The sequence below is a fragment of the Scyliorhinus torazame genome, chromosome 15 (assembly GCF_047496885.1).
Source record: "Scyliorhinus torazame isolate Kashiwa2021f chromosome 15, sScyTor2.1, whole genome shotgun sequence".
Lineage (NCBI taxonomy): Eukaryota > Metazoa > Chordata > Chondrichthyes > Carcharhiniformes > Scyliorhinidae > Scyliorhinus > Scyliorhinus torazame.
The window spans coordinates 53,216,207-54,270,081 of NC_092721.1; the positions used below are offsets into that span (position 1 = coordinate 53,216,207).

Consider the following 1,053,875-nt stretch of genomic DNA (forward strand, 5'->3'; position numbering starts at 1 on the left):
GTTCCCAGACTACGTTACTGTGACATTGGCTGTGAGGACACCATTCCCAGACTACGTTACTGTGACAGTGACTGTGAGGATACCGTTCCCAGACTACGTTACTGTGACATTGGCTGTGAGGACACCGTTCCCAGACTGCTTCACTATGACACTGACTGCACGGACACCGTTCCCAGACTACGTTACTGTGACATTGGCTGTGAGGACACCATTCCCAGACTACGTTACTGTGACACTGACTGCGCGGAGACCGTTCCCAGACTACGTTACTGTTCTGTGGCTGCGAGGGCACCGTTCCCAGACTACGTTACTGTGACACTGACTGCGCGAACACCGTTCCCAGGCTACGTTAATGTGACACTTGGTTGTGAGGACACCGTTCCCAGACTACGTTACTGTGACACTGGCTGTGAGGACACTGTTCCCAGACTACGTTGCTGCGACACTGGCTGCGCGAACACCGTTCCCAGACTACGTTAATGTGACACTTGGTTGTGAGGACACCGTCCCCAGACTACGTTACTGTGACACTGGCTGCGAGGACACCATTCCCAGACTGTGTTACTGTGACACTGACTGTGAGGACACCATTCCCAGACTACGTTACTGTGACACTGGCTGCGAGGACACCATTCCCAGACTGTGTTACTGTGACACTGACTGTGAGGACACCGTTCCCAGACTACGTTACTGTGACACTGGCTGCGAGGACACCATTCCCAGACTGTGTTACTGTGACACTGACTGTGAGGACACCATTCCCAGACTACGTTACTGTGACACTGGCTGCGAAAACATCATTCCCAGACTACGTTACTGTGACACTGACTGCGAGGACACCGTTCCCAGACTACGTTACTGTGACACTGACTGCGAGGACACCGTTCCCAGACTACGTTACTGTGACACTGGCTGCGAGGACACCATTCCCAGACTACGTTACTGTGACACTGACTGCGAGGACACCGTTCCCAGACTACGTTACTGTGACACTGGCTGCGAGGACACCATTCCCAGACTGTGTTACTGTGACACTGACTGTGAGGACACCATTCCCAGACTACGTTACTGTGACACTGGCTGCGAAAACATCATTCCCAGACTACGTTGCTGTGACACTGGCTGCGAAAACATCATTCCCAGACTACGTTACTGTGACACTGACTGCGAGGACACCGTTCCCAGACTACGTTACAGTGACACTGGCTGCGAAAACACCATTCCCAGACTGTGTTACTGTGACACTGACTGTGAGGACATCGTTCCCAGACTGCTTCACTATGGCACTGACTGCGTGGATACCGTTCCCAGACTGCTTCAGTATGACACTGATTGCGAGAACACCGTTCCCAGACTACGTTACTGTGACACTGACTGCGAGGACACCGTTCCCAGACTGTGTTACTGTGACACTGACTGTGAGGACACCGTTCCCAGACTGCTTCACTATGACACTGGCTGCGAGGACACCGTTCCCAGACTACGTTGCTGCGACACTGGCTGTGAGGACAGCATTCCCAGATTATGTTACTGTGGTCCCGTTCCCAGAGTACGCTACTGTGACACAGGCTGCGAGGAGACCGTTCCCAGATGTCTTAACTGCAGGGGGGCATGATAGCACAGTGGCTAGCACAGTTGCATCACAGCTCCAGGGTCCCAGGTTCGATTCCCGGCTTGGGTCACTGTCTGTGCGGAGGTTGCACTTTCTCCCCGTGTCTGCATGGGTTTCTTACGGGTGCTCCGGTTTCCTCCCACAGTCCAAAAATGTGCAGGTTAGGTTGATTTGCTATGCTAAATTGCCCTTAGTGTCCAAAAAGGTTGGGTTGGTTACTGGGTTAAGGGGAAAGGGGGGGGGGGTTGTGGGCTTAGGTAGAGTGCTCTTCCAAGGACCGGTGCAGACTGGATGGGCCAAATGGCCTCCAGCTGCACTGTAAATTCTATGATACTGGCTCAGAATACACCATTCCCAGACTTTACTGGTACACTGGCTGTGAGGGCACTCTTCCCAAACGGCTTCACTATGATGCCAACTGTGTGAAAAATATACTTAGGCCACTTTGCTGCTTGTGACAATAAGCGATTTTCATTTTTTCATTCATACTGACTGAGAGGGCTTCATTCCCTGACTACTTTCCTGTGCCACTGGTTGTGTGGACACCATTTCCAAACTACTTTGCTGCGACACTGGCTGCGAGGACACCGTTCACAGACTACTTTACGGCGACGTCTGGTGAGGTAAGATATGCAAACGAAAGGTTGAAAATGCTTGTTTTCTATTGGTCCACACACACTGTTCTCTGTTGGTGAAAGTATGCTGTCCTTTCATTGGTTTAAAGTGAAACGTTTAAACTCGGAAAAAATGCCCGGACCTAGTGGCATTACGACTCAGTTGGACCCGTCGAATTCGCTTTTGTTTGGAACTGGCTCAGATTCTGTCAGAACCATATCTTCCGGTACCCGACCCTTGTTCGCAATGGTTCCTTCTGGCTTTGTGGAAATAGGGCCTATAAGACCCTTTCCGTTGATTGGGCAGGGACCTGCACCATTGACAATATTATTCCTGAGGTCTTTGGGGTCCAACACCTTGCCATTCACTCCCTCCATACCAGCTGGGACGTCTGGGGCAATTATAAGCGATCGGTCCCGAACCAACAGGTTACCCATAATACCATGTTCCACCAGTTTGTCCGGGCCCTCATCCCGGGTCTGGGAATCTCAGAATTAGAAAAGGCTCTCATTAACATCTCTGCCACTACGGAACTCATTGAGAATAAAACCGTGGATGCCATCCAGGGATTGCAATCAGGGATTCAGTCCCTCTCTAAAGTCGTACTCCAGAATCAAATGTCTCTTGGTTTCCTATTAGCAGCGCAAGGGGGGGTCTTGCAGCCATTAACAAATCTTGTTGTTTCTATGTTAATGAGGACCAGAGAATTGAGGCGAATGTGAGCAATATTCAGGAGCAAGTCCACCTTCATCATTCTGTGGTTCAATAAAGGCCTTCTGATTGGTGAGGATGGCTCCCTGATATTAGAATCTGGTTTTGAGGATTTTTAACGACCCTCCTCAAGTACCTTATGGTAGGCCTTGCCCTTCTTAATGTCCTGTATGTGTAAGGTTGAAAATGCCTGTTTTCTATTGGTTAGAGTATGCAGTTCTTTCATTGGTTTAAAATGAAACTTTTAAACTCAGAAAATATGCCCAGACCTACTGGCATTACGACTTGGTCAGACCTGTCAAATTCGCTGGTTACCAGCCAAATTTACTGCAACACTGGCTGCGAGGACACCATTCCCAGACTGCTTCACTATGATACTGACTGTGAGGACACCATTCTCAGACTGCGTCACGATGACACTGACTGCGAGGACACCGTTCCCAGACTGCTTCACTATGATACTGACTGTGAGGACACCATTCTCAGACTGCTTCACTGTAACACTGACTGCGAGGACACCATTCCCAGACAACGTTACTGTGACACTGGCTGCGAGGACACCATCCCCAGACTACGTTACTGTGACACTGGCTGCGAGGAAACCGTTCGCAGACTGCTTCACTGTGACACTGACTGTGAGGACACCGTTCCCAGACTGCTGCACTATGACACTGGCTGCGAGGACACCGTTCCCAGACTACGTTGCTGTGACACTGGCTGTGAGGACAGCATTCCCAGATTATGTTACTGTGGTCCCGTTCCCAGAGTACGCTACTGTGACACAGGCTGCGAGGAGACCGTTCCCAGATGTCTTAACTGCAGGGGGGCATGATAGCACAGTGGCTAGCACAGTTGCATCACAGCTCCAGGGTCCCAGGTTCGATTCCCGGCTTGGGTCACTGTCTGTGCGGAGTTTGCACTTTCTCCCCGTGTCTGCGTGGGTTTCTTACGGGTGCTCCGGTTTCCTCCCACAGTCCAAAAATGTGCAGGTTAGGTTGATTTGCTATGCTAAATTGCCCTTCGTGTCCAAAAAGGTTGGGTTGGTTGCTGGGTTAGGGGGATAGGGGGGGGTGGGGCGAGGGGGTGGGGGTGTGGGCTTAGGTAGAGTGCTCTTCCAAGGGCCGGTGCAGACTGGATGGGCCAAATGGCCTCCAGCTGCACTGTAAATTCTATGATACTGGCTCAGAATACACCATTCCCAGACTTTACTGGTACACTGGCTGTGAGGGCACTCTTCCCAAACGGCTTCACTATGATGCCAACTGTGTGAAAAATATACTTAGGCCACTTTGCTGCTTGTGACAATAAGCGATTTTCATTTTTTCATTCATACTGACTGAGAGGGCTTCATTCCCTGACTACTTTCCTGTGCCACTGGTTGTGAGGACACCATTTCCAAACTACTTTGCTGCGACACTGGCTGCGAGGACACCGTTCACAGACTACTTTACGGCGACATCTGGTGAGGTAAGATATGCAAACGAAAGGTTGAAAATGCTTGTTTTCTATTGGTCCACACACACTGTTCTCTGTTGGTGAAAGTATGCTGTCCTTTCATTGGTTTAAAGTGAAACGTTTAAACTCGGAAAAAATGCCCGGACCTAGTGGCATTACGACTCAGTTGGACCTGTCAAATTCGCTTTTGTTTGGAACTGGCTCAGATTCTGTCAGAACCATATCTTCCGGTACCCGACCCTTGTTCGCAATGGTTCCTTCTGGCTTTGTGGAAATAGGGCCTATAAGACCCTTTCCGTTGATTGGGCAGGGACCTGCACCATTGACAATATTATTCCTGAGGTCTTTGGGGTCCAACACCTTGCCATTCACTCCCTCCATACCAGCTGGGACGTCTGGGGCAATTATAAGCGATCGGTCCCGAACCAACTGGTTACCCATAATACCATGTTCCACCAGTTTGTCCGGGCCCTCATCCCGGGTCTGGGAATCTCAGAATTAGAAAAGGCTCTCATTAACATCTCTGCCACTACGGAACTCATTGAGAATAAAACCGTGGATGCCATCCAGGGATTGCAATCAGGGATTCAGTCCCTCTCTAAAGTCGTACTCCAGAGTCGAATGTCTCTTGGTTTCCTATTGGCAGCGCAAGGGGGGGTCTTGCAGCCATTAACAAATCTTGTTGTTTTATGTTAATGAGGACCGGAGAATTGAGGCGAATGTGAGCAATATTCAGGAGCAAGTCCACCTTCATCAATCTGTGGTTCAATAAAGGCCTTCTGATTGGTGAAGATGGCTCCCTGATATTAGAATCTGGTTTTGAGGATTTTTAACGACCCTCCTCAAGTACCTCATGGTAGGCCTTGCCCTTCTTAATGTCCTGTATGTGTAAGGTTGAAAATGCCTGTTTTCTATTGGTTAGAGTATGCAGTTCTTTCATTGGTTTAAAATGAAACTTTTAAACTCAGAAAATATGCCCAGACCTACTGGCATTACGACTTGGTCAGACCTGTCAAATTCGCTGGTTACCAGCCAAATTTACTGCGACACTGGCTGCGAGGACACCATTCCCAGACTGCTTCACTATGATACTGACTGTGAAGACACCATTCTCAGACTGCGTCACGATGACACTGACTGCGAGGACACCGTTCCCAGACTGCTTCACTATGATACTGACTGTGAGGACACCATTCTCAGACTGCTTCACTGTAACACTGACTGCGAGGACACCATCTCCAGACTACGTTACTGTGACACTGGCTGCGAGGACACCATTCCCACACTGCTTCACTGTGACACTGACTGTGAGGACACCGTTCCCAGACTGCTTCACTATGACACTGGCTGCGAGGACACCGTTCCCAGACTACGTTGCTGCGACACTGGCTGTGAGAACACCGTTCCCAGGCTACGTCACTATGATACTGACTGCGAGGACACCGTTCCCAGACTACGTTACTGTGACACTGACTGTGAGGACACCGTTCCCAGACTGCTGCACTATGACACTGGCTGCGAGGACACCGTTCCCAGACTACGTTGCTGTGACACTGGCTGTGAGGACAGCATTCCCAGATTATGTTACTGTGGTCCCGTTCCCAGAGTACGCTACTGTGACACAGGCTGCGAGGAGACCGTTCCCAGATGTCTTAACTGCAGGGGGGCATGATAGCACAGTGGCTAGCACAGTTGCATCACAGCTCCAGGGTCCCAGGTTTGATTCCCGGCTTGGGTCACTGTCTGTGCGGAGTTTGCACTTTCTCCCCGTGTCTGCGTGGGTTTCTTACGGGTGCTCCGGTTTCCTCCCACAGTCCAAAAATGTGCAGGTTAGGTTGATTTGCTATGCTAAATTGCCCTTAGTGTCCAAAAAGGTTGGGTTGGTTACTGGGTTAAGGGGATAGGGGGGGGGGGGGGCGGGGGGGTGGGGGTGTGGGCTTAGGTAGAGTGCTCTTCCAAGGGCCGGTGCAGACTGGATGGGCCAAATGGCCTCCAGCTGCACTGTAAATTCTATGATACTGGCTCAGAATACACCATTCCCAGACTTTACTGGTACACTGGCTGTGAGGGCACTCTTCCCAAACGGCTTCACTATGATGCCAACTGTGTGAAAAATATACTTAGGCCACTTTGCTGCTTGTGACAATAAGCGATTTTCATTTTTTCATTCATACTGACTGAGAGGGCTTCATTCCCTGACTATTTTCCTGTGCCACTGGTTGTGAGGACACCATTTCCAAACTACTTTGCTGCGACACTGGCTGCGAGGACACCGTTCACAGACTACTTTACGGCGACATCTGGTGAGGTAAGATATGCAAACGAAAGGTTGAAAATGCTTGTTTTCTATTGGTCCACACACGCTGTTCTCTGTTGGTGAAAGTATGCTGTCCTTTCATTGGTTTAAAGTGAAACGTTTAAACTCGGAAAAAATGCCCGGACCTAGTGGCATTACGACTCAGTTGGACCTGTCAAATTCGCTTTTGTTTGGAACTGGCTCAGATTCTGTCAGAACCATATCTTCCGGTACCCGACCCTTGTTCGCAATGGTTCCTTCTGGCTTTGTGGAAATAGGGCCTATAAGACCCTTTCCGTTGATTGGGCAGGGACCTGCACCATTGACAATATTATTCCTGAGGTCTTTGGGGTCCAACACCTTGCCATTCACTCCCTCCATACCAGCTGGGACGTCTGGGGCAATTATAAGCGATCGGTCCCGAACCAACTGGTTACCCATAATACCATGTTCCACCAGTTTGTCCGGGCCCTCATCCCGGGTCTGGGAATCTCAGAATTAGAAAAGGCTCTCATTAACATCTCTGCCACTACGGAACTCATTGAGAATAAAACCGTGGATGCCATCCAGGGATTGCAATCAGGGATTCAGTCCCTCTCTAAAGTCGTACTCCAGAGTCGAATGTCTCTTGGTTTCCTATTGGCAGCGCAAGGGGGGGTCTTGCAGCCATTAACAAATCTTGTTGTTTTATGTTAATGAGGACCGGAGAATTGAGGCGAATGTGAGCAATATTCAGGAGCAAGTCCACCTTCATCAATCTGTGGTTCAATAAAGGCCTTCTGATTGGTGAAGATGGCTCCCTGATATTAGAATCTGGTTTTGAGGATTTTTAACGACCCTCCTCAAGTACCTCATGGTAGGCCTTGCCCTTCTTAATGTCCTGTATGTGTAAGGTTGAAAATGCCTGTTTTCTATTGGTTAGAGTATGCAGTTCTTTCATTGGTTTAAAATGAAACTTTTAAACTCAGAAAATATGCCCAGACCTACTGGCATTACGACTTGGTCAGACCTGTCAAATTCGCTGGTTACCAGCCAAATTTACTGCGACACTGGCTGCGAGGACACCATTCCCAGACTGCTTCACTATGATACTGACTGTGAAGACACCATTCTCAGACTGCGTCACGATGACACTGACTGCGAGGACACCGTTCCCAGACTGCTTCACTATGATACTGACTGTGAGGACACCATTCTCAGACTGCTTCACTGTAACACTGACTGCGAGGACACCATCTCCAGACTACGTTACTGTGACACTGGCTGCGAGGACACCATTCCCACACTGCTTCACTGTGACACTGACTGTGAGGACACCGTTCCCAGACTGCTTCACTATGACACTGGCTGCGAGGACACCGTTCCCAGACTACGTTGCTGCGACACTGGCTGTGAGAACACCGTTCCCAGGCTACGTCACTATGATACTGACTGCGAGGACACCGTTCCCAGACTACGTTACTGTGACACTGACTGTGAGGACACCGTTCCCAGACTGCTGCACTATGACACTGGCTGCGAGGACACCGTTCCCAGACTACGTTGCTGTGACACTGGCTGTGAGGACAGCATTCCCAGATTATGTTACTGTGGTCCCGTTCCCAGAGTACGCTACTGTGACACAGGCTGCGAGGAGACCGTTCCCAGATGTCTTAACTGCAGGGGGGCATGATAGCACAGTGGCTAGCACAGTTGCATCACAGCTCCAGGGTCCCAGGTTTGATTCCCGGCTTGGGTCACTGTCTGTGCGGAGTTTGCACTTTCTCCCCGTGTCTGCGTGGGTTTCTTACGGGTGCTCCGGTTTCCTCCCACAGTCCAAAAATGTGCAGGTTAGGTTGATTTGCTATGCTAAATTGCCCTTAGTGTCCAAAAAGGTTGGGTTGGTTACTGGGTTAAGGGGATAGGGGGGGGGGGGCGGGGGGGTGGGGGTGTGGGCTTAGGTAGAGTGCTCTTCCAAGGGCCGGTGCAGACTGGATGGGCCAAATGGCCTCCAGCTGCACTGTAAATTCTATGATACTGGCTCAGAATACACCATTCCCAGACTTTACTGGTACACTGGCTGTGAGGGCACTCTTCCCAAACGGCTTCACTATGATGCCAACTGTGTGAAAAATATACTTAGGCCACTTTGCTGCTTGTGACAATAAGCGATTTTCATTTTTTCATTCATACTGACTGAGAGGGCTTCATTCCCTGACTATTTTCCTGTGCCACTGGTTGTGAGGACACCATTTCCAAACTACTTTGCTGCGACACTGGCTGCGAGGACACCGTTCACAGACTACTTTACGGCGACATCTGGTGAGGTAAGATATGCAAACGAAAGGTTGAAAATGCTTGTTTTCTATTGGTCCACACACGCTGTTCTCTGTTGGTGAAAGTATGCTGTCCTTTCATTGGTTTAAAGTGAAACGTTTAAACTCGGAAAAAATGCCCGGACCTAGTGGCATTACGACTCAGTTGGACCTGTCAAATTCGCTTTTGTTTGGAACTGGCTCAGATTCTGTCAGAACCATATCTTCCGGTACCCGACCCTTGTTCGCAATGGTTCCTTCTGGCTTTGTGGAAATAGGGCCTATAAGACCCTTTCCGTTGATTGGGCAGGGACCTGCACCATTGACAATATTATTCCTGAGGTCTTTGGGGTCCAACACCTTGCCATTCACTCCCTCCATACCAGCTGGGACGTCTGGGGCAATTATAAGCGATCGGTCCCGAACCAACTGGTTACCCATAATACCATGTTCCACCAGTTTGTCCGGGCCCTCATCCCGGGTCAGGGAATCTCAGAATTAGAAAAGGCTCTCATTAACATCTCTGCCACTACGGAACTCATTGAGAATAAAACCGTGGATGCCATCCAGGGATTGCAATCAGGGATTCAGTCCCTCTCTAAAGTCGTACTCCAGAATCGAATGTCTCTTGGTTTCCGATTAGCAGCGCAAGGGGGGGTCTTGCAGCCATTAACAAATCTTGTTGTTTCTATGTTAATGAGGACCAGAGAATTGAGGCGAATGTGAGCAATATTCAGGAGCAAGTCCACCTTCATCATTCTGTGGTTCAATAAAGGCCTTCTGATTGGTGAGGATGGCTCCCTGATATTAGAATCTGGTTTTGAGGATTTTTAACGACCCTCCTCAAGTACCTTATGGTAGGCCTTGCCCTTCTTAATGTCCTGTATGTGTAAGGTTGAAAATGCCTGTTTTCTATTGGTTAGAGTATGCAGTTCTTTCATTGGTTTAAAATGAAACTTTTAAACTCAGAAAATATGCCCAGACCTACTGGCATTACGACTTGGTCAGACCTGTCAAATTCGCTGGTTACCAGCCAAATTTACTGCGACACTGGCTGCGAGGACACCATTCCCAGACTGCTTCACTATGATACTGACTGTGAGGACACCATTCTCAGACTGCGTCACGATGACACTGACTGCGAGGACACCGTTCCCAGACTGCTTCACTATGATACTGACTGTGAGGACACCATTCTCAGACTGCTTCACTGTAACACTGACTGCGAGGACACCATTCCCAGACAACGTTACTGTGACACTGGCTGCGAGGACACCATCCCCAGACTACGTTACTGTGACACTGGCTGCGAGGACACCGTTCCCACACTGCTTCACTGTGACACTGACTGTGAGGACACCGTTCCCAGACTGCGTCACTATGACACTGACTGCGAGAACACCGTTCACAGACTACGTTACTGTGACACTGGCTGCGAGGACACCATTCCCAGACTGCTGCACTATGATACCGACTGTGAGGACACCGTTCCCAGACTGCTTCACTATGACACTGACTGCGAGGATACCGTTCCCAGACTACGTTGCTGCGACACTGGCTGTGAGGACACCGTTCCCAGGCTACGTCACTATGATACTGACTGCGAGGACACCGTTCCCAGACTACGTTACTGTGACACTGACTGTGAGGACACCGTTCCCAGACTGCTTCACTATGACACTGACTGCGAGAACACCGTTCACAGACTACGTTACTGTGACACTGGCTGCGAGGACACCATTCCCAGACTGCTGCACTATGATACCGACTGTGAGGACACCGTTCCCAGACTGCGTCACTATGACACTGACTGCGAGAACACCGTTCACAGACTACGTTACTGTGACACTGGCTGCGAGGACACCATTCCCAGACTGCTGCACTATGATACCGACTGTGAGGACACCGTTCCCAGACTGCTTCACTATGACACTGACTGCGAGGACACCGTTCCCAGACTGCTTCACTATGACACTGACTGCGAGGACACCGCTCCCAGACTACGTTACTGTGACACTGGCTGCGAGGACACCGTTCCCAGACTGCTTCACTATGACACTGACTGCGAGGACACCGTTCCCAGACTACGTTGCTGCGACACTGGCTGTGAGGACACCGTTCCCAGGCTACGTCACTATGATACCGACTGTGAGGACACCGTTCCCAGACTGCTTCACTATGACACTGGCTGCGAGGACACCGTTCCCAGACTACGTTGCTGCGACACTGGCTGTGAGGACACCGTTCCCAGGCTACGTCACTATGATACTGACTGCGAGGACACCGTTCCCAGACTACGCTACTGTGACACTGACTGTGAGGACACCGTTCCCAGACTGCTGCACTATGACACTGGCTGCGAGGACACCGTTCCCAGACTACGTTGCTGCGACACTGGCTGTGAGGACAGCATTCCCAGATTATGTTACTGTGGTCCCGTTCCCAGAGTACGCTACTGTGACACAGGCTGCGAGGAGACCGTTCCCAGATGTCTTAACTGCAGGGGGGCATGATAGCACAGTGGCTAGCACAGTTGCATCACAGCTCCAGGGTCCCAGGTTCGATTCCCGGCTTGGGTCACTGTCTGTGCGGAGTTTGCACTTTCTCCCCGTGTCTGCGTGGGCTTCTTACGGGTGCTCCGGTTTCCTCCCACAGTCCAAAAATGTGCAGGTTAGGTTGATTTGCTATGCTAAATTGCCCTTAGTGTCCAAAAAGGTTGGGTTGGTTGCTGGGTTAGGGGGATAGGGGGGGGGGGGTGGGGCGGGGGGGTGGGGGTGTGGGCTTAGGTAGAGTGCTCTTCCAAGGGCCGGTGCAGACTGGATGGGCCAAATGGCCTCCAGCTGCACTGTAAATTCTATGATACTGGCTCAGAATACACCATTCCCAGACTTTACTGGTACACTGGCTGTGAGGGCACTCTTCCCAAACGGCTTCACTATGATGCCAACTGTGTGAAAAATATACTTAGGCCACTTTGCTGCTTGTGACAATAAGCGATTTTCATTTTTTCATTCATACTGACTGAGAGGGCTTCATTCCCTGACTACTTTCCTGTGCCACTGGTTGTGAGGACACCATTTCCAAACTACTTTGCTGCGACACTGGCTGCGAGGACACCGTTCACAGACTACTTTACGGCGACATCTGGTGAGGTAAGATATGCAAACGAAAGGTTGAAAATGCTTGTTTTCTATTGGTCCACACACACTGTTCTCTGTTGGTGAAAGTATGCTGTCCTTTCATTGGTTTAAAGTGAAACGTTTAAACTCGGAAAAAATGCCCGGACCTAGTGGCATTACGACTCAGTTGGACCTGTCAAATTCGCTTTTGTTTGGAACTGGCTCAGATTCTGTCAGAACCATATCTTCCGGTACCCGACCCTTGTTCGCAATGGTTCCTTCTGGCTTTGTGGAAATAGGGCCTATAAGACCCTTTCCGTTGATTGGGCAGGGACCTGCACCATTGACAATATTATTCCTGAGGTCTTTGGGGTCCAACACCTTGCCATTCACTCCCTCCATACCAGCTGGGACGTCTGGGGCAATTATAAGCGATCGGTCCCGAACCAACTGGTTACCCATAATACCATGTTCCACCAGTTTGTCCGGGCCCTCATCCCGCGTCTGGGAATCTCAGAATTAGAAAAGGCTCTCATTAACATCTCTGCCACTACGGAACTCATTGAGAATAAAACCGTGGATGCCATCCAGGGATTGCAATCAGGGATTCAGTCCCTCTCTAAAGTCGTACTCCAGAGTCGAATGTCTCTTGGTTTCCTATTAGCAGCGCAAGGGGGGGTCTTGCAGCCATTAACAAATCTTGTTGTTTTTATGTTAATGAGGACCGGAGAATTGAGGCGAATGTGAGCAATATTCAGGAGCAAGTCCACCTTCATCAATCTGTGGTTCAATAAAGGCCTTCTGATTGGTGAAGATGGCTCCCTGATATTAGAATCTGGTTTTGAGGATTTTTAACGACCCTCCTCAAGTACCTCATGGTAGGCCTTGCCCTTCTTAATGTCCTGTATGTGTAAGGTTGAAAATGCCTGTTTTCTATTGGTTAGAGTATGCAGTTCTTTCATTGGTTTAAAATGAAACTTTTAAACTCAGAAAATATGCCCAGACCTACTGGCATTACGACTTGGTCAGACCTGTCAAATTCGCTGGTTACCAGCCAAATTTACTGCGACACTGGCTGCGAGGACACCATTCCCAGACTGCTTCACTATGATACTGACTGTGAGGACACCATTCTCAGACTGCGTCACGATGACACTGACTGCGAGGACACCGTTCCCAGACTGCTTCACTATGATACTGACTGTGAGGACACCATTCTCAGACTGCTTCACTGTAACACTGACTGCGAGGACACCATCCCCAGACTATGTTACTGTGACACTGGCTGCGAGGACACCATTCCCACACTGCTTCACTGTGACACTGACTGTGAGGACACCGTTCCCAGACTGCTTCACTATGACACTGACTGCGAGGACACCGTTCCCAGACTACGTTGCTGCGACACTGGCTGTGAGGACACCGTTCCCAGGCTACGTCACTATGATATTGACTGCGAGGACACCGTTCCCAGACTACGTTACTGTGACACTGACTGTGAGGACACCGTTCCCAGACTGCTGCACTATGACACTGGCTGCGAGGACACCGTTCCCAGACTACGTTGCTGTGACACTGGCTGTGAGGACAGCATTCCCAGATTATGTTACTGTGGTCCCGTTCCCAGAGTACGCTACTGTGACACAGGCTGCGAGGAGACCGTTCCCAGATGTCTTAACTGCAGGGGGGCATGATAGCACAGTGGCTAGCACAGTTGCATCACAGCTCCAGGGTCCCAGGTTCGATTCCCGGCTTGGGTCACTGTCTGTGCGGAGTTTGCACTTTCTCCCCGTGTCTGCGTGGGTTTCTTACGGGTGCTCCGGTTTCCTCCCACAGTCCAAAAATGTGCAGGTTAGGTTGATTTGCTATGCTAAATTGCCCTTAGTGTCCAAAAAGGTTGGGTTGGTTACTGGGTTAAGGGGATAGGGGGGGGGGGGGGGTGGGTGGGGGGGTGGGGGTGTGGGCTTAGGTAGAGTGCTCTTCCAAGGGCCGGTGCAGACTGGATGGGCCAAATGGCCTCCAGCTGCACTGTAAATTCTATGATACTGGCTCAGAATACACCATTCCCAGACTTTACTGGTACACTGGCTGTGAGGGCACTCTTCCCAAACGGCTTCACTATGATGCCAACTGTGTGAAAAATATACTTAGGCCACTTTGCTGCTTGTGACAATAAGCGATTTTCATTTTTTCATTCATACTGACTGAGAGGGCTTCATTCCCTGACTATTTTCCTGTGCCACTGGTTGTGAGGACACCATTTCCAAACTACTTTGCTGCGACACTGGCTGCGAGGACACCGTTCACAGACTACTTTACGGCGACATCTGGTGAGGTAAGATATGCAAACGAAAGGTTGAAAATGCTTGTTTTCTATTGGTCCACACACACTGTTCTCTGTTGGTGAAAGTATGCTGTCCTTTCATTGGTTTAAAGTGAAACGTTTAAACTCGGAAAAAATGCCCGGACCTAGTGGCATTACGACTCAGTTGGACCTGTCAAATTCGCTTTTGTTTGGAACTGGCTCAGATTCTGTCAGAACCATATCTTCCGGTACCCGACCCTTGTTCGCAATGGTTCCTTCTGGCTTTGTGGAAATAGGGCCTATAAGACCCTTTCCGTTGATTGGGCAGGGACCTGCACCATTGACAATATTATTCCTGAGGTCTTTGGGGTCCAACACCTTGCCATTCACTCCCTCCATACCAGCTGGGACGTCTGGGGCAATTATAAGCGATCGGTCCCGAACCAACTGGTTACCCATAATACCATGTTCCACCAGTTTGTCCGGGCCCTCATCCCGGGTCAGGGAATCTCAGAATTAGAAAAGGCTCTCATTAACATCTCTGCCACTACGGAACTCATTGAGAATAAAACCGTGGATGCCATCCAGGGATTGCAATCAGGGATTCAGTCCCTCTCTAAAGTCGTACTCCAGAATCGAATGTCTCTTGGTTTCCGATTAGCAGCGCAAGGGGGGGTCTTGCAGCCATTAACAAATCTTGTTGTTTCTATGTTAATGAGGACCAGAGAATTGAGGCGAATGTGAGCAATATTCAGGAGCAAGTCCACCTTCATCATTCTGTGGTTCAATAAAGGCCTTCTGATTGGTGAGGATGGCTCCCTGATATTAGAATCTGGTTTTGAGGATTTTTAACGACCCTCCTCAAGTACCTTATGGTAGGCCTTGCCCTTCTTAATGTCCTGTATGTGTAAGGTTGAAAATGCCTGTTTTCTATTGGTTAGAGTATGCAGTTCTTTCATTGGTTTAAAATGAAACTTTTAAACTCAGAAAATATGCCCAGACCTACTGGCATTACGACTTGGTCAGACCTGTCAAATTCGCTGGTTACCAGCCAAATTTACTGCGACACTGGCTGCGAGGACACCATTCCCAGACTGCTTCACTATGATACTGACTGTGAGGACACCATTCTCAGACTGCGTCACGATGACACTGACTGCGAGGACACCATTCCCAGACAACGTTACTGTGACACTGGCTGCGAGGACACCATCCCCAGACTACGTTACTGTGACACTGGCTGCGAGGACACCGTTCCCACACTGCTTCACTGTGACACTGACTGTGAGGACACCGTTCCCAGACTGCGTCACTATGACACTGACTGCGAGAACACCGTTCACAGACTACGTTACTGTGACACTGGCTGCGAGGACACCATTCCCAGACTGCTGCACTATGATACCGACTGTGAGGACACCGTTCCCAGACTGCTTCACTGTGACACTGACTGTGAGGACACCGTTCCCAGACTGCGTCACTATGACTCTGACTGCGAGAACACCGTTCACAGACTACGTTGCTGCGACACTGGCTGCGAGGACACCATCCCCAGACTACGTTACTGTGACACTGGCTGCGAGGACACCGTTCCCAGACTGCGTCACTATGACACTGACTGCGAGAACACCGTTCACAGACTACGTTACTGTGACACTGGCTGCGAGGACACCATTCCCAGACTGCTGCACTATGATACCGACTGTGAGGACACCGTTCCCAGACTGCTTCACTATGACACTGACTGCGAGGACACCGTTCCCAGACTACGTTGCTGCGACACTGGCTGTGAGGACACCGTTCCCAGGCTACGTCACTATGATACTGACTGCGAGGACACCGTTCCCAGACTACGTTACTGTAACACTGACTGCGAGGACACCGTTCCCAGACTACGTTACTGTGACACTGACTGTGAGGACACCGTTCCCAGACTGCTGCACTATGACACTGGCTGCGAGGACACCGTTCCCAGACTACGTTGCTGCGACACTGGCTGTGAGGACAGCATTCCCAGATTATGTTACTGTGGTCCCGTTCCCAGAGTACGCTACTGTGACACAGGCTGCGAGGAGACCGTTCCCAGATGTCTTAACTGCAGGGGGGCATGATAGCACAGTGGCTAGCACAGTTGCATCACAGCTCCAGGGTCCCAGGTTCGATTCCCGGCTTGGGTCACTGTCTGTGCGGAGTTTGCACTTTCTCCCCGTGTCTGCGTGGGTTTCTTACGGGTGCTCCGGTTTCCTCCCACAGTCCAAAAATGTGCAGGTTAGGTTGATTTGCTATGCTAAATTGCCCTTAGTGTCCAAAAAGGTTGGGTTGGTTACTGGGTTAAGGGGATAGGGGGGGGGGGGGGGGGGGCGGGGGGGGGGGGGGTGTGGGCTTAGGTAGAGTGCTCTTCCAAGGGCCGGTGCAGACTGGATGGGCCAAATGGCCTCCAGCTGCACTGTAAATTCTATGATACTGGCTCAGAATACACCATTCCCAGACTTTACTGGTACACTGGCTGTGAGGGCACTCTTCCCAAACGGCTTCACTATGATGCCAACTGTGTGAAAAATATACTTAGGCCACTTTGCTGCTTGTGACAATAAGCGATTTTCATTTTTTCATTCATACTGACTGAGAGGGCTTCATTCCCTGACTACTTTCCTGTGCCACTGGTTGTGAGGACACCATTTCCAAACTACTTTGCTGCGACACTGGCTGCGAGGACACCGTTCACAGACTACTTGACGGCGACATCTGGTGAGGTAAGATATGCAAACGAAAGGTTGAAAATGCTTGTTTTCTATTGGTCCACACACACTGTTCTCTGTTGGTGAAAGTATGCTGTCCTTTCATTGGTTTAAAGTGAAACGTTTAAACTCGGAAAAAATGCCCGGACCTAGTGGCATTACGACTCAGTTGGACCCGTCGAATTCGCTTTTGTTTGGAACTGGCTCAGATTCTGTCAGAACCATATCTTCCGGTACCCGACCCTTGTTCGCAATGGTTCCTTCTGGCTTTGTGGAAATAGGGCCTATAAGACCCTTTCCGTTGATTGGGCAGGGACCTGCACCATTGACAATATTATTCCTGAGGTCTTTGGGGTCCAACACCTTGCCATTCACTCCCTCCATACCAGCTGGGACGTCTGGGGCAATTATAAGCGATCGGTCCCGAACCAACTGGTTACCCATAATACCATGTTCCACCAGTTTGTCCGGGCCCTCATCCCGGGTCTGGGAATCTCAGAATTAGAAAAGGCTCTCATTAACATCTCTGCCACTACGGAACTCATTGAGAATAAAACCGTGGATGCCATCCAGGGATTGCAATCAGGGATTCAGTCCCTCTCTAAAGTCGTACTCCAGAATCGAATGTCTCTTGGTTTCCTATTAGCAGCGCAAGGGGGGGTCTTGCAGCCATTAACAAATCTTGTTGTTTCTATGTTAATGAGGACCAGAGAATTGAGGCGAATGTGAGCAATATTCAGGAGCAAGTCCACCTTCATCATTCTGTGGTTCAATAAAGGCCTTCTGATTGGTGAGGATGGCTCCCTGATATTAGAATCTGGTTTTGAGGATTTTTAACGACCCTCCTCAAGTACCTTATGGTAGGCCTTGCCCTTCTTAATGTCCTGTATGTGTAAGGTTGAAAATGCCTGTTTTCTATTGGTTAGAGTATGCAGTTCTTTCATTGGTTTAAAATGAAACTTTTAAACTCAGAAAATATGCCCAGACCTATTGGCATTACGACTTGGTCAGACCTGTCAAATTCGCTGGTTACCAGCCAAATTTACTGCGACACTGGCTGCGAGGACACCATTCCCAGACTGCTTCACTATGATACTGACTGTGAGGACACCATTCTCAGACTGCGTCACGATGACACTGACTGCGAGGACACCGTTCCCAGACTGCTTCACTATGATACTGACTGTGAGGACACCATTCTCAGACTGCTTCACTGTAACACTGACTGCGAGGACACCATTCCCAGACAACGTTACTGTGACACTGGCTGCGAGGACACCATCCCCAGACTACGTTACTGTGACACTGGCTGCGAGGACACCGTTCCCACACTGCTTCACTGTGACACTGACTGTGAGGACACCGTTCCCAGACTGCGTCACTATGACACTGACTGCGAGAACACCGTTCACAGACTACGTTACTGTGACACTGGCTGCGAGGACACCATTCCCAGACTGCTTCACTATGATACCGACTGTGAGGACACCGTTCACAGACTATGTTACTGTGACACTGACTGCGTGGACACCGCTCCCAGACTACGTTACTGTGACACTCGCTGTGAGGACACCGTTCCCAGACTGCTTCACTATGACACTGACTGCGAGGACACCGCTCCCAGACTACGTTACTGTGACATTGGCTGCGAGGACACTGTTCCCAGACTACGTTACTGTGACACTGGCTGCGAGGGCACCGTTCACAGACTACGTTACTGTGACACTGACTGCGAGGACACCGTTCACAGACTACGTTACTGCAACACTGACTGCGAGGGCACCGTTCCCAGACTACGTTACTGTGACACTGGCTGCGAGGACACCGTTCCCAGACTACGTTACTGTGACACTGACTGCGAGGACACCGTTCCCAGACTACGTTACTGTGACACTGGCTGCGAGGACACCGTTCCCAGACTACGTTACTGTAACACTGACTGCGAGGACACCGTTCCCAGACTACGTTACTGTGACACTGACTGCGAGGACACCGTTCCCAGACTACGCTACTGTGACACTGACTGCGAGGACACCGTTCCCAGACTACGTTACTGTGACACTGGCTGCGAGGACACCGTTCCCAGACTACGTTACTGTAACACTGACTGCGAGGACACCGTTCCCAGACTACGTTACTGTGACACTGACTGCGAGGACACCGTTCACAGACTACGTTACTGTGACACTGACTGTGAGGACACCGTTCCCAGACTGCTTCACTATGACACTGGCTTCGATGACACCGTTACAAGACTACGTTACTGTGACACTGGCTGCGAGGATACCGTTCCCAGACTGTCTTACTGTGACACTGACTGCGAGGACACTGTTCCCAGACTGTGTTACTGCAACACTGACTGCGAGGTCACTGTTCCCAGACTACGTTACTGCGACACTGGCTGCGAGGACACTGTTCCCAGACTGTGTTACTGCGACACTGACTGTGAGGGCACCGTCCCCAGACAACGTTACTGTGACACTGGCTGCGAGGACACTGTTCCCAGACTACGTTACTGTGACACTGACTGCGAGGTCACCGTTCCCAGACTACGTTACTGTGACACTGGCTGCGAGGCCATCGTTCCCAGACTGTCTTACTGTGACACTGGCTTCGAGGACACCGTTTCCAGACTACGTTACTGTGACACTGGCTGCGAGGCCATCGTTCCCAGACTTTTCTGAGGTACTGGTTGTGAGGGCACCATTCCTACACTGCTTCACTGCGACGCTGACTGCAAGGACACTGTTCCCAGACTGCAGCGCTGACACCATTCCCAGACTGCTTTATTGCGATGCTGAATGCAAGGACACCGTTCCCAGACTGCTCCATTGCAAAGCTTACTGCGAGGACACCATTCCTAGGCCGCATCACTGCGACGCTGTCTGGCAGGACACCCTTCATTCCCAGATTGCCTCACTGCGACACTGTGTGACAGTGTTCCCAGACCACTTAACTGTGATGCTGACTGCAAGGACACCATTTCAAGACTACTTTACTGCGAAGCTGACTGTCAGGACTCTGTTCTGAGACCATGTCTTTGTGATGCTGACTGTGGACTGTGAGGACATCATTCCCAGACTGCCTGACTGAAAAGGTAACTGCGAGGACACCATTCCTAGACCCCTTCACTGCAACGCTGACTGCAAGGACACTGTTCACAGACTGCAGCAAGAACACCATTCCAGACTGCTTCACTGACTGTGTGGAAACTTCCCAGGCTGCTTCACTGTGATGCTGACTTCAAGGACAACATTCCCAGGCTGCTTCACTGCCCAATTGAATGCAAGGGCGCATTACCAGGCTGCTTCACTGCGATACTGACTGTGAGGAAACTTTTCCAAGACCATTTCACTACGATGCTGACTGTGAGGAAACTGTTCTGAGACTGCTTTACTTCAATAATTACTGTGAGGACACCGTTCCCAAACCGCTTCACTGTGACGCTGACTGTGAGGACACCATTCCCAACCACTTTACTGTGATGTTGATTGTGAGGACACTGTTCCCAGACGGCTTCATTGTGATGCTGACTATGAGGACACCATTCCCAAACTGCTTCACTGTGACGCTGACTGTGAGCACAGTGTTCCCCGACTGGTTCATTGTGATGCTGACTATGAGAATGCCGTTCCCAAACCGTTTCACTGTGTGGACACCATTCCCAACTGCTTTACTGCGGCGTTGATTGTGAGGACTCTGTTCCCTGACTGCTTCATTGCAACACTGACAGTGAGGACACCATTCCTAGACCGCTTCATTGTGATGCTGACTGTGAGGACACCGTTCCCAAACTATTTCACTGCGACAGTGACTGCGCAGACACTGCAAAAGTGACATGTTGACCAAGATATGGAGAAGTCTCATTCCTCTTGCTCAAATAGTGCAACAGGATCCTTTTTAAAACTTAAAAGGGTTTAAAGGGATCCCAGTTACCAGTGGTGTACCGCAGGGATCAGTTCTGGGTCCTCTGCTGTTTGTGATTTTCATTAATGACTTGGATGAGGGAGTTGAAGGGTGGGTCAGTAAATTTGCAGACGATGCGAAGATTGGTGGAGTTGTGGATAGTAAGGAGGGCTGTTGTCGGCTGCAAAGAGACATAGATAGGATGCAGAGCTGGGCTGAGAAGTGGCAGATGGAGTTTAACCCTGAAAAGTGTGAGGTTGTCCATTTTGGAAGGACAAATATGAATGCGGAATACAGGGTTAACGGTAGAGTTCTTGGCATTGTGGAGGAGCAGAGAGACCTTGGGGTCTATGTTCATACATCTTTGAAAGTTGCCACTCAAGTGGATAGAGCTGTGAAGAAGGCCTATGGTGTGCTCGCGTTCATTAACAGAGGGATTGAATTTAAGAGCCGTGAGGTGATGATGCAGCTGTACAAAACTTTGGTAAGGCCACATTTGGAGTACTGTGTACAGTTCTGGTCGCCTCATTTTAGGAAGGATGTGAAAGCTCTGGAAAAGGTGCAAAGAAAATTTACCAGGATGTTGCCTGGAATGGAGAGTAGGTCTTACGAGGAAAGGTTGAGGGTGCTAGGCCTTTTCTCATTAGAGCGGAGAAGGATGAGGGGCGACTTGATAGAGGTTTATAAGATGATCAGGGGAATAGATAGAGTAGACAGTCAGAGACTTTTTCCCCAGGTGGAACACACCATTACAAGGGGACATAAATTTAAGGTGAAAGGTGGAAGATATAGGAGGGATATCAGAGGTAGGTTCTTTACCCAGAGAGTAGTGGGGGCATGGAATGCACTGCCTGTGGAAGTAGTTGAGTCGGAAACATTAGGGACCTTCAAGCAGCTGTTGGATAGGTACATGGATTACGGGAAAATGATATAGTGTAGATTTATTTGTTCTTAAGGGCAGCACGGTAGCATTGTGGATAGCACAATTGCTTCACAGATCCATGGTCCCATGTTCGATTCCGGCTTGGGTCATTGTCTGTGCGGAGTCTGCACGTCCTCCCCGTGTCTGCGTGGGTTTCCTCCGGGTGCTCCGGTTTCCTCCCACAGTCCAAAGATGTGCGGGTTAGGTGAATTGGCTAATGATAAATTGCCCTTAATGTCCAAATTGCCCTTGGTGTTGGGTGGAGGTGTTGAGTTTGGGTAGGGTGCTCTTTCCAAGAGCTGGTGCAGACTCAAAGGGCCGAATGGCCTCCTTCTGCACTGTAAATTCAATGATAATCTATGATTAATCTAGGACAAAGGTTCGGCACAACATCGTGGGCCGAAGGGCCTGTTCTGTGCTGTATTTTCTATGTTCTATGTTAACAGCTCACCTGAAACATAGCAGTTCCAACAATGTAACGGTCCTGGTTTAGCAGACCAAGGCAGGCCAGCAGCACGGTTCAATTCCCGTACCAGCCTCCCTGAACAGGCATTTGAATGTGGTGACTAGGGGCTTTTCACAGTAACTTCATTTGAAGCCTACCGGTGACAATAAGCGATTTTCATTTCATTTCCTTCTGTACTGCACTGAAGCGGCAGCCCAGGTTAAATGTTTAAGGATCCAAATAGAGTTCTGGGTAATTTCTGATGTTGGTCCTTGTACATTATTATGTGATGACCTTTGTACAATAAGGAGTCTGTTTGTGCTCACTCACGTATAGGGGCCACCGTAACCGGCATCATACCCATGAAGTGCAATGCTGCTATGACTTTGTCGGCTCTGGGAGGCGTTAGTGGTCTTGTCGGCACCGGGAGTTGACTCAACACATCTACATTCGCGATCTGCATCCTTGGCCAATGTTCCAACGTGTATTCATATGCCGCCAATAAGAGGGCCCATTGCCTGATTCTGGCCGAGGCTATGGGCGGAATGGCTTTATCTTCTTTGCAGAGTCCCAAAGCAGCTTGTGGTTCATCAGCAAACGATGGCCATACACATACTGATGGAAGTTCTTTCGTGCAACAACCACAGCAAAACCTTCTTTCTCAATTTGCGCAAAATTGCACTCAGCCATTTTTCATTGCTGTAACAGCCTCTGTCTTCTCCCTAAAGCTAGACAATGATCTATTCTTCCGGCTTCCTTGTGTGTTTAAAAATGGAGATCTACTGCCCCCACTCTGCCTATCTGACATATTGGCCCATCTGACAGAACTGCTGCTTCCCTTACTGATAGCTATTGGGATGCTGTTTTGAAATTCTCAAAATTTCATTCAGGTTTCAGAGCCCACATTTATTCAACAAACTTTACAAACATTTCATTCAATCCTTTTAAAGTCTGATATTTCAACTGATATGCTTCAGGAACAAATTTGTAACTGTTAAGTACCACAGTTTTAAATGTTTCGTAAGCTGAGGATTGCTCTGCTGAAAAATTAGAATAAACATTCTTAGTTTCCCAAGCAAGATGTCTATTTGATTATTGGCCAACTTAACATTATAGCTTTTCAAACGAGATAAAATAGAACACAGAACAAAGAAATGTACAGCACAGGAACAGACCCTTCGGCCCTCCAAGCCTGTGCTGACCTTTTCCAAGACCATTTCACTACGATGCTGACTGTGAGGAAACTGTTCTGAGACTGCTTTACTTCAATAATTACTGTGAGGACACCGTTCCCAAACCGCTTCACTGTGACGCTGACTGTGAGGACACCATTCCCAACCACTTTACTGTGATGTTGATTGTGAGGACACTGTTCCCAGACGGCTTCATTGTGATGCTGACTATGAGGACACCATTCCCAAACTGCTTCACTGTGACGCTGACTGTGAGCACAGTGTTCCCCGACTGGTTCATTGTGATGCTGACTATGAGAATGCCGTTCCCAAACCGTTTCACTGTGTGGACACCATTCCCAACTGCTTTACTGCGGCGTTGATTGTGAGGACTCTGTTCCCTGACTGCTTCATTGCAACACTGACAGTGAGGACACCATTCCTAGACCGCTTCATTGTGATGCTGACTGTGAGGACACCGTTCCCAAACTATTTCACTGCGACAGTGACTGCGCAGACACTGCAAAAGTGACATGTTGACCAAGATATGGAGAAGTCTCATTCCTCTTGCTCAAATAGTGCAACAGGATCCTTTTTAAAACTTAAAAGGGTTTAAAGGGATCCCAGTTACCAGTGGTGTACCGCAGGGATCAGTTCTGGGTCCTCTGCTGTTTGTGATTTTCATTAATGACTTGGATGAGGGAGTTGAAGGGTGGGTCAGTAAATTTGCAGACGATGCGAAGATTGGTGGAGTTGTGGATAGTAAGGAGGGCTGTTGTCGGCTGCAAAGAGACATAGATAGGATGCAGAGCTGGGCTGAGAAGTGGCAGATGGAGTTTAACCCTGAAAAGTGTGAGGTTGTCCATTTTGGAAGGACAAATATGAATGCGGAATACAGGGTTAACGGTAGAGTTCTTGGCATTGTGGAGGAGCAGAGAGACCTTGGGGTCTATGTTCATACATCTTTGAAAGTTGCCACTCAAGTGGATAGAGCTGTGAAGAAGGCCTATGGTGTGCTCGCGTTCATTAACAGAGGGATTGAATTTAAGAGCCGTGAGGTGATGATGCAGCTGTACAAAACTTTGGTAAGGCCACATTTGGAGTACTGTGTACAGTTCTGGTCGCCTCATTTTAGGAAGGATGTGAAAGCTCTGGAAAAGGTGGACTTTTTGACTGTGCTGACCATGCTGCCCGACTAAACTACAATCTTCTACACTTCCTGGGTCCGTATACCTCTATTCCCATCCTATTCATGTATTTGTCAAGAGGCCCCTTAAATGTCACTATCGTCCCTGCTTCCATCACCTCCTCCGGCAACGAGTTCCAGGCACCCACTACCCTCTGTGTAAAAAACTTGCCTCGTACATCTCCTCTAACCCTTGCCCCTCTCACCTTAAACCTATGCCCCCGAGTAATTGACCCCTCTACACTGGGAAAAAGCCTCTGACTATCCACTTTGTCTATGCCCCTCATAATTTTGTAGATCTCTATCAGGTCGCCCCTCAACCTCCGTCGTTCCAGTGAGAACAAACCAAGTTTATTCATCCGCTCCTCATAGCTAATGCCCTCCATACCAGGCAACATCCTGGTAAATCTCTTCTGCACCCTCTCTAAAGCCTCCACATCCTTCTGGGAGTGTGGTGACCAGAATTGAACACTATACTTCAAGTGTGGCCTAACTAAGGTTCTATACAGCTGCAACATGACTTGCCAATTCTTATACTCAATGCCCCAGCCAATGAAGGCAAGCATGCCGTATGCCTTCTTGACTACGTTCTCCACCTGTGTTGCCACTTACAGTGACCTGTGGACCTGTACACCAAGATCTCTCTGACTGTCAATACTCTTGAGGGTTCTACCATTCACTGTATATTCCCCCCCTGAACAAAGAACAAAGAACAAAGAAATGTACAGCACAGGAACAGGCCCTTCGGCCCTCCAAGCCCGCGCCGACCATGCTGCCCGACTAAACTACAATCTTCTACGCTTCCTGGGTCCGTATCTTTCTATTCCCATCCTATTCATGTATTTGTCAAGATGCCCCTTAAATGTCACTATCGTCCCTGCTTCCACCACCTCCTCCGGTAGCGAGTTCCAGGCACCCACTACCCTCTGCGTAAAAAACTTGCCTCGTACATCTACTCTAAACCTTGCCCCTCTCACCTTAAACCTATGTCCCCTAGTAATTGACCCCTCTACCCTGGGGAAAAGCCTCTGACTATCCACTCTGTCTATGCCCCTCATAATTTTGTATACCTCTATCAGGTCTCCCCTCAACCTCCTTCGTTCCAGTGAGAACAAACCGAGTTTATTCAACCGCTCCTCATAGCTAATGCCCTCCATACCAGGCAACATTCTGGTAAGTCTCTTCTGCACCCTCTCTAAAGCCTCCACATCCTTCTGGTAGTGTGGCGACCAGAATTGAACACTATACTCCAAGTGTGGCCTAACTAAGGTTCTATATAGCTGCAACATGACTTGCCAATTCTTATACTCAATGCCCCGGCCAATGAAGGCAAGCATGCCGTATGCCTTCTTGACTACCTTCTCCACCTGTGTTGCCCCTTTCAATGACCTGTGGACCTGTACTCCTAGATCTCTTTGTCTTTCAATACTCTTGAGGGTTGTACCATTCACTGTATATTCCCGACCTGCGTTAGTCTTTCCAAAATGCATTACCTCACATTTGTCCGGATTAAACTCCATCTGCCATCTCTCCGCCCAAGTCTCCAGACAATCTAAATCCTGCTGTATCCTCCGACAGTCCTCATCGCTATCCGCAATTCCACCAACCTTTGTGTCGTCTGCAAACTTACTAATCAGACCAGTTACATTTTCCTCCAAATCATTTATATATACTACAAACAGCAAAGGTCCCAGCACTGATCCCTGTGGAACACCACTGGTCACAGCCCTCCAATGAGAAAAGCATCCTTCCATTGCTACTCTCTGCCTTCTATGGCCTAGCCAGTTCTATATCCACCTTGCCAGCTCACCCCTGATCCCGTGTGACTTCACCTTTTGTACTAGTCTACCATGAGGGACCTTGTCAAAGGCCTTACTGAAGTCCATATAGACAACATCCACTGCCCTGCCTGCATCAATCATCTTAGTGACCTCCTCAAAAAACTCTATCAAGTTAGTGAGACACGACCTCCCCTTCACAAAACCGTGCTGCTTCACACTAATACGTCCATTTGCTTCCAAATGGGAGTAGATCCTGTCTCGAAGAATTCTCTCCAGTAATTTCCCTACCACTGAAGTAAGGCTCACCGGCCTGTAGTTCCCGGGATTATCCTTGCTACCCTTCTTAAACAGAGGAACAACATTGGCTATTCTCCAGTCCTCCGGGACATCCCCTGAAGACAGCGAGGATCCAAAGATTTCTGTCAAGGCCTCAGCAATTTCCTCTCCAGCCTCCTTCAGTATTCTGGGGTAGATCCCATCAGGCCCTGGGGACTTATCTACCTTAATATTTTTTAAGACACCCAACACCTCGTCTTTTTGGATCACAATGTGACCCAGGCTATCTACACCCCCTTCTCCAGACTCAACATCTATCAATTCCTTCTCTTTGGTGAATACCGATGCAAAGTATTCATTTAGTACCTCGCCCATTTCCTCTGGCTCCACACATAGATTCCCTTGCCTATCCTTCAGTGGGCAACCCTTTCCCTGGCTACCCTCTTGCTTTTTATGTATGTGTAAAAAGCCTTGGGATTTTCCAAGACTTTCCAAAATGCATTACCTCGCATTTGTCCGGATTAAACTCCATCTACCAGGGCAGCACGGTGGCGCAGTGGGTTAGCCCTGCTGCCTCACGGCGCTGAGGTCCCAGGTTCGATCCCGGCTCTGGGTCACTGTCCGTGTGGAGTTTGCACATTCTCCCCGTGTTTGCGTGGGCTTCGCCCCCACAACCCAAAGATATCTGTTTAACAACCTCCTTACCTTGCAGGTCAGCTGGGAGCGGGAGGGAGAGAGAGCCAGGACATTGAAAACAGCGGGGGATATTTAAAAAGCGCGGGAGCTGCGAGTCAGAGCGGAGAGTTTAAAAGTTCGCGGCCTGGGAGAGGTAAGTACTGTTTAAAAACCTCCTTACCTTGCAGGTCAGCTGTTAGTTTCGGCAGTTCAGTTCCGGGAGCAGGCCTATTGGCTGACTGTAAATCAGGAAGGATACAAAAGGTGTGGCTGAAGTGCCTTTAGAAGCGGAGTGCTGGAAGCAAACAGAGTATATCTGAGTTTGGGTAAGGCTGAGTTCGGGTAAGAGGTGAGTGAGGGCTGTGTTTTTTGGAGTTTGGTGTTTGGGGTTGAGTTGCCCCAAAAAAAAAAACAATTGATTAAGTAAATTAATTAACTGGTTAAGGGAATTTGGTGCTCATCTCAAGGAGGTGCAGAGAAGCAGACCTGTGAGGGAGTCTCGGGAGCAATTACATCACAGCCAGCAGGTAAGTGATTGGCTTGTGACTGGTAAGCGATTTCTCTCTCTTTGACTTTCTCTTAGCTGTGTAGTGTAGTTCAAATTTAACCTCAGGTTTAAGTCATGGAAGGAGAGCTCAGACCCGTGTCATGCTCCTCTTGTGAGATGTGGCAATTCAGGGACCCTTCTGGTGTCCCTGACTCCTTCATCTGCAAGAAGTGTGTCCAACTGCAGCTCCTGTTAGACCGCTTGACGGCTCTGGAGCTGCGGATGGACTCACTTTGGAGCATCCGCGATGCTGAGGAAGTTGTGGATAGCACATTCAGTGAGTTGGTCACACCGCAGATTAAAGTTACTGAGGCAGATAGGGAATGGGTGACCAACAGACAGAGGAAGAGTAGGAAGGCAGTGCAGGGATCCCCTGCGGTCATCTCCCTCCAAAACAGATTTACCGTTTTGGAAACTGTTGGGGGAGATGGCTCACCAGGGGAAGGTGGCAGCAGCCAGGTTCATGGCACCGTGGCTGGCTCTGCTGCACAGAAGGGCGGGAAAAAGAGTGGCAGAGCTATAGTGATAAGGGGATTCAATTGTAAGGGGAATAGACAGGCGTTTCTGCGGACGCAAACGAGAATCCAGGTTGGTATGTTGCCTCCCTGGTGCAAGGGTCAAGGATGTCTCGGAGCGGCTGCAGGGCATTCTGGAGGGGGAGGCTGAACAGCCAGCTGTTGTGGTGCATATAGGCACTAACGATATAGGTAAAAAATGGGATGAGGTCCTACAAGCTGAATTTAGGGAGTTAGGAGTTAAACTAAAAAGTAGGACCTCAAAGGTAGTAATCTCAGGATTGCTACCAGTGCCACGTGATAGTCAGAGTAGGAATGACAGGATAGCGAGGATGAATACGTGGCTTGAGAGATGGTGCAAGAGGGAGGGTTTCAAATTCCTGGGACATTGGGACCGGTTCTGGGGGAGGTGGGACCTGTACAAATCGGACGGTCTGCATCTGGGTGGGACCGGAACCAATGTTCTCGGGGGTGTGTTTGCTAGTGCAGTTGGGGAGGGTTTAAACTAATGTGGCAGGGGGATGGGAACCGATGTAGGAAGTCAGTGGGGACGGAAACAGAAGGCAGGAAGGGAGAGTGTGTAAAGCATGACCAGAGAAAGCAGGGCAGAGAGCAAGGAAAGTCTACATTAAACTGCATTTATTTCAATGCAAGGGGCCTGACGGGCAAAGCGGATGAACTCAGGGCATGGATGGGCACATGGGACTGGGATATTATAGCTATGACTGAAACATGGCTAAGGGAGGGGCAGGACTGGCAGCTCAATGTTCCGGGGTACAGATGCTATAGAAAGGATAGAACAGGAGGTAAGAGAGGAGGGGGAGTGGCGTTTTTGATTAGGGAGAACATCACGGCAGTACTTAGAGGGGATATATCCGAGGGCCCACTGAGTCTATATGGGTGGAACTGAAAAATAAGAAGGGAGAGATCACCTTGATAGGACTGTACTACAGGCCCCCAAATAGTCAGCGGGAAATTGAGGAGCAAATATGTAAGGAGATTACAGATAGCTGCAAGAATAATAGGGTGGTAATAGTAGGGGGCTTTAACTTTCCCAACATTGACTGGGTCAGCCATAGCATTAGGGGCTTGGATGGAGGGAAATTTGTTGAGTGTATTCAGGAGGAATTTCTCATTCAGTATGTGGATGGACCGACTAGAGAGGGGGCAAAACTTGACCTCGTCTTGAGAAATAAGCAAGGGCAAGTGACAGAAGTGCTAGTGAGGGATCACTTTGGGACAAGTGACCATAACTCCAGTAGTTTTAAGATAGCTATGGAGAATGATAGGTCTGGCCCAAGAGTTAAAATTCTTAATTGGGGCAAGGCCAATTTTGATGGTATCAGACAGGAACTTTCAGAGGTAGATTGGGGGAGACTGTTGGCAGGCAAAGGGATGGCTGGTAAATGGGAGGCTTTTAAAAATGTGTTAACCAGGGTTCAGGGTAAGCACATTCCCTTTGGAGTGAAGGGCAAGGCTGGTAGAAGAAGGGAACCCTGGATGACTCGAGATATTGAGACTCTGGTCAAAAAAAAGAAGGAGGTATATGACGTACATAAACAACTGGGATCAAGTGGATCCCTTGAAGAGTATAGAGATTGTTGAAATAGAGTTAAGAGGGAAATCAGGAGGGCAAAAAGGGGACATGAAATTGCTTTGGCAAATAATGCAAAGGAGAATCCAAAGAGCTTCTACAGATACATAAAGGGAAAAAGAGTAACTAGGGACAGAGTAGGGCCTATTAAGGATCAACAAGGACATCTATGTGCAGAGCCACAAGAGTTGGGTGAGATCCTGAATGAATATTTCTCATCGGTATTCACGGTGGAGAAAGGCATGGATGTTAGGAAACTAAGGGAAATAAATAGTGATGTCTTGAGAAGTGTGCATATTACAGAGGAGGAGGTGCTGGAAGTCTTAAAGCGCATCAAGGTAGATAAATCCCTGGGACCTGATGAAATGTATCCCAGGATGTTGTGGGAGGCTAGGGAGGAAATTGCAGGTCCCCTAACAGAGATATTTGAATCATCGGCAGCCACAGGTGAGGTGCCTGAAGATTGGAAAGTGGCGAATGTTGTGCCCTTGTTTAAGAAGGGCAGCAGGGAAAAGCCTGGGAACGACAGACCGGTGAGCCTAACGTCTGTAGTAGGTAAGTTGCTAGAAGGTATTCTGAGAGACAGGATCTACAAGCATTTATAGAGGCAAGGACTGATTCGGGGCAGTCAGCATGGCTTTGTGCGTGGAAAATCATGTCTCACAAATTTGATTGAGTTTTTTGAGGGGGTGACCAAGAAGGTAGATGAGGGCAGTGCAGTAGATGTTGTCTACATGGACTTTAGCAAAGCCTTTGACAAGGTACCGCATGGTAGGTTGTTGCAGAAGGTTAAAACTCACTGGATCCAGGGTGAGGTTGCCAATTGGATTCAAAATTGGCTGGACGACAGAAGACAGAGGGTGGTTGTCGAGGGTTGTTTTTCAAACTGGAGGCCTGTGACCAGTGGTGTGCCTCAGGGATCGGTGCTGGGTCCACTGTTATTTGTGATTTATATTAATGATTTGGATGAGAATTTAGGAGGCATGGTTAGTAAGTTTGCAGATGACACCAAGATTGGTGGCACAGTGAATAGTGAAGAAGCTTATCTAGGATTGCAACGGGATCTTGATCAATTAGGCCAGTGGGCCGACGAATGGCAGATGGAGTTTAATTTAGATAAATGTGAGATGATGCATTTTGGCAGATCGAATCAGGCCAGGACCTACTCAGTTAATGGTATGGCGTTGGGGAGAGTTATAGAACAAAGAGATCTAGGAGTACAGGTTCATAGCTCCTTGAAGGTGGAGTCGCAGGTGGACAGGGTGGTGAAGAAGGCATTCGGCATGCTTGGTTTCATTGGTCAGAACATTGAATACAGGAGTTGGGACGTCTTGTTGAAGTTGTACAAGACATTGGTACGGCCACACTTGGAATACTGTGTGCAGTTCTGGTCACCCTATTATAGAAAGGATATTATTAAACTAGAAAGAGTGCAGAAAAGATTTACTAGGATGTTACCGGGACTTGATGGTTTGAGTTATAAGGAGAGGCTGGATAGACTGGGACTTTTTTCCCTGGAGCGTAGGAGGCTTAGGGGTGATCTTATAGAGGTCTATAAAATAATGAGGGGCATAGATAAGGTAGATAGTCAACATCTTTTCCCAAAGGTAGGGGAGTCTAAAACTAGAGGGCATAGGTTTAAGGTGAGAGGGGAGAGATTCAGAAGGGCCCAGAGGGGCAATTTCTTCACTCAGAGGGTAGTGAGTGTCTGGAATGTGCTGCCAGAGGTAGTAGTAGGGGCGGGTACAATTGTGTCTTTTAAAAAGCATTTAGATAGTTACATGGGTAAGATGGGTATGGAGGGTTATGGGCCAAGTGCGCTCAACTGGGACTAGCTTAATGGTAAAAACTGGGCGGCATGGACTGGTTGGGCCGAAGGGCCTGTTTCCATGCTGTAAACTTCTATGATTCTATGATTCTACCATCTCTCCGCCCAAGTCTCCAAACGATCTAAATCCTGCTGTATCCTCTGACAGTCCTCATCGCTATCCGCAATTCCACCAACCTTTGTGTCGCCTGCAAACTTACTAATCAGAGCAGTTACATTTTCCTCCAAATCATTTATATATACCACGAACAGCAAATGCCCCAGCACTGATCCCTGTGGAACACCACTAGTCACAGCCCTCCAATCAGAAAAGCATCCTTCCATTGCTACTCTCTGCCTTCTATGACCTAGCCAGTTCTGTATCCATCTTGCCAGCTCACCCCTGATCCCGTGTGACTTCACCTTTTGTACCAGTCTGCTTGTCAAAGGCCTTACTGAAGTCCATATCGACAACATCCACTGCCCTACCTGCATCAATCACCTTTGTGACCTCTTCGAAAAACTCTGTCAAGTTAGTGAGACACAACCTCCCCTTCACAAAACCATGCTGCCTCTTGCTAATCTGTCCATTTGCTTCCAAATGGGAGTAGATCCTGTCTCGAAGAATTCTCTCCAGTAATTTCCCTATCACTGACGTAAGGCTCACCGGCCTGTAGTTCCCTGGATTATCCTTGCTACCCTTCTTAAACAAAGGAACAACATTGGCTATACTCCAGTCCTCCGGGACATCACCTGAAGACAGTGAGGAGCCAAAGATTTCTGTCAAGGCCTCAGCAATTTCCTCTCCAGCCTCCTTCAGTATTCTGGGGTAGATCCCATCAGGCCCTAGGGACTTATCGACTTTAATATTTTCAAGGCACCCAACACCTCGTCGTTTTGGATCTCAATGTGACCCAGGCTATCTACACACCCTTCTCCAGACTCAACATCTACCAATTCCTTCTCTTTGGTGAATACTGATGCAAAGTATTCATTTAGTACCTCGCCCATTTCCTCTGGCTCCACACATAGATTCCCTTGCCTATCCTTCAGTGGGCCAACCCTTTCCCTGGCTACCCTCATGATTTTTATGTACGTGTAAAAAGCCTTGGGATTTTCCTTAACCCTTTTTGCTAATGACTTTTCGTGAGCCCTTTTAGCCCTCCTGACTCCTTGCTTAAGTTCCTTCCTACTCCCAGTATATTCCACACAGGCTTTGTCTGTTCCCAGCCTTCTAGCCCTGACAAATACCTCCTTTTTCTTTTTGACGAGGCCTACAATATCTCTTGTCATCCAAAGTTCCCGAAATTTGCCGTATTTATCCTTCTTCCGCACAGGAACATGCTGGTCCGAATTCCTTTCAACTGACATTTGAAAGCCTCCCACGTGTCAGATATTGATTTACCCTCAAACATCCGCCCCCAATCTGGGTTCTTCAGCTCCAGCCTAATATTGTTAGAATTAGCCTTCCCCCAATTTAGCACATTCACCCTAGGGCCACTCTTATCCTTGTCCACCAGCACTTTAAAACTTACTGAATTGTGGTCACTGTTCCCAAAATGCTCCCCTACTGAAACTTCTACCACCTGGCCGGGCTCATTCCCCAATACCAGGTCCAGTACAGTCCCTTCCCTAGTTGGACTATCTACATATTGTTTTAAGAAGCCCTCCTGGATGCTCCTTACAAACTCTGCCCCGTCCAAGCCCCTAGCACTAAGTGAGTCCCAGTCAATATTGGGAAGTTGAAGTCTCCCATCAACACAACCCTGTTGTTTTTACTCGTTTCCGAAATCTGTCTACCTTCTGCTCCCCTATCTCCCGCTGGCTGTTGAGAGGCCTGTAGTAAACCCCCAACATTGTGACTGCACCCTTCTTATTCCTGATCTCTACCCATATAGCCTTGCTGCCCTCTGAGGTGTCCTCCCGTAGTACAGCTGTGATATTTTCCCTAACCAGTAGGGCAACTCCGCCACCCCTTTTACATCCCCCTCTATCCCGCCTGAAACATCTAAATCCTGGAATGTTTAGCTGCCAAACCTGTCCTTCCCTCGACCAGGTCTCTGTAATGGCAACAACATCATAGTTCCAAGTATAATCCAAGCTCTAAGTTCATCTGCCTTACCTGTGCATTAAAACATATGCACTTCAGGCCACCAGACCCGCTGTTTTCAGCAACATCTCCCTGACTGCTCTTCCTCAGAGCCATAGTGGCTCTAATCCCTAGTTCTCCCTTAATGCTTTCACCTTCTGACCTATTGCTCCGGTACCCAACCCCCTGCCATACTAGTTTAAACTCTCCCGTGTGACACTCGCAAACCTCGCGGCCAGGATATTTATGCCTCTCCAGTTTAGATGCAACCCGTCCTTCTTATATAGGTCACACCTGTCTCGGAAGAGCTCCCAGTGGTCCAGATAACGGAAACCCTCCCTCCTACACCAGCTGTTTAGCCACGTGTTTAGCTGCTCTTTCTTCCTATTTCTAGCCTCACTGGCATCCCGAGATTACAACCCTAGAGATCCTGTCTTTTAACTTTCTGCCTAGCTCCCTGAACTCCTGCTGCAGGACCTCATGCCCCTTCCCACCTATGTCGTTAGTACCAATATGTACAACGACCTCTGCATGTTTGCCCTCCCCCTTCAGGACGCCCGCTATCCATTCTGGGATATCCTGGACACTGGCACCAGGGAGGCAACATACCATCCTGGAGTCTCTTTCACAGCAGCGCCTATCTGTGCCCCTGACTATAGAGTCCCCGATGACTATTGCTCTTCTGCGCTTTGACCCCCCCTGCTGAACATCAGAGCCAGCCATGGTGCCACTGCTCTGGCTGCTGCTGTTTTCTCCTGATAGGCTATCCCCCCGACAGTATCCAAAGGTGTACACCTGTTCAAGACAGGGACAACCACAGGGAATTCCTGCACTGACTGCCTGCCCCTTCTGGTGGTCACCCATTTCTGCACCTTGTGTGTGACCACATTTATAAAACTGCTATCTATGGCGTTTTCCGCCACCTGCATGCTGCTAAGTGCATCCAACTGCTGCTCCAACCGAACCATGCGGTCTGTGAGGAGCTCCAGTAGGGTGCACTTTCTGCAGATGAAGCCATCCGGGACGCTGGAAGCCTCCTGGACCTGCCACATCAAGGGCAGCACGGTAGCGTTGTGGATAGCACATTTGCTTCACAGCTCCAGGGTCCCAGCTTCGATTCCGACTTGGGTCTCTGTCTGTGCGGAGTCTGCACATCCTCCCCGTGTGTGCATGGGTTTCCTCCGGGTGCTTCGGTTTCCTCCCACAGTCCAAAGATGTGCAGGTTAGGTGGATTGGCCATGACAAATTGCCCTTAGTGTCCAAAATTGCCCTTAGTGTTGGACTGGGTTATGGGGATAGGGTGGAGGTGTTGACCTTGAGTAGGGTGCTCTTTCCAAGACCCGGTGCAGACTCGATGGGCTGAATGGCCTCCTTCTGCACTGTAAATTCTATGATAAAATCTCACAGTCAGAGCACTGCACCCCTCTAATTGACATTGCGTCAATTAGTAAATTAAATTTTAAAATTTTGAAATAAAAGTTACTGTTAACTTATCTGCCAACTCTGTCCTCAATGAATTTAGGCACTGGGTGAAGATTCTTCATTATATCAGGAGCTTGGAGTGGGATTCAATTAATCATCCAAACAACTATTGCTCTTTGCACCCTGTAACTTAAGCCTTTCTCTTAGCTATTTCATACCGTTTAATTTCTATTTCGCATTGAAGCTCCCTGTATCATTCCTTTTCTCTTTCTTCCTTTGCATAACTCCTCTCTCTGGAGTTCATGCTTTTGCTTTTTTCTATTTATCTCAAGTTGCATCATCCGCAACTGAATTCCAGCTAGCTCAAATGAATTGCTATCTGGGTTAACTTTTCCTCCTCCCAATTCCCAATGCTGAGCTATTACGTCAACTATGTCTGCTTTCCTAGCTCCTACTTTTGATTTGAACTTTATCTCTTCTGCTCATGCAATTAATCCAAATTTGCTTGAGTGTTGCAAATCATTCAGGGATAAATCTTCCCTCTATAGCAAAGTTAAAACAACTGACAAAAGGGGCAGCACAGTGGTACAGTGGTTAGCATTGCTACCTCACAGCGCTGAGGTCCCAGGTTCGATCCCGGCTCTGGGTCACTGTCCATGTGGAGTTTGCACATTCTCCCTGTGTTTCGTGGGTTTGTAGATGTGCTGTGTAGGTGGATTGAACACGCTAAATTGCCCCTTAATTGGAAAAAATGAAGAGGGTACTCTAAAAAAAATTTTTAAATAACTGACAAAGCCATTTTGCTTTTCAATAAGTATAGTGAAATACGTCATGGAAATCATTTCAGTCTTTACTCTGTCATAGTAAGCTGAGTGCTCTTCTGAAAGAAATTAGTATACCTTCAAAACTTTCCAACAAAAGCACTCTGCAGGAGTAAAGTTGAACATTGTTTAGGCCATTTCAGATTCATGGCAACCTTCTCAAATGACACAAAGTACATTCTACTCCCTCTTCATTCAGTTTAGGGATCAAGCAAATATTTCTCTCCAAATCAAAACTGAAAGGAGTTGCCAAAAGATCAGTCATTTTCAAACTCGCGGGTGTGTCATGGGCGGGTGTCAGGAGGGTCGTGGGACAATGCATCGCAGCGTTCCCGATCACGCGATGTAGTGCCCAACGGCAGCAGCCGCCTTTTAAAAATGCCGGATGCAACCAGCATTTCAGAATGCTGGCCGTTATTGCACATGTGTACCCCCTCAGCAGTGTGCAGGCCTGGAGCCCAGCGGAGCAGACCGCCTCCTCCTGATGTGCTGCCCCATGTGCACTAGTCACATCCGGCCATTAGAGTACTTACCCATTATCCCCATGTTCTGTCACCTGCTACTCAACCAATTTCCAAACCATGTCAACAATTTGCCCCCAACTCCATGGACTTCCACCTTAGTTAACAGACTCCTATGTGGGACTTCTGGAAGTCCATATAAATAACATCCATAGACATTCCCCTGTCCACTACCATAGTCACCTCTTCAAGAAATTCAATAAGGTTAGTCAGGCCTGACCGTCCCGTTATGAAATCATGCTGGCTTTCCCTGATCGACCAAAATGTTTTGAGGTGTTCAGTTACCCTAATCCTGATTATCGACTCTCGCAATTGCCCCACCACAGATGTTAGGGTAACCGGACTGTAACTCCCTGGTTTCCCGCTTTCACCCTTCTTAGAAAGTGAAGTGACATGAGCAATTTTCCAATCCAGAGGGACTACCCCACCTCTCTGGATTGCATGAGAGATGGAGATCTCTCATACAATCTAAGAACTGCCAAAACCCGCACAAACAATCTGCTGATATCACATCACATTTTACCAGCAGGAATGCATTCTCTGATGCATAACACTGTCTAGAGAAGACTTTGGGATTTCCTTTTATGTTAGCTGCCAGTCTCTTTTCATTTTCTCTCCTTGCTGCTCTTATTTGCTTTTTAGCCTCCTCTCTGAACCTACTATATTCAGCCTGGTTCTCAATTATATTCTCTATCTGTTATCTGTCATAAGCACTCTTTTTGCCATCCAGCGAGCTAGAAGATAGAATAGAATCCCTACAGTGCAGAAGGAGGCAATTTGGCCCATCAAGTCGTGCAGAACCCACCCCGAACGAGCACCGTACCTCGGCCCACTCCCCCATCCTATCCCCATCAACCCACCTAACTTGCATATCTTTGGACACTAAGGGGCAATTTTAGCCTGGCTAATCCATCTGATCTGCACAACTTTGGACTGTGGGAGGAAACCGGAGCACCCAGAGGAAACCCATGCAGCCATGAGGAGAACGTGCAAATTTCACAGTCACCCAAGACCCGAATTGAACCGGGTCCCTGGCACTGTGTGGCAGCAGTGCTAACTACTGTGTCACCGTGCCGCCTCTCTGGATTTCATTTTCAAGAGGTTAAATCCAAATTAGTTCTTCTTTGAAGGGAGCCTATTGTTCAGCTATTGTATTTTCGGTCAACCCTTGACTCCAATTTATTTTGCCTGTATCCGTTCTTACCACATTGAAGTTGGCTTTCCCAGGATAGAATCATAGAAAGGTTACAGCAGAGAAGGAGGCCATTCGGTCCATCTTGTCCATGCCAGCCCTTTTACACCCAGGTGCCCTTTCTAATCCCACCTTCCTGCACTAGAACCAGGTACTTTTAAAAAAATGTTTAGGGTCTCTGCCTCCACCACCAACTCGAGCAGTGAATTCCAGATTCCAACTACCCTCCACGTAAAAAATGTTCTTCCTCATGTCCCCTCTACACCTTCTGCCATTTATCTTGAATCGATGACCCCTGGTTCTAGAATTCTTCACCAAGAGAAACAATTTTATCCTGTCCATTCCATCTCTTCCCCTCATAATTTTGTGCACCTGCATTAAGTCACCCCTCAGCCTTCTCTGTCCCAATGAAAATAACCTCAACCTATCCAATCTCTCCTTTTGGCTTCACTTTTCTAGCCCTGGCAACATTATTGTAAATCTTCTCTGCACTCTCTCCAGAGCAATAACGTCCTTCCTGTAGTGTGGCGACCAGAACTGCACACAATATTCTAGTTGTCGCCTCACCAGTGTTTTATACAATTCTAACATTATATCCAATGTCCAATAACAGGGCCAGCACAGTGGTACAGTGGTTAGCACTGCTGCCTCACAGCTCCAGTGACCCGGGTTCAATTCCGGCCTCAGGTGATTGTCTGTGTGGAGTTTGGACTTCCTCCACGTGTCTGCGTGGGTTTCCTCTGGGTGATCCGGTTTCCTCCCACTGTCCAAAGAAGTGCAGGTTAGGTGGATTGGCCATGTTAAAATTGCCCCTGAGTGTCCAAATGGTTAGGTGGGGTTACTGGGACCCGGGGATGGGATGGAGGCATGGGCTTAAGTAGGTGCTCTTTCCAAGGGCCGGTGCATACTCGATGGCCAAATTGCCTCCTTCTGCACTGTAGATTCTATGATCCTTACATTTATATTCTATACATCTGACAATTAAGGGGAGCATTCCATATGCTTTCTTAACAACCTTGTCTACTTGAACTGCTGCCTTTAGGGATCTTGTACACCAAGATCTCTCACTTCATCTACCCCACTGAGTATACTCCCATTTATTGTGTACTCCCTATAACTGTTACACCTCACTAAATGCAAGACCTCACACTTCTCTGTGTTAAATTCCATCTGCTACTTCATCGCCCACTCCACCAATCCACCTATATTGTTTTGGAGAAACAATATACTGTCTACTGTCCATCACTCGGCCAGTCTTTGTGAAGTCTGCAAATTTCCTAATCATTCTCCCCGCGTTCACATCCAAATTTTAAGATGTAAAACAAACAATAAGGGTCTCAACACCAAGCCCAGTGGTACACCACTTGAAACTTACCAATTGCAAGGGCAGCCATCAACCTTTGTTTCCTGTTACTAAGCAAACTTTTTATCCACTTTGCCACATTGCCCTGTATCCCATGAGCTTTCACTTTCTTGACCGTACTGCCATATCAAATGCATTGTTAAAATCCATGTACACCACATCCACTGCACTACCTTCATCAACCCTGTTGTGTTATGTACTCTGGGATAACACAGGCTGCAATTCGATGCAGCTTTGACCAAAAGATACTCCAGACTTTGAAGTAAGTTCAATGTGATTTATTAAACCATTAGCACAGTTCTCTATGAGTTTGACTCTCCTGCTAATCTTGCTATAGTAACTCTGTCTAACTAACCAGTCTGCTCTAAGCGATGTGGTGGGTGTGATGCTTCTGATCTGCCCCTGTCCTACTCTCTGAGTGTCGCCTGTGGAAAGAGACAGAGCATGTGTCTTATATATGGGTTGTGTAATGCCCCCTTGTGGCAGTGTCACCTCTGGGTGTCTTGACTGCCCATTGATCGTGTCCTATTCTATGTGTTCATTAGCTGTATGTCTGCATGTCATGACATCTCTGGTGCTCTCTCTAGTGTTTACTTAGTCGTAGTGTATTTATATTAACCCCTTGTGTATTTACAGTGATGCATATCACCACATCCTCCTTTTTTCGTGTTACATATTTTCTGTACAGTGTTAAAGAAAAATTGAACAAAAACAGGTAAATAAGTGATGACATGTATAAGTTATGATGACTGTGATGACGATACAAGAGCAAAGAATAACAATGATGACATTGAGGATTATACAATACCAAATAATAGTTATGATGACGTTGAGGATTATACAATACCAAATAATAGTTATGAGTCCAAGTTCATGAATTTACACGGTCGAGTGGCTTTCTTGTGCTGTTATGGAAGTGTCGATGTTGATGTTGTCATTCCCTTGTGAACGCCATCAGCGTCCTGGTGTTTACGTAACCAAGAAGTCATCAGGATGTGTTCAAATGGTCAAATCACTTCATTGTCTGCAGTGGGCTCTATTTTTATTATGCTTGCGGTCGCAATTCTTGATGACATCTTCCTTGAAAGTTGGTTTGCTTGTCCGTAGTGTAGCAAACGTGAATTGGTAAGATGCGTTGACATGCCATGGTATGTCTGCACTCTCGCCATTGTTCTGAGCTGAGCAGTAACATCGTCCTTCATGGGCAGAGTTGTACCATGTCGAACCAGTTGTTGTTCTATTGTTGTTGTCATTGTTGTTATTGAAGTGCTTGTTGTTGTGTTTGTTGCCTCTAGTACGCTTCTTGTTGTTGTCTTTGTTGTTGTTTTTGTAGGTTTTGTTGTTGTGTTTGTTGCACTCAATGACAACACTGAGTGGAGAATTCGAGTCCTTCACAAAGTTACTTGTGTCAGTGTCCTTTGTGGCATTTGCCGTTTCATTGAGCGTGCCGTCTCTGATTCCTCGGCGTTCCCCGTCTGGAGTCATGTCCGGTTCACTTGAATCATCTTTGGCTTGTCGATGCTCCCCATCTGGAGCCCTTTCTGGTTCACCTGAATCACCTTTGGTTTCTTGATGCTCCCCGTCTGGAGTCAGTTCAGGTTCTTGTGGAGAGGCTCGAGTAGATGAGGTTTGAATTAACGTGGTGTCACTGGAGTCACTAGTAGCCTCACTTTGATTGTCGAGTGCCTCTGTACATACGAGCTGAGATCTGTCAGTCTCGCTGAGATGTCGCACATCTTGTATGGGAATTGTGAAGCCTTTGTCACTTGTCGCACATACAGTGGGTAGACCTTCAGTGTCTTCTTGTCGATTAGCTGAGCTGGGTAGACTGTCAGAGTCTCCTTCTGGTGGCTCAAATAATCTGGGTAGATCGTCATAGTCTTTTTGTTGTTCACGTGAGCGTGGTGGACTGTCATAGTCGTCTTGCTGTGCCCTTGAGCGTGGCAGACTTGCATCGTCTGTTGCTGGTTGCTCAGATAAGGTTGCTGGACCTTTATGGTCTTGTTCATGCAAGGACTGCGCTCTGGAGTCTTGCATTGCTTCCATCGTGGAGTCTGTCAATGAGCTCGCTGTGGAGGCTTGAATCACTCTCTGTGTGGGGTCTGTCATCGTTCCCTGTGTGGAGTCATGCAGTGGTCTCGCTGTGGAGTCGATCAGTGCGCTCTCAACGGAGTCATACAGTGGTCTCGCTGTGGAGTCTTTCTGTGTTCTCTGTGTGGAAATGTGCAGTGGTCTTGCTGTGGAGTCTGTCATCACTTTCTGTGTGGAGTCGGGGACTCTTTGTGGTGCATGGACCACTCTCTTGGCGTCAGGCCGCTCTCTGTGGGCTTGTACCGCTCTCTGTCTCTTGGCATCAGGCCACAGCAGAATCCTGTACTCATGGGTCGGGATGTCATCTATGCTGGGCTGAGGATCCTCAAATCCGAAGAACTCGTCCATGACCATGTTGGATGCTTCAACGTTGCAGTTCGGATTTGGTCCTGAAGTCGCCACATCCAATGATGAAATCATCGTCTGAGTCGTAGTCTTCAAGGACTATATCATCTCTTAGGGCGGTGCTAACTGATTGTTGCAGGATTCTGCGGAGGTTACTTTCAGCTACTGGTCGAAGTTCAGGCATTGTGCTGACATTCCAGGTGAAAGAATTGTGTTTTCTGGCTTTAACATTTTCTTCACTATTTTCGGACATTTCCCCTTTAAGTGGGCGTGGTCCGGGGCCTCTGACCTCATGATGCTTGTGACGTAGAGTGTCGGGATGGATTGCGCATGCGCAGATTGCTTTTCCTTCACTGTGCGCTCTTTTCACATCTGCGCATGCACGGCTTCTCGCGCATGTGCAAAACACTGTTTCGCCTGTTCATGTCTTCTCAGGAACTGCGCATGTATGGCTCCCTGCGCAAGATGGCTGCCAATCAAAATTGCCGTTTGCTTGTGTTTCAAGACCACCTTTGCCTCGTGGTGAGTATAGGTGTCGGTTTTACCGATTTCTGTTGTGTTCACCCCGCTGTAGTTTTCAAACTTGTCCAGGACTGTCTGGAAGTCTCTCTTGTCCTGCCCTTTGGAGTACTTGAAGGAGTTGAAGATTTCTGTTGCACTTTCACCAGCAATGGTGAGTAGAAGATCAATCTTCGCAGCATCGGCCACGCCATCTAGGTCGGATGCTACCATGTAAATCTCAAATCTCTGCTTGAATGCACGCCAGTTGGCACTGAGATTGCTGTGGTACCTGAGCTGCTGAGGAACCGGAATCTCAATCATCTTGCCTGGGTGCTGTTGCTGATAGTCACGGATCTTGCTGAGTTGAACTATATAGATTCAACAGGCACTACTGGTACCATGTTGTGTAATGTACTCTGGGATAACACAGGCTGCAACTCGATGCAGCTTTGACCAAAAGATACTCCAGACTTTGAAGTTAGTTCAATGTGATTTATTGAACCATTAGCACAGTTCTCTATGATTTTGATTCTCCTGCTAATTTTGCTATAGTAACTCAGTCTAACTAACCAGTCTGCTCTAAGCCACGTGGTGGGCGTGATGCTTCTGATCTGCCCCTGTCCTACTCTCTAAGTGTCACCTGTGGAAAGAGACAGAGCATGTGTGCCCTGTCCTTATATATGGGTTGTGTAATGCCCCCTTGTGGTAGTGTCACCTCTGGGTGTCTTGACTGCCCATGGGTCGTGTCCTATTCTATGTGTTCATTAGCTGTATGTCTGCATATCATGATGTCTCTGGTGCTCTCGCTAGTGTTTACTCAGTCGTAGTGTATTTACATTAACCCCTTGTGTATTTACAGTGAAGCATATCACCACAAACCCTTCTTGTCACTTCCTCAAATAATTCAAAAGTGCAGGAGTGTCTATCTCTACTATAGTTCAACAGATTTGAGGTTCTGTCGGCTTGTTTGGATGAGAGTGAGGGCTGCAGGGTTGATGAGCTGACTGACCATGGCACCGTGGCTCTGTTAATTAATGATAGTATTATCACATTATAACGGGGTGACCTGAGGTCAAGAAACCATAATGTAGAAACAGGTTGGGCTGAGATGAGAAATCATAAGGCAAGAAGTCACTTGTGGGATGGGTGCACAGGCCCCTAATTTTAACTACATGGCAGGACAGAGTATACAAGAAAAGATAATCATGGGGGAATTTTAATCTACATATAGATTGGAAAAAATTGTTGGGCAAAGATAGTGTAAATGAGTTCATAGAATGTTTTCAGGAGTATTTCTCAGAACAGCACATTCCGGAGCAAACCAGAGAGCAGGCTATACTAAACCTGGTATTGTAAAATCAGATAGGATTGTTAGCCTCATAGTGAAGGCACCCCTAGTTAGCAAGTATCATAATAAGATTAAATTTTACTTGTTTGAGGGAGAGAAAAGTGCACCCAATAATAGTATTTTAAATGTAAATAAAGGCAATTGTGAGGGCATGAAAGCTAAAGTGAAATTGCAAATGGAGTTAAGGGACAGATCACTAGAGGTTCAATGGTTGACGTTTAAATGAAGTGGTCCAATAGGGGTTGGAGGACGAACCCGAGGAGGAGCCAGAGGGTGAAGGACAGGAAGCGGCACAGTCCAACACACAAGATGGACCATAGAGGTGGGCAGCACGTGGCACAGTGGTCAGCACGCAGCCTATGAGGGCCCGGGTTAGAATCCCGGTCCTGGGTCACTGTCCGTGCGGAGTTTGCATATTCTCCCCGTGTCTGCGTGGGTTTTAACCCACAACCCAAAGATGTGTAGGTTAGGTGGATTGGCCACACTAAATTGACCCTTAATTGGAAAAAAAATAATTGGGTACTCTAAATGTTTTTTAAAAGGACCATAGAGGCCTTCATCATCTCCAGATTCTCCTAGGACTAGGCTGTGTCCATCAGCTCCACGCCCCCTCCCATATTTCCCGTTTCCCCCCCAATCCTACTATTACCCTCCCTTCAGCCCTTCCCCCCATTTCCCCCCCACCCCCCCCCCCCCCCCCGCCAATGCCCCCTCCTCCCATTCCCTCACTCCAATCCCCCACCCACCTCGCCCCTGGTTCCCCACCCTCCTCCCAATTTCCCTCCCCCCCCACAATCCCCCTGCCCTTCACCCCTTCTTCCTACTCCGCTCAAACCCCTCCCCTAATCCCATTCTTCCCCCCCTCCATTCCCCTCCCCCCATCACTCCATCCCATCCCCAACCATCCTGATCCCGCTTCCAAGGGTGTGTGTAACATTAATGCAGGGTAATGGCCCTGTGTTGGCACTGTCAGCTGGGTACCATAGAAGGCAGGTGAGTGATGATAACTCACCGTAAGGAAAGCTCTGGTGCTCCTCAGTATCTGCAAAAGCCTGACTCCTGGCTTTCTGCTGACAGCAGTCTCACACCTATCCTCTGAATGGATTCTGCTTTAGATCTTGGACCACTGTGCCTGGGTGGGTGGGGGGCAGTAGTGGAGAAACAGGGGGTGGGGGTGACGGTGCCAGGTAGGCCTGCTGTGAAGATTATCATGACAAAGGCTGTATATGTATGAGGTGTGACATGTTTTAATAGTGAACATTTCACTGTGACCGATTTCCATTCCCCCTAGTTACAGATAGTGACCTCACCAGTGCTCACTCAGTGTTCCTTCTTGGTTTTTCATGTGACACCTAAATATACCTTTTCCCAAAGGTAGGGGAGTCTAAAACTAGAGGGCATAGGTTTAAGGTGAGAGGGGAGAGATTCAGAAGGGCCCAGAGGGGCAATTTCTTCACTCAGAGGGTAGTGAGTGTCTGGAATGGGCTGCCAGAGGTAGTAGTAGAAGCGGGTACAATTGTGTCTTTCAAAAAGCATTTAGATAGTTACATGGGTAAGATGGGTATAGAGGGTTATGGGCCAAGTGCGGGCAACTGGGACTAGCTTAATGGTAAAAAACTGGGCGGCATGGACTGGTTGGGCCGAAGGGCCTGTTTCCATGCTGTAAACTTCTATGATTCTATGATTCTATGTCCCCAGAATGCACATCAGAGGTGGAGGCAGCCTGCTACCTTCCATGCCCTGTGGCCTTTGATACCCTTAGCGGACGTCCTCCAAGGGGGCCTGGAGCTGGGAGGGGCCCTGTCCAACTTGCCAGTGTCACTGGCATCGCCGTGCCACCCTGTTCTGCCTGCTTCCTTTAAGATGCGTCGGTGTCAGTGGGTGGGATTCGGAAGAACTGGAGGCTGCCATTGTCTCCTTGGTGGCAGGCCTCAGGTTAGCCTCCAGAGCTTCCTCCTCCCTGAGGGTGCCCATAGGGCCCTGGGGGACTCCACTGGACCGAGAGGCAGCTGGAGTGTGCTCTGAGTCATCTGGCGCTGCCAGTCCTGCAGGCTCCCCATTGTCTGCACCATAGTGTTGATGCTCTCAGCGATGCTCCTCAGTGACGGGCCATGCTCTGCAGTGCCTTGGCAATGTCCACCTCCATCCGGGACACGTCCCTCAGTGACTGGGACATGATGTTGTGGCCCTCAGCCATGGCCACCACCACTCAAGACGGATGATGTGCCCCAGATTTTTCACTGCGGTCACCACCCTAGCAGTCTTGGCCTCGGTGCCATGCATTGTTGGCACCATCTCCTGTGCCTGCAGCATTTGGGACTCATCCAACCAGCCTTTCAGTCACTGGAATATCACTGACAGACTCTCCTGAATCCCTCACTGTGTCCTATCATCTGCATCAGTTCTAGGAGAACCTTGTCCAGAGGCTCAGCATCTTTTTTGTTAATTCATTTTTCCGGGATGTGGGCTTCGCTGGCGGGGCGGGTGGTGAAACAATTCTGGATGATCCGGCCTCATCAGGTGGGAGATCCTGCGAGACAATGGACATGTGGTCAGTGAGGGGGAAGGATCATTTTGTCTGACATGAACTACTCACTTGAGACAAGTCATCTCGTTGAAGGAGCAGTGGATCCTCACCTCTCTGGCGCAGCCAACCTTGCTTTTGGTGACTGTTCTGCCCGCGGGAAACCGTGTGATTTCCTCATAGGGGGTGAGGACACAAATCTCTGGGACCCCGCTCCCCGTCTTGCCCTTTTTCTGTTTACTATGGGCTATCTTCTCCTGTGGGGTCAAAGAGAGGGTTGAGCCAGACCCATGACGGGTCAGTGGGGTCTCAAGCAATGGCTTGTGGGTGCACCACACCTAGACATGGAAGGGTTCTGCTGGTGGGTGTCAGGGGGTTCTGAGAATCAAGCTTGAAGGCCGGATGTGGGAAGGGTGTTAAGTGTCAGCTAGCGAATTGGTTGGGGGGGAGGGGGGGGTTGGTTATTGGAGGGGTGGCAGGTGCAACTGATGCCAGAAGAGAGGTGGTAACTTACCCACAGGGCTGCATATTTAGCCCCTACTACACTCCCTAAACACACGGCTATGTGGCAAAATTTGGTCCAAACTCCGTCTACAGGTTTGCTGATAACACAATCGTAGGGGGTTGGGTCTCGAACAGCGATGAATCAGAATACAGGAGGCAGATAGAGAACCTAGTGGAGTGATGTAACAACAACAATCTCTGTCAATGTCAGCAAAACTAAAGAGTTGGTCATTGACTTCAGGAAGCGAAGTATCATACACGCCCCTGTCTGCATCAATGGTGCTGATGGTCAACAGCTTAAAATTATTAGGTGTGCACATCACCAACAATATGTCCTGGTCCAGCCACGTCACACTATGACCAGGAAAGCACAACAGTGCCTATACTTCCTCAGGAAATGAAGGAAATTCGGCATGTCCACACTGTATTATTCCTTGTATCTGAATAAAGCTCGTAGTCTTACAGTTGAAGTAGATGCTTTATTTCTATGAGTTCATTCTCTCTCCAGCGCTTATACTATGTTACATCTGAGCTGCCTGTCTGTGTCCTGCTCACCAGCTGTCGTTCCTGTGAAGAGTACCTTGACTTCCTGTTTGTCTATGTATACATACATTTCTGGTGCTCCCTCTAGTGATTACTTAGTTGCAGTGTATTTACATTAACCCCTTGTGTATATACAGTGATGCATATCACTACATCCCCCCTTTTTCTTTTTACATATTTTCTGTACTTTGTTAAAGAAAATTGTACAAAACAGGTAGATAAATGATATGTACAAGTTGTGATGATAGTGATACAAAGCAAATTAATATTTATGAGTCCAATCTTAATTTTAAAAAATTTATGAGTCCAAACCTTATGAATTTGTTTGGTTGAGTTTTTTTTCTGTTGTTGACAAGGTGATATTGATATTGTAATTTCTTTGTGAACGTCGTCAGTGTTCTTGTTTTTAAGTTAGCAACAAATCAGCACAAGGTGTTTGAATGGTCGAAACACTGATGTTGACTGACGTGGACTTTTTTCTGTGCTTGTGGTATCGATTTAGTGTGTCATCTGCCTTGAAAGCTGGTGGGCTTGTTTGTTCCGGAGCAAATGTGAATTTGTGAGATTCGTTGTCATGCCATGGTGTATTTGTAGTGTTGTCAGTATTTTGGAGCGTGCTGTTGCATTGTCCTTCATGTGCAGAGTTGTAACATGTTGTACAGGTCGTTGTTTCATTGTTATTGTTTCTGTCATTTCTGAACTTGTTATTTCTGTTGTCGTACTTGTTGTTGTTTTTGTCATGCTTGTTGTTTCTGTTTTTGATGTTTTCGTTGTTGTTGTTGTCGTGTTTGTTGTTGCTGTTGTTGTCTTTGTTATGTTTCTTTGTTGTTCTTTTAGTTTTTGTTGTTGTTCTTGTTGTGCTTCTTGTTGTTTTTGTTGTTGCTGTTGTCGTTCTTGTTTCTGTCATGCTTCTTGTGGTTTTTGTTGTTCTTGTTGCGCTCAATGATTGTTCCGTGTGGATAATTTGAGTCATTCTCAAAGTTATTGGTGTCAGTGTCCTTTGTGGTATCTGATGTTTCATTGAGCGTTTCTTCTTGAGGATTGTGAGAATGATCTGATGTTGCATTGATCTTGCTGACATCAGTCATTTGTGGTGGATTTGATTCCTCTTCTTTGCTTCCTTGGTACTCCTCTTCTAGAGTCATTTCTGGTTCATTTGAATCATCTTTGGTTTCTTGGTGCTCCTCTTCTGGAGTCAAAATCTTCAAGATTTCATTTTCTTGTGGGTAGTTTAGAGCAGATGCAGTTTCAATTGATGCGGTCTCACTAGACTTATGAGTGGTTGTGCTTTGATTGTCAAGTTCTTTTGTACAGACGAGCTGAGATCTGTCAGTCTCGCTGTGATCTTGCACATCTTGTATGGGAATTGTGATTTCTTCGTCACTTGTCTCACATACAGTGGGCAGACGTACATTGTCTTCTTGTTGATTATGTGAGCTTGGTAGACTTTCATAGTCTGCTTCTGGTTGCTCAGATAAGGTCGATAGACCTTCATGGTCTTGATCATGCATGGACTTCGCTCTGGAGTCTTTAGTTCCTTCCATTTTGGAGTTTGTCAACGAGCTCTCTGTGTGGCTTACGTCGCTCTCCGTGTGGAGTCTTTCATGCTGGAAATCGTGCAGTGGAGTCATGCAGTGTTCTCTTTGTGGAGGCGATCTGTGCTCTCTCAATGGAGTCGTTCAGTACGCGCTGTGTGGCATTGTTTTCTTCTTGGGTATTTGACAGGTTGCTGACATCCAATGTATCGATGATATGCCATTGCATCATGGTATTGGATTCATCTATCATGAGTAGAGTCATGTTGAGCTTTTCAACCTTGTCGCTGATGCTATGATTAGCATATCTGAATAAATCAGCCATGCCTGAGGCGTATTTTTCGATAAACAAATCATCTTTTTTTGTTTCGGATTTGTTATTGTTCTCTTCATGTTCAATGAACAAATCATCTTTTTTGGTTTCGGACTTGGCTTTGTGCGGTGATTGTGTGGTGCAAACTGCTTGTTCCAGGGCGCTGCGAAAGTTATGTTCAATTGCTGGTAGACGTTCAGGCATTGCTGTGCCTTTTGAGGTTAAATTTGTTGGTTTTGTGCCTTTAAAAGTCTTGTTTGTGATTTTCGGGCATTTCCCCTTTAAGTGGGCGTGGTCTGAGTTGTCCGACATCATGACGCTCGTGACGTAAAGTGTAGGAATCCATTGCGCATGCGCAAATCGACTTTCCTTTACTGTGCGCTTTTTCGTAAACTGCGCATGCACAGAACTATCTGAATCGAAAACATCTTTTTTCAATTGCGCATGCGCAGTTGCGGTTTCCTACTCATGCACAGACCCAGATTTGCGTCTTTTGTTCCCCGGGCAGTTTAAAATGTGCTGAGACACCATTTTAATTTCTTCAGATCCGCGGAAAAGAACTTTTTCGCCGTTTTTTCTTGTTAAAAACTTTCTTGCGATCTGCATTTGTCAATCGCGATTTCCAGCATTAAACCTTTCTGTTCTGATGATTGTTTGAGTTTCGCAACACTCATTCCCTGTGTGATTTGGTCTCTGAGCATTGAATGTCTTAAAGCAGCATTGTTAGTGGTGTTACAGTGATCTTCAAATTTTTTAAGTATTACTTCTAATTTGGTGTTGTCTTCACCTTTCAAGTAATTAAAACAGTTATCGATTTCTCTTGCTTCATGTCCTGCTAGTAGAAGTGCTATTTTTATTTCTTCTGAGGCCGTGCTCAACTCATTAGCTACAATGTATAGTCCGAACGTTTGTTTAAAAATTTTCCATCTATGACTTAAATTATCGGTTGTTTTCAGCTGCGGTGGAGTTCCAACGAGTTTCATCGACTCAGCGAAGTCTCCCCACCTACGAGTTTTCTTCTGTTTTCGATCTTGTTTTGTCTGCATTTTGTGTAACCTTCTAATAAGCGCTCTGAAGTCCCCTGCTACCATGTATTACTCCTTGTGTCTGAATAAAGCTCGTACTCTTACAGTTGAAGTAGATGCTTTATTTCTATGAGTTTGTTCTCTCTCCAGCGCTTATACTATGTTACATCTGAGCTGCCTGTCTGTGTCCTGCTCACCAGCTGCCGTTTCTGTGAAGAGTGCCTTGGCTTCCTGTTTGTCTATCTATATGTACATCTCTGGTGCTCCCTCTAGTGGTTACTTAGTTGTAGTGTATTTACATTAACCCCTGTGTATATAGAGTGATGCATATCACTACACACACTGACTATTACCAACTTTTACGGATACCACCCTATCTGGCTGCATCGCAGCCTAGTATGACAACTGCTCAGCCCAAGAACAAAAGAGTCGTGAACATTGCCCAGTCCATCACACGAACCTGCCTCCCATCCATTGACTCCATCTATACTTCCCGCTGCTTGGGGAAAGCGGGCAGCATAATCAAAGACCCCTTCCACCCGGCTTACTCACTCTTCCAACTTCTTCCATCGGGCAGGAGAACACGCACTAACAGATTCAAAAACAGCTTCTCCCCTGCTGTTACCAGATTCCTAAATGAGCCTCTTATAGACTGAACTGATCTCTTCATACATCTTCTCTACTGAGTAGTACTACATTCCTGTATGCTTCACCAAATGCCTGTGTTTATGTATTTACATTGTGTATTTTATGTTTGCCCTATGTATTTTTTTCATGTATGGAATGATCTGAGGATCATTCGGGAGGCAGAGTCGGTTATAGATAGAAGCTACAGGGATGCAGTTACTCCTAAGAATTAAGGCAGCTGGGTAACGTTTAAAAGGAGGGGGAAGAAGCAGTCAGTGCAGGGATCCCCTGCGGTTGTTCCCCTCAATAACAGGTATACCGTTTTGGATACTGTTGCGGGGGGGGGGGGCTACCAGAGGTAAGCCACGGTGACCAGGTCTCTGGCACTGAGTCTGTTCCTGTGGCTCAGAAGGGAAGGGGGGAGAGCAGGAGAGCATTAGTTATTGGAGACTCTATAGTTAGAGGTACAGATAGGCGGTTCTGTGGCAACGATAGAGGCTCACGGTTGGTGTGTTGTCTCCCGGGTGCCAAGGTCCGTGACGTCTCTGATCGTGTTTTCAGGATCCTTAAGGGGGAGGGGGAGCAGCCATAAGTTGTGGTACACATCGGTACCAACGACATAGGTAGGAAAAGGGACGGGGATGATAAACAGGAATTCAGGGAGCTAGGGTGGAAGCTGAGAGCTAGGACAGACTGTGTTGTCATCTCTGGTTTGCTGCCAGTGCCACGTGCTAGCGAGGTGAGGAACAGGGAGAGAGTGCAGTTAAAGACGTGGCTACATGGATGGTGTAGGAGGGAGGGTTTCAGTTACTTGGATAATTGGAGCATATTCTGGGGAAGGTGGGACCTGTACAAACAGGACGGGTTAAACCTGAACCAGAGGGGCACCAATATCCTGGGAGGGAAATTTGCTACAGCTCTTCAGGAGGGGTTTAAACTAATTTGGCAGGGGGATGGGAAACTGATTTGTAGTCCAGGAGATAGCGTTGCTGGAGTTCAGGAAGTTAAATGTAGTGCAGTACTGAGGATTGTACCAAGGTCACAAGAGTGGACCTGCAGGCATGAAGGTGGTTTGAAGTGTGTCTACTTCAAAGCGAGAAGCATCAGGAATAAGGTTGGTGAGCTTGAAGCATGTAATGGTATCTGGACTACGATGTTGTGGCCATTACGGAGACGTGGATAGAACAGGCAGGAATGGTTGTTGGAGGTTGCAGGGTTTAGATGTTTCAGTAAGATTAGGGAAAGTGGTAATAGAGGTAGAGGAGTAGCATTGTTAATCAAGGATTAATGGCAGTTTGATGGGGATCTGTCTACTGAGGTAGTGTGGGCTGAAGTTAGGAATAGGAAAGGAGCGGTCACTTTGTTAGGAGTTTTCTATAGGCCCCCAAACAGTAACAGAGATGTGGAGGAAAAGATTGCAATGCAGATTTTGGATAGGCGCAGTAGTCACAGGGTGGTTGTCATGGGTGACTTTAACTTTCCAAATATTGATTGGAACCACTATAATTCGAATAGTTTGGATGGGGCTGTTTTTATCCAGTGTGTGCAGGAGGGTTTCCTTACACAATATGTGGATAGACCGACAAGAGGCGGGGCCACATTGGATTTGGTACTGGATAATGAACCGGGCCAAGTGTTAGATTTGGTTGTGGGAGAGCACTTTGGAGATAGTGACCACAATTCGGTGACTTTCACTATAGCAATGGAGAGGGATGGGAACATACGGCAGGGCAAGGTTTATAACTGGATACCCCGACCTCAGCAGGTTCGTACGCACACTCGCGACTGGTGCCTGAAGAGCAACCGCACCCAGTCAATAAAGCCCTCACCAAACCCAAACCTTCCCAGCTCCTCCCAAAGATAATTCCACTCCACCTGATCAAAAGCCTTCTCCGCATCCATTGCTACCACCACCTCCACCTTCCCTCCTTCCGAGGGCATCATAATAACATTCAAAAGACTTTGAACATTGGCCTTGAGTTGCCTGCCCTTTACAAATCCCATCTGGTCTTCCCCTATCATTCCTGGGACACAGTCCTCTATCCTTGTGGTCAGTATCTTAGCCAGCAGTTTGGCGTCCACATTGAGTAGAGAAATTGGCCTGTATGACCCGCATTTCTCCGAATCCTTCTCCCATTTCAAGATCAATGAAATCGAGGCCTGCGACATTGTTGGAGGGAGGACTCCCTTCTCTCTTGCTTCATTAAATGTCCTCAGCAGCAGTGGGCTCAATATCTCTGAAAACGTCTTATAGAATTCCACCGGGTAGCCGTCAGGCCCCGGGGCCTTGCCCGACTGCATGCTCTCCAGCATCTTGATTATTTCCTCAATCTCAATTGGGGTCTCAGCCCTTCCACCAGGTCCGCCTCCACCCTCGGGAACCTCAACTGATCCCGAAATTGCCTCATCCCCTCCACCCCAGCTCCACTCCATCCGACTCATCTAATTTACTATAGAAGTCCTTAAACACCTCGTTCAGCCCCGCTGGGTCCAGGACAGTATTACCGTCTCTACTCTTTACTTTACCTACCTCCCTGGCCGCCTCCCTTTTCCTGAGCTGGTGCACTAACATTCTGCTTGCCATTTCGCTGTACTCATAAATCGCCCCCCTTGCCTTCCTCAACTGTTCCACCACTTTCCCTGTGGTCAACAGTCCAACCCCGCCTGTAACCTCTGCCGCTCCCTCAATAGCCCTGCGTCTGGGGCCTCCGAGTATCTCCTGTCCACCTGGAGTATCTCCTCCACTACCCTATCCCTCTCAGCCTGTATCGAAATTAATTCCCCTCTGACCACTGCCTTCAGAGCTTTCCAAACCATCGCTGCAGAGAACTCCCCCGTGTCATTTGTTCTCAGGTAGTTCTGGATGGACTTATTAACCCGCCCACAGATCGCTTCGTCCGCTAGCAACCCCACATCCAGTCTCCACAGCGGGCATTGCCCTCTCTCCACATTAGCCCGTAGATCCACCCAATGCGGGGCATGATCCGACACTGCGATTGCGAGTACTCAGTATCCGCCACCTCCGGTATTAGCGCCCTGCTCATAACAAAAAATTTGATGCAAGAGTATACCTTGTGGACATATGAGAAAAAGGAAAACTCCTTCGCCCTTGGCCGTGCAAAGCTCCATGGGTCTACTCCCCGCATCTGTTCCATAAACCCCTTCAATTCCTTTGCCGCAGCCGACCTCCTCCCTGTTCTGGATTTTGACCGGTCCAATTCCGGATCAATGACTGTGTTAAAGTCTCCTTCCATGATCAGGTTGTGTGACTCTAAGCCTGGGATCTTACCTAAAACCCGCCTCATAAATTCCACATCGTCCCAATTCGGAGCATATATGTTAACTTGTTGGTCTTTGTGCACTACATTCATAAATGCTGGAAATGTTGAGGTCACGGCATTCAGTGTATGGCTGAAGAATAACAGTAGCACATAGGAGAAGAACTAAGGGTGAATGAGAGGAGGGATTTGGAGACACTGGGACAATTCCAATTCAATCAAGCAATCAATTAAATGATTGTTAAGTGCTTCAGTCAGATTTATAAAGAGTGGCAGATACTTGACAACATTCTCCAGAATTGTGTTCCAAAGACACGATTGGAGACGTGTGTGATTTGTTAGTTTGACTAATGTGGTAGTAGAGGTATTACGGTACCTGGTATGCTGGAGCACCATTAGTGGAAACTGTGTGCTTTCTATTGGTTAAGATGTATGGCAGCTCCGCCCTGCCAGGCGGGGTATAAGAGCCCGTGCCGCCCCAGCAGCCTTCATTCTGTACCTGAGCTGCTGGGAGAAACATCTAGCTTATTAAAGCCTTCAGTTGGACTAAAACCTCGATTTAGTGGTCATAGATCATGCATCAATTTAATAAGCTAGTTTTTAAAAAAGGATGGAGCTCCGAATCAAGCCGGAGTGTCTGCAACTCAGCCCCCACGCGGCGAACTCAGCGGCAATCTTCAAGCACTGGCTGGCGTGTTTTAAAGGGTATCTCGGGACGGCTGAAAACACACCCACGGGAGAACAGAAAATGCAAGTCCTGCACTCAAGGGTGAGCCCAGAGATTTACACCCTCATCGAGGAAGCGGAAGACTTTGATGCAGCAATAGAGTTGCTAAAAGGACATTATATTCGCCCGGTAAACCAGGTCTATGCCCAGCACCGGCTAGCAACGAGGCGACAAACCCCTGGGGAATCTCTGGAAGAATTCTACCATGCACTCCTGGTGTTGGGGAGAAACTGCAGCTGCCCGCAAGTTTCGACGAGCGAACACACTGAACTCTTGGTCCGGGACGCTTTCGTGGCAGATATGCTATCCTCACAAATCCGCCAGCGACTGCTAGCAAAAGACACTCTAGGTCTCAAGGAGGCACGGGCCCTTGCAGCCTCCCTGGATGTGGCCTCCAGAAACACCCGCGCTTACGTTCCTGACCGCGCGGCAGCCCCTTCGGCAGCGTGGAACCCCTCCGCAGCCGACCCCGAGACATCCCCCATCCCCCCACAAGCCTGTGCTGCAAGGCGGCCTGGCAATCCCGGGGGGCCCCGCTGCTACTTTTATGGGCAGGCCAAGCACCTCTGCCAGCGCTGCCTGGCCCGCGCATCCACCTGCAAGGGATGCGGTAAAAAGGTCCATTTCGTGGGGGTATGCCAGGCCCGTGCGGTTGCCGCAGTCTCTGGCGGCGAATGTGGACCGCCAACACAAACCTCTCCATGGTCCCCGTGCTGCCAGCGGTCGCCGCCATCTTCCTACTCCAGAGCCACATGCGGCACCCGCGGATGCCACGTTAGAGGGATGGGCGCCACCATTTTGTGAACCCCCAGCCAAGTGTGACCAATGGGAGCCGCCATCTTGGATGAACCCCCAGGACCCCAGCTCGGCTGACCACACACTGCCCGAAGAGAACACTCAGCTGCTGCGATTAGCTTGGATGACTCTGGATCAGTCCCGGCCTCGAACACTCTCAACTGCTACAACGACTGTATTTATCAACGGGCACAAGACGTCCTGCCTAATCGACTCTGGGAGCACGGAGAACGTCATACACCCCGACACGGTAGGGCGCTGTTCTCTCCTCGTCCACCCCGTTAATCAAAAAATCTCCCTGGCCTCCGGTTCCCATTCAGTGGAGATAAAGGGGTTTTGTGTAGCAAACCTCACAGTCCAAGGAAGGGAGTTCAAAAATTTCCATCTCTACGTGCTTCCCCACCTCTGCGCGGCCACACTCCTAGGTTTAGACTTCCAGTGTAACCTCCAAAGTCTAACCTTCAAATTCGGCGGACCTATATCCCCTTCACTGTCTGCGGCCTCGCGACCATTAAGGTCAATCCGCCTTCCTGTTTGCGAACCTCACCCGGATTGCAAACCCGTCACCAGCAGGAGTTGACGGTACATGACCACGACCGGATCTTTATTAGGTCAGAGGTCCAAAGGCTACTGAGGGAAGGAGTCATTGAAGCCAGCAACAGTCCCTGGAGAGCCCAAGTAGTGGTGGTAAAGACCGGGGAGAAGCATAGGATGGCCATCAACAGGTTTACGCAGCTGGACGCGTACCCTCTCCCCCGCATATCCAACCTGGTAAACAGGATCGCGCATTACAAGGTCTTCTCCACGGTGGATCTTAAGTCCGCCCACCACCAGCTCCCCATCCGCACTAGTTACCGCAAATACACTGCCTTCGAGGCAGATGGGCGGCTCTATCACTTCTTAAGGGTGCCCTTCGGTGTCACCAACAGGGTCTCGGTCTCGGTCCCGTATCTCAATAATGTCACCATCTGTGGCCACGACCAGCAGGACCACGACACCAACCTCCGAAAATTCCTCCAGACCACAAAGATCTTTAACCTTACATATAACAAGGATAAATGCGTGTTTAGCACCGACCGCCTAGCCATCCTCGGCTACATAGTGCAAAATGGAGTTGTAGGTCCCGACCCTGAACGCATGCCCCCCTTATGGAGTTCCCCCTCCCTCACTGCTCCAAGGCCCTGAAGCGCTGCCTAGGGTTTTTCAGTTACTACACCCAGTGGGTCCCCAACTATGTGGACAAGGCCCGTCCCCTGATCCAATCCACAGCTTTTCTCCTGTCGATAGAGCCTTCTCCAGGCCTTCAGCCGCATCAAAGCAGACATTGCAAAGGCCACGATGCATGCCATCGACGAGTCCCTCCCCTTCCAGGTCGAGAGCGACGCGTCTGACGTAGCTCTGGCGGCCACCCTCAATCAAGCGGACAGATCCGTGGCCTTCTTCTCACGTACCCTCCATGCTTCCGAAATCCGCCACTCCTCAGTTCTCAGGAGCCCTCACTCCTCAGGAGGCCCAGGCCAGATTAGAAGCTGTGTGACATTGGAGGCATTACCTGGCTGGCAGGAGATTCACTCTCCTCACTGACCAACGGTCAGTTGCTTTCATGTTCGATAATGCACAGCGGAGCAAGATAAAAAACGATAAGATCTTGCGGTGGAGGATTGAACTCTCCACCTACAACTACGAGATCTTGTATCGTCCCGGGAAGCTAAACGAGCCTCCTGACGCCCTGTCCCGCGGCACATGTGCCACCGCACAAGTGGACGACCTCCAAGCCCTCCACGAGGACCTCTGCCACCCGGGGGTCACTCGCTTTTTCCATTTTATCAAGACCCCTAACCTGTCCTACTCCATCGAGGAGATCAGGACAGCCACCACGGACTGCCAAATCTGCGGGGAGTGCAAACCGCACTTCTATCGGCCAGAGAAAGCGCATCTGATAAAGGCTTCCCGCCCCTTTGAACGCCTCAGCATGGACTTCAAAGGCCCCCTCCCCTCCACCGACCGCAACACGTGATTGACGAGTACTCCCGGTTACCATTCGCCATCCCCTGCCTCGACATGACTGCAACCACTGTCATCAAGGCCCTCCATAGCATCTTTGCACTGTTCGGGTTCCCCACTTACATACATAGTGATAGGGGGTCCTTCTTTATGAGCGTCGAACTGCGTCAATTCCTGCTCAGTAAGGGCATCGCCTCGAGCAGGACAACCAGTTACAACCCCAGGGGTAACGGACAGGTAGAGAGGGAGAACAAAACGGTCTGGAAGACTGTCCTACTGGCCCTATGGTCCAGGAATCTCCCAGTCTCCCGCTGGCAGGAAGTCCTCCCGGATGCCCTCCACTCCTTCCGGTCACTGCCTTGTACCACCACCAACCAGACACCTCACGATAATCTCCTTGTCTTCCCCAGGAAGTCCTCCTCCGGGACCTCGCTCCCGACCTGGCTGGCAGCAACCGGGCCCATCCTGCTCCGAAAACACGTGCGGGCGCACAAGTCGGACCTGTTGGTCGAGAGGGTCCACCTTCTCCACGCTAACCCCCAGTACGCCTACATGGCGTACCCCGACGGCCGACAAGATACGGTCTCCCTATGAGACCTGGCGCCCGCCGGAGCCCCACGCACACCCCAGCCACCAGTCCCACCCTCCACTCCACCAGGGCACCTTACAGGAGGATCGGTCCTTCCGCCGGCCCCGTCTAGGCCCCCCCACCCACCGATGCACCCCGCAGGCGCTCCCTTCCCAGGTCAACCATTTTCCCCAACAGCGCCGTCTAGGGGTGTCGAAGCTGCAAGGGAGAACAAAGCCACGCTCCCGGAGTCACAGACGCCCGAGCCTCCACCGGAGTCACCACCGAAGCTCTAACGATCACAGAGGACAACCAGGGCCCCTGATCGACTGATTGCTTCATTTTAAATTGTAAATTGTAAATTTAAATCATCAATTGTAAATAGTTACAAAACGCTGTACGGAGGTATTACGGTACCTCCATAACTAATTCTACCACGTTGCCATGTTTGTAGTATCAGGCCACCACCCCCGCCGGACTCTTTTTTAACAGGGGGTGAATGTGGTAGTAGAGGTATTGCGGTACCTGGTATGCTGGAGCACCATTGGTGGAAACTGTATGCTTTCTATTGGTTAAGATGTATGGTAGCTCTGCCCTGCTAGGGGGGGTATAAGAGCCTGTGCCGTCCCAGCAGCCTTCATTCTGTACCTGAGCTGCTGGGGGAAACATCTAGCTTATTAAAGCCTTCAGTTGGACTACAACCTCGCTTTAGTGGTCATTGATCGTGCATCAACTAAGTGTCGGTTTTAGCAAGAAATCCAGAGAGTAGCCCGCCGGCATTGATTGGGTGAAATCCCGCCGTATTTTCATGCACTTGTTAAAAACAATTTCTCTTGTGTTTGACTAGCACCCGTGGAGACTTGCCTCAGATTCCCAGCATCACTTAAGGTCATCAATCAAGGGACGCACAAATCAAACGCCTCCCATGCACTTCCAAGTCCAATCGCTGAGATGGCTGCCGGAAAAACAACCCCGAGGTTTTTGGAGGGAGCCCTCACCAAGGTGCTCATTGGGTTGGAACAGAGGCAGGATATACTCTACCCTCAAATGGGCAGAAGGCCTGCCAGCAAGATCAGCAACCTTCCATGGGAGGCAGTGGCAGCACTACTGAGTGCCAGCTCTCTGTACAAGCGCACGGCTATTCTGTCCAGGAAGAAAGTGAGCAACCGCCTTCACCCCACACCCTTCGTATTTCCACTCGGAGCTCACGCTCTGCCGACTCACGGGATCCCACCACTTTCCCTCCCACAACCCTCTTTATCCCCCCTGTGTCTCCTCTCCCCATCACATGCCTGTTCACACTCACCAAACATAGATGCCAGCATCCTTTCCATCTGAACCTGCACATGTCCTGCCTACACTCTCCCTATCTGTCTCATTGCAGGATAAGCTTGAGCACAACCGGCAGGAGGGAGAATAGCCGGCTGGAGTGATGCCCGAGTTAAAAATCCTCACAATATCCAAGGAGAGAGTCCGAGAGCTAGCCGGTGAGGAGCAGGACCACAGCTGTGCTGAGGGCAATGTGGGGACAAGAGACAAAAGTTAGAACCCTCAACAAATCCAGCCATAGTTCCAGCCCCACATGAGTTATGCCTCTCCTAACCATATGCCCCTGCCAAGCACAAATGCCATATTCCTTCCCTTGTCAGTCAATAAACCCATTCTCTTGGCCTCTGGAGACCACAGATGCCAGCAGCTCAGAGGAAGGATTTTCAGACGTCAGCATGGAAGAGGCATCACAGCTGTCACCAGCACCCTCCACCTGTGCAGATCCTCACACCTGTGGGCTATATTAATATACAGGCTTCTGGCTCACTCATTGGTGAGCTCCTCACTACTGATGATCCACAGCTGGCGGAGGCAGAGACATCCCAGGGATGTGACACTTGGAGGACTGTGGAGGCCAGGACCCGGTTAGATGACATGCCCCGGGGCTCAGTCGTCCAGCTGCTGGAGCCACAAAAGCAGAGTCGCGAACATCAGGAAGGGATGTCAGCATCCCTCCTCAGATTGCAAGGCCAACTGGAGGAATCCCTTTGCCTTCTCTCTGATGCCAACATTGCGAGGGTGGAGTCCGCAGTGGAGACCTTGGTGCATGACGTGCACTCCATGGTGGGGGATGTCCACTCTGTGGTTTAACTATGTGGTGCAGGTGTTGTTAGGCACGATGCAGCTGGGCATGGGTGTTGTTAGGCACAATAAGATAGTGAGCACTGATGTAACCACCATGTAATTTATTAAACATCACTTTATGCACCCTCCTAATGCCTCCCTGCTCTCATTTCATTGCTGCCTGCACTGCCATCCTCCATGTCTAGGCTGGAAGCCCACCGACGGCAGCTCCTCTATCTCCTTTCTGCGAGGATGTCAGCTGAATGCTTTACATTCACAAATACTGTCATGGCGGAGTGATGCTGCTTTAATCCTGGTAGCAAGGAGCTCCCCAACCCCAGGCCAACACCCAGTCCTTTTATCTGGGGAAGCTGATTTCAATACGAAGAAGCCAATCAATTGATGTCTTGTGAGAGACGCTCAACTTGAACCATTGGTCCAGACCCTCATCAACACCCCAAACCCCAGAGAAGGCAGCATCAGCAGAGATTGATCATTCAGCGTCTCATTGACCTGATATCATCCTGATGAGTGGCAGTTCGCAAGCAGCCTTCTGTGAGGCAGGAGTGTGGTAGTATGTATTGGGGGTCATGTGGGACTGGAAGCCCTAATGTCATTGGCTGACAGATCCCGGGTCCTGGTTAGCCGTTGACCTCATGCTCCGCCCTGAAGGCGAAGTATAAGAAGCCGGTGCCTTCCCCCGCAGGCCAGTTTACTATTGGGCTGCTGGGGAACCGACACGCTTAATAAAGCCTCATCGACTTCACTCTATTCGTCTCACGGAGTCTTTGTGCGCCACAATAAAGAACAAAGAAAAGTACAGCACAGGAACAGGCCCTTCGGCCCTCCAAGCCTGTGACGACCATGCTGCCCATCTAAACTAAAATCTTCTACACTCCCGGAGTCCGTATCCCTCTATTCCCATCCTATTCATGTATTTGTCAAGATGCCCCTTAAACGTCACTATCGTCCCTGCTTCCACCACCTCCTCCGGCAGTGAGTTCCAGGCACCCAATATCCTCTGTGTAAAAAACTTGTCTCGTACATGGGAAAAAGCCTCTGACTATCCACTCTGTCTATGCCCCTCATAATTATGTAGACCTCTATCAGGTCGCCCCTCAACCTCCGTCGTTCCAGTGAGAACAAACCGAGTTTATTCAACCTCTCCTCATAGCTAATGCCCTCCATACCAGGCAACATCCTGGTAAATCTCTTCTGCACCCTCTCTAAAGCCTCTACATCCTTCTGGTAGTGTGGCGACCAGAATTGAACACTATACTCCAAGTGTGGCCTAACTAAGGTTCTATACAGCTGCAACATGACTTGCCAATTTTTATACTCAATGCCCCGGCCAATGAAGGCAAGCATGTCCTATGTCTTCTTGACTACCTTCTCCACCTGTGTTGCCCCTTTCAGTGACCTGTGGACCTGTACACGAAGATCTCTCTGACTGTCAATACTATTGAGGGTTCTACCATTCACTGTATATTACCTCCCTGCATTAGACCTTCCAAAATGGATTATCTCACATTTGTCCGGATTAAACTCAATCTGCCTAAGTCTCCAAACGATTTAAATCCTGCTGTATCCTCTGACAGTCCTCATCGCTATCCGCAATTCCACCAACCTTTGTGCCGTCCGCAAACTTACTAATCAGACCAGTTACATTTTCCTCCAAATCATTTATATATACTACGAGCAGCAAATGTCCCAGCACTGATCCTGCGGAACACCACTAGTCACAGCCTCCAATCAGAAAAGCATCCTTCCATTGCTACTCTCTTCATTGCTTCTATGACCTAGCCAGTTCTGTATCCATCTTGCCAGCTCACCCCTGATCCCGTGTGATTTCACCTTTTGTACCAGTCTGCCATGAGGGACCTTGTCAAAGGCCTTACTGAAGTCCATATAGACAACATCCACTGCCCTACCTGCATCAATCATCTTTGTGACCTCCTCGACATGACACGACCTCCCCTTCACAAAACCATGCTGCCTCTCACTAATACTAAGTCAGACATTCGCAGGAGATATTTGAGGAACATTGCTGTCCTCACTGCAAGTTCTCATCATCCTTCTGAATCTTATAGTACTTGTGCATCGGTCCCCTTCCTGATGCGCCCTTCCCATGAAAGGGGCAATCTCTGAGCTGATGTTCCGCTGACACCACCCAATGATTCATAGAACCATAGAATTACAACAGTGCAGATGGAGGCCATTTGGCCCATCGAATCTGCACTGACCCTTTGAAAGAGCACCCTACCTAGGCCCACTTTGCCGCACCATCCCCATAACTCCACCTAACCTACACACCCTTGGACAATAAGAGGCAATTTTTTCATGGCCAATCCATCTAACTTGCACATCTTTGGACTGTGGGAGGAAACCGGAGCACCCGGAGGAAACCCACGCTGACACGGGGAGAATGTACAAACTGAACACGGGTCCCTGGTGCTGTGAGGCAGCAGTGCTAATCACTGTGTCACATGAAGAAGGCTCATTCCTCCCCATGGGGGGGCATCAGTTCTCACCCAAGTCCTGGGCACTCTTGAGGCGGGAAGCTCCCAAGGAATCCCTAGTCCTGCGCCCCATTCGGGCCTGCACCCCATTTGGGCCCTCGCCATGACCTAAGGCCATGACTGCATCCTCCCAGAGTTTCCCCTCAGCACCCTCCTTGGTGTATTCCTCCTCTGAGGAAATGTGCCAGTTGCCCATGTCCTCCTGTGCCAGCTGCTCGACCCATTGTAGTGCCAGGTTATGGAGTGCGCTGCACACCATTACAATGCACGAAATCCTCTGGGGGCTATAGTGGAGGGGACCCCTGACCAGTCCAGGCATCGGAACCACATCTTGAAGAGGCCAATCATCTGCTCCACCAACGTCCAGTAGCAGCATGAGCCTCATTGTAACAAATCTCAGCTTGAGTCTGTGGCCTTGGCACAGGTGTCATCAACCGTGTCCTGAGGGGGACCCTTGTCCCCAAGGAGCCAACCATGTAATCTCAGTGCTTCCTAAAAGACTGCCAGGATCAGAAAATGGCCAAGAATGCAACTGTCGTGCATGCTACCCAAGAACCAAGCACACACTTGCAGATACACTTGGCATTGTCACAAATGACCTGTACATCCGGGGCTTGGAATCCCTTGATGTTCATGAAAGGGGAACCATGACACCATGGGGTGCATAGAGTTAAATGTGTGCAGTCGCTGACTCCCTGCACTTGGGCGAATCAGCAATGTGCGCAAACCCCATGGCTCTCGCATCTTGGTTAGCCTGGACCCGATCAAAGTTTATGCAGTTATGCGCCTTTGCGAAGTGTGCATCGGTCACCTTCTCTGATGCACTTACATGCTATAGGTTGTGGACTGGGAGATCCACAGAGGTCACCAAGGCAGCCCTGGAAGGAGTCACTAGCATAGACGTTCAGAGTGGCTGTCGCTTTCAGGGCCACTGACAGTGAGTGCCCTCACAGCCCATGGAGCACCAACTCCTGCATAACATATTAAAGGTGGTTGACCATCCCCTGGGACATCCACAGTCTCCACATGCACTTATTCTCATTCATCCACTGTCGGTAGACTCCTACCAGGTATTGTCACCTCTGTGCTGCAGCCTCCAACATCTGAGCAGGCCCTCTCTTCTTCCTCAGAGTCCTGCTCCTGCATCCATGCAGCTGCACATTGATGCTGGTACCATCTCCAGCCCCACGACCAGTATGACAACTGGCAACTCCACTTGCCTCATGGGTCTCCCCCAAGGGCAGCATGGTAGCATAGTGGTTAGCATTGTGGCTTCACAGCGCCAGGGTCCCAAGTTTGATTCCCTGCTGGGTCACAGTCTGTGCGGAGTCTGCGCGTTCTCCCCGTGTCTGCATGGGTTCCCTCCGGGTGCTCCGGTTTCCTCCCACAGTCCAAAGACATGCAGGTTAGTTGGACTGGCCACATTAAATTGCCCTTAATGTTCAAAAAGGTTAGGAGGGGTTATTGGGTTCGGGGGATAGGGTGGAAGTGAGGGCTTAAGTGGGTTGGTGCAGACTTGATAGGCTGAATGTCTTCCTTCTGCATTGTATGTTCTATGTTCTGTATTCTAACTCACGTGACAGATGGGCGTCCACCTCAGAGATGCTTAGTGGCCATCAGAAATCCCCGAACGTGAGAAGTAAGGACCTATGCGTTAATTGTTGGGTCCTGTGCACAGAGCTCACTGGGGAGGGCAGGCGAGAGGGGGGAGGGGGTGGGGGGGCAGCCACGGTTGGAGGACCAGCGAGGAGCAGGGTTGCCTGCTGAGTTCTGTAATCATTGACCATTATTTTGGGTACCCAGGAAGGAATATTAATGGGCAAGTGGGCTCATCCCCCTGTGGCATTCACCTGAGGAAGGAGCAGTGCTCCGAAAGCTAGTGATTTGAAACAAATCTGTTGGACTTCAACCTGGTGTTGTAAGACTTCTTACAATTATTGTGGATAGGGAAAAAGTAAGAGGATTCGGGGCACGACCACAATAAAATACTGGTATAGGCTGTTTCCAGAGTCCAGAATCAGGGGCGTCATTCTCCGCCGGCGGGAGTCTCCGTTCTGCCGGCACCGGGGGGTTTCCCGACGGCGTGGGGCTGCCCCACAATGGGAAACCCCATTGACCGGCCGGTGTTACGGAGACTCCCGCCGGCCGGTCGACGCAGAAATGTGGCGGGGCAGGTAGGAGAATTTCGCCCCAGAAGTCAACTGGAATGCTCCTTCCAAAGGGAGGTGGGCTGCTTTTCAAAGGTTTTGTCTTTCAGTAGAGTGAATTGCATGACAGGAAAGGGCATGTAGAATGAATTAGTTTGGAGTCATGAGTTCTGAGGTTTCAGCAGCTGGTAGATTTGATGAGTGTCTGAGGTCTTTCTACTGACACTGGCTTTTTAAAAATAAATTTAGAGTAACCAATTCATTTTTTCCAATTAAGGGGCAATTTAGCGTGGCCAATCCACCTAGCTTGCACATATTTGGGTTGTGGGGGCGAAACCCACGCAAACATGGGGAGAATGTGCAAACCCCAAACGGACAGTGACCCAGAGCCAGGATCGACCCTGGGACCTCGGCGTCGTGAGGCAACAGGGCTAACCCACTTCACCACCGTGCTGCCCCTACTGCCACTGGCTTGATGGTAAACAGGGCAGGCTGTGGCCTGGAGTTCTCTTCACTTTTCTGGTCAAACAGGAACTGCCGGTATTCAGTTCCAACAGATGAGATTACAGTGCAGCTTGGGGTGATGGAGGTCATGTGACACCCGCTCGATGTTGGACTCAGGATGTATATTCCGACGACTGGAATCTAGCTGTTTAATTGGAGTCGGGACTCCTTTTGTTTTTGGAGACATTGGTGTCAGGATAACTAACTGAAGCTCTCTTTGTTAAACCTGTGGACTGATAATACTTTAGCCATTTGCACTATTCTGGGGGGATTATGGCCATGAGGGACCTTGGAGTTCAGGTGCACGGTTCCCGAAAGGTGGAGTCACAGGTAGATTAGGCAGTGAAGAAGGCTTTGAGTATAGAAGTTGGAAAGTTATGTTGTAGTTGTACAGGACATTGGGAGGCCACACCTGGAGTATTGTTTTCAGTATTGGTCGCCTTGCTATAGGAAAGATGTTATCAAACTGGAGAGAGTGAAGAAGAGATTTACAAGGATGTTGCCAAGATTCAAGGGACTGAGCTATAGGGCGAGATTGGACAGGCTAGGACTTTTTTCTTTGGAGCGTAGGAGACTAAGGGGTATAAGATCATGAGAGGTATGGTTAGGATGAATGCACTCAGTCGTTTTCCCAGGGTTGAGGAATTGAGAACTAGAGGCCATAGGTTTAAGTTAAGAGGGAAAAGAATGGGAACCTGAGGAGCAACCTTTTTATACAAAGGGTGCTACATATGTGGAATGAGCTGCCATAGGAAGTGGTTGAGGCAGGGACATTGGCAACATTTAAAAGGCATTTGGACAGATACTTGATAGGAGAGGTTTAGAGGGATATGGGCCAAATTCAGGCAAATGGGATTAGCTTAGTTGGGCTTTTTGTTTGGCATGGATCAGTTTGGGCCGAAAGGCTTGTCTCCATGCCGTAGAGTCTATCTTCTCGCCGCGTCGCGTTCCTGTTCTTGCGGCCATTGTGGATGGGATTAGTATTTGACAAATCTGCGTATTTGAGTGAATAGTTAGTTTCACTCTAATGTGAAGCTCGCCTGATCTACCTGAGGCATTGGGATCTAACCCCATCATCTTGGCGAACTTCATAAACGGGGACCATGTGGAACAGCACTTGCGAGGGCCGTTCAATAGCGTGGTCTTTCTCAGCACTATGAGCGCCTCCTGGAAACGCCCGGCTAAACACACTTGACACGGAACTCTATTGCAAATCGATTAGATTGCGCCCTATGCAAGTTTTCCCTTCTGCGGAGGTAGTTGGACCAGACTCTTCATGACATTTAAACCCAGCAAAGCATCAGATGACTGACTGAACCATTTGTTAGCTCAGCAATTCTTTATTTTTAACAGCATAGAAAAAAAAACTTTTGAAATATTCCAGTTGAGGAATATATATAATTTTTCCATCGCGTCGTGACCATGACACGCAGCTCTGTGGATTGCAGCCAGAGGGTGGGTGAGATACGTTAATGGTGTCATTACCTCTTAAGCGTCAGTGTGTCTCTCTCCCCTCATGGAGCAAACAATTACCCCCTGTAAATGTCACTCTACTGCCCAGCCAACCAGGAGTGGCTCCTACCCCCACTGAGGAACATTGCGTTCACCCCGTGCCGAGTCGGTCGCTGCACCACCCATCCACCCTCTCCATGCAAACGTCCAGTATCACCATGTCCTGGAGTGGGACTCAAACATGGAACTTTTGATTAAGAAGCACAGACACTACCCATTGTGGTACAATGCACCTGACAAGAGTTATACCGAAACCAACAAGTCAGTTTCTGACAGGCAATTAAATAATTTTTAAAAATTAAGTAAGCTAAACAATATCTTGTACACAAATAATGAAAGGTGAGAAACCTAAGTTTATACTGTTCTCTACATATCCTACTGATGAAAATTTGTGTTCAAGATTATTTTAAAACTATGGAAATAAACAGCTTTTCATAACATTGAAAATACACAACAAAATAATACATTCAAAGCATGTATTGCTCCTCACGAAACCAAAATGGACAATCAGAAATGGAAGCAAGGGAAAAGCTGACAAATACAGTGTGCACAAGCGACTTATTTTAAGGCATTTGTCTCCTTCTTATCCATCTTCTCCACAGCGTAGATAACCGTAGATCTATACCTTCAGACAAGTTACTCCAGTCTGTTCAAATGATTGAATTGCCATTTAGGTAGAGGAATGGTCACATCACCATGCAATACTTCCATCACTGAGAGAAAAATAAAACAAAAGATTAGATGCAATACATAATGCACCTAACTCAAGTAACTGTTGTCTTATTTTAGAACTTATATCTTATGTAGCATCATTATAACGTTTAAACAGATGTAAAATGTCATGGCAGGAATAAAATTCAGGTTAAGGTAGCTTGGAATCAAATGAAGAATAAGTTATCAGGCCTGAAGAAGACTGTCCATGCAATAATGTATTTATTTGAGGAGTATAGCCACAGGACAGCTATCACATTAAGTTTATTCTCAACTTTGTAGCTTCAACGAGGCTATACTACACATTCAAGGTAATATTCCAGCTCTTTCATACATTCAAGTCATGCTTGGAACACAAAGACTAAATACTGCAATATTGTTGGCTCATATTAGGCTGGACATTTGAGTAACAATGGCCTTTATAGTCAACAGGAGGTGGTGGAGGGAATATTGTAATGTCTCAGACAGGCGACCATCCGGAAGTGGTGTTTGTAGCAAAAAAGGTTACTTATACACTCCTCCTGCGCCTCAACGTGTCTCCTATTCCCTGGCCCTCACCTGGGCTGGGGTATTTATATCTCAGCAGTCCTTTGAACAGAGGGGTTAGCCCTGCCTCCTCATCTGGGTGGATCATATTCAGGTGAGAGCGCAGGGACTCTGATGTTCCAGATCCCTGGGCCTCCTGCAGGGTTATAACAAATATCTTTTAATTCTTTTCTCTGTTTCCCAGTTGGCTACCAAACATATTTTCAGGCTGGCCAGTAATTGGACTAGAAGGCCTGCACTGGTAATGCTGCAGTTGGAGAACAGAGAGGAGAAAGGCATTGATTGTGAATGGAAGGTCATGGGGGATCGTGGATGGAAGCCATCAGTTATCATGGATGAGCAGTCAAGGGAAGATCAAGGATTTTGGGGGCAACTCAGGATGTAGGGAGGAGGGAGGCCAATTGCAGGAAAGGAAGAAGAATCCAGTAAGGCTGGATGTCATTTTATTGAAACTAAACAGGATTGAGATTAGAATCAGGGCTGGAAGCTGGGCTTGGTGTCAGAGTCTCAAGAGAGACGTAGGCTCAAAGGTGGACCTCTGAGTTGAAGTCCCAGTTAAATAAAGGCTACCTGTCTCATCAGAAGAAATCCTACTGTCTATGAGTACTGAATGACTGTTTCTGCAGAAGACCCCACCAACTGTATACTGGGGCTTTGATCACTCACCGTGCTGGGAAGAAAGCCAGCGACAAATAACCTTATTTGTTACCCTATTCCTTATTATTTTACTCCTTTCCACTCCTCTGTGTTTGTCTGTCTTGTGTCTGTTTTGGGCAACCTGGTGGGTAAGGACAGCTTCCCCAACCCACCAGAAATAGACAGAGCACACCGGTCGCTTCATCCAAAGCCCAGAGCCGGGGAACAGCCGAGGGCGGTAATCACCAAAATGCACCGGTATCAAGACCGGGAACAAATCCTGTGCTGGGCGAGACAAACCAAAAACTGTAACTGGGAAGGTCATGCTGGACAAGAGCAGCATAAACTTTGTGATGCTGTACACAGCCAAGCTGTGGGTCACATTCCAAGGCAGGGAGCACTTTTCACGGCCCCTGCGGACGCGAACAAGTTTGTCCTGGAGAACGGACTCGAGAAACGTCAGCAGAGACAGTGATGAAGAATCCATCGAAGATACTCTTACTTTTTGAGTTGCCAACTGTGAACCAAAATGTTGAACACATTGCGTGGGATTGTACTGCCTCATTCTGGGGATGAGGGAGGAAAGAGAGATTGAGGGCAGCAGAGAGCATTAAACTAATGTGGTAGGGGGATTGGGACCAATGCAGAAAGTCAGAGGGTAGTAAAGAGGGGATAGAAATAAAAGCTAGTAAGGAGAAAAGTGGAAGGCAGAGAAATAGATTGCAGTGCCAAGTATGGCAGGGGGGTGGGAACCAGAGCAGTAGGTCAGCGGGAGAAATAACTGAGGGAGAGCTACAGACTAAGGCCAGTACGATTAAGAGGAAGAACAGGCAGGGAGTGGTTGGTCAACGTAGCGGGGCTGGTGGGCTGAAGTGTATTAGTTTCAATGTGAGGAGTATTTCAGGTAAGACAGATGAACTTAGAACTTGGATTTGAACATAGAACATACAGTGCAGAAGGAGGCCATTCGGCCCAGCGAGTCTGCACCAACCCTCTTAATCGTTCACTTCCACCCTATCCCCGTAACCCAATAACCCCTCCTAACCTTTTTGGACACTAAGGGCAATTTTTCATGGCCAATCCACCTAACCTGCACATCTTTGGACTGTGGGAGGAAACCGGAGCACTCGGAGGAAACCCACGCAAACACGGGGAGAACGTGTAGACTCCGCACAGACAGTGACCCTGCGGGGAATCAAACCTGGGACCCTGGCGCTGTGAAGCCACAGTGATAACCACTGTGCTACCGTGCTGCCCACCAATTTGTATGTGGAATTATGATGTTATTTTGTTCCGTCACCACGTCCGGCCTGTTGTTGCCAGCTTAATGCCCTTGCTGTTTCTGTCCCTGTGTTCCCCGTGTGGCGTTTTCACCCTCCCCCCACTCCCTGTTGCTATTACAGAAACTTGGTTGAAAGAGGGACAGGATTGGCAACTAAACATTCCAGGATTTAGATGCTTCAGGTAGGATAGAGGGGGAGTTGCATTCTTAGTTAAGGAGGATATCACAGCTGTGTTGAGGGAGGACACCTTGGAAGATTCAGGCAGCGAGGCAATATGGGTAGAGCTCAGGAATAGGAAGGATGCTGTCACAGTATTGGGGTTTACTACAAATCTAAGCCAGCGGGAGATTGAGGAGCAGATATGCAGACAGATCATGGAAAGATGCAGAGTGTTGTGGAGTGTTGTGGTTATTGTGGTGCATGATTTTAACTTTCCTTATATTGACTTTAAGGGCATCTAGACAAATAATATAAATAATAATCTCTACTGTCACAAGTAGACTTACATGAACACTGCAATTAAGTTACTATGAAAAACCCCCAGTCATAACATTCCGGCGCCTGTTCGGTACACAGAGGGAGAATTCAGAATGTCCAATTCACCTAACAGCACTTCTTTCAGGACTTGTGGGAGAAAACTGGAACACCCAGAGGAAACCCACGCAGACACGGGGAGAACGTGCAGACTCCACACAGACAGTGACCCAGCGGGGAATCAAACCTGGGACTCTGGTGCTGTGAAGACACAGTGCTAACCACTGTGCTACCGTGCTGCCCACAGGGTGGGAATGGAAGGATACGGACTCTCTAAGTGCATACGATTTTAGTTTAGGCAGGTACCATGGTCGGCGCAGGCTTGGAAGGCAGAAGGGCCCGTTTCTGTGTGGATGAGCAGAGGGATCTAGGTGTCCATGTACATAGATCCCTGAAAGTTGCCACCCAGGTTGATAGGGTTGTGAAGGCTTATGGAGTGTTGGCCTTTATTGGTAGAGGGATTGAGTTCCGGAGTCATGAGGTCATGTTGCAGCTGTACAAAACTCTGGTACGGCCGCATTTGGAGTATTGCGTACAGTTCTGGTCACCGCATTATAGGAAGGACGTGGAGACTTTGGAGCGGGTGCAGAGGAGATTTACCAGGATGTTGCCTGGTATGGAGGGAAAATCCTATGAGGAAAGGCTAATGGACTTGAGGTTGTTTTCGTTGGAGAGAAAGAGGTTAAGAGGAGACTTAATAGAGGCATACAAAATGATCAGGGGGTTAGATAGGGTGGACAGTGAGAGCCTTCTCCCGCGGATGGAAATGGCTGGCACGAGGGGACATAGTTTTAAACTGAGGGGTAATAGATATAGGACAGAGGTCAGAGGTAGGTTCTTTACGCAAAGAGTGGTGAGGCCGTGGAATGCCCTACCTGCAACAGTAGTGAACTCGCCAACATTGAGGGCATTTAAAAGTTTATTGGATAAGCATATGGATGATAATGGCATAGTGTAGGTTAGATGGCTTTTGTTTCGGTGCAACATCGTGGGCCGAAGGGCCTATACTGCGCTGTATCGTTCTATGTTCTATGTTCTGTACTGTTCTTTGTTCTCTGGTCTTTGGATGGCAGATAGGGAGCTCAGAGAAGGGAACTTCACCCAATTGGCGGCCATGTTGGGTAGTATCTGGACAATGGGAAACCCCGGACCGCTGGGGCACAGGCTCATGGCGAGAATGGTGACCGGCCATCTTGGACGGCCCCCTAACAAGGCAAACCCAAGAGTGCAGGGGCACGTCCACCAGGTAAGATGGTTGATCCCGCAGGAGCGGGGGGACAAAAACACCATGAGGATAGTCACCTGGAAAGTCAGGGGACTTAATGGCCCAGTGAAAAGATCCAGAGTCTTCGTCCACCTGAAAAGCTTGAAAGCCAACATAGTCTTCCTCCAAGAGATGCACCTGAGAGAGAAGGGCCGAGTGCAGGTAAGGAAGGGCTGGGCGGGACAAACCTGTCATTTCTGCTACGGGAAGAGGGCCAGGATGGTAGCCATACTGTTAAATAAGAGGACGGTGTTTAAGGCGACAAGGACGGTTACCGATCCAGGGGGACATGGTCAGCGGTGCCTGGACGCTCCCAATCGGGACGACACGGAGTTTAGAAAAAAGACCCTGGAGGAAATGACCGCGAATCATGCTGGGCCTTTATTCTTGGGATTTGGGGCATCGCTGGCTGGCCCAACATTTGTTGCCTTAATTGCCCTTGACCGGAGTGGCTTGCTAGGCCATTTTTAAAAACTATTTAAGTATCTTTATTGCCACAAGTAGGCTTACATTAACACTGCAATGAAGTTACTGTGAAAATCCCCTCGTTGCCACATTCCGGCGCCTGTTCGGGGACACAGGGAGAATTCAGAATGTCCAAAATATCTAACAGCAATTTAGGTAACTTTTCGAGACTTGTGTGAGGAAACCCACGCAGACACGGGGAGAGCGTGCAGACTCCGCAGGCAGTGACCCAGCCGGGAATCGAGCCTGGGACCCTGGTGCTGTGAAGCCACAGTGCTAACCACTATGCTACCGTGCTGCCACTTTCAATCAGAGGAGGCGGTAAAGAGTCAACCACACAACTGCCAGACCGGGTAAGGATGGCAGATTTGCTTCCCCGAAGGACATTTGTGAGCCAGGGTTCACGACATGGGTTTTTACGACAATTGACAATAGTTTCATGGTCATCATTAGACTTCTAATTCCAGATTTGGGTTTTTATTGAATTTAAATTTCACCATCTGCCATGGTAGGTTTCGAACTCGGGACCCCGGAGCGTTACCTTGGGTCTCTGGATTACTCGTCTAGTAACAATACCACTGTGCTACTGCCTCCCTGAACTGCATTCAGGATCCTTGGACAGACTGGTTGAATCCCAAAACAGGAAAGACCTCCAACATGGCGAAAGAACTCGGCACTTTCATGAAGCAGATGGGGGCAGTGGACCCATGGCGGTTCACCCACCCAGGGGAGAAGAAGTTCTCCTTCATCTCCCAAGTACACAAAGTATATTCACGGATCGACTTCTTTATAGTGGAGAAATTGATGCTTCCAGGGCTAGTAAGAGCCTAATATTCTGCGATTGTAATTTCCGCCACGCTCCAAAATACGTGTATGTGAATTTGGAGACTGGCCGTGCCCAACGTCCCGTCCCCATGGAGGTTGGACACGGCCCTCAGCGATTTTCATTTCATTTTCTGGTCCATAAGGCTTTCTACCAGAAAATATCACAGGCCATGGACGAATATATTACTAACAACCAGAATGGGGGGGTCTCACCCTCCACGTTCTGGGAGGCACTGGAGGCTATGATCAGGCGTGAAATAATCGCTTACAAAGCATGGAGAAGTAGGGAAGAGAGGGTGGCTCGGCAACAGCTAGTCGACTCCATACTGAAAGTAGACTGGTAATTCTCCAAGGCCCTGACGGTAGAGGGAGGAAAAAGCTATAAATGGGACTTTGACCTGCTCTCCATGAGGAAAGCAGTGTACCAACACAGCCAGGCATGGGGAACTCTGTACGAGCATGGAGAGAAGCCCAGCTGCTGCCGGCTCACCAGCTGAGGAAGCTGGCAGCCATGAAATAGCCCAGATTAGGGACAGCAGAGGCAAACTAGTAGGGGAGCTGGAAAAGGTCAACAAAACATTCAAGACCTTCTACCGGGCTTGTACACCTCTTAGCCTCCAAAAGGGACTTGAGGATGAAGCAGTTCCTCAGTGGACTGGACATGCCAGTCAAGCAGGGTAGGAGATGGACTTGGAAGCACTGCAGAAACTGGGAGGAGTCAAGGAGGGCTAACACTCAAATTGACGAGACAAGAGAAAAGTGGGAAGAGGACTTTGGGTTGAAATAGGGAGGGGACTCTGGATCTAAGCATTCACAGGGTCAACTCCACCTCCACATTCGCAAGCCTAAGCATAATGCAGCTAAAAGTAGTACACAGAGCACACTTAACTAGAACCGGAATGAGCAGGTTCTTCCCGGAGGTTGAGGACAAATGCGAACGGTGCCAAGGAGGCTCGACCAACCACGCCCATATGTTCTAGTCTTGCCCCGGACTTGTTGGGTTTTGGACAGCCTAGTTTGAGGCAATATCCAAGGTGGTGGGCATGAGGGTGGAGCCTTGCCCAAAAGTGGCAGTCTTAGGGTATCAGTAAGAAGTCTTACAACATCAGGTTAAAGTCCAACAGGTTTGTTTCGATGTCACTAGCTTTCGGAGCGCTGCTCCTTCCTCAGGTGAATCAGAACAGCCAGATCCCTTCACGGGGAAGAGGGCTGACGCCCTTGCCCTTGTGTCCCTAATCGGCCCCCGGAGAATCCTGTTCGGCTGGTGATCAGCGGCACCACCCAAGCTCCAGGCTGTCTGACCTATCGGAATTTCTCCAGATGGAGAAAACTAAATTCACCATCCAAGGGTCGGAGAGGGCTTCCACAAAACATGGGAGCCATTCACCCAGTTGTTCCAAGAACTGTTTGTAGCCAACAGCCAATAAGCCAAAGAAAAGGAGAGGGTAGTCATGGTATAACAAGGATAGAGGGGTGGGGGAAGAGTGGTTGGGGGGGGGGGGGGGGGGGTGGAATAAGGAACCATGGAACCCAACCATGCTCAGCAAATAACAAAATACACGGCATCCCGCAAACTCAACTGGAGCAGGACACAAGAGCAGACGAGAGAAGGAGGCACCCCAGGTGGTCAGAGGGGGAGGAGGGTCAGGAAGAAAGGGGGGAGAGGGAAAGCAGGGGACCCAGCCAGAACTAAACGTCGACTGGAAAATGAAAAACAAGAATCTGTAACCATTGTAAATAAAGCTTGACACAATTCACACCTCTTTAACCTGGGGTTACCCCATCTCTGGATCTGTAAAGATTTAATCACCTGCTAATGCTCGCATTCCAAGCATTGTCTGGCATCTTTGAATCTGTCTATATATATGTTTCTGGAACATACCTCTTCATTCACCTGAGGAAGGAGCAGCGCTCCGAAAGCTAGTGATATCGAAACAAACCTGTTGGACTTTAACCTGGTCTTGTAAGACTTGTGCTCACCCCAGTCCAACTCCGGCATCTCCACATCATTGTAAATAACGTAAGACAACTGATGTAAATAACAGAAGCTGACCAATATATGTATATTTTTATTTATTTTTCTTTGGTTTTCAAATGTATGTCTATGCTTATCTTTGTTCTGTATATTACTAAAAACCTCAATAAGAACATTTTGTTAAAAAGCAAGTCTTCAGCTGCACGGCCAGAGGCCTCGGCAGTTGGTGGGGGTTAAGGGTGGTCGATAGGCCACAAGGCCAGAGGCCTCGGCAGTTGGTGGGGGCTATGGGTGGTCGATAGGCCGCACGGCCAGAGGCCTCGGCAGTTGGTGGGGGTCATGGGTGGTCGATGGGCCGCAAGGCCAGAGGCCTCGGCAGTTGGTGGGGGTCATGGGTGGTCGATGGGCCGCAAGGCCAGAGGCCTCGGCAGTTGATGCGGGTTATGGGTGGTTGATGCCGCAAGGCCAGAGGCCTCGGCAGTTGGTGGGGGCTATGGGTGGTCGATAGGCCGCACGGCCAGAGGCCTCGGCAGTTGGTGGGGGTTAAGGGTGGTCGATAGGCCGCAAGGCCAGAGGCCTCGGCAGTTGGTGGGGGTCATGGGTGGTCGATGGGCCGCAAGGCCAGAGGCCTCGGCAGTTGGTGGGGGTCATGGGTGGTCGATGGGCCGCAAGGCCAGAGGCCTCGGCAGTTGATGCGGGTTATGGGTGGTTGATGCCGCAAGGCCAGAGGCCTCGGCAGTTGGTGGGGGTCATGGGTGGTCGATGGGCCGCACGGCCAGAGGCCTCGGCAGTTGGTGGGGGTTATGGGTGGTCGATGGACTGCACGGCCTGAGGCCTCGGCGGTTGGTGGGGGTTTTGGGTGGTCGATGGGCGAGACGGGCAGGGGCAAGAGTTTCCCCCGGAACTGGTTATCCCGACACTGCCTCCCCCCCCCCCCCCCTTGTCATGGCAGCCCACCCATGTGGAGGGTCCCCACCCCCAGCCGAGAGTTTCCCAAGCCCTGACAAGCACTGGGGTGGCAAGCCAAGCAGGGCTCTTTGCCTGTGAGCAAAGATGGCTACTCACCTTCTCGGGTCCCAACAGAAGTCCTTCCGCCAGGTTCACATTTTTAATAAAGGGGTACTAACCGGCGCCAACGTGAGCACTTGCTGAGGAGGCCGATGAATGACAGGCGGCTGTTGGATAAGGGGTGGTTTCTGTTAACAGTATGGAAATAGGGTTTAAGTGGTGATAATTGGATTCTCCTGGCCGGTTGCATCACAAACTGTTTGGCGTCTGGCGTGGTTCTCGTTTTCGGCACTTTCCCGCTATATACCGGCCTTGTTTCGCTTGATTGAGAGAGTAACGAGGCCGGAGAATCTGGCTCATTGTCTTAACTAGCTCAATCAGGGAGGGGGAAGCACAAATAGTAGTTTTATTGAATCCAATAAGACATTTTATAGGGGAGCCATTGCTACATAGATAAAATTCTGTATTACTTGCCCAAACAGATTGAATTGGCCTGTTTAATATAGCGCCAACCTTAGTTTGTGGCTTTTTCTGAAGATTTACTCAAGAAGTTGATACCACGTGCTGAATTTGTTTCACCAGTTTTAGCCACAGTGGAGCTGCTTCTTCCTTTTTCAGTCTTCGGCAATTGACATTGATCATCCTCCACTGAAGAGACCTTCCAGACATCATCTTTTTTCTCTTGGATGAACTATAAACAGATTTCAATTCAACACAGGTGACAGTTGAAAAATGCAAATAACCACTCTTTGAATTGGATTTTAATTGTCAGGCAGCTGTCTGGTAGATTGTAACGGCAAATTAAAATGAACTCTTTATCATGACTCTTTTTTCAGCCAGTTTTGTAAAGTAGTTGGTATAAGATGATTTGCACACTGTGCTTTCCTCTCGGATTTTAAAACAAAAAAAATAAAATTGATCTCTAATTTCAATTTGATAAAATTTACTGTAACATAAGTTATTCAAGATAATTCTACAGCTACCCATATTGGTATAAATATTATAAGAATTATTTACATTTTTACAGGAAAAATTGCAGTTGACAATTACAGCACAATGGAATAAAAAGGGAAGTCATGTGTGACCAACTTGATTTAATTTTTCAAACAGGTGACCAAGTGTGTAGATGAGGAAAATGCATTTGACGTAGTCTACTTGGACTTCAGCAAGACTTTTGATAAGGCCCCAAATGGGAGACTGATAGCGAAGGTAAGAGCCCTTGGGATTCAAGGAAACTTAGCAAATTGGATCCAAGATTGGCTGAGTGGCAGGAAGCAGAGGGCGATGGTCGAGGGGTGTTACTCTGACTGGAAGCCTGTGTCTGGTGGGTTACCACAGGGGCCCTTGCTGTTTCTGATTTATATAAATGATTTAGATATGAATGTAGGAGGGTTCATCAGTAAGTTGGCGGATAATACGAAAGTTGGTGGGGTGGTAAATAGTGAGGAGGATAGCCTTTGATTACAGGAGGGTATAGATGGGCTGATCAGTAGCAAATAGAATTCAATCCAGATAAGTTGAGGTGATGCACTTGGGCAGGAAAAACAAGGCAATGGAATACATGATAAACGTCAGGACCTTGGAAAGCATCGAGGATCAGAGGGACCTTGGTGTCCATGTACATTGGTCATTTAAGGTAATAAGAGTAGTTGGATACAGTGGTTAAGAAAATATGTGGTATCCTTGCCTTTATTATGTGAGACGTAGGACGGGACTCTCCGACCCCCCGCCGGGCAGGAGAATCGCCGGGGGGCGGCGTGAATCCCGCCCCGACGCCAGCTGCCAGATTCTCCGGCGCCGGTTTTTCGGTGGGGGCGGGAATCGCATCGCGCCGGTTAGGGGCCGTTGGCAGTGGCCCCCCCCCCCCCGGTGATTCTCCGCCCTCTGCGGGCTGGCCTGTGCCATGGGGGCACTCTTTCCCTCCGCGCCAGCAGCTGTAACGGCCCGCCATGGCCAGCGTGGAGAAGAACCCCCTTGCGCATGCGCTGGGATGACGCCAGTATACGCTGGCGCTCCCGCGCATACGCCAACTCGCACCGGCCGGCGGAGGCCCTTCGGCGCCGGTTGGCGCGGCGCCAACCCCGCCAGTGCCGGCCTAACCCCTGAAGGTGCGGATGATTCTGCACCTTCCGGGCGGCCTGACGCCGGAGTGTTTCACGCCACTCCTCGGCATCGGTATGGCCCGCCCCGTCGGCTAGTTGAGATTCCCGGCCATAAAGTTTAAAAGCAGGGAGATTATGCTGGATTTGTGTAAAACATTGATTAGGCCAGAGAGTATTATGTGCAGTTCTGGAATCCACATTATAGGAGGGATGTGATAGCACTGGAAAGGGAGCAGAGGAGATTTACGAGGATGTAGCCTGGGCTGGAGAGTTTTAATTATGAAGAGAGATTGGATAGACTGGGGTTGTTTTCCTTGGAGCAGAGGGGATTGAGGGGGACATGATTGCTATGCATAAAATTATGAGAGGCATAGATAGTCAGGAAGAAACCTTCCACCTGGTAGAGGGGTCAAATGACCATGGGGCATAGATTTAAGGTAAGGGATGGAGGAAAAATGTTTTTACCCATAAGGTGGTGGGAGTTTGGAACTCGTAACCTGAAAAGGTGGTTGGCGCAGAGATCCTCATTAAATTTAAGAAGTACTTAGATATGTACTAGCCAAATGCTGGAAAATGGGATTAGAACAGTTATGTGGCTGTTACTGCAGATGTGATGGGCCGAAGGCCCTTTTCTGTGCTGTATGACTCTATGCCTCTATAAAAGCTAATAAGGAAACAGGATCTGTAATTTTACATCTATGACAACACTAGCTGTACAGAGGGCAGCAAAGTGGTGTCATGATATCCACATTAACATATCATGGTGCAATCACACACACATACTGATGGACAGGTAGACGGACCAATCAACACACACAACATCGCAGCCAATCACCAGTGAGAGCACACGCACTATAAAGACAGGGAACACCACAGTTCCTGCTCATTCTACCAGGATATAACTCAGAGCATAGAGCTCACAGCATGCCACTCAGGCATGTGCTGAGTGCCTCACTAAGATAGTGCTAGTGCTGGGTCCACAGGCTAGCTGGTGAAGTACGAACCACAGCCAGAAGTTAATAGTTATTATTGTACAGAATAATAAAACAGAGTTGTGCTATCTACAACCGTGTTGGTTCATTTCTGTATCGGAACACCCAACACGACAGGTGGTACAGTGGTTAACACTGCTGCCTCACGGCGTTGAGCACCCGGTTTCGATCCCGACTCCAGGTCACTGTCCATGTGGAATTTACACATTCTCCCCATGTCTGCGTGGGTTTCACACCCACAACCCAAAAAGATGTGCTGTGTAGCTGGACTGGCCACGCTAAATTGCCCCTTAATTGGAAAGAAAAAGAGTTGGGTACTATTTTTAAAAAAATTTTTTGGAGTGATCGTACTTCCTCCAGAAATTACACTGAATTTTATTTTGGATTCTTTATCTTGGGCCTCAATATTAATGTGGAAGTAGGAAACGAGTGTGGGGGGAGATAAACACCTAATATTGTGGTAGAACCAAAATACTGCAGATGCTGGAAATCTGAAATAAACACAGAAAATTCTGGGAAAACTCAGCAGGTCTGGCAGCATCTGTAGAGAGAGAAAAAAACAGTTAATGTTTCGAATCTCTCTCCTTCAGGTATCGCACAGACACAAAACATTAACTCCCGTTTCACTCTCCACAGATGGTGCCAGACCTGTTGTAACAGTGGGAAGGACGAGGACCACAGGGTGCAATTTCCTGTTGCCGACTACAAGACCCATTTCAGACATGAAATAGTGGAGGGTATTTGGAGACAAGTCATAGAATTTACAGTGCAGAAGAAGGCCATTCGACCCATCGAGTCTGCACCGGCTCTTGGAAAGAGCACCCTACCCAAGGTCAACACCGTCACCCTATCCCCATAACCCAGTAACGCTACTCAACACTAAGGGCAATTTTGGACGCTAAGGGCAATTTACCATGGCCAATCCACTTAACCCACACATCTTTGGACTGTGGGAGGAAACCAGAGCACCCGGAGGAAACCCACGCAGACACGGGGAGGATGTGCAGACTCCGCACAGACAGTGACCCAAGCCGGAATCGAACCTGGGACCCTGGAGCTGTGAAGCAATTGTGCTATCCACAATGCTACCGTGCTACTCACGGTATGATGGAAGAATGAGCACAGCACATGGCATTCTCCGTTATAGTGGCAGAGTGTTGGCGCCGTCGTAAACGGCGGAGCGTTTAATGACGGCGTCAGCGGGCCTCTAGGAGCAGCGATCCTGCAGCGCATAAGGTCAGCTGCGAGAAGCGTGGGGGGAGCGGCCCCAGACCGGTGTTGAATACGCGGGCCACATTATTGTCGCGGCGCCGCATCGCATAAGTTGCGCGAGCGGCGCTCACTGCCGTGTTGGCTGATGATACGGGAGAGGTGAGCGCTTGTGACACTCTCAGGACAGACACGGATGGGGCTGCGGCTGAGGGGGGGGGCGGGTCCTCCATGTTGTGGGGCGGGGAGGGGGCTGGGCCTCTATGTTGGCAGGGCGGGTCCTCCATGTTGTACGGCGGGGAGGGGGCTGGGCCTCTATGTTGGCGGGGGGGGTCCTCCATGTTGTGCGGCGGGGAGGGGGCTGGGCCTCTATGTTGGCGGGGTGGGTCCTCCATGTTGTGGGGGGGGGGCTAAGCCTCGATTTTGGCGGGGTGGGTCCTCTATGTCGGAGGGGGGTTGGCTGGGCCTCTGTGTTGGCGGGGTGGGGCCGCTACGTTCAGGGGGGGGGCCCTCTATACTGGAAGGGCGTGTCCTCCATCTTCGGGGGGGAGGGCTCTATGTTGGGGGGGCGGGTCCTCCATGTTCGGGGAGGGAGGTGCCTCTATGCTAGAGCTGTTGGGGAGAGTTTAAACTAATGTGGCAGGGGGATGGGAACCGATGCAGGAAGTTGGAAGGTAGTAAAACAGGGACAGAAACAAAAGGCAGTAAGGGGGAAAGTGTAAGGCAGAGACGCCATAGTCAAAAATCAAAAAGGGCGACAGTACAAGGTACAGTGACTGAGGGGAGCTCAGTGAATAGGACCAGGAATACGAAAAGGAATAAAACGGGAAGTGAAAACATTAATGGTAAGCGACGCCGCAGGTTGTTACATGATGATACGGGTTCAATGACATGGAAAATTAGGAGAAAGGTTAAGAGGAAATATAACTTAGGAGAGGTTACTGATCGAGGTGTTAAGATTCAGAACAGAGTTTAAAAAGCCAACATAAGTGTACTTTACCTGAATGCTCGTAGTATTCGGAATAAGGTAAATGAGTTGATGGCGCAAATAGAACATAGAACATAGAACAATACAGTGCAGTACAGGCCCTTCGGCCCACAATGTTGCACTGACATGGGAAGTCAAAAAAACAAAAGCCATCTAACCTACACTATGCCATTATCATCCATATGCTTATCCAATAAACTTTTAAATGCCCTCAATGTTGGCGAGTTCACTACTGTTGCAGGTAGGGCATTCCACGGCCTCGCCACTCTTTGCGTAAAGAACCTACCTCTGACCTCTGTCCTATATCTATTACCCCTCAGTTTAAGGCTATGTCCCCTCGTGCTAGCCATCTCCATCCGCGTGAGAAGGCTCTCACTGTCCACCCTATCTAACCCCCTGATCATTTTGTATGCCTCTATTAAGTCTCCTCTTAACCTTCTTCTCTCTAACGAAAACAACCTCAAGTCCATCAGCCTTTCCTCATAAGATTTTCCCTCCATACCAGGCAACATCCTAGTAAATCTCCTCTGCACCCGTTCCAAAGCTTCCACGTCCTTCCTATAATGAGGTGACCAGAACTGTAGGCAATACTCCAAATACGGCCGTACCAGAGTTTTGTACAGCTGCAACATGACCTCCTGACTCCGGAACTCAATTCCTCTACCAATAAAGGCCAATACTCCATAGGCCTTCTTCACAACCCTATCAACCTGTGTGCCAACTTTCAGGGATCTATGTACATGGACACCGAGATCCCTCTGCTCATCCACACGTCCAAGAATTTCACCATTAGCCAAATATTCCGCATTCCTGTTATTCCTTCCAAAGTGAATCACCTCACACTTCTCTACATTAAACTCCATTTGCCACCTCTCAGCCCAGCTCTGCAGCTTATCTATGTCCCTCTGTAACCTGCAACATCCTTCCGCACTGTCGACAACACCACCGACTTTAGTGTCATCTGCAAATTTACTCACCCACCCATCTGCGGCCTCCTCTAGGTCATTTATAAAAATGACAAACAGCAACGGACCCAGAACAGATCCTTGTGGTACGCCACTTGTAACTGAACTCCATTTTGAACATTTCCCATCAACCACCACCCTCTGTCTTCTTTCAGCGAGCCAATTTCTGATCCACATCTCTAAATCACCCTCAATCCCCAGCCTCCATATTTTCTGCAATAGCCTACCGTGGGGAACCTTATCAAACGCTTTACTTAAATCCATATACACCACATCAACTGCTCTACCCTCGTCTACCTGTTCAGTCACCTTCTCAAAGAACTTGATAAGGTTTGTGAGGCATGACCTACCCTTCACAAAGCCATGCTGACTATCCCTAATCATATTATTCCTATCTAGATGATAATAAATCTTGTCTCTTATAATCCCCTCCAAGACTTTACCCACAACAGACGTGAGGCTCACCGGTCTATAGTTGCCGGGGTTGTCTCTACTCCCCTTTTTGAACAAAGGGACCACATTTGCTATCCTCCAGTCCTCTGGCACTATTCCTGTAGCCAATGATGACATAAAAATCAAAGCCAAAGGCCCAGCAATCTCTTCCCTGGCCTCTCAGAGAATCCTAGGATAAATCCCATCAGGCCCCGGGGACTTATCTATTTTCAGCCTGTCCAGAATTGCCAACACCTCTTCCCTACGTACCTCAATTCCATCTATTCTAATAGCCTGGATCTCACCATTCTCCTCCACAACATTATCTTTTTCCTGAGTGAATACTGACGAAAAATATTCATTCAGTATCTCGCCTATCTCTTCAGACTCCACACACAACTTCCCATCCCTGTCCTTGACTGGCCCTACTCTTACCCTAGTCATTCTTTTATTCCTGACATACTTCTAGAAAGCTTTTGGGTTTTCCTTGATCCTACCTGCCAAATACTTCTCATGTCCCCTCCTTGCTCGTCTTAGCTCTCTCTTTAGATCTTTCCTCGCTACCTTGTACCTATCAAGCGCCCCAACTGAAACTTCACACCTCATCTTCACATACGCCTCCTTCTTCCTCTTAACAAGAGATTCCACTTCTTTGGTAAACCATGGTTCCCTCGCTCGACGCCTTCCTCCCTGCCTGCCCGGTACGTACTTATCAAGAACACGCAGTAGCTGTTCCTTGAACAAGCTCCACATATCCAGTGTGCCCAACACTTGCAGCCTACTTCTCCAACCTACCCCTCCCAAGTCATGTCTAATGGCATCATAATTGCCCTTCCCCCAGCTATAACTCCTACCCTGCGGGGTATACTTATCCCTTTCCATCACTAACGTAAATGTCACCGAATTGTGGTCACTGTCCCCAAAGTGCTCTCCTACCTCCAAATCTAACACCTGGCCTGGTTCATTATCCTAAACCAAATCCAATGTGACCTCGCCTCTTGTTGGCCTGTCAACATATTGTGGCAGGAAACCCTCCTGCACACATTGTACAAAAAACGACCCATATAGTACTCGAACTATATCTTTTCCAGTCAATATTTGGAAAGTTAAAGTCTCCCATAATAACTACCCTGTTACTTTCGCTCTTATCCAGAATCATCTTCGCCATCCTTTCCTCTACATCCATATAACTATTTGGAGGCCTATAGAAAACTCCCAACAGGGTGACCTCTCCTTTCCTGTTTCTAACCTCAGCCCATACTACCTTGGAACAAGAGTCCCCATCTAGCATCCTCTCTGCCACCGTAATACTGCTCTTGACTAGCAGCGCCACACCTCCCCCTCTTTTTCCTCCTTCTCTGAGCTTAATAAAACACCTAAACCCCGGAACCTGCAACAACCATTCTTGTCCCTGCTCTGTCCATGTCTCCGAAATGGCCACAACATCGAAGTCCCAGGTACCAACCCATGCTGCCAGTTCCCCTACCTTATTTCGTATACTCCTGGCATTGAAGTAGACACACTTCAAACCACCTACCTGAACACTGGCCCCCTCCTGCGAAGTCAAATCTGTGCTCCTGACCTTTATACTCTCAATCTCCTGTACCCTAAAACTACAATCCAGGTTCCCATGCCCCTGCTGCATTAGTTTAAACCCCCCCAAAGAGCACTAACAAATCTCCCCCCCAGGGTATTTGTGCCCCTCAGGTTCAGATGTAGACCATCCTGTCTGTAGAGATCCCACCTTCCCCAGAAAGAGCCCCAGTTATCCAGAAATCTGAATCCCTCCCGCCTGCACCATCCCTGTAGCCACGTGTTTAATTGCTCTCTCTCCCTATTCCTCATCTCATTATCACGTGGCACGGGCAACAACCCAAAGATAACAACTCTGTTTGTTCTCGTTCTGAACTTCCATCCTAGCTCCCTGAAAGCCTGCCTGACATCCTTGTCCCCTTTCCTACCTATGTCGTTAGTGCCAATGTGGACCACGACTTGGGGCTGCTCCCCCTCCCCTTAAGGACCCGGAAAACACGATCTGAGACATCACGTACCCTTGCATCTGGGAGGCAACATACCAAACGTGAGTCTCTCTCGCTCCCACAAAATCTCCTATCTGTGCCCCTGACTATCGAGTCCCCAATTACTAATGCTCTGCTCCTCTCCCCCCTTCCCTTCTGAGCAACAGGGACAGACTCCGTGCCAGATGCCCGTACCCCATGGCTTACCCCTGGTAAGTCCCCCCCCCCACAAGTATCCAAAGCGGTATACTTGTTACTCAGGGGAACGACCGCAGGGGATCCCTGCACGGACTGCTTCTTCCCAGTCCCTCTTACAGTTACCCATCTATCTCCAATCATTGGTGTAACTAATTCCCTGAAGCTGCTATCTATGACCCCCTCTGCCTCCCGAATGATCCGAAGTTCATCCAACTCCAGCTCCAGTTCCCAAACTCGGTCTTGGAGGAGCTGGAGATGGCTGCACTTCCTGCAGGTAAAATCAGCAGGGACACTAACATCCCTCACCTCAAACATCCTGCAGGAGGAACATTGCCTGCCATCCCTCTAACATCCAACCAAGATCTGAATAATAAAAAAAAAATTTTTTTTTAAATAATGTAAATATGGCACTTCCCTCACACCAATGGGTCTTATTATTAGGTTAGAGGAGGAGGGCGGGTGGGAGACACTACACGTGTAGTGTCTCGGGTTTCCTCTCCACCAGAATTTATTGGTGGGGGGGGGGGGGGACCTTCCCAGATGTCCGCGGGTCGAACTTCCGGTTCCCGCCTTATATAAATTTTTTTTTAAAAAATAACACAGAAAAGAAGAACAGAAACGGGACCAGGTAAGTATTTTTAAAGCCAATACTCACCTCCCGACAGGCCCCTGCGCGCCGCTCCCGCCGAAATTCTAATCATCGTGAATGACTATGATTTAGTGGCCATTACTGAAACATGGTTAAAGGATGGTCACGACTGGGAGTTAAATATCCGAGGGTATCAAACTATTCGGAATGTCAGAGTGGTGTAAGCGAGGTGGTGTAGCTCTGTTATTTAAGGATGACATCCGGGCAACAGTAAGGGATGACATCGGTGCTATGGAGGATAAGGTTGAATCCATTTGGGTGGAAATCAGGAATAGTGAGGCGAAAAAGTCACTGATAGGAGTAGTCTATAGGCCACCAAATAGTAACATTATGGTGGGGCAGACAATAAACAAAGAAATAACTGATGCATGTAGAAATGGTACAGCAGTTATCATGGGGGATTTTAATCTACATTGAAAACAGCGCGAGAAGAGAGAGAGCCGGGACATTGAAAACAGCGCGTGAGGAGAGTGAGCCAGGACATTGAAAACAGCGCGAGTGGAGACTGAGCCGGGACATTGAAAACAGCGCGAGTGGAGAGTGAGCCGGGACATTGAAAACAGCGCGAGTGGAGAGAGAGCCGGGACATTGAAAACAGCGCGAGAGGAGAGAAAGCCGGGAGATTTAAAAAGCGCGGGAGGAGAGGTAGCCAGGAGATTTAAAAAGCGCGGGAGATTTAAAAAGCGCAGGAGGAAAGGGAGCCGGGTCATTGAAAACAGCGCGAGAGGAGAGAGAGTCGGGAGATTTAAAAAGCGCAGGAGCTGCGAGTCAGAGCGGAGATTTTAAAAGATCGACCTAGTTTCGGGAGCCGTTCGGAGGAGGAGGAGCAGTCTCGGTCAGGGAGAGAACCTGAGAACATCTCAGACACTCAGAAGGTAAGTAAGTGATTTTTACTCATTTTTACTTTTATACCTTTTTCAAATTGTGTGTGTCGGGGGGGAAACTGAAGTGACATCACAGAAAAGCTGTGACCTGAGTGGCTGGTTGGGAATCTACACTAAATTAAAAAAATTAAGCATTGGTAACTAATTAAACATAATTACTTAATTATAATTTAGAGGGGTATCTAAGCCAGAGATCGGAGAGTACTAGATTTAGCTTTCGCATTTATATTAGAAATCTAGTGCTAGGAAACAGATAGTTAACTTTTTTTTAAAAATTTAAAAATATAGAATTTTTAAAAAAAAACTTTTAATTTTAATTAATTGACGCAATGTCAGTTAGAGGGGTGCAGTACTCTGACTGTGAGATGTGGCAGGTCCGGGAGGCTTCCAGTGTCCCGGATGGCTTAATCTGCAGAAAGTGCACCCAACTGGAGCTCCTCACAGACCGCATGGTTCGGTTGGAGCAGCAATTGGATGCACTTAGGAGCATGCAGGTGGCGGAAAGCATTATATAAATGTGGTCACACCCAAGGTGCAGGCAGAGAAATGGGTGACCACCAGAAAGGGCAGGCAGTCAGTGCAGGAATCCCCTGTGGTTGTCCCCCTCTCGAACAGGCATACCCCTTTGGATACTGTCGGGGGGGATAGCCCATCAGGGGAAAACAGCAGCAGCCAGAGCAGTGGCACCACGGCTGGCTCTGATGTTCAGAAGGGAGGGTCAAAGCGCAGAAGAGCAAGAGTAATAGGGGACTCTATAGTCAGGGGCACAGATAGGCGCTTCTGTGGACGTGAAAGAGACTCCAGGTCATGTTGCCTCCCTGGTGCCAGGGTCCAGGATGTCTCCGAACGGGTAGAGGGCATCCTGAAGGGGGAGGGCAAACAGGCAGAGGTCGTTGTACATATTGGTACTAACGACATAGGCAGGAAGGGGCATGAGGTCCTGCAGCAGGAGTTCAGGGAGCTAGGCAGAAAGTTAAAAGACAGGACCTCTAGGATTGTAATCTCGGGATTACTCCCTGTGCCACGTGCCAGTGAGGCTAGAAATAGGAAGATAGAGCAGCTAAACACGTGGCTAAACAGCTGGTGTAGGAGGGAGGGTTTCCGTTATCTGGACCACTGGGAGCTCTTCCGGGGCAGGTGTGACCTATATAAGAAGGACGGGTTGCATCTAAACTGGAGAGGCATAAATATCCTGGCCGCGAGGTTTGCTAGTGTCACACGGAGGCTTTAAACTAGTATGGCAGGGGGCTGGGCACGGGAGCAATAGGTCAGAAGGTGAGATCATTGAGGGAGAACTAAGGAATAGGGACAGTGGGGCTCTGAGGCAGAGCAGACAGGGAGAAGTTGCTGAACACAGCGGGTCTGGTGGCCTGAAGTGCATATGTTTGAATGCAAGAAGTATTACGGGTAAGGCAGATGAACTTAAGAGCTTGGATTAGTACTTGGAACTATGATGTTGTTGCCACTACAGAGACCTGGTTGAGGGAAGGGCAGGATTGGCAGCTAAACGTTCCAGGATTTAGATGTTTCAGGCGGGATAGAGGGGGATGCAAAAGGGGTGGTGGAGTTGCGCTACTGGTTAGGGAGAATATCACAGTTATACTGCGGGAGGACACCTCAGAGGGCAGTGAGGCTATATGGGTAGAGATCAGGAATAAGAAGGGAGCAGTCACAATGTTGGGGGTTTACTACAGGCCTCCCAACAGCCAGCGGGAGATAGAGGAGCAGATAGGTAGACAGATTTTGGAAAAGAGTAAAAACAACAGGGTCATGGTGATGGGAGATTTCAACTTCCCCAATATTGACTGGAACTCACTTAGTGCCAGGGGCTTAGACGGGGCGGAGTTTGTAAGGAGCATCCATGAGGGCTTCTTAAAACAATATGTAGACAGTCCAACTAGGGAAGGGGCGATACTGGACCTGGTATTAGGGAATGAGCCCTGCCAGGTGGTAGATGTTTCAGTAGGGGAGGATTTCGGGAACAGTGACCACAATTCAGTCAGTTTTAAAGTGCTGGTGGACAAGGATAAGAGTGGTCCTAGGATGAATGTGCTAAATTGGGGGAAGACTAATTATAACAATATTAGGCGGGAACTGAAGAACATAGATTAGGGGCGGATGTTTGAGGGCAAATCAACATCTGACATGTGGGAGGCTTTCAAGTGTCAGTTGAAAGGAATTCAGGACCGGCATGATCCTGTGAGGAAGAAGGATAAATACGGCAATTTTCGGGAACCTTGGATAACGAGAGATATTGTAGGCCTCGTCAAAAAGGAAAAGGAGGGATTTGTCAGGGCTAAAAGGCTGGGAACAGATGAAGCCTGTGTGGAATATAAGGAAAGTAGGAAGGAACTTAAGCAAGGAGTCAGGAGGGCTAGAAGGGGTCACGAAAAGTCATTGGCAAATAGGGTTAAGGAAAATCCCAAGGCTTTTTACACGTACATAAAAAGCAAGAGGGTAGCCAGGGAAAGGGTTGGCCCACTGAAGGATAGGCAAGGGAATCTATGTGTGGAGCCAGAGGAAATGGGCGAGGTACTAAATGAATATTTTGCATCAGTATTCACCAAAGAGAAGAAATTGGTAGATGTTGAGTCTGGAGAAGGGTGTGTAGATAGCCTGGGTCACATTGAGATCCAAAAAGACGAGGTATTGGGTGTCTTAAAGAATATTAAGGTAGATAAGTCCCCAGGGCCTGATGGGATCTACCCCAGAATACTGAAGGAGGCTGGAGAGGAATTGCTGAGGCCTTGACAGAAATCTTTGGATCCTCACTGTCTTCGGTGATGTCCCGGAGAACTGGAGAATAGCCAATGTTGTTCCTCTGTTTAAGAAGGGTAGCAAGGATAATCCAGGAAACTACAGGCCGGTGAGCCTTACTTCAGTGGTAGGGAGAGAATTCTACGAGACAGGATCTACACCCATTTCGAAGCAAATGGACGTATTAGTGAGAGGCAGCATGGTTTTGTGAAGGGGCGGTCGTGTCTCACTAACTTGATAGAGTTTTTCGAGGAGGTCACTAAGATGATTGATGCAGGTAGGGCAGTGGATGTTGTCTATATGGAATTCAGTAAGGCCTTTGACAAGGTCCCTCATGGTAGACTAGTACAAAAGGTGAAGTCACACGGGATCAGGGGTGAGCTGGCAAGGTGGATTCAGAACTGGCTAGGTCATAGAAGGCAGAAAGTAGCAATGGAAGGATGCTTTTCTAATTGGAGGGCTGTGACCAGTGGTGTTCCACAGGGATCAGTGCTGGGACCTTTGCTGTTTGTCGTATATGTAAATGATTTGGAGGAAAATGTAACTGGTCTGATTAGTAAGTTTGCAGACGACACAAAGGTTGGTGGAATTGTGGATAGCGATGAGGACTGTCAGAGGATACAGCAGGATTTAGATTGTTTGGAGACTTGGGCGGAGAGATGGCAGATGGAGTTTAATCCGGACAAATGTGAGGTAATGCATTTTGGAAGGTCTAATGCAGGTAGGGAATATACAGTGACTGGTAGAACCTTCAAGAGTATTGAAAGTCAAAGAGGTCTAGGAGTACAGGTCCACAGGTCACTGAAAGGGGCAACACAGGTGGAGAAGGTAGTCAAGAAGGCATACGGCATGCTTGCCTTCATTGGCCGGGGCATTGAGTATAAGAATTGGCAAGTCATGTTGGAGCTGTTTAGAACCTTAGTTAGGCCACACTTGGAGTATAGTGTTCAATTCTGGTCTCCACACTTCCAGAAGGATGTGGAGGCTTTAGAGAGAGTGCAGAAGAGATTTACCAGTATGTTGCCTGGTATGGAGGGCATTTGCTATGAGGAGCGGTTGAATAAACTTGGTTTGTTCTCACTGGAACGAAGGAGGTTAAGGGGCGACCTGATAGAGGTCTACAAAATTATGAGGGGCATAGACAGAGTGGATAGTCAGAGGCTTTTCCCCGGGGTAGAGGGGTCAATTACTAGGGGGCATAGGTTTAAGGTGAGAGGGGCAAGGTTTAGAGTAGATGTACGAGGCAAGATTTTTCGCAGTGGGTAGTGGGTGCCTGGAAGTCACTACCGGAGGACGTCGTGGAAGCAGGGACAATAGTGACATTTAAGGGGCATCTTGACAAATACATGAATAGGTTGGGAATAGAGGGATACGGACCCAGGAAGTGTAGAAGATTAGTCGGGCATCATGGTCGGCACGGGCTTGGAGGGCCGAAGGGCCTGTTCCTGTGCTGTACATTTCTTTGTTCTTTGTTCTTTGTCGATTGGTTTAACCAGGTCGATCAAGGGAGCCTTGAGGAGGAGTTTATAGAATGTATCCGCGTTAGTTTCCTAGAACAGTATGTAATGGAACCTACGAGGGAACAAGCGGTCCTAGATTTGGTCCTGTGTGATGAGACAGGATTGATTCAGGATCTCACAGTTTGGGATCCTCTCGGAAGGAGCGATCACAATATGGTGGAATTTAAAATACAGATGGAGGGTGAGAAGGTAAAATCAAGCACTAGTGTTTTGTGCTTAAACAAAGGAGATTACAATGGGATGAGAGAAGAACTAGCGAACGTAGACTGGGAGCAAAGAGTTTATGGTGAAACAGTTGAGGACCAGTGGAGAACCTTCCAAGTGATTTTTCACAGTGCTCAGCAAAGGTTTATACCAACAAAAAGGAAGGACGGTAAAAAGAGGGAAAAACGACCGTGGATATCTAAGGAAATAAGGGAGAGTATCAAATTGAAGGAAAAAACATACAAAGTAGCAAAGATCAGTGGGAGGCGAGAGGACTGGGAAACCATTAGGGGGCAACAGAAAGCTACTAAAAAAGCTATAAAGAAGAGTAAGATAGATTATGAGAGTAAACCTGCTCAGAATATAAAAACAGATAGTAAAAGTTTCTACAAATATATAAAACAAAAAAGAATGGCTAAGGTAAATATTGGTCCTTTAGAGGATGAGAAGGGAGATTTAATAATGGGAGATGAGGAAATGGCTGAGGAACTGAACAGGTTTTTTGGGTCGGTCTTCACAGTGGAAGACACAAATAACATGCCAGTGACTGATGGAAATGAGGCTATGACAGGTGAGGACCTTGAGAGGATTGTTATCACCAAGGAGGTAGTGATGGGCAAGTTAATGGGGCTAAAGGTAGACAAGTCTCCTGGACCTGATGGAATGCATCCCAGAGTGCTAAAAGAGATGGCTAGGGAAATTGCAAATGCACTAGTGATAATTTACCAATATTCACTGGACTCTGGGGTGGTCCCGGTGGATTGAAAATTAGCAAACGTGACACCACTGTTTAAAAAAGGAGGTAGACAGAAAGTGGGTAATTATAGGCCAGTGAGCTTAACTTCGGTAGTAGGGAAGATGCTGGAATCTATCATCAAGGAAGAAATAGCGAGGCATCTGGATGGAAATTGTCCCATTGGGCAGATGCAGCATGGGTTCATAAAGGGCAGGCCGTGCCTAACGAATTTAGTGGAATTTTTTGAGGACATTAACAGTGCGGTAGATAACGGGGAGCCAATGGATGTGGTATATCTGGATTTCCAGAAAGCCTTTGACAAGGTGCCACACAAAAGGTTACTGCATAAGATACAGATGCATGGCATTAAGGGGAAAGTAGTAGCATGGATAGAGGATTGGTTAATTAATAGAAAGCAAAGAGTGGGGATTAATGGTCGTTTCTCTGGTTGGCAATCAGTAGCTCGTGGTGTCCCTCAGGGATCAGTGTTGGGCCCACAACTGTTCACAATTTACATAGATGATTTGGAGTTGGGGACCAAGGGCAATGTGTCCAAGTTTGCAGACGACACTAAGATAAGTGGTAAAGCAAAAAGTGCAGAGGATACTGGAAGTCTGCAGAGGGATTTGGATAGGCTAAGTGAATGGGCTAGGGTCTGGCAGATGGAATACAATGTTGACAAATGTGAGATTATCCATTTTGGTAGGAATAACAGCAAAAGGGATTATTATTTAAATGATAAAATATTAAAACATGCTGCTGTGCAGAGAGACCTGGGTGAGCTAGTGCATGAGTCGCAAAACGTTGGTTTACAGGTGCAACAAGTGATTAAGAAGGCAAATGGAATTTTGTCCTTCATTGCTAGAGGGATGGAGTTTAACACGAGGGAGGTTATGCTGCAATTGTATAAGGTGTTAGTGAGGCCACAGCTGGAGTAGTGTTCAGTTTTGGTCTCCTTACTTGAGAAAGGACGTACTGGCACTGGAGGGTGTGCATAGGAGATTAACTAGGGTAATCCCAGAGCTGAAGGGGTTGGATTACGAGGACTGTACTCGTTGGAATTTAGAAGGATTTATAAGGGGATCTTATAGAAACATATAAGATTATGAAGGGAATAGATTGGATAGATGCGGGCAGGTTGTTTCCACTGGCGGGTGAAAGCAGAACTAGGGGGCATAGCCTCAAAATAAGGGGAAGTAGATTTAGGACTGAGTTTAGGAGGAACTTCTTCTCCCAAAGGGTTGTGAATCTATGGAATTCCTTGCCCAGTGAAGCAGTAGAGGCTCCTTCATTAAATGTTTTTAAGATAAAGATAGATAGTTTTTTGAAGAATAAAGGGATTAAGGGTTGTGGTGTTCGGGCCGGAAAGTGGAGCTGAGTCCACAAAAGATCAGCCATGATCTCATTGAATGGTGGAGCAGGCCCGAGGGGCCAGATGACCTACACCTGCTCCTAGTTCTTATGTTCTTATGCTGGGGGGGGGGGGGACCTCTATGTTCGGGGGGGCGTTGGGTAGGGGGTTTCCATGTTCAGGAGGGGGGGTGGCGTGGGGATGACATGCCAGCCACCATGCCAGTGCAGGGCTTTGCCAGAGCCACTGCTACCAGTACGGCGGCCTGGCTGATGGGCACAGGCTCCGGGCGCTGTCTGCCTGCACGGCCCCGGGCCTTGCCCATGGGTGCAGCAGCCCCCAGGGGCAGACCTCCCAGTAGCCGGCATCCATCGGCGGGAAAGGGCAAGTCCGCACCCATGGCATCCCCCAGTGAGGGCATAACCATCCAACGATGGCACTATCAGAAGGGATGGGCAGTATTGGGCGGAGGACATAGAACATAGAACATAGAACGATACAGCGCAGTACAGGCCCTTCGGCCCACGATGTTGCACCGAAACAAAAGCCATCTAACCTACACTATGCCATTTTCATCCATATGTTTATCCAATAAACTTTTAAATGCCCTCAATGTTGGCGAGTTCACTACTGTTGCAGGTAGGGCATTCCACAGCCTCACCACTCTTTGCGTAAAGAACCTACCTCTGACCTCTGTCCTATATCTATTGCCCCTCAGTTTAAAGCTATGTCCCCTCGTGCTAGCCATTTCCATCCGCGGGAGAAGGCTCTCACTGTCCACCCTATCTAACCCCCTGATCATTTTGTATGCGTCTATTAAGTCTCCTCTTAACCTTCTTCTCTCCAACGAAAACAACCTCAAGTCCATCAGCCTTTCCTCATAAGATTTTCCCTCCATACCAGGCAACATCCTGGTAAATCTCCTCTGCACCCGCTCCAAAGCTTCCACGTCCTTCCTATAATGCGGTGACCAGAACTGTACGCAATACTCCAAATGCGGCCGTACCAGAGTTTTGTACAGCTGCAACATGACCTCCTGACTCCGGAACTCAATCCCTCTACCAATAAAGGCCAACACTCCATAGGCCTTCTTCACAACCCTATCAACCTGAGTGGCAACTTTCAGGGATCTATGTACATGGACACCTAGATCCCTCTGCTCATCCACACTTCCAAGAACTTTACCATTGGCCAAATATTCCGCATTCCTGTTATTCCTTCCAAAGTGAATCACCTCACACTTCTCAACATTAAACTCCATTTGCCACCTCTCAGCCCAGCTCTGCAGCTTATCTATGTCCCTCTGTAACCTGCTACATCCTTCCGCACTGTCGACAACGCCACCGACTTTAGTGTCGTCTGCAAATTTACTCACCCACCCTTCTGCGCCCTCCTCTAGGTCATTGATAAAATGGAGGGTGTGGACGGGGTCTGGGTGCATGCGTGGCTGTGGCGCAATCAGCAAACCGGGGCAGACATGTAGCCCATGGCACCTGGCTGTAGAAGGGATCATGCGCCATCCTTAAGCTTGTTGTATACACCCCCACCCCCTGCAGATCATAATGTTTGGGCAACAGCCAGCGATGTTGACCGCCGTGGCGGGAGCCGCTGCCCTGCATGTGGCCCTGTGGCAGCGTCGGCGCATGCGGCTCAGAGCGGCTGCGACAGCAGCGGCTGCAGCAGAAGGGCGGGCTGCAGCAGAGGGACAGGCTGCAGCAGAGGGACTGGCTGCAACACGCCAGGTGGGAACCACTCAGGCTGCAGGGCCGCCTGCCCGACCGGCGTAGGAGGAGGCCGAGGTGGACGACGAACAGAACGTTGGGGATGCACAGATGTGGATGAGGAGCAGGTGGTGGTGGTGCCAAGGCAGCCCCATGAGGCCACGTGTCTACCGGCGCCGCATGTCCTTTGACGACCTGCCGGACAGGGAATGCAGGAGGAGACTCAGGATGAGTCGGGAAACGGTCGCACATATCTGCCACCTGATGGCACACCTGGCACCGCGTGGCACTGGGGGAGGACACGCTCTCCCGGTGGCCGTCAGGATTACGGTGGCCCCGAACATCTGTGCGACAGGGTCGTTCCAGTCGCCGAGTGGGGACCTCTCTGGCATCTCCCAGCCAACGGTGCACAGGTGCATCCGTGCGGTGACTGACATACAACATCGCGGACCGCTACATACAATTCCCAGTGGACCTCGCCCACCAGAATGCCCGGGCAGCGGGATTCGCTGCCGTGGCTAGGATACCCAAGGTACAGGGGGCGATCAATGGTGTGCACGTCGCCATGCGACCTCCAGCGGAGAACAGGGATGTCTTCATGAACAGGAAGGAGTCCTACTCCATGAACATTCAGATGGTCTGTGACCACCGCATGAAGATCATGTATGTCTGCGCACAGTACCCGGGCAGTGTACATGATGCATTTATCCTAGCACAATCGTTCATCCCATGTTCTAGGGATGCCCCTCCCGCCAGCGGGGCTGGTTGCTGGGTGACAAGGGTTACCCGTTGCGGTCATGGCTGATGGCGCCTATACAGAGGCCACAGACTGACGCGGAGACCCGATAGAATGAGGCCCATGCAGCAACCAGGGGTGTGATCGAGAGGTGCTTCGGCCTGTTGAAGATGCGCTTCAGGACTTCCGGGTGCGGCTATGCAGAGCTAGGTCGCATATTCGGTAGCTCCCGCTTGGAACGGGCATTGGGCTCTTTTACAGGGCCCCCACGGCATTTGTTTGACATTTCCCAGTGTGGCAAGAAGACTGCAGCATTCCCCTGACAGAGTCCCCCAGGAATGTTATGTCTTTTGGCTGCCAGACCCGGCAGAAACAGTAAAGGATTTGGCTTTGGCTGCAGGTTTAGACAAGGGCCTCTTCCAGCATGCAGGCGGGGGAAGGGCAATCTTAAAGCTGCAATCTGACTTGACTCTATCAAAGGTGAATTCTAGCAGCAGAGGGAACAACTGTGAAAGGATCTACCAGGGCCATTGAAGAAACAGGGACGAGGCTTCCGGTGGCGGCCATGGAGGAGTAGGTCGCGCATTCGGCAGCTCCCGTCTGGAACTGACTCTCAGACCTTTTTCAGGAGTTTCCATAGACTTTTTAAACGGACCAGAAGTGTAATGGCCAAAGGAGCGGCACTGGAGCAACGGGAGAAGCGAGGGAAAGAAAACAAAATGGCGGCGGCCAGGGACAAAGGGGAGCTGCAGGAGTTCATCAAACGCTGCTTCGAGGAGCAGGAGATGCGCAAGGAGATGCTGGCGCCTATGCTTTCGGTAATTGAAGGACTCGGGATCACCCAGAAGGTCCACGAAGCTAAGATCCAGGAGGTACAGAAAAGAGTCAGTCAGAATGAGGACGAGCTCGTGGGCCTGGCGGTGAGAGTGGAGCAGAACGAAGCGCTACACAAGAGGTGGGCGGGAAGACTCGAAGACCTGAAGAATAGGTCGAGGAGAAAGAATCTGCGAATCCTGGGTCTCCCTGAGGGAGTGGAGGGGGTGATGCCGGGGCATACGCGAGCACGATGCTCGAGGCGATGATGGGCACGAAGGCCCCTTCGAGTCCGCTGGAGTTGGACGGGGCACATCGGGTGCTGGCGAAGAAGCCCCAGGCAAATGAGCCGCCAAGGGCGATGGTGGTGAGGTTCCACCGGTTCACGGACAGAGAGTGGGTCCTGAGATGGGCCAAGAAGGAGCGGAGCAGTAAGTGGGACAATGCAGAGATCCGAATATACCCGGACTGGAGCACGGAGGTTGCAAAGCGGAGAGCGGGTTTCAACCGGGCCAAAGCGGCGTTGTACCGGAAAGAAGTGAAATTCGGAATGCTGCAGCCAGCGCGACAGTGGGTCACATACAAGGGCCAACACTATTACTTTGAAACGCCTGAAGAGGCGTGGACCTTTGTACAAGCCGAAAAGTTGGACTCTAACTGAGGGTTTGTGAGGGTACGGGGGATGTTTGAGGTTTGATGTGTGATGGTTGTTGTATATAGGGGGTCAATCACGCGCAGGAAATGTTACATGGGCTGGGGGAGAGAGACAAGGCCGCGACAGGAGCTGCGCCAGAGGGGGCGGAGCGGGCTTTGGAAAGCGCAGGGTGTTTTCCCGCGAAGAAAGGTGGGAAGGGAATGAAGGAATGCATATGGATTGGGAGACTCCCAAGCGGGGAGGTCAATGGGACAGCGGGGGAAGCCGGGGTCAGCAGGCGTCAGCTGACTTACAGGAGTGACATGGGGGGAGCAAAAAAGCTAGACAGGGGTCTAGCGGGGGTGGAGGGGAGGGGGGGAGGGGGGAAAAAGGGTTGCTGCTGCACTGGCCGAAAGGGAATGGGACACAGAAGAGGTGGTCGGGACGGGGATCCCCCCTCTGGGGGACTGGAGGGTGAGGGAGGTGTGGACACGGGACTGGCCCAGAAAAGGAGATGACTAGTCGGCGGGGCGTGGGGGTGAGAGCCCCTCCAATCCGGCTGATAACGTGGAATGTGAGGGGCCTGAATGGGCCGGTGAAGAGGGCTCGAGTGTTCGCGCACATAAAGGGACTGAAGGCGGACGTGGCCATGCTCCAAGAGACACACCTGAAGGTGGCGGACCAGGTCAGGCTAAGAAAGGGATGGGTAGGACAGGTATTCCACTCGGGACTGGACGCAAAGAATAGAGGGGTGGCAATATTGGTGGGAAAGCGGGTGTCATTTGAGGCCAAGACTATTGTAGCGGACAATGGAGGGCGATATGTAATGGTGAGCGGTAGGCTGGAAGAGATGTGGGTGGTGTTGGTAAACGTATACGCCCCGAACTGGGATGATGCAGGATTCATGAAGCGCATGTTGGGGCGCATTCCGGACCTGGAGATAGGAGGCCTGATAATGGGAGGGGACTTCAATACAGTGTTGGATCCAGCACTAGACCGCTCCAAATCAAGGACTGGAAAGAGGCCTTTGGCGGCCAAGGTACTTAGGGGGTTTATGGATCAGATGGGGGGAGTGGACCCATGGCGGTTTGCAAGGCCGCAGGCCAGGGAATTTTCTTTCTTCTCCCATGTACACAAAGCCTACTCCTGGATAGATTTCTTTGTTCTGGGTAGGGCGCTCATCCCGAGGGTGGAGGGGACGGAGTATTCGGCTATAGCCGTTTCGGACCATGCCCCACACTGGGTGGAACTGGAGCTGGGAGAGGAGAGGGACCAACGCCCGTTGTGGCGGCTGGATGTGGGACTGCTGGCGGACGAGGTGGTGTGTGGGAAGGTGAGGTGGTGTATCGAAAGGTACTTGGAGGCCAACGACAACGGGGAGGTGCGGGTGGGGGTGGTATGGGAGGCGTTGAAGGCGGTGATCAGGGGAGAGCTAATTTCCATTCGGGCTCATAGGGAGAAGACAGAGGGTATGGAAAGGGAGAGGTTAGCGGGGGAGATTTTGAGAGTGGACAGGAGATACGCAGAGGCCCCGGAGGAAAGATTACTTGGAGAAAGACGACGGCTCCAGACGGAGTTTGACCTGTTGACCACAGGGAAGGCGGAGGCACAGTGGAGGAAAGCGCAGGGGGCGACCTACGAGTATGGGGGAAAGGCTAGTCGGATGCTGGCACACCAGCTCCGTAAGAGAATGGCAGCGAGGGAAATAGGGGGAGTCAAAGATGGAAGGGGAGCCACGATTCGGAGTGCGACGAAAATAAAAGAGGTATTCAAGGCCTTTTATGAAGAGCTGTACAGATCCCAGCCCCCAGCGGGGGAAGAGGGGATGAGACGATTCCTAGATCAGCTGAGATTCCCGAGGGTGGAGGAGCAAGAGGTGGCTGGTTTGGGGGCACCAATTGGGTTGGAGGAGCTGAGCAAGGGTTTGGGGAGCATGCAGGCGGGGAAGGCCCCGGGACCGGATGGATTCCCGGTGGAGTTCTACAGGAAGTATGCAGACCTGTTGGCCCCGCTACTGGTGAGGACCTTTAATGAGGCAAGAGAGGAGGGGACCCTGCCCCCGACAATGTCGGAAGCGACAATTTCTTTGATCCTAAAGCGGGACAAGGACCCACTGCAATGTGGGTCATACAGGCCGATCTCGCTCCTCAATGTAGATGCAAAGTTGCTGGCAAAAGTGCTGGCCACGAGGATCGAGGACTGTGTCCCGGGGGTAATCCACGAGGACCAGACGGGATTTGTAAAGGGCAGGCAACTAAACACCAATGTGCGGCGGCTCTTAAACGTGATAATGATGCCATCGGAGGAGGGAGAGGCGGAGATAGTGGCACTATGGACGCGGAGAAGGCCTTTGACCGAATAGAGTGGGAGTACCTCTGGGAGGTGCTGCGTAGGTTTGGGTTCGGGGTAGGGTTTATCAATTGGGTTAAGCTCCTTTACAGAGCCCCGATGGCAAGTGTAGTGACGAACCGGCGGAGGTCGGAGTACTTTCAACTGTACCGAGGGACGAGGCAGGGTGCCCCCTGTCCCCCCTGTTGTTCGCATTGGCGATCGAACCATTGGCCATGTCATTGAGGGAGTCTAATAAATGGAAGGGGGTGGTCCGAGGGGGAGAAGAGCATCGGGTGTCGTTATCTGCGGATGACCTGTTGCTGTACGTGGCGGATTCAATGGAGGGGATGGTGGAGGTCATGCAGACTCTAAGGGAGTTTGGGGAGTTTTTGGGCTATAAGCTCAATGTAGGGAAGAGTGAGCTCTTTATATTACAGGTGGGGGACCAAGAAAGAGGGATAGGGGACCTACCGCTGAGGAGGGCGGCGGGGAGCTTTCGGTATCTGGGGATCCAGATAGCCGGGAGTTGGGGGACCCTACATAAACTGAATCTAACGAGGTTAGTGGAGCAAATGGAGGAGGATTTCAAAAGATGGGACATGTTACCGCTCTCGCTGGCGGGTAGAGTGCAGTCGGTCAAAATGGTGGTCCTTCCGAGGTTTCTGTTTGTGTTTCAGTGCCTTCCCATCGTGATCATTAAGGCCTTTTTTAAGAGAGTAGGCAGGAGTATTATGGGGTTTGTGTGGGCGAATAAGACCCCGAGAGTAAGGAGAGGGTTCCTGGAATGCAGTAGGGACCGAGGAGTGTTGGCGCTGCCAAACCTGGGGAGCTACTACTGGGCAGCAAATGTGGCGATGATCCGCAAGTGGGTTATGGAGGGAGAGGGGGCGGCATGGAAGAAGATGGAGATGGCGTCCTGTAAAGGAACGAGCCTGGGGGCGTTGGTGACGGCACCGCTGCCGCTCTCGCCGACAAAGTATACCACGAGCCCGGTGGTGGCCGCAACGCTAAGGATCTGGGGCCAGTGGAGACGGCACCGGGGTGCAATGGGAGCATCGGTGTGGTCCCCGATCAGGGGTAACCACCGGTTTGTCCCGGGGAAGATGGACGGGGGGTTCCAGAGCTGGCATCGGGCGGGGATTGGAAGAATGGGGGACCTGTTCATCAACGGGACCTTTGCGAGCCTAGGGGCACTGGAGGAGAAGTTTGAGTTACGCCCGGGAAATGCCTTTAGATATATGCAGGTGAGGGCTTTTGTGAGGCGACAGGTGAGGGAATTCCCGTTGTTCCCGGCACAAGAAGTTCAAAATAGGGTGATCTCGGGTGTATGGGTCGGGGAGGGCAAGGTGTCGGAAATCCACCAGGAGTTGAAAGAAGAGGGGGAAGCGCTGGTAGAAGAGTTGAAGGGTAAATGGGAGGAGGAGCTGGGGGAGGAGATCGAGGAAGGTCTGTGGGCTGATGCCCTAGGTAGGGTTAATTCCTCCTCCTCGTGTGCCAGGCTCAGCCTGATACAATTTAAGGTGGTCCACAGAGCGCATTTGACCGGGGCGAGATTGAGTAGGTTCTTTGGGGTAGAGGACAGATGTGGAAGGTGCTCAGGGAGCCCGGCGAACCATGTCCATATGTTTTGGTCATGCCCGGCACTGGAGGGGTTCTGGAGAGGAGTGGCGGGAGCAATATCTCAGGTGGTGAAAGTCTGGGTCAAGCCAAGCTGGGCGCTAGCAATATTTGGAGTAGTGGACGAACCGGGAGTGCAGGAGGCGAAAGAGGCCGGCATTCTGGCCTTTGCGTCCCTAGTAGCCCGGCGAAGGATCTTGCTAATGTGGAAGGGGGCGAAGCCCCCCAGCCTGGAGGCCTGGATTAATGATATGGCTGGGTTCATAAAGTTGGAGAGGATTAAGTTCGCCTTGAGAGGGTCTGCGCAGGGGTTTTACAGGCGGTGGCAACTGTTCCTAGACTATCTCGCGGAGCGTTAGCGGAAGGTCGGTCAGCAGCAGCAGCAACCTTGGGAGGGGGGGGGGACATCCTGGGAGGGGGGGGGGGAGAGGGGGGACTGCCTGGGAGGGTGGATGAGCAAGAGATAACATGAAGGGTTGGGAAAACTGGCACGTACGGGTGAGGGCCAGTGTACAAAGCTGTGTAGATATATCATTTTGCCATGTATATATCTTGCTCTGCGCGATTTCTCGTTTTTTTTTTGTTACGGGGGGGGGGGGGGGGTTATTGTTTGTAAGGGAGAAAAATTGTGTTAAAAAACGTTAATAAATATATATTTTTTAAAAAGATGCGCTTCAGGTGCCTGGACCCCTCTGCAGTACAGGTGAACCCCCTCCAGTTCTCGCACGCTCCCTGTGGTTGTGGGCGGTCTTCTCCTGGGGGGGGGGGCAGATGCCGCGCAGATGTCGCCTATATGATGGCATTGGAGCACTGGGCACCCAGCCGCGGCAGCTCTCAGGGGTGTGAGGGTCAAGTGGGGGGTTTGGCAACACTCCTGGGGGAGGGTTACTGTCACATGTGTGGCTGGTAGGGGTTGGGTGGTGCCAGGGGCACATCTTGGTGTACTCACCTTAGCTGCCCTCGTCAGGTCGTGCATCGTCTTGCTGCACTGCTCGGCCGTCCGTGGGGTTTGCCCCACCGCGCTTACCGCAACACCCACCTCACGCCAATTCCTCCGGACTGTGCTGGCAGGGTGCCGGTGTCTACGGCACAGGATCGCCCTCTTATCTTCGACCGCGTCCAGCAGCGTCTCTAGGTCATGGTCACGGAACCTCGGGGCGGCACGGCGGGGTGGGAGGGTCCATCTCGCCGGTCTCGGGACTTTGCGGCGCTTGCGCACATTTTAGGCGTCGTGGCGCCACGTCATCGGGGCATCGCGTGAATGACGCCAGTATGGCACCACGCCCCCCGCACTTCTTGCCGCGCTCGTGCTGGCCCCTTATGCGGGCCAGGCCTCTGATGCCGTCGTAAAACGTGACGCCGTTTACGACGGCGCGGGCACTCTGCTGCGGGATGACAGAATCCCGCCCTATATGTCCCTGGGTTTGGACTTGTGCATTGTAAGCCGCAGCTGTGGCTTTTTGAGGGGTCAGTCACTAGGGGGCATAGGTTTCAGGTCCATGGGGCAAGGTTTAGAGGAGATGTGCAAGGCAGGTTTTTTTACACGGAGGGTGGTGAGTGCCTGGGATGCGCTGCCAGGGTAGATTATGGAAGCAGATACATCAACGGCATTCAAAAGGCATCTCGACAAATACGTGGATAGGATGGGTATAGAGAGATACGGCAGTAGGAAATGTTGAGAGGTTTCAAGGGTGGTATCATGACAGGTACAGGCTTGGAGGGCCGAAGGGCCTGTTCCTGTGCTGTATTGTTCTTTGTAAATATAAGGGTATTGTGTCGGAAGACTGGTCTTGGCGAGATTATTACAATATTGAATAAAAAATGCAGCTATGGTTCACTTCCAGAGGCGGCCATGCGTGGGGTAGGTCATGTTTTCGGCAGCTCCTGCCACTAACGGACTAATGGGCCCTTTCAAGGAGCTTTTCGACGCAAACCAGTGAGCAACTAGAAGGCTCCCCACAGCAGTTTACGGAGGGGACCAGGAGCAGGACGGCCAACCAAACGACCAGCGAGAAGCGGCAGGAACGGGTGCGGGATCAGAAAATAGCGGCCGGCTTGGATCAGGGAGTGTGGGCCCAGTGGTCCCGGGAACAGCAGGAGTTTCTTAGAAGCTGCTTTGCTGACCTGAAAAACGAGATGCTGGCCCCAATGAAGGCCTCTATGGAGAAAATGGTTGAGGCCCAGAAAGTGCTGGAGAAGGCGATCAAGGAGATAGAGAAAACGGTCTTGGATAACGAAGACGAGATACTGGGCCTGGCCGTCAGGGTGGAGGCACACGACGCCCTACACAAGAGGTGGCAGGAGAGGCTGGAAGACCTTGAAAACAGGTCCAGGAGGCAGAACCTGCATGCGCAGGTCTGCCTGAGGGGTGGACGCGAGCACATTCGTGACCACGTTACTGGGGACACTGATGGGGTCAGGAGCATTCTCTCGGCCTCTGGAACTGGATGGGGCGCACAGAGTCCTTGCAAGGAAGCCCAAAATGAATGAACCGCCGAGGGCCATGGGGGTACGGTTCCACCGCTTCTCAGATAAGGAACGAGTCCTGCAGGTAGGAGAACAGCGTAATCCGCATCTACCAGGACCTGGGAGCAGAACTGGCCAAGAGGCGCGCTGGATTCAACCGGGCTAATGCAGCTCTCCACAGCAAAGGGGTGAAGTTCAGACTGCTGCATCCGGCGAGGCTGTGGGTCACGTATCAAGATCGCCACCATTACTTTGATACACCGGATGAGGCATGGAATTTCATTCAGCAAGAAACGTTGGACTCGAACTAAAGGACAGCCACACTGGGACGTTACTCTGATGGGGATGGTAATTGCCGAGTAGCCGGAGGCAGCGACATTATGTTGTCTCCTCTTATTTTTGTTTGTTCCCTGTTTCTTCGGCCATGTTTTCGGCTTTTGTAGAACTCGGCCGCAGAGGGAGGAGGGGGGCCCTACACATAGGGCTGCTCTCCTGGCAGCTGGGGCCGTGTCTTTGATGGGGCTGGGTTTGCGCCCGGGGTTGGCTGTTTGTTTCGCTGGGGGGAGGGGGCGGAAAATGTTCTTTGGGGGCCGTTGAAGCTGATAAGTTGGGCTTTCCATAGGGGGGGAGGGGCCCGCAAAATGAGGCATCTGAGTAATCGGAGACAGAGGGGGGAGCGGCCGGGGTCAGCATGGGTCAGCTGACTCCCCCCGCTTACTCGAGCCCTTCCATTGGAGGCCCCTCCCCGACTCGCCCTCTGTTTCCCCAAGTTGGCACCTTTTCTGTCAGCCAAGCAGCATCCCATCCCCCCCCTCTCCCCCCAGCAACCCAGTGATCCCAAACCCCAAAGTCAAGCACCCGCTTGACACTGGCTCTCCCCACATTACGCTTCCGTGAGTCACCTGACCCATGCTGACCCCGGCCGCTCCCGCCTCTGTCCTTGGTGTGAGGTGGGCGTTGCGGTAAGCGCGGTGGGGCAAACCCCACGGACGGCCGAGCAGTGCAGCAAGACGATGCACGACCTGACGAGGGCAGCTAAGGTGAGTACACCAAGATGTGCCCCTGGCACCACCCAACCCCTACCAGCCACACATGTGACAGTAACCCTCCCCCAGGAGTGTTGCCAAACCCCCCACTTGACCCTCACACCCCTGAGAGCTGCCGCGGCTGGGTGCCCAGTGCTCCAATGCCATCATATAGGCGACATCTGCGCGGCATCTGCCCCCCCAGGAGAAGACCGCCCACAACCACAGGGAGCGTGCGAGAACTGGAGGAGGTTCACCTGTACTGCACCCCCTCACAGTACACGAGCAGAGGGCACTGGACCTCGTTGGCGGAAGCGGGGACCGGGAGGTTGCCCCTTGCCAGATCGGAGGCGCACCAGCAAGTGAGAGTCTCCTGACTGCCTACACCCCCTCCCACCCCCCAGCACTCCCCCTCACCCCATCCCCCCCAGCACATACCCTCACCCCAATCCCACCACCCCCCAGTACACACCCTCACCCCAATCCCCCCCTACCCACCCCCACTACACCCCCTCACCCCAGTCCGCGTATGTAACGATACATGCTGCTTTGTGTGTTGCAGGACCTGCCGCCGATCGTCCCGGACCGTCTGGCACTGCTCGGACCCCACAAGTGCCAGGTCCAGATGCCCCCAGGGACGGATGCCATGGCGGGGAGGACAGACGGCAACAAAGGCCTTCCTCCATCACTGTGACACAGGAATCGGACGCACAGAGGACTGAGACCCAAGACAGTGATGAACAGAGGACGGACACCCAGGACAGCGACAGCCCCGAAATGGGGACAATGGACACTGACGCGCATGACAGTCAGAACAGTGACGCACAGATGACGGACAGGCCGGACAGTGCCCCTCAGATGGGGGCGACAGAAAGAACAGCGGCCCCGGACTCGACGTAGGAGCCCCAGACTTTGGGTCCCTGGATTCTGGCAGGGATTTGCTAAGGAAATGTCCAAGATCTTAGGCACGCGGGTGGTGCCGAGTCCAGAGATAGCGATCTTTGGTGTGTCAGACAATCCGGGAGTTCAGGAAGCGAAAGAGGCCGACGTATTAGCCTTTGCCTCCCTGGTAGCCCGGAGACGGATCCTTTTAATGTGGAGGGACTCGAAGCCCCCGAGTGTAGAGACCTGGGTTAGTGACATGGCTGGGTTTCTCAGTCTCGAGAAAATAAAGTTTGCCTTGAGAGGGTCCATGGTGGGGTTCTCTCAGAGGTGGCAGCCGTTTCTCAACTTTCTAGGAGAGCAGTAAAGGTCAGCAGCAGCAGCATCCCCGGGGGGGTGGGGTGGGGAGGCGGTAATCGTTACGTTGTATTGTTCCTTTCTTTGTACATACGGTTAAAAAAAAATCTCTTTGTTCTGTTAATTGTTGCGTACGGTTATGCAAAAATTACGTTTTTTGACAAACATTTGATCAAAATATATATATTTTTTTAATGCAGCTATATTGTAAAAGTAAAAGTGGGAAAATATGTCATTTGAAACATGGAGGTCTGGCAAAACCTGACCTAAGTGTACATGAGAAAATGTAGGGAAAAATCCCACCAAGGGTTAACAGCAGCTGCAAAAGAAGGTTTTGAAATGCAGATAGCCTTTATCAAACAGGTGTTAAGAAAACAGCTTGTGACTGCTCAAGCTGTAAAACTGATGCCTATCTTTCAAGTCAAAGCAGATTGAACTTTTAATTATATGCAAAAAAGCAATACATCGCACCTTCTTTGAAGTTAATTATTTTAGTAAGCAGCTAAAAAAGAATTGCGAGGATCATTGTTTAGGTATGAAATCCTGCTGACACCAGGTGAATATGGGATGCTGGAGACAACGTGTCCACGAGAACACATGTTAACCCCAAATCGGAGTCAAAGTTCTGAGAAGTTAAGGGCACTATTTGATAATAAAGCAACTTTAGAAGTGACAGAAACCAGATGTAACACCCCTCGAGGATCAAAGCACTTTTGCACATCACAAGGGAAACAATGTCATCAGAATTCGATGAGCTGAAGTCATGCTCAACATGAATACATAGTCGTGTTAGAAATAATTCAGATTAAAGGTACCTTGTACAATCAAGCTTAAAATAAAGTTACCTTACAATAATGTCATGTAAACTTAATAACTGCTAGAAGGAGAATATAAACCCTAAAAAAGGGGACAACCAGCAGGGTCAGCTCTCATAGCTGCCCTCGGTCATGGGAAGGATAGAGCACAGAAACCGGAACATCGAATCCATCTGAGGAAGACCAAAAGCTAAAGAGAAAGATTGTCAAGGTAGATCTGAAGGTCTTTTCAACCAACCAGGAGAACCCAGAAGCAAGATCTTTTTACTTTTCTGTAAAGACAGTGATTGCATCTTTTAAAAGAAAAAATATAATAATAAAATAACTTGAAGTTTTAACCTGAAACAGTGGTTATTACAAAGTCTACTTTACTTACTTAGCAACGCGGGACCCAGGATCGATGCTACTAAGTGGTAAGTAGATGAAATCTCCGATGAAGATATGGGTTATACCGGGGGATAACTTGAAAATATAGATTAACCCGAATTGCACCCACCTAGGTCTGCATTGGAGTCCCTGTTCACCATTTAGAATGTCTTATTGACCCTTTTTGGTATAGGGGGAATTCTAAGAATGGTGGTGAGTTTTTTACTTCAATATTTATTATTTAGTAGCGATAAACCAGTAAAACATTTACAAATATCCATAGGTTCCCATGAACACTGAGTTTTTTTGTAGTGGCTATTGAAAGTTGGTGAGGTAAGATTGGGAGGAGGTCATCGAGTCATAGAATTCACAGCGCAGAAGGAGGCCATTCGGCCCATCGAGTCTGCACCGGCCCTTGGAAAGAGCACCCTACTTAAGCCCACGCCTCCACCTTATCCCCGTAAACCAGTAACCCCACTTCACCTTTTTTGGACACTAAGGGCAATTTATCATGGCCAATCCACCTAACCTGCACATCTTTGGACTGTGGGAGGAAACCGGAGCACCCGGAGGAAACCCACGCAGACACGGGAAGAATGTGCAGACTCCGCATAGACAGTGGCCCAAGTCAGGAATCGAACCTGGGACCCTGGAGCTGTGAAGGAACTGTGCTAACCACTGTGCTACAGTGTTGCCCAGGTCTGCGGGTTCTGTCTGAGTTGGAGACAGATGGAGAAACATGGGGCTGGATTCTCTGTTTCTGCATCTAAGCGGTGATACCAACGGAGGATCCATGATGTTCCACGACGGAACAATCGGTGCCACACCCGCACTGATTCCAGTACCGGTGAGGGGCTAGCACCGGCACCGTATGAAATACCTGCGGAACACGTGAAAAATGTTGGGAGAATCGGCAGGTCCGTGCTGGACATGCGCAGGGCTGACAAGCTGCAGCCGCGCGTACGATTACACCCCCCACACACGCACCGATCACGCCCAAAACGATGGCGCCAGTTGTGCTGTCCACTCCGACCCCACAGCCCACTTCCTGGCCACCTCCTACTATTCCCCCCAGCCCTGGCAGAAGCCCCCCGGCCAGCGGCACGTCTGCCAGCGAAGGATGCCGGTGCTGGACACTGTCCGTACTGTCAGGTGGATGTACCTTTAAGAAATGTACCTTTATCAAATAGCAGCAGTGATGTCAGCGTGTGGGTGGAGCTTGGCTGTCTGTCTGTCTTTTACTTTCGTTTTGAGCTGTAAAGCTGCCTTGTGGCTCAGCTTTTGGTTTTGTTTTCAGAGTTGGAGAGCCGTATTCAAAGCAAGCAGATGTGTAATGATCTCTCTCTCTTCAAGCTAAAGAATGCCTTCAGCTCACTTGATGATTTCAAAGTAATACCTGTTTCTGTAGAGAATTTAAACCTGCTGTCTTTATTTAAAAAGGGTTTAACTTATGGATGTTGCTGGGAAAGGTATTAAGGGTTACCTATAGAGGATTGTATCTGTGGGGTTACGTGTGTTGTCAGTCGATAAGATGTTTACTGTGTGTTTATAAAATGTTAACTGGGTTCATAGAATAAACATTGTTTTGTTTTAAAAATACTTAAGGGCTCTGTTGCATAACACCTGGAGAATGGATCCTTGTGCTCCCCGTAGCCAAAATCTATTAAAAGTCGTGGATCAGGTGAACTCCATGATATACTTTGGAGTTTTCAAAACCCTGGCCCATAACAGTACGCCCTCTCTCTCCGCAGGCGGCAGGCCAGACTCAGGACTGTTCAGACAACACTTGGCACGCACCGTCGGGAACTCGGCCCATTAGAGGCGGAGCATCGTGGATTGGCCCGATAATGATATGCAAACATGGTTGCGACTGCGTGCGGCGTGCATCTCGATGATGCCAGTTTGGAGGGGGCGCAGCATCATGATCCGGCATCAAACCAGCGCCTGCCGCGATTTTCATGTCGGGAGCCATTCTCCGCCTGATTGCTGTTACCGAGAACAGCTTCGGGCAACAGAGAATCCTGTCCATATCGAAAACATCCACTGAATTCCTTTCATCAACTTTACTTGGCTGAAACATTTGACATCATTTGTGTTCTGCAGCTTTTATTTGCGCTCATTTGGGATCAATTGTGCCCATGTGTAATCATTTAGCTATCACTTTACAGCAATTGCACTCAAAAGCTATCATTTAGCTTTGACAAAGAGTCATTCAGACTCAAACCTGGGGCGGGAGTCTCCCATCCCATGGCAGAGAGTCCACGCTGTCGTAAACGCCGTCGCGTTTTACGACGGCAGGAACGGGCCGCTGCCAGGAGTAATTCTGGCCCCTATAGGGGGCCAGCACGCCGCTGGAGCAGTTCGCGCCACTCCAGCTGCCTATCCTGGCGCGACTGTGCGCCGCGGGTTCCGCGCATGTGCGATGGCCTCCTTCAACACGCCGGACCCGACGCAACATGGCGTAGGAGTACATGGGGCTGCCGCGTTGGATAAGAGACCGGGGGACAGAGAGGCCGGCCCGCCGATCGGTGGGCCCCGATCGTGGGCCAGGTCACATTGGAGGCCCCCCCGGGTTCGGAGCCCCCTCCCCCCCACCCCCCACAGGCCACCACCCGACCCTTGCATGCAGAGTTCCCGCCGGCTGCGAGCAGGTGTTGACGGCGTCAGCGGGACTCAGCGTTTTAACTACTGCCGTTCGGCCCATCCCGGGCCAAGAATCGGCGGATTGGCCGCGTAGAGCGGCCCACGACCGGAGGCGTGCCAAACACGCCAGCGCCAATGGCGGAGAATCGCATGCCGCCGTCGAGGCAGCATGGCCCAGTCGCGGGGAACCTCCGGCCCCGCCCAGGGCTGGGAGAATCCCGCCCAAAAGCTCCTTTTCTCTCCACAGATGCTGTCAAACCTGCTGAGATTGTCCAGTATTTTCTATTTTTATTTCAGATTACAGCATCTGCAGTAATTTGCTTTTATCATTTAGCCATCTTTTGATATCAATTGCACTCAAAACCAACCATTTAGCTATCATTTAACATTACATGTACCGTAACTGACAGCAATGCAATTAATTGCCCCAAACCACAGTGCTTAAACATTTGAAACTAGAAACCTCACTTCTCCTTCGGACACCAAAAATGATCAGAGCTTCATAATAAAATTTAGCTAACTTCAGCAAAAGCAGACCCCGTTTTGATAAAGCACTTTTGCGTTTTTCTTTACAACTTATGTTGTTGTTCTTTGTTTGTTCTTTGTTCTTATAACATATGCTCAATACTGTGCCGACCCACCCGACCACCACCTCACACCTATGAGAAAACAGCGGTTTTCTCCTAGCAGCCACACCTCCCAAGAGCAATTTTCTTCCCCAACTCCTGCTCCCAAATTCTCACCATCTCACACCAATTTTCTTCCACCTGCCCGCCCCCCAACTTTCAAATGTAAAACTTTTCAACTGGGGTGAATCAACTCAGATGTAAAATGGGTTTTAGAAATTCAGGGAAATCATGGACCCTTCTAATTGCAGAGGTTCTCTTCCTTCCACCCCTACATCCCTCTCTCACTCTCTCCCCTCCGTTCCTCCACCCCCTTATTTCTCCCCTCCCTCCCTTCCAAAACCTCTTTCCCCTCTTTCCCATTGTTTTCTTTCCCCTGCTATCCTCCCTTTCTCTCTTCGCCGCCTTCTTTTACCCATCCTCCTGCCAACTAGAATCTCCATTTACAGGGCTGGCTTTTTCTGGCGCAGTCCTGTGCAAGTTTGAGGTCGGACTGGGAGCAGAGTGGACCATGGCAATGAGGTAAGCATTGGGCAAGTCGGGGGCTGAGGGGGTGGAAGGTGTTCGCGGGAAGCTCAGAAAAGGGGGTTCGTGGAGAGCGATCAGGAGGTCCCAAGGCCTGCAACGTCAATGAGGCCCTGATAATCGCTGAGGCCCAAAGGCCTGGAAGAAGGAAGAGAGAGTTGGCAAGGAAGGAGAGAGAGTTTGCAAGAAGCAGGGAAATTCTGCGGGGAGGGGGTATTGAGGCAGAGAAGGTGGAGGGAGGTTGAGAGGTTGGAGGACGGGGCATCGTTTGAAGGGAGGGGAAGTGTTTGGGGGAGGGGAGAGTTTGGAGGCAGGAGGCAAGGGGATAGACTGAAGGGAGCAGAGATTGGAGCAAGGGGGAGGTTTTGAAGGGAGTAGAAGAGTCTGGAGGGAGGCAAAGAGTTGGGTGAGAGTTTGGACACTAGATGGAGAGTTTTAGTGACTCAAGGGAGAGGGGCAAATATTTTTCTATGTTCTAAAGAGCTTAGAAATTGGAGGGAGAGAAGAGGAAGAGTTTAGAGTCTGAGGGAGTGGGTGAGTTTGGAGACTGGTGGGGGAGACGCAAGAGAGTTTAGACCCTGAGACTTGGGTTGGGAAGGGGAAGTGTTTAGATGCATAGAGGGGAAGAGTGGCGGAGTGGCGGATTTCGGAAGCATGGAGGGTAGAACATAGACCATAGAACATTAACAGCGCAGTACAGGCCCTTCGGCCTTCGATGTTGCGCCGACCTGTGAAACCACTCCAAAGCCCATCTACACTATTCCCTTATTGTCCATATGTCTATCCAATGACCATTTGAATGTCCTTAGTGTTGGCGAGTCCACTACTGTTGCAGGCAGGGCATTCCACACCCTTACTACTCTCTGAGTAAAGAACCTACCTCTGACATCTGTCTTATGTCTATCTCCCCTCAATTTAAAGCTATGTCCCCTCGTGCTAGACATCACCATCCGAGGAAAAAGGCTCTCACTGTCCACCCTATCCAATCCTCTGATCATCTTGTATGCCTCAATTAAGTCACCTCTTAACCTTCTTCTCTCTAACGAAAACAGCCTCAAGTCCCTCAGCCTTTCCTCATAAGATCTTTGCTCCATACCAGGCAACATTTTGGTAAATCTCCTCTGCACCCTGCTTCCAATGCTTCCACATCCTTCCGAAAATGCGGCGACCAGAATTGCACGCAATACTCCAAATGCGGCCGCACCAGAGTGTTGTATAGCTGCAACATGACCTCATGGCTCCTAAACTCAATCCCTCTACCAATAAAAGCTAACACACCGTACGCCTTCTTATCAACCCTCTCAACCTGGGTGGCACCTTTCAGGGATCTATGTACATGGACACCGAGATCTCTCTGCTCATCCACATTGCCAAGAATCTGACCATGAGCCCAGTACTCGGTCTTCCTGTTATTCCTTCCAAAATGAATCACCTCACACTTTTCTGCATTAAACTCCATTTGCCACCTCTCAGCCCAGCTCTGCAGCATATCTATATCCCTCTGTAACCTGCTACATCCTTCCACACTGTCGACAACACCACCGACTTTAGTGTCGTCTGCAAATGTACTCACCCACCCTTCTGCGCCTTCCTCTAGGTCATTGATAAAAATGACAAACAGCAACGGCCCCAGAACAGATCCTTGTGGTACGCCACTTGTAACTGAACTCCATTCTGAACATTTCCCATCAACCACCACCCTTTGTCTTCTTTCAACTAGCCAATTCCTGATCCACATCTCTAAATCACCCTCAATCCCCAGCCTCCGTATTTTCTGAAATAGCCTACCGTGGGGAACCTTATCAAACGCTTTACTGAAATCCATATACACCACATCAACTGCTCTACCCTCGTCTACCTGTTCAGTCACCTTCTCAAAGAACTTGATAAGGTTTGTGAGGCATGACCTACCCTTCACAAAGCCATGCTGACTATCGCTAATCATATTATTCCTATCTAGATGATAATAAATCTTGTCTCTTATAATCCCCTCCAAGACTTTACGCACAACAGACGTGAGGCTCACCGGTCTATAGTTGCCGGGGTTGTCTCTACTCCCCTTTTTGAACAAAGGGACCACATTTGCTATCCTCCAGTCCTCTGGCACTATTCCTGTAGCCAATGATGACATAAAAATCAAAGCCAAAGGCCCAGCAATCTCTTCCCTGGCCTCTCAGAGAATCCTAGGATAAATCCCATCAGGCCCCGGGGACTTATCTATTTTCAGCCTGTCCAGAATTGCCAACACCTCTTCCCTACGTACCTCAATGCCATCTATTCTAATAGCCTGGGTCTCAGCATTCTCCTCCACAACATTATCTTTTTCCTGAGTGAATACTGACGAAAAATATTCATTCAGTATCTCGCCTATCTCTTCAGACTCCACACACAACTTCCCATCCCTGTCCTTGACTGGCCCTACTCTTACCCTAGTCATTCTTTTATTCCTGACATACTTATAGAAAGCTTTTGGGTTTTCCTTGATCCTACCTGCCAAATACTTCTCATGTCCCCTCCTTGCTCGTCTTAGCTCTCTCTTTAGATCCTTCCTCGCTACCTTGTACCTATCAAGCGCCCCGACTGAAACTTCACACCTCATCTTCACATATGCCTCCTTCTTCCTCTTAACAAGAGATTCCACTTCTTTGGTAAACCATGGTTCCCTCGCTCGACGCCTTCCTCCCTGCCTGCCCGGTACGTACTTATCAAGAACACGCAGTAGCTGTTCCTTGAACAAGCTCCACATATCCAGTGTGCCCAACACTTGCAGCCTATTTCTCCAACCTACCCCTCCCAAGTCATGTCTAATGGCATCATAATTGCCCTTCCCCCAGCTATAACTCCTACCCTGCGGGGTATACTTATCCCTTTCCATCACTAACGTAAACGTCACCGAATTGTGGTCACTGTCCCCAAAGTGCTCTCCTACCTCCAAATCTAACACCTGGCCTGGTTCATTATCCTAAACCAAATCCAATGTGACCTCGCCTCTTGTTGGCCTGTCAACATATTGTGGCAGGAAACCCTCCTGCACACATTGTACAAAAAACGACCCATATAGTACTCGAACTATATCTTTTCCAGTCAATATTTGGAAAGTTAAAGTCTCCCATAATAACTACCCTGTTACTTTCGCTCTTATCCAGAATCATCTTCGCCATCCTTTCCTCTACATCCATATAACTATTTGGAGGCCTATAGAAAACTCCCAACAGGGTGACCTCTCCTTTCCTGTTTCTAACCTCAGCCCATACTACCTCGGAAGATGAGTCCCCATCTAGCATCCTCTCCGCCACCGTAATACTGCTCTTGACTAGCAGCGCCACACCTCCCCCTCTTTTGCCTCCTTCTCTGAGCTTACTAAAACACCTAAACCCCGGAACCTGCAACATCCATTCCTGTCCCTGCTCTATCCATGTCTCCGAAATGGCCACAACATCGAAGTCCCAGGTACCAACCCATGCTGCCAGTTCCCCTACCTTATTTCGTATACTCCTGGCATTGAAGTAGACACACTTCAAACCACCTACCTGAACACTGGCCCCCTCCTGCGACGTCAAATCTGTGCTCCTGAACTCTATACTCTCATTCTCCCTTACCCTAAAACTACAATCCAGGTTCCCATGCCCCTGCTGCATTAGTTTAAACCCCCCCAAAGAGCACTAACAAATCTCCCCCCCAGGATATTTGTGCCCCTCAGGTTCAGGTGTAGACCATCCTGTCTGTAGTGGTCCCACCTTCCCCAGAAAGAGCCCCAGTTATCCAGAAATCTGAATCCCTCCCGCCTGCACCAACCCTGTAGCCACGTGTTTAATTGCTCTCTCTCCCTATTCCTCATCTCACTATCACGTGGCACGGGCAACAACCCAGAGATAACAACTCTGTTTGTTCTAGTTCTGAGCTTCCATCCTAGCTCCCTAAAAGCCTGCCTGACATCCTTGTCCCCTTTCCTACCTATGTCGTTAGTGCCAATGTGGACCATGACTTGGGGCTGCTCCCCCTCCCCCTTAAGGACCCGGAAAACACGATCCGAGACATCACGTACCCTTGCACCTGGGAGGCAACATACCAAACATGAGTCTCTCACGCTCCCACAAAATCTCCTATCTGTGCCCCTGACTATCGAGTCCCCAATTACTAATGCTCTGCTCCTCTCCCCCCTTCCCTTCTGAGCAACAGGGACAGACTCCATGCCAGAGGCCCGTATTCCATGGCTTACCCCTGGTAAGTCCCCCCCCACCCCCCACAAGTATCCAAAGCGGTATACTTGTTTCTCAGGGGAATGACCGCAGGGGATCCCTGCACTGACTGCTTCTTCCCAGTCCCTCTTACAGTTACCCATCTATCTCCAATCTTTGGTGTAACTAATTCCCTAAAGCTGCTATCTATGACCCCCTCTGCCTCCCGTATGATCAGAGGTTCTTCCAACTCCAGCTCTAGTTCCCTAACTCAGTCTTGGAGGAGCTGGAGATGGCAGCACTTCCTGCAGGTAAAATCAGCAGGGACACTAACGGCATCCCTCACCTTGGGGAACATTATCAAATGCTTTACTGAAATCCATATACACCACATCAACTGCTTTACCCTCATCCACCTGTTTGGTCACCTTCTCAAAGAACTCTATAAGGTTTGTGAGGCACGACCTACCCTTCACAAAACCGTGTTGACTATCCCTAATCAAATTATTCCTTTCCAGTTGATATTCATCCTATCTCTTATAAACCTTTCCAAGATTTTTCCCACAACAGAAGTAAAGCTCACTGGTCTATAGTTACCGGGGTTATCTCTACTCCCCTTCTTGAACAAGGGGACAACATTTGCTATCCTCCAGTCTTCTGGCACTATTCCTGTAGACAAAGATGACTTAAAGATCAAGGCCAAAGGCTCAGCAATCTCCTCCCTAGCTTCCCAGAGAATCCTAGGATAAATCCCATCCGGCCCAGGTGACTTATCTATTTTCACACTTTCCAGAATTGCTAACACCTCCTCCTTATGAACCTCAAGCCCTTCTAGTCTAGTAGCCTGAATCTCAGTATTCTCCTCGACAGCATTGTCTTTTTCCTGTGTGAATACTGACGAAAAATATTCATTTAGCACCTCTCCTATCTCCTCGGACTCCAAGCACAACTTCCCACTACTGTCCTTGACTGGCCCTACTCTTACCCTAGTCATTCTTTTATTCCTGACATATCTATAGAAAGCTTTAGGATTATCCTTGATCCTATCTGCCAAAGACTTCTCATGTCCCCTCCTGGCTTTTCTTAGCTCTCTCTTTAGGTCCTTCCTACGTGAGAAGAAGGTCACGGGTCTGCCCGCTTGGTTGAGGGTGGCCGCCAGAGCTACGTCAGACGCATCGCTCCCGACCTGGAAGGGGAGGGACTCGTCGATGGCGTGCATCGTGGCCTTTGCAATGTCTGCTTTGATGCAACTGAAGGCCTGGCGGGCCTCTATCGACAGGGGAAAAACTGTGGATTGGATCAGTGGACGGGCCTTGTCCGCATAATTGGGGACCCACTGCGCATAGAAAGAGAAAAACCCTAGGCAGCGCTTCAGGGCCTTGGAGCAGTGAGGGAGGGGAAACTACATAAGGGGGCACATGCGTTCAGGGTCGGGGCCTACAATTCCATTTCGCACTACTTAGCCGAGGATGGCGAGGCGGTCGGCGCTAAACACGCATTTATCCTTGTTATATGTAAGGTTAAGGATCTTTGCGGTCTGGATGAATTTTCGGAGGTTGGTGTCGTGGTCCTGCTGGTCGTGGCCGCAGATGGTGACATTATCGAGATACGGGAATGTTGCCCGTAAACCGTACCGGTCAACCATTCGGTCCATCTCGCGCTGGAAGACCGAGACCCCATTGGTGACACCGAAGGGCACCCTTAAGAAGTGATAGAGCCGCCCATCTGCCTCGAAGGCAGTGTATTTGCGGTTACTAGTGCGGATGGGGAGCTGGTGGCAGGCGGACTTAAGATCCACCGTGGAGAAGACCTTGTAATGCGCGATCCTGTTTACCAGGTCGGATATGCGGGGGAGAGGGTACGCGTCCAGCTGCGTAAACCTGTTGATGGTCTGCCTGTAGTCGATGACCATCCTATTCTTCTCCCCGTTCTTTACCACCACTACTTGAGCTCTCCAGGGACTGTTGCTAGCTTCAATGACTCCTTCCCTCAGTAGCCTTTGGACCCCTGACCTAATAAAGATCCGATCCTGGTGGTGACGGGTTTGCAATCCGGGGTGAGGTTCGCAAACAGGGAAGGCGGATCGACCTTGAGGGTCGCGAGGCCGCAGGCAGTGAGGGGGGGGGGGCGGGTATAGGGCCGCCGAATTTTAAAGTTAGACTTTGGAGATTACACTGGAAGTCTAAACCTAGGAGTGTGGCTGCGCAGAGGTGGGGAAAGACGTATAGTCGGTAATTTTTAAACTCCCTTCCCTGGACTGTGAGGTTTGCTACACAAAACCCGTTTATCTCCACTGAGTGGGAACCGGAGGCCAGGGAGATTTTCTGATTAACAGGGTGAACGAGGAGAAAACAGCGCCTTACCATGTCGGGGTGTATGAAGCTCTCCATGCTCCCAGAGTCGATTAAGCAGGACGTCTCGTGCCCGTTGATTAGTACTGTTGTTGTAGCAGTTGAGTGTTCGAGGCCGAGACTGGTCCGAGGCTAATCGCAGCAGTTGAGTGTTCTCTTCGGGCGGTGTGAGGTCAGCCGAGCTGGGGTCCTGGGAGTCCATCCAATATGGCAGCTCCCATTGGCGCACATGGCTGGGGTGCACAAAATTGAGGCGCCCATCCATCGAACGTGGCGTCCGCGGGACAAGATGGCAGGGGGGGCCGCACTTGGCCCTGGAGGAGGAAGATGGCGGCGCCCGCTAACCGCACAGGGACCGTGGAGAAGTTTGTGGTGGCGGTCCGCATTCGCCGCCGGAGACCGCGGCGACTGCACGGGCCTGGCATAACCCCGCGAAGTGGCCCTTTTTACCGCACCCCTTGCAGGTGGATGCGCGGGCTGGGCAGCACTGCCGGGGGTGCTTGGCCTGCCCGCAAATGTAGCAGCGGGGCCCCCCGGGGTTGCCAGGCCGCCTTGCAGCACAAGCTTGTGGGGGGATGGGGGATGTCTCGGGGTCGGTTGCAGAGGGGTTCCACCCTGCCATGGGGGCTGCCGCGCGTTCGGGAATGTAAGCGCGGGCGTTTCTGGAGGCCACATCCAGAGAGCCTGCAAGGGCCCCTGCCTCCTTGAGGCCTGGGGTGTCTTTTTCCAGCAATCGCTGGCGGATTTGGGAGGACAGCATACCTGCCACGAAAGCGTCCCGGATCAAGAGTTCTGTGTGGTTGCTTGCCGAAACTTGCGGGCAGCTGCAGTTTCTCCTCAATACCAGGAGCGCACGGTAGAATTCTTCCAGCGATTCCCCAGGGATTTGTCGCCTCGTTGCTAGCTGATGTCCGGCGTAGACCTGGTTTACCGGGCGAATATAATGTCCTTTTGCTCCATTGCTGCATCAAAGTCGTCTGCATCCTCAATGAGGGCGTAAATTTACGGGCTCACCCTCGAGTGCAGGACTTGCAATTTCTGTTCTCCCGTGGGTGTGTTTTCGGCCGTTCCGACACACCCTTTAAAACACGCCAGCCAGTGCTTGAAGGTTGCCGCTGAGTTCGCCGCGTGGGGGCTGAGTTGCAGACACTCCGGCTTGATTCGGAGCTCCAACCTTTTAAATCTAACTTATTAAATTGATGCACGATCAATGACCACGAAAGCGAGGTTGTAGTCCAACTGAAGGCTTTAATAAGCTAGATGCTTTCCCCAGCAGCTCAGGTACAGAAAGAAGGCTGCTGGGGCGGCATGGGCTCTTATAACCCACCTTGCAGGGCGGAGCTCCCATACAGCTTGCCCAATAGGAAACGTACAATATCTACCAATGGTGTTCCAGCATTACCAGGTACCGTATTACCTCTACACAGACTACCACACTCTGTTACAATGTACTCATTAAGAATTCTAACCTTGCACTGCACCTCCATATATTTTGTCCCTAACTGGACCCACCATAGCTTCTACTACCCACTTAGAATCCGAGTAGAATATTTTTGTGCTCCTATTTATGTTAACTGCCGGACAATTTTCATTTTCTGTCAGTCTTATTTGTTAGAGTAAACTCCAGCTGGCTGAAAACTTCTTATGTTGTGCAGAGGCAAATGAGTTTTCTAGCTGCTTTCTCCTAATGTGTAAAAACAAGTTGTCATCTTATTGTAGGTTTTGATGAAATACCTTCAGTTCTCTAGATACCTTCTTCTTCTGTGGCTGTTGAGATTTCGCAGCTCTAGCATTTAAACGCCGACTAAGTTCCTCTTCTATGCTTTCAGTCAAGCCTTCTGTAACAGAAACATACAAAAACAACCATAAAAATATAAGACTTATAAAACGAATATTGGTCAAACTACAATATACATTAGTTCATGCAGTTATAATACAATTTGATATGCTTCAGCTCATTTAAAAATATGGGAAGATAGTTAACATAAACAATAAAATGAGTCACATTTTGTCTGGATTGTGTCAAGCTTTTGAGTGTTTTGCCAGTACATCCAATAAGGCAAGTGGAGGGTTTTCCATCACAGTCCTGACTTGTATTTTGTAGTCATTAGAGAAGTTTTGCTGATCAGGAAGAGAGCCAATTTCTGGACCTGCTGTGATATCCATGGCAGTTATGTGTTTTTTGGTCAAAGGTGACACCCAGGGTGTTGGTGGTGAGGAACATGCCAAAAGGGTACGAAAAAAAGGCATGAAAAAAGAGAATATCTTGGGATTTCCCCTACTTTTACCAGCCAGAGCTTTCTCATATCCCCTCTTTGCTCCCCTAATTGCTTTCATAAGCTCCATCCTGCACTTTCTGTACTCCACTAATGCCTCCAATGATTTGTTCCCCTTGTACTTGCTAAAAGCCATTCAATTCTTTCCCATTGTGTCCTGAATATCTCTGGTCATCCATGGTTCTCTGGGCTTGTTACTCCTTCCTATTGCCCTAGAGAGAACATGTTGGGTCTGTACCTTCCCCATTTCCTTTTTGAACACCCCCCACTGCTCTTCAGTAAATTTCCCAGTCTGCCTTGGCCAGATCATGCCTTAGTTTACGAAAGGTTCCTTCCACAGGCCCAGATCACCTTTGTTTAACTTTATACTGGGGATCCATTCTTACCTCCCACCTGCCTCCATGCTGAACACTAACCCTCTTTGACCTGTTCAATCATCAATCTTCCCATCAATCTTTGAATTCTTCTGTGGAGTTTGCATTGCATTGGATGGCAGGTATAAGCAAGTGAAGTTAAAGAAAACCCAAAGATGTTTTACCAATGTATTAATGGTAAAAGGTTAGTTAAGGGAAAAGTAGGACCCATCAGAGATGAAGAGGGGAACTTGTGTATAGATGCAGCGGCTGTGGGGAGGGCTTTAAATGAATATTTTGTTTCCATGTTTACAAAGGAAATGGATGTAGATGTTGTAGTTCAGGAGAAACATGGTGAGATATTGAATAGGATTATCATAAAGAGAGAGGAAGTACTCATAGGGTTGGAATCCTTGAAAGTTGATAAGTAATCAGGACCAGATGGATTGTTTCTAATGCTACTGAAGGAGGTCTGGGAGGAGATAACAGATGCTCTTAGAATGATTTTCTAATCCTCACTAGTGGAGATACTAGAGGATTGGAGAAATTCAAACGTGGTTCCATTGTTTAAAAAGGAATCAAAGGAAATGCCAATTATTGGACAGATAGATATTGGGCTGGATTCTTCCGCCCTGCCCGTCGCAAGAACACCACGGGCGAGAGGCGGACAAATAAGAAGTCCATTGACCTTGGGCGGGATTCTCCGGTCACCAAGCGGACCCGGCCGGAGAATCCCACCTATATAGTCTTATGTTGGTGGTGGGCGAATCAATCCTGAGATAGGATTAACTGTCACATTGAAAGGCATGGACTAGTCAGAGATAGCAAGGATTTGTTGAAGGAAGGTCTTGCCTCATGAATTTTATTGAATTCTTTGAGGAAGGGTTGATGAAGGTAATGCAATGGATGTTGTGTACATGGATTTCAACAAGGCATTTGGGGAGGTGATGGCATTGTGGTATTGTCACTGGACTAGTAATCCAGAGACCTGGTGTAATGCTCTGGGGATCCAGATTCAAATCCCGCCATGGCAACTGGTGGAATTTGAATTCAATAAAATATCTGGGATTAAAAAGTCTGATGATGACCACAAAACCATTGTAAAAACCCATTTGGTTCACTAGTGTCCTTTAGGGAAGTAAATCTGCCATCCTCAGCTGGTCAGGCCTACATGTGACTCCAGACCCTCAGCAATGTGGTGGACTCTTAACTGCCCCTCAAGGGCAATTAGGGATGGACAATAAATGTTGGCCCAGATTATGACGCCGATGTCCCATGAACAAATTTTTAAAAACGCTCCCACATGGCAGATTAGTCAAAAAGTGAAAGCCCATGGGACACAGAGCAATGTGGCAAACTGGATTAAAAAGTTGGTTTAGTAATAGGAAACAAAGGGTAGTGACTGCACTTGCAAAAGGTAAGTTGTTTCAAGTGGTGTTCCACAGGGCTCGGTGTCAGGACCCTTACTGCTTGTGTTATACATTAATGATTTTGATGTGAACATGGGGGGGGGGCATAATTGGGAAATTTGCAGACGATACAAAGATTGGCCGAGTGTAGACAGCTATAATCTCCAGAATGATATAGATTGGCTGGGAGGTAAAGTGGTAGATGGAATTTAACACAGAGAATTGCGAGGGCATGCAATTAAGGAGGTCAAACAGTTCTAGGGAGTAGACAAAATGGAAATATATTAAGAGGGATAGATGAAGTGAGAGATTTTGGAGTACAAGTATACAGATTCCTAAAGGCAGCACTTCAAGTAGACAATGCTCTCCTTCATTGGTATAGAATATAAAAGTAAGGACATGATGTTGGAATTGTATAAAACACTGGTGAGGCCACAACTGGAGTATTGTGTGCAATTCTGGTCACCATATTACACAAAGTACATAATTGCTCTGGAGAGAGTGCAGAGGAGGTTTACAAGAATATTGCTAGAAAAGTGTAGCTACGAGGAGAGATTGGATAGGTTGGGATTATTTTCCTTGGAACAAAGAAGGCTGTGGGGTGACTTAATTGAGGTGTACAAAATTATGAGGGGAAGAGATAGAGTAGACAAGATAATTGTTTCCCATGTTGGCGAATTCTAAAACCAGGGGAATAGAATCATAGAATTTCCAATGCAGAATCAGGTCATTCTGTCCATCGAGTCTGCACTGGCCCTTGAAAAGAGCACCCTACTTAAGCCCACACCTCCACCCAATCCCCGTAACCCCACCTAACCTTTTGGACACAAAGGGGAAATTTAGCACGTCCAATCTACCTAACCTGCACATCTTTAGACTGTGGGAGGAAACCAGAGCACCTGGAGGAAAACCACGCAGAAATGGGGAGAAAGTGCAAACTCTACACAGGCAGTCACCCGAGGTTGGAATTGAACCCAGGTCCCTGGAGCTGTGAGACAGGAGTGCTAATCACTGTGCCAACATAGATTCAAGATAAGTGACAAAATGTGTAGAGGTGACATGAGCAAGGACTTTTTAACGCAGAGGGTACTGGGAATATGCAATTCGCCATCTGAGTTGGTGGTGGAGACTGAGACACTCAACTCTGGGGCAGCACGGTGCCGCAGAGGTTCGATCCCGGCTCTGGGTCACTGTCCGTGTGGAGTTTGCACATTCTCCCCGTGTTTGCGTGGGTTTCGCCCCCACAACCCAAAGGTGTGCAGATAGGTGGATTGGCGACGCTAAATTGCTCCTTAATTGGAAAAAATGAATTGAGTACACTAAATTTTTTTTAAAAGTACCTGGATCTGCACCTTAAGTGCTGTAAGCTACAGGGCTATGGACCGGGTGCAGGAAGGTGGGATTAGAAAGGGCACCTGGGTGTCCTCGGGCTGGCATGGGCAAGATGGGCTGAATGGTCTCTTTCCGTGATATGACTTTTCCATGGTTCTAATATCGTAGGAAAGTGCTTAAGCTCTCATTTCTTGGAGATGGTTATTTATCTGACACTTGTGTGGCACAAATGCTAGTTGCTATTGAACAGCTTCAAGTTCAGATGTTTCCTCTTTATTATCTTCAACTGCCGAGCTAACTGGTTAACACTGCTGCCTCACAGCGCCAGGGACCTGGGTTCAATTCCAGCCTTGGGTGACTGTCTGTGTGGAGTTTGCACGTTCTCCCCATGTTTCCATGCGTTTCCTCCGGGTGCTCTGGTTTTCGCCACAGTCCAGAAATACGGTACTTAGGTGGATTTGCCGTGCTAAATTGCCCCCTATTGTCCAAAAATGTGCAGGTTATGTGGGGTTACGGGGTGGGCGAGTGGGCCGAGGTAAAGTGCTCTTTCAGAGGGTCGGTGCAGACTCAATGGGCCGAATGGCCTCCTTATACACTGTAGGGATTCTATGGATGCCTTTTCAGTCCTTCCTATTCTGCCACAATAACGTACCTGTAAGAATGGCAGAACCCCATTTACACTTGCTGCATTTCCACACAGTTCCAGTGGCAGGACAAGAGTTGATCAGGAGAACCTCCCAGTCATGGTTATTAATTCAAGCAGTACATTCCACAGCCTCATAACCTTCTGGGTGCCAAGATTTCTGTTCCTCTCGAATCTCTTACATTTCACATTGTATCTCTGTTCTTTCATTGTAGACGTTCAATTACTGGACATAAGTCTGTTTCTGTTTTCTGTGCACAATTTTCAAAATCTCTATCAAACTAGCCTAAAATCCCCTTTGTTCTAATAGTCACTGTTGCAATCGTAACTGAAAGTAACCTTTTAAGAATGAGGTTGTTGTCCATCTATTGGAATGATCCTTTACCTTATCAGAAGATTTTTGTATCTGGAAGAAGGTATTAATGAAGATATAACTGAATTCTGAAACCAACATATTTGGAAAGACGCACAGTACAGCCTGTTTCCATTTTTCTAGGAGAAATAGCTTTGGAACTGTTTTGACAACAAGGTCAGCTTAACTGAAGTGCAAAATAACCTTTTATTCGTGATTATGAAGTTTATGGCTAGTTTTTCTAATGTTCTGCAATAGTGTTCGGCAAGGACTTTTTCTGATAAAAACATTTTTGGCAGGCTTTGCTGTAAAATAGGTGTTAGATTCAAAGTTGTCAACAGTGTAAGGATCCTCCTGTAAATCTCTGTTTGTCCTTTGATTGTATTTTAGAATCATGGAATCCTTACAATGCAGGAGGCCATTCTGCCCATCAAGCCTACACTGACCCTTCGAATGACCACTCTACCCAGGCCCACTCCCCCTTATAGCCGTAACCGCATAACCTAACCTAGAACATAGAACGATACAGCGCAGTACAGGCACTTCGGCCCATGATGTTGCACCGAAACAAAAGCCATCTAACCTACACAATGCCATTATCATCCATATGCTTATCCAATAAACTTTTAAATGCCCTCAATGTTGGTGAGTTCACTACTGTTGCAGGTAGGGCATTCCACGGCCTCACCACTCTTTGCGTAAAGAACCTACCTCTGACCTCTGTCCTATATCTATTACCCCTCAGTTTAAAGCTATGTCCCCTCTTGCCAGCCATTTCCATCCGCGGGAGAAGGCTCTCACTGTCCACCCTATCTAACCCCCTGATCATTTTGTATGCCTCTATTAAGTCTCCTCTTAACCTTCTTCTCTCCAACGAAAACAACCTCAAGTCCATCAGCCTTTCCTCATAAGATTTTCCCTCCATACCAGGCAACATCCTGGTAAATCTCCTCTGCACCCACTCCAAAGCCTCCACGTCCTTCCTATAATGCGGTGACCAGAACTGTACGCAATACTCCAAATGCGGCCGTACCAGAGTTTTGTACAGCTGCAACATGACCTCCTGACTCCGGAACTCAATCCCTCTACCAATAAAGGCCAACACTCCATAGGCCTTCTTCACAACCCTATCAACCTGGGTGGCAACTTTCAGGGATCTATGTACATGGACACCTAGATCCCTCTGCTCATCCACACTTCCAAGAACTTTACCATTAGCCAAATATTCCGCATTCCTGTTATTCCTTCCAAAGTGAATCACCTCACACTTCTCTACATTAAACTCCATTTGCCACCTCTCAGCCCAGCTCTGCAGCTTATCTATGTCCCTCTGTAACCTGCTACATCCTTCCACACTGTCGACAACACCACCAACTTTAGTGTCGTCTGCAAATTTACTCACCCACCCTTCCGCGTCTTCCTCTAGGTCATTGATAAAAATGACAAACAGCAACGGCCCCAGAACAGATCCTTGTGGTACGCCACTTGTAACTGAACTCCATTCTGAACATTTCCCATCAACCACCACCCTCTGTCTTCTTTCAGCTAGCCAATTTCTGATCCACATCTCTAAATCACCCTCAATCCCCAGCCTCCGTATTTTCTGCAATAGCCTACCGTGGGGAATCTTATCAGACGCTTTACTGAAATCCATATACACCACATCAACTGCTCTACCCTCGTCTACCTGTTCAGTCACCTTCTCAAAGAACTCGATAAGGTTTGTGAGGCATGGCCTACCCTTCACAAAGCCATGCTGACTATCCCTGATCATATTATTCCTATCTAGATGATTATAAATCTTGTCTCTTATAATCCCCTCCAAGACTTTACCCACTACAGACGTGAGGCTCACCGGTCTATAGTTGCCGGGGTTGTCTCTGCTCCCCTTTTTGACCAAAGGGACCACATTTGCTATCCTCCAGTCCTCTGGCACTATTCCTGTAGCCAATGATGACATAAAAATCAAAGCCAAAGGTCCAGCAATCTCTTCCCTGGCCTCCCAGAGAATCCTAGGATAAATCCCATCAGGCCCCGGGGACTTATCTATTTTCAGCCTGTCCAGAATTGCCAACACCTCTTCCCTACGTACCTCAATGCCATCTATTCTAATAGCCTGGGTCTCAGCATTCTCCTCCACAGCATTATCTTTTTCCTGAGTGAATACTGACAAAAAATATTCATTTAGTATCTCGCCTATCTCTTCAGACTCCACACACAACTTCCCATCCCTGTCCTTGACTGGTCCTACTCTTACCCTAGTCATTCGCTTATTCCTGGCATACCTATAGAAAGCTTTTGGGTTTTCCTTGATCCTACCTGCCAAATACTTCTCATGTCCCCTCCTTGCTCGTCTTAGCTCTCTCTTTAGATCCTTCCTCGCTACCTTGTAACTATCCATCGCCCCAACTGAAACTTCACACCTCATCTTCACATAGGCCTCCTTCTTCCTCTTAACAAGAGATTCCACTTCTTTGGTAAACCACGGTTCCCTCGCTCTACGCCTTCCTCCCTGCCTGCCCGGTACGTACTTATCAAGAACACGCAGTAGCTGATCCTTGAACAAGCTCCACTTATCCAGTGTGCCCAACACTTGCAGCCTAACCTGCAGGATGTGTTGGCATTGCTGATGACTCATCTTGATGGACTTGGCTATTGGCCAACGAGCGGTTTACTTTTCTGGGCTCTTAGCTGATGACCTGTGCTGATTGGTGCTGACCGTTTTGGAGTGTTGAGGCAGGCTTCACCTGGTTTTTAGTTTTGGTTTGATCAAGAAGCTAGAGGACCACAACCCTGTTTTCTCTCTCTCTTACCTGATGGACTCTGTCTAAAGATTCAAAGGAAAGACCTTTCTCTACAGTTAGATTGAACTGCAGGAAGTTCAGTCCAGAGGCAGCTGCAGGCAGGGCCCGTAGTTTAAAGAACCCTCTTTAAAATCTCATGATGGGAACTCTGTTTTTCCTCATATAGCTAGGGGACATTCTGGTGGAGTTTGAAACAAATTACACAGGCCTGAGGCGAATCTTCTGAGTGAAGGCCTAGGTTAAAAAAGTGAAAGTGCCTCCCCAGAGGGAATTCCACAGTCTGGAGATTCGGAATAAATGTTCCATCCAGAAAATCTTATGAGCCATCCAACCGGTGGTTCTCAATCACTCCACATCCTGGAAGGACAGGCAGCTGAAAAAACAACTTCAACATCCAAAGCAAGGATACTCATCTTCCATCTCACATTAATCCTTTTATTTTGCCCCACTCCCCTCCATCTTTATGTCTTGTGTGTGTTTAGGTAGAAGGTGGGACAGTAAACGGGGGGGCTGTAGTAGATTAGCTGGCCATTATTCTAGTATAGTTATTATGTGCCTTACCTCTATTGTTGTTATGAATAAACAGTTGCTGTATTTCACCTACAAATCTGGTGCTTATAAATTATTGGAGCAGTCAAGGGCCAAAGATTGCGGAAACCCTCTACGAATTATTGGTCAATTCACTTGTGTTGGGACTCCGGGAGGGCCTATGGGGCTGGAATTAACCATGCACTAGCCCAGGTTGTCGTAACAACAGTCCTGAAACTGTCCTTGATAAACCTACACAGAAAGATGGACGGTCCTCATTGGCTATCTTGTATTTGTGGGATCACATCATGGCAAAACCGTTAACTTATTGTTTCTGCCTATGGTAGAAAGGTTGGGAGTCAGCAGGCGGCTGTTTGCTTTAGAAACATTGAAACCGATTGACATGGCTAAAGCAGGTTCAAGACCTTGTAATGTAAGGTATGGAAGTTGAACACAGTGGTAGAACAATTTTTGGAGCAAAAATGTACCCACTCAAGTGAGTGAGATGGATATGGAGTTTGATCACTTCAGAACTTTGTTAATCAGGTTGTATCTCACTGTCTAATATTCTGATTGTACCCTTTTGCATCTTAACATCTTTTTACTTTTTGCATTGTAGTTTTAAGTACCAAAGACTGAATCTAATATAAATGATTTAAACTTTCGAAATGGTACAAAAGAGCTTCAAGGCCCATCAAAATTAAATTTATTTAGATAGTCTCAAGTTTTTTAAATGAGAGTTCAGGGCAGAAATCTGTAAACAAACATTAACTGGGCATTAAATGGCGAAGCTCTATTTGAAGCATTGGTTGTTGAATTACAGGGCAGAAAGTTTACATTAACCCACTGGAAGGTTGTAAATTCTTTGGATGGCCTTCCCACTGGACTCTTGCCCATCTGGATCTCTCTGCAGTTTACAGTTGGACAGCTGAAATCTACCGTCCTTTCCCCCCCATCTGGCCCTTGCCCCAATTGAGGCCTTTAAGCTGCCAATTAATGACCACTTGAGGGAATTTTTCCCTCATCTCAATTTTCTGTCGTCAATAGCCTCCTTTCAAAATCTTCCCAAAAGGCCTGCAGGTGCTCCCTCTCCTTGGCCTCTCCACCAACTCTCCCAACCCCTCTGCCCAACCCCAAGCTCTCACCTCCCCTTTCAATCCTCAGACCCTCACACTTATCTGATCTTGGATTCCTGGGATATGGACTCTGGGGGCTGCTTGCAGTCCCAGTTCTGTCCATTGGAGCTTCTGGCATTGTTGAGACTCGAGACCTGCCAGCCAATCAGATTGGCCAGCCGCTCTCTGAAGTAGTTCCTCCCAAGTGAGGGGCGAAATCTCAACCGCAGTCAATTAATCCTTGATGGAGCGTTACGTTGCTGCAGGGCAGGCATTATTGGCAAGAGGCAATGGGGATAATCTTCACAAATTGGGGTTACTTCCAACACTTCTGCAACTGAATAATTTTGGAGCTGAATTTCTTTTTGATGCTCCTACCTGACACAGGTTGAAAACTGCAAAGGACAAAATATCTCATCAAGTTTGTGTGTCAGTTAGTCTACACTCGTCAAAATATTTTGTGATTAAAAAGCATTAAATTTTATATAGTAAAAATGACAGGCATACTCTCAACAGACTTTGGTCCAGCACTGTTGTTTTCAGTTGATTTCTGTTCCTCAATGACGCAGACTTCCTCCAGTTCACAAGTTTCAGACATTTCATTTTTGCTGCTCTCAGTTGAAGTAGAAGTGTCTAAACTTAGATTGCCTATAGATACACCTGAACCAGACGATGTGCTGCTATATGGAAAAGAAAGTAACATATTTTAACACATAATAAATAAGTTATCATGTGTTTTCTGAATATGACTTTCTTAAAACCACTTGTTGAACACAAAATTGGCTGCTGTGGCATTGCTTGTTACTAGCAGTGCTGCTGAGGTTTTGTGTCAATTACAGAGTACAAGCTGCACTGGCGGCTGCTTCCTGAAGAGCCTCCACAGCTTTAGTATAACAGAAGTACATGTGCAGGTGCTCCCCTTGTGTACATTGAAGGATTGCGAATCACTACAATCCTGAAAAACAATGACCGAACAGGCTGATGCAATGCCAGTATTGCAAACGTAGGGTGGCAGATGAGTGGCTAAGGTGGAAGGTAAGTATGTGAGGAAGTAAGGTGGGTCAAGAGATAGTTGAGCCGTGTGGTTAGGAGGGTTCTTGTGGAGGGTGATTGGGAGGATAGCTGGAGGGTCAGTAGTCAGGTGGTCGAGATGTAATAAGGTCTGAGGGATAGTTGGTTGGTCGGTTGGGAATGTGGGAAGGAGGGTGTGGGGGTCAGGGGGTGCTGGTAAGGGTGTCAATAGTATAGTTACCCAGGAGTTAGAACTGATTTTGATCCTTACAAGTGCAGAAAGGTAAAATGGGTGCCACTCTAGGACAATTTAAAGAGCCACTCATCAGATTGCAAGTTATTTTTCACATACATATGATGGTCAAGTTGTTGGAAGCACTAAGGATTGTTATTAGAGGTGTTTACAGTCAATAAGGAGAGAGGAGATCTGGGCCCTGTAATGGGGGCAGTTGTCCCATTACCGCCTGGACAACCAAATAACAGCATATGTACCGAGATTCGCACCCAGGGTGACAGTTATCAGTGCCTGCAAGACACAAATATATGAATATAGCAACAAGTATTAGGAATAGGCTATTCAGCCAATCGAGCCTACTTCACCATTTAATAAGATCATGGCTGATCTGATACCTAAAATTTATCTACTTCTGGCTTTAAAATATTCAAAGGCTCTCCTTCCACCACCTTTTCTTAGAAGTGTGTTGTGTGGCACTCAATTGAATGCCCATTTAAAGTCCATGTGCATCACATCAACAGCATTACCCTCATCGACCCTTCCTGTTACTTCCTCAAAACATTCCAGCAAGTTAATCACGATTTCCCCTTTAGAAGTCGATGCTGGCTCTTCCAATCAATCCACATACTTCCATGTGACTATGAAGAATAATTGTTTCATGAAGCTTGCCCACCACTGATCTTAAACTGACTGGTCTATTAATGCTGGGCTATCCTTGCAACATTTTTTTAAAAAAATGTTATTGGAGGTATTTTCAAATACATACAGAAATAAAACGAGCAGCTAATAGCAGCAATAGTAAATAATAACAACCACTCCCTCCACCCATTTTACACCCAGCCGCCCCCTAAAACCCAAACAAAACACAACAAACATCCCCCCACATGGACATTAGTGTTCCTTAAAGAGGTTAATGAACAGCCTCCACCTTGTGGAGAACCCCTCCTCCACCCCTCTTAAGGCAAACTTTATTTTTCCAAAGTGGAGCAACTCTGCCAAGTCGCTCACCATATCCCCACTTTTGATGGCTCCGCGTCCTGCCAGCACAGCAAGATCTGCCTCCGGGCTATCAGGGAGGCAAAGGCTACCACATCAGCTTCTTTCTGCACCTGCACTCCCGGATCCTCCAAAACTCCAAACATCGCCGCCATCCATGCCTTCAGCATTACGTTGGCAAAATCTTTCCAGAACCCCTCCAACTTTGGACATGCCCAAAACATATGGACATGATTCGCCGGTCCCTCTGCACACCTATCTTCCACCCCTGAGAAAAAAACAGCTCATCCAAGACCCCGTCATATGAACCCTATGCACCACCTTAAACTGTATGAGACTCAGTCTTGCACATGATGAGGTTGTGTTTATCCTCCCCAGAGCCTCACCCCACACCCCAGTTTGCAATGCCCCTCATACCTTCTCCTCCCACTTGCGCCGCACCTCCTCCACCAGTGCATGGATTCATCAGCTCTCCATATAAATCTGACACCTTGCCACTGCCCATCTTATCTTCGGACAGCAACTTGCCCTGTAGCGCTGGAGGTGGCAGCTGCAGGAACAAACCCAACTTCTTCCGCACAAAGTCCCTCACCAGTCGGCAGCTGAACCTATTCCTCTTTGGCAGCAGGTACATCTCCTCAAGCTTCCAATTCTGAAAACTTGCCCCCCACAGATAGGTCCCAAAAATACTCTATCCCCAACCGCCCCCATCCCCGAAACCTCGCATCCAACCCTGCCAAGGCAAACCTTTGGTTGCCAAATAATGGCGCCCACAGACCTTCCATATTTCCAAGTCTGTATGTAATATTTCCAAATTTGTTGGTGGCCCAAAACTAGGAGGGAATGGGAGTGGTGAGGAAGATTTAAAGAGGCTTCATGGCAATTAAGACAAGTTGAGTGAGCAGGTAAATACATAGCATGTACAGTATAACATGAAGTTATCCACTTGTTATGGGTCAGAGTTTAGAGAACCCCAAAGTGTAGCATGGAGGACAACTGACCCACAACTTTTAATGGATTGTGGTGTAGGGAGCACACGGCGCACTCTACAGGTGTGATACAGCATAAATGAACAAGTGTTTTTTAAAACAAAACGATGTTCATTCTATCAACTCAAGTTAACCATTTTAAAACAACCATTGAATATCTTAACACCCATTAATTCAAAGATAACCCCCAAAGACTAAGTAATCGTTTCAGCTGTCCTTTTAACATCCAAAAGACTTAACCAATCTTCAAACAGGAGCACATTAGGTTACATTCCATATATATATATAGTGAGAAAGGGCTCAACCGTGCTGCTGCTTTTGGTTACTTCACCCCTTTGTTTTCTTCATGCAGCTCACTGGAAACACACAGACACACCCAAGCCTGCGATGGAAGGCTTATCGTATGAGGATAGGTTAGGTTGACTAGGCCTGCATTCACTAGAGTTTAGAAGAATGAGAGGGGATCTTATTGAAACATATAAAATTCTGACAGGGTTGGACAAACTGGATGCCCAGATGTTGTTTCCTGTGGCTGGGGGTCTAGAGTTAGAGATCACAGTCTCAGGATATGGGGTAGGCCATTTAGGACTGAGATGAGGAGAAATATCATCACTCAGCAGGTGGTGAACCTGTGGAATTCTAAACCATAGAAAGCTGTGGAGGCCAAATCACTGAATATATTTAAGAAGGAAATAGATACTTCCGGTGTTGAGCGTACTGGACAGGAGCTCCCGCTGGTCAGCGGCATTTCGGCGTTTTCTGGGGGTTTCCCCGTGGTTTCGCCGGTCGCGATTTGTTCGGCCGTTGGGGCCTGAGGGACGGGTGCCGGGTCGGGCAGGTTTGGCACCAGTGGGGACCCCCGGGACCGGAGGAGCAGGGGCATCGAGCCCGAAGCAAGCGGCGGGGGAGGAGCATGGCCTGAGGCGAGGCCTGAATCCAGCACAGATGTAGAGGGGGAGCAGCGCACACCGGGTGGCCCCCCGCTGAAAATGAATGTTTGGGATGTTTGAAGTCCGGTCCCAGGAGAAGAGATGTTTTGAACTTTGATTTTTGAAAATATTTTTTTTAATTTTAAATAAAAAAAATTTTTTTAAATTAATTTTATGATAATTTTTTTAAATTAATTTTTTTATTTCATTTATATATTTTATTATTTATCTCGAGATTGAAGAAAGAAGGACAGAAATACTAAGTGGTTAAGGGATGCCAAAAACAGCTGTGAAGAAGGGAGGAAACACGGGTTCGCCGCCAAAGGAGAGGACCAGTAAAAGCGCTGAGAAGATGGCGGATGCCGGACTGCGTGGTGGGGCTGCACTACGTACAGTGGAAAGGATGACTGAGGCGGTGGCTGTGGAGCTGGAGAAGCAGTTTGCGAGGCACATGGAGGCATTGAGGAAGGAGATGGCGGTCGCACTGAGATCATTAGTGGAAGAGGCAATTGCCCCGGTGAGGGTGGATGTGGCAAAGACATCGGCCGAGGTGAGAGAACTGGGTGAAAAGATGAAGGAAGTGGAGAAGGCCATGTCGCAGCACAGCGACCAGCTCACCTCGATGGGAGACGAAGTACAGAGGGTGGTGGAGGTCAACAGAGGACTCCGAGCAAAGCTTGAGGACTTGGAGAACAGCTCGAGGCGGCAAAATCTGAGAATTGTGGGCTTGCCTGAAGGGGCAGAGGGCTCAAGTCCAACTGAGTACTTTGCTAAGAGGCTGGCGGAGTTGATGGGGGAGGGTGAAAACCCGTCCCGGTATGAACTGGACCGAGCTCATCGGTCGTTAAGGCCGAAACCCAAAGTAAATGAGCCGCCGAGAGCAGTAATTATATGCTTCCATAAATACCACATGAAGGAGAAGGTGTTAAACTGGGCGAAGCAGAAGCGGGAGGTGCAGTGGGATGGTGCTAGGATTCGGAGTGACCAGGACTTGACGGTAGAGTTGGCAAAGAGACTGGTGGCGTTCAGCCGAGTGAAGGCAGCACTGTACAACAAGGGACTGTGATTTGGTATGGTATACCCGGCAAAGTTGAGGTTGACGTACAACGACATTTATTTTGAAACGGTGGAGGAGGCTGAGGCGTTCATGAAGGCAGAAGGCTTGGGACAGTGAGGAGTGGAGCTGGAAGAGAGATTGTGGACTGTGATTGGGGTGCTGGAAAATGTATAAATGTCATAACTTTCTTTTCACTGACCTGTATTGTAACTTACTTGATTTCACATTGTTATAAAGTTTAAGGATTTGTTTGGTTTGATTGGCATTTTTGCTCTTTTTTTTTGTTGCAATGGTTATATGTTATTTCACTGAATTGCATGGGTTAGATTGTTTTTCTTTTTCTTCTGGGACTGGGTGGGAGGGGACAGTACACCTTTTTGAGGGAGAGGGGGACTACCCGCGGTAGCTAACTAAAGTCGGTTAGTGAACAGAGGTGAAGTGAGAGGAGGGCAGCGGACATTGGAGCCTGGGTAGCAGGTTTCGATGGGCCTACGAAGCGAGCAAGTGGGGGGTGGGGGGAGGATCGATACTGGGTGAGATTTCTTTCAAGGGGAAGTGTAGAGGGATTCTGGTAGGGGGTTCGATGTTAAAAATGGAAAGGTGGTATGATGATGGTGGATAAGAAGGGGGGTGGGGCGGGTGAGAGACCCCCAGTTAGGATAGTCACGTGGAACGTGAGGGGGCTGGGAGGCCCAGTCAAGAGGTGAAGGGTGCTGGTGCATCTTAAAAGTTTGAAGGCCAATGTAGCAATGCTGCAGGAGACTCATCTGAGGGTGGAGGATCAAGTGAGACTTAAAAAGGTCTGGGTTAGTCAGGTGTTTCATTCTGGATTTGACGGAAGAGCTCGAGGGGTAACGGTAATGGTCAGCAATCGGGTACGGTTCCAGGTGGAGAAGGTGGTTGCAGATCAGGGGGGTGGGTATGTGATTGTGACAGGGGCGCTGGAAGGGAGGCTAGTGGAGGTAAGTGTACACGGTCCCAATTGGGACGATATGGGATTCGTGAAGAAGGTGTGTGGGGCCATCTCCGACTTGGACACACACAAACTGATCGTTGGGGGGGACTGGAACTTGGTGCAGGAGCCAAAATTGGACAGGTCACGTACGCGTTCGCTGGTCCCATCAGGGGTGGGGGGGCGAAGGCGCTGGCTGGGCTAATGGTGGAAATGGGAGGGGTGGACCCTTGGAAGTTTCTGCACCTGAGGAAGCAGGAATACTCATTTTTCTCAGTGGTCCACAAGGCGTACTCGCGGATTGACTTTTCCATGGTGGGGAAGGCACTTCTGCCGGGGTTAAAGGATCGGAGTACTCAGCAATTGCAATATCACATCGTGCTCCTCATTGGATGGATATGGGGCGGTATTCTCCCCCCCTACGCTGGGTGGGAGAATCGCCGGGGCGCCGCGCGACTCGCGCCACGCTGCCCCGACACCCGCACGCGATTCTCCCACCCCCCCCGAAACCAGCGCGGTGAAAATCAATGACGGTACCGTTCACCCCTGGTCGCTGCCGGCGGGAACGCTGGGGGGGGGTGGCCTGTGGGGGGGGGGGGGGGGGGGGGGGGGGTGATCCTTCACCGGGGGGGCCTCCGATGGGGTCTGGCCCACGATCGGGGCCCACCGATCAGCAGGCCGGCCTCTCCCCACCCCCCGGGCCTACCTCCTTCCACGGCCGGCCCCAGAACCCCAGCGCCATGTTGGTGAAGGTCCGACGTGCGTAAGAAGTTCCCCGTGCATGCACAGTATGGCGCGGCCCAACTGCGCATGCGCAGGAATGAGCTGCCCCAACTGCGCATGCGTGGGTTGGCACGGCGCCCATTTGGCACCACGTAAGGAGGCTGGAGTGGCATGAACCGCTCCAGCACTGTGCTGGCCCCCTGTGGGGGCCAGAATAGGTCGTGCCCGGGCCCTGTTCACGCCGTAGTGAAACGCAACGGCATTCACGACGGCGCGGGCACTTAATCCTGGGAGCGGAGAATCACGCCCATGGTACTGGAGAAGGGGATGGTACAGAGACCAGGGTGGAAGTTAGATGTGGGACTGTTGGGGGACCGAGGGTTCTGTGACAAAATTGGAAAAGTAATCGTGGAATATGTAGATTTTAACTGCACGGGTGAGGTGCCAAAGGCAGTTGTCTGGGAGACTTTAAAGGCGGTGGTGAGGGGTGAGGTGATCTCGTTCAAGGCTAGGCTAGACAAAGAGGAGAGGTTGGAACGTCAGAGGGTAATAGATGAGATGCTGGAAGTAGACAGGAGGTATGCAGAAGTTAGGGACCCAGCGCAGTTGGAAAAGAGGAAGGAATTCCAGGCGAGCTTTGACCGATTATCTACCAGGAAGGCGGTACGCCAATTGAGGCGAGCAAGGGGGGCAGTTTACGAGCATGGAGAGAAGGCGGGTCAGCTTCATAGGGGGGTTGCGGCAAGGGAAATTGTCCAGGTGAGGGACAGGGCAAGGAAGTTGGTGGTAGCTCCAGATCAGATTAACAAGGTCTTTAATGAATTCTATGAGAGGTTGTACAGGTCAGAGCCACCTGGGGTAGGTCGGGAGTTGCAGGAATTTCTAGATGAGCTGGAGTACCCGAGGTGAGGGGAGGGGGACAGGGCTACATTAGAGGGAGCGATAGTGGAGCAGGAGATAAAAGATGCGATTGGGAGGATGCAGTCAGGGAAGGTGGCAGGGCCGGATGGGTTTCCGGTGGAATATTTTTAAAAATTCAAAAATAAGCTGGTACCGCTGATGGTAGGGATGTTTGAGGAGGCAATAGGGAAGGGAGTGTTACCACAAACTTTGGGGCAGGCATCGATTTCCCTGTTACTTAAGAAAGATAAGGATCCGACGGAGTGTGGGTCGTATAGGCCCATATCACTTTTAAACGTGGACGGAAAGATATTGGCGAAGGTACTGGCAGGTAGACTAGAGAAGTGCCTCCCGAAGGTGATAGGTGAAGATCAGATGGGTTTGTGAGAGGGAGGCAGCTCTTTTCAAACATTAGGAGGATATTGAACGTGGTTATGCTCCCGGCGGAGGGGAAGGAAACAGAGGTGGTTGTAGCATTGGACGCCGAGAAAGCGTGTGACCGGGTAGAATGGGGGTACTTGATGGCAGTTCTAGAGCGATTTGGAATTGGACCCAGATTTGTGGACTGGGTAAAGCTATTCTATAAGGAGCCGAGGGCCAGTGTCCGCACAAATAATATCAGCACAGAATACTATCCTCTCCACCATAGGACGAGGCGGGGATGTCCTATGTCACCCCTGTTATTTGCACTCGCGATTGAGCCATTGGCCATCGCATTAAGAAGTTGTGAGGGTATGGAAAGGGATAGAGCGGGGTGGGGGGGGGCAATAGAGCATAGGGTGTCCTTATATGCCGATGACTTGTTATTATACCTAAACTGGAGGGGCACCAATATCCTGGGTAGGAGGTTTACTAGAGCTCTTCGGGAGGGTTTAAACTAGTTTGGCAGGGGATGGGAACCAGAGCTATGGATCAGAGGATTGGGTAGCTGTTGAACAGTCAGAAATAGTATGCAGCAAGGCTGTGAGGAAGGATAGGCAGTTGATAGGGCAAAGTTGCACTCAGTGGAATGGGTTAAAATGTGTCTGTTTCAATGCAAGGAGTGTCAGGAATAAGGGAGATGAACTTAGAGCATGGATCAGTACTTGAAACTACGATGTTGTGGCCATTACAGAGACATGGATTTCACAGGGGCAGGAATGGTTGTTAGATGTTCCGGGGTTTAGATGTTTTAAGAAGAATAGGGGGAGAGGTAAAAGAGGAGGGGGAGTGGCACTGTTAATTGGGGAGTGCACCACAGCTGCAGAAAAGGAGGTAGTTGAGGAGGGTTTGTCTATTGAGTCAGTATGGGTGGAAGTCAGAAACAAGAAAGGAGCAGTCACTTTATTGAGGAACAGATTGGGCGTCAGATCTTGGAAAAGTGCAGAAGTAACAGAGTCGTTGTCATGGGTGACTTCAACTTCCCTAATATTGACTGGAACCTCCTTAGTGCAAATGGTTTGGATGGAGCAGATTTTGTCAGGTGTGTACAGGAAAGATTCCTGACTCAATATGTAGATAGGCCGACTAGGGGGGAGGCCATATTGGACTTGGCGCTCGGCAACGAACCAGGCCAGGTGTCAGATGTCTCGGTGGGAGAGCATTTCGGTGACAGTGACCACAACTCCTTGACCTTTACCATCGTCATGGAGAGGGATAGGAACACACAGTGTGGGAAGGTATTTAATTGGGGGAGGGGAAATTATACTGCTATTAGGCAGGAGCTGAGGAGCATAAAGTGGGAACAATTATTCTTGGGGTAATGCACAGTAGTAATGTGGGGATTGTTTAAGGAGCACATGCTGCGAGTGCCGAATTGTTTTGTCCCACTGAGATGAGGAAGGAATGGTAAGGTGAAGGAGCCTTGGATGACAAGAGAAGTGGAGCTTCTAGTCAAGAGGAAGAAGGAAGCTTACGTAAGGTTGAGGAAACAAGGATCTGACTCGGCTCTAGAGGGTTACAAGGTAGCCAGGAAGGAACTCAAAAATGGACTGAGGAGAGCTCGAAGAGGGCATGAAAAAGCCCTGACGGGAAGGATTAAGGAAAACCCCAAGGCGTTCTATACTTATGTGAGAAATACGAGGATGATCAGAGTGAGAGTAGGGCCGATCACGGATAGTGGAGGGAACTTGTGCCAAGAGTCTGAAGAGATGGGGGAGGTCCTAAACTTTGCTTCAGTATTCACTAGAGAGAGGGACCTTGTTGCCCATGAGAACAGTGTGAACCAGGTTAATAGACTCGAACAGGTCGATATTAAGAAGGAGGATGTGCTGGAGATTTTGAAAAGCATTAGGATAGATAAGTCCCCTGGGCCTGACGGGATATACCCAAGGTTCTTACGGGAAGCGAAGGAGGAGATTGCTGCGCCGTTGGCGATGATCTTTGCGTCCTCACTCTCCACTGGAGTAGTACTGGATGATTGGAGGGAGTCGAATGTTGTTCCCCTATTCAAGAAAGGGAATAGGGAAATCCCTGGGAATTACAGACCCATCAGTCTTACGTCTGTGGTGAGCAAAATATTGGAAAGGATTCTGAGAGATAGGATTTATGATTATTTGGAAAAACATAGTTTGATTAAAGATAGTCAGCATGGGTTTGTGAGGGGCTGGCTATGCCTCACAAGCCTCATTGGATTCTTTGAGGATGTGACGAGACACATTGATAAAGGTCGGGCAGTAGATGTGGTGTATATGGATTTCAGTGAGGCATTTGATAAGGTTCCCCATGGTAGGATCGTTCAGAAAGTTAGGGGGCATGGGATACAGGGAAATTTGGCTGTCTGGATACAGAATTGGCTGGCCTAAAGAAGACAGCGAGTGGTAGTAGATGGAAAGTATTCCGCCTGGAGGTCGGTGACCAGTGGTGTCCCGCAAGGATATGTTCTGGGACCTCTGCTCTTTGTGGTTTTCATAAATGACTTGGATGAGGAAGTGGAAGGGTGGGTTAGTAAGTTTGCCGATGACACAAAGGTTGGTGGAGTTGTAGATAGTGTTGAGGGTTGTTGCAGGTTACAACAGGACATTGACAGGATGCAGAGCTGGGCTGAGAAGTGGCAGATGGAGTTCAACCTTGATAAATGTGAAGTGATTCATTTTGGAAGGTCGAATTTGAATGCTGAATACAGGGTTAAAGGCAGGATTCTTGGAAATGTGGAGGAACAGAGGGATCTTGGGGTCCACATACATAGATCCCTCAAAGTTGCCACCCAGGTTGATAGGGTTGTGAAGAAGGCGTATGGTGTGTTGGCTTTCATTAACAGGGGGATTGAGTTTAAGAGCCGTGAGGTTTTGCTGCAGCTTTATAAAACTCTAGTTACACCACACTTGGAATATTGTGTCCAGTTCTGGTCGCCTCATATAGGAAGGATGTGGATGCTTTGGAGAGGGTAGAGAGGAGATTTACCAGGATGCTGCCTGGACTGGAGGGCATGTCTTATGAAGAAAGGTTGAGGGAGCTAGGGCTTTTCTCACTGGAGCGAAGAAGGCAAAGAGGTGACTTGATAGAGGAGTACAAGGTGATGAGAGGCATGGATAGAGTGGATAGCCAGAGACTTTTCCCCAGGATGGAAATGGATGTCACGAGGGGGACATAATTTTAAGGTGATTGGAGGAAGGTATAGGGGAGATGTCAGAGGTAGGTTCTTTACACTGGGAGTGGTGGGTATGTGGAATGCACTGCCAGCAGAGGTGGTGGAGTCAGAGTCATTAGGGACATTTAAGCGGCTCTTAGACAGGCACATGGACAGCAGTAAATTGAAGGGGTTGATCTTCGATTAGGATAAATGGTCGGCACAACATTGTGGGCTGAAGGGCCTGTACTGTACTGTTCTATGTTCTATGTGTCGAAACCAAGTGTGTCAATAGGAGGAATATTGGAGCTGCTTCGGGTGTTTGGGTCTTTCTCAGGGTACAAATTAAATCTAGACAAGACCATAAGACCATAAGACATAGGAGTGGAAGTAAGGCCATTCGGCCCATCGAGTTCACTCCACCATTCAATCATGGCTGATTTTTCAACTCCATTTACCCGCTCTCTCTCCATAGCCCTTAATTCCTTGAGAAATCAAGAATTTATCAACTTCTGTCTTAAAGACACTCAACGTCCCGGCCTCCACCGCCCTCTGTGGCAATGAATTCCACAGACCCACCACTCTCTGGCTGAAGAAATGTCTCCTCATCTCTGTTCTAAAGTGACTCCCTTTTATTCTAAGGCTGTGCCCCCGGGTCCCAGTCTACCCTGTTAATGGAAACAACTTCCCTACCCTATCTAAGCCATTCATTATCTTATAAGTTTCTATTAGATCTCCCCTCAGCCTCCTAAACTCCAATGAATATAATCCCAGGATCCTCAGACGTTCATCGTATGTTAGGCCTACCATTCCTGGGAGCATCCGTGTGAATCTCCGCTGGACCCGCTCCAGTGCCAGTATGTCCTTCCTGAGGTGTGGGGCCCAAAATTGCTCACAGTATTCTAAATGGGGCCTAACTAATGCTTTATAAAGCTTCAGAAGTACATCCCTGCTTTTATATTCCAAGTCTCTTGAGATGAATGACAACATTGCATTTGCTTTCTTAATTACGGACTCAACCTGAAAGTTTACCTTTAGAGAATCCTGGACTAGGACTCCCAAGTCCCTTTGCACTTCAGCATTATGAATTTTGTCACCGTTTAGAAAATAGTCCATGCCTCTATTCTTTTTTCCAAAGTGCAAGACCTCGCACTTGCCCACGTTGAATTTCATCAGCCATTTCTTGGACCACTCTCCTAAACTGTCTAAATCTTTCTGCAGCCTCCCCACCTCCTCCATACTACCTGCCCCTCCACCTATCTTCGTATCATCGGCAAACTTAGCCAGAATGCCCTCAGTCCTGTCACCTAGATCGTTAATATATAAAGAGAACAGCTGTGGCCCCAACACTGAACCCTGCGGGACACCACTCGTCACTGGTTGCCATTCCGAAAAAGAACCTTTTATCCCAACTCTCTGCCTTCTGCCTGACAGCCAATCGTCAATCCATGTTAGTACCTTGCCTCGAATACCATGGGCCCTTATTTTACTCAGCAGTCTCCCGTGAGGTACCTTATATCAAAGGCCTTTTGGAAGTCAAGATAGATAACATCCATAGGCTCTCCTTGGTCTAACCTATTTGTTATCTCTTCAAAGAACTCAAACAGGTTTGTCAGGCACGACCTCCCCTTACTAAATCCATGCTGACTTGTCCTAATCCGACCCTGCACTTCCAAGAATTCACAAGAGTGAATATTTTGTGGTGTCTCGGCCAGGGGTGGGGGCAGGGATGGGGGGGTTGCCATTCCGTAAGGCAGGGACTCACTTTAGATACCTGGAGGTGCAGGTTACTCGAGATTGTGGGGGGGCTCCGTAGGTACAACATTTCTAGTTTGGTGGGGAGAGTGAAAGCCGATCTGGCACGGTGGGATGGTCTCCCTCTGTCACTGGCGGGTCGGGTACAGGCGGTTAAAATGAATATGCTGCCGCGATTCCTACTTATTTTACAATGCCTGCCGATGTTCCTGCCAAAGGCATTTTTTAGAGAGATTGAAGGGATGATTACCTCGTTCATATGGGGAGGGATGGTGGTCAGAATTAAAAAGGTGCTACTACAGAGAGAAAGGCAGGCAGGGGGTTTGGGTCCTCCTAACCTGATGTATTATTACTGGGTGGTGAATGTGGAGAAGGTACGGAGCTGGGTCAGAGGGGTTGACTCCCAATGGGTCAGAATGGAGGAGAGTTTGGGTAGAGGGTCGGGATTGAAGGCGCAAGCGACAGCGCCACTCCCGACGGACGGAAAGATACTCAGGGAGTCCGGTAGTAATAGCTTTGTTGAGAATTTGGAGGCAGTTTTGACAGCACTTCGGGTTGGGGGCAAGGTCAAGGGAAATGCCGATTCGGGGAAACCATAGATTTGAGCTAGGGAAATTTTCGGAGATGGGAGGAGAACGGGATTAGGACACTAAAAGATTTGTTTCTCAGGGGTCATTTTGTGGGATTTGTCATGTGAGAGTACCTTTAAGACATGGATGTTTAAGCAATGTACCTTTAACAAAACAGTGATGTCAGAGAGTGGGTGGAGCTGAGGTCAGGTCAGCCATTTTGCAGTTTTGTTTTGCAGTTTGGAGGAAAAGAGCTTGGGGAGTGTCTGTGTTTGCAGTGAGCTGGATCTCTGCCATAAAAGACCATCTCTGGATCATTTGGGTGATTTAAACTCATAACAGCAAAACCTTTAACCTGATGTGATTTTGTTTAAAGGTGTTAAGTCTCTTGGAAGTTTGAAGGAACATTTTAAGGAATTATTTACTGTTGCAATATTTTTTGAGTTATCTTTGAAGTAAGGGGTGTTAAGAGATCCAATGTTTATTTAAGATGTTAAGTTGAGTTCATGGAATAAACAGTGTTTTGTGTTTAAAAACCCACGTGTCCATAATTGTAATCCCACACCGAGGGAAAAAGCCGTGTGCTAGGAAAAGCAACAAATCCATTAAAGGGAGAGGTTGGTTCAACTCCATGATACATTTTGGGGTTCTGAAAACGCCTTGCCCATAACAGATTGAAGGAGCTGGGAGTGAAGTATGGGCTGGAGCAGGGGGAAATATTTAGATACATGCAGGTTCGAGATTTTGCCAGAAAGGAGATACAGAGCTTCCCAGTAGAGCCGGCTTACACATTGCTGGAAGAGGTGCTGACGACAGGGGGACTGGAGAAGGGGGTAGTATCGGCGGTTTACGGGGCTATTTTGGAGAAGGAGAAGGCGCCGCTGGAAGGAATCAAGGCAAAGTGGGAGAAAGAGTTGGGAGAGGGTATGGAGGAGGGGTTCTGGTGGGAGGTGCTCCGGAGGGTGAATGCCCCGCAAACCACGTTCATATGTTTTGGTCCTGTCCAAAGCTGGAGGATTACTGGAAGGAGGTGTTTAGGGTAATCTCTAAAGTGGTGCACGTGAAAGTGGACGAGGGCCCTCGGGAGGCCATATTTGGGATGTCAGACCAGCCGGGGTTGGAAACGGGCGAGGAGGCAGATGTTGTAGCCTTCGCCTTGTTGATCGCCCAAAGGCGGATCCTGTTAGGGTGGAGAACAACCTTTCCACCCTGTGCCCTGGGGTGGCGGGGGGACCTGCTGGAATTATTGATGCTTGAAAAGGTCAAATTTGAACTGAGGGGAAGGATGGAGGGGTTCTACCCCTCTAAATGGACATTATTAATTTCTTTTTTTATAAATGTTTTTTATTGGTATATTGACCGTTATGCACACAGAATAAAATATATATATATATATACATAGAAGAGAAGGGAACGCTCACAAAACTTTTTTTTAAAACTTTGAACAAAATAACTGGTAGGGTATTATGCGCTAGCTCAACAAAAGCAACTCTGTACAATTGGCAATATTATTTTTAACACATATGTAGGCATCTGTTTGTGGGGGCGGGAAAATGGGGAGGTACATATACATTTGGGTGCCAGATACACAATTACAGAGGGGAATACGCGAATGGATCTGGTGTTGGTGTTGTCACTTGCTTCTCCCGGACGGTTTTCGCTGCCGTTGTCATCTCGCGTTCACTTCCGCTTCAGTCGTTCTTTCGCCCGTATTTTCCTTGTTCTCTGCTCCTGTAAATGCCATTAGTGGCCTTTACTGAAACATGGTTAAAGGATGGTCACGACTGGGTATCAAATTATTCGGAAGGACAGAGTGGATGGTAAGGGAGGTGGTGTAGCTCTGTCATTTAAGGATGACATCCGGGCAATAGTAAGGGATGACATCGGTGCTATGGAGGATAAGGTTGAATCCATTTGGGTGGAAATCAGGAATAGTAAGGCGAAAAAGTCACTGATAGGAGTAGTCTATAGGCCACCAAATAGTAACATTATGGTGGGGCAGGCAATATACAAAGAAATAACTGATGCATGTAGAAATGGTACAGCAGTTATCATGTGGGATTTTAATCTACATGTCGATTGGTTTAATCAGGTCGGTCAAGGCATCCTTGAGGAGGAGTTTATAGAATGTATCCGCGATAGTTTCCTAGAACAGTATGTAATGGAACCTACGAGGGAACAAGCGGTCCTAGATTTGGTCCTGTGTAATGAGACAGGATTGATTCATAATCTCATAGTTAGGGATCCTCTCGGAAGGAGTGATCACAATATGGTAGAATTTAAAATACAGATGGAGGGTGAGAAGGTAAAATCAAACACTAGTATTTTGTACTTAAACAAAGGAGATTACAATGGGATGAGAGAAGAATGAGCTCAGGTAGATTGGGAGCAAAGACTTTATGGTGAAACAGTTGAGGAACAGTGGAGAACCTTCCAAGCGATTTTTCACAGTGCTCAGCAAAGGTTGATACCAACAAAAAGGAAGGACGGTAGAAAGAGGGAAAATCGACCATGGATATCTAAGGAAATAAGGGAGAGTATCAAATTGAAGGAAAAAGCATACAAAGTGGCAAAGATTAGTGGGAGACTAGAGGACTGGGAAATCTTTAGGGGGCAACAGAAAGCTACTAAAAAAGCTATAAAGAAGAGTAAAATAGATTATGAGAGTAAGCTTGCTCAGAATATAAAAACAGATAGTAAAAGTTTCTACAAATATATAAAACAAAAAAGAGTGGCTAAGGTAAATATTGGTCCTTTAGAGGATGAGAAGGGAGATTTAATAATATGAGATGAGGAAATGACTGAGGAACTGAACAGGTTTTTTGGGTCGGTCTTCACAGTGGAAGACACAAATAACATGCCAGTGACTGATAGAAATTAGACTATGACAGGTGAGGACCTTGAGAGGATTGTTATCACTAAGGAGGTAGTGATGGGCAAACTAATGGGGCTAAAGGTAGACAAGTCTCCTGGCCCTGATGGAATGCATCCCAGAGTGCTAAAAGAGATGGCTAGGGAAATTGCAAATGCCCTAGTGCTAATTTACCAAAATTCACTAGACTCTGGGGTGGTCCCGGCGGATTGGAAATTAGCAATCGTGACACCACTGTTTAAAAAAGGAGATGGGCAGAAAGCGGGTAATTATAGGCCAGTGAGCTTAACTTCGGTAGTAGGGAAGATGCTGGAATCTATCGTCAAGGAAGAAATAGCGAGGCATCTGGATGGAAATTGTCCCATTGGGCAGACGCAGCATGGGTTCATAAAGGGCAGGTCGTGCCAAACTAATTTAGTGGAATATTTTGAGGACATTACCAGTGCGGTAGATAAAGGGGAGTAAATGGATGTGGCATATCTGGATTTCCAGAAAGCCTTTGACAAGGTACCACACAAAAGGTTGCTGCATAAGATGGATAGAGGATTGGTTAATTAATAGAAAGCAAAGAGTGGGGATTAATGGGTGTTTCTCTGGTTGGCAATCAGTAGCAAGTGGTGTACCTCAGGGATCAGTGTTGGGCCCACAATTGTTCACAATTTACAGAGACGATTTGGAGTTGGGGAGCAAGGGCAATGTGTCCAAGACGACACTAATATGAGTGGTAACGCAAAAAGTGCAGAGGATACTGGAAGTCTGATTTGGATAGGCTAAGTGAATGGAGGCTAAGTGAATGGGCTAGGGTCTGGCAGATGGGATACAATGTTGACAAATGTGAGGTTATCTATTTTGGTAGGAATAACAGCAAAAGGGATTATTATTTAAATGATAAAATATTAAAACATGCTGCTATGCAGAGAGACCTGGGTGTGCTAGTGCATGAGTCGCAAAAAGTTGGTTTACAGGTGCAACAGGTGATTAAGAAGTCGAATGGAATTTCGTCCTTCATTGCTAGAGGGATGAAGTGTAAGACTAGGGAGGTTATGCTGCAATTGTATAAGGTGTTTGTGAGACCACACCTGGAGTATTGTGTTCAGTTTTGGTCTCCTTACTTGAGAAAGGACATACTGGCACTGGAGGGTGTGCAGAGGAGATTCACTAGGTCAATCCCAGAGCTGAAGGGGTTGGATTACGAGGAGAGGTTGAGTAGACTGGGACTGTACTCGTTGGAATTTAGAAGGATGAGGGGGGACCTTATATAAACATATAAAATTATGAAGGGAATAGATAGGATAGATGCGGGCAGGTTGTTTCCACCGGCAGGTGAAAGCAGAACTAGGGGGCATAGCCTCAAAATAAGGGGAAGTAGATTTAGGACTGAGTTTAGGAGGAACTTCTTCACCCAAAGGGTTGTGAATCTATGAAATTCCTTGCCCAGTGAAGCAGTAGAGGCTCCTTCAGTAAATGTTTTTAAGATATAGATAGACATTTGTTTGAAGAGTAAAGGGATTAAGGGTTATGGTGTTCGGGCCGGAAAGTGGAGCTGAGTCCACAAAAGATCAGCCATGATCTCATTGAATGGCGGAGCAGGCTCGAGGGGCCAGGTGGCCTACTCCTGCTCCTCGTTCTTATGTTCTTATGCCAAGTTTGTTGTTGTTTCCCATGCCCTCCTTCCGACTGTCATTCCCTTGCCTCCCCCCCCCCCCACCTCTCTGATTCCCCTCTATTGCTCCCTGTCTCTTCCCTCTTCCCCCCACCCCCCTCTCCCATTCTCCTGTGGTTCGCCTTTCTTTTCTCTTAGGTTTAGATGTTGTTGTTCCCCCCACCCCCGCCACCTGGTCTATCCCTCCCTCTCCCGCCTCGGCTACTTCCCCCTGATTCTTGGCTACCTGGCTATTCTTCTGCTTGTTCGTTGGCCACAAACAGGTCCCAGAACAATTGGGTGAATGGCTCCCACATTCTGTGGAAGCCGTCGTCTGACCCTCGGATGGCGAATTTGATTTTCTCCATTTGGAGAGATTCTGAGAGGTCGGACAGCCAGTCTGCAGCTTTGGGTGGTGCTGCTGAGCGCCAGCCAAACAGGATTCTACGGCGGGCGATCAGGGAGGCAAAGGCAAGGGTGTCCACCCTCCTCCCAGGAATAGATCTGACTGGTCTGATACCCCGAAGACCGCCACTTTCGGGCATGGCTCCACCCTCATCCCCACCACTTTGGACATTGCCTCGAAGGCTGTCCAGTACTCCACAAGTCTGGGGCAAGACCAGAACATGTGGGTGTGGTTGGCCGGGCCTCCTTGGCCCCGTTCACATCTATCCTCCACCTCCGGGAAGAACCTACTCGTGCGAATCCTTGTTAAGTGGGCTCTATGTACCACTTTTGTTGCATCAGGCTGAGCCTTGCGCATGTGGAGGTGGAGTTGACCCTATGCAGTGCTTCGCTCCAGAGTCCCCACCCTATTTCAATCCCCAGGTCTTCCTCCCATTTCTTTCTTGTTGCGTCCAGTACGGTGTCGGCCCTTTCTACCAGTTGGTCATAGATGTTGCTGCAGTTCCCTTTATCTATGATGCTTGCGTCCAGTAACTATTCCAGTAATGTCTGTTGTGGCGGCTGTGGGTACGTCCTTGTCTCCTTTCGTAGGAAAGTTTTTGAGTTGCAGGTGCCTTAGCTCGTTCCCCCTGGCTATCTGGAATTTCTCTGTCAGTTTGTCCAGTGTTGCGATCCTGCCTGTCATAGGTATATAGGTCCCTGACTGTCAGTGTCCCTCCGTCCTGTCCCCACTTTTTAAAGGTGGCGTCAGTCAGCGCTGGTGTGAACCAATGTTTGTTGCAGATGGAAGCTTTGTCTGACATTTTGGTCAGGCGAAATTGTTGCCGTAGTTGGTTTCAGGCTGGAGGGTGGCTATCACCACCGGGCTGCTGGAGTGTTTTTTGGGTGGGGATGGGAGTGCCGCCATGGCGAGGGCCCGGAGGGAGGCCTCTTCCGCGCGCACCCACTCGGCTTCTGGCTCCTTGATCCATCCCCTTATTCGCTCGGCTGTCGCCGCCCAGTGGTAGAATTGTAGGTTTGGGAGGGCTAGCCCCATCGGGATTTTGTTTTTTGTTGGACCTTCTTTGGGATCCAAGCATTCTCCCCCTCCCCCCCCATACGAACGCCCCATGATTAGTTTGTCTAGAGCTTTGAAAAAGGCCTTGGGGATGTAGATCAGGATAGATCGAAGTAGGAATAGATACCTGGGCAGCATGTTCATTTTGATTGTCTGGACTCTCTCCGCGAGGGGGAGTGGGAGTGTGTTCCATCTTTGCAGGTCCTTTTTTACTTCCTCTGTCAGACTGATGAGGTTCCATTTGTGGATCTCTTTTCAGTCATGGGCTATTTGGATCCCCAGGTAGCGGAAATTGTGTCGGGCTTGTTTAAATGGCAGTTCCATTAGTGCTGCCCCCACTCCTTGTGGGTCTATCGGGAAGATCTCGCTTTTGCTCATGTTGAGTTTGTAGCCCAAGAAGGCGCCAACCTCTTTCAGGAGCCCGATGATTCCTTCCATGCTGCTTTGTGAGTCTGAAATGTAGAGGAGCAGGTCATCTGCATAGAGTGAGACTCTGTACTCTCTGCCGCCCCTTCGGATCCCCCTCCAGCTTTTTGCTGCTCTGAGAGCAATTGTGAATGGCTCGATCGCCAGAGCGAACAGCAGTAGGGACAGTGGGCATCCTTGTCTGGTGCCCCTGTGCTGCTGGAAGTATCGGGAGTTGGTGTTGTTGGTCCGTATGCTCGCCATGGGAGCGTTGTACTGGAGTTTTACCCAGGAGGTGAATCTTGTTCCAAGCCCGAACTGTTCCAGTACCTGGATGAGGTATTTCCATTCGACCATGTCGAAGGTCTTTTCTGCGTCTAGGGAGACGATCACCTCTGGTGTTCTCTCCCTAGATGGGGTCATTATCACGTTCAGCAGGCACCTGATGTTCGAGGTTAGCTGCCTACCTTTGACAAAGCCCGTCTGGTCCTCTGCGACCACCTCTGGTACACAGTCTTCTAGCCTTTTGGATAGGATTTTGGCCAGTATTTTGGCATCTGCATTCAGCAGTGAGACGGGTCTGTATGACCCACATTCCGTTGGGTCTTTATCTTTCTTCGGTATCAGCGAGATTGAGGCCTGTGTTAGTGTGGGTAGCAGTGTGCCCCTCGCTAGCGAGTCTGTGAACATCTCCCACAGGTGCGGGGCCAGTGTAGTCGCAAATATTTTGTAGAAGTCCGCCGGGAACCCGTCTGGTCCCGGCACCTTCCCCGCCTGCATGGAGCTAATGTTGTCCATGATCGCTCCCAGTGCTAGTGGCGCGTCCAGGCCCCGTTTTCTGCCCTTCCCCACAACTGGTATGTCCAGTCCATCAAGGAACCGTTTCATCCCGGACTCCCCCATTGGGGGCTCTGAGGTGTACAGCCCTTGGTAGAAGGCCTTGAAGGTTTTGTTAATCTTTTCTGGTTCTGTTTCTAATGTGCATCTAGTATACCTGATTTGTGCAATTTCTCTGGTGGCTGCCTGCTTTCTCAGCTGGTGAGCCAACAGGCCGCTGGCTTTGTCTCCGTGTTCGTATAGTGTCCCATGTGCCTGGCGGACTTGGTGCACTGCTTTCCTGGTGAATAGCAGATCAAAGTTCCTTTGTAGCTCTTTCCTCTCTGCCAGGAGCTCTACGGTCGGGGCCTTGGAGTATTTACAGTATGGAGTCGACCAGCTGCTGCATACCCGCCCTTTCCTCCCTATCTCTTCGCGCTTTGAATGCGATAATTTTCCCTCTTACTACGGCCTTTAGCGCTTCCCAGAACGTGGAGGGTGAGACCTCCCCGTTTTGGTTGTTCTTATTGTACGCCTGCGATATCTTTTTGTTGAAGGCCTTGTCTGCTAGTAGGGCACTGTCCAACCGCCATGTGGGGCGTTGGGCCCTGCCCATCTCCAGCCTCACGTCCATGTAGTGTGGAACGTGGTCTGATATCACAATTGCGGAGTCTATCCCCGGAAGCACCGTTTTCCCCATCACAAAGAAGTCAATTTTGGTGTATACGTTGTGTACTGGGGAGAAGGACAACTCCTTCTCCCCTGGGTGGGTGAACCTCCAGGGGTCCACCACTCCCATCTGTTCCATAAAGTGACCGAGTTCCCTTGCCATGCATGAGGTTTTCCCCGGTTTGGAGCTAGATCTGTCAGTCGTTGGATCCTGTACACAGTTGAAGTCCCCCCCATGATTAGTCGGTGCGTCGCTATGTCGGGGATTTCTGCCATGGTCTTTTTGATGAAGCTCGTGATGAAGTTGGGCGCGTACATGTTAACTAGTACCTCCGGTGCCCCATCCAGGGCCCCGCTGACCATGACGTGCTGTCCCCCTGGGTCCGTAACCGTCTTCGTCACCCAAAACATCGTCTTCTTGCTGATCAGTATTGCCACCCCCTGGCCCTCGTCCCATAGCAGGAAAGGAAGGTCTGCCCCACCCAGCCCTTTCTTACCCACAGTCGGTCCTGTTCTCTCAGGTGTGTCTTTCAGGTATGCCGGCTTTCATATTTCTTAGGTGGGTGAGGACTCTGGATCTTTTCATTCGGCCGTTGAGTCCCCTTACATTCCAGGTGACTATCCTGGTGGGGGGTTTCTGTCCCCCCTTCCTGTGGGATTAACCATTCTTACCTGGTAGACGCGCCCCTGCCCTCCGGGGTTTCCCTTTGTTAGGGGGCCATCCAGGATGGCCGCTGTCACTGCGCTCTCCATGTGGTTATGGAGAGCCTTATATATAGCCCTATTGCTATTCTCTTTCTCGCCTTGTTTGTCCCTCCTTCCCTGTCCCCCCCCTTTTTCTCCCCTCTCCCGTATCCCTCTCTTTTGTCCCTCTTTCCCCTGTTCCTATCCCCATTTGCTCTCCCACCTCTGTTGAGTGGTCCCCCCGGTTTCCCCCCCCCCCCCCCCCCAAAGCCTCTTTTGGGGGCGCGCTGCGGCCCTGCTTTGTTGCATGCTTCCAGCGCTAGCTTTCCTGCTAGTGCAGTAGCCCCCCTCTCGGGGGCAACTGTCTCGCTTCTCCCTCGCCCGACCTCTACGGTTTTCTGCCCGCTCTTCCCCATCCTACCCTGCACCCCTCTCGCTTGCTCTCCCTTCTCCGCTACTCTCGTTCCCTCGTGCCTGGTCTCCCACCTGAAGCGGTCCCTCGGATAGTAGTTTGCTTTTTGTTCAGGGTGCGCTTGTCGTTGGGGGGGGGGGGGGGGGGGGTGCCTGCCATTGCCCCTTGCCAGGGGAGCCTTATTTCCACCCTTCCTGTTGGTTTTCCAGCCCGTGTTTCGCGACAAACTTGTTTGCTTCGGCGGGGGCTGTGAAGAAGTGCTCTCTTTCTTGGTATGTGACCCAGAGTTTTGCTGGGCCCAGCATACCAAAACGCACGTTGCTCTTGTGAAGAGCTGCTTTCGCCCTATTGAATTTGGCCTGTCTCCTGGCTAGGTCTGCCCCACTGTCCTCGTAAACTCTAATGAAGTGTCCTTCCCATTTGCAGGTTCTATTTTGCCTGGCCCAGCGCAGGATTGTTTTCCTGTCTTGATACCGGTGCAGTTTAGCTATAACTGTCCTCGGGTGATCCCCTGTCTTGGGCTTCGGGCACAGTGACCGGTGTGCTCTGTCCATATCTGGTGGGTTGGGAAAGGTTTTCCACTGCACTAAGTTACCCAGCGTCTTGGCCATGTATGCCGTGGGGTTTCTACCCTCGATCCCCTCTGGATGACCCACTATCCTGACATTTTGCCTTCTTGAGCAGTTTTCCTGATCGTCCACTCTGCTCTTCAGGCTACCATACATTGTGACCAGTCTCGCCACCTCCTTCTCCAGGGCCGTGATCTGGTCGCTCTTGTCAGTCACGGCTTTTTCCAGCTCCTTAATGGTCGCCTCTTGGGCTCTCAGTTTCTCCTCTTGGGCTTCCAGTCTCTCCTCTGCTCTGCCCAGGGCGAGCTGCACCTCCGCCAGGGCCTTGGCCATTGCTGCCTGCACCGCGGCCTCCATGTCTGCTCGAGCCTCTGCCTTGTTTTCCTGCTGATGTTCCCTCAGCGCCTCGGCAAAGGCTGCCTTCCAGTTCCAGTTTCCCCCTGGCCCAAGGGGAAAAAGCTTCTGTCTGTCCAGTTCGTTTTGTTGCAGCGGGCCTTCCATTCTGCCGCTTCGTGCGCCGGTTAGCTCGTCTGAACGGGCTCGCTCATTGCCCCTTCTGCTTCTGGTGCCCTTTCTCCCTCTGCTTTGGCTACCTTCTGGCACTTTTTTTTCGCCTTTCCCTTTTCTTTTCTCCCCCTTTTCTTTCCTCCCTCCCTTCTCTCCTTTAACACTTCTTTTCCCCCCTCTTAAACCCCGCTTTCAAAAAATGTTAAAATTTTTAAGAGAAAGAAAAAGAAAAAAAAATTCTTTCTCTTTAAAAGTTTTCTCTTCAAAAAGTTTTTTTTTCGGGGGAAGTTCTTTTTTTTTCTCTCACTCACCCACACACCGGGTCAGGAGAGTGGGGCGAGAGGCTTCTAGCTGTGCCGGGAGTCCTCTTTTGTTCCGCCGCCTGCCTCATAGTCGCCGTCGGGAGGGTGGGGGTGGGGGTCGGTCATGCCGCTGCTCGGTCCCCGCTGCTGGCTTGGTCCTCGTTCGGTCCCCGCGTTCTCCTGCCATGCGGGGGGGGGGGGGGGAGCCGGGGGCGAACCCTGCCGCTGGCTTGGTCCCCACCGCTGGCTCGGTCCCCGCGTTCTCCTGTCATGCGGGGGGGGGGCAGTCCGGCCGGTTTGCGCGGTTTTTTTTCTCCCTCGGGAACGGGACGCAACTGTCGGAGCTCTGTTGCCCACGACCGCTCTCCTCCCCAGCCCGAAGTCCCGTGTCATGGGCATTATTCATTATGCACTTTTGAGAATTGGATCACATCGAACATTAGGGGGGTTGGGGGCTGGGAGGGTTGGGGGAGGGGGAACTGTATGCATTAATGTTGACTATGGGTGATTTTTGATTCCTCTTTGTCATTTGTTTATGTTAACATGCGGTCTAATGTTTGGAGGTTTGGTGGGAGGATAGGATCGTTGTCATTGATATGGGGATTGACGTTACATTCGTTACTGATTGTTTATTGTTGGGTGTAAAGTTGGGAGAAAATGTGAAGAAGGAGGAGAATAAAATAATATTTTTTTTTTAAAGAAGGAAATTGATAAATTTCTCGACACTAAAGGCATCAGGGGTCGGGGAGAGCATGGCAATAGGGCGTTGAGATAGAGGATCAACCAAAATCATATTGAATGGCAAAGCGGGCTTGAGGGGCCAAATAGCCGACTCCCGCTAATATTTTCTATGTTTCTGTGCAACAGATTAGAAAAGGAATGGGTGACACATGAGGAGTTGGAGAAGATTAATGAACCAGCATTGTGATGACACAAGTAAAATGAGAGAAACTGAGAGAAGAGCTGTAATCAAGGTAGAAGTTATTTTTATTCATTAATGAGATGTGGGCATTGCTGGCTAGACCAGCAATTGTTGCCCATCCCTCATTGCCCTTGGTGGTGGTGACGTACGTGCCTTCTTCAACTGCTGCAGTCCCAGTGGTGTAAGTTCTGTCAACTGAACAATACCAGCCCATTTGAACCTATATCTAGTGTCAAGGTGTGGTGGGAACTGAAATCCTTCATCCTGCAGACTGGACTGTTCTCTAGAACTGGGATAATTTAGAGAAAATGTAAACCTTCATGGGGCAGCATTGAGGAGAACACTGATGCAAATCAAAATGTTTTGTGCATTGACAGGTTTGCCAGGCAGCTGGATGTCACTTTCAAGGAGCATTGTGGATATCAATGTGGCATAGGGCAACACACAGAGCAGTGATGGAGATAGGTGAAGTACTCCCAAAGAAAGCCCTCCATGGATAGGGAATTCTGTGATGAGTCCTGCTCCTCCTCTCTCTTCTGAGAGTTTTTCCCTTTTGCACACTTCTTAATTTCACGGTCTTGATGTAGACCAAGAAGTACTGCAACCACAATCTCCATGCCTTGGTCATCAGATTCTGTGACATCCAAAAATATAGCACAGTTTTCTATAAAATCAGCCTAAGCAGAAGTGAGTCAAAGGCACCACGCCTATAACACCAAGTTGGTGCCTGGCTGTTTAGGTAGTGCTGGTGATGGGGCTCTCTGGCTGCTGCGCCTAATCAGCACAGGTGTTATTTGGAAGTGTAAAAAGGTCCAGAAATAAATGCCAAATTCTAGCTAATTTGACACCTTGACAGCACCATTCCAGCCACTTTCGGCATATGCACATAGAACCTACAGTGCAGAAGGAGGCCATTCGGCCCATCGAGTCTGCACTGACCAAACAGGTGGATGAGGGTAAAGCAGTTGATGTGGTGTATATGGATTTCAGTAAAGCGTTTGATAAGGTTCCCCACGGTAGGCTACTGCAGAAAATACGGAAGCATGGGATTCAGGGAGATTTAGCAGTTTGGATCAGAAATTGGCTAGCTGGAAGAAGACAAAGGGTGGTGGTTGATGGGAAATGTTCAGACTGGAGTCCAGTTACTAGTGGTGTACCACAAGGATCTGTTTTGGGGCCACTGCTGTTTGTCATTTTTATAAATGACCTGGAGGAGGGTGAGTGAATTTGCAGATGACACTAAAGTCGGTGAAGTTGTGGACAGTGCAGAAGGATGCTACAAGTTACAGAGGGACATAGATAAGCTGCAGTGCTGGGCTGAGAGGTGGCAAATGGAGTTTAATGCAGAAAAGTGTGAGGTGATTCATTTTGGAAGGAATAACAGGAAGACAGAGTATTGGGCTAATGGTAAGATTCTTGGCAGTGTGGATGAGCAGAGAGATCTCGGTGTCCATGTACATAGATTCCTGAAAATTGCCACTCAGGTTGCGAGGGTTGTTAAGAAGGCGTACGGTGTGTTAGCTTTTATTGGTAGAGGGTTTCGGAGCCATGAGGTCATGTTGCAGCTGTACAAAACTCTGGTGCGGCCGCATTTGGAGTATTGCGTGCAATTCTGGTCGCCGCATTATAGGAAGGATGTGGAAGCATTGGAAAGGGTGCAGAGGAGATTTACCAGAATGTTGCCTGGTATGGAGGGAAGATCTTATGAGGAAAGGCTGAGGGACTTGAGGCTGTTTTCGTTAGAGGGAAGAAGGTTAAGAGGTGACTTAATTGAGGCATACAAGATGATCAGAGGATTGGATAGGGTGGAAAGTGAGAGCCTTTTTCCTCGGATGGTGATGTCTAGCACGAGGGGACATAGCTTTAAATTGAGGGGTGATAGATTTATATTATACAGATGTCAGAGGTAGGTTCTTTACTCAGAGAGTAGTAAGGGTGTGGAATGCCCTGCCTGCAACAGTAGTGGACTCGCCAACACTAAGGGTATTCAAATGGTCATTGGATAGACATATGGACGATAAGGGAATAGTGTAGATGGGCTTTAGAGTGGTTTCACAGGTCAGCGCAACATCGAGGGCCGAAGGGCCTGTACTGCGCTGTAATGTTCTATGTTCTAACCCCGTAACCCAATAACCCCTCCTAACCCCGTAACCCAATAACCCCTCCTAACTTTTTTTGGACACTAAGGGCAATTTAGCATGGCCAATCCACCTAACCTGCACGTCTTTGGACTGTGGGAGGAAACCGGAGCACCCGGAGGAAACCCACGCACACACGGGGAGGATGTGCAGACTCCGCACAGACAGTGACCCAAATCGGAATCGAACCTGGGACCCTGGAGCTGTGAAGCAATTGTGCTATCCACAGTGCTACCGTGCAGGTTAGGTGGATTGGCCATGATAAATTGCCCTTAGTGTCCAAAATTGCCCTTAGTGTTGGGTGGGGTTACTGGGTTATGGGGATAGAGTGGAGGTGTTGACCTTGGGTAGGGTGCTCTTTCCAAGAGCCGGTGTGGACTCGATGGGCCGAATGGCCTCCTTCTGCACTGTAAATTCTATAATAATCTATGAATCTCCTCTGCACTCCCTCCAGTGCCAATATGTCCTTTCTCAGGTAAGGAGACCAAAACTGAACACAATACTCCAGATGCGGCCTCACCAACACCCTATACAATTACAGCATAACCTCCCTAGTCTTGAACTCCATCCCTCTAGCAATGAAAGACAAAAATCGATTAGCCTTCTTAATCACCTGTTGCACCTGCACACCAACTTTTTGCGACTCGTGCACCAGCACACTCAGGTCCCTCTGCATAGCAGCCTGTTTTAACATCTTACCGTTTAAATAATAATCCATTCTGCTGTTATTCCTCCCAAAATGGTTAGCCTCACACTTGGCAACATTGAATTCCATCTGCCAGACCCTAGCCCATTCACCTAACCTACCTAAATCCTTCTGCAGGCTTCCGGTATCCTCTGCACTTTTTGCTTTACCACTCATGTTAGTGTCGTCTTCAAACTTTGACACATTGCACTTGGTCCCCAACTCCAAATCATCTATGTAAATTGTGAACAACTGCGGGCCCAGCACTGATCCTTGAGGGACCCCACTAGTTACAGGTTGCCAACCAGAGAAACACCCATTTATCCCCACTCTCTGCTTTCTGTTAGTTAACCAATCCTCTACCCATGCTACCACATTACCCTCAATGCCATGCATCTTTAGTTTATGCAGCAACCTTTTGTGTGGCACCTTGTCAAAAGCTTTCTGGAAATCCAGATATACCACATCCATTGGCTCCCCGTTATCTACTGCAGTGGTAACGTCCTCAAAAAATTCTACCAAATTAGTCAGACACGACCTACCTTTTGTGAACCCATGCTGCGTCTGCCCAATGGGACAATTTCCTTCCAGGTGCCCCGCTATTTCCTCCTTAATGATAGATTCCTGCATTTTCCCTACGACCGAAGTTAAGCTTACAGGCCTATAATTACCCGCTTTCTGCCGACCTCCTTTTTTAAACAGTGGTGTCACGTTTGCTACTTTCCAATCCTCTGGGACCACCCCAGAGTCTAGTGAATTTTGATAAATTATCACTAGTGCGCTTACAATTTCCCTAGCCATCTCTTTTAACACTCTGGGATGCATCCCATCAGGGCCAGGAGACTTGTCTACCCTTAGCCCCATTAGCTTGCCCAATACTGCCTCCTTAGTGATTACAATCATCTCAAGGTCCTCACCTATCATATCTTTATTTCCATCAGTCACTGGCATGTTATTTGTGTCTTCCACTGTGAAGACTGACCCAAAAAACCTGTTCAGCTCCTCAGCCATTTCCCCGTCTCCTATTATCAAATCTCCCTTCTCATCTTCCAAAAGGACCAATACTTACCTCAGCCACTCTTTTTTGTCTTATATATTTGTAGAAGCTTTTACTATCTGCTTTTATGTTCTGAGCCAGTTTACTTTCATAGTCTACCTTACTCTTTATGGCTTTTTTAGTAACTTTCTGTTGTCCCCTAAAGACTTCCCAGTCCTCTAGTCTCCCACTAATTTTTGCCACTTTGTATGTTTTTTCCTTCAATTTGATACTCTCCCTCACCTCCTTAGATATCCACGGTCGATTTTTCCCCTTTTTACCGTCTTACTTTTTTGTCGGTATGAACCTTTTCTGAACACTGTGAAAGACCGCTTGGAAGGTTCTCCACTGTTCCTCAACTGCTTCACCATGAAGTCTTTGCTCCCAATCTACCTTAGCTAGTTCTTCTCTCATCCCATTGTAATCGCCTTTGCTTAAGCACAAAACACTAGTGTTTAATTTTACCTTGTCATCCTCCAACTGTATTTTAAATTCCACCATATTGTGGTCGCTCCTTCCAAGAGGATCCCGAGCTATGAGATCATTAATCAATCCTGTCTCATTACACAGGACCAAATCTAGGACCGCTTGTTCCCTCGTAGGTTCCATTACATACTGTTCTAGGAAACTATCATGAATACATTCTGTAAACTCCTCAAGGCTGCCTTGACCGACCTGATTAAACCAATCGACATGTAGATTAAAATCCCACATGATAACTGCTGTACCATTTCTACATGCATCCGTTATTTCTTTGTATATTGCCTGCCCCACCATAATGTTACCTTGTAGGTTCCATTACATACTGTTCCAGGAAATTATCCCGGGCACATTCTATAAACTCCTCCTCAAGGCTGCCTTTACCAACCTGGTTAAACCAATCGATATGCAGATTAAAATCTCCCATGATAATCGCTGTACCATTTCTACATGCATCCGTTATTTCTTTGCTTATTGCCTGCTCTACCATCCTGTTACTATTTGGTGGCCTATAGACTACTCCTATCAGTGACCTTTTTGCCTTACTATTCCTGATTTCCCCCAAATTGATTCAACCTTGTCCTCCATAGCACCAAGATCATCCCTTACTATTGCCCGGATGCCATCCTTAAACAACAAAGCTACACCACCGCCCTTACCGTCCATTCTATCCTTTCGTATAGTCTGATACCCTTGGATATTTAACTCCCAGTCGTGACCATCTTTTAACAATGTTTCAGTAATGGCCACTAAATCATAGTCATTCACGATGATTTGCGCCATCAACTCATTTACCTTATTTCGTATACTACGAGCATTCAAGTAAAGTAAAGTACACTTATGCTGTTTTTTATGTCTTTGTTATGAATCCTAACACCTTGATCAGTAACTTTTCGCAATTTATTTTTCCTCTTACCCTTTCTCCTAATTTTCCTTGTCTTTGAACCCATATCTCTACATAATAACCTGTCACGTAACCTGCTGCCTTGATCTCCATTAACCATTATATTGTCCATAGCTTTACACTTCCCTTCCCCCCAACTTGCTAGTTTAAAGTCCTTGTGACCAACCTATTTATCCTATTCGCTAGAACACTGGTCCCAGAATGGTTCAGGTGAAGACCGTCCCAACGGTACAGGTCCCTCCTGCCCCAGTACTGATGCCAATGCCCCATGAAATGGAATCCCTCTTTCCCGCACCACTCCTTTAGCCACGTGTTAACTTCCCTAATTTTCTCAACCCTATGCCAATTGGCACGTGGCTCGGGTAGTAATCCAGAGATTATAACCCTGGTGGACCTGTTCTTTAATTTAGTCCCTAGCGTTTGATAATCCCCAAACAGGTCCTCTTTCCTAGTCTTACCTATGTTGTTAGTCCCAACGTGGACCACAACAACTGGATCCTCCCCCTCCCTCTCCAAAATCCTTTCAAGCCGAGATGTCCCTCACCCTGGCACCGGGCAGGCAACATACCATGCGGGACTCTCGATCTGGCTTACATCAATCCCCCTAATTATAGAATCCCCTACAACTACGACTTGTCTTTTTGCTCCCCCCTCTTGAATGGTTGAATGACCACGGTGCAGTGGTCAGTCAACGCATCCTCCCTACAGCCCTCTTCCTCATCCACACAGGGAGCAAGTACCTCATACCTGTTGGACAAGGTCAAGGGCTGAGGCTCCTCAACTCCTAAACTCAGGATCCCCCTACCTGCCTCCCTTGCAGTCACACCACTCTGTCCCTGACCACTGCCTGAATTAACAGTACTTATTCTACCGGGTGTGACTGCCTCCTGAAACAAAGCATCCAGGTAATTTTCCCCCTCCCTGATGTGCCGCAGTGTGTGCAGCTCGGTCTCCAGCTCATCAATTCTGAGTCGAAGTTCCTCGAGCAGCCAACACTTGCTGCAGGTGTGATCACTGACGGTCTCAATGGGATCCACCAGTTCCATCATCATACAGCAACAGCACATCACCTGTCCAGCCATATTTAACTAGTTAATTAATTTAAATAATTGTTTTTTAAAAATTCATAGAACCTCAAGGATAAACCCGAACACCAACAAAAACACAGCCCTCTCTCGCCACTCACCTGAACTCAGTCACTCACCTAAACTCAGATGCACTCTGTTCCAATCAGCACTCAGTCACTCATCTAAACTCAGATGCACTCTGTTCCAATCAGCACTCAGTCACTCACCTAAACTCAGATGCACTCTGTTCCAATCAGCACTCCGTGACTAAAGGCACTCCTGCCACACCTTTTGTGCACTCACCTCTCCCAGCACTGTCCTGGCTCTCTCTCCTCCCGCGCTTTTTAAATCTCCCGGCTCTCTCCTCCCGCGCTGTTTTCGCTGTCCCGGCTCTCTCTCCTCTCGCGCTGTTTTCGCTTTCCCGGCTCTCTCTCCTCCCGCGCTTTTTAAATCTCCCGGCTCTCTCCTCCCGCGCTGTTTTCGCTGTCCCGGCTCTCTCTCCTCCCGCGCTTTTTAAATCTCCCGGCTCTCTCTTCCCGCGCTGTTTTTGCTGTCCCGGCTCTCTCTCCTCTCGCGCTGTTTATGCCTGGTCCACGTTTGTGCGGACCAGTGAGCGTAACTGCTCACTTAAATATGTAAATCTGGATCCCGCCCAGCGTCATCACGCAAGATCGCGTTAGAATACTTGGAATATAGTGTTCAATTTTGATCACCACACTACCGTAAGGATGTGGAGACTTTGGAGAGGATACAGAAGAGGTTTACCAGGATGTTGCCTGGTATGAAGGGCATTACCTATGAGGAGAGGTTGGATAAACTCAGTTTGTTGTCACTGGAACGAAGGAGGTTGAGGGGTGAGCTGATAGAAGTTTACAAAATTATTAGGGGCATGGACAGAGTGGATAATCAGAAGCTTTTTCCCAAGGTGGAAGAGTCAATTACTAGGGACACAGATTTATGGTGCGAGGGGCAAAGTTTTGAGGAGGTGTGGGAGGGAAGAGGTTTTACACAGAGGGTAGTGGGTGTCTGGAACGCACTGCTGGAGGAGGTGGTGGAAGCAGTGGTGAAAGTGACCTTTAAGGGGCGTCTTGACAAATACATGAAAAGCATGGGAATAGATGGATAGGGACCCCAGAAGGTTAGACTGGCAGCATAGTAGGCGCATGCTTGGAAGGCCGAAGGAGGGCCTGTTCCTGTGCTGTATTTTCCTTTGTTCTTTCTTCTTTGTTTTCTCGCGAGGTGTCCCGTGCGTCGCAAACCTCACAAGAGGCCTCTCGCAAGGTACCCATATCACCATGTGGTTAATTGCATATGCAACTCAACAACCTATTTACCATGCTTTGAGTATTTAAGTAGAGTAGCACAGTGCTTAGCACTGTTGCTTCACAGCTCCCGAATCCCGGCTTTTGTCACTGTCTGTATGAAGTCTTCACATTCTCCCCGTGTCTGCGTGGGTTTCCTCCGGGTGCTCCGGTTTCATCCCACATTCCAAAGATGTGCAGGTTAGGTGGATTGGCCATGCTAAATTGCCCTTAGTGTCCAAAAAGGCTAGGTGGGGTTGCTGGGTTATGGGAATGGGGTGGAGGTGTGGGCTGAGGTAGGGTGCTCTTTCCAAGAACCGGTGCAGACTCGATGGGGTGAATGGCCTCCTCCTCCACTGTAAATTCTATGCTTCTAGATAACCTGCTACCGTGGGGTGGCATGTGGCACAGTGGCACTACTGTCTCACAGCGCCTGAGACCCAGGTTCAATTACGGGTGACTGTGGAGTTTGTACGTTATCCCCCTGTGGGTTTCCTCCGGGTGCTCTGATTTACTCCCACAGTCCAAAGATGTGCGGGTTAGGTGGATTGGCCATTCTACATTGTCCCTTAATGACCAGGGATGTGCGGGTTAGGGTATGGGATTACGGGGTTACGTGGACACTCGTAAATGGACAGAATGCTCATTCAAAGGGTCGGTACAGATGCGAGGGGCCGAATGGCCTTCTTCTGCTCTGTAGCGATTTTATGATTCTTGTATGTGATGTCACATGTAATGTAATCTGAGGATACTGGTATATGTTGACCACGTCAAAGGATAATCAGAATACATTGTGCAGATGCGCTGAAGAATGGGTCTCAAAGAACAAAACAGCACAGGAACAGGCCCTTTGGCCCTCCAAGCCTGTACTGGTCATGATATCAACCTTTGCTAAAACCCTCAGCACTTCCTTGTGTCATATCCCTCGATACCCATCCTATCCATGTGTTTGTCAAGATGCCTTTTGAGCGCCATTAATGTATCTAGTTCCGCAACCTTCCCTGGCAACGCGTACCAGGCACTCACCACCCTCTGTGTAAAAAATCTGCCTCACACATCTCCTCTAAACTTTGCCCCATGGACCTTAAACCAATGCTCCCTGGTGACTGACCCTTCCACCCTGGGAAAGAGTGCCTGCCCATCCACTCTATCCATGTCCCTCATAATCTTGTAGACCTCCATCAGGACACCCCCTCAACCTCCGTCTTTCTAATGAAAACAGTCCAAGTCTATTCAGCCTCCCCACATAGCTAACACCCTCCAGACTAGGCAACATCCTGGTAAACCTCCTCTGCACCCTCTCCAAAGCCTCCACATCCTTCTGGTAGTGTGGTGACCAGAATTGTGTGCAATATTAACACTAACTGCCACTCCACCAACCTTGGTGTAATCCGCGAACTTACTAATCAGACCAGCTACATTTTCCTCCAAATTGTTCATGTATACTACAAACAACAGAGGCCCCAGCACAGATCCTTGCAGTACACCATTAGTCAATACCTTCCATTCAGAAAAATTCCCTTCTACCCTTTGCCTTCTGTGACCGAGCCAGTTCTGTATCCATCTTAACACCTCACCTCTGATCCCATGTGACTTCACCTTTTGTACTAGTCTGCCATAAGGCACCTTGTCAAAGGCTTTACTGAAGTCCATGTAAACAACATCCACTGCCCTCCCCTCATCAATCATCTTTGTCACCTCCTCAAAAAACTCATCAAGTTAGTGAGGCACGACCTCCCCTTCACAAAACCATGTTGTCTATTGCTAATGAGTGCATTTGTTTCCAAGTCCTGTCCCTGAGAATTCTCTCCAATAATTTACCAACTACCAACGTGAGCCTCGCCGGTCTATAGTTTCCAAGGTTATCCCTGCTACCTTTCTTAAACAGCAGTACAACATCAGCAATTCTCCAGTCCTCTGGGATCTCACCTGTAGCCAATGAGGATACAAATATGCCAGTCAAGGCCCCAGCAATTTCCTCCCTTGCTTCCCTCAGTATTTTGGGGTAAATCTCAGCCGGCCCAGGAGACCTAACCACCTTAATGTCTTTTAAAACACCTAATACCTCCTCCTTTTCAATGTCAACATATCCACACACCCTACCCAAGAATCATCTTTGTCCTTTTCTTTGGTGAACACTGATGCAAAGTACTCATTTAGTACCGCGCCCATTTCCTCTGGTTCAACACAGATTCCCACCACTGTCCTTAAGTGGTCCAATCCTTTCCATGGCCACCCTCTTGCTTTTTACATATGAATAAAAAGCTTTGGGATTCACCTTAATCCTACTTGCCAAGGACTTTTCATGACCCCTTCTAGCCCTCCTAATTTTCCGCTTAAGTACCTTCCTACTTAATTATTGTAAGTCGTGTGACAACCGTGGGACAGTGGCATTTCCAGTACCTTTTCGGCCAAAATTTCCAATCCATATAATGGGCAGTATTTTACAGCCCCTTTATGGTGGGAGCAGAGCTATAAAATTCTATCCATGTTCCTTGCTAATTTCCTCCCCTTGCAATGGAAGAAATTTCCTAATTCTTTGTGAGTTGATTGAAAAGTACATTATAATACTGTAATAACATATGATACAAAAAGATTTTGAAGAATACCTCAATGTTGTTGATGATAGCTTTGGAGAGGAGACTTTCTTTTTACAGATCTTGGAACAGGAAGGCTGTGAAATTTTACTCAGGTTGTTTTCTGATTTTTCGATTGTATTTCTTATGAATTTATCTGTCAATATAGTAACATAAGAATTCACTGGTATAAAAGAAGCAATGTTACTCAGTTCCCTGGAGGAACCCAATCAACACTGATTCACAACTGATTGACTGATACAACTGATATGGTACATTTTGCAAATTATATGTGTGGATCCTGACTCACCTGTAACTCCAAGACAGACAGGACATTTTTATTTGGATCACTGGTGAACTGGGATTGTCCCAAATAGATCAAGAGACTTGTACCTTTCAGATTGTGATTTTTATTATTGTATTGATAAATTACAATCTGGCGGCATGGTGACACAGTGGTTAGCATAGCTGCCTCACAGCACCAGGGACCCAGGTTGTAGGCTGACGGGTATTCGCAAAGACACCAGCAAAGTGAAGACACAAACCAAGACAGATGGTTAAAAAAGCTTACTCTCTATCAGCATAACCAACACAAACAGTGGGGGTTCTGCATTGAAGACCAGGATATGCAGACAAGGAGTGAGCACTGGAGCTGATTGGAGAACGGTGGTTACTATGCCTTAGACAGTGAATGAACACAGACCCCTGTGTATCGTACTCCTGAGAAGAAATATGACCCCTCAGTGAATCACAACTCTTTGACTCGGAGATAATTTTATAAAAACAATATTTGTTCTGTTTTTGTGTTACCTATAATGAGTAAATGTTATCTATGGTAATGCGCATGTGAACATATGAAATCTGTTGCTTTAATTCTATGTACTTAAATACTGATATGGAATTGGAATTAATTACTTTCTGTGAAAGGATAACGACTCTTATCTATTCTTAAGTAAGGTGACCTGGAAGGTCGGGGGATAGTGTTGAATCTAGAGAGAGTCAATGAAGTTGCAACAGATAATAGGATTTTCCAATCTTTAGGAGCTATCTGGTGATGTGGAATGGAAGTCAAAACCTTAGAAGAGGAATAAAATAGAGAATTTGTGCAGATCAGGCTATTCATGAACTAAAAAAGAATGGTCAAGAACAATGAGATAACAATGAGAACAATGAGTGCATAATGCACTGCCGAACATCAGGAACGACTACTGGGCGGCAAATACAGCCGTGATTAGGAAGTGGATAGTGGGGGAGAGGTCGGTGTGGGAGCAGGTAGAGGCAGCCTCATGTAAGGGCACAAGTTTGGGGGCATTGGTAATGTCGCCTCTGCCATTCTCGCCGGCCCGGTACTCCACAAACCCAGTGGTAGTGGCAGCCCTGAGAGTTTGGGGGCAGTGGCGGAAGCATATGGGAGTGGAGGGAGTGTCGGTGTGGGCTCCAATTTGTGGTAATCACCGGTTTGTACCGGGGAGGAAGGATGGGGGTTTAGGAGGTGGCAGAGAGCAGGCATTGAGAGGCTGAGGGATCTGTTTATTGATGGGAGCTTTCCTTGTTTGGAGGATCTGGAAGTTGAGTTTGAATTGCTGGGAGGGAATGGGTTTCGGTATCTGCAGGTGAGGGATTTTGCGCGAAGGCAGGTTTCGATCTTTCCGCTTCTACCGCCGCAGGGGATGAAGGACAAAGTAGTCTCCCGAATGGGGATGGGGGAGGGGAAGGTATCGGAAATCTATAAAGAACTTATGGAGTGGGATGAAACCCAGATAGGTGAGCTAAAGCGAAAATGGGAACATGAATTGGGAAAGGAGTTAGAGGTGGGTCTGTGGGAGGATGCCCTGAGCAGAGTCAACGCGTCCTCATCATGTGCCAGGCTCAGCCTGATCCATTCCAAAGGTGGTTCACTGGACACACATGATGGTGGCCCAGTTGTGTAGGTTCTTTGGGGTGGAGGACAGGTGTGTCAGGTGTGCAGGAGGGCCCGCAAATCATGTCCACATGTTTTGGGCATGTCTGAAGCTTAGGGGATGCCGGCAGGGATTTGCGGATGTCATGTCCACGGTGCTAAAAACGAGGGGGGCGCCGAGTCCAGAGGTGGTGATTTTTGGAGTGTCAGAAGACCCCGGAGTCCAGTGGGCAAGAGGGCTGACGTTTTGGCCTTTCCCTCCTTGGTAGCCTGGAGACGGATCTTACTAGCCTGGAGGGAGTAAGGGGGGAGTTAGGATATTTTTGTCCAGCTTAGGTGGGAATAGTGGGAAATGGAGGGGTATGTTACGCACTGAACTATGTTTACATTTGTATGTGTATCTTTTGTTGTTATAAAACCATAAATGCCTTAATAAAATATTTGGTAAAAAAAACCAAGTTCAATACTCTGCTCCCGCATTCTCCCCATATACCTTGATCCCTTTAGCCGCAAGAGCTATACCTAATTCCTTCTTGAAATTATACATCGTTTTGGCCTCAACTACTTTCTGTGGTAGCGAATTCCACAGATTCACAACTCTCTGGGTGAAGATATTTCTCCTCCCCTCAGTCTTCAAAGGTTTACCACTTATCCTCAAACTATGACCCCTAGTTCTGGACTCCCCCACCATCGGGAACATTCTTTCTGAATCTACCCTGTCTAACTCTGTTAGAATTTTATTAGTTTCTATGAGATCCCCTCACTCTTCTAAACTCCAATGAATATAATCCTAACCGATTTAGTTTCTCCTCGTATGACAGTTCCGCCATTCCAGGAATCAGCCTGGTGAACCTTCACTAATGCACTCCCTCCACAGCAAGAGCATACTTCCTCAGATAAAGACACCAAAACTGCACACAATACTCCAGATGTGGCCTCACCAACACTCTATACAATTGCAGTAAAACATCTCTATTCCTATACTCAAATCCTCTGGCTATGAAGGTCAACATACCATTTGCCTTCTTTACTGTCTGCTGTACCTGAGCGCTTAGTTTTAATGACTGATGCATGAGGACACCAAGGTCTCGCTGAGTATCCATCCCTTTCAATTTACGCCCATTCAAATAATAATTTGCCTTCCTATTTTTGTTACTGGACTGGATAACCTCACATTTATCCACATTATGCTGCATCTGCCAGGCATGTGCCCACTCACTCATACTGTCCAAATCCCAGTGAAGCACCTCTGCATCCTCCTCACAGCTTACCCTCCCACCCAACTTTGAATCATCTGCAAATTTGGAGATAATGCATTTAGTTCCCTCGTCCAAATCATTAATATAGAATGATAACGGCTGGGGTCCTAGCACAGATCCCTGCGGTACCGCACTAGTCACTGCCAGCCAATCAGAACAAGATCCATTTATTCCAACATTTTGCTTCCTTGTCTACTAACCAGCTTTCTTTCCATCTCAACTTTAACTTTACATATTAATCTGCTATGTGAGACACACTGACACATACTTTCTGGTGAAACTGACTTCACAATGATTGGAGAGATTGAGCAAAACAAAATACAATGAAATTGGTTAAGTTGATTGAAGATTTGGGTAACTAATATCAGGGAATGTTTTATAATAATAATAATTTTTATTGTCACAAGTAGGCTTACATTAACACTGCAATTAAGTTATCGTGAAAAGCCACTAGTCGTCACATTCCGGAACCTGTTCGGGTACACAGAGGGAGAATACAGAATGTCCGAATTACCTAACAGCGCCTCTTTCGGGACTTGTGGGAGGAAACCGGAGCACCCGGAGGAAACCCACGCAGACACGGGGCGAACGTGCACACTCCGCACAGACAGTGACCCAAGCCAGGAATCAAACCTGGGACCCTGGAGCTGTGAAGCAATAGTGCTAACCACTGTGCTACCATGCATGATAGGTTCAAGGGAATAGCAGGAGAATTTGAGGATTTAATTTGGGGTTTGGAACAGTTTAGAGAATGAATGTTAAAATGAGACTGTGAAATTGTGACATGGCTTGGACTTGAATGCTAACTTGGAAAGTAGGCAGGTATAATTATGATCCAATTCAATACTGCTTAATGATCAAAGGAGAGAATGTGGACTGATGGGTATTCGCAAAGAGAACAGCAAAGTTAAGACACTAGCAAAATCTAATGGTTAAAAAGGCTAATTCTATTTCAGCATAAGCAACACAAACACCGGGAGTCTGCAGTGAAGAACAGAATTGTGACATTACACAAATGTACAGCATGTGAAGAGTTAATGTTATGTTAAAGCTAGCTACTAGATGGAGCTAAGGGATAGTACTATAAAAAGCACTGACACTTAGGCTTCTGGGAGTGAGTGGAGTAGAGGTAGAGGAGACTGGAGTAAAGTACATTGTAGAGCTAGAGAATATAAAATATAGTTATAGTTAGAATATAGAGATAGTGTTTGCGAGTGCAGTTTAATAATCTATTTGTTTACCATAGGAATAATTGTCGAACTCTACAACAATTAATGTAAATAAAGTTAGTTTAGTTCATGAAAAGAGCTTCAAGTGTCTTTGTGAACACTATGCTTTCCATCCGGAAGTCAACCTCACAAGGATCACCGTATGGTACCAGGACATGTGTTCTGAAAGAGTAAGCAGTAAGAAAAGAATAAAGAAAATTCACCGCACCACTACACATCTCAGAATCTGCAAGAAAGCACTGAGAGCAACATGGAAGCTGTGAAGAAACCAGATCACTTCAAAATGTCCAGTAAACTTAGCTCGAATTGGAGAAACCTCAAGCAATAATTTGAGGTTTTTCTATCTACCTCTGCACTTGAATCAGCTCCAGATATAAAAAATAGCCCTCCTCCTAAATTTGGCAGGTCCGCAGATGTTTGAACTGTTTAATTCTTCTGATTTCATGGACATTGAAGACAAAAAGTATTATGAACGGGTATTGGAAAAATTTGATACTCATTGCAAAAAACAGGTCAATGAGATATATTTTTTTTTTAAAAAGGTTGCAGCTCAAAAGAGAATCATTTGACTCATTTGTTACTGATTTAAGACTCCGAGCGCAATCCTGCAATTTTTCCTCAGTTACAGATTCAGTACTGCAAGACCAGATTGTGTTTGGAATTCTTGATCAGCAGATGAGAGAATTTTTATTAAGACGACCAAATTTAACGTTAGAGGAAGCCATACATCTGTAAAACAAATGAGCAAGCCACTAACGCGTATGCCGAATTCAGAACCAGAGAAAAAGGCGCAAACTCAGGCAACGTGGTCGGAGCCATTGAATCTGTGGCGCAGCTAGGAAAACATTGCGCTGTAGAAGGTGGCCATTTTGCGCAGGCGGGTTTGAGAAGACAACGTGATTTGAATATTGAACGTTCTGCACATGTGCAGGACCAGTTCGCACATGTGCACTTTGACAAACAACAAACCGGAAATCGACCGATTTGCGCATGTGCATGAGAGATTTGCGCATGATGTCACAAGCATCATGATGTGTCGATGCTGTGGCCACTTCCACTTAAAGCTACAATGCCCAGCATTTGTAACAAATGTAATCATTTTGCAGCATAATGTCGATTTAACGCAGTGATACAGCAGAACAACTTTAAAAAGGCATTTCAGACAAATATAAAGGTTAATAGTGCACAAAAGAAGGTGGATCAAGAAAAAAAATTAAATTCATAAATTGATTCCGCTACGCTTCCTGCAAAGGACACATTTATAATTGAAGCAATAATGAAAGTTAATGTTGATAATTGCTGATAAACAAATTATGCAACTCTGCGATTTGAATAAGGATTGGACTGAAAGATTAAATGTCAATGGTTCAGATGTGCAGTTTAAATTTGACATAGGTGCACACGCTAATCTGATAACGGAAACAGATTTTAAAAAGATAGACAGCCCTCCACAACTTCAAAAATCAGCTTGTAAACTAACTGATTACAATGGTAGTGCAATAACTACAAAAGGATCATGCTGCCTAATACTCTGACATTAGGATTCCACGACTTTGAGATTGTGAATGCCACAAAATAAGACCATAAGACCATAAGACATAGGAGTGGAAGTAAGGCCATTCGGCCCATCGAGTCCACTCCACCATTCAATCATGGCTGATTTCAATTCCATTTACCCGCTCTAAAATCTTCACTTATTGGAGTGGACGCATGTATCCAGTTAAACTTAATTCAGAGAATTCACACTGCCAAATCTTTAAGTGAACAATGAGATTGAAACCATTTTGAGCAATTTCAAGCATATGTGTATTGGGATGGGAACATAACCATTCATCTTATAGAACATAGAACATAGAACAATACAGCGCAGTACAGGCCCTTCGGCCCACGATGTTGCACCGAAACAAAAGCCATCTAACCTACACTATGCCATTATCATCCATATGTTTATCCAATAAACTTATAGAACATAGATTAACATAGATAGAATTAACTTGATCTGCAGCATCAAGTTAAAAGAGAATGCTAAACATGTTATTCATGCGCCCAGCTGAGTGCCAGCGCCACTGAGAGATCGTCTCAAGGATGAACTAGATAGGATGTAGCAGACTGGCATCATCTCAATCGTTACTGAGCCGACGGACTGGGTAAGCTCAATTGTCCATTTAAAAAACCAGGACAGGGACTTGAGAATCTGTACAGACCCCAAAGATTTAAATGACAACAAAAAGATGGAACATTGTCCCATTAACAAGAGGGAAGGAATTACTTCGGAAATGGCACATGCCAAGTTTTTTACCAAGCAAGAGGGTAGCCAGGGAAAGGGTTGGCCCACTGAAGGATAGGCAAGGGAATCTATGTGTGGAGCCAGAGGAAATGGGCGAGGTACTAAATGAACTTTGCATCAGTATTCACCAATGAGAAGGAATTGGTGGATGTTGAGTCTGGAGAAGGGTGTGTAGATAGCCTGGGTCACATTGAGATCCAAAAAGACAAGGTGTTGGGCATCTTGAAAAAAGTACGGTAGATAAGTCCCCAGGGGCTGATGGGATCTACCTCAGAATACTGAAGGAGGCTAGAGAGGAAATTGCTGAGGTCTTGACAGAAATCTTTGGATCCTCACTCTCTTCAGGTGATGTCCTGGAGGACTGGAAAATAGCCAATGTTGTTCCTTTGTTTAAGCAGGGTAGCAAGGATAATCCAGGGAACTACAGGCCGGTGAACCTTACGTCAGTGGTAGGGAAATTACTGGAGAGAATTCTTCGAGACAGGATCTAATCCCATTTGGAAGCAAATGGACGTATTAGTGAGAGGCAGCATGGTTTTGTGAAGGGGAGGTCGTGTCTCACTAACTTGACGGAATTTTTCGAGGAGGTCACAAAGATGATTGATGCAGGTAGGGCAGTGGATGTTGTCTATATGGACTTCAGTAAGGCCTTTGACAAGGTCCCTCATGGTAGACTAGTACAAAAGGTGAAGTCACACGGGATCAGGGGTGAGCTGGTAAGGTGGATACAGAACTGGCTAGGTCATAGAAGGCAGAGAGTAGCAATGGAAGGATGGACGATAGTGACATTTAAGGGGCAGCTTGACAAATACATGAATAGGATGGGAATAGAGGGATACAGACCCAGGAAGTGTAGAAGATTGTAGTTTAGTCGGGCAGCATGGTCGGCAGGGGCTTGGAGGGCCGAAGGGCCTGTTCTTGTGCTGTACTTTTCTTTGTTCTTTGCTTGATGCATCTAAGGGATTTTGGCAACTACATCTTGATGGCAAGAGTAAAAGATTATGTACTTTCAACACTCCTTTTGGCCTATATTGCTTTAATCGACTGCCTTCGGTATTATTTCAGCTTCGGAAATATTTCACCGTGCGATAGAAACCATTATAGAAGGAATTCCAGGTATACGTGTGTATGTTGACGATGTAATAAGATGATCCAACACACAGGAAGAGCACCGTGAGAGGCTATTAAAAGTCCTCAACAGGATATATTCCTATGGACTCAAGCTGAATAAGGAGAAATGCCAATTTGGCATCCAGAATCTCAACTCTCTGGGTATGTCGTATCGAAAGACAGGGTACAGCCTGATCAATCCAAAATTCAAGCTGTTGGTCAGATGCAAATACCAAAGGACAAGAAAGCAATACTAAGAATTCAAGGCATTGTCAACTTAATGGGAAAATTCATTCCAAATCTAACAAGCAGATTGCATTAAGAAACTTCATCAAGAAAAATGTAGAATTTATATGGACTACACAGCATGAAGCAGAATGGAAAGATCAGGGGTGCGATTCTCCGCTCCGACGGCAGAGTGTCGGCGCCAGCGCCAAAATGGGAGTGTTTCACTCTGCGGTCTTCTGCGCCGTACAAGGGGGCCAGCAGGGGCGTGGCGGGAAGAGCGGGGGCGCAGCCTCGGAGACGCAGCGCCACGCAATCGACATGGCGCCGCGTCGCACATAAGGCAATGCGAGTGCACAGGCCGCCGATGGAGCAACATGGCGCCACGCCGAGCAGCGCCCCGGTTCACAGACCACGACCTGGAGACGTTCCTGGACGCCCTCGAGGAGAGCGCCTGAGGAGGAGGGCGCCTGTACCCTGGACCCGGCCAGAGGGTCCCTCCCAACGTGGCCCGGCATCTGTGGAGGGAGGTGAGTGTGGCCATCAGTGCCATCATGTTGACACCCAGGACTGGCGAGCATTGCCGCAAAAAGCTCAACGACCTACTGAGGGCAGCCAGGGTGAGTACCCAGCAATGTGCCCATGGCACCTATCCCCCTACCCCCCACATGTGTAACACCCACCACTTCCCCAGGGGGACGGTACAACCACAGCCGTGACCCGCATGGCTGCAGCCACTCATGCAAGCCACGTTGGCCGTGTGCCCTGTGCACCCATGCCAACATAGATTCAACTGCGTGCATCAGACCGCCTAACAATGGTGTCATTCCACCCGCCCCCCACCATGATAAACCACTGTATTGTATTGTATTGTATTGTTACATGCCTTTGCTTGTCCCTGCTAGCTCCGTCTGTGGCTCCTCCCCTCATTCTCATGTAGAAAGGTGGCTGGTCTCCGCCTCTGATCCAGTTCGTGATCAGAGGCCAGGAGGCTTTCTGTTTAGAGTATTAAAGCTTCAGTTACGTTCACCACTCGTCGTGTGTTCATTGATGGCATATCAATTTAATACACAAAACATCTAAAATTCATCATTCAAGCCTGACCGCCTGGAGCTGGACCCACAGGCAGCCGACACAACTGCAACTTTCGAGCACTGGCTAAGCTGCTTCGAAGCGTACCTCGGATCCTTAACCGAAGACTTCACCGACCTCCAAAAGAAGCAGATCCTCCACTGGGACCGCAAATCTTTCTTCTCATCAGGGACGCCCCCTCGTATACGGAGGCGATAATGCTGCTGAAGGGACACTATGTTAAGTCTGTGAACGAGGTGTATGCTAGGCACCTTCTTGCCACGAGACGATAACGCCCTGGGGAATCACTAGCAGAATTCCTGTGTGCCTTGCGGGTACTCTGCCGGAACTGTGACTGCCAGGCGGTATCGGCTAGCCAACACGCGGAGCTGTTGGTCAGGGATGCTTATGTCGCAGGTATGAAATCAACCTCCAGCAGAGCGGAGCTGCTGATTGGCTGTTGCGGGGAAAATTCGCATCAGTGCATTGCGGTCACTGTATCCAGAACGTGTACCTGAGCAAAACATCCTTCATGTTCACGTGAAGGCAAACATCCAGCAGAGGGCAGAAGAGTGGAGGTGCTGATTGGCTGTTGCAGTGAAAATTTGCATCAGTGCATTGCGGTCACTGTATCTAGAAGGTGGTTTGTGGAGGAGCTGTTGTCAAGTGACAGTTAAACCCCAAACACTTCTTCAGTGTTTCCCTCCCTACCTCCTCCTATAACCCAAAAAAAAACAATCACTGTAAGGATCCCAGCCGAGTAAAGATCAAGAGGGAGACTCATGGGCAGGTGATGTCACAGCCTGCAGGTAAGTGATTGGCTGGTGACTGGTAAGTAGTTTATCTTTTCCCTGAGGTGTTCTCGTACGGGGTGCAGTGGTTGCTGAGTGAGTGCTTGCTGCGAAGGGGAGTATGTTTATTTTAAACTTACTGTTGGGATTTTCCAGCTGAATCCGGTCGGAGTGAGGACAGAGTGACTGCTGGGTAAGTGTTAAAGATTTTAATTGTTTGCGCGGGCCCATAACAGCTGATTGCTGTTCTCGTGCGGGGCGCAGTGGTTGCTGGTTAAGTGTTTTATTTTTACCTGTATTTAAGTTGGGCTGTTCCTAAACCCTGGACACTACACTTGTAGTGTCCCTCACCCTTCCACCTCCTCTAACCTAAGGAGTAGAGTGAATAACAGGTATGCTCTTTCTTTCTTTTTCTTGTGTTATCTAGAGGGGATGGCAGAGAAGGCAGTGCAATGTTCCTCCTGCAGAATGTTTGAGGTGAGGGACGCCGTCAGTGTCCCTGCTGATTTCACCTGTGGGAAGTGCACCCATCTCCAGCTCCTCAGAAACCACGTTAGGGAACTGGAGCTGGAGCTGGATGAACTTTGGATTATTCGGGAGGCAGAGGTGGTCATAGATCGTAGCTTCAGGGATGTAGTTACTCCGAAGAATCAAGATAGATGGGTAACGGTATGAGGGGCAGTCAGTGCAGGGATCCTCTGTGGTCGTTCCCCTCAGTAACAAGTATAACGCTTTGGATACTATTGAGGGGGACAACCTACCAGGGGTAAGCCACGTTGAACGGATCTCCAGCACTGAGTCCGTCCCTGTGGCTCAGAAAGGAAGAAGGGAGAGCAGAAGAGCAATAGTTATTGGGGACTCGATAGTTAGAGGGACAGATAGACGGTTCTGTGGCAACAAAAGAGACTCACGGATGGTATATTGCCTCCCGGGTGTCAGGGTCCATGATGTCTCTGACCGTGTTTTCAGAATCCTTAAGGGGGAGGGGGAACAGTCACAAGTCGTGGGACACATCGGTACCTACGACATAGGTAAGAGAAGGGACGGGGATTTAAAACAGGAATTTAGGGAGCTAGGGTAGAAGCTGAGAGCTAGGACAAACCATGTTGTCATCTCTGGTTTGTTGCCGGTGCCACATGCTAGTGAGGTGAGGAACAGGGAGAGAGTGCAGATAAACACGTGGCTGCAGGGATGGTGTAGGAGGGAGGGTTTCAGTTACGTGGATAATTGGAGCATATTCTGGGGAAGGTGGGACCTTCAGGGGGATGGAAAAATGAGCTGTAGTCCAGATGCCAGTGTTGAGAGTAGTGAGGTACTGAGGAGGGTATCAAAGTCGCAGGAGTGTACCGGCAGACAGAAAGATGGGTTGAAGTGTGTCTACTTCAATGCAAGGAGCATCCGGAATAAGGTAGATGAACTTGGAGCGTGGATTGGTACTTGGGACTACGATTTGTGGCCATTATGGAGACATGGTTAGAACAGGGACAGGAATGGTTATCAGAAGTTCCGGGGTATAGATGTTTCAGTAAGAGTAGGGAAGGTGGTAAAAGAGGTGGAGGAGTAGCATTGTTAATTAAGGATAGTTTAACGGCTGCAGAAAGGCAGTTCGAAGGGGATCTGCCTACTGAGGTAATATGGGCCGAAGTTAGGAAAGGAGCGGTCACGTTGTTAGGAGTTTTCTATAGGCCCCCAATTAGTAATGGAGATGTGGAGGAAGAAATTGCAAAACAGATTATGGATAAGTGTGCAGATCTCAGGGTAGTTGTCATGGGTGACTTTAACTTTCCAAATATTGATTGGAACCTCTCTAGCTCGAACAGTTCGGATGGGGCAGTTTTTGTACAGTATGTGCAGGAGGGTTTCCTGACACAGTATGTGGATAGGCCGACAAGAGAGGGGGCCACATTGGATTTGGTACTGGGTAATGAACCGGGCCAAGTGTTAGATTTGTTTGTGGGAGAGTACTTTGGAGATAGTGACCACAATTCGGTGTCTTTCACTATTGCAATGGAGAGGGATAGGGCCATACGGCAGGGCAAGGTTTATAATTGGGGGAGGGGTAATTATGATGCGATTAGGCAATAATTTCGGAGCATAAGATGGGAACAGAAACTGTAAGGGAAAGGCACAAATGAAAAGTGGAGCTTGTTCAAGGAACAAATACTGCGTGTCCTTGATAGGTATGTCCCTGTCAGGCAGGGAGGAAATGGCCGTGTGAGGGAACCATGGTTCACAAAAGAGGTTGAATGTCTTGTCAAGAGGAAAAAGGAAGCATATGTAAGGATGAGAAAACAAGGTTCAGTTGGGTTCCTTGAGGGTTACAAGGCAGAAAGGAATGAGCTAAAAAAAGGGTTTAGGAGAGCTAGGAGGGGGCATGAGAAGTCCTTGGCGGGTTGGATCAAGGAATACCCCAAGGCATTTTACTCTTATGTGAGAAATAAAAGAATGACCAGGGTGAGGTTAGGGCTGGTCAAGGACAGTAGTGGGTACCTGTGCATGGAGTCAGAAGAAATAGGAGAGGCATTGAATGAATACTTTTCTTCAGTGTTCACCAAGGAGAGGGGCCATGTTTTTGAGGATGAGAGTGTGATACAGGAAGGATGTATTCGCAATTTTGACAAACCTTGGGATCGACAAGTCCCCTGGGCCAGATGGGATCTATCCAAGGATTCTTTGGGAGGCAAGGGATGAGATTGCAGAGCCTTTGGCTTTGATCTTTGGGTCCTCACTGTCCACGGGGATAGTGCCAGAGGACTGGAGAGTGGCAAATGTTGTTCCTCTGTTCAAGAAAGGGAATAGGAATGACCCTGGTAATTATAAGCCGGTTAGTCTTACTTTGGTGGTCGGTAAGTTAATGGAAAAGGTCCTGAAGGATAGGATTTATGACCATTCGGAAAGATGCAGCTTAATCCGGGATAGTCAACACGATTCGTGAAGGGTAAGTTTTGCCTCACAAATTTGATTGAATTCTTTGAGGAGGTAACTAAGTGTGTAGATGAAGGTAGAGCAGTTGATGTCATATACATGGATTTTAGTAAGGTGTTTGATAAGGTTCCCCATGGTCGGTTTATGAAGAAAGTAAGGAGGTGTAGGATAGAGGGAAATTTAGCCAATTGGATAAGTAACTGGCTATCACATAGAAGACAGAGGGTGGTGATGGACGGAAAATTTTCAGACTGGAGACCAGTTACCAGCGGTGTACCACAGGGATCAGTGCTGGGTCCTCTGCTATTTGTGATTTTTATCAATGACTTGGAGGAGGGGGCTGAAGGGTGGGTCAGTAAATTTGCTGATGACACCAAGATTGGTGGAGTAGTGGATTAGGTGGAGGGCTGTTGTAGGCTGCAAAGAGACATTGATAGGATGCAGAGCTGAGCCAAAAAATGGCAGATGGAGTTTAACCCTGATAAATGCGAGGTGATTCATTTTGGTAGAAAAAATGTGAATGCGGATTACAGGGTCAACGGCAGGGTTCTGAGGAATGTGGAGGTTCATTTCCACAGATCTCTGAAGGTTACCACTCAAGTGGATAGAGCCGTGAAGAAGGCCTATAATGTGTTAGTGTTTAAGAGCCGCGGGGATATGCTGCAACTGTACATGACCCTGGTGAGACTACATTTGGAGTATTGTGTGCAGTTCTGTTCACCTCATTATAGGAAGGATGTGGAAGCATTGGATAGGGTGCAAAAGAGATTTACCAGGATGCTGCCTGGTTTGCAGGATAGGTCTTATGAGGAAAGGTTGCGGGAGCTAGGGCTTTTCTCTTTGGAGCGGAGGAGGATGAGAGGCGACTTAATAGAGGTTTACAAGATGATGGGGGGGATAGATAGAGTGGACGTTCAGAGACTATTTCCTCGGGTGGATGTAGCTGATACAAGAGGGCATAACTATAAGCTTCAGGGTGGGAGATACAGGAGGGATGTCCGAGGTAGGTTCTTTACTCAGAGAGTGGTTAGGGTGTGGAATGGACTGCTTGCTGTGATAGTGGAGACGGACACTTTAGGAACTTTCAAGTGGTTTTTGGATAGGCACATGGAGCACACCAGGATGACAGGGAGTGGGATAGCTTGATCTTGGTTTCGGACAATGCTTGGCACAACATCGAGGGCCCAAAGGCCTGTTTAGAACATAGAACATAGAACGATACAGCACAGCACAGGCCCTTCGGCCCACGATGTTACACCGACAAGGGAAGTCAAAAAACAAAAGCCATCTAACCTACACTATGCCATTATCATCCATATGCTTATCCAATAAACTTTTAAATGCCCTCAATGTTGGCGAGTTCACTACTGTTGCAGGTAGGGCATTCCACGATTTCACCACTCTTTGTGTAAAGAACCTACCTCTGACCTCTGTCCTATATCTATTACCCCTCAGTTTAAGGCTATGTCCCCTCGTGCTAGCCATTTCCATCCGCGGGAGAAGGCTCTCACTGACCACACTATCTAACCACCTGATCATTTTGTATGCCTCTATTAAGTCTCCTCTTAACCTTCTTCTCTCTAACGAAAACAACCTCAAGTCCATCAGCCTTTCCTCATAAGATTTCCCCTCCATACCAGGCAACATTCTGGTAAATCTCCTCTGCATCCGCTCCAAAGCTTCCACGTCCTTCCTATAATGCGGTGACCAGAACTGTACGCAATACTCCAAATGCGGCCGTACCAGAGTTTTGTACAGCTGCAACATGACCTCATGACTCCGGAACTCAATCCCTCTAGCAATAAAGGCCAACACTCCATAGGCCTTCTTCACAACCCTATCAACCTGGGTGGCAACTTTCAGGGATCTATGTACATGGACACCTAGATCCCTCTGCTCATCCACACTTCCAAGAACTTTACCATTAGCCAAATATTCCGCATTCCTGTTATTCCTTCCAAAGTGAATCACCTCACACTTCTCTACATTGAACTCCATTTTCCACCTCTCAGCCCAGCTCTGCAGCTTATCTATGTCCCTTTGTAACCTGCTACATCCTTCCGCACTGTCGACAACACCACCGACTTTAGTGTCGTCTGCAAATTTACTCACCCACCCTTCTGCGCCCTCCTCTAGGTCATTGATAAAAATGACAAACAGCAACGGCCCCAGAACAGATCCTTGTGGTACACCACTAGTAACTGGACTCCAGTCTGAACATTTCCCATCAACCACCACCCTTTGTCTTCTTCCAGCTAGCCAATTTCTGATCCAAACTGCTAAATCACCCTGAATCCCATGCCTCCATATTTTCTGCAGTAACCTACCATGGGGAACCTTATCAAACGCTTTACTGAAATCCATATACACCACATCAACTGCTTTACCCTCATCCACCTGTTTGGTCACCTTCTCAAAGAACTCTATAAGGTTTGTGGGGCACGACCTACCCTTCACAAAACCGTGTTGACTATCTCTAGTCAAATTATTCCTTTCCAGATGATTATACATCCTATCTCTTATAAACCTTTCCAAGATTTTTCCCACAACAGAAGTAAGGCTCACTGGTCTATAGTTACCGGGGTTATCTCTACTCCCTTTCTTGAACAAGGGGACAACATTTGCTATCCTCCAGTCTTCTGGCACTATTCCTGTTGACAAAGATGACTTGAAGATCAAGGCCAAAGGCTCAGCAATCTCCTCCCTAGCTTCCCAGAGAATCCTGGGATAAATCCAATCCGGCCCAGGTGACTTATCTATTTTCACACTTTCCAGAATTGCTAACACCTCCTCCTTATGAACCTCAAGCCCTTCTAGTCTAGTTGCCTGAATCTCAGTATTCTCCTCGACAACATTGTCTTTTTCCTGTGTGAATACTGATGAAAAATATTCATTTAGCACCTCTCCTATCTCCTCGGACTCCAAGCACAACTTCCCACGACTGTCCTTGACTGGCCCTACTCTTACCCTAGTCATTCTTTTATTCTTGACATATCTATAGAAAGCTTTAGGGTTATCCTTGATCCTACCTGCCAAAGACTTCTCATGTCCCCTCCTGGCTCTTCTTAGCTCTCTCTTTAGGTCCTTCCTAGCTAACTTGTAACTCTCGAGCGCCCTAACTGAACCTTCATGTCTCATCTTTACATAAGTCTCCTTCTTCCTCTTGACAAGTGTTTCGACTGCTTTTGTAAACCACAGTTCCCTCACTCGACCACTTCCTCCCTGCCTGACAGGTACATACTTATCAAGGACACGCAGTAGCTGTTCCTTGAACAAGCTCCACATTTCCATTGTGCCCATCCCCTGCAGTTTTCTTCTCCATCCGATGTATCCTAAGTCTTGCCTCATCGCATCATAATTGCCTTTCCCCAGATATAACTCCTGCCCTGCGGTATATACCTATCCCTTTCCATCACCAAAGTAAATGTAATCGAATTGTGGTCACTATCACCAAAGTGCTCACCTACATCCAAATCTAACACCTGTCCTGGTTCATTACCCAGTACCAAATCCAATATGGCCTCGCCTCTCGTTGGCTTATCTACATACTGTGTCAGGAAACCCTCCTGCACACATTGGACAAAAACGGACCCATCTAATGTAATTGAACTATCGCGTTTACAGTCAATATTTGGAAAGTTAAAGTCCCCCATAACAACTACCCTGTTGCTTTCGCTCCTATCCAGAATCATCTTTGCAATCCTCTCCTCTACATCTCTGGAACTTTTCGGAGGCCTATTGAAATCCCCTAACAGGGTAACCTCTCCTTTCCTGTTTCTAACCTCAGCCCATACTACCTCAGTAGACGAGTCCTCATCAAACGTCCTTTCTGCCACCGTAATACTGTCTTTGACTAACTATGCCACCCCTTCCCCTCTTTTACCACCTTCGCTGAGCTGTGGCAGATAGCCTACTCCTGCTCCTAGTTCTTATGTTCATATGAGAAGAGCGGCCATAACCAGCGAGAGCGTGCCCGAACCAGAGGGGATGAACCTGACTTGTGGCCCCTCACCGTGCACGAGCAGAGGGCACTGGACATAGCTGGTTTACCCAAGGACCGGGAGATTGTCCATGCCAAGATCGGGGGCGCGCCACCAAGTGAGATCCCCCCCCCCCTGCCTGGCCCCTTTCCCCTCAGCACTCTCCCCTCAGCCCTCTTCCCTCAGCACTCTCCCCTCAGCACTCTCCCCTCAGCCCTCTTCCCTCAGCCCTCTTCCCTCAGCACACTACCCCCAGCACTCTCCCCTCAGCACTCTCCCCTCAGCAGTCTCCCCTCAGCCCTCTTCCCTCAGCACACTACCCCCAGCGGTTCCCCCTCAGCCCTCTCCCCTCAGCCCTCTTCCCTCAGCACACTTACCCCAGCACTCTCCCCTCAGCACTCTCCCCGCAGCCCTCTTCCCGCAGCCCTCGTCCCTCAGCACACTACCCCCAGCCGTTTCCCCTCAGCCCTTTCCCCTCAGCACTCTCCCCTCACCACGTACCGCGACCCACACCCGCCTCCACCTGCCTAACCATGGTGATGTATTGTGTGTCTCAGTGCCACGCGGTGACTGACCCGGAGCACCTGGCAGACACACCCCGCAGCCAGTGCCTGGACGGCCAGACGACGCAGAGCAACCGGGCGCATCAGGCTTACACCGTCCCCAGCCAGCGCCTGGGCGGCCAGCCCGCAGGGACTCTAGCAACGATGGGGAGGGCAGCTCCAACACCAGCCCTCCGGCCCAGTCCAGTGTTTTTAAAAAATATATATATTTATTAAAGATTTTTAACACAATTTTTCTCCCTTACAAACAATAACCCCCCCCCCCCGTAACAAAGAAAAACAAGAAATCGCGCAGAGCAAGATATATACATGGCAAAATGATATATTTACACAGCTTTGTACACTGGCCCTCACCCATACGTGCCAGTTTCCCCAACCCTTCATGTTATCTCTTGCTCATCCACCCTCCCAGGCAGTCCGTCCCCCCCCCCCCCTGCCCTCTCAGGACATCCCCCCCCATCCCAAGGTTGCTGCTGCTGCTGACCGACCTTCCTCTAACGCTCCACGAGATAGTCTAGGAACGGTTGCCACTGCCTGTAAAACCCCTGCGCAGACCCTCTCAAGGCGAACTTAATCCTCTCCAACTTTATGAACCCAGCCATATCATTTATCCAGGCCTCCAGGCTGGGGGGCTTCACCTCCTTCCACATTAGCAAGATCCTTCGCCGGGCTACTAGGGACGCAAAGGCCAGAATGCCGGCCTCTTTCGCCTCCTGCACTCCCGGTTCGTCCACTACTCCAAATATTGCTAGCCCCCAGCTTGGCTTGACCCGGACTTTCACCACCTGAGATATTGCTCCCGCCACTCTTCTCCAGATCCCCTCCAGTGCCGGGCATGACCAAAACATATGGACATGGGTCTCCGGGCTCCCTGAGCTCCTTCCACATCTGTCCTCTACCCTAAAGAACCTACTCAACCTCGCCCCTGTCAAGTGCGCTCTGTGGACCACCTTAAATTGTATCAGGCTGAGCCTGGCACACGAGGAGGAGGAATTAACCCTACCTAGGGCATCAGGCCACAGACCTTCCTCGATCTCCTCCCCCAGCTCCTCCTCCCATTTACCCTTCAACTCTTCTACCAGCGCTTCCCCCTCTACTTTCAACTCCTGGTGTATTTCCGACACCTTGCCCTCCTCGACCCAAACACCCGAGATCACCCTATCTTGAACTTCTTGTGCCTTGAGCAACGGGAATTCCCTCACCTGTCGCCTCACAAAAGCCCTCACCTGCATATTTCTAAAGGCATTTCCCGGAGGTAACTCGAACTTCTCCTCCAGTGCCCCTAGGCTCGCGAACGTCCCGTCGATGAACAGGTCCCCCATTCTTCCAATCCCCGCCCGATGCCAGCTCTGGAACCCCCCGTCCATCTTCCCCGGGACAAACCGGTGGTTACCCCTGATCGGGCACCACACCGATGCTCCCATTGCACCCCGGTGCCGTCTCCACTGGCCCCAGATCCTTAGCGTTGCGGCCACCACCGGGCTCGTGGTATACTTTGTCGGCGAGAGCGGCAGCGGTGCCGTCACCAACGCCCCCAGGCTCGTTCCTTTACAGGACGCCATCTCCATCCTCTTCCATGCCGTCCCCTCTCCCTCCATAACCCACTTGCGGATCATCGCCACATTTGCTGCCCAGTAGTACAAAGAACAAAGAAATGTACAGCACAGGAACAGGCCCTTCGGCCCTCCAAGCCCGTGCCGACCATGCTGCCCGACTAAACTACAATCTTCTACACTTCCTGGGTCCGTATCCCTCTATTCCCATCCTAGTCATGTATTTGTCAAGATGCCCCTTAAACATCACTATCGTCCCTGCTTCCACCACCTCCTCCGGTAGCGTGTTCCAGGCACCCACTACCCTCTGCGTAAAAAACTTGCCTCGTACATCTACTCTAAACCTTGCCCCTCTCACCTTAAACCTATGCCCCCTAGTAATTGACCCCTCTACCCTGGGGACAAGCCTCTGACTATCCACTCTGTCTATGCCCCTCATAATTTTGTAGACCTCTATCAGGTCTCCCCTCAACCTCCTTCGTTCCAGTGAGAACAAACCGAGTTTATTCAACTGCTCCTCATAGCTAATGCCCTGCATACCAGGCAACATTCTGGTAAATCTCTTCTGCACCCTCTCTAAAGCCTCCACATCCTTCTGGTAGTGTGGCGACCAGAATTGAACACTATACTCCAAATGTGGCCTAACTAAGGTTCGAGACAGCTGCAATATGACTTGCCAATTCTTATACTCAATGCCCCGGCCAATGAAGGCAAGCATGCCGTATGCCTTCTTGACTACCTTCTCCACCTGTGTTGCCCCTTTCAATGACCTGTGGACCTGTACTCTTGACTTTCAATACTCTTGAGGGTTCTACCATTCACTGTATATTCCCTACCTGCATTAGACCTTCCAAAATGCATTACCTCACATTTGTCCGGATTAAACTCCATCTGCCATCTCTCTGCCCAAGTCTCCAAACAATCTAAATCCTGCTGTATCCTCTGACAGTCCTCATCGCTATCCCCAATTCCACCAACCTTTGTGTCGTCTGCAAACTTACTAATCAGACCAGTTACATTTTCCTCCAAATCATTTATATATACTACAAAGAGCAAAGGTCCCAGCACTGATCCCTGTGGAACACCACTGGTCACAGCCCTCCAATTAGAAAAGCATCCTTCCATTGCTACTCTCTGCCTTCTATGACCTAGCCAGTTCTGTATCCACCTTGCCTGCTCACCCCTGGACCCGTGTGACTTCACCTTTTGTACTAGTCTACCATGAGGGACCTTGTCAAAGGCCTTACTGAAGTCCATATAGACAACATCCACTGCCCTACCTGCATCAATCATCTTAGTGACCTCCTCGAAAAATTCTATCGAGTTAGTGAGACACGACCTCCCCTTCACAAAACCATGCTGCCTCTCACTAATACGTCCATTTGCTTCCAAATGGGAGTAGATCCTGTCTCGAAGAATTCTCTCCAGTAATTTCCCTACCACTGAAGTAAGGCTCACCGGCCTGTAGTTCCCTGGATTATCCTTGCTACCCTTCTTAAACAGAGGAACAACATTGGCTATTCACTAGTCCTCCGGGACATCTCCTGAAGACAGTGAGGATCCAAAGATTTCTGTCAAGGCCTCAGCAATTTCCTCTCCAGCCTCCTTCAGTATTCTGGGGTAGATCCCATCAGGCCTTGGGGACTTATCTACCTTAATATTTTTTAAGACACCCAAGACCTCGTCTTTTTGGATCTCAATGTGACCCAGGCTATCTACACACCCTTCTCCAGACTCAACATCTACCAATTTCTTCTCTTTGGTGAATACTGATGCAAAGTATACATTTAGTACCTCGCCCATTTCCTCTGGCTCCACACATAGATTCCCTTGCCTATCCTTCAGTGGGCCAACCCTTTCCGTGGCTACCCTCTTGCTTTTTATGTATGTGTAAAAAGCCTTGGGATTTTCCTTAACCCTATTTGCCAATGACTTTTCGTGACCCCTTCTAGCCCTCCTGACTCCTTGCTTAAGTTCCTTCCTACTTTCCTTGTATTCCACGCAGGCTTCGTCTGTTCCCAGCCTTTTAGCCCTGACAAATGCCTCCTTTTTCTTTTTGACGAGGCCTACAATATCTCTCGTTATCCAAGGTTCCCGAAAATTGCCGTATTTATCCTTCTTCCTCACAGGAACATGCCGGTCCTGAATTCCTTTCAACTGACACTTGAAAGCCTCCCACATGTCAGATGTTGATTTGCCCTCAAACATCCACCCCCAATCTATGTTCTTCAGTTCCCGCCTAATATTGTTATAATTAGCCTTCCCCCAATTTAGCACATTCATCCTAGGACCACTCTTATCCTTGTCCACCAGTATTTTAAAACTTACTGAATTGTGGTCACTGTTACCAAAATGCTCCCCTACTGAAACATCTACCACCTGGCCGGGCTCATTCCCCAATACCAGGTCCAGTACCGCCCCTTCCCTAGTTGGACTGTCTACATATTGTTTTAAGAAGCCCTCCTGGATGCTCCTTACAAACTCCGCCCCGTCTAAGCCCCTGGCACTAAGTGAGTCCCAGTCGATATTGGGGAAGTTGAAGTCTCCCATCACCACAACCCTGTTGTTTTTACTCTTTTCCAAAATCTGTCTACCTATCTGTTCCTCTATCTCCCGCTGGCTGTTGGGAGGCCTGTAGTAAACCCCCAACATTGTGACTGCACCCTTCTTATTCCTGATCTCTACCTATATAGCCTCACTGCCCTCTGAGGTGTCCTCCCGCAGTACAGCTGTGATATTCTCCCGAACCAGTAGCGCAACTCCGCCTCCCCTTTTACATCCCCCTCTATCCCGCCTGAAACATCTAAATCCTGGAACGTTTAGCTGCCAATCCTGCCCTTCCCTCAACCAGGTCTCTGTAATGGCAACAACATCATAGTTCCAAGTACTAATCCAAGCTCTAAGTTCATCTGCCTTACCCGTAATACTTCTTGCATTAAAACATATGCACTTCAGGCCACCAGACCCGCTGTGTTCAGCAACTTCTCCCTGTCTGCTCTGCCTCAGAGCCCCACTGTCCCTATTCCCTCGTTCTCCCTCAATGCTCTCACCTTCTGACCTATTGCTCCCGTGCCCACCCCCCTGCCATACTAGTTTAAACCCTCCCGTGTGACACTAGCAAACCTCGCGGCCAGGATATTTATGCCTCTCCGGTTTAGATGCAACCCGTCCTTCTTATATGGGTCACACCTGCCCCGGAAGAGCTCCCAGTGGTCCAGATAACGGAAACCCTCCCTCCTACACCAGCTGTTTAGCCACGTGTTTAGCTGCTCTATCATCCTATTTCTAGCCTCACTGGCACGTGGCACAGAGAGTAATCCCGAGATTACAACCCTAGAGATCCTGTCTTTTAACTTTCTGCCTAGCTCCCTGAACTCCTGCTGCAGGACCTCATGCCCCTTCCTGCCTATGTCGTTAGTACCAATATGTACAACGACCTCTGCCAGTTTGCCCTCCCCCTTCAGGATGCCCTCTACCCGTTCGGAAACATCCTGGACCCTGGCACCAGGGAGGCAACATACCATCCTGGAGTCTCTTTCACATCCACAGAAGCGCCTATCTGTGCCCCTGACTATAGAGTCCCCTATTACTATTGCTCTTCTGCGCTTTGACCCTCCCTTCTGAACATCAGAGCCAGCCGTGGTGCCACTGCTCTGGCTGCTGCTGTTTTCCCCTGATGGGCTATCCCCCCCTACAGTATCCAAAGGGGTATACCTGTTCGAGAGGGGGACAACCACAGGGGATTCCTGCACTGACTGCCTGCCCTTTCTGGTGGTCACCCATTTCTCTGCCTGCACATTGGGTGTGACCACATTTACATAACGCTTTCCGCCACCTGCATGCTCCTAAGTGCATCCAATTGCTGCTCCAACCGAACCATGCGGTCTGTGAGGAGCTCCAGTTGGGTGCACTTTCTGCAGATGAAGCCATCCGGGACGCTGGAAGCCTCCCGGACCTGCCACATCTCACAGTCAGAGCACTGCACCCCTCTAACTGACATTGCGTCAATTAATTAAAATTAAAAAAAAAAATTTTTTTAATTTTATATATATTTTTTTTAATTTCAAAGTTACTGTTAACTATCTGTTTCCTAGCACTAGATTTCTAATAGAAATGCGAAAGCTAAATATAGTACTCTCCGAACTCTGGGTTAGATACCCCTCTAAATTATAATTAAGTACAGTACGAAGTCTTACAACACCAGGTTAAAGTCCAACAGGTTTGTTTCGATGTCACTAGCTTTCGGAGCGCTGCTCCTTCCTCAGGTGAATGAAGAGGTATGTTCCAGAAACACATATATAGACAAATTCAAAGATGCCAAACAATGCTTGGAATGTGAGCATTAGCAGGTGATTAAATCTTTACAGATCCAGAGATGGGGTAACCCCAGGTTAAAGAGGTGTGAATTGCATCAAGCCAGGACAGTTGGTAGGATTTTGCAGGCCAGATGGTGGGGGATGAATGTAATGTGACATGAATCCCAGGTCCCGGTTGAGGCCGCACTCATGTGTGCGGAACGTGGCTATAAGTTTCTGCTCGGCGATTCTGCGTTGTCGCGCGTCCTGAAAGCCGCCTTGGAGAACGCTTACCCGGAGATCAGAGGCTGAATGCCCTTGACTGCTGAAGTGTTCTCCGACTGGAAGGGAACATTCTTGCCTGGTGATTGTTGCGCGATGTCCGTTCATTCGTTGTCGCAGCGTCTGCATGGTCTCGCCAATGTACCACGCTTCGGGACATCCTTTCCTGCAGCGTATGAGGTAGACAACGTTGGCCGAGTCGCACGAGTACGTACCACGTACCTGGTGGGTGGTGTTCTCACGTATAATAGTGGTATCCATGTCGATGATCTGGCACGTCTTGCAGAGATTGCCATGGCAGGGTTGTGTGGTGTCGTGGTCACTGTTCTGAAGACTGGGTAGTTTGCTGCAAACAATGGTTCGTTTGAGGTTGCGCGGTTGTTTGAAGGCAAGTAGTGGGGGTGTGGGGATGATCTTGGCAAGATGTTCATCGTCATCAATGACGTGTTGAAGGCTGTGAAGAAGATGACGTAGTTTCTCCGCTCCGGGGAAGTACTGGACGACGAAGGGTATTCTGTCGGTTGTGTCCCATGTTTGTCTTCTGAGGAGGTCGGTGCGGTTTTTCGCTGTGGCGCGTTGGAACTGTCGATCGATGAGTCGAGTGCCATATCCCGTTCGTACGAGGGCATCTTTCAACATCTGTAGATGTCTGTTACGCTCCTCCTCGTCTGAGCAGATCCTGTGTATACGGAGCGCTTGTCCATAGGGGATGGCTTCTTTAATGTGTTTAGGGTGGAAGCTGGAGAAGTGGAGCATCATGAGGTTATCCGTGGGTTTGCGGTAAAGCGAAGTGCTGAGGTTACCGTCCTTGATGGAGACGAGTGTGTCCAAGAATGCAACTGATTTTGGAGAGTAGTCCATGGTGAGTCTGATGGTTGGATGGAACTTATTAATGTCATCGTGTAGTCGTTTCAGTGATTCTTCGCCGTGGGTCCAAAGGAAAAAAATGTCATCGATGTATCTGGTGTATAACATCGGTTGAAGGTCCTGTGCGGTGAATAGGTCCTGTTCAAACTTGTGCATGAAGATGTTGGCGTATTGGGGTGCGAATTTGGTCCCCATGGCTGTTCCGTGCGTCTGGATGAAGATCTTGTTGTCGAAGGTGAAGACGTTGTGATCCAGAATGAAGAGGATGAGTTGCAGAATTGCGTCTGGAGATTGGCAGTTGTCGGTGTTGAGTACTGAGGCTGTTGCAGCAATGCCGTTGTCATGGGGGATGCTGGTGTAGAGTGCCGAGACGTCCATTGTGACGAGGAATGTTCCTGGTTCAACTGGTCCATGGGTGCTGAGTTTCTGTAGGAAGTCCATCGTGTCGCGACAGAAGCTGGGCGTACCTTGTACGATGGGTTTCAAGATGCCCTCGATGTAGCCAGAGAGGTTCTCACACAAGGTCCCATTGCCTGAAACGATAGGGCAGCCTGGTGTGTTGGTCTTATGTATTTTTGGGAGGCAGTAGAGATCTCCAATGCGGGGAGTACGTGGGATGAGAGCATGTAGGGTGCTCTGAAGATCTGGATCCAAGGTCTTGATCAGTCTGTTAAGTTGGCGGATGTGTTCCTTGGTAGGATCTGCGGGTAACTGTCTGTAGTGTTCTTGGTTGTTCAGTTGTCGGTATACTTCTTTGCAGTAGTCCGTTCTGTTCAGTACGACAGTGGCCCCTCCTTTGTCTGCTGGTCGTCCGCCAGCTCTACAGCAGACGACGCAACCTGGAAACCAAGATAGAGGCCATATTCTCAACTTGCGCTCAGGACGCAGCAGACCAGCTGCGGAACACCGCCAAACAGATGAGACAACAATACTACGCCACCTATATGCACACCAAGAACAGGAAGCTTGAGAAACTCGGCATCACCACCGGCAGCTACCAAGCCACCCCCGGTGCCACAGTAGAAAACAATACAGGGAAATCTATTGTCAACTTGTCAGACTACAACCTTCAACCAGACAAAATCTAAGTCCTCAGCAGAGGGCTCAATTTCTGCACCACCACCAAAATGGACCCCATCAGTCTTGCGGCAGACACGGAGGAATTCATCAGGCGAATGAGGCTCCGGGAATTCTTCCACAGACCCCAAGAGGCCAACAGCGAACCCAAGCAGACTATCAATGAACCGAAACAGCAGACCGAGAGATCTGCGGTGCGGCAACCGAAGAGGAAAGAGTCGAATTGGACCCCTCCGGAAGGCCGCTGCCTTAGACTCGACATGTATGCTCAAGCCATCAGGAGTCGCGTCAATGCCAGATTCATCAGTCGCATTCACAAGACAGCCCCGAACGTCACCCAAGCACAACGCAATGCCATCCACGCTCTCAAGACCAACCGCAGCATCGTCATCAAACCAGCAGACAAAGGAGGGGCCACTGTCGTACTGAACAGAACGGACTACTGCAAAGAAGTATACCGACAACTGAACAACCAAGAACACTACAGACAGTTACCCGCAGATCCGACCAAGGAACACATCTGCCAACTTAACAGACTGATCAAGACCTTGGATTCAGATCTTCAGAGCACCCTACGTGCTCTCATCCCACGTACTCCCCGCATTGGAGATCTCTACTGCCTCCCAAAAATACATAAGGCCAACACACCAGGCCGCCCTATCGTTTCAGGCAATGGGACCTTGTGTGAGAACCTCTCTGGCTACATCGAAGGCATCTTGAAACCCATCGTACAAGGTACGCCCAGCTTCTGTCGCGACACGACGGACTTCCTACAGAAACTCAGCACCCATGGACCAGTTGAACCAGGAACATTCCTCGTCACAATGGACGTCTCGGCACTCTACACCAGCATCCCTCATGACAACGGCATTGCTGCAACAGCCTCAGTACTCAACACTGACAACTGCCAAACTCCAGACGCAATTCTGCAACTCATCCGCTTCATTCTGGTTCACAACGTCTTCACCTTCAACAACAAGTTCTTCATCCAGACGCACGGAACAGACATGGGGACCAAATTCGCACCCCAATACGCCAAAATCTTCATGCACAAGTTTGAACAGGACCTACTCACCGCACAGGACCTTCAACCAACGTTATACACCAGATACATCGATGACATTTTTTTCCTTTGGACCCATGGCGAAGAATCACTGAAACGACTACACGATGACATTAATAAGTTCCATCCAGCCATCAGACTCACCATGGACTACTCTCCAAAATCAGTTGCATTCTTGGACACACTCGTCTCCATCAAGGACGGTCACCTCAGCACTTCGCTTTACCGCAAACCCATGGATAGCCCCATGATGCTCCACTTCTCCAGCTTCCACCCTAAACACATTAAAGAAGCCATCCCCTATGGACAAGCGCTCCGTATACACAGGATCTGCTCAGACGAGGAGGAGCGTAACAGACATCTACAGACGTTGAAAGATGCCCTTGTACGAACGGGATATGGCACTCGACTCATCGATCGACAGTTCCAACGCGCCACAGCGAAAAACCGCACTGACCTCCTCAGAAGACAAACATGGGACACAACCGACAGAATACCCTTCGTCGTCCAGTACTTCCCCGGAGCGGAGAAACTACGTCATCTTCTTCACAGCCTTCAACACGTCATTGATGACGATGAACATCTTGCCAAGGTCATCCCCACACCCCCACTACTTGCCTTCAAACAACCGCGCAACCTCAAACGAACCACTGTTTGCAGCAAACTACCCAGTCTTCAGAACAGTGACCACGACACCACACAACCCTGCCATGGCAATCTCTGCAAGACGTGCCAGATCATCGACATGGATACCACTATTACACGTGAGAACACCACCCACCAGGTACGTGGTACGTACTCGTGCGACTCGGCCAACGTTGTCTACCTCATACGCTGCAGGAAAGGATGTCCCGAAGCGTGGTACATTGGCGAGACCATGCAGACACTGCGACAACGAATGAACGGACATCGCGCAACAATCACCAGGCAAGAATGTTCCCTTCCAGTCGGAGAACACTTCAGCAGTCAAGGGCATTCAGCCTCTGATCTCCGGGTAAGCGTTCTCCAAGGCGGCCTTCAGGACGCGCAACAACGCAGAATCGCCGAGCAGAAACTTATAGCCACGTTCCGCACACATGAGTGCGGCCTCAACCGGGACCTGGGATTCATGTCACATTACATTCATCCCCCACCATCTGGCCTGCAAAATCCTACCAACTGTCCTGGCTTGATGCAATTCACACCTCTTTAACCTGGGGTTACCCCATCTCTGGATCTGTAAAGATTTAATCACCTGCTAATGCTCGCATTCCAAGCATTGTTTGGCATCTTTGAATTTGTCTATATATGTGTTTCTGGAACATACCTCTTCATTCACCTGAGGAAGGAGCAGCGCTCCGAAAGCTAGTGACATCGAAACAAACCTGTTGGACTTTAACCTGGTGTTGTAAGACTTCGTACTGTGCTCACCCCAGTCCAACGCCGGTATCTCCACATTATAATTAAGTAATTATGTTTAATTAGTTACCGATGCTTAATTTTTTTAATTTAGTGTAGATTCCCAACCAGCCACTCAGGCCACAGCTTTTCTGTGATGTCACTTCAGTTTCCCCCCGACAGACACAATTTGAAAAAGGTATCAAAGTAAAAATGAGTAAAAATCACTTACTTACCTTCTTACCTTCTGAGTGTCTTAGATGTTCTCAGGTTCTCTCCGTGACAGAGACTGCTCCTCCACCTCCGAACCTTGACCTGCACAATGCTAATAATATAATATAATAATAATATAATATGGCACTTACCTCACACCAATGGGTCTTATTATTAGGTTAGAGGAGGAGGGCGGGTGGGAGACACTACACGTGTAGTGTCTCGGGTTTCCTCTCCACCAGAATTTATTGGTTGGGGGTGGGGAGGGGGGCGCTTCCCAGAAGTCCGTGGGTCGAAAAAAATAAAACAGAAAAGATAAGTGTTTTTTTAAAATGATAAACTTACCTCCAAGAAATCACTTGCGCACCGTTCCCGCTGAAATCGACGGGCATTGCTCCTGTGAAGGTAAGTGTTTTTTTAAAAGGATAAACTTACCTCCCAGAAATCACTTGCGCACCGCTCCCGCTTAAATCGACTGGCCTGCTCCTGTGAAGGTAAATGTTTTTTTAAAAGGATAAACTTACCTCCCAGAAATCACTTGCGCACCGTTCCCGCTGAAATCGACTGGCCTGCTCCTGTGAAGGTAAGTGTTTTTTAAAAAGGATAAACATACCTCCCAGAAATCACTTGCGCACCACTCCCGCTGAAATCGACTGGCCTGCTCCTGTGAAGGTAAGTTTTTTTTTAAAAGGATAAACTTACCTCCCAGAAATCACTTGCGCACCGCTCCGACTGAAATTGACTGGCCTGCTCCTGTGAAGGTAAGTGTTTTTTTAAAAGGATAAACTTACCTCCCAGAAATCGCTTGCGCACCGTTCCCGCTGAAATCGACTGGCCTGCTCCTGTGAAGGTAAGTGTTTTTTTAAAAGGATAAACTTACCTCCCAGAAATCGCTTGCGCACCGTTCCCGCTGAAATCGACTGGCCTGCTCCTGTGAAGGTAAGTGTTTTTTTAAAAGGATAAACTTACCTCCCAGAAATCGCTTGCGCACCGTTCCCGCTGAAATCGACTGGCCTGCTCCTGTGAAGGTAAGTGGGTTTTTTTTTCCAGGATGGTAGTAGCTCCCCAGGTTTGGCAGTGCCAAACCTCCTCAGTCCCTACTGCGTTCCAGGAACCCTCTCCTTACTCTCGGGGTCATATTCGCCCACACAAACCCCATAATACTCCTGCCTACTCTCTTAAAAAAGGCCTTAGTGTTCACGATGGGAAGGCACTGAAACACAAACAGAAACCTCGGAAGGACCACCATTTTGACCGACTGCACTCTACCCGCCAGCGAGAGCGGTAACATGTCCCATCTTTTGAAATCCTCCTCCATTTGCTCCACCAACCTCGTCAGATTCAGTTTATGTAGGGTCCCCCAACTCCTGGCTATCTGGATCCCCAGATACCGAAAGCTCCCCTCCACCCTCCTCAGCGGTAGGTCCCCTATCCCTCTTTCTTGGTCCCCCACCTGTAATAAAAAGAGCTCACTCTTCCCTACATTGAGCTGAACGCCCGAAAACTCCCCAAACTCCCTTAGAGTCTGCATGACCTCCACCATCCCATCCATTAGATCCGCCACGTACAGCAACAGGTCATCCGCATATAGCGACACCCGATGCTCTTCTCCCCCTCGGACCACCCCCTTCCATTTATTAGACTCCCTCAATGACATGGCCAATGGTTCGATCGCCAATGCGAACAACATGGGGGACAGGGGGCACCCCTGCCTCGTCCCTCGGTACAGTCGAAAGTACTCCGACCTCCGCCGGTTCGTCACTCCACTTGCCATTGGGGCTCTGTAAAGGAGCTTAACCCAATTGATAAACCCTACACCGAACCCAAACCTGCACAGCACCTCCCAGAGGTACTCCCACTCTACTCGGTCAAAGGCCTTCTCCGCGTCCATAGCTGCCACTATCTCCGCCTTTCCCTCCTCCAATGGCATCATTATCACGTTTAAGAGCCGCCGCACATTGGTGTTTAGTTGCCTGCCCTTTACAAATCCCGTCTGGTCCTCGTGGATTACCCCCGGGACACAGTCCTCGATCCTCGTGGCCAGCACTTTTGCTAGCAACTTTGCATCCACATTGAGGAGCGAGATCGGCCTGTACGATCCACATTGCAGTGGGTCCTTGTCCCGCTTTAGGATCAAAGAAATTGTCGCTTCCGACATTGTCGGGGGCAGGGTCCCCTCCTCTCTTGCCTCATTAAAGGTCCTCACCAGTAGCGGGGCCAACAGGTCTGCATACCTCCTGTAGAACTCCACCGGGAATCCGTCCGGTCCCGGGGCCATCCCCGCCTGCATGCTCCCAAAACCCTTGCTCAGCTCCTCTAACCCAATTGGTGCCCCCAAACCAGCCACCTCTTGCTTCTCCACCCTTGGGAATCTCAGCTGATCTAGGAATCGTCTCATCCCCTCTTCCCCCGCTGGGGGCTGGGATCTGTACAGCTCTTCATAAAAGGCCTTGAATACCTCGTTTATTTTCGTCGCACTCCGAACCGTGGCTCCCCTTCCATCTTTGACTCCCCCTATTTCCCTCGCTGCCATCCTCTTACGGAGCTGGTGTGCCAGCATCCGACTAGCTTTTTCCCCATACTCATAGGTCGCCCCCTGCGCTGTCCTCCACTGTGCCTCCGCCATCCCTGTGGTCAACAGGTCAAACTCCGTCTGGAGCCGTCGTCTTTCCCAAAGTAATCTTTCCTCCGGGGCCTCTGCGTATCTCCTGTCCACTCTCAAAATCTCCCCCACTAACCTCTCCCTTTCCATACCCTCTGTCTTCTCCCTATGAGCCCTAATGGAAATTAGCTCTCCCCTGATCACCGCCTCCAATGCCTCCCATACCACCCCCACCCGCACCTCCCCGTTGTCGTTGGCCTCCAAGTACCTTTCGATACACCACCTCACCTTCCCACACACCACCTCGTCCGCCAGCAGTCCCACATCCAGCCGCCACAACGGGCGTTGGTCCCTCTCCTCTCCCAGCTCCAGTTCCACCCAGTGTGGGGCATGGTCCGAAATGGCTATAGCCGAATACTCCGTCCCCCCACCCTCGGGATGAACGCCCTACCCAGAACAAAGAAATCTATCCGGGAGTAGGCTTTGTGTACATGGGAGAAGAAAGAAAATTCCCTGGCCTGCGGCCTTGCAAACCGCCATGGGTCCACTCCCCACATCTGATCCATAAACCCCCTAAGTATCTTGGCCGCCGCCGGCCTCTTTCCAGTCCTTGATTTGGAGCGGTCTAGTGCTGGATCCAACACTGTATTGAAGTCCCCTCCCATTATCAGGCCTCCTATCTCCAGGTCCGTAATGCGCCCCAACATGCGCTTCATGAATCCTACATCATCCCAGTTCGGGGCGTATACGTTTACCAACACCACCCACATCCCTTGCAGCCTACCGCTCACCATTACATATCGCCCTCCATTGTCCGCTACAGCAGTCTTGGCCTCAAATGACACCCGCTTTCCCACCAATATTGCCACCCCTCTATTCTTCGCGTCCAGTCCCGAGTGGAATACCTGTCCTACCCATCCCTTTCTTAGCCTGACCTGGTCCGCCACCTTCAGGTGTGTCTCTTGGAGCATGGCCACGTGACGCCTTCAGTCCCTTTAAGTGCGCGAACACTCAAGCCCTCTTCACCGGCCCATTCAGGCCCCTCACATTCCACGTTATCAGCCGGATTGGAGGGGCTGTCACCCCCACCACGCCCCACCGACTAGCCATCTCCTTTTCTGGGCCAGTCCCGTGTCTATGCCTCCCTCATCCTCCAGTCCCCCAGAGGGGGGATCCCCGTCCCGACCACCTCTTCTGTGTCCCATTCCCTTTCGGCCAGTGCAGCGGCAACCCTTTTTCCTCCCGTTCCCCCCCTCCCCTCTCACCCGCTAGACCCCTGTCTAGCTTTTTGTCCCCCCATGTCACTCCCGTAAGTCAGCTGACGCCTGCTGACCCCGGCTTCCCCCGCTGTCCCATTGACCTCCCCGCGTGGGAGTCTCCCCATCCATATGCATTCCTTCGTTCCCCTTCCCACCTTTCTTCCCGCACGCGGGAAAACACCCCCCGCTTTCCAAAGCCCGCTCCGCCCCCTCTGGCGCAGCTCCTGTCGCGGCCTTGTCTCTCTCCCCCAGCCCATGTAACATTTCCTGCGCGTGATTGACCCCCTACATACAACAACCATCACACATCAAACCTCAAACATCCCCCCTACCCTCACAAACCCTCAGTTAGAGTCCAACTTTTCAGCTTGTACAAAGGTCCACGCCTCTTCAGGCGTTTCAAAGTAATAGAACATAGAACATAGAACGATACAGCGCAGTACAGGCCCTTCGGCCCACGATGTTGCACCAAAACAAAAGCCATCTAACCTACACTATGCCATTATCATCCATATGCTTATCCAATAAACTTTTAAATGCCCTCAATGTTGGCGAGTTCACTACTGTTGCAGGTAGTGCATTCCACGGCCTCACCACTCTTTGCGTAAAGAACCTACCTCTGACCTCTGTCCTATATCTATTACCCCTCAGTTTAAAGCTATGTCCCCTCGTGCTAGCCATTTCCATCCGCGGGAGAAGGCTCTCACTGTCCACCCTATCTAACCCCCTGATCATTTTGTATGCCTCTATTACGTCTCCTCTTAACCTTCTTCTCTCTAACGAAAACAACCTCAAGTCCATCAGCCTTGCCTCATAAGATTTTCCCTCCATACCAGGCAACATCCTGGTAAATCTCCTCTGCACCCACTCCAAAGCTTCCACGTCCTTCCTATAATGCGGTGACCAGAACTGTACGCAATACTCCAAATGCGGCCGTACCAGAGTTTTGTACAGCTGCAACATGACCTCATGACTCCGGAACTCAATCCCTCTACCAACAAAGGCCAACACTCCATAGGCCTTCTTCACAACCCTATCAACCTGGGTGGCAACTTTCAGGGATCTATGTATATTCGGATCTCTGCATTTTCCCACTTACTGCTCCGCTCCTTCTTGGCCCATCTCAGGACCCACTCTCTGTCCGTGAACCGGTGGAACCTCACCACCATCGCCCTTGGCGGCTCATTTGCCTGGGGCATCTTCGCCAGCACCCGATGTGCCCCGTCCAATTCCAGCGGCCTCGAAGGGGCCTTCATGCCCATCATCGCCTCGAGCATCGTGCTCGCGTATGCCCCGGCATCAGCCCCCTCCACTCCCTCAGGGAGACCCAGGATTCACAGATTCTTTCTCCTCAAACTGTTCTCCAGGTCTTCGAGTCTTCCCGCCCACCTCTTGTGTAGCGCCTCGTTCTGCTCCACTCTCACCGCCAGGCCCACGAGCTCGTCCTCGTTCTGACTGGCTCTTTTCTGTACCTCCTGGATCTTAGCTTCGTGGACCTTCTGGGTGATCCCAAGTCCTTCAATTGCCGAAAGCATAGGCGCCAACATCTCCTTGCGCTGCTCCTCGAAGCAGCGCTTGATGAACTCCTGCAGCTCCCCTTTGCCCCTGGCCGCCGCCATTTTGTTTTCTTTCCCTCGCTTCTCCCGTTGCTCCAGTGCCGCTCCTTTGGCCGTTACACTTCTGGTCCGTTTAAAAAGTCTATGGAAACTCCTGAAAAAGGTCTGAGAGTCAGTTCCAGACGGGAGCTGCTGAATGCGCGACCTACTCCTCCATGGCCGCCACCGGAAGCCTCGTCCCTGCTTCTTCAATGGCCTTGGTAGATCTTTTCACAGTTGTTCCCTCTGCTGCTAGAATTCACCTCTGATAGAGTCAAGTCAGATTGCAGCTTTAAGCTTGCCCTTCCCCCGCCTGCATGCGGGAAGAGGCTTTTGTCTAAACCTGCAGCCAAAGCCAAATCTTTTACTGTTTCTGCCGGGTCTGGTAGCCAAAAGACATAACATTCCTGGGGGACACTGTCAGGGGAATGCTGCAGTCTTCTTGCCACACCGGGAAATGTCAAACAAATGCCGTGGTGGCCCTGTAAAAGAGCCCAAAGGTCCGTTCCAAGCGGGAGCTCCCGAATATGCGACCAAGCTCTGCATAGCCGCACCCGGAAGTCCAGCCCAGTCCAGTGTTGACACGACGACCCAGGACACCAGCACACAGGGCACAGACAGGCACGGCACGACGACACAGGACACTAGCACACAGGGGACAGACAGGCATGGCACGATGACACAGGACAGTAGCACACAGGGCACAGACAGGCACGGCACGATGACACAGGACACCAGCACACAGAGGACAGACAGGCACGACACGACGACACAGGACACTAGCACATAGGGCACAGACAGGCACGACACGACGACACAGGACACGAGCACACAGGGCACAGACAGGCACGGCACGATGATACAGGACACTAGCACACAGGGGACAGACAGGCACGGCACGATGATACAGGACACTAGCACATAGGGGACAGACAGGCACGACACGACGACACAAGACACGAGCACACAGGGCACAGACAGGCACGGCACGATGATACAGGACACTAACACACAGGGCACAGACAGGCACGACACAACGTCACAGGACACTAGCACACATGGCACAGACAGACATGAAAGAACACAACACGACACCACCACGGAGGGGACGAACATACGGGACATGGCACCCCAGGGTACCCCCGACCACAGGTCCGATGAAGACACTGAGTTTGCGTCACAGCTGTCCCTGCACCCTCCGCCACCGCAGATACTCTCACCTCGGTTGCCCATTTTAGTGGTGAGGCTTCTGGGACACTAACTGGTGCGCACCACACAGCTGCTCTGGTACAGCAGGTGGAGGTAGGAGCAGCCGAGGGGCCGGACGGTCGGAGGGCAGCCCAACCCCGGCAAACACCTGCCGCTCAGACGGGTCCTGGCTTCCTGGAGTTCCCCCGCCCACCCATAGACCCGATGTGTCAGGGACCCAGGGGCATGAGAATGTGACGGCCGGTTTCCAGCACCTGCAGACACAAGTACAGGAGTGCATCCGCGTCCAGGAGCAGGAAATGGTGCCGGTCATGAGTGCCACACAGGCCAACGCCGCACGGGTGGCGTCCGCGGTGGAGACAATGGTGGCGACGGTGTCAGGTATGGGACTGAGTTTGCAGGGCCTGGGGCTATCTGTGCACGCTGTCTCCGCGGCCCAGGACAGGGCTGCCGTCTCACAGGCAGCCATGAGCCAGGGCCAGCTGAACATCGCAGAGACGCTCAACAGCCTGGTGCGGTCTCAGCAGGCCATGGCCCAGTCCCAGCAGGCCATCTCTGAGAGCATCAGCGCCATTGCCCGGGTGATGGACGGCGATGTACAGAGCCAGACAGGGATGCCGAACACCCTGAGCTCCATGGCTGCGAACGTCCAGACCCTGGTCGATACCAGCGCGGGCCTCCAGGACTGGCAGCGCCAGGTGATGGTGGTGACCCAGGTGCTGGATCCGCTCGCACCCCCAACCCATGGAGAGCCCCGGGGGGCCATTGGACACCCCGAGGGAGGAGGAGGTGCTGGGGCCCATTCCGGCTCCCCCTGCAGGGGGGGGGTGCCAGAACGCCGCGCCACCTCGTACTGCCCCCCGACCGTCCCTGGTGCATCTAGTGGGCAGCGGGCAGAACAGGATGGCACCATGCCATCCCAATTGCCCGAGGTGCAGCCTGGCTCATCCAGGCCGGCTGCCCCAGGAAACGGCCGCCAAAGGGGACCCTAGTCACAGGGCAGGAATCACAGGAGTCAACCTCCAGTTCTGCTGTACCGTCTGGCGGAACACCAAGACGTAGACATAGGGCCCGTAAGGCCAGAAATGTAGACACTGATGAGTAAGTTGGCCCGGGTGCAGGGCACACACTAGTTAGATGGGCTAGGGCAGTGATGTGTTGGGTATGGCGGGTCTGCGAGGACTGCGTTTACTGCAGCAGAGAGTGAGACAGGCTTCCAACACTTGATGAAATGCAACTCGATTTTATTGAACTCTTAACTATCATACATACTTTTACATGAATAGGATGGGAATTGAGGGATACGGACCCAGGAAGTGTAGAAGATTGTAGTTTAGTCGGGCAGCATGGTCAGCACGGGCTTGGAGGGCCGAAGGGCCTGTTCCTGTGCTGTACATTTCTTTGTTCTTTGTTTGTTCTAACTGTGGGTTGACACTATGCTGACTTGACTGGAGACCTGAGGCTAACCTGACCAGACTATCTTACTAACACATCGTGGACGTTCTAGTTGTTGCTTACAGGCTCTGACTGTCTCAGAGGCTGCATCCCAAGAGAGCGGGAAAACTAGTGCGCTCTGGCTTTATAATGGTCGTGTCCTGTCTGGTGATTGGCTGCTGTGTTCTGTGTGTTCACTGGTCATCCTGTGTGTCAATCACTGCCTGTCTGTGCACCGACATATACCTGTGTGTATATTATGACATCTCCCCCCCCTTTTTTTTTTACTTGTTAAAAAATGTGTGTAAGTCAATAAATAGTGAGTGTGTGTGTGTGTGCACAGGAACCAGACTATATACAAAGTATGTTGACATATTCACATGGGAAGGTGTCTAGTGCAGATAGAGGGTAGATAACAAATTAGGAAGAAACAATATGTACAGATGTGTAAACGGATCACAAGGTAATGCAACATTCAGTCTATAAATTCAGTCTCTGTGGCGGGCGACGAGTTCTGGTTGACCGCCTCAAGGGTGGGTCAGGGGCCACCTGCACTTGAACGGGCGGAACTGCCTCCGATGTAGAGGTTGGTAAAAGAACTGGCAGATCGGTGGCCTTGTGGAAGGGTGCATCCTGAGGAACCAGCATGCGAGGCGGGACATCACGTTCAGGTGGCGGGCGTGGAAGTAGCCGCAGTGCCCGCCTATTACACCGAAGAAAGGAGCCATCATGCATGCGAACGAGGAACGATCTCGGGGCCACTTGCTTAACCACCAAAGTCACGGCAGACCAGCTACCATCAGGTAGCTGAACACGAACTCGATCAGCAAGAGCCAGAGAGGGAGATCCGTGGCGTGTGCATCGTACGCCGACTTGCATTGATCCCGAGACTGTTGCATCCTCTGCAGGACAGGAAGATTGTCAAGGTCCGGGATGTGGATAGCCGGCACCGTCGTCCGTAGTGTGCAGTTCATTAGCAACTGTTCTGGGGACAGGCCAGCGGACAAAGGAGTCGCCCGGTAGGCTAACAGTGGCAGGTTAAAATCCGAAATGAGTCAGCAGCTTTGCACAACATTCGACTGGGGTGTGGGGGCTTGAAGTGACGTGCGTAAAATTGTACCGCCGGGCAAAATCCGTCCACTCCTGGCTGAAGAAACAAGGGAGTTGCTTCACCTTCTTCGCTGGAAGCATCGTATGCTTGGTGATGATGTCCACCCGGAATGGGGATGTGAGGCCCTCGGTGTCGGAATCTGGAACCATGTCAGAGTCGGAGTCTGCAACGGGTTGCTGTACTGACCGGACGTTCCTCCGCTGTGACTGGGATCACTGTGTATTGGGCAGTTGAGCAGATCTGCACAGGGCTGTGTAGTGGCCAAGCTTGCCACACTGGAGACAGCGTCGAGATTTCGTGGCACATTGCCACTTTAAATGGGCGGAGCCACAGTTGTTGCATGTCATGGCGCCGACGTCAGGACGCTCTGTGCACCACCGCGCATGCACGGTGTGGTCGAACGATGTTCACACATGCGCAGTTCGATCCTCGGCCTCGCCATCCCCTTGGTCGTGGCGCGCATGCGCAGGAGCCCGGGAAAGGTGCGCAAAATGGCCGCCCTCATCCAGACTCAGGCCCTGGAGCTGTTTTACGGCCTGCACCCGCTCCGCATCGTGGGGGCCTTGCCGTGCCATCTTTGCCGCCTTGATATAGGAGTACCGGTTGTTAGCGTGCTCGTGGAGGATGCAGGTTTCGATGGCGATGGTACGGGTGAGCTGCTTAATTTTAAGGAGCTGCTGGCGAAGGGGATCGGAGTGGACCCCGAAAACGATCTGGTCGCGGACCATGGAGTCGGAAGTGGAGCCGTAGTTGCAGGACTGCGCGAGGATATGGAGGTGGGTTAAGAAGGACTGAAAAGGTTCATCCTTACCCTGAAGCCTCTGCTGGAACACATAGCGTTCAAAGCTCTCGTTGACTTTGATGTCACAGTGGATGTCGAACTTCAGCAGGACTGTTTTAAACTTTGTCTTGTCCTCGCCTTCAGCAAAGGTGAGGGAGTTGAAGATGTGGATAGCATGGACCCAGGCTGTAGAGGGGAAGAGAGCGATCTTCCTGGCATCCGATGCGGTTTCGAGGTCGGTGGCGTCACGATACAGTTGGAACTTTTGCTTGAAAACCTTCCAGTTAGCACCGAGGTTGCCGGTGATGCGGAGCTGCGGGGGAGGGCGGACGCTGTCCATGTTACCGGATGGCTGATCGCTGGTCAAAGGCAGACTATCTCAAGGTGGGTCCGTCAAACTCAAGCATAACTCACTGGTACCATGATGTGTTGGGTATGCCGGGTCTACGAGGACTGTGTTTGCTGCAGCAGTGAGAGAGACAGGCTTCCAACACTTGAAGAAATGCAACTCGATTTTATTGAACTCTTAACTATCATATATACTTTAACTGTGGGTTGATACTATGCTGACTTGACTGGAGACCTGAGGCTAACCTGACCAGACTATCTTACTACCACATGGTGTATGTTCTAGTTGCTGCTCATGGGCTCTGACTGTCTCAGAGGCTGGATCCCCAGAGAGCGGGAAAACTAGTGCGCTCTGGCTTTATAATGGTCGTGTCCTGTCTGGTGATTGGCTGCTGTGTTCTGTGTGTTCACTGGTCATCCTTTGTGTCAATCACTGCCTGTCTGTGCACCATCATATACCTGTGTGTATATTATGACAGGCACATGTACAGGACGCCTGTCGGTGGTGGGGGAGGTGCCGAACTCTGCTGTCTGTGCCCATGCCCATCACTGCTGACCACCACCGTGATCGCCGAAATGTGCAGCTACCAGCAATACCCGTGCCTGCTGGCCCAGCCGGCGGCGCTGGGCAGGCTCCTGTTGCCGTCCATCCGCCATGTCCCGTGAATCTGCTTCCCCTTTGCCATCCCCCTCATCTAGAGTAGAGATCCCCTCTTCCTGACCGTCCTCCTCTTCCTCCTCCAACGCATCTCCCCTCTGCTGGGCTATGTTGTGCAGGACGCAGCAGACCACGACGATGCGGCCGATCCTCTCCGACGGGTACTGTAGGGCCCCCCCAGAGCGGTCCAGGCAACTGAAGCACATCTTCAGCAGCCCAAAGCACCTCTCGGCCACACTGCTGGTCGCTGCATGAGCATCATTGTAGCGGCGCTCTGCGTCGGTCTGTGGCCTCCGGAGAGGCGTCATCAGCCACGACCGCAACGGATAACCCCTGTCGCCCAGCAACCAGCCATGCAGGCGGGGGGGGGTCGGGGGTGTCCCTCAAACATGGCGGGGACGAATGATTGGGAGAGTATAAAGGATTCATGCACACTGGTGCTGAGTGCAGGATCGTCATCCTGTAAGAACAAAGAACAAAGAAAAGTACAGCACAGGAACAGGCATTTCGGCCCTCCAAGCCCGTGCCAACCATACTGCCCATCTAAACTAAAATCTTCTATACTTCCTGGGTCCGTGTCCCTCGATTCCCATCTTATTCATGTATTTGTCAAGCCCCTTAAATGTCACTATCGTCCCTGCTTCCACCACCTCCTCCGGCAGCGAGTTCCAGGCACCCACTACCCTCTGTGTAAAAAACTTGCCTCGTACATCTCCTCTAAACCTTGCCCCTCGCACCTTAAACGTACTCCCCCTAGTATGACCCCTCTTACCCTGGGAAAAGCCTCTGACTATCCACTCTGTCTATGCCCCTCATAATTTTGTAGATCTCTATCAGGTCGCCCCTCAACCTACGTCATTCCAGTGAGAACAAACCGAGTTTATTCAACTGCTTCTCATAGCTAATGCCCTCCATACCAGGCAACATTCTGGTAAATCTGTTCTGCACCCTCTCTGAAGCCTCCACATCCTACTGGTAGTTTGGCGACCAGAATTGAACACTATACTCCAAGTGTGGCCTAACTAAGGTTCTATACAGCTGCAACATGACTTGCCAATTCTTATACTCAATGCCTCGGCCAATGAAGGCAAGCATGCCGTATGCCTTCTTGACTACCTTCTCCACCTGTGTTGCCCCTTTCAGTGACCTGTGGACCTGTACACCTAGATCTCTTTGACTTTCAATACTCTTGAGGGTTCTACCATTCACTGTATATTCCCTACCTGCATTAGACCTTCCAAAATGCATTACCTCACATTTGTCCGGATTAAACTCCATCTGCCATCTCTCCACCCAAGTCTCCAAACAATCTAAATCCTGCTGAATCCTCTGACAGTCCTCATCGCTTTCCGCAATTCCACCAACCTTTGTGTCGTCTGCAAACTTACTAATCAGACCAGTTACATTTTCCTCCAAATCATTTATATATACTACGAACAGCAAAGGTCCCAGCACTGATCCCTGCGGAACACCACTAGTCACAGCCCTCCAATTAGAAAAGCACCCTTCCATTGCTACTCTCTGCCTTCTATGGGTCACAGACCACCTGCACGTTCATTAAATATGTACCCTTTCTGTTCAGGCACAGGACCCTTTCCTCCGACGTGGGCCGCATGGCGACGTGCACTCCATCGATCACGCCCTGCACCATGAGTATCCGGGCAACAGCGGCGAAACCCGCTGCGCGGGCATCCTGGTGGGCGCGGTCCACATGTCTGCGATGTCGTACAACGCTTCGGTGACCGCCCGGATGCATCTGTGCACCGATGGCTGGGAGATGCCGGACAGATCCCCACTCGGTGACTGGAACGTCCCCGTCGCGGAGAAGTTGAGGGCGACCGTCACTTTGACGGCCACCAGGAGGACATGTCCACCCCCGGTCCCACGTGGTGCCAGGTGTGTGCCATCAGGTGGCAGATGTTGGCGTCGATCTCCCGGCTCAGCCAGAGTCTCCTCCTGCACGCACTGTCCGGGAGGCCCTCGAAGGACATGCGGGGCTGGTACACACGTTGTCGCATCGGATGCCTCCGTGGCCGTGGCACACCCTCCTCCTGCTCCTCCTCCTCCTGCTGTGGCTTCCCCACGTCGTGGTGCTCCTCCTGCGCCTCTCGGGCGTGTGGCCCTGCGACCTGGGCGGTTTGCACGTGCCGCACTTTAGCCCGCTGCTCTACAACAGGCTCCGTCACCTCCCTGTCATGCCCCTGCTCCAGCGGGGCCCGCTCCACGCCGTCACCCATCTCATCCTGCAGCATCAGCCAGCACGACTGGCTGACGCTGCTTTATACCATGTTAGAACGGCGCCGGCTATCCCAGTGACATCCGGTCACGCCCACGGGACCTCAGCCCCTCCGGCCCGGAGAATCCCTGCTGCAGCGGAGAATCGCCGCTGCGACCATTTTCGGCGATTCTCCGAGCGGCCGGGCGCCATGCGCAGGTGCCAATTTTGCCACGCATCGGAGAATTGCATCCCGGCGTCGCAGCAGCATCGCGTGATTCGCGCGGCACCGCGGCGATTCTCCGACCCGGCGGGAGGTCGGAGAATTCCGCTGCAGAAGTCATCTTTGATGACCACACCGGTTCTATCATTGACTCAATAAGAGAAACCAAAATTCGATTGATGCCAGCCAAAATGGCATTGGAGCGGTATTATTGCAAAGAGCAGATGACAATTCATGGAAACCAGTTGCATTTGCATTTCACTCTATGACCCAGACGGAGCGGAGATATGCTCAAATCGAAAAAGAATGTTTAGGCCTGGTAATGGGCATCAGTAAATTTCACTATTACCTTTATGGACTACCACATTTTATTGCAGAGACTGACCATCGTCCGCTGGTAAGCATCATTAAGAATGACATGTCGCCGCGCCTCCAGCATATGCTGATGAAGCTGCGTCGGTATGATTTTGAATTAGTTTACACACCAGGCAAAGAGTTAATCCTTGTGGATGCACTACCCAGAGCCACGGTGTACACTGAGGAAACAGCAGTTGACGTCGGCAAAAAGCTTACTGTGTATGGTTCACAGTGTACTTCATTAGACAACAGAGTATTCAATCTAAAGTATTGAAAATATCGGCTAAAAGAAACCTCAATACACTTTACACTTTTTTTTTATGTGTATGTTGCTGATAGAGTGGGTTACCACACTATCCTTTCACTTTGGGAGTTTGAATTGAGATGCAGCCCAGTCTGATTCACCAAATTTCCCAGTCGAATTGGCTGCAAAACAATTTTGGACAGGTTAAATCTTGTTACTAGCAGTTGGAGAGACATGATTCCGCAGCACAGGATTTCTTTGAATTTGCTTCTAATAATCTTTTATTAATCTTACACCCAAGTCAATCAGAAGGCTTGAGTCATTCAGAAGGCTTTAGTCATCAATAGAAACAAAACCAGATTGATATTGAGGGAGAAGGGGGAGAAATTGTTTGGGGCAGGAGTTTAGATACACCGTTGGCTTTACTCCAAGTCCAGTTCGTGTTAAACTTGATCTTCAAATGTTGTTCTGATGTCTGATTCAAAGGAGATAAATATTTCTTAATGCTAGTGTTCCTTACTTTAATACGGTAAAAATTCAACCCTCACCTCCCCTTTAAAAAATTAAAGTGTGGCTTGAACTGAGTGAGAAGATAAGAATTTGGTGAGTGAGCGAGTTCAGGGAAGGTGTGGGGGCTGGTGGAAGAAGGTGCTCGCTTTCTCTACCTTTTTCTCCCTCCAGTAGTTGGTTCTGAGGAGTCTAAAACCAGAGGGCATAGGTTTAAGGTGAGAGGAGAGAGATACAAAAGAGACCAGAGGGGAAATTTCTTCACACAGAAGGTGGTGAGCATCTGGAACAGGCTGCGAGAGGCAGTGGTAAAGGCGGGTACAATCTTGTCTTTTAAAAAGCAGTTTAACAGTTACATGGGCAGGTAGATGTAGAGGGATATGGACCAAATGCGGCCACATGGGACTAGCTTCGTGATAGAAACTGGCTGGCATGGACAAGCTGGGCTGAAGGTCTGTAAACATCTATGACTCTATGACGTTGTGCTTAGTGTTGAAGCACAAGCAAACTTTATTGCTGATATGCTACCTGTCATAATATACACCAGTATATTATGGTGCAGATACACACACACACACTGACATGCAGTGGCACCAATCAGCATACACAACACCGCAGCCAATCACGGTGTGCGCGTCTCTGTTGACGACATCATCATTTGGTCCAGCACCCCGCAGGAGCATATCAGTCGCCTCCAGCGCGTTTTCAAATGAATACGGGACCAAGGCCTTCGCCTCAACAGAGCCAAATGTTCCTTCGGCCAGACGGAACTCAAGTTCCTAGGGGACCACATCTCCCAGTTGGTTATGCGGCCGAATGCGGACAAGGTGGCAGCCATCACGGCCATGCAGAAGCCTGCGGATAAGAAGGCGGTCCTCCGATTTTTGGGCATGGTCAACTTCCTGGGGAAGTTCATCCCCAACCACGCCTCCCATACCACAGCTCTCCGGAACCTGGTCAGGAAGACGACAGACTTCCAATGGCTTCCCGCCCACGAGCGCGAATGGGAGGAGCTTAAGACCAAGCTTACCACGGCCCCGGTATTGGCATTTTTTGATCCCACGAAGGAAACAAAAATTTCAACGGATGCCAGCCAGTCCGGCTTTGGGGCGGTGCTCCTGCAATGTGATGAGGCCTCATCATGGGCTCCAGTTGCATATGCGTCACGTAACATGACCCCCACGGATCAGCGCTACGCACAGATCGAAAAGGAGTGCCTGGGCCTGTTGACTGGGGTCGACAAATTTCATGATTACGTGTACGGCCTCCCCCAATTCACTGTCGAGACCAGCCGTCGCCCGCTGGTCAACATTATACAAAAAGAACTGAATGATATGACCCCTCGCCTCCAGCGCATTCTGCTTAAACTCCGGCGGTACGATTTCCAGCTCCTATACACCCCGGGCAAGGACCTGATCATAGCCGACGCTCTGTCCAGGGCAGTCAACACCCCGTGTGACCCAGAGGGGTTCGTCTGCCAGGTTGACGCCCATGTGGCCTTCACGGCCTCCAATCTGCCGGCCACAGATGAACGCCTTATCCACATTCGCCGCGAGACTGCGGCTGACCCCCTACTACAGCGTGTCATGCGCTACATGATGGACGGGTGGCTCAAGGGCCAATGCCCGCAGTTCTACAATATCAGAGACGATCTGGCAGTGTTCGATGGTGTCCTCCTGAAGCTAGACCGCATCGTGATCCCGCACAGCATGCGCCAGCTCGTTTTGGAACAGCTACACGAGGGCCATCTTGGTGTGCAGAAGGGCCGACGGGGGGGCCCGAGAGGCTGTGTACTGGCCCGGCATCAATGAGGACATTGCCAACACAGTGCTCAACTGCCCCACCTGTCAGCGGTTCCAGCCAGCCCAACCACGTGAGACCCTACAGCCCCATGAGTTGGTCACGTCCCCTTGGTCTAAGGTAGGCGTTGACCTGTTCCATACGCTCGGCAGGGACTATGTTCTGATTGTAGACTATTTTTTTAACTACCCGGAGGTCGTACGCCTGCACGACATCACATCATCGGTGGTCATCCGTGCCTGCAAGGAGACCTTTGCTCGTCACGGCATCCCACTCACTTGATGTCGGACAATGGCCCCTGCTTCACGAGCCAGGAATGGTCCAACTTTGCCAGCAGGTACAACTTTGTGCATGTGACATCCAGTCCCCTGCACCCCCAATCCAATGGCTAAGCAGAAAAGGGCTTCCACATCGTCAAACAGTTCCTCTGCAAGGCTGCTGATGCAGGATCCGACTTCTACCTCGCCTTGCTGGCCTATCATTCGGCCCCATTCTCCACGGGCCTGTCGCCAACCCAGCTGCTCATGGGTCGCACCCTCAGGACCACGGTGCCGTCCATTCACGTCCCAGACCTCGACAGCGGATGCAACAGTCTCGTGCACAACACAAGGCGGCGCATGACGCTCGGGCGACTGATCTCCCTGCTCTGGCGCCGGATGGCAACGTCCGCATCCATTTTCTGGCGGGTGGCTGGTCTGGAACTGCTGTGGTTCTTCGGCAGGTGTCTCCCTGCTCGTTCCTGGTTCATCTGCCAGATGGTTCCATTCATCGCTGCAACCGGGGTGCCCTTCGTCTCGTTCCGCGCTCGCTACGTGATCCTCCACCGGTGCCACGCCCTCCTGTTGTCCCCAACCTGGACTATGTGAAGATTCCGAATACTCTGCATCCTCCTCACTCTGCCATGGCCCAGCCCGTTCCTCATCCGGTGGCTCCTGACCCACCCTTGAGGCGGTCAACCAGAATTCGTCGCCCACCTCAAAGACTTGACTTATGAGTTTTACAATGTTGGACTCTTTGATCTGTTCTGTTATCCTGTTTCATCGTTCCAGTAGTTTGTATATAATGTTCATTTCATTGTTGGTGTGACACCCTATTTCTCTGCACCAGGCACCTTCCCGTGTAAATAGATTAGCCTCATGTACATAGTCATGTAAATAACATGCACACACATAGTCAGGTACATTCACTACATGATATTTATTGTCACGCAGGCACATGTTCTTTATATAAAAGGGGGATGTCATAACATACACCAGTATATTATGATGCAGGCACACACACACACACTGATGGACATGCAGTGGGACCAATCAGCATACACAACACCGCAGCCAATCACCAGTGAGAGCACACGTACTGGAAAGACAGGGGACAGGAGAGTTCCCGCTAATTCTAGTAGCAGCCAGCTCGGAGCACAGAGCTCACAGCCTGCAACACAGACATTCACCATGTGCTGAGTGCATCACCTGGTTAGGACTAGGCAAGGGTCAACAGTTAAAGCTGGTATTGCATTTACCCACAGTTCAAGTATGTTAATATAGTTGACCTTATAATAAAATAGAGTTGCACCACTTCAAGTGTTGGTGACCTGTTTGTGATCCAGAACACCCAACACATCACTACCTGTAACAGATGCCAAATTACAGTTGATCAAGGATGAAACTGACTAAGACGCTACACTTCAGCAAGTGATTCCATACCGACGTGAATGACGGCCTAAACGCAAATGTATCAGCTAGCGCAACGTAAAGGACAACCTCTCTGTCACCAATGGATTTCTGCTAAAAGGGGATCGAACAGAACATTTAGACCAAATACATGAAGGACATCAGGGAATCAAAAAGTGTAGACGCAGGGCCTGACAATCGGTATACTGGCTGGGGATAAATACATATGTGGACACTTACTTTCAGAAATATCATGTATGTCAAATGCATCAACCGGCACAATGTAAACAAACCTTGGTGGAAAGTGAACTTATCACGCAACCATGGGCAAAAGTCACATTGGATTTATTTTACTTCAAAGGACATGATTACTTAATCATCATTGACTATTATTCCAATTTTCCAGAAGTCATTACGCTATCTGACTCGACTGCACACTCAGTCGTGAGGGCAACTAAATCAGTGTTCGCTAGACATGGCATACCGATAACTGTTGTCACGGATAATGGACCATGCTTTAGTAGTGTGGAATGGTTACAATTTGCAGATGCATACAACTTCACACATGCAAATTCCAGTCCACTGTATCCACAAGTGGGCAGCACGGTTGTACAGTGGTTAGCACAGCTCCAGGGTCCCAGATTCGATTCCCAGTTTGGGTCACTGTCTATTCGGAGTCTGCACATTCTCCCCATGCCTGCGTGGGTTTCCTCCGGGTGCTCCGGTTTCCTCCCACAGTCCAAAGATGTGCGGGTTAGGTGGATTGGTCATGCTAAATTGCCCTTAGTGTCCAAAGGGGTTGGGTGGGGTTGCTGGGTTGCGGGGATGGATTGGGGGTGTGGACTTGGGTGGGTGCTCTTTCCAGGGGCCGGTGTGGACTTGATGGGCCGAGTGGCCTCCTTCTGCACTGTAAATTCTATAATTCTATGAAGCAAATGGTAAAGCTGAAAAAGAGGTTGAAATTGTGAAGCAGTTATTTAAGAAAGCATGTGATGCTAAGAAGGACTTTGCACTAGCACTGTTGACTTACAGGGCTACACCTTTATCATCAGGCTTCCATCCCGCACAATTGCTAATGGGAAGAAAACTACGTACAACATTACCAGCGTTAATAGTTCTGAATGTAGATGACCAGGTCGTGCAGACAAAACTGCAACAACTGAAGGATTTACAAATATTATACAACATAAAAATTCCTGTTGAGTTCGGGAACTAGGTTTGGTTACATGTTTAAAAATAATTCCAGAGCAACATATTTTGGCCAGGATAAGGCCATATGGGCCATATGTTCACCCAAGCTGTGTATTCAATGATTTCAAATTTTATAGCAAGTAATATGTTACTGGAAAAATATTTACCAACAGCAAGGTGTAAAAGAGTGACATAATTCAAAATCAATTAAAGACTCAGGAGAAAATAATTTGAGTACCCAAAATATTATTTTTAAAATCCTTTAGTTTGATTCAAAATAATAAAGTATGATTGTTCTTTTTTGTAGTTAATATAACTATTTCAGCGGTATTTGTACGTGTGCAGTAATCACCACAAATATGTTTGCAGGAAGGCAGAATAATATCTGGTATATTCGGTCCATGGAGTCTATGCCAGCCCTCCGTGAAGCAATTTCCTCTCTATCCTTGTAGTTCTGAGGTTCATTTAGTTCAAGTGTCTATCCAAGTTTAGAGAGCGAGAAAAAGAAACATATTCACCAACCTAAACTGTTTCCCTCTGATGTCTTACTTTGAGTTTTTCTGAATTTACTTTGATTTTCACTCAATTCATTACATCTACCATCTCCACTTCTACTGATAGCTTTTCAGGATCTTCTTCCTTAGTAAACAACAATCCAAATATTTACTAGGTGATCAAGCCTTGCCTTGAGCCTCTAAGCACATATCACACTCTATGTACCCAAATATGAGCACTCCACCTCTTATTACGTGTAGTATAAGGATCCGGCACATAGAAGGTTAATGAGGGACTGAGCACAGTATCATCCATACAGTGACGTAAAAGAAGCATGACCCACATCTAGGGGTCAGTGTGGTAACTGACAATACCATATGTATAGCTCAGAAATAGGAAGAGTGTAGGCACAATGTTGGGGATTTACTATAGGCCTCCCAACAGCCTGCGGGAGATAGAAGAACAAATATGTAGGCAGATTTTGACAAGGTGTAAAAGTAATAGGGTTGTTGTGGTGGATGATTTTAACTTCCCCTATATTGACTGAGACTTACTTAGTGCTAGCGGTGTGGATGGGGCAGAATTTGTAAGGAGCATCCATGAGGGCTTCTTGAAACAGTGGGCTACATTCTCCGACCCCCCGCCGGGTCGGAGAATGCGGGGGGCTGGCGTGAATCCCGCACCCGCCGGTTGCTGAAGTCTCCGGCACCGGATATTCGGCGGGGGCGGGAATCGCGCCGCGCCGGTTGGCGGGCCCCCCCGCTCGATTCTCCGGCCCGAATGGGCCGAAGTCCCGCTGATAAATTGCCTGTCCCGCCGGCGTAAATTAAATCACCTACCTTACCGGCGGGACAAGGCGGCGTGGGCGGGCTCCGGGGTCCAGGGCGATCTGGCCCTGGGGGGTGCCCCCCGATCCGCGGGCGGGCCTGTGCCGTGGGGGCACTCTTTCCCTTCCGCCTCCGCCACGGTCTCCACCATGGCGGAGGCGGAAGAGACTCCCTCCACTGCGCATGCGTGGGAAACTGTCAGCGGCCGCTGACGCTCCCGCGCATGCGCCGCCCGGGGATGTAATTTCCGCGCCAGCTGGCGGGGCAACAAAGGCCGTTTCCGCCAGCTGGCGGGGCGGAAATTCCTCCTGCGTCGGCCTAGCCCCTCAATGTTGGGGCTCGGCCCCCAAAGATGCGGAGCATTCCGCACCTTTGGGGCGGCGCGATGCCCGTCTGATTGGCGCCGTTTTGGGCACCAGTCGGCGGACATCACGCCGTTTCGGGAGAATTTCGCCCAGTATGTAGATAGTCCAACTAGGACTGGTATTGGGAATGAGGCCGGTCAGATGGTTGAAATTTCAGTAGAGGAGCGGGAACAGTGACCACAATTCAGTAAACTTTAAGGTACTGATGGATAAAGATAACTATTGTCCTCAGGTGAAGGTGCTAAATTGGGGGATCGCTAATTACAACAATATTAGGCAGGAACTGAAGAATGTAGATTGGAGGCAGATGTTTGAGGGCAAATCAACATTTGGCATGTGGGAAGCTTTCAAGTGTGAGTTGAAAGGAACTCAGGACCGGCACATTCCTGTAAGGATGAAGGATAAGTATGGCAAGTTTCGGGAACCTTGGATAGCAAGTGATATTGTGAGCCTAGTCAAAAAGGAAAAGGAATCATTTGTCAAGGCTAGGAGGCTGGGAACACAGGAAGCAAGAGTGGAATACAAGGAAAGTAGAAAGAAACTTAAGCAAGGAGTCAGGAGGGCTAAAAGCGGTCACGAAAAGTCATTGGCTAGCAGGATTAAGGAAAATCCCAAGGCTTTTTATACATATATGAGGTACCCTCAATAACGAAGCTTAGAGATTAAACTGTAAAGAAAGCTTTATTCGACTAAGAACTATGTTAGAGCTGAGACAAGTGCTGACTGCTACACAGCCCATGAGGCAGCCCTTTATATATGGCTCACAGATGGGCGGAGCCAGAGGCGGAGTCCCCAGGGTTCCAAGCCCGGTCTTAAAGGGGACATCACCTTACATGATGATAAGGCAGTAATCGTTCATCACAATATATATATATATTATAAAGAGCAAGAGGGTAGCAAGGGAGAGGACAGGGGAGTGAATCTATACGTGGAGCCAGAGGAAATGGGCAAGGTATTAAATGAGTACTTTGCATATGTATTCACCAAACAGAAGGACTTGGTGGATGTTGAGGCTGGGGAAGGGTGCATAGATAGTTTAGGTCATATTGAGATAAAAAAGGAGGAGGTATTGGGGTTCTTGAAAAAAATTAAGGTAGACAAGTCCTCAGGGCCTGATGGGATTTTCCCCAGAATACTGAGAGAGGCAAGGGGGAAAATTGATGGGGCCTTCAGAGAAATCTTTGTATCCTCACTGGCTACTGGGGAGGTCCCAGAGGATTTGAGAATAGCCAATGTTCATCCTTTGTTTAAGAAGGGTAGCAAGGATAATCCAGGTAATTACAGGCTGGTGAATCTTACGTCAGTGGTAGAGAAATTATTAGAGAGGATTCTTCGAGACAGGATTTACTTCCATTTGGAACTAAGTGGACATATTAGTGAGAGACAACATGGATTTGTGAAGGGGAGGTCGTGTTTCACTAACTTGATCGAGTTTTTTGAGGAAGAGACAAAGATGATTAATGAGGGTAGGGCAGTGGACGTTGTCTACAGGGATTTCAGTGAGGCCTCTGACAAGGTCCCTCGTGGCACACTGGTACAGAAGGTGAAGTCGCACGGGTCAAAGGTGAGCTGGCAAGATGGATACAAAACTGGCTGGGCCATAGAAGGCAGAGTGTAGCAGTGGAAGGGTGTGTTTCTGAATGGAGGGCTGTGACGAGTGACATTCCTCAGGGACCTGTGTTGGGATCTTTACTATTTGTAATATATAAATGATTTGGAGGAAAATGAACTGGTTTGATTCGTAAGTTTGTGGATGACACAAAGGTTGGTGGAATTGCAGTTAGCGATGTGGACCATCAGAAGATACAGCAGGATATAGATCGGTTGGAGACTTGGGCGGAGAGGTGGCAGATGGAGTTTAAACCGGACAAATGTGAGGTAATGCATTTGGAAGGTCTAATGCAGATGGGAAATATACAATAAATGACAGAACCCTTAAGAGTATTGATAGGCAGAAGGATCTGGGTGCACAAGTACACAGGGCACTGAAAGTGGCAAAGCAGGTGGAGAAGGTAGTCAAGAGGGCATACGGCATGCTTGCCTTCATTGGCCGGGGCACTGAGTTTAAAAATTGGCAAGTCATGTTACAGCTTTATAGAACCTTAGTTAGGCCACACTTGGAGTATAGTGTTCAATTCTGATCGCCACACTACCAGAAGGATGTGAAGGGCTGGAGAGGGTACAGAAAAGATTTACCAGGATGTTGCCTGGTGTGGAGGGCAATTGCTATGAGGAGAGGTTGGCGAAACCTTGTTTGTTCTCACTGGAACAACGGAGGTTGAGGGGCGACCTGATAGAAGTCTGCAACATTATGAGGGGCATGGACAGAGTGGATAGTCAGAAGCTTTTTCCCAGGGTGAAAGAATCAATTACTAGAGGACATAGGTTTATGGTGCGAGGGGCAAGGTTTAAAGGAGATGTACGAGGCAAGTTTTTTACACAGAGGGTGATGGGAGCCTGAACCCGCTTTCGGGGAAGTAGTAGAAGCAGATACGATAGTGACTTTTAAGGGGCGTCTTGACAAATATATGAATAAGATGGGAAAAGAGGGATATGGTCCCGGGAATGGTAGGGGGATTTAGTTCAGACAGATAGCATGGTCTGTGCAGGCTTGGAGGGCCGAAGGGCCTGTTCCTGTGCTGTAATTTCCTTTGTTCTGTGTTCTAAAGGCTTGGAAACTAAATTCCTCATTGCAGAAGAAGACTCCATTGAATCCAATGGAAGTACAGCTTCAATGCCCAGAGTTTGCAGAGTGAGCAGACTTATAGGGGTAGCTACAAATTTAAATACCCTGGACAACAAAAGTCCTGATAAATGTTAAATACTGTTGTGGCCAGAAAATGCCTTTTAAATTGCAGTTCAACAAACCAATTCATGAATCGGAGCTTGAACATATGGTGGCCAAGCTTATTCTGAACAAAGAAAAAATAATCAGGAATAAAAATGTAATTGTGATTGAGTAGGCAACTTTGAAAACCCAGCAAAAACTGGCATTGAACACTTCCAAGACCTGAAAACATTGCACCATAGCGGGAAGGCTCTGATCAGTCAATACCATTATTGCAGCAGCCCAAAGCTGGAAAACCCTTTGTGAAGTATACAGAAGTGCTATTTTGGATTTTCACAAACCTTTAAATGTTGAACCTGCAATTTAAAAAAATTAGCCATGGATCAGAAATCCACTCTCAGATCAATTTTAAGTTATCCAATGTCCAGATCAATTACAAAATTTGGGACTTTCGTGAAAGAGATTCCTGAGTTATATGATTGTTTCAGGTCTGGCTAATAAAACAAAAGCTGAGCAAGTTAACACACTGTCATCTTCGGTAGAATCATAGAATTTTGACTTCCGGTGGCGGCTATGAGGAAGTAAGTTGCACATTTGGTGGCTCTCGCGCCGGTCAGACTTTTAGACCTTTACTCCTGGCTTTTTTGAACTTTTGAGCGCTGGAGGGAAAAACAACAGCACTGTAGATCTGGTTCCATACAGAGTTGTATGGACTTAAGGAGTAGAAGGGAGTGAAAACAGGCGAAGAAGGGGCTGAACAAAGGTGGTGTGGAAGCTCAAGTGGGAGGAAAGATGGCCGACGAACGGACCACGGAATGGACAGTCCAGACAGCACTGGACAACATGCTGAAGGTCATGAAGGAGAGCTTTGCAGCACTGAAGCGGGATAATTTGGAACCGCTTCAGAAAGTGGTGGGGCGACTGGACCAAAGGCTGGACGCCCAGGATAAGAAGGTCCAGACTTTGGAGAAGACAGTGGAGGAGCAGGCGGATTTCCAAACGGTAGCAGACGTGGAAATTAGAAAGTTGAAGGAGCAACAATCAAGGCTGATGGACAGGCTGGAGGACCTGGAAAATAGGTCTCGCTGCCTGAATCTGAGAATCATTGGGCTCCCGGAGGGGGCCGAGGGAGTGCATGCCATGGCATATGTGGCAGACATGCTGCAGAAGCTGGTGGGGGATGATTTCTTCCCGCGTCCGTTGGAGCTGGACAGGGCACACAGAGTGCAGGCGAGGCAGCCGCAGGGGGGGGGGGGGGCGCGGGCGATGGTGGTCAGGTTTCATAGGTTCGTGGAAAAGGAGCGGGCCTACAGTGGGTCAAGAACACGAAGAGCTGCTTATGGAACAACAGTGTCCTGCGCATCTATCAGGATCTGAGCCAGAGGTGGCCGGGCGGCCTACAGACAAATTAAAGAGATCCTGTTTAAAAAGGTTAAGTTCGGGCTACTTTTTCCGGCGCGGCTTTGGGTCACATACCGGGAACAGCAACATTATTTTGACGGCCCGGAGGAAGCGATGGCCTTCGCTAAGGAGCATGGACTGAGGACCCATGGACTCAAGTTAGAGTGTTTCAAGGGATGTTTGCATTTGTTTGTGGATTGTTCGGCGCGTTCTTTTACTCAAAATTTGGGGTGTTCTTGTGTTTGTTTTTGCCTGTTTGAAAGTTTAAAATTTTAAGCCAATGTCATAGTTAAAGGTTAAGTTATTGGTTGCTGGGGGGCTGTATGGGTTCTTTATGCTATTTTTCTGGTAATGTTGGGAGGGGGGTGGGTGGTAGCGCCCACCTCATTACACAGTTTGAATTGCACTACTGTGGAGGCGAGCTTTGTTCTTTGTTAGTTTTCCCTTGGTTTCGGTCCCAGAGCGATTGCTCGAACAGGGCTGTTCTGGGGAAGTGGTGTTGATGGGTGGTGGGGGGAGGGGAGCGGGGGGACAATAGGTGAGAGAAATGGTGGCGCCGGAGTTGAGAGTCACCAGGCTAGCTGCTTTGAGCTAGTCAACGGGAGCGAGGTGGGGGGTGTATACAGCCAGTATATGGCAAGGGTTAGATTACAGGGGGTTGTTGCTGGGGGGGGGGGGGGGGGGGGGGAGATGATCTGCTGACGAGGGAGGGAACTGAACCAGGTAACAGGGAAGAGGTCGGGGGTGGGAGCTGCCAAGAGGCGGACCAGGGGGGTGCGGCACATGGGCAGGGGGTGGGCCCAAGAAGGGGGATGGATGATCGGTGCGGGGGGCGGGGGGGAGGGGGCAGGGTGCTGTCCAACCAGGCTGATCACCTGGAATGTTCGAGGGATAAACGGGCCGGTCAAGAGGGCACATGTGTTTGTGCACTTACAGGGTCTGAAGGCGGATGTAATGTTGCTGCAGGAGACAGATTTGAGAGCGGCAGACCAGATTAGATTACGGAAGGGCTGGGTCAGCCAGGTCTTCCATTCGGGGCTTGACGCTAAGACCAGAGGGGTCGCGATCATGATTAACAAAAGGGTTCAATTTGAGGCGGACAGCACAGTTGCGGATGGGGTGGTAGATTTCACATGGTCCGGGGTAAGCTCGAGAGGGTGAGGGTGGTCCTGGTGAAGGTTTACGCTCCAAATTGGGATGAGGTAGATTTCATCAAAAGGCTGCTGGGGAAAATCCCCGACTTGGATTTGCACAAGCTGATTATAGGTGGGGACTTTAATACAGTCCTTAATCCCGACCTGGATCGGTCGTGCTCCAGAACGGGCAGGGTCCCGGCAATGGCAAGGGAACTGAGGGGGTTCATGGAACAAATGGGGGGGGGGGGTGGTAGACCCCTGGAGAATCAGTCGGCCGACGGGGAAGGAGTTCTCGTTCTATTCACATGTTGACAAGGCTTATTCTCATATTGACTTCTTTATTATGAGTAGGGACTTTTTGGAGGGGGTGAGGGATACAGAATACTCGGCGATCACTATTTCGGACCATGCTCCACATTGGGTCGACCTGCAGGTCTGCAAAAAAAGTTACCAGCGCCCACAATGGAGGTTAGAGGTGGGATTGTTGGCAGATGAGGGTGTGTGGGAGAGAGTGGGGAAATGCATGCAGAACTTCCTGCAGGTCAACGAGACAAGGGAAGTCTCAGCAGCGGTGCTCTGGGAGGCGCTGAAGGCGGTGGTGAGAGGGGATCTGATCTCAATCCGAGCCCATAGGGACAGAACGGACAGGGCGGAGATGGACAGACTGATTCAGGAGATGATACGGACGGACAGGGAATATGCGGAGTGCCCGAGGGCAGAGCTACTTAGGGAACGACGGAGACTGCAGGCGGAGCTGGGGGCGCTATCCACCGGGAAGGCCGGAGAGCAGCTCAGAAAGGCAAGGGGCGCGGTGTATGATTATGGGGAGAAAGCCAGCAGAATGCTTGCACAGCAACTTAGAAAGAGGGAGGTGGCCAGGGAAATAAGGCCGGAAGTGGACGAGGCAGGGCACCGGGTTGGAGACCCGGCAGGATTGAACAGAGTATTCAGGGACTTTTACAGCAAGCTATATATCTCGGAACCCCCCATGGGGCCGGAGGGGATGGGGCCCTTCTTAGATGGCTGACCTTCCCAAAGGTGGGCAGGGGGATGGTAGAGGGATTGGGGCCCTGATTAGGGCTGAAGAAGTAATGGGGGGGGGGCCTGAAGGCCATGCAGTCGGGTAAAGCCCCGGGGCCGGACGGGTATCCAGTGGAGTTCTACAAAACGTTCTCGGGGATAGTGGGGCCGGTGCTGGTCAGGGTGTTTAACGAGGCGAGGGACAATAAACAATGATAACAAAGAAAATTACAGCACAGGAACAGGCCCTTCGGCCCTCCCAGCTTGCGCCGATCCAGATCCTTTATCTAAACCTGTCACCTATTTTCCAAGGATCTACTTCCCTCTGTTCCCCGCCCATTCATATAATTGTCTAGATGTATCTTAAATGATGCTATTGTTCCCGCCACTACCACCTCCGCTGGCAAAGCGTTCCAGGCACCCACCACCCTCTGCGTAAAAAACTTTCCGCGCACATCTCCCTTAAATCTCCCCCTCTCACCTTGAAATCGTGACCCCTTGTAATTGACACCCCCACTTTTGGAAAAGTGCTATCCACTCTGTCCATACCTCACATAATTTTGTAGACCTCAATCAGGTCCCCCCTCACCTCTGTCTTTCCAACAAAAACAATCCTAATCTACTCAACCTTTCTTCATAGCTAGCACCCTCCATACCAGGCAACATCCTGGTGAACCTCCTCTGCACCCTCTCTAAAGCATCCATATCCTTCTGGTAATGTGGTGACCAGAACTGCACGCAGTATTCCAAATGTGGCCTAACCAAAGTCCTATACAACTGTAACATGACCTGCCGACTTTTGTACTCAATACCCCGTCTGATGAAGGCAAGCATGCTGTATGCCTTCTTGACCACTCTATCGACCTGCGTTGCCACATTCAGGGTACAATGGACCTGAACTCCCAGATGTCTCTGTACATCAATTTTCCCCAGGACTCTTCCATTGACCGTATAGTCCGCTCTTGAATTAGATCTTCCAAAATGCATCACCTCGCATTTGCCTGGATTGAACTCCATCTGCCATTTCTCTGCCCAACTCTCCAATCTATTTATATTTTGCTGTATTCTCTGACAGTCCTCCTCGCTATCTGCAACTCCACCAATCTTAGTATCATCTGCAAACTTGCTAATCAGGCCACCTATACCGTCGCCCAGATCATTTATGTATATCACAAACAACAGTGGTCCGAGCACAGATACCTGTGGAACACCACTAGTCACCTTGCTCCATTTTGAGACACTCCCTTACTCCATTACTCTCTGTCTCCTGTTGCCCAGCCAGTTCTTTATCCATCTAGCTAGTACACCCTGAACCCCATACGACTTCACTTTTTCCATCAACCGTCCATGGGAAACTTTATCAAACGCCTTACTGAAGTCCATGTATATGACATCTACAGCCCTTCCCTCATCAATTAACGTTGCCACTTCCTCAAAGAATTCTATTTGGTTTGTAAGACATGACCTTCCCTGCACAAAACCATGCTGCCTATCACTGATAAGTCTATTTTCTTCCAAATGTGAATAGATCCTATCCCTCAGTATCTTCTCCAACAGTTTGCCTATCACTGACATCAAGCTCACAGGTCTATAATTCCCTGTATTATCCCTGCTACCCTTCTTAAACAAAGGGACAGCATTAACAATTCTCCAGTCCTCCGGGACCTCACCCGTGCTCAAGGATGCTGCAAAGATATCTGTTAAGGCCCCAGCTATTTCTTCCCTCGCTTCCCTCAAAACCAGGGATAGATCCCATCCGGACCTGGGGACGTGTCCACTGAAATGCTTTTTAGAATACCCAAAACTTCCCTCTTCCTTATGCCGACTTGACCTAGAGTATTTAAACATCCATCCTTAGCCTCAACATCCATCATGTCCCTCTCCTTGGTGAATACCGATGCAAAGTACTCATTAAGAATCTCACCTATTTCCTCTGACTCCACACATAAATTCCCTTTTTTGTCTTTGAGTGGGCCAATCCTTTCTCTCGTTACCCTCTTGCTCCTTATATATACGAATAAAAGGCTTTGGGATTTTCCTTAACCCTGTAGCCAAAGATATTTCCTGACCCCTTTTAGCCCTCTTTATTGCGCGTTTGAGATTTGTCCTACTTTCCCGATATTCCTCCAAAGCTTCATCAGATTTAAGTCGCCTAGATCTTATGTATGCTTCCTTTTTCATCTTAGCTAGTCTCACAATTCCACCCGTCATCCATGGTTCCCTAATCTTACCATTTCTATCCCTCATTTTCACAGGGACATGCCTGTCCTGCACCTTTCCTTAAAAAATTCCCACATTTCAAATGTGGATTTACCCTTAAAGAGCTGCTCCCAATCCACATTCCCTAGCTCCTGCCGAATTTTGTTATATTTGGCCTTTCCCCAATTTAGCACTCTTTCTTTAGCACCACTCTCGTCTTTGTCCATGAGTATTCTAAAACTTACAGAATTGTGATCACTATTCCCAAAGTAATCACCGACTGAAACTTCAACCACCTGGCCAGGATCATTCCCCAATACCAGGTCCAGTATGACCCCTTTCCGAGTTGGACTATTTACATACTGCTCTAAAAAACTCTCCTGGATGCTGTTTTCAAATTCTGCTCCATCTACGCCTCCAACACGGCATGAGTCCCATTCAATGCTGGAGAAGTTAAAATCTCCCATCATGACCACCCTATTGCTCCTACATTTTTCTATAATCTGTCTACATATTTGTACCTCTACTTCACGCTTGCTTTTGGGAGGCCTGTAGTAAAGTCGGAACGATGTTACTGCACCCTTCCTATTTCTTAGCTCTACCCATATTGCCTCAGTGCTCGAATTCTCCATCGTGCCCTCCTTAATCATAGCTGTGATATCATCTCTGACCAGTAATGCAATTCCTCCACCCCTTTTACTACCCTCTCTATCCCTCCTGAAGCATCTATACCCTGGGATATTTAGTTGCCAGTCTGGCCCTTCCCTCAACCAAGTCTCCGTAATACCAATAACATCATATTCCCAGGTACTAATCCAAGCCCTAAATTCATCTGCCTTACCTGCTACACTTCTCGCATTGAAACAAATGCACCTCAGACCACCTGTCCCTTTGCGTTCATCATCTCTTCCCTGTCTACTCTTCCCCTTAGTCACATTGAGTTTATTATCTAGCACCTTACTGGCTTTAGTTGCTGCCTCTTTACTGACCTCTAACTTCCTAATCTGTTTCCCATCCCCCTGCCACATTAGTTTAAAACCTCCCCAACAGTGTTAGCAAATGCACCCCCGAGGACATTGGTTCCAGTCCTGCCCAGGTGTAGACCATCCGATTTGTAATGGTCCCACCGCCTCCAGAACCGGTTCCAATGTCCCAAAAATCTGAATCCCTCCCTCCTGCACCATCTTTCAAGCCATGTATTCATTCTGACTATTCTTAAATTTCTACTCTGACTGTCTCGTGGCACTGGTAGCAATCCTGAGATTACTACCTTTGAGGTCCTACTTTTTAACTTATCTCCTAACTCCCTAAATTCTGATTGTAGGACCTCATCCCGTTTTTTACCTATATCGTTGGTTCCTATATGCACCACAACAACTGGCTGTTCACCCTCCCCCTTCAGTATGTTCTGCAGCTGATCTGAGACATCCCTGACCCGTGCACCCGGGAGGCAACATACCATTCGGGAGTCTCGTTTTCGACCACAGAAACGCCTGTCTGCTCCCCTTACGATTGAATCCCCTATGACTATAGCCCTGCCAGTCTTTTTCCCATCCTTCTGTGCCGCAGAGCCAGCTACGGTGCCATGAGCCTGGCTACTACTGCCTTCCCCTGGTGAGTCATCTCCCCCAACAGTATCCAAAACGGTATACCTGTTTTGGAGGGAGATGACCGCAGTGGACACCTGCACTGCCTTCCTGCTCTTTCTCTGCCTTTTACCCATTCCCTGTCTCCCTCACCAACCCTAATCTGCGGTGTGACCAACTCACTGAACGTACTATCCATGACCTCCTCAGCATCGCGGATGCTCCAAAGTGAGTCCATCCGCAGCTCCAGAGCCGTCATGTGGTCTAATAGGAGCTGCAGCTGGACACACTTCCCGCACATGAAGGAGTGAGGGGCATCGGCCGCATCCCTGAACTCCCACATTGAGCATGAGGAGCATAACACGGGTCTGGGATCTCCTGCCATTTTTACACTTTACCTTAACTGATTACAAATATAATATCAAATAATGAATAAGTGAAAGGAATAAGGACTTTACTTACCAATCACAATACTTATCAACCCAGGAAGAGTTAAATTTCTCCCAGCTACTTACCTTCCCGACAGACCCCTGGCCACTGCTCCCACCGAAAATCTGAAGGCCGCTTCTCCTGCAAGGTAAGTTTTTAAAGGGTAAACTTACCTTCCTGACAGACCCCTGGCCACTGCTCCCGCCGAAAATCTGAAGCTATAACTTGCAGATAAAAGAAAAAGAAAAGAGAGAGCTTACCTGATATTCACTCACCCCCTTAGGTTAGAGGAGGTGGAAGGGTAGGAGACACTACAAGTGTAGTGTCTAGGGTTTTGCAACCGCCCAACTTAAATAGAGGTAAAAATCCTGAATCCCAAGCTGCGCTCGCTGCGCTCCGGCTCCCTCTCTCTCTCTCCTGCTCCCGGAAATGAAGGCCGCTGGAACCTGGGGGCAAGTTTAAACACGTACCTGAATCCCAAGCTGCACTCGCTGCGCTCTGGCTCCCTCTATATCTCCTGCTCCCGGAAATGAAGGCCGCTGGAACCTGGGGGCAAGTTTAAACACCTACCTGAATCCCAAGCTGCACTCGCTGCGCTCCGGTTCCCTCTCTCTCTCCCGCTCTGAAAAATGAAGGCCGCGGGAACCTGGGGGCAAGTTTAAACATGTACCTGAATCCCAAGCTGCACTCGCTGCGCTCCGCTCCCTCTCTCTCTCCCGCTCAGAAAAATGATGGCCGCTGGAACCTGGGGGCAAGTTTAAACACCTACCTGATTCCCAAGCTGCACTCGCTGCGCTCCGGCTCCCTCTCTCGCTCCCACTCCCGGAAATGAAGGCCGCTGGAACCTGGGGTCAAGTTTAAACACATACCTGAATCCCAAGCTGCACTCGCTGCGCTCCGGCTCCCTCTCTCTCTCCCGCTCCGAAAAATGAAGGTTGCTGGAACCTGGGGACAAGTTTAAACACATACCTGAATCCCAAGCTGCACTCGCTGCGCTCCGGCTCCCCCTCTCGATCCCGCTCTGAAAAATGAAGGCCGCTGGAACCTGAGGGCAAGTTTAAACACCTACCTGAATCCCAATCTGCACTCGCTGCGCTCCGGCTCCCTCTCTCTCTCCAGCTCCCGGAAATGGGGTGTTACCCCCGACGATGACGCAAGCCACCATCTCGCTGATATTGAAATGGGATAAAGATCCGGACGCCTGTGGGTCCAATAGGCCAATCTCCTTGATTAATGTTAATCGCTAAACTACCGGCCAAGATCCTGGCGTCCAGAATTGAAGTCTGTGTACCGGACGTGATTGTGGAGGACCAAACGGGGTTTGTAAAGGGCAGGCACCTGGTAGCCAACCTAAGAAAGCTACTCAATGTGATTATGATGCCCCTGGAGGGCAGAGAGTTGGAGGTAATGGTGACAATGGATGCCGAAAAGGCTTTTGACTGTGTGGAGTGGGACTATTTATGGGAGATGCTGGGACGGTTTGGGTTTGGGGAAGGCTTTGTAGACTGCGTTGGACTGCTATATCAGGCACCGGACTGGACGACATCTGAGTATTTTCTACTATACCGTTGGACAAGACAGGGATGCCCCCTCTCTCCATTGCTGTTTGCATTGGCCATAGAACCGCTGGCAATTGCTCTGAGACCGGCAAGGGGATGGAAAGGAATGGTCAGCGGGGGGGGCGGGTAAGAACACAATGTCTCGCTCTACGTGGATGACCTGCTTTTGTACGTTTTGGATCCAGTGGCAGGGATGGACAGGATTATGGAAATCCTAGGGGAAATTGGCCGGTTTTCGGGGTACAAATTGAACATGGCAAAGAGCGAGATGTTTGTGGTGCAGGCGAGGAGTCAGGAGAATAGGCTGAGGGAGCTACCGTTTAGGCTGGTTGGGGAAAGTTTTTGGTATTTAGGGATACAAGTGGCGCGGGACTGGAGCAAACAAAGAACAAAGAAATGTACAGCACAGGAACAGGCCCTTCGGCCCTCCAAGCCCGTGCCGACCATGCTTGCCGACTAAACTATAATCTTCTACACTTCCTGGGTCCGTATCCCTCTATTCCCATCCTATTCATGTATTTGTCAAGATGCCCCTTAAATGTCACTATCGTCCCTGCTTCCACCACCTCCTCCGGTAGCGAGTTCCAGGCACCCACTACCCTCTGTGTAAAAAACTTGCCTCGTACATCTACTCTAAACCTTGCCCCTCTCACCTTAAACCTATGCCCCCTAGTAATTGACCCCTCTACCCTGGGGAAAAGCCTCTGACTATCCACTCTGTCTATGCCCCTCATAATTTTGTAGACCTCTATCAGGTCGCCCCTCAACCTCCATCGTTCCAGTGAGAACTAACCGAGTTTATTCAAGCGCTCCTCATAGCTAATGCCCTCCATACCAGGCAACATTCTGGTAACTCTCTTCTGCACCCTCTCTAAAGCCTCCACATCCTTCTGGTAGTGTGGTGACCAGAATTGAACACTACACTCCAAGTGTGGCCTAACTAAGGTTCTACACAGCTGCAACATGACTTGCCAATTCTTATACTCAATGCCCTGGCCAATGAAGGCAAGCATGCCGTATGCCTTCTTGACTACCTTCTCCACCTGTGTTGCCCCTTTCAGTGACCTGTGGACCTGTACACCTAGATCTCTCTGACTTTCAATACTCTTGAGGGTTCTACCATTCACTGTATATTCCCTACCTGCATTAGACCTTCCAAAATGCATTACCTCACATTTGTCCGGATTAAATTCCATCTGCCATCTCTCCGCCCAAGTCTCCAAACAATCTAAATCCTGCTGTATCCTCTGACAGTCCTCATCGCTATCCGCAATTCCACTAACCTTTGTGTCGTCTGCAAACTTACTAATCAGACCAGTTACATTTTCCTCCAAATCATTTATATATACTTCAAACAGCAAAGGTCCCAGCACTGATCCCTGCGGAACACCACTGGTCACAGCCCTCCAATTAGAAAAGCATCCTTCCATTGCTACTCTCTGCCTTCTATGACCTAGCCTGTTCTGTATCCACCTTGCCAGCTCACCCCTGATCCCGTGTGACTTCACCTTTCGTACCAGTCTACTATGAGGGACCTTGTCAAAGGCCTGACTGAAGTCCATATGGACAACATCCACTGCCCTACCTGCATCAATCATCTTTGTGACCTCTTCGAAAAACTCTATCAAGTTAGTGAGACATGACCACCCCTTCACAAAACCATGCTGCCTCTCACTAATGCGTCCATTTGCTTCCAAATGGGAGTAGATCCTGTCTCGAAGAATTCTCTCCAGTAATTTCCCTACCACTAACGTAAGGTTCACCGGCCTGTAGTTCCCTGGATTATCCTTGCTACCCTTCTTAAACAAAGGAACAACATTGGCTATTCTCCAGTCCTCCGGGACATCACCTGAAGAGAGTGAGGATCCAAAGATTTCTGTCAAGGCCTCAGCAATTTCCTCTCTAGCCTCCTTCAGTATTCTGGGGTAGATCCCATCAGGCCCTGGGGACTTATCTACCTTAATATTTTTTAAGACGCCCAACACCTCGTCTTTTTGGATCGCAATGTGACCCAGGCTATCTACACACCCTTCTCCAGACTCAACATCTACCAATTCCTTCTCTTTGTTGAATACTGATGCAAAGTATTCATTTAGTATCTTGCCCATTTCCTCAGGCTCCACACATAGATTCCCTTGCCTATCCTTCAGTGGGCCAACCCTTTCCCTGGCTACCCTCTTGCTTTTTATGTACGTGTAAAAAGCCTTGGGATTTTCCTTAACCCTATTTGCCAATGACTTCCTACTTTCCTTATATTCCACACAGGCTTCGTCTGTTCCCAGCCTTTTAGCCCTGACAAATGCCTCCTTTTTCTTTTTGACGAGGCCTACAATATCTCTCGTTATCCAAGGTTCCCGAAAATTGCCGTATTTATCCTTCTTCCTCACAGGAACATGCCAGTCCTGAATTCCTTTCAACTGACACTTGAGAACCTCCCACATCAGATGTTGATTTGCCCCCAAACATCTGCCCCCAATCTAGGTTCTTCAGTTCCCGCCTAATATTATTATAATTAGCCTTCCCCCAATTTAGCACATTCACCCTAGGACCACTCTTATCCTTGTCTACCAGCACTTTTCAACTTACTGAATTGTGGTCACTGTTCCCGAAATGCTCCCCTACTGAAACTTCTACCACCTGGCCGAGCTCATTCCCCGATACCAGGTTCAGTACCACCCCTTCCCTAGTTGGACAGTCTACAGATTGTTTTAAGAAGCCCTCCTGGATGCTCCTTACAAACTCTGCCGCGTCTAAGCCCCTGGCACTAAGTGAGTCCCAGTCAATATTGGGGAAGTTGATGTCTCCCATCATCACAACCCTGTTGTTTTTATTCTTTTCCAAAATCTGTCTACCTATCTGCTCCTCTATCTCCCGCTGGCTGTTGGGAGGCCTGTAGTAAACCCCCAACATTGTGACTGCACCCTTCTTATTCCTGATCTCTACCCATATAGCCTCACTGCCCTCTGAGGTGTCCTCCCATAGTACAGCTGAGATATCCTCCCTAACCAGTAGCGCAACTCCGCCACCCCTTTTACATCCCCCTCTATCCCGCCTGAAACATCTAAATCCTGGAACGTTTAGCTGCCAATCCTGCCCTTCCCTCAACCAGGTCTCTGTAATGGCAACAACATCATAGTTCCAAGTACTAATCCAAGCTCTAAGTTCATCTGCCTTACCCGTAATACTTCTTGCATTGAAATATATGCACTTCAGGCCACCGCTGTGTTCAGCAACTTCTCCCTGTCTGCTCTGCCTCAGAGCCACACTGTCCCTATTCCCTAGTTCTCCCTCAATGCTCTCACCTTCTGACCTATTTCTCCAGTGCCCACCTGCCTGCCATACTGGTTTAAACCCTCCCGTGTGACACTAGCGAACCTCGCGGCCAGGATATTTATGCCTCTCCAGTTTAGATGCAACCCGTCCTTCTTATATAGTTTACACCTGCCCCGGAAGAGCTCCCAGTGGTCCAGATAACGGAAACCTTCCCTCCTACACCAGCTGTTTAGCCACATGTTTAGCTGCTCTATCTTCCTATTTCTAGCCTCACTGGCATGTGGCACAGGGAGTAATCCCGAGATTACAACCCTAGAGGTCCTGTCTTTTAACTTTCTGCCTAGCTCCCTGAACTCCTGCTGCCTATGTCGTTAGTACCAATATGTACAACGACCTCTGCCTGTTTGACCTCCCCCTTCAGGATGCCCTCTACCCGTTCGGAGACATCCTGGACCCTGGCACCAGGGAGGCAACATACCATCCTGGAGTCTCTTTCACGTCCACAGAAGCGCCTATCTGTGCCCCTGGCTATAGAGTCCCCTATTACTATTGCTCTTCTGCGCTTTGACCCTCCCTTCTGAACATCAGAGCCAGCCGTGGTGCCACCGCTCTGGCTGCTGCTGTTTTCCCCTGATCGGCTATCCCCCCTGACAGTATCCAAAGGGGTATACCTGTTCGAGAAGGGGACAACCACAGGGGATTCCTGCACTGACTGCCTGCCCTTTCTGGTGGTCACCCATTTCTCTGCCTGCACCAGGATGCATAAGTTGAACTTGTCTAGGCTGGGGGAGCAAGTGAGGAGCGGGTTTCGGAGCTGGGATGCGCTCCCGCTGTCACTAGCGGGGAGAGTACAGATGGTGAAGATGACGATACTCCCAAGATTCCTGTTTATTTTTCAGTGTCTCCCTATCTTCATTCCGCGGTCCTTCTATAAAAGGATCAATAAAATCATCCTGGGATTTGTTTGGGCGGGGAAGTCCCCGCGGGTAAAGAGGGGGATGCTGGAGCGGAACCGTAGCGAGGGTGGACTGGCGTTGCCGAACCTGAGCAAATACTACTGGGCGGCTAACATAGCCATGATAAGGAAATGGATGGTGGGTACGGGGTCGGTTTGGGAGCGGGTGAAGGCTGCTTTGTGCAGGGGCACCAGCTTGACAGCCCTGGTCACAGCTCCTCTGCCGCTCCCGCCGCCCAGGTACTCCACCAGCCCTATAGTGGTGGCGGCTCTGCGGATTTGGGGCCAATGAAGGAAGCATGCGAGGGAAGTGGGAGCGTCGGTCTGGACCCCAATATGTGACAACCACCGATTTGTCCCGGGGAAGATGGACAGCGGGTTTCGAGCGTGGTGGACGGCGGGGGTGGGAAGGATGGGCGATTTGTTCCTGGAAGGGAGCTTCGCGAGCATGAGGGCGCTGGAGGAGACGTTTAGGCTGGCAAGGGGAAATGACTTTCGGTACTTGCATGTGCAGGATTTCGTACGTAGACAGGTCCCGTCCTTTCCACGCCTTCCACCAAGGGGGATCCAGGACAGGGTAGTTTCCAGGGGAGAGGTAGGAGAGGGGAGAGTCTCGGATATATATAAGGAGCTTATGGGAGCGGAGGACACAGGGGCCGTGGAACTGAAACTCAAGTGGGAGGAGGAGTTTGGTGGGGAGCTGGAGGGAGGCGTATGGGCAGACGCTCTGAGGAGGGTAAATGCAACCGCAACATGTGCCAGGCTCGGCCTGATTCAGTTCAAGGTAGTTCACTGCGCCCACATGACGGTGGCCCGGTTGAGTAAATTCTTTGGGCTGGAGGACAAGTGTGCTAGATGTGCGGGAGGACCAGCGAACCATGTCCATATGCTCTGGGTGTGCCCAAAACTCAGGGGGTACTGGCAGGGATTTGCGGACGTCATGTCCCGGGTACTGAAAGCAAGGGTGGCGATGAGTCGAGAGGTGGCGATTTTTGGGGTGTCGGAGGACTCGGGAGTCCAGGAGGGGATAGAGGCCAACATTGTGGCCTTTGCTTCCCTGGTAGCCCGGCAACGATTACTGTTGGCCTGGAGGGACTCAAAGCCCCCAAAGACCAAAGTATAGCTGTCGGACATGGCAAGTTTTCTCGGCTTGGAAAAAATCAAGTTCGCCTTACGAGGATCACTATCGGGGTTCGCCCGGAGGTGGCAACCATCCATCGACTTCTTCGCGGGGAACTAATCGTCAGCTGGGGGGGGGGGGGGTAAATAGTGTAGAGTAGGGGGGAAGAATAGGCGGGTCTATTTATGAGAGAGGAACTGTTGTTTACATTATGTTTTTGTAATTGATATTTGCACACTAATGTATATTGTTACTGTTTAAAATGCCAAAAATACCTCAATTAAATTGTTTGTTTAAAAAAAAGAATCATAGAATTTACAGTGCAGAAGGAGGCCATTCAGCCCATCGAGTATGCATCGCCTCTTGGAAAGAGCACCCTACTTAAGACCACACCTCCACTCCATCTCAGTAACCCAACATAACCTTTTTTGGACACCAACGGCAATTTATCATGGCTAATCCACCAAACCTGCACATCTGTGCGAGGAAGCGCAGACACGGGGAGAACGTGCAGACTCTGCACAGACAGTGACCCAAGCCGGGAATCGAACCTGGGACCCTGGAGCTGTGAAACAACTGTGCTAACCACTGTGCTACTGACAATATAATAGCTAGACATGGAATCAATGAATCATTTACAATATTTCAAAAGTTTTAAAATCATTCAACTTTTATTTCAACCTCTGAAGTAACAAAATCCTTGAGATGACTAAATTTAATGAATGTGCCATCAGCCAGGAGAACCTGTTGACTCCTTCAAGAACAAAGAACAAACAAAAGTACAGCACAGCAACAGGGTCTTTGGCCCTCCAAGCCTGTGCCGACCATGCTGCCCGTCTAAACTAAAATCTTCTGCACTTCCGGGGTCCGTATCCCTCTATTCCCATCCTATGGGAAGTAGATCCTTAGAAAATAGGTGACAGGTTTAGATAAAGGACCTGGATCGGTGCAGGTTGGGAGGGCCGAAGGGCCTGTTCCTGTGCTGTAATTTTCTTTGTTTTTTGTTCTTATTCATGCATTTGTCAAGATGCCCCTTAAACATCACTATCGTCCCTGCTTCCACCACCTCCTCTGGCAGCGAGTTCCAGGCACCCACTACCCTCTGTGTAAAAAACTTGCCCTGTACATCTCCTCTAAACCTTGCCCCTCGCACCTTAAACCTATGCCCCCTAGTAATTGACCCCCCTACCCTGGGAAAAAGTCTATGAGTATCCACTCTGTCTATGCCCCTCATAATTTTGCAGACCTCTATCAGGTCGCCCCTCAACCTCCGTTGTTCCAGTGAGAACTAACCGAGTTTATTCAACCTCTCCTCATAGCTAATGCCCTCCATACCAGGCAACATCCTGATAAATCTCTTCTGCACCCTCACTAAAGCCTCCACAGCCTTGTGGTAGTGTGGCGACCAGAATCGAACACTATACTCCAAATGTGGCCTGACTAAGGTTTTATATAGCTGCAACATGACTTGCCAATTTTTATACTCAATGCCCCGGCCAATGAAGGCAAGCATGCCGTATGTCTTCTTTTCTACCTTCTCCACCTGTGTTGCCCCTTACAGTGACCTGTGGTCTCCCGGACTGTAAATACTCTTGAGAGTTCTACCATTCACTGTACAAATGCTTTAGAATGTCTGAAGGTTGTGATTATGGTGATCTGAAATCTGAGTTAATCAGGGATAGAATAGTTGTAGGAATGGTGGATGACGTACTCGGGCACATGTCTCAAGTGAAGGAAGATTTAACGCTTGTGAAGATTGTCAGGCAACCTGAAATCTGTTTGCAGCACAGTTCTATATTAAGAGGGGGGAAGTAAACCATGGTACAAAAGAAACTCTACTGTCCAGTTAGTGAAACAGCACAGAAACTGACAGTAATGTGGTTGACTCTTAAATGACCTTTGAAATGATCAAGCAAGCCACCCAGTTGAAGAAAACAAAACGAATGAAACTGGCAGACCACCCAGCATCGATCAAGGCACCAGAAACGACACCGGAAGCGACGATGGCAAACCTTGCACTGTTGATCCTCCTTACTATCATCTGGGGGCTTGTGCCATTATTGGGAGAGTTGTCCCATGAAGTAGTCAAGCAACAACCTGATAGCCATACTCACAGAATCATACCTTACAGATAACATCCGAGACACCACCATCACCATTCCTGGGTATGTCCTGTCACACTTTGGACAGACCCAGCAGAGCAGGTGGCACAGTGCTGTACAGTCAGAGGGGGTTAGAGGAAGGAGGAGTTGCCTGGGGAGCCCGCAACACTGGCTGTGGACCCCATAAAGTTTCATTGCCCTAGGTGAAACATGGACAAGGAAACCTCCTGCTGATTACCACGTTACGTCCACCCTCAGCTGATGAATCAGTACTCCTAAATGTTGAACATCGTTTGGAGGAAGCATTGAGGGTGGCAAGTGCATAGTGTACTCTGAGTAGCAGACTTCAATGTCCATGACAAAGAGAGGCTTGGTAGTACGACCACAGACTACGCCAGCGAGGATATAGCTGCTAGACTGGGTCTGCGGCAGGTGGTGAGGGAACCAACATGAGGGAAATATATACCTGACCACATTCTCACAAACCTGCCGCATATGCATCTGTCCATGAAAGTATCGGTAAGGGTGACACTATACGGTCCTTGCGGAGACAAAACCCCGTTTTCACATTGAGGATATCCTCCAACTACTTGTGTGGAAATACCATTGTGCAAAATTAGACAGACTTCAAACAGATCTAGCAACTCAAGATTAGGCATATATGAGGTGCTATGGGTCACCAGTAGCAGCAGGATTGTACTCAACCACAATCTGTAACCTCATAGCCCAACATGTACCCCACTCTACCATTACCACCAAGCCAAGATCAATCCTGGTTAAATGAAGAGTGCAGGAGGGTACACCAGGCGCAACACCAGTTTTACTTGGTGAAGCTACAGCACAGGATTATTTGCATGCCAAAGCTGTAGGTATTAGGAAGGGCTAAGCAACCCCACAGCCACTGAATCAAATCTAAGCTCTATCGTCCTGCCACATCCAGAAATGAATGGTAGTGAATAATTAGACTACTCACACAAGGAGGAGGCTCTACCAATATCCCCATTCACATCATTGGAGGAGCCCAGCACATCAGCGCAAAGCTAAGGCTGAAGCATTCGCAACAATCTTCAGCCAGAAGTGCCAAGTGGATGATCCACCTTGGCCTCCTCTGGAGGTCCCCAACATCACAGATGTCAATCTTCATTCAACTTGATTCATTCCATACAATGTCAGGAAACTGCTGAATGCACTGGATACTGCAAAGGCTATTGGTGCTGACAATATTTTGGCAACAGTACTTAAGGCAGGTTCTGCAGAGCTTGCCGCGCCAATAGCCAAGCTGTTCCAGTACAATGGCATTGACCCGGCAATGTGGAAGGTTGTCTATGTATATCATGGACATTAGAAGCAGGACAAATCCAACCTGGCCAATTACCGCCCCATCAGTCTACTCCTGATCATCAGTAAAGTGATCATCATGAAAGGGTCATCAACAGTGCAATCAAGCAGTGCTTGCTTAACAATAACCTGCTTACTGACACTCAGTGCAGGATTCTCTCAGCCTGGGGCCGGGCCGAGAATCCCCGCGACCGGCGCGAATCGCGCCATGCCGTCCCGACGCCGGCACGTGATTCTCCGCAGAGCCGGTCGGGCTCCCCCCCCCCCCCCCCCCGCCGATTCTCGGCCCGGGATTGGCCGAGCGGCCGTCGTAAAAAACCCGAGCCCTGCCGGCGACGTTCACACCTGCTCTCAGCTGGCGGGACCTCGGCGTAGAAGGGTGGAGGGGAGGGGGGGGGTTCTGATGGGGTAAGGTAAATGAACTTTGGTAAATGAGCTTGGATTAGAACTTGGAACTATGATGTTGTTGCCATTACAGAGACCTGGTTGAGGGAAGGACAGGATTGGCAGCTAACCGTTCCGGGATTTAGATGTTTCAGGAGGGATAGAGGGGGATGTAAAAGGGATGGTGGAGTTGAGCTACTGGTTAGGGAGACTATCACAGCTGTACTATGGGAGGACACCTCAGAGGGCAGCGAGGCTATATGGGTAGAGATCAGGAATAAGAAGGGTGCAGTCACAATGTTGGGGGTTTACTACAGGCCTCCCAACAGCCAGCGGGAGATAGAGCAGCAGATAGGTAGACAGATTTTGGAAAAGAGTAAAAACAACAGGGTTGTTGTGATGGGAGACTTCAACTTCCCCAACATTGACTGGGACTCACTTAGTGCCAGGGGCTTAGACGGGGCAGAGTTTGTAAGGAGTACCCGGGGGGCTTCTTAAAACGATATGTAAACAGTCCAACTAGGGAAGGGGCTGTACTGGACTTGGTATTGGGGAACGAGCCCGGCCAGGTGGTAGAAGTTTCAGTAGGGGAGCATTTCAGGAACAGTGACCACAATTCAGTCCTAGGGTGAATGTGCTAAATTGGGGGAAGGCTAATTATAACAATGTTAGGCGGGAACTGAAGAACCTAGATTGGGGGCGGATGTTTGAGGGTAAATCAACATCTGACATGTGGGAGGCTTTCAAGTGTCAGTTGAAAGGAATTCTGGACCGGCATGTTCCTGTGCGGAAGAAGGATAAATACTGCAAATTTCGGGATACTCGTCAAAAAGAAAAAGGAGGCATATGTCAGGGCTGGAAGGCTGGAAACAGACAAAGCCTGTGTGGAATATAAGGAAAGGAGGAAGGAACTTAAGCAAGGAGTCAGGAGGGCTAGAAGGGGTCACGAAAAGTCATTGGCAAATAGGGTTAAGGAAAATCCCAAGGCTTTTTATACGTACATAAAAAGCAAGAGGGTAGCCAGGGAAAGGGTTGGCCCACTGAAGGATAGGCAAGGGAATCTATGTGTGGAAACAGAGGAAATGGGCGAGGTACTAAATGAACTTTGCATCAGTATTCACCAAAGAGAAGGAATTGGTGGATGTTGAGTCTGGAGAAGGGTGTGTAGATAGCCTGGGTCACATTGAGATCCAAAAAGACGAGGTGCTGGGTGTCTTAAGGTAGATAAATCCCCAGGGCCTGATGCGATCTACCCCAGAATACTGAAGGAGGCTAGAGAGGAAAATGCTGAGGCCTTGACAGAAATCTTTGGATCCTCACTCTCTTCAGGTGATGTCCCGGAGGACTGGAGAATAGCCAATGTTGTTCCTTTGTTTAAGAAGGGTAGCAAGGATAATCCAGGGAACTACAGGCCAGTGAACCTTACGTCAGTGGTGGGGAAATTACTGGAGAGAATTCTTCGAGACAGGATCTACTCCCATTTGGAAGCAAATGGACACATTAGTGAGAGGCAACATGGTTTTGTGAAGGGGTGGTCATGTCTCACTAACTTGATAGAGTTTTTCGAAGAGGTCACAAATATGATTGATGCAGGTAGGGCAGTGGATGGTGTCCATATGGACTTCAGTCAGGCCTTTGACAAGGTAGACTGGTACAAAAGGTGAAGTCACACGGGATCAGGGGTGAGCTGGCAAGGTGGATACAGAACAGGCTAGGTCATAGAAGGCAGAGAGTAGCAATGGAAGGGTGCTTTTCTAATCGGAGGGCTGTGACTAGTGGTGTTCCGCAGGGCTCAGTGCTGGGACCTTTGCTGTTCGCAGTATATAAATGATTTGGAGGAAAATGTAACTGGTCTGATTAGTAAGTTTGCAGACGACACAAAAGTTGGTAGAATTGCGGATAGCGATGAGAACTGTCAGAAGATACAGCAGGATTTAGATCGTTTGGAGACTTGGGCGGAGAAATGGCAGATGGAGTTTAATCCGGACAAATGTGAGGTAATGTATTTTGGAAGGTCTAATGCAGGTAGGGTGGAACCCTCAAGAGTACTGAAAGTCAGAGAGATCTAGGTGTACAGGTCCACAGGTCACTGAAAGGGGCAACACAGGTGGAGAAGGTAGTCAAGAAGGCATACGGCATGCTTGCCTTCATTGGCCGGGGCATTCAGTATAAGAATTGGCAAGTCATGTTGCAGCTGTATAGAACCTTAGTTAAGCCACACTTGGAGTATAGTGTTCGATTCTGGCCGCCACACTACCAGAAGGATGTGGAGGCTTTAGAGAAGGTGCAGAAGAGATTTACCAGAATGTTGCCTGGTATGGAGGGCATTAGCTATGAGGAGCGGTTGAATAAACTTGGTTTGTTCTCACTGGAACGACGGAGGTTGAGGGGCGGCCTGATAGAGGTCTACAAAATTATGAGGGGCATAGACATAGTGGATAGTCAGAGGCTTTTCCCCAGGGTAGAGGGGTCAATTACTAGGGGGCATAGGTTTAAGGTGCGAGGGGCAAGGTTTAGAGGAAATGTACGAGGCAAGTTTTTTACACAGAGGGTCGTGGAAGCAGGGACGATAGTGACATTTAAGGGGCATCTTGACAAATACATGAATAGGATGGGAATAGAGGGATACGGACCCAGGATGTGTAGATGATTGTAGTTTAGTCGGGCAGCATGGTCGGCACGGGCTTGGTGGGCCAAAGGGCCTGTTCCTGTGCTGTACTTTTCTTTGTTCTTTGACCCCGAGGGGGGAGGGGGGCCGGGTGCCCTCCGATGTGGTCTGGCCCACGATCAAGGCCCACCGATGGGCGGGCCGGCCTCTCTGGCTGGGGGCCTCCTTTCTTCAGCGCTGGCCCCTGTAGGCCTGCGCCATGTTGCGTCAGGGCTGGCACGGAGAAGTGAGCCACTGCGCATGCACGCGTTGGTGCCGGTGCCAGTGCGCATGCATGGACCCCGCGCCGCCCAGTCCACGCCAGGATCGGCAGCTGGAGCGGCGTGGATCACTCCAGTGCCGTGCAGGCCCCCTGTAGGGGCCCGAATTGCTGATCCTGAGGCCGTGTTGACGCCGTCGAGAAACGCGACGGCGTCAACACTTAGCCTCAGGATCACAGAATCCCGCCCTCAGTTTCAATTCTGTCAGGACCACCAGGGTGCTGAATTCATTACAGCCTTGGACAAAAGAATGTCAGAGATGAGATGAGAGTGATTGCTATTGATATCAAGCCTGTATTTGAATAAGTGTAGCATCAAGGAGCTCTCACAAAACTGGAGTCAATGGGAATCGGGGGAACGCCCTCTGCTGTTTGAAGTCGTATCTCATACAAAGCAAGATGGTTATGATTGTTGGAGGTCAGTCATCTCAGCTCCAGGACATCACTGCAGGAGTTCGTCAGAAGTCGGGATGCTTCCCTATGGCCATTCAGGCGACCGTCCTCGGCACAAGCATCTTCAGCTGCTTCAGCAATAACCTTCCTTCCATCATAAGATCAGAAGTGGGGATGTTCGCTGAGGATTGCACAATGTTCAGCAATGTTCACAAAAGGTTGTTGCATAAGATAAAGATGCATGGCATTAAGGGGAAAGTAGTAGCATGGATAGAGGATTGGTTAATTAATAGAAAGCAAAGAGTGGGGATTAATGGGTGTTTCTCTGGTTGGCAATCAGTAGCTAGTGGTGTCCCTCAGGGATCAGTGTTGGGCCCACAACTGTTCACAATTTACATAGATGATTTGGAGTTGGGGACCAAGGGCAATGTGTCCAAGTTTGCAGACGACACTAAGATAAGTGGTAAAGCAAAAAGTGCAGAGGATACTGGAAGTCTGCAGAGGGATTTGGATAGGCTAAGTGAATGGGCTAGGGTCTGGCAGATGGAATACAATGTTGACAAATGTGAGGTTATCCATTTTGGTAGGAATAACAGCAAAAGGGATTATTATTTAAATGATAAAATATTAAAACATGCTGCTGTGCAGAGAGACCTGGGTGTGCATGAGTCGCAAAAAGTTGGTTTTCAGGTGCAACAGGTGATTAAGAAGGCAAATGGAATTTTGTCCTTCATTGCTAGAGGGATGGAGTTTAAGACTAGGGAGGTTATGCTGCAATTGTATAAGGTGTTAGTGAGGCCACACCTGGAGTATTGTGTTCAGTTTTGGTCTCCTTACTTGAGAAAGGACGTACTGGCACTGGAGGGTGTGCAGAGGAGATTCACTAGGTTAATCCCAGAGCTGAAGGGGTTGGATTACGAGGAGAGGTTGAGTAGACTGGGACTGTACTCGTTGGAATTTAGAAGGATGAGGGGGGATCTTATAGAAACATATAAGATTACGAAGGGAATAGATAGGATAGATGCGGGCAGGTTGTTTCCATTGGCGGGTGAAAGCAGAACTAGGGGCATAGCCTCAAAATAAGGGGAAGTAGATTTAGGATTGAGTTTAGGAGGAACGTCTTCACCCAAAGGGTTGTGAATCTATGGAATTCCTTGCCCAGTGAAGCAGTAGAGGCGCCTTCATTAAATGTTTTTAAGATAAAGATAGATAGTTTTTTGAAGAATAAAGGGATTAAGGGTTATGGTGTTCGGGCCGGAAAGTGGAGCTGAGTCCACAAAAGATCAGCCATGATCTAATTGAATGGTGGAACAGGCTCGAGGGGCCAGATGGCCTACTCCTGCTCCTAGTTCTAATGTTCTTATAATGTGCTACTCCTCAGGTACTGAAGCAGTCCCTGTAGCATTGTGGATAGCACAATTGCTTCACAGCTCCAGGGTCCCAGGTTCGATTCCGGCTTGGGTCACTGTCTGTGCGGAGTTTGCACATCCTCCCCGTGTGTGCGTGGGTTTCCTCCGGGTGCTCCGGTTTCCTCCCACAGTCCAAAGATGTGCAGGTTAGGTGAATTGGGCATGATAAATTGCCCTTGGTGTCCAAAATTGCCCTTAGTGTTGGGTGGGGTTACTGGGTTATGGGGATAGGGTGGAGGTGTGACCTTTGTTAGGGTGCTCTTTCCAAGAGCCGGTGCAGACTCGATGGGCCGAATGGCCTCCTTCTGCACTGTAATTTCTATGATGTCCAAATGTGGCAAAACCTCAAAAATATCCTGGCTTGGACTGACAAGTGGCAAGTAGGAATCAAGTAGGAATCTAACCATCACACCTTGACATTCAATGGCATTGCCATCACTGAATCACCCACTGGCAACATCCTGGGGGTTACAATTGACTAGAAACTCAGCAGGATTGGATACATAAATACTGTGGCTACCAGAGCAGGTCAAAGCTTAGGAATCTTGCAGCAAGTAACTCACCTCCTGGCTCCCCAAAGCCTGTCCACAATCTACAAGGTGCAAGTCAGGAGTGTGATAGAATACTCTCCCCTACCTGGATGAGTGCAGTTCCAACAACACTCAAGAGGCTTGACACCATCCAGGACAAAGCAGCCCGCTTGACTGGCATTGCTTCTAAAATATTCACTCCTCTCACAACCGACACAGAGTAGCAGCCGTTTGTACCATCTATAAGATGCACTGCAGGAACTTATCAAGGCTCCTTAGGCAGCACCTGCACCTTCCAAACCTACGACCACTTCCATCAAAAAGGACAAGTGCAACAGATATGTAGGAAAACCACCACCTGCAAGTTCCCCTCCAAGCGACTCACCATCCTGACTTCAACAATATCATCATTCCTGTACTATCGCTGTATAAATCCTGGAAGTCCCTCCCTAACAACAGCACTATGGGTGTACTATACCACATGAACTTCACTGGTTCAACAAGGTCACCACCACCTTCTCAAGGTCAGTAAAGGATGGGCAATGAATGCTGGTCAAGCAAGCGGAGTCCTTTGAATGAATTCAAAATATTTGCTTAATATTTAAATGTGGGCGGAAGGCTTTTGGGTTGCTTTTTACATTGACTGCCATTGTATTCTCAATATTTATTCTTTCATAGAATCATAGTATAGAATCCCCACAGTGCCGAAGGAGGCCATTCGGGCCATCGTGCCTGCACCGCCCCTCTGAAAGAGCACTCCTGCCCTATCTTCGTAACCCATCTAAACCTTTGGAGACCAAGGGGCAATTTAACATGGCCAATCCACCTAACCTACACATCTTTGGAATGTGGGAGGAAACCAGAGCACCCGGAGGAAGCCCACACGGACACGGGAGAACGTGGAAACTCCACGCAGTCACCCAAGGTCAGAATTGAACCAGGGTCCCTGGCGTTGGGAGACAGCAGTGCTAACCACTGTGCTAACGTGCCGCCCAGTCATGTTTTTTTTTATTTGTCAGTCTGCATATCTTTGTCAGTCACATTTTCCTCTTGACTTCCCCATTCAACCTTGATTTGATTTGACTTGACTTGACTCTCCCATCTGACATGCATCACACTTTCTATTTTCTCAGAATCTATCTGAATAAACGAACAAGTAAAAATTACAAGAGAATTATGTAGCTTTGAAAGTAGTTCAATCAAATTAGTAATTAAACATTCATATTTACTGTAGCATAACTTTAATTTTGTTTGCATTGTAACAAAACCAACATTTTTTTCACATTCATTGTTGGAAAAAAGTTAAGGTATAGTGATCCAAGGATATAAGTCTTACTTTTTAAATGACAAAGACCGTCTTCTCTTCCTTTAATTTTATCCTCAACCTTGCGTGACAAGCTTTCACGAAAGAGAAAAAAGTCTGGAAATGCTTTAGTTTTTTCTTCTCTGTCAGAATCAACGGTATCCAGAATTCTTGTAAGCTGTCCTCCAGAGATGCCTTGAACTCCCTAGGAATTAAATGTTCCATAACATTAATGAAAAAACCCAGAACTGTGAATACTTTCTGACTAAAATTATTCACTATCCTACACATAAATGAAATATATTACAAACAGTAATATTGTGGATAATATACCGTTGTGGTGAAACTATTCTTACTGCACAGGTGAGTTAAAATTTACTGAGCTGAAATAGAAGCTAAAATCTTTGCTCTGTATTGAAATGAATAGGCATGAATGTTAAACTTTAATCTGTCTGCTGTCTGGAAGTGTTGGTACATTGGGATTGCTAAAAATAATGTAGATTGAACGTCCAATCAAATGTATCAGGAAGAATGCTGTTCAATGGCATTTGATAAGGTTCCCTATGGTAGGCTCATTCAGAAAATTAGGGGGCATGGGATACAAGGAAATTTGGCTGTCTGGATACAGAATTGGCTGGCCGAAAGAAGACAGCGAGTGGTAGTGGATGGAAAGTATTCCGCCTGGAGGTCGGTGACCAGGACAAATATGGCAAATTTCGGAAACCGTGGATAACGAGAGATATTGTAGGCTTCGTCAAAAAGAAAAAGGAGGCATTTGTCAGGGCTAGAAGGCTGGGAACAGACAAAGCCTGTGTGGCATATAAGGAAAGTAGAAAGGAACTTCAGCAAGGAGTCAGGAGGGCTAAAATGGGTCATGAAAAGGGTTAAGAAAAATCCCAAGGCTTTTTACACATATATAAAAAGCAAGAGGGTAGCCAGGGAAAGAGTTGGCCCACTGAAGGACAGGGGAGGGAATCTATATGTGGAGCCAGAGGAAATGGGTGAGGTACTAAAAAAATACTTTGCATCAGTATTCACCAAAGAGAAGGAATTGGTTGATGTTGAGTCTGGAGAAGGGAGTGTAGATAGCCTGGGTCACATTGAGATCCAAAAAGATGAGGTATTGGGCGTCTTGAGAAATATTAAGGTGGATAAGTCCCCAGGGCCTGATGGGATCTACCCCAGAATACTGAAGGAGGCAAGAGTGGAAATTGCTGAGGCCTTGACAGAAACCTTTGGATCCTCCCTGTCTTCAGGTGATATCCCATAGGACTGGAGAATAGCCAATGTTGTTCCTTTGTTTAAGAAGGGTAGCAAGGATAATCCAGGGAACTACAGGCCGGTGAGCCTTACGTGGTAGGGAAATTACTGGAGAGAATTCTTCGAGACAGGATCTACTCCAATTTGGAAGCAAGTGGACGTATTAGCGAGAGGCAGCACGGTTTTGTGAAGGGTAGGTCGTGTCTCACTAGCTTGATAAAGTTTATCGAGGAGGTCACAAAGATGATTGGTGAAGGTAGGGCAGTGGATGTTGTCAATATGGACTTCAGTAAGGCCTTTGACAAGGTCTCTCATGGCAGACTGGTACAAAAGGTGAAGTCACACGGGTTCAGAGGTGAGCTGGCAAGATGGCTACAGAACTGGACAAGTCATAGAAGGCAGAGGGTAGCAATGGAAGAGTGCTTTTCTGATTGGAGGGCTGTGACTAGTGGTGTCCCGCAGCAATGAGTGCTGGGACCACTGCTGTTTGTAGTTATAGATAAAGGATTTGGAATAAAATGTAACTGATCTGATTAGTAAGTTTGCAGACGACACAAAGGTTGGTGGAATTGCGGATAGCGATGAGGACTGTCAGAGGATACAGCAGGATTTAGATTGTTTCGAGACTTGGGCGGAGAGATGGCAGATGGAGTTTAATCCAGACAATTGTGAGGTAATGCATTTTGGAAGGTCTAATACAGGTTGGGAATATACAGTGAATGGTAGAACCCTCAAGAGTATTGACAGTCAGAGAGATCTAGGTGTACAGGTCCACAGGTCACTGAAAGTTGCAACACAGGTGGAGAAGGTAGTCAAGAAGGCATACAGCATACTTGCCTTCATTGCCCGAGGCATTGAGTATAAAAATTGGCAAGTCATATTGCAGCTGTAGAGAACCTTAGTTTGGCCACACTTGGAGTATCGTCTTCAATTCTGGTCGCCACACTACCAGAAGGATGTGGAGGCTTCAGAGAGGGTGCAGAATAGATTTAGGTCATAGAACATAGAACAGTACAGCACAGAACAGGCCCTTCGGCCCTCGATGTTGTACCGAGCATTGTCCGAAACCAAGATCAAGCAATCCCACTCCCTGTCATTCTGGCGTGCTACATTTGCCTATCCAATAACCGCTTGAAAGTTCCTGAAGTGTCCGACTCCACTATCACAGCAGGCAGTCCATTCCACACCCTAACCACTCTCTGAGTAAAGAACCTACCTCGGACACCCGGAGGGTGTCTTATAGTTATGCCCCCTTGTAACAGCTACATCCACCCGAGGAAATAGTCTCTGAACGTCCACTCTATCTATCCCCCTCATTATCTTATAAACTTCTATTAAGTCGCCTCTCATCCTCTTCTGCTCCAAAGAGAAAAACCCTAGCTCCCTCAACCTTTCCTCATAAGACCTATCCTGCAAACCAGGCAGCATCCTTGTAAATCTCCTTTGCACCCTTTCCAATGCTTCCACATCCTTCCTATAATGAAGTGACCAGAACTGCACACAATACTCCAAATGTAGTCTCACCAGGGTCATGTATAGTTGCAGCATAACCCCGCGGCTCTTAAACTCAAGCCCCCTGTTAATAAACGCGAACACACTATAAGCCTTCTTCACGGCTCTATCCACTTGTGTGGCAACCTTCAGAGATCTCTGTTCCTCCACATTCCTCAGAACCCTGCTGTTGCCCCTGTAATCCGCATTCAAATTTTTTTCTACCAAAATGAATCACCTCTCTGAAGCCTCCACATCCTTCTGGTAGTGTGGCGACCAGAATTGAAGACGATACTCCAAGTGTGGCCAAACTAAGGTTCTCTACAGCTGCAATATGACTTGCCAATTTTTATACTCAATGCCTCGGGCAATGAAGGTTAATCTCCATCTGCCATTTTTCGGCCCAGCTCTGCATCCTATCCACCTCATCCACTACTCCACCAATCTTGGTGTCATCAGCAAATTTACTGACCCACCCTTCAGCCCCCTCCCCCAAGTGATTAATAAAAATCACAAATAGCAGAGGACCCAGCACTGATCCCTGTGGTACACCGCTGGTAACTGGTCTCCAGTCTGAAAATGTTCCATCCACCACCACCCTCTGTCTTCTATGTGATAGCCAGTTACTCATCCAATTGGCCAAATTTCCCTCTATCCCACACCTCCTTACTTTCTTCATGAGCCGACCATGGGGAACCTTATCAAATGCCTTACTAAAATCCATGTATACGACATCAACTGCTCTACCTTCATCTACACACTTAGTTATCTCCTCAAAGAATTCAATCAAATTTGTGAGGCAAGACCTACCCTTCACGAATCCGTGTTGACTATCCCGGATTACGCTGCATCTTTCCAAATGGTCATAAATCCTATCCTTCAGGACCTTTTCCATTATCTTCCCGACCACCGAAGTAAGACTAACTGGCCTATAATTACCAGGGTCATTCCTATTCCCTTTCTTGAACAGAGGAACATTCGCCACTTTCCAGTCCTCTGGCACTGTCCCCGTGGACTGCGAGCACCCAAAGATCAAAGCCATTGGCTCTGCAATCTCATCCCTTGCCTCCCAAAAAAATCCTTGGGTATATTCCATCTGGCCCAGGGGACTTGTCGACCCTCAGGTTTTTCAAAATTGCTAATACATCCTTCCTCAGAATATCTACTTCCTCCAGCCTACCTGCCTGAATCACACTCTCATCCTCAAAAACATGGCCCCTCTCCTTTGTGAACACTGAAGAAAAGTATTCATTCAACGCCTCTCCTATTACTTCTGACTCCATGCACAAGTTCCCACTACTGTCCTTGACCGGCCCTACCCTACCCTTTGTCATTCTTTTATTTCTCACATAAGAGTAAAAAGCCTTGGGGTTTCCTTGATCCGACCCGCCAAGGACTTCTCATGCCCCCTCCTAGCTCTCCTAAGCCCTTTTTCAGCTCATTTCTTGCTACCTTGTAACCCTCAAGCGACCCTACTGAACCTTGTTTTCTCATCCTTACATACTCTTCCTTTTTCCTCTTGACAAGACATTCAACCTTTTTTGTGAACCATGGTTCCCTCAGGTGGCCATTTCCTCCCTGCCTGACAGGGACATGCCTATCAAGGACACGCAGTATTTGTTCCTTGAACAAGCTCCACTTTTCATTTGTGCCTTTCCCTGACAGTTTCTGTTGCCATCTTATGATCCCTAATTCTTGCCTAATCGCATCATAATTACCCCTCCCCCAATTATAAACCGTGCCCTGCCGTATGGCCCTATCCCTCTCCATTGCAATAGTGAAAGACACCGAATTGTGGTCACTATCTCCAAAGTGCTCTCCCACAAACAAATCTAACATTTGGCCCGGTTCATTACCCAGTACCAAATCCAATCCAACCCCTCTTGATGGCCTATCCACATATTGTGTCAGGAAACCTTCCTGCACACACTGTACAAAAACTGTCCCATGCGAACTGTTTTACCAGGATGTTGCCTGGTATGGAGGGCATTAGCTATGAATAAACTCGGTTTGTTCTCACTGGAACGACGGAGGTTGAGGGGCATCCTGATAGAGGTCTATAAAATTATGAGGGGCATAGACAGAATGGATAGTCAGAGTCTTTTTTCCAGGAAAGAGGGGTCAATTACTAGGGGGCATAGGTTTTAGATGCGAGGGGCAAGGTTTAGAGATGTACGAGGCAAGTTTTTTTACACAGAGGGAAGTGGGTGTCTGGAACTCGCTGCCAGAAGAGGTGGTGGAAGCAGGGATGATAGTGACGTTTAAGGGGCGACTTGAAAAATACATGAATAGGATGGGAATAGAGTTTAGACAGGCAGCATGGTCGGCGCAGGCTTGGAGGGCCGAAGGGGCCTGTTGCTGTGCTGTGCTTTTCTTTATTCTTTGTTCTCATAAAGATTATCATAGACGCAGAAGGCAGACACTTCTCTTCCCTTACAAGGCATACATGCACTCATTGCTGGCCTTTTATCAAAATATATAAAAAGAAAAAGATTCATGCAGGCAAATGTCATTTCAGTCCAAAACTGGAGATTTTGTAATGGAGAACCATGAAATGGCAGAGCAATTAAACATCTCCTATTGTTCTGACTTCACGGAGGAAGACACAAATAACTTCCCAAAAGTGCTAAGGAAGCAAGGGTGAGAAGGAGGAATTTAAGAAAATTTGTATTACCAGAACAATAATGTTGGAAAAATTAATGGAACTGAAAGACGATAAATCCCCAGGGCCTGATAATCTACATCCCACAATACTAAAGGAGGGGACCATGGAAATATTGGATATGTTTGTTGTCATTTTCAAAATCCTGTAAATTCTGGAACAATCCTGGCAGTTTGGTGGGTAGCAAAAGTAACCCCGTTATTTTGAAAAGGGAGGGAGAAAACAGGAAATTACAGACCGGTTAGCCTAACATCAGTAGCATGGCAAATGTTGGAGACTATGTTATAGTATGTGATTGTAGCGCACAATGACTTACGAGAGAGACGAGAAGTGATGAAGTCGATTGAGGCTTTATTAAGCGAGACTTGTCCCCAGCAGTTCAGCAACAGAATGAAGCGGCGGGGAGAAGCTCGGGTTCTTATACTCCGCCTTCAGGGCGGAGCCAGGAGTCAACAGCCAACCAGGACCCGGGATCTGTCAGCCAATAGCATCACGGCTTCACAGTCCCACATGACCCCTAATACATACCACCACAGTGATAACAGGACTTTAGACAAAGTCAACATGGATTTCTGAAAGGGAAATCATGTTTGACAAACCTACTGGAATTCTTTGAGAAAATAGATACGGGTGAACCAATTGATGTGGTGTATTTGGACTTTCAGAGAGCCTTTGAAAAAAGTATCACATAAGAGGTTAGCAAAATCAAAGCGCATGAGACTGGGGGTAATATATTGACATGAATTGAGAATTGGTTAACAGACAGGAAATGGGGAGTAGGAATAAATGAGTATTTTTCGAAGTGGCAGGCATTGACTAGCTGGGTCCTGCAAGGAACAGTGCTTGGGTCTCAGATATTCACAACATACATTAATGATTTAGATTGGAGAACCAAAAGTAATATTTCCAAGTTTGCTGATGGCATGAAGCTTGGTAGGAAGGTGAATGGTGAGGAGGATGTTAAGAAGCTTCAAGGTAACTTAGATAAGCTGAGTGAGTGGGCAAATACATGGCAGATGCAGTATAAGGTGGGGGCCAGTGTTCAGGTAGGTGGTTTGAAGTGTGTCTACTTCAATGCCAAGAGTATACGAAATAAGGTAGGGAACTGGCAGCATGGGTTGGTACCTGGGACTTCGATGTTGTGGCCATTTCGGAGACATGGATAGAGCAGGGACAGGAATGGATGTTGCAGGTTCTGGGGTTTAGGTGTTTTAGTAAGCTCAGAGAAGGAGGCAAAAGAGGGGGAGGTGTGGCGCTGCTAGTCAAGAGCAGTATTACGGTGCGGAGAGGATGCTAGATGGGGACTCATCTTCCGAGGTAGTCTGGGCTGAGGTTAGAAACAGGAAAGGAGAGGTCACCCTGTTGGGAGTTTTCTATAGGCCTCCAAATAGTTCTAGGGATGTAGAGGAAAGGATGGCGAGGATGATCCTGGATAAGAGCGAAAGTAATAGGGTAGTTATTATGGGAGACTTTAACTTTCCAAATATTGACTGGAAAAGATATAGTTCGAGTACATTAGATGGGTCGTTCTTTGTACAGTGTGTGCAGGAGGGTTTCCTGACACAGTTTGTTGACAGGCCAACAAGAGGCGAGGCCACATTGGATTTGGTTTTGGGTAATGAACCAGGCCAGGTGTTGGATTTGGAGGTAGGTGAGCACTTTGGGGACAGTGACCACAATTCGGTGACGTTTACGTTAAGGATGGAAAGGGATAAGTATACACCGCAGGGCAAGAGTTATAGCTGGGGGAAGGGAAATTATGATGCCATTAGACGTGACTTGGGGGGGATAAGGTGGAGAAGTAGGCTGCAAGTGTTGGACACACTGGATAAGTGGAGCTTGTTCAAGGATCAGCTACTGCGTGTTCTTGATAAGTATGTACCGGTCAGGCAGGGAGGAAGGTGCCGAGCGAGGGAACCGTGGTTTACCAAAGAAGTGGAATCTCTTGTTAAGAGGAAGAAGGAGGCCTATGTGAAGATGAGGTGTGAAGTTTCAGTTGGGGCGATGGATAGTTACAAGGTAGCGAGGAAGGATCTAAAGAGAGAGCTAAGACGAGCAAGGAGGGGACATGAGAAGTATTTGGCAGGAAGGATCAAGGAAAACCCAAAAGCTTTCTATAGGTATGTCAGGAATAAGCGAATGACTAGGGACAGAGTAGGACCAGTCAAGGACAGGGATGGGAAGTTGCGTGTAGAGTCTGAAGAGATAGGCGAGATACTAAATGAATATTTTTCGTCAGTATTCACTCAGGAAAAAGATAATGTTGTGGAGGAGAATGCTGAGCTCCAGGTAAATAGATTAGATGGCATTGAGGTACGTAGGGAAGAGGTGTTGGCAATTCTGGACAGGCTGAAAATAGATAAGTCCCCGGGACCTGATGGGATTTATCCTAGGATTCTCTGGGAGGCCAGGGAAGAGATTGCTGGACCATTGGCTTTGATTTTTATGTCATCATTGGATACAGGAATAGTGCCAGAGGACTGGAGGATAGCAAATGTGGTCCCTTTGTTCAAAAAGGGGAGCAGAGACAACCCCGGCAACTATAGACCGGTGAGCCTCACGTCTGTAGTGGGTAAAGTCTTGGAGGGGATTATAAGAGACAAGATTTATAATCATCTAGATAGGAATAATATGATCAGGGATAGTCAGCATGGCCTTGTGAAGGGTAGGTCATGCCTCACAAACCTTATCGAGTTCTTTGAGAAGGTGACTGAACAGGTAGACGAGGGTAGAGCAGTTGATGTGGTGTATATGGATTTCAGCAAAGCGTTTGATAAGGTTCCCCACGGTAGGCTATTGCAGAAAATACGGAGGCTGGGGATTGAGGGTGATTTAGAGATGTGGATCAGAAATTGGCTAGCTGAAAGAAGACAGAGGGTGGTGGTTGATGGGAAATGTTCAGAATGGAGTTCTGTCACAAGTGGAGTACCACAAGGATCTGTTCTGGGGCCGTTGCTGTTTGTCATTTTTATCAATGACCTAGAGGAAGGCGCAGAAGGGTGGGTGAGTAAATTTGCAGACGATACTAAAGTCGGTGGTGTTGTCGATAGTGTGGAAGGAAGTAGCAGGTTACAGAGGGATATAGATAAGCTGCAGTGCTGGGCTGAGAGGTGGCAAATGGAGTTTAATGTAGAGAAGTGTGAGGTGATTCACTTTGGAAGGAATAACAGGAATGCGGAATATTTCGCTAATGGTAAAGTTCTTGAAAGTGTGGATGAGCAGAGGGATCTAGGTGTCCATGTACATAGATCCCTGAAAGTTGCCACCCAGGTTGATAGGGTGGTGAAGAAGGCCTATGGAGTGTTGGCCTTTATTGGTAGAGGGATTGAGTTCCGGAGTCAGGAGGTCATGCTGCAGCTGTACAGAACTCTGGTACGGCCGCATTTGGAGTATTGCGTACAGTTCTGGTCACCGCATTATAGGAAGGACGTGGAGGCTTTGGAACGGGTGCAGAGGAGATTTACCAGGATGTTGCCTGGTATGGAGGGAAAATCTTATGAGGAAAGGCTGATGGACTTGAGGTTGTTTTCGTAAGAGAGAAGAAGGTTAAGAGGAGACTTAATAGAGGCATACAAAATGATCAGAGGGTTAGATAGGGTGGACAGTGAGAGCCTTCTCCCTCGGATGGAAATGGCTAGCACGAGGGGACATAGCCTTAAACTGAGGGGTAATAGATATAGGACAGAGGTCAGGGGTAGGTTCTTTACGCAAAGAGTAGTGAGGCCGTGGAATGCCCTACCTGCTACAGTAGTCAACTCGCCAACATTGAGGGCATTTAAAAGTTTATTGGATAAACATATGGATGATAATGGTATAGTGTAGGTTAGATGGCTTTTGTTTCGGTGCAACATCGTGGGCCGAAGGGCCTGTACTGCGCTGTATTGTTCTATGTTCTATGTTCTATGTTCTAAGGTGGATAAATGTGATGTTACCCACTTCGAACAAAGAAACAGAATGACAGAGTATTATTTAAATGGTGCTAGATTGAGAAATGTTGATACACAAAGGGACCTGGGGTGTTCCAGTACACCAGTCACTGAAAACAAGCACGGTATGGGCGGCACAGTAGCACTGCAGCTTCATAGCGCCAGGGACCCGGGTTCGATTTCTGGTTTGGGCCTCTGTCTGTGCAGAGTCTGCACAGTTCTCCCCGTGTCTGTATGGGTTTCCTCCCGCAAGTCCCGAAAGATGTGCTGTTAGGTGAATTGGACATTCTGAATTCTCCACCCGAACAGGCGCCGGAGGCTGGCGACTAGGGGATTTTCACAGTAACTTCATTGCAGTGTTAATGTAAGCCACCTTGTGACACTAATAAAGATTATTATTTAGGGGCGGCACAGTGGTTAGCACTGCTGCCTCACAGCTCCAGGGTTCAATTCTGGCCTCAGGTGACTGTGTGAAATTTGCACTTTCTTCCTGTGTCTGCGTGGGTTTCCTCTGGGTGCTTATGTTTCCTCCCATGGTCCAAAGATGTGCCGGTTAGGTGGATTGGCCATGCTAAATTGCCCCGTATTCGTGTCCAAAAGATTAGGTGGGGTTACTGGGTGATGGGGTAAAGATGTGAAATTAAGTAGGGTGCCCTTTGCAAAGGCCTGTGCAGACTCGATGGGCCGAATGGCCTCCTTCTGCACTGTAAATTCTCAGAAAGCATGCAGGTACAGCAAGCAGTTAAGGAAGGCAAATAGTATGTTGGCCCCCATTGCAAAAGGATTTGAATATAGAAGCAAAGATGTCTTACTGCAGTTGTACAAGACCTTGGTGAGACACACCTGGAGTATTGTGTGCAGTTTTGGTATCCTTATCTAGGAAAGGATACACTTGCCTTAGAGGCAGTGCAGTGAAGGTTCACCAGGCTGATTCCTGGGATGGCACGATTGTCATCTGAGGAAAAACTGGGCCTGTATTCACTGAAATTTAGAAGAATGTGAGGAGATCGTCAAGAATTCTGACAGGGCTAGACAGACTGGATGCAGGGATGTTGTTTCCTCTGGCTGGGGTTGGTCTAGAATAAGGGGTCACAGGAGCAGGATATGGGGAAGCCATTTAGGACTGAGATGAGGAGAAATTTATTCATTTAGAGAATGATGAAACTGGAATTCTCCACTACAGACGACTGTTAAAAGTATAATCACTGAAAAATTTAAGAAGGAAATAAATAGATTTCTAGACTCTAAAAAAGTGTCTTGGGGTATGGGGAGAGTGCTGGAGTATAGTGTTGAGATAGAGGATCAGCCATTGATCATGCTGAATGACTGTGAGACTCAAAAGGCTGAATGGCCTACAATGGCTCCTATTTTCTATGTTTCTATAAGAAGAGTAAGGCATCTGGATGCCTTGACGCCTTCTTACGTTACATAAGAACATAAGAACTAGGAACAGGAGTAGGCCATCTGGCCCCTCGAGCCTGCTCCGCCATTTAATGAGATCATGGCTGATCTTTGTGGACTCAGCTCCACTCTCCGGCCCGTACACCATATCCCCGAATCCCTTTATTCTTTAGAAAGGTATCTATCTTTTTCTTAAAAACGTTTAAAGAAGGAGCTTCAACTGCTTCACTCGGCAAGGAATTCCAGAGATTCACAACCCTTTGGGTGAAGAAGTTCCTCCTACACTCCGTCATAAATCTACTTCCCCTTATTTTGAGGCTATGCCCCCTAGTTCTGCTTTCCCTGACCAGTGGAAACGTTGTCAGCATTGAATTGACCTCAAGGCAACGGCACATATATATGCATCTATGTTCACATCCATTGACTCGTACTGCATCAGGTTCTCCATGAAAATCACTATGGAGCACTCATGGCCTGGATGGTTATCTCCACTTCTCATCTGCACTTGAGTGTGCATAGCCGCTGGAAGTCTGCCAGATTTTCCTTACCTCTCATTGCAGTTGCTATATTGCCAATGACTCCAGAGCCACATCTTCAGGTTGGAGCTCAAAATAGGCTGATCTCCAACAGTCTGCCAACTGTCAGTGACCTCAGCTGTCACAGCCTCTGTCAAATGCTGGGGCATGTTATCTGTTAACCAGTTTGTGGACCTGCATCTAATCACGAATGAATACACTGATGTGACAATATCTGTGTTGGTGGAGGGCACAGGTGGATGGTAAGATCATGCACCCTCTTATGATCCCTTCTCCTCAGAGGTAGCCAATCTCTCAAGCTCTGCACACTACGGCCTGACTCTCTCTTGCACGAGAAAACAGAAATATTGAAGCGTAGGGCCTACGCATTTCCTCTGCCCAATTATGTCTGATGTGGAGTCCCATGAACCCTTGGTTCCCTACTCTCAATTACTGACTTTCTTGGGTGGGAACTCCTGCTTCGCCACCAGCAAAGCTGCTACCATCCTGGTGCCCTACCATTTTGAAGGCCTCCTCCTCATGTGGGTGAGAATATGCAGGTACTGCAACTCTCCACCTGTCTTGGCCCTTTCCTTACGGTTACATGGTGTATTCTCCAGCAAACAAAAGGAAGAAAGTTAGTTCGCCCATGAAGAAAGGTACAGGTTTATGCTCAGCTGACCATGATGGGGGGGGGAACAAAAATGCCGCCTGCACAGGGCCATTCTCGACGGAACTTGTACCAGCCTGCCATAGATCACAGAATTTACAGTGCAGAAGGAGACCATTCGGCCCATTGAGTCTGCCCGGCTCTTGGAAAGAGCACCCCACTTAAGCCCACGCCTCCACCCTATCCCCGTAACCCCACCCAACCTTTTTGGACACTAATGGCAATTTATCATGGCCAATCCACCTAACCTGCACATCTTTGGACTGTGGTAGGAAACCGGAGCACCCGGAGGAAACTCACGGAGACACGGGGAGGACGTGAAGACTCCGCACAGACAGTGACCCAAGCCGGGAATCGAACCTGGGACCTTGGAGCTGTGAAGCAACTGTACTAACCATTGTGTTACCGGGTTGCCATGAGGGACCTTCTCAAATGCTTCACTAAAGCCCATGTAGATAACAGCCACAGCCCTTCCCTCGTCAATCGTTTTTGTCACCTCCACAAAAAATTCAGTCAAATTAGTGAGACATGATCTCCCTCGTACAAAACCATGCTGCCTGTTGCTAATAAGAACATTCACTTCCAAATGTGCATATGGGAGAAAGAGAATTAGTTTTCCCTCAGGTAATTGCACCACCATGGGTGTAACCTCCATCTGCTCCCCAAAGGCGATTAAGCGCTCGTGTCATACCTGATATGGTTCCTGGCCTAGAGTTGGATCTGTCCATTGTCTGGTTTTGCACCCCCACCCTCATGATGAGTTGGTGGGTGTCTAGGTCAGTGATTTCAGCCAATGTTTTCTTGACGAACTCTGCGTCATTCCAGTTTGGGTGTACATATTTACCAGAACTACTGGGGCCCCTTTCAGACTATAACTAATCGTCCCCCCTGGGTCCTGTCCTTTTAACTAGTAAGGTCACCCCTCTTGCCCTCGTGTCGTAGCACGTCCAAAACGTTTGTCCCACCCAGCTCTTCCTTTCTTGCAGTTGGTCCCTTTCTCTTAGATGCATCTCTTGAATGGAGGCTATGCCCACCCTGAGGCTTTTGAGATGGGTGAGGACTCTGGATCTTTTCACCGGTCTGTTGAGGCCTTGTTCGCCCGGGCCTGCCCTCACTCTCAAGCCATTCAAGATGGCCACTGTCTACTTCCTCTTTTACATCGTCTCCACGTGCGACCTGTTGCAATCAACATTCTACCCTCCCCCCTCTTCCCCAACAACCCCCTCCCACCCCCTGCTCCCTCCCCGTTCCTCCCTTCCAGTGTGCATCCCCTTTATTGACCTCCCTCCACCTTTGAGTTTATCCCTCTCTCTGCCAGCAGCCCCCCTCCCGGGTTCCCTCCCCTCTTACTCTTTGTTTCCCTTAAACATCTGCTTTCCCGCCTCCTGCCAGACGCCCATCCCTCCTGGGAGGTGCGTGCGGCCTCCCCTTTTTCTGTGCCTCCACACACCAGTCTATCCGCTAATGTAGTGTCTCTCACCAACGATCGGATTCCCCCTTCTTAATCCCATCTAATTCTCCCTTTCTTCCCCTCCGCCCCCTGCCACAGCTCCTGATGTGGTTGCTGCTGCCCCTTTTGAATCCTTAAAGCCTGCATTTAAGCCATTGCCTTTTACTCTTGTTTCCCCAGTTCATTTTTCTGAACGAACCTGTTGGCCTCCTCCGGGGAGTTGAAGTAGTACTCCTTGCCCTTGTAGGTGACTCATAGTTTGGCGGGTTAGAGCTTGCCAAACCACACCTGCTCTCAAAATTCTGTCTGGCGTTTAGCCAGGTCTACTCCAATGTCCTGATACAAGCAGATGGTATGTCCTTCCCACTTGAATGCCTTTGCGTTTTTCATCCACCTCAGTCTTGGTACTCGTGGAGCTTTACAATCAACGTCCACGGTGGTTCACCTGCCTTGGGCAGCTTCTGGAGCAACCTGTGTGTGCGGTCTATATCCGGGGGCCATCGCGGCCTCGACTGCCACCCCCACGGTCGCCATGAGTTCTGGATTCATTGCCTCCCTCTGTTTCTGGAGCTCAGAGGTGATGAAACCCATAATTTTCCCCACCAGCGCCTGGGTCTGTGCTAGATGTTCTGTGAGGTCGGCCGTCACCGGTTCGGTGCCCCATGCGGGCTTCCCTCCTCCAAGGTTGGGATTTGCCTCTCCTCACGTTTGCTGCTTTTGCGGCTGGGTTGTTGGTTTCTTGACACTCTGGCTGGCTGGCACTGTGGTTGATGGGGGTTGGTTTGGGGGATTTTCTGTCCTTTTGGTGCCCATTTGTTGGGGTTACAGGGCCTTAACCAACATTCTTAGACCAGGGCCACGTTTTGTGCAACCACTCAGCTCATGGTCGCCACCAGAAGTCCCAGGCAGAGTTTTTTTTTAAATATTTTTTAAAATTGCATTTGCAATTTCCCTCGCCATCTCTTTTAGTACCCTGGGATACATTCCATCAGGGCCAGGAGACTTGTCTACCTTTGACCCCATTAGCTTTCCCTCACTACCTCCTTAGTGATAACAATCGTCTCAAGGTCTTCACCTGTCATAGCCTCATTTCCATCAGTCACTGGCATGTTATTTCTGTCTTCCACTGTGAAGACCGACCCAAAAAACCTGTTCAGTTCCTCATCTCCCATTATTAAATCTCCCTGCTCATCCTCTAAAGGATTAATATTTACCTCAGCCACTCTTTTTTTTTAATGTATTTGTAGAAACTTTTACTATCTGTTTTATATTCTGAGCAAGTTTTCTCTCATAATCTATCTTACTCTTCTTTATAGCTTTTTTAGTAGCTTTCTGTTGCCCCTCAAGATTTCCCAATCCTCTAGTCTCCACTAATCTTTGCCACTTTGTAGGGCTTTTCCTTTTCAATTTGATACTCTCCCTTATTTACTTAGATATCCATTGTCGATTTTCCCTTTTTCTACCGTCCTTGTTTGTTAGTATAAACTTTTGCTGAGCACTGTGAAAAATCACTTGGAAGGATCTCCACTGTTCCTCAACTGTTTCACCATAAAGTCTTTGCTCCTGGTCTACCTTAGCCAGCTCTTCTCTCTTCCCATTGTAATCTCCTTTGTTTAAGAACAAAACACTAGTATTTGATTTTACCTTCTCACCCTCCAACTGTATTTTAAATTCCACCATATTGTGATCGCTCCTTCCAAGAGGATCCCTAACTATCATTGATCAATCCTGTCTCATTACACAGGACCAGATCTCAGATCGCTTGTTCCCTTGTAGGTTCCATTACATACTGTTCTAAGAAACTATCGCGGATACATTCTATAAACTCCTCCTCAAGGCTGCCTTGACCGACCTGGTTAAACCAATCGACATGTAGATTAAAATCCCCCATAACTGCTGTACCATTTCTACATGCATCAGTTATTTCTTTGTTTATTGCCCGTCCCACTGTATTGTTACTATTTGGTGGCCTCTAGACTACTCCTATCAGTGACTTTTTCGTCTTACTGTTCCTGATTTCCACCCAAATGGATTCAACCATATCCTCCATAGCGACGATATCATCCCTCACTACTGCCCGGATGTCATCCTTAAATAACAGAGCTACACCACCTCCCTTACCATCCGCTCTGTCCTTCCGAATAGTTTGATACCCTTGGATCTTTAACTCCCAGTCGTGACCACCCCTTAACCATGTTTTAGTAATGGTCACTAAATCATAGGTATTCACGATGATTTGCACCATCAACTCATTTACCTTATTCCAAATACTATGAGCATTCAGGTAAAATACCCTTATGTTGGCTTTTATACCTCCGTTTTGAATCTTAACACCTCTATCAGTAACCTCTCCTAAGTTATTTTTCCTTTTAACTTTTCTCCTAATTTTCCTTATCGTTGAACCCATATCTTCACGTAATAACCTGCTGCTTCGCTTTCCATATATGTTTTTACTTTCCAGGTGGTGAAATTCCGAGAGGTCAGAAAGCCAGTCTGCAGCTGCGGGTGGTGCTGCTGATCGCCAGCCGAGCAGGATTCTTAGGCGTGCGATTAGGCAAGCAAAAGCCCATGTGTAGTTCTGATTGCTCCGAAGATTGCCACTTTTGGGCATGGCTTCACCCTCACCCCCACAACCCTGGACATTGCCTCGGAGAAGGCTGTCCAGAACCCAGCAAGATTGGGGCAAGCCCAGAATATGTGGGTGTGGTTGGCTGGGCCCCTCTGGCACCGTTCCTATTAATCCTCCACCTCCAGAAGGAACCTGCTCATTCGGGTTCTGGTCAGGTGCGCTCTGTGCACCACTTTGAGCAGCATTAGGCTGAGCCTTGCGCAGGAGGAGATGGAGTTAGCCTTGCTCAGTGCTTCGCTCCAGAGTCCCCACCCTACCTCTGTCCCCAGTTTGTCCTCCCATTTTTGTCTGGTCTCGTCCTGTGGTGTTCGAGGTCTGTCCGGTAACTGTCCGTATAATTTTCCACATTGCTCCCCTCCTTGCTGCTTGTGCCTATCAGGTCCTCTATTCGTGTGGTTTCTGGGGCCCCGGGGTACTCTACTGTCGATTTGCAGAGGAAGTGTTTTATTTGGAGGTATCTCATTTCCTGCCCTTTTGCTAGTTTCCACATCCTCGTCAGTTTGTCCAGTGTCGCCAGTCTGCGCCCTACGTAGAAGTCCCCAACCGTCAGTGTGCCCCGTCCCGCCTCCATCTTTTGAAGGTGGAGCATGGCTGGGGGGAGTCTGTGATTGCCACAGATGGGGCAATGGGAGAAATTTTAGTCAGCCTGAAGTGTTCTCTCAGCTGGGCCCACATTCTCAGTGTGGCTGCTACCACTGGGCTCATTGTGTATCTTGTTGAGGGGCATGGGAGTGGTGCTGTAGCCAGGGCCCAGACGATCATTCTTTTACAGGAGGCCTCCTCCATTTGTACCCAATCTGTGCCGGGTTCTTGTATCCATCCCTTCACTCTTTCTGCCGTTGCTGCCCAGTGGCAGTATTGTAGGTTCGGTGATGCCAAGCCCCCTTTGATTTTCCTTCTTTGCAGTGTTGGTTTGGGAATTCTCAAATTCTTACCCCCCCTCCCACACAAACGCCACGATTAGACTGTCAACATTTTGGAAGAAGGCCTTGGGGCTGAAGATCGATATGGATCTAAACAGGAAGAGGAACCTCGGCAGTACATTCATCTTGATCGTCTGCACTCTCTCCGCCAGGGAGAGTGGGAGTGAGCCCCACCGTTGAAGGTCTCTTCTTACTTCCTCCATCAGGCTGGTCAGGTTCCGCTTGTGGATCTGTGTCCAGACTCTGGCTATCTGGATCCCCAGGTAACGGAATCTGTTCTGGGCCGTTTTAAATGGGAGCCCCTCCAACTCTGTCCCTCCCCCATTTAGGTTCACTAGGAATGCCTCACTTTTGCCCAGGTTACGTTTGTAACCCGAAAAGGCTCCAAACTCCTTCAGGATCTGCAGTATTGTCTTCAGTCCCTCCTGTGGCTTCGAGACATAGAGGAGCAGGTCACCTGCATAGAGTGAAACTCTGTGCTCTCTGTCTCCTCTCCGAATTCCCTTCCAACTTTTCGCGTCCCGCAGGGCTATCGCCAGGGGTTCGATCGCCAGCGCGAACAAGAGTGGGGACATGGGGCAGACCTGTCTTGTTCCTCTCTGTAGCTAGATGGTGCTGTTAGTTAGGACGCTCGCTTTGGGAGCGTTGTACAGAAGCCTCACCCAGGGCACTTCCAGTGGTGGCCATGGAGGATAGGTCGCACATTTGATAGCTCCCTCCTGTGACTGACTTTTGGACCTTTTTCTCCCGTTTGTTTCTGGATTTTATTGGATAAATCGGTGAAGAGTGAGACAGTGAAGAGTAATCCCCCTCCAGTGTATGGAGAATTGGACCAGAAGTGGCCATGTGAGAAGACAAAGTCCTACAAGGAAGACGCAAGCAGAGCTGGCAATGCGGGAAAGCATGGCGGAGAAGCAGGGCCGCGGGGAGACGGCACAGTGGTCGACGGAGCAGCTGGTGAAGTTTTTTGAAGATTGCTTTGCCAAGTTTAAGAAGGACATGCTGGACCCGATCAAGGCTTCGATTGATCAGGTGGTGCAGAATCAAGAAACCCACGAACGTGCGATCCAGGAGGTGGAAAAAAAGATGTCCGAGTATGAGGAATACATAGAACATAGAACATAGAACATTACAGCGCAGTACAGGCCCTTCGGCCCTCGATGTTGCGCCGACCTGTGAAAGCACTCTAAAGCCCATCTACACTATTCCCTTATCGTCCATATGTCTATCCAATGACCATTTGAATGCCCTTAATGTTGGCGAGTCCACTACTGTTGCAGGCAGGGTATTCCACGCCCTTACTACTCTCTGAGTAAAGAACCTACCTCTGACATCTGTCTTATATCTATCTCCCCTCAATTTAAAGGTATGTCCCCCCGTGCTAGACATCACCACCCGAGGAAAAAGGCTCTCACTGTCCACTCTATCCAATCCTCTGATCATCTTGAATGCCTCAATTAAGTCACCTCTTAACCTTCTTCTCTCTAACGAAAACAGCCTCAAGTCCCTCAGTCTTTCCTCATAAGATCTTCCCTCCATACCAGACAACAATACATAACCATGCTGGAGACCAAGGTGGAGATGATGAATGACCGCCAGAAAAGAATGCAGGAGAAGCTGGAGGATCTGGAGAACAGGTCCAGGAGGCAGAATCTGAGAATCGTTGGCCTCCCTGAAGGAGGGATCGGATGCGAGTGTCTATGTGACGAACATGCTGGAGAAGTTGATGGGGGCTGAGGCGTTCCCTCGGCCCTTGGAAGTGGATAGGGCACACACAGCGCTTGCGAAGAAGCCCCGAGCGAACGAGCCACCGAGGGCCATGGTGGTACATTTGCACCGATTCCTGGACAAGGAACACGTTCTGCGGTGGGCCAAGTATGAACGGAGCAGCAAGTGGGAGAATTGTGAGCTGCGCATTTATCAAGATCTAGGCGCGGATTTGGCCAAGAGCTGGGTTTAATCGGGTAAAAACGGCCCTCTTTAAGAAAGGGGTGAAGTTCGGAATGTTGTACCCAGCCCGTCTGTGGGTCACATATGAGGAACGGGATTTTTACTTCGAAACACCAGGCAATGTATGGACTTTCACCAAGGAACAAAAACTGGAGGTGAACTAAAGACACTGAATCCTTGGAGAGTACTGTTGTGGCGATTTATTGAAAATCACTTTTGTGCTGGTTTGAATAAGTAGTGTTATATGCAATAAAGAGCTGTTTCGATGGCTAAAGTTAACATTGTGTTGCTGGGAGCTGGTTGGAGGGGGGGTGGTTTCTGTGGTTGTTTTTTCTGTGGTTATTTTTCCTCTGTTTTTTCTGATGTTTGTTTACTGGGGAATGTGATGCTTTGAATATGTTTGTCCAAGTGGGGGGGCAGGGGAGAGGATAATGGGGAGTCAGACTGTTTGGTGCCATGGGTGGCAGCTTCGTCAGCTGACTCACGGATGCACAGTGGGGGGCGAACAGGTGTTAAGCTGGAGCTTGAGATGGGGGGTTGAGTTTCTAGTGCTGTTACCAGGGGGGGAGGAAGCGGGCGGGGTGGGGGGAGCTGCTTTGCTGACAGGGGAGGAACTGTTACTAGGGGACAAATGGGAGGTCGGGGACGGCGAATGCCTGAGGGGGGCTGGAGGAGGCCTGGGTCGCGAGCTGGAGGCTGGCCTAAAAAGGGTGATGTATAGTCGGCGGCGGGAGGGGGGGGGGGCGGAGGTCATTGGAAGCCCCCTTACCAGGCTGATTACATGGAACGTTAGAGGGTTGAATGAGCCAGTCAAGACGGCTCACGTGTTTGCACATTTGAGGGAGCTGAAGGCGGACGTGGCAATGTTACAAGAGACACACCTAAAGGCTATAGACCAGACTGGATTTAGAAAGGGGTGGGTTGGCCAAGTATTCTACTCAGGGCTGGACTCAAAGATCAGTGGGGTAGTCACATAACTTGATCATGGAGCGAGTTTTTAATACAATCAATGATCCGGAATTGGACCGGTCAAAATCCAGGACCGGGAGGATGCCAGCAGCGGCAAAGGAATTGAAGGGGTTTATGGAACAGATGGGGGGAGTAGACCCATGGAGGTTTGCACGGCCAAGGGCGAAGGAGTTTTCTTTTTTCACCCATGTCCACAAGGTATACTCGCGCATCAACTTTTTTGTTCGGAGCAGGGCTCTAATACCGGGGGTGGTGGATACTGCGTACTCGGCAATCGCAGTGTCGGATTATGCCCCACATTGGGTGGATCTCCAGGTTAGTTTGGAGAGAGGATAACGCCTGCGATGGAGGCTGGATGTGGGGTTGTTAGCGGACGAAGCGATCTGCAGGCAGGTGAACAAGTCCATCCAGAACTACCTGGAAACAAATGATACAGGGAAGGTCTCTGCAACAACGGTTTGGGAAGCTTTGAAGTGGTCAGAGGGGAATTAATCTCGATACGAGCCCACAGAGCAAAGGCGGAACGGGCTGAGAGGGATAGGTTAGTTGAGGAGATACTCCAGGTGGACAGGAGATACGAGGAGGCCCCGGACGCGGGGCCAATTAGGGAGCGGAGGAGGTTACAGGTGGAGTTTGGGCTGTTGACCAATGGAAAAGCGGTGGAACAGTTGAGGAAGGCAAGGGGGGCGATTTATGAGTATGGGGAAAAGGCCAGCAGAATGTTAGCGCACCAGTTCAGAAAAAGGGAGGCGGCCAGGGAGATAGGGAGAGTAGAGGTGGGATTACAGTCCTGGACCCAGTGGGGGTGAATGAGGTGTTTCAGGTTTTTTACAGCAAATTATGTGAGTCGGAACCCCCAGCGGGGGTGGAGGCGATGAGGCTGTTTTTGGGTCAGTTGAGGTTCCCGAGGGTGGATGAGGATCTGGTGGAATTGAAATTGAGGAAATAATTGAGGGGCTGGAGGGCATGCAGTCGGACAAGGCCCCGGGGCCGGACGGCTACCCGGTGGAATTCTACAAGAAGTTTTCAGAGATATTGAGCCCACTGCTGGTGAGGACATTTAATGAAGCAAGAGAGAAGGGAGTCCTCCCCCCAACAATGTCGTAGGCCTCACTTTCATTGATCCTGAAACGGGAGAAGGATCCGGAGCAGTGCAGGTCATACAGGCCAATTCTACTGAATGTGGACACCAAACTGCTGGCTATCAAACTGGCCACAGAATAGAGGATTGTGTCCCGGAGGTGATAGGGGAAGACCAGATGGGATTTGTAAAGTGCAGGCATCTCAAGGCCAATGTTCGAAGGCTTTTAAATGTTATTGTGATGCCCTCAGAAGGAAGGGAGATGGAGGCGGTAGTAGCGATGAATGCGGAGAAGGCTTTTGGTCGGGTGGTGTTTGATTACCTGTGGGAGGCGCTGGGAAGGTTTGGGTTTGGTGAGGGCTTCATTGGCTGGGTGCGGTTGCTCTACCAGGCAGCAGTAGCGATTGTGCGCATGAACTGGCTGAGGTCGGGGTATTTTAAAGTACACCGAGGGATGATTTCTCCGTTACTGTTTGCTCTGGCCATAGAGCCATTGGCCATGGCGTTAAGAGTCTCTAGGAATTGGAATGGGCTGGTTCGGGGGGGTGCACCTGGGTCTTGCTTTACGTAGATGATTGTATATTTCAGACCCGTTGGAGAGGATGGGGGAAGTTATGCGAATCCTCGGGGAATTTGGTAACTTTTCGGGGTATAAATTGAACATGGGGAAAAGCGAGATGTTCGTGATCCAGGCAAGAGGGCAGGAAAAGAGACTGGGAGAGCTGCCGCTTAGAATGGTAGGAAGGAGCTTTCAGTGTCTGGGAATTCAGGTGGCCCGGGAATGGGAGGCACTGCACAAGTTAAACCTATCCCAGCTCGTAGAACAAATGAAAGAGGACTTTAAGAGATGGGACATGCTCCCACTATCTCTGGCGGGGAGGGTACAGACTGTGAAAATGACGGTCCTCCCCAGATTTCTGTTTGTCTTTCAGTGCCTCTCCATTTTCATCCCAAGGGCCTTTTTTAAGCGGGTGAATAAGGTTATTGCAGACTTTGTGTGGGTGAGTAAAACCCCACGAGTGAAGAAAGTGTTGCTGGAGCGCAGGCGGGGGCAGTGTGGTTGGCGCTGCCGAACCTTTGCAATTACTACTGGCCCGCTAATATAGCCATGATTAGAAAGTGGGGGAGGGGTCGGTGTGGGAGCAGATGGAGGCGGCGTCATGTAAAGACACAAGTTTGGGAGTACTGATATCGGCACCTCTTCCGTTCCCGTCGGCCCGATACTCCACAAGTCCGGTGATGGTGGCGGTGGAGGAGATATAAGGGAGTGGAGGGAGCATCGGTTTGCACGTCAATTTATAATAATCATCGGTTTGTACCGGATAGGCGGTGGGTTCCGGAGATGGCAGTGGGCAGGAATTAGGAGGATGGGGGATCTATTTGTAGACGGGAGCTGTGGGTCTGTGGGCAGATGCCCTGAGCAGGGTTAATACATCCTCATCATGTGTCAGGCTTAGCCTGATACAATTCAAGGTAGTCCACCGTGGCACACATGACGGTGGCCCGGACAAGCAAGTTTTTTGGGGTAGAGGACAGGTGTGTGAGGTGCCCAAAGCTGAAAGGGTTTTGGCAGGGTTTTGCTAAGGCAATGTCCATGATACTCAAAACACGGGAGGTGCCGAGTCCGGAGGTGGCGATCTTTGGAGTGTCGGAAGAGCCGGGAGTGCAGGGGGCGAAAGAGGCCGACCTCTTGGCCTTTGCCTCCCTGGTAGCCCGGAGACGGATCTTATTAATGTGGCTGGACTCGAAGCCCCCAAGTGTAGAAACTTGGGTTCGTGACATGGCTGGGTTTCTCAGTCTCGAGAAAATAAACTTCGCCGAAAGAGGGTCAATGGCCGGGTCAATCCCCGGTCGCAGCCATTCGTCGACTTTCTCGGGGAAAATTAAAATGTCAGCAGAAGCAGAATTCCAAAGCGGGAGGGGCAGATTGTTGTTTTATGGTTGGGGTGTGTGAAGATTGTGATGGGGTGGAAATGTTTATTGTACCCTGTTATTGTTATCATAAAAACTTGCAAATATCCTAATAAAAATATATTTTTTTAAAAAAGAAGCCTCGCTCAGTTCGTGAACCCCGTTCCTAGCCCAAACCGTTCCAGTACCTCAAAGGTCTTTTCTGGTCTCGGGAGATGATCACCTTTGGTGTTCTCTCCTCGGGGGGAGGAGGGGGTACCAGTGAGATTGTGGCCTGCGCTAACATGGGGGGCAGAGTGCCTCTTGCCAGTGAGTCCGCGAACATGTCCCTTAGGTGTGGGGCCAGGACTGGTGCAAATGTTTTGTAGAAGTCCACCGGGAACCCGTCGGGTCCCGGTGCCTTCCCCACTCTGCATGATTTCTCCTGTGCTCTATTGGTACTTCCAGCTCCCCCAATCTGCCTTACCCCACAACTGGTAGTTCCAGTCCATCTAGGAACTGTTTCATCCCGCGCCCCCGTTGGGACGCTCGGAGGTGTACAGTCCCCAGAAGACGATCTCAAATGCCAGATTGACCTCCTCCGGTTCTGTTACCAGTCTGACTCTGCTACACTTTACCTGCGCTATTTACCTCATGGCTGACTGCTTTCTCAGCTGGTGAGCCAATAGGCGGCCAGCCTTGTCTCCGTGTTCGTAGAAGGTCCCCTGTGTCTTGCGGAGTTGGTACACTGCTTTCCTGGTGGATAGCAGGTTAAAGTCTATTTGCAGCTTCTTCCTCTCCGCCAGCAGTGGGGCCTCAGAGTATTTTCTGTCGGCTTCCAGAATGGAGTCCACTAGTCGTTGCCTGGCCACCCTCTCTTCCCTATCTCTGTATGCCTTGTGTCTGGGAATTCAGGTGGCCCGGGAATGGGAGGCACTGCACAAGTTAAACCTATCATGCCATGATCTCTCCTCTATCACGGTCTTCAGTGTCTCCCAAAACGTGGAGGGTGAGACCTTCCTGTTTTGGTTGTTATTAACGTAATCGCCTATGGCCTGCAATGTTTTTTGGCAGAAGACCTTGTCGACCAGGAAGTCTGTGTCCAGCCTCCATGTGGGGCGCTGGGCATGGCCTGTCTCCAACCTCACATCCATATAGTGTGGAGCGTGGTCGGAGATGACGATCGAGGAGTATTCCGCTCCCTTGATCCCTGGAAGCCAATTTCCCCACTGCAAAGAAGTCGATATGGGTGTACACCTTGTGCACTGTGAAAAGTATGAGAATTCCTTCTCTCCCGAGTGCAAGAACCTCCATGGGTCCACCGCCCCCATCTGCTCCATAAAAGCCCTGAGTTCCCGAGCCATGCCAGTCTTTTTCCCTGTTCTGGGGTTTGATCGGTTGGTCAGTGGGTCCTGCATGCAGTTAAAAGTCGCCCCCATAATCAGTCGGTGTGTGTCAATGTCGGGGATTACCGCCATGGTCTTCTTTATGAATTCTGTGTCGTCCCAGTTGGGAGCGTACACATTTACCAGTACCACCGGTGCCCCGTCCAGGACACTGCTGACCATGACATACCGTCCTCCTGGGTCCATAACTGTCTTAGTTTCTGTAAACCTCATCCTCTTGTTGATTAATATTGCTACTCCCCTTACCCTCGCCCTGTAACCTGAGTGGTATGTCTGTCCCGCCCCGCCCTTCCTTACCAGCAGTCGGTCCTTCTCCCTCAGGTGTGTCTCTTGTAAGTATATTATGTCAGCTTTTAGGCTTCTTAGACGGGCGAAGATTCTGGATTTTTTCACTGGGCCGTTTAGTCCCCTTACCTTCCAGGTAAGACAGGTAACAACCAGGTAACAACCTTGGTGGGGGTTTCTGACCCCCCCCCCCCCCTCCCGGTCCTGTGGGATCACCCCATACTTACCTGTTGGATGAACCCCTGCACTCTGGGGTTTCCCTTTGTTAGGAGGCCGTCCAAAATAGCCACGGTTGCCACTCTCACCATGAGGTCGGGCCCCAGCGCTCCGGGGTTTCCCTTTGTCCAGGTGGCACCCAACATGGCCACCAATTATGTGTACACCACGTGGGTGCGTCCCTGCACTCCGGGGTCTCCCTTCACCCTGATGCCCTTCCGAGTGGCTGTTTGCGGTATCATCTTGGTTCCTCGCCCTGCTCCATGCCTGCCGAGGCCCGTGTCCGTTCTGCTTCTCTACCTCAACCTTCCCTTTGCTTCTTTTTTGTTCCGCGCTCCCCCGACCACTCTCCCCTGCCCCCCCCCCCAGCCCCTGTTACCCCCAATGTGTTCTTCCCTCCCTTCTGTTCCGTTCCCGTTCCTTCTTTGTGCCAGGCACTCCATCTCCCCTGAGAGGTATGCCCCAGCCCTCCTTTCTGCCCTCCCGCGTTGGCCCTCCTCGCTAGTATGATGGCTCTCCTCCCAGTGCTTGTCTGGCTCTGGCCCTGCTTTACCCTCCTCCTTCCACCCGTTATCTCGCCCTCCTGTCTGCTGATCTCACCCTCGCTCCCCTTGCTCTGCTCCCCCTCAGCACATTGAGAGAAGAGACGAGCCCAAAAACGAGGCAGCACAGCCCGCGTAAAGCAGAAAACATATAGAATCATAGAATCATAGAAGTTTACAGCATGGAAACAGGCCCTTCGGCCCAACCAGTCCATGCCGCCCAGTTTTTACCATTAAGCTAGTCCCAGTTGCCCGCACTTGGCCCATAACCCTCTATACCCATCTTACCCATGTAACTATCTAAATGCTTTTTAAAAGACACAATTGTACCCGCCTCTACTACTACCTCTGGCAGCACATTCCAGACACTCACTACCCTCTGAGTGAAGAAATTGCCCCTCTGGGCCCTTCTGAATCTCTCCCCTCTCACCTTAAACCTATGCCCTCTAGTTTTAGACTCCCCTACCTTTGGGAAAAGATGTTGACTATCTACCTTATCTATGCCCCTCATTATTTTATAGACCTCTATGAGATCACCCCTAAGCCTCCTACGCTCCAGGGAAAAAAGTCCCAGTCTATCCAGCCTCTCCTTATAACTCAAACCATCAAGTCCCGGTAACATCCTAGTAAATTTTTTCTGCACTCTTTCTAGTTTAATAATATCCTTTCTATAATAGGGTGACCAGAACTGCACACAGTATTCCAAGTGTGGCCGTACCAATGTCTTGTACAACTTCAACAAGACGTCCCAACTCCTGTATTCAATGTTCTGACCAATGAAACCAAGCATGCCGAATGCCTTCTTCACCACCCTGTCCACCTGCGACTCCACCTTCAAGGAGCTATGAACCTGTACTCCTAGATCTCTTTGTTCTATAACTCTCCCCAACGCCATACCATTAACTGAGTAGGTCCTGGCCTGATTCGATCTGCCAAAATGCATCACCTCACATTTATCTAAATTAAACTCCATCTGCCATTCGTCGGTCCACTGGCCTAATTGATCAAGATCCCGTTGCAATCCTGGATAACCTTCTTCACTATCCACTGTGCCACCAATCTTGGTGTCATCTGCAAACTTACTAACCATGCCTCCTAAATTCTCATCCAAATCATTAATATAAATCACAAATAACAGTGGACCCAGCACCGATCCCTGAGGCACACCACTGGTCACAGGCCTCCAGTTTGAAAAACAACCCTCTACAACCACCCTCTGTCTTCTGTCGTCCAGCCAATTTTGAATCCAATTGGCAACCTCACCCTGGATCCCGTGAGCTTTAACCTTCTGCAACAACCTACCATGCGGTACCTTGTCAAAGGCTTTGCTAAAGTCCATGTAGACAACGTCTACTGCACTGCCCTCATCTACCTTCTTGGTCACCCCCTCAAAAAACTCAATCAAATTTGCATAGAGTTTGTGATATTATTGTCTCTGTTTGTGCTCTGTCCTCCGCTCTTTGTTCCAATTCCTTTTTCTGCCCCTGCAGCTTTCATTATTGTTGCGATTGTTCCTCTCCCAGTTTGTTCGATTCAACAAACTTGTCAGCCTCTGGTCGGGTGTTAAAATACAGTTCCTTTCCCCTGAATGTTACCCAGAGTCTGGCCAGGAATAACATCCCAAATCGCACCCCACTTCTGCAGAGTGCTGATTTTGCTCTGTTGAACTCGGCCCTCTTTTTTGCCAGGTCCGCCCCAGTGTCTTGGTACACCCTTATCTTCTTCCGTTCCCATGTGCACGATTGCGTCTGACGGGCTCACCTTAGGATTTTTCCCGGTCCTGGAACCGGTGCAGCTTCACAATAATCGCTCTGGGCTGCACCCCGGCTTTGGGCCTGGGTCGAAGCAAGCTGTGCGCCCTGTCCATTTCTGAGGGGCTTGGAAAGCCCTCTCTTCCCACTAGCTTGCCCAGCATTTGTGCGATGTAGCCCATTGAGTCTCTGCCCTCTTCACCCAAAGGGTTGTGAATCTATGGAATTCCTTGCCCAGTGAAGCAGTTGAGGCTCCTTCATTAAATGTTTTTAATATAAAACATTTACTGAGAGTTGGTTGAGGGAAGGGCAAGATTGGCAACTAAATATCCCAGGGATGCTTCAGGAGGGATAGAGAGGGAGGTAAAAGGGGTGGAGGAGTTGCATTACTGGTCAGAGATGATACCACAGCTGTGATTAAGGAGGGCACTATGGAGGATTTGAGCACTGAGGCAATATGGGTGGAGCTAATAAATAGGAAGGGTGCAGTAACATTGTTGGGACTTTACTACAGGCCTCCCAAAAGCGAGTGTGAAGTAGAGGTACAAATATGTAGATAGATTAGAGAAAAATATAGGAGCAATAGGGTGGTCGTGATGAGAGATTTTAACTTCCCCAACATTGAATGGGACTCATGTAGTGTTGGAGGCGTAGATGGAGCAGAATTTGAAAAGAGCATCCAGGAGAGTTTTTTAGAGCAGTATGTAAATAGTCCAACTCGGGAAGGAGCCATACTGGACCTGGTATTGGGGAATGATCCCGGCCAGGTGGTTGAAGTTTCAGTTGGTGATTACTTTGGGAACAGCGATCACAATTCCTTAAGTTTTAGAATACTCATGGACAAAGACGAGAGTGGTCCTAAAGGAAGAGTGCTAAATTGGGGAAAGGTCAAGTATAACAAAATTTGGCAGGAGCTAGGGAATGTGGATTGGGAGCAGCTGTTTAAGGATAAATCCACATTTGAAATGTGGGAGTCAACTAAGGAAAAGGTTGATTCGAGTGCAGGACAGACATGTCCCTGTGAAACTGAGGGATAGAAATGGCAAGATTAGGGAACCATGGATGACGGGTGGAATTGTGAGACTAGCTAAGATGAAAAAGGAAGCATACATAAGATCTAGGCGACTTAAAACTGATGAAGCTTTGGCGGAATATCGGGAAAGTAAGCCAAATCTCAAACGCGCAATAAAGAGGGCTAAAAGGGGTCATGAAATATCTTTGGCTAACAGGGTTAAGGAAAATCCCAAAGCCTTTTATTCATATATAAGGAGCAAGAGGGTAACTAGAGAAAGGATTGGCCCACTCAAAGACAAAAGAGGGAATTTATGCGTGGAGTCAGAGGAAATGGGTGAGGTTCTTAATGAGTACTTTGCATCGGTATTCACCAAGGAGAGGGACATGACGGATGTTGAGGTTAGGGATGGATGTTTAAATACTCTCGGTCAAGTCGGCATAAGGAAGGTGAAGTTTTGGGTATTCTAAAAGGCATTAAGGTGGACAAGTCCCCAGGTCCAGATGGGATCTATCCCAGGTTACTGAGGGAAGCGAGGGACGAAATAGCTGGGGCCTAAACAGATATGTTTGCCGCATCCTTGAGCACGGACGAGGTCCCGGAGGACTGGAGAATTGTTAATGTTGTCCCTTTGTTTAAGAAGGGTAGCAGGGATAATCCAGGGAATTATAAACCTGTGAGCTTGACTTCAGTGGTAGGTAAACTGTTGGAGAAGATACTGAGGGATAGGATCTATTCACATTTGGAAGAAAATAGACTTATCAGTGATAGGCAGCATGGTTTTGTGCAGGGAAGGTCATGTCTTACAAACCTAATAGAATTCGATGAGGAAGTGACAAAGTTAATTGATGAGGGAAGGGCGGTAGATGTCATATACATGGACTTCAGCAAGGCGTTTGATAAAGTTTCCCATGGCAGGTTGATGGAAAAAGTGAAGTTGCATGGGGTTTAGGGTGTACTAGCTAGATGGATAAAGAACTGGCTGGGCAACAGGAGACCGAGAGTAGTGGTGGAAGAGAGTGTCTCAAAATGGAGAAAGGTGACTAGTGGTGTTCCACAGGGATCCGTGCTCGGACAACTGTTGTTTGTGATATACATAACTGATCTGGACGAAGGAATAGGTGGTCTGATTAGTAAGTTTGCAGATGATACTAAGATTGGTGGAGTTGCAGATAGTGAGGGGGACTGTCAGAGAATACAGCAAAATATAAATAGATTGGAGAGTTGGGCAGAGAAATGGCAGATAGAGTTCAATCCAGGCAAATGCGAGGTGATGCATTTTGGAAGATCCAATTCAAGAGCGGACTATACTGTCAATGGAAGAGTCCTGGGGGAAATTGATGTACAGAGAGGTCTGGGAGTTCAATTCCATTGTACAGTTGTATGGTTAGGCCACATTTGGAATACTGTGTGCAGTTCTGGTCGCCACATTACCAGAAGGATGTGGATGCTTTAGAGAGGGTGCAGAGGAGGTTAAAGAACATAGAACATAGAACAGTACAGCACAGAACAAGCCCTTGGTGTTGTGCCGAGCATTGTCCGAAACCAAGATCAAGCAATCCCACTCCCTGTCATTCTGGTGTGCTTCCTGTGCCTATCCAATAACCGCTTGAAGTTTCTAAAGTGTCCGACTCCACTATCACAGCAAGCAGTCCATTCCCTAACCACTCTCTGAGTAAAGAACCTATTCGGACATCCCTCCTATATTTCCCACCCTGAATCTTATAGTTATGCCCCCTTGTAACAGCTACATCCACCCGAGGAAATAGCCTCTGAACATCCACTCTATCTATCCCCCTCATCATCTTATTAACCTCTATTAAGTCGCCTCGCATCCTCCTCCGTTCCAAAGAGAAAAGCCCTAACCCCCTCAACCTTTCCTCATAAGACCTATCCTGCAAACCAGGCAGCATCCTGGTAAATCTCCTTTGCACCCTATCCAATGCTTCCACATCCTTCCTATAGTCAGGTGAACAGAACTGCACACAATACTCCAAATGTGGTCTCACCAGGGTCATGTATAGTTGCAGCATAACCCCACGGCTCTTAAACTCAAGACCCCTGTTAATAAACGCTAACACACTAAAACCCTTCTTCACGGCTCTATCCACTTGAGTGGCAACCTTCAGAGATCTGTGGACATGAACCCCTAGATCTCTCTGTTTCTCCACATTCCTCAGAGCCCTGCCGTTGACCCTGTAATCCGCATTCAAATTTTTTCTACCAAAATGAATCACCTCGCACTCCATCTGCCATTTTTTGGCCCAGCTCTGCATCCTAGCAATGTCTCTTTGCAGCCTACAACTGCCCTCCACCTCATCCACTACTCCACCAATCTTGGTGTCATCAGCAAATTTACTGACCCACCCTTCAGCCCCCTCCTCCAAGTCATTGATAAAAATCACAAATAGCAGAGGACCCAGCACTAATCCCTGTGGTACACCGCTGGTAACTGGTCTCCAGTCTGAACATTTTCCATCCACCACCACCCTCTGTCTTCTATGTGATAGCCAGTTACATATCCAATTGGCCACATTTCCCTCTATCCCACACCTCCTTACTTTCTACATAAGCCGACCATGGGGAACCAGATTCACCAGGATATTGCCTGGTATGGAGGGTGCTAGCTATGAAGAAAGGTTGAGTAGATTAGGATTGTTTTCGTTGGAAACACGGAGGTTGAGGAGGAACCTGATTGAGGTCTACAAAATTATGAGAGGTATGGACAGGGTGGATAGCAACAAGCTTTTTCCAAGAGTGGGGGTGTCAGTTACAAGGTGAGAGGGGAAAGTTTGAGGGAGATGTGCGTGGAAAGTTTTTTACGCAGAGGGTGGTGGGTGCCTGGAACGCTTTGCCAGTGGAGGTGGTAGAGGCGGGCACGATAGCACCATTTAAGATGCATCTAGACAGATATATGAACGGGTGGGGAACAGAGGGAAGTAGATCCTTGGAAAATAGGTGACAGGTTTAGATAAAGGATCTGGATCGGCGCAGGCTGGAGGGGCCGAAGGGCCTGTTCCTGTGCTGTAATTTTCTCTGTTCTTTGTTCTTTAAAGATAGATAGTTTTTTGAAGAATAAAGGGATTAAAGGTTCTGGTGTTCAGGCCGGAAAGTGGAGCTGAGTCCACAAAAGATCAGCCATGATCTCATTGAATGGCGGAGCAGGCTCGAGGGGCCAGATGGCCTACTCCTGCTCCTAGTTCTTATGTTCTTTTATCCCCTCTGGCAGGCCCACTATTCTGACGTTCTGTCATCTGGACCTGTTTTCCTGGTCCACCACTTTCCCTCTTTGGCTCCCCTGGGTCGTCATCAACCTTCTCACCTCGGTTTCCAGGGCTACAATCCTGTCGCTCTGGTCCAAGGCTGCCTTCTCCGATTCCAGGATTGTTTTCTCCTGCTCCTCCACCTTCCTTCCCAGGCCTTCTATGGTTCGCTGCATTTTGTTTGTCGCCTCCGACATCACCTCCTTCATCATCATGTGGAGCTCCGTCCTGATTGCCTCCTTCATGGCGTTTAGCTCCCTTTTCAGCACGCTTCTCCGTTCTTTCCCCAATGCGGTGGGGGGTGTTGCCACGTCCTGTTTCTGCTCTGCTGTTCGGTTCGCCAGCTATTCCCCTTCCTGGATGCCTGAACCTCCGTCCCGTCTCGTGGGGACGCCTGTCTGCGCGCACACAGCACCTGCCCCTTCTCTTCGCTGCTGCTCCTAATGTCTCGCCGTCCCCTCGGTTTATTATTTCCAGGCATGTTCCTTTTATACCTCTTTCGCCTTTGGCTGTGTTTTGGTGGGCTTTTTAAGCCACAATTCTCGATAAATTGCCTCTTTTGGGTTCGTTGGAGAGGAGAGCCATCTGATGTGCGTTCGCTCAGCACTATGCCGCCACCGGAAGTCCATAACTGGTAGAATTGACCAGGGAGAACCGGTGGATGTGGTTTATTTAGACTTCAGAAGGCTTTCGACAATGTCTCACAAAGCAGATTACTATGTAAAGTTAAAGTGCACGAATTGTGGATAGTGTCTTGAGATGGATTGAAAGCTGGTTAGCAGACAGGAAGCAAAAGGCTAAAATAAATAGGGATTTTTCCGATTGGAAGCAGTGACTAGTGCAGTACCACAGGGATCTGTGGACACCAACTGTTCACATTATATATTAATGATTTAGACGAGGGAACTAAATATATTATCTCCAAATTTGCAGATGATACAAAGTTGGGTAGGAGGGCAAGCTCTGAGGAGGATACAGAGATGGTTCAGTGGGATTTGAACAGTATGAGTGAGTGGGCATATGCAGCATGGCAGATGCAGTATAATGTGGATAAATATGAGGTTATCCGGTTCAGTAACAAAAATAGGAAGGCAAATTATTATTTGAACGGGCATAAATTGAGAGGGGTGGATACTCAGCGAGACCTTGGAGATCCTGCATCAGTTATTAAAAGTAAGCGCCCAGATACAGCAGGCAGTAAAGAAGGCAAGTGGTATGCTGGCCTTCATAGCCAGAGGATTTGAGTATAGGAATAGAGATGTTTTACTGCAATTGTAGAGGGCGTTGGTGAGGCCACACCTGTAGTATTTTGTGCAGTTTTAGTGTCCTTATCTGAAGAAGGATGTTCTTGCTATGGAGGGAGTGCAGCGAAGGTTTACCAGGCTGATTCATGGGATGGTGAGACTGTTATATGAAGAGAAACTAAGTCGGTTCTAGAAAGATAAGGTGGTAATCGACCGAGGGGGGAGATATGTCATAGTTACAGGGACATTGAAAGGTAAATTGGTGGTTCTAGTAACATTTATGCTCCAAATTGGTATGAAGTGGAGTTTACGGAAAAGGTGCTGGCTGCAATACCTGATAGATACAACTGCTAATTTTAGGAGAAGGTATGAATTGAGTTCTGAATCCCAAATTGGGTCGATTCAAGACAAAGCCGTTCGAAAACAACAAATATATTAACATCATTTGTAGAGGAGATGGGGAAAACAGATCCATGGTGATTTATACACCCTGGTGGCAAGGAATTCTCCTTTTCTCTATAGTATTGTGTATTGAGGCATACACATTTTTGCATTGGGGAGAGACCTGTTACCAGGGATGAAGAATGCTGAATACTCTGCGACCGTCATATCAGATCACACTCCACACTTTGTGGATGTGGTATTGGAGATGGAGCCACCTTAACGGCCGGCATGGACTTAAGGTGTGCGGTTATGAGCTGATTTAGGATTTTGTGTAAAAATCGCCCGGGTGATTGATGAATAAGTGGGATTCAATAAAAATGGAGAAGTATCACCTTCAATACTGTGGGAGGCTTTGAAAGTGGTAGTGCGAAGGGAGGCAATTTAGTTTAAGGCACAGAGCGACAAGGAAACGAGAGAGGAGCGTCAGCGTTTGATGGGTGAAATTCTAGAGATGGATGGTAGGTACCCAAGAGACCTGATCCCAGAGAGTTTGGCTATCAGAAAGAAATTGCAAATGCAATTTAGCTTACTTTCTACTGATAAAGCAACACAGCAATTACAACGTTCTACAGGGGTTTATATATATATATATATACATATATATGGGGAGAAGGCTAGCCGCCTTTTGGCAGGTCAATTGAGGCAATGGGTAAAACACATGAACTGGAACTATGATGTAATTGTAATTACGGAGGCATGGTTAAAAGGTGGACAGGACTGGCAGATTAACATTCCGGGATATCGTTGTTTTAGACAGGACAAAAGGATAAACAAAAGAGGTGGGCGAGTTGCATTGCTGATTAGGGAGCAGATCACAGCTGTGTTAGGGAAGGACACATTGGAGGGATCTTGTTATGAGGCATTATGGGTGGAGCTCAGGAATGAAAAGGGTGAAATCACAATGTTGGGAGTGTACTATAGGTGTCCCAACAGCCCGCAGGAGTCAGAGGAGCAGTTGAGTAGTCAGATACTGAAAAGGTGTGAAAAAAACAGGGTAGTTCTGATGGGAGATTTCAACCCCCCAGATTGACTAGGAATCCCCTACAGATGGAGAGCAATTGTTAGATGTGCCCAGGAGGACTTTTTGATACAATGGCCAGGATTCTCTGTTCTGGGGACTAAGTCTCCATGCCAGCCAGAAAACGGGCGCGAATCACTAGAACGTCCGGGGTGATTCTCCGTTTTCAAGAGGGCTAGCAGGGCCCCGGCGTGTGTCCCGCAGCTCTGGCTGCCGGCGGGGCCCTGCAGTTACGCCTGCGCGTCTGCGCAGGCGCGCGACGGCCGACTGCGGGTCAGCACATGTGTGCGGTGGCCGTCTCTGCGGCAGCCCCCGCGCAACATGTCGGAGTCCTACAGGGGCCAGCGCAGAGGAACATAGGCTCCGCCTGGAATGAGCGTGCTCCCAATCACGGGCCTGGCCACCGTGGAGGCCCCCCCGGAGTCGGATCCCGCCGCCCCCCCCCACCAGGATGGCCCCCGCAGCCAGAACGCCGAGGTCCCGTCGGGTAGGAACACATGTGAACCAGGCCGGCGGGCACTCGGCCCGTCGAGCGCAGAGAATCGGCGTGGGGGCCGCTTCCAAATGCCCCCGACTGGCGCCGCATCGACGGCGCACAAGCAACTGATGGATCCACGGAGAATTGCGGAAGCGCCGTCTCGCCAGATTTCCGGCGTGAACGGCTGTTCTCCGCCCCCGCGCCGGGTGCAATTCCGGCGCGGAGGGTCAGAGAATCCCGCCCAGAATGTTGACAATCCAACCAGGAGGGAGCCATACTAGACTTGGTATTGGGGAATGAGCCGGGCCAGGTGATTGATGTTTCAGTGGGGGAGCATTTTGGGCATAGCGACTATGATTCCATAAGATTTTGAGTAGTCATGAATAATGACAAGAGTGGCCTGTGGATGAGGTGCTTAATTGGGTGAGGGCCAATTACATTCAAATTAGACAGAAATGGGCAGCATAGTAGCACTATGGCTTCACAGCGCCAGGGTCCCAGGTTCGATTCCGGCTTGGGTCACATTCTGTGCGGAGTCTGCACGTTCACCCCGTGTCTGCGTGGGTTTCCTCTGAGTGCTCCGTTTTCCTCCCACAAGTCCCGAAAGACGTGCTGTTAGGTAATTTGGACCTGAACAGGCGCCAGAATGTGGCGACTAGGGGCGTTTCACAGTAACTTCATTGCAGTGTTAATGCAAGCCTACTTGTGGCAATAAAGATTATTATTATAAAGAACTGGGGTATTTGGATTGGGAGCGGCTATTTGAGGGCAAATCCACATGTGACCTATGGGAGGCTTTCAAAGGTCAGTTGATTGAAGTGCAGGACAGGCATGTCCCCGCAAAAATGAAGGATAGAAACGGCAGGATTCAGGAACCATGGATGACAAACAAATTGTAAGCTTAGTCAAAATGAAAAGGATGCCTAGACCGACAAAGTTTGAGTACAGTGAAAGTAGGAAGGAATTTTAATGTGGAATTAGGAGAGCTAAAAGGGGCAATAAAATGTCTTGAGCAAACATGGTCAAGGACAATTCCAACGATTTTTATGCATATATTAGGAGCAAGAGGGTAGCAAGCGAAAGAGTAGGCCCACTCAAGGACAATGGAGGGAAGTTATTCATGGAACCAGAGGAAGGGGGTGAAATCCTTAATGAGTACTTTGTATCGGTATTCACCAAGGAGAAGGGCATGCTGGATGTTGAGGTCAGGGATAGGTGTGTGAACTCTCTTGAGAACATCAATATATCAAAGGAGGAAGTGTTGAGTGTCCTAAATTGCATTAAGGTAGACAAGTCCCCAAGGCTGGATGGGATCTATCCCAGGTTACTGCGGGAGGCAAGAGGAGAGATAGCTGAAGCCTTAACATTTATCTTCACATCCTCTTTGACCACAGGCGAGATTCCTGAGGATTGGAGAATAGCCAATGTTATTCCCTTGTTTAAGAAAGGAAGCAGGGACAATCCAGCAAATTATCGGCCGGTGAGCCTGACATCAATAGTGGGGAAGCTTTTGAAAAAGATACTGAGGGACAGGATATATGCACATTTGGAGGAAAATGGACTATTTAGTGACAGGCAGCATGGTTTTGTACGGGGAAGGTCATGTCTCATGCAACTTGATTGAGTTTTTGAAGAGGTAACAAAGAAAATTGATAAGGGAAGGGATGAAGTTTATATGGACTTTAGTAAGACGTTTGATAAGGTCTCACATGACAGACTGGTACAAAAACTAAAATCACATGGGATTTAGGATGGGCTGGCTAGATGGGTACAGGATTGGCTTGGTTATAGAAGACAGAGAGTAGCGGTGGAAGGGTGTTTTTCAGAATGGTGTTTTTCAGCTAGTGGTGTTCTGCAAGGATCAGTGCTGGGACCACTATTGTTTGTGGTATATATAAATGATTTGGAGGAAATGGTCTGATTCGTAAGTTTGCGGATGACGCGAAGATTGGAGGAGTTTCTGATAATGCCGAGGATTGTCAGAGGATGCAACAGGATATAGATAGATTGGAGATTTGGGCACAGAAATAGCAGATGGAATTTCATCCGGACAAATCCGGCTGTTTAAGAAGCACTTGCTGCGAGTGCTGGATAGCTTTGTCCCACTGAGACGAGGAAGGAATGGTAAGGTGAAGGAGCCTTGGATGACAAGAGAAGTGGAGCTTCTAGTCAAGAGGAAGAAGGAAGCTTACGTAAGGTTGAGGAAGCAAGGATCTGGAACGGCTCCAGAGGGTTACAAGGTAGCCAGGAAGGAACTCAAAAATGGACTTAGGAGAGCTAGAAGGGGGCATGAAAAAGCCCTGGCGGGAAGGATTAGGGAAAACCCCAAGGCGTTCTACACTTATGTGAGAAATAAGTGGATGATCAGAGTGAGAGTAGGGCCAATCCAGGAGGGCCAAGTGGAGGGGACTTGTGCCTAGAGTCTGAGGAGAAGGGGGAGGTCCTAAAAGAATATTTTGCTTCAGTATTCACGAGAGGGAGGAACCTTGTTGCTCATGAGACTAGCATGAACCAGGTTAATAGACTCGGAAAATTGATATTAAGAAGGAGGATGTGCTGGAAATATTGAAAAGCATCAGGATAGAAAAGTCCCCTGGGCCTGACAGGATATACCCATGGTTACTACGGGAAGCGAGGGAGGACATTGCTGCGCCGTTGGTAATGATCTTTGCGTCCCCACTCTCCAGTGGAGTAGTACCGGATGATTGGAGGGAGACGAATGTTGTTCCCCTGTTCAAGAAAGGGATTAGGGAAATCCCTGGGTATTATAGGCCAGTCAATCTTATGTTTGTGGTGAGCAAAATATTGGAAAGAATTCTGAGAGATAGGATATATGATTATTTATAAAAACATAGTTTGATTAAAGATAGTCAGCATGGCTTTGTGAGGAGCAGGTCATGCCTCACAAGCCTCATTGAATTCCTTGAGAATGTGACAAGACAAATTGATGAAGGTCGGGCAGTGGATGTGGTGTATATGGATTTCAGTAAGGCATTTGATAAGATTCCCCATGGTAGGCTCATTCGGAAAGTTAGGGGGCATGGGATACAGGGAAATTTGGCTGTCTGGATACAGAATTGGCTGGCCGAAAGAAGACAGTGAGTGGTGGTGGATGGAAAGTATTCCGCTTGGAGGTCGGTGACCAGTGGTGTCCCACAGGGATTTGTTCAGGGGCCTCTGCTCTTTGTGGTTTTTATAAATGACTTGGATGAGGAAGTGGAAGCGTGGGTTAGTAAGTTTGCCGATGACACGAAGGTCGGTGGAGTTGTAGATAGTGTTGAGAGCTGTTGCAGGTTACAACAGGACATTGACAGGATGCAGAGCTGGGCTGAGAAGTGGCAGATGGAGTTCAACTTAGATAAATGTGAAGTGATTCATTTTGGAATGTCAAATTTGAATGCTGAATACAGGGTTAAAGGCAGGATTCTTGGAAGTGTGTGTCATGATATTCAAACATACATCATAACACATACATAATGATAGACAGACCAACGGACCAATTAGCACACATAACACGACAGCCAATCACAGACAAGAGCAGACACAGTATAAGACAAGAAACACGACACTTCCTGGGCATTCCATCTGGAGACAGCACAGGGCCAGGACATCATAGCAAGACACTCACACAGTCACAACGTGCTGAGTACCAAGTCTGATGTATAAATAGTTAGATGGAATAAAACTACGTTGTACCAATCGCAACCGTGTTGGTTCGTCTGTACCTCAGAGCACCCAACACCTCAGTGTGGAGGAACAGAAGGATCTTGGGGTCCACGTACATAGATCCCTCAAAGTTGCCACCCAGGTTGATAGGGTTGTCAAGAAGGCATATGGTATGTTGGCTTTCATTAACGGGGGATTGAGATTAAGAGTTGCGAGGTTTTGCTGCAGCTCTATAAAACCCTGGTTAGACCACACTTGGAATATTGTGCCCAGTTCTGGTCGCCTCATTATAGGAAGGATGCTTTGGAGAGGGTGCAGAGGAGATTTATCGGGATGCTGCCTGGAATGGCAGTCATGTCTTATGAAGAAAGGTTGAGGGAGCTAGGGCTTTTCTCACTGGACCGAAGAAGGTGACCTGATGGAGGTGTACAAGGTGATGAGAGGCATGGATAGAGTGGATCGCCAGAGACTTTTTCCCAGGGCGTAAATGGCTGTCACAATGGGACATAATTTTAAGGTGATTGGAGGAAGGTATAAGGGAGATGTCAGAGGTAGGTTCTTTGCACAGAGTGGTGGGTGTGTGGAATGCACTGCCAACAGAGGTGGTGGAGTCAGAGTCATTAGGGACATTTAAGTGACTCTTGGACAGGCACATGGACTGAAGTAAATTGAAAGTGTGTAGGTTCGGTTGATCTTAGATTAGGATAAATGGTCGGCACAACATCGTATGTTCTAATGGGTACACTTTACTGGATCAAGCAGTGAAGTGGAAAATTTCCATGAGAAATTAGATGACAGCACGAATGACCTTCAGATCACAATTGTTGACATGATGAAATAGTCTGCTGAATCCATGGGCATGCCACCAGTTTAGCACCAAAGCCTCAAGTGGCTGTGGACGACCACATGAAACGATAATCGGGATACAGAGCGGGATATTTTGGCTGTTCACTCTGGCGTGATCTTACGGTCCTGCTGGCAGCGCACCCCCACCACGGGTTTCCTGGTAGCGAGGGGTGCATTCAACGGGAAACCCCGCTGACAACTGGTCCTGCTGCTGGCCACTGGTGAGCCGCCCTTCGCCACTGTAGACCATGCCGCGGTGGTGGGGGGGGAATCCTGCCCTATATTAGAGATGCTGGAAAAATATTCCAAAGCTGTCAGAATCAAAGTATAATGCTAAAGCGAGAAACAATTATCAATAAGTTTATCCTGCCTCACAGTGAACCTTGTTTTTATGCCTGACCTAGTTTGTAGCACCCAAAACTGTACAATGCTTCAACTGCAGTGCAATTAAAGTTGAGTAACAAGTTTAACATTACCGCCTTGTTTCTTTATTCTGTGGTACAGGATGCCATTAAAGTTGAGGGAGCACAAAAGAATTAGGTGGTAGTAGAGGACAGAAGAGTGAGGGGGATTGGCATTGTTCTCTGTAGCAAGGAGCAAGAGTCCAGATAGCTGTGTTGCTTGTTCGGTACCATCTGCTCAGGGCTGAAGAGGAACTATCAGTGGTCCTGGTCCAGGAAGGCACCAACGATATAGGCAGGGTAAGGAAGGAGGCACCCCATAGACAGTGTGAGCAGCCAGACAACAAATTAAGGTCAAATTTTCTGGCCTTTCCCGCTAGCGAGGCCTTCTGGCGAACCCCAACCATAGGTTCCCCAGCAGCAGAGGGTGCGAGCCTCAGAAAAAGCTGTTGACATTTGGCGGGGTCACAGATTGGTGGGCCACCTCCACTGCCGCAAAACACACATGGGTGAGGGGGTGGGGCGGATTAGATGCAGAACCTCAAAGGTAATCATTACTCAATTATTACCTGAGCCACAAGAATTTGGCATTGTACAAATAAGATTAAAGAAATGAAGGTGTGGCTCACTTGTGTGAGAGGTGGATTCTGATTTGCGGGGCACTGGCACCAGTGCTGAGAAAAATGGGATCCGTACCGTTGGAATGGACTATACCTGGGGCGGGATTCTCCCCTACCCAGCGGGGCGGGGGGTTCCAGTGTAATGGAGAGGCGGGAACCACTCCGGCGTCGGGCCGCCCCAAAGTTGCCGAAGTCTCCGCACCTTTAGGGGCCAAGCCCTCACCTTGAGGGGCTAGGCCCGCGCCGGAGTGGTTTGCGCTACGCAGGCTGGCGGGAAAGGCCTTTGGCGCCACGCCAGCCGGGGCCGAAAGGTCTTCGCTGGGCGACGCATGCGCGGGAGCGTCAGCGGCTGCTGACGTCATCCCCGCGCATGCGCAGTGGAGGGGGTCTCTTCCGCCTCCGCCATAGTGAAGACCATGGCGAAGGCGGAAGAAAAACAGTGCCCCCACGGCACAGGCCCGCCCGCGGATCGGTGGGCCCCTATCGCAGGCCAGGCCACCGTGGGGGCACCCCCCGGGGCCAGATCGCCCCACGCCCTCCCCCCCAGGACCCCGGAGCTTGCCCGCTCCGCCTTGTCCCGCCGTTCAAAGGGTGGTTTAATCCACGCTGGCGGGACAGGCATTCCAGCAGCGGGACTTCGGCCCATCGTAGGCCGGAGAATCAGCGGGGTAAGCCCGCCGACCGGCGCGATTCCCGCTCCCACCCCGGCGCGATTCCCGCCCCCGCCGCGGCGCGATTCCCGCCCCCGCCAAATCTCTGGTGGCGGAGACTTCGGGACACGGCGGGGGCGAGATTCACGCCAGCCCCCTGCGATTCTCTGACCTGGCGTGGGGTCGGAGAATCCCGTCCCTGAACTGTGCTGGGGCCAATGATCTACTGAGCCACAGAACTAGGGAAGTAGAAAGAGTTTTAAATTAAATAGTGGTGCCCTTATCTAAGTAAAGATATACTGGCATTGGAGGCAGTTCACAGAAGGTTCACTGGGTTAATCCTTCCTGTGTAAGGCCAGGAACATACATCTTCATTCACCTGAGGAAGGAGCAGTGCTCCGTAAGCCAGTGATTTGAAACAAACCTGTTGGACTTTAACCTGGTGTTGTAAGACTTCTTACTGGGTTAATCCCAGGTATGGAGGAAGTTTCTTATGAGGAGAGGTTGAGTAAAATGGCAGAGCAGAGTCATTAGGGACATTTAAACAATTCTTGGACAGGCACATGGATAGCAATAAGTTGAAGGGGCATAGGTTAGGTTGATCTTAGATTAGGATAAATGGTCGGCACAACATCATGGGCCGAATGGTCTGTATTGTGCTGTACGAGTAGGTGCATTTTGGAGGATCAAATCTTAGTATGAATTATACTGTAAATGGCAAAACCCTTAGGAACATGAACATGGAGGGATCTGGGCGTGCAGGTCCACAGTTCCCTAAAAGTGGCAACACAGGTGGCCAAAGTGATTAATAAGGCATATGGCATGCTTGCATTCATCATTGCCAGGGCATTGAGTACAAGTGTTGGGAAATCACGTTACAGCTATATAAAATCTTCAACAAGGCCAAACTCAAGAGTGTACTGCCAAAATTCCACCAGCACATCTCCTGTCCCACCAGGGGCGACAACACTCTTGACCACTGCTGCTCAATAATCAAGGGCGCCTAACGTTCCATCCCCCGACCGCACTTTGGGAAATCAGACCATAAGACGGTGCTCCTTCTCCCGGCATACAAGCAGAAACTCAAGCGGGAGAATCCAGCTAAGAAGGTTGTGCAGTGCTGGTCTGAGGAGACAGAAGAGCTCTTACGTGACTGCTTAGAGACAGTGGACTGGTCCATATTTAAGAACTCAGCGACCAACTTAAATGAGTATGCCACCACCGTCACAGACTTCATCAGCAAATGTATGGACGACTGCGTGCCAAAGAAAGCAGTACGTGCGTTCCCAACCGGAAACCATGGCTCAATCGTGAGAATGACTCCCTACTGAAGGACAGAACTGAGGCGTTCAAGGCAGACGACCCTGATCTATACAAGAAATCCAGGTACGAACTGCGCAAAGCCATCAGAGATGCCAAGAGAGAATATCAAACCAAGCTAGAGTCACAGACAGACTCTCGGCAGTTGTGGCAAGGACTAAACAACATAACGGGCTACAAAGCGAAGCCGAACAGTATCTCTGGCAGCAGCGCACCCCTCTCCGATGAACTCAATGCATTCTCTGCTCGGTTCGAGTAGGTAACCAACAATCCGCTGTCGAGTGCCCCAGCAGCCCATAATTCACCCATACCCACCATCACAGCTTCCGAAGTCAGATTGGCCTTCCTGAAAGTGAACCCTCGGAAGGCGAAGGGCCCGGACGGGATCCCTGGTCGTGCACTCAGAGCCTGCATGGACCAGCTGGCAGAGGTATTCGCGGACATCTTTAACCTGTCCCTACTCCACTCCGAGGTCCCCACCTGCTTCAAGAAGACTACCATCATACCGGTACCAAAGAAGAACCAGGCAACGTGCCTCAATGACTACCGACCAGTGGCCCTGACTTCGGTCGTAATGAAGTGCTTCGAGAGGTTGATCATGAAGCGCATCACCTCCATACTCCCAGAACGCCTTGATCCACTGCAATTCGCATACCACTGCAACCGGTCCACATCAGACACCATTTCCCTGGCCCTACACTCATTCGTAGAGCATCTCGAAAACAAGGACTCCTACATTAGACTCCTATTTATTGACTACAGCTCCGCCTTCAACACCATAATCCCAGCCAAGCTCATATCAAAGTTCCAAAACCTAGGACTTGGCTCCCCACTCTGCAACTGGATCCTCGATTTTCTGACCAACAGACCACAATCAGTAAGAATGAACAACAACACCTCAACCACAATAGTCCTCAACACCGGCGCCCCGCAAGGCTGCGTACTTAGCCCCCTACTCTACTCCCTGTACACACATGACTGCGTGGCAAAACTTTGTTCCAACTCCATCTACAAGTTTGCTGACGATACGACCATAGTGGGCCGGATCTCGAATAACGACGAGTCCGAATACAGGAGGGAGATAGAGAACCTAGTGTAGCGACAACAATCTCTCCCTCAATGCCAGCAAAACTAAAGAGCTGGTAATTGACTTCAGGAAGGAAAGTACTGTACACACCGCTGTCAGCATCAACGGGGCCGAGGTGGAGATGGTTAGCAGTTTCAAATTCCTAGGGGTGCACATCTCCAAAAATCTGACCTGGTCCAGCCACGTCGATGCTACCACCAAGAAAGCACAACAGCGCCTCTACTTCCTCAGGAAACTAAGGAAATTCGGCATGTCCACATTAACCCTTAATTTTAACTTTAACATTAACTTTTACAGATGCACCATAGAAAGCATCCTATCAGGCTGCATCACAGCCTGGTATGGCAACTGCTCGGCCCAGGACCACAAGAAACTTCAGAGAGTCGTGAACACCGTCCAGTCCATCACACAACCTGCCTCCCATCCATTGTCTCCATCTACACCTCCCGCTGCCTGTGGAAAGCGAGCAGCATAATCAAAGGTCCCTCCCACCCGGCTTACTCACTCTTCCAACTTCTTCCATCGGGCAAAAGATACAGAAGTCTGAGAACACGCACGAACAGACTCAAAAATAGCTTCTTCCCCACTGTCACCAGACTCCTAAGTGAAATGTGGAACTTGTTCAAGGAACAGGTGCTACGTGTCCTTGATATGTATGTCCCTGTCAGGCAGGGAAGAGATGGTCGAGTGAGGGAACCATGGTTGACAAGAGAGGTTGAATGTCTTGTTAAGAGGAAAAAGGAGACTTATATAAGGCTGAGGAAACAAGGTTCAGACAGGGCATTGGAGGGATACAAGACAGCCAGGAGGGAACTGAAGAAAGGGATTAGGAGAGCTAAGAGAGGGCATGAACAATCTTTGGCAGGTAGGATCAAGGAAAACCCCAAGGCCTTTTACACATATGTGAGAAATATGAGAATGACGAGAGCAAGGGTAGGTCCGATCAAGGACAGTAGCGGGAGATTGTGTATTGAGTCTGAAGAGATAGGAGAGGTCTTGAACGAGTACTTTTCTTCTGTATTTACAAATGAATACGTATCCTTGGGATGTGGGGCGCAGCACTCACAAGGGCCGCCTCCTGGAGTCTTTGTCGATGCTGCTGCCAAGGCCTCCTCCAGGGTCTGGCCTCCTGGTCTGCCACAAGAGCAGCTTCCGCGGGGTCCATGATATCATCCATTCCGTGTAATATCTCTTGAAGAGGAATTGGGAAGGGTTTGAGTCAGACAACCAGCGGTGTCTTCCTCCCCGGGATCCTCCATTCTCCCATTACCCCATCCCCCAACATCGCCTGCCATCCAACCCGCCTTGCTCACACACCCCAAGCTGCAGCGGGAGGCTCTGCTCACTGGGCCCCACACCCTGTAACCCAGACACTCACATGTAATGTTACCTGGAACGGGCACTGGTCCCCTCCCTGGTGCACACATCCACCCTATGGTCGCTGATGTGTTCCCGGTGCTGAGGCCCAGCCCCTGGGTGTTTGGATGTTGGCTGCTGTGTCCGTAGTGTTCAGGCACAGCATCCAGGCATCATGGTCTGATTGGGATGCTAGGCAATAATTCCCACATGCTACATGGCACACCTACCCATGGGGAGGTGTGAAGTGCTCACTTAATTACTATTGTCATTTCCCAATTGGAAATAGCCTTCAGCCGCGTGGCCAGAGACTTCAGTGGGAGTTCTGTGTAGTCAGTGGGGCTGGCAGGCTGGGGTTGCCCCTGGAACGGGAACACAAGATACAGAGGTTGGTATGGTCATCCCGACCAAACCCCAGGGGCTCCCCCTCCCAGCACTGGGGCAACAAGCCCAGTGCTCCCGGGTTCATTGCCTGGGAGAAAATATGGCTTCTCACCTCCTTGGATCCCCGCCAGATTCACGTTTTTAAAAAAGGTGTACTAATCGGCGCCCACGTGACCACTTGCTTGGGAGGCGGTTAGATCACGGGAGGCTGTTAGTTGTGTAGAGATTGGCCTTAAGTGGTGACTATTGGTTTCTTACCACGCTCTGGTGGGTTTCTGATTCCGCCAACAGGAGCGGGCTGGTTAGATTCTCATTTTTGGCCTCTCCCGCATTCTATTTGCCTTGTCGCGCTCTTGCTTAAGCTCAATGCGGCCATTAATTCGCGCCCTGGATATATACACTTGTAAAAGGAGACCTTTTCAAAGAGCCAGCACAAACAATGGGGGTGAATGGCCTCCATCTGGGCTTAACAATTTTGTTATTTTGTTGTTTTTACAGACTGTATTTTACTGAGAATAATAAGCCAACAATTAAAATCCAATATGCATGTGGCCGATCTTTTTCACAAGTACCAAATCACAAATTTGGTGGGGAGAGGATAGAAGGATACATGTTCATGCTGAAATTTTAACATGCTCTACTAATAACTTTGCAAAACTTTTCAGTTCAGGTAGCATGGTTTTATTTAGTATATGCATATAAATGCTTACCGGTTTTATCCCTAGGGTTTCTAATTTTTCTGCCAAACTTTGCTCCACTATTTTGTGCAATTCCTTCACTATAGTTGGATTTTTGTTTAAGACTTTTCTAAGGTCTTCATTGCATGTTGATACTTTTGGTAGATGTTTCATATCTGAAAAATAAATTATAATTGTTCCTCCAATTGTTCACAATTTGCCAGATAAACACATTGGAGGGCAATTTTAATCGGGCGAAGTTCATGGGTTTAGATGTGGTCAAGCCAGCAAGAATACGAGCATGTCACGAAGCTGGCTCCAAGCCGGTGACTTCTGCATTTAACGAGTGAGCTAGGTTATTTGTGCGCTAGCCCTTTGGGACAGGTGGCTTTCCCAGTAACATATGTGAATTGCTCAATTGTAGCAATAATTAAACTGACTTTCAAATTCAATGGAGCATCCATGGGTTCCCAAAGTTTCCTAAAAATGGTCAGTAAAAGCACATTGGCCATGGAGAGGATTTATTTAAACACGTGGAAATACTGCAATAAATATTCAGAACTCACAGTTACATTCTTACCTACTAGTGGGAAAAGATCTGTTCACATAACTTTTGTTGAGAGTATATTTTTTACATTTTGGATACTTTTTGATTCACATCAGGATTGGTTGAGTTAAACTGGGCTTCAGATGAGGAGCAATATGCTGCTGCTCTCTGATGATGATTCAGAGGATTCCAGTAGCACCAAAAGCCGGCTCTTCAGACACCTGCAGCTGGACAGCAGAGAGGAAAGCAGCAGAGGGATGCAGGTCTCAGGAGGCACTTCACTGACATACATGTACAGGCTGAGGTTAAATTTCCTTGACTTGGTCGAACAGCAGAGGATCAGGTGGCGGCATACGAATTACGAGCAGGAACAGACCATTCAGCCCCTCGAGCCTGCTCTGTCATTCAGTAAGATCATGGCTGATCGGATTGTAACCTCAACCCCACATTCCTGCCGACCGATAACCTTCCACCCGCCTTGTTAATCAAAAATCTATCTAGCTCTGCCTTAAAAATCTTCAAAGATTCTGTTTCTCAAAGACACTGCCTTTTGAGAAAGAGTTCCAGTGACTCACAATCCTCTGAGAGAGTATTTGTGAAAGAACCCCAAGAATTCCACTTCATCAATGCTTACTTGTCTGCAACCATAATTACCCTTGACACTGAGTGGCTTGTTAGGACAATTACGAGTCAACCACATTGCTGTGGGTCTGAAGTCACATAAATCCTGCCTGGGTAAGGATGGCAGGCTTCTTTCCTTAAAGGACTTGAGGCAGCATGCTGGTACAGACTTCGGGGGATGGGAAGCCAACACAAAGAAATGGAATCACTTTGAGTGGCGTTCCCATTTCCTGGTCCTCTTTTAATATCATTAATTTCATGACCCAGCCACATTTCACTGCTACTACTCTGCTGGGGATCACTTTGCTGCAAATTAGTGAGACACGGTAAGGCTAAGGCATCTTATTTAAGGTAGAAGACATGTTGGAATTCAGACAGCTTCTTTCTACTACTGCAATTGTGAATATCTGAACTGATGTACCAGCCTCCCCGACCAGGCGCCGGAATGTGGCGACTAGGGGCTTTTCACAGTAACTTCATTTGAAGCCTACTTGTGACAAGAAGCGATTTTCATTTCATTCTCATTTCATTTCATTTCATTTTCATTTCATTTTTTAATGTATGTGAAAATGCATCCTCAGAAAGAATCAGTTCCTCCGAGGAATTGTCATCTGGGATCGCCACCAACTATTGCTACCTGCAGGAAACCAATATCAATGGTAATAGATACGAATGAGTACCAGCAAAGAAGGAATGTTGCAAATTATCTTCATGAGGATTATTAGTCACTCTTGACATCAGGTCAACTTTTTAATCAATTTATGGGATGTGGGCGTCGCTGGTTAGGCCAGCATTTATTGCCCATCCCTAGTTGCCCTTCAGAAGATGTTGGTGAGTTGCCGTCTTGAACCGCTCCAGTCCTCGAGGTGTAGGTACATCCACTGTGCTTTAGGGAGGGAGCTCCAAGATGTAGCCCCAGCGAATTGAAGGAACAGCGATATGTCAGAGTTTTAGCGGGAGCGGAGTGCAGAGGCTGCTGGTGGGTGAGTACTGAAGTTTAAAATTAACTTACTTGCAGGGGCAGCTCTTGGAGTTTCAGCAGGAGCGGAGCGCAGAGACAGCTGGTGGGTGAGTATTGCAGTTTAAACTAACTTACCTTACAGGAGCATCTCTTGGAGTTTCAGCGGGAGCGGAGTGCGGGGGCTTCTGGGTGAGTATTTAAGTAAACACTTACCTGGTCCCGTTTCTGTCCCTCTTTGCTGTTGTGTTTTTTTTTATTTTATTTTTTAAGGCGGGAACAGGAAGTTCGACCCGCGGACTTCTGGGAAGTGGAGTGCAGGGGTTGCCGGTAGGTGAGTATTTAGGTTTAAAAGAACTTACCTTGCAGGGGAAATCAGTTGGAGTTTCAGCGGGAGCGGAGTGCAGAGGCTGCTGCTGGGTGAGTATTTAAGTAAACACTTACCTGGTCACGTTTCTGTCCCTCTTTGCTGTTGTGTTTTTTTTTATTTTATTTTTTAAGGCGGGAACAGGAAGTTCGACCCGCAGACTTCTGGGAAGTCCCTCACCAATAAATTCTGGTGGAGAGGAAACCTGAGACACTGCACGTGTAGTGTCTCCCACCCGCCCTCCTCCTCTAACCTAATAATAAAACCCATTGGTGTGAGATAAGTACCATATTGTATTTTTTTTTTTAATTTAGTTGTTAGCCAGATCTTGGTAGAAAGTTAGAGGGATGGCAGGGAAGGGAGTGCAATGTTCCTCCTGCAGGATGTTTGAGGTGAGGGATGCCGTTAGTGTCCCTGCTGATTTTACCTGCAGGAATCTCCAGCTCCTCCAAGACCGAGTTAGGGAACTGGAGTTGGAGTTGGAAGAACTTTGGATCATTCGGGAGGCAGAGGGGATAGATAGAGGGGATATCATAGATAGCAGCTTTAGGGAATTAGTTACACCAAAGATTGGAGATAGATGGGTAACTGTAAGAGGGACTGGGAAGAAGCAGTCAGTGCAGGGATCCCCTGCGGTCGTTCCCCTGAGAAACAAGTACACCGCTTTGGATACTTGTGGGGGGGGGGGACTTACCAGGGGTAAGCCATGGGGTACGGGCCTCTGCACGGAGTCTGTCCCTGTTGCTCAGAAGGGAAGGGGGGAGAGGAGCAGAGCATTAGTAATTGGGGACTCAATAGTCAGGGGCACAGATAGGAGATTTTGTGGGTGCGTGAGAGACTCACGTTTGGTATGTTGCCTCCCAGGTGCAAGGGTACGTGATGTCTCGGATCGTCTTTTCCGGGTCCTTGAGGGGGAGGGGGAGCAGCCCCAAGTCGTGGTCCACATTGGCACTAACGACATAGGTAGGAAAGGGGACAAGGATGTCAGGCAGGCTTTCAGGGAGCTAGGATGGAAGCTCAGAACTAGACCAAACAGAGTTGTTATCTCTGGGTTGTTGCCCGTGCCACGTGATAGTGAGATGAGGAATAGGGAGAGAGAGCAATTAAACATGTGGCTACAGGGATGGTGCAGGAGGGAGGGATTCAGATTTCTGGATAACTGGGGCTCTTTCTGGGGAATGTGGGACCTCTACAGACAGGATGGTCTACATCTGAACCTGAGGGGCACAAATATCCTGGGGGGGAGATTTGTTAGTGCTCTTTGGGGGGGTTTAAACTAATGCAGCGGGGCATGGGAACATGGATTGTAGTTTTAGGGTACGGGAGAATGAGAGTATAGAGGTCAGGAGCACAGATTTGACGTTGCAGGAGGGGGCCAGTGTTCAGGTAGGTGGTTTGAAGTGTGTCTACTTCAATGCCAGGAGTATACTAAATAAGGTAGGGGAACTGGCAGCATGGGTTGGTACCTGGGACTTCGATGTTGTGGCCATTTCGGAGACATGGATAGAGCAGGGCCAGGAATGGATGTTGCAGGTTCCGGGGTTTAAGTGTTTTAGTAAGCTCAGAGAAGGAGGCAAAAGAGGGGGAGGTGTGGCGCTGCTAGTCAAGAGCAGTATTACGGTGGCGGAGAGGATGCTAGATGGGGACTCATCTTCCGAGGTAGTATGGGCTGAGGTTAGAAACAGGAAAGGAGAGGTCACCCTGTTGGGAGTTTTCTATAGGCCTCCAAATAGTTCTAGGGATGTAGAGGAAAGGATGGCGAGGATGATCCTGGATAAGAGCGAAAGTAACAGGGTAGGTTTTATGGGAGACTTTAACTTTGCAAATATTGACTGGAAAAGGTATAGTTCATTAGATGGGTCGTTTTTTGTACAGTGTGTGCAGGAGGGTTTCCTGACACATTATGTTGACAGGACAACAAGAGGCGAGGCCACGTTGGATTTGGTTTTGGGTAATGAACCAGGCCAGGTGTTGGATTTGGAGGTAGGAGAGCACTTTGGGGACAGTGACCACAATTCGGTGACGTTTACGTTAATGATGGAAAGGGATAAGTATACACCGCAGGGCAAGAGTTATAGCTGGGGGCAGGGTAATTATGATGCCATTAGACGTGACTTGGGGGGGATAGGTTGGAGAAGTAGGCTGCAAGTGTTGGGCACACTGGATAAGTGGAGCTTGTTCAAGGATCAGCTACTGCGTGTTCTTGATAAGTATGTACCGGTCAGGCAGGGAGGAAGGCGTAGAGCGAGGGAACCGTGGTTTACCAAAGAAGTGGAATCTCTTGTTAAGAGGAAGAAGGCGGCCTATGTGAAGATGAGGTGTGAAGTTTCAGTTGGGGCGATTGATAGTTACAAGGTAGCGAGGAAGGATCTAAAGAGAGACCTAAGACGAGCAAGGAGGGGACATGAGAAGTATTTGGCAGGTAGGATCAAGCTTTCTATAGGTATGTCAGGAATAAGCGAATGACTAGGGTAAGAGTAGGACCAGTCAAGGACAGGAATGGGAAGTTGTGTGTGGAGTCTGAAGAGATAGGCGGGATTTTCGTCAGTATTCACTCAGGAAAAAGATAATGTTGTGGAGGAGAATGCTGAGACCCAGGCTATTAGAATAGATGGCATTGAGGTACGTAGGGAAGAGGTGTTGGCAATTCTGGACAGGCTGAAAATAGATAAGTCCCCGGGGCCTGATGGGATTTATCCTAGGATTCTCTGGGAGGACAGGGAAGAGATTGCTGGACCTTTGGCTTTGATTTTTATGTCATCATTGGCTACAGGAATAGTGCCAGAGGACTGGAGGATAGCAAATGTGGTCCCTTCGTTCAAAAAGGAGAGCAGAGACAACCCCGGCAACTATAGACCGGTGAGCCTCACGTCTGTAGTGGGGAAAGTCTTGGAGGGGATTATAAGAGACAAGATTTATAATCATCTAGATAGGAATAATATGATCAGGGATAGTCAGCATGGCTTTGTGAAGGGTAGGTCAGGCCTCACAAACCTTATCGAGTTCTTTGAGAAGGTGACTGAACAGGTAAACGAGGGTAGAGCAGTTGATGTGGTGTATATGGATTTCAGTAAAGCGTTTGATAAGGTTCCCCACGGTAGGCTATTGCAGAAAATACGGAGGCTGGGATTGAGGGTGATTTAGAGATGTGGATCAGAAATTGGCTAGCTGAAAGAAGACAGAGGGTGGTGGTTGATGGGAAATGTTCAGAATGGAGTTCAGTTACAAGTGGCGTACCACAAGGATCTGTTCTGGGGCCGTTGCTGTTTGTCATTTTTATCAATGACCTAGAGGAAGGCGCAGAAGGGTGTGTGAGTAAATTTGCAGACGACACTAAAGTCGGTGGTGTTGTCGACAGTGTGGAAGGATGTAGCAGGTTACAGAGGGACATAGATAAGCTGCAGAGCTGGGCTGAGAGGTGGCAAATGGAGTTTAATGTAGAGAAGTGTGAGGTGATTCACTTTGGAAGGAATAACAGGAATGCGGAATATTTGGCTAATGGTAAAGTTCTTGGAAGTGTGGATGAGCAGGGGGATCTAGGTGTCCATGTACATAGATCCCTGAAAGTTGCCACCCAGGTTGATAGAGTTGTGAAGAAGGCCTATGGAGTGTTGGCCTTTATTGGTAGAGGGATTGAGTTCCAGAGTCAGGAGGTCATGTTGCAGCTGTACAAAACTCTGGTACGGCCGCATTTGGAGTATTGCGTACAGTTCTGGTCACCGCATTATAGGAAGGACGTGGAGGCTTTGGAGCGGGTGCAGAGGAGATTTACCAGGATGTTGCCTGGTATGGAGGGAAAATCTTATGAGGAAAGGCTGATGGACTTGAGGTTGTTTTCGTTGGAGAGAAGAAGGTTAAGAGGAGACTTAATAGAGGCATACAAAATGATCAGGGGGTTAGATAGGGTGGACAGTGAGAGCCTTCTCCCGCGGATGGAAGTGGCTGGCACGAGGGGACATAGCTTTAAACTGAGGGGTAATAGATATAGGACAGAGGTCAGAGGTAGGTTCTTTACGCAAAGAGTGGTGAGGCCGTGGAATGCCCTACCTGCAACAGTAGTGAACTCGCCAACATTGAGGGCATTTAAAAGTTTATTGGATAAGCATATGGATGATAATGGCATAGTGTAGGTTAGATGGCTTTTGTTTCGGTGCAACATCGTAGGCCGAAGGGCCTGTACTGCGCTGTATCGTTCTATGTTGTATGTTCTATTTCCAAGTCTGGGTGGCGAGTGACTTGGAGGGGAACCTCCAGGTGGTGGGGTTCCCAGGTATCTGCTGCCCTTGTCCTTCTAGATGGTAGTGTTCGTGGATTTGGAAGGTGCTGTCTGAGGAACCTTGGTGAGTTACTGCAGTGCATCTTGTAGATCGTACACACGTCTGCCACTGTTCAGTGGTGGAGGGTTTGAATATTTGTGGAAGGAGGAGCAATCAAGCGGCTTGCTTTGTTCTGGATGGTGTTAAGCATCTTGAGTGTTGTTGGAGCTGCTTCCAGGCAATGGAGACTATTCCATTAAACTACTGACTTGTGACCTTGAGGTGGACAGGCTTTGGGGGCCCTGGTAGCCACAGAATTATGATGGAAGGGAGTCATGATGTGGAGATGCCGGCATTGGACTGTGGTGAGCACAGTAAGAAATCTTACGATACCAGGTTAAAGTCCACCAGGTTTGTTTCAAATCACTAGCTTTCGGAGCACTGCTCCTTCCTCAGGTGAATGAAGAGGTGGGTTCCAGAAACATATACATAGACAGAGTCAAAGATGCAATACGATACTTTGAATGCAAGTCTTTGCAGGTAATTAGGTCTGCAGGTCCAGACGGAGCAACTGGAGAGAGGGATAATTGCAGGTTAAAGAGGTGTGAATTGTCTCAAGTCAAGACAGTTGGTAGGATTTCACAAGCCCAGGCCAGATTGTGGGGGGTGAATGTAATGCAACATGAATCCAAGGTCTGAGTGCTTCATACGTTTTGGTCTATTTTCAAATCCCTTATCCACCTATCAAAATTACTCTGTTTGATCCTTTCAAACTCCATGTATGTTTGACCAAATTCTTTCCTTAATTTCTAAACCTTTGTCTGTAGGCTTTAGGCACTAGTTCATATGCACCTAAGATAGATTTTTTCACCTCCTCATATGTCCCAGATACCTCCTCTGGTAGTGATGCAAACACTTCACTAGTCCTACCTACCGGCTTTGTTTGAATCAATAACACCCACATGTCCTGTGGCCATTTCATTGGTATGGCCACCTTCTCAAATGAAATGAAAAAGGCCTTCTCGTCTAACCTTGGCAATGCTTGGACATATTTAAATAGATCCCCACCAAGCCTTCGACTTCGACGCTCTCTCTTTCTCACTATCCTCATCACTATCCTCAAACTGTAAACCTTTAAATCCGCCAATTGTAACTGACTGTCATGTTTCATGGCCATTTTCCGAAGTTCAAACTCTCTCTTTCTTTCTTTTTCCTCTCTCGCTCTTTCTTTTTCCTCTCTCTCTCTCTCTTTCTCTCTTTCTTTTTCCTCTCTATCTCTTTCATATTCAAGCTGCTTTAATTCTTTCTCCTGTTCCATTTGTTTAATTTGTAACTGAATTTTTGCCATTTCCAATGAGTCAAACTGTATCTCAGGCAATTTTAAATGCTTAGCCACCGCCATAATTACCTCATCTTTTCACATTTTGTCAGGTAATGTTAACTGCAATGTTTTTGCCAAATCTAACAATCTGCTTTTAGTCTCTGTCCATAAGGTACTGCGTGTGACCGTCTGTGCAGTTATCCATTTGAAATCACCCAAATGAACACTCTGTAGCTTGTAGAGAGATCCATGCACATCTTCTGGCTTTCACTGCAGATCTTGTCTCTGAAAACTAAACTAAAAACTCACTCTGTAACAGCCTGCTCAAAAACGAAAGTAAAGCAGACAGACAGCCCAGCTCCACCCAAACTCTGACATCACTGCAGTTCTCTAATAAACACCCATTTGTTAAAGGTACACCCACTACAGCTATTCAATAAACCCCCATTTCTTAAAAGGTACTCTCACATGACAGACTTTAACCCGGTGTTGTGAGACTTATTACTGTGCCCACTTCTGTGAGGAAGAGAATTTCACAGACTAACAACCCTCAGGGGAAAAAAAATTATCTTCATCAAATAATGGAAGACCTCTCATTTTTAAACTGTGTCCCCTAGTTTTTGACACTCCCACCCTTGTCAAGTTACCTTGATTCAATATATGTTTCAATGAGATCACCTCATTTTCCTTAACTCCAATGGATAGAGGCCCAACCTGCTCAACCTTTTCTCAAAACAATCAATCCCTTCATCCCAGGAATCAGCTGAGTGAACCCTCTCTGAACTGCATCTAATGCAATTATATCCTTTGCTAAGTACGGTGACCAAAGTTGTGCATAGTGCTCCAGATGCAGTCTACCTGCCCAAGGGCAGCACGGTAGCACAGTGGATAGCACTGTTGCTTCACAGCGCCAGGGACCCGGGTTCGCTTCCGGACTTGGGTCACTGTCCGGAGTCTGGACGTTCCCCGTGTCTGCATAGCTTTGCTCCGGGTCCTCGGCTTCCCTCCCACAAGTCACCAAAGACATGCTTGTTAGATGAATTAGACATTCTGAATTTTCCCTCAGTGTACCCGAACGGGCACCGGAGTGTGGCGACTAGGGGCTTTTCGCACTAACTTCATTGCAGTGTTAATGTAAGCCTACGTGTGACACTAATAAGGACTATTATTATTATTATCTAAGGCCATGTACAACTTGAGCAATGCTTCCCTACTTTTATACTCAATTTCCCTTGAAATAATTGCCAATTATTTCACTTGCATTCCTAATCATGTGCTGTACCTATATACTATTTTTTTCTGAGTCATGTACCAGGACACCAAGATCCCTTTGTATTGTCGAGTTCTGCAGTCTTTCTCCATTCTAATGATATACTGCTTTTCGATTCTTCCTGCCAAACTGGACAAATTCATATTTTCCCTCATTATACTCCATCTGTTAAAGTTTTGCCCACTTACCTATCTGAATCCCTTTGTAGGCTCTGTATATTCTCTTGAAAACTTACTTTCTTTACTACCTTGGTGTCTCAACGAATCTAGCAACCATACATTTGGTCCCTTCATCCAAGTCACTATTATAGGGTGTGATCAAACGGCCACGGAGGGCCGAAAAGCAGCGTGCCGAGGCGCAATGTGGCCGATACAAGCTGGGAGACCACGCACACGTGATCTATCCAGCTTGGGATGCCTTGCAAGGTTTAATCGTTTTGGCATATCTGCATATTAGAGCGAGACAGCTAGTCTCACTGTAACATGCACCTTGTCGAGGACCTGAGGCACTGGGATCTATCCCCTTTTCCTCGGACGAGCATCGTTCAGTACAGGCCTCCACAAATGGGGACCAGATGATAAGCATTCGTGGGGGTCTCCCAGGGGATTGGAGGTGCCCAGGCGCATGCCCTTTGGGCAGGATGGTACCCTGGCACTTCTGGTGCCACCTGCACACTCTGGCAGTGCCACTTGGGTGCCAGCCTGGCACTGCCAAGGTGCCCAGGTGGCACTGCCAGGGTACCAGGTTGCCACTTCCAAGGTGGCATTTTTCCCACGGCAGTGATCAGGCCAGGGGTGCCCTGAGCGAGTGTTGGGGGGTGGTGCAGGGGAGCCCCCGAGACCCCCCTCATAGTGAGTTGGGGCTGGGAGGATGGTGGGGAGTCGGGCATTCAAGAGATCAGGATGCCATTTTTAAATGGGGTCCTGATTTCTCACTACACTGAGGAGTTATGACGAGCGGAGCTCCTCAGTGCAGAAAATGGGACTTTGTGCGGCCTCGACTGCACATTCTAATTAGAATCGATCCAGGGACACATTTGATAGCGTTGTGTTTCTCAGCGCTTCATTTTTAAGGAAGGATGTATTTGCATTGGAGGCAGTGCAGGAAATGTTCATTAGATTGGTTTCTGGGATGAGAGTTGTCTCTGATAACAGTCCGAGTAAATTTGGTCGATTTTCTCTGGAGATTACAAGAATGAGAGGTTATATCATTGAAACCTGGGTGTCCTTGTACACCAGTAAACTGAAAGCAAGCATGCAGGTACAGAAAGTGTACCTGAGCAAGACATCCTAGGTGTTCAAGTGAAGGCAAGCATTCAGCAGAGGTCATGAAGAGCGGAGCTGCTAATTGGCTGTTGCGGGGAAAATTTACATCAGTGCATTGCAGTAACTGCATCCAGAAAGTGTACCTGGGCAAGACACCCTAGGTGTTCAAGTATAGGCAAGCATCCAGCTGAGGGCAGTACAGCGGAGCTCCTGATTGGCTGTTGCGGGGAAAATTTGCATTAGTGCATTGCGGTCACCGTATCTTGAAGGTGGTTTGTGGAGGAGCTGTTGTCAAGTGACAGTTAAACCCGAAACACTTCATCGGTGTTTCCCTCTCTACCTTTTCAAATTGTGGGGGGGGGGGGGGGGGGAACTGAAGTGACATCACAGAAAAGCTGTGACCTGAGTCACGATTTTTAACTTTTAATTTTAATTTACGAATTAATTGACGCAATGTCAGTTAGAGGGGTGCAGTGCTCTGACTGTGAGACGTGGCAGGTCCGGGAGGCTTCCAGCGTCCCGGGTGGCTTCATCTGCAGAAAGTGCACCCAACTGGAGCTTCTCACAGACCGCATGGTTTGGATGGAGCAGCAATTGGATGCACTTAGGAACATGCAGATGGCGGAAAGCGTCATAGATTGCAGTTATATAAATGTGGTCACACCCAAGGTGCAGGCAGAGAAATGGGTGACCACCAGAAAGGGCAGGCAGTCAGTGCAGGAATCCCCTGTGGTTGTCCCCCTCTCGAACAGGTATACCCCTTTGGATACTGTCGGGGGGGATAGCCCATCAGGGGAAAACAGCAGCAGCCAGAGCAGTGGCACCACGGCTGGCTCTGATGTTCAGAAGGGAGGGTCAAAGCGCAGAAGAGCAATAGTAATAGGGGACTCTATAGTCAGGGGCACAGATAGGCGCTTCTGTAGACGTGAAAGAGACTCCAGGGTGGTATGTTGCCTCCCTGGTGCCAGGGTCCAGGATGTCTCCGAATGGGTAGAGGGCATCCTGAAGGGGAGGGCAAACCGGCAGAGGTCGTTGTACATATTGGTACTAACGACATAGGCAGGAAGGGGCATGAGGTCCTGCAGCAGGAGTTCAGGGAGCTAGGCAGAAAGTTAAAAGACAGGACCTCTAGGATTGTAATCTCGGGATTACTCCCTGTGCCGCGTGCCAGTGAGGCTAGAAATAGGAAGATAGAGCAGCTAAACACGTGGCTAAACAGCTGGTGTAGGAGGGAGGGCTTCCATTATCTGGACTACTGGGAGCTCTTCCGGGGCAGGTGTGACCTATATAAGGACAGGTTGCATCTAAACTGGAGAGGCATAAATATCCTGGTCGCGAGGTTTGCTAGTATCACACGGGAGGGTTTAAACTAGTATGGCAGGGGGGTGGGCACGGGAGCAATAGGTCAGAAGGTGAGAGAACTGAGGGAGAACTAGGGAATAGGGACAGTGTGGCTCTGAGGCAGAGCAGTCAGGAGGAAGTTGCTGAACACAGCGGACCTGGTGGCCTGAAGTGCATATGTTTTAATGCAAGAAGTATTGCGGGTAAGGCAGATGAATTTAGAGCTTGGATTAGTACTTGGGACTATGATGTTGTTGCCATTACAGAGACCTGGTTGAGGGAAGGGCAGGATTGGCAGCTAAACGTTCCAGGATTTAGATGTTTCAGGCGGGATGGAGGGGGATGTAAAAAGGGTGGCGGAGTTGCGCTACTGGTTAGGTAGGATATCACAGCTGTACTACAGGAGGACACCTCAGAGGGCAGTGAGGCTATATGGGTAGAGATCAGGAATAAGAAGGGTCACAATGTTGGGGGTTTACTACAGGCCTCCCAACAGCCAGCGGGAGATAGAGGATCAGATAGGTAGACAGATTTTGGAAAAGAGTAAAAACAACAGGGTTGTGGGGATGGGAGACTTCAACTTCCCCAATATTGACTGGGACTCACTTAGTGCCAGGGGCTTAGACGGGGCAGAGTTTGTAAGGAGCATCCAGGAGGGCTTCTTAAAACAATATGTAGACAGTCCAACTAGGGAAAGGGCGGTACTGGACCTGGTATTGGGGAATGAGCCCGGTCAGGTGGCAGAAGTTTCAGTAGGGAAGCATTTCGGGAACAGTGACCACAATTCAGTAAGTTTTAAAGTGCTGGTGGACAAGGATAAGAGTGGTCCTAGGATGAATGTGCTAAATTGGGGGAAGGCTAATTATAACAATATTAGGCGGGAACTGAAGAACATAGATTGGGGGCGGATGTTTGATGGCAAATCAACATCTGACATGTGGGAGGCTTTCAAGTGTCAGTTGAAAGGAATTCAGGACCGGCATGTTCCTGTGAGGAAGAAGGATAAATACGGCAATTTTCGGGAACCTTGGATAACGAGAGATACTGTAGGCCTCGTCAAAAAGAAAAAGGAGGCATTTGTCAGGGCTAAAAGGGTGGGAACAGACGAAGCCTGTGTGGAATATAAGGAAAGTAGGAAGGAACTTAAGCAAGAAGTCAGGAGGGCTAGAAGGGGTCACGAAACGTCATTGGCAAATAGGGTTAAGGAAAATCCCAAGGCTTTTTACACGTACATAAAAAGCAAGAGGGTAGCCAGGGAAAGGGTTGGCCCACTGAAGGATAGGCAAGGGAATCTATGTGTGGAGCCAGAGGAAATGGGCGAGGTAATAAATAAATACTTTGCATCAGTATTCACTAAAGAGAAGGAATTGGTCGATGTTGAGTCTGGAGAAGGGTGTGTAGATAGCCTGGGTCACATTGAGATCCAAAAAGACGAGGAGTTGGGCGTCTTAAGAAATATTAAGGTACATAAGTCGCCAGGGCCTGATGGGATCTACACCAGAATACTGTAGGAGGCTGGAGAGGAAATTGCTGAGGCCTTGACAGAAATCTTTGGATCCTCACTGTCTTCAGGGACTGGAGAATAGCCAATGTTGTTCCTCTGTTTAAGAAGGGTAGCAAGGATAATCCAGGGACCTACAGGCCGGTGAGCCTTAGTTTAGTGGTAGGGAAATTACTGGAGAGAATTCTTCAAGACAGGATCTACTCCCATTTGGAAGCAAATGGACGTATTAGTGAGAGGCAGCATGGTTTTGTGAAGGGGAGGTCGTGTCTCACTAACTTAATAGAGTTTTTCGAGGAGGTCATTAAGATAATTGATGCAGGTGGGGCAGTGGATGTTGTCTATATACGGTGTATAATAAATGTGCTTTTATTTGAATCTTACTAATTGGTGTATTGAGTTATTGATCATTACTTGAACTTGAACCTTGTGGCGGTATCATAAAGATACCTGGCGACTTGAGAGCAAAGGTTATAAAACAGAGCCAATTGAACCAACCAAAAGTTAGCAACAATGTTGTCTGTTTGGACTTCAGTAAGGTCTTTGACAAGGTCCCTCATGGTAGACTAGTACAAAAGGTGAAGTCACACGGGATCAGGGGTGAGCTGGCAAGGTGGATACAGAACTGGCTAGGTCATAGAAGGCAGAGAGTAGCAATGGAAGGATGCTTTTCTAATTGGAGGGCTGTGACCAGTGGTGTTCCACAGGGATCAGTGCTGGGACCTTTGCTGTTTGTAGTATATATATATAAATGATTTGGAGGAAAATGTAACTGCTCTGATTAGTAAGTTTGCAGACGACACAAAGGTTGGTGGAATTGCGGATAGCGATGAGGACTGTCAGAGGATACAGCAGGATTTAGATTGTTTGGAGTCTTGGGCGGAGAGATGGCAGATGGTGTTTAATCCGGACAAATGTGAGGTAATGCATTTTGGAAGGTCTAATGCAGGTAGGGAATATACAGTGAATGGTAGAACCCTCAAGAGTATTGAAAGTCAAAGAGATCTAGGAGTACAGGTCCACAGGTCACTGAAAGGGGCAACACAGGTGGAGAAGGTAGTCAAGAAGGCATACGGCACGCTTGCCTTCATTGGCCGGGGCATTGAGTATAAGAATTGGCAAGTCATGTTGCAGCTGTACAGAACATTAGTTAGGCCACACTTGGAGTATAGTGTTCAATTCTGGTCGCCACGCTACCAGAAGGGTGTGGAGGCTTTAGAGAGGGTGCAGAAGAGATTTACCAAAATGTTGCCTGGTATGGAGGGCATTAGCTATGAGGAACGGTTGAATAAACTCGGTTTGTTCTCACTGGAACGAAGGAGGTTGAGGGGCGACCTGATAGAGGTCTACAAAATTATAAGGGGCATAGACAGAGTGGATAGTCAGAGGCTTTTCCCCGGGGTAGAGGGGTCAATTACTAGGGGGCATAGGTTTAAGGTGAGAGGGGCAAGGTTTAGAGTAGATGTACGAGGCAAGTTTTTTTACACAGAGGGTAGTGGGTGCCTGGAACTCGCTATCGGAGGAGGTGGTGGAAGCAGGGACGATAGTGATATTTAAGGGGCATCTTGACAAATACATGAATAGGATGGGAATAGAGGGATATGGACCCAGGAAGTGTAGAAGATTGTAGTTTAGTTGGGAAGCATGGTCGGCACGGGCTTGGAGTGCCTGTTCCTGTGCTGTACATTTCTTTGTTCTTGGGCTTCTTTTTCGACTGAGGAGTGTCGAATTTCGGAGGTGGTGAGGGTGCGTGAAAAAAACGCTACCGGTCTGCCTGCTTGGTTGAGGGTGGCGGCGAGAGCGACCTCTGAGGCGTCGCTTTCCACCTGGAAGGGGACGGACTCGTCCACCGCGCGCATCGTAGCTTTGGCGATGTCCGCCTTGATGCAGTTGAAGGACTGGCGGGCCTCGGTTTTCAGTGGAAAGAGGGTGGCCTTAAATAGTGGGCGGGCTTTGTCCGCATACTGGGGACCCACTGGGCGTAATAGGAGAAAAATCCAAGGCACCTCTTCAGGGCCTTGGGACAGTGAGGGAGAGGGAGTTGTAGAAGGGGGCGCATACGGTCATGGTTGGGCCCTAGGACCCCGTTTTCCATGACGTAGGGGCCCCCCGAACTTAAGAGTTAGGCTCCTGAGGTTGCACTGGAAGTCGAGTCCCAAAAGGAGAGCGCAGAGGTCTGGGAGCACATATAGTTGAAAATTAGCGTACTCAGCGCCCTGTATCACTAGGGTTGCAGTAGTGCACCCTTGGATTTGCACCGAGTGCGACCCAGAGGCGAGGGATACGTTTTTTTGCGTCGAGAATATTGGGAGCGAGCAGCGTCTTACCATGTCTGGGTGAATGAAGCTCTCTGTGCTCCCGGAGTCGAAAAGGCAAGGTGTCTCGTACCCGTTAACCCGGACGGCCATCATGGAGCTCCGGAGGTGCTTAGGTCGCGACTGGTCCAGGGTGACCGCGCTGAGGTGTGGGTAGCCGGCGGCGTGATCGGAGGTGCTGGGGTGGCCCGCGATGACTGTCCGTGTAGGTCGTACGCGTCGAGCGGCGTAGCAGATGGCTGCCCCGTTGGTCGAGCGTGACGGGCAGTGAGGAAGATGGCATCCAAGATGGCAGCTCCCATGGATCGCACGTGGCCGGCCACGAGGGGGAGGGTGGCCAAGATGGCGGCCTCCATGAGTCGCACATGTTATGCGGAGGCGGAGGCGGCAGACACGTTCCCACCTTGCAGGGTCTGCGGGCCTGTGAGTCTGTGGATCGGGTCTGTGAGTTCGAGTTCTTAGACCTGGCCAGGCAGACCTTAGCGAAGTGTCCTTTTCGCCCGCAGTTGCTGCAGTTCACGTTGCGGGCCGGGCAGTGCAGTCGGGGATGTTGGGACTGGCCGCAAAAGTAACAGGATAGCCCCCCATGATGGGCGGGCGGCCGCGCGGCACAGGCCTGGGGTAGTCTCGGGTCGGGGGACCACGAGGGGGTCGCGTGATCGGCCGGGAACGCAGTAAGGCTCTGAAAAGCGGCCACCAGAGAGGTAGCCAGTTTTACCGTGTCATCCAGGTCCTGGGCCCCTTTTTCGAGCAGGCGCTGTTTCACATAGTTCGATTGGACCCCCGCCACGTAAACGTCTCGGATGGCGAGCTCCATGTGCTAAGTGGCCGTAACAGCCTGGTAGTTACAGTTGCGCGCGAGGGCTTTGAGGTCGCGTAGGTAATCACCTAGCGACTCCCCGGGGCGCTGGCTGCGAGTGGTGAAGACGTGTCGCACGTATACCTCGTTCACAGGCCGCACATAGAGGCGTTCGAGTAGTGCGAGGGCCTCTGGATAGGAAGCGGCTTTGTCGAGCTGGACAGAAATGCGATGGCTCACTCATGCGTGGAGGAGGCTCAGCTTCTGTTCGTCAGTGATGGATGGCGTAGACGAGATAGGCCTTGAAGCATCGAAGCCAATGTGAAAAAATTGCGAAGTGATTCATTTTGGTAGAAGAAATGTGAATGCGGATTGGGTTCGGAGGAATGTGGAGAAACAGAGAGATCTTGGGGTTCGCACTTGTCAGGGTTAAACTCCATCTGCCATTTTTCAGCCTAGCTCTGCATCCTATCAATGTCTCTTTGCAGCCCACAACAGCCCTCCACCTCATCCACTACTCTACCAATCTTGGTGTCATCAGCAAATTTACTGACCCACCCTTCAGCCCCCTCCTCCAAGTCATTGATAAAAATCACAAATAGCAGAGGACCCAGCACTGATCCCTGTGGTACATCGCTGGTAACTGGTCTCCAGTCTGAAAATTTTCCATCCACCACCACCCTCTGTCTTCTATGTGATAGCCAGTTACTTATCCAATTGATCAAATTTCCATCTATCCCACACCTCCTTACTTACTTGGGGTTCATGTCCACAGATCGCTGAAGGTTGCCACTCAAGTGGATAGAGCCGTGAAGAAGGCTTATAGTGTGTTAGCGTTTATTAACAGGGGGCTTGAGTTTAAGAGTTTAAGGGTTATGCTGCAACTATACATGACCCTGGTGAGACCACATTTGGAGTATTGTGTGCAGTTCTGGTCACCTCATTATAGGAAGGATGTGGAAGCATTGGAAAGGGTGCAAAGGAGATTTACCAGGATGCTGCCTGGTTTGCAGGCTAGGTCTTATGAGGAAAGGTTGAGGGAGCTAGGGCTTTTCTCTTTGGAGCGGAGGAGGATGAGAGGCGACTTAATAGAGGTTTCATACATACAATTTACAGTGCAGAAGGAGGCCATTCGGCCCATCGAGTCTGCACCGGCTCTTGGAAAGAGCACCCTACCCAAGCTCACACCTCCACCCTATCCCCATAACCCAGTAACCCCACCCAACACTAAGGGCAATTTTGGACACTAAGGGCAATTTAGCATGGCCAATCTACCTAACCTGCACATCTTTGGACTGTGGGAGGAAACCGGAGCACCCGGAGGAAACCCACGCACACACAGGGAGGACTTGCAGACTCCACACAGACAGTGACCCAAGCCGGAATCGAACCTGGGACCCTGGAGCTGTGAAGCAATTGTGCTATCCACTATGCTACCGTGCTGCCCTTTATATGGTTTATACGATAATGAGGGGGATAGATTGAGTGGACGTTCAGAGACTATTTCCTCAGGTGGATGTAGCTGTTACAAGATGGCATAACTATAAGATTCAAGGTGGGAGATATAGGAGGGATGTCCGAGGTAGGTTCTTTACTCAAAGAGTGGTTAGGGTGTTGAATGGACTGCCTGCTGTGATAGTGGAGTCGGACACTTTAGAAACTTTCAAGCGGTAATTGGATAGGCACATGGAGCACACCAGAATGACAGGGAGTGGGATAGGTTGATCTTGGTTTCAGACAATGGTCGACACAATATCGAGGGCCGAAGGGCCTGTTCTGTGCTGTACTGTTCTATGTTCTATTGTTACTTCAGGCTAGTGAACCCGAGAACAGTTTGAGGATAAGGGGCCAATTATTTAGGACTATGATGAGGAGACATTTCTTCACTCGAAGGGTTGAGAATATTTGGAATTCTCTACCCCAGAGAACTGTAGATGTGCCATAATTTAAAGTTGAGGGAGACAGATTTTTGGTCTCCCAAAAAACCAAAGAATATGGTAGTGGGTGGGAAAGTTGATTTGAAGCCCAGGTTCAAACATGATTGTATTGAATGTCAGAGCTTTACGGGATGTATGATGTTCAAAAATTGTAGAATCATAGAATTCCTACAGTGCAGGAGGCCATTTGGCCCATTAGGTCTGCACCAACCCTCTGAAAGAGCACTCCATTCAAATCCACTTCCCAATAACCCCTTAACCTAATCTTCGCATCCCTGGACCCTATGTGGCATTTTTATCATGGCCAATCCACCAAACCTGCACATCTTTGGACTGTGGGAGGAAACTGGAGCACCCGGAGAACCCCAGGCAGTCACAGGAAGAATGTGCAAACTCCACAGACAGTTACCCAAGCCCGAATTGAACCCAGGTCCCTGGGTGCTGTGAGACAGCAATGCTAACCACAATGCCACCGTGCCGCCCACATGCTCCTTTTCTTTTGCTATGTTCATTTATATAATGAGCTTGAATAGTTTCATAGAATGGTAATTAATCTAGATGGAGGTGTCTATGTTTTTGCAACTTCAGACGGTGACAAATTACTGTCAAATTATTATCCTTATTTATAATGAGGATGGTACCAATGCATTCACATACAACCACTGGACTAAGGTAAGATGTTAGATGCAAACCGGAATTGTGCATTCTCATTTTTTAAATGGAGTTTTACCTTCATTTTCCTCATTAAGCTCCTTTATAGGTTCCAGTTTACATTTTGCCACTGGTTGCTCTAATATCCAGCCAAACACAGGATAGACAGAGGAAGGTGGTGAGCACAGACAAGAAAGAAAGCAAAGGCAATAAAAAAACAATTATTTTATGTGCTGCATCAACAGACTCAATGTTCGAGTAATATGAAAGGTGAGCAGCAAAATCTACTGTAGTTGAAATTAACTTCCACACATAATAATGTCAGGTCCTGTCACTCAGTTGCAGAAATTACATCTTCTTGAGAGCTCATTTGCAGTTTGCCTGAAGTGAGTCCTGGCACTGGGTTCAGTATTCACTTCTTTCCCCTTGTGGGAGAGTCTAGCAGCAGAGTGCATAATAATCGCAGAGTAAGGGGTCACCCATTTAAGACAGGTGAGGAGTAATTCCATCTGAGGTAGCAAATCTATGGAATTCTTTACAGCAGAGAGCTGGAAAGGCAGAGTCGTTAAGTATGTTCAAAGCTGAGATAGACAAATTTTTAATCAAGAGTTATGGAGATAAGGCAGAAAGTGGAGTTAAGAACAAAGAACAAAGAAAAGTACAGCACAGGAAGAGGCCCGTCGGCCCTCCAAGCCTGTGCCGACCATGCTGCCCGTCGAAACTAAAATCATCTGCACTTCTGGGGTCCGTATCCCTCTATTCCCATCCTATTCATGTCTTTGTCAAGTTGCCCCTTAAACGTCATTATCGTCCCTGCTTCCACCACCTCCTCCGGTAGCGAGTTCCAGGCACCCACTACCCTCTGTATAAAAAACTTGCCCTGTACATCTCCTCTAAACATTGCCCCTCGCACCTTAAATCTATGTCCCTTAGTAATTGACCCCTCTACCCTGGGAAAAAGTCTCTTACTATCCACTCTGTCTATGCTCCTCATAATTTTGTAGACCTCTATCAGGTCACCCCTGAACCTCTGTCGTTCCAGTGAGAACAAACCGAGTTTATTCAACCTCTCCTCATAGCTAATGCCCTCCATACCAGGCAACATTCTGGTAAATCTCTTCTGCACCCTCTCTAAAGCCTCCACATCCTTCTGGTAGTGTGGCGACCAGAATTGAACACTATACTCCAAGTGTGGCCTAACTAAGGTTCTATACAGCTGCAACATGACTTGCCAATTCTTATACTCAATGCCCCGGCCAATGAAGGCAAGCATGCCCTATGCCTTCTTGACTACCTTCTCCACCTGTGTTGCCCCTTTCAGTGACCTTTGGATCTGTACATCTAGATCTCTCTGACTGTCAATACTCTTGAGGGTTCTACCATTCACTGTATATTCCCTACCTGCATGAGGCCTTCCAAAATGCATTACCTCACATTTGTCCAGATTAAACTCCATCTGCCATCTCTCCGCCCAAGTCTCCAAACAATCTAAATCCTGCTGTATCCTCTGACAGACCTCGTCGCTATCTGCAATTCCACCAACCTTTGTGTCGTCTGCAAACTTACTAATCAGAACAGTTACATTTTCCTCCAAATCATTTATATATGCTACAAACAGCAAAGGTCCCAGCACTGATCCCTGCGGAACACCATTAGTCACAGCCCTCCAATCAGAAAAGCACCCTTCCATTGCTACTCTCTGCCTTCTATGACCTCACCAATTCTGTATCCATCTTGCATGCTCACCCCTGATCCCATGTGACCTCACCTTTTGTACCAGTCTGCCATGAGGGACCTTGTCAAAGGCCTTACTGAAGTCCAAACAGACAACATTGTTGCTAACTTTTGGTTGGTTCAATTGGCTCTGTTTTATAACCTTTGCTCTCGAGTCGCCAGGTATCTTTATGATACCGCCACAAGGTTCAAGTTCAAGTAATGATCAATAACTCAATACACCAATTAGTAAGATTCAAATAAAAGCACATTTATTATACACCTTAAATCGCTACTCATGCATAAGTTCTACTTCTAAGCTACTTCTACAACTAACAGGCCTATACTTAGCTTTGGACTGGCCCACCAGGTCAGGGGAACAAATGGCCTTTCGTTCAGGTTCTGAGTCTGCGGGATTCAAAGTTGGTACAAACTGGTAGCTAGGAGCGCCTATCACGTAGCGAGCGTTGACTTCAGACTTACGGGCTCTTGGCAGCAACTGAACCAGTCACTGTCAAGCGTTGGTTCGCGTTGTTGAGTGACCCGGTCAAGAAGGACGATTTGAACTTGGAGGGCTTCCCGCCTTTCGGGGCGGACCGTGTACCTGGTTCCAAGTGATTGGACTTCGTTCCAATCGCTTGGTTCGATTTCTCCAATACTGGAGCGGTTCCCTGATCGATGGGCGGTCTTAAGGTGTCCGTTAACCTCTTTTGCGTTGGCTCCTGCTGGCGCCGAGGAGTCTGGCTTGGCCTTGTTTATCCCAAATGTTTCAATTGTTCCCGGGGATCGCTCATTAGTATGTAGACGGCAGCTACAATATTATGCAGATGGCTGCTTGTATCGATGCTGTCTGGGTTTTTGCAGAGTCTAATGCTCAGTAAACTTGCACCTGCTAGTTTCTGCCTATGTTGGCTGAATTTCCCTTCAGCCTTTGCTGTTCTCCATTTTACGTCGGGTGTTGGCCAACCCAGGTGGCAACACACCCTCCTTGTGATCCTAAAGCGAAGCGTGAAGGATCACATAACTGCGTTGTTCTTCATTCCCTGGCCCGATGAGCCCTCTTCTGTGGCCTCTACACTGACCATAACTATGCAAGAAAATTTTTAACTGACAATTCTGAGGGGCGCTATGTCAAACAGGGACATGCATTACAAAATAAGAAAATCGGAACCTCTAACTATCCTTAATAAACTACACTCACTCAATCATTCCATCACACTAACTTCCTAAACAATACAAACAAAATCATAGCAGCATTATACACATTTTTCTGGCTTGGCAGTCAAGCTCAGGATTGTACAATCGCTCATGAAACATGTCTTTATTCACAACAAAAAACCCCGCAAACGAATGCTCTTTATTATAGATCGTGGGGTTCGGGGGGTCTGGTCATATCCGAAAATAGGGGATCTTATCCTATATACCGGGGTGTGAGCGCGGTAGGCTCTCCTTCTCCATTTTCTCAGGCGAATAGTCTGCACGATGCAGCAGAGTATCACCAATATTAATAGGGATCCTATCAAGTAGGACAGGGAGTACCAGGTTACAAACCTGTCACACCAAGATGGTGTGGTGTCGCTTGTGACTGGGCTCTGGGTACTATGGGGAAGTGAATCATTAACGGCTGGGGGGGGTTTGAGGTCAGGGGGTTCGCGTTCGCGCGCTACCAAATGTCCATTATGGTGATGACCCACGCAGAGGATGTCCTCATGGTTCTTCTTTCACTTCTCTTCTCTGGTCCTGGAGCTTCTGGAGTTCTGTGGGATCAAGCATAGTGTCTGTTACTATCTTGGTTTAATATCTCGTATGAGAGCCTGTCTGTCCTTTAGTGCCAATTACTCCCTTTATAATTGGTCACTATGTGTGACTCCCTCATTTTTTTTTCAATAACCGAATTTCAGGACAAGACACACTTACAAATACTGAGCCAGTGCGAGCCGTCTCGCAGACTGTGCGGTTTACCATCCAAATGTTTGAGGATGTAAATAGCAGAGGGCTGGCAACCTAAGGGTTACCTGAAAACAAAACAAAACTTTTTGAACAAAACTTGCCGAAATGAGGTGCGTATGGAGTAAGATTTGGGTGGAGTCCCCGGGCAGGACGGCGACCAATGCCGTGTGTGCTCTACCCGAGTGTAGCTGACCAGTGGGGCTTCCCAGGCAGAGCGGGTCCCAATGCCATTTCTCCACTGCCTGAGCAACCGACAAGAACGGGCAAGAAATGTAGTCATCGTGGGGGGGTTGCCGTATTGGTTCTTCCTTTGAACCAGAAGGGCAGTGACGAATGGGGGTCTGTTTCAGTCGACAGACGAGTTCCTATGAACTGGCGTCTGGGGCATTAACAAGTCTCTGCGGAAAAACTAGTTCCTCTGAACTAGCGTCTGGCCAAACTAGTTTCTCTGACTGCCAGTGGGCGTCAGAAGGGTGGTGGCGTGGGGCCGTGGAAAAAGTTTCTGGTCTAACCTACAACATTTAACAACAAGAGTACAAATAACATTAAACATGCTGCAGGTTCCATCAGAAAGGACACCGTTTCTCCCAAGCGGTTCCTTTTACAACATCATCTGGACACCTCAGTTATCGGTTGCGAACAGGGTCGCAAAGGGGTTCTCGTTTTGGGAGTCAGACTCAAAGTCGTCATCATCGCCCGGATGCCAAACTCTCGAGTGTATCAGGGCTGATAGGGCTGCATGGTGTGATCTGGGATCGCTCTCGGTGACAAAAGGTGGTGTCTAGTTCTGTGGGGATGGAATCGGGGTCGTCATTGTAGGTCGGTGGTCGGTGGTGGGGTTTGTGTAGGAAAGTGATCATGAAGGGGTCACTCGAATCGTGGTCAGATTCGCTGGGTGTGGGTCCTGTTGTCCGAGTCACAGTTGCTGTCGCTGCTGCTGCTGTCTGTGGGTGTACCGGGGCGGAGTGTATATTTCAGGGGTGGAGTCGAGGTTGAGTCCGTGGCTGGGCTGGACGTGTTGGGGGAGGGTAGGGTTACATTGGCTGTGGGCGGGGCATGGTCTGCTGCATCGAGCATGACGTGATGTGGGTAGACTGTGTTCCATATACCTTCATCTGGTTGATATGGAACCACGCAGTCTTTCCAGTGGGGTACTTACTTTATTTTGTAGACGGAAGGGCTTACTTTGTCCGCAATGGAGTACAGACCCGAATACTTTGGTGACAGGAATGTGCTGGGGTTGTATACGGAGAGCATGACTTGCTGTCCGACACTGAACTCAGTCGCATGCACTGTCATATCGAAACAGGCCTTGCTCTGTATCTTTCTTGTGCCCAATTTCACTGCGGCTGCTAGCTGAGCCGTTTTAACATTTGCCACTAATTGTTCTACTGCTTTCTCGTATGTGAGGGCCGTCACTTCGGGGCTGGTCAAATCTAATCCTAATAAAAATTCTGTGCCTTTCATGGGGCATCCAGTCATGAGAGTGTGTGGGGTGTAACCTGTGGAAGTTGAAACCGTATTTCGCAGAAACATCAGCGCAAAAGGGAGGACTGAATCCCAAGTGGTGTTGTTTTGCTGGACCATTTTTCTGAGGGTGGATTTTAGGGTCCGATTCATATGCTCCACGATACCACTTGACTGGGGGTGGTATGCAATGTGGAATTTTTTGGTAATGCCAAATATCGTGAGGCTTCATGACACGTCCCGTAAAATGGGAAACTTGGTCGGATTCAATGCTGCGGGGGAGTCCCCATCTCGTAAAGATATAGTGGGTTAAAATCTTGGCTGTGGTCTTTGCCGTGTTCGCTCTGGATTGGAATGCTTCCACCCATTTTGTAAACGTGTCTATCACCACGAGTACATATTTATAACCATTCCTGCAAAGGGGCAATGGTCCAATATAATCAATCTGGAGGTTAGTCCAGGGGCCATTAACGGGTCGGCTGTGACTGAGCTGAGCCTTTTTGGCGTATCTGTCCGGGTTGTTCTGGGAACAGATAAGGCTGGTCTCAATGTAGTGATTTACATCGTCTTTTAAACTCGGCCACCAACAGAGCTGCCTGAGGTGGGCTGTAGTGGGATCAATTCCCTGATGTCCATGACTGTCATGGAACAAACAAGTGAGCTGATTCCAGTCCTGTTCAGGAACCACATAAAGGGTGTATTTTAACGCCACACCGTCATGTGTGGTCAGTGTATTCTTAAACCTATCATAGGGGGCTGGATAGTTTCCTTTCAAAATCTCCCCGAGATTGTTGTCCTGCTTCTGGGCCTGCACTAAATCTTCGATATTAGTCTGTGAGACCTGAACTGCATTCACTGGTGCGCTTTCGGGGGGTGTCCAAAAATATCCATGCCTGGAACCTGCTTTAGCCAGTGCATCGGCTTTTACATTTCCAGGGGGGGAGAAACGATGGTGACTACGAACTTTAACTATTCCAAAAGTCCTGTTCTGTGCTCACTCTAAAATGTGGCGGAGCAATGGGGCTGAGGGGAGGAGTTTTCCATCTGCGGAAACAAATCTTCTTGCTTTCCACAGGGGCAGGAATTCCGTGAGGCTGTTGCAGACATGGAGGCTGTCCGAATATATGTCTGCTGGGCTGGGGAAGGAATATGGGTGTTCCACTATGTATGTGATGGCCGCAAGCTCTGCCGCCTGCACGCTTAAGTGTCCTGGAAGTTTTATTGCTATTTCTTCTAGGGCGCATCCCTGCGTGTCCTCGACATAAATGCCTCATCCTGTTATGCGCTTCCCTTCTACTATTGTGAAAGATCCATCCTTATGGGTTCGCACGTGTCTGTGTGCTCGGGCTCTGGGTTGAACTACCTATCTTTCTGGGGCCTGTGTTGTGGTGTGGAGAGATAATTTCATATTCATGGGGGGTTCCGGGGTACTGTCGGTTATCGGCTAAAAAGGTGTTGGTCTTTGTCCTTTTAACAGTGATGTCTCGTCCCTGCAAAAGAAGGGTCCATCTGGCTGCTCTAATCTGACTGACTGTACCATCCTTGAGTCGTCCATCCAGTAAAAGTTGGGTTGGGGGGGGGTGTTCCGTGAGGATTGTGATGGGGTTCAGTCCGGTTATGTACGAAAAATACTGTACTGCCCAAAAAACTGTGAGCAGGTGCCTTGCACAGGCTGAAAATCCCTGTTCCACAGCATCTAAAACTCTGGAGGCATAAGGCACGGGCCTTAACTGTTCGTGCCGTTCCTGAAGTAGCACGGCCGAAAGGGTGCGGTCTGTGGTCGCTACCTCTATAGCGTAGGGGGAAAGCGGGTCTGGAACTTGTAGTGCGGGGGCTGCTATGAGTGCTCTTTTCAACGAGTGCACAGAATCCGTATGCTGCGGAAGCCAAGGGGCTCCTTTCTTTAGGAGGTCTGAGAGGGGAAACCAGCAATAGCCAACCAGTCCTAAAAACGACCAGAGGGCTGAAATGTTCTAGGGAAGGGGCAATTTAGCAATCGAGTCAATCCTTTTGTGCTCGATCTCGCGTTTACCGTGCGTGATAATTGTACCCAAATATATAACTTTGTGTTCCAAAATCTGGGCCTTTTTGGGGTTAACTTTACATCCAATTGCTTGTAAGAGTTCCAGGAGTTCGGACAGAAGCTCGATGTGCTCTTCCTCGGTGTCTGTCTGCAGTATTAGGTCGTCTACATACTGGACCAGACATTCGGGGCGAGAAAATTTGGCAAAACCATTTGCCAGCTGTCGGTGGAAAATGGAGGGGGAGTTGTAGAATCCTTGTGGGAGGCATGGCCACAGGTACTGTTGGTTTTTAAAAGTGAAGGCAAATTTGTACTGGCACGCCTTTGCCAATGGAATGGACCCGAATCCATTACTGATATCCAAAACCGTAAAGTAGCGGGAATTGAGTCCCTGCTTGAGCATGGTCTCGGGACTTGTTGCTACTGTGGGGGCTGCTGCGGGGGTGATTTTGTTGAGTTCCCGGTCAGCCACCATGATCCATCGGGCTTTCTCACTGGCCAAATCGGGGCATTATTAGTGGAGGCTACTGATCTAAGTACGCCCTGCTCTAATAAGCTGACGATAACTTTTGCGATTTCTCCCTCTGCCTCTTGGGGAAATCCATACTGCTTTTGGGGTCTAGGGTCAGGTCCTGTGATTTGTACTGAACCAGTCATCCGGCCATAGCCGTGTTTGTGGGTCGCGAATGCTGTCCTGTTCTTTTGTAACCTGCTTGTCCATGCTAATTGTAGTCGGGTTAAACCAAAATTCGCCAACTGCGCTAATTTTGTTGGCGTATTCACCTATTGTGAGCGTTGCGGGGGCTCTTGCAGATTTTGCCATTTTCCAGACACATTGATTGACTGGATCAAAGGATAGATTGTGGGAATTCATAAAATCTATGCCCAAAATGTGTTCTGCTGTGTGGGGCAGGTCGACTAAAAGTATGGGGTGCTTGGTGGTGATGTTGCCGATTTGAATGGGTACAGGGGCTGTGATGTGTCCCTGCTGTGAGTGGCCTGTAAAGCCGCTGAGGGTGATAGTGGCTGTAGTGGGCCACATGTCCTTTTGAAACATGGTGGAGGAATTTATTGTGGTGCAGGACCCTCCTGTGTCCCAGAGAAACTCGATGGGCTGTCCCCGTATCTTTGTTGCGACTACCGGTCGGCCAGACCTATCCCAAAGGGTGTCGCAGACCCAACTGGGGGAGCCCGAACACCGTCAGTCCTTTCCGTTCAGGTCCGTCTGATCTGAACGGGTGCTCACACTATGTAAGGGCTCTGTCTTATTCTTATTCAGGCTGCCTGCCTTTTGGGCTCTCTGTGGCTTTCGTGGGGCATTGCATTCCCTTGCAAAGTGTCCCAACTGTCCACAGTTGTAACATTCCTGTGACATTTGTGGGGGGCTGTTCTTGCCTTCATTTACCCATGCGGGGTTCTGGTGTGCCTTAACTGCTTGCATGTCTGCTTCTGCCTGCTGTCCTTCGGGATTTTTAACTGCGGGTTTGTTTTGTACCGACTGCTCCCAGGCGCGGGACAATCTTTTTACGGCCCATTTCTCATTATGAGCCTCCTCTGAGGGATCATAATTCGCACAAGCTTTTTGTCCTGTTTCTGTGGAATGGGAGATAAGGGTGCGGGTCCATTTGGCCATGTTGTCTGGGGACAAATGGGCACGGTCTAAGTCTCCAAAAACTGCTGCAAAATGGATCCACAGGCGTCCAGCTGTGGGGTGCTCGGCTTTCTTTTGCCTGCACTTATTGAGGCCATCTACAGGGTCACCCCTGTTATACCCGATCGTGTCTCGGATCGCGGTATGCATTTCTGCAAGGGTGCCTCCTCCTACATTCTGTGGGTTGGGAAGCGCTGCTACGGCCGAAGGGTCTAAACTCAAAACTGTGATCTTCACGTGCTCTCGCTCATCCAGGCCGTACATGGTCGCCTGCTGCTTTACTCTGGCAAAGAAGTGGCGGGGGTCTGAGGTGGGGAGGAACGGTTTGATTTTCTCGCATGCGTCCCGTAATTGGGTCACTTTTAAGGGGGTGGTGTACAGAAATTCCGTGTCGTCCGATGTGGCTGTGCAGTGGGTGGTGACTGGGTTAATTGGAGCCTGAACTATCTGCTCGATGGGGGCTTGCGGCGCTTTTCTCTTTTGGGGCTTTCCCTGCGCACATGTTCCCTAAACATATCTGCGCTGTCTCATTTAACTCTTCCCAATCAGGCCCGTCTTCCTCATCTGACTTTGATCCAAAGGTTTCCTGGAAACCTTTTTGAACTGAAAGCAGAGATTGCAGTTCTGCAATCTGCTTCTGGCACTTTGCGTGGTCTAGTGAGCTTTGTCTTTGCTCCGTGGTGGCAGCATGGAGTGCTCTTAACGCTGCCTTCAGGTCACTACACTGCCTCTGCAATGCCTCTACCTGCTTCTCGGTTTTCTCTCGTACCAGGACGGCACGTTGCGTGTCCTGATAGGCCTTTTCGTACTGGAACTGGAAGCTGCTTAAGTGCGCCAGACAAGACTGGTGTGCCCACTTGGCATCATCCGCCTCTCCGTCTTTTGCTGCCAACTTCCTCCTTAACTCTACGTCCTCTCTCTCTACCTCACTGACATCGACCTTGCTCATTCGATGTATGCCTTCTATCTCTTTCCGGAGAGTCCTAACGACCTCCTCTGTGCCTCGCAATTGTGCCAAACAGGATACGATTGCCATCAGCTTGCAAGCTTTTCCTAAGTTCCTCTTGTGAATCTCGCTCAGGTTCTCCCACCAAGTATGTCCTATACTCCCGGGACCTGTTTCCTCATTGTTACAGAATTCACTCCAAAGGAGCCATCCTTTCCCTTTGAGGTACTTCCTGATTTCCTCTTCCCAAACGGGACATTGTCCTACTCTGCTGCTGCTGGTCGCTGCGACCGTAAATTCTTCTGGGTTCATGACGCGTTGCATTGCCTGCATTGCCATCTTTCCACTCTGAATGCTTTCTTAAATTTGGAACAAGGGGTATTAAGGCGGTGCTGTAATTACGGGTACGGCTTTCGCTATTTTCCGATATACAAACTCCCGACAGTTTTGTCGAAACAAAAAATCTATCAGTTTACCTTATCGCCCTATTAGTTACGCATGCATTTAACACACTTCCAAATTATGAGGATTGATCAGAACTGCTTGAACACTTGTGGTTTTCTGTTCCTAATTGGATCTCTAATTCAAATTTTTGGGTTCTCCTGGAGTGATGAAGCCACGTCTAGATCGGGTCCCGGCAGAGTCGCCAGTAATATGTTGCTAACGTTTGGTTGGTTCAATTGGCTCTGTTTTATAACCTTTGCTCTCGAGTCGCCAGGTATCTTTATGATACCGCCACGAGGTTCAAGTTCAAGTAATGATCAATAACTCAATACACCAATTAGTAAGATTCAAATCAAAGCACATTTATTATACACAGTAAATCGCTACTCATGCATGAATTCTACTTCTAAGCTACTTCTACAACTAACAGGCCTATACTTAGCTTCGGACTGGCCCACCAGGTCAGGGGAACAAATGGCCTTTCGTTCGGGTTCTGAGTCTGCGGGATTCAAAGTTGGTACGGACTGGTAGCTAGGAGCGCCTATCTCGTAGCGAGCGTTGACTTAAGACTTACTGGCTCTTGGCAGCAGCTGAACCGGTCACTCTCAAGCTTTGGTTCGCATTGCTGAGTGACCCGGTCAAGAAGGACGATTTGAACTTGGGGGCTTAACTTTACAGTCCCCAGGGGCTTCCCGCCTTTCGGGGCGGACCCTGTACCTGGTTCCAAGTGATTGGACTTCGTTCCAATCGCTTGGTTCAATTTCTCCAATACTGGAGCGGTTCCCTGATCGATGGGCGGTCTTGAGGTGTCCGTTAACCTCTTTTGTGTTGGCTCCTGCTGGTGCCGAGGAGTCTGGCTTGGCCTTGTTTATCGCAAATGTTTCGATTGTTCCCGGGGATCGCTCATTAGTATGTAGATGGCAGCTCCATTATTATGCAGATCACTGCTTGTATCGATGCTGTCTGGGCTTTTGCAGAGTTTAATACACAGTAAACTTGCGCCTGCTAGTTTCTGCCTGTGTTGGTTGAATTTCCCTTCAGCCTTTGCTGTTCTCCATTTTACGTCGGGAGTTGGCCAACCCAGGTGGCTACAACATCCACTGCCCTACCTGCATCAATCATCTTTGTGACCTCCTCGAAAAACTCTATAAAGTTAGTGAGACACGACCTCCCCTTCACAAAATCATGCTGCCTCTCGTTAATACATCCATTTGCTTCCAATTGCACGAGATTGATTCCCTACTGAAGGACAGTTCTGAGGCGTTCATGTCAGATGACCCGACCTATACAAGAAATCCAGGTACGACCTCCGCAAAGCCATCTGAGATGCCAAGAGAGAATATCAAACCAAGCTAGAGTCACAGATAGACTCTCGGCAATTGTGGCAAGGACTAAACAACATAACGGGCTACAAAGCGAAGCCGAGCAGTATCTCCGGCAGCAGCGCACCCCTCCCTGATGAACTCAATGCATTCTATGCTCGGTTCGAGCAGGTAACCAACAATCCGTTGTCGAGTGCCCCAGCGGCCCATAACTCACCCACACCCACCATCACAGCTTCCGAAGTCAGATCGGCCTTCCTGAAACTGAACGCTCGGAAGGCGACGGACCCAGACGGGATCCCTGGTCGTGCACTCTGAGCCTGCATGGACCAGCTGGCAGAGGTGTTCGCGGACATCTTTAACCTGTTCCTACTCCACTCCGAGGTCCCACCTGCTTCAAGAAGACCATCATCATACCGGTGCCAAAGAAGAACCAGGCAACGTGCCTCAATGACTACCATCCGGTGGCCCTGATCTCAGTCATAATGAAGGTCTTCGAGAGGTTGATCATGAAGCGCATCACCTCCATACTCCCAGAACGCCTTGATCCACTGCAATTCGCATACTGTCGCAACCGGTCCACAGCAGACGCCATTTCCCTGGCCCTACACTCATTCGGAGAGCATCGCGACAACAAGGACTCTTACATCAGACTCCTATTTATTGACTACAGCTCCGCCTTCAACACCATAATCCCAGCCAAGCTCATATCAAAGCCCCAAAACCTAGGACTTGGCTCCCCACTCTGCAACTGCATCCTCGGTTTTCTGACCACAATCAGTAAAAATGAACAACAACACCTCCTCCACAATAGTCCTCAATACCGGGGCCCCGCAAGACTACGTACTTAGCTCCCTACTCTACTCCCTGTACACACATGGCTGCGTGGCAAAATTTGGTTCCAACTCCATCTACAAGTTTGCTGATGATACGACCATAGTGGGCCGATCGAATAACGACGAGTCAGAATACAGGAGGGAGATTGAGAACCTAGTGGAGTGGTGCAGCGACAACAATCTCTCCCTCAATGCCAGCAAAACTAAAGAGCTGGTCATTGGCTTCAGGAAGCAAAGTACTGCACACACCCCTGTCAGCATCAACGGAGCCGAGGTGGAGATGGTTAGCAGTTACAAATTCCAGAAATCTGTCCTGGTCCACCCACGTCGACGCTACCACCAAGAAAGCACAACAACGCCTATACTTCCTCAGGAAACTAAGGAAATTCGGCATGTCCACATTAACCCTTACCAACTTTTACAAATGTATCATAGAAAGCATCCTATCTGGCTGCATCACAGCCTGGTATGGCAACTGCTCGGCCCAGGACCGCAAGAAACTTTGGAGAGTCGTGAACACCGCCCAGTCCATCACACGAACCTGCCTCCCATCCATTGACTCCATCTACACCTCCCGCTGCCTGAGGAAAGCGGACAGCATAATCAAAGACCCCTCCCACCCGGCTTACTCACTCTTCCAACTTCTTCCATCGGGCAGGAGATTCAGAAGTCTGAGAACACGCACGAACAGACTCAAAAACAGCTTCTTCCCCACTATTACCGGGTTCCTAAATGACCCTCTGATGAACTGACCTCATTAACACTACACCCCGTATGCTTCATCCGATACTGGTGCTTATGTAGTTACATTGTGTACCTTGTGTTGCCCTATTATGTATTTTTTTGTTCTTCCCTTTTCTTCTCATGTACTTAATGATCTGTTGAGATGCTTACAGAAAAATACTTTCCACTGTACCGCGGTACAGTGACAATAAACAAATCCAATCCAAATGGGAGAAGATCCCGTCTTGAGTTGAGGATCATCACATCAGATCAGTAGTGATCTCATTGAATGGTGGAGCAACTTTATTGAGCCTAATGGTCTACTTCTGCTCTCCATCTTATGGTCTCAGCAGCACACTGTGGCTGCAAATGTATACAATCTACAGGATGCACAGCAGCAGCTCAACAAACACTTTCAATGCCACTTCCCTCCCATGACACTTTGGCCACTAAGAAGGACAAGAGCACCAGTGTTATGGGGATAATATCATTACCAAGTCCTTCTGCAAATCACACATCATCCAGGACAAATATCTTTGTTCCTACGTCATTCTAGGTCATTGTGGAAACACCATTGTCAATAAAACTGATCTCCCCTGAAAGCAACAATGGATTATTTAGTCACACTGAGCTTCATTCTGAAAATTCTCCTAAGGAATAAAAATGCAAAAAGCAAATGGATGGTGCAGGTAAAAAAAGGTTGACCTATCAAATTTTAAAGTTTTGACAGCATTTTTAATCTGTAAAATCAAACCTGCACATCTTTGGATTGTGAGAGAAAACCGGTGGGGACTGAAGAACCGAGGTTGGGGGCGGATGTTTGAGGGCAAATCAAAATCTGACATGTGGGAGGCTTTCAAATGTCAGTTGAAAGGAATTCAGGACCGGCATGTTCCTGTGAGGAAGAAGGATAAATATGGCAAATTTCGGGAACATTAGATAACGAGAGAGATATTGTAGGCCTCGTCAAAAAGAAAAAGGAGGCATTTGTCAGAGCTAGAAGGCTGGGAACAGACGAAGCCTGTGCGGAATATAAGGAAAGTAGGAAGGAACTTAAGCAAGGAGTCAGGAGGGCTAAAAGGGGTCACGAAAAGTCATTGGCAAATAAGGTTAAGGAAAACCCCAAGGCTTTTTACACATAAAAAGCAAGAGGGTAGCCAGGGAAAGGGTTGGCCCATTGAAGGACAGTGGAGGGAATTTATGTGTGGAGCCAGAGGAAATGGGCGAGGTAATAAATGAATACTTTGCATCAGTATTCACCAAAGAGAAGGAATTGGCGGATGTTAAGTCTGGAGAAGGTTTTGTAGATAGCCTGGGTCATACTGAGATCCAAAAAGATGAGGTATTGGGCATCTTGAAAAATATTAAGGTAGATAAGTCCCCAGGGCCTGATGGGATCTACCCCAGAATACTGAAGGAGGCTGGAGAGGAAATTGCTGAGGCCTTGACAGAAATCTTTGGATTCTCACCGTCTTCAGGTTATGTTCCGGAGGACTGGAGAATAGCCAATGTTGTTCCTTTGTTTAAGAAGGGTAGCAAGGATAATCCAGGGAAGTATAGGCCGGTGAGCCTTATGTCAGTGGTAGGGAAATTACTGGAGAGAATTCTTTGAGACAGGATCTACTCCCATTTGGAAGCAAGTGGACGTATCAGCGGAGGCAACACGGTTTTGTGAGGGGGAGGTCATGCCTCACTAACTTTTTAAAAAACATATTTTTATCAAGGTATTTGCAAATTTTAATAATAATAATGACAATGACATAAACATGGGATAATAAACGTTTCCACCACCATCCTTATCGTCACACACCCCAACCAAAAAAACAACGATCCAGCCCTCTCCACCCCCCACCCTCCTTGGAATACTGCATCTGCTGACATTTTAATTTTCCCCGAGAAAGTCGACGAACGGCTGCCACCTCCGCGTGACCCCTACCATTGATCCTCTTAAGGCAAACTTTCTCTTCTCAAGACTGAGAAACCCAGCCATGTCGCTAACCCAGGTCTCTACACTCGGGGGTTTCGAGTCCCTCCACATTAATAAGAGCCATCTCCGGGCTACCAGGGAGGCAAACGGCGAGGCGTCGGCCTCTTTCGCTCCCCGAACTCCCTGCTCTTCCGACACTCCAAAGATCGCTACCTCTGGACTAGGCACCACCCGTGTTTTTAGTACCATGGACATTGCCTGTAAAACGTGTAGAAGATTTTAGTTTAGACGGGCAGCATGGTCGGCACAGGTTTGGAGGGCCGAAGGGCTATGCTGTACTTTTCTTTGTTCTTTGTTCTTAGCAAAACCTGCCAAAACCCTCTAAGCTTCGGGCATGCCCAAAACATGTGGACATGATTTGCTGGGCTTTCCGCGCACCTTGCACACCTGTCCTCTACCCTGAAAAACTTGCTCATCCTAGCCACTGTCATGTGTGCCCGGTGGACCACCTTAAATTGTATCAGGCTAAGCCTGGCACAAGATGAGGATGTATTAACCCTGCTTAGGGCATCTGCCCACAGACCCGCCTCTGTCTCTCCTCCTAGCTCGTCCTCCCACTTGCCCTTAAGCTCCTCCACCGGAGTTTCCTGCGCTTCCGAAAGCTCCTGGTAAATATATGATACCTTCCCCTCTCCCACCCAGGTACTGGACACTACTCTATCCTGAATCCCCCGTGGCGGCAGCAGCAAAATGCCGGAACCTGCTTTCTCAGGAAGTCTCGCACCTGAACCGATTCCCTGTGGCAACTCAAATTTATCTTCCAAGGCTTTCAAGCTGGGGAAGCTCCCATCTATAAATAGATCCCCCATCCTTCTAATTCCTGCCCTTTGCCATCTCTGGAACCCACCGTCCAGCCTACCCGGTTATAATAATTGATGGTTATTATAAATCGGGGTCCAAAACGATGCTCCCTCCACTCTCTTATACCTTCTCCACTGCCCCCAGATTTCAGAGCTGCCACCACCACCAGACTTGTGGGCTATCGGGCCGGCGAGAACGGAAGAGGTGCGATTATCAGTGCTCCCAAACTTGTGTCTTTACATGACGCCGCCTCCATCCGCTCCCACACTGACCCCTCCCTCACTACCCACTTCATAATCATGGCTATATTAGCCGCCTAGTAGAAGTTGCAGATGTTCGGCAGCGCCAACCCACCCTCCCCCCGACTGCGCTCCAGTAACACATTCTTCACTCGCGGGGTTTTACCCAACCACACAAAGCCCAAAATAACCTTTTCACCTGCATGAAAAAGGTCCTTGGGGTGAAGATGGGGAGGCACTGAAAGACAAACAGAAATCTGGGGAGGACCGTCATTTTCACGGCCTGTACCCTCCCCGCCAATGATAGCGGGAGCATGTCCCATCTCTTAAAGTCACCTTTCATTTGTTCTACAAGCCTGGATAGGTTTAACTTGTGCAGTGCCTCCCATTCCGTGGCCACCTGGATTTCCAAATACCGAAAGCTCCTTCCTACTATTCTAAGCGGCAACTCTCCCAGTCTCTTCTCCTGCCCTCTTGCCTGAATCGCAAACATCTCGCTTTTCCCCATGTTCAATTTATACCCCGAAAAATTGTCAAATTTCCCCAGGATTTGCATAACTTACCCCAGCCCCTGCAAAGGCTCTGAAATGTACAAGAGCAGAGGTCATCTGCGTAAAGCGAGACCGGTGCTCCACCTACCCCCCCCCCCCCCACCCCCCTCCCCCCCACCGAACAGCCCTTTCCAGTTCCTAGAGGCTATTAATGCCATGGCCAATGGCTCTATGGCCAGAGCAAAGAGTAGCGGGGAGAGGGGCAGCCTTGCCTCGCCCACAGTGTAGTGGGCCGACCTCAGCCGATTTGTACCCCGACCTCAGCCGATTTGTACGCACACTCGCTATTGGTGCCTGATTGAGCAACCGCAACCAGTCAATGAAGCCCTCACCAAACCCAAACCTTCCCAGCACCTCTCACAGGTAATTCTTCAAAAGTCTTCTCCGCATACATCGCTACCACCACATCCACCTCCCTTCCTTCCAAGGGAACCATAATAACATTTAAAAGCCTTTGAACATTGGCCTTGAGTTGCCTGCCCTTTACAAATCCCGTCTGGTCTTCCCCTATCACCCCCGGTGATGTGTTGGGTACTCTGGATCTATTGAGATAGGCTACCAACACTTGTAATAAAACAACTCTATTTTATTTAACTAAGAGCTGTTAAACATACTTGCACTGTGGGTCGACACTATGTTAGGTTGATTGAAGACCTATGTCTAACCTGACCAGCCTATACTGTTAGCACATGGTGAATGTTTATGCTACTGACTGTGGGCTCTGTCTGTCTCAGAGGCTGCATCCCGAATGAGCGGGAAAACTAGTGCCCTCTGTCTTTATAGTGACCGTGCCCTAACTGGTGATTGGCTGCTGTGTTGTGTGTGTTGATTGGTCTTGCAGTGTGTCAGTCAGTGTGTGTCTCTGCACCATCATATACTGATGTGTATATTATGACATTCCCCCTTTTCTAAAAAAAAAGTGTGTTCGTGGCAATAAATAATGTAGTATGCGAATGTTTCTAACTATGTGTGGCACATGCGAGCATATTTACAGGTCTATGTACAGAAACTCTAAGATATTTACATTGGAAGGTGTCTAGTGCAGATGGACAGTATGTAACACAAAATATAACTAGAACAACAGTATGTACAAACCAGTGAGTTAATCAAACAGGGTAACAAAACAATCAGTTCAGGAGTTCAAAGAGTCCATGAATTCAGGCAGTTCATAAATTCAATCTCTGAGGTGGGCGACGAATTCTGGTTGACCGCCTCAAGGGTGGGTCAGCGGCCACCTGTTCTGGAATGGGCAGGACTGTGTCAGACTCAGAGGGTGGCAGAGCGAAAGGGAGATCTGCAAAGTCCGTGACGGGTTTGTCCTGATGGCGGGCAGGACATGATGATCTGGTGGCGAGCGAGGAAGGAGTCGTAGTGCCCGCCTATTTCGTCGAAGAAGAGAGCCGGCTTGTAGACAAACCAAAAATGACCTGGGGGCCACTTGTCTGAGCACCACAGCGGTGGCGGACCAACCACCATCGGGAAGTTGGACACGGACCTCGTCATCAACAGCCAGAGCAGGGAGATCCGTGGCGTGGGCGTCGTACGCCGATTTGTGTTGGGACCGAGACAACTGCATTCGACGAAGGACCAGAAGGTTGTCCAAGTCCAGGACATGAATGGCCGGCACCATCGTCCGCAGCGTGCGATTCATCAACAATTGAGCAGGTGACAGGCCGGTGGACAATGGAGCTGACCTGTAAGCAAGCAGGGCGAGGTAAAAATCGGATCCTGCATCGGCCGCCTTGCACAGGAGTCGTTTGACAATGTGCACCCCCTTTTCAGCTTTGCCATTGGATTGGGGGTAATGGGGACTGGGCGTGACGTGTGAAGTTGTATTGTTTGGCAAAATTGGACCACTCCTGACTGGCAAAACATGGGCCATTGTCGGACATGACCGTGAGCGGGATGCCATGGCGAGCGAAGGTTTCCTTGCACGCCCGAATGACTGCAGTTGAGGTGAGGTCGTGTAGCCTAACTACCTCCGGGTAGTTTGAGAAATAGTCCACTATGAGGACGTAGTCCCGGCCAAGTGCATGGAACAGGTCGATGCCCACTTTGGTCCAGGGGGACGTGACCAACACATGGCATTGCAAGGTCTCCCTTGGCTGAGCAGGCTGGAAACGCTGGCATGTTGGGCAGTTAAGAACGGCATTGGCAATGTCCTCGTCGATTCCAGGCCAATACACTGCCTCACGGGCCCATCGGCGGTATTTCTCCACTCCCAGGTGGCCCTCATGGAGCTGCTCAAGGACGAGGTTCCGCATGCTGTGCGGAATGACGATCCTGTCCAGCTTTAGTAGAATTCCATCTACCATGGCCAGGTCATCTTTAATGTTATAGAATTGAGGGCATTGGCCCTTGAGCCACCCGTCTGTCAGGTGGCGCATGACACATTGTAGCAGGGGATCATTGGCCGTCTCACGACGAATATGGATGAGTCGTTCGTCCGTGGCGGGCAGATTGGATGCTGCGAATGCCACCTGAGCATCAATTTGGCACACGAAGCCCGCTGGGTCGCAGGGTGTGGTGACAGATCGGGAGAGTGCATCGGCGACGACGAGTTCTTTACCTGGGGTGTAGATGAGTTCAAAGTCGTACCACCTGAGTTTAAGGAGAATGCGCTGCAGGCACGGCGTCTTTTGAAAGATATTGACCAGTGGCCTGTGGTCTGTCTCGACTGAACTTTGGGAGTCCATAGACATAGTCATGGAATTTGACGACTCCGGTAAGAAGGCCCAGGCACTTTTTTTGAATTTGCATTGTTGTTTGGCATCTTTGAATTTGTCTACATATGTGTTTCTGGAACATACCTCTTCATTCACCTGAGGAAGGAGCAGCGCTCCGAAAGCTAGTGACATCGAAACAAACCTGTTGGACTTTAACCTGGTGTTGTAAGACTTCGTACTAGACAGGCTAGCAACACTTGCAATAGTACAACTCTATTTTATTTAACTAAGAGCTGTTAAACATACTTGCACTGTGGGTCGACACTGTGTTAGATTGACTGAAGATACTGATGTGTATATTATGACACCCGGGACACAATCCTCTATCCTTGTGGCCAGTATCTTAGCCAGCAGGTTGGCGTCCACGTTCAGCAGAGAAATTGGCCTGTATGACCCTCATGGCTCCGAATCCTTCTCCCGTTTCAGAATCGAGTAAAATCGAGGCCTGCAACATTCTTTGGGGGAGGACTCCCTTCTTTCTTGCTTCATTAAATGTCTTCACCAGCAGTGGGCTTAATATCTCTGAAAACGTCTTATAGAATTCCACCATGTAGCCGTCCGGCCCCGGGGCCTTGCCCGACTGCATGCCCTCCAGCCCCTCCATTATTTCCTCAATCTCAATTGGGGCTCCCAGCCCTTCAACTAGATCCTCATCAACCCTCGGAACCTCAACTGATCCAAAACTGCCTCATCCCCTGCACTCCCACCAGGGGTTCCGACTCATATAATTTGCTGTAAAAGTACTTAAACACCTCATTCACCCCCACTGGATCCAGGACCATATTCCCACCTCTACTCTTTACTCTCTCTATCTCCCTGGCCGCCTTCTGTATCTCACTAACTTGATAGAGTTTTTCAAGGAGGTCACCAAAATTATTGATGCAGGTAGGGCAGTGGATATTGTCTATATGGACTTCTGTAAGGCCGTTGACAAGGTCCTCCATGGCAGACTGGTACAAAAGGTGAAGTCACAGGGGATCAGAGGTGAGCTGGCAAGATGGATACAGAACTAGCTAGATCATAGAAGGCATAGAGTAGCAATGGAAGGGTGCTTTTCTGATTGGAGGGCTGTGACTAGTGGTGTTCCGCAGGGATCAGTGCTGGGACCTTTGCTGTTCGTAGTATGTATAAATGATTTGGAGGAAAATGTAACTGGTCTGATTAGTAAGTTTGCGGACGACACAAAGGTTGGTGGAATTGTGGATAGCAATGAGGACTGTCATAGGATACAGCAGGATTTAGATTGTTTGGAGACTTGGGCGGAGAGAAGGCAGATGGAGTTTAATCCGGACAAATGTGTGGTAATGCATTTTGGACGGTCTAATACAGGTAGGGAATATACAGTGAATGGTAGAACCCTCAAGGGTATTGACAATCAGAGAGATCTAGGTGTACAGGTCCACAGGTCACTGAAAGGGGCAACACAGGTGGAGAAGGTAGTCAAGAAGGCATACGGCATGCTCGCCTTTATTGGCCAGGGCATTGAGTATAAAAACTGACAAGTCATGTTGCAGCTGCATACAAACTTAGTTGGACCACACTTGGAGTACAGTGTTCAATTCTGGTCGCCACACTACCAGCAGGATGTGGAGGCTTTAGAGAGGGTGCAGAAGAGATTTACCAGGATGTTGCCTGGTATGGAGGGCATTAGATATGAGGAGAGGTTGAATAAACTTGGTTTGTTCTCACTGGAACGACGGAGGTTGAGGGGCGACCTGATAGAGGTCTACAAAATTCTGAGGGGCATAGACAGGGTGGTTAGTCAGAGACTTTTTCCCAGGGTAGAGGGGTCAATTACTAGGGGGCATAGGTTTAAGGTGCGAGGGGAAAGGTTTAGAGGAGATGCACGAGGCATGTTTTTTTACACAGACGGTAGTGGGTGCCTGGAACTTGCTGCCGGAGGTGGTGGTGGAAGCAGGGACGGTAGTGACATTAAAGGGGCATCTTTGCTGACTCACGGAAGCACAATGGGGGAAACCAGAGCTAAGCGGATGCTTGGCAGGGGGGGAGGGGGGGCTGACTGAAGGGGAGCCAGGGGAGGGGTATGGATGGAGAGTCGGGCGGGGGGGCCGCCGGGGGGAGAGCTGGAGGAGGGAGGTGGGGGCACGCGGCTGGCAGAAAAAGGGAGATGGCTAGTCGGCAGGATGGGGGGTTGGTCAACCTCCCGACCAGGCTGATCACGTGGAACGTGAGGGGCCTGAATGGGCCAGTCAAGCGGTCCCGCGTGTTCTCGCATTTGAAGGGGTTGAAGGCGGACGTGGCCATGTTGCAAGATACGCACTTAAAGCTCGCTGACCAGACGAGGCTGAGGAAAGGATGGATGGGACAAGTGTTTCACTCGGGATTAGATTCCAAGACCAGAGGAGTGGCCATTTTGGTCAGTAAACGAGTGGCATTTGAGGCGGGGAGCATCGTGGCGGACAAGGGGGGCAGGTATATAATGGTGAGTGGCAAGCTGCAGGGGGCCCGGGTGGTGTTACTGAATTTATATGCCCAGAACTGGGACGATGCGGACTTCATGAGGCGCGTGTTGGGTAGGGTCCCGGATTTGGAGATAAGTCACCTGATAATGGGAGGGGACTTTAATACGGTCTTGGATCCGAGCTTGGATGGTTCCAAGTCCAGGTCGGGAAAGAGGCCTGCGGCGGCCAGGGCCTTGTGGGAGTTCATGTTGAACGAGCACCGGAAATTACAGGCAGAGTTTGACCTGCTGACCACGGGGAAGGCGGAGGCGCAGCTGAGGAAAGCGAAGGGGGCAGTTCATGAGTATGGGGAGAAGGCGAACAGAATGCTGGCGCACAAGCTGCGCAGGAGGGAGGCGGCCAGAGAGATTGGGAAGTGCGGGATAGGTAAGGCAACATGGTGCTGAGCCCAGAGAAGGTTAATTAAGTCTTCAGGGAGTTCTACAGGAAATTATACGAGTCGGAACCCCCCGGGGAGGGGGAAGGGATGATGCAGTTCATGGACCGGTTGAGGTTCCCAAGGGTGGAAGCAGAGCGGGTGGAGGGACTGGGGGCCCCGATTGAATTGGAGGAGGTAGTCAGGGGGCTGGCAGGCATGCAGACGGGCAAGGCCCCGGGCCCGGACGGCTTCCCCGTAGAATTTTATAAGAAGTTCTCGGAGCTGCTGAGCCCGCTCCTGCTGAGAACCTTCAATGAGGTAAAGGAGAAAGGGACCCTCCCTCCGACAATGTCGCAGGAATTGATCTCGCTCATCCAGAAGAAGGAGAAGGATCCGCTTCAGTGTGGGTCCTACAGGCCGTTATCGCTCCTGAACGTAGATGCCAAGCTGTTGGCAAAAAGTCTGGCCACCAGAATAGAGGAGTGATTGGGGAGGACCAGGCGGGTTTTTTTAAGAGCAGGCAGCTGAACACGAACGTGAGGAGGCTCCTGAATATCATCATGATGCCCTCGGAGTGCGGGGGGAGGTGGAGGTGGTGGCTGCGATGGACGCGGAGAAGGCCTTTGACAGGGTGGAGTGGGAGTATCTGTGTGAGGCGCTAGGCAGATTTGGATTCGGGGAGGGATTTATAGGGTGGGTCAAGCTGCTGTATCAGGCCCCTGTAGCGAGTGTGTCCACAAACCGGCTAAGGTCGGAATATTTCTGGCTGCACCGGGGGACGAGACAGGGGTGTCCCCTGTCCCCGTTGCTGTTTGCCCTGGCAATTGAGCCGTTGGCATTGCGCTCAGGACTTCGAGGGATTGGAGGGGGCTGGTGCATGGAGGGGAGGAACACCGGGTCTCTCTCTAAGCGGATGGCCTGCTGTTGTATATTTCGGACCCGTTAGAGGGGACGGGGGAGGTCATGCAGATCCTGGGCTTCTTTGGGAGTTTCCCGGGGTATAAGTTGAATGTGGGGAAGAGTGAGCTGTTTGTGGTCCACGGTAGGGGCCAGGAGGAGAGACTGAGGGGGCTCCCACTCAGGATAGTGGAGAGGATCTTTCGGTACTTGGGGATACAAGTGGCTTGGATAGTCAGAGGCTTTTCCCCAGGGTAGAGGGGTCAATTACTAGGGGGCATAGGTTTAAGGTGAGAGGGGCAAGGTTTAGAGTAGATGTACGAGGCAAGTTTTTTACGCAGAGGGTAGTGGGTGCCTGGAACTCACTACCAGAGGAGGTAGTGGAAGCAGGGACGATAGGGACATTCAAGGGGCATCTTGACAAATACATGAATAGGATGGGAATAGAAGGATACGGACCCAGGAAGTGTAGAAGATTGTAGTTTAGTCGGGCAGTATGGTCGGCACGGGCTTGGAGGGCCGAAGGGCCTGTTCCTGTGCTGTACATTTCTTTGTTCTTTGTTTGTTCTTTGAACTGGGATGCCCTGCACAGGCTCAACTTAACCCGGCTAGTGGAGCAGATGGAGGGAGAGTTTAAAAGGTGGGATATGCATCCGCTTTCCCTGGCGGGACGGATGCAGACTGTGAAGATGACCGTTCTCCCCAGGTTCCTCTTCGTATTTCAGTGCCTCCCCATTTTCATCCCCAAGTCCTTCTTTAAGCAGGTGAATAGGATTGTTACGGGATTTTTGTGGGCGAATAAAACCCTGCGAGTCAAAAGGGTATTCTTGGAGCGTAGCCGGCGGGGGGGGGGGGGGGGGGGGGGGGGGGGGTCAAAAGGGTATTCTTGGAGGGGGCGGCGTGGGGGCGGCTGGAGGCGGCGTCGTGTAGAGGCACCAGTCTAGTGCCACTTGTCACGGCTCCGCTGCCGTTCTCGCCGGCGCGATGCACCACAAGTCCGGTGGTGACGGCGGCACTGAGGATCTGGGGGCAGTGGAGAAGACACAGGGGAGAGGAGGGGGCCTCTGTGTGGACCCCAATACGGAATAACCACAGATTTGCTCCGGGTAGGATGGATACCTACCAAGGCTGGTATAGGGCAAGTATTAGGAGGATGGGGGACCTGTTTATAGATGGTGCTTTCCCCAGCATGCAGGCACTGGAGGAAAGGTTCGGCCTGCCCTCGGGGAATGCGCTCAGGTACTTTCAGGTTCGGGACTTCCTTAGAAAACAGGTGGGGACATTCCCACTGCTGCCCCCACGTAGGATACAGGATAGGGTGGTGTCTGGCGTCAGGGTAGGGGAGGGGAAGGTGTCGGACATATATATCAGGAGCTACAGGAGGTAGAGGAAGCCTCAGTGGGGGAGTGGAAGGATAAGTGGGAGGAGGAGCTGGGCGAGGAGCTGGATGAGGGCCTGTGGGCCGATGTCCTGGGCAGGGTGAACTCCTCCTCATTATGTGCCAGGCTCGGCTTAATCCAGTTTAAGGTGGTGCATCGGGCGCATATAATGGCGGCAAGAATGAGTAGGTTTTTTGGGGTGGAGGACAGGTGCCCGAGGTGTGCGGGGAGTCCGGCAAATCATGCCCATATGTTTTGGGCATGCCCGGTGCTTAAAGGATTCTGGCAGGGGTTTGCAAGGGTGATGTCTAGGGTTTTGGACGTTCGGGTGAAGGCGAGTCCAACGGTAACGATCTTTGGGGTGGTGGAGGATCCGGGAGTGCAGGAAGCGAAAGAGGCCAAGGTACTGGCCTTTGCCTCCCTGGTAGCCCGGAGACGGATTTTGTTAATGTGGAGGGACTCGAAACCCCCGAGCGTGGAGACCTGGGTTAGTGATAAGGCGGGGTTCCTCAGCCTGGAGCGAATAAAGTTTGCCTTGAGAGGGTCCTTGATGGGGTTCTCCCGGCGGTGGCAACCTTCCCTTGACTTTCTAGGGGTGCAGTAAGCGTCAGCAGCAGCATCCTGGGGGAGGGGAGGGGGGGGGGGTTCAAGTGGGGGAGGGTACTGTTGATATAATGTGAGTCGGGCATGGAGACAAAACCCACCTTGTTCTGTTTTTAAAAAATGTTTTTTCTGTTTTGTAATTAGTTTTATTGTAAGCTTTGGGCTATGCTTATTGTTATTTTTTATTACCAACTGTATTTCTATTTTTGTTATGTAAAAACTACAGATTAGAAAAACTTTAATAAAACATTTATTTTTTAAAAAGGGGCATCGTGACAAATACATGAATAGGGTGGGAATAAAGGACCCCGGAAGTGTAGAAGATTTTAGGTTAGACGGGTAGCATGGTCGGCGCCGAAGGGCCTGTTCCTGAGCTGTACTTTTCTTTGGTCTTTGTTCTCTTTGTTCACACAGACATGGGGAGAATGTGCAAACTCCATACAGACAGTCACCCAAGGCTGGACTTGAACCTGGGTCCCTGGCGCTATGAGGCAGCATTGCTAACCACTGTGCCACCATGCGCAGGACATGTATGCAGGAATTGTCTCCTGCTGCAGCTCCTGGGAGCCCAGATTTCAGAGCTGGAGAAGCGGCCCATGACAGTGTTCAGCATTCACTTGGCAGAGAGTATTTTGGATAACACATATGAGAGGTAGTCACACCACAGGCTATGATTCCATAGGAAGGAAGGGAATGGATAACCTCCAGGCAGAGCAAGAGGACTAGGCAGGTATCTCTGGTGTCTATTACCCTACAAAACCTCTTTAGATACTTTTTAGGGAATGGCCTCTGAAAGGAAAGCAATGACAGCCAGTTTTGTTGCACCACGGCTGGTTCTGCTGCACAGGGGAGGAGTAAAAAGTGTGGGAATGCAATAGTTGTATGGGGATAGATAGGCATTTCTGTGCCCGCGACTCCAGAATGGAATGTTGCCATCCTGGTGCGAGGATCAAGGATGTCTCGGAGCAACTACAGAACATTCTGGAGGGGGAGAATAAACAGCCAGTGGTTCTGGAACACATCAGCATCACTGATATAAGTAAAAACAGAGATGAACATAGAACATTGCAGCCCAGTACAGGCCCTTCGGCCCTCGATGTTGCGCCGACCTGTGAAACCACTCTAAAGCTCATCTACACTATTCCCTTATCGTCCATATGTCTATCTAATGACCATTTGAATACCCTTAGTGTTGGTGAGTCCACTACTGTTGCAGGCAGGGCATTCCACACCCTTACTACTCTCTGAGTAAAGAACCTACCTCTGACATCTGTCTTATATCTATCTCCCCTCAATTTAAAGCTATGTCCCCTCGTGCTAGACATCACCATCCGAGGAAAAAGGCTCTCACTGTCCACCCTATCCAATCCTCTGATCATCTTGTATGCCTCAATTAAGTCACCTCTTAACCTTCTTCTCTCTACGAAAACAGCCTCAAGTCCCTCAGCCTTTCTTCATAAGATCTTCCCTCCATACCAGGCAACATTCTGGTAAATCTCCTCTGCACCCTTTCCAATGCTTCCACATCCTTCCTATCATGCGGCGACCAGAATTGCACGCAATACTCCAAATGCGGCCGCACCAGAGTTTTGTACAGCTGCAACATGACCTCATGGCTCCGAAACTCAATCCCTCTACCAATAAAAGCTAACGCACCATATGCCTTCTTAACAACCCTCTCAACCTGAGTGGCAACTTTCAGGGATCTATGTACATGGACACCGAGATCTCTCTGCTCATCCACACTGCCAAGAATCTTACCATTAGCCCAGTACTCTGTCTTCCTGTTATTACTTCCAAAATGAATCACCTCACACTTTTCTGCAGGTCTGAAATGCCGAAGATAAGGAGTTAGGAAGTTGAAAAGTGGAACCTCAAAGCTTGTGATCTCAAGATTACGACCAGTGCCACGTGCTAGTCAGAGCAGAAATATCAGGATTATAGCAAATGAATATGTGGCTGAAGAGATGGTGCAAGGGGGAGGGTTTCAGATTCCTCGGACATTGGGAGTGGTTCTAGGAGAGGTGGAACCAGTACAAGCTGGATGGTTACACCTGGGCAGGACTGGGAGTGTTATCCTGGGGCAAGTGTTTGCTAGTGTGGTTGGAGAGGGGTAAACTAGAATGGCAGGGGGTTGGAAACTGAAGCAGGGTTACAAGGGAATGAGAAACATGGACAGTAATGAAAGAAAGAACAGTAAAATTATATACAATGAATGATCGGACCTTAGGAAGTACAGAGGTTCAAAGAAACATTGGTGCGCTTGTTCACAGATCTCTGAAGACTTATATAAGGTAGTTAAGAAGGCCGATGGGATTCTTGCTTTTGTTAACCGAGACATTGAATATCAGAGCAGGGAGGTTATGCTGGAGCTGTATAAAACGCTGGTTGGGCCCCAGCTGGAGTTCTGGGTGCAGTTCTGGTCACCACACTATCGAAAGGAAATGATTGCACTGGAGAGAGTGCAGAGGAGATTCACCAGGATGATGCCTGGGCTGGAGCATTTCCGCTATCAAGAGAGACTGGTTAGCCTGGGGTTGTTTTCCCTGGAGCAGATAAGACTGAGGGGGGATCTGATGGATGTGTATAAAATTATGAGGGAGATAGGTAGGGTGGACAGGAAGGTACTTATCCCCTTAGTGGAGGGGGCATAGATTTAAGGTAATAGGCAGGTGTTTAGAGGAGAGGTGAGGAAAAGCTTTTTCATGCAGCAGGTAGTAAGAATCTGAAACTCACTGCCTCAAAGGGTGGTAGAGTCAGAAACCCTCACAACTTTTAAGAAGCATTTAGATGAGCACTTGAAATACCATTGCATAGAAGGATACGGACTAAGTGCTGGAAAATGGGGGTGCTTGATGGATTGGAGTTCCCAAGGTTAGAGGAACTAGAGAAGGCAGGCGTTGGAGGAGCCGGTGGGGCTGAGGAAGGTGATCGACAGTAACAGGGAGATGAAGTCGGGGAAGGCTCCAGGACCGGATGGCTTCCCAGCGAACTTTTATAAGGCGCTTGTGGCAGAGTTGGCACCGCATTTGTTGGGGATGTTTAGTTAGGTGTTAGAGAAGGGCGAGTTGCCAGAGATGTTGACACAGGCATCGATCATGCTAATCCCAAAGTGGAAGGATCCATTGGAGTGTGGGTTGTATAGGACCATCTCGTTGCAGAATCCATACAAAATAACCTTGATGTTCAGTGATGCCTCCCTGCATGTATCCCATCTCTTGTAATCATCACTTAAAATTTGGAATCAGCTCAGATGGCACTTCGGATTGGGGGGCATTTCGGTACTATCACCAATGTGTGAAAACATTGAGGATGGACGCAACTTATAGGAGCTGGAAGAGGGAGAGGCAAAAGATGTCTTCATTTCCTCAGCTCCCGAGGCAAGAGCTGGGGAAGGGAAGATCTCGGCCATATATGGATGGTTGCCAGAGACTGGGAGGCTCCATTAGAAAAAATGAAGGGGAAGTGGAAGGAGGAGCTGGGAGTGACACTGGGGATAGGGGCCTGGAGTGAAATGCTGTACTCGGTGAACTCGACATCCTCCTGCGTCAGGATGAGTCCGAGCCTGGTTTAATTTAAAGTGGTTCATAGGGCTCATATGACTAGATGCGTATGAGTGGGTTTTTCCCAAATGTGGAGAATAGGTGTGAGAGGTGCACGGGGGGACAGCGAATCACATACATATGTTTCGGCCTTGCCCCAAAATGGTTGAGTTCTGGACATCCGTGTTTGAGACTCTGTCGATGATCGTGGGGGTGAATTTCACCGTGTCCTTTGGTGGCAATTGTTGGTGCATCATAATTGCTGGAGCTGCCGGAGGTGAAGGGATCCGATGTCATGGATTTCATCTCTCTGATTGTCCAGCAGCGGATACTAATATTACGGGCCAGGGTTTAGAGAACCCCAAAGTTTATCATGGAGTTCACCTGACCCATAACTTTGAATAGATTTTGGTTATGGGGAGCACAAGGGCCCACTTTACAGCTGTGCTGCAACAGAGAGCTAAAAGTATTTTAAAACAAAAAAACAATGTTTATTCCATGAATCTCATTAACATTTTTAAACACACACAGTAAACATCTTAACAACCATCAACTAAAATACTTCCCCCAAAGAATACAGTGCTCTATAAGTAACCCTTAATCTTTCCTTCCAAAATCCATAAGACAAATACCCTCTTTAACACAGAGATCAGGTTCAAATTCAACTGACAGCAGTTATCACTTTGAAATATCCCAAATTAACTCTTGAACTTGTAGAGATATCCATGCATATCTGCTGGCTTTCACTGCAGCTCTTCCCTCTGTAAACAAAACTAAAACTCACAGACACACACCAGCTTTTCTTCAAAGCGAAAGAAAAGCAGACAGACAACCCAGCTCCACCCACACTGACATCACTGCAGCTATTTGACAAACACACATTTCTTAAAGGTATTCTCACATGACACAACTTGGATGGAGGTTGACGGTGCCACCGAGGGCTTCGCCATGGTTGGGAGATGTAGCAGAATTTCTGCAAATGGTGAAAATTAAATTTGTCCTCGGGGTCAGTGGAAAGATTCCACTCGAGATGAAGGCTGTTTGTTTCAGTTTTCAAAGATCTGTTTGTCGGCAGCAACTAATAAGGGGCAGGGGATGGGTTGGAGGGGCGACTGAGGGGGGGGGCATAGATGGGGGATTGTTTTGAGAATAAAATTAGTTAATTTATATGGATATAAAATGACAAACTGTCTGTAATATGGTTGCGTGGGTTTTTATGATCGTGGAATCTTTTGTATTGTTTGGAATAAAATATAATGAAAATAAAAATCCAATTTGGGGTATAATACCGCAATACCGCGACTGCGGCTGGCGTGAATCATTACTGATTTTCAAAAATGAAAACTAGTTGTGATGATAACACCCGGGCGCACACCTAAGTATAGCCCCCTGGTAGTGAGGGACATGGCCGAGCAGTGCAGGTCCTCTGGGGAGTTTCATAGGGAGGGTTCCCCTTGGTGTGTTTGGTGAGGGGGGGGTGGCCCGATGTCTTAGTGGGGTGAGGTGGATGATGGCTGTAAGAGGGGTGCCTTTAAGCTTTAAGGATGCCAGGTCCTCAGAGGGGCAGGTAGATTGCTTCCATGTATTGTGGAAACTTTCTCCGATCTTCGAAGGGCAAATTTTATTTTCTCCAATTTGAGGAATTCTGCCAGGGCGGACAGCCAGTCTGCGGCCTTGGGTGACGCTGCTGATCTCCAGCTGAGCAGGAGTCTGCGGCAGGTGATCAGGGAGGCAAACGCTAGGATATCTGTGGCTCTACTCGTAAAGAGATTTGGCTGTTCAGAGACACAGAAAACTGCCACCATTGGGCATGGCTCCACCCTTGCTTCCACAACCCTGGACATGACTTCACAAAAGGCGGTCCAGTACCTGAAAAGTTTGGGGCAGGCCCAGAACATATGGATGTGGTTGGCTGGGCCTCCCTGGCACCATTCACATTTGTCCTCCACCTCCGGGAAGAACCTACTCATGTATTTCCTGGTCAGGTAAGCCCTGCGCACCACCTTTCGCTTTGTTAGCCTCAGCCCTGCCCATGAGGAGGTGGAATTCGCCCTATTTATTGCTTCGATCCAGAGTCCTCCCACAACTCCATGCCCAGCTCCTCCCCCCACTTTTCTCATGTCTCATCCAGCGGGGCCTTGACCTCCTCTAGCAGTCGACAGTACATGTTGGCGCAGTTACCGTCCCCTAATTCGCCCACTGCTAGCAGTCTGCCCAGTAGGGTGTGTCCGAGTAGCTGGGCAAAGCTGTAATTTTCTTGCAGAGGACGTTCCTCAGATGCAGGTATTGAAGCTTGTTCCATTTCGGGAGTTGGAGCTTTTCTGTTAGCTTCACTCTATACAGATGACCTGCTCCTCTGTGTCTTCAACGCCCTAGCTAGCATGGAAGAAATAATGGAACTCCTAAGAGAGTCCGGATCCTTCTCAGGTTGCAAACTTGAGCAAGAGCAAAATCTTCCCCGTGGTTCACTGTGGGGGAGGGGGGGAGGGGCTGTAGGGGCAAGAATGACGAACAAAGGAAAGTACAGCACAAGAACAGGCCCTTCGGCCCTCCAAGTCTGCGCCGACCATGCTGCCCATCTAAACTAAAATCTTCTACACTTCCTGGGTCCGTATCCCTCTATTCCCATCCTATTCATGTATTTGTCAAGACTCCCCTTAAATGTCACTATCGTTCCTGCTTCCACCACCTCCTCCGGCAGCGAGTTCCAAGCACCCACTACCCTCTGTGCAAAAAGCTTTCCTCGCACATCTCCTCTAAACTTTGCCCCTCGCGCCTTGAACCTATGCCCCCTAGTAATTAACTCTTCCACCCTGGGAGAAAGCTTCTGACTATCCACTCTGTCCATGCCCCTTATGATTTTTTAGACTTCGATCAGGTCACCCCTCAACCTCCGTCGTTCCAGTGAGAACAATCTAGTTTATCCAACCTTTTCTCATAGCTTTCACAAAGGGTCATCTGGACTCAAAACGTTAGCTCTTTTCTCTCCCTACAGATGCTGCCAGATCTGCTGAGATTTTCCAGCATTTTCTTTTTGGGCTCTCCTCATGGTTAATGCCCTCCATACCAGGCAACATCCCGGTAAACCTCTGCTGTACCCTATCATAGAATCATAGAATTTACAATGCAAAAGGAGGCCAATCGGCCCCTTGCATCCACACTGGCCCTTGAAAGAGCACCCTACTTAAGCACACGCCTCCCTATCCCCATAACCCAGTAACGCCACCTAGCCTTTGGATACTAAGGAGCAATTTTGCGGCCAATCCACCAAACCTGCACATCTTTGGACTATGGGAGGAAACCCACACAGACAGGGGGAGGAAGTTCAAACTCCACAAGACAGGGTCCCTGGAGCTGTGAGGCAGCAGTGCTAACCACTGTGCCATCACGCTGTCCCAAAGCCTCCACATCCTTCTGGTAGTGTGGTGACCAGAATATTCCAAATGTGGCCTAACTAAGGTTCTATACAGCTGCAGCATGACTTGCTAATTTTTATACTCAAATGCCCCGGTGATGAAGGCATGCCATATGCCTTCTTGACTACCTTCTCCAGACTACAGGAGGGAGATAAATCATTTGGTTGCATGGTGTACCGAAAACAACCTCTCTCTAAATGTCGGAAAGACCAAGGAACTGATCATCGACTTCAGGAAGCGTAGTACGACACACACGCCCGTCTGCATCAATGGCTCCGAAGAGGAGATGGTCGATAGCTTTTAAGTTCCTGGTGGTCACCTTCACCAAGGGTCTGCCCTGGTCCACTCACTTTGATGCAACAGTCAAGAAAGCCCAACAATGTCTCTACTTCCTACGGAAGCTAAAGAAATATGGCATGTCTGCATCGACTCTCACAAACTTCTACAGATGTGCGATAGAGAGCATCCTATCCGGCTGCATCACAGCTTGGTATGGCAACTGCTCAGTCCAAGATCGCAAGAAACTGCAGAGTGTGGTGAACTCAGCCCAACGCTTGCCAACCCCCACATTGATTCTGTATACAACTCCCGCTGCCTCAGGAAGGCAGACAGTATTATCAGAGACCCCTCCCACCCAGGCATTGCCTTCTTCAAGACCCTACCATCAGGCAGAAGGTACAGAATCTGAAGACTCGCACATCCGGACAGGAACAGCTTCTTCCCCACAGCTACAAGACTCCTCAACGACTCCCCCTCGGACTGATCTGTTCCCAGTAAGAACACTATTCACGACGCCCTATGCTGCTCTTGTTCATGTATTTGCTCTGTTTGGCCCCTTGTTCCACACTGTAAACATCACTGCTTGTCGATGTACCATTTGTCACAACTTCCTGATCCGTAGTAGCCTCCATTTTAATGATAAGATATTTATCCTACACCTTTGTAATCTCCTCTTTACGAATGTCTAATTGGTGATGCAATGTCCTGTGTGCCAATTTCTCATTGTACATCATTTCAGTTCACTATTAAGCAGTTGCATAGGCTGGGATTTTACCAGCAGCATCAAAGTCCCAATATCCAATATGCGACCCGCAGACTCTGCCACATGTGGGCAGATGATGCTTGATAGTTTGGATAAATGGGCTGATTGCAGGTTTGTGTGCTCTCTTTGACTTTGATGTCTCTCAGTACATTCCTGAAAGAGGCTTCTCCATTTCAGTCAGACATGAGCCAGGATCTCCTATGAGGTGGTGGCTATGTTTGCCCACTTCAAGGTTTTTTGAGTACATCCTTAAGTGTTTCCACTGTACTAGGAATCTCTTGACATGACCGAGTTCCGAGTAGAGCAGTTGCTTTGGGAATTTGGTGTCAAGCATATAATCAACATATCCTGCCCAGGGAGCTGATTTTGAGTATTAGCACAGAGCTTATTTTGAGTGATTAACACATCAGTACTGGGCAAGTTGGGTTGGGAGAGTTTTCCTGTCATTGGATTTAATACCATAAGAAATGGGAACAGGAGTAGGTTGTTCAGCCTGAGGTTTTTAACAAATGGGATACATTACATCTGACTTTGGCAGCGAGGGTGCAGGTGGTAAAGGTAAATGTGCTGCCAGGGTTCCTGTTTGTTTTATAGACCCTCCCAATCTTTCTCTCTGAGGTCTCCTTCTGGAAGTTGGAGGCAGTGATTTTGGAGTTCATCTGGGTAAGGAAGGTGCCGAGGGTAAAGAGGACTCTATTACAGAGCCAGAAAGAGGGGTTGGCATTACCAAATCTGCTGTACTATTATTGGGCGGGGTATGTCAGAGTGGGTCAGGATGAAGGAGGTGTCCTGTAGGGGGTCCAATCTGAGGGCTCTGGTGACGGCTCCGTTGCCATTAGCTCTGGGGAAGTATTCGGGAAGCCTGGACGTACAGTCGACGGTCTGGGTGTGGAATCAGCTGAGAAGACATTTTAAGTTGGAGTGGATGTTGCTGCTGATGCCACACTGTGGGAATCACAGGTTTAAACCAGGGGACATGGATGGGAAGTGGAGAGGTGGGGTGGAGAGGGTGAGGGACCTGTACTCGAAAGGGAACTTTTCAGATCTGGATGAGTTGCGGGAGAGGTTTGAGTTACAGTGGGCGAGTGAATTTAGATATATGCAGGTGAGGGATTTTGCACAAATAGAATGGAGGGCATTTGCCAGGTTCCCAGAATACACTTTATTGGAGCCCCCGGATGAGTTGGGGGAGGGTAGGATTGGGGATAGATACAGGGAGCGGGGTGCGCAGGTGGTGAGGATCAAGAACAAATGGGAGGAGGATTTGGGGGCGAAATAAGCTGGGGATGGTGGTGCAAGGCAATGCGGAGGGTGAACTCAACCTCCTCCTGCATGAGTAAGAACTTAGAATCATAGAATCATAGAAGTTTACAGCATGGAAACAGGCCCTTCGGCCCAACCAGTCCATGCCACCCAGTTTTTACCATTAAGCTAGTCCCAGTTGCCCGCACTTGGCCCATAACCCTCTATACCCATCTTACCCATGTAACTATCTAAATGCTTTTTAAAAGACACAATTGTACCCGCCTCTACTACTACCTCTGGCAGCCCATTCCAGACACTCACTACCCTCTGAGTGAAGAAATTGCCCCTCTGGGCCCTTCTGAAACTCTCCCCTCTCACCTTAAACCTATGCCCTCTAGTTTTAGACTCCCCTACCTTTGGGAAAAGATGTTGACTATCTACCTTATCTATGCCCCTCATTATTTTATAGACCTCTATAAGATCACCCCTAAGCCTCCTACGCTCCAGGGAAAAATGTCCCAGTCTATCCAGCCTCTCCTTATAACTCAAACCATCAAGTCCCGGCAACATCCTAGTAAATCTTTTCTGCACTCTTTCTAATTTAATAATATCCTTTCTATAATAGAGTGACCAGAACGGCACACAGTATTCCAAGTGTGGCCGTACCAATGTCTTGTACAACATCAACAAGACGTCCCAACTCCTGTATTCAATGTTCTGACCAATGAAACCAAGCATGCCGAATGCCTTCTGCACCAAAAAAGTTTAAGGTGGCACATAGGGTATATATGACTCAGGCGAGGATGTGTGGGTTATTTCAATAATCTTAATTGTCACAATTATTCCATTAATATTGCAATGAAGTTACTGTGAAAAGCCCCGAGTTGCCACATTCCGGCATCTGTTCGGGTACACGAAGGGAGAATTCAGGATGTCCAAATTACCTAACAGCACATCTTTCGGGACTTGTGGGAGGAAACCGGAGCACCCGGAGGAAACCCACATGATGTGTTAGGCAGGTAGGTTCGATGTGGACTGCACTCGATGCAGGGAAGCTAGAAACAGACGTCTAACACTGGAGAAGATCCAACACTTATTCAACGACAGAACTGATATACATATTCAGCTGTGAGTCGACACTATACTGAACTGACTGGAGATCTTTTAGTAGCCTGACCAGACTTATTAGCTACCGCATGGTGTTTGCACTTGCTATCTCGCGGACTCTGATTGTCCCAGTGGCTGGGTCCCGAGAGAGCGGGAAACCTAGTGCCCTCTGGCTTTATAGTGGTAGTGTCCTGTCTGGTGATTGGCTGCACTGTGTTGTGTGCTTACTGGTCATCCTGTGTGTCAATCACTGCCTGTCTGCATCTCATTATATACATGAGTGGATATTGTGACACCACGCAGACACGGGGAGAACATGTAGACTCCACACAGACAGTGACCCAAACCGGGAATCGAACCTGGGACCGGTGGCCGATGAGTGCAGGAAGTGTGGGTGGGGCACGGCAAATCATGCGCACCTGTTTTGGGGTTGCAAGAAGCTGGAGAGATATTAAAAGCAGTGTATAGGATGCTATCTAAGATTGTGGGGTGGTGATCAGGCAGGACCCAAATGGTGGCGATTTCAGGGATAGTGGAAGTACTGCGGTTGCTGAAGGGGAAGGGGGCCAATGTTGTGGCCTTCACCTGTCTAATTGCCCGGCGAAGAAGCCTGTTAAATTGGAGGTCATATACGGCCTGGCTGGGAGACTTGTACAACTTTTTCCGGTTGGTGAAGATTAAGTTGGAGTTGAGGGGGTCAGCGGACGGATTCGAGGTGCAGTGGGCTTGTTCATGATGATGTTTGAGCAACTCTGTGTCGCTGTTTTGTTTACACGTTTGGAAAAAAGTACTTTTTTTAAACTTGGAAGGGATCCCAAATGCAGCCACCTGTTGACTTGACCGCTGCAGCAAATGTCTCAGAGGAATGGCTGCATGTGGGTTACATGCATCTGGATTGTAGTCCCAGTGTCTTCCAAGTCATACCGCATTGGGTATGTGAGGGAGAGAAATGCTAAAGATTTAGTTCCCCATGGTCTCTGAGTGCACTTAAGCTTTATCTATCAAGCAAACATTCAGATTTTTGGCTGTACTGCCCGCAGCACTGAGTCACCAACCTTCGGTTGCCCTCTCAGTTCTTCAGGGGTCTTCTCAAGCCTGCTTTGTTTCAAGTCTACCCCCAGCGATCCAGCTATAACTTGGAGCCTTGTTCTCTGTTCCTATCATTTACTTTTACTCAATGGGATCCATCACTGGTCCTGTCTTTGTTCAACTCCATGGTTTCAGGCGTCGGCAATGCTCCTCTCTCCACGTCCTGCTCCCTTCTCTTGAATGGCATGCGCAGCTTAAGTTACCTGACTTTCCCGGTTGCACTTGGATAGAAGTCCTGAGGCCTACTGGGAACTGTAGTACCCAAACTATGACTGCTGATTTAGGTCACTATTTTGAGTTTTGTAACAGCAGCTAAGGATCAACGGGTAAATCAAAAGCTAATTGCAGTGGGGTTGAGTCAGTCTGTGCAATTTTTTTTGAGGAAACAATAATCTTTACAAAATTATGAGTGGTATTGACAGCTTATGAGTAGATATTCAGAAGCTTTTTCCCAGTGTGGAAAAGTCAAATACTGGGCGACATAGGTTTAAGGCGTGAGGTGCAAAGTTTAGAGGAGATATGCGAGGCAGGTTTTTATTTACAGAGGGTAGTGGATGCCTGGAACTCACTGCCGGGGGAGGTGGTGGAAGCATGTACAATAGCGACATTTAAGGGGTGTCTTGGCAAATACATTAATAGGATGGGAATATAAGAATACGGGCCCCGGATGTGTAGAAGTTTTTAATTTAGATGGACAGCATGTTCGGCGCAGGCTTGGAGGGCCAAAGGCCTGTTCCTGTGTTGTACTGTTCTACGTTATCTCTGAGTGGAAGTTTTCCACTTGGCAGCTTTTAAACAGATTCTTGGGTGAAATTCTCTGGTATCGGCGCGATGTCGGCCGACCGGCGCCATAAACGGAGCAAATCAGTCGGGCATCGCGCCGCCCCAAAGGTACGGAATCCTCCGCATCTTGGGGGGCCCAGCCCTAACCTTGAGGGGCTAGGCCCGCGCCGGACTGATTTCCGCACCGCCAGCTGGCGGAAAAGGCCTTTGGTGCCCTGACAGCTGGCGCGGAAATGACATTGCCGGGCGGCGCATGCGCGGGAGCGTTAGCGGCCGCTCACAGCATCCCCGCGCATACGCAGTGGAGGGAGTCTCTTCCGCCTCCGCCATGGTGGAGACCGTGGCGAAGGCGGAAGGAAAAGAGTGCCCCCACGGCACAGGCCCGCCTGCGGATCGGTGGGCCCCCATCGCGGGCCAGGCCACTGTGGGGGCACCCCCCGGGGCCAGATCGCCCCGCGCCCCCCCCTCAGGACCCCGGAGACCGCCCACGCCGCCTTGTCGCGCCGGTAAGAGAGGTGGTTTAATCCACGCCGGCAGGACAGGCATTCTAGCTGCGGGACTTCGGCCCATCCGGGCCGGAGAATCGCAGGGGGGGGCCCGCCAACCCGCGCGATTCCCTCCCCCGCCGAATCTCCGGAGCCGGAGAATTCGGCAACTGGCGGGGGCTGGATTCATGCCAGACCCCGGCGATTCTCCGACCCGGCGGGGGGTCGGAGAATCTCGCCCCTGATGTTCAAATAAGTCTCTGAGAATAGATACAGTGTGTTATGCTGTTGGAAAGGTAGAAAGCTGAAGTCAGGGAGAACAACTGATGTGGTTTGAATAAGACCCACTCTTGCTGTTTTAGTGTTGCTACAGCTGACAAGATCATTTAAAAAGGTTGGAGAAGGGACTCTCTGGGGATTCTGTACCATCAGGACAGACATAGAACATAGAACATAGCACAGTACAGACCCTTCAGCCCACGACGTTGTGCTGATCATTTATCCTAATCTAAGATCAACCTAACCTACACCCTTTCAATTTACTGCTGTCCATGTGCTTGTCCAAGAGTCGCTTAAATGTCCCTAATGACTCTGACTCCACCACCTCTGCTGGCAGTGCATCCCACACACCCACCACTCTCTGTGTAAAGAACCTACCTCTGACATCTCCCCTATAACTTCCTCCAATCACCTTAAAATTATGTCCCCTCGTGACAGCCATTTCCACCCTGGGGAAAAGTCTCTGGCTATCCACTCTATCCATGCCTCTCATCACCTTATACACCTCTACCAAGTCACCTCTCTGCCTTCTTCGCTCCAATGAGAAAAGCCCTCGCTCCCTCAACCTTTCTTCATAAGACATGCCCATCAGTCCAGGCAGCATCCTGGTAAATCTCCTCTGTACCCTCTCCAAAGCATCCACATCCTTCCTATAATGAGGCGACCAGAACGGGACACAATATTCCAATTGTGGTCTAACTAGAGTTTTATAAAGCTGCAGCAAAACCTTGCGGCTCTTAAACTCGATACGCCTGTTAATGAAAGCCAAAACACCCTACGCCTTCTTAACAACCATATCAACCTGGGTGGCAACTTTGAGGGATCCATTTACGTGGACCCCAAGATCCTTCTGTTCCTCCATACTTCCAAGAATCCTGCCTTTAACCCTGTATTCAGCATTCAAATTCGACCTTCCAAAATGAATCACTTCACATTTATCAAGGTTGAACTCCATCTGCCACTTCTCAGCCCAGCTCTGCATCCTGTCAATGTCCTGCTGTAACCTGCAACAACCCTCAACACTATCTACAACTCCCCCAACCTTCGTGTCATCGGCATACTTACTAACCCACCCTTCCACCTCCTCATCCAAGTCATTTATAAAAACCACAAAGAGCAGAGGTCCCAGAGCAGATCCTTGCGGGACACCACTGGTCACCGACCTCCAGGCGGAATACTTTCCATCCACCACCACTCGTTGTCTTCTTTCGGACAGCCAATTCTGTATCCAGACAGCCAAATTTCCCTGTATCCCATGACCACTAATTTTCTGAATGAGCCTACCATGGCGAACCTTATCAAATGCCTTACTGAAATCCATATACACCACATCCACTGCCTGACCTTCATCAATGTGTCTTGTCACATCCTCAAATAATTCAATGGGGCTTGTGAGGCATGACCTGCCCCTCACAAAGCCATGCTGACTATCTGACTATCTTTAATCAAACTATGCTTTTCTAAATAATCATATATCCTATCTCTCAGAATCCTTTCCAATATTTTGCTCACCACAGACTAAGACTGATGGGTCTGGTGTTCCCAGGGATTTCCCTATTCCCTTTCTAGAATAGGGGATCAACATTCGATTCCCTCCAATCATCCGGTACTACTCAAGTGGAGAGTGATGACGCAAAGCTCATCGCCAACGGCGCAGCAATCTCCTCTCGTAGTAACCTTGGGTATATCCTTGACTTATCCATCCTGATGCTTTTCAAAATTTCCAGCACATCCTCCTTCTTAATATCAACCTGTTTGAGTCTATTAACCTGGTTCATACTTTTCTCATGGGCAACAAGGTCCCTCTCTCTAGTGAATACTGAAGCAAAGTATTCATTTAGGGCCTCCCCCATCTCCTCAGACTCTAGGCACAAGTTCCCTCCACAATCCCTGATCGGCCCTACGCTCACTCTGATCATCCTCTTATTTCTCACATAACTGTAGAACGCCTAATCCTTCCCGCCAGGGCTTTAGCATGCCCCCTTTTAGTTCTCCTCAGTCTATTTTTGAGTTCCTTCCTGGCTACCTTATAACCCTCTAGAGCCGAGTCAGATCCTTGCTCCCTCAACCTTACGTAAGCTTCCTTCTTCCTCTTGACTAGAAACTCCACTTCTCTTGTCATCCAAGGCTTCTTCACCTTACCATTCCTTCCTCGTCTCAGTGGGACAAAACTATTCAGCACTCCCAGCTTTCTCAGAGACTGGACTTATGAACATTTGTTTTGTTTGCTATGTTCTGTTTTCTCGCATTAGGCAGCTGTCTTCACATGTAAATACGTTCACATATGCCACCACTTGTACATAAGTTAGTATATGCCACCACATGTAAATACATTCCCGCATGCCAATAGAACATACAAAAAAAAGGAGAGATGTCATTATGTGCAAACATGCAGATAATGATATACAGACAGGCAGCTAATGAACACAGAGAACAGGACATGACCAATGAGCAGGCAGGACACTCAGGGGTGGTATCTCACTATAAAAGGCATGAGGCACTCACACTCCACCTCTTTCCACTGATGAACCTCTACAGAGTGAGTCAGGGTGTATGTACAGTATCACACCTCCAGCACGTGGCTAAGAGCTAGTCTGGTTCAGTCAGACAGAGTAACCACACTTAGGTTAGCAGAGAGTCGAACTCATAGAGAACTGTGCTAACTGTGCTACTGGTTCATAAATCAGATTGAACTAACTTCAAGGTCTGGAATATCTTTTGGTTAAAGCTGCATTCAGTTGCAGCCTGCGTTATCCCAGAATACATAACACATCACCAGCAAGTGCTCCTTAAACAATCCCCACATTACTGTTGTGCATTTCCCCAAGAACAATTGTTCCCACTTTATGGTCCTCAGCTCCTGTCTAATAGCAGTATAATTTGCCCTCCCCCAATTAAATACCTTCCCATACTGTGTGTTCCTATCTCTCTCCATGACTATGATAAAGGTCAAGGAGTTGTGGTCACTGTCACCGAAATGCTCTCCCACCGAGACATCTGACACCTGGCCTGGTTCGTTGCCGAGCACCAAGTCCAATATGGCCTTCTCCCTAATCGCCCTATCTACATATTAGGTCAGGAATCCTTCCTGTATACACCTGACAAAATCTGCTCCATCCAAACCATTTGCACTAAGGAGGTTCCAGTCAATATTGGGGAATTTGAAGTCACCCATGACAACAACGCTGTTACTTCTGCACTTTTCCAAGATCTGCATCCCAATCTGTTCCTCTATCTCTCTGCTGCTTTATAACAATATTAGGCGAGAACTGAAGAACATAGATTGGGGGCGGATGTTTGAGGGCAAATCAACATCTGACATGTGGGAGGCTTTCAAGTGTCAGTTGAAAGGAATACAGGACAGGCATGTTCCTGTGAGGAAGAAAGATAAATACGGCAATTTTCGGGAACCTTGGATGACGAGTGATATTGTAGGCCTCGTCAAAAAGAAAAAGGAGGCATTTGTCAGGGCTAAAAGGCTGGGGACAGACAAAGCCTGTGTGGCATATAAGGAAAGTAGGAAGGAACTTAAGAAAGGAGTCAGGAGGGCTAGAAGGGGTCATGAAAAGTCATTGGCAAATAGGGTTAAGGAAAATCCCAAGGCTTTTTACACGTACATAAAAAGCAAGAGGGTAGCCAGGGAAAGGGTTGGCCCACTGAAGGATAGGCAAGGGAATCTACGTGCGGAGCCAGAGGAAATGGGCGAGGTACTAAATGAATACTTTGCATCAGTATTCACCAAAGAGAAGGAATTGGTAGATGTTGAGTCTGGAGAAGGGGGTGTAGATAGCCTGGGTCACATTGTGATCCAAAAAGACGAGGTGTTGGGTGTCTTAAAAAATATTAAGGTAGATAAGTCCCCAGGGCCTGATGGGATCTACCCCAGAATACTGAAGGAGGCTGGAGAGGAAATTGCTGAGGCCTTGACAGAAATCTTTGGATCCTCGCTGTCTTCAGGGGATGTCCCGGAGGACTGGAGAATAGCCAATGTTGTTCCTCTGTTTAAGAAGGGTAGCAAGGATAATCCCGGGAACTACAGGCCGGTGAGCCTTACTTCAGTGGTAGGGAAATTACTGGAGAGAATTCTTCGAGACAGGATCTACTCCCATTTGGAAGCAAATGGACGTATTAGTGAGAGGCAGCACGGTTTTGTGAAGGGGAGGTCGTGTCTCACTAACTTGATAGAGTTTTTCGAGGAGGTCACTAAGATGATTGATGCAGGTAGGGCAGTAGATGTTGTCTATATGGACTTCAGTAAGGCCTTTGACAAGGTCCCTCATGGTAGACTAGTACAAAAGGTGAAGTCACACGGGATCAGGGGTGAACTGGCAAGGTGGATACAGAACTGGCTAGGCCATAGAAGGCAGAGGGTAGCAATGGAGGGATGCTTTTCTAATTGGAGGGCTGTGACCAGTGGTGTTCCACAGGGATCAGTGCTGGGACCTTTGCTCTTTGTAGTATATATAAATGATTTGGAGGAAAATGTAACTGGTCTGATTAGTAAGTTTGCAGACGACACAAAGGTTGGTGGAATTGCGGATAGCGATGAGGACTGTCTGAGGATACAGCAGGATTTAGATTGTCTGGAGACTTGGGCGGAGAGATGGCAGATGGAGTTTAATCCGGACAAATGTGAGGTAATGCATTTTGGAAGGGCTAATGCAGGTAGGGAATATACAGTGAATGGTAGAACCCTCAAGAGTATTGAAAGTCAAAGAGATCTAGGAGTACAGGTCCACAGGTCATTGAAAGGGGCAACACAGGTGGAGAAGGTAGTCAAGAAGGCATACGGCATGCTTGCCTTCATTGGCTGGGGCATTGAGTATAAGAATTGGCAAGTCATGTTGCAGCTGTATAGAACCTTAGTTAGGCCACACTTGGAGTATAGTGTTCAATTCTGGTCGCCACACTACCAGAAGGATGTGGAGGCTTTAGAGAGGGTGCAGAAGAGATTTACCAGAATGTTGCCTGGTATGGAGGGCATAAGCTATGAGGAGCGATTGAATAAACTCGGTTTGTTCTCACTGGAACGAAGGAGGTTGAGGGGCGACCTGATAGAGGTATACAAAATTATGAGGGGCATAGACAGAGTGGATAGTCAGAGGCTTTTCCCCAGGGTAGAGGGGTCAATTACTAGGGGGCAAGGGTTTAAGGTGAGAGGGGCAAGGTTTAGAGTAGATGTACGAGGCAAGTTTTTTACGCAGAGGGTAGTGGGTGCCTGGAACTCGCTACCGGAGGAGGTAGTGGAAGCAGGGACGATAGGGACATTTAAGGGGCATCTTGACAAATATATGAATAGGATGGGAATAGAAGGATACGGACCCAGGAAGTGTAGAAGATTGTAGTTTAGTCGGGCAGTATGGTCGGCACGGGCTTGGAGGGCCGAAGGGCCTGTTCCTGTGCTGTGCATTTCTTTGTTCTTTGTTCTTTGTTGCTATTGGGGGGGTCTATAGAAAACTCCCAATAAAGTGACTGCTCCTTTCTTGTTTCTGACTTCCACCCATACTGACTCAGTAGACAAACCCTCCTTAACTTCCTCGTTTTCTGTAGCTGTGATGCACTCCCTAATTAACAGTGCTACAACCTCTCTTTTACCTCCCTCCCTATTCTTCTGAAAACATCTAAACCCCAGAACATCTAACAACCATTTCTGCCCCGATGAAATCCATGTCCCTGTAATGGCCACAACAGCGTAGTTCCAAGTACTGATCCATGCTCTAAGCTCATCTCCCTTATTCCTGACACTCCTTGCATTGAAACAGGCACACTTTAACCCATTCCACTGAGTGCAACTTTGCCCTATCAACTGTCTATCCTTCCTCACAGACTCGCTGCATACTATTTCTACCTGTTCAACACTGCCCTATCCTCTGATCCATAGCTCTGGTTCCTATCCCCTGCCAAACTAGTTTAAACCCTCCCGAAGAGCTCTAGCAAACCTCCCACCCATAATAGTGGTGCCCCTCCAGTTTAGGTGCAATACGTCCTTCATGTACAGGTCCCGCCTTCCCCGGAAGATATCCCAATGATCCACATATCTGAAGCCTTCCCTCCTGCACCAGCCCTGTAGCCACGTGTTCAGCTGCACTCGCTCTCTGTTCCTTGCCTCACTTGCACGTGGCACCGGTCACAATCCTGAGATCACTACTCTGCTTGTCCTGCTCTTTAGCTTCCAACCTAACTCCCTAAAATCACTATTCAGATCCTCATCCCTTTTCTTAGCTATGCCGTTGGTGCCTATGTGCACGACGACTTCTGGTTGCTCCCCCTCCCCCTTAAGAATCTTGTAAACTCAATCCGAGACATTCCTGGCCCTGGTACCCGGGAGGCAACATACCTTCCGTGAGTCTCGCTCGCGACCACAGAATCTCCTATCCATTTCCCTAACCATTGAGTCTCCTATGATTATTGCTTTTCTATTCTCCCCCCTTCCCTTCTGAGCCACAGAGCCAGACTCAGTGCCAGAGACCTGGCCGCTAGGGCCTTCACCTGGTAGGTCATCCCCCCAACATCCAAAACGGTATACTTGTTTTGAAGGGGAACGGCCACGAGGGATCCCTGCACTGTCTGCCCGTTCGTTTTCCTTTCCCTGACTGTAACCCAGCTACTCTTGTCCTGTACCTTGGGTGTGGCTACCTCCCTGTAACTCTTCTCTATCACCCCCTCTGCCTCCCGGATGATCTGAAGTTCATCCAGCTCCAGCTCCAGTTCCCTAACACGGTCTCTGAAAATTAAATGAAATGAAAATCGCTTATTGTCACAAGTAGACTTCAAATTAAGTTACTGTGAAAAGCCCCTAGTCACCACATTCCGGGACCTGTTCGGGGAGGCTGGTACGGGAAGCTGGCGCTGGAGTTGGGTGCACTTCCCACAGGTGTAGTCAGCGGGGACACTGGTGGTATCCCTCACCATCCACATCCTACAGGAGGAGCAGGCAACTGCCCGAGCCTCCATTCCCTCTGATCTTACAGAATGTAGCTGCCCTGTAAACTAACTGGAACTCCGCCCTCAGACTCTGCTCCCAGTCAGTTGCAATCTCTAAACTCCCGGTTCCCTTCTCGCTCTTTGAGGAAATGAAATGAAAGGGGCACCAAACAAAGCCACTGCAGCTGGCTCACCTTTATACTGTGACTCCAGTCTCTGAAAACTGGCCGAATCCAATTAACTAATTAACAAGCTGCAGCTGCAAGCAGAGCCTGAGTGAACTCTGTTTAAAGCTGGTTTAAAACTCACCTTCTTCTAACCCAAACAGCAACTTTTAAGTTAATTAACTAAATTAAAAAAAGACTAGACTTAGATAAAAATGAACCCTTAATATCCCTCAGTCACCAAACTCTCACTATAGCACTCAAATTCAGCACTCAGTGCAAACAAAGTCTGCACTGTAGCTGGCTCACCAGTGTGAGACACATGGGGGCTGGTTTAGCTCAGTGGGCTAGACAGCTGGTTTGTGATGCAGAACAAGGCCAGCAGCGCGGATTCAATTCCCGTACCAGCTGAGTATTCCAAATTCTCCTTCTGTGTACCCAAACAGGCGCCGGAGTGTGGCGACTAGGGGCTTTTCACAGTAACTTCATTGCAGTGTTAATGTAAGCCTACTTGTGACAATAAAAAGATTATTATGCGTCCAGTCAGTGGTAAACTCTATTCCAGGACTTTGGATGGAATACGGCTGTTGCTAAATGTGACTCGGGTTGAATCGAGAAATTAAGTGAGAGATCCAAACGGGGAAGGCTGATTTGGAATGATTGGAACATTGAACATGGTCCGACATTTGTGCGGGAAATAATGCTAGTGTTTGTAACTGTGTGAGGGGTATCTTTGATGTATCAACTACTTTTTAAATATTTTTTAAAAATAAATTTAACCTACCCAAATCTTTTTTTTCCAATTAAGGGACAATTTAGCATGGCCACTCCACCCATCCTCCGTATGTTTGGGTTGTGGGGGTGAGACCCACGCAAATACGGGGAGAATGTGCAAATTCTAGATGGACAGTGACCCAGGGCTGGGATCGAACCCGAGTCCTCAGCGCCATGAGGCAACATGGTTAACCACTGCGTCACCTTGCTGCCCTGTATCAACTACTTAAAGTGAAATGTATTTTTTTTATTTGAAACATCCCTCATCTGTTAATTATTTTTTGAACTACATTGATTTGAATTGTTTGTTTCAGTAAGACTCCAGCTTACCTTGAAGCCCATGATATTTTGGTCCTTGTGGCATCAATTGGTCCAGAAAGGGATCAGCTGCCCATCAAGGCAGATCCCAGAAATGGGGCCAGGCCGATTACAGAGTAGAATCGATGTAAGGCCTGCAGTAGGTTACATTTGGTCGTGGGAAGTTCAATCCTGACTCCCGATTTCTGATGGGACAATACTGCCTCTCATGTTTCTCTTTTATAAATAAACTGTATTGCTATTATTCTAAGTATCTATTGTGATTGTCAGAAAATTCAATAGTCCTCCTCATTCTTGTTGCTTTCACAACACATAGTCAAATGAATGCCAATGTGGGCGACTAGAAGTAATGAGAGAATGGAGAAATAAATATGACATCCTGTCACTTAACATCATCAATATCAAGGATATTGCAATTGATGGCAGAAGAAATGGAGATTGTTGAATAGAATTGGCTGCAGCTCAGTGTGAGTAATGGCCTTTATTCTTGGTGTTGTATTTTATATGGGAGTGCTCTTATGAATCATGGCACAGTATCATGGAACACTTATAAAATAGTCAAACGATTACAGACACCTTGGAGCCTTTACTTTTCTACCTCATGGCCCCCTCACAAATATACCGAGGGCCCAATCTAACTTTGTCTGCATTCACTCGCGCAACTGCAGCAGACCGCAGCTGAAAACTGAAATTGAGCACTGGGCTGCTTGCCACATACATCCGTGAAGTGAAATGTCTCTCCTTAGACCCCTTATTTGACCACCTTGAGATGAGGATGTGCTGGAGGAGGGTGTCACACTGCTTGCAGCATCTCTTTTTCCAAGCTTTCTCGAACCCTCTGACAGACGGCATTTGTGTGCCAGGTTCTAACACTGACATCTGCCCCTACTGTGATGCAGTTCCAGGCAAGGTCCCAACTGCATAATAAACCATGACTTCATTTTACATTGGCATTTGATTTTGATTGCATTTCATTAAATATAATTGTTACCAAAATTAGTTTACGCTTGACTTATTCATTATAAAATAATCAAAATATTAATTTCAATGAAGTTTAAAGCAGAATTTACCTAAACATAATGATTTCTGTCGTAAAGGAGTTGCAGCAACTACTATAAAAAGAAAAAAATAATTAGTGTTACATTTTTTATCTGTCATTTTCAAAAGTTCAACAAATAATTTGACTATAACAAAAAGCATCATGCATTTCAAAAAGTTAATTTTTAATATTAGATTATTCAATTAATTCTGAATTAAACTGAATTAAATTTTTTAAAAATACACTGTAATCATTCTTAAACTGCAATCTCTGAATACTAACCATAGCCTTCACAGCAGCAGCTCAATAGAACAGGTTCCAATCTCAAGTTAAGCTTAATAAATCCATAATTAGACTTCAATTTTACACTGACTTGTTTTTATTTTTAGCAAGCGTACTTTTGATGAAATCTAAGGAGCTTTAAGCCCTCAGTCCGTATGTTAATTCTTTCACTGGCTGTACTATCAGCTGTGTCCTGAATTAACCTGGAGACAATGGGCAGGATTTTCGTTCCCCCACCCCGTGGCGATTTCTCCGGCGGCAGACATGGCTCGCCATTGGCTGGCAGCAAGATCTTCCGGTCCTTCTGATGGCAACTGTGGGTTTTTTTAAGGGCTAATTTAACATGGCCAATCCACCTACCCTGCACATCTTTGGGTTGTGGGGGTGAGACCCACACAGACATGGGGAGAATGTGCAAACTCCACAAGGACAGTGACACGGGGCCAGGATCGAACCCGGATCGTCGGCGCCGTGATGCAGCAGTGCTAACCACTGCGCAACCATGCTACCCCAACTGCGTTTTGTATTTTCGCCAGCTTTGCGCCGGGTAACACACCACGGGGGTCGCAATTGGCAGGACTGGAAGTTCCCACCAGAGGAAAGGCCAGAAAATGCAGCCCTCTAACTTCTAATATTTCTGACATAATTAGGAGGAACAATATTACATTTTCCCAATGTCAGTATTCCAAAATTATGGGTTCATCTGCTGTTTAGGGCATTTGATCATTTTCAGGTCTCTTCGATCTGGGCTTTGTAATCTCTTTGAAGTTAATGGGAAAGGTGAGAATACAAAGATATTTCTATACCATATGCTCCAAGGTGCACTAATGTATGGGATCCCTTTTCCTGGAGTATAAGCACTGCTGCTTCACAGCTCCAGAGACCCAAGTTCAATTCCAGCCTTGGGTGACTGTCTGTATGGAGTTTGCACTTTCTCCCCGTGTCTGCGTGGGTTTCCTCCGGGTGCTCCAGTTTCCTCCCATAGTCCAAAGACATGCAAGTTAGGTGGATTGGCCATACTAAATTACCCCTTAGTATCCAAAAGGTTTGGCCGGTTTACGGGGATAGGGTGGAGGCTCGATGGGCCAAATGGCCTCCTTCTGCGCTGTAAATTCTTTGATTCTAAGCTTATGTCCTTGAGGGAAATTAAAATAGTAAAGAAATGATGTGGGGGAAATGAATGGGATTGAAGGCGGATTAATCTCCAGGGCCTGATAATCATCATCCCAGAGTACTTAAGGAAATGGCCCTAGAAATAGTAGCACCATTGGTGGTAATTTTTCAAAATTCTTTGGTCTCTGGAATGGTCCCTGTAGATTGGAGGGTAGCTAATATAATCCCCTATTCAAAACGGGAGGTAGAGAGAAAACAGGGAAGTATAGACCAGTCAGCCTAACGTCAAAGAACAAAGAAAATTACAACCCAGGAACAGGCCCTTCGGCCCCCTAACCCTGCATCGACCATGCTGCCCATCTGAACTAAAATCCCCTACCCTTCTGGGGACCATATCCCTCTATTCCCATTCTATTCATGTATTTGTCAAGACGTCCCTTAAAAGTCACTGTATCATATCTGCTTCCACCACCTCCTCCGGCAGCGAGTTCCAGGCTTCCATCACCCTCTGTGTAAAAAACCTGGCTCGTACATCTCCTTTAAACATTGCCCCTTAAACCTATGCCCCCTAGTAATTGACTCGTCCACCCTGGGAAAAAGCTTCTGACTATTCTGACATTGGCAGTAGGGAAGTTGCTAGAGTTCATTATCAAGGATTTCACAGCACAGCATTTGGAAAGAAGTGGTATAATCAGACAATGTCAGCATGGATATATGAAAGTGAAATCATGCTTGACAAATCTACTGGAATTGTTTGAAGGTGTAAATAGTAGAGTTGACCAGGGAGAACCAGTGGAGGTGGTTTATTTAGATTTCTGGAAGGCTTTCGACAAGGTCTCACACAGCAGATTACTACGTCAAGTTAAAACGCGTGGGATTGCAGGTAGTGTCTTGAGATGAATAGAAAGCTGGTTCACAGTCAGAAAGCCAAAAGTTGGAATAAACGTGTCTTTTTTTGATTGGCTGGCAGTGACTCGTTCGATACCGCAGGGATCTGTGCTAGGATCCCAACTGTTCACATTATATATTAATGATTTGGACGAGGGAACTAAATGTACTATCTCAAAATTTGCAGATGATACAAAGTTGGGTGGGAGGGTAAGTTGTGAGGAGGATGCAGAGAAGCGTCAACGAGATTTGGACAGGCTGAGTGAGCGGGCATATGCATGGCAGATGCAGGATAAATGTGAGGTTATCTGCTTTGGTAGCAAAAATAGGAAGGCAGATTATTATTTGAATGGGTTTAAATTGAGAGAGATGGATACTCAGCGAGACCTTGGTGTCCTTGTGTATCAGTCGTTGAAAGTCAGCACGCAGGTACAGCAGGAAATAAAGAAGGTAAATGGTATGTTGGCCTTCATAGTGAAAGGATTTGAGTATAGGAATAGGAATGTTTTACAGCAATTGAATAGCAGCCCCTCCTGGTCTGCCTCTTCCTGCTCCTAAAATGAGGCAGCATGTCCCTCCTCCTCCAGCATGTCGCATGGCTGCTGTGCCAGGTTGTGGAGGGCACAGCAGACCAACACAAAGTGGGAGATCCTCTGGGGGTTTACTGCCAGGCACCACCGCAGCAATCCAGGCATCGGGATCACATTTCAGCAGTCTGATGCACTGATCAATGGCAACACGGGCTTCATAATCATGGGTCTCCGCATCGGTCTCAGGCCTCTGCACAAGCGGCAACAGCCAGGAACTCAGCGGGTATCCCTTGTCCCCCCAAGAGCCAACCCTTCATCCTGTGGTGGTCCGCTAAGATGCTGGGATGTTCACGTGCCCCAGGATGTAGCTGCCATGCACACTCCCTGGGTAGCGGCCGCACACGTGCATGATATGGAGGCGGTGGTCGCACAAAACCTGAACATTCAGGGAATGGTACCCCTTTCTGTTAATAAATCTCCCTGATGCTTCGGTGCATGCAGGGTGACATGTGTGCCATCAATTACCCCCTGGACCTGGGGTATCCTGGCGATGGTGGAGAATCTTGATGGGCCAGGTCCAGCTCAAAGTTGAAAGTCTGATGCTTGGGCACACAGAGCTCTCTGATTCTCTAGATTGTGAAATGCCACCCAGGTCCCCGCTCGAGCCCTTGAATGAACAGGTGGCATAAAGGTTGAGGGCTGAACTGACTTTCACGACCACCAGGAGTGGGTGTCCTCTTCTTCCACAGGGTGCCAAGTCCACACTGACAAGGCACAGCCGTCACACTGACTCTCTCCTGACACGGAGTCTTCTGTGACACATGCTGTCTGTCATCTCATCGAAAGACCAACGACTCTTGTACATCTTGGACCGTCGCTGGCCTTTCCCTCTAGGTTCCTCTTCAGGCTGATGGGCGGCCAGGTCTTCACCGTGTGCGGCGACCTCCTGCACATGGGGTGACACCTCTAGCCTGCATCATCGCTACTGCCTTCTCCGGCATCTGGCCGCATGGGCTATCACCATCAAAGCGAGGGCAGCCGCCACAGGACTGACACCAACAACCATTTTGGTATCTGTAAGGAATCAGAGAAGAAGATAGACTGACAAACAGTTAGGGCTTCCACTACAGGACCCAGAAATCCTACAGGCCTCCTCCACCCTTCTGTGCCCCACCTTCTCTCAGAGTGCCAGCCAGTGAGCTGTGAGTGTGCTGGCAAACTGCTCTGCACATTCACCTCAGCCACATCAGAAGCCCCTAAACCCCAGACCTCTGACAGGACATTCTGGAGGGGGAGGGTGAAAAGCCCGTGGTTGTGGTATAAATCGGTACCAATGACATAAGTTAAAAAAAAGGGCTCAGGTCCTAAAATCAGAATACAGGGAGTTAGGAAGAAAGGGGAGAAGTCGGGCCTCTAAGATAGATCTCAGGATTAGTACCAGTGCCACATGCTAGTAAGAGTAGAATAGCAGGATATAATGAATGAATATTTTTATTACAGGTGGAATACATTTTTTTACTAATGCCAGGGATCAAATTCTCCATTCCTGAGACTAACTTTTGACGCCAGGGCAGGATTGATGAACTTCTATTTCAGAAAATTTGGCACAGCACCTGGACCAATCCACCGACCGTTAAGGGGCTTGCACCTGGCGCCATATGGAACACAATCGATTCCAATGAGAAATAATGCTAGATTTACAGGGTTCGAGGTTAACACTCAGGCGGCTAACAAGCTGCAGCCGCATATACACACTCCACTCCCAACACACACTCTTCCCAGCCAACAAGATGGCTGCAAGAGGAAGGGGGAGGCGATGAGGCCTGTGCCGGTGACTGCTGGGTGCAGGGCACAGTATAGTGTTAGGGGCGAGGGCACAAAGCTGTATATATTTGTTTACATTAAACACCTTGCGCACAACGTTAGGGATGGGCTGGCCTGGGTTGGCCGCAGAGTGAATGGGCGGACGTTGTAGGTGGGCGTGGCCCATGGACCCAATTCAGCCACCGCTCACCGCTCCGCCCCCCCTCCCATCCCCAGCATCCTCCTCGTCGGACAAGGACTGATGTTCATCCCCCTCCTTCAACACATCATCCCTCTGCTGCACAATGTTGTGGAGGACGCAGCAGGCCACAATGATGTGGGTGACCTTCCCAGTGCTATACTGAAGAGCCTCTCCAGAGCGGTCCATGTGTCTGTACCAAAGTTCAGGATGCCAAAGCACAGTTCGATCATGCCCGTAGCCCCCGGATTCGAGTCATCATTTATGACCCAGGAGACAATCCTTCAGCCGGGTTTGGGGGGGGGGGGGGGGGGGTGGGGGGGTGCCTCAAAGAGGCCAGGAACCATTGAATGTGCCAGGACGAAGGTGTCGTTCACACTGCCCAGGTATCGGGCATAGACGTGCATGATGTGCATCTCATGGTCACACAATCATTGAGTGGAACCCCTTTCGGTTTGTGAAGATCAGCCTGTCATCTGCAGGTGCTTGGAGGGCGACATACATCCCGTCGACTACCCCATAAACCCAGGGTATCTCGGGATTGGCAGCGAACCCGGTTGCCCAGGCATCCGGGTGGGCTCGGTCCGCAGTGAAGTGGATACATAGGAACTCCGAGAGGGCACAGATGCACATGTGCATCGAGCTCTATGAGATTCCGGACAGATCCCACTCGGCGCCTGGAAGGACCCCTTGACGTAAAAGTTCAGGGTGACCACCACCTTGATAGCCACCGGGTGCAGCTGTCCTCACCCATTCCCCCGTAGTGCCAGGTACACCACGCTCCGCCAGATATGTTGCACTGTCCCCCTGCTCAGCTGGAGTCTTCGATGACATGCGCGGTCTGGTAGGTCCTTGAATGACAGGCGCAGCGGGTCACATGAGGCCTCATGCAGTGCCTCCTTCCCATGTCCTCGTCAGCCTGTTGGGCGGCCAGCCAGCTCTCCATTCTCACCGGTTGCCTCCTGTTCCTCTGGGCAGACGCCACAGCTGCAGGGTCCACCTCTTCGAGCATCTCCGGCTCGCAAAGCCACAGTGTATCCCCAAGGGCTATGGCAACTCGGAAGAAGGCCACCATTGCTAGTGGAATTCCAATTTCCATTGTCTGCAGTGGGTGGAAGACCAACATGTTAGCATGGTGAGTATGCCCATACCCAATCAGGTCTAACGGGTTCCTAGGTGGCCCAGCTTTACTGCAGTCCCTGACCCCTCATGCACCCCCCCCCCCGCCCCGCCAATCTCTGCACCCCTAGCCCCGTCAGTATCTGGTACCATGGGGGCTTCTGGCCCTGGTGCCAGTCTCTGCTGCCAGGTATGGTGGAGGCCCGGGTGCAGGGGTGGTGGGGAGGGGTGTGGTGGGGTGGGGCGCCCACACAGCCAGTGGCATTCTGCAGAACCAATGGCCAAGGTGGGTGGTCAGTGCACTACGCAGCAAGATGGCAGCCTTGCAGGCCACGGCAATGGCGGTACCTTGACACTCCATGAGGGGCACCAAGGCACGTCCTCTTGTCATCCTCTGTCCCCACCCCCACCCCCCAAACCTGGCAGAGAGGGTGAGAACAGCAGGATGCAGGAGGGGGTGAGGAGAGGGAGGAAGGGGAACAGAAACGCACCCGTTGGGGGGGTGGCATAGATCGACCCCAGAGAGGGGCCACCACACTAACAGGTAAGCTGGCACCAGAAAGTACGACTATGGGAGAAGGACATGGCCCATCTCCCATCAGGGAGAAGGTAACACCAACAGCCACTTTGGCAGGTGCCCAAAAAAAGGGAAACCCTGGAGCACAGGGGTGCATCCACAAGGGAAGTATGGTTGATCCTGCAGAATAGTCACCCGGAATGTTAGGGGACTTAACAGCCCAGTGAAAAGATCCAGAGTCTTCGCCCACACGGTAGCACAGTGGTTAGTACTGTTGCTTCACAGCATGAGGGTCCCAGATTCGATTCCTGACTTGGTCACTGTCTGTGCGGAGTCTTCACGTTCTCCCCGTGTCTGCGTGGGCTTCCTCCGGGTGCTCCAGTTTCCTCCTGAAAGACGTGCTGTTAGGTGAATTGAACATTCTGAATTCCCCCTCCATGTACCCGAACAGGCGCCGGAGTGTGGCGAATAAGAGATTTTCACTGTAACTTCATTGGTGTTAATGTAAGCCTACTTGTGACAATAACAAAAAAATTATTATTAAAAAACTTGTGAAGGCCGACAAAGTCTTCCTCCAAGAGACACCCTCAAGGGAGAAGGACTGACTGCAGGTAAGAAAGGGCTGGGTGGGACAGACGTACCATTAGTGCTACGGGACAACAGCTAGGCGGGGGGTGTGGGGGGGGGGGGGGGGGGGAGGTGGCCATGCTGCTCAACAAGAGGACAGCAACGTAACAAGGAGGATGGTACATCATGGTAAGCGGTGTCTTGGAAGGGGCATCAGTGGTCCTTCTTAACATGTAAGCTCCCAACTGGGATGACGCGGAATTCATGAAAAAGACCATGATGGAAATCCCCACGGACTGACAGATCAAACGCCGAATCGTGAAAAACATCAAATTGAGCGAAGAAACTAGACACGTTCAAGGAACAGATGGGGGGCAGTGGACCCATGGAACTTCACCAACGCAGGTGAGAAGGAGTTCTCCTTCTTCTCCCAGGTACACAGGGCCGACTTCTTTGTACCGAGGAAATCGGTGCTTCCAGGAGTAGGAGTGGAATACTCCACAATTGTAATCTCCGACCACACTACATGGATGTGAGGTTGGAGTCGGGTAGGGCACAATGGAGGCTGGACAGAGCCCTCCCAGCCAATAGGGCATTTCTCGAAACGATAACACACACCATAGACAGGTACGTTACCAACAACTAGAAATGGGGAGGTCTCACCCTCCACGTTGTGGGAGGCACTGAAGGCAGTGATTAGAGGAGAAAGTACAAAATGCACAGAAATTGGAAGGAGAGGGCAGCTAGGCAACAACTGGTCGACTACATACAGGAGGGAAGATAGAAGATGGGGCCTGGAAGCACCATTAGAACTGGGGGAAAGTCGTGGAGAGCATCAACTCCATGCAGGCAGGGACGGCACCGGGCCAGATGAATTCCCGGCGGACATTTACAAAACATTTGCACCAGCACTGGACCCGCACTTGCGTGAGGTGTTCGCAGACTCGATCCAAGGGGCGCCCTGCAACCAACACTGGCACAAGCCTCAATATCGCAGATACGCATAAAGGCCACAAATCGACTGAGTGTGGGTCCTACAGACCCATCTTCCTGCTTAATGTAGGTGCGAAAGTCCTGACAAAAACCATGGTGAGGCGGCTGGAGAGCTGTGTACCAGAAAAGGCCTTCGACAGAGTCGATTGGAAGTATCTCATTGGGCTTGGACCAGGGTTCGCCGCCTGGGTGAAACTACTGTACAGCACTCCAATGGTGAGCATACGGACAAACTCCACCAGCTCTAATGAAATGAAAAAATGAAAATCGCTTATTGTCACAAGTAGGCTTCAATGAAGTTACTGTGAAAAGCCCCTAGTCGCCACATTCCGGCGCCTGTTCGGGAAGGCTGGTACAGGAATTGAACCGTGCAGCTGGCCTGCCTTGGTCTGCTTTAAAAGCCAGCTATTTAGCCCAGTGTGCTAAACCAGCCTCTAAATACTTCCAGCGGCACAGAGGCACAAGGCAGAGATGCCCACTGTCCCCACTGCTGTTCGCCCTGACATCGAGCTACTGATGATCACCCTCAGAATGGCAAAAAGCTGGAGAGGTATCAAGAAGAGCGACAGAGCATAGAGTCTCTCTTTACATCTCGGACCCCCAAGCCAGCATGGAAAGGATAATGAAGCTCTTAAAAGAGTTTGGAGTCTATTCAGGATACAAATTCAACTTGAACAAGAGTGAACCCGCAAGGGAGAGGGACAGGTCTGGAGGGGCCACCTTTCAAACAAGCCCAAAACAAATCCACCAGCTGGGGATCCAAATAGCCCTCACAACTGGAAACAAACCATAAATAGAACCTGACGAATCTGGTGGAGGAAGTTAAAAAGGACCTGCAGTGGTAAGGCACACTCCCACTCTCACTGGCAGGGAGAGTGCAGACGACCAAAAAGAACGTGCTACCCAGATTCCTCTTCCTGTTCAGATCACTCCTGATCTACATCCCCAAGGTCTTCTTCAACACAGTGGGCAAATTAATCATGGTATTTTTGTGTGGCGGGTGCAAGAACCCAAGGATGCAAAAAAATGGTCCCACAAAGGAAACAAAATATGAGAGGCCTGGCCTTCAGAACCTACAGTTCTACCAGTGGGTGGCCACTGGAGAAAGCGTGAGGAGTTGGGTGAAGGAACCGGGGACAGACTGGGTGAAGATGGAGTAGAGTTCCTGCAGAGGGACGTCCCATTGAGCCCTAGTCGCAACAGCACTCCCATCCCCTCCGACTAAGAAGCCCAGTGGTCTCAAATAAGACAACACTTCGGCCTAACCAAAATGTCCACTATGGCCCCAAAGAACAAATCAAAGAACAAAGAAAAGTACAGCACAGGACAGGCAGGCCCTTCGGCCCTCCAAGCCTGTGCCGACCATGCTGCCTGTCTAAACTAAAACCTTCTGCACTTCCTGGGTCCGTATCCCTCTATTCCCATCCTATTCATGTATTTGTCAAGATGCCCCTTAAATGTCACTATCGTCCCTGCTTCCACCATCTCCTCCGGCAGCGAGTTCCAGGCACCCACTACACTCTGTGTAAAAAAACGTGCCTCGTACATCTCCTCTAAACCTTGCCCCTCGCACCTTAAACCTATGCCCCCTAGTAATTGACCCCTCTACCCTGGGAAAAAGCCTCTGACTATCCACTCTGTCTATGCCCCTCGTAATTTTGTAGACCTCTATCAGGTCGCCCCTCAACCTCCATTGTTCCAGTGAGAACAAACCGAGTTTATTCAACTGCTCCTCATAGCTAATGCCCTCCATACCAGGCAACATCCTGGTAAATCTCTTCTGCACCCTCTCTAAAGCCTCCACATCCTTCTGGTAGTGTGGCAACCAGAATTAAACACTATACTCCAAGTGTGGCCTAACTAAAGTTCTATCTGTAACAACCACAGGTTCACCCTCGCAACATTGGATGCTACATTCAAACGGTGGAGTCAGGACGAGGCGACATTGACGGTTAGAGACATGCACACAGACAACAGATTTGCGACTGGAAGAACTCATAGATATGTTCCAACTACCTAAAGGGAATGAAATGAGATTTGTACCAGTCAAAAACTTCCTCCATAGGGAAACAATGACATACCCCGAGACACAAGGCACACGCTAGTCGAGGAACTGTTGGATGCGGGCGACCTAGGGAAGGGGAACTGTGGGGGCCTGCACGTACGACTGTCGGAAGACGTACACTCCACCCTGGGAGAGATAAGGAAAAAATGGGAGGAATAACTGGGCACAGGTGTGTGTGTGTGTGTGTGGTGGGGGGCGGACTCTGGATCGAAGCGCTGTGCAGGATGAGCTCCACCTCTCCATGCGCAGGGCTAAGCCTAATGCAGCTAAAGATGGTGCACAAAGCGCACCTAACCAGAACTCAAATAATCAGGTTCTTCCCTGAGGTAGAACAAAATGGTGCCAAGAAGGCTCGACCAACCACACCCACATGTTCTGGGCCTGCCCCAGACTTGTCAGGTTCTGGACGACCTTCTTTGAGGCAATGGTCAAGGTGGTAGGGGTGGAGTCATGTCCAAAAGTGGAGATCTTAGGGGATTTCAGATAATCCAGAACTATTCATAGGGAGGGGGGCCGTCCCCTAACCTTTGCCTCCCTAATCGCCCGGCTGGCGATCGGCAGCATCACCCAAAGCTTCAGACTGGTTGTCCGATTTGTCGTAATTCCTCCAACTGGAAATGCTAAAATTCGCCATCCGTGGGTCGGAAGAGGTGTGGAAGCCATTCACCAACTTGTTCCAAGGACGGTTCATAGCCAGCAACTAGTAGAGCGGAGGAGGAAGGTGGGGGGGGTTGGGGGTGGGGATTGGGAGGGGACGTGGGGACAGACGAGCCACAGATCGTAAAGGAAAGGGAAAGGGGGGGCAAATGCCCATAAAAAAGACCGTGGGACAAAAGGGGCATAGCCGAAGGGGACGGCCCAAGAGCAAGCAGAAAACCGGAGGGAGCAGCAATACACTGGGGAATAAAATCTAGGGCCTACCCTGGGCAGTGCAAATAAGGCAGATCGGTCAAATGGGGCCTGCAGCCTACAGAGGCAGTGTGTGTGGGGGGGGGGGGGGGGGGGGGCCGGGGCCGGGGGGGGGGGGGGGGGACAAACAGGTGGATGTAAATATTCATACTGATCCTTGTTTGTTTGTGTTTTGTTTTTCTCGTTTTTTGGTCTATCTCTCTTTTGCAATTATAATTTCTCCTTAGTTGCTTTTGTTTGATATCATGTGCGGTTATGACACTTGTAATTTAACGTACAGACTGAAACATGTAATATAAACATGTGAAAGTCAATAAAAACATTTAATAAAAAGACAAGCTTAAAGGCTTTGTGCCTTAACACGCAGAGCATTTTCAATAAAGGGGATGAACTAATCGCACAAATAGATGTAAATGGTATGATATATTCAGGATTACGGAGACATGGCTGCAGGGTGACCAGGGATGGGAACTAAATGTCCAGGGGCATTCAGTAGTTAGGAAGGGCAGATGAAAAGACGTTGCATTGCAGGGTAAAGAGGAAATTAACTCAACAGAGAGGGAGGATATTAGTTCTGACAATGTGGAATCTGTATGGGTAGAGCTGAGAGACACCAAAGGGCAAAAAACATTAGTTGACATTGTGTACAGACCCCCAAACTGCAGGTGTGATATTGGTAATGGCATTAAACATAAAATTAGAGATGCAGTAAAGGAACATCTGTAATTATGGGTGATTTTAATCTGCATATATATTGGGCAAATCAAATTAGCCAAAATACCTTAAGAGAGGCAATTCCTGGAATTTCTGTGGGATGGTTTTCTGGACCAATGTGTTGATGAACCAACTAGAGAACAGCCCATCCTAGACTGGGTACTGTGTAATGAAAACAGAATTATTGGCAATCTAGTTGCGCGAAACCCCTTGAGGATGAGCTACCATAATGTGGTAGATTTTTCATCAAGATGGAAAGTGAAGTCGTTGATTTTGAAACTACGATTCTGAATCTTAATAGAACATAGAACATAGAACGATACAGCGCAGTACAGGCCCTGCGGCCCACGATGTTGCACCGAAACAAAAGCCATCTAACCTACACTATGCCATTATCATCCATATGTTTATCCAATAAACTTTTAAATGCCCTCAATGTTGGCGAGGTAGGGCATTCCACGGCCTCACTACTCTTTGTGTAAAGAACCTACCTCTGACCTCTGTCCTATATCTATTACCCCTCAGTTTAAAGCTATGTCCCCTCGTGCCAGCCATTTCCATCCGCGGGAAAAGGCTCTCACTGTCCACCCTATCTAACCCCCTGATCATTTTGTATGCCTCTATTAAGTCTCCTCTTAACCTTCTTCTCTCTAACGAAAACAACCTCAAGTCCATCAGCCTTTCCTCATAAGATTTTCCCTCCATACCAGGCAACATCCTGGTAAATCTCCTCTGCACCCGCTCCAAAGCCTCCTTCCTATAATGCGGTGACCAGAACTGTACGCAATACTCCAAATGTGGCCGTACCAGAGTTTTGTACAGCTGCAACATGACCTCCTGACTCCGGAACTCAATTCCTCTACCAATAAAGGCCAACACTCCATCGGCCTTCTTCACAACCCTATCAACCTGGGTGGCAACTTTCTGGGATCTATGTGCATGGACACCTAGATCCCTCTGCTCATCCACACTTCCAAGAACTTTACCATTAGCCAAATATTCCTCATTCCTGTTATTCCTTCCAAAGTGAATCACCTCACACTTCTCTACATTAAACTCCATTTGCCACCTCTCAGCCCAGCTCTGCAGCTTATCTATATCCCTCTGTAACCTGCTACATCCTTCCACACTGTCGATAACACCACCAACTTTAGTATCGTCTGCAAATTTACTCACCCACCCTTCTGCGCCTTCCTCGAGGTCATTGATAAAATTGACAAACAGCAACGGCCCCAGAACAGATCCTTGTGGTACGCCACTTGTAACTGAACTCCATTCTGAACATTTCCCATCAACCACCACCCTCTGTCTTCTTTCAGCTAGCCAATTTCTGATCCACATCTCTAAATCACCCTCAATCCCCAGCCTCCGTATTTTCTGCAATAGCCTACCGTGGGGAACCTTATCAAACGCTTTACTGAAATCCAAATACACCACATCAACTGCTCTACCCTCGTCTACCTGTTCAGTCACCTTCTCAAAGAACTCGATAAGGTTTGTGAGGCATGACCTACCCTTCACAAAGCCATGCTGACTATCCCTGATCATATTATTCCTATCTAGATGATTATAAATCTTGTCTCTTATAATCCCCTCCAAGACTTTACCCACTACAGACGTGAGGCTCACTGGTCTATAGTTGCCGGGGTTGTCTCTGCTCCCCTTTTTGAACAAAGGGACCACATTTGCTATCCTCCAGTCCTCTGGCACTATTCCTGTAGCCAATGATGACATAAAAATCAAAGCCAAAGGTCCAGCAATCTCTTCCCTAGCCTCCCAGAGAATCCTAGGATAAATCCCATCAGGCCCCGGGGACTTATCTATTTTCATAAAGAACACTATGAAGATATGAGCCGTGAGTTGGCTTTGATCGGTTCGGGAACGTTACTTAAAGGGGTGGCAGTGAACAGGCAATGGCAAAAATTCAAGGAGCTCATGGGGGAACTGCAACAATTGTTTATTCCTGTCTGGCACGAAAATAAAACGGGAAAGGTGGCCAATCCATGGCTTACCAGGAAAATTAGAGACAGTATTCGATACAAGAAAGAAGCATATAAATTGGCCAAGAAAAACAACAGCTCTGAGGATTTGGAGCAGTTTAGAATTCAGCAAAGAAGGACCAAGGGATTGATTAAGAAAGGGAAAATAGAGTACGAGAGTAAGTTTGCAGGGAACATACAAACTGACTGTAAAGGTTTCTCTAGGTACGTGTATCATAGAATCATAGAATTTACAGTGCAGAAGGAGGCCATTCGGCCCATTAGGTCTGCACCGACCCTTGGAAAGACCAGACCACATAAGCTTATGCCTCCACCCTATCCCCACAACCCAGCAATCCCACCAACCCTTTTGGAAATGAAGGGCAATTTATCATGGCCAATCCACCTAACCTGCACATCTTTGGACTGTGGGAGGAAACCGGAACACCCGGAGGAAACCCACGCAGACACGGGGGGGGAACGTGCAAACTCCGCACAGACAGTGACCCAGCGGGGAATCGAACCTGGGACCCTGGAGTTGTGAAGCAATTGTGCTAACCACTGTGCTACCATGTTGCCCAAGGAACAAGATTGAAGGGAAAAAGATTGGTGAAAACAAATGTAGGTCCCCTACAGTCAGAAACATGGGAATATATAATCGGGGACAAAGAAATAGCTGAGCAACTAAATACATACTTTGGTTCTGTCTTCACAAATTAGGCACAAATCACATACCAGAAACGTCGGGGAATGCAGGGTTTTGTGAGAGAAGAAGTGAAGATCAATATTATAGAGAAATGCTGTTGGGGAAACTGATGGGATTGAAGGCTGCTAAATCCGCCAAGCCTGATAATCTAAATCCCAGATTACTTAAGGAAGTGGCTCTAGAAATAGTAGATGTACTGGTGGTCATCTTCCAGGATTCTGTAGACTTTGGAAGAGTTTCTGCAGATTGGAGAGTAGCTAATGTAATTCCACTATTTAAAAAGGGAGGGAGAGAGAAAACAGGGAATTATATAGCAGTAACCCGGACATCGGTAGTGGGGGAAATTCTAGAATCCATTATCAAAGATTTTGTAATTGAGCACTTTGAAAACAGTGGCAGGATCGGACAGAGTCAGCGTGAATTTATAAAGGGATAATAGGAGGATAGTGCACCGAGACAGACGATGACAAATTGCAAACAAGTGCAAGAAAACCTTATGTACTGTACAACAACTAACACGAAGTGCAATGCATATAAAACTGAAAATGCAACTAAAAATATTTCAGAAAAAAAACTGGCATACAGGAAACAAAGAGTAGGAATTAACCGGTCTTTTAAAATTGACAGGCAGTGACTAGTGGGGTATTGTAGAAGCCAGGTATTTCGAATACAACTAGTATAGGTAAAAGATAGCTGTTTAAGCATAAATATTAAGCCCCAGTTTTAAATACTCATTTAAAAAGGGAGGTGGTGTAGCTCTGTTATTTAAGGATGATATCCGGGCAACAGTAAGGGATGACATCGGTGCTATGGAGGATAAGGTTGAATCCATTTGGGTGGAAATCAGGAATAGTGAGGCAAAAAAGTCACTGATAGGAGTAATCTGTAGGCCACCAAATAGTAACATTATGGTGGGGCAGGCAATAAACAAAGAAATAACAGATGCATGTAGAAATGGTACAGCAGTTATCATGGGGGATTTTAATCTACATGTTGATTGGTTTAACCAGGTCGGTTAGGGATCCTCTCGGAAGGAGCAATCACAATATGGTGGAATTGAAAATACAGATGGAGGGTGAGAAGGTAAAATCAAGCACTAGTGTTTTGTGCTTAAACAAAGGAGATTACAATGGGATGAGAGAAGAACTAGCTAAGGTAGACTGGGAGCAAAGACTTTTTAGTGAAACAGTTGAGGAACAGTGGAGAACCTTCCAAGTGATTTTTCACAGTGCTCGGCAAAGGTTTATACCAACAAAAAGGAAGGACGGTAAAAAGAGGGAAAATCGACCGTGGATATCTGAGGAAATAAGGGAGAGTATCAAATTGAAGGAAAAAACATGCAAAGTAGCAAAGATCAGTGGGAGACTAGAGGACTGGGAAATCTTTAGGGGGCAACAGAAAGCTACTAAAAAAGCTATAAAGAAGAGTAAGATAGATTATGAGAGTAAACTTGCTCAGAATATAAAAACAGATAGTAAAAGTTTCTACAACTACATAAAACAAAAAAAGAGTGGCTAAGGTAAATATTGGTCCTTTAGAGGAGATTAAATCTCTCCTTTAGGGAGATTTAATAATGGGAGATGAGGAAATGGCTGAGGAACTGAACAGGTTTTTTGGGTCGGTCTTCACAGTGGAAGACACAAATAACATGCCAGTGACTGATGGAAATGAGGCTATGACAGGTGAGGACCTTGAGAGGATTGTTATCACCAAGGAGGTAGTGACGGGCAAGCTAATGGGGCTAAAGGTAGACAAGTCTCCTGGACCTGATGGAATGCATCCCAGAGTGCTAAAAGAGATGGCTAGGGAAATTGCAAATGCACTAGTGATAATTGACCAAAATTCACTAGACTCTGGGGTGGTCCGGGCGGATTGAAAATTAGCAAACGTGACACCACTGTTTAAAAAAGGAGGTAGGCAGAAAACGGGTAATTATAGGCCAGTGAGTTTAACTTCGGTAGTAGGGAAGATGCTGGAATCTATCATCAAGGAAGAAATAGCGAGGCATCTGGATGGAAATTGTCCCATTGGACAGATGCAGCATGGGTTCATAAAGGGCAGGTCGTGCCTAACTAATTTAGTGGAATTTTTTGAGGACATTAACAGTGCGGTAGATAACGGGGAGCCAATGGATGTGGTATATCTGGATTTCCAGAAAGCCTTTGACAAGGTGCCACACAAAAGGTTGTTGCATAAGATAAAGATGCATGGCATTAAGGGGAAAGTAGTAGCATGGATAGAGGATTGGTTAATTAATAGAAAGCAAAGAGTGGGGATTAATGGGTATTTCTCTGGTTGGCAATCAGTAGCTAGTGGTGTCCCTCAGGGATCAGTGTTGGGCCCACAACTGTTCACAATTTACATAGATGATTTGGAGTTGGGGACCAAGGGCAATGTGTCCAAGTTTGCAGACGACACTAAGATAAGTGGTAAAGCAAAATGTGCAGAGGATACTGGAAGTCTGCAGAGGAATTTGGATAGGCTAAGTGAATGGGCTAGGGTCTGGCAGATGGAATACAATGTTGACAAATGTGAGGTTATCCATTTTGGTAGGAATAACAGCAAAAGGGATTATTATTTAAATGATAAAATATTAAAACATGCTGCTGTGCAGAGAGACCTGGGTGTGCTCGTGCATGAGTCGCAAAAAGTTGGTTTTCAGGTGCAACAGGTGATTAAGAAGGCAAATGGAATTTTGTCCTTCATTGCTAGAGGGATGGAGTTTAAGACTAGGGAGGTTCTGCTGCAATTGTATAAGGTGTTAGTGAGGCCACACCTGGAATATTGTGTTCAGTTTTGGTCTCCTTACTTGAGAAAGGACGTACTGGCAGTGGAGGGTGTGCAGAGGAGATTTACTAGTTTAATTCCAGAGCTGAAGGGGTTGGATTACGAGGAGAGGTTGAGTAGACTGGGACTGTACTCGTTGGAATTTAGAAGGATGAGGGGGGATCTTATAGAAACATATAAGATTATGAAGGGAATAGATAGGATAGATGCGGGCAGGTTGTTTCCACTGGCGGGTGAAAGCAGAACTCGGGGGCATAGCCTCAAAATAAGGGGAAGTAGATTTAAGACTGAGTTTAGGAGGAACTTCTTCACCCAAAGGGTTGTGAATCTATGGAATTCTTTGCCCAGTGAAGCAGTAGAGGCTCCTTCATTAAATGTTTTTAAGATAAAGATAGATAGATTTTTGAGGAATAAAGGGATTAAGGGTTATGGTGTTCGGGCCGGAAAGTGGAGCTGAGTCCACAAAAGATCAGCCATGATCTCATTGAATGGTGGAGCAGGCTCGAGGGGCCAGGTGGCCTACTCCTGCTCCTAGTTCTTATGTTCTTATGTAATTTCAGCACTCATAAATTCAGGTCTTCAATAGATACATGAAACAGCATAAATTTCCATCATTGATTAAAACAGCACAGTTGCAAGACAATTTGACACTGCTTGTACTATTGTCAAGGACAAGGGCTGAGTTCCATGGCAACGATGTGGCAGGAGTCCAGTGCAAACAAACAAAGAACAAAGAACAAAGAAATGTACAGCACAGGAACAGGCCCTTCGGCCCTCCAAGCCCGTGCCGACCATACTGCCCGACTAAACTACAATCTTCTACACTTCCTGGGTCCGTATCCTTCTATTCCCATCCTATTCATATATTTGTCAAGATGCCCCTTAAATGTCCCTATCGTCCCTGCCTCCACTACCTCCTCCGGTAGTGAGTTCCAGGCACCCACTACCCTCTGCGTAAAAAACTTGCCTCGTACATCTACTCTAAACTTTGCCCCTCTCACCTTAAACCTATGCCCCCTAGTAATTGACCCCTCTACCCTGGGGAAAAGCCTCTGACTATCCACTCTGTCTATGCCCCTCATAATTTTGTATACCTCTATCAGGTCGCCCCTCAACCTCCTTCGTTCCAGTGAGAACAAACCGAGTTTATTCAATCGCTCCTCATAGCTTATGCCCTCCATACCAGGCAACATTCTGGTAAATCTCTTCTGCACCCTCTCTAAAGCCTCCACATCCTTCTGGTAGTGTGGCGACCAGAATTGAACACTATACTCCAAGTGTGGCCTAACTAAGGTTCTATACAGCTGCAACATGACTTGCCAATTCTTATACTCAATGCCCCGGCCAATGAAGGCAAGCATGCCGTATGCCTTCTTGACTACCTTCTCCACCTGTGTAGCCCCTTTCAGTGATCTGTGGACCTGTACTCCTAGATCTCTTTGACTTTCAATACTCTTGAGGGTTCTACCATTCACTGTATATTCCCTACCTGCATTAGCCCTTCCAAAATGCATTACCTCACATTTGTCCAGGTTAAACTCCATCTGCCATCTCTCCGCCCAAGTCTCCAGACAATCTAAATCCTGCTGTATCCTCAGACAGTCCTCATCGCTATCCGCAATTCCACCAACCTTTGTGTCGTCTGCAAACTTACTAATCAGACCAGTTACATTTTCCTCCAAATCATTTATATATACTACAAAGAGCAAAGGTCCCAGCACTGATCCCTGTGGAACACCACTGGTCACAGCCCTCCAATTAGAAAAGCATCCCTCCATTGCTACCCTCTGCCTTCTATGGCCTAGCCAGTTCTGTATCCACCTTGCCAGTTCACCCCTGATCCCGTGTGACTTCACCTTTTGTACTAGTCTACCATGAGGGACCTTGTCAAAGGCCTTACTGAAGTCCATATAGACAACATCTACTGCCCTACCTGCATCAATCATCTTAGTGACCTCCTCGAAAAACTCTATCAAGTTAGTGAGACACGACCTCCCCTTCACAAAACCGTGCTGCCTCTCACTAATACGTCCATTTGCTTCCAAATGGGAGTAGATCCTGTCTCGAAGAATTCTCTCCAGTAATTTCCCTACCACTGAAGTAAGGCTCACCGGCCTGTAGTTCCCGGGATTATCCCTGCCACCCTTCTTAAACAGAGGAACAACATTGGCTATTCTCCAGTCCTCCGGGACATCCCCTGAAGACAGCGAGGATCCAAAGATTTCTGTCAAGGCCTCAGCAATTTCCTCTCCAGCCTCCTTCAGTATTCTGGGGTAGATCCCATCCGGCCCTGGGGACTTATCTACCTTAATATTTTTTAAGACACCCAACACCTCGTCTTTTTGGATCACAATGTGACCCAGGCTATCTACACCCCCTTCTCCAGACTCAACATCTACCAATTCCTTCTCTTTGGTGAATACTGATGCAAAGTATTCATTTAGTACCTCGCCCATTTCCTCTGGCTCCACACATAGATTCCCTTGCCTATCCTTCAGTGGGCCAACCCTTTCCCTGGCTACCCTCTTGCTTTTTATGTAAGTGTAAAAAGCCTTGGGATTTTCCTTAACCCTATTTGCCAATGACTTTTCATGACCCCTTCTAGCCCTCCTGACTCCCTGCTTAAGTTCCTTCCTACTTTCCTTATATGCCACACAGGCTTCGTCTGTTCCCAGCCTTTTAGCCCTGACAAATGCCTCCTTTTTCTTTTTGACGAGGCCTACAATATCATTCGTCATCCAAGGTTCCCGAAAATTGCCGTATTTGTCTTTCTTCCTCACAGGAACATGCCTGTCCTGTATTCCTATCAACTGACACTTGAAAGCCTCCCACATGTCAGATGTTGATTTGCCCTCAAACATCCGCCCCCAATCTATGCTCTTCAGTTCCCGCCTAATATTGTTATAATTAGCCTTCCCCCAATTTAGCACATTCATCCTCGGACCACTCTTATCCTTGTCCACCAGTACTTTAAAACTTACTGAATTGTGGTCACTGTTACCGAAATGCTCCCCTACTGAAACATCTACCACCTGGCCGGGCTCATTCCCCAATACCAGGTCCAGTACCGCCTCTTCCCTAGTTGGACTGTTTACATATTGTTTTAAGAAGCCCTCCTGGATGCTCCTTACAAACTCTGCCCCGTCTAAGCCCCTGGCACTAAGTGAGTCCCAGTCAATATTGGGGAAGTTGAAGTCTCCCATCACCACAACCCTGTTGTTTTTACTCTTTTCCAAAATCTGTCTACCTATCTGCTCCTCTATCTCCCGCTGGCTGTTGGGAGGCCTGTAGTATACCCCCAACATTGTGACTGCACCCTTCTTATTCCTGATCTCTACCCATATAGCCTCACTGCCCTCTGAGGTGTCCTCTCGCTGTATAGCTGTGATACTCTCCTGAACAAGTAGCGCAACTCCGCCTCCCCTTTTACATCCCCCTCTATCCCGCCTGAAACATCTAAAACCTGGAACGTTTAGCTGCCAATCCTGCCCTTCCCTCAACCAGGTCTCTGTAATGGCAACAACATCATAGTTCCAAGTAGTAATCCAAGCTCTAAGTTCATCTGCCTTACCCGTAATGCTCCTTGCATTAAAACATATGCACTTCAGGCCACCAGACCCGCTGTGTTCAGCAACTTCTCCCCGTCTGCTCTGCCTCAGAGCCACACTGTCCATATTCCCTAGTTCTCCCTCAACGCTCTCACCTTCTGACCTATTGCTCCCGTGCCCACCCCCCTGCCATACTAGTTTAAACCCTCCAGTTTGCAGTTTGTAAGAGCATTGAATCAAATATATATTTGATTCAGCTTTCTCAATATGAAGTCTCCATTGTTACATTAGCCAAGCTAGCTTAAAACCAGTTTATTGCTGGTAAAGATTAGCAGAATATCACATTCCATAACATGCAGACATGAAACAATTAAAAGCTAATGTTGCACATTGAAGATGGATGGCTTGCCATCAAATCAAATGTGTTTGAGTCTAACCCAAACCAATTAGGATTATATTGGGGTGTGATTAGATGACTTAAGACAGATATGAAAGTGTATAACTGAAAAGTTTCCACCCGCCATTTTAGTCTTTTTCGGGGTGTTAGTCTGTGTCAGTGATGTAGTCTGTTAATTCTGTCTTTAATTCTCTTAGTCTGTCTGTTTAGTAAGTCTGTCCTTAATAGTCTGTCTGTCTTTAATTTTGGGGGTTCTGTCTTTGATTCTTTAAGTCTGGTTAGTCAGTCTGTCAGTCTGTTAGTCTGTTTAGTACTTTGAGTTTGAGTTTAGCTGAAGATTAGCTCTCTCTCTCTCTCTTCATGTTTCATTTCCAGACTTTGACCTTTCAAAAGTTACTTTCGAGCTGTCTGCCTAAGCAAGAAGATAATGTCTGTAATTCTCTGAAAGCTTCAAATTGTCTACGAATTGCCTTTTAAATGACTTTCAAATTGTAATCAAGCAACTACAAATAAAACAATTCTTTTTGATACCTGAGAAGTTTTAACTTAAATTTCTGTTGAGTCCCAGTAATCGCAAAGTGCTACTGGTAACCGAATAGTAGAAATAATATAAATTCCTTCAACTTTACACAGTCGAATAATAGTAGGAATCCAACAACTTGGCGTAGTCCAAAAATATTATTAGATCTTTCAACTTGTCGTAGTGCGCCAGGACTTTGATTCATCAACTAAGCTTCCCCCAACTTGGCGTAGTTCGGCAGGTTAAGATCCTTCAAATTAAAGATTCAACAGGTACCACAGGGATTGGTGCTAGAACCCCAGCTATTCACAAGATATATTAATGATTTGGATGAGGGAACAATATGTAATATCTCCAAATTTGCAGATGACACCAAGTTAAGTGGGAAGGTGAGCTGTGAGGAGGATTCAGAGATCCTTCAGTGATTTGGACAAGTTGAGTGAGTAGGTGAGTAGGTGAGTGAGATGCAGTAAAATCGGGCAAATGCAAAGTTATTCACTTTGGTAGAAAAAATGAGGAGGCAGGGTATTATCTGAATGGCCATAAATTAGGAGAGGGGAATGTGCACCGAGACCTGTGTGTCCTCGTACACCAGTCACTGAAGGAAAGCACGCAGGTACAGGAGACGGTAAAGAAGGCATACTGGCCTTCATTGTGAGAGGATTCGAGTACAGGAACAGGGATGTCTATCTTGCAGCAATTATATAGGGCCTTGCTGAAGCCACACCTGGAATATTGTGTGCAGTTCGGGTATCCTTATCTGAGGAAGGATGTTCTTGCTGCAGAGGGAATGTAGTGAAGGTTTATTAGACTGATACCTGGAATGGCAGGAGTGCTGTACGAGGAGTGATTGAATTGGTTAGGATTGTATTCGCTGCAGCACCTATCTGAGGTGCTGGTAAAGTTAGACACTCCTGTTAATTTGTTAGATTTTTATTATTTTCTCATTGTTTCAATAAGTCTGACATTTGAAGACTAGAATAACTTGGTATTTTTGTGAGAGTTACTCTACAAACTGTTTAAGACAAAGGATATACTAATAGCTGATGTATTTTTGTTATTCTAGGCTTGTTACGAAACTCCCCTAGATATCAAGTTTAGGTAAAACACTCTCGCGTGTCGAGACCTACAGAAAAAATATATGGCCCAAACATTTCACCCGTCTGGCACGCGTTCTCGGTGGGCAATCTGCCCTGGAGCACAATTACACACTGGCTAGTCAATCAACAGCAATCCAAAGTGAAACGTGCCCTGTGAAAGGCTAAGCACTGGCAGGGAAGGTGCGAAGAGGGTATGCACTATGAAAAGTTAACCTCAGGGGGACAATCACCGCGGAACTTCTTCAGGGAACTGCTGACCTGTAAAAAGAAAAATCAGTGGAAAAACCGTGCACAGAGCTCAGTTCCCGAGCATGCTGGTTTAAACCGGCTGGAACTTTGTCACACTGCACACACATTCACCATGATTTGCCAATAAACTGCATCTCAAGCTCCTCGCCCACATGTTTCTATGCCGAGGTAAGTTTCACATATGTATTACAGCATTTCTTTCCTCAGTGTTGCAGATATTATTTTTTCTCCCTTGAAAAGTATTCCCTCTTTTACATGATATTCCTCACAGAAGTTCCAGTACTCTAGTCCAGCACAAGGTGCTCTACTTCGATTTGTGGCCAACTATTTTGCACAATTTCCTGCAGTTTAATCAGGGTGGTATCATTCTTGGTCACTTCCCTGATCTCATCTAGTTTGGTTCGTCACAGGTAGTTCTTTGTCTGCATGTGAACCTCTGCCTCCCTTTCTTTGTGGTCTTCATCTGTGCTGGGTAGGCATGCATATGATAGAGTGTCTGCAAGTGCCTGGATTCTATTTGAAATGAAATGAAATGAAAATCGCTTATTGTCACAAGTAGGCTTCAATTAAGTTACTGAGAAAAAACCCTAGTCGCCACATTCCGGCGCCTGTTCGGGGAGGCTGTACGGGAATTGAACCGTGCTGCTGGCCTGCTAGGTCTGTAATCTAGGTAGTAATCTTTGGATTTTTGGTGCAGCACAGTTCAAGGGCTTTTTAAGTACAGACTCCTAGGCTTATGATCAGACTTTGCCATGGACAAACTGGTGGAAGTTTCTAGGCCAACCACAATTGCTGGCATTTCTTTCTTTATTTGGGAATACCTCTGCAGTGTTTCAGCTATTGGTCGGCATTCTCCGACACTGCGCCGGGTCGGGAAATCCCTGGGGGGAGGCACAAATCCCGCCCCGCCGCTGCGACGCTGGCTGCCCTATTCTCCAACGCTGTTTTTCGGGTCCAACGGGATTCCCACTACGCCGGTCGGGGGCCGTTGACAGCACCACCCCCCCCCCCCGCAATTCACCGGGCCCCGATGGGCCGAGTGGCCATCCAGTTTTGGCCAGTCCTGCAGGCGTGAATTACTCGCACGCACGGCAGGACCTGACAGGTAAGTGTGCGGGGATGGTTCTGGGGGGGCGGGACCCCCACGGTGGCCTGGCCCGCGATCGAGGCCTACCGATCCTGCGGGCGGGCTGTTTCCGTGAGGGCCTTCTTTCCTCCACGCCGGGCCCCTGTAGGGCTCTGCCATATTGCCCGGGGGCTGGCGCGGAGAAGAGAACCCCTGCACATGCGCGGAAATACGGCGGCCGGATTGTGCATGCACAGAAATATGGCGGCCGGTCTGCTCATGCACAAGATCATGCCGGCCGTTCTGCGCATGCGCGAACTCACCCCGGCCCTTCGCCGCCGGCTGGAGCAGCGTCAATCACTCTGGCGTCAACCTAGACCCCAAACATTTGGAGAATTCCTCACTTTCGGGGGCTGTTGACGCCGGAGTGGTTGCCGCTGGTTTTCCCGCCGGCATGGGGACTTAGTCCCCAGAAGGGAGAATCCCGTCCATTGTTTTTGAAACAAATGGCCATTAGAGGTTCATTTTGCATGAGAACAGCTCCGAGACCGCTTTTGAAGTATCCACTGATATCTTGATTGGCTGACTGACATCGTAATGCTTCAACATTGGTTTCCGAGGACAGATCACCATGGCCCAAAACCCTTTCAAGTCTTTCTTACATTCTGAGGTGGGATGTTCACGCTGCTTCAATTTTACTCTGACCCGGCTCCAGTTAGAAGAACATGTCCCAAGTACTTGATTTCATGAAGACCTATTTTGCACATTACCTTCTTTAGTTTAAGTTCCTTTCTTTAGCTCTTGCCAGCACCTTCCTCAGTCTGTGGTCATGTTCTTGCCGTGTGGCTCTCCAGACCGGCACATTGTCAACATAGGTTGCAATGTCCTCGAACTCTTCAAACAGTTGCTTCACTGTTCTGTGGAACACCTCAGGAGCTGAATTAATACCAGAACAATTGGATTTGTGTTTGTTGTCACATGCACCGAGGTACAGTGAAAAGTATTGTTCTGCGTACAGTCCTGACAAACCTTTCCATACATGAAAAACATCGGACGTACGACAGATACACAATGTAAATACATAGATACAGACATCAGGTGAAGCATACGGCATGGAACGATCAGTTCAGTGCATAAGAGGGTCATTCAGGGGTCTGGTGGTAACTGCGGGGAAGAATGTTTTTGAATCTGTTAGTTCATGTTCTCAGACTTTTTTATCTCATACCTGATGGAAGAAGTTGGAAGAGTGAATAGCCGGGGTGGGAGGAGTCTTTGATTATGCTGCCTGCTTTCCCAAGGCAGCAGGAGGTGTAGACAGAGGATGGGAGACGGGTTAGCGTCATGGACTGAGCTGTGTTCATGATTTTCTGTAGTTTCTTACGGTCTTGGGCCGAACAGTTGCAATATCAGGCTGTGAGGCAGCCAGATAGGATTCTTTCTATGATGCATCTGTAAAAAAGAGTCAATGTGGATCAATGCATTCTGGGAGTATGGAGTTGACGTGTCTCATGACCAACCTCTCAACGCACTTTTTAATGATGTCAAGGTCACCGGATGTTGAAGCACATTGCCTGGTTCATATTTGGCACCAGTATGATGATGGCCTTCTTGAAGCAGATGGGAACCTCAGAATGGAGTAGGGAGAGGTTGAAGATGTCCGCGAAGATACCCACCAGTTGGTTCCGTACTCTGTCAGGACCCGTTGCTTTCCGTGAGTTCATTTTCAAGAAGGCCGATCTGACTTTGCAGGCTGTGACCTGCAGGGTGTGTCCAAGGCTTCTGGAGCAGTTTGTCGCCCAAATGGTTTGCTGAAGATACAAAGATACCATGTGGAGTTTCCACATAATATTCATCTTTTATTGTCACAAGTAGGCTTACATTAACACTGCAATGAAGTTACTGTGAAAAGCCCCTAGTCGCCACATTCCAGCGGCTGTTCGGGTAATGAGCCGGCATTATTCTCCCCGTGTCTGCATGGTTCTCACTCCCACAACCCAAAAAGATGTGCAGGACAGGTGAATTGGCCATCCTAAATTGGAAAAAAAAATTGGGTACTGTAAAAAAATTTACCTTCTTCCAGCTTGACCTGCCAGAAGCCTGAACTCAAGATCCTGGACTGGACTCACATCGATTGATTATGGGGGAAGATTTCAACACGGTCCTGGTTCCAAGGCTGGATCGGACGAGTGCCAGGTCTGGGAAGGTATCAGCTATGGCAAAGGAGTTGCGGGGTTTATGGAGCGCATGGGGGGTGGGGGTGGAGGGGGAGGGGTGGGGGTGGGGGGGGTTGAACCGTGGAGATTTGGGAGGCCAAGGAGTGAGGAGTTTTCATTTTACTCCCATGTGCACAAGGTATATTCCCGGATAGACTTCTTTGTGTTGGACAAAATGCTGCTGGTTGAGGTGGTAGATGCTGAATATTCAGCAATTGTGGTGTCAGATCACACGCCACACTGGGTAGACCTGCAAGTTAACAAAGGAAAGGGCCAGCACCCACAGTGGAGGTTAGATGTGTGGGGCTGTTAGCGGAGGAGGAGATGGGCGAGTGGGTGAGGGAAGCCATTCGGGGATATATACCACACAGGTGAGGTTTCGGCTGGGGTGGTGTGGGAGGCACTGAAGGCAGTTATTAGGGGCGATACTCATCTCAATTCGGGCCCATAAGGAGAAGGCTGAGCGGGTGGAATTCGACAGGCGGGTAGGTGAAATTTTGCAGGTGGTCAGGAGGTATGCAGAGTCTCCGGATGAGGGGTTCCTGAAGGAGTGTCAGAGACTGTCCACAGGTAAGGCAGAGGGACAACTTAGGAGGGTAAAGGGGGCGGTGTATGAATATGGGGAAAAAGCCAGCAGGATGCTGCCGCATCAGCTGAGGAAACAGGAGGCGGTGAGAGAGATTGGAACAGTAAAAGATACAGGGGGGGAGGTGGTTTTGGATCCGGTGGGGGTGAATAAAGTGTTTTGGGAATTTTATAGTGGATTGTATGAATCGGAACCCCCCCAGCCGGGGAGGAGGGTATGAAGTGATTTCTGGGGGTCTGGAGTTTCCGAGGATAGATGTTGATAGGGTTGTGAAGAAGGCCTATGGAGTGTTGGCCTTTATTGGTAAAGGGATTGAGTTCCGGAGTCAGGAGGTCATGTTGCAGCTGTACAAAACTCTGGTACGGCCGCATTTGGAGTATTGCGTACAGTTCTGGTCACCGCATTATAGGAAGGACGTGGAGGCTTTGGAGCGGGTGCAGAGGAGATTTACCAGGATGTTGCCTGGTATGGAGGGAAAATCTTATGAGGAAAGGCTGATGGACTAGAGGTTGTTTTCGTTGGAGAGAAGAAGGTTAAGAGGAGACTTAATAGAGGCATACAAAATGATCAGGGGGTTAGATAGGGTGGACAGTGAGAGCCTTCTCCCGCGGATGGAAATTGCTGGCACGAGGGGACATAGCTTTAAACTGAGGGGTAATAGATATAGGACAGAGGTGAGAGGTAGGTTCTTTACGCAAAGAGTAGTGAGGCCGTGGAATGCCCTACCTGCAACAGTAGTGAACTCGCCAACATTGAGGGCATTTAAAAGTTTATTGGATAAACATATGGATGATAATGGCATAGTGTAGGTTAGATGGCTTTTGTTTCGGTGCAACATCGTGGGCCGAAGGGCCTGTACTGCGCTGTATCGTTCTATGTTCTATGAGTTGGTGGAGGGTTTGGGAGCCCCAATTGGGCTGGGGGAAGTGATCGACGGATTGGGGGCGATGCAATCGAGTAAGGCCTCGGGACCTAATGGATACCCGGTTGAGTTTTATAAAAGGTTTTCCAGGCTGTTGGGGCCGTATCTGGTGAAGACATTTAATGAGTCCAAGGAGCTGGGAGTGCTCCCCCCCAACGTTATCGCAGGCATCGATTTCCCTTATTTTGAAGCGGGATAAGGATCCGGAGAGTTGTGGGTCGTATAACCCAATCTCCCTGTTGAATGTGGATGCGAAATTGCTGGCAATGATCTTGGCCATGCGCATAGAGGATTGTGTTCGGGAGGTAATAGGGGAGGATCAGACGGGATTTGTGAAGGACCTGACGTCCAACATTAGGCGGCTCCTAAATGTAATAATGATGCCTGCGGAGGGGCGTGATGTCGAGGTGGTGGTGGTCATGGACGCAGAAAAAGCCTATGATCGGGTGGAGTGGAAGTACATGTGAGATGTCCTGGAAAGGTTTGGGTTCGGGCAGGGATTTGTTGATTGGGTCCGGTTGCTAGAGCAGGCACCGGTGGCGAATGTAAGGACCAACCGGGTTCGATCAGAGTATTTTAGTCTGTGCAGGGCTCAAGGCAGGGGTGTCCACAAGGCAGGGAGATTGTCTATGAAATTGAGCTGTCGGTGGTTTCAGCATCTCCAATGTTGCATTTCGTTCACTTCTGACACGATTTCTTGTTTTTATGTTGCAGGATGACTGATATAACCATTATTGTAAACCAACTTTTTTCAGAACACAATGAAGCTTGATTTCATCCTACATTTACATGTGCTATATAACCTCTGAAACACAGGTCACGAGACCCCATGAAGTACTGAGTGTACCGTATTATTTATAATACTGGAGTCCACTACCCCAATCACTCTAATATCATGATAATAAGTGCCGCTTTAAAGAAAACTGCAGCGTGAGTAGTTAGTTCAGAGAGATAATGCATTGTCTTTTGTCATGTTGAATTTGCTTGGTTGTGGAGGCAAGAATTTACTTTTCAGAAAACGATCTGCCTATCGAGATCTAGATTTTTCATTCAATTTCAATTACATCCATTGGAACTAATTAGTCATTTACATCTGTTCTTTAAAAAAAAAACTTGATGAATTTTACCAGCTGCAAAATTGTAGTCAGAAACTATAAGAACATAAGAACTAGGAACAGGAGTAGGCCATCTGGCCCCTTGAGCCTGCTCCGCCATTTAATGAGATCATGGCTGATCTTTGTGGACTCAGCTCCACTCTCCGGCCCGTACACCATATCCACGAATCCCTTTATTCTTTAGAAAGGTATCTATCTTTTTCTTACAAACGTTTAAAGAAGGAGCCTCAACTGCTTCACCAGGCAAGGAATTCCAGAGATTCACAACCCTTTGGGTGAAGAAGTTCATCCTAAACTCGGTCTTAAATCTACTTCCCCTTATTTTGAGGCTATGCCCCCTAGTTCTGCTTTCCCCGACCAGTGGAAACAACCTGCCCGCATCTATCCTATCTATTCCCTTCATAATTTTATATGTCTCAATAAGATCCCCCCGCATCCTTCTAAACTCCAATGAGTACAGTCCCAGTCTACTCAACCTCTCGTCATAATCTAATCCCCTCAACTCTGGGATTAACCTAGTGAATCTCTTCTGCACTCCCTCCAGTGCCAATATGTCCTTTCACAGGTAAGGAGACCAAAACTGAACACAATACTCCAGATGTGGCCTCACCAACACCCTATACAATTGCAGCATAACCTCCCTAGTCTTGAACTCCATCCCTCTAGCAATGAAAGACAAAACTCGATTAGCCTTCTTAATCACCTGTTGCACCTGGCCACCAAATTTTTGCGACTCGTGCACCAGCACACCCAGGTCCCTCTGCACAGCAGCATGTTTTAACATCTTACCGTTTAAATAATAATCCATTCTGCTGTTATTCCTCCCAAAATGGATAGCCTCACACTTGGCACCATTGAATTCCAACTGCAAGACCCTAGCCCATTCACCTAACCTATCCAAATCCTTCTGCAGGCTTCCGGTATCCTCTGCACTTTTTGCTTTACCACTCATGTTAGTGTCGTCTGCAAACTTTGACACATTGCACTTGGTCCCCAACTCCAAATCATCTATGTAAATTGTGAACAACTGCGGGCCCAGCACTGATCCTTGAGGGACCCCACTAGGTTGCCAACCAGAGAAACACCCATTTATCCCCACTCTCTGCTTTCTGTTAGTTAACCAATCTTCTACCCATGCTACCACTTTACCCTCAATGCCATGCATCTTTAGTTTATGCAGCAACCTTTTGTGTGGCACCTTGTCAAAAGCTTTCTGGAAATCCAGATATACCACATCCATTGGCTCCCCGTTATCTACTGCACTGGTAACGTCCTCAAAAAATTGTACCAAATTAGTCAGACACGACCTACCCTTTGTGAACCCATGCTGCGTCTGCCCAATGGGACAATTTCCCTCCAGGTGCCCCGCTATTTCCTCCTTAATGATAGATTCCAGCATTTTCCCTACAACCGAAGTTAAGCTTACCGGCCTATAATTACCCGCTTTCTGCCGACCTCCTTTTTTAAACAGTGGTGTCACGTTTGCTACTTTCCAATCCTCTGGGACCACTCCATAGTCTAGTGAATTTTGATAAATTATCACTAGTGCGTTTACAATTTCCCTAGCCATCTCTTTTAACACTCTGGGATGCATCCCATCAGGGCCAGGAGACTTGTCTACCTTTAGCCCCATTAGCTTGCCCAATACTGCCTCCTTAGTGATTACAATCATCTCAAGGTCCTCACCTATCATATCTTTATTTCCATCAGTCACTGGCATGTTATTTGTGTCTTCCACTGTGAAGACTGACCCAAAAAACCTGTTCAGCTCCTCAGCCATTTCCCCATCTCCTATGCGGGGGAGGTGGGGTCAGGGTGTTGAGCTTGATGATCAGCCATGACCACAATAAATGGTGGAGCAGGCTCGAAGGGCCAAATGGCCTCATCCTGCTTCTATTTTGCATGTACAAAGTAACAAAATTTCCCAGAGTCGAAGGAACGAAAAGATCCATGATGGCACTTCACCTAGGAATTTTGGCAAATAAAGAACAAATCTTTTAAAATCATGAAAATAACATCTTACATGATGACTCCAATATTTTCTTTGGTGGTTTGATAGGACATTCTTTCACCTGGAAAACAAAAGCACAGCTTTTTTAAAAAATGACTTCTTATTTGGAGTTATTCAGGCCCACACTCAATGGTTCCAATGGCCTCCTTACATGCTATAAATGACTCAATGGTTGGGATTTAATGGCCAATCCCACAGCGGGATCTTGTGAACCCACCAACGGCGACCCCCCTCCCCCTGACTCCCCCCTGGGTTCCCCAGTGGTGGAGGGTGAGAATAACAGGAACCCTGTTAAAAGCAGTGGAACCGAAGATCCTGTCGCCAGTCAATGGAAGGCCACCTCTGCCGTGGCAAACACGCTGAGGTGGGTGCTTAAAATCCTGCCCAATGACTCTACCTTGGTAGTGTGATATTTTAGGATTGCCATATGAAAACATCCATGCACACATGCAGAAAGTAAGTTCTGCTTACAGCTGACTCCAATGATTGTATCTGGAAACAGCATGGCATTAAGATGATGGCCGGGATTTTCTTGCTCTGTCGTGGCGAGACCCACCATGGGGGTTTCAGCCACCCAGCCAAAGGTCTAGACAATCCCAGAGATGGGCTTTGCTGGGAAATCCCACCTGAGGGCTAAAATCAAACTCTACCAGGCCATTGTCTTTACAATCCTGCTGTATAGTGCATAATCCTGCAGCTGCTAAGGATACCACACCAAAGTTCTGGATTGCTTCCACTAAAGACACCTAAGGTCCATCATGAGAATTCCATGCCAGAACAAAATTGCAAACAACAATGTCCTCCATCTGTCTGACTCTGAGTCCACTTTCCAAGCATAATAGTTTAAACAAATAATATTTTAAAGCAGAGCAGTCTTCTCTTAAGACAAGGAAGAGATTTAACCAACCTAGTTGAAGCAGATATTTGAAGACATACAGCCAGATTCTGAAAGGGTTCCAACAGGAACCAAATCTGTTTTATAAAGCAAGTAATATTCTATGCCCTGCTAAATTTAAGTTGGATCAAGAGCTGTATGTTTCTTGGTGTTTAATGGGATATTGTATAGTTGTGTTAAGAGGTAATTGTAAGCTGTTCTTTTTGGGTGTGAAGTTAAAAGTTTAATATTGTATTTATAATAAAGTTTTGTTTCAGAGATACAAAAGCCCTATTTTTTCATGCAATCACTCCTGGAGTGAATCATTCTTTCTGCACAGTCTTAAAATAAACTAAAATATTGGGGTTTCGGTCCAGTATCCTAGCCACTGTTGGGGTCTGGTCTGGGATCGTAATAAAATAGCATTGAAAATAAAATAGATGAAAAGATACTGCAACCAGAAATGAAAAAGTACAATCTGATAGCCATTACAGACATATGGTTGCAGGATGACACATATTGGAACCTGAATATTGAAGGGCACGTAATGTTAGGAGGGACAGGAGGCCAGGGAAAGGCGGAAAGGTGGTTCTGCTAATTAATGATGGGATTTGCTAAGGGATGAGCTACGTTCAGTAAACCAGGATGTGGAAGAGATGTGGTATTAGATGAGAAATGATAAAGGTAAGAAGTCACTTGTGGGAGTGGTGTACAGGTCCCCTAATTCTAACTACATGCTAGGACAAAGTTTAAAGGAAAAAATAATAGGAGTTTGTCAGAAAAGTACAGCGATAATCAGCGGGGAGTTTAAACAACATTGGACTGGAAAAATCGGATGTGAAAAGGTAGTCTATATGAGGAGTTCATAGAATATTTTTGGGTGTCATGTGAGAGTACCTTTAAGAAATGGGTGTTTATTACTGCAGTGATGTCAGAGAGTGGGTGGAGCTGGGCTGTCTGTCAGCTTTTTACTTTCGCTTTAGTCTTTTGGCTGCAGGGTGGGTTTGGTTTCATTTTAGTTTTGGAGAAGCTGCAATCACAGCAGGATGTGTGTGGATCTCTGCAAGCTTATGAGTGTCCATTTGCTGATTTCAACGTGGTAACTGTTCTCAGTAGTGAAGTTAAGCCTGATGTCTTTCTGTAAAAAGGTGTTTTTAAGTCTTATGGATGTTAAAAGGAAAGCTTAAAGGATTACTTAGTATTGTCGTCTTTGGGGGTTGTATTTGAATTAATGGTTGCTAAGATGTTCACTGTATGTTTTGTTGCTAAATGTTTATTTCTTTGGTTGGCTCTGAATATGGCGGTCAATATGATCGCCTTTCTTAATTCTAATTACTTTTGCTCTAGAGTCGCCAGGTATCTTTCAATACCGCCACAAGGTTCAAACCGAATACTGGTCAAAGACGCAATACACCAGTTAGTTAGTTCAAAGTCAAATGCTTATTTATTTACACACACAGTTAAATATGCTCATGCACAAATACTACAGACTAAACTATCGCTACTGCTAAAGCCTATACTTAGCTTCGGGCACCCACTCAGTCAGAGGAACAATGACCGTTGTTCAGTTCTGAGGTTGCTGGGGTGGAACTGGTACGGGATAACAGCTAAGGTCGTCTGTCTGGTAGCGTGCGTTGACCTTGGACTTACTTGTTTCTGGTGCAGCTGTTGGACAGGTCTCTCCTCGGTGAGAGCCGGATCCAAGAGAACGATTCTCTCTTGGGGGCTCCTTCTTATACCCAAAGGGGCTTCGCGCTCTTTTGGGCGGGCCTTGAACTTGGCCCCAATCAATTGGGCCGCTTCTCGATCGTTCCTATCGATTTCATCCAATAAAGGGGTGGGTGCCCTGATGGCTGGGCGTGTCCTAGTTGGCCATTGGCCTGCTTTGTTCTGGTCTCCTCTGGCGCCGGGGTGTTTGCCTCAGTATCGGTTACTCAAATGTTACTCTTTTGTTCCCGGAGATGGGCAATTAGTGTGCTAATGGGCCTACAGTTTTGGTCTTGTCTGGGAGCTGTGGCTCCAATAAACAGACAAACCTGCTTGTTTTCTCAGTATTGTCCATTTTCCCTGCAATCTTTGCAAAGTGTCCATTTTGTAATTGGGAAGTGGCCATCCCAGATGGCTACACACCCTCCTTGTGATCCTCAACGCGAAGCTGACCAAGCTGGGCACCCATAAGCACTTCACGGGCTCTACACTGCCCTATCCTATGAATCACAATTTTTTACCTAAAATCATTTTACATACATACATCATTATAAAACTCTACGAGGCGCTATGGCATTCAGGCATCTAACTGTCCTCAATAAACTATCCTCACTCAAACAATCAAAAATAATCTACAACACTTTAAACTGTACAAATAGCAGCAACACAAGTTTCTCTGGCTTGGCAGTCAAGCACAGAGGTTTACATTTCTTTATTGAACGAACAAAACACACAAAAAGAAAAACGGATGCACTTCAATTCACTCGAAGGGTTGGGGGGTTTGGTGAAGTCTGAAAATAGGGGACCTAAACGTGTATACTGGGGTGCGAGAGCGGGAGGCTCTCCTTCGCCATTTTCTGAGTCTAAGTGTTTGCACTGCACTGCAGAGTATCGCCAGTACTAAGAGTGACTCTACTATGTAAGATAGTGAATACTAGGTTATATACTTGTCACACCAGGTCGGAGTATCAGTAACTGTCTCGGGGTTAACTATCTCGGGGTACAGTGTATGGCAGGGATGAGAATCATTCACGGCCTGTGTGGTAGGGGTCAGGGGGTAGCGTCCGCCCGCAACTGAAGGGATCCCGCTAAGATCCAGGTGAAAAACATGAAGGTTGTCTTCATCTTTCCTGTTGTCGGTCTTCTTCTTTTTCTTCCTCTAGGGTTCCTGAGGTTCCGGAGTTCTATGGACACAAGCATAATATCTGTTATTATCTTGCTTAAGATCTCGTAAGTCTGTCTGTCTGTCCTTTGAGCCAATTGCCCATTATGATTGGTCACCATCTGTGACTCCCTCATTTTTTTTTTTTTTAAACCAAATCTTTGGACAAGACATCCGAGAAAAAAATACTGACACAGTGCGAGCCATCTCACAGCCTGTGCGATCTACCATCCTAGTGCTGAGGATGTAAATAGCATACGGAAGCAACCTAAGGGTCGCCAGAAACAAACAAAAGAATTTTGAACGTAACGAGCCAAAATGGGGTGTGTATGGGCCGCGGCAGGTAAGCAATGGGTGGAATCCCCGGGTAGGATGGTGATCAGTGCCGTTTGTGCTCTACCTGAGCGTAGCTGACCAAAGGGGGGCCCTCAGGCAGGGCGGGGACCAGTGCCGTTTCTCAACTGCCTGAGCGACCGGCAAGAACGGGTAAGAATGTGGTCGTCATGGGGGCTGCCTCTCGTGATCGAATCAGAAGAGTAGCTGTGAGTGGTGTCTGTCGACAAACTAGTTCTTCTGAACGGTTGTCTGTTGACAAACTTGTTCCATTAACAGCCATTGGGCGTCAAAATGGTAGTGGCGTGGGGCCATGGAAAATTTTTCAATCGCAAACAACAAACATGTACATTAAACAAACAAACAACATATCTCTCCATTGGTTCCTTTTTGCCATCATCTGGACACCTCATTGCTCAGTAGCGAACAGGGCCGCAAAGGGATTCGTTTGGTGGGAGTCAGACTCTATGTCATCATCTTCTCCCGGTTGCCATACTCTTGACTGGAGTAGTTTGGCTAAAGCTGCTTGGGGCGAATTGGGGTTCATCTCATCATTCCGGATGAGCCTGAACAAATTGTCTCGGTGCCAGAATCGCCTGTCGAGGTTGGAGCTACTAGGTTTTAATCCGTAATCGTCGGTCGGTGGGTCTGGGTCAGGGGCCTTGATGTACCTGATTTCGAAGGGGTCACTGGAATCATGCTTGAATTCGCTGGGAGTGGGGCCTGGTGCAGGGGTATAATCATAACGTGGTGTGCTGTGGCTGTCGTCATTGCTATCGCCACCACTGTCGCTGCTGGTTGAAGGAAGGGAGAAGCGGAGTCGTGCCTCTGGGGGTGGAGTTGAAGATGTGTCTGAGGACGGGCTGGACTGGGGGAGGGTAGGAATGCGTCATCTGTGGGCGGGGCGTGCTCGTCTGCTGCTGCGAGCGAGGTGTGGTGTGCATGGTTGTTCTGCGAGCCATAAGCCTTAAATTGGTTTCTGTGAATCTTGCCGTTGGGATATTATCTTGTATACCGAGGGGCTGACTTTGTCCGAAATAGTGTACGGTCCGGAAAATTTGGGGGAAAGGAATGAACTGGGGTTGTATAAGGAAAGCATCACTTGCTGCCCGACTACAAACTAGGTGGCGTGTACCGTTTTATCAAAACAAGCTTTGCTTTATTTCCTGCTGGTCCCAAGTCTCACAGCTGCTGCGAGCTGGGCTGCCTTTATGTTCTCAATAAGCTGCTGTACAGCATTTTCATGCATGAGGGCGGTGACTGCGGGGCTGGTCTGTCCCTTTCATGGGGTATCCGGTCATGAGAGTGTGGGGGGTGTATCCTGTGGACGTGGATACAGTGTTTTGTAAGAACATTCAAGCAAATGGGAGAACTGAATCCCAGGTGCTGTTGTTCTGTTGTACCATTTACCTGAGAGTGGCTTTGAGAGTTCTGTTCATCCTCTCTACGATGTCGCTTGACTGGGGGTGGTATGCTATGTGGAACTTCTGCCTAATTCCGAAAATTGTGAGGACGTTCTTCATTACCCGTCGTGTAAAATGGGAGCCTTGATCAGACTCTATACTGCGTGGGAGTAAAGATATGCTGTGTTAGGATTTTAGATGTTGTTTTGGCCGTTTTCGTTCTGGATGGAAAAGCTTCCACCCATTTTGTGAAGGTGTTGATGACCACCAACACATACTTAAAATCATTTCTGCAGGCGGGTAGGGGTCCTATATAATCTATCTGCAAATTCAGATGTCCAGGGGCCATTAACAGGGTGGGTGTGACGAAGCTGAGCCCTTCTTGCATATCTGTCTGGATTGTTCTGGGCACAGATCAAGCAATTTTCAATGTAGTGAGTAACATTGGCTTTTAAATCAGGCCACCAGGAGAGTGGTCTGAGGTGGGTTAGAACATAGAACATAGAAAATACAGCACAGAACAGGCCCTTCGGCCCACGATGTTGTGCCGAACCTTTGTCCTAGATTAATCATAGATTATCATTGAATTTACAGTGCAGAAGGAGGCCATTCGGCCCTTTGAGTCTGCACCGGCTCTTGGAAAGAGCACCCTACCCAAACTCAACACCTTCACCCAACACCAAGGGCAATTTGGACATTAAGGGCAATTTATAATTGGCCAATTCACCTAACCCGCACATCTTTGGATTGTGGGAGGAAACCGGAGCACCCGGAGGAAACCCACGCAGACACGGGGAGGACGTGCAGACTCCGCACAGTCAGTGACCCAAGCCGGAATCGAACCTGGGACCTGGTTAGGGTGGGTTCAATGCCTTGGTGTCCATGATTGTCATGGAACTGACAAATAATCTGGTTCCTGTCCTGGCTGGGAACTACATAAATGCCGTCTTTCAAAATCACACCGTCATGTGTGGTGATTGCGTTCTTAAACTTATCGTACGGTGCTGGGAAGGTTCCTTTTAAAACTTCCCTGAGTTTTTCATCATCCTTTTGGGCCTTTGCTAGATCCTGATTGTTGGTCTGTGAGACCTGAACCGCGTGTACTGGGGGGGGGGTTCCAAAAGTAACCATGTCTGGAACCTGCCTTCGCTAGGGCGTCTGCTTTAACGATACCAGGGGGGGGAAGAACGGTGATGACTGCGAACCTTAATAATGCCATATTTCCTATCTTTAGCTGTCTCCAGAATATGCCGGAGTAATGGGGCTGAGGGTAGGGGCTTTCCGAATCCTCTAGTTTCCCACAGGGGTAGGAATTCCGTTAAACTATTACAGACATATAAACTGTCCGAATATATGTCCGCTAGGTTGAAAATGAGTCAGGGTGATCAACAATGTAAGCTATGGCTGCCAGTTCTGCTGCCTGTGAGCGTAGATGTCCTGGCAACTTTAATGAGATCTCATCTAGGGCGTGTCTAGGCTACTGATCTTTACCAGGATGTTGCCTGGAATGGAGAGTAGGTTTTACGAGGAAAGGTTGAGGGTGCTAGGCCTTTTCTCATTAGAACGGAGAAGGATGAGGGGCGACTTGATAGAGGTTTATAAGATGATCAGGGGAATAGATAGAGTAGACAGTCAGAGACTTTTTCCCCGGGTGGAACAAACCATTACAAGGGGACATAAATTTAAGGTGAAAGGTGGAAGATATAGGAGGGATATCAGAGGTAAGTTCTTTACCCAGAGAGTAGTGGGGGCATGGAATGCACTGCCTGTGGAAGTAGTTGAGTCGGAAACATTAGGGACCTTCAAGCAGCTATTGGATAGGTACATGGATTACGGTAAAATGATATAGTGTAGATTTATTTGTTCTTAAGGGCAGCACAGTAGCATTGTGGATAGCACAATTGCTTCACAGCTCCAGGGTCCCAGGTTCGATTCCGGCTTGGGTCACTGTCTGTGCGGAGTCTGCACGTCCTCCCCTTTTCTGCGTGGGTTTCCTCCGGGTGCTCCGGTTTCCTCCCACAGTCCAAAGATGTGCAGGTTAGGTGAATTGGCCAATGATAAATTGCCCTTAATGTCCAAAATTGCCCTTGGTGTTGGGTGGAGGTGTTGAGTTTGGGTAGGGTGCTCTTTCCAGGAGCCGGTGCAGACTCGAGGGGCCGAATGGCCTCCTTCTGCACTGTAAATTCAATGATAATCTATGATTAATCTAGGACAAAGGTTCGGCACAACATCGTGGGCCGAAGGGCCTGTTCTGTGCCGTATTTTCTATGTCCTCTGCATAAATGCCGGTGATTCTCTTGCCATTCAAAACTGTGGAGGAGCCATCCATATAAATTTTCAGGGGTGCGCATGTGTCTGTGGGCTGGGGTCTCTGGGTTATATTACCTGCTTTCCTGGGAGCTGACTTAGGTATAAATGGGCCTGTGTTGTGTTTTGTGGTGATGATCTCACTCTCATGTGGGGTACCTGCATATTGAAAATTATCGGCTAGGAAAGTGTGGGTCTTGGTTCTTTTAACTGTAATGTCCCCTCCCTGTAAATCCTGCGCGGATTTGGCTGACTGTGCCATCTTTAAGTCGACCGTTTATTAATAGCTGTGTTGGGGTGTGTTCAGTGAGAATGGTGATGGGGCTGAGTCCTGTAATGTAGGCGAAGTACGGTACTGCCCAAAAAGCTGCGAGCAGGTGCCTTTCGCAGGCAGAAAATCCTTGCTCGACAGGTTCTAACACGCGCGAGGCCATGGGGCGTAATTGGTCATGGCGTTCCTGGAGGAGCACGGCCAAAAGGGTTCGATCGGTGCTTGCAACTTCAATTGCGTATGGGGAAAGTGGATCTGGGACCTGCGCTGAGGGCTCACTTTAAAGCATCCACGGCATCCGTGTGCTTTGGAAGCCATTCCCAAGGTGCTTGCTTCTTGAGAAGTTTGGATAGGGGTGCTGCTTTTGTGGCGAAACCGTCGATATGGTTTCGGCAGTAGCCAACCAGTCCTAGAAATGACCAGAGGGCTGTTACGTTATTGGGAAGGGGCAATTTGACGATCGAGTCAAGTCTCTTTTGCTCGATCTTGCGGTTACCATGAGTGATTACTGTACCCAAGTAAATCACTTTTTCCTGCAAAATCTGGGCCTTCTTGGGGTTGACTTTACATCCAATCTGTTTTAGGAGTCCTAGGAGTTCGGCGAGAAGCGAAATGTGCTCTCCCTTTGTGTCTCTCTGTAGTAGTAAGTCATCTACATACTGGACCAGACAATCGGGTCGGGAAAATCTTGCTGGTCCATTTGCCAGCTGTCGGTGGAAAATGGAGGGGGAACATAGAACATAGAACATTACAGCGCAGTACAGGCCCTTTTGGCCCTCAATGTTGCGCCGACCTGTGAAACCACTCTAAAGACCATCTACACTATTCCCTTATCGTCCATTTGTCTATCCAATGACCATTTGAATGCCCTTAGTGTTGGCGAGTCCACTACTGTTGCAGGCAGGGCATTCCACGCCCTTACTACTCTCTGAGTAAAGAATCAACCTCTGACATCTGTCTTATATCTATCTCACCGCAATTTAAAGGTATGTCCCCTCATGCTAGACATCATCATCCGAGGAAAAAGGCTCTCACTGTCCACCCTATTCAATCCTCTGATCATCTTGTATGTCTCAATTAAGTCACCTCTTAACCTTCTTCTCTCTAACAAAAACAGCCTCAAGTCCCTCAGCCTTTCCTCATAAGATCTTCCCTCCATACCAGGCAACATTCTGCTAAATCTCCTCTGCACCCTTTCCAATGCTTCCACATCCTTCCTATAATGCGGCGACCAGAATTGCATGCAATACTCCAAATGCGGCCGCACCAGAGTTTTGTACAGCTGCAACATGACCTCATGGCTCCGAAACTCAATCCCTCTACCAATAAAAGCTAACACACCGTACTCCTTCTTAACAACCCTCTCAACCTGGGTGGCAACTTTCAGGGATCTATGTACATGGACACCGAGATCTCTCTGCTCATCCACACTGCCAAGAATCTTACCATTAGCCCAGTACTCTGTCTTCCTGTTATTCCTTCCAAAATGAATCACCTCACACTTTTCTGCATTAAACTCCATTTGCCACCTCTCAGCCCAGCTCTGCAGCTTATCTATGTCCCTCTGTAACTTGTAACATCCTTCTGCACTGTCCACAACTCCACCGACTTTAGTGTCATCTGCAAATTTACTCACCCATCCTTCTACGCCCTCCTCCAGGTCATTTATAAAATGACAAACAGCAGTGGCCCCAAAACAGATCCTTGTGGGAATTTGTGGAAACCTTGTGGAAGGCACGTCCACGTATATTGTTGTCCCTGGAATGTAAAGGCGAATTTGTACTGGCACGCTTTATCCAATGGAATGGACCAAAAGCCGTTGCTAATGTCCAAAACCAAAAAAAATGTTGACTGGAGTCCTTGTTTGAGCATGGTCTCGGGACTCGTGGCTACGGTGGGGGCTGCTACTGGGGTTACTTTGTTCAGTTCCCGGTAATCAATGGTCAGTCGCCATGATCCATCGGGTTTCCTGACGTGCCAAATTGGTGCATTATTCGTGGAGGCTACTGATCTGAGTACGCCTTGGTCAAGCAGACTCTCTTTTACTTTCGAGATTTCTCCCTCTGCCTCTTGGAGAAAACCGTACTGCTTTTGGGGCCTGGGGTCGGGACCTGTAATGTTCACTAAGCCAGCGATCTTGCCACAGTCGTGCTTGTGCTGTGTAAATGCTACTTTGTGTTGCTGAAGGACTAATGGCTCGAGGGTCGAACCAGAAGACTCCTACTGCGCTGATTCTGTTTGCATATTCTCCAACTGTGAGCGTGGCGGGGGCTCGTGCTGCCTTTGCCATTTTCCAAACACATTTATTTACCGGATCAAATGAAAGGTTGTGGGAGCTCATAAAATCGATTCCTAGGATGTGTTCAGCTGCCTGGGGTAGATCGACCAAAACTACGGGGTGTTTAGTCGTAATGTTCCCTATTTGTATCGCTACAGGGGCTGTGATGTGTCCTTGTTGTAAATGACCTGTAAAGCTGCTGAGTGTGATGGTGTGTGTTGTGGGCCACGTGTCTCGTTGGAACATCATTGAGGAATTTAGCGTGGTGCGGGACCCTCCTGTGCCCCAAAGAAATTCTACCGGGTGTCCACGGATATTGCCTGCTACGACCGGTCTACCGGACTTGTCCCAAAGGGTGTCGCAGACCCAAGTTGGGGAGCCCGAACACCGTCAGTTGGTGCCGTTCATGTCTGTGTTCTCTGAACGGGCGCTAACGCTATGGATTGGCTTTGCCCTATTCTTATTTAGGGTGCCTGTCTGTTGGGTTTTCTGCTGCTTTTGGGGCGCGTTGCACTCTCGTACATAGTGACTTAATTGTTCACAGTCGTAGCATTCCTGGAATTTGGGTTGCGGTGGGCTGTTCCTGCCCTTATTTACCCATGCGGGGTTCTGGTGCGTCCTGACTGGATTCATGTCTGCCTGCTCGTCCTCTGGTTTTGCAAATGCGGTTTTGCTTTGGACGGATTGTTCCCAAGTGCAGGACAATCTTTTCAAAACCCATTTCTCATTGTGGGCCTCGTCTGAGAGGTCGTAACTTGCGTAAGCTCTTTGTCCTGCTTCTGTCGCACGAGAGACTAGGATTCAAGTCCATTTGGCCATATTATCTGCGGACAAATGGGCTCGGACTAACTCTCCAAATACTGCTGTGAAATGTATCCACAAGCATCCAGCAAACGCTGTGGGGTGCTCTGTTTTCTATTGCCTACACTTGTTTAGGCCTTCTACGGGGTCTCCTCTGTTATAGCCGATCGCATCCAGGATCACTGTGTGCATTTCTTGGAGTGTGCCTCCTTCTACATTCTGTGGGTTGGGAAGGGCTGCCACGACTGACGGGTCGAGGCTTAAAACGGTTCGCTTCACTTGTTCCTTTTTGTCCAGGCCGTACATGGTAGCCTGCTGTTTAACTCGAGCGAAAAACTGGTGGGGGTCTGATGTGGGAAGGAACGGTGTAATTTTTCCACAGGCGTCCCATAATTGGTTCACGGTTAACGGGGTTGTATATGGGAAATCTGCGTTTCCTTGTGCTGCGGCCCTGCGGTGTGTGGTTACAGGGTTCATGGGGGTGTGTTCTACCTGTTCAGTCGGGGGTTGGGGTGCTTTTCTCTTCTGTGGTTTTTCTTGCGTACGTATCTGTGGGCAGTTTCATTTAACTCCTGCCAATCGGGGCCGTTTTCCTGGTCTAACTGGGGTCCAAATGAACTTTGAAACCCATTCTGGATAGAAAGCAGAGATTGCAATTCTGCAATTTGCTTCAGGCACTTTGCGTGATCTATGGAGCTCTGCCTTTCTTCCGTCGTGGAAGTGTGGAGTGCTCGTAGGGCTGCTTTTAAATCATTGCACTGTTTCTGTAATTGCTCTACCTGTTGCTCGGTTTCTTGTCTTACCAAGACAGCGCGTTGCCTGTCCTGGTAGGCCTTATCGTACTGGGTCTGAAAACTACTCAAATGGGCGAGACAAGACTGGTGTGCCCTCTTGGCATCATCCATATCTCTGTCCCTCGCTGCTAAATGTTCTCTTAACTCCTTATTCTCCTTCTCAAATTCGCTCACATCTCCCTCACTATTTCTGTCTCTCTACCGAGCGTCCTAACGACCTCCTCTGTGCCTCGCAATTGTGCCAAGCAGGACACGATTGCCATCGGCTTGCGAACTTTCCCCAAGCTCGTCTTATGAATCTCTGACAGGTTCTCCCACCAAGTATGTCCTATACTCCCGGGACCTGTTTCGTCATTGGCGCAGAATTCACTCCAAAGGGGCCATCCTTTCCCTTTGAGATATTTTCTGATCTCTTCTTCCCATATGGGGCGCTGTCCTACTCTATTGGTCGTTGCGACCTCGAATTCCTGGGGGTTCATAAGGCGTTCCATTGCCTTCATTACCATTTTCTCTCTATCTCTGGGTTCTACTGAATTTGGAACAGGGGGTGATAAAGTGGTGATGTAAACACGGGTTCGGCTTACGCTAATTTCCGGCCTACAAACCTCCCGACAGTTTTACGCAACAGAATCTCTCAGGTGTACCTTATATCCCTGTTAGTACACATGCATTAACACACTTCCGAATCTCGGAGGTTTGATCAGTATCGTTCTCACACTTGTGGTTTTTCTGTTTCCAATTGGATTCCAATTCAAATTTGGGTTCTCTCGGAGTGACTAGGCCATTTCTACGTCGAGTCCCACCAGAGTCGCCAGTAAATGTTGATAAATGTTTAATTTTTTTGTTGGCTCTGAATATGGCGGTCAATATGGTCGCCTTCTTAATTCTAATTATGTTTGCTCTAGAGTCGCCAGGTATCTTTCGATACCGCCACAAGGTTCAAACCGAATACTGATCAAAGACCCGATACACAGTTAGTTAGTTCAAAGTCAAATGCTTATTTATTTACACACACAGTTAAATATACTCATGCACAAATACTACAGACTAAACTATCACTACTGCTAAAGCCTATACTTAGCTTCGGTCGCCCACTCAGTCAGAGGAACAATGGCCGTTGTTCGGTTCTGAGGCTGCCGGGGTGGAACTGGTACGGGATAACAGCTAAGGTCGTCTGTGTGGTAGCGTGCGTTGACCTTGGACTTACTTGTTTCTGGTGCAGCTGTTGGACAGGTCTCTCTTCGGTGAGAGCCGGATCCAAGAGAACGATTCTCTCTTGGGGGCTCCTTCTTATACCCAAAGGGGCTTCGCGCTCTTTGGGTGAGCCTTGAACTTGGCCCCAATCAATTGGGCCGTTTCTCGATCGTTCCTATCGATTTCATCCAATAAAGGGGTGGGTGCCCTAATGGCTGGGCGTGTCCTGGGTGGCCGTTGGCCTGCTTTGTTCTGGTCTCCTCTGGCGCCGGGGTGTCTGCCTTAGTATTGGTTACTCAAATGTTACTCTTTTGTTCCCGGAGATGGGCCATTATATGCTAATGGGCCTACAGTTTTGGTCTTGTCTGGGAGCTGCGGCTCCAATAAACAGACAAACCTGAACCTGCTTGTTTTCTCAGTATTGTCCATTTTCCCTGCAATCTTTGCAATCTTTGCAAAGTGTCCATTTTGTAATCGGGATGTGGCCATCTCAGATGGCTACAGTTTTAAAAAGGTTAACTTGAGTTCATAGAATAAACATTGTTTTGCTTTAAAAAATACGTTTCCATTTCTGCTGTACCACACCTGTAGTGTGGCCGTGTGCTCCCCATACCACAATCTATTAAAAGTTGTGGGTCAGGTGAACTCCATGCTACACTTTTGGGGTTCTCACAACCCTGGCCCATAACACGGGTAGTTTCTTTGCGCATACCAGAGCAAACCAGAGAGTAGGCTTTACTGAGTCTGGTATTGTGCAACAATATAGGATTAATTGATAACTTCATACTGAAGGCACCCCTGGGTAGTAGCGATCATAATATGATTGAACTTTGCCTTCTGTTTGAGGGAGACGAGAGGGAGTCCACAACTAATATTTTACACTTCAATACAGAAAATGATGTGGGAATGAAAATAGCTGGCTAAAATGGGCTGGTTTAGCACACTGGGCTAAATAGATGGCTTTTAAAGCAGACCAAGGCAGGCCAGCAGCACGGTTCAATTCCCGTACCAGCCTCCCCGAACAGGCGCCGGAATGTGGCGACTAGGGGCTTTTCACAGTAACTTCATTTGAAGCCTACTTGTGACAGTAAGTGATTTTCATTTCATTTCATTTCAAATAAGGTTGCAAGATAGATTGATACAGATGCACAGACAGGCAGGGTGATTTCAGAATACAAAGAATAGATAGATGTCAAGGAGAAAAATATTTTCTAAGGGGAAGACTCATCATTCATGGTTAACTACAGAAGTTAAAGACCTCATCAAATTTAAGGAAAAAGCATATAATTGCGCAAAGGTGTTTGGCAGGGGACTTCTGGTAGCGGCTATGAAGGAGTAAGTCGCACATTTGGTGGCTCCCTCTCTGGTCGGACTTTTGGACCTTTTCCCTGGACTTTTTGCTGGTGTTAAACGGTGAGTTCGAAGGCTGAGGCAATTGGGCACCGTTTCCACGTGTTAGTGTATGGAGAAAAGAACCAGAAATGCACGAAAAGACAGAAATAAGAAGATAGACAAGAGCTGTGCTGAAGCTGCAGCAGGAGACAGCATGGCCGAGGACCGGGCCCTGGGGTGGCGGCCCAGCGATCAACGGAGCAGTTGATGCAGGTCATCCAGGACGGCTTTGCCAAGCAGAAACGGGACTGTCTGGACTCGATTAAAGAATCGATTGATCGGCTAGAGCACAGATTGGACGCCCAGGATGGGGCGATCCAGAAGGTTGCGAAGGCGCTGCCTGAGCAGGAGGAGCATCAAACAGCGGTGGAGCTGGAGGTGGGGGTGCTTCGGGACCAGTAGAAAAGGCTTCTGGAGAAGATGGAGGACCTAGAGAATCGGTCCCGCCGGCAGAACTTAAGAATTGTCGGGCTCCCGGAGGGGGCTGAGGGAGCCGTCGCTGGGGCATACGTTGCGGGCATGTTCGAAAAGCTGCTGGAGAAGGGGGCATTCTCCCGGCCCTTGGAGGTGGACAGGGCATATAGAGCGCTTGCGAGGAAGCCGCGAGCAGGTGACCCTCCGAGGGCAATGGTAGTGAGATTCCACAGGTTCCTGGATAAGGAATGTATTCTTCGGTGGGCCAAGCGAACGCGGAGCCGTATGTGGGACAACATCTGCGGGTGTACCAGGACCTGAGTGTGGAGGTGGCTAGGAAAAGGGCAGGCTTCAACCAAGTTAAGTCAATCTTCTTCAACCGACGTTATACACCAGATACATAAATGACATTTTTTTCCTTTGTACCTGCGGTGAAGAATCACTGAAACGACTACACGATGACATCAATAAGTTCCATCCCACCATCAGACTCACCATGGACTACTCTCCAAAATCAGTTGCATTCTTGGACACATTAATCTCCATCACGGATGGTCACATCAGCACGGCAAGCCCACGGATAACCTCACGATGCTCCACTTCTCCAGCTTCCACCCTAAACACATTAAAGAAGCCATCCCCTATGGACAAGCCCTCCATATACACAGGATCTGCTCAGACAAGGAGAAGCGTAACAGACATCTCCAGACGCTGAAAGATGCCCTCGTACGAATGGGATATGGCGCTCGACTCATCGATCGACAGTTCCAACGCGTCACAGCAAAAAACCGCACCGACCTCCTCAAAAGACAAACACGGGACACAACCGCCAGAGTACCCTTCGTCGTCCAGTACTTTCCCAGAGCGGAGATACTACGACATCTTCTTCGCAGCCTTCAACACGTCATCGATGAAGATGAACATCTTGCCAAGGTCATCCCCACACCCTCACTACCTGCCTTCAAACAACCGTGCAACCTCAAACAAACCATTGTTTGCAGCAAACTACCCAGCCTTCAGAACAGCGACCACGACACCACACAACCCTGCCATGGCTATCTCTGCAAGACGTGCCAGATCATCGACATGGATACCACCATCACACGTGAGAACACCCACCAGGTATGCGGTACATACTCGTGCGACTCGGCCAACGTTGTCTACCTCATACGCTGCAGGAAAGGATGTCCCGAAGCTTGGTACATTGGCGAGACCATGCAGACGCTGCAACAACGAATGAACGGACATCGCATGACAATCACCAGGCAGGAATGTTCCCTTTCAGTCGGGGAACACTTCAGCAGTCAAGGGCATTCAGCCTCTGATCTCCGGGTAAGCGTTCTCCAAGGCGGCCTTCAGGACGCGCGACAACGCAGAATCGCCGAGCAGAAACCTATAGCCAAGTTCTGCACACATAAGTGCGGCCTCAACCGGGACCTGGGATTCATGTTGCATTACATTCATCCCCCACCATCGGGCCTGGGCTTGCAAAATCCTACCAACTGTCCTGGCTTGAGACAATTCATACCTCTTTAACCTGAGGTTACCCCTATCTCTGGATCTGTAAAGACTTAATTACCTGCAAATACTCGCATTCTAAGCATTGTCTTGCATCTTTGAATTTTGTCTCTATATTTGTTTCTGGAACATACCTCTTCATTCACCTGAGGAAGGAGCAGAGCTCCGAAAGCTAGTGTTTGAAACACACCTGTTGGACTTTAACCTGGTGTTGTAAGACTTCTTACTGGGCTCACCCCAGTCCAACGGCAGCATCTCCACATCAATCTTCTTCAAGAAGCAGGTGAAGTTTGGACTGCTGTATCCAGCTCGTCTTTGGGTCACATAGGGGGTGGAGATGTGCTTGTTCGAGTTTGGGTGGGTTGTGTTTTTTCTTGCTGCTGGGTGTTTGTGTGGGGTTTGTTAGATGAGGGAATTTGTTAGTACGAGTGGGGGGGGGGGCCTAGCGAGGGAACAACAGGTGGGAGACTTTTTGGCACCGGGGGTGGGGCCTCCAAACTAGCTGGGTGAGCTAGCTCACAGAAGCACAGTGGGGGGGGTGCATATGTTTAGTTTCCTAGATGGGTTAGGTTTTAGAGTAGTGTTGCTGGGGAGGGAGGGGGGGGGGGGGGGAGTGGTTCTGCTGACGATGGAGGGACTTCGGTGGAGGGACAGTGAGGAGGTCGGTGGCGGGGACCGACAGCGGGCCAGAGGAGGTGCGGTGCAGAGGCTGGACGCGGGCCCAAGAAAGGGGATGGCTGATCGACGGAGGGGGGGGCACTTTGCCCCCCAACTAGGCTTATCACCTGGAATGTTCGAGGGTTAAATGGGCCAGTTAAGAGGGCACGGGTGTTCGCGCACCTGAGGGGACTGAAGGCGGACGTGGTAATGCTACAGGAGGCGCACCAGGTTAGATTGAGAAAAGACTGGGTCAGTCAGGTTTTCCACTCGGGGCTGGACACAAAGACTAGAGGGGTTGCGATCTTGATTAATAAGCGGTTGACATTTGAGGTGGGTAGAATAGTTTTTCGGATGTGGGAATCGATATATCACGGTTAGTGGTAAGCTGCAGGGGCTGAAGGTAGTGCTGGTTAATGTATATACACCAAATTGGGATGACGTGGAATTTATAAAGAGGATGCTAGGGAAGATACCGGACCTGGACTCACACAAGCTGATCATGCGGGGGGGGGGACTTTAATACAGTTATTGATCCTGGCCTGGATCGGTCATGCTCGAAAACGGGCAGGGTACCAGCAATGGCAAAGGAACTCAAAGTGTTCATGGAGCGGGGGGGGGGGGGGGGGGGGCGGGCGTGGATCCATGAGATTTAGGCAGCCGAGGGTGAAGGAGTTTTCTTTCTACTCCCACCTACATAAGGTGTACTCTCGAATTGACTTCTTTGTTTTGGGTAGGGCCCTGCTGGCAGGGGTGGTGGACACGGGGTCGGCAATTACAATCTCAGACCATGCTCCACACTGGGTTGACCTGCAGGTTAGTACAGATAGCAATCAGCAGCCGCAATGGAGGTTGGATGTAGGGCTATTGGCGGATGAAGCGAGAGGCTGAGGAGATGCATGCTGAATTGCCTGCAGGTAAATGATACGGGGGCGGTCTCGGCAGCGGTGGTCTGGGAAGCGCCGAAGGCAGTGTGAGAGGAGAGCTGATCTTTATCCGGGCTCACAGGACAGGACGGACAGGGCAGAGACAGACCGACTGGTAAAAGAGATTCTACAAGTCGACAGGAGGTACGCGGAGATTCCAGAGGCAGGGCTTTTAACGGAACGGCGGAGGCTACAGGTGGAGTTTGGCTTGTTAACCACAGGGAGGGCAATGAACAGCTCAGAAAGGCGAGGGGGGCGATATACGAGCATGGTGAGAAGGCCAGCAGGATGCTTGCACAGCAGCTCAGAAAGAGGGAGGCAGCTAGGGAACTAGGGAAAGTTATTGACGGGGATGGGAACTTAGTGGGGGACTCAGCAGGGGTGAGTAAGGCGTTAAGGGATTTTTACAGCAGGTTGTGCAGGTCGGAACCCCCTGCGGGGCCGGAGGGGATTAGGCACTTCCTGGAGGGGCTGACTTTCCCGAAGGTGGACGGGGAGCTGGTAGTAGGGCTGGGGGCCCCGATCGGGTTGGAAGAGATAGTGGAGGGCTTGAAGGCCATGCAATCGGGTAAGGCCCCGGGACCGGATGGGTATCCGGTTGAGTTCTATAACAAGTTCTCCAGATATTGGGACCAGTGCTGATGAAGGTGTTTAACGAGGCAAGGGAAAGTAGAGTTCTGCCCCAGATGATGTCACAGGCCACAATTTCGCTTATCCTGAAACGGGACAAGGACCCGGAGCTATGTGGGTCTTACAGGCTGATTTCCCTGTTGAACGTGGACGCCAAACTGTTGGCCAAAATCTTGTCCTCCAGGATTGAGGATTGTGTACCGGACGTTATTGTGGAGGATCAGACGGGGTTCGTTAAGGGCAGGCAGCTGGTGGCCAATGTAAAAAGGCTGTTAAACGTGATCATGATGCCCCCGGAAAGTAGGGAGGTGGAGGTAGTGATCGCGATGGATGCGGAGAAAGCTTTTGACCGGGTTGAGTGGGATTATTTATGGGAGGTTCTGGAGCGGTTCGGATATGAGAGGGGCTTTATTGACTGGGTCAGGTTGCTGTACCAGGCTCCTGTGGCAAGTTTACGGATGAACAGGACGACTTTGGACTATTTTAGACTGCACCGTGCACCGGGGTAAGAGACAGGGATGCCCCCTCTCCCACTGCTGGAAGAAATTATGGGAATTTTAGGGGAATTCGGCCGGTTTTCAAGGTATAAGCTTAATATGGGGAACAGCGAGATGTTTGTGGTCCAGGCAAGGGGTCAGGAGAGGCGAAGGATTTCCGGAGATGGGATGCACTCCCGTTGTCTCTAGCTGGCAGAGTCCAAACGGTGAAAATTACGGTTCTCCCGAGATTCCTATTTGTTTTCCAATGTCTCCCCATCTTCATCATTCTTTAAGCGGGTCAATAAAGTTATAGCGGGCTTTGTGTGGGGGGGGCAAGTCTCCGCGAGTGAGGAGGGTAATGCTGGAGCGGAGTCGGGGAGAGGGAGGGCTGGCGCTGCCGAACTTTAGCAATTATTACTGGGCGGCTTAATCTAGCCATGATTAGGAAGTGGCTGGTGTGTGTGTGTGTGTGTGTGGTGGGGGGGGTCGGCATGGGTGCGTATGGAGGCGGCTTCTTGCAGGGGCACAAGTCTGGTGGCGCTGGTAACTGCACCTCTGCCGCTCCCGCCGGTGGTGGTGGCGGCCTTGAGAGTCTGGAGGCAATGGAGGAGACATGTGGGAGCAGTGGGAGCATCGGTCTGGTCCCCAATCTGCGATAATCACCGGTTTGCCCCGGGGAGGATGGACGGGGAGTTACGAATTTGGCGGAGAGCGGGGATTGAGAGGATGGGGGACTTGTTTGTAGAGGGGAGCTTTCCGAGTCTGAGGGCGCTGGAGGAGAAGTTTGCACTGGTGGGGGGAAACAAATTTCGAGATCTGCAGGTGCGGGACTTTCTGCGTAGACTGGTACCAACCTTCCCACTCCTGTCGCTAAGGGGGATTCAGGACAGGGTAGTTTCCAGAGGATGGATAGGAGAGGGGAGCATCTCGCACATATATAAGGAGCTTATGGGATCAGAGGAGATGCAGACCGAGGAGCTGAAGCGAAAGATCCTGGGGGGAGAGATAGAGGAGGGCCATTGGGCAGACACGTTGAGCAGAGTCAACCCGACCGCAACATGTGCCAGGCTCAGCCTGATTCAATTCAAGGTCGTGCACATGACAGTGGCCCGGATAAGAAGATTCTTTGGGGTGGAGGATAGGTGCGCAAAATGTGCGGGAGGGCCAGCTAACCATGTCCACATGTACTGGGCATGTCCAAAGCTGAGGGGATTTTGGCAGGGGTTTGCTGACGTCATGTCCAAGGTATTAAATACCTTGCATTGAGTGGCATTGAGTCCAGAGGTGGCGATTTTCGGGGTGTCGCAGGATCCGGGAATCCAGGAGGAGAAAGAGGCAGATGTTCTGGCCTTTGCTTCCCTGGTAGCCCGGAGGCAGATATTACTAGCATGGAGGGACTCAAAGCCCCCGAAGTCAGAGACCTGGCTATCGGACATGGCTGGCTTTCTCTGCCTGGAGCAAATTAAGTTCGCCATCATTGAGGGTCATTGTTCGGGTTCGCCCGGAGGTGGCAACTTCTTTGCAGCGAATTAACCGTCAGCAGAAGGGGGGTGGTAGGTTAGCGTAGATTAGGGGGTTAAGTAATGGTGGGACCTGTGGGAGAGGGTGGCGGTATTTGCACTATGTTTGTATTTTTATGTACATTGTTTATATTGCTGCTGTTACAATGCCAAAAAAAAAGGTGTTTGGCAGGTCAGAAGATTATACAGAATATAAAGAACAGCAAAGAATGACAAGATTATTAAGGAGGAAAAAAATAGAGTACAAGAGAATGCTACCTAGAAATATAGAGACAGAAAGTAAGAATTTCTCTAGATTCTAATTTTGGGAAAAGTTGACAAAGTTGTTATGGGCCAGGGTTTAGAGAACCCCAAAGTGTATCATGGAGTTCACCTGACCCACAACTTTTAATAGATTGTGGTATGGGGAGCACACGGCCCACTCTACAGGTGTGGTACAGCAGAAATGGAAAAATATTTTTTAAAGCAAAACAATGTTTATTCTATGAACTCAAGTTAACCTTTTTAAAACATACAGTGAACATCTTAGCAACCATCAATTCAAATATAACCCCCAAAGAATATAACATTAAGTACTCCTTAAGCTGTCCTTTTAACATCCATAGGACTTACAAAAAAACTTTAAACAGAAACACATCAGGTTAAAGTCACTACTGAGAGCAGTTATTAGTTTTAAATCACCAAAGGATTGATTTACAGTCTTTAGATTACAGAGAGAGAGACTAATACCTCTGCTGGCTGTGACTGCAGCTATCCAGCTCTGAAAACGAAACTAAAACACACCCTGCAGCAAACAGCCTAAAACGAAAGTAAAAAGCTGACAGGCAACCCAGCTCCATCCACATGCTGACATCACTGCAGTAATATGAGCAGCCAAACATTTCTTAAAGCAACATTCTCATAACAAAGTGAGTGTTGGTACTAGAAAGTGACTATGGGGAATTAATAAGGGAAAATAAACAGATAGATGAATTGAACAGGCATTTTGTATTGGTCTTCACTGTGGAGGATACAAGAAACATCCCAGAAACAACTGTAAATCAGGAACTGGAAGGGAGGGAGCAATCCAGGGAAGTTACAATCACCAGGGATGTGATGCTTAGCAAATTGTTAGAGGTACAAGCGGACAAATCCCTGGCTCCTGGTGGGTTTAATCCAAGAGTCGTAAAAGAAGTGGCTAGTGAGATAGTTGATGCATTGGTTTTAATTTTCCAAAATTCCTGGGATTTGTGGAAGATCTCATTGGATTGGAAGATAGCAAATGTAATGCCTTTATTTAAAAGGGTGAAAGGGAGGTTGGGAGTGGCTACATTTTCGCGAGCTTGGACTCTGCTCATCATTCAATCTGTCTTTTCATCCTACTGCATATTTTGTATTTGTCTTTGTCTTTTCTTGGTTTACATGGCTTGTGCTATGTCTCGAAAAGTCTGGTGTCTCTACATGAAAGAGCCGAGATAACATGCTTAAATCCTCATTTGTTCGTGGCGACTGGAGCGGGGCCTTGCTTTCAGTGGCACAGTTTCTACTGAGCTACATGGTTGGACCTGGGACACTAACCTGAGGAACTCCTGCACTATGCCCTGGAGCTGAGATGATTGATTCGAACTACCACAACCATATTTCTTTGTGCCAGGTAATTGACTCCAACCAATGGAGGCTTTTCACCCGATTCCTATTGACTCCAGTTTTGTTTGTGCTCCTTGATGCCATACTTGGTGTCAAGAGCAGTCACTCTCATTTCACCTAGAATCATAGAAGTTTACAGCATGGAAACAGGCCCTTCGGCCCAACCAGTCCATGCCGCCCGGTTTTTACCATTAAGCTAGTCCCAGTTGCCCGCACTTGGCCCATAACCCTCTCTACCCATCTTACCCGTGTAACTATCTAAATGCTTTTTAAAAGACACAATTGTACCCGCCTCTACTACTACCTCTGGCAGCACATTCCAGACACTCACTACCCTCTGAGTGAAGAAATTGCCCCTCTGGGCCCTTCTGAATCTCTCCCTTCTCACCTTAAACCTATGCCCTCTAGTTTTAGACTCCCCTACCTTTGGGAAAAGATGTTGACTATCTACCTTATCTATGCCCCTCATTATTTTATAGACCTCTATAAGATCACCCCTAAGCCTCCTACGCTCCAGGGAAAAAAGTCCCAGTCTATCCAGCCTCTCCTTATAACTCAAACCATCAAGTCCCGGCAACATCCTAGTAAATCTTTTCTGCACTCTTTCTAGTTTGCCTCTTTTGTCCATGTTTGAACCAAGGCTGTAATGAGGTCAGGAGCTGAGTGACCCTGACGGAACCCAAACTGAGCGTCCATGCATAAGTTATTGCTGAGTAAATGCCACTTGATAGTGCTGTTGATAACCCCTTCCATCATTTACTGATGGGTGGTAATTGGCCAGGTTGATCGATCATTTTTCTTGTGTATAGGACATGCCTAGATAATTTTCCACATTGTTGGGTAGGTGCCAGTGTTGCAGCTATAGTGGAACAGCTTGGCGAGGGGTGCGGCCAGTTCTGGAGCACAAGTCTTCAGTACCATTGCCGGAATATTTCCTTTGGTGTATCCAGTGCCTACAGCTATTTCTTGACATAACGGGGGTGAATTAAATTGACTGAAGACTGACATCTGCTGGGACCTCTGGGGGATGGATCATCCACTCGGCATTTCTGGCTGAAGATTGTTGTGAATGTTTCATCCTTATCTTTTGCACTTCTGGGCTCCTCCATTGTTGAGGGTGGGGATATTTGTGAAGATTGAGGAGGAATTTCTTCAGCCAGAGGGTGGTGAATCTGGGGAACTCTTTGCCGCAGAAGGCTGTGGACGCCAAATCACTGAGAGTCTTTAAGACGGAGATAGATAGGTTCTTGATTAATAAGGGGATCAGGGGTTACGAGAAGGGGGATGAGAAACATATCAGCCATGATTGAATGGCGGAGCAGACTTGATGGGCCAAATGGCCTAATTCTGCTCCTATACCTTATGGTCTTAAGGCCTCCTCCTCCAGTAAGTTATTTAATTGTCCACCACCGTTCATGGCTGGATGTGGCAGGACTTCAGAGCTTAGATCTGATCCATTGGTTGGGGAATTGCTTAGCTCTATCTGTCATTTGCTGCTTACATTGTTTAGCTTGAATTAGTCCTGTCTGGTAGCTTCACCAAGTTGACACCTCATTTTTTAAACATGCCTGGTGTTGCTCCTGGAATGCTGTGCTGCACTCTTCATTGAATCATGGTTGATCCCCTTGCTTGGTGGTAATGGTAGAGTGGGGGATATACCAGGTCACGAGGTTTCAGATTGTGGCTGAATACAGTTCTGCTGCTACTGATGGCCCATAGTGCGTCATGATGCCCAGTCTTGAGTTGCTAGATCTGTTTGAAGGTTATCTCCCCTTACCACCACCTAACCCTTGTCCCCTTTTCATTTCAGATACTCAAGGATTGGAAAGTGCCCAGTCAGTGTAATAAGAGGAAGAAGAATGTGAAGATGAACAGACACCATCACTCAGTTGCAACCGGACAGAGACACTGCATGGTAGTTTAGAGACTAGGGTAGAGGAAGTATCTGAATGTGCTGAGATACAGAACAAAAATGCACAGATGCTAGGACAGAAAGTATAAGGGTTAAACTCCAGAATCTAAATTCAATGAGAATGAAATGAAAAATTAGTCAATTTTATGAACAGAATAAATTAAAGTTCAAAGCTGAAGAAAAGAAAGCTGCTAAAAGCTGTGAAAAAAAACAAAGAACAGAAAAATAAATTTGAACACAGTTGATCAAAGTGTAAGGAAAAAATAATAAAAACCACGAGCAAAGAAGAGAATGGATATTCTCAGGAATATTTGCAGAAATTTCAAAGTACTAAGATGAGAATAGAAAAAGGGTCACAGTTCCAAACATGTTTATTCAAAATGCAAGGAAAGTGTTGGGAGCTTTTGATCAAAATATACAGAAAAGCAATTTTGGTATTCTATAGATTTAAATTTGAAAATCTTTAACTTAAAACTGAAAAAGCTGAAACTAGAACTTTTGACAAAAAGTTATCAAGCAGCACTGCAATCCATATTGTACTAAATGGGATATTCATTTAACATTAGTCCAGGAAGAAAATTAATTGTAATTCTCCCCATTGACAGACTGAGTTCTCTTGCCTGGTATCATGGAATCCCCACAGTGCATCGAGTCTGCACCAACTCTCTGAAAGCGCACCCGACCAAGGCCCAATTGCCCACCTTATCCCCGTAAATCCACCTAGGGGCAATTTATCATGGTCAATTCACCTAACCTGCACACTTTTGAACTGTGGGAGGAAACCGGAGCACCCAGAGGAAACCCACACAGACACAGGAAGAATGTGAAGACTCCACACAGACAGTCACCCGAGGTTGGAATCGAAACCGGGTCCCTGGCGCTGTGAGGCAGCAGTGCTAGTGCTAACCACTGTACCACCGTGCTGCCCCTGTGAGTAACAGATGAGGAAGAAGGAACTTTTGTGCTGATTATTATTTGCAGCATGAGCTCCATCGGCGGAATCTTCCGCTTCGCAGGCAGTGCACCCACACCTGCGGGTTTCCTGACGGCGTGGGCCGGTCACAATGGAAACCCCATTGACCGGCTGCCGGGAAGGAGGGTCCCGCTACCGGCGGTGGCACGCCATGCTGGAAAACAGGGCTGGCGGGACAGAGAATTCCATCCCAGATCTTTTGAAGCCTCTACAAATGGTCAACATCAAGACCACTTTCCTCAGCCAAAGAAAATCATTATACTTGGATCATCACATCCAAGTAATCAGCCTCATCTCCACTGTGCAACTAAGATTGTTTGCACCTAACTCAAAAATGATGTCCCGGGACCGAACTCAGGGTAATTGGACAAAATTGCCAGCTAATTACTAAATTATGCAGCACTTCATGCAAGATTTAGTTGAATGGCTCTAACCTCTTCCGTCTGTTCAGTTATCAGTTGATGCTGATTGTATAGTTTTCGACCTAGTTCTTTAATTTTTTTCTTGTAGTAGGAGGAGCTTTCCTTCTGATTTTTTGTAATCGATGACATCAAACTTTCTATATCAAGCTGGATCTATAAGGCACAAAAATTGATGATTTAATTTAATAAATGCTTTAATTTCCTTGAATAGTACAAACAATTTATCCATTTTTTTTTAAATTTAGAGTACCCAATTATTTTTTTTCCAATTTTTAGGGGCAATTTAGTGTGGCCATTCCAGCTAACCTACACATCTTTGGGTTGTGGGGGTAAAACCCCCATAATGGGGACAAAATAATTTATCAATAATCATTCATTTTTAATTTCAAAATGCTATGTATGTATTCCTATATTAAATCTACTCTGCTTTTGAAATCTATAGATCATGGGTAACAAACTATTTTCAGGAATGACACAGGAAATAGGATATAAGGTGCAGGAACAGACTGTTCAGCCCCAGTAACAAACTTGCTCCAAACATTAAAGGGCTAAATTTAACTATCCCTGTTGGGTGGAATTAAACGTGATTTACACCCCCTCTGATCTAATTTTGACCTCCTCTTTTCAGCAGGCAAGATGACCACCCGCAAGGGTTTTAAATGTGCAGACAAAAGTCAGATTATGTCACTCAGGCATGCCTGCAATTTTAGACTGAAATTTGCTCAATGCGGCTGTTATGGTCTCGAAGACAGACCAATGTGTGGGTGAAGTAGTGGAGGTCAGAGAGAGGTTAGAATGTTTTTAGTCATAGATCCATGAGGCGGGATTCTCCGGTCGCCGATGCCGAAATCGCGTTTGGCGATCGGCCGGTGAATACCCGTTTCTGACCAAATCGGGGGCGGCACCGTTTTTGCAATGCTCCACCTCCTCCAATGCGGTATTCTCGCAGAGTACACCGCGTGGCGTATCGACGGCCTCTGGACGTTGCCTGAGGCCCACCCCACCGAAGCTCCACCCCCGACCGGCCGAGTTCCCGACAACGTCGGTCGCATGTGCTATCATCCGTCGGGAACTTGGCATGATGGCTCCGGACACAGTCCAGCGCTGCCAAAGTCGGGAAGGGCCGATCCGCGGCAGGGGGGTCTTTGGCAGGGGCTGGGGGCACTGTCGGGGGGTGGTGTGGGGGGTGCGCGAACCAGCCAAAGGGGGGGGCACTATTTTTCAGGACCTGTTGCATGGCACAGCAGCTACAGGCTGCCCCTGTGCGCATGCGCGGTCACAGACATGGCAATTCTCCGGGTCATATCAGCAGCTAGAGCCGGGTGCTCTACGCTGCTCGGCTGCTAGCCCCCTGTCAAACGGAGGATCGGTGGCTGTTTTACGCTGAATTTTTGGTCGTAACACACCAACGTTCCACGCCGCCGTGGGGACTTAGCCTCAGAATCGGAGAATCCAGCCCATAGAGTTTTACAGCAGAGAAAGAGGTCCTTCGACTTATCATGCCTGCACTGGACATCAAACACCTATCTGCTCTAATCCCATTTCCAGCACTTGGTCTGTAGCCTTGTATATATCATTTCAAGTGCTCACCTAAATGCTTCTTAAATGTTGTGAGGGTTCAAAAGATGAAGTTACACGGGATCAGCGTTGAGGTGGTAAGATGGATACAGAACTGGCTCGGTCACAGAAGGCAAAGGGCTGCAGTAGAAGGGTGTTTTTCTGAATAGAAGGTTGTGACTAGTGTTGTTCCACCGTGAACTGTGCTGGGGTCTCTGATGTTTGTAGTAGACATAAACGATTTGGAGGAAAATGTAGCTGGTCTGATTAGCACGTTTACGGATGACACCAAGGTTGGTGGAGTGGCAGATAGTGTTGAAGAATACAGCAGGACATAGATAGGTTGGAGACTTAGGTAGAGAAATGGCAAATGGAGTTTAATCCAGACAAGTGTGAGGTAATGCATTTTGGTAGGTCTAACTTAGAGAGGAAATAAACCGTAAATGGCAAAACTCTTAGGAATATAGAAAGTCAGAGAGATCCAGGCGTGCAGGTCCACAGATCTTTGACGATGGCAACACAAGTGGAAAAGGTAGTCAAGAAAGCATACGGAATGCTTGCCTTCATTGGATGGGGCATCAAGTATAAAAACAGGCAAGTCATGCTACAGTTATATTGAAAAATACTGCTCATGGACAGGATATGATTACTGGTGTCCCAGGAGGAAATGTGTTAGGACCTCAAATATTCATCATATTACATGGTGGGACAGAAAGCCACATACTTTAGCAGCATGCTGTAGGTAGAGGTAAACGATTCCAGAATCAATGGATCAGATTAAAGCTCTGCAGTGTTGCCACATCCAGCCATGATAATGGTGGACAATTAAACAACTAATCAGAGGAGGAGGCTCCACAAACATTCACATTCTCATTGAAAGTGGAACCAAGTACATCAGTGCAAAGACAAAGCTGAAGGATTTGTAACCATCTTTAGTCAAAAGTGCCAAGTCAATGATCTTTCTTGACATCCTCCTCAGGTCTCCAATATTCAGACAATTTGATTTACTCCAGCGGTTAACACTGTTGCTTCACAGCTGCAGGGTCCCAGGTTAGATTCCCGGCTTGGGTCACTGTCTGTGTGGAGTCTGCACGTTCTCCCCGTGTCTGCGTGAATTTCCTCTGGGTGCTCCGGTTTCCTCCCACAGTCCAAAGATGTGCAGGTTAGGTGAATTGCCACGCTAAATTGCCCTTTGTGTCCATAAAGTTTAGGTGGGGTGACTGGGTTACGGGGATAGGGTGGAGGTTTGAGGTGCTCTTTCCAAGGGTCAGTGCAGACTCGATGGGCCGAATGGCCTCCTTCTGCACTGTAAATTCTATTTCCATGTAAATTGCCCCTTAGTATCCAAAAGGTTAGGTGGGGTTACTGGGTTACAGGGTGTAGCCATCTGGGATGGCCACGTCCCGATTACAAAATGGACACTTGCAAAGACTGCAGGGAAAATTGGACAATGCTAAGAAACAAGCAGGTGCAAGCTCTGTCTGTTGATTAGAACCTTAAACGCTCAGACAGGACAGAAACTACCAAATGATTTACATACGAATGAGCCATCTCCGGGGACAAAAGGGAAACATTTAGATACACAATGTTAGGACAGATTCCCCGGCGCCAAAAGAAGCTAAGACAAAGCAGACTGACAGTCACCAGGACACGCCCAGCGATCAGGGAACCACCCCTCTACTGGAAGAAAATCGATACAGATGATTGGGAAAGACCCAATTAGTTGAGGCTAAGTTCAAGGCCCGCCCAAAAGAGTGCAAAACCCTTTGCAGTATAAGAGATATCACGCAAGGGAGAATCTTTCTCCTTTGGCTTTGGCTCTCAGCGAAGAGAGAGACCAGCCTAGCAGCTAGAGCAGACCAAGTAAGTCCCAAGTCAACGCACGCTACGAGATAGACGCTCCTAGTTGCTACCCTGTAAACAGCTCAACCCAGCAGCCTCAGAACTGAGCAACGGCCATTGTTCCTCTGACTAAGTGGGCGCCCAAAGCTAAGTATAGGCCTTAGTAATAGTGGTAGTTTAGTTTGTAGAGTTTATGCATGAGTAGATTTGACTGTGTGTAAATAAATGAGCATTGCTTTTGAACTTACTAACTGGTGCATCGAGTCATTGATCATGGGTTTCCTCCGGGTGCTCCGGTTTCCTCCCACAGTCCAAAGATGTGCAGGTTAGGTGGATTGGCCATGATAAATTGCCCTTAGTGTCCAAAATTGCCCTTAGTGTTGGGTGGGGTTGCTGGGTTATGGGGATAGGGTGGCGGTGTTGACCTTGGGTAGGGTGCTCTTTCCAAGAGCCGGTGCAGACTCGATGGGCCGAATGGCCTCCTTCTGCACTGTAAATTCTATGATATCCCTATGATATCAGTATTCGGTTCTGAACCTTGTGGCGGTGTCAAAAGATACCTCGCGACTCTTGAGCAAACGTGATTAAACAACCAAATTAAGAGCCAACCAAAAGTTAGCAACAAGGGATAGGGTGGAGGTGTGGGCTTAATTAGTGTGCTCTTTCCAAGGGCTGGTGCAGACTCGATGGGCCAAATGGCCTCCTCCTGCACTGTAAATTCTATAAATTCTATGATAATACTTGGAATTGGCTAAAGTCATCAGACACAATAAAGGCTATGGGCCAACATCACAGCTGCATTACTGAACACTCCAGAATTAGCAGCACCCTAATCACAGCCACAGCATTGGCATCTATTGTCAAGTCCATTCTGTCCACAAATGGCTGGTCAAATCTAATCTCCCATCAGTCTATTCTCAATCATTAGCAATGTGGGGCTATCAAGTGGCACCTACACACCTGCTCACCAATACTCAGTTTGTTTCTGCCAGAGACGTCCAGCTGCAGACCTCATTACAGCTTTGGTCAAAGCATGCAAGAAGAGCTGAATGCCAGAGGTGAGGCTACCTTGACTGCCCAGAACATCAAGACAGCAGTTGACTGTATGCTCCATCAAGAATCCCAAGCAAAATTGAAGTCAATGGGAATCAGGGGGATAACTTTCCACAGGTTGTCATGCTCAGCAAAGTTGTTGGAGGCTGACCATTTTCAGCTACTTCATCAATGACCTCCCCTCCAACCTGTCTGAAGTAAGAATTGTGGTTAGTTGCATAGTGCTCACTCCTCACATACTCAAGTTGTTCATGTCCATATGCAGCATGGCTTGCATAACTCTTGCTCTTTTAGCACAGTGGGCTAAGACAGCTGGCTTGCAATGCAGAACAAGATCGCTTATTGTCACAAGTAGGCTTCAATGAAGACAATAAGCGATTATTATTATAAGACCTGCATAACAGAACAAAAGGCTGATGGACTTGAGGTTGTTTTCGTTAGAGAGAAGAAGGTTAAGAGGAGACTTAATAGAGGCATACAAAATGATCAGGGGGTTAGATAGGGTGGACAGTGAGAGCCTTCTCCCGCGGATGGAAATGGCTAGCACGAGGGGACATAGCCTTAAACTGAGGGGTAATAGATATAGGACAGAGGTCAGAGGTAGGTTCTTTATGCAAAGAGTGGTGAGGCCGTGGAATGCCCTACCTGCAACAGTAGTGAACTCGCCAACATTGAGGGCATTTAAAAGTTTATTGGATAAGCATATGGATGATAATGGCATAGTGTAGGTTAGATGGCTTTTGTTTTTTGACTTCCCATGTCGGTGCAACATTGTGGGCCGAAGGGCCTGTACTGCGCTGTATCGTTCTATGTTCTATGTTCTAAGACCAGCAGCGTGGGTTCAATTCCCGTTCCAGCCTCCCCGAACAGGCGCCGGAATGTGGCGACTCGGGGCTTTTCACAGTAGCTTCATTGAAGCCTACTTGTGACAATAAGCGATTATTATTATAAGACCTGCATAACATTCAGGTTTTGTGTCAAGTTGGGTCAGTTAGGCTAGTGGGGGGGGGAGGGGGGGGGGGGGCGGTTGGAGGAGGCTCAGGATGACTGCTGACTTGGGGTGGGGGGGGGTGGAAAACTAACAGTGACCAGGAATTTTTCTTTGTTTCACCACTTGGGGACTGGTCGCCATCTTAGGTGGGCCTGTGGCCTGCGAATCATAGAATTTACAGTGCAGAAGGAGGCCATTCGGCCCATTGAGTCTGCACAGGCCCATGGAAAGATCACCCTATCTAAGCCCACACCTCCGCCCTGGGGCAGACGGTGATTTCCCTGCTCCTAAAGAAGGAGATTGCAAGACATATCGTCCAATCTTCCTGTTAAATTAGGATGCGATGCTTCTAGCCAAGGTGTTGCCGTTAAGATTGGAGCCTTATCTCCTGAAGGTGGTGGGGAAAGACCAAACGGGATTTGTAACGGGATAGAGGTTGATCGCAAATGTGAGACGGCTGTTGAATGTGGTCCGGGTAGAGGGTTGGGTTCCAGAGATCATAATTTCACTTGATGCGGAGAAGTTGCTTGACCAGGTAGTGTGGGACTATCTGTTCATGATACAGGAGAAATTTGGGTTTGGACCGGGCTTTGTGGCATGGGTGCGGCTGTTGTATGCAGTCCCATTTGCCAGTGGGTGCACTAACAAAGTGACTTCTGAGCCCTGTCGCCTGTAACAGGGTACTAGGCAGAGATATCTGATGTTCCCTTCGTGGGGGATCAGACTCCAGGGGGTCTCCACGACGGCCAGGCCCGTGAATGGGGGCTACCGGTCGGAGGGTGCGCGGGATCTGGGGGGGGGGGAACTACCTTCTCCCATGCAGGCATGCTGTGTCACTATGCCATGTTGTGCGGCGTCGGTGCGGAATCGGCCACCTCACGCCAGCGCGGAAACGGCCACCACGCGCATGTGCGGACCGGCGCCAGCAGTGCATGGCCGCGTATCGGCGCCGGAGCTGCGTGGAGTTCTCCAGCGCTGTGCTGGCCCCCTGTGGGCACTGAATCGCTGGGCCAAGAGGCCCGTTGACGCCAGCATGAAGTACTCCGGTGTTTACGCCAGCGTCAACACATGGCCGGGATTTGGTGAATCCCGGCCATGGGATCTGCAGACGTCAGTGAGAAACATTCTGAGGATCTTGCAGTACTTTGGGAACTTTTCAGGTTATAAGCTAAATATAGGAAAGAGCGAATACCTGGTGGGTGGGGCACCAGGGCCTGGAGCGGGTGATTGGGGGTTTGCCGTTCTGGCTGACAGGAAGTCATTTTCGGTATTGGGGGGCCTAGATAGCAAGGGACTGGGAGACACTCCTGAGGTTGAACTGCACGAGTCGGGTCGGGAAGATTAAGGCAGACCTGCAAAGATAGGACGGTCTCCCACTATCCCTGGTACAGATGAATATCTTGCCAAGATTTTTATTTTTGTTTCAGTGCCTCCCAGTGTTCCTGCCCAAGGCGGACTTGTGACAGGGTCTATTTGGGCAGGAAAGGGCCCGAGGATTAAAAGGTTGATGCTCCAAGGGGCTTGGCCTTGCCAAACTTTCAATGTTACTATTGAGCGGCCAGTGCTGAAAATGTGCGAGAGTGGTGCGTGGGTTCGGAGGAGCTGTAGGTCTGGGTGGAAGCAGAGTCTGTGAAGGGGGAAGGCTTGAAGGCATTGGTAATGGCTGTGCTCCCGGTGGTGTCGAAGTACTAACCTGGTGGTAATGGCCACATTAAAAATTTGGAAAAACTCAGTCAACATTTAAATTTGAAGGCTAGCTACCATCTGTGCAGCTATTTGAGCCTGCTCAATTGGATGTGAAATTTAAGGAGTGGAAGTAAAAGGGCTTGGAGAAGGTGGGATATTTATTTTTAGAGGGTTGGTTTGGGGGAGAACTGAAGGACAAATATGGGCCTACAGATGCGGATGAGTTCAGATATCTCCAGGTGCATAGCTGGGTCAAAAAGCGCTTTCCGGCCTTCTACCTTGCTCGAGCGGATTTTATCCTGCTCAGGGTCAGAGGTGGCTCGTACGTTGGGCATATACCAGCGGAAAGTGGGGGAGGAGACTCGGTTGAGGGTGTGAAGGAAAAGTGGGCAGAAGATCTGAGGCCGATTTTGGTGGAGGAGGTTTGGAGTGAGGCACTGAGGTGGGTAAACATGACCTCGCCCTGTGCGAGGTTGAATCTCATTCAGCTAAAAGTAGTATTTCGAGCATACCTCACGAGAACTAGAATGATCGTCTTTTCAATGGGGTGGAGGATAGATGTGAGCAGTGTTCAAGGGGACTGACGCAGTACGGTGTGCCTATAGAGGTCCTTTTTTGATACTGTGTCGGCAATATTGGCTATTGGGTTGGAGCCTTGCAATCTTTGGGGTTTCGGTTGTGCCGGAGCTCCGGACTGGAGCGAGAGAAAATATCCTAACCTTTGCCTCGCTGGTGGCAAGGAGGCGGATCCTCGTGCGCTGGAGGTCGACTCGGCATGGCTGGGTGATTCGATGGAGTTTTTGCACCTCGAGACGGAACATTTGGCCTTCCGGTGGCCAGACCGCCTAGTCAGTGTACCTGGAAGCGATCAGGTTCTCTCATGAAATTAAAATGAAATGAAAATCGCTTATTGTCACAAGTAGGCTTCAAATTAAGTTCCTGTGAAAAGCCCCTAGTCGCCACATTCCGGCGCCTGTTCAGGGAGGCTGATACGGGAATTGAACCACGCTGCTGGCCTGCCTTGGTCTGCTTTCAAAGCCATAGATTTAGCCCTGTGCTAAACAGCCCCAGCCGCATGCATGATGGCCCTGGGGCACACGTTTGTGGCTGCCTGTGGCTGCCCGGGCCACATGCCCTGTCCAACCTGGCCCTCCTCCGCATCCTCCGAAGACCCTGGCGAAGGAGGGCGTTGGACTCGTTTTGCCGCAGGCCGACACCGGGCCGGGCACGAGGCGCTGGATCGGGCGGCGTGTAATGAGAAGGCGAACAGTGCTTCCGCGATGAATGGCCTAATGGTTGTACATCCACAGGCTATGGGATCGAGGACTCCACCTCGGAGGCCTCCTGTGTCTCCATCACTGGAGGGACATTTGGAGTCGGAGTCCAAAACCTCCGTCACCTTGGCGTCCATATCCCCACGTGATTCTGCAACAAGCCGCGCAGGCTTTGAGTGCGGCGCCAGAGGAAGATCGTGAGGATGAACCTCCACTGTGTGTGGTCTCTGAGGCTGTAGAAGTGATCTCCGGGGGCAGGGAATCTGGTGGAGAGGCAGCCTTCTGGGCTGAATGTGGTCTAAATGTTTGCGCTGGAGACGACCCTGGTCTTGCACCTGGTAAGAGATCGGGACCGTTCATCAAAAGTTAACCCCAGGGACCCATTGGGCACCTCCAGCAAAATTTCGGCCAAACTGCCGAATCAGCCGATGCCGAGAAAGGCCATGCCCCTTCCGTTCTTGAGTGCGGCGTAATTTTGCGCCAATGTCTGGGAAAACTATGCTGAGGCGGGTGCGAAGTCTCCAGCCCATTAGAAGTTCCGCGGAGCAGCCCCAGTCACCGCTGTGGAGTGGTCCGATACGAAAACAAAAAGCAAATCAGTCTAGTGTCCATAGATCCGGAAGACTGTTTCTTCAGGCCCCATTTGAACGTATGCATTATGCGCTCCGCCAACCCATTGGAAGCCGGGTGGTATGGAGCGGTGCGGATATGGCGTATGCCGTTCATCTTCATGAACCTTGCAAACTCCTCACTTGTGAAAGGAGTGCCATTGTCCGTGACGAGCACCTCAGGGAGGCCATGCATGCTGAAAGACAAATGCATCTTCTCGATCATTGTGCAGGACATTGTGCCTACCATCCTATGTACCTCTAGCCATTTAGATTGGGCATTGATTAATTAAAGGAACATGGATCTTTGAAAATCTTCGTAGTATATATAAATGATTTGGAGGAAAATGTAACTGGTCTGATTAGTAAGTTTGCGGACGACACAAAGGTTGGTGGAGTTGCAGATAGCCATGAGGACTGTCAGAGGATACAGCAGGATTTAGATCGTTTGGAGATTTGGGCGGCGAGATGACAGATGGAGTTTAATCCGGACAAATGTGAGGTAATGCATTTTGGAAGGTCCAATACAGGTAGGGAATATACAGTGAATGGTAGAACCCTCAAGAGTATTGACAGTCAGAGAGATCTTCGTGTACAGGTCCACAGGTCACTGAAAGGGGCAACACAGGTGGAGAAGGTAGTCAAGAAGGCATACGGCATGCTTGCCTTCATTGGCCGGGGCATTGAGTATAAAAATTGGCAAGTCATGTTGCAGCTGTATAGAACCTTAGTTAGGCCACACTTGGAGTATAGTGTTCAATTCTGGTCATCACACTACCAGAAGGATGTGGAAGCTTTAGAGAGGGCGCAAAAGGGATTTACCAGGATGTTGCCTGGTATGGAGGGCATTAGTTATGAGGAGAGGTTGAATAAACTTGGTTTGTTTTCACTGGAATGAAGGCGGTTGAGGGGCGACCTGATAGAGGTCTACAAAATTATGAGGGGCATAGACAGAGTGGATAGTCAGAGACTTTTTCCCAGGGTAGAGGGGTCAATTACTAGGGGGCATAGGTTTAAGGTGCGAGGGGCAAGGTTTAGAGGAGATGTACGAGGTAAGTTTTTTTACACAGAGGGTAGTAGGTGCCTGGAACCCGCTGCTGGAGGAGGTAGTGGAAGCAGGGACGATCGTGACGTTTAAGGGGCATCTTGACAAATACATGAATAGGATGGGAATAGAGGGATACGGACCCCGGAAGTGTAGAAGATTTTGGTTTAGACGGGCAGCATGGTCGGCGCAGGCTTGGCAGGCCGAAGGGCCTGTTCCTGTGCTGTACTTTTCTTTGTTCTTTGTTCTTCGAAAAGGGCCGGCGAAATCCGCATGCAATCGCGCACAAGGCCGCCCTGGCCATTCCCAGTGATGTAGCGGCAAGGCGGGCAGAATCTTCTGATGCTCCTGGCAAATGGATCAGTTTTGGGCCACCTTCTCAATGGCGGCATCGATGCCTGGTTACCAGACATAACTCCGGGCCAACATTTTCCTTTTGGTCACACCTGGATGTCCATTGTGCAAGTCCTTTTTCCGGGACAACGACACGCATTCCCCACAAGAGGGTATCGTCTTCCACGCTAAATTCTGACAACTTGGAGGGAAATGGCCGCAACTCGCCTGGGAGCTGCCTATGCTGCCCACCATACAGGACTATGTGCCGAACCTTTGACAGGACTGGATCCATCTGGTTCCACTCATGGACCTGCGATGCCGTGACAGGCATGCAGTCCATAAAATTTAGGATTGCAGCCACCTCACCTGTCGTGGGGATTGTCGTGGGGAAATCGGCTCAGTGCATCAGCATTCGCTATCTGGGTCCCTGGTTTATGCTCTAGAGAATACTTGTAGGCAGCAAGCAGCAAAGCCAATGCTGGATCCATGCAGAAGCAATGGGCGGAATTGGCTCATCCTCTCGGAAAAGTCCCAGCAGAGGCTTATGATCAGTCACGATAGTAAAGTGGCGGCCATAAACATACTGGTGGTAGCATTTCACCACAAAGACCACCGCCAGGCCCTCCCTCTCGATCTGCGCGTGCTTCTTTTCCGCTGCAGTCAATGTGCGGGAGGTGAAAGCTTTCGGCCGCTCAGCTCCGTTCTCTATCTTGTGGGACAGGACAGCCCCAATACTATATGGGGATGCATCACACGTGATGAGCAAAGTCTTTTCAGGATCATAGTGGGTAAGTAATCTGGATGACGACAATTGCTGTTTCACCCGCCAGAAAGCGGTTTCTTGCGGCTGACCCCAAACCCAGGTGTGATTTTTCTTGAGCAGAAGGTGCAACGGGGCCAACATAGTTGCCAGATTGGGGAGGAACTTCCCGTAATAGTTTACGAGGCCGATAAAAGAACAGAGATGTGAAATGTCAGTCGGGGCGTGGGCCTGTTAAATTGCGCGCACCTTCTCTGCGACAGGGTGCAAACCTTCGCGGTCCACCCGATAACCTTCCTTCGCCTGATAGATGCACTTTGTATGACGTAAACTCCAGCCTCTGAGAAGCAACGAAAGACAGCCTCCAAATTTTCCAAATGTTCCTGCCCCGTCGTCCCCGTAATCAAACCGTTGTCTAAGTAAACAGCGACACGTGGTAAACCTCTCAAGATGCGTTGAAAGATGGCACAGGTCGAGGATACTCCAAAGGGCAACTCATACAGGCCCGTGTGTATTAATTGTTACATATGGCCGGGAGGCAGGGTCCAGCTCCAACTGTAGGTAGGCATGATTCATATCCAAATTTTGTGAACGCGAGTCCGCCGACAAGCTTCACGTTGGGATCTTCTATGCGGGGCATTGGATATCGGTCGAGCTTGGAAGCCGCATTCACTGTAAGTTTCATAGTCGCCACACAAGCGAACCGTGGCAACTGGCTTCATCTCAGTCAGACTAAAATGTTGCCTCATTTGATTCCACGTCTTTAGTGTGGCTACCACCATTGGGCAGGATGTGCACTTCGTCGGTGGGGAGGGGTGTGCTGCCGTGGCGAAGGCCCAGAGGGTCATACCCTTGCAGGAGGCTTCCTCCACCCGCAAGCACTCCAAATTGGGTTTGTGTACCCATCCCCTCACTCTTTCTGCCGTGGCTGCCCAGTGGTAGTATGGCAAGTTTGGTAAGGCTAGGCTACCCCTAATTTTTCTCCTTTGCAATGTTGGTTTGGGGACTTCCAGATTCTTACCCCCCACACACACACAAACGGCATGATTAATCTGTCTACGTTTTGGAAGAAGGCCTTTGGAATGAAGATCGGTATTGATCGGAACAGAAAGAGGAACCTCAGCAGTACGTTCAATTTGATCATCTGCACCCTCTCCGCTAGGGAGAGTAGGAGTGCGTCCCACCTTTGCAGGTCCTTTTTGACTTACTCCACCAGGCTTGTCAGATTCCACTTGTGGATCTGTGTCCAGTTCCTGGTTATTTGGATCCCCAGATAGCGGAATTTGTCTTGGGCTAGTTTGAATGGGAGTCTCTCCAGCTCTGTCCCTCCCACGTTTGTGTTCACCGGGAATGTCTCGCTCTTGCCCAGGTTAAACTTTGTAACCCAAGAAGGTTCCAAACTCTTTCAGGATCTGCATGATTGCTCTCAATCCTTTCTGTGGTTTCGAGACGTATAGGAGCAGGTCATCCGCATAGAATGAGGCTCTGTGCTCTCTGCCTCCCCTTAGGATGTCCTTCCAGCTTTTTGCGTCCCTCAGGGCGATCACCAGGGGTTCGCTTTCTATGGCAAACAGAAGTGCGTCTGGTCCTCTGCAACCACCTCCGGTACACAACACTCCTCCAGCCTTTTGGCCAGGATCTTTCCAAGTATTTTTGCGTCCACATTTAGCAGCAAAATGGGTCGAGATGAGTCGCATTCCGTCGGGTCCTTGGGCGGGATTCTCCGAGGCTCCCGCCTAAATCGGGCTCGGTGCGGGGGCGGAGAATGGGGCGTCAGACCCGCAATCGGGTCTGACGCATTCCCGCGATCCGCCAGTCGCGTGCGCCATTGAAAAAGGCCCCCGCGGCGATTCTCCACCGCACTGGCCGAGTTGCCAGTGCCTTCCCAGCCTACATGGAATTGATGCTCTCCATGGTTTTTCCCAGATCTATTGTGCTTCCAATTCCCCCAGCCTGTCCTTAAGCTACAACTAGCATATCCAGTCCATCAAACTGTTTCATCCCCACATCCCCATCGGGGGCTAGGAAGTGTGCAGTCCTCGGTAAAAGGTCTCATGCTCGATTGACCTCTTTTAGTTCCGCTACCAGTCTGCCCCTGCTATCTTTTACCTGCACCATTTCCCTTGTGGCTGCCTGCTTTCTCAGCTGGTGAGCCAGTAGGCGGCCAGCCTTCCCTCCGTGTTCAGAGAAGGTCCTCCGTGTCTGACGGAGTTGGTGTACTAATTTCCTAGTGGATAGCAGGTTAAAGTCCATTTGTAGCTTTTTCCTCTCCGCCAGCAGCTCTACGGTCGATAATGCGATAACTTTTAACAGCTTAACTTTTGTAAAGGATGCCAAACTGGCCCAGAGTTTGCCAGAGTGAGGCATTTTGAATTGTGCCCATTAATTACATTTTTCCTTGCCTTACTCAGAAAAACAATGGACTGCAAGATGCTGGAAGTGTAAGTTGATGACAGTAAAATGTCAGCAATGATGCATCTAAGGTCTTGGTGAATGATGGGACCAACATTCTATCTCCATAATCAATACGATTTAAGGGTAGCACGGTAGCATTGTGAATAGCACAATTGCTTCACAGCTCCAGGGTCCCAGGTTCGATTCCGGCTTGGGTCACTACCTGTGCGGAGTCTGCACATCCTCCCCGTGTGTGCGTGGGTTTCCTCCGGGTGCTCCGGTTTCCTCCCACAGTCCAAAGATGTGCAGGTTAGGTGAATTGGCCATGATAAATTGCCCTTAGTGTCCAAAATTGCCCTTAGTGTCAGGTGGGGTTACTGGGTTATGGGGATTGGGTGGAGGTGTTGACGTTGGGTAAGGTGCTCTTTCCAAGAGCTGGTGGAGGCTCGATGGGCCGAATGGCCTCCTTCTGCACTGTAAATTCTATGATATCTATGATATCTATGATGATAAAGATTCAGAACGAAACAGGGTCAAATCAGGTACAGAATAAGAAATGACAATCTGTATTTTCCAGCTGGAAAGATAGTATGCTGTTCAGTACCATACTTAAAATCACTGCACAATTAATTTCTAATTAAAATGCAAACACAGCAATTTCTTGAAACTAACAGTGAGGTTGAGGGTGAGCTGTCCTGTTTTGTGAGGTTAATAGTGGAGCAGCACAAATTGTCCAGCAATATGCAATGATTTACAATTCACAGGGATCTATTTTCTCCTTGTCACAAATTGTGGACAACTACATATTAATAATAGTGTGCACCATTAAACTGGCTGTTGTAGCCACGTAAAATGGCTGCTTCCCGATTAAATTGATCAAACCCCGATCCAAAATGGCGAACGGCAAAGGTTGATGGGAAAAGCAGCCAACAGGACACAAACGGACAGCTGCAGACAGAATAGCGTATTCGACTCTGGGGAAGTCGGCCTAGATCAATACTCAAGACTATTAGCAGCACATCAACCCAGACATCTGCAGTTTAATCGGCTATCCCCGGGAACAATTGCAACATATTAGCAATTGAATGCCAGGCCAGACCTGTCGGCGCCTGCTGTGGCCGAAACAAAGACAGGTGAACGACCACCCCCCAATCGAGGAATCGCCCCGTCATTGGATATATCGAACCCAGTGATTGGGAACAAGTCCAATCACTTGGGACTCAGGGTCAAGGACCGCCCCGAGAGGCGGGAAGCCCCTGGGCCCTATAAAGTGAGGGGCCAAGTTCAGATCTCTCTCTCTCTCCCTTCTTCACCTGCTCGCAGCCTTCGCAAGAACCTTCAGCAAAGAACCGTAAGTTTGACTCCAGCGATCGCTACCCGATAGAGATTCCTAGCCATCAACCCGTATCAGCCTTTTGAATCCCGCAGGCCAGATCCAATTCGATAAGCCATTTGTTTCCCTGACCTGGTGGGCCCTGCCTACAGTTAAGTATTGGCCAGTAGTGGTAGGTTTCGATATAGATAGTAGGATTATTGTGGAAGCATTACTTGTTGTATATAATAAATGACCGTTGATTGCAATCTTACTAAGCGGTGTGCGGACTTATTAATCATAACTTGAGCTTGAACCACGTGGCGGTATCAGAAAGATACCTGGCGACTCGTGAGCAAAGGTGACATAATCAGAGCTAATAAACTAAGACTAAAAAGAGCAACACTGTCAGTCCCTTTAACACTCGTAAAACAAAATCTTTATATGTCAGTGTCCAGATGAGTGTTCTTTAAAACTTTACGATAAAAATTACCTTATGTTTCTCATTGTCATGTCTTTCAAAAACACTGCTTATTTCTGATGTCCACTTCTGTTCCTATGAATGAAAGTACAAATAAATCATGTTAAATTCCTGATATTTATGTAGTATGGATATATTCTGACAGCAAGAACATTATCACTCAAAAAATATGCAATGCCTTAGTTTGGCTTAGTTTGTGGTATTTTCCCCTCTAATTCAGAGCCTATCACTGGGGCATAATTTAATCTGGCATTCTGCAGTCCTAGCGGAACATTGCATTATCATTTAATATGCTAACCCTGTCATATATACCTTTCTAAATTATGCAATTAAAAATGTTTCATGTTCTATCTAACATTCCACCCTCAATTAGCATTATAAAAAATGAGGATTGCTGCCAGCATGATGATATAGATGTAGAATAGTTTCTGGAATTGTTTGAATAATAACAATCACCTTGTGGGTGAGGAGTATGTAAGGCTCAATTTATTTTGGTACAGTTTAACTGTAATGAACAGATTATATTGAAAATTTCCATTATGAATATTTGCATAAAGTTAATGACCAATATTGACTTAAAAATCACCATAGAAGAGGAAGTTGGAAATGCTCATGAAGTACTCATGTAGGCAAGAATTGTAATAACAAATGAATGTAGTATTTTGGTAGTTAACTTTGTATTGCTGAAAATAGAGACATGCTGTCGAAGCTTTCCATCTTGCATTATTCAGGACAGTTTGCAAGGTTACAAACAGTGAAGGTGTTAAGGTGGTCACAAAGGACACAGGGGATCACCACTAGATCTCCCTGGGCTTTGTGGAGTATGAACTTCCCTATTGAGCAGGCGGGGGGAGCTCGCCCAATGGGAAACGAGCAGTGGGAGTTTAAAATCCACTGCTTCAACCTGAGCCTGTATTCTTTAGGTCCCTGGGCTTGGTCCTGCATGTTATAAGCCACATCTGCAGCCATTTTGTTATGTAAATAAAAGGGAATGGTGTTGGAAGACTGGCCTTGGCGAGATTATTACAGAAGGGTACTGAATGGTTGGCAAGTGGACTCTGGTTGGTAGAGGTCTTGCCATGGAGAATGCAGCAGAGAACGTTAACTGCCAAGCTTTTGTTCAACACGGTAGCACAGTGGTTAGCACTGTTGCTTCACAGCACCAGGGTCCCAGGTTCGATTCCGGTTTGGATCATTGTCTGTGTGGAGTGACATTCTCCCCGTGTCTGCGTGGGTTTCCTCCTGGAGCTCCGGTTTCCTCCCACAAGTCCTGAAAGACATGCTGTTAGGTGAATTGGACATTCTAAATTCTCCCTCTGTGTACCCGAACAGGCACCAGAATGTGGCGACTAGGGGATTTTCACAGTAACTTCATTGCAGTGTTAACGTAAGCTTACCTGTGACAAAAGTAAAGATTATTATTATTAATTCAAACCAGGCAAGTCGACTCTGATTGGACAAGGCATTGTCATGGGAAATGAAGCAGAGAATGGCTATCTGTCAAACATTTGGTTCGTCAAAAAAGACACAATGTATGGACATGATCTTCTGTCTAAAAGGTCAGGGCTCCGTGTGTGAATATGTGTGGCTTCTAGCATGTATATTGAGCTACACTGTGAGCCCATAAACCCTGTTTTAGGACATCCTCAGGTTCTAAAACCCACGTGAATATAAATTCTTTCTTTCTGGCATTGTGATCATATTAGAAGTCAGGGGGTTTGTCTGGTCAAACAGAAACTGAGAAATATCTTTACCAGCAAAAAGGGCTATCTATTTCTCTCTGAAGCATTGGCTATATTCACAACCTCCAATCCAGCAGTAGATAGGTTTTCAAACATCAACAAATCACAAATACTAAGAACAAACAAACACGAGTTTGGGAGGTGATGGTATATTGGTAATGCCACTGTACTAGTAAGCCACAAACCCAGACTAATGCTCTGGCAAAGAAAAAATGCTGGATAATCTCAGCAGGTCTGGCAGCATCTGTAGGGAGAGAAAAGAGCTAACAAGTCAATGCTCTGGCGATGCAGATTCAAATCCCCCCCCAGGCAGCTGGGGAAATAAATTCAATGAATCAATTGGTAGTACCAGCATACTGTACATCTGCTGTTCACAATAGGCAGAGTACTGATCATACTCAACCAGCCTGAAAGGGTAATAAATCAAATCATGCAAGGTTAGGTATAAAACCTATACAGCTTTTAAAATAAAACTTAAGCGCTCTCATGGGCTGCTTGAGAAGCTTGAATTCCCACAGACAGAAGAAGCTAGCAGAAGGCTGTTGAAAACAATAACTGATAATTCTCAAGGACCGTTTAAAATTAAAGCAAGGATATACAATGGGATGTGAGTAAAATACATCACAGGTAATGCATATTTTTAATCATATGTGAGTATCGCAATAATATAAACGTGCAGATAGCTACATGCTCGGCAATATTATAATGACATGTACGTGCTTTAATTATGATCGGAAGTTTTATACTCATGTGTAACGCATCATGTAATACTAGCTGTTAGTTGTGAATGGATATAGATAATTTCTAAACAAATGTATTATTTCGATTGGTAGATGTTAATTACTTAAGATTACAGAGAAAAATATAATTGACCTGTATTTTCTGTGCTCGGGGAGTAGATGCCTTGCTCACTTTCCATAGCTTGCATCGAGCAGTTCATGGACTAATCTCTAACTCTGAGTGCCGTCTGGTCAGTTGGGGAGTAAAGAACGCTATAGTTGAATAATTGCCAGTGAAGCTCCGACAGCAAAATGGCGATGAGGATGGCATAAGCCCAGGCTGTGGTGTGGCAAGTATTATCTTTCTCTGACGATACTCGCCATGCTAGAACGGTGCTGAGTAAAAGGAGTATCCGAACCCAGGGGGCAGATGATTGCGAGAGGGTAAGGGGGACCTCCCGAGGGATATCTCAGGGCTGTGGGAGTCTCGCATTGGGAATTAGTTGCGAGTTTAATCTCAGAAATCTGGATTTCACTATGGCAGCGAGCTTTGAGAAAGTTGAGCTCGAGTTCGCCACAGCCTGGAGGGGAAGGGTCTCGGTTTCTATTCCTTGCCTGAAAGTATAGAAAATGATTGGCATAAATGCAAAAACAAGGATGGTTTCCTCTACTGTGCAGTAAGAAATGATGGGAGGTTCAGATTGGTAATAAGACAGACAAAGCTGTTGTCATTATTCTGAACCTACACGTACAACAAGCAAAGTTGATGCAACAACAAGATCTAAACCCCATGACTACTGCTCCGGTGCAGCCATGGAGAAACATCACTGTTTACGACTTAGACGGAGGGGCAGCTTACCTCCACCCCTGGTACAGATAGACCCTTTTCAAATAGTGGTGAAAGTATCCAAACAAGGAAGGTCGAAATGGTGCCTTTTGCATCACAGAGAGACAAATGTCATAACGAAACTGATCAAGTAAAGAATTAATTGGACTATAGATGAAATGCAGGTTTGTGTTGTTCTGAGTCAAGGTTGGATTATGAACTTGCAGTTTGGTGGTGATCCAGTTTGAATTCTTCAAAACAAGTTAAAAGTGAATTGTTAAGATTTCTTTCAAACATGGTTAAGTAACGGAATTGAAATCGGTTTGAAGGAAAAATAAAGGAAAAGAAATTGGAGCGGAAAAGTTAACTATTTGTTATAGAATTGCCAAAAACAGATGTGTCCAAATTACTCTATAATAATAATCTTTATTATTGTCACAAGTAGGCTTACATTAACACTGCAATGAAGTTACTGTGAGAAGCCCATAGTTGCCACATTCCGGCGCCTGTTCGGGTACACAGAGGGAGAATTCAGAATGTCCAAATTACCAAACAGCATGTCTTTCGGGACTTGTGGGAGGAAACCAGAGCACCCGGAGGAAACCCATGCAGACACAGAGAGAATGTGCAGACTTAGCACAGCCAGTGACCCAAGCCGAGAATCGAACCTGGGACCCTGGCGCTGTGAAGCAACAGTGCTAACCACTGTGCTACCGTGGCGCCCTATATAAGGTTTAATTGGTGATTTATGGAGACCCAATGACGCCAGTTAAAAGCAATTAAAGGTAGGGCAGCACAGTGGAACCGTGGTTAGCATTGCTGCTTCACAGCTCCCGGGTCCCAGGTTCAATTCTGGCCTCGGGTTACTGTCTGTGTGGAGTTTGCACTTTCTCCCATGTCTGCGTGGGTTTCCTCCGAGTGCTCTGGTTTCCCCCCACCGTCCAAAGATGTACAGGTTTGGTGGATTGGGTATGCTAAAGTGCCCTCAGTGTCCAAATAGGTTAGGTGGGGTTGCTGGTTTCCAAGGGCCAGTGCAGACCAGATGGGTCGAATAGTCTCTTTGTGCACTGTAAATTCTATGTAATTCTATGTAGATATTTTAAGCATGCTTTTGAGGAATTTGGATCTAATGTTAGAATTTCATTGTGCTATCACATCACCCCCATTAGGGAACAAAAGTTTTGTAGTTCGTAATGTGTTTGGGTGAAAATGCCTTTGAGGTTTGAATTTAACAAAGGATAGGTGATGTCCATGAAATCAGTTGTTGAGGAGTGGCACGGTGGCGCAGTGGTTAGCACAGCTGCTCATGCCGCTGAGGACCCGGATTCAATCCCAGTCCCGGGTCACTGTCCCTGTGGAGTTTGCACATTCTCAGTATTCAGTTGTTAAAGATTGGCTCAAATGAAAAGAAAAAGATACATGAATTAAATAAATAATTTGCGTCTTTTAATGAAGAAGAGTGGTAGGTCTTGTTTATTATTTTAACCAAGAGAGTGTGAGCTTGAAGAATCTGTAGCTGCAAGAGAAAGCTGAGGATTAACTGTTTGAGATTTACGATTATGTGTTTCATCTGTTTATGTGGAGGTTTGTAGAGTCATGTTATCGTTAAGGTTTAACTTTCTGGGGAATTAACTTTGTCTGCAGTTTTAATTACAGACACTTTGGAAGGTTACAACAGTACCACAAGGACATTTACATAATTAATTTTGCTTACTGTTGTTTCAATGCACTTGATAGGTTTTACTGCGTGTGTATGAATGATAGTCATGTGTCTGTTTCAAGCATTGGTGTTTTATATCTGAAGTTGTAATTTTTGAGACCATAATTTAACCGATTTACGTCAAAAAACTAACAAAACCTGAAGTCATGTTTTTCCGGCCAGGGGCATTATTCCAGGGTATTTGTGATCAACATGGGGGAATTTTAATCCGGATACAAATTCACACATGTAAGAATAAGATAATTTTAATTCAATATGATTGATTGGAGTTTGGGATATCTAAAATGATTATGGTCAATCCTCGGTTGTGTTAAAATTTCTTGTCAGGTTCAAAAAATTATTATTCCTGACACAACTGACAAAACGAGAAACAAAGACATGAAACAAATTCTGAGATCAAGAAAAAAAAGGGTGTAAAATAGAGATTATTAAAGAAAAGGGGTCTCTCATCATGTTTCTTTTTTTTTGTAAACATTCTATCAAGGTATTTATGGTTTTATAACAGTAATAGAAGACACACGCCACGGGCGGGATTCTGGGTCGGAGAATCCCCGGGCGCCGCACAAATCGCGCCACGCTGCTCCGACACCAGGACGCGATTCCCCGCAAAGCAGAGAATCGGCGCCAGCGTGGTCAGCAAGGCGCCGGTCGGGGGCTGTTCTACGCGGACCCTCCCCCCCGCTCAATTCTCCGGCCCGGATGGACCGAGCGGCCGTAGCAAAAAACCCGAGTCCCGCCGGCATCGTTCTAACATGCACTGAGCTGGCGGGTCCTCGGCATTGAAGGGTCTGGGGGCGGCCTGTGTGGGGGTGAGGGGGGGTCCGACCCGGGGGGAGCCTCCGTTGTGGCCTGGCCCGCGATCGGGGCCCACCGATCGGCGAGCCGGCCTCTCGGGCTGGGGGCCTCCTTTCTTCTGCACGGGCTCCAGTAGCCCTACGCCATTTGGCATCGGGGTCGGCGCGGAGAAGAAAGTCACTGCGTATGCGCGCGTTGGTGCCGGTGCCACTGCGCATGCGTGGACCCCGCAGCGCCCAGTTGATGCCGGCGTCAGCGTGGGCCGCTCCAGCGCCGTGCTGGCCCCTTGTGGCCTGGAGAATCGGGCTCCGGAAGGCCTGTTAACGCCAGAGTAAAATACTCCCGTTTTTATTCTGGCGGCAACACTTAGCCGTCCGATGGGAGAATCCTGCCCAGTGTACATGCAAATATAAACATAGTGCAAAAGCCGTCTTCCTCTCTCACAGGTCCCATCTTTTCTAGACTCCTACTCTGCACTAAACTACACCCCCCCACCCCCCCCCCATCTGATGACGGTTAATTTTCCCTAAAGAAGTCGCCGAACGGCTGCCATCTCCAGACGAATCCTAACATTGACCCTCTCAAGGCGAACTTGATTTTCTCCAGACAGAGAAAGCTAGCCAGGTCTCCGACTTCGGGGGCCTTGAGTCCCTGCAAGCCAATAATATCCGTCTCCGGGCTACCAGGGAAGCAATGGTCAGAATGTCTGCCTCTTTCTCCTCCTGGATTCCCGGGTCTTCCGACACTCCGAAAATCGCCACCTCTGGACTCGACGCCACCCTTGTTTTCAATGCTTTGGACATGATCTCCTCAATTCTGACCCTGCCAGAATCCCCTAAGCTTCGGGCATGCCCAGAAGATATGAACACGGTTCGCTGGTCCTCCCGCACACCTTACGCACATCTTCCACCCCAAAGAACCTGCTCATCCGGTCCACTGTCATGTCGGCCCGGTGAACGACCTTAAACTGTATCAGGCCGAGCCTGGTACATATTGTGGACGCGTTGACTCTGCTCAACGCATCCGCCCAGAGACCGGCCTCTATTTCTCCACCGAACTCCTCTTCCCATTTGTGTTTCAGCTCCTCGGTCTGTGTTTCCCCTGACCCCATAAGCTCCTTATAAATGTCCGAAACCCTCCCTTCTCCCACCCACACTCTGGAAACTACCCTATCCCGTATCCCCTTTGGTGGTAGGAGCGGGAAGGTTTAGACCTGCCTGCGGAGGACATCTCGCCCCTGCATGAAACTAAATTCATTCCTTTCCGCCAATTCAAATTTCTCCTCCAACTCCCTCAGGCTGGGAAAGCTCCCTCTATGAACATATCGCCCATCCTCTCGATACCTGCTCTCTGCCACTTCCGGAACCCTCCATCTAACCTCCCCGGGGTAAACTGATGATTATTGCAAATTGGGGACCTGACCGAAGATCCCTCGGCTCCCACATGTTTCCTCCTTTGCCCCCAGTCTCTGAGCCGCGACCACCACGGGGCTGATGGAGTAGCGTGCCGGCGGGAACAGCAGAGGCTGCGTTACCAACGCCCCAAACTAGTACCCTTACAAGATGCCGTCTCTACTCGCTCCCACACTGACCCCCCCACCCAACCATCCACTTCCTAATCATGGCTATATTCGCCACCCAGTAATAATCACTAAAGTTCGGGAGTGCCTAACCGCCCTCCCCCCGGCTGCTCTCCAACATCCCCTTTTTAACTGTTAGGTGAGAGGGGCTGGGAGGAAGCAGTCAGTACAGGGATCCCCCTGTGGTCGTTCCCCTTAGTAACAAGTATACCGCTTTGGATACTGTTGTGGGGGACGACTTGCCAGGGGTAAGCCATGGGGTACAGGTCTCTGTCCCTGTTGCTCAGAAGGGAAGGGGGGAGAGGAGTAGAGCATTAGTCATTGGAGACTCCATAGTTAGGGGGATAGATAGGAGATTCTGTGGGAACGAGAAAGACTCGCGTGTTGCCCCCCAGGTGTCAGGGTCTGCAATGTCTCGGATCGTGTTTTCGGGATTCTTAAGGGGGACGGGGAGCAGCCCCAAGTCGTGGTCCACGTAGGCACCAATGACATAGGTAGGAAAAGGGATAGGGATGTAAGGCAGGAATTCAGGGAGCTAGGGTGGAAAATTAGATCTAGAGCAAACAGAGTTATTATCTCTGGGATTTTACCCGTGCCACATGCTAGCGAGACGAGGAATAGGGAGAGAGAGCAGTTGAACACGTGGCTACAGGGATGGTGCAGGAGGGAGGGTTTCAGGTACATGAATAATTGGGGCTCATTCTGGCATAGGTGGGACCTCTACAAACAGGATGGTCTACACCTGGACCAAAGGGGTACCAATATCCTGGGGGGGAAATTTGCTAATGCTCTTCGGGAGGGTTTAAACTAGTTCAGCAGGGGGTTGGGAACCTGAATTGTAGCTCCAGTATATAGGAGGTTGAGAGTAGTGAGTTCATGAGTAAGGTTTCAAAGTTGCGGGAGTGTACCGGCAGGCAGGAAGGAGGTTTAAAGTGTGTCTACTTCAATGCCAGGATCATCTGGAATAAGGTGGGTGAACTTGCAGCATGGGTTGGTACCTGGGACTTCGATGCTGTGGCCATTTCGGAGACATGGATAGAGCAGGGACAGGAATGGTTGTTGCAGGTGCCGGGGTTTAGATATTTCAGTGAGCTCAGGGAAGGTGGTAAAAGAGGGGGAGGGGTGGCATTGTTAGTCAAGAACAGTATTACGGTGGCAGAAAGGACGTTTGATGAGGACTCATCTACTGAGGTAGTATGGGTTGAGGTTAGAAACAGGAAAGGAACACCCCTTTAGGAGTGTTCGATAGGCCTCCGAAAAGTTCCAGCGATGTCAAGGAAAGGATTGCAAAGATGATTCTGGATAGGAGCAAAAGTAGTTGTTATGGGGGACTTTTAACTCTCCAAATATTGACTGGATACGCTATAGTTCGAGTACTTTTGATGGGTCCGTTTTTGTCCAATGTGAGCACAGTATGTAGATAGGCCAACGAGAGGCATATTTGATTTGGTACTGGGTAATGAACCAGGACAGGTGTTAGATTTGGAGGTAGGTGAGCACTTTGGTGATAGTGACCACAATTCGATTACGCTTACTTTAGCGATGGAAAGGGATAGATATATACCGCAGGGCAGGAGTTATAGCTGGGGGAAAAAAATTATGATGTGATGAGGCAAGACATAGGATGCATAGGATGGGGAGGGAAACTGCAGGGGATTGGCACAATTGAAATGTGGAGCTTGTTCAAGGAACAGCTACTGTCGTGTCCTTGATAAGTATCTACCTGTCAGGTAGGGAGGAAGTGGTCGAGTGAGGGAACCGTGGTTTACTAAAGTAGTTGAATCACTTGTCAAGAGGAAGAAGGAGGCTTATGTAAAGATGAGATGTGAAGGTTCAGTTAGGGCGCTCGAGAGTTACAAGTTAGCTAGGAAGGACCTAAAGAGAGAGCTAAGAAGAGCCAGGAGGGGACATGAGAAGTCTTTGGCAGGTAGGATCAAGGATCAAGGCAGGGCTAAAAGGCTGGGAACAGACAAAGAATGTGTGGAATATAAGGAAAGTAGGAAGGAACTTAAGCAAGGAGTCAGGAGGGCTAGAAGGGGTCACGAAAAGTCATTGGCAAATAGGGTTAAGGAAATCCCAAGGCTTTTTACACGTACATCGAAGCAAGAGGGTAGCCAGGGAAAGGGTTGGCCCACTGAAGGATAAGCAAGGGAATCTATGTGTGGAGCCAGAGGAAATGGGTGAGGTACTAAATGAATACTTTGTATCAGTATTCACCAAAGAGAAGGAATTGGTAGATGTTGAGTCTGGAGAAGGGTGTGTAGATAGCCTGGGTCACATTGAGATCCAAAAAGACGAGGTGTTGGGTGTCTTAAAAAATATTAAGGTAGATAAGTCCCCAGGGCCTGATGGGATCCACCCCAGAATACTGAAGGAGGCTGGAGAGGAAATTGCTGAGGCCTTGACAGAAATCTTTGGATCCTCACTGTCTTCAGGTGATGTCCCGGAGGACTGGAGAATAGCCAATGTTGTTCCTCTGTTTAAGAAGGGTAGCAAGGATAATCCAGGGAACTACAGGCCGGTGAGCCTTACTTCAGTGGTAGGGAAATTACTGGAGAGAATTCTTCGAGACAGGATCTACTCCCATTTGGAAGCAAATGGACGTATTAGTGAGAGGCAGCATGGTTTTGTGAAGGGGAGGTCGTGTCTCACTAACTTGATCGAGTTTTTCGAGGCGGTCACAAAGATGATTGATGTAGGTAGGGCAGTGGATGTTGTCTATATGGACTTCAGTAAGGTCTTTGACAAGGTCCCTCATGGTAGACGAATACAAAAGGTGAAGTCACACGGGATCAGGGGTGAGCTGGCAAGGTGGATACAAAACTGGCTAGGTCATAGAAGCCAGAGAGTAGCAATGGAAGGATGCTTTTCTAATTGGAGGGCTGTGACCAGTGGTGTTCCACAGGGATCAGTGCTGGGACCTTTGCTGTTCATAGTATATATAAATGATTTGGAGGAAAATGTAACTGGTCTGATTAGTAAGTTTGCAGACGACATAAAGGTTGGTGGAATTGCGGATAGCGATGAGGACTGTCAGAGGATACAGCAGGATTTAGATTGTTTGGAGACTCGGGCGGAGAGATGGCAGATGGAGTTTAATCCGGACAAATGTGAGGTAATGCATTTTGGAAGGTCTAATGCAGGTAAGGAATATACAGTGAATGGTAGAACCCTCAAGAGTATTGAAAGTCAGACAGATCTAGGAGTACAGGTCCACATGTCACTGAAAGGGGCAACACAGGTGGAGAAGGTAGTCAAGAAGGCATACGGCATGCTTGCCTTCATTGGCCGGGGCATTGAGTATAAGAATTGGCAAGTCATGTTGCAGCTGTATAGAACCTTAGTTAGGCCACACTTGGAGTATAGTGTTCAATTCTGGTAGCCACACTACCAGAAGGATGTGGAGGCTTTAGAGAGGGGGCAGTAGAGATTTACCAGAATGTTGCCTGGTATGGAGGGCATTAGCTATGAGGAGCGATTGAATAAACTCGGTTTGTTCTAACTGGAACGAAGGAGGTTGAGGGGCGACCTGATAGAGGTCTACAAAATTATGAGGGACATAGACAGAGTGGATAGTCAGAGGCTTTTCCCCGGGGTAGAGGGGTCAATTACAAGGGGGCATAGGTTTAAGGTGAGAGGGGCAAGGTTTAGAGTAGATGTACGAGGCAAGTTTTTTTACACAGAGGGTAGTGGGTGCCTGGAACCCGTTACCGGAGGAGGTGGTGGAAGTAGGGACGATAGTGACATTTAAGGGGCATCTTGACAAATATTTTTTAATATATTTTTATTAAGAATTTTTCAAAAACAATATTTTCCACCTTGCAAACAACTCCCCCCCCTCCCCCCCCCCCCCCCCCCCCCCCCCCCGTAACAAAGAAAAGAAAAAAAACTTGCGTGGCAAGACATGAACATGGCAAGTCAATAAAATACAAAACTTTGTACATTGTATTCTTCCCGTACATGTCAGTTTCCGGATCATTCATGTGCTTTCTTGCTCACATGCCCCCCACAGGACTCCCACCTCCGCCCCCCCCCCCTACGAACGATGCCCCCCCCCCTCTGGGTTGCTGTTGCTGCTGTCCGACCTTCATCTAACGCTCCGCGAGATGATCTAGGAACGGTTGCCACCGCCTGTACAACCCCTGCGCAGACCCTCTCAAGGCAAACTTTATCCTCTCTAACTTGATAAACCCTGCCATATCATTTATCCAGGCCTCCACACTGGGGGGCTTCGCCTCCTTCCACATTCGCAAGATCCGTCGCCGGGCTACTAGGGATGCAAAGGCCAGAATACCGGCCTCTTTCGCCTCCTGCACTCCCGGCTCGTCCACTACTCCAAATAGTGCTATCCCCCAGCTTGGCTTGACCCTGACTTTCACCACCTTCGATATTGTTCCCGCCACTCCCCTCCAGAACCCCTCCAGTGCCGGGCATGACCAAAACATATGGACATGGTTCGCCGGACTTCCTGAGCACCTCCCACATCTGTCCTCCACCCCAAAGAACCTACTCAGCCTCGCCCCCGTCTTATGCGCTCTATGAGCCACCTTAAATTGTATCAGGCTAAGCCTGGCACACGAGGAAGAGGAATTAACCCTACTTAGGGCATCAGCCCATAGCCCCTCCTCAATCTCCTCCCCCAACTCCTCCTCCCATTTACCCTTCAGCTCCTCTACAAAGCCTGCTGTTTGTCATTTTTATAAATGACCTGGAGGAGCGTGTAGAAGGATGGGTGAGTAAATTTGCAGATGACACTAAAGTCAGTGGAGTTGTGGACAGTGCGGAAGGATGTTACAAGTTACAGAGGGTCATAGATATGCTGCAGAACTGGGCTGAGAGATGGCAAATTGAGTTCAATGCAGAAACGTGTGAGGTGATTCATTTTGGAAGGAATAACAGGAAGACAGAATACTGGGCTAATGGTAAGGTTCTTGGTAGTGTGGATGAGCAGACAGATCTCGGTGTCCATGTATATAGATCCCTGAAAGATGCCACCCAGGTTGAGAGGGCTGTCAAGAAGGCATACCGTGTGTTAGCTTTTATTGGTAGAGAGATTGAGTTTCAGAGCCATGAGGTCATGTTGCAGTTGTACAAAAGTCTGGTGTGGCCGCATTTGGAGTTTTGCGTGCAATTTTGGTTGTCGCATTATACGAAGGATGTGGAAGCATTGGAAAGGATGCAGAGGAGATTTACCAGGATGTTGCCTGGTATGGAGGGAAGATCTTATGAGGGGAGGCTGAGGGACTTGAGGCTGTTTTCGTTAGAGAGAAGAAGGTTAATAGGTGACTTAATTGAGGCATACAAGATGATCAGAGGATTGGATAGGGTGGACAGTAAGAGCCTTTTTCCTCGGATGGTGATGTCTTGCAAGAGGGGACATAGCTTTAAATTGAGGGGCGATAGATATCGGACAGATGTCAGAGGTAGGTTCTTTACTCAGAGAGTAGTAAGGGCGTGGAATGCCCTGCCTGCAACAGTAGTGGACTCGCCAACATTAAGGGCATTTAAATGGTCATTGGATAAACATATGGATGAAAAATGAATCGTGTCGATGGGCTTTAGAGTGGTTTCACAGGTCGGTGCAACATCGAGGGCCGAAGGGCCTGTACTGCGCTGTAATACAAAGAACAAGGAACAAAGAAATGTACAGCACAGGAACAGGCCCTTAGGCCCTCCAAGCCCGTGCCGACCATGCTGCCCGACTAAACTACAATCTTCTACACTTCCTGGGTCTGTATCCCTCTATTCCCATCCTATTCATGTATTTGTCAAGATGCCCCTTAAATGTCACTATCGTCCCTGCTTCCACCACCTCCTCCGGTAGCGAGTTCCAGGCACCCACTACCCTCTGCGTAAAAAACTTGCCTCGTACATCTACTCTAAACCTTGCCCCTCTCACCTTAAACCTATGCCCCCCTAGTAATTGACCCCTCTACCCCGGGGAAAAGCCTCTGACTATCCACTCTGTCTATGCCCCTCATAATTTTGAGGACCTCTATCAGGTCGCCCCTCAACCTCCTTCGTTCCAGTGAGAACAAACCAAGTTTATTCAACCGCACCTCATAGCTAATGCCCTCCATACCAGGCAACATTCTGGGAAATCTCTTCTGCACCCTCTCTAAAGCCTCCACATCCTTCTGGTAGTGTGGCGACCAGAATTGAACACTATACTCCAAGTGTGGCCTAACTAAGGTTCTATACAGCTGCAACATGACTTGCCAATTCTTATACTCAATGCCCCGGACATTGAAGGCAAGCATGCCGTATGCCTTCTTGACTACCTTCTCCACCTGTGTTGCCCCTTTCAGTGACTTGTGGACCTGTACTCCTAGATCTCTTTGACTTTCAATACTCTTGAGGGCTCTACCATTCACTGTATATTCCCTACCTGCATTAGACCTTCCAAAATGCATTACCTCACATTTGTCCGGATTAAACTCCATCTGCCATCTCTCCGCCCAAGTCTCCAAACAATCTAAATCCTGCTGTATCCTCTGACAGTCCTCATCGCTATCCGCAATTCCACCAACCTTTGAGTCGTCTGCAAACTTACTAATCAGACCAGTTACATTTTCCTCCAAATCATTTATATATACTACAAACAGCAAAGGTCCCAGCACTGATCCCTGTGGAACACCACTGGTCACAGCCCTCCAATTAGAAAAGCATCCTTCCATTGCTACTCTCTGGCTTCTATGACCTAGCCAGTTCTGTATCCACCTTGCCAGCTCACCTCTGATCCCGTGTGACTTCACCTTTTGTATTAGTCTACCATGAGGGACCTTGTCAAAGGCCTTACTGAAGTCCATATAGACAACATCCACTGCCCTACCTACATCAATCATCTTTGTGACCGCCTCGAAAAACTCGATCAAGTTAGTGAGACACGACCTCCCCTTCACAAAACAATGCTGCCTCTCACTAATACGTCCATTTGCTTCCAAATGGGAGTAGATCCTGTCTCGAAGAATTCTCTCCAGTAATTTCCCTACCACTGAAGTAAAGCTCACCGGCCTGTAGTTCCCTGGATTATCGTTGCTACCCTTCTTAAACAGAGGAACAACACTGGCTATTCTCCAGTCCTCCGGGACATCACCTGAAGACAGCGAGGATCCAAAGATTTCTGTCATGGCCTCAGCAATTTCCTCTCCAGCCTCCTTCAGTATTCTGGGGTAGATCCCATCAGGCCCTGGGGACTTATCTACCTTAATATTTTTTAAGACACCCAACACCTCGTCTTTTTGGATCTCAATGTGACCCAGGCTATCTACACACCCTTCTCCAGACTCAACATCTACCAATTTCTTCTCTTTGGTGAATACTGATGCAAAGTATTCATTTAGTACCTCGCCCATTTCCTCTGGCTCCACACATAGATTCCCTTGCCTATCCTTCAGTGGGCCAACCCTTTCCCTGGCTACCCTCTTGCTTTTTATGTACGTGTAAAAAGCCTTGGGATTTTTCTTAACCCTATTTGCCAATGACTTTTCGTGACCCTTTCTAGCCCTCCTGACTCCTTGCTTAAGGTCCTTCCTACTTTCCTTATATTCCACACAGGCTTTGTCTGTTCCCAGCCTTTTAGCCCTGACAAATGCCTCCTTTTTCTTTTTGACGAGGCCTACAATATCTCTCGTTAGCCAAGGTTCCCGAAAACTGCCGTATTTATCCTTCTTCCTCACAGGAACATGCCGGTCCTGAATTCCTTTCAACTGACACTTGAAAGCCTCCCACATGTCAGATGTTGATTTGCCCTCAAACATCCGCCCCCAATCTATGTTCTTCAGTTCCCGCCTAATCTTGTTATAATTAGCCTTCTCCCAATTTAGCACATTCATCCTAGGACCACTCTTTTCCTTGTCCACCAGCACTTTGAAACTTACTGAATTGTGGTCACCGTTCCCGAAATGCTCCTCTACTGAAACATCTACCACCTGGCCGGGCTCATTCCCCAATACCAGGTCCAGTACCGCCCGTTCCCTAGTTGGACTGTCTACATATTGTTTTAAGAAGCCCTCTTGGATGCTCCTTCCAAACTCTGCCCCGTCTAAGCCCCTGGCACTAAGTGAGTCCCAGTCAATATTTGGGAAGTTGAAGTCTCCCATCACCACAACCCTGTTGTTTTTACTCTTTTCCAAAATCTGTCTATCTATCTGCTCCTCTATCTCCCGCTGGCTGTTGGGAGGCCTGTAGTAAACCCCCAGCATTGTGACTGCACCCTTCTTATTCCTGATCTCTACCCATATAGCCTCACTGCCCTCTGAGGTGTCCTCCCGCAGTACAGCTGTGATATTCTATGTTCTATGTTACCTGCCCATACAAAGCCCAAGATCACTTTGTTGACCCGTTTAAAAAAGGACCGAGGAATAAAAATGGATAGACACTGAAACACAAACAGGAATCTCGGGAGTACCGCCATTTTCACTGTCTGTACCCTCCCAGCCAGTGACAACGGGAGCACGTCCCGCCTTCGGAAATCGTCCTTCATTTGGTCTACTGGGGGGCATCCCTGCCTCGTCCCCCGGTGCAGCCTAAAATAGCCCGATGTCAGCCTGTTCATCCGAACACTCGCCACGGGCGCCTGATACAGCAGCCTGACCCAGTCAATGACTCCCCGTCCAAATCCAAACCGCCCCAATAACTTCCACAGATAATCCCATTCCACCCGGTCAAATGCCTTCCCTGCGTCCAATGCGACCACTCCCTCTACGTCCCTACCCTCTGGGAGCATCATGATAACATTCAACAGCCTTCTTACGTTGGCTGCCAAGTGCCTCCCCTTAACAAATTCCGTCTGGTCCTCCCCAATCATGTCCGGGACGCAGTCCTCAATCCTTGAGGACAAGACCTTAAGCCAACAATTTGGCGTCGACATTTAGTAAGGAGATCGGTCTGTAGGACCCGCATAACTCCAGGTCCTTATCCTGCTTCAGGATCAATGAGATAGTGGCCTGTGACATCGTTGGGGGCAGCCACCCTCTCTCCCTTGCCTCATTAAATGTCCTCATCAGCAGTGGCCTCAGCATACCAGAGAACTTTTTGTAAAACTCCATGGGGTACCCATCCGGTCCCGGGGCTTTACCCGACTGCATGGCCTTCATCCCATCTGCTATCTCTTCCAACCTGTTCAGGGCCCCAAGCCCTTCTACCAAGTCTTCATCAACCTTCAGGAACTTCAGCCCCCCTAAGAATTGCCTCATCCCCTCCGGCCCAGCATGGAGTTCCGACTCATACAGCCTGCTGTAGAATGCCTCGAACGCCTTATTGACCCCAGCTGAATCTCCGACCCAGTTCCCATCTCTGTCCCTTACTTTCCCAATCTCCGTGGCCGCCTCCCGCTTTCTGAGCTGCTGCGCAAGCATTCTACTGGCCTTCTCCCCGTATTCATAGATCCGCCCCCCCTCACCCTCCTCAGCTGCTCTACCGCATTCCCTTTAGTTAACAAGCCAAACTCCGCCTGTAGCCTCCGTTGTTCCTTTAGAAGCTCTGCCTCTGGGGTCTCCTCATACCTCCGGTCGACCTGTAGTATCTCCTTTGTAAGTCGGTCTGTCTCTGCTCTGTCTGTCTTCTCCCTGTGGGCCCGTATCGAGATCAGCTCCCCTCTAACCACCGCCTTCAGCGCCTCCCATACCACCGCAGCCGAAACTTCCCCCGTGTTGTTGACATCCAGATAGTTCTGGATACATTTCGTCAGCCGCCCACAACCTTCTCATCATCAGCTAAAAGTCCAACGTCCAGCCTCCAGTGCGGGCGCTGGCTACTCTCCTTGCTCACTTGTAGGTCAACCCAGTGCGGGGCATGATCCGAGGTCGTGATCGCTGAGTACTCAGTGTCCACTACCCCCGTCAGTAAAGCCCTGTTCAGGATAGAAAAGTCAATCCGGGAGTACACTTTATGCACGTGCGAGTAGAAGGAAAACTCCTTCACTCTTGGCCACCCAAATCTCCATGGGTCCACCCTCCCCATCTGCTCTATAAACCCCTTTAGTTCCTTTGCCATGGCTGGCACCCTGCCTGTCCTTGAGCTAGATTGGTCTAGCCCTGGGTAAATGACTGTGTTGAAGTCCGTCCTCAGAACCAGCTTACGCTCATCCAGGTCCGGGATCTTCCCCAACATCCTCCTTCGGAACTCCATATCATCCAAATTCGGCACGTACACATTCAGGAGTACCACCGGTAGCCCCTCCAGCTTTCCACTGTCCATTATGTACCGAACCCCACTTCTGCAACTATTCTTCCAGCTTCAAATGACACTCGCTTATTAATCAGGATCGTGAACCCTCTAGCCTTAGAGTCCAGCGCCGAGTGAAAAACCTGTCCGACCCATCCCTTCCTTAATCTAATCTGGTCAGTTACTCTGAGGTGAGTCTCCTGCAACATTGCCACGTCCGCCTTCAGTCCCCTCAAATGTACGAACACGCATGCCCTCTTAACTGGCCGATTTAGCCTCTTACATTCCATGTGATCAGCCTGGTTGAAGGGCTTCTCGCGATCAGCCATCCCCTTTCTTGGGCCAATCTCCAGCCCGCGCCCCACGCATCCGCAGGCCCGCCCCCCCAATTGTCCCACAGCAAAAGTACCTCCCTGTCAGCAGAACATTTCCCCCCCCCCTTTCCCTCCTAGTAACAGCACTATAACAGCACTATACACACAGCCCCCTCCAACAAGCATACCATCTGCTCACCCCATGGCGCCAGACATTCTCCCACCTATTGTTCCCCCCGCCCCGGACACACACAGGCAAACGGAAACAATCCCAACCAAATTGCCGAAAATAAACACCCAAAGAAAATCAAATATCAAACATTTAACATTCACACCTCCATCCCCCATCAGTGCAAATGCAAATTTTAACTCAAGCAGCTCGTCCGCAGACCCAGCTCAATACAAAAGGCATTACAAGTAACATCCAAAGACAAAAACTTTTATTTAAAAAAAAAAAATAACTGAAGAGAAGAGAACAAAAAAAAAAAAACAGGTTAAAGTCCAACAGGTTTGTTTCGATGTCACTAGCTTTCGGAGCACTGCTCCTTCCTCATTCACCTGAGGAAGGAGCAGCGTTCCGAAAGCTAGTGACATCGAAACAAACCTGTTGGACTTTAACCTGGTGTTGTAAAACTTCGTACTGTGCTCACCCCAGTCCAACGCCGGCATCTCCACATCAAAAAAAAAAACACATGAGCACTGCAGCAAAGTTCAGTCCAAACACCTCAGTCCGATACCAGCCCTTTCCTTCTCGCGAAGTCCATCGCATCCTCGGGCGACTCGAAATAGAAATGTTGCTCTTCGTGCGTAACCCAAAGACGGGCCTTGTACAGTATTCCAAACTTTACCTTCTTCTTAAAAAGGGTAGATTTTATCTGGTAGAACACTGCTCTTCTCCTGGCCACGTCCGAGCTCAGATCCTGATATATACGCAGGACACTGTTCTCCCATTTGCAGCTCCACGTCTGCCTGACCCACCGTAGAATGCACCTCTTGTCCATGTTAAGGAATGGGTTAAGACACATTCCAATCAGTTGTCTAATTTATGTTAAATGTCCAATAATTGACACTGATATGTAAAGGGGCTTCAGGTGGCCTTTGTGTCAGGTGATGTGATGTTAGAGTTTTGTGCAGAGTCTGTTCAAGTAAATTAAAGGTGTTTGTGGAAAGGGAGAAGAACCTTTGACTCTTTATACAACAGCAGCTAAACGTCTAACAAATGGTAGCAGAGGACGGTTGCTGTGCAAATGTGAAGGGTTGAAAGATATAACTTTTCCAGCCCAAACCAAGGAGTGAGTGAGAAGAACATAGAACATAGAAAATACAGCACAGAACAGGCCCTTCGGCCCACGATGTTGTGCCGAACCTTTGTCCTAGATTAATCATAGATTATCATTGAATTTACAGTGCAGAAGGAGGCCATTCGGCCCCTTGAGTCTGCACCGGCTCTTGGAAAGAGCACCCTACCCAAACTCAACACCTCCACCCAACACCAAGGGCAATTTTGGACATTAAGGGCAATTTATCATTGGCCAATTCACCTAACCTGCACATCTTTGAACTGTGGGAGGAAACCGGAGCACCCGGAGGAAACCCACGCAGACACGGGGAGGACGTGCAGAATCCGCACAGACAGTGACCCAAGCCGGAATCGAACCTGGGACCCTGGAGCTGTGAAGCAATTGTGCTATCCACAATGCTACCGTGCTGCCCTTAAGAACAAATAAATCTACACTATATCATTTTACCGTAATCCATGTACCTATCCAATAGCTGCTTGAAGGTCCCTAATGTTTCCGACTCAACTACTTCCACAGGCAGTGCATTCCATGCCCCCACTACTCTCTGGGTAAAGAACCTACCTCTGATATCCCTCCTATATCTTCCACCTTTCACCTTAAATTTATGTCCCCTTGTAATGGTTTGTTCCACCCGGGGAAAAAGTCTCTGACTGTCTACTCTATCTATTCCCCTGATCATCTTATAAACCTCTATCAAGTCGCCCCTCATCCTTCTCCGTTCTAATGAGAAAAGGCCTAGCACCCTCAACCTTTCCTCGTAAGACCTACACTCCATTCCAGGCAACATCCTGGTAAATCTTCTTTGCACCTTTTCCAAAGCTTCCACATCCTTCCTAAAATGAGGCGACCAGAACTGTACACAGTACTCCAAATGTGGCCTTAACAAAGTTTTGTACAGCTGCATCATCACCTCACGGCTCTTAAATTCAATCCCTCTGTTAATGAACGCGAGCACACCATAGGCCTTCTTCACAGCTCTATCCACTTGAGTGGCAACTTTCAAAGATGTATGAACATAGACCCCAAGATCTCTCTGCTCCTCCACATTGCCAAGAACTCTACCGTTAACCCTGTATTCCGCATTCATATTTGTCCTTCCAAAATGGACAACCTCACACTTTTCAGGGTTAAACTCCATCTGCCACTTCTCAGCCCAGCTCTGCATCCTATCTATGTCTCTTTGCAGCCGACAACATCCCTCCTTACTATCCACAACTCCACCAATCTTCATATCGTCTGCAAATTTACTGACCCACCCTTCAACTCCCTCATCCAAGTCATTAATGAAAATCACAAACAGCAGAGGACCCAGAACTGATCCCTGCGGTACGCCACTGGTAACTGGGATCCAGGCTGAATATTTGCCATCCACCACCACTCTCTGACTTCTATCGGTTAGCCAGTTCGTTATCCAACTGGCCAAATTTCCCACTATCCCATACCTCCTTACTTTCTGCAGAAGCCTACCATGGGGAACCTTATCAAATGCAAAAAGAAAAAAAAAGATATATGGCTGAACCTAGGATAAAGATGGCCAGATATGACTACCCCCCCTCCCCCATTGTTTTCTGAAAGGGGACCGTACGACCAATGGAGAAGTGCAGTAGTTATGTGGACTAAGGTAGCTGCCTTGGGAAGAGAAAACAAGGTATGGCATTGGCTCTTTCTCTACCTTATGACAGTAAAATCCGAAGCAAAGTGTTTTCTGAGCTGGAATTGGAAGAGTTAGACTCAGAATAAGGTCTGGAGACTCTATTACGTTATATGGATAAGATTTATAAAAAGGATGACTTGTTAAGTGCGAATGAAGCATGGTCGGATGTTGATAGTTTCTGGAAAATAGAGGAATTCTCCATGGAAGACTATATAATGGAATTTGGCAGACTATATAAAAGGCTGCAGAAACACAACCTGGAATTTCCACAGTCTGTGTTGGCCTTTAAATTACTTGACTGTGCTAGAGTGAGCAACATGGATAGGCTCCTAGTTTTGACAGGAGTTCAGTTTGCGGATAAGGATACCTTATTCGATTAGATGACTGAAGATTCTAAAAGGTTTCTGGGGAAATATTCGATTCTGATGGCTCTGATGATCCAAATAGGTCAGCCTGCAATAAAGCAGAATATGGAAGATACACTACTAACAGGATGGCGAAATCGTACGGCTGCAAACAGGTTCCAAGATTTTAGAAGGAGATCGGGACCCAGAAATTATGAAGACAGAAACCCAGTTAGAACCTACACTTGGAAGATGAGCCTCAGAAATGCGCGGGACATGATAAATCGATGTTTTCAATCTGACTCTCAATACCATTATGCTTTCAACTGTCCAACACGTTTTAATAGAGTGTTTGAAGCGACACATGACACGGAAGAGGCAGAAGAGGAAAAAGATAGTGACCGGAAAGAAGGCATTGTCCTATTGACAAGCAGTTTTACGCCGGTAAAGAGGGTGTTGGTTGCAGAATCCTTCAATTGTGCTGTATTGGACAGTGGCTGCACATCTACTGTGTGTGGAATTGACTGGTTAAAATGTTACTTGGACTCCTTGAATGCTGAAAATTGTACCAAGGCTAAGGAATTTGAAAGTTCCACAAGTTTCAGGTTTGGGGATGATCATACTCTGAAGTCGCTGAAAACAGTGGTGATCCCTTGCAATACTGCCGGAGTGAATCATTTCATTAGCACGGATGTTGTATCAAGTGAGATACCTTTGCTTCTGAGCAGACCGTCGATGAAGAAAGCACACATGAAACTGGATATGGAACAGGATAAGGCAACACGTTACGTTAGTGATGGAAAGGGATAAGTATACACCGCAGGGCAAGAGTTATAGCTGGGGGAAGGGCAGTTATGATGCCATTAGACGTGACTTGGGGGGGGATAGGTTGGAGAAGTAGGCTGCAAGTGTTGGGCACACTGGATAAGTGGAGCTTGTTCAAGGATCAGCTACTGCGTGTTCTTGATAAGTACGTACCGGTCAGGCAGGGAAGAAGGCGTAAAGCGAGGGTACCGTGGTTTACCAAAGTGGAATCTCTTGTTAAGAGGAAGAAGGAGGCCTATGTGAAGATGAGGTGTGAAGTTTCAGTTGGGGCGATGGATAGTTACAAGGTAGCGAGGAAGGATCTAAAGAGAGAGCTAAGACGAGCAAGGAGGGGACATGAGAAGTATTTGGCAGGTAGGATCAAGGAAAACCCAAAAGCTTTCTATAGGTATGTCAGGAATAAGCGAATGACTAGGGTAAGAGTAGGACCAGTCAAGGACAGGGATGGGAAGTTGTGTGTGGAGTCTGAAGAGATAGGCGAGATACTAAATGAATACTTTTCGTCAGTATTCACTCAGGAAAAAGAGAATGTTGTGGAGGAGAATGCTGAGACCCAGGCTATTAGAATAGATGGCATTGAGGTACGTAGGGAAGAGGTGTTGGCAATTCTGGACAGGCTGAAAATAGATAAGTCCCCGGGTCCTGATGGGATTTATCCTAGGATTCTCTGGGAGGCCAGGGAAGAGATTGCTGGACCTTTGGCTTTGATTTTTATGTCATCATTGGCTACAGGAATAGTGCCAGAGGACTGGAGGATAGCAAATGTGGTCCCTTTGTTCAAAAAGGGGAGCAGAGACAACCCAGGCAACTATAGACCGGTGAGCCTCACGTCTATTGCAGAAAATACGGAGGCTGGGGATTGAGGGTGATTTAGAGATGTGGATCAGAAATTGGCTAGCTGAAAGATGACAGAGGGTGGTGGTTGATGGGAAATGTTCAGAATGGAGTTCAGTTACAAGTGGCGTACCACAAGGATCTGTTCTGGGGCCGTTGCTGGTTGTCATTTTTATCAATGACCTAGAGGAAGGCGCAGAAGGGTGGGTGAGTAAATTTGCAGACGACACTAAATTCGGTGGTGTTGTCGACAGTGTGGAAGGATGTAGCAGGTTACAGAGGGACATAGATACGCTGCAGAGCTGGGCTGAGAGGTGGCAAATGGAGTTTAATGTAGAGAAGTGTAAGGTGATTCACTTTGGAAGGAATAATAGGACTGCGGAATATTTGGCTAATGGTAAAGTTCTTGGAAGTGTGGCTGAGCAGAGGGATCTAGGTGTCCATGTACATAGATCCCTGAAAGTTGCCACCCAGGTTGATAGGGTTGTGAAGAAGGCCTATGGAGTGTTGGCCTTTATTGGTAGAGGGATTGAGTTCCGGAGTCAGGAGGTCATGTTGCAGCTGTACAAAACTCTGGTACGGCCGCATTTGGAGTATTGCGTACAGTTCTGGTCACCGCATTATAGGAAGGACGTGGAGGCTTTGGAGCGGGTGCAGAGGAGATTTACCAGGATGTTGCCTGGTATGGAGGGAAAATCTTATGAGGAAAGGCTGATGGACTTGAGGTTGTTTTCGTTGGAGAGAAGAAGGTTACAAGGAGACTTAATAGAGGCATACAAAATGATCAGGGGGTTAGATAGGGTGGACAGGTAGAGCCTTCTCCCGTGGATGGAAATGGCTGGCACGAGGGGACATAGCTTTAAACTGAGGGGTAATAGATATAAGACAGAGGTCAGAGGTAGGTTCTTTACGCAAAGAGTGGTGAGGCCGTGGAATGCCCTACCTGCAACAGTAGTGAACTCGCCAACATTGAGGGCATTTAAAAGTTTATTGGATAAGCATATGGATGATAATGGCATAGTGTAGGTTAGATGGCTTTTGTTTCGGTGCAACATCGTGGGCCGAAGGGCCTGTACTGCGCTGTATCGTTCTATGTTCTATGTTCTAACAGTTTTTGGAAAGACGGTGGAGTTACAATTTACACAGTCGGGACACTATTGTATTCCATTACTGACAAATAATATTTCAAGTACAGTTGTTAGGGATGTGTTAATGGCAGTTGAAAATGGGACTTTAGCTGATAAAAAGTGTTGTATTAAAACTGCATAGGCAATCTGCGCATCCGTCTCGGAGGCTGAAAAATTTATTAAAGGATGCAGGGGTAAGGGATGAAGACTATACTAAGCTGATAGAACAGGTTAGTGATCGCTGTGAAGTTTGTAGGAAGGACAGAAGGACACCAGCAAGACCGATAGTAACCCTACCTTTGGCCAGTGATTTTAACGACATTGTGGCCATGGACCTTAAGATCTGGGATAAAGTCAATAATATATTTATTTTGCTTTTTGTAGATTTAGCAACCAGATTTAGTCAATCAACGATTGTACGAAGTAAAGAAAAGAGAGTAATTCTGGATCAAATCGTGGAAAAATGGATAGGGACAGGAATGGGCCCACCGGCAAAATTCCTTACGGACAATGGGGGAGAATTTGCTAATGATGAGTTTAGGGATATGTGTCAAAACATGAATATCACAGTTATGAATACGGCTGCGGAAAGCCCATTTACTAATGGTGTGTGGGAAAGAAACCATAACGGAAATAGATGACATGCTCTGGAAAATCTTGGCAGATAGACCAAACTGCAAGCTAAATTCAGCTTTAGCATGGGCGGTACATGCAAAGAATTCATTACAGATGGTTGGGGGCTATAGTCCCTATCAATTAGTGTTTGGTAGAAATCCTAAAATTCCGTCCATTTTAGATGACCAGCCTCCAGCTTGGGAAGGGACTACAATTAGCTCTGCCTTTGCGGAGCATTTAAATGCATTACATAGCAGTAGAAAAGCTTTTTTGGAAACAGATGTCTCTGAAAGAATTCGCTGAGCTTTGAGGAATAATGTACGGCCATCAAATACTGTTTTTCAGCAAGGAGAGTACATCGGATAGTATACCATAAGAGAGACAATTTTAATGAATGGAAAGGCCCAGGGAAGATCATAGGCATAGATGGCAAAACAATTATTTTGCAACATGGCAATCAAACTGTTAGGGTACATTCATCAAGGATAATGGGTACAGATTACAAATTTTCAAATTTAGACAGAGCAAACAGACATGATGAGGAACCAGGGCCATCTGGTACGCACGTGTTACAGAACTATGAGGACCAGTTTAATGATATAGACAGGGTTTCTGTAGAGGAACACAACACTTCTGATGATTTAGAACAGGCCATTTTTCCGAAAAGACAACTACCAAAAGTTGGTACAAAAGTGACATACTTGCCTGAAGGGTCTAGTCAATGGCAGGATGCAACTGTTATTAGTAGAGCAGGGAAGGCCACTGGAAAGTATAAACATTGGTTGAATGTACAGCATTCAGGGGAGGGAGTCAAGACAATGGATTGGGAACATGAAGTTCAAAAATGGATGACACAGAAACGCAGTGCCAGTTCAGATAGTGCATCGGATAGTGAACAGATCCACAGGAAAAGATCGCGAACTATTGAAAGGACATCCCACAGCAGAAGGGAAAGATCAAGCAGTAGCAGTACAGAACAAGGTACCAGGCGGGAGAGGGGACGTAGTTTATTAAGGTCTTGGGACATGAGTAAGGCTACAAATACTAATAGGAGTAGAAGCCCACATGCACGTGAGATGTTGGTGGCTTCCAATAAGTTAGATGAAAAAGTTATCAAAGATGCCAAACAGCAAGAATTGCATAGTTGGAGTGAATTTTGGGTATGCACAGAAGTACCGGATAGGGGACAAAGCTCGATCCCACAGATGGATTTGCATGGAAAAGGTTCTTCCGGATGGAACTTATAAGGCAAAGGCCAGGCTTGCGGCAAGGGGATTTAAAGAAAACTTAGAAGATCAGGATTTTAGGGGAGATTCACCAATGGCAGAAAAAGGTTATTTTAAAGATCTTCTTGGCTCTATTAGCCACAAAGGCATGGGAATGCAAATCGATAGATATAAAAGCTGCCTTCTTGCAAGGGCATCAGCTCCAGAGAGACTTTTTTCTCCATCCTCCTAAAGAGGCAGCTAACAGAGAAGGGGTACTCTGGAAGTTGAACAAATGTGTATATGGATTAATTTTCATTTCATTTCATGAGGCGCCTAGAGTCTGGTATTTTCTGGTAAGGTCAGTTTTGTTAAAGTTGGGCTGTTGCCAGTTGAAAGTAGATCCGGCAATGTTTTACTGGCACTATAAAGGAAATCTTTCTGGCACCTTTATGATGCATGTCGATGATTTTTTGTGGGGTGAGACTAGTGATTTCGAAGCTATTGTAATCTCTGGTTTGAGGAAAGAATTCAGGGTTGGAAGTCAGACTTCCGGTGCATTTAAATATATTGGACTGGAAATCAGACAGACTAAGTTAGGGGCAACTTTACGTCAACAATCTTATTTGGAAAGCATCAGCCCAATAGGAATTAGCTGTGGCCGGGTTTCACAAAAAGACGCAATGGTTTCAAAGATGGAAAAAGAGCAACTGTGAAGTTTAATTGGGCAACTGAATTGGTTAGGTAGACAGGCTAGACTGTCTACCTAAGAGAAAAGTGGAAGACATAATAAGAGCAAGTAAAGCGTTGGTTAAACTAAAATTGCATGAGTGTCTTTTGAGGTTCCCAGTTTTAGGTGACCGTAGGCACTTGAAACTCATAGTTTATAGTGCTGCGTCCTATGCAAATTTATGTGATGGGGTTTCAAGCGCAGGAGGTTTTATAATTTTCCTTTTGGGGAACAATGGTAAATGTTGCTCGCTTGTGTGGGAAATAAAGAAAATAAGGAGAGTGGTAAAAAGCACTTTGGCTGCTGAGACGTTAAGCCTTGTAGAGGCAGTGGATATGGCCTTTTATATAAGTTTGATATTGACAGAAATTTTGGGATTAGGGGATTTGGATAATATACCTATTGACTGTCACATTGACAATAAATCCCTGTGGGAAAATGTGCACTCTACAAAAAGTGTCAATGAAAAAAGGTTAAGGATAGATAGCGCAAGTTTGAAGCAGATGTGGGACAGAGGGGAGATAGCAAAAATTAAATGGGTCGACAGTAGCTATGAATTGTCAGACTGTTTTACAAAAAAAGGGGCTACTTCACAGAAACATTTGGATATTGTTAATGCAGGGCGCCTGTTTCTGTGACTGTTTTTTCCCCTTTTTTCTCCAAGGAAGGGGAGACTGTTAAGTAATGGGTTAAGAGACATTCCAATCAGTTGTCTCATTTATGTTAAGTATCCAATAATTGACACAGAGGGGCTTCAGGTGACTTTTGTGTTAGGTGATGTGATGTTAGAGTTTTGTGCAGAGTCTATTGAAGTAAATTAAGGTGTTTGTGGAAAAGGAGCAGAACCTTTGACTCTTTATACAACAGCAGCTAAACGTCTCACAGTTCAGGTACCTGTGGAATCTCACCACCATTGCTCTCGGGGGGGGGGTACCCACACGCGGCTTCCTCGCTAGCGCTCTGTGCGCCCTGTCGACTTCCAAGGGTCGGGAGAACGTCCCCTCCACCAGAAGCTTCTTAAACATAGCCGCTATGTATGCCCCTGCATCCGTTCCTTCGGATCCCTCCCGGAGACCCACGATTCTCAGGTTCTGCCAGCGGGATGTGTTCTCTAGATCCTCCACCTTCTCCTGGGGCCTTTTCTGTTGGTCTCTCAACATACCCACCTCCAACTCCACTGCAGCATGGTGCTCCTCCTGGTCAATCAGTGCCTTCTCCACTTACTGGATCGGCCGATCTTGAGCATTCAGTCTGAGTTCCAGTCGCGCAATCGACTCCTTAATCGAGTCCTAGCATTCCTGGTTTTGCTTGGTGAAGCCCTCCAGTATAAACTGCATCAACTGCTCCGTCGACCGCTGGGTCGTCAAGGCAGAACTCCGGTCCTCCGCCATACTTTCTCCCGTTGCAGCCTCAGCTCAAGCCTTCTCCGTTCGTCTATTTCTTCCTTTGCGAGCACTCCTGGTCCGCTTCTCCATGCACTGGTGTCGGATTCCTCTTCACAATCAATTTTCAACTTCAGATCCGACAAAAAATCGGGGGAAAAGGTCCAAAGTTCCGACCCGAGCGGGAGCCACCAAATGTGCGACCTACTCCTTCATAGCCGCCCCCGGAAGTCCCCTCATCATGTTTCTGGTTGGGTCAAAGCAAAGAAGGGTGGTGACATAATGAGGCCAGTTGAAAACTTTTACTCCGCCCCTTTTCAAATGAGCAGAGAATTAACCCTTGCCTGTTAATTTCTGAAGATGTATTGATATTTGTCAGGAATTAGAAATTTTAAGTTTGAATTGTCAGATATGTTCAGACTAATTAACCCATTTTGCCCCAAGCAGAATGCATCCTTTGTGTTTTACTTTACAGGAAACTGAAAGTGGAACAAGATTTGCAGTAACTTCCAGAATTTGAGAATTTATTTGTCGACTAAAAAGGTGTCATGTGAGAGTACCTTTAAGAAATGGGTGTTTATAAATGGGTGTGTATATAAATATCTGTAGTGAAAGTACCTTTAAGAAATGGGTGTTTATTACTGCAGTGATGTCAGAGAGGGGGTGGAGCTGGGCTATCTGTCAGATTTTTACTTTTGTTTTAGGCTGTTTGCTGCAGGGTGTGTTTTAGTTTTGTTTTCAGAGCTGGATAGCTGCAGTGACAGCCAGAAGGTGTATGAATTTCTCTCTGTAATCTAAAGACTGTAAATCGATCCTGGTGATTTAAAACTAATAACAGTAGTGACTTTAACCTGATGTGCTTCTGGTAAAAGGTGTTTTAAGTCTTATGGATGTTAAAAGGAAAGCTTAAAGGATTACGTAGTGTTGTATTCTTTGGGGGTTGTATTTGAATTAATGGTTGCTAAGATGTTCACTGTAGGTTTTAAAAAGGTTAACTTCAGTTCATAGAATAAACATTGTTTTGCTTAAAAAAATACTTTTCCATTTCTCCTGTACCACACCTGTAGAGTGGGCCGTGTGCTCCCCGTACCACAATCTATTAAAAGTCGTGGGTCAGGTGAACTCCATGATACACGTTGGGGTTCTCTAAACTCTGGCCCATAACAAATTAGGGGCTCGAGGGGGATAACATTCTATCTATTGGATTGGTGTAGTGAACTTAAAGACAGTGAGGGGTGAGCATATTGTGGTTGCTTTTCAGGTGTTGTATTTTAGTTTAAGTAGGAAGTGTGTTGTGGAGAATGGCTCTTTCAGAGGCTCTGAAGTTTTTGTGGGTGGAGACGATCACACGCAGTGCCTTACGGACAGCGACTAAAAGCAGACTGTTAGATTTGGCAAACACATTGCAGTTAACATTACCTGACAAAATGCGAAAAGATGAGATCATTATGGCGGTGGCTAAGCATTTAAAGTTGCCTGAGATATAGTTTGACTCATTGGAAATGGCAAAAATTCAGTTACAAATTAAACAAATGGAACATGAGAAAGAATTAAAGCAGCTTGAATACGAAAGAGAGAGAGAGGAAAAAGAGAGAGAAGAAAGGAAAACAGAAAGAATAGCCCTAGCCGAACAAAAAGAAAGAGAAAGGGAGATACAGATCAGGGAATAAGATAGAGAGAGAGTTTAAACTTCAGAAAATGGCCAAGAAACATGACAGTCAGTTAAAATTGGCGGACGTAAAGGGGTACGTACAGTTGGTGGATAGTGATAAGGATAGTGAGAAAGAGCATCATAGTCGAAGGCATGGTGGGATTCTATTTAAATATGTCCACGCATTGCCAAGGTTTGATGAGAAGGAAGTGGAAGCCTTTTTCATTTCATTTGAGAAGGTAGCTAAACAAATGAAATGGCCACAGCACATGTGGGTATTACTGATTCAAACAAAGCTGATAGGTAGAGCTAGTGAACTGTTTGCATCACTACCAGAGGAGGTATCTGAGACGTACGAGTAGGTGAAAAAATCCATCGTAGGTGCATATGAACTAGTGCCTGAAGCCTACAGACAAAGGCTTAGAAATTTAAGGAAAGAATTTGGTCAAACATACATGGAGTTTGAAAGGATCAAACAGAGTAATTTTGATGGGTGGATAAGGGCTTTGAAAATAGACCAAACGTATGAAGCTCTCAGAGAAATTATACTTTTGGAGGAGTTTAAAAATTCAATTCCTGATGTAGTGAGAACTCATGTGGAAGAGCAGAGGATTAAAACTGCGAGGTTAGCAGCAGAAATGGCAGATGATTATGAATTAGTTCATGAATCAAAGATTGGTTTCCGACATCAGTTTCAGCCTGTGAGGGATAGAAACTGGGGACATGAGAAATACTCAGGTGGTAATGGTAAAGGTGATCTGATGGGAGATAATAAGGACAGTGTACCTCAGATTAAAAAAGAACTCCAGGAGGGTGGGAAAGAAATGAAAAGTTTCAAATGTTTTCACTGTAATAAACGAGGCCATGTAAAGTCACAGTGTTGGTGGTTGAAGAAAAGCACTGGGAATGCTGCTGGGGTAAAACAGGATAAGGCAGTGGGTTTGTGAAAATAGTGAAGGAAAGCCCAAGTGAAGCGAAGGAGGTGCAAAAGATTATACAGCCTGATCAAGAGGTGATTGATAAGAAGGTGCCAGATCTCGAGAAAGAATTTACTTGTGTGGGTAAAGTTTACTCATGTGTATCAGGAGGAGCAGGTAAAGAAGTCACAATTTTAAGAGATACGGGAGCTAGTCAATCTTTAATGGTAGGAGATGAGGAGTTATGTAGTTTGGGAAGAATGTTGCCAGAAAAGGTGATAATATGTGGAATTCAGGGTGAGAGGAATGGTGTTCAATTAGATACGGTAAGGTTGGACAGTCCAGGGAAGAGTGCGGAAGTGGTAGTATGAGTAATAGAGAAAATATCTTGTCCAGGAATACAGTTTATCTTGGGTAATAATATAGCTGGATCGCAGGTGGGAGTGATGCCTACTGTGGTTGATAAGCCAGTGGAAAATCAGACAACTGAAGGGTTGAAGGACGAATATCCTGGGATTTTTCCGGATTGTGTAGTGACAAGGTCGCAAAGTCACAGGTTAAAACAAGAAGAGAAATCAAAGAGTGAAGATGAAATGAAATGAGATGACGTTGAAGTGCAATTGTCAGAAACGATTTTTGATCAGATGGTTGAAAAAGAACAAGAATAGGTGGAGGATGAGCCGGATATTGTTAGTTCAGGAAAATTGGCAGAGATACAACAGAAAGATGTAGAAATAAAACGGATGTATCAGAAAGCAGACACGTAAAAGTGATGTCTTGATGAGAAAATGGAGACCTTTGCTCATGCAGGCGGATGAAAAGTGGGCAGAAGTTCATCAAGTAGTATTGCCGGTCGGGTACAGAAAGGAGGTGTTGCGAGTTGCACATGAGGTATCAGTGAGAGGTCATTTGGGAATAAGGAAAACTCAAGCTAAAATACAAAAACATTTTTATTGGCCTGGACTGCATAAAGATGTAGTTGAGTTTTGTCATTCATGTCACACATGTCAAGTGATAGGGAAACCTCAAGCAGTGATAAAACCAGCACCCTTAATACCCATTCCAGCATTTGAGGAACCTTTTACAAGGGTCCCAATTGATTGCGTAGGACCGCTTCCGAAAACAGAAAGTGGGAAGCAATATCTTTTGACGATAATGGATGTGTCTACGAGGTTTCCAGAGGCCATTCCAGTCTGCAATATTACAGATAAAAAGATTGTGGAGGAGTTACTTAAATTCTTTACTAGATATAGACTACCCACAGAAATACAATCGGATCATGGATCAAATTTTACCTCAGGGTTATTCAACAAAGTTATGGATAGCTTAGGAATAAAACAATTTAAATCAACTGCGTACCATCCAGAATCGCAGGGAGCATTAGAAAGGTGGCATCAGACATTAAAGACAATGTTGAGGGCTTATTGTCACGATTATCCAGAGGATTGGGATAAAGGAATTCCATTCGTACTGTTTGCAATTAGGGCTGCACCTAATCAGTCAACCAAATTCAGTTCTTTTGAACGAATTTTTGGTCATGAGGTAAGAGGACCACTTAAATTGATTAAGGAAAAATTGGTGAGTAAGAAATTGGAAATTACACTATTGGATTACGTGTCAAATTTTAGGGAACGATTAAATAGAGCAGGTGAATTGGCTGGACAACATTTAAAAGTTGCACAAAATGTGATGAAGCGGGTAGCGGATAAGAAATCCAAAGTTTGCAGTTTTGCCAGTGGAGATAACGTTTCAGTGTTGTTACCAATGGTAGGTGAACCTGTAAAAGCAAGGTGTTGTGGACCTTATCAGGTTTAAAGGAAATTAAGTGAGGTGAATTATGTGGTAAAAAGACAAGATAGAAGGAAGACTCACCGAGTGTGTCATATGAATATGCTTAAAAGGTACTTTGAAAGGGAAGGCGAGAAAAAGGAGGAGGTTTTAATGATTCTAACTCAAAGTGACAAACCAAATCCAGATGACTGTGAATTTGACATAACTCAAATTAAATTGGAAAACGAGGATGTTCTTAATAATTGGGATAAATTGTTGAGTTACCTTCCAGAGGAAAAACAAACTGACCTGAAAGAGTTATTGATATCACGTGGGCAAGTTTGTAGAGATAAATTGGGAAGTACCAAAATGGCTATACATGATGTAGCTGTGGGAAATGCTGTTCCAATCAAACAACATCCATACAGACTTAACCCTTTAAAATTGGCACAGGTTAACAAAGAGATTGAGAGTATGCTTAAAAATGGCATAAGTGAAGTGGGTTGCAGCCAATGGAGCTCACCCATAGTGATGGTACCAAAACCAGACGGTACCCAACGGTTGTGTGTGGACTATAGAAAAGTTAATGCAGTTACAAGAACGGACTCTTATCCTATCCCACGTTTGGAGGATTGCATTGAGAAAGTGGGACAATCAGCTTTTATTTCCAAACTGATTTACTTAAAGGGCGAAGGAGATTTCAGCTTTTGTGACTCCAGATGGTATATACCAATTCAAAGTTATGCCATTTAGCATGAAAAACGCCCCAGCCACATTTCAACGGTTAACTAACAAAGTCATTTCAGGATTACCCAATTGTTCGGTATACATCGACGATCTGGTAATTTTCAGCCAGACATGGAAAGAACATTTAAAACATCTGATGGAGTTATTCGATCGACTTCAGGAGGCGGGTTTGGTGATAAACATAGCCAAAAGTGAATTTGGAAAAGCCCAAGTCACTTTCCTTGGCCATACAATTGGACAGAGCAGCACGGTAGCACAAGTGGATAGCACTGTGGCTTCACAGCGCCAGGGTCCCAGGTTCGATTCCCCGCTGGGTCACTTGTCTGTGCATAGTCTGCACGTTCTCCCCGTGTCAGTGGGAGTTTCCTCCGGGTGCTCCGGTTTCCTCCCACAGTCCAAAGACATACAGGTTAGGTGGATTGGCCATGATAAATTGCCCTTAGTGACCAAAAAGGTTAGGAGGGGTTATTGGGTTACGGGGATAGGGTGGAAGTGAGGGCTTAAGTGGGTCGGTGCAGACTCGATGGGCTGAATGGCCTCCTTCTGCACTGTATATTCAGAATTTGTCATTGACGGTTTCAATAGAAATAATCACCCCTCAGTTATTGTGGATACAAAATCACATCTTCACAATGAGTATACGCTCCATCATGTTCTGTGGCACTCCCATCATGCCACACATTAAATTTCTATGGGCAACACGGTAGCATTGTGGATAGCACAAATGCTTCACAGCTCCAGGGTCTCAGGTTCGATTCTGGCTTGGGTCACTGTCTGTGCGGAGTCTGCACATCCTCCCCGTGTGTGCGTGGGTTTCCTCCGGGTGCTCCGGTTTCCTCCCACAGTCCAAAGATGTGCGGGTTAGGTGGATTGGCCATGCTAAATTGCCCAAAGTGTCCAAAATTGCCCTTAGTGTTGGGTGGGGTTACTGGGTTATGGGGATAGGGTGGAGGTGTAGACCTTGGGTAGGGTGCTCTTTCCAAGAGCCGGTGCAGACTCGATGGGCCGAATGGCCTCCTTCTGCACTGTAAATTCTATGACTCTATGATTCTATGACAGGGTTGAATGGTCCCATGGGATGTGAAAACAAAAGTTATTCGGGAGTTTCCGATACCCTCTACACAACAGGAAATAATGCGATTTCTTGGTATGAGTGGATTTTACCGGAAATTTGTACCGAATTTCAGCAGTGTGGTCGCTCCACTGACTGACTTGCTCAAGAAGCGTAACAAATTCCAATGGACAGCGGAGTGTCAGTAGGCCTGAAGGCTGTGTTAACCACTGCTCCTGTGTTAGCCATTCCAAATTATACAAAACCATTCAAAGTGGCGGTCGATGAGAGTGATGTGGGTGTAGGTGCGGTGCTTCTACAAGACAACGACAAAGGGTTAGAACGTCCTATTGGTTATTTTTCAAAGAAACTGAATTCTCACCAGAAAAAGTATTCAACGATTGAGAAGGAGACACTGAGTTTGATGCTAGCTTTGCAACATTTTCACATTTGCGACCAGCATGTCTGACACCATTATATACTGATCATAATCCGTTGACGTTTTTGGAACAATTCCGGAATAACAATGCAAGGCTGTTTCGCTGGAGTTTATTGTTACAGCCATTTGATTTTTAAAATAGTACATGTGGCAGGACGAGAGAACGCCGATGCTTTGTCACGAATGTGATGAACGAAAGCAATTTCAGTTGGGAGGAAGAAGAAAAAAAAAGAAATGGACTATATTATTATACCTGTTTGCGTGTGTTGTTTTTTGAAACGAAAAAGTATATTTACTGTGTGCATTTCTTAAAGGATAGTGAAAAGGTAAAAAATGAAACCATCTTAAAGTTGATGGGGTGTTTTTTCTTGAGGGGAGGTGTCATGTGAGAGTACCTTTAAGAAATGGGTGTTTATAAATGGGTGTGTATATAAATATCTGTAGTGAGAGTACCTTTAAGAACTGGGTGTTTATTACCGTCCTGGAATGTTCTGCAGGACAAGGAGGGTTTCATCTTACTTTTAGTTTAGTTTTGTTCAGAAGCTGGAGAGTCACAGTTCTGATTTCTCTCTCTCACCTGATGAACTCTGTCCAAAGTTCTGAAGTCAAGACCTTTCTCTCTGCACAGCCAAATTGAACTGCAGGAATATCCACTCCAGCAGCAGCTGAGGGCAGGATCAACTGTTTAAAACCCCTTTTTAAAGTCCCATGTGGGGATCTCTGTTCTTATCTCAGAAAGGCTGTTAGTCATTCTGGTAGAGCTGGAAACAAATAAGAATTACACAGGACTGAGGCTGCTCTTTTGAAGTGAAGGCCCAGGTTAATAAAAGTTGAAGTGACTTCCCAAGAGGGAATCTACATGTGGGAGTTCTAACTGAATCCTACTGCTAGAAGATCCTTGTTAGCAATCCAACCGGTGGTTTCAATCATGCCGCATCCTGGGAGGGCAGCCGCTGTAGCGATCTCGACATTAGAAGCAAGGACACTCATCTTTCATTTCATATTTTAATTCCTATTAGTTTTACCCCTTCCCCTCCCTGTGTGTGTCTGTCTCGTATGTGTTTGGGTAGAGGGTGGGACGTTAAAAACGGGGAGTGGTAGATTAGCTGGCCATTACTCTATCATAACTATTCCATGGCTTATCTCCATTTTTGTTATAAACAAACAGTTGTAGTATTTCACTTACAGATCTGGTGCCTTTAAGTCATTGGAGCAGTCAATGACCAAAGATCTCAGAAATGTTGTAAGAATTATTGGTTAATTCACTTGTATTGGGACTCTTGGGCCTTTGGAGCTGGAATTGACTGCGCACTCGCCCATCGTGTCGTAACAACAGACTGGTTGAACAATCTGATGATGGGTTCTATATACTGTCTACGCAAGCCTACTTTCACTGGTCAACATACGTGTTGGGATTCCTACAGCTCCATATGCTACAAGATTGGCCATTTTGGCCACCCCCTGAATAGAGCTTAATGCTAAAAAGGGATGCACCAAAGCTGTCTTTGTGGGATATTGGCTGACCCGATCAGATTGTTGCTTGCTACGTATCCTGCATACTCGCAAATGGGCATAAGATCTGACAGGAGGCTTAATTTTGTACAGATGAGTGCCCAGGTGGACTGAAATAACCTCGGGCGCGATCTAACGAAAATAAAACAGAATCCATTCTGGGCAGCACTCTGTCTTGATTCCTGTTTAAACTAAAACCTTCTGCACTTCCGGAGTCTATGTCTCTCGATTCACATCCTATTCATGTATTCGTCAAGACGTGTCTTAAATGTCGCTATCATATCTGCTCGCTGGCTAGGCCAGCATTTTGTGCTCATCTCTAGTTGCCCTTCAGAAGGTGGTGGTGCACTGCCTTCTTGAACTGCTGCAGTCCCTGAGGTGTAGGTACACCCACAGTGCTGTTAGGGAGGCATTTGCAGGATTTTGACCCAGCGACAGTGAAAGAACGACAATATATTTCCAAGCCGGGGTGGTGAGTGACTTGGAGGGGAACCTCCAGGTGGTGGGGTTCCCAGGTATCTGCTGCCACTGTCCTTTTAGGTGGTAGTGGTAGTGGGTTTGGAAGGTGCTGCCTAAGGAACCTTGTTGAGTTCCCACAGTACATCTTGTGGAGGGTGCACATGGCTGCCATTGTTCATCGGTGATGGAGGGATTGAATGTTTGTGGGAGCGGTAGGAATCAAGCGGGCTGCTTTGTCTAGGATGGTGTTGAGCGTCTTCAGTGTTGCTGGAGCTGTACTCATCCAGGCAAGTGGGAGTATTCCATTACACACCTGACTTGGATTTTGTAGATGGTGGACAGGCTTTGTGAGGGGGGGGGGTGGTCAGGATGTGAGTTACTCACCACAGGATTCCTAGTCTTTGACCTGCTCTGGTAGCCACAGTTTCAATACGGCTAGTCCAGTTCAGTTTCTGATCAATGGTAACCACCAGAATGTTGATTTGGGGGGGGGGGGGGGGGGGGCGGCATTCAGTGAGTGAGCCTTTGAATGTCAAGGTGCAATGGTTAGATCCTCTCTTATAGGAGATGGTCATTGCCTGCCACTTGTGTGGCGCAAATGGAACTTGCCACTTGTCAGCGCAAGCCTGGATATTGTCCAGGTCTTGCTGCATTTGGACATGGACTGCTTCATTATCACAGGAGTCACGAATGGTGCTGAACATTGTGCAATCATCTCCGAACCTCCCACTTCTGGCCTTATGATGGGAGGTCCTTGATGAAGCAGCTGAAAATGGTTGCGCATAGGACACAACGCTGAGGAACTCCTGCAATGGTGTCCTGGAGCTGAGATGAGTGACCTCCAACCACCACAACCATCTTCCTTTGAGCCAGGCATGACTCTAACCAGCTGAGTGTTTTCACCCTGATTCCCATTGATTCCAGTTTTGCTAGGGTTCCTTGATGTCATACTCGTCAAATGCTGTCTTGATGTCAAGGGCAGTTACTCTCACTTCATCTCTGGCTCTTTTGTCCATGTTTGAACCAAGGCTGTCATGAGGTCAGGAACTGAGTGACCCTGGCAGAACCCAAATTGTGTATACGTGAGCAGGTTATTGCTGAGTAAAATAACAGGATTATGAGGAATCCATGGGCAGCACGGTAGCACAAGTGGATAGCACTGTGGCTTCACAGCGCCAGGGTCCCAGGTTCGATTCCCCGCTGGGTCACTGTCTGTGCGGAGTTTGCACGTTCTCCCCGTGTCTGTGTGGATTTCCTCCAGGTGCTCCGGTTTCCTCCCACAGTCCAAAGACGTGCAGGTTAGGTGGATTGGCCATGATAAATTGCCCTTGGTGACTAAAAAGGTTGGGAGGGGTTATTGGGTTACGGGGATAGGGTGGAAGTGAGGGCTTAATGTGGGTCGGTGCAGACCCGATGGGCCAAATGGCCTCCTTCTGCACTGTATGTTCTATGGATGGCAGCAGCATGGATGTAACATGAGATAAGTTATAAAAATAGACGGTGATTATTTTTCTGAATGGAGGGAAAGGCACAGTGGTGCCCTCCACTGGTCCATCTTGATTGCTGCTCTTTTTGATTAGAATATATGATCTGCATCTATGTATGTGGGACACATTTTCAAAGTTTGCAGAAGGTAAAAAACTCAGAAATGCAGTAAACAACAAGGAGGACGATAACAGACTTTGAGAATTCATAAACTGATGAAATTGGCAGACACATGACAGATAAAATTTAATGCAGAAAATGTAAGTGATAGATTTTAGGTGGAATAATGACAAATTAAATGGTACAATTTTAAAGAGGGCAAAGGAATAGAGAGATATGGGGATGAATGTACGCTATCTCTTAAGGTGGTGAGAAAGCTGTTACTGAAGTATAATGGAATCCTTCGCTTTATTAATGGAGAAATAGAGTACAAACATGAAGAGCTATTCTAAAACTTCATAAAACACTGAGTGGGTCTCAGTTCGGGTACTGAATTCAATTCTGGGAACCTCACTTAAGAAAGGGGGTCAAGACTTTGAAGAGAGTGCAGGAGACATACGTAAATAGTGCCAGGAATAAGGAACTTCAGGTATGGGAATAGGCTGGTGAGAAGCTGGATGACTAGTTGGTCTAAGTGGGAAACTCACAGTTGCCATTTGTTCAACCTAATTGGTGTAGATTGTATTTCCACTTTTCAAGAAGGGTGGTAGTGATATACCAGGGAATTATAGACCAGTGAGTCTTACATCAGTGGCAGGGAAACTATTGGAGAAGATTCTGATGGACAGAATCAATCTCCACTAGGAGAGGCAAGGTTTAATCAGGGACAATCAGCATGGCTTTGTCAGAACAAAGAACAATACAGCAGTGGAACACGCCCTTTGGCCCTCCACGCCTGTAACGGTCATGATACCAACCTTGACCAAAATCCTCAGCACTTCCTTGTGCCGTATCCCTCTATACCCATCCTATCCCTGTGTTTGTCAAGATGCCTTTTGAACGCCGTTAGTGTATCTGCTTCCACAACCTTCCCTGGAAATGTGTTCCAGACAGTCACCATCCTCTGCGTAAAACATTTGCCTCACATGTCTCCTCTAAACTTTGCTCCATGGACCATAAATCTATGCCCCCTGGTGACTGACCCCTCCACCCTGGGAAAGAGTGCCCACCCATCCATGCCACTCATAATCTTGTAGACCTCTATCAGGTCACCCCTCAGCCTCCGTAATTCTAATGAAAACAGTCCGAGTCTATTCAGCCTTTCTGCATAGCAAACACGTTCCAGACCAGGCAACATCCTGGTAAACCTCCTCTGCACCCTCTCCAAAGCCTCCACATCCTTCTGGTAGTGCGGCGACCAGAATTGTGCGCAATATTCCAAGTGTGGCCTTACCAAGGTTCTATACAACTGCAGCATGACTTGCCAGCTTTTATACTCGATGCCTCGTCCAATGAAGGTAAGCATCCCGTATGCTTTCTTGACTATCTTGTCCATTTGTGTTGCCACTTTCTAAGATCTGTGGACCTGCACGCCCAGATCCCTCTGACTTTCTATATTCCTATGAGTTTTGCCATTTACAGTTTATTTTCCCTCTATGTTGGACCTACCAAAATGCATTACCTGACATATGTCCGGACTAAACTCCATTTGCCATTTTTCTGCCCAAGTCTTCAACCTCTCTATGTCCTGCTGTATCCTCTGACAATCCTCAACACCATCTGCCATTCCACCAACCTTGTTGTGGAGATGCCGGTGTTGGACTGGGGTGAGCATAGTAAGATGTCTTACAACACCAGGTTAAAGTCCAACAGGTTTGTTTCAAATCGCTAGCTTTCAGAGCACTGCTCCTTCCTCAGGTGAATGAAGAGGTAGGTTCCAGAAACATATATACAGACAAAGTCAAAGATGCAAGCCAATGCTTTAAATGCGAGCATTTGCAGATAATTAAGTCTTTACAGATCCAGAGAGAGGGCTAATCCCAGGTTAAAGAGGTATGAATTGTCTCAAGCCAGGACAGTTGGTAAGATTTTGCAAGCCCAGGCCAGATGGTAGGGGGTGAATGTAATGCGACATGAATCCCAGGTCCCAGTTGAGGCCATACTCATGTGTGCGGAACTTGGCTATAAGTTTCTGTTCGGCGATTCTGCGTTGTCGCACATCCTGAAGGCCGCCTTGGAGAAAGCTTACCCGGAGATCAGTGGCTGAATGCCCTTGACTGCTGAAGTGTTCCCCGACTGGAAGGGAATATTCCTGCCTGGCGATTGTCACACGGTGTCCGGTCATCCGTTGTCGCAGCATCTGCATGGTCTCGCCAATGTACCACGCTTCGGGACATCCTTTCCTGCAGCGTATGAGGTAGACAACGTTGGCCGAGTCGCACAAGTATGTACCGCGTACCTGGTGGGTGGTGTTCTCACGTGTATTGGTGGTACCCATGTCGATGATCTGGCACGTCTTGCAGAGATTGCCATGGCAAGGTTGTGTGGAGTCGTGGTCGTTGTTCTGAAGGCTGGGTAGTTTGCTGCAAACAATGGTTTGTTTGAGTTGCGCGGTTGTTTGAAGACAAGGAGTGGGGGTGTGGGGATGACCTTGGCAAGTTGTTCGTCTTCATCAATGACGTGTTGAAGGCTGCGAAGAAGATGTCGTAGTTTCTCTGCTATGGGGAAGTATTGGACGACGAAGGATCCTCTGTCAGTTGTGTCCCGTGTTTGTCTTCTGAGGAGGTTGATGCGTTTTTTTTGCTGTGGCGCATTGGTACTGTTGATCGATGAGTCGAGCGCCATATCCCGTTCGTACGAGGGCATCTTTCAGCATCTGTAGATGTCTGTTACGCTCCTCCTCATCCGAGCAGATCCTGTGTATACGGAGGGCTTGTCCATAGGTGGGATTCCACCCCACCATCAGACTCACCATGGATTACTTTCCAAAATCGGTTGCATTCTTGGACACACTCATCTCCATCAAAGACGGTCACCTCAGCACTTCGCTTTACCGCAAGCCCATGGATAACCTCACGATGCTCCACTTCTCCAGCTTCCACCCTAAACACATTAAAGAAGTCATCCCCTATGTAGCCTGTAGCCAATGAGGATACAAAGATGTCAGCCAAGACCCCAGCAATTTGCTCCCTTGATTTCCTCACTATTCTGGGGTAAATCCCATCCGGTCCAGGAAACTTATCTACCTTAATATCTTTTAAAGGACCCAATACCTCCTCCTTTTCGATGTCAACATACCCCACACTGTCCACACACCCTACCCAAGAATCATCTTCCACAAAGTCCTTTTCTTTGGTGAACACTGAAGCAAAGTACTCATTTCGTACCTCGCTCATTTCCTCTGGTTCAACACATAGATTCCCCCCCCACTGTCCTTCAGTGGTCCAATCCTTTTCCTGGCCACCCTCTTGCTTTTTACATATGAATAAAAAGCTTTGGGATTCATCTTAACCCTACTTGCCAAGGACCTTTCATGACCCTTCTTCGCCCTTCTAGTTTTATCGCTTAAGTATCTTCCTACTGGGCAGCATGGTGGCGCAGTGGGTTAGACCTACTTCCTCACGGCGCCGAGGCCCCAGGTTCGATCCCAGCACTGGGTCACTGTCCATGTGGGGGTTGCACATTCTCCCTGTGTTTGCATGGACATTCGCCCCCATAATCCAAAGGTGAGCAAGCTAGGTGGATTGGGCATGGTAAATTGCCCCGTAATTGGAAAAAATGAATTGGGTACACAACATTTTTTTTTTTTTTAAAGTACCTTCCTACTTTCTTTATGCTCCTGAAGGGTTTTGACTGTCCCCACCCTTCTAGATCGTACAAAAGCCTCCTTTTTCTTTTTCATGAGGTTCCAAATATCCCTCATTATCCAAGGCTCCCTAAAATTTCCACAGTTATCCTTTGTTCTCTCAGGAACGTAACTTTCTTGAATCCCAATGAACTGTCCTTGAAAGATCCCCACATGATTGCGTGGAGCTAATGCGTGGAGCTCTTCGGGAGGGTTTAAACCGGAATTGTAGCTCCAGTATACAGGAAGATGGGTAACTGTAAGAGGGACTGGGAAGAAGCAGTCAGTGCAGGGATCCCCTGCGGTCGTTCCCCTGAGAAACAAGTATACCGCTTTGGATACTTGTGGGGGGGGGACTTACCAGGGGTAAGCCATGGGGTACGGGCCTCTGGCAAGGAGTCTGTCCCTGTAGCTCAGAAGGGAAGGGGGGAGAGGAGCAGAGCATTAGTAATTGGGGACTCGATAGTCAGGGGCACAGATAGGAGATTTTGTGGGAGCGTGAGAGGCTCACGTTTGGTATGGTGCCTCCCAGGTGCAAGGGTACGTGATGTCTCGGATCATGTTTTCCGGGTCCTTAAGGGGGAGGGGGAGCATCCCCAAGTCGTGGTCCACGACATAGTTAGGAAAGGGGACATGGATGTCAGGCAGGCTTTCAGGGAGCTGGGATGGAAGCTCAGAACGAGAACAAACAGAGTTGTTATCTCTGGGTTGCTGCCCGTGCCACGTGATAATGAGATGAGGAATAGGGAGAGAGAGCAATTAAACACGTGGCTACAGGGATGGTGCAGGCGGGAGGGATTCAGATTTCTGGATAACTGGGGCTCTTTCTGGGGAAGGTGGGACCTCTACAGACAGGATGGTCTACATCTGAACCTGAGGGGCACAAATATCCTGGGGGGGAGATTTGTTAGTGCTCTCTGGGGGGGTTTAAACTAATGCAGCAGGGGCATGGGAAACTGGATTGTAGTTTTAGGGTACGGGAGAATGAGAGTATAGAGGTCAGGAGCACAGATTTGACGTCGCAGGAGGGGGCCAGTGTGCAGGTAGGTGGTTTGAAGTGTGTCTACTTCAATGCCAGGAGTATACAAAATAAGGTAGGGGAACTGGCAGCATGGGTTGGTACCTGGGACTTCGATGTTGTGGCCATTTCGGAGACATGGATAGAGCAGGGACAGGAATGGATGTTGCAGGTTCCGGAGTTTAGGTGTTTTAGTAAGCTCAGAGAAGGAGGCAAAAGAGGGGGAGGTGTGGCGCTGCTAGTCAAGAGCAGTATTACGGTGGCGGAGAGGATGCTAGATGGGGACTCATCTTCCGAGGTAGTATGGGTTGAGGTTGGAAACAGGAAAGGAGAGTTCACCCTGTTGGGAGTTTTCTATAGGCCTCCAAATAGTTCTAGGGATGTAGAGGAAATGGTGGCGAGGATGATCCTGGATAAGAGCGAAAGTAACAGGGTAGTTATTATGGGAGACTTTAACTTTCCAAATATTGACTGGAAAAGATATAGTTCGAGTACATTAGATGGGTCGTTTTTTGTACAGTGTGTGCAGGAGGGTTTCCTGACACAATGTGTTGACAGGCCAACAAGAGGCGAAGCCACGTTGGATTTGGTTTTGGGTAATGAACCTGGCCAGGTGTTAGATTTGGAGGTAGGAGGGCACTTTGGGGACAGTGGCCACAATTCGGTGACGTTTACGCTAATGATGGAAAGGGATAAGTATACACCGCAGGGCAAGAGTTATAGCTGGGGGAAGGGCAATTATGATGCCATTAGACGTGACTTGGGGGGGATAGGTTGGAGAAGTAGACTGCAAGTATTGGGCACACTGGATAAGTGGAGCTTATTCAAGGGTCAGCTACTGCGTGTTCTTGATAAGTATGTACCGGTCAGGCAGGGAGGAAGGGTTAGAGCGAGGGAACCGTGGTTTACCAAAGAAGTGGAATCTCTTGTTAAGAGGAAGAAGGAGGCCTATGTGAGGATGAGGTGTGAAGTTTCAGTTGGGGCGATGGATAGTTACAAGGCAGCGAGGAAGGATCTAAAGAGAGAGCGAAGACGAGCAAGGAGGGGACATGAGAAGTATTTGGCAGGTAGGATCAAGGAAAACCCAAAAGCTTTCTATAGGTATGTCAGGAATAAGCGAATGACTAGGGTAAGAATAGGACCAGTCAAGGACAGGGATGGGAAGTTGTGTGTGGGGTCTGAAGAGATAGGCGAGATACTAAATGAATATTTTTCGTCGGTATTCACTCAGGAAAAAGAGAATGTTGTGGAGGAGAATGCTGAGACCCAGGCTATTGGAATAGATGGTATTGAGGTACGTAGGGAAGAGGTGTTGGCAATTCTGGACAGGCTGAAAATAGATAAGTCCCCAGGGCCTGATGGGATTTATCCTAGGATTCTCTGGGAGGCCAGGGAAGAGATTGCTGGACCTTTGGCTTTGATTTTTATGTCATCATTGGCTACAGGAATAGTGCCAGAGGACTGGAGGATAGCAAATGTGGTCCCTTTGTTCAAAAAGGGGAGCAGAGACAACCCCGGCAACTATAGACTGGTGAGCCTCATGTCTGTAGTGGGTAACGTCTTGGAGGGGATTATAAGAGACAAGATTTACAATCATCTAGATAGGAATAATATGATCAGGGATAGTCAGCATGGCTTTGTGAAGGGTAGGTCATGCCTCACAAACCTTATCGAGTTCTTTGAGAAGGTGACTGAACAGGTAGACGAGGGTAGAGCAGTTGATGTGGTGTATATGGATTTCAGTAAAGCGTTTGATAAGGTTCCCCACGGTAGGCTATTGCAGAAAATACGGAGGCTGGGGATTGAGGGTGATTTAGAAATGTGGATCAGAAATTGGCTAACTGAAAGAAGACAGGGTGGTGGTTGATGGGAAATGTTCAGAATGGAGTTCAGTTACAAGTGGCGTACCACAAGGATCTGTACCCAGAACAGATGACCTCGAGGAAGGCGCAGAAGGGTGGGTGAGTAAATTTGCAGACGACACTAAAGTCGGTGGTGTTGTCGACAGTGTGGAAGGATGTAGCAGGTTACAGAGGGACATAGATAAGCTGCAGAGCTGGGCTGAGAGGTGGCAAATGGAGTTTAATGTCGAGAAGTGTGAGGTGATTCACTTTGGAAGGAATAACAGGAATGCGGAATATTTGGCTAATGGTAAAGTTCTTGGAAGTGTGGATGAGCAGAGGGATCTAGGTGTCCATGTACATAGATCCCTGAAAGTTGCCACCCAGGTTGATAGGGTTGTGAAGAAGGCCTATGGCGTGTTGGCCTTTATTGGTAGAGGGATTGAGTTCCGGAGTCAGGAGGTCATGTTGCAGCTGTACAAAACTCTGGTACGGCCGCATTTGGAGTATTGCGTACAGTTCTGGTCACCGCATTATAGGAAGGACGTGGAGGCTTTGGAGCGGGTGCAGAGGAGATTTACCAGGATGTTGCCTGGTATGGAGGGAAAATCTTATGAGGAAAGGCTGATGGACTTGAGGTTGTTTTCGTTAGAGAGAAGAAGGTTAAGAGGTGACTTAATCGAGGCATACAAGATGATCAGAGGATTGGATATGGTGGACAGTGAGAGCCTTTTTCTTCGGATGGTGATGTCTCGCACGAGGGGACATAGCTTTAAATTGAGGGGTGATAGATATAAGACAGATGTCAGAGGTAGGTTCTTTACTCAGAGGGTAGTAAGGGTGTGGAATGCCCTGCCTGCAACAGTGGTGGACTCGCCAACACTAAGGGTATTCAAATGGTCAATTGGATAGACATATGGACGATAAGGGAATAGTGTAAATGGGCTTTAGAGTGGTTTCACAGGTCGGCGCAACATCGAGGGCTGAAGGGCCTGTACTGCGCTGTAATGTTCTATGTTCTATGTTCTATGTCCCTCCAACATCTGCACCCAATCCAAATTCTTTAATTCCTATTTAATGTTTTTGTAATTTGTCTTTCCCCAGTTTAGCACCTCAACGCGAGGCTTACCCTCATCCCTATTCAGAAGTACCCTCAGAGAGAGGTCATGCCGAACAAATTTGATTGAAATTTCTGAGGAAGTGACCAGCTGTGTAGATGAGGGTAGCACAGTTGATGTAGTTTATATGGCTTATATTGGACCTTTGACAAGGTCCCACCTGGGAGACTGATATCCAGGGTAACATGCCAGGTTGGATCCAAAATTGGTTTAGTGATATGTTATGGCCCAAGGTTTAGAGAACCCCAAAGTGTATCCTGGAGTTCACCTGACCCACAACTTTTAATAGATTGTGGTCTGGGGAGCACACGGCCCACTCTACAGATGTGGTACAGCAGAAATGGAAAAGTATTTTTTAAAGCAAAACAATGTTTATTCTATGAACTCAAGTTAACCTTTTTAAAACATACAGTGAACATCTTAGCAACCATTAATTCAACTTAAATTAAACAACCCCCAAAGACTAAGTAATCCTTTAAGCTTCCCTTTTAACATCCATAAGACTTAAAAACACCTTTTTACAGAAAGACATCAGGCTTAACTTTACTACTGAGAAGTTACCACATTGAAATCAGCAAATGGACACTCAATAAGCTTGCAGAGATTCACACACATCCTCCTGTGATTGCAGCTTCTCCAAAAGTAAAATGAAACCAAACCCACCCTGCAGCAAAAACGCCTAAAGCGAAAGTAAAAAGCTGACAGACAGCCCAGCTCCACCCACTCTCTGGCATCACTGCAGTAATAAACACCGATTTCTTAAAGGTACTCTCACTACAGATATTTATATACACACCCATTTATATACACCCATTTCTTAAAGGTACTCTCACATGACAGATCGGAGACAGAGGTGGTGGAAGAAGGATGTTTGTGTGACCGGAGGCTGATGTCCAATGACGTACCATTGGGCCCCTTATTGTCTGTGATGTATATAAATGATATAGAAGATGTGTGGGGGTGATGAGTAAGTTTGCAGATTACACAAAGAGTGGCCAGGTGGTTGAAAGTGAAGAAGAAGGTCTTAGGTTACAGGAGGATATAGACGGATTTATCAGATGGGCAGATCAGTGGAAAATGTAATTTAACCATGAAAAGTGTGAGATGATGCAATTTGGAAGCAGGAACACAGCAAAGGAGAATTCAATGAATGGTAGGACACCAGGAAGCTCAGAGGAATAGAGGGAACTTGGGTGCGTGTCCACGGGTATCTAAAGTTGGCATGACAGGTAAATAGGGTAATCGGGTAGTTAAGAAGGCATATGAGACACTTGACTTTATCAGTTCATGGCATAGATTATAAGAGCAGCGAGAGATTTCTGGTGGCATCCATGGAGTGAGTGGTCACACATTTGGAGGCTCCCGCTCGAAATTGAATTTTATGGCCCTTTTTCACCTTGGTGAAAGGTGCATGGGTTTGGTTGGTGAAAGGTGCATGAGCACCGACGGTTAGCGGTGCTCCGTCGGTGAGTCTGGTTTATGGCTTACGGGACCAAATGTATGACGTGTAGGGGGCAGCAGCCTGAGAGAGAGTATTCAAGGTGCTACACAAGAAAAGATGGCAGAGAGTTCTGGGCGGCGATGCCCACCCAATGGTCTACCAAGCAACTGGCGGAGTTCCTGAATGCAAAGTTCCAACAGCAGAGGCTGAAGGCCTCAGAGGACCTAGAGAAGGTGCTGGAGCTGCTGAGGGTGGCGATTGAGAGAGTGGAGCAGAGGTTAGAGGTGCAGGGCCATTTGCTCCAGAAAGTGGAGGTGTTAGTGTGTGAAAATGAGAAACGGCTGGCCTCAATGGAGGCTGAGACGGCGCTTGTTGTGGCGAGCCAAAAGTATTTGATAAGAGAACAAAGAACAATATAGCACAGCAACAGACCCTTCGGCCCTCCAAGCCTGTACCAGTCAGAAGGTGGAGGACCTCGAAAATCCGTCAAGAAGGCAGAACCTATGGATTTTGGGGCTTCCTGATGGGATCGAAGGAGCGCAGGCCATAAAATATGTGGCAAACATGTTCGAGAAGTTGGTGGGGGAGGGAGTCTTTGACCATTCCCCAAGGTGGATCGCACGCACAAGGTGCTGAGGAGGAGGTGGAGGAGGGGGAGGTTACGAGGACGATGGTGATATGGCTGCATTGCTTCCTTGACAAGGCGAAGCAGACAAGAAAGTGCACCTGGGAAGGAAACGAGCTGAGGATCTATAGGGACTTGGAAGCCGAGTTGGCCAAGAGGCAGGCTGGGTACAATCGAATCAAGGCTGCCCTCTACAAGGAAGAGGTGTAATTTGGGGTGTTGTACCCCACTCGTTTGTGGGTCACTCATGAGAACCGTTTTATTTTGAAACGTCGGAGGAGGCTGGCAAATTTATGAGACTATGTACTGGGTGGTTTGTGAGAACATTGAACTATGGAGATGTCAATGTGGGAAAGTGGGTTTGTACAATGAGCAGATGGGTGTATTTAATGGTCACAGTTGCGGAGTGTGTTCTTTTTGACATTTTTCTTTTTTTACTGTGGTTTCGGGGAGTTGTGGGTGAGGGGGGTTGTGGGTGAGGGGCGGTTGGGGAAAGAGGGGGTAGGCCTCGAGCGAGGCCACCATGCTAGCTGGTTGGCTAGTTAACGGGAGTGAAGTGGGGGTTACAGTTCTGCAGGGAGTTTTTTTTTAATGCATTTACGGGAACGTGGGCGTCGCTGGTTAAGCCAATATTTACTGCCCATCCCCAGATGCCCTTCAGAAGGTGGTGGTGAGTTGCCTTCGTGAACCGCTGCAGTCCTTGAGGTGTAGGTGCATCCACAGTGCTGTTGGGGAGGGAGTTCCAGGATTTTGTCCCAGCAACAGCGAAGGAACGGCGATATATTTCCAAGTCGGGGTGGTGAGTGACTTAATAATAATAATCGCTTATTGTCACAAGTAGGCTTCAATGAAGTTACTATGAAAAGCCCCTGGTCGCCACATTCCGGCGCCTGTTCAGGGGGGTCGGTACGGGAACTGAACCTGCGCTGCTGGCATTGTTCTGCATTACAAGCCAGCTGTTCAGCCCAAAGTGCTAAACCAGCTCCTGTAGGGGAACCTCCAGGTGGTGGGGTTCCCAGGTATCTGCTACTCTTGTCCTCCGACATGGTAGCGGCAGTTGGTTTGGAAGGTGCTGTTGAAGGAACCTTGGTGAGTTACTGCAGTGCATCTTGTAGATAGTACGCAAGGCTCCACTGTTCATCGGTGGTGGAGGGTTTGAATATTTGTGGAAGGAGGAGCAATCAAGTGGGCTGCTTTGTCCTGGATGGTGTCGAGCTTCTTCTGTATTGTTGGAGCTGCACTCATCCAAGCAAGTGGGGAGTATACCATTACACTCCTGACTTGTGCCTTGTAGATGGGTGACAGGCTTTGGGGGGTCAGCAGGTGAGTTACTCACCGTAGGACTCCAAGCCTTTGACCTGGGGGGGGATGGTAGGGTTTATTTTGTTTTTGTTTCTGGTTTTATGGGGAGGGAGTGGGGGAGGGGAGGGAGGCTGACGTGGACGAAGTTGGTGTGGCGCGGTTGGGAAGGAGAAGATGGCGGCTAACATCTTGGGAGGGCCCGAGGGAGTACGAAGCATGGACCTGGGGGAACTGGTTGAAGAAGGATTATGGTTGGCTGGTGAGGTGGGGGGGGTCGTCTGTTGGAGTTCCCAAGGGTCGAGGAAGTGAAACTGAGGGATTGGGAGGCCCGATCGGGCTGAGGGAGGTTATGGATTGTGTGGGGTCGATGCAGACAAGAAAGACCCCGGACCCGGATGGATTCCCAGTCGAGTTTTATAAAAAGTGTGGGATGGAGCTGGGGCCCCAGCAGGTGGAGGTAGGAACCCCCGAGGCAGCGGACGGTCGGAGGGTGGCCTGAGCCCAGGGACTAGTTACCATCTGGACAGGTTTCGGGCTTCTGGAAAGGGTTATTGTGGTGATGCAGTCTCAGAGCCAGGGACTACAGGAGAGGGTAACAGCAACCATCCAGCACCTGCAGGTGCAGTTGGAGAAATCAAATCGCCTGCAGGAGCAGGAAGTGATGCCGACAATGCATGCCACGGGTGGCGTCCGTGGTGAAGGTTTCGGCCAGAGGTCAAGATGTGCAAGGCCTGGAGCACTATGTACGGGTGGCAGAGGCCCAGGACAGGGCTGCCCTATCACAAGCAGCCATATACCAGAGCCACCTAGACATTGCAGTGGCGCGCCAGAGCATCGCCCAGTCGCAGCAGGCCGACGTGGTAGACACAGAGGGAAGAGGACCAGTCCCAGAGGGAGATGGAGCAGTCCCAGAGGGAGATGGCACTGGTTGATGTGGCACAGACCCAGAGGTGGTGGCACAGTCACTGGGTGATGTGGCGGTCTCAGATGGAGATGGTTCACCCCCTGTGTTCCATGACCCTTGCTGGTGACACTCACAGGGGAGGTGCCGGAACACCGCATCGCCTCAACCCCACTCACCCCCACCTTTGTCCCTGGTGCATCACATGGACTACGTGCAGAACAGGGCGGCACCACGCTATATGGGATACCCGAGCAGCAGCCGGGGCCATTCATTGTAGCAGATCTCCGCGTCGGTCTGTGGCCTCAGGATAGGCGTCATCAGCACAACCACAGAGGATAACTCCTGTCGCCCAGGAGCCAACATCCCAGCCAGAACCGTTGAGTGTGCCAGGGTGAAGACCTCGTGCACACTGCTTGGGGATCGGGTGCAGATATGCATGATGGACATCACACAGGCTGCATGTTCATCGAGTGGAACCCTTCTAGTTTTGAGAAGAGCAGCCCGTCTTCTGCAGGTGCTCATAGGGTGACATGCATCCCTTCAATCACCCCCTGAACCCGGGGCATCTTGGCGATGGCGGCGAACCCTACACCCCGGGCATCCTGGTGGGCTCTGTCCATATTGAAATGAATGTATTGTGCCAACTAGGCATATAGCATTTCCGTGACGGCACGGATGCACCTGTGCACCAAGCTCTGGAAGGACCCCGTGGATAGTCAGAGGGTAGTAAATATATGGAATGTGCTGCTTGGGAACAGGTTGGGAACAGGTGCGATAGTGGCATTTAAGGGTCATCGAGACAAATACATGAATAGGGTGGGAATGGAACGATACAGATTCTGTAAGCGCATACGGTTTTAGTTTAGGCAGGTACCATGGTCGGCACAGGCTTGGAGGGCGGAAGGGCCTGTTCCTGTGCTGTATGTTCTTTGTTCGGTCGCCCTGAAACTTTATGCCACGGGTTGCCCTTGGGTGGGCCACATTGTGCCCCGCCAGCAGGTGGTGGCCAGTTAGGGGGGTTTGACGGAGGGTGGGAGCAGTGGGGTGGGAGGATACATTTCATTTCATTTCAGCTGGTGTTACTCTGCAAAACCATGAGCCAAGGTGGGTGGTTATTGGGGTGCGCAGCAAGATGGCGGCAATGGCGGTTTATGTTGGCCCATTGGGGGTTACCCCGGTCCCACGGCCCGTCCCCTGGTAATCCCCCATCGCCCGGCCCTGGCAGGCTCCCCACCCCCCCCCCCCACCCCCCAAGCCAGTCCAGCTAATATCAAGACCAGCAGCCCACGGTCGCACCTCTGCATGTCCTACCTCCTCTCTCTCCCATTTTTAAAAGCACAAGTGAACCTCACCGTCGAGAAATCCTTCGGCCCTCGATGTTCTGCCGAGAATTGTCCGAAACCAAGATCAAGCTATCCCACTCCCTGTCATTCTGGTGAGCTCCATGTGCCTATCCAATAACCGCTTGAAAGTTCCTAAAGTGTCCGACTCCACTATCACAGCAGGCAGTCCATTCCACACCCTCTGAGTAAAGAACCTACCTCGGAGATCCCTCCTATATCTCCCACCCTGAATCTTATAGTTATGTCCCCTTGTAACAGCTACATCCACCCGAGGAAATAGTCTATGAACGTCCACTCTATCGATCCCCCTCATTATCTTATAAACCTCTATTAAGTCGCCTCTCATCCTCCTCTGCTCCAAAGAGGAAAGCCCTAGCTCCCTCAACCTTTCCTCATAAGACCTATCCTGCAAACCAGGCAGCATCCTGGTAAATCTCCTTTGCACCCTTTCCAATGCTTCCACATCCTTCCTATAATGAGGTGACCAGAACTGCACACAATACTCCAAATGTGGTCTCACCAGGGTCATGTATAGTTGCAGCATAACCCCGCGGCTCTTGAACTCAAGCCCCCTGTTAATAAACGCTTACACACTATAAGCCTTCTTCATGGCTCTGTCCACTTGAGTGGCAACCTTCAGAGATCTGTGGACATGAACCCCAAGATCTCTCTGTTCCTCCACATTCCTCAGAACCCTGTAATCCGCATTCAAAATTTTTCTACCAAAATGAATCGCCTCGCACTTATCAGGGTTAAACTCCATCTGCCATTTTTCAGCCCAGCTCTGCATCCTATCAATGTCTCTTTGCAGCCTACAACAGCCCTCCACCTCATCCACTACTCCACCAATCTTGGTGTCATCAGAAAATTTACTGACCCACTCCTCCAAGTCATTGATAAAAATCACAAATAGCAGAGGACCCAGCACTGATCCCTGTGGTCTCCAGTCTGAAAATTTTCCATCCACCACCACCCTCTGAATTCTATGTGATAGCCAGTTACTTATCCAATTGGCCAAATTTCCCTCTATCCCACACCTCCTTACTTTCTTCATGAGCCGACCATGGGGATCCTTATTAAACGCCTTACTAAAATCCATGTATACGACATCAACTGCTCTACCTTCATCTACACACTTAGTTACCTCCTCAAACAATTCAATCAAATTTGTGAGGCAAGACCTACCCTTCACGAATCCGTGTTGACTATCCCGGATTAAGCTGCATCTTTCCTTTTGGTCATAAATCCTATCCTTCAGGACCTTTATCTTACCGACCACCGAAGTAAGACTAACTGGCCTATAATTACCAGGGTCATTCCTATTCCCTTTCTTGAACAGAGGAACAACATTCGCCACTCTCCAGTCCTCTGGCACTATCCCCATGGACAATGAGGACCCAAAGATCAAAGGCAAAGGCTCTGCAATCTCATCCCTTGCCTCCCAAATAATCCCTGGATATATCCCATATATAGGTTATGGGGATACGGCAGGGTGAACAGGGAAATGGACATGGATAGTGCCTCTTTCGAAGGGTCTGTGTATACTCGATGGGCCGAAAGGCCTCCTTCTGCACTGAAGGGATTCTATGATTAGAACATAGAACATAGAACGATACAGCGCAGTACAGGCCCTTCGGCCCATGATATTGCACCAAAACAAAAGCCATCTAACCTACACTATGCCATTATCATCCATATGTTTATCCAATAAACTTTTAAATGCCCTCAATGTTGGCGAGTTCACTACTGTTGCAGGTAGGGCATTCCACGGCCTCACTACTCTTTGCGTAAAGAACCTACCTCTGACCTCTGTCCTATATCTATTACCCCTCAGTTTAAAGCTATGTCCCCTCGTGTCAGCCATTTCCATCCGCGGGAGAAGGCTCTCACTGTCCACCCTATCTAACCCCCTGATCAGTGATAGAATCCCCTGATTCTATGAGTAGAGTCCCAACTTGTCTAACCGTTGCCAATATGACAAACCCTCCATTTCAGCAATCATCTTCATGAATCGCCTCCAATGAAATAATACCTTTCCTCTAGGTAATGCATTTTGGTAGGTGTCACATGGAGGAGAAATATATCGTAAATGGCAAAACTCTTTGGAATATAGAAAGTAAGAGAGATCTGAGCGTGCAGATCCACAGATGTTTGAAGGTGGCAACACAAGTGGACAAGGTAGTCAAGAAAGCATACGGAATGCTTGCCTTCATTGGACGGGGCATCGAGTATAAAAACTGGCAAGTCATGCTACAGTTGTATACAACCTTGGAAAGGCCGTCCTTGGAATATTACACACAATTCTGGTCGCAATACTACCAGAAGGATGTGGAGGCTTTGGAGAGGGTGCAGAGAAGGTTTACCAGGATGTTGCCTGGTCTGGAAGGTGTTAGCTATGTGGAGAGGCTGAATAGACTCGGACTGTTTTCATTAGAAAGACGGAGGTTAAGGGGTGACCAGATAGATGTCTACAAGATTATGAGGGGCATGGATAGAGTGGATGGGCAGGCACTTTTTCACAGGGTGGAGGGGTCAGTCACCAGTGGGCATAGGTTTATGGACCGTGGGACAAAGTTAAAATGAGATGTGTGAAGCAGGTTTTTTACGCAGAGGGTAGTGAGTGCCTGGAACGCGTTGCCAGGGGAGGTGTGGAAGCAGATACATTAACAGCATTCAAAAGACATCTTGACAAACACATGGATAGGATGGGTATAGAGGGATACGGCACAAGGAAGTACCGAGGGATTTGGCAAAGGTTGGTATCATGACCAGTACAGGCTTAGAGAACCGAAGGGCCTGTTCCTGTTCTGTATTGTTCATTGTTCTTTAAATAAGGGGACCAAAACTTTTCACAGTACTCCAGATGTGGGCTCACCAGTATCTTGTACAATTGCAGCAAGACTTCCCTCCTCTTATACTCCAACTCGCTTGACATAAGGGCCAACATTGCATTAGCCTTCCTGATTACCTGCTGTACCTGTGTGCTAGCTTTCTGTGTTTTGTGCACAAGTACCCCCAAGTCCTTTTGTGTCGCAGCTTTCTGAAGTTTTTCCCCATTTCAACAATACTCTGCTCTTTTGTTCTCTCTTCCAAAATGAACAACTTCACGATTCTCCAAAATGGAGACCAAATGTTCGCGCCGTCGTGAACGCCGTCGCGTTTCACGACGGTGCGAAACGGACACGGGGACGACCGATTCTGTCCCCCACAGGGGGCCAGCACGGCGCTGGAGCAGTTCACGCCACTCCAACCTCCCTCCCGGCGCCAAATAGGCACCACGCCAACCCGCGCATGCGCAGTTGGGCCGCGCCAACCCGCACATGTGCAGTTGGGCCGCGCCAACCCGCGCATGCGCGGAGGACTTCTTCAATGCTCCGGCCCCGGCGCAACATGGCGCGGGGGTTCTGGGGCCGGAAGCGGAAGAAAGTAGGCCCGGGGAGGGAGGGGGGGCGGGGGGGGGGGGGGGGGGGAAGAGGCCGGCCTGCCGATCGGTGAAGGTGCGCTCTTCCCCACCCCACAGGCCGTCCCCCGACCCTTCGCGCAGAGTTCCCGCCGGCAGCGACCAGGGGTGAACGGTGCTGGTGGGACTCTGTCATATCCGCGCAGCCGCTCGGCCCATCCGGGCCGGAGATTCGGCGGTCCCGATGTATCTCTCCCCTCTCACCTTAAACCTATTGAACTCTAGTGTCTTGAATGAGGAAATTTAGACATTGCTTCAGTGAATGTTTCATATAATGAATTTACTTTGTATTTCATTGTATTCAGCAAGATGAATGGACAGAGGTGGCGTGAGAAACCTATTTTCATGAGACTGTTCATGTAGACGCTGAGCTAACTTTGATGGATACCAGTCAATCTTAAGTAATGGCCAATGTTTGATTCATAAATCATCCTCTAAGTAACAGACATCCATTTGAACAAACCAAGAGGTCTTATCTGAGAATTAGAAACCAATGCGAGTAAATGAGGGATTAGACCAGAGATAAGGATTTCCTTAAAAGTAGGACCTCGTGGTCGAGGTCTCGTTCCTGAATTTCTGCCTTCCTGAATTGTTGAATCATCTATCCATTTGTTTTATTGTGATTTCTTTATGCTTTTATGTTTATTGCCTTTTTTTGCCATGTATTTGACCTGTTTATGTATCGTTTGATATTTGTTTCTAAGTTTTTATTCTGTCCTTAGGTGAATGTATTAAAGTGAATAATTCGCAATAAAGGTGTATTTTTGACACCCCCAATCAACTGGACAATCGACTCTTATTAGAAGAAGGTAAAAGAAGAGTCCTAAAATTAGGATTTAACCTTTTGTGAGGACCTTGTTGAACGCCTTCTGGAAACCCAAACCCACTGGTTCCCCTCTACCTACTCTGGTTCAAACTTCCTTGAAAAGCTCTAATAAATTAGTCGGACGCAGTTTCCCTTTCATTAAACCATGCTGACTCTGCTTGATTAGATAATGATTTTCCAAATGTGCTGCTATTACTCCCTTGATTCCAATATTTTTCCAACAATCAATATTAAACTAACCGGCCTATAGTTACCCTCTTTTTGCTCCCTCCTTCTTTAAATAGGGGTGTCACATTGGCAATTTTCCAATCCTCTGGTGCTTCTCCAAAATCCAAGGATGTTTGGAAAATTACAACCAATGCATCCACTATCTCTGGAGCTTCTTCTTTCAGGATCCTAGGATGCAAACCTAGTCAGGGATCCTAGCTGCGTTTTGCCCATTAGTTTGTCTAATACTACTTTTCTAGTCATAGTGATGGTGTATACAACATAGATAGACATAGAACATACAGTGCAGAAGGAGGTCATTTGGCCCATCGAATCTTCAACGACCAACTTAAGCCCTCACTTCCACCCTATCCCCGTAACCCAATAAGCCCTCCTGAGACACTATAGGCAATTTAGCGTGGCCAATCCACCTAACCTGCACATCTTTGGACTGTGGGAGGAAACCGGTGCACCCGGAGGAAACCCACGTAGACACGGGGAGAACGTGCAGACTCCACACAGATAGTCAACCAGCAGGGAATCGAACCTGGGACCCTGGCACTGTGAAACCACAGTGTTAACTATGCTACCGTGATGCCCCTCACCCGTATGATCCCTCACCCGTACTCTGTAGTATTAATGGGATGTTTGAAGTATCTTCCACCATAAAAACTGATGCAAAATATCTGTTTAACTCCTCTGCCATTTCCTTGTTCACCATAACTAGCTCCCCAGATTCATTTTCTAAAGGGCCTAAGTTCATTTTGTCCTTTCTTTTCCTTTTTATATATTTAAAGAAGCTCTTATTGTCATACATAGAAAATAGAAGCAGGAAGAAGCTCTTTGGCCCTTCATGCCTGCTCCGCCATTCATTATGATCATGGCTGATCATCAAGTTCAATATTCTGATCCCACCTTCCCCCTATAAATTTGATCCCTTTAGCCCCAAGAGCTATATCTAATTCCTTCTTGAAATTACAATGTTTTCTCCTCAACTACCTTTTGTGGTAGTGAATTCCACAGAAGAATTTTTCATCACCTCAGTCCTAAAAGGTTACCAGTTTTAAATTCCTCTCTAGTTTGCCCTCGTAGTTTATTTTGTGTTTCTTTATTATCTTTTTCATCCTCCTTTGCTGGATTCTGACTTCATCCTAGTCTTCTGGGCTATCACTGACTTTTGTCTCCTTATCTGCTTTTTCTTTCAACTTAATACTCTCCTTAACTTCCTTGCTTAGTCATGGTTAGTCATAAGGGGCTGGTTTAGCACAGTGCTAAATAGCTGGCTTTTAAAGCAGACCAAGGCAGGCCAGCAGCGCGGGTTCAATTCCCGTACAAGCCTCCCCGACCAGGCATCAGAATGTGGTAACTTCATAGTAACTTCATTTGAAGTCTACTTGTGACAATAAGCGATTTTCATTTCATTTCATGGTTGGTTTATTCCTCTCTTAGAATCTTTCCTCCTTACTGGGGTGTATTTTTGCTGAAAGTCATAAATTACCTCCTGAAATGTCTGCCACTGCTTGTTTACTGTCTTTCCTGCTAATCTATCTGCCAAGTCTACTTTAGCTAACTCTATCCTCATTTCATCGCAATTCCCTTTTTTAAAGTTAAACACAGCTGTTTCCGACCCACGTTTCTCACTCTCAAACTAAATACTAAATTCCATATGTTATGATCACGACTTGCTTCGGGATCTTTTATTGAGGTCATCTATCCAAGATAGCCTGTTCCCTGGGTGGTTCCATGACACATTGCTCTTGGAAACTTATCCATAATGCACTCGATAAATTTGTTGTCATACCGCCTTGATTAACCCAATCAACATAAAGATTAAAGTCACCCATAATTATTGCTCTATTCTTCTTATCTCCTCTCTTCTCAGCATCCATTGCCCCAATTAAGTGAAACATTAATTTACTTGTACTTCTATCAACTTAGTGTACAATGTGGCCTGTCGATTATGGGAAAACTAAATTCAGACTGAGTGACCACTTTGCAAAACACCTCTTATCAGTCCGCAAACATGACGCTGAGCTTCCTTTTGCCAGTTCAATTCTCCATCTTGTTCCCACCCTGACCTTTCTGTCCTTTGCATTCTACAGTGTTCCAATAAAGCTCAATAAAAGCTTGAGGAACCGTATTCATCTTTCATAGAAACATAGAAAATAGGAGCAGGAGGAGACCATTTGGTCCTTCAAGCCTGCTCTGCCATTCATTGTCATCATGGCTAATCATCCAACTCAATAGCCTAATCCCACTTTCCCCGATATCCTTTGATCCCCTTCGTCCAATGTGCTATATCTAACCGCTTCCTGAAAACATGCAAGGTTTTAGCCTCAAAGCCTTCAACTCAGCACTCCCTATCCACAGCGTTCAACAATTTTAGATAAATCTGTGTCTTTTTTCATTTATTTTTATGGATGTGGTTGTGTTGTGTTACTTTATTCCTTCACGACCTGGTCCCGATTCTGTTCTTCTTTTCTGTTTTATTTATTTTTTTATTTTTTGATATTTGGCGGGAACCGGAAGTTCGACCCGCGGACTTCTGGGAAGGTCCCCCCCCCGCAACCAATAAATTCTGGTGGAGAGGAAACCCGAGACACTACACGTGTAGTGTCTCCCACCCGCCCTCCTCCTCTAACCTAATAATAAAACCCATTGGTGTGAGGTAAGTGCCATATTATATATATATATATTTTTTTAATTTTAATTACTTATTTATTTAGTAACCAGAACTTGGTTGGAAGTTAGAGGGATGGCAGGGAAGGTAGTGCAATGTTCCTCCTGCAGGATGTTTGAGGTGAGGGATGCCGTTAGTGTCCCTGCTGATTTTACCTGCAGGAAGTGCAGCCATCTCCAGCTCCTGCAAGACAGAGTTAGGGAACTGGAGCTGGAGTTGGATGAACTTCGGATCATTCGGGAGGCAGAGGGGGTCATAGATAGCAGCTTCAGGGAATTAGTTACACCAAAGATTGGAGATAGATGGGTAACTGTAAGAGGGACTGGGAAGAAGCAGTCAGTTAGGGAACTAGAGCTGGAGTTGGATGAACTTCGGATCATTCGGGAGGCAGAGGGGGTCATAGATAGCAGCTTCAGGGAATTAGTTACACCAAAGATTGGAGATAGATGGGTAACTGTAAGAGGGACTGGGAAGAAGCAGTCAGTGCAGGGATCCCCTGCGGTCCTTCCCCTGAGTAACAAGTATACCGCTTTGGATACTTGTGGGGGGGTGGGGGGGGACTTACCAGGGGTAAGCCATGGGGTACGGGCCTCTGGCACGGAGTCTGTCCCTGTTGCTCAGAAGGGAAGGGGGGAAGAGGAGCAGAGCATTAGTAATTGGGGACTCAATAGTCAGGGGCACAGATAGGAGATTTTGTGGGAACGAGAGAGACTCACGTTTGGTATGTTGCCTCCCAGGTGCAAGGGTACGTGATGTCTCGGATCGTGTTTTCCGGGGCCTTAAGGGGAGGGGGAGCAGCCCCAAGTCGTGGTCCACATTGGCACTAACGACATAGGTAGGAAAGGGGACAAGGATGTCAGGCAGGCTTTCAGGGAGCTGGGATGGAAGCTCAGAACGAGAACAAACAGAGTTGTTATCTCTGGGTTGTTGCCCGTGCCACGTGATAATGAGATGAGGAATAGGGAGAGAGAGCAATTAAACACGTGGCTACAGGGATGGTGCAGGCGGGAGGGATTCAGATTTCTGGATAACTGGGGCTCTTTCTGGGAAAGGTGGGACCTCTACAGACAGGATGGTCTACATCTGAACCTGACAGGCACAAATATCCTGGGGGGGGAGATTTGTTAGTGCTCTTTGGGGGGGTTTAAACTAATGCAGCAGGGGCATGGGAACCTGGAGTGTAGTTTTAGGGTACGAGAGATTGAGAGTATAGAGGTCAGGAGGGGGCCAGTGTTCAGGTAGGTGGTTTGAAGTGTGTCTACTTCAATGCCAGGAGTATACGAAATAAGGTAGGGGAACTGGCAGTATGGGTTGGTACCTGGGACTTCGATGCTGTGGCCATTTCGGAGACATGGATAGAGCAGGGACAGGAATGGTTGTTGCAGGTTCCGGGGTTTAGGTGTTTTAGTAAGCTCAGAGGAGGCAAAAGAGGGGGAGGTGTGGCGCTGCTAGTCAAGAACAGTATTACGGTGGCGGAGTGGATGCTAGATGGGGACTCTTCTTCCGAGGTAGTATGGGCTGAGGTTAGAAACAGGAAAAGAGAGGTCACCCTGTTGGGAGTTTTCTATAGGCCTCCTAATAGTTCTAGGGATGTAGATGGCGAAGATGATTCTGGATAAGAGCGAAAGTAACAGGGTAGTTATTATGGGAGACTTTAACTTTCCAAATATTGACTGGAAAAGATATAGTTCGAGTACATTAGATGGGTCGTTTTTTGTACAATGTGTGCAGGAGGGTTTCCTGACACAATATGTTGACAGGCCAACAAGAGGCGAGGCCACATTGGATTTGGTTTTGGGTAATGAACCAGGCCAGGTGTTAGATTTGGAGGTAGGTGAGCACTTTGGGGACAGTGACCACAATTCGGTGACGTATACCCCGCAGGGCAAGAGTTAGAGCTGGGGGAAGGGCAATTATGATGCCATTAGCCATGACTTGGGAGGGGTAGGAATAGTGCCACAGGACTGGAGGATAGCAAATGTGGTCCCTTTGCTCAAGAAGGGGAGTAGAGACAACCCCGGCAACTATAGGCCGGTGAGCCTCACGTCTGTTGTGGGTAAAGTCATGGAGGGGATTATAAGAGACAAGATTTATAATCATCTAGATAGGAATAATATGATTAGGGATAGTCAGCATGGCTTTGTGAAGGGTAGGTCATGCCTCACAAACCTTATCGAGTTCTTTGAGAAGGTGACTGAACAGGTAGATGGGGGTAGAGCAGTTGATGTGGTGTATATGGATTTCAGTAAAGCGTTTGATAAGGTTCCCCACGGTAGGCTATTGCAGAAAATACGGAGGCTGGGGATTGAGGGCGATTTAGAGATGTGGATCAGAAATTGGTTAGCTGAAAGAAGACAGAGGGTGGTGGTTGATGGGAAATGTTCAGAATGGAGTTCAGTTACAAGTGGCGTACCACAAGGATCTGTTCTGGGGCCGTTGCTGTTTGTCATTTTTATAAATGACCTAGAGGGTGGGTGAGTAAATTTGCAAACGACACTAAAGTCGGTGGTGTTGTCGACAGTGCGGAAGGATGTTGCAGGTTACAGAGGGACATAGATAAGCTGCAGAGCTGAGCTGAGAGGTGGCAAATGGAGTTTAATGTAGAGAAGTGTGAGGTGATTCACTTTGGAAGGAATAACAGGAATGCGGAATATTTGGCTAATGGTAAAATTCTTGGACGTGTGGATGAGCAGAGGGATCTCGCTGTCCATGTACATAGATCCCTGAAAGTTTCCACACAGGTTGATAGGGTTGTGCAGAAGGCCTATGGTGTGTTGGCCTTTATTGGTAGAGGGATTGAGTTCCGGAGTCATGAGGTCATGTTGCAGCTGTACAAAACTCTGGTACGGCCGCATTTGGAGTATTGCGTACAGTTCTGGTCACCTCATTGTAGGAAGGACGTGGAAGCTTTGGAACGGGTGTAGAGGAGATTTACCAGGATGTTGCCTGGTCTGGAGGGAAAATCTTATGAGGAAAGGCTGATGGACTTGAGGTTGTTTTCGTTAGAGAGAAGGTTAAGAGGAGACTTAATAGAGGCATACAAAATGATCAGGGGGTTGGATAGGGTGGACAGTGAGAGCCTTCTCCCGCGGATGGAAATGGCTAGCACGAGGGGACATAGCCTTAAACTGAGGGGTAATAGATATAGGACAGAGGTCAGGTTCTTTACGCAAAGAATGGTGAGGCCGTGGAATGCCCTACCTGCAATAGTAGTGAACTCGCCAACATTGAGAGCATTTAAAAGTTTATTGGATAAGCATATGGATGATAATGGCACAGTGTAGGTTAGATGGCTTTTGTTTTTTGACTTCCCATGTCGGTGCAACATCGTGGGCCGAAGGGCCTGTACTGCACTGTATCGTTCTATGTTCTATGTTCACGTTGCATCTGGATGGCTGCTATGTAGCAATTCACTCCTCACTTGGACACATCTTTTGTTTCTTTACTGTAAGCCATTACCATCCCCTTTGCATTTTGTCCATGAACATAGAACATAGAACATAGAAAATACAGCACAGAACAGGAGTCTTCTGTGGTTTAATTTCTCCTTCCCTCCGCCTATCACAGATCATCTCATTCATTCTTTCACATTCATATCTCTTCCAATTGTTCAAAACCTAATACATTTCCATTTTTACTCAGCATTGAAGAAACGTCAACTACAATTTGAAACGTTGGGCGTGATTCAGAGGACTTGAGTTGAAGTCCGCAGAATGGCACGCTCAGTGGGGTATTTCCCGTTGCTAAACATCCCGCTATTCTACAGCACTTTACCGCTTTTTTGGCCTCGGGGAGATTCTCTCCACTTAGGTCGCACTTATGGGAATTTCCTGCTGACTTCAGCTCGCCAGTGGAAAGGGTCCTCACTGATTGGGCCACCATTTTGGCAGGCTGCTATAATCTTCACAGCCCCTTTCAGGCCCCCCGTTTCTGACCCCCGTCATCTTTCCCAACCTTGGGGAGGCCCCTGGGAACACCCCCACTATCCCCCATTCCCTCCTCTACCTGGTTAAGGCCCCTACCCGGGATCGATCCCTGGCAGTGTCAACCTGGCATCCAGGCACCTTGGTACTGTCAGCCTGGCAGTGCCACCAGGGCATTCTGGCAGTGCCAGGGTGGCACTGTCAGGGTGCCAGGGAGCACTGTCAGGGTGCCAGGTTGGCAGGGCCAAGGTGGATGGGTGGAAGGGGAAGAGCCAGGGTGCCACCCTGCCCTGAGCCCGATCACCCGGAGGCCTCCAATGGCCTTAGAGACCCCTCCGGTGCCATTACGACTGGTCCACATTTGAGTCAATCAGTTCTAAACGGCCACGTCCATTGAGGACGAGATCCAGATCCCAATGTCTCACGAGGTTCCCTTGAATCTTGCGAGACATTTCAAGTGTTGCAAATCACGCGAGAGGCCAACAGCCTTGTCCCGTCAGCAGGTTGAGTGCGACAAGGCCCCTGAATCATCCACATTAGCTCTGTTTCCCTCCACTGATGCTATCTGACCTGCTGAATATTTCCACATTTCTGTTTTAATATTATGCAATGCCTTCCAAATCATTATTGAGCCGAGTACACAGATTTTAATATCCAGCTGTAAACATTTTAAGTAACAATTGTTATTGAAAATCTATTTTAACCATTTATAAACAGTGGGAATACTGTCATGTAGAGATTATCAATAAGAAAAACTATTTTCCAAATCAAGTTATTCGAATTATTGTGATCATTGCCTCAATGTTGATATCCCATAATTTAATATTAGCAAGATTAAAAGTAATTTGTCAGGCAGTATCATAGATAACATGGAAATTCAAATACTCATAATCTTCCTTTCTCTCCTGTCCCCTCTTCCCCCTCAAAAAAGGCTCACAAGAAAAACAAATCAATTGCTTTAAAATCTTCTGGGAATAAATTTATTTGTGTCGTACTTCTAACAATACAAACTACTTTCATCTCCCTGGGGCGATCCTCATAGTGGGCCACTGCACTCTTCAAAGTTTTCATTAGTGATAACCATGCAGACAACAAATATAGCAGCCTGCTTGCACCAAGAACAGAAGAATATTCAGAGAGAGATCTGTCCAATGTTAAATGTAAATTACATTAATTGCAATTGGGAGGCAATAAATGTTAATATAATGTACACATTCTTATCAGTCAGTACCTATCACTACAACCTTGGTTCAAACATGGACAAACAAGCTGAATTCCAAAGATCAGGTGAGAGTGATTGTCCTTAACATCAAGACATCATTTGGCCAATGTGGCATCAAGATACCCGAGGTACTGGAGATAATGGGAATCAGGTACAAACCCTCTGCTGTCTGGAGTCATAACTAACACAAGGAAAGATGGTTGTGGTGGTTGAAGGTCAATCACCTCAGTTCCAGGACATCGCTGCAGGTGTTCCTCAGGGTAGTGTCCCAGGCCCAACCATCTTCAGCTGCTTCATCAATGACCTTCCTTCCATCATAAATGAACATGTTCATTGATAATTGCACAATGTTCGGCACCAATCGTGACTCCTCAGATACTGAAGCAGTCCAAATGCAGCTCGCTGGACTGCTACCCCTTCCAGAAACATCTTTCATCACAGACAAACGTGTACATATCATCTACGGGATGCACTGCAGGAACTCATCAAGACACCTTAGAAAGCACCTTCCAAACCCACGACCATTACCATTTAGAAGGACAAGCACCGCAGACACATGGAACACCACTATCTGGAAGCGTCTCTCCAAATTACTCAATATCCTAACTTGGAAATATATCATAATTCTTTCACTGTCACTGTGTTAAACTCCTGGAGCTCTCTCCCTAACAGTATTATGGGCATACCTACACCGCATGGATTGCAGAAGTTCAAGAAGGCAGCTCACCACCACCTTTTTAAGGGCAATTAGGGTTGGAGAATAAATGCTGACCTGGCCAGCAAAGCCCACATCCCTTAAATTAATAAATCAAAATATTAGTAACAATGTGGTGAACTTTGATCCAAAATAGATGATAATTTTCACTTCTCCATCACATAACCCCTGAGTAAATAAACAAATGTAGGCTTCTGCTACTCAGCTGTATGAGTCACATGATCTGACGAGATTGTGACAAGGTTTTTTGGTTTGTTACAATGGAAGTTAATCTTGCAAAATCTGAAACAGTTTTGTCAACAAAGCTTTCCATTCCAGGTTTTTGACTTTTGGCTTTCAAAATGCCATTGTTAATGTTGTACTACATTGAATAGTCACCAAATCTATTGAAATTGCTTTCTGAATGTAATAAAATGATAATTAAACTAAACATAGCAACATGGAATTCGACCACAACTGTTACAGTGTGTAGCTCAGGCATATATGTTACACTACAATTAATTTGGATTTCTAACGGCTCTGAATTCCAATATTCTGGATGGCAGACTTAAGTGGCTACCTACTTGGAATGATGCTTCCACTTAATGAAACTACTTCAGGGTCATTGCAACAGTGCTTCAGACATAGGTACATTTATAACTTGCTGTCTCTCCGCTGGGAACAAAGGTTATTGTGACCCATTTGATGTTTGTTTAGTCATTACACATGTTTTCAGGTTTTTAGCTTACCTGTTTAGAAATAAACATATATGAAATGATCCCCTATATAAAAGAGCAATGAAAACCATTTGACTAATGTTGTTTTTAAATGGTACTTCAGTTTTACTTAAATGCTTCAATGTAGCTCAAAGAAAAAATGTTTTTGGACATTTAGCGGCCTGTTAATTGTGGGCACAGATTCTGTAATGGTTGCTAATCTCGCGAGTGTCCAAAAACAGGATTTACGCCAGTGATATCTCAGTTTGAGATCTTCCCCGTTCCCCACCGATGATGTGATGAGGTTCACACCCTAAAATTTAATAAATGAACATTAACAGGGTGCAGTGCCAATGGAGCATTCTCTGGGGAGTCCAATTGGGGGTGCTGCCCTTATGTGTGGGGTGGGGAGGGAAGAGACAATGCTTGTTAGGGGGGTTGTGCTTAAATTGGATAGGGGAGACGGTGCTTGTGAAGGGGGGTGGGGGCGGACCCTGTGAAGGGGCATGGGACCATGCCAGTACAGGAATAGGGGGGCCTCCCCAATGCCTGTGGGGTGGGGGCAGGTGCGATACCTGGGGCAGAACTGCATTGATGTGAGGAGGGCAGGGATTCGGCCACCTCGATGCTTGTGATGGGGAGGGGGTGCCCCAATGTTTGCATAGTGTGGGGATGGGAGTGTTCCCCTTCTGTGATGAGAAAAAGCATCTGTGAACATAAGAACTAGGAGCAGGAGTAGGCCATCTGGCCCCTCGAGCCTGCTCCACCATTCAATGAGATCATGGCTGATCTTTTGTGGACTCAGCTCCACTTTCCGGCCCGAACACCATAACCCTTAATCCCTTTATTCTTCAAAAAACTATCTATCTTTACATTAAAAACATTTAATGAAGGAGCCTCTACTGCTTCACTGGACAAGGAAGTCCATAGATTCACATCCCTTTGGGTGAAGAAGTTCCTCCTAAACTCAGTCCTAAATCTACTTCCCCTTATTTTGAGGCTATGCCCCCTAGTTCTGCTTTCACCCGCCAGTGGAAACAACCTGCCCGCATCTATCCTATCTATTCCCTTCATAATCTTATATGTTTCTATAAGATCCCCCCTCATCCTTCTAAATTCCAATGAATACAGTCCCAGTCTACTCAACCTCTCCTCGTAATCCAACCCCTCCAGCTGTGGGATTAACCTAGTGAATCTCCTCTGCACACCCTCCAGTGCCAGTACGTCCTTTCTCAAGTAAGGAGACCAAAACTGAACACAATACCCCAGGTGTGGCCTCACTAACACCTTATTCAATTGCAGCAGAACCTCCCTAGTCTTAAACTCCATCCCTCTAGCAATGAAGGACAAAATTCCATTTGCCTTTTTAATCACCTGTTGCACCTGTAAACCAACTTTTTGTGACTCATGCACTAGCACACCCAGGTCTCTCTGCACAGCAGCATGTTTTAATATTTTATCATTTAAATAATAATCCCTTTTGCTGTTATTCCTACCAAAATGGATAACCTCACATTTGTCAACATTGTATTCCATCTGCCAGACCCTAGCCCATTCACTTAGCCTATCCAAATCCCTCTTCAGACTTCCAGTATCGTCTGCACTTTTTGCTTTACCACTTATCTTAGTGTCGTCTGCAAACTTGGACACATTGCCCTTGATCCCCAACTCCAAATCATCGATGTAAATTGTGAACAGTTGTGGACCCAACACTGATCCCTGAGGGACACCACTAGCTACTGATTGCCAACCAGAGAAACACCCATCAATCCCCACTCTTTGCTTTCTATTAATTAGGTGGGGTTGCTTTTTTTCAGTTGGGTGATTGTGTAGGAATTGTTAGATGAGGGAATTTGTTTGTATGAGGGGAGGGGAGTGAGGGAACAATAGGTGGGAGACATTTTGGCACCAGGGGCGGGGGCCACCAAGCTAGCTGGGTGAGATAGCTCATGGAAGCGCAGTGGGGTGTGTGCATATGTCTAGTTTACTATATGGGTTAGGTTTCAGAGTAGTGTTGCTGGGTGGGGGAGGGGGTAGTTGTTCTGCTGACGAGGGAGGGACAGAGAGGAGGTCGGTGGTGGGGGCCGCCGGGGGCGGGCCGGAGGAGTCGCGGAGCATGAGCTGGAGGCGGGCCCAAGAAAGGGGATGGCTGATCGGCGGAGGGGGGGGGGGGGGCACTTTGCCCCCCAACTAGGCTGATCACCTGGAATGTATGAGAGTTAAATATGCCGGTTAAGACGGCACGTGTGTTCGCGCACCTGAGGGGATTGAAGGCGGATGTGGTAATGCTGCAGGAGACGCACCTTAGAGTGGTGGACCAGGTTAGATTGAGGAAAGGCTGGGTGTGTCAGGTTTTCCACTCGGGGCTGGATACAGAGACTAGGTGGGTTCGATATTGATTAATAATCGGGTGATATTTGAGGTGGGTAGAATAGTTTTGAATGTGGGGGGTCGATATATTAGTGGCAAGCTGGAGGGGATGAAGGGAGTGCTGGTTAATGTATATGCGCCAAATTGGGATGACGTGTAATTTATAAATAGGATGTTGGGGAAGGTGTCGGACCTGGACTCGCACAAGCTGATCATGGGGGGGGACTTTAATACAGTTATTGATCCTGGCCTGGATCGGTCATGTTCGAAAGGGTTCATGGAGCAGAATAGGGGGGCGGGGCGGTGGATCCATGGAGATTTAGGCAGCCGAGGGTGAAGGAGTTCTCCTTCTACTCCCACGTGCATAAGGTATACTCTCGGATCGATTTCTTTGTCTTGGGCAGGGCCTTGCTGACAGGGCTGGTGGACACTGGGTACTCGGCGATCACGATCTCGGACCATGCTCCACACTGGGTTGACCTGCAGGTTAGTACGGATAACAATCAGCGCCCGCAATGGAGGTTAGATGTAGGGCTATTGGCGGACGAAGCGGTGTGCGAGAGGCTGAGGAAATGCATGCAAAATTTCCTGCAGGTAAATGATATGGGGGAGGTCTCAACAGCGGTGGTCCGGGAAGCGCTGAAGGCAGTGGTGAGAGGAGAGCTGATCTCGATCCGGGCTCACAGGGACAGGATGGATAGGGCAGAGACGGACCGACTGGTGAAAGAGATTTTACAAGTTGACAGGAGGTACGCGGAGACTCCAGAGATCGGGCTTTTCAGGGAACGGCGGAGGCTACAGGTGGAGTTCGGCTTGTTAACCACAGGGAGGGCAGTAGAACAGCTCAGAAAGGCGAGGGGGGTGATATACGAGCATGGTGGGTGACGCGCAATTAGTATACTCGAGACAAAGGTATTCAGTAACTGAGGCTTTAATGCACTAGAACTGATCCCCAGCAGCTTTGTTACAGAAAGTGAAGGCTGCTGGGACGGCACCATCTCTTATACCCCGGCTTCAGGGCGGAGCTACTTCACAGAGCCAATGGTAGACTCCAGGGTCTCAACCAATGGCGTCGGCCTCTCAGGTACCGCAATACCTGGTACTGCCACATTCACCCCGTGTTAAGAAGGAGTCCGGCGGGGGGGGCAGTGAAAAAAAATAGCCCTTCACATGGTAGGACCAGGTATTGAGGCACCGTACAGTCGAGGATTCGATCAAAATGTTCATTTATTGTGAGAGTCAGGATGAAGCAATAAGTCGCACTGGTGGCCTGGTCGTCCTCCTGGAGCGTCGGTGCTTCGGTGGTGATCCAGGTGTAGGTCTTGGTGGTTGCGACTCTGGGAGCATAGTTTCGGCCTCCTCGGCAGCTTCGCCACCCCTGGGCGGCGCTGTTGGGGCAAGCGGTTGGCCTGGGGGGGAAAAATCTGTAGGGGGTGCTGATGAGTGGCCCGGCCAGGGCATGATTGGCGGGAGTACTAAGCCCTCCCACTGCTGCGGGGGTGGTGGAGGTGGGTAATGGGTCGGGAGCGCGTGGGGATCCGGCGGGTGCTAGGTCCCGAAGAGAGACAGTGTCTTGCCTGCCGTCGGGGAACGCCACTTAGGCGTACTGTGGGTTAGCGTGCAGCAGGTGGACCCTCTCGACCAACGGGTCCGACTTGTGCACTCGCACGTGCTTCCGAAGCAGGGTGGGTCCGGGTGCTGCTAGCCAGGTTGGGAGCGAGGTCCCGGAGGAGGACTTCCTGGGGAAGACAAGAAGACGCTCGTGAGGTGTCTGATTTGTGGCTGCACAGAGCAGTGACCGGATGGCATGAAGGGCCACCGGGAGGACTTCTTGCCAGCGGGAGTCTGGGAGATTCCTAGACCGGAGGGCCAGTAGGACGGTCTTCCAGACCGTTCCGTTCTCCCTCTCTACCTGCCCGTTTCCCCGGGGATTGTAACTGGTCGTCCTGCTCGAGGCGATGCCCCTGCTGAGCAGGAATTGACGCAGTTCGTCGCTCATAAAGGAGGACCCCCTATCACTGTGTATATACGCGGGGAAACAGAACAGTGTAAAGACACCCTGGAGGGCCTTGATGACGGTGGTTGTGGTCATGTTTGGGCAGGGGATGGCGAAGGGGAACCGGGAGTACTCGTCAATCGCGTTCAGGAAACATGTGTTGCAGTCGGTGGAGGGGAGGGGACCTTTGAAATCCATGCTGAGGCGTTCAAAGGGACGGGAAGCCTTTATCAGGTGCGCCCTCTCTGGCCGGTAGAAGTGCGGTTTGCACTGCGCGCAGATTTGGCAGTCCCTGATAACTGTCCTGACCTCCTCGATGGACTAAGGCAGGTTGCAGGTCTTAACGAAGTGGAAGAAACAAGTGACCCCTGGGTGGCAGAGGTCCTCGTGGAGGGCGCGGAGACGGTCCACTTGTGCGGTGGCACAAGTGCCGCGGGACAGGGCATCAGGAGGCTCATTGAGCTTCCCCGGACGGTACAAGGTCCCGTAGTTGCAGGTGGAGAGTTCTATCCTCCACCGCAAGATCTTGTCATTCTTAATCTTGCCCCGCAGTGCGTTATCGAACATGAAGGCCACCGACCGTTGGTCTGTGAGGAGAGTGAACCTCCTGCCGGCCAGGTAATGCCTCCAATGTTTCACAGCCTCTGCTATGGCCTGGGCGTCCTTTTCGACCGAGGAGTGGTGGATTTCGGAAGCATGGAGGGTACGGGAAAAGAAAGCCACGGGCCTGCCCGCTTGGTTGAGGGTGGCCGCCAGAGCTACGTCGGACGCATCGCTCTCGACCTGGAAGGGGAGGGACTCGTCGATAGCGCACATCGTGGCCCTTGCAATGTCTGCTTTGATGCGGCTGAAAGCATGGCGGGCCTCGGTCGACAGAGGGAAGGTCGTGGACTGGATTAGGGGTCGGGCTGAGTCTGCGTAGTTCGGGACCCACTGAGCGTAATAGCTGAAGAACCCGAGGCAGCGTTTCAGGGCCTTGGGGCAGTGAGGGAGGGGGAACTCCATAAGGGGGCGCATGCGTTCGGGGTCAGGGCCTATAACTCCGTTCCGCACTACGTAGCCAAGGATGGCTAGGCGGTCGGTGCGGAACACGCATTTATCCTTATTGTACGTGAGGTTAAGGATTTTTGCGGTCTGGAGGAATTTGCGGAGGTTGGCTTCGTGGTCCTGCTGATCATGGCCGCAGATGGTGATGTTATCCAGATACGGAAACGTAGCGCGTAAGCCGTACCGGTCAACCATTCGGTCCATCTCTCGCTGGAAGACCGAGACCCCATTAGTGACACCGAAGGGAACCCTTAAGAATTGGTAGAGCCGCCCATCTGCTTCGAAGGCAGTGTACTTGCGGTCACTTTTACGGAGTGGTAGATGGTGGTAGGCGGACTTGAGATCCACCGTGGAGAAGACCTTGTATTGCGCGATCCTGGTTACCATGTCGGCTATACGGCGGAGATGGTACGTGTCCAGCTGCGTAAACCTGTTGATGGTCTGACTGTAGTCAATGACCATCCTATGTTTCTCCCCGGTCTTTACCACCACTACTTGAGCTCTCCAGGGACTGTTGCTCGCTTCGATGACTCCTTCCCTCAGCAGCCTTTGGACTTCTGACCTGATGAAGGTCCGGTCCTGGGCACTGTACCGTCTGCTCCTGGTGGCGACGGGTTTGCAATCCGGGGTGAGGTTTGCAAACAGGGAAGGCGGGTCGACCTTAAGGGTCGCGAGGCCGCAGACAGTAAGGGGAGGTATAGGGCCGCCGAATTTAAAGGTCAGGCCTTGCAGGTGGCATTGGAAGTCCAGCCCCAGGAGGGTAGCCGCGCAGAGTTGCAGCAGGACATACAGGCGGAAATTATCGAATTTCCGACCTTGGACAGTGAGGTTCGCCAGGCAGTACCCCTTTATTTCCACCGAATGTGACCCGGAGGCCAGGGAGATCCTTTGGCTTACAGGGTAGGTCACGAGTGAACAGCGCCTTACCATGTCAGGGTGGACGAAGCTTTCCGTGCTCCCGGAGTCAATCAAGCAGGGCGTCTTGCGGCCGTTGACGAGGACCGTCGTTGTAGCCTTCGCAAGTGTCCGGGGGCGACTTTGGTCCAACGTCACCGATGCCAGATGAAGCAGCTGCGAGCTCTGGTCGGGTAGCGTGTAGTCAGCCGAGCTGGGGGCCTGGGACCCCATCCAAGTTGGCGTCACCCACGGGTCGCACATGGTGTCCGGGGAACCCCAAGATGGCGGCGGGGATGGACAAAATGGCGGCACCCACCCGTCCCGCGCGGTGTCTGGGGCGCAAGATGGCCACCCCCTTGGGTCGCACGTGTCCCTAGGGAAGGAGCGCTGGTCGGTCGGGGCCTGGGGGGGATTTTGCCGCGGCGGTCCGGAGCCGCCGGAGAGCGCGGCGACTGCGCGGGCCTGACAGACCCCTACATAGTGGCCTTTCTTGCCGCACCCTTTGTAGGTGGCGGTGCGGGCTGGGCAGCGCGCGCGCGGATGACCTGCCTGCCCGCAGAAAAAGCAGCGGGCTCCGATGATGTTAGCGGGCCGTCCGGTAGCGCAGGCCAGCGGGGTCAGGGGGAAGATCTGGGGGGCTGCCGCAGCGGGGTGCCATGCCGGCCAGGGGGCGGACGCGCCTAGGCTTGCGCGTTTAGGTATGTGATGTCCATGGACCCAGCCAGGGCCCGTGCCTCTCTGAGCCCAAGTGTGTCCTTCTCCAGGAGCCTCCTGCGGATATCAGAGGAGCTCATACCTGCCACAAAAGCGTCTCTTATTAAAGGTTCAGTGTGCTCGCTCCCCAAAACTGGTGGGCAGCCGCAGCTTTGGCCCAGCACCAGTAGCGCCCGGTAGAAGTCTTCCAGTGATTCCCCGGGGCTTTGCCGCCTCATAGCGAGCAGGTGGCGAGCGTAGACCTGGTTAACAGGGCGGATGTAATGTCCTTCCAGTAGTAGGATGGCGGCATCGTAGTTCGCCGCCTCCTCGATAAGGGGATAGATTCCAGGGCTGACCCTTGATCGCAGGAGATGCATTTTCTGGCCTTCAGAGGGCTCACCAACGGCCGTCTCCAGGTAACCCTTAAAACATGCCAGCCAGTGTTTAAATATAGCGGCCGAGTTCTCCGCGTGGGGGCTGAGTTGGAGGCACTACGGCTTGATACGGAGATCCATCCTTCCAGCTTAGTTGTAGTGCATTAAATTGATGCGCAATCAATATACTCGAGACGAAGGTATTCAGTAACTGAGGCTTTAATGCACTAGAACTGATCCCCAGCAGCTTCGTTACAGAAAGTGAAGGCTGCTGGGACGGCACCATCTCTTATACCCCGCCTTCAGGGCGGAGCTACTTCACACAGCCAATGGTAGACTCCAGGGTCTCAACCAATGGCGTTGGCCTCTCAGGTACTGCAATACCTGGTACTGCCACAGTGGGAAGGCCAGCAGAATGCTTGCACAGCAGCTCAGAAAGAGGGAGGCAGCTAGAGAAATGGGGAAAGTTATTGACGGGGGTACGAACTTAGTTGGGGTCTCGGCAGGGGTGAGTAAGGCGTTTCGGGATTTTTACAGCAGGTTGTTCAGGGCCGGACGGGATGAGGCACATCCTGGAGGGGCTGATCTTCCCGAAGGTGGACGAGGAGCTGGTAGAAGCGCTGGGGGTCCCGATCGGGTTGGACAAGATAGTGGAGGGCTTGAAGGCCATGCAGTCGGGTAAGACCCCGGGACTGGACGGGTAACCAGTGGAGTTCTATAAGAGGTTCTCCGGGATATTGGGACTGGTGCTGATGAAGGTGTTTAATGAGGCAAGGGAAAGGGGGGTTCTGCCCAGACGATGTCACAGGCCACGATTTTGCTTATCCTGAAACGGGACAAGAACCCGGAGCTGTGTGGGTCTTGTAGGCCGACTTCCCTGTTGAACGTAGACACCAAACTGCTGGCTAAAGGTTTGTCCTCCAGGTTGAGGATTGTGTACCGAACGTCATTGCGGAGGATCAGACGGGGTTCGTTAAGGGCAGGCAGCTGGTGGCCAATGTAAGAAGGTTGTTAAACGTGATCATGATGCCCCCGGAAAGTAGGGAGTGGAGGTAGTGGTCGCGATGGATGCGGAAAAAGCTTTTGACTGGGTTGAGTGGGATTATTTATGGGAGGTCCTGGGGCGGTTCGGATTTGGGAGGGGCTTTATTGACTGGGTCAGGTTGTTGTACCAGGCTCCTGTGGCAAGTGTACGGATGAGCAGGATGACTTCAGACTATTTTAGACTGCACCGGGGGACGAGACAAGGATGCCCCCTCTCCCCACTGCTGTTTGCGCTGGGTTTTGAGCCGTTGGAAATGGCTCTGAGGGCCTCAAAGGGCTTGAAGGGGCTGGTCCGGGGGGGGGGGGGGGGGGGGGGGGGAGGGGGGGGGGGGGCGGCAGTGGAGCACAGAGTCTCGCAGTATGCAGATGACCTGCTTCTATGTTTCAGATCCAATTGAGGGGATGGAAGAAATCATGGGAATTTTAGGGGAATTTGGTCAGTTTTCGGGGTATAAGCTTAATATGGGGAAGAGCGAGATGTTTGCAGTCCAGGCGAGGGGTCAGGAGAGGCGACTGGGGGAACTGCCGTTTAGACTGGTAGGGAACAGTTTCAAGTACCTCGGTATCCAAGTGGCGCGGGATTGGGACCGGCTACATAAATTGAACTTGGCCTGGTTGGTGGATCGGATGAAGGAGGATTTCCGGAGATGGGATGCGCTCCCGTTGTTTCTAGCTGGGAGAGTCCAAACGGTGAAAATGATGGTCCTCCCGAGATTCCTGTTTGTATTTCAATGTCTCCCCATCTACATTCCGCGGTCCTTTTTTAAACGGGTCAATAAAGTTATAGCGGGCTTCGTATTGGGGGGGGGGGGGGGGGGGCAAGTCCCCACGAGTGAGGAGGGTAATGCTGGAGCTGAGTCGGGGAGAGGGAGGGCTGGCGCTGCCGAACTTTAGCAACTATTACTGGGCGGCTAACATAGCCATGATTAAGAAGTGGCTGGTGGGGGTGGGCGGGGGTGGGGGGGGGTGTCGGCATGGGTGCGTATGGAGACGCCTTCTTGCAAGGGCACAAGCTTGGTGTTGCTGGTAACCGTGCCTCTGCCGTTCCCACCAGCCACGAGGTGGTGGCGCCCTTGAAAATCTGGGGCAATGGAGGAGACATGTGGGAGAAGGGGGAACATCGGTCTGGTCCCCAATTTGCGATAATCACCGGTATGCCCCGGGGAGGATGGACGGGGGGTTCCAAAAATGGCGGACAGGGGATTGAGAGGATGGGGGACTTGTTTATAGAGGGGAGCTTTCCGAGTATGAGGGCGCTGGAGGAGAAGTTTGCATTCGCGGGGGGAAACTAATTTCGATATCTGCAGGTGCGGGACTTTCTGCGTAGACAGATACCAACCTTCCCACTCCTGCCGCTAAGGACAGGGAAGTTTCCAGAGGATGGATAGGAGAGGGAAGCATTTCTGACATTTATAAGGAGAACAAAGAACAAAGAACAAAGAAATGTACAGCACAGGAACAGGTCCTTTGGCCCTCCAAGCTCGTGCCGACCATGCTGCCCGACTAAACTACAATCTTCTACACTTCCTGGGTCCGTATCCCTCTATTCCCATCCTATTCATGTATTTGTCAAGATGCCCCTTAAATGTCACTATCGTCCCTGCTTCCACCACCTCCTCCGGTAGCGAGTTCCAGGCACCCACTACCCTCTGTGTAAAAAACTTGCCTCGTACATCTACTCTAAACCTTGCCCCTCTCACCTTAAACCTATGCCCCCTAGTAATTGTCCCCTCTACCCCGGGGAAAAGCCTCTGACTATCCACTCTGTCTATGCCCCTCATAATTTTGTAGACCTCTATCAGGTCACCCCTCAACCTTCTTCGTTCCAGTGAGAACAAACCGAGTTTATTCAACCGCTCCTCATAGCTAATGCCCTCCATACCAGGCAACATTCTGGTAAATCTCTTCTGCACCCTCTCTAAAGCCTCCACATCCTTCTGGTAGTGTGGCGACCAGAATTGAACACTATACTCCAAGTGTGGCCTAACTAAGGTTCTATACAGCTGCAACATGACTTGCCAATTCTTATACTCAATGCCCCGGACAATAAAGGCAAGCATGCCGTATGCCTTCTTGACTACCTTCTCCACCCGTGTTGCCCCTTTCAGTGACCTGTGGACCTGTACTCCTACATCTCTTTGACTTTCAATACTCTTGAGGGTTCTACCATTCACTGTATATTCCCTACCTGCATTAGACCTTCCAAAATGCATCACCTCACATTTGTCCGGATTAAACTTCATCTGCCATCTCTCCGCCCAAGTCTCCAAACAATCTAAATCCTGCTGTATCCTCTGACAGTCCTCATCACTATCCGCAATTCCACCAACCTTTGTGTCATCTGCAAACTTACTAATCAGACCAGTTACATTTTCCTCCAAATCATTTATATATACTACAAACAGCAAAGGTCCCAGCACTGATCCCTGTGGAACACCACTGGTCACAGCCCTCCAATTAGAAAAGCATCCTTCCATTGCTACTCTCTGCTTTCTATGACCTAGCCAGTTCTGTATCCACCTTGCCAGCTCTCCCCTGATCCCATGTGACTTCACCTTTTGTACTAGTCTACCATGAGGGACCTTGTCAAAGGCCTTACTGAAGTCCATATAGACAACATCCACTGCCCTACCTGCATCAATCATCTTTGTGACCTCCTCGAAAAACTCTATCAAGTTAGTGAGACATGACCTCCCCTTCACAAAACCATGCTGCCTCTCACTAATACGTCCATTTGCTTCCAAATGGGAGTAGATCCTGTCTCGAAGAATTCTCTCCAGTAATTTCCCTACCACTGAAGTAAGGCTCACCGGCCTGTAGTTCCCTGGATTATCCTTGCTACCCTTCTTAAACAGAGGAACAACATTGGCTATTCTCCAGTCCTCCGGGACATCACCTGAAGACAGTGAGGATCCAAAGATTTCTGTCAAGGCCTCAGCAATTTCCTCTCCAGCCTCCTTCAGTATTCTGGGGTAGATCCCATCAGGCCCTGGGGACTTATCTACCTTAATATTTTTTCAGACGCCCAACACTTTTTGGATCTCAATGTGACCCAGGCTATCTACACACCCTTTTCCAGACTCAACATCTACCAATTCCTTCTCTTTGGTGAATACTGATGCAAAGTATTCATTTAGTACCTCGCCCATTTCCTCTGGCTCCACACATAGATTCCCTTGCCTATCCTTCAGTGGACCAACCCTTTCCCTGGCTACCTCTTGCTTTTTATGTACGTGTAAAAAGCCTTGGGATTTTCCTTAACCCTATTTGCCAATGACTTTTCGTGACCCCTTCTAGCCCTCCTGACTCCTTGCTTAAGTTCCTTCCTACTTTCCTTATATTCCACACAGGCTTCGTCGGTTCCCAGCCTTCCAGCCCTGACATATGCCTCCTTTTTCTTTTTGACGAGGCCTACAATATATCTCGTTATCCAAGGTTCCTGAAAATTGCCGTATTTATCCTTCTTCCTCGCAGGAACATGCCGGTCCTGAATTCCTTTCAACTGACACTTGAAAGCCTCCCACATGTCAGATGTTGATTTGCCCTCAAACATCCGCCCCCAATATAGGTTCTTCAGTTCCTGCCTGATATTGTTATAATTAGCCTTCCCCCAATTTAGCACATTCATCCTAGGACCACTCTTATCCTTGTCCACCAGCACCTTAAAACTTACTGAATTGTGGTCACTGTTCCCGAAATGCTCCCCGACTGAAACTTATACCACCTGGCCGGGCTCATTCCCCAATACCAGGTCCAGTACCGCCCCTTCCCTAGTTGGACTGTCTACATATTGTTTTCAGAAGCCCTCCTGGATGCTCCTTCCAAACTCTGCCCCGTCTAAGCCCCTGGCACTAAGTGAGTCCCTGTCAATATTGGGGAAGTTGAAGTCTCCCATCAGCACAACCCTGTTGTTTTTACTCTTTTCAAAAATCTGTCTACATATCTGCTCCTCTATCTCCCGCTGGCTGTTGGGAGGCCTGTAGTAAACCCCCAACATTGTGACTGCACCCTTCTTATTCCTGATCTCTACCCATATAACCTCACTGCCCGCTGAGGTGTCCTCCCGTAGTACAGCTGTGATATTCTCCCTAACCAGTAGCGCAACTCTACCACCCCTTTTACATCAGTTTTGGAGGGGCAGCACGGTAGCATTGTGGATAGCACAATTGCTTCACAGCTCCAGGGTCCCAGGTTCGATTCCGGCTTGGGTCACAGTCTGTGCGGAGTCTGCACATCCTCCCCGTGTGTGCATGGGTTTCCTCCGGGTGCTCCGGTTTCCTCCCACAGTCCAAAGATGTGCAGGTTAGGTGGATTGGCCATGATAAATTGCCGTTAGTGTCCAAAATTGCCCTTAGTGTTGGGTGGGGTTACTGGGTTATGGGGATAGGGTGGAGGTGTTGACCTTGGGTGGGGTGCTCGTTCCAAGAGCCGGTGCAGACTCGATGGGCCGAATGGCCTCCTTCTGCACTGTAAATTCTATTAAATCCCCCTCTATCCCGCCTGAAACATCTAAATCCTGGAACGTTTAGCTGCCAATCCTGCCCTTCCCTCAACCAGGTCTCTGTAATGGCAACAACATCATAGTTCCAAGTACTAATCCAAGCTCTAAGTTCAGCTGCCTTACCCGTAATACTTCTTGCATATGCACTTCAGGCCACCAGACCCGCTGTGTTCAGCAACCTCTCCCTGTCTGTTCTGCCTCAGAGCCACACTGTCCCTATTCCCTAGTTCTCCCTCAATGCTCTCACTTTCTGACCTATTGCTCCCGTGCCCACCCCCCTGCCATACTAGTTTAAACCGTCCCACGTGACACTAGCAAACCTCGCGGCCAGGATATTTATGCCTCTCCAGTTTAGATGCAACCTGTCCTTATATAGGTCACACCTGCCCCGGAAGAGCTCCCAGTGGTCCAGATAACGGAAACCCTCCCTCCTACACCAGCTGTTTAGCCACATGTTTAGCTGCTCTATCTTCCTATTTCTAGCCTCACTGGCACGTTGCATAGGGAGTAATCCCGAGATTACAACCCTAGAGGTCCTGTCTTTTAACTTTCTACCTCTCTCCCTGAACTCCTGCTGCAGGACCTCATGCCCCTTCCTGCCTATACCGTTAGTACCAATATGTACAACGACCTCTGCCTGTTCCCCCCTCCCCCTTCAGGATGCCCTCTACCCATTCGGAGACATCCTGGACCCTGGCACCAGGGAGGCAACATACCATCCTGGAGTCTCTTTCACGTCCACAGAAGCGCCTATCTGTGCCCCTGACTATAGAGTCCCCTATTACTATTGCTCTTCTGCGCTTTGACCCTCCCTTCTGAACATCAGAGCCAGCCGTGGTGCCACTGCTCTGGCTGCTGCTGTTTTCCCCTGATAGGCTACTCCCCCCCCCCCGACAGTATCCAAAGGGGTATACCTGTTCGAGAGGGGGACAACCACAGGGGATTCCTGCACTGACTGCCTGCCCTTTCTGGTGGTCACCCATTTCTCTGCCTGCACATTGGGTGTGACCACATTTATATAACTGCGAATTATGACGCTTTCCACCACCTGCATGCTCCTAAGTGCATCCAATTGCTGCTCCAACTGAACCATGCGGTCTGTGAGGAGCTCCAGTTGGGTGCACTTTCTGCAGATGAAGTCATCCGGGACGCTGGAAGCCTCCCGGACCTGCCACATCTCACAGTCAGAGCACTGCACCCCTCTAACTGACATTGCATCAATTAATTAGTAAATTAAAATTAAAAGTTTAAAAAAACCATTTTTTTAATATAGTACTCGCCGATCTCTGGCTTAGATACCCCTCTAAATTATAATTGAGTAATTATGTTTAATTAGTTACCAATGCTTAATTTTTTTAATTTAGTGTAGATTCCCAACCAGCCACTCAGGTCACAGCTTTTCTGTGATGTCACTTCAGTTTCCCCCGCCCCACACACACAATTTGAAAAGGTAATAAAAGTAAAAATGAGTAATAATCACTTACTTACCTTCTGAGGGTCTTAGATGTTATCAGGTTCTCTCCCTGACAGAGACTGTTCATCCTCCTCCGAACGGCTCCCGAAACTAGGCCGCGATCTTTTTAAATCTCCGCTCCGACTCGCAGCTCCCACGCTTTTTAAATCTCCCCTCTGACTCGCAGCTCCCGCGCTTTTTAAATCTCCCCTCCGACTCGCAGCTCCCGCGCTTTTTAAATCTCCGCTCCGACTCGCAGCTCCCGCGCTTTTTAACTCTCCCGGCTCTCTCTCCTCCCGCGCTTTTTTAAATCTCCCGGCTCTCTCTCCTCCCGTGCTGTTTTCAATGTCCCGGCTCTCTCTCCTCTCGCGCTGTTTTCAATGTCCCAGCTCTCTCTCCTCCCGCGCTGTTTTCACTGTCCCGGCTCTCTCTCCTCCCGCGCTGTTTTCACTGTCCCGGCTCTCTCTCCCCCCGCGCTGTTTTCACTGTCCCCTTCTGGGATCAGAGATCTGGGAGCTTCTGGGATCAGAGAAGTCGCAGACCGAGGAGCTGAAGAGAAAGTGGGAAGAGGAGCTGGGGGAGATATAGAGGAGGGCCACTGGGCAGACACGTTGAGCAGAGTCAACGCGACCGCAACTTGTGCCAGACTCAGCCTGATTCAATTCAAGGTCATTCACCGGGCTCACATGACAGTGGCCCGGATGAGCAGATTCTTTGGGGTGGAGGATAGGTGCGCAAAATGTGCGGGAGGACCAGCGAACCCTGTCCACATGTTCTGGGCATGTCCAAAACTGAGGGGATTTTGGCAGGGGTCTGCGGACATCATGTCCAAAGTAATAAATACAAGGGTGGCATTGAGTCCAGAGGTGGCGATTTTTGGGGTGTTGCAGGATCCGGGAATCCAGGAAGAGAAAGAAGCAGATGTTCTGGCCTTTGCTTTCCTGGTAGCCCGGAGGCGGATATTACTAGCATGGAGGGACTCAAGGCCCCCGAAGTCGGAGATCTGGCTATCGGACATGGCTGGCTTTCTCTGCCTGGAGAAAATTAAGTTCGCCACGAGAGGGTCACTGAAAGGGTTCACCCGGAGGTGGCAACCATTCATCGACTTCTTCGCAGAGAATTAATCGTCAGCAGAAGGCGGGGGGGGGGGCGGAGGGGGTTAGTTGAGCATAGATTAGGGGGGTTAATTAATGGTGGGACCTGTGGGGGAGGGAGGTGGGATTTGCACTCTGTCTATATTTTTATGTTTATATTGCTGCTGTCACAACATGCCAAATAAATACCTCAATAAAATGTTTATTTTAAAAAAAGAAGGCGTATGGTGTGTTGGCTTTCATTAACAGGGTTTAAGAGCCACAAGGTTTTGCTGCAACTTTATAAAACCTTCGTTAGACCACACTTGGAATATTGTGTCCAGTTCTGGTCGCCTCATTATAGGAAGGATGTGGATACTTTGGAGAGGGTATAGAGGAGATTTACCAGGAAGCTGCCTGGAATGGAGGGCATGTCTTATGAAGAAAGGTTGAGGGAGCTAGGGCTTTTCTTATTGGAGCGATGAAGGAAGAGAGGTGACTTGATAGAGGTGTACAAGGCGATGAGTTGCATGGATAGAGTGGATAGCCAGAGACTCTTCCCTAGGGCGGAAATGGCTTTCAAGAGGGGATGTAGGGGAGATGTCCGAGATAGATTCTTTACACAGAGTGGTGGGTGCGTGGAATACACTGCCAACAGAGGTGGTGGAGTCTGAGTCATTGGGGACACTTGAGCGACTCTTGGACAGGCACATGGATAGCAGTAAATTTAAGGGGTGTAGGTTAGATTGACCTTAATTAGGATAAATAGTCGGCACAACATCGTGGGCCGAAGGGCCTGTACTGTGCTGTACTGTGCTATGTTCTATGATAGTTCTGGTCCGACAGTTTAACTTCTCAATTGGAAAAGACCAATTTTGAGGGTATTAGGCAGGAACTTTCAACAGTTGATTGGGGGTGCCTATTTGCAGGCAAGGGGACAGCTGGTAAGTGGGAGTCTTTCAAAAAGGTGTGAACTAGGGTTCAGAGTGAGCACATTACTCTTAGAGTGAAGGGTAAGGCTGGCAGAAGGAGGGAACCCTTGATGACTCGGGATATTGAGGCCGGGTCAAAAGGAAACAGGAAGCATATGACATGTATAGGCAGCTGGGATCAAGTGGATCCCTTGAAGAGTATCGGGCTTGTCGGAGTAGAGTTAAGACAGAAATCAGGAGGGCAAAAAGAGGATATGAGATTGTCTTGGTAGATAACGCAAAGGAAAATCCAAAGAGCTTTTACAGATACATAAAGGGTAAAAGGGTGACTAGGTGACTAGGGCCTCTTAGAACAAAGAACAAAGAAATGTACAGCACAGGAACAGGCCCTTCGGCCCTCTAAGCCCGTGCCGACCACGCTGCCCGACTAAACTACAATCGTCTACACTTCCTGGGTCCGTATCCCTCTATTCCCATCCTATTCATGTATTTATCAAGATGCCCCTTAAATGTCCCTGCTTCCACCACCTCCTCCGGTAGCGGGTTTTAGGCACCCACTACCCTCTGTGTAAAAAACTTGCCTCGTACACCTACTCTAAACCTTGCCCCTCTCACCTTAAACCTATGCCCCCTAGTAATTGACCCCTCTACCCCGGGGAAAAGCCTCTGACTATCCACTCTGTCTATGCCCCTCATAATTTTGTAGACCTCTATCAGGTCGCCCCTCAGCCTCCTTCGTTCCAGTGAGAACAAACCGAGTTTATTCAATCGCTCCTCATTGCTAATGCCCTCCATACCAGGCAACATTCTGGTAAATCTCTTCTGCACCCTCTCTAAAGCCTCCACATCCTTCTGGTAGTGTGGCGGCCAGAATTGAACACTATACTCCAAGTGTGGCCTAACTAAGGTTCTATAGAGCTGCAACATGACTTGCCAATTCTTATACTCAATGCCCCGGACAATGAAGGCAAGCATGCCGTATGCCTTCTTGACTACCTTCTCCACCCGTGTTGCCCCTTTCAGTGACCTGTGGACCTGTACTCCTAGATCTCGCTGACTTTCAATACTCTTGAGGGTTCTACCATTCACTGTATATTCCCTACCTGCATTAGACCTTCCAAAATGCATTACCTCACATTTGTCCGGATTAAACTCCATCTGCCATCTCTCCGCCCAAATTTCCAAACAATCTAAATCCTGCTGTAGTCTCTGACAGTCCTCATCACTATCCGCAATTCCACCAACCTTTGTGTCGTCTGCAAACTTACTAATCAGACCAGTTACATTTTCCTCCAAATCATTTATATATACTACAAAGAGCAAAGGTCCCAGCACTGATCCCTGTGAAACACCACTGGTCACAGCCCTCCAATTAGAAAAGCATCCTTCCATTGCTACTCTCTGCCTTCTATGACTTAGCCAGTTCTGTATCCACCTTGCCAGTTCACCCCTGATCCCATGTGACTTCACCTTTTGTACTAGTCTACCATGAGGGACCTTGTCAAAGGCCTTACTGAAGTCCATATAGACAACATCCACTGCCCTACATGCATCAATCATCTTTGTGACCTCCTCGAAAAACTCTATCAAGTTAGTGAGACACGACCTCCCCTTCACAAAACCATGCTGCCTCTCACTAATACTTCCATTTGCTTCCAAATGGGAGTAGATCCTGTCTCGAAGAATTCTCTCCAGTAATTTCCCTACCACTGAAGTAAGGCTCACCGGCCTGTAGTTCCCTGGATTATCCTTGCTACCCTTCTTAAACAGAGGAACAACATTGGCTATTCTCCAGTCCTCCGGGACATCACCTGAAGACAGTGAGGATCCAAAGATTTCTGTCAAGGCCTCAGCAATTTCCTCTCCAGCCTCCTTCAGTATTCTGGGGTAGATCCCATCAGGCCCTGGGGACTTATCTACCGTAATATTTTTTAAGACGCCCAATACTTCGTCTTTTTGGATCTCAATGTGACCCAGGCTATCTACACACCCTTCTCCAGACTCAACATCTACCAATTTCTTCTCTTTGGTGAATACTGATGCAAAGTATTCATTTAGTACCTCGTCAATTCCTCTGGCTCCACACATAGATTCCCTTGCCTATCCTTCAGTGGGCCAACCCTTTCCCTGGCTACCCTCTTGCTTTTTATGTACGTGTAAAAAGCCTTGGGACTTTCCTTAACCCTATTTGCCAATGATTTTTCGTGACCCCCTTCTAGCCCTCCTGACTCCTTGCTTAAGGTCCTTCCTACTTTCCTTATATTGCACGCAGGCTTTGTCTGTTCTCAGCCTTTTAGCCCTGACAAATGCCTCCTTTTTCTTTTTGACGAGGCCTACAATATCTCTCGTTAGCCATGGTTCCCGAAAATTGATGTATTTATCCTTCTTCCTCACAGGAACATGCCGGTCCTGAATTCCTTTCAACTGACACTTGAAAGCCTCCCATATGTCAGATGTTGATTTGCCCTCAAACATCCGCCCCCAATCTATGTTCTTCAGTTCCAGCCTAATATTGTTATAATTAGCCTTCCCCCAATTTAGCACATTCATCCTAGGACCACTCTTATCCTTGTCCACCAGTACTTTAAAACTTACTGAATTGTGGTCACTGTTACCGAAATGCTCCCCTACTGAAACATCTACCACCTGGCCGGGCTCATTCCCCCAATACCAGGTCCAGTACCGCCCCTTCCCTAGTTGGACTGTCTACATATTGTTTTAAGAAGCCCTCCTGGATGCTCCTTACAAACTCCGCCCCGTCTAAGCCCCTGGCACTAAGTGAGTCCCAGTCAATATTGGGGAAGTTGAAGTCTCCCATCACCACAACCCTGTTGTTTTTACTCTTTTCCAAAATCTGTCTACCTATCTGCTCCTCTATCTCCCGCTGGCTATTGGGAGGCCTGTAGTAAACCCCCAACATTGTGACTGCACCCTTCTTATTCCTGATCTCTACCCATATAGCCTCACTCCCCTCTGAGGTGTCCTCCCGCAGTACATCTGTGATATTCTCCCTAACCAGCTGCGCAACTCCGCCTCCCCTTTTACATCCCCCTCTATCCCGCCTGAAACATCTAAATCCTGGAACGTTTAGCTGCCAATCCTGCCCTTCCCTCAACCAGGTCTCTGTAATGGCAACAACATCATAGTTCCAAGTACTAATCCAAGCTCTAAGTTCATCTGCCTTACCCGTAATACTTCTTGCATTAAAACATATGCACTTCAGGCCACCAGACCCGCTGTGTTCAGCAACTTCTCCCTGTCTTCTCTGCCTCAGAGCCCCACTATCCCTATTCCCTAGTTCTCCGTCATTGCTCTCACCTTCTGACCTATTGCTCCCGTGCCCACCCCCCTGCCAGACTAGTTTAAACCCTCCCGTGTGACACTAGCAAACCTCGCGGCAAGGATATTTATGCCTCTCCGGTTTAGATGCAACCCGTCCTTCTTATATCGGTCACACCTGCCCCGGAAGAGCTCCCAGTGGTCCAGATAACGGAAACCCTCCTTCCTACACCAGCTGTTTAGCCATGTGTTTAGCTGCTCTATCTTCCTATTTCTAGCCTCACTGGCACAGGGAGTAATCCCGAGATTACAACCCTAGAGGTCCTGTCTTTTAACTTTCTGCCTAGCTCCCTGAACTCCTGCTGCAGGATCTCATGTCCCTTCCTGCCTATACCGTTAGTACCAATATGTACAATGACCTCTGCCTGTTTGCCCTCCCCCTTCAGGATGCCCTCTACATCCTGGAGACATCCTGGACCCCGGCACCAGGGAGGTAACATACCATCCTGGAGTCTCTTTCACGTCCACAGAAGCGCCCATCTGTGCGCGTGACTATAGAGTCCCCTATTACTATTGCTCTTCTGCGCTTTGACCCTCCCTTCTGAACATCAGAGCCAGCCGTGGTGCCACTGCTCTGGCTGCTGCTGTTTTCCCCTGATAGGCTATCCCCCCCGACAGTATCCAAAGGGGTATACCTGTTCGAGAGGGGGACAACCACAGGGGATTCCTGCACTGACTGCCTGCCCTTTCTGGTAGTCACCCATTTCTCTGCCTGCACCTTGGGTGTGACCACATTTATATAACTGCGATCTATGACGCTTTCCGCCAACTGCATGCTCCTAAGTGCATCCAATTGCTGCTCCAACCGAACCATGCGGTCTGTGAGGAGCTCCAGTTGGGTGCACTTTCTGCAGATGAAGCCATCCGGGAGGCAGGAAGCCTCCCGGACCTGCCACATCTCACAGTCAGAGCACTGCACCCCTCTAACTGACATTGCGTCAATTAATTAAAATTAATTTTTTTTTTTTAATATATTTTTTTTTTTTAATTTTCAAAGTTACTGTTAACTATCTGTTTCCTAGCACTAGATTTCTAATATAAATGCAAAAGCTAAATATAGTACTCTCCGATCTCTGGCTTAGATACTCCTCTAAATTATAATTAAGTAATTATGTGTAATTAGTTACCAATGCTTAATTTTTTTAATTTAGTGTAGATTCCCAACCAGCCACTCAGGTCACAGCTTTTCTGTTTCCCCCCGACACACACAATTTGAAAAAGGTATAAAAGTAAAAATGAGTAAAAATCACTTCCTTACCTTCTTACCTTCTGAGTGTCTTAGATGTTCTCAGGTTCTCTCCCTGACAGAGAGGTCACAAGGTCATCTTGTGCAGATCCACAAGGGATGGGAGAGGTCCTAAATTAATTAAGGAATTGGTAGATGTTGAGTCTGGAGAAGGGGGTGTAGATAGCCTGGGTCACATTGTGATCCAAAAAGACGAGGTGTTGGGTGTCTTAAAAAATATTAAGGTAGATAAGTCCCCAGGGCCTGATGGGATCTACCCCAGAATACTGAAGGAGGCTGGAGAGGAAATTGCTGAGGCCTTGACAGAAATATTTGGATCCTCGCTGTCTTCAGGGGATGTCCCGGACGACTGGAGAATAGCCAATGTTGTTCCTCTGTTTAAGAAGGGTAGCAAGGATAATCCCGGGAACTACAGGCCGGTGAGCCTTACTTCAGTGGTAGGGAAATTACTGGAGAGAATTCTTAGAGACAGGATCTACTCCCATTTGGAAGCAAATGGACGTATTAGTGAGAGGCAGCACGGTTTTGTGAAGGGGAGGTCGTGTCTCACTAACTTGATAGAGTTTTTCGAGGAGGTCACTAAGATGATTGATGCAGATAGGGCAGTAGATGTTGTCTATATGGACTTCAGTAAGGCCTTTGACAAGGTCCCTCATGGTAGACTAGTACAAAAGGTGAAGTCACACGGGATCAGGGGTGAACTGGCAAGGTGGATACAGAACTGGCTAGGCCATAGAAGGCAGAGGGTAGCAATGGAGGGATGCTTTTCTAATTGGAGGGCTGTGACCAGTGGTGTTCCATAGGGATCAGTGCTGGGACCTTTGCTCTTTGTAGTAAAATGATTTGGAGGAAAATGTAACTGGTCTGATTAGTAAGTTTGCAGATGACACAAAGGTTGGTGGAATTGCGGATAGCGATGAGGACTGTCTGAGGATACAGCAGGATTTAGATTGTCTGGAGACTTGGGCCGAGAGATGGCAGATGGAGTGTAATCCGGACAAATGTGAGGTAATGCATTTTGGAAGGTCTAATGCAGGTAGGGAATATACAGTGAATGGTAGAACCCTCAAGAGTATTGAAAGTCAAAGAGATCTAGGAGTACAGGTCCACAGGTCATTGAAAGGGGCAACACAGGTGGAGAAGGTAGTCAAGAAGGCATACGGCATGCTTGCCTTCATTGGCTGGGGCATTGAGTATAAGAATTGGCAAGTCATGTTGCAGCTCTATAGAACCTTAGTTAGGCCACACTTGGAGTATAGTGTTCAATTCTGGTCGCCACACTACCAGAAGGATGTGGAGGCTTTAGAGAGGGTGCAGAAGAGATTTACCAGAATGTTGCCTGGTATGGAGGGCATAAGCTATGAGGAGCGATTGAATAAACTCGGTTTGTTCTCACTGGAACGAAGGAGGTTGAGGGGCGACCTGATAGAGGTATACAAAATTATGAGGGGCATAGACAGAGTGGATAGTCAGAGGCTTTTCCCCAGGGTAGAGGGGTCAATTACTAGGGGGCATAGGTTTAAGGTGAGAGGGGCAAGGTTTAGAGTAGATGTACGAGGCAAGTTTTTTACGCAGAGGGTAGTGGGTACCTGGAACTCGCTACCGGAGGAGGTAGTGGAAGCAGGGACGATAGTGACATTTAAGGGGCATCTTGACAAATATATGAATAGGATGGGAATAGAAGGATACGGACCCAGGAAGTGTAGAAGATTGTAGTTTAGTCGGGCAGTATGGTCGGCACGGGCTTGGAGGGCCGAAGGGCCTGTTCCTGTGCTGTACATTTCTTTGTTCTTTGTTCTTAATATTTCTCATCAGTATTTACTGTTGAGAAAGGCACGAACGTTCGGGAAATTGGGGAAATAAAAAGTGATGTCTTGAGGAGTGCACACATCACAGAGAAGATGGTGCTGGAGATATTAAAGCACATCAAGATAGTTAAATCCCTTGGACTTGATGAAATGTATCCCAGGACATTGTAGGAGGCTAGGGAGAAAATTGCCGGCCCCCTCGCTCAGTTAATGGTAGGGAGTTGGGGAGAGTTACAGAACAAAGAGATCTTGGGGTACAGGTTCATAGCTCCTTGAAGGTGGAGTCACAGGTGGACAGGGTGGTGAAGAAGGCATTCAGCATGCTAGGTTTTATTGGTCATAATATTGAATACAAGAGTTGGGATATCTTATTGAAGTAGTACAAGACATTGGAAAGACCACACTTGGAATACTGTGTTCACTTCTGGTCACTCTATTGTAGGATATTGTTAAACTAGATAGAGTGCAGAAAAGAATGTTACCAGGCTTGATGGTCTGAGTTAAAAGGAGAGGTGAGATAGGCTGGGACTTTTTTCCCTTGAGCGTAGGAGGCTTAGGAGTGATCTTATGGAGGTCTATAAAATAATGAGGAGCATAGATAAGGTAGATAGTCAACATCTTTTCCCAAAGGTAGAGGAGTCTAGAACAAGAGGGCATAGGTTTAAGGTGAGAGGGGAGGGATACAAAAGAGACCAGAGGGGAACTTTTTTCACACAGAAGGTGTGGTGAGTGTCTGGAGCGAGCTGCCAGAGGCAGTGGTAGAGGCGGGTACAATTTTTTCCTTTAAAATCCAGTTAGACAGTTACAGGGGCAGGTTGGGTATAGAGGAATATGGGCCAAATGCAGACAGGTGGGACTAGACAGTTAAATGGACAGGGTGGGTATAGAGGATTATGGGCCAAATGCGGGCAAGTGGGACTAGCTTAGTGATAGAAACTGGGTGGCATGGACAAGCTGGGTCGAAGGTTCTGTTTCCATACTGTAAACATCTATGACTCCAGTGAAGTGCAACACAAACTTGAGGAACAACATTTCGATTTCCGGTTATGGACTCAACACTGAGTTCAACATCTTTAGACTGTGAACGTTCCCCCGTATCTTGACCCCATTTTTTGTTTCTTTGGTTTATCCTAATACAAACACACACCACCACCCCCTCCCCACAGGGCCATCTATCCTGTTTTGTTTTCTGAGCATTGACCTTTGTTCACCTATTAACACATTCTGCTATCTTACCTTTATGCCACTATCAGCACTTCCTTAGTCTTTAATGCTACCATTAATACCCCATTTGTCTTGAATCCATGAAATCTTTGTTGATCTCTCCTTAGCTCTGATCTTTCCACAATCTTCTATTCTGCCCCAATCCCTCCATCCCCCTCTCCAGCTATATAAGCTCTGTCTTCCTGCCACATCCAGCTGTGAATGGCGGTGTCCAATTAAACAACTCACTGGAGGAGAAGGCTCCACAAATATCCCCATCCTCAATAATGGAGGAGCCCAGCACATATGTTCAAAAGATAAGGCTGAGGCATTTGCAACAATCTTCAGCCAGAGGTGCCGAGTGGATGATACATCTTGTTCTCCTCCAGAGGTCCCCAGCATCACAGATGTCAGTCTTCAGCTGATACGATTCACTCCATGTGATATCAAGAAACAGCTGAAGGCACTGCATACTGCAAAGTAGATGGGCCCTGACAATATCCCAGCACTAGCACTGAAGACTTGTGCTCCAGAACTTGCCGTACTCCCAGCCAAGTTGTTCCAGTACAGCTACATCACTGGCATCTACCCAGAAATGTGGAAAATTGCCCAGGTGTGTCCTGTACACAAGAAACAGGACAAATCAGTCTCCTCTCCATCAGCAAAGTGATGGAAGGAGTCATCAACAAGTGGCACTCACTCAGCAATAACCGGCCAATGGAGGCTCAGTTTGCGTAGCTCCAAGATCACTCATCTCCTAACCTCATTACAGCCTTGGTTCAAACATGGACAAAAGAGCTAAATGCCAGCGGTGAGGTGAGAGAGACTGCCCTTGACATCAAGGCAGCATTTGACCAAGTATGGCATCAAGGAGCCCTAGCTAAACTGGAGTCAATGGGAATCACAGGGAGAACTTTCCACTGGTTGGAGTCATATCTGGCACATAGGAAGATGGTTGTGGTGATTGGAAGTCGATCATCTCAACTCCAGGACATCACTGCAGGAGTTCCTCAGAGTAGTTTCCTCGGCCCAACCATCTTCAGTTGCTTCATCAATGACCTCACTTCCATCATAAGGTCAGAGGTGGGGATGTTTGCGGATAACTGCACACGGATAACTGCGGATAACTGCACAATGTTCAGAACCATTCGTGACACCTCAGATAATGAAGTAGTCCATGCCTACATGCAGTAAGGCCTGGACAATATCCAAGCTTGGGCTGAAAAATGGCAAGTTACAGTTGTGCCACACAAGTGACAGGCAATGATCATCTCCTACAAGAGGGGATCTAACCACCAATGGCATTCAATGGCATTACCATTGCTGAATCCCCACAATCAGGGAAGGTCAAAGACTAGGAATCCGACCGCGAATAACTCCTGCTTCCCCAAAGCCTGTCCACCATCTACAAGGCACAAGTCAGGAGTGTAATGAAATACTTTCCACTTGCCTGGATGAGTGCTGCTCCAATAACACTCGAGAAGCTTTATACCATCCAGGACAAAGCAGCCCGCTTGATTGCTCCCCCTTCCACACACATTCAAACCCTCCACGACCAACGAACAGTGACTGCCATGTGTACCATCTACAAGGTAGACTGCAGTAACTCATCAAGGTTCCTTAGACAGCACCTTCCAAACCCACAACCACTAGCATCTAGAAGAACAAGAGCAGCAGATACCTGGGAACCTTACCACCTGGAAGTTCCCCTCCAAGTCACTCACCACCCTGACTTGGAAATATATCGCCATTCCTTCACTGTCACTGGGAAAACATCCTGGAACTCTCTCCCTAACAGCACAGTGGGTGTACCTACAGTCATGGACTGCTGTGTTTGAAGAAGGCAACTCACCACCACCTTCTGAAAGGCAACTAGGGATGGGCAATAAATGCTGGCCTAACCAGCGACAACCACATTCCGTAAATTAATTTTAATAAAACATTTCTACCCCCTACATTCTGAAGAACCTTCACTATGTTGTCCTCTCCGTAGATGCTCCCAGACCTGCTGACTTTATCCAGCATTTTCTGTTTTTATTTTATATTATCATAACCATACCTGTTTATCTAAAATATTCTTAAGATCCATCACTTCCTGTTGGTATCGCCGGCTTTCCTCCTGGATGTCATGTTCACGTTCATCTTTCAAAACACCAAGGCTAGATTTAAGCTGCAAACTTGTACTCTTTATCTGTAAAAGTTCCTTAAATAGGATATGTAATAAACATTAAAATAAATATACTTAACATCCCATATGTTTCCAACATATTTCCAAGCTTTCTTCTGTGATCTAGTTTGCCACTGGCTCAGTGTTTATTTTCACAAATAAAGAGCAGTGCTTACAGTTTCTGTTGTTCATACTTTAAAGGTCTGGTTGATTGATACTTTTATAGGATTGTTGCAGCAGCAGTTTAAGAAAATCATGTATGGCTGTTTTTAAAAAATATTTCCACATACCCCATTGTTCCTAAAGGGTTCAATGGTTCTGTACAGAGTGAGTACTGGGTTAATGAGCACGGCAGACATGATGGGCCACTGACAGTGGATGGGAGAGCATGGATAAGGTCTTTTGAAGTTATCTTCAAAATGTCACCGCATCAAGATTATGGTTCACTGGAAACCTCCGGAAATGGGACTCAACAATAGTACAAGCAACTTCTCAGAGCGAGGGGTTATTTAGCAGTAATTAAGACTTTCCACACTCTTAAAATTTACATATTTGCATGGAGAAGGTTTAATGAATATCTAGAAAGTGCTGACACTTCATGCATGTGAACACCCCAGTACCGCAGTGTGGTAATGGCGTTCCTAAGCTTGTGAAAGAGCAGGGAAATCCAGACAGCAACTTCCTGATTTCCATGTTTAACTGTGCACTTATAGGCGCTAGTAACTGTCTCTGAGTTACTCCTTAACACTGTTAGCTTCACCATTATTCTGACTGTAAAATTCGGGCCAAAGTCTTAGCAGTTTACAATTGAATTATTATTAACAGTTATTATATAAACAGAAATTAATGTCACAATAATGCACTAAGTTTTCTTAAAGGCAAATAATTTGGGGGAATAATCAACAACACAACTCATAAGCACAACTTTTAGCAGAACTTGGAAAGAAAGTTCCTACTCTGCTTACGTTGAAATTGTCTCCCATCTGCCAGTATAAGAAAAGCAAGAAAATTGTTAAATATTTGTAAATCACTTGCTTACATACAAATGTATGAATTAGAAGCAAGAGTAGGCCACTCTACCCCTCAAGCCTGCTACACTATTCAATATGATCATGCCTGAATTGATTGCAACCTTAACTCCATATTCCCATCCACCTCTGATAACCTTTCACCCACCCCCCCCCCCCCGATAATCAAGAATCCATCGAGCGCTGCCTTAAAAATATTCAAAGAATCTGAGTCCACTGTGTTTTGAGGAAGAAAATTTCAGAGACTCACATCCCTCTGAGAGGAAAATATTCTCCTCATCTTTTTCTTATTTTTAAACAGTGACCGTAGTCCTAGATTCTCCAACAAGAGGAAGATCTCTCCACATCCACCTTATCAATAACCCTCAGGATCTTAAAGGTTTTACTTAACTGCTTCTAATGCAGCATTCTTTTGAGTCATTTCTTTAAACTCTTCAATGAACATTCCTTTCATTTTCTCCATCTCATAGTTCAGTTTCTTTTTTTCTTCCTCCTTCCAGTTTTCAAAGCTTTTAGTTGTTTCCTCTTCTTTCATTATTCTACTTTCAAGTTCCTAAGATAAACCAGGCAATGTTAAGTCTGTAAAGTGCAAAACAAATATATCAACCTGTTTTATTGACTTCAAGATAGCTGAACCCCATGGAAATAGCATAGTTCTCAGAACAAATGTCTTACAAAATCACTGCACCTACAGAACATCTGCATGTGCATTCTTCTGTTCTAGCCATATCCAAAGAGACATCAAATCCAAATCAGATATCCGGGGCGAGATTCTCCGACCCCGCGCCGGGTCGGAGAATCGCCGGGGGCTGGCGTGAATCCCGCCCCCGCCAGTTGCCAAAGTCTCCACCACCGGATATTCGGCGGGGGCGGGTATCGCGCCGCGCCGGTTGGCGGGCCCCCCCGCTCGATTATCCGGCCCGCATGGGCCGAAGTCCCGCCGCTAAAATTCCTGTCCCGCCGGCGTAAATTAAACCACCTACCTTACCGGCGGGTCAAGGCGGCGCGGGCGGGCTCCGGGGTCCTGGGGGGGGGCGCAGGCCGATCTGGCCCCGGGGGGTGCCCCCACGGTGGCCTGGCCCGTGATCAGGGCCCATTGCACCGCGGGCGGGCCTGTGCCGTGGGGGCACTCTTTCCCTTCCGCCTCCACCACGGTCTCCACCATTCCCTCCACTGCGCATGCGCGGGAATGCCGTCAGAGGCCGCTGACGCTCCTGCGCATGTGCCGCCCGGAGATGTCATTTCCGCGCCAGATGGCGGGGCGTAAATTCGTCCGCCGCCGACCTAGCCCCTCAATGTTGGGGCTCAGCCCCCAAAGATGCGGAGCATTCCGCACCGTTTTGGGCGCCAGTCGGCGGGCATCGCGCCGTTTCCGGAGAATATCGCCCCAGAAGTGGAATAACATAGAAGCATCTGAACAAAATGTTTCAAACTCATCCTTCTAGGAATCTTGTTACCAATATACTTGGTCCTAATTTGTGTTTTAAAAGTATGCACTACTTAACATTTTCTTAAAGATGCAGGAACTTCTTTTTAAAAGCAAATTACTGCGGATGCTGGAATCTGAAACCAAAGAGAAAATGCTGGAAAATCTCAGCAGGTCTGGCAGCATTTGTAGGGAGTGAACAGAGCGAACCTTTCGAGTCCAGATTGTTAGACGTTTAAGTTGCTGTGATATGAAGAGTCTAAAGTTCTGTTCCTTCTTCACAAACACACATTTATTTCATTCCAACAGACTTTGCACAAAACTCTAACTATACATCACCTGACAGAAGCCACCTGAAGCCCCTTTACATATCAGTGTCAATTAATGGATACTTAACATAAATGAGACAACTAATTGCAATGTCTCTTAACCCATTACTTAACAGTCTACCCTTCCTTGGAGAAAAAATAATAATTAGATGAAAACAAAATTTCAAGAAACTCAAAAACACACACATGGGGCGAAATTCTCCGTTATCGGCGGAAAGTCCGCCGATCGGCGCAAATCCCACTTGCGTCACGTCATAAAAATGGGACGATAGTCTCCGGCCCGAAATGGGCTAGCAGCGACGTAACGGGATCCGCGCTTGCGCAGTGGTTCACGCCGTGCAGCGTCCTACGCGCTGCACGGCGTGACGGCTCATAAGGCCGCGCAGCTCCCCCCCTCCCGACCAGAACACCCGACCGCAACACCCGACTGGATGGCTGGCCGCCGCTCAGCCCCGAGGTTCGAGTCACGCGATGTGGAGGCGCTCCTGGACGCGGTGGAGCAGAGGAGGGACGCCCTGTATCCCGGGCACGGCCGCAGAGTTGCCCCACGCCACAGCCGGCGTCTGTGGAGGGAAGTGGCAGAGGCTGTCACCACTGTGGCCCTGACACCACGGACAGGCACCCAGTGCCACAAGAAGGTGAACGACCTCGTCAGAGCAGGCAGGGTGAGCCTCCCCCATATCCCCCCTCCCCATATCCCCCCTCCCCCATATCCCCCCTCCCCCATATCCCCCCTCCCCCATATCCCCCCTCCCCATATCCCCCCTCCCCCATATCCCCCCTCCCCCATATCCCCCCTCCCCCATATCCCCCCTCCCCCCTCCCCATATCCCCCCTCCCCCATATCCCCCCTTCCCCCATATCCCCCCTTCCCCCATATCCCCCCCTTCCCCCATATCCCCCCCTTCCCCCATATCCCCCCTCCCCCATATCCCCCCCTCCCATATATCCCCCCCCTCCCCCATATCCCCCCTCCCCCATATCCCCCATATCCCCCCTCCCCCATATCCCCCCTCCCCCATATCCCCCCTCCCCCATATCCCCCCTCCCCCATATCCCCCGTCCCCCATATCCCCCCTCCCCCATATTCCCCCTCCCCCATATCCCCAAGTGAATCCAGCCCTAACCTTAACCTCTGCAATGCACGCGCAACCGATGGCGTGCATTCATATACCTGCCTAACACTGTTGCCTTTTACCCCTGCCACCACCCCCCCCCCCCACAGGAGAAGCGCGCACACAACAATAGGGAGCATGTGAGGACTGGAGGAGGGCCCGCTGATGAGAGGCCACTGACCGTACACGAGGAAAGGACCCTGGAACTGGCTGGCGGACCTGAGGACCGGGAGGTTGCTGATGCAGAGGTCGGGGGCCCACCAGCAAGTGAGCCACCGACAGCCCGTCCCCATATCCCCCTCCCCTATATCCCCCTCCCCCGTATCACCTGATCACTGCCTGATGTCTAACCATGCATGCTTCATTGTGTATCGCAGGACCAAACGTCCAGGCACCCATCCCCGCAGAAGCACACCGCCCGCAGGATGCCCCTCGGAGACCACAGGAGACGGAGAGACCCGCACCCTCCAGCATGCGAAGCCCGCAGGATGCCCCTCGGAGACCACGGGAGACGGAGAGACCCGCACCCTCCAGCATGCGACGCCCGCAGGATGCCCCTCGCACACCACGGGAGACGGAGAGACCCGGACCCTCCAGCATGCGACGCCCGCAGGATGCCCCTCGGAGACCACGGGAGACGGAGAGACCCGGACCCTCCAGCATGCGACGCCCGCAGGATGCCCCTCGCACACCACGGGAGACGGAGAGACCCGGACCCTCCAGCATGCGACGCCCGCAGGATGCCCCTCGGAGACCACGGGAGACGGAGAGACCCGGACCCTCCAGCATGCGACGCCCGCAGGATGCCCCTCGCACACCACGGGAGACGGAGAGACCTGGAGCAACAGGGAGACGACACCCCCGTCACGTGCGGGAGCGACCACCCAGCGATGAGGGGGGCAGCCACAGGCCCCCGTCACATCCGAGCCAGGACACCACTACCCAGGACACCACTACCCAGGACACCACTACCCAGGATACCCCTACCCGGGACAGCACTACCCAGGACACCCCTACCCGGGACAGCACTACCCAGGACACCCCTACCCGGGAAGACGAAATACCGGACAGTGACTCAGAGTGGATGGGTGGAGACGAACCCCCACCCCAAAGTGCCATGGAGTCAGAGTGGGACGAAGAGCACGACACAACGCCACTGCTGTCACCAACACCCTCCACCATCGCAGAAACACTCACCACGGTTGGGCACTTTAATGATGAGGCGTCTGGTACACTCACTGGTGCGCACAACACAGTCGTCCCGGTACAGCAGGTGGAGGTAGGAGCAGCAGAGGGACCGGGCGGTCAGAGGGCAGCCCAGGCCAAGCGAACATCTGCCGCCCAGATGGATCCCGGGTTCCTGCAGTTACCACACCCACACATAGATCCGATGCAACCACTGACCCGGAGACGAGCGAAGAGGGTGACGGGCGGCTTGCGGCGGCTGCGGTCGCAGGTGGAGGAGTCCACCCGCGTCCAGGAGCTGGGAGTGGTCCCGGTCATGCGTGCCACCCAGGCTGACACCGCACGGGTGGCGTCCGCGGTGGAGGCAATGGTTGCGACGGTGTCAGACATGGGGAACGGTTTGCGAGGCCTGGGGCCTTCCGTGCAGGCGGCGTCTGTGGCCCAGGAAATGGCTGCCCTCTCACAGGAGGCCATGAGCCAGTGCCAGCGCCAGATGGCAGAGGCGCTCAACGCCATAGCCCAGTCTCTGCAGGCCATGGCCCAGTCTCAGCAGGCCATGGCCCAGTCTCTGCAGGCCATGGCCCAGTCTCAGCAGGCCATCGCTGAGGGCATCGGCGCCAGTGGCCATGTGCGAGCCAGCGTCGCACTGTCACAGACAGGGTTGGCCAACACCCTGGGCTCCATGGCTGCAAACCTGCAGACCCCTGTCGATACCAGCACGGGCCTCCAGGACTGGCAGCGCCAGATGTCGGGGGGGCGTCGGATGGCCAGTCCATTCGCATCCCCCACCCATGTAGAGGCCTGGGGGCCATCGGGCACCCCGAGGGAGGAGGAGGTGGTGTGATCCGTCCCGGCTCCCTCTGTAGGGGAGGTCCCGGTACACCGCGACACCTCGGACTCCCCCCCTTCCGTCCCAGGTGCATCGGGTGGGCAACGGGCAGGACAGGCTGGCAGCTCGCCATCCCAGTCGCCCGGGCCGCAGCCTGGCCCATCTAGGCCAGGACGCCCCAGGAAACGGCCGCCAAAGGGATCCAGTGTCAGAGAGCAGGAATCACAGGAGTCCACCTCCAGTTCTGCTGTACCGTCTGGGGAACCACGTAGACGTAGTCAAAGGGCCCGTAAGGCCAAACAATTAGACACTGAGTAAGTTGGCACGGGTGCAGGGCACAGATGAGTTTTAGGGGCTAGGGCACGTGCATGAACTCCTTTGGTTATTAAAGTCAATGTTACACCTACCGAAGCTGCCTTTGTGCTCTGTCCAAAGTGTGCGGGCGTGTCATGTACGTTGAGCGCAAGTGTGTGTGTGAGGGGTGGTCTTACCTCAGCCCCAGGTGAGTCTGCCCCCTTCCCCCTGGGCCGCCATCAACATCCCCCCCGGGCAGAGGACAGGACCGTGCGCTGCAGTGTCACAGCCGCATGCAGGGATGGTCCGGGTGGATGGTGGTACTGTGGCCATGGGTCAGACATTGTCCAACGATGTAGAGCCAGGAGCTCATCGCAGGGCGGGTTGTCATCATCCTCCATGGCCCGCGATAGACACGCGTCCACCCGCAACTGTGTGAGCCCGGCCCGTTGTGCCGCCGGTGGATCGGCAATGGGGGGGGGGGGGGGGGTGGTGTGCATGCGGGTGGGGTGGGTGGGGTTGGGGAGGGGGGTGAGGGTGCTGGGTGGGTGGATGGGTGTGGGGTGTGGGTGGTCGGCTGTTGCCATGGTGTGCGGTCTGTGGCCATACTACCCGATTCCCACGCCCATCTAGTCAGTGAAGCGGGCGGCTATCAGTCTGTCCCGTGCCCGCTGGGCCAGCCGGTAACGGTGGACAGCCACCCGCCTGTGTCTACCCCGTCTGCCCTGACCATTGCCCCCATCCCCCTCATCTGGGGAGGACTGTGCCTCTTCCTGCTGCTCCTCCACTCCGCCCTCCTCTGCCTGCGGCACATCGCCCCTCTGCTGGGCTACGTTGTGCAGGACGCAGCACACCACAATGATGCGGCCGACCCTATCTGACTGATACTGGAGGGCGCCCCCAGAGAGGTCCAGGCACCTGAAACGCATCTTCAGCACACCAAAGCACCTCTCGATCACTCCCCTTGTCGCTACATGGGCATCATTGTAGCGGTTCTCCGCCTCATTGCGTGGCCTCCGTATAGGCGTCATCAGCCACGATCACAATGGGTAGCCCGTCGCCCAGCAACCAGCCCCTCAGCCGGGGATGGCGTCCCTCGTCCATGCCGGGGATGGATGACCGCGACAACACGAATGAGTCATGTACACTGCCTGGGTGACGGGCGCAGACGTGCAGGATCATCATGCGGTGGTCGCAGACCACCTGTACGTTCATCGAATAGGTCCCCTTCCTATTAGTGAACACGGCCCTGTTATCTGCAGGTGGCCGCACGGCGACGTGCATCCCATCGATCGCGCCCTGGACCATGGGGAACCTGGCCACGGCAGAGAAGCCCACGGCCCGGGCATCTTGGCTGGCCCGGTCCACGAGGAAGCGGATGTAGCGGTGCGCCATGGCATAAAGGGCATCTGTCACTGCCCGGATGCACTGGTGCACCGATGTCTGCGAAATGCCAGACAGGTCCCCACTCGGTGCCTGGAATGACCCCGTTGCATAAAAGTTCAGGGCCACCGTAACCTTGAAGGACACGGGGAGAGGGTGTCCCCCGCCAGTGCCACGCGGTGACAGGTGTGCCAGCAGGTGGCAGATGTGTGCCACGGTTTCCCGGCTCATCCGGAGTCTCCTCCTGCATTCCCGGTCCGTGAGGTCCTGGTATGACTGCCGGGGCCGGTACACACGGGGCGCCCTCGGGTGCCTCCGTTGCCGTGGGGCCGCGACGTCCTCCTCCCCCTCCTCGTCCTGTCGGTCAGGTGTCCCTCCAGCCTGGGCGGCTGCCGCCTGCCCCTCTGCGGCAGCCTGCGCCGCCTCTCTGGCACGCTCCTCCTCCTCCTCCTCCTCCTCATCCAGCGCAACATAGACATGAGCGGCTGCCACCACGGCGGCCAACATCGCTGGATGATCTGAAAACATGACGGCCTGGTGGGGGGGAGGGGAACGACGACATGTCATCATTGCCCATATCCCCTCCTCCCCCCAGCCAGGTGGCATGGACCGCATGGGTCCAACTGTTGGAGGCTGGCATCTGGCCAGGTGGACCAACTCATTTGCCCTCCCATCATCCTCCTCGGCACGGACCCCCTCCCCAACCTCCACCCCAGCACGGACCGCCCCCAACCACCAACCTCCACCCCAGCACGGACCCCCCCCAACCCCCAACCTCCACCCCGGCACGGACCCCCCCCCAACCCCCAACCTCCACCCCGGCACGGACCCCCTCCCCAACCTCCACCCCAGCACGGACCCCCCCCAACCCCCAACCTCCACCCCAGCACGGACCCCCCCAACCCCCAACCTCCACCCCGGCACGGACCCCCTCCCCAACCTCCACCCCAGCACGGACCCCCTCCCCAACCTCCACCCCAGCACAGACACCCTCCCCAACCTCCACCCCAGCACGGACCCCCCCCAACCCCCAACCTCCACCCCGGCACGGACCCCCTCCCCAACCTCCACCCCAGCATGGACCCCACCAACCCCCAACCTCCACCCCGGCACGGACCCCCTCCCCAACCTCCACCCCAGCACGGACCCCCCCCAACCCCCAACCTCCACCCCAGCACGGACCTCCTCCCCAACCTCCACACCGGCACGGACCCCCTCCCCAACCTCCACCCCAGCACGGACCCCCCCCAACCCCCAACCCCCACCCCGGCACGGACCCCCTCCCCAACCTCCACCCCAGCACGGACCCCCCCAACCCCCAACCTCCACCCCAGCACGGACCCCCTCCCCAACCTCCACCCCAGCACGGACCCCCTCCCCAACCTCCACCCCGGCACGGACCCCCTCCCCAACCTCCACCCCAGCACGGACCCCCCCAACCCCCAACCTCCACCCCTGCACGGACCCCCTCCCCAACCTCCACCCCAGCACGGACCCCCCCCAACCTCCACCCCAGCACGGACCCCCCCCAACCCCCAACCTCCACCCCGGCACGGACCCCCTCCCCAACCTCCACCGCAGCACGGACCCCCTCCCCAACCTCCACCCCGGCACGGACCCCCTCCCCAACCTCCACCCCAGCACGGACCCCCCCCCAACCCCCAACCTCCACCCCAGCATGGACCCCCTCCCCAACCTCCACCCCGGCACGGACCCCCTCCCCAACCTCCACCCCGGCACGGACCCCCTCCCCAACCTCCACCCCAGCACGGACCCCCCCCCAACCCCCAACTTCCACCCCGGCATGGACCCCCTCCCCAACCTCCACCCCAGCACGGACCCCCCCCAACCCCCAACCTCCACCCCGGCACGGACCCCCTCCCGGCACTCCCCCAGAGCCCAGCCTACTCTAACCACCCCCCCCCCCCCCCGCCGCATACACACACACACAAGCCGAGACACACCTCTCCTCACGCAATCAGTCTGCGGCCACGCCATTTCCTGCCCAGAGCCAACCCCCCAGGCCGTCACTCACCTCCTCGCTGGTCGGCGTGAGCCTGGAGCACCGGGTCACGCCGATGAAAAGGAGGTTTGATTCACGTCGACGTGAACGGTCATCACGTCGACGGGACTTTGGCCCATCCGGGAGGGAGAATATCGGCAGGCCGAAAATCGGCTGCCTTGCGCAGACCCGTGACATTCTCAGCGGCAGCGGCGCCATTAACGCCCCGCCGACTTTTCTCCCTTCGGAGACTTCGGCGGGAGCGGGATTCACGGCGGCCAACGGCCATTCTCCGACCCGGCGGGGGGTCGGAGAATGACGCCCATGATTTCCCCCCCTTTTTTTTGTTTGGACGAGAAAGAAAAAAAAAGTCACAGAAACAAGCGCCCTTCATTAACAATATCCAAAAGTTTCTGTGAACTCGCCCCTCTTTTCGTAAAACAGTCTGACAGTTGATAGCTCCTGTCGACCCATTTAATTTTTGTTATTTCCCCTCTGTCCAACATCTGCTTCAAACTTGCGATGTCTATCCGTAACCTCTTTTCATTGACACTTTTTGTAGAATTGCATAGTTGGAGTGAATTTGGGGTATACACGGAAGTACCGGATAGGGGACAAAGAGCTCTATCCCACAGATGGATTTGCACGGAAAAGGGATTGTCTATCCGTAACCTCTGTTCCCACAGGGATTTAATGTCAATGTGACAGTCAATAGGTATATTACTCAAATCCCCTAATCCCAAAATTTCTGTCAATATCATACTTGTATAAAAATCCATATCCACCGCCTCTACAAGGCTTAACGTCTCAGCAGCCAAAGTGCTTTTTACCACTCTCCTTATTTTCTTTATTTCCCACACAAGCGAGCAACATTTACCATTGTTCCCCAAAAGAAAAATTATAAAACCTCCTGCGCTTGAAACCCCATCACATAAATTTGTGTAGGGTGCATCACTATAAACTATGAGTTTCAAGTGCCTAAGGTCAGCGAAAACCGGGAACTTCAAAACACACTCCTCCATTTTTAGTTTGGCCAAAGCTTTATTTGCTCTTATTATGTCTTCCACTTTGGGATCATTCATTTTTGTACTCAACTCTAAGACAACAAAACTCACATCCGGTCTCGTATGTCTACCGAACCAGTTCAGTTGCCCCATTAAACTTCGCAGTTGCTCTTTTTCTATCTTTGAAACCATTGCGTCTTTTTGTGAAACTCGGCCACGACTAATTGCTATTGGGCTGATGCTTTCCAAATCAGATTGCTGACGTAAAGTTGACCCTAACTTAGTCTGTCCAATTTCCAGTCCAATATATTTAAATGCACCGGAAGCCTGACTTCCAACCCTGAATTCTTTCCTTAAACCAGAGATTACAATAGCTTCAAAATCACTAGTCCCGCCACACAAAAAAATCATCGACATGCATCATAGAAATGCCAGAAAGATTTCCTTTATAGTGCCAGTAAAACATTGCAGGATCTGCTTTCAACAGGCAACAGCCTATCTTTAACAAAACTGACCTGACCGAAAAATACCAGACTCTAGATGCATCATTTAATCCACATACACATTTGTTCAACTTCCAGAGTACCCCTTCTGTGTTAGCTGCTTCTTTAGGAGGACGGAGAAAAATGTCTCACTGGAGCTGACGCCCCTGCAAAAAGGCAGCTTTTATATCTATAGATTTGCATTCCCATGCCTTTGTGGCTAATAGAGCCAAGAAGATCTTTAAAATAACCTTTCCTGCTGTAGGTGAATCTACCCTTAAATCCTGATCTTCTATGTTTTCTTCAAATCCCCCTGCCACAAGCCTGGCCTTTGCCTCATAAATTCCATCATCCTTTTCCGTACAAATCCATCTGTGTGATAGAGCTCTTTGTTCCCTATCTGGTAACGATCCATCTATTGTACTCGAACTATATCTTTTCCAGTCAATATTTGGAAAGTTAAAGTCTCCCATAATAACTACCCTGTTACTTTCGCTCATATCCAGAATCATCTTCGCCATCCTTTCCTCTACATCCCTAGAACTATTAGGAGGCCTATAAAAAAACTCCCAACAGGGTGACCTCTCCTTTCCTGTTTCTAACTTCAGCCCATACTACCTCGGAAGAAGAGTCCCCCATCTAGCATCCTCTCCGCCACCGTAATACTGCTCTTGACTAGCAGCGCCACACCTCCCCCTCTTTTGCCTCCTTCTCTGAGCTTACTAAAACACCTAAACCCCGGAACCTGCAACATCCATTCCTGTCCCTGCTCTATCCATGTCTCCGAAATGGCCACAACATCGAAGTCCCAGGTACCAACCCATGCTGCCAGTTCCCCTACCTTGTTTCGTATACTCCTGGCATTGAAGTAGACACACTTCAAACCACCTACCTGAACACTGGCCCCCTCCTGCGACGTCAAATCTGTGCTCCTGACCTCTATACTCTCATTCTCCCTTACCCTAAAACTACAATCCAGGTTCCCATGCCCCTGCTGCATTAGTTTAAACCCCCCCAAAGAGCACTAACAAATCTCCCCCCCAGGATATTTGTGCCCCTCAGGTTCAGATGTAAACCATCCTGTCTGTAGAGGTCCCACCTTCCCCAGAAAGAGCCCCAGTTATCCAAAAATCTGAATCCCTCCCGCCTGCACCATCCCTGTAGCCACGTGTTTAAATGCTCTCTCTCCCTATTCCTCATCTCACTATCACGTGGCACGGGCAACAACCCAGAGATAACAACTCTGTTTGTTCTAGTTCTGAGCTTCCATCCTAGCTCCCTGAAAGCCTGCCTGACATCCTTGTCCCTTTTCCTACCTATGTCGTTAGTGCCAATGTGGACCACGACTTGGGGCTGCTCCCCCTCCCCCTAAGGACCCGGAAAACACGATCCGAGACATCACGTACCCTTGCACCTGGGAGGCAACATACCAAACGCGAGTCTCTCACGCTCCCACAAAATCTCCTATCTGTGCCCCTGACTATAGAGTCCCCAATTACTAATGCTCTGCTCCTCTCCCCCCTTCCCTTCTGAGCAACAGGGACAGACTCCGTGCCAGAGGCCCGTACCCCATGGCTTACCCCTGGTAAGTCGTCCCCCCCACAAGTATCCAAAGCGGTATACTTGTTTCTCAGGGGAACGACCGCAGGGGATTCCTGCACTGACTGCTTTTTCCCAGTCCCTCTTACAGTTACCTACCTATCTCCAATCTTTGGTGTAACTAATTCCCTGAAGCTGCTATCTATGACCCCTTCTGCCTCCCGAATGATCCGAAGTTCTTCCAACTCCAGCTCCAGTTCCCTAACTCGGTCTTGGAGGAGCTGGAGATGGCAGCACTTCTTGCAGGTAAAATCAGCAGGGACACTAACTGCATCCCTCACCTCAAACATCCTGCAGGAGGAACATTGCACTCCCTTCCCTGCCATTCCTCTAACTTTCTACCAAGATCTGGCAAACAACTAAATTAAATTTTTATTAAAAAATAATAATAATATAATAAAATATGGTACTTACCTCAGACCAATGGGTTTTATTATTAGGTTAGAGGAGGAGGGTGGGTGGGAGACACTACACGTGTAGTGTATCGGGTTTCCTCTCCACCAGAATTTATTGGTGAGGGTCTTCCCAGACGTCCGCGGGTCGACTTCCTGTTCCCGCCTAAAAAAAACTAATTTTAAAAAAAAAGAAGAAAAATTCTCAGCTCCTGCTGAAATTGACTAACCAGCCAGCTCCACTCCCGCCGAAATCGACTGGCCTGCCCCTGCAAAGACAAGTGCTTTTAAAGGTTGACTTACCTCCCAGCAACCTCCTTCCGCAATGCTCCCGCTGAAACTGACTCATCAGCTGTTCTCACGCCGAAATCGACTGGCCTGCCCCTGCAAAGACAAGTGCTTTTAAAGGTTGACTTACCTCCCAGCAACCTCCTTCCGCAATGCTCCCGCTGAAACTGACTCACCAGCTGTTTTCACGCCGAAATCGACTGGCCTGCCCCTGCAAAGACAAGTGCTTTTAAAGGTTGACTTACCTCCCAGCAACCTCCTTCCGCAATGCTCCCGCTGAAACTGACTCACCAGCTGTTCTCACGCCGAAATATTATTGGCTTTATCCCAGATCTTAAGGTCCATGGCCACAATGTTGTTAAAATCCCTGGCCAAAGGTGGGGTTACTACCGGTCGTGCTGGTGTCCTTCTGTACGTCCTACAAACTTCACAGCGGTCACTAACCTGTTCTACCAGTTTAGTACAGTCGTCATCCCTTATTCTGCATCCTTTAATAAATTTTTTAGCCTCCGAGGAGACGAATGTGCAAATTGCCTATGCAGTTTTAATACCACAAGCTTTTTATCAGCTAAAGTCCCATTTTCAACTGCCATTAACACATCCTTAACCACTCTACTTGAAATATTATTTGTCAGCAATGGAATACAATAGTGTCCCGACTGTGTAAATTGTAAGTCCACCGTCTTCCCCAAAACTGTTGCCTTATCCTGTTCCATATCTAGTTTCATGTGTGCTTTCTTCATCGACGGTCTGCTCAGAAGCAAAGGTATCTCACTTGTTACAACATCCGTGCTAATGAAATGATTCACTCCGGCAATATTGCAAGGGATCACCACTCTTTTCAGCAACTTCAGAGTATTATCATCCCCAAACCTGAAACTTGTGGAACTTTCAAATTCCTTAACCTTGTTACAATTTTCAGCATTCAAAGAGTCCAGGTAACATTTTAACTAGTCAATTCCACACACAGTAGATGTGCAGCACATTTGAAGGATTCTGCAACCAACACCCTCATTACCGGCGTAAAACTGCTTGTCAATAGGACAATGCCTTCTTTCTGGTCACTATCTTTTTCCTCTTCTGACTCTTCCGTGTCATGTGTCGCTTCAAACACTTTATCATAACGAGTTGGACAGTTGAAAGCATAATGGTATAGAGAGTCACATCGAAAACATTGATTTATCATGCCCCGTGCATTTCTGGGGTTCATCTCCTATTGTAGGTTCTAACTGGGTTTCTGTCTTCATAATTTCCTTGTCTCGGTCTCCTTCTATAGTCTTGAGCCCTGTTCATAGCCATACGATTTCGCCATCCTGTTAGTAGTGTATCTTCCATATTCTGCCTTATTGCAGGCTGACCTATTTGGGTCATCAGAGCCATCAGAATCGAATGTTTCCCCAGAAACTTTTGTAAAGCTCTTGTCATCTGTTCGAATAAGGTATCCTTATCAGTAAACTGAACTTCTGTCAAAACCAGGAGAGTATCCATGTTGCTCACTCTAGCACAGTCAAGTAATTTAAAGGCCAACACAGACTGTGGAAATTCCAGGTTGTGTTTCTGCAGCCTTTTATATAGTCTGCCAAATTCCATTATATAGTCTTCCATGGAGATATGCTCAATTTTCCGGAACTTATCAAAATCCGACCATGCTTCATACGCACTTAACAAGTCATCTTTCTTATAAATCTTATCCATATAATCTTTCTTATAAATCTTATCCACATAAAAAGTAGACATTGGGTCGCTCCAAAATGATGCTGGTAATCTAGTGATGGGAGACAAGGAAATAGCTGAGGAACTAAATAAGTACCTTGCGTCAGTCTTCACAGTAGAAGACATGAGTAATATCCCAACAATTCAGGAGAGTCAGGGGGCAGAGTTGAATATGGTAGCCATCACAAAGGAGAAAGTACTAGCGAAACTAAGAGGTCTAAAAATTGATAAATCTCCAGGCCCAGATGTGCTACATCCTAGAGTTCTGAAGGAGATAGCTGAAGAAATAGTTAGTTATGATCTTTCAAAAGTCACTGGAGTCAGGGAAAGTCCCAGAGGATTGGAAAATCGCTGTTGTAACCCCCCTGTTCAAGAAGGGAACAAGGAAAAAGATGGGAAATTATAGGCCAATTAGCCTAACCTCGGTTGTTGGCAAGATTCTAGAATCCATTGTCAAGGATGAGATTTCTAAATTCTTGGAAGTTCAGGGTCGGATTAGGACTAGTCAGCATGGATTTAGTAAGGGGAGGTCGTGCCTGACAAACCTGTTAGAGTTCTTTGAAGAGATAACAAATAGCTTAGACCAAGGAGAGCCAATGGATGTTATCTATCTTGACTTCCAAAAGGCCTTTGATAAGGTGCCTCATGGGAGACTGCTGAGTAAAATAAGGGCCCATGGTATTCGAGGCAAGGCACTAACATGGATTGACGATTGGCTGTCAGGTAGAAGGCAGAGAGAGTTGGGGTAAAAGGTTCTTTTTCGGAATGGCAACCGGTGACGAGTGGTGTCCCGCAGGGTTCAGTGTTGGGGCCACAGCTGTTCTCTTTATATATTAACGATCTAGATGACAGCATGGTAGCATTGTGGATAGCACAATTGCTTCACAGCTCCAGGGCCCCAGGTTCGATTCCGGCTTGGGTCACTGTCTGTGCGGAGTCTGCACATCCTCCCCGTGTGTGCGTGGGTTTCCTCCGGGTGCTCCGGTTTCCTCCCACAGTCCAAAGATGTGCAGGTTAGGTGGATTGGCCATGATAAATTGGCCTTAGTGTCCAAAATTGCCCTTAGTGTTGGGTGGGGTTACTGGGTTATGGGGATAGGGTGGAGGTGTTGACCTTAGGTAGGGTGCTCTTTCCAAGAGAGCCGGTGCAGACTCGATGGGCCGAATGGCCTCCTTCTGCACTGTAAATTCTATGATTCTATGACGGGACTGGGGGCATTCTGGCTAAGTTTGCCGATGAGACAAAGATAGGTGGAGGGGCAGGTAGTATGGAGGAGGTGGGGAGGCTGCAGAAGGATTTAGACAGTTTAGGAGACTGGTCCAAGAAATGGCTGATGAAATTCAATGTGGGCAAGTGCGAGGTCTTGCACTTTGGAAAAAAGAATAGAGGCATGGACTATTTTCTAAACGGTGACAAAATTCATAATGCTGAAGTGCAAAGGGACTTGGGAGTCCTATTCCAGGATTCTCTAAAGGTAAACTTGCAGGTTGAGTCCGTAATTAAGAAAGCAAATTCAGTGTTGTCATTTATCTCAAGAGGCTTGGAATTTAAAAGCAGGGATGTACTTCTGAAGCTTTATAAAGCATTAGTTAGGCTCCATTTAGAATACTGTGAGCAATTTTGGGCCCCACACCTCAGGAAGGACATACTGGTACTGGAGCGGGTCCAGCGGAGATTCACACGGATGATCCCAGGAATGGTAGGCCTAACATACGATGAACGTCTGAGGATCCTGGGAGCTAACCAATCAAAATTTGTAAATGAAGTTGAAGTACTGATCAGCCAATTGAATGGCAGGGCTGAAAGATCTACTTTTGATCCAATGTTTCTCATTGAAAAAATCCTGCTCGGGCAACAGTAGAGAGAGGGCAATCGCAGAAAAATAGGTCAATAAATGACAGATAGACAGCAAAACAAACAGCCCTTCCTTACACAGGGAATAAGTCAGGTCAATTATCCCAAAGAGAATCAATCATTCATACTGACTGTAGCCATCTGGGATGGTCACTTACAACTAGGTACAGAGAAACTCGCAAAGCATAGCGGGTAAAATGGACAAGCCAAGCCTCAGGCATGCTCAGAGCCTGAAATGTATATTTGCAAGCAAGGAGTCCAGACGGTATCGAAACTCCGACCAAATAGCATTTTAATGGGGCCGATTAGCATTTGATGGCCCATCTTCACCAAGACAAAGGTATTCGAGCGACCGGTACAGTTCCAGACATTTCGGCACCACTCCCTGTTCAAGGGAAATGCAAACAACGGGGTCAGTGACCGCTTGGGACATGCCCAGCCATCCAGATCCCCGCCCACTTATTGGTTAGGAATTGAACAGAGTGATCAGGAATCACCCAATTAGTGGGGCCCAAACCGGAGGACCACCCAAAAGAGCGCGAAAACTCCCAAATATAAGAAGAGTTTGCCACATGTTCGTCCTCTCTTGGACCTGGCGCCCCGGCAATGACCATCTCCAATTGCAGCAACACCAGAAGCAAGTCCAAGTTCAACGCTCGCTACCAGACGGATGAGCCTAGCTAAGCAGCAGTTACTCCTTCGGACTCGATAGATCCAGAATCGAACAGCGGCCACTGTTTGTCTGACCTAAGCCGGGTGCCCGAAGTTAAGTACAGGTTGTCTTAGTCGATAGGTGTAGTTAACTAGTAGTGTTTATGTTGCATGACTAATTGTGTGTAAATAAAGTATCCCTGACCTTGAACGAACTAACTGGTGTTTGGCTCTTTGATCGATAGCCGGTTGAACCTTGTGGTGGTATCATTTGATACCTGGCGACTCTGAATAGTAGAACATAGATATCAGAAGAAAGGAGGGCAAATTCACTGATTGCCATAATTGGAACAGAGCCACAGAAAAGACAGAGTAAAAGAAACTCACAACATGGCTATGGGCAGTGCGGGGCTCTTCCATGTGTTTACTTGCACTGGACAGCAAAATTTTGTCTAACTGAAGTGAATTTTAAAAGTGTATCGGTAATGCAGGTAGTACTATAGCAGCATTAAAGTGCCCAATTGTTTTAGCTCCTTTTTTGAATGCTGTAATGTAAAGCTGATATATATAAATGATCAACATTTCAGAGTCATAGTCGTAGCTCACAGAAAAGGCTGTTCAGCGCATTGCGTTTGTGCCGGCCAAAAATAACCACCTAATCATTCTAATCCCATTTTCCAGCACTTGGCCCATAGCCTTGTATGCCCTGGGATCACAAGTGCACATTTAAATACTTCCTAAATGTTATGAGGGTTTCTGCCTCCACCACCCTTTCAGGCAGCGAATTCCAAACTCCCACCATCCTCTGGGTAAAGAAGTCTTTTCTCACATCCCATCTAAACCTACCTTAAATCTATGCCCTATGGTCATTGACCCCTCCATCAAGAGGAAATGTTTGTTCTGGTCTACTCTATCTATGCCACTCATAATTTTATACATATTAATCATGTCCCCCCTCAGTCTCCTCTGCTCCTTGGAAACAATCCAAGTCTACCCAATCTCTCTTCATAACTAACACTCTCCTGCCCAGGCAATATCCTGGTAAATCTCCTTGTGGTGACATGTCTGTGAACTATATTGTATGCAGGTTGCCATGCGACCTCCAACCAGCTGGTGGCGTCACACCTTAGTCACGTGATGTGGCAGACTCATAAGTTGATAGTAAGGCATACACCAGTACAGTCGCACATCGGGTAGTTCCAGAGGAACTAAGTCTGTATAGTATTCTGTATGTTACTCTTCCATGTTAATCAAAAAGGATCATTCCAAGTAAGTCACCAGCAATTCTGTAAGAATCATTGCAACGGCAAGACAACAGAACACAACACTCCTCTGCACCCTTTCCAGTGCTGTCACATCCCTCCTATAATGTGGATTCCAGAATTTCACACAATACCCAATTGAGGCCAAAACGTTGTGTAATTTCAAGAAGAAATTAGATATAGCTCTTGGGGCTAAAGGGATCAAGGGATATGGGGGGACGGCGGGATCAGGGTATTGAACTTGATGATCAGCCATGATCATAATGAATGGCGGAGCAGGCTTGATTGGCTGAATGGCCTCCTGTTTCTATTTTCTATGCTTGTACGTTCCTAACCCAACTATATGGAGTATGGGGGTCTTGTGGGGCGACTGCCTCTGAACCAGAAGCTCTGGGTTTGAGTCGCACCTCAGGACTTGGTGGCCAAGGAAGGTGCGCCTTAACACAGCCAACAGTTTAAGTCACAACCTCCAAAATCCTTCCAACACACGCCAGTTGTGGGCGGTAAGAACAGCAAAGATCATAAGATGTGGGCCATTCGGCCCAAACTCCACTTTCCAACCTTATCCCGATAACAAAACGCAAACTCTTTCCTCCAGTGGCTCTTTTGTCCCTAGAGATGGGCGTAGTGAACGGAAAAGTGGTAGAAAAACAGAATTAACAGTTTTATATCTCAATGCGGCGGCAGGGTGGCACAGTGGTTAGCATTGCTGTCTCACAGCTCCAGGGTAGGAGAGTCAAGTACTAGGGTACATAGGCTTAAAGTGTGTGGAGAAGAGGTTAGAACTGATGTGCGAGGAACGTTTTTTACACCGATGGTGGTAAATATATGGAACACGCTGCCTGGGGAGGAGGTGGGAGCAGGTACGAAAAGCTGCATTTCAGGGACATCGAGACAAATATATGAATAGGGTGGGAATGGAAGGACGTGGACTCCGTAAGTGCATGCGGTTTTAGTTTAGGCAGGTACCATGGTCGGCGCAAGCTTGGAGGGCCTGTTCCTGTGCTGTATTGCTCTTTGTTCTTCAGACCTGGGTTTAATTCCGGCCTCGGGTGACTGTCTGTGTGGAGTTTGCACTTTCTCCCCGTGTCTGCGTGGGTTTCCTCCAGGTTCTCAGTTTTCCTCCCACAGTCCAAAGATGTGCAGGTTAGGTGGATTAGCCATGCTAAATTACCCCTCAGTATCCAAAAAGTTAGGTAGGGTTACTGGGTTATGGGGATAGGGTGGAGGCATGAGCTTAAGTAGGGCGCTCTTCTAATTGGTCGAGCTTTGACCAACTATCTACCAGGAAGGTGGTGCGCCAACTGAGGCGAGCAAGGGGTGCAGTTTACGAGCATGGAGATAAAGCATCTAGGTATGATAAGGTATGTTAGCAGGTCAGTTTTGGAGGGAGGTAGCGGTAAGGGAAATTGTTCAGGTGAGGGACAGGGCAGGGAAGTTGGTGGTGGCTCCGGATCTGATTAACAAGATCTTTGAGGAATTCTATGAGAGGTTGTACAGGTCAGAGCCACCTGGGGGAGACCGGGAGATGCAGGAATTTCTAGATGGGTTGGAATATCCTAGGTTAGGGGAGGGGACAAGGCTACATTAGAAGAAGCGATACTGGAGCAGGAGTTAAAGGATGCGATTGGGAGGATGCAGTCGGGAAAGGTGACAGGGCCGGATGGGTTTCCGGTGGAATGTTATAAAAAATTCAAGGATAAGCTGGCACCCCTGATGGTGGGGGTGTTTGAAGAGGCGATAGGGAAGGGGGTGTTGCCACAAACTTTGGGGCAGGCATCGATTTCCCTGTTGCTAAAAAAAGATAAGGATCCGACGGAGTGTGGGTCGTATCGGCCCATATCACTTCTGAATGTGGACGTAAAAGTGTTGGCGAAGGTACTGGCGGGTAGGCTGGAGGAGTGCCAACCGAAGGTGATAGGGGAGGATCAGACAGGGTTCGTGAAAGGGAGGCAGCTCCTTTCAAACGTTAGAAGGGTATTGAACGTGGTTATGGCACCGGCAGAGGGGAAGGAAACAGAGGTGGCTGTGGCATTGGACGCTGAGAAGGCGTTTCACCGGGTGAAATGGGGGTACTTGATAGCAGTTCTGGAGCAGTTTGGGATTGGACCAAGATTTGTGGACTGGGTAAAGCTACTATATGAGGAGCCAAGGGCGAGTGTCCGCACAAATAACATCGGCTCGAGATACTTTTCTCTCCCCCGTGGGATTAGGCAGGGATGTCCTATGCCCCCCTGCTGTTTGCGCTTGCGATTGAGCCATTGGCCATCGCATTAAGAAGTTCAGGGGTATGGAAAGGAATAGTGCGGGGGGGGGGGGGGTGGGAACAGAGCATTGGGTGTCCTTATATGCCAATGACTTGCTATTATACATGTCGGAACCGAGTGTGTCAATAGGGGGAATATTGGAGCTGCTTCGGGTGATTGGGTCTTTCTCGGGGTACAAACTAAATCTAGACAAGAGTGAGTATTTCGTGGTGTCTCGGCCGGAGTTGGGGGCAGGGGTGGGGGGGCTGCCATTCCGTAGGGCAGGGACTCACTTTAGATACCTGGGGGTGCAGGTTGCCCGAGAGTGGGGGGGGGCGGGCTCCGCAGATACAACATTGCTAGTTTGGTGGGGAGAGTGAAAGCCGATCTGGCAAGGTGGGACGGCCTTCCTCTGTCACTGGCAGGTCGGGTACAGGCGGTTAAAATGAATGTGTTGCCGCGATTTCTGGTTATTTTCCAATGCTTGCCGATTTTCCTGCCAAAGGCATTTTTCAGAGAGATTGAAGGAATTATTACCTCGATCATATGGGGAGGGAGGGTGGCCAGAGTTAGAAAGGTGCTGCTAAAGAGGGGAAGGCAGGCAGGGGGTTTGGGTCTTCCGAACCAGATGTATTATTACTGGGTGGCGAATGTGGAGAAGGTACGGAGCTGGGTCAGAGGGGTGGATTCCCAGTGGGTCAGAAGGGAGGAGAGTTTGTGCAGCTGGTCGGAATTGAAAGCACTAGCAACAGCGCCGCTCCCGATGGCCCCGGGGAAATACTCAGGCAGTCCGGTAATAATAGCTTCATTGAGAATTTGGAGGCAGTTTCGCCAACACGTCGGGTTGGGGCAGGGTCAAGGGAAATGCCGATTCAGGGGAACCACAGATTTGAGCCAGGGAAGTGGGATGGAAATTTTCGGAAATGGCACGAGAAGGGGATTAAGACACTAAAAGATTTGTTTCTTAGGGATTGGTTTGCAGGATTGAAGGAGCTGGAAGCGAAGTATGGGCTGGAGCAGGGTAAATGTTTAGATGCATGCAGGTTCGAGATTTTGCCAGAAAGGAGATACAGAGCTTCCCGGAGGAACTGGCCTCCACATTGCTGGAGGAGGTGCTGACTGTAGTGATCTGCATATCTGGTATATATATAAGGGGTCAATGTAAATGCAATACAAGTAAGCAATCACTAGAGGTAGCACGGGAGATGTATAAATACAGACAAACAGGAAGTCAGGGACTCTTCACAGGAATGGCAGCTGGTGAGCAGGACACAGATGTAACATAGTATAAGCACTGGAGAGAGAACAAACTCAAAATAAAGCATTTACTTCAACTGTAAGACTACGAGCTTTATTCAGACACAAGGAATAGCACATGGTATCAGGTGGCATCAAAACGCTTACCATAAGATTACACAAGATGCAGACAAAGAAAGATCGAAATGACAAGAAAACTCGTACCGGACATTTGACGCGGGAAGACTTCGCTGATTTAATGGAATTTGTTGGAACTCCACCGCAGCTGAACACAACTGGTAACTTAAGTCAAAGCTGGAAAAGTTTTAAACGAATCTTCGACATATATATCATAGCTTATGATTTGAAAGCAGCCTCAGAAGAAATGAAAATAGCACTGTTCCTCGCAGGATATGAAGGTAGAGAAATATATAACGGCTTTAAATACTTGAAAGGTGAAGACAGCATGAAATTAGAAGTAATACAGAAAAAATTTGAAGAGTACTGTAACACCAGTAACAATGCTGCTTTAAGACATTCAATGCTTGGAGACCAAATTGCACAGGGAATGAGTGATGCGAAACTCAACCAATCATTACCAGAACAGAAAGGTTTAACGCTGGAAATCTCGATTGATAAGTGCAGATCACAAGAAAAAAGTAACTTTGAGTGCTTACCTAGAAAAAACGACGATAAAGTTCTTTTCCACGGGTCTAAAGCAGTTAAAATGGTGTCTGAGCTCATTTTAAACTGCCCGGGGAACAAAAGACGCATTCTGCGCATGCGCAGTTGAAATCGGCCGTTTTGCGCGAAGACGGTTCTGCGCATGCACAGTTTAAAAAATAAGTTTTGGGCGCAGATCGATCTGAACATGCGCAAGGCACACATGTGCAGTCAGCAGAACACCGTTCGCCGATCGATCTGCGCATGCGCATGTGTGGCATGCGCAGTTTATAAAAAAGCGCACAGTAAAGGAAAATCGAATTGCGCATGTGCAATCGATTCCTACGCTTTACGTCACGAGCGTCATGACGTCATCAGACGCAGACCACGCCACTTAAAGGGGAAATGCCCGAAAATCATAAACAAGACTTTTAAAGGCACAAAACCACTAAATTCAACCTCAAAATGCACAACATTGCCTGAACTTCTACCAGCAGTAGAACATAACTTTTGCAGCACCCAAAGTGAAGAGCACAATGACAAACCCAAAACCAAAGAAGATGATTTGTTCATTGAACATGGAGAACAATAACAAATCCGAAACAAAAAAAGATGATTTGTTTATCGAACAATACTACTCAGCTATGGCTGAGTTATTCGGGTATGCTGACCACAGCATCAGCAACACGGTTGTAAACCTCCACATGACTCTACTCGTGGTAGATGAATCCAATATCATGATGCAATGGCAGATCGTCAATACATTGGATGACAGCAACCTGTCAAATACCCAAGAACACAACGCCACACAGCGAGTACTGACTGACTCCGTTGAGAGAGCACAGATCGACTCCACAGAGAGAATACTGCACGACTCCACAGAGCGATGAAAGACTCCACAAAGAGAGCGACGCAAGCCTCCACAGAGAGCTCGTTGACAGACTCCAAAATGGAAGACTCCATAGCGAAAGCCATGCACGAACAAGACCATGAAGGTCTACCCACCGTATCTGAGCAACCAGAAGCAGACTATGAAAGTCTACCAAGCTCACATAATCAACAAGAAGACAATGTAAGTCTACCCACTGTGATCACATTGTCACTGTTTTCACATTCAATCGACATACAGGATGTGCAGGATCACAGCGAGACTGACAGATCTCAGCTCGTCTGTACTGAAGCACTCAACAATCAGAGTACGGCTACTCAAGTGTCCAGAGAGACCATGTCAATTGAAACCTCATCCACTCTAAACGCCACACAAGAAAATGAAATCTTGAAAATTTTGACTCCAGAAGAGGAGCACCAAGACCCACAAGAAAATAAAATCTTGAAGATTTTGACTCCAGAAGAGGAGCACCAAGAAACCAAAGATGATTTAAATGTACCAGAAATTACTCCAGAAGAGGAGCACCAAGAAAACAAAGAAGAGGAATCAAATCTACCATAGATGACTGATGTCACCAAGATCAATGCAACATCAGATCATTCTCACAATCCTCAAGAAGAAACGCTCAATGAAACAGCAGATACCACAGAGGACACTGACACCAATAATTTGAAGAATGACTCAAATTATCCACATTGAGCGCAACAATAACAATAAAAACCACAAGAAGCACAACAGAAACAAGAACAACAACAGCAACAACAAGAACAACAACAAAAACTACAAGCACAACTACAGGAACAACAAAAACAACAACGAGCATAACAAAGACAACAGCAACAACAACGACAATAACAAGCACGACAAAAACAACGAAAACAACAAAGACAGAAACAACAACAATGAAACATCGACGTGTACAACATGGTACAACTCTGCACATGAAGGACAATGCAACATTACACTTAAAAACAATGACAAGAGTACAAACATACCATGGCATGACAACGAATTTCACAAATTCATATTTGCTCCAGAACAAACGAGCACAACAGCTTTCAAGGCAGGTGACACACTAAATCGATACCACAAGCACAGAAAAAAGTCCACGGCAGTCAGCATCAGTGGTTCGACCATTCGAACACCTCGTGATGACTTGTTGGTTACTTAAAACACAAGAACACTGACGACATTCACAAAAGTTACAATATCAATATCATCACGTCAACAGCAGAAAAAAACCCTCAACCGAACAAATTCATAAAGTTTGGACTCATAAATGGTTTTACGATTGGACTCATAAGATATTAATTGGCTTTGTATAATAACCAATATCATCACCACTTGTACAGATATACATATCATAAGTAATCTAACTGTTTTGTATAATTTCCTTTAACACTGTACAGAAAATATGTAAAAGATAAAAAGGGGGGATGTAGTGATCTGCATATCTGTGTATATATATACAAGGGGTCAATGTAAATGCAATACAACTAAGCAATCACTAGAGGGAGCACGGGAGATGTATAAATATAGACAAACAGGAAGTCAGGGACTCTTCACAGGAACGGCAGCTGGTGAGCAGGACACAGACAGGCAGCTCAGATGTAACATAGTATAAGCGCTGGAAAGAGAACAAACTCAAAATAAAGCATCTACTTCAACTGTAAGACTACGAGCTTTATTCAGCCACAAGGAATAACACACTGACGACAGGGGGACTGGAAAAGGGGGTAGTGGCGGTGGTTTACGGAGCTATTTTGGAAGAAAAGAAGGCACCACTGGAAGGGATCAAAGCAAAGTGGGAGGAAGAGTTGGGAGAGGATATGGAGGAGGGGTTCTGGTGTGAGATGCTCCATAGAGTGAATGCCTCCAGCTCGTGCGCAAGGTTGGGGCTGATACAGCTGAAGGTGGTATACAGAGCATACCTCACAAGGCTGAGGTTGAGCCGATTCTTTGAAGGAGTAGAAGATGTGTGTGAACATTACGGGGGGGGGGGGGGGGGCGGCTATTCACGTTCATGTTTTGGTCCTGTCCAAAGCTGGAGGATTACTGGAAGGAGATTTTTAAGGTAATCTCTGAAGTGGTGCACGTGCATCTGGACCCAGGCCCTCGGGAGGCCATATTCGGGGTGTCGGACCAGCCGGGGTTGGAAATGAGTGCGGAGGCAGATGTTGTAGCCTTTGCCTCGTTGATCGCCCGAAGGCGGATCCTGATGGGTTGGAGAGCAACCTCTCCACCATGCGCCCTGGTGTGGCAGGGGGACCTGTTTGAATTCTTGACTCTTGAGAAGGTTAAGTTTGACCTGAGGGGAAGGATGGAGGGGTTCTACAATTCATGGGCATTATTCATTATGCACCTTCAAGAACTGGATAACATCGAACATTAGTTGGGGGGGGGGGGGGGGGTTGGGAGGGCTGGGGGGAGGGGACTGTAGTTGGGGGTGGGGTTGGGAGGGCTGGGTGGAGGGGACTGTATGTGTTAAAGGTGACTATGGGTGATTCCTGATTCCTTTTTGTCATTTGTTTATGCGAACATGCGGGCTAATGTTTGGGGTTTGGTGGGAGGATGGGATCATTGTTATTGACATATTTGTTACTGATTATTTCTCATTGTTGCTGTGTGTAAATCTGGGAGAAAATGTGAAAAAGGAGAATAAAAATATATATTTTTTAAAGTATGGTGCTCTTTCCAAGGGCCAGTGCAGACTCGATGGGCCAAATGGCCTCCTTCTGCACTGTAGATTCTATGATTCTATGCATGTAGCATGGAATGAACTTTCAGCACGAGTAGAGTTCGATGGGTATGGTCTGATAGCCATTACTGGTTGCAAGTAAATCAAAGTTGGGAAATCAATATTCAGTCATTTGACTTTTAGGAAGGACTGGCAGGGAGGAAAAGTTGGGGTGGGGTAGCTCTGCTAATACGAGAGCAAATAAGTACAGTTCTGAGGGACGACCGAGGTTCAGAAGATGTAAAGTTGTGTGAATGGAAGTGACAAATACCAAAGGAAAGAAGAGAGTGGTAGGAGTATTGTATAGGCCCCCAAAAAGTAGCCACACTGTAGGAAAGATTTAAATCAAGAAATAATAAATGCATGTAAAAAGAGAACTGCATTAATCATGGGCGACTTTAATATTTCTATAGACTGGGCTAATCAAATTGGAAATGAATGCAAGAAAATTAATTCAGAGTGCATTCGAGATGGTTTTTGGGCTACTGTGTTATGGAGCCAACTAGGAATCAGGCTAATTTGGACTTGGTAATGGGTAATCAGGTAGGCTTAATAAATGATCTGAAGGTTAAGGATTTCCTAGGGAGTAGTGATCACAGTATGATAGAATTTAGCATTCAGTTTGAATGTGACAGAACTTGGACTAAAATATCAGTATTAAACTGAAAGATGAGGAATTACGAAGGTATGAGGATGGAATTGGCCAAAGTGGACTGGTCATATAAATTAGTAGGTAAGGCCATAGATGTGCAGTGGCAGGCATTTAGGGAGATGTTTCGAGTCCAGATGACCCTTTGTCAAAGCTTTTTTGTCTTGTTTATAAGTGTAGACATGTGTTAATAGCACAGAAAGCTGATGGGCAGCTGAACAATTTTACCTCTTTGACTGAGTCTTGATCATACCCTAAATTTGTGCCTGAAAGTATTGAAACATTGGCTGAAATTTTCTGGCCATTCCAGCCGGCAGGATCTTTGGTCTCACCGATGGTGACAAAGGGTCATCTGGACTCGAAACGTTAGCTCTTTTATCTCCCTACAGATGCTGCCAGACCTGCTGAAATTTTCCAGCATTTTCTTTTTGGTTTCAGATTCCAACATCCGCAGTAATTTGCTTTTATTTATGAGGAAGAACCTACCATGGATAACCAAGGAAGTTAAAGAGGGTATTAAATTGAAAGCAGAAACACATAAGCAAGAAACATAAAAACAAACAATAAGAGCTTTTTAATTATATTAAAAGGAAGAGAAAAGTAAAAGAAAGCATCAACCCCTTAAGAAAATGAAACTGGGGAAGTAATTATAGAGAACAAAGAAATGGCAGAGGAGTTAAATAGATATTTTGCATCGATCATTACTGTAGAGGATACTACATGAACCCAGAAATAGTTTTTTAAAAATACAGTGAGGAATTAAATACAGTCAATATCTCCAGAGTGTTAGTTTTAGGCAAACTAATGAGGTTAAAGGCTGACAGGTTCCCTGGGTCTGATGATTTGCACCCAGATCTTAAAGCAGGTAGCTACAGAGATCGTGGCTGCATTGGAAGTTATTTTCCAAAACAACATGGATTCAGGAACTGTGCCAAAGCATTGGAAAATCGCCAATGTGGTACCCTGGGGTGACTGTCTGTGTGGAGTTTGCACATTTTCCTCGTGCCTACATGGGTTTCCTCCAGTTTCCTCCCACAGTCCAAAGATGTGCAAGTTAGGTGGATTTGCCATGCTAAATTGACTCTTTGTGTCCAAAGATGTGTAGGTTAGGTTAAGGGGTTATTGGGATGGGGCGGAGGAATGGACTTGGGTGGAGTGCTCTTTCAGAATGTCCAAGCACGTCTTTGGGGACTTGAGATATCCGGAAGCTGTGTGTTTGCTATTGTACTGTTGACTGTTTAATGCCTTGAGGCCGTGTGCTTGTTTGAGGCCGTTCCTCTTGCTTCTGTGGCTTGGAGCAAGGGGAAGGTTAGCAGTAAGATAAACTACTACCAGTGCTAGAAAGGTGGAAGGGATGCTCTTTCACTCTTCTGCCGTGCTCCGTGTCGGTGTGACTTTCCGGTGTATTGTTATGCTCGCCCCGAATGAATTTCCACTGATGCAGGTCTACTGTTGGGAGCTGCAGGAGGAGGGGGAAGAGTTATTGTGCTGCTGGGAGGCCGTGTATTTGCCTTCTGCAGCCACTTCTGCTTTGTGGCCTGGAGTAAGGAACCTACTGCCTGTGCTGTAGAGGGGAGGGGGTGCTCTCTCGCTCTTCCACCATGCTGTGTCAGTGTGACTTTCCGGTATATTGTTGTGCTACCCACCCCGAGCGACTTTCCACTGATGCGAGTGTACAACTAGGGGCTGCAAGAGGGGGAGAAAGCGGCGGGTTGATTTAAATGCTTGTGATTTCATTGTACTGTTGACTGTTTAATGTTCAACATGTATTTGGTTTTCTTTGTATGGCTGGTTTAGCACACTGGGCTAAATCGCTGGCTTTTAAAGCAGACCAAGACAAGCCAGCAGCACGGTTCAATTCCCATACCAGCCTCACTGAACAGGCGCCGGAATGTGGTGACTAGGGGCTTTTCACAGTAACTTCATTGTGCCAATAAGCGATTTTCATTTCATTTCATATAAGTGCATTATTGGAGCTTTGTGTTTGTACTGATATTCTGCAGTGAAACGTGTGTATTTCACAGTGCCTTTTCCTTGTTGGTTAATGGTTACAGTGATATATGGACTGTTAAGTAGTTTTGAAAACTCTTTTCGTATAAAGGTATTGTTGGCTATTTAATAAATAAAATATACCCAAAAGATTGTGTTTGCTGCTTGCTGCTGCAAATGCCTCGAGGTTGCTGCTGCTTTTTCTTTAAATGTTTTTACTGCGGTTTTTTGGTATACAAAATTATTATAAATATGAACAAACAGTGGGAGTTAAACAAGAGGCTATATAAGAAGTAAAACTAGAACTATTTATACATAAATCGGTTTTGACTATTTACATAAATACACCAGCTTCCCATTCCTTTTCTTTTATTCCTTCCTTACAGTGTTTGCCGTGGCGATGGTGGTCCCCTGCGTTACGCTCCCTCCAGGTTTCCCCCTTTGCTTTTCTTCCCTTTGAATCAGGTTGTTGTTGCCCCTCCCCCCTTGTGCCTCCTGGATCTTTTGTTGGGCTTGGCTGCGTTCCTTGTTCCCTGGCCCCCACCCCTTCCTTATGGTGTCATGGCCACCCCCCCATGGCTTCCTAGTTGATGGCTACAAACAGGTCTTCGAATAATCGAGTGAATGGCTCCTATATTTTGTGGAAGCCTTCTTCCGACCCTCGGATGGCGAATTTGATTTTCTCCATTTGGAGAAATTCCGACAGGTCGGACAGCAAGTCTGCAGCTTTGGGTGGTGCTGCTGATCACCAGCCGAGCAGGATTCCCCGGCAGGCGATTAGGGAGGCAAAGGCAAGGGCTTGGTCCTCCTCTCCATGAAGAGATCTGGCTGTTCTGATACCCCGAAGACCTGCCACTCTCGGGCATGGCTCCACCCTCATTCCCACCACTTTGGACATTGCCTCAAAGAAGGCTGTCTAGTACCCAGCAAGTCTGGGGAAAGACCAGAATATGTGGGCATGGTTGGCCGGGCCTCTTTGCCCCCTTTCACATCTGTCCTCCAACTTCGGGAAGAAGGGTTCTGCTCATCAGGGTTCTGATTAAGGGCCTGTGCACCACTTTTAGTTGCATTAGACTTAGCCTTGCACATGTGGAGGTGGAGTTGACCCTGTGCAGTGCTTCGCTCTGGAGTCCCCACCCTATTTCAAACCCCAGGTCCTCCTCCAGCTTCTCCCTTGTCTCGTCCAGTTGGGTGTTGGCCCCCATTAGCAGTCATACCATGTCACCACAGTTCCCTTTCCTTAAGATGTCTGCATCCAACAGGTCCTCCAGCAGTGACTGTTGTGGTGGTCATAGGTACGTCCTTGTTTCTTTTCATAGGAGGTTTTTGAGTTGGAGGCACCCAAGTTCATTACCGCCCGTCAGCTGGAATCTTTGTCAGCTCTTCAAACATTGTTGACCTGTTGTTGGTGTAAAGGTTTCTAACTGTCAGCGTCCCCCCGACCTGTCTCCACCTTTTGAAGAAGGAGGCGGCCACGGTCACTGGCATGAACCATACGGATGCTTCAGATGAGGGCATTATCGGACATCTCAGTTAGCCCAAAATGCTGTCGCAGTTGGTTCCACGACTGGAGTGTTGCTACCACCACTGGGCTCGTTGAATTTTATTCGGTGGGGATGGGAATACCGCCGTTGTTCGGGCTCAGAGCAAGCTTTTCCAGCACAACTGGCTCGCTGGTTAGCACTCTGAGCAAAGATGGGGCACGTAAGGGGTAGGCTTGGAGGGATTGAGGGTCCCGGGGTGGAAGTCCGAACTGATTGTCAATTTCTCTCCTTTTCCAATTCCTTACAGAGACCAGAATGGCTGGTGTTGTCGACCCTGCAGAGGATTCCCTCGCAGTGCTGTTGGCAGCCCAGACAGCCGGACACTGGAGAAGGTAGCAGTGTTGATGCAGGCTGGAGGCGGCACCCCATGTGCAGGGGGCCGCTGCACACCCTGAAGACCCGGCAGCCCATCAGGCCAAGAAGGAACCCAGAGGGGGATGCCGGCGACGGCCCAAGGTGTACAAGTGGTCAATCGAGGAGATGGACAGCATGTGTCGCAGGAGATTCCATCTCAACAGAGAGACAGTGTGGCACCCGTGCCATGCCCTCGACGAGGGTGTGTGTGTGTGGGGGTGGTTGAGTGTGTGTGTTTATGTAGTGGGGGTTGTCAGTGTGTGTGTGCGTAGAGGGGTCCAAAGAGTGTTTGTGTGTAGAGGGGGTTCAGGGAGTGTGTGTGTAGAGGGGTTCAGGGAATGGGTGTGTCGAGGGGGTTCAGAGTGTGTGCATGTGTGTGTACGTGCAGAGGGGGTTCAGTGTGTTTGCGTGCAGGAGAGGTTCAGGGAGTAGGGAGTTCAGAGTGTTGGTGTAGAGGGGGTTCAGAGCGTATTTGTTAGTAGAGGGGATACAGGGTGTGCACGTGTGTGTGTGGGGGGGGAGGGGGGGGGGAGTCGAGTGTGTGCATATGTAGGGGGCATGTCTGTGTGTGTGTGTATATATATATATATATATAGGGGATGTAGGAATCTACCGTGCGATTTAAGTGTAGTCACGTATACACTTCAAAACTCAGTAGAATTTAAGTTACACTTCTCAGATGCGAAATAAAATTCTTTTATTGTGTTTATTGATTATAATTGAGAGACGAAGATCTTGTGGTTACAAATCAAATGTTCTCAAAAAGCCCTTGCCAGCAAAAGACTTTAAGAGAAATAATTGACTGAACGGTTTACAACAGATTGAACTTTCAAAATACAGTAACGGTTCTTTGCTCAAAGCAAAACAGCTTGTGCGACTTCAAGAGTTAGTGGAAATATGAAAATATGAAATAACGATAGCGAGTAGTTAGATGAAAGGTATAGAGTGATCCTGGATGGAAAATGGCTTCCCAAACCTCTATGTTTAAGGAGAATGTTATCAGTCTGACTCCATCTGTCCCTACCCCTGCAATGTGCTGATTGGCTTGGATGGGTTTCAAATGCATTTGGTTGGATGGTTAGTTGTCAATCATAAATATGCAACATACATTCGGATATGTTGCATTTGTAGATGTTTGGGTGTGTTGGAATGTGATATGTCTGACTGCGAACAATGGTCAGTTTATGATATCAGTAAAATGTTGCATAAGCTTTATTGAATGTTTCAGATTCTGTGCTTTGCCACTGCAAATTCTGCAAGCTCTGTGTTTTTGTAATGATGAAATCCATTTTTAAATAGATTTTAAACTGGGCTTTAGTATTTACATTAAAATGGCTAAATCAATTACCCTTTTACCTATCAGAAATAGCCAGTTCCCTTCGGGGGGGGGAAGGTTCAGAGTGTGTTTGTGTAGGGGAGTCAGAGTGTGTGTAAAGAAGGGGTCAGAAGGAGAGAGAGTGTGTGGGCGTCGGGTGTGTGTGGGGGACGGGGTGTGTGCAGCCCCTTTCACCTGGTCATTTTTAATTGAAGATTCCTTTTGAACTTATCGAACTAATGTTCTGATGGCGGCATGTGACGCAGTGGTTAGCACTGGGACTGCGGCGCTGAGGACCCGGGTTCGAATCCCGGCCCTGGATCACTGTCCGTGTGGAGTTTGCACATTTTCCCCACAACCCAAAGATGTGCTGGTTAGGTGGATTGGCCACGCTAAATTGCCCCTTAATTGCAAAAGAAAAATAATTGGCTGCTCTAAATTTTTTTAAAAAGACGTTGCTTTATATTTGCACAGAAATTGTTATCTTTGATAAAACCTTAATTATTTTTGCTATTCAATTGATTGCAATACCAAATGTTATGTTTTATTTCATTTCATTTTCATTTCTGAACTTTTCTCATTGACCCTTGACAGAGAAGAAAATCCTGAGTGAAAATCCTGACTAAGCGTGGGGGTGAGTGACTGACCAAGTGAGTGAATAGGTGGGGATGAGTGCGAGTATGTTTTATGCACAGCCTCAGTTTTCTCACTCACCGCCACACACCAACACATACACACACACACACACACACTCCCACCCACAGACACGGGTTCCTCAAAATCAGCTTTAATTGCATGTTGGATGCCTGACCCTTAAATGACTCTGTGCATGTATTCATTCAACGTACCTTGTGTGGTCCAACTTCAGATGTCTGGAATCATAACAGCCAGTAGAGCGGTGTGGATGAAGAGAGCATCACATCTGTTGGTTTTGGCTCAAACAATAGATTGCTGTGCAGGCTACAAGGACTCTACCTGTTTAATCCCTTTTTTCTACTTTCTTTATTTTTGGCATTATCTTTTCTTTTCCATGGATATTTAATAGACATGTATCGTTAAGTCAAGCAGCAGAGAGAATAAGGAATTTAAAAAATTACAACACTCTGCTAGCTTTGGACAATTAGGTGGGTAACTGGGTTACGGGGATAGGGTGGAGGTGTGGGCTCGAGTACGGTGCTCTTTCCAAGGGCCGGTGCAACTCGATGGGCCGAATGGCCTCCTTCTGCACTGTAAATTCTATGATCTATGAACAGAACTCAGATTGTGGCACTTGGCACCCGAGAGATGGGATGGAACTTGGTTCGATTAGTTGGCTGGTGGCCAATGAATTAGTCAAAAGGCTGTATTTTGCCCAGTAACAGGTGGTGTTTGGATCTTGCCTGAGTGGGGTGATTTCCAGAGACCCAAGGAAAGCAGAGTTTGAATCCTGGACACTCAGGGGCCTGCTCTCTCTCTCTGGTGTTGTCTCCAGAAAAGCTGCTATTTTTCTGAAACTGCAGCCACCTGAATGATTCTCCAGTGAAAACCTTGAACGGAAAACAAAGTTTGAAGAGAAGAAAGGTGCCAGAAACAACCATCTGAAACAAACCGTGATCGTTTTATTGTCATCTTTACTACTTTTCTCCTTTGTGTTTGCTTTCTCTTCTGTGGGTGTGTTATGTGTGGGCAAGTTAAAGTGGGTGATATTAGGAATTAGATAATAGTTAACCAGTTGTATTTGTTGCATATTGAATTATAGTTCTTGTTCTAAATAAAAAGTAATTGTGTTTACATTTACAAACCTGGTGACTGTAATTATTGGGCAGCCAAATACTTTGTATATTTTTCTAAAAATTTTGGGTAATTCAATTATGCTGCAGCTCCGGGTCAAGTGGGGCTGGAACTGACCATGCATTAGCCCAGGGGATCGTAACAAGGTGCCGCTCTCAAGGGACATGCCAAAAACAGATGGTGACAGAGCACACACTCAGATACAAGGAATACACGGTGTGCCCTTCTGTGAGGTGACGGAAACCACATTCACATCCCATGTGTGCAATTTTAAGCAAAACATTTTTGCTTTCCAATGGCTAATTTGTTTCTTCGCCAGTATATTACAATTTGCATTTTATTTTCCATACCTGAGAATGTGTTTTAAAGTATAGCAGTTTCTCAGCTTCCAGCTGGGACTGGGTATTTTGCAATTGCTTTTTCAGTTGATCTATTTCATCTTGGATTTTGTCCGATTGATAATTCTTCTTTTCTATTAACATAACAATTACATAAATAAAGCTACAACGATTTTTCAAGATTTTTCAATATAACCTGAAACTTAATTGAAGCAGGCCTTGAGACCAGCAATTGAAGTCCAGAAGTTTCAGATGATCAGAATAGATAACACAGTACAAGAACAGAAAGAAATCTGAAAACAACTAATTAGGACTTCCGGTGGCGGCCATGGAGTGAGTAGTCGCTTATTTGGTAGCTCCCGCTCATGGTGGACCTTTGGACCTTTTACCCCGATTTGCGGTGGATTTGATTGACAAAACAGGAGACTGGTAAAGTAGAGGAGAAGGATTCCCCACCAGTGTATGGATTAGTGGACCAGAAGTGGTCTGAAAAGGAGAGAACATTGGTCGAAGACGGGAGCGGAATCTGCGGCACAGGGGAATATGGCGGATGGTCAACGGAGCAACTGGCGGAATTTCCAGGAGAAATTTGCTCAGCAAAGAAAGGAATACTGGATCCGATTAAGATGGAGATTGACCGTGTCGAGCAGAGACCGGATGCATATGTGGCACGTATGTTCGAGAAGCTGCCGGGGGAAGGTGCGTTTGCTCGACCCTTGGAGGTGGACCGGGCACACAGAGCGCTTATGAGGAAGCCGCTGAGGAAGAGGAATGAGCCACCTAGGGCGATGGTGGTGCGAATACACTGGTTCCTGGACAAGGAGCAGATCTTGAGGAGGGCCAGGCAGACAAGGAGCTGCATATGGGAAGGCAACGAGCTGCGTAATTACCAGGACTTGGGTGGCGGAACTGGCCAAAAGAAGGGCGAGTTTAAACAAGGTGAAATCGGCCCTCTTTAAGAAGAGGGTGAAGTTCGGCTTGCTGGTACCCAGCGTGTTTGTGAGTCACTTATGAGGGCCAGGAACTTTATTTCGGAACGCCAGATGAGGCGATGAACTTTGTTAAGGACAGGGGTTTGACTGGTGATGGAGGACATTGAATTTGGGGCGAGTAGTTGTGTACTTGATCTGCAGCTAAATGTATTTTTCCTTCTGGTTTTGTACTAAGTTTGGGGTCGTTGCTCCGTTCTGTTTACGGGTTAACTTTGTTCTTAACAGGGGATGGTGGGTGGAATTTTCTTCTTTGTGTTTGTTGGGGATTGTGATTTGCATATGGTGTTCGAGCAGGAGCGGGGGAGGGGGGGTCAGTGGGGGGCAGGATGCTTGGCGCCATGGACGGGGGCTACCAGGCTGTCTGGGCGGGCTAGCTCACGGAAGCGCAGTGGGGGGCAAGCAAGTGATAAGTTTGTTGAGGGGGTTTGGGTTTGTTATTTTGTTATGGGGGTGGGGGGGTGGGGGAGGGGGAGGAGGAGGAGGGGGGTATTGATCTGCTGACAGGGGAGGGACTGGCGCTTGGAGACAAATTGAGGTCGATGACAGTCGGCGCCCGAGGGTGGGCCTGAGGAGGCGCGGGACGTGGGCAGGTGGCTGGCCTAAGAAAGGTTATAGTTGATCGGGGGGGGGGGGGGGGGGGGGGGGTGGCAACCAGACTGATCACATGGAAAGTGGAGGGCTTGTGTGTTTGCGCATCTTAAGAGTTTGAAGGCGGACGTGACAATGCAAAGCAGTTGATGTGGTGTATATGGATTTCAATAAAGCATTTGATAAGGTTCCCCATAGTAGGCTATTGCAGAAAATAAGGAGGCATGGGACTGAGGGTGATTTAGCGGTCTGGATCAGAATTTGGCTAGCTGTAAGAAGACAGAGGGTAATGGTTGATGGGAAATGTTCAGCCTGGAGTTCCGTTACTAGTGGTGTACCACAAGGATCTGTTTTGGGGCCACTGCTGTTTGTTATTTTTCTCAATGACCTGGAGGAGGGCGTAGAAGGATGGGTGAGTAAATGTACGGATGACACTTAAGTCGGTGGAGTTGTGGACAGTGCAGAAGGATGTTGCAGGTTACAGAGGGACATAGATAAGCTGCAGAGCTGGGCTGAGAAGTGACAAATGGAGTTTAATGCAGAAAAGTGTGAGGTGATTCATTTTGGATGGAGGAACAGGAATACAGAGTGCTGGGCTAATGCTAAGATTCTTGGTAGTGTTGTGAGCAGAGAGATCTCGGTGTCCGTGTACATAGATCCCTGAAAGTTGCCACCCAGGTTGTTAAGAAGGCGTTAGCTTTATTGTTCATGGGATTGAGTTTCAGAGCCATGAGGTCATGTTGCAGCTGTACAAAACTCTGGTGCGGCCGCATTTGGAGTATTGCGTGCAGTTCTGGTCGCCACATTATAGGAAGGATGTGGAGGCATTGGAAAGGGTAGAGGAGATTTACCAGGTTGGTGCCTGGTATGGAGGGAGGATCTTATAAGGAAAGGCTTAGGGCCTTGAGGCTCTTTTCGTTAGAGAGAAGAAGGTTAAGAGGTGACTTAATAGAGGCATACAAGATGATCAGAGGATTAGATAGGGTGGACAGTGAGAGCCGTTTTCCTTGGATGGTGATGTCTAGCACGAGGGGACATAGCTGAACCGGTACCAAGACAGGGAAACAATCCTGCGCTGGGCCAGGCAAAACAGAACCTGCAAATGGGAAAGATACTTCATTAGAGTTTACGAGGACATTGGGGAAGACCTAGCCAGGGGACGGGCCTGAATTCAATAGAGCGAAAACAGCTGTTCACAAGAACGACGTGTGTTTTGGTATGCTGGGCCCAGCAAAACACTGGGTCACATACCAAGAAAGAGAGCACTTCTTCACAGCCCCTGCCGAAGCAAACAAGTTTGTCGAGGAACACGGGCTGGAAAACCAACAGCTAGGGTAGAAAAAGGAGCCACAGGCAGGGGAAACAACACGCGGGGGGGGGGGGGCAACGCCAGGCCCCCCCGCCCCCAAGGCGAGCGCACCCTGAACAAAAAGCCACCACCGAGGGACCGCTTCAGGTGGGAGACCAGGAGGGAACAAGAGTAGCAGAGAAGGGAGAGCAAGCAAGAGGAGTGCAGGGTACGATGAGGGAAGAGCGGGCAGAAAACCACAGAGGCCGGGCAGGGGAGATGCGAGACAGTAACTCCCGAGACGGGGGCATGCAACAAAACAGGGCCGCAGCGTGCCCCAACAGGGGAGAAGGCGCCAGGCAGGGGGGAGGGGGGAAACCATAGGAACAAGAGAAAGAGGGACAAAGGAGGGTTTTACGGGAGAGGGGGGAAAAAGGGGGGGGGGGGAAAGGGAGGGGGGGACACAGGGAGGGAGGGAGGGACCGGGGGAGGGGGGGGACACAGGGAAGGAGGGACAAACAGGACTAGAAAGGGAATAGCAATAGGGCTACAAAGTGCCACAATCAATCTCGGAACAAGGAATCTCTGCAAGCATCCACCCAGTACGGTCTCTGGGCGAAGGGAGGCCCCAGAGTGCAGGGGACTACCCGCGTGGTGGACGCACAGTGGGCGGCCATGTCGCGTGCCCCCTGACAAAGGGAAACCCCGGAGCGCAGGGAGCCAACCGCATGGAGAGAGCAGTGACAGCGGCCATCCTGGACGGCCTCCTAACAAAGGGAAACCTCGGAGGGCCGGGGCGCGTCCACCAGGTAAGTATGGTTAATCCCACAGGAGCGAGGGGACAGAAGCCCCCTACCTGGATAGTCACCTGAAATGTAAGGGGACTCGACGGCCCAGTGCAAAGATCCAGAGTCCTCACCCACGTAAGAAATATGAAGGCCGACATAGTCTTCCTCCAAGAGACACACCTGAGAGAGCAGGACCGGCTGCGGGTAAGAAAGGGCTGGGTGGGACAAACCTACCATTCCAGCTGTGGAACGAGGGCCAGGGGGTTGGCAATACTAATCAGCAAGAGGATGATGTTTAGGGCGACAAAGACGGTTACGGATCCAGGGGGATGGCATGGTCAGCGGGGCCCTGGATGGGGCACTGGTAGTACTAGTTAACGTGTATGTGCCCAACTGGGACGACAGATTGGTGGAGTTGCAGATAGCGAGGCGGGACTGTCAGAGAATACAGCAAAATATAGATAGATTGGAGAGTAGGGCAGAGAAATGGCAGATGGAGTTCAATCCAGGCAAATGCGAGGTGATGCATTTTGGAAGATCTAATTCAAGAGCGGCCTATACGGTCAATGGAAGAGTCCTGGGGAAAATTGATGTACAGAGAGATCTGGGACTTCAGGTCCATTGTATCCTGAAGGTGGCAACGCAGGTCGATAGAGTGGTCAAGAAGGCATACAGCATGCTTGCCTTCATTGGACGGGGTATTGAGTACAAGAATCGGCAGGTCATGTTACAGTTGTATAGGACTTTGGTTAGGCCACATTTGGAATACTGTGTGCAGTTCTGGTCGCCACATTGCCAGAAGGATGTGGATGCTTTAGAGAGGGTGCAGAGGAGGTTCACCAGGATGTTACCTGTATGGAGGGTTCTAGCTATGAAGAAAGGTTGAGTAGATTAGGATTGTTTTCGTTGGAAAGAAGGAGGTTGAGGGGGGACCTGATTGAGGTCTACAAAATTATGAGAGGTATGGACAGGGTGGATAGCAACAAGATTTTTCCCAAGAGTGGGGGTGTCAATTACAAGGGGTCATGATTTCAAGGTGAGAGGGGGAAAGTTTAAGGGAGATGTGCGTGGAAAGTTTTTTACGCAGAGGGTGGTGGGTGCCTGGAACGCTTTGCCAGTGGAGGTGGTAGAGGCATTCAAGATGCATCTAGACAGATATATGAACGGGCGGGGAACAGAGGGAAGTAGATCCTTGGAGAATAGGCGACAGGTTTAGATAAAGGATCTGGAACGGCGCAGGCTGGGAGGGCCGAAGGGCCTGTTCCTGTGCTCTAATTTTCTTTGTTCTTTGTTGTTCTTTGACACAAGCTTCATCAAAAAGACCGTGCAGAAATCCCTGACATAGCAACGCACCGACTAATCATGGGGGGGGGACTTCAACTGTGTACAGGACCAAACGACTGACGGATCAAGTCCCAAAAACAGGGAAAACCTCAAGCATGGCAAGGGAACTCAGTCACTTTATGGAGCAGATGGGAGCGGTGGACCCCTGGAGGTTCGCCCACCCAGGGGAGAAGGAGTTCTCCTTCTTCTCCCCAGTACACAACGTATACACGTGACTTCTTTGTGGTGGGGAAAACGGTGCTTCCAGGGATAGACAAAGTGGAATACTCCGCAATTGTGATATCCGACCACGCTCCACACTACATGGACGTTACGTTGGAGATGGGCAGGGCCCAATGCCCCACATGGAGGTTGGACATTGCCCTACTAGCTGACAAGGCCTTCAACAAAAAGATATCGCAGGCCATAGCAGAGTACATGGAGAACAACCAGAACAGGGAGGTCTCACCCTCCACGATCTGGGAAGCGCTAAAGGCTGTACTAAGAGGGGAAATCAGCGCTTTCAAAACGCGAAGAGATAGGGAGGAAAGGGCGGCTATCCAGCAACTGGTCGACTCCGTACTGGAGGTAGACCGTAAATACTCCGAGGCCCCGACCGTAGAGCTCCTGACGGAGAGGAAAGAGCTACAAAGGAACTTTGATGGAACTCCACCAGGAAAGCAGTGCACCAACTCCGCCAGGCACGTGGGACCCTATACGAACACAGAGACAAAGCCAGCCGCCTGTTGGCACACCAGCTGAGAAAGCAGGCAGCCACCGGAGAAATTGCACAAATCAAGGATACCAGAGGCACGTTAGAAACAGAACCAGAAGAGATCAACAAAACTTTCAAGGCCTTCTACCAAAGGCTGCACACCTCAGAGCCCCCAATTGGGGAGTCCGGGATGAAACGATTCCTTGATGGACTGGACATACCAGTCATGGGGGAGGGCAGAAAACGTGACCTGGAAGCACCACTAGCACTGGGAGAGATGATGGACAGTATTAGCTCCATGCAGGCGGGGAAGGCACCGGGACCAGACAGGTTCCCGGCGGACTTCTACAAAACATTTGCGACAGCACTGGCCCCGCACCTGCGGGAGATGTTCACAGACTCGCTGGCTAGGGGCACACTGCCACCCACGCTAGCACAGGCCTCAATCTTGCTGATACCTAAGAAAGATAAAGACCCAACGGAATGTGGGTCATACAGACCCATCTCACTGCTGAATGCAGATGCCAAAATACTGGCCAAAATCCTAGCCAAAATGCTAGAAGACTGCGTACCAGAGGTGGTCGCAGAGGACCAGACGGGCTTTGTCAAAGGTAGACAGCTTACCTCGAACATCAGGCGCCTGCTGAATGTGATAATGACGCCCTCCGGGGAGAGAATACCAGAGATGATCGTCTCCCTAGGCACAGAAAAGGCCTTCAACATGGTTGAATGGAAATACCTCATAGAGGTACTGGAGCGGTTCGGGCTTGGAACAGGATTCACCTCCTGGGTAAACTCCTATACACGCTACCGTGGCGAGCGGACGGACCAACAATACCAACTCCCGATACTTCCAGCTACACAGGGGCACCAGACAAGGATGCCCACTGTCCCCGCTGCTATTCGCTCTAGCGATCAAGCCACTAGCAATCACGCTCAGAGCAGCAAAAAGCTGGAGGGGTATCCGAAGGGGCGGCAGAGAGCACAGAGTCTCACTCTATGCAGATGACCTGCTCCTCTACATTTCGGACCCACAAAGGAATCATCGCGCTCCTGAAAGAGTTTGGCGCCTTCCCGGGCTACAAACTCAACATGAGCAAAAGCGAGATCTTCCCGGTACACCCACAAGTGGGGGGGGCAGCACTAACGGGACTGCCATTTAAACAAGCCCGACACAAATTCCACTACCTGGGGATCCAAATAGCCCATGACTGGAAAGGGATCCACAAATGGAACCTCACCAGTCTGACGGAGTAAGCAAAAAAGGACCTGCAAAGATGGAACACACTCCCACTCTCCCTCGCGGGGAGAGTCCAGACGATCAAAATGAACGTACTGCCCAGGTACCTCTTCCTACTTAGATCCATTACGATCTACATTCCCAAGGCCTTTTTCAAAGCACTAGACAAACTAATCATGGCATTCATATGGGGGGGGGGAGGAAGAATGCTAGGATCCCAAAGAAGGTCCTACAAAAAACAAAATCCAGGGGGGGGGACTAGCCCTCCCAAACCTACAATTCTGCCACTGGGCGGCGACGGCTGAGCGAATAAGGGGATGGATCAAGGAGCCAGAAGCCGAGTGGGTGCACGCGGAAGAGGCCTCCTGCAAGGGGACCGCCCTCCGAGCCCTCGCCACGGCGGCACTCCCATCCCCACCCAAAAAACACTCTAGCAGCCCGGTGGTGATCACGACCCTCCAGTCCTGGAACCAACTACGGACAAAGCTCCCATCTGCAACAACCATAGGTTCACACCAGCGCTGACTGACGCCACCTTCAAAAAGTGGGGACAGGACAAAGGAACACTGACACTCAGGGACCTATACACGGACAGCAGGATCGCAACACTGGACAAACTGACAGAGAAATTACAGCTAGCCAGGGGGAACGAGCTAAGGTACCTGCAACACAAAAACTACCTACGAAAGGAGACAAGGACATACCCACAACCGCCACGATAGACATTACTGGAAGAGTTACTGGACGCAAGCATACTAGTTAAAGGAAACTGTAGCGACATGTATGACCGACTTGTAGAAAGGGCCGACATCGTACTGGACACAACAAGAAAGAAATGTGAGGAGGACCTGGGGATTGAAATAGGGTGGGGATTCTGGAGCAAAGCACTGCATCGCGTCAACTCCACCTCCACATGCGCAAGGCTCAGCCGGACGCAACTAAAAGTGGTACATGGAGCCAACTAAACAAGAACCCGTATGAGTAGGTTCTTTCAGGAGGTGGAGGATAGATGTGAACGGTTCCAAGGAGGCCCGGCCAACCACGCCCACATGCTCTGGTCTTGCCCTAGACTTGCGGGATACTGAACAGTCTTCTTCGAGGCAATGCCCAAAGTGGTGGGGATGAGGGTGGAGCCATGCCCGAAAGTGGCGGTCTTCGGGGTTTCAGACCAGCCAGATCTATTCCTGGGGAGGACGGTGGACGCCCTTGCCTCCCTGATCGCCCGCCGTAGAATCCTGTTCGGATGGCGGTCAGCAGCATCACCTAAAGCTGCAGACTGGCTGTCCGACCTCTCAGAATCTCTCCAAATGGAGAAAATCAAATTCCGAGGGTTAGACGATGGCTTCCCCAGAACGTGGGAGCCATTCACCCAATTGTTCCGGGACCCGTTTGTGGACAACGAACAAGCAGAAGAATAGCCAGGTAGCCAAGAGTCAGGGGAAAGTAGCCAAGGCATGAGAGGGAGAGATGGACCGGGAGAGCGGGGGGGGGGGGGCGGGGTAGGACAGCTAAACCTAAGAGGAAAGAAAGGCGAACCACAGGAGAGGGGGAGGGGGCAGAAGGGGGGTGGGGGGGAGAGGGGGGAAAAGAGTGAGGAGACAGGGAACAATAGAGGAGAACCAGGGAGGTGGGGGGGGGGGGGAGGCAGGGAAATGATAGTCGGAAGGAGGGCACGGGAAATAATAACAAACTTGGCATCTACAGGAACAGAGAGCAAGGAGAATCTGGCACCCAAATGTATATCTACCTCCCCAGTCACCCCCCCCCCCCCAACACACAAACAGATGCCTACTTCTGTGTTGTAAATAATATTGCCAATTGTACAGAGTTGCTGCTGTTGAGCTGGTGCATAATACCTTACCAGTAACTTTATTTTATTTTTTATTGTTACTTTATTGTTGGTATGTTTGTGTGTGCCCTTCTCTTCTATATATATATATATATATATATATATTACTCTGTGGACATAATGGTAAATATATTTTGTTCAAAATCCCAATAAAAAAACATTTATTAAAAAAATGTTTACATTTGTATTTGTATCTTTTGTTGTTATAAAATCATGAATGCCTTAAAAAAAAATTTATTTCAAAAAAAGAAAACCACTAATTAGTTGTTAGTCTTATTAAGTTTTGTTAGTTAAGTTTTGTGGCCAAAGAATATATCCTTATATCAATAATAACATATTTAAGAGTGTAAGAATAACAGAAATAGAAACAGGATAGTTCATACAGCCATCAGACCCTCCTCTCCATTCAATAAGGTTATGACTGATCTTTGACCTGAGCTCTACTTTGCCTCCTGATTCTCATATCCATTGATTCCCCTAGAATTCAAAACTTCTTCTTAGCCTTAACAATTGAGCATCCAGAGCCCTCTGGGGCAGATAATTCCAAAGTTTCACAACTCTGAGTGAATAAATTCCTCCTTACTTCAATCTTAAATGATCAATGCCTCAACTTGAGATTAGACCTTCAGATCAGGAACAATAACTCTCTCAAGCCCCCTCAGAATCCTATATGTTTGAATGATATCACCTCTCATTCTTCTAAACTCCAGAGAGCATGGTGTTAGAATTATGAACTTAGAGCTTGGATTAGTACTTGGAACTATGATGTTGTTGCCATTACAGAGACCTGGTTGAGGGAAGGGCAGGATTGGCAGCTAAACGTTCCAGAATTTAGATGTTTCAGGAAGGAGGTTGAGGGGAGACCTGATAGAGGTATACAAAATTATGAGGGGCATAGACAGAGTGGATAGTCAGAGGCTTTTCCCCAGGGTAGAGGGGTCAATTACTAGGGGGCATAGGTTTAAGGTGAGAGGGGCAAGGTTTAGAGTAGATGTACGAGGCAAGTTTTTGACGCAGAGGGTAGTGGGTGCCTGGAACTCGCTACCGGAGGAGGTGGTGGAAGCAGGGACGATAGTGACATTTAAGCTGCCCGACTAAACTACAATCTTCTACACTTCCTGGGTCCGTATCCCTCTATTCCCATCCTATTCATGTATTTGTCAAGATGCCCCTTAAATGTCACTATCGTCCCTGCTTCCACCACCTCCTCCGGTAGCGAGTTCCAGGCACCCACTACCCTCTGCGTAAAAAACTTGCCTCGTACATCTACTCTAAACCTTGCCCCTCTCACCTTAAACCTATGCCCACTAGTAATTGACCCCTCTACCCTGGGGAAAAGCCTCTGACTATCCACTCTGTCTATGCCCCTCATTATTTTGTAGACCTCTATCAGATCTCCCCTCAACCTCCTTCGTTCCAGTGAGAACAAACCGAGTTTATTCAACCGCTCCTCATAGCTAATGCCCTCCATACCAGGCAACGTTCTGGTAAATCTCTTCTGCACCCTCTCTAAAGCCTCCACATCCTTCTGGTAGTGTGGCGACCAGAATTGAACACTATACTCCAAGTGTGGCCTAACTAAGGTTCTATACAGCTGCAACATGACTTGCCAATTCTTATACTCAATGCCCCGGCCAATGAAGGCAAGCATGCCATATGCCTTCTTGACTACCTTCTCCACCTGTGTTGCCGCTTTCAATGACCTGTGGACCTGTACTCCTAGATCTCTTTGACTTTCAATACTCTTGAGGGTTCTACCATTCACTGTATATTCCCTACCTGCATTAGACCTTCCAAAATGCATTACCTCACATTTGTCCGGATTAAACTCCATCTGCCATCTCTCCGCCCAAGTCTCCAAACAATCTAAATCCTGCTGTATCCTCTGACAGTCCTCATTGCTATCCGCAATTCCACCAACCTATGTGTCGTCTGCAAACTTACGAATCAGACCAGTTACATTTTCCTCCAAATCATTTATATATACTACAAAGAGCAAAGGTCCCAGCACTGATCCCTGTGGAACACCACTGGTCACAGCCCTCCAATTAGAAAAGCATCCTTCCATTGCTACTCTCTGCCTTCTATGACCTAGCCAGTTCTGTATCCACCTTGCCAGCTCCCCCCTGATCCCGTGTGACTTCAACTTTTGTACTAGTCTACCATGAGGGACCTTGTCAAAGGCCTTACTGAAGTCCATATAGACAACATCCACTGCCCTACCTGCATCCATCATCTTAGTGACCTCCTCGAAAAACTCTATCAAGTTAGTGAGACACGACCTCCCCTTCACAAAACCATGCTGCCTCTCACTAATACGTCCATTTGCTTCCAAATGGGAGTAGATCCTGTCTCGAAGAATTCTCTCCAGTAATTTCCCTACCACTGAAGTAAGGCTCACCGGCCTGTAGTTCCCTGGATTATCCTTGCTAACCTTCTTAAACAGAGGAACAACATTGGCTATTCTCCAGTCCTCTGGGACATCCCCTGAAGACAGTGAGGATCCAAAGATTTCTGTCAAGGCCTCAGCAATTTCCTCTCCAGCCTCCTTCAGTATTCTGGGGTAGATTCCATCAGGCCCTGGGGACTTATCTACCTTAATATTTTTTAAGACACCCAACACCTCGTCTTTTTGGATCTCAATGTGACCCAGGCTATCCAAACACCCTTCTCCAGACTCAACATCTACCAATTTCTTCTCTTTGGTGAATACTGATGCAAAGTATTCATTTAGTACCTCGCCCATTTCCTCTGGCTCCACACATAGATTCCCTTGCCTATCCTTCAGTGGGCCAACCCTTTCCCTGGCTACCCTCTTGCTTTTTATGTACGTGTAAAAAGCCTTGGGATTTTCCTTAACCCTATTTGCCAATGACTTTTCGTGACCCCTTCTAGCCCTCCTGACTCCTTGCTTAAGTTCCTTCCTACTTTCCTTATATTCCATGCAGGCTTCGTCTGTTCCCAGCCTTTTAGCCCTGACAAATGCCTCCTTTTTCTTTTTGACGAGGCCTACAATATCTCTCGTTATCCAAGGTTCCCGAAAATTGCCGTATTTATCCTTCTTCCTCACAGGAACATTCCGGTCCTGAATTCCTTTCAACTGACACTTGAAAGCCTCCCATATGTCAGATGTTAATTTGCCCTCAAACCCCGCCCCCAATCTATGTTCTTCAGTTCCAGCCTAATATTGTTATAATTAGCCTTCCCCCAATTTAGCACATTCATCCTAGGACCACTCTTATCCTTGTCCACCAGTACTTTAAAACTTACTGAATTGTGGTCACTGTTACCGAAATGCTCCCCTTCTGAAACATCTACCACCTGGCCGGGCTCATTCCCCAATACCAGGTCCAGTACCGCCCCTTCCCTAGTTGGACTGTCTACATATTGTTTTAAGAAGCCCTCCTGGATGCTCCTTACAAACTCCGCCCCGTCTAAGCCCCTGGCACTAAGTGAGTCCCAGTCAATATTGGGGAAGTTGAAGTCTCCCATCACCACAACCCTGTTGTTTTTACTCTTTTCCAAAATCTGTCTACCTATCTTCTCCTCTATCTCCCGCTGGCTGTTGGGAGGCCTGTAGTAAACCCCCAACATTGTGACTGCACCCTTCTTATTCCTGATCTCTACCCATATAGCCTCACTGCCCTCTGAGGTGTCCTCTCGCAGTACAGCTGTGATATTCTCCCTAACCAGTAGCGCAACTCCGCCACCCCTTTTACATCCCCCTCTATCCCGCCTGAAACATCTAAATCCTGGAACGTTTAGCTGCCAATCCTGACCTTCCCTCAACCAGGTCTCTGTAATGGCAACAACATCATAGTTCCAAGTACTAATCCAAGCTCTAAGCACATCTGCCTTACCCGTAATACTTCTTGCATTAAAACATATGCACTTCAGGCCACCAGACCCGCTGTGGGAGTGGTTGGCCGGGCCTCCTTGGCACCGTTCACATCTATCCTCCACCTCCGGGAAGAACCTACTCATACGGGTTCTTGTTTGCGGGGGGGGGGGGGGGGGGGGGGGGGGGGGGAGACCAGGAGGTAAATATACATTTGGGTGCCGGAGAGACAATTACAGTGGGCAATACTCAAATGGGTTTGGTGTTGTTGTCGCTTGCTTCTCCCGGACGGATCTCGTTACCATCTCGCGCTCACCGCCGCTTCTGCCATTCCTCCCGTCTTTCGTCTTCATTCTCCTCATTCCCTACTCCTGGAAATGCCATGTTCATTATTATATGCCATGCCTTCCTTCCGGCTCTCATTTCCCTGCCTCCCCCCCACATTCCTGGTTCTCCTCTCTTGTTCCCTGTCTCTTCCCTCTCCCCTCCTCTTCCCTCCCTCCTGTGGTTCGCCTTTCTTTCCTCGTAGGTTTAGCTGTTCCCCCCCCCTCTCCCCGGTCTATCTCTCCCTTTCATGCTTTGGCTACTTTCCCCTGATTCTTGGCTACCTGGCTATTCTTCCTCTTGTTCGTTGGCCACAAACAGGCCACGGAACAATTGCGTGAATGGCTCCCACGTTCTGTGGAAGCCGTCGTCTGACCCTTGGATGGCAATTTTGATTTTCTCCATTTGGAGAGATTCCGAGAGGTCGGACAGCCAGTCTGCAGCTTTGGGTGGTGCTGCTGACCGCCAGCCGAACACGATTCTACGGCGGGCGATCAGGGAAGCAAAGGCAAGGGCGTCCACCCTCCTCCCCAGGAATAGATCTGGCTGGTCCGACACCCCGAAGACCGCCACTTTCGGGCATGGCCCCACCCTCATCCCCACCACTTTGGACATTGCCTCGAAGAAGGCTGTCCAGTACCCTGCAAGTCTGGGGCAAGTCCAGAACATGTGGGCGTGGTTGGCCGGGCCTCCTTGGCACCGTTCACATCTATCCTCCACCTCCGGGAAGAGCCTACTCATACGGGTTCTTGTTAAGTGGGTTCTATGTACCACTTTTAGCTGCGTCAGGCTGAGCCTTGCGCACGTGGAGGTGGAGTTGACCCTATGCAGTGCTTCGCTCCAGAGTCCCAACCCTATTTCAATCCCCAGGCCTTCCTCCCATTTCTTTCTTGTTGCTTCCGGTACGGTGTCGGCCCTTTCTATCAGTCGGTCATACATGTCACTACAGTTTCCTTTGTCTAGTATGCTTGCGTCCAGTAGTTCCTGTCGTGGCGGTTGTGGGTATGTCCTTGTCTCCTTTCGTTGGAAGCTTTTGAGTTGTAGATACCTTAGCTCGTTCCCCCTGGCTAGCTGGAATTTCTCTGCCAGTTTGTCCAGTGTTGCGAACCTGCCGTCCGTGTATAGGTAGGTCTCTGACTGCCAGTGTCCCTCCATCCTGCCCCCACCTTTTGAAGGTGGCGCAGTCAGTGCTGGTGTGAACCTATGCTTGTTGCAGATGGAAGCTTTGTCCGACATTTTGGTCAGGCCAAATTGCTGCCGTAGTTGGTTCCAGCATTGGAGGGTGGCTATCATCACCAGGCTGCTGGAATGTTTTTTGGGTTGCGATGGGAGTGCTGCCATGGCGAGGGCCCGGAGGGAGGTCCCCATGCAGGAGGCCTCTTCCGCGCGCACCCACTCGGCTTCTGGCTCCTTGATCCATCCCCTTATTTGCTCGGCTGTCGCCGCCCAGTGGTAGAATTGTAGGTTTGGGAGGGCTAGCCCTCCCCTGGATTTTGTTTTTTGTAGGACCTTCTTTGGGGTCCTAGCATTCCCCCCCTCCCCAACCCCCTTCTCCCATACCAACGTCATGATTAGTAAGTCCAGCGCTTTGAAAAAGGCCTTGGGGATGTAGATCGGAATGAATCTAAGTAGGAAGAGGTACCTGGGCAGTACGTTCATTTTGATCATCCGGAGTCTCCCCGCGAGGGAGAGTGGGAGTGTGTTTCATTTTTGCAGGTCCTTTTTTACTTACTCCATCAGACTGGTGAGGTTCCATTTGTGGATCCCTTTCCAGTCATGGGCTATTTGGATCCCCAGGTAGCGGAATTTGTGTCGGGCTGGTTTAAATGGCAGTCCCGTTAGTGCTGCCCCACCCACTTGTGCGTGTACCGGGAAGATTTTGCTTTTGCTCATGTTGAGTTTGTAGCCCGAGAAGGTGCCAAACTCTTTCAGGAACGCGATGATTCCATCCATGCTGCTCTGTAGATCCGAAATGTAGAGGAGCAGGTCATCTGCAGAGTGTGAGACTCTGTGCTCTCTGCCTCCCCTTCGGATCCCCCTTCAACCTTTTGCTGCTCTGAGCGCGATTGCTAGTGGTTCGATCGCTAGAGCGAACAGCAGCAGGGACAGTGGGCATCCTTGTCTGGTGCCCCTGTGCAGCTGGAAGTATCGGGAGTTGGTATTGTTGGTCCGTACGCTTACCATGGGAGCGTTGTATAGGAGCTTTACCCAGGAGGTGAACCCTGTTCCGAGCCCGAACCACTCCAGTACCTCTGTGAGGTATTTCCATTCAACCCTGTCGAAGGCCTTGTCTGCGTCTCGGGAGACGGTCACCTCTGGTATTCTCTTCCCGGAAGGGGTCATTATCACGTTCAGCAGGCGCCTGATGTTCGAGGTAAGCTGTCTACCTTTGACAAAGCCCGTCTGGTCCTCTGCGACCACCTCAGGTACACAGTCGTCTAGACTTTTGGCTAGGATTTTGGCATCTGCATTCAGCAGTGAGATGGGTCTGTATGATCCCACATACCGTTGAGTCTTTGTCGTTCTTAGGTATCAGCGAGATTGAGGCCTGTGCTAGCGTGGGTGGCAGTGTGCCCCCCAGCTTGCGAGTCTGTGAACATCTCCCGCAGGTGCGGGGCCAGTGCTGTCGCAAATTATTTGTAGAAGTCCGCCGGGAACCCGTCCGGTCACGGCGCCTTCCCCGCATGGAGCTTTTGCTGTCCATGATCTCTCACAGTGCTAGTGGTGCTTCCAAGCCCTGTTTTCTGCCCACACCCACGACTGGAATGTCCAGTCCATCATGGAACCGTTACATCCTGGACTCCCCCATTGGGGGCTCTCAGGTGTACAGCCCTTGGTAGAAGGCCTTGAAGGTTTTGTTGATCTTTTCTGGTTCTGTTTCTAACGTGCCTCTGGTATCCCTGATTTGTGCAATTTCTTTGGTGGCTGCCTGCTTTCTCAGCTGGCTTTATCTCCGTGTTCGTATAGGGTCCCACGTGCCTGGCGGAGTTGGTGCACTGCTTTCCTGGTGGAGAGGTCAAAGTTCCTTTGTAGCTCTTTCCTCTCCGCCAGGAGCTCTACGGTCGGGGCCTCGGAGTATTAACGGTCTACCTCCAGTATGGAGTCCACCAGCTGCTGCTTAGCCGCCCTTTCCTCCCTATCTCTTCGCGCTTTTAAAGCGATGATTTCCCCTCTTAGCGCCTTTAGCGCTTCCCAGATCGTGGAGGGAGAGACCTCCCGTTCTGGTTGTTCTCTGTGTACTCTGCTATGGCCCGTGATATCCTTTCATTGAAGGCCTTGTCAGCTAGTAGGGCAACGTCCAACCGCCATGTGGGGCGTTGGGCCCTGCCCGTCTCCAGCCTCACATCCATGTCGTGTGGAGCAAGGTCTGATATCACAATTGCGAAGTATTCCACTTTGTCTATCCCCAGAAGCACCGTTGTCCCCATCACAAAGAAGTCAATTCTGATGTATACGTTGTGTACTGGGGAGAAGGAGAATTCATTCTCCCCCGGGTGGGTGAACCTCCAGGGGTCCACCGCTCCCATCTGCTCCATAAAGTGACTGAGTTCCCTTGCCATGCTTGAGGTTTTCCCCTTTTTGGGGTTTGATCTGTCTGTCTTTGGATCCTGTACACAGTTGAAGTCCCCCCCAATGATTAGTTGATGCGTCACTATGTCGGGGATTTCTGCCATGGTCTTCTTGATGAAGCTCGTGTCGTCCCAGTTGGGTGCGTACACGTTAACTAGTACTACCGGTGCCGTACCATGACGTACCGTCCCCCTGGGTCCGTAACCGTCTTTGTCGCCCTAAACATCATCCTCTTGCCGATCAATATTGCCACCCCCCCTGGCACTTGTCCCATAGCAGGAGTGGTAGGTTTGTCCCACCCAGCCCTTTCTTACCCGCAGTCGGTCCTGCTCTCTCAGGACCGACTGAGAGTCTCTTGGAGGAAGACTATGTCGGCCCTCATATTTCGTAGGTGGGTGAGGACTCTGGATCTCTTCACTGGGCCATTGAGTCCCCTTACGTTCCAGGTGACTATCCTGGTGGGGGGCTTTGCCCCCTCGCTCCTGTGGGATTAACCATAATTACCTTGTGGATGCGCCCCTGCCCTCCAGGGTTTCCCTTTGCCAGGATGGCCGCTGTCATTGCTTTCTCCATGCAGTCGGGTCCCTGCGCTCCGGCGTTTCCCTTTGTCCCGGGGGCACCCGACATGGCCGCCCACTGTGCGTCCGCCATGCGGGTAGTCCCCTGCACTCTGGGGTCTCCCTTCGCCCAGAGACCGTACTGGGTGGGTGCTTGCAGCGATTCCTTGTTTTGAGCCCTTGGTTGTGGCACTTTGTAGCCCTATTCTTTTTCTAGCCTTGTTTGTCCCTCCTTCCCTGTGTTGTCCCTCCCCGGTCTCTCCCTCCCTGTGTTCCCCCCCCCCCCTTCCCAGTCTCTCCCTTTTCCCCCCTCTCCCTTATACCCCTCATTTGTCCCTCTTTCCCCGGATCCTATCCCCGTTTGCTCTCCCGTCTATGTTAAGTGGTCCCCCCCCAACCCCAGCCTGGCGCCTTCCCCCCCTGTTGGGGGCGCGCTGCGGCCATGCTTTGTTGCATGCCCCCGGCGCTAGCTTTCCCGCTAGTACGGTGGCCCCACTCTCAGGAGTTACTGTCGCGCTTCTCCCCTGCCCGGCCTCTGCGATTTTCTGCCCGCTCCTCCCCTATCCTACCCTGCACTCCTCTTGCTTGCTCTCCCTTCTCCGCTACTCTCGTTCCCTCGTGCTGGGGCCTGGCCTCCCACCTGAAGCGGTTCCTCGGCAGTGGTTTGCTCTTTGTTAAGGATGCGCTCACCGTGACGGGGTGGGGCCGGGGGGGCCTGGCATTGCCTCCCTCCCCCCCGTTGGCGCGTTGTTGCCCCTTGCCAGGGCCCCCTCATTTCTACCCTCGCTGGTGGTTTTCCAGCCCGTGATGCTCGACAAACTAGTTTGCTTCGGCAGGGGCTGTAAAGATGTATTCGCTTTCTTGGTATGTGACCCAGAGTTTCGCTGGGTACAGCATACCAAAACGCATGTTGCTCTTGTGAAGAGCTGCTTTCGCTCTATTAAACTTGGCCCGTATCCTGGCTAGGTCTGCCCCAATGTCCTCGTAAATTCTAATGGCATGTCCTTCCCATTTGCAGGTTCTGTTTTTCCTGGCCCAGCGGAGGATTGTTTCCCTATCTTGGTACCGGTGCAGTTTAGCGATAACTGCTCTCGGGTGGTCCCCTGCTTTGGGCTTCGGGCGCAGTGACCGGTGTGCTCTGTCCATTTCTGGTGGGTTGGAAAGGCTTTCCTCCCCACTAAGTTGCTCAGCATCTCGGCCACGTATGTCGTGGGGTTTCTACCCTCGATCCCCTCTGGTAGGCCCACTATCCTGACATTTTGCCTCCTTGAGCGGTTTTCCTGGTCGTCCACTCTGCCCTTCAGGCTCCCCTGTGTTGTGCCCAGTCTCACCAGCTCCTTCTCCAGGGCCGTGATTCGGTCGCTCATGTCAGTCGCTGCTTTCTCCAGCTCCTTAACGGTCGCCTCTTGGGCTTCCAGTGTCATCCCTTGGGTGTCTAATTTCTCCTCTGCTCTGCCCAGGGCCTGCTGCCGGTAGAGGGGGGGGGGGGGGGGGGTCGGTCGGTCCCTGCTTCGGGCCCCGCTGCTTGGTCCGGGCCGCCGCTCGTCGCACCCTGCGCTCTCCTGCTTGGGGGGGGGGGGGGGGGGGGGGGGGGTCGTCGGTCGCTCCTCTGTTCCTTCCTCACTGCAGGTTCGGCCCCCGCTTCGGTCTGGGCTACCGCATCGGTCCGGGCCACCGCTTGTCCTGCTCTGCTGCCATGCGTTTGGGGGGGGGGGGGGGGGGGGGGGGGGGGGGGCGGTGCTCCCGAGGGCCCAGTTCCCCTGCTCCCGATTTCACACAGGACTTTAATGTATTTTTACCCGGAGACCCCTAAAAAAGCCCCGACTTCGTGGACCAGCGGGAAACTTTCTGCTGCGACCGCTCCGCTCACAAACGCCACCGGAAGTCAGGTTTCCCCATCACTTGACATGTGTGACATGATTGACAAAATTTGACTACATCTTTATATAGTCCAGGCCAATTAAAACGTTTCTGGATTTTAGCTTGAGTTTTCCTTATCCCCAAATGACCTCCCACTGGTACCTCTGTGCAACTCGCAACACCTCCTTTCTATACCCTACCGGCAATACTACTTGATGAACTTCTGCCCACTTTTCATCCGCCTGCATATGTACAGGTCTCAAGACATCACTTTTACGGTAATAACACTCTGGTATACACTCAGATTCCCCTTCTGTATATGCTTTCTGATACATCCGTTTTATTTCTACATCTTTCTGTTGTAACTCCGACAATTTTCCTGAACTAAAAATATCCACCTCATCCTCCACCTGTTCTTGTTCTTTTTCAACGATCTGATCAAAAATCATTTCTGATAATTGCACTTCAACTTCACCTTCACCGTTGATTTCTCCTCTTGTCTTAACCTGTGACTTTGCGACCTTGTTACTACACAATCCGGAAAAATCCCAGGATATTCGTCCTTCAACACTTCAGTTGTCTGATTTTCCACTGGCTTATCAACCACAGTAGGCATCATTCCCACCTGCGATCCAGCTATATCATTACCCAAGATAAACTGTATTCCTGTACAAGATAGTTTCTCTATTACTCCTGCTACCACTTCACCACTCTTCACTGGACTTTCCAACCTTACCTTATATAATGGAACGCTACTCCTCTCACCCTGAATTCCACATATTAACAACTTTTCTGGCAACATTCTTCCCAAACTACATAATTCCTCATCTCTTACCATTAAAGATTAACTAGCTCCCGTATCTCTTAAAATTGTGACTTCTTTACCTGCTCCTCCTGACACACATGAGTAAACTTTACCCACACAAGTAAATTCTTTAAAGAGATAAGGCACCTTCTTATCAATCACCTCTTGATCAGGCTGTACAATCATTTGCACCTCCTTCGCTTCCCTTGGGCTTTCCTTTACCATTTTAACAACCCCACTGTCTTATCCTGTTTTACCACATCAGCCTTCCCAGTGCTTTTCTTCAACCTTTACATGGCCTCGTTTATTACAGTGAAAACATTTGAAACTTTTCATTTCTCTTCCACCCTCCTGGATTTCTTTTTTAATCTGAGGTACACTCTCCTTATTATCTCACATCAGATCACCTTTACCTTTACCACTTGAGTATTTCTCACATCACCAGTTTCTATCCCTCACAGGCTGAAACTGATGTCGGAAACCAAACTTTGATTTATGAACTAATTCATAATCATCTGCCATTTCTGCTGCTAATCTCGCAGTTTTAACCCTCTGCTCTTCCACATGAGTTCTCACTACATCAGGAATTGAATTTTTAAACTCCTCCAAAAGTATAATTTCTCTGAGAGCTTCATACGTTTGGTCTATTTTCAAAGCCCTTATCCACCTATCAAAATTACTCTGTTTCAAACTCCATGTATGTTTGACCAAATTCTTTCCTTAAATTTCTAAGCCTTTGTCTGCAAGCTTCAGGCACTGGTTCATATACACCTAAGATGGATTTTTCACCTCTTCATACTTTTCAGATACCTCCTCCGGTAGTGATTCAAACACTTCACGAGCTCTACCTACCAGCTTTGTTTGAATCAGTAATACCCACATATCCTGCGGCCATTTCATTTGTTTGGCTACCTTCTCAAATGAAATGAAGGCGGCTTCTACCTCCTTCTCGTCAAACCTTGGCAATGCTTGGACATATTTAAATAGATCCCCACCACGTCTTCGACTATGACGCTCTGCCTCACTATCCTCATCAATCTCATCCAACTGTACGTTTCCCTTTACGTCTGCCAATTTTAACTGACTGTCATGTTTCATGGCCATTTTCCGAAGTTCAAACTCTCTCTCTTTATCTTTTACCCTGATCTGTATCTCCCTTTCTATTTCTTTTTGTTCTGCTAGGGCTATTCTTTCTTTTTCTTTTTGTTCTGCCAGGGCTATTCTTTCTTTTTCTCTCATTGCATATTCAAGCTGCTTTAATTCTTTTTCATGTTCAAGTTGCTTTAATTCTTTTTCATGTTCAAGTTGCTTAATCTGTAACTGGAGCTTTGCCATTTCTAATGAGTCAGAATGTATCTCAGGCAAATGTAAATGTTCAGCTCCTGCGGTAAGTACCTCATCTTTTCGCATTTTGCCAGGCAATGTTAACTGCAATATTTTTGCCAAATCTAACAGTCTGTTTTTAGTCTCTGCCCGTAAGGTACTGCGTGAACCTCTGAGCCTCTGAAAGAGCCATTGTCCACAACACAATACCACACTTGAAAAGCAACCACACTATATGCTCACCCCTCACTGTCTTTAAGTTCACTAAACCAATCCAATAGACAGGCTTTTATCCCCCTCGAGCCCCCAATTGTTATGGGTCAGAGTTTAGAGAACCCCAAAGTGTCGCATGGAGTTCAACTGATCCAAAACTTTTAATAGATTGTGGTGTGGGGAGCACACGGCGCACTCTACAGGTGTGATACAGCATAACTGGACAAGTGTTTTTTAAAACAAAACAATGTTTATTCTATCAACTCAAGTTAACCTTTTTAAAACAGCCATTGAATATCTTATTTTTAAATTTGTTTTTATTCAAGATTTTTCAATAATTTTTACAAACCACTACAAAAAGAAAAACAAAGAAAAGAAAACACAGCAATAAAACAGAAAACAACTTAACCATTTAACAATTTAACAAAACAAGGTGGAGTATCTGCCCTTTACAAACAAAATCCATCCACCGCCCAAACCACCCCCCCACCTCCCCCTGCCTCCCCCCCCCCCCCCCCTCCCCCACCGGTTTGCTGCTGCTGCTGACCTCCACCTAACGTTCCACGGGAAAGTCAAGGAACGGTTGCCACCGCCTGGAGAACCCCTACAAGGACCCTCTCAAGGCAAACTTTATCCTCTCCAACCTGAGAAATCCTGCCATGTCACTGACCCAAGCCTCTACGCTTGGGGGTTCCGTGTCCCTCCACATTAACAAGAGCCGTCTCCGGGCTACCAAGGAGGCAAAGGCCAGGCCTCCGGCCTCTTTCGACTTCTGCACTCCCGGATTGTCTGATACCCAAAATAACGCTATCCCCAGCTCGGTTTTACCCGAATATCCAAGACCTTAGACATAGCCTTTGCGAAGCCTTTCCAAAATCCTGTAAGTGCCGGGCATGCCCAGAGCATATGGACATGGTTTGCTGGGCTCCCTGAGCACCTCGCACACCTGTCCTCCACCCCAAAGAACTTACTCATTCGCGCCACTGTCATTTGCGCCCAGTGCACCACCTTAAACTGAATCAGGCTAAGCCTGGCGCAAGATGAGGAGGAATTGACCCTGCACAGGGCATCAGCCCACAGGCTCTCATCCAGCTCCTCCTCCCACTTTCCCTTCAGCTCCTCCACCGAGGCCTCCTCCGCCTCCTGCAGCTCCTGATATATTTTCGATATCTTGCCATCCCCTACCCACACGCCCGAGACCACCCAATCCTGTATCCTCCGGGCCGGCAGCAGCGGGAATTCCCCACCTTCTTTTTCACGAACGCCTGAACCTGCATGTACCTAAAGGTATTCCCCGGGGTAGCCCAAATTTCTCCTCCAGCGCCCTCAGAGTAGCAAAAGTCCCATCAATGAATAAGTCCCCCATCCTTTTGATACCCGCCCTGTGCCAAACTGGAAACCCCCGTCTATTCTACCCGGAACAAACCTGTGATTATTCTGTATCAGGCACAGACTGAAGCCCTTGCCTCCCCCCATGGCCGTCTCCACTGCCCCCAGATCCTCAATGTCGCTACCACCACCGGGCTCATGGTATACCGCATCGGCGGAAGCAGCAATGATGACGTTATCAGTGCCCCCAAGCTAGTACCTGTACAAGACGCTGCCTCCACGCCGCCCCCTCTCCCTCCATTACCTATTTCCGAATCATGGATATATTCGCTGCCCAGTAATAGCTGCAGAAGTTCGGCAATGCTTCGAGGACCTTGGCGATGGCTGGGAGAAAGTACGCCCAAATCAAGAAGGAAGGACTGGCGGTGATATTTGCAGTAAAAAAATTTGACCAGTATCTGTACGGGCGGAAATTCACCATAGTGACGGATCCAGCAGAGGGCAGTAGAGCAGAGCTGCTGATTGGCTGTTGCAAGGGAAATTTGCACACCTCCGTTGTGGTCACCCTAACATGGTGTACCTGAGCTAGAGACTCTAGCTGTTCGAGGGAAGACAAGCATCCAGCAGAGGGCAGCAGAGCAGAGCTGCTGATTGGCTGTTGCAAGGGAAATTTGCATACCTCCGTTGTGGTCACCCTAACCTGAAGGTGTACCTGAGCTAGAGACCCCGGCTGTTCGAGTGAAGACAAGCATCCAGCAGAGGGCAGTAGTAGCTGCTGATTGGCTGTTGCAAGGGAAATTTGCATACCTCCGTTGTGGTCACCCTAACTTGAAGGTGGTTTGTGGAGGAGCTGTTGTCAAGCGACACTTAAACCCGAAACACTGTAAAGATCACGAGGAAGGTTCGAGGTCAGGTAGAAGTAGAAATAAGTTGAACCGTGATGCCACAGCCTGCAGGTAAGGGATTGGCTGGTGACTGGTAAGTAGTTTTTCTTTTATTTTCCCTCAGGTGTTATCGTGCAGGGCGCAGAGGTTGCTGAGTGAGTGCTTGCTGAGAAGGGGAATGAATAACAGGTAAGCTCTTTCTTTCTTTTTCTTTTTTTATCTAGAAGGGATGGCAGGGAAGGTAGTGCAATGTTCCTCCTGCAGAATGTTTGAGGTGAGGGACGCCGACAGTGTCCCTGCTGATTTCATCTGTGGGAAGTGCACCCATCTCCAGCTCCTCAGAAACCGCGTTAGGGAACTGCAGCTGGAGCTGGATGAACTTCGGATCATTCGGGAGGCAGAGGTGGTCATAGATAGAAGCTTCAGGGATCATAGATCATAGAATTTACAGTGCAGCAGGAGGCCATTCGGCCAATCGAGTCTGCACCGGCTCTTGGAAAGAGCACCCTACCCAAGGTCAACATCCCCACCCTATCCCCATAACCCAGTAACCCCATCCAACACTAAGGGCAATTTTGGACACTAAGGGCAATTTATCTTGGCCAATCCACCTAACCTGCACATCTTTGGACTGTGGGAGGAAACGGGAGCACCAGGAGGAAACCCACGCACACACAGCGAGGATGTGCAGACTCCGCACAGACAGTGACCCAAGCCGGAATCGAACCTGGGACCCTGGAGCTGTGAAGCAATTGTGCTATCCACAATGCTACCGTGCTGCCCTTCGGATGTAGTTACTCCGAAGAATAAAGATAGATGGGTGACGGTGAGAGGGGCTGGGAGGAAGCAGTCAGTACAGGGATCCCCTGTGGTCGTTCCCCTTAGTAACAAGTATACCGCTTTGGATACTGTTGGGGGGGGGGGGGGAGACTTACCAGGGGTAGGCCATGGGGTACAGGTCTCTGGCACTGAGTCTGTCCCTGTTGCTCAGAAGGGAAGAAGGGAAGGGGGGAGAGGAGTAGAGCATTAGTCATTGGAAACTCCATAGTTAGGGGGATAGATAGGAGATTCTGTGGGAACGAGAGCGACTCGCGGTTGGTGTGTTGCCTCCCAAGTGCCAGGGTGCGTGATGTCTCGGATCGTGTTTTCGGGATCCTTAAGGGGGAGGGGGAGCAGCCCCAAGTCGTGGTCCACATAGGCACTAACGACATAGGTAGGAAAAGGGATAGGGATGTAAGGCAGGAATTCAGGGAGCTAGGGTGGAAACTTAGATCTAGGACAAACAGAGTTATTATCTCTGGGTTGTTACCCGTGCCACGTGATAGCGAGACGAGGAATAGGGAAAGAGAGGAGTTGAACGCGTGGCTACAGGGATGGTGCAGGAGGGAGGGTTTCAGATTTCTGGATAATTGGGGCTCATTCTGGGGTCGGTGGGACTTCTACAAACGGGATGGTCTACACCTGGACCAGAGGGGTACCAATATCCTGGGGGAAATTTGCTAATGCTCTTCGGGAGGGTTTAAACTAGTTCAGCAGGGGCTTGGGAACCTGAATTGTAGCTCCAGTATACAGGAGGTTGAGAGTAGTGAGGTCATGAGTAAGGTTTTAAAGTTGCAGGAGTGTACCGGCAGGCAGGAAGGTGGTTTAAAGTGTGTCTTCTTCAATGCCAGGAGCATCCAGAATAAGGTGGGTGAACCCAGGCGTTGGTACCTGGGACTTCGATGTGGTGGCCATTTCGGAGACATGGATAGAGCAGGGACAGGAATGGTTGTTGCAGGTGCCGGGGTTTAGATATTTCAGTATACTCAGGGAAGATGGTAAAAGAGGGGGAGGGGTGGCATTGTTAGTCAAGGACAGTATTACGGTGGCAGAAAGGACGTTTGATGGGGACTCATCGATTGAGGTAGTATGGGCTGAGGTTCGAAACAGGAAAGGAGAGGTCACCCTGTTAGGGGTTTTCTATAGGCCTCCGAAAAGTTCCAGAGATGTAGAGGAACGGATTGCAAAGATGATTCTGGATAGGAGCGAAAGCAACAGGGTAGTTGTTATGGGGGACTTTAACTTTCCAAATATTGACTGAAAACGTAGTTTGAGAACTTTAGATGGGTCCGTTTTTGTCCAATGTGTGCAGGAGGGTTTCCTGACACAGTATGTAGATAGGCCAACGAGAGGCGAGGCCGTATTGGATTTGGTACTGGGTAATGAACCAGGACAGGTGTTAGATTTGGAGGTAGGTGATAGTGACCACTTTGGTGATAGTGACCACAATTCGATTACGTTTACTTTAGTGATGGAAAGGGATAGGTATATAAGACCATAAGACATAGGAGCGGAAGTAAGGCCATTCGGCCCATTGAGTCCACTCCACCATTCAATCATGGCTGATTTCAACTCCATTTACCCGCTCTCTCTCCATAGCCCTTAATTCCTCGAGAAATCAAGAATTTATCAACTTCTGTCTTAAAGACACTTAACTTCCCAGCCTTCACCGCCCTCTGTGGCAATGAATTCCACAGACCCACCACTCTCTGGCTGAAGAAATTTCTCCTCATCTCTGTTCTAAAGTGACTCCCTTTTATTCTAAGGCTGTGCCCCCGGGTCCTAGTCTCCCCAGCTAATGGAAACAACTTCCCTATGTCCACCCTATCTAAGCCATTCATTATCTTATACCGCAGGGCAAGAGTTATATCTGGGGGAAAGGCAATTATGATGCGATGAGGCAAGACTTAGGATGCATCGGATGGAGAGGAAATCTGCAGGGGATGGGCACAGTGGAAATGTGGAGCTTGTTCAAGGAATAGCTACTGCGTGTCCTTGATAAGTATGTACCTGTCAGGCAGGGAGGAAGTGGTCGAGCAAGGGAACCGTGGTTTACTAAGGCAGTCGAAACATTTGTCAAGAGGAAGAAGGAGGCTTATGTAAAGATGAGACATGAAGGTTCAGGAAGGGCGCTCGAGAGTTACAAGTTAGCTAGGAAGGACCTAAAGAGAGAGCTAAGAAGAGCCAGGAGGGGACATGAGAAGTCTTTGGCAGGTAGGATCAAGGACAACCCTAAAGCTTTCTATAGATATGTCAGGAATAAAAGAATGACTAGGGTAAGAGTAGGGCCAGTCAAGGAGAGTAGTGGGAAGTTGAGCTTGGAGTCCGAGGAGATAGGAGAGGTGCTAAATGAATATTTTTCGTCAGTATTCACACAGGAAAAAGACAATGTTGCCGAGGAGAATACTGAGATTCAGGCTACTAGACTAGAAGGGCTTGAGGTTCATAAGGAGGAGGTGTTAACAATTCTGGAAAGGGTGAAAATAGATAAGTCCCCTGGGCCGGATGGGATTTATCCTAGGATTCTCTGGGAAGCTAGGGAGGAGATTGCTGAACCTTTGGCTTTGATCTTTAAGTCACCTTTGTCAACAGGAATAGTGCCAGAAGACTGGAGGATAGCAAATGTTGTCCCCTTGTTCAAGAAGGGGAGTCGAGACAACCCCGGTAACTATAAGACCAGTGAGCCTTACTTCTGTTGTGGGCAAAATCTTGGAAAGGTTTAGAAGAGATAGGGTATATAATCATCTGGAAAGGAATAATTTGATTAGACATAGTCAACACGGTTTTGTGAAGGGTAGGTCGTGCCTCACAAACCTTATTGAGTTCTTTGAGAAGGTGACCAAACAGGTGGATGAGGGTAAAGCAGTTGATGTGGTGTATATGGATTTCAGTAAAGCGTTTGATAAGGTTCCCCACGGTAGGCTCCTGCAGAAATTACGGAAGCATGGGATTCAGGGTGATTTAGCAGTTTGGATCAGAAATTGGCTAGCTGGAAGAAAACAAAGGGTGGTGGTTGATGGGAAGTGTTCAGACTGGAGTCCAGTTACTAGTGGTGTACCACAAGGATCTGTTTTGGGGCCACTACTGTTCGTCATTTTTATAAATGACCTGGAGGAGGGCGTAGAAGGATGGGTGAGTATATTTGCAGATGACACTAAAGTCGGTGGAGTTGTGGACAGTGCGGAAGGATGTTACAAGTTACAGAGGGACATAGATAAGCTGCAGTGCTGGGTTGGGAGGTGGCAAATGGAGTTTAATGCAGAAAAGTGTGAGGTGATTCATTTTGGAAGGAATAACAGGAAGACAGGGTACTGGGCTAATGGTAAGATTCTTGGCAGTGTGGATGAGCAGAGAGATCTCGGTGTCCATGTACATAGATCCCTGAAAGTTGCCACCTAGGTTGAGAGGGTTGTTAAGAAGACGTATGGTGTGTTAGCTTTTATTGGTAGAGGGATTGAGTTTTGGAGCCATGAGGTCATGTTGCAGCTGTACAAAACTCTGGTGCGGCCGCATTTGGAGTATTGCGTGCAATTCTGGTCGCCGCATTATAGGAAGGATGTGGAAGCATTGGAAAGGGTGCAGAGGAGATTTACCAGAATGTTGCCTGGTATGGAGGGAAGATCTTATGAGGAAAGGCTGAGGGACTTGAGGCTGTTTTCATTAGAGAGAAGGTTAAGAGGTGACTTAATTGAGGCATACAAGATGTCCAGAGGATTGGATAGGGTGGACAGTGAGAGCCTTTTTCCTCGGATGGTGATGTCTAGCATGAGGGGACATAGCTTTAAATTGAGGCGAGATATAGATATAAGACAGATGTCAGAGGTAGGTTCTTTACTCAGAGAGTAGTAAGGGTGTGGAATGCCCTGCCTGCCTGCCCCCCCCCCCTCCCGAGGACCGCCCCAGCCGGCCTACCAGCCAGGTCCCGCCGTGTGGGATCATGTCCATTTCACGCCGGCGGGACTGGTCAGAAACCGACGACCTCTCGGCACATCGGGGCCCGGAGAATTGTCGGGTGGGCCGCTGCCAACGGCCTCCGACCGGTGTGGCGTGATCCCCGACTGAAAACCAGCGCCGGTGGGGGGGTCGGAGAATCCCGCTTATCTTTCTTAGGAATGTTGGAGAATAAGGGCTGGGATTCTCCGAAAATGGGGCTATGTCCCCACGCCCGCCAGAAAACAGACACGAATCACTCCAGACTTTTTTCCAAAAGTCCGGAGTGATTCTCCGACTTCAAGAGGGATAGCAGGGCCCTGGCGTGTGCCCGGCAGCTCCTGCTGCTGATACGGGGCCCTGCACTTACGGTTGTGGATCCGCGCATGCAAGCAGCAGCCGGATTCGTGCCAGCCTCCGCGCAACATGGCGGAGCCACACGGCGGGCTGGCGCGGAAGATGTTAGGCATCCCGGATCACGCGCATCCACCGATCGTAGGCCTGGCCGTCGTGGAGGCCCACCCCCACCCCTCCCTCCCCAGACGTCCACCGCGGCTGCGAGTCTGAGTTCCTGCCGGCAGAACTCGGCGGGAACTCGGCCAGTCGACCGCAGAGAATTGCCGCGGGGGCTCTTTCAACGACCCCCAATCGGCGCCGCGTCAACCACGCGCACGACTGGCGCCGGAGCCGATCGCGGGTCTGAGACCCCATTCTCCGTCCCCGCGCCAAGCATGATTTCGGCGCAGAGGCTCAGAGAATCTCGGCCATGGAGTAGAACCCATCTTTGAATTCAACATTGGTATCAAGGGTTGGGGCATAGGCACTTACGATCATTGCCTGTTGGTTCTTGGTAAGTTGTAGACAGAGGGTCATGAGGCGCTCGTTGATGCTGACAAGGTGCTCCGAGAGTCGGTTGACGACTTTGTTCTTGATGGCTAAACCAATTCCATGCATTCTGGGCTGACCCTCAGGTTTTCCTCTGCAGAAATTGTTACCACTGACATCTTCCCTCAGTTGCCCTGCGCCTGCTCATGCAGGGCAGCGACGCCAATGTTGAAGGGCCTGAGTTCATGGGTAACAAGGGCAGTTCTCCATTCTGTCAAACGTTTTGGTCATTATCCATGAGGGTTCGTATATTTTAGGTTCAGAAATTCAGTTTAGCTTTGATTTTCTTACCGCAAGTAGATGAACCTGCTGAATATGATTTTCCAGCCAGGTTGGGAACGAAACAGGCTATTTTTGGGGCACCTTTTTGCGTCCTTTCCCTGTGCGACGGGAGCAGAAAGGATCCTGATGAGGACTGCTCAGTCGTGAGTTAAGCTGCCAAAATGTTCTCCTGTTCCAATTCTAAGAGGAACACAACTGAATCAAACTCCACCGCCTCTGTGCCGGACGGAATCTAGGGACTTCAAGATTTCACGGTCCTGTCCCTGTCAGCTCTCGCTGATTGCCGGGTGGTGTGCTGGTTTCCTTTAGATAGACACCTCCCGCGGGACATCTTTAACATGGGGATGCCATTGCATCTCAGCAGACACATGGTCTTTAATAGAGGGTTGGTCCATTTCCAGTGGCAAAGTAACCTCTATGACTGGGGATCTCCATACTACTGCAACTTTCATCCGCCATTGGAGCCACTGATACCATACAAGTACCTTCCACCTGATCCGCTGTTGAGCTCTTGTTTTGGATTGCGCTTTGTCTGGTTTCTCCCCTCCATCGTTACTCTCATGGATAACCCAGCCAGGAGCTTAAGACTCCCAAGGGCACTGCTGTCAGGATCAATGGAACGTTCAAGTCTCCCCACCACAGCAAGGTGGAAATCCAAGGAAAGGTGGCCCTGTAACTATTTTATGCTGGAAGCAATATTAATTGCCCAAGACCGAGATTTTCACCCTCATCTGGGGAGGAAGTACTGCCTTAGAGAGCTGTCAGCTGATTTGATCAACTAGCAGATCCGTAGTCCCAGCAGCAATAGGTTCAAGTGATTGTCACTGCTGAGACAACAGGCAGTAACCAAACAAACAGAAATTATGAAGCCGGGCCTTCAAGGCAAGTCTGGAGTGTTGACAGGGCCTAACTGGAAGACACCAGAAAGAAGAAGTCGATTTCGGCGTGAGAACAGCTGGTGAGTCAGTTTCAGCGGGAGCAGTGCGGAAGTGGGTGCTGGGAGGTAAGTCTGTCCTTTAAAAGCACTTGTCTTTGCAGGGGCAGGCCAGTCGATTTTGGCGGGAGTGGAGCTGGCTGGTTAGTCAATTTCAGCAGGAGCTGAGAACTTTTTTTTTAAATTAGTGTTTTAGGCGGGAACAGGAAGTCGACCCGCGGACGTCTAGGAAGACCCTCACCAATAAATTCTGGTGGACAGGAAACCCGAGACACTACACGTGTAGTGTCTCCCACCCGCCCTCCTCCTCTAACCTAATAATAAAACCCATTGGTCTGAGGTAAGTACCATATTTTATTATATTATTATTATTTTTTTTAAAAATTTAATTTAGTTGTTAGCCAGATCTTGGTAGAAAGTTAGAGGAATGGCAGGGAAGGGAGTGCAATGTTCCTCCTGCAGGATGTTTGAGGTGAGGGATGCAGTTAGTGTCCCTGCTGATTTTACCTGCAGGAAGTGCTGCCATCTCCAGCTCCTCCAAGACCGAGTTAGGGAACTGGAGCTGGAGTTGGAAGAACTTCGGATCATTCGGGAGGCAGAAGGGGTCATAGATAGCAGCTTCAGGGAATTAGTTACACCAAAGATTGGAGATAGGTGGGTAACTGTAAGAGGGACTGGGAAAAAGCAGTCAGTGCAGGGATCCCCTGCGGTCGTTCCCCTGAGAAACCAGTATACCGCTTTGGATACTTGTGGGGTGGGGGGGGGGGGGGGGGGGGGGGGGGGGTGAAGACTTACCAGGGGTAAGCCATGGGGTACGGGCCTCTGGCACGGAGTCTGTCCCTGTTGCTCAGAAGGGAAGGGGGGAGAGGAGCAGAGCATTAGTAATTGGGGACTCTATAGTCAGGGGCACAGATAGGAGATTTTGTGGGAGCGTGAGAGACTCACGTTTGGTATGTTGCCTCCCAGGTGCAAGGGTATGTGATGTCTCGGATCGTGTTTTCCGGGTCCTTAGGGGGAGGGGGAGCAGCCCCAAGTCGTGGTCCACATTGGCACTAACGACATAGGTAGGAAAGGGGACAAGGATGTCAGGCAGGCTTTCAGGGAGCTAGGATGGAAGCTCAGAACTAGAACAAACAGAGTTGTTATCTCTGGGTTGTTGCCCGTGCCACGTGATAGTCAGATGAGGAATAGGGAGAGAGAGCATTTAAACACGTGGCTACAGGGATGGTGCAGGCGGGAGGGATTCAGATTTCTGGATAACTGGGGCTCTTTCTGGGGAAGGTGGGACCTCTACAGACAGGATGGTCTACATCTGAACCTGAGGGGCACAAATATCCTGGGGGGGAGATTTGTTAGTGCTCTTTGGGGGGGTTTAAACTAATGCAGCAGGGGCATGGGAACCTGGATTGTAGTTTTAGGGTAAGGGAGAATGAGAGTATAGAGGTCAGGAGCACAGATTTGACGTCGCAGGAGGGGGCCAGTGTTCAGGTAGGTGGTTTGAAGTGTGTCTACTTCAATGCCAGGAGTATACGAAACAAGGTAGGGGAACTGGCAGCATGGGTTGGTACCTGGGACTTCGATGTTGTGGCCATTTCGGAGACATGGATAGAGCAGGGACAGGAATGGATGTTGCAGGTTCCGGTGTTTAGGTGTTTTAGTAAGCTCAGAGAAGGAGGCAAAGAGGGGGAGGTGTGGCGCTGCTAGTCAAGAGCAGTATTACGGTGGCGGAGAGGATGCTAGATGGGGACTCTTCTTCCGAGGTAGTATGGGCTGAAGTTAGAAACAGGAAAGGGAGGTCACCCTGTTGGGAGTTTTTTTATAGGCCTCCTAATAGTTCTAGGGATGTAGAGGAAAGGATGGGGAAGATGATGCTGGATAAGAGCGAAAGTAACAGGGTAGTTATTATGGGAGACTTTAACTTTCCAAATATTGACTGGAAAAGATATAGTTCGAGTACAATAGATGGGTCGTTTTTTGTACAGTGTGTGCAAGAGGGTTTCCTGAAACAATATGTTGACAGGCCAACAAGAGGCGAGGCCACGTTGGATTTGGTTTTGGGTAATGAACCAGGCCAGATGTTGGATTTGGAGGTAGGAGAGCACTTTGGGGACAGTGACCACAATTCGGTGACGTTTACGTTAATGATGGAAAGGGATAAGTATACACCGCAGGGCAAGAGTTATAGCTGGGGGAAGGGCAATTATGATGCCATTAGACGTGACTTGGGGGGGATAAGGTGGAGAAGTAGGCTGCAAGTGTTGGGCACACTGGATAAGTGGGGCTTGTTCAAGGATCAGCTACTGCGTGTTCTTGATAAGTATGTACCGGTCAGACAGGGAGGAAGGCGTCGAGCGAGGGAACCGTGGTTTACCAAGGAAGTGGAATCTCTTGTTAAGAGGAAGAAGGAGGCCTATGTGAAGATGAGGTGTGAAGTTTTGGTTGGGGCGATGGATAGTTACAAGGTAGCGAGGAAGGATCTAAAGAGAGAGCTAAGACGAGCAAGGAGGGGACATGAGAAGTATTTGGCAGGAAGGATCAAGGAAAACCCAAAAGCTTTCTATAGGTATGTCAGGAATAAGCGAATGACTAGGGACAGAGTAGGACTAGTCAAGGACAGGGATGGGAAATTGTGTGTGGAGTCTGAAGAGATAGGCAAGATACTAAATGAATATTTTTCGTCAGTATTCACTCAGGAAAAAGATAATGTTGTGGAGGAGAATGCTGAGCCCCAGGCTAATAGAATAGATGGCATTGAGGTACGTAGGGAAGAGGTGTTGGCAATTCTGGACAGGCTGAAAATAGATAAGTCCCCGGGACCTGATGGGATTTATCCTAGGATTCTCTGAGAGGCCAGGGAAGAGATTGCTGGACCTTTGGCTTTGATTTTTATGTCATCATTGGCTACAGGAATAGTGCCAGAGGACTGGAGGACAGCAAATGTGGTCCCTTTGTTCAAAAAGGGGAGCAGAGACAACCCCGGCAACTATAGACCGGTGAGCCTCACGTCTGTAGTGGGTAAAGTCTTGGAGGGGATTATAAGAGACAAGATTTATAATCATCTAGATAGGAATAATATGATCAGGGATAGTCAGCATGGCTTTGTGAAGGGTAGGTCATGCCTCACAAACCTTATTGAGTTCTTTGAGAAGGTGACTGAACAGGTAGACGAGGGTAGAGCAGTTGATGTGGTGTATATGGATTTCAGCAAAGCGTTTGATAAGGTTCCCCACGGTAGGCTATTGCAAAAAATACGGAGGCTGGGGATTGAGGGTGATTTAGAGATGTGGATCAGAAATTGGCTAGCTGAAAGAAGACAGAGGGTGGTGGTTGATGGGAAATGTTCAGAACGGGGTACAGTCACAAGTGGAGTACCACAAGGATCTGTTCTGGGGCCGTTGCTGTTTGTCATTTTTATCAATGACCTAGAGGAAGGCGCAGAAGGGTGGGTGAGTAAATTTGCAGACTATACTAAAGTCGGTGGTGTTGTCGATAGTGTGGAAGGATGTAGCAGGTTACAGAGGGATATAGATAAGCTGCAGAGCTGGGCTGAGAGGTGGCAAATGGAGTTTAATGTAGAGAAGTGTGAGGTGATTCACTTTGGAAGGAATAACAGGAATGCGGAATATTTGGCTAATGGTAAAGTTCTTGAAAGTGTGGATGAGCAGAGGGATCTAGGTGTCCATGTACATAGATCCCTGAAAGTTGCCACCCAGGTTGATAGGGTTGTGAAGAAGGCCTATGGAGTGTTGGCCTTTATTGGTAGAGGGATTGAGTTCTGGAGTCGGGAGGTCATGTTGCAGCTGTACAGAACTCTGGTACGGCCGCATTTGGAGTATTGCGTACAGTTCTGGTCACCGCATTATAGGAAGGACGTGGAGGCTTTGAAGCGGGTGCAGAGGAGATTTACCAGGATGTTGCCTGGTATGGAGGGAAAATCTTATGAGGAAAGGCTGATGGACTTGAGGTTGTTTTCGTCGGAGAGAAGAAGGTTAAGAGGAGACTTAATAGAGGCATACAAAATGATCAGGGGGTTGGATAGGGTGGACAGTGAGAGCCTTCTTCCGCGGATGGATATGGCTGGCACGAGGGGACATAACTTTAAACTGAGGGGTAATAGATATAGGACAGAGGTTCTTTACGCAAAGAGTGGTGAGGCCGTGGAATGCCCTACCTGCTACAGTAGTGAACTCGCCAACATTGAGGGCATTTAAAAGTTTATTGGATAAACATATGGATGATAATGGCATAGTGTAGGTTAGATGGCTTTTGTTTCGGTGCAACATCGTGGGCCGAAGGGCCTGTACTGCGCTGTATTGTTCTATGTTCTATGTTCTATGTTAGAGTTTGAGGAACCGGGAATGGAGAGGGTTAAAAGGGTGGTAAAACCTATGGACAGTGCCTCTTGATAGGCACAAGGGAAGGTTCCTCACCTTCCTTGCCCAACATCAGTCCATGCCATAAAGGACTGCCCACCTAGTGTGGGTCTCCCTTGCTTTGGGTAAAACCGCAGCATAAGCAGAACAAGGAGCATAGGAATTAGGAGCAGAGTAGGCAATTCAGCCTTCGAACCTGCTCTGCCATTCAATCAGATCATGGGATCTCGTCCTGGTTTCAAATCCACCTAGCTACCTGTTCCCCATCCCTTTAACCTGTTTTTAAATCAGAAATATATCTATAATCCTTCTTGAAACAATTTAATGATTCAGACTTCACTGCACTATGGGGCAGTGAGTTCCACAAATTCACTACGCTCTACGAGAAGTAGTTCCTCCTCAATTTTATATCTGTGACTTCTCGTTCTAGATTGAGGACACAAGGAGGAGCATTTGGTCGATGTTTACTTTATCAATCCTTTTTAGTATTTTATATGCCTCGATCAGATCCCCTCTCATTATTCCAAACTCCAACGAGTATAAGCCCAAAGTGTTCAATCTCTCCTCATAAATCAACCGATTCATCCCTGGAATTAATCTGGTGAACCTCCTCTGAACTGCCTCCAAAGCCACCACATCCTTCCTTAAATAAGGAGATCAAAACTGGACACAATACTCCAGATGTGGTCTCACCAACATCCTATACAATTGCAACAACACTTCTCTACTTTATACTGCAGTCCTTTAGCTAGCATTCCATTTGGCTTTTGAATTACATGCTGTGCTTGCATACCGACTTTCTGTGATTCATGAACAAAGACACCCAGATCATGCTGCCCAGACACATTTTGAATCTACTTTCCATTTAGATAATAATTTGCCTTTCTATTTTTTCAGCCAAAATGGATAACCTCACAATTATCCACTTTAAACTCCATCTGCCAAATTTTGACCCATTGCCCTAGCCAATCTATATCCATCTGAAAACTCCTCATCGCCTCTTCACTGCCTGCTTTCCCACCTATTTTAGTAGCAAATTTTGCTATGTTACACTCTGCCCCTGCTTGAAAATAATTCTCATAGATTGTAAATATTTGAGGTCTGAGGACTGACCCCTGCAGCGTCCCGCTAGTTACAGTTTGCCAGCCAGAGAAGGACCCATTTATCCCAACCCTCTGCTTTCTGTCAGTCAGCCAATCCTCAATCAATCTAGTACTCTACCCCCAGTACTCTGCAATCTCAACTTCTGGATTCGTCTTTTATGCAGCACTTGTCAAACACCTTCTGGAAGTCTAGATATACCACATCCACAAGTTCCCCATTCTCAAAGAACTCAAGCAAATTTGTCAAGCATGACTTACCCTACATAAAACCATGCTGACAATGGTGGATTGAGCTTTGTCTTTCCAAATGTTCAGTCATCTCCTCCTTAATGATTGATTCCAGCAGCTTCCCCACCACAGAGGTCAAGCTAACCAGTCTATAGTTTCCTATTGTTTGCCACTCTCCCTTTTTGAATAGGGGCGTCACATTAGCATGTTTCTAATCCACCGGAAACTTTCCAGAATCCAGGGAATTTTGAAATATCATAACCAATGCATCCACTATCTCTACTGCCATCTCCTTTAATACCCTAGGGTGCAGGTCATCAGGTCCCAGAGACATATCTGCCTTTATTCCCCTATTTAATACCTCAGTAATGGTTATTGCACCAAGTTCCTCTGCATTAACTGCAGTTTTTGGAAAAAACATTATTATCCTCTACTGTGAAAACAGAGGCAAAATATGTAGCCATTATTGGGTGAGCAAGGGGTTCTGCTTGATGCCTCCCTTGCCCATCATAAAATGTCAGGGTGGGCATGAAAACAATGCATTTTATGAGCCGTACCTCCTCCCAGAAACCCATTCAAACACACTGACCATAAACTCTGGCCTTTTTAAAGTAGTACCAGCCACTCTGCTTCTGATGAAAATTTAGATAAATTGGATTATGTTCTGGAAGATAATCATTACTCACCAACATCAATAACGTGATTGGTAATATGATTTGGGTGCCGACGCTGAATATGGCTTTGCATAAAAAAGCTGTTCATAAATGTTTTTTCACAATATTGACACTGGAAATAAAAGAGAAATATTATAAATCTGCATTGAACAACAAAGTGATCAAGGTGCAGTGAATTTATTTCCTGATTTAGAGAGCAGCAATTTTTAGTCAAATAAATTTCCATTCGTTATTGGACATGTGGAAGCTTTTTGTTTTGCACACATCAGATCAATTCCACATTACGAGTATAAAGAAGAAAACAATAGTTTGCACTGTTTTAGAAGAAAGGCAAGTGGACTCTGATTGGCAGAGGTGCTGTCATGGATAATGCACCAGTTGATTGTGACTGACTGGCAGCGGCTTTGCCATGGCTAATGCACAAGTTGATTGTGACTGACTGGCAAAGACTTTGCCATGGATAATGCACAAGTTGATTGTGACTGGCTGTTCTTAAAAAGTGTCCTGATGAGTGCAAGACAAAAAGCTTTGACATGCCTGTTTTTTCCAGCAATAAATTTAAATTTAAAGCTATTTAGGAAAAACAAACATTATACGTTATTCATATATTGTAACAGCAAAAAAAAGAAAACAGTTGATGAAAGAATTATGGAAAATTCATATTCACCAAGACAAATTAGCTAATATGCAACATACATTGTATGTAACTTTATGTGGCTTCTAGGTTTTTTAAGATTATTTAAAAAGGTAAAGAAAAGCTCCTGCATTCAAACTTCAGAAGATCAGCAACAGAATTTGCAAAGACATTTGTAGGTATATCCTCAGAGTTAATACCATAAGTAATTTACTTATTGCTTACTGTGATCAATTTTTAAAAATTAAATCAAGCGATACGAGCTTCGTTGGCTAGACCAGCTTTATTGCCATCCCTAATTTCCCTGCAAAGGTGATAGTGAGCTGCCTTTTGAACCCCCTGCAGTCCATATGATGTTGGTACATCAACAGTGCTATTCAGGGGGGAGTTCTAGCATTTTGACCCAGCAACAGTGAAGGAATATTTCCAACTCAATGACTTGAAGGTGAACATCCAGGTGGTGGTATTCCCATGTATCTGCTGATCTTGTCCTTCTAGATGGCAGTGGTCGTGGGTTTGGAATTTGCTGTGTACGGAGCCTTGGTGAGTTCCTGTAGTGCATCTTGTGGATGGTACGCGCTGCTATAACTGTGTGTCAATGGAGTAAACATTTGCGAATGGGGTGCCAATTAAGTGGGCTGCTTTGTCCTTAACAGTATCAATTTTATTGACGATTGTTGGAGCTTCATTCACCCAAGGAAGGGGAGAGTATTCCATCGCATTTTCTGGCTTGTGCCTTGCAGATTGTGGACAGACTTTGGGGAGTCCAGTGGTGAGTTAACAGGATTCCTAGCCTCTGACCTGCTCTCGTAGCCACAGTATTTATGGCTAGTCCAGTTCAGTTCCTGCATCAATGATAACCCCCAGGATGTTGATAGTGGGGGATTCGTAAATGGTAATGCCATTGAATGCCAAAGGGTAATGGTTGGAGTCTTTCTTGTTAGAAATGGTCATTGCACGGCACTTGTGTGGCACGAATGTTACTTGCCACATGTCAGCCCAAATCAGGATATTGTCCAGGTCTTGTTACATTTGCACATGGACTGCTTCAGCATCTGAGAAGGGGCCAATGGTGCTGAACATTGTCCAATCATCAGCGAACACCCCACATCTGACCTTACGATGAAAGGAAGTCATTGATGAAGCAGCTGAAGATGGTAGGCCAATAGAACTCCATGATGTCCTGGAGCTATGATTGACCTCCAACAACCACACCCATCTTCGTTTCTGCCAACCAGTGAAGAGTCCCCGCCCGCCCCTGAGTTCTACCGAGTCCAGTTTTGCTGGACTCCTTGATGCCACATTACTGCCTACCCGCCAGTACTTTCGCCAACACTTTTACGTCCACATTCAGAAGTGATATGGGCCGATGCGACCCACACTCCGTCGGATCCTTATCTTTTTTTAGTAACAGGGAAATCGATGCCTGCCCCAAGGTTTGCGGCAACACCCCCTTCCCTATCGCCTCCTCAAACATCCCCACCATCAGGGGTGCCAACCTATCCTTAAATTTTTAATAATATTCCACCCTTCCAGCCCTGCCACCTTCCCCGACTGCATCCTCCCAATCGCATCCTTCTAATGTAGCCCTGTCCTCCTCCCCGAGCCTCGGGTACTCGAACCCATCTAGAAATTCCTGCATGTTATGGTCTCCCCCGAGTGGCTCTGACTTGTACAACCTCTCATAAAACTCGTCAAAAACCTTGTTAATCAGCACTGGGGCCACCACACACTTCCCTGCCCGATCTTTCACCTGAAGAATTTCCCTTGCCGCTGCCTCCCTCCGGAGCTGACCTATCTCCATGCTCATAAACTGCACCCCTTGCTCGTCTCAGTTGGCGCACCGCCTTCCAGGTGGACAGTCGGTCGAAGCTCGCCTGTAGTTCCTTCCTCTTTTCCAGCTTTGCCGGGTCCCCATCCTCTGCATACCTCCTATATACCTCCAACATCTCACCTATTACCCTCTGCCGCTCCAACCTCTCCTCTTTATCCACCCCGGCCTTAAACAATATTACCTCACCTCTCACCACCGCCTTTAGAGCCTCCCAGACGACTGCCTTCGACACCTCACCCGTACAATTGAAACCTACATATTCCTTAATTACCTTTTCAATTTTCTCACAGAACACTTGGTTCCCCAAAAGCCCCACATCCAGTTTCCACCCCGGTCTCTGCACTGCCCCCTTCTCCAGTACCATATCCACCCAATGTGGAGCGTGATCTGACACTGCAATTGCAGAGTATTCCGACCCCTTGACTCCAGCCAGCAAACCCTTCCCCACCACAAAAAAGTCGATCCGCGAGTATACCTTATGGACCGCTGAGAAAAACGAATACTCCCGTTCCCTTGGGTGCAGGAACCTCCAAGGGTCCACCCTTCCCATTTCCACCATTAGCCCAGCCAGCGCCTTCGCCCCCCCTGATGGGACCAGCGAGCGCAGCCGTGATCTGTCCAACCTTGGCTCCTGCACCAAGTTCCAGTCCCCCCCCCCCACAATCAGCTCATGCGTGTCCAAGTCGGGAATAGCCCCAAACACCTTCCTCGCGAATCCCACATCGTCCCAATTGGGACCGTATACACTTAACAGCGCCACTAATCTCCCCTCCAGTGCCCCTGTCACAATCACATATCTACCCCCCTGATCTGCCACCACCTTCTCCATCTGGAAGCGTACCCTTTTGCTGACCAACACCGCTACGCCTCGAGCCCTTCCATCAAATCCGGAGTGAAACACTTGGCTAACCCAGCCCTTTTTAAGTCTCACTTGGTCCTTCACCCTCAAGTGAGTCTCCTGCAGCATTGCTACATCGGCTTTCAAACTTTTAAGATGTGCAAGCACCCTTGACCTCTTGACCGGACCTCCTAGCCCTCTCAAGTTCCACGTGATTATCCTTACTGGGGGTCTCTCACCCACCCCCCCACCTTTCTTATCCACCATCACCATACCACCGGGCCCTGCCCCATAAGCCTGACCCGCCCCTGTCCATTGTTAACCTCGAACCCCTTCCCCCCCCCTCCCAAGAACCCCCACTACAAAAGCATCCCCCAACATCCATCCCTCCGCCCCTCTTGCTCGCCTTGTAGGCCCATTGAAGCCTGCTATTCAGGCTCCAATGTACGCAGTCCTCCTCTCACCTCACCCCCGTTCAGTAACTGACTTTAGTTAGCTACCGCGGGTGGCTCTCCCCGCCAAGACCTCTCGCCCCCCTCCCGCCCAGTCCCAGAAAAAGAAACACCAAAACAAACCCAACAATCCTTTTGATAAAGTTCCCCATGGTAGGCTTATGCAGAAAGTAAGGAGGCATGGGATAGTGGGAAATTTGGCCAGTTGGATAACGAACTGGCTAACCGATAGAAGTCAGAGAGTGGTGGTGGATGGCAAATATTCAGCCTGGATCCCAGTTACCAGTGGCGTACCGCAGGGATCAGTTCTGGGTCCTCTGCTGTTTGTGATTTTCATTAATGACTTGGATGAGGGAGTTGAAGGGTGGGTCAGTAAATTTGCAGACGATACGAAGGTTGGTGGAGTTGTGGATAGTAAGGAGGGCTGTTGTCGGCTGCAAAGAGACATGGATAGGATGCAGAGCTGGGCTGAGAAGTGGCAGATGGAGTTTAACCCTGAAAAGTGTGAGGTTGTCCATTTTGGAAGGACAAATATGAATGCGGAATACAGGGTTAACGGTAGAGTTCTTGGCAATGTGGAGGAGCAGAGAGATCTTGGGGTCTACGTTCATACATCTTTGAAAGTTGCCACTCAAGTGGATAGAGCTGTGAAGAAGGCCTATGGTGTGCTCGCGTTCATTAACAGAGGGATTGAATTTAAGAGCCGTGAGGTGATGATACAGCTGTACAAAACTTTGGTAAGGCCACATTTGGAGTACTGTGTACAGTTTTGGTCGCCTCATTTAGGAAGGATGTGGAAGCTTTGGAAAAGGTGCAAAGAAGATTTACCAGGATGTTGCCTGGAATGGAGAGTAGGTCTTACGAGGAAAGGTTGAGGGTGCTAGGCCTTTCCTCATTAGAACGGAGAAGGATGAGGGGCGACTTGATAGAGGTTTATAAGATGATCAGGGGAATAGATAGAGTAGACAGTCAGAGACTTTTTCCCCGGGTGGAACAAACCATTACAAGGGGACATAAATTTAAGGTGAAAGGTGGAAGACATAGGAGGGATATCAGAGGTAGGTTCTTTACCCAGAGAGTAGTGGGGGCATGGAATGCACTGCCTGTGGAAGTAGTTGAGTCGGAAACATTAGGGACCTTCAAGCAGCTATTGGATAGGTACATGGATTACGGTAAAATGATATAGTGTAGATTTATTTGTTCTCAAGGGCAGCACGGTAGCATTGTGGATAGCACAATGGCTTCACAGCTCCAGGGTCCCAGGTTCGATTCCGGCTTGGGTCACTGTCTGTGCGGAGTCTGCCCGTCCTCCCAGTGTCTGCGTGGGTTTCCTCCGGGTGCTCCGGTTTCCTCCCACAGTCCAAAGATGTGCGGGTTAGGTGAATTGGCCAATGATAAATTGCCCTTAATGTCCAAATTGCCCTTGGTGTTGGGTGGAGGTGTTGAGTTTGGGTAGGGTGCTCTTTCCAAGAGCCGGTGCAGACTCAAAGGGCCGAATGGCCTCCTTCTGCACTGTAAATTCAATGATAATCTATGATTAATCTAGGACAAAGGTTCGGCACAACATCGTGGGCCGAAGGGCCTGTTCTGTGCTGTATTTTCTATGTTCTATGTTTTTAATCCAACCCCTACAATTCACTAACATAACATTTAACCGTCGCAACACAGAACGCCATTAACTTGAACTCTGTAACAATGCAAAGAGAAGTAAATTTCAATACAAATCAGTAAAAAGAAAGTTGTAACATTTGTACATTTTCCAGCCGCTCAAACACAGTCCACAGTCTCTCTTCCAGTTCCACTCTTCACGTCTGTCCCAAGCCTTCTGCCCTCACGAACGCCTCAGCCGCCTCCGCTGTCTCAAAATAAAAGTCTTTGGCGTTATATGTTACTCTCAACTTCGCCGGGTACACCACACCAAATCGCACCCCCTTCTTGTACAAAGCCGCCTTCACTCGCCCAAACACCCCTCGTTTTTGCCAACTCCACCGTCAAGTCCTGGTGGATCCAAACCGCAGTACCATCCCACAGCACCTCACGCTCCTGCTTCGCCCAGCTTAATACTTTCTCCTTCATGCAAAACTTATGGAAGCAGATAATTACTGCCCTTGGCGGCTGGTACACTTTGGGCTTCGGCCTTAATGACCGATGAGCTTGGTCTAGCTCGTACAGGGTGGGGCTCTCACCCTCCCCCATCAGCTCCGCCAACTTCTTAGCAAAGTATTGCGTTGGCCTTGGGCCCTCTGTCCCTTCGGGCAAGCCCACAAGTCTCAAATTGTGCCACCTTGAGCGGTTTTCCAAGTCTTCCAGCTTTGCTCGGAGTCCTCTGTTAACCTCCACCTCCGCAGCCTGTCCCCCATCGAGATGACCCAGTCGCTGTGTCGTGTTAACACCTCCTCCACCTCCTTCATCTTCTCGCCCTGCTCTCTCACCTCGGCCGATGCCTTTGCCACCTCCACCCTCATCAGGCCGATTGCCTCCTCCACCCATGACCTCAACACGACCGCCATCTCTTTCCTCAAGGCCTCCATGTGCCTCACCAAATGTTTTTCCAGCTCCACCGCCATCACCTCGGTCATCTTCTCCACCGTAAGTAGTTCGTAAGTTCGTAAGTTCGGCTTCTGCCATCCTGTCAACACTTTTGCTCGTCTTCTCCTTCGGTGGCGAACCCGAGTTTCATCCTTTCTTCGACACTGCTCTTCGCATCCTTTAGCGGATTATTGTTTTTTATCTTCTTTCTTTTCTCCTCTCTCCCCCTTCACCCTCCTGCCCTTCATCAACCTGACATTCTTCTTTTTTGGAAAAAAAAAGGGGAGAAAAAAAAACTTACACCAAACTTCCTTAAATCTTCTTTCTTTCTCCTCTGCATTCACCTGGGACCAGGCTTCAACCTTCTTTCTTCTTCCTAGGTAGGAGCCATCCGACGTGGAGCACCCTCCCTACATGGTGCCCTGGCCTCGGGCCTGCCGCCTCGGCCTCCTCGTAGCTCCACCCCCGCTACTCTGACCTGCCGCGCCGAGCCCGGCGCCTCAGCCCCCCCGCCGCCCGACACCCGCGCGGGGTTCTTCGTCGGTTTTTAAACCGGCTCCGCTGGCTGCTCGTGGCGGCCCCAAAGACCGACGATAGTCGGGGGGTGTGTGAGGACTCGGGGATTTCCCCGAAATCGCCGCGAATCGCGGCCACCGGCGGGAGCTCTTGTTGCTGCGGCCGCCCTGCTCGCCCACGCCACCGGAAGTCGCACTGGAACAACTTGTCTGGGGGTGCGGCAAGTTCTGTAGTGTACGTTTTGGAGCACAACCCTATTGCTGGAATATTATCAATGGCCATAGCTGTTGCAGTATCCAGTGCCTTCATCGATTTCCTGATATATAGAGGAATCAAATTGGCTTAAGACTGCTATCTGTGATGCTGAAGACCTCCAGAGATGGATCATCCACTCGGCATTTCGGGCTCAGGTTTGTAGCAAATGCCTTATCGTTTGAACTAATGTGCTGGGCTCCACGGTCATTGAGGATATTTGGGAGCCTCAAGTTCAATTTGGGAGGATGACCTGTGAGGATGCAGCAGAGATACTTCAGCAGGATTTGGACAGGCTGAGTGAGTGGGCACATGCATGGCAGATGCAGTATAATGTGGATAAATGTGAGGTTATCCGCTTCGGTAGCAAAAATAGGGAGGCAGATTTGAATGGGTATAAATTGAGAAAGGTGGATACTCAGCGAGACCTTGGAGTCCTCGTGCATCAGTCGCTGAAAGTAAGCACGCTGGTACAGCAGGCAGTAAAAAAGGCAAGTGGTATGTTGGCCTTCATCGTGATTTGAGTATCGAAACAGGAATGTTTTATTGCAATTGTATAGGGTGTTGGTGAGGCCTCTTCTGAAATATTGTAAGTAGTTTTGGTGTCCTTATCTGAGGAAGGATGTTCTTGCTATGGAGGGAGTGCAGTGAAGGTTTACCAGGTTGATTCCTGGGATGGTGGGCCTGTCATATGAGGAGTGACGAAGTCGGTTACGATTATATTAATTCGGGGGAGGTTTCGGTGGCACGTTGTGTGGAAGGCATTGCAGGCAGTAGTGAGGAGGGAGTTTATCTCAATGCGGACACACGGAGAGAAGGTGGAGCGGGTGGATTGGAGTGGCTAGTGGAAGAGATCTTGCAGGTGGACAGGGGGTATTCGGAGGCCCCTGAGGCGGGGCTGTTGAGGAGGGGCAGAAACTGCAGATGGAGTTTGGGCTTTTATCCACGGAGAAAGCGGTAGGGCAGTTGAGGAGGGCGAGAGGGGTGGTTTACAAATATGGGGAGAAGGTGAGAAGAATGTTGCCGCATCAATTGAGGAAACAGGAGGCAGCAAGGGAGATAGGGAAAGTGAAGGACAGGGGTGGGGGAACATGGTCTTAGAGACCTGGTGGGGGTGAGTAGGGTGCTTAGGGATTATTACAGTAGGCTGTATGACTCAGAACCGCCAGCCGGGGTGGAGAGGATGAGGTGGTTTTTGGAGGGGTTGGAGTTCCCGAGGGTGGAGGAGGACCTGGTGGAGGGGCTGATTGTCCCCATTGGGCTAGTAGTCGTGGTGGAGGGGCTTGACACAATGCAGTCAGGCAAGGCCTCGCGCCCGGACGGATACCCAGTGGAGTTTTAAGGGGCCCTTGCTGGTGAGGGCGTTTAACGAGTCGAGGGAGGGAGCGGGGGGGCTCCCCACAACTTTATCGCAGGCCTCAATCCCCTTGATTATAAAAGGGGATAAGGATCCAGAGCAGTGTGAATCCTATAGGCCGATCTCGTTGTTGAACGTGGACACCAAGTTATTGGTCAAAATCTTAGCCTCAAGAATTGAAGACTATGTGCCAAGGGTGATAGGGGAGGACCAAAACGGGATCGTGAAAGGAAAGCATCTAGTCGGCCAACATCAGGAGATTATTAAATGTGATAATGATGCCCCCGAGAGAAGGGTTGGGGAGGTGGTGGTCACCATGGGCGCAGAGAAGACCTTCGATCAGATAGAATTGGAATATTTGTGGGAGGTGCTGGGGCGGTTTGGGTTTGGGCAGGGATTTGTGGACTGGGTCCGACTGCTGTATCAAGCGCCGGTGGCGAGGGTGCGGACACATGGGGTGAGTTTGGATTATTTCAGGGTGCATTGGGAGACGAGGCAGGGATGTCCACTCTCCTCATTGCTCTTTGCCTTGGCTATAGAGCCAGTGGCGATAGCTTGGAGAACATCGAGGGACTGGTGATTTGTTGCTATACATTTCAGACACGCTGGGAGATATTGGGGGGTTATGAGGTTCTTAGAAGAATTTGACCGGTTTTCGGGGTATATAAATATATTGAACATGGGAAGAGTGAGGTCGTTCCAATCCAGGTGAGGGGGCAGGAGAAGAGATTGGGGGAGATGCCGTTCAAGACGGTGGGATGAAAGAACAGGTGGAGGGTTTTCGGGGTGGCACAGGGCAGGGATACGAGAGTTGGGAGACCTGTTTGTGGACGGGAAGTTTGCAAGCTTGGGTGAGCTGGAGGAGAAGTACGGGCTCCCCCCCGGGGAACACCTTCAGGTACTTACAGGTAAGGGCATTTGCCAGACGGTAGGTGGTGGAATTCCCGCGGCTACTGCCACACACAGTACAGGACAGGATGCTCTCGGGGGGGTGGGTGGGAGTGGGGAAGATCTCGGAAACTTACCAGGTGATGCAGGAGGAGGAGGAGGCCTCGGTGGTGGAGTTGAAAGGGAAGTGGGAGGAGGAGTTGGGAGAGGAGTTCGAAGAGGGGACGTGGGCAGATGCCCTAGGGAGGGTGAATTCTTCCTCTTCGTGCGCGAGGCTCAGCCTCATACAGTTTAAGGTGCTGCACAGGGCACACATGACCGGGACAAGGATGAGCCGGTTCTTTGGGGTGAGGACAGGTGTGTTAGGTGCTCAGGGAGCCCAGCAAATCACACCCATATGTTCTGGGCATGCCCAGTGCTGGAGGAATTTTGGAAGGGCGTAGTGAGGACGGTGTCGAGGGTGGTAGGATCCAGGGTCAGGCCGGGCTGGGGGCTCGCAATATTTGGAGTGGCAGAGGAGCCGGGAGTGCAGGAAGCGAAAGAGGCAGGAATTCTGGCCTTTGCGTCCGTGGTAGCCCGGCGAAGGATTCTTCTTCAGTGGAATGATGCGAGGCCCCCAAGCGTGGAATCCTGGATCAGCGATATGGCAGGGTTCATTAAATTGGAGAGGGTGAAATTCGCCTTGAGAGGGTCGGTACAAGGGTTCTTTAGGCGGTGGCAACTGTTCTTAGACTTTCTGGCAGAACGATAGACATTGGTCAATGGCAGCAGCAGCTCGTGAGGGGGGGGGGGTTACTTTATTTTTGTTTATGTTATTTACACTGGAGGGTCTGAGGGGGTGTATACACCTGTTGTGTTAAGTCGGGGTGTTAATGTTAATTTATTATTTATGTACAGGGGGGAGGGGTTTGGGGGGTTGCTTTTTTAGATTGTGTTTTGTACTTAACCCTGTTGGGTTATTTTTCCTTATTCATTTTGTTATTGATATTTTATGAAAACCTTTAATAAAAAAAATTTTTTTTTTTTTTTTTTTTAAAAGACGGTGGGATGATTTGGACATTCAGGTGGCGCGGGGGTGGGAGCAGCTGCATAAGATAAATTTGGCTTGGTTGGGAGAGCAGATGAAGCAGGACTTTAGGAGGTGGGATGCGCTCCCATTATCATAGGCGGGGAGGGTTCAACCGGTAAAGATGACGGTCCTCCCAAGGTTATTGTCTGTGTTTCGGAGCCTCCCTAAGGCAATAAAGGAAGGTGAACGCGATGATTTCAGGATTTGTGTGGGTGGTTAAAACCCCGCGGGTGAACAAGGTTCTGCTGGAGCGTGATCGGGGAGCAGGCTGTTGGCTCTCCCAAACTTTATGAATTACTACTGGGCGGCGAATATTGCAATGGTCAGGAAATGGGTAGTGGGGACTTCCGGCGGCTGCCATGGAGTGAGTGGTCGCTTATTTGGTAGCTCCCGCTCGTGGTGGACCTTTGGGACCTTTTTCCCCGACTTATGGGGGATTTTATCGCTTAAATAGGAGACTGGTGAGGTAGAGGAGAAGAATCCCCCACCAGTTTATGGATTTGTGGACCAGAAGTGGTCTGAAAAGGAGAGATTGTTGGGCAAAGAAGGGAGTGGTGCCGTCAGCACAGGAAAACATGGCAGAGGCTCAGGGGGACTGGGATTGCCCACCCAGTGGTCAATGGAGCAACTGGTGGAATTCCTTCAGGAGAGCTTTGCTAAGCAAAGACAAGAGTACTTGGTCCCGATTAAGAAGGGGATTGACCGGCTGGAGCAAAGATTGGAAACCCAGGGCCAGGCGATCCAGAAGGTGGAAGAAGTGGTGGCTGAACACGAGGACCAGCTAACCGCGATGATGGCGGAGATGAAGCTGATGAGGGACCACCAGAAAAGGCTGCAAGAGAAAGTGGAGGTCTGGAGAACAGGTCACGCAGGCAGAACTTGAGAATCGCTGATCTCCCGGAGGGCAGCGAGGGATCGGATACAGGGGCATATGTGGTGCTTTTGTTCGAGAAACTGTTGGGGGAAGGTGCATTTACCCGGCCCTTGGAGGTGGACAGGGCACACAGAGCGCTTATCAGGAAGCCGCCAATGCATGAGCCACCGATGGCGATGGTGATACGAATGCATCGGTTCCTGGATAAGGAACTGACCTTGAGGTGGGCCAGGCAGACAAGGAGCTGCAAATGGGAAGATAACGAGCTGCGCATTTACCCAGGACTTGGGTGCGAACTGGCCAAAAGAAGGGCAAGCTTCAATAAAGTTAAATCGGCTCTCTTCAAGAAGGGGGTGAAGTTCGGCATCCAGCTCATGTGTGGGTCACCCGCGAGGGTCAAGAACTTTATTTTGGATCGCGGATGAGGCGATGAACTTTGTTAAGGACAGGGGACTGGCAGGTGATGGAGGACATTGAACTTGGGGACGATTAACTCTGTGCCTATGCTGCTAAGTTTCTTTTCTTTTGGGGTTTTGAATGTATTGTTTTTGTACCAACATTTGGGCCGTTGCTCAGTTTTGTAAGCAGGTTAACTTTGTTCTTAATGGGGGATGGCATGGTGGAATTTTCTTCTTCGTGTTTGTTGGGGATTGTGATATTTTGCAAATGTATCTTCGAGCAGGGGAGGAAGATCAGTGGAGTGTAGGATGCTTGGCTCATGGAAGCGTAGTGGGGTCGAGCAGGTGATCAGCTTGTTATGGAGGGATGGGATTGTTATTTTGTTAGTTTGGGGGGGGGGGGGTGGCGGCGGAGGATTGTTCTACTGACTGGGGAGGGACTGGCGCCTGGAGACAAACTGGAGGTTGATGACGGTGGACACCCAAGGGCAGGCCTGAGGAGGCGTTTTCTTTTTTCTCCCATGTTCACAAAGTATACTCCCGGATTGAATTTTTCGTTTTGAACAAGGCTTTGCAGGCGAGAGTGGTGGATACAGAGTATTCGGAGAGTGTTGTGTCAGCCCGTGCCCCACATTTGGATGGATTTACGGGTGAGCAAGGAGGGGGATCTGCGCCCGCAATGGAGATTGGATGTAGGACTGTTAGCGGATGAGGGGATGTGCAGGCGGGTGAGGAAGGCCATCCAGAATTATTTGGAGATAAATGACATGGGGAAGTTTTGGCAGCAACGGTATGGGAGGCACTGAAGGCAGTGGTTAGAGGGGAGCTAATTTGATATGGGCTCATATGGAGAAGGTGGAGCTGGCAGAGATGGATAGGCTAGTTAGGGAGATACTCCAGGTGAATAGAAGGTACTCCGAAGCCCCAGAGGCGGGGCTGTTGAAACGACCGGCAGAAGCTGTAGATGGAGTTTGGTCTAATATCCACAGGGAAGGCAGTTGAGGAAGGCGAGAGGGGCGATATACGAGTATGGTGAGAAAGCCAGTAGGATGCTAGCGCATCAGCGCAGGAAAAGGGAGGCGGCCAGGGAAGTAGGAAGAGTGAAGGACAGAGGGGGGGAACACGGTCTTGGACCCAGCGGGGGTGAACAGGGTGTTCAAGGAGTTTTACAGTCGGCTGTACAAGTCGGAGCCCCCAGCTGGGGTGGAGGGAATGAAGCAGTTTTTGGAAGGGTTGAAGTTTCTGAAGGTGGAGGAAGGGTTGGTGGAGGGGTTAGGAGCCCCGATCGGGATTGTAGTAGTAGCGGGATTGGAGGCCATGCAGTCGGGTAAGGCCCAGGGACCGGACGGCTACCCAGTGGAATTTTCCAAAAAGTTTTCTGGGATGATGGGCCCGCTGCTGATGAGGGCATTTAATGAGGCAAGTGTTCTTCCCCCAACAATGTCACAGGCTTCGATTTCATTGATCCTAAGCGGGAGAAGGACTCAGAGTAATGTGGGTCATACAGACCAATCTCCCGACTGAATGTCAATGCCAAAGTGCTGGCCAAAATTATGGCCTCAAGGATAGAAGATTGTGTTTCGGGGTTAATAGGGGAAGACCTGACGAGGTTTGTCAAAGATAGGTAGGTTTGTCAAAGTTAGGTAGTCAAGAAGGCATACAGCATGCTTGCCTTCATTGGCCGGGGCATTGAGTATAAGAATTGGCAAGTCATGTTGCAGCTGTATAGAACCTTAGTTAGGCCACACTTGGAGTATAGTGTTCAATTTTGGTCGCCACACTACCAGAAGGATGTGGAGGCTTTAGTGAGGGTGCAGAAGAGATTTACCAGAATGTTGCCTGGTATGGAGGGCATTAGCTATGAAGAGCGGTTGAATAAACTCGGTTTGTTCTCTCTGGAATGACGGAGGTTGAGGGGCGACCTGATAGAGGTCTACAATATTATGAGGGGCATAGACAGAGTGGATAGTCAGAGGCTTTTCCCCAGGGTAGAGGGGTCAATTACTAGGGGGCATAGGTATAAGGTGCGGCGGCAAGGTTTAGAGTAGATGTACGAGGCAAGTTTTTTTTACACAGAGGGTAATGGGTGCCTGGAACTCGCTGCCGGAGGAGGTGGTGGAAGCAGGGACGATAGTGACATTTAAGGGGCATCTTGACAAATACATGAATAGGATGGGAATAGAGGGATACGGACCCAGGAAGTGTCGAAGATTGTAGTTTAGTCGGGCAGCATGGTCAACACAGGCTTGGAGGGCCGAAGGGCCTGTTCTGGTGCTGTACTTTTCTTTGTTCTTTGTTCTTATAGGCAGCTAACGGCCAATGTTAGAATGCTCCTGAATGTGATCAAGGAATGGAATTATTTGTGGGAGGTCCTGGAACAGTTTGGGTTTGGGCAGGCTTTATTGACTGGGTTTGGTTGCTGTGCCAGACACCGGTGCCGAGTGTACGGACGAACCGGGTGTTTTCGGTTTATTTTAGACTACACCGGGGGACAAGGCAAGCATGTCCCCTCTCCCCACTGTTCTTTGCCTTGACTATAGAGCCATTGGCGATAGCGTTGAGAGCGTCAAAGAATTGGAAGGGCTAGTCCAGGTGGGGGTGGAACACAGGGCCTCGTTATATGCAGACGACCTACTCCTATAAATTTCTGACCCGTTAGGGGGGATGGGGGAGATTATGTGGATCTTTGGCCGATTCTTGGGGTAGAAATTGAATATGGGTAGAAGCGAGGATTTTGTGATCCAGGCGAGGGGGCAGGAGAGGGACACAAGAACAGAATAACATAATAACTAGGAGCAGGAGTAGGCCATCTGGCCCTTTGAGCCTGCTCCGCCATTCAATGAGATCATGGCTGATCTTATGTGGACTCATCTCCACTTTCCCGCCCGAACTCCATAACCCTTAATCCCTTTATTCTTCAAAAAACTATCTTTATCTATCTTTAACATTTAATGAAGGAGCCTCAACTGCTTCACTGGGCAGGGAATTCCAAACATTCACAACCCTTTGGGTGAAGAAGTTCCTCCTAAGCTCAGTCCTAAATCTACTTCCCCTTATTTGAGGCTATGCGCCTTAGTTCTCCTTTCACCCGCCAGTGGAAACAACCTGCCCGCATCTATCTTACCTATTTCCTTCATAATTTTATATGTTTCTATAAGATCCCCCCCCCGCATGCATCCTTCTAAATCCCACCTCCCCCAGATCCGGTTCCAACGCACCAGGAATTTGTATCCCTCCCTCTTCACCATCTCTCGAGCCATGCATTCATCCTATCTGTCCTGACAGGAGATGGGACATGCTACTGTTGTCACTGGTAGGAAACGTAAAAATGACGGTCCTCCCGAGATTTTTGTTTGTTTACCAGTGCTTCCTTATTTATATCTCGAAGGCCTTTTTTAAGCAGGTGAATAGGGTGATATCTGGATTTGTGTGGACGGGTAAAACCCCGCAAGTAAAGAAAGTGCTGTTGGAGCGGAGCCCGGGGGGGGGGCTGCCGGCATTTCCAGTCTTGAAGAACTACTACTTGGTGGCAAATATAGCCACGATTAGGAAGTGGGTTGTGGGGGAGGGGTCGGTTTGGGAGCAGGTGGAGGGGGGGGGGCCTCATGTAAGGGCACAGGTTTGGGGGCATTGGTAATGGCTCCTCTGCAGTTCTCGCCAGCCCGGTACTCCACGTGCCCAGTGGTGGGGCGGCTGAGTGTTTGGGAACAGTGGCGGAAGCATATGGGAGTGGAGGGAGCTCCAATTTATGGCAATCACTGGTTTGTCCCAGGGAGGTTGGATGGATGGTTTCGGAGGTGGCAGCCAGCAGGTATTGAGAGACTGGGAGATCTGTTTATTGATGGGAGCTTTCCTTGTTTGGAGGAGGTGTTTGAATTGCCGAGTGGGAATGGGTTTCGCTATCTACAGGTGAGCGACTTTGTGCAAAGGCAGGCTTCATCCTTTCCGCTTCTACCGCCAGAGGGGATACAGGACAAGGTAGTTTCAAAATCCTGAGTTTGGGAAGGGAAAGTCTCGGAAATTTATAAAGAGCTCATGGAGTGGGAGGGAACCCAGATAGGGGAGGGAAGCGTAAGTGGGAAGATGAGCTAGGCAAGGAGCTGGAGGCAGGTCTGTGGGAGGATGCTCTGAATAGAGTCAACACATCTTCATTTTGTGTCAGGCTCAGCCTGATACAATTCAAGGTGGTTCACCAGGCGCACATGACGGTGGCCCGGATGAGCAGGTTTTTTGGTGCAGAGGACAGGTGTGTGAGGTGTGCAGGTGGTCCTGCAAATCATGTCTACAAGTTTTGGGCATGTCCGAAGCTTAGGGGATTCTGGCAGGGATTTGCCGATGTCATGTCCACGGTGCGAAAAACAAGGGTTGTACCAAGTCCAGAGGTGGCGATCTTTGGAGTGTGGGAAGACCCAGGAGTCCAGGGGGCTAAAGAGTCTGACGTTTTGGCCTTTGCCTCGTTGGTAGCCCGGAGACGGATTTTATTAGCGTGGAGGGACTCGGAGCCCTGAAATCGGGGTGTTATTGAAAATATGGAAAGATGTGTCATTTGAAACATGGAAGTCTGGCAATATCTGGTCTGAGAGAAACATGAGAGGTTACAGGGAAAGATCCCACAAAGGGTTAACAGCAGCTGCAAAGAGCAGGATTGTAAAATGCAAGATATCCTTGGTCAAGCAGGCTTAGCAAACAAGACAAACAGGATTTTTGTTTGAAGCCAAAAACAATGGCTCACACCTTCATTGAAAGTAACTATCTTAGTAAGCAGCTGGAAAAGAAAAGATAAGGTTCAGTTGAATTTGGGACAATTCTAGGTGTGAAATTTTGCTAATACCAGGTAAATTAAAGAAAACTATCAGTCTACGAGAAACATAATTCAAAGCCAAAATTAAAGTCAAAATTATGAGCTGAGGACACAATTGGAAAATAAAACTATAGAAATGACAGGAATTAAAAGTAACACCTCTTGAAATCAAAGCATTTTGAACATCACAAAGGAAACAATGTAATCAGAGACCTGAGAGGTGAGGTTATGTCAAAATGAATACTTAGTTGGATTAGAATGTTTAGATCAAAGATACATTTTACAATCAAAGTGATAGGAGTTACTTTACAATAAAGTCATAAAAACGTAATAACTGCTAGAAAGAGAATATAAACCTGGAGACCAGAGCAGGAACTACCAGAACCAGAACTCAGAGAGAGATGGAGAAGCAGAGAAGGAACAAGCAGCTTAGAGTCAGATTACAGTCAGCTCTGCCACGGGAAAGGGACAGGGCAAAGCAGCCGAGCTAAAATAGCTAATACATCTAAGGAAGACTAGAATTTAAACTGTAGGCAGAGTCAGCTCAGAGTCAGCTCAGAGATAGTCAGCTCTCACAGCTCGGTACATGGGAAAGATAGGACATAGCAACCGAGTTAACCAGCGAATACATCTAAAGAAGACCAGACTTCAAAGAAGATTGATTGTCAAGGTGGGCCTGAAGGTCCCTTCAACCAACCAGAAGGATCCAGAAGCAAGATCTTTTTCCTTTCTGGAAAGAATGTAATTGCAGCTTTTAAAAGAAAAAATATAATAATAAAATAACTTAATTCAACCTGAAATAGTGGTTATTCCAAAGTATACTTTACTTACTTAGTAATGCAGGACCCAGGATCGATGCTACTAAGTGGTAAGTAGATTAAATCTTTGGTGAAGGTATGGGTTATACCGGGGGATAACTTGAAAACATAGTTTGACCTGGATAGCACCCAATGAAGCCTGCATCGGAGTGAGAATCCCTGTTCACCATTTAGAATGTCGGCCCTTTTTGGTACAGGGGGACTTCTAAGAATAGTGGTGAGTTTTCAACAACAGGGGGTATGGGTTGGAGACATGGCTGGGTTTCTCATACTTGAGAAAATTAAGTTCGCCCTGAGAGGATCGACGTTAGGGTCTGTCCGGATGTGGCAGCCGTTTATCGACTCCTTTGGGGAAAACTAAACTGTTAGCAGATACAATAATGAGGAAGGGGGGGGGTTAGGGAATAAGGGGGGTAGGGGGAGTTAGTTTAGGTTAGATCAATTTAGGCAGGATCAGCGAGAGAAGCTGGAGGGACTTGGGAATTGTGAGTATGAGCTATGTTGGCGAGGTATGGTTATTGGTTGGGGGGTGTTACGTACTGAATTATGTTTAAATTTGTATTTGTATCTTCTGTTGTTATAAAAGAATAAATGCCTCAATAATATGTTTCTAATAAAAAAGGAAATGGGTAGTGGGGGACGGAGCGGATGGAGCACCCTCACGTAAAGACGTTTGAGGGCACTGTTAACGACACCTCTGCCGTTCTCGCCGGCCGGGTACTCCACAAGCCCGGTATGGTGTCTAACCTGAGGGTGTGAGGACAGTGGCACCAGCACAAGGGGTGGAGGGGACTTCGGCTTAGGCACCAATATGTGGCAATCACCCGTTTGTTCCAGGGGGCTAGATGGGGGGTTTTAGGGGTGGCAGTGGGCAGGGATCGAGCTGTTTGGCGATTTGTTTATCGATGGCGGCTTTCCGTGCTTGGAGGAGTTGAAGGAGGAATTTGAGCTGCCCGGTGGGAATGGTTTCCGTTATCTACAGGTGAGGGACTTTGAGCAGCGGCAGATATCGACCTTTCCGCACATGCCGCCCCAGGGGCTACAGGATAAGGTGGTGTCGAAAACAGGAGTAGGGCAGGGGAAGGTATTGGAAATTCATAAGGAGCTATGGACTGGGAGGGAGCCCCGATAGGGGAGGTGAAGCAGAAGTGGAAGGAAGAGTTGGGGAGGGAGCTGTAGGCTGGGTTGTGGGAGGATACCCACAATTTAAGATGGTCCACAGGGCACATATGACTGTGGCCCGGATGAGCAGGTCTTTTGAAGGGATGGAGCATAGAACACAGAAAATACAGCACAGAATAGGCCCTTCGGCCCACGGTGTTGTGCCGAACTTTTGTCCTAGATTAAGAACAAATTAATCTACACCCCATCATTCTACCGTAATCCATGTACCTATCCAATAGCCGCTTGAAGGTCCCTAATGTTTCCGACTCAACTACTTCCACAGGCAGTGCATTCCATACCCTCACTACTCTCTGGATAAAGAACCTACCTCTGACATCCCCCCTATATCTTCCACCGTTCACCTTAAATTTATGTCCCTTTGTAATGGTTTGTTCGACCCAGGGAAAAAGTCTCTGACTGTCTACTCTATCTATTCCCCTGATCATCTTATAAACCTCTATCAAGTCGCCCCTCATCCTTCTCCGTTCTAATGAGAAAAGGCCTACCACCCTCAACCTATCCTCGTAAGACCTACTCTCTATTACAGGCAACATCCTGGTAAATCTCCTTTGCACCTTTTCCAAAGCTTCCACATCCTTCCTAAAATGAGGCGACCAGAACTGTACACTGTATTCCAAATGTGGCCTTACCAAGGTTTTGTACAGCTGCATCATCACCTCACGGCTCTTAAATTCAATCCCTCTGCTAATGAACGTGAGCACACCATGGGCCTTCTTCACAGCTCTATCCACTAGAGTGGCAACTTTCAAAGATCTATGAACATAGACCCCAAGATCTCTCTGCTCCTCCACATTGCCAAGAACCCTACCGTTAACCCTGTATTCCGCATTCATATTTGTCCTTCCAAAATGGACAACCTCACACTTTTCAGGGTTAAACTCCATCTGCCACTTCTCAGCCCAGCTCTGCATCCTATCTATATCTCTTTGCAGCCGACAACAGCCCTCCTCACTATCCACAACTCCGCCAATCTTCGTATCATCTGCAAATTTACTGACCCACCCTTCAACTCCCTCATCCAAGTCATTAATGAAAATCACAATCAGCAGAGGACCCAGAACTGATCCCTGCGGTACGCCACTGGTAACTGGGCTTCAGGCGGAATATTTGCCATCCACCACCACTCTCTGACTTCTATCGGTTAGCCAGTTAGTTATCCAACTGGCCAAATTTCCCACTATCCCATGCCTCCTGACTTTCTGCATAAGCCTACCATGGGGAACCTTATCAAATGCCTTACTAAAATCCATGTACACTACATCCACTGCTTTACCTTCATCCACATGCTTGGTCACCTCCTCAAAGAATTCAATAAGACTTGTGAGGCAAGACCTACCCCTCACAAATCCTTGCTGACTATCCCTAATCAAGCAGTGTCTTTCCAGGTGCTCAGAAATCCTATCCCTCAGTACCCTTTCCATTACTTTGCCTACCACCGAAGTAAGACTAACTGGCCTGTAATTCCCAGGGTAATCCCTATTCCCTTTTTTGAACAGGGGCACGACATTCGCCACTCTCCAATACCCTGGTACCACCCCTGTTGACAGTGAGGACGAAAAGATCATTGCCAACGGCTCTGCTATTTCATCTCTTGCTTCCCATAGAACCCATGTATATATCCCATCAGGCCCGGGGTACTTGCCTATCCTCAAGTCTTTCAAAATGCCCAACACATCTTACTTCCTAACAAGTATCTCCTCGAGCTTACCAGTCTATTTCACACTGTCCTCTCCAACAATATGGCCCCTCTCATTCGTAAATACTGAAGAAAAGTACTCGTTCAAGACCTCTCCTATCTCTTCAGACTCAATACACAATCTCCCGCTACTGTCCTTGATCGGACCAACCCTCGCTCTAGTCATTCTCATATTTCTACATGTGTAAAAGGCCTTGGGGTTTTCCTTGATCCTACCCGTCAAAGATTTTTCATGCCCTCTCTGAGCTCTCTTAATCCCTTTCTTCAGTTCCCTCCTGGCTGTCTTGTATCCCTCCAGCGCCCTGACTGAACCTTGTTTCCTCAGACTTGCATAAGTCTCCTTCTTCCTCTTAACAAGACATTCAACCTCTCGTCAACCATGGTTCCCTCACTCGACCATCTCTTCCCTGCCTGACAGGGACATACATATCAAGGACACGTAGTATCTGTTCCTTGAACAAGTTCCACATTTCAATTGTGTCCTTCCCTGACAGCCTATGTTCCCAACTTATGCACTTCAGTTCTTGTCTGACAGCATCATAGTTACCCTTCCCCCAATTGTAAACCTTGCCCTGTTGCACGCACCTATCCCTCTCCATTACTAAAGGGAAAGTTACAGAATTGTGGTCACCATCTCCAAAATCTTCCCACTAACAAATCTATCACTTGCCCTGGTTCATTACCAAGTACCAAATCCAATATGGCCTCCCCTCTGGTCGGACAATCTACATACTGTGTTAGAAAAGCTTCCTGGATACCCTGCACAAACACCACCCCATCCAAACTATTTGATCGAAAGAGTTTCATAGGTGTGGGCGGGGTGTGGGTGGACCTTCGAATCATGTCCATATGTTTTGGATTTGTCAGAAGCTTGGGGGATTCTGGCAGTGATTTGCCGTTATTATGTCAGAGGTTCTGAAAGTAAGGGTGGTCCCAAGTCCAGAGGTGGAGATCTTTGGTGTGTCAGAAGACCCAGGAGTCCAGGGCGAGAGAGGCATCCGTGGTAGCCTGGAGACGGATCTTGTTAAAATGGAGAGGCTCGGATCCCCAAAGTCGGGGGTGTGGATGAGTGACCTGGCGGGGTTTTTCAGGCTTAAGAGAATTAAGTTAGCCCTCGATGGAAGGGTTTGCCCAGAGGTGGGAGCTGTTTATCGACTCCTTTGGGAAAAATTAAGCTGTCAGCAGTGGGGTGGAGGGGGGGAAATTATTATATTAATTCGAGTTTAGAAGAGTGAGAGGGGATCTCATAGAAACTGACAAAATTCTAACAAGATTAGACAGGGTAGATTCAGAAAGAATGTTCCCAAAGGTGGGGAAACCCATAACTAGGGGTCAGAGTTTCAGGATAAGGGGCTATAACTTTTAGGACTGAGGTGAGGAGATATTTCTTCACCCAGAGAGTGGTGAATCTGTGGAATTCGCTACCACAGAAAGTAGGTGAGGCCAAGCCATTGTGTAATTTCAAGGAGGAATTAGATATAGCTCTTGGGGCTAAAGGGATCAAGGGATATAGAATTTACAGTGCAGAAGGAGGCCATTCGGCCCATCGAGTCTGCACCAGCTCTTGGAAAGAGCACCCTACCCAAGGTCAACACCTCCACCCTATCCCCATAGCCCAGTAACCCCACCCAACACTAAGGGCAATTTTGGACACTAAGGACAATTTATCATGGCCAATCCACCTAACCTGCATATCTTTGGACTGTGGGAGGAAACCGGAGCACCCGGAGGAAACCCACGCACACACGGGGAGGATGTGCAGACTCCGCACAGACAGTGTCCCAAGCCGGAATCAAACCTGGGACCCTGGAGCTGTGAAGCAATTGTGCTATCCACAATGCTACCATGCTGCCCCACAATGCTACCGTGCTGCCCCTGCACGGATATGGGGGGGAAGACAGGATCAGGGTATATGAACGTGATGATCAATCTATTTATGGTATAAATTCTTGATGGTAAGGACAGATAAAAACAAAACTGAATAAAGAGATGGAAACTCACAATTAAATAACTGTGGAATATTACATACTGTTGCATCACTAAAAGTGTGTGCTTAAATAAATCAATTTAAATTCAGAACTTTTATTCTGAAATTCCTTACAAACTTGATTAATGGCACAATGTGCTTAGAATTTCTGATGTTAATCTGTTTTCTTGATTGACCTGCCTCGTGACTCTCTTAAAGATAATCATAGAAAAGTTGTAGCCAATGCATTTCAAAATATGATTAAATAAGGAAAAGCTATAAGTTGTGAGTTTTAATTGTCACATTTGCAACATGCTGCTTTCACTTATGAGGCCATCACTACTTGCCAACATTCAAGAATAGAGACTGCTGGTGGTAGGTGCGAGCGGAGCAGCCGCACGAAAAGGCTCCGGCCGGCGGATACCTTTTTCGGCGTTTTCAGGGGGGGGGGGGGGGGGGGGGGGGGGGGGGGGGGGTTCCGTTTTTTCCCCCAACCTTTTTTGCCCTTTTGGGTCCAAGGGACAGGCGCCAAACCAAACCAGTTTAAAACTGGTGAAAAACCCCGTGGGAGTGTCGGGCAGCCGGAGCGGAGGTGTCGAGCCCGGAGTGCGCGGCAGTTGGAGCAGCAGGGGGCAGGCCGAATACAGGAGAGGGGCAGCCGAAACGGTGGCAAAGGGCGAGGCAGCGGAAACCGGCTACCGGCAAAATGTGGAGCAGCAGGACTGATGGCAAAGTGTGGAGCAGCAGGACTGAAGACAAAATATGGAGCTGCAGGAGCAGTGAGACGGAAGTCAGTGCTTGAAGCAACCGGAGCGGCGGGGCAGGGCCCAGAACATGAGGCAGACGAAGGCAGCATGTAGAGGGGTCACACGTTGGGTGGCTCCTGCTTAAGGCGTATATGTTTTTATTTATTTTCGGGAATTTTTAATGCCCCGATCTAGGGGCAATTTATGAAGAACTAAGAACCGGCAAAGAGGCGAAAGATGTCCAAAAACTAGAGGAAGAAAGCAGCGAGGAAGGGGGAGAATGAGAGCTCGCCGTCGAGTATGAGGACCAGCTTGGGGGTTGACAAGAGGGCGGAGGTCGGGCCGCTGAGTGGAGCCGCACTGCTAACAGCAGAGAAGATGGCTGAGGTGGTGTCTCTAGAGCTTGAAGAGCAGTTTGCAAAGCATATAAAAAGAGCCAGGAGGGGACATGAGAAGTCTTTGGCAGGTAGGATCAAGGATAACCCTAAAGCTTTCTATAGATATGACAGGAATGAACGAATGACTAGGGTAAGAGTAGGGCCAGTCAAGGACAGTAGTGGGAAGTTGTGCTTGGAGTCCGAGGAGATAGGAGAGGTGCTAAATGAATATTTTTTGTCAGTATTCACACAGGAAAAAGACAATGTTGTCGAGGAGAATACGGAGATTCAGGCTACTAGACTAGAAGGGCTTGAGGTTCACGAGGAGGTGTTAGCAATTCTGGAAAGGGTGAAAATAGATAAGTCCCCTGGGCCGGATGGGATTTATCCTAGGATTCTCTGGGAAGCTAGGGAGGAGATTGCTGAGCCTTTGGCTTTGATCTTTAAGTCGTCTTTGTCTACAGGAATAGTGCCAGAAGACTGGAGGATAGCAAATGTTGTCCCCTTGTTCAAAAAGGGGAGTAGAGACAACCTCGGTAACTATAGACCAGCGAGCCTTACTTCTGTTGTGGGCAAAATCTTGGAAAGGTTTATAAGAGATAGGATGTAGAATCATCTGGAAAGGAATAATTTGATTAGAGATAGTCAACACGGTTTTGTGGAGGGTAGGTCGTGCCTCACAAACCTTATTGAGTTCTTTGAGAAGGTGACCAAACAGGTGGATGAGGGTAAAGCAGTTGATGTGGTGTATATGGATTTCAGTAAAGCGTTTGATAAGGTTCCCCACGGTAGGCTACTGCAGAAAATACGGAGGCATGGGATTCAGGGTGATTTAGCAGTTTGGATCAGAAATTGGCTAGCTGGAAGAAGACAAAGGGTGGTGGTTGATGGGAAATGTTTAGACTGGAGTCCAGTTACTAGTGGTGTACCACAAGGATCTGTTTTGGGGCCACTGCTGTTTGTCATTTTTATAAATGACCTGGAGGAGGGCGTAGAAGGATGGGTGAGTAACTTTGCAGATGACACTAATGTCGGTGGAGTTGTGGACAGTGTGGAAGGATGTTACAAGTTACAGAGGGACATAGATAAGCTGCAGCGCTGGGCTGAGAGGTGGCAAATGGAGTTTAATGCAGAAAAGTGTGAGGTGATTCATTTTGGAAGGAATAACAGGAAGACAGAGTACTGGGCTAATGGTAAGATTCTTGGCAGTGTGGATGAGCAGAGAGATCTCGGTGTCCATGGACATAGATCCCTGAAAGTTGCCACCCAGGTTGAGAGGGTTGTTAAGAAGGCGTACGGTGTGTTAGCTTTTATTGGTAGAGGGATTGAGTTTCGGAGCCATGAAGTCATGTTGCAGCTGTACAAAACTCTGGTGCGGCCGCATTTGGAGTATTGCGTGCAATTCTGGTCACCGCATTATAGGAAGGATGTGGAAGCATTGGAAAGGGTGCAGAGGAGATTTACCAGAATGTTGCCTGGTATGGAGGGAAGATCTTATGAGGAAAGGCTGAGGGACTTGAGGCTGTTTTCGTTAGAGAGAAGAAGGCTAAGAGGTGACTTACTTGAGGCATACTAGATTATCAGAGGATTGGATAGAATGGACAGTGATGGGAAGATCCCCTTTTTCCTCAGATGGAGATGTCTAGCACGAGGGGACATAGCTTTAAATTGAGGGGAGATAGATATAAGACAGATGTCAGAGGTAGGTTCTTTACTCAGAGAGTAGTAAGGGCGTGGAATGCCCTGCCTGCAACAGTAGTGGACTCGCCAACAGTAAGGACATTCAAATGGTCATTGGATAGACATATAGACAATAAGGGAATAGTGTAGACGGGCTTCAGAGTGGTTTCACAGGTCGGCGCAACATCGAGGGCCGAAGGGCCTGTACTGCGCTGTAATGTTCTATGTTCTATATGGAGGTGATGAGAAAGGAGATGGCGGTGGCGCTGAAGGTGTTGGTAGAGGAGGCAATTGTCCCAGTGAAGGTAGCTGTTGCATAGGCGTAGGCTGAGGTGACGGATCAGATTGAGAAGATGAAGTGAGTGGAGGAGGCCATGTCGTGGCACAGCAATCAGCTCACCTCGATGGGAAATGAGCTGCAAAGGGTGGTTGAGACAAATAAGCGGCTGTGAGCGAAGCTAGAAGATATGGAGAACTGCTCAAGACTACAAAATTTAAGGATTGTGGGCCTGCCCGAGGGGGCTGAGGGCCCGAGGCCGACTGAGTACTTTGTCAAGATGTTATCAGAACTGATGGGGTAGGGAGAAGAGCCCTCTCGGTATGAATTGGCCCGGGTTCATCGGTCGCTGAGGCCTAAGCCTAAGTTAAACAAGCCGCCAAGGGCAGTGATTATCGGTTTTCACAGATATCACATGAAGGAGAAGGTATTGAACTAGGTAAAGAAGGAGCGGGAGGTGCATGGGGCTGGTTCGTATCTATCAGGACTTGACGGGGGAGCTGGCAAAGCGGCGAGGGGCTTGCAGTCGAATGAAGGCAGTATTAAACGACAGTGGAGTGCGGTTTGGAGTGGCGTTTCCAGCAAGGCTAAGGGTAACCTACAACTCCAGAGACTTCTATTTTGTGACGGTGGAGGCGACGGAAGCATTTATGAAGGCAGAAGGTTTAGGAGGAAGTAAAGAGTGGGAGAATGTATATATGTAACTTTGAATAATGTTCCTACTTCATACTGCTATAGAGGTTAAAGGTTTTTTGATGCTGTTCTTTATAGCTTTTTGTTGCTGTTCTTTGTAGGGACGTGTTTTGATGAAAAGTACATATTTGATTGGTTTCTTTTATTGGGACTGGGCGAGAGGGGAGGAAAGGCCTGAGCAGGGGCCCCGGCACTAGCTAGCTTAAGTCGGTTAGTGAGTGGAGGTGTTGCGGGGGGGGGATTGGAGCCGGGTGAGCAGGTTTCAATGGGCCTGGGAGGTGAGAAAAGAGAGGGGAGGGTTCGATGTCAACAATGGATAGGGACGGGTCAGGCTCAGTGGGTATGGCCCGAAATTATGATGATGGTGGATAAACAGGGAGGGGGAGTGGCGGGGGGGAGGCTCCCTGTTAAGATAGTGATGTGGAACGGGAGGGGGTTGGGAGGCCCAGTGAAGAGGTCGAGGGTGCTTGAGGATTTGAAAAGTTTGAAAGCAGACATGGCGATGCTGCAGGAGACACACTAGAGGGTGAAGGATCAGGGGAGGCTTAGAAAGGGCTGGGTTAGCTTGATGTTTCACTCGGGTTTTTTTAAAAAATATATTTATTAAAGTTTTGTAACACAATTTTTCTCCCTTACAAACAATAACCCCCCCCTCGTAACAAAAAAAAACGGGAAATCGCGCAGAGCAAGATATACACATGGCAAAATGATATATTTACACAGCTTTGTACACTGGCCCTCACCCGTACGTGTCAGTTTCCCCAACCCTTCATGTTATCTCTTGCTCATCCACCCTCCCAGGCAGTCCCCCCTTTCCCCCCCCCCTCCCAGGACGTCCCCCCACCTCCCCCCCTCCCCCAAGGTTGCTGCTGCTGCTGACCGACCTTCCTCTAACGCTCCGCGAGATAGTCTAGGGACGGTTGCCACCGCCTGTAGAACCCCTGCGCAGACCCTCTCAAGGCGAACTTAATCCTCTCCAACTTTATGAACCCAGCCATATCCTACTAGGGACGCAAATGCCAGAATGCCGGCCTCTTTCGCCTCCTGCACTTCCGGTTCGTCCACTACTCCAAATATTGCTAGCCCCCAGCTTGGCTTGACCCGGACTTTCACCACCTGAGATATTGCTCCCGCCACTCCTCTCCAGAACCCATCCAGTGCCGGGCATGACCAAAACATATGGACATGGTTCATTATCATGTTTAAGAGCCGCCGCACATTGGTGTTTAATTGCCTGCCCTTTACAAATCCCGTCTGGTCCTCGTGGATTACCCCCGGGACACAGTCCTCAATCCTCGTAGCCAGCACTTTTGCCAGCAACTTTGCATCCACATTGAGGAGCGAGATCGGCCTGCACGATCCACATTGCAGTGGGTCCTTGTCCTGCTTTAGGCTCAAATAAATTTTCGCTTCCGACATGTCAGGGGCAGGGTACCCTCCTCTCTTGCCTCATTAAAGGTCCTCACCAGTAGCGGGGCCAACAGGTCTGCATACTTCCTGTAGAACTCCACCGGGAATCCATCCGGTGCCGGGCCTTCCCCGCCTGCATGCTGCCCAAACCCTTGCTCAGATCCTCCAACACAATTGGTGCCCCCAAACCAGCCACCTCTTGCTCCTCCACCCTCGGGAATCTCAGCTGATCTAGGAATCGTCTCATCCCCTCTTCCCCCGCTGGGGGCTGGGATCTGTACAGCTCTTCATAAAAGGCCTTGAATACCTTGTTTATTTTCATCGCACCCCGAATCGTGGCTCCCCTTCCATCTTTGACTCCCCCTATTTCCCTCGCTGCCATCCTCTTACGGAGCTGGTGTGCCAGCATCCGACTAGCCTTTTCCCCATACTCGTAGGTAGCCCCCTGCACTTTCCTCCACTGTGCCTCCGCCTGCCCTGTGTCAACAGGTCAAACTCCGTCTGGAGCCGTCGTCTTTCCCCAAGTAATCTTTCCTCCGGGGCCTCTGCGTATCTCCTGTCCACTCTCAAAATCTCCCCCACTAAACTCTCCCTTTCCATACCCTCTGTCTTCTCCCTATGAGCCCTAATGGAAATTAGCTCTCCCCTGATCACCGCCTTCAACGCCTCCCATACCACCCCCACCTCCCCGTTGTCGTTGGCCTCCAAGTACCTTTCGATACACCCTCTCACCTTCCCACACACCACCTCGTCCGCCAGCAGTCCCACATCCAGCCGCCACAACGGGCGTTGGTCCCTCTCCTCTCCCAGCTCCAGTTCCACCCAGTGCGGGGCATGGTCCAAAACGGCTATAGCCAAATACTCCGTCCCCTCCACCCTCGGGATGATCGCCCTACCCAGAACAAAGAAATCTATCCGGGAGTAGGCTTTGTGTACATGGGAGAAGAAAGAAAATTCCCTGGCCTGTGGCCTTGCAAACCGCCATGGGTCCACTCCCCCCATCTGATCCATAAACCCCCTAAGTACCTTGGCCGCCGCCGGCCTCTTTCCAGTCCTTGATTTGGAGCGGTCCAGTGCTGGATCCAACACTGTATTGAAGTCCCCTCCCATTCTCAGGCCTCCTATCTCCAGGTCCGAAATGCGCCCCAACATGCGCTTCATGAATACTGCATCATCCCAGTTCGGGGCGTATAAGTTTACCAACACCACCCACGTCCCTTGCAGCCTACCGCTCACCATTACTTTCACAGGAGCAGGCCATTGGATTTCGGCGGGAGCGGTGCGCAAGTGATTTCTGGGAGGTAAGTTTCTCCTTTAAAAACACTAAGCATTTTTTTTCGACCCGCGGACTTCTGGGAAGGCCCCCCCAACCAATAAATTCTGGTGGAGAGGAAACCCGAGACACTACACGTGTAGTGTCTCCCACCCACCCTCCTCCTCTAACCTAATAATAAGATCCATTGGTGTGAGGTAAGTGCCATATTATATTATTATTTTTCCTTTTTTTTTTTAAATTACTGATTAGCCAGATCTTGGTTGGAAGTTAGAGGGATGGCAGGGAAGGGAGTGCAATGTTCCTCCTGCAGGATGTTTGAGGTGAGGGATGTCATCAGTGTCCCTGCTGATTTTACCTGCAGGAAGTGCAGCCATCTCCAGCTCCTCCAAGACCGAGTTAGGGAACTGGAGCTGGAGTTGGATGAACTTCGGATCATTCGGGAGGCAGAGGTGGTCATAGATAGATAGATGCTTCAGGGAATCAGTTACACCAAAGATTGGAGATAGATGGGTAACTGGAAGAGGGACTGGGAAGAAGCAGTCAGTGCAGGGATCCCCTGAGTAACAAGTATACTGCTTTGGATACTTGTGGGGGGGGGGGGGGGGGGACTTACCAAGGGTAAGCCATGGGGTACGGGCCTCTGGCACGGAGTCTGTCCCTGTTGCTCAGAAGGGAAGGGGGGAGAGGAGTAATTCTCATTAGTAATTCCCCTGATCACCGCCTTCAACGCCTCCCATACCACCCCCACCTCCCCGTTGTCGTTGGCCTCCAAGTACCTTTCGATACACCCTCTCACCTTCCCACACACCACCTCGTCCCCCCATTAGTAATTGGGGACTCAATAGTCAGGGGCACAGATAGGAGAGTTTGTGGGAGCGAGAGAGACTCACTTTTGGTATGTTGCCTCCCAGGTGCAAGGGTACGTGATGTCTCGGATCGTGTTTTCCGGGTGCTTAAGGGGGAGGGGGGGCAGCCCCAAGTCGGGGTCCACATTGGCACTAACGACATAGGTAGGAAAGGGGACAAGGATGTCAGGCAGGCTTTCAGGGAGCTAGGATGGAAGCTCAGAACTAGAACAAACAGAGTTGTTATCTCTGGGTTGTTGCCCATGCCACGTGATAATGAGATGAGGAATAGGGAGAGAGAGCAATTAAACACGTGGCTACAGGGATGGTGCAGGCGGGAGAGATTCAGATTTCTGGATAACTGGGGCTCTTTCTGGGGAAGGTGGGACCTCTTCAGACAGGAGGGTCTACATCTGAACCTGAGGGGCACAAATATCCTGGGGGGGAGATTTGTTAGTGCTCTTTGGGGGGGTTTAAACTAATGCAGCATGGGCATGGGAACCTGGATTGTAGTTTCAGGGTACGGGAGAATGAGAGTATAGAGGTCAGGAGCACAGATTTGACTTCGCAGGAGGGGGCCAGTGTTCAGGTAGGTGGCTTGAAGTGTGTCTACTTCAATGCCAGGAGTATACGAAATAAGGTAGGGGAACTGGCAGCATGGGTTGGTACCTAGGACTTCGATGTTGTGGCCATTTCGGAGACATGGATAGAGCAGGGACAGGAATGGTTGTTGCAGGTTCCGGGGTTTAGGTGTTTTAGTAAGCTCAGAGAAGGAGGTAAAAGAGGGGGAGGTGTGGCGCTGCTAGTCAAGTATTACGGTGGCGGAGAGGATGCTAGATGGGGACTCTTCTTCCGAGGTAGTATGGGCTGAGGTTAGAAACAGGAAAGGAGAGGTCACCCTGTTGGGAGTTTTCTATAGGCCTCCAAATAGTTCTCGGGTTGTAGAGGAAAGGATGGCGAAGATGATTCTGGATAAGAGCGAAAGTAACAGAGTAGTTATTATGGGAGACTTTAACTTTCCAAATATTGACTGGAAAATATATAGTTCGAGTACATTAGATGGGTCGTTTTTTGTACAATGTGTGCAGGAGGGTTTCCTGACACAATATGTTGACAGGCCAACAAGAGGCGAGGCCACTTTGGATTTGGTTTTGGGTAATGAACCAGGCCAGGTGTTGGATTTGGAGGTAGGAGAGCACTTTGGGGACAGTGACCACAATTCAGTGACGTTTACGTTAGTGATGGAAAGGGATAAGGATACACCGCAGGGCAAGAGTTATAGCTGGGGGAAGGGCAATTATGATGCCATTAGACATGACTTGGGGGGGGATCGGTTGGAGGAGTAGGCTGCAAGTGTTGGGCACACTGGATAAGTGGAGCTTGTTTAAGGAACAGCTACTGCGTGTTCTTGATAAGTTCGTACCGGTCAGGCAAGGAGGAAGGCGTCGAGCGAGGGAACCGTGGTTTACCAAAGAAGTGGAATCTCTTGTTAAGAGGAAGAAGGAGGCCTATGTGAAGATGAGGTGTGAAGTTTCAGTTGGGGCGATTGATAGTTACAAGGTAGCGAGGAAGGATCTAAAGAGAGAGCTGAGACGAGCAAGGAGGGGACATGAGAAGTATTTGGCAGGTAGGATCAAGGAAAACCCAAAAGCTTTCTATAGGTATGTCAGGAATAAAAGAATGACTAGGGTAAGAGTAGGGCCAGTCAAGGACAGGGATGGGAAGTTGTGTGTGGAGTCTGAAGAGATAGGCGAGATACTAAATGAATATTTTTTGTCAGTATTCACTCAGGAAAAAGATAATGTTGTGGAGGAGAATGCTGAGACCCAGGCTATTAGAATAGATGGCATTGAGGTACATAGGGAAGAGGTGTTGGCAATTCTGGACAGGCTGAAAATAGATAAGTCCCTGGGGCATGATGGGATTTAGAATCATAGAATCATAGAAGTTTACAGCATGGAAACAGGCCCTTCGGCCCAACCAGTCCATGCCACCCAGTTTTTACCATTAAGCTAGTCCCAGTTGCCCGCACTTGGCCCATAACCCTCTATACCCATGTAACTATCTAAATGCTTTTTAAAAGACACAATTGTACCCGCCTCTACTACTACCTCTGGCAGCACATTCCAGACACTCACTACCCTCCGAGTGAAGAAATTGCCCCTCTGGGCCCTTCTGAATCTCTCCCCTCTCACCTTAAACCTATACCCTCTAGTTTTAAACTCCCCTACCTTTGGGAAAAGATGTTGACTATCTACCTTATCTCTGCCCCTCATTATTTTATAGACCTCTATAAGATCACCCCTGAGCCTCCTACGCTCCAGGGAAAAAAGTCCCAGTCTATCCAGCCTCTCCTTATAACTCAAACCATCAAGTCCCGGTAACATCCTAGTAAATCTTTTCTGCACTCTTTCTAGTTTAATAATAGCCTTTCTATAATAGGGTGACCAGAACTGCACACAGTATTCCAAGTGTGGTCACACCAATGTCTTGTACAACTTCAACAAGACGTCCCAACTCCTGTATTCAATGTTCTGACCAATGAAACCAAACATGCCGAATGCCTTCTTCACCACCCTGTCCACCTGCGACTCCACCTTCAAAGAGCTATGAACCTGTACTCCTAGATCACTTTGTTCTATAACTCTCCCCAACGCCATACCATTAACTGAGTATGTCCTGGCCTGATTCGATCTGCCAAAATGCATCACCTCACATTTATCTAAATTAAACTCCATCTGCCATTCGTCGGCCCACTGGCCTAATTGATCAAGATCCCGTTGCAATCCTAGATAACCTTCTTCACTATCCACTGTGCCACCAATCTTGGTGTCAAACTTACTAACCATGCCTCCTAAATTCTCATCCAAATCATTAATATAAATCACAAATAACAGTGGACCCAGCACCGATCCCTGAGGCACACCACTGGTCACAGGCCTCCAGTTTGAAAAACAACCCTCGACAACCACCCTCTGTCTTCGGTCGTCCAGCCAATTTTGAATCCAATTAGCAACCTCACCCTGGATCCAGTGAGCTTTAACCTTCTGCAACAACCGACCATGCGGTACTTTGTCAAAGGCTTTGCTAAAGTCCATGTAGACAACGTCTCCTGCACTGCCCTCATCTACCTTCTTGGTCACCCCCTCAAAAAACTCAATCAAATTTGAGAGACATGATTTTCCACGCACAAAGCCATGCTGACTGCCCCGAATCAGTCCTTGCCTCTCTAAATGCTTGTAGATCCTGTCTCTCAGAATACCTTCTAGCAACTTACCTACTACAGATGTTAGGCTCACCGGTCTGTAGTTACCAAGCTTTTCCCTGCTGCCCTTCTTAAACAAGGGCACAACATTCACTACTCTCCAATCTTCAGGCACCTCACCTGTGGCTGCCGATGATTCAAATATCTCTGTTAGGGGACCTGCAATTTCCTCCCTAGCCTCCCACAACATCCTGGGATACATTTCATCAGGTCCCGGGGATTTATCTACCTTGATGCGCTTTAAGACTTCCAGCACCTCCTCCTCTGTAATATGCACACTTCTCAAGACATCACTATTTATTTCCCTTAGTTTCCTAACATCCATGCCTTTCTCCACCGTGAATACCGATGAGAAATATTCATTCAGGATCTCACCCAACTCTTGTGGCTCTGCACATAGATGTCCTTGTTGATCCTTAATAGGCCCTACTCTGTCCCTAGTTACTCTTTTTCCCTTTATGTATCTGTAGAAGCTCTTTGGATTCTCCTATGCATTATTTGCCAAAGCAATTTCATGTCCCCTTTTTGCCCTCCTGATTTCCCTCTTAACTCTATTTCAACAATCTCTATACTCTTCAAGGGATCCAATTGATCCCAGTTGTTTATGTACGTCATATGCCTCCTTCTACTTTTTGACCAGAGTCTCAATATCTCGAGTCATCCAGGGTTCCCTACTTCTACCAGCCTTGCCCTTCACTCTAAAGGGAATGTGCTTACCCTGAACCCTGGTTAACACATTTTTAAAAGCCTCCCATTTACCAGCCGTCCCTTTGCCTGCCAACAGTCTCCCCCAATCTACCTCGGAAAGTTCCTGTCTGATACCATCAAAATTGGCCTTGCCCCAATTAAGAATTTTAACTCTTGGGCCAGACCCATCATTGCCCATAGCTATCTTAAAACTAATGGAGTTATGGTCACTTGTCCCAAAGTGATCCCTCACTAACACTTCTGTCACTTGCCCTTCCTTATTTCCCAAGACGAGGTCAAGTTTTGCCCCCTCTCTAGTCGGTCCATCCACATACTGAATGAGAAATTCCTCCTGAATACACTCAACAAATTTCCCTCCATCCAAGCCCCTAATGCTATGGCTGTCCCAGTCAATGTTGGGAAAGTTAAAGTCCCCTACTATTACTACCCTATTTTTCTTGCAGCTATCTGTAATCTCCTGACATATTTGCTCCTCAATTTCCCGCTGACTATTTGGGGGCCTGTAGTACAGTCCTACCAAGGTGATCTCTCCCTTCTTATTTTTCAGTTCCACCCATATAGACTCAGTGGGCGAACCCTCGGATATATCCCCTCTAAGTACTGCCGTGATGTTCTCCCTAATCAAAAACGCCACTCCCCCTCCTCTCTTACCTCCTGTTCTATCCTTTCCAAAGCATCTATACCCCGGAACATTGAGCTGCCAGTCCTGCCCCTCCCTTAGCCATGTTTCAGTCATAGCTATAATATCCCAGTCCCATGTGCCCGTCCATGCCCTGAGTTCACCCGCTTTGCCCGTCAGGCCCCTTGCATTGAAATAAATGCAGTTTAATGGAGACTTTCCTTGCTCTCTGCCCTGCTTTCTCTGGTCATGCTTTACACACTCTCCCTTCCTGTCTTTTGTTTCTGTCCCCACTGACTTCCTACATCTGTTCCCATCACCCTGCCACATTAGTTTAAACCCTCCCCAACTGCACTAGCAAACACACCCCCGAGAACATTGGTTCCGATCCCACCCAGATGCAGACCGTCCGATTTGTACAGGTCCCACCTCCCCCAGAACCGGTCCCAATGTCCCAGGAATTTGAAACCCTCCCTCTTGCACCATCTCTCAAGCCACGTATTCATCCTAGCTATCCTGTCATTCCGACTCTGACTATCACGTGGCACTGGTAGCAATCCTGAGATTACTATCTTTGAGGTCCTACTTTTTAGTTTAACTCCTAACTTCCTAAATTCAGCTTGTAGGACCTCATCCCGTTTTTTACATATATCGTTGGTGCCTATGTGCACCACGACAGCTGGCTGTTCACCCTCTCCCTCCAGAATGTCCTGCAGCCGCTCCGAGACATCCTTGACCCTTGCACCAGGGAGGAAACATACCAACCTGGATTCTCGTTTGCGTCCGCAGAAACGCCTGTCTATTCCCCTTATAATTGAATCCCCTATCACTCTAGCTCTGCCACTCTTTTTCCCGCCCTTCTGTGCAGCAGAGCCAGCCACCGTGCCATGAACCTGGCTGCTGCCACCTTCTCCTGGTGAGCCATCTCCCCCAACAGTTTCCAAAACGGTAAATCTGTTTTGGAGGGAGATGACCGCAGGGGATCCCTGCACTGCCTTCCTACTCTTCCTCTGTCTGTTGGTCACCCATTCCCTATCTGCCTCAGTAATTTTAATCTGCGGTGTGACCAACTCACTGAATGTGCTATCCACAACTTCCTCAGCATCGCGGATGCTACAAAGTGAGTCCATCCGCAGCTCCAGAGCCGTCAAGCGGTCTAACAGGAGCTGCAGTTGGACACACTTCTTGCAGATGAAGGAGTCAGGGACACCAGAAGATTAACTTACTTACCTTGCAGGTCAGCTGTTTAGTTCGGGAGTGAGAGCCGGGACCTTAGAAACAGCGCGGGAATTTGAAAAAGCGCGGGAGCTGCGAGGCAGAGGGGACCGTTTAAAAGGTATACCGCTTTGGATACTTGTGGGGGGGACGACTTACCAGGGGTAAGCCATGGGGTACGGGCCTCTGGCACGGAGTCTGTCCCTGTTGCTCAGAAGGGAAGGGGGGAGAGGAGCAGAGCTTTAGTAATTGGGGACTCGATAGTCAGGGGCACAGATAGGAGATTTTGTGGGAGCGTGAGAGACTCACGTTTGGTATGTTGCCTCCCAGGTGCAAGGGTACGTGATGTCTCGGATCGTGTTTTCCGGGTCCTTAAGGGGGAGGGGGAGCAGCCCCAAGTCGTGGTCCACATTGGCACTAACGACATAGGTAGGAAAGGGGATAAGGATGTCAGGCAGGCTTTTAGGGAGCTAGGATGGAAGCTCAGAACTTGAACAAACAGAGTTGTTATCTCTGGGTTGTTGCCCGTGCCACGTGATAGTGAGATGAGGAATAGGGAGAGAGAGCAATTAAACATGTGGCTACAGGGATGGTGCAGGCGGGAGGGATTCAGATTTCTGGATAACTGGGGCTCTTTCTGGGGAAGGTGGGACCTCTACAGACAGGATGGTCTACATCTGAACCTGCGGGGCACAAATATCCTGGGGGGGGAGATTTGTTAGTGCTCTTTCGGGGGGTTTAAACTAATGCAGCAGGGGCATGGGAACCTGGATTGTAGTTTTAGGGTAAGGGAGAATGAGAGTAGAGGTCAGGAGCTCAGATTTGACGTCGCAGGAGGGGGCCAGTGTTCAGGTAGGTGGTTTGAAGTGTGTCTACTTCAATGCCAGGAGTATACGAAATAAGGTTGGGGAACTGGCAGCATGGGTTGGTACCTGGGACTTCGATGTTGTGGCCATTTTGGAGACATGGATAGAGCAGGGACAGGAATGGATGTTGCAGGTTCCGGGGTTTAGGTGTTTTAGTAAGCTCAGAGAAGGAGGCAAAAGAGGGGGAGGTGTGGTGCTGCTAGTCAAGAGCAGTATTACGGTGGCGGAGAGGATGCTAGATGGGGACTCATCTTCCGAGGTAGTATGGGCTGAGATTAGAAACAGGAAAGGAGAGGTCACACTGTTGGGAGTCTCCTATAGGCCTCCAAATAGTTCTAGGGATGTAGAGGAAAGGATGGCGAGGATGATCCTGGATAAGAGCGAAAGTAACAGGGTAGTTATTATGGGAGACTTTAACTTTCCTAATATTGACTGGAATAGATATAGTTCGAGTACAATAGATGGGTCGTTTTTTGTACAGTGTGTGCAGGAGGGTTTCCTGAAACAATATGTTGACAGGCCAACAAGAGGCGAGGCCACATTGGATTTGGTTTTGGGTAATGAACCAGGCCAGGTGTTGGATTTGGAGGTAGGTGAGCACTTTGGGGACAGTGACCACAATTCGGTGACGTTTACGTTAAGGATGGAAAGGGATAAGTATACACCGCAGGGCAAGAGTTATAGCTGGGGGAAGGGAAATTATGATGCCATTAGACGTGACTTGGGGGGGATAAGGTGGAGAAGTAGGCTGCAAGTGTTGGACACACTGGATAAGTGGAGCTTGTTCAAGGATTAGCTACTGCGTGTTCTTGATAAGTATGTACCGGTCAGGCAGGGAGGAAGGTGCCGAGCGAGGGAACCGTGGTTTACCAAAGAAGTGGAATCTCTTGTTAAGAGGAAGAAGGAGGCCAATGTGAAGATGAGGTGTGAAGTTTCAGTTGGGGCGATGGATAGTTACAAGGTAGAGAGGAAGGATCTAAAGAGAGAGCTAAGACGAGCAAGGAGGGGACATGAGAAGTATTTGGCAGGAAGGATCAAGGAAAACCCAAAAGCTTTCTATAGGTATGTCAGGAATAAGCGAATGACTAGGGAAAGAGTAGGACCAGTCAAGGATAGGGATGGGAAGTTGTGTGTAGAGTCTGAAGAGATAGGCGAGATACTAAATGAATATTTTTCGTCAGTATTCACTCAGGAAAAAGATAATGTTGTGGAGGAGAATGCTGAGCTCCAGGTAAATAGATTAGATGGCATTGAGGTACGTAGGGAAGAGGTGTTGGCAATTCTGGACAGGCTGAAAATAGATAAGTCCCCGGGATCTGATGGGATTTATCCTAGGATTCTCTGGGAGGCCAGGGAAGAGATTGCTGGACCATTGGCTTTTATTTGTATGTCGTCATTGGCTACAGGAATAGTGCCAGAGGACTGGAGGATAGCAAATGTGGTCCCTTTGTTCAAAAAGGGGAGCAGAGACAACCCCGGCAACTATAGACCGGTGAGCCTCACGTCTGTAGTGGGTAAAGTCTTGGAGGGGATTATAAGAGACAAGATTTATAATCATCTAGATAGGAATAATATGATCAGGGATAGTCAGCATGGCTTTGTGAAGGGTAGGTCATGCCTCACAAACCTTATCGAGTTCTTTGAGAAGGTGACTGAACAGGTAGACGAGGGTAGAGCAGTTGATGTGGTGTATATGGATTTCAGCAAAGCGTTTGATAAGGTTCCCCACGGTAGGCTATTGCAGAAAATACGGAGGCTGGGGATTGAGGGTGATTTAGAGATGTGGATCAGAAATTGGCTAGCTGAAAGAAGACAGAGGGTGGTGGTTGATGGGAAATGTTCAGAATGGAGTACAGTCACAAGTGGAGTACCACAAGGATCTGTTCTGGGGCCGTTGCCGTTTGTCATTTTTATCAATGACCTAGAGGAAGGCGCAGAAGGGTGGGTGAGTAAATTTGCAGACGATACTAAAGTCGGTGGTGTTGTCGATAGTGTGGAAGGAAGTAGCAGGTTACAGAGGGATATAGATAAGCTGCAGAGCTGGGCTGAGAGGTGGCAAATGGAGTTTAATGTAGAGAAGTGGGAGGTGATTCACTTTGGAAGGAATAACAGGAATGCGGAATATTTGGCTAATGGTAAAGTTCTTGGAAGTGTGGATGAGCAGAGGGATCTAGGTGTCCATGTACATAGATCCCTGAAAGTTGCCACCCAGGTTGATAGGGTGGTGAAGAAGGCCTATGGAGTGTTGGCCTTTATTGGTAGAGGGATTGAGTTCCGGAGTCAGGAGGTCATGTTGCAGCTGTACAGAACTCTGGTACGGCCGCATTTGGAGTATTGCGTACAGTTCTGGTCACCGCATTATAGGAAGGACGTGGAGGCTTTGGAGCGGGTGCAGAGGAGATTTACCAGGATGTTGCCTGGTATGGAGGGAAAATCTTATGAGGAAAGGCTGATGGACTTGAGGTTGTTTTCGTTGGAGAGAGGAAGGTTAAGAGGAGACTTAATAGAGGCATACAAAATGATCAGGGGGTTGGATAGGGTGGACAGTGAGAGCCTTCTCCCGCGGATGGAAATGGCTGGCACGAGGGGACATAACTTTAAACTGAGGGGTAATAGATATAGGACAGAGGTCAGAGGTAGGTTCTTTACGCAAAAAGTAGTGAGGCCGTGGAATGCCCTACCTGCTACAGTAGTGAACTCGCCAACATTGAGGGCATTTAAAAGTTTATTGGATAAACATATGGATGATAATGGTATAGTGTAGGTTAGATAGCTTTTGTTTCGGTGCAACATCGTGGGCCGAAGGGCCTGTACTGCGCTGTATCGTTCTATGTTCTATGTACATATCGCCCTCCATTGTCCGCTACAATAGTCTTGGCCTCAAATGACACCCGCTTTCCCACCAATATTGCCACCCCTCTATTCTTCGCGTCCAGTCCCGAGTGGAATACCTGTCCTACCCATCCCTTTCTTAGCCTGACCTGGTCCGCCACCTTCAGGTGTGTCTCTTGGATTCACTCGGGTTTTGACAGTCGGGCGTGGGGGGTTGCGGTTCTGGTGAATAAAAGAACTGAGGTTCCAAATGGAGAAAGTTGTGGCAGATCAGGGAGGTAAATAGTGACAGGGGCATTGGAAGGGAGGTTGGCAAGCGTGTATGGTCCCAACTGGGAGATATAGGGTTTGTAAAGAAGGTGTGTGCGGCCATCTCCAACTTGGATCCAGATGAATTGATAATGGGTGGAAACTGGAATATGGTGCAGGTGCCAAAATTGGACAGGTCACGACCGCGATCGCTTACCCAGTTGGGGGAGCGAAGGCATTGGCTGGGCTAATGGTGGAAATGGAAGGAGTGGACCCTTGGAGGTTCTTGCACCCAGGGGAGCGGGAGTATTCTTTCTTCTCTTCAGTTCATAAGGCCTATTCGCGGATCGAGATTTTTTTGTGTTGGGGCAATTGCTGTTTGCCGGAGTCAAGGGATCGGAATATTCGTCAATTGCGATATCGGATCATGCGCCACACTGGGTTGATATGGTGTTGGAGAAGGGAATAGTGCAGAGGCGGGGGTGGAGATTGGATGTGGGGCTGTTGGGGGACCGAGGGTTTTGTGAGAAGATTGGAAAAGTGATTGATGAATATGTGCTGTTTAATTGTACAGGTGAGGTCTCGCAGGCGGTGGTATGGGAAGCTTTGAAGGCAGTGGCGAGGGGGAGGTGAAATCGTTTAAGGCAAAGGTTGAGAAGGAGGAAAGGGTGGAATGGCAACGGTTAATAGATGAGATGCTGGAAGTGGATCCAACACTGTTGGAAAAGAGGAAGGAGTTGCAGGTGAATTTTGACAGGCTGTCCACAAGGATGGCGGTGCGCCAATTGAGGCGGCGAGAGAAGTATAGAGAGAAGGCATGACGCATGCTAGCAGGTCAACTTCAGAGGGAGGCAGCGGTGAGGGAAATTGTTCAGGTGTGGGATAGGGCAGGGAAGTTGGTGGTGGCTCCAGATCAGATTAATAGGGTGTTTGAGGAGTTTTACGAGAGATTGTATAGGTCATTGCCATCTGGGGAGGATCAGGAGATGCAGGAATTCCTGAATGGTTTGGAATTGCCGAGATTGGATGGGGCGATAGCGGAGCAGGAGATAAAAGATACGATTAGGAGGATGCAGTCGGGGAAGATAGCAAGGCCAGATGGGTTTCCAGTGGAGTATTACAAGAAATTTTAAGATAAGTTGGCGCCACTGATGGTGGGGATGTTTGAGGAGGCGATAGGGAAGGGGGTGTTGCCACAGACTTTGGGCCAGGCACTGATCTCCCAGGTGCTCAAGAAGAATAAGGATCCGACAGAATGTGGGTCGTATAGGCCCATATCACTTTTGAAACTGGATGCAAACGTGTTGGCGAAGGTCCTGGTGGGTAGGTTGGAGGAGTGCCTCGCGAAGGTGATAGGGGAAGATCAGAGAGGATTCGTGACGGGGAGACAGCTTTTTTCGAAAATTAGGAGGGTATTGAACCGGCGGAGGGGAGGGAGACAGAGGTGGTTGTGGCATTGGACGCCGTGAAGAGGTTTGACCGAGTAGAGTGGCAGTATTTGATGGCAGTTCGGGTGCGTTTTGGGATTGGGCCACAATTTGTAGATTGGGTAAGGCTGCTGTACAGGGAGCCGAGGGAGAGTGTCCACACGAATAGCATGAATTTGGGATATTTTGCTCTGCACCATGGGACCAGGCAAGGATGCCCTATGTCCCCCCTGCTATTCACGCTAGCAATTGAGCCGTTGAGGAGTTCGGAGGTGTGGAAAAGGGTGGTGCGGGCAGGGGTTGCAGAGCATAGGGTATCTTTGTATGTATCAGAACAGAGTGTGTCGATGGGGGGCATATTGGACCTGCTTCGAGTGTTTGGGTCTTTTGCGGGATATAAACTAAATTTAGACAAAAGTGAATATTTTGCAGCGTTTCGGCCAGGGGTGGAGGCAGGGGTGGCGGGGGGGGGGGGCTACCATTCCGTAGGGTGGGGACCCACTTTAGATATCTGGGGGTACAGGTGGCACGGGATTGGGGGGGGGGGCTCCGTAGGTATAACATTACTAGTCTGGTGGGAAGGGTGAAAGCTGATCTGGCAAGGTGTAATAGTCTCCCTCTGTCGGGTACAGGCAATTAAAATGAACGTGTTGTCGCGATTCTGGTTTATTTTTCAGTGCCTTCCTGCCGAAGGCATTTTTTCAAGGAGATCGAAAAGATGATTAGCTCGTTTATATGGGGGAAGGTGGCTAGGATTAGGAAGATGCTGTTGCAGAGAGGATGGCAGTCAGGGAGGTTGGGTCTTCCGATTTTGCTATATTATTACTGGGCAGCGAACGCGGAGAAGGTGAGGCGCTGGGTTAAAGGTTGGGGGGGGGGTGGGGGGACACAACTCCCAGTGGGTGAGAATGGAGGAGAGTCTGTGTTGGGGTTGGGTTGAGGGCATTGGCAACAGCGCCACTCCCGACGGCCCCAGAGAAATACTCAGTGAGTCCGGTAGTGGTAGCGACGTTGAAAATCTGGAGGCAGTTGCGCCAGCACTTTAGGCTGGGCGCAGGGTCAAGGGAAATGCCGATTCGGGGGAATCACAGATTTGAGCCAGAGAAGTGCCATGGGAGATTTTGGAGCTGGAAGGAGAAGGAGTCAGGGCATCAAATAATTTGTTTCGAGGGGTCCGGTTTGCGGGATTGAAGGAACTGGGGGCGAAATATGGGCTGGGGCAGGGGGAAATGTTGAGGTATATGCAGGTCCGAGTTTTGCTAAGAAGGCGATATAGAGCTTTCCGGTGGTGTCGGCCTCCACACTGTTGGAGGAGGTGCTGACGGCAGGGGGAATGGAGAAGGGGGTGGTATTGGCGATTCATGGGGCGATTCTGGGAGAAGAGAAGGCACCGCTGGAGGGGATTAAGGCAAAGTGGGAGAGAGCATGGAGGAGGGGTTGTGGTGTGAGGTGCTCCGGAGGGTAAATGCTTCAACTTTGTGCCTGAGGTTGGGGCTGATATAGCTGAAGGTGGTGTATAGGGCACACCTCACAAAGGCGAAGCTGAACCAACTCTTTGAGGGGGTAGAGGATGTTTGTGAATGTTGGACGGAGGGGGCCCCCCCACAAAACACGTTCATATGTTTTGGTCCTGTCCAAAGCTGGAGGGGATTGGAGGGAGGTGTTCAGGGTAATTTCAAAGCTGGTACATGTGAGGCTTGAGTCGGGTCCTCTGGAGACCATATTCGGGGTATCGGATCGACCGGGGTTGGAAGCTGGTGTGGAGGCAGACGTTTTAGCCTTCGCCTGAAGGCGGATCCTGTTAATAACCTTCACAACCTTTATTTTTATTGTCACCAGTATGAAGTTACTGTGAAAATCTCCTAGTCGCCACATTCCGGCAAAGTTCGGGTAAGCTAGTACGGGAATTAAACCCGCGCTGCTGGCCTTGTTCTGCATCACAAACCAGCTGTCTAACCCACTGAGCTAAACGAGCCCTCTGTGGGGTGGAGGTCAGTTTCTCCATCCTGTGCCCTGGCATGGCAGAAGCAATACGATAGTCCCCATCCCACAAAATATGACACAGTGTATGGAAAGGCTCAGTAAACCAAGGTCCACCACACTAAGAAAACAAAAAGGGACGGTCAATAGAGAATTAAAGGTGCTATATTTAAATGTGACGAATGTGATATAAAATAGTTACTTTAGAGATATTAGTTAATGTAATGTAGAAATAAGCCACTTTGCTTCTGGCAAGTAGAGACAAAGGATTTTAGACCGCATGGAAAAAAGCAGGAAGAGGTGTGTCTATGAGAGTGATGCTGAATTGATAGGGGCCGGAGAAAGGGATTGGAAGTGAGCCAATCAGAATAGATCAAACAAGTCAGGAGGGACATAGGATGACCTATGGGTGTCGAGTATGTGAAACTTGATGCCATTTGAATGTATCAGTACTGATCTCTTTGTCTGGGACATTCACTTAGTCCCGGGGCTGCAGAGAGCAACATGTTATCTGTATCACTGTGGACTAGGTAGCTTGCAAGCTGAATAAAATAACTATTGTTATACTTGCAAATCCATCTCGACTTTTATTGAGGCCAGACTGACGGATAAAGAAATTTGGGATTCAACAAATGCGCGCAGTGTACGGAACAAGGTAGCTGAGCTTGTGGCCCAGATTGTGACTGGCAGGTATGATGTGGTAGGCATCACAGAGACATGGTTGCAGGGGGTTCAGGACTGGCATTTAAACATCCAGGGATTCACAACCTATCGAAAAGACAGAGAGGTGGGCAGAGGGGGCGGGGTTGCCTTGTTAATTAGGAATGAAATTAAATCAATAGCATTAAACGACATAGGGTCAGATGATGTGGAGTCTGTGTGGGTAGAGTTGAGGAACCACAAAGGCAAAAAAAACATAATGGGAGTTATGTACAGGCCTCCTAACAGTGGTCAGGACCGGGGGCACAAAATGCACCACCAAATAGAAAGTGCATGTCAGAAAGGCAAGGTCACAGTGATCATGGGGGACTTTAATATGCAAGTGGACTGGGTAAATAATACTGCCAGTGGACCCAAGGAAAGGGAATTCATTGAATGTTTACAGGAGGGCTTTTTGGAACAGCTTGTGATGGAGCCCACGAGGGAACAGGCCATTCTGGACTTAGTGTTATGTAATGAGCTAGACTTGATTAAAGATCTTAAAGTAAGGGAGCACTTAGGAGGCAGTGATCATAATATGGTAGAATTCAATCTCCAGTTTGAAAGAAGAAGGTAGAATCAGATGTAAAGGTGTTACAGTTAAATAAAGGTAACTACAGGGGCACGAGGGACGAACTGACGAAAATCGACTGGGAGCAGAGCCTAGTGGGAAAGACAGTAGAACAGCAATGGCAGGAGTTTCTGGGAGTAATTGAGGACACAGTACAGAGGTTCATCCCAAAGAAAAGAAAGGTTATCAGAGGGGGGAATTAGGCAGCCATGGCTGACAAAGGAAGTTAGGGAATGCATCAAAGCAAAAGAGAAAGCCTGGCAAAGAGTAGTGGGAATTCAGAAGATTGGGAAGGCTACAAAAACAAACAGAGGATAACAAAGAGAGAAATAAGGAAAGAGAGGATCAAATATGAAGGTAGGCTAGCCAGTAACATTAGGAATGATAGTAAAAGTTTCTTTAAATACATTAAAAACAAACGGGAGGCAAAAGTTGACATTGGGCCGCTCCAAAATGACGCTGGTAATTTTGTGATGGGAGACAAGGAAATAGCTGAGGAACTAAATAAGTACTTTGCGTCAGTCTTCACAGTAGAAGACATGAGTAATATCCCAACAATTCCGGAGAGTCAGGGGGCAGAGTTGAATATGGCAACCATCACAAAGGAGAAAGTGCTAGAGAAATAAGAGGTCTAAAAATTGATAAATCTCCGGACCCAGATGGGCTACATCCTAGAGTTCTAAAGGAGATAGCTGAAGAAATAGTGGAGGCGTTAGTTATGATCTTTCAAAAGTCACTGGAGTCAGGGAAAGTCCCAGAGGATTGGAAAATCGCTGTTGTAACCCCCCTGTTCAAGAAGGGAACAAGGAAAAAGATGGAAAATTATAGGCCAATTAGCCTAACCTCGGTTGTTTGCAAGATTCTAGAATCCATTGTTAAGGATGAGATTTCTAAATTCTTAGAAGTGCAGGGTCGGATTAGGACAAGTCAGCATGGATTTAGTAAGGGGAGGTCGTGCCTGACAAACCTGTTAGAGTTCTTTGAAGAGATAACAAATAGGTTAGACCAAGGAGAGCCAATGGATGTTATCTATCTTGACTTCCAAAAGGCCTTTGATAAGATGCCTCACGGGAGACTGCTGAGTAAAATAAGGGCATTCGAGGTATTCGAGGCAAGGTACTAACATGGATTGACGATTGGCTGTCAGGCAGAAGGCAGAGAGTTGGGATAAAAGGTTCTTTTTCGGAATGGCAACCGGTGACGAGTGGTGTCCCGCAGGGTTCAGTGTTGGGGCCACAGCTGTTCTCTTTATATATTAACGATCTAGATGACGGGACTGGGGGCATTCTGGCTAAGTTTGCCGATGATACAAAGATAGGTGGAGGGGCAGATAGTATGGAGGAAGTGGGGAGGCTGCAGAAAGATTTAGACAGATTAGGAGAGTGGTCCAAGAAATGGCTGATGAAATTCAACGTGGGCAAGTGCGAGGTCTTGCACTTTGGAAAAAAGAATAGAGGCATGTACTATTTTCTAAACGGTGACAAAATTCATAATGCTGAAGTGCAAAGGGACTTGGGAGTCCTAGTCCAGGATTCTCTAAAGGTAAACTTGCAGGTTGAGTCCGTAATTAAGAAAGCAAATGCAATGTTGTCATTCTTCTCAAGAGGCTTGGAATATAAAAGCAGGGCTGTACTTCTGAAGCTTTATAAAGCATTAGTTAGGCCCCATTTAGAATACTGTGAGCAATTTTGGGCCCCACACCTCAGGAAGGACATACTGGCACTGGAGCGGGTCCAGCGGAGATTCACACGGATGATCCCAGGAATGGTAGGCCTAACATACGATGAACGTCTGAGGATCCTGGGATTATATTCATTGGAGTTTAGGAGGTTGAGGGGAGATCTAATAGAAACTTACAAGATAATGAATGGCTTAGATAGGGTGGATGTAGGGAAGTTGTTTCCATTAGCAGGGGAGACTAGGACCCGGGGGCACAGCCTTAGAATAAAAGGGAGTCACTTTAGAACAGAGATGAGGAGAAATTTCTTCAGCCAGAGAGTGGTGGGTCTGTGGAATTCATTGCCACAGAGGGCGGTGAAGGCCGGGACGTTGAGTGTCTTTAAGACAGAAGTTGATAAATTCTTGTTTTCTCGAGGAATTAAGGGCTATGGAGAGAGAGCGGGTAAATGGAGTTGAAATCAGCCATGATTGAATGGTGGAGTGGACTCGATGGGCCGAATGGCCTTACTTCCGCTCCTATGTCTTATGGTCTTATGGTCTTAATACAATGCTAGATGTACCTAGACAACGTTAAGTTCCGTAATCAGTAAGTGGCTCATGAACAGTGAGAGAGACCTCAGGCTGGATTCTCCACTCCCCAATGCCGAAATTGCATTCGGCGATGGGGCAGAGAATCCGTTTTGGCACCAAAATTGGAAGAGGCGCCGGTTTTTGGATACTCCACCTCCTGAAAAGTGGAGTACTCTAGGAATACGCTGCTCTGAGTATCCACCACCTCAGGGCATTGCCTGGGACCCTCCCTGCAATGCTCCGTCCCTGACCGGCCGAGTTCCCGACGTCGTTGGTTACGTGTGCTCACACAGTTCGTGAACTTGGCGTGGCACCTGTGGACTCAGTCTGGGGACACCACAGTCGGGGGAGGGCCGATCAGCAGGCGCACGTCATTCGGGGCTGGGGGCACTGTCAGTGGGCGGCCGATGCGGGGCACTACTTTGGAGGTCCAGGTCCGCCATGGAGCACAGCGCGGCCTCTGCAGGCCGCCACCATGCACATATGCGACCTCTGAACCGGAAGTGCTGGGGGCCGTATCAGCAGCTAGAGCTGCGAGCTCTACTCTGCCTCCCTGCCAGCCCCCATCAAAACGGGGAATCGATGGCCGTTTTACGCCAGTTTTCCTGTGGGAACTTGGTCTCCAAAACAGAGAATCCAGACCCTCACCTTGAATGAGCCATAGTCCCAGAAAGTATATTTGGATCAAAGTGGGAATTGGGTGCATAAGGGAAATAAGTGCACTTTTGCTTTTTACTTTCTAATATTTTCACCCTTCAGAGAGTGGCCTTGCCCTGCCGCAGGAGCAGAGGCCAGTTTTTTGGCGAGTATTTCAGCTGTCCTGAAGCAGCAGCGGGGAAAAACTGTCATGTCACAGGAAACTGGCAAGTTGACTGGTTTGTAAGTGCTCAATGCAAGGGACAGTCTGTAAAAAAAACCCGCATGTGGAATAAGGGAAGGTTAGGGCCTACACAAAAAGGTTGTACAAGAAGTCCAAATTGGAATCGAGATAACACAACTGAAGTACAGTTAAGTCAAGAAAGGACAGCCAAGTGGAGTGGAATGTGTGTGATTATAATGTGTGTGAAGTTATGGATGCTTCCTGGGTTCTAGATCAGTGTTTTTGAAACGTTTTTCCCAGGATTCACTTTTGCCAACCGGCTGATCTTCGCACCCACGCCAGCCGACCTTAACGGCACATGCCATGTTCGCTTACATTGAATGTAAAAGGGGAGCCTGCTTGGTTCTCATCATCTCATTCCAGTCAGGTTCATAAGAGGGGACATCAATGCGCATTTCAGTTTTAGACTTCAACCAGTTCCTTTGTGCCATCTTCATGTTTATTAAAACAGAAAATCAAACCTCACACGTGTAGGTCGTCGTGAAGGGCAATAGCAACAAAATGCATGTTTTACTCAGCACTAGATACTGCGAGGAAATGCTACTCCAGAATGCTGACAGTTTAGAGGGCTTTTGCCGTGTTTTTAATGTGGTATTACAGGTCAGCTACAGCAACATAGTCTTTTAAGTTGGAGTCAGCTCGAAGTTATAATATTAATAATAATAATAATAATAATAGCTTATTGTCACAAGTAGGCTTCAATAAGGTTACTGTGAAAAGCCCCTAGTCGCCATATTCCGGCGCCTAGTCGGGGAGGCCAGTATGAGAATTAAACCCGCGATGATGCCATTGTTCTGCATTACAAGCCAGCTGTTTAGCCCACTGTGCTAAACCAGCCCCTAATAACTTAATAAATTAATAACTGACTCTGAGATCTTAACCTCAAAATACATTTTTCACCCACACTTCTCTTTCAAAATCTAAAACTTCTCATTTGCCGTACTTCTCTTCATATAACACACATGCACTTTGCATCCTTATTTGCACAATTGACAAAACCATACCTCAAGAAATCATCTTTATACTTCTTTGTTCCCTAGTTAAGTTTTGTCTTTGTAGGCTGTAAACCAGATGCCTTGAAGCACTGTATGGAGCTAACACTAGCACTGCTTTGTCTGACCTTGGACTCTCCTTAGCAGTCCTCTCTCGCTCTCACAGACACACTCCCTCTCTCAATCTCACACACAGGCTCCCTATCTCACTCTCTCGCACACACTCTCTCTCACTCTAAGACATACGCTCCCTCGCTCCCTGTCTCACACACAGTCTGTGATGAATGTAGGAATCTCAGATATATTGTTTTATAGGCATTTGGTGCAGTTAAGGGTTTACAAACCTGGGTTAGTTGTATTTTTAAAGAATACTGGGTTGGAACATTTTGGGAGCTGGAGATGAAATTCAGCATCAGCATCGTGAAGAGCTTGGGGTAATGGAATGTTGTTTGGATTAAGAAGATTCCCTGTGGAGTTAATTCATTTTTGGCTCAGAAAGATGATGTAATTACTGGGAAGAGCCAAAGTATCAGGCAATTTTCAGAAAAGCAGTTTTAGTTGAGTGTTAGTTGGAGATGTGAGTAGAAGTCAAGCATCTTTCAAGCAGAATTCAATCAAAATAAGTGTGAGGTGATGTACTTGAGCAGGTCAAACCAGGCAAGGCAATGAATACACGATAAACGGCAGGACCTTGGGGAACACCGAGGATCAGAGGGACCTTGGTGCACATGTACACAGGTCCCTGAAGGTAGCAGGGCAGGTAGATGCAGTGGTTAAGAAGTCATATGGTATACTTGCCTTTATAATAATCTGTATTGTCACAAGTAGGCTTACACCAACATTGCAATGAAGTTCCTGTGAAAAGCCCCTCGTCGCCACATTGCGGGGCCTGTTCGGGTACACTGATGAAGAATTCTAAATGTCCAAATTACCTCACAGCACGTCTTTCAGGACTTGTGTGAGGAAATCGGAGTACCCAGAGGAAACCCACGCAGACACGGGGAGAACGTGCAGACTCCGCACAGTGACCCAAGCTGGGAATCGATCCTGGGACCCTGCCGCTGTGAAGCAACAGTGCTAACCACTGTGCTACCGTGCCTGAGACATAAAAGTTTAAGAGCAGGGATGTTATGATCAAACTGTACATTGGTTAGGTCACAGGTAGAATAGTTCAAGAATCTAAATTAATAGAAGGGATGTGATGGCACTGGAAAGAGTGTAGAGGAGATTCACCAAGATGCTTTCTGGGCTGGAGAGTTTTAGGTATGAAGAGAGATTGAGCAGACTGGGGTTGTTTTCCTTGGAGCAGAGGAGGGTCATCATCGAGATGTGTATAATTATGAAGGCCATAAATAATGTAGACAGGAAGCAACCTTTCCCCATGGTGGAGGGATCAATAACCAGGGGGCATAGATTTAAGGAAGGGGCAGGAGCTTTAAACAGGATGTGAGGAAAACCTTCATCCAGAGGGTGTTGAGAGTCTGGAACTCACTGCCTGAAAGGTTCATAGAATGTACACTGCAGGAGGTCATTCAGCCCATCGAGTCAGCACCAGCCACTGGAAAGTGCATCCTACCCAAGCCCACACCCCCACCCTTTTCCCGTAACCTTTTTGGACACTAAGGGCAATTTAGCATGGCCAATCCACCTAACTTGCACATCTTTGAACTATTCGAGGAAACTGGAGCACCCGGAGGAAACCCACGCAGACACGGGGAGAAAGTGCAAACTCCGCACAGCCAGTGACCCAAGCCGGGAATCGAATCTGGGACCCTGGAGCTGTGAAGCAACTGTGCTAACCACTGTCTTACCGTGCCCCCCATGGAGCCGGAGACCCTCATAACATTTAAAAAGTATTTAGATGTGCACTTGTAATGCCAAGGCATACAAAGCAATGGGCCAAGTCCTGGGAAATGGGATTAGAATAGTCAGGTGACTGTTTTTTGACTGGCGCAGATGTGATGGGTCTGCTGTAGATCTCTCGGACTATCTTTGTTCAGTTAAAAGATATGTCTGTAGATGAATGAGCAGGTTCTTTCTAAATCATTCAGAATAGTGTGATTAGAAGGTGAGCTGAAACAAGCTTCAGCATCTTCTGAGGAAATGCAGCTAGAGGTTCTGCATGGTTCTGAAAAGATTCAGGCTTTTTCTTTAAAACAGTCTCTGTAAAGCAGATTTCCTGAGGGCTAACTGTATTTAACAGTGGAATGAGAGCTGTTGTTGGAGTAGGAATAAAGATAGCTGTTAAGGGGTACTGCATTCACTGTATTAATTAGCATTGTTTAAGGGGTCATTGTAAATTATTTTCTGGTATGATGTTAAAGTTATTTTAATACGGTGTTAGTAAAAAAGTTTGTTTCAATATACCAAATCTATATATTTTGTGGAATCCCTCCTGGAGCGAGGTATCCTTTCCTCACAGTCTTACAAAATTAAATTAAAATATTGTGTTTCTGTCCAGTATCCTAGCCACTGATCCGTGGTCTGATCCGTGATTGTAATGATTCACACACACACAGTCTCTTTTTCACACAGACATTCTGAATTTCATACACACTCACTCTGGTCGTTCACACACACTCTGGTCTCTCATATACACACACACACACTCTGTCACACACAAACATTGTGGGCATGATTTAACCTCCGCCCAGTGTGGATCTGAGTACGCCCATTTAATAGCAGGAAGGGTCAGCATGGATCAGTTGGCCATCGAACCTACCCGCTGCCGATGGCGAGTCCCGGATCTCACCCAAATATGGCGAGCATATCATTGCTCCAATCTGCATCAATTTCCATCTCATTAGCGAAATTAAAATCGAATGTAATTGCCTCTCGGGAATTAACCGGCTCCCCGGCGAGAAATCACCCAGGTGTTGATTATCGCTCATTTCTAAAAGCGTGAAGTTGACACAAAGGCTGCTGAGGGCAACTGAGGGGGTGAGTAGCCATTTCTATTTTCAGACATGCAACTCAAGGGCACTGGAGCTGCCACTCCAGCACATAAATAAAACAGACAGAAATTATTAAATAAAAACCTAACTGCTGATCATTGTTTTTTTCATCTAAATCTGGATTATAAAGGGGAAAGGAAATATCCAGTCACCATCTGGTCGTTTCATTTCATCTGGTCGGCCTACCCTCACACTGATGATGCTAGTAAACAAAAGCTGAGCTATATTAAAAGATGATTATCTTTCAAATTTAAGATTTAACCTGTTGTGTATCACATCTTAGATTTCAGAACCTCCTCAACATAAACATGTTATAACAATGTTTATAACCTGGCTTATAACAATGAGAGCTCTTATGATTTTAAATTGACTGAATTCAGTTTCTTACACATCTCATACCTTATGATAATTATTAGTGCCAGACTGGATCATCAACTGTTGAGTAGAAATTATCTGCTTCCTGCGTTTACATTCCTCTTTCTGAGACTTCATCACATCGGCTAATTGGGAAAGTTCCTTTTTCAATTCCTCATTTCCAAATTCTGATGTCTGCAATTTTTCTTCATACATCTGCAAATTAGATGTAAGATATTCCTGAGAATGAAGAAGATACTCTATGGTGAGTTGTGCTAATTTGAAAAATTTCAGCAGGGTGGGATCCAGCGGGTTTTGACAATAAGGGCATTTTTCAGGATCTAGGTTGCAAAAGGTGATACTCATTATATTTTCCTGCAAAGTAGCAAAATCCAGTTCGTTGGCTACTCTGTCCACATCGATGGCACCAATGCGTCTCCAGTTGATAGTTTCATGTCGTTTTTTGAACTTAAAGAGGGGAAGCTGACCTCCACGCACACCTGCTGTTAATGATGACGGTGAGGTGGTGTCTGAAAGCGAATTGAGGGGAAGAGGCACAGCCGATATCCCAGTCAACCACATCCTAAAACTTGAGATGAGAAAAGGGTCAGAAACATTGAATGGCTAAATTATTTTTTTATTTTAAATATTTTTAAGATATTTGCAAACTTTTTATAATAATAACAAAAACAATACCATGAACATGGTAAAATAAGCATTTCCCCACCCGACCCAATCTTCACACACCTCAACCATCTAACACCTATCCACCCGCACTTCCCCCGCCCCTTCAGAATGCTGCTTCTGCCGACATTTTAATTTTCCCCGAGAATGTCGACAAACGGCTGCCACCTCCGAGAGAACCCCATCATTGACCCTTTTAAGGCAAATTTTCTTTTCTCAAGACTGAGAAACCCAGCCATGTCACTAACCCAGGTCTCTACACTCGGGGGCTTAGAGTCCCTCCACATTAAAAGGACCCGTCTCCAGGCTACCAGGGAGGCAAAGGCCAGGACATCGGCCTCTTTCACTCCCTGAACTCCCGGATCTTCTGACACTCCAAGATCGCTACCTTCGGACTCGGCACCACCCGTGTATCTAGCACCGTGGACATTGCCTTCGCAAACCCCTGCCAAAACCCTCTGAGCTTCAGGCATGCCCAGAACATGTGGACATGATTTGCTGGGGTTCCCGCGTACCTCGCACATCTATCTTCTACCCCGAAAAACTTGCTCATCCTCGCCACCGTCATGTGTGCCCGGTGGACCACCTTAAATTGTATTAGGCTAAACCTGGCACATGAGGAAGAGGACCCTGCTTAGGGCGTCCGCCCATAGCCCCGCCTCTAACTGTCCTTCTAGCTCATCCTCCCACTTGCCCTTGAGATCCTCCACCGGGGTTTCCTCCGTCTCCAACAGCTCCTGGTAGATATCCGACACCTTCCCCTCCCCCACCCAGGTACCAGAAACTACTCTATTCTGTATCCCCCGTGGCGGCAGCAGCGGAAAGGCCAACACCTGTTTTCTCAGGAAGTCTCGCACTTGCAAATATCCAAAACCATTCCCTGGCGGCAGTTTAAATTTATCCTTCAGCGCCTTCAAGCTGTGAAAGCTCCAGTCTATAAACAAATCCCCCATCCTTCTAATTCCTGCCCTCCGCCAGCTCTGGAACCTGCCATCCAGCCTGCCCGGTACAAACCTGTGATTGTTACAAATCGGGGTCCAGACCGACGCACCCTCCACCTTCTTATACCTCCTCCATTGCCCCCAGATCCTCAGTGCTGCCACTACCACCGGACTGGTGGAGTATCGGGCTGGTGAGAACGGCAGAGGTGCTGTTACCAATGCTCCCAGACTGGTGCCTTTACATGACACCGCCTCCAACTGCTCCCATGCCGACCCCTCTCCCATTACCCACTTCCTAATCATTGCTATATTAGCCGCCCAGTAGCAGTTGCAGAAGTTCGGCAGCGCCAACTCATCCTCCCCCCGACTGCGCTCCAACAACATTCTCTTCACCCGCGGGGTTTTATTCGCCCACACAAAGCCAGAAATGATCTTGTTCACCCGCTTGAAAAAGGCCTTAGGGATGAAGATGGTGAGGCACTGAAAGACAAACAGAAATCTGGGTAGGACCGTCATTTTCACAGTCTGTACCCTCCCCGCCAGAGATAGTGGGAGCATGTCCCATCTCTTCAAGTCCCCTTCCATTTGCTCTACCAACCGGGATAGATTAAGCTTACGCAGTGCCTCCCATTTCCGAGCCACCTGGATTCCCAGATAGCGAAAGCTCTTCCCCACCATTCTAAGCGGCAGCTCTCCCCGTCTCTCCTCCTGCTCTCTAGCCTGAATCACGAACATCTCGCTCTTCCCCATGTTCAATTTATACCCCGAAAAACTGCCAAATTCCCCCAAGATCCGCATAACCTCCCCCATCCCCTCCAACGGGTCCGAAATGTACAAAAGCAAATCATCCGGGTCGAGCAAGACCCGGTGCTCCAACCCCTCCGAACCAGCCCCTGCCAGTTCCTCGAAGCTCTTAACGCCATGGCCAGTGGCTCTATAGCTAGAGCAAACAGTAACGGGGATTCCCTTCTCTCTAACCTCGTTAAATGTCCTCACCAGCAGTGGGCTCAATATCTCAGAGAACTTCTTATAAAATTCCACCAGGTAGCCGTCAGGCCCCGGGGCCTTGCCCGACTGCATGCCCTCCAGCCCCTTGATAATTTCCTCTATCTCAATCAGGGCCACCAGCCCCTCCACCAGGTCCTCCTCCACCGTCGGAAACCTCAACTGATCCAGAAATTGCCTCATCCCCTCCACTCCAGCCGGGGGTTCCGACTCATACAATTTACTATAAAATTCTTTAAAAACATCATTCACCCCCCCCTGGGTACAATTGCCATCCCTATTCTTCATTCTATCAATCTCCCTGGTCGCCTCTCTCTTCCTAAGCTGTTGTGCCAACATCTTACTCGCCTTTTCCCCGTACTCATAAACCGCCCCCTTTACCTTCCTCAGCTGTTCCACTGCTTTCCCTGCGGTCAACAACTCAAACTCCGCTTGTAACTTCCGCCGCTCCCTCAGGAGCCCGCGTCCAGGGCCTCCGCGAATCTCCTGTCCACACGGAGTATCTCCTCCACTAATCTCTCCCTCTCCGCCCGTTCCCCCTTTTCCCTGTGGGACCAAATCAAAATGAGTTCCCCTCTAACAACTAACTGTCTTCAGAGCTTCCCAAACCGTCGCTGCAGATACCTCTCCCATGTCATTTGTCTCCAGGTAGTTCTGGATGGACTTATTCATCTGCCCGCAGACTGCTTCATCCGCTAGCAACCCCACATCCTGTCTCCATAACGGGCGTTGCCCTCTCGCCTCACTAACCCGCAAATCCACCTAATGTGGGGCATGATCCGACACTACAATTGCAGAGTATTCCGTCCCCGCCACCTTCGGTACTAGCGCCCTGCTCAGAACAAAAAAGTCAATACGAGAGCAAACTTTATGGACGCGAGAAAAAAAAGAAAACTCCTTCGCACTCAGCCGTGTAAACCTCCATGGGTCTATACCCCCCATCTGTACCATAAAGCCCTTCAATTCCTTTGCCACAGACGGCTTCCTCCCTGACCTGGATATTGACCGGTCCAAATCCAGACCAATGACCGTCTTAAAGTACCCCCCCATGATCAGGTTATGTGACTCTAAGTCCGGGATCTTACCTAGCACATGCCTCATAAATTCCACGTTATCCCAGTTCGGAGCATATATGTTCACGAGCACCACTCATACACCCTCCAACCTATCACTCACCATTATGTACCTATCCCCCTTATCTGACACGATTCTCCCAGCCTCAAATGCCACTCGCTTACTAATCAAAATTGCTACCCTCCTGGTCTGAGTCCAGCCCTGAGTGGAACACCTGGCTAACCCATCCCTTCCTCAATCTTGTCTGCTCTATGACCTTTAGATGTGTCCCTTGTAGCATTGCCACATCTGCCTTCAGCTCCCTTAGATGCGCGAACATGCGAGCCCTCTTGACCGGCCCATTCAGTCCTCTCACGTTCCACGTAATCAGTCTGGACGGGGGGCTTCCACCCGCGCCCCCCTGCCGACTAGCCATCACCCTTTTTAGGCCAGCCCCGAGCCCGGGCCCACCGCTTCCCCGAGTACCCCCATGAGCAGCAGCCATTCCCAACCTCCCATTTATTCCCCGATAATAGTCCCTCCCGTCAGCAAAGCAGCCCCCCCCCCCCCCCCACAGCAGCACCAGAAACCTCATCCCCCAGGTCAAGTACCAGCTTAACACTTGCTCACCCCTCACTGCGCTTCCGAGAGTCAGCTGATCCATGCTGACCCCGATAACCCTGGAGCCAAACAGTCTGTCTCCCCATTGTTTGAACCTCTCCCCCACATGAATAAACTTTTTAACAGCATCACATTCCCTAGTAAGTAAACAGCAACAAAACAAAAGAAGAAATTAACATAAACCAGTGAAGAGACAATCACTTAAAACAAAACCCAGTCTCTCGAAAAAAAGCTCTGACTTCAAGACCCCCTCCCCCCCGCATCAAATCCCTGCAAGACAAAGCACTCTCCAACCATCACCAGAGCCCATTATCTCACCCAGAATGACATAAAATCTTTAAAAAAAAATTTTTTAAACAGTACAGTATTACGAACCACCGCTACAAAACTTCTCCGCAGTTTAAATGTCTTTAAATCGTCTCCAGCTTCTTTTCTTTAATGAATGTCCATACATCGTCCGGCGTCTCCAAATAAAAGTCCCGTTCCTCGTGCGTAACCCACAACTGGGTACAGCATCCCAAAATTCACCCCCTTCTTGAAGAGGGCCGCCTTTGCCCAATTGAACCCAGCCCGTCTCTTGGCCAACTCCACCCCCAGGTCCCAATAAATACGCAACTCACAGTTCTCAGGCCAACAATTCTGAGGTTCTGCCTCCTGGACCTATTCTCCAGGTCCTCCAGCTTCTCCTGCATCCTCTTCTGGCGGTCGTCCACCACCTCCACCTTGTTTTCCAGCACGGTTATATTCCTCCTGTTCGGATAACCTTTGTTCGATCTCCTGTATCGCTTTCCCCTGGGTCTCCTGATTGAAGACTACTTGATCAATCGAAGCCTTGATCGGGTCCAGCGTATCCTTTTTCAGCTTGGCGAAGCAAGCCTCAAAATATTTCACCAGCTGCTCCATCGACCACTGTGCCGTCTCTCCTTGGCCCTTGCCCTCCGCCATGCTGTCCCGCGATAACAGCTCCGTTTGCTTCTCACTACCAAGACTGAGTAGTTTCACACGGCCACTTCTGGTCCAATTCTCCATACACCAGAGAGGGTATCCTCCTTACTGTAGCACAGTTCACCGATTTATCCAATAATATCCAAGAAAAGTCGGGGGGAAAAGGTCCAAAAGTCCGTTACAGGTGGGAGCTATCGAATGTGCGACCTACTCCTCCATGGCCGCCACCGTAAGTTCGAATGGCTAAATTATTGATAGATTTTTTTTTTTTTTTTTAAAAGCATTGGACCATTACACTTTGACCTTGAATTGAATATGAATTAATTCAAGTATTGCTAAAAAAATAAAAACCAACACGAGACATAATATGTAACTGTAAGGTGCAATCACTCACATGTCATATGCAATGTGGTTAATGGCACACTTCCTAGTGTTTTACATATCTGAATTTCCTTGTTGTATTGTCATGAAAATGCTCTTTCGTAGCGATTATTGATGAGACTTCTAAGGCTACAAAGATCTATTGCTGCAGCAGATATCTTCATCTGACATTCCTCTCTCTCCTTCGTGTTGTTCGGCAATCTGACAGGTTGTCAGTCCCATCGTCATAGTAACCAGGAAGGACACTATCAGCTACAAACCACTGCAACAGTAAAGAAGCAGGACCAATTAAACAGAATAAAATTACAGTCCGACACAGAACAGAACAACAGAAAATTAAACAACTAAGAGCTGTAAAGCAGAAAATAAGAACATTGAACCATATAAATACTACAGTGCAGAAGGACATTCGGCCCATCGAGTCTGCTCCGACCCTCTGAAAAAGCACATTTCCTCCGCCCACTCCCCCACTATATCCACATTACCCCACCTAACAATATTAATTCAATATTAATTATCCTTATGAAGAAGGAACACAAAATTCAGTTACATTCGAATTTAAGTGTGCTATAATCCTAATACAGCTGGAATCAAAATGAGCTCAACAAAGGCAGAACCACTGAATAGAAAATAGGAGCAGGGGGGCATTTGGCCCTTCAAGCCCACTCCGCCAATCATTATGATCATGGCTGATCTTTTCCCTTATTACAGTCAAAAACAGGGGAATGTATAATAGGGGGAAAGAAATGGCTGAGCAACTAAACACATACTTTGGTTCTGTCTTCTCAAATGAGGACACAAATCAATTACCAGAAATGTTGGGGAACGTAGGGTTTAGTGAGAGGGAGGAACTGAAGGATATCAATATTAGTAGAGAAATGGTGTTGGGGAAGTTGATGGGATTGAAAGCTGATAAATCCCCAAGGCCTGATAATCGACGTCCCAGAGTACTTAAGGAAGTGGCTCTAGAAATAGTGGATGCATACCTAAAGAAACTTTTACAATCAGCTTCTATGTTCCCTGCAAGCTTACTTTCGTACTCTATTTTCCCGTTCTTAATCAATTCCTTGGTCCTTCTTTGCTGAATTCTCAACTGCTCCCAATCCTCAGACATGTTGTTTTTCTTGGCCAATTTGTATGCTTCTTCCTTGGATCGAATATTATCTCTAATTTGTCTTGTAAGCCATGAATTAGCCACCTTTCCTGTTTTACTTTTGTGCACGACAGGAATGAACAATTGTTGCAGTTCATCCATGTGCTCTTGAATGTTTGCCATTGCCTATCCACTATCATCCTTTTAAGTAGCATTTTCCAATCTATCATAGCCAACTCGCGCCTCATACCATCGTAGTTTCCTTTAATAAGATTCAGGACCGTTGTCGCAGAATCAACTACTTCACCTTCTTTGCTGATTTCTAAACTACTTCACTCTCCTTGATGAAAAATTCTATCATATTATGGTCGGACATTTCCAAGGGGTCTCGCACAATTAGATTACCAATGATTCCGTTCTCATTTGTAATTGATAATATGGAAAGATGCATCATTTGAAACATGGAAGTCTGGCAATACCTGATTTAAGAAACATGAGAGAATGTAGGGAAAGATCACACAAAGATCAAACAAAATCCAGCTGCAAAGAGCAGGATTATAAAATGCAGATTCTTTCTCCCAAACAGGCTTAGCAAACACACAGTATTTTTATATGAAGCTAAAAACAATGGTTCACACCTTCATTGAAAGTAACTATCTTAGTAAGCATCTGGGAAATGCTTGGGTCAGGGTTTCAGTTGAGCGAGGTGATAAACGTAAACCTTTCAAGTTATAACCAAGTGGGTTTTTAGCATTACACTAAAAGCAATGATTCACACCTTCATTGAAGTAAAAGAATGACTCGGGAGGCAAATATATAGGTGTGAAATTCTGCTGACATCAGGTAAAATAAAAGAAAATTGGAGACTATCAGTCTATGAGAAACATAATTTAAAGCTAAAATCAAAGTCAAAATTATGAGCTGGGGACACAATTGGAAAATAAAACTATAGAAATGACAGGGACCAAGATTCACACCCCTCTTGAAATCAAAGCATTTTAAACATCACAAAGGACAATGTAATCAAATCTGAGGGCTGAGGCCATGCCCATAATGAATACTTAGTCGTGTTAGAAAATTTCAGATTAAAGGTACCTTTCACAATCCAAGTGAAATAAAAGTTACTTTACAATAAAGTCATAAAAACTTAATAACTGTTAGAAAAATATATAAACCCGAAGAATGGGGACAGCCAGCAGAGCCAGCTCTCACAGCTTGGTACATGGGAAAGATAGGACATAGCAACCGAGCTCACCAGCGAATACATCTAAAGAAGACCAGATTTTAAAAATAAGACTGATTGTCAAGTTGGGCCTGAAGGTCCCTTCAACCAACCAGAAGGATCCAGAAGCAAGATCTTTTTACTTTTCTGTAAAGACAGTGATTGCATCTTTTAAAAGGAAAAAAAAAGTAATAATAAAATAACTTAACAGTTTTAACCTAAAACAGTGGTTATTAGCCTACTTTACTTACTTAGCAACGCAGGACCCAGGATATCAATGCTACTAAGGGGCAAGTAGGTAAAATTCTTCTGTGAAGGCATGGGTTATACCGGGGGATAACTTGAAAACATAGTTTGACCTGAATAGCACCCACTGAAGCCTGCACAGGAGTCGGGGAGTGAGAATCCCTGTTCACCATTTAGAATATCGACCCTTTTTGGTCTCGGGGGAGTTCTAAGAATGGTGGTGAGTTTTTAACTTCACATTAGACAGCACAAAATGAAATCAGCATACTGCTAAAGTAATGACAGTCCTGCAACAACTATAAAATATCTGCAAGGTAGAGCATAGTCTGCAATATTAAGATGTTTTTGGTAACTTACAAAATACGCATGGGTCCAATATATTTTAGATTTAAATGTGGAGAAGGCTATCAATATTCCAGGAAATCCATTCGGGAATTCAGAAGAAACTTCTTTACCAAACACTGAGAATGTGAAACGCACAAGGAGTGGCACAAACAATTAATTTAGGGGCATATCTGGAGAGCTAGACAAGTTAAAGAGGGGGAAAGAAATAGAGGGTTACAATGATAGATTTAGATGAGAAAAAGTGGAAGGAGGCTCAAATGGAGCATAAGTGCCAGCTGGGATTGCCTGGTTGGGCTAATGGCCTGTATCCGTGCTGTATATTCAATGCAAAGGTGGAAAACAGTCATGGAGATGAATAAATATACATCAGCTTAGCACTGAGTAGACTCTCAACACAAGCCTTAAAACAACTTGGTGGAAGCCTTACATCTGGGTGCCACATGGGAACTGGAACACGAACGTTTACAGGAAGGTGAGCATCTCTGTTCCCTTTTGTAACAATGAGGTGTGCCTGCACCTATTACAAAACTGGTCCAGCTCCAAATACAAGCCCAGGTCCCAGTTCAATTCCCTGGCAATGCCCCCAGAAACTTGGGGGCAACAGGGGAGCAGAGATATGATTCCATTGACAATTATTTTGTGTAAATTCTTTAATATCTTAAATATTTGAATAAAATGAACACTGAAATTTCACTCTGGTGTAAAGGGCTCAGAAGACTAGGATAGGTACCCGATAAATATTTATCAAGGTATATTGCACTGAGCGGAGATAGAAGTCTATAAAATTATGAGAGACATAGAAAAGTTAGATAGTCAGAGGCTTTTTCCAAGGGTGGAAGTATCAATTACAAGGGGGCACAGGTTCAAGGTGAGAGGGTGAAAGTTTAAGGGAGATATGCGGGGTAAGTGTTTCACGCAGAGAGAGTAGTGGGTGCCTGGTCCAGGGTCACCTACATGGTGGCCAGTGCCTCCGCGACCGCCACCTTGAGTGCCGTTTTAATGTCTGTATTGATTTCCTCTTTGAGCTCCCTTCGCTCTCTAACAAGGAACTTACTCCATCTACCCTCCAGTGAGGGGTATCCCCATGTGCGGCTTGCCAATCCTTCTCGTTGTGGTGTGCAGTTTTGGTCTCCGTATTTGAGGAAGGATGTGGTGGCATTGGAGGCAGTTCAGAGGAGGTTCACCGGATTGATACCAAGGATGAAAGGCCTGACATATGAGGAGTTTAGAAGGATGAGAAGGGACCTGATCGAGATATATAAAATACTAAACGGGATTGATTAAGTAAACGCAGACCAATTGTTCTATTCATTTAAACATCAGGAGGGAAGGCTTTATATGTAAATCATTGGGATATCTTCTGGGGAAGTGGGACCTGTACATGAAGGACGAGTTGCACCTAATTGGAGGGGCACCAATATCCTGGACGGGTGGTTTGCTACAGCTCTTTGGGAGGGTTTAAACTAGTTTGCAGGGGGATGGGAAGCAGAGTTACGGATCAGATGATAGGGTAGCTGTTGAACAGGCAGAAATAGTATGCATTGAGTCTGTGAGGAAGGATAGACAGTTGATAGGGTAAAGTTGCACTCAGCGGGATGGATTAAAGTGTGTCTGTTTCAATGCAAGGAGTGTTAGAAATAAGGGAGATGAACTTAAGAGCATGGATCAGTACTTGGAACGACGATGTTGTAGAAATGTTATTTTTTTAATAGAATTTACAGTGCAGAAGGAGGCCATTCAGCCCATCGAGTCTGCACCGGCTCTTGGAAAGAGCACCCTACCCAAGGTCAACACCTCCACCCTATCCCCATAACCCCAACCCCATCCAACACGAAGGGCAATTTTGGACACCAAGGCTAATTGATCATGGCCAATCCACCTAACCTGCACATCTTTGGACTGTGGGAGGAAACCGAGCACCCGGAGGAAACCCACGCACACACGGGGAGGATGTGCAGACTCCGCACAGACAGTGACCCAAGCCGGAATCGAACCTGGGACCCTAGAGCTGTGAAGCAATTGTGCTATCCACAATGCTACCGTGCTGCCCATTACCGGGAGCGGGAGAGAGAGAGAGTTCCGCAGAGTGCAGCTTGGGAACAGGTAGGTGATAAACTTACCTCCAGGTTCCAGCGGCCTTCATTTCTGGGAGCAGGAGAGAGAGAGTGAGTCGGAGTGCAGCTTGGGAAGCAGGTGATATCCGGAGTGTTCCGGCTGGGGAAAAAATTAAGCTGAAAAGTGACGTCACAGGATAGCTGTGACCTGATTAGTGCAGATTCCCTACCAGCCAAATTTAAAAATTAAACATTGTTAAACTAATTAAACATAATTAATTAATTACTTAATCATAATTTAGAGGGGTATCTAAGCCAGAGACCGGAGAGTACAGTATTTAGCATTTACATTTATAGTAGAATTCTAGTGCTAGGAAACATATAGTTAACAGTAACTTTTTTGAAATGTATTTTTTATTTTAATTTATTAATTAGTTAACACAATGTCAATTAGAGGGTGCAGTGCTCTGACTGTGAGATGTGGCAGGTCCGGGAGGCTTCCAGTGTCCCGGGTGGCTACATCTGCAGAAAGTGCACCCAACTGGGGCTCTTCACAGACCACATAGTTTGGTTGAAGCAGCAGTTGGGTGCATTTAGGAACATGCAGGTGGCGGAAAGCGTCATAGATAGCAGTTATATAGATGTGGTCACATCCAAGGTGCAGGCAGAGAGATGAGTACTGCAGGAGGACAACTCAGAGGGCAGAGAGACAATATGGGTAGAGATCAGGAATAAGAAAGGTGCAGTTGGGTGTTTACTACAGGCCTCCCAACAGCCAGCGGGAGATAGAGGAGCAGATAGATAGACAGATTTTGGAAAGGAGTAAAAGCAACAGGGTTATTGTGATGGAAGACTTTAACAGCCCCAATATTGACTGGGACTCACTTAGTGCTCGGGGCTTAGATGGGGCAGCTTCCAGGAGAACAACAACAAAGAACAAAGAAATGTACAGCACAGGAACAGGCCCTTCGGCCCTCCAAGCCCGTGCCGACCATACTGCCCGACTAAACTACAATCTTCTACACTTCCTGGGTCCGTATCCTTCTATTCCCATCCTATTCATATATTTGTCAAGATGCCCCTTAAATGTCCCTATCGTCCCTGCTTCCACTACCTCCTCCGGTAGTGAGTTCCAGGCACCCACTACCCTCTGCGTAAAAAACTTGCCTCGTACATCTACTCTAAACCTTGCCCCTCTCACCTTAAACCTATGCCCCCTAGTAATTGACCCCTCTACCCTGGGGAAAAGCCTCTGACTATCCACTCTGTCTATGCCCCTCATAATTTTGTATACCTCTATCAGGTCGCCCCTCAACCTCCTTCGTTCCAGTGAGAACAAACCGAGTTTATTCAATCGCTCCTCATAGCTTATGCCCTCCATACCAGGCAACATTCTGGTAAATCTCTTCTGCACCCTCTCTAAAGCCTCCACATCCTTCTGGTAGTGTGGCGACCAGAATTGAACACTATACTCCAAGTGTGGCCTAACTAAGGTTCTATACAGCTGCAACATGACTTGCCAATTCTTATACTCATGTAACTCTTAAAACATGTAGATTTTCCAACTAGAGAAACTATGCTGGACCTGATATTGGGGAATGAGCCCGGCCAAGTGGTAGAAGTGTCAGTAGGGGAGCATTTCTGGAACAGTGACCATAGTTCATTAAGTTTTAAAGTGTTGGTGGACAAGGACCTAGGGTAAATGTACTAAATTGGGGAAAGGTGTCATGTGAGAGTACCTTTAAGAAATGGGTGTTTAAGAAATGTACCTTTAAGAAATGGAGCTGCTCATGTTATTGGAATGATGTCAGAGTGTCAGTGGAGCTGAGCTCTACGTCTGCTTTTTAGTTTCAGTTTTGAGAAAAAGTTTGGGTGTGTCTGTGTTTTTCAGTGAGCTGCATCTGAAGTCTGCCATCCAAAGACTATCTTAATCATTTGGTGAATTCAGAATGATAAATGTTTTCAGTATTGAATGTACACCCTGATGTGCTTCTGTTTAGAGGTTTGTTAGGTCTTTTAGATGTAAAAAGAACAACGTACAGGTTGTATTCTTTGGGGGGTGTATTTGAATTAATGGTTGCTAAGATATTCACTGTTGTTTTAAAAAGGTTAACTTGAGTTCATAGAATAAACATTGTTTGTTTTAAAAAATACTCGTCCATTTCTGCTGTACCATACCTGTAGAGTGGGCCGTGTGCTCCCCATACCGTAACAAAGGCTAATTATAACAATATTAGTCGGGAACTGAAAAACCTAGATTGGGAGCAAATGTTTGAGGGTAAATCAACATCTGACATGTGGGAGGCTTTCACAGGTCAGTTGAAAGGAATTCAGGACCGGCATGTTCCTGTGAGGAAGAAGGATAAACATGGCAAATTTCGGGAATCTTGGATAACGAGAGATATTGTAGGTCTCGTCAAAAAGAAAAAGGAGGCATTTGTCAGGGCATGAAGGCTGGGAACAGATGAAGTCTGAAAGGGGTCATGAAAAGTCATTGGCAAATAGGGTTAAGGAAAATCCCAAGGTTTTTTACACGTACATAAAAAGCAAGAGGGTGGCCAGGGTAAGAGTTGGCCCACTGAAAGACAGGGGAGGGAATCTATGTGTGGAGCCAGAGGAAATGGGCGAGGTACTAAATGAATACTTTGCATCAGTATTCAGAAGGGGTTGGTGGATGTTGAGTCTGGAGAAGGGTGCGTAGATAGCCTGGGTCACATTGAGATCCAAAAAGACGAGGTGTTGGGCGTCTTGAAAAATATTAAGGTGGATAAGTCCCCAAGGCCTGATGGGATCTACCCCAGAATACTGAAGGAGGCAAGAGAGGAAATTGCTGAGGCCTTGACAGAAATCTTTGGATCCTCACTGTCTTCAGGTGATATCCCGGAGGATTGGAGAATAGCTAATATTGTTCCTTTGTTTAAGAAGGGTAGCAAAGATAATCCAGGGAACTACAGGCCGGTGAGCCTTACGTCAGTGGTAGGGAAATTACTGGAGAGAATTCTTAGAGACAGGATCTACTCCCATTTGGAAGCAAGTGGATGTATTAGCGAGAGGCAGCATGGTTTTGTGAAGGGGAGGTTGTGTCTCACTAACTTGATAAGAGTTTTTCGAGGAGGTCACAAAGATGATTGATGCAGGTAGGGCAGTGGATATTGTCTATATGGACTTCAGTAAGGCCTTTGACAAGGTCCCTCATGGCAGACTGGTACAAAAGGTGAAGTCACACGGGATCATAGGTGAGCTGGCAAGATGGATACAGAACTGGCTAGGTCATAGAAGGCAGAGAGTAGCAGCGGAAGGGTTCTTTTCTGATTGGAGTGCTGTGACTAGTGGTGTTCCGCAGGGATCAGTGCTGGGACTTTTGCTGTTTGTAGTATATATAAATGATTTAGAGGAAAATGTAACTGGTCTGATTAGTAAGTGTGCGGACGACACAAAGGTTGGTGGAATTGCAGACAGCGATGAGGACTGTCAGAGGAAACAGCAGGATTTAGATCTTTTGGTGACTTGGGCGGAGAGATGGCAGATGGAGTTTAATCCGGACAAATGTGAGGTAATGCATTTTGGAAGGTTCAATACAGGTAGGGAATATGCAGTGAATGGTAGAACCCTCAAGAGTATTGACAGTCAGTGAGATCTGAAGGATGTGGAGGGTTTGAAGAGGGTGTAGAAAAGATTTACCAGGATGTTGCCTGGAATGGAAGGCATTAGCTATGAGGAGAGGTTGAATAAACTTGGTTTGTTCTCACTGGAACGAACGAGGTTGAGGGGTGACCTGATAGAGGTCTACCTAATTATGAGGGGCATAGACAGAGGGACTTTTGCCCCAGGGTAGAGGGGTCAATTACAAGGGGGCATAGGTTTAAGGTGCGAGGGGCAAGGATTAGAGGAGAGGTGAGAGGCAAGTTTGTTTTTGTTTTTTTACACAGAGGGTAGTGGGTGCCTGGAACTCACTGCCGGAGGATGTGGTGGAAGCAGGGACGATAGTGACGTTTAACGGGCAAATTGAAAAATACATCAATAGGATGGGAATAGAGGGATATGGACCCCGGAAGTGTAGAAGATTGTAGTTCAGACGGGCAGCATGGACAGCGCAGGCTTGGAGGGCCGAAGGGCCTGTTCTTATGCTGTACTTTTCTTTGTTCTTTGTCTTTTATTGTGGAGACATGGATTTCACAGGGACAGGAATAATTGTTAGATGATCTGGAGTTTCGATGTTTTCAGAAGAATATGGAGGGAGGTAAAAGAGGAGGGGGAGTGGCACTATTAATTAGAGAGTGCATCGCAGCTGCAGAAAAGGAGGTAGTCGAGGAGGGTTAGTCTACTGAGTCAGTATGGGTGGAAGTCAGAAACAAGAAAGGAGCAGTCACTTTATTGGGAGTTTTCTATGGACCCCCCAATAGCAGCAGAGAGATGGAAGAACAGATTGAGCGGCAGATCTCCCGTACCGGCCTCCCCAAACAGGAATGTGGTGACTAGGGGCTTTTCACAGTAACTTCATTGAAGCCTACTTGTGACAATAAGCGATTATTATTATTATTATTAGATCTTGGAAAGGTGCAGAAGTAACAGAGACGTGGTCATGGGGGACTTCAACTTCCCTAATATTGACTGGAACCTCCTTAGTGCAAATGGTTTGGATGGAGCAGATTTTGTCAGGTGTGTCCAGGAAGGATTCCTGACTCAATATGTAGATAGGCCGACTAGGGGGGGGAAGCCATATTGGATTTAGTGCTTGCCTGTTGGGAAGGATTAGGGAAAACCCCAAGGCATTCTACACTGATATGAGAAATAAGAGGATGATCTGAGTGAGAGTAGGGCCGATCAGGGATAGTGGTGGGAACTTGTGCCTCGAGTGTGAGGAGATGGGGGAGGCCCTAAATGAATATTTTGCTTCAGTATTCACGAGAGAGAGGGACTTTGTTGCACGTGAGAACAGTGTAAACCAGGTTAATAGGCTCGAAAAGATTGATATTAAGAAAGAGGATGTGCTGGAAATTATGAAAAGCATCAGGATAGATAAGTCCCCTGGACCAGACGGGATATACCCAAGGTTACTACAGGAAGAAAGGGAGGAGATTGCTGCGCCGTTGGCGATGATCTTTGCGTCCTCACTCTCCACTGGGGGCGAATGTTGTTCCCCTGTTCAAGAAAGTGAATAAGGAAATCCCTGGGAATCACAGACCAGTCAGTCTTAGGTCTGTGGTGAGCAAAATACTGGAAAGGATTCTGAGAGATAGGATTTATGATTATTTTGAAAAACAAAGTTTGATTAAAGATAGTCAGCATGACTTTGTGAGGGGCAGGTCATGCCTCAAAAGCCTCATTGAATTCTTTGAGGGTGTGACGAGACACATTGATGAAGTTCGGGCAGTGGATGTGCTGTATATGGATTTCAGTGAGGCATTTGATAAGGTTCCCCATGGTAGGCTCATTCAGAAAGTCGGGGGGCATGGGAGACTGGGAAATTTGGCTGTCTGGATACAGAATTGGCTGGCCGAAAGAAGACAGGGAGTGGTAGTGGATGGAAAGTATTCCGCCTGGAGGTCGGTGACCAGTGGTGTCCCGCAGGGATCTGTTTTGGCACCTCCACTCTTTGTGGTTTTTAGAAATGACTTGAATGAGGAAGTGGAAGGGTGGGTTAGCAAGTTTGCCAATGACACGAAGGTTGGTGGAGTTGTACAGTGTCGAGAGCTGTTGCAGATTACAACAGGACATTGACAGGATACAGAGCTGGGTTGAGAAGTGGCAGATGGAGTTCAACCTCGATAAATGTGAAGTGATTCATTTTGGTAGGTCAAATTTGAATGCTGAATACAGGGTTAAAGGCAGGATTCTTGGAAGTATGGCGAAACAGAGAGATCTTGGGGTCCACGTACATAGATCCCTCAAAGTTGCCACCCAGGTTGATAGGGTTGTGAAGAAGGCGTTTGGTGTGTTGGCTTTCATTAACAGGGGGATTGAGTTTAAGAGCCGCGAGGTTGTGCTGCAGCTTTATAAAACCCTGGTTAGACCACACTTGGAATATTGTGTCACCTCATTATAGAAAAGATGTGGATGCTTTGGAGAGGGTGCAGAGGAGACTTACCAGAATACTGCCTGGACTGGAGGGCATGTCTTATGAAGAAAGGTTGAGGGAGCTAGGGCTTTTCTTATTGGAGCGATGAAGGAAGAGAGGTGACTTGATAGAGGTGTACAAGGTGATGAGAGGCATGGATAGAGTGGATAGCCAGAGACTTTTCCCCAGGGTAGAAATGGCTGCCACGAGAGGACATAATTTTCAGGTGATTGGAGGAAGGCATAGGGGAGATGTCAGAGGTAGGTTCTTTACCCAGAGAGTGGTGGGTGCGTGGAATGCACTGCCAGCAGAGGTGGAGTCAGAGTCATTAGGGACATTTAAGCGACTCTTGGACAGGCACATGGACAACAGTAAATTGAAGGGGTGTAGGTTCGGTTGATCTTAGATTAAGATAAATGGTCGGCCCAACATCATGGACCGAAGGGCCTGTATGATTCTACGTTCTAAGATGTCTCTTAAACACCGCAATCATATCTGCTTCAACCACCTCCCCCAGCAGTGTGTTCCAGGCACTCACCACCATCCGTTTAAAATATTTGCCTCGCACATCTCCTCTAAACTTTTCCCCTTTCCCACTCAGAATTTTGTAAACCTCTATCAGGTCACCCCTTAACCTCGTTGTTCCAATGAAAACAATGTGAGTTGATCCAACCTCTCCTCATAGTTAATACCCTCCAAACCAGGCAACATTCTGGTAAACTTCTTCTGCACCCTCTCCAAAGCATCCACATCCTTCTGGTAGTGTGGCGACCAAAATTGTATGCAATATTCCAAATGTGGCCGAACTAAGGTTCAATATAGCTGCAGCATGACGTGCCATGCCAATTTTTATACTCAATACCCCGACCGATGAAGACAAGCATGCTGTATGCCTTTTTGACTGCCTTATCCACTTGCATTGCCACTTTCAGTGATCTGTGGCCCTGTAGGCCCAGATCTCTCTGCCAGCCAATAGTCCTCAGGGTTCTACCATTTACTGTATAATTCCCACTGTATTAGACCTTCCAAAATGTATTGAAAACATAAGAACATAAGAACTCTGAGCAGGAGTGCGCCATCTGGCCCTTCGAGCCTGCTCTGCCATTCAATGAGATCATGGCTGATCTTTTGTGGACTCAGCTATACTTTCCCACCCGAACACCCCCTTTATTCTTCAAAATATTATCTATCTTTATCTTGAAAACATTCAATGAAGGAGCCTCAACTGCTTCACTGCGCAGTGAATTCCATAGATTCACAACCCTTTGGGTGAAGAAGTTCCTCCTGAACTCAGTCCTAAATCTACTTCCCCCTAGTTATGGTTTCACCCGCCAGTGGAAACACAGGGCAGCACAGTAGCATTGTGTTTAGCACTGTGGTTTCACAGCTCCAGGGTCCCAGATTCGATTCCCTGCAGGGTCACTGACAGTGCGGAGTCTGCACGTTCTCCCCATGTCTGCGTGGGTTTCCTCCGGGTGCTCCGGTTTCCTCCGACAGTCCAAAGACATGCAGGTTAGGTGGATTGGTCACGCTAAATTGCCCTTAGTGACCAAAACGATTAGGAGGGGTTATTGGATTAGGGGGATAGTGAGGGCTTAAGTGGGTCGGTGCAGACTCGATGGGCCGAATGGCCTCCTTCTGCACTGTATGTATGTTTATGTTCTATATACTGATAACTCAAACAACCTCCCCACATCTATCCTATCTATTCCCTTCATAATTTTGTTTGTTTCTGGAAGGTCCCCCCTCATCCTTCTAAATTCCAACAAGTACAATCCCAGTCTACTCAACCTCTCCTCGTAATCCAACCCTCTCAAATGTATTACCTCACATTTATCCAGATTAAACTCTATCTGCCAAGTCACCAACTGATTTATATTCTGCTGTACCCTCTGACAACCTTCTTCACAAACCGCAACTTTACCAACCGTTGTCTCGTCCGCAAACTTACTAATCAGACCTGCTACATTTTCCTCCAAATCATTTCTACATACTACGAACGACAAAGGTCCCAGCACTGATCCCTGCAGAACACCACTAGTCACAGCTTTTTATTCAGAAACGCACCCTTCCACAGCCACCCTCTTTCTTCTATGACCGAGTCAGTCATGTATTCATCTTGCCAGCTCACCCCTGATCCCACATGACTTCACCTTTTGCCATGAGGGATCTTGTCAAAGGCTTTACTGAATTCCAGGTTGTCGGGGCACGGGCCGTCATTTCCTCGGCCTGCAAGGCAGCCTCTGGCTGCGCACTCTGCACATTTATAGGAAACGGTGGGAAGTCAGCAGAGTGCCATCAGCCGTATGGGTGCTCCCCCAGACCCCAGCTGCCCACCAACAGGATGGACATGGTTCAGTGAAGACAATGGCACACCAGGTACTGGCACCCCTCAGCGCACCCATTCGAGGTGCTGCCCCACTGCAGGGGGAGAAGGCAAGAGCAGAGCGCACCCTGAACAGCGGATGCATATACCGTGGCCCCACCACCATCCCTGGCACAATGCCTCGAGCGCGGATGCCCCACCAGTGGCAGAAGCAGCTAGCCCATTCCACAGGATCATCGGTTTTCCCCAAGCCCTATCTTCCCACTGCGGCCCTGCTCCCATCCATCCTGCCCCAAACTGGTAGGCACGACCCATGTGTGCCACACAGGACCCACAGCACACTACAGCTACGGTTCTCAACGGTTGCCCACCCCCTCACCGAGCCCTGTCCAAGGGCCCTTCCCGCACACATGCCACCAGGATTGGCGTCAGTAGGTGGCACACATTGCCCAGCCTACAACCAGCGCCCCTCAGGCACTCTCATCGTAAAAGATGGGCGCCTAGCCGTTATACCCCACTATGTCGGAGGCCGAAGTGGAGGATCCGGACCCGGCGCAGAAACGAAGCAGGAGACCCGTGAGCCACGAGCATCATGGGGGCTCCTCAGACTTTGGTGGAGAGGGGTGTAATAATGTAATGAATTGGGCCAGGCCTTTGAGATTGGCCGATTAGAATAAGAGTTCTCTGATTAGTGGCCCAATCAGGGAGCCCCTTTTTTTGTGTATAGCAGGGTGAGTCAGATCCTCTGCACTCCCAGTGGGCTGCATCATGCAGCCCACCCAAGGAGGGCACGGTAGACTGCACAGGAGGGTGCAGGACAGGAGGCGCAGAGCGTACCACTGGCAGGGACAGGTGGCGGGGCTGGACGCACCCCGATGACAGGCACCGGCGGGGCCAGGGGCGCGGTGCAGAAAGTCGAGTCTCGGTGGGAACAGCCAGGGCTGGGGTTAGGATCAGGTGGGGGGAGCGGGTCAGAATAATAATCACTTTTTGTATCACAGTAGGCTTACATTAAAACTGCAATAAGTCCATGGAGGCAGAGGTCCCTTCACCAGAATTCCTTTTATTTACAAAGTCAACAGCCGAATAACCAGGTGCATTCAGCTTGCTGTCTACACAGGGAGTGCAGAGGATCTGACTCACCCTGCTATACACAGAGAAAGGGGCTCCCTGATTGGGCCACTAATCAGAGAACTCGTATTCTAATCGGCCAATCTCAAAGGCCTGGCCCAATTCATTACATTATTACACCCCTCTCCACCAAAGTCTGAGGAGCCCCCATGATGCTCGTGGCTCACGGGTCTCCTGCTTCGTTTCTGCGCCGGGTCCGGTCCTCCACTTCGGCCTCCGACATAGTGGGGTATAACGGCTAGGCGCCCATCTTTTACGATGAGAGTGCCTGAGGGGCGCTCGCCCCCTTCTTCCGGCGGCAGGGGAACAGCCGCGGCGTCATCCATGGTGTCCATATCCGAGTCCAATGTTCTCACGAGTGGTGCCGATGGGGCGTGAATAGTTTGTCGGGAAGGACTTTCCACGGTCCTCGGTATGCTGGTCTGAGTCAGCTCTGGGGGAGGAAATGAATCTGAGGCCCACACCTGGTCCAGGTGCTTTTTATGTGTGGGGGAACTACACGTTCTCCCACACATAACTCGTACGACACAGGTCCTGTCCTGGCCTCGACTGTTCCTGCTACACAAATGGGGCCATTCGCATAATTTGACCCATTCCTTTTCACCCACGTTGAACTGCCTTTCTCGGCGAGTGTTGTCGTGGCCCCTGCATTGGGCCTCTTGGTGTCGTTCTACTCTTCCACCTAAATTTGGGAATAGTAGGCTCAGCCTGGTTCGGAGTTGGCTGCCCATGAGTAGCTCCGCCGCTGCTATTCCAGTTGTGGCGTGTGGGGTTGTCCTATTATCAAATAGCCAGCGCGACCAACCCATTTGATGCCGGGTGGTATGATGCCATCCTTATGTGCCGAATGCCATTTGACTTCATGTATTTTGTGAACTCCTAGCTGGTGAAAACCGATCCATTATCTGAAACTAACACCTCCGGGATACCATGTGTTGCAAACAAGGTGCAAAATTTTTCGATGATTGCTGTTGTATTTGCCGAGTTCATTTTGTAGACATCCAGCCATTTGGAAGGGGCGTCCACCATCATAAAAAACATGGAACCCATCAACGGGCCTGCAAAATCGACATGAAGTTGCGACCATAATCTATCTGGCCATTCCCATGGGTGCAGCGGGCCTGCCGGTGGCACCTTCTGCCCTTGTTGGCATTCTTGGCACTGACCTACCAATGCCGCTATGTCTGTGTCCAGACCCGGCCACCAGACATAGCTCCTTGCCAGCATCTTCATTTTTGAGACTCCAGGGTGCCTATAATGTCGTTCAGCCAGTATGGCTCGACGGTCTTTGCTTGGAACTATTACTCGAGCCCCCCCATATCAGGATCCCGACTTCCATGGTGATCTGCTCTCTTCTGCTCCAGTAGGGGTGGAATTCCGTCTGGACTGGTCTTTCCATCTCCCCTGTTAGCACCATGTATTTTATTTCTGCTAAAACCGGGTCCCTTTTGTGTCCACAAACAAATCTTTTGTGCAGCCACTGGAAGGGTGTCCAGGAAATGTAGTGTCATCACCGATTCTTCTATTCTGGGTATCAATGATGGGGTGTCCGGTAATGGCAGCCTGCTTAATGCATCAACGTTTGCCACCCGGGTTCCCAGCCGATGCTCCAGTTGATATTGGTACGCTGCCAGTAGTAGGGCCCAGCATTGGATATGGGCCAAAGCTATTGGTGGCACCACTTTGTCTTCTTTCAGCAAACCCAGCAATGGCTTGTGGTCTGTGATTATCATGAATTTCCACCCAGACTTCCGGGTGCGGCGATGACCAGCTAAGTCGCACGTTTCGGCAGCTCCCGGTGGAACGGACTTTTGGGCTCTTGATAGGAGCCCCAACGGCAATTTTAACGGCTAAAAACACTGTGCGGTAAACCAGAAGGGAATCCCCCCTGGATACGGATGGCAAAAGGAGAGGAAAGCGGCCGGATTGCAGAGGATCCTCTAGAGCAGCGGCAAGGAAGGCAAGCACAAAGCAAGATGGCGTCGGAAGGTGGCCGCTTAGTATGTGGCCCTGACCAACAAGAGTTCCTGCGGCGCTGTGTGGAAGAACTGAAAAAGAAGATGAAGAAGGAGCTGCTGGCCCCGATATTACAGGCGATTGAAGGGCTAAAGGAGGAGCAAAAGACCCAGGAGCAGGAGCTCCGGGTCGTAAGGCAAAGGCCGCTGAAAATGAAGACGAAATACAGGGCCTGGTGGTGAAGACAGAGATGCACGAGGCACAACACAGAAGGTGTGTAGAAAGGCTGGAGGTGCTGGAGAATAATGCGAGGAGGAAGAATTTAAGGATTCTTGGTCTTCCCGAAGGCGCAGAATGGGCGGACGTCGGGGCATATGTGAGCACGATGCTTCACTCGTTAATGGGATCGGAGGCCCCGACGGGCCCGTTGGAGGTGGAGGGAGCTTATCGAGTTATGGCGCGAAGACCGAGGGCTGGAGAAATACCTCGAGCCACAGTGGTGAGATTTCTCCGCTATAATGACAGAGAGATGGTCCTCAGATGGGCGAAGAAAACTCGGAGCAGTAGGTGGGAGAACGCGATGATCCGCGTATATCAAGATTGGAGTGCGGAGGTGGCGAGAAGGAGGGCAAGTTTTAATCGGGCTAAGGCGGTGCTTCACAAAAGGAAGGTCAAATTCGGAATGTTGCAGCCGGCATGATTGTGGGTCACACCCCAAGGGAAGCACCACTACTTTGAGATGGCAGAAGAGGCGTGGACATTTATTGTGGATGAGAAGCTGGAATAGGCGGGCAAGAAAAAGAACGTTTGGGACAAAGTGGTGGGGTGATTAAGTGGGATGAAGGGGGAAAAAGGGGGAGGGGGATGATTTTTCAAGTTGTTAATCTTGCGACCCTGTAACTTTTCTCTCTTCCCCATGTTGTGGGGGAGGGGGGAGGGAGGATGAGGAACTGTGGGTGCCGGTCATTAGGGGCGGGGCCAAGTGGGAAACACGGGCCACGGGCTTTGTTCCCGCGCTATGGTAATCATGGCGGGAACAGGGAGCAGGAAGGAGGGGGCCTCGCACAGTGGGGGCCGAGGTCACTGGGGGAAGCCGAGGTCAGCCAGAGCTTGCTGACTTCTGGGAGCAACATGGGGGGTGCAACTACGCTAGAAAGGGATCTAGCGGGGGGGGTTAACTGGGTTGCTGCTGCTGGGGAGAAGGGGGAGCTGGTACGGGGTGGGGTGGTCGAGGCGGGAGGGCGCCGTCGGGGGGGATATACGGATACGTGGGAACCGGGTGAGGAGCTGGATTAAAAAAGGGGATGGCTAGTCGACAAGGGGGGGGGGGGGGGGGGGGGTAAAGAGCCCCCAACCCGGCTGATCACGTGGAATGTGAGAGGGCTGAACGGGCCGATTAAAAGGGCACGGGTACTCGCACACCTAAAGAAATTAAAGGCAGATGTGGTTATGTTGCAGGAGACGCATTTGAAACTGATAGACCAGGTCAGACTACGCAAAGGATCGGTGGGGCAGGTGTTTCATTCGGGTTTAGATGCAAAGAACAGGGTGGGGTGGCTATATTAGTAGGGAAACGGGTACTGTTTGAGGCAAAGACCATAGTGGCGGATAGTGGGGGTAGATACGTGATGGTGAGTGGTAGATTGCAAGGGGAGGCGGTGGTTCTAGTGAACGTATATGCTCCGAACTGGGATGATGCAAATTTTATGAGGCGTATGTTGGGACGTATCCCGGACCTAGAGGCGGGAAAGTTGGTAATGGGGGGAGACTTTAATACGGTGCTGGACCCAGGGCTGGACAGATCGAGGTCCAGGAGCGGGAGAAGGCCGGCTGCAGCTAGGGTGCTCAAGGACTTCATGGAGCAGATGGGAGGTGTAGACCCCTGGAGATTTAGCAGGCCTAGGAGTAAGGAGTTCTCGTTTTTCTCCTATGTTCATAAAGTATATTCACGGACAGACTTTTTTGTTTTGGGAAGGGCATTGATCCCGAAGGTGACGGGGACGGAGTACACGGCCATAGCTATCTCGGACCATGCTCCACACTGGGTGGACCTGGTGATAGGAGAGGAAAAAGAACAGCACCCACCCTGGAGAATGGACATGGGATTATTGGCGGATGAGGGGATATGTTTAAGGGTGAGGGGGTGTATTGAAAGGTACTTGGAGCTTAATGACAATGGGGAGGTTCAGGTGGGAGTGGTCTGGGAGGCGTTGAAGGCAGTGGTTAGAGGGGAGCTGATATCTATCAGGGCACATAAAGGAAAGCAGGAGGGTAGGGAAAGGGAGCGGTTGCTGAAAGAACTTTCGAGGGTGGACAGACAATATGCGGAGGCACCGGAGGAGGGACTGTACAGGGAAAGACAAAGGCTACATGTAGAATTTGACCTGTTGACTACGGGTAATGCAGAGGCACAATGGAGGAGGGCACAGGGTGTACAGTACGAATATGGAGAGAAGGCGAGCCGGTTGTTGGCCCACCAACTGAGGAAGAGGGGAGCAGCGAGGGAGATAGGAGGGGTGAGAGATGAGGAGGGAGAGATGGAGCGGGGAGCGGAGAGAGTGAATGGGGTGTTCAAGGCATTCTACGAAAGATTATATAAAGCTCAGCCCCCGGAAGGGAAGGAGAGAATGATGTGCTTTCTGGATCAGCTGGAATTCCCTAAGGTGGAGGAACAGGAGAGGGCGGGACTGGGAGCACAGATTGAGATGGAGGAGGTAGTGAAAGGGATTGGGAGCATGCAGGCGGGGAAGGCCCCGGGACCAGACGGATTCCCGGTGGAATTTTATAGGAAGTATATGGACTTGCTGGCCCCGCTTTTGACGAGAACCTTGAATGAGGCTAGGGAAAGGGGACAGCTGCCCCCGACTATGTCAGAGGCAACGATATCGCTCCTTTTAAAGAAGGAAAAAGACCCGCTGCAATGCGGGTCCGATGGGCCCATTTCCCTTTTAAACGTGGATGCTAAGATTCTGGCCAAGGTGATGGCGACGAGGATAGAGGACTGTGTCCCGGGGGTGGTCCACGAGGACCAAACCGAGTTTGTGAAGGGGAGACAGCTGAACACGAACATACAGAGGTTGCTAGGGGTAATGATGATGCCCCCGCCAGAGGGGGAAGCGGAGATAGCGGTGGCGATGGATGCCGAGAAAGCATTCGACAGAGTGGAGTGGGATTATCTGTGGGAGGTGCTGAGGAGATTTGGCTTTGGAGATGGGTATATCGGATGGGCCCCGATGGCGAGTGTGGTCACGAATGGACGGAGGTCTGATTATTTCCGGCTTCACAGAGGGACGAGGCAGGGGTGTCCCCTGTCTCCGTTACTGTTTGCATTGGCGATTGAGCCCCTGGCCATAGCACTGAGTTCCAGGAAGTGGAGGGGAGTGTTTAGGGGAGGAGAAGAACACCTCTTTGTATGCGGATGATTTGTTGTTGTATGTTGCGGACCCGGTGGAGGGGATGCCAGAGATAATGCGGATACTTGGGGAGTTTGGGGTTTTTCCGGGGTACAAATTGAACATGGGGAAAAGTGAGTTGTTTGTGGTGCATCCGGGGGAGCAGAGCAGGGAAATAGAGGATTTACCGCTGAGGAAGGTAACAAAAGATTTCCGGTACTTGGGGATCCAGATAGCCAAGAATTGGGGTACATTACATAGGCTTAATTTAACGCGGTTGGTGGAACAGATGGAGGAGGACTTTAAGAGATGGGACATGGTGTCCCTGTCACTGGCAGGTAGGGTGCAGGCAGTTAAAATGGTGGTTCTCCCGAGATTCCTTTTGTGTTTCAGTGCCTCCACCCGGTGATGGTCACGAAGGCTTTATTTAAAGAGGATTGAGAAAAGTATTATGAGTTTTGTGTGGGCCGGGAAGACCCCGAGAGTGAAGAGGGGTCTCTTGCAGCGGGGGGGGCTGGCACTACCGAGCCTAAACGATTATTACTGGGCCGCCAATATCTCAATGGTGTGTAAGTGGATGGGAGAATGGGAGGGAGTTGCGTGGAAGAGATTGGAGAGGGCGTCCTGCAAGGGGACCAGCCTACAAGCAATGGTGACGGCACCGTTGCCGTTCTCACCGAAGAAATACACCACAAGCCCAGTGGTGGTGGCAACACTAAAAATTTGGGGGCAGTGGAGACGGCATAGGGGAAGGACGGGAGCCTCGGTGCGGTCCCCGATAAGAAACAACCATAGGTTTGTTCCGGGGAGAATGGATGGGGGATTTGGAGTATGGGGTAGTACAACTGAGAGACCTGTTCTTGGATGGGACGTTTGCAAGTATGGGAGCGCTGACGGAGAAATGTGGGTTGCCCCAAGGGAATGCGTTTTAGGTATATGCAACTGAGGGCGTTTGCGAGGCAACAGGTGAGGGAATTCCCGCAGCTTCCAACGCAGGAGATGCAAGATAGAGTGATCTCAGAGACATGGGTGGGGGATGGTAGAGTGTCGGATATATATAGGGAAATGAGGGACGAGGGGGAGATCATGATAGATGAGCTGAAAGGGAAATGGGAGGAAGAGTTGGGGGAAGAGATCGAAGAGGGGCTATGGGCTGATGCCCTACGTAGGGTAAACTCGTCGTCCTCGTATGCCAGGCTAAGCTTGATACAATTTAAGGTTTTACACAGGGCGCATATGGCTGGAGCACGTGGGGGGGGGGGGAAAGAAAGATGTCACTGTATATGTATCGGCATTTGTTCTAGGCAATGTATATTGGACTGCTGGATTGTATATTTGGAGAGTAATTATTTTTGATAAGGCAGTTGCCATTTAGTTTTTGTTTATACATTATTATTTATTTATATGTTTAAAACTGGCCACTGTTATTTATATTGCTTTATTGTTGTTAAAAAGAAAAACTGTGTACTGTTATGTTTGGCCAAAAAATCTTGAATAAAATATATATATATTTTTTTTTTAATGAATTTCCGCCCATACGGTACTGGTGAAATTTCTTCACCGCGAAGATCACAGCCAGCCGTTCTTTTTCAATTTGGCCGTACTTTCACTCTGCTGCTGCTAATGTCCTGGAAGCAAACGTTATAGCCGTTCCTGTCCGTTTTGCCCTCTCTGTGCCAGAACTGCACCAACGCCATATGGAGACGCGTTGCAAGTGAGCACCAACTCTTTCCATAGTGTGGCAAGATGTTTTCTGAGGAGAGCTGTTGTTTGATCTTCTTGAAAGCCCTGTCTTGGCGGGAGGACCACTCCCAGGCTTGCCCCTTTTTTAGTAATTGGTGTGGGGGGGTCCAAGAAGGAAGCCATGATCTGTATGAACTTTCCGTAGTACGTCACCAGTCCTAAAAAAGATCTTAACCCCTGGATTGTGCTGGGGGGTCGGGGCATTTTTAAATCGCTCTCACCCGATCCTCCAAAGGGTGTAGCCCCGACTTGTTAACCTTGTACCCCAGATAAGTTACTTGAGGTGCTCGAAAAACACATTTCTCCCTCTTTAGGCACACGCCTGCTGCTGAAAACCTCCTAAGGACTTCCTCCAGGTCTAGCAGGTGTTCTGCCCTTGTTTTTCCCGTAATGAGGACGTCGTCCAGGTAAATGGCAACCTGTGGTAATCCTTGTAATATATTCTCCATTGTCCTCTGGAATATCGCACAGGCTGACGTTACCCCAAAGAGCAATTTTGTATACTGAAAAAGGCTCTTCAGGGTGTTTATCGTTGAGAATTGTTGCGACTCTTCATCCAGCTTCAGCTGTAGATATGCGTGGCTCATATCCAGCTTTGAGAATAAGAGTCCTCCAGCCAGCTTTGCATACAAATCCTCAATCCGGAGAATTGAGTATTTGTCCAGTTGTGAGTAGCGATTAATCGTTTGTTTGAAATCCCCACAATGGCAGACCGAGCCGCCCAGCTTAAGGATAGGCACCACGGGTGCCGCCCAATCTGTAAACTGGGCCGGTTTTATTATTCCTTCGTGCTCCAATCTTTTGATTTCCCTATAAACTTTCTGCCTTAATGCGAAGGGTACCAGTCAGGCCTTGTAGAATGTTGGGACTGCCTCTGGATCTACGTGTAATGTCGCCGTTGCTCCCTCTATTGTTCAGAGCCCTTCTCAGAAAACCTCCGGGTTTCACTCAGGACTTCGCTCAGGCGACTATTTTCCAGTTGGAAAATGTTTACCCAATCCAGTTGGATCACCTTTAGCCAGTTTTGTCCCAATAAGCTTGGTCCCGCATCTTTCACTACCTTTAAAGGCAGCCGAGCCAGTTGCTCTCCATAAGCCACAGGTACTAGTGTTGTGCCCAACACTCTCAGTGGTTCCCGTGTATGTCCTCAGTTTTGCCGAGGTCATGGTTAGGGTTAAGGGTTGGAGTCCAGTGCGAAGTTTATTAAATACAGTTTCCCCTATCATGGATACGGCTGCTCCAGTGTCAACTTCCATTAATGGGGGACGTCCATTTAACCTTATGGTTAATTTAATGGGTTTTGATTTAACCATCGTTACACAATTTAGTTGTTCCTCGTTGGAGGTAGGTGGGGCTTCTAGGGTGTGCATTCTTCTGTACCCCGGCCTACATGTCCTTCTCCAAGATATTGGTTTTGGGCTTCTATTTCTCCTCTCTGGCTCCGATCTCTGGCAACAACTACAATATTTTGGCGGGCGAAAGGCTTCAGGGGCTGCCATCTGATTGGTCCTAATTTTCCCTTGCTTAGGAGCAGTTCTGCGAGTGGGCCTGGGTTCCTTCGTATCCACCTCATTCTTGTGGGTGGCTATGCAGTTGCCTACCCCCCAGCAGTAGTCCCTTAACTCAGTTTTACTGGTGTGGGCGTCTATCTCCATCGGAGTACCCTGTAACTCATATGTTCCGCTCGCCGCTTTTTCCAAGGACAAAGCCAGCTGCAATGTTCGTTTGCAATCCAGCTCGGCCTCTGCGAGCAGATGATTTTGTATTAATAAATTATTTATTCTGCACACCAACCAGTCTAGGAAATCTCATTTAGCGTCAGGTCAAATTCGCAAGCCTCTGTTAATCACCTTAATCTTGTTAAAAAGTTAGTGACTGACTCCACCGTGTCTCGGAATAACAAAGAACAAAGAAATGTACAGCACAGGAACAGGCCCTTCGGCCCTCCAAGCCCGTGCCGACCATGCTGCCCGACTAAACTACAATCTTCTACACTTCCTGGGTCCGTATCCTTCTATTCCCATCCTATTCATGTATTCGTCAAGATGCCCCTTAAATGTCCCTATCGTCCCTGCTTCCACCACCTGCTCCGGTAGCGAGTTCCAGGCACCCACTACCCTCTGCGTAAAAAACTTGCCTCGTACATCTACTCTAAACCTTGCCCCTCTCACCTTAAACCTATGCCCCCTAGTAATTGACCCCTCTACCCTGGGGAAAAGCCTCTGACTATCCACTCTGTCTATGCCCCTCATAATTTTGTATACCTCTATCAGGTCTCCCCTCAACCTCCTTCGTTCCAGTGAGAACAAACCGAGTTTATTCAACCACTCCAATGCTGAGTAAAACCAATACCTTAGCAGGATCCATTTTCCTCATCGCCACTGTAATAAGTCTACGGAGGCAGAAGTCCCTTCACAGAATTCCTTTTATTTACAAAGCTAACAGCCGAACAGCCAGGTGTATTTGGCTTGCTGTCTACACTGGGAGTGCAGAGGATCTGACACTCCCTGTTACATACAGAGAAAGGGGTTCCCTGATTGGGCGATTAATCAGGGAATAATCAGGGATCTCATTCTAACTGGCCAATCTCAAAGGCCTGGCCTAAGTCATTACACACTGCAATGAAGTTACTGTGAAAATCCCCTAGTCGTCACATTCCGGCACCTGTTCGGGTACACTGAGGGATAATTCCAAATGTCCAATTCACCTAACAAGCATGACTTTCAGGACTTGCGGGAGGAAACCGAAGCGCTCGGAGGGAACCCACGCAGACACGGGGAGAACGTGTAGACTCCGCACAGACAGTGATCCAAGCCGGGATTCGAACCAGGGTCCCTGGCACTGTGAAGCAACAGTTGTTAACCACTGTGCTGCCGTGCCACCGTGTGGGGCAGGGGCTGCAGTGTAGGCCGAACTACCACATAGTCAATGGACCTGGTGGAATACGGGAGGACTCACTATGCTAACTATGGGCAGCACGGTAGCATTGTGGATAGCACAATTGCTTCACAGCTCCAGGGTCCCAGGTTCGATTCCGGCTTGGGTCACTGTCTGTGCGGAGTCTGCACATCTTCCCCGTGTCTGCGTGGGTTTCCTCCGGGTGCTCCGGTTTCCTACCACAGTCCAAAAGATGTGCAGGTTAGGTGGATTGGCCATGATAAATTGCCCTTAGTGTCCAAAGTTGTCCTTAGTGTTGGGTGGGGTGGAGGTGTTGACCTTAGGTGGGGTGCTCTTTCCAGGAGCCGGTGCGGACTTGATGGGCCGAATGGCCTCCTTCTGCACTGTAAATTCCATGATTCTAAGATTCTAACAAGTCTGCACTTTCCCTGCTGCAGAAAATGAATTTCAGAGTCCTGTCAGGAATGGTTGTGATCTGCCTGGCCACTGCAGCCCTCGCGGGCGCACTGAGGCTGCATGAGCACGAGCTGCTCGATGAGAACCCTGCAGAACAGGAGCCTGCCCCAGAGGAGCAGGGGCCAGCTGATAACAACGGAGAGCCGGCCATTCAATAGGCTGTAGTCGCCAATAACTACAGCTGAGCAAGGAGACCATGCGACATCTCAGCCGGATGATGGTGCACCTGGAACCTCGAGGGTATGGGGGGAGGTCCCATACGCTCTCGGTGGCCATGAAGGTGACGGTCACCCTGAACTTTTCTGCGAAGGCATCCTTTCAGGTGCTGAGCTGGGACCTGTCCGGGATCTCACAGAACTCCGTGCACAGGTGCATCCATGCAGTGACGGGTGCCCTATATGACCGGTTGGCACAGTATACCGCCTTCAATGTGGACTGAGCCAACCAGCTTGCCCAGGCAGCGGGATGTGCCACCATCACAGGCATGTCCAGGTGGTGATTGATGGGTCGCATGACCCCCTATGAACACTGGTACATGGAGGGATGCCCTTCATCAATAGGAAGGGATTTCACTCCCTGCGTGTGCAGCTAGTGGGCGACCACCAGATACAAATCGTGCTCGTCTGCACCCGCTATACAGGCTGCGGGCACAACTCTTTTGTCTTGGCACACTCAACGGTTCCAGACACCTTCAAGGCGCTCCTGCGGGAAAAGGTTAGCTCTTTGATAACAGGGGCCACCCGCTGCGGACGTGGCTGATGACGCCTAACCGGAGGCCCCAGACCAATGCGGAGAACCACTATAATGATGCCATTGCAGCGACCAGGGGCTTCATCGAGCGGGGCATTGGTGAGCTGAAGGTGCAGTTAATATGGGCGGCGCGGTAGCACAGTGGTTAGCACTATTGCTTCACAGCGCCAGGGACCCGGGTTCGATTCCCAGCTTGGATCACTGTCTGTGTAGAAGTCAGCCGTTCTCCCAGTGTCTGCGTGGGTTTCCTCCGGGTGCTTTCCTCCCATAAGTCCCGGAAGACATGCTTGTGAAGTGAATTGGACATTCTGAATTCTCCCACAGTGTACCCGAACAGGCGCCGGAGTGTACGACTCGGGGATTTTCACAGTAACATCATTGCAGTGCTAATATAAGCCTATTTGTGACACTAATAAAGATTATTATTAGGTGCCTGGACCGCTCATGAAGGGCCACCTCATACAGCCCTAGAAGGGTGGCTTGCTGCATCCTCCACAGCATCACGCAGCAAAGGGAGGGGGTATGCTGGAGGTGGAGGAACGGCATGCCTCATCCGACGAGAAGGATGCGGAGGATGGCCAGGACATGCGACCCGGGCAGGCACAGGGGGCCGCACGACATGCGTGCCAGGGCCACAGGGCACACAGGGCAACCTGATCGTCTTCCAGATCGCCGACTTGGGATCCCAGCCACCGACAGTTCAACCACCCATCCCACCCCTGCCCCCTCCCTTCCCACACTCCATTCACCCCACCCCAGCAACCCCAATCCCCACCTTGTCCCCCACCAGGCTGTTGGCCCTAAGTCAGTAGTGCCAGCGGACCTGGTCCATGGGGTGGAGAAAGACAACGACTGCTGTGCAATGAGCTCTGGTGCTCCGTATCGTCTGGTAACAGCTGACTCCCGCCCTGGTGTCACATACCATTGTCCACCTGGATGATCCCTGCTAGATACTGCATCACACAGGCCCACAGACTATCCGGTGGGTGTGGGAGGGCGAGTGTTGGGAACAGTGATGGGTCATTCACCAGATAGGCCCTAGCACCGCCCCCTCCCCAACCGTGCCATTTTGCCGGGTGAGTTGCAAAAGTCCCACATCGACGGAAGGTGACCCTGCAAGACACAAGACTAGATACATGGTGAGATCGCGGGTAGCAGTGAGGTGGGGGTTGGGGGGTGACTCACTTGCCATAAGGATATCGCAACGCATTGGAGGCTCACTTGGTTGTCACATGTCGACTTCCGTCACTGCGACTGCCCGATCTGCCACCCTTACAACTAGGTTCAATGCCCTCAGCTCAGTGGCGGTTGAGGGCCACCTTCTCCTGGGGTCAGATAATGCACAACGTGAGACACCCGGATGTGGGCAACAAAAGGGGCCCACAGCTAGTGGCCTGTGTATGCAGGGCACCCGGCCATGGTGGGCAGTATTGGTGTTGGCATGTGGTGCAGGGAACTGCCGGCAGGTAGGGTCCAGTCACCCTCTGGGGGAGCAGACAGGAGTGGTGCCAGGGCGCAGTAGTAGTGACTCATCCTGGCTGGCTTGGGGGGTTGCCCATCCTCACCCGGCACTGCCTACTGGTCTGCCTGGTGGGGGCCGCATTGGAAGGGGTATGCTGGAATGGGGGTGTGGGGTGGGGGTGTGTGGGACGGGGTTGGTGCCAGGGGCATGGTGGTGGTGACTCACCTGGTCCGCCCCGAGGAAGTCCTGTCCAGTCTTCGCGGTGGGGCCCACAGCACTCACGGCCCCAGCTACCTGTGCCTAATCTACCTAACCTGCATATCTTTGGATTGTTGAAGGAAACCGGAGCACCCAGAGGAAACCCACGCAGAGTCGGGGAGAAAGTGCAAACTCCACAGTCACCCGAGGCCGGAACTGAACTTGAGTCCCTGGCGCTGTGAGGCAGCAGTGCTAACCAATGTGCGCCCACGTGACGGACAGAATTATGGTCATTATCCGCAAAATGTTTGCCCACTGACACTTCTACCACTTGCCAGACTTCATTTCCTCGGATTAGGTCTAGCGCTACCTCATCCTAGGACTGTCTATGTACTGGCACAAAAAGCTCTCCTGGATACACTTTAAAAATGACACCCTGTCTAATCCTTTCATACTGAGGCAATTCCTGTTAATAATGGCGAAGTTTAAATCATAGAATCCTTACAGCAGGGGACCATCCAGTCCATTTGAGTCTGCACCGACCCTTTGAGCGACCACACTACCTCGGCCTAATCCCCATGTCCTATTCCTGCAACCCCATCCAAAGGGGCAATTTAGCATGGCCAATCCACCTAACCTGCACATCTCCGGAATATGGGATGAAACCGGAACACCCGGAGGAAAGCCACAGACAGGGGGAGAAAGTGCAAACTCTACAGTTACCCAAGGTCAGAATCGAACCTGGGTCCCTGGCACTGTGAGGCAGTAGGCTAACCACTGTGCCACCGCCTCAGGGTCCATATCTCCCACTACTACTCCGAATACTAGTAGATTTCCTATTACCATAACCCTATTTCTCTCACACCTCTGTGTTTTGCCTACATGTTTGCTCCTCCATCTCCCTCCGACAGCTTGGAGGCCTGTAGTATAATCCCACCAGAATGATCGTCCCTTTTTTATTTCTGGTAAACTTGCCTTTATTATGCCAACTGAGTCTGGAGAAGGGGGTGTAGATAGCCTGGGTCACATTGTGATCCAAAAAGACGAGGTGTTGGGTGTCTTAAAAAATATTAAGGTAGATAAGTCCCCAGGGCCTGATGGGATCTACCCCAGAATACTGAAGGAGGCTGGAGAGGAAATTGCTGAGGCCTTGACAGAAATCTTTGGATCCTCGCTGTCTTCAGGGGATGTCCCGGAGGACTGGAGAATAGCCAATGTTGTTCCTCTGTTTAAGAAGGGTAGCAAGGATAATCCCGGGAACTACAGGCCGGTGAGCCTTACTTCAGTGGTAGGGAAATTACTGGAGAGAATTCTTCGAGACAGGATCTACTCCCATTTGGAAGCAAATGGACGTATTAGTGAGAGGCAGCACGGTTTTGTGAAGGGGAGGTCGTGTCTCACTAACTTGATAGAGTTTTTCGAGGAGGTCACTAAGATGATTGATGCAGGTAGGGCAGTAGATGTTGTCTATATGGACTTCAGTAAGGCCTTTGACAAGGTCCCTCATGGTAGACTAGTACAAAAGGTGAAGTCACACGGGATCAGGGGTGAACTGGCAAGGTGGATACAGAACTGGCTAGGCCATAGAAGGCAGAGGGTAGCAATGGAGGGATGCTTTTCTAATTGGAGGGCTGTGACCAGTGGTGTTCCACAGGGATCAGTGCTGGGACCTTTGCTCTTTGTAGTATATATAAATGATTTGGAGGAAAATGTAACTGGTCTGATTAGTAAGTTTGCAGACGACACAAAGGTTGGTGGAATTGCGGATAGCGATGAGGACTGTCTGAGGATACAGCAGGATTTAGATTGTCTGGAGACTTGGGCGGAGAGATGGCAGTGGGAGTTTAATCCGGACAAATGTGAGGTAATGCATTTTGGAAGGGCTAATGCAGGTAGGGAATATACAGTGAATGGTAGAACCCTCAAGAGTATTGAAAGTCAAAGAGATCTAGGAGTACAGGTCCACAGGTCATTGAAAGGGGCAACACAGGTGGAGAAGGTAGTCAAGAAGGCATACGGCATGCTTGCCTTCATTGGACGGGGCATTGAGTATAAGAATTGGCAAGTCATGTTGCAGCTGTATAGAACCTTAGTTAGGCCACACTTGGAGTATAGTGTTCAATTCTGGTCGCCACACTACCAGAAGGATGTGGAGGCTTTAGAGAGGGTGCAGAAGAGATTTACCAGAATGTTGCCTGGTATGGAGGGCATAAGCTATGAGGAGCGATTGAATAAACTCGGTTTGTTCTCACTGGAACGAAGGAGGTTGAGGGGCGACCTGATAGAGGTATACAAAATTATGAGGGGCATAGACAGAGTGGATAGTCAGAGGCTTTTCCCCAGGGTAGAGGGGTCAATTACTAGGGGGCATAGGTTTAAGGTGAGAGGGGCAAGGTTTAGAGTAGATGTACGAGGCAAGTTTTTTACGCAGAGGGTAGTGGGTGCCTGGAACTCACTACCGGAGGAGGTAGTGGAAGCAGGGACGATAGGGACATTTAAGGGGCATCTTGACAAATATATGAATAGGATGGGAATAGAAGGATACGGACCCAGGAAGTGTAGAAGATTGTAGTTTAGTCGGGCAGTATGGTCGGCACGGGCTTGGAGGGCCGAAGGGCCTGTTCCTGTGCTGTACATTTCTTTGTTCTTTGTTCTTTATTAGCTGAGGTATAGAGTTTAAGAGCAGGGAGGTTATGCTGGAACTGTATAAATCATTGGTTTGGCCACAGCTAGAGTATTGTGTGTAGTTCTGGAATCCACATTACAGGAGATACATGTGATAGCACTGGAAAGGGTGCACTGGAAACTTACAAGGATATTGCCTGGGCTGGAGAGTGTTAGTTATGAAGAGAGATTGTAAGAAGTCTTACGACACCAGGTTAAAGTCCAACAGGTTTATTTGGAATCACTCACTTTCAGAGTGCAGCTCCTGCATCAGGTGAGTGATGCCCCCTCAGAGTCTATATCTCCCACTACTATTCCTAATACTAGTAGATTTCCTATTACCATAATCCTATTACACAAACACAGCACATAAATACAAAGCCAATGGTGCAGGATGATACTTTGAATGCGACTCTTTGCAGGTAATTAATTACATAATGTTGTAAGACTTCTTACTCTGTGCCCACCCCAGTCCAACACCGGCATCTCCACATCAAAGGCAGATTGGATAGATTTGGATTGTTTTCTTGGAGCAGAGGAGGGGCATGATCGATATGTATAAAATTATGAGGAGCATAGACACGAACACCCATTTTCCTTTGGTGGAAGGGTCAATGACCAGGGAGCATAGATTTTGCTGCCCGAAAGAGTGGTAGAGGCAGAGAACCTCATAACATTTAATAAGAACCTCATAACATTTGATAAGCACTTGCGATCCCAAGGCATACAAGGCTATGGACCAAGTGCTGGAAAATGAGATTAGAATGGTTAGGTGGTTGTTTTTGACCGGCGCAGGAGTGATGGCCCGAAGGGCCTTTTCTGTGCGGTATGATTCTATGACTCCGCCAATATGGCCTCATTTCAAGAGTCTTCTAAGACATCCTCCCTCATTACTGCAGTGATTGTTTTTATTTATTTACCGTATCAAATTACAGAAGACAGTACAATGATGACACCAATCTCTTGGCATACAAAACATACACACCACCCACGACCTCCATCAGCAGAAAGGCACACCAGCCCCGTCCACTGAAAAAGGCCACTCCGCAGAGGAGAGAGAGAAAAAAGATTCCACCCCTCAGCCTGGAATAGCTCCGGCATTTTATAAACCAAACCAAGTACAGAGTATTTCAAAACATAAAGGAACAACGCCACCAGTTGCCGCAGAGTCTTACATCAGTGGAAGGGCACGTGTACGGGAAAGTATGTATTGTACATTAGTGCATGCGTATCGGCGTAAGAATGTGCATTCGTAAAGAGTATATGCGTGAATTTGTTTTTTAAAATTTAGTGTGTCCAACTAATTTTTTCCAATTAAGGGGCAATTTAGCATGGCCAATCCACCTACCTTGCACATCTTTGGGTTGTGGGGGCGAAACCCACGCAAACACGGGGAGAATGTGCAAACTCCACACGGACAGTGACCCAGAGCCGGGATCGAACCTGGGACCTCAGCGCCGTGAAGTAGCAATGTTTTTTAAAAAATATATTTTATTCAAGATTTTTTGGCCAAACATAACAGCACATAGCGTTTCCTTTACACAGCAATAAAACAATATAAATATAAGTGTTGTCGATAGTGTGGAAGGATGTAGCAGGTTACAGAGGGATATAGATAAGCTGCAGAGCTGGGCTGAGAGGTGGCAAATGGAGTTTAATGTAGAGAAGTGTGAGGTGATTCACTTTGGAAGGAATAACAGGAATGCAGAATATTTGGCTAATGGTAAAGTCCTTGAAAGTGTGGATGAGCAGAGGGATCTAGGTGTCCATGTACATAGATCCCTGAAAGTTGCCACCCAGGTTGATAGGGTTGTGAAGAAGGCCTATGGAGTGTTGGCCTTTATTGGTAGAGGGATTGAGTTCCGGAGTCGGGAGGTCATGTTGCAGCTGTACAGAACTCTGGTACGGCCGCATTTGGAGTATTGCGTACAGTTCTGGTCACCGCATTATAGGAAGGACGTGGAGGCTTTGGAGCGGGTGCAGAGGAGATTTACCAGGATGTTGCCTGGTATGGAGGGAAAATCTTATGAGGAAAGGCTGATGGACTTGAGGTTGTTTTCATTGGAGAGAAGAAGGTTAAGAGGAGACTTAATAGAGGCATACAAAATGATCAGGGGGTTGGATAGGGTGGACAGTGAGAGCCTTCTCCCGCGGATGGATATGGCTGGCACGAGGAGACATAACTTTAAACTGAGGGGTAATAGATATAGGACAGAGGTCAGAGGTAGGTTCTTTACGCAAAGAGTAGTGAGGCCGTGGAATGCCCTACCTGCTACAGTAGTGAACTCGCCAACATTGAGGGCATTTAAAAGTTTATTGGATAAACATATGGATGATAATGGCATAGTGTAGGTTAGATGGCTTTTGTTTCGGTGCAACATCGTGGGCCGAAGGGCCTGTACTGCGCTGTATTGTTCTATGTTCTATGTTCTATAACAATGGCCAGTTTTAAACAAGTAAATAAATAATATATGAACAAAATCAAAAATAAAACTCAATGGCAACTGCCTTGTCCAAGATATATACTCTCCAAAAATACAATCCAACAATCCAATATACAATTACATATACCAAATACCTATACATATACAATAACATCCCCGAGAGTCCTTCTGGTTCCTCCCCTCCCCCTCCCCCCCCCCCACCCCTCCCCCTGGGTTGCTGCTGCTGTCTTCTTCTTTTCCATTCCCTCTATCTTTCTGTGAGGTATTCGACGAACGGTTGCCACCGCCTGGTGAACCCTTGAGCCGATCCCCTTAGAACGAACTTAATCCGTTCCAACTTTATAAACCCTGCCATGTCATTTATCCAGGTCTCCACACCCAGGGTCTTGGCTTCCTTCCACATTAACAATATCCTGCGCCGGGCTACTAGGGACGCAAAGGCCAAAACATCAGCCTCTCTCGCCTCCTGCACTCCCGGCTCTTCTGCAACCCCAAATATAGCCAACCCCCAGCTTGGTTCACCTGGACCCTCACCACCTTCGAAAGCACCTTTGCCACCCCCACCCAAAACCCCTGTAGTGCCAGCCATGACCAGAACATGTGGGTATGATTCGCTGGGCTTCTCGAGCATCTCGCACACCTGTCCTCTACTCCAAAAAATTTACTGAGCCGTGCTCCAGTCATATGCGCCCTGTGTAACACCTTAAATTGTATCAGGCTTAGCCTGGCACACGAGGACGATGAGTTTACCCTACTTAGGGCATCAGCCCACAGCCCCTCCTCAATCTCCTCCCCCAGCTCTTCTTCCCATTTCCCTTTCAGCTCATCTACCATGATCTCCCCCTCGTCCCTCATTTCCCTATATCTGTCTGACACCTTACCGTCCCCCACCCATGTCTCTGAGATCACTCTGTCCTGCACCTCCTGCGTCGGGAGATGTGGGAATTCCCTCACCTGTTGCCTCGCGAAAGCACTCAGTTGCATATGCCGAAATGCATTCCCTTGGGGCAACCCATATTTTTCCGTCGGCGCTCCCAGACTCGCAAACGACCCATCTACGAACAGATCTCTCACTTGTGTTATCCCTGCTCTTTGCCATGCTCCAAATCCCCCATCCATTCTCCCCGGAACAAAGCTATGGTTATTTCTTATCGGGGCCCGCACCGAGGCTCCAGTTTTTCCCCTGTGCCGTCTCCACTGCCCCCAGATTTTCAGTGTAGCCACCACCACCGGGCTTGTGGTGTATTTCTTCGGTGAGAACGGCAACGGCGCCGTCACCATAGCTTGTAGGCTAGACCCCTGTAGGACGCCCTCTCCAATCTCTTCGACGCCGCTCCCTCCTCTTCTCCCATCCACTTACACACCATTGAGATATCGGCGGCCCAGTAGTACTCACTTAGGCTCGGTAGTGCCAGCCCCCCCCTGTCCCTACTACGCTGCAAAAATCCCCTCCTCACTCTCGGGGTCTTCCCAGCCCACACAAAACTCATAATACTCTTCTCAATTCTTTTGAAAAAAGCCTTCGTGACCACTGAAACACAAAAAGGAATCTCGGGAGGACCACCATTTTAACCGCCTGCACCCTCCCTGCCAGTGACAGGGACACCATGTCCCATCTCTTAAAGTCCTCCTCCTTCTGTTCCACCAACCACGTTAAATTTAGCCTATGCAATGTACCCCAATTCTTGGCTATATGGATCCCCAAGTACCGAAAGTCCCTTGTTACCTTCCTCAACGGTAAGTCCTCTATTTCTCTGCTCTGCTCCCCTGGATGCACCACAAACAACTCACTTTTCCCCATGTTCAATTTATACCCTGAGAAATCTCCAAATTCCCCAAGTATCCGCATTATCTCTGGCATCCCCTCCGCCGGGTCCGCCACATATAACAACAAATCATCTGCATACAGAGATACCCGGTGTTCTTCTCCTCCCCTGAGTACTCCCCTCCACTTCCTGGAACCCCTCAATGCTATTGCCAGGGGCTCGATCGCCAGTGCAAACAATAATGGGGACAGAGGAAATCCCTGCCTCGTCCCCCTATGGAGCCGAAAATATTCAGACCCCCGTCCATTCGTGACCACGCTCGCCATCGGGGCCCTATACAGCAGCTGTACCCATCTAATATACCCATCTCCAAAGCCAAATCTCCTCAGCACCTCCCACAAATAATCCCACTCCACTCTATCAAATGCTTTCTCGGCATCCATCGCCACCACTATCTCCGCTTCCCCCTCTGGTGGGGGCATCATCATTACCCCTAGCAGCCTCCGTATATTCGTATTCAGCTGTCTCCCCTTCACAAACCCAGTTTGGTCCTCATGGACCACCCCCGGGACACAATCCTCTATCCTCATTGCCATTACTTTGGCCAGAATCTTAGCGTCCACGTTCAGGAGGGAAATAGGCCTATAGGACCCGCATTGCAGCGGGTCTTTTTCCTTCTTTAGGAGGAGCGATATCGTTGCCTCTGACATAGTCGGGGGCAGCTGCCCCCTTTCCCTCGCCTCATTAAAGGTTCTCATCAGTAGCGGGGCCAGCAAGTCCACATATTTCCTATAAAATTCAACTGGGAATCCGTCTGGTCCCGGGGCCTTCCCCGCCTGCATGCTCCGAATTCCTTTCACTACTTCCTCCGTTTCAATCTGTGCTCCCAGTCCCACCCTCTCCTGCTCCTCCACCTTAGGAAATTCCAGCTGGTCCAGAAAACACATCATTCTCTCCTTTCCATCCGGGGGCTGAGCTTCATATAATCTTTCATAGAATGCCTTGAACACTCCATTCACCCTCTCCGCTCCCCGCTCCATCTCTCCCTCCTCATCTCTCACTCCACCTATCTCCCTCGCTGCTCCCCTTTTCCTCAGTAGGTGGGCCAGCAACCTGCTCGCCTTCTCCCCATATAAGTACACCCTGTGCCTTCCTCCACTGCGCCTCCGCATTACCCGTAGTCAGCAAATCAAATTCTACATGTAGCCTTTGCCTTTCCCTGTACAGTCCCTCCTCCGGTGCCTCCGCATATTGTCTGTCCACCCTCAAAAGTTCTTTCAGCAACCGCTCCCGTTCCCTACCCTCCTGCTTTCCTTTATGTGCCCTGATTGATATCAATTCCCCTCTAACCACTGCCTTCAGCGCCTCCCAGACCACTCCCACCTGGACCTCCCCATTATCATTGAGTTCCAAGTACCTTTCAATACACCCCCTCACCCTTAAGCACACCCCCTCGTCCGCCAATAGTCCCATGTCCATTCTCCAGGGTGGACGCTGTTCTTTTTCCTCCCCTATCTCCAAGTCCACCCAATGTGGAGCGTGATCCGAAATAGCTATAGCCGTATATTCCGTCCCCATCACCTTCGGGTTCAGCGCCCTTCCCAAAACAAAAAAGTCTATCCGTGAATAAACTTTGTGGACATAGGAGAAAAACAAAAACTCCTTGCTCCTAGGTCTACTAAATCTCCAGGGGTCTACTCCTCCCATCTGCTCCATAAAGTCCTTAAGCACCCTAGCTGCTGCCGGCCTCCTTCCGGTCCTGGACCTCGATCTGTCCAGCCCTGGTTCCAGGACCGTGTTAAAATCTCCACCCATTACCAGCTTCCCCGCCTCTAGGTCCGGGATACGTCCTAGCATGCGCCTCATAAAGTTGGCATCATCCCAGTTCGGGGCATATACGTTCACTAAGACCACCGCCTCCCCTTGTAATTTGCCACTCACCATCACGTATCTGCCCCCACTATCCGCCACTATGGTCTTTGCCTCAAACATTACCCGCTTCCCCACTAGTATGGCCACCCCCCTGTTTTTTGCATCTAGCCCCGAATGAAACACCTGCCCCACCCTTCCTTTGCGTAGTCTGACCTGGTCTATCAGTTTCAGATGCATCTCCTGCAGCATAACCACATCTGCCTTAAGTTTCTTTAGGTGTGCGAGTACCCGTGCCCTCTTTATCGGCCCGTTCAGCCCTCTCACATTCCAAGTGATCAGCCGGGTTGGGGGGCTCTTTTACCCCCCCCCCCCCCCCTCCTTGTCGACTAGCCATCCCCTTTTTTTTTTTAAAATCCAGCTCCTCACCCGGTTCCCACGTAGCTGTGTCCCCCCCAGGCGGTGCCCCCCCGCCCCGCCAACCCCACCCCATACCGGCTCCCCCTTCTCCCCAGCAGCAACAACCCAGTTAACCCCCCCCTCCCCCGCTAGATCCCTCACTAGCGTAATTGCACCCCCCATGTTGCTCCCAGAAGTCAGCAAACTCTGGCCGACCTCGGCTTCCCCCCGTGACCTCGGCTCGCACTGTGCGACGCCCCCTCCTTCCTGCTTCCCTGTTCCCGCCATAATTATCATAGCGCGGGAACAAAGCCCGCGCTTCCCTTTTGGCCCCGCCCCCAAAGGCCGACGCCCCCAGCTCCTCCACCTCCCTCCCCCATAACATGGGGAAGAGAGAAAAGTTACAGGGTCGCAGGATTAACAACTTAAAAATCATCTCTCCCCCCCTTTTCCCCCCTCTTCGCCCCCCATATTCGCCCCACCACTTTGTCTCAAACGTTCTTTTTTATACCCCACTTATTCCAATTTCTCCTCGACAATAAATGTCCATGCCTCATCTGTCGTTTCAAAGTAGTGGTGTTTCCCTTGATGTGTGACCCACAGTCTTGCCGGCTGCAGCATTCCAAATTTGACCTTCCTTTTATGAAGCACCGCCTTGGCCCGATTAAAGCTCGCCCTCCTTCTCGCCACCTCCGCACTCCAATCTTGATATACACGGATCACTGCGTTCTCCCACCTACTGCTCCGAGTTTTCTTTGCCGATCTGAGGACCATCTCTCTGTCCTTGTATCGGAGAAATCTCACCACTATGGCTCGGGAAATTCTCCAGCCCTCGGTCTTCGCGCCATAACTCGATAGGCTCCCTCCACCTCCAACGGACCCGTCGGGGCCTCCGATCCCATTAACGAGTGCAGCATCGTGCTCACATATGCCCCGACGTCCGCCCCTTCTGCACCTTCGGGAAGACCAAGAATCCTTAGGTTCTTCCTCCTCGCATTATTCTCCAGCACCTCCAGCCTTTCCACACACCTTTTATGGTGTGCCTCGTGCACCTCCATCTTCACCACCAGGCCTTGTATATCGTCCTCGTTCTCGGCAGCCTTTGCCTTCACGACCCGAAGCTCCTGCTCCTGGGTCTTTTGCTCATCCTTTAGCCCTTCAATCGCCTGTAATATCGGGGCCAACAGCTCCTTCTTCATCTCCTTTTTAAGTTCTTCCACGCAGCGCTTCAAGAACTCGTGTTGTTCAGGGACCCATATTAAACTGCCACCTTCCGACGCCATCTTGGTTTGTGCTTGCCTTCCTTGCCGCTGCTCTAAAGGATCCACCGCAACCCGGCCACTTTCCTCTCCTTTTTCCATCCGTGTCCAGGGGGGATTCCCTTCTGGTTAACCGCACAGTGTTTTTAGCCGTTAAAATTGCCGTTGGGGCTCCTATTAAGAGCCCAAAAGTCCGTTCCACCGGGAGCTGCCGAAACGTGCGACTTAGCTGGTCATCGCCGCACACGGAAGTCTGAGGTAGCAATGCTAACCACTGCGCCACCGTGCTGCCCCGAGCATATGCGTGAAGGACTGCACGTGCATGCCGGTCAGATTTCGTATGCGTGCGAATGAGCAGCACAGACCACCGGAAAAGGTCTTGCTGACATGGGGTATAGCAGAAGGAGAGCGAATACCCCAGCCCCCACCAGCGGCAGTAACATGCACCGAGGGAAAACATAAAAAAGACAGGAACATAACGAGGACACCAGGTGCCCACCAAAGACAAAATAGAGACAAAACAAAAGTACAATCTTGCCAGTTACCGAATGAACCGCCCCCTCCCCCGCAGCCGCACATCAGTGGAAAGGCGCTCAATGAGTGTACAGGAAAATATGGGTGCGAGTATATCAGTGAGAATATGCATGTAGATGTACATATAGAGTATATGTGTGAATGAATGCACATGAATGTCTGTTAAGAGTACATATGCGTGGGAATAAGCAGCACAGAGCTCTGGAAAAGGTCACGCCGACACTGGGCACAGCGGAGGAAGGAGAGAGAGACCCCACCCCTTCTCCAGCACTGGCAATTCGCCAGGGGACCAGGCCACAGAAGTGAGACGGGTCTCAGCAGACATGCCCCGGGCATTAAACAAAAAAATAACAGCAATAACACAAACAAGCATAGAAGTTCTGAACATTAAACAGCAATATGAAACAGTGCAAAAGGCACCTGCCATTCACATGGCCTCCTAACTTGAAACAGAAAATCATTATCACATTAAAGCCGCCAACATTCTTCAGAGGTGTTCACGGACTCAAGGTTGTACAGTTGAAGTGAGCCATCACTCTCCTCCTCCTGCAGTCCCAGTATCTAGTCACCTGCTCCACCCAGCCCCCGATCCAGACCACAGATGCAGAACAGGCAGGAACAACACATGGCCTCCGAACACAGAACATAGAACAGTCAGTAGTCCAAACAAAAGCACCACCAAATAGCAAATCGGTTCTCTAAACCTCCAGCAAGTTGCATAGCTAACTTGGGCCGCCGCCCTTCCTCCCAAAGTACTGGCAGCAGGGCACCTGACCTCCTCCCTCTCCTTCAGCAAGTCAGGCAAAGGTGTAAATTGCATTCCTCTGTCTGAAGCCAACCAGTGCGAATCATCTCAGTTTAGCTGGGCTCTTTGCCCAGTCGGTAACAATAGCTGCCCAAAAGCAGGAGCAGCAGCAACACCTCTGCTCCCACTGCAAATGATTTCTTAGGAATGGGTTAACAGACTTTCCAATTAAATACTAATTTGATGTTAAGTATCCAATAGAAGTCACTGATATATAATAAAGAGGTTACAGACGGCACTATTTGTTTGGTGGAGATTGGTGTGTGAAGTTGGATCAAAGAAATAAAGGTGTTTTGTGGAGAAGCAGAACTCTTGTCCCCTTTTACAGCAGCCAGAAGCTTGAACAGTGATGGTGTATTTTATCAATAATACAATGCCCTCTCTTCTTTTACATCTTTCATATGAATTCTTTCCTGGAAAATAAGAATTTAAATGAGGTTGGGGAACAAAGGGTGTATGAACACACCATTTGCCCTTTATTTATCTGACAGCAGGCACACTGAATTTGGTTATGCTTTGGTTACCTCCAAACTCATTAATTCCAACATTCTCCTGGCCAGCCTCCTTTGCTCAACCTATGTTAACTCAAGTTTATCCAAACGTCGGCTGTCTCTATTCTAATTCAGTACCCCTACATGCTGTGTTCGCTGACTTACATTTGTTCCAAGTACAACAATACCTCAATGTTAAAAGTTACATCTCGTATACAAAGCCTTTAATTTCCCCAGCCCTCGACATCTCCTCCATCCCTAAATCTTCCAACTCTGAAATCATTTGCATCCCCACTCCCTTGGCCTCAGACCTTCCACCATCTAGAATTTCACTCTAAACTTCTCCATCTTTCGACCTCTCTTCTCCCAAGACTTGCTTAAAACTTACCTTGAAGCTTTTTGTCACCGCTCCTAATGACTAATTTATTTGGTTCAGCGTCAATGTAAATCCAATGAAGTGCCTTGGGATGTTTCCCTGCATTGAAATAAATATCAATAAATGTATTGTATTATGGGCCAGGGTTTAGAGAACCCCAAAGTGTATCATAGAGTTCACCTGACCCACAACTTTTAATATGGTATGGGGAGCACACGGCTCACTCTACAGGTGTGGTACAGCAGAAATGGAAAAGTATTTTTTAAAGCACAACAATGTTTATTCTATGAACTCAAGTTAACCTTTTTAAAACATAGTGAACGTCTTAGCAACCATTAATTCAAATACAACCCCCAAAGAATACAACACTAAGTAACCCTTTAAGCTTTCCTTTTAACATCCATAAGACTTAAAAAAAGAACTTTTAACACAAGCACATCAGGTTAAAGTCACTACTGAGAGCAGTTATTAGTTTCAAACCACCAATTTACAGTTTTTAGATTACAGAGAGAGACTCATACACCTTCTGGCTGTGACTGCAGCTATCCAGTTCTGAAAACGAAACTAAAACACACCCTGCATCAAAGTCTAAAATGAAAGTAAAAAGCTGACAGACAGTCGAGCTCCACCCACACACTGACATCACTGCAGTAATAAACATCATTTCTTAAAGGTACTCACACTACAGATATTTATATACAGACCCATTTATAAACACCCATTTCTTAAAGGTACTCTCACATGACACCTCCCCCCAAGAAAAAAAAATAAACCATCAACTTCAAGATGGTTTCATTTTTCACCTTTTCACTATCCTTTAAGAAATGCATACAGGAAATATACTTTTTCGTTTCAAAAAAAAAAAAAAAAACAACACACGCAAACAGGTATAATAATATAGTCCATTTTTTGTTTTCCCTCCAACTGGAATCCTTCTCGATTGACAGTCTCTTTGAACAAGAAGGTCTTTGCACGATCCGTCCATTTCTCTACGCCTCGGCATTTCTCTTTAAAGTCAGATACTTTAGTCCAATCTGAACACAGAGTCCCTTATAATTCTCCAACACAGGTGCATTTGTTATTTATTACAGCTTTCAGGCAGTCAAATGCCTGTTGAAAGTCCACTGAAATTTTAGAGGTTTCTTCAGAAGTCTATCAGGTGAGGAACCACGGTATAAAAAATTTTCACCAATGTTCGATCAAATCCACTGCCAAGAAGTCACATTATTTCCCTTTGTCTCGAGGGTATCGAAAACTCCTTAAGTAAAGTGACTTGGGCTTTTCCAAAATCACTTTTGACGAGGTATCACCAAACCCGCCTCCTGAAGTTGATCAAATAACTCATCAGATGTTTTAAATGTTCTTTCCATGTCTGGCAGAAAATTATCAGATTGTCGATGTGTACCGCACAACTGGGTAATCCTGAAACGACTTTGTTCGTTAACCGTTGAAATATGGCTGGGGCGTTTTTCATGCCAAATAGCATAACTTTGAATTGGTATATACTATCTGGAGTCACAAAAGCTGAAATCTCCTTTGCCCTTTCGAATAAAGGTACCTGCCAGTAACCTTTAAGTAAATCCAGTTTGGAAATAAAATCTGATTGTCCCACTTTCTCAATGCAATCCTCCAAACGTGGAATAGGATCAGAGTCCGTTCTTGTAACTGCATTAACCTTTCTAAAGTCCACACACAACCGTTGGTTGCCGTCCGGTTTTGGTACCATCACGATGGGTGAGCTCCATTGGCTGCAACCCACTTCAATTATGCCATTTTTAAGCATACTCTCAATCTCTGTTAACCTGTGCCAATTTTAAAGGATTAAGTCTAAATGGAGGTTGTTTGATTGGAACAGCATTTCCCACATTGACATCATGTGTAGCCATTTTAGTACTTTACAATTTATCTCCACAAATTTGCCCACGTGATACCAAATACCTCTTTCAGGTCAGTCCGTTTTTCCTCTGGAAGGTAACTCAACAATTGATCCGAATTTTTAAGAACATCCTCATTTCCCAATTTAATTTGAGGTATGTCAAATTCACAGTCATCTAGATTTGGTTTGTCACTGAGTCAGAATCATTAAAACCTCCTTTTTCTCTTCTTCCCTTTCAAAGTATCTATTAAGCATATTCACATGACAGGATCTGTCTTGTGTTTTTACCGCGTAATTCACCTCACTTAATTTCCTTTCAATCTGATAAGATCCACAAAACCTAGCTTTTAAAGGTTCACCTACCACTGGTAACAACACTAAAACTTTATCTCCACTGGCAAAACTACGAACTTTGGATTTCTTGTCCGCTATCCGTTTCATCACATTTTGTGCAACTTTTAAATGCTGTCCAGCCAATTCACCTGCTCTATTTAATCGTTCCCTAAAATTTGACACGTAATCCAATAATGTAAATTCCGATTTCTCACTCACCAATTTTTCCTTAATCAATTTTAGTGGTCCTCTTACCTCATGACCAAAAATTAGTTCAAAAGGACTTCATTTGGTTGACTCATTAGGTGCATCCCTAATTGCAAACAGTACGAATGGAATTCCTTCATCCCAATCCTCTAGATAATCATGACAATAAGCCCTCAACATGTCTTTAATGTCTGATGCCACTTTCTAACGCTCCCTGTGATTCTGGACGGTACGCAGTTGATTTAAATTGTTTTATTCCTAAGCTATCCATAACTTCTTTGAAAAACCAGGAGGTAACATTTGATCCGTTATCCGATTGTATTTCTGTGGGTAGTCCATATCTAGTAAAGAATTTAAGTAACATTTCCACAATCTTTTTAGCTGGAATATTGCACACTGGAATGGCCTCTGGAAACCTAGTAGACACATCCATTATAGTCAGAAGATATTGATTCCCACTTTTTGTTTTAGGAAGCGGTCCTACACAATCAATTAGGATCCTTGTAAAAGGTTCCTCAAATGCTGGAATGGGTATTAAGGGCGCTGGTTTTATCACTACTTGAGGTTTCCCTGTCACTTGACATGTGTGACATGATTGACAAAATTTTACAACATCTTTATGTAATCCAGGCCAATAAAAATGTTTCTGGATTTTAGCTTCAGTTTTCCTTATTCCCAAATGGCCTCCCACTGGTACCTCATGTGCAACTCGCAACACCTCCTTTCTATACCCTACCGGCAATACTATTTGATGAACATCTGCCCACTTTTCATCCGCCTGCATATGTACAGGTCTCCATTTTCTCATCAAGACATTACATTTACGGTAATAATACTCTGGTATGCACTCAGATTCCTCTTCCAAGGATACATTTCTGATACATCCGTTTTATTTCCATATCTTTTTGCTGTAACTCTGCCAATCTTCGTGAACTAAAAATATCCGCCTCATCCTCCACCTGTTCTTGTTCTTTTTCAACCATCTGATCAAAAATGGTTTCTGATAATTGCACTTCAACTTCATCTTCACTCCTTGAGTTCTCGTCTTAACCTGTGACTTTGCGACCTTGTTACTACACAATCCGTAAAAATCCCAGGATATTTGTCCTTCAACACTTCAGTTGTCTGATTTTTCACTGGCTTATCAACCACAGTAGGCATCTCTCCCACCTGCGATCCAGCTATATCATTACCCTTGATAAACTGTATTTTCTATATTACTCCTGCTACCACTTCACCACTCTTCACTGGACTTTCCAACCTTATCTTATATAATGGAACACTACTCCTCTCACCCTGAATCCCACTAGCTCCCGTATCTCTTAAAATTGTGACTTCTTTACCTGCTCCTCCTGATACACGAGTAAACTTTACCCACACAAGTAAATTCTTTAAAGACATCTGCCATCTTCTTATCAATCAGCTCTTGATCAGGCTGTACAATCTTTTGCACCTCCTTCGCTTCACTTGGGCTTTCCTTTGCCACTTTAACAAACTCCACTGTCTTATCCTGTTTTACCACATCAGCATTCCCAGTGCTTTTCTTCAACCACCAACACTGTGACTTTACATGGCCTAGTTTATTACAGTGAAAACATTTGAAACTTTTCATGTCTCTTCCACGCTCCTGGATTTCATTTTTAATCTGAGGTACACTCTCCTTATTACATCCCATCAGATCACCTTTACCACTTGAGTAATTCTCATGTCCCCAGTTTCTACCCCTCACAGGTTGAAACTGATGTCGGAAACCAAGCTTTGATTATGATCTAATTCGTAATCATATGCCATTTCTGCTGCTAATCTCGCAGTTTGAATCCTCTGTTCTTCCACATGAGTTCTAACTACATCAGGAATTGAATTTTTAAACTCCTCCAAAAGCATAATTTATCTGAGAGTTTCATACGTTTGATCTATTTTCAAAGCCCTTATCCACTCATCAAAATTACTCTGTTTGATCCTTTCAAACTCCATTTATGTTTGACCAAATTCTTTCCTTAAATTTCTAAACTTTTGATGGTAGGTTTCAGGCACTAGTTCACATGCACCTAAAATGGATTTTTTTACCTCCTCATACATCCCAGATACCTCCTCCGGTAGTGATGCAAACACTTCACTAGCCCTACCTACCAGCTTTGTTTGAATCAGTAATATCCACATGTCCTGTGGCCATTTCATTTGTTTAGCCGCCTTCTCAAATGAAATGACAAAGACTTCCACCCCCTTCTCGTCAAACCTTGGCAATATTTGGACATATTTAAATAGATCCCCACCAAACCTTCAACGCTCTTTCTCTTTATCCTCATCACTATCCTCAAACGGTAGCTTTCCCTTTAAATCTGCCAATCTTAACCAACTGTCATGTTTCATGGCCATTTTCCAAAGTTCAAACACGCTCTCTCTTTCTTTTTCCTCTCTATCTCTTTCGTATTCTAGCTGCTTTAATTCTTTCTCATGTTCCATTTGTTTAATTTGTAACTGAATTTTTGCCATTTCCAATGAGTCAGACTGTATCTCAGACAACTGTTAATGCTTAGCCACCGCCATAATTACCTCATCTTTTCGCATTTTGTCAGGTAATGTTAACTGCGATGTTTTTGCCAATTCGAACAGTCTGCATTTAGTCTCTGTCCGTAAGATACGGCGTGTGACTGTCTCCACCCGCAAAAACTTCAGAGCCTCTGAAAGAGCCATTGTCCACAACACACTCCCTACTGAACTGAAATACCACACCTGAAAAGCAACCACAAAATGCTCACCCCTCACTGTCTTTTAAGTTCACAAAGCCAATCCAACAGATAAGACTTTTATCGTGGACGAGTCCCCAATTTGTTAGAGAACCTCAAAGCTTATCATGGAGTTCACCTGACCCACAACTTTTAATAGATTGTGGTATGGGGAGCACATGGCCCACTCTACAGGTGTGGTACAGCAGAAATTGAGAAGTATTTTTTAAAACAAAACAATGTTTATTCTATGAACTCAATCTTTTTAATACAGTAAAACGTCTTAGCAACCATCAATTCAAATACAACCCCGAAAGAATACAACACTAAGTAATCCTTACTTTCCTTTTAACATCCATCAGACTTTTTAAAACAATGTTTAACAGAAGCACATCAGGTTTAAATTCACTACCGAGAACAGTTATCCCTCTGAATTCACCAAATGATCAAATGATAGTCTTTACATGGCAGAGGGAACAACATTACACGGCCTGTGGCTGACTGCAGCTCCAACACTGAAACGAAACCAAAAAAACAGACACACCCAAGCTTTTCTCAAAGTGAAACTCAAAAGCAGAGCCAGAGCTCAGCTCCACCCACACTCTGACATCACTGCAGTAACTTTAGCAGACTACCATTTCTTAAAGTGACATTCTCATGACACAGGATACTGCGAGGCCTGGATAGAGTGGATGTGGACAGAATGTTTCAACTTGTAGGAAAAACTAGAAGCATAGGACACAATCTCAGACTAAAGAGACGATCCTTTAAAACAGTGATGAGGAGGAATTTCTTCAGCCAGAGGATGGTGAATCTGTGGAACTCTTTGTCACAGAAAGCTGTGGAGACCAAATTACTGAGTGTCTTTAAGACAGAGATAGATGGATTCTTGATCAATAAGGGGATCAGGGGTTATGGGGAGAAGGCAGGAGAATGGGTATGAGAAAAATATCAGCCATGATTGAATGGTGGAGCAGACTCGATGGGCCGAGTGGCCTAATTCTGCTATGTCTTATAGTCTTACATAGAACATACAGTGGAGGCCATTCGGCCGATCGAGTCTGCACCGACCCACTTGAGCCCTCACTTCCACCCTATCCCTGTAACCCAATAACCCCTCCTAAACTTTTTGGACACCAAGGACAATGGCCAATCCGCCTAACCTGCACGCCTCTGGGCTGTGGGAGGAAACCAGAGCACCCAGAGGAAACCCATGCAGACACGGGGAGAACGCGCAGACTCCGCACAGACAGAGACCCAGCGGGGAATCGAACCGGGTACCCTGGCACTGTGAAGCCACACTGCTAGCCACTTGTGCTACCGTGCGTTAATTATGGGAAACCCCCCGGCTGTGGCAAAACGGAGTATCCCGCCGGTGAAGAATTCAGCCCCAAGCTACTCAGAATCCATGAAAACAGAGGAAAAGCAAGCCATCCTCGATCCAGAGGGACTGCCTAAGGAGATGACAGAGGCTGTACATGGTTTCATTGGAATTCCTCCTATCGATTTTAATGCTCCTCGCATCATTCCGGCAATTTGCTTTGAAAGTACAACGGATTATTTACATTTTTGCACATTATTGGCTAGCATATACATACATAACTTTCAATTACAAGTGAACAGCCAGGCCTTATAGAACATAGAACATAGAACAATACAGCGCAGTACAGGCCCTTCGGCCCACGATGTTGCACCGAAACAAAAGCCATCTAACCTACACTATGCCATTATCATCCATATGTTTATCCAATAAACTTTTAAATGCCCTCAATGTTGGCGAGTTCACTACTGTTGCAGGTAGGGCATTCCACGGCCTCACTACTCTTTGCGTAAAGAACCTACCTCTGACCTCTGTCCTATATCTATTACCCCTCAGTTTAAAGTTATGTCCCCTCGTGCCAGCCATATCCATCCGCGGGAGAAGGCTCTCACTGTCCACCCTATCCAACCCCCTGATCATTTTGTATGCCTCTATTAAGTCTCCTCTTAACCTTCTTCTCTCCAACGAAAACAACCTCAAGTCCATCAGCCTTTCCTCATAAGATTTTCCCTCCATACCAGGCAACATCCTGGTAAATCTCCTCTGCACCCGCTCCAAAGCCTCCACGTCCTTCCTATAATGCGGTGACCAGAACTGTACGCAATACTCCAAATGCGGCCATACCAGAGTTCTGTACAGCTGCAACATGACCTCCCGACTCCGGAACTCAATCCCTCTACCAATAAAGGCCAACACTCCATAGGCCTTCTTCACAACCCTATCAACCTGGGTGGCAACTTTCAGGGATCTATGCACATGGACACCTAGATCCCTCTGCTCATCCACACTTTCAAGAACTTTACCATTAGCCAAATATTCCGCATTCCTGTTATTCCTTCCAAAGTGAATCACCTCACACTTCTCTACATTAAACTCCATTTGCCACCTCTCAGCACAGCTCTGCAGCTTATCTATATCCCTCTGTAACCTGCTACATCCTTCCACACTATCGACAACACCACCGACTTTAGTATCGTCTGCAAATTTACTCACCCACCCTTCTGCGCCTTCCTCTAGGTCATTGATAAAAATGACAAACAGCAACGGCCCCAGAACAGATCCTTGTGGTACTCCACTTGTGACTGTACTTCATTCTGAACATTTCCCATCAACCACCACCCTCTGTCTTCTTTCAGCTAGCCAATTTCTGATCCACATCTCTAAATCACCCTCAATCCCCAGCCTCCGTATTTTTTGCAATAGTCTACCGTGGGGAACCTTATCAAACGCTTTGCTGAAATCCATATACACCACATCAACTGCTCTACCCTCGTCTACCTGTTCAGTCACCTTCTCAAAGAACTCAATAAGGTTTGTGAGGCATGACCTACCCTTCACAAAGCCATGCTGACTATCCCTGATCATATTATTCCTATCTAGATGATTATAAATCTTGTCTCTTATAATCCCCTCCAAGACTTTACCCACTATAGACGTGAGGCTCACCGGTCTATAGTTGCCGGGGTTGTCTCTGCTCCCCTTTTTGAACAAAGGGACCACATTTGCTGTCCTCTGGCACTATTCCTGTAGCCAATGATGACATAAAAAACAAGAGATTCCACTTCCTTGGTAAACCACGGTTCCCTCGCTCGATGCCTTCCTCCCTGCCTGACCGGTACATACTTATCAAGAACACGCAGTAGCTGATCCTTGAACAAGCCCCACTTATCCAGTGTGCCCAACACTTGCAGCCTACTTCTCCACCTTATCCCCCCCAAGTCACGTCTAATGGCATCATAATTGCCCTTCCCCCAGCTATAACTCTTGCCCTGCGGTGTATACTTATCCCTTTCCATCATTAACGTAAACGTCACCGAATTGTGGTCACTGTCCCCAAAGTGCTCATCTACCTCCAAATCCAACACCTGGCCTGGTTCATTACCCAAAACCAAATCCAACGTGGCCTCGCCTCTTGTTGGCCTGTCAACATATTGTTTCAGGAAACCCTCCTGCACACACTGTACAAAAAACGACCCATCTATTGTACTCGAACTATATCTTTTCCAGTCAATATTTGGAAAGTTAAAGTCTCCCATAATAACTACCCTGTTACTTTCGCTCATATCCAGAATCATCTTCGCCATCCTTTCCTCTACATCCCTAGAACTATTAGGAGGCCTATAAAAAACTCCCAACAGGGTGACCTCTCCTTTCCTGTTTCTAACTTCAGCCCATACTACCTCGGAAGAAGAGTCCCCATCTAGCATCCTCTCCGCAACCGTAATACTGCTCTTGACTAGCAGCGCCACACCTCCCCCTCTTTTGCCTCCTTCTCTGAGCTTACTAAAACACCTAAACCCCGGAACCTGCAACATCCATTCCTGTCCCTGTTCTATCCATGTCTCCGAAATGGCCACAACATCGAAGTCCCAGGTACCAACCCATGCTGCCAGTTCCCCTACCTTGTTTCGTATACTCCTGGCATTGAAGTAGACACACTTCAAACCACCTACCTGAACACTGGCCCCCTCCTGCGACGTCAAATCTGTGCTCCTGACCTCTCTACTCTCATTCTCCCTTACCCTAAAACTACAATCCAGGTTCCCATGCCCCTGCTGCATTAGTTTAAACCCCCCCAAAGAGCACTAACAAATCTCCCCCCCAGGATATTTGTGCCCCTCAGGTTCAGATGTAGACCATCCTGTCTGTAGAGGTCCCACCTTCCCCAGAAAGAGCCCCAGTTATCCAGAAATCTGAATCCCTCCCGCCTGCACCATCCCTGTACCCACGTGTTTAAATGCTCTCTCTCCCTATTCCTCATCTCACTATCACGTGGCACGGGCAACAACCCAGAGATAACAACTCTGTTTGTTCTAGTTCTGAGCTTCCATCCTAGCTCCCCGAAAGCCTGCCTGACATCCTTGTCCCCTTTCCTACCTATGTCGTTAGTGCCAATGTGGACCACGACTTGGGGCTGCTCCCCCTCCCCCCTAAGGACCCGGAAAACACGATCCGAGACATCACGTACCCTTGCACCTGGGAGGCAACATACCAAACGTATGTTGGGAATATTCATCACAAAATATTTATCACAAATTAAGTTCAGTCAAAATTTAAATTATGGACACAATTTGGCAGAAATGAAAGAGAATCCAGTGTTGAGTGCATTTAGCCAGATGTTTCCCGGCATTGGCAGCACCACACTGGCACCTTGACCCTGCCAACCCGACACCCTGGCAATGTCAGTGTGACAGCCATGTGCCATGGTGCCAGGCTGGAAGTGTCATGGTGCCCAGGTGGCATCGGAGGTGCCAGGGTACCACCCTGTCCAGAGCCCGACCACCCAGGGGCTCCCGATCGCCTGTGAGACCCCTCCATTCTAGACTAGATAGGGTAACTCCGGCGAGAGCATCTTCAAGTGAGGCTGACTGACCACTTGAATAAGCGAATATAGGCCTGCCCATTGCGGGATCCCATTACATCTCGCAGGTGTGACAAGGCAAGTAAATCTCACGAGAAGCCATTCGCAAGATTTACCGGCCTTATCGCGTCCAGAGTCTTAAAAGCAATTCCATACATCGTGGCAAATAATGTGGCATTGAAAAATTCCCCAAATTTGGCTGATATTCTGATTTTATACTTTTAAATGGAGATTACAAAACATATGCTGGAAGATTTGTTTTTGATTAAATTTACTTTTACATCGGGCAGCACGGTGGCACAGTGATTATACACGGTGGCACTGCTGCCTCACGGCACCGAGGTTCCCCGTTCGATCCCGGCTCTGGATCACTGTCCGTCTGGAGTTTGCACATTCTTCCCATGTTTGTGTGGGTTTCGCCCCTGTAGCCACCTGGGTTGGCCACTTCCCGACTTAAAATGGAGATCCGCTAAGAATGCAGGGAAATTCAGTCAAATGCAGGAAAACAAGCAGGTGCAAAGTTTCCTGTGTATCAGAACTTGCAGGAACCCAGACAGCACTGAAACTAACAACCATCTACATATTAATGAGCGATCCCCGGGAACAATTGGAAACATTTAAGGTAAACAAGGCCAAGCCAGACCCCTCGGCGCCAGCAGGAGCCAAGACAAAGGAAGGCCAACGGACACTTAGGAACCGCCCAGCGATCAGGGAACAGCTCCAGTATTGGAGAAATCGATCCAAGTGATCAGAACTTAGTCCAATCACTTGGAACCAGGTACGGGGTCCGCCCAAAAGGGCGCGAAGCCCCTGGGGACTATAAAATAGAGTCCCCAAGTTCAATTTGTCCTTCTTGGCAGGGTCTCTCAGCAGCTCGAAACAACCCTTGACCGTGACCTGCCTAGTCGCTGCATCAACCAAGTAAGTCTCCAGTCAACGTACGCGACGAGATAGGCGCTCCTAGCTACCAGTCTATACCAGCTTTGAAGCCTGCAGACTCAGAATCGAACAAAAGGCCATTTGCTCCCCTGACCTGGTGGGCCAGTTCCAAAGCTAAGCATAGGCCTTTTAGTGTTAGAGATAGTCTAGCAAGTAGAGTTTATACACGAGTAGTGATTGACTGTGTATAATAAATGTGTTTTGATTTGAAGCTTACTAACTGGTGTATTGGGTTATTGATCAGCACTTGAACTTGAACCTCGTGGTGGTATCATAAAGATACCTGGCGACTCAGAGCAAAGGTTATAAAACAGAGCAAATTAAGTAAAGACACAACGAGCAACATTTAGGTGGGACATATTCATAAATAAGATTAAGAAAGGCAACCTTATTAACCGCCATATTTATAGCCACCAAAAATTAGCAACATTTACTGGCGACATCTGACGGGAACCGACTTAGAAGTGGCCTAACCACTCCGGGAGAACCCAAAATTTGAATTGAGAATCCAATTGGGAACAGAAACATTCACAAGTGTTCAAGCAGTTCTGATCAAATCTCATAATTTGGAAGGATGTTAATGCATGCGTAACTAACAGGGCTAGAAGGTAAAACTGATAGATTTTGTTGCGAAAAACTGTCGGGAGTTTGTATTCCGGAAAATAGCGAACGACGTACCCGTGTTTACAGCACCGCCTTAGTACCCCTCGTTCCAAATTTTAAAGAGAGCATTCAGATAGGAAAAATGGCAATGAAGGCAATGGAACGCCTCATGGACCCTCAAGAATTCGTGGTAGCAGCGACCAGCAGCAGAGTAGGTCAGTGTCCCGTTTGGGAAGTTGAGATTAGAAGGTACCTCAAAAGGGAAGGGATGGAGTGACTTTTGTTCAAATGAGGAAACAGGTCCCGGGAGTATAGGACATACTTGGTGGGAGAACCTGAGCGAAATCCATAAGAAGAGCTTAGGGAAAGCTCGCAAGCCGATGGCAATCGTGTCCTGTCTGGCACAATTGCGAGTCACAGAGGAGGTCGTTCGGACGCTCCGCAAAGAGATAGAAGAGAGACATCGAATGAGCAAGTGAGATCGAGAGAGAGAATGTAGAATTAAGAAGGAAGTTGGCAGCAAAGGATGGAGAGGTGGATGATGCCAAGTGGGCACACCAGTCTTGTCTAGCGCATCTGAACAGCTTCCAAACCCAATACGATATGCCTATCAGGACACGCAACGTGCAGTCCTGGTAAAAGAGACAGAGAAACAGGTAGAGGCATTGCAAAGGCAGTGCAGCGATCTAAAAGCAGCGTTAAGAGAACTCCATGCTGCCACCACGGAGCACAGACAAAGCTCAGTGGATCATGCAAAATGCCGGAAGCAGATTGCGGAACTGCAGTCTTTGCTTTCAGTGCAAAATGGGTTTCAAAGCATCTTTGGATCCCAATTAGGTGAAGAAGACGGCCCTGATTGGCAAGAACTAAACGAAACCGCGCATAGATATGTACAGGGAACATGTACGCTAGGAAAGCCCCAAATGAGAAAAGCACCCCAACCCCCGACAGAGCAGATAGATCAGGCAGCCATGAATCCAGTAACTACCCACCGCACAGTTACATCGGACGGAGGCGCGGAATTCCATTACACCACCCCCTTAACCGTGACCCAATTACGGGACGCGTGCGAAAAGATCACACCGTTCCTCCCCACCTCAGACCCCCATCACTTCTTTGCTAGAGTGAAGCAGCAGGGACCATGTACGGCCTGGATGAGCGTGAGCAAGTGATGCTCACAGTTTTAAGCTTAGACCTTTCTGTTGTAGCAGCCCTTCCCGACCCACAGAATGTAGGAGGAGGCACCCTTGCAGAGATGCACACGGCGATCCTAGACGCGATCGGTTATAACAGAGGTGACTAAGAAACAGAACACCCAACAGAGTTTGCTGGACGCCTGTGGATCCATTTTACAGCCGTTTACGGAAACTTAGACCGCGCCCATTTGTCACCAGACAACATGGCCAAATGGACTCACACCCTTATCTCCCATGCCACAGAGGCAGGACGAAAAGCTTGTACTAATTATGACCTCTCGGAAGAAACGCAAAACGAAAAGTGGGTTTTAAAAAGGTTGTCCCGCTTCTGGGAGCAATCTGTCCACAACAAACCCGCGATTAGGAAACCTGAAGAACAGCAGGCAGAGGCAGATATTCAAGCAGTTAAAGCGCACCAGAACCCCGCATGGGTGAACGAAGGCATGAACAGCCTCCCACAGAAACCACAGAAGTGTTACAACTGTGGACATTTAGATCACTTTGCACGAGAGTGCAATGCCCCACGAAAGCCACAGAGAGCCCAGCAGGCAGGCAATCTGAATGGAATCAGGGCAAAGCCCGTACATAGGGTAGGCACCCGTTCAGACCAGACAGACATGAACAGAACTGACTGACGGTGTTCGGGCTCCCCCACCTGGGTCTGCGACACTCTTTGGGATAGGTCCGGCCGACCAGTCGTTGCAGCGAACGTACGGGGACAGCCCCTTGAATTTCTCTGGGACACAGGAGGGTCCCGCACCACAATTAATTCTTCCACCATGTTCCAAAAAGACACGTGGCCCACTACAGCCACAATCATCCTCAGCAGCTCACAACAGGGACACATCACAGCCCCTGTACCCATTCAAATTGGCAACATTACAACAAAACACCCCATAGTTTTGGTCGATCTGCCCCACACAGCAGAACACATTTTGGGCATTGATTTCATGAACACCCACAACCTGTCATTTGACCCAGTAAATCAATGTGTCTGGAAAATGACAAAGTCAGCAATAGCCCCCGTAACACTCACAGTAGGAGAGTACGCTAATAAGATTAGCGCAGTCGGCGATTTTTGGTTTGACCCGACCACGATTAGCGCAGACAAACAGGTTAGGACCGTTCTCCAGAAGAACAGGACCGCATTTGCAAATCATATACATGACTGCAGCAGGATGGCTGGTTCGGTTCAAAGAACAGGACCTGACCCTAGACCCCAGAAGCAATATGGATTTCCCCAAGAGGCAGAGGGAGAAATCTCAAAAGTTATTGATAGTTTATTAGAACAAGGCGTACTTAGATCAGTAGCCTCTACTAATAATGCCCCGATTTGGCCAGTGAGAAAACCCGATGGATCATGGCGACTGACCATCGATTACCGGGAACTCAACAAAGTCACCCCCGCCGCAGCCCCCACGGTAGCCACAAGTCCCGAGACCATGCTCAAACAGGGACTCAACTCACGATATTTTACGGTTTTGGACATCAGTAACGGATTCTGGTCCATTCCATTGGCAAAAGCGTGCCAGTACAAATTTGCCTTCACTTTTAACGGTCAGCAGTACACTTGGACATGCCTTCCACAAGGATTCCACAACTCCCCCTCCATTTTCCACCGACAGTTGGCCAATGGTTTATCAAAATTTTCTTGCCCCAAATGTCTGGTCCAGTATGTAGACGACCTATTACTGCAGACAGACACCAAGGCAGAGCACATCACGCTTCTGTCCGACCTCCTGGAACTCCTACAGCGAATTGGATATAAAGCGAACCCCAACAAGGCCCAAATTTTGGAAAACAAAGTGGTATATCTGGGAACGATTATCACGCATGGTAAACGCGAGATTGTGCATGAAAGAATTGACTCGATTGTCAAATTGCCCCTTCCCCAGAATGTTTCCGCCCTCCGGTCGTTTTTAGGACTGGTTGGCTACTGCCGAAACCATACTGACGGTTTCGCCACCAAAGCAGCACCCCTCTCAGAACTCCAAAAGAAAGGAGCCCCTTGGGAATGGCTTCCGCGGCACACGGATGCTGTTTTAAAGCGCGCACTCATTGCAGCCCCCACACTACAGGTTCCAGACCCGCTTTCCCCCTATACTATAGAGATAGCGAGCACAGACCGTGCCTTTTCGGCCATGCTCCTCCAGGAACGGCACGAACAGTGAAGACCCGTGGCTTACGCATCCAGAGTTTTAGATCCTGAGGAGCAGGGATTTTCGGCCTGTGAAAGGCACCTGCTCGCAGTTTTCTGGGCAGTTCAATATTTTTCATATATCACCGGACTAAACCCCATCACAATCCTCACGGAACACACCCCCATCCAACTTTACTAGACGGACGACTTAAAGACGGTACAGTAAGCCAGATCAGAGCAGTTGGCAGAGGGCAGCACGGTAGCCTTGTGGATAACACAATTGCTTCACAGCTCCAGAGTCCCAGGTTCGATTCCGGCTTGGGTCACTGTCTGTGTGGAGTCTGCACATTCTCCCAGTGTCTGCGTGGGTTTCCTCCGGGTGTTCCGGTTTCCTCCCACAGTCCAAAGATGTGCAGGTTAGGTGGATTGGCCATGATAAATTGCCCTTAGTGTCCAAAATTGCCCTTAGTGTTGGGTGGGGTTACTGGGTTATGGGGATAGGGTGGCGGTGTTGACCTTGGGTAGGGTGCTCTTTCCAAGAGCTGGTGCAGACTCGATGGGCCTCCTTCTGCACTGTAAATTTTATGATAATCATGGTGTGATAGGTTTATAACGTGGCACTTCCTTTCATAGGTCATTGAATCCCTTTTAGCATTGGCGATATTCTGCAGCATCGTGGAGACTATCCGCAAGAGAAAATGGCAAAGGAGAGCCTACCGCTCTCGCACCCCGGTATACAGGATGAGATCCCCTATTTTCGGTTTTCACCAGGCCCCCGAACCCCTTGATCTACAATAAAGGACATTCGTTTTGCATAATTTGTAAATAAAGAAATATGTCTCATTTGCAACTGAAAGGTTGTACAACTCTGTGCTTGACTGCCAAGCCAGAGGAAAATGTGAATGCTGCCATTATTTTTGTATTGTTAGGAAGTTAGTATGATTGGATGTTTAAGGGAGTGTAGTTTATGGAAGATAGTTAGAGGTACCTTTTTTTTAATGTTGTACTGCATGTCCCTGTTGTGACATAGCGCCATTTAGAATTGTCAGTTAAAATTTTCGTGCATAGTTATGGTCAGTGTAGAGGCCATGGAAGAGTGCTCGCTGGGTCAGGGAGTGAAGACGACGCAGTTATGTGATCCTTCACGCTTCGCGTTCGGGATCACAAGGAGGGGTTGTAGCCACCTGGCTTGGCCACTTCCCGAGATAAAATGGATATCCGCTAAGAATGCAGGGAAATTCGGTCAAACGCAGGAAAACAAGCAGGTGCAAAGTTTCCTGTGTATAAGAACTTGCAGGAACCCAGACAGCACTGAAAATAACAACCATCTACATATTAATGAGCGATCCCCGGGAACAATTGGAAACATTTAAGGTAAACAAGGCCAAGCCAGACCCCTCGGCGCCAGCAGGAGCCAAGACAAAGGAAGGCCAACGGACACTTAGGAACCGCCCAGCAATCAGGGAACAGCTCCAGTATTGGAGAAATCGATCCAAGTGATCAGAACTTAGTCCAATCACTTGGAACCAGGTACGGGATCCGCCCAAAAGGGCGCGAAGCCCCTGGGGACTATAAAATAGAGTCCCCAAGTTCAATTTGTCCTTCTTGGCAGGGTCTCTCAGCAGCTCGAAACAACCCTTGACCGTGACCTGCCTAGTCGCTGCATCAACCAAGTCTCCAGTCAACGCACGCTACGAAATGGGCGCTCCGAGCTACCAGTCTATACCAGTCTGCAGACTCAGAATCGAACGAAAGGTAATTTGTTCCCCTGACCTGGTAGGCCAGTTCCAAAGCTAAGTATAGTGTTAGAGATAGTCTAGTAAGTAGAGTTTATACACTAGTAGTGATTGACTGTGTATAATAAATGTGTTTTGATTTGAAGCTTACTAACTGGTGTATTGGGTTATTGATCAGCACTTGAACTTGAACCTCGTGGTGGTATCATAGAACATAGAACAATACAGCGCAGTACAGGCCCTTCGGCCCACGATGTTGCACCGAAACAAAAGCCATCTAACCTACACTATACCATTATCATCCATATGTTTATCCAATAAACTTTTAAATGCCCTCAATGTTGGCGAGTTCACTACTGTAGCAGGTAGGGCATTCCACGGCCTCACTACTCTTTGCGTAAAGAACCTACCTCTGACCTCTGTCCTATATCTATTACCCCTCAGTTTAAAGCTATGTCCTCTCGTGCCAGCCATTTCCATCCGCGGGAGAAGGCTCTCACTGTCCACCCTATCCAACCCCCTGATCATTTTGTATGCCTCTATTAAGTCTCCTCTTAACCTTCTTCTCTCCAACGAAAACAACCTCAAGTCCATCAGCCTTTCCTCATAAGATTTTCCCTCCATACCAGGCAACATCCTGGTAAATCTCCTCTGAACCCGCTCCAAAGCCTCCACGTCCTTCCTATAATGCGGTGACCAGAACTGTACGCAATACTCCAAATGCGGCCGTACCAGAGTTCTGTACAGCTGCAACATGACCCCCTGACTCCGGAATTCAATCCCTCTACCAATAAAGGCCAACACTCCATAGGCCTTCTTCACCACCCTATCAACCTGGGTGGCAACTTTCAGGGATCTACGTACATGGACACCTAGATCCCTCTGCTCATCCACACTTTCAAGTACTTTACCATTAGCCAAATATTCCACATTCCTGTTATTCCTTCCAAAGTGAATCACCTCACACTTCTCTACATTAAACTCCATTTGCCACCTCTCAGCCCAGCTCTGCAGCTTATCTATATCCCTCTGTAACCTGCTACATCCTTCCACACTATTGACAACACCACCGACTTTAGTATCGTCTGCAAATTTACTCACCCACCCTTCTGCGCCTTCCTCTAGGTCATTGATAAAAATGACAAACAGCAACGGCCCCAGAACAGATCCTTGTGGTACTCCACTTGTGACTGAACTCCATTCTGAACATTTCCCATCAACCACCACCCTCTGTCTTCTTTCAGCTAGCCAATTTCTGATCCACATCTCTAAATCACCCTCAATCCCCAGCCTCCGTATTTTCTGCAATAGCCTACCGTGGGGAACCTTATCAAACGCTTTGCTGAAATCCATATACACCACATCAACTGCTCTACCCTCGTCTACCTGTTCAGTCACCTTCTCAAAGAACTTGATAAGGTTTGTGAGGCATGACCTACCCTTCACAAAGCCATGCTGACTATCCCTGATCATATTATTCCTATCTAGATGATTATAAATCTTGTCTCTTATAATCCCCTCCAAGACTTTACCCACTACAGACGTGAGGCTCACCGGTCTATAGTTGCCGGGGTTGTCTCTGCTCCCCTTTTTGAACAAAGGGACCACATTTGCTGTCCTCCAGTCCTCTGGCACTATTCCTGTAGCCAATGATGACATAAAAATCAAAGCCAATGGTCCAGCAATCTCTTCCCTGGCCTCCCAGAGAATCCTAGGATAAATCCCATCAGGTCCCGGGGACTTATCTATTTTCAGCCTGTCCAGAATTGCCAACACCTCTTCCCTACGTACCTCAATGCCATCTAATCTATTTACCTGGAGCTCAGCATTCTCCTCCACAACATTATCATAAAGATACCTGGCGACTCAGAGCAAAGGTTATAAAACAGAGCAAATTAAGTAAAGGCACAACGAGCAACATTTAGGTGGGAAATATTCATAAATAAGATTCAGAAAGGCAACCTTATTAACCGCCATATTTATAGCCACCAAAAGTTAGCAACACCCCCACACCCAAAGATGTGCAGGCTAGGTGGATTGGCCACTCTAAATTGCCCTTCATTGGAAAAAATGAATTGGGTACTCTAAATTTTTTCTTTAAATTTACTTTTACATGGAATCTAGCAACAGACAGGTGTTAACAACTCAGACTGTATAGCAACTGATAATCTGCACATGAAAGAAACAAAGCTTTTTTTGCACCATGTTTACAACTTCCCTATTTCATATTCTCTTGTAACAACCAATCCTCCACATTCAGCAGATTCTAATCACTAAAATCATTATTTTTAAATGAATCCTGGAAGCAACTACCACAATGCAATAAAAGCAGAAAAATGTTGGAAATACTCAGCAGCTCTGACAGCATCTGACAAAAGAGAAACAGAATTAATATTTCTAGTTGTGACCTTACAACTGGTCGGGGAAAGCAGAACTAGGGCGCATAGCCTCAAAATAAGGGGAGGTAGATTTAGGACGGAGTGTAGGAGGAACTTCTTCACCCAAAGGGTTGTGAATCTCTGGAATTCCTTGCCCAGTGAAGCAGTGGAGGCTCCTTCTTTAAACGTTTTTAAGAAAAAGATAGATGCCTTTCTAAAGAATAAAGGGATTCGGGGATATGGTGTACGGGCCGGAGAGTGGCGCTGAGTCCACAAAGATCAGTCATGATCTCATTGAATGGCGGAGCAGGCTCGAGGGGCCAGATGGCCTACTCCTGTTCCTAGTTCTTATGTTCTTACATCAATCATGCTGGACATTCCCAGCATTTTCAGTTTTAATTTCAGATATCAAGCATTCACTCCTTCAATATTTAATGCAACAGTATGTAAACACAGCTACAGCGGAACTGTATGGGAAAATTGTTACACAATTTCACATTGTGGCTGATTACATCTGTTAATATCCAGATTCTTCTCCCACTGTAACCAGTTGAAAATGAAATGAATGAATGAAATGAAAATCGCTTATTGTCACAAGTAAGCTTCAAAAGAAGTTACTGTGAAAAGCCCCTCGTCGCCACATTCCGGCGCCTGTTCGGGGAGGCTGGTACGGGAATTGAACCCGCGCTGCAGACCTTGTTCTGCTTTACAAGCCAGCTGTTTAGCCCACTGTGCTAAACCAGCCCCTCAACAAAGAACAAAGAAATGTACAGCACAGGAACAGGCCCTTCGGCCCTCCAAGCCCGTGCCGACCATGCTGCCCGACTAAACTACAATCTTCTACACTTCCTGGGTCCGTATCCCTCTATTCCCATCCTATTCATGTATTTGTCAAGATACCCCTTAAATGTCACTATCGTCCCTGCTTCCACCACCTCCTCCGGTAGCGAGTTCCAGGCAACCACTACCCTCTGCGTAAAAAACTTGCCTCGTACATCTACTCTAAACCTTGCCCCTCTCACCTTAAACCTATGCCCCCTAGTAATTGACCCCTCTACCCAGGGGAAAAGCCGCTGACTATCCACTCGGTCTATGCCCCTCATAATTTTGTAGACCTCTATCAGGTCGCCCCTCAACCTCCTTCGTTCCAGTGAGAACAAACCGAGTTTATTCAACCGCTCCTCATAGCTAATGCCCTCCATACCAGGCAACGTTCTGGTAAATCTCTTCTGCACCCTCTCTAAAGCCTCCACATCCTTCTGGTAGTGTGGCGACCAGAATTGAACACTATACTCCAAGTGTGGCCTAACTAAGGTTCTATACAGCTGCAACATGACTTGCCAATTCTTATACTCAATGCCCCGGCCAATGAAGGCAAGCATGCTGTTAATCTTTCTCACCCTCCCCCACTCTGGGTAACTCCATCAAAATTGTTACTCTCCTTCTCCCTCCTCTAACCAGGTAAATTGGTCAAATTGGTTAATCTCTCACTCCCTCCTCTGCTTTAACTGGTTAACCAGCTCAAATATGTTAAGCTGTCTCCCCCTTCCCCACTCTAATTAGTTAACTTGGTTAACCTGGTTAACCCCTCTCTGACCCCCACTTTGACAAGGTAACTCGGTAAAATTGGTCAATCCCTCCTTATTCTTCACCCACTCTAACGAGTTAACTCAGTTAACCTGCTTAATCACACTCTCCTTCCTTCCCATTCTAACGGCTTAACCCTGTACAACTAGTTAATCTCATGTTTTCACTCCCCACTCTGACCAGTTAACTTTATCAAACTGGTTAACTCTCTAGCTCGCCCACTCTGTTTAACTGGGTCAAACTGGTTAATCTAGCCCTCCTTTGCCTCTTATCAGTTGAATCGGTAAAACTGGTTCTCTCCCCACCCTACTCGAACATGTAAACCCATTCAAACTAGTTAATCTCTATCCCCCTCCATGCTCTAACCTGTTAACACGGTCAAACTGGTGAATCTCTCTCTCCCCTCCACACTCGAACCTGTTAACTCAGTCAAACTGGTTAATCTCTCCCCCTCCACATTCAACCTGCTAACCTAGTCAAACTGGTTAACCTCTCTCACCCCCCCCCCCACAATAACTTGTTAACCCGATCAAAGTGGTTAATCTCTCACCCCACCCCACTCTAACCTGGTCAAACTAATCTCCCCACCCCGCTAACCTGTTAACCCGATCAAACCCGTTAATCTCTCTCCGCCATGCCACTCTAATCCACTAACCCGACCAAACTGGTTAATCTCTCTCCCCCGCCTCACTCTAACCTGTTAACCCGGTCAAACTGGTTAATCCCGCTCCCCCCACCTCACCTTAATCTGTAAACCCGGTGAAACTGGTTAATCTCTCTCCCCCCACCACACTCTAACCTGTTAACCCGGTCAAACTGGTTAATCTCTCGCTCCCCCTCCCACCTCACTCTAATCTGTTAACCCGGTCAAACTGGTTAATCTCTCTTCCCCCACCTCACTCGAATCTGTTAACCTGGACAAACTGGTTAATCTCTCTCTTTCCCCCCCCCTCCCACCTCACTCTAATCCGTTAATCCGGTCAAACTGGTTAATCTTTCTCTCTCCCCCTCCCACCTCCCTCTAATCTGTTAACCCGGTCATCTGGTTAATCTCTCTCTCCCCCCCCTCCCTCTAATCTGTTAACCCGGTCAAACTGGTTAATATCTCCCCCCCCCCAATCTGTTAACCTGGTCAAACTGGTTAATCTCCCTCTCTCTCCACCCCCCCCCCTAATCTGTTAACCCGGTCAAACTGGTTAATCTCTCGCTCCCCCTTCCACCTCACTCTAATCTGTTAACCCGGTCAAACTGGTTAATCTCTCTCCCCCCACCTCACTCTAATCTGTTAACCCGGTCAAACTGGTTAATCTCTCTCTCCCCCCCCCTCCCTCTAATCTGTTAACCCGGTCAAACTGGTTAATCTCTCTCCCCCCACCTCACTCTAATCTGTTAACCCGGTCAAACTGGTTAATCTCTCTCTCCCCCACCCCTCCCTCTAATCTGTTAACCCGGTCAAACTGGTTAATCTCTTCCCCCCCCCCCCAATCTGTTAACCCGGTCAAACTGGTTAATCTCTCTCTCTTCCCCCCCCCCCTAATCTGTTAACCCGGTCAAACTGGTTAATCTCTCGCTCCGCCTCCCACCTCACTCTAATCTGTTAACCCGGTCAAACTGGTTAATCTCTCTTCCCCCCACCTCACTCTAATCTGTTAACCCGGTCAAACTGGTTAAAATCTCTCTCCCCCCCTCCCTCTAATCTGTTAACCCGGTCAAACTGGTTAGTCTCTCCCCCCCCAAAAAAATCTGTTAACCCGGTCAAACTGGTTAATCTCTCTCTTCCTCCCCCCTCTCCTCCCCTAATCTGGTAACCCGGTCAAACTGGTTAATCTCTCTCTCTCCCCCCCTAATCTGTTAACCCGGTCAAACTGGTTAATCTCTCTCTCTTCCCCCCCCCCTAATCTGTTAACCCGGTCAAACTGGTTAATCTCTCTCTTCCTCCCCCCCCCTCCCCTAATCTGTTAACCCGGTCAAACTGGTTAACCTCTCTCCCCCCACCTCACTCTAATCTGTTAACCCGGTCAAACTGGTTAATCTCTCTCTCCCCCCCACCCCTCCCCTAATCTGTTAACCCGGTCAAACTGGTTAATCTCTCTCTTCCTCCCCTCCCCCTAATCTGTTAACCCGGTCAAACTGGTTAATCTCTCTCTTCCTCCCCTCCCCAATCTGTTAACCCGGTCAAACTGGTTAATCTCTCTCTTCCTCCCCCCCCCCCAATCTGTTAACCCGGTCAAACTGGTTAATCTCTCTCTTCCTCCCCCCCTCCCCTAATCTGTTAACCCGGTCAAACTGGTTAACCTCTCTCCCCCCACCTCACTCTAATCTGTTAACCCAGTCAAACTGGTTAATTCCCCCCCCCCCACTCTAATCTGTTAACCCGGTCAAACTGGCTAATCTCTCTCTCTCTCTCCCCCACCCCTCCCCTAATCTGTTAACCCGGTCAAACTGGTTAATCGCTCTCTTCCTCCCCCCCCCCAATCTGTTAACCCGGTCAAACTGGTTAATCTCTCTCTTCCTCCCCCCCCCCCAATCTGTTAACACGGTCAAACTGGTTAATCTCTCTCTTCCTCCCCCCCCTCCCCTAATCTGTTAACCCGGTCAAACTGGTTAACCTCTCTCCCCCCACCTCACTCTAATCTGTTAACCCAGTCGAACTGGTTAATTCCCCCCCCCCACTCTAATCTGTTAACCCGGTCAAACTGGTTAATCTCTCTCTCTCTCCCCCACCCCTCCCCTAATCTGTTAACCCGGTCAAACTGGTTATCTCTCTCTTCCTCCCCCCCCTCCCCTCCCCTCCCCTAATCTGTTAACCCGGTCAAACTGGTTAATCTCGCTCTTCCTCCCCCCCCCCCAATCTGTTAACCCGGTTAAACTGGTTAATCTCTCTCTTCCTTCCTCCCCCCCTCCCCTCCCCTCCCCTAATCTGTTAACCCGGTCAAACTGGTTAATCTCTCTCTTCCTCCCCCCCCCCCCAATCTGTTAACCCGGTCAAACTGGTTAATCTCTCTCTCCCCCCCCCCTTAAATCTGTTAACCCGGTCAAACTGGTTAATCTCTCTCTCTCCCCCCCCCTAATCTGTTAACCCGGTCAAACTGGTTAATCTCTCTCTTCCTCCCCCCCATCGCCTAATCTGTTAACCCGGTCAAACTGGTTAACCTCTCTCGCCCCACCTCACTCTAATCTGTTAACCCGGTCAAACTGGTTAATCTCTCTCTCCCCCCTAATCTGTTAACCCGGTCAAACTGGTTAATCTCTCTCTTCCTCCCCCCCATCCCCTAATCTGTTAACCCGGTAAAACTGGTTAACCTCTCTCCCCCAACCTCACTCTAATCTGTTAACCCGGTCAAACTGGTTAATCTCTCTCTCTCTCTCCCCCCCCCCCCTAATCTGTTAACCCGGTCAAACTGGTTAATCTCTCTCTCCCCCCCCCCTAATCTGTTAACCCGGTCAAACTGGTTAATCTCTCTCTTCCTCCCCCCCTCCCCTAATCTGTTAACCCGGTCAAACTGGTTAATTCCCCCCCCCCCCCCACTCTAATCTGTTAACCCGGTCAAACTGGTTAATCTCTCTCTCTCCCCCACCCCTCCCCTAATCTGTTAACCCGGTCAAACTGGTTAATCTCTCTCTTCCTCCCCCCCCCCTCCCCTCCCCTAATCTGTTAACCCGGTTAAACTGGTTAATCTCTCTCTTCCTCCCCCCCCCCCAATCTGTTAACCCGGTCAAACTGGTTAATCTCTCTCTTCCTCCCCCCCCTCCCCTCACCTCCCCTCCCCTAATCTGTTAACCCGGTCAAACTGGTTAATCTCTCTCTTCCCCCCCCCCAATCTGTTAACCCGGTCAAACTGGTTAATCTCTCTCTCTCCCCCCCTTATCTGTTAACCCGGTCAAACTGGTTAATCTCACTCTTCCCCCCCCCCTCCCCTAATCTGTTAACCCGGTCAAACTGGTTAACCTCTCTCCCCCCACCTCACTCTAATCTGTTAACCCGGTCAAACTGGTTAATCTCTCTCTCTCCCCAACCCCTCCCCTAATCTGTTAACCCGGTCAAACTGGTTAATCTCTCTCTTCCTCCCCCCCCCTCCCCTCATCTGTTAACCCGGTTAAACTGGTTAATCTCTCTCTTCCTCCCCCCCCCCAATCTGTTAACCCGGTCAAACTGGTTAATCTCTCTCTTCCTCCCCCCCCCCAATCTGTTAACCCGGTCAAACTGGTTAATCTCTCTCTTCCCCCCCCCTAATCTGTTAACCCGGTCAAACTGGTTAACCTCTCTCCCCCCACCTCACTCTAATCTGTTAACCCGGTCAAACTGGTTAATCTCTCTCTCTCCCCCACCCCTCCCCTAATCTGTTAACCCGGTCAAACTGGTTAATCTCTCTCTTCCTCCCCCCCCTCTCCCTCCCCCCCCCTCCCCTAATCTGTTAACCCGGTAAAACTGGTTAATCTCTCTCTTCCTCCCCCCCCCAATCTGTTAACCCGGTCAAACTGGTTAATCTCTCTCTTCCTCCCCCCCCCTCTCCCCTCCCCTCCCCTCCCCTAATCTGTTAACCCGGTCAAACTGGTTAATCTCTCTCTTCCTCCCCCCCCCCCAATCTGTTAACCCGGTCAAACTGGTTAATCTCTCTCTCTCCCCCCCTAATCTGTTAACCCGGTCAAACTGGTTAATCTCTCTCTCTCCCCCCCCCTAATCTGTTAACCCGGTCAAGCTGGTTAATCTCTCTCTTCCTCCCCCCCCTCCCCTAATCTGTTAACCCGGTCAAACTGGTTAACCTCCCTCCCCCCACCTCACTCTAATCTGTTAACCCGGTCAAACTGGTTAATTCCCCCCCCCCCCACTCTAATCTGTTAACCCGGTAAAACTGGTTAATCTCTCTCTCTCCCCCACCCCTCCCCTAATCTGTTAACCCGGTCAAACTGGTTAATCTCTCTCTTCCTCCCTCCCCCCCCCCCTCCCCTCCCCTAATCTGTTAACCCGGTTAAACTGGTTAATCTCTCTCTTCCTCCCCCCCCCCCAATCTGTTAACCCGGTCAAACTGGTTAATCTCTCTCTTCCTCCCCCCCCCTCCCCTCCCCCTCCCCTCCCCTCCCCTAATCTGTTAACCCGGTCAAACTGGTTAATCTCTCTCTTCCCCCCCCCCCAATCTGTTAACCCGGTCAAACTGGTTAATCTCTCTCTCCCCCCCCCTAATCTGTTAACCCGGTCAAACTGGTTAATCTCTCTCTCTCCCCCCCCCCCCTTATCTGTTAACCCGGTCAAACTGGTTAATCTCTCTCTTCCTCCCCCCCCCCTCCTCCCCTAATCTGTTAACCCGGTCAAACTGGTTAATCTCTCTCTTCCTCCCCCCCCCCCCAATCTGTTAACCCGGTCAAACTGGTTAATCTCTCTCATCCTCACCCCCTCCCCTCCCCTCCCCTCCCTAATCTGTTAACCCGGTCAAACTGGTTAATCTCTCTCTTCCTCCCCCCCCCCCCCCAATCTGTTAACCCGGTCAAAGTGGTTAATCTCTCTCTTCCTCCCCCCCCCAATCTGTTAACCCGGTCAAACTGGTTAATCTCTCTCTTCCTCCCCCCCCTCTCCCTCCCCCCCCCTCCCCTAATCTGTTAACCCGGTAAAACTGGTTAATCTCTCTCTTCCTCCCCCCCCCAATCTGTTAACCCGGTCAAACTGGTTAATCTCTCTCTTCCTCCCCCCCCCTCTCCCCTCCCCTCCCCTAATCTGTTAACCCGGTCAAACTGGTTAATCTCTCTCTTCCTCCCCCCCCCCCCAATCTGTTAACCCGGTCAAACTGGTTAATCTCTCTCTCTCCCCCCCTAATCTGTTAACCCGGTCAAACTGGTTAATCTCTCTCTCTCCCCCCCCCTAATCTGTTAACCCGGTCAAGCTGGTTAATCTCTCTCTTCCTCCCCCCCCTCCCCTAATCTGTTAACCCGGTCAAACTGGTTAACCTCCCTCCCCCCACCTCACTCTAATCTGTTAACCCGGTCAAACTGGTTAATTCCCCCCCCCCCCCCACTCTAATCTGTTAACCCGGTAAAACTGGTTAATCTCTCTCTCTCCCCCACCCCTCCCCTAATCTGTTAACCCGGTCAAACTGGTTAATCTCTCTCTTCCTCCCTCCCCCCCCCTCCCCTCCCCTAATCTGTTAACCCGGTTAAACTGGTTAATCTCTCTCTTCCTCCCCCCCCCCCAATCTGTTAACCCGGTCAAACTGGTTAATCTCTCTCTTCCTCCCCCCCCCTCCCCTCCCCTCCCCTAATCTGTTAACCCGGTCAAACTGGTTAATCTCTCTCTTCCCCCCCCCCCAATCTGTTAACCCGGTCAAACTGGTTAATCTCTCTCTCCCCCCCCCTAATCTGTTAACCCGGTCAAACTGGTTAATCTCTCTCTCTCCCCCCCCCCCTTATCTGTTAACCCGGTCAAACTGGTTAATCTCTCTCTTCCTCCCCCCCCCTCCTCCCCTAATCTGTTAACCCGGTCAAACTGGTTAATCTCTCTCTTCCTCCCCCCCCCCCCAATCTGTTAACCCGGTCAAACTGGTTAATCTCTCTCATCCTCACCCCCTCCCCTCCCCTCCCCTCCCTAATCTGTTAACCCGGTCAAACTGGTTAATCTCTCTCTTCCTCCCCCCCCCCCAATCTGTTAACCCGGTCAAAGTGGTTAATCTCTCTCTTCCTCCCCCCCCCTCCCCTCCCCTACCCTAATCTGTTAACCCGGTCAAACTGGTTAATCTCTCTCTTCCTCCCCCCCCCCAATCTGTTAACCCGGTCAAACTGGTTAATCTATCTCTCCCCCCCCCCTTAATCTGTTAACCCGGTCAAACTGGTTAATCTCTCTCTCTCCCCCCCCCCTAATCTGTTAACCCGGTCAAACTGGTTAATCTCTCTCTTCCTCCCCCCCATCCCCTAATCTGTTAACCCGGTCAAACTGGTTAACCTCTCTCCCCCCACCTCACTCTAATCTGTTAACCCGGTCAAACTGGTTAATCTCTCTCTCTCCCCCCCCCCTAATCTGTTAACCCGGTCAAACTGGTTAATCTCTCTCTTCCTCCCCCCCATCCCCTAATCTGTTAACCCGGTAAAACTGGTTAACCTCTCTCCCCCCACCTCACTCTAATCTGTTAACCCGGTCAAACTGGTTAATCTCTCTCTCTCTCTCTCCCCCCCCCCTAATCTGTTAACCCGGTCAAACTGGTTAATCTCTCTCTCCCCCCCCCCCCTAATCTGTTAACCCGGTCAAACTGGTTAATCTCTCTCTTCCTCCCCCCCCTCCCCTAATCTGTTAACCCGGTCAAACTGGTTAACCTCTCTCCCCCCACCTCACTCTAATCTGTTAACCCGGTCAAACTGGTTAATTCCCCCCCCCACTCTAATCTGTTAACCCGGTCAAACTGGTTAATCTCTCTCTCTCCCCCACCCCTCCCCTAATCTGTTAACCCGGTCAAACTGGTTAATCTCTCTCTTCCTCCCCCCCCCCTCCCCTAATCTGTTAACCCGGTTAAACTGGTTAATCTCTCTCTTCCTCCCCCCCCCCCCCCAATCTGTTAACCCGGTCAAACTGGTTAATCTCTCTCTTCCCCCCCCCAATCTGTTAACCCGGTCAAACTGGTTAATCTCTCTCTCCCCCCCCCTAATCTGTTAACCCGGTCAAACTGGTTAATCTCTCTCTCTCGCCCCCCCCCCTTATCTGTTAACCCGGTCAAACTGGTTAATCTCTCTCTTCCTCCCCCCCTCCCCTAATCTGTTAACCCGGTCAAACTGGTTAACCTCTCTCCCCCCACCTCACTCTAATCTGTTAACCCGGTCAAACTGGTTAATCTCTCTCTCTCCCCCACCCCTCCCCTAATCTGTTAACCCGGTCAAACTGGTTAATCTCTCTCTTCCTCCCCCCCCTCCCCTCCCCTCCCCTAATCTGTTAACCCGGTTAAACTGGTTAATCTCTCGCTTCCTCCGCCCCCCCAATCTGTTAACCCGGTCAAACTGGTTAATCTCTCTCTTCCTCCCCCCCCTCCCCTAATCTGTTAACCCGGTCAAACTGGTTAATCTCTCTCTTCCCCCCCCCCAATCTGTTAACCCGGTCAAACTGGTTAATCTCTCTCTTCCCCCCCCCCCTAATCTGTTAACCCGGTCAAACTGGTTAATCTCTCTCTCTCCCCCCCCCTTATCTGTTAACCCGGTCAAACTGGTTAATCTCTCTCTTCCTCCCCCCCCTCCCCTAATCTGTTAACCCGGTCAAACTGGTTAACCTCTCTCCCCCCACCTCACTCTAATCTGTTAACCCGGTCAAACTGGTTAATCTCTCTCTCCCCCACCCCTCCCCTAATCTGTTAACCCGGTCAAACTGGTTAATCTCTCTCTTCCTCCCCCCCTCCCCTCCCCTCCCCTCCCCTAATCTGTTAACCCGGTCAAACTGGTTAATCTCTCTCTTCCTCCCCCCCCCCCAAATCTGTTAACCCGGTCAAACTGGTTAATCTCTCTCTTCCTCCCCCCCCCCTAATCTGTTAACCCGGTCAAACTGGTTAATCTCTCTCTCCCCCCCTAATCTGTTAACCCGGTCAAACTGGTTAATCTCTCTCCCCCCACCTCACTCTAATCTGTTAACCCGGTCAAACTGGTTAACCTCTCTCCCCCCACCTCACTCTCATCTGTTAACCCGGTCAAACTGGTTAATCTTTCTCTTCCTCCCTCCCCTCCCCTAATCTGTTAACCCGGTCAAACTGGTTAATCTCTCGCTCCCCCTCCCACCTCACTCAAATCTGTTAACCCGGTCAAACTGGTTGATCTCTCTCTCTCTCCCTTCCCCTCTAACCTGTTAACTCATTTTGTTCACCAACCGCCCTTTGACGCACCTGGGGCTTCCTTCGCAATTATTCCATTGCTTAGCAACCGATCTGATTATCCTGTTATGGCGGCCCCGCTTTCACCCGTTCCGATCTAATTTGCTTTGGTCTGCCTTTTTGAACAACAAAGTCCAGTTAATTAAAAACAAAACGAGAACAAAGGACCCGACTCAATCAGAGTCACAATGTCAGTCAGTCCGAATGCCGGGTTCGGGAGGAAGGGGCTGAAGAAGAAGCGGAACGCGGGTGGCCATTAGCCTGGCCGCTGGGCTGAGGACCTTAACCACAGGCCCTCCTATCTCGGTCTCTCCATTCCCAGCGCCAACCTCTTTGGTTTTCCACAATATTTCGCAAATTGTGACAGGAAATTAGAATTAGATATTCCGCCCATGTTTGCACTGATATTTTTACTTGTCCAACTTCACGACCATAATCACACTTGTCATTGAAATTACTGGATTTTTACCTTGGCAATTGGACAAAATAAACGACGTGGCGTTCCGTCTTTCCTGGAAGCGTCCTGCTTGCTATCCTGAGTTAGAAATCTGCACCAGGAAAGAGATCAGGACTTAGTCTGGTTGGGAGGTGTGGCAAATTGGAAACAGGGTTGTCAGAGGACACAGATAAGAACTTGGCTGATATTTGGGAAATTAAAAGAAATTAGAAAATAATGTTTTAGTAGCGAAGGGTGCACATCAGAAGTAGTTGAATTTATTGTGCTGATACATAGAGCAATAAAGATAGCAGATAATGCCATAAAAAAGGAAAGCAGAATCCTTGATCTTTTGGGCTGAATTTTAGAACACAAAGGAGAGGAGGTAATATTGAATGTGCACAAAACTTTAGTTAGGCTTCTGACTATTGTCAGAATTATTATCTGACCATAATAGTTGTTAACCCGGTCAAACTGGTTAATCTCTCTTCCCCCCCCCCCCCTAATCTGTTAACCCGGTCAAACTGGTTAATCTCTCTTCCCCCCCCCCCCCCCCTTCCACAAACCCAACCTAACCTGTTAACTCATTTTGTTCACCAGCCAAATGAACAATTGTTGAACTATTATCTTCAATTTTGGGTACCCTGATATCGGAACAATGCAATACAATTAAATAGAATTTCATGTTAATCCACTGGACTGTTATTAGGTTTACAGTTATGAGGAAAGACTTGAGACTTAGTTGAAGTCCTTCATGTTGAGCGACTATGACAAGATTAGTAGCGATTGGTAGTTTCCTCTACTCAGGGAGGTGATAATAAGATATAATATAAGAATGAAGGCATCTCTTCCTATTTATATGATTCTATTTATATGGTCTTACCTCTGATGTCCCTCAAGGATTTAGATCCATGCCTTTGTGATTTCTAAACTTGCTTACACCAGTACTCTCCTGGCTGGTCTCCCATCTTCCATCTTCTACCCGGGATAAACGTAAGGTCATCCATATCCTAACGCACAGCAAGTATCCTTCCCCCATCACCCCTTTGTTCGCTGATGAACCTTATGTTCATAGAATCCCGACAGTGCAGAAGGAGGCCATTTGGCCCATTGAGTCTGCACCAACCCTCCAAAAAAGCATGCTACCTACGCCCACTCCCCTGCCCTATCCCCGTAACCCAGGGCACTGATTATGGAACACCTTTGGACTGGAGGAAATCCACGCAGACACACAGAGAATGCGCAAACACGACACCGACCGTTACCCAAAGCTAGAATCGAATCTGGGTTCCCAGCGCTGTAAGGCAGCAGTGCTAACAACTGCCACCGTACGTGTCTGCGTTAATGCCTTAATTTTAAAATTATCATCTTGGTTTCCAGGTTGCCCATGGCCTCAGCCTTCCCTATTTCCAGAATCGCCTCCAGCCCTAAAATCCTCTGAGTGATCCACTATGACTCCATGGGCTGGATTCTCCGATTTGCAGACTAAGTGCTGATGCCGGAGTGGGAACAGTGGCGCTTTATGACAGAAAAGATGGCGCAAAAGCTGCACCGATCCTCCGTCCGGTGGGGGGCTAGCAGCCACGCAGCATAAAGCCCCCAGCTTTACCTGCGGATAGAGCCGGAGAATTGGCGAGTCCGTGGCCGTGCATGCGCACAGCGACGGCCTGCAGTGGCCGTGCCTTACAACATGGTGCCAGTCTTGCACGGACCCGGCCTGCCAGATACTGTCCCCCAGTAACCCCCCTTGCCATTCCCGGACCACCCTCCACCAGTCCCCCAGCCCCCGCCAAAGACCCCCTACCCGTGGCGCGGCTCCCCCCCAACTGTGTTAGCGCTGGACTCAGTCCGCAGCCGCCATGCCGGGTTCACAAAAACAAATAGCATGAGTGACCCATGCAGAAGGGAACTCGGTCCATCGGGGACAGAGCATTGGGGAGGGCCTCAGATGACGTCCTGAGGCTGTCCATACGGCATGCGCCGTACTCCTCGAGTACGCCGTTTTTGAGGGGACAAAGCGTCGCAAACGCGGTGCCACCACAAATTTTGCCACAAACGAGGATTCTCCGGCCGATCGCCGAACGCGAACACCGCCCCACATCTAATCTCCTTGAACATCCTTGATTTTAACCATTGCAGCATTTTCGTTTTCTATCGAAAAATCTCTATGCATCTCAGAGTAAAATTTTGTTTTATAACACTTTTGTGAAACACCTTACAAAGTTTTTTTATTTTTTAATAATATTTTATTCAGACATTTTCATAAAAAACAAACCAAAGCAGAAGCACAATTATACAACATGATAAATAACCAACACCCATTTCCCCCGTGCTCCCCACTCTCACCCTCTCCTTCCATCCTGCCTTCCTCATTTTAACTCCCTTACCCCCCCCCCCCTCCCTCTGCTGACTCCAAAATCTTCCTTACACAAGTCAACGAACGGCCTTCACCTCCGAGCGAACCCATCAAACGACACCTCGGACCATACGTCCGCAAACACCTGTCAGAGCCCCTTCAGGTTCGGACATGTCCAAAACATGTGGATGTGATTCACGGGTCCACAGCGCACCTCCCACACCTATCCTCTACCCCCTCAAAAACCTACTCATCCGCACTACCGTCATGTGTGCCCTGTGATGTACTTTAAACTGGATGAGGATTAGCCTCACACATGACGAGGACGCATTCACCCTCCGCAGGGCCTCAGCTCACATCTCAGCCTCCTTCTCCCCACCCACCTCCTCCTCCAACGTCCTCTTTATATCCACCACCTGCACCCCCCCACCGCCCCCCGCCCCCCCGCCCACGCCCCCCATCAGCTCCTTGAAGACCTCAGACACCTTCCCCTCCCCTATCTCCTCCTTTACCAGCACCTTGTCCTGCAACCCCAAGGGTGGTAGCCCAGGGAAGGACAGTATTTCTCCATAAAATCTCAAATCTGCAGATACCTGAAGCCGTTCCCCCAGGGCAGCTCATACTCTTCCTCCAGGTCCTCCAATTTTGCAAAACAACCGCAGAGGCGCTGTTAGCAATGTCCTTAAGCTTGTTCCCCTACAAGAAGCTGCCTCCATCCGCCCCCATGCCAACCCCTCCCCCGCTACCCATTTTCCAACCATGGCGATGTTCTCCGCCCAGTAGTAGTTCATTATATTCGGCAAGGCCAGCTCCCCACCTTTTAGCCCCCACTCCATAAAAGCCCTTTGACCCACAGGGTCTTCCCCGCCCATACAAATCCAGGGATCAACGCGTTAACCTTTTTAAAGAACGACTTCGGGACAAAGATCAGGAGGTTCTGAAAAACGAACTGTAACCTTGGCAGCACCGTCATCTTTACAGTCTGCACCCGACCCACCAATGACAGTGGCAACATATCTCACCTCTTGAAGTCCCTCTACATCTGCTCCACTAGCCGAGTCAAATTTAACTTGTCCAACTGCACCCAACACCCCACTACCTTGAACGGCAACTCCCCTAACCTCTTCTCCTGCCCTCTAGCCTCAATCGGGAAACACCTCGCTCTTTCCCATGTTCAAATTACACCCGGAAAACTGGCCAAAGTCCTCCAAAATCCTCATAATGTCCCCAATGCCACCCAATGGGTCTGAAATATATAACAGCAGGTCATCCGCGTACAGCGAAACCCTGTGCTCAACGCCCCCCACCACCCCCCCCCCCCCCCCCGCCCCACCTCCCTGCACAATCCCTTTGCAATCTCTCGATGCTCTAAGCGCCTTTGCCAGTGGTTCAATAGCCAAGGCAAAAAGCAACGGGGAGAGTGGCACCCCTGCCTTGTCCCGCGATGCAGCCCGAAATATCCCGAACTCACCCAGTTCGTCTGCACACTTGCAGCCGGTGCCTTGTACAGCAGCCAGACTCAGTCCACAAACCCCTGCCTGAACCCAAACTGCCCCAGCACATTCCATAAATATTCCCACTCCACACAGTCGAAAGCTGTCTCCGCGTCCATCGCCACTACCACCTACACCACCGGAGGCATCATAATCACGTTGAGCAGCCTCCTCACATTTGCCGACAACTGTCTCCCTTTCACAAACCCCATTTGTTCCTTGCCTATCACCCCCAGGAAACAGTCCTCAATTCGCGAAGTCAATGCCTTTGCCAGTAACTTGCTGTCTACATTCATAGCGATATCGGACAGTACGATCCACATCACTCCGGAACCTTGTCATTTTTCAATAGCAAAGAGATGGATGCCTGCAATAGTGTAGGGGGAGTTCCCCTTTCTCCGCAGCCTCATTGTATGCCCTCACCAGCAGTGCCCCAGATGCCCCCCTGAAACTTTCTATAAAACTCCACTGGGAACCCACCCAGACCCAATCCTTGCACCAATTCCTCGTCCACCTTGGAAAACTCCAAACCATCCAGGAACTGCCCCCCCCAGCCCCTCCCGGGAGAGGGGGGTGGGGGGGTGCCGACTCATACAATCCCCTGTAAAAAGACTCGAACACCCCATTCACCCACACCGTGTCCAACATCACCCTTCACATCCTGTACTTCACTCTGCCAATCTCCCTTGCTTCCTCAGCTGGTGGGCCAGCGTCCTACTCACCTTCTCACCATACTGGTATACTGCCCCACTGGCCCTCCGTAGCTGTCCCACTGCCTTCCCCATGGACACTAATCTGAACTCCATCTGGAGCCTCAGCCTCTCCTTCAGCAGCCCTGCCTCCGGGCTCCGAATACCTCCTTGGTATACCACCCTGAGAATTTCTTCCACCAGCCTTGTCATCCCTGCCTCTTCCGCCTTCTCGCTGTGCGTCCGAATTGAAATAAACTCCCCCCAAACCACCGCCTTGAGTGCCTCACACAGCGTGGCAGCCATGACCTCCCCTGTGTCATTGAGCTCCACATACCCCCGGATGGCGGCCCTACCCGCTCACACACTTCCTCATCCACCAACTTCCCAGATCCAGCCTCCACAAGCCCGGTAATAGTGGCAGCCCTGAGGGTGTGGGGACAGTGGCGAAATCATATTAGGGTGGAGAGGGCGTCGGTTTGGGCACCAATTTGTGGCAACTACTGGTTTGCTCCCAGGGGCCTGGGTGGGGGGTTTCGGGGGTGGCAGCGAGCTGGGATCGAGCGGTTTGGGGACTTGTTTATTGATGGCGGCTTTCCGTGCTTGGAGGAATTCGAGGTGGGGTTCGAGCTGCCTGGTGGGAATGGGTTCCGCCACTTGGACGCGAGGGACTTTGTACAGAGGCAGGTTTTGACCTTTCCGCACCTGCCATACCAGGGGATACAGGATAAGGTAGTGTCGAAAACAGGAGTGGGGGAGAGGAAGGTCTCAGAAATTTATAAAGAGCTCATGGAATGGGAGGGAGCCCCGATAGGGGAGGTGAATCGAAAAGGGGAGGAAGAACTGGGCAGGGAATTGGAGGTGGGGTTGTGGGAGGATGCCCTGAGTAGAATCAACGTGTCCTTGTCCACAGGGTGCATATGACTGTGGCCCAAATGAGCAGGTTCTTTGAAGGGGTTGAGGATAGGTGTAGGCAGTGTGCGGGAGATCCCACGAATCATGTCCATATGTTTTGGGCATGTAATAATAATAATAATCTTTATCGTCACAAGTAGGCTTACATAAACACTGCAATGAAGTTACTGTGAAAAGCCCCTAGTCGCCACATTCAGGCGCCTGTTCGGGTAACAGAGGGAGAATTCAGAATGTCCAATTCACCTAACAGCACATCTTTCGTGACTTGTGGGAGGAAACTGGAGCAGCCGGAGTAAACCCACGCAGACACAGGGAGAACGTGCAGACTCCACACAGACAGTGATCCAAGCCGGGAATCGAACCAGGGACCCTGGAGCTGTGAAGCAACAGTGCCATGTCCGAGGCTTCGGGGATTTTGGCAGGGATTTGCCAATGTCATGTTAAAGGTATTGAACGTACGGGTGGTTCCGAGTCCAGAGGTTGCCATTTTTGGTGTGTCGGTAGACCCGGGAGTCCAAGGAGTGAGAGAGGCTGATGTTTTGGCCTTTGCCTCCCTTGTAGCCCGGAGACAGATCTTATTGGCATGGAGCGATACAGAACCCCGGAAATCGGGAGTATGGGTTAGTGTCATGGCCGGGTTTCTCAGGCTCGAGAAGATTAAGTTCACCCTGAACTTAATCGGTGGGGGTGGGGAAAGGAAAGAGTGAGGCACGGGGGGCTGGATGAGGCGGGAAATAGTTAGTGGGAAAGGGGGATTGGGGAATTGCGTATGTAAGCATTGTTGGCTGGGTTTGGTTGTTGGTTGGGTGGGTGTTATTCACTTTGTTTTTTGTTCCCTCTTGAAAATTGTTAAAATTATAAATGCCTTAATAAAAATATCTTTTTTTTAAAAAAAGACCAAGAGGGATGGCACATCATGGTCAGCGGTGTCGTGGCCAGGTCACCGGTTGTCCTGATAAATGTGTATGCACCTGTTATGCGAGAGGCGTTTTCAGAACCCCAAAATGTATCATGGAGTTCAACCAACCTCCCCCTTTAATGTTTTGTTGCTTTTGAAGCACACGGCTTGTTCCCTCGGAGTAGTATTACAATTAAACAGTATTAGTATTAAAACAAAACAATGTTTATTCCATGAACTCAACTTAACCTTTTAAATAACCATTGGTTCTCTTAACACCCCTTACTTCAAAGATAACCCCAAAATAATACAATACTACCCAATCCTGCAAACTGTTCTATTAAACCTCCAAAAGACTTCAACCCTTCAAAAATAGGAGCACAACAGATTACATTCAATATATTTATAGTCCTTGGATTTGCAGAAATCACCAGACCAGCTCTTTTCCTTCCTGCAGCTCTCAGCAAACCAGTCACGCACTTTTCAGCAGCTCTCTCAAACTGAAACTTCAAAATGGCTGAGCTAAAAGCCCCCAGCTCCACCCACACTCTGACATCACTGCATTTCTTAAAGGTACATTGCTTAAACATCCATTTCTTAAAGGCACTCTCACATGACAGCACCCAACTGGGACAACACGGATTTCATTAAGAAGACCATCGCAGAAATCCCCGACATCGACACACACCGACTGATCATGGGGGGACTTGGACTTCCGGGTGCGGCTATGCAGAGCTAGGTCGCATATTCGGCAGCTCCCGCTTGGAACGGACTTTTGGGCTCTTTTACAGGGCCCCCACGGCATTTGTTTGATATTTCCCGGTGTGGGAAGAAGGCTGCAGCATTCCCCTAACAGTGTCCCCCAGGAGTGTTGTGCCTTTTGGCTACCAGACCCAGCAGAAACAGTGAAAGATTTGGCTTGAGCTGCAGCAGTAGACAAGGGCCTCTTCCAGCATGCAGGCGGGGGAAGGGCAAGCTTAAAGCTGCAATCTGGCTTGACTCTATCAAAGGTGAATTCTAGCAGCAGAGGGAACAACTGTGAAAAGATCTACCAAGGCCATTGAAGAAGCAGGGACGAGGCTTCTGGTGGTGGCCATGGAGGAGTATGTCGCGCATTCGGCAGCTCCCGTCTGGAGCCGACTCTCAGACCTTTTTCAGGAGTTTCCATAGACTTTTTGGGGCAGACTGGTGAAGCAAACACTGCCAACTTCTATGAAACGGACCAGAAGTGTAACGGCCAAAGGAGCGGCACTTGAGCAACGGGAGAAGCGAGAGAAAGAAAACAAAATGGCGGCAGCCAGGGACAAAGGGGAGCTGCAGGAGTTCATCAAGCGCTGCTTCGAGGAGCAGCGTGAGGAGATGCGCAAAGAGATGTTGGCGCCTATGCTTTCGGCAATTGAAGGACTCGGGATCACACAGAAGGCCCACGAAGCTAAGATCCAGGAGGTACAGAAAAGAGTCAGTCAGAACGAGGACGAGCTCGTGGGCCTGGCGGTGAGAGTGGAGCGGAACGAGGCACGACACAAGAGGTGGGCGGGAAGACTCGAAGACCTGGAGAACAGGTGAACAGGTCGAGGAGAAAGAATCTGCGAATCCTGGGTCTCCCTGAGGGAGTGGAGGGGGCTGATGCCGGGGCATACGCGAGCAAGATGCTCGAGGCGATGATGGGCACGAAGGCCCCTTCAAGGCCGCTGGAGTTGGACGGGGCACATCGGGTGCTGGCAAAGAAGCCCCAGGCAAATGAGCCGCCAAGGGCGATGGTGGTGAGGTTCCATCGGTTCACGGACAGAGAGTGGGTCCTGAGATGGGCCAAGAAGGAGCGGAGCAGTAAGTGGGACAATGCAGAGATCCGAATATACCCGGACTGGAGCACGGAGGTTGCAAAGCGGAGAGCGGGTTTCAACCGGGCCAAAGCGGCGTTGTACCGGAAAGAAGTGAAATTCGGAATGCTGCAGCCAGCGCGACTGTGGGTCACATACAAGGGCCAACACTATTACTTCGAAACGCCTGAAGAGGCGTGGACCTTTGTACAAGCCGAAAAGTTGGACTCTAACTGAGGGTTTGTGAGGGTGGGGGGGATGTTTTGGGATTTGATGTGTGATGGTTGTTGTATATAGGGGGTCAATCACGCACAGGAAATGTTACATGGGCTGGGGGAGAGAGACAAGGCCTAGACAGGAGCTGCGCCAGAGGGGGCGGAGCGGGCTTTGGAAAGGGCGGGTTTTTTTCCCGCGCGCGGGAAGAAAGGTGGGAAGGGGAACGAAGGAATGCATATGGATTGGGAGACTCCCACGTGGGGAGGTCAATGGGACAGCGGGGGAAGCCGGGGTCAGCAGGCGTCAGCTGACTCACGGGAGTGACATGGGGGGAGCAAAAAAGCTAGACAGGGGTCTAGCGGGGGGGAGGGGAGGGGGGGAAGGGGGGGGGGGGGAAGGGTTGCTGCTGCACTGGCCGAAAGGGAATGGGACACAGAAGAGGTGGTCGGGACGGGGGTCCCCCCTCTGGGGGACTGGAGGGTGAGGGAGGCGTGGACACGGGACTGGCCCAGAAAAGGAGATGGCTAGTCGGCGGGGCGCGGGGGGGGTGAGAGCCCCTCCAATCCGGCTGATAATGTGGAATGTGAGGGGCCTGAATGGGCCGGTGAAGAGGGCTCGAGTGTTCGCGCACGAAAGGGACTGAAGGCGGACGTGGCCATGCTCCAAGAGACACATCTGAAGGTGGCGGACCAGGTCAGGTTAAGAAAGGGATGGGTAGGACAGGTATTCCACTCGGGACTGGACGCGAAGAATAGAGGGGTGGCAATATTGGTGGGAAAGCAGGTGTCATTTGAGGCCAAGACTATTGTAGCGGACAATGGAGGGCGATATGTAATGGTGAGCGGTAGGCTGCAAGGGACGTGGGTGGTGTTGGTAAACGTATACGCCCCGAACTGGGATGATGCAGGATTCATGAAGCGCATGTTGGGGCGCATTTCGGACCTGGAGATAGGAGGCCTGATAATGGGAGGGGACTTCAATACAGTGTTGGATCCAGCACTGGACCGCTCCAGATCAAGGACTGGAAAGAGGCCGGCAAGGTATTTAGGGGGTTTATGGATCAGATGGGGGGAGTGGACCCCTGGCGGTTTGCAAGGCCGCAGACCAAGGAATTTTCTTTCTTCTCCCATGTACACAAAGCCTACTCCCGGATAGATTTCTTTGTTCTGGGTAGGGCGCTCATCCCGAGCGTGGAGGGGACGGAGTATTCGGCTATAGCCGTTTCGGACCATGCCCCGCACTGGGTGGAACTGGAGCTGGGAGAGGAGAGGGGCTGGATGTGGGACTGCTGGCGGACGAGGTGGTGTGTGGGAAGGTGAGGGGGTGTAGCGAAAGGTACTTGGAGGCCAACGACAACGGGGAGGTGCGGGTGGGGGTGGTATGGGAGGCGTTGAAGGCGGTGATCAGGCAAGAGCTAATTTCCATTAGGGCTCATAGGGAGAAGACAGAGGGTATGGAAAGGGAGAGTTTAGTGGGGGAGATTTTGAGAGTGGACAGGAGATACGCAGAGGCCCCGGAGGAAAGATTACTTGGGGAAAGACGACGGCTCCAGACGGAGTTTGACCTGTTGACCACAGGGCAGGCGGAGGCACAGTGGAGGAAAGCGCAGGGGGCGACCTACGAGTATGGGGAAAAGGCTAGTCGGATGCTGGCACACCAGCTCCGTAAGTGGATGGCAGCGAGGGAAATAGGGGGAGTCAAAGATGGAAGGGGAACCATGGTTCGGAGTGCGACGAAAATAAACGAGGTATTCAAGGCCTTTTATGAAGAGCTGGACAGATCCCAGCCCCCAGTAGGGGAAGAGGGGATGAGATGATTCCTAGATCAGCTGAGATTCCCAAGGGTGGAGGAGCAAGAGGTGGCTGGTTTGGGGGCACCAATTGCGTTGGAGGAGCTGAGCAAGGGTTTGGGGAGCATGCAGACGGGGAAGGCCCCGGGACCGGACGGATTCCCGGTGGAGTTCTACAGGAAGTACGCAGACCTGTTGGCCCCGCTACTGGTGAGGACCATTAATGAGGCAAGAGAGGAGGGGACCCTGCCCCCGACAATGTCGGAAGCGGCAATTTCTTTGATCCTAAAGCGGGACAAGGACCCGCTGCAATGTGGATCGTACAGGCCGATCTCGCTCCTCAATGTGGATGCAAAGTTGCTGGCAAAAGTGCTGGCCACGAGGATCGAGGACTGTGTCCCGGGGGTAATCCACGAGGACCAGACGGGATTTGTAAAGGGCAGGCAACTAAACACCAATGTGCGGCGGCTCTTAAACGTGATAATGATGCCATCGGAGGAGGGAGAGGCGGAGATAGTGGCAGCTATGGACGCGGAGACGGCCTTTGACCGAGTAGAGTGGGAGTACCTCTGGGAGGTGCTGCGTAGGTTTGGGTTCGGGGTGGGGTTTATCAATTGGGTTAAGCTCCTTTACAGAGCCCCGATGGCGAGTGTAGTGACGAACCGGCGGAGGTCGGAGTACTTTCGACTGTACCGAGGGACGAGGCAGGGGTGCCACCTGTTGTTTGCATTGGTGATCGAACCATTGGCCATGTCGTTGAGGGAGCTATAAGCTCAATGTAGGGAAGAGTGAGCTCTTTGGATTACAGGCGGGGGACCAAGAAAGAGGGATAGGGGACCTACCGCTGAGGAGGGCGGAGGGGAGCTTTCGGTATCTGGGGATCCAGAGAGCCAGGAGTTGGGGGACCCTACATAAACTGAATCTGACGAGGTTGGTGGAGCAAATGGAGGAGGATTTCAAAAGATGGGACATGTTACCGCTCTCGCTGGCGGGTAGAGTGCAGTCGGTCAAAATGGTGGTCCTTCTGAGGTTTCTGTTTGTGTTTCAGTGCCTTCCCATTGTGATCACTAAGGCCTTTTTTAAGAGAGTAGGCAGGAGTATTATGGGGTTTGTGTGGGCGAATAAGACCCTGAGAGTAAGGAGAGGGTTCCTGGAACGCAGTGGGGACCGAGGAGGGTTGGCGCTGCCAAACCTGGGGAGCTACTACTGGGCAGCAAATGTGGCGATAATCCGCAAGTGGGTTATGGAGGGAGAGGGGGCGGCATGGAAGAGGATGGAGATGGCGTCCTGTAAAGGAACGAGCCTGGGGGCGTTGGTGACGGCACCGCTGCCGTTCTCGCCGACAAAGTATACCACGAGCCCGGTGGTGGTGGCAACGCTAAGGATCTGGGGCCAGTGGAGACGGCACTGGGGTGCAATGGGAGCATCGGTGTGGTCCCCGATCAGGGGTGACCACCGGTTTGTCCCGGGGAAGATGGACGGGGGGTTCCAGAGCTGGCATCGGGCGGGGATTGGAAGAATGGGGGACCTGTTCATCGACGGGACGTTTGCGAACCTAGGGGCACTGGAGGGAAAGTTCGAGTTACCCCCGGGAAATGCCTTTAGATATATGCAGGTGAGGGCTTTTGTGAGGCGACAGCTGAGGGAATTCCCGTTGCTCCCGGCACAAGAAGTTCAAGATAGGGTGATCTCGGGTGTATGGGTCGGGGAGGGCAAGGTGTCGGAAATACACCAGGAGTTGAAAGAAGAGGGGGAAGCACTGGTAGAAGAGTTGAAGGGCAAATGGGAGGAGGAGCTGGGGGAGGAGATCGAGGAAGGTCTGTGGGCTGATGCCCTAGGTAGGGTTAATTCCTCCTCCTCGTGTGCCAGACTCAGCCTGATACAATTTAAGGTGGTCCACAGAGCGCACTTGACGGGGGCGAGGTTGAGTAGGTTCTTTGGGGTAGAGGACAGATGTGGAAGGTGCTCAGGGAGCCCGGCGAACCATGTCCAAATGTTTTGGTCATGCCCGGCACTGGAGGGGTTCTCGAGAGGAGTGGCGGGAGCAATATCTCAGGTGGTGAAAGTCCGGGTCAAGCCAAGGTGGGGGCTAGCAATATTTGGAGTAGTGGACGAACCGGGAGTGCAGGAGGCGAAAGAGGCCGGCATTCTGGCCTTTGCGTCCCTAGTAGCCCGGCGAAGGATCTTGCTAATGTGGAAGGAGGCGAAGCCCCCCAGCCTGGAGGCCTGGATAAATGATATGGCTGGGTTGATAAAGTTGGAGAGGATTAAGTTTGCCTTGAGAGAGTCTGCGCAGGGGTTCTACAGGCGGTGGCAACCGTTCCTAGACTATCTCGCGGAGCGTTAGAGGAAGGTCTATCTAGCAGCAGCAGTAACTTTGGGGGGAGGGGGGGTGGAGGGGACATCCTGGGAGGGGGGGGGGAGGGGGGGGGTAAGGGGGGACTGCCTGGGAGGGAGGATGAGCAAGAGATAACATGAAGGGTTGGGGAAACTGGCACGTACGGGTGAGGGCCAGTGTACAAAGCTGTGTAAATATATCATTTTGCCATGTATATATCTTGCTCTGCACGATTTCTCGTTTTTTTTTTGTTACGAGGTGGGGGGTTATTGTTTGTAAGGGAGAAAAATTGTGTTAAAAAACTTTAATAAATATATTTTTTAAAAAGATCATGGGGGGACTTTAACTGCGTAAAAGACCCATTGACCTACCGATCAAACCCCAGAATGGAATAAAAGACAGGCATGGTTAGGGAACTGGGAACGTTCATGGAGCACATGGGGCAGTGTACCCATGGTGGTTCCTGCACCCAGATGAGAAGGAAATCTCATTCTTCTCACCCATATACCATAATCGGTGCCTCCAGAAATAGTAAGATTGGAATACTCTGCGAGTGACATCTCCAACCACTTTACACATTATATAAAAGCAAATTACTGCGGATGCTAGAATCTGAAACCAAAGAGAAGATCTTTGACAAAGGGTCATCTGGACTCGAAATGTTAGCTCTTTTCTCTCCCTACAGATGCTGCCAAACCTGCTGAGAGTTTCCAGCATCTTCTCTTTGGTTTCACTTTCCACATTACATGGATGTGAGGTTGGTAACAGGCCATGCCCAATGCCCCTCATGGAGGTTGGTCACGGACCTCTTGGCCGACAAGGTTTTCTGCCAGAAAACATCACAGACGACTTCCGGTGGTGACCATAGTGTGAGTGGGCAGACACAGGGCAGCTCCTGCTTGAAGCACAAAAAAGAGCTCTTTTTAACCGATACTGGGTGGGATTTTAATGACAAGGTGTCAGTGAATGTTGGAGGAGTAGTTTCCCCCAGCAGTGGTGTAGCGCACAATGACTTACACAAGTCGAGAAGTGATGAAGTCTATCGAGGCTTTATTAAGCAAAACTTGTTCCTCAGCAGCTCAGTTACAGAGTGCGGCTGCTGGGAGAACTCGAGCTCTTATACTCCGCCTTCAGGGCAGAGCCAGAAGGCGGCAGATCCAACCAGGACCCGGGACCTGTCAGCCAATAGCCTCTCGGCTTCACAGGTACCATATTACCCCTAATACATACCACCACATTCACCCCTTGTTAAAAAAGAACCCGGCGGGGTGGTGGTTCGCATGGTGGTAGGGGTTTACAAGGCTGGTCCTGGAACAAATTTCGAACAGTGGCTATGCATTTAGCCCAACAGTTAACTATGTACAAGTTTGTGTCAGAATTATTTACAACAAGGTTTTTGTTTTTGGTGTCACGCGGATTCCACGAGTCGAGCGGGTGCCCTGGTCGTCCTTGTCGATCGCCTCAGCCTACCGCGGTGGTGGTGCAGGTGCTTGCTCGGGCACTGTCGTCTCTGGGAGTGTTGCGCTGTTCGTTCCTGTTTCTTTGCTCCTGGGCGGGCACGGGAGGAGGACCGATCCACCCGGGAAGGGGGCGGTCATGGGGTGTGCCGGTGGCAGGGAGGGGGTGATCGGTGTTGGGAGTGTGTGTGTGTTTCCGGCGGACGCCAGGTCCCGCAGGGAGACTGTGTCCTGTCGGCCGTCGGGTTTGCGTGGAGAAGGTGAACCCTCTCGACCAACGGGTCCGATTTGTGCGCCCGCACATGCTTTCGGAGCAAGGTGGGTCCTGGGGCTGCCAGCCAGGTCGGCAGCGACGTTCCGGAGGAGGACTTCCTAGGGAAGACAAGGAGGCGCTCGTGCGGCGTTTGGTTAGTGGTGGTACACAGCAGCGACCGGATGGAGTGGAGGGCATCCGGGAGGACTTCCTGCCACCGGGAAACTGGGAGATCTCTGGACCATAGTGCCAGTAGGACGGTCTTCCAGACCGTACCGTTCTCCCTTTCTACCTGACCGTTCCCCCGGGGGTTGTAGCTGGTCGTCCTGCTCGAGGCAATGCCCTTGCTGAGCAGGAACTGACGCAGCCCGTTGCTCATGAAGGAGGACCCCCTGTCGCTATGGATGTACGCGGGGAAACTGAACAGTGTAAAGATGGTGCCGAGAGCTTTAATGACTGTGGCCGCTGTCATGTCGGGGCAGGGAATGGCGAAGGGGAAACGGGAGTGCTCGTCCACCACGTTCAGGAAGTATGCCTTGCGGTCGGTGGAGGAGAGGGGGCCTTTGAAATCCAAACTGAGGCGTTCAAAGGGATGAGAAGCCTTTATCAGTTGCGCTCTATCTGGCCTGAAAAAGTGTGGTTTGCACTCTGCGCAGATCTGGCAGTTCCTGGTGACTGTACGGACCTCCTCCACAGAGAAGGGGAGGTTGCGGGACTTTATGAAATGGTAGAATCGAGTGACCCCCTGGGTGGCAGAGGTCCTCGTGGAGGGCTTGGAGGCGGTCTACTTGTGCATTGGCACATGTACCGCGGGATAGGGCATCGGACGGCTCGTTCAGCTTTCCGGGACGATACAAGACCTCATAGTTATAGGTGGAGAGCTCAATCCTCCACCTCAACATCTTGTCATTCTTGATTTTGCCCCGCTGTGCATTATCGAACAGAAAGGCTACCGACCGTTGGTCAGTGAGGAGAGTGAATCTCCTGCCGGCCAGGTAATGCCTCCAATGTCGCACAGCTTCCACTATGACTTGGGCTTCCTTTTCCACTGAGGAGTGGCGGATTTCTGAGGCGTGGAGGGTCCGGAGAAAAAGGCCACGGGTCTGCCCGCTTGGTTGAGAGTGGCCGCCAGAGCTACATCGGATGCGTCGCTCTCGACTTGGAAGGGGAGGGACTCGTCAATTGCGTGCATCGTGGCCTTTGCGATATCCGCATTAGAACATAGAACGATACAGCGCAGTACAGGCTCTTCGGCCCACGATGTTGCACCGAAACAAAAGCCATCTAACCTACACTATGCCATTATCATCCATATGTTTATCCAATAAACTTTTAAATGCCCTCAATGTTGGCGAGTTCACTACTGTAGCAGGTAGGGCATTCCACGGCCTCACCACTCTTTGCGTAAAGAACCTACCTCTGACCTCTGTCCTATATCTATTACCCCTCAGTTTAAAGTTATGTCCCCTCGTGCCAGCCATTTCCATCCGCGGGAGAAGTCTACCCTATCTAACCCCCTGATCATTTTGTATGCCTCTATTAAGTCTCCTCTTAACCTTCTTCTCTCCAACGAAAACAACCTCAAGTCCATCAGCCTTTCCTCATAAGATTTTCCCTCCATACCAGGCAACATCCTGGTAAATCTCCTCTGCACCCGCTCCAAAGCCTCCACGTCCTTCATATAATGCGGTGACCAGAACTGTACGCAATACTCCAAATGCGGCCGTACCAGAGTTTTGTACAGCTGCAACATGACCTCCTGACTCCGGAACTCAATTCCTCTACCAATAAAGGCCAACACTCCATAGGCCTTCTTCACAACCCTATCCACCTGGGTGGCAACTTTCAGGGATCTATGTACATGGACACCTAGGTCCCTCTGCTCATCCACACTTCCAAGAACTTTACCATTAGCCAGGTATTCCGCATTCCTGTTATTCCTTCCAAAGTGAATCACCTCACACTTCTCTACATTAAACTCCATTTGCCACCTCTCAGCCCAGCTCTGCAGCTTATCTATGTCCCTCTGTAACCTGCTACATCCTTCCACACTGTTGACAACACCACCGACTTTAGTGTCGTCTGCAAATTTACTCACCCACCCTTCTGCGCCTTCCTCTAGGTCATTGATAAAAATGACAAACAGCAACGGCCCCAGAACAGATCCTTGTGGTACTCCACTTGTAACTGAACTCCATTCTGAACATTTCCCATCAACCACCACCCTCTGTCTTCTTTCAGCTAGCCAATTTCTGATCCACATCTCTAAATCACCCTCAATCCCCAGCCTCCGTATTTTCTGCAATAGCCTACCGTGGGGAACCTTATCAAACGCTTTACTGAAATCCATATACACCACATCAACTGCTCTACCCTCGTCTACCTGTTCAGTCACCTTCTCAAAGAACTCGATAAGGTTTGTGAGGCATGACCTACCCTTCACAAAGCCATGCTGACTATCCCTGATCATATTATTCCTATCTAGATGATTATAAATCTTGTCTCTTATAATCCCCTCAGACTTTACCCACTACAGACGTGAGGCTCACCGGTCTATAGTTGCCGGGGTTTGTCTCTGCTCCTCTTTTTGAACAAAGGGACCATATTTGCTGTCCTCCAGTCCTCTGGCACTATTCCTGTAGCCAATGGTGACATAAAAATCAAAGCCAAAGGTCCAGCAATCTCTTCCCTGGCCTCCCAGAGAATCCTAGGATAAATCCCACCAGGCCCCGGGGACTTATCTATTTTCAGCCTGTCCAGAATTGCCAACACCTCTTCCCTACGTACCTCAATGCCATCTATTCTAATAGCCTGGGTCTCAGCATTCTCCTCCACAACATTATCTTTTTCCTGAGTGAATACTGACGAAAAATATTCATTTAGTATCTCGCCTATCTCTTCAGACTCCACACACAACTTCCCATCCCTGTCCTTGACTGGTCCTACTCTTTCCCTAGTCATTCGCTTATTCCTGACATACCTATAGAAAGCTTTTGGGTTTTCCTTGATCCTACCTGCCAAATACTTCTCATGTCCCCTCCTTGCTCGTCTTAGCTCTCTCTTTAGATCCATCCTCGCTACCTTGTAACTATCCATCGCCCCAACTGAAACTTCACACCTCATCTTCACATAGGCCTCCTTCTTCCTCTTAACAAGAGATTCCACTTCTTTGGTAAACCACGGTTCCCTCGCTCTACGCCTTCCTCCCTGCCTGACCGGTACATACTTATCAAGAACACGCAGTAGCTGATCCTTGAACAAGCTCCAATTATCCAGTGTGCCCAACACTTGCAGCCTACATCTCCACCTTATCCCCCCCAAGTCACATCTAATGGCATCATAATTGACCTTCCCCCAGCTATAACTCTTGCCCTGCGGTGTATACTTATCCCTTTCCATCATTAACGTAAACGTCACCGAATTGTGGTCACTGTCCCCAAAGTGCTCTCCTACCTCCAAATCCAACACCTGGCCTGGTTCATTACCCAAAACCAAATCCAACGTGGCCTCGCCTCTTGTTGGCCTGTCAACATATTGTGTCAGGAAACCCTCCTGCACACACTGTACAAAAAGCGACCCATCTAATGTACTCGAACTATATATTTTCCAGTCAATATTTGGAAAGTTAAAGTCTCCCATAATAACTACCCTGTTACTTTCGCTCTTATCCAGGATCATCCTCGCCATCCTTTCCTCTACATCCCTAGAACTATTTGGAGGCCTATAGAAAACTCCCAACAGGGTGACCTCTCCTTTCCTGTTTCTAACCTCAGCCCATACTACCTCGGAAGATGAGTCCCCATCTAGCATCCTCTCCGCCACCGTAATACTGCTCTTGACTAGCAGCGCCACACCTCCCCCTCTTTTGCCTCCTTCTCTGAGCTTACTAAAACACCTAAACCCCGGAACCTGCAACATCCATTCCTGTCCCTGCTCTTGCTCTATCCATGTCTCCGAAATGGCCACAACATCGAAGTCCCAGGTACCAACCCATGCTGCCAGTTCCCCTACCTTATTTCGTATACTCCTGGCATTGAAGTAGACACACTTCAAGCCACCTACCTGAACACTGGCCCCCTCCTGCGACGTCAAATCTGTGCTCCTGACCTCTATACTCTCATTCTCCCTTACCCGAAAACTACAATCCAGGTTCCCATGCCCCTGCTGCATTAGTTTAAACCCCCCAAAGAGCACTAACAAATCTCCCCCCCAGGATATTTGTGCCCCTCAGGTTCAGATGTAGACCATCCTGTCTGTAGAGATCCCACCTTCCCCAGAAAGAGCCCCAGTTATCCAGAAATCTGAATCCCTCCCGCCTGCACCATCCCTGTAGCCACGTGTTTAATTGCTCTCTCTCCCTATTCCTCATCTCACTATCACGTGGCACGGGCAACAACCCAGAGATAACAACTCTGTTTGTTCTCGTTCTGAGCTTCCATCCTAGCTCCCTGAAAGCCTGCCTGACAACCTTGTCCCCTATCCTACCTATGTCGTTAGTGCCAATGTGGACCACGACTTGGGGCTGCTCCCTCTCCCCCTTAAGGACTTGGAAAACACGATCCGAGACATCACGTACCCTTGCACCTGGGAGGCAACATACCAAACGTGAGTCTCTCACGCTCCCACAAAATCTCCTATCTGTGCCCCTGACTATCGAGTCCCCAATTACTAATGCTCTGCTCCTCTCCCCCCTTCCCTTCTGAGCAACAGGGACAGACTCCGTGCCAGAGGCCCGTACCCCATGGCTTACCCCTGGTAAGTCCCCCCCCCACAAGTATCCAAAGCGGTATACTTGTTTCTCAGGGGAACCGATCCCTGCACTGACTGCTTCTTCCCAGTCCCTCTTACAGTTAACCATCTATCTCCAATCTTAGGTGTAACTAATTCCCTAAAGCTGCTATCTATGACCCCCTCTGCCTCACGAATGATCCGAAGTTCTTCCAACTCCAGCTCCAGTTCCCTAACTCGGTCTTGGAGGAGCTGGAGATGGCAGCACTTCCTGCATGTAAAATCAGCAGGGACACTAACGGCATCCCTCACCTCAAACATCCTGCAGGAGGAACATTGCACTCCCTTCCCTGCCATCCCTCTAACTTTCTACCAAGATCTGGCTAACAACTAAATTAAAATAAAAAAATAAAAAATAATAATAATAATAATACAATATGGTACTTACCTCACACCAATGGGTTTTATTATTAGGTTAGAGGAGGAGGGCGGGTGGGAGACACTACACGTGTAGTGTCTCTGGTTTCCTCTCCACCAGAATTTATTGGTGAGGGACTTCCCAGAAGTCCGCGGGTCGAACTTCCTGTTCCCGCCTTAAACACTAAAATTAAAAATTAAAAAACAGCAAAGAGGGACCGAAAACGAGACGAGGTAAGTGTTTACTTAAATACTCACCCACCAGCTGCCTCTGCGCTCCGCTCCCGCTGAAACTCCAAGATCTGCTCCTGTAAGGTAAGTTACTTTAAATTTCAGTACTCACCCACCAGCAGCCTCTGCACTCCGCTCCCGCTGAAACTCCAACTGATTTCCCCTGCAAGGTAAGTTCTTTTAAACCTAAATACTCACCTTCCGGCAACCCCTGCACTCCACTTCCCAGAAGTCCGCGGGTCGAACTTCCTGTTCCCGCCTTAAACACTAAAATTAAAAATTAAAAAACAGCAAAGAGGGACCGAAAACGAGACCAGGTAAGTGTTTACTTAAATACTCACCCACCAGCTGCCTCTGCGCTCCGCTCCCGCTGAAACTCCAAGATCTGCTCCTGTAAGGTAAGTTACTTTAAATTTCAGTACTCACCCACCAGCAGCCTCTGCACTCCGCTCCCGCTGAAACTCCAACTGATTTCCCCTGCAAGGTAAGTTCTTTTAAACCTAAATACCTACCTTCCGGCAACCCCTGCACTCCACTTCCCAGAAGTCCGCGGGTCGAACTTCCTGTTCCCGCCTTAAACACTAAAATTAAAAATTAAAAAACAGCAAAGAGGGACCGAAAACGAGACCAGGTAAGTGTTTACTTAAATACTCACCCACCAGCTGCCTCTGCGCTCCGCTCCCGCTGAAACTCCAAGATCTGCTCCTGTAAGGTAAGTTACTTTAATGCGGCTGAAGGCCTGGCGGGCCTCTGTCGACAGGGGGAAGTTAGTGGACTGGATTAACGGGCGGGCATTGTCTGCGTACTGGGGAACCCACTGAGCGTAATACGAAAAGAAGCCCAGGCAGCGTTTCAGGGCTTTGGAGCAGTGGGGAAGGGGAAATTCCATAAGGGGGCGCATGCGTTCGGGGTCTGGGCCTATCACTCCATTGCGCACTACGTATCCCAGGATGGCCAGACGGTTGGTGCTAAAAACGCATTTTTCCTCGTTATATGTGAGGTTCAAGGCGTTTGCGGTCTGGAGGAATTTTTGGAGGTTGGCGTCGTGGTCCTGCTGGTCATGGCCGCAGATGGTTACGTTGTCGTGGTATGGGAACGTGGCCTGCAACCCGTGCTGGTCAACCATTCGGTCCATCTCCCGTTGGAAGACCGAGACTCCGTTCGTGACGCCAAATGGGACCCTGAAAAAATGGTAGAGCCGCTCGTCTGCCTCGAAGGCTGTGTACTTGCGGTCACTTAGGTGGATGGGGAGCTGGTGGTATGCGGACGTGAAGTCCACGGTGGAAAAGACCTTGTACTGTGCAATCCGATTGACCGTGTCGGATATGCGGGGGAGAGGGTACGCATCTAGCTGCGTGTACCTATTGATAGTCTGACTATAGTCTACGACCATCCTCTGCTTCTCCCCGGTCTTCACAACTACCACCTGGGCTCTCCAGGGACTATTGCTGGCCTGGATTATGCCTTCCTTCAGCAGCCATTGGACTTCGGAACGGATAAACGTCCGATCTTGGGCGCTGTACCGTCTGCTCCTAGTGGTGACGGGTTTGCAATCCGGGGTGAGGTTCACAAACAAGGAAGAGTGGTGAGGCCGTGGAATGCCCTACCTGCAACAGTAGTGAACTCGCCAACATTGAGGGCATTTAAAAGTTTATTGGATAAGCATATGGATGATAATGGCATAGTGTAGGTTCGATGGCTTTTGTTTCGGTGCAACATCGTGGGCCGAAGGGCCTGTACTGCGCTGTGTCGTTCTATGTTCTATGTTCTGAGGCGGTTCAACCTTGAGGGTTGCAAGGCCGCAGATAGTGAGTGGGGTATGGGGCCGCCGAATTGGAATGTTAGGCTCTGGAGGTTACACTGGAAATCTAACCCCAGTAATGTGGGCGCGCAGAGTTGGGGAAGGACGTAAAGCCTATAGTTCTTAAACTCCCTCCCTTGCACCGTTAGGTTCACGATGAAGAACCCTTTGATCTCTACTGAATGGGATCCCGCAGCCAGGAAATTCTTTTGAGTGCTTGGACGAATGGAGAGAAAACAGCGTCTTACCGTATCCGGGTGAATAAAACTTTCCGTGCTCCCTGAGTCGATCAAGCATGGCGTCTCGTACCCGTTGACCAACACCGTTGTTGTTGTCGTTTGGAGCGTCCGGGGCCGCGATTGGTCCAGGGTCACCGAAGCCAGTCGTGGTAGTAGCATCACGGCGTTTTCTTCAGACCCCGTGGAGCCATCTATGCTGGGGTCGTTGGCTGTCAGCCAAGATGGCAGCGTCCATGGATCGCACGCGGTCGGGGGTGGACAAAATGGCCGCCCCATGAATCGCGCGTGGATGCGTGGTCACAAGATGGCAGCGCCCATCCTCCCCGCGTGGTGTCCGGGACCCGAAATGGTGGCGCCCGCGGGGCGCGTATGGATCGTTGGGGGGGTTGGGGGGTTGAATCTGCTGTCCTTGTTCTTCCCCGGGGATTGCGGCGAGCCCCCGGGACCGGCACACCACCGCGTAATGGCCCTTTTTGCCGCAGCTTTTACAAATAGCTGCGCGGGCCGGGCAGCGCTGCCGGGGGTGTTTCGCCTGCCCGCTAAAATAGCAGTGGGCCCCACCGGGGTGGTCTTATGTTCTAGCCGCACAGGCTAGAACATAAGGGGGGTGCCGGGGAGTCGGTCGCAACGGGCGTCCACGGAGCCCAAGGGGCTGCCGTGCGGTCGGGGCCGTAGGCGCGGGCGTTTTGTGAGGCCACATCGAGGGAGGCCGCAAGGGCCCGTGCCTCTGAGAGTCCTAGCGAGTCTCTTTCTAAAAGTCTTTGACGAATTTGGAAAGAAGTCATACCTGCCACAAATGCGGCTTTGATTAGCAGGTCCATGTGCTCGATCTCGCTCACCGACGGGCAGTTGCAGTTTCGTCCCAAAATTAGCTGTAGAACTCGTTGAGCGATTCTCCGGGAATTTGCCATCTCGTCGCGAGTTGGTGGCGTGCGTAGTCCTGGTTTATGGGCCGAATGTAGACGCCTTTCAGCATGGCGAGCGCCGTCGGGAAATCCTCCGCTTCTTCGATGAGCGTGTAGATCTCTGGGCTCACCCTGGAATGCAGGACCTGCATTTTCTGATCTTCCGTGGTCCGGCCGGGGGCCGTTCGAAGGTAGCCTTCGAAGCATGCTAGCAGGTGTTTAAACACGGCCGTCGAGTTTGCTGCATGGGGGCTGATCCGCAGACACTCCGGGGCGATCTGGAGCTCCATAGTCTTTTAAGCTTGCTGAATAAATTGTAGCGCACAATGACTTACACAAGTCGAGAAGTGATGAAGCCTATCGAGGCTTTATTAAGCAAGACTTGTTCCCCAGCAGCTCAGTTACAGAATGTGGCTGCTGGGAGAACTCAAGCTCTTATACTCTGCCTTCAGAGCGGTGCCAGAAGGCGGCAGATCCAACCAGGACCCGGGACCTGTCAGCCAATAGCCTCTCGGCTTCACAGGTACCATATTACCCCTAATACATACCACCACAAGTGGTACCTCTGCTGGTTATCAAACCCGGCAGAAAACAGTGAGAGATTTGGCTGAAAAGTTGGAGCAGGCCTGTGCTTCTCAGCAGCCACTGTAAACATGCAGGCGGTGGAAGGGCTGATACAAGCTGGAAGGCTCTAGCTGGAATTGATGGCTTTTATTAAGGTGGAATTCCAGCAGCGGAGGAAAGAAATGCGGGAGGATCGCTCAAAGGAGGAGGAGAATACCTCAAGAAGGCAGAACCTGCGAATAGTGGGCCTGCCTGAAGGAGTGGAAGGTGTGAGTGCCACGAGGTACGTATCAAAGATGCTGGCGGGGCTGGTGGCAGAAGAAGTGATAAATAAGGCGCCTGAACTGGACCCAGTGCATCGGTCCCTGAGGCAGAAGCCTAGAGCTGAGGAGCCACCATGGGCGGTGATCGGGAGACTCCACAAATTTGTGGGAAAGAGAAGATTTTGCGATGGGTCAGTGAGAAGTGTACCTGCAACTGGGAGGGAAATAAGGTCCGAATTTATCAAGACATCGGAGCCGAGTTGGTGAAGCGACGGGCAAGCTTCAACAAGACCAAGGGGGCAGATCAGGTTTGGGGTGCTCTACCCGGCGAAGTTATGAGTGATGTTCAGGGGCCGGGAGTATTATTGTGATACCCCAGAAGTGGCCGAAGACTTAATTAAGGAGCATAAACTGGGGGAGAACTGAGCGGACAATGCTTGGGAACCAGGGTGCTAGCACTTTGTAATGGTTGGGAGCATGTTTGAAGTGGGGGTAGGGATTAGGGGATTATTTTGTCTTTTTTTGGAGGGGGCTTTGCTGTTCACTATTAGGATTGTGAGGGGTTCTGGTGTGAAAGGTTTATGTGGGGATGGATGTTCCCGTTCCACCCCCCCCTTTTTTTTCTGGGACTGCCTGTGTTTAACATTTGTCCATTTTGGAGAAGGCTGCCTGGAGTTTAGAAGAAGTCTTTGTTTGGGTAAGGTCAGCAGGGTGCTTTCCTCCTTGAGTTGAGGAGTTGGGGGGGGGGGGGGGGCGGGGGGAGGTCATTTGATTGTGCCTTTGGGCAGGGGCTGCGTGCTAGCAGGTGATGCTGGTAAACGGAAGTGAGGTGGTGGGAGAGAAGGCCGAGAGGAATGGCCGGAGGAGTGAGGCCGAATGGGGGGTGTGGTTGGAGGTTTTTGTGATAAGGTGTGGGCGGTGATTAAGGAGTGTGAAGTTGAATCAGAAAAGGGGGATGTCGGCAGCCATTTTTTGGGAAGCACCGAAGGCAGTGGTCCGGGGGGAAATTATTTTGTATCTGGCTCGTGCAGATGAGGAAAGGAGGGAGGAACATGACTGTCTAGTGAGCGAGATAGTGAAGGTGGACAGGGAATATTCGAGGAGGCCCACCATGGAGGGATTGGCGAGGAGGAAAAAGTTGCAGGGGCAGTTTGTCAGGCTGACAATGGGGAGGGGTAGGACAACAGCGTAGGGCAAGAGCGGTGCAATATGAGTATGGGGAGAAGGCGAGCCGCATGCTGGCGCACCAGCTGCGGAGGCAGGCCACTTCGAGGGATATATTGGAGGTACGGACTGGGGCTAGGAATATGGTGTCGGAGCCAGGGAAGATAAATGAGGTGTTTAGGGAGTACTACCAGGGACTTTACGAGGTGGACTCGGGGGGTGGGGGGGAGGAGGGGGTCATGGGGCGGTTTCTGGATGAGCTGGAATTCCCCCAGGTGGAGGAAGCAAAGAGGCAGGCATTGGAGGAGCCCCTGCGACTGAGGGAGGTGCTGGCTAGTATAGGGGTATGAAGTCAGGGAAGGCCCCTGGGCCAGATGGGTACCGGAGGAATTTTATAAGGAATTTGCGATGGACCTGGCGCCACATCTGTTGGGGGCGTTTAATGAAGCACTGGAGAAGGGGGAGTTGCCGGAGAGAATGACGCAGGCAGTAATTGTTATATTACCTTACGTTATATATATATTACTCTTTGAACCAGCCGTGTTGATGAAATGAACAATAGTCTTCTTGTAAAGATGAACTGATTCATTGAGTAATATAAATAATATTTGTGAGTCCTTTGTATTTAATACTCAACTAATAAAATACAGGAAAGATAACTAACTAATTATACAATGTAATAATGAAATAACTTATAACTTCTCTCTCTCTAGCTATTCTATGTCTTGTCTGTTCACTCTTCTGAAGCACACTCTCTCAGAAAGAGCGGGAAAGTCTTTCTTACACCATCTGATAGTGAGACATCTACCGTTGAATTGACTGTACTAGTTTTACAAACATTGATATACAGAGGTCACTACATCCCCTTTTTTTAACATTTTCTTGCAAATATTAAAAGAAAATTTTACATATGAAATGCAGTGTATACAATGTATAGCAATCACTAGAATCATGAAAAAGTTCACAAATTGGGTCTTCTTCTCCTTGTTGATCTTCTTAACATCAAAAGTGATGAAGCGGTTTTAATGTCTTTGTTAATCATCAAATTTGAATGCATTTGCTGTTCAATTTATTTTGAAATTGTTTGATTCAAGTCAAGATTAGGAAAAATCTTCGCAGTATCTGTGACTTGAAGTAGATCTCTACGATTTCTTCTCAGAATGTTGACATCTGAAATTTTTATCAGATAAGATCGTGGAGAGAATTGCCTCATTATGCAAGCAATGTCAGACCAACCTCCTTCAGGAAGTCTTAATCTAACAGTTAGTGAGTTGGTCACACCGCAGGTGAAAGGTACTGAGGGAGATAGAAAATGGGTGACCAAAAGACAGAGCAAGAGTAGGAAGGCAGTGCAGGTGTCCTCTGCAGTCATCTCCTTGCAAAACAGATATACCGCTTTGGATACTGTTGAGGGAGATGGCTCACCAGGGGAAGGCAGCAGCAGCCAGGTTCATGGCACCGTGGCTGGCTCTGCTGCGCAGATGGGCAGGAAGAAGAATGGCAGGGCTATAGTGATAGGGGACTCAATTGTAAGGGGAATAGATAGGCGGTTCTGCGGACGCAATCGAGACTCCAGGATGGTATGTTGCCTCCCTGGTGCAAGAGTCAAGGATGTCTCGGAGCGGCTGCAGGACATTCTGGGGGGGAAGGGTGAACAGCCAGCTGTCGTGGTGCACATAGGGCACCAACGATATAGGTTTAAAAAAACGGGACGAGGTCCTACAAGCTGAATTTAGGGAGTTGGGAGTTAAACTAAAAAGTAGGACCTCAAAGGTAGTAATCTCATGATTGCTACCAGTGCCACGAGCTAGTCAGAGTAGGAATGTCAGGATAGAGAGGATGAATGCGTGGCTCGAAAGATGGTGCAAGAGGGAGGGATTCAAATTCCTGGGACATTGGAACCGGTTCTGGGGGAGGTGGAACCAGTACAAACCGGACGGTCTGCACCTGGGCAGGACTGGAACCGATGTCCTCAGGGGGGTGTTTGCTAGAGCTGTTGGGGAGAGTTTAAACTAATGTGGCAGGGGGATGGGAGCCGATGCAGGAAGTTGGAAGGTAGTAAAACAGGGACAGAAACAAAAGGCAGTAAGGGGGAAAGTGTAAGGCAGAGAAGCCAGAGTCAAAAATCAAAAAGGGCGACAGTACAAGGTACAGTGACTGAGGGGAGCTCAGTGAATAGGACCAGGAATACGAAAAGGAATAAAATGGGAAGTGAAAACATTAATGGTAAGCGACACGGCAGGTTGTTACATGAAGATTATCATAGAATTTACAGTGCAGAAGGAGGCCATTCGGCCCATCGAGTCTGCACCGGCTCTTGGAAAGAGCACCCTACCCAAGGTCAGCACCTCCACCCTATCCCCATAACCCAGTAACCCCACCCAAAACTAAGGGCAATTTTGGACACCAAGGACAATTTATCATGGCCAATGCACCTAACGTGCACATCTTTGGACTGTGGGAGGAAACCGGAGCACCCAGAGGAAACCCACACACACACGGGGAGGATGTGCAGACTCCGCACAGACAGTGACCCAAGCCGGAATCGAACCTGGGACCCTGGAGCTGTGAAGCAATTGTGCTATCCACAATGCTACCGTGCTGCCCTACAATGCTGCCGAAATAAGATATGGGTTCAACGACAAGGAAAATTAGGAGAAAGGTTCAGAGGAAATATAACTTAGGAGAGGTTACTGATCGAGGTGTTAAGATTCAGAACAGAGGTAAAAAAGCCAACATAAGTGTACTTTACCTGAATGCTCGTAGTATTCGGAATAAGGTAAATGAGTTGATGGCGCAAATCATCGTGAATGACTATGATTTAGTGGCCATTACTGAAACATGGTTAAAGGATGGTCACGACTGGGAGTTAAACATCCGAGGGTATCAAACTATTCGGAAGGACAGAGTGGATGGTAAGGGATGTGGTGTAGCTCTGTTATTTAAGGATGACATCCGGGCAACAGTAAGGGATGACATCGGTGCTATGGAGGATAAGGTTGAATCCATTTGGGTGGAAATCAGGAATAGTAAGGCGAAAAAGTCACTGATAGGAGTAATCTATAGGCCACCAAATAATAACATTGTGGTGGGGCATGCAATAAACAAAGAAATAACTGCTGCATGTAGAAATGGTACAGCAGTTATCATGGGGGATTTTAATCTACATGTCGATTGGTTTAACCAGGTCAGTCAAGGCAGCCTTGAGGAGGAGTTTATAGAATGTATCCGAAATAGTTTCCTAGAACAGTATGTAATGGAACCTACGAGGGATCTGGTCCTGTGTAATGAGACAGGATTGATTCAGGATCTCATAGTTAGGGATCCTCTCAGAAGGAGCGACCACAATATGGTGGAATTTAAAATACAGCACTAGTGTTTTGTGCTTAAACAAAGGAGATTACAATGGGATGAGAGAAGAACTAGCTAAGGTAGACTGGGAGCAAAAACTTTATGGTGAAACAGTTGAGGAACAGTGGAGAACCTTCCAGGCTCCTCATCTCTGTAATACTAAGAACATAAGAACTAGGAGCAGGAGTAGGCCATCTGGCCCCTCGAGCCTGCTCCACCATTCAATGAGATCATGGCTGATCTTTTGTGGACTCAGCTCCACTTTCCGGCCCGAACACAATAACCTTTAATCCCTTTATTCTTCAAAAAACTATCTATCTTTATCTTAAAAACATTTAATGAAGGAGCCTCTACTGCTTCACTGGGCAAGGAATTACATAGATTCACAACCCTTTGGGTGAAGAAGTTCCTCCTAAACTCAGTCCTAAATCTACTTCCCCTTATTTTGAGGCTATGCCCCCTAGTTCTGCTTTCACCCGCCAGTGGAAACAACCTGCCCGCATCTATCCTATCTATTCCCTTCATAACCTTATATGTTTCTATAAGATCCCCCCTCATCCTTCTAACTTCCAACGAGTACAGACCCAGTCTACTCAACCTCTCCTCGTAATCCAACCCCTTCAGCTCTGGGATTAACCTAGTGAATCTCCTCTGCACACCCTCCAGTGCCAGTACGTCCTTTCTCAAGTAAGGAGACCAAAACTGAACATAATACTCCAGGTGTGGCCTCACTAACACCTTATACAATTGCAGCATAACCTCCCTAGTCTTAAACTCCATCCCTCTAGCAATGAAGGACAAAATTCCATTTGCCTTCTTAATCACCTGTTGCACCTGTTAACCAACCTTTTGCGACTCATGCACTAGCACACCCAGGTCTCTCTGCACAGCAGCATGTTTTAATATTTTATCATTGAAATAATAATCCCTTTTGCTGTTATTCCAACCAAAATGGATAACCTCACATTTGTCAACATTGTATCCCATCTGCCAGACCCGAGCCCATTCACTTAGCCTATCCAAATCCCCCTGCAGACTTCCAGTATCCTCTGCACTTTTTGCTTTACCACTTATCTTAGTGTCGTCTGCAAACTTGGACACATTGCCCTTGGTCCCCAACTCCAAATCATCTATGTAAATTGTGAACAGTTGTGGGCCCAACACTGATCCCTGAGGGACACCACCAGCTACTGATTGCCAACCAGAGAAACACCCATTAATCCCCACTCTTTGCTTTCTATTAATTAACCAATCCTCTATCCATGCTACTACTTTCCTCTTAATGCCATGCATCTTTATCTTATGCAGCAACCTTTTGTGTGGCACCTTGTCAAAGGCTTTCTGGAAATCCAGATATACCACATCCATTGGCTCCCCGTTATCTACCGCACTGTTAATGTCCTCAACAAATTCCACTAAATTAGTTAGGCACGACCTGCCCTTTATGAACCCATGCTGCGTCTGCCCAATGGGACAATTTCCATCCAGATGCCTCGTTATTTCTTCCTTGATGATAGATTCCAGCATCTTCCCTACTACCGAAGTTAAGCTCACTGGCCTATAATTACCCGCTTTCTGCCTCCCTCCGTTTTTAAACAGTGGTGTCACGTTTGCTAATTTCCAATTCGCCGGGACCACCCCAGAGTCTATTGAATTTTGGTAAATTATCACTAGTGCATTTGCAATTTCCCTAGCCATCTCTTTTAGCACTCCGGGATGCATTCCATCAGATCCAGGAGACTTGTTTACCTTTAACCCCATTAGCTTGCCCATCACTACGTCCTTGGTGATAACAATCCTTTCAAGGTCCTCACCTGTCATAGCCTCATTTCCACCAGTCACTGGCATGTTATTTGTGTCTTCCACTGTGAAGACCGACCCAAAAAACCTGTTCAGTTCCTCAGCCATTTCCTCATCTCCCATCATTAAATCTCCCTTCTCATCCTCTGAAGGACCAATATTTACCTTAGCCACTCTTTTTTGTTTTATGTATTTGTAGGAACTTTTACTATCTGTTTTTATATTCTGAGCAAGTTTACTCTCATAATTTATCTTACTCGTCTTTATAGCTTTTTTAGTAGCTTTCTGTTGCCCCCTAAAGATTTCCCAGTCCTCTCGTCTCCCACTGATCTTTGCTACTTTGTATGTTTTTTCATTCAATTTGATACTCTCTCTTATTTCCTTAGATATCCACGGTCGATTTTCCCTCTTTTTACCGTTCTTCCTTTTTGTTGGTATAAACCTTTGCTGAGCACTGTGAAAAATCACAGTTACCCGAGGCCAGAATTTAATCCAGGTCCCTGGCGCTGTGAGGTCGCAGTGCTAACTTCTGTATCATCGTGCTGCCCTGCCAGATATTTGAGCAAATAACAAGATGGACCTCAGAACAGATTTTGTTCAAGTCTTCCATCTGTGGGGCGGCATGGTGGCACAGTGGTTAGCACTGCTGCCTCACAGCTCCAAGGTCCTGGATTCAATTCCGGCCTCAGGTGACTGTGTGGAGTTTGCTCTTCTCCCCATGACTGCGTGGGTTTCCTCTGGGTGCTCCAGTTTCCTCCCACAGTCCAAAGATGTGCAGGTTAGGTGGATTGGCCATGCTAAATTGTCCTTAGTGTCCAAAAGGTTTAGGAGGAGTTATTGGGTTACGGGGATAGGGTGGGAGTGAGGGCTTAAGTGGGTCGGTGCAGACTAAATGGCCTGAATGGCCTCCTTCTGCACTGTATGTTCTATGTTCTAATTAGAGAGACCCCCACCAGAGGTACCCCAATTAGAGAGACGCCTGCCTAGAAGCCCCCCATAAGTGAGACTCCTGCCTGGAAGGTAGAGAGCAGAGCAGACTAAGGCAGTGAAAAAAAAATTGCTGCTTTAGAATTCACCTGTGTCGTACACCTACTGGCTCAGGCAGAGAAAGCAGCACCTGTCAATTCCTGGAAAGAGAAAATCAGTTAGCTGGATTTAAACCCTGTTATAACCTGCCTGCTTACCATTGGCTGGGGACTAATGACAATCCCACAATTCAGTGGGAGTATGAGCTTCCCCAATGAGGGGGGCGGAGAAATCATTAGCAGACTCCCTATATAAATAAAGCTGGCCAGTTTGGAACCAGCCAGGAAGGAGTGAGTGATAACGATAGTCCAACGTTACCGGTTTAATACTGCTGAGAGGACCCCAGGAGAATCCCTTGCCGACTTTCTATCCAGGCTACGCAGGATTGCGGAGTACTGTGACTATGATGAGACCTTGTCAGAAATGTTACGCGACCGTTTGGTTTGCGGTATTAACAATGCGGCCACCCAGAGAAATTTGTTAGCTGAGCCAACATTGACTTTTCAACAGGCCATTCAAATAGTACTGTCCCAAGAGAGCGCAGAACGAGGAGTGCAGGAGCTACAGGGAATGGAGGTGCATACTTTGAGGTGCAACTCCTTCCGTCCGAAAACGTTCCCCCCGCACTCCTGCGGTACCTTGCACGAGGCGACGTCCGGATCAACGCCAGTGGCCGTCGGACATTCCTCCCCGAAGGAAGCCTTCTCCAGAGCCAATGGATGAGGAGCCATGTCTGTGTCAGACTTGCAGGCGCCGACCCAGTCGCGGACACCGGTCCTGGGGGCGTCAGAGGCACCGTCGTTCCGACCGAAACTGGGACCAGCCCAGGGGCTGTACCTTCCATGTGGATGAACCTGCGGCGACTACTCCTGAGGACGTGGAGACGGAGGATGACTGCCTGCAGCTGCAATGTGTGGCAGCTCCCCGTGTGGCCCCCATTAAGGTGACCGTATGGGTCAATGGTCACCCGCTTGAGATGGAGTTGGACACTGGTGCAGCAGTCTCCGTGATCGCCCAGAGGACATTCGACCACATCAAGCAGGGAAGACAGACCCTTACATTAACCGACACACAGACCAGGTTGGCCACCTACACAGGGGAGCCATTGGACATTGCAGGAACTACGATGACCCCTGTTGGTTATGGATGCCAGGAGGGAGACGTCCGGGGGCGGCTATGCAGAGCTAGGTCGCATATTCGGTAGCTCCCGCTTGGAACGGACTTTTGGGCTCTTTTACAGGGCCCCCACGGCATTTGTTTGACATTTCCCGGTGTGCGAAGAAGACTGCAACATTCCCCTGACTGTGTCCCCCAGGAATGGGATGTCTTTTGGTTACCAGACCCAGCAGAAACAGTAAAAGATTTGGCTGCAACTGCAGGATAAACAGGGCCTCTTCCAGCATGCAGGCGGGGGAACAAAGAACAAAGAAATGTACAGCACCGGAACAGGCCCTTCGGCCCTCCAAGCCCGTGCCGACCATGCTGCCCGACTAAACTACAATCTTCTACACTTCCTGGGTCCGTATCCCTCTATTCCCATCCTATTCATGTATTTGTCAAGATGCCCCTTAAATGTCACTATCGTCCCTGCTTCCACCACCTCCTCTGGTAGCGAGTTCCAGGCACCCACTATCCTCTGTGTAAAAAAAACTTGCCTCGTACATCTACTCTAAACCTTGCCCCTCTCACCTTAAACCTATGCCCCCTACTAATTGACCCCTCTACCCTGGGGAAAAGCCTCTGACTATCCACTCTGTCTATGCCCCTCATAATTTTGTAGACCTCTTTCAGGTCGCCCCTCAACCTCCGTCGTTCCAGTGAGAACAAACCGAGTTTATTCAACCGCTCCTCATAGCTAATGCCCTCCATACCAGGCAACATTCTGGTAAATCTCTTCTGCACCCTCTCTAAAGCCTCCACATCCTTCTGGTAGTGTGGCAACCAGAATTGAACACTATACTCCAAGTGTGGCCTAACTAAGGTTCTATACAGCTGCAACATGAAGGGCAAGCTTAAAGCTGCAAGCTGACCTGAGGGCCTTTATCAAAGGTGAACTCTAGCAGCAGAGGGAACAACTGTGAAAAGATCTACCAAGGCCACTGAAGAAGCGGGGACGAGGCTTCCGGTGGCGGCCATGGAGGAGTAGGTCGCGCATTCGGCAGCTCCCGTCTGGAACGGACTCTTAGACCTTTTTCAGGAGTTTCCACAGACATTTTGGGGCGGATTGGTGAAGCGAACACTGCCAAAAGGATTCCCTCTCGAGACTTCCGGTTGCGGCCATGCGGAGCTAAGTCACACATTCGGCGGCTCCCACAAAAACTGACTTTTGGGCTCTTTTCAGGGCCCCCAAGGGCACTTTTTCGACGTTGCCCGGTGTGGGAAGGAGTTAATAATAGCTCTCTGTCAGTATATGGCTTTAACTAGGAGCGGGGCGACAGAAAAGGTGGTGGTGGACCAGAAGAAGGGAGGGAAGAAGGACAAAATGGCGGCAGGCGGAGACCAGGCAGCGTGGAAGCAGTGGGCAGAGGAGCAACACGAGGGTATCCAGCGCTGCCTCAGAGAGATTAAAACGGACCTGCTAAAGCCGATGAAGGCTTCTATTGATAAGCTGCTGGAGGCACAGACGGCCCAGGGGGTGGCGATCCGAGAGGCTCGACAAAAGATCTCCGACAATGAGGACAAGATCTTAGGCCTGGTGGTAAAGGTGGAGGCGCACGAGACGCTCCACAAGAAATGGCAGGAGCGGTTCAAGGAGATGGAGAATCGGTCGAGGAGGAAGAATCTGCGGATTCTGGGCCTCCCAGAGGGGCTGGAGGGGCCGGACGTGGGGGCCTATGTGGTCACCATGTTGAACTCGCTGATGGGAGCGGGGTCCTTTCAGGGGCCCCTGGAGCTGGAAGGGGCCCATAGAGTGTTGGCGAGGAGGCCCAAGGCTAACGAGCCTCCGCGGGCGGTGCTGGTGCGGTTCCATCGGTTCGTCGATCGGGAGTGTGTGCTCAGGTGTGCCAAGAAGGAGAGCAGCAGCAGGTGGGAGAACGCGGAGGTTCGTATATATCAGGACTGGAGTGCGGAGGTGGCGAAGAAGAGGGCCGGGAACAATCGAGCAAAGGCGGTGCTGCACAGGAAGGGGGTGAAGTTTGGCATGTTGCAGCCGGCGCGACTGTGGGTTACCTACAAGGACTGGCACCATTATTTTGAGTCTCCGGAGGAGGCGTGGGCCTTTGTTCAGGCCGAGAAGCTGGACACAGACTGAGGTTCGGGATGGGCGATTGGGGACTGCAGTGGATACGTTATGCCTATTTTTGGTTCGGGGGGGGTCTTTCTCTTTCGGGTTGGGGAGGGTGGATGGGGCGGGTTGGGCACTGTTTAGGTTGGTGGCAGGGCCTGGTAGGTGGAGAGCGCGGGCTTTTTTCCCGCGCCGAAGGCTGGCGAGGATTGTTTCCCGCGCTTAGAACGGAGGGGGGAGGGGGGGAGCCTGTGAATGGGGAGTGGGAGAGGAGGGTGTGCCACACAATGGGAGGCGTCGAAGGGGAGACGGGAGTGGCCGGGGTCAGCAGGAGTCAGCTGACTTGCGGAAGTGCAATGGGGGGAGTAAACCAGCTAGGATGGGTCCTAGCCGGGGGAGGGTGGGTGGGGGGGTATCGAGTTGCTGCTGCTAAGGTCAAGGAGGAGCTGGAGCGAGTGGGGGGGGGGGTTTGAGACGAGGGTATGCCGCTGTGGGGAACAGGCCGGGTGTGGGGTGTGGGCACGTGGCTGGCCGAGGAGGGGTCATGGCTAGTCGGCGGGGGAGGGGGGTGGGTAGCCCCCTGATCCGGCTGATAACCTGGAATGTAAGGGGACTGAATGGGCCGGTTAAGCGGGCCCGCGTGTTCGCGCACCTGAAGGGGCTCAAGGCGGATGTGGTTATGCTCCAGGAGACACACCTGAAGGTGGTAGACCAGGTAAGACTGAGGAAAGGGTGGGTAGGTCAGGTGTTTCACTCGGGGCTAGATGCCAAAAATCGAGGGGTGGCGATCTTGGTGGGAAAGAAGGTGTCATTCGAGGCGTCGATCATTGTGTGGCAGACAATGGCGATAGGTACATAATGGTAAGTGGTAAGTTGCAGGGAGACAGGGTGGTACTGGTCAATGTGCATGCTCCGAACTGGGACGATGCGGGTTTTATGCGGCGTATGTTGGGTCGGATCCCAGACTTGGAAGTGGGGGGCCTGATAATGGGGGGAGACTTTAACACGGTGTTGGATCCGGCACTGGATCGCTCCAGGTCGAGGGCGGGTAGGAAGCCGGCGGCGGCTAGAGTGTTGAGGGGATTTATGGACCAAATGGGAGGGGTGGACCCTTGGAGATTTGCAAGGCCAGGGGCTAGGGAATTTTTTTCCCCGCCCCCCCCCCCCAAGGTTGCTGCTGCTGCTGACCGACCTTCCTCTAACACTCCGCGAGATAGTCGAGGAACGGTTGCCACCGCCTGTAGAACCCCTGCGCAGACCCTCTCACGGCGAACTTAATCCTGTCAAACTTTATTCAGGTCTCCAGGCTGGGGGGCTTCGCCTCCTTCCACATTAGCAAGATCCTTCGCCGGGCTACTAGGGACGCAAAGGCCAGAATGCCGGCCTCTTTCGCCTCCTGCACTCCCGGTTCGTCCACTACTCCAAATATTGCTAGCCCCCAGCTTGGCTTGACCCGGACTTTCACCACCTGAGGTATTGCTCCCGCCACTCCTCTCCAGAACCCCTCCAGTGCCCGGCATGACCAAAACATATGGACATGGTTCGCCGGGCTCCCTGAGCACCTTCCACATCTGTCCTCTACCCCAAAGAACCTACTCAACCTCGCCCCCGTCAAGTGCTCTCTGTGAACCACCTTAAATTGTATCAGGCTGAGCCTGGCACACGAGGAGGAGGAATTAACCCTACCTAGGGCATCAGCCCACAGACCTTCCTCGATCTCCTCCCCCAGCTCCTCCTCCCATTTACCCTTCAACTCTTCTACCAGCGCTTCCCCCTCTTCTTTCAACTCCTGATGTATTTCCGACACCTTGCCCTCTCCGACCCATACACCCGAGATCACCCTATCTTGAACTTCTTGTGATGGGAGCAACGGGAATTCCCTCACCTGTCGCCTCACAAAAGCCCTCACCTGCATATATCTAAAGGCATTTCCCGGGGGTAACTCGAACTTCTCCAGTGCCCCTAGGCTCGCAAACGTCCCGTCGATGAACAGGTCCCCCATTCTTCCAATCCCCGCCCGATGCCAGCTCTGGAACCCCCCGTCCATCTTCCCCGGGACAAACCGGTGGTTACCCCTGATCGGGGACCACACCGATGCTCCCATTGCACCCCAGTGCCGTCTCCACTGGCCCCAGATCCTTAGCGATGCCGCCACCACCAGGCTCGTGGTATACTTTGTCGGCGAGAGCGGCAGCGGTGCCGTCAGCAACGCCCCCAGGCTCGTTCCTTTACAGGACGCCATCTCCATCCTCTTCCATGCCGCCCCCTCTCCCTCCAAAACCCACTTGCGGATCATCGCCACATTTGCTGCCCAGTAGTAGCTCCCCAGGTTTGGCAGTGCCAACCCTCCTCGGTCCCTACTGCGTTCCAGGAACCCTCTCCTTACTCTCGGGGTCTTATTCGCCCACACAAACCCCATAATACTCCTGCCTACTCTCTTAAAAAAGGCCTTAGTGATCACGATGGGAAGGCACTGAAACACAAACAGAAACCTCGGAAGGACCACCATTTTGACCGACTGCACTCTACCCGCCAGCGAGAGTGGTAACATGTCCCATCTTTTGAAATCCTCCTCCATTTGCTCCACCAACCTCGTCAGATTCAGTTTATGTAGGGTCCCCCAACTCCTGGCTATCTGGATCCCCAGATACCGAAAGCTCCCCTCCGCCCTCCTCAGCAGTAGGTCCCCTAACCCTCTTTCTTGGTCCCCCGCCTGTAATCCAAAGAGCTCACTTTTCCCTACATTGAGCTTATAGCCCGAAAACTCCCTAAGAGTCTGCATGACCTCCACCATCCCCTCCATTGGATCCGCCACGTACAGCAACAGGTCATCCGCATATAGCGACACTCTGTGCTCTTCTCCCCCTCGGACCACCCCCCTCCATTTATTAGACTCCCTCAATGACATGGCCAATGGTTCGATCGCCAATGCGAACAACAGGGGGGACAGGGGGCACCCCTGCCTCGTCCCTCGATACAGTCGAAAGTACTCCGACCTCCGCCAGTTCGTCACTACACTCGCCATCGGGGCTCTGTAAAGGAGCTTAACCCAATTGATAAACCCCACCCCGAACCCAAACCTACGCAGCACCTCCCAGAGGTACTCCCACTCTACTCGGTCAAAGGCCTTCTCCGCGTTCATAGCTGCCACTATCTCCGCCTCTCCCTCCTCCGATGGCATCATTATCACGTTTAAGAGCTGCCGCACATTGGTGTTTAGTTGCCCGCCCTTTACAAATCCCGCCTGGTCCTCGTGGATTACCCCCGTGACACAGGCCTCGATCCTTGTGGCCAGCACTTTTGCCAGCAACTTTGCATCCACATTGAGGAGCAAGATCGGCCTGTGCAATCCACATTGCAGTGGGCCCTTGTCCCACTTTAGGATCAAAGAAATTGTCGCTTCCGACATTGTCGGGAGCAGGGTCCCCTCCTCTCTTGCCTCATTAATGGTCCTCACCAGTAGCGGGGCCAACAGGTCTGCGTACTTCCTGTAGAACTCCACCGGGAATCCGTCCGGTCCCGGGGCCTTCCCCGCCTGCATGCTCCCCAAACCCTTGCTCAGCATCTCCAACGCAATTGGTGCCCCCAAACCAGCCACCTCTTGCTCCTCCACCCTCGGGAATCTCAGCTGATCTAGGAATCGTCTCATCCCCTCTTCCCCCGCTGGGGGCTGGGATCTGTATAGCTCTTCATAAAAGACCTTGAATACCTCGTTTATTTTCGTCGCACTCCGAACCGTCTTTGACTCCCCCTATTTCCCTCGCTGCCATCCTCTTACGGAGCTGGTGTGCCAGCATCCGACTAGCCTTTTCCCCATACTCGTAGGTCGCCCCCTGCGCTTTCCTCCACCGTGCCTCCGCCTTCCCTGTGTCAACAGGTCAAACTCCGTCTGGAGCCGTCGTCTTTCCCCAAGTAGTCTTTCCTCCGGGGCCTCTGCGTATCTCCTGTCCACACTCAAAATCTCCCCCACTAACCTCTCCCTTTCCATACCCTCTGTCTTCTCCCTATGAGCCCTAATGGAAATTAGCTCTTGCCTGATCACCGCCTTCAATGCCTCCCATACCACCCCCACCCGCACCTCCCCGTTGTCGTTGGCCTCCAAGTACCTTTCAATACACCCCCTCACCTTCCCACACACCACCTCGTCCGCCAGCAGTCCCACATCCAGCCGCCACAACGGGCGTTGGTCCCTCTCCTCTCCCAGCTCCAGTTCCACCCAGTGCGGGGCATGGTCCGAAACGGCTATAGCCGAATACTCCGTCCCCTCCACCCTCGGGGTGAGCGCCCTACCCAGAACAAAGAAATCTGTCCGGGAGTAGGCTTTGTGTACATGGGAGAAGAAAGAAAATTCCCTGGCCTGCGGCCTTGCAAACCGCCATGGGTCCACTCCCCCCCCCCCCATCTGATCCATAAACCCCCTAAGTACTTTGGCCGCCGCCGGCCTCTTTCCAGTCATTGATTTGGAGCGGTCTAGTGCTGGATCCAACACTGTATTGAAGTCCCCTCCCATAATCAGGCCTCCTATCTCCAGGTCCGAAATGCGCCCCAACATTCGCTTCATGTATCCTGCATCATCCCAGTTCAGGGCGTATACGTTTACCAACACCACCCACGTCTCTTGCAGCCTACCGCTCACCATTACATATCGCCCTCCATCGTCCGCGACAATAGTCTTGGCATCAAATGACACCCGCTTTCCCACCAATATTGCCACCCCTCTATTCTTCGCGTCCTGTCCCGAGAGGGGGGCCCTCGTCCCGACCACCTCTTCTGTGTCCCATTCCCTTTCAGCCAGTGCAGCAGCAACCCTTTTTCCCCCCCTTCCCCTCCCCCCGCTAGACCCCTGTCTAGCTTTTTTGCTCCCCCATGTCACTCCCGTAAGTCAGCTGACGCCTGCTGACCCCGGCTTCCCCCGCCGTCCCATTGACCTCCCCGCGTGGGAGTCTCCCAATCCATATGCATTCCTTCATTCCCCTTCCCGCCTTTCTTCCTGCGCGCGGGAAAACACCCCGCGCTTTCCAAAGCCCGCTCCGCCCCCTCTGGTGCAGCTCCTGTCGCGGCCTTGTCTCTCTCCCCCAGCCTATGTATCATTTCCTGCGCGTGATTGACCCCCTATATCCAACAACCATCACACATCAAACCCCAAAACATCCCCCCCCACCCTCACAAACCCTGTTAGAGTCCAACTTTTCGGCTTGTACAAAGGTCCACGCCTCTTCAGGCATTTCAAAGTAATAGTGTTGGCCCTTGTATGTGACCCACAGTCGCGCTGGCTGCAGCATTTTGAATTTCACTTCTTTCCGGTACGACGCCGCTTTGGCCCGGTTGAAACCCGCTCTCCGCTTTGCAACCTCCGTGCTCCAGTCCGGTATATTCGGATCTCTGCATTGTCCCACTTACTGCTCCGCTCCTTCTTGGCCCATCTCAGGACCCACTCTCTGTCCGTGAACCGGTGGAACCTCACCACCATCGCCCTTGGCGGCTCATTTGCCTGGGGCTTCTTCGCCAGCACCCGATGTGCCCCGTCCAACTCCAGCGGCCTCGAAGGGGCCTTCGTGCCCAACATCGCCTCGAGCATCGTGCTCGCGTATGCCCCGGCATCAGCCCCCTCCGCTCCCTCAGAGAGACCCAGGATTCGCAGATTCTTTCTCCTCGACCTGTTCTCCAGGTCTTCGAGTCTTCCCGCCCACCTCTTGTGTAGCGCCTCGTTCTGCTCCACTCTCACCGCCTGGCCCACGAGCTCGTCCTCGTTCTGACTGACTTTGTTCTGTATCTCCTGGATCTTAGCTTCGTGGGCCTTCTGGGTGATCCCGAGTCCTTCAATTGCCGAAAGCATAGGCGCCAACATCTCCTTGCGCATCTCCTCGCGCTGCTCCTTGAAGCAGCGCTTGATGAACTCCTGCAGCTCCCCTTTGTCCCTGGCCGCCGCAATTTTGTTTTCTTTCCCTCGCTTCTCCCGTTGCTCCAGTGCCGCTCCTTTGGCCGTTACACTTCTGGTCCATTTCATAGATTTTGGAGGGGGACCTCTCTCTTCCCTTCCCCACGGGTTGTATCAAAAAAAAAAAGTTTTCTTGGGGCTCCTCTAACGAGCCCGAAAGTCCGTGGTAGCGTGAGCTGCCGAATCGTGCGGCTTAGCTCCGCACATCCGCAACCGGAAGTCGAGAGGGAATCCTTTTGGCAGTTTTCACTTCACCAGTCTGCCCCAAAAAGTCTATGGAAACTCCTGAAAAAGGTCTGAGAGTCGGTTCCAGACGGGAGCTGCCGAATGCGCAACCTACTCCATCATGGCCGCCACCGGAAGCCTCGTCCCTGCTTCTTCAATGGCCTTGGTAGATCTTTTCACAGTTGTTTCCTCTGCTGCTAGAATTCACCTTTGATAGAGTCAAGTCAGATTGCAGCTTTAAGATTGCCCTTCCCCCGCCTGCATGCTGGAAGAGGCTTTTGTCTATTCCTATAGCTCAAGCCAAATCTTTTACTGTTTCTGCCGGGTCTGGTAGCCAAAAGACAGAACATTCCTGGGGGACACTGTCAGGGGAATGCTGCAGTCTTCTTCCCACACCGGGAAATGTCAAACAAATGCCGTGGGGGCCCTGTAAAAGAGCCCAAAAGTCCGTTCCAAGCGTGAGCTACCGAATATGCGACCTAGCTCTGCATAGCCGCACCCGGAAGTCCGGGCTCGGGAATTTTCATTCTTCTCACATGTCCATAAGCCTTATTCTCGAATTGACTTTTTCATTTTGAGTAGGGTGCTGATAGCGAGAGTAGAGGATACCGAGTATTCGGCAATAGCCATTTCGGACCACGCCCCGCATTGGGTGGACTTGGAGATGGGGGAGGAGAGGGACCGCTGTGGCGCTTGGCTGTTGGTGGACGAGGAGGTGAGCAAGCGGGTCTGAGGAAGTATAGAGAGGTACTTGGAGACCAACGACAATGGGGAGGTCCGAGTGGGGATGGTATGGGAGGCACTGAAGGCGGTGGTGAGGGGAGAGCTGATCTCCATTAGGGCCCACAAGGAGCGGAGGGAACGGGGGGGAGAGGGAGAAGCTGGTGGGGGAGATGGTGTGGGGAGGCAGAAGGTATGCGGAAGAGCCTGAGGAAGGATTGGTGATGAAGAGGCGCAGCCTTCAGGCCAAATTCGACCTGGTGACCACCAGGAAGGCAGAGGTGCAGTGGAGGAATGCCCAGGGGGTGGTCTACGAGTATGGGGAAAAGGCAAGCCGGATGCTGGCGCATCAGCTTCGGAAGCGGAACACAGCTAGGGAGATTGGGGGAGTTGAGGACAGGGGAGGGAGCGCGGTGCGGAGTGGGGTTGGCATCAATGGGATCTTCAGGGACTTCGACGAGGAATTGTACCGATCTGAGCCCCCACGGGAGGAGGGAGGGATGGGCCGTTTCCTGGACCAATTGAGGTTTCCAAAGGTGGAAGAGGGACTGGTGGCGGGATTGGGGGCCCCGATTGGGCTGGAGGAGCTGATCAAAGGGATAGGAAGAATGCAGGCGGGGAAGGCACCGGGGCCGGACGGTTTCCCGGTCGAGTTCTATCAAAAATATATGGACCTGTTGGGCCCGCTGTTAGTTAGGACCTTCAATGAGGCAAGGGAGGAGGGGGCTTTACCCCCGACGATGTCCCGGGCACTGATCTCCTTGATCCTGAAGCGGGACAAGGATCCCCTGCAATGTGGATCTTACAGACCGATTTCCTTGCTAAATGTAGATGCCAAGGTGCTGGCGAAGGTCTTAGCCACGAGGATTGAGGATTGTGTGCCGCAGATCATCCATGAAGACCAGACGGGGTTTGTGAAAGGGAGACAGTTGAATGCGAATGTGCGGAGGCTTTTGAACGTTATCATGATGCCAGCGAGGGAGGGGGAGGCGGAGATAGTGGTGGCTGAGAAAGCCTTCGATAGGGTAGAGTGGGGGTACCTGTGGGAGGTGCTGAAGAGGTTCGGGTTTGGGGAGGGGTTTGTCAGGTGGGTTAGGCTGTTGTATGAGGGCCCGATGGCGAGTGTGGCCACAGATAGGAGGAGGTCCGAGTATTTTCGGTTGCACCGAGGGACGAGACAGGGGTGTCCCCTGTCTACCCTGCTCTTCGCACTGGCGATTGAACCCCTGGCTATGGCACTGAGAGAGTCGAGGAACTGGAGGGGGTTGGTGCGGGGTGGGGAGGAGCACAGGGTGTCGCTTTATGCGGACGACCTGCTGCTGTATGTGGCGGACCTGGTGGGAGGAATGCCAGAGGTAATGAGGATCCTTGGAGAATTCGGGGACTTTTCGGGGTACAAACGCAAACCCAGGAAGAGCGAGCTGTTCGTAGTTCAGCTAGGGGACCAGGAGAGGGGGATTGGCGAGCTCCCACTAAAAAGGGCGGAGAGGAGCTTCAGATATTTGGGGGTCCACTTAACTTTACAAGGCTGGTGGAGCAAATGGAGGAGGAGTTCAAGAGGTGGGACGCGTTGCTGCTGTCCCTGGCGGGTAGGGTGCAGTCAATCAAAATGACGGTGCTCCCAAGGTTTTTATTCCTGTTCTAGTGCCTCCCCGTGTTTAGGGCAGCACGGTAGCATTGTGGATAGCACAATTGCTTCACAGCTCCAGGGTCCCAGGTTCGATTCCGGCTTGGGTCTCTGTCTGTGCGGAGTCTGCACATCCTCCCCGCGTGTGCGTGGGTTTCCTCCGGGTGCTCCGGTTTCCTCCCACAGTCCAAAAGATGTGCAGGTTAGGTGGATTGGCATTGATAAATTGCCCTTAGTGTCCAAAATTGCCCTTAGTGTTGGGTGGGGTTACTGGGTTATGGGGATAGGGTGGAGGTGTTGACCTTGGGTAGGGTGCTCTTTCCAAGAGCCGGTGCAGACTCGATGGGCCGAATGGCCTCCTTCTGCACTGTAAATTCTATGTAAATCCCGAAGGCTTTTATCAGGCGGGTTAACAGGAGTATAATGGGGTTTGTGTGGGCGCGAGGGACTCCGAGGGTGAGAAGGGTGTTCCTGGAGCGGAGTAGTGATAGGGGGGGCTGGCTCTGCCCAACCTCTGTGGGTACTACTGGGCCGCCAATGCGACAATGGTGCGCACGTGGGTGATGGAGGGGGAGGGGGCTGCATGGAAGAGGCTGGAGACGGCGTCCTGTGCGGGTACGAGTCTGGGGGGGCTGGCAACGGCGCCACTGCCGCTCCCTCCAAGGAGGTATTCCACGAGCCCGGTGGTGGTGGCGGCCTCAAGGTTTTGGGGCAGTGGAGGCGGCATAGGGGGGAAGTTAGGGCTCTGCGTGGACCCCATTACGGGGGAACCACCGGTTCGCCCCAGGAAGAACAGGTGGAGAGTTTTCAGGGTGGCACAGGGCAGGGATACGAAAGTTGGGGGACCTGTTTGTGGACGGGAAGTTCGCGAGCTTGGGTGAGCTGGAGAAGTACGGGCTCTCACCCAGGGAACACCTTCAGGTACTTACAGGTAAGGGCGTTTGCCAGACGGCAGGTGGTGGAATTCCTGCGGCTACTGCCACACACAGTACAGGACAGGGTGCTCTCGGGGTGGGTGGGTGGGAGTGGGGAAGATCTCGGAAACTTACCAGGTGATGCAGGAGGAGGAGGAGGCCTCGGTGGTGGAGTTGAAAGGTAAGTGGGAGGAGGAGTTGGGAGAGGAGATCGAAGAGGGGACGTGGGCAGATGCCCTAGGGAGGGTGAACTCTTCCTCTTCATGCGCGAGGCTCAGCCTCATACAGTTTAAGCTGCTGCACAGGGCACACATAACCGGGACAAGGATGAGCAGGTTCTTTGGGGGTGAGGACAGGTGTGCTAGGTGCTCAGGGAGCCCAGCAAATCACACCCATATGTTCTGGGCATGCCCAGCGCTGGAGGAATTTTGGAAGGGCGTAGCGAGGACGGTGTCGAGGGTGATAGGATCCAGGGTCAGACCGGGCTGGGGGCTCACAATATTTAGGGTGGCAGAGGAGCCGGGAGTGCAGGAGGCGAAAGAAGCCGGAATTCTGGCCTTTGTGTCCCTGGTAGCCCGGCGAAGGATTCTCCTTCAGTGGAAAGATGCGAGGCCCCCAAGTGTGGAATCCTGGATCAATGATATGGCGGGGTTTATTAAATTGGAGAGGGTGAAATTCGCCTTGAGAGAGTCGGTACAAGGGTTCTTTAGGAGGTGGCAACCGTTCTTAGACTTTCTGGCAGAACGATAGACATTGGTCAATGGCAGCAGCAGCTCGGGGGGGGGGGGGGGGGGTTTACTTTATTTTGGTTTATGGTATTTACACTGGAAGGGTCTGAGGGGGTGTATACACCTGTTGTGTTAAGTCGGGGTGTTAATGTTAATTTATTATTTAGGTACAGGGAGGGGTTTGGGGGGGTTGCTTTTTTAGATTGTGTTTTGTACTTAACCCTGTTGGGTTCTTTTTTCTTTCTCATTTTGTTATTGATATTTTATGAAAACCTTTAATAAAAATTATTTTAAAAAAATAATGGATGCCAGGAGGGGCGTTTCCCACTTATCCCATGGGCCCAGCCTGTTTGGTCGGGACTGGTTGCGCCATTTGCATTTGCAGTGGTAGCCCATCCTCCAAACAGTTTCTGGAAGGTTGACTGAGGTGCTAGGACGCTACCCAGATGTATTCCAGCCCGGTTTGGGGAAAATAAAAGGGGCCGTATCCCGTATCCAAGTCGAACCAGGAGCCATGCCGTGCTATTTCCGGGCGCGCTGGTGCCTTATGCCTTGCTCGAGAAGGTAGAAGGGGTGCTCACTCGTTTGGAGACTTTGGGTATTATCAGGCCCGTCCGTTTCGCTGACTGGGCAGCACCAATTGTACCTGTAATGAAGCCAGATGCCACAGTTCGCTTGTGCGGCGATTATAAACTTACAGTGAATACGGCTTCCCGACTCGACCGATATTCAATGCCTCGCATAGAGGATCTCTACGCGAAGCTTGCAGGTGGACTCTCGTTCACAAAATTAGATATGAGTCACGCCTACCTACAGTTGGAGCTGGACCCTGCCTCCCGACCATATGTAATGATTAATACACACCGGGGCCTGTATGAATATACACGTTTGCCCTTTGTAGTATCCTCTGCCTGTGCTATTTTTCAACGCGTTATGGAGGGCATTTTGAGAGGTTTACCGCGTGTCGCTGTCTACTTGGATGACGTTTTGATCACAGGGACATCGGAGCAGGAACATTTGGAAAATCTGGAGGCTGTCCTTAGACGCTTTTCGGGGGCTGGAGTCCATTTACGTCGCACAAAGTGCGAAGGAAGTAGTCTACCTGGGTTATCGAGTGGACCGCGAAGGTTTGCACCCCGTCGCAGAGAAGGTGCGCACGATTCAACAGGCCCCCATCCCGACCGACACTTCGCATCTTCGTTCTTTTCTCGGCCTCGTAAACTATTACGGGAAGTTCCTCCCCAATCTGGCAACTATGCTGGCCCCGTTACACCTTCTGCTAAAGAAAAATCACACCTGGGTTTGGGGTCAGCCGCAAGAAACCGCTTTCCGGCGGGTAAAACAACAATTGTCGTCGTCTGGGTTACTAACCCACTATGATCCTGGAAAGCCTCATCACATGTGATGCGTCCCCGTATGGTATTGGGGCTGTCCTGTCCCACAAGATGGAGAGCGGGGCCGAGCGGCCGATAGCTTTCGCCTCCCGCACACTGACTGCAGTGGAAAAAAAAGTCCGCGCAGATCGAGAAGGAGGGCCTGGCAGTGGTCTTTGCGGTGAAACGTTTCCACCAGTACGTGTATGGCCGCCACTTCACTATCGTGACTGAACATAAGCCTCTGCTGGGACTTTTCAGAGAGAATAAGCCAATACCGCCCATTGCTTCCGCAAGGACCCAGCGCTGGGCTTTGTTGCTCGCTGCATACGAGTATTCTCTGGAGCACAAACCAGGTACGCAGATAGCGAATGCCGATGCACTGAGCCGATTGCCTTTATCGACCGGCCCCATGTTCTTTACGCAAAGAGTAGTGAGGCCGTGGAATGCCCTACCTGCTACAGTAGTGAACTCGCCAACATTGAGGGCATTTAAAAGTTTATTGGATAAACATATGGATGATAATGGTATAGTGTAGGTTAGATGGCTTTTGTTTCGGTGCAACATCGTGGGCCGAAGGGCCTGTACTGCGCTGTATTGTTCTATGTTCTATGTTCTATGTCGACCCCCACGGCCTGTGAGGTGGTTGCAACCCTAAATTTTATGGACACCTTGCCTGTCACGGCATCACAGATCCGTGAGTAGGCCCAGACGGAGCCAGTCCTGTCAAAGGTTCGGCACATAGTCCTCATAGAATCATAGAATCATAGAAGTTTACAGCATGGAAACAGGCCCTTCGGCCCAACCAGTCCATGCCGCCCAGTTTTTACCATTAAGCTAGTCCCAGTTGCCCGCACTTGGCCCATAACCCTCTATACCCATCTTACCCATGTAACTATCTAAATGTTTTTTAAAAGACACAATTGTACCCGCCTCTATTACTACCTCTGGCAGCCCATTCCAGACACTCACTACCCTCCGAGTGAAGAAATTGCCCCTCTGGGCCCTTCTGAATCTCTCCCCTCTCACCTTAAACCTATGCCCTCTAGTTTTAGACTCCCCTACCTTTGGGAAAAGATGTTGACGATCTACCTTATCTATGCCCCTCATTATTTTATAGGCCTCTATAAGATCACCCCTAAGCTTCCTACGCTCCAAGGAAAAAAGTCCCAGTCTATCCAGCCTCTCCTTATAACTCAAACCATAAAGTCCCGGCAACATCCTAGTAAATCTTTTCTGCACTCTTTCCAGTTTAATAATATCAAAGAACAAAGAAATGTACAGCACAGGAACAGGCCCTTCGGCCCTCCAAGCCCGTGCCGACCATACTGCCCGACTAAACTACAATCTTCTACACTTCCTGGGTCCGTATCCTTCTATTCCCATCCTATTCATATATTTGTCAAGATGCCCCTTAAATGTCTCTATCGCCCCTGCTTCCACTACCTCCTCCGGTAGTGAGTTCCAGGCACCCACTACCCTCTGCGTAAAAAACTTGCCTCGTACATCTACTCTAAACCTTGCCCCTCTCACCTTAAACCTATGCCCCCTCGTAATTGACCCCTCTAATATCCTTCCTATAATAGGGTGACCAGAACTGCACACAGTATTCCAAGTGTGGCCGTACCAGTGTCTTGTACAACTTCAACAAGACGTCCCAACTCCTGTATTCAATGTCCTGTATGGTGGGCAGCATAGACAGCCCCCAGGTGAGTTGCGGGCATTTTCCTCCAAGCTGTCAGAATTCAGTGTGAAAGACGGCATCCTCTTGTGGGGGACGCGTGTGATTGTCCCGGAAAAAGGACAGGAGCTGATACTAAGAGACTTGCACAATGGGCATCCAGGTGTGACCAAAATGAAAATGTTGGCCCAGAGTTATTTCTGGTGGCCAGGCCTCGACATCGACATTGGGAAGGTGGCCCAAAACTGCTCCATTTGCCAGGAGCATCAGAAGCTTCCACCGGCCGCGCCTCTACATCACTGGGAATGGCCAGGGCGGCCTTCGGCGCGCTTGCATGCAGATTTTGCCGGCCCTTTTCAAGAATCCATGTTCCTTCTATTAATCGACGCCCAGTCTAAATGGCTCGAGGTGCATAAGATGCAGGGGACAACGTCCTGCGCGACAATTGAGAAGATGCATTTGTCTTTCAGTACGCATGACCCCCCGAGGTGCTAGTCACGGATAACGGCACTCCATTTACAAGTGATGAGTTTGCGAGGTTCATGAAGATGAACGGCATACTCCATATCCGCACTGCCCTGTACCACCCGGCTTCAAATGGGTTGGCGGAGCGCGCAGTGCAGACATTCAAACGAGGCCTAAAGAAGCAGTCGTCCGGGTCAATGGACACGAGACTGGCTCGCTTTTTGTTTTCGTATAGGACCCCCCCCCCATTGCGGTGACTGGGGTAGCTCCCGCAGAACTCCTAATGGGCCAGAGGCTTCGCACTCGCCTTAGCATGGTTTCCCCGGACATTGGCGCAAAAGTACGCCGCACACCAGAACGGCAGGGACATGGTTTTTCTTGGCATCGGCCGATTTGGCAGTTTGCGCCCGGTGACCCAGTGTTCGTTCGGAATTTTTCTGGTGGTGCCCAGTGGGTCCCTGGCGTAATCTTTCGCCAAATGGGCCCTATATCTTACCAGGTGCAAGCCCAGGGTCGTCTCCAGCGCAAACATGTAGACCACGTTCGGTCCAGAAGACTATCCCTTCCAAAGATTCCTCGCCCCCTGAGCTCATTTCTACAGCCGCAGAGACCAGAGACAATGGAAAGTAGTCCTCACAATCTTTCTCTGGTGCCTCACTCGAAGCCTGCGCAGGTCATTACAAAACCATGTGGAGATAGAGACGCCAAGATGACGGAGGCAGCAGACTCTGACTCCGAGATGGAGACACAGGACGCATCAGAGGGGGAATCCTCGGGCCCACGGGCCGTGGATGTACAACCGTTACGCCGTTCATCACGGAAGCGTCAGTCTCCGCCTCATTACACGCTGCCTGATCCAGCGCCTCGTGCAAATGGTGTCTGGCCAGCGGCAAAACGAGTCCGACGCCCTCCTTCGCCAGGGTCTTCGGTGGATTCCTTGGACTTTGGGGGAGCGGGATGTTCGAACCTGCCTGCTTACCATTGGCTGGGGACTAATGACAATCCCACAATCCTGTGGGAGTATGAGCTTCCCCAATGAGGGGGCAGAGAAATCATTAGCAGACTCCCTGTATAAATAAAGCTGGCCAGTTTGGAACCAGCCAGGGAGGAGTGAGCAGCGAGCGAAGTTGCTTAACTTAACTTAACGTACAATAAGGATAAATGCGTATTTAGCACCAACCATCTAGCCATTCTAGGCTACGTAGTGCGAAATGGGGTTATAAGCCCTGGCCCTGAGCGCATGCGCCCCCTTATGGAGTTCCCCCTCCCTCACTGCCCCAAGGCCCTGAAGCGCTGCCTCGGATTTTTCAGTTATTACGCACAGTGAGTCCCCAACTACGCAGACAAAGCCCGACCCCTAATACAGTCCACAACCTTCCCCCTGTCCCCCTTCCCCCTTCAGCCGCATCAATGCAATTTTTTAATTTTAGTGTTTAAGGCGGGAACAGGAAGTTTGACCCGCGGACTTCTGGGAAGTCCCTCACCAATACATTCTGGTGGAGAGGAAACCCGAGACACTACACGTGTAGTGTCTCCCACCCGCCCTCCTCCTCTAACCTAATAATAAAGCCCATTGGTGTGAGGTAAGTACCATATTTTATTCTTTTTTTTTTTTTAATTTAATTTAGTTGTTAGCCAGATCTTGGTAGAACGTTAGAGGGATGGCAGGGAAGGGAGTGCAATGTTCCTCCTGCAGGATGTTTGAGGTGAGGGATGCCGTTAGTGTCCCTGCTGATTTTACCTGCAGGAAGTGCTGCCATCTCCAGCTCCTCCAAGACCGAGTTAGGGAACTGGAGCTGGAGTTGGAAGAACTTCGGATCATTCGGGAGGCAGAGGGGGTCATAGGTAGCAGCTTTGGGGAATTAGTTACACCAAAGATTGGAGATAGATGGGTAACTGTAAGAGGGGCTGGGAAGAAGCAGTCAGTGCAGGGATCCCCTGCGGTCGTTCCCCTGAGAAACAAGTATAACGCTTTGGATACTTGTGGGGGGGGGGGGGGACTTACCAGGGGTAAGCCATGGGTACGGGCCTCTGGCACGGGGTCTGTCTCTGTTGCTCAGAAGGGAAGGGGGGAGAGGAGCAGAGCATTAGTAATTGGGGACTCGATAGTCAGGGGCACAGATAGGAGATTTTGTGGGAGCGTGAGAGACTCACGTTTGGTATGTTGCCTCCCAGGTGCAAGGGTACGTGATGTCTCGGATCGTGTTTTCCGGGTCCTTAAGGGGGAGGGGGAGCAGCCCCAAGTCGTGGTCCACATTGGCACTAACGACATAGGTAGGAAAGGGGACAAGGGGGGTTTAAACTAATGCAGCAGGGGCATGGGAACCTGGATTGTAGTTTTAGGGTAAGGGAGAATGAGAGTATAGAGGTCAGGAGCACAGATTTGACGTCGCAGGAGGGGGCCAGTGTACAGGTAGGTGGTTTGAAGTGTGTCTACTTCAATGCCAGGAGTATACGAAATAAGGTAGGGGAACTGACAGCATGGGTTGGTACCTGGGACTTCGATGTTGTGGCCATTTCGGAAACATGGATAGAGCAGGGACAGGAATGGATGTTGCAGGTTCCGGGGTTTAGGTGTTTTAGTAAGCTCAGAGAAGGAGGCAAAAGAGGGGGAGGTGTGGCGCTGCTAGTCAAGATAGTATTACGGTGGCGGAGAGGATGCTAGATGGGGACTCATCTTCCGAGGTAGTATGGGCTGAGGTTAGAAACAGGAAAGGAGAGGTCACCCTGTTGGGAGTTTTCTATAGGCCTCCAAATAGTTCTAGGGATGTAGAGGAAAGGATGGCGAGGATGATCCTGGATAAGAGCGAAAGTAACAGGGTAGTTATTATGGGAGACTTTAACTTTCCAAATATTGACTGGAAAGGATATAGTTTGAGTACATTAGATGGGTCGTTTTTTGTACAGTGTGTGCAGGCGGGTTTCCTCACACAATATGTTGACAGGCCAACAAGAGGCGAAGCCACGTTGGATTTGGTTTTGGGTAATGAACCAGGCCAGGTGTTGGATTTGGAGGTAGGAGAGCACTTTGGGGACAGTGACCACAATTCGGTGACGTTTACGTTAATGATGGAAAGGGATAAGTATACACCGCAGGGCAAGAGTTATAGCTGGGGGAAGGTCAATTATGATGCCATTAGATGTGACTTGGGGGGGATAAGGTGGAGATGTAGGCTGCAAGTGTTGGGCACACTGGATAATTGGAGCTTGTTCAAGGATCAGCTACTGCGTGTTCTTGATAAGTATGTGCCGGTCAGGCAGGGAGGAAGGCGTAGAGCGAGGGAACCGTGGTTTACCAAAGAAGTGGAATCTCTTGTTAAGAGGAAGAAGGAGGCCTATGTGAAGATGAGGTGTGAAGTTTCAGTTGGGGCGATGGATAGTTACAAGGTAGCGAGGAAGGATCTAAAGAGAGAGCTAAGACGAGCAAGGAGGGGACATGAGAAGTATTTGGCAGGTAGGATCAAGGAAAACCCAAAAGCTTTCTATAGGTATGTCAGGAATAAGCGAATGACTAGGGAAAGAGTAGGACCAGTCAAGGACAGGGATGGGAAGTTGTGTGTGGAGTCTGAAGAGATAGGCGAGATACTAAATGAATATTTTTTGTCAGTATTCACTCAGGAAAAAGATAATGTTGTGGAGGAGAATGCTGAGACTCAGGCTATTAGAATAGATGGCATGGAGGTACGTAGGGAAGAGGCGTTGGCAATTCTGGACAGGCTGGACAGACTTCCGGTGAGACAGACTTCCGGTGACGGTGGGCGGGAGGCGGCCGCACAATGGAGAGCCCCCGCTCGGGAACGGCAATTTCGGGGCTTTAAGTCCGGTCCCAGGGTCCGCGGAGGCGGCAGAAGAAGGGAGAAGGCACGGATGAGGCACTGAGAAGACACAGGAGAGAAAAAAAACCCAAAGAAAAATGTCGAGGGTGAGCAGAAAAACGGCCGAAAAAAAACCAGCTGGAGGTCCGTCGGGGAGTGGAAAGGTCATCGCGGGGTCACCAGGAAAAATGGAAGCTGGAGCACCAGGGAAGGCCGCACTGCTTACGGCTGAAGAAATAACTAAGGTGATGGCTGCGGAATTTGAAAAGCAGTTGGCGCAGATTGCGAAATGCATGGAGGCGGTGAGGAAGGAGATGAGGGAGGTTTTGAGTGTGCTGGTGGAGGAGGCGGTTTCCCCGGTGAGGACGGAGGTGGCGAGCGCAGTGGCGGAGGTGCGAGAGCAAGGGGAGGCGCTGAAGGAAGTGGAGGAGACGTTATTGAAGCACGGTAATCAACTTGCCTCGATGGGGAAAGAGATGCGGAAGGTGATGGATACTAACAAGGATCTGCGAGGAAAAATGGAAGACCTGGAAAACAGATCCCGGCGACAGAATTTGAGGATTGTGGGGCTGCCCGAAGGAGTTGAAGGACCGAAGCCGACTGAGTATTTTGCCGCGATGCTGGCAAAACTACTGGGGGAGGGGGAGGACCCCTCCCGATATGAACTGGATCGGGCTCATCGGTCGTGGAGGCCTGTACCAAAGGCGAGTGAGCCGCCAAGGGCAGTGACTCTGTGCTTCCGTAGGTACAGGGTGAAGGAGAAGGTCCTGAGCTGGGCCAAGCAGAAGCGGGTGGTGCAGTGGGCTGGAGCTGGTATACGTGTATACCAGGACTTTACAGTGGAGCTGGCAAGGAGGCGGGCTGCCTTCAACAGGGTGAAGAGGGCACTGTACATTAGCAAGGTGCGGTGCGGCATTGTATATCCAGCAAAGCTGAGGGTGACTTACAAGCTCAGGGACTTTTATTTTGGAACGGCGGAAGCAGCGGAGGAGTTTGCGAAAGCAGAAGGACTGTGGCAGAACTGACAAACTGAGGAATGGCCATGTGCCGATGTAACCTCATGACTGTATTTTCTTCTTTTTTGTATCACTGCGCGTGGGTGTAGAGATTAAAGGAGCCAAGGTGGTATATATTTGGACGAGGGAAGGGACGGGACTTTCACTCGAAATGAGAGTTCTTTGGGGTGTAGGTGGATAGGTGGGGTTTGTGTGCTAAAAGGGGATCTTTGGGCTTTCCTGGGGCCAGGCAAGTGGGAAAGGGACCCGGGCGGGGGCCTCCACGCTGGCCGGTGTGTGCCGGCCAGTGAACGGGAGTGAGGTGGGGGGAGGGGCTGCGGCCATCGGAGCCTGGCAGAACAGGGTCCGAGTGGTCTAGCCGGGGTGGAAAGTTGGCGGGGAAGGAACCAAGGGTAGGGGGAGGGGTTTTACAAGAGGCAGTGGACGGGAGGAGCTGGAGACCTGGGATGGGGGGGGTGGGGGGGGGGGGTGGGGGGTGGAGGGGGGGAGCTGTGTAGATTAAGGGTGACTACGGGTAATCCCAGATTTATTTTTGTCATTTGTTTATGTAAACATGCGGGTTGAGTTTTGGGGGTTGGCGGGTAGATGGGATCGTTGTTGTTATTATGGGGACTGACATATCTTGCTGATTATTGTTTATCGTTGATGGATGTAAATGTGGGAGAAAATGTGAAAGTGGAGGAGAATAAAAAAAATAAAAATAAAAAAAAATTCTGGACAGGCTGAAAATAGATAAGTCCCCGGGGCCTGATGGGATTTATCCAAGGATTCTCTGGGAGTCCAGGGAAGAGATTGCTGGACCTTTGGCTTTGATTTTTATGTCATCATTGGCTACAGGAATAGTGCCAGAGGACTGGAGGATAGCAAATGTGGTCCCTTTGTTCAAAAAGGGGAGCAGAGACAACCCCGGCAACTACAGACCGGTGAGCCTCACGTCTGTAGTGGGTAAAGTCTTGGAGGGGATTATAAGAGACAAGATTTATAATCATCTAGATAGGAATAATATGATCAGGGATAGTCAGCATGGCTTTCTGAAGGGTAGGTCATGCCTCACAAACCTTATCGAGTTCTTTGAGAAGGTGACTGAACAGGTAGACGAGGGTAGAGCAGTTGATGTGGTGTATATGGATTTTAGCAAAGTGTTTGATAAGGTTCCCCACGGTAGGCTATTGCAGAAAATACGGAGGCTGGGGATTGAGGGTGATTTAGAGATTTGGATCAGAAATTGGCTAGCTGAAAGAAGACAGAGGGTGGTGGTTGATGGGAAATGTTCAGAATGGAGTTCAGTTACAAGTGGAGTACCACCAGGATCTGTTCTGGGGCCGTTGCTGTTTGTCATTTTTATCAATGACCTCGAGGAAGGCGCAGAAGGGTGGGTGAGTAAATTTGCAGACGATACTAAAGTCGGTGGTGTTGTCGACTGGAAGGATGTAGCAGGTTACAGAGGGATATAGATAAGCTGCAGAGCTGGGCTGAGAGGTGGCAAATGGAGTTTAATGTAGAGAAGTGTGAGGTGATTCACTTTGGAAGGAATAACAGGAATGCGGAATATTTGGCTAATGGTAAAGTTCTTGGAAGTGTGGATGAGCAGAGGGATCTAGGTGTCCATGTACATAGATCCCTGAAAGTTGCCACCCAGGTTGATAGGGTTGTGAAGAAGGCCTATGGAGTGTTGGCCTTTATTGGTAGAGGGATTGAGTTCCGGAGTCAGGAGGTCATGTTGCAGCTGTACAAAACTCTGGTACGGCCGCATTTGGAGTATTGCGTACAGTTCTGGTCACCGCATTATAGGAAGGACGTGGAGGCTTTGGAGCGGGTGCAGAGAAGATTTACCAGGATGTTGCCTGGTATGGAGGGAAAATCTTATGAGGAAAGGCTGATGGACTTAAGGTTGTTTTCGTTGGAGAGAAGAAGGTTAAGAGGAGACTTAATAGAGGCATACAAAATGATCAGGGGGTTAGATAGGGTGGACAGTGAGAGCCTTCTCCCGCGGATGGAAATGGTTGGCACGAGGGGACATAGCTTTAAACTGAGGGGTAATAGATATAGGACAGAGGTCAGAGGTAGGTTCTTTACGCAAAGAGTAGTGAGGCCGTGGAATGCCCTACCTGCAACAGTAGTGAACTCGCCAACATTGAGGGCATTTAAAAGTTTATTGGATAAACATATGGATGATAATGGCATAGTGTAGGTTAGATGGCTTTTGTTTCGGTGCAACATCGTGGGCCGAAGGGCCTGTACTGCGCTGTATCGTTCTATGTTCTATGTTCTATGTTCTAATGCAGACATTGCAAAGGCCACGATTCGTGCCATCGACGAGTCCCTCCCCTTCCAGGTCGAGAGCGATGCGTCCGACGTAGCTCTGGCGCCAACCCTCAACCAAGCGGGCAGGCCCGTGGCCTTCTTCTCCCGTACCCTCCATGCTTCCGAAATTTGCCATTCCTCGGTCGAAAAAGAGGCACAAGCCATAGTTGAAGCTGCGAGACATTGGAGGCATTACCTGGCTGGCACGAGATTCACTCTCCTCACGGACCAAGTTGCTTTCATGTTCGATAATGCACAGCGGGGCAAGATTAAAAACGACAAGATCTTGCGGTGGAGGATAGAACTCTCCACCTTCAACTATGAGATCTTGTACCGTCCGGGGAAGCTAAACGAGCCTCCTGATGCCCTGTCCCGCGGCACTTGTGCCACTGCACAAGTGGACCGCCTCCGAGCCCTCTACGAGGACCTCTGCCACCCGAGGTCACTCGTTTCTTCCACTTCATCAAGACCCGCAACCTGCCCTACTCCATCGAGGAGGTCAGGACAGTCACCAGGGACTGCCAAATCTGAGCGGAGTGCAAACCGCACTTCTACAGGCCTGATAAAGGCTTCCCTTCCCTTTGAACGCCTCAGCATGGATTTCAAAGGCCCCCTCCCCTCCACCGACCGCAACACGTATTTCCTGAACGAGATTGACAAGTACACCCGGTTCCCATTCGCCATCCCCTGCCCCGACATGACCGCAACCACTGTCATCAAGGCCCTCCAGGGTATCTTTACACTGTTCGGTTTCTCCGGGTACATACACAGTGATAGGGGGTACTCCTTTACGAGTGACGAACTGCGTCAATTCCTGCTCAGCAGGGGCGCAATCTCAAGCAGGACGACCAGTTACAACCCCCGGGGAAACGGACAGGTGGAGAGGGAGAACGGAACGGTCTGGAAGACTGTTCTACAGGCCCGACGGTCCAGGAATCTCCCAGTCTCCCACTGGCAAGAAGTCTTCCCGGTGGCCCTCCACGCAATCCGGTCACTGCTCTGTACAACTACCAGTCAGACACCTCATGAACGTCTCCTTGTTTTCCCCAGGAAGTCCTCCTCCGGGACCTCGCTCCCTACCTGGCTAGCGACACTCGGACCCATCCTGCTTCTGAAGCACGTGCGGGTGCACAAGTCGGACCCGTTGGTCGAGATGGCCCACCTGCTGCACGCTAACCCCCAGAACGCCTAGGGGTGACAAAGCTGCCAGGGAGGCCAAAACCACGCTCCCGGAGTCGCAACCACCTGGACCCCCACCAGAATCACCACCGAAGGCCAGACGATCCAGAAGGACGACCAGGCCACCCGATCGACTGATTTCTTCGCTGTGACTTTAACCGTGAACGAAAACTTTGTAAATATTCTCGACAGACCTGTAAGGAGGTATCACGGTACCTGCATATCTGATCATACCATGTTAAAGGCGACTGTTACCACTGGCCACCCCCCCTGCCGGACTCTTTTTTAACATGGGGTGAATGTGGTATTATCAGGTATTGCGGTACCTAAGAGGCTGATGACCATTGGTTAAACCTAGGAGTTTACCATTGGCTGTTGATACGTAGCTCCACCCTGACAGGCGGAGTATAAGAACCGGTGCCATCCCAGCAGCCTGCATTTTCTGTACCGAAGCTGCTGGGGAACAAGTTCTAGTCGATTAAAGCCTTCAGTTATGAAATCACTTTGTCTTGAGTGTAATTGATCGTGCATCACACAGTTCCAGCCATCCATGTTCCAGACCTTGACCACCTCACGGCCTTACAGAAAATGCAGCAGTCATGGGCCCAACAGAAGGCCACATACGATGCTCATGCCACGGATCTACCGGAGCTGGCCCTAACTGATCATGTTCGTGTCCAGTTGCCTGTGGGCGGCTGGTCAGCCACAGCTGTTGTGATCAAACAAGTGGCCCCAAGATCGTTCCTTGTCCGCATGGCTGATGGCTCCCTGCTATGACGCAACAGACGGGCACTGCGAAGAGTTCCATGCCCGTTTCCTGACCGAAGTGCCCCGCCACCCACGATGCTTCCTCCGGACGTACCCTGCCATGAGGCCACCGATCTACCAGCAATCCTGCCGGCCCATGCGACCACCGCAATGGCAGCGATCCCACCTATCCACGTGCAGGCGGCTCCTGATCCACCTCTGCGGCGATCGACAAGAATTTGTCGGCCACCACAAAGACTGAATCTGTAGACTGAACTTTTGTACATTTCGTGACTTCATAGATTTAACCTCTAAATATTGTTTCATTTGCCATGTATCTGCACTATCGACACCTTCCTATGTATATACGTTCCTTTAGACACCTTTTGTATATAGTCAGGCATATATAGATATTATATATATATACGCACGCACACCTTAGTATTTATCTATCTACAAAAAAAGGGCAGATGTCATAATATCCACTCATGTAAATAATGAGATGCAGACAGGCAGTGATTTTTTAAAAAAATATGTTTTATTAAAGTTTTTCGATCAAACAAAAAACAAAAATTTCCCATTTTACAACTTTGTAATAATATATACATTGATCGTTTTTGAAATAAATAATATGCTAACTAACGGCAACTGCCAACAACAAAATAAGAAATAGTAACTAAAATAGTAACTTCGTAAAATCTAATATAAATATAAATGGGCAGCACGGTAGCATTGTGGATAGCACAATTGCTTCACAGCTCCAGGGTCCCAGGTTCGATTCTGGCTTGGGTCACTGTCTGTGCGGAGTCTGCACATCCTCCCCGTGTGTGCGTGGGTTTCCTCTGGGTGCTACGGTTTCCTCACACAGTCCAAAGATGTGCACGTTCGGTGGATTGGCCATGATAAATTGCCCTTAGTGTCCAAAATCGCCCCTAGTGTTGGGTGGGGTTACTGGGTTATGGGGATAGGGTGGAGGTGTTGACCTTGGGTAGGGTGCTCTTTCCAAGAGCCGGTGCAGACTCGATGGGCCGAATGGTCTCCTTCGGCACTGTAAATTCTATGATAACTAATACATAAACACACACATAAAAACCCCTGAGGACCCAAATGAGTCCCCCCCGCCCCCCCCCCCCCCCCCCCCCTCCCTGGGTTGCTGCTGCTACCTTTCCTATTTCCCTTATCGCTCTGCGAGATAGTCGAGGAACGGTTGCCACCGCCTGGTGAACCTTTGAGCCGAACCTCTTAGTGCGTACTTTATCTGCTCCAATTTTATGAACCCTGCCATGTTGTTTATCCAGGCCTCCACGTCCGGGGGTTTAGCTTCTTTCCACATAAGTAGAATCCTTTGCCGGGCTACTAGGGACGCAAAGGCCAAAACATTGGCCTCTCTCGCCTCCTGCACTCCCGGCTCATCTGCAACCCCAAATATAGCCAACCCCCAGCCTGGTTCGACCCGGACCCCCACCATCTTTGAAATCACTTTTGCCACACTCACCCAGAACCCATGCAATACCGGACATGACCAAAACATGTGGGTGTGGTTCGCCGGGCTTCCCACGCATCTCCCGCACCTATCCTCCACTCCAAAAAAATCTACTCAGCCTTGCTCCAGTCATATGCGCCCTGTGTAGAACCTTGAATTGTATCAGGCTGAGCCTGGTGCATGAGGACGAAGAGTTTACCCTACTTAGGGCATCTGCCCACAGCCCCTCCTCAATCTCTTCCCCAGCTCCTCCTCCCATTTTCCCTTCAGCTCCTCTACCATCGTCTCCCCCTCGTCTCTCATTTCCCTATATATATCTGACACCCTGCCATCACCCACCCATGCCCCCGAAATCACTCTGTCCTGGATCTCTTGCGCCGGGAGCTGCGGAAATTCCCTCACCTGTTGCCTCACAAATGCCCTCACTTGCATGTAGCGAAATGCATTCCCAGGTGGCAACCCATATTTTTCTGTCAGCGCTCCCAGACTCACGAACGTCCCGTCTAAGAACAAGTCCTTCAATTTCACAATTCCTGCTCGCTGCCAAGATTTAAATCCCCCATCTATCTTTCCCGGGACGAACCTATGGTTGTTCCTTATCGGGGACCTCACTGAGGCACCCATCACTCCCTTATGTCGTCTCCACTGCCCCCAAATTTTCAAAGTTGCCACCACCACTGGGTTTGTGGTGTATCTTTTCGGGGAGAACGGTAACGGCGCCGTCGCCAGTGCTTTTAGGCTAGTTCCCCTACAGGACGCCATCTCCAGTCTTTTCCACACCGCTCCTTCCCCTTCCCTCATCCACTTACATATCATTGACACGTTGGCGGCCCAATAATAATCACTTAGACTCGGCAGTGCCAGTCCCCCTCTGTCCCGACTGTGCTGCAGGAACCCCCTCTTTACTCTTGGGGTCTTTCCAGCCCACACAAAGCTCATAATACTCTTGTCCACCTTCTTAAAAAGGCCTTTGTAATCAGTACAGGGAGGCACTGGAACACAAAAAGAAACCTCGGAAGGACCACCATTTTAACCGCCTGCACCCTGCCCGCCAATGACAGGGGCGCCATGTCCCACCTCCTAAAGTCCTCTTCCATCTGCTCTACCAGTCGTGCCAAGTTAAGCTTATGCAAGGTTCCCCAGTTCCTGGCCACCTGGATCCCTAAATACCGGAAATCCCTTGTTACCCTCATCAACGGTAATTCATCTATTCCCCTGCCCTGTTCCCCGGGGTGCATCACAAACCGTTCACTCTTCCCCATATTCAATTTATATCCTGAAAATTCTCCAAACTCCCTGAGTGTCTGCATTATCTCAGGCATCCCCTCCACTGGGTCCGTGACATACAACAACAAATCATCCGCGTATAATGACACCCGATGCTCTTCTCCTCCTCTAAGTACCCCCCTCCACTTCCTAGAGCCCCTCAGCGCTATGGCCAGTGGCTCAATTGCCAACGCAAACAGTAATGGGGACAGGGGACATCCCTGTCTTGTACCCCTATATAGTCGGAAGTGGTCAGATCGTTGCCTATTTGTAATCACACTTGCCACCGGGGCCCTGTACAGGAGCTGAACCCATCTAATGAACCCCTCTCCAAATCCAAATCTCCTCAGTATTTCCCACAGGTAGTCCCACTCCACTCTATCAAATGCTTTCTCTGCATCCATCGCCACCACCATCTCCGCCTCCCCCTCTGGTGAGGGCATCATCATCACCCCCAGCAGCCTCCGTATATTAGCATTCAATTGCCTCCCTTTAACAAACCCCGTTTGATCATCATGCACCACCCCAGGGACACAGTCCTCTATCCTCGTCGCCATCACCTTGGCCAAAAGCTTGGCATCTACGTTCAAGAGGGAAATAGGCCTGTATGACCCGCACTGCAGCGGGTCTTTGTCTCTTTTCAGGATCAGCGATATCGTCGCCTCCGACATCGTCGGGGGTAATGTCCCCCTTTCCCTAGCCTCATTAAAGGTTCTCGTCAGAAGTGGGGCCAGCAGGTCCTCTTATTTCCTATAGAACTCCACCGGGATCCCATCCGGTCCCGGGGCCTTCCCTGCCTGCATGTTCCCAATTCCTTTTACCACCTCCTCCACCTCAATCTGCGCTCCCAGTCCTGTCATCTCCTGTTCCTCAACCTTCGGGAACTCCAGCTGGTCTAGGAAACGCATCATTCCCTCTTTCCCTTCCGGGGGTTGAGCCTTATATAGCCTCTCGTAAAATACCTTAAACACCCCGTTCACCCTCTCCGCTCCCCGTTCCATCTTACCCTCCTTGTCTCTAACCCCTCCGATCTCTCTCGCCGCCCCCCTCTTCCTAAGTTGTTGGTCCAGCAGCCGGCTCACCTTCTCTCCATATTCATACTGCACTCCCTGTGCCTTCCTCCATTGTGCCTCCGCCTTACCCGTGGTCAACAAGTCCAAGTCCGTGTGCAATCTCCGTCTTTCCCTGTATAGCCCTTCATCTGGAGCCTCCGCATATTGCCTATCCACCCTCAAAATCTCCCCCAACAATCTCTCCCTTTCTTTACCTTCTTGGTTCCCCTTATGGGACCTGATGGAGATCAGCTCCCCTCTAACCACCGCCTTCAGCGCCTCCCAGACCACTCCCACCTGGACCTCTCCGTCTTCATTAATCTCTAGGTACCTTTCAATACATCCCCTCACCCTTACACATACCCCTCATCCGCCAACAGTCCCATATCTAATCTCCAGAGTGGGCGCTGTTCCTTTTCCTCTCCTACTTCCAGATCTACCCAATGTGGGGCATGATCTGAAATGGCTATAGCCGAATACTCCATTCCTGCCACCTTCGGGATCAGCGCCCTTCCTAGGACAAAGAAGTCTATCCGGGAGTACACTTTGTGGACATGGGAGAAGAAGGAAAACTCTTTACACCTTGGTCTAGTAAATCTCCAGGGATCCACTCCTCCCATCTGTTCCATAAAGCCCTTAAGCACCTTGGCCGCTGCCGGCCTCCTCCCGGTCCTAGATCTGGACCGTGCCCAGCCCTGGGTCCAGCACCGTGTTGATGTCCCCCCCCCATTACCAACTTTCCCATCTCCAGGTCCGGGATGCGCCCCAACATACGCTTCATAAAGTTCGCGTCATCCCAGTTCGGGGCATATACATTCACCAGCACCACCTTGCTGGTGAATGTATGGTGAATGTATGGTGCACCTTGCAATCTGCCACTCACCATCACGTATCTACCCCCACTGTCCGCCACTATGGTCTTCGCCTCAAACAATACCCGTTTCCCCACCAGTATTGCCACCCCTCTATTTTTCGCATCCAAGCCCGAGTGGAATACCTGTCCCACCCATCCTTTTCTTAATCTGACCCGATCCGCCAGTTTCAGGTGCGTCTCCTGAAGCATGACCACGTCTGCCTTTAGCTTCTTTAGGTGCGCAATTACCCTTGCCCTCTTAATCGGCCCATTCAACCCTCTCACGTTCCACGTGATCAACTGGGTTGGGGGGCTCTTTACCCCCCCGCCACCCTCGTCGACTAGCCATCCCCTTTTTTAGACCAATTCCTCACCCAGTTACCACGCACCCGCTTATCCCCCCGACGGCGGACTCCCGTCCCGACCATCCCATCCCGTAGCAGCTCCCCCTTCCCCTTAGCAGCAGCAACCCAGTTAGCCCCCCCCCCTGCTAGATACCCCTCTAGCTTAGTTGATCCCCCCTTCTTGCTTCCAGAAGTCAGCAAACTCTGGCTGACCTCGGCTTCCCCCGTTTATCCTTAGCCTCCCATCATGTGAGGCCCCCTCCTTCCTGCGCCCCCTTTTCCCGCCACAATTTCCATAGCACGGGAACAAAGCCCGCGCTTCCCTCTCGGCTCCGTCCCTGATGGCGCAGCTCCCTCTCTCCTTCCCCCTCCCCTTCCCCACCGGCGCCCACATTTCTTCGTGTGTCCCCCCTTCGAGGGGAAAGAAAATTTTCCCCCCATCTGATTCACAGTCCCTTACCACCACCTCACTACTTCATTTCAAACACTCTTTCTCCAATCTAGTCCAACTTCTCCTCTTCAATAAATGTCCACGCCTCTTCTGCCGTCTCGAAGTAGTGGTGTTTACCCTGGTGTGTAACCCACAGTCTTGCCGGCTGCAACATTCCGAACTTTACTTTCCTCTTGTGGAGCACCGCCTTGGCCCGATTGAAACTCGCCCTCCTTCTCGCCACCTCAGCACTCCAATCCTGATACACGCGGATCACCGCGTTCTCCCACCTGCTGCTCCGTGTCTTTTTCGCCCATCTCAGGACCATCTCCCTGTCCTTGTAGCGGTGGAACCTCACCACTATTGCTAGAGGTATTTCTCCTGCCTTTGGTCTTCTCACGAGGACTCGATACGCTCCCTCCACTTCCAGGGGGCCTGTCGGGGCCTCAGCTCCCATTAAGGTATGGAGCATCGTGCTCACATACGCCCCAACATCCGCTCCCTCTGCCCCTTCGGGAAGACCCAAGATTCTTAAGTTCTTTGTCCTCGAGCTATTTTCCAGGGCTTCCAGTCTCTCCATACACCTTTTATGCAGTACCTCGTGCGTCTCCGTCTTCACCACCAAGCCCTGTATCTCGTCCTCATTTTCGGCAGCTTTTGCCTTCACTCCACGGAGCTCCATCTCTTGGATCTTCTGCACCTCCTTTAACCCCTCAATCGCCTGCAGCATCGGCGCCAGCACCTCCTTCTTGAGCTCCTCCACACATCGCCAGAGGAACTCCTGCTGTTCCAGGCCCCATACCAACTGGCCTCCCTCCACCGCCATCTTGCTTCTCACTTCCCTTCTTTGCCGCTGCTCCAGAGGATCCTCCGCAATCTGGCCACTATTATCTCTTCTGTCCATTCACATCCGGGGGGACTCCCTTCTATGTCGCCTCACAGTGGGTTTAGCCTTCGAAAATTGCCGTTGGGGCTCCCGATAATAGCCCAAAAGTCCGTTAAAATGGGAGGTGCCGAAACGTGCGACTTAGCTGGTCATCGCCGCACCCGGAAGTCAGACAGGCAGTGATTGACACACAGGATGACCAGTGAGCACACAACACAGTTCAGCCAATCACCAGACAGGACACGACCACTATAAAGCCAGAGGGCACTAGGTTTCCCGCTCTCTCGGGACCCAGCCACTGAGACAATCAGAGTCCATGAGCTAGCAAGTGCAAACACCATGCAGTAGCTAGTAAATCTGGTCAGGCTACTAAAAGGCCTCCAGTCAGTTCAGTATAGTGTCGACCCACAGCTGAATATGTATATCAGTTCGATCGTTGAATAAAACAGTGTTGACTTCCGGTTGCGGCGATGCCTTGCTAGCCGCACGTTTCGGCGGCTCCAGCTCCGACGGACCTTCGGGCTCTTTTAAGAGCCCCAACGGGAAATTTTTGGGCGACGCAACCCGGTGTGGGGTGAGTGAGTAGGGAGACCCCCCCCCAATGAAGGAGGAAAATATCGGCGGTGGCGGCTACTGCGCGAGGAATCGTCGACGAAAGGGACAGAAAGGGAGAAGACACAAGATGGCGGTGGAGAAAGCTCAGGCGACATGGGGACCCGAGCAAGACGAATTTTTGAGACGGTGTGTGGAGCTACTAAAGAGGGAGGTGCTGACCCCGATGCTACAGGCAATTGAGGGGCTCAAGGAGGCACAAAGGACCCAGGAGACAGAGCTCTGCGTGGTGGAGCAGAAGGTGACGGATAATGAGGACGAGATCCTGGGCCTGGCGGTCAAAACACAGACGCACGAGGCACTCCATAAAAAGTGTATTGAAAGGATCGAGGCCCTAGAAAACAGAGCGCGAAGGAAGAACCTTCGGATACTGGGTCTCCCTGAGGGAGTGGAAGGAGCGGACTGTGGAGCTTATGTAAGTACGATGCTAAGCTCATTGATGGGTGCTGAGGCCCCTGCGGGCCCCTTGGAGGTGGAGTGGGCACATCGGATCCCGGCGAGAAGACCAAAAGCGGGAGAACCACCCAGGGCGACAATCGTGCGATTTCACCGCCTTAAAGATAGAGAAGATGTCCTGAGATGGGCTAAAAAGGTGCGGAGTAGCAGATGGGAGAATGCAGTGGTACGGGTGTACCAGGATTGGAGTGCGGAGGTGGCGAGAAGGAGGGCGAGTTTTAACCGAGCCAAGGAGGTGTTACACAAAAAGAAGGTGAAGTTCGGGATGCTGCAGCCGGCACGACTATGGGTCACGTGCCAGGAGAGACACCATTATTTCGATACGGTGGAAGAAGCATGGACCTTTATTAAAGAGGAGAAATTGGATCGGAACTGAGGGACAGATACTGTGGGGAATGTTATTGTTATTGTTATGGTTGATGTAAATAGAGAAGTAAATTGGGATGGGGGGAGACACTAGGAAATGTGGGCGCCGGTGAGGGGTGAAAGAAGGGACATAGGCGGAGAATGAGGAATGGGAGGGGGAGAGGAAAGGGAGCTGTGCCACAAGAGGCGGGTCAGATAAAGGGATGTTCCCGCGCCAGAAAGATTATGGCGGAAAGACAGGCGCAAGGCGGATGGGAGTTCCCCACACGGGGGGGTCAAGGAGTGAGCAGGAGTAGCCGGGGTCAGTTGAAATCAGCTGACTTGCGAAGTAATATGGGGGGAGCAATCACGCTAGAAAGGGATCTAGCGGGGGGGGTGGGACGACACACAACTGGGTTGCTGCTGCGGAAATCCAAAAGGAAATGGCTAAACAGTGGGTGGACGGGGATGGAATGCGACGCCTGGGGAGCGAGTGGGAGCGCAGAGGCGGGATATGGGACTGGCCTAGAGAAGGTGATGGCTAGTCGACACGGGAGGGGGGCAGGTAGCCCCCTAGTGAGGCTGATCACGTGGAACGTGAGAGGCCTGAACGGACCGATTAAAAGGGCCCGAGTGCTCGCGCATTTGAAAGGACTAAGGGCAGACGTGGCTCTGCTCCAAGAGACGCACCTGAAGGTGGCGGACCAAGTGAGGTTAAGGAAAGGATGGGTGGGACAGGTGTTCCACTCAGGACTAGATGCAAAGAATAGAGGGGTGGCCATATTGGTGGGGAAACGGGTAGCATTTGAAGCAAAGAACATCGTAGCAGATAGCGGAGGTAGATATGTAATGGTGAGTGGCAGGCTGGAGGGAATGGAGGTCGTGTTGGTTAATGTATATGCCCCGAATTGGGACGATGCGGAATTTATGAGACGGATGCTGGGTCGTATACCGGACCTGGAGGTAGGAAACTTGATATTGGGAGGGGACTTCAATACCGTGCTGGACCCAGGGCTAGATAGATCCAGCTCAAAGACCGGAAGAAGGCCGGCAGCGGCCAAGGTGCTCAAGGGGTTTATGGACCAAATGGGGGGAGTGGATCCATGGCGATTTCTTAGACCGAGGGCCAGGGAGTTCTCCTTCTTCTCCCATGTCCATAAAGTGTACTCCCGGATAGATTTTTTTGTTTTGGGAAGGTCGTTGATCTCAAGGGTGGAAGAAGCTGAGTATTCAGCCATAGCGGTTTCGGACCATGCCCCACACTGGGTGGACCTGGAACTAGGAGGGGAAAGGGAGCAGAGAGCACTCTGGCGATTAGATGTGGGATTGATCGCGGACGAGGGAGTGTGTGGAAGAGTGCGGGGGTGTATTGAGAGATACCTGGAGGTCAATGACGACGGGGAGGTCCGTGTGGGAGTGGTATGGGAAGCACTAAAAGCGGTGGTCAGAGGAGAGCTGATCTCCATTGGGGCCCACAAAGGGAAAACAGAGGCCAAGGAAAGGGAAAGATTACTAGGGGAGATTTTAAGGGTGGATAGGGAATTTGCAGAGACCCCGGAGGAGGGACTGTACAGGGAGAGGAGACGACTCCAGACGGAGTTTGACCTCCTGACCACCAGAAAGGCGGAGGTGCTGTGGAGGAAGGCACAGGGGAGGAGGTATGAATATGGGGAAAAGGCTAGTCGCCTGCTGGCTCATCAGTTGCGAAAGAGGACAGCGGCGAGGGAGATAGGGGGAATTAGAGACGAAAAGGGAGCCACGGTGCGAAGAGCAGGGAAGATAAATGAGGTGTTCAAGACCTTTTATGGGGGACTGTATAGGTCCCAACCCCCAGAGGGAGAGGAGGGGATGCGGCAGTTCCTGGATCAATTGAGGTTCCCGAGGGTGGAGGAGCAGGAGGTGGAAGGCCTGGGGGCACCGATTGGGGTGGACGAGGTTATTAAGGGGCTGGGGAACATGCAAGCAGGGAAGGCTCCGGGACCAGACGGGTTCCCAGTGGAATTTTATAGAAAATATGTGGACTTGTTGGCCCCGTTGTTGGTGAGGACGTTCAATGAGGCCAGGGAAGGAGGGACTTTACCCCCGACAATGTCGGAGGCGACGATATCGCTAATTTTGAAGAGGGATAAAGATCCGTTGCAGTGCGGGTCCTATAGACCTATTTCATTATTGAATGTGGACGCCAAATTTCTGGCAAAGGTACTGGCATCGAGGATAGAGGACTGTGTCCCGGGGGTGGTGCACGAAGACCAGACAGGGTTCGTAAAAGGGAGACAACTGAATGTTTCGTTTTTTTTAAAATATTTTATTGAAAATTTTTAGTCAACCAACACAGTACATTGTGCATCCTTTGCACAATATTATAACAACACAAGTAACAATGACCTATTTTATAAACAGAAAATGAATAAATAATAAATAACAAAAATGAAAACTAACCCTAATTGGCAACTGCCTTATCACAAGTAACACTCTCCAAATAATTTAACAGTCCAATATATAATTATCTGTAGCAACGACCTATACATATTATACAGTATATATTAACAACCCTGAGAGTCCTTCTGGTTCCTCCTCCCCCCCCCCCCCCCCCCCCGATCCTGGGCTGCTGCTGCTGCCTTCTTTTTTCCATTCCATCTCTCTTTCTGCGAGGTATTCAACGAACGGTTGCCACCGCCTGGTGAACCCTTGAGCCGACCCCCTTAGAACGAACTTAATCCGCTCTAGCTTTATAAACCCTGCCATGTCATTTATCCAGGTCTCCACCCCCGGGGGCTTGGCTTCTTTCCACATTAACAATATCCTGCGCCGGGCTACTAGGGACGCAAAGGCCAAAACATCGGCCTCTCTCGCCTCCTGCACTCCCGGCTCTTGTGCAACCCCAAATATAGCCAACCCCCAGCTTGGTTCGACTCGGACCCCCACTACTTTTGAAAGCACCTTTGTCACCCCCATCCAAAACCCCTGTAGTGCCGGGCATGACCAAAACATATGGGTATGATTCGCTGGGCTTCTCGAGCACCTCACACACCTATCCTCCACCCCAAAAAATTTACTGAGCCGTGCTCCAGTCATATGCGCCCTGTGTACTACCTTAAACTGAATCAGGCTTAGCCTGGCACACGAGGACGACGAGTTTACCCTGCTTAGGGCATCTGCCCACAGCCCCTCCTCGATCTCCTCCCCCAGCTCTTCTTCCCATTTCCCTTTTAGTTCATCTACCATAGTCTCCCCTTCGTCCCTCATTTCCCTATATATATCTGACACCTTACCATCCCCCACCCATGTCTTTGAGATCACTCTGTCCTGCACCTCTTGTGTCGGGAGCTGCGGGAATTCCCTCACCTGTTGCCTCGCAAAAGCCCTCAGTTGCATATACCTGAATGCATTCCCTTGGGGCAACCCATATTTCTCGGTCAGCGCTCCCAGACTCGCGAACTTCCCATCCACAAACAGATCTTTCAGTTGCGTTATTCCTGCTCTTTGCCACATTCCATATCCCCCATCCATTCCCCCCGGGGCAAACCTATGGTTGTTTCTTATCGGGGACCCCCCCAAGGCTCCAGTCTTTCCCCTATGCCGTCTCCACTGTCCCCAAATCTTCAGTGTAGCCACCACCACCGGGCTTGTGGTGTAGTTGAGACAACTGAATGTTAACGTGCGACGACTATTAGGAGTGATAATGATGCCCCCAGTGGAGGGGGAGGCAGAGATAGTGGCGGCAATGGATGCAGAGAAGGCATTTGATAGGGTGGAGTGGGAGTATTTATGGGAGGTGTTAAGGAGGTTTGGGTTCGGGAACGGGTTTATTAGCTGGGTCAAACTTCTTTATGGGGCCCCAACGGCAAGTGTAGTCACGGGTCGGCAAAGATCGGAGTATTTCCGATTATATAGGGGAACAAGACAGGGATGCCCGCTGTCTCCACTGTTGTTCGCGTTGGCAATTGAACCTCTGGCCATGGCGTTGAGAGACTCCAGGAAATGGAGTGGGGTGATTAGAGGGGGATAAGAACACCGAGTCTCGCTATACGCGAATGACCTACTGTTGTATGTGTTGGACCCAGCGGGGGGGATGATAGAGGTTATGCGGATGTTGAGGGAGTTCGGAGATTTCTCGGGATATAGGCTCAACATGGGGAAGAGTGAACTATTTGTGATACACCCAGGGGACCAGAGTAGAGAGATAGAAGGCCTGCCTCTAAGGAAAGTGGTAAGTAACTTCCGATACCTGGGGATTCAGATCGCTAGGAGCTGGGGAACCTTGCACAGACTTAATCTGACACGATTGATAGAACAAATGGAGGAGGACTTCAAGAGGTGGGACATGCAGCCTCTGTCGTTGGCGGGCAGAGTGCAGGCAATTAAGATGATGGTCCTCCCGAGGTTCTTATTTGTATTTCAATGTCTCCCTATACTAATCACTAAGACCTTTTTCAAAAAAATAGACAGGAGCATCACGAGCTTCGTGTGGGCAGGGAAAGTCCCGAGGGTAAGGAGGGGGTTCCTACAACGTAGCAGGGACAGAGGAGGATTGGCGCTACCGAATTTGGGCGACGACTATTGGGCCGCCAATGTGGCGATGATTCGTAAATGGATGATGGAGGGAGAGGGAGCGGCGTGGAAAAGACTGGAGAGAAAGTCCTGTAAAGGGATGAGATTAGAGGCGCTGGTGACGGCGCCGCTACCGTTCTCACCAAAAAAGTTTACACGAACCCGGTGGTGGCGGCAAAATTGAATATCTGGGGACAATGGAGGCGACAGAGAGGTGTGCAGGGAGCCCTGGTGGGGTCCCCAATCAGGAACAACCATAGGTTTGCCCCAGGAAGAATGGATGGAGGATTTCAGAGCTGGCACCAGTTGGGAATTAGGAGGGTGGGAGATTTATTTATAGATGGGACGTTTGCGAGCTTGGGAGCATTGGAGGAAAAGTACAAGTTGCCCCGGGGAAACTTCCTTAGATATATGCAGGTGAGGGAATTTCCGCTGCTCCCGGTACAGGGGATTCAGGACAGAGTGCTTTCGGGGGGGTGGGTCGGAGAGGGCAAGGTGTCAGAGATATACCGAGAGATGAGGGAAGAGGGGGAGGAGTTGGTGGGCGAACTAAAAGGAAAGTGAGAAGAAGAGCTAGGGGAGGAGATAGAGGAGGGTATGTGGGCTGATGCCCTAAGCAGGGTAAATTCCTCTTCCTCATGCGCCAGGCTTAGCCTGATTCAATTCAAGGTGCTACATAGAGCACACATAACGGGAGCAAGACTGAGCAGGTTCTTTGGAGTGGAGGACAAGTGTGGGAGATGCGGCGGAAGCCCGGCAAACCACGCACATATGTTTTGGTCGTGCCCGGCACTGGAGGGGTATTGGAAGGGAGTGACGGGAGTTATTTCTAAGGTGGTGAAGGCCCGGGTCAAACCAGGCTGGGGGCTAGCTCTATTTGGAGTTGCGGATGAGCCGGGAGTGCAGGAGGCGAAGGAGGCCGACGTTGTGGCCTTTGCGTCCCTAGTAGCCCGGCGTAGGATTCTACTCATGTGGAAGGAGACGAAACCCCCCGGACTGGAGGCCTGGGTAAACTATATGGCGGGGTTCATAAAACTGGAGCGGATAAAGTTTGCCCTGAGAGGATCGGCTCAAAGGTTCACCAGGCGGTGGCAGCCATTCCTCGACTACCTAGAGGAACGTTAGAGGGAAGACAGATGACCAGCAGCAGCCCAGGGGGGAGGGGGGGGGGGGGGTGGAAGTTTTAGTTTATGTTAAATGATTAGATTACCATGTTGATTAGCCATTTGTTTATTGTTAAACTTTCTTTACTGTTATGTTTGTTCTGTAAGGGGAAAAACATTTTGATCGAAAAAATTTCAATAAAACATATTTTAAAAAAAAAGAATAAAACAGTGTTGGATCTTCTCCAGTATTAGACATCTGTTTCTAGCTTCCCTGCATCGAGTGCAGTCCACATCGAACCTACCTGCCTAACACACCACACTCACCTCACTGTTAACCACACGGCCAATCTTTATGGCATCTGCAAACTTACTGATCTTACAGCATAGTCCTACATTTATATAAATGCATTTATATAATTTTATATAAATGCATTTATATAAATTTATATAAATGCATTTATATAAATTTATATAAATGCATTTATATAAATTTATATAAATGCATTTATATAAATTTATATAAATGCATTTATATAAATTTATATAAATGCATTTATATAAATGACAAATAATAGGGGGACTGACACCAATGTCTCCAAAGACAAAGATGTAAAGATGCGCAGGTTAGGCAGATTGGCCACGCCAAATTGCCCCTTGGGATCTCCGGATGTGCAGGTTAAATGGGTTGGCCATGATCGATGCGCGAAGGGTGGCACGGTGGTTAGCACTGCTGCCTCACAGCGCCGAGGACGCTGTTTCGATCCTGGCCCCGGGTCACTCTCCGTGAGGAGTTTGCACATTCCTCCCGTGTCTGCGTAGGCGTCACCTCCCACAACCCAAAGATGTGCAGAGTGGGTGGATTGGCTACGCTAAATTGCCCCTTATATGGAAAAAAAATGAATTGGGTACTTTAAATTATTAAAAATATAATCGATGTGCGGGGTTGTGGGTAAAGGGCAAGGGAGTGGACATGGGTGGGATGCTCTTTCGGAGGGTCCGTGCAGACTAAATGGGCTGATGGCCTCCTTCTGCACTGTAGTGATTCCATGATTCTATGAAAAGAAATCCCGATTCCAATTAAACCTCAAGATTCCAGTTATCCTGTGTCCAACATTGAGGAGGTATGTCACATGGCCTCCCCCAAGATGCACTGTGATTTCATCTGTTGGAACTGAATTCTGGCAGTTACCGTCTGACCTCCAATGTGAACAGAACTCCAGGCAACAGTCTGTGCTGTCTACCATCAAGCGATGGTAGCAGAACTCGGACCCTCATCAGACCTGCCAAGTGCTGGAACTTTGCATATCGTGCATCCTAACTGACTCATTCTATGTGCCTTCTCCTGTCGTGTAAGCCTCAATCTGGAAAGAAGGGGGCATTCAACAATCAACCAGCCTCCCCTCGGAAGGAATATTCCAGTTCCCTTCTGATTCTGGACATTGGTCACATGTAAAGTCTTGAGCCCTCTTACTTTTTCCTTATTCCTCATTTAATGTGTGAGTTAAGGTCAAGGAATCTCACACTGCCACATCCCATTCTGTCTTCTTTCTTATTCCTGGAACAAGGAATATTTAGTTGTCGTTCCTGCTTAAGTTTAATCATTGTAGTCACTACACCATAACCCGATGAGGCAACTTGTGCCTGTAGCTCATCAACTCCATTTGTGAAAGTCCTCCCAGTAACACACACACATTCCATAACTCCATGCTAACCTGCTTTGAGTTTTTTCCCTTGTCAAATTTCTGCACTTTGTAAACTGTATTGTGTTGCTGTTAGTCCCTCCTAATTTTCTAGCACATTGTCTCACTTCTGGTTCCCCACCTCTCTCAGACCTGCCAAATTAGTTTAAGCTCTTCACAACAGTATGACTTAATCTCCCTGCTAGAACATTGGACCTAGCCCTGTTCAGGCTAAACATGTTCAGTTTGTACAAGTCCCTCCTGCAGCATAACTAATCAGTTTTATCTTGAAACGGTTCGTAAATCATATTTAAGGTTGGGATTCATTATTTGTTCGGTTTAGTAGATATCACACCCTATTGCCCAAACTACGATGCGCAATATTATAAAATAGTTGCTAGTTTGTAAAAACAAAATCTATGTCACTCCAATAAATAGTTAGGAATTTTAGGTAAATGAGTGCGTTCCGGGCCATTAGTTTGCAGATTGTGGCTGAGTACAATTCTGCTGCTGCTGATGGCCCACTGCGCCTCATGGGTACCCAGTCTTGAGTTGCTAGATCTGTTTGAAGTCTATCTCATTTTGCATGATGGTAGTGCCACACAACACGATGGAGGGTATCCTCAATGTGAAGACGGGACTTTGTCTCCACAAGGACTGTGCGGTGGTCTCTTCTACCGATACTGTCGTGGACAGATGCATCTGCAGCAGGCAGATTGGTGAGGATGAGGTCAGGTATGTTTTCCCCTCTTGTTGGGTCCCTCACCACCTGCTGCAGTCCCAGTCTAGCAACTGTGTCCTTTAGGACCCGGCCAGCTCGGTCTGTGGTGGTACTACAAAGCCATTCTTGGTGATGGACATTGAAATCCCCCACACAGAGCATGTTCTGTGCCCTTGCCATGCTCAGTGCTTCCTTCAAGCGATGTTCAACACGGAGGAGTACTGTACTGATTCATCAGGTGATGGTGGCCGGTACACTGTAATCAGCAGGAGGGTTCCTTGCCCATGTTTAATCTGAAGCCATGAGATTTCATGGGATCCAGAGTCAATGTTGAGGACTCCCAGGGCAACTCCCTCCTGACTGTATACCACTGTGCCACTGTGGTGAACGTAATGCAGTAACCATTCACCATGTATATAACTGTATCACGCTGTTGCCCATGTGGGCTCCACCTATGGACCATTGTAAGGTATTACTTGTAATGTATCATGTTGGTGCCTTGTGGGCTCCGCTCCTGGCTCCACCCCTTGAGGGGAGGTCTAAAGAGCAGTTGCCCTGTAGGCAGCTCTCACTAGCAGACCAGTCGCAGGCAGTCACTGTTCTAGTTGATTAAAACCACAGTTTACTTCTACTCTCTGTCTCGCGTGAATTGATGGTCGCATCAGCCGCCACATCTGCTTGGTCTTTCCTGCCGGTGAGACAGGGCATACCTAGGAATGGTGATAGTGTTGACTGGGATATTGTCTTTAACATTCTGTGATGTTATGGGCCAGGGTTTAGAGAACCCCAAATTGTATTATGGAGTTCACCTGACCGACAACTTTTAATAGATTGTGGTATGGGGAGCACACGGCCCACTCTACAGGTGTAGTACAGCATAAATGGAAAAGTATTTTTTAAAACAAAACAATGTTTATTCTATGAACTCAAGTTAACCTTTTTAAAACAAACAGTGAACATCTTCGCAACCATTAATTCAAATACAACCCACAAAGAGTACAACACTAAGTAATGCTTATCCTGTCCTTTTAACATCCATAGGACTTAAAACACCTTTTACCAGAAGCACATCAGGTTAAAGTCACCACTGTTATTAGTTTTAAATCACCAGGATCGATTTACAGTCTTTAGATTACAGAGACAGATTCTAATACACCTTCTGGCTGTGACTGCAGCTCTCCAGCTCTGAAAACGAAACTGAAACACACCCTGTAGCAAACAGCCTAAAATGAAAGTAAAAATCCGTCAGACAGCCCAGCTCCACCCACTCTCTGACATCACTGCAGTAGTAACCACCCATTTCTTAAACGTACTCTCACTACAGATATTTATATACACACCTATTTATAAACACCCATTTCTTAAAGGTACTCTCACATGACAGAGAGTATGATTATGTCAGGCTGTTGCTTAACTAGTCTGTGAGGCAGCTCTTCCCAACTTTGGCACAAGCCCCCAGATGTTCGTAAGGAGGACTTTGCAGAGTCGACAGGGCTGGGTTTGCCATTGTCCTTTCCGGTGCCTGGTCCAATGCTGGGTAGTCCATCTGGTTTCATTTCTTTTTTGTGATTTTGTAGTGGTTGAATACAACTGAGGGCATATAAGAGTCAACCACATTGCTGTGGGTCTGGAGTTACATATAGGCCAAACCAGGCCGATTTCCTTCCCTAAAAGACATTAGTGAACCAGATGGATTTTTACAACAATCGACAATGGTTTCAAAGTCATCATTAGACTTCTAATTCCAGATATTTCATTGAGTTTAAATTCCACCACCTGCCGTATCATTATCCTGGGTTTCTGGATTGGTCCAGTGACAAAACCACTATGCCACCGCCTCTTCTCTGGACATATATTGTATGTCAAGCTTTCTAATTATGAATAACTACATTTGACAGTGTATAATTTAATTTGTATTGTAAAAAAGACTGTGCCAAATCTAAGCTAGATCATGTGGGACGATTGATCATTCCAGATCCATTTTCCTAACACTTGGGGAGATGATGGCATTGTGGTAATATCACTGGACAAGTTAAAAAGAAACCCAAGCTAAAGCTCTGGGGGTATGGGTTCAAATCCCAGCACCATATTAATAAATCTAGAACTGAAATCTGGTATCAGTAGATTTGATTGTTGTATCCTGGAACGAAGGAGGTTGAGGGGCGACCTGATAGAGGTATACAAAATTATGAGGGGCATAGACAGAGTGGATAGTCAGAGGCTTTTCCCCAGGGTAGAGGGGTCAATTACTAGGGGGCATAGGTTTAAGGTGAGAGGGGCAAAGTTTAGAGTAGATGTACGAGGCAAGTTTTTTACGCAGAGGGTAGTGGGTGCCTGGAACTCACTACCGGAGGAGGTAGTGGAGGCAGGGACGATAGGGACATTTAAGGGGCATCTTGACAAATATATGAATAGGATGGGAATAGAAGGATACGGACCCAGGAAGTGTAGAAGATTGTAGTTTAGTCGGGCAGTATGGTCGGCACGGGCTTGGAGGGCCGAAGGGCCTGTTCCTGTGCTGTACATTTCTTTGTTCTTTGTTCTTTGTTCTTTTGTATCAACCCATCTGATTCAGTAATTTCCATTAGGGGAGGAAGGCCACCAACGTGACTCTGCATGAGACTCCAGACCAGAACAATGTGGGTTGACTGTTCACTGCCCTCTGAAATGGCCTAGCAAACCCTCAGTTCAAAAATAATGATGGGCAGCAAATGTTGGCTTTGCCAGTGACACCCATATTTCCTAAAGTATTAAAGTGATATTTTTAAAAAATGATTCATTATGTAACCTGAGAGATATTTGAGTCCTTCAGGAAAATACATTCCTGTTGATTGTATAATTTGCAAAGAGAGTTGTGAGGCAGCTTAATTTCCATTTCTATATAGCTGTGCCTTTAAGAGTGAGCAGTCGCCAGCAGCCTGCTTGGGTGAACTTGTGCCGCAGCTCCACGTAGTGAGGCTGGAGACTGTGGGCGGGACTCTGAACGGCCGCCACCCAATCAGAGCGGTGGTAGGTGGGTGTGACTTCGTCTCTAGCTGCCCAATCAGAGCAGACCACGATTGATCCGTGCTGGTTAAGTGCGGCCTGGAACGGCCGCTGTGTGTTTGTGGGCGAGCAGCAGCGGGAGCGCGTGAACTGCAGCCCGTTCTCACAGCCGGCAGCTTGGAGCACGGCCATTGGGCGCGCGTGCACAGCCTCAGGAGGCCCAGGGGCAGGGGGAGTCTCGCGCTCTGTCGCCACCGTCGGCAATTTGAACGGGCTCCGGTCCGTTACCGTGTCCGGGATGGTGGCGCCACGAGCCTGTTTGACTAAAGTGTTGTCATATTTCCCCTTCCTGCTTGTCCTCATTGATCTTCAGTATGAAGGTAGGAGGGAGCGTCGGGTGAAAGGTGGTCTCCTATTAATGATCGGGTTAATTCGTCTCAATTGCTCAAACTTTTAATTCCATTCACAACTTCCGCTTCCCCCTCCATACGGGCGGTGAATCCGCCATGTGTGTATTCATCATTAATGGTCCCGAGCCGGGGGAATGTCATCAGTAATGGGCCGGGGGAATGTCATCAGTGGCATTGTGACGGGCACTGGCACTGTGATTGAGGGGGGGGGGGCTCCCTGGGCAGTGGCACTGATTGGGGGGGGCCCTCCCTAGGCAGTGGCACTGTGATTGGGGGGGGGGGCCTCCCTGGGCAGTGGCACTGTGATTGAGGGGGGGGGGGGCCTCCCTGGGCAGTGGCACTGTGATTGGGGGGGGGGGCCCTCCCTGGGCAGTGGCACTGTGATTGGGGGGGGGGGCTCCCTGGGCAGTGGCACTGTGATTGGGGGGGGGGGGGCCTCCCTGGGCAGTGGCACTGTGATTGGGGGGGGGGCCTCCCTGGGCAGTGGCACTGTGATTGGGGGGGGGGCCCTCCCTGGGCAGTGGCACTGTGATTGGGGGGGGCCCTCCCTGGGCAGTGGCACTGTGATTGGGGGGGGCCCTCCCTGGGCAGTGGCACTGTGATTGGGGGGGGCCTCCCTGGGCAGTGGCACTATGATTGGGGGGGGCCCTCCCTGGGCAGTGGCACCGTGATTGGGGGGGGCCCCTCCCTGGGCAGTGGCACTGTGATTGGGGGGGGCCTCCCTGGGCAGTGGCACTGTGATTGGGGGGGGGGCCTCCCTGGGCAGTGGCACTGTGATTGGGGGGGGGGGCCCTCCCTGGGCAGTGGCACTGTGATTGGGGGGGGCCCTCCCTGGGCAGTGGCACTGTGATTGGGGGGGCCTCCCTGGGCAGTGGCACTGATTGAGGGGGGGGGGCTCCCTGGGCAGTGGCACTGTGATTGGGGGGGGGCCTCCCTGGGCAGTGGCACTATGATTGGGGGGGCCCTCCCTGGGCAGTGGGTGGGGGGGTGGGGCCCTCCCTGGGCAGTGGCACTGATTGGGGGGGGGGCCCTCCCTAGGCAGTGGCACTGTGATTGGGGGGGGGGCCTCCCTGGGCAGTGGCACTGTGATTGGGGGGGGGGCCTTCCCTGGGCAGTGGCACTGTGATTGGGGGGGGGCCCTCCCTGGGCAGTGGCACTGTGATTGGGCGGGGGGGGGGGCCCTCCCTGGGCAGTGGCACTGTGATTGGGGGGGGGCCCTCCCTGGGCAGTGGCACTGTGATTGGGGGGGGGCCCTCCCTGGGCAGTGGCACTGTGATTGGGGGGGGCCTCCCTGGGCAGTGGCACTATGATTGGGGGGGCCCTCCCTGGGCAGTGGGTGGGGGGGTGGGGCCCTCCCTGGGCAGTGGCACTGTGATTGGGGGGGGCCTTCCCTGGGCAGTGGCACTGTGATTGGGGGGGGCCCTCCCTGGGCAGTGGCACTGATTGGGCGGGGGGGGGCCCTCCCTGGGCAGTGGCACTGTGATTGGGGGGGGGGGCCCTCCCTGGGCAGTGGCACTGTGATTGGGGGGGGGCCCTCCCTGGGCAGTGGCACTGTGATTGGGGGGGGGCCCTCCCTGGGCAGTGGCACTGTGATTGGCGGTGGGCCTCCCTGGGTGGGGGTTGGGGCCCTCCCTGGGCAGTGGCACTGTGATTGAGGGGGGGGGGGCTCCCTGGGCAGTGGCACTGTGATTGAGGGGGGGCCCTCCCTGGGCAGTGGCACTGTGATTGGGGGGGGGGCCCTCCCTGGGCAGTGGCACTGTGATTGGGGGGTGGGCCCTCCCTGGGCAGTGGCACTGTGATTTGGGGGGGGGCCTTCCCTGGGCAGTGGCACTGTGATTGGGGGGGGGCCCTCCCTGGGCAGTGGCACTGTGATTGGGCGGGGGGGGGGCCCTCCCTGGGCAGTGGCACTGTGATTGGGGGGGGGCCCTCCCTGGGCAGTGGCACTATGATTGGGGGGGCCTCCCTGGGCAGTGGCACTGTGATTGGGGGGGGGCCCTCCCTGGGCAGTGGCACTGTGATTGGGGGGGGGGGCCTTCCCTGGGCAGTGGCACTGTGATTGGGCGGGGGGGGGCCCTCCCTGGGCAGTGGCACTGTGATTGGGGGGGGCCCTCCCTGGGCAGTGGCACTGTGATTGGGGGGGCCTCCCTGGGCAGTGGCACTGTGATTGGGGGGGGCCTCCCTGGGCAGTGGCACTATGATTGGGGGGGCCCTCCCTGGGCAGTGGGTGGGGGGGGGGTGGGGCCCTCCCTGGGCAGTGGCACTGATTGGGGGGGGGGCCCTCCCTAGGCAGTGGCACTGTGATTGGGGGGGGGGGCCTCCCTGGGCAGTGGCACTGTGATTGAGGTGGGGGGGCCTCCCTGGGCAGTGGCACTGTGATTGGGGGGCCCTCCCTGGGCAGTGGCACTGTGATTGGGGGGGGGCCTCCCTGGGCAGTGGCACTGTGATTGAGGGGGGAGGCCTCCCTGGGCAGTGGCACTGTGATTGGGGGGGGGGCCTCCCTGGGCAGTGGCACTGTGATTGGGGCGGGGCCCTCCCTGGGCAGTGGCACTGTGATTGGGGTGGGGGCCTCCCTGGGCAGTGGCACTGTGATTGGGGGGGGGCTCCCTGGGCAGTGGCACTGTGATTGGGCGGGGGGGGGGCCCTCCCTGGGCAGTGGCACTGTGATTGGGGGGGCCTTCCCTGGGCAGTGGCACTGTGATTGGGGGGGGGCCCTCCCTGGGCAGTGGCACTGTGATTGGGCGGGGGGGGGGGCCCTCCCTGGGCAGTGGCACTGTGATTGGGGGGGGGGGCCCTCCCTGGGCAGTGGCACTGTGATTGGGGGGGGCCCTCCCTGGGCAGTGGCACTGTGATTGGGGGGGGCCCTCCCTGGGCAGTGGCACTGTGATTGGGGGGGGGCCCTCCCTGGGCAGTGGCACTGTGATTGGCGGTGGGCCTCCCTGGGTGGGGGTTGGGGCCCTCCCTGGGCAGTGGCACTGTGATTGAGGGGGGGGGGGCTCCCTGGGCAGTGGCACTGTGATTGAGGGGGGGCCCTCCCTGGGCAGTGGCACTGTGATTGGGGGGGGGGGGCCCTCCCTGGGCAGTGGCACTGTGATTGGGGGGGGGGGGCCCTCCCTGGGCAGTGGCACTGTGATTGGGGGGGGGCCTCCCTGGGCAGTGGCACTGTGATTGGGGGGGGGGGGGCTCCCTGGGCAGTGGCACTGTGATTGGGCGGGGGGGGGGCCCTCCCTGGGCAGTGGCACTGTGATTGGGGGGGCCTTCCCTGGGCAGTGGCACTGTGATTGGGGGGGGGCCTCCCTGGGCAGTGGCACTGTGATTGGGGGGGGGGCCCTCCCTGGGCAGTGGCACTGTGATTGGGGGGGGCCCTCCCTGGGCAGTGGCACTGTGATTGGGGGGGCCTCCCTGGGCAGTGGCACTGATTGAGGGGGGGGGGCTCCCTGGGCAGTGGCACTGTGATTGGGGGGGGGCCTCCCTGGGCAGTGGCACTATGATTGGGGGGGCCCTCCCTGGGCAGTGGGTGGGGGGGTGGGGCCCTCCCTGGGCAGTGGCACTGATTGGGGGGGGGGCCCTCCCTAGGCAGTGGCACTGTGATTGGGGGGGGGGCCTCCCTGGGCAGTGGCACTGTGATTGGGGGGGGGGGGCCTTCCCTGGGCAGTGGCACTGTGATTGGGGGGGGGCCCTCCCTGGGCAGTGGCACAGTGATTGGGCGGGGGGGGGGCCCTCCCTGGGCAGTGGCACTGTGATTGGGGGGGGGCCCTCCCTGGGCAGTGGCACTGTGATTGGGGGGGGGCCCTCCCTGGGCAGTGGCACTGTGATTGGGGGGGGCCTCCCTGGGCAGTGGCACTATGATTGGGGGGGCCCTCCCTGGGCAGTGGGTGGGGGGGTGGGGCCCTCCCTGGGCAGTGGCACTGTGATTGGGGGGGGCCTTCCCTGGGCAGTGGCACTGTGATTGGGGGGGGCCCTCCCTGGGCAGTGGCACTGATTGGGCGGGGGGGGGGCCCTCCCTGGGCAGTGGCACTGTGATTGGGGGGGGGGGCCCTCCCTGGGCAGTGGCACTGTGATTGGGGGGGGGCCCTCCCTGGGCAGTGGCACTGTGATTGGCGGTGGGCCTCCCTGGGTGGGGGTTGGGGCCCTCCCTGGGCAGTGGCACTGTGATTGAGGGGGGGGGGCTCCCTGGGCAGTGGCACTGTGATTGAGGGGGGGCCCTCCCTGGGCAGTGGCACTGTGATTGGGGGGGGGCCCTCCCTGGGCAGTGGCACTGTGATTGGGGGGGGGGCCCTCCCTGGGCAGTGGCACTGTGATTTGGGGGGGGGCCTTCCCTGGGCAGTGGCACTGTGATTGGGGGGGGGCCCTCCCTGGGCAGTGGCACTGTGATTGGGCGGGGGGGGGCCCTCCCTGGGCAGTGGCACTGTGATTGGGGGGGGGCCCTCCCTGGGCAGTGGCACTATGATTGGGGGGGCCTCCCTGGGCAGTGGCACTGTGATTGGGGGGGGGCCCTCCCTGGGCAGTGGCACTGTGATTGGGGGGGGGGGCCTTCCCTGGGCAGTGGCACTGTGATTGGGCGGGGGGGGGCCCTCCCTGGGCAGTGGCACTGTGATTGGGGGGGGCCCTCCCTGGGCAGTGGCACTGTGATTGGGGGGGGCCCTCCCTGGGCAGTGGCACTGTGATTGGGGGGGCCTCCCTGGGCAGTGGCACTGTGATTGGGGGGGGCCTCCCTGGGCAGTGGCACTATGATTGGGGGGGCCCTCCCTGGGCAGTGGGTGGGGGGGGGTGGGGCCCTCCCTGGGCAGTGGCACTGATTGGGGGGGGGGCCCTCCCTAGGCAGTGGCACTGTGATTGGGGGGGGGGGCCTCCCTGGGCAGTGGCACTGTGATTGAGGTGGGGGGGCCTCCCTGGGCAGTGGCACTGTGATTGGGGGGGGGCCCTCCCTGGGCAGTGGCACTGTGATTGGGGGGGGGCCTCCCTGGGCAGTGGCACTGTGATTGAGGGGGGGGGCCTCCCTGGGCAGTGGCACTGTGATTGGGGGGGGGGCCTCCCTGGGCAGTGGCACTGTGATTGGGGCGGGGCCCTCCCTGGGCAGTGGCACTGTGATTGGGGTGGGGGCCTCCCTGGGCAGTGGCACTGTGATTGGGGGGGGGGCTCCCTGGGCAGTGGCACTGTGATTGGGCGGGGGGGGGCCCTCCCTGGGCAGTGGCACTGTGATTGGGGGGGCCTTCCCTGGGCAGTGGCACTGTGATTGGGGGGGGGCCCTCCCTGGGCAGTGGCACTGTGATTGGGCGGGGGGGGGGCCCTCCCTGGGCAGTGGCACTGTGATTGGGGGGGGGCCCTCCCTGGGCAGTGGCACTGTGATTGGGGGGGGCCCTCCCTGGGCAGTGGCACTGTGATTGGGGGGGGCCCTCCCTGGGCAGTGGCACTGTGATTGGGGGGGGGCCCTCCCTGGGCAGTGGCACTGTGATTGGCGGTGGGCCTCCCTGGGTGGGGGTTGGGGCCCTCCCTGGGCAGTGGCACTGTGATTGAGGGGGGGGGGCTCCCTGGGCAGTGGCACTGTGATTGAGGGGGGGCCCTCCCTGGGCAGTGGCACTGTGATTGGGGGGGGGGGGGCCCTCCCTGGGCAGTGGCACTGTGATTGGGGGGGGGGGGGCCCTCCCTGGGCAGTGGCACTGTGATTGGGGGGGGGCCTCCCTGGGCAGTGGCACTGTGATTGGGGGGGGGGGGGCTCCCTGGGCAGTGGCACTGTGATTGGGCGGGGGGGGGGCCCTCCCTGGGCAGTGGCACTGTGATTGGGGGGGGCCTTCCCTGGGCAGTGGCACTGTGATTGGGGGGGGGCCTTCCCTGGGCAGTGGCACTGTGATTGGGGGGGGCCCTCCCTGGGCAGTGGCACTGTGATTGGGGGGGGGGGCCCTCCCTGGGCAGTGGCACTGTGATTGGGGGGGGGGGCCCTCCCTGGGCAGTGGCACTGTGATTCGGGGGGGGGCCCTCCCTGGGCAGTGGCACTGTGATTCGGGGGGGGGGCCCTCCCTGGGCAGTGGCACTGTGATTCGGGGGGGGGGGGCCCTCCCTGGGCAGTGGCACTGTGATTGGGGGGGGGGGCCTCCCTGGGCAGTGGCACTGTGATTGGGGGGGGGGCCCTCCCTGGGCAGTGGCACTGTGATTGGGCGGGGGGGTGACCCTCCCTGGGCTGTGGCACTGATTGAGGGGGGGCCCTCCCTAGGCAGTAGCACTGTGTGATTGGGGGGGGGGGGGCGCTCCCTGGGCAGTGGCACTGTGATTCGGGGGGGGGCCCTCCCTGGGCAGTGGGACTGTGATTCGGGGGGGGGGCCCTCCCTGGGCAGTGGCACTGTGATTTGGGGGGGGGGGCCCTCCCTGGGCAGTGGCACTGTGATTTGGGGGGGGGGGCCCTCCCTGGGCAGTGGCACTGTGATTGGGGGGGGGGGGCCCTCCCTGGGCAGTGGCACTGTGATTGGGGGGGTCCTCCCTGAGCAGTGGCACTGTGATTGGGGGGGGGCCTCCCTGGGCAGTGGCACTGTGATTGAGGGGGGGGCCCTCCCTGGGCAGTGGCACTGTGATTGGGGGGGGGGGCCTCCCTGGGCAGTGGCACTGTGATTGGGGGGGCCCTCCCTGGGCCGTGGGTGGGGGCTGGGGCCCTCCCTGGGCAGTGGCACTGTGATTGGGGGGGCCCTCCCTGGGCAGTGGGTGGGGCCCTCTCTGGGCAGTGGCACTGTGATTGGGGGGGGGGTGCGCTCCCTGGGCAGTGGCATTGTGATTGGGGGGGTGGGGCCCTCCCTGGGCAGTGGGTGGGGGCTGGGGCCCTCCCTGGGCAGTGGTGCTGTGATTGGGGGGGGGGGGGCCCTCCCTGGGCAGTGGCACTGTGATTGGGGGGGGGCCTCCCTGGGCAGTGGGTGGGGGGTGGGGCCCTCCCTGGGCAGTGGCACTGTGATTGGGGGGGGCCTCCCTGGGCAGTGGCACTGTGATTGGGGGGGGGTCCTCCCTGGGCAGTGGCACTGTGATTGGGGGGGGGTGCCCTTTTTGGGCAGTGGCATTGTGATTGGGGGGGTGGGGCCCTCCCTGGGCAGTGGGTGACCCTGGGCAGTGGCACTGTGATTTGGGGGGGGGCCTCCGTGGGCAGTGGCACTGTGATTGGGGGGTTGGGGGCCCTCCCTGGGCAGTGGCACTGTGATTGGGGGGCGGGGGGGCCTCCCTGGGCAGTGGCACTGTGATTGGGGGGTGGAGGGGCCTCCCTGGGCAGTGGCACTGTGATTGGGGGGTGGGGGGGCTCCCTGGGCAGTGGCACTGTGATTGGGGGGTGGGGGGGCCTTCCTGGGCAGTGGCACTGTGATTAGGGGGCGGGGGGCTCCCTGGGCAGTGGCACTGTGATTGGGGGGTGGGGGGGCCTTCCTGGGCAGTGGCACTGTGATTAGGGGCGGGGGGGGGGGGGCTCCCTGGGCAGTGGCACTGTGATTGGGGGGTGGGGGGGCCTTCCTGGGCAGTGGCACTGTGATTGGGGGGGTCCTCCCTGAGCAGTGGCACTGTGATTGGGGGGGGGGGCCTCCCTGGGCAGTGGCACTGTGATTGGGGGGGGCCCTCCCTGGGCAGTGGCACTGTGATTGGGGGGGGGGGGGGCCTCCCTGGGCAGTGGCACTGTGATTGGGGGGGGCCCTCCCTGGGCAGTGGCACTGTGATTGGGCGGGGGGGTGACCCTCCCTGGGCTGTGGCACTGATTGAGGGGGGGCCCTCCCTAGGCAGTAGCACTGTGTTTGGGGGGGGGGCGCTCCCTGGGCAGTAGCACTGTGATTTGGGGGGGGGGGCCCTCCCTGGGCAGTGGCACTGTGATTGGGGGGGTCCTCCCTGAGCAGTGGCACTGTGATTGGGGGGGGCCTCCCTGGGCAGTGGCACTGTGATTGAGGGGGGGGGGCCCTCCCTGGGCAGTGGCACTGTGATTGGGGGGGGGCCTCCCTGGGCAGTGGCACTGTGATTGGGGGGGCCCTCCCTGGGCAGTGGCACTGTGATTGGGGGGGGCCCTCCCTGGGCAGTGGGTGGGGCCCTCTCTGGGCAGTGGCACTGTGATTGGGGGGGGGGGGAGGCCCTCCCTGGGCAGTGGCACTGTGATTGGGGGGCGGGGGGGGCTTCCCTGGGCAGTGGCACTGTGAATGGGGGGTGGGGGGGGCCATCCTGGGCAGTGGCACTGTGATTAGGGGGTGGGGGGGGGCTCCCTGGGCAGTGGCACTGTGATTGGGGGGTGGGGGGGCCTTCGTGGGCAGTGGCACTGTGATTTGGGGGGGTGCCCTCCCTGGGCAGTGGCACTGTGATTGGGCGGGGGGGTGACCCTCCCTGGGCTGTGGCACTGATTGAGGGGGGGCCCTCCCTAGGCAGTAGCACTGTGTGATTGGGGGGAGGGGGGGGCGCTCCCTGGGAAGTGGCACTGTGATTCGGGGGGGGCCCTCCCTGGGCAGTGGCACTGTGATTCGGGGGGGGGGCCCTCCCTGGGCAGTGGCACTGTGATTTGGGGGGGGGGGCCCCTCCCTGGGCAGTGGCACTGTGATTGGGGGGGGGGGGCCCTCCCTGGGCAGTGGCACTGTGATTGGGGGGGTCCTCCCTGAGCAGTGGCACTGTGATTGGGGGGGGGCCTCCCTGGGCAGTGGCACTGTGATTGAGGGGGGGGCCCTCCCTGGCAGTGGCACTGTGATTGGGGGGGGGGGGGGGCCTCCCTGGGCAGTGGCACTGTGATTGGGGGGGCCCTCCCTGGGCAGTGGCACTGTGATTGGGCGGGGGGGTGACCCTCCTGGGCTGTGGCACTGTGATTGAGGGGGGGGGCCCTCCCTGGGCAGTGGCACTGTGATTGAGGGGGGGGGCCCTCCCTGGGCAGTGGGAACTGTGATTGAGGGGGGGGGGCCCTCCCTGGGCAGTGGGTGACCCTGGGCAGTGGCACTGTGATTTGGGGGGGGGCCTCCGTGGGCAGTGGCACTGTGATTGGGGGGCCCGCCCCTTGGCCGTGGGTGGGGGCTGGGGCCCTCCCTGGGCAGTGGCACTGTGATTGGGGGGGCCCTCACTGGGCAGTGGGTGGGGCCCTCTCTGGGCAGTGGCACTGTGATTGGGGGGGGGTGCGCTCCCTGGGCAAGTGGCATTGTGATTGGGGGGGTGGGGCCCTCCCTGGGCAGTGGGTGGGGGCTGGGGCCCTCCCTGGGCAGTGGTGCTGTGATTGGGGGGGGGGGGGGCCCTCCCTGGGCAGTGGCACTGTGATTGGGGGGGGGGCCTCCCCTGGGCAGTGGGTGGGGGGTGGGGCCCTCCCTGGCAGTGGCACTGTGATTGGGGGGGGGGTCCTCCCTGGGCAGTGCACTGTGATTGATGGGGGGGGCCCTCCCTGGGCAGTGGCACTGTGATTGGGGGGGGGTGCCCTTTTTGGGCAGTGGCATTGTGATTGGGGGGGTGGGGCCTCCCTGGGCAGTGGGTGACCCTGGGCAGTGGCACTGTGATTTGGGGGGGGGCCTCCGTGGGCAGTGGCACTGTGATTGGGGGGTTGGGGGCCCTCCCTGGGCAGTGGCACTGTGATTGGGGGGGCTGGGGGGGGCCTCCTGGGCAGTGGCATTGTGATTGGGGGGTGGAGGGGCCTCCCTGGGCAGTGGCACTGTGATTGGGGGGTGGGGGGGCTCCCTGGGCAGTGGCACTGTGATTGGGGGGTGGGGGGGCCTTCCTGGGCAGTGGCACTGTGATTAGGGGGCGGGGGGGCTCCTGGGCAGTGGCACTGTGATTGGGGGGTGGGGGGGCCCTTCCTGGGCAGTGGCACTGTGATTAGGGGGCGGGGGGGGGGGCTCCCTGGGCAGTGGCACTGTGATTGGGGGGGTGGGGGGGCCTTCCTGGGCAGTGGCACTGTGATTGGGGGGGTCCTCCCTGAGCAGTGGCACTGTGATTGTGGGGGGGGGCCTCCCTGGGCAGTGGCACTGTGATTGGGGGGGGCCCTCCTGGGCAGTGGCACTGTGATTGGGGGGGGGGGGCCTCCCTGGGCAGTGGCACTGTGATTGGGGGGGGGCCCTCCCTGGGCCAGTGGCACTGTGATTGGGCGGGGGGGTGACCCTCCCTGGTGGCTGTGGCACTGATTGAGGGGGGGCCCTCCTAGGCAGTAGCACTGTGTGATTGGGAGGGGGGGGCGCTCCCTGGGCAGTAGCACTGTGATTTGGGGGGGGGCCCCTCCCTGGGCAGTGGCACTGTGATTGGGGGGGTCCTCCCTGAGCAGTGGCACTGTGATTGGGGGGGGGCCTCCCTGGGCAGTGGCACTGTGATTGAGGGGGGGGGGGCCCTCCCTGGGGCAGTGGCACTGTGAATTGGGGGGGGGGCCTCCCTGGGCAGTGGCACTGTGATTGGGGGGGTTCCTCCCTGGGCAGTGGCACTGTGATTGGGGGGGGCCCTCCCTGGGCAGTGGGTGGGGCCCTCTCTGGGCAGTGGCACTGTGATTGGGGGGGGGGGGAGGCCCTCCTGGGCAAGTGGCACTGTGATTGGGGGGCGGGGGGGCTTCCCTGGGCAGTGGCACTGTGAATGGGGGGTGGGGGGGGCCTTCCTGGGGCAGTGGCACTGTGATTAGGGGGTGGGGGGGGGCTCCCTGGGCAGTGGCACTGTGATTGGGGGGTGGGGGGGCCTTCGTGGCAGTGGCACTGTGATTTGGGGGGGTGCCCTCCCTGGGCAGTGGCACTGTGATTTTTTTTTTTTGGGGGGGGGCCCTTCCTGTGGAGTAGCACTGTGATTGATTGGGGGCGGGGAGGTGGGGTCCTCCCTGCCCCCCCCCCCCCCCCCCCCCCCCCCCCCCCCCCCCCACCACCACCAGTGGTGCTGTTGTGAAGTGCTGAGACGTCCCCCCAACTATGAAGGACACTTTAGATCAATCCAACAATTAGTTGTATTTGTTTGTTGACATCTGACGTTTTGTCATCTGTGTAACTAAGGTTAATTAGTTGTGGGTGGAGCTGAAATAGGACACGAGGTAAAATGCTGGTATTCTATGACTTATTGTGTGTTGCACTCAGTGAATGACTCCTGTTAACAAAATAGTTATCTCCCTATGTGGGGTACTGTAAGAATACTAAGAGGGGCAGCATGGTTAGCACTGCTGCCCCACAAGTGACAGGGACCTGGGTTGAATTCTGGCCTTGGGTGACTGAGTATCCTCCAGGTGCTCTGGTTTCCTCCCATGGTCCAAACGTGTGCAGGTTAGGTGGATTGGTCTTGCTAAATTGCCTCCGTGTCTAACAATTGGGTGAGGTTACGGCTCTAGGGTGGTGGTGAGGGCATAGATGGACTAGGTAGAGTGCTCTTTTGGCAGATTTGTGCAGACCTTAATGTTGTGGAGGAGAATGCTGAGCCCCAGGCAAATAGAATAGATGGCATTGAGGTACGTAGGGAAGAGGTGTTTGCAATTCTGGACAGGCTGAAAATAGATAAGTCCCCGGGACCTGATGGGATTTATCCTAGGATTCTCTGGGAGGCCAGGGAAGAGATTGCTGGACCTTTGGCTTTGATTTTTATGTCATCATTGGCTACAGGAATAGTGCCAGAGGACTGGAGGATAGCAAATGTGGTCCCTTTGTTCAAAAAGGGAGCAGAGACAACCCCGGCAACTATAGACCGGTGAGCCTCACGTCTGTAGTGGGTAAAGTCTTGGAGGGGATTATAAGAGACAAGATTTATAATCATCTAGATAGGAATAATATGATCAGGGATAGTCAGCATGGCTTTGTGAAGGGTAGACCATGCCTCACAAACCTTATTGAGTTCTTTGAGAAGGTGACTGAACAGGTAGACGAGGGTAGAGCAGTTGATGTGGTGTATATGGATTTCAGCAATGCGTTTGATAAGGTTCCCCACGGTAGGCTATTGCAAAAAATACGGAGGCTGGGGATTGAGGGTGATTTAGAGATGTGGATCAGAAATTGGCTAGCTGAAAGAAGACAGAGGGTGGTGGTTGATGGGAAATGTTCAGAATGGAGTACAGTCACAAGTGGAGTACCACAAGGATCTGTTCTGGGGCCGTTGCTGTTTCTCATTTTTATCAATGACCTAGAGGAAGGCGCAGAAGGGTGGGTGAGTAAATTTGCAGACGATACTAAAGTCGGTGGTGTTGTCGATAGTGTGGAAGGATGTAGCAGGTTACAGAGGGATATAGACTAAGCTGCAGAGCTGTGCTGAGAGGTGGCAAATGGAGTTTAATGTAGAGAAGTGTGAGGTGATTCACTTTGGAAGGAATAACCGGAATGCGGAATATTTGGCTAATGTAAAGTTCTTGCAAGTGTGGATGAGCAGAGGGATCTAGGTGTCCATGTACATAGATCTCTGAAAGTTGCCACCCAGGTTGATAGGGTTGTGAAGAAAGGCCTATGGAGTGTTGGCCTTTATTGGTAGAGGGATTGAGTTCCGGAGTCGGGAGGTCATGTTGCAGCTGTACAGAACTCTGGTACGGCTGCATTTGGAGTATTGCTACAGTTCTGGTCACCGCATTATAGGAAGGACGTGGAGGCTTTGGAGCGGGTGCAGAGGAGATTTACCAGGATGTTGCCTGGTATGGAGGGAAAATCTTATGAGGAAAGGCTGATGGACTTGAGGTTGTTTTCGTTGGAGAGAAGAAGGTTAAGAGGAGACTTAATAGAGGCATACAAAATGATCAGGGGTTGGATAGGGTGGACAGTGAGAGCCTTCTCCCGCGGATGGATATGGCTGGCACGAGGGGACATAACTTTAAACTGAGGGGTAATAGATATAGGACAGAGGTCAGAGGTAGGTTCTTTACGCCAAGAGTAGTGAGGCCGTGGAATGCCCTACCTGCTACAGTAGTGAACTCGCCAACATTGAGGGCATTTAAAAGTTTATTGGATAAACATATGGATGATAAAGGTATAGTGTAGGTTAGATGGCTTTTGTTTCGGTGCAACATCGTGGGCCGAAGGGCCTGTACTGCGCTGTATTGTTCTATGTTCTATGATGGGCTGAATGGCCTCTTACACTGGAGGGATTCTCCAGATTAGATATAAAGACATTGATCAAAGAGGTCAGTCTTATTGACTATTGCTGGAGGAGCAAAGAGGAGTTTAAGGTGGAAATTCCAGTGCTTGGGCCTTGATGAAGGCATAAGCACTAGTGATGGGTTTCAGCAGATGAGCTGAGACGGATGGATTTGGATGATGTTATGAAGTGATGTGTGGTTGGAAGCTCATCCTTGGGTCAAACAATACCATGATTACAGGGGGTTGGTTCAGACTCTGGACAGTTGCTAGGGAGAGGGTGGAATCATTGGCTAGGGAGCTGAGTGTGGGGAAGACTAGATAATTGGTTTAGTTGCCTTTAATGTTTGCTTGGAGAAATTTTTGCCCATCGGTACTGGATGTTGGACAAGTCGTAGGATAATTTAAATTTGGTGGAGCAATTGAGAAGTGGTGATTGAGGTGAGCTGGGGGGGCATAGCGATTAGCTACCTCACAGCGCCAGGGAGTTGGTTGGGTTCAATTTTGGTCTTGGTTTGGTGTTTGCTCGTTCTCCGTGTCTGCGTGGATTTCCTTTGGGTGCTCCGGTTTCCTCCCACAGTCCAAAGATGTGCAGCTTGGCCATGATCAATGGATAGGGTGGGGAGTGTGCCTAGGTAGAGTGCTCTTTCAGAGAGTTTGTGCAGATTCATTGGACTGAATGGCCACCTCCTGCACTATAGGTATTCTATGAATAGAGCAGGGTCTCATCACTGCACATGTGGTAACTGATATTTTTCCCTTTGTGTTATCCAGTGGCAGCCTGTTGATGAAGGATTAGGGGCCCAGAGATGTGGTATGAAAAGCACATTGATTCTATGGTTATGATTGGATAGATGAGGCTATAAGAGGGATATACCATCCAGCAGGATGATTATGAAGTAATGTGGGCGGCATGGTAGTACAGTGGTTATCACTGTTGCTTCACAGCGCCAGGTTCGATTCCCGGCTTGGGTCACTGCGGAATCTGTACATTCGTCCCGTGTCTGCGTGGGTTTCCTCTGGGTGCTTCGGTTTCCTCCCACAGTCCAAAGTTGTGCAGGTTAGGTGGATTGGCCATGCTAAATTGCCTTTAGGTTAGGTGGGGTTACTGGTTTACGGGGATAGGGTGGAGGTGTGGGCCTAAGTGGGGTGCACTTTCCAAGAGCTGGTGCAGACTTGATGGGCCGAATGGCCTCCTTCTGCACTGTAAATTCTATGATAATCTGAGCTCCTCATGTTTGTTGAAGTGAAGATCAGACAGCATTTAAGATAGTTTTCCTACTGCTAACAATCTTTGCATTCAAGGGAAATAGGAACACTTTTGGCAACAGCAGGACCCGTTGGTGCTTTGTACTCTAAAACTTGATCTGGCAGTGAATGGAGAAGCCACTTGTCTGCCACAGATGATTGAGTTGGGAACCGAGTGTGATGAAGTGTGCAGAGGGCACTGAATGTCTGCAGAGAGAAATAGAAAGTTTTAAGTGAGTGGGCAAGGGTCTGGCAGATGGGAATACAATGTTGCTAAATGTGAGTTCATCCATTTTGACAGGAACAACAGCAAAATGGACTATAAATGGTAAAAATGCAGCATGCCGCTGGTCCCCTTGTGCCTGCATAGCAAAACGTTGGTTTGCTGGTGCAGCAGGTAATTAAGAAGGCAAATGGCATTTTGTCCTTAATTACTAAAGGGATGGAGATTAACGGAGGTTATGTTAATTGGCAGCATGGTAGCACACGTGGCTAGCACTGTGGCTTCAAAGCTCCAGGGTCCCAGGTTTGATTCTCCACTGGGTCACTGTGTGGAGTCTGCACGTTCTCCCCGTGTCTGCGTGGGTTTCTTCTGGGTGCTCTGGTTTCCTCCCACAGTCCAAAGATGTGCAGGTTAGGTGGACTGGCCATGCTAAATTGCCCTTGGTGTCCAAAAAGGCTAGGAGGGGTTATTGGGTTATGGAGATAGGGTAGAAGTGGGTTGGTGCAGACTCGATGGGCTGAATGGCCTCCTGCACTATGTTCTAGGTTGCAGCTGTATAACGTGCTGGTGAGGCCACACCTGGACTACTGTGTACAGTTTTGGTCTCCTGACTTGAGAAAGGGTGTACTACCACTGGAGGGAGTTCAGAGGAGATTCACTAGGTTGATTGTGGAACTGAGGATTAGCTTATGAGGAGAGAATTGAGGAGAGACTGAGTAGACTGGGACTATATGCATGGAATTTAGAAGAATGAGGGGCGGTCTTTATAAAAACACACAATGTATGAAGCAAATAGATATATGCCTTGACAAGGTCCCTCATGGGTAGACTGGTACAAAAGGTGAAGTCACACAGGATCAGGGGTGAGCTGGCAAGGTGGATACAGAACTGGCTGGTCATAGAAGGCAGAGAGTAGCAATGGAAGGGTGCTTTCCTAATTGGAGGGCTGTGACGAGTAGTGTTCCGCAGGGATCAGTGCTGGGACCTTTGCTGTTCGTAGTATATATAAATGATTTGGAGGCAAATGTAACTGGTCTGATTAGTAAGTTTGCAGACGACACAGGTTGGTGGAATTGCGGATAGCGATGAGGACTGTCAGAGGATACAACAGGATTTAGATTGTTTGGAGACTTGGGCGGAGATATGGCAGATGGAGTTTAATCCGGACAAATGTGAGGTAATGCATTTTGGAAGGTCTAATGCAGGTAGGGAATATACAGTGAATGGTAGAACCCTCAAGAGTCTTGAAAGTCCGAGATCTAGGAGTACAGGTCACTGAAAGGGGCACCACAGGTGGAGAAGGTAGTCAAGAAGGCATACGGCATGCTTGCCTTCATTGGCCGGGGCATTGAGTATAAGAATTGGCAAGTCATGTTGCAGCTGTATAGAACCTTAGTTAGGCCACACTTGGAGTATAGTGTTCAATTCTGGTCGCCACATTACCAGAAGGTTGTGGAGGCTTTAGAGAGGGTGCAGAAGAGATTTACCAGGATGTTGCCTGGTATGGAGGTGTTGCTAATTGTGTTTCTCTTAATTTGGCTCTGAAGATTGCGGCCGATATGGTTGCCTTCCTTAATTCTAATTACGTTTGCTCTAGAATTGCCAGGTATCTCTCGATACCGCCACAAGGTTCAAAACCGAATACTGATCAAAGACTCGATATACCAGTTAGAAAGTTCAACTCTATGCTCATTTATTTACACAGTCAAATATACTCATGCATAAAACTCTACAAACTATAAACTATCACTACTGCTATAAGCCTATATTTAGCTTTGGGCGCCCACTCAGTCAGAGGAATAATGGCTGTTGTTTGGTTCTGAGGCTGCTGGGGTCGAATTGGTATGGAATAACAGCTAGGAGCGTCTGTCTCGTAGCGTGCGTTGACCTTGGACTTGCTTGTTCTGATGTTGCTGTTGGGTAGGTCTCTCCTTGGTGAGAGCCGGGGCTGCAAGAGAGTGATTCTCTCTTGGTGAGTCTTATACCCAAAAGGGGCTTTGTGCGCTTTTGGGTGGGTCTTGAACTTGTCCAATTAATTGGGCCGTTTCCCAATCGTTCCCATCGATTTCCTCAGATAGAGGGATGGGTGCCTTGATTGCTGGGCGTGTCCTAGATGGCCGTTGGCCTGGTTTGTTCTGGTCTCCTCAGGCGCCGGGGTGTCTGTCTTGGTATTGTTGACTTTTTTGTTCCCAGGGATTGCTCATTAGTATGGAAATGGTTTGCAGTATCGGTCTTGTCTGGGAGCTATGGCTCCAATCAACAGACAAACATTGCACCTGCTTGCTTTCTTAGTATTGTCCATTTTCCCTGCAATCTTTGCAAAGTGTCCATTTTATAATTGGGAAGTGGCCATCCCAGATGGCTACACTCCCTCCTTGTGATTCTCTGACCAAGTGGGACACTTGTAAGCAGTAAATGGGCTCTACTCTGCCCCATCCTATGCAACACAATTCTTTGCCTAAAATCATTTTACTTGCATACATCAGTATAAAACTCTATGGGGCACTATGACATTCAGACATGCATTACAAAATAAAAAAACTGGAACCTCTAACTATCCTCAATAAACTATCCTCACTCAAACAATCAAAAATAATCTACAACACTTTACATGTACAAATAGCAGCAACACAAGTTTCTCTGGCTTAGCAGTAAGACAGAGGTTTACATTTCTTTATTGAACAAAACACATAAAGAGAAGCGGATGCACTTTAATTCATGTCTTGGGGTTTGGTGAAGCCTGAAAATAGGGGACCTAAATGTGTGTAAAATGAAGGTTCACCTTCACCATTTTCTGATTCCATGTGTCTGCACGATACTGCAAAGTATCAGCAGTACTAAGAGGGCTTCTACTATGTAGGATAGTGAATACCAGGTGATAAGCCTATCACACCAGGTCAGGGTATCATTAACTGTCTTTGTTGTGGGCGAGGCGTTTTCAGAACCCCCAAAATGAAACATGGAGTTCAACCAACCTCCCTTTAATGGATTTGTTGCTTTTCCTAGCACACGGCTTTTTCCCTTGGTGTGGGATTACAATTATGGACACGTGGGTTTTTAAACACAACACTGTTTATTCCATGAACTCAACTTAACATCTTAAATAAACATTGGATCTCTTAACACCCCTTACTTCAAAGATAACTCAGAAAATATTGCAACAGTAAATAATTCCTTAAAATGTTCCTTTAAACTTCCAAGAGACTTAACACCTTTAAACAAAATCACATTAAAGGCTTCACCTATTATAACCTTAAATCACCCAAATGATCCAGAGATGGTCTTTCATGGCAGATATCCAGTTCACTGCAACACACAGACACACACCTAGCTCTTTTCAAAACTGAAAAAAAAAACCCGCAAAACTAAACCGCAAAATGGCTGACCTGACCTCAGCCCCACCCACTCTCTGACTTCACTGTTTTTCTTAAAGGTACATTGCTTAAACATGGGCAGCATGGTAGCATTGTGGATAGCACAATTGCTTCACAGCTCCAGGGTCCCAGGTTCAATTCCGGCTTGGGTCACTGTCTGTGCGGAGTCTGCACATTCTCCCCGTGTGTGCGTGGATTTCCTCCGGGTGCTCCGGTTTCCTCCCACAATCCAAAGATGTGCAGGTTAGGTGGATTGGCCATGCTAAATTGCCCTTCGTGTTCAAAATTGCCCTTAGCGTTGGATGGGGTTACTGGGTTATGGGGTAGGGTGGCGGTGTGGGCTTGGGTAGGGTGCTCTTTCCAAGAGCCTTTGCAGACTTGATGGGCCGAATGGCCTCCTTCTGCACTGTAAATTCTGTGATATCCATGTCTTAAAAGTACTCTCACATGACACTTAGGACTGACTATCTCTGGGTTCTGTGTATGGCAGGGGTGGGAATCATTCACGGCTTGTGTGGTAGGGGTCGGGGGGGTAGTGTCCATGCACAACTGAAGGGATCCTGCTAAGATCCAGGTAAACATGAAGGTTGTCTTCATCTTTCTGTCTTCTCTTTCTTCCTCTGGGGTCCCAGGGACACGAGCATAATATCTTTTATTATCTTGCTTAAGATCTCGTCTGTCTGTCCTTTTGTTGCCAATTTCCCATTATGATTGGTGACCATGTGTGACTCCCTCATTTTTTTAAAAACCAAATATTTGGGACAGGACATCCAAGAAAAATACTGACATAGTGCGAGCTGTCTCACAGACTGTGCAATCTAGTATCCTAGTGTTTGGGGATGTAAATAGCATGCGGAAGCAACCGAAGGGTCGCCAAAAAGAAACAAAAGAATTTTGAACTGAAAGTGCCAAAATGGGGTGTATATGGGCTGCGGCGGGTAAGAAAGGGTGTAATCCCTCTGTTCCATGAAAAACTTCCAAATTTACAAACTTGTACATTAAACGAAGAAACCTACAACAAACATGGTGCAGGTGCCATCAGAAAGGACCTTTTCTCCATCATCTGGACACCTCATTGCTCAGTAGTGAACAGGGTCACAAAGGGATTTGTTTGGTGGGAGTCAGACTCTGTCGTCATTGTCTCCTGGGTGCCATACTCTTGACTGGAGTAGTTTGGTTAAAGCTGCTTGGGACGAATTGGGGTCCACCTCATCGTTCCGGGTGAGCCTGAACGAATTGTCTCGGTGCCAGAATAGTGTGTCGAGGTTGGAGATACTAGGTTTTAATCCGTAGTTGTCGGGCGGTTGGTCTGGGTCAGGGGCTTTGATGTACGTGATTTCGAAGGGGTAACTGGAATCTTGCTCGGATTCGCTGGGAGTGGGGATTGGTGCAGGGGTGTAATCGTAACGTGGTGTGCTGTGGCTGTGGTCATTGCTATCGCTGTCGCTGCTGGTTGAAGGAAGGGAGGCGGAGTCGTGTCTCTGGGGGTGGAGTTGAAGATGTCTGGGGACGGGCTGGACTGGCTGGGGAAGGGTAGGAATGCGTCATCTGTGGGCGAGGTGTGCTCATCTGCTGCTGCGAGCGAGATGTGGTGTGCATGGTGGTTCTGCGAGCCTTAAGCTGCTTTCTGTGAAACCACACAGACTTGTCGTTGGGATATCATCTTGTATACCGAGGGGCTGACATTGACCGAAATGGAGTACGGTCTGGAAAATTGGGGGGGGGGGGGGGGGTAAGGAATGAACTGGGGTTGTATAGGGAAAGTATCACTTGCTGCCCTACTACAAACTCAGTGGTGTCTCATTTTATAGAAACAAGCCTTGCTTTGTTTCCTCCTGGTCCCAAGTCTCACAGCTGCTGCGAGCTGGGCTGCCTTTATATTCTCTACTAACTGTTGTACAGCATTTTCATGCATGAGGGCTGTAACTGCATGGCTGGCCAAATCCAGTCCTAATAAATACGCTGTCCCTTTCATGGGGCGTCCAGTCATGGGAGTGTGGGGGGTGTATCCTGTGGACGTGGATACTGTGTTTCTTAAGAACATTAAAGCAAATGGGAGAACTGAATCCCAGGTTCTGTTGTACCATTTTCCTGAGGGTGGCTTTTGGAGTCCTATTTATCCTCTACGATGCCGCTTGACTGGGGGTGGTATGCTATGTGAAATTTCTGCCTGATTCCGAAAATTGATTACTCGTCCTGTAAAATGGGAGCCTTGGTCGGACTCTATACTGCGTAGGAGGCCCCATCTTGTAAAGATGTGCTGTGTTAGTATTTTAGCTGTTGTCTTGGCCGTATTCGTTCTGGGTGGAAAAGCTTCCACCCATTTTGTGAAGGTGTCGATGACCACCAACGCATCCTTGTAACCATTTCTGCAGGGGGGCTAGGGGTCCTATGTAGTCTACCTGCAAATTCATCCAGGGGCCATTAACGGGGCGGGTGTGACTAAGCTGAGCCTTTCGTGCATATCTGTCCGGATTGTTCTGGGCACAGATCAAGCAATTTTCAATGTAGTGAGTAACATCGGCTTTTCAATCAGGCCACCAGCAGAGTGGTCTGAGGTGGGCTAGGGTGGGTTCAATGCCTTGGTGTCCATGATTGTCATGGAACTGACAAATAATCTGGTTCCTGCCCTGGCTGTGAACTACAATAATAAAATCACACCGTCGTGTGTGGCGATTGCGTTCTTAAACTTATCGTACAGTGCTGGGAAGGTTCCTTTTAAAACTTCCCTGAGTTTTTCATCATCCTTCTGTGCCTTTGCTAGATCCTGATTGTTGGTCTGTGAGACCTGAACCGCGTGTACTGGGGAGGGGGTTTCCAAATGTAACCATGCCTGGAACCTGCCTTCGCTAGGGTGTCTGCTTTAACGTTGCTGGGGCGGGGGGGGGGGGGGGTGTAGAACGGTGATGACTGTGAACCTTAATTATGCCATTTTCTATTTTTGGCTGTTTCTAGGATATGTCTGAGTAATGGGGCTGAGGGTAGGGGCTTTCTGTCTACGGAAACTAATCCTCTAGTTTCCCACTGGTAGGAATTCCGTCAAACTATTTGAGACGTACAAGCTGCTGGGGTCGGAAACGAGTCGGGGTGGTCTACAATGTAAGCGATTGCTGCCTGGAGCCCAAGTGTCCTGGCAACTTTAATGAGATCTAATCTGGGGTGTGTCCCTGCGCGTCCTCTACATAAATACCGCAACCGGTAATTCTCTTTCCGCTCAACTGTGGAGGAGCCATCCACATAAATTTTCTGGGGTGCGCACGCTCGAGGTATCTTGGGTATAAATGGGCCTGTGTTGTGTTTTGTGGTGATGATCTCTCATGAGGGGTTCCTGCATATTGCAAATTATCGGCTAGGAAAGTGTGGGTATTGATTCTTTTAACTGTAATGTCCCCTCCCTGTAAAAGAAGGGCCCAACGGGCTGCGCGGATTTGGCTGACTGTGCCATCTTTAAGTCGACCGTCTAGTAATAGCTGTGTTGGGGTGTGTTCAGTGAGAATGGTGATGGGGTTGAGTCCTGTAATGTAGGCGAAGTACTGTACTGCCCAAAAAACTGCGAGCAGGTGCCTTTCGCAGGCTGAAAATCCTTGCTCGACAGGATCTAACACTCATGAGCCGTATGCCACTGGGCGTAATTGGTCATGGTGTTCCTGGAGGAGTACGGCCGAGAAGGATTCGGTCGGTGCTTGCAACTTTGATTGCGTACAGGGAAAATGTTTGCGTACAGGCCAAGTGTATCTGGGATCTGTAGTGCGGGGGCTGTGCTGAGAGCTCTTTTTAAAGCATCCATGTGCTGTGGAAGCCATTCCCAAGGTGCCTTTTTCTTGCAGGTCGGATAGGGGCACTGCTTTTGTGGCGAAACCGTCGATATGGTTGTGGCAGTAGCCAACCAGTCCTAAAAATGACCGGAGGGCTACGTTATGGGGAAGGGGCAATTTGACGATCGAGTCAATTCTCTTTTGCTCGATCTTGTGATTACTGTACCCAGGTAAATCACTTTTTCCTGCAAAATCTGGGCCTTCTTGGGGTTGACTTTACATCCTTTCTGTTTTAGGAGTCCTAGGAGTTCGTCGAGAAGCGAAATGTGCTCTCCCTTTGTGTCTGTCTGTAGTAGCAAGTCATCTACATACTGGACCAGACAATCTGGGCGGGAAAATTTTGCTAGTCCATTTGCCAGCTGTCGGTGGAAAATGGAGGGGAGTTGTGGAAGCCTTGTAGAAGGCACGTCCACGTATATTGCTGTCCCTGGAATGTAAAGGCGAATTTGTACTTGCACGCTTTATCCAATGGAATGGACCAAAAGCCTTTGATAATGTCCAAAACCGAATTTTTGTTTTGACTGTAGTCCCTGTTTGAGCATTGTCTCGGGACTTGTGGCTACGGTGGGGGCTGCTACTAGGGTTACTTTGTTCAGTTCCCGGTAATCAATGGTCAGTCGCCATGATCCATCGGGTTTCCTGACTGGCCAAATTGGTGCGTTGTTTGTGGAGGCTACTGATCTGAATACGCCTTGATCCAGCAAACTCTGTATTACTTTCGAGATTTCTCCCTCTGTATCTTGGAGAAAGCCATACTGCTTTTGGGGTCTGGGGTCAGGACCTGTAATATTTACCAAGCCAGCTATTTTGCCACCGTCGTGCTTGTGCTGCGCAAATGCTGTTTTGTGTTGCTGCATGACTTCCCTAACCTGTCTGTCCTGACTAAGGCTTGAGGGTTGAACCAGAAGTCTCCTACTGAGCTAACTCTATTTTCATAGTCTCCAACTGTGAGCGTGGCGGGGGCTCTTGCTGCCTCCAAACACATTTATTAACTGGATCTAAAGAGGCTGTGGGAGCTCATAAAATAGATTCCTAGAATGTGTTCAGCTGTCTGGGGTAGATCGACCAAAACTACGTGGTGTTTAGTTGTGATGTTCCCTATTTGTATCGCTACAGGGGCTGTGATGTGTCCTTGTTGTAAATGACCTGTAAAGCCGCTGAGTGTGATGGTGTCTGTTGTGGGCCACGTGTCTCGCTGAAACATCGTGGAGGAATTGTGTGGTGTGGGACCCTCCTGTGTCCCAAAGAAATTCTACAGGGTGTCCCCGGATATTGCCTGCTACGACCGGTCTACCGGACTTGTCCCAAAGGGTGTCGCAGACCCAAGTTGGGGAGCCCGAACACAGTCAGTCAGTGCCGTTCATGTCTGTTCTCTGAATGCGTGCTAATGCCATGGATTGGCTTTGCTCTTATTTAGGGTGCCTGTCTGTTGGTTTCTCTGCTGCTTTTGGGGTGTGTTGCACTCTCGTGCAAAGTGTCCTAATTGTCCACAGTTGTAACATTCCTGGGGTTTTGGCTGTGGTGGGCTGTTCCTACCCTCATTTACCCATGCGGGGTTCTGTTTCGCTTTAACTGGATTGATGTCTGCCTGCTCTTGCTCGGATTTTGCAAATGCGGCTTTGCCTTGGACGGATTGTTCCCAAGTGCGGGACAATCTCTTCAAAACCCATTTCTCGTTGTGGGCCTCGTCTAAGGGGTCGTAATTTGCGCAAGCTCTCTGTCCTGCGTCTGTCGTGTGAGACACCAGGATTCGAGTCCATTTGGCCATGTTATCTGGGGACAAAAGGGTGTGGGCTAACTCTCTGAGAACTGCTGTGACATGTATCCGCAAGCGTCCAGCAAACGGTGGGGTGCTCTGTCTTTTGCCTACACTTGTTTAGGCCTTCTACTGGATCTCCTCTGTTACAGCCGATCGCATCTAGGATCGCTGTGTGCATTTCTTGGAGTGTGCCTCCTCCTACATTCTGTGGGTCGGGAAGGGCTGCCACGACTGAAAGGCCGAGGCTTAAAACTGTGAGCTTCACTTACTCCTTTTTGTCCAGGCCGTAAATGGTAGCCTGCTGTTTAACTCTAGTGAAAAACCGGTGGGGGTCTGGTGTGGGAAGGAATGGTGTAATGTTTCTACATGCGTCCTGTAATTGGGTCACGGTTAACGGGGTTGTATACAGAAAATCTGCGTTTCCTTCTGCTGCGGCCCTGTGGTGTGTAGTTACAGGGTTCATCAGGGTGTGTTCTGCCTGTTCAGTCGGGGGTTGGGGTGATTTTCTCTTGGGGTTTTTCTTGCATACATGTCCCATGTACGTATCTGTGGGCAGTCTCGTTCAATTCCTGCCAATCAGGGCCGTTTTCCTGGTCTAATTGGGGTCCAAACATAGAACGGAAAGCAGAGATTGCAATTTGCTTACGGCACTTTGCGTGATCGCCTGAGCTCTGCCTTTGTTCCGTCGTGGAAGTGTGGAGCGTTCGTAGGGCTGCTTTCAAATCATTGCACTGTTTCTGCAATTTCTCTACCTGTTGCTCGGTTTCTTGTCTTACCAAGACCGCACGTTGCGTGTCCTGATAGGCCTTATCTCAAATGGGCGAGACAAGACTGGTGTGCCCACTTGGCATCATCCACCTCTCTGTCCCTCGCTGCTAACTGTTTTCTCATCTTTATTCTCTTTCTCAAACTCGCTCACATCTCCCTCACTATTTCTGTCTCTCTCCTCTATCTCTCGACGGAGTGTCCTAACGACGACCTCTGTGCCTCGCAATTGTGCCAAGCAGGACACGATTGCCATCGGCGTGCGAGCTTTCCCTAAGCTCTTCTTATGAATCTTTGACCGGTTCTCCCACCAAGTACGTCCCATACTTCTGGGACCTGTTTTGTCATTCGCTCCAAATTTGCTACCTTTCCCCTTTTGAGGTACTTTCTGATTTCCTACTCTACTGTTCGCTGCAACCTCGCATTCCTGGGGGTTCATGAGGTGTTCCATTGCCATTTTCTCTATCTGGGTTCTCTACTGAATTTTGAGCAGAGGGTGATAAAGTGGTCCGGCTTATGCGATTTTCCGGCCTACAAAACTCCCGACAGTTCTACGCAACAATTTATATTTAAAAAAATAAAAAATACACAGGGTAATCAGTTCCTGGAACTCGCTGCCGGAGGTGGTGGAAGCAGGGACAATAGTGACATTGAAGGGGCATCTTGACAAATATATGAAGAGGATGGGAATAGAGGGATACGGACCCAGGAAGTGTAGAAGATTGTATAGTCAGGCAGCTTGGTCGGCATGGCATTGGAGGGCCAGGGCCTGTTCCTGTGCTGTACTTTTCTTTGTTCTTGAAATGGGTGTTTAGATTTTTACTTTCGTTTTGGGCTGTCTGCTGCAGGTTGTGTTTTAGTTTCATTTTCAGAGCGGTACAGCTGCAGTCACAGCCAGATGTATTAGAGTCTCTCTCTGTAATCTAAAATCTGTAAATCGATCCTTTGGTGATGTAAAACTAATAACTGCTCTCAGTAATGACTGTTGTGCTTCTGTTTAAAGTTTTTTAAAAGTCTTATGGATGTTAAAGGGACAGCTTAAGGGTTACTTAGTGTTGTATTCTTTGGGGGTTGTATTTGCTAAGCTGTTCACTAGGTTTTAAAAAGGTCAACTTGGGGACTTCCAGGTGCAGCGATGACATGCTAAGTCGCACGTTTCGGTACCTCCCGTTTTAACGGACTTTTGGGCTATTATCGGGAGCCCCAACGGCAATTTTCGAAGGCTAAACCCACTGTGAGGCGACATAGAAGGGAGTCCCCCCGGATGTGAATGGACAGAAGAGATAATAGTGGCCAGATTGCGGAGGATCCTCTGGAGCAGCGGCAAAGAAGGGAAGTGAGAAGCAAGATGGCGGCGGAGGGAGGCCAGTTGGTATGGGGCCTGGAACAGCAGGAGTTCCTCTGGCGATGTGTGGAGGAGCTCAAGAAGGAGGTGCTGGTGCCGATGCTGCAGGCGATTGAGGGGTTAAAGGAGGTGCAGAAGATCCAAGAGATGGAGCTCCGTGGAGTGAAGGCAAAAGCTGCCGAAAATGAGGACGAGATACAGGGCTTGGTGGTGAAGATGGAGACGCACGAGGTACTGCATAAGAGGTGTATGGAGAGACTGGAAGCCCTGGAAAATAGCTCGAGGAGGAAGAACTTAAGAATCTTGGGTCTTCCCGAAGGGGCAGAGGGAGCGGATGTTGGGGTGTATGTGAGCACTATGCTCCATACCTTAATGGGAGCTGAGGCCCCGACAGGCCCCCTGGAAGTGGAGGGAGTGTATCGAGTCCTCGTGAGAAGACCAAAGGCAGGAGAAATACCTCTAGCGATAGTGGTGAGGTTCCACCGCTACAAGGACAGGGAGATGGTCCTGAAATGGGCGAAAAAGACACGGAGCAGCAGGTGGGAGAACGCGGTGATCCGCATGTATCAGGATTGGAGTGCGGAGGTGGCGAGAAGGAGGGCGAGTTTCAATCGGGCCAAGGCGGTGCTCCACAAGAGGAAAGTGAAGTTCGGAATGTTGCAGCCGGCAAGACTGTGGGTTACACACCAGGGTAAACACCACTACTTCGAGATGGCAGAAGAGGCGTGGACATTTTATTGAAGAGGAGAAGTTGGACTAGATTGGAGAAAGTGTTTGAAATGAAGTAGTGAGGTGGTGGTAAGGGACTGTGAATCAGATGGGGGGAAAATTTTCTTTCCCCTTTAAGGGGGGACACTAAGAAATGTGGGCGCCGGTGGGGAGGGGGCAGGAGAGGGAGCTGTGCCATCAGGGGTGGGGCCGAGAGGGAAGCGCGGGCTTTGTTCCCGTGCTATGGAAATTGTGGCGGGAAAAGGGGGCGCAGGAAGGAGGGGGCCTCACATGATGGGAGGCTAAGGATAAACGGGGGGGAGCCGAGGTCAGCCAGAGTTTGCTGACTTCTGGAAGCAATATGGGGGAGCAACTAAGCTAGGGAGGGATCTAGCGGGGGGGACGGGTTGCTGCTGCTAAGGGGGAGCTGTGATGGGATGGGAGGGCGCCGTCGGGGGGATAAGTGGGTGCGTGGGAACTGGGTGAGGAGCTGGTCTAAAAAAGGGGATGGCTACCCCCCCGATTGGGGGGGGGGGGTGGTGTAAGTCAAGAGCCCCCCCCCCCCAACCCGGTTGATCACGTGGAACGTGAGAGGGTTGAATGGGCTGATTAGGTGCGCAAGTACCCTTGCCCTCTTAAAAAAAGCTAAAGGCAGACGTGGTCATGCTTCAGGAGACGCGCCTGAAACTGGCGGATCAGATCAGATTAAGAAAAGGATGGGTGGGACAGGTATTCCACTCCGGCTTGGATGTGAAAAATAGAGGGGTGGGGAAACTGGTATTGTTTGAGGCGAAGACCATAGTGGCGGACAGTGGGGGTAGATACGTGATGGTGAGTGGCAGATTGCAAGGTGAGGCGGTGGTGCTGGTGAATGTATATGCCCCGAACTGGGATGACGCAAACTTTATGAAGCGTATGTTGGGGCCTGGAGATGGGGAAGTTGGTGATTTGGGGGGGGTGGGGGACTTCAACACAGTGCTGGACCCAGGGCTGGACCAGTCCAGATCTAGGACCGGGAGGAGGCCGGCAGTGGCCAAGGTGCTTAAGGGCTTTATGGAGCAGATGGGAGGAGTGGATCCCTGGAGATTTACTAGGCAAAGGAGTAAAGAGTTTTCCTTCTCCCATGTCCACAAAGTGTACTCCCGGACAGACTTCTTTGTCCTGGGAAGGGCGCTGATCCCGAAGGTGGCAGGAACGGAGTATTCGGCTATAGCCATTTCAGATCATGCCCCACATTGGGTAGATCTGGAAGTAGGAGAGGAAAAGGAACAGTGCCCACTCTGGAGATTAGATATAGGACTGTTGGCGGATGAGGGGTATGTGTAAGGGTGAGGGGATGTATTGAAAGGTACCTAGAGATTAATGATGACGGAGAGGTCCAGGTGGGAGTGGTCTGGGAGGCACTGAAGGCGGTGGTTAGAGGGGAGCTGATGCCCATAAGGGGAAACAAGAGGGTAAAGAAAGGGAGAGATTGTTGGGGGAGATTGAGGGTGGATAGGCAATATGCGGAGCCTCCAGATGAAGGGCTATACAGGGAAAGACTGAGATTGCACACGGACTTTGACTTGTTGACCACGGGTAAGGCGGAGGCACAATGGAGGAAGGCACGGAGTGCAGTATGAATATGGAGAGAAGGTGAGCCGGCTGCTGGACCAACAACTTAGGAAGAGGGGGGCGGCGAGAGAGATCGGAGGGGTTAGAGACAAGGAGGGTAAGATGGAACGGGGAGCGGAGAGGGTGAACGGGGTGTTTAAGGTATTTTACGAGAGGCTATATAAGGCTCAACCCCTGGAAGGGAAAGAGGGAATGATGCGTTTCCTAGACCAGCTGGAGTTCCCGAAGGTTGAGGACCAGGAGATGACAGGACTGGGAGCGCAGATTGAGGTGGTAAAAGGAATTGGGAACATGCAGGCAGGGAAGGCCCCGGGACTGGATGGGATCCCGGTGGAGTTCTACAGGAAATACGTGGACCTGCTGGCCCCACTTCTGACGAGAACCTTTAATGAGGCTAGGGAAAGGGGGACATTACCCCCGACGATGTCGACTATATTGCTGATCCTGAAAAGAGACAAAGACCCACTGCAGTGCGGGTCATACAGGCCTATTTCCCTATATATATTTACTACAAAGAGCAACGGTCCCAGCACTGGTCACAGCCCTCCAATTAGAAAAGCATCCTTCCATTTCTAGCCTAAAAGCACTGGCGATGGCGACCAAGAACAAAGAAATGTACAGCACAGGAACAGGCCCTTCGGCCCTCCAAGCCCGTGCCGACCATACTGCCCGACTAAACTACAATCTTCTACACTTCCTGGGTCCGTATCCTTCTATTCCCATCCTATTCATATATTTGTCAAGATGCCCCTTAAATGTCCCTATCGTCCCTGCTTCCACTACCTCCTCCGGTAGTGAGTTCCAGGCACCCACTACCCTCTGCGTAAAAAAACTTGCCTCGTACATCTACTCTAAACCTTGCCCCTCTCACCTTAAACCTATGCCCCCTAGTAATTGACCCCTCTACCCTGGGGAAAAGCCTCTGACTATCCACTCTGTCTATGCCCCTCATAATTTTGTATACCTCTATCAGGTCGCCCCTCAACCTCCTTCGTTCCAGTGAGAACAAACCGAGTTTATTCAATCGCTCCTCATAGCTTATGCCCTCCATACCAGGCAACATTCTGGTAAATCTCTTCTGCACCCTCTCTAAAGCCTCCACATCCTTCTGGTAGTGTGGCGACCAGAATTGAACACTATACTCCAAGTGTGGCCTAACTAAGGTTCTATACAGCTGCAACATGACTTGCCAATTCTTATACTCAATGCCCCGGCCAATGAAGGCAAGCATGCCGTATGCCTTCTTGACTACCTTCTCCACCTGTGTTGCCCCTTTCAATGACCTGTGGACCTGTACTCCTAGATCTCTTTGACTTTCAATACTCTTGAGGGTTCTACCATTCACTGTATATTCCCTACCTGCATTAGCCCTTCCAAAATGCATTACCTCACATTTGTCCGGATTAAACTCCATCTGCCATCTCTCCGCCCAAGTCTCCAGACAATCTAAATCCTGCTGTATCCTCAGACAGTCCTCATCGCTATCCGCAATTCCACCAACCTTTGTGTCGTCTGCAAACTTACTAATCAGACCAGTTACATTTTCCTCCAAATCATTTATATATACTACAAAGAGCAAAGGTCCCAGCACTGATCCCTGTGGAACACCACTGGTCACAGCCCTCCAATTAGAAAAGCATCCCTCCATTGCTACCCTCTGCCTTCTATGGCCTAGCCAGTTCTGTATCCACCTTGCCAGTTCACCCCTGATCCCATGTGACTTCACCTTTTGTACTAGTCTACCATGAGGGACCTTGTCAAAGGCCTTACTGAAGTCCATATAGATAACATCTACTGCCCTACCTGCATCAATCATCTTAGTGACCTCCTCGAAAAACTCTATCAAGTTAGTGAGACACGACCTCCCCTTCACAAAACCGTGCTGCCTCTCACTAATACGTCCATTTGCTTCCAAATGGGAGTAGATCCTGTCTCGAAGAATTCTCTCCAGTAATTTCCCTACCACTGAAGTAAGGCTCACCGGCCTGTAGTTCCCTGGATTATCCTTGCTACCCTTCTTAAACAGAGGAACAACATTGGCTATTCTCCAGTCCTCCGGGACATCCCCTGAAGACAGCGAGGATCCAAAGATTTCTGTCAAGGCCTCAGCAATTTCCTCTCCAGCCTCCTTCAGTATTCTGGGGTAGATCCCATCAGGCCCTGGGGACTTATCTACCTTAATATTTTTTAAGACACCCAACACCTCGTCTTTTTGGATCACAATGTGACCCAGGCTATCTACACCCCCTTCTCCAGACTCAACATCTACCAATTCCTTCTCTTTGGTGAATACTGATGCAAAGTAATCATTTAGTACCTCGCCCATTTCCTCTGGCTCCACACATAGATTCCCTTGCCTATCCTTCAGTGGGCCAACCCTTTCCCTGGCTACCCTCTTGCTTTTTATGTACGTGTAAAAAGCCTTGGGATTTTCCTGAACCCTATTTGCCAATGACTTTTCATGACCCCTTCTAGCCCTCCTGACTCCTTGCTTAAGTTCCTTCCTACTTTCCTTATATGCCACACAGGCTTCGTCTGTTCCCAGCCTTTTAGCCCTGACAAATGCCTCCTTTTTCTTTTTGCCGAGGCCTACAATATCACTCGTCATCCAAGGTTCCCGAAAATTGCCGTATTTATCTTTCTTCCTCACAGGAACATGCCTGTCCTGTATTCCTTTCAACTGACACTTGAAAGCCTCCCACATGTCAGATGTTAATTTGCCCTCAAACATCCGCCCCCAATCTATGTTCTTCAGTTCCCGCCTAATATTGTTATAATTAGCCTTCCCCCAATTTAGCACATTCATCCTCGGACCACTCTTATCCTTGTCCACCAGTACTTTAAAACTTACTGAATTGTGGTCACTGTTACCGAAATGCTCCCCTACTGAAACATCTACCACCTGGCCGGGCTCATTCCCCAATACCAGGTCCAGTACTGCCCCTTCCCTAGTTGGACTGTTTACATATTGTTTTAAGAAGCCCTCCTGGATGCTCCTTACAAACTCCGCCCCGTCTAAGCCCCTGGCACTAAGTGAGTCCCAGTCAATATTGGGGAAGTTGAAGTCTCCCATCACCACAACCCTGTTGTTTTTACTCTTTTCCAAAATCTGTCTACCTATCTGCTCCTCTATCTCCCGCTGGCTGTTGGGAGGCCTGTAGTATACCCCCAACATTGTGACTGCACCCTTCTTATTCCTGATCTCTACCCATATAGCCTCACTGCCCTCTGAGGTGTCCTCTCGCAGTATAGCTGTGATATTCTCCCGAACAAGTAGCGCAACTCCGCCTCCCCTTTTACATCCCCCTCTATCCCGCCTGAAACATCTAAATCCTGGAACGTTTAGCTGCCAATCCTGCCCTTCCCTCAACCAGGTCTCTGTAATGGCAATAACATCATAGTTCCAAGTAGTAATCCAAGCTCTAAGTTCATCTGCCTTACCCGTAATGCTCCTTGCATTAAAACATATGCACTTCAGGCCACCAGACCCGCTGTGTTCAGCAACTTTTCCCCGTCTGCTCTGCCTCAGAGCCACACTGTCCCTATTCCCTAGTTCTCCCTCAATGCTCTCACCTTCTGACCTATTGCTCCCGTACCCACCCCCCTGCCATACTAGTTTAAACCCTCCCGTGTGACACTAGCAAACCTCGCGGCCAGGATATTTATGCCTCTCCGGTTTAGATGCAACCCGTCCATCTTATACAGGTCACACCTGCCCCGGAAGAGCTCCCAGTGGTCCAGATAACGGAAACCCTCCCTCCTACACCAGCTGTTTAGCCACTTGTTTGTCTGCTCTATCTTCCTATTTCTAGCCTCACTGGCACGTGGCACAGGGAGTAATCCCGAGATTACAACCCTCGAGGTCCTGTCTTTTAACTTTCTGCCTAGCTCCCTGAACTCCTGCTGCAGGACCTCATGCCCCTCCCTGCCTATGTCGTTAGTACCAATATGTACAACGACCTCTGCCTGTTTGCCCTCCCCCTTCAGGATTCCCTCTACCCGTTCGGAGACATCCTGGACCCTGGCACCAGGGAGGCAACATACCATCCTGGAGTCTCTTTCACGTCCACAGAAGCGCCTATCTGTGCCCCTGACTATAGAGTCCCCTATTACTATTACTCTTCTGCGCTTTGACCCTCCCTTCTGAACATCAGAGCCAGCCGTGGTGCCACGGCTCTGGCTGCTGCTGTTTTCCCCTGATAGGCTATCCCCCCCGACAGTATCCAAAGGGGTATATCTGTTCGAGAGGGGGACAACCACAGGGGATTCCTGCACTGACTGCCTGCCCTTTCTGGTGGTCACCCATTTCTCTGCCTGCACCTTGGGTGTGACCACATTTACATAACTGCGATCTATGACGCTTTCCGCCACCTGCATGCTCCTAAGTGCATCCAATTGCTGCTCCAACCGAACCATGCGGTCTGTGAGGAGCTGCAGTTGGGTGCACTTTCTGCAGATGAAGCCATCCGGGACGCTGGAAGCCTCCCGGACCTGCCACATCTCACAGTCAGAGCACAGCACCCCTCTAACTGACATTGCGTCAATTAATTAAAATTAAAATTTGTCTTTTTTTTTAAAAATACTTTTTTTTTTTAAATTGCAAAGTTACTGTCAACTATCTGTTTCCTAGCACTAGATTTCTAATAGAAATGCGATAGCTAACTATAATACTCTCCGATCTCTGGCTTAGATATCCTCTAAATTATAATTAAGTTATTATGTTTAATTAGTTCCCAAATACTCCAATTTTTAAAAAAATTTAGGTTAGAATCCCAACCAGCCACTCGGGTCACAGCTTTTCTGTGATGTCGCTTCAGTTTCCCCCCGACACACACAATTTGAAAAAAGGTATAAAAGTAAAAATCACTTACTTTCCTTCTGAGTGTCTGAGATGTTCTCAGGTTCTCTCGCTGACAGAGACTGCTCCTCCACCACCGATCCTTGACCTGCACAATGCTTATAATAATATAATATGGCACTTACCTTACACCAATGGGTCTTATTATTAGGTTAGAAGAGGAGGGCGGGTGGGAGACACTACACGTGTAGTGTCTCGGGTTTCCTCTCCACCAGAATTTATTGGTTGGGGGGGGGGGGGGGGGGGGGGGGCTTGCCAGAGGTAGAACTTCCGGTTCCCGCCTTATATAAAAACAAATAAAACTGAAAAGAAGAACAGACACGGGACCAGGCAAGGCTTTTTAAATTCACTACTCACCTCCAAGAAGGCCCCTGCGCACCGCTGCCGCCGAAGTCCAAAGGGCTGCTGCTGGAAAGGTAAGTGGTTTTAAATACACTACTCACCTCCCAGAAGGCCCCTGCGCACCGCTGCCGCCGAAATCCAAAGGGCTGCTCCTGTAAAGGTAAGGTTTTTAAATTCACTACTCACCTCCAAGAAGGCCCCTGCGCACCGCTGCCGCCGAAATCCAAAGGGGACGTTACCGTTCTCCCCGAAAAAATACACCACAAACCCAGTGGTGGTGGCAACTCTGAAAATTTGGGGGCAGTGGAGATGACATAAGGGAGTGACGGGTGCCTCAGTGTGGTCCCCGATAAGGAACAACCATAGGTTCGTCCCGGGAAGGATAGATGGGGGATTTAAATCTTGGCAGCAAGCAGGAATTGTGAAATTGAAGGACTTCGAGGGGGGAGAGGGGCTGTGGGCAGATGCCCTAAGTAGGGTAAAGTCTTTGTCCTCGTGTGCCACGCTCAGCCTGATACAATTCAAGGTTCTACACAGGGTGCTTATGACTGGAGCAAGGCTGAGTAGATTTTCTGGAGTGGAGGATAGGTGCGGGAGATGCGCGGGAAGCCCGGCGAACCACACCCACATGTTTTGGTCATGTCTGGTATTGCATGGGTTCTGGGTGGGTGTGGCAAAAGTCATTTCAAAGGTGTTGGGGGTCCGGGTCGAACCAGGCTTATTTGGCTATATTTGGGGTTGCAGATGAGCCGGGAGTGCAGGAGGCGAGAGAGGCCGATGTTTGTTTTGGCCTTTGCGTCCCTAGTAGCCCGGGGAAGGATTCTACTTATGTGGAAAGAAGCTAAAGCCCCGGGCGTGGAGGCCTGGATAAACGACATGGCAGGGTTCAAAAAATTGGAGTGGATAAAGTACGCACTAAGAGGTTCGGCTCAAGGGTTCACCAGGCGGTGGCAACCGTTCCTCGACTATCTCGCAGAGCGATAAGGGAAAATAGGCACGGTAGCAGCAGCAACCCGGGGGGGGGTGGGGGGAGGACTCATATTTGGGTCCTCGGGGGTTTTATGTGTGTGTTTATACATTAGTTATTTATATTAGATTTTACGAAGTTACTATTTTAGTTACTATTTCTGTTGTTTCTTCTTTTGTTGTTGGCAGTTGCTGTTAGTTAGCATATTTATTTAAAAAAACAATCAATATTATTACAAAGTTGTAAAATGGGAAATTTTTGTTTGATCGAAAAACTTTGAAAAATATATTTTTAAAGAAAGGTCAACTTGAGTTCATAAAGTTTTGCTTTAAAAAATACTTTTCCATTTCTGCTGTACCACACTTGTAGAATGGGCCGTGTGCTCCCCATACCACAATCTATTAAAACTTGTGGGTCAGGTGAACTCCATGATACACTTTGGGGTTCTCTAAACCCTGGCCCATAACAGTATATGTATGACAGAAGCAGTATAATGTGGATAAATATGAAGGTAGCAATTTAATGATTGCAAATTGAGACAGGTCTCAGTGAGACCTTAAGTGTTCTCATGCATCAGTTGCTGAAAGCAAGCAGAGGTACAGCAAGCAGTAAATAAGACCAATGGTAGCAAGAAGATTAGAGGAAAGCAATAGGGATGTTTTACTGCAATTGTAACATATCGGGTGTTGGGTGAGGACACACCTGGAGTAGTGTGCAGTTCTGGTGTCGTTATCGGAGGAAAGGTGTTCTTCCGATGGAAGGAGAAGAGCAGTGAAGGTGTAACGGGCTGATTCCTGGGATGGCAGGAAGTTGGTGAAGATTATATTCATTGGAGCTTTATATTCATCGGAGTTTAGAAGAGCGAGAAGGGATCTCGGAGATCGGGTAGATTCCGAAAGAAGTTCCCGATGGTGGGAGAGTCCAGAACTAGGGGTCATCGTTTGAGGATAAGGGTAAACCTTTTTAAGGCCGAGGTGAGGAGAAATTTATCAAGAGTGGCGAAGCTGTGGAATTTGCCACAGAGTAGGAGAGGCCAAAACATAGTGTAATTTGATGAAGGAATTAGATATAGCTCTTGGTGCCAAAGGGATATGCGGCAGGGGAGGGGGAAAACTTGAAAGACCGAATGTCGTCCTCTGACTTCTATTTTCTATGCAGCCTCCACCGGTCACCGTCTCAAATTTCCAACCCATGTTCTTCACCTTGCATCACATTGCTATGGTACCCCCTGAAAGGTCACCTCGGTTGGTTCACTTAAATTTCCAATTGTCTGGCCTTTTATTCCACACACCATGACAGCCTTGAACTACCAATCTACTGAACCTACTTTCACCAATGATGCACGAATCTCTACTTAAAACCATTGTCTTCTTCTCACGGTGATCATTTCCTCATGGCCCCTTGTATTCAAGGGACACAGACCTGAATAAACAGAAGAATGTAAGAACTAGGAGCAAGAGTAGACTATTTGGCTCCACGAGTCTGCTCCGGCATTCAAAAAGATCATAGCTGATCTGGTGGACTCAGCTCCACTTACCCACCGGCTTACCATAACCCTTGATATTTTACGGTTCAAAAAAATCTATCTTTGCCTTAAAAACATCCAAATGCTTCACTGGGCAGGGAATTCCAGAGATTCACAACCCTTTGGGTGAAGTTCCTCCTCAACTCAGTCCTAAATCTGCTCTCCTTATTTGAGGCTATGCTTCCTGGTTCTATTTTCACCCTGATTGTATATACAAAGAACAGTGCAGCACAGGAACAGGCCCTTCGGCCCTCCAAGCCCGTGCCGACCATGCTGCCCGACTAAACTACAATCTTCTACACTTCCTGAGTCCACATTCCTCTATTCCCATCCTATTCATGTATTTGTCAAGATGCCCCTTAAATGTCACTATCGTCCCTGCTTCCACCACCTCCTCCAGCAGCCGGTTCCAGGCACCCACTACCCTGTGTTTAATTTAAAAAAAAAAAAAAAAAAAAAAAAAATTGCCTCATACATCTACTCTAAACCTTGCCCCTCGCACCTTAAAACCCGTGCCCCCTAGTAATTGACCCCTCTACCCTGGGGAAAAGCCTCTGATTAATCACTCTGACTATGCAGCTCCTAATTCTGTAGACCTCTATCAGGTCTCCCCTCAACCTCCTTCGTTCCAGTGAGAACAAACCGCGTTTATTCAACCGCTCCTCATAGCTAATGCCCTCCATACCAGGCAACATTCTGGTAAATCTCTTCTGCACCCTCTCTAAAGCCTCCACATCTTTCTGGTAGTGTGGCGACCAGAATTGAACACTATACTCCAAGTGTGGCCTAACTAAGGTTCTATACAGCTGCAACATGACTTGCCAATTCTTATACTCAATGCCCCGGCTGTGAAATCCCAAGTTTCTTTACCCGTCAGTCTGGCCTCAATAAAAGTCGAGATGGATTTGCAGGTACAGCATTAGTTATTTTATTTAGCTTGCAAGCTTTCCTCAATTCTCAGGAGCACTAAGCACATCCTGCTTCGTAGACTTCTGGAATCAAGTGAGGCTGTAGAACAAAGGAGTCTGTACTGATACATTCAAATGGCATCAAGTTTCACATACATGATGCCCATAGGTCATCCTATATCCCTCCTGACCTGTTGATATATTCTGATTGGCTCACTTCCAATTCCTTCCTCTGGCCCCTATTACCCAGCATCCTTTTCTCCTCCTTTGGTGGACACCTCTTCCTGCTTTGCCATGTGGTCTGAAATCCTTTGTCTGTGAACTCACCAGAATGAGACTGGCCTATCTCTACATTACAGTAACTAATATCTCTAAAGTAACTATTTTATATCACATTCGTCACGGCCAGTGAAGACAAGCATGCCGTATGCCTTCTTGACTACCTTCTCCACCTGTGTTGCCCCTTTCAGTGACGTGTGGACCTGTACACCTAGATCTCTGACTTTCAATACCCTTGAGGGTTCTACCATTCACTGTATATTCCCTACCTGCATTAGACCTTCCAAAATGCATTACCTCATTTGTTCGGATTAAACTCCATCTGCCATCTCTCCGCCCAAGTCTCCAGACAATCTAAATCCTGCTGTATCCTCTGACAATCCTCATCGCTATCTGCAATTCCACCAACCTTTTGTCGTCTGCAAAGGTACTCTCTCATGACACCTCCCAAGAAAAAAAATACACAATCAACTTCAAGATGGCTTCATTTTTCACCTTTTCACTATCCTTTAAGAAATGCACACAGTAAATATACTTTTTTGGTTTTAAAAAAAAAAAAAAGAAAAACTACACACGCAAACGGGTATGATAAGGTGGTCCATTTTTCTCTAAGGTAACTCACCAATTTATCCAAGTTTTAAGAACATCCTCATTTTCCAATTTAATGAGGTATGTCAAATTCAGTCATCTGGATTTGGTTTGTCACTTTGTGTTAGAATCATTAAAACCTCCTCCTTTTTCTCTCCTTCCCTTTCAAAATACCTTTTAAGCATATTCACATGACACGCTCGGTGTTTCTTCCTTCTATCTGTTGTGTTTACCACCTAATTCACCTAACTTAATTTCCTTTCAATCTGATAAGGTCCACAAAACCTTGCTTTTAAAGGTTCACCTACCACTGGTAATGACACTAAAACTTTATCTCCACAGGCAAAACTACGAACTTTGGATTTCTTGTCTGCTATCCGTTTCATCACATTTTGTGCAACTTTTAAATGCTGTCCAGCCAATTCACCTGCTCTATTTAATCGTTCCCTAAAATTTGACACAATCCAATAATGTAATTTCTGATTTCTCACTAACCAATATTCCTTAATCAATTTAAGTGGTCATCTTACCTCATGACAAAATTAGTTTTAAAAAGGACTGAATTTGGTTGACTCATTAGGTGCATCCCTAATTGCAAACAGTACGAATGGAATTCCTTTATCCCAATCCTCTGGATAATCGTGACAAATAAGCCCTCAACATTGTCTTTAATGTCTGATGCCAGCTTTCTAACGCTCACTGCAATTCTGGATGGTACGCAGTTGATTTAAATTGTTTTATTCCTAAGCTATCCAGAGGGAAAATTTGATCCTTCATCCGATTGTATTTCTGTGGCCTCTGGAAACCGAGTAGACACCTCCATTATAGTCAAAAGATATTGATTCCCACTTTTCATTTTGGGAAGCGGTCCTATGCAATCAATTAGGACGCTTGTAAAAGGTTCCTCAAATGCTGGAATGGGTATTAAGGGTGCTGATTTTCACTGCCTGAGGTTTCCCTATCACTTGACACATGTGACATGATTGATAAAAATTAACTACATCTTGATGTAGTCCAGGCCAATAAAAATGTTTTTTGATTTTAGCTTGAGTTTTCCTTATTCCCAAATGACCTCCAACTGGTACCTCATGTGCAACTCTCAACACCTCCTTTCTATACCCTACCAACAATACTACTTGATGAACTTGTGCCACTTTTCATCTGCCTGCATATGTAAAGGTCTCCATTTTCTCATCAAGACATCACTTTTACGTAACAACACTCTGGTATACACTCAGACACCTCTTCCCTGTATGTTTTCTGATACATCCGTTTTATTTCTATATCTTTTTGTTGTAATTCCGCCAATTTTCCTGAACTAAAAATATCTGCCTCATCCTCCACTTGTCCTTTTTCAACCATCTGATCAAAAATTGTTTCTGATAATTGCACTTCAACTTCATCTTCACCGTTGATTTCTCCTCTTGTCTTAACCTGTGACTTTGTGACCTTGTTACTACACAATCCGGAAAAATCCCAGGATATTCGTCCTTCAACACTTCAGTTGTCTGATTTTCCACTGGCTTATCAACCACAGTTGGCATCACTCCCACCTGTGACCCAGCTACATCATTACCCAAGATAAACTGTATTCCTGGACAAGATTGTTTCTCTATTACTCCTGCTAACACTTCACCACTCTTCACTGGACTTTCCAACCTTACCTTGTATAATGGAACACCACTCCTCTCACCCAGAATTCCACACATTACCACTTTTCTGGCAACATTCTTCCCAAACTACATATTCCTCATCTCTTACCATTAAAGATTGACTAGTTCCCGTGTGTCTTAAAATTGTGACTTCTCTACCTGCTCCTCTTGATACACTTTACCCACACAAGTAAATTCTTTGAAGAGATCTGGCACCTTCTTATCAATCACATCTTGATCAGGCTGTACAATCTTTTGCACCTCCTTCGAACTTGGGCTTTCCTTTACCACTTTAACAAACTCCACTGTCTTATCCTGTTTTACCACATCAGCCTTCCCAGTGCTTTTCTTCAACCAGCAACACTGACTTTACATGGCCTAGTTTATTACAGTGAAAACATTTGATATTTTTCATTGCTTTTCCACCCTCCTGGATTTCTTTTCTGGTCTGAGGTACACTCTCCCATCAGATCACCTTTACCATTACCACATGGGTATTTCTCATTTTCCCCAGTTTCTATTCCTCACAGGCTGAAACTGATGTCGGAAACCAATCTTTGATTCATGAACTAATTCATAATCACCTGCCATTTCTGCTGCTAACCTTGCAGTTTTAACCCTCTGCTCTTCCACATGAGTTCTCACTACATCAGGAATTGAATTTTTAAACTCCTCAAATTATTTGTCTGAGAGTTTCATACATAGAACATAGAAAATACAGCACAGAACCAGGCCCTTCGGCCCACGATGTTGTGCCAAACCTTTGTCCTAGATTAATCATAGATTATCATTGAATTTACAGTGCAGAAGGAGGCCATTCGGCCCCCTGAGTCTGCACCAGCTCTTGGAAAGAGCACCTCCACCCAAACTCAACACCTCCACCCAAACGCAACACCTCCACCCAACACCAAGGGCAGTTTTGGACACTAAGGGCAATTTATCATGGCCAATCCACCTACCCTGCACATTTGGACTGTGGGAGGAAACCGGAGCACCCGGAGGAAACCCACACAGACACTGGGAGGACGTGCAGACTCCGCACAGACAGTGACCCAAGCCGGAATCGAACGTGGGACCCTGGAGCTGTGAAGCAATTGTGCTATCCACAATGCTACCGTGCTGCCCTTAAGAACAAATAAATCTACACTATCATTTTACTGTAATCCATGTACCTATCCAATAGCTGCTTGAAGGTCCCTAATGTTTCCGACTCAACTACTTCCACAGGCAGTGCATTCCATGCCCCCACTATTCTCTGGGTAAAGAACCTACCTCTGATATCCCTCCTATATCTTCCACCTTTCACCTTAAATTTATGTCCCCTTGTAATGGTTTGTTCCACCCGGGGAAAAAGTCTCTGACTGTCTACTCTATCTATTCCCCTGATCATTTTATAAACCTCTATCAAGTCGCCCCTCATCCTTCTCCGTTGTAATGAGAAAAGGCCTAGCACCCTCAACCTTTCCTCGTAAGACCTACACTCCATTCCAGGCAACATCCTGGTAAATCTTCTTTGCACCTTTTCCAAAGCTTCCACATCCTTCCTAAAATGAGGCGACCAAAACTGTACACACTACTCCAAATGTGGCCTTACCAAAGTTTTGTACAGCTGCATCATCACCTCACGGCTCTTAAATTCAATCCCTCTGTTAATTAACGCGAGCACACCATAGGCCTTCTTCACAGCTCTATCCGCTTGAGTGGCAACTTTCAAAGATGTATGAACGTAGACCCCAAGATCTCTCTGCTCCTCCACATTGCCAAGAACTCTACCGTTAACCCTGTATTCCGCATTCATATTTGTCCTTCCAAAATGGACAACCTCACACTTTTCAGGGTTGAACTCCATCTGCCACTTCTCAGCCCAGCTCTGCATCCTATCTATGTCTCTTTGCAGCCGACAACAGCCCTCCTTACTATCCACAACTCCACCAATCTTTGTATCGTCTGCAAATTTACTGACCCACCCTTCAACTCCCTCATCCAAGTCATTAATGAAAATCACAAACGGCAGAGGACCCAGAACTGATCCCTGTGGTACGCCACTGGTAACTGGGATCCAGGCTGAATATTTGCCATCCACCACCACTCTCTGACTTCTATCGGTTAGCCAGTTCGTTATCCAACTGGCCAAATTTCCCACTATCCCATGCCTCCTTACTTTCTGCAGAAGCCTACCATGGGGAACCTTAACAAATACGTTTGGTCTATTTTGAAAGCCCATATCCACCTCTCAGAATTACACTGTTTGAGCCTTTCAAACTCCCATGTATGTTTGACCAAATTCTTTCCTTAAATTTCTAAACCTTTGTCTGTAGGTTTCAGGCGCTAGTTCATAGGCACCGAAGATGGATTTTTTCACCTCCTCCGGTAGTGCTGCAAACACTTCACTTGCCCAACCTATCAGCTTTGTTTGAATCCGTAATACCCACATGTCCTGTGGTCATTTCATTTGTTTAGCCACCTTCTCAAATGAAAAAGTCTTCTACCTTCTCATCAAACCGTGGCAATGCTTGAAGATATTTAAATAGATCCCCACCAAGCCTTCGACTTTAACGCTCGTTCTCACTATCATCCAACTGTACATTCCCTTTACGTCTGCCAATTTTAACTGACTGTCATGTTTCATGGCCATTTTCTGATGTTCAAACTCTCTTAATCTTTATCCCTGATCTGTATCTCTTTCTCTTTGTTCTGCTAGGTCTTTTCTTTTCTCCTCCTTTCTTCTCTCTCCTTTTCCTTTTTCTTCTTTTTTCACTCTTTCGTATTCAAGCTGCTTTCATTCTTTCTCCTGTTCCATTTGTTTAATTTGTAACTGAGTCAAACTGTGTCTCAGGCAACTTTAAATGCTTAGCCACTGCCATAATGACCTCTTTTCGCATTTTGTCAGGTAATGTTAACTGCACTGTTTTTGCCAAATCCGACTCTGCTTTTAGTCTCTGTCCTTGCGGTACTGCGTATGACCGTCTCCACCCCAACAAACTTCAGAGCCTCTGAAAGAGCCATTTGTCCACAACACACTTCCTACTTAAATTAAAATACCACACCTGAAAAGCACCCTCAATATGCTCATCCCTCACTGTCTTTACTGTGGAGATGCCGGCGTTGGACTGGGGTGAGCACATTACAAAGTCTTACAACACCAGGTTAAAGTCCAACAGGTTTGTTTCGATGTCACTAGCTTTCGGAGCGCTGTTCCTTTCACCTGAGGAAGGAGCATCGCTCCGAAAGCTAGTGACATCGAAACAAACCTGTTAGACTTTAACCTGGTGTTGTAAGACTTCGCACTGTCTGTAAGTTCACAAAGCCAATCCAATAGACAGACTTTTATCCCCCTCGAGCCCCCAATTTGTTATGGGTCAGGGTATAGAGAACCCCAAAGTGTTTCATGGAGTTCACCTGACTCATTTTAATAGATTGTGGTATGGGGAGCACATGGCCCACTCTACAGGTGTGGTACAGCAGAAATGGAAAAGTGTATATTTTTTTTAATGAACATTTTATTGAGGTATTTTTTTGTATTCTAACAACAACACAATAAACAATGTACATGAAACTATAAACAGTGCAAAAGCCATCTCCCTCCCTTACAGGTCCCACCTTTATTAACCTCTTCCTCTAAGCTAAACTCCTCCCCCCCCCCCCCCCCCCCCCACACACACACACACCCCACACCTTCTGCTGACTATTAATTTTCCGCGAACTAGTTGACGAACGGTTGCCACCTCTGGGCGAACCCTAACAGTGACCCCCTCAAGGCGAACTTTATTTTCTCCAAACAGAGAAAGCTAGCCAGGTCTCTGACTTTGGGGGCTTTGAGTCCCTCCAAGCTAATAGTATCCGTCTCCGGGCTACCAGGGAAGCAAAGGCCAGAACATCTGCCTCTTTTTCTCCTGGATTCCCAGGTCTTCCGACATCCCGAAAATCACCACGTCTGCACTCAACGCCACCCTTGTTTTTAACAATGTGGACATGACATCTGCAAACCCCTGCCAATATCCCCTAAGCTTTGGACATGCCCAGAACATGCAGACATGGTTGGCTGGTGTTCCTGCACATTTTGCACACCTGTCTTCCACCCCAAAGAATCTGCTCATCCGGGCCACTCTCATGTGAGCCCGGTGAGCAACCTTAAATTGTATCCGGCTGAGCCTGGCACATGTTGCGGACGCATTGACTGTACTCAATGCGTCCGCCCATAGACCATCCTCTTGCTCCTCCTCCCACTTGCACTTTAGCTCCTCGGTCTGCGTCTCCTCTGACCCCCATAAGTTCCTTGGAAATGTCCGAGACACTCCCTTCTCCTACCCACCCTCTGGAAACTACCCTGTCCTGAATCCCCCCCTTAGGTGTCAACCTTCCCGCTCCTACCGCTATTTACGTAGGAAGTCCGCACCTGCAGATACCTGAATTTGTTCCCCTCGCCAACCCAAACTTCCCCAGCACCCTTGTAATCGGAAAGCTCCCCTCTATAAACATATCCCCGATCCTTTCAATCCCTGCTTTCTGCCATAGGAAAAGTATTTTTAGCAAAACAATGTTTATTCTATGAACTCAAATCAACCTTTTTAAAACATAGTGAACATCTTAGCAACCATTAATTCAAATACAACCCCCAAAGAATACAACACTAAGCTGTCCTTTTAACGTCCATAAGACTTTATTTAAAAAAAAAACTTTCTTTAAACAAAGGTCAAAGTCACCACTGAGAGCAGTTATAAAGTCACCATTTTACAGTTTTTGGATTACAGAAAGAGACTGGGATACACCTTTTTGGCTGTGACTGCAGCTATCCAGCTCTGAAAACGAAACTAAAACACACCTTGCAGCAAACAGCCTAAAACGAAAGTAAAAAGCTGACCGCCCAGCTCCACCCACACTCTGACATCACTGCAGCTCTCTAATAAACACATTTCTTGAAGGTACACTCTATCATGATAATACCCACTCACTCAGCCTGTCCAAATCCTGCTGAAGCACCCGCCTCACCGCTCAACCCCCCCCCCCCCCCCAAATCCAACTTTACATCTGGCAAATTTGGAGATGATATATTTGGTTCCCTCATCCAAATCATTAATGTATATAATATGAACAGTTGGGGTCCTAACACAGATCCTCAATAGTCACTGCCTGTCCATTGGAAAAATACCCATTTTAATCCAACAATTTGCTTCCTGTCTGCTAACCAGCTTTCTATCCATCTCAAGACACTATCCCTTGTGCTTTTACTTTATTTTAGTAATCTGCTATGTGTGACCATTTCAAAAGTTCACATAACTGCACCCACTGGTTCACCGTGATCAACTCTACTAGTTACATCTTCAAAGAATTCCAGTAGATTAGTCTAGCATGATTTCTCTTTCGTAAATCCATGGTGACGTTTGTCTGATTATACTACTGCTTTCCAAGAGTTGTGCTACGAAAATTCCCTACTACTTGCCTCTCTTTTTGAACAGTGGGGTAACTTTAGCTACCCTCCAATCTGGGGGAACCATGGAGGTGGATTGCCTCATTTCCTTGAAATTGTGCCTGGGTGACCACTTTGCGCTTAACATTAAGGCTACGGGCCAAGTGCTGGCAAATGGGATTAGGTAGGCAGGTTTTTCATGCTTCGGTGCAGACTCGCTGGGCTGAAGACCCTCTGTACTGTATCATTCTGTGATTCCAAAGAATTTAGGAAAATGACCACTTCTACTATTTCGAAAGCCACTTCCATAAGTACTTGAGGATGAAGATTATCAGGCCCTGGAGATTTGTCTGCTTTCAATCTGATTAATTTCCTCCAAACCATTTCTTGACTACATTTTTTTTCAGCTCTTCAGTAAATCTTATGCTTCTCCGAACTTCTGGTACATTATTCATTATTCATGTCTTCCTTTGTGACGACAGAAGCTAGGTATAAATTTAGTTCCTCCGCCATTTTTGTTTCCCTTACGTTTTTCCCCCCGTTTCTGACTTTAGTTTTTATTAGTTTTATTTTTTATTCTTTTTCTATAAGAATGTAAAGAGAAACTTTGTTCCCTGCTAGCTTGCTTTCATAGTATTTTCCCCTTTTTGGGAAGAGAGAATCTGTTGAATTGAGATGGGGAGATTGAAATCCTCATGGATGAGCTTGTTTTAATGCGAAGATTGTAGAGTAAAGTAGTTTTTGTGAGCGAATATTCATGCTGCTTGGGTGTGTGTTTATGCTTGCGTGAGTGTAATCAGCTGAGACGAGCAGTGTGGGACCTTAAATTGGGGGTTTTGGTGGTCAAAGCCACTAACGAGCTGGGGGGTGTGTGGAGGAACAGATCAGCCGTGATCAAATGATGGAGTTGGGCCGATGGCCTAATTCTGCTCTTGTATCTTGTGGTCTAATAAATGTTGCTGCAACCAGTGACACTCATCCCAATTACTTTGTGGGGGGAGAGGGGGCCTTGTGACATTGAGAGAAATATGGAGAGAGTGATTGGGGGGAAGGTGAATTGGGTGAGAAAGATATTGGAATGATTGTGCAGTCAGCATTGTCAAATTATTTAGAAATTTGGTGACCGGCTGGTGAGGTTCAGGAGCTATTTAAAAGCTAGATGTGCTGATGACAATTTCTCACCTGTTGAATAAAAAAAATGAGTATCCCACTATCCTGAGAAATGTACTAAGCCCAGGAGCATGTAGGCGAATGTAATTTCATCTACTTTGGACCTAACTGGATACTAGCCGAGTTCCAGAGAGACTTCTGGGTCCAGGTAATATAAGCATTGAAATAATCAATATCTAATGGAATTCTGGCGGATTTAGATCTCTGAAGTATTGAGCAGTTCTGGACACCGTACCTCAGGAGTGGATGTTGGCCTTTGAGAAAGTGAGGTGTAATTAAGTTTTTATATGAGCATTGTTGATTAGGTCCACATTAGTTGCCCCATTTGAAAGTGGTGGGGCGTCTCCTTGAATAGTTGGGAGTCCATGAGTGGGTTCGCGCAGTGCTGTATGGAAAGGACCTGATTTTGTCCCCCATGATGGTGAAGGATTGGTGAATATAGTTCCAAAAAACTATAAGACAGGAGCAGAATTAGGCCACTCGGCCCATCGAGACGGCTTTGCCATTTATTCATGGCTGATATTTTTCTCATTCCCATTTTCCTGTCTTCTCCCCTTAACCCCTGATCCCCTTATTAACCAAGAACCTAATGTCGTAAAGGCACTCAGTGATTTGGCCTCCACAGCCTTCTGCGGCAAAGAGTTCCATAGATTCACCATCCTCTGGCTGAAGAAATTCCTCCTCCTCTGTTTTAAAGGATCGTCCCTTTAGTCTGAGATTGGGTCCTCTGGTTATAGTTTTTTCTACAAGTGGAAACATCCTCTCCACATCTGCTCTATCCAGGCCTCGTTGTAAATTTCAATAAGATCCCCCCCCCCCCCCTCCATCCTTCTAAACTCTTAACGAGTAGAGACCAGAGTCCTCAACTGTTCCTCAATGACAAGCTCTTCATTTCAGGGATCATTGTTGTGAACTTCTTATGGACCCTTTCCAAGGCCAGCACATCCTTCCTTGGATATGGGGCCCAATACTACTACTCAATACTCCAAATGGGGTCTGACCAGAGACTTATACAGCCTCCGAAGTACATCCCTGCTCTCTTCTCGACATGAATGCTAACATTGCATTTGCCTTCTTAACTGCTGACTGAACCTGCATGTTAACCTTGAGAGAATCATGAACAAGGACTCGCGTCCCTTTCTGCTTCTGATTTCCTAAGCATTTCCCCATTTAGAAAAGAGCCTATGCCTAAATTCCTCCTTTGAAAAGTGCATAACCTCACTTTTACTCATTGTATTTCGTTTGCCACTTCATTGCCCACACTCCTACCTGTCCAAATCTTCCTGCAGCCCCCTTCCTTCCTCAATACTAGAACAAAGAAAATTACAGCACAGCAACAGGCCCTTCGGCCCTCCCAGCCTGAGCCGATCCTTTATCTAAACCTGTCTTCTATTTTCCAAGGATCTACTTCCCTCTGTTCCCCGCCTGTTCATATATCTGTCTAAATGCATCTTAAATGATGCTATTGTGCTTGCCTCTACCACCTCCACTGGCAAGAGGTTCCAGGCACTCACCCCCCCCCCTGCGTAAAAAGCTTTCCACGCACATCTCCCTTAAACTTTCCCCCTCTCGCCTTGAAATCGTGACCCCTTGTAATTGACACCCCCACTCTTGGAAAAAGCTTGTTGCTATCCACCCTGTCCATACCTCATAATTTTGTAGACCTCAGTCAGGTCCCCCCTCAACCTCCGTCTTTCTTTCCAACGAAAACAATCCTTATCTACTCCACCTTTCTTCATAGCTTGCACCCTCTATACCAGGCAACATCCTGGTGAACCTCCTCTGCAACCTCTAAAGCATCCCGATCCTTCTGGTAATGTGGCGACGAGAACTGCACGCAGTATTCCAAATGTGGCCTAACCAAAGTCCTATACAACTGTAACATGACCTGCCGACTCTTGTACTCAATACCCCGTTCGATGAAGGCAAGCATGCTGTACTCATTAAGTACTCATTTAGAATCTCACCCATTTCCTCTGACTCCACGCATCAGTTCCCTCTTTTGTCTTTGAGTGGGCCAATCTTTTCTCTCGTTACACTCTTGCTCCTTGTATATGAATAAAAGGCTTTGGGATTTTCCTTAATCCTGTTAGCCGAAGATATTTCATGACCCCTTTTAGCCCTCTTTATTGCACGTTTGAGATTTGTCCTACTTTCTCAATATTCCTCCAAAGCTTCATCTAGATCTTATGTATGCTTCCTTTTTCATCTTGGCTAGTCTCTCAATTCCACCTGTCATCCATGGTTCCCTAATCTTGCCATTTCTATCCCTCATTTTCACATGGACATGTCTGTCCAGAACTCTAATCAATCTTTCTTCAAAAGACACTCATTTCAAATGTTGATTTACCCTTCTACAGTTAAACAGCTGCTCCCAATCCATATTCCCTTGCTCCTGCCGAATTTTGTTATACTTGGCCTTTCCCCAATTTAGCACTCTTCCTTTAGGACCACTCTCGTCTTTGTCCATGAGTATTCTAAAACTCACAGAATTGTGATCGCTATTCCCAAAGTAATCACCGACTGAAACTTCAACCACCTGGCCGGGATCATTCCCCAATACCAGATCCAGCATGGCCCCTTACCGAGTTGGACTATTTACATACTGCTCTAAAAAACTCTCCTGGATGCTCCTTACAAATTCTGCTCCATCTACGCCTCCAACACTACATGAGTCCCATTCAATGTTGGGGAAGTTAAAATCTCCCATCACGACCACCCTATTGCTCCTACATTTTTCTATAATCTGTCTACATATTTGTACCTCTACTTCACGCTCGCTTTTGGGAGGCCTGTAGTAAAGTCGGAACGATGTTACTGCACCCTTCCTATTTCTTAGCTCTACCCATATTGCCTCAGTGCTCGAATCCTCCATCGTGCCCTCCTTAATCACAGCTGTGATATCATCTCTGACCAGTAATGCAACTCCTCCACCCCTTTTACCTCCCTCTCTATCCCTCTTGAAGCATCTATACCCTGGGATATTTAGTTGCCAGTCTTGCCTTTCCCTTAACCAAGTCTCAGTAATACCAATATTCCCAGGTACTAATCCAAGCCCCAAGTTCATCTGCCTTACCTGCTACACTTCTCGCATTGAAACAAATGCACCTCAGACCACCTGTCCCTTTGCGTTCATCATCTCTTCCCTGTCTACTCTTCCCCTCGGTCACATTTAAGTTTATTATCTCGTACCTTACTGGCTTTAGTTGCTGCCTCTTTACTGACCTCTACCTTCCTAATCTGGTTCCTATCCCCCTGCAGTAGGGGTTTAAAACCCAACCGTGTTAGCAAAAGCATCCCCTAGGACATTGGTTCCAGTCCTGCCCAGGTGTAGACCATCCGATTTTGTAATGGTCCCACCGCCCCCCAGAACCGTTTCCAATGTCACAAAAATCTGAACCCCTCCCTCCTGCACCATCTCTCAAGCCACTTATTCATTCTGACTATTCTTGAATTTCTACTCTGACTGTCTCATGGCACTGGTAGCAATCCTGAGATTACTACCTTTTTGAGGTCCTACTTTTTAACTTCTCTCCTAACTCTCTAAATTCTGATTGTAGGACCTCATTCTGTTTTTTACCTATATCGTTGGTGCCTATATGCACCACGACAACTGGCTGTTCACCCTCCCCCTTCAGTATGTCCTGCAGCCGATCTGAGACATCCCTGACCTGTGCACCCAGGAGGCAACATACCATTCGGGAGCCTCGTTTTCGACCACAGAAACACCTGTCTACTCCCCTTGCGATTGAATCCCCTATGACTATAGCCCTGCCAGTCTTTTTCCCGCCCTTCTGTGCAGCAGAGCCAGCCATAGTGCCATGAGCTTGGCTACTACTGCCTTCCCCTGGTGAGTCATCTTCCCCAACAGTATCCAAAACGGTATACCTGTTTTTGAGGGCGATGACCGCAGGGGACACTTGCACTGCCTTCCTGCTCTTTCTCTGCCTTCTGGTCACCCATTCCCTGTCTCCCTCACCAATCCTAATCTGCGGAATGACCAACTCACTGAATGTGCCATCCACGACCTCCTCAGCATCGCGGATGCTCCAAAGTGAGTTCATCTGCATCTCCAGAGCTGTCATTCGGTCTAACAGGAGCTGCAGCTGGGGACTCTTCCCGCACATGAAGGAGTCCGGGTCATTGGCTGCATCCCTGAGCTCCACATTGAGCAAGAGGAGCATAACACTGGTCTGGGATCTCCTGCCATTTTTACACTCCCAACAGTAAGTTGTTTTTGTTTTTTCATAAAATTTACACTCCTTCTCAGCAAGCACTCACTCAGCAACCACTCCACCCTGCACGATAACACCTCAGGGAAAAGAAAAACTACTTGCCAATCACTTGCCTGCAGGCTGTGACTTCATGGTTTAACTTCTTTCTACTTCTACCTGCCCTCGAGTCTCCCTCTTGATCTTTACTCTGCTGGGATCCTTACAGTGATTTCTTTTTTTTTTTGGTTAGAAGAGTAGGTAGGGAGGGAAACACTGAAGTGTTTCGGGTTTAACTGTCACTTGACAACAGCTCCTCCACAAACCACCTTTCGGATGCAGTGACCGCAATGCACTGATGCAAATTGTCCAAATACTACCTGTCCTTCTGCAGATCTTTGTATCAACTGCAAACTTGGCAACAGTGCCTTCAGTTCCTCCTTCCGGATCGTTAATGTATATTGTGAAAAGTTGCGGTCCCAGCACAGACCCCTGAGGCACACCACTAGTCACTGGCTGCTATCCTGAAAAACGCTCCTTTATCTCTCTGCCTTCTGCCAGTCAGCCAATCCTCTATCCATGCCAGGATCTTACCCTGAACACCATGGGCCCTTAACGTATTTACCAATCTCCCGCTGCCTCCCGGAACCCCTGCTCACCTGATCGTACGCTGGCCTCTGATACCCTCGATCTGCCCACCCACCTTCCGAAGCTCGCCTCCCATCACCCTCGATCAATCTTGACCTCATCACCTCGCTAAATCCATGTTGGCCGCCCGGATCAACGGCCACGAGATGACCTGCCTCTTCGACTCCGGGAGAATTTCATTCACCCAGATATGGTACAGTGCTGCTCTCTCCCAATTTTACCCGCGACCCAGAAAATCTCCCTGGCTTCCGAATCACATTGTGGGTACTGTGTCGCAACCCTTGCAGTACGGGGCCTACAAAAATTTCAAGCTCTACATCCTCTCCCAACTCTGCGCTGCCCAACTACAAGGTCTAGATTTCCAATGCCACCTCAAGTCTTACCTTGGAGTTCAATGGACCGTCTGTAGACTCTCGACCCTTGAGGTCGCCCCAGCCCCCGCTCTTTGCTAACCTCACCCTAGACTAAGCCCGTCGCCACTAGGAGCAGATGATACAAAAACAAACCGAGGATAACAAAGAGAGAAATAAGGAAAGAGAGGATCAATTATGAAGGTAGGCTAGCCAGTAACATTAGGAATGATAGTAAAAGTTTCTTTAAATACATTTAAAAACAAACTGGAGGCAAAAGTAGACATTGGGCCGCTCTAAAATGACGCTGGTAATCTAGTGATGGGAGACCAGGAAATAGCTGAAGAACTAAATAAGTACTTTGCGTCAGTCTTCACAGTAGAAGACATGAGTAATATCCCAACAATTCCGGAGAGTCAGGGGGCAGAGTTGAATATGGCAGCCATCACAAAGGAGAAAGTGCTAGAGAAATAAGAGGTCTAAAAATTGATAAATCTCTGGGCCCAGATGGGCTACATCCTAGAGTTCTAAAGGAGATAGCTGAAGAAATAGTGGAGGCGTTAGTTATGATCTTTCAAAAGTCACTGGTCAGGGAAAGTCCCAGAGGATTGGAAAATCGCTGTTGTAACCCCCACCCCCCGTTCAAGAAGGGAACAAGGAAAAAGATGGAAAATTATAGGCCAATTAGCCTGACCTCGGTTGTTGGCAAGATTCTATAATCCATTGTTAAGGATGAGATTTCTAAATTCTTGGAAGTGCAGGGTCGGATTAGGACAAGTCAGCATGGATTTAGTAAGGGGAGGTCGTGCCTGACAAACCTGTTAGAGTTCTTTGAAGAGATAACAAATAGGTTAGACCAAGGAGAGCCAATGGATGTTACCTATCTTGACTTCCAAAAGGCCTTTGATAAGATGCTGGAGACTGCTGAGTAAAATAGGGGCATTCGAGGCAAGGTACTAACATGGATTGACAATTGCACCTTAATTGGAAAAAAAATGAATTAGGTATTCTAAATTTATTTTGAAAAGCTATGATAATGAATGCAGGAGCGGGGTCAAATTGCCTCCTGTTCCTATTTTCTGTGTTTGACCATTGAGAATGCAGTGGGCTGAGTGTGAATGCTCACTTCTGGCATTGGGATGCTCTTGTCACCTGCCCTCACAGACTGGATGAGAGTATGTACTGATATGAGAATCCAGAAATTTTCTCCTCTCTTTGATTTCAGGTGAGCAATGCAATGCTGAGCAGCTACTTCCAGGAGTAGATATCCCCATGACCCTGTATGACAGCAGTAAATAACATCAGTATATGGCTGATGCCACAACCAAACATTGTAAGATTGCCTTTTGGGTCTTGGCATCGCCCAAACCTATAATTGAGGATTCTTCTCAATTTTGAATGATCAAATGCAATTTTGTCATGTTTAAAACAAATGGGAAAAAGTGGGTCACAAACTTATCTAAGAACTAGTTTGCCATCTAAAAACCAACACTATCTGATAATCCTGTCCAAGAGTTGTCAATTTTTGTGGAGATGCATTCATATTTTGGGTATGATGGATGGATGGCTGCAAAGATTGAGGAGTTTGGGTATACTGTATCCAAAATTCTATAGTTCCAAGGTTGTGATCAGATTAAGCGTATATTCATGCAGGAATCATAGGATTTACAGTGCCGACCATTCGGCCCATCGAGTCTGCAACGGCCCTTGGAAAGAGCACCCTATTTAAACCCACGCCTTTACCCCATAACCCCATCTAACCTTTTGCTCATTGAGGGGCAATTTAGCATGGCCAATCCACCTAACCTGCACATCTTTGGACTGTGGGTGGTACCTGGAGGAAATCCATGCAGACACTGGGAGAATGTGCAAACTCCACACAGACAGTCACACAAGGCCGGAATTGAACCCTGGAGCTGTGAGGCAGCAGTGCTAACCACTGCCGCCCAAATGCAATGGATACTCCAGCCCGTTTAAAATACAATATTCTGAGTCCGTTGTCGGCTTTGCTTCAGGTGCTGATCTAGATAAGTGTAGAGATTCAGTCTTACTAGGATAAAATTTGCTTGTTGGTTGAATTTTAAAGTTTAAAAAAAAAAAAATTCAATAGTTTTATTGACTTTTGAAAGAAGCATTTTGATAACGCTAACTATAGTGAGACCGTTATTAAGAAAGTGTAGCATTTCATCACATCCATGTCGAGCATCCCTCTAAGGTACTTGAACCTTTTGGCTGCCTTTGCCAAGGCTGAAGGAGTGAAATGCGTTTGCAGTCCGTGACAGTAGTTCACCTATTTCGTTGCAGTAGGGATATTGAATGATTTGGTTACGATTGGACCACTTACTGATGCCATTCCCAATAGTTCAACATTATACACTGCTGATGTTCCAGCTCTATGCTGTGTGGTATTCGCAAATACCTTTGAAGCAGATATGGTTCTTCTAGCTCTCTGGTTACTTGGACCATGTGAAGATATTTTTTTCTATAGTTTAACAAAAGACTTTCTTTTCTTTGTGCCTTTCATAACCATTTGATGTTAAAAGCAAAATGTTTTACAGCCAAATCAAAACTTGCGAAGTGTCCTGTTGAAGAGAAAAAATCTCATCTGTCTAGACCTGTTGGTATATTGGATGAAGTGTTAACATTCCTTCCGTGTAGTGCTGATTAAAGTGTTTACCAATGTCCGGGGAAACAACCACTGTACTGTGAGTGCTGATTTGTTGGTATGAAAAGAAAATCGCTTATTGTCACAAGTAGGCTTCAAATGAAGTTACTGTGAAAAGCCCCTAGTCGCCACATTCCGGCACCTGTTTGGGGAGGCTGGTATGGGAATTGAACAGTGCTGCTGGCCTGCCCTGGTCTGCTTTCAAAGCCAGTGATTTAGTCCTGTACTAAACCAGCCACTTAAATGGGCACTGTTAGAGGTTGCCATTGTGACTGGCAGTTAGCTGTCAAGCATCAACTCTGGTTAAAGCATTGCACTGAGGAATGAACCTGGGAATGATTTATCACCTCTTGTTTAGTTGAAACAAGTGCAATGTGTTCTCTGTTTACAAAGAACAGGGCAGTATATTTCAAATATGTAGCTTCCAGTAGATCCACACTGAACCCATGACAACACCTCCACCAGTCAGGCCACTTGCCAGCCCAAAGTGGCCATTCAGCATTCTCTTCTACAGTATAAAGTTGTTCCCCCTGACATTGATGTTCTTATGATTGTCCTCATGAGTGCGATGTTCTTATGATTGTCCTCATGAGTGCAAGATGGAAAGCTCCACCAAAATGGCTTTTTTTTTTTTTTTGCCAGCAAAACTCTCGAGTTCTATACGACCAAATGACTATTGGGGTGTAATCGTAGGAAAGAGCTAATTGTCCTTTCAGAGCATGATTGCAAATGGCCGACTTGTGTCACTGAATGTCAGGAAACGGTATCCATACACCTCAATATGCAAATTGATTTTCGATGAGCGCTAGCCAGAATCCTCGTCAACAAGCTTAACTGATGTCTACATTTTAATTTGGAAATCCCATTTTACATTAGTAGGGGTATTTAACCTAGTGTTGCATTAAAATTTTTATGACTAACTGAATTTTCATATTTTGGGATCCAATTTCATTTTCAACTCATGCTGTTGTTGGCTATCAGTTTGTCCTTTGTCCCCAAGTTCCTTTCTTCTCAAAGAAAACCATTTTTAGACTAAGCAAAACTGATGGGAAGAAGTGATAGAGATCCAAATCAATGTACCTTTTTATTGATCTCATTTTATCCTCCAATTTTTAAATATTTGTTCTTTTTTTTTTACAGGAATAGAAGGTGGTATAAATGCTGAAGTTGATAAGCATCTTGAAATGGGGAAGAAACTGCTGGCTGCAGGACAGTTAGCAGATGCATTGTCTCATTTTCATGCTGCTGTAGGTACGTACAGGATTAGAAATGTGCCATTTTTGTGACTTCTGTACAACAGACTTTGGTATGGGTACTACTTAGTACAGGGTTTTTCAAACTGCGGGTAGTCAAAAGGGTCACACATTTCTGAACGGCAGCATTCAGAAGTTATTTTTTTATTCGTTCGGGACATGGGTGTCGCAGGCTGTGCCAGCATTTATTGCCCGTCCCTAATTGCCCTTGAGGGTCAGTTAGAGTCAACCATATTGCTGTGGGCCTGGAGTCACATATAGGCCAGACCAGACAAGGATGGCAATTTCCTTCCTGAAAGGACATTAGTGAACCAGGTGGGTTTTTAAAACAGTTGACAATGGTCATCACTAGACTTTTAATTCCAGAATTTTATTGAATTCAAATTTCACCATCTGCAGAGGTGGGATTTGAACCTGGGACCCCAGAATACTCGGTCTCTGGATTACTACTCCAGTGACAATACCACAACACCATCGTCTCCTGCCTCCGGGTAAATCCTGCATTAAATGTTGATGTTCTTTTGCAGTGGTTCCCAATCATGGGAAGCTTGAAAGTGTCCCCAATCTGCTGCTGGAATGTTTCGGTGAGTGCAAGACTGGCAGCGGAGGGCGGGAAAGCGGGAACTTGAAGGAGAACATCTGCCAGACACACTCACTTGTGTATTTCAGGGATTAAAAAAAAAATGAGCAGCATTTATGTGGTCACACATCAATGGTAACTCTTGCTATCACCACTGAAACTAATAAAGAAATTACTGAAGAAAATTTAAGTTCTGTCTCGGCGGGGGTAAGTCGATCCAGAAAACAATCTGCAAAACCTGGGTTTTTGCCTATATTTAGCAGTTCGCTTCCAGAGAGGCGAGAGACTATTTGATTGTGTCAGAGGTCCAGTTCGCTAAGTGGGACCAAGACTTCAGACACCGATAAAAGCTCTTCACCTTGTTCTTTCTAATGCCTCTGGGGAAGTAAGTGAGAGGCAGCCTCGCTTCTTGCTGTCTTGTGTTTCATAATGATTTGTTTTCTCTGATTTTGGATGCATCCTTACAGAAGCTGAAATCATCGCTTTATAATTCCCAGTGGTAAACACTCACTGTAACTCAGATGAGAAGCTTCCATCGTCTTATAGAATTTACAGTGCAGAAGGAGGCCATTCGGCCCTCCAAGTCTGCACTGTCCCTTGGAAAGAGCACCCGAGTTTTAAGCCCACACCTCCACCCTATCCCCATAACCCAGTAACCCCACCTAACCTTTTTGGACACTTGGCAATTTAGCATGGCTAGTCCACCTAACCTGCACATCTTTGGACTGGGAGGAAACTGGATCACCCGGTAGAAACCACGCAGACGTGGAGAGAACATGCAGACACTGTCTTGTGCTGCCTTAAGGTGGGAGAAATGGTGAATATTTGGTGGGGGTCCTGTTTCAACCCAGGTGCTAGTTTGAGGTTAACCTACCTTGTGCAATTCCAATATCGCTTTTGGTTTTCATCCTTAGAGTTTTGAAATGGCCTATTTTTTTTCCAAAAAGGATTGCAACAAGGAATGGAAACATCTATTTATGGGAAATTGGTTTGAAATAGGAGAAAGGATGGGAAAGGAGTGTAGATCCTCCTTGGAGATCCTGTTGACCTGAGAACTCCAACTAGTAAATGACCAGGTCCCTTTTGCAAAGGCCTCTGAAGCTGAGCATTGGTCATTAGACCAGTAGACTTGGAAAGTGAGAGTAACTGAACCAGCCTGAGACACAGGCTGACATTTCTTTGGCAGTGGAGTACCAGAATAATTACTTATTAATCACATGCAGATCTTTTGACAGCAATTGACTGGTTGAAAGTTGTTCTCTGTTTTTATTTGCAACTTGCTCAACCAGTTTGGTTGTTCTGTGGATCACAACAGATTTGATGTTTATGCTAACATTGTATTTGCAGCTTTGAAGGGTGAACCCAAGCTATTTGAACACTGCATTATTAATAGAATAGCTGAAGAGATTTTCTCATGCTAATGTATTGTGTACATTGGCAGCACTAGACCATGAGTCACACTGTAGTGGAGATGGTGCCATTTGCAGTTTGAATGAAATGCAAATTGTCCTTTGTTTGGAGCAGTAGATGAATAGGGCAGCTTGGGGGGGATCACTTAAACAGCTGAGATTTTCATCAATGTTTAGTACAGAATTGTTTGAGAAATAGGACAAACCTGAACAAGTGGGAGGATATACCCAAACAGGCGCCGGAGTGTGGCGACTAGGGGATTTTCACAGTAACTTCTTTGCATTTTTAATAAGCCTACCTGTGACACTAAAAAGGATTATATAAAAATAGATATAGGAGCTATGGGAACTTTAATGATGACCAGAACAAGTCGGTGTGGTCTTTGTTTAATGCCATCAAAAGGATAGCCCCAGTGGACAGTTTCATTGTCTTGGTGTCAAACTTGATTTGTGTTCAGATTCATCAGTCTTGGGTGAATACTCCATAGTAATGCAATGCGCATTGCCAGAGGAGTTGTCCCTTTGAAATGCGAAACCAAGACCCTGTCGGCTTTTCTTTTGTTTGTTGTATGAACATTAAAGATCTCCATAAGACATGGGAGCAGAATTAGGCCACTCAGCCCATCGTGCCTGCTCCACCATTCAATCATGGCTGATCTTGTTCTCATCCCCATTCTATCATCCCCATAACCCCTGATGCTCTTATTAATCAAGATCCTATCCTGTCTTAAAGACATTCAGTGATTTTTGGCCTCCACAGCCTTTTACATCAAGGGTTCCACAGATTCACTACCTTCTGGCTGAAGAAATTCCTCCTCCTCTCTGTTTTAAAGGATCGTCCCTTTAGTCTGAGGCTGTGCCTTCGGTTCTAGTTTTTCCTATGAGTGGAAAAATCCTTTCCACATCCACTCTAACCACGTTGTATCCTGTAAATTTCAATAGGATTCCCCCTCCTTCCAAACTCCCAACAGGTACAGACCCAGAGTTCTCAACCGTTCCTCATATGACAAGCCCTTCATTCGAGGGATCATTCTTGTGAACCTCCTCTGGACCCTTTCCATGGGCGACATATCCTTGGATACAGGGCCCAAAACTGCTCACAATACTATACCATGCTTGGGCAGCATGGTAGCACAAGTGGCTAGCACTGTGGCTTCACAGCACCAGGGTCCCAGGTTCAATTCTCCACTGGGTCACTGTCTGTGTGGAGTCTGCACGTTCGCCCTGTGTCTGCGTGGGTCCGGGTGCTCCAGTTTTCTCCCACAGTCCAAAGACGTGCAGGTTAGGTGGATTGGCCATGCTAAATTGCCCTTGGTGTCCAAAAAGGTTAGGAGGGGTTACGGGGATAGGGTGGAAGTGAGGGCTTATGTAGGTCGGTGCAGACTCGAATGGCCTCCTTCTGTACTATGTTCTATGTTTCTTCCCATTTAACTTTGATTTTCTAATTCTTCATAGAACAGAACCCTTATTTCTTCCCTCTTTTCCCCCCCCCCCCCCCCCCGAACATGGTAGCACAGTGGTTAGCACTGTTGTTTCTCAGCGCCAGGGTCCCAGGTTCGATTCCCGTCCGTCACTGTCTGTGTGGAGTCTGCACGTTCGCCCTGTGTCTGTGTGGGTTTCCTCCGGGTGTCCCAATTTCTTCCCACAAGTCCTGCAAGGCGTGCTGTTAGGTAATTTGGTCATTCTGAATTCTCCCTCCGTGTACCCGAACAGGTACCGGAATGTGGCAACTAGGAGCTTTTCACTAACTTCATTGCAGTTATTAGATACATAGGAGATGGGAGCAGAAGGAGGCCATTGGCCCTTCGAGCCTGCTCTGCCATTTATCACCTATCATGGCTGATCATCCAATTCAATACCGTTCCTCATATGACAAGCCCTTCATTCGAGGGATCGTGAAGGGGTACAGATGCTATAGAAAGGATAGAACAGGAGGTAAGAGGAGGGGGAGTGGCGTTTTTGATTAGGGAGAACATTACGGCAGTACTTAGAGGGGATATATCCGAGGGTTCGCCCACTGAGTCTATATGGGTGGAACTGAAAAATAAGAAGCGAGAGATCACCTTGATAGGACTGTACTACAGGTCCCCAAATAGTCAGCGGGAAATTGAGGAGCAAATATGTCAGGAGATTACAGATAGCTGCAAGAAAAATAGGGTGGTAATAGTAGGGGACTTTAACTTTCCCAACATTGACTGGGACAGCCATAGCATTAGGGGCTTGGATGGAGGGAAATTTGTTGAGTGTATTCAGGAGGAATTTCTCATTCAGTATGTGGATGGACCGACTAGAGAGGGGGCAAAACTTGACCTCGTCTTGGGAAATAAGGAAGGGCAAGTGACAGAAGTGCTAGTGAGGGATCACTTTGGGACAAGTGACCATAACTCCATTAGTTTTAAGATAGCTATGGACAATGATGGGTCTGGCCCAAGAGTTAAAATTCTTAATTGGGCAAGGCCAATTTTGATGGTATCAGACAGGAACTTTCCGAGGTAGATTGGGGGAGACTGTTGGCAGGCAAAGGGACGGCTGGTAAATGGGAGGCTTTTAAAAATGTGTTAACCAGGGTTCAGGGTAAGCACATTCCCTTTAGAGTGAAGGGCAAGGCTGGTAGAAGTAGGGAACCCTGGATGACTCGAGATATTGAGACTCTGGTCAAAAAGAAGAAGGAGGCATATGACTTACATAAACAACTGGGATCAATTGGATCCCTTGAAGAGTATAGAGATTGTTGAAATAGAGTTAAGAGGGAAATCAGGAGGGCAAAAAGGGGACATGAAATTGCTTTGGCAAATAATGCAAAGGAGAATCCAAAGAACTTCTACAGATACATAAAGGGAAAAAGAGTAACTAGGGACAGAGTAGGGCCTATTAAGGATCAACAAGGACATCTATGTGCAGAGCCACAAGAGTTGGGTGAGATCCTGAATGAATATTTCTCATCGGTATTCACGGCGGAGAAAGGCATGGATGTTAGGAAACTAAGGGAAATAAATAGTGATGTCTTGAGAAGTGTGCATATTACAGAGGAGGAGGTACTGGAAGTCTTTAAAGCGCATCAAGGTAGATAAATCCCCCGGACTTGATGAAATGTATCCCAGGATGTTGTGGGAGGCTAGGGAGGAAATTGCAGGTACCCTAACAGAGATATTTGAATCATCGGCAGCCACAGGTGAGGTGCCTGAAGATTGGAGAGTAGTGAATGTTGTGCCCTTGTTTAAGAAGGGCAGCAGGGAAAAGCTTGGTAACTACAGACCGGTGAGCCTAACATCTGTAGTAGGTAAGTTGCTAGAAGGTATTCTGAGAGACAGGATCTACAAGCATTTAGAGAGGCAAGGACTGATTCGGGGCAGTCAGCATGGCTTTGTGTGTGGAAAATCATGTCTCTCAAATTTGATTGAGTTTTTTGAGGGAGTGACCAAGAAGGTAGATGAGGGCAGTGCAGTAGACGTTGTCTACATGGACTTTAGCAAAGCCTTTGACAAAGTACTGCATGGTAGGTTGTTGCAGAAGGTTAAAGCTCACTGGATCCAGGGTGAGGTTGCCAATTGGATTCAAAATTGGCTGGACGACAGAAGGCAGAGGGTAGTTGTAGAGGGTTGTTTTTCAAACTGGAGGCCTGTGACCAGTGGTGTGCCTCCGGGATCGGTGCTGGGTCCACTGTTATTTGTGATTTATATTAATGATTTGGATGAGAATTTAGGAGGCATGGTTAGTAAGTTTGCAGATGACACCAAGATTGGTGGCACAGTGAACAAAGAACAAAGAAATGTACAGCACAGGAACAGGCCCTTCGGCCCTCCAAGCCCGCGCCGACCATACTGCCCGACTAAACTACAATCTTCTACACTTCCTGGGTCCGTATCCTTCTATTCCCATCCTATTCATATATTTGTCAAGATGCCCCTTAAATGTCCCTATCGTCCCTGCTTCCACTACCTCCTCCGGTAGCGAGTTCCAGGCACCCACTACCCTCTGCGTAAAAAAACTTGCCTCGTACATCTACTCTAAACCTTGCCCCTCTCACCTTAAACCTATGCCCCCTAGTAATTGAGTGGATAGTGAAGAAGGTTATCTAGGATTGCAACGGGATCTTGATCAATTAGGCCAGTGGACCGACGAATGGCAGATGGAGTTTAATTTAGATAAATGTGAGGTGATGCATTTTGGCAGATCTAATCAGGCCAGGACCTACTCAGTTAATGGTATGGCGTTGGGGAGAGTTATAGAACAAAGAGATCTAGGAGTACAGGTTCATAGCTCCTTGAAGGTGGAGTCGCAGGAGGACAGGGTGGTGAAGAAGGCATTCGGCATGCTTGGTTTCATTGGTCAGAACATTGAATACAGGAGTTGGGACGTCTTGTTGAAGTTGTACAAGACATTGGTACGGCCACACTTGGAATACTGTGTGCAGTTCTGGTCACCTTATTATAGAAAGGCTATTATTAAACTAGAAAGAGTGCAGAAAAGATTTACTAGGATGTTACTGGGACTTGATGGTTTGAGTTATAAGGAGAGGCTGGATAGACTGGGACTTTTTTCCCTGGAGCGTAGGAGGCTTAGGGGTGATCTTATAGAGGTCTCTAAAATAATGAGGGGCATAGATAAGGTAGATAGTCAACATCTTTTCCCAAAGGTAGGGGAGTCTAAAACTAGAGGGCATAGGTTTAAGGTGAGAGGGGAGAGATTCAGAAGGGCCCAGAGGGGCAATTTCTTCACTCAGTGTAGTGAGTGTCTGGAATGGGCTGCCAGAGGTAGTAGTAGAGGCGGGTACAATTGTGTCTTTTAAAAAGCATTTAGATAGTTACATGGGTAAGATGGGTATAGAGGGTTATAGGCCAAGTGTGGGCAACTGGGACTAGCTTAATGGTTGAAAACTGGGCGGCATGGACTAGTTGGGCCGAAGGGCCTGTTTCCATGCTGTAAACTTCTATGATTCTATGAATAGCCTAATCCTGCTTTCTCCCATAACCTTCGATCCCATTCGTCCAAGTCCTACATCTAACTGCCTCTTCCATTCAATTTTTTAGCATCAACTATCTTCTGTGGTAATGAATTCCACAGGCTCACCTGTTTGGGTGAAGTAATGCCTCCTCACCTCTGTCCGAAATGGTTTATTCTAAATCCTCAAGACGGTGACCCCAGGTTCTGGACACTCCCACCATCGGGAAAATCTATCCTGTCTAGTCCTGTTAGAATTGTATAAGTCTCTGAGATTTCCCCCTTTCCCCCCCCCTCATTCTTCTGAACTCCAGTGAGAACAATCCTAACCTAGTCAATCTCTCCCCATGTGACAGTCTCGCCATCCCTGGAATCAGTCTGGTAAACCTTTGCTGCATTCCCTCGAGAGCAAGAACATCCCTCCTCCGAAAAAGAGACCAAAACTGCACAATATTCAAGGTGTGGCCTCACCAAAGCCCCGTATAATTGCAAAAGCACATCCCTGCTCCTGTACTCAATGTCTCGCAATGATGGCCAACCTACCATTAGGGGCTGTTTAGCACAGGGCTAAATCGCTGGCTTTGAAAGCAGACCCAGGCAGGCCAGCAGCACGGTTCAATTCCCGTAACAGCCTCCCCGAACAGGCGCTTGAATGTGGCGACTAGGGGCTTTTCACAGTAACTTCATTTGAAGCCTACTTGTGACAAGTGATTTTCATTTCATTTTCATTAACCTTCTTTACTGCCTGCTGCACCTGCATGCTACTGGTGCACAAGGACACTCTCCCAATTTACAATCATTCAGGTAGTAATCTGCTTCCTGTTTTTGCTACCAAAGTGAATAACCTCGCTGATCCAAATTATGCTGCATCTGCCATTGATTTGCCCACTCGCCCAACCTATTCAGATCATGCTGTAGGATCTCTACATCCTCGTCACAGTTTTTTGAGTGCCCAATTAATTTTTTCCAATTAAGGGGCAATTTGGCGTGGACAATCCACCTACCCTGCATTGCACATCTTTGGGTTGTGGGGAGAATGTGCAAACTGCACATGGTTAGTGACCTAGGACCCCTAAACTGGGACCTTGGTGCTGTGAGGCAGCAGTGCTAACCACTGCATCACCATGCTGTCCAATCCTCGTCACCGTTAACCATCCCATCCAACTTGGTCTCATCTGCAAACTTTGAGATGTCCGTCTACTTGTGACAAAGGTTATTACATTATTAGACTTTAAAGCCCCATCGACAGATCTAGTTAATAGATTTGCCAGGACTCTGGTCCCAGCATGATTCTGATGAAGACCGTCCCATCGGAACAGGTCCCTTCTTCCCTGTACTGGTGCCATATGAATTCAAACTGATTCCTCCCACATCAATCTTTGAGCCACGCATTTACCTCAATCTTATTGACCCTATGCCAATTAGCTTGCACCTCGGGTAGTAATCCAAAGATTATTACCTTTTTGGTTCTGCTTTTTAATTTTACTCCTAGCTGTTCATACTCCCTTATCAGAACGGTTGTCCCTATGTCGTTGGTACCTACGTGGACCACGGCAACTGGATCTTTACCCTCCCACTCCCAAGTTCCCCTGCAGCCCAGATGAGAGATCCTGAACCCAAACATCAGGCAGGCAACACAACCTTTGGGATTCTGGATCCTGGTCGCAGAACAGTGTCAATGTCCCTAACTATACTATCTCCAATTATGACTACATTTCTTTTCTCTTCCTCCCCCTCCTCTGACTTGAACGACTCCCTGTACCATGGTGCTGTGGTCAGCTTGTTCATCCTCCCAGCAGTTCCAGTCCACACGGAGCAATAATAATCTTTATTGTCACAAGTAGGCTTACATTAAGACTGCAATGAAGTTGCTGTGAAAAGCCCCTAGTTACCACATTCCGGCACCTGTTCGGTTACACGGAGGGAGAATTCAGAATGTCCAAATTACCTAACAGCACATCTTTTGGGACTTGTGGGAGGAAACCCAGGCAGACACAGAATGTGCACAGACAGTGACCGAAGCTGGGAATCAAATCTGGGATTCTGGTGCTGTGAAGCTACAGTGCTAATCACTGTGCTATCATGTCACCCATAATGACGAGCTCCAGGGCTGAGGCTTTTACAACCCTATTGACTGAATACCTCGACCTACCTCACTCGCAGCCACACCCTCCTTTCCCGGATCACTGGCCGAATTCAAGGTATTTAATCTCAGGGGTGTGACTGCCTCCTTAAACACAAGTGTCGAGGTGCCTCTTCTCCTTCCCTGATGTGTCGCAGTGTCTGAAGCTCAGAATCTAGCTCTGAGCCGGAGTTCCTCCAGTAACCAACACTTTCTGCAGATGTGGCCACTGGGAACCACAATGAGGTCCACCAGCTCCCACATATGCAGGAACAATACATCACTTCAGTCTGAAAGCAGTTTATCACAAGTAATTTAATAGGTTTTCAAATTTAGCACAGCTTCCCTGTTAGCCAATCAAGTCACAGCTTTAAGGCAATGTCATTTTTCAGTTTCAAGTGTTTTTTTTGATTGTGAAGACACTTTTGCAGTTATATGCTGGGGGCCTGAGATAGTCCTGTTGCACCTTCAAAGGCTTTTCTGTGTAAGTAATTGCTGGATGTACAGCTTAGTCATAGTCAGCACTGCTCTTGGAGCAGGGAATAGCACTGTGCAAGATATATTGGGTTATAGCACCAAGGCAGGTAAAAGGAGCAGATCCGTCACAATGTAATGTTGAGTTGATCTAATATTCTCTTTATTTTAGATTCTAGTATCCGCAGTATTTTTTTGCACAGCTTATCTGGTTTCCACAGCTATTTTAATGGTATATTTTACTAGGTGTTAGATTTGGTTGTGGGAGAGCACTTTGGAGATAGTGACCACAATTCGGTGACTTTCACTATATCAATGGAGAGGGATAGGAACATACGGCAGGGCAAGGTTTATAACTGGGGGAAGGGTAATTACGATGCGATTAGGCAAGAATTGGGGAGCATAAGATGGAAACAGGAACTGTCAGGGATGGGCACAATTGAGATGGAGCAAATCAAGGAGCAAATATTGCGTGTCCTTGATATGTGTCCCGGTCAGGCAGGGAGGAAATGGTCGAGTGAGGGAACCATGGTTTGCAAAAGAGGTTGAATGTCTTGTTAAGAGGAAGAAGGGGGCTTCTGTAAGGATGAGAACCAGGTTCAGTTAGGGCACTTGAGGGATACAAGATAGCTATGAAGGAGCTCAAGAAAGGGATTAGGAGAGCTAGGAAGGAGCATGAGAAGTCCTTGGCGGGTAGGATGAAGGACAACCCCAAGACTTTTTACACTTATGTGAGGAATAAAAGAATGACCAAGGTGAAGTTAGGGCCGGTCAAGGACCGTAGTGGGAAAGTGTGCATGGAGTCTGAAGATATAGGAGAGGGCCTAAATGAATACTTTTCTTCAGTGTTCACAAAGGAGAGGGGCCATGTTGTTGAGGAGGATAGTGCGTTACAGGCTGATCGGCTGGAGGAGGTAGATATTCGGAAGGACTATGTTAGAAATTTTGAGAAGCCTGAGGATAGATAGGTCCCCTGGGCCAGATGGGATATATCCTAGGATTCTTTGGGAGGGGTGGGATGAGATTGCAGAGCCTTTGGCTTTGATCTTTATGTCCTCACTGTCTACAGGAATAGTGCCAGAAGACTGGAGAGGCAAATATTGTCCCCTTGTTCAAGAAAAGGAATCGGTATAACCCTGGGAATTATAGGCCGGTTAGTCTCACTTCGGTCATAGGTAAATTATTGGAAAGGGTCCTGAGGGATAGGATTTAAGATCATTTGGAAAGATACAGCTTAATCCAGGATAGTCAGCACAAATTTGTGAGGGGTAAGTCTTTCCTCACAAGTTTGATTGTATTCTTTGAGGAGGTAACTAAGTACATAGATGAAGGTGGAGCAGTTGATGTTTTTATACATGGATTTTAGTAAGGCATTTGATAAGGTGCCCCATGTTGGCTCATGCAGAAAGTAAGGAGGTATGGCATAGAGGGAACTTTGGCCGACAGGAGCGGTTGAATAAACTGTTTGTTCTCACTGGAACGAAGGAGGTTGAGGGGCGACCTGATAGAGGTCTGAGGGGCATAGACAGAGTGGATAGTCAGCGGCTTTTCCCCGGAGTAGAGGGGTCAATTACTAGGGGTCATAGGTTTAAGGTGAGAGGGGCAAGGTTTAGAGTAGATGTACGAGGCAAGTTTTTTACGCAGAGGATAGTGGGTGCCTGGAACTCGCTACCGGAGGAGGTGGTGGAAGCAGGGACGATAGTGACATTTAAGGGGCATCTTGACAAATACATGAATAGGATGGGAATAGAGGGATACGGACCCAGGAAGTGTAGAAGATTGTAGTTTAGTCGGGCAGCATGGTCGGCACGGGCTTGGAGGGCCAAAGGGCCTGTTCCTGTGCTGTACATTTCTTTGTTCTTTGGATCAGTAACTGGCTATCGCATAGAAGACAGGGTGGTGGTAGATGGTAAATATTCAGCCTGGTGCCCAGTCATCAGCGGTGTACCACAGTGATCAGTGCTGGGTCCTCTGCTATTTGTGATTTTTATCAATGATTTGGATGATGGAGTTGAAGGTTGGGTTAATAAATATGCTGATGACACCAAGATTGGTGGAGTAATGGAGAATGTGGAGGGCTGTTGTCGGCTGCAAAGAGACATTGATAAGATGCAGAGCTGGGCTGAAAAGTGGCAGATGGAGTTTAACACTGATAAATGTCAGGTGATTCATTTTGGTTGGATAAATTTGAATGCGGATTACAGAGTTAACGGCAGGGTTCTGAAGAATGTGGAGGAGCAGAGATCTGAGTTCATGTCCTTCGATCTCTAAAAGTTGCCACCCAAGTGGTAGAGCTGTGAAGAAGGCCTATAGTGTTAGCATTTATTAACCGGGGAATTGAGTTTAAGAGCCTTGAGGTTATGCTGCAACTGTACATGACCCTGGTGAGACCACATTTGGAGTATTGTCTGCAGTTCTGGTCACCTCACTATAGGAAGGATGTGGAAGCATTGGAAAGGGTGCAAAGGAGATTTACCAGGATGCTGCCTGGATTGGAGGGTAGGTCTTATGAGGAAAGGTTGAGGGAGCTAGGGCTTTTCTCATTGGAGTGAAAAAGGATGAGAGGTGACTTAATTGAGGTGTATAAAATGATGAGAGGGATAGATTGAGTGGACGTTCAGTGACTTTCCTCGGTTTGATGTAGCTGTTACAAGGGGGCATAACTATATGGGTCATGGTGGAAAATCTCTGAGAGATGTCAGAGGTAGGTTCTTTACTCAGTGGTTGGCTGCTGACGACATTTTAATGCTCTCCTAGAAAGTCGAGGAACGGCTGCCACCTCCGAGAGAACCCCGTCATGGACCCTCTCTTGGCAAACTTTATTTTCTCAAGACTGAGAAACCCAGCCATGTCACCAACCCAGGTCTCCACACTCTGGGGTTTTGAGTTCTCCACATTAAAAGGATCCGTCTCCGGGCTACCAGGGAGGCAAAGGCCAAAACCCGTGCCTCTTTCGCTTCCTGAACTCCTGGATCGACACACCAAAGATCGCTATCTCTGGACTCTGCACCATCCGTGTGTTTAGGACATTGCCTTAGCGAATCCCTGCCGGAATCCTTTGAGAGCCGGACATGCCCAGAACACATGGACATTGTTCGCTGGGCTTCCCGCACATCTATCCTCGACCCCAAAGACCTTGGTCATTCTCACTGCCGTCATGTGTGCCCAATGGACCACCTTAAACTGAATTAAGCCAAGCCTGGCACATGATGAGGAGGAATTAACCTGCTTAGGGCATCAGCACAGAGGCCCGCATCTAGCTCCTCCTCCCACTTGTCCTCAAGTTCCACCACTGGGGCTTCCTCTGCCTCCTGTAGTTCTTGGTAAATGTCTGACACCTTTCCCTCCCCTACCCAGGTGACAGACACCACCCTATCCTGTATCCTACATGGGGGTATCAACGGAAATGTTGTCACCTGTTTTTTTTTTTAAGAAAGGCGCGTACCCGAATATCTGAAGGCATTTCTAGGGGGCAGACTAAATTTCTCCTCCAGCGCCTTCAAGCTAGGAAAAGTTCCGTCTATGAACAGGTCTCCAATCCTTTTAATACCTGCCCTATGCCAGCTTTGAAACCCTCCGTCTATCTTGCCAGGAACAAATCTGTGATTGTTGCGTATCGGGGTCCAAACTGAGGCTCCTTCCACCTCCCTGTGCCTTCTCCACAACAAAACTAAATGGCAACTGCCTTGTCCAAAATAAATACTCAAAATACAATCCCAACAATCCAATATACAATTACATATACCAAATACCTATACATATACAATACCATCCCTGAGAGTCCGTCTGATCCCTCCCCCCTGGGTTGCTGCTGTTGTCTACTTCTTTTCCATTCCCTCTATCTTTCTGTGAGGTAGTCGACGAACGGTTGCCACTGCCTGGTGAACCCCTGAGCCGAACCCCTTCACACTAACTTAATCCGTTCTAACTTTATAAACCCTGCCATATCGTTTATCCAGGTCTCCACACCCGGGGGTTTGGCTTCCTTCCACATTAACAATATCCTGCGCCGGGCTACAAGGGACGCAAAGGCCAACACGTCAGCCTCTCTCGCCTCCTGCACTCCCGGCTCTTCTGCTACCCCAAATATAGCCAACCCCCAGCTTGGTTCGACCCGGACCCCCACCACCTTCGAAAGCACCTTTGCCACCCCCACCCAGAACCCCTGTAGTGCCGGGCATGACCAGAACATGTGGGTGTGATTCGCTGGGCCTCTCGAGCATCTCGCACACCTATCCTCTACCCCCAAAAATTTACTAAGCCGTGCTCCAGTCATATGCGCCCTGTGTAGCACCTTAAATTGGATCAGGCTTAGCCTGGCACACGAGGACTATGAGTTTACCCTACGTAGGGCATCAGCCCACAGCCCCTCCTCAATCTCCTCCCCCAGTTCTTCTTCCCATTTCCCTTTCAGCTCATCTACCATGATCTCCCCCTCGTCCCTCATCTCCCTGTATATGTCCGCCACCTTACTGTCCCCCACCCATGTCTCTGAGATCACTCTATCCTGCACTTCCTGCGTCGGGAGCCGCGGGAATTCCCTCAGCTGTTGCCTCTCAAAAGCCCTCCATTGCATATACCGAAATGCATTCCCTTGGGGCAACCCATATTTCTCCGTCAGTGCTCCCAGACTCGCAAACGTCCCATCTACAAATAGATCTCTTAGTTGTACTACCCCAGCTTTTTGCCATGCTCCAAATCCCCCATCCATTCTCCCCGGAACGCACCTATGATTGTTGCTTATTGAGGACCGCACTGAAGCTCCCGTCCCTCCCCTATGCCGTCTCCACTGCCCCCAAATTTTCAATGTAGCCACCACCACCGGGCTTGTGGTGTATTTCTTTGGTGAGAACGGCAACGGTGCCGTCACCATTGCTTGCAGGCTAGTCCCCCTGCAGGACGCCCTCTCCAATCTCTTCCACGCTGCTCCCTCCTGTTCTCCCATCCACTTGCACACCATTGAAACATTGGCGGCCCAGTAGTACTCACTTAGGTTCGGTAGTGCCAGCCCCCCCCCCCCCTGTCCCTACTACGCTGCAAGAATCCCCGCCTCACTCTCTGGGTCTTCCCAGCCCCCACAAAACTCATAATGCTCTTCTCAATTCTTTTGAAAAAAGCCTTCGTGATCACCACCGGGAGGCACTGGAACACAAAAAGGAATCTCGGGAGGACCACCATTTTAACCGCCTGCACCCTACCTGCCAATGACAGGGACACCATGTCCCATCTCTTGAAATCCTCCTCTATCTGTTCCACCAACCGTGTTAAATTAAGCCTATGTAATGTACCCCAATTCTTGGCTATCTGGATCCCCAGGTACCGGAAATCTTTTGTTACCTTCCTCAGCGGTAAATCCTCTATCTCTCTGCTCTGCTCTTTCGGATGCACCACAAATAACTCCCTTTTCCCCATGTTCAGTTTATACCCTGAGAAATCCCCAAAACTCCCCAAGTATCCACATTATCTCTGGCATCCCCTCCACCGGGTCCGCCACATATAGCAACAAATCATCCGCATACAGAGATACCCGGTGTTCTTCCCCCCCCCCCCCCCCCCCTTAAGTACTCCCCTCCTCAGTACTATGGCCAGGAGTTCAATCGCCAATGCAAACAATAACGGGGACGGAGGACACCCCTGCCTCGTCCCTCTATGGAGCCGAAAATAGTCAGAGCCCCGTCCATTCGTGACCACGCTCGCCATCGGGGCCCTATACAGCAACTGTACCCACCTGATATACCCGTCACCAAAGCCAAATCTCCTCAACACCTCCCACAAATAATCCCACTCCACTCTATCAAATGCTTTCTCGGCATCCATCGCCACCACTATCTCCGCTTCCCCCTCTGGTGGGGGCATCATCATTACCCCTAGCAGCCTCTGTATATTTATATTTAGCTGTCTCCCCTTCACAAACCCAGTTTGGTCCTCATGGACCACCCCCGGGACACAATCCTCTATCCTCATTGCCATTACCTTGGCCAGAATCTTAGCATCCACATTCAGGAGGGAAATGGGCCTGTATGACCCGCATTGCAGCGGGTCTTTTTCCTTCTTTAGGAGGAGCGATATCGTTGCCTCTGACATAGTCGGGGGCAGCTGCCCCCTTTCCCTCGCCTCATTAAAGGTTCTCCTCAGTAGCGGGGCCAGCAAGTCCAAATATTTCTTATAGAATTCAACTGGGAATCCGTCTGGTCCCAGGGCCTTCCCTGCCTGCATGCTCCCAATCCCTTTCACTACTTCCTCCGTCTCAATCTGTGCTCCCAGCCCCACTCTCTCCTGCTCCTCCACCGTAGGAAATTCCGGCTGATCCAGAAAGCACATCATTCTCTCCTTCCCGTCCGGGGGTTGCGCTTCATATAATCTTTCATAAAATGCCTTGAACACTCCATTCACTCTCTCCGTTCCCTGCTCCATCTCTACCTCCTCATCTCTCACTCCCCCCTATCTCCCTCGCTGCTCCCCTTTTCCTCAGTTGGTGGGCCAGCAACTCCCCATATTCGTACTGTACACCCTGTGCCTTCCTCCATTGTGCCTCTGCATTACCCGTAGTCAACAAGTCAAATTCTACATGTAGCCTTTGCCTTTCCCTGTACAGTCCCTCCTCCGGTGCCTCTGCGTATTGTCTGTCCACCCTCAGAAGTTCTTTCAACAACCGCTCCCTTTCTCTATCCTCCTGCTTTCCTTTATGTGCCCTAATAGATATCAGCTCCCCTCTAACCACTGCCTTCAGTGCCTCCCAGACCACTCCCACCTGTACCTCCCCATTATCATTAAGTTCCAAGTACCTTTCAATACACCCCCTCACCCTTAAACACACCCCCTCATCTGCCAATAATCCCATGTCCATTCTCCAGGGTGGACGCCCTTCTGTTTCTTCCCCTATCTCCAGGTCCACCCAATGTGGAGCATGATCCGAAATGGCTATAGCCGTGTACTCCGTCCCCGTCACCTTTGGGATCAGTGCCCTTCCCAACACACAAATCTATTTGTGAATAAACTTTATGAACATAGGAGAAAAACGAAAACTCCTTATTCCTAGGTCTGCTAAAGATCCAGGTATCTGCTCCATAAAATCCTTAAGCACCCTAGCTGCAGCCGGCCTCCTTCCGGTCCTGGACCTCAATCTGTCCAGCCCCGGGTCCAGCACCGTATTAAAGTCTCCACCCATTACCAACTTCCCCACTTCTAGGTCCGGGATTCGTCCTAACATACTCCTCATAAAATTGGCCGAGTTCGGGGCATACACGTTCACTAATACCACCGCCTCCCTTTGCAGTTTGCCACTCACCATCACGTATCTGCCCCCACTATCCGCCACTATAGTCTTTGCCTCAAACATTACCCGCTTCCCCACTAGTATGGCCACCCCCCTGTTTTTTTGCATCTAGCCCTGAATGAAACACCTGCCCCACCCATCCTTTTGCGAAGTCTAACCTGGTCTATCAGCTTCAGATGTGTCTCCTGAAGCATAACCACACCTGCCTTAAGTTTCTTTAGGTGTGCGAGTACCCGTGCCCTCTTAATCGGCCTGTTCAGCCCTCTCACATTCCACGTGATCAACCGGGTTGGGGGACTCTTTACTACCCCCCCCCCCCTTGACGACTAGCCATTTCCTTTTTCAATCCAGCTCCTCACCCGGTTCCCACGTAGCTGTATCCACCCCCCCCAGGTGGCGCGCCCCCCCCCCCCCCTGCCCCGACCCCCCCCCCCCCCCTCCCATACCAGCTCCCCCTTCTCCCCAGCAGCAGCAACCCAGTTAACCCCCCCCCCCCCGCCCCCCGCTAGATCCCAGGCTAGCGTAATTGCACCCCCCTTGTTGCTCCCAGAAGTCAGCAAACTCTGGCCGACCTCGGCTTCCCCCCCGTGACCTCGGCTCACACTGCGAGGCCCCCTCCTTCCTGCTTCCCTGTTCCCGCCATGATTACCATAGCGCAGGAACAAAGCCCGCGCTTCCCTTTTGGCCCCGCCCCCAATGGCCGGCGCCCTCAGCTCCTCATCCTCCCTCACCCCCTCCCCCACGACATGGGGAAGAGAGAAGTTACAGGGTCGCAGTTTTAACAACTTGGGAAGTCCTCTCTTTTCTCCCCCCCCCCCCCCTTTTCCCCCCCTTTTCCCCCCCTTCATCTCACAAATTCACCCCCCCCCCCCCCCCCACTTTTGTCCCAAACGTTCTTTTTCTGGCCCGCTCACTCCAGCTTCTCCTCGACAATAAATGTCACGCCTCATCTGCCGGTTCGAAGTAGTGGTGTTTCCCTAGATGTGTGACCCACAGTCTTGCCGGTTGCAGCATTCCGAATTTGACCTTCCTTTTTATGCAACACCGCCTTGGCCCGATTAAAGCTTGCCCCCCTTCTCGCCACCTCCGCACTCCAATCTTGATATATGCGGATCACTGCATTCTCCCACCTACTGCTCCGAGTTTTCTTTGCCCATCTGAGGACCATCTCTCTGTCCTTATATCGGAGAAATCTCACCACTATTGCTCGAGGAATTTCTCCAGCCCTCGGTCTTCGCGCCATAACCCGATAGGCTCCCTCCACCTCCAGCGGACCCATCGGGGCCTCCGATCCCATTAACGAGTGCAGCATCGTGCTCACATATGCCCCGACGTCTGCCCCTTCTGCACCTTCGGGAAGACCAAGAATCCTTAGGTTCTTCCTCCTCGCATTATTCTCCAGCACCTCCAGCCTTTCCTCACATCTTTTGTGTTGTGCCTCGTGGATCTCCGTTTTCACCACCAGGCCCTGTATGTCGTCCTCATTCTCAGCAGCCTTTGCCTTCACGACCCGAAGCTCCTGCTCCTGGGTCTTTTGCTCCTCCTTTAGCCCCTCAATCGCTTGTAATATCGGGGCCAACAGCTCCTTCTTCATCTCCTTTTTCAGTTCATCTATGCAACGCCACAGGGACTCTTGTTGGTCAGGGCCCCATATTAAACTGCCTCCTTCCGACGCCATCTTGCTTTGTGCCTGCCTTCCTGGCCGCTGCTCTAGAGGATCCACCGCAATCCGGCTACTTTCCCCTCTTTTTTTTTCCATCCGTGTCCAGGGGGGATTCCCTTCTGGATTACCGCACAGTGTTATTTGCCGTTAAAATTGCCGATGGGGCTCCTATCAAGAGCCCAAAAGTCCGTTCCACCGGGAGCTGCCGAAACGTGTGACTCAGCTGGTCATCGCCGCACCCGGAAGTCCAGCTCATTGAATTTATTAATAAGCCAGTTGACCTCACTGCACACACCATAAAATGGCTGCACCTTCCTTAAAATTTGAGCCATTTATTTCATCATAGGTGCGATCTTCCGGCCATGCTGCACCGAAAAGCGTCTGTGACGGTGAAAGCTGGGAGACTCCGCTCCTGGGATTCACCCTGCTCTCAACACCTCGTGAGATTCAGCACCATCTCGCGAAATGTTGCAAGAAGAATCCTGCCCACAATGCCCACTTTTGTCATCTGCATATTAGAGTGAGGCCGTAAGCCTTGCTCTGCAGATTCCCGAGATACTTGAGGCTTTGGGATTCAATCCCTTCGCCTCGGAGACCTCTGGCAGGTGCTGATTGGTACTGGGCCCCACAAAGGGGGAACCAGACAAAACTGCACTCGTGGGGGTCTCCAAGGGGATCGAAGGCCCCCAGCTGCATACCCTTTATGCAGGGTGGTGCCCTGGGTGGGGGTAATTTTTTTTTTTTTTTTTTTTTTTTTTGTGTGAGCCTCTGAGATCAGGATGCCATTTAAAAATGGCGCCCGATCTCTCTACAACGGGGAGTTCCGGCAAGCCGAGCTCCCTGTTGTAAAAAAACTGACCCTGCCGCGTGTTCCCCGTTTAGGCCCCTTATTCAACACGGGTAGCATTGAATAGCCATGCGTTTCTCGGCACTGCGAGTGCCGGGAAACATGCGGCTAAACTCTCTCGCTACGGGACTTTGTTCCCTTTTGGGAAGATTGCACCCACTTCTCTTTCCATCCTTCCCAAATGTATCACTTCGCATTAAATTGAATCTGTCCACATCTTCCTGATGTGTTATTGAGTTTATCATCTGCCACTTTATTTGGGTGCATTGAGCATTATGTTGCAAATTATTAATGTATATCAAACGTTCAGGGCAAGATCTAGCGGAAAGGTTTCCAAGTAGGGGGCATGGGTTTTAAGGGGAGAGATACAAAAGGGACCAGAGGGGCAATTTTTTCATCTGGCTCAGGTTGGTGAGTATCTAGAGGCAGGTACAATTTTGTCTTTTAAAAAGCATTTAGACAGTTCATAGATAGATTTCATAGAATTTACAGAGCAGAAGGAGGCCATTCGGCCCATCGAGTCTGCACCGGCTCTTGGAAAGAGCACCCTACCCAAGGTCAACACCGCCACCCTATCCCCATAACCCAGTAACCCCACCCAACACTAAGGGCAATTTTGGACAGTAAGGGCAATTTATCATGGCCAATCCACCTAACCCGCACATCTTTGGACTGTGGGAGGAAACCGGAGCACCCGGAGGAAACCCACGCACACACGGGGAGAACGTGCAGACTCCGCACAGACAGTGACCCAAGCCGGAATCGAACCTGGGACCCTGGAGCTGTGAAGCAATTGTGCTATCCACAAGGCTACCGTGCTGCCCCAAATGTTGTATTGGTAAGATAGGTATAGAGGGATATGGGCCAAATGCAGGCAATTGGGACGAGCTCAGTGGTTTAAAAACTGGGCGGTGTGGCAAAGTTGGGCCGAATGGCCTGTTTCCATGCTGTAAACCTCTACTTCTACAAGTACGATAGCGAGTGGGAGTTGCCAGGTGCTTCCGATGGCTGACCAGGTGAGACCTGCACCGGTATCTAATGCCAATTAAGACCAGTAATGATCCCATGGACTTCACATTGGAAAGTGTCCCGCTAGCTGATTCACCTGGACTATGGCCAGCAGCTCCCTGCTAACTAGGGGAAGCAGCAGCAAATCCCAGACAGCATCCAGCCATGCCACCGTGCAGGCCTGCTCCATGATTCTGAGATGCCGACCTAGCAAGACTATTGAACGCACTGGAGCTAGATGGGATATCTGAGGTGGTCAGAGCATCCGCCATAGGGCAGCATCCATTGTGCTCGCTCACGTTTTTAAAAGTGTGCTGAAGGGCACCCGCATGGCTTGCTGGGGACCCAGTTAGATCACGGGAGGTCATTCGTTAGGGGCTCCTTCCCATTAATGAGATCCAGATCTCGCCGGTTGGATCTGAAACCAATTAGCGCCCAGTGCAGTTTCCGATTTCGACCGGCTGATCTAGACGGCTGGCGCAGATTCACACCCGGTGTGACGCGGCCATTAGATTGTGCCAACTGTCTGAAGAACTGTTGCCAGTACTCTCTGCTTTCTGTCCTTTAGACACTTTTGTATCCCATGCTGTTTCGGAACATTTGAATGCGGAATATTTGGCTAATGGTAAAGTTCTTGAAAGTGTGGATGAGCAGAGGGATCTAGGTGTCCATGTACATAGATCCCTGAAAGTTGCCACCCAGGTTGATAGGGTTGTGAAGAAGGCCTATGGAGTGTTGGCCTTTATTGGTAGAGGGATTGAGTTCCGGAGTCGGGAGGTCATGTTGCAGCTGTACAGAACTCTGGTATGGCCGCATTTGGAGTATTGCGTACAGTTCTGGTCACCGCATTATAGGAAGGACGTGGAGGCTTTGGAGCGGGTGCAGAGGAGATTTACCAGGATGTTGCCTGGTATGGAGGGAAAATCTTATGAGGAAAGGCTGATGGACTTGAGGTTGTTTTCATTGGAGAGAAGAAGGTTAAGAGGAGACTTAATAGAGGCATACAAAATGATCAGGGGGTTGGATAGGGTGGACAGTGAGAGCCTTCTCCCGCGGATGGATATGGCTGGCACGAGGGGACATAGCTTTAAACTGAGGGGTAATAGATATAGGACAGAGGTCAGAAGTAGGTTCTTTACGCAAAGAGTAGTGAGGCCGTGGAATGCCCTACCTGCTACAGTAGTGAACTCGCCAACATTGAGGGCATTTAAAAGTTTATTGGATAAGCATATGGATGATAATGGCATAGTGTAGGTTAGATGGCTTTTGTTTCGGTGCAACATCGTGGGCCGAAGGGCCTGTACTGCGCTGTATTGTTCTATGTTCTATGTTCTGTTCTCTTATCCCATGAGCTTTCCCAGTCTATTCTGTGAAGCATCACAATATTTTTGAAAGCTTCTATACACCAGGGTTAACTGCACTATGCTCATTATTTCAGTTTCTTTAATTTCACACCATGTAGTGCAACTGTTTAAACTGCACATGTAAAGTTTTTATACTGACCCAAATTATTTGCTTTCTGTTCAAAGTTTATTTGTATGCAGTGGCAATGCTCAAACCATTTCAACAGACACGGCTTTTCTTTTTATTAAGAGCTTCAGAGTCTTGCTCTTCAAAACAAGACTTAATTCCATTATGCTAACTTGTGTTTTCAGATGGGGACCCAGATAACTATATTGCATATTATAGACGAGCCACAGTCTATCTGGCTATGGGTAAATCGAAGTCTGCTCTCCCAGACCTAAGTAAGGTCATTGAGCTGAAACCAGACTTCACATCTGTAAGTAATGCCCTCTACTGTTTTTAGTTGAAAAAGAAGGAATGCTGCTGATTGTTATATTGCATGAAAAAAATGCAGGGCCATATTTGTTTTTGGTATAACTAATGGACCTTTTATTATTTAGGCTAGGTTACAGAGAGGAAACTTGCTGCTAAAACAAGGGAAGTTAGATGAAGCAGAGGAAGACTTTAAGAAAGTGGTAAGTTTATACATGTGCAGAGCAGTGGAATTTTGATGTTTCACCAACTATATGTCTGTTGACAAATCATAGTATTGGTATCGGGGCTACTCTGAATTACTGACCGCGAGGGTCACTTGTGATTGATTTTAAAATATCAGGAAACGGACACAGTGAGAGGGAGCAGGCCGAGGTAGGTCATATTCCCCGAGCTGCGACTGTGGGTTGCCATTCCTGCTGCTGGCCTGGCTGAATTGGGAAAGTTCAATGGAGCAGAAATTCTCTACCCATGTTTTTTTTCAGGTTATCCAAGTATCTTATGGTGTTACCTAAGCATTGGACCATTAATAGATCTGCATGTTTTTAACTTGCCAGGGTGTCGTTATTTCATTTATGGTATAAACTCTAGGGGGTAACTTGCCAGGGTGTCATTTTATTTATGGTACGTGTTGGCATGGATAGAAGATTGATTGACTGGCCAACAGGACGCAGAAGGCATAAATGGATCTTTTTAGGTTGGCAAGTGTGCCATGGAGATCGGTGCTGAGACCTCAACTGTCTACAATTCATATACATTACTTAAATGATGGGATGGTTGGAAAGTAAGTTGTGAAGTGGACATAAGGATATAGATATAGTATGCTGCCAAACCATACATACTGCCTCAAGCACACCTCTCTGTGCTACTTGAGCAAAAGCCACTTGGATTGCATGGACACTTGCCACCTACAAATATTTACATGTCTGCTTACTGTATATGATTATCTCAGCCTTAAATTCATTGATCACAACTTGAATTCCAAAAAGTCATCGCATTCTGAATTGAAGAACTCCTCTAGCCTAAAGGGCTGGTTTAGCTCAGTGGGCTAGACATCTGATTTGTAATGCAGAACAAGGCAAGTAGCGCGGGTTCAATTCCCGTACCAGCTGAGTACCTGAGCAGGTGTTGGAATGTGCAGGTGCTGGAATGTTATGACTACATAGACCATAGAACATTACAGCGCAGTACAGGCCCTTCGTCCCTCGATGTTGCGCCGACCTGTGAAACCACTCTAAAGCCCATCTACACTATCCCCTTATCGTCCATATGTCTATCCAATGACCATTTGAATGCCCTTGCTGTTGGCGAGTCCACTACTGTTGCAGGCAGGGCATTCCACGCCCTTACTACTCTGAGTAAAGAACCTACCTCTGACATCTGACCACAATTCGGTGACGTTTACGTTAATGATGGAAAGGGATAAGTATACACCGCAGGGCAAGTGTTATAGCTGGGGGAAGGGCAATTATGATGTCATTAGACGTGACTTGGGGGGGGGATAAGGTGGAGAAGTAGGCTGCAAGTGTTGGGCACACTGGATAAGTGGGGCTTGTTCAAGGATCAGCTACTGCGTGTTCTTGAAAAGTATGTACCGGTCAGACAGGGAGGAAGGCGTCGAGCGAGGGAACCGTGGTTTACCAAGGAAGTGGAATCTCTTGTTAAGAGGAAGAAGGAGGCCTATGTGAAGATGAGGTGTGAAGTTTCAGTTGGGGCGATGGATAGTTACAAGGTAGCGAGGAAGGATCTAAAGAGAGAGCTAAGACGAGCAAGGAGGGGACATGAGAAGTATTTGGCAGGAAGGATCAAGGAAAACCCAAAAGCTTTCTATAGGTATGTCAGGAATAAGCGAATGACTAGGGAAAGAGTAGGACCAGTCAAGGACAGGGATGGGAAGTTGTGTGTAGAGTCTGAAGAGATAGGCGAGATACTAAATGAATATTTTTCGTCAGTATTCACTCAGGAAAAAGATAATGTTGTGGAGGAGAATGCTGAGCCCCAGGCTAATAGAATAGATGGCATTGAGGTATGTAGGGAAGAGGTGTTGGCAATTCTGGATAGGCTGAAAATAGATAAGTCCCCGGGACCTGATGGGATTTATCCTAGGATTCTCTGGGAGGCCAGGGAAGAGATTGCTGGACCTTTGGCTTTGATTTTTATGTCATCATTGGCTACAGGAACAGTGCCAGAGGACTGGAGGACAGCAAATGTGGTCCCTTTGTTCAAAAAGGGGAGCAGAGACAACCCCGGCAACTATAGACTGGTGAGCCTCACGTCTGTAGTGGGTAAAGTCTTGGAGGGGATTATAAGAGACAAGATTTATAATCATCTAGATAGGAATAATATGATCAGGGATAGTCAGCATGGCTTTGTGAAGGGTAGGTCATGCCTCACAAACCTTATTGAGTTCTTTGAGAAGGTGACTGAACAGGTAGACGAGGGTAGAGCAGTTGATGTGGTGTATATGGATTTCAGCAAAGTGTTTGATAAGGTTCCCCACGGTAGGCTATTGCAAAAAATACGGAGGTTGGGGATTGAGGGTGATTTAGAGATGTGGATCAGAAATTGGCTAGCTGAAAGAAGACAGAGGGTGGTGGTTGATGGGAAATGTTCAGAATGGAGTACAGTCACAAGTGGAGTACCACAAGGATCTGTTCTGGGGCCGTTGCTGTTTGTCATTTTAATCAATGACCTAGAGGAAGGCGCAGAAGGGTGGGTGAGTAAATTTGCAGACGATACCAAAGTCGGTGGTGTTGTCGATAGTGTGGAAGGATGTAGCAGGTTACAGAGGGATATAGATAAGCTGCAGAGCTGGGCTGAGAGGTGGCAAATGGAGTTTAATGTAGAGAAGTGTGAGGTGATTCACTTTGGAAGGAATAACAGGAATGCGGAATATTTGGCTAATGGTAAAGTTCTTGAAAGTGTGGATGAGCAGAGGGATCTAGGTGTCCATGTACATAGATCCCTGAAAGTTGCCACCCAGGTGGATAGGGTTGTGAAGAAGGCCTATGGAGTGTTGGCCTTTATTGGTAGAGGGATTGAGTTCCGGAGTCGGGAGGTCATGTTGCAGCTGTACAGAACTCTGGTACGGCTGCATTTGGAGTATTGCGTACAGTTCTGGTCACCGCATTATAGGAAGAACGTGGAGGCTTTGGAGCGGGTGCAGAGGAGATTTACCAGGATGTTGCCTGGTATGGAGGGAAAATCTTATGAGGAAAGGCTGATGGACTTGAGGTTGTTTTCGTTGGAGAGAAGAAGGTTAAGAGGAGACTTAATAGAGGCATACAAAATGATCAGGGGGTTGGATAGGGTGGACAGTGAGAGCCTTCTCCCGCGGATGGAAATGGCTGGCACGAGGGGACATAGCTTTAAACTGAGGGGTAATAGATATAGGTCAGAGGTAGGTTCTTTACGCAAAGAGTGGTGAGGCCGTGGAATGCCCTACCTGCTACAGTAGTGAACTCACCAACATTGAGGGCATTTAAAAGTTTATTGGATAAACATATGGATGATAATGGCATAGTGTAGGTTAGATGGCTTTTGTTTCGGTGCAACATCGTGGGCCGAAGGGCCTGTACTGCGCTGTATTGTTCTATGTTCTATCTGTCCTATATCTATCTCCCCTCAATTTAAAGCTATGTCCCCTCGTGCTAGACATCACCATCCGAGGAAACAGGCTCTCACTGTCCACCCTATCCAATCCTCTGATCATATGATGGGGCTTTTCACAGTAACTTTTTTTTTTTTAAATAATATTTTATTGAAAATTTTTGGTCAACCAACACAGTACATTGTGCATCCTTTACACAACATTGTAACAATACAGATAATAATGACCTTTTTAAATTTAAACAAAAACAACAACAAATAAATAAATATTAAATAACAAAAAATAAAAACTAGCCCTAATTGGCAACTGCCTAGTCTCAGGCCACACCCCCCCCCCCCCAATTCCTGGGCCGCTGCTGCTGCCTTCTTTGTTCTCCCCCATCTATCTTTCCGCAAGATATTCGAACGGTTGCCACCGCCTAGTAAACCCTTGAGCCGACCCCCTTAGGACGAACTTAATCCACTCTAACTTTATGAACCCCGCCATATCATTTATCCAGGTCTCCACCCCCGGGGGCTTGGCTTCTTTCCACATTAGCAGTATTCTGCGCCGGGCTACTAGGGACGCAAAGGCCAAAACATCGGCCTCTTTCCCCTCCTGCACTCCCGGCTCTTGTGCAACCCTAAATATAGCCAACCCCCAGCTTGGTTCGACCCGGACTCCTACTACTTTCGAAAGCACCTTTGTCACCCCCATCCAAAACCCCTGTAGTGCCGGGCATGACCAAAACATATGGGTATGATTTCCTGGGCTTCTCGAGCACCTCGCACACCTATCCTCCACCCCAAAAAATTTACTGAGCCGTGTTCCAGTCATATGTGCCCTGTGTAATACCTTAAACTGAATCAGGCTTAGCCTGGCGCACGAGGACGACGAGTTTACCCTGTTTAGGGCATCTGCCCACATCCCCTCCTCAATCTCCTCCCCTAGCTCTTCCCATTTCCCTTTTAGTTCGTCCATCATAGTCTCCCCTTCGTCTCTCATTTCCCTATATATATCCGACACCTTACCGTCCCCCACCCATTTCTTTGAGATGACTCTGTCCTGCACCTCTTGTGTCGGGAGCTGCGGGAATTCCCTCACCTGTTGCCTCGCAAAAGCCCTCAATTGCATGTACCTGAATGCATTCCCTTGGGGCAACCCATATTTCTCGGTCAGCGCTCCCAGACTCGCAAACTTCCCATCCACAAATAGATCTTTCAATTGCGTTATACCTGCTCTTTGCCACATTCCATATCCCCCATCCATTCCCCCCGGGGCAAACCTATGGTTGTTTCTTATCGGGGACCCCCCCCAGTGCTCCGGTCTTTCCCCTATGTCGTCTCCACTGTCCCCAAATCTTCAGTGTAGCTACCACCACCGGACTCGTGGTATAGTTCCTTGGTGAGAACGGCAATGGGGCTGTCACCATAGCCTGCAGGCTGGTCCCCCTACAGGACGCCCTCTCTAATCTCTTCCACGCCGCTCCTTCCTCCTCTCCCATCCACTTACTCACCATTGAAATATTAGCGGCCCAATAATACTCACTTAGGCTCGGTAGTGCCAGCCCCCCCCTATCCCTACTACGCTGTAAGAATCCCTTCCTCACTCTGAGTCTTCCCAGCCCAAACAAAACCCATGATACTCTTTTCTATCCTTTTGAAAAAAGCCTTCGTGATCACCACCGGGAGACACTGAAACACAAAAAGGAATCTCGGGAGGACCACCATCTTAACCGCCTGCACCCTCCCTGCCATTGACAATGCTACCATATCCCATCTCTTGAAATCTTCCTCCATCTGTCCCACCAACCGCGTCAAATTTAGCCTGTGCAATGTGCCCCAATTCTTAGCTATCTGGATCCCCAGGTAACGAAAGTCTCTTGTTACCTTCCTCAACGGTAGGTCTTCTATTTCTCTACTCTGCTCCCCTGGATGCACCACAAACAGCTCACTCTTCCCCATGTTCAATTTATACCCTGAAAAATCCCCAAACTCCCCAAGTATCCGCATTATTTCTGGCATCCCCTCCGCTGGATCCGCCACATATAGTAGCAGATCATCCGCATATAAAGATACCCGGTGTTCTTCTCCTCCCCTAAGTATTCCCCTCCATCCCTTGGAACCTCTCAGCGCTATCGCCAGGGGCTCAATCGCCAGTGCAAACAGTAATGGGGACAGAGGACATCCCTGCCTTGTCCCTCTATGGAGCCGAAAATATGCCGATCCCCGTCCATTCGTGACCACACTCGCCACTGGGGCCCTATACAACAGCTGCACCCATCTAACATACCCCTCTCCGAACCCAAATCTCCTCAACACCTCCCACAGATAATCCCACTCCACTCTATCAAATGCTTTCTCGGCATCCATCGCCACTACTATCTCCGTTTCACCCTCTGGTGGGGCCATCATCATTACCCCTAACAACCTCCGTATGTTCGTGTTCAGCTGTCTCCCCTTCACAAACCCAGTTTGGTCCTCATGAACCACCCCCGGGACACATTCCTCTATTCTCATTGCCATTACCTTGGCCAAGACCTTGGCATCTACATTGAGGAGGGAGATTGGTCTGTAGGACCCGCATTGTAGCGGATCCTTTTCCTTCTTTAAAAGAAGCGATATCGTTGCTTCTGACATAGTCGGGGGCAGTTGTCCCCTTTCCTTTGCCTCGTTGAAGGTCCTCGTCAGTAGCGGGGCGAGCAAGTCCAAATATTTTCTGTAAAATTCAACTGGGAATCCGTCCGGTCCCGGGGCCTTTCCCGTCTGCATGTTCCTAATTCCTTTCACCACTTCCTCTACCGTGATCTGTGCTCCCAATCCCATCCTATCCTGCTCTTCCACCTTGGGAATTTCCAGCCGATCCAAAAACTCCATCATTCTCTCCCTCCCATCCGGGGGTTGAGCTTCATACAATTTTTTATAAAATGTCTTAAACACTTCATTCACTCTCTCCGCTCCCCGCTCCGTCTCTCCATCTTCGTCTCTCACCCCCACCTATTTCCCTCGCTGCTCCCCTTTTCCTCAATTGGTGTGCCAGCAATCTGCTCGCCTTCTCTCCATATTCATACTGTACACCCTGCGCCTTCCTCCATTGTGCCTCTGCAGTGCCTGTGGTCAGCAAGTCAAATTCCACATGCAGCCTTTGCCTTTCCCTATACAGTCCCTCCTCCGGTGCTTCCGCATACTGTCTGTCCACCCTCAAAAGTTCTTGCAACAACCGCTCCCGTTCCTTACTCTCCTGCTTCCCTTTATGTGTCCTTATTGATATCAGCTCCCCCCTAACCACCGCCTTCAACGCCTCCCAGACCACTCCCACCTGAACCTCCCCATTGTCATTGAGTTCCAAGTACTTTTCAATGCATCCCCTCACCCTTAAGCACACCCCCTCATCCGCCATTAGTCCCATGTCCATTCTCCAGGGTGGACGCCCTCTTGTTTCCTCCCCTATCTCCAAGTCTACCCAGTGTGGGGCATGATCCGAAATGGCTATAGCCGTATATTCCGTTCCCCTCACCCTCGGGATCAATGCCCTACCCAACACAAAAAAGTCTATGCGTGAATAGACTTTATGGACATAGGAGAAAAACGAGAACTCCTTACTCCTAGGTCTACTGAATCTCCACGGGTCCACCCCTCCCATCTGCTCCATAAAATCCTTGAGCACCTTGGCTGCTGCCGGCCTCCTACCAGTCCTGGACTTCGACCTATCCAGCCTTGGTTCCAACACCGTGTTAAAGTCTCCCCCCATTATCAGCTTTCCGGTCTCTAGGTCTGGGATGCGTCCTAGCATTCGCCTCATAAAATTGGCATCGTCCCAATTCGGGGCATACACGTTTACCAACACCACCATCTCTCCCTGTAATTTGCCACTCACCATCACGTATCTGCCCCCGTTATCCGCCACTATAGTCTTTGCCTCGAACATTACCCGCTTCCCCACTAATATAGCCACCCCCCTGTTTTTCGCATCCAGCCCCGAATGGAACACCTGCCCTACCCATCCTTTTGCGCAACCTAACCTGATCTATCAGTTTCAGGTGCGTTTCCTGTAACATGACCACATCTGCTTTAAGTTTCTTAAGGTGTGCGAGTACTCGTGCCCTCTTTATCGGCCCGTTAAGCCCCCTCACGTTCCACGTGATCAGCCGAGTTGGGGGGCTTCCCCCCCCCCCCCCCCCCCCCTTGCCGGTTAGCCATCATCTTTTCCCAGCTTCTCGCCCAGTTCCCACGCGGCTGTATTTCTCCCAGACGGTGCCCCCCCCGCCCATCCTCACCCGTACCCACTCCCCCCTTTCCCCAGCAGCAGCAACCCAGTAATTCCCCCCCCCCCGGCTAGACACCCCGCTAGCGTAATTACTCCCCCCATGTTGCTCCCAGAAGTCAGCAAACTCTGGCTGACCTCGGCTTCCCCCCCGTGATCACGGCTCGCCCCGTGCGGCGCCCCCTCCTTCCTGCTTCTCTATTCCCGCCATAATTATCATAGCGCGGGAACCAAGCCCGCGCCTCTCCCTCGGCCCCGCCTCCCATGGCCAACGCCCCATCTCCTCTCCCTCCCCACCTCCCCCCATCACCACCTGTGGGAGAAAGAAAAGTTACCATACCGCAGGATTAATCATACAATCCCTCTTCGCCCCCCCCCCCCACTCGTCCCACCACTTTGTCCAAACGTTCATTTTCGTAGTCCAATCATTCCAATTTTTCTTCTACAATAAAAGTCCACGCTTCATCCGCCGTCTCAAAGTAGTGGTGCCTCCCTTGATATGTGACCCACAGTCTTGCCGGTTGCAGCATTCCAAACTTTATCTTTTTTTTGTGAAGTACCGCTTTGGCCCGATTTAAAGCTCGCCCTCCTTCTCGCCACCTCCGCACTCCAATCTTGATAGACGCGGATCACCGCGTTCTCCCATTTACTACACCGAGTTTTCTTCGCCCATCTAAGGACCATTTCTCTATCCTTAAAACGGAGAAATCTCACCACTATGGCTCCGGGAGCTTCTCCTGTTCTCGATCCTCGCACCATAACTCGGTATGCTCCCTCCACCTCCAACGGACCCGTCGGGGCCTCCACTCCCATTAACGAGTGCAGCATCGTGCTCACATATGCCCCGACGTCCGCCCCCTCCACACCTTCAGGAAGGCCAAGAATCCTCAAGTTGTTCCTCCTTGCGTTATTTTCCAGTGCCTCCAACCTCTCCACAGATCGTTTCTGGTGTGCCTCCTGTATCTCCGACTTCACCACCAGGCCCTGTATGTCGTTTTCATTCTCTGCTGCTTTCGCCTTCACGACCCGAAGCTCCTGCTCCTGGGTCTTTTGTTCCTCTTTCAGCCCTTCAATCGCCTGTAATATCGGGGCCAACAACTCTTTCTTCATTTCCTTTTTTATCTCCTCCACGCAGCGTTTCAAAAACTCTTGTTGTTCAGGGCCCCATATGAAACTGCCACCTTCCGACGCCATCTTGGTTTCTGCTTGCCTTCCTTGCCGTTGTTCCAAAGGATCCGCTGCAATCCGGCCACTTTCCTCTCCTTTTTCCATCCGTGTCCAGGGGGAACACCCTTCTGGTTTACCGCACGGTGTTTTCAGCCGTTAAAATTGCCGTTGGGGCTCCTATCAAGAGCCCAAAAGTCCGTTTCACAGGGAGCTGCCGAAACGTGCGACTCAGCTGGTCATCGCCGCACCCGGAAGTCGCTTTTCACAGTAACTTAATTGCAGTGTTAATGTAAGCCTACTTGTGACAATAAAAGATTATATTTATTTAAATTGTCAACCTTTTTAGCCCAAGGCTGTGCCACCATATTGTAAATCCCATAGCTGGGGGAAATGACTTGTTAATCTCAGCTTTGACGAAGTCATCCAGACTTAAAACATTAGCACCCATCTCTCTTTAGAGCTGTCAGACCTGCTGAGATTGTGCAGTATTTTCTGTTTTTGTCTCTGTTACCCTGTTAAATTCCTTCAGAATCTTGTAAATTTTCATGAGGTCCCCTCTCATTGTTCTTAATTCCAGAGAACAAGGGCGGGATTCTCCCACTGGAATCTGGAGACTCAATCGGGTGCCAGAATAGAGTGTCAGTCGAACAGCAGCGTAATGCATTCTATGCCACACGTAGAGTAAACGCCTTTTGCATATCATTAACGGGCCCGTCCCAGTATTATCCAGGGCTACCTGGAATTACCGACGGCGAGGGTCACTTGTGATTGGTTTTCAATAAATCAGGAAACGGACACAGTGGGAGGGAGTGGGTCATATTCTCCGAGCTGCGACTGTAGGTTGCCATTCCTGCCGCTGGCCTGGCTGAATTGGGGAGGCAGCGTCTGCCAGGACCAGGGGGAACGGAGTGGTGTCGGAGTGACCTCCAGGACTGGAATGTCCAAGTTGTCATTACTGCGGCCTGCAAGGCATCCACCTTGCTGCTGACCCCACTGCGCATAGTGGCCTGTGGTTGCGTAGAGCGACACCAGCCAAACAGATGTACCCACCCCAACCCACAACTGGTTGCCACCTGCAGGCAGGACAACCGGTGGCCCACCCAAGGGCAACACCTATGGTAGCCCTGACAGGAGGGTGCTGGATGGGGGCTGCTGAGTGTACCGCTGGCATGAGTAGCACCAGCCACCAGTACCCCTGCTAGTAGGAACGTGTGCTGAGGCCAGAGGCCCCCTGAGGGGCCGGGTGTGTAGTGTGGGTGGCAGAGTGCCAGAGGAAACAGCTGGGTGTGGGACCGGGGCTACCGTGTAGATGTTTGACCTGGTTGGGCACTGGGGTACACGCCATGCAAACATGTCTGCCTTTCACTCCTGTAGATAACGGATTTTGGAATCCAACCAGGGATGATTCTGCTTCTGTGTGGGTTTCCTCCCACAGTCCAAAGATGTGCAGCTTAGGAGGATTGATCATACTAAATCGCCCTAGGTGGAGAATGTGGATTGGGCCGAGATGGGGGTGCTCTTTCAGAGGGTCGGTGCAGACTTGAATGGCTGAATGGCCTCCTTCTGCACTATAGGGGATCTATGATTCTATGAATGGTTGCCATCATCCTAGCCGCAACAGCGCTCGGAGGTGCACTGGAGGCTGTACATGGGAGGACCCTGCAGCAGTGGAGCCTGCCCCAGAGGAACACGAGCTAGCTGGTGAGGATGGAGAGCTGGCCGCTCAACAGGCCGAGGAGGCGCTGCATTAGGCCTTGTGTACCGGCAGCACCTTTCACTCGCTTATCTGCCGGACCGAGCATGCTGTTGAAGACTACGCTGAGCAGGGGGACCGTATGGCATATCTGCCGGATTATGGTGCACCTGGAACTGTAGGAATATGGGGGAGGACAGCTGCTCTTGGTGGCCGTCAAGGTGATGGTCAGCCTGAACCTTTTTGCCATGGTGTCCTGCCAGGTGCCAAGTGGGGCCTGTCTGGGATCTCACTGGCCTTTGTGCACGGGTGCATCCATGCCATTACAGAGACCCTGGTATACCCACTCAGGTTCGATGTAGAACCCACTGATGCCCAAGCAGTGGAGTTCACCGCCATCATTGGGATGCCCCTGATTCCAGGGTGTTCGGGGCACATGTCTCCCTATGGGCACAGGTGTGGGAGGGGGTCGTCTTCACAAACTGAAAGGGGATCCACAGCTGGTATGCAACCACGAGATGCACATATCATAGATATCATAGAATTTACAGTGCAGAAGGAGGCCATTCGGCCCATCGAGTCTGCACTGGCCCTTGGCAAGAGCACCCTACCCAAGCCCACAACTCCACCCTATCCCCATAACCCCGTAACCCCAATTTTGGACACTAGGGGCAATTTATCATGGCCAATCCACCTAACCTGCACATCTTTGGACTGTGGGAGGAAACTGGAGCACCCGGAGGAAACCCACACACACACTGGGAGGATGTGCAGACTCCGCACAGACAGTGACCCGGAATTGAACCTGCGACCCTGGAGCTGTGAAGCAATTGTGCTATCCACAATGCTACCGTGCTGCCCGCGCCTGATACCCAGGCAGTTTGCATAACACCTTCATCTGGTGCACTTGATGGGTCCTGACACTGTCGAGATGCTCCCCAGGTCAGGGGCTGGCTCTTGGGCGACAGATGTTATCCACTGTGGTCATGGCTGATGACGCCTACCCGAAGGCCCCAGACCAACGGCGAGACCTGCTAAAACGACGCCCAACCAGGGCTGTGACCGAGCGATGCAACACTTTCCTGAAGATGCGGTTCAGGTGCCAGGACTGCTCTGGGGGGGCCCTCTAGTATAGCGCTAGGAGAGCCTCTCACATAATGGTGACCTACTGCATCCTCCAACATTGCGCAGCAGAAGGGCAACATGCTGGAGGAAGGGGATGAACGCCAGACCTCGCCCAACTAGGAGGATACGTGGGGGGGGGGGGGGGGGGGGGGGGGGGTCTGGTCAAAGGGGTTGGAGGGTGATGACTACCCGCTCTGCAATGATCTTTGTGCTCAGCAAACGTCTGACTCCTGCCCGCAGAAGCACTTTCCACCATCCATCTGGGTGATGTCTACATGTGAGCTGGCCATTAAGCGCACCCTTCTGACAGAGCGCAGAGGCAGGTTGGAACGCTTGTGAACGGGTCTTTATTGTGAACAGGTGACACATGTACCTACATGTGTGCCCTAGCCCTTAACGTGTCCTGTGCCAACTTAACCAGTGTTTTAATGTTCTGGTGTTAAGGGCCCCAGCACTAGGTTTAGGTGGGTCTGCAGGTGGAACATCAGGGGTAGAGGTGGCATGCTGCAATTCCTGGCCTGTGACCTGTGTCTCCTTTGCGGATGCCCTCTGGAGTGGATGGGCCTGGCAGTCTCTTGAGCATCCCAGGTGGCATATTGCCACCCTGTTCTGCCCATCAGATGCGCTGGGGCGGGGGGCGCACCTCCCCTGCAATCACCGACACTGGGCCCCACCACCACCACCTCCCTTGGTGCCAAATGGGCCCTGGGCTACTCATTGGGTGGGGTGCAGCCAGAATAAGCTCTGGAGGCTCGCCTGCCACCTGGCGCTGCCAGCCCTGGAGGCCATCTCGCATCCTGACCTATGGCTAATACCTTTGCCCCCAAGGCTTCCCCATGGACACCACCCGTGCAGTGTTGGCCTGGATGGCATGCATGGCCGGCACCACCACCATGTCCCTGTAGGTGCTGGATAGTTTCTGACAACCCCTCCCTGGCTCTGTGTCTGCATCGATGGGGCTGCCGTTTCCAGAAGTCCAAGACCCATCTAGATGGCAGCTAGTCCCTGGGTCGGTCGGCCCTCCGTTGTCCGCCCCCTTGGGGATTTCTACCTCCACCTTATGTACCTCTGCATGTGTGTGGTGCGCACCAGATGGTGCCCCAGGAGCCTCCACTAAAGTGCCTAATGTGCAAATTAGGTGGAATGGCTATGCTAAATTGCCCCTTGGTAGGATGGTGGGGGCCTGTGTACAATGGGGCACTTTCAGAGTGACAGTGCCGACTCGATGGGCTGCATGGCCACCTCCTGCATGATTCTGAGATGGTGATCATGCAAGACGCAAGGCATGATGCATGGTTGAATTGCGAGTGGGGTTGTTCTGGGATTTGTGGGCGGTGGGGTGGCAGGGCGGTGTGCGGCTTGTGCCACAGGGACACCACACCACAAGTCAGTGGGGGATCACTTAGTTACCCGATTCCGACCTCGCTTCAGCGACTGCACTATTCCCTTTAGGCAATCGGACGGGATGTGCAGCTGTTGGCTTAGCACGTGGTGCAGGGTGGTGTGCATGTTGGCTGGAGGGCCAGGCGGTGGCGTCGTTGGCTGGAGGGCCAGGCGGTGGCGTCGTTGGCTGGAGGGCCAGGCGGTGGCGTCGTTGGCTGGAGGGCCAGGCGGTGGCGTCGTTGGCTGGAGGGCCAGGCGGTGGCGTCGTTGGCTGGAGGGCCAGGCGGTGGCCACAGTAGCACAGTGGTTAGCATTATTGATTCACCGTGCCAGGGTCCCAGGTTCAATTCCCGCTTGGGTCACTGTGTGCAGTCTGCACGTTCTCCCTTTGTCTGCTAGTCGCCTCCCTACTGGAAGTAGACTGCCAATACTCCGAGCCCTCGACCGTTGACGCTGCAAATGGACTTTGATAGCTCTCCACAAGGAAAGCAGTGCACCTGCTCTGCCAGACATGGGGAACCCTGCATGAACATGGCGACAAAGCCAGCTTGGTTCACCAGCTGAGGAAGCAGGCAGCCAAGAGATCTACCATGCGGATTGAGTGGCACTTGCGAACAATAAAACTCAGTAGAAATTTGAGTTATCTTCTCGGGTGCAAATAAGAATTGTTTATTGTCTCTATTTTAATCACAATTGAGAATCACTTAAATCTTCTTCTAAGTCCGGCTAGCAAAAAAGATTTAAAGAGAAGCAACTTGTACACAATTTGACTTTTAAAATAATACAGAAATGGTTTCGTGCTCATGGCAAAACAACTTGTATTTACTTCAAGAGTTAGAGTGGAAAAGTGAAAGTATAGAGACAGCGAACAGTTTAGATCAAAGTATAGATGCTTCATGGATAAAGATGGCCCTACGGACCCTCACGGTTATACAAAATCATATCCGTCTTTAGCCATCTATCTACACCTATACCTTCACGGCATCCTAATTGGTTTGGGTTAGAATCAAATGAGTTTGATTTGACGGTTAGCTGTCAATCTTGAATTGTTTCGTGTCTACATATTTGTGTATGTTAAGGAATGCGATATTGGGTTATCGTGACCAGCTTGAACTGACGTAACTATTATAACAATAGAGCCTTCATGTTACTGTGTTGTTGCTATGCTGTTGCTATGGAGCCTGCCCTGTCCTTGGACACTGTTTTGAAAAATCTATTCATTAGTTCAGTTAAAGTGTTTGTTTTAATCTCTAGTGCTTTTGCATGTATCAGGTTCTTTTGTGTTTCTGTTTTTATATTGTACTGTCTTGCTAGAATAATGGAACTTGGTAAAGTGAATTATGCTGTTTTTGTAAGCTGTATGTTTTGAGATGACCTGGGGTTATGAGCGTGTTGAAATCCTTAATTTAAAATGGGTAAAACTGGGGCTTATCAGATGTATGAGGAAGTAGCAGTCCCCGCTTTGATAAATCGAAAGATTAAGTGAGATATGTCAGAATAAGATCAAATACACCTTTTTTGTTTGAAATTTTTTTTTTTTAAATTTAGACACAATCCGAAAGAGAGGGGTGGGAGATAGGGGGGGGAAAGGAGGGAGGGAACAAAAGGCACAGAACCCAACCATACCTAACCCAAAACAGCATATGTACCACCATGCTAACTCAATAGGTCCAGGTTGGAAGGTCCAACAAACTAAGGTGCACCAGATAGGAAGGGAAGAGGGATCAGGAGGAAAGGGGGAGTGGGATTAGGAGGCCAAGCCCAAGCTAGTAGAGAAATATGAATTGTAACCGACTTATCGAGTGAATGGTAGCTGATGTGTATAGATTTTGTATATGTTCACTTTCATCTTTTGTTTTGTACAAAAAAAAAACCACTAATAAAAACCTTTATTTAAAAAAAGTCTGTCTGCTTTGGTGCGTGTAAAGAATCCCATGGCACTATGATGCTGTGTCCTGGTCCTCAAACAACAAAACCAATTACCTAGTCATTGTTGTATTACTGTTTGTGGGAGTTAGCTGTGTGCAAAATTGGCTGCTGTATTTCCTACATTATAATACTGATTACGCTTCAGGTACTCCATTGACTGCAGAGATCTTTGAGATATCCAGTGGTTGTGAAAAGCATTATATAATGGCGACTTTTTCTTCCTGTTTTGTTTTTAAGTGCGAAGGAATGAATGTTTGCATTTCTGCAACAATTTTTCTGCAGCATTCGTCACAAAATAATTGATATCTAGAAGGAAAAATTGGAAATGCAGTTTAAGAATGAATGAAAAACAAAAACATGCTGTAAATACTTTGGTTTGGCAGCATCTGGTGAGCCCTGACCCTGTCACCTGACCTGTCAAGGTGACTAGTCTCACCTGACAATCCTCGACACTGACTTGCAATAAATAACATTCCACCCATGTGAAGGAAGATGGTGCTGTCAACAGGATTCCTGTGCAACATTGGATTGGATTGGTTTATTGTCACGTGGATTGGATTGGTTTATTGTCACGTGTACTGAAGTACGGTGGAAAGTATTTTTCTGCGAGCAGATGATTAAGGACATGAAAATAAAAAGAAATACATAATAGGGCAACACAATGTAACTACATAAACACCGACATCAGGTGAAGCATACAGGGATGTAGTGTTAATAAAGTCCGTCCATAAGAGTCTGCTAAGCCGGGAAGAAGCTGTTTTTGAGTGTTCGTGCGTGTTCTCAGACTTTTGTGCCTCCTGCCCAATGGAAGAAGTTGGAAGAGTGAGTAAGCAGGTGGGAGGGGTCTTTGATTATGCTGCCTGCTTTCCTCAGGCAGCAGGAAGTGTAGATGGAGTCAATGGATGGGAGGCAGGTTTGTGTGATGGACTGGGCTGTGTTCACGACTCTCTGAAGTTTCTTGCGGTCTTGGGCCAAGCAGTTGCCATACCAGGCTGTGATGCAGCCATCTACCCCAGTCCAACGCCGGCATCTCCACATCATGGCTACCATCGACACCGCAAACTGCCGGCTCAAAATGGAGAGGATCTCCAAGAAGATCGCACATATAGACACTGACATTAAGTTTCTACAAAGGTGCAAGAAAGCAGACGAGATCCCGAAAGGGCTACAGATCACACCCACTCAAATCGACCTACAACACCGACTATGCTGAGAGACTCTGCCATCGCACCTCTCTCACACTCCTCAACCACCTCGTACACCAGCTCTACAGCAGACACTGCAACCTGGAAACCAAGGTAGAGGCCATATTCTCAACTTGTGCTCGGGACGCAGCGGACCAGCTGCGGAACACCGCCAAACAGATGAGACAACGATACCATGCCACCTATATGCACACCAAGAACAGGAAGCTTGAGGAACTCTGCATCACCACCAGCAGCAACCAAGCCTCCCTGGTACCACAATAGAAAACAATACTATCTATTGTCAACTTGTCGGACTACACCCTTCAACCAGACAAAATCGAAGTCCTCGGCAGAGGGCTCAATTTCTGTACCACCACCACAAATGGACCCCCATCAGTCTCGCGGCAGACACTGAGGAATTCATCAGGTAAATGAGGCTCCTGGAGTTCTTCCACAGACCACAAGAGGCCGACAACTAACCCAAAGAACCAGAACAGCAGACCGAGATCTGCGGTGCGGCAACCGAAGAGGAAAGTGTTGAATTGGACCCCCCCCCCCCCCCCCGGAAGGCCGCTGCCCTGGACTCTACGTGTATGCTCAAGCCGTCAGGAGTCGCGTCAATGCCAGATTCATCGGTCGCATTCACAAGACAGCCTTGAACGTCACCCAAGCACAACGCAACACCATCCTTGCTCAAGACCAACCGCAACATCATCAAGCCAGCAGACAAAGGAGGGACCACCGTGAAGCTGAACAGAACTGACTACTGCAAAGAAGAGTATCGACAACTCAACAAGCAGGAACACGACAGACAGTTATCCGCAGATCCGACCAAGGAACACACCTGTCAACTCAACAGACTGATCAAGACCTTGGATCCAGACCTTCAGAGCACCCTACGTGCTCTCATTCCACGTACTCCCTGCGTTGGAGACCTCTACTGCCTCCTGAAAATACACAAGGCCAACACACCAGGCCGTCCTATCGTATCAGGCAATGGGACCCTGTGTGAGAACCTCTCTGGCTACATAGAGGGCATCTTGAAACCAACCGTACAAGGAACGCCCAGCTTCTGTCGCGACACAACGGACTTCCGACAGAAACTCAGCACCCATGGACCAGTTGAACCAGGAACATTCCTCGTCACAATGGACATCTCGGCACTCTACACCAGCATCCTCCATGACAACAGCATTGCTGCAACAGACTCCGTACTCAAGACCGACAATTGCCAATCTCCAGGCGCAATTCTGCAACTCATCCGCTTCATTCTGGATCACAACGTCTTCACCTTCGACAACAAGTTCTTCATACAGACGCACTGAACAGCTGTGGAGACCGAATTCGCATCTCAATATGCTAACATCTTCATGCACAAGTTTGAACAAGACCTCCTCACTGCACAGGACCTTCAACCAACGTGATACATGAATGACATTTTTTTCCGTTGGACCCACGGCGAAGGATCATTGTCAGACTCACCATGGGCTACTCTCCAAAATTGGTTGCATTCTTGGACACTCTCATCTCCATCAAGGACGGTCACCTCACCACTTCGCTTTACCGCAAGCCCACGGATAATCTCACGATGCTCCACTTCTCCAGCTTCCACCCCAAACACATTAAAGAAGCCATCCCCTGTGGACAAGCCATCATATACACAGGATCTGCTCAGACGAGGAGGAGTGTGACCGACATCTACAGATGCTGAAAGATGCCCTCGTATGAACTGGATATGGCACTCGACTGTTCCAATGCGCCACAGCAACAAACCGCATCATCAGCCTCCGAATACAAACGCTCGACACAACCGACAGAATACCCTTCGTCGTCCAGTACTTCCCCGGAGCGGAGAAACTACGTCATCTTCTTCACAGCCTTCAACACGTCATTGATGACGATGAACATCTTGCCAAGATCATCCCCACACCCCCACTACTTGCCTTCAAACAACCGCGCAACCTCAAACGAACCATTGTTTGCAGCAAACTACCCAGTCTTCAGAACAGTGACCACGACACCACACAACCCTGCCATGGCAATCTCTGCAAGACGTGCCAGATCATTGACATGGATACCACTATTATACGTGAGAACACCATCCACCATAGAACATAGAACAATACAGCGCAGTACAGGCCCTTCGGCCCACGATGTTGCACCGAAACAAAAGCCATCTAACCTACACTATACCATTATCATCCATATGTTTATCCAATAAACTTTTAAATGCCCTCAATGTTGGCGAGTTCACTACTGTAGCAGGTAGGGCATTCCACGGCCTCACTACTCTTTGCGTAAAGAACCTACCTCTGACCTCTGTCCGATATCTATTACCCCTCAGTTTAAGGCTATGTCCCCTCGTGCCAGCCATATCCATCCGCGGGAGAAGGCTCTCACTGTCCACCCTATCCAACCCCCTGATCATTTTGTATGCCTCTATTAAGTCTCCTCTTAACCTTCTTCTCTCCAACGAAAACAACCTCAAGTCCATCAGCCTTTCCTCATAAGATTTTCCCTCCATACCAGGCAACATCCTGGTAAATCTCCTCTGCACCCGTTCCAAAGCCTCCACGTCCTTCCTATAATGCGGTGACCAGAACTGTACGCAATACTCCAAATGCGGCCGTACCAGAGTTCTGTACAGCTGCAACATGACCTCCTGACTCCGGAACTCAATCCCTCTACCAATAAAGGCCAACACTCCATAGGCCTTCTTCACCACCCTATCAACCTGGGTGGCAACTTTCAGGGATCTATGTACATGGACACCTAGATCCCCCTGCTCATCCACACTTCCAAGAACTTTTCCATTAGCCAAATATTCCACATTCCTGTTTTTCCTTCCAAAGTGAATCACCTCACACTTCTCTACATTAAACTCCATTTGCCACCTCTCAGCCCAGCACTGCAGTTTATCTATATCCCTCTGTAACATGCTACTTCCTTCCACACTATCGACAACACCACCGACTTTAGTATCGTCTGCAAATTTACTCACCCACCCTTCTGCGCCTTCCTCTAGGTCATTGATAAAAATGACAAACAGCAACGGCCCCAGAACAGATCCTTGTGGTACTCCACTTGTGACTGTACTCCATTCTGAACATTTCCCATCGACCACCACCCTCTGTCTTCTTTCAGCTAGCCAATTTCTGATCCACATCTCAATCACCCTCAATCCCCAGCCTCCGTATTTTCTGCAATAGCCTACCGTGGGGAACCTTATCAAACGCTTTGCTGAAATCCATATACACCACATCAACTGCTACCCTCGTCTACCTGTTCAGTCACCTTCTCAAAGAACTCGATAAGGTTTGTGAGGCATGACCTACCCTTCACAAAGCCATGCTGACTATCCCTGACTATCCCTGATCACCAGGTACGCAGTACATACTCGTGCGACTCGGCAAACCTTGTCTATCTCGTACGCTGCAGGAAAAGGATGTCCCGAAGCTTGGTACATTGGCGGGACCATGCAGACGCTGCGACAATGGATGAACGGCCATCACGCGACAATTGCCAGGCAGGAATGTTCCCTTCCAGTCAGGGAACACTTTCAACAGTCCAGGGCATTCAGCCTCTGATCTCCGGGTAAGCATTCTCCAAGGCAGCCTTCAGGACGCACAACAATGCAAAATCGCGAGCAGAAACTTATAGCCAAGTTCCGCACACATGGGCACGGCCTCAACTGGGACCATGGATTTATGTTGCATTACATTCATCCCCCACCATCTAGCCTGGGCTTGCGAAATCCTACCAACTGTCCTGGCTTGAGACAATTCATACCTCCTTTTTAACCTGGGGTTTACCCCTATCTGTGGATCTGTAAAGACTTAATTACTTGCAAATGCTCCTTGAAATGGAACGAAGGAAGAGGACTGAAAGGAGCAGGTTGCTGACTTCTTAGTTTATTGTTGAAGGAAGAATGACCTGCAGGCAGCAGAATTTGAGCCGATGTTCTTTTCCTCTGGACGCATGTTCTTTTTTTTTTTTTTCTGGACGCAATTCCTGGTGTCTTGAAGTGACGCTTGAACTGTATGGTGATTTATAGTGCAGAAAAATTTGGAATTGGATCTGCCCTCTAGTCTTGATAAATTTATACCATCGGTGCAGGAAATTGCAGTGGGTAACCCTTGAATGGAATGTAGGTTGATGTATATTATCTGTCATTTAAATTGTATGAAGGCACAATGGGTGAGCACATTTTTAATTGTCTGTAAAGGTCTTGTCTACAGCTCTCGTCACATGTTGATCTTGGGGGAATAGGTGGTAGGAGTCGGAAGGTGGGAATTTAATGTAAAGATTTAAAAACATGTAGCAAATAAAATAGGGAAAATGGTGATCTGGAATTGGTCAGTCTGGTGATTTTATTAAGATCTGTGATCTTGACTGTTTGAGAGAAGAATCTATTGATGGGGAAATTTATATAGGCGAAGAGATTGAGGAACTTGGAAATTTGGGTGAAACCGTTCGATAATTATAATAATTGCTTATTGTCACAAGTAGGCTTCAAATGAAGTTCACTGTGAAAAGCCCCTAGTCGCCACATTCTGGCGCCTGTTCGAGGAGGCCGGTACGTGAATTGAGCCCACGCTGCTGCCTTGTTCTGCATTACAAGCCAGCTGGTAGTCCACTGTGCTAAACCAGCCCCTGTATAAACCCAAATGTATGGTTTGGCTGTATATATGGAGGTTGGCAGTTGCAGTGTCCTTTTTTTAAAACTTGGTTTAAGTGTAGCGACAGATGAAGTCAACAGAAGTATGTGCATTTAACTTTGAATCTGTCCTTTTTTTTTTCCAGCTAAAATCTAACCCCAATGAAAAAGAAGAAAATGAAGCAAAGTCTCAATTAAGTAAAGCCGATGAATTACAACGGATCATTATACAAGCACGAACTGCGTTCGAACATCAGGATTATACAGCAGCAATTGAATTACTAGACACACTTATTGAGGCAAGCTTTACCTTGTTACAAGAATGATATACCATAAGCCTTTTTAAAAATTGGAATGTGAGACTTGTGTTCTTGGATTTTATTTTTACCCTTGTCACCCTGTATAACTGCAGTTTACCTATTTGCACAGAGCTTTCTCTTAACCTTTCCGGCACAGACTTTTAAAAATCTTGTTCTATAATCCATTTACAACGCCAGCTATTCACACAGCTTAACAGATCCTTAAGTACATGAGAAGAAAAGGGAATAAAAGAAAATACATAATAGGACAACAATGGCTTATGTAGTTACATTGTATATGTTGTGTTGCCCTATTGCCCAAATGAAGGTTCACCAGACTTGTTCTCAGGATGACACTGCTACCCTTGAAGATAGATTGGAGAAACTGGGCCTGTAATTACATGTTTCAAAGAATAAGAGGTGATCACGTTGAAATCTACAAAGTACATAAAAGAGATAGACCGGGTAGGTGCAAAATACTTCCCTTGGTTGGGGAGTTTAGAAACTTGGCACAATTTCAAATGAGGGGGAAGCCACTTCGGACTCAGATGACTGAGTCATTATCTAACCCAGAGGGCTGTGGAAGTTCAGTCTTTCATAAGTTCATAAGATATAGGAGCAGAATTAGGCCATTTGGCCCATCGAGTCTGCCCTGCCATTCGATCATGGCTGATCTCATCCTGGCTTTAACTCTACAACCCTTCAAGCCATTACCAATTAAAAAATCTGTCTAACTCCTCCTCAAATTTACTCACTATCCCAGTATTCTCCGTACTCTGGGGTCACAAATTCCCAGATTCTCCCAAGTTGGGAGAAGTAGTTGCTCCTCAACTCTTTTTTAAATTTGCTACCTCTTACCCCAAGATTATGACCTCTCATTCTGAAATGTCCCACAAGAAGCAGCATCCTCTCCCTGAGAATTTCGGCGGGAGCCGAGTGCAGGGGCCTGTCAGGAGGTAGGTTTTTGATTTCAAAACACTTACCTGGTCCCGATTCTGTTCTTTTCTGTTTTATTTATTTTATTTTTTTTGATATTAGGCGGGAACCGGAAGTTCAACCAGCGGACTTCTGGCAAGGTCCCCCCCCCCCCCCCCAACCAATAAATTCTGGTGGAGAGGAAACCCGAGACACTACACGTGTAGTGTCTCCCACCCGCCGCCGCCCTCTAACCTAATAATAAGACCCATTGGTGTGAGGTAAGTGCCGTATTATGTTATTTTTAATTTTTATTTATTTAGTAACCAGGGGTAAGCCATAGGGTACGGGCCTCTGGCACGGAGTCTGTCCCTGTTGCTCAGAAGGGAAGGGGGGAGAGGAGCAGAGCATTAGTAATTGGCGACTCTATAGTCAGGGGCACAGATAGGAGATTTTGTGGGAGCGTGAGAGACTCACGTTTGGTATGTTGCCTCCCAGGTGCAAGGGTACGTGATGTCTCGGATCGTGTTTTCCAGGTCCTTGAGGGGGAGCAGCCCCAAGTCGTGGTCTACATTGGCACTAATGACATAGGTAGGAAAGGGGACAAGGATGTCAGGCAGGCTTTCAGGGAGCTAGGATGGAAGCTCAGAACGAGAACAAATAGAGTTGTTATCTCTGGGTTGTTGCCCGTGCCACGTGATAGTGAGATGAGGAATAGGGAGAGAGAGCAATTAAACACGTGGCTACAGGGATGGTGCAGGCGGGAGGGATTCAGATTTCTGGATAACTGGGGCTCTTTCTGGGGAAGGTGGGACCTCTACAGACAGGATGGTCGACATCTGAACCTGAGGGGCACAAATATCCTGGAGGGGAGATTTGTTAGTGCTCTTTGGGGGGGGTTTAAACTAATGCAGCAGGGGCATGGGAACCTGGATTGTAGTTTTAGGGTACTGGAGAATGAGAGTATAGAGGTCAGGAGCACAGATTTGACTTCGCAGGAGGGGGCCAGTGTTCAGGTAGGTGGTTTGAAGTGTGTCTACTTCAATGCCAGGAGTATACAAAATAAGGTAGGGGAACTGGCAGCATGGGTTGGTACCTGGGACTTCGATGTTGTGGCCATTTTGGAGACATGGATAGAGCAGGGACAGGAATGGTTGTTGCAGGTTCCGGGGTTTAGGTGTTTTAGTAAGCTCAGAGAAGGAGGTAAAAGAGGGGGAGGTGTGACGCTGCTAGTCAAGAGCAGTATTACGGTGGCGGAGAGGATGCTAGATGGGGACTCTTCCGAGGTAGTATGGGCTGAGGTTAGAAACAGGAAAGAAGAGGTCACCCTGTTGGGAGTTTTCTATAGGCCTCCAAATAGTTCTAGGGATGTAGAGGAAAGGATGGCGAAGATGATTCTGGATAAGAGCGAAAGTAACAGGGTAGTTATTATGGGAGACTTTAACTTTCCAAATATTGACTGGAAAAGATAGTTTGAGTACATTAGATGGGTTGTTTTTTTGTACAATGTGTGCAGGAGGGTTTCCTGACACTGTTGACAGGCCAACAAGAGGCGAGGCCACATTGGATTTGGTTTTGGGGTAGGTTGGAGAAGTAGGCTGCAAGTGTTGGGCACACTGGATATGTGGAGCTTGTTCAAGGAACAGCTACTGCGTGTTCTTGATAAGTACGTACCGGTCAGGCAGGGAGGAAGGCGTAGAGCGAGGGAACCGTGGTTTACCAAAGAAGTGGAATCCTATGTGAAGATGAGGTGTGAAGTTTCAGTTGGGGCGCTTGATAGTTACAAGGTAGCGAGGAAGGAGCTAAAGAGAGAGCTAAGACGAGCAAGGAGGGGACATGAGAAGTATTTGGCAGGTAGGATCAAGGAAAATCCAAAAGCTTTCTATAGGTATGTCAGGAATAAAAGAATGACCTAGGGTAAGAGTAGGGCCAGTCAAGGACAGGGATGGGAAGTTGTGTGTGGAGTGTGAAGAGATAGGCGAGATACTAAATGAATATGTTTCGTCAGTATTCACTCAGGAAAAAGAGAATGTTGTGGAGGAGAATGCTGAGACCCAGGCTATTAGAATAGATGGCATTGAGGTACGTAGGGAAGAGGTGTTGGCAATTCTGGACAGGCTGAAAATAGATAAGTCCCCGGGGCCTGATGGGATTTATCCTAGGATTCTCTGTGAGGCCAGGGAAGAGATTGCTGAGCCTTTGGCTTTGATTTTTATGTCATCATTGGCTACAGGAATAGTGCCAGAGGACTGGAGGATAGCAAATGTGGTCCCTTTGTTCAAGAAGGGGAGTAGAGACAACCCCGGCAACTATAGACCGGTGAGCCTCACGTCTGTTGTGGGTAAAGTCTTGGAGGGGATTATAAGAGACAAGATTTATAATCATCTAGATGGGAATAATATGATCAGGGATAGTCAGCATGGCTTTGTGAAGGGTAGGTCATGCCTCACAAACCTTATCGAGTTCTTTGAGAAGGTGACTGAACAGGTAGACGAGGGTAGAGCAGTTGATGTGGTGTATATGGATTTCAGTAAAGCGTTTGATAAGGTTTCCCACGGTAGGCTATTGCATAAAATACGGAGGCTGGGGATTGAGGGTGATTTAGAGATGTGGATCAGAAATTGGCTAGCTGAAAGAAGGTTGATGGGAAATGTTCAGAATGGAGTTCAGTTACAAGTGGCGTACCACAAGGATCTGTTCTGGGGCCGTTGCTGTTTGTCATTTTTATCAATGACCTAGAGGAAGGCGCAGAAGGGTGGGTGAGTACATTTGCAGACGATACTAAAGTCGGTGGTGTTGTCGACAGTGCGGAAGGATGTTGCAGGTTACAGAGGGACATAGATAAGCTGCAGAGCTGGGCTGAGGTGGCAAATGGAGTTTAATGTAGAGACGTGTGAGGTGATTCACTTTGGAAGGAATAACAGGAATGCGGAATATTTGGCTCATGGTAAAATTCTTGGAAGTGTGGATGAGCAGAGGGATCTCTGTGTCCATGTACATAGATCCCTGAAAGTTGCCACCCTGGATGTGAAGAAGGCCTATGGTGTGTTGGCCTTTATTGGTAGAGGGATTGAGTTCCGGAGTCGTGAGGTCATGTTGCAGCTGTACAAAACTGGTATGGCTGCATTTGGAGTATTGCGTACAGTTCTGGTCACCACATTATAGGAAGGACGTGGAAGCTTTGGAACAGGTGCAGAGGAGATTTGCCAGGATGTTGCCTGGTATGGAGGGAAAATCTTATGAGGAAAGGCTGATGGACTTGAGGTTGTTTTCGTTTGAGAGAAGAAGGTTAAGAGGAAACTTAATAGAGGCATACAAAATGATCAGAGGGTTAGATAGGGTGGACAGTGAGAGCCTTCTCCCGCAGATGGAAATGGCTAGCATGAGGGGACATAGCCTTAAACTGAGGGATAATAGATATAGGTCAGAGGTAGGTTCTTTACGCAAAGAGTAGTGAGGCCGTGGAATGTCCTACCTGCAATAGTGGTGAACTCGCCAACATTGAGGGCATTTAAATGTTTATTGGATAAGCAGATGGATGATAATGGCATAGTGTAGGTTAGATGGCTTTTGTTTTTTGACTTCCCATGCCGGTGCAACATCATGGGCCGAAGGGCCTGTACTGCACTGTATCGTTCTATGTTCTATGTCTACTTTATCCATACCTTTTATCATCGTGTATCCCTCAATTTGTTCTCCCCTCACTCTTCTAGAGTATAGGTCTAAACTGTAAATCTCTCTTCATACAACAAACTCTGGCATCAAGCTAGTGAACTGCCTCCAATGCAACTACATCTCCCCCCAAATAAGGGGACCAAAATTGTGCACTATGCTCAAGGTGTGATCTTACTAATGTCTTGTGTAATTACAGCAATGCTTTCTTTATTAGCTGCTGTACCTGCATGTTAGTTTGCTATGACTAATGAACGCGCATGGTAGCACAGTAGTTAGCACTGTTGCTTCACAGCGCCAGGGACCCTAGTTCGATTCCCAGCATGGTTCACAGTCTGTGTGGAGTTTGCACATTCTCCTCGCGTCTGTGGATTTCCTCTGGGTACTCCCGTCTCCTCCCACAGTCCAAAGGTGTGCTTGTTTGGTCATCCTAAATTGCCCCTTCACGTCCAAAAGGTTAGGTGGGGTTACTGGGTTAGGGAGATAGGGTTGAGGCATGAGCTTGAGTAGGGTATAACTTCCAAGGACTGGTGTGGACTCGATGGGCTGAATGGCCTCCTTCTGCACTATAAATTCTACGAGCACCCCCAGATCACTCTGCAAAGGACCACCCAAAAGTGTCTTCCCATTTAGATAATTTGCCTTCCCATTTTCTGACCAAATGCATGACCTCACACTTACCCATGTTAAACTCATCTGCCACATTTAGTCCTGCTCTCTTAACCTATCTATATCCATTTGTAAGGTATTTATTTCCTCATTGCAACTTACTGCTCCACCTATTTTTGTCACCTGCAAATTTGGCTATAGAACCCTGTATCCAAGTTGTTTATATAGATCGTAAATAGCTGGGGCCCAAGGACCGAACCCTGTGGCACCCCACGAGATGTATCTTGCCATCCAGGAAAATACCCATTTATATCGACCCTTTTGTCCGTCAGCCAGTCTTCTATTTAAGCTAATAAATTGCCCCATATCCCATGTAATCCATCCTTGTGCATTAGCCTTCTGTGCGACACCTTATAAAATGCCTTCTGGAAGTCCAGATATACTACATCTGCAGGATCCCCATCATCTACTTTGTTACATCTTTGAGGAGCTCTAGCAAATTAGTCAGACACGATTTGCCGTTCATTAAATCATGCTGACTTTGATACTATTTTGACTTTCCAAATGTTCTGATATTACTTCCTTAATAATTGATTCTAACAATTTCCCAACAGATATTAAACTAACTGGTGTGTAATTTCCCACGTTTTGCCTTCCTCCCTTTTTGAATAAGGGCTTGCGTATTTTTTCCAATCCACTGGAACCTTTCCTGTGTCCACTAGATCCACTATCTCCACTGCCATCTCCTTCAACACCCTAGGATGTAGACCATTGAGGATGTTTAAAGCAGCAATTGACATAAAGGGATATGGGGTAGTGTGGGGGAAAAAGGCATTAAAAGCGGATGATAAACCAACATCCTAATGAATGTCAGAGCTCGCTTGATGAGCTGAATGGCCAACTCCTCCTGTGTTCTTATTTCCTTTCGGTTGGCCTATTTCATGGTTGTAATTCTATTTAATGTTGGAAGTCACATTCTTTTACTTTCCAAGGATCCTCATTTTACACTATGTTAAAGCACCTTCGGAATATTGCATTATATTTCTTTCATCAGTGCACCTGTCCTTTATTTTCATTTCTGGGCATCAAATGTTTGAGTTGTGTTCTTTTTGCAAGTTCAAGTATGTTTTTAATGTAGGTGTGGGTGCCACAAATCTGAAAACTACACTTGCTAATTTTATTGAGACTAAAGGAATCCTCAAGACTATATGGCCCATATTAGATGGCGAGATGGAGACATCGGTAGAAATTGCTTCTTGTTGACTATCGGCTCCATTTACAGATTTATCCACCAAGACAAATGTATACTTGTCCAGACAACCTAACCACTGCTAAGTGCAAAATTGAGCTCTGTGTTGGCATGGTCAGTGGAAATGTTCTAAATTTTATGGACCCAGTATACCTTTTATTGCTGTGACTTGCCTCAAAATGGGTCTTATCCTCTTGCTAATTTTGTTGCAGCTGGTGCCAGTGGGTATTTTGCCGGTTATGGATGGTTAACTCTTCATTTTGCATATCCCAGGACCCTGATTGCCATTTTAAGTTAAACATGATTGGCCATGGATGATGGAGGAGAAAAATCCCAGGCAACTAAAATTGATATTAATTTATGAAGCCAGGAGGAACCGAATTCTCAGACTCTGCAAAAATAATTTGGCCTCCTGCCTTGACTGCTCCCTGTCTGTTCTCTGATCCTTGTCTGTCTACACTTCTGTGAACTAGGAAGGCTCAATGTTGTTTGGCCTCGTAGCAAGCCTGCATAGTGGCATCTGGTGGAGGTATTTCATAGCTTGCCGGTCTGATAAATCAACAAAAATAATTAGCATCTATGTAGTGCCTTTAATGGAGTAAACTGACCCGTAGGGTTTTTTAACCTGAGTATTGTCAAACAAAATTTGACACCATGTCACATGTATTGGACAAGAAAGCGGTAAGTATCGAGGAAAGTCTTTAAAGCTAGAGACTAGGCTGGAGGGATGAACATAATACCACAAGGAGTAGTAGCAAGTGTAGACCATATGACCCATTGAGCCTGCTCCATTCTTCCTGTCCACTCCTCATATCTATAAATTCCCTGGGACCCCTAAGCGGAGAGGCTTTGGGAATAAATTGTCTAACTAAGCACCTGGGCTTGGATATGACTGTCATTGGTGGAGCAATTATAGCCTGGGTGGTGCATGAGGCAAGAATCGGAGGAGCATAGATATTAAGGGTTGTGAGGCTAGAGAGGTTTAAGAGCAATGGTGGGCAGCCTGCAGCCCAGGGGCCACATATGGCTATCGGGGTTCTGAGTGTAGTCCATGAGACTTTTTGTTGGCCATTGTCCATGCGCAGGGTTGCCAGATTCTACTGGTTTCCGCCCATGTCACTTTCTTTCTGCCCAATACAACCTGAAGTGATGTATGCAAAGCTGAGTGACGTGTGTGATGATTGTGAATACTGACAGAGCCATGTGCTCCTTCCGCATCCAATCAAAACATTGTGGTTATTTTTTTACTGTTCCTGTGCTGTATTGTTTTTTGTTCTTTACCATTCTGAGGTTGATAGTTCTATAAATATCATAGAGTGGGTAGCATTGTGGATAGCACAATTGCTTCACAGCTCCAGGGTCCCAGGTTCGATTCCTGCTTTGGTCACTCTGTGCGGAGTCTGCACATCCTCCCCTTCTGTGCGTGGGTTTCCTCCGGGTGCTCTGGTTTCCTCCCACAGTCCAAAGATGTGCAGGTTAGGTGGATTGGCCATGATAAATTGCCCTTAGTGTCCAAAATTGTCCTTCGTGTTGGGTGGGGTTACTGGGTTATGGGGATAGGGTGGAGGTGTTGACCTTGAGTAGGGTGCTCTTTCCAAGAGCCGGTGCAGACACGATGGGCTGAATGGCCTCCTTCTGCACTGTAAATTCTATGATAACCCCACAAATATTGAACACGTTATGATTCTCCCCTGCCACCATAACCCCCCCGACCACCTTCCACCCACAACATACTATACGCATAATAGTCCACCTCAATCCTTTGCTCAATTTTTCACTTCACAAATAGATGTTTTACTTGCACCCAATAAAGGATCAAGCGGATGATACATCTTGTAAAGATATGTGGATGTTCAAGATACATCCGCACTGAACAGACTTCATATGGTGACCACCCAAACCATCACTTTTTATACTTTGCATATAGGTAGGTCTACTTCTGTATTTGGAAGAATTTTTGAGGCTCAAGGTAGACTTAAATGGCAACATAGAACAGCACAGAACAGGCCCTCGGCCCTCTGTTGTGCCGAGCATTGTCCGGAACCAAGATCAAGCTATCCCACTCCCTGTCATTCTGGTGTGCTCCATGTGCCTATCCAATAACCGCTTGAAAGTTCCTAAGTGTCCGACTCCACCATCACAGCAGGCAGTCCATTCAACACCCTAACCACTCTGAGTAAAGAACCTACCTCGGACCTCTCTCCTATATCTCCCACCCTGAACCTTATAGTTATTCCCCCCTTGTAACAGCTACACCCACCCGAGGAAATAGTCTCTGAACGTCCACTCTATCTATCCCCCTCATTATCTTATAAACCTCTAAGTCGCCTCTCATCCTCCTCCGCTCCAAAGAGAAAAGCCCTAGCTCCCTCAACCTTTCCTCATAAGACCTATCCTGCAAACCAGGCAGCATCCTGGTAAATCTCCTTTGCACCCTTTCCAATGCTTCCACATCCTTCCTATAATGAGGTGACCAGAACTGCACACAATACTCCAAATGTGGTCTCACCAGGGTCATGTATAGTTGCAGCATAACCCCGCGGCTCTTAAACTCAAGCCCCCTGTTAATAAACGCTAACACACTATAAGCCTTCTTCACAGCTCTATCCATTTGAGTGGCAACCTTCAGAGATCTGTGGACATGAATCCCAAGATCTTTCTGTTCCTCACATTCCTCCGAACCCTGTCGTTGACCCTGTAATCCGCATTCAAATTTTTTCTGCCAATGAATCACCTCGCACTTATCAGGGTTAAACTCCATCTGCCATTTTTCGGCCCAGCTCTGCATCCCATCAATGTCCCTTTGCAGCCTACAACAGCCCTCCACCTCATCCACTACTCTACCAATCTTGGTGTCATCAGCAAATTTACTGACCCACCCTTCAGCCCCCTCCTCCAAGTCATTGATAAAAATCACAAATAGTAGAGGACCCAGCACTGATCCCTGTGGTACACCGCTGGTAACTGGTCTCCAGTCTGAAAATTTTCCATCCACCGCCACCCTCTGTCTTCTGTGATAGCCAGTTACTTATCCAATTGGCCAAATTTCCCTCGATCCCATCACCTCCTTCTTTGATAAGGGGAAACCTTATCAAACGCCTTACTAAAATCCATGTGTACGACATCAACTGCTCCACCTTCATCTATGTACTTCGTTACCTCCTCAAAGAATACAATCAAACTTGAGGCAAGACTTGCCCTTCATGAATCCGTGTTGACTATCCCGGATTAAGCTGCATCTTTCCAAATGGTCATAAATCCTATTCTTCAGGACCTTTTCCATTAACCTACCGACCACCGAAGTAAGACTAACTGGCCTATAATTACCAAGGTCATTCCTATTCCCTTTCTTGAACAGAGGAACAACATTCGCCACTCTCCAGTCCTCTGGCACTATCCCCGTGGACAGTGAGGACCCAAAGATCAAAGCTAAAAGCTCTGCAATCTCATCCCTTGCCTCCCAAATAATCCTTGGATATATCCCATTTGGCCTAGGGGACTTGCCGACCCTCCGGTTTTTCAAAATTGCTAATACATCCTTCCTCAGAACCTACCTCATCCAGCCTACCCGCCTGTATCACTCATCCTCAAAAACATGGCCCCTCTCCTTGGTGCACACTGAAGAAAAGTATTCATTCAACGCCTCCTATTTCTTCTGACTCCATGCACAAGTTCCCACTACTGTCCTTGACTGGACCTACCCTCACCCTGGTCATTCTTTTATTTCTCACTAAAAAGCCTTGGTTTTCCTTGATCCGACCCGCCAAGGACTTCTCATGCCCCCTCCTAGCTGTCCTAAACCCTTTTTTTTAGCACATTTCTTGCTACCTTGTAACCCTCAAGCGACCCTACTGAACCTTGTTTTCTCATCCTTACATACTCTTCCTTTTTGCTCTTGACAAGACATTCAACCTCTTTTGTGAACCATGGTTCCCTCACATGGCCATTTACTCCCTGCCTGACAGGAACATACCTATCAAGGACACGCAGTATTTGTTCCCTGAACAAGCTCCACTTTCCATTTGTGCCTTTCCCTGACAGTTTTTGTTCCCATCTTGTGCTCCCTAATTCTTGCCCAATCGCATCAGAATTACCCCTTCCCCAATTATAAACCTTGCCCTGCCGTATGGTCCTATCGCTCTCCATTGCATTAGTGAAAGACACCAAATTGTGGTCACTATCTCCAAAGTGCTCTCCCACAAACCAATCTAACACTTGGCCCGGTTCATTACCCAGTACCAAATCCAATGTGGTGTCGTCCCCCCCCCCCCCCCCCCCCCTCTTGTTGGCCGATCCACATTGTGTCAGGAAGCCCTCCTGCACACACTGTACAAACACTGCCCCATCCGAACTGTTCGACCTATAGAGGTTCCAATCAATATTTGGAAAGTTAAAGTCACCCATGACAACTACCCTGTAACCTCCACACCTATCCATAATCTGTTTTGCAATTTCTTCCTCCACATCTCTTACTATTTGGGGGGGCCTATAGAAAACTCCTAACAATGTGACTGCTCCTTTCCTATTTCTAACTTCGGCCCATATTACTTCAGTAGACGGCTCCCCTTCGAACTGCCTTTCTGCAGCCGTTAAACTATCCTTGATTAACAATGCAACTCCTCCTTTTTTTACCACCTTCCCTACTCTTACTGAAACATCTATGCCCTGGAACTTCCAACAACCATTCCTGTCCCTGTTCTAACCATGTCTCTGTAATGGCCACAACATCATAGTCCCAAGTATCAATCCACGCTCCAAGTTCACCTACCTTATTCCGGATGCTCCTTGCATTGAAGTAGACACACTCCAATCCACCTTTTCTGTCTGCCGGTACTTGCGACCTTGATACCCTCCTCAGTACCTCACTACTCTCAACACTGGCTTCTGGACTACAGCTTGTTTTCCCATCCCCCTGACAAATTAGTTTAAACCCCCCCTGAAGAGCTGGAGCAAATTTCCCTCCCAGGATATTGGTGCCCCTCTGGTTCAGGTGCAAACTGTCCTGTCTGTACAGGTCCCACCTTCCCCAGAATGTGCTCCAATTATCCACGTACCTGAAACCCTCCCTCCTACACCATCCCTGCAGCCACGTGTTTATCAGCAATCTCTCCCTGTTCCTCACCTCGCTAGCAAGTGGCACCGGCAACAAACCAGAGATGACAATGTGGTTTGACCTGGCTCTCGGCTTTCACCCTAGCTCCCTAAATTCCTGTTTTAAATCCCCATCCCTTCTCTTACCTATGTCGTTGGTAACTTGTGACTGTTCCCTGCCCCTTGAGGATTCTGAAAACACGGACGTCACGGACCCTGGCACCTGGGAGGCAACATACCATCAGGGAGTCTCTTTTGCTGCCACAGAACCGTCTATCTGTCCCTCTAACTATAGAGTCCCCAATAACTATTGCTCTCCCCCTTCCCTTCTGAGACACAGGGACGGACTCCGTGCTGGAGATCTGTTCACCGTGGCTTAACCCTGGTATGTCGTCCCCCTCAACAGTATCCAAAACGGTATACTTGTTACTGAGGGGAATGACCACAGAGGATTCCTGCACTGACTGCTTCCTCCCTGCCCCTCCCACCGTCACCCATCTATCTTGATTCTTCGGAGTAACTACATCCCTGAAGCTACTATCTATGACCACCTCTGCCTCCCGAATGATCCAAAGTTCCTCCAGGTCCAGTTCCCTAATGCGGTTTCTGAGGAGTTGGAGATGGGTGCACTTCCCACGGATGAAGTCAGCAGGGACACTGACGGCGTCCCTCACCTCAAACATTCTGCAGGTGGAACATTGCACTGCCTTCCCTGCCATCCCTCTAGATTTAAAAAAAAAAGAAAGAAAGAGCTTACCTGTTATTCACTCTACCCCTTAGGGTGACAAGTTGCCAAGTAAACTGTCACTTTACACCAGCTCCTCCACAAACCACCTTCAAGATACGTTGACCGCAATGCACTGATGCAAATTTTCCCCACCACAGCCAATCAGCAGCTCCGCTCTACTGCCCTCTGCTGGATCTATGCTAAATTTAAGTTATTGCATTAAGTTTTGAGATTTGTCTGTCCTTTGCTTTACATCAGACATGTGTTTGGGATTCTGAGTTGAGAGAACTCCGGGCAGAATGCTACATACAGATTGATGAAAGTGGAAAAGCAATAAGTGACTTGAAAGCGGCATCAAAACTTAAACATGACAACACTGAAGCATTCTACAAAGTCAGTATAATCTATTACCAGCTTGGAGACCATGAAATGTCTCTTGGGTAAGTATCTTCATTTCTTTCAGTAATCTTCTGTGATTGTTGAACTACAAACTAATATCCTTTGCAGGTTGTTCACTTCAGTCTTTCTGGTCAACAGTTTTTTGTTAGCCATTTCATCAACATTGGTTGGATGTGTTTGTAAAATATTTTTAATGTAGAAATCTGGAATTTAAAGTTGCTATTGTTTTGAAGTGGCGAGCAAATAATTGTAGCAGTTTTTGGCACGTTTGCTCAAATTTGTATACATGGGCTCATAATTCAGAGATGGTGCTTTCGGTGTGGCTTCAGTTCTCTGCACCTGCTTTGCACTGAGAACTTGTGAACATAGAATATAGAATGAACAATACAGAAAGAGGCCATTCGGTCCATCGAGTCTGCACTCACCCTTGGAAAGACTACCCCACCTAAGCCCACACCATCCCAGTATCCACTCCTAATCTTTTTTGGTCACCAAGGGCAATTTAACATGGCCAATCCATCTAACCTGCACATCTTTGGACTGGGAGGAAACAGGAGCACCCGGAGGAAACCCACGCAGACACTGGGAGAATGTGCAGACTCCGCACAGACAGTGACCCAAGCTGGGTATCGAACCTGGGACCCTGGAGCTGTGAAGCCACAGTGTGAACAACTGTTACAGTGCCGTCCATGAGCTTTCTCTGCCATTCTGCACCATTAAATATGACCATGGTTAATTGTGGACTTTCCAACTTCACTCCCTGCCTGATCCCCATCTCCCTGGAGAGATCAAAAATCTGTCTTAAATATATTCAATGATCCATAACCTCTGGAGTAGAGAATTCCAAAGATTCCCAACCCTTTAAATGAAGAAATTGAACCAAGAACAAAGAGTACAGCACAGGAACAAGCCTTTCGGCCCTCCCAGCTTGTACAGATCATGGTGCCCTAACTTTAAAAAAAAATAAAAAAATTCTGCCCTTATTCGGTCACTATACCTCTATTTCCTTATTTATGTATCCATCCAGATGCCTCTTAAATATTGCTAATGTGCTTGTTTCCACCACATCCTCTGGCAGTGCGTCCCAGGCACCTACCATTCTCATCGTGAAAAACGTGCCCCGCACATCTCCCTCAAACTTTCCCTTAAACTTTCCCCTCTCGTATTGAACTTGTGCCCCCTTGTAATCAACACTTCCACCCTTGGAAAAAGCCTCTGACTATCCACCCTGTCTATGCCTCTCATAATTTTGTAGACCTCTATCCGGTCGCCCCTCAGCCTCTGTCTTTCCAATGAAAACAATCCTAGTTTTTCAACCTCTCCACATAGCCAACATCCTGGTGAACCTTCTTTGCCCTCTCTCCAAAGCTTCCACTTCCTTCTGATAATGTGGTGACCAGAACTGCACGCAATACTCCAAATGCTGCTTAACCAAGGTTTTGTACAGCTGCAACATAATTTTAATTCCCGGCTTGGAACACTGTCTGTGCAGAGTTTGCATGTTCTCCCCGTGTCTGCGTGGGTTTCTTCCGGGTACTACGGTTTCCTCCCACAGTCCAAAGATGTGCAGGTTGGGTGAATTGCTATGCTACATTGCCAAGTGTCTGAAAGGTTAGGTTGGATACTGGGTGATGGGGATAGGGTGGGGGCCCAGGTAGGTGTTCTTTCAAAGAGTTGGTGCAGACTCTATGGGCTGAATGCACTGTAGGGATTCTATGATTCTAGATTTGATTTTCCCAAATGCATCATCTCGCATTTGTCCGGATTAAACTCCATCTGCCATTTCTGTGCCCGAGTCTCCAATCTGTCTATATCCTGTTGTATCTGATGATCCTTGCCAGATGATCCTTGCCACTATCAGCAACTCCGCCAATCTTTGTGTCGTCTGCAAACTCACTAATCATAACACCCATGTTTTCATATATACAAGCAACAGATGTCCCAGCACTGATCCCTGCAGAACATCACTAGCTACAGATCTCCTTTCTGAAAAACACCCTCTACCTTTTTGTGTTCTGTAACCTAGCCAGCCCACCCCGAGTCCCATGTGATTTTAGTTTTTGTACCACTCTGCCATGTGGGACCTTGTCAAACGTCTTACCAAAATAACGGCGTTCAAAAGGCATCTTGACAAACACATGGATAGGATGAGTATAGAAGGATATCATTATGAGGGGCATAGACAGAGTGGATAGTCAGAGGCTTTTCCCCAGGGTAGAGGGGTCAATTACTAGGGGGCATAGGTTTAAGGTGAGAGGGGCAAAGTTTAGAGTAGATGTACGAGGCAAGTTTTTTACGCAGAGGGTAGTGGGTGCCTGGAACTCACTACCGGAGGAGGTAGTGGAGGCAGGGACGATAGGGACATTTAAGGGGCATCTTGACAAATATATGAATAGGATGGGAATAGAAGGATACGGACCCAGGAAGTGTAGAAGATTGTAGTTTAGTCGGGCAGTATGGTCGGCACGGGCTTGGAGGGCCGAAGGGCCCGTTCCTGTGCTGTACATTTCTTTGTTCTTTGTTCTTTGATAGGGCACAAGGAAGTGCTGAGTGTTTTGGCCAAAGGTTGGTATTATGACTGGTACAGGAGGGAGGGCCGAAGGGCCTGTTCCTGTGCTGTTTTGTTCTTCGTTCTACATCCACAGCCCTTCCCTCATCAATTTTCTTTGTCACCTCTTTTTTAAAAAAAAAAGTCAATCAAGTTGGTGAGGGATGACCTTCCCTGTACAAAACCATGCTACCTGTCACTAACCAGTCCATTTTGTTCCAAATATATATATATATCCTGTCCCTCAGTAATTTTTCCAAAAGCTTCCCCACGACTGATGTCAGGCTCACTGGCCTATAATTTGCTGAATTATTCCTCTTTGTTCCTTAAACAAGGGAACAACATTTACTATTCTCCAGTCCTTGAGTCTGGAGACGGGTGTGTAGATAGCCTGGGTCACATTGAGATCCAAAAAGACTAGGTGTTGGGCATCTTGAAAAATATTAAGGTAGATAAGTCCCCAGGGCCTGATGGGATCTACCCCAGAATACTGAAGGAGGCTAGAGAGGAAATTGCTGAGGCCTTGACCGAAATCTTTGGATTCTCACTGTCTTCAGGTGATGTCCCGGAGGACTAGAGAATAGCCAAATGTTGTTCCTTTGTTTAAGAAGGGTAGCAAGGATAATCCAGAGAACTACAGGCCGGTGAACCTTACGTCAGTGGTAGGGAAATTACTGGAGAGAATTCTTCGAGACAGGATCTACTCCCATTTGGAAGCAAATGGACGTATTAGTGAGAGGCAGCACGGTTTTGTGAAGGGGAGGTCATGTCTCACTAACTTGATAGAGTTTTTCGAGGAGGTCACTAAGATGATTGATGCAGGTAGGACAGTGGATGTTGTCTATATGGACTTCAGTAAGGCCTTTGACAAGGTCTCTCATGGCAGACTGATACAAAAGGTGAAGTCACACGGGATCAGGGGTGAGCTGGCAAGATGGATACAGAACTGGCTAGGTCATAGGCAGAGAGTAGCAATGAAAGGGTGCTTTTCTGATTGGAGGGCTGTGACTAGTGGTGTTCCACAGGGATCAGTGCTGGGACCGTTGATGTTCGTAGTATATATAAATGATTTTGGAGGCAAATGTAACTGGTCTGATTAGTAAGTTTGCAGATGACACAAAGGTTGGTGGAATTACGGATAGCGATGAGGACTGTCCGAGGATACAGCAGGATTTAGATCGTTTGGAGACTTGGGCAGAGAGATGGCAGATGGAGTTTAATCTGGACAAATGTGAGGTAATGCATTTTGGAAGGTTTAATGCAGGTTAGGGAATATACAGTGAATGGTAGAACCCTCAAGAGTATTGAAAGTCAAAGAGATCTAGGTGTACAGGTCCACCGGTCACTGAAAGGGGCAAAACAGGTGGAGAAGGTAGTCAAGAAGGCATACGGCATGCTTGCCTTCATTGGCCGGGGCATTGAGTATAAGAATTGGCAAGTCATGTTGCAGCTGTATAGAACCTTAGTTAGGCCACACTTGGAGTATAGTGTTCAATTCTGGTCGCCACACTACCAGAAGGATGTGGAGGCTTTAGAGAGGGTGCAGAAGAGACTTCCCAGGATGTTACCTGGTATGGAGGGCATTAGCTATGAGGAGCGGTTGAATAAACTCGGTTTGTTCTCACTGGAACGAAGGAGGTTGAGGGGAGACCTGATAGAGGTCTACAAAATTATGAGGGGCATAGGCCGAGTGGATAGTCAGAGGCTTTTTCCCAGGGTAGAGGAGTTAATTACTAAGGAGCATAGGTTAAAGGTGCGAGGGGCAAGGTTTAGAGGAGATGTATGAGGCAATTAAAAAATATATATATACACAGTGGGTAATGGGTGCCTGGAACTTGCTGCCGGAGGAGGTGGTGGAAGCAGGGACGATAGTGACGGTTACGGGGTAAATTGACAAATACATGAATAGGATGGGAATAGAGGGATACGGATACCAGCCGCATACTTGGGGACCCACTGGGTGTAATAGGAGAAAAGCCCCAAGCACCGTTTGAGGGCCTTGAGGCTGCGGGGGAGAGGGAATTCCTTAAGGGGGCGCACGCGGTCGGGGTCGGGACCTAGGACCCCGTCTTCCACGACATAGCCGAGGATGGCCAGCCGGGTGGTGTGGAAAACGCATTTGCCCTCGTTATAGGTCAGGTAAGTGCAGAAGATTTTAGTTTAGACGGGCAGCATAGTCGGCACAGGCTTGGAGGGCCGAAGGGCCTGTTCCTGTGCTGTATTGTTCTTTGTTCTTTGTTCTCTGGAACCTCGCCTGTGGTCAAATAGGATGTGAATATATCTGTTAAGGCCCCAGCTATTTCTTAATGCAGTTTAAGATACTCTGCACTTCCTCCTTTGACATATTGATGTTCTCGAGCGTTCACGCACACATCCCTGACTTCTACATCCGTCATGTCCTGGTGAATACCGATGCAAAGTACTCATGAAGGATTTCACCCACTTCCTGTTCCACCCATAACTCCATTGTCCTTGAGTGGCCTACACTTTCTCTTGCTCCTAATATATGCATAAAAAGCCTTGGGATTCTCCTTGACCATCTTTGCAAAAGACATTTTGTGGCCCCTTTTAGCCCTTCTAATTCCACGCTAAAGGTCCTTCCTACTTCACTGTACTCTTCAAGGGCTTCATCAGTTTTTAGATGCTTAGAGCTATTATATGCTTTTTTTTTTTCTTTTGATTCCCGAATCCTGCCATTTCTATCCTTCATTTTTGCAGGGACGTGCGTGCCCTGCACTTCGATCAACTGGCCTTTGAAAAGCCTCCCACATGTCAGATGTGGATTTGCCCTCAAACAGCTGCTCCGAATCCACATTACCCAGTTCCTGTCTAATTTGGATTGCTCCTTATCCTAAACTGTGCTCCCTCCTTCTAGATTCCCTGTTCCCTCCTAGATTCCCCAGCCAGGAGAAACAACATCTCAGTATCTGTCCTGTCTAACCCTTCAAACCCATCACGATCTGGAAAATGAGATCGCCTCTCATTCTTTACTCTGAGAATTTGGACCAAATGCACTCGGCCTCTCCAATCTTCATCCAAGGGACCAATCGAGTGAGCCCTCATTATCTCTACAGAGGGGATAGACAATCCTTTGCTGGAAAGGTGATGGAAACAGTAATAACTTCAAAAATGGGATTAAAACACTGCTGTCCTGGTCAGGTGATCTTTCACACAAACTAGTGTTTCTGTGGCATTTCTCCGTGAGTTGTAAGATCTGCTGCGCTACAGCAATAGAATTGTTAACAACAACTTGCATTTACAATAGTGGGTCCTCAAGTTGTAACAAAAACTGGGCAATCTCAAAGTTTGACAGCACCCTGGAAAGTGAAACAATTGAGCAAATCAGATTTTCTCACTAAAACCAATGTAAAAGCTGTAGTTCAACTCTAGTTCCTTTGTTATCCAAAAAAAATCCAAATATTAAAATACTTGCATGCTAAATTGTTAAATTAAACAATTTATTAAAAAATTAAATATTAAAGAAACGGCTAACTTTTCCCTGCTGCCCCTCCTGCTCACACTATCCTGCTCCCTGACTCTCTGGGTTGTTATGGGCCCTTCCTCCTATTGACCCTGTGACCTGGCCCACTGAGTTGCTCCTGACTCACTGATTCACAGACTCTTGCTGATTCCTTGACCTGATTGCTCTTCCTCTCTCCAAACCTCACACTCGCTGCTTCCCACTTCTAAACGTTCGCTGTGAGTGATTCGCACCTGAGGGGCAGAAAGAGCAGCTTAAACTTGCAGGAGGAAAGCTGCGAGATAGAGAGGCGCAGTGAGGGGAAAGGGGTCAGGGAGTTGCAGCAGTTTCAAACTGGAGGGTTGGCAGTGAGGAGGGGCAGGAAATACAGACAGAAATTAGCGTAAAACAACTTTGAAATTAAACCTGCAATGCTAAATGCACATGTGGCTCAAATGGACCGACTGGCACTTGCATCCAGCACTTTTTTGTTTGACATTTTTACACCAACAGTACACCCACTCCCCTTCCCTGGACCGCAACCAATGGGCGAAATTCTCCCCAAATGGCGTGATGTCCACCGACTGGTTCCCAAAACGGCGCCAATCAGACGGGCATCGTGCCGCCCCAAAGGTGCGGAATGCTCCACATCTTTGGGGGCCGAGCCCCAACATTGAGGGGCTAGGCTGGCGCCGGAGGGATTTCCGCCCCGCCAGCTGGCAGAAACTGCCTTTGTTGCCCCACCAGCTGGCGCGGAAATGACATGTCGGGGCGGCGCATGCGCGGGAGCGTCAACGGCCGCTGACAATTTCCCGCGCATGCGCAGTGGGGAGAGTCTCTTCCGCCTCCGCCATGGTGGAGACCGTAGCGGAGGCGGAAGGAAAAGTGTCCCCACGGCGCAGGCCCGCCCGTGGATCGGTGGGCCCTGATCGCAGGCCAGGCCACTGTGGGGGCACCCCCCGGGGTCAGATCCCCCCCCCCCCCCCCCCCCAAGGACCCCGGAGCCCGCCCACGCCGCCTTGTCCCGCCAGTAAATAGGTACTCTAATTTACGCCGGCGGGACAGGCAATTTATCGGCGGGACTTCGGCCCATGCGGGCTGGAGAATCCAGCGGGGGGGGGGCCCGCCAACCGGCGCGGCCCGATTCCCGCCCCCCCGAATATCCGGTACCGGAGACTTCGGCAACCGGCGGGGGCGGAATTCACGGCGGCCAACGGCCATTCTCCAACCCGCTGGGGGGTCAGAGAATGACGCCCCAGGTCTCCAAAATGTAAAATGAACAGCACCAATCTCTGGTGAACCCCTTCTCAGAGCAAATTTCACCTTTTACAAATACAGAAACTCAGTGGCCACACCGAGGCACTGGGGTGAGAAGCTGAATTATACCCCAACAAGACTCGCCTGCGAGCAATCAATGAGAGAGAGGCTAACCTGTCTGCCCCCGCTCCCGTCTATATCTGGTAGGTCTGACACCCCTAATATGGCCTCTAGGGAACCCGGTTCCAATTCCATATGCAGAACCTCAGACATGTTGCTGAAAAACGACCCCCAATATTTCTCCAACTTTGGGTAGGACCAGAACATATGAACATGGTTGGCTGGGCCCCTCCCACACTGCTCGCAGCTCTCCTCTACCCCCTCAAATAGCCAGCTCATTCTTGCCTTCGTTAAATGCGCCCTAGACACCCCAGCCTCGCAGATTGAGGCATTGACATTTTGCACCATAATCCTTCTTCCATCCCGAGCTCTTCCTCCCATTTGACCATAAATCCTTCCATAGACTCCTCCTATTCCTCCATAATCCCACTCTAGATTGCTGAAATGGCCCCACTCCACATCTCTTCATTTCCCCCCACCCCCCATCGACAGCACCAACAATGAGGATAGTGCCACCGGAAAGCACGGGAAAGTATTTCTTGTGAATTCTGTACCTGCATATACCTGAAGCCCTCTTCGTGCTGCAGTCCATACTTCACTCCCAGCTCCTCCCCAACTTGCGAATATCCCCTCCTTAAACAGATCCTTTATCTCTTTTACCCCTTTCTCCTCCCATCCCTGGAACCTCTCCTCCATCCTCTCTGGCTCAAACCCATGATTCCCTCCTATCGGAATCACCCTCGGCACTGCCCTCAACTTGGGAAGTACGGTTGGAATTGCCCCAAAATCTTCAGTGGGGCTACCACTACCGGATTTCTGGAATACTTCCCTGGGCGAGAGGCAGCAGCACCATTGTTAGCACCCACAGCCCGACCCCTTACAAGATCCCACCTCCGTCAGCACCCACAAAGCCTTTGTCTCCTTACTTGTAACTGCAATCAACTTTCTATAGTCCACACACAACCGTTGGGTACCATCTGGTTTAGGTACCATCACTGTGGGTGAGCTCCATTGGCTGCAACTCACTTCAATGATGCCATTTTTAAGCATACACTCAATCTCTGTTAACCTGTGCCAATTTTAAAGGATTAAGTCTGTATGGATGTTGTTTGATAGGAACAGCATTTCCAACATCTACATGTATAGCCATTTTAGTACTTCCCAATTTATCTCTACAAACTTGCCCATGTGATATCAATAACTCTTTCAGGTCAGTTTGTTTTTCCTCTGGAAGGTAACCTAACAATTCATTCCAATTTAATTTGAGGTATGTCAAATTCACAGTCATCTGGATTTGGTTCGTCACCAGAGTTAGAATCGTTAAAACCTCCTTTTTTCTCTCCTTCCCTTTCAAAGTACCTTTTAAGCATATTCACATGACACACTTGGTGAGTCTTCTATCTGGTGTTTTTACCACCTAATTCACCTCACTTAATTTCCTTTCAATCTGATACGGTACACAGAACCTAGCTTTTAAAGGCTCCTCTACCACTGATAACAACACAAACGTTATCCCCACTGGCAAAACTACGAACTTTGGATTTCTTGTCCGCTACCTGTTTCATCACATTTTGTGCAACTTTCAAATGTTGTCCAGCCAATTCACCTGATTCTGGATGGTACGCAGTTGATTTAAATTGTTTTATTCCTAAGCTATCCATAACTCCTTTGAATAACTTTGAAGTAAAATTCATTCCTTGATCCAATTGAATTTCTGTGGGTAGTCCATATCTAGTAAAGGATTTAAGTAACTCCTCCACAATCCTTTTAGCTGTAATATTACGTACTGGAATGGCCTCTGGAAACCTAGTAGACACATCCATTACAGTCAAAAGATATTGATTCCCACTTTTCGTTTTAGGAAGCGGTCCAACACCATCGACCCTTGGAAAAAGGTTCCTCAAATGCTGGAATGGGTATTAAGGGCGCTGGTTTTATCACTGCTTGAGGTTTCCCTATCACTTGATGTGTGACACGATTGACAAAATTTAACTACAGCTTTATGTAGTCCTGGCCAATAAAAATGTTTCTGGATTTTAGCTTGAGTTTTCCTTATTCCCAAATGACCTCCCACTGGTACCTCATGTGCAACTCGCAACACCTCATTTCTATACCCTACCGGCAACACGACTTGATGAACTTCTGCCCACTTTTCATTCGCCTGCACATGTACAGGTCTCCATTTTCTCATCAAGACATCACTTTTACAGTAATAACATTCTGGCATACTCTCCGTATATGCTTTCTGATATATCCGTTTTATTTCTACATCTTTCTGCTGTAACTCCGCCAATTTTCCTGAGCTAAAAATATCCGCCTCATCCTCCACCTGTTCTTGTTCTTTTTCAACCAACTAACTGATCAAAAATCGTTTCTGATAATTGCACTTCAACTTCATCTTCACTCTTTGATTTCTCCTCTTGTCTTAACCTGTGACTTTGCGACCTTGTTACTACACAATCCGGAAAAATCCCAGAATATTCGTCCTTCAACACTTCAGTTGTCTGATTTTCACTGGCTTATCAACCACAGTAGGCATTACCCCCGCCCCCCCCCGCGATCCAGCTACATCATTACCCAAGATAAACTGTATTCCTGGACAAGATAGTTTCTCTATTACTCCTACTACCACTTCAGCACTTTCCAACCTTACCTTGTATAATGGAACGCTACTCCTCTCACCCTGAATTCCACATATCACCACCTTTTCTGGCATCCTTCCCAAACTACATGATTCCTCATCTCTTACCATTAAAGATTGACTAGCCCCTGTATCTCTTAAAATTGTGACTACTTTACCTGCTCCTCCTGATACACATTAGTAAACTTTACCCACAAGTAAATTCTTTAAAGACATCTGGCACCTTCTGAACAATTACTTCTTGAACAGGCTGTACAATCATTTTCACCTCCTTTGCTTCCCTTGGGCTTTCCTTTACCACTCTAACAAACCCCACTGTCATATCACATCAGCCTTCCCAGTGCTTTTCTTCAACCACCAACACTGACTTTACATGGCCTAGTTTATTACAGTGGAAACTTTTCATTTCTTTTCCACCCTCCTGGATTTCTTTTTTAATCTGAGGTCTCCCATCAGATCACCTTTACCTTTACCACTTTAGTATTTCTCATGTCCCCAGTTTCTATCCCTCACTGGCTGAAACTGATGTTTGAAACCAATCTTTGATTTATGAATTAATTCATAATCATCTGCCATTTCCGCTGCTAATCTTGCAGTTTTAACTCCGTTCTTCCACACGAGTTCTCACTACATCAGGAATTGAATTTTTAAACTCCTCAAAGTATAATTTCTCTGAGAGCTTCATACGTTTGGTCTATTTTCAAAGCCCTTATCCACCTATCAAAATTGCTCCGTTTGAGCCTTTCAAACTCCATGTATGTTTCACCAAATTCTTTCCTTAAATTTCTAAGCCTTTGTCTGTAAGCTTCAGGCTCGTATGCACTTAAGATGGATTTCTTCACCTCCTCATACGTTCCAGATACCTCCTCCGGTAGTGATGCAAACACTTCTAGCTCTACCTACCAGCTTTGTTTGAAGCAGTAATACCTACATGTCCTGTGGCCATTTCATTTGTTTAGCTACCTTCTCAAATGAAATTCATTTGACATCGTCAAACCTTGGCAATGTTTGGACATATTTAAATAGATCCCCACCAAACCTTCGATGAGCCTCTTTCACTATCCTCATCACTATCATCCAACTGTACGTTTCCCTTTACGTCTGCCAATTTTAACTGATTGTCATATTTCATGGCCATTTTCTAAGTTCAAACTCCCTCTTTAGCTTTGTGTTCTGCTAGGGCTATTCTTTTCTTTTCTCCTTTCTTCTCTCTCCTTTTCTTTTTCCTCTCTTTCTCTCTCTTTTTCCTCTCTCTCACTCTCGTATTCCAGCTGCTTTAATTTTTTCTCATGTTCCATTTGTTTAGTTTGCAACTGAATTTTTGCCATTTCCAATGAGTCAAACTGTATCTCAGGCAACCTTAAATGCTTAACCACTGCCATAATTACCTCAGCTTTTTGCATTTTGTCAGGTAATGTTAACTGCGATGTTCTTGTCAAATCTAACAGTCTGCTTTTCGTTTCTGTCCGTAAAGTACTGCGTGTGACATTCTCCACCCCCAAAAACTTCTGAGCCTCTGAAAGAGCCATTGTTCACAACACTCTCCCCACTTAAACTAAAATACCACACCAGAAAAGCAACAATCCTTCACTGTCTTTAAGTTCACAAAAGCCAATCCAATAGATAGACTTTTATCCCCCTCAAGCCCCCAATTGTTATGAGCGAGGTGTTTTCAGAACCCCAAAATGTATCATGGAGTTCAACCAACCTCTCCCTTTAATGGATCTGTTGCTTTTCCGAGCACACGGCTTTTTCCCCAGGTGTGGTATTACGATTATGGACACGTGGGTTTTTAAACACAAAACACTGTTTATTCCATGAACTCAACTTAACATCTTAAATAAACATTGGATCTCTTGACACCCCTTACTTCAAAGATAACTCAGAAAATATTTACAACCGTAAATACTTCCTTAACATGTTCCTTCAACCTTCCATGAAACTTGACACCTTTAAACAGTATCACATCAGGTTAAAGGATATATATAGTTTCTGTAGAATGGCAGAGAGATATTAGCTTGGTTGCCTTCAGCTCCAGGAAAACAGCCAGGCACTTTTCAAACTGAAACTAAAAACCTGCAAAATGGCTGGACTGAGCTGAGCTCCACCCACTCTATGACATCACTGTTTTCTTAAAGGTACGTTGCGTAAACATCCAGTTCTTAAAGGCACTCTCGCATGACACCTTTCATAGATCTCCACTGGGAATCCATCTGGCCCTGATGCCTTACCTGAGTACATCTTTCCTAACATTGCCTTCACTTCCTCCAACCCTACTGGCTCCTCTAACCTGGCCACTCCATTCACTCTAGAAACTCCCCTTATCTCCAATTCATCCTCCGGCGGCTCGGACTTGTATAAACCCTTAACGTCCTCAAATTCCCTATTCACCTGCTCCGGAGCCACCACCACCCCTCCTGTTCCATTCTGATTTTGCACAATCTCCCTGCCTGCTGACTGATCTAGCCCATCAGCAATTGATGAGCTAGCCCACCAACAATCGACTGGCCATACCCATACACAACCACCCTGCACTCACCTCAACTGCTGAACTGCCCTGCCAGGAGGTCAAACCAAAGCATATCTTCCACCTCCCAAATCTCCTCTTGAGATGCTGCCACTCCTCCCGCACCTCCCTCTCTACCTTTACCTTGAACACCCCTCACTACCCCTTCAATGCCTCCTAAAACACCGACTGCATTTCGGTTGATCTCCACGTATGCCTCCACCCGCCCATCTTAATGCAAAAACTTGGATATGCCAACAAGCCTCCACGTCAGCCTCTCCGTCTGTAAGACCACATCCATCCAGTGCGGTCTGCCGGAAGGGACCAGCAAGCATGGCCAACCAACTGAGTATCCCGGTCCAGTATGGCTGCTAAAACCTTCCTCCCACACCCAACATCATCCCAGTTGGGTGTACATGCAGACCAACACCACTAACCTCCCTTCCAACACACCGTCACTCACACATACCTGCCCCGCTACCATCTTCTGGAACCTCACCCATTTACCCACCCCTATGCCTTACTATCGAAGCCAGAATGGAGCACTTGGCTCACCCAGCCCTTCCTCAACCTGATCTGGGCCTCCACCATGCCCACTTTCCGGCTGTTTAAATGCAAGAACACCCGCATGCTTTTCACCGCCCCACCCCAAACCCTCATGCGTTACACGTCACCACTCTGACATGGGGTCTTTTTTTCCCCCGTCCCCCGCATTGCCCTTCCTAACTGCCATAACCATCACCCCAGGCCACGCCTTGCAGGCAGGACCCACCCCTAGTTACTGATGCCCCCCACACCTTCCTAGCAATCCCTCCAGCACTTCCTTCCTTCCTTCCCAGTTTCGTCGGCATTGTCTCTTCTCTCACCCCCCCGCACCTTTCTCACCTCCCAGGCCCATCAAAGCCTGCCCATACAGGTTCCAATGGCCCCTCCCCCCACCTCGCTCCCGTTCTCTAGCCAATGATCTGTTTGCTAGCATGGCGGCCCCTGCCAGAGCCCCATCCCTACATCGAAAACGGAACCACACGATCCCCAACGCTACCCGTACCTACATCCCAACCCAGCCTCCATTACGAGTTATCATTAACACTCCTACAAGAAACCAACAACAGAAATAAAGAAAAACTCAGTCAAAAGTCCAAATTCAGTCCAATCCCAGGCCTTCTATCTTCACAAATCCCTCTGCTGCCATGTAGAAGTAATAGTCTCTGCTGTTGTGCGTAATCAGCAGCTTAACTGGGTAGACCACACCAAATAGTCTGCTGTTGTGCTGATACAGTGCTGCCTTGGCCCATCCAACGGCTGCCCGCCTTCTTGACAGCTCTGTCGCCAAGTCCTGGTATATGCATATAGCCTTGCCTTCTTACTCTGCACCTAGAAATTATGGAAACGGATGATTACCGCCCTCAGTGGCTATCCTTTGTTTCGGTCAAAGCGACTGGTGGGTGCTGGGCAACTTGTATTTGGGGTGGGGGGGTCCCACAACTCCCCCCCCCCCCCCCCCCCCCCCCCCCCCAAATCAACTTCGCAAGCATACCGGCGAAGTATTCTGTAGGCCTCTGGCCCTCCACTCCTTCAGGCACACATGATCTCGCGACCTGTTCTCCAGGCCTTCTACCTTGACTCTCAGAGCACTGTTAATCTCGGCCACCCTCCGCAGCTCCTCATCCATTGAGGTGAACTGGCCACTGTTGTGACAATGCCTCCTTCATCCATTTCATTTTCTCTCCCTGCTACCACACCATCGTTGAAGTTCTCACCAACTCCTTTCTCGCCAGGCCAAGGGTCTCACCCGCCCTGCCTTAAGCGAGGCCATCATCACCATCTGTTGCTTTTTGAAATGCTTTGAAAACGCCCGTTCAAACTCTCCAGCCATCATCTCTTTCATCATCTCCACAGTGATGGGCAAGGCCCCACCCAACGGGGGGTGTCTGCTGCCACCTTTCCTTCTGCCGCACCTCTCTCCACGCTTGGCAGTGTACTTTCGCTCACTGCCTTCTTTCCTGGCTTCTTCCTTCCAGTTTTTGACATTCTATAAATGCCCAATAACTTCCCATGACTCCTCACTGACCAACTTCTTCATCAAAAACTGTGCTAGAGGGACCAAAAATGACTATTCTGGCAGGAGCCACTAAACATGTGAACTCCCCATTTAACTAAGAACAATACAGCACAGGAATAGGCCCTCCAAGCCTGCGGCGATCACGTATCCTATCTGGACCAACCGCCTGTAACCTTCTATAACCCGTATGTTCATTTGCCTATTCAAATAAGTCTTGAAGGTCGCTATCGTATCTGCCTCAACCACCCTCACTTGGCAGTGCATTCCAGGGCACCACCACCCTCTGTGTGAAAAAAGCTTCCCCTGCGCATCTCCACTGCCATTTCCACTCTGGGAAAAAGCCTCCAACTGTTCATCCTATCTATACCCCTCATAATTTAATAAACTTCTATCAGGTCGGCCCTCTGCCTCTGTCTCGCTAGGGAGAACAATCCCAGTTTATTTAATTCTCCTTGTAACTAATACCCTCCATACCAGGCAACATCCTGGTAAACCTTTTCTGTACTCTCTCCAAAGCCGCCACGTCCTTCTGGTAGTGCTGTGACCAGAATTGGACACCGTATTCCAAATGTGGCCTAACCAAAGTTCTAACGTTTCCGAGCTTTTATACTCGATAGCCTGTCCAATGAAGGCAAGCATGCCAAATGCTTCCTTCACCACCATTTCCACCTGTGCTGCCACTTTAGGATTTGTGGATCTGCATGCCCAGATCTGTCTCTATGCTCCTGATGGTTCTGCCATTTATTTTATAGCTCCCACCTGAATTGGATCTACCAAAATGCATCACCTCACGTTTGTCCGGGTTAAATTCCATCTGCCACTTCTCTGCCCAAGCCTATCTGTATCCTGTTGTATTCTGACAATCATCAACACTATCTGCAACTCCTGCAATCTTATCATAATAATCGCTTATTGTCATAAGTAGGCTTCAATGAAGTTACTGTGAAAAGCCCCTAGTCGCCACATTCTGGCGCCTGGTCGGGGAGGCTGGTACGGGAATTGAACACTTGCTGCTGGCCTTGTTCTGTCATCTATGACCAAGCCAGTTCTGGATCCATCCAGCTAGTTCAATCATGGCTCCATGTGATCTAATTTTTTGCACCAGCCTGCCGTTATCAAATGTTTTACTAAAGTCCATATAGACAACACCCACAGCCCTTCTCTCGTCAATCATTTTTGTCACCTCAAGAAATTCAATCAAATTTAGTGAGATACGACCTCCCTCGTATCTTTTCCAACAATTTCACTGTTACTGACGTCAAGCTCACTGGCCTATAATTACTTGGATTATCCTTGCAACCCTTCTTAAATAATGGTACAACATTGGCTATCCTCCAATCCTCTGGGATCTCACCTGTGGCCAATGAGGACACACAGATTTCTGTCTGAGGCCCAGCGATTTAATCTCTTGCCTCCCTCAGTAATCTGGGATAGATGCCACCTGGCCCTGGGGATTTGTCTACCGTAATGCTTTTTAACATGCCTAATACTCCCTCCCACGTAATAACTACCTGTTCCAAAGTGTTTACACACCCCTCTGACATACCACCACTCAACATGTCCCTCTCCTTTGTGAATACCGATACAAAATACTCATTAAGGACCTCACCTACTGCCTCTGGTTCTATACATAATTTCCCACCTTTGTCCTTGGAGTGGGCCAACTCTTTCTCTAGATACACTCTTGTTTCTAATATACGTATAAAATATCTTGGGATTCTCTGTAATCCTATCTGCCAAAGACGTTTTGTGACCCCTTTTTGCCCTCCTAACTCCCTGCTTGAGCTCTTTTCTACTTTCCTTGTATTTGTTATGGGCGAGGTGTTGTCAGAACCCCAAAATGTATCATGGAGTTCAACCAACCTCCCCCTTTAATGGATTGGTGCTTTTGAAGCACACTGCTTGCTCCCCAGGTGTGGTGTTACAAGTGGTTTTTAACACACAACAATGTTTATTCCATGAACTCAACTTAATCTTTTAAATAAACATTGGATCACTTAACACCGCTTACTTCAAAGATAACTCTGAAAATAATACAACTCTAAATAATCCCTCAATGTTCCTTCAAACATCCAAAAGACTTAATCTGTAACAACAGACATGAGGTTACATTCAAAATATTTATAGTCTTTGGATTTGCAGACATCCACAGACCAGTTCTGTGTTTTCTTCTTGCAGCTCTCAGCAAAACACACAGGCACTGCCAGCTTTCTCCTCGAACTGAAACCAAAAACTTCAAAATGGCCGAGCTAAAGCCCAGCTCCACCAACACTGACCTCACTGCATTTCTTAAAGGTACATTGCTTAAACATCCATTTTCTTAAAGGCAGTCTTGCATGACACCTCCCCCCAAGAATAAAAACCCCATCAACTTCAAGATGGTTTCATTTTTCACGTTTGCACCATCCACTAAGAAATGTACACAGTAAATATACCTTTTCGTTTTTTAAAAAAAAACAACACGCAAACTGGTATAATAATATAGTCCATTTTTCTTTGTTCTTCTGCCTCCAACCAAAATCGTTCTCGATGACAGTCTCTTTGAACAAAGTCTCTGCACGATCCATCCATTCCTCGACGCCTCTGCATTTCTCTTTAGAATCAGATACTTTAATTTAATCTGACCACAGAGCCCCTTGCTATTCTCCAATACAGGAGCATTGGTGATCACAGCTTTCGGGCAGTCAAATGCCTGTTGAAAGTCCCCTGTCCATTGAAATTTTTTACGTTTCTTAAGCAATTCCACCAGTGGAGCAACCACGCTACAAATCATTTGCACAAAGGTTCGATTAAATCCATTCATGCTAAGAGATCGCATTATTTCCCTTCATCTTGAGGGTATCGGAAACTCCTCAAGGAAAGTGATTCGGGCTTCTCCAAATTCACTTTCGGCTAGGTTCATCACCGAACCCGCCTCCTGAAGTCGATCGAAGAACTCGTACGATGTTTAAAATGTTCTTTCCATGTCTGGAAGTTGGAAATAAAAGCAGATTGTCCCACTTTCTCAATGCAATCCTTCAAACGTGGGATAGAGTAAGAGTCCGTTCTTGTACCTGCATTCACCTTTCTATAGTCCCCACACACAACCGTTGGGTACTGTCTGGTTTAGGTACCATCACTATGGGTGAGCTCCATTGGCTGCAACCCACTTCAATTGTGCCATTTTTAAGCATACACTCAATCTCTAAGCCATTTTAGTAGTTCCCAATTTATCTCTACAAACTTGCCCATGTGATATCAATAACTTTCAGGTCAGTTTGTTTTTCCTCTGGAAGGTAACTAAACAATTCATCCCAATTTTTAAGAACATCCTCATTTTCCAATTTAATTTGAGGTACATCAAATTCACAGTCATCTGGATTTGGTTCGTCACCAGAGTTAGAATCGTTAAAACCTCCTTTTTTCTCTCCTTCCCTTTCAAAGTACCTTTTAAGCATATTCACATGACACACTTGGTGAGTCTTCTATCTGGTGTTTTTACCACCTAATTCACCTCACTTAATTTCCTTTCAATCTGATACGGTACACAGAACCTAGCTTTTAAAGGCTCCTCTACCACTGATAACAACACAAACGTTATCCCCACTGGCAAAACTACGAACTGTAACTTTACATGGCCTAGTTTATTACAGTGAAAACATTTGAAACTTTTCATTTCTTTTCCACCCTCCTGGATTTCTTTTTTAATGTTAGGTCTCCCATCAGATCACCTTTACCTCTACCACAGAGTATCTCTCATGTCCCCAGTTTCTATCCCTCACCGGCTAAAACTGATGTTTGAAACCAATCTTTGATTTATGAACTAATTCATAATCATCTGCCATTTCCGCTGCTAATCTTGCAGTTTTAACTCCGTTCTTCCACATGAGTTCTCACTACATCAGGAATTGAATTTTTAAACTCCTCCAAAAGTATAATTTTTCTGAGGGCTTCATACGTTTGGTCTATTTTCAAAACCCTTATCCACCAATCAAAATTACTCTGTTTGAGCCTTTCAAACTCCATGTATGTTTGACCAGGTTCTTTCCTTAAATTTCTAAACCTTTGTCTGTAAGCTTCAGGCACTAGCTCATATGCACTTGAGATGGATTTCTTCACCTCCTCAGACGTTCCAGATACCTCCTCCGGAAGTGATGCAAACACTTCACTAGCTCTACCTACCAGCTTTCTTTAAATCCGTAATATCCACATGTCCTGTGGCCATTGCATTTGTTTAGCTACCTTCTCAAATGAAATAAAAAAGGCTTCTACCTCCTTCTCGTCAAACCTTGGCAATGCTTGGACAGATTTAAATCGATCCCCACATAGCCTTCGACTATGACGCTCTTTCTCTATCCTCATTACTATCATCCAACTGTATGTTTCCCTTTGTGTCTGCCAATTTTAACTAATTTTCATGTTTCAGAGCCATTTTCCAAAGTTTAAACACTCTCCTTTCCCCTTTCCTCTCTATCTCATTCTTTGTTTATTTCTTCTCTCTCCTTTTCTTTTTCCTCTCTATCTCTCTTTTTCTATCATTGCATATTCAAGCCGCTTTAATTCTTTTTCATGTTCAAATTGTTTAATCTGCATCTGTAGATTTGCCATATCTAATGAGTCAGAATGTATCACAGGTAAACGTAAATGCCCAGATACCGCGTTAAGTACCTCATCTTTTCGTATTTTGCTAGGCAGTGTTAATTGCAATGCTTTTGCCAAACCTAACAGTCTGTTTTTAGTCTCTGTCAGTAAGGTATCACATGTTACCGTGTCCACCCCCAAAAACGTCTGAGCCTCCGAAAGAGCCATTGTTCATAGCACTCTCCCCACTTAAACTAAAATACCACACCGGAAAAGCAACAATCCTTCACTGTCTTTAAGTTCACAAAAGCCAATCCAATAGATAGACTTTTATCCCCCTCGAGCCCCCAATTGTTATGGGAGAGGTGTTTTCAGAACCCCAAAATGTATCATGGAGTTTAACCAACCTCTCCCTTTAATGGATTGTTGATTGAAGCACACTGCTTGTTCCCCAGGTGTGGTATTACAAGTATGAATTCAACTTAACCTTTTAAATAAACATTGGCTCACTTAACACCCCTTACTTCAAAGAAAACCCTGAAAATAATCCAACACTAAATAATCCCTCAATGTTCCTTCAAATATCCAAAAGACTTCACCTGTAACAACAGACATGAGGTTGCATTCAATATATTTATAGTCTTTGGATTTGCAGACATCCACAGACCAGTTCTGTGTTTTCTTCTTGCAGCTCTCAGCAAAACACACAGCCACTCCCAGCTTTCTACTCAAACTGAAACCCCAAAACTTCAAAATGGCCGAGCTAAAGCCCAGCTCCACCCACACTCTGACCTCACTGCATTTCTTAAAGGTACATTGCTTAAACATCCATTTCTTAAAGGCACTCTCATGACCGTATTCCTCCAGTGCTTTATCTGTTTTTAGTTGCCTGTACCTCACATATGCATCTTTTTTCTTTTTGACAATATTCTTCTTGATTTCACTGGTCAGCCATGGTTCCCGAATCCTGCCTTTCCTGTCCATCTTTTTTACCGGCGCCTGCCTGTCCTGCACTCCCATCAACTGCTCCTTAAAAGACTCCCACATGTCAAATGTGGATTTACTGTCAAACAGCCTCTCCCAAACACCAGCCTCCAAATGCTGCCTAATCTGGTTGTAGTTAGCCTTCCCCCAATTTAACACACTAATCCTAGGACAACACTCGTCCTTTTCCAATTGTATCCGAAAGCTTACGAAATTGTGGTCACTGTTCGCCACATGTTCTCCCACTACAACGTTGATGACCTGGCCGGGCTCGTTCCCTAGTCCTAGATCCAATATAGTCCCCTCTCTAGTCGGACTATCCACATATTGTTCCAAAAGTCCTTCTTGGACACACTTAACAAATTCCTCACCATCCAGATCCCTAGCCCTAAGGGATTTCCAGTCAATATGAGGAAAATTAAAGTCTCCCACTACAACAACCCTATTATTTCTATCCAGAATCTGCCCCGTGGACTGTTGGGAGGTCTGTAGAACACCCCCATCATAGTGACTGCCCCCCTTCCTGTTTCTGATCTCGACCCACAGTGCCTCATTACTTGATTTTTCCATGGTGTCATCCTTCTGTACAGCTGTAATACATTCCCAACCAGTATTGCAATTCCCCCACCTCTTACCTTCCTCCCTGTCTTGCCTAAAACACCTATATCCTGAAATATTTAGCTGCCAGTCCTGTCCCTTTTTTAACCAAGTCTGTGTTACAGCAACCACATCCAAGTTGTGCGCGTGAATCATGGCTTTTAAGTTCATCTGTTTTACCTGTTATACTCAGTGCATTGAAACAGATACACACACTCCAGACCTCCAGTCCCACTGAGCTCGACCTCCCCCAGCCTACCCTTCCTCTTACCAGCCTAACCCTGGTACCATGCTCATCCCCAGTGTCTACTGTCCTTATTGCCCAGCCAAATTAGTTTAAACCCACCCGGACCATACTAGCAAACCTCCCAGCCAGGATATTGGTGCAGTTCCAGTTCAGGTGTAACCTATTCTTCTTGTACAGGCTCCACCTTCCCTGGAAGACATCCCAGTGATCCAAAAAACTGAAGCCCTCCCTCCTGCACCAGTTCTTTAGCCATGGGTTCAACTGCACTGTATCCCTGTTGCTAGCTTCATTAGTACGCGGCACGGAAAGTAATCCTGAGAATACTATCCTAGAGGTCCTGCTTTTTTATCTTCTATCTAGCTCCCTGTTGCAGGACTGGTCGTGATGCCTTCGCTCTGGCTGCTGCTGTTGCTGTCCGCTGATGGACCTTCCCCCACATCTGTATCCAAAACGGCATACTTGTTAGATAGGGGGACAGCCAGTGGGGACCCCTGTGTTAAGTAGAGGCGTTGCAATTAGTTGTCTCATTTATGTTAAGTATCCATTAATTGACACATATGTAAAGGGGCTTCAGGTGGCCTCTTGTCAGGTGATGTATAGTGAGAGTTTTGTTCAAAGGCTGTTGGAAGGAAATAAATGTGTTGGTGAAAAAGGAACAGAACTTTAGACTCTTCATATCACAGCAACTAAAACATCTAACAATTGGTAGCAGAGAATGGTTGCTGTGTAAATGTGAAGGGTTGAAAGATATAACTTTTCCAGATGAAACCAAGGAGTGAGTGAGAAAAGAAAAAAGGGATATATGGCTGAACCGAGGATCAAGATGGCTGGGTATGACTATCGTCCCTTATTTTCTGCAAGGGAATCGTACGACCAATGGAGAAGTGCAGTAGCTATGTGGACTAAGGTAACTGCTTTGGAAAAGAAAAAACAAGGTATGGCATTGGCCTTTCTCTACCATATGGCAGTAAAATCCGAAACACAGTGCTTTCTGAGCTTGATTGGAAGAGTTAGACTCCGAAGAAGGTCTGGAGACTTTATTGCATTATATTGATAAAATTTATAAGAAAGATGACTTGTTAAGTGCGTATGAAGCATGGTCGGATTTTGATAAGTTCCGGAAAATGGAGGATATCTCCATTGAAGACTATATAATGGAATTTGGCAGACTATATAAAAGGCTGAAGAAACACAATCTGGAATTTCTACAGTCTGTGTTGGCCTTTAAATTACTTGACTGTGCTAGAGTGAGCAACATGGATAGGCTCCTGGTTTTGACAGATGTTCAGTTTACCTTATTTGAACAGATGACAAAAGCTTTACAAAAGTTTCTGGGGAACATTCGATTCCGATGGCTCTGTTGACCCAAATAGGTCAGCCTGCAATAAGGCAGAATATGGAAGATACACTACAAACGGGATGGCAAAATCTTATGGCTACGAACCGGGCTCAAGACTATAGAAGGAGACCGAGACCAGGAAATTATGAAGACAGAAACCCAGTTAGAACCTACAATAGGAGATGAACCCCAGAAATGCACGGGGCATGATAAATCAATGTTTTCGATGTGACTCTCTATACCATTATGCTTTCAACTGTCCAACTCGTTATGATAAAGTGTTTGAAGCGACACATGACACGGAAGAGTCAGAAGAGGAAAAAGATAGTGACCAGAAAGAAGGCATTGTCCTATTGACAAGCAGTTTTACGCCGGTAATGAGGGTGTTGGTTGCAGAATCCTTCAAATGTGCTGCACATCTACTGTGTGTGGAATTGACTAGTTAAAATGTTACCTGGACTCCTTGAATGCTGAAAATCGTAACAAGGTAAAGGAATTTGAAAGTTCCACAAGTTTCAGGTTTGGGGATGATCATACTCTGAAGTCGCTGAAAAGAGTGGTGATCCCTTGCAAAATTGCCGGAGTGAGTCATTTCATTAGCACGGATGTTGTATCAAGTGAGATACCTTTGCTTCTGCGCAAACCGTCGATGAAGAGAGCACACATGAAACTGGATATGGAACAGGATAAGGCAACAGTCGGGACGTTATTTAATTCCATTACTGACAAATAATATTTCAAGTAGAGTGGTTCAGGATGTGTTAATGGCAGTTGAAAATGGGACTTTAGCTGATAAAAAGCTTGTGGTATTAAAACTACATAAGCAATTTGCACATCCGTCTCCTCGGAGGCTGAAAAATGTATTAAAGGATGCAGTGGTAAGGGATGACCACTATACTAAACTGATAGTGAAGTTTGTAGGAAGTACAGAAGGATACCAGCACGACCAATAGTAACCCTACCTTTTTGGCTAGGGATTTTAACGACATTGTGGCCATGGACCTTAAGATCTGGGATGAAGCAAATCATATATTTATTTTGCATTTTGTAGATTTAGCAACCAGATTTAGTCAATCAACGATTGTACGAAGTAAAGAAAAGAGAATAATTCTGGATCAAATCGTGGAAAAATGGATAGGGACAGGAATGGGTCCACCGGCAAAATTCCTTGCGGACAATGTGGGAGAATTTGCTGATAATGAATTTAGGGATATGTGTGAACGTGAATATCAGTTATGAATACGGCTGCAGAAAGCCCATTTAGTAATGGTGTCTGTGAAAGAAATCCTGCTGTCATCGATGACCTGCTTTGGAAAATTTTGGCAAATCCACCAAATTGCAGGCTAAATTCAGCTTCAGCATTGACGGTACATGCAAAGATTCCATTGCAGATGGTTGGGGGTTATAGTCCTTATCAATTAGTGTTTGGTAGAAATCCTAAAATTCTGTCCATTTTGGATGTCCAGCTTGGGAGGGGACTACAATTGGCTCTGGTTTTGCTGAACATTTAAATGCTTTACATAGCAGTAGAAAAGCTTTTTTGGAAGCAGAAGTCTCTGAAAGAATTCGCAGAGCTTAAAGACATAACGTACGGCCACCAGATGCTGTTTTTCAGCAAGGAGGCATGGTATGCTATAAGAGAGACAATTCTAACGAATGGAAAGGCCCAGGGAAGATCATTGGCATAGATGGCAAAACAATTATTTTGCAAAATGGTTATCAAACGATTAGGGTACATTCATCAAGGATAATGGGTGCAGATTACAAATTTTCAAATTTAGACAGAGCAGACAGACATGACGAGGAACCAGAGTCATCTGGTACGCATTAGGAACTATGAGGACCAGTTAACTGATCGAGACAGGGTTTCTGTAGGGGAACACAACACTTCTGATGAATTAGAACAGGCCATTTTTCCGAAAGGGCAACTGCCAAAAGTTGGTACAAAAGTGAGATACTTGTCTGAAGGGTCTAGTCAATGGAAGGATGCAACTATTATTTGTAGAGCAGGGCAGGGAAGGCCACTGGAAAGTATAAACATTGGTTGAATGTACAGCATTCAGGGGAAGGAGTCAAGACAATGGATTGGGAAAACTAAGTTCAAAAATGGAGGGCACAGAATCGCCGTGCCAGTTCAGATAGTACATCGGATAGTGAACAGATCTGCAGGAAAAGGTTGAACTATTGAAAGGACATCCCACAGCAGAAGGGAAAGATCAAGCAGTAGCAGTACAAAACGAGATACCAGGTGGGAGAGGGGACGTAGGTTATCAAGATCTCTGAACAGGAGTAAGACTACTAATACTAATAGGAGTAGAAGCCCACATGCACGTGAGACTTTGGTGGCTTCAAATAAATTAGATGAAAAAGGTATCAAAGATGCTAAACAGCAAGTATTGCATAGTTGGAGTGAATTTGGAGTATATACGGAAGTACCGGAAAGGGAACAAAGAGCTCTATCCCACAGGTGGATTTGCACCAAAAAGGTTCTTCCAGATGGAACTTAAGGCAAAGGCCAGGCTTGTGGCAAGGGGATTTGATGAAAACATAGAAGATCAGGATTTAAGGGTAGATTCACCTACAGCAGGAAAGGTTATTTTAAAGATCTTCTTGGCTCTATTAGCCACAAAGGCATGGGAATGCAAATCTATAGATCTAAAAGCTGCCTTTTTGCAGGGGCATCCGCTCCAGAGAGACCTTTTTCTCTGTCCTCCTAAAGAAGCAGCTAACACAGAAGGGGTACTCTGGAAGTTGAACAAATGTGTATGTGGATTAAATGATGCATCTAGAGTCTGGTATTTTTCGGTCAGGTCAGTTTTGTTAAAGGTAGGCTGTTGCCAGTTGAAAGCAGATCCTGCAATGTTTTACTGGCACTATAAAGGAAATCTTTCTGGCATTTTTATGATGCATGTCGATGATTTTTTGTGTGGCGGGACTAGTGATTTTGAAGCTATTGTAATCTCTGGTTTAAGGAAAGAATTCAGGGTTGGAAGTCAGGCTTCCGGTGCATTTAAATATATTGGACTGGAAATTGGACAGACTAAGTTAGGGTCAACTTTACGTCAGCAATCTGATTTGGAAAGCATCAGCCCAATAGCAATTAGTCGTGGCCAAGTTTCACAAAAAGACGCAATGGTTTCAAAGATAGAAAAAGAGCAACTGCGAAGTTTAATTGAGCCAATAAAGCGTTGGCCAAACTAAAAATGCAGGAGTATGTTTTGAAGTTCCCTTAATCACTTGAAACTCAGTTTATAGTGATGCGTCCTATGCAAATTTATGTGATGGGGTTTCAAGCGCAGGAGGTTTTATAATTTTCCTTTTGGGGAACAATGGTAAATGTTGCTCGCGTGAGTGGAAAATAAAGAAAATAAGGAGTGGTAAAAAGCACTTTGGCTGCTGAGACGTTAAGCCTTGTAGAGGCGGTGGATATGGCCTTTTATATAAGTCAGATATTGACAGAAATTTTGATATTAGGGTATTTGGGTAATATACCTATTGACTGTCCCATTGACAAAATCCCTGTGGGGAAAATGTGCACAAAAAATGTCAATGAAAAGAGGTTACGGATAGACATCACAAGTTTGAAGCAGATGTTGGACAGAGGGGAAATAACAAAGTAAATGGGTCGACAGTAGCTATCAACTGTCAGACTGTTTTACGAAAAGAGGGGTGAGTTCACAGAAACTTTTGGATATTGTTAATGAAGGGCGCTTGTTTGTGACTTTTTAAAAAAATTCTCGTCCAAACAAAAAAAAAAAAACTGAAAAAAGGGTGGGGTGGGGGGAATCGTGTGTGTTTTTTGAGTTTCTTAATTTTGTTTTCACCTAATTTTTTTTTCTCCAAGGAAGGGGAGACTGTTAAGTAATGGGTTAAGAGACAATGCAATTAGTTGTCTCATTGATGTTAAGTATCCATTAATTGACACACATAATGGGGCTTCAGGTGGCCTCTGTCAGGTGACGTGTAGGTAGAGTTTCTGCAAAGTCTGTTGGAATGAAATAAATGTGTTGGTGAAAAAGGAACAGAACTTTAGACTCTTTGTATCACAGCAACTAAAACGTCAATTTTTTTTGTTTTTGACTATCTCATTACTTTCTGGAATTGGTGTTTGGTTGAATGAGCTTTTGCTAACACTGCATTAACTGATTATGTTTATGATTTATTTCTAGTGAAATTCGGGAATGCCTGAAATTGGACCCAGATCACAAACTCTGTTTTGCCCACTATAAACAAGTAAAAAAACTCAATAAGCAATTAGCAACTGGAGAAGATTTCATAAAGCAAGAAAAGTAAGAATGTTAAAATTATTACAGTTTTGATCATAAACTAGAATTTATGGACATTAATTGGCACAGATTTATAGTGACAGATTCACAGTGACAGTGTATAGTCACAATAAACAACAATATTACAACAAACAAAATGCACAATATTGCTTCTAGTTCTTAGAAACATAGAAAATAAGAGCAGGAAGAGGCCATTCATCTTTTTGAACCATTATGATCATGGCTGATCATCCAACTGAATAACCTAATTTTGTCTCTCCTCCCCCCCCCCCCCCCCCCCCCCCCATAACACTTTCGCCCTAAGTGCTATATTTATCTGCTTCTTGACAACATGCAATGTTCAGGCCTCGCCAATTTCCTGCGGCAATTAATTTCACAGGTCGACCATGCTACGTGAAGAAATTTCTCCTCTTTCCTAAATGGTCTACCCTGTAGCCTCAGACTGTGACCCTGGTTCTGGACGCACCCACCATCGAGAACATCCTTCCTGCGGCCTGTCCAGTCCTAAGAACAAAAACATTTCAGCACAGGAACAGGCCCTTCGGCCCTCCAAGCCTGCGCCGATCCAGATCCTCTATCTAAAACTGTTGCCTATTTTCTAAGAATCTGTACCCCTCTGCTCCCTGCCCATTCATGTATCTGTCTAGATGCATCTTAAATGACGCTATCGTGCCCGCCTCTACCACCGCCACCGGCAATGCATTCCAGGCACCCACCACCCTCTGTGTAAGGAACTTTCCACGCATATCTCCCCTCTCACCTTGAAATCATGACCCCTAGTAATTGAGTCCCACACTCTGGGGGGGGGGCGGGGGGAAGCTTCTTGCTATCCATCCTGTCTATACCTCATGATTTTGTAGACCTCAATGATGTCCCCCCTCAACCTGTCTTTCTAATGAAAATAATCCTAATCTACTCAACCTCTAGAGCATAGAACGTTACAGCGCAGTACAGGCCCTTCGGCCCTCTGTTACGCCGACCTGTGAAACCACTAAAGCCCATTTACACTATTCCCTTATCGTCCATATGTCTATCCAATGACCATTTGAATGTCCTCAGTGTTGGCGAGTCCACGACTGTTGCAGGCAGGACATTCCACGCCCTTACTACTCTGAGTAAAGAACCTACCTCTGACATCTGTCTTATATCTATCTCCCCTCAATTTAAAGGTATGTCCCCTCGTGCTAGACATCACCATCCAAGGAAAAAGGCTCTCTGTCTACCCTATCCAATCCTCTGATCATCTTGTATGCCTCAATTAAGACACCTCTTAACCTTCTCTCGAACGATAACAGCTTCAAGTCCCTCAGCCTTTCCTCATAAGATCATCCCTCCATACCAGGCAACATTCTGGTAAATCTCCTCTGCACCCTTTCCAATGCTTCCACACCCTTCCTATAATGCGGCGACCGGAATTGCACACAATACTCCAAATGCGGCCGCACCAGAATTTTGTCTCGCTGCAACATGACCTCATGGCTCCTAAACTCAATCCCTCTACCAATAAAAGCTAACACACCGTACGCCTTCTTAACAACCCTCCTCAACCTGGGTGGCATCTTTCAGGGATCTATGTACATGGACACCGAGATCTCTCTGCTCATCCACACTGCCAAGAATCTTACCATTAGCACAGTACTCTGTCTTCCTGTTGTTCCTTCCAAAATGAATCACCTCACACTTTTCTGCATTAAACTCCATTTGCCACCTCTCAGCCCAGCGCTGCAGCTTATCTATGTCCCTCTGTAACTTGTAACATCCTTCTGCACTGTCCACAATTCCACTGACTTTAGTGTCATCTGCAAATTTACTCACCCATCCTTCTACGCCCTCCTCCAGGTCATTTATAAAAATGACAAAAACAGTGGCCCCAAAACAGATCCTTGTGGTACACCACTAGTAACTGGACTCCAGTCTGAACATTTCCCATCAACCACCACCCTTTGTCTTCTTCCAGCTAGCCAATTTCTGATCTAAACTGCTAAATCACCCTGAATCCCATGCCTCCGTATTTTCTGCAGTAGCCTACCATGGGGAACCTTATCTAACATTTTACTGAAATCCATATACACCACATCAACTGCTTTACCCTCATCCACCTGTTTGGTCACCTTCTCAAAGAACTCAATAAGGTTTGTGAGGCACGATCTACCCTTCACGAAACCGTGTTGACTTATCTCTAATCAAATTATTCCTTTCCAGATGATTATACATCCTATCCCTTATAAACCTTTCCAAGATTTTTCCCACAACAGAAGTAAGGCTCACTGGTCTATAGTTACCAGGGTTATCTCTACTCCTTCTTGAACAAGGGGACAACATTTGCTATCCTCCAGTCTTCTGGCACTATTCCTGTAGACAAAGATGACTTAAAGATCAAAGCCAAAGGCTCAGCAATCTCCTCCCTAGCTTCCCAGAGAATCCTAGGATAAATCCCATCTGGCCCAGGTGACTTATCTATTTTCACACTTTCCAGAATTGCTAACACCTCCTCCTTATGAACGTCAAGCCCTTCTAGTCTAGTAGCCTGAATCTCCGTATTCTCCTCGACAACATTGTCTTTTTCTTGTGTGAATACTGACGAAAAAATTATCTCTTCATAGCTAGCGCGCTCCATCCAGGCAACATCCTGGTGAACCTCCTCTGCACCTTCTCCAAAGCATCCACACCCTTTTGGTAATGTGGCAACCAGAATTGTATGCAGTATTCCAAATGTGGCCGAACCAAAGTCTTGTACAACTGTAACATGACCTGCCAACTCTTGTGCTCAATACCCGTTCCGATGAAGGAAAGCATGCCGTATGCCTTCTTGACCACTATCGACCTGCGCAGCCACCTTCAGGGTACAATGGACCTGAACATCCAGATCTCTCTGAACATCAATTTTCCCCAGGGTTTTTCCATTTACCGTATAGTGCACGCTTGAATTGGATCTTCCAAAATGCATCACCTCGCATTTGCCCGGATTGAGCTCCATCTGCCATTTCTCTGCCCAACTCTCCAATCTATCTGTATTCTCTGACAGTCCCCTTCACTGTCTGCTACTCCACCAATCTTAGTGTCATCTGCAAACTTGCTAATCAGTCCACCTATACCTTCCTCCAGATCATTTATGTATATCACAAACAACAGTCGTCCCAGCACGGGTCCCTGTGGAACACCACTGGTCACAGTTCTCCATTTTGAGAAACTCCCTTCCACTACTACTCTGTCTCCTGTTGCCCAGCCAGTTCTTTATCCATCTAGCCAGCACACCCTGGACCCCATGAGAACAAGAACCTCCTTCCTCTGTGCGCAGTTTTGGTCTCCTTATCAATGTTCCAGGTGTGGCCTCACGAAGGCCCTGTAAAATTACAGCAAGACTTCCCTGCTCCTATACGTGAATCCTCTCTCAATGAAGGCCAGCATGCTATTTACCTTCTTTACTGCCTGCCGTACCTGTATGTTTCCCTTCAGTGACTGGTGCACAAGGACATCCAAATCTTGTTGCACATTTTCCCCCACCCCCTGTCCCCATCCTAATTTATGGCCATTCAGATAATCTGTCGTCTCGGTTTTGCGACCGAATTGGATAACCTCCTATTTCTTGAAATTATACTGCATCTGCCATTCATTTGCCCACTCCGTCAACTTGCCCAAATCGCACTGAAGGATTTATGCATCCTCCTCACAGCTCACCCTCCCATCCAACTTGGTGTCATTGGCAGATTTGGAAATATTACATTTTGTTCCCTCATCTAAATCATTAATATATATTGTGAATACCTGGGGTCCTAGCAGCAATCCCTGTGGTACTCCACTAGTCACTGCCTGCCATTTTGAAAAAGACCTGTTGATTTCTACTGTTGTCTACAAACCAGTTTTCTATCCATCTCCATACACTACCCCTAATCCCAAGTGCTATCATTTTACACACTAATCTCTTATGAAGGGCTTTGTTAAAAGCCTTCTGAAAGTCCAAATATACGACATCCACTGTCTCCCCTATTCAACTCTACTAGTTACATCCTCAAAGATTTTCAGTAGATACGACAGGCATGATAGCCCCTTCATAAATCCATGTTGACCCTGTCCAATCCTGCCACTGTTTTCTTAAAGTGTTCAGCTATAAAATCTTGATAGTGGATTCTAGAATTTTCCCACTACCATTTTCCCACCACCAATGTCAGGCTTGGTCTATAATTCCCTGTTTTCTCTCCACCATCCTTTTTAAATAGTGGAGTTACAAGGAACTGTTCCATCGAGTCCTGATAGATGATCACCAATGCATCCACTATTTCTAGAGCTACTTGATGTTATCTGCAAATTTTGAAATATTGCATTTTGTTCCCTCATCTCAATCATTAATATATATTTTGAATATCTGGGGTCCTAGCACCGATCTCTGTGGTAGCCCAATAGTCACTGCCTGTTGATTTGAAAAAGACCCATTAATTCCTACTCTTTGTTTCCTGTCTGCCAACCAGTGTTCTATCCATTTCCATACACTACCCCTAATCCATGCACTTTAATTTTACATACGAATCTCTTTCCCTTTCATAAATCCATGCTGACTCTCTGTTCCTGCCACTATTTTCTAAGTGTTCTGCTATAAAATGTTTGATAATGGATTCTAGAATTTCCCCCACTAATGACATCAGACTTACTGGTCTATAATTCCCTGTTTTCGGTCTACCTTTTTAAATAGTGGAGCTATATTAGCTACCCTCATCTGCAGGAAGTGTTCAGAATCTAGATTTCTGGAAGATGACCACCAATGCATCCACTATGTCTAGAGCCACTTAAGTACTCTGGGATGTAGATTATTACATGGGATTATTCAATCCCATCAATTTCCTCAACACTATTGATCTCCTTCAGTTCCTTCCTCTCTCCAATCCCCAACATTTTGGGTAATGCATTTTGTTAGGTCTAGAGAGGGAAAATACCATAAATGGCAAAACTCTTTGGAATATATTAAGTCAGAGATCTGGGCATGCAGGTTCACAGATCTTTGAATCTGGCAAGACAAGGTAGTCAAGAAAGCATACGGAATGCTTGCCTTCATTGAACGGGGCATCGAGTATAAACACTGGCAAGTCCTGCTACAGTGTACAGAACTGTGGTAAGGCTGCACTTGGAATATTGCCCACAATTCTGGTCACCACACTACCAGAAGCATGTGGAGGCTTTGGAGAGGGTGCAGAGGAGGTTTACCAGGGTGTTGCCTGGTCTGGAGGGTGTTAGCTATGTGGAGAGGCTGAATAGACTGAACTGTTTTCGTTAGAAAGACTGAGGTTGAGGGGTGAGCTGATAGAGGTATACAAGACTATGAGGGGCTTGGATAGAGTGGATGTGGAGGCACACTTTTCCAGTGTGGCATGGTCAGTCACCAGGGGGCATAGGTTTAAGGTCTGTGGGGCACAGTTTAGAGGAGATGTGCAAGGCAGGTTTTTTACACAGAGGGTGGTGAGTGTCTGGAATGTGTTGTCAGGAAAGGTTGTGGAAACTGATGCATTAACGACGTTCAAAAGGCATCTTGACAAACACATGGATGGGTATGGAGGGATACGGTACAAGGAATTGTGCCTGAGGATTTTGGCCAAGGTTGGTATCATGACTGGTACAGGTTTAGAGGGCCGATGGGCCTGTTCCTGTGCTTTATTGTTCTTTGTTTGTATTTCTGGTATCTGATTTGTCCTAATTTGTGAAGACTTTAGTTGCTCAGCCATTTCTTTGTCCCCCTATTATACATTTCCCTATTTCTGACTGTTAAGGGACTGACATCTGTCTTCACCAAACATTTTTTCCTCCCATACCTATAAAAAACTTTAAAAGTCAGTTTTTATGTTTCCTGCAAACTTATACTCAACTACTCTCAATCCTCAGACATGTTGTTCAATTTGTATGAAGCCTCAAGTGTTTTTCTTGGCCAATTTGTATGCTTCTTCCTTGGATTGACATTCCCTGCAAGCTTACTCTTGTATGCTATTTTCCCTTCTTAATCAATCTCTTGGTCCTTCTTTGCTGAATTCTAAACTGCTCCCAATCCTCAGACCTGTTTTTCTTGGCCCATTTGTATGCTGCATCTTTGGATCGAAAACTATCTTAATGTGCTCCTTGAATGTTTGCCATTACCTATCCACTGTCATCCCTTCAAGTAACATTTCCCAATATATCATAGGAATTTGTGCCTCATGTCATTGTAGTTTCATTTATTAAGATTCAGGACTCTAGTTTCAGAATTGACTATTTCACTTTTCACCTTGATGAAAAATTCTAACATTTGGTTGGTCGATCGTCTCCAAAAGGGGTCTCACAACTAGATTGCCAATGATTCCTTTGTCGTTACACAGTACCCTGTCTAGGATTGAGGATGGCCTGCTCTCTAGTTGGTTCCTCAACATATTGGTCCAAAAACCCATCCCGTATACACTCCAGGAATTTCTCCACTTTAGTATTGTGGCAATTTGATTTGCCCAATCTATTTGCAGATTAAAATTACCCATAATTACAGATGTTCAATTTCCTGTTTAATGCCATTACCAATATCACTGCAGTTTGAGGGTCTATATTTGACGCCCACTAGTGCCCCTTGGTATTTCTCCGCTCTACACATGTCAGAGCTAATATTCTTCCTCACTATTGCGTTAATTTCCTTGTTAACCAGCAGAGCCACTCACCCCCCCCCCCCCCCCCCCCCCCCTTTTTTTTTTCTTCTTCTTTCTGTCTATCCTAAATAGTGAATACCTTTGGACATTCAGTTGCCATCCCTGGTCACCCTGCAGCCATGTCTCCGCAATCCGCATTTACATCTATTTGTGTAGTTAGTTCATCCACTTTATTGCGAATGCTCCATGCGTTAAGGCACAAAGCCTTTTAAGCTTGTCTTTTTAACATTACTTGTCTCACTTCCAATATTTGTTCACTCTGTGGCCCTGTTTCAATCTGGTTTCTCTACCTGTTACCTTTTTCTTCATACCCTTTCTGTCTTTTATTTTTGTCCTTGTTTCCTCCTCCTTCTCTGACTCCATACAAAGTCTCCCATCCCCATGCCATTTTAGTTTAAACGCTCACCAACCACTCTAGCAAACACTCCCCCTCTGACATTAGTTCTTCTCCTGCCCAAGTTTGTACTGGTCCCACCTCCCCCAGAACTAGTCCCAATGTCCCAGGAATCTGAAACCCTCCCCCCTCACACCATATCTTCAGCCATGTATTTATCCGACATATTCTCCTATTTGTACTCTGACTGACTAGCACGTGGCACTGGTAACAATACTGAGGTTAGTTGAACAACTACTTTGGATCTGTCTTCACTAAGAATCACCTTCTGGAAATACTAGGGGATAGAGGGTCTAGTATGAAGGAGGAACTGAAGAAAATCCTTATTAGTCAGGAAATTGTTTGGGGAAATTGGAATTAACACCTGATATTTCCCCAGGGCATCCCAGAGTACTGACGTAAGTGGCCTTAGAAATAATGGACGCATTGGTGCTCATTTTCCAGCATTCTATAGGCTCTGGAAGAGTTCCAATGGATTGGATGGTGGAATTATTGGCCGGAGGGGGAGAAGGGCGGCACGGTATCACAGTGGGTAGCACTGTTGCTTCACAGCGCCAGGTTCCTGGGTTCAATTCCTGCTTGGGTCACTGTCTGTGCGGAGTCTGCACGTTCTCAATGTGTCTGCGTGGGTTTCCTCCGGGTGCTCCGGTTTCCTCCCGCACGTCCCAAAAGAAGTGCTTGTTAGGTGAATTGGACATTCTGAATTCTCCCTGTGTACCCGAACAGGCACAGAGTGTGGCGACTAGGGGATTTTCACAGAAACTTGCAGTGTTATGTAAGCCTATTTGTGACAATAATAAAGATTATTATTATGTAGCTATTATGTTTTCTCTCTTTTTCCCCCCCCCCCGCTTTTAAAGGGGGGAGAGAAAAAACTGGGAATGATAATGGAGGGGTTACCCTGACGTAACTTCTAGAATCTAGGATCGGTGGTGGGGAAAATGCTGGATGAAATAACTGGCCCTCGTGCCTGCTCCGCCATTCAATAAGATCATAGTACGAAGTCTTACAACACCAGGTTAAAGTCCAACAGGTTTGTTTCGATGTCACTAGCTTTCGGAGCGCTGCTCCTTCCTCAGGTGTATGAAGAGGTATGTTCCAGAAACACATAGATGTAGACAAATTCAAAGATGCCAAACAATGCTAGGAATGCGACCATTAGCAGGTGATTAAATCTTTACAGATCCAGAGATGGGGTAACCCCAGGTTAAAGAGGTGTGAATTGTATCAAGCCAGGACAGTTGGTAGGATCCTGGCTTGATACAATTCACACACCTTTAACCTGGGGTTACCCCATCTCTGGATCTGTAAAGATTTAATCACCTGCTAATGGTTGCATTCCTAGCATTGTTTGGCATCTTTGAATCTGTCTATATATATATATGTTTCTGGAACAGATTTCTTCATTCACCTGAGGAAGGAGCAGCGCTCCGAAAGCTAGTGACATCGAAACAAACCTGTTGGACTTTAACCTGGTGTTGTAAGACTTCGTACTGTGCTCACCCCAGTCCAACGCCGGCATCTCCACAATAAGATCGTGGCTGACCTTTTTGTGGACTCGGCACTCCATAACCTTCATTCCTTTACTTCTCAAAAATCCACCTATCTTTGCCTTAAAACATCCAACGAGGTAGCCTCAATTGTTCCACTGAGCAGGGAATTCCAGAAATTTACAACCTTTTGGGTGAAGAAATTCTTCCTCAACTCAGTCCTAAATCTGCTCCCCTTATTTTGAGGCTATGCCCACTAGTTCTAGTTTCACCCACCAATGGAAACAACCTCTCTGCTTCTGTCTTAACAACTCCCTTCATAATTTTATGTTTCTATCAGACCCCCCCTCCTCCCCATTCTTCTAAATTCCATTGAGTATAGGTCCCAGTCTATTTTGTCTCTCCTCATAAACCTTGACCGACATGACCAATCAACGTGTAGATTAAAATCCCATGACAACTGCTGTACCATTTTGACATGCATCAGTTATTTCTTTGTTTATTGCCCGCCCAACCATGCTGTTATTATTTGGTGGCCTATTGACTATGCCCATCAGCAACCTTTTCTACTTACTATTTCTAATTTCCACCCAAATGCATTCAAACCTTTTCCCCATAGAACCTATATTGTCTCCCACGACCGGCCTAATGCCATCCTTATGTTTCAGTGCTACACCTACCTTCCTCTCTGTCGTTCGGAATAGTCTGGATACCCCATGGTATTTAATTCCCTGTCGTGACTCCCTGAACCATGTCTCTGTAATGGCCACTAAATCATATTCATTTGCAATGATTTGTGCTATCAACTCAAATGCTGCGGGCAAAGTAAAGTGCCCTTATGCTAGTTGTTTTACCTTTTTGAATTGTTACAGCTCCATGAATAACATTTCCTGCGTTTTTCTTCCCTTTAACTTTTTTCATAATTTTCCCTGTAGTTGAATCCTCCTCCCACATGGTAACCTCCGGTTTGCTTCTCATAACCAGCTTCCTGTACCAGCCTTCCCGACCAGGCGCCGGAATATGGCGACTAGGGGCTTTTCACAGTAACTTCATTTGAAGCCTACTTGTGGCAAGCGATTTTCTTTTCATTTCATTTCATTTGATTCATAAACCATTATTCTTGCCGTAGTTTCAGCCATCCCTTCTTGCCCCCCCCCCCCCCCGCCCCCCACACACACATGCACACTTGCTAGCTTAAAGTCATTGTGACCACCCTATTTATCCTTTCTGCTAGAAACTACTCCCAGATTGGTTCAGTTGCAGACTGTCCCACAGTACAGAACCCTCCTGTTCCAATACTGATGCCAATGCCCCATGAAAAGGAACCCCTCTTTCCCCCACCACTCCTTTAGCCACGTGTTTACTTCCCTAAGTTTCTCATCCCTATGCCAATTCGCATGTGGTAGTAATCCTGAAATTTATAACCCTTGAGGACCTGTTCTTTAATTTAGTTCCAAGCGCGGCAAGGTAGCACAGATCTGGCTGCACGTTAGCACAGTGGTTAGCACTTGCTTCACAGCACCAGGGACCCGGGTTCGATTTCCGGCTTGGAAAACTGGAGTCTGCACGTTCTCCTCGTGTCTGCATGGGTTTCCTCCAGGCGCTCCGGTTTCCTCCCACAGTCACCAAGATGTGCGGGTTGGGTGGATTGGCCACGCTAAATTGCCCTGTAGTGTCCAATGGTTAGTTGGGGTTATGGGGACAGGGTGGAGGTGTGGGCTTGAATAGGGTGCTCTTTCAAGAGCCGGTATAGACTCGATGGGCAAATGGCCTCTTGCACTGTAGATTCTATGATATCTATGCTGATACTCCCCAGGGGGTCCTCTTTCCTAGTCATGCCTTTGTTGTTTGTCCGAAAGTGGACAACAACAACTGGATCCTCTCCCTCCCACTTCAGTATCCTTTCAAGCCGGTCAGGGATGTTCCTCACCCTGGCACTGGGCAGGCAACATACCATGCGGACTCTCGATCCTGCTTATAAAGAATGCTATTGATCCCTCTGTTAATAAAATTCCCTACAACTCCCACTTGTTTTTGTTCCCCTGCTTGAATTGCCTCCTATACGGTGCAGTGAGCAGCTAGCTCTCCCTCCCTTACAGCCCTTTTCCTCATCCACACAGGTCGCAAGTACCTCTATGCTTTGGACAAGCTGAGGCGCCTCCATTCCTGAATTCAGGATCCCTCTACCTGCCTCACTTCCAGTCACACCCTTGCAGGACATAACTGTGGTCAGGATGATATTTAAAATCAACTCTCCTCACTCCCTGACGATTTTTAAAAATTCTCTCCTCGCTATTCAAAGTGAACTGTCGCTTCTTTCCCCATGCTTTTTGAAATTAACTCTCTCCTCTCTCCCTGCACTAGTCAAAATGAACTCTGACCCCTCTCTCCTTGTGTTTCAAAAGGTTTCTATGTATTACTATTTTTGAGGTCCTACTTAACTTTCATCCTAACTTCATATGTTTTTAAGACCTCATCCCCTTTTTTTTTTTTAAACCTATGTCATTGGTACTGAACACTGGCTGTTTATCTCCCGCCCCCCTCCTCCAGAATGTCCTGCAACCCCTCCGAGACATCCTTGACCCGAGCACCAGAGAGGCAATATACAATCCTGGAGTCTCGTTTGTGGCCACAGAAATGCCTACTATTCTCCTTGCGCCTGTAACTATTGCATTCTCACTTTCTACTCCTCCCCTGTGCATCAGGGCCAATTGTTGTGCAATAAATTTGGCTGTTGCTGCTTTCCCCTGAGGTGGTCTCAAGCGGTATATCTGTTTTGCAGGGGAATGGCCACAGGAGATTCCTGCACTGCCTGCCTAGCTCTCTTGCTCTGCCTGTTGGTCACCCATTCCCTTCCTGCTTGCGCTGTGACACCTCTCTTTACGTGCAATCCACAACATTCTTCTCATCGAGGATGCTCCAGTGTCCCTAGCTGCTGCTCCAGCTCTGAAACCTGAGCTTCCAGGAGATACAGCTGGAGACACTTCTGAACACATGCTGGTCCCTGGCACTGGAAATGTTCCCTGCCTCCCAAGAGGAGCAAAACAAGGCTTTGAGCTCTCCTACCATGTCTTGCCCTTTTTAACCTTTGGAAGATGCTTGATATTAGATTAAATACAATTCTTTATGGCCCTTTTTTCCTTGTCCTTGTTACTACCAACTATAGCCCTTACAGTTTATAAACCACAAAGTATTTTCAACAAATAAGTGATAAAAGCTGTAAAGACTTGCCAACCTTGCCCACTATTTACCAATCAGATCTCTCCCTAGTACTCTCAGCTGCAGCTGAAGATTTAAAAGTTCCAAAGCAAGGGCAAAAAGCAAAGAGCACATCTTCCCACTCTGCACCGAATTACCAAGTTTAAAACTCTCTCTGCTAGTGCCTCACTCTGGATGTGGCCTCCCACTGCTCGTGCGCAAAGCTAATTTTTATAGTGCATTGTAAAAGTTTTCTTGAATCAAAACTGAAAATACTGGATAAACTCAGCAGGTCTGGCAGCATCTGTGGAGAGAGAAACCGAGTTAACGTTTCAAGTTCATATGGCTCTTCAGAGCTGAAGAGAGGTAGAAATGTGATGGAATTCTACCCCTCCTTTGGCTCTGAAGAAGAGCCACACAGACACCACATTAACTCTGTTTCTCTCCACAATGCTGCCAGACCTGCAGTGTTTTCCAGCCCTTGTATGTTTATTTTTGATTTCAGCATCCTCAGTATTTTTGTAAATGTTTTCTTTCCTAACATAGATACTCTGATGCAGTCAGTAAATATGAGTCTGCTATGAAAACCGAACCAAATGTTCTTCAGTATACTTTGTATGCAAAGGAAAGAATTTGTCACTGTTTATCAAAGGTAAGAAGTTTTGTAATTGGGCTATTTTGAGGCTTTGGTTTTGAATATGGTGGCAGCATGTGCGAAGCGATTTGACTATAGTTTCAAGCATTCCTCTTGCAGGGTGATTTTGATGCTCAGTTGTGTGGTGTTACACACTTTATTTTTTAGTCCTAGATTTTTAATACCCATAATTGATGGCGCAGTCTTGAGTTAGAAGATTATGGGTTCAAGCCTTCTGCTAGATTTCTGAAATTGACAGTGTGTCACAGCACTGAAAGAGGGCCACATTTTTGTAATGTCAGCCCAAAGCCTCATCTGTCTGCTGCAGTGAATTTAAGGGTTACTAAAGGTACCATGACATTATTCAAAACACTAGAAGTTTTGGTTAGGTCATCAGTTAAAGTCCAAACTCTGCCAAGCGGCAAATAATCAGTTAATGGTGGTGTTGGCAGAGGGTGTTAGCCGCGTTTCTTTGTTTAAAGATATATCCATAATGCATTCCTAGTAGTTGTTTGTTTAAGTACATTTGGAGCTGGAGCAATCACTGCTTTCTACTGAGTTGCTAATTCTTGTGTACGATATGGCCTGACCTGTAGCTATGGTAGGGGGAAACAGAATTATTTTTTGTGCAATTTCTATACATGTGATTCCGATTGAGACTAGTTGAGGTCCTGAGCTCATTAAATGATGGCAGCAGAAATTATATATTCAAGGCCTGGAGAGCGAGAAAGATACTGGGAGAAAATGGGGTCTGTAATTTTAAGTGAAGTTTTCTTTGGCAAGTGGATAAAAATGTTACGGTCCCCAGCTGGGGATCTGTAAAATGCCCCAAGTGGCCTTCTCCAAGCCTGCCTAACTACCCCCAATTTTATGTGGGATAGGTAAGGTTTAGGGTAAGCTATCCATAGAATTCCTACAATGCAGAAGGAGGCTGTTTGGCCCATCGAGTATGCACTAACCCTCTAAAAGGGGATCCTACCTAGATCCTATTACCTCACCTATCCCCATAACCCCACCTAACCTTTAGGCACTAAGGGGCAATTTAGCATGGGCAATCCACCTAACCTGCACACCTTTGGACTTTGGGAGGAAATTGGAGCACCCAGAGGAAACCCATACAGACACCAGGAAAATATACAAACTCCACATAGTCCCCCAAGGCCAGAATTGAACCCAGGTCCCTGGTGCTGTGAGGCAGCAAACAAAAAGGTACAGCACAGGAACAGGCCCTTCGGCCCTCCAAGCCCGACCATGCTGCACCACTAAACTACAATCTTCTACACTTCCTGGATCTGTATCCTTCTATTCCTTGGGTGGATGTAGCTGTTACAAGGGGGCATAACTATAAGATTCAGGGTGGGAGATATAGGAGGGATATCCGAGGTAGGTTCTTTACTCAGTGGTTAGGGTGTGGAATGAACTGCCTGCTGTGATAGTGGAGTCGGACACTTTAGGAACTTTCGAGCGGTTATTGGATAGGCACATGGAGCACGCCAGAATGACGGAGTGGAATAACTTGATCTTGGTTTCGGACATAATATCGAGGGCCAAAGGGCCTGTTCTGTGCTGTACTGTACTGTTCTATGTTCTATTCCCATCCTATTCATGTATTTGTCAAGATGCCCAGTGCTAACCTGTGCCACCGTGCTATCCTTCACCATCTTTTTCTCAGTTGAAGTCCTTGAATGATTGCACATCTTTAAGTTATGGGGCTGAGACCCACGCAGACACGGAGAATTTGCGAACTTCACACCGACAGTGACCTTGGGCCGCGATTGTACCAGATCCTTGGTGCCTTGAGACAGCAGTGCTAGCCACTGTGCCGCCCCATAGTTAACGTTTTTAGTTGCTATATAATTTTAATTGGTGATCAGCATTGTGACTATAAACTTCATTAGTAGCCTTCTTACCGCCTTGGTCCAATCATGCATATGGGTGACAACAAGGCAGCATTTGTGACATCAAGGAGCTCCAGCAAAACTGGAGTCATTGTGAATCAGTGGAAAAATCCTCCACTGGTTGGAATCATTCCAAGGAAAATATTGTGATTGCTGGAGTTCAATCATCTCTGTCCCAGGGCACTTACAGAAACTTCTCGGGGTGCAGTTCTAGCCCTGCCAATGTCAGCTGCTTCATCTGACCTACCTGCCGTCATAAGGTCAGAAGTGGGAATTTTTGCTGATTTCCCAAACTTCACTATTTGCAATTCCTCAAACTAAAATAGTCTGAATGAATCCATTTGCAGCAAGACAAGCTTGGACTGGTAAGTGGGAGTGACATTTCTGCCACACAAGTGCGTCTCCAAATGACAAAACAGGAAAGGATGGCAGCAGAGTCGAATGATCTCCCCACAGCATCCCCCACTATTAACATTCTGGGGGTTCCTATTGGCCAGAAACTCGACTGAATCATACCATATAAATACTGTGGCAAGAAGAGCAGGTCAAAGGCTGGGAGTTCTGCAGCAAGTACCTCCCCAGCTGATTTGCCAAAGCCTGTTCACATCTACAAAGCTGAAGTCAGGAGTGTGATGAATACACCCTACTTGTCTCTTGTGCAACTTCAACAATTCAAAAAGCAACCTGTTTTATTGGCACCCCATCCACCTCCGTAAACATTCAATCCCTCTACCACTGAAGTACCGTGTAGCACCATCTACAAAATGCACTGCAGCAACTTGACAAGGCTCCTTCTGCAGCACCTTCAAACCATAGAATTTACAGTGCAGAAGGAGGCCATTCAGCCCATCGAGTCTACACCAGCCCTTGAAAGAGCACCATACTTAAGCCCACATTTCCAACCTATCCCTGTAACCACACCTAACCTTTGGACACTATGGGGCAATTTAGCATGGCCAATCCACATAACCTGCACTTGTCCTTCAAGCTGAAAGAGGTGCACGTTAAAAATAGCAGATTAATGGGAACACCATTTTAAAATTTTCATTGATGCCACACCAACTTGACTCGGGGGATATGGGCTTCACTGGCTTGACCAGCATTTCCATCCCAGAATGCCCTTGAGAACGTAGTGGTGAGCTGCGGCCTTGAATTGCTGCAGTCCATGTGGTATACGTACACCCAAGTGCTGTTGGGGAGTAAGTTCTAGGTCGATGTAGGGTGGTCCATTTGGTTTTATTCCTTGTTACAACACTGGCTTACTGGGCCATTTCAGCCAACCACATTGCTGTGAGTCTGTATGGGTCACACATAGGCCAGATGATGAATGGTAGATTTCCTACCCGAAATGAAGCAAATGGATTTTTACGACTATCCACTATTTCATGGCCCAGCGACGACACCACGTGCCACTGTCTCCTCACTGTTCCTTCACTGCCGCTTCTTAACAGAACTAGGTGCACCAGCACTACATAGACAACAGCAGTCCAAGAAGGTGGCTCAATACCACTTTCTCAAGTCCAATTAGAGATGTATTATGGACCAGTGTTTTTTTTTTTAATTAAATATTTTATTGAAAATTTTTGGTCAACCAACACAGTACATTGTGCATCCTTTACACAATATTATAACAACACAAATAACAATGACCTATTTTATAAACAAAAAACAAAAAAAAAAAATGAATAAATAATAGATAACAAAAATGAAAACTAGCCCTAATTGGCAACTGCCTTGTCACAAGTAACACTCTCCAAAAATATAATTTAACAGTCCAATATATAATTATCTGTAGCAACGACCTATACATACTACACAGTATATATTAACAACCCTGAGAGTCCTTCTGGTTCCTCCTCCTCCTCCCCCCCCCCCCCCCCCCCCCCCCCCCCCCCCCCCCCCCCCCCCCCGATCCTGGGCTGCTGCTGCTGCCTTCTTTTTCCCATTCCGTCTATCTTTCTGCGAAGTATTCGACGAACGGTTGCCACCGCCTGGTGAACCCTTGAGCCGACCCCCTTAGAACGAACTTAATCCGCTCTAGCTTTATAAACCCCGCCATGTCATTTATCCAGGTCTCCACCCCCGGGGGCTTGGCTTCTTTCCACATTAGCAATATCCTGCGCCGGGCTACTAGGGACGCAAAGGCCAAAACATCGACCTCTCTCGCCTCCTGCACTCCCGGCTCTTGTGCAACCCCAAATATAGCCAACCCCCAGCTTGGTTCGACCCGGACTCCTACTACTTTCGAAAGCACCTTTGTCACCCCCATCCAAAACCCCTGTAGTGCCGGGCATGACCAAAACACATGGGTATGATTCGCTGGGCTTCTCGAGCACCTCGCACACCTATCCTCCACCCCAAAAAATTTACTGAGCCGTGCTCCAGTCATATGTGCCCTGTGTAATACCTTAAACTGAATCAGGCTTAGCCTGGCACACGAGGATGACGAGTTTACCCTGCCTAGGGCATCTGCCCACAGCCCCTCCTCGATCTCCTCCCCCAGCTCTTCTTCCCATTTCCCTTTTAGTTCATCTACCATAGTCTCCCCTTCGTCCCTCATTTCCCTATATATATCTGATACCTTACCATCCCCCACCCATGTCTTTGAGATCACTCTGTCCTGCACCTCTTGTGTCGGGAGCTGCGGGAATTCCCTCACCTGTTGCCTCGCAAAAGCCCTCAGTTGCATATACCTGAATGCATTCCCTTGGGGCAACCCATATTTCTCGGTCAGCGCTCCCAGACTCGCGAACTTCCCATCCACAAACAGATCTTTCAGTTGCGTTATTCCTGCTCTTTGCCACATTCCATATCCCCCATCCATTCCCCCCCGGGGCAAACCTATGGTTGTTTCTTATCGGGGACCCCCCCCAAGGCTCCAGTCTTTCCCCTATGCCGTCTCCACTGTCCCCAAATCTTCAGTGTAGCCACCACCACCGGGCTTGTGGTGTAGTTCCTCGGTGAGAACGGCAATGGGGCTGTCACCATAGCCTGTAGGCTAGTCCCCCTACAGGACGCCCTCTCTAATCTCTTCCACGCCGCTCCCTCCTCCTCTCCCATCCACTTACTCACCATTGAAATATTAGCGGCCCAATAATACTCACTTAGGCTCGGTAGTGCCAGCCCCCCCCCTCTATCCCTGCTACGCTGTAAGAATCCCTTCCTCACTCTCGGGGTCTTCCCGGCCCACACAAAACCCATGATGCTCTTTTCAATCCTTTATAAAAAAAAAAAAAAGCCTTCGTGATCACCACCGGGAGGCACTGAAACACAAAGAGGAATCTCGGGAGGACCACCATCTTAACCGCCTGCACCCTCCCTGCCATTGACAGGGATACCATATCCCATCTCTTGAAATCCTCCTCCATCTGTTCCACCAACCGCGTTAAATTTAACCTATGCAATGTGCCCCAATTCTTAGCTATCTGGATCCCCAGGTAACGAAAGTCCCTTGTTACCTTCCTCAACGGTAGGTCCTCTATTTCTCTACTCTGCTCCCCTGGATGCACCACAAACAACTCACTTTTCCCCATGTTCAATTTATACCCTGAAAAATCCCCAAACTCCCCAAGTATCCGCATTATTTCTGGCATCCCCTCCGCCGGGTCCGCCACGTATAGTAGCAAATCGTCCGCATACAAAGATACCCGGTGCTCTTCTCCTCCCCTAAGTACTCCCCTCCACTTCTTGGAACCCCTCAACGCTATCGCCAGGGGCTCAATCGCCAGTGCAAACAATAATGGGGACAGAGGGCATCCCTGCCTTGTCCCTCTATGGAGCCGAAAATATGCAGATTCGTGACCATGCTCGCCACTGGGGCCCTATACAACCGCTGTACCCATCTAACATACCCCTCTCCAAAACCAAATCTCCTCAACACCTCCCACAAATAATCCCACTCCACTCTATCAAATGCTTTCTCGGCATCCATCGCCACTACTATCTCCGTTTCTCCCTCTGGTGGGGCCATCATCATTACCCCTAACAACCTCCGTATATTCGTGTTCAGCTGTCTCCCCTTCACAAACCCAGTTTGGTCCTCGTGGACCACCCCCGGGACACATTCCTCTATTCTCATTGCCATTACCTTGGCCAGGACCTTGGCATCTACATTTAGGAGGGAAATAGGTCTATAGGACCCGCATTGCAGCGGGTCCTTTTCCTTCTTTAAGAGAAGCGATATCGTTGCTTCAGACATAGTCGGGGGCAGTTGTCCCCTTTCCTTTGCCTCATTAAAGGTCCTCGTCAGTACCGGGGCGAGCAAGTCCACATATTTTCTATAGAATTCGACTGGGAATCCATCCGGTCCCGGGGCCTTTCCCGCCTGCATGCTCCTAATTCCTTTCACCACTTCTTCTACCTCGATCTGTGCTCCCAGTCCCACCCTTTCCTGCTCTTCCACCTTGGGAAATTCCAGCCGATCCAAGAAGCCCATCATTCTCTCCCTCCCATCCGGGGGTTGAGCTTCATATAATTTTTTATAAAATGTCTTGAACACTCCATTCACACTCTCCGCTCCCCGCTCCATCTCTCCTTCCTCATCCCTCACTCCCCCTATTTCCCTTGCTGCTCCCCTTTTCCTCAATTGGTGTGCCAGCAACCTGCTCGCCTTCTCCCCATATTCGTACTGTACACCCTGTGCCTTCCTCCATTGTGCCTCTGCAGTGCCTGTAGTCAGCAAGTCAAATTCTACATGTAGCCTTTGCCTTTCCCTGTACAGTCCCTCCTCCGGTGCTTCCGCATATTGTCTGTCCACCCTCAAAAGTTCTTGCAGCAACCGCTCCCGTTCCTTACTCTCCTGCTTCCCTTTATGTGCCCTTATTGATATCAGCTCCCCTCTAACCACCGCCTACAACGCCTCTCAGACCACTCCCACCTGGACCTCCCCATTATCATTGAGTTCCAAGTACTTTTCAATGCACCCCCTCACCCTTAGACACACCCCCTCATCTGCCATTAGTCCCATGTCCATTCTCCAGGGTGGGCGCCCTCCTGTTTCCTCCCCTATCTCCAAGTCCACCCAGTGTGGAGCGTGATCCGAAATGGCTATAGCCGTATACTCCGTTCCCCTCACCTTCGGGATCAATGCCCTACCCAGCACAAAAGTCTATTCGCGAGTAGACTTTATGGACATAGGAGAAAAACGAGAACTCCTTACTCCTAGGTCTGCTAAATCTCCACGGGTCTACACCTCCCATCTGCTCCATAAAATCTTTAAGTACCTTGGCTGCTGCCGGCCTCCTTCCAGTCCTGGACTTCGACCTATCCAGCCCTGGTTCCAACACCGTATTAAAATCTCCCCCCATTATCAGCTTTCCCATCTCTAGGTCTGGAATGCGTCCTAGCATCCGCCTCATAAAATTGGCATCATCCCAGTTCGGGGCATATACGTTTACCAAAACCACCGTCTCCCCCTGTAGTTTGCCACTCACCATCACTTATCTGCCCCCGCTATCCGCCACTATAGTCTTTGCCTCGAACATTACCCGCTTCCCCACTAATATAGCCACCCCCCTGTTTTTCGCATCTAGCCCCGAATGGAACACCTGCCCCACCCATCCTTTGCGTAGCCTAACCTGGTCTATCAGTTTCAGGTGCGTTTCCTGTAACATAACCACATCTGCCTTAAGTTTCTTAAGGTGTGCGGGTACCCGTGCCCTCTTTATCGGCCCGTTCAGCCCTCTCACGTTCCACGTGATCAGCCGAGTTGGGGGGCTTCCTACCCTCCCCCTTGTCGATTAGCCATCACCTTTTTCCAGCTCCTCACCCGGTTCCCACGCAGCTGTATCTCCCCCAGGCGGTGCCCCCCCGCCCATCCTCTCCCATACCAGCTCCCCCCTCTCCCCAGCAGCAGCAACCCAGTAATTCCCCCCCCCCCCCCCCCCCGCTAGATCCCCCGCTAGCGTAATTACTCCCCCCATGTTGCTCCCAGAAGTCAGCAAACTCTGGCTGACCTCGGCTTCCCCCCGTGACCTCGGCTCGCACCGTGCGACGCCCCCTCCTTCCTGCTTCTCTATTCCCGCCATGATTATCATAGCGCGGGAACCAAGCCCGCGCTTCTCCCTTGGCCCCGCCCCCAATGGCCAACGCCCCATCTCCTCCACCTCCCCTCCTCCCCCCATCACCACCTGTGGGAGAGAGAAAAGTTACCACATCGCAGGATTAGTACATAAAACCCCTCTTTGCCCCCCACACTCGCCCCACCACTTTGTTCGAACGTTCTTTTTAATAACCCGCTCATTCCAGTTTTTCTTCCACAATAAAAGTCCACGCTTCATCCGCCGTCTCAAAGTAGTGGTGCCTCCCTCGATATGTGACCCACAGTCTTGCCGGTTGCAGCATTCCAAATTTTATCATCTTTTTATGAAGCACCGCCTTGGCCCGATTAAAGCTCGCCCTCCTTCTCGCCACCTCCGCACTCCAGTCTTGATAAACGCGGATCACCGCGTTCTCCCATTTACTGCTCCGAGTTTTCTTCGCCCATCTAAGGACCATTTCTCTATCCTTAAAATGGAGGAATCTCACCACTATGGCTCTGGGAATTTCTCCTGCTCTCGGTCCTCGCGCCATCACTCGGTATGCTCCCTCCACCTCCAACGGACCCGCCGGGGCCTCCGCTCCCATTAACGAGTGCAGCATCGTGCTCACATATGCCCCGACGTCCGCTCCCTCCACACCTTCAGGAAGACCAAGAATCCTCAGGTTGTTCCTCCTTGCGTTGTTTTCCAGTGCCTCCAACCTTTCCACACATCGTTTCTGATGTGCCTCCTGCGTCTCCGTCTTCACCACCAGGCCCTGTATATCATCCTCATTCTCGGCTGCCTTTGCCTTCACGACCCGAAGCTCCCGCTCCTGGGTCTTTTGTTCCTCCTTTAGCCCTTCGATCGCCTGTAGTATCGGGGCCAACAACTCTTTCTTCATTTCCTTTTTGATCTCTTCCACACAGCATTTCAAGAACTCTTGTTGTTCAGGGCCCCATGTTAAACTGCCACCTTCCGACGCCATCTTGGTTTTTGCTTGCCTTCCTTGCCGCTGTTCTAAAGGATCCACTGCAACCTGGCCACTCTCTCCTTTTTCCATCCGTATCCAGGGGGGATTCCCTTCTGGTTTACCGCACAGTGTTTTTAGCTGTCAAAATTGCCGTTGGGGCTCCTATCAAGAGCCCAAAAGTCCGTTTCACAGGGAGCTGCCGAAACGTGCGACTCAGCTGGTCATCGCCGCACCCGGAAGTCCATTATGGACCAGTGTTTAGACAACACCAAAGTATATCATGGAGTTCACCTGACCCACAACTTTGAATAGATTTTGGTTATGGGGAGCACAAGGGACCACTTTACAGGTGTGATGCAACAGAGATCTAAAGTATTTTTAAACAAAAACAAATGTTTATTCTATGAACAGTTAAGATGTTCACTGTGTTTATAAAATGTTATCAATTACCAACACTGATAGCCCCCCCCCCCCAAAGATACAGTACTCTATAGGTAACCCGTAGTAACTTTCCTAACAATATCCATAAATCAAAGACCCTTTTTAACAAAGGCAGTAGGTTTCCATTCCTTGCAGAAATGGGTATTACTTTGAAATCAAGTGATCTGGAAACATTCTTTAGCAGGCACAGAGAGAGGGACCAAAATACACCACCTTGGCTTGAATGCAGCTCTCCAACTGAAAACAAAACTAAAACTCAGAGTTAAAACGAAAGTAAAAAGCAGAGCCAGAGCCCAGCTCCACCACACACTGACCTCACTGCAGCCACTTGAGAAGACAAACATTTCTTAAAGTGACATTCCCATGAGAGATGGGCAAGAAATGCTGGCGTAGCCAGTGACACCTACATCCTGTGAAAGAGTAACTGTAATTCAGTCTTCGCAATTCTTCCTTTTAATGAATTGCAAATCAGTTTGTTGAGTAAATCTTGTCAAAATTATTGTTCACTTTAGCTCCCCATTTGCAGGTAAAATCTGGCTAAAATCAACTTTCTTCCAAGGAAGATCGAGTAATTCATGACGGTAATACTCTATTGTGATTTTTAATTTAGAACCAGCAAGCAAAAGAAGCCATCACAACCTGCACAGAAGTATTGGAGCAGGATGCCAGCAACATAAATGTGTTGAAAGACCGAGCAGAAGCTTATATTTTAGAGGAACGGTATGAAGAAGGTACCAGTTTACTGTTTTCTTTAAAAGCTTAATATCTATACCAACTACACGTTGAAATCCAAAATCTCATTAATTCCTTTTGAACTGTTATAAGCTTCATTTAAAGGAAATGATTACACTCCGTTATGCATATTGTATCTGTACCTGTGATTTGTTAATTTGCTAATGTTTAGATAGATTATTTTAGACTCTGCAGCTAAACATCTGAAGCTTGGGGCTCACTAAAGGTTGACAGCCCAGCATGAAGTAGAAAAGATTGTGAGATGGGTGTATTTATGCAATCGGGAAAATTTTAAATTAGAAATTTTCAATTTTAGCTCTGTATAAACATTTATCAGAACCTATTGTTTCCCTCTCTGCAGGCTAGACCTGAGTTCTCAGCATTTTTAGTTTCTAACAATTCCAGCATTTGCAGTATTTTGCTTTTGTGCCGTACCCTTCAATACTTGATACTTGATCATTCTTCATGTGTGAACCTTGACAGCAAGTGTGAACAAGGTCAGCTGTGCTGGATTGGATAATTGAAGCATTGTCCAAAAGAACATAATAAGAACTAGGCACAGGATTAGGCCATCTGGCTCTTCGAGCCTGCTCTGCCATTCAATGAGACCATGGCTGATCTTTTGTGGACTTTCCTGCCCGAACACCATAACTCTTTATTCCAGTCTTGCCTTTATTCCATGATCGTGCGTGCTTGGGAGCAGCGACTGCCAACTTTTAATACCTCTCATTGTTCTGACGCTGGTTTGTGAGGTCTGTGTTCTTGGTACTTTAGTTTGTGGCTGTGGAAAAAATTCCACTATCAAAGAAAGCTTATCAACTTTCATCTCCAGTACTGGGCATCTCCTGGAACGACAAAATTACAAAGGCAAATCTCCATGATGGCAAGTGTGGACAAGGTCAGCTTTGCATGTTGGCACTCATTATGCAGAGGTGACTTTGCTGGCTTGGGCACATCACAGGATGGACGATGGTTCCATACCAAAGGATTTTCTGCAGTGCAGGAGACAGACAACCAATAAGATGCCCAAAGCTCCACTTCAAGGATGCTTACAAGCATGACATTAATGCTTACATATTTCATAGAATTTACAGTGCAGAAAGAGGCCATTTGGCCCATCGAGTCTGCACCGGCCCTTACAAAGAGCATCCTACTGAAGCCCACCCTATCTCCGTAACCCCCACTTCACATTTCTTGGACACGATTAGCATGGCCAATCCACCTAACCCGTACATCTTTGGACTGTGGGAGGAAACCGCAGCACCCGGAGGAAACCCACGCAGACACTGGGAGAACGTGCAGACTCCGCACAGAGTGACCCAAGAAGCTAACCTGGGACCCTGGAGCTGTGAAACAACTGTTCCAACCACTATGCTACTATGCTGATGACACTGAAAAATGGTGACATCATGTGGACCAGCATGTCATATGTGGCACCAGCACTGAGAACAGCAACCAGTGATGGCCACTTCACATGAACTCTGTTGCAGGACCTGTTTTCCATGGATTGGTCTCTTCAGCCATCAGCAAAGGTGCATCATATCAAATTACCCCAACACCTTTCAATTTGCTGCATGTCCATCAACTTGAGCAGATGGAAGATACCAGTGGTGTAGTGGTATTGTCGCTGGACTAGTAATTCAGATACCCAGAGTCATGCTCTGGGGACCTGGGTTCTAATCCTACCATGGCAGATAGTGAAATTTGAATTCAATAATAAAATCTGGTATTAAAAATCTAAAAGGTGACCATGTACCATTGTCGATTGTTGCAAAAACACATCTGGCTCATTAATGTCCTTTAGGGAAAGAGATCTTTCATTTTTGCCTGGTCTTCAGATCCACAGCAATGTGGTTGACTCTTAAATGCTTTTCAGGGATGGGCAATAAATGCTGGCCCAGCCAGTGACGTCGACATCCCATGGACAAATTTAATAAAAAAATAAAAAATAAAAAAAAAACTATGGACATGTAGGATCTTCGAATGGTTACGGGATCTATGAATGGTTTCATCATTTTGGCCTGTAATGCCCGTGCTGGTGCTCTGAAGGCCCAATTTACTTGGTTCTGCTCTGCTGCTTTTAAGACCATAAGACATAGGAGCAGAATTAGGCCACTCGGCCCATCGGATCTGCTCTGTCATTCAATCATGGCTGATATTTTTCTCATCCCCATTCTCCTGCCTTCTCCCCATAACCCTTGATCCCCTTATTAATCAAGAACCCATCTATCTCGGATAGCATTCCAATTCATGGCGCCGAGATCCCAGGTTCGATCCCAGCTCTGGGTCACTGTCCTTGTGCAGTTTGCACATTCTCCCTGTGTTTTCGTGGGTTTCACCTCCACAACTCAAAAGATGTGCGTGGCAGGTGAATTGGCCACTCTAAATTGCTCCTTAATTGGAAAAAATGAATTGGGTAAGAACCTATCTACCTCTACCAAGAAAGGCTGTGGAGTTCAAATCACTGAGTGTCTTTAAGACAGAGTTCCATAGATTTACCATCCTCTGGCAGAAGAAATTCCTCCATCTCTGATTCAAAGGATCCTCCCTTTAGTCTCAGATTGTGTCCTCTGGTTCTAGTTTTTCCCACAAGGGGAAACATCCTCTCTACATCCTCTCTACATCCACTCTCTTCAGGCCTTGGCAGTATCCTGTTAGTTTCAATAAGATCCCCCCTTATACCTCAGAAGTACATCCATAGCCCTCCTTTCAGAGAATCCAATTCCCTTTTGAAGCCTCAATTGAACCTGCCTCCTCAATCTTAGGCAGTGCATTCCAGATTCTAAATGTGTAAAACAAAAAAATTCTTATGCTGCCAATTTTTGCCAATTGACTTCCATCCTGGCTCTCTGGTTATCCATTTTTCCACCAAAGGGCACAGTTTCTCCATCTACTATGACAGATCCCTCGTGATTTTGACAGACCCCATAGATTTTGAATACCTCTAATCTTGTTAAATACTTGCTCATTAACAATTTCTAATCTTTGAATTCTGGCTTTTTCTATTTCTGAGGTACAGAGGATAATGATGAGATGTTAAGTTAGCTTATTTTTGCCCGATGGGCGCCTACCTACCCATTATAAAACAATGGTTCATTTGAAGTTGCATGTGTATATTTGAATGAGTGAGAAACTTAATGTGCAGAGTTCAAAGAGTAAACTCAAATTTATCTGATGTGTTGTACAGCGATCAAAGACTATGAAGTTGCGAGAGACCACAGTGACAATGATCAAGGAATAAAGGAAGGATTTGAAAGAGCACAGAAGCTTCTAAAACAGTCACAGAAGAAAGATTACTACAAAATATTAGGAGTCAAAAGGTATTTACTGAATCACTGCCAAATGTTGTTAGAATCATCAAATTAAAAGTGCAGAAGGAGGCCATTCGGCCCATCGAGAATGCCCCAGCACTTGGAAAGAACACCCTACTTAAGCCCTCACCACCACCCTATCCCAATAACCCCACCTAACCTTTTTTGTTTTGGACACGAAGGGCAATCCACATCTTTTGACACTGGGAGAACGTGCAGACTCTGCACGGATAGTGACCCAAACCGGGAATTGAACCTGTGACCCTGGAGCTGTGAAGCAACAGTACTAACGACTCTGCTACTGATATTAGTGTCTAAAGATCCTGGATCTGGGCTGAGACAATTGAAAAAAACTTTTATTTACAAGTTTCGAGTAGGTTATTTATACCCCGTAACATGTATAACACTTTCTACATGGCGATACATTTTTAAGTTGGGTAAATGCAGTAAGAGCAATGTCCTTGTGGGGGCATTTGCTAGTTCTGTGGGTATTTAAAGTAGTGTGGCAGGGGGATGGGATCCCAGGAGTAGGGTCAGATAGATCAAATTCAGATCAGGAAAATGGAAGTAGAGCATTAGCCTGTTATGTGGAAGATATAGTGATAGACTTGGATGTGCAGGAGAAGCAAAGTTTATGGGGTTAAACTGTTTAATACTCCTTGCATTGAAGTATACAAACCAGGTAGGTGAGTTAAGGGTGAAGGTAGGCACATGGCAGCAGGATGTCATTGCTATAATGGAACCTGACTAAAGGAGGGACAAAACTGGCAGCTCGATATCCCTGATTATAGTCTTCAGACATTGAATGTAGAATATTACAGCGCAGTACAGCCCCTTCGGCCCTCTGTTGCGCCAACCTGTGAAACCTCTCGAAAGCCCATCTACACTATTCCCTTATCGTCCATATGTCTATCCAATGACCATTTGAATGCCCTTCGTGTTGGCGAGTCCACTACTGTTGCAGGCAGGGCATTCCACGCCCTTACTACTCTCTGAGTAAAGAACCTACCTCTAACATCTGTCTTATATCTATCACGCCTCAATTTAAAGCTATGTCCCCTCGTGCTAGACATCGCCATCCGAGGAAAAAGGCTCTCTCTGTCCACCCTATCCAATCCTCGGATCATCTTGTATGCCTCAATTAAGTCACCTCTTAACCTTCTTCTCTCTAACGAAAACAGCCTCAAGTCCCTCAGCCTTTCCTCATAAGATCTTCCCTCCATACCAGGCAACATTCTGGTAAATCTCCTCTGCACCCTTTCCAATGCTTCCACATCCTTCCTATAATGCGGCGACCAGAATTGCACGCAATATTCCAAATGCGGCCGCACCAGAGTTTTGTACAGCTGCAATATGACCTCATGGCTCCGAACCGCAATCCCTTTACCAATAAAAGCTAACACACCGTACGCCTTCTTAACAACCCTCTCAACCCGAGTGGCAACTTTCAGGGATCTATGTACATGGACACTGAGATCTCTCTGCACATCCACATTGCCAAGAAACTGACCATGAGCCCAGTACTCTGTCTTCCTGTTATTCCTTCCAAAATTAATCACCTCACACTTTTCTGTATTAAACTCCATTTGCCACCTCTCAGCCCAGCGCTGCAGCTTATCTATGTCCCTCTGTAACTTGTTTTTAAAAATTTTCAGCAATTTTCAACCATACAAACCCCCCCCCCCCGGGCGCAACATCGAGGGCTGAAGGGGCTGTACTGCGCTGTAATATTCTACATTCAATGTCTGAAGACTATAATCAGGGATATCGAGCTGCCAGTTTTGTCCCTCCTTTAGTCAGGTTCCATTATAGCAAGACATAAACATATCAAATCAACATAATACAGAGCTTTGTACATTGGATTCCTCCCGCACATTTCGACATTCCCAAACTTTTATGTATTTTCTTGCTCAAGTGCCCCTAGGAAACCCCCCTTCTTTCTCTCTCTCTCTCTTTTCCCCCGCCCCCCGGGTTGCTGCTGCTGACCAAACTTCATCTAACGCTCCGCGAGATAGTCTAGGAACGGTTGCCACCGCCTGGAGAACCCCTGCACAGACACTCTCAAGGCAAACTTTATTCTCTCCAACTTGATAAACCCTGCCATGTCATTTATCCAGGCTTCAACACTGGGGGGCTTCGCATCTTTCCACACTAACAAGATCCTCCGCCGGGCTACCAGGGACGCAAAGGCCAGAATGCCGGCCTCTTTCGCCTCCTGCACTCCCGGCTCGTCCGCCACTCCAAATAGTGCTAGCCCCCAACTTGGCTTGACCTGGACTTTAACCACCTTAGATATAGTTCTCGCAACACCCCTCTAGAACCTATCCAGTGCCGGGCACAACCAGAACATATGGGTGTGGTTCGCCAGGTTTCCTGAGCACCTCTCACATCTGTCCTCCACCCCAAAGAACCTACTCAGCCTCGCCCCTGTCATATGCACTCTGTGAATAACCTTAAACTGTATCAGGCTAAGCCTGGCACACGAGGAAGAGGAATTAACCCTGCTCAGGGCATCAGCCCACAGACTCTCTTCAATCTCCTCCCCCAACTCCTCCTCCCCATTTACCCTTCAGCTCTTCTACCAAAGCCTCCCCCTCTTCTTTCATCTCCTGGTATATCTCCGACACCTTGCCCTGTCCGACCCATACACCCGAAATCACCCTGTCTTGAATCCCCTGTGCCGGGAGCAACGGAAATTCCCTCACCTGTCTCCTCACAAACGCCCTCACTTGCATGTACCTGAACGCGTTTCCCGGGGGTAGCCCAAACTTCTCCTCCAGCGCCCCCAGGCTCGCAAAAGTCCCATCAATGAACAGGTCCCCCATTCTTCTAATCCCTGCCCAATGCCAGCTCTGAACCCCCCCCCCCCCCCATCCATCCTTTTCTGGGACAAACCGATGGTTACCCCTGATCAGGGACCACACCGAGGCTCCCATCGCACCCCTATGCCATCTCCATTGGCCCCAGATCTTTAGCGTTGCCGCCACCACTGGACTCGAGGTGTACCTTGTCGGCGAGTGCGGCAGCGGTGCCGTCACCAGCGCCCCCAGGCTCGTTCCTTTGCAGGACGCCATCTCCAACCTCTTCCATGCCGCCCCCTCTCCCTCCATCACCCACTTACGGATCATCGCCACGTTGGCTGCCCAGTAGTAGCCACCCTATCTCTACTACGCTCCAGAAACCCCCTCCTTACCCTCGGGGGTCTTGTTTGCCCACACAAAACCCATAATGCTCCTGCCTACCCTCTTTTTATTAAAAAAAAAAAAAAAAAAGGCCTTGGTGATCACAATTGGAAGGCACTGGAACACAAAGAAACCTCGGGAGGACCACCATTTTAATCGACTGTACTTTGCCCGCTAACAAGAGTGGCAACATGTCCCATCGTTTGAAGTCCTCCTCCATCTGCTACACCAGCCGCGTTAAATTAAGTTTATGCAGGGCCCCCCAGCTCCTAGCTATTTGGATCCCGAAGTACCGAAAGCTCCTTTCCGCCCTCCTCAACGGTGGATTGTCTATCCCTCTTCCCTGGTCCCCTGGATGCACCACTAAGAGCTCACTTTTCCCTACATTGAACTTGTAGCCCGAAAAGTCCACAAACTCCCTTAGAATCTGCATGACCTCCACCATTCCCTGGACTCCCTTAATGCCATGGCCAAAGGTTCAATTGCTTACGCAAACAACAGGGGGCACCCCTGCCTCGTCCCTCTATACAGCCGAAATTATTCCGACCTCCGCCGATTCGTGACCACACTCGCCACCGGGGCTCTATATGGGAGCTTAACCCAGCTAATCAACCCTCTCCCGAACCCAAACCTACGCAACACTTCCCAGCGATACTCCCACTCTACTCGGTCAAAGACCTTCTCCGCGTCCATAGCTGCCACTATCTCCACCTCTCCCTCCACCGATGGCATCATTATCACGTTTAGGAGCCTCCGCACATTGGTGTTTAGCTGCCTGCCCTTTACAAATCCTGTCTGGTCCTCGTGAATCACCCCAGGGACACAGTCCTCGATCCTCGTAGCCAGCACTTTTGCCAGCAACTTAGCATCCACGTTGAGGAGCGAGATCGGCCTGTACGACCCACATTGCAGTGGGTCCTTATCCCGCTTCAGGATCAAAGAGATCATCGCCTCCGACATTGTCGGGGGCAGGGTCCCCGTCCCCCCCCATCCCTTGCCTCATTGAAAGTCCTCACCAGCAACGGGGCTAACAGGTACCTCTTGTAGAACTCAACCGGGAACCCATCCGGTCCCGGGGCCTTCCCTGCCTGCATGCTCCCAGTCCTCTAATCAGCTCCTCCAACCCAATTGGCGCCCCCAACCCAGCCACCTCCTGCTCCTCCACCCTCGGGAACCTCAGTTGGTCCAAGAATCGTCGCATCCCCTCTTCCCCCGCTGGGGGCTGGGATCTGTTTAGCTCCTCGTAGAAGGCCTTGAATGCCCCATTTACTTTCACTGCGCTCCACACCGTAGTTCCCCTTCCATCCTTGACTCCACCTATCTCCCTCGCTGCCATTCTCTTACGGAGCTGGTGTGCCAGCATCCGGCTCGCCTTCTCCCCATACTCGTACGTCGCCCCCTGTGCTTTCCTCCACTGTGCCTCTGCCTTCCCTGTGGTCAACAGGTCGAACTCCGTCTGGAGACTTCGCCTCTCCCTGAGTAGTCCCTCTTCAGGGGCCTCTGCATACCTCCTGTCCACTCTCAAAATCTCCCCCACTAACCTCTCCCTTTCCCTGCCCTCTCTCTTTTCCCCATGAGCCCTGATGGAGATTCTCTCCCCTAATCACAGCCTTCAGTGCCTCCCATACTACCCCCACCTGCACCTCCCTGTTGTCGTTGGCCTCCAAATATCTTTCAGTGCACTCCCGCACACCACCTCATCTGCCAGCAGTCCCACATCCAGCCGCCACAACGGGCGTTGGTCCCTCTCCTCTCCCAACTCTAGTTCCACCCAGTGCGGGGTTTGGTCTGAAATGGCTATGGCCGAATACTCCATTCCCTCCACTTTCGGGATCAGCGCCCTACCCAGAACAAAAAAATCTGTCCGGGAGTAGGCTTTGTGTACATGGGAGAAAAAAGAAAATTCTCTGGCCAGAGGCCTGGCAAATCTCCACGGATCCACCCCCCCCCCCCCAAAAAATCTGGTCCATAAACCCCCTAAGCACCTTGGCCGCATCCGGCCTCTTTCCGGTCCTAGATCTGGAGCGATCCAGTGCTGGGTCCAACAGTGTTGAAATCCCCACCCATTATCAAGCTTCCTACCTCCAGGTCCGAAATGCGCCCCAACATAGCTTCATGAATACAGCATCGTCCCAGTTGGGGGCGTATACATTTACCAATACCACCCACGTCCCCTGCAAGCTACGTATCACCATCACGTATCACCATCACGTATCACCATCACGTATCACCATCCATTGTCCGCTACTATGTTCTTGGCCTCAAACGACACCCGCTTCCCCACCAGTATTGCCACCCCTCTATTCTTCGCATCCAGCCCCGAATGGAATACCTGTCCTACCCATCCCTTTCTTAACCTGACCTGATCTGCGCTGAAGCATGACCACGTCTGCCTTCAGTCCCATTAAGTGCACGAACACTCGGGCCCTCTTAACCGGCCCATTGAGGCCCCTCACATTCCATGTTATCAGCCGGATTGGGCCCCCCCCCCCCCCTGCTGACTAGCCATCTCCTATTTTATGCCAGTCCTGTGCCAGCGCCTCCCGCACCCTCCAGTCCCCCAGATGGGGAACCTCCGCCCCGACCACCTCTTCAGTTTTCAGTTCCCCCGCTGCCAATGCTGCAGCAACCCTATTTCTTTCTCTCTTTCCCCCCCCCCCCCGCTAGATCCGGATCTAGCTCTTTTGCTCCCCCATAATACTTCCGTAAGTCTGCTGACCCCGGCTTCCCCCGCCTTCTCGTTGACCCCCCCCCTCTGCCCTTCCCTAACGCAGGAAAAAGCCCGCGCTTTCCTGAGCCCCCTGTGGTGCCGCTCCTGTCGCCTTATCCCAATTCCCCCATCCCTGGGTCTCGCCTCCCTCATTCCCCGACGCCCACATTCCCCACAGTCTCCCCATCAAATATCTTCTCCCATCCCCATCCATCGTCCCACTCGTGAAACATTCTTTTCACATATACAACCCTGTATACAATCAACATCTCCCCCACAACCACAGACCCTCAGTTTGAGTCCAATTTTTCCGTTTGGATAAAGGTCCAAGCCTCTTCTGGAGTTTCAAAATGTCGATCCTGAAATGTGACCCACAGTCGCGCTGGCTGCAGCATTCCGAATCTCACCCTCTTTCTATGCAGCACCGCCTTGGCCCGATTGAAACCAGCTCTCCTCTTTGCCACCTCCGTGCTTCAGTCCTGGTAGACTCTGATCACCGCATTCTCCCACCTACTGCTCCGCTCTTTCTTGGCCCATCTCAGGACACTCTCTCTGTCCGCGAAACGATGGAATCTCACCACTATCGCCCTTGGCGGCTTGCCGGCCTTGGGTCTCCTCGCCAGTACCCGGTGAGCCCCTTCTAGCTCCAGGGGGCTTGGAGATGCCTCCGCACCCATCAGCGAATGGAGCATCGTGCTCACGTACGCCCCAGCATCGGCCCCCTCCACCCCTTCAGGGAGACCCAGAATCTGGAGATTCTTCCTCCTCTACCTGTTCTCCAGGTCCTCGAATCTTGAGGGCCACCTCTTGTGCAGCGCCTCCATCTTCACCGCCAGGCCCAAGATCTCATTCTCGTTGGTTTTGTCCCTCCTCCCGGAGCGCTCTCTCCTGGGTCTTTCTGGGTCTCCTTCAGCCCCTCGATCACCATCAGCAGTGGCGCCAGCACCTCCTTTTTGAGCTCCTCCATGCAGTGCCTGAGAAACTCCTGCTGATCCGGCCCCCACGCTGCTCGATCTCCGCCCTCCGCCATCTTGTTTTTTCCCCCTCGTTTCTGCCACTGCTCCAAAGCCACTTTTTCCCCCGCTCCACTTCTGGTCCCCTCCCCACACGACGGAAGGGGGACCTTGCTCTCACCTTCCCTCACGGGAATCGGTCGAAACATTTCGGTTAGGGCTCCTCTTGAGCCCAAAAGTCAGTTCTAGCGGGAGCAGCTGAAATGTGTGGCTTAGTTCCGCATCGCCGCAACCGTAAGTCCTCCCTCTGTGACTTGTAACATCCTTCCGCGCTGTCCACAACTCCACTGACTTTAGTGTCATCTGAAAATTTACTCACCCATCATTCTACGCCCTCCTCCAGGTCATTTATAAAAATGACAAACAGCAGTGGCCCCAAAACAGATCCTTGTGGTACACCACTAGTAACTGGACTCCAGTCTGAACACTTCCCATCAACCACCACCCTTTGTCTTCTTCCAGCTAGCCAATTTCTGATCCAAACTGCTAAATCTCCCTGAATCCCATGCCTCCATATTTTCTGCAGTAGCCTACCGTGGGGAACTTTATCAAAAGCTTTACTGAAATCCATATACACCACATCAACTGCTTTACCCTCATCCACCTGTTTGGTCACCTTCTCAAAGAACTCAATAAGGTTTGTGAGGCACAACCTACCCTTCACGAAACCGTGTTGACTATCCCTAATCAAATTATTCCTTTCCAGATGATTATACACCCTATCTCTTATAAGAACATAAGAACTAGGAGCAGGAGTAGGCCATCTGGCCCCTCAGGCCTGCTCCACCATTCAATGAGATCATGGCTGATCTTTTGTGAACTCAGCTCCACTTTCCGGCCCGAACACCATAACCCTTAATCCCTTTATTCTTCAAAAAACTATCTATCTTTATCTTAAAAACATTTAATGAAGGAGCCTCTACTGCTTCACTGGGCAAGGAATTCCATAGATTCACAACCCTTTGGGTGAAGAAGTTCCTCCTAAACTCAGTCCTAAATCTACTTCCCCTTATTTTGAGGCTGGGGATGCCCCCTAGTTCTGCTTTCACCCGCCAGTGGAAACAACCTGCCTGCATCTATCCTATCTATTCCCTTCATAATTTTATATGTTTCTATAGGATGCCCCCTCATCCTTCTAAATTCCAACGAGTACAGTCCCAGTCTACTCAATCTCTCCTCGTAATCCAACCCTTTCAGCTCTGGGATTAACCTAGTGAATCTCCTCTGCACACCCTCCAGTGCCAGTATGTCCTTTCTCAAGTAAGGAGACCAAAACTGAACACAATACTCCAGGTGTGGCCTCACTAACACCTTATACAATTGCAGCAGAACCTCCCTAGTCTTAAACTCCATCCCTCTAGCAATGAAGGACAAAATTCCATTTGCCATCTTAATCACCTGTTGCACCTGTAAACCAACTTTTTGCGACTCATGCACTAGCACACCCAGGTCTCTCTGCACAGATATTTTATGATTTAAATAATAATCCCTTTTGCTGTTATTCCTACCAAAATGGATAACCTCACATTTGTCAACAGTGTATTCCATCTGCCAGACTCTAGCCCATTCACTTAGCCTATCCAAATCCCTCTGCAGACTTCCAGTATCCTCTGCACCTTTTACTTTACCACTTATCTTAGTGGCGTCTGCAAACTTGGACACATTGCCCTTGGTCCCCAACTCCAAATCATCTATGTAAATTGTGAACAGTTGTGGGCCCAACACTGATCCCTGAGGGACACCACTAGCTATTGATTGCCAACCAGAGAAACACCCATTAATCCCCACTCTTTGCTTTCTATTAATTAACCAATCCTCTATCCATGCTACTACTTTCCCCTTAATGCCATGCATCTTTATCTTGTGCAACAACCTTTTGTGTGGCACCTTTTCAAAGGCTTTCTGAAAATCCAGATATACCACATCCATTGGCTCCCCGTTATCTACCGCACTGGTAATGTCCTCAAAAAATTCCACTAAATTAGTTAGGCATGACCTGCCCTTCATGAACCCATGCTGCATCTGCCCAATGGGACAATTTCCATCCAGATGCCTCGCTATTTCTTCCTTGATAGATTCCAGCATCTTCCCTACTACCGAAGTTAAGCTCACTGGCCTATAATTACCCGCTTTCTGCCTACCTCCTTTTTTAAACAGTGGTGTCACGTTTGCTGATTTCCAATCCGCTGGGACCACCCCAGAGTCCAGTGAATTTTGGTAAATTATCACCAGTGCATTTGCAATTTCCCTAGCCATCTCTTTTAGCACTCTGGGATGCATTCCATCAGGTCCAGGAGACTTGTCTACCTTTAGCCCCATTAGCTTGCCCATCACTACCTCCTTGGTGATAACAATCCTCTCAAGGTCCTCACCTGTCATAGCCTCATTTCCATCGGTCACTGGCATGTTATTTGTGTCTTCCACGGTGAAGACCGACCCAAAAAACCTGTTCAGTTCCTCAGCCATTTCCTCATCTCCCATTATTAAATCTCCCTTCTCATCCTCTAAAGGACCAATATTTACCTTAGCCACTCTTTTTTTTGTTTTATGTATTTGTAGAAACTTTTACTATCTGTTATATTTCAAGTTTCCTCTCATAATCTATCTTACTCTTCTTTATAGCTTTTTTAGTAGCTTTCTGTTGCCCCCTAAAGATTTTCCAGTCCTCTAGTCTCCCACTGATCTTTGCTACTTTGTATGTTTTTTCGTTCAATTTGATACTCTCCCTTATTTCCTTGGATATCCACGGTCGATTTTCCCTCTTTTTACGGTCCTTCCTTTTTGTTGGTATAAACCTTTGCTGAGCACTGTGAAAAATCACTTGGAAGGTTCTCCACTGTTCCTCAACTGTTTTACTATGAAGTCTTTGCTCCCAGTCTACCTTAGCTAGTTCTTCCCTCATCCCATTGTAATCCCCTTTGTTTAAGCACAAAACACTAGTGCTTGATTTTACCTTCTCGCCCTCCATCTGTATTTTAAATTCCACCATATTGTGATCACTCCTTCCGAGAGGATCCCTAACTATGAGATCCTGAATCAATCCTGTCTCATTACACAGGACCAGATCTAGGACCGCTTGTTCCCTCGTAGGTTCCATTACATACTGTTCTAGGAAACTATTTTGGATACATTCTATAAACTCCTCCTCAAGGCTGCCTTGACTGACCTGGTTAAACCAATCGACATGTAGATTAAAATCCCCCATGATAACTGCTGTACCATTTCTACATGCATCACTTATTTCTTTGTTTATTGCCTGCCCCACCATAATGTTACTATTTGGTGGCCTATAGATTACTGATTTCCACCCAAATGGATTCAACCTTATCCTCCATAGCACCGATGTCATCCTTTATTATTGCCCGGATGTCATCCTTAAATAACAGAGCTACACCACCTCCCTTACCATCCACTCTGTCCTTCCGAAAAGTTTGATACCCTCGGATATTTAACTCCCAGTCCTGACCATCCTTTAACCATGTTTCAGTAATGGCCACTAAATCATAGTCATTCACGATGATTTGCGCCATCAACTCCTTTACCTTATTTCGAATACTACGAGGATTCAGGTAAAGTACACTTTTGTTGGCTGTTTTATTTCTGTTCTGAATCTTAACACCTGGATCAGTAACCTCGCCTAAGTTATATTTCCTCTTAACCTTTCTCCTAATTTTCCTTGTCGTTGAACCCATATCTTCATGTAACAACCTGCCGCATCGCTTACCATTAATGTTTTCACTTCCCGTTTTATTTCTTTTGGTATTCCTGGTCCTATTCACTGAGCTCCCCTCAGTCACTGTACCTTGTACTGTCGCCCTTTTTGATTTTTGACTATGGCTTCTCTGCCTTACACTTTCCCCCTTATTGCCTTTTTGTTTCTGAACCTGTTTTACTACCTTCCAACTTCCTGCATCGGTTCCCATCCCCCTGCCACATTAGTTTAAACTCTCCCCAACAGCTCCAGCAAACACCCTCCTTAGGACATCGGTTCCAGTCCTGCCCAGGTTCAGACCGTCTGGTTTGTACTGGTCCCACCTCCCCCAGAACCGGTTCCAATGTCCCAGGAATTTGAATCCCTCACTCTTGCACCATCACTCGAGCCACGCATTCATCCTCTCTCTATCCTGACATTCCTACTCTGACTAGCTCGTGGCACTGGTAGCAATCCTGAGATTACTACCTTCTTGCTCCCTAAATTCAGCTTGTAGGACTTCATCCCGTTTGTTACCTATATCGTTGGTGCCTATATGCACCACGACAGCTGGCTGTTCACTCCTTCCCCCTCCCCCCCTCCCCCCCCACCCCCCTTCCCCTGGTCAGCCATCTCCCTCAACAGTATCCAAAGCGGTATATCTGTTTTGCAGGGAGATGACCACAGAGGACACATGCACTGCCTTCCTACTCTTGCTCTCTCTTTTGGTCACCCATTTTCTATCTCCCTCAGTACCTTTCACCTGCGGTGTGACCAACTCTCTAAATGTGCTATCCAGGACGTCCTCAGCATCGCGGATGCTCCGAAGTGAGTCCATCCACAGCTCCAGAGCCGTCAAGCGGTCTAACAGGAGCTGCAACTGGACACACTTCTTGCACGTGAAGGAGCCAGGGACAGTGGACGTGTCCCTGAGCTCCCACATCGCACACGAGGAGCATGACACTGGTCTGAGATCTCCTACCATGTCTTAAACCTTCGGTTAACTTCAACAACTACTATTTCAACAAAAAAAACAACAAAGAAAAAATAAATACATTTACCAATGAAAAGAAACAAAAACAGAAACACTACTTACCAGGAATAAAAAGCACTTCCTCCCCACCCAGCTTCGAATTCTCACCTAGATTCAAATTCCCAAACTCACTCTTAGCTGTGTCTCGCTCTGGCTGTGTCTTCTCTGGCTCACTGGGAGAACTCGCTGGGAGTGAGTTTACAAATTGCTCTTTTTAAACTGTCCTGAATTGACTCCCTTCCCCCACCTGTTTTTAGATCAAGGTAGATTTAAGTGACTGACACTTAACTGCCAACCAGTTATGTGAGTGGGTGGGGCAGCCCTTGTTAACCCACACTGCACAATACTAGCTCAATTTAAATTAAATTCAACTCCTGAAATTTAAAAGGAGCTGCCTTACTGATTTAATTCAACTCCCACCTAGATTCAAATTCCCAAACTCGCTCTTAACTGTGTCTCGCTCCTGGCTCTGTCTTCTCTGGCTCACTGGGAGAACCTTTCCAAGATTTTGCCCACAACAGAAGTAAGGCTCACTGGTCTGGAGTTACCGGGGTTGTCTCTACTCCCCTTCTTGAACAAGGGGACAACATTTGCTATCCTCCAGTCTTCTGGCACTATTCCAGTAGACAAAGACGACTTGAAGATCAAAGCCAAAGGCTCAGCAATCTCCTCCCTAGCTTCCCAGAGAATCCTAGGATAAATCCCATCTGGCCCAGGGGACTTTCCAGAATTGTTATCAACCTCAAGCCCTTCTAGTCTAGGACCTGAACCTCCGTATTCTCCTCGAGAACATTGTCTTTTTCCTGTGTGAATACTGACGCAAAATATTTATTTAGCACCTCTCCTATCTCCTCAGACTCCAAGCTCAACTTCCCACGACTGGCCCTACTCTTACCCTAGTCATTCTTTTATACCTGACATATCTATAGAAAGCTTTAGGATTATCCTTGATCCTACCTGCCAAAGACTTCTCATGTTTCCCCCCTGGCTTTTCTTAGCTCTCTCTTTTTAGGTCGTTCCTAGCTAACTTGTAACTCTCGAGTGCCCTAACTGAACCTTCATGTCTCATCTTTACATAAGCCTCCTTCTTCCTCTTGACAAGTGTTTCGACTGCCTTCGTAAACCACGGTTCCCTTGCTCGACCACTTCCTCCCTGCCTTCTGTGTCAAAATCCATCTGCCACTTTATCGCCCATTCCACCAACCTATCTATCATTTGAGATTATAGTTATTCTCTACACTGTCCACCACTCGGCCAATCTTTGAGTCGTCTGCAAATTTCCCAATCGTGCCCCCCACATTCATGTCCAAATCATTTATATCTGACACAAACAGTAAGGATCCCAACACCAAGCCCATGATCGAGTGGGAGATAAAAAAGGAGGGGGAGTAGCCCTAACGGTTAAAGAATCAATTCCAGTTGTGAGAAGGTCAACAAATGAGGCTTTGAGTTGAGCTTGTAAATAAAAAAGGGGCAGCCACACTTCTGGGTATATACTTCACACTCCCAAATAACGAAAGGGAGATAGAAGATCAAATATGTCGGCAAATGTCTGCCTGTAATAATAGTAGGAGACTTTAATTATCCCAATATCAACTGGGATTCAAACAATGTAAGGAGAACAGAGGGAGAACAATTCATGCAGTATCTCTAGAAAATATTTTCAACCAATTGGTGACAACCCCAACGTGAAGAGATGCAATTCTAGACCTAGTCTCGGGAACGAAAAACGACAAGTGGGTGAAGTGACAGTTGCTGACCATATCGAGGAAGGTGATCACAATTCAGTTAGATTCAGTATTACCATGGAAAGGGCAGAGATGGAGCAGGTGTAAACATTGGATGGGGAATGCAAATTTTACAGAAATGAAAAGGGACTTGCTTGGTTGAGGTGGACTGGCTAGCACTGCTAGAGGATAAACAGTGGGATGCACTAAAAAGTGAAATCCTAAATGTACAAAGTAGACATGTTCCCTTCATGAGAGTGGTTGTCTAGAGGAACACTGGGGAAGATCAAATGAAGAAATAAAGCATACGATAGACACCAAGAACTAAGCACTACAGCTAGCCTAGACTAATATAGGAAGTCGGGGACGAAGGAAATTAAAAAGGCCATGAAAAAAAGATAGCAAGTAAAGTTAAAGAAAATCCAACTATGTTTTACGAATATATTAATGCCAAAAGGTTAGTTGGAAAAAGTAGGACCTATCCGAGATGAAGAAGGGAACTTGTGTGTAGATGTGGGAAGGTTTTTAAATTATCATTTTGTCTCCGTGTTTACAAAGGAAATGAGTGATGCAGATATAGTAGTCTAGGAGGAACATGAGCTATTTGGATGGCATAATCGTAGAGAGGAAGTACTCGAAGGGTTGGAATCCTTGGAAAGTTGATAAGTCACCAGGGCCAGATTGACTTTTTGAGGCTGCTAAAGGAGGTCTGGGAGGAGACTGCGGATGCTCTGAGGATGAGTTTCCAATCCTCCCTAGATACAGGGGAGGTACCAGAGGACTATAGAAATGCAAATATAGGCCAGATAGTTTTGCGTCAGTGGTGCGCAAATTAGTAGAATCAATCCTGAGATGAGATTAACTGTCACGTCAGCATGGTTTTATTAAAGGAAGGTCTTGCTTCACAAATTTGATTGAATTCTTTGAGGAAGTGGCAAGAGGATTGATGAAGGTAGTGCAGTGGATGCTGTGTACATGGATTATAGCAAGGTGTATGACAAGGTCCCACATGGCAGAATGGTCAAAAAAGGAGAAGCCCATGGGATACAGGGCATTGTGGCAAATTGGATAAAAAGTTGGCTTAGTAACAGGCTGCCCTTGCAAATGGAAAGTTGTTTCAAGTGGTGTTCCACTGGGCTTGGTGTTGGGATCCTTACTGTTTGTGTCAGATATTAACGATTTGGACATGAATGTGGGGGGCACGATTGGGAAATTTGCAGATGACTCAAAGATTGGCCGAGTGGTGGACAGTGTAGAGAATAACTATAATCTCAAATGATAGATAGGTTGGTGGAATGGGCGATAAAGTGGCAGATGGATTTTAACACAGAAGTTTGAGATCATGCATTTAGGGAGGTCAAACATTTAGGGAGTACAGAATAAATGGGAATATACTAAGAAGGGTAGATGAAGTGAGAGATCTTGGCGTACAAGTACACAGGCCCTTAAAAGGCAACAGTTCCAAGTAGACAAGGTTGTAAAGGAAGCATATGTAGTGCTCTCCTTCATTGGCAGAGGTGTAGAATATAAAAGTAAGGGTATAATGTTGGAATTGTAAAAAAGCAGACCGCAACTGGAGTTCTGGTCACCACATTACAGGAAGTACATAATTGCTCTGGAGAGAGTGCAGAGGAGGTTGACAAGAATGTTGCCAAGGCTAGAAAAGTGTAGCTATGTGGAGAGATTGGACAGATTGGGGTTATTTTTCTTGGAACAAAGAATGCTGAGGGGTGACATATTGAGGTGTACAATGAGGGAAGTGATGGAGTGGACAGGATAAAATTATTTCCCTTGGTCGAGAATTCTAGAACTGGGGGACAGGATTCAAGATAAGTGGCAGAAGATGTAGAGGGGACATGGAAGAATGTTTTTACGCAGAGGGTAGTGGGAGTCAGGAATTCACTGCCCGAGTTGGTGGAGGCAGAGACCCTAAGCTAAAGTACCTGAATCTGCACCTTAATTGCTGTACAGGGCTATGGACTAGACGCAGGAAGATGGCATTAGAAAGGGCATCTGGTCTGTCCTCTGGCTGGCATGAGCAAGACAGGCCTCCTGTGTTGTAATTTTTCTGTGGTTCTAAATGTTTATTTTTTGCAATTGGAAGCAAAGCGCATTCTGAAATTTAATTATTCTAGTTTTTACTTTTAAATTAGGCTCTATTGCTCCCCAATTTAGCCTCTGATGCTTTCCAAGATAAGAAACTTATTTAATATGTGTATTGACCTTGTAGCAGTTTAATCTGTTAGAATCTCAAAAGGTTGATGGAGACATGAAGTGGGTTTCTTTTGACATTTTCAGAAGTGCCAAAAAAAGGGAGATTATAAAAGCATACAGAAAACTAGCAATGCAGTGGCATCCTGATAACTTTCAGGAAGAAAATGAAAAGAAGCAAGCAGAAAAAAAATTCATAGACATAGCAGCTGCTAAAGAAGTACTCACTGATCCAGGTATGGAGCGACCTCTTTTTCTCCTCTGCCTAGCTAATTGCTGAATAATTAATTGCCATCCTATTTCAATATGCATTTAAAAAAATAAAAAAAAGTGCTTTTGGCTGACTGGTAAGATCCATGTTAACATTGGGAATATTTACCTGTGGCATCTGAATGACATGGAAGTCATTTTTGGGCCATTTCTGTGGTGGTTGGCTAGATGGCTCTTTTATTTCTTGTCCCCACCCCTGCCAGAACCTTTCTTGTGCTGGTCTGATTATTTTTACTCTGGTTGAACTGAATGTTTAGTTAGTTTCTCCTCTAAGGAAATTAGGGAGCATTGGTCATGCTGCCCAGTTGCAACGGGAGTGGGGCAGATTCTGCAGACCAGCTTTTTTTCCGCCTGTCCTTTTTCATATGCCCATTCTTGACTCTCTTGTATAAAGTCACAGGTAGTCAACAAGTCTGCAATTTAAAGCAGTGAAAAATAATGGGTGTGATTTAGCTAAATAGGAAAGTCCCATGGTGAGCGTGTTTAGTCGCGTGTTTTTCTAACGCTTGCAGTGCCGAGAAGCATAAGGCTATAAAACACGACTTGCGTTTCATAGGGGGCCTCAACGGGGAATACGTGACAAACCCATTTTATATGCTGAGGAACTCCACTCACCAGATCTCCTCAATGTAGCGAGAGATCAATCTCTGCCCTGCCCCAAGTGGGTAGACCGATCACACACGTGCAAAAATGCCAGCTGGCAGGGCACTTTCGCAGTGCTAGACTGGCACCCATGTGGCAATACCAGGGTGCCAAGTTGAAAATGCAAGGGTGTCACCCTGCCCAAAGGTCATGCACCTGGCGCTTCCGGTCCCCTGGGAGATCCCCACGAGTGTTCTACATGGTCTCCGTTTATGGAGACCTGTACTGAATGGCACTTGTCTGAGGTCTCCAAGGCAAGGGAGATTGATCCCATGTCTTGGGTAACTCTGGAATCTGCACATTATAAAACGAGACTCGATGTCTCGCTTTAATTATGAAGATTTGCTAAAAAGTCCTCCCGCCTACAATGGCAATGTGGTGAGCCGGGTAAATCACCGGAGCGAGGTTTTCCATCGGTCACGTTGCGCTGCAGCGAGCTGATTTTTGGATGCAGCGAGGCCATTCGATCGCGCCCAATATCTCTTCCAACTGAGGACTGAAAATTATGAGTTTAATGTCTGCGAGGATGGGGCAATACTGGAGCCCTCTGATTTACAGTGGGATCACGGTGATTTCTGGCACTGAGACTTTTTAGTATATTTTTCACTTTGCTGGTATATTTTTCACTTTGCTGCTGTCGTAAAAGCAGATAAAATAGGAGCAGGAGTAGGCCATCAGACTCTTCGAGCCTCCTCTGCCCTTCAGTATATTGATGGCTGATGTCTGTGGTCAATTCTCTGGCCACTGTGCACCCAGCACAAAACCCACTCTGTCAGGAGAATTGCGGGAGTGCCCTGACATATCCGTTCCCATTCTCACTGCCCACTCCAGTGGTGTGATCAGGATGTTGCTCAGAAAGGGCATGAACCTGATGATCTCCATTACATTTATTTTAATCTCATTAGCAAGATTCAAGTTGCAGCCTTGTAGTCCCACCCCCATCAGGGGGAGGCCACCTATGCACAAATCAGTATTGCTCCCTAAGAGTGGGGGGGGGATGGGCACTTCAAACCTTGAAGTGCTTTTTTTCATATTTAGTTTAATTCCCCTTTAACGTTTTGAAGACTCTTTCTTTTTCAAACCTGAAAGGAGTAATCACATTGCTGGGAGTGTTCTATCAATCCGCTAACAGTCCGAGAGAAATAGAAGAGCAACAGATTTCAGAAGTGTAAAAGTAATCGGGTAGTGAAAATGGGGGATTTCAACTTTCTCAATGTTAACTGGGGTAACCATAGTGTGAAAGGTTTAGATTGAGCAGAATTCTTAAAATGCTCCTAGGAGAACGTTTTAAGCCAGCACATAGAACCCTGGGCTTAATTTTAGGTAATGAAACCAGGCAAGTGGTATCAGTGGCGGAGCATTTTGCAGACCGAGATCATGTAACTTCATTTGAAGCCTACTTGTGACAATAAGCGATTTTCATTTCATTTTCTTTCATTTTTTCATTTCATGAATCCATTAGATACGTGCTTCTTACAGAAAAGCCAGGAATGGGCCTGAAATCCATGTTTAAAACTGGAGAACTGTGGACTGGGAGCAGGCACTTTTGGGTAAATCTGTGACAGAACAGTGGGGTGCATTCATAGAATTTATATACAGAAGGAGGCCATTTGGCCCATCAAGCCTGCACCAGCCCTTGGAAAGGGCACCCTACTTAAGCCCATGTCTCCACCCTATTCCTGTAACTCCACACAACCTTTTGGACATGGCCAATCCACCTAACCTACACCTGTTTGGACCATGGGAGGAAACCGGAGCACCCGGAGGAAATCCATGCAGAGGGGAGAAGGTGCAGACTCTGCACAGACAAGTGACCCAAGCCAGGAATCGAACCAGGGTCCCTGGTGCTGTGTTCCAATAAATAAAAGGGTGGGACCAACAAATGAGAGAACCCTGGATATCAAGGGATTATACAGCATTGCATAAAAGGAAAATGTGAGGCTTGCAGCAGATATCAAGGGCTTAAAACAGTATAGAATGTATAAGAGGGAACTCGATAAGGAACTTTGGAGAGCCAAAAGGGGACATGAAAGATACTGGCACGTAAAATAAAGGAAGTTTCCAAGTAGTTTCACAAATACGGTGAGGGTAAAAGATACGGAAAGTGTAGGCCCCAAAAGATGGGGTAAGAGTAGGGCCCATTAAGGACCCCAGTGGTAATTGGTGTCTGGAGTATTATGGGCCAGGTTTTAGAGAACACCAAAATATATTCTGGAGTTCACCTGACCCACAAACGTTAATATATTTTGGTTATGGGGAGCAGAAGGGCCCACTTTCCAGGTGTTATTCAACAGAGACCATGGGCGGGATTCTCTCCGCCCATATCTCTGGGTCGGAGAATCCCTGGGGTGCCGCACAAATCCCGCCACGGCACTCCGATGCCGGGACTCGATTCTGTGATGCAGAAAAAAATAGGCGCGCGCATGGCGCCCCGCCACGGAGAATGGCGGCAAGCGGTCGTAGCGGCAATTCTCTGGTGGGCCAGCAATCCTCCGTCCCGAAGTCCCGCCGGCGTGACCAGATGTCATGCCGCCGCCGTTCTAATACATTGTAAAAAAGCGTCAACCAATCGTGCTGGCTGACGCTGCGGGAGGAGGTGGTTGACGCGTTGGGGGTGGGGACCACGGGGGTGGGGTGGGGTGGGGTGGGGGTAGGTTGTTTCCACACATACGCTGCTGTTTGGCGAAGGAGCGGTGGGGGAGACTAATACTGCGGGCGGCCAGGACCCGCCATGGCAGTGCGGATCCAATGGCCCAGACGCCATGACGGCAGTGGGCGGATGCCAACCCAACCCGTTCGCTGTCGCGGCTCAACATATCTGCCGTCCTCGTGTGCCAGAACCCCCATGACCCCCAGCTGGCGGCACCCACCAGCGGGTAGATCCAGGGCGGCACATGACAGCCCCCAGTGAGGGCAGTGCCACCAAACGGTGGCCCTGGCAGGGGGGGGGGGGACAGCCGACAGGTCTCAGGGCACAGAGGGGGCACGTGCTGGCAACCAGGTCCGGCCATTTGGCCCATGGCACCTGGTTGTGATGGGGGGGGTATGCCAATGATGAAAACAAAGAACAAAAATGTACAGCACAGGAACAGGCCCTTCGGCCCTCCAAGCCCGTGCCGACCATGCTGCCCGACTAAACTACAATCTTCTACACTTCCTGGATCCGTATCCCTCTATTCCCATCCTTTTCATGTATTTGTCAAGATGCCCCTTAAATGTCACTATTGTCCCTGCTTCCACCACCTCCTCCGGTAGCGAGTTCCAGGCACCCACTATACTCTGTGTATAAAAAAAAAACTTGCCTCGTACACCTACTCAACCTTGCCCCTCTCACCTTAAACCTATGCCCCCTAGTAATTGACCCTTCTGCCCTGGGGAAAAGCCTCTGACTATCCACTCTGTCTATGCCCCTCATAATTTTGTAGACCTCTATCAGGTCTCCCCTCAACCTCCTTCGTTACAGTGAGAACAAACCGAGTTTATTCAACCGCTCCTCATAGCTAATGCCCTCCATACCAGGCAACATTCTGGTAAATCTCTTCTGCACCCTCTCTAAAGCCTCCACATCCTTCTGGTAGTGTGGCGACCAGAATTGAACACTATACTCAAGTGTGGCCTAACTAAGGTTCAATACAGCTGCAACATGACTTGCCAATTCTTATACTCAATGCCCTGGCCAATGAAGGCAAGCATGCCGTATGCCTTCTTGACTACCTTCTCCACCTGTGTTGCCCCTTTCAATGACCTGTGGACCTGTACTCCTAGATCTCTTTGACTTTCAATACTCTTGAGGGTTCTACCATTCACTGTATATTCCCTACCTGCATTAGACCTTCCAAAATGCATTACCTCACATTTGTCCGGATTAAACTCCATCTGCCATCTCTCCGCCCAAGTCTCCAAACAATCTAAATCCTGCTGTATCCTCTGACAGTCCTCATCGCTATCCCCAATTCCACCAACCTTTGTCGTCTGCCAACTTACTAATCAGACCAGTTACATTTTCCTCCATCATTTATATATACTACAAAGAGCAAAGGTCCCAGCACTGATCCCTGTGGAACACCACTGGTCACAGCCCTCCAATTAGAAAAGCATCCGTCCATTGCTACTCTCTGCCTTCTATGACCTAGCCAGTCCTGTATCCACCTTGCCAGCTCACCCCTGATCCCGTGTGACTTCACCTTTTGTACTAGTCTACCATGAGTGACCTTGTCAAAGGCCTTACTGAAGTCCATATAGACAACATCCACTGCCCTACCTGCATCAATCATCTTAGTGACCTCCTCGAAAAACTCTATCAAGTTAGTGAGACACGACCTCCCCTTCACAAAACCATGCTGCCTCTCACTAATACGTCCATTTTCTTCCAAATGGGAGTAGATCCTGTCTCGAAGAATTCTCTCCAGTAATTTCCCTACCACTGAAGTAAGGCTCACCGGCCTGTAGTTCCCTGGATTATCCTTGCTACCCTTCTTAAACAGAGGAACAACATGGGCTATTCTCCAGTCAAAGAACAAAGAACAAAGAAATGTACAGCACAGGAACAGGCCCTTCGGCCCTCCAAGCCCGCGCCGACCATACTGCCCGACTAAACTACAATCTTCTACACTTCCTGGGTCCGTATCCTTCTATTCCCATCCTATTCATATATTTGTCAAGATGCCCCTTAAATGTCCCTATCGTCCCTGCCTCCACTACCTCCTCCGGTAGTGAGTTCCAGGCACCCACTACCCTCTGCGTAAAAAACTTGCCTCGTACATCTACTCTAAACTTTGCCCCTCTCACCTTAAACCTATGCCCCCTAGTAATTGACCCCTCTACCCTGGGGAAAAGCCTCTGACTATCCACTCTGTCTATGCCCCTCATAATTTTGTATACCTCTATCAGGTCGCCCCTCAACCTCCTTCGTTCCAGTGAGAACAAACCGAGTTTATTCAATCGCTCCTCATAGCTTATGCCCTCCATACCAGGCAACATTCTGGTAAATCTCTTCTGCACCCTCTCTAAAGCCTCCACATCCTTCTGGTAGTGTGGCGACCAGAATTGAACACTATACTCCAAGTGTGGCCTAACTAAGGTTCTATACAGCTGCAACATGACTTGCCAATTCTTATACTCAATGCCCCGGCCAATGAAGGCAAGCATGCCGTATGCCTTCTTGACTACCTTCTCCACCTGTGTAGCCCCTTTCAGTGATCTGTGGACCTGTACTCCTAGATCTCTTTGACTTTCAATACTCTTGAGGGTTCTACCATTCACCGTATATTCCCTACCTGCATTAGCCCTTCCAAAATGCATTACCTCACATTTGTCCAGGTTAAACTCCATCTGCCATCTCTCCGCCCAAGTCTCCAGACAATCTAAATCCTGCTGTATCCTCAGACAGTCCTCATCGCTATCCGCAATTCCACCAACCTTTGTGTCGTCTGCAAACTTACTAATCAGACCAGTTACATTTTCCTCCAAATCATTTATATATACTACAAAGAGCAAAGGTCCCAGCACTGATCCCTGTGGAACACCACTGGTCACAGCCCTCCAATTAGAAAAGCATCCCTCCATTGCTACCCTCTGCCTTCTATGGCCTAGCCAGTTCTGTATCCACCTTGCCAGTTCACCCCTGATCCCGTGTGACTCCACCTTTTGTACTAGTCTACCATGAGGGACCTTGTCAAAGGCCTTACTGAAGTCCATATAGACAACATCTACTGCCCTACCTGCATCAATCATCTTAGTGACCTCCTCGAAAAACTCTATCAAGTTAGTGAGACACGACCTCCCCTTCACAAAACCGTGCTGCCTCTCACTAATACGTCCATTTGCTTCCAAATGGGAGTAGATCCTGTCTCGAAGAATTCTCTCCAGTAATTTCCCTACCACTGAAGTAAGGCTCACCGGCCTGTAGTTCCCGGGATTATCCCTGCCACCCTTCTTAAACAGAGGAACAACATTGGCTATTCTCCAGTCCTCCGGGACATCCCCTGAAGACAGCGAGGATCCAAAGATTTCTGTCAAGGCCTCAGCAATTTCCTCTCCAGCCTCCTTCAGTATTCTGGGGTAGATCCCATCCGGCCCTGGGGACTTATCTACCTTAATATTTTTTAAGACACCCAACACCTCGTCTTTTTGGATCACAATGTGACCCAGGCTATCTACACCCCCTTTTCCAGACTCAACATCTACCAATTCCTTCTCTTTGGTGAATACTGATGCAAAGTATTCATTTAGTACCTCGCCCATTTCCTCTGGCTCCACACATAGATTCCCTTGCCTATCCTTCAGTGGGCCAACCCTTTCCCTGGCTACCCTCTTGCTTTTTATGTAAGTGTAAAAAGCCTTGGGATTTTCCTTAACCCTATTTGCCAATGACTTTTCATGACCCCTTCTAGCCCTCCTGACTCCCTGCTTAAGTTCCTTCCTACTTTCCTTATATGCCACACAGGCTTCGCCTGTTCCCAGCCTTTTAGCCCTGACAAATGCCTCCTTTTTCTTTTTGACGAGGCCTACAATATCATTCGTCATCCAAGGTTCCCGAAAATTGCCGTATTTGTCTTTCTTCCTCACAGGAACATGCCTGTCCTGTATTCCTATCAACTGACACTTGAAAGCCTCCCACATGTCAGATGTTGATTTGCCCTCAAACATCCGCCCCCAATCTATGCTCTTCAGTTCCCGCCTAATATTGTTATAATTAGCCTTCCCCCAATTTAGCACATTCATCCTCGGACCTCTCTTATCCTTGTCCACTAGTACTTTAAAACTTACTGAATTGTGGTCACTGTTACCGAAATGCTCCCCTACTGAAACATCTACCACCTGGCCGGGCTCATTCCCCCAATACCAGGTCCAGTACCGCCCCTTCCCCAGTTGGACTGTCTACATATTGTTTTAAGAAGCCCTCCTAGATGCTCCTTACAAACTCCGCCCTGTCTAAGCCCCTGGCACTAAGTGAGTCCCAGTCATTATTGGGGAAGTTCAAGTCTCCCATCACCACAACCCTTGTTGTTTTTACTCTTTTCCAAAATCTGTCTACCTATCTGCTCCTCTATCTCCCGCTGGCTGTTGGGAGGCCTGTAGTAAACCCCCAGCATTGTGACTGCCCCCTTCTTATTCCTGATCTCTACCCATATAGCCTCACTGCCTTCTGAGGTGTCCTCCCGCAGTACAGCTGTGATATTCTCCCGAACCAGTAGCGCAACTCCGCCTCCCCTTTTACATCCCCTCTTTATCCCGCCTGAAACATCTAAATCCTGGAACGTTTAGCTGCCAATCCTGCCCTTCCCTCAACCAGGTCTCTGTAGTGGCAACAACATCATAGTTCCAAGTACTAATCCAAGCTCTAAGTTCATCTGCCTTACCCGTAATACTTCTTGCATTAAAACATATGCACTTCAGGCCACCAGACCCGCTGTGTTCAGCAACTTCTCCCTGTCTGCTCTGCCTCAGATCCCTATTCCCTCGTTCTCCCTCAATGCTCTCACCTTCTGACCTATTGCTCCCGTGCCCACCCCCCTGCCATACAAATCCTGTCTATACCTACCCCCTGCAGATCGTACAATGTTTAGCCATCTTCCAGCGTTGTTGGCCGCCGTGGCGGGGTCTGCTGCCCTGCATGAGGCGCAGTGGGAGCTGGAGCAAGGGCGTGACAGGGAGGTGGCGGACCCTGCTGCAGAGGAGCGGGCCGCAGTCGGGCACGTCCAAACCGCCCAGGTCGCAGGGCCACACGCCCGAGAGGCGCAAGAGGAGCACCATGACGTGGGGAAGCCACAGCACGAGGATACTGAGGAGGAGGATATGCCACGGCCACGGAGCCGTCCGATGATGCCTCGTGTTTACCGGCGCCGCATGTCCTTCGAGGACTTCCCGGACAGAGCGTGCAGGAGGAGACTCCGGATGAGCCAGGAGACTGTCGCCCACGTCTGTCACCTTATGGCACACCTGGCACCATGTGGGACTGGGGCTGGTTTAGCTCATTGGGCTAAATCGCTGGCTTTTAAAGCAGACCAAGGCAGGCCAGCAGCACGGTTCAATTCCCGTACCAGCCTCTCCAAACAGGCGTCGGAATGTGGCGACTAGGGGCTTTTCACAGTAACTTCATTGAAGCCTACTCATGACAATAAGCGATTTTCATTTCATTCATCTTCCTTCCCGGTGGCCGTCAAGGTGACGGTCGCCCTCAAGTTCTTCGCGACGGGATCGTTCCCGTCGCCAAGTGGGGACATTGGATTGGATTTGTTTATTATCATGTGTACCGAGGTACAGTGAAAAGTATTTTTCTGCGAGCAGCTCAACAGATCATTAAGTACATGGGAAGAAAACTGAATAAAAGAAAATACGTAATAGGACAACACAAAGTATACAATGTAACTACATAAGCATTGGCATCGGATGAAGCATACCGGGTGTAGTGTTAATGAGGTCAGTCCATAAGGGGGTCATTTCGGAGTCTGGTGACAGTGGGGAAGAAGCTGTCTTTGAGTCTGGTCGTGTTCTCAGACTTCTGTATGTCCTGCCCAATGGAAGAAGTTGGAAGTGTGAGTAAGCCGGGTGGGAGGGGTCTTTGATTATGCTGCCCGCTTCCCCCAGGCAGCGGGAGGTGTAGATGGAGTCAATGGATGGGAGGCAGGTTCGTGTGATGGACTGGACGGTGTTCACGACTCTCTGAAGTTTCTTGCGGTCCTGGGCTGAGCAGTTACCATACCAGGCTGTGATGCAGCCAGATAGGATGCTTTCTATGGTGCATCTGTAGAAGCTGGTACGGGTTAATGTGGACATGCCGAATTTCCTTAGTTTCCTGAGGAAGTATAGGTGTGGTTGTGCTTCCTTGGTGGTAGCATCGACGTGGGTGGACCAGGACAGATTTTTCGAGATGTGCACCCCTAGGAATTTGAAACTGCTAACCATCTCCACCTCGGCCCCGTTGATGCTGACAGGGGTGTGTACAGTACTTTGCTTCCTGAAGTCAATGACCAGTTCTTTAGTTTTGCTGGCATTGAGGGTGAGATTGTTGTCACAGCACCACTCCACTAGGTTCTATATCTCCCTCCTGTATTCTGACTTGTCGTTATTCGAGATCCGGCCCACTATGAACGTATCGTCAGCAAACCTGGAGATGGAGTTGGAACCAAATTTTGCTACACTGCCGTGTGTACAGGGAGTATAGTAGGGGGCTAAGTACGCAGCCTTGCGGGGCCCCAATATTGAGAACTATTGTGGAGGAGGTGTCGTTGTTCATTCTTGTTGATTGTGGTCTGTTGGGCAGAAAATCGAGGATCCAGTTGCAGAGTGGGGAGCCAAGTCCTAGGTTTTGGAGCTTTGATATGAGCTTGGGATTATGGTGTTGAAGGCGGTGCTGTAGTCAATAAATAGGAGTCTGATGTAGGAGTCCTTGCTGTCGAGATGCTCTCGGGATGGGTGTAGGGCCAGGGAAATGGCGTCAGCTGTGGACCGGTTGCGACGATATGCAAATTGCAGTGGATCAAGGCGTTCTGGGAGTATGGATCAACCCCTCTAAGCACTTCATTACGACTGAAGTCAGGGCCACCGGACGGTAGTCATTGAGGCATGTTGCCTGGTTCTTCTTTGGCACCGCGGTGTATGATGGTCGTCTTCTTGAAGCAGGTGGGGATCTCTGAGTCGAGTAGGGACAGGTTAAGGATGTCTGCAAACACCTCTGCCAGCTGGTCCGTGCAGGCTCTGAGTGCACGACCAGGGATCCCGTCCAGGCCCGTCACCTTTCGAGGGTTCACTTTCCGGAAGGCCGATCTGACTTCTGAAGCTGTGATGGTGGGTATGGGTGAGTTATGGGCTGCTGGGGCACTCGACAGCGGATTGTTGGTTACCTGCTTGAACTGAGCATAGAATTAATTGAGTTCACCGGGGAGGGGTGCGCTGCTGCCGGAGATACTGCTTGGCTTCGCTTTGCAGCCCGTTATGTTAGTCCTTGCCACAACCGCCAAGAGTCTGTCTGTGACTCTAACTTGGTTTGATAGTCTCTCTTGGCATCTCGGATGGCTTTGCGGAGGTCGTACCTGGATTTCTTGTGTAGGTCAGGGTCGTTTGACTTGAACGCCTCAGATCTGTCCTTCAGTAGGGAGTCAATCTTGCAATTGAGCCATGGTTTCTGGTTGGGGAATGTACGTACTGCTTTCTTTGGCACGCAGTCGTCCACACATTTGCTGATGAAGTCTGGTGGTCTGATGAAGTCTGATGAAGGTGGTGGCATACTCATTTAAGTTGGTCGCTGAGTTCTTAAATGTGGTCCAGTCCTCTGTCTCTAAGCAGTCACGTAAGAGCTCTTCTGTTTCCTCGGACCAGCACTGCACAACCTTCTTAGCTGGGTTCTCCCGCTTGAGTTTCTGCTTGTATGGCGTGAGAAGGAACACCGTCTTATGGTCTGATTTCCCAAAGTGTGGTCAGGGGATGGAACGTTAGGTGCCCTTGATTATTGAGTAGCAGTGGTCAAGAGTGTTGTCGGCCCTGGTGGGACAGGAGATGTGCTGTTGGAATTTTGGCAGTACACTCTTGAGGTTGGCCTTGTTGAAGTCTCCGGCCACGACGAACAAGGCCTCCGGGTGTTCTGTTTCGTAGTTGTTTATAACTGTGTACAGTTTGTCCAGCACCTTCCTCACTTCTGCCTGGGGTGGGATGTAGACCGCTGTGATAAGGGCTGAAGTGAACCCGCGTGGCAGATAGTATGGACGACACTTCACGGTCTGGGAGCAGTAGGTCGCCAGGGTCGCCACATCCAAGCACCAGGAAGAGTTGATGGGGAGGCACACTCCTCCACCCTTTGCTTCGTCTGATGACGTGGTGCGGCCTGCCTGGTGAATTGAGAAGCCTTCAGGTTGTATGGTACAGTCCGGTGAGGCGGGGGTGAGCCATGTCTCTGTGAAACAAAGCACACAGCAGTCTCTTACTTCCCTCTTGAGAGGTAGGTCTAGCGTTAAGTTCATCCAGCTTGTTTTTGATCGCTTAGACGTTTGCCAGGAGTATGCTGGGGAGACGGGGTCTTGAAACAGTGTTGCTTCAGTCTAACCTGCAGACCGCTGCATTTCCCTAGCTTCCTTGGTCTGCGGGAGAAGTCTGAACTTGTGGAAGGTAGGTGGTTGGGTCTGGCGGGGTCCAGGGCGCTAGTGGGGACCAGGGTGCTGGTTACGTTTCCGGGGTCGCGTCTGGCATGGTCCCGGGCCCTGGTTGAGGTAGAGGAGTTGCCGGGGGGTCATGTTTGTAATCCGGATGGGTCCCGGAGTTTGCGGGCACGGGAACACCTTGCAGCGCGTTCGGGTCCTTGCACGGTGTCTCCGCCATTTTGGGCATCCTGAGTAGTGGGCAGCAGCTTCCTGAGGCAGGTTGAGCTGAGTCCCGTGGTCTGTTCCCTCCCTGGGCACTCCCGCAGTCAGGTCTTGAAGTAGGCCCGATTGGGCCTCCACGTGGATTGATTTTTCTTCCATCTCCAGGTAGGTCGGGTCGCTGGGTGGGTCTTTCGGGGTAGAGTTGGGCCGGGTCTCGCGGGCGGGTCGGGAGCTCCGGGGACTGGGCCGGGCGATCCAAATAGCTCAGAGGTCCGGGTCTGCTCCAAATAAAGGTCTGGGACTTAACTTCCGGTTTGGGCCCGATCCACTTCCAGGTCGTTGAGGTCGGGTCAAAAGGTCTCCACGGGCCTCGGAGAATGTTCAAGCCTGCAAGAAAAGATAAAAGGGAGAGGTTAGTAATAATGTTAGTCTTAGAATTAAATTTTAAAAGATTAAAGCTAGTATCAGTTAAGTTAAAACGTGGCTCTTTTGGGGAGAGCTCGCAGAGAGTCACCTCGCTCCAGCGCCATCTTCTTGAGGACATGTCTGGCATCTCGCAGCCATCGGTGCACAGTGTTTATGGGCCAGGGGTTAGAGAACCCCCAAGTGTATCATGGAGTTCACCTGACCCACAACTTTTAATAGATTGTGGGAGCACATGGCCCACTCTACAGGTGTGATAGAGCAGAAATGGAAAAGTATTTTTAAAAACAAAACAATGTTTATTCTATGAACTCAAGTTCACCTTTTTAAAGCATACAGTGAACATCTTAGCAACCATCAATTCAAATACAACCCGCAAAGAATACAACACTAAGTAACCCTTAATAACTTCCCAAACAACATCCAGAAGACAAAAGAAACACCTTTTAACAGAAGCACATTAGGTTTACATTCACTACTGAGAACATTTAGAATTCTGAAATCACCAAATGATCAATAGATAGTCTTTTCATGGCAGAGAGATCAAAGGTACACCTGCTTTGTCTGGCTTCAGCTCCAACACTGAAAAAGAAACTGAAACACACCCTGCAGCAAACAGCCTAAAATGAAAGTAAAAAGCTGACACAGCCCAGCTCCACCCACTCTCTGACATCACTGCAATAGTAAACACCCATTTCTTAAAGGTACTCTCTCATGACACCCCCTCCCCAAGAAAAAAAATTCCATCAACTTCAAGATGGTTTCATTTTGCACCTTTTCACTATCCTTTAAGAAATGCACACAGTAAATATACTTTTTCGTTTCAAAAAAACTACACACGCAAACAGGTACAATAATATGGTCCAATTTTGTTGTTCCTCCTCCAACTGAAATCCTTCCTGATTGACGGTCTCTTTGAACAAGAAGGCCTCTGCATGATCCGTCCATTTCTCTACATCTCAGCATTTCTCTTTAAAGTCAGATACTTTAGTTCAATCTGATCGCAAGAGTTGCTTGTAATTCTCCAACACAGGAGCATTAGTTACCACAGTTTTCAGGCCTTCAAATGCCTGTTGAAAGTCCGCTGTCCACTGAGATTTTCGAAGTTTCTTCAAGTCCATTAGTGGAGCAACCACGCTAGAAAAGGTTTTCACAAATGTTCAATCAAATCCACTCAAGCCAAGAAATCGCATTGTTTCCCTTCGTCTTGAGGGTATCAGAAACTCCGCAATGAAAGTGACTTGGGCTTTTCCAAATTCACGTTTGACTAGGTTTATCACCAAACCCGCCTCCTGAAGTCGATCGAATAACTCCATCAGATGTGTCAAATGTTCTGTCTGGCTGAAAATTACCAGATCGTCTGTGTACTGCATAATTGGGTAATCCTGAAACAACTTTGTTAGTGAACCGTTGCAATGTGGCTGGGGTGTTTTTCATGCCAAATGGCATAACTTTGAATTAGTATATACCATTTGGAGTCACAAAAGCTAAAGTCTCCTTCCCCCTTTCGGATAAAGGTACCTGGCGGTAACTTGTTTTTTTAAAAAAAAATATTTTTATTCTCCTTTTTCACATTTTCTTCAAAATTTACACCCCACCAACAAACAGTAAACCATCCCCTTATTATCAACAACAATCCCATCCTCCCACCAACTCCCAAACAACAGCCCACATGCCAATATAAGCATCACATAAAAAGAAACCTCCCAAGAAAAAAAAAATCCAGAATAGCCTAATGTCACCATTAACATATACAGCCCCCCCCCCCCAATATTCAAAGCCATCCAATCCCTGAAAGTGTACTGTGAATCACACTTGTAGACCCTCCCCCACGGATTTCCTCCCCTCCACATCGTCTTGTAAACTCCTCCTCTTCTCCCCCCCCCCCCCCCCCATATTTGCACCCCTAGACTCATTGAAACCTGTTCTACCAGGCTCTGATGGCCGCAGCCCCTCCCCCACATTAGTCCCGTTCACTGGCTGGCTTAAACCAGCCAGCGTGGAGGCCCCCTCCGCCCGGGTCTCCTCCCCTCCCCCTTTAACACGCAATCCCAGCATACACACCCAAGCCCCAATGAATCATTATTGCAATGAAAGTCCCAACTCTTCCCTTGTCCAAATATACAGCGTCGACTCATTTAGTACACACGCAGTGAAAAAATAAAGTTACATGAGGCTGCATGTTGAAAGTCCGCTGAGGTACAGATTAACTTACTTACCTTGCAGGTCAGCTGTTGAGTTCGGGAGTGAGAGCTGGGACCTTAGAATCAGCGCGGGAATTTTGAAAAAGCGCGGGGGCTGCGAGGCAGAGGGGACCATTTAAAAGGTCGCTGTCTGTGGTGAGGTGAGTACAGATTAACTTACTTACCTTGCAGGTCAGCTGTTGAGTTTGAGAGTGAGAGCTGGGACCTTGGAATCAGCGCGGGAATTTTGAAAAAGCGCGGGGGCTGCGAGGCAGAGGGGACCATTTAAAAGGTCGCTGTCTGTGGTGAGGTGAGTACAGATGAACAACTTGCTTACCTTGCAGGCCAAGTCGATTTCAGCAGGAGCGGAGCAGGCTAGTCCATTTCAGTGGGGGCAGTGCGGAAGTGATTTCTGGGAGGTAAGTTTCTCCTTTAAATAATTTTTTTTAAAAATTCTAGTGTTTAAGGTGGGAACAGGAAGTCGACCCGCGGACTTCTGGGAAGACCCTCACTAATAAATTCTGGTGGAGAGGAAACCCGAGACACTACACGTGTAGTGTCTCCCACCCGCCCTCCTCCTCTAACCTAATAGTAAAACCCTTTGGTGTGAGGTAAGTACCATATTTTATTATTGCTATTAATAATAGATATTTTTTTTTTATATATAAAAAAAATTTAATTTAGTTGTTAGCCAGATCTTGGTAGAAAGTTAGAGGAATGGCAGGGAAGGGAGTGCAATGTTCCTCCTGCAGGATGTTTGAGGTGAGGGATGCCGTTAGTGTCCCTGCTGATTTTACCTGCAGGAAGTGCTGCCATCTCCAGCTCCTCCAAGACCGAGTTAGGGAACTGGAACTGGAGCTGGAGTTGGAAGAACTTCGGATCATTCGGGAGGCAGAGGGGGTCATAGATAGCAGCTTCAGGGAATTAGTTACACCAAAGATTGGAGATAGATGGGTAACTGTAAGAGGGACGGGGAAAAAACAGTCAGTGCAGGGATCCCCTGCGGTCGTTCCCCTGAGAAACAAGTATACCGCTTTGGATACTTGTGGGGGGGGGGACTTACCAGGGGTAAGCCATGGGGTACGGACCTCTGGCACAGAGTCTGTCCCTGTTGCTCAGAAGGGAAGGGGGGAGAGGAGCAGAGCATTAGTAATTGGGGACTCTATAGTCAGGGGCACAGATAGGAGATTTTGTGGGAGCGTGAGAGACTCACGTTTGGTATGTTGCCTCCCAGGTGCAAGGGTACGTGATGTCTCGGATCGTGTTTTCCGGGTCCTTAAGGGGGAGGGGGAGCAGCCCCAAGTCGTGGTCCACATTGGCACTAACGACATAGGTAGGAAAGGGGATAAGGATGTCAGGCAGGCTTTCAGGGAGCTAGGATGGAAGCTCAGAAATAGAACAAACAGAGTTGTTATCTCTGGGTTGTTGCCCGTGCCACGTGATAGTGAGATGAGGAATAGGGAGAGAGAGCAATTAAACACGTGGCTACAGGGATGGTGCAGGCGGGAGGGATTCAGATTTCTGGATAACTGGGGCTCTTTCTGGGGAAGGTGGGACCTCTACAGACAGGATGGTCTACATCTGAACCTGCGGGGCACAAATATCCTGGGGGGGAGATTTGTTAGTGCTCTTTGGGGGGGTTTAAACTAATGCAGCAGGGGCATGGGAACCTGGATTGTAGTTTTAGGGTAAGGGAGAATGAGAGTATAGAGGTCAGGAGCTCAGATTTGACGTCGCAGGAGGGGGCCAGTGTTCAGGTAGGTGGTTTGAAGTGTGTCTACTTCAATGCCAGGAGTATACGAAATAAGGTAGGGGAACTGGCAGCATGGGTTGGTACCTGGGACTTCGATGTTGTGGCCATTTTGGAGACATGGATAGAGCAGGGACAGGAATGGATGTTGCAGGTTCCGGGGTTTAGGTGTTTTAGTAAGCTCCGAGAAGGAGGCAAAAGAGGGGGAGGTGTGGCGCTGCTAGTCAAGAGCAGTATTACGGTGGCGGAGAGGATGCTAGATGGGGACTCATCTTCCGAGGTAGTATGGGCTGAGGTTAGAAACAGGAAAGGAGAGGTCACCCTGTTGGGAGTTTTCTATAGGCCTCCAAATAGTTCTAGGGATGTAGAGGAAAGGATGGCGAGGATGGTCCTGGATAAGAGCGAAAGTAATAGGGTAGTTATTATGGGAGACTTTAACTTTCCAAATATTGACTGGAAAAGATATAGTTCGAGTACATTAGATGGGTCGTTTTTTGTACAGTGTGTGCAGGAGGGTTTCCTGACACAGTTTGTTGACAGGCCAACAAGAGGCGAGGCCACATTGGATTTGGTTTTGGGTAATGAACCAGGCCAGGTGTTGGATTTGGAGGTAGGTGAGCACTTTGGGGACAGTGACCACAATTCGGTGACGTTTACGTTAAGGATGGAAAGGGATAAGTATACACCGCAGGGCAAGAGTTATAGCTGGGGGAAGGGAAATTATGATGCCATTAGACGTGACTTGGGGGGGATAAGGTGGAGAAGTAGGCTGCAAGTTTTGGACACACTGGATAAGTGGAGCTTGTTCAAGGATCAGCTACTGCGTGTTCTTGATAAGTATGTACCGGTCAGGCAGGGAGGAAGGTGCCGAGCGAGGGAACCGTGGTTTACCAAAGAAGTGGAATCTCTTGTTAAGAGGAAGAAGGAGGCCTATGTGAAGATGAGGTGTGAAGTTTCAGTTGGGGCGATGGATAGTTACAAGGTAGCGAGGAAGGATCTAAAGAGAGAGCTAAGACGAGCAAGGAGGGGACATGAGAAGTATTTGGCAGGAAGGATCAAGGAAAACCCAAAAGCTTTCTATAGGTATGTCAGGAATAAGCGAATGACTAGGGACAGAGTAGGACCAGTCAAGGACAGGGATGGGAAGTTGTGTGTAGAGTCTGAAGAGATAGGCGAGATACTAAATGAATATTTTTCGTCAGTATTCACTCAGGAAAAAGATAATGTTGTGGAGGAGAATGCTGAGCTCCAGGTAAATAGATTAGATGGCATTGAGGTACGTAGGGAAGAGGTGTTGGCAATTCTGGACAGGCTGAAAATAGATAAGTCCCTGGGACCTGATGGGATTTATCCTAGGATTCTCTGGGAGGCCAGGGAAGAGATTGCTGGACCATTGGCTTTGATTTTTATGTCATCATTGGATACAGGAATAGTGCCAGAGGACTGGAGGATAGCAAATGTGGTCCCTTTGTTCAAAAAGGGGAGCAGAGACAACCCCGGCAACTATAGACCGGTGAGCCTCACGTCTGTAGTGGGTAAAGTCTTGGAGGGGATTATAAGAGACAAGATTTATAATCATCTAGATAGGAATAATATGATCAGGGATAGTCAGCATGGCTTTGTGAAGGGTAGGTCATGCCTCACAAACCTTATCGAGTTCTTTGAGAAGGTGACTGAACAGGTAGACGAGGGTAGAGCAGTTGATGTGGTGTATATGGATTTCAGCAAAGCGTTTGATAAGGTTCCCCACGGTAGGCTATTGCAGAAAATACGGAGGCTGGGGATTGAGGGTGATTTAGAGATGTGGATCAGAAATTGGCTAGCTGAAAGAAGGTTGATGGGAAATGTTCAGAATGGAGTTCTGTCACAAGTGGAGTACCACAAGGATCTGTTCTGGGGCCGTTGCTGTTTGTCATTTTTATCAATGACCTAGAGGAAGGCGCAGAAGGGTGGGTGAGTAAATTTGCAGACTATACTAAAGTCGGTGGTGTTGTCGATAGTGTGGAAGGAAGTAGCAGGTTACAGAGGGATATAGATAAGCTGCAGTGCTGGGCTGAGAGGTGGCAAATGGAGTTTAATGTAGAGAAGTGTGAGGTGATTCACTTTGGAAGGAAAAACAGGAATGTGGAATATTTGGCTAATGGAAAAGTTCTTGAAAGTGTGGATGAGCAGAGGGATCTAGGTGTCCATGTACATAGATCCCTGAAAGTTGCCACCCAGGTTGATAGGGTGGTGAAGAAGGCCTATGGAGTGTTGGCCTTTATTGGTAGAGGGATTGAGTTCCGGAGTCAGGAGGTCATGTTGCAGCTGTACAGAACTCTGGTACGGCCGCATTTGGAGTATTGCGTACAGTTCTGGTCACCGCATTATAGGAAGGACGTGGAGGCTTTGGAACGGGTGCAGAGGAGATTTACCAGGATGTTGCCTGGTATGGAGGGAAAATCTTGTGAGGAAAGGCTGATGGACTTGAGGTTGTTTTCGTTAGAGAGAAGAAGGTTAAGAGGAGACTTAATAGAGGCATACAAAATGATCATAGGGATAGATAGGGTGGACAGTGAGAGCCTTCTCCCACGGATGGAAATGGCTAGCACGAGGGGACATAGCCTTAAACTGAGGGGTAATAGATATAGGACAGAGGTCAGGGGTAGGTTCTTTACGCAAAGAGTAGTGAGGCCGTGGAATGCCCTACCTGCTACAGTAGTGACCTCGCCAACATTGAGGGCATTTAAAAGTTTATTGGATAAACATATGGATGATAAAGGTATAGTGTAGGTTAGATGGCTTTTGTTTCGGTGCAACATCGTGGGCCGAAGGGCCTGTACTGCGCTGTATTGTTCTATGTTCTATATGCATCAGTACAAGACCAGCTCTCAGTCCCAATATCTCAGTTCTGCCACAGTCCTTCTGCCTTCGCAAACCCCTCCGCCGCTTCCACTGTCCCAAAACAAAAGTCCTTGGATTTGTAGGTCACCCTCAACTTAGCTGAATACACTATGCCGCACTGCACCTTGCTGTTGTACAGTGCCTTCTTCACCCGGCCGAAGGCCGCCTGCCTCCTCGCCAACTCCACCATAAAGTCCTGGTATATGCGTATACCAGCTCCAGCCCACTGCAACACCTGCTTCTGCTTTGCCCAGCACAGGACCGTCTCCTTCACGCTGTACCTATGGAAATAAACAGTCACTACTCTTGGCAGCTTTGGTATAGGCCTCCACTACCTATGAGCCCGATCCACTCATATCGAGCGGGATCATCCCCCTCTCCCAATAGTTCCGCCAACATGTTGGCAAAATACTCCGTTGGCCTCGAGCCTTCCTCCCCTTCGGGATGACCCACAATCCTCAGATTCTGCCGCCTGGATCTGTTTTCCAGGTCTTCCATTTTGGCTCACAGACCCTTGTTGGTCTCTGTCACCCTCCGCAGCTCCTTCCCCATCGAGGTGAGTTGATCACTGTGCTGCGATAATACATCTTCCACTTCCTTCAGTGTCACACCCTGCTCCCGCACCTCTGCTGCTGCGCTCTATACTGCCGCCCTCACCGGGGCAATAGTCTCCTCTATCAGCACTTTCAATACCGTCCCCATCTCCTCCTTCATCGCTTCCATGTGCTTTGTGAACTGTTTCTCAAGTTCCACGGCCATCATCGTGGTTATTCCTTCTGCCGTGAGCAATGCGGCCCCCCCCCCGGCGCCCCAGCCTCTACTTTCCTTACAGTTCCCGCGTCAACTTTTCCACTCACCGGCGGACTTTCATTAGCCCCATTTTTCACGGCCATTTTTTTCGAAAACGTGGACATTTCTCACCACTATCTTCCTACAACTTTTTCAGCATCCGTTACCCCTGGGACCGGACATTAAAACCCCCAAAATTCTACTCCTGAGCGGGAGCCCTCCAATGTGCGGCTGCCTCCCGCCTGCTGTCACCGGACGTCCACCTACCAGTAACCAAAAGTAAATCCAGTTTGGAAATTAAAGCTGATTGTCCCACCTTCTCAATGCAATCCTCTAAGCGGGGATAGGGTAAGAGTCCGTTCTTGTAACTGCATTCACCTTTCTATAGTCCACACACAACCGTTGGGTATCGTCTGGTTTAGGTATCATCACTGGGTGAGCTCCATTGGCTGCAACACTTCAATTATGCCATTTTTAAGCATACTTTCAATTTGTTTGTTAACCTGTGCCAATTTTCCCAACTTATCTCCACTAACTTGCCCATGTGATATCAATAACTCTTTCAGGTCAGTTCGTTTTTCCTCTGGAAGGTAACTAAACAATTTATCCCAATTTGTAAGAACATCCTCGTTTTCCAATTTCATTTGAGGGATGTCAAATTCGAAGTCATCATTCGTTTCTTCACTTTGAGTTAGAATTATTAAAACCTCCTTTTGCACTTCTTCCCTTTCAAAGTACCTTTTAAGAATATTCACATGTCACACTCGGTGAGTTTTCCTTCTATCTGCCACATAATTCACCTCACTTAATTATCCTTTCAATCTGATGAGGTCCACAAAACCTTTGCTTTTAAAGGTTCACCTACCACTGGTAACAATACTAAAACTTTATCTCCACTGGCAAAACTACAAACTTTTGCTTTCTCGTCTGCTACCCGTTTGATAGAATCTACCTTTTTAGTATATATCCGGAGCAAACGCATGCAGAGAAACTAATGGGAGACGGTGCAAACTCCACACCGACACCTGAGGCCAGAATTGAACCTGGGCCCCTGGCACTGAGACAGCAGTGCTCGCCACTGCGCCTCCCTGGCTAAGGATTCGGAGGAGACTCGTAGAGCAGCACCAATTGTGAAAATAGCGGAGGGGGGAGGGTCACCATTGGCAGGAAAGCCTCAGATGGAGCAACATTACCTCCTTGATGAAGCTATTTCGTCAGTAAAGGAAGGAGGTGCAGAGTGACTGTTGAAGACTATTTGAGGGGGCACCTCTTCGCGGGTCTCTGGATCGGGTGGAAAAGTGCATCGAAGTGCAGAGGGTGACGATCTGGGAGTTGGAAATGGTGGTGTCTGACCAGAGTGACTAGATTGTGTCATTGGAGGTGGAAATTTTGGAAGATGTTTGCAATTCGCTTCAGCCTGAGGAGGAGCAGGAGAACCAGTCCAGACGATAACTTGCGGATTGTCGGTCTGCTGGAGGCAGTTTAGGAAACAAGCGCCACAAATTGTGTTTCGAGGATGTTGGCCATGTTGCTGGGGGAGAAGATGTTTTTTAATAATCTTTATTATCACAAGTAGGATTACATTAACACTACAATGAAGTTACTGTGAAAATACCCTAGTCATCACTTTTCCGGCACATGGAGGTTGAATTCAGAATGTCTAAATTACCAAACAACACACTTTCGGGACTTGTCGGAGGAAACCACAGCACCCGGAGGAAACCACGCAGACACTGGGAGAACGTGCAGACTCTGCACAGACGGTTTGATGAGGCCCCAGAGGTGGACTGGGCCCATAGGTCCTTGAGACAGAAGTTGAGAGCAGCAGAGCTGCTGCCGTCAGTGATTGGTTTTTGGGCAAGGGCGAAATGCGTCTAAATTCTAATCCGGATCTACCAGGACATTGAAGTGGAACTGGCTAAGAGGCGAGCGAGCTTCAACAAGGCCCAAACGGTGCTATACCGAGAATAGATTTTATTCATTTGCACACAGCCAGACTCTGCGTAACGTAACGTATGATGACTGGGAATATTACTTTGGGACACGGGAGGTGGCGAATGACTTTATCAGGGACCATTAGCTGGGGGAAAGCTGAGGGGTGGTAAGGGATGGAGGAGTTTTAAGTCCACGAAAGTTGGGTTTGGCTGTTGTTCAGGGTTGCCGATGGAGGAGTAAGTTTGAGGGGTGGGGTGCGATTGCTTAAACCTGCCTCCTCGCCGGTTATTTTTGAGCATTGTTTTGTGTAAGAGGTGTGTTCTCTGGAGCTCTTTGGGATGTGTTGATGGTTTTGATGATTTTTAGAATGGCTGGGGACCTGTTGCACAGGCTACGGTGGGGTTTGCAGGGGAGGGTTGGGGGAATGTGTAAGGGGCTTTGGGCGGGAGTCGCCACGTTAGCAAGCAATGTTAGTGAATGGGAGTGTGGTGGGGGAGGATGGTTGGCCAGATGGGGAGGAGGGGGAATGTGACGTGGCAGGTATGGAAGATGAGCGTGGTCATGGGTGGGTGGGAGACCACCTAGGATGGGCCCGATTCCGAGTGGGTTGAGTGAGGTGGAGCTGAAGCAGAATGATGGCAGATGTTAGATGGGGTGGTGGTGTAAGCCTCTGGTAAGAATGTGACATGGAATGTCTGTGGGTTAAAGGACCGGTCAAGAGGTCCTGGATTTTTTGCACACCTGAAAGGTTTGAGAGCATGGAGGTGATTTTCTTGCAGAAGGCACATCTACTGGGTGAAGGATCAGATGGAGGCGGGGGAAGAGATGGGGGAGACAGGTATTTAATAATAATAGTAATCTTTATTCGTGTCACAAGTAGGTTTACATTAACACTCCGATGGGGTTACTGTGAGAAGCCCCTAGTCTCAACACTCCGGTGCCTGTTCGGGTACACTGAGGGAGAATTTAGAATGTCCAATCCCGTCTTTCGGGACTTGTGGGAGGAAACCGGACCACTCGGAAGAAACCCACGCAGACACTGGGAGAACGTGCAGATAGTGATCCAAGCCGGAATCGAACCTGGGAGGCAGGCTCTGTCAAGCAATGGTGCTAACCACTGTACTACCGTGCCGCCCATTTCATTCGAGGTTTATCTCCAGTTGAGGGGGAGTGGCCATTTTGTTGAGCAAGAAAATGGGTGTTTGTGGGGGCCAGGGAAGTACGAGGGTGGGGGTGGGGGTGGGGGGTGTTGAATGTTTGCTAGTGGTATGTGATAGTGAGTGGGGTGTTGGACGTCGGTGGTGTTAAATGTGTATGCGCTGAATTGGGATGAAGCTGGGTTTGGAAAGAGGTTACTGGGGAAAATTTTGAACTTAGATTCTCACCAATTGATTATGGGAGGGGATTTTCATATATTATGGAGCCGAAATGGGACAGGTCAATCCCCAAATCGATGGGAAGGTCGAGCAAAATGAAAGAGCTGGGAGGGTTTATGGGAAGGATGGGGATGGTAGATCCGTGGAGGTTCAGGAACACAGGAGCAAGGGAGTATTCCTTCTCGCATGTGTATAGGGTCTACTTGTGGTAAGTAGGGCAGTGCTGATTGGGATGGTAGGAGTGGAATATGCGGGAATTGTGATCTCTGCTCATGCGCCGCACTGGTTGGATGTGAGGTTAGTTCGTGACAGGTGAAAAGGCCGGGGTGGAGGTTGGATTTGGGACTTCTTGCAGATGAGACGTTTTGTGAGAGGTGAGCGTGGCGATTAAGAACTATATGGAGCTTAATCAAAATGGTGAGGTGTTAGCCTCATTTTGGATGGTTTTGAAGGTGGTCAGAGGTGAGATTATTTTGTTTAAGGCTCATAGGGATAGGAGGAGGGAGGAGCACGGGCGGCTATTAGAAGGCAGTTAAGGTAAATAGAGGCTACTCAGCGGTCCTGATGAAGCAGTTAGCGGCAAGGAAGATGTTGCAGGGGCAGTTTGATTGGTTGACGACAGACAAGACGGTGGGGCAGCTGCAGAGGGCTAGGGGAGAGTGCATATGAGTATGGGGAGAAGGTGAGTCTTGTATTGGCCAACCAATTGCAGTGTTGAGGGATATTTTGCAGGTAAGCGGGAGGTGATGTCGGAGCCGGAAAAGGTAAGTAAGGTGTTCTATGTGAAGTTACGGTACATGAATAAGGCTGAGCTGATTGGAGAGACGGGGGATATGGAGTGGTTCCTGGACGGGTTGCAGGAGGGAAGAGTCATCCACTGGAGGCCAGAATGAGCTTGATTCAGTTCAAAGTGGTGCACAGGATACACATGACTCTGGCTAGGATGAGTAGGTTCTTCCATGGGTGTGAGAAGTGTGGGAAGGAGCCAATGAATCATGCTCCCATGTTTTAGGGCTGTGACCAGTTGGAGAATTTTTGGGAGGCAGTTTTCAGGACATTCAGGGTAGTGGGGATGGAAGTTAAGCTGTAAGGGAGGCAATCTTGGGGGTCTCTGAGGAGCCGAGGCTGCTGGAGGGCAAGGGGGCCAATGTTGTGGCCGCTGATCGCCTGGTGAAGAATCCTTTTGAACTGAAGGTCAGATGTGCCACCAGGGATGTATGACTTTCTCCAGCTGAAGAAGATTAATTTTGTTCTGTGGAGGCCCCCGTGCAGCAATGTACCCCAAACAAACCACACCAGTCAACCTCATTGTCCCGCTAACAGTGACCAATTCTTAGTGCAAAATGAAAGGCCACCATCTTGGGTAGGACCTTTGATTGATCCCTCACTGTAAATTTGACCTTCCCAAGGTGCAGCAGCCCCAAGTCACTTAGCCACACTGCGCCACGAGGTGACGTCGCCTGTCTGTAGCTCAGTAGAATTTGCCTCTGAGCAATCAACGAGGCAAATGTCAGAGCATCTGCCCCTGTACCCGCCCTCAACTCTGGCTGATCTAGTCTCGTGACCGGGTTCTAAATCAATATTTAGGATTGATGATATGGTGCTAAAGAAAGACACCCACCAATTTGGGACAGGACCAGAACATGTGCATGTGCTTTGCAGGTCCTCTCAAACACCGCTCACACCTATCTTCAATCCCGTCAGAAAATAGACTCATTCTGGCCTTGGTGAATCAAACTCAACCTCGTGCCGGATGATGTAGCTTCACTCTGTGGAGGACTCGCTCCACACCTCTAAGGATCCCTGCTCCTCCTCCCATCTGACCTTCACATCTTTTATCGGGGCCTGCTCCTCCACCAAGATCCATCCATATATCCTGAAATGTGCTACCCTCCTCTGACCCTGTGCAGGAAAGAATCCTCTCCAATAAACTAGAAGGTAGTGCTATCGGGAATGTCCTACAAACAAAATTACATACCTGGAAGTATCTAAATGGATCTTCCACCACCCGCTCTGCTTTCTCCTTCAGCTTCACCAAGGTGGCGAACTGCCCCTCCAGAAAGAAATCCTCTCCAGTCCCTGCCTTTTCCATCCCCCAAATGCAGCATCTAATCTTGCCGGCTCAAATAAATTATTTTTGCACATAGGGCAGTATCAAGATTGGCCCCTAAGCTTAAAATGCTGTCTGAGTGTATCTTCAAAACAGAGACAACGACCAGGTTTGAAGAATATTTCACTGCTGCTAGACCAGTGCCTCCAAGCTGCATCCTCTGCATGACCACGACTACCACCGACTAGGGGACCTCCAGCTTCCATGACCACCCTCCCGGCAGTGGTGAGCGCTGGCTGAACTGGGGTCCCTGCAGCCAGGCCATCTTTCATACCCTTCTGATAGAGCTCTGAGGCAGGTTGAAACATTGAACAGGTGTTTATTGTGAAATGATGAACATTCATGCCCTAGCCCCTAAAGCTTTGTGCTGCACCCATGCCAACTTAACTGGTGTCTATCTTTCTGGCTTCTGGGCTTGCGTCTATGTAGATCCCCAGGCAGTTTATCAGACGTGGAGGCAGCCTGCTACGGTTCCTGCCCTGTGACCCCCTTTGCCGGCTGTCTTCTGGGCCTGGATGGGCCTGTCTGCTGCTTGGGTGTTGCAGGTGGCATGGTGCTGCCCTGTTCTGCCTGCAGCCCATCAAGTGTGCCCGGAACAGGAGGGTAGAGGCAGAGGTACTGTGGTGTTCCAGCACCACCGCTGCGAGAGTCACCGGCACGGGCCTCATCACCACCACCTCCTTCCTCAGGGTGCCCGATTGCCCCTGGGCTACTCCTTGGGACGGGGGTGCAAGCAGAGCTAGCCCCTGGAGCTCCCCTGCCACCTGGCACTGCCCGTTCTCTCTCGTCTTGACCAGGGTCTCATGGTCACTGCCATGGAGCACAAGGAGTGGACCATCTCCATCTGGGTTTGTGCTACCACCCTCTGGGTCTGTGCCACATTAGCCAGTGACTCTGCCACCTCCCTCTGTGTGATGCTCAGGTCAGCCAGCACCAGAGCAATGCTGCTGACGCTCTCCGCCATGACCGCTGTGACTGGGCCATGTTCTAGAGCGCTGCTGCAATGTCCAGGTGGCCCTGGTACGTGGCTGTCTATGATGGGGTAGAGCCATCCTCCAACCACCGCCCCCCCCCCCCCCCCCCCCCCCCCCCCCCCCCTCGGGGGTTCCTACCTCCACTTGCTGTACCGCAGCATGTGTGGTTGCATCAGAAAGTGCCTCAGGAGCCTCTGCTAAAGCGTGCCACTGAAGTGAGTGTCTCTGGGATGGTGGAGGGTGTTGGAGACCGCTTTCACGAGAAGTCAGTATCGTCCCTGGACTGGTGCTCCAGGGTGTCCCGGGTTGTGGTTCAAGGGCTCTTGTCACTGTCCGTTTCCTCTGCCTTGCTGCTATCAGCTTGGGGTTGTGATCGGGGGGACATCAGAAGGGCCCGCCTTGTCACCAGGTGATTCTGCAAGATATGACGTGTGACTGGATTGTGCTTTGGGCGAATGGGTGATTCATAGATTCCCTACAGTCCAGGAGGAGGCCATTCAGCCTATCAGGCCTGCAACGGCCCTCCAAAGGAGCCCCCCCCCCCCCCCTTCCCCCTCCCCAAGGCCCACGCCTCAGCCCTATCCCCTAACCCCATCTAACCTTTTTATTTTGCGGACACAAAGTGGCAATTTAGAATGGCCAATCCACCTAACCTTGCACATCTTTGGACTGTGGGTGGAAACCGGAGCACCCGGAGGAAACACACGCAGACACTGAGGGAACTGAGAGAATGTGCAAACTCCACACTCGCCCAAGGCCGGAATTGAACCCGGGTTCCTGGCGCTGTGAGGCAGCAGTGCTTAACACTGTGCTACCATGGTGTGAAGTGGGGGTGACAGTGTGGAGTGGTGATGCGTACCATGGGGAACTGCAACTCGGCGGGGTCTCACTTGCTCGCCCATTGCCGACTTCTGCCTCAGTGACCTGCCCTCTTTATGGGCCCACCAACCAGGTCCAGTGCCTGCTGCTCCACCACGGTGAGGTGCTGCAGATCCGGTGGTCCTTGTCCGGTATCTTTCCCAGCAAGGCAGAGGAGGCAGATAGACAAAGTGCACAGTGTTAGGCAATCTGGTGCATGTAGTGCAGGAGTGGGTAGCTGGTGGCATTTGTGGCTAGGGCATCTGGCCATGGTGGCTGGTATGGGTCGTGGCATGTGGTGCAGGGTTGGGAGTGCGCACATTGCCAGTGGGTGGGGGTCCAGTCACCCTCTGGGTGGTGGGGTGGGTTATGGGTGTGTGGTACAGTTCTGCCTATTCACCCTGGGGAGGTCTTTCAACTTCTTGCATTGCTGACCAGCCCTGGCGGTGGAGCCCACGGCATCTGCCACCTGCGTCCAGGCCCGTAGATGGCAGCCTCCTTACCACATCGATGTACAGGGTGGCTCCCCTGCACTCCATGACGACCAGCAAGATCTCCACCTCTGTTTCCGCAAACTGGGTGCCGCTCTCCATGCTGCCATCTTGTTTGGGGATTGGAGTGCTAATATGCGGCTGCAGCTTGTCAGCCTCTCTAGTATCAGATACATTTTTCATTGGAATCGCTCGTGTTCCATGTGCCACTGGTGCTAGCCATTAGCAGTTGATGAATTGCTCCGGGACCGGTGCCATTTCTGCTGTCGTAAAAGTCCACCGGTTCTGTCCCGGCATCAGCAGTTTGTTTCTGAAACCGAGAATCCCGCTCCATGTTTCACAAAGGGCAGGACTGCTTTTGGATTTCGATATTGGAATAGAGTATAATTTCAAAATTTGATACCAAACTTGAAATAGCGAGAAATGAGTGTCAAATCAACTACAAAAAGACATGGCTGTTAGACAAGTCTTTATCATACAGTTCTAAAGAATGCAGTGCATGCGTTAGATCTTTGAAGAACGGGCATTTGAGTAATTAGCAGAGGATATGAGATCTTAATAGAGGTATTGAGAGCAAAAGCAAGGAAGTTATATTTGATCTTCATAAAGCTCTGGATATGTTACAATCAGAGTATTGCATCCAGTTTTCATAGATTCATAGAATTTACAGTGCAGAAGGAGGCCATTCGGCCCATCGAGTCTGCACCGGATCTTGGAAAGAGCACCCTTCCCAACCGCACAGCTCCACCCTATCCCCATAACCCAGTAACCGACTTCCGGGTGCGGCGATGACCAGCTGAGTCGCACGTTTCGGCAGCTCCCTGTGAAACGGACTTTTGGGCTCTTGATAGGAGCCCCAACGGCAATTTTAACGGCTGAAAACACCGTGCGGTAAACCAGAAGGGTGTTCCCCCTGGACACGGATGGAAAAAGGAGAGGAAAGTGGCCGGATTGCAGCGGATCCTTTGGAACAACGGCAAGGAAGGCAAGCAGAAACCAAGATGGCGTCGGAAGGTGGCAGTTTCATATGGGGCCCTGAACAACAAGAGTTTTTGAAACGCTGCGTGGAGGAGATAAAAAAGGAAATGAAGAAAGAGTTGTTGGCCCCGATATTACAGGCGATTGAAGGGCTGAAAGAGGAACAAAAGACCCAGGAGCAGGAGCTTCGGGTCGTGAAGGCGAAAGCAGCAGAGAATGAAAACGACATACAGGGCCTGGTGGTGAAGTCGGAGATACAGGAGGCACACCAGAAACGATCTGTGGAGAGGTTGGAGGCACTGGAAAATAACGCAAGGAGGAACAACTTGAGGATTCTTGGCCTTCCTGAAGGTGTGGAGGGGGCGGACGTCGGGGCATATGTGAGCACGATGCTGCACTCGTTAATGGGAGTGGAGGCCCCGACGGGTCCGTTGGAGGTGGAGGGAGCATACCGAGTTATGGTGCGAGGATCGAGAGCAGGAGAAGCTCCCAGAGCCATAGTGGTGAGATTTCTCCGTTTTAAGGATAGAGAAATGGTCCTTAGATGGGCGAAGAAAACTCGGTGTAGTAAATGGGAGAACGCGGTGCTCCGCGTCTATCAAGATTGGAGTGCGGAGGTGGCGAGAAGGAGGGCGAGCTTTAATCGGGCCAAAGCGGTACTTCACAAAAAAAAGATAAAGTTTGGAATGCTGCAACCGGCAAGACTGTGGGTCACATATCAAGGGAGGCACCACTACTTTGAGACGGCGGATGAAGCGTGGACTTTTATTGTAGAAGAAAAATTGGAATGATTGGACTACGAAAATGAACGTTTGGACAAAGTGGTGGGACGAGTGGGGGGGGGGCGAAGAGGGATTGTATGATTAATCCTGCGGTATGGTAACTTTTCTTTCTCCCACAGGTGGTGATGGGGGGGAGGTGGGGAGGGAGAGGAGATGGGGTGTTGGCCATGGGAGGCGGGGCCGAGGGAGAGGCGCGGGCTTGGTTCCCGCGCTATGATAATTATGGCGGGAATAGAGAAGCAGGAAGGAGGGGGCGCCGCACGGGGCGAGCCGTGATCACGGGGGGAAGCCGAGGTCAGCCAGAGTTTGCTGACTTCTGGGAGCAACATGGGGGGAGTAATTACGCTAGCGGGGTGTCTAGCCGGGGGGGGGGGGGAGAATTACTGGGTTGCTGCTGCTGGGGAAAGGGGGGAGTGGGTACGGGAAAGGATGGGCGGGGGGGCACCGTCTGGGAGAAATACAGCTGCGTGGGAACTGGGCGAGAAGCTGGAAAAAGATGATGGCTAACCGGCAAGGGGGGGGGGTGGGAAGCCCCCCAACTCGGCTGATCACGTGGAACGTGAGGGGACTTAACGGGCCGATAAAGAGGGCACGAGTACTCGCACACCTTAAGAAACTTAAAGCAGATGTGGTCATGTTACAGGAAACGCACCTGAAACTGATAGATCAGGTTAGGTTGCGCAAAGGATGGGTAGGGCAGGTGTTCCATTCGGGGCTGGATGCGAAAAACAGGGGGGTGGCTATATTAGTGGGGAAGCGGGTAATGTTCGAGGCAAAGACTATAGTGGCGGATAACGGGGGCAGATACGTGATGGTGAGTGGCAAATTACAGGGAGAGATGGTGGTGCTGGTAAACGTGTATGCCCCGAATTGAGACGATGCCAATTTTATGAGGCGAATGCTAGGACGCATCCCAGACCTAGAGACCGGAAAGCTGATAATGGGGGGAGACTTTAACACTGTGTTGGAACCAAGGCTGGATAGGTCGAAGTCCAGGACTGGTAGGAGGCCGGCAGCAGCCAAGGTGCTTAAGGATTTTATGGAGCAGATGGGAGGGGTGGACCCGTGGAGATTCAGTAGACCTAGGAGTAAGGAGTTCTCGTTTTTCTCCTATGTCCATAAAGTCTATTCACGCATAGACTTTTTTGTGTTGGGTAGGGCATTGATCCCGAGGGTGAGGGGAACGGAATATACGGCTATAGCCATTTCGGATCATGCCCCACACTGGGTAGACTTGGAGATAGGGGAGGAAACAAGAGGGCGTCCACCCTGGAGAATGGACATGGGACTAATGGCGGATGAGGGGGTGTGCTTAAGGGTGAGGGGATGCATTGAAAAGTACTTGGAACTCAATGACAATGGGGAGGTTCAGGTGGGAGTGGTCTGGGAGGCGTTGAAGGCGGTGGTTAGGGGGGAGCTGATATCAATAAGGACACATAAAGGGAAGCAGGAGAGTAAGGAACGGGAGCGGTTGTTGCAAGAACTTTTGAGGGTGGACAGACAGTATGCGGAAGCACCGGAGGAGGGACTGTATAGGGAAAGGCAAAGGCTGCATGTGGAATTTGACTTGCTGACCACAGGCACTGCAGAGGCACAATGGAGGAAGGCGCAGGGTGTACAGTATGAATATGGAGAGAAGGCGAGCAGATTGCTGGCACACCAATTGAGGAAAAGGGGAGCAGCGAGGGAAATAGGGGGGGGGTGAGAGACGAAGATGGAGAGACGGAGCGGGGAGCGGAGAGAGTGAATGAAGTGTTTAAGACATTTTATAAAAAATTGTATGAAGCTCAACCCCCGGATGGGAGGGAGAGAATGATGGAGTTTTTGGATCGGCTGGAAATTCCCAAGATGGAAGAGCAGGAAAGGATGGGATTGGGAGCACAGATCACGGTAGAAGAAGTGGTGAAAGGAATTAGGAACATGCAGACGGGAAAGGCCCCGGGACCGGACGGATTCCCAGTTGAATTTTACAGAAAATATTTGGACTTGCTCGCCCCGCTACTGACGAGGACCTTTAACGAGGCAAAGGAAAGGGGACAACTGCCCCCGACTATGTCAGAAGCAACGATATCGCTTCTTTTAAAGAAGGAAAAGGATCCGCTACAATGCGGGTCCTACAGACCAATCTCCCTCCTCAATGTAGATGCCAAGGTCTTGGCCAAGGTAATGGCAATGAGAATAGAGGAATGTGTCCCGGGGGTGGTTCATGAGGACCAAACTGGGTTTGTGAAGGGGAGACAGCTGAACACGAACATACGGAGGTTGTTAGGGGTAATGATGATGGCCCCACCAGAGGGTGAAACGGAGATAGTAGTGGCGATGGATGCCGAGAAAGCATTTGATAGAGTGGAGTGGGATTATCTGTGGGAGGTGTTGAGATTTGGGTTCGGAGAGGGGTATGTTAGATGGGTGCAGCTGTTGTATAGGGCCCCAGTGGCGAGTGTGGTCACGAATGGACGGGGATCGGCATATTTTCGGCTCCATAGAGGGACAAGGCAGGGATGTCCTCTGTCCCCATTACTGTTTGCACTGGCGATTGAGCCCCTGGCGATAGCGCTGAGAGGTTCCAAGGGATGGAGGGGAATACTTAGGGGAGGAGAAGAACACCGGGTATCTTTATATGCGGATGATCTGCTACTATATGTGGCGGATCCAGCGGAGGGGATGCCAGAAATAATGCGGATACTTGGGGAATTTGGGGATTTTTCAGGGTATAAATTGAACATGGGGAAGAGTGAGCTGTTTGTGGTGCATCCAGGGGAGCAGAGTAGAGAAATAGAAGACCTACCGTTGAGGAAGGTAACAAGAGACTTTCGTTACCTGGGGATCCAGATAGCTAAGAATTGGGGCACATTGCACAGGCTAAATTTGACGCGGTTGGTGGAACAGATGGAGGAAGATTTCAAGAGATGGGATATGGTAGCATTGTCAATGGCAGGGAGGGTGCAGGCGGTTAAGATGGTGGTCCTCCCGAGATTCCTCTTTGTGTTTCAGTGTCTCCCGGTGGTGATCACGAAGGCTTTTTTCAAAAGGATAGAAAAGAGTATCATGGGTTTTGTTTGGGCCGGGAAGACTCCGAGAGTGAGGAAGGGATTCTTACAGCGTAGTAGGGATAGGGGGGGGCTGGCACTACCGAGCCTAAGTGAGTATTATTGGGCCGCTAATATTTCAATGGTGAGTAAGTGGATGGGAGAGGAGGAAGGAGCGGCGTGGAAGAGATTAGAGAGGGCGTCCTGTAGGGGGACCAGCCTGCAGGCTATGGTGACAGCCCCATTGCCGTTCTCACCAAGGAACTATACCACGAGTCCGGTGGTGGTAGCTACACTGAAGATTTGGGGACAGTGGAGACGACATAGGGGAAAGACCGGAGCACTGGGGGGGTCCCCGATAAGAAACAACCATAGGTTTGCCCCGGGGGGAATGGATGGGGGATATGGAATGTGGCAAAGAGCAGGTATAACGCAATTGAAAGATCTATTTGTGGATGGGAAGTTTGCGAGTCTGGGAGCGCTGACCGAGAAATATGGGTTGCCCCAAGGGAATGCATTCAGGTACATGCAATTGAGGGCTTTTGCGAGGCAACAGGTGAGGGAATTCCCGCAGCTCCCGACACAAGAGGTGCAGGACAGAGTCATCTCAAAGAAATGGGTGGGGGACGGTAAGGTGTCGGATATATATAGGGAAATGAGAGACGAAGGGGAGACTATGATGGACGAACTAAAAGGGAAATGGGAAGAGCTAGGGGAGGAGATTGAGGAGGGGATGTGGGCAGATGCCCTAAACAGGGTAAACTCGTCGTCCTCGTGCGCCAGGCTAAGCCTGATTCAGTTTAAGGTATTACACAGGGCACATATGACTGGAACACGGCTCAGTAAATTTTTTGGGGTGGAGGATAGGTGTGCGAGGTGCTCGAGAAGCCCAGCGAATCATACCCATATGTTTTGGTCATGCCTGGCACTACAGGGGTTTTGGATGGGGGTGACAAAGGTGCTTTCGAAAGTAGTAGGAGTCCGGGTCGAACCAAGCTGGGGGTTGGATATATTTGGGGCTGCACAAGAGCCGGGAGTGCAGGAGGCGAAAGAGGCCGATGTTTTGGCCTTTGCGTCCCTAGTAGCCCGGCGCAGAATATTGCTAATGTGGAAAGAAGCCAAGCCCCCGGGGGTGGAGACCTGGATAAATGATATGGCGGGGTTCATAAAGTTAGAGCGGATTAAGTTCGTCCTAAGGGGGTCGGCTCAAGGGTTTACTAGGCGGTGGCAACCGTTCGTCGAATATCTTGCGGAAAGATAGATAGGGGAGAACAAAGAAGGCAGCAGCAGCGGCCCAGGACTTGGGGGGGGGGGGGGGGTGGCCTGAGACAAGGCAGTTGCCAATTAGGGCTAGTTTTTATTTTTTGTTATTTAATATTTATTTATTTGTTGTTTTTGTTTAAATTTAAAAAGGTCATTATTATCTGTATTGTTACAATGTTGTGTAAAGGATGCACAATGTACTGTGTTGGTTGACCAAAAATTTTCAATAAAATATTATTTAAAAAAAATAAAATAAAATAACCCAGTAACCCCACCCAACACTAAGGGCAATTTTGGACACTAAGGGCAATTTAGCATGGTCAATCCACCTAACCTGCATATCTTTGGATTGTGGGATGAAACCGGAGCACCCGGAGGAAACCCACGCACCGACGTGAAGAACGTGCAAACTCCGCACAGACAGTGACCCAAGCCGGGAATTGAACCTGGGACCCTGGAGCTGTGAAGCAATTGTGCTAATCACTATGCTACTGTGCTGCCCTGGTCTCGGTCTCGCACCTCCATGAATCAAGTTAAAATCCGAAAGGATGCAGAAGAGATTTACCAGAATGGTCCCAGGTATGAGGGAGTTCAGCTACAGGATTCGATTGGAGAAACTGGGTGTTCTCCACGAAGCAAAGACGATTGATGGAAGATTTGGTAAAGGTGCGCACAATTATGGTGGGTTCAGACAAGGTAGAAAAAGAACAGTCCTGTCAACTTATTACACAAGGATTAGGGAAAATGGATTGGGGGAATGTGAGGAAAACCCTTTGTGTCCAGCAAATACCTGGAACTTGCTGCTAATGAGGATGCTGGGAGCAGAGAATATGAATTCAGAAGGAAATTGGATAGGGGAGGGGGTGACAGGGTGTGGTGTTCTGGAACTAATTGGCGATCAAATTGACTGAGCTGGCATGGATGTTTAATGGGCTGAATACCTATCTTCTGTATCAGAAAGATACCATGACCCTAGGGCTAATATTTTTTTTTTTTTTTCATTATAGAAATGAGGAAGAAATTTGATTCGGGCGAGGATCCCCTGGATCCAGAAAATCAACAGGGCGGAGGTGGTCATCACTTTCACAGATCCTGGAACCAATGGCAAGGGTTCAATCCTTTCAGCTCAGGAGGACCGTTTAATTTTAAGTTCCACTTTAACTAAGTTTGAGTATTGGCCTACTCATTTCTATAAAGACTTCATAGAACAGAAATGTTGAATGTGATGCCAGAAACCACGTCAAAGTTTTAAACAGCGTAACGCTCTTTTTCAGCCAAAAATGTTCAGAAGTAGTATTTTTCACACACAAAGGACAGTTTTGAAATATTTTCCTTAAAAATATAATGCAATGTACACTTATAATAAAATAAAATTGCTTTTGTAAAATGTGATCCCATTGAAAATTTATTTCCCCCAAATATTGTCTTAATTTATACAGGTGATTTGAAAGCCCTTGGCTTTGAAGATAAAAGAGGAAATATGATGCAGTTAAATGGCAATTTTGTAATTGGTTCAAGCACTCTTTGAATAATGTTAGAATGAGAGCAGTTTAGTGGCATACAATGGCACTTGTTCTCCTCCATGTTATATTGTGGAATTGTTTCAAATTCACGGAAGTCAACTTGTAGTACTTCAAAATATTCTAGTATTCATCCCTACATGGAATGTGTTTTAGGTACATTGAAGTCCCATTCACTATTTGATCTAATTTAATCCACTTGTAATTTGTTAATGTGTAAGGAGACGAGAATGGTTTAATACTTGTATACAAGAGTATAGGATTATTTCTTTATAACAAATCATCTGGATATACACTCCAGTGCAACCTTTTTTTATAATTTTGGGAGAAAGTTGGGGAATTTTAATATTTGAAATGGTGTTTATGCTGTAATTCTATATAGTGTTTAATCCTTACTTGCATATTATATTTGTTACCGGTAAATGCCATCATTAGACTTCTCAGAATCGTGCCTATTTCTTGAGTGTTGCTAAAAAGTCTAAACTTTTTGTCTTGCACACATTAGAACCCTTCGTATAAGGGGAAAAATAACTGAGTGCTAATTGGTTGGCAAGTGTTGCCACGGAAACTGCACCAGTTGATGGTGACTGACCGTTGACTGTGAAGCGTTGTTTGAATTTTAAACCTGGTAGCTTGACCTGGCATTGTCCTAGGGGAATGGATCAACGAATTTTATGTGGCTGAAACGGGCTTAAATTGTTATTTCCTCCTTTTTATCTTCATATAATTGTGGTCCTGCTGAGTACTAAACACTTTGACATGTCTCTTTTCTGAACGACACAAAGTTCTGTACTACCAAACAAAAAATGAATTTATCTGCACTTTACCACTTTAAATGTTAGAACCCTGGCTGGCTGCTATAGAATCTGCCTCTCCTCAGTTATGACAAATTCATTCTTTACATAAACTGGACATTTATCTCCATTATGAAAGAAGGTAACCAACTCATTCTTATAGATGTGGCTTGCTTACTGCAAGAGCTCTCATAAACCAACCTTTCCAATTTTCAAAGTACACCAGCCATTTAAATTTGCTATAAAGTTTCCCTAGTTAATGGTAGAAAAAAAACTGCACAACACCCTTCAGAAAAATTATTTTCCTGTCATAATATTGGACAAGGACATTTGAATTTGCAGATGTGTATTTTTTTGTGCACCTGACAAGATTGTTGAATATGTGACAACAGTAGTTGTTTTGCATACTAATTTCTGAACAGGAAGGCTTCTCATTTACATTCCCTTCAGGACAGAAAGCTTGTGCTGATTGAAGCTTGTATCCATTGAATCTAAAGTATTGGATAAGAGACCTTCGAACACTACTTATTAATATCATCCTAGGCCATAAGACAGAGGAGCAGAATTAGGCCACTCGGCCCATCGAGTCTGCTCTGCCATTCAATCATGGCTGATATTTTTTTCATCCCCATTAATCCTGCCTTCTCCACATAACCCCCATAATAGGGGCTGCTCATAGTAACTTCATTGAAGCCTACATGTGACAATAAGTGATTATTATTAACCCTTGATCCCTTTATTAATCAAGAACCTATCACCTGTGGATTTGGCCTCCACAGCCTTCTGCGGCAAAGAGTTCCACAGATTCACCACCCTCTGGCTGAAGAAATTCCTCCTCATCTCTGTTTTAAAGGATCGTCCCTTTAGTCTGAGATTGGGTCCTCTGGTTCGAATATATCCTGCATTTCTTCCTGAAATAATTTGCCCATTTTTGATGTGCTGAAGTTAGAATGGGGCATTTTTCTCTTGTTTCATAACCATATAAAAACTGATAATGCTCTTGTGTTCAGGTGAACACCAGATTAGCATTTTGAGATTTGGCATTCGACTTATCTGCTCATCATGAAAGATGTGTTTAAAATTAATTCCAAGACCTTAGTGAGTTGTCAATGCAAATTATTTTGATGTCCAGCATCACATTTATTCCATTCATATCACTGACAAGCATATACTTTGTTTGCAGAACAAGGGTGCTTCCCCAAACTGACATTTGTGAATAAAAATAGTACATTTCTGGAGAGTGAAGCAGCATTAACATTTCAGGGTGAAGGGTCATACAGCACAGAAAAGGTCCTTCAGCCCATCGCATATGCGCCAGTCAAAAACAGCCACTTAGGGCAGCACGGTAGTGCAGTGGATTAGCCCTGCAGCCTCACGGCGCTGAGGTCCCAGGTTCGATCCTGGCTCTGAGTCACTGTCCGTGCGGAGTTTGCACATTCTCCCCGTGTTTGCGTGGGTTTCGCCCCCACAACCCAAAGGTGTGCAGAGTAGGTGGATTGGCCACGCTAAATTGCCCCTTAATTGGAAAAAATGAATTGGGTAATCTAAATTTTTAAAAAATAAATAAATAAATAAATTTTCAAAACTGCCACCTAACCGTTCTAATTCCATTTTCCGGCACTTGACCTGAAATCGCAAGTGCACATCTTCATACTTCATAAATGTTATGAAGGTCTCTGCCTCCACACCCTTTCAGGCAGCGAATTCCAAACTCTCACCACTATCTGGGTAAAAATGTGTTTCCTCACATCCCTTCTAGCTCCTTGCCTTAATACTATGCCCCTTGGTCATTGACTTCTCCACCAGGGGGAGAAAGGAAGAGCGGAGGAGAAGGAACATTTATTTGCAGGTGCTGTTTGGCTTGCTGAACTGTTTCCAGCATTTTGTGTTCCTTTCCAGTATCCAGTGCCCTGTGTTTTGCTTCCGAGTTTAGGTAACGTTCCCTGCTGCCAGCACACAGATTGTGGAAAATAGTCTGGTCTCTACTGCTGGAAACTGCGTTTTCACATTGGCCCTCCATACTCCGAATGTGAATAGCTTATTAGAAAGTTTGATTTAAAGGACTTTTTTTTGCCTTGTGCCCTAATGTTTTTCTTTGTTACACTTACACTTGGGTGTTCTAACATCCATCTGATATGTTTGAATCCTTTTGAGACCTTACTACTATTTTATTTTATAGATCATTGGGGGATCAGATATCATTTATTTATTTTAAACAAATTGATCAAATTTGGGGGTGGGGGAAATGTAAAAGCTTTGTTCCATAAGGTAAAATTGTGCCAACTCAAAATTACATTGTCTAGTTATTACAAGAATGGGGAATTTTGTTCTGTTTAAACCAGTTTTCAGTACCTAAAATTGCAGAGTAAATGGACAGATTTGCAGTGTTGTATACAACAATTTTGAATGCCTCCCAATAAAACGGCATTTCCTATAAACAATAGTGGTATGTAGAGGAATATGAAGTAGACTTGCAGTACAAACCTGCCTCATGATTTTGCACTCAAATGTAATTTTACTATTTGTACTTGCATGTTCTGAAGTTGGGACTATTTTTATATTTCCATGAAATATCAAAATTGTAAATAAAGTATATCAGTTATAAAGAATTTGTTCAGAGACTAAAGTTTTATATAGATAGTTTTCACCTGACTCCCAGTGAGTAGTCAGTGGACTTGATTTTTCAGTGCAAATTCACATTATGCATTGCTGTCAGGCAAAACTTCATTGACCCCCCCCCTCCAAAAAAAAAAGTTAACCTCTTCAAATAACCACCGCTTAATGATACTGAAACCAAACTTATTTTGAAGTACTTACACAAACAATTTAAGTGGCTGTTTGCAGAGTAAAACTTCCCAGTAACATCTTAACACTCATTATAGAAACTTTGGTCGACTGCAATAATGAGGATTTTATTTAACTTGCCTGCTGATTTTTCTTTTAACTGGTTTGCACTGGAACTGGACTATGCCGGAGTTAAGACTCTGAAATGAGTGCATTAATAACCTGTTATCTCAAGGTTTTGAATTCTAGTTGCTTTCTTCCTGTGCAACACGTAAGTTCATAGAATTTATCCATTTCCGAGTCTGGGTCAGGAAAGTTTCCAGGTGATGACTTAATCTTGTTTCCCAATTAAATTACAAATATTTTGCAAAAAGGAACAATGTGCTGGAAACAAAAGGTAAAATTAATTGAGGATAATTTGCTTGACTTTGAAGTCTCTCCTTAAAACATACCTCCAACCAAGATAAAGGTTGTCAGTGATTGTGAAAGTTCCTGGGCAGGGCTGAAACCGATGTCCTAACGAGGGTGTTTGCTAGAGCTGTTGGAGAGGGTTTAAATTAATGTGGCAGGGGGATGGGAACCGATGCAGGAAGTTGGAAGGTAGTAAAACCGGGACAGAAACAAAAGGCAGTAAGGGGGAAAGTGTAAGGCAGAGAAGCCATAGTCAAAAACCAAAAAGGGCGACAATACAAGGTACAGTGACTGAGGGGAGCTCAGTGAATAGGACCAGTAATACAAAAGAAATAAAACGGGAAGTAAAAACATTAATGGTAAGCGACGTGGCAGGTTGTTACATGAAGATATGGGTTCAACGACAAGGAAAATTAGGAGAAATGTTAAGAGGAAATATAACTTGCGAGAGGTTACTGATCGAGGTGTTAAGATTCAAAACAGAGGTACAAAAGCCAACATAAGTGTACTTTACCTGAATGCTCGTAGTATTCGGAATAAGGTAAATGAGTTGATGGCGCAAATCATCGTGAATGACTATGATTTAGGGCCATTACTGAAACATGGTTAAAGGATGGTCACGACTGGGAGTTCAATATCCAAGGGTATCAAATTATTCGGAAGGACAGAGTGGATGGTAAGGGAGGTGGTGTAGCTCTGTTATTTAAGGCTGACATCCGGGCAAGAGTAAAGGATAACATCGGTGCTATGGAGGATAAGATTGAATCCATTTGGGTGGAAATCAGGAATAGTAAGGCGAAAAAGTCACTGATAGGAGTAGTCTATAGGCCACCAAATAGTAACATTATGATGGGGCAGGCAATAAACAAAGAAATAACGGATGCATGTAGAAATGGTACAGCCGTTATGGGGGATTTTAATCTACATGTCGATTGGTTGGTCAAGGCAGCCTTGAGGAGTTTATAGAATGTATCCGCGATAGTTTCCTCAAACAGTATGTTATGGAACCTGCGAGGGAGCAAGCGGTCCTAGATCTGGTCCTGTGTAATGAGACAGGATTGATTCATGATCTCATAGTTAGGGATCCTCTCGGAAGGAGCGATCACAATATGGTGGAATTTAAAATACAGATGGAGAGTGAGAAGGTAAAATCAAACACTAGTGTGTTGTGCTCAAACAAAGGAGATTACAATGGGATGAGAGAAGAACTAGCTAAGGTAGACTGGGAGCAAAGACTTCATAGTGAAACAGTTGAGGATCAATCCAAGCGATTTTTCAGTGCTCAGCAAAGGTTTATACCAACAAAAAGGAAGGACGGTAGAAAGAGGGAAAATCGACCGTGGATATCTAAGGAAATAAGGGAGAGTATCAAATTGAAGGAAAAAGCATACAAAGTGGCAAAGATTAGTGGGAGACTAGAGGACTGGGAAATCTTTAGGGGGCAACATAAAGCTACTAAAAAAGCTATAAAAAAGAGTAAGATAGATTATGAGAGTAAACTTGCTCAGAATATAAGAACAGATAGTAAACGTTTCTACAAATATATAAAACAAAAAAGAGTGGCTAAGGTAAATGTTGTTCCTTTAGTGGACGAGAAGGGAGATTTAATAATGGGAGATGAGGAAATGGCTGAGGAACTGAACAGGTTTTTTGGGTCTGTTTTCACAGTGGAAGACACAAATAACATGCCAGTGACTGATAGAAATGAGGCTATGACAGGTGAGGACGTTGAGAGGATTGTTATCACTAAGGAGGTAGTGATGGGCAAGCTAATGGGGCTAAAGGTAGAGAAATCTCCTGGCCCTGATGGAATGCATCCCAGAGTGCTAAAAGAGATGGCTAGGGAAATTGCCATCTAGTGATAATTTACCAAAATTCACTAGACTCTGGGGTGGTCCCGGCGGATTGGAAATTAGCAAACGTGACACCACTGTTTTTAAAAAAGGAGGTAGGCAGAAAGCGAGTAATTATAGGCCAGTGAGCTTAACTTCGGTAGTGGGGAAGTTGCTGGAATCTATCATCAAGGAAGAAATAGCGTGGCATCTGGATGAAAATTGGGTTCATGGGCAGCATGGGTTCACAAAGGGCAGGTCGTGCCTAACTAATTTAGTGGAATTTTTTGAGGACATTACCAGTGCAGTAGATAATTGGGAGCCAATGGATGTGGAAGATCTGGATTTCCAGAAAGCCTTTGACAAGGTGCCTCACAAAAGGTTGTTGCATAAGATAAAGATGCATGGCATTAAGGGGAAAGTAGTAGCATGGATAGAGGATTGGTTAATTAATAGAAAGCAAAGAGTGGGGATTAATGGGTGTTTCTCTGGTTGGCAATCAGTAGCTAGTGGTGTCCCTCCGGGATCAGTGTTGGGACCACAATTGTTCACAATTTACACAGATGATTTGGAGTTGGGACCAAGGGGCAATGTGTCCAAGTGTGCAGATGACACTAAGTTGAGTGGTAAAGCGAAGTCTACAGAGGGATTTGGATAGGCTAAGTGAATGGGCTAGGGTCTGGCAGATGGAATTCAATGTTGACAAATTTGAGGTCATCCATTTTAGTAGGAATAACAGCAAAAGGGATTATTATTTAAATGATAAAATATTAAAACATGCTGCTGTGCAGAGAGACCTGGGTGTGCTAGTGCATGAGTCGCAAAAAGTTGGTTTACAGGTGCAACAGGTGACTAAGAAGGCAAATGGAATTTTGTCCTTCATTGCTAGAGGGATGGAATTTAAAACTAGGGCGGTTGTGCTGTCTAAGGTGTTAGTGAGGCCACACCTGGAGTATTGTGTTCAGTTTTGAACTCCTTGAGAAAGGACGTATTGGCACTGGAGGGAGTGCAGAGGAGATTCACTAGGTTGATCGCAGAGCTGAAGGGGTTGGATTACGAGGAGAGGTTGAGTAGACTGGGACTGTACTCGTTGGAATTTAGAAGGCTCTTATAGAAACATATAAAATTATGAAGGGAATAGACAGAATTCCTTGCCCAGTGAAGCAGTAGAGGCTCCTTCATTAAATGTTTTTGAGATAAAGATAGATAGTTTTTTGAAGAATAAAGGGATTAAGGGTTATGGTGTTTGGGCCGGAAAGTGGAGCTGAGTCCACAAGATCAGCCATGATCTCATTGAATGGCGGAGCAGGCTCGAGGGGCCAGATGGCCTACTCCTGCTCCTAGTTCTTATGTTATGTTCTTATGTTACTTCTGTCATGAGCTAAATACTACAGATGCTGAGAATCTGAAATTAAATCTCAATGCTGAAAATAGTCATTACTTTATTTTTTATTGAGTTTTCATATTTTGGATCCAACAATTAACAAACTAACACCCATTCACAACAGAAAAGCATCCAAACAACAGCTGTGACTGTAACCTCTCTTTCCCCCCCCCCCCCCCCCCCCCCAACAGCCTACATTTCTTACATATTTGATATTCTTCACCACGGCCAAAGCACTTATTTACAGACACTTGTGCACAGTTTGGTTTGGGCATTAGCTCGCCTATGAGCCTGCCTTCTGCCGCTTTTGTCACTTGGGTTCCACTTGTGTGTTTGCCCACCGCCACCACAACCCCCATCATTCTTTTCCCTGTTCCGTGGCTGGTCCTGTGTCTCTTCTCTCTTTCCACCCCCCCCTCACTTGGTTGTTGGTTACAAGCAGTTGGTGAACAGCTGCCACACATCTATGGATGGAAAATATTATTTTCTACAGCCTGAGAAATTCTGCCAGGTCAGAAAGCTAGTCTGTAGCCTTGGATGTTGCTGCCAATCTCCAACCAAGTGGGATTCTCTGGCAGGCAATCAGGGAGGCTAAGGCATTAGGAGCTCCCCTTCCCCATGAAGCACTCTGGCTGATCTGATACCCCAAAGACTGTCACTTTTGCGCACGACTCCACTGGGCGTGGCCTCAAAGGAGGACATCCAGTACCCAGCAAGTCTCGGGCAGGTGCAGGATCAGAACATGGGTTGGCCAGGCCTTCCTAGCACTGTTTACATTTGTCCTCTATCTCTGGGGAGGCTCATTCGAGTTCTGATTAGATGAGCTCTCTGCACCACCTTTAGCTGCGTTAGGCTCAGCTCTGCGCATATGAAGATGAAGTTTGCCCTGATCAGCACTTTGTTCCAGAGCCTTTCTCCTATCTCAATGCCTTGCTTCTGCTATTTTTTCCTTGTCTCGTGCATGGATGAATGAAACTCCTCCAACAAGCTCCAAGTCTGCAAGGTTTCTCTTCTCTTTTCCCATGCCCCACCACCCTCCAGGTCCCCCACCTCCCATGTGCAGCAGTCTTTCTACTAGTGAGTGTCCTGTAGCTAGGGGTACATACTTATTTTTTTGCGGAGGAAGTTCTTGACCCAAATATATCTCTGGTTATTTTCTCTCTGGAGCTGGAACCTCTGAGATCCCCCCCCCCCCCCCCCCCCACCCAGGATCGTTAATCTACTGTTTATGTATATGTCCCTAACCATCTAAGTCCTCTCGTCCTGTCTCCAACTTTTGAAGGAGACATTCATTGTTGTGGGCGTAAACCTGTGGTTGTTGCAGATGGGGGCCATCGTGGATATTTTGGTTGGACAAATTTCTGCCTCATTTGGTATCACGTTCGGAGAGTGGCTACTACCTCTGGGCGACTTGAGTATCTGGCTTGGGGGTGGGGGGGGTAAAGCGAGTGTGATTGTGGCTAGTGCATGGAGAGATGTCCCTGTACAGGAACTCTCCTCCATTCTCATCTACTCCGCTCCCGGTTCCATGACCCATCGCTGTACTCTTGCTGTGGCCACACAGTGGTAGAACTGAAACTGTCGATTTCGGCGGGAGAACAGCTGGTGAGTCAGTTTCAGCGGGAGCATTGCGGAAGTGGTTACTGGGAGGTAAGTCTGTCCTTTAAAAGCACTTGTCTTTGCAGGGGCAGGCCAGTCGATTTTCGGCGGGAGAACAGCTGGTGAGTCAGTTTCAGCTAATTTAGTTGTTAGCCAGATCTTGGTAGAAAGTTAGAGGAATGGCAGGGAAGGGAGTGCAATGTTCCTCCTGCAGGATGTTTGAGGTGAGGGATGCCGTTAGTGTCCATGCTGATTTGACCTGCAGGAAGTGCTGCCATCTCCAGCTCCTCCAAGACCGAGTTAGGGAACTGGAGCTGGAGTTGGAAGAACTTCGGATCATTCGGGAGGCAGAGGGGGTCATAGATAGCAGCTTCAGGGAATTAGTTACACCAAAGATTGGAGATAGATGGGTAACTGTAAGAGGGACTGGGAAAAAACAGTCAGTGCAGGGATCCCCTGCGGTCGTTCCCCTGAGAAACAAGTATACCGCTTTGGATACTTGTGGGGGGGGGGGGGGGGGGGACTTACCAGGGGTAAGCCATGGGGTACGGGCCTCTGGCACGGAGTCTGTCCCTGTTGTTCAGAAGGGAAGGGGGGAGAGGAGCAGAGCATTAGTAATTGGGGACTCTATAGTCAGGGGCACAGATAGGAGATTTTGTGGGAGCGTGAGAGACTCACGTTTGGTATGTTGCCTCCCAGGTGCAAGGGTACGTGATGTCTCGGATCGTGTTTTCCGGGTCCTTAAGGGGGAGGGGGAGCAGCCCCAAGTCGTGATCCACATTGGCACTAACGACATAGGTAGGAAAGGGGATAAGGATGTCAGGCAGGCTTTCAGGGAGCTAGGATGGAAGCTCAGAACTAGAACAAATAGAGTTGTTATCTCTGGGTTGTTGCCCGTGCCACGTGATAGTGAGATGAGGAATAGGGAGAGAGAGCAATTAAACACGTGGCTACAGGGATGGTGCAGGCGGGAGGGATTCAGATTTCTGGATAACTGGGGCTCTTTCTGGGGAAGGTGGGACCTCTACAGACAGGATGGTCTACATCTGAACCTGCGGGGCACAAATATCCTGGGGGGGAGATTTGTTAGTGCTCTTTGGGGGGGTTTAAACTAATGCAGCAGGGGCATGGGAACCTGGATTGTAGTTTTAGGGTAAGGGAGAATGAGAGTATAGAGGTCAGGAGCTCAGATTTGACGTCGCAGGAGGGGGCCAGTGTTCAGGTAGGTGGTTTGAAGTGTGTCTACTTCAATGCCAGGAGTATACGAAATAAGGTAGGGGAACTGGCAGCATGGGTTGGTACCTGGGACTTCGATATTGTGGCCATTTCGGAGACATGGATAGAGCAGGGACAGGAATGGATGTTGCAGGTTCCGGGGTTTAGGTGTTTTAGTAAGCTCAGAGAAGGAGGCAAAAGAGGGGGTGGTGTGGCGCTGCTGTCAAGAGCAGTATTACGGTGGCGGAGAGGATGCTAGATGGGGACTCATCTTCCGAGGTAGTATGGGCTGAGGTTAGAAACAGGGAAGGAGAGGTCACCCTGTTGGGAGTTTTCTATAGGCCTCCAAATAGTTCTAGGGATGTAGAGGAAAGGATGGCGAGGATGATCCTGGATAAGAGCGAAAGTAACAGGGTAGTTATTATGGGAGACTTAACTTTCCAAATATTGACTGGAAAAGATATAGTTCGAGTACATTAGATGGGTCGTTTTTTGTACAGTGTGTGCAGGAGGGTTTCCTGACACAGTTTGTTGACAGGCCAACAAGAGGCGAGGCCACATTGGATTTGGTTTTGGGTAATGAACCAGGCCAGGTGTTGGATTTGGAGGTAGGTGAGCACTTTGGGGACAGTGACCACAATTCGGTGACGTTTACGTTAAGGATGGAAAGGGATAAGTATACACCGCAGGGCAAGAGTTATAGCTGGGGGAAGGGAAATTATGATGCCATTAGACGTGACTTGGTGGGGGGGGGGGGGGGAAAGAGGATAAGGTGGAGAAGTAGGCTGCAAGTATTGGACACACTGGATAAGTGGAGCTTGTTCAAGGATCAGTTACTGCGTGTTCTTGATAAGTACGTACCGGTCAGGCAGGGAGGATGGTGCCGAGCGAGGGAACCGTGGTTTACCAAAGAAGTAGAATTTCTTGTTCAGAGGAAGAAGGAGGCCTATGTGAAGATGAGGTGTGAAGTTTCAGTTGGGGCGATGGATAGTTACAAGGTAGCGAGGAAGGATCTAAAGAGAGAGCTAAGATGAGCAAGGAGGGGACATGAGAAGTATTTGGCAGGAAGGATGAAGGAAAACCCAAAAGCTTTCTATAGGTATGTCAGGAATAAGCGAATGACTAGGGAAAGAGTAGGACCAGTCAAGGACAGGGATGGGAAGTTGTGTGTAGAGTCTGAAGAGATAGGCGAGATACTAAATGAATATTTTTCGTCAGTATTCACTCAGGAAAAAGATAATGTGGAGGAGAATGCTGAGCTCCAGGTAAATAGATTAGATGGCATTGAGGTACGGAGGGAAGAGGTGTTGGCAATTCTGGACAGGCTGAAAATAGATAAGTCCCCGGGACCTGATGGGATTTATCCTAGGATTCTCTGGGAGGCCAGGGAAGAGATTGCTGGACCATTGGCTTTGATTTTTATGTCATCATTGGCTACAGGAATAGTGCCAGAGGACTGGAGGATAGCAAATGTGGTCCCTTTGTTCAAAATGGGGAGCAGAGACAACCCCGGCAACTATAGACCGGTGAGCCTCACGTCTGTAGTGGGTAAAGTCTTGGAGGGGATTATAAGAGACAAGATTTATAATCATCTAGATAGGAATAATATGATCAGGGATAGTCAGCATGGCTTTGTGAAGGGTAGACCATGCCTCACAAACCTTATTGAGTTCTTTGAGAAGGTGACTGAACAGGTAGACGAGGGTAGAGCAGTTGATGTGGTGTATATGGATTTCAGCAAAGCGTTTGATAAGGTTCCCCACGGTAGGCTATTGCAGAAAATACGGAGGCTGGGGATTGAGGGTGATTTAGAGATGTGGATCAGAAATTGGCTAGCTGAAAGAAGACAGAGGGTGGTGGTTGATGGGAAATGTTCAGAATGGAGTACAGTCACAAGTGGAGTACCACAAGGATCTGTTCTGGGGCCGTTGCTGTTTGTCATTTTTATCAATGACCTAGAGGAAGGCGCAGAAGGGTGGGTGAGTAAATTTGCAGACGATACTAAAGTCGGTGGTGTTGTCGATAGTGTGGAAGGAAGTAGCAGGTTACAGAGGGATATAGATAAGCTGCAGTGCTGGGCTGAGAGGTGGCAAATGGAGTTTAATGTAGAGAAGTGTGAGGTGATTCACTTTGGAAGGAATAACAGGAATGTGGAATATTTGGCTAATGGAAAAGTTCTTGAAAGTGTGGATGAGCAGAGGGATCTAAGTGTCCATGTACATAGATCCCTGAAAGTTGCCACCCAGGTTGATAGGGTGGTGAAGAAGGCCTATGGAGTGTTGGCCTTTATTGGTAGAGGGATTGAGTTCCGGAGTCAGGAGGTCATGTTGCAGCTGTACAGAACTCTGGTACGGCCGCATTTGGAGTATTGCGTACAGTTCTGGTCACCGCATTATAGGAAGGACATGGAGGCTTTGGAACGGGTGCAGAGGAGATTTACCAGGATGTTGCCTGGTATGGAGGGAAAATCTTATGAGGAAAGGCTGATGGACTTGAGGTTGTTTTCGTTAGAGAGAAGAAGGTTAAGAGGAGACTTAATAGAGGCATACAAAATGATCAGAGGGTTAGATAGGGTGGACAGTGAGAGCCTTCTCCTGCGGATGGAAATGGCTAGCACGAGGGGACATAGCCTTAAACTGAGGGGTAATAGATATAGGACAGAGGTCAGAGGTAGGTTCTTTACGCAAAGAGTAGTGAGGCCGTGGAATGCCCTACCTGCTACAGTAGTGAACTCGCCAACATTGAGGGCATTTAAAAGTTTATTGGATAAACATATGGATGATAATGGTATAGTGTAGGTTAGATGGCTTTTGTTTCGGTGCAACATCGTGGGCCGAAGGGCCTGTACTGCGCTGTATCGTTCTATGTTCTATGAAGGTTCGAGCGGGCCAGGCCTCCCACATTTATCCTCCTTTCTAGGACCTTCTTTTGGATCCTCACGTTTTTTCCCAACCCCACCACAAACTCTATGATTAACTTGTTGAATGTGTTGAAGTAGGATATCAGGAGGAACCTAGGCAGTAGTTCATTTTAATTGTCTGCATTCTCCCTGTCAGCGAGAGTGGATGTTAGCCCCACCTCTGCAGGTCCTTTTTGATACCTCCAGCAGACTCTGCAGGTTCCATTTGTGGAATCGTGTCCTGTCATGGACTACTTGGATCCCCAGGTAGCGGAACTTCGTCTGGGCCATTTGAATGGCAGTGTTTCCACCCCCCCCCCCCCCCCCCCCAATCTTTGTGTCTTTCTCTTCTCCCCCACCCCCCCCACCGGTCCCTTCGAGTTAGAAGAACAAAGAAAAGTACAGCACAGGAACTGGCCCTTCGGCCCTCCAAGCCCGTGCCAACCATGCTACCCGACTAAACTACAATCTTCTACACTTCCTGGGTCCGTATCCCTCTATTCCCATCCTATTCATGTATTTGTCACGATGCCCCTTAAATGTCACTATCATCCCTGCTTCTACTACCTCCTGCAACAGTAGTGGGCTCGCCAACATTAAGGGCATATAAATGGTCATTGGATAACATGTGGATGATAATGGAATAGTGTAGATGGTCTTTAGATTGGTTTCACAGGTCGGCGCAACATCGAGGGCCAAAGGGCCTGTTCTGCACTGTAATGTTCCTCCGGCAGGGAGTTCCAGGCACCCACTACCTTCTGTGTAAAAAAGACTTTCCTCGTACATCTCCTCTAAACCTTGCCCCTCGCACCTTAAACCTATGCCCCCTAGTAATTGACCCCTCTACCCCGGGGAAAAGCCTGACTATCCACTGTCTATGCTCCTCATAATTTTGTAGACCTCTATCAAATCGTCCCTTAACCTCCGTCGTTTCAGTGAGAACAAACCAAGTTTATTCAACCGCTCCTCATAGCTAATGCCTCCATACAAGGCAACATCCTGGTAAATCTCTTCTGCACCCTCTAAAGCCTCCACATCCTTCTGGTAGTGTGGCGACCAGAATTGAACACTACTCCAAGTGTGGCCTAACTAAGGTTCTATACAGCTGCAACATGACTTGCCAATTCTTATACTCAATGCCCCGGCCAATGAAGGCAAGCATGCCGTATGCCTTCTTGACTACCTTCTCCACCTGTGGTGCCCCTTTCAGTGACCTGTGGACCTGTACACCTAGATCTCTTTGACTTTCAATTCTCTTGAGGGTTCTACCATTCATTGTATATTCCCTCCCTGCATTAGACCTTCCAAAATGCATTACCTCACATTTGTCCGGATTAAACTCCATCTGCCATCTCTCCGCCCAAGTCTCCAAACGATCCAAATCCTGCTGTATCCTCTGGTCTTACTCATCAGACCAGTTACATTTTCTTCCAAATCATTTATATATACTACGAACAGCAAAGGTCCCAGCACTGATCCCTGCGGAACACCACTAGTCACAGCCCTCCAATTAGAAAAGCACCCTTCCATTGCTACTCTCTGCCTTCGATGACCTAGCCAGTTCTGTATCCACCTTGCCAGCTCACCCCTGAACCCCTGTGACTTCACTTTTGTACCAGTCTACCAAAGTCCATGTAGACAACATCCACTGCCCTGCCTGCATCAATCATCTTAGTGACCTCCTCGCAAAACTCTATCAAGTTAGTGAGACACGACCTCCCCTTAACAAAATCAAGCTGCCTCTCACTAATACGTCCATTTGCTTCCAAATGGGAGTAGATCCTGGCTTGAAGAATTCTCTCCAGTAATTTCCCTACCACTGACGTAAGGCCTGTAGTTCCCTGGATTATCCTTGCTACCCTTCTTAAACAGAGGAACAACATTGGCTATTCTCCAGTCCTCCGTGACATCACCTGAAGACTGAGGGTCCAAAGATTTCTGTCCAGGCCTCAGCAATTTCCTCTCTAGCCTTCTTCAGTATTCTGGGGTAGATCCCACCGGCCCTGGGGACTTATCTACCGTAATATTTTTCAAGACACCCAACACCTCGTCTTCACAGAGAATATCACCTGATGAAGGTGCTGCGCTCCGAAAGCTATTGATTTGAAACAAACCTGTTGGTGTTGTTAGACTTCTTACTTTGCCCACCCCAGTCCAACACTGGCATCTCCACATCAGGGAATATCTTCTTGATCAAGTTAAGCTTTTAACCTGAGAAGGCTCCAAAATCCTTAAGGAGTTTCATCATCCCTACCATGCTGGCCAGGAGGTTCGAGATGTAGAGGAGCAGGTCATCTGCAAAGAGTGAGACTCTATAGTCTCCTCTTTGGATACCTTTCCATTCTTTCGCCGCTTTTGATATTGGGGTGTGTTATCAGTGAGGGAATGTTTAATACAAAGAGAGATATTGGGGTGTGTTTTCAGAGAAGGAATGTTTAGTACTGGTCACCAGTTGTTCAATTGACATGGCTAGCAGCAGCGGGGATAAAGGACATCCCTGCCTCGTCCCTCTGTGCAGCCAGAAGTATCTAGAGCCATGGAAACACTGTACAGTAGTTTCACCCAGGAGGTGAACCCTGGCATGAGCCCAAACTGTTTTAAGTCCCTCTCGGAAGTACTTCCAATCAACTCTGTCGAAGCCTTTTCTGCGCTGAGGGAGATGATCTCTTCTGGTGTTCTCTCCCTGGATGGGGTCATTATCGCGTTCAGCGAGCGCCTGATGTTAGCTGTCAGCTGCCGGCCCTTCACCAAGCCTGTCTGATCTTCCGCTACTCCCTCTGGCAAGCAGCTTTCTAGCCGCCTCGCCAGAGCCATCACCAGGACTTTTTGGCGAAGTTTAGGAGTGAGATGGTTCTGTAGGACCCACATTCCGTTGGATGTTGGGTGTTTGTCTTTTTTGGGGGGGATATCGGCGATATTGAGGCTTGGGCCAACATTGGTGGCGGGGTACCCTTACTAGTGATTCTACGAACATCTCCCACAAGTTAATCTTTTGTAGACGTCCGCCAGGAATTCATCTGGCCTTGGCACCTTCCCCGCCCGCATGGAGTTGATGCTCTCCATGACTTCCCTCGGTTCTAATGGTGCTTCATAGAACATAGTGCAGAAGGAGGCCATTCAGCCCACCGAGTCTGCACCGACCCACTTAAACCCTCACTTCCACCCAATCCCCGTAACGCAGTAACCCCTCCTAACCTTTTTGGACACTAAGGGCAATTTAGCGTCGCCAATCTACCTAACCTGCACATCTTTGGACTGTGGAAAGAAACTGGAACACTTGGAGTAAACCCACGCAGACACTGGGAGAACGTACAGACTCCTCACAGACAGTGACCCAGCGGGGAATCAAACCTGGGACCCTGGTGCTGTGAAGTCACAGTGCTAGCCACTTGCACTACTGTGCTGCCCAGGGCTTCCAGGCCCTGTCTCCTACCTTCCTCCACTGGCATGTCCAGACCATCGAGGAACTGCTTCGTCATCAAGTCCCCCGAGCTGTATAGCCGTTGGTAGAAGTTTGCAACGGTTTTGTTGATCTGTTCTGGCGCAGCGACTAGATTGGTGCACAATGGCAGCTCCTCTCCGACCGCGTGGCTCGGTTGGAGCAGCAGTTGGATGCACTTAGAAGCATGCAGGTGGCGGAAAGAGTCATAGATCGGAGACTTGATCACACCCAAAGTGCAGGCGGACAGGTGGGTGACCGCCAGAAAGGACAGGCAGTCAGTGCAGGAATCCCCTGTAGCTGTGGCCCTCGGGTATACTGTTTTGGATACTGTTGGGGGGGATAGCCTATCAGGGGAAAAGGAACAGCAGCCAGAACAGTGGCACCACAACTGGCTTGGTTTCTTAGCAGGGGAGAGCAAAGTGCAGGAGAGCGATAGTTATAAAGGATTCTATAGTAAGGGGTAAACAGACTCCAGGATGGTGTTGACTCCCTGGTGCCAAGGTCAAGGATGTCTCTGAACGAACACAGGACATCCTGAAGGGGGAGGGTGAACAGCCCGAGGTCGTAGTACACATAGGTACTAATGACATAGGCAGGAAGAATGATGAGGTCCTGCAGAATGAGTTCAGGGAATTAGGCAGTAAGGTAAAAAGCAGGACCTCTAGGGTTGTAATCTCAGGATTACTCCCTGTGCCACGTGTCAGTGAGGCTAGAAATAGGAGGATAATGCAGCGAAACTCGTGGCTAAACTGGTGGTGTAGGAGGGAGGGTTTCAGATTTCTGGACCATTGGGATTTCTTCCGGGGCAGATGTGACCTCTACATGAAGGACAGGTTCCATCTAAACTCGAGGGGCACCAATATCCTGGCTGGGAGGTTTGCTAGACTCACTCGGGAGGATTTAAACTTGTATCGCAGAGGGTTGGGAACCAGAGCATTAGCTTAGAAGGTGTAATAACTGAAGGGAAAATAGAGAACCAAAATAAGAAAACAACATCACCCTCGGGCAGAGCAAAAAAGGTGTCAAGTGTGAGAAGAGAGGTGGTCAATGCAGGACTGAGGGTGTTGTACCTAAATGCACGCAGTATACGGAACAAGGTAAATGAGCTTGTTGAGCACATTGAAATTGGCCGGTACGATGTGGGCATCACTGAGATGTGGCTGCAAGGGGATCAGGGCTGGCATGTAAATATACAAGGATATGTGTACTATCGAAAGGACAGGCAGTTGGGCAAAGGAGGCGTGTTTGCATTGTTAATATGGAATGAAGTTAAATCGATAGCAAGGAGCGATATAGGATCAGAAGGCATAGAATCTCTGGGTAAAGTTGAGGAATCACAAAGGTAAAAATACCCTGATAGGAGTTATGTATAGGCCCCCTAGCAGTAGTCAGGACGTGCAGCAGAAAATAAATCAGGAGATAGAAAAGTTATGTAAAAAAGGCAATGCATGTAAAAACTGCATTATCACAATAATGGGGGACTTCAATATACACGTGGACTGGGAAAATCAGGTTGTTAGTGGATCCCAAGAAATGGAATTTGTGGAATGTCTAAGAGATTGTATTTTGGAGTAGCTTGTCACAGAGCCTACTAGGGAACAGGCAATTCTGGATTTGGTGGTGTGTAATGAGGCAGATTTGATTAGGGAACTGGAAGGTGAAGGAACCCTTAGGGAGTATTGACCACAATATGATAGAATTTATCCTGCAGTTTGAGAAGGAGAAGCTGGAATCAGATGTAACAGTATTATAATTAAATAAGGGAATGACAAAGACATGAGGGAGGAGCTGGCCAGAGTTGATCGGATAAGGAGTCCAGCACGGAAGACAGTGGAACAGCAATGGCAGGAGTTTTTGGAGGTTATACGGGAGGCACAACAGAAATTCATCCCAAGGAGGAGGAAACATGCTAAGGGGAGGACAAGGTATCCATGGTTGATGAGGGAAGTCGGGGACAGCATAAAAGCAAAAGGAAAAGTATACAAAATGGCGAGTATTAGTGGGAAGCCAGAGGATTGGGAAGCCTTTAAAAGCGAGCAGAGGGCAACTAAAAAAAGCAATAAGGGGGGAGAAGATGAAGTATGAGTGTAAGATAGCCAGTAATATAAAAGAAGATGAGAAGAGTTTTTTTCAACATATCAAAGGTAAGAGAGGCAAAAATAGACATTGGACCACTGAAAAATGCAGCTGGAGAAGTAATAATAGGAAACAAAGAAATGACAGACTAACTGAGTCGTTACTTTGCATCGGTCTTCATGGTGGGAGACACCAGTGGGATGCCAGTGCTCTTGGCGAATCGGGGCAGAGGGAATGCAGTGGCCATCACTAAGGAGAAGGTTCTGGGGAAACTGAAAGGTCTGAAGGTGGATAAATCAGATGGACTACACCCCAGGGATCTAAAAGATAACTGAGGAGATTGTGGAGGCATGAGTGATGACCTTTCAGGAATCACTGGAGGCAGGAAAGGTCCCAGAGGACAGGAAAGTGGCTAATGTAACACCGCATAAGGATGTAATTGAATTCTACTGTACATGTCACACCTGTTAGGTAATAGGGAAAACACAAGCGATAATCAACCCGTCACCCTTAATACACATTCCAGCATTTGAGGAACCTTTTACTATGTAAGGAACCTGCTAAATCCTGGTCTGTTTTGTGATTCTGTCTTTTATTAAATTCTTGTTCTGCAACATTGAAGATTTTGTTTAAAACTGCAGACTCTGGTGAAACGGAAAACATCCCTGGTCCAATGTCCTGGCCCAGGACTCCCCTTAATGCTCTGTGATGTCATTTTGATGAACTTGGCAAGCAGCCAATCAATGCCTCTGAAATTGTAGGACATCGTCTGTTCTCATTTGGGATTGGTTGAGCTTGTCAGAGTTTCTGGAAGATTCTGAAACAGCCCAGCAAGATCCATTTTGTCTCTCAGTTATGTGCAGACTTGGAAAGCAGCACACACAAGACTCTATCCATCAACATTCGCTGTGGTGATTTGAATGCTTCCAGCCAGCCAGGAGATGTAACTGCCTTAAATGACTCCAGACAGGTCGGTGAAAGTGTAAAACTCTGTTTGAAAAGCCTGGCGATTTATTGCTTCAAGCTAGCCTGTGAAAGTGACCTATGAGGGGAGATGTGGGCAAATCAACATTTCTATTCTGATTGTGGAATAGAACTGTGGAGCCAGTGCTCCAACTTCTCTCTCACCTGTTGGGCTCTTCCTGGGAGTTCTCTGCAGTCTGTTTAACCTGTGGAAGTAATCTTGATTTGCACAAACGGCAGACAAGCAGTTGCTGTCTGGAGCGGATGGACAACCTTTGTTTAAATTCTCAGGTAGAGAGAATTCTAAGATTGTCTGAGACTAGGAGTCAATCTGGTGGAGGCCTGTCAGGACTGAACCGGCCTCTTGGGGGGGGGGGGGGGGGGTGTAATTTGTCATGTGAAGACTCCGATTGTAGAAGTGAAAGTGACTTTCCAGAGAGAATTCTACAGCCTGCAGGTTTTGGTTGTAGACCACCATCAGAAGATTGCTGGCTGCAAGACCGTTACCTCAGCAGCAAAGAACCATCTTTTAATCCCCGTTATTTTCAATCCTTTGCTTACCATATGCCTGTCTTGTGTGTGTTTGGATGGAAGGTGGGACAGGATTTGGGGAATAGTTAGATTAGCAGACCATTGTTCCATTCTTACTCTTACCATTGTATGTTCATCCTTTTTCTTGTTATGAATAAACAGTTTTTTAATGTTTTACTTACAAATCCGGTGCCTGTAGATCCTTGGACCAGTCAAGAATCAAAGATCTCAGGAAAATACACATTATTGGTTAATTCTGTTATTTAAAAAAAATATTTTTATTGTATTTTCAAGTTTTACACAGTTGCACTTTATGTTTAATATTTACAGTACGTGTGGTTCTTGTATACATCTTGTTATCTTCTGTCTTGGGGTGTTTTCATCTTCCCGCCGCCCCCGGTATCCTCCCTTTTTGTTCAGGTGTACTGTCCCCTGGCTTCTGATCTCCACTTCCCCCCCCCCCCCCCCCCGCCCCGCTTCTTCCCTTTGTGCTTTCTGCTATATCTGCTTTGCGGGTTTGGGTGGGGGTGGGGGGTCCCCCGCCCCCTCTCATTGTGCTCTTCCACTCAGTTCCCCCGAATTACCTCATCTCTTCCTTCTTCCCCCCGGAGTTGCGTGTTTCTGTCTGTCTTCTCCCATCTTTCACTTTTTCCTCTAGTCACTGTTGGCTTCCAACAGGTCCTGGAACAGGCCGTTGAATTGAGGAAGCCTTCCTCCGACCCGCAGATGATGTATTTGATCTTCTCCAAGTGGAGAAATTCCATTAGGTCTGCCAGCCAGTCTGCAGCTGTGGGTGGATCGCCAGATGAGCAGGATTCTCTGGCATGCGATTAGGGCGCCGGCCCACTTCCCCATGTATAGCTCTGGCTGTTAGGATGCCACGAAGTTTGCCATTCGTGGGCACGGCTCCACCCCCACAACCTTGGATATTGTCTCAGAGAAGGCTGTCCAGAGCTCTACAAGTTTGGGACAGCCCAAAACATGTGGGTGTGGTTGGCCGGGCCTCTCTGGGCACCGCTCTCATTTATCCTCCACCTCCGGGAAGAACCTGCTCATTCGGGTTCTGTTAAGGTGCGCTCTGTGCACCACTTTCAGCTGCATGAGGCTGAGCCTTGCGCAGGAGGAGGTGGAGTAGGCCCTGCTCTGTACTTCGCTCCAGAGTCCCCACCCCACTCCACTTCTGTCCCCAGTTTGTCTCCCCATTTCCGTCTGGCCTCGTCCAATGGCATTCGAGCCCTGTCCAATAACGATCCGCACATTTTCCTGCCGTTTCCCCCTTCTTTACTGTCCTTGTTAATTAGGTCCTCCAGTAGTGTGGTCTCGGGGGCCCTGGGGTACCCGACTGTCTCCTTGCGGAGAAGGTGCTTTACCTGTAGGTGCCTACGTTCCTGTCCTGTCAGTCGTGACAGTTGCTCCGTCGGCTCTCCCAGCGTCGCTGGTCTGTTTCCCATGTAAAAGTCCCTGACTGTCAGCGTCCCTCCTGTCTCCCTTTCTTGAAGGGGGTGTCTAGTATGGCTAGAGACATGGGAGACATCTCGGTCAAATGTCCTTAGTGTGGCTACCACCCCTGGGCTGTGTACTTTGTTGGGGGTGGGGGTGGGGGTGGGAGTGCTGCTGTGGTGAGGTCCCGGAGAGTCGTCTCCTTGCAGGAGGCCTCCTCCATTCACACCCTTTTCTTGTTGGGTTCGCGTACCCACGTACCCATCCCCTGACTCTTTCTGCCGTGGCTGCCCAATGGTAATATTGCAGGTTCGGTAATGCCAGGCCACCCCTATCTTTTCCCCTTTGCAGCGTTGATTTTGGGACTCTCAGATTCCTACCCACCCCCTTCACACAAACCCCATGATAATTCTATCTGTTTTGAAAAAATACCTTGGGGTTGAAGATCGGTATTGATCTGAACAGGAAGAGGAATCTCAGCAGTACGTTCATTTTGATCATCTGCACCCTCCCCGTCAGGGAGAGCGGGAGTCCGTCCCACCTTTGCAGGTCCGTTTTGACTTCCTCCGCCAGGCTGGTCAGATTCCACTTCTATTACACTCCTGTATTATCTTGATATACTACGGAGTGTAACACGTGTTACTCAAACCTTGGTTACTGATGAGGTCTTCTGAATCTCGATGAAGAAGCCTCGAACTCGTCCAGTGGTAACAAAAGGTGTATTGAGTAACTATAACAATAATTGTGTGAGTTCTTTACTTTAACATTGATACTAATGATAAGGTTAACAAGATCTAACTACAGTAACTGCACTTGACTCCTCTAACCATCTGAGCTAATCTGATCCTCCTGTCCTTGTCACAGTCCATCCAAAAGAGAGGGAGAGAGACATAATGTGGTTTATTTTATACCCCTGTTGGTCCGGCCCCCTCGTGATCATGTGGTGCTACTGATTACACATTAACCCCTTATGTACATGCACATACAGAGATCACTACACCACTGGATCCGTGTCCAGTTCCTGGCTATTTGGATCCCCCGACAGCTGAATATTTATGGGCTTGTTTGAATGGGAGTCCCTCCAGCTTCGTCCCTCCCCCATTTGGGTTCACTGGGAATGTCTCGCTCTTGCCCAGGCTAAGTATGTAACCCGAGAAATTTCCAAATTCTTTCAGCATCTGCATGTTTGCTCTGTCCTTCCTGTGGTTCCGAGACACAGGGGAGCAGGCCATCCGCACAGGGTGGGACTCTGTTCTCTCTGCCACCCTTTGGATGCCCTTCTAGCTGTTCGCACCTCGCAGAGCAATCACTAGGTGTTCAATTGCCAGGGCAAACATGAGCGGGAACCGTGGGCATCCCTGCCTTGGGCCTCTCTGCAGCTGGAAGTATTCGGAGCTGGTGGTATTGGTTTGAACACTCGCCTTGGGAGTGTTGTATAGGTACTTCACCCAGGTGGTAAATACTGCTCCTAGTACCTCGAGGAGGTACTTCCATTCTATTCGGTCGAAGATCTTTTCTGCGTAGGGACTCCAGGGTCTGTGGGGCTGGAATTCGCCGGGGTGTTACAAAGAACAAAGAAATGTACAGCACAGGAACAGGCCCTTCGGCCCTCCAAGCCCGTGCCGACCATGCTGCCCGACTAAACTACAATCTTCTACACTTCCTGGGTCCGTATCCTTCTATTCCCATCCTATTCATATATTTGTCAAGATGCCCCTTAAATGTCCCTATCGTCCCTGCTTCCACTAACCCCTCCGGTAGCGAGTTCCAGGCACCCACTACACTCTGCGTAAAAAAACTTGCCTCGTACATCTACTCTAAACCTTGCCCCTCTCACCTTAAACCTGTGCCCCCTAGTAATTGACCCCTCTACCCTGAGGAAAAGCCTCTGACCATCCACTCTGTCTATGCCCCTCATAATTTTGTATACCTCTATCAGGTCTCCCCTCAATCTCCTTCGTTCCAGTGAGAACAAACCGAGTTTATTCAATCGCTCCTCATAGCTAATGCCCTCCATACCAGGCAACATTCTGGTAAATCTCTTCTGCACCCTCTCTAAAGCCTCCACATCCTTCTGGTAGTGTGGCAACCAGAATTGAACACTATACTCCAAGTGTGGCCTAACTAAGGTTCTATACAGCTGCAACATGACTTGCCAATTCTTATACTCAATGCCCTGGCCAATGAAGGCAAGCATGCCGTATGCCTTCTTGACTACCTTCTCCACCTGTGTTGCCCCTTTCAATGACCTGTGGACCTGTACTCCTAGATCTCTTTGACTTTCAATACTCTTGAGGGTTCTACCATTCACTGTATATTCCCTACCTGCATTAGACCTTCCAAAATGCATTACCTCACATTTGTCCGGATTAAACTCCATCTGCCATCTCTCCGCCCAAGTCTCCAAACAATCTAAATCCTGCTGTATCCTCTGACAGTCCTCATCGCTATCCGCAATTCCACCAACCTTTGTGTCGTCTGCAAACTTACGAATCAGACCAGTTACATTTTCCTCCAAATCATTTATATATACTACAAAGAGCAAAGGTCCCAGCACTGATCCCTGTGGAACACCACTGGTCACAGCCCTCCAATTAGAAAAGCATCCTTCCATTGCTACTCTCTGCCTTCTCTGACCTAGCCAGTTCTGTATCCACCTTGCCAGCTCACCCCTGATCCCGTGTAAATTCACCTTTTGTACTAGTCTACCATGAGGGACCTTGTCAAAGGCCTTACTGAAGTCCATATAGACAACATCCACTGCCCTACCTGCATCAATCATCTTAGTGACCTCCTCGAAAAGTTCTATCAAGTTAGTGAGACACGACCTCCCCTTCACAAAACCATGCTGCCTCTCACTAATACGTCCTTTTGCTTCCAAATGGGAGTAGATCCTGTCTCGAAGAATTCTCTCCAGTAATTTCCCTACCACTGAAGTAAGGCTCACCGGCCTGTAGTTCCCTGGATTATCCTTGCTACCCTTCTTAAACAGAGGAACAACATGGGCTATTCTCCAGTCCTCCGGGACATCCCCTGAAGACAGTGAGGATCCAAAGATTTCTGTCAAGGCCTCAGCAATTTCCTCTCCAGCCTCCTTCAGTATTCTGGGGTAGATCCCATCAGGCCCTGGGGAACCATCTACCTTAATATTTTTCAAGACACCCAATACCTCGTCTTTTTGGATCTCAATCTGACCCACGCTATCGACACACCCTTCTCCAGACTCAACATCTACCAATTTCTTCTCTTTGGTGAATACTGATGCAAAGTATTCATTTAGTACCTCGCCCATTTCCTCTGGCTCCACACATAGATTCCCTTGCCTATCCTTCAGTGGGCCAACCCTTTCCCTGGCTACCCTCTTGCTTTTTATGTACGTGTAAAAAGCCTTGGGATTTTCCTTAACCCTATTTGCCAATGACTTTTCGTGACCCCTTCTAGCCCTTCTGACTCCTTGCTTAAGTTCCTTCCTACTTTCCTTATATTCCACGCAGGCTTCGTCTGTTCCCAGCCTTTTAGCCCTGACAAATGCCTCCTTTTTCTTTTTGACGAGGCCTACAATATCTCTCGTTATCCAAGGTTCCCGAAAATTGCCGTATTTATCCTTCTTCCTCACAGGAACATGCCGGTCCTGAATTCCTTTCAACTGACACTTGAAAGCCTCCCACATGTCAGATGTTGATTTGCCCTCAAACATCCGCCCCCAATCTATGTTCTTCAGTTCCCGCCTAATCTTGTTATAATTAGCCTTCCCCCAATTTAGCACATTCATCCTAGGACCACTCTTATCCTTGTCCACCAGTACTTTAAAACTTACTGAATTGTGGTCACTGTTACCGAAATGCTCCCCTACTGAAACCTCTACCACCTGGCCGGGCTCATTCCCCGATACCAGGTCCAGTACTGCCCCTTCCCCAGTTGGACTGTCTACATATTGTTTTAAGAAGCCCTCTTGGATGCTCCTTCCAAACTCCGCCCCGTCTAAGCCCCTGGCACTAAGTGAGTCCCAGTCAATATTGGGGAAGTTGAAGTCTCCCATCACCACAACCCTGTTGTTTTTACTCTTTTCAAAAATCTGTCTACCTATCTGCCGCTGGCTGTTGGGAGGCCTGTAGTAAACCCCCAACATTGTGACTGCACCCTTCTTATTCCTGATCTCTACCCATATAGCCTCACTGCCCTCTGAGGTGTCCTCCCGCAGTACAGCTGTGATATTCTCCCGAACCAGTAGCGCAACTCCGCCTCCCCTTTTACATCCCCCTCTCCTGCCTGAAACATCTAAATCCTGGAACGTTTAGCTGCCAATCCTGCCCTTCCCTCAACTAGGTCTCTGTAATGGCAACAACATCATAGTTCCAAGTACTAATCCAAGCTCTAAGTTCATCTGCCTTACCCGTAATACTTCTTGCATTAAAACATATGCACTTCAGGCCACCAGACCCGCTGTGTTCAGCAACTTCTCCCTGTCTGCTCTGCCTCAGAGCCCCACTATCCCTATTCCCTCGTTCTCCCTCAATGCTCTCACCTTCTGACCTATTGCTCCCGTGCCCACCCTCCCGTGTGACACGAGCAAACCTCGCGGCCAGGATATTTATGCCTCTCCGGTTTAGATGCAACCCGTCCTTATATAGGTCATACCTGCCCCGGAAGAGCTCCCAGTAGTCCAGATAACAGAAACCCTCCCTCCTACACCAGCTGTTTAGCCACGTGTTTAGCTGCTTTATCTTCCTATTTCTAGCCTCACTGGCACGTGGCACAGGGAGTAATCCCGAGATTACAATCCAAGAGGGCCTGTCTTTTAACTTTCTGCCTAGCTCCCTGAACTCCTGCTGCAGGACCTCATGCCCCTTCCTGCCTATGTCGTTAGTACCAATATGTACAACAACCTCTGCCAGTTTGCCCTCCCCCTTCAGGATGCCCTCTACCCGTTCGGAGACATCCTGGACCCTGGCACCAGGGAGGCAACATACCATCCTGGAGTCTCTTTCACGTCCACAGAAGCGCCTATCTGTGCCCCTGACTATAGAGTCCCCTATTACTATTGCTCTTCTGCGCTTTGACCCTCCCTTCTGAACATCAGAGCCAGCCGTGGTGCCTCTGCTCTGGCTGCTGCTGTTTTCCCCTGATAGGCTATCCCCCCCGACAGTATCCAAAGGGGTATACCTGTTCGAGAGGGGGCCAACCTCAGGGGATTCCTGCACTGACTGCCTGCCCTTTCTGGTGGTCACCCATTTCTCTGCCTGCACCTTGGGTGTGACCACATTTACATAACTGCGATCTATGACGCTTTCCGCCACCTGCATGCTCCTAAGTGCATCCAATTGCTGCTCCAACCGAACCATGCGGTCTGTGAGGAGCTCCAGTTGGGTGCACTTTCTGCAGATGAAGCCATCCGGGACGCTGGAAGCCTCCCGGACCTGCCACATCTCACAGTCAGAGCACTGCACCCTTCTAACTGACATTGCGTCAATTAATTAAAATTAAAATTTTTAAAAACTCGTTGTAAAAACCCGAGTCCTAATTGATTACATGGGACCCTACCTAAAATGAAAAGAGGGAATCCTTACTTGTTGACCATAATGGATGTGTCTTCTCGATTTCCGGAGGCCATTCCATTAAGAAACATTGCAGCCAAGGATTGTAGTTGCGTTAACCAAATATTTTACTAGAGATATGAAATTTGATCTGACTAGATATCAAATTTTACGTCTGGAGTTATTCAAGGAAGTTATGGATAGCTTAGGAGTAAAGTAGTTTAACTCAATAGCGTATCATCCAAAATCACAGGAGCATTAGATGGATGGCAACAAACTCTAAAGACCATCAGCTGGACCCCGAGACTAAGTGCTGATGCCGAGGCAGGAGTTGTGGATTTCTACGAAAGCAAAACTGGCACCTCACCTGGGCCAATTCACCGACCATTAAGGGGCTGTCACTGGTGCCACGTGGAACACAGTCTATTGCAATGAGAAACTATGTGGGATTCATCGGGTTTGCGATTGACATTTGGGAGGCTGACAAGCTGCAGCCGCATATACACATTTCACTCCTCACACACAGCATCGCAGCCAACAAGGTGGTAGCAAGGAGAGCGGCACCCCCTTTCACAGATGCCGAGCTTGAGACCCTGCTGGACACTGGAGGAGAGGCGAACAACCCTGTACCCTGGGACAGGTTTGATTCCCCGCTGGGTCACTGTCTGTGCACGTTCTCCAAAGTAGTGCAGGTTAGGTGGATTGGTCATGCTAAATTACCCTTAGTGTGCAAAAAATGTTAGGAGGGGTTATTGGGTTACGGCAATAAGGTGCAAGTGAGGGCTTAAGTGGGTTGGTGCAGACTCGATGGGCCGAATGGCTTCCTTCTGCACTGTATGTTTTATGTCGCCACTCTGCTGCGCGATGTTGTAGAGGACACAGCAGGCAACGACGATGTGGGCGACTCTCGCAGCGCTCTACTGGAGAGGCCTCCAGAGCTGTCCAGGCACCTGAACTGCGTGTTCAGGATGTCGAAACACTGCTTGATCATGCCCCTGGTCGCTGTGTGGGTGGCATTGTAGCGTATCTGCATGTCGATCTGTGGCCTCCGGATAGGTGTCATCAGCCATGACTGGAGCGGATAACCCAGGAGCGGGGACAGTGGGCATTCCTGCCTTGTGCCTCTACTCCCCGCCCCCCCCCCTCCATTATTGGGACAATGGCCCCATGCCGGTGTCAAAATGTACCCCCCCACACACACACACCCTGTGGGGGGGAGCGTTGCGGGTGCCTCCAAGAAGCCAGGAACCGTTGAGTGTGCCAGGATGAAGGCGTGATGCACATCTGACGGTAACACACCCGTTCATTGAGTGGAACCCCTTTCGATTTGTGAAGAGCGGACAGTCATCTGCAGGTGCTTGTAGTGTGACATGCATCCTGTTGATCACCCCCCTGGACCCAGGGCATCTCCATGATGGTGGCGATCCTGCTGCCCGGGCATCCTGGTGTCACATTGAAATGGGTACATTGTGCCGACTGGGCAGATAGGGCCTCTGTAACGGCGCAGAAGCACCTGTGCAATGAGCTCTGAGATTTCAGAGAGGGAACCAAATGGCTGGTGGCACTCTGTAGAACCAGGGGCCAAGGGGGTGGTCAGTGAGGTGTGCAGCGCGATGGCAGCAATGGCGGTCCATGCCGGGAAACTGCCCCAGTCCTGTTGGGGGCCATTCCAACCCCATGGCTGTTGTCCACCCCCCCTCCCCGGAAGGGCGCCTTACCATGTCCTACCTCCTCTCTTCCCCGCCCCCCCAGGGTGAGAGTGTGGGGGGTACGTTTTGACACTGGCACGGGGCCATAGTCCCAATAATGGAGAATCCAGCCTCGTGTCCAACACTGGAGGGGGAGGGAGGGGGGGGGGGCGTTACCCTCAAGCTGCATCGTAATCTCACCTGTTCGAACTGAATTTGCAAGATAAAGTGACCAAGGACAGGGCAGGCTCCTTGACAACAGCATAGAACCAAAGGAGCCATTGTCTTAACAGTCAAGTCAGCAAACATCCAGTTCAGGCTGTTTATGATAACGTCACTGAATCGCATTCTAGAGCACAGAATTCATTAATGAAACATTTCAAGTTAATGTTGTACATAACAGACAGCTAAACGTCAAATCAAACTTATTTGATTCTAACCCAAACCAATTAGGATTACATAGGGGTATAACTAGATGGCTAAAGACTGATATGATTGAGTATAACCGTGTTAGTTCGCATGGCCATATTCCATTCTGGAATCAATCTATACTTTGACTTAACTATTCGCTGTCTCTGTCTTTCATATTACTTTCTAACTCTCGAAGTGAATGCAAGCTGTTTGCCGTTAGCAAGAAAATCATTTCTGTATTATTTGAAAGTTGAATTGTCTGCAAAATTGCTTCTCTGAGTCCTTTTGTATGCTGGACTTATTAGGGAATAAGATTTATATGATTCTCAATTGTAATCAATAGAGACAAATAAAACTATTCTTATTTGCAGAAGTATTAACTCAAATTTCTACTGAGTTTTAGTGTTCGCAAGTGCCACTAAATCCGCATGGTCGATCGCTACACGCCCCCTCAACCTCCGTTCCAGTGAGAACAAACCAACACTATCTAAACTCTCCTCATAGATAATGCACTTCATACCAGGCAACATCATGGTAAGCGTCTTCTGTACCCTCTCCATAGCCTCCATATCCTTCTGGAAATGTGGTGACCAGAATTGAACACTATATTCCAAATGTGGCCGAACTAAAGTTATATACAGCTGTAGCACGACTTGCCAATTTTTATACTCAATGCACCGGCCGATGCAGGCAAGCATGCCGTATGCCTTCTTGACTACCTTCTCCACCTGTGTTGCCCCTTTCAGTGACCTGTGGACCTGTACACTCCGATCCCTCTGCCTATCAATATTCTTCAGGGTTCTGCCATTTATATTTTTCACCTGTATTAGACCTTCCATAATGTATTACCTCACATTGTCTGGATTAAACTCTATCTTCCGTCTCTCCGCCCAAGTCTCCAACCTATCTATATCCTGCTGTATCCTCTGACAGTCCTCATCGCTATCCGCAATTGCACCAACCTTTGTGTCGGCTGCAAACTTACTAATCAGACCAGTTACATTTGACTCCAAATCATTTATATATATTACAAACAGCAAAGGTCCCAGCACTGATCCCTGCGGAACACCACGAGTTACAGCCCTCCATTCAGAAAAGCACCCTTCCATTGCTATCCTCTGTCTTCTTACACCGAGCGGGTTCTGTATCCATCTTGCCAGCTCACCTCTGATCCCGTGTGTATTCACCTTCTATACCAGTCTTCCATGAGGGACCTTGTCAAAGGCCTTACTGAAGTCCAAGTAGACAACATCCACTTTCATCAATCACCTTCATCACTTGCTCGAAAAACTCGATCAAGTTAGTGAGACATGACCTCCCCTTCACCTCCCATGCTGCCTTTTGCTAATACGTCCATTTGCTTCCAAATGGGGGTAAATCCTGTCTCGAAGAATCCTCTCCAAAAATTTCCCTTACATCAGTAAGGCTCACCGGCCTGTAATTTCCTGGATCATCCTTGCGAGCATTCTTAGACGAGGAACAACATTAGCTATTCTTAAGTCCTCTGGGACCTCACCTATAGCCAGTGAGGATACAAACATTTATGACAAGGCCCCAGCAATTTCCTCCCTTGCCTCCCTCAGTGTTTTGGGGGGCCTGCCTTAATATTTTTCAAGACACCCAACACATCCTCCTTTTTGATCTCAATCGACCCAGATTATCTACACACCATCCCCAGACTCATCATCCACCAAGTCCTTCTCTTTGGTGAATACTTATGCAAAGTACTCATTCAATACCTCACACGTTTCCTCTGATTCCACGCTCCGATTCCCTCCCCTGTCCTTCAGTGGGTTAGTGCTTTCCCTGGCTACCCTCCTGCTCTTGATATATGTGTAAAAAGCCTTGGGATTTTCCTTAATACTGTTTGCCACTGAATTTGTGACCCCTTTTAGTGCTCTTGACCCCTTGCTGAAGTTCAAAGAAACAGCAAAGAAAAATTACAGCACAGGAACAGGCCCTTTGGCCCTCCAAGCCTGCGTCGATCCAGATCCTCTATCTAAAACTGCCGCCTATTTTCTAAGGATCTGTATCCCTCTGCTCCCTGACCATTCATGAATCTGTCTAGATACATCTTAAATGACGCTATCGTGCCCGCCTCTACCACCTCTGCCGGCAATGTGTTCCAGGCACCCACCACCCTCTGTGTAAAGAACTTTCCACTCGTATATCTCCCTTAAACTTTTCCCCTCTCACCTTGAACTCGTGACCCCTAGTAATTGAGTCCCCCACTCGGAGAAAAAGCTTCTTGCTATCCATCCTGTCTATACCTCTCATGATTTTGTAGACATCAATGAGGTCCCCCCTCAACCTCCGTCTTTCTAATGAAAATAATCCTAATCTACTCAACCTCTCCTCGTAGCTAGCGCCCTCCATACCAGGCAACATCCTGGTGAACCTCCTCTGCACCTTCTCCAAAGCATCCACATCCTTTTGGTAATGTGGCGACCAGAACTGTACGCAGTATTCCAAATGTGGCCGAACCAAAATCTGATACAACTGTAACATGACCTGCCAACTCTTGTACTCAGTACTCCTTCCGATGAAGGAAAGCATGCCGTATGCCTTCTTGACCACTCTATCGACCTGCGCAGCGACCTTGAGGGCACAATGGACCTGAACTCCCAGATCTCTCTGTACATCAATTTTCCCCAGGGCTTTTTCATTTACCCTATAGTTCGCTCTTGAATTGGATCTTCCAAAATGCATCATCTCGCATTTGCCCGGATTGAACTCCATCTGCCATTTTTCCGCCCAACTCCCCAAACTATCTATATTCTGCTGTATTCTCTGACAGTCCCCTTCACTATCTGCCACTCCACCAATCTTAGTGTCATCTGCAAACTTGCTAATCAGACCACCTATACCTTCCTCCAGATCATTTATGTATATCACAAACAACAGTGGCCCCAGCACGGATCCCTGTGGAACACCACTGGACACAGTTCTCCATTTTGAGAAACTCCCTTCCACAACTACTGTCTCCTGTTGCCCAGCCAGTTCTTTATCCATCTAGCTAGTACACCCTGGACCCCATGAGACTTCATTTTCTCCATCAGCCTACCATGGGGAACCTTATCAAATGCCTTACTGAAGTCCATGTATATGACATATACAGCCCTTCCCTCATCAATCAACTTTGTCACTTCCTCAAAGAATTCTATTAAGTTGGTAAGACATGACCTTCCCTGCACAAAACCATGTTGCCTATCACTGATGAGCCCATTTTCTTCCAAATGGGATAGATCCTATCCCTCAGTATCTTCTCCAACAGTTTGCCTACCACTGACGTCAAGCTCACAGGTCTCTAATTTCCTGGATTATCCCTGCTACCCTTCTTCAACAAAGGGACAACATTATCAATTCTCCAGTCTTCTGGTACCTCACCCGTGTTCAAGGATGCTGCAAAGATATCTGTTAAGGCCCCAGCTATTTCCTCTCTTACTTCCCTCAGAAACCTGGGATAGATCCCATCCGGCCCAGGGTCCACCTTAATGCCTTTTAGAATACCCAGCATATCCTCCCTCCTTATGCCGACTTGACCCAGAGTAATCAAACATCTATCCCTAACCACAACATCTGGCATGTCCCTCTCCTCGGTGAATACCAATGCAAAGTACTCGTTAAGAATTTCACCCATGTATCTAGCGGGAGGGGGGGGGGGAAGAGTGGGGGGAAATAGGGTTGCTGCTGCATTGGCCGAGGGGGAACTGAAAACGGAAGAGGTGGTCGGGACGGGGGTTCCCCGTCTGGGGGACTGGAGGGTGCGGGAGGCGCGGGCACGGGACTGGCCTAAAATAGGAGATGGCTAGTCGGCAGGGGGTGTGGGGGTTGGGGGGGAGGGGGGGAGGTGGAGGGGAGGGGGAGAGCCCTCCAATCCGGCTGATCACGTGGAATGTGAGGGGCCTAAATGGGCCGGTTAAGAGGGCCCGAGCGTTCGCGCACTTAAAGGAACTGAAGGCAGACGTGGTCATGCTTCAGGAGACACATCTGAAGGTGGCAGATCAGGTCAGGTTAAGAAGGGTAGGACAGGTATTCCATTCGGGGCTGGATGCGAAGAATAGAGGGGTGGCAATACTGGTAGGGAAGTGGGTGTCGTTTGAGGCCAAGAACATAGTAGCGGACAATGGAGGTCGATACGTGATGGTAAGCGGTAGGTTGCAGGGGACGTGGGTGGTATTGGTAAATGTATACGCCCCAAACTGGGACGATGCTGGATTCATGAAGCGTATGTTGGGGCGTATTCAGGACCTGGAGGTAGGAAGCTTGATAATGGGTGGGGATTTCAACACGGTGTTGGACCCAGCACTGGATCGCTCCAGATCCAGGACTGGAAAGAGTCCGGCTGCGACCAAGGTGCTTAGGGGGTTTATGGACCAGATTGGGGGGGGGGGGGGGGGGAGTGGATCCGTGGAGATTTGCCAGGCCTCTGGCTAGAGAATTTTCTTTTTTCTCCCACGTACACAAAGCCTACTCCCGGACAGATTTTTTTGTTCTGGGCAGGGCATTGATCCCGAAAGTGGAGGGAACGGAGTATTCGGCCATCGCCATTTCAGACCACGCCCCGCACTACGTGGAACTAGAGTTGGGAGAGGAGAGGGACCAACGCCCACTGTGGCGGTTGGATGTGGGACTGCTGGCAGACGAGAAAGTGTGCGGGGGTGCATTGAAAGGTATTTGGAGGCCGACAACGGGAGGTGCAGGTGGGGGTAGTATGGAAGGCGCTGAAGGGGAGAGTTAATCTCCATCAGGGCTCACAGGGAGAAGAGAGAGGGCAGGGAAAGGGAGAGGTTAGCGGGGGAGATTTTAAGAGTGGACAGGAGATATGCAGAGGCCCCTGAAGAGGGACTACACAGGGAGAGGCGAAGTCTCCAGACTGAGTTCGACCTGTTGACCACAGGGAAGGCAGAGGCACAGTGGAGGAAGGCACAGGGGGGCGACGTATGAGTATGGGGAGAAGGCAAGCCGGATGCTGGCACACCAGCTCCGTAAGAGAATGGCAGCGAGGGAAATAGGTGGAGTCAAGAATGGCAGAATGCGGTGAAAGTAAATGAGGAATTCAAGGCCTTCTATGAGGAGCTGTACAGGTCCCAGCCCCCAGCGGGAGAAGAGGGGATGCGACGATTCTTGGACCAACTGAAGTTCCCGAGGGTGGAGGAGCAGGAGGTGGCTGGTTTGGGGGCGCCAATTGGGTTGGAGGAGCTGATTAGAGGACTGGGGAGCATGCAGGCAGGGAAGGCCCCGGGACCGGATGGGTTCCCGGTTGAGTTCTATAAGAGGTACCTGTTAGCCCCGTTGCTGGTGAGGACTTTCAATGAGGCAAGGGAGGGGGGGGACCCTGCCCCCGACAATGTCGGAGGCGATGATCTCTTTGATCCTGAAGCGGGATAAGGACCCACTGCAATGTGGGTCGTACAGGCCGATCTCGCTCCTCAACGTGGATGCTAAGTTGCTGGCAAAAGTGCTGGCTACGAGGATCGAGGACTGTGTCCCTGGGGTGATTCACTAGGACCAGACGGGATTTGTAAACAGCAGGCAGCTAAACACCAATGTGTGGAGGCTCCTAAACGTGATTATGATGCCATCGGTGGAGGGGGAGGCGGCTGGATAGTGGCAGCTATGGACGCGGAGAAGGTCTTTGACCGAGTAGAGTGGGAGTATCTCTGGGAAGTGTTGCGGAGGTTTGGGTTCGGGGGAGGGTTTATTAGCTGGGTTAGGCTCCTATATAGAGCCCCGGTGGCGAGTGTGGTTACGAATCGGCGGAGGTCGGAGTATTTTCGGCTGTATCGAGGGACGAGGAAGGGGTGCCCCCTGTCCCCCCTGTTGTTTGCATTAGCAATTGAACCTTTGGCCATGGCATTAAGGGAGTCCAGGAAATGGAGGGGGGTGGTCCGAGGGGGAGAGGAGCATCGCGTGTGGCTGTATGCAGACGACCTGTTGCTGTATGTGGCGGATCCAGTGGAGGGGATGGTGGAGGTCATGCAGATTCTAAGGGAGTTTGTGGACTTCTCGGGCTATCAGCTCAGTGTAGGGAAAAGTGAGCTCTTTGTGGTGCATCCAGGGGACCAGGGAAGAGGGATAGACGACCTACCATTGAGGAGGGCGGAAAGGAGCTTTCGGTACTTGGGGATCCAGGTAGCTAGGAGTTGGGGGGCCCTGCACAAACTTAATTTGACGCGGCTGGTGGACCAGATGGATGAGGACTTCAAACGATGGGACATGTTGCCACTCTCGCTAGCGGGCAGAGTACAGTCGATTAAAATGGTGGTCCTCCCGATGTTTCTTTTTGTATTCCAGTGCCTTGCAATTGTGATCACCAAGGCCTGTTTTAAGAGGGTAGGCAGGAGCATTATGGGTTTTGTGTGGGCGAATAAAACCCCGAGGGTAAGGAGGGGATTTCTGGAGCATAGTAGAGATAGAGGAGGGCTGGCGTTGCCGAATCTGGGTGGCTACTACTGGGCAGCCAATGTGGCGATGATCCGTAAGTGGGTGATGGAGGGAGAGGGGGCGGCATGGAAGAGGTTGGAGATGGCGTCCTGCAAAGGAACGAGCCTGGGGGCGCTGGTGACGGCACCGCTCCCGCTCTCGCCGACAAGGTACACCACGAGTCCGGTGGTGGCAGCAACGCTAAAGATCTGGGGCCAGTAGAGACGACACAGGGGTGCGATGGGAGCCTCTGTATGGTCCCCGATCAGAGGTAACCATCGGTTTGTCCCAGGAAGGATGGACGGGGGGTTCCAGAGCTGGCATCGGGCAGGGATTAGAAGAATGGGGGTCCTGTTCATTGATGGGACGTTTGCGAGCCTAAGGGCGCTGGAGGAGAAGTTTGGGCTACCCCCGGGAAACACGTTCAGGTACATGCAAGTGAGGACGTTTGTGAGGCGACAGGTGAGGGAATTTCCGTTGCTCCTGGCACAGGGGATTCAAGACAGGGTGATTTCGGGTGTATGGGTCGGAGAGGGCAATGTGTCGGCGATATACCAGGAGATGAAAGAAGAGAGGGAGGCTTTGGTAGAGGAGCTGAAGGGTAAATGGGAGGAGGAGCTGGGGGAGGAGATTGAAGAGGGTCTGTGAGCTGATGCCCTGAGCAGGGTTAATTATTCTTCCTCATGTGCCAGGCTTAGCCTGATACAGTTTAAGGTTATTCACAGAGCGCATATGATGGGGGCGAGGCTGAGTAGGTTGTTTGGGGTGGAGGACAGATGTGGGAGGTGCTCAGGAAGCCCGGCGAACCATGCCCATATGTTCTGGTTGTGCTCGGCACTGGATGGGTTCTGGAGGGGTGTTGCGAGAACTATATCTAAGGTGGTGAAAGTCCAGGTCAAGCCAAGTTGGGGGCTAGCACTATTTGGAGTGGCGGACGAGCCGAGAGTGCAGGAGGCGAAAGAGGCCGGCATTCTGGCCTTTGCGTCCCTGGTAGCCCGGCAAAGGATCTCGTTAGTGTGGAAAGATGCGAAGCCCCCCAGTGTGGAAGCGTGGATAAATGACATGGCAGGGTTTATCAAGTTGGAGAGGATAAAGTTTGCCTTGAGAGGGTCTGTGCAGGGGTTCTCGAGGCGGTGGCAACCGTTCCTATACTATCTCGCGGAGCGTTAGATGAAGTTCGGTCAGCAGTAACCCAGGAGGGGGGCATCTCTTTCCGGGGGGGGGAGGAAGGGTGGATGGGGAAGGGGGGTTTTCCTGGGGGCACTTGAGCAAGAAAATACATAAATGTTCAGGAAAGTTGATATGTGGGGGAGGAATCCAATGTACAAAGTTATGTATTATGTTGATTTGATATGTTTATCTCTTGCTATGCGACTTCTTTTCTTTTTGTTACCATGGGGGGGGGAGGGATTGTATGGTTGAAAATTTTGTTGAAAAATTCTTAATCAACATATTTAAAAAAAAAAAGAATTTCACCCATTTTCTCTGACTCCGCGCATAACTTTCCTCCTTTGTCCTCGAGTGCGCCAACCCTTTCTCTAGTTACCCTCTTGCTCCTTATGTATGAATAAAAGGCTTTGGGATTTTCCTTAACCCTGTTTGCTAGATATTTCCTGACCCCTTTTAGCCCTCTTGATTCCTCGTTTCAGATTGGCCCTACATTCCCGATATTCTTCCAAAGCTTTGTCTGTCTTCAGTCACCTAGACCTTATGTATGCTTCCTTTTTCCTCTTCGCTAGTCTCACAATTTCACCTGTCATCCATGGTTCCCTAATCTTGCCATTTCTATCATTTTCACAGGGACATGTCTGTCCTGCACTCTAATCTACCTCTCTCTAAAAGCCTCCCACGTATCAAATGTGGATTTACCTTCAAACAGCTGCTCCCAATCCACATTCCCCAAATCCTGCTGAATTGTGGTATAGTTGGCCTTCCCCCAATTTAGCACTCTTCAAAGAACAAAGAAATGTACAGCACAGGAACAGGCCCCTCGGCCCTCCAGGCCCGTGCCGACCATGCTGCCCGACTAAAGTACAATCTTCTACACTTCCTGGGTCCGTATCCCTCTATTCCCATTCTATTCATGTATTTGTCAAGATGCCCCTTAAATGTCACTATCGTCCCTGCTTCCACCACCTCCTCCGGTAGCGAGTTCCAGGTACCCACTACCCTCTGCGTAAAAAACTTGCCTCGTACATCTACTGTACATCTACTCTAAACCTTGCCCTCTCACCTTAAACCTATGCCCCCGAGTAATTGACCCCTCTACCCCGGGGAAAAGACGCTGACTATCCACTCTGTCTATGCCCCTCATAATTTTGTAGACCTCTATCAGGTCGCCCCTCAACCTCCTTCGTTCCAGTGAGAACAAACCGAGTTTATTCAACCGCTCCTCATAGCTAATGCCCTCCATACCAGGCAATATTCTGGTAAATCTCTTCTGCACCCTCTCTAAAGCCTCCACATCCTTCTGGTAGTGTGGCGACCAGAATTGATATATACTCCAAGTGTGGCCTATCTAAGGTTCTATACAGCTGCAACATGACTTGCCAATTCTTATACTCAATGCCCCGGCCAATGAAGGCAAGCATGCCGTATGCCTTCTTGACTACCTTCTCCACCTGTGTTGCCCCTTTCAATGACCTGTGGACCTGTACACCTAGATCTCTTTGACTTTCAATACACTTGAGGGTTCTACCATTCACTGTATATTCCAGATTAAACTCCATCTGCTATCTCTCCGCCCAAGTCTCCAAACAATCTAAATCCTGCTGTATCCTCTGACAGTCCTCATCGCTATCCGCAATTCCACCAACCTGTGTGTCGTCTGCAAACTTACTAATCAGACCAGTTACATTTTCCTCCAAATCATTTATAGACTACAAACAGCAAAGGTCCCAGCACTGATCCCTGTGGAACACCACTGGTCACAGCCCTCCAATTAGAAAAGCATCCTTCCATTGCTACTCTCTGCCTTCTATGACCCAGCCAGTTCTGTATCCACCTTGCCAGCTCACCTCTGATCCCGTGTGACTTCACCTTTTGTACTAGTCTACCATGAGGGACCTTGTCAAAGGCCTTACTGAAGTCCATATAGATAACATCCACTGCCCTACCTGCATCAATCATCTTAGTGACCTCCTCGAAAAACTTATCCTGTTTTTTACCTATATCGTTGGTGCCTATATGCACCACGACAACTGGCTGTTCACCCTCCCCCTTCAGTATGTCCTGCAGCCGATCTGAGACATCCCTGACCCGTGCACCCGGGAGGCAACATACCATTCAGGAGTCTCGTTTTCGACCACAGAAACACCTGTCTACTCCCCTTACGATTGAATCCCCTATGACTATAGCCCTGCCAGTCTTTTTCCCGCCCTTCTGTGCAGCAGAGCCAGCCACGATGCCATGAGCCTGGCTACTGCTGCCTTCCCCTGGTGAGTCATCTCCCCAACACTATCCAAAACGGTATACCTGTTTCTGAGGGAGATGACCGCACCTGCACTGCCTTCCTGCTCTTTCTCTGCCTTTTGGTCACCCATTCCCTGTCTCCCTCACCAATCCTAATCTGCGGTATGACCAACTCACTGAACGTGCTATCCACGACCTCCTCAGCATCGCGGATGCTCCAAAGTGAGTCCATCCGCAGCTCCAGAGCCGTCATGCGGTCTAACAGGAGCTGCAGCTGCACACGCTTCCCGCACATGAAGGAGTCAGGGGCATCGGCTGCGTCCCTGAACTCCCACATTGAGCACGAGGAGCATAACATGGGTCTGGGATCTCCTGCCATTTTTACACTTTACCTTAACTGATTATAAATATATCAAATAATGAATAAGTGAAAGGAATAAAGATTTTACTTCCAATCACAATACTTACCAACACACAAAGAGTTAAATTTCTCCCAGCTACTGCAAATTGGAGCACGTTCCTTACCAGCCAATCTAGTCACTGCTTTGCTGTGATGTCACTCTTCAAGGAGGAAAACTTACCTTATAGTGATTGTCTTTTTTTTTTTTGGTTAGAGGAGGAGGTAGGGAGGGAAACACTGAAGAAGTGTTTGGGGTTTAACTGTCACTTGACAACAGCTTCTCCACAAACCACCTCCAAGTTACGGTGACTGCAATGCACTGTTACAAATTTTCCCCCGCAACAACTCCGCTCTACTGCCCTCTGCTGGATGCTTGCCTTGACTTGAACACCTCGGGTGTCTTGCTCAGGTACACTTTCTGGATGCAATGACCGCAATGTACTGATGCAAATTTTTCCCGCAACAGCCAATCAGCAGCTCTGCTCTGCTGCCCTCTGCTGGATATTCCTCACGGGCTTTGTCTATTCCCAGCCTTATTGCCCTTACAAATGCTTCCTTTTTCTTTTGGACCAAGCTCACAATATCCCTCGTTATCCAAGGTTCCCAAAACTTGCCATAATTATCCTTCTTCCTCACAGGAACATGCTGGTCTTGAATTCTTATCAACTGACATTTGAAAGTCTCCCACTTAGAACATAGAACATAGAACAATACAGCGCAGTACAGGCCCTTCGGCCCACGATGTTGCACCGAAACAAAAGCCATCTAACCTACACTATGCCATTATCATCCATATGTTTATCCAATAAACTTTTAAATGCCCTCAATGTTGGCGAGTTCACTACTGTAGCAGGTAGGGCATTCCACGGCCTCACTACTCTTTGCGTAAAGAACCTACCTCTGACCTCTGTCCTATATCTATTACCCCTCAGTTTAAAGTTATGTCCCCTCGTGCCAGCCATTTCCATCCGTGGGAGAAGGCTCTCACTGTCCACCCTATCCAACCCCCTGATCATTTTGTATGCCTCTATTAAGTCTCCTCTTAACCTTCTTCTCTCCAACGAAAACAACCTCAAGTCCATCAGCCTTTCCTCATAAGATTTTCCCTCCATACCAGGCAACATCCTGGTAAATCTCCTCTGCACCCGCTCCAAAGCCTCCACGTCCTTCCTATAATGCGGTGACCAGAACTGTACGCAATACTCCAAATGCGGCCGTACCAGAGTTCTGTACAGCTGCAACATGACCTCCCGACTCCGGAACTCAATCCCTCTACCAATAAAGGTCAACACTCCATAGGCCTTCTTCACAACCCTATCAACCTGGGTGGCAACTTTCAGGGATCTATGTACATGGACACCTAGATCCCTCTGCTCATCCACACTTTCAAGAACTTTACCATTAGCCAAATATTCCGCATTCCTGTTATTCCTTCCAAAGTGAATCACCTCACACTTCTCTACATTAAACTCCATTTGCCACCTCTCAGCCCAGCTCTGCAGTTTATCTATATCCCTCTGTAACCTGCTACATCCTTCCACACTATCGACAACACCACCGACTTTAGTATCGTCTGCAAATTTACTCACCCACCCTTCTGCGCCTTCTTCTAGGTCAGTGATAAAAATGACAAACAGCAACGGCCCCAGAACAGATCCTTGTGGTACTCCACTTGTGACTGTACTCCATTCTGAACATTTCCCATCAACCACCACCCTCTGTCTTCTTTCAGCGAGCCAATTTCTGATCCACATCTCTAAATCACCCTCAATCCCCAGCCTCCGTATTTTCTGCAATAGCCTACCGTGGGGAACCTTATCAAACGCTTTGCTGAAATCCATATACACCACATCAACTGCTCTACCCTCATCTACCTGTTCAGTCACCTTCTCAAAGAACTCAATAAGGTTTGTGAGGCATGACCTACCCTTCACAAAGCCATGCTGACTATCCCTGATCATATTATTCCTATCTAGATGATTATAAATCTTGTCTCTTATAATCCCCTCCAAGACTTTACCCACTACAGACATGAGGCTCGCCGGTCTATAGTTGCCGGGGTTGTCTCTGCTCCCCTTTTTGAACAAAGGGACCACATTTACTGTCCTCCAGTCCTCTGGCACTATTCCTGTAGCCAATGATGACATAAAAATCAAAGCCAAAGATCCAGCAATCTCTTCCCTGGCCTCTCAGAGAATCCTAGGATAAATCCCATCAGGTCCCGGGGACTTATCTATTTTAAGCCTGTCCAGAATTGCCAACACCTCTTCCCTACGTACCTCAATGCCATCTATTCTATTAGCCTGGGGCTCAGCATTCTCATCCACAACATTATCTTTTTCCTGAGTGAATACTGACGAAAAATATTCATTTAGTATCTCGCCTATCTCTTCAGACGCCACACACAATTTCCCATCCCTGTCCTTGACTGGTCCTACTCTTTCCCTAGTCATTCGCTTATTCCTGACATACCTATAGAAAGCTTTTGGGTTTTCCTTGATCCTTCCTGCCAAATACTTCTCATGTCCCCTCCTTGCTCGTCTTAGCTCTCTCTTTAGATCCTTCCTCGCTACCTTGTAACTATCCATCGCCCCAACTGAAACTTCACACCTCATCTTCACATAGGCCTCCTTCTTCCTCTTAACAAGAGATTCCACTTCCTTGGTAAACCACGGTTCCCTCGCTCAACGCCTTCCTCCCTGCCTGACCGGTACATACTTATCAAGAACACGCAGTAGCTGATCCTTGAACAAGCCCCACTTATCCAGTGTGCCCAACACTTGCAGCCTACTTCTCCACCTTATCCCCCCCAAGTCACGTCTAATGGCATCATAATTGCCCTTCCCCCAGCTATAACTCTTGCCCTGCGGTGTATACTTATCCCTTTCCATCATTAACGTAAACGTCACCGAATTGTGGTCACTGTCCCCAAAGTGCTCTCCTACCTCCAAATCCAACACCTGGCCTGGTTCATTACCCAAAACCAAATCCAATGTGGCCTCGCCTCTTGTTGGCCTGTCAACATATTGTTTCAGGAAACCCTCCTGCACACACTGTACAAAAAACGACCCATCTATTGTACTCGAACTATATCTTTTCCAGTCAATATTTGGAAAGTTAAAGTCTCCCATAATAACTACCCTGTTACTTTCGCTCTTATCCAGAATCATCTTCGCCATCCTTTCCTCTACATCCCTAGAACTATTAGGCCTATAAAAAACTCCCAACAGGGTGACCTCTCCTTTCCTGTTTCTAACTTCAGCCCATACTACCTCGGAAGAAGAGTCCCCATCTAGCATCCTCTCCGCCACCGTAATACTGCTATTGACTAGCAGCGCCACACCTCCCCCTCTTTTGCCTCCTTCTCTGAGCTTACTAAAACACCTAAACCCCGGAACCTGCAACATCCATTCCTGTCCCTGCTCTATCCATGTCTCCGAAATGGCCACAACATCGAAGTCCCAGGTACCAACCCATGCTGCCAGTTCCCCTACCTTGTTTCGTATACTCCTGGCATTGAAGTAGACACACTTCAAACCACCGACCTGAACACTGGCCCCCTCCTGCGACGTCAAATCTGTGCTCCTGACCTCTCTACTCTCATTCTCCCTTACCCTAAAACTACAATCCAGGTTCCCATGCCCCTGTTGCATTAGTTTAAACCCCCCCCAAAGAGCACTAACAAATCTCCCCCCCCCCAGGATATTTGTGCCCCTCAGGTTCAGATGTAGACCATCCTGTCTGTAGAGGTCCCACCTTCCCCAGAAAGAGCCCCAGTTATCCAGAAATCTGAATCCCTCCCGCCTGCACCATCCCTGTAACCACGTGTTTAAATGCTCTCTCTCCCTATTCCTCATCTCACTATCACGTGGCATGGGCAACAACCCAGAGATAACAACTCTGTTTGTTCTAGTTCTGAGCTTCCATCCTAGCTCCCTGAAAGCCTGCCTGACATCCTTGTCCCCTTTCCTACCTATGTCGTTAGTGCCAATGTGGACCACGACTTGGGGCTGCTCCCCCTCCCCCCTAAGGACCCGGAAAACATGATCCTCTCCCCCCTTCCCTTCTGAGCAACAGGGACAGACTCCGTGCCAGAGGCCCGTACCCCATGGCTTACCCCTGGTAAGCCCCCCCCCCCCCCCCCCCACAAGTATCCAAAGCGGTATACTTGTTTCTCAGGGGAACGACCGCAGGGGATCCCTGCACTGACTGCTTTTTCCAGTCCCTCTTACAGTTACCCACCTATCTCCAATCTTTGGTGTAACTAATTCCCTGAAGCTGCTATCTATGACCCCTTCTGCCTCCCGAATGATCCGAAGTTCTTCCAACTCCAGCTCCAGTTCCCTAACTCGGTCTTGGAGGAGCTAGAGATGGCAGCACTTCCTGCAGGTAAAATCAGCAGGGACACTAACTGCATCCCTCACCTCAAACATCCTGCAGGAGGAACATTGCACTCCCTTCCCTGCCATTCCTCTAACTTTCTACCAAGATCTGGCTAACAACTAAATTAAATTTTTTATAAAAAATAATAATATAATAAAATATGGTACTTACCTCAGACCAATGGGTTTTATTATTAGGTTAGAGGAGGGCGCGTGGGAGACACTACACGTGTAGTGTCTTGGATTTCCTCTCCACCAGAATTTATTGGTGAGGGTCTTCCCAGACGTAAGCGGGTCGACTTCCTGTTCCCGCCTAAAACACTAATTTTAAAAAAAGAAAAATTCTCAGCTCCTGCTGAAATTGAGTAACCAGCCAGTTCCACTCCCGCCGAAATCGACTGGCCTGCCCCTGCAAAGACAAGTGCTTTTAAAGGACAGACTTACCTCCCAGCAGCCACTTCCGCACTGCTCCCGCTGAAACTGACTCACCAGCTGTTCTCCTGCCGAAATCGACTGGCCTGCCCCTGCAAAGACAAGTGCTTTTAAAGGACAGACTTACCTCCCAGCAGCCACTTCCGCACTGCTCCCACTGAAACTGACTCACCAGCTGTTCTCCCGCCGAAATCGACTGGCCTGCCCCTGCAAAGACAAGTGCTTTTAAAGGACAGACTTACCTCCCAGCAGCCACTTCCGCACTGCTCCCACTGAAACTGAGTCACCAGCTGTTCTCCCGCCGAAATCGACTGGCCTGCCCCTGCAAAGACAAGTGCTTTTAAAGGACAGACTTACCTCCCAGCAGCCACTTCCGCACTGCTCCCACTGAAACTGACTCACCAGCTGTTCTCCCGCCGAAATTGGCAGATGTTGATTTACCCTCAAACATCCACCCCCTCAATCGCTCCCCTCCTTGTTCTAAATTCTAGAGAGTATAAGCTGAAAACTGCTCAATCTCTCTTCACAAGACAAACCACTAAACTCTGGAATTAATCTAGTGAACCTCCTCTGAACAGCCTCTAATGTCTCTACATTGTTCCTGAAATAAGGGGACCAAAACTGTGCACAATACTCCAGGTGCGGTCTCACCAATGCCTTGTATAGTTGCAAAAACACATCCATAGCTTTATACTCAATTGAAATGAAAAAATGAAATGAAAATCGCTTATTGTCACAAGTAGGCTTTAAATGAAGTTACGATGAAAAGTCCCCAGTCGCCACATTCCGGCGCCTGTTCGGGGAGGCTGGTATGGGAATTGAACCGTGCTGCTGGCCTGCCTTGCTTTCAAAGCCAGCGATTTAGCCCTGTGCTAAACCAGCCCCAATTCCTATAAATATATAGATACATAGATGATAGGAGCAGGAGACCTTTTGGCCCTTCGAGCCTGCTCTGCCATTCATCACGATCATGGCTCAATAGCCTAATCCTGCTTTCTCCCCATAGCCTTTGATCCCATTCTCCCCAAGTGCTATATCCAGCCGCCTCTTGAATGTATTCAAAGTTTTAGCATCAACTACTTCCTGTGATAATGAATCCCACAGGCTCACCACTCTTTGTGTGAAGAAGTGTCTCCTTATCTCAATCTGTGTGAAGAAATGTCTCCTGATCTCTGTCCGGAAATGCTATAAATGTTACCTTCCTTCTTGTTACATCCTCCTGTAAGTAATTTACAATGTGTTAACTTTTTCTTTGATTTTCCAACAACATAAAGTAGAATTTTTATTCTCTTTGTAGTGGTAAAGAAAATACCTGAAAATTGAATGAACAAAATAAAAAGGAAACAAAATTTATATTTAAATGAAATCATTTGGACAGTTCCAGAGAAATGCAGTGCTACATTACATCTGTTCTATATCACTCTTATTTCTACAAATTTTGTTAATTGGAAGAATAAAAAAGGTGAAAAACCCAAACAACTCACTATAATATAACCTCGGTTTGGTCCACAACATTTGAAACTATCCTGTTAGAATCACGAACATTCTGATTAAATCCCTTTAATCCCTCCTCAATCTCTCTGCACTTTTACACACTAACTTTTTGATCAAATTGAGGTATGTAAGATATGGCCTGGATAAGGTATGGATCAAGTAGATGTGGAGCAGATGCTTCCTCTTCTAGGGAATTCTAAAACGAGAGGTCAAATTTACAGGATACTGCGAGGCCTGGACAGAGTGGCCATGGAGAGGAAGTTTCCACTTGTAGGAAAAACCAGAGGGCACAATCTCACACTAAAGGGACGATCCTTTAAAACCGAGATGAGGAGGAATTTCTTCAGCCAGAGGGTGGTGAATCTGTGGATCTCTTTGCCGCAGAAGGCTGTGGAGGCCAAATCACAGTGTCTTTAAGACCAAGATAGATAGGTTCTTGATTAAGAAGGGGATCAGGGGGAGAAGGCAGGAGAATGGGGATGAGAAAAATATCAGCCATGATTGAATGGCCATGGCCTAATTCTGCTCCTATGGTGTCAGGATAAGGGGTAGCAAATTTAAAACCGAGATGAGGAGAAACTATGGGTGTGATTCTCCCAAAGTTTAGCTGCTTGTTTCCCTGTGCTTGCAGTGCTGAGAAACAAATGCATATTCCATGTGCCTTGTTTCGAATAAGGAGCCTGAGCAGGGAATGCGCGACAGAGGCTGCACAGCGCCATTTTGTACAGTGGGGAGCTCTGCTTGCCAGAACTCCCCAGTGTAGTAAGAGATCGGGAAGCCATGGCATCCTGAACGTCGAGGCCCCAAAGCGATTTCCCCCCAACCTGTATGCACAACGGGAGGGTCCTGACCTCCCCATCCCCGGCAACACCCACGTAGGGCGCACCCCAGGCCTAATCTCGTATGGCACCCTGGCAGTGCCTATGCCAGCTGCCAGTGCCTCCCAGGCACCTTAGCAGTGCCAGGCTGGCACCCAGGTGGCACTGCCAGGGTGCCCAGGTGGCACCAGCAGTGCCAGGGCACCACCCTGCCTTAAGGGCAAACAGCTGAGGACTATCCCCTGGGAGACCCCCCAGCTAATGCCGTTCCGTCTGGTCCCCATTTGTGTGACCAGTGCTGAATGGAAATCTCGCCCGAGATTTACAAGATGAAGGGGATGAATCTCAAAGCCTCAGGTAGCTTGGGAAGCTGCATGTTAGAGTGAGACTAGCTGGCTCGCTCTAATATGCAGATTTGCCAAAAAGTGATGGGCAGGATTTATATCACATCTCTCGAGATCACGTTGGACTTCGCAAGGCGCAGCGAGCCGGGTAGATCCCGGGAGTGGGGTCTCTTGGCTTTTATTGGCCACACTACGCCATGGCGAGCTGAATTTCCGGCGCTGTTGGATCAAGCCCAACTTCTCTCAAAAGGTGGTGAATCTGAGGAATTCGCTAACCCAGAGTGCAGTGCATGCTGAGACAGTGAGTAAACTTAAGGAGGAGTTAGACAAATTTTTAATTGGTAAGGGTTACAAAGAATGGGCAGGACAGTGGAGTTGAGGCCATAATGAGATCAGCCAGGATCATGTTGAACGGTGGAGCAGGCTTGAGAGGCTAAATTGCCTCTGAGAAATAACTATTTGCTGGCTAATTCCACCTTCCAGTTATTAGAATCATAGAATCCGTACAATGCCGGAGGAGGTTATTCGGCCCATCGAGCCAGCATGGCCCACCAAAGGTGCGACCCAATCCCTATCCCCGTAACCCCACCTAGGAGCAATTTAGCATCGCCAATCCACCTAGCATCTTTGGACTGTGGAAGGAAACTGGAGCACTTGGAGGAAATACACGCAGATAAGTGAAGAATGTGCAAACCCCACACAGTCACCCAAGGTCAAAATTGAATCTGGGTCTCTGGTGCTGTGAGGCAGCAGTGCTAACCACTGTGCCACCTGTAATGATCTGTATAATGTAAGGAGTGTAAAGGGTTAACAAGATGATGTTCACGTATCTCAACACTAGATGGCACCACAATGTAGTCTTATAAATGGCTGCGTCTCGGTGTTCTGGGAGAAGGCTGTGAAGAAGGATAATGAGAGGTTGAGATAGAGTGTTAGTTGTACTAGAAAGATATTATAGATTTCTGTAACACAGATTTAATACTGTTGTTTTATTAGCTATTACTTAGTGAAGTGTGCGAACCATTTGAAGTAGTGTAAAGTAAGCTGGCTTTGTTTCAAATACATAGCTTGATGTTCTTTGTCAACACTACGACTTTTAGCCATCAATGAAGGAACATCACATGGTACCAGGTAATTCTAAAGTAATTTTGCTAAAATTAGACCAAATATAAAAAGAAAAAAAAAACAATATGTGCTCAGACTTCGACGGCAAGACTGCTTCCAAACCTGTTACAACTGCTCACCCAGACAAGTCGAGACCTCATGGAGAAACTGCAGACTCTGACATTCTCCCGGACTTCTGGTAAAATAGATTTCAAGCAGCACTTTCAACTTTACCTATCTGCCTCAGATCTAGACTCAGCTAGTGATCAGCGTAAAATTGCTTTATTTTTAACAATGGCTGGACCACAGGCAATTGAGTTATATAATACCTTCTATGTCTCCACTGATGATGCAAAAAGATTTAGTGTGGTGATCGAAAGATCTGACCATCACTGCAAGGCTCAGATTAATGCGATCTATAAGAGATTTGTCTTTAAAAAGAGGGTTCAGAAAGATGGAGAATCCATAGTCTGTTAGCCATCTTGGGGAACTATACAAGGAACATCACAACACCCATCAACATAGTCTGTAGCCCTGTAGGTAACAGCACCCCCTGCACAAATCTGGTGTTCTTTATTAATACGGGGATTTCTTGATTAATAAGGGGATTGGAGGTTATGGGGAATAGGCAGGAGAATGGGGATGAGAAACCTATCAGCCGTGAACAAATGGCGGAACAGACGCGATGGCCCAAATGGCCTAATTCTGCTCAAATGTGTTATGGTCTTTTGATGTTTGCAGTCCTCCCCACCCAGTTTAGAAATCCTGGTTCAGTAAATACCAGGGCCAGTGATTCAGCTGAGGGGTAGGTTAGCAAAATGGGCCTGCCTCTTCCTCCTGTGCTACAATGACTCTAATGAGATTCCCCAACTTCTTTCATTCAGTTCATTGCAGTCACAACCAGGACTTTTTGTCCATCGCTGAACTAAATTTATGGCCACTTTAGGTAGCAGTTAAAATAATTCATGCTGTGCTTGGAACATAGGAACAGATGTAGACTCAAATTTTCTCCATCATTCAATTAGATCATGGATGATATCTATCTTAATTCCACCTAACCCTGCTTCACAAAAATCTTTCAATCTCAGTTTTGAATTTTAAGACTGTTTTTTCCAAGAGATTAAGACATGATGGTCTTTACATGGTTACTTTTACTGACATCAACTTTTATTTCCCAATTTTATTTTAACGTGAATATAATTTTTTTAGCTCCCTCCGGTTTTAAATTTGCATTCTCTGGATTAGTAATATACTCCAGTGCAGTAATATAATCACTATGCTTATCATTCCCTCACCCTTAGTGAGATATTACTAATACTTGGTCACATCTCTTAAATAGATTATACCTATTGAGGAATTGTGGACTACAGTTTCTAATAAAGATAGGTAATCTGAAAACACAAGTGTCGATGTTCACAAGATATAGCCAGAATTTTACATTCCATGGATTTTTATTAAAATAAGTTAATTTAAACATTATCATATATCATGACATTGATGACAAAATATTTCAATTTGTTTTAATGCAGTTCTCCATTATATGCCATTCTCCACGGAATATGAATGTCCTGCTTGTGATGTCAAACTACAAAAACACGATGTGTGCCAAATGGAAATACATGGTTAGTTACAACTCTTCCGTTCTTATCGAAAATAGCTAGCCATCTTGGAAAGAATGAACGGAATGTAGTGGAAAGCATTCACAAATGAAATAATACAATGAGAAATAAAGTTTGCAAGTTTCTTTTCATGAAGCTGCAGCAGAAAGCTTTAATGTGAGACCAATAACACTGAGAGCCAACACCCTCATCAGGCTTTTTCAAGTGCTGCAAATAAGTAATTGATATTTTATTTTCGAAGAACAAAACAATTCTTATTGTTCCCGTTTGATTTGACCTGTGATTACATGCTGCATTTTATTGTGAGGATGGACAGTCACAGGCTGTTACGAAGTGAATTTCTGGGCAAACAATGTTGTTTTATAAATTTAGATACCCAATTCATTTTTTTTCCAATTAAGGGACAATTTAGCATGGCCAATTCACCTACTCTGCACAACTTTGGGATGCGGCGGTGAGCTCAGCACCGTGAGGCAGCAGTGCTAACCACTGCGCCACCATGCCAACCAACACCAATGGTTTTTAATTGATTGTGAACAACTGAAGAATCAAGTGATGCCCTCAGCTTACTGCCGCAGATTAATTATTCTTCGAAGTATATATTTGTTTTAAACCACTAATGAAAGGAGCATTTTTTAAAAAAGTACATGAAGACAAACTTCCTCAGGGCTTTCCTTGCTCCATCACTAACTTGAGGGTAAATAAATTTTTTTGGTGATAAGCTAGAAATGCCCCAAGGACATTCCTGGTGTATACTAACATTAGGCAATCAAAAAACACATTTCCACAATTACCTGGGCCAAATAAACTTGTTAATATATAGTATAGTATAGGCATAGATCTTTATTTTGTCTACTGCTGTTACATTAGTGTCAGGTCAATCCATTAACTGTGAACTTACTAAAATGTAACATGTACACGGTGAGCCCTGGGCTGGCAAAAAAACATTGGAACCAGGGAACTTTGTTAGTAATGACATTTCAAGTTTACTAATAAGCTAAATAAGCATTATTTTTGTGTACCAATTCTAAATCATAGAATTTACAGTGCAGAAGGAGGCCATTCAGCCTATTGAGTCTGCACCGGCCCTTGGAAAGAGCACCCTTCTTAAGCCCATGCTTCCACCCCATCCCCATAACCTTTTGGACACTAAGGAGCAATTTAGTATGGCCAGTCCACCTAACCTGCACATCTTTTGATTGTGAGAGGAAACTGGAGCACCCGGAGGAAACCCACAGACATGGGGAGAAAGTGCAAAATCCGCAAAATCCACACAGACAGTTACCTGAGGCGAAACCAAACCCGGAACCCTAGAATTGTGAGGCAGCAGTGCCGACCTGTTCCAACATATATAAGGTTGGTGCATACTGGAGATCAATATACATGGATTTACATTGCATTAATAATTTCATTCTTCTACCTAGTAGTACAACACTACTGTATAGTCACTCAATAACATACAACAGTAGTAAAGTTTACTATTTTATGTGATTCCTCATTACTCAGAAAGAAAGGCTCATTAT

General features: G+C 48.7%; 2 protein-coding genes and 3 long non-coding RNA genes across 13 annotated transcripts; 3 read left to right on the top strand and 2 right to left on the bottom strand.

The window, feature by feature from the left end:
• Positions 1-66,694: 66,694 nt before the first annotated feature.
• On the bottom strand, positions 66,695-713,028 carry dzip1 (DAZ interacting zinc finger protein 1). Of its 9 annotated transcripts, XM_072476245.1 has the most exons (20): positions 712,937-713,028; positions 683,030-683,116; positions 643,094-643,342; positions 637,496-638,039; positions 586,191-586,290; positions 549,477-549,598; positions 516,318-516,479; positions 514,791-514,934; positions 423,751-423,813; positions 408,412-408,552; positions 382,819-382,867; positions 351,940-351,981; positions 304,682-304,741; positions 285,487-285,629; positions 240,004-240,175; positions 163,197-163,320; positions 128,559-128,731; positions 118,974-119,077; positions 76,662-76,839; positions 66,695-67,614 (listed from the first exon to the last, which is right to left on the bottom strand). In XM_072476245.1, the coding sequence occupies exons 4-19, from the start codon at positions 638,030-638,032 to the stop codon at positions 76,663-76,665; spliced, it is 2,313 nt and encodes a 770-aa protein (XP_072332346.1). In that variant the 5' UTR covers positions 638,033-638,039; positions 643,094-643,342; positions 683,030-683,116; positions 712,937-713,028; the 3' UTR covers positions 66,695-67,614; position 76,662. The 9 variants fall into 9 exon arrangements, 7 of the variants coding, with proteins under 7 accessions (XP_072332346.1, XP_072332349.1, XP_072332347.1 ...); XM_072476248.1 differs by lacking the exon at positions 408,412-408,552; XM_072476246.1 differs by lacking the exon at positions 304,682-304,741.
• On the bottom strand, positions 385,102-392,580 carry LOC140391597 (uncharacterized). Its single transcript, XR_011935129.1, has 2 exons — positions 392,500-392,580; positions 385,102-386,571 (listed from the first exon to the last, which is right to left on the bottom strand). It is a non-coding gene; the product is annotated as an uncharacterized lncRNA (long non-coding RNA).
• Positions 713,029-733,038: 20,010 nt separating the features above from the next.
• Positions 733,039-769,326, top strand: LOC140391388 (uncharacterized). Its single transcript, XR_011935037.1, has 2 exons — positions 733,039-733,134; positions 768,699-769,326. It is a non-coding gene; the product is annotated as an uncharacterized lncRNA (long non-coding RNA).
• A 19,093-nt stretch (positions 769,327-788,419) lies between these two features.
• Positions 788,420-1,002,786, top strand: dnajc3a (DnaJ (Hsp40) homolog, subfamily C, member 3a). The gene is made up of 12 exons (XM_072476253.1): positions 788,420-788,723; positions 843,292-843,402; positions 865,380-865,504; positions 865,629-865,703; positions 886,640-886,792; positions 899,314-899,495; positions 925,945-926,064; positions 938,340-938,445; positions 948,367-948,487; positions 951,676-951,808; positions 967,454-967,602; positions 1,002,407-1,002,786. Exons 1-12 carry the CDS (start codon positions 788,642-788,644, stop codon positions 1,002,562-1,002,564), a joined length of 1,515 nt encoding a protein of 504 aa, XP_072332354.1. The 5' UTR covers positions 788,420-788,641; the 3' UTR covers positions 1,002,565-1,002,786.
• Positions 1,002,787-1,022,204: 19,418 nt separating this feature from the next.
• LOC140391599 (uncharacterized) lies at positions 1,022,205-1,052,483 on the top strand. Its single transcript, XR_011935130.1, has 2 exons — positions 1,022,205-1,022,325; positions 1,052,263-1,052,483. It is a non-coding gene; the product is annotated as an uncharacterized lncRNA (long non-coding RNA).
• Positions 1,052,484-1,053,875: the final 1,392 nt, after the last annotated feature.

Coding starts and splice junctions, on each gene's coding strand:
- dzip1 (XM_072476245.1), bottom strand. CDS start 638,032: ATGTGGTTGACTGGGATATCGGCTGTGCCTCTTCCCCTCAATTCGCTT. Junction 128,732..163,196: donor CTATCATCAACAACATTGAG/GTATTCTTCAAA, acceptor TTTTCCATATAG/CAGCACATCGTCTGGTTCAG. Junction 119,078..128,558: donor TGGACCAAAGTCTGTTGAGA/GTATGCCTGTCA, acceptor TTTCTGTTACAG/AAGGCTTGACTGAAAGCATA.
- dnajc3a (XM_072476253.1), top strand. CDS start 788,642: ATGGTGGCGCCACGAGCCTGTTTGACTAAAGTGTTGTCATATTTCCCC. Junction 865,704..886,639: donor AGGAAGACTTTAAGAAAGTG/GTAAGTTTATAC, acceptor TTTTTTTTCCAG/CTAAAATCTAACCCCAATGA. Junction 948,488..951,675: donor AGAGGAACGGTATGAAGAAG/GTACCAGTTTAC, acceptor TGTGTTGTACAG/CGATCAAAGACTATGAAGTT.